The 1082950-nt window shown below is 42.4% G+C and overlaps 5 protein-coding genes across 12 annotated transcripts; 3 read left to right on the forward strand and 2 right to left on the reverse strand.

Moving 5' to 3' along the window:
- Window positions 1-2569: 2569 nt before the first annotated feature.
- On the reverse strand, window positions 2570-74714 carry ZBTB41 (zinc finger and BTB domain containing 41). Of its 2 annotated transcripts, none has more exons than XM_030207814.1 (11): window positions 74601-74714; window positions 71233-72437; window positions 61536-61743; window positions 61152-61221; window positions 57588-57735; window positions 55040-55169; window positions 51841-51936; window positions 42910-43016; window positions 17352-17457; window positions 16304-16392; window positions 2570-4033 (listed from the first exon to the last, which is right to left on the reverse strand). In XM_030207814.1, exons 2-11 carry the CDS (start codon window positions 72326-72328, stop codon window positions 3375-3377), a joined length of 2709 nt encoding a protein of 902 aa, XP_030063674.1. In that variant the 5' UTR covers window positions 72329-72437; window positions 74601-74714; the 3' UTR covers window positions 2570-3374. The 2 variants fall into 2 exon arrangements, with proteins under 2 accessions (XP_030063674.1, XP_030063673.1); XM_030207813.1 differs by having other exon boundaries at window positions 74524-74714.
- Window positions 74715-108992: 34278 nt separating this feature from the next.
- On the forward strand, window positions 108993-310710 carry CRB1 (crumbs cell polarity complex component 1). Its single transcript, XM_030206747.1, has 12 exons — window positions 108993-109083; window positions 171003-171584; window positions 184084-184279; window positions 188506-188645; window positions 190601-190783; window positions 235157-236110; window positions 252836-253386; window positions 256232-256397; window positions 262917-263823; window positions 273689-273817; window positions 277379-277505; window positions 309802-310710. The coding sequence occupies exons 1-12, from the start codon at window positions 108993-108995 to the stop codon at window positions 310015-310017; spliced, it is 4242 nt and encodes a 1413-aa protein (XP_030062607.1). The 3' UTR covers window positions 310018-310710.
- A 36259-nt stretch (window positions 310711-346969) lies between these two features.
- Window positions 346970-884649, reverse strand: DENND1B (DENN domain containing 1B). Of its 5 annotated transcripts, XM_030206245.1 has the most exons (23): window positions 884387-884646; window positions 873113-873177; window positions 772795-772838; window positions 713841-713890; window positions 672482-672601; window positions 646110-646179; window positions 631831-631911; window positions 623160-623219; window positions 612683-612736; window positions 597651-597761; window positions 547305-547405; window positions 535290-535335; window positions 521643-521744; window positions 500869-500994; window positions 470411-470512; window positions 457988-458078; window positions 454239-454279; window positions 439320-439388; window positions 428487-428543; window positions 421911-422021; window positions 364444-364517; window positions 353552-353768; window positions 346970-350333 (listed from the first exon to the last, which is right to left on the reverse strand). In XM_030206245.1, the coding sequence occupies exons 1-23, from the start codon at window positions 884401-884403 to the stop codon at window positions 349779-349781; spliced, it is 2364 nt and encodes a 787-aa protein (XP_030062105.1). In that variant the 5' UTR covers window positions 884404-884646; the 3' UTR covers window positions 346970-349778. The 5 variants fall into 5 exon arrangements, with proteins under 5 accessions (XP_030062105.1, XP_030062107.1, XP_030062106.1 ...); XM_030206247.1 differs by lacking the exon at window positions 500869-500994 and having other exon boundaries at window positions 884387-884647; XM_030206246.1 differs by lacking the exon at window positions 623160-623219.
- A 44171-nt stretch (window positions 884650-928820) lies between these two features.
- C6H1orf53 (chromosome 6 C1orf53 homolog) lies at window positions 928821-942495 on the forward strand. The gene is made up of 3 exons (XM_030207350.1): window positions 928821-929282; window positions 933224-933325; window positions 942145-942495. The coding sequence occupies exons 1-3, from the start codon at window positions 929076-929078 to the stop codon at window positions 942214-942216; spliced, it is 381 nt and encodes a 126-aa protein (XP_030063210.1). The 5' UTR covers window positions 928821-929075; the 3' UTR covers window positions 942217-942495.
- A 13102-nt stretch (window positions 942496-955597) lies between these two features.
- On the forward strand, window positions 955598-998769 carry LHX9 (LIM homeobox 9). 3 transcript variants are annotated; one of them, XM_030206294.1, is made up of 6 exons: window positions 955598-955777; window positions 957375-957577; window positions 959767-960125; window positions 975157-975162; window positions 993085-993281; window positions 993964-994221. In XM_030206294.1, the coding sequence occupies exons 1-6, from the start codon at window positions 955598-955600 to the stop codon at window positions 994219-994221; spliced, it is 1203 nt and encodes a 400-aa protein (XP_030062154.1). The 3 variants fall into 3 exon arrangements, with proteins under 3 accessions (XP_030062154.1, XP_030062155.1, XP_030062153.1); XM_030206295.1 differs by lacking the exons at window positions 975157-975162; window positions 993964-994221 and adding an exon at window positions 998170-998769; XM_030206293.1 differs by lacking the exon at window positions 975157-975162.
- Window positions 998770-1082950: the final 84181 nt, after the last annotated feature.

A 1082950-nucleotide genomic window follows, 5' to 3' on the forward strand; every position in this document is an offset into this window, starting at 1 on the left:
GAATCTTAGTGAGCTTAAAATATACTCCCAGCAAGGAGACTGGCCTTGTTGGGAGTAGATTGATCACCAATTAGCTAGGATTTTCTTTAATATTATAATACCCATTGTTTGCAACAATGATAGCATCTTGCTTTCTTCAGAAAAGCATTCTACATCCTGACCAGTAAGGCCATTAACTGACTGGCAAATAGCTTGCAGAATTTTTCAATGTATCTGTCAATTCCTGGTGCTTTGCCCTGTGTTAGCCTTTTAATAGCCGTAACAACTTCCTGAGCTGTAATAGGTTTATTTAGGATGTTTTCCTCCTTCCTTCCTTTCTATCTTTGGGTGCGTTGTTACGTCTAGGTAACTCTGTATGGCCTTCTCTTTTGTTCTGCATTCAGTAGTATATAATATAAAATTCTGTAAATCACTGTCTTATCATTTAAGCTCACTAAATTCATTATCTTTTATTTTTGTTATATAATTGTGACTATAAAAATATCTTTAATGCTATAAGTTTACTAGCCTTATTCCTTTGTTCAAAGTGGGGAGAGAGAGGGAACCTGCATAACATAAATGTAAACTGCTTTGGTTGTACCACAGAAAGGCGGTAAGCGATCCTTTCCTGTTCACAGCAGCTCTTTAAGTTACAGTTGCCTTTTCCTGATATAATCTGACCTCCTAATATTCAAGGTTACTAACTTTTAATCCAATCATTATCCAGTTTATTTTTGTTTGGTCTATTTTATAGATTTGATATACCAGTTTTTTCAAATAAATAATCCTGCTACACCTTCATTAGCACTTTTAACCTGCCCTGCTATTATCATAGATCCAAAATTCTCCTTAACCTGTTCCCCAATCCCTTTTGTATCTCATCCTCATCAACCCCTCTTCTCTAAAATTAAGGGATTCCAATATCCCTCCTAAATAGACTTCACCATTGTGAGCCATAGCCCCCAGCTCAGTTCTTTAAGCAGCAATTCACTTCTTATCCCCTCTAAGCATGTGTACTGTACTTCCCCACATACACTTAGTCACAGCCATAATCATGCCCCCTCAAACACTTTTAATCTAAATCTGCCCCCCACATTCACACGTTCCAGCCATACAGAAAAGTCCATTAATTGCAAAGTCTTTCCTTCTCTTGAAACCACTGAAGTTGACCAGGTATTGAGAATTGCCTCTTGAATCACTTGCCACTGAGCCAGGCTCTCATGACCCCTCCACTTGCATCTGCAGTTTCTTGCCACTGTAGTACAGCAGGCTGACTTGGTTTCTTAACTTTTCCCTTCCTTGTCATCAGCAACAGACAAATCCAGAGACTTGTGGGTTATGACCATCTACCAGCAGGTGGAGATAGAGAACATACTAACTGACTGAGGAGCATACTGCTTTATATGACAGAGTTGAGTTTAGTGCTCTCTATCTCCAGCAGGCAATGGACAGTCTCTCACAGGCTCCTGGTCTTCTCTGCTGCTTTGCTTCTCTTCTGAGTTTCTCAGTTCAGTTGAGCTGGAGGTGTTTAAGCAGTGCCTATTTTAGGGGTACACTTGGTGATCCTTCCTGCCACTGCTCCATTCTCCTTCCTTACAGAATTAAAAAAAAAAAAACAAAAGCAAACAAAAAAAAAACACTTAGGGATTTTGGCATTTTCTAAATATTTGTGGCTACATTTTGGAGGAAATTGATTAAGTCTGTGCCCACTGGAAACTTCTTCATAGAAATTGGTGATCTGTCAGCCTTTCACAACAGCAGTAAATATACCATTTTACTACAAAGTTGGACTGATTTGCAGTTTTTGCTTTTATTTCCTTCCTGTTTCTACTAGGACTGTTGAGCGTTGCTCTCATTGTGAGACATAAAGAAAAGCATAGGACACTGTTCGGGATGTCCCTTGGGATGAGAGCCTTCAGATGTGGCATTGGAGGTGGAAGGGCCGTCAGGTTTCTGCACAGGAAACTTGGGACATTATTCTCCTTGCCTGTCTGTCACTGCTGCGGCTTGGACAACGGCACCAGCAGCTGTTTTATAAACCCTGGTTTCAAATCCTGTGGATGAGCTGTACAAAAAATGAAAGTGCTAAACCCCTACTAGAAAAGCTACACTGGCTCCCACTTAAAGAACGCATCACGTTCAAAATATGCTCCCTAGATCACAAAATCATTCACGGAGACGCACCAGCCTACACGTCAGACCTGATAGACTTACCACCCAGGAATGCAAAAAGATCATCCCGCACATTCCTTAATCTGCACTTCCCCAACTGCAAAGGTCTAAAATACAAACTAATGCATGCGTCAAACCTACCTGAGCACACAGTTATGGAACGCACTGCCGAACAACTTAAAAACGATTTACGAACTAACCAACTTCCGCAAACTACTGAAGACCCATCTCTTTAATAAGGCATACCACAAAGATCAACAAATGTGAACATACACCACTCCTCCACATATATTCAGAACTGTCTTATAACATCTGCTTGTTATATTACTATCATGTTTATCATTATCATGTTACCCAAGATTCTTCTGTAACACTAAATGTCTATTTTCTAATATATTTCCACCATTCATGATGCAAAGAGGTGGGAAAATGTGGGATACAAATGCAATAAATAAATAAATAAATAAATCCCAAATCCCCAGAACAATTAATGAAGCTGTGCTCCTGGCTATACATAAGATACAAACTGAATCAAGTTAGCTCTTGCTCCTGATAATAACAATGGCTTTACAGATATCGTCAATTTATCTTTTTTTTTTTTTTGCATGTGCACTCATCAGCTTTCATAAATTACTCCAGGTTTTCCCTCATAAAACTAAGCTAGATACCTCTGTCTATGGCATTCACTCTTGAAATGTCTGTGAGTCATACATACTCCGTTATATGATCACAGTCAATGTGGTTAAACCTTGAAACAATTACATTATAAATCTAATCTAGCACATTTAAACAGGCACAAAAAATAATCTGTCAAAGCAATGGCCCCACAAATTTGTCTAGAGAAAGCACTCTTATAAGTTGCTGTTAAAGATTTTGATTTGCCCAAGTCTACTATCAAAGAAGATCAAGGAGCAGCTACAAGGAACACATTTCAATAGTTGATTAAAATTTGTTGTAGTTAATCATCGTGAAATATGCAGTCCCAAAATGTATAAATTTAAGACCATTTGCGATGTCAAAAACATCTTCAAAACCATAAAACATATTTTAATCATGCACCTCTTGGATGTTTCAACATTCTTCAACATAGCCAGAATTCGTGGTAATCCATGAGCACAGTGACAAAACTAGTTCAGAAAGCTGTCAAAGACAAAACAGTGCAGACCCAGCAGCCCCGTTTCATTTTTGTTGGCTAGGAGTTACTTAGATAATATAACTTCTGATCATGTATGGTGGTCACTGTTTGACATATTTTGTACTGTTGTAGCTGTATCAAGCCCTAATAACGTTCCCAGATAGGACTGGTCTCTGGGGTCTAACATTTGCTCCGGTTGAACTGGGTGAACTATATTTGCAGGTTGGGGTGTGAGAGTATATTTTTCCAGAAATGCCAAGTCAGATCCCCGCTGGAAGTCTGTTGCTTGTGGCTGTGGGGATAAAATGCCATGAGACTGAGTTGGCAGCGTAGCAGTATGTTGTACCAGATTATCTTGAGAAACAGGCATTTGAACTGGCACCAGGGTAACTGGGACACACACGTCAGTAGGTACATTCTGTAACAGAGCTTTGGCTTCTGCTTGGTAAGTTTTGGGTTGCTCCAGGTATTCCTTAGTTTCAGCTGGGTAAGCCTTCTCATCAGATGTGTACTGTACCGGCAAAGCAACCAGTTTCTCCTCTGAGGGAGTCACAGCCATTTCTTCTGCGGCCTTAGAGCCATGCACATGATCGTTGTGATACTTTAGTTTGTCCTTTCTTTTAAATGTTGCACTGCAGTTCTGGCAGTTGAAAGGTCGTGCATCAGAATGGATAACCATGTGTTTTGTTAAAGTCTTTTTTATTCTAAAGGACTGATTGCAAATTTGACATTTGTAGGGTTTCTCACCTGTAGGAGAAAATATCACAGATCAATTCACTGTATATCATCAAAATATTGACTTGCCCAATTTTTGGCACAATTTCAATTGTTATTAATTTTATTTCAGATTGTCAGCTCATTCAAAACTGTTATAAATATGCATTTTTTTTTCTTGAAATAAATGAAAACTTATAAAGGTCATATCACTTCAGGTTACTGTTTGTGTGTTCCAAAACAGTGTCTTCTTAAGATGTACTATACGCAGATTTATGGGAACAGGCATGCAGAAGCCTTCAAAAACACAGAACAAAAAGCTGAAAAGTGCACATTTATAGTGTGACATAATGACATGTTTCCCCTTGCCTTCTTTCGCAGATTCAAGAATGTCTATGTGGGGCACTTGAGGGAACAGCCATAGTAAAATGTGTTTCAGTAGGACAGCAGGGGATGTGTGGGGGAAGAGTGGGTACAGCGTGTGCGTAATGGTTGACGGTGTATGTGAAGTGTGTGCATATCAGTGGTAACATGTGTATATCTATCTCTATCGGGCAAATTTAGCTGGCTGTGTGTGTCGGGGAGCATTTGGAGGACAGGGTCTGAAGTCATGTACACTTCCCTCCTGTACTTACTCTCTGTTCTACCTACTCCCTTGTACTCAATCCCCTCCCTCCCTCCCCCTCCCTTTTAACTCCAGTTTCCAATCACCTTGACTTTCCCACTTCTGCTTTTTCAAAGTTGCCAGGATCTGGGCAAACAGATGGGTGGACAGACAGATCCACTCTCCCCAACAGGTGCCATCACTTAAACAAAATGCAAATATTTGTAGGTCTCTATATTCGAAAGACCTTGTTTAAAAAAAATCTGAGTTAAAATAAGGCTTCAAGCTGATGTACAATGATTTCATTTCTTGTCTGTAATTAATCTTAGCTTATCTATAACTCCTTAATGCTTTTGGTCTTTCTGGTAAAGAAACAATCACTTTTTGCAAAAACACAAAAAAACAAAGCACAGCATGTGCTACTTAATTAGAAGAATTGATTGAAAGGAAGGGCTGTTCCTCTTCAGATATACTTCAGCTTTGCTGTTTATCTTTTTGTATGACATTTTCCTGCAAGTTTGCCACCAATGAGTGAAGGGGGGAGGTTCAATACTGGGGGTTTTCAGAGTTGTTAAATGTAGACTATGATGTTAGTGTTTAGTTTTGTTTATCCAGATTATGTCATGGCTTTTCTACAATAAAGGATTTCAATTTAAAAAAAAAGAAGAAGAATTGCTTGAAGTCTATTGCCTCCTCTTTCTTCACTTCTCCTTCCCATTGGTGGTTGAATGCTCTACATAAAGTGTCATGGTCCCATAACTTATTCTACCACTAACCTGTCATTAGCTATATGACTACTATAGATAATAAATATGTGAATAATTTTAGAACCTTACATGTCTTTTTTTTCACATGTAAATAGCAAATTTAGGGACCCTTTAACTAAGCCGCATAAGCGTTTATGTGCGCCCAACGCGTGCCAAAATGGAGTTACCACACGGCTACCATGTGGCTGTTGCGGTAATTTCATTTTTGGTGCGCGTCTGATACACGCGTCCAAAAAATAATTTTTATTTTCAGCCGCGCGTATCGGATGCGCGCCAAGTGGCATTTGGCGCGTATAGGTCATTACCGCCTGGTTACCACGTGAGACTTTACCGCTAGGTCAATGGCTGACCCAAATGGAAGCGCACCAATTTTGTTTTTGCCACATGTCCATTTTCGGCAAAATTTTAAAAAAGGCCTTTTTTACAGGCATGCTGAAAAATGGAACTGTGTGTGCCCAAAACTTGTGCCTACACTACCACAAGCCATTTTTCAGCACGCCTTTGTAAAAGGACCCCTTAGAAAGTTGCTATTTACAAGTGGAAAAACCAAGGCACAGATAATTTGGGAAAGGGCCATTTTGTCTGTGTGCCATAAAAGTTTATATGCATTTCCAATTTTACAATCGCAGTACAGCTATACTCTAAAAATATTCAATTGGTATCTATGTGATCTGCTAAGAACCATGGCTTAATCAGAATATACGTTTTGTAATGAATGAATAAATAAATAAATAAATAAATAAACTGCTCCAAGCAGGCATTAAGGAGAAATTAGGGCTTACCTGATAATTTTCTTTCCGTTACTCCTTCCCACTATTTCAGAACCTGTGGGACAGTTGTGTCCATCAAGCAGCAGGTGGAGATAAAGAACTGAAAACTGAACTGAGAAATCTCTCTCTTGGCATCCAGTCCAGCTCCTCAGTATTTAACGTAATCAAGCAGTAAGGAGAAACTGAGAATAAACACAATCTTAAACAATTTTCTAATCTACTAACCACACTAGCAAACTGTGTGGACCTCTCTCCTCTGGACAACTTGTACAAAACAAGAGATGTACAGAAAGCATCACGCAAGGTGACAGTCATTATTTGACCCATTACTTCGCACCGACAAAACATCTCAGAAACCTTGGACAGGCCTCTGGAAGAGTGGGAAGGACTAATAGAAAGAAAATTATCAGGTTAGGCCTAATTTCTCTTTCATTACGTAGCTTCCCACTATTCCAGAACCTATGGGATACTCAAAAGCAATCCCTAGAGTAGGTGGAATCCTGGCGCTGCTGCCCTGAGGAACAAAGCCCCAAAACTGGCTTCCAAGTGTGCCACAACATCCACCCTGTAATGTCTGGCAAAAGTATGCAGCATCAACCATGTCGCTGCCTTGCAAATATCCGCCAGAGACAGTATGTTTCTGTATGCCTCATAGAATGAGCCTGCAAGGCCTGAGGAGCCTGCTTCCCCGCAAGCAAATAAGCGGACATGATAGTCTCCTTCAGTCATCTAGCAACTGTCGGCTTGGAAACCCTGTTTACTGAAAAGCACAAACAGTCTGTCTGATTTGCAAAACTCACTCATGACTTCCAGATATCTAATGAGGACTCTACATACATCGAGAAGCGTCAAGGAAGAATACTGAGCCTCTTTGTCCTCTTTGTGAAAGGATGGAAGATCCACAGATTGGTTGAAATGAAATGCTGATACTACTTTGGGAAGAAAGGAAGAAACTGTGCTCAGGGAGACCCCTGCCTCCGAAAAGTGAAGAAAGGGATAATGGACAAGAGAGAGCCCGAAGCTCTGAAACCCTATGTGCCGACGCAACAGCCACCAATAATGCTGTCTTTAGCGTAAGATCTTTCAAAGAGGTCTTCTGGAGTGGCTCAAAAGGAGGCTTCTGAAGAGTCTATAAGCTAAATTAAGGTTCAACTGTGGACACAGCATACGGAAGGAGGCTGCTCCCAAACAGACTTGCGAGTATTTGTTGTCAGCACCTCTCATTGTGTTACTGGAAAGGGAGCTCCAATGGTCAAATTCTCTACTGCATACTCCATCTAGAAACAAACATCCAAGAAAGATGAAGTCGTACTTCTGTGACATTCGAGACCAGCGGCTGAGAAGAGATTCCTGTAATGGCTGCATATGAGCCCTTGCCCATGGCACCACTTCCATAGCCACCATCATTGACCCAGAACCTGGATGTAGTCCCAGACCCTGGGCCTGCCTTGACTGAGAAGAAGGCTAATCTGTTGAATCAACTTCGACCTCCTGCACCCTGTGAGAAATATCCTCTCCCGTGCTGGATTGAATGCCCAGATAATCCAGCATCTGCGCTAGAGTTAGTCTGCTCTTCTTGAAGCTGATCATCCAACCCAACAACTGCAGAAGACTGACAACTTTGTCCATTGCTGCCATGCTGTCCAAATAGGACGATGCATGAATGAGCCAGTCATCAAGATATGGGTGAAGCCTGATTCCCTGGCACTGAAGGAAGGTTGCCACCACCATCATAACCTTGGGAAATGTTCTTGGAGCCGTGGCGAGATCAAAGAGCAAAGCCCTGAACTGGAAGTAATGGCCCAGCACCGCAAAACATAGAAACCTCTGATGCGGTGGCCATATGGGTATATGCAGGTACACCTCCTTGAGATTGAGAGTGGTGAGAAATTCTCCCATTTGAACAGAGGCTATGACTGCTCTTAGTGTCTCCATAGAAAACTGAACACTCAGAGGCAGTGGTTTAGACCTTTGAGATCTAAGACTTGATGAGAGGTGCCTTCCATCTTTGAGACAATGAAGTAGACAGAGTATCTGCCTTGTCCCTGTTCAGCCTGGGGAACTGGAACAATGGCTTGGAGCACCAGCAAGGAATCTATGGTGGCCTGAAACTTAACTACCTTGGTTCCTTTTCGACAAGCTGCAAGAAGAGAGGAGCAAATGGGTAGGAGGACTTCAAATTATAACCAGCATTCCTCCCCTCAGGGGGAGGAATGCTGGCTTCGGCCTAACCCCTCGTAAGCCTTTTCCTCAGCTGAGAGGTGCCCAGCTCTACCACCGGCTGCCTTTCAGGTGCTGTAGAGGACTTGCAGCTCATCTGCATATCTTTTCAGCCTTCTCCGGGGTGACTCCCAGGTCTGCTCCGTTCCACTCAGGGCCTCCGCTCTAGGTGCCCAGTGCTCCCGCCAGGTGCTGTGGAGGACTTGCAGCCCTTCTGCATTTCCTCACAGCTGTATCCGGGGTGACTCCCAGGTCCACCCCGATCTTCCCAGGGCCCTCGCTCCAAGTGACCTGGGCTTCCAGGTGCTTTTTGGCTAGGATCAGGCGACCCTCAGGGGGAGGAATGCTGGCTTCGGCCTAACCCATGGTAAGCCTTTTCCTCAGCTGAGAGATGCCCAGCTCTACCACCGGCTGCCTTTCAGGTGCTGTAGAGGACTTGCAGCTCATCTGCATATCCTTTCAGCCTTCTCTGTGGTGACTCCCAGGTCTGCTCCGATCCACTCAGGGCCTCCGCTCTAGGTGCTGCATGCGCATTTTCCTCTTTACATCTATTTTTCTCCCAGTTACTCTATCTGTTGCTTAACACCTCAGTCACTATATATGCACCCATAAACACCTCAGTCACTACTCATGGCCCCTATACATATTCTTTTCCTTGCCCTGCCCCTTCCTAATCTTTTCCCCCTCCCCCTACCGCTGTCTACCGCAGGAACTCACTGCCCATCCATGTCCTCTCCCGTCCTGCTCACTACTACAATACCCTACCCACCCCCGTCCCTCACCACCTCATCATCCATCCTATCCCCCTCCTCCTTCCTAGCTCTCAACCTTCATCACTTCCTTACTGCCATTAACCCATCCCCTTCCTCCTAAGCGCATCCCGTCTTCGTCGCCCTACCTCCCCCACCCTCCTCCACACTCTCTTGCTCCTTCTCTTGCTATCCGCGGGAAACATCAATCCCAATCCAGGTCCCCCACACCTGTCCTCGTCCTATCCATACACACGATTCCGGGATGTCTCCAATCTCATCTCTAATCCCCTCCTCTCCCCTCCCCTTCTCGTGTGCCCTGTGGAATGCCCGCTCGGTCTGCAACAAACTTTCCTTCACCCACGATCTCTTCATCTCCCGTTCCCTCCAACTGCTCACCCTAACTGAAACCTGGCTCACCCCCGACGACTCTGCCTCAGTCGTGGCCCTGTGCCATGGAGGTTATCTTTTCCCCACACTCCCCACCCAGTTGGCTACGGAGGAGGAGTCGGGTTTCTACTTTCACCCTCCTGTAGTTTTCAACCCCTCCTCCTACCGCAGTCTCACTGCTTCTCATCCTTTGAAGTTCACTCCATCCGTCTATTCTACCCACTGCCACTCAGAGTTGCATTTACCGCCTCCCCCCCCCCCCCCCCCCCCCGATAAGTCCCTCCCTTCCTTCTTTACCAACTTCGATGCCTGGCTCTCTGTTTTTCTTGAATCCTCATCTCCGTCCCTCATTCTTAGAGACTAACATACACGCTGATGACCCATCCGACTCCTAGGCTTCTCAGTTCCGCACTCTGATATCCTCCTTCAACCTCCAGCTGAGCTCCACCACCCCTACTCACCAAACTGGCCATTGTCTTGACCTCGTCCTCTCCTCTACCTGCTCACCCTCCAATTTCTGCGCCTCTGCTCTTCCTCTCTCAGATCATCACCTGATCACCTTCACACTTCATCACCCTCCCCCTCAGTCCCGCCCAACACTAACCACTACTTTCAGGAATCTCCAGGCTGTCGACCCTCCCACCTTATCCTCTTGTATCTCTAATCTCCTCCCTTCCATCATGTCCTCCGAGTCTGTTGACAAGGCTGTCTCCACTTACAATGACACTCTCTCCACTGCTCTGGACACACTTGCACCATCCATCTCCCGTTCCACAAGGCGTACTAATCCCCAGCCCTGGCTGACCCCTTGCATCCGATACCTTCACTCCTGCGCCAGATCTGCCGAACGCCTCTGGAGGAAATCTCGCACCCATACCGACTTCATTCATTACAAATTCATGCTATCCTCCTTCCAGTCCTCCCTATTCCTTGCCAAACAGGACTAATTCTTTCGGCTCCAATCCTAGTCGTCTCTTCGCCACCCTTAACTCCCTCCTCAAAGTGCCCTCTGCTTCCACCCCCCCCCCTCACTCTCTCCTCAATCACTAGCTGACTACTTCCGTGACAAGGTGCAGAAGATCAACCTCGAATTCACTACCAAGCCACCTCCTCCTCTTCACCCTTTAACCCACTCACTCAACCAACCAACCAACCTAGGCCTCCTTCTCCTCTTTTCCTGATATCACCGAGGAGGAAACCGCCCACCTTCTTTCCTCCTCGAAATGCACCACCTGTTCCTCTGATCCCAGCCCCACCAACTTACTAAACACCATCTCTCCTACTGTCCCCCCCCCCCATCTGTCATATCCTCAACCTCTCTCTCTCCACTGCAACTGTCCCTGACACCTTCAAGCATGCTGTAGTCACACCACCTCTCAACAAATCATCACTAGACCCTACCTGTCCTTCCAACTACCGCCCCTTCTCCCTCCTACCCTTCCTCTCCAAGATACCCTGTTCATAGCCGCTGCCTTGATTTTCTCTCCTCTCATGCCATCCTCGATCTGCTTCAATCCGGTTTTCACCCTCTACACTTGACAGAAACGGCACTCACTAAAGTCTGTAATGACCTGTTCCTTGCCAAATCCAAAGGTCACTACTCCATCCTCCTCGACCTATCCGCCGCTTTTGACGCTGTCAATCATAATTTACTTCTTGCTGCACTATCCTCATTTGGGTTCCAGGGCTCTGTCCTCTCCTGGTTCTCCTCTTATCTCTCCCACCGTACCTTCAGAGTACATTCTCATGGATCTTCCTTGACCCCCATCCCATTCTCTGTTGGAGTTCCTCAGGAATCTGTCCTTGGACTCCTTTTTTCAATCTACACCTCTTCCCTGGGCTCGCTGATCTCATCTCATGGTTTCCAATACCATCTTTATGCTGACGACACCCAGCTTTACCTCTCCACACCAGAAATCACTGCGGAAACCCAGGCCAAAGTATCAGCCTGCTTATCCGACATTGCTGCCTGGATGTCCAACCGCCACCTGAAACTGAACATGGCCAAGATCGAGCTCATTGTCTTTCCACCCAAACCCACTTCTCCTCTCCCTCCACTCTTCATTTCAGTCGACAACACCCTCATCTCATCTGCCTGCAACCTCGGAGTCATCTTCGACTCCTCCCTCTCCTTCTCTGTCCATATCCAGCAGACAGCCAAGACCTGTCGCTTCTTTCTCTATAACATCAGCAAAATTCGCCCCTTCCTCTACGAGCACACCACCCGAACTCTCATCCACTTTCTCATCACCTCTCGCCTTGACTACTGCAACCTACTCCTCACTGGCCTCCCACTTAACCATCTATCCCCCCTTCAATCCGTTCAGAACTCTGCTGCCCGTCTTATCTTCCGCTTAGACCGATATGCTCGTATCACCCCTCTCCTCAAGTCACTTCACTGGCTTCCGATCGGGTACCGCATACAGTTCAAGCTTCTCCTACTAACCTACAAATGCACTCAATCTGCAGTCCCTCATTACCTCTCTACCCTCAGCTCCCCTTACGCTCCTACCCGTAACCTCCGCTCACAGGACAAATCCCTCCTCTCAGTACCCTTCTCCACCACCGCCAACTCCAGGCTCCGCCCCTTCTGCCTCGCCTCACCCTATGCTTGGAATAAACTCCCTGAGCCCATACGCCAAGCCCTCTCCCTGCCCATCTTCAAATCCTTGCTCAAAGCCCACCTCTTCAATGTCGCTTTCGGCACCTAACCATTGTACCTCTATCCAGGAAATCTAGACTGCCCCCAATTTGATTGACTGCACTTTTTAGTCCTTTAGATTGTAAGCTCCTTTGAGCAGGGACTGTCCTTCTTGGTTAGATTGTACAGTGCTGCGTAACCCTGGTAGCGCTTTAGAAATGTTAAATAGTAGTAGTAGTAGTAGTAATATACAGAACCCACTGGTCTCACGTGATTTTTGGCCCACTCCTCCCAAAATTCCTGAAGACATTCTCCCACTGGACGAAGAGAAGAGTGGACCAGCTTCACATCACTGCAAAGCTCTGGAGGCATTGGGTGATCTAGCTGACTGAGAGGAGGACTTCCTGTCCATACAAAAGGAAGAACTCATGTCTGAAAGCAGGACTTCTGACCATATTGCTGACAACCAGGCCAGTACCATCTGCTGTCTTGAGCTCCCTGAAGAAGAACTACCACAGGCTTTCAGTTTATTCTCCAGCAACTGCTGTAGGTTAGTTTTCCCCGGTTCTTTCACCAAGTTACTGAAATCTTCTCCAAATAGCCACTTGCCCTGAAAGGGCAGTTTAACTAGACATGAATTTGATGCTTCATCTGCTGCCCACTGCTGCAATCAGAACTGCCAATGTGCTGTGACAGCCAAAGACATACTGCAGGTCAAAACCTGTAACATGCTATAAATAGCATCCACCAAGCAGGCGGACCCTGCTTCCAGCAGGGCGTTCTGGCATCCATCTTGTGTTGTTGACTGCTGTTGCCACTTCAGGCAGGCTACTGCCACAACCAAGCTGCACACTCCCGCTTGAAAGCCCAAAGAGGCCACTTCAACGGCATGTTTTAGTGAGCCTTCTAGCTTCCTATCCTGTAGGTCTTTTAAGGAAATGCACCCTTCCACTTGCAAGGTGGTCTTCTTAGTCACCGCTGTAATCAGAGAGCCCAGTCTGGGAAGCTGTAATTTATCTTTCTCCTCCGGAACAAACAGGTAGAGGTGAGCCATGGCTCTTCCCACTCTCAGTCTCGTGTCTGATGAGACTCATTCTGCTGTAATCAGGTCCTGAATGTCTGGATGCATCAGGAAGGCCTAAGAAAGACCTCTAAGTCCCTTCATGATCGATTAAGATGGAACTCCCGACGCTGCCAGTGCCTCAGAAAGCCCGAAGACCATGACATATTTGGATGCTGTGCTGTATCTAAAATTTGCTACCACTGGCCATTTCCTCCATGTCCCGCAGGATTCTCAGCTTGCACGCACTGCAACGCTCCAACACCAGCTGGCTGGCCCCACAGTGGGAACACCACTTAACTGCTTCCGCAGGGGTCACCATTCACCCCAACTGTCACCAATCCAGCACACTGTGTCACAAGCAGGACTGGATGCCAAGAGAGATATGTCTCAGCTCAGTTTTCAGTTCTCTATCTTCACCTGCTGCTTGATGGACACAACTATCCCACAGGTTCTGGAATAGTGAGAAGTTACATAATGGAAAAGTGCAATTCTATAAAATGGGTGCTATAATTTACACATCCACTATGTATGTAAATGCTATGAATACTAGCATATATGCACGTAGGTGCACTCTTACATGTGTATATGCCAACATGTCACTTGTATGCTATTCTATAAATATGTGACTTTCTTCCACAGTGCGTATTTGCAAGGGGGGGCATACACATGGGAGGAACATAGGTGGGACTCCCATGAATGAACATACCTTACAGAATACTGTAAGTTAGGACTGTCCTTACTGCATTTAGGTGCTCACACTTACACCAGCTTGCTGGCTGGTTAAGTGTGAACACCTATTTTGCAGATGCGCCAATACTAGGTTACACTAGTATTCTAGAATGGAATCTGGGCATGTAAGTTTCATTACAGAATATGATTCTACCAGGTGCCCACTTATAGAACTGCTCCATAACTGTTAGTTAACTGCTTATTTTCACCTGGGGTTTGTACTAGTGATTGAGAAGGCAATTGTGTTTACCTATCTGATATGTAAACCCCCCTTTAAACTTTTCTTTAAAAAGAATTATTCTACTCGATTTTATAAAATCAGGCACTTACATGTGTAAATGCTGATATATACATGCGTTAACCAAATGAAGCCACTCTTGTTTTGGACTTGTTTCTTACTGAAATGGCTGTGCCCACTGGATGTGCTGTAACCTATACACGCGATTGTGTGTGTCCTTATATGTATTTTACAAAAGGTTCCACATTTTTTTATTTTTATTTTACAAAAGGTTCCACATTCACTAAGCCTTTTGTAAAATACCCAGAAAGATGTGAAATGTCTTAACTTGAACAAACCATTTCCTACCTAGGACACTTTATGCAATATGGGGCTTTGGTTCTCAACAGATACATGGAGGATTACAGCAGAAGAACTGAAATTAAACTAGAATTACTGAGTGGAGTGGAACAGGTACATGTAAATCACTTGTTTACTCTTTCCAAAAATACTAGGACTAGGGGGAATGCAAAGAAGCTACTGAGTAGTACATTTTAAATGAATCAGAGAAAATATTTCTTCACTCAACGAGTAATTAAACTCTGGAATTTGCTGACAGACAATGTGATAAAAGCAGTTAGATTAGCAGGGTTTAAAAAATGTTTGGATAATTTCCTAAAGCTCCATAAGCCATTATTAAGATGGACTTGGGAAAATCACTGCATATTCTAGGATAAGCAGCATAAAATTTGTTTTACTGTTCTAGCATCTTGTCAAGTAGTTGTGACCTGGATTGGCCACTGTTGGAAACAGGGTACTGGGCTTGATGGGCCTTCAGTCTGACCTGGTATGGCAATGCTTATGTTATGCTCTAATTTTTCTCATGACATAAGAGATATGATTAAAGTTGTTATAACCTACAATTAGGGCTACAGCCCAAATAAAAGTTTTTAATCGCGATTAATCACACAATTTTATTTTTTTCCCCGTGGCAGCTCCTTGTGACTCTGGGCAAATCAATTAACTCTTCACTGCCCCAAGTACAAAATAAATACTTGTACATAATATGTAAACCGCTTTGATTGTAAGCGCAGAAAGGCAGTATATCAAATCCCATCCCCCTTCCCTAAAGGACTGATAATCTCCCTCCTTCCCACCCTCATATTCAACATCTCTCCTTCTCCGCTTCCCCCAGGTGCCATCTCTCCTTCATTCCTGGGATCCATTATTTCTCTCTCTCCTTCCTCCCTTGCCTCCACCCCTATGAGCAGTGACACGAACTTGGTGGTGAGCAGCACCAAGCTCTTCTTATAGCTTCTGGAGCTCACTGCCTCAGTTATAGCTTCCACTGGTGAATCCTCCAGTTCTGCTTGTAGGTCTGCAGCTCACACTTTCCCCCAACCCAGGGTTCAGCATCTGCCCCCTCTCAATACCCCCACTGGTCTACCTTAAAGATGGTCTTCTGCTGGTCCTGGGAGTGGCAGCATTGCATATATACTGCCTGTGGCCTACTTTGAAGCTTTCCCAGTGGAGGACTAGCCTAGCAGTTAGTGCAGCGGACTTTGATCCTAGGGAACTGGGTTCGATTCCCACTGCAGCTCCTTGTGACTCTGGGCAAGTCACTTAACCCCTGTTAAGTACCCTTTATATACTATGTAACCATTTTGAACGTAGTTGCAAAAACCACAAAAAGGCGGTATAGCAAGTCCCATCTCCCTTTCCCTTCTGGCCTGTCCTGTCTCCTCTGACATCACTTCTTGTTTCTGCCTGGGCAGGACAGGTCAGAGGGAAAACTTCAGACCAGGAAGCATATGTGCAACACTGTCACTGGCCAGGACCAACAGAAGACCACCTTTAAGACAGGTGCACGTGTGTGTGTGTGTGGGGGGGAGTGATATTAAATTGTAGATATGGGGAAAGACGTCAGTCTGCACCAAGGACAGGGGTTGAGAGTGGAAGACAGCAGAAGAGATGTTTGGAGGAGAAAGGATACACTACAAAGTGATTAGTTTTTTAAAACTACAATTAATGAGTTAATACATTAATTGCAGAGTTATCGGCAATTAAAGTGCAGCCCTACTTATAATTATATAAAATTCATTTTTCTAAACAACATATATTAATGTAATGCTTATTTGTTAAACATTTATTACCTGAATGTGTTCTGTAATGCATTTCCAAACTCGATTTTCCTTTAAAAACCTTTTTACAAATTTCACACTGATGAAATGTTGCTTTATATCTAGAAACAGAATGGGGAAATCAAAGATTATGACTGTAGGTTAATCAAGCTGCCTAACAGTCCTGCATAGAAAGTTGTGAATTTTTTTTTTAAACATGTAGTATCAAAGATTTACTTGCAGCTCCTCTATCTTGTTTTCAGGCACCTCCTGCTCCCATTTCTGGTACAAGCAAGTTAAGAGGTTTTTTTTTTTTCATTATTTTTTTTTTTTTACAAGCAAATACATACTTGTCAAGAAATTAAACATATACTGTTTGCTATTGTTCACAGAAGGAAAAAAATCCTAATTAGGTAATTTCATCACAGCAAGTTTACTAAAGTCCACACTTCAGAGATTCAAAATATTCATCTATGGAGAAATTAAAGAAACATTTTTTTAGGTAAAAGCACTATGTCGGAAGCTCATACTGATACCACATTACTATTACTTAGAGTTATGATCTAACTTCTCCCTCATTCCCTTTTGCAGCCAGAAAAGAGGAGAGTTGTGAGGGTTCGTAAAATACATACTTATTTGACTGATATTTTATTATACATCTGCAAGGGTATTTTAGGAAAAATGTCCCACCCAGCAGAGTCACACCAGGTCTCATGAGTAAAAATCTCTGTCTACGCTTTTGCGTTTCTTTAGTAACGTCAGGGAAGAGTTGAACCTTCAACCCAAGAAAGCTCTTTTCTCTGTTTTTAAAGAACAATTTCATCAACCAGTTTTTGTACGGTGACAAGGCTACCATTATTATAAAGGGACCATAGAGTCCAGTGTGTACATCCTCCATTGATATTTAACTCTGACAGAGAAGAACCCATACAAAACGTCATGGGACTTTTGGCGTCTACAAATAAAACAGGAATCCAACATACTGGTCATAAAAAACCCAGAAACTAAAGAAAAGATGAGGGCAGACTGGTCTTGGCAGGGAGTGAAAACAAAAATAAAAATATCTGGCAAAGCTACTTACTTTTGCCACACCTTTTCTCCTAAGTGAACACTCTTATAATGAACAGTGAGGTGATCCCTGCGGCCAAAACATTTTCCACATTCTTCACACTGATGTGCTTTTTCACCTTTAGGGAGCAGTAGAGATCAATACATTATGATTAGCTTGAATGGAAACAGCTTCTTTTCGACAAACACAGAAATACACAGAATCCTTGAGCAGGTCAAAGTAAGTAGGCAAACACAGCCTGTGAACGCTCCTGTTTTCCCACATCTATTATCTGGTTTACTATTCACAGACATTATAGAACTTATAGAAATTTAATACTTGCATACTACAGGGACTCCTGAAGCAGGCCTTTGCGGCCAAAACATGATTCGTGTCAAGTCCAGTACTTTTTGAATTAAACTTCCGATGTCAACTCATTGAGTCCGTTGGATGTTTTTGTTATCACCTTTGTTGTCACCTTCGCTATGTTTGCCTAACAGCTTTTCAAAGTTACCAAAAATAAACTTATTTTTCTGAAATTTTCTATTTCTGTGCCATAGAAGCCAAAGTATTGTTTCTGAGAAATGATCTATTCACAGTTTTGTCTAATCAGTGATGAACAACATGTATTTCACCAAACTGAAGCAGGTTTAAGAAACACTGGGATTGTCCATGTGCAAGTAATTTCATAACAGGGCACCTATAATTTTAAAAAGTGCCTATTTTATCAAGGCAACATAGAAGCCTAACTGCCTTTATAAAATGGGACATATCTCATTGACAAAGTTCTGTTCATAAAGACAGACAACCAGGTAGCAATGTTCCAGATAGCAACTAAGGGCAGTTGAACAGCTCAACATCAATTTAAGCCAATTAGCTGTTAAAAAAGTTAACAATCAATTATTAAGATGTGTGAGCAACTGGCCTTATTCTATAATTTGTGTGCAAAGGTTTGGGAGTACAAGTTTACAGAATCTGGAGGTTAGTCTGGGTTAAGTGTTGTATAACCAGCTATATACCAATAAGAAGAATAGCCTAAGGTTAGTGCAGTGGGCTGAGAATCTGGGGACTTGGGTTCGATTCTCACTGCTGCTCCTTGTGACTTTAGGCAAGTCATTTAATCTTCCATTGCTCCAGGAACAAAAACTTATAATCTAAGTCCACTAGGGACAGAGAAAGTACCTGCATATAATAATATGTAAAGCACTTTGGTTGCAAGGCTGCCGAGAGACTGAGCTGGGCCCGGGGCAAGGCGCCCCCCCCCCCCCCAAGGATCGCCGCTGCCCCGCCTCCCCCCGATTGCTACTGCTGTCGCCTCCCTCTCCTGCTCCCAGGCCGCCGGCGCCGCAGTCCCCAGTCTCCACCTACCTTCCCTCAGCTCCCTTCTGTCTGCCATTCGACCCCCTTCATTTAAAAAAAAGAAAAATCTCAAAATCGACAGCGCAGCGCCTTCTGTATGAAAGTGGCAGATCGCCTTGGGCGGGCCTTCCCTCACTGTGTCCCGCCCTCGTGGATATAGGAAATTATATTAGAGGAGGGCGGGACACAGTGAGGGAAGGCCAGCCCGAGGCGATCTGTCGCTTTCACACAGAAGGCGCTGTGCTGCCGATTTCGAGATTTTTTTTTTAAATGAAGGGGTCGAATGGCAGACAGAAGGGAGCTGAGGGAAGGTAGGTGGAGACTGGGGACTGCGGCGTTGGCAGCCTGGGAGCAGGAGAGGGCGAGAGATCCCGGCGCCGGGCCTTCCTTGGAGTCCCGGGCCCGGGAAATTTTGTCCCCCCTGCTCTCCCCTCTCAGCGGCCCTGTTAGGTTGTACCACAGAAATGTGGTGTATCAAATCCATGACCCTCCTTCCCCCCACACTTACCCTTACATCAAACAAATAAAGTGGTACAGGCTCACTGACCGTGCATTGAAGCTTACTGAATATGGAGCTTCGTCCCATCAAACTGACTGATTCAAGCAATCTGTTTACTGAAGAGTGAGAACACCCTAGCAGTCTCAGCTGAAAACTAGACCCACATGAACAGCTGCTTGCTACACCTTCAAATGGTACAGTCGTTGTTCAATATTGGGGCTGGCAAATCACAGACCTATGTGCCACTAAAGAGAATGCAAAATGCAAAGAGCTCAGTTCCAGGAGGCCAGACAGAAAGCAGTGGATCCTTTTGCAAACTATTGAGGCCACAAACTTTGATATGCCTACCCACCAATTCCACTAATAGCCAAAGCCCTATAGAAAATAACACAAGATGCCATCGTGGTCATGTTCACAGCTCTATCCTGGCCATGTGAGATTTGGTTCCCATACCTCCAGAGACTAGAAATCAAAGAACAACAATCCTTCCCATCTCTCTAGAGCAAATCACTCGGTGAAATGAGTTCTCACTCCACCCCAACTTGCAGGCCCTGAAACTGACTGCTTGGATGTTGAAAGGCTCTTAATTGCTCCTTTTCTTTCAACTACCATCAAAGGTGCAGCAGGTCCTTTCAGCATCAGGGAAACCTTCCATAAAATGTTCTTATTTCTTCAAGTGGAGAAGATTCTCCACATGGTGCCATGAGAAGCAAGATCCTTTTTTCGTGCCCTGTTCAAGTAATCCTCCAACACCTTCCGCACCTATCCAATGCTGGCTTGAAAACCAATTTCATTAGAACACACCTTAGTGCCATTACAGCTTATCATAACCAGTGATTTTGAACCACTCTTTAATTTCTTGTTTTATGAAGGGTCTAAACAATATACGACAAACTCAAACTGCCAGAATTACCTTGGGGCGTTACCCTTGTCCTCCAATAATTCATGCAAGTGCCTTGTGAACCCTTAAAAACAGCTCCCTTAAAAGTACACAACCAGTAAAATTTTCTTCCTGGTAGCAAGTTGCAGTTATTAGTGGATTCCGAGCCTTACACACAGTTCCAGCAGGACAAAATAATAATTATTATTTATTACATTTGTACCCCGCGCTTTCCCACTCATGGCAGGCTCAATGCGGCTTACATATTGTATACAAGTACTTATTTGTACCTGGGGCAATGGAGGGTTAAGTGACTTGCCCAGAGTCACAAGGAGCTGCCTGTGCCTGAAGTGGGAATTGAACTCAGTTCCTCAGTTCCCCAGGACCAAAGTCCACCACCCTAACCACTAGGCCACTCCTCCTCTGCAAATATATCCCAAATTTCTACCTCTCAAAATATATGTTGTTAAGGATGTAAAAAGAATTGAAGCGGTGCAAAGAAAAGCTACGAGAATGGTATGGGATTTGCGTTACAAGACGTATGAGGAGAGACTTGCTGAACTAAACATGTATACTCTGGAGGAAAGGAGAAACAGGGGTGATATGATACAGACGTTCAAATATTTGAAAGGTATTAATCCGCAATCGAACCTTTTCCGGAGATGGGAAGGTGGTAGAACGAGAGGACATGAAATGAGATTGAAGGGGGGCAGACTCAAGAAAAATGTCAGGAAGTATTTTTTCACGGAGAGAGTAGTGGATGCTTGGAATGCCCTCCCGCGGGAGGTGGTGGAAATGAAAACGGTAACGGAATTCAAACATGCGTGGGATAAGCATAAAGAAATCCTGTGCCGAAGGAATGGATCCTCAGGAGCTTAGTCAAGATCGGGAGGCGGGACTGGTGGTTGGGAGGCGGGGATAGTGCTGGACAGACTTGTACGGTCTGTGCCAGAGCCGGTGGTTGGGAGGCAGGGCTGGTGGTGGGGAGGTGAGGATAGTGCTGGGCAGACTTATACGGTCTGTGCCTGTGCCAGAGCCGGTGGTTGGGAGGTGGGGCTGGTGGTTGGGAGGCGGGGATAGTGCGGGGTAGACTTATACGGTCTGTGCCCTGAAGAGCACAGGTACAAATCAAAGTAGGGTATACACAAAAAGCAGCAAATATGAGTTATCTTGTTGGGCAGACTGGATGGACCGTGCAGGTCTTTTTCTGCTGTCATCTACTATGTTGCTATGTTACTATGCATATTTATCTCTCTTATATATATACTAGCCGGTAAGCCCGTTAAAACGGGCGAGTATTGGTATGTTTTATTTTGATGTGTAACTCCCTCCCTCCCTCCCAGCTCCAAGGCCCCATTCCCTCCCCCCCCCCAGCTGCAAGGCCCCCCGCCCTCCCTCCTTCCCTGTCAGCTCCAAGGCCCTCTGTCCCTCCCTCCCAGCTCCAAGGCCCCAGTCCCTCCCCCCTCCCCTCCCAGCTCCCAGGCCCCCCTCCACCCCTTCGCCCAGCTCCAAGGCTCCCCGCCCCTCCCAGCTCCAAGGCTCCCTCCCCTCCCTCCCAGTTCCAAGGGTCCCCCTCCGTCCCTCCCTCCCAGCCAGCTCCAAGGCCCCCCTCTGTCCATCCCTCCCAGCTCCAAGGCCCCCCTCCTTCTGACCTCCCATGTCCAGCATCCTCCCTGCTTCCCTCCCAGCTCCAAGGCCCCCTCCCCTCCCCCTCGTCCCTCCCACCCCCCCGGGGTCGCCGCCGTCCCCCCCCTCCACCCGGGCCAGGCCCTCTCTTCTCCATTGAACTTACAGCGCTGAAACCGCAGCAGGCAGATCGCCTCCCATCGGCCTTCCTTCCCTGCCTGTGTCCCGCTCTCGTGTGACGTAATGTCGGCAAGGGCGGGACACAGGCATGGAAGGAAGGCCGACGGGAGCTGATCTGCCTGCTTTGGTTTCGGTGCTGTAAGTTCAATGGAGAAGAGAGGGCCCGGCCTGGGTGGAGGGGGTCCGGCGGCGACCTCTGCGGTTCCCTCCTCAGCGCAGTTCCCCTCTCTGTTCTGTCATCACGTCTTGACGCGGGACAGAGAGGGAAGTCTCTACTGCACATTTGCAAATCAGTCGGTCACTTGCCATTTATATGTTTGATATATTTTATATATATATATATATATATATATATATAATATATATATATATATATATATATATATATATATAAATGAGAGTGATAGAGCAAATGGACTGTGCTTCAATGGAAGTTAAGTTATATGGCTCAGCGCATGACCTTTTCAATAAATTATAAGTTAAAAAAAAGAGAAGAGAAAAACTGATTGATAGAAGCATATTGCTACCCAAATAGTGGTGTAGTCCATGCAAAAGGCAGACAAAATTTCCTTGGGTTTTATGCTCTCATCAGCAGGTTATAAGATCTTTACTTATGCAGATGACACAACTATATTGTTACCTGCAGGTAACACGCCTACTGATACATTGCGTAGTACAGTGAACTATATACGACAGCTTGAAAGATGGATAAGATAAATTTCTTAAAATGAAACAAAGACCAAATTTTTATTAATTGGCCAAGTTGGAATGATACTCTTCAAGTAGATGGCTTAAAATTTAAATCTCAATCTCAACTAAAACGTTTAGGAGTATTGCTTAATAGACAACTTATACCAGAGCTGCAGATTTTTTCTTTAATTAAAAAATCTAATTCTATGCAGTTTTCTCATTAGGAGAAAAGAAGTTTGTTGTTTTCTCAGGTTTTTCAACTAGTGGTCCAGAGTTTACTGGTTTCACAATCAGATTATTGCAACTTGTTTTATGTTGGTAGTGCTAAGCTGCTATTGATAAGAGTGCAGACTGTACAAAATAGTGCGACTAGGCTGGTATTTTTTCTGTCCACCATTTTAATAATCTTACACCACTATTGAGATCTTTATATTGACTCCCAATCATGGTATGAATAGCGTTTAAGATCTGTACCTCGGACCGTAGAAGGGTTTTCTGCCATCACCTACTATGTTACTATTTGGTCTACCCTAGCTCAATCTTACTTAAGCTAAATCATATGTTTTTTGGAGAAGGAAATCCCTAGATCTTCTAGAAACTCTTTTTTTCTAATCTGAAACTTTACCATTCAAAAAGAGGGATTTTTTTTATTCAACTCTCCATTATCAAGTTGAACATATCTGGAATTCTGTGCCATTTACTGTAAGGAAAACAGGTTCCTATTCTGTGATTAGAAAATGTTTAATGACCTATCTTTTTAGGAAATACTTAAGGCACTTAAATTTTGTATTATTCTAGTTTGCTACAAGCATTTTTTGTAATTCCCAATGATTGGTCTCTTCTATATTGAACCTTGCGGTATATGTCTACATAGACTACAAGACTATTTTGCATTGTATTGTATTGTTAATCTCTAGATTTCTCTGCACTAAGCAATTTCAACCTACTACAATATACACAGGTGGCAAAGAAACCAACAGAGGAATCAGGGTAATAATCCTTTGCCAACCATAAGCTTGGGAATCACCAGAGAGTGGCCGACACATCCTGCTTGTCCATGGAGAAAGCAAAGTTGCTAATCTGTAATGGATATTCTCAGGGGACAGCAAGATATGCCAGCTAGACAAACCCAGCTACTTGTTGTCTGAAGCTGCAACCAGCTCTGGCACAAACAGAAGAAACTCTGAGAAAAGCACAGTGAGTAGAAAACCTACATACACCCACTAAAAATTTCTAGGTTTTCTGGGCTCTAACAGAACTAAGTCCAGAGTTTGGCACCATTGGATGCCATGACCAGTATGTGGCTGCCTTATCCTGAGTCCACAGAGAACATCCATTACAGGTAAACAACTTTTCTCATCTTCCTTGGGGTAAGGGGGATTTGAGATATTTGAGGTTTACAGAAACCATGCCTGGGTTCCTCCTCCCCTAACCAAACTCAAATTATTTCTGCCATTTTCCTAACAAACTCTGTAGAAGAGAGGCTCTCAAGTAGAGATTTTCTCCTTTCCTTGGGAGGAATGGGGTTCATGTAGAATCTGTTGCCTTCTGATCAGAGAACATAAGAATAGCCATGCTGGGTCAGACCAATGGTCCATCTAGCCCAGTATCCTGTTTCCAGCAGTGATCAATCCAGGTCACAAGTACCTAACAGAAACCCAAATAGCAGCAACATTCCATGCTACCAATCCCAGGGCAAGCAGTGGCTTCCCCATGTCTTGTCTCAATAGTAGACTATGGACTTTTCCTCCAGGAACTTGTCCAAACCTTTTTTAAAGCCTGATATACTAATTGATGTTACCATGTATTTCCTCAAATCCATAGTTGTATACCAAGGGGCACTCAAACTCTGTCAGAATACTTTTCTGGTGGAGTAGTCAAAGTATGTGCTTGGATAGTAATCAAGGTCTTACTGAAGATTCCCCTTAATTAATGAAGCCTACCCCTTGATGCCGATTGATGTCTTGGTGAAGCTTCTTCACTCGATGCACTGTAAAAACAGATTGCTGTAGCTGTCACCGATACAGATACCCTATGGGGCACCAGCATCTATATGATGCCTACAGACAACCACAGTTTTAAGAATGGCTGAATCTACCTCTCTACTGATGCTGGTGTCATAATATTTGCCAGACGAGCGCTGAACTTGTTTTTGATTTTCCTTTCCAACTCATCAGATACCACTGAAACTACAGGGGAAGCAGTGGAGTAGTGGCATCCTCCTCAATCATTTGAGGTGTATTAATGACTGTTTTGGGCACCTGAAGGCTACCTTAAAAGTAGAAGCCAATGCATGGTCCTCTGAAAGGAATACCTGGGAAGTAACATGACCACACCAAGGTCTCCCAGCATTTTGTACTTATAAGGACCAGTGATAGTGCTGTTTTTCCTTTGCCTGACCAACTTTATCAGTGTTCTTCAATGACAGTTTTAATACAGTAGAATCTTTTATATGCATTAGTGAAACACTGACAGTGTCTTGCCTCAGTGGTCTTTATTAGTGCTCAGCATTGAGATGGAGCAATACATCTTTGCAGTCAATGTATTGCTAGTGTCCAGTGTGGCTTTGGGGCCCTTAGAGGTTGATGCTGATGGAACTGATTGGATTTAGAGGAGTCACAGAGCCTCTCCATATGCTCTTGAAGGCCCCTAACTGTTGAGTTTCAAGTTTATTTGATATACCACAAATCTAAACCATGTGTCTAAACGGGTTACAAAATAAAATGGGAGAAAACAAGAAACAGAGTGAAACAGGGGCAGAACATGATGAACACCCAAACAATAGAACAGAAAGCATAGCTACAACAGAGCAAGAGCATACGGAAGCGGAAAAGAACAAATGGTTAGGGTACTGGGTATGATGCAGCCACCAACATGCACAGAACAGGCTAGAAGAGTGGGAATAAAATCACTTATGCCTTAGGGAAGGCCTGGGAGAAAAGATAGGTTTTAAATGAAGATTTATACTGTTTTAAAACCTTATATTGTTTAAAGATAGACTCAGCTCTAAAGTATAGAGGGAGGTTATTTCAAAGGATTGGTTATAGGTGGTATATACATTTTTAAAATAAATAAAATAAATGCTGAAACAAAAGTGTCTAGTAGAATAGAGGCAGATTTGATGATGGGAAGGGACAGTTAAAATAGACTGTGATGAGAGGAAATCGGCATTCTCTGTGAAGAATAAGGAATAAGCAAAATAGAGGAATAATGATTGACCAGTACAGAACACTTAGTGGGTGTGAGCTAGGATTTTGAAGGGAACTCTACAGGCCACAGAAAGCCAGCAATCAGAAGGAAAGAACAGGGAGACATGGTCATATTTTTCAGAATACTAGCTGAAGTCTTCTTAGCTGTGTGACCTATAGACCATGATAGAGAACTTCAATAGTCCAAACAGGAAGTAACCATAGCAAGAAAGAGAATCCACAGGGAAGAGGGGTTTAGGATAGAGTGAACAGAATGTGAAGTAACACTGAAGTAACGTGACGTAACAACTAGAAAAAACATTAGAGATTTGGGAATGGAATGTGAGTGTATGGCCAGAGATTATACAGAGGGGCCCATGCAAAAAGCCTCATGGTACAGCCCGCACTTATCAACAAGCATGCAAACTACTGCTGTGTTAAAATTGTGGCAGTAATCCACAGCTCATTGTTAAATGTAACCTTTCCCGTCAGTGCCTGAGGGGTGACTTGCTCAGGCACTGACAGGAAGGGTGACACTGAAGGTAAAAAAACCAAACTGCCTGCACCCCAACTCCGACAAACTGCATGGCCCCTATCCCTGGTATTCCAGCAGCCTCTCTCCTTCTCCCTAACCCACCACCGCCCCCCGTCAGTAAATAAAAATACCTGGTGGTCTAGTGGGACCCCATCCTCCAGATCTGCCCCCCACTCCAAACCCAACAGCAACACATCAAAATCCCCTGGTGGTCTAGTGGTCAATTACTCCCTTCTATGGTAGATTGGAATCACCCAGTGCAACCCAGAATGTACCATGCAGGGCAAGTTGTCCACATTTTGAGGATGACGGCAGCGGAGGCAGGAGTGAACAGGCATTGCTCATGCCTTCAGGCACAGGTGAGTCTGGGGGGAGGGGGCACTAAAGACCAGGGAGGTTTCTTTTACAATTGGGGGCAGGTAGGGAATTGGGGGCAGGTAGGGATTTTGGTGTGTTGATGTCAGGGGCAAGATGGGTTGGAGTCTATTAGACCACCAGGTGTTTTTATGTTTTAATATTTGTGGATGGGGGGAGGTTAGGATCAGGTCGGGTTGGGGATAGGGAGGAAGCCTGCTATTCCAGTGATAGTGGATGGTGCAGAAAGTAATCCAGGCCAGGGTGGTCGGGTTGGAGCAAGAGAAGGGGTGCTGTTAAGACACCCACGCCTCTCAAATAACCCTTCTGTGCTGCCCTGGACCTGGCACAAAGTTTCCCATGCACAATGCAGGGTAAAACTTTATTTTTTTTTAATGCATAGCTGCTGGATAGTTAATGATCGCAACAACATGCATTTTAATGTGATCTGTGATAAGAGTTAATGTGCGAGTTAACATCTGCGTTGAAACCCTTCATGAACTGCTTGGCCAGTTAAAGACTCTCTATGGGAGATTTGTTTTCCATGTGTGCTGGGCATGGGGAGAAGGATAGATGAGATATGTGAAAGAAAAATAATGTCTTGACTTAGTTGTACTGAGCATCATTTCATTCTCATAAAATCAACTGGCTATCTTGTCTATATTTGAGGATATAGTAGCCATAGAGGGGCATAATTGAACAAAAACGTCTATCTCCATGGGCGTTTATCTCCGAGAACGGGTCCGTGAAGGGGCGGACCAAACCGTATTTTCGAAAAAAATAGACGTCCATGTTTTATTCGACAATTTGTGAGCTGGGCGTTTTTGTTTTTCAGTGATAATGGAAAATTAAAGCGCCCAGCTCAAAAACGAATAAATCCAAGGCATTTGTTCATGGGAGGGGCAAGGATTCGTAGTGCACATGCCAGGACACCAACCGGGCACTACTACTACTTATCATTTCTATAGCGCTACTAGACATATGCAGTGCTGTACACTGGACATAAAGAGACAGTCCCTGCTCGAAAGAGCTTAAAATCTAACTAGGACAGACAAACAGGAAAATAAGGGATAAGGGAGTTACAAAGGTGGGAATGATAAAAATGGGTGCTGAAGGAGGCGAGTCTTTCACCTGCTCAGCAGGCATTGATGCGGTATGCAACGAGTGCAGCTAGGACTGTAATAGCCTCATGTTAGAAGCTGCCCTCGATTCCTCCAATAGCGAGATGGCTTCACAAGCTGAGGTATGTCTGCGAGATGGAGAGGCTCCTAGCGGAGCAGCGTAATCAGACACACAGGTGGCACTCGATCTGGGAACCATTTATCCTTCATGTATAATGTAAGCGGTGATAGAGGCCAGAGCCTTGAGAGTTGGTTGGGGTATTCTGGAGGTGGGGGAGGGTGGGGGGGGGAATGGGAAATAGGAACTTTAAAATGTTTATAAAATCTTGAAGTTATAGTGAATGATACATACCTGTAGCAGGTGTTCTCCGAGGACAGCAGGCTGATTGTTCTCATGACTGGGTGACGTCTGCGGCAGCCCCCACCAACCGGAAGAAGTTTTGCGGGCGGTCCGCACGCAGGGCACGCCCACCGCGCATGCGCGGCCGTCTTCCCGCCCGTGCGTGACCGTTCCCGCCAGTTGAATGACAAGCAAAAATGATGAAACGCAACTCCAAAGGGGAGGAGAGAGGGTAGGTGAGAACAATCAGCCTGCTGTCCTCGGAGAACACCTGCTACAGGTATGTATCATTCACTTTCTCCGAGGACAAGCAGGCTGCTTGTTCTCACGACTGGGGTATCCCTAGCTCTCAGGCTCACTCAAAACAAGAACCCAGGTCAATTGAACCTCGCAACGGCGAGGATACAACAGAAAATTGACCTACGAAGAACAACTAACTGAGAGTGCAGCCTGACCAGAATAAATTCGGGTCCTGGAGGGTGGAGTTGGATTTACACCCCAAATGGATTCTGCAGCACCGACTGCCCGAACCGACTGTCGCGTCGGGTATCCTGCTGGAGGCAGTAATGTGATGTGAATGTGTGGACAGATGACCACGTCGCAGCCTTGCAAATCTCTTCAATAGTGGCTGACTTCAAGTGGGCCACTGACGCTGCCATGGCTCTAACACTATGAGCCGTGACATGACCCTCAAGAGCCAGCCCAGCCTGGGCGTAAGTGAAGGAAATGCAATCTGCTAGCCAATTGGAGATGGTGCGTTTCCCGACAGCGACCCCTAGCCTGTTAGGGTCGAAAGAAACAAACAATTGGGCGGACTGTCTGTGGGGCTGTCTCCGCTCCAAATAGAAGGCCAATGCTCTCTTGCAGTCCAATGTGTGCAACTGACGTTCAGCAGGGCGGGTATGCGGTCTGGGAAAGAATGTTGGCAAGACAATTGACTGGTTAAGATGGAACTCCGACACCACCTTCGGCAGGAACTTTGGGTGGGTGCGGAGCACTACTCTGTTGTGATGAAATTTGGTATATGGAGCATGAGCTACCAGGGCTTGAAGTTCACTGACCCTACGAGCTGAAGTAACTGCCACCAAGAAAATGACCTTCCAGGTCAAGTACTTCAGATGACAGGTATTCAGTGGCTCAAAAGGAGGTTTCATCAGCTGGGTGAGGACGACGTTGAGATCCCATGACACTGCAGGAGGCTTGATAGGGGGCTTTGACAAAAGCAAGCCTCTCATGAATCGAACGACTAAAGGCTCTCCAGAGATGGCTTTACCTTCCACACGATAATGGTAAGCACTAATCGCACTAAGATGATTCCTTACTGAGTTGGTCTTGAGGCCAGACTCTGATAAGTGCAGAAGGTATTCAAGCAGGTTCTGTGCAGGGCAAGAACGAGGTTCTAGGGCCTTGCTCTCACACCAAACGACAAACCTCCTCCACTTGAAAAAGTAACTCTTTTTAGTGGAATCCTTCCTAGAGGCAAGCAAGACACGGGAGACACCCTCAGACAGACCCAACGAAGCGAAGTCTACGCCCTCAACATCCAGGCCGTGAGAGCCAGAGACTGAAGGTTGGGGTGCAGAAGCGCTCCGTCGTTCTGCGAAATGAGAGTCGGAAAACACTCCAATCTCCATGGTTCTTCGGAGGACAACTCCAGAAGAAGAGGGAACCAGATCTGACGGGGCCAAAAGGGCACTATCAGAATCATGGTGCCGCGGTCTTGCTTGATCTTCAGTAAGGTCTTCCCCACCAAAGGTATGGGAGGATAAGCATACAGGAGGCCGGTCCCCCAATGAAGGAGAAATGCATCCGACGCTAGTCTGCCGTGTGCCTGAAATCTGGAACAGAACAGAGGCAGCTTGTGGTTGGTCTGAGAGGCGAAAAGGTCCACCGAGAGGATGCCCCACTCTCGGAAGATCTTGCGTACCACTCTGGAATGAAGCGACCACTCGTGCGGTTGCATGACTCTGCTCAGTCTGTCGGCCAGACTGTTGTTTACACCTGCCAGGTATGTGGCTTGGAGAAGCATGCCGAACTGGCAAGCCCAACGCCACATCCCGACGGCTTCCTGACACAGGGGGCGAGATCCGGTGCCCCCCTGCTTGTTGGGGGCCAGATGCATCGATGGCGACCGATGACGGTGCTTCTTTGTTTTCTTGCGATGCCCGTCATCGGCGCTAGGTAGAATGGAGGAGGAGGTCGATCCCCCTCGGTCTCGAGGGACCGGGTCAGACAGGGTTCGGTCCTGAGGGCCATGGGCAGAGGGAGTGACCGGGGCCGATTGCCCACGCGGCCTCTCACCCCTACCGTCACCGGTGGACCGGCGGGCCGACGGGACCTGTGCTCCTGGGGTCGATGCCATCGGTGCCGATTTCGCGGACATCGATACCGGTACCGAAGAACCGGCCGTCGATACCGATGCCATCGAGGTCGACGTCGAGGGGCCGGCGCAAGTTCCAAAAAGACGGTCCCGAAGAACTTGCCTCGCTACTTGAGTCCGTTTCCGGAGACCAAGACACAAAGTACATGACTTGGTATCGTGCTCCGGGCCCGAGGCACTGGAGGCACCAAGCGTGAGTGTCGGTCTGCGAGATAGGCCGGCCGCACCGACCACACTTCTTAAATCCACTTGGGACCTTCGAGGACATCGACGGAAAAATCGCATCGGCGAAATCAAAGTCATCGATGGTGGCGGTAAATCACACCTCGAAAAACAACTCGACCGCGCGGCCACAAGGCCGCCACGCGACGCCCCCGCTAGAAAACGAGGGAAAAGTACAGCGTGTTCTCTTTTTTTTTTTTTTTTACAGAAAAAAAAAATTTTAGAGGAACGCGCAACGAAAATAAACGAAAAAAAGAAGGTTCGCGAACAACGCGACGGTTTTCCAGGGCTGAGGAAGAGAGAGAGGTGAACACGTCTCTCTCCAGGCGCGGAAAAGAAAAGACAGCCGGGAACGGTCACGCACGGGCGGGAAGACGGCCGCGCATGCGCGGTGGGCGTGCCCTGCGTGCGGACCGCCCGCGAAACTTCTTCCGGTTGGTGGGGGCTGCCGCGGACGTCACCCAGTCGTGAGAACAAGCAGCCTGCTTGTCCTCGGAGAAACATTGTTACCTTTTGGAACTTAAAACTGGTGTAAAACAGTGTACATTATGAAGAGTTGGAGCATGTTGTAAGGTTCATGATGCCCTATGTATTGTACTATGTGTTTTAACTGTTAATAAAGACTTCATGCAAATAAAAAAAATGGGTGCTGAACAAGTGAGTAAGGGTTAGGAGTTAAAAGCAACATCAAAAAGGTGGGCTTTTAGCCTAGATTTGAAGACAGCCAGAGATGGCGCTTGATGTACTGGCTGAGGAAGTCTATTCCAGGCATATGATGTAGCAAGATAAAAGGAACGGATTCTGGAGTTAGCAGTGGAGGAGAAGGGTGCAGATAAGAGAGATTTACCCAGTGAACGGAGTTCCCGGGGAAAAGTGTAAGGAGAGGTACTGAGGAGCTGCAGAGTAAGTCAATAAGAGGAGTTTGAACTGTATGCAGAAACGGATAGCTAAACAAATTCACGATATTACATGAATCACAATCAGAATTTCGTCCCCTACACAGCACTGAAACAGTTCTACTTACTCTCCTACTAAATTCAAGCAGGAAACAGCAACAGGTAAAAGCGTACTCCTCCTCCAATTCGATATGTCTAGTGCGTTCGACATGGTCAACCATAATATACTACTAAGACTTCTTGACTACTTCGGGATTGGTGGTAACACACTGCAATGGATCAAGGGCTTCCTAACCACTAGAACATACCAAGTGAAATCAAGTTCAAACATATCATCACCGTGGAAAGCAGACTGCGGAGTACCCCAAGGATCACCATTATCACTGATCCTTTTCAACCTTATGATGACCCCACTAGTCAAGTCCTTATCTGACCAAGGCCTTAACCCATTCATCTATGCGGACGACGTCACAATATACATCCCTTACAAACACGATCTGGCAGAGATTACCAACGAAATCAAGCTCAGCCTGAACATCATGGACTCATGGGCAAATGCATTCCAACTAAAACGCAACACAGAAAAAACACACTGTCTCATCATCTCATCCAAATACAATACATACAAACCCACAAACATAAACACCCCAGGCTACACCCTTCCTATCTCAGACAGCCTGAAAATTCTCGGTGTTACATCGACCGGAACCTATCACTAGAGAACCAAGCAACATCTACAATAAAGAAAATGTTCCACTCAATGTGGAAACTCAAACGTGTGAAACCATTCTTCCTGAGGGAAATATTTCGCAACCTGAGCCTTGCAGACTACTGCAATGCAATTTATGCGGGATGCAAAGAACAAATCATAAAGAAACTTCAGACCGCTCAAAACACAGCAGCCAGGCTTATATTTGGAAAAACGCGTTTTGAAAGCGCCAAACCCCTTTGAGAAAAACTGCACTGGCTCCCAATCAAAGAATGTATTGCTTTCAAAATCTGCACCCTGGTTCACAACATTATTTACGGCGAAGCCCTAGGGATACATGACAAACCTCATACACCTGCCAAACAGAAACACATAAGATCAGCACGAACATACCTAAATCTCCACTACCCAAACTGCAAAGGACTCAAATACAAATCAACGTATGCATCCAGCTTCTCCTATTTAAGCGCACAACTATGGAACACACTGCCAAAAGCTGTAAAAACAACGTATGACCACCTAAATTTCCGGAAATCACTAAAAACAACCCTGTTCAAAAAGGCATAACCCACCGACCCAACATAAAAGCCTGAATACCTGCAACACAACAAAACTAAAGCACGTAACGGACATACTTAACTCTTCCTCTCTAAGATCCCCCAATATGTATATTGCACATGAACCTTATTCTACCACAAGATCACCTTGTATTTGTTCACACCGGAATCGACAAAAGCCGATTCCGGTACCATGTAAGCCACATTGAGCATGCAAACAGGTGGGAAAATGTGGGATACAAATGTAACAAAGAAATAAATAAATGAGGGTTGAGATAGGTATTTTAAAGCAGAGAAGTTATAATTATAATTGTATAATTAACCTTCCACACAATCCTATTACTTCAAACTGTATGAATTTTACCACTCCAGTTATAATTAAGTGTACTTCTACCCTTATCCTACTCTGTATTGCTCACTAGAACATGTAGTTCCATCCCCGGAGACTTATCAGCCTCATTGGGATTACTTCTCTCTATATGCTACTATATATTCGTCCCAGAGTTGTATTCTCTTTTCCGGAACCTTATCAGCTTCCTTGCACCTGTTACTCTATTTTCCACTCTTTATATATTCCCAGAGTTGGTACTCTCCTCTCCGGAACCTGTAAGCCACATTGAGCCTACTACTATGCGGGAAAATATGGGATATAAATAAATAAATAAATAGGGAGCTAATGAAGTGACTTGAGGAGAGGGCTAATATGAGCATAGCGACACTGGCGGAATATAAGTTGTGCAGCAGAATTTTGAACAGACTGAAGGGAAGACAGATGGCTTAGTGGAAGACCTGTGAGAAGCAGGTTGCAATAGTCAAAACAAGAGGTGATAAGAGTGTGGATAAGGGTTCTGGTAGTGTGCTCAGAAAGGAAAGGATGAATTTTGGTGATATTATAGAGAAAGAAACGACAGCTTTTAGCAGTCTGTTGAATGTGTGCAAAGAAGGAGAGAGGAATCAAAGATGTTCCGAAGATCATCTTAATGCAATTAGCTCTTTGAGCAGGGACTGTCCCTCTATGTTAAATTGTACAGCGCTGCGTAACCCTAGTAGCGCTTTAGAAATGTTAAGTAGTAGTAGTAGTAGTAATTAGTGAGTCCAAAAAGAGTAAGTTCAGTTGAGTGACAACTATGGAAATCAGTAAGATGGGAGTGTAGGGCATTAGTTTTATCTAGAATATCTGTGAGCTGGACAGTGATAAGTTTTTCAGGGAACTTGGACATGAATGGGAGATTAGAAATGGGGTGGAGGTTAGAGATAGACAACAAACCTTAGGGTCCTTAAAGTGGGAGGCATACCACAGCCCACTTCCATTTCTCAGGAAGATACCAGATTCCAGGCTGGTGATAACCATGGAATAAAGAAAGTACAAGAGCATATCCGGAAAGTGTTTTGCAGGGCAGGAAGGTAGTGGATCTGAATGAGGAAATTAGGTTTTCAGATGATTTTGACAACAAATAAAATGAGAAGGGATCAAATTGTGAGGATAGACTATTTCGGTCAGGTTCTGAAGGTGAGAATAGAGATGTTGTTACTGAAGATGGAAAGCTTTCTCTAGGCTTATTAATTTTCCCTGAAAAGCCAAGGGCAAAATCCTCTGCACAAAACTGAGCAAATGGGGTGGATGAACCCTTGATATTAAGGTATCTGAGTTGACCAAAGAAACTTGAGGGGTTGGAGTCACATTGTAGTAAATTAGAGAGGTATCTTTTAATTGGCCAGGTTTAATGCTGATTTGTTGAATTGAGACTGTTCCTGGAAGGCTTTGCAATTAAAAACAGATGAAACTTTATGTCAGATTTTTTTCTGCCTGTTGAAGTTGCCTCTTCTGAAGTTTTGAGACCAGTATAATAACATGGATGGGATTACTTTATTTTGCTAATGTAGGTGCGTCCAGGTGAGCTTTATCCAGAGTGAAATGCAAAGAGGCATTCCGGGTTTGAATCTGTACAGCTAGAGGTAAGGAGGAGAAGTAAGCAGGAAATGCTTCACAGCAGTAAAAGTTTAATACTTCTTAAAAATGTGTAAAGGTTTATTCTCCAATGTAAAGAATCAGCACAGGTTGACAACTCTGACCCAAAGGTTTATTCTCCACCACAGTGGAGAAGAGCATGTCGTCATTTAGAATAAGAAGGATCAAAATCCCTGCCATAAGGTAGAACAGCGATGTTAGTATTTGCTTTAATAAACCAACATAGGAATACATGAGCTTTCAAAACATATTTAGAACCAGTGTTCCTGCAACACTATGACATCTGAAGGTACGTGATATGAAAGTAACTTACAAGTATTTTACATCTATCTTGTTTGTATAATTGTAAGGACCCCTGAGGAAGGCTTTCAGCTGAAAAATGCCCCCATACTGGGTCAGAATTGTCAACTTATGAGACGCAATTTAGGATCCTGCATGATACTCATCTCAAAAAGCAAGGGGAAGGCTATGGCACTTTGGGATACAGATGTGTGAGATAAATGTGCTTTGGGAAAGGGCACAACGGTGCATCACTTCTTAGAGTGTAGTAAACTGCACCCTTTCTGGACTGATGTTTTGGATGCAATTGAAGCGATGGTGGGTACTAAGTGTGAATGGTCATATGCAACCCTATTATTGGGTTTTGATAAGGCAATGGATGCTCAGGGACTGTTGGAGCACCAGCAGCGATTCTTTTTTTGTTCCATTTGTACCCCGCGCTTTCCCACTCATGGCAGGCTCAATGCGGCTTACATGGGGCAATGGAGGGTTAAGTGACTTGCCCAGAGTCACAAGGAGCTGCCTGTGCCTGAAGTGGGAATCGAACTCAGTTTCTCAGTTCCCCAGGACCAAAGTCCACCACCCTAACAACTAGGCCACTCCTCCACAATGCTAGTAGCATTGATGCTGGCGTGAAAGACAATTCTTCATCATTGGGTGGGGAAAGACCCCCCCCCCCCCCCCCCCCCGTCTTAGGCTGAGTGGAAGGCTAATATGATCCAGATGGCTTCATGGGAGCTCCACCGCACACATCATCCCCCGTGATGTTCATTTTCATGGTATATGGATGTTTGGAAACTGGCACAGATTTACAAGGGCAGTCATCGCCCATCCCAATGAGCACAGAAGGGTGAGGGGGGGCTGGGAGGAGGCATAGGGAGGAGGGTTACAGTAGAAAAAATGAATGGCTCATGTACAAGCGAGTTTGCTCATGTTATTGTACCATTGTTATATTTGTAGTATTGTTTGTAGTATTGCTTGAGACTTGGTGAGCCCTTTAGCATTGTGTGTTTGTTATGTGTGCCATTCTCCAATAAAGATATTTTCATTAAAAAAAAAACTACCTGTAAAATCAATCATTATATGTTCTGACAAAGCAATACAAATATGCTTTTTGAAATGGGACCATGACTCTGCCAAAATAATGACATCCTATCTGCGGGGGGTATGTGCTCCTCCAATGCTGGCCTGTGGGATGCCTTCCAACTCGAACACATAGCTGCAAATACATGGCCACAAGAAAGCTTAAATCACTGTGGACATGATGCAGCCAGTCAGTCAGTTTCTCTTCAAATACAGAGTCCCCTCTGAAAATGAGGAACTAGCCAATTGGCTAGCTGATCACATCTTACCCATCCCCTCTGATGGCCCTGAGCTTGACTGAAGAGTGACCAACACGAAAAACACATTACATGACACATAGAAGTAAGGTCTTAAAATGAATTATCTTCTTCAAAATACTCTTCAGCTTTCAAGCTAAAAAGCGAATGCTACATACCTGTAGAAGGTATTCTCCGAGGACAGCAGGCTGATTGTTCTCACTGATGGGTGACGTCCACGGTAGCCCCTCCAATCGGAATCTTCCTAGCAAAGTCCTTTGCTAGCCCTCGCACGCACCGCGCATGCGCGGCCGTCTTCCCGCCCGAAACCGGCTCGAGCCGGCCAGTCTCGTATTGTAGCAAAAGAGAAACAAGGGAAGACTCAACTCCAAAGGGGAGGCGGGCGGGTTTGTGAGAACAATCAGCCTGCTGTCCTCGGAGAATACCTTCTACAGGTATGTAGCATTCGCTTTCTCCGAGGACAAGCAGGCTGCTTGTTCTCACTGATGGGGTATCCCTAGCCCCCAGGCTCACTCAAAACAACAACCATGGTCAATTGGGCCTCGCAACGGCGAGGACATAACTGAGATTGACCTAAAAAATTTACCAACTAACTGAGAGTGCAGCCTGGAACAGAACAAACAGGGCCCTCGGGGGGTGGAGTTGGATCCTAAAGCCCAAACAGGTTCTGAAGAACTGACTGCCCGAACCGACTGTCGCGTCGGGTATCCTGCTGCAGGCAGTAATGAGATGTGAATGTGTGGACAGATGACCACGTCGCAGCTTTGCAAATTTCTTCAATGGAGGCTGACTTCAAGTGGGCTACCGACGCAGCCATGGCTCTAACATTATGAGCCGTGACATGACCCTCAAGAGCCAGCCCCGCCTGGGCGTAAGTGAAGGAAATGCAATCTGCTAGCCAATTGGATATGGTGCGTTTCCCTACAGCCACTCCCCTCCTATTGGGATCAAAAGAAACAAACAATTGGGCGGACTGTGTGTGGGGCTGTGTCCGCTCCAGGTAGAAGGCCAATGCTCTCTTGCAGTCCAATGTGTGCAGCTGACGTTCAGCAGGGCAGGAATGAGGACGGGGAAAGAATGTTGGCAAGACAATTGACTGGTTCAGATGGAACTCCGACACGACCTTTGGCAAGAACTTAGGGTGAGTGCGGAGGACTACTCTGTTATGACGAAATTTGGTGTAAGGGGCCTGGGCTACCAGGGCCTGAAGCTCACTGACTCTACGAGCTGAAGTAACTGCCACCAAGAAAATGACCTTCCAGGTCAAGTACTTCAGATGGCAGGAATTCAGTGGCTCAAAAGGAGGTTTCATCAGCTGGGTGAGAACGACATTGAGATCCCATGACACTGTAGGAGGCTTGACAGGGGGCTTTGACAAAAGCAAACCTCTCATGAAGCGAACAACTAAAGGCTGTCCCGAGATCGGCTTACCTTCCACATGGTAATGGTATGCACTGATTGCACTAAGGTGAACCCTTACAGAGTTGGTCTTGAGGCCAGACTCATACAAGTGCAGAAGGTATTCAAGCAGGGTCTGTGTAGGACAAGAGCGAGGTTCTAGGGCCTTGCTGTCACACCAGACGGCAAACCTCCTCCATAGAAAGAAGTAACTCCTCTTAGTGGAATCTTTCCTGGAAGCAAGCAAGATGCGGGAGACACCCTCTGACAGACCCAAAGAGGCAAAGTCTACGCTCTCAACATCCAGGCCGTGAGAGCCAGGGACCGGAGGCTGGGATGCAGAAGAGCCCCTTCGTCCTGCGTGATGAGGGTCGGAAAACACTCCAATCTCCACGGTTCTTCGGAGGATAACTCCAGAAGAAGAGGGAACCAGATCTGACGCGGCCAAAAAGGAGCAATCAGAATCATGGTGCCTCGGTCTTGCTTGAGTTTCAACAAAGTCTTCCCCACCAGAGGGATGGGAGGATAAGCATACAGGAGGCCCTCCCCCCAATCCAGGAGTAAGGCATCCGATGCCAGTCTGCCGGGGGCCTGAAGCCTGGAACAGAACTGAGGGACTTTGTGGTTTGCTCGAGATGCGAAGAGATCCACCAAGGGGGTGCCCCACGCTTGGAAGATCTGGCGCACCACTCGGGAGTTTAGCGACCACTCGTGAGGTTGCATAATCCTGCTCAGCCTGTCGGCCAGACTGTTGTTTACACCTGCCAGATATGTGGCTTGGAGCACCATGCCGTGACGGCGAGCCCAGAGCCACATGCTGACGGCTTCCTGACACAGGGGGCGAGATCCGGTGCCCCCCTGCTTGTTGACATAGTACATGGCAACCTGGTTGTCTGTCTGAATTTGGATAATTTGGTGGGACAGCCGATCTCTGAAAGCCTTCAGAGCGTTCCAGATCGCTCGCAACTCCAGAAGATTGATCTGTAGATCGCGTTCTTGGAGGGACCAGCTTCCTTGGGTGTGGAGCCCAACGACATGAGCTCCCCATCCCAGGAGAGACACATCCGTGGTCAGCACTTTTTGTGGCTGAGGAATTTGGAAAGGACGTCCCAGAGTCAAATTGGACCAAATTGTCCACCAATACAGGGATTTGAGAAAACTCGTGGACAGGTGGATCACGTCTTCTAGATCCCCAGCAGCCTGAAACCACTGGGAAGCTAGGGTCCATTGAGCAGATCTCATGTGAAGGCGGGCCATGGGAGTCACATGAACTGTGGAGGCCATGTGGCCCAGCAATCTCAACATCTGCCGAGCTGTGATCTGCTGGGACGCTCGCACCCGCGAGACGAGGGACAACAAGTTGTTGGCTCTCGCCTCTGGGAGGTAGGCGCGAGCCGTCCGAGAATCCAGCAGAGCTCCTATGAATTTGAGTCTCTGCGCTGGGAGAAGATGGGACTTTGGGTAATTTATCACAAACCCCAGTAGCTCCAGGAGGCGAATAGTCATCTGCATGGACTGCAGGGCTCCTGCCTCGGATGTGTTCTTCACCAGCCAATCGTCGAGATATGGGAACACATGCACCCCCAGCCTGCGAAGTGCCGCTGCTACTACAGCTAGGCACTTTGTGAACACCCTGGGCGCAGAGGCGAGCCCAAAGGGTAGCACACAGTACTGGAAGTGGCGTGTGCCCAACTGAAATCGCAGATACTGTCTGTGAGCTGGCAGTATCGGGATGTGTGTGTAGGCATCCTTCAAGTCCAGAGAGCATAGCCAATCGTTTTGCTGAATCATGGGGAGAAGGGTGCCCAGGGAAAGCATCCTGAACTTTTCTTTTACGAGATATTTGTTCAGGGCCCTTAGGTCTAGGATGGGACGCATCCCCCCTGTTTTCTTTTCCACAAGGAAGTACCTGGAATAGAATCCCAGCCCTTCTTGCCCGGATGGCACGGGCTCGACCGCATTGGCGCTGAGAAGGGCGGAGAGTTCCTCTGCAAGTACCTGCTTGTGCTGGAAGCTGTAGGATTGAGCTCCCGGTGGACAATTTGGAGGTTTTGAGGCCAAATTGAGGGTGTATCCTTGCCGGACTATTTGCAGAACCCACTGATCGGAGGTTATGAGAGGCCACCTTTGGTGAAAAGCTTTCAACCTCCCCCCGACCGGCAGGTCGCCCGGCACTGACACTTGGATGTCGGCTATGCTCTGCTGGAGCCAGTCAAAAGCTCGCCCCTTGCTTTTGCTGGGAAGCCGCGGGGCCTTGCTGAGGCGCACGCTGCTGACGAGAGCGAGCGCGCTGGGGCTTAGCCTGGGCCGCAGGCTGTCGAGAAGGAGGGTTGTACCTACGCTTGCCAGAAGAGTAGGGAACAGTCCTCCTTCCCCCAAAAAATCTTCTACCTGTAGAGGTAGATGCTGAAGGCTGCCGGCGGGAGAACTTGTCGAATGCGGTATCCCGCTGGTGGAGATGCTCTACCACCTGCTCGACTTTCTCTCCAAAAATATTGTCCGCACGGCAAGGCGAGTCCGCAATCCGCTGCTGGAGTCTATTTTCCAGGTCGGAGGCACGCAGCCATGAGAGCCTGCGCATCACCACACCTTGAGCAGCGGCCCTGGACGCAACATCAAAGGTGTCATACACCCCTGTGGCCAGGAATTTTCTGCACGCCTTCAGCTGCCTGACCACCTCCTGAAAAGGCTTGGCTTGCTCAGGGGGGAGAGCATCAACCAAGCCCGCCAACTGCCGCACATTGTTCCGCATGTGTATGCTCGTGTAGAGCTGGTAAGACTGGATTTTGGCCACGAGCATAGAGGAATGGTAGGCCTTCCTCCCAAAGGAGTCTAAGGTTCTAGAGTCTTTGCCCGGGGGCGCCGAAGCATGCTCCCTAGAACTCTTAGCCTTCTTTAGGGCCAGATCCACAACTCCAGAGTCGTGAGGCAACTGAGTGCGCATCAGCTCTGGGTCCCCATGGATCCGGTACTGGGACTCGATCTTCTTGGGGATGTGGGGGTTACTTAGTGGCTTGGTCCAGTTCGCAAGCAATGTCTTTTTCAGGACATGGTGCAAGGGAACAGTGGACGCTTCCTTAGGTGGAGAAGGATAGTCCAGGAGCTCAAACATTTCAGCCCTGGGCTCGTCCTCCACAACCACCGGGAAGGGGATGGCCGTAGACATCTCCCGGACAAAGGAAGCAAAAGACAGACTCTCGGGAGGAGAAGCTGTCTTTCAGGAGAGGGAGTGGGATCGGAAGGAAGACCCTCAGACTCCTCGTCAGAGAAATATCTGGGGTCTTCTTCTTCTTCCCACGAGGCCTCACCCTCGGTGTCAGACACAAGTTCACGGACCTGTGTCTGCAACCTCGCCCGGCTCGACTCCGTGGAGCCACGTCCACGATGGGGGCGTCGAGAGGTAGACTCCCTTGCCCGCATCGGCGAAGCTCCCTCCGCCGACGTAGTCGGGGAGCCCTCCTAGGAGGTGGCCGCAGTCGGCACCGCACGCGGTACCGACGTCGGGGACCTCACCCCGGGCGATGGGCCAGCCGGCGCCACGCTCGACGGTACCGGAGGCCCGGAGGCTCTCGTTCAGAGCGGCTGCAGAGAAAGGCAGGGAGGTCGATGCAGGCGTCGACGTCAGAACCTGTTCCGGGCGTGGAGGCTGGTCCGGGCTGTCCAGAGTGGAGCGCATCGACACCTCCTGAACAGAGGGTGAGCGGTCCTCTCGGTGCCGATGCCTGCTGGGTGCCGACTCCCTCGGCGACCCAGAGCTCTCGGTGCCGACGCGGGGAGGAGACCGGTGTCGATGCTTCTTCGACTTCTTCCGAAGCATGTCACCGGAGCTCCCCGGCACCGACGAGGAGGACGTAGAATCCATCCGTCGCTTCCTCAGGGCCGAGGTCGAAGCAGGTCGATCCCGGGGGGGCTGTACCGCAGGAGCCCTCAGGGTAGGGGGAGACCCACCCGAAGGCTCACCGCCACCAGCAGGGGAATGGACAGCCCTCACCTGCACTCCACCCGATGCACCACCGTCCAACGACATCAGGAGACGAGGTCCCGGTACCACCGACGTCGATGCAGCTATCCGATGTCTCGGCGCCGATGCAGGGGGCCGATGCCTCGATGCACTCGATGCACTGGCGGCCAAGGATGAAGGTCTGGACGCTGATGACGTCGATGCACACGATGACCCCGGTGCCGATGCCGACGAAGAGCCCGAGAACAAAACGTTCCACTGGGCCAATCTCGCTACCTGAGTCCGCCTTTGTAACAGGGAACACAGACTACAGTTCTGAGGACGGTGCTCGGCCCCCAGACACTGAAGACACGAAGAGTGCCTATCAGTGAGCGAGATTACCCGGGCGCACTGGGTGCACTTCTTGAAGCCGCTGGAAGGCTTCGATGTCATGGGCGGAAAAATCACGCCGGCGAAATCAAAATCCGAAATGACGAATTTGGAGCACCAAAACTTTAAGGGAGAAAAATCTCGACCGAGGCCGAAAAGAGGCCTACCCCGACGACGAAAGAAGACTTACCGGGGCAAAAACTGGAAACACGGGAAGGGGCAAACGAAACCCAAGGGGGTTTCCGGAGCACTTCCCGAACAAATTTAGAACTTTTCCGAAGAAAAAAACACGTCTATTTTAAAACGGCCGCGCGAGGTCGACTCTCCGGGGCTCGACACGACAAAAACACAGCCGTACCGAGTGCGGACGAAAGAAGACTGGCCGGCTCGAGCCGGTTTCGGGCGGGAAGACGGCCGCGCATGCGCGGTGCGCGCGGGCGCGCGAGGGCTAGCAAAGGACTTTGCTAGGAAGATTCCGATTGGAGGGGCTGCCGTGGACGTCACCCATCAGTGAGAACAAGCAGCCTGCTTGTCCTCGGAGAATATCAATTTTACTACAGGTATATTCTAATTTGCAACTTCTGAGGCAGAGTATCAAACTTTGTGTCATCACATGGATACGTTTAAATCAACAGTTTTACACTGTTACCCTTGCAATAACTTCTAGCTCTGTTTTACTTGCTGAATCAGGGAGCTTTATTTTTGACAAACTACAAGACATACAACCAAGTCTGCATACCTGAGTGTATTTTTTTATGTTTTGTTAGGTGGTCATGGCGTATAAACGTTTTCCCACATTCATCACATTCATACCTCTTGTCATCATGATGAACTCGGAGATGAAGTCTGTATACAAGAATAGTTACAATATATTTAGTCTCATATCGCTTTTCAAGTTACAAGTTGACGTTGACTATGAAATAAATACATTGACCATTATCCTTTACGTAATTGCATTTAAAAGAAAAACTTCAAGGATTTGTTTGGTTAAGAGAGTTACACATTTCACATTTAAATCACCTAAATGAGGGAGACAAGATGACAGACTAGAAGGAGCACAGTGAGGCAGCTCTACAGTGGCTGGCTTAATATTCCTATTCTAACTCTGTTTCCTGTGGTTTTTTTTTATTTCTAAAAGAGAGGCAAGCAGTGCTCTTACCCTGCAGAGCCTGCGGTGCCTGTTGTCGAACCAATGAATTGGTTCAAGCTCTCAGGATGGCCAATCTCTGAAGCCTTGCTGCAAGGTAGCATGACGGAAGGTCAATTGCTCTCCTTGCTTGAGGCGAATATCTCACTGAGCCCACATTCACAGATTTCTCTGGTCATGCCAGCATCAAGGGATGTTCTCTAGTTGAGGCTGGGAGCCCCGATGAGGGTTCCGGAACCCTTGGAGCAGAGTTGGCACAACCTGGAATGACGCTGATGCCAGCCACAACTGAGTATGGCACAGGAGGATACCAGCATTTTTGGTGGTCCTGTCGGTATGGATATGCTGCAAGCACAGAAAGATTTGATGTCCTCTACAACAGTATTGGGGGTATGTCTGTTTTACCTCAAAAATCTGTATCTATTACTCTTGAGTCTTTGTAGGACACAGTGGCTGTCTTGGAAAAGTCTTTTACCCAGAAATTTGTGACTTTGTAGGTTCAGATTCAGAACTCAGTAGGTCAAATTTTGGAAAAGGGTACAAAGATTCAAGCATTAGAAGGTAAAGGGGAGACTAATGTGAAGGATATAAAAACTTTTACTGAGAAACAGCATTTGATTATAAGAGAAAACATCTTTTTGCATAGGAAGGTTGAGAGCCTGTAAAATACTCAGAAGCAATGTATTACATCTTCAATTTTCCCAACTTACCCTCTATTGCTCTTTTAATTACATTAAAAAAATACTTGTCTGAAATTCTCAAGATACTGGAGAATTTGTATACCCCAGTTTCAAATTTGTTTTTACATTCCATCTTGTGTAAGCACGAGTCTGAGCAATTGGATTGCCCCTGGTATAGAAGTTCTTTTTGAGACTTTGAATTTGATGCAAACTATTGAGGAGTCGTCCTTGGGAATAAAGCCAGCTACATTGATTGTACATTTCACCCTGAATTCAGATTGGGATTGGATACTAAAAATGTTTTTTCGTCATCGGGAGGAGGGTGGGTCTATTAAAAAATTGTTGAATTACAGAGAGCAATTTAATATTTTCTTGTTTCAAACTGTTCTCCCTAGAGGATTAAATATTGAAATTGAATGGACATCGCTAACTTAAAATCTATCCCCCCTGTCCACTGGTAGTAGGATCAGATCTTCCGACTGCCGGTGGAACGCCTTGGGGGGCGGGGCTCATAATTCGGAGACGTCATTACGTATTGCTTATTTAATTAGTTTGAAAAAAAGCGGGCGCCATCTTGGCCATTAACTTTTGCCGAGCTGACGCTAAAATAAGCACGGGGTGAGTTTTTTTAGCCTTTTTTGTTTAAACTTGAGATTTGCGGCATATTTTCTAAATAGAAGTATATTATTGAAATTTGAGAAATGGTCTAAATAACTTTTCACTTGTATTTTAGGGGAATGTCCTTGAGACAGCCCATTATGGGCGAAACGTGCACGTTGGACGTTTGATCCCCTGGGTCCGACAAAACCAATAACTAAAAGATAAGTGTTTGATATGAAATAAATCTATATTTAGATAAATTGAAAGAAAAAATAGGAAAATAAGAACCAATGAAGAACTGGATGTTCTTTTAAATCGTTCCTATCTTTAAAGGACGATTTATATCACTGAGGTTCAAGAATAGATATATGCTTTAAATACTTGGATGGAATATCTTTGCTATAAACGCTTTATATATAAATTGTTCATTATCTTTAATATCAAGATGATATAGAGACATTGAAACCAGATTATTATTAGAATATTTTGAGCTTTTCGTCATCATGACACTGAATTTCTGAACTGTAAGAAAAGGGTGATTCGTAATGTCTCTAGAGCTTTGTAAAAGAGACACCAAAGTTTTTAAAGCTTCATCCAAACATACAAGGTGGATTATTTTGGTTAAACTTCCCATGTTAAGTGTGGTTTTTTAAAGTATGGATAGCATGTAGGCTGGTCTTTAAAAAGACCGTTTATAAAAGCAAAAGTACGCCGTAGTGCTATCCATACTTTTGCTTTTTACCCATTCTACACCACTCAGGATTTTCTAGACCTCAATCATATCCCCCTCAACCATCTCTTTTTCAAGCTGAAGAGCCCTAACCTCTTTAGCCTTTCCTCCTACAGAAGCAGTTCCATCCCCTGTATCATTTTGGTTGCTCTTCTTTGAACCTTTTCTAATTCCGCTATATCTTTTTTGAGATACAGCAACCATAATACTCAAGGTGAGGTTGCACCATGCAGTGATACAGAGGCATTATAATGATATTCTTGGTCTTATTTTGCACCCATTTCCTAAAATTCCTAGCATCCTGTTTGATTTTTTGGCCGCCATTGCACACTGGACAGATTTCAGCATATTGTCTCTAATGACAACTAGATCTTTTTCTTGAGTGTTGACTCCTAAGGTGGACCCTCTAGCATTAGGTAACTATGATTGGGATTATTCTTCCCAATGTGAGTCACTTTGTATTTGTCCATATTAAATTTCATCTGCCATTTGGATGTGTAGTCTTTCAATTTCCTAAGGTCTTCCTGCAATTTTTCACAGTCTGCATGCGTTTTGAAACTTTGAATAGTTTTGTGTCACCTGTAAATTTAATCACCTCACTTGTTCGATTTCCAGATCATTTATAAATATATTAAATGGCCATTAAAGATCCTTTTAGCACCCCCTCTATTCACCCTCTTTCATTGAGAAAAATGGCCATTTAACCCTACCCTCTGTTTTCTTTCCAATAACCAGTTCCTAATCAACAGCAGAACATTGCCTCCCCACGAATAAGTTTCTCAGGAGTCTCAATATGAGGAACATTTGTCGAAAGTTTTCTGAAAAATCTAGATACACTACATTAACTAGTTCACCTTTAACCATATGTTTATTCATGCTTTAATGAAGCAAATTAGTGAGGTAAGACTTCCCTTGGCTGAACCCATGCAGAGTCTGTCCTCTTAAACCATGTTTGTCTATGTGTTCTGTAATTGTATTCTTTTTAATAGTTTCCACTGTTTTGCCCGGCACTGAAGTCAGGCTTACCGGTCTGTAATTTCCTGGATCATCCCTGGAACCCTTTTTAAAAATCGGCTTTACATTGGCCACCCTCCAATCTTCATGTACTATGGATGACTTTAACAACAGGTTACAGATTACTAGCAGCAGATCAGCAATTTCATGTTTGAGTTCTTTCAGTACCTGGGGTGTATACCATCCGGTCCAGGTGATTTATTACTCTTTGTCAATTTAGCTCAGTATGTCTTCCAGGTTTACTGAGATTTCTTTCAGTTCCTCCACATTGTCACCCTTGAAAACCATTTCTGGTACAGGTAGATCTCTTACATCTTCTTCCATAAAGACCGAAGCAAAGAATTCCTGAGTGCCCCTTTTGCTCTTTCATGATTTAACGGTCCCACGGATTCCCTCACAGGCTTTCTGCTTCTGAAGTACCTGAAAAAGGTGTTACTATGAGTTTCTCTTCATGGTAAGTTTTTCTTCATATGCTATTTTAGCCTTCTTTATCAGTGCTTTGCATCTTGCTTGACAGTGCTTATGCTGCTTCTTATTTTCTCCATTCGGATCCTTTGTCCATTATTTGAAGTATATTCTTTTGGCTCTAATAGCCTCTTTCACATCAACTTTTAACTAATCTGGCTGTCGTTTGCTCTTCTTTCCACCTTTGTTAATACGTGGAATACATCTGGTCTGGGCTTCCACACTTGCTGCACAGGGGACAAAACGCTAGTCATCTGCGGCTGACCCCCCCCCCCCCTCACTGTCCCCTTCCTCTCAGTTAAGGTAACTGCAAATGCAAGAGGAAATTTCAATTAAACAAAGACAGAACTTCAGAGGACAGCTGGGCCATTGAGCGTATGAGCTTCAGGTCACCATGAGGCATATTTTCAAAGCACTTAGCCTTCTAAAGTTCCACAGAAACCTATGGAACTTTTGAAGGCTAAGTGCTTTGAAAATATACCTCCATCTTTCCACTCTCCCTATTTTGGGACACTCTTTGTCTGGTTTCTCCTCAGAGGCCTGTCTGATATGGGTAACCCTTCAGCATAGCCCTCTGAGTCATTGAAACACAGAAGCCCCTCCACCTCTATAAGGTGGTGTCCCTTCGGAGGGGTCTCACACCTTTTTTTTAAGCTTCTAGCATTTATATATAGACACTTCAAATTGTATTTTTTCCTTGCATCTACAAGCTGCTTTGAAGTTGATGGGGATAATTTACATCTTTTACTCTGTTCTCCCATTAAACATTCCTGACGAATCCAAGATGGCCGCTTGAACTGATCGTCTGTCTACACGTTCCCTTACCTTTTCGCGATGCCTAAACAAAAAGGGAAGGCGGCGGCAGCTGCTCCCCCGAACCAACCCCTCTCTTCGCAGACTGGCCCCAAGGACTTGTTTGTGCGGACACCGACGGGATCAGTGGGTGGCAGATTGGCGGCGTCTGCGACGAATGGAGGGCTTCAGACGCCGCCCCTGCTGGAGGTTACTGTCAGCCCCGATCAACGGGCTCCTCCCCCGCAACCCCAGTGTGTTTCCTCTCCAAAGATGGCGTCGACCCCGAAACAGCCAGGAATTGGCGTTCCGCAGCTAGCGGGAGCTGCAGAAATCAGCCTGGAGAGAGAAGGAATTGAGGGAGACAAAAGCCCTCAATTAAACCGGGAGAATACAACTTTAACTGCGGGAGGAACGAAAGAGAAGGCTATGGACTCAGAAGTGAGAAAGATACAAACCGGAGGATTACAAATGCAAGGTACTTTATCCTTTTTAGAAGAGAGACCAGCAGAGATAACCCTGGAAAGTCTTCGGGTATTAATTACTAACTTGGGTAAAGCTATATGCCCTCAAATTCAAGGTCTTGAGTCCCGGGTAAGGAAAATTGAAGAGAAGGCTGAGGGTTTGGAATTGAAAAAAGAAGAAATGCTGGCTAAGATAAATTCAGTGACTGAAAACTCAGAGAAATCACGAGATTTGCAAAATTATATTGTAAAAGATGTTTCTAATTTGAGAAGAAAAATTGAAAACCTGGAAAATGCTCAAAGATCTAAAAATCTGAGGTTTTTGAATTTCCCTAGGGTAGTTACTACTACTCCTAGAGAAATGATAAATAGATATTTGAAAGAAATTCTGGGTTTTACAGATGACATTTTACCTCCAATGACTCAAGTATATTACTTACCTAATAAAAATTTCGATGAACCTGAACAACAGATGGATCAATCACTGGATGTTTCCGCAATTTTAGAAACACCAACAGCAGATTTAACAAGTTTCGCAACTTTACTAGTTACTTTGGCTTTAGCCATGGATAAAACTTTAATTATGAAAAAATTCTTTAAAAGTAGAGAGAAAGATTTCCTAGGACTTAAGGTCCGTATATTTCCGGATGTACTGTATGTAAAGATACCCAAAAGAAGCGTAAACAATTTCTTTTGTTAAAACCAGGGGTGCTTCAACTGGGAGCTACTTTTATATTACGATTTCCTTGTAAATGCATAATTTGTCATCAATTGGTTAAATATGTTTTTTATGAATCTGTTCAATTATCTGAATTCATAGCCGCCAGAAGTTCTATGAGGTAAAGCTCTTAAATGAAAAAGGACACCGTCAAATAGACCGGCTCTTTTTTTCCTTTATTTAATTTAGTTGTAATCCCTCTTAGTATAAATCTTGGATTAGACGTTGTGGACTGGAGTGTACTTAGTCATAAAGTTAATTTTGGAATGAGATTTCTTTGTAAAACATTCCTGACTTTCTTTCACCATTACTGAAACATCTCTCTCAGGATTCCCTAAAGATCCTGTTTAATAGTATCCTTCAAGGATATTCCACATTGAACCTTGCGCTCCTGGGCGACTGTCGGCTTTCCCCCCATTTTAGTTTAAAAACTGCTTTATCTCCTTTTTAAATGTTAGTGCCAGCGGTCTTGTTCCATCTCAGTTAAGGTGGAGTCTATCCTTTCAGGACAGGCTCCTCCTTTCCCAGGATATTGCTCACTTCCTAACAAATCTAAATCCTTCATCCCTGTACCATAGTCTCAACCATGCCTTGAGACTTCAGAGCTCTGCCTGCCTCTTGGTTTCTATATATGGAACGGGAAGCACTTCTGAAAATGCTACCCTAGAGGATTTGGATTTCAGCTTTCTACCTAAGAGCTTAAAGGGTCCTTTTACTAAGCAGTGTAAGCGTCTACACATGCCAAAATGGAGTTACCGCCTGGCTACCGCGTGGCTCTTGTGGTAATTTCATTTTTGGCGCGCATCCAATATGTGCGTCTAAAAAATAATTTTTATTTTCGGCCATGTGTATTGGCCGCCTGCCAAGTGGCATTTGACGGGCATAGGTTATTACCGCCCGGTTACCACGCGAGACTTTACCGCTAGGTCAATGGCTGGCGGTAAGGTCTTGGACCCAAAATGGATGCGTGGCAATTTTGATTTTGCCACACATCCATTTTCAGCAAAAATTTTTTAAAAGGCCTTTTTTTACGGGTGCACTGAAAAATGGATCGGTATGCGACCAAAACCCGCGCCTACACTACCGCAAGCCATTTTTCAGCTCGCCATTGTAAAAGGGCCCCAAAGTTTGGCTTTCAGAACTCTCTCACATATTTTGCTGTACCATTGGTACCCACGTGTACCAAGACATTGTTGTCCTAAATGACTCACAGCTGTTATTGCTACAAAAAGAGTGGTGGGAGGCGGGACTGGTGGTTGGGAGGCAGGGATAGTGCTGGGCAGACTTATACGCTCTGTGCCAGAGCCGGTGGTGGGAGGCAGGAATAGTGCTGGGCAGACTTATACGGTCTGTGCCAGAGCTGGTGGTGGGAGGCAGGGATAGTGCTGGGCAGACTTATACGGTAAGTGCCAGAGCCGGTGGTTGGGAGGCGGGGCTGGTGGTTGGGAGGCGGGGATAGTGCTGGGCAGACTTATACGGTCTGTGCCCTGAAAAGCACAGGTACAAATCAAAGTAGGGTATACACAAAAAGTAGCACATGAGTTGTCTTGTTGGGCAGACTGGATGGACCGTGCAGGTCTTTTTCTGCCGTCATCTACTATGTTACTATATATACTGAGCCAAGGGATGTGAAGACATACAAATCAAGACTTTTTAAAAATTCTTTATTACTTTTTGAATATTTCTATAATTCACATTGAATATATAGAATATGTCATGCAGATCAGTGAAACAAAGTTCTACTTTAATGAATTTGAATTGCACTGTATACTGGAGCTTTCTGGACAACACATACTCAAATACATTTTATCTCTTACCATTTGTTAATTCCAAGGGTGTTCTTTTTTCAGGCTTATGCTCTTCCTTAAGACAGTACCATAAATACAACATACTGCCAAACATTTACAACCAACAGAGGAAAAAGGAGTATTGCACTATCCTCAGAGATTTCGTTATATTTAATTTCACAGGATAGTATATGTCACGTATTTGTCATTTGCGTCCATTTAGAGCACTGCATCTTGTCTGCTCTACAGCAGGGATTCTCAACCCAGTCCTCGGGACACACCTCGACAGTCAAGTCTTCAGGGTATCCCCAATGAATGTGCATGAGATAGATGTGCATATAATGAAAGCAGTGCATATAAATCTAGCTTGTGCATATTTATTAGGGATATCCTGAAAATCAGACTGGCTAGGTGTGTCCCAAGAACTGGGTTTTTTCTGCATATGGTTAAAAAAGTAAAATGTCCTTCTTTAGTTCCATTTCTGTTAAAAATTTGAATCACACTCTAGTTTATTTATTTACTGGGGGATTCAGTGAATGGCCAGTCCTTCATTTTCTGCATAGTGTTATACAGATGAAAACGGTAACGGAATTCAAACATGCGTGGGATAAACATAAAGGAATCCTGTTCGGAAGGAAGGGATCCTCAGGAGCTTAGTGGAGATTGGATGGCAGAGCTTAGAGGAGATTGGATGGCAGAGGCGGGGCTAGTGGTTGGGAGGCGGGGTTAGTGCTGCGCAGACTTATACGGTCTGTGCCCTGAAAAAGACAGATACAAATCAAGGGGCTGGTGGTTGGGAGGCAGGGTTAGTGCTGCGCAGACTTATACGGTCTGTGCCCTGAAAAAGACAGATACAAATCAAGGGACTGGTGGTTGGGGGCGGGGCTAGTGCTGGGCAGACTTATACGGTCTGTGCCCTGAAAAAGACAGATACAAATCAAGGTAAGGTATACACAAAAAGTAGCACATATGAGTTATCTTGTTGGGCAGACTGGATGGACCGTGCAGGTCTTTTTCTGCCGTCATCTACTATGTTACTATGTTACAGCAGCTGTAGGGGACTTCGGTTATCCTACGGTTTGATTTCTATAGCACCTCTCCAGAGCTCTTTGAGGAAGAATGGTTTATATGCAGCCCTTCTGCATTCAGCTGGAGTTATCAATTTTTGTTCAGTTTAACCATAACATTAAATATACATTGAGAACTATGAGGCTATTTATGGTATACATGCATGGTATACATCTGAAAAATCTGGTTTAATTTTTTTTGTTACCTGTATGAACTCCCATGGCGAAAACTCTGCCCACAAATACTGCAAAGATGAGGCTTTTCTCCACTATGAATTCTCAGGTGTTCTTTCAGAGTTGTCCTGAAATAGAACATATCATTGTGTGCTTTTTTAGATTTCAATAATCACATATTACAAATCCCCTAACTGTGACGAAAAACCTGATAGTGATAGAAAAAAAAAAAAAAAAAGAGTTAAAGGAATGTATTGTGAGGTATACTACTACCAGAGTTAAGAGCTGTAAGAAAAACAGAATTTTATTTCATTTTTATAGGAAAGCATTTATCACTAACATATAGTTGTCAATTAAGAGTTATCACTAGTCTTCCAGTGAACTTCATCTACTAGTTCAATGTCTCATCATTTGAACCAGTAGATGAAGTTCACTGGAAGACTACATTGACTCCTTTTTCCCTTGTCCCATGACTTCTCTCCAGTCTGACCCCATCACCTTGTTCCAAATATGTGGACCAGCACTCCTTTCTTCCATGCCTGAACAGACCCAGCACTCTTCGATCTCCCTCCTACCCAGACAATCTCACACAAAACTGCCTTTGTAGCTCCCTCCTATGCCACAGAACCTCAGTTCTCTAATTTAGTGGCTGTGAGGTTCTATTGTTCAAGTCTTTCGACAGGGTGTACATGCAAGTTATTGCACACATGCACACCTCACACATACAGAGAGAGAAAGAGAGATCTTCTTAGCTGAGTATGCAGTAACAGTGGGGGGGGGGGAAGCAAATCTAATGTTAAGAATTAATCAGAAAGGAACAGAGAATAAGACTGAGATTATCATAACGCCTCCTTATGTTACAATTAGTTTTCTATCTAGTTTTGATCGCCCCCATTTCAAAAAAACAGATGCAGCTGAATTAGAGAAGATACAGAGAAGGGCTACCAAAGTGATAAATGGGATGAACAACTTCCCTATGAAGAAAGCAGATTAGGGCTCTTCTGCTTGGAAAAGAGACAGCTGAGAAGGGATATGATAGTGATTAAGAATACCATGAGTGGAGTTGGAACAGAGTAAAGGTATTTACTAGGGGTAGTCAAAGATTACAAATTTTAATCACGACCAACTAAACGACTAAAACTTCTAATTGCGCGATTAATTGTGCTTAATCATGACATACATCCAACCTTCATTCAGACTCTCTCATGTCCCCCCTCCCCAGCCTCTCCCCCAGTTTCTCTCATGGCCCTCTTCACAGCCTTCATTCAGTTTCTCTCTCCCTCCTCCCGCTTTTACCTCTATAGCAGGGCTCCTATTCTCTTTAAATGCTTACCCACTCCCCATCTTTACCTCTATAGCTAGGCTCCTGTTCACCTTCCTTGGCTCCTTCTCTCCCCCTGCATGGCTGGGTTCTGCAGATACTTGAGCCATGAGGTGCGAGAAGTGGGGAAGTCTCGCAGTTTCAAGTCCCATAAGACTTCCCCAACTTCCTATACTGCGGCAGCTCAAGGATCTGCACAGCCCAGCCATGCAGGGGGAGACAAGGAGCCGAGGAAGCTGAAAATAAGCCCTGCTGTAGCGGGGAGCGAGTCAGCGCTACAAATAAATATATCAGGCTGATTTAAAATGCACGGCCTGCGTTAAAATATTAATGCGCTAATAACGTTAACGAGTTAATTGCCCATCCCTAGTATTTACCCTTTCAAATATCAGTAGGACTAGGGGACATGCTGTGAAAACAACTTGCAGTAGATATGGATCAAATTTAAGAAAATGTTTTTTTCAGCTAATGCATATTTTAATTATAGAACAGATTTTGTCAAAGTTAATAGTACAGATGGTTTTAAAATAGGTTTTAATACATTTTTGAAGGACAAAGCTACAATTATTAGCCAGAGGGAAATGCCACCTCTTAGGTCCATCAACTCCAGTGGGAAGCCGATCAATAACTCCCAAACCTATCCCAATTACAATTTACCGGAGTCCCAAAACCTCAACATTGCACCTTACATATAGAGAACGTTTTAATGCAAGGATTTACTGCACCCACCTCGTCATCGGTTCTCAAAGGGCTCAATAGCCAATTTATAATAATCTATTCCTTCCAAAGCTTGCTCTTAAAACAATGTCTTCATCAATGATGCCAAAAAGGCAAAAACTTTCAAAGTACAAATATCTTGTATTTATCTTCAGCAGAGCTTAAATCAGACGGTGGAACACCTCCCAAACACACACATGATCCTCACACATATACTGTTCACATACACCTTCCATTCCACCCTACCAAGATGCAAGAATGCACCTCCACACTGAGCCTTCTGACGAATCAAAGCAAAACATGCCATTCTGTTATACTGTAAGAGTGTACTTTCCAATTTGTTTTTAATAATCTGCACAATTACAGACCAAAATAAAATTGACATACTATAAGAAAAGCACAGATCCATGACCTCAATTACAAAGCCCTTTCTATATTAGATAGGGATGGGGTTTTGCATCACAGTGATCTTCTAGATTAAGTCCAGAACATACTACACCTCTGCTGTACAGGAACCTAGAGGAATGGATGAAAGCCTATCTGGAGATTAATAAAAAAAGGAAGGGAAATAAAATCAAAGATGATTCACTGCAGAATAGAGGAATACCACTTTTGCTAGCAGTTAAGCTGAAACATGGGTCATTTTTTCCGTAACACCAGCTACTGCAGCAGCCAAACCCCATCAGCAATTAACTCCCTCACTCCAAGATAAATATCACTAATGCTATTCATGAGGGGGCCAGCTAACACCTTTTACCCATCACTTATTGCCAACAAAATGTACCTTATGCCCTGGAAAAGTATAAATTTCTCAAACAGAGAGACAGCTTTGAATATGGCCCCTTAAGAAAGCACTATGCTCAATTTTATAGCTAAGCAATTAAAATATAATACAGATCTCTAGTTAGTAATCTTTCAAATTTATGAAAGTCCTTCCAACTTAGCTGCTCCTACTGGAATCAAAGAAACTGGAGAGATGCTGGGATGAAAAGTGATTTTTTTTTTTAAGAGGGGGGAAAATTTAAAATTGCGTGGTAAAATGAGGGGAACAAAACCAAAGCGTTTAGCACAAAACTAAATGCCCAAGGCATATTTAAGCTTATACTTTAAATAACCCAGCTGATGTTTTAATAAAAGATTCTGGTACTTTAATGAGCCTCAGTAGCACTGCATAGTCAAGATTATGCTTTCACCTTTCTCTTACTGATTTTCCACAGATGAAACAAGTCCATTTTCTCTTTCCTCCATGAGTGCATTCTATGTGACGTTTCAGATTTCCAGTGTCATTGAACTGACGGCCACAAATGTCGCATGGGAAAGGTCCTACAATAATAATAATAATAAAAAGTAATTTTATGAGGGAATAAAACTACTTACACTGGAAAAACATCATTTTGAAGCATTTTAGTTTTAGAACTGAAAATAAGAATACTTAAAAATATATACATATACCAAAATGCACACCCAGAAACTGTTTCATCAGGCCATCGCTTCTGTTTACAGTGTGCATTTGCTTACATACAGTGGTGGAAATAAGTATTTGATCCCTTGCTGATTTTGTAAGTTTGCCCACTGACAAAGACATGAGCAGCCCATAATTGAAGGGTAGGTTATTGGTAACAGTGAGAGATAGCACATCACAAATTAAATCCGGAAAATCACATTGTGGAAAGTATATGAATTTATTTGCATTCTGCAGAGGGAAATAAGTATTTAATCCCTCTGGCAAACAAGACCTAATACTTGGTGGCAAAACCCTTGTTGGCAAGCACAGCGGTCAGACGTCTTCTGTAGTTGATGATGAGGTTTGCACACATGTCAGGAGGAATTTTGGTCCACTCCTCTTTGCAGATCATCTCTAAATCATTAAGAGTTCTGGGCTGTCGCTTGGCAACTCGCAGCTTCAGCTCCCTCCATAAGTTTTCAATGAGATTAAGGTCTGGTGACTGGCTAGGCCACTCCATGACCCTAATGTGCTTCTTCCTGAGCCACTCCTTTGTTGCCTTGGCTGTATGTTTTGGGTCATTGTCGTGCTGGAAGACCCAGCCACGACCCATTTTTAAGGCCCTGGCGGAGGGAAGGAGGTTGTCACTCAGAATTGTACGGTACATGGCCCCATCCATTCTCCCATTGATGCGGTGAAGTAGTCCTGTGCCCTTAGCAGAGAAACACCCCCATAACATAACATTTCCACCTCCATGCTTGACAGTGGGGACGGTGTTCTTTGGGTCATAGGCAGCATTTCTCTTCCTCCAAACACGGCGAGTTGAGTTCATGCCAAAGAGCTCAATTTTTGTCTCATCTGACCACAGCACCTTCTCCCAATCACTCTCGGCATCATCCAGGTGTTCACTGGCAAACTTCAGACGGGCCGTCACATGTGCCTTCCGGAGCAGGGGGACCTTGCGGGCACTGCAGGATTGCAATCCGTTATGTCGTAATGTGTTACCAATGGTTTTCGTGGTGACAGTGGTCCCAGCTGCCTTGAGATCATTGACAAGTTCCCCCCTTGTAGTTGTAGGCTGATTTCTAACCTTCCTCATGATCAAGGATACCCCACGAGGTGAGATTTTGCGTGGAGCCCCAGATCTTTGTCGATTGACAGTCATTTTGTACTTCTTCCATTTTCTTACTATGGCACCAACAGTTGTCTCCTTCTCGCCCAGCGTCTTACTGATGGTTTTGTAGCCCATTCCAGCCTTGTGCAGGTGTATGATCTTGTCCCTGACATCCTTAGACAGCTCCTTGCTCTTGGCCATTTTGTAGAGGTTAGAGTCTGACTGATTCACTGAGTCTGTGGACAGGTGTCTTTCATACAGGTGACCATTGCCGACAGCTGTCTGTCATGCAGGTAACGAGTTGATTTGGAGCATCTACCTGGTCTGTAGGGGCCAGATCTCTTACTGGTTGGTGGGGGATCAAATACTTATTTCCCTCTGCAGAATGCAAATAAATTCATATACTTTCCACAATGTGATTTTCCGGATTTAATTTGTGATGTGCTATCTCTCACTGTTACCAATAACCTACCCTTCAATTATGGGCTGCTCATGTCTTTGTCAGTGGGCAAACTTACAAAATCAGCAAGGGATCAAATACTTATTTCCACCACTGTATACATATAGTAACATAGTAGATGACGGCAGAAAAAGACCTGCATGGTCCATCCAGTCTGCCCAAGACAAACTTATATGTGTATACCTTACCTTGAATTTGTACCTGTCCCCTTCAGGGCACAGACCGTATAAGTCTGCCCAGCAGTATTTCCCGCCTCCCAACCACCAGTCCCGCCTCCCATCATCGGCTCTGGTACAGACCGTATAAGTCTGCCCTCCCCTATCCTAGCCTCCCAACCACCAACCCCTCTTCCCCTCACCTGCTCCGCCACCCAATTTCAGCTAAACTTCTGAGGATCCATTCCTTATGTACAGGATTCCTTTATGCATATCCCACGCATGTTTGAACTCCGTTACCGTTTTCATCTCAACCACCTCCCACGGGAGGGCATTCCAAGCGTCCACCACCCTCTCCGTGAAAAAATACTTCCTGACATCTTTCCTGAGTCTGCCCCCCTTCAATCTCATTTCATGTCTTCTCGTTCTACCGCCTTCCCATCTCCGGAAAAGATTCGTTTGCGGATTAATACCTTTCAAATATTTGAAGGTCTATATATATCACCCCTGTTCCTCCTTTCCTCCAGGGTATACATGTTCAGGTCAGCAAGTCTCTCTTCATACATACCAAGGTGAAACTTTTCTTGATGCTTCAATCTTGCAAACCGTGATTTGAAGTGCTCCTCACAATATGTACATTTGAAGGGCTTATCTTGAGAGTGAAGGATCATATGCTCCTGCAAATGTGGTCTTCTGGTAAAGGATTTGCTACAGATCTAAATGACAAAACATTAGCTCTTAAACAAAGACACTGAATTGAAAGGCTAATATCTAGTACACTCATATCGGAGACATACTGGCAAAGGTGGCAGTGGGAGTTTCAGAGTGCCGCTGCCACTGCTGACGCCGCCTTAACCCGGTACGCTTTTTAAATTTCAGAGGCGGAGGGGGAGGCCCTGGTGCTGGGAGGGAGGGAGGACGGGCGGGTGGCCTGATGCTTGTTTGGTTGGAGGGAGGGCGGGAGGTAGGCAGGCCTGGTGCTGGGTGCTGCTGGGTGCTGGGTGGGTGGGAGGCCTGATGCTGGGTGCTGGGTGGGAGGGAGGGAGGTCTGGTGCTGGGAGGGAGGGAGGGCAGGGGGGGAGAGGAGGGTGGCTGGACATTTGTGGCTGGAGGGGAGAGGAGGGTTGCTGGACATGGATGGATGGCAAGAAATGAAGAAGAAAGGAGGAAAGTAAAGAAATAAATGGAGGCAAGAAATGAAGAAGGAGGAAAGTAAAGGATTAAATGGAAAGGAAGCCCTGGAAACGGAGTTAAGAGAACAGATAGAGAGCAGCAGAATCAGCGACTAGGACCAATATGGATAGAAAAACAAAATCACCAGACAAAAAAGGTAGAAAAAAAATCATTTTATTTTCATTTTAGTGTTTGGAATATGTCCATTTTGAGAATTTACATCTGCTGTCTTATTTTGCACTGGTATACTGGAGCTGTAACAGTTTATAGAAATGATCTACTATAATAAAACTCACCCTCAACGTTCTGAGGACACTGACGTCAGTGAAGCCAAGCCCTGACTTACTTCAAAAAGGTTCGAAGGTTCGTGGTGGTGAAGCCACCAAAATCGCTCCGGGCCCCGCCCTCGAGGGCAGAGCAATGGCAGAACAACGAAGGGGTTGGCAGGGAGGGAGGCAGGGAGGCGTGGGGGGGGGGAATTGCTCCAGGCCCCGCCCTCGAGGGCGGAGCAATGGCAGAACAACAAAAGGGGTTGGCAGGGAGGGGTGGGAAATCGCTCCGGGCCCCGCCCTTGCGTCAAACGTCATGACGTTGGGGGCGGAGCAATGGAAGAATAACAAAGGGGTTGGCCAGGGAGGGAGGGGGGGTGTTGGCGACGAACACCTTGCTAGCGCCCGTTTCATTTGATCTGAAATGGGCCTCTTTTACTAGTTTATAATGAAAGAAAATCATGTTATTTTTTTCTCCTATACTAGTATAATATTTTCAATGATGTCTGTTTATATGCGCCATGGATGGTGTAAGGGGTGTGGCTATCATAGGGGTGGAGTCACAGGTGGTGACCCCGCCCACAATGAGTACTGGCACTTTGCGATAAATAATTAGATTTTGGGTTGTTGTTTGGGCACTCGGTCTCTGAAAGGTTCGCCATCACTGGCCTAGATTGTTATTTCTGTTTCAGTCACTGCCAGTGGCAGTTCCGAGGCAGAGACTTAAACAACTGCAGGGTTTTCTATCACAGTTTATTTGGGAGGGCAGACTTCTCCATTTGGCAGGACGTGTATTGTGGGTGGCTCCTGAGAGGGGGGGGTAAAGCGGTGCCCAATATTGAGTGGTATTATTTTGCTGCCCAACTGCGGATGATTATAGACTGGGAGAGGAGGAAAACAAAGCCAGCTAGTCAGGTGGAGCAGTCGTATAGCCCTCATAGGCCAATGAGTTCCTACTTGTGGACTACTGAAGGAGTGGGAGTGATTTTGGTTGGGATACAAAATCCGTTTGCGAGGCATCTGGTGGAACTATGGGGAGAAGTGCGGAGGAAATGGGGCCAGACTGATCTACACTTGCGTCTTTGCGATGGGAGCCAAAATTTGAGGCTGGGAGAGAAAATGCCATATTTGTGCGGTGGGAACAAACGGGTATATTGAATTTCCGAGCTGTGCTGCAGGGGGGTAGGATGAAGAGTTTTGATACACTGTGATCCATGTATGGCCTGCCCGGGGGAGATATTTTTTCCTATTTACAGATTCAACACTTTGTGGGGACACTGGATTGGAGGGGGGTGAACCCTCAAGAGCTGGAAAGTCTGGAAAACCTGTGGCTTTTGTTGAGGAGGGTGCCCCGACCAATATCAGTGATATATAAATTTTTTAGGGGATGTGATCCCAGACCATTTGGTTTTCAGGGGGCCTAGGAAGAAGATTTAAATTGCCGTTTTTCTGATCAGGAGTGGGAAGTTATTTGCGGGAAGGTTCAGAAAGCTTCAGTATGTGTTTTGGTGCAGGAATATGCATATAAAGTCTTATCCAGATGGTATTACTCACCAGAGAGATTGAAGCGGATGCACCCTGGTACATCAGACATATGCTGGAGGTGTAAATCCCAGCTGGGCTCTTTTCTACATATATGGTGGACCTGCCTAACAGTGGTTCCCTTCTGGCAGGCCGTTATGAAAGTGTTAGTAATATTGATTGAATCATCATTGGTGTGTAGTCCTGTGGTATGCCTGTTAGGTTTGTATAATGAGTGGGATTCTTGGGAGGAGAGCAAATGGCTGCAATGGGGGTTGGCAGCAGCTAAGTGCCTTATAGCACAGCATTGGAAGAAGGTAGAACCCCCCCCCCCCCAACATTGGGTGATTGGAAATGCAAATTGGGTCAGTTAATACAAATGGAGCGCCTTACGGCTTATTGCAGGGAGGGGGTTCTGCGACATAAGGGTGAGTGGACTCGATTCCAACAGTGATTACTACGCATTTAGGATGATGGAGAATTAGAGGATGTTGGAGGGGGAGGGTTAAGGGGGGGGGGGGGGGGGGGGGGAGAGAGCGTGCCTCAAAGAACCAAGAGGCATTCTCAAGTTATGAAGGGGCCGGAAGAGGTTGGAGGGTTGGGAGTGGGAGTGGCGCATATTATTGCTGCACGGTCTATTTGGGGTGTGGAAGTTGTTTAAGGGACTAATTATATAACAAATAATGTAGAGGAGTTCAACTAGCTGATAAGCTTGAGTGTGCTGTATTAGTCTAGAAATTGTTAACCCCTGTGTGGGCTCAAGTGAGCAGGATGTGCTCTTTCTGAAAGTGGACTGTTACAAAATTATTATAATAAAAATTTAAAGTGGAAAAATAATACATCCCCATTTTTGTCCATTTGGGATCCACTAAAGAAAAAAATGGGTATTTCTTTCAAATACACCATGATATCAAAAGAATGCTCATCAGAGCAAACAGAGAACAGTTTTTAATGACTACTGTACCATTAAATGGTTCTTCATGAACTCAATAAACCATAAAAATGCACTAGAAATAAAAAAAAGGGCCATTTAAAATTTGCTTAGTCTACATTTAACATACATACCAACATAAATAATTACAGTACAAAATGTGTAGCATCAACCCTTCACTACAAAAAGAGAAAATATGAGCTTTTCAAGCTTTGCTAATATAAAATTAGAGCCTTACATCACATTCCCATTCTTCAATTTTTATCATCCTTATAGAAAGAAATTCTTGGATGCTCTCCGGATGAAACCTAGAAGGAAAATTTAAAGACAATTTGTGTTAGCAGAGATCTATAAAACATGTATTTTACAAGTAATCCAGTATCAGCACATTTTTGCTAACAAATGTAACTTAAAAACAACTAGCTAATTCTAAATGTCATCTTAACCCAGTAATACAAATCCTCCCATTGCATGTTTGATAATCTCGGGTCTTAAAATACTGTCACTTAAGTATTCAAAAGTAAGAAACCATAAGCTGTTTTTCCTTCAAGAGCTAGTGCCACACAATGTTTACTTTAGGATGTAGTCTGTCACTGCAGTAGCACTGCCAGCAGCCACTTGCCTCTTCACATGTTTGACTAGTGTTTTCCTGCTTGCATGAAGTTTACTACAATAAGGGCATTTGTGTTCCTTCTTATGGAAGTCTGTCTCACTACTATGCTTCTTTCTGTGAACAGTTAGGTTGGACTTGGTTGAATAGCGCTGATGGCAGATGTCACATTCAAAGGGCTTTTCTCCTGTGTGCACCCGGGTATGGCTTTCATATTTCCCTAAAAAATAAAAACAATTAAAAAGTTTAGACAAAACTGCTTTATTGATAATCCTTTGCCATCCAAAAATAAGTAGTACTATGACATTTCTACCCCGCATTTTCTCAAGAAAGCTCAGATTCAATGTGTTTTACATAATAAATTAAGACGCAGCATTACAAGACAATATTAATACAAGAGTACAACTATTTAAAAAAAAATTATTTTCATATTAGCTGAACACAGATCTAAAGAAGTGGGCTTTAAGTAATCTTTTAAATGGCATAATTGACTTGAGTGTCCGATATACTTAGCAAATGAGTTCCAGAGTTTGGTACTTTGGAAAGCAAAATTAGCATTATGGATAGTTTTGTCAGTTAAGTTTTTACAACTTGGGAAATATAATATGTGATATTCTCTAGATGATGAGGTGGCATTTTGTGGTGATAACTTAATGAGATCTATCATATAAGATGGTAAGATACCATAAAGAATCAGATGAACAAAAACACTGAGCTTAAATGAAATTCTTTCATTGCTAGGTAACCAATGTAGACCCTTAAGAAGAGGAGATACTTTAACGTAATGCAGTGATCTATATATAAGGCAGGAAGCCGTGTTTTGTGCAGTTTGTAGTTTTCTTAAGAGACTCTGATTAATACCTGCATAAATTGAATTGCAACAGTCAAATTTAGTCAAGAATATCGACTGAACTAAAGTGCAAAAGATTGATCTTGAAAAGAATGGTCTTAATCTTTTAAGTTTCCACAATGAATTAAAGACATTTGAGACTAGTTTGGAAATTTGGCAATCAAAAGAAAGAAACTGATCAATTAAGATCCCCAAGATTTTCATTGATTTTTTTTTTGTATCATGCCTTCAACTACAAAACTACCTTTATAAAATGTTATAGAAATCTTGTAAATTATAATTTCTTCTTTAGAAGGCTTTCACTATTTTTTAAAATAAAGTAATATCCAGACCTAATTAGAGTATCTTTCTTCTCCTATCACAAACATGGCTACCCTCCTGAACACTGGTGCACTGGCAGCTTGTATCCTCTTTTGGTGAGGAATAAGAGGCACCATACCACAGAGCTGTACTATAAAAACACTGGGGTCATAACCCTGATAAAAACAGAGAAAGAAGCAGCTGATCAACTAGGACATTCTCAGACCAACTGAAAAAAAGGAAACCAGATAGTTGTAGCGGAGAAAAACACAAGAACAAAACTGCTAATGTGTCAGTCCCAAATAACCATGCTACCTACAAATAGAGAGAAAGAAGATAAAATGCACCAATTAGTGTCCAAGAAAGTGTGGCAGAAAAGCTCAATTCTACCTAGTACTAGTACTAGCAAAGGACTCAAATACAAATCCACCTATGCTTCCAGCTTTTCCTACCTAAGCGCACAATTGTGGAACGCACTACCGAAAGTAGTAAAAACCACACTCGACCACATGAATTTCCGGAACAAACTAAAAACAGAACTGTTCAGAAAGGCATACCCCACTGACCCATCATAAAAAACCTGCACATCTGCGACACAACTTAACCAAAGATCGTAACGGACATATCCTAACTCTTCCTTTCCCTCTCTAAGTTCTCCCCAATTGTCTTTACCATACATGTATCTCACTCTACCATAATATCACCTTGATATTAATTGCAACTTGTATTTGTTCATACTGAAACCGGTTAACGTCGATTACTGTACCATGTAAGCCACATTGAGCCTGCAAAAAGATGGGAAAATGTGGGATACAAATGCAACAAATAAATAAATAAAGTACTACTGCCTTGATTCTTCAATCAGGTGCCAATCAAGTAGTCTTGGTGGTTTGGTATTCATCTTCATAGTACAGCTGTTCTAACTTATTCTAATCAATCAGCATGATTTTCATTTAGCACAACAATTCTGTGCCTCAGTCCTAAGGCAGACCCTGAGGACTTACAGTTTGCCCCATCTCCTATTTTCTGCAATGAAAGAGAAGCTCAAACTCAAATAGGGATTAGCTGCAAATAAAGGAGCTTCCAGGACTACACAGCAACCAGGCAATTTACTCCCACTGCCGTAGAGAACAAAACAACCCAAGAATAGATGGGTTACGGTAGGTTTAGGTAGATTAGAACCTGTGACACACAGGCATCCACTCTCCCAACTGTTGCCCTAGAACAATGGTTCCCAAACCTGTCCTGGGGGTTCCCCAGCATGTCAGGTTTTGAGGATATCCACAATGAATACTTATGAGAGAGATTTGCATACATTATCTCAAATGCAACTCTCTCTCATAAATACTCATTGTGGATATCCTAAAAACCTGATTGGCTGGGTATCTCCCCAGGTAGGATCAGGAATCACTGCCCTAGAAAAGTTTTGCTGTAATATAATGATGTTTTTCAAATAAAAACCGAGATGGAGCCAGAGACAAAGAGTAACTCAACGGAAAAGACATCTTCAAAGCACTGACAAAACAGCTCAAAACAGAAAGATCTTGCTGCTACGGAACTCCATGATCAAGCATTAAATTGGGAATACAGAGCATAGACCCCACAAAGTGAAATGCCTATCAGAATCCTTAGCTAGCAGGAATGAAAACCAACTATTGAGTGTGATCAGAGAAGAAGGATTCTAAAAGTTGATGCTGTAATCCACCTGGCAAAATGGCTTTGGCCAAAAAAAACAGCAAACAGAGCTCTCCAAAAGCTGGAGGAGGGGCTAGTCTTTGGTACAGACTGTAGCTTTTTCTGAAGTACCACCTACCTACAGAAAGGAAGAGGAAAGACTACATAAGCCAGAGAAGTACAATATGCGGCTCAAAACCTGGTGTCAACAAGAAAGTTTTAGATACAAAGGAGGATGCAGCAATATATGAAAAAACAAGACTACGCTGTAATGATGGGCTATGTCTTTCTTTGGCAGGAGAGAGAATCCTTCGTAAGAACATTCAGACAATACATTTCTAAGTGTTTACCTAGAGGGTGGAAGTGGCAAATAGACACAGGTGAGTTCAGGAAGTCATTCCCAGCAAAAACAAAATAATAACAGCAGTGGGGAAAATAAGAAAACAAACATCTTAGCAATTCACTTATTAGCAATAACGTGGAAAGGGAGACAAGGGAAAAAGCTATACAGAAGGTAAGAACCAAAATAAAATATAGCTGGAAAGTAATGAGCACAAATGTACAAAGTCTAAGCAACAAAATTAAGGATCTGCAAGCCCTGAGGTTATATTGAAGAAGAATGGACCAACACGATGAAGTAAAACAAAATTTATTCAGTACAGATGGGTTTCTACAACAACAATTTTCTCTAACCGCCCAACATAGCCATGTTTTACCCTCTCAAGGGCTGCGTCAGGGGCTTAAGATAAACCAGCAGGAGCTATTCAGAGTTTCCCCTATCTGGTTGATACAAAGCAGCATATAAGTATAGATTTTAAAGCAGAAGCTAAAGCCTGTCACACAGACTGATTACATATGATTACAAGAAAGTTCTTATATTTTGAATCCATCTGCACTGAATAAATTTTGTTTTACTTCAATCACTATTCTGGATCTTGTGTTTTTTGAGCCCTGAGGTTATAAGCAGACTTAGAAATTGTTACTATCACAGCGACATGGTTTAATAACTCCCATGAATGGGACACAACTGTACCAGGCTATAATCTCTTTAGGAAGGATAGAAATAGCCGAAAAGTTGGAGTAGCAGCACTATGAAAAACAATAATAAAGCATATGCAATTTAGTGGGTTTGGGAAAGGAGGATGCAATATGGATCATCTTTTTTTTTTTTGTTACATTTGTACTGTTTTAATATAGGGTTCAGAGACCTCAAATCTGACTCCATCTCTAAATAGCACTAGTACTGGGGTAATCAAGAAGTTGTGAAGTTCTAAAAGGAATTGCCACTAAGAGAGATGTTAGGTCTAAGGAAAAGATACCAGCCTTATGACAAACTGGATTTAGATTACAAGTTATACAATGCAGCGAAAGATAGCCTGATACAACAAAAGCATTTATACTTACAGCCTTTCATCATTAAGTGAAGCCCACAGACCATCATTTGGGATGAGGAGTTTATTTGTCAAGATACAAGTCAAATCAGTGATTGACAATAGGCACATACAATCAATTAATTATAGGAATATAATAATCCAGCTGCAAACAGGTGTTAATTAGTTCCTAATCTTTTATAATTTCTTTTACCAATTAAAGGTTTTACAAGGGAAAGCAATTAGGTAATTTGTCAATTCTGCTGGTCACATTGGTTTCTCTTGGAGAGAGAGATTGGCAACCCTTCTCTCTAACTTAAACCAGGAAATACCCAGATTTTTATAGGTGCCCTCAGGATATGGATAATATGACAATAGATATACCTGATTTGATCTATGCTAATATCATGGTTACCACTGATTGGCTCATACTAATAAGTAGCTTCTATCTTGCTAACATGGTTTTGTCTCTAGCTCGCTTGACCACAAATCTTAAGCAAGACCCTGCATCCAGCTACACCTTTCCTTTCTCACACCATGGCTGACCACAATGTCACTCTGTCCTTTGGACCCCCACCTTTGTGTTTCCTGTTGTTCTCTTTAGAGCTCCAACACTGGGAGTTCAAGCAAGAGCCACACAGGCCTGTAAAGCTTTTCCCTCATTTTAGAGCCTGAACCAAAGTCTAGGCAGGGGGCCAAGGCTCATAGCTGTAGCATTTTTATACAGTACCCCGCGCTTTCCCACTCATGGCAGGCCAATGCAGCTTACATGGGGCAATGGAGGGTTAAGTGACTTGCCCTGAGTCACAAGGAGCTGCCTGTGCCTGAAGTGGGAATTGAACTCAGTTCCTCAGTTCCCCAGGACCAAAGTCCACCACCCTAACCACTAGGCCACTTCTCCACTCCCAAGGAAATTCAATGCTGGGCCATGTCTGGGCTCTGGCATTCAATTTACAGGTTGACAAAAACATAGCCCGTTAATACGATATTCAGCGCTTAACTGGCTATGGTAAACTGTGTAAAAAAAGAACCTCATAAAAGACAGTCCCATTTATGCAGTTACCTTGGTCAGTTAAGTGATGAATACTGGTACTTACCAGCCAAGTGCTGATTCCACCCTGCAATGCTCTCAAAATAACCGGCATCAGGTTGGGAATTAACCAGAGATTTTCAGTGGCACTATCTGGTTAAGTGTCACTGAATATGCCCAGTTAGCCCCAGACAGGCAATTTAAACAGCCAGGAGCATCATCTGGCCATTTAAATTATTTTAAATATTGGACCCATAGAAAAATGAAGGCAGATAACGACCATATGGCCTATCCATGCCATCTACTATCCCTTCCTCTCCCTTACAGATCCTACGTTGTACTTGAAAATTGTATCTGAATTCAAGAACGCTTGGGACATTTCCACTACCTCAACTAGGAGGCCATTCCACTAATTCACCTCCCTTTCGGTGAAGAACACCTCCAACACAAATGGAGAAACTAGTCAAAGATTTGGTCATAGATATCTAAAAGTTGGGAATGAAAGGGGAGGTGCGGTGCTAGGAATGTTCCATCTATTGAATCAGAAAGGAGTAGAGAGATTATAGATAGCTTTCAAGGTGCTCTGCTCAGACAAATGGTGATGGAATACATGAGAGAAGGGGCAATGATGGATCACAAATGGAGAAAGTATGTCTAATGTCCAGCTGGATGCTCAAGAGGTCAGTAGTGATCATCATATGATGTGGTTTGATATAAGAGCTAAAGTGGAGCGCAGACACACAAAACTCTGGGCCCTTTGTACCAAGCTGTGGCAAAAGGGGGCGGTGCTGGCATCGGCGCATGTTTTACACATGCGCCAAGGCTCTCTTTTACCACTGCTGCTAAAAGAAAAAGTCTTGCCTTCCTGCAGGAAATGGCCGTGCGGCAAGTAAAGCACTTAAAGGGGGGGGGGGGGGGGGGGGGGGGAGTCCTTACCACCACCCATTGAAGTGGTGGTAAGGGCTCCCACATTAACCTGGCGGTAACCAATTACCGCCAGGTACACTCCGGCACTACAAAAATAAATACATTTTTGTAGCGCCGGAAATGACGGCACGCTACGGGTGGGAAGTACCGCCAGGCTGCTGAGGTAGCCAGGTGGTACTTCCTGTATAGCAAGCGGTAAGCCTGCGTTGGGCTTACCGTTGCTTAATAAAAGGAGCCCTCAAAGTCCTGGATTTCAAACATGCTGACTTTTAGGGAAGTACCAGAAGAAAGAGCTGACAGGATAGGAGAACATAAGACAAGGAGAAAGACAGTGGTCCAAGCTGAAAAAAATAGCAACAGACCTTTATGTAAGGAAAGTAAAACAAAAGTAAGAGGAAAAAGGAAAGTGATGTGGTTCTTCAAAGAAGTAGCTGAAAAAAATAAAGGCAAACGAGGTAGAATTCAAGGCACAGAAAAGAATACCAGATAAAATTCAAAGAAGCAAATCAAGAAATACAACTGGCAAAAAAACTCCAAACAGACAGGAAAAAAAATGCCTAGAGATGTAAAGATAAGTGACAAGACTTTTCAGGTATGTCAGGAAAAGGAGGAACGCTAGAAATGAAATTGTAAGACTGAAAGATGCTGAGAACTGCTATGTGAAGAGTGATGAGGAAAAAGAAGATAAGTTAAACAAATACTTGTGTTCTCCAGAATTTTCTTCTGTGAATGGAAAAGGACCTCAGTTGGATGACAAAGGTACATAGGAGTGGAGTAGATATCACACCACTCACTGAACAAAGTATTTATGTACATATTAAAAAAACAGAAAGTGGACAAAGCCGTGGGGCTGGATGAGATGCATCCCAGAGTACTGAGGGAGGTTAGAGAGGTTCTGGTGAGTCCTCTTAAAGATTTGTTTAATAGAGGTTTGAAGGCGAGAGAGATTTAATGGGATTAGAGAACAGTGGCTGCGGTCTCTCTTCACAAAAATGATGACACAGAAGAGAAAAACTACAGGCCAGGAAGCCTTACTTCAGTGGCAGTTAAAGTAATGGAGGTGCTACTAAAGGAAATGATAGTGAACTTTCTAGAATTCAATGTACTACAAGATTTTAGGCAACATGGCTTTACTAAAGGAAGAACGTGCCAAATGAATCTGATCGATTTCTTTTACTGGATGACCAGAGAACTGAATCGATATCACATGCTGTATGTAGTCTATTAGGATTTCGGCAACGTTTTTGAGACAGTTCCTCATAGGAGGCCAATAAATAAACTAAGCAGACTGAAGTTAGCACCCAAGGGGGTAAACTCAATTAGAAACTAGTTGACTGACAGATGATAGAGAACTCTGGTACATGGAATTCATGTAATGGAAAGAAAGGTGAGTAATGTAATTCTTCAGGGATCCATGCTGGAGTTGATTCTATTCAAAATCTTTGCATACGACTTTGCTGAAGGGTTAGAATAATGGAAAACTTTTACTTTTTATGGACGACACAGAAATTTGCATCAAAACAAGCTATTTTGGTGATCTTCTGAAGTACACATTGAGCTCAGGGATGGCAATACTTATGTTGGTAGGCAGCCTTTGGAATATTAAGCACTCTCTGCAAAGGTGTGATCCTTATTCTAAGAATAGCGTCAATTTGCCTCAAATGTAGGCAATAGACATGCCGAAACATGTTGGATGTATGGAAACTAATTCAAACCACCGAAGAAAAGGGCCATGACTTCAATGTGGAATATATTCTGAAATCTTTTGTTACTTGACTTTATATTATGTCTCACCAAAATGCCAGAAGTGTGTTACAAGAAAATAGAAGAATGATTTAACAGACAAAACCCTACAACTCAACCTCCCCGACAAGTCATCTGCGCAAAAATCTTCTTGTAAGAATATAGTTCCCATTTCCATGACTTTAAAATTTACCAGGAATCTTTTCATCAGATTCAGTTTGCAGATATTCATTCCTCAATCTTTAGTGTGATTGGACCAACAATTTGGAAAAACTTTTTTCATTATCTGAGATTTGAACCCTCCTATCCCAAATTTACAGCTGGTCTGAAAACTTACCTCTTTTGAAAAAACATTTGAACTAGTATTGGGGACATATACAGCCTCTGGACTGAAGTACACCACATGATGGTACTATTAACCCTATGCCTGCACTAACCTATCAAAAAATAAGAGCATAACAACATAAGCGTTGCCATACTGGGACAGACCGAAGGTCCATCGAGCCCAGCATCCTGTTTCCAATAGTGGCCAATCCAGGTTACAAGAACCTGGCAAGATCCCAAAACAGTACATTTTATGCTGCTTATCCTAGAAATAAGCAGCAGATTTTCCCCAAGTCCATTTTAATAATGGCTTATGGACTTTTCTTTTAGGAAGCTAGCCAAACCTTTTTTAAACCCCGCTAAGCTACCTGCTTTTACTACATTCTCTGGCAATGAATTCCAGAGTTTAATTACACGTTGAGTGAAGAAATATTTTCTCAGATTTGTTCTAAACTTACTACTTTGTAGCTTCACTGCGTACCCCCTAGTCCTAATATTTTTGGAAAGAGTAAACAAGTGATTCACATCCACGCATTCCATTCATTATTTTAGACCTCTATCATATCTCCCCTCAGCCATCTCTTCTCCAAGCTGGAGAGCCCTAGCCATTACAGCCTTTTCTCACAGAGAAGTCGTCCCATCCCCTTTATTATTTTCGTCGCACTTCTCCGTACCTTTTCTAATTCCACTATATCTTTTTTGAGATGCGGTGACCAGAATTGCACACAGTATTTGAGGAGCGACACAAAAGCATTGTCATGTCCTCATTTTTGTTTTCCATTCCATGGAGTTCGTTTCCTTATTTTTAATTATAAACCACATATATGGGTTCCAAGGTGCAACATATCAAGAAATAATAAACTAGAAACTTAAAGAAATGAATAAGAAATAGATATTATAATAATGCTTCTGTACAGATCCACGGTGCATATCTTTTGACTACTGTGAGCAGTTCTGGCCATCCTTCTTGAATGGAATGGCTCCTTTATGAAGAAATGCTGAATAGACTAGGGCTCTTCAGAGAAAAGATGACAGAAAGGATGTGATAGATGAGTTATGTTCGAGAGTCTCTTTTCTGTTTGGACTACAAATGAAATGGCCTTTTACAAAATTTTAAACAAACACTTCTTCAAATATAAATAAAATCAATTTTAAACATTAAAACCAGAGTTCCATGCAATGCTTTGTTTACAACTTGCACTACGAATAAGACATGAAGGTACTATCTACTCTTGTACACAATGACATGATTTTACAATGGAAATAACAACAGCTGAGCAGCATGTGGAAAATTCAAGACAAGCTGAAGTCAATTTAAGTTTTAATAAAACTGCCAAAGACAAGCACAGTCACCTTCCGCAAAATAAACATTTTTATGTTGAGATGAGATCACCTTAAACATGTATACACAGGATACTATACATTTAAGAAATGTGCAACACATAATACTATTTAATTTAACCCACTTTAAAATCATTTAGTAAGACTTACCTCTTCGATTGAATGTTTTATCGCATTTAGGGCACTTCAATATTTTTTTGCTACTGCTTTGCACAATCACGGGGGCTAACCCTTCTGGAAAGTGTTGTGCGGAATCTAAGTTCTCATTTACTTCATTACTTTGTTCTTTATCACTTTGCTCTTCAGCCTGTGTGTCATCTCCAGAAGTCTCCTCATCTGCATTAAACTCACTACCAGTATCTTCATTGTCAATTTTATCAGACCCATCCTTGTAGGATTCAATTTTATCCATGCTGTTAGAAGAGTCAGCATCAATTTCATCATCACTGTTCTCAAATTTAACAGGGCCCTTACGATTTCGTGTTGATCGTCTCATTGAAAACTCTGTTTCGTCAAGGATGTTTAGTTTATGTTTTTTGCCTAGTTGAAATGATTTGTGAGCTTTAGCCAGGTGGTTTTCCAATGACTTCTTATAACAGAAATTCCGAGTGCACAAGGTACACCGATGGCTACTTGGCAGTTTACTGGCACAATCGTTAATCTCTGCTGGTGAGGTGGATTCCGTTACAATGGACTGTATATCACTGCAAATACTTTCATTAGCTAGTAATTTAACAGCATCAATAATATCTAAAAATTTTGCTGCTTCCAAGATTGAGGGGATCTCATTTTCATATACAAAAAATTCAGAAGTATACAGAAAGTCAAGCAAATGCTGGAAGACAGAATGGGTGACATGATCCAAAGTGACAATATCCGTGTTAGGGTTTTTGCTCAAACAAGCATTGAAGTAGCTACTGCCAACTGCAACCACCACTTTATGAGCACTAAATGTTTTTCCTTCTACTTTAATAACCAGATCACAGAAAGATGGCACTTTCAGTCGATCGTCATTTAAATATTTAAGTAAATTTCTGTTGTACTGCCAAGAACTTAGAAGTTTCCTTTGATCTGGGGATGGGGATAATTCTTGAGTGCATTCACGTATGTCTGGAGTAACTTCCTTCAGAAGATGAGTGGTAGACACATTTTTACAGTCCACTGCGAAGATACCTCCTGATGAACTTTTTCCATTGCCTGGAACTGTCTTGTCATTAACATTCTGCTTTATCTTTCTTTTCTTCATTGCAATATTGTAATGTAAGAACTATGAACTTCATATGGTTTTAAAAAGGCTAACGATTAAAAAGGCCTGGGCTAGATACTTCTGATGATAAGCCCCAAGTTTTCATATCCTACAGAAAAAAACATAAGCAGTTACATTTTAGCTCCTTACCACATACCAATTACATTTATGAAACATACACTAGAAATACAAAATAAAACAAAAGCTATAAGGCGTGAAATTACTGATCACCATCTTTTGAAAAAGCAGAAAAATGAAAGGACTGCTTTACTGGTGACAGTTTTAAACTCAACTATATTCCTGCCCTGTGAATATCTCACCAGGAGGTAACAACTTTATCCCCCTGTTTACAATGGGCTGTGTCGGCACTGTCATGTGGCTTTGTAAACAGTAGGATTAAGTAGTACTTATCTCTGAATTTCTGTGCTGCTGAAATCAGCTTATCTATCAGAACTATTGTTTTGATTAGTTTTGAAAAAAACTAGCAGTCAGCCCAGCACCTAAATTTGAAATATGGCAGTAAATGTTGTCTCCCTACATTCCTCCCCAGGAACTCCGTTCACTGGGTAAATCTCTCTTATCTGCATCCTTCTCCACCATCGCTAACCCCAGACTCCGTTCCTTTTATCTTGCTGCACTATATGCCTGGAATAGACTTCCTGAGCCAGTACGTCAAGCTCCATCTCTGGCCGTCTTCAAATCTAAGCAAAAGGCCCACCTTTTTGATGCTGCTTTTAACTCCTAACCCTTATTCACTTGTTCAGAACCCTTATTTTATCATCCTCACTTTAATATTCCCTTATCTCTTGTTTGTCTGACCTAATTAGATTGTAAGCTCTGTCGAGCAGGGACTGTCTCTTCATGTTCAAGTGTACAGCGCTGTGTACGTCTAGTAGCGCTATAGAAATGATAATTAGTAGTAGTAGTACTAGAAATATGGCAGTAAATGTTGTTTTAAAGTCTGTATGTATTATCTCCTGAAGATGTAACTAGATAAAGACATGCTACAAGAAAAAATAGATCTTTGAGGTAGTACTTTAAAGGATAAAAGGAAAAGAGAAGAAACATTTGGGTGAAATTCTCAGTTTTGACCCATACATACTAGACACCAGTATTGCTTAAACATGGCCTATGATTCCCCCATCTTACTAAAACAATAAAGAATCTTTCTGGGGTGTTTGTTTTCTTTAAAAAAAAACATGGAGGGGCATTTTCAATATGACATCTAAATTCGACTTTTGGATGTTTTGCTCAAAATGTCCTGAATCCGAATAGACAGACACAAAAGAGAGGGTAAAACAGCATACAAAATAATACAGAAACAAAAAAGCAACATTGGGCCTTCAGGATTCAGATGATCAAAGTCTCTTGTTTATTAATTGACGGATAGACCCGACACGGGCTGCGTTTCGGCACACTGGCGCCTGCCTCAGGGGTCAGCTAATCCTGATCAAAAATTGTAGGTGGTACTGTCACAGTGTAGCACCTTTGATATGGAATAGTCTCAATTGCTCCAAGCGCGTAATCAGCATGGGAAACGCTGTCAGTCTGAATCTGAATAGCACATATAGCCATTTTTGAAACATCAAAATGTCTTTTTTCCCCAAAAAATGGCCACTTGCTAGATGTTTTTTGTGCTCTGTGTGTTTATCTTTTTAGTCCATTTTTGAAAAAAAAAAAAAAAATCGAAGTGAAAAACGCACAAAATCAGGCCATTGAGGTGTAGGGTGAGACAAAGTATACCAATGTTAAATCATGAAGAAGTGGAACCTGTGCAGCGTGCAAAATTCAACCTTTTAGGGCAGACCGTACAGGTCTTTATCTGCCAACATTTACTATGCTACCATATAAATTCTGGGAGCATAGGATGAGGGACACAGAGAGCAGGTGCTAGAAACAGGTGGAGGGATATTTTAAGTATGCAAATGAGGGTGCAACAACAAATGCAATCTCAAAACAAACTTGACTTTTTTGTGTTGCATTATGACCTGTTCCCTTCCTTTCCCAACCAGAGGGACAAGCATCCAGATATGCATATTTGTAGACCACTGGATTATAGCATTACTTGATGTCATAAAACTGGTTTTGTTTTATAATACAGGATTTTGTTAGAATATGGAAAAGAGCAATAAGATAAAGATCTCATTAACATGAAAACAAATGTGAGGAAACAACGTACTTTTTTTTTTTCTTACCTCAGCGCAGATGGATGCTGTTAGCATGCTGGTCATTTCAGCAAAAACAGCAGTTAAAGCAAATCTCAGCTGCCTACCTTTCTTTCCTTCCTTTTCCTGTAGTACCTGCGACTGCGAGAACCAGAACAGGGACTGGCTGCTGGCTATCTGCACCAAACCTAAGCAGGAAGGGTTATCCTGCCTTGGAGAGCTGGTGGTGGTGTCACTGAATAACAAACCAAGCCGGAACCAGAAACAAGAACGTTAGTTCCCTGCTAAAGGGGAGGGGACACCTTTAAAACGAACGCCACTAGAGGAAGAAGTAAACAAAAAAAAATCAAGAAGGTTTCAAGAGGGGCGTGTGACTCAAATTGGCAGTGACTGTGTCTGTGTGTGATAGAGGGGGGAGTTAAAAGTCCAAAGGGCAAAAGAATTGTGATCAGAGAGTGTGGGAAGAAGATTGTCAGGCTAATGTAAGCCCGGAGAAAAGTTGAAAGGTAGCACAAAGAAGCTACAGGAGAAAAACAATTTCTTGTGTACCGTATTTCCCAGTGAAATCGAGTATAGACGATGTGTATAATCCTCGGTGCTGGGGACACTAGTTCAAAATCGGGGATAATCCCCGATAAATCACTGAAGTCTGGTGATCATAGAGTGCAAAGCAGAGGTGGAACACACAGATAAGACAGAATAACATGAGTTAGATAGAAAATAAGGGTGACTTATGTAAGGAAGGATTGCAACCGGATTTAGAAAAGGTATGTGAATGTGTACACAGCTAGAGTGCTAGTGTGTAAGTAAGATCTGATACAGTATGGGCAGCTAGTGTTAGTCCCTCTATCTGTAACTAGCTAGTTGCTTATTCCATTAAAAGCTTGGGAAGAGAGCCAGGCTTTCACCAAGTTACTGAAATATAATCTTGGATTAAGTGAAGTCTTTTTGGATGTGTCTTCCAGAGCCTGGAGACTACTCTGCAAAAAGCTCCTTGGCGGGTATCACATAGGCATTTTTGATATGACATCTAAGTTGTGCTTTGGACATTTTGCTCTAAACATCCCAAATCTGAATAGGAAATATAGCCATTTTCGAAACAGCAAAGTGAATGGGCTATGTCGGCATTGCTGCACGGCTTTGTAAAATGGGTGGTTAGTGTTACAAATGCTTAAAAAATTGGCACTTAGGGGTTGTTTATTGGATGTTTGTCCTTCATTTTATCTCAAGGAAATAATCTGAAATCCTTCATTGGCATACTACCTTTGTTAATGCTGCAACTACAGTGTCAGAACAGGTTGACATCTGGAATACACACTTAGCCAAGACCTTAAAGAAAATGGCACCACTAAAAAAGGTCCTATGCCCCATTCACAAACACTCTCCTTGGTTTTCTCCAGAACTTCGGATCCTTAAATGCGAAGGACGAAACTGGAAAGGAGATGGTGTAAATATCACCTGGATGAAGACAGGCTAAACTGTAGGAAGCACATGACAAATTACCGCCAAGCCTTAACAGCAACCAAAAAACAGTATTTCTCTCAATGCACAGGCTGCCAATTCAACCAAGCAGTTCAGTATTGTAAACACCCTACTGCAACCCCCACAACAGAACCAGCCTGCCCAGTCTAAACTGAAGTGCAGTGATTTTGCTGCGTACTTTGCCAACAAAATTAAAAGTCTTCGCCAGGATTTACCGGCAATCCCACCCAGTCCCCAACCAGTTAACCAGGGCAGTGGCGTACCTAGGATAGTTGACACCCGGGGCTGGTAATTTTTTTAACACCCCCTCCAAAATCCAGTACTAGGCATACCGAGAAAACAAAACACTCAGGACCTATAGAGCAATTCTACCATACCATAAGCAGTAATTTCTAATTTCTAAAGTGGGATGGTTTTGGGAGAGAGTGGGAGGTGCTTGTGGAGGTGGAAGGGGCAGGTTACAATGAAGTGGTTATAGGTGTCATGCATCAAGTGGTGGGGGCACTCTCTGATGCAATGGGGAGTAGGCAGCATTTGGCTGATGTGGGTGACAAAGAGGGGCATAATCAAATGGGGCACCCAGGTTTTCCTGAGGACGTCCTCGCAGGACGTCCCGGTGAGGGGCGGGGAAACCCGTATTATCAAAACAAGATGAGTGTCCATCTTTCATTTCGATAATATGGTCGGGGACGCCCAAATCTCAACATTTAGCCGACCTTAGAGATGGTGGTCCTTAGAGATGGTCGTCCCCGGTTTTTGGCGATAATGGAAACTGAGGACGCCCATCTCAGAAACGACCAAATCCAAGCCATTTGGTCGTGGGAGGAGCCAGCATTCGTAGTGCACTGGTCCCCCTCACATGCTATGACACCAACCGGGCACCCTAAGGGGTACTGCAGTGGACTTCAGAAAAAGCTCCCAGGTGCATAGCTCCCTTACCTTGTGTGCTGAGCCCCCCAACCCCCCCCCCCTGAAACCCACTCCCCACAACTGTACACAACTACCATAGCCCTTAGGGATGAAGGAGAACACCTAGATGTGGGTACAGTGGGTTTCTGGTGGGTTTTGGAGGGCTCACATTTACTAGCACAAGTGTAAGGTAGGGGGGGGGATGGGCCTGGGTCCGCCTGCCTGAAGTGCACTGCAGTAACCACTAAAACTGCTCCAGGGACCTGCATACTGCTGTCATGGAGCTGAGTATGATATTTGAGCCTGGAAAAAATATTTAAAAAAATTTTTTTAGGGTGTTAGGGGGTTACTGACCACTGGGGGAGTAAGGGGAGGTCATCCCCGATTCCCTCCGGTGATCACCTGGTCATTTAGGGCACATTTTTGTGGCTTGGTCGTAAAAAAAAAAGGACCAAGTAAAGTTGTCCAAATGTTCGTCAGGGACACCCTTCTTTTTTCCATTATCGGCCGAGGACGCCCATGTGTTAAGCACACCCCAGTCCCGCCGTCGCTATGCTTCCAACACGCCCCCGTGAACTTTATTCGTCCCCGTGACGGAAAGCAGTTGAGAACGCCCAAAATCAGCTTTCGAAGGACGCCCATCTTCCGATTTATGTTAAAAGATGGGCGCCCTTCTCTTTCGAAAATAAGCCTGATATTGTACAAATGCCTCACTTATTTTGATATGGCAATGCCCTGCCCTGCCCTGCTGGTGTGGATATGCATGTTCTCATGCTGGTGGTACTTGTTTCTCCTCCTCTGTGTCCCCATAATGTGGCTCCAGGCTCTAAGGAAGTGGTATTGTGCACTTTAGTGCAAGGTTGTGCAGAATATAGCAGGCCATGAATATCTGGCAGCCCTTTTCATGTTTATGTACTGTCATAGAATACCAGTGTGTGCTGGCATGGGCACACTTCAGATTAGGCATGACCATTTATCTCATGTCATGGCAGGTAGAAATGGGTGCCCTTACATTCACCAAGAGACACATGGCGGAGTGGAGGAGTGGCCTAGTGGTTAGAGCACTGGTCTTGCAATCCAGAGGTGGCCAGTTCAAATTCCACTGCTGCTCCTTGTGATCTTGGGCAAGTCACTTAACCCTCCATTGCCTCAGGTACAAACTTAGATTGTGAGCCCTCCTGGGACAGAGAAATATCCAGAGTACCTGAATGTAACTCACCTTGAGCTACTACTGAAAAAGCTGTGAGCAAAATCTAAATAAATTATAGAGCAGCTGCTGTCTGGATCTATCTAGGCACATGAATTGTGTCTTGAGCAGTTCAAAGGTGTGTTCAATGATGGCACTGGTCTGGTGGTGTGCTCTGTTGTAGTTTGTTAATTTGCCGTAAAAATGTGTTTTAAATCTTTTTCTTGGCTCTGGAGGAAAAGTACAGTATATTATCACGACAAATAGTAATAGTTTTTTCACATGAAGTAAAAGTCCAAACCAGCAAATCAAAGGAAGAGCAGAGTTTCGCTAAACTTCAGTGAGCTCAGGCTTCTTCCAGTCATATTGAGGAATATCCAGTAGTGATGTATGACTGGTCCAGTGACCATGACCCACACTCTGTCAATTTTCATTTAAATGAAGATTAACTTAAAAAAAAGAGACACTTTGGCTGGTGGTTGCATTATTTTACCACAATTTAGTATTGTCCATAGGGAAATTTAGGTACCCGGTCAAAATAGCCCCGATAAAAAAGCTCCCGACATAACAGCCCCCAACATAACAGCCACTGTCAAAACGGCCTGCCCACATTATAGCCCTTGACAAATTAATCCCAGACAAAAGGGCCCAATCCAGCTGCCAAGAATATGGCACTGCATTTTTTCCTAATAATCTTACCTTGCCAAACAGGATAAGGTTGGTAAGACTATGAAAATGATGACAATATTGGGGGTTTTTTTTAATTAGCATGTTGATGGAAGAATAGTTTCCTTAAAGAGTAGAACAGATCATGAATACCAGTTGGTAGCTATAGAATTTAGTTTATATATGCTTTATGCAATGCAATGCTGGTAGAAGCCTTATCAGTGAAGATTTCACTTGTAGTTTATCATCTTTTTTGAGATGTGTTATTTTTTTTCTAGGGGGCTATTTTGTCTAAGGGCTATTTTGTTAGGGGCTGATTTGTCAAGGGCTGATTTGTTACAATGCTGTTTTGTTGGGGCTATTTTGTCAGGGCTATTTGGTCAGGGTGCCTGAAATTTACCGTACAAGTTACTAACCGGTGTTACATTAGTACCACAGGTTAGTAGCTTGCAGTATTTCTTTGTGTATTACTGTAACTGGGATCATTGCATGTTCTTCACTATAGCAACACAAAGATAGTAGGCCCTACTGCTATCTTTAGAAGGACCAGTGCCTGAAACAGAAGTCCTTTCCTGGTTCCGCTCATTTGTTTCCGTACCTATTTTCCCCAGCATTCAGAACCCCGACCCCTTTCCTCAATCATAGATGAAATCCTGATCTCACCATCCATTAACCCTCAACAACCCCCCCAGCATCTAGCAGATGTTTCCCTGACGGCTAGTGGCTGGGCAGGAGTGATTCTCAGTCACTCCTGTGCCATTGGCTGCTGGCTTCAGAATTGCACCTCTCATCCCCCAGCAGTACAGTTGTGGGTACTACCACTAGGGGTCAAGCTGCAAAATAAGGGTACACGTGACTTGAATGACCAAAATTGTGGTTATTTTAGAAGTCCTGTTCTTGTTTTGGACATCTAAAAACTGGCATTTAGACTTCCACATTGAATCAATGTCCAAATCCTGATTATTATGTAGAACCAGGCTATGGATGTCTAACACTGTAGTACATCCATATGGCATGGGGAAGTGATATGGGCATGTTTTGGGCAGGACTAGGGAAGAGCCAAAATATGGATGTCTAATCAGTCTCAGAGGAGGAAGGGACGTCCATGTCTGAAAAGATGGGCATTGTTATTTAGACCTGGTACATGGCACGTTCAGGATAAAGAAAGGTGCTCTGACTGAGCAGCTAAATGCTGGAGGGATTAAGGCACGACACCTCCTTAATACCCCAGTGGTTGCTGTCCCCCTTCCTCTCCCTTGAATGTGAAACCAGCAATGAATATCAGGCTTTGTGACAGCTTCAGGTACTATGGAATTCTTAAGAGAGCAGCATGCAGATCTGAGTAATTAAATGGTTAGAGCAGTAGACTGAGAACCAAGGAATCCAGGTTTAAATCCCACTTCAGCTCTTTTTTATTTTTCTAAATTGTGAGCCTTCCAGGGACAGAAAAATACCTATTGTACTTAAATATATAAAATACCTGCAAACTTGAAGGCTATTGAAGTGGTGTATATTCAGATACAGTAGGCATTTTTCTGTTCTTGGAGTGCTCACAATTAAAAACAAAAATCGCAAACAGCTGAAGTAGGATTTGAACCTGTGTCTGCTGATTCTCAACCCACTGCTCTAACCACTAGGCTACTCTGCTACCATGCAGGGATGTCTGTATGACCATTTTATAAGATGGATGTTCCTTTGCTGACACACAGACATCCATGTCCCTTGTTTTCCCCATTGATAATTTGGAAGTTTCAGTTTGTGTAAAATGCTGGATGTTTCCATCTCACATATATTTTCTGAGAGGGAAGATGAGCCCCATGCTGCCCTCATTCTATCCCCACTGGTGTATTTAGTACCTATCATTAATATAGGACAACTGTGGCCACTTTCCTCCTATGGTAAGTCTTGTTAATTGCACAACAGGTAAGACTGATCCTAGTTCCCTTTTCCTTGGGTTCTCTTCCTGTATTCATACAAGTGTTAACTGTGTACATTACAGGAAACTAATTTCATGATAAAGTGAATCTGAAATGATTTGATGCTCAGCCCTGTAGAGAGACAAAATGTTAGGTTATAAGTGCATGATCTGAGGCTACCTGTTACCATAGTTACTGGGCTATTTACTGGCTCCCATCAGAAGATTCTGCATAAAATGGTTTTTATAATTGCTTGTATATCTGGGTCAATTTTGTAGGTTGCAGTCAGCCACTTGAGCGACAAATGAAAAGACATGCACAAATCCCCAAATATATAAATAATTAGTATAAATATTACTTAGGGGCCCCTTTACAATGCTGCAGTTCAGCTACTACGGCGTTGGAGTGCGCCAGTCAGGCACTACCGCATGAGCCTGGCGGTACTGCCTGCCCCCTCCGAGTGCCATTTCCAGCACGCCATTTTAAAAAACATTTTCTGTACAGGGTTAGCGCTGGAGCCCTTACTGCCTCCTAAATAGGCTGCATGGCAAATAGTTAACTTGCCGCACGGCAATTTCCTTTAAAACAAAATGCCTTTTACCCACTATGGTAAAAGGGCGCCTTGGCACACAGCAAACCCGTGCGCTGACACCACCATGGGCCCCTTTTTACTGCAGTGTGGTAACAGGGGCCCTTCATGTTAAAAAATTGTATGATTAATTCCTTTTCAGACTAGTATCATGTAATTATATACACTGTTTTGTGATAGTTTTTTTGTTTTAAGGGAAATTAATGTACTTATAGTCTAGTAGCAAGAAAGTGCTCAAGTTTGTGGTGACTACGGGCCTCTTTTATCAAGCTGTGCTAGCAGTGCTAGCAGTTCCCGAATGGCAGTGTCACGTTCGTGACCGTTTCCTTGTCTGTGCTCACCTCGCCCCCTGGTGGCTAGAACCGGTGGCTGCTATGAACTGTCACCCATTCCAGACTTCAGCCGAGTCTGGTCCGGATCTTCCAGGCTGCCAGACTTGCTTCTCGTGTTTGTGCCTGAACAGCACCCGTAGCTGCCTTGTGATTCCTGCAGCTGAACTTCAGCAGCTGATGCACTTTATTAATCACCTCTGTGTTTGCCTTTGCATCGTCTAAGGTCCCTGGTATGCTGGTGTGCTCTGTGCACTTCTGCCTAGTCCAGTTTATTGTCTGAGAGACTTGCCTGTTTCTAGTCTAGTCTTTGTGTAGTTTATCTTGTACTGTATTGCTTGTTTCCCAGTCTTGTTTCTTGTTTGTATTTCTTTGTCTAGTTCTTGGTGGTCTGTGTTTCTTATTTAGTGGCTGCCTGGCAGTGTTCAGTTCTGTCTCTTACCTGTCTGTGTTTCCTTTCTTAGTGGCTGCTTTGCAGCTTTTAGTCCTTGCTCTCAAGCCTGTCCATTTCCTGCCTAGTGTTGTATTGTCTGTCTGTGAGTCCTAGCCCAGTAGTCTGTCTTGCTTCCCATGTATTTTCCTTTCCCCTCTGACCCTCAGTCTCTTTTCAGTCTAGTTGGTATCCAGTTCCTGCCCAGTCCTGTAAGTCCTGCCGGCCGCCTGCACCCAGGGGCTCAACTCCTGGAGAAGGGTGGTCAAGTGCAGGTGAAGTCTAGCTGTTTCTGTCAGAGTTCTGCCTTGTCTCTGGTTTGGGGTGGTTTTGCCTGCCACTGCTGCTCCACAGCAGTGGCCCAAGGGCTCATGAACCTAGTTTCTGCCTTGAAAACTTGACAGCTCCACTGTTGCTAAAAGATTTTGGTGAATTTGATGATAGGAAGGAGCTTCCGCCTATATGGCGTTTAGCATTGGTTATTCTGCTCTGGAAGCTGGGCAAAGATCCCTTACTGTGCAGTTCTTATCAGCTAATCTCATTCCTAGAGATTGATTATAAAATTTTCACAAAAATATTGGCCATTTTCAACAGTACATACCTTCTTTGGTCCATGAGGATCAGGCGGGGTTCATAATAGGAAGACACAAGTTTGATAATATTTCCACACACCTAACACCTCATGCACAGACAACTGCTGTACCTATGTTGCTGTTTTCTCTTGACGCGGAGAAGGCATTTGATTGTGTAGCCTGGCCTTTTATGGTTTCTGTTTTAGGCAAGCTGGCATTTGTAGGATGTTTTCTTCACTGGATCCGAATGCTCTATGTCAATCCACTGGTATGTCTTAAACTCAATGAGGCATATTTTCAAAGCACTTAGCCTTCCAAAGTTCCAAAGAAACCTATGGAACTTTGGAAGGCTAAGTGCTTTGAAAATATGCCTCAATGTAACCTTTACCTTTTACACTCTATAGGGGCACCAGGCAGGGCTGTGCCATATCCCCTTTGCTTTTTGCCCTTACGACAGAACCTCTTGGCCTAGATTATCTGTGCATGGGAGAGGGTTGCTGGTATTCCATGGGGTCAATCAGAGTAGAAGATCTCGCTCTTTGCGGACGATATACTTCTTACTCTTACAGAGCCAAGCACTTCATTGTCTCAGATAGCCACCATATTGAAAGCATATGGGAAAGTCTCAGGTTTTAGGGTGAATATGTTCAAATCTGAGATTTTAAATGTTACAATAGCTCCTTTGTTGCACTTCTGCCTAGTCTGGTTTTTTGTTTGAGTTTCTTGTCCGGTTCTAGTTATCTTGCCCCTGACATACCCCCTTGTGATTTCGATGCACTGCAGATGAGTTGCAAATATAGACGTCTGTAAAATATGTTTCAAAAATACTAATTTGAATGTTATGAGAAGAAAAAAAACCAATTTAAACATTATGAGAAATATCAAAATACTGTTTTATTACACTTTTTGAATGTTTTTCTCTTTTGAAAAGGAGCCCCTTTGTGTCTTCAGACTGAATTAATGCTGAAAAACAGGAAACCCATTTCAATACTGAAACTGAATCAAAGGACCCTTGTAAATGCATAAGTAATATCACTATGGATACTATAGTTCTAATGAATGCTTTAAGCAGACTTAAAGAGTGAAGAAAATGGAATTGAAGTGTTCAGTATATCATGAGAGAGACATACAATAATCACCACAAGATGAGCAATCAAACCTAGAAGAACAGTGGTGGCATGAAAACTCTTGATTACAATTCAAGGGCATTGGGCAGGAGCATGTCAAATGCAGGCAAATAATACAACAGTGAATTATCATTAGTGAGCAGTGGACTGCAAACTGCAAGGTGAGACATGTTCAGCGCATTGCTACCAAGTTTAGTCTGAGCTGATTTTTTAATTAGAAGTTGAAACTAACATAATTGTGAAGAATCATAGTACAATAAGAATAACAAAAAAAATGAAAAAAAAAAAAGCTGCAAGTCTAAGCACTACAAGATAGAGGATACTCTGGCAGTGTTAGAGCAACAGAATGAAAAATCCTTCTTGGAAAATTTCTGTGTACTACTGCTTTAGAAGGCAATTTAGTAACAATCCACAAAACCTGTCTAAGATAACATTGTATAGTTTGTGTACAAATACATGCAAAGCACCTCATTATTATGCAAATCGAATAACAGCTTGCAATAAACTTCACAAGCTGTGTAATTCATGAAAAAATAACATCAGCTTTGAGTGGTCCAATGCTCCCTGGGGAGGTCATCTTAAAGGGGCAGGTGAATAAAATAAGACCCTTCCAGTGGGGTAGCTAGGTCTGAATGGGCCCCAGGGCAGAAAAATTAAGATGCCCCTTAATGCCTTCTGGGGGGGGGGGGGGGGGCAGGAGACAATGCCTTCTGGGGGGGGGGGCAGGAGACAGCTCTTCAAAGCTCCAGTAAACAAACCCTGCAAAATGAAAAAAACATTCCAGACATATAAAAATCCTGTCATAGTAATAGAAATAGAAAGACTTATTACAAATAATACATTCAGAAAAAAAAATACTATTTTCTACTTTTGTAGATTCTGTTTTTCTTCAACTCTCTTTCCATGGTCTCCTATCATTTTCATATTTCTTCTGTCTATGTGAAATCCATTTTTTGTCCCTATCCCTATCCTTCCCACATGTATAGCGCCTGCCCTCTCAGTGTCCCTATCCCTCACCTGTGTCCATTCTTCTCTGTGTCCCCGCCCCTCCACTTATCCAGAGCAACAAACCTTTTTGTAAGGAAATTAAATAAAAGTAAGAGGGAAAAGAGGCTGCTTTGGTTCTCAAACGAAGTAGCTGAAAAGGTAAGGAAAAAGAGGTTAACCTTTATAAACTATAAGAGACTGCAGAAAGAGGAAGACAGGCAACAATATCTGGAAAAGCTAAGAGAAGATGGTGGAGTAGTCAGGAAAGCAAAGATGCAAATGGAAGAAAAAATAGCCAAAAGAGTAAAATGGAATTGGGGGGAAGACATTTTTAGATATGCTAGTGATAGGAGGAAGTGCAAAAGTGGCATTATGAGACTCAAAGGCGAAGGGGAAGAATATGTTGAAGCTGATAAAGATAAGGTGGAAAAATATTTCTGTTCTATGTTCATAGCTGAAGGGCTGGGAGAAGGACCACAGAAGACAAACACAAATAGGAATAGAGAAGTAATAGTCCCACCCAGGAAAACTATCTGTCATCGATGATACATTGAAACCCTCTGCTCAGTGTGCAGCAGCGGCTCAGAAAGCAAATAGAATGTTAGGAATTATTAGGAATGGCATGGAAAACAAAAATGAGAATGTTATAATGCCTTTGTATCACTCTTGGGCTCATTTTCGAAAGAGGACGCCCATCTTTCGACATAAATCGGAAGATGGACATCCTTCTCCTAGGGTCGCCCAAATTGGTAAAATCAAAAGCCGATTTTGGACGTCCCCAACTGCACTCCATCGCAGGGATGGCCAAAGTTCAAGGGGGCATATCGGAGGCATAGCGAAGGCAGGACTTGGGCACGCCTAACGCTTGGACGTCCTTGACCCATAATCAAAGAAAACAAGGACGTCCCTGACAAACACTTGGACGTTTTCACCCGGACCTGTTTTTCTTACGACTAAGGCACAAAAAGGTGCCCGAACTGACCACATGACCACCGGAGAGAATCGGGGATGACCTCCCGTTACTCCCCCAGTGGTCACTAAGCCCTCCCACCCTCAAAAAACATCTTTAAAAATATGTCGTGCCAGCCTCAGATGTCATACTCAGGTCCATGACAGCAGTATGCAGGTCCCTGGAGCAGTTTTAGTGGGTGAGTGCACTTCAGACAGGCGGACCCAGGCCCATCCCCCCTACCTGTTACGTTTGTGGAGGAAACAGCAAGCCCTCCAAAACCCACCAGAAACCCACTGTACCTACATCTAGGTGCCCTCCTTCACCTGTAAGTGCTATGATAGTGGTGTACAGTTGTGGGTAGTGGTTTTTTTTTTTTTGGGGGGGGGGGTTCGGGGGATCAGCACACAAGGTAAGGGAGCTATGTACCTGGGAGCAATTTATGAAGTCCACTGCAGTGCCCCCAGGGTGCCCGGTTGGTGTCCTGGCATGTCAGGGGGACCAGTGCACTACAAATGCTGGCTCCTCCCATGACCAAATGGCTTGCATTTGGTCGTTTCTGAGATGGACGTCCTTGCTTTCGAAAATCACTGAAAATCAGAAACAACCATGTCTAGGGACGTCCATCTCGTTTCGAAAATACGGGTTTCCCCGCCCCTGGATGGGGATGTTTTGCAAGGAAGTCCAAATCGAAACGTGGACGTCCCTTTCAAAAATGCCCCTCCACATGGTACAACCACACCTCAAATACTTTGTGCAATGCTGGTCACTGCATCTCAAAAAAGATATAGCAGAATTAGAAAAGGCACAGAGAAGAGTGACAAAAATGATAAAGGGGATGGGATGACTTCCCTATGAGGAAAAAGTAAAGTGGCTAGGGCTGTTCAGCTTGGAGAAGAGATGACTGAGTGGAGATATGATAGAGGTCTATAAAATACTGAGTGGAGTGGAACAGGTAGAGATAAATTGCTTGTTTACTCTTTCCAAAAATGCTAGGACTAGAAGACACACAATGAAGCTACTAAGTAGTAAATTTCAATTCAATTTAGGTCTTATATATCGCTAATATCCCTATTTCAGGGTTCAGTGCGATTAACAAGAATTAGAACACATTCATTAGAACATAGCATGAAGAAGCCAGGCAGAAGGCTATGAGAAGAGAAAGAGACGTGGAGGGGCATAATCGAACGGGGCCGGCCATATATATGGACGGCCATCTCTAAGGCCGGCCCCGTAAAGCGGCATACCTGACCGTATTATCGAAATAAGATGGCCGGCCATCTTTCGCTTCGATAATATGGTCGGGGCCGGCGTTAGAGATGGCCGGCGTTAGAGATCACCGCCATTGGTTTCCCGCTGATAATGGAAACTAATGGCAGCCATGTCAAACCCGGCCAAATCCAAGCCAGTTGGTCGTGGGAGGAGCCAGCATTTGTAGTGCACTGGTCCCCCTCACATGCCAGGATACCAACCGGGCACCCTAGGGGGCACTGCAGTGGACTTCACAAATTGCTCCCAGGTGCATAGCTCCCTTACCTTGTGTGCTGAGCCCTCCAAACCCCCCAAAACCCACTCCTCACAATTGTACAACTCTACCATAGCCCTTACAGGTGAAGGGGGGCACCTACATGTGGGTACAGTGGGTTTCGAGTGGGAATTGGAGGGCTCACATTTATCACCACAGGTAGGGGGGATGGGCCTGGGTCCGCCTGCCTGAAGTCCACTGCAGTACCCACTAAAAACTGCTCCAGGGACCTACATAGTGCTGTGATGGAGCTGAGTATGACATTTGAGACTGTCATAGAGGCTGGCACAAAAATATTTATAATTTTTTTGGGGGGTGGGAGGGGGTTGGTGACCACTGGGGGAGTAAGGGGAGGTGATCCCCAATTCCCTCCGGTGGTCATCTGCTCAGTTGGGGCACTTTTTTGAGGCTTGGTCCTAAAAATAAATGGACCAAGTAAAGCCGGCCAAGTGCTCGTCAGAGCCAGCCTTCTTTTTTCCATTATCGGCTGAAGCCGGCCATCTGGTAACCACTCCCCCGTCCCGCCTTCGGTACACTGCCGACATGCCCCCTTGAACTTTCGCTGGCTCTGTGACGGAAAGCAGTTGAAGCCAGCCAAAATCGGCTTTCGATTATACCGATTTGGCCGGGATTATGAGATGGCCGGCCATCTCCCGATTTGTGTCGGAAGACAGCCAGCCTTATCGTTCGAAAATAAGCAGGATAGTCAAGCGGGAGATAAAATACGGTCTGGAAGACTCATGAGTACAGTGCAGTGATGGAAGTTTAGGCAGCATTTTTGGGAATAGAAATGTTTTTAGCTTCCTCCTAAAGCTAAGGTAGACAATCTTGTTTCAAAGGAATGGGTACACGGAATCTTAGCGGAGATTGGGTGGCAACACCGGTAATTGGGAAGCAAAACCTGTACTGGGCAGACTTCTATGGACTATTCCTTCATCGTAACTGAATAGATATGGATGGGCTAGAATGTAAATTTTAAGGGGCTTCGATGTTAGCTTCAGAACTTTTAGTACAAGAACAGTGCTGGGCAGACTTCTATGGTCTGTGTCCTGAGAATGGCAAGGACAAATCAAACTTGGGTATACATATAAAATATCGTATACCATGTAAAATGAGTTTATCTTGTTGGGCAGACTGGATGGACTGTACAGGTTTTTATCTGCTGTCATTTAGTATGTTACTATGTATTATCAGTTCTGGTAGTGATTGGCAGGAGGTTCCACAGGGAAATTGCAGCCACAGGAAAAAACAAGTTCAAGATCTTCTGAAATCTAGTGCCATTGTAAGACCAAGAGGATAAGAACAGCTGGTCTTTCAGTCTCTTGGATTGGGCCAGATATAGTGATGATATTTTAATCAGCAAGCCGGATGTGATGCCATGTAAAATTTGAAAAATGGTACAGGCGGCTTTAAACCTGATTCTGTCAGTTACAGGGAACCAGTATAGTTTTGTCAGATATAATAAAACACTTGTGTTTATTTAGTTTGAAAATCAGTCTTGCTGCAGTGTTTTGTATTATATGCAGTTTCTTTAGGTAGTGTGACTTAATGCCAAAAAATAGAATGTTGCAGTAGTTGAGATGTGGCAGGACAAGAATTTGGATGAGTAGCGTAAAGGCATTCTGGTTGAACTGTGACCGTATTTGTCGAAGCTACCTCATTTTGAACAGAGTTTTCTTCATGAGCTGATTGATGTGGGAGGAGAAGGTTAAGGAGGAATCAAGGTATATACAAACTGGAGAAAATATTTCTTCACTCAACATGTAAATCAACTCTGGAATTTGTTGCCAGAGAATGTGGTAAAAGCAGTTAGCTTAGCAGGGTTTAAAAGAGGTTCAGATAATTTCCTAATAGAAAATTCCATAAGCTATTATTAAGATGGACTTGGGGAAATGCACTGTTTATTGCTAGAACATGCAGCATAAAATCTTTTTTAATCTTTTGGGATCTTGCCAGTACTTGTGACCTGGATTGGCCACTGTTGGAAGCAGGATAGTGGCCTTGATGGACCTTTGGTCTGTCCCAGAATAGCAACACTTATATTCTTATGAATGATTTTCAGAGGAATGTGCTCGTGAGGCACAGGCTAAAGTGAAGGTTGACAAAGCAATGGGGCCGGATGGCATATATCTGAGGGACTGAAGGAACTTAGGGAAGTTCTAGTGACTCCATTGGCTGACTTTTTCAATGCTTCTCTAGAATTGGGAGTAGTCCCGGACCGGTGGACTGGGGAAGAGCAAGTGTGGTCCCTCTCCACAAAAATGAACGTAAGGAAGAGGCTGGGAAATACAGGCTGGTAAGGTTGACTTCTGTGGTAAGTAAATTAATGGAAATTATTTTAAAAGAGAATAGTAAAGTTTTTGGAATCCAATGTATTACAGGACCCAAGACAACATGGTTTCACTAGAGGCAGGTCTTTTCAGACAAATCTGCTTAATTTCTTTGACTAGATGGCCAGAGAGTTGAATTAAGGGTGTGTGCTAGATATGGTGTATTTAGATTTTAGCAAAACCTTTGACATGATTCTGAATATACAACTAATAAACTGAATGATCTTGGTATGGGCCTAAAGTGACTGACTGGTTTGGGAACTGGTTGAGTGGTAGGCGACAGAGGGTGGCAGAAAATAAAACTCATTCTGAGGAAAAGGATGTTCCCAGCAGGGGCGTAGCCAGACACCCAATTTTGGGTGGGCCTGGGCCCAAGATGGGTGGGCAGAAGAACCCCACCCCATTTGGTCTCTCCTCTCACCTGCATGCCATATGGTCTCTCAAATATCCCTCCTGCACACCTTTTAAATTTCAGATTTTCAGTGAGGAGCAACTAATACACACTACTCTGGTAGGCCCCACATCCTTCCCACTGATGCAGCTTCCTGTTTCCGCATAGGCGGGAATACGTCAGTGGGAAGGCTGTGGGGCTGGTGTAAGCAATATGTATCAGTCGCTGCTTCCTGCAGGTGAAGATTTGCTATTTATAAGGTTTGCAGGAGGGACAGTTGTTGGGAGTTTTCAGCTTGGGAATCTCTGCCGGCCACATCATAGGTGTGCTGCTACTGGTGGGCCTGAGCTGAAAGCCAGGCCCACCCAAGCCCACCCTTGGCTACGCCACTGGTTCCCAGTGGTGTGCCACAAGATTTGGCTCCTGAGCCAGTTCTTTTTAACATTTTTGTAAGCGATATTGCCTCTTAGTGGATGATACCAACATCTGCAATAGGGTAGACACCCCCAATGGTGTGGATAGCATAAAGAAGTACATAGCAAAGCTAGAGAAATGGTCTGGGATTTGGCAGCTTAGATGTAATGCTAAAAAACGAAGGGTCACGCATTTGGGCTTCAAAAACCCGAGGGAATAGTACAGTTTAGGGGGTGAAGAACTTTTGTGCATGAAAGAGGAGCAGGACGGGTATGATCTTATGTGATGATCTTAAGGTGGCCAAATGGGTAGAAAAGGCAGCAGCCCTGTATGACTTTGGTGAGACCTCATTTAGAAGTAAAAGAAATATTAAATAAAAAAAAGAAATGCAATCCATATTTAGAATACATCAAAGAAATAGCTGTTGTCATGTGCACCACGTCTGTAACTGGTCCTATCAGCCCCAATTTCTGCCATATCTCACTTGTTTCGTAAGCATCCCTAATTAAAAAGGCTATAAGGTCTTTTTGTAAATCTTTGGTAGTATGATTCCGTCCATAATAATATAGTAGTAGTGGCAACATATTCCACAGAGATAGACCCACTACACTAAAGACAGAACTATGGATGGTGTCTAAATAAAGTTGTCAAAATGATGGTTCCATTGACAACAAAAATCTGGTTAGTGATGTTTGTACAGGCCATTTTCTATGTATACTTCCCATGGTCTTGTGGGCCTCATAAAGTTCAATGGTGGGCCATAGGTTGCTTATCCTTGCTCTAGGCAAACCTTCAGCTGTACAATCCCTCACCCACCCACTGTCAGGCCAAGCCAGCATCACAAGAGACCCCCCCCCCCCTCAAGTTCCTCAGTCCCTTCTATCTTTACAATCCCTCAAACTCCAGACTGCTCTTCTGTCCTCCTCTTCTCCTTCTCTCTCCACCCCAGCCCTAACAGTCATCTCAGTCCCTTGTTCCTACCCATAGCCTCTCTCTTTCCTCAACACTGGCAGTCTTTTCCCCTTCCTCCTTCCAACCAGCAGGTAGCATGCCAGCAGTTCCTTTTTCTCTTATGACTTCCCCACTTCAAGTTCCTCTGTCTCCACTATGGCCTTCTAGTTACTACTTCAAGTTGAAATTCTGCAGCCTTGACCTTCTCTAGCAACTCTGTCTATGGCTCATGCCTCTCCTCTGTCATGGTGCCTCTACTTGCTTTGCTGGTGCTCTGCAGGGACTACATTTGGGTGCCTGGAACTGGGACACTCTCCAAATCTGCTGCAGTGAATCCTCAGCCTGCCATGCCAACCATCAATGATTACATTTTGATTTAGGGTTTTTAAAGCAAAGTTTCCTCTGCTCAGAGTTCCTCAGTCACATATGCCAGCTGCTTCTACTAGCTTGGTGGCTGCATGTGATATTGTTTCCTGTGCCAGGGGAAGTGAGGGTTTGAGAGAGAAGTGGTTCAGGCAGCACTGGAGGTACAGCAAGGGTGCTAGGTCGTAATATCAGCTCTGGATGGACTGCACCAACCTGGTAGGAGGAGGAGTAGAGTTACCATAGTTGTAGAGATGAAAAACAGGACACAAAAATAAAATGGCAACCAGCCCCTGGTCCCACCCCAGCTGTACAGTCATTTTGATCCCCCAAGGAAGCCAGATTCTGTAAGCACTGAACATACTGGTAAAATGAACAGAAATGCATTTTCTTCCATAGTCTAAATACAAAATTAGAAATGATGTACATTTCCAAAAAAGCCAACATCCATGAGCATGTCCTCCTTTCCTTTCTCTCCCATCCATGAGTAGCATGTCCCTTTTTCTTTTCCATCCCCTTCTATCCATGTGATGCATTTCCCCCTTTTCCCTTCCCTTCCCTCCCTCCCTCCCCTCCATGCACAGCATGTCCTCCCTCCTCTCTCTTCCCTCCCATCCACAAGCATCTGCCCCCTTCTCTCCCTCCAATTCACAAGCAGCTTGCCTCCTTCTCTCCCTCCCCTCCCTGGCCTACCTTGCAGTCCTGGTGGTCTAGTGGCCTCTTTGGGGCAGGAAAGAACCTCACTCTTTCCAGCCAGCTGCTGCTGACCTCCCCGCTGCTGCCGCTTTTTGAAAACGGCTGCCAAAACTTCAAGTGGTGGCCTCGCAATCTTCCGCAAAGTTTTCTGAGGCCTCCGCTTCAAGGCATCCATTTTCAAGAAGCGGTGGTAGCGAGGAGCTCAGCATCAGTGGGCAGAAAAGAGTGGAGCTCTTTTCCTGCCCCAAAGAGGCCACCAGACCACCAGGTTGCGCTATGGTATGCTTGGGGGGGGGGAGGGGGAAGAAGGCAAATCTGCCCACCCACCAGCCAGCCAGCAACCCGCCAGCCGGTCCGCCCATCAGCCCGGAAACCTGGACAAACCCCCAAAAGTTCCCGGAAAAGGAGGACATGTCCGGGAAAATCTGAATATATGGTAACCCTAAGGAGGAGAAGGGTTGGCACTTATCTCTGCTGCTGGTCCTGTCTGTGTCAAGTTCTGTTCAGGATAGACAGCACCAGTAGGGGTGAGAGGAAGAGGATTGATACTAACCTGTGCTGTTCCTCCTGTCCTTGTTGGCTATATGGCTGCACTGCCACCTGCACTGTTGTTGCTGCCCTCAAGGCTGTTCTGCCCAAGGTAGATACTAGTCACCCAGCACTAGGGCAGGTCTGGCCTGAATGTTTAAAATCAATGAGAATAATTCCTGTGAAGAGATGTTCCTGGTCCTCCACGTGATGAATTGGGCTAGATTCACTTTTTATTGCAATAGAAAGTTTTTAATATTTTTATTTATTGTTTAAATTTGAAATGATAGTCTGAGTCTCATTAGGACAACTGAGCCCCAGGTGGATGGTTCAGAGCTGCCAAGTTACCTAGTCCAGGAGGGAGACTTTTTGACCAGTCCTGGTTTTAAACTTATATCCCAAAGCAGTGTAGTATTTGTAGTCCATGATTCTACCCATTGAAATCAGTTCTAGAGGTCCCATAATGCAACAGGATGAGGTTGACAGAAACCCAGAACAGGCCAAAAAAGTCTCCATCTTGAAATGGGTAACTTGGCAGTTCTGCTGATCATTTTATTTACATCTAGACCCACCCAGCAGGATATGTGCAAGAACACTAATTTTAAAATGTCTTCTCTGGCCCCATCAGTTTTTAAATCTTTGTGTTTATTATCTAAATTGGATGAAAGGACATGAAAATACACTGGGTTTTGTGCAGTGTATACTGGAAGGGCATCTTGGAAATGTTAGAATAATTTTCTAGTTAATGAGAAGAGCTATTGAACTTGACAGATACAAGAAACCAGAGATGAGCAGAACTAAGCCACTTTACTGGATGTCTGGTTTGTGGACAAGAAATTAATGCATAGCCTTTCCAGAACTTTCCACCTTCAGCTTCCTCAGGATAATCAAGACAGATGGTGGCTGGTGTGCCAGATCTAAACCTTCGTGACTGCAGTTACCAGAGCATTGTTAGGGCCTTGTGTAGCCTCCTCTTCATCTTGTTCTGTAGATGCATCGAATGAGCAGAAGCATAGCCAGGTTGTGATGCCAAAGGGAGCAGAAAGCGGACTGCATAGACGCGCACATGCGTGCACTACATAGGCATGACAGATTGCTGAAAAATAGGTGTCAATGCCTTAGGAATTCTGTTTGGATACGTGGTCACCACTCTGGCGCCCCACCTAGCTATACTTCTGGAAATGAGGCGTTATACTTTATAATATAGGTTCCCAATTTTCCACCTATAGAATGTCTTGTGTCTCATAAGTCCCACTAAGGCAGGCTGTAAGCTATGTGGCGGTGGAAGCAGGGCTTAAAGGGGATAATTTTATAAGATGGTGCCTAGGTTAACAGGGCAGGAAGTTGCCTATTTTATAAAAATATATAGGGGCCTAATTGTCTTTATAAAACACTAGCACAAGGCTGGGGTGGAGAGTAGCGGGAACCAGGGGCGTATCTGGACTCCGGCGGTAGGGGGGGCCAGAGCCAGAGGGAGGGGGCACATTTTAGCGCCCCCCCCCGCCGCCGAGCCCCCACCGCCACCAATGACTTAGTCTCTCCACCCCCCTCCCGCCGCCAACCCTCCCCCGCTGCCGTTCTTACTTTTGCTGGCGGGGGACCCCAACCCCCGCCAGCCGAGGTCTGCTTCCACCTGCCGCTGCCTTCAAACCTTCTTCTTCAGCCGGCGGGGGACCCCAAACCCCCGCCAGCCGCCCCGCGCTGTTTAAAATTCATCTTCGGCCTCCGTGGCCGTGCTGCTGGGATAGGCGGCGCTGTTGAAATCCACTTCGGAGTCTGACGTCGCAGCACGTACAACGTACAACGACGTCAGACTCCGAAGTGGATTTCAACAGCGCCGCCTATCCCAGCAGCACGGCCACGGAGGCCGAAGATGAATTTTAAACAGCGCGGGGCGGCTGGCGGGGGTTTGGGGTCCCCCGCCGGCTGAAGAAGAAGTTTTGAAGGCAGCGGCAGGTGGAAGCAGACCTCGGCTGGCGGGGGTTGGGGTCCCCCGCCAGCAAAAGTAAGAACGGGCACGGGGGAGGGTTGATGGCGGTAGGGGGGGCCAGGGCAAAATCTGCGGGGGCCCAGGCCCCTGAGGCCCCACGCAGATACGCCCCTGGCGGGAACTAGGAGACTGATGGGGGGTTTCTTTGCTTATTTGGAGCACTGGGGAGAGCTATGAGTACAGGTTCTCCCCAGTTTATGGAACTTTTGTGATTGGATGGTGTCGCTTTATTATCAGAAGGCCTCACTATGGAATTCACTTCCTGTTCTCTTGTGATGTTGTCAACATTATGTTTTATTTAGGAAGAATCTGAAAACATTTCTGTTTCTGCGAACAGAATCTTAAATGTTGAATTTGGAGGATATATGTTTTAATGTTTGAATTTTGTACTGTAATTCCCAGAATCTTTGGTCTGGCATCTTGGTTTCTGTACCCACCTTGAACTGACAAGGTATTGGCGGGCTATAAGACGTGTTATAACATAACACATAACATGACAGGGAGTGGGAATGGGACTTGATATACCGTCTTTCTGTGGTTTTTACAACTACATTCAAAGCGGTTTACATAGTATATACAGGTACTTATTTGTACCTTGGGCACTGCACTAAGCACAAGGCTACTCCTCCACACAGGAGAGACAGAGGTCTGGGGTGGGGGAGGGGAGGTTGTTTTTTGACCACTTTTTTCTACTTTTTTTATTTGTTTGAATGGTATTGCTCTCCTGCAGGAGGTCCTTGTGTTGACTTTAATGGGGGGGGGGGGGGGGGAGGAGAGGAGATGGTTGAGGGGATTACTATACATTTAAGGGATGGTGGATCAGTTTTATTTTGTTTATCATGTACTTTGTATTCTCTTTGTGTTGGCTGTGATCCCTTATGTTTAGTTATCCATGATAATTGATATACAATACTTTAGGGAAAGTTTGGGATGGGTTTGGGTGTGGAATAAGTTAGCAGCAGAATTAGTTTGAAAAGATAAGACATGAGGTATTATATTGTTTGAATATTTATTGAATTCTTCAATAAAAATATGTACCATAAAACAATAGCATAAATCCTGCAGAAATCACATTGAAAGTGTAGACATTACAGCTGCAGTTTAAATGTTTCAGCGACCCCCTCCTCCCTCAAGGCATGCTGGGATTGGATGTTGGTTGTCCAATCCCAGCGTTCCTTGCTAGTTACAACTTGCTATGTCTTCTGGGAGGGGGGTGAGAGAGGGCATTTCAAAGGTGCTCCATGCACCTATCAGCTGCTGCGAGGGGGGAGCACCTTGGAGGAATCAGCGGAGGGATTATCAGCATGACATTCTGCAGAACAATGAGGAAGAGCCTGAGAGAAGAAAAGCACTGAAGGAGGCAAACACCGGGCGCCTCCTCCTTACGCTAGTTGGGTTGGGACCAACACTGGGCAGTAAGAAGCTTGTAACGTTCTATGATGACTATGGGCTGGGTGACATCATGGGCTCAGGCGTTTGGTGCTCTTTAGCACCGGTGCCCTGGACCAGAACCTCACCTGGTCCACAGGCAGAGCTGGCCCTGATTTGAATGTATGTTTACTTAGTAGAGATTTCTGGATCGTTACTGTTTTTTATTTCTTGAAATTTTTATGTCCAGATATATTATGTGAATGGATTTGTATATGCTTATGTTGTTTGTTTGTTTTTTAATGGATGGAAGGATGTTTTTCCTCCAATTTTTTGTAATATTATTTTTTGCAATGATCTTTGTAATCCATTTAGAGCTTATCGCTTGGTGGAATATAAATGTTTTACGTTTGTAAGCTGGCAATGAAGCACCTAAATTTAGGCATGACCACTAATACCTGGCTGGCATAAATGTTAGTACCTATATATGGCAGTTGCACATGCAAATGATATTATTCTATAAAGTGTGTGAAAACACCCATGTCCCGTCCATTCCCCTCCCACATATATGACCCCTTTGCAGTTATATTACATAAATTACATGTGCACTTTATAGATTAGGGGCATAACTCAGGAGCATTACTACTACTACTACTACTATTTAACATTTCTAGAGCGCTACAAAGTGTACGCAGCGCTGTACAAACACAGAAGAAAGACAGTCCCTGCTCAAAGAGCTTACAATCTAATAGACAAAAAGTAAAGCATTTAAATTTAAAATATTTAAGCAGTCAAGCACAAGAGAACAGTCACAGAAGGACAGAAGATGTTGAAGGGTGGTCAGTGTGATTAGGTGTAACTCTGGTTGGAGTAGTGGGAGAAGGTGATAGGAGATATACTATAGGATGTCATTCTGAGGCCAGGCTAAGTCTAAAGCAGGAGAAGGTATTCTCTGCAGCCTATCTGTGAGATGGAAAATGCTCTCTGAAGCTGCTGCTATAAGTTGTTAGTTTTCTCTCCCTGAAAGAGATCCAAGCCACACCCACGAAGTTCAAACTGTCAGTGGGGAGGGTGAGGGGAGGAAATGGCAGTGCTTGATGAAAAAGAGAGCTCAGTTTGATAGGAGATATACTATAGGATGTCATTCTGAGGCCAGGCTAAGTCTAAAGCAGGAGAAGGTATTCTCTGCAGCCTATCTGTGAGATGGAAAATGCTCTCTGAAGCTGCTGCTATAAGTTGTTAGTTTTCTCTCCCTGAAAGAGATCCAAGCCACACCCACGAAGTTCAAACTGTCAGTGGGGAGGGTGAGGGGAGGAAATGGCAGTGCTTGATGAAAAAGAGAGCTCAGTTTGATAGGAGATATACTATAGGATGTCATTCTGAGGCCAGGCTAAGTCTAAAGCAGGAGAAGGTATTCTCTGCAGCCTATCTGTGAGATGGAAAATGCTCTCTGAAGCTGCTGCTATAAGTTGTTAGTTTTCTCTCCCTGAAAGAGATCCAAGCCACACCCACGAAGTTCAAACTGTCAGTGGGGAGGGTGAGGGGAGGAAATGGCAGTGCTTGATGAAAAAGAGAGCTCAGTTTGATAGGAGATTACAAGGTCATTTATTGATGGTTAACGCCAATTAAGTGCTAATTAAGGGGTCCTTTTACTAATGGCTCACTAACAGATTTAGCATGTGCTAACGATTAGTACGCACTAAATTATAAGATGTCCATAATATAATGGGCCTTGGTAAAAGGACCTTAGTAAAAGGACCCCTAAGTAATCATGCAGATATGTGATACTGTTCTATATATACAGTGGGGGAAATAAGTATTTGATCCCTTGCTGATTTTGTAAGTTTGCCCACTGACAAAGACATGAGCAGCCCATAATTGAAGGGTAGGTTATTGGTAACAGTGAGAGATAGCACATCACAAATTAAATCCGGAAAATCACATTGTGGAAAGTATATGAATTTATTTGCATTCTGCAGAGGGAAATAAGTATTTGATCCCCCACCAACCAGTAAGAGATCTGGCCCCTACAGACCAGGTAGATGCTCCAAATCAACTCGTTACCTGCATGACAGACAGCTGTCGGCAATGGTCACCTGTATGAAAGACACCTGTCCACAGACTCAGTGAATCAGTCAGACTCTAACCTCTACAAAATGGCCAAGAGCAAGGAGCTGTCTAAGGATGTCAGGGACAAGATCATACACCTGCACAAGGCTGGAATGGGCTACAAAACCATCAGTAAGACGCTGGGCGAGAAGGAGACAACTGTTGGTGCCATAGTAAGAAAATGGAAGAAGTACAAAATGACTGTCAATCGACAAAGATCTGGGGCTCCACGCAAAATCTCACCTCGTGGGGTATCCTTGATCATGAGGAAGGTTAGAAATCAGCCTACAACTACAAGGGGGGAACTTGTCAATGATCTCAAGGCAGCTGGGACCACTGTCACCACGAAAACCACTGGTAACACATTACGACATAACGGATTGCAATCCTGCAGTGCCCGCAAGGTCCCCCTGCTCCGGAAGGCACATGTGACGGCCCGTCTGAAGTTTGCCAGTGAACACCTGGATGATGCCGAGAGTGATTGGGAGAAGGTGCTGTGGTCAGATGAGACAAAAATTGAGCTCTTTGGCATGAACTCAACTCGCCGTGTTTGGAGGAAGAGAAATGCTGCCTATGACCCAAAGAACACCGTCCCCACTGTCAAGCATGGAGGTGGAAATGTTATGTTTTGGGGGTGTTTCTCTGCTAAGGGCACAGGACTACTTCACCGCATCAATGGGAGAATGGATGGGGCCATGTACCGTACAATTCTGAGTGACAACCTCCTTCCCTCCGCCAGGGCCTTAAAAATGGGTCGTGGCTGGGTCTTCCAGCACGACAATGACCCAAAACATACAGCCAAGGCAACAAAGGAGTGGCTCAGGAAGAAGCACATTAGGGTCATGGAGTGGCCTAGCCAGTCACCAGACCTTAATCCCATTGAAAACTTATGGAGGGAGCTGAAGCTGCGAGTTGCCAAGCGACAGCCCAGAACTCTTAATGATTTAGAGATGATCTGCAAAGAGGAGTGGACCAAAATTCCTCCTGACATGTGTGCAGACCTCATCATCAACTACAGAAGACGTCTGACCGCTGTGCTTGCCAACAAGGGTTTTGCCACCAAGTATTAGGTCTTGTTTGCCAGAGGGATTAAATACTTATTTCCCTCTGCAGAATGCAAATAAATTCATATACTTTCCACAATGTGATTTTCCGGATTTAATTTGTGATGTGCTATCTTTCACTGTTACCAATAACCTACCCTTCAATTATGGGCTGCTCATGTCTTTGTCAGTGGGCAAACTTACAAAATCAGCAAGGGATCAAATACTTATTTCCCCCACTGTATGTGTGTAATTACACACGTAACTAGTTTCTAGTTTATCTTTCCCTCTCCTCCTCCTGTTATCATCTTTCTAATGCCTGTTTCTTTCTGTTCCGTGTCTCCCTCTACCTTCCATTATCTATTCAGTTCTTTCCCTCCTCTGCTTGGGTGCAATCTCCATGTTCCTCTATTCTTAATATACTTCCCTAGTGGCAATCAAATCTGAAGAAGAAAACAGTCATCTCTTCCCCTGTGCCTGTACACTGTAGCCTCCTTCCCTGTATGTCCACTTCACATCTCGCCTCTTTGTTCCCTCTCCCACCCCCCATCATCCACTCCTTCTCCATGCAAGAAGTAAGTGAGCCAGATTGTTTTACAGGAACACTGAGCTAGAGCCAAGGAGTCTGGCTTGGCTCAAAAACTTCATGTGATCCTAATTAATTATCACAAGGGAAAAAAAAAGAAAGCAAACTATAAAAATTTTAAACAAGCTGTTTGTCAGGCTTTTTGTATTTCTGGTTTGAAGTATTGTCTTTCTCCTTTTCTTTGGTTTCTTATCATTTCAGACATTTTTCACCATTCATGTTTTCCTCTCTTCTTCTTCTCCTTTTTGACCTCTTTCCTCTCTCCCTGACATCTTTTCTTCTCTCCCTCCCTCCCTCCTTCCTGCCTAGCTTTTTTGTTTCTACTCCTTTTCTTTCCACAATCTCAACCTGTCTTCCTCTGAAGCTCCTCAGCTAGTCGCTCTCCCTGTAGCCTAGACAGTCTCTCCATTTTATCCCTTTCTCCAATACTCTGCTTACCATCTACAACCTGCTCATCATATTCCTTATTTACTTAGAGCAAAGCTTCTTAAACTTGTCCTGGGAATTCCATAGTCAATCAGGCTTTCAGGATATCCACATATGCAGTGTTAAATTGTATACATTATAGAGTCCGCATATGAAAATTTATCTCATGCATATTCTGGCTATGGAGTTCCCAGGACAGGGCACCCTCTCTCTCATTACCCTTGTCTTAATCTTTTGTCTTTTCTATTTTTCTATCCTTCCTCCCACTTTGCTTCTCTTCTTACCTTCCTAATTAGCTCCTTCTTCCCCTCTCTTCTCCTTTTCCCTTCTTCATGTCTCCTGTTTCTCCCTTCCATCCTTCATCCTTGGCTTACCTGCTTCCTCTAGGGTTACCATATGGCTCCAGAAAAAGGAGGACAGATCGAGTCAGTCTGGGTTTTACTTCCATGCACAGGGTTATAGAATAATGGGTCTCTGCACCCAACTTGGGTGCCAGGATTTACACCAGGTTTCAGCAGGCGTAAGTCTGGTGCCCAGAGTTGGGCATGGAAACTGGGGCTAAGCACTATTCTGTAAATGGCATATTCTCTTTATAGTACTTAGCGCCAAACTTTTCTGGTATTTTTGAGTGCCATTTATAGAATCCCCCCCATTATGTGCAACTTAGTGATATACTCCTCAATGGTAAGGAGTTGCTGAGAGGGAGGTTCTGTGGAAGGTTGAGCATAAGAACATAAAAATAGCTGTACTGGGTCAGACCAATGGTTCATCTCGCCCAGTGTCCTGCTTCCAAGTGGCCAAGTACCTGGCAGAACCCCTAGTAGCAACATTCCATGCTGCCAATCCTGGGGCAAGCAGTGGCTTCCCCCATATTCACCTCAATAAAAGACTATGGACTTTTCCTCCAGGAACTTGTCCAAACCTTTTTTAAACCCAGATATGCTAACTCCTGTTACCACATCCTCCAGCAACAAGTTTATTTTATTTATTTATTTATTTGTTGCATTTGTATCCCACATTTTCCCACCTATTTGCAGGCTCAATGTGACTTACATGATGCCGTGATGGCGATCGCCATCGCCAGTTCCGGTATGAGAAATACAGAGTGGTAATTACATTAAGGATCAATAAGTGATAGAGTACATTGGGTATGAAATACAGAGTGGAATTTGCATTAAGGATCAAAGAGTAATGGGGTACATTGGGTAGTCAGGGGAAGGGTTAAGTTTTGTCCAGTTCTTGTTTGAGTTTCGTTGTATTGTGTGGTTCTGGTGTTTTGGTTAGGTCATTATGGTATGCCTTTTTGAACAAATTGTTTTTTAATAATTTCCGAAAGATTGTTAGGTCGTGCTTTGTTTTCATAATGTTTGGTAGTGAGTTCCATAGTTGTGTGCTTATGTAGGAGAAGCTGGATGCATAAGTTGATTTGTATTTTAGCATGGAAGTTCCAGAGCTTAACTATTCTTTGAGTGAAAACAATATTTCCTCCTATTTGTTTTAAAAGTATTTCCATGTAATTTAATTGAGTGTCCCCTGGTCTTTGTACTTTTTGAAAGAGTGAAAAACCATTTCACTTTTACCCAGTCTACACCACTCAGGATTTTGTAGTCCTCAATCATACTCCCCCTCAGCTGTCTTGTTTCCAAGCTGAAGAGCCCGAACCTCTTTAGCCTTTCCTCATATGAGAGGAATTCCATCCCCTTTATCATTTTGGTTGCCCTTCTTTGAACATTATCTAATTCCGCTATATCTCTTTTGAGATACAACGATCAGAACTGAACATAGTACTCAAGGTGAGGTCATACCATGGAGTGATACAAAAGCATTGTAATATTCTTGGTCTTATTTACCGTCTCTTTCCTAATAATTCCTACCATCCTGTTTGCTATTTGGGTCGCTGCCGCACACTAAGCAGAAGATTTCAGGGTATTGTCTACAACAACACCTAGATCTTTTTCATGGGTGCTGACTCCTAAGATGGACGCTAGCATCAGGTAACTTTGATTTGGATTATTCTTCCCAATGTGCATCACTTTGCTTTTGTCCACATTAAATTTGATCTGCCATTTGGATGCCCAGTCTTCCAGTTTCCTAAAGTCTTCCTGCAATTCTACACAGCCTGCATGTGTTTTGAAATCTTTGAATAGTTTTGTGTCATCACCTCACTTGTTCTGATTTCCAGATCATTTATAAATATGTTTAGCACCGGTCCCAGTACAGATCCCTGTGGTACTCCACTATTCACCCTCCTCCACTGAGAAAAATGGGCATTTAACCTTACCCTCTGTTTTCTTTCCTGTAACTAATGCCTAATCTACTACTACTTATCACTTCTATAGCACAACAAGACAAACGCAGCGCTGTACACCATACACGAAAAGACAGTCCCTACTCAAAGAGCTTACAATCTAAATAAGACAAGTAAACAGACAGAACAATTAAGACAATTAATCGACAAAAGGACATTGCCTTCTATCCCATGACTTTTAAATTTTCTCAGGAGTCTCTTATGAGGAACTTTGTCAAAAGCTTTTTGAAAATCCAGATACACTACATCAACCAGCTCACCTTTATCCACATGTTTATTCACGCCTTCAAAGAAATGAAGCAAATTGGTGAGGCAAGGTTGGTGCCCAGATCATGTATTGCACTGACCATGTTTGAGCTGACAGAAGTGCAGTTCTGAAGGCAGGTATACGTTTTGGCTTCTTACCCAAGAGGGCTGAAATAAAAGGAGAGCAAAGGAGAGGACCCACCTCAGAACTGCTTTGAAAGAAGGAAGGAAGGAAGGAATGATAAATACTTTTGGTCAAAGGAGTGTGAGCATGTCTTGAATTGGCTCTTTGTACCTATATTCTCTCTTTGGCACTCCTTTGCTTTTTTGTGACCTGTATTTTAGTTTTACTCTAGTTAAGTCCTTGAATTTTGCTTCCCCTATTGAACAGGACCCTTTGCGTTGTAGGTGCTCTGCACTGCTGTATTATGTGCTCTTTATTAATATTAATAATGTAAAACAGGCAAGTACCTTTTCCATAAATTCATTTGTGACCTCCCTTGGGGGCCACCCTCAATCCTGAGTAAAGGCAGGGGCTACACCATTTGGAGGAGGCAAAGAGCTTTTCCAGAGGGAATCCTTTTTCTGTGACTTGGGGTGTTTCTGTGGGGTGTTACTCTTCAGACTGTCCTTGATGACATTGTGGAAAGGCTCCAGGGTAAGACTCCTAGAATGTGACTGTCTTTGAGGGTTTAGCAAGAGGTTAAATCATTGCCAAGGAAGGAACATAGAGTTCCTGGCATGCATTAGCCTCCAAATTATGGAATAAATCACTTCTTGTTTGAAAGTGTGCTTTTCCTTGAAAGGATCTATGGTGCTATATTTAGCATCATACACCTATAGGAGACACTCCAACCTTGCCTGCTATTGTGCTGCCTTAAATTTGATCTTTTTAAAAATACTTGCTTGGCTTTCACCTTTTTAGCTCTGTGACTTGCAACATCATAAATACTGTGCATAACTTTAAGTAATTATATAAGTATATAGGCAATGCCGTATGATAACAAACCGAAGGTCCATCAAGTCCAGTATACTGTTTCCAACAGTGGCCAATCCAGGTCACAAGTATCTGGCAGAAACCCAAAAGAGTAAAACGGATTTCATGCTGCTTATCACAGGGATAAACCGCACATTTTCCCCAAGTCCACTTTCATAATGGTTTATGGTCTTTTCTTCAATGGTTCTTCCTGGCCCCAAGCAAGCTTTCTATGATTCTACAAGACACAGCACTTCAATTTTCTCGCTCACCACACTTGAAACAATTTTCCTTTTTCTGTTCAGTCTGAGACATCTTTTAAAACTTTTAAGTCCTCGTTAAAAACATGGGTCTTTAAACTGACTTTTGGTGAATCAGATTGACCCACTGTTCTGGGTTGCATTAGCAGTCTTTTCCTTTCCTATTTTCCCCTTCTCTCTTTTGCCCTTTTTTCCTTGGTTTGAGTGATGCACTTTCTTATCTTGAAATGGAGTTCTTTTCCTCTTCTTTTCATTTTAGTATGTACACTGCTTTGCTCTGCCTGAGGCAGTTATAGTGGTCTAGAAGCTTTAATAAATAAATAAATGATTCACATTTACTCATTCCACTCCACTCATGATTTTATAGACCTCTATCATATCCCCTCTCAGCCATCTCTTCTCCAAGCAGAAAAACCCTTGACTCTTTAGCCTTTTCACATAGGAGAGTTGTCTAATCCCCTTTATCATTTTCATCACCCTTCTTTGTACCTTTTCTAATTCAGTGATATCTTTTTTGAGATGCGGTGACCAGAATTGCATACAATATTTGAGGTGTGGTAACATCATGGAACGATACAAAGGCAATATAATATTCTCTTTTTTATTCCTCATTCCTTTCCTATTGATTCCTAACCTTCTATTTGCTTTCCCATGTTTTCTTGTCTGCATAGTTAATTATACCAAAGCAGTTTGTGGCTGACTGTAACTTTCAGGCTTATTTTCGAAAGAGAAGGGTGCCCATCCTTCGACACAAATCGGGAGATGGGCATCCTTCTCCCAGGGTCGCCCAAATCAGCATAATCAAAAGCCAATTTTGGGCATCCTCAACTGCTTTTCATCGCGGGGACAACCAAAGTTCACGGGGGCATGTCGGAAGGGTAGCGAAGGCAGGACTGGGGCATGCCTAACACATGGGCGTCCTCGACCGATAATGGAAAAAAGAAGGGCGACCCTGATGAGCACTTGGGTGACTTTACTTGGTCCATTGTTTCTTACGACCAAGCCTCAAAAAGGTAACCCAACTGACCAGATGACCACAGGAAGGAATCGGGGATGACCTCCCCTTACTCCCCCAGTGGTCACTAACCCCCTCCCACCCTAAACAAAACTTTAAAAATATTTTTTGCCAGCCTAAAATGTCATACCCAGCTCCCTGACAGCAGTATGCAGGTCCCTGGAGCAGTTTTAGTGGGTGCAGTGCACTTCAGGCAGGCGGACCCAGGACCATCCCCCCCTACCTGTTACACTTGTGGTGGTAAATGTGAGCCCTTCAAAACCCACCAAAAACCCACTGTACCCACATGTAGGTGCCCCCCTTCACTCCTTAGGGCTATGGTAGTGGTGTACAGTTGTGGGGAGTGGGTTTTGGGGGGCTCAGCACACAAGGTAAGGGAGCTATGCACCTGGGAGCTTTTTCCGAAGTCCACTGCAGTGCCCCCTAGGGTGCCCGGTTGGTTTCCTGGCATGTGAGGGGGACCAGTGCACTATTAATGCTGGCTCCTCCTACAACCAAATGGCTTGGATTTGGTCGTTTCTGAGATGGGCGTCCTCGGTTTCCATTATCGCTGAAAATCAGGGATGACCATCTCTAGGGACGACCATCTCTTAGGTCATAAGTACATAAGTATTGCCATACTGGGAAAGACCAAAGGTCCATCGAGCCCAGCATCCTGTTTCCAACAGTGGCCAATCCAGATCACAAATACCCGGCAAGATCCCAAATGTTGAGATTTGGGCGTCCCCGACTGTATTATCGAAACGAGAGATGGACGCCCATCTTGTTTTGATAATATGAGTTTCCCCGCCCCTTCGCCGGGACGTCCTGCGAGGACGTCCTCAGGAAAACTTGGGCGCCCCGTTCAATTATGCCCCTCTTTGTGATGTATGTATTTTTGGTGTGCATTATATATGTATGTATACATAATGATATGCATGCTGTAATATATCTCATACTGTATGATCATAATACCATAATGGTGTGCATAATGCATTCCGTGCAACAGTTTATACCTGGAAAGCAATGCACGTACTTACATATGTAGGACAAAGCATAGAAGGTTTTTCGCAGGTAAATGGATATTTACCAGTGGCAAACACCATCAGAAAATACTCCTGCCCTTCCCCCACCACCTCCATATACAGGAGAAAGTGTGCATGCTGGCCAGTGTGCATACTTTTCACCACAGGAAACGAGGAAGTGCTGGAGGTGGGTCCCCTGAAGTATATGCAGTGAAATCCTCACCTGTAGTTTTCCCTATGTACTGTGCCCATGCAAAGTATGTGGGGTAAAGAATCTCTTTAGTACAGGTCTATCACTGGATTTTTAAAATGAAATGCTGCAGGTAGTTTCCCTCTGCAAATTAGCTAGCATGTTCACAGGTATACAAGTACTTGTGAGCCTGCAAGCTACCTATGGGTGGACCTAAAGTGCCCCATAGTGATCAAATTTTAGATTTCACAAACTAGACACAGCCTAGGTGACAGGACCTCATAGGACTGCAGGGCTATAAGGGGTGGCAAAGTATCATGGCAAACATATATATGAGGAGACCCTTAGATGATTTCACCACTGGAATTTGCTGCTTACTTATTTTTTTCTATGGTGCAAAAGTGATTTCAGTGTGATTCCATTGTTTACACTAACTGTGAAAATGGTGTTCACAAAAAAAAGATAAGTTATTATCAACTTATTGTGACCAACTAAACAAACTTATTGCTGACTTTCCAATAAAGAATTGGATATGAGGACCTTAAATAAGTATCTGAAAACAGAACATCAGAATGGCAATGGACAGCCACACACCATTCACATGGTCGCAAACATTGATCGTGTTCATGATCTTGTGTTGAGTCAGGAGGACCAGCCACAGACTCAAACAATTCAGTGTGAAAATACACAAAAACTTGGAATTTCTCAGACATCAGTGAATGAAATTGTTGACTTTCAATTGAAATGGTACAAAAAAGCCCAATGCAACTGAATTAACTGAGGTACGACTGGTAGCGCTATAAAAATGATTTATAGTAGTAGTAGTGAACAAGCAAGCTAGGCTGCAGCAGGCGTTTTCCACCAAGCCTTGTCAATTTCATCATCTTCACAGATTAAAAAAAATATTCATTTGCAGCTCATCTGACAAACAGCCCAAATGATCCAGTTTATGCCAATATGTCAAAGAAACAAATTCTGGGCAGTCGCTTGTTGCATATCCTTTCAAATGTCAGCAGTTTACTCATGGTGTTTGTTGGAGCGTCGGTGCTCAGCAGAACATCCATTCCCTTTGTTGAACTAGGTGTAAAAACAGGTGGCAAATATTACCAAGATGTGCAGCTGATGCAGAACCTCCTTCTAGACATTCATAAGCTGTCTGAGTATTTTATCTTTCAGCAAGACAATGTGCCAAGGAACCAAGCTCGAGACATAGTGCAGTTACTGGCATAGCAAATGCCAAACTTCATCCCACCAACACTCTGGCTGCCCAGAAGTCCAAACTTAGTCAGTGGACTACAGTGTGGGTGGCATTGCCAGAAAAGGTGTAAAAGGGAAGGGAAAGGGAAATGGAAATGGGACTTGATATACCGCCTTTCTGTGGATTTTGCAACTACATTCAAAGCAGATGAAAACAGTAATGGAATTCAAACGTGTGGGATAAACATATAGGAATCCTGTTCAGAAGGAATGGATCCTCAGAAGCTTAGCCGAGATTGGGTGGCAGAGCCGGTGGTGGGAGGTGGGGCTGGTGGTTGGGAGGCAGGGCTAGTGCTGGGCAGACTTCTACGGTCCGTGCTCTGAAAATGGCAGATACAAATCAAGGTAAGGTATACACAAAAAGTAGTACATAAGAGTTTATCTTGTTGGGCAGACTGGATGGACCGTGCGGGTTCTTTTCTGCCGTAATCTACTATGTTATGTTATATAGATATCCTACTGCCTAAAACTACGTGCCTTCATTTACACCAATGAAAAGGTGGCGTAAATCCCCACACATAAATTTACACACACTCCAACATATTCTAAAAGAATGCGTGTGGATTTGGGACACCTATTTTGAACTGCACGCATTAGAATTTAGAACCAGTTCATTTCAGAATACGCTTAGTGAGTTGTGCATGTAAATTCTAATTATTGCCAATTCATGCTCATTATTGATTGATAAGTGCTGTTATCAATGCTGATTAGCTTGTTAAGCCAATTTAGTTACAAGCATTTTTATAGAATACGCTTGGATTTCGGTGCAGATCTCTAGGCGTGCTATATAGAATCCGGGGTATAATGCATTTTTTTTGTTTACAATAGTGTAGTAAGAAAATAATTGTACATCAATGGGAATGAAAGAATGTATTTTTTCACAGTCTATTTAACAAAATGTTTTTATTATTATTTAAAGGGGAATTGTAGACTTCTTAGCTGTGGAGGAGTAGCCTAGTGGTTACTGCAGTGGACTTTGATCCTGGGTAACTGACTTCAATTCCCACTGCAGCAACTTGTGACTCTGGGCAAGTCACTTAACCCTCCATTGCCCCTGGTACAAAATAAGTACCTGAATATATGTAAACCGCTTTGAATGTAGTTGCAAAAACCTCAGAAAGGCTGGATATCAAGTCCCATTTCCCTCCCCTTTCCCTTTAATTATATTATTTATAGGCAGTAATAATGTTTGCTTCATCAACACACTATATAAATCCTCGTTTCTATCAAGTTGTGTACCTCTTGTAGAACTGACTTCCAACTTTGCATCAAAGTGTTACAAAAAGAGAACAGGGCCGGAAAGATGTACTTTTGAAACGAATTGCTCTAACAACGCCAGTCTATTTAGTTAATTCCAGGGAGGCATTTTAATGGAGTTGCTATGGCTTTGCAAAAAGCCAGGCGACAGGCTCCAGTTCAGCCCGCAGAGAAGTCCAGCCCAGATTTGAAAGATCACTCAAGCCTCCCCACAAGTAAAATCGTAAGAGGCACAACTGCCTTTTGAATTAAAGTGTGCAGATCAGCAGTGAACGTGCTGGAGAGGGGCACGGACAGAGATGGCATATAATGAACAGAGCATCGGGATTATAGCTCACTGCCTGCCTGCTGGGGAATGAACAGGGACGCTCAGCACCATCGGCTCCCTGGACAACAGACAGCAACTTCGAGGATGTCCTCTTAGGATGGATATGGCTCTTTCAAGGATTAACTCTCTGCGCATCTTTTACCTCAGTTGTATGCTGCTCCTCCATTTCAAAAGTAAGCTGCACTGCTCCTTTCATGTCCGTCTGGGGGAGGGGGGATAGTTGGGGCTCCACGTCTCTCTAGGGAGCTCTCAGTTTGCATCAGATGTGCTAAAAGGTTTTCTCCCATTTTGTCTATGGGATGTATTATTAGTACATCGGGCCCATACCGAGTGAACAATTATGGAAAATTGAAAGGAACAGATTTAACAAGACCGACTCGGGATGCCGTACAAGTTCTTTGATGACACAAAAGCAATTTTTTTGTCCGGTTATCAATTCTTCACACACATTGGTGTGACATATCCGTTGGAAAACTGAACGGCACCTTGTAGTGATGGGCTGAAACAGTCAGGTTTCTGGGAGGGGTAGGTCGGGAGAAGAGTCTTTCTAAAAAAAAAAATATTAGCAAACTGATAAAAAAAAAGTTAGGTAATGCATTATTGAAATGTTAACATTTGTTGAAGTTATGCACAAAAAAGCCCCCACAACTTTAAGAGGTATTTTTTAAAATAAGGGTGTTTTTATTTAGTAAGATTTTTAAAATGTATTTACATTGAACCCATGTTAATAGTCGAGGAAACAGGCGAAGTGTTTAAGCAGACTGCTTGCTTAGGGTTCAGAACTGAACTGACCACAATTGATTACCAGTTTACTGAAAAGGACATTGTTTTTTAAACCCAGGCAGTGCCGAGAAAATAAGCAGACTTGGTCAGAATGAGTGTCCTCCCTAATTGATCAGTTTGTCGGCCAGGTGACAGCCTGCAGAATCAGTAGGGGAGGGGGGGGGGGGGGGGCTCAGCTGGATTTGCTGGTGTGTGTGTCTGAGGAGCAGGTTGCCGAACACGTTTCAAATGAAGGCAGAATGTGTGCGTGTCTGTCGGAAGAGGCCGTGCAATTTGGGACCGTTGAATCTGAATATCAATAAGTCACAGCGCTGGGAGCAGCTGTCATTAGGCGAGGGGACCTGCCATTGGCGAGCTGGGCTCTGTAATCTAGTTTACCTTCTGTTGCTGAGGTCTGATTGCCATGTGTGCTACTGGGAGATCCAGAACAGATCAAACATTTGTAATGTAACTCAAACTTTGCCAGCCAAGCATTCAGGCAGTTTGTTCCATTGACATGGGCAGGGCATAGGATAGTAGGGATATGCAGTCCAAAGGTTAGAATTTAATTTAGTTTCCTGTGTCTTTTTTTTATTTTTGGGGCCCTTTTACAAAGCTGCGGTAAAAAGTGGTCTGCGTAATGTGGGTGCGTGAACATTGCTGTGCCGAGGTCACTTTTATTCTATGCAGGGCCGCCGACAGGGGGGACAAAATTCCCTGGGCCCGGGCCTCCGGGGGGGGGGGGGTGGCGGTGCTGCCGCCGCAGTCCGGCCCACCTGCCGTCGCTCCCTGGCATTGAATTTAAGCGCCTCACCTTCAAAAGCGCAGCAAGCAGCAGCAGACCTTCCTTCCGTGTCCTGCCCTTGCCTGACGTAACCCGCGAGGGAAGGACACCGAAGGAAGGAGTGGTCTCTCGCTGCTTGCTGCGCTTTCGAAGGTGAGGCGCTTAAATTCAATGCCAGGGAGCGACGGCAGGTGGGCCGGACTGCGGCGGCAGCACCGCCGCCCCCCCCCCCGGAGGCCCGGGCCCAGGGAATTTTGTCCCCCCTGTCGGCGGCCCTGCATAGAATAAAAGTGACCTCGGCACAGCAATGTTCACGCACCCACATTACGCAGACCACTTTTTACCGGTGCTTAAGGTCCAGTCTCTCGGCGGCCCTGATACTGTGCTATGCTATTTTATCTTATATACCGCACATATTATCCATAACGATCTTCTAGGCACTTCACAATTCAAAAGTTAAAAAACTCTTCTCCTGGAGAGGAATCAACACAGAATATGTATCAATCCAATCTTTAAGTAGATTTCATTAAAACCCGTTAATACTGAGAATTACTAAACTACAGGGACTCAAAAAGATACGTTTTCAGAAGTTTCAAAAACCATAGGAGAGACAACACTTCTTTTAAATCTGTTGGTAACAAACTCCAAAGTCTAACCCCTTGTACTGAGAACAAGTTATTGTGAATAGATTTACAACGTATATTCCTAATAGATGGAAATCCTAAGGGGCCCTTTTTATGCCTATGTGGGCCAAACGCACATCAACTTTGAGTTACCACTCGGGTGCTGCTTGGCCCTTGCAGTAATTTCATTTTTGACGCGCGCGTCCGCTAGGCGCGCCAGAAAATATTTTTATTTTCTGCTGCTTGGGCGGTAATCATCATTCTACACACATAGACCATTACCACTCAGTTACCGCATGAGACCTTACCGCTAGGTCAATGGCTGGCGGTAAGGTCTCAGACTCAAAATGGACGCATGGCAATTTTCATTTTGCCGCACGTCCATTTTCAGCGAAAATTTTATATTTAAATCTTTTTTTATTCAGCTTTACAAGCAAACTGATTCAACACATTCCCTCAGATCTCCCTCAACTCTCCCCCCTCCGAACCCTTCCTCCCCACTCCCCCTCCCCTTCCCCAGCTTTAATCATGGCATAACAGAACAGTCCACGTGTGCCTATCGATTAATAAGCCTGCTTCTGGCTGCTGGCCTGCAACGTGTCCCAAAAGCGGCTCCATACCAGTTGCAGGTACCTTCCTTCTTTCGGGTCAAGGTCTTTTACTCCCCATTTGCACTCTCCATTGAGCCAGAGTGGGACCTGCCGGCTCTCTCCAGTTCAATAATAATACTTTTTTCCCCATAAGCATGGATATCTGTAAGAATCCTCTCATGCCTGGCAGTTTAAGTCCTCTGTATTTAAACTCCTCGAATAAGATCAATGGCTGCAGGGTCACTCCAGCGAAAATTTTAAAAAGGCATTTTTTTTACAGGTGTGCTGAAAAATGATTCTGCGCACGCCCAAAACACGCATCTACACTACCGCAGGCCATTTTTCAGCGCACCTTTGTAAAAGGGCCCCTAAGGTCCCAATAAGCTTTGTTTGGAGCTCTTATTTCTGTGATTGGGTTGGTCGCTTGGACTTGGCTTTCTTCCACCCCGTGTTTGTTTTGCTTGCGTTATTGTGGAAGGAGTGGACCCCCCCTTTTTTTCTCCTTTGTTTCCCTTGAGAAATATAGCAGAATTGTAATGATACAAGCAAGAATTTCCATTATTTTAAATGAAATTGTAAATGGCCGTATGCTAATAAAAATATTGGTGTGTGGTGATTTACTGCCTGAGCCCTTATGCCTCCTATTTAGAAGGCGGTAAGGGCTCACACACTAACCTGGCGATAATCAGATAGTGTGCATCAATGGCCAATCACAGCCAGGCATACCTACTCCTCGCCCCCTGTGCTAGAAAATTGAAAAATAATTTTCTGGGGCGGGAAACGCTGCATGGCAAACACAGAACTCCTGCACAGAACTCCGTTCACAGGATAAATCCCTCCTCTCAGTACCCTTCTCCACCATCGCCAACTCCAGGCTCCGCTCATTCTGCCTCGCCTCACCCTATGCTTGGAACAACCTTCCTGAGCCCTTACGCCAAGCCCCCTCCCTGCCCGTCTTCAAGTCTTTGCTTAAAGCCCACCTCTTCAATGCTGCGTTCGGCACCTAACCCTTACCATTCAGTGAATCCAGACTGCCCCAATTTGACTGCCCCTATCGGACCGACCATTCACTTGTCTATTAGATTGTAAGCTCTTTGAGCAGGGACTGTCTCTCTTTGTTAAATTGTACAGCGCTGCGTAACCCTAGTAGCGCTCTAGAAATGTTAAGTAGTAGTAGTAGTAGTGCTGTTTTGCCGCACGCTACCTGCGTGGTAGCCCTACTGTGCCTTGAAAAAAGGGCCCCCTTGTTCTTTTGGGGCAACATCTTAAGCGTGCACCTTCTTTTTCAACATGTGTGCACTCTTTGGACTAGATTCTATAAATGGTGCCAAGAAAATCGGCACCGAAAAATAGCCCTTATTATAAACCATGCTTAAAGTTTTGTGCAGTTTATAGAATACCACTTAGCTCTGGGAACCATTATTACATTTAGGCCTGACCATTTACATCAATGAAAATCTCAGTGCATAAATTAGACATGGATCCCCCTAATTTTATGATAACGCACACAAATTACAAGAATGGCCCTGACCCACCCATACACCTCCCATGGCCATGCCCCCTTTCGAATCCACGCCCTAGAATTTATCTGCAGCTCTTTATAGAATATGCCTAAAATGATGTACACGTAAATTTTAATTATTGCCAATTAGTGATGATAATTGCTTGTTATTGCCCAATTATTGGTGCTGATTGGCTCATTATAACAATTAAGTTGCACAGGCAAATTGGACATGTCCCAATGATCAGAACTGTAGTGCTATAGTAAACAGCGCCCGGGAAATTGTGCAGGAACAACAATGAAAAATAGCCCTCCAATGCTCAAAACTAATGGAATTGAAATTATAGCAGAATAGAACTGCTCTAACAAAATGCAAAGTAGGTGAAACACATTTGTATTTCTTTCGTGTGCTGATACCAGCCCAGAACAACACAGTTCTCTGACACACATATACCATGGTTGTTGTGCATCATGTGCTTGCATAACGTATGCATGCTGTAAAGTGCGGAAATACTGCTGAAAAGTGCTGTAAATGCTGAGAGTTTTATAAGGCTTGTTTTACATATCAGTCTCTTTGTTTCGCATCTGTGTGTGCTCTGATTATGCATTGGCATTTTGTGCATGCTCAATTAGCATTATATTTTGTTGTTTTTAAAAAAAAGTTTTGTGGATAGAGGTGCTCATAAAAGTGCACAATTGTGCTTTTCAAATCCTCATACTGTGGCAAGCGCATACGTGCTGTGCAGCAAGATCAAACATGCTTTTATTTCGGTTTTGCTCTTAAAAGCACACAGTCATTTTTTTAATTCTAAATTTTTAAATTCTAAAGCAAGATAAATCACCAGTTCCAATCGGTAAAAGTTCAACAAGTCTTCTCCATTGGAACAACGCTGCCCAAGACCTAAGAACTAGCATTACTTTTTCAGCTTTAAAAAGCCATCCAATCCTTCTGTGCATTGCAATGCTGTCATCTGAGCACTGGGAATGAATGCACAGAGACCTCATTAACATCCTTTTGAGTTCATTTAAATTCAATGTGTGGTCATCTCAGGTGCGCATGTTATTTCCTGCGGAAGACCCTTTTGAACATTCTCCGCAGATTAACGCCGGCATTAGTCCAGCATTAATAGGTTCTAATGCCAGTGTTAGGTTCTGAGCATCAGCCAGCTGAAGCTACTCCCCTAGGTGACTGCCTAATCATGCCTAATAGTTGAGCCGGCCGTGGAGCAGATTAACCTCTATGCATTTCTTTTACAAATATACAAACAAGCAGCAAAGCAGCAAAAACAATAATCTCAAGATAAATTAGAAAATGGAAGGTATCATCCTACTGAACCACACACTCATCTGCAATTACTTCAGTGGTGAGTTTGGATATAATCATGTAACTTCATGTAAGCTTTTTTGTTTGTTTGTTTTTATAACTAACATTGAAAAACTAAAGGCCAGAAACATTTCAACAAATTGAAAGATTTTTTTCAAGTGCTTGAATAACAAGAGTATACTGACCAGTTCAATGATTCAGGATCCCCAGTGTGCCTGTGAAGAAATCATCAACACTTTATCTAAGTTTTGGCCATCTCTCCTCTGTTCAAAGGCCTACTATCTCAATGGTCCTCTATGGAAGCTCTAAAGGACTGAAATGGTTTTTTTTTTTTGTGTTACATTTGTACCCCGCGCTTTCCCACTCATAGCAGGTTCAATGCGGCTTACATATTATATACAGGTACTTATTTGTACCCGGGGCAATGGAGGGTTAAGTGACTTGCTCAGAGTCACAAGGAGCTGCCCGTGCCTGCAGTGGGAATCAAACCTAGTTCCCCAGGACCAAAGTCCACCACGCTAACCATCCCCTTAAAAGTCCAATGCTAGCATTTTGGCGCTATCAACTTCAGGCTTTCAGTCTCACTGTCTACTGTTTCATAAAGACCATAACATCTTCAGATTCATAACAAGCTAATTTTCGTAACAATCTCTTTTGCCATAATAGAAATTTGTTATATATTAAAAACAAACAAACAGAAATTGTTATCCAAAAATGTGGTCAAGGCACCCGTATGAATGTTAAAGTTGCTAAAACTAGTGTTGGGAATTCAAATAAGCTTATCTAACTTTTAAAAAATTTGCTATATCATTATAGTTACAAATATTTTAAAAAACCAAGCAAATTCCGTTTGTATAGAAAAGTGGTTAAAGCAATATACATTCTTTTCTATTCTGTTCTTGGCATTTATATCCCACCTCTATCATTAGAGAATCTAAGCGGCTCATTTTTAAAGAGAAAAATATCCAAAACGTATCATAAAGCACCATTTGGATGGATTTCTTCTCAAAACATCCAAATCGGAATTTCAAAACCTGTTTTGCAGATGTCTATTCGTGCATTTCACCTGTAGTGCATTCAAATCACAAGAGGGCACTTCGGGGGTGTTTCAAAGGCAGGATTAGGGCATTCCTAACACTTGGATGTTTTACAGCCATAATGGAACAAAACCAAAACATCTAGAGCAAAAACTTCAATGTTTTGGTCTAGAACTGGTTTTCTAATGAATAAGATACAAAAGGTGCCCTAAATGACCAGATGACCACTGAAGGGATTCAGGGATGACCCTCCCTTACTCCCCCAGTGGTCACAGACCCCCTTCCCACCCCCCAAAAATGTGAATAAAAATAGTGCTTACCAGCCTCTATGACAGTCTCAGATGTTATAGCCAGGTGCACTGGAGACAGGTGGACCATACCTCCTCCTACCTGTTACACTTGTTGTGGAAACTATGAACCCTCCAAAACTCACCAGAAACCCACTGTACCCACATATAGGTACCCCCTTCATCCATAATGGCTATTGTAGTGGTGTACAGTTGGGGGCAGTGGGTTTTGGTGGGCTTAGCAGACAAGATAAGGGAGCAAAGGTGAGATGTGTACCTGGGAGCATTTATATGAAGTCCCCAGCAGTGCCTCTTAGGGTGCCCCACTGCTGACCTGGGATATCAGGGGGGTGGGGCAGTCTGCTAAAAATACTGGCCCTTCCTACATCCCAATGGTTTGATTTTGTACATTTTTAAATTGTACTTTTTTCCCCCCGAAAATGGCCTAAAAAGATAAATGCACAAAGACAGAACCTTGTTCGAAATGGTATTTTCAAAAAAAGAGAGATGTTTTTCTTTTTTCAAAAATTGATATGTTTCCTAATCGGATTTGGTACGTTTAGCACAAAATGTCCAAAGTCCAGCTTAGACGTCATATTGAAAATGCCCCTCCACGTGGGTTACAAAAGCTGAGATATGCAAAAATCAAAACACCCAAAAACAAAATTACATATTCAAGTAGTTGTTAAACAAATAAGTCTTCAATGCTTTACGGAACAAAAAATATCTAGAAAGAACACACACACCCCCCCCAAAACCTAAAGAAAAGAAAGATTTCTATTCCTTACCACAATAGTCCATGATATATGGGGTAAGTAATGATCAACAAACCAAAAGGAAAAAGAAAAGCAATTTGGGTGCATATTAATCTCCAGGAAATATATACCGGTCCTTATACAGAGTTTACAGAAAGACTAACATAATCAGCTCCTACTTTCACTGGCAGCCAGAAAAGATGACAATTCAATTAACCAGACTGAAAAAACAAACAGACTTAGATTTGATTACGCATTTGCAGGGAAATTTTAAGAAAAAAGAACTCCTAACTGGAGTACCCTGGGTCGCATCAAAAGAAAAATCTCTCTTTCACATTTGAGTCTCCTTTGATACATCTGGGTCCTTGAATTTAAAGAAAAGTCACAGAATCAAATCCTTGTCTAGTTTTAAAGCAAACGTTGCTATTCGTGTAGTTAATTCCTTCAATTCCGTATCTGGAATTTCCAGAATTTCTGAAACATTTAAAGAAACTGCCCCAGTTTGGGCTTGTGGATCTTCCATAGTTTTTCTTTGGTAATGGCAAATAATATATTTGTTCAATAATCATCAAAACAATAGAGGGTGAAAGAGGCAGAATGATTCTTATAAAACTACTCTCTCAATAAGGACTCAAGTCCTACCACTTTCTAAAATGATAAGCGAACATTAGGCTTAAGTGTGTGGGAGGGGTTCTGAGGCTATTTCCTCTCACAGCTGGAATCCTCTACAGTTCTTTATTTTTTGATCTAATTTAAGTACTTGAGTCCATATTGAGAGAGTAGTTTTATAAAAATAATATATTTGTACCATTGGTGGTATAGATTCTTTCAGTATCTTCAATATTTCTGTAAAATATTTGATATACACTTCATGTCATGCTCTTAATGGTAGTTTTGGAACATTAGTCAAATGTAGGTTCAAAGGCAGATTTTTCTAGGTCTTTGGCTTTAAAACTCAAATTGGTGTTATCTTTAATCAAGGCATTATTTACTTCTTGTATAGAAGAGATATTCATCTTGGAATCTTTCACTATGAATTGTAAGGCAGATATTTTTACTTTGTTTCTTATTCTTATAAGCTTATCTAAATTGGTTACTGAGGTAGAAGCTGCAGTGGGTGGAAGATATATCGGTAAGACCTGGAAAAGGGAAAAGAAGGAAAATGTACAAGATGAGTCTCAAACTGAGCAGACAGGGACAGAGAATTTACAAATAAAGAGTTGGAATAAATGCAGTACCCCCTCACTGTCTGAGACATCTTCACTTCCATAGGCAGAAAAAAATAGGAGGGCTGGCCTGTTTCAAAACTAGCATCTCATCCTCCTTTAACCAGGCCTCAGCGATGCAACAAGCTGAAGCTTTTTGCCTCTGAATCAGATCATAGATCAAGGGAGATCTGGATTTTAAGGAGTGAGTGGTTAGCAGGCCTACTATGAGCAAGGAGTACAGAAGGAGTGAGTTAATAGAAAGACTGGAAGAGGAAGATAAAGCTGAAATACAGGGTGGGCTAAGGTGCTATACTGTTAGTTAGATGGGAGATCAAGCCCCAGAGGGAAAACTATAGAAGGAGACATAAGAGTGAAGGCACTGTTAAAATAAAATCTAGCATTACCTGATGAAATACACTGAAGGGGCACGGCTAAATGCTTGATTGTCTTGGAGATAGGCAGTAGTAGCACTAAAGAGGTGACTGAAACCCATCAAAGGGGCAGGAGTAAGCAAGGAGGTTAGATAAAAGGTGATGGGATGACATCAAAAAGCTGAAGCCAATTAGGTTAATCTCCCTCCTTTCCTTCCCCCACGCAACCGTCATCCCCATCACCCCCCAAAAAGCAAGCAAATCTTTGAGTTGCTCTAGCCACATTGTTGTTCTTTATTGTTGGTAGCATTTTTATTTGATCTCATGTATATTTTTAAACATGCTGGTGTTGAGGGTCTAAGGCAGGCAAAGCCTTCTGAGACCCTAGGCTCGTAAACCTGAAATAAATTGGATCTACAAAGTAATAATGGATCAAATCAAGCTGGCTTTATTCAGTGTTACATAAGAAAATAAGACAAAGGGTTAAAAAAGGCTCAAGAAGGAAGTATAATTACGTGCTTGAGGGAGCAGTGGTCATACTCACAAAGCTAGGAATCCAGACGCATTGCCCGTTTCCTGGTTCTGCGCAGTTACTTATACACAAACTTTTTACTTGATTTCCATGTATGTGCTTCCTATACATGCTTCCTTTGCAAACTGCCTTCAAAGCTTGTTTAAACTGGTTCTGCTAAAGTGCCATTTTATCAATGCTTGTTTTTAAGCTTTAAGCTTGTGACTCTTTTGTCACAGGAAACCCAAAACCACAGTCCAGTCCTGCAACTGGCCCGTGCTTCGTCACAATTTTCTAAGCTGGCTTTACACTGGCTTGTTCAGCATATGGATGTACACAGAGGAAGTATTGGTTTAATTGGTTAGAATAATAATTAGTTCTAAATTTTAAATCATTGTGCCATTTGGAGGAGCTGGTTATTGGGACTCCCTGTATTCATGCAGAGATGTTTTCACCTAGTAAAGGGCCACCAAAACAGACATCATGTTATAAGAATCAGGTGCTTAACAATCAGACTTACTATTTGTAAGTTCAATTAAAAAAAAACCCCAAAACATTAATCAGGTTATAACCTGGGAGCATTTAACATCTTTTTTTCCTGTGTCTACATCAAAAGAAAAAGATGGCATGTGGGAACTTGCTCCTTTTGTTTTGTGGATTGCAGTGGCATATTATAAAATTGTACTTGCCTTTTTTATTACTACTATTTCATGGAGAGGTATTGAATAATGAGGAAAGGGCTTCCTTCATGCAGAAGTTCTGTTGAGTCAGTCTAAATGTGCCAACATTGTCCAGTTCAGCACACTATTAGCCGCCAAGTTCATTCAAAGTTAATTATGTTAAATGGAAAATAAATCTGTTGGCTCAGGCTACCTTCTATGTGAATATTCCATCATTGTTTCATTATTACTACACCATTTATTACATATGGGCATTTGCTTTAAACTTTGATTGTTTTAATTTGTATATCCAGACCTTACATGCACATGGTTTTGCTTTTTAAACCCAAAGGTGAATCCTAAGGGTGGTTGAACAATTAGGTATAAACTGTGTTGTTTCTGACTTTACTTGTGTTGGACAGCTTTGGGTCCTGATGATCTGTATATCTGCTGTCTGGAATTTTGGAAGATAGAAATGAGAAAATAAAAATTAAGCTTTGGATGTACTTTGTAGAAGTTGTTATTTACTTTTGCAATGCCTGTATGGATGCCTGTCCTTGTGTATGCCTGTGATAATATTTGAATAACTGTCTATACTTATGGCTATGATTTCTGAACATGTGGCATCATTAAAGGTCAGACTTTCAAATGTCCAGTTGGGTATATATGCTAATTTCAACTTTGTTAAATGTTTCAGACATATACATCTACTTGCTCCCATGATATAACTACTACTACTACTACTACTACTATTTAGCATTTCTATAGTGCTACAAGGCGTACGCAGCGCTGCACAAACATAGAAGAAAGACAGTCCCTGCTCAAAGAGCTTACAATCTAATAGACAAAAAATAAATAAAGTAAGCAAATCAAATCAAATTAATGTGAACGGGAAGGAAGAGAGGAGGGTAGGTGGAGGCGAGTGGTTACAAGTGGTTACAAGTCAAAAGCAATGTTAAAGAGGTGGGCTTTCAGTCTAGATTTAAAGGTGGCCAAGGATGGGGCAAGACGTAGGGGCTCAGGAAGTTTATTACAGGCGTAGGCATAGGCGGTCGGTGGCCCAACTGTTTGGGGAGGCTAAAGGGGGCGGGGTTAGGGGTGGAGCTTAAATCCATAATTGTCTGATAACACACATAAAAAATAAATAAATAAAAGTCACAATTAATACCTTTTATTAAATTTAGATATTAGCTATGTATCATATGTCAAAGAATAAAGTGGTTGCTCAAAGCATATACTAACCACAATCGCTCAACTGCAAAACACTATGCACAACTTTGTGCAAAAACACACTCAGAACGTTACTGTACCATAAATATTACACTGGGCAGAACCTAATACACCAATATACCACCCATACGGAAAACGCAGACTGTCAACAATATGAAACAAGGGATCATATCATCACAATTCTCATGTAGAGCCACAAAACATCCTAATTCATGTTTAATGTGGGATAAAATGCCATACATAAGTAAATAAATATAAACTTTTAATGTTGAGCACCTGATTCTCAAAGTGGACATATTCCAAACAATATAATGAAAATAAAATGATTTTTTTCTACCTTTGTTGTCTGGTGACTGTTTTTCTGATCATGCTGGCCCAGTATCCGATTCTGCTGCTATCTGTCCTCTTAACTCCGTTTCCTGGGCTTCCTTTCCATTTCTTTCTTTTCTTTCCTCCTTTCTTCTTCATTTCTGGTCCTCAGCTTCTGCCTATTTTCTTCATCCATGTGCAGTTTTTCTCCTCTCATCTGCTTCCTCACTCTTCCCTTCCCTCTATCCATGTCCAGCATTTCTTCTCTCTCCCCTGCCCTCCATCCATCCATGTCCAGTAGTGAGCCTCCTCTCCCCTGCCCTTCATCCACCCATGTCCAGTGACCCTTCTCTGCCCCTGCAAGCACCCATACACAGCAACCCTCCTCTCCCCTGCCCTCCATGCACCCATGTCCAGTAGTGATCCTCCTCTCCCCTGCCCTCCATGCACCCATGTCCAGTAGTGATCCTTCTCTCCCCTGCCCTCCATCCACCCATGTCCAGTGACCCTTCTCTCCCCCTGCAAGCACCCGTACACAGCAACCATCCTCTCCCCTGCCCTCCATGCACCCATACACAGCAACCCTCCTCTCCTCTGCCCTCCATGCACCCATGTCCAGTGACCCTTCTCTCCCCCTGCAAGCACCCATACACAGCAACCCTCCTCTCCCCTGCCCTCCATGCACCCATGTCCAGTGACCCTTCTCTCCCCCTGCAAGCACCCATACACAGCAACCCTCCTCTCCCCTGCCCTCCATGCACCCATGTCCAGTGACCCTTCTCTCCCCCTGCAAGCACCCATACACAGCAACCCTCCTCTCCCCTGCCCTCCATGCACCCATGTCCAGTAGTGATCCTCCTCTCCCCTGCCCTCCATCCACCCATGTCCAGTGACCCTTCTCTGCCCCTGCAAGCACCCATACACAGCAACCCTCCTCTCCCCTGCCCTGCATGCACCCATTATACCCAGTGACCCTTCTCTCCCCTCCATCCACAAATGCCCTGCGACTCCCTTCTCTGCCCTGCCACCCCCTCCCGAGTTCTACGGTGAATTCTCCCTCCCTCCGGATCCGGTCCCTCACACCGACCTGACTCTTCAAATTTTTCAGGGCAGGCAATCTTGCCTGCCCGCTGCCAGCGCTAACTCTCCCCCGCTAGCGCTGCCGGCGTTCGCGTTTCAAAATGGCCACCGAAACTTACAGGGCGGCCTCCAAGACTTCAGCAGAAGTCTCGCGAGGCCACCTCTGGAAGTCTCAGCGACCATTTTTAAAGCGCGAATGCCGGCAGCGCCAACGGGGGAGAGTTAGCGCTGACAGCTGAGGTCCGAATAGTCAGATCGGTAATATGAGGGACGGGACCGGATCCGGAGGGAGGAGGAGGAGCCGACTCGCTGTGGCTGGGGAGGCTTAGCCTCCCCAAGCCTTCGATACCGGGCGCCTATGGGCGTAGGGTGCAGCGAGACAGAAGGCGCGAAGTCTGGAGTTGGCAGTAGTGGAGAAGGGAACAGATAAGAAGGATTTATCCATGGAGCGGAGTGCACGGGAAGGGGTGTAGGGAAGGACGAGTGTGGAGAGATACTGGGGAGCAGCAGAGTGAGTACATTTATAGGTTAGTAGAAGAAGTTTGAACAGGATGCGAAAACGGATAGGGAGCCAGTGAAGGATCTTGAGGAGAGGGGTAGTATGAGTAAAGTATTGTCAAATGTAATCCAAAGTGAACCTGAGTTTGCTTGGGATAATGTGTGTACAAATATAAAAACAATCCTTTATCCTCCACCTTTTAAGATACTGCCTATTCAGCTGGATGGTAATGGCACAAGGAAAGCAAGTTTGGTCCAGTGAAGACTAACTCAAAATAACCTGTTCCTTAGCTGGGCTCTAGTATTGCCATATTGAAAATGCAACCATACCATACCTTTGTGGTTATATTCCACTAATAAGTTAAATAATTAACTGGCTTTCTTGAAATGATTATATAACCTTTGGATGCATGACTAGGAACAAAAACATATACCTATTTATTCAATATCAGAGTTCCTCATGTACAGCCGCAAAACAACCTTTTAGGGTGGATAGTGTTCACAATGAGCTCCTTTTATTATTAACCAGATAGAAGAGAAGAGATAAGAGTTTTCAGTTTTGGCACTGAATAAGTTATCACAAGAACAAAATAGAAGAAAACCAAATGACTATGTTAGGGGCTTATAGCCCGTTTAGTTATGCTTAAACAAAAGAGATCTGCATGAAACAAAATATTTATTTTTATTTTGACATATAAAACCACTTGTCTCTGATAATACATTTGTGTATCTAAAATGTAAACTTCTACAAAACAGATGAAGAGGTGATTCCATGTGTCCCAATGAAAGAAGAGTTTAATTTTACTTCCATTTAATTTCAGTATATTCCATCTTTATAACACCAAGCTTCCCAAGGCAGATTACAACAGTTAAGATGAACCCATCAGAAAACAGGGTATCCTCACTGAAATGTGGCCATCTGTGTTGTATAGAACAGTGTAGAAAAATGAGCACAGAATAGAGAGAGGTCTTTTTACTAAGGTGCCCTAAAAAATGGCCTGTGGTAGTGTAGGCACGAGTTTTGGGTGCACGCAGATCCATTTTTCAGTGTGCCTGTAAAAAAGGCCTTTAAAAAAATTTTGCCGAAAATGGATGTGTGGCAAAATCAAAATTGGCACCTGTCCGTTTTGGGTCTGAGACCTTATCGCCAGCCATCGACTTAACGGTAAGGTCTCACGCCGTAACCGGGCGGTAATGACCTACGCATATCAAATGCCACTTGATGTGCATAGTTGACACATGCCAGAAAATAAAAAATATTTTCTGGATACGAGCACCAAAAATGAAATTATCACAAGGGCCATGCAGTAGCCAGGTGGTAACTCAGAATGGGCATGTGTTGGGCACGCATAGGTGCTTACGTGCAGTGACGTAGCAAGGGCGGGGCGGTGGGGGCAGTCTGCCCCGGGTGCATGCCGCTGGAGGGGTGCAGAGAGCAGCCACACGCCTGTCAGCTCCGCTGTTTCCCTGCTCCCTCTGCCCCGGAACTTCCTGTTCTGGGGCAGAGGGAGCAGGGAGCCAGCGGAGCCGAGAGCCGCACGGCTGCTCCCAGCAGACAAGAATGCACCCGGGGGGGGGGGGGGTCATTGTGTCAGGGGGGTGTCATACTGCACCCGGAGGGGGGGGGATGCGCATCGACGATCTGCCCCGGGTGGCAGCCGACCTAGGATCGTCACTGCTTACATGTCTTAGTAAAAGGGACTCCAGAGTTTGTAACTGCTTTTTCTACCAGCTACAATATTTTTTTAAGCAGCTTTACAGATATTCAGGTTTTATTTCAAGATATTTATATCTACAAATAGGAAGCTTTCAGACAAATTAAAAAGCTGTCAAATAAGTAAGAAAAAAAGAAAAAAAATCTTTTGTCCTCTACCTTTTAAGGTACTGTGTATTCAACTGGAACAGCTTTTGACTTTTTACAGATGGACCATGCATAGGCAGTCTCTTATTTCTAATAATCTTTTGCTAATGTTTTCAACAGTGTTTGCTATTATTTTGGGTGAGCAAAAATGGTGGCAAGCTCCACCTACTGGTTTCAGCCCATATAGGAGGAGATTCTATTATGGCACCTACAAAATCAGCACTGAAATCAGTGCCGACTAAGTGTATTCTATAATCAGCACTTTGATTTAGGCACCAATTATAGAATAAGCTTAGTTGATACAGTGGCGTACTGAGGGCGGGGCGGTGGGGGCGGTCCATCCCGGGTGCAAGCCGCTGGAGGGGTGCTGGGAGCAGCTGCGCGGCTGCTCCCAGCAGGTAAAAATGCACCCGGGGGGGGAGCTTGGGTGATATGCCGGGGGGGGGGGGGATGTCGTGCTGTACCTGGGGGGGAGGGATACCACTGCACTGGAGGGGGGTGCGCAGAGGCGATCCGCCCCAGGTGGCAGCCGACCAAGGATCGTCACTGAGTTGATGTTTCAGTGCTGATATCTGCACGCCAGTGGCGTAGGAAGGGAGAGCGGTGGGGCGGTCCGCCCCGGGTGCACGCCGCTGGGGGGGGTGTCGACTCCGCTGGTTCCCTGCTCCCTCTGCCCCGGAACAGGTTACTTCCTGTTCTGGGGCAGGGAGAGCAGGGAACCAGCAGAGCCGATGCAGCTCCCAGCGACATGCACTCGGGGCGGTTCGGGCCTCCCGCCCAATTCTCGTCGCTTTCCCTCGTAAGTACGCGCTCTGGAGGGGGGGTGCGCTCTGGAGTGGGGAGGGTGCACTCCGGAGGGGGGAGGGTGCGCAGCAGCAAACTGCCCCGGGTGTCAGCTGACCTCGCTACGGCACTGCTGCACACATCTATATATGCCAGTGAAAACCTGATGTAAATCTCAGCATGTAGATTTAAGCACACTGAGCCATATTCTATAACTAGGCACCTAAATTTTGGTACACTCATTAAATGCCCATTTCCCCACTTATAACCACGTCCGTTTTTGCCTCCGTGTGTTAGAAGTTCAGCTTACATCGTTACAGAATACGCTTAGCGAGTTGTGCACCTAAATTCTAATCTGTGCCAATTACTGCTCGTTATTGCTTGTTAAGAGCTGTTATCAGTGCTCAATATCTTATTAAGCCAATTAAGTTACGTGCAGTGTTACTGAATCTGTGCCGATTTTGGTGCCTAAATCTAAGTGCACTATATAGAATCCAGGGGATAATGGTCTAGATAGGCTTACCCCGTCTCCTGTTCTCAATCTAACCTCCTTGGGGGAAAGCAACTGATTAGGCCTGGAATGAAGAGGCAGTCATATGCATATCCTGATTTGCTCACGTAAGTCAGCTTTTTACATGTCTAAATACCACTTAAGAAATCACCTCCATTATCTAAAAAAAAAAAAAATGTCTTCAAGAGAGTAACAGTCAGTGGACCTTGGTGATGAAGTTGAATGTCATCTGGCCGTTTTTCACTGCACTTTTGAACAGGGATCGTCACTGACACCAAGTTCTTTCCCTTCTCACAGTACTCTGCCCTCAGCTCTGTTTTCTTTAACTCTTTTCCCCTCCAGAACATGCTTACCACTTCCTCAGCTTCCCTTTGGCTGTCCTGTCTTGACCATGCCACTGTTTACACCTATTCTTCTTTCTCTGTTTGGGTCCCATCTTCTCCTTCTCCTCTTCCTTGCAGTCTGCCATCTTTCTTTTCTAAATCAATGTGTTACGTTGGGTGGAGCTCTGACCCTCTGATCTCTATAACTCCACCCCAGGAGTACCTTTTATTTTGAATCTCTTTTTATCCTCTTTTGCAACTTTATTTGTACTTAATGTTCCTGTGGCCTTATCTGTTGTCTTGCTGCTTTTGAATCACTGGCTTGATTTCTCTGTGAGGTATGTAATAGTCTTAAGATAAGAACCTGAGAAAAGTCATGCTGAGTCAAACCAAAATCCATTGAGTCCAGCATCCTGTCTCTACCAGAGGTTCTTGGACACAGTTATCCAGTAGATACCAAAAAGTAGCTCATTTCTAGGGACAGATGATGGCTTTTCCAAGTGTGCATGGCCAATCATTTTTTATAGTTCATTAAATTTAATGCTTATATTCCGCATATACCAAAGACAGGCAGTGGTTATGTTGGTGCACACGTGTAGTAGAAGCTAGTTGGAGGTCAATAGGAATAGGCCCAAGTAGATGTTTGGGATGCTTATAGTACAGAGGAGAGGTGGAGCAGAGGACACCATGGTATTGCAGGGAAGGACAGGTCATTGACAAGTTCTGACAGATGTATAGAGGAGAAGAGGGATGAGAGGATTCAAGGAATCAATAGCCTGGATATTCCTAATGTGTTGATGGGGCCTGATTGAGATTGAGGAGAAAGGTGGTTAAGTGTAAAGAATATGGGATGATGGTCTTCTATAGAGAACCATAGTGAAGAAACTTGAGAGGGAACAGTTGGAAGAAAGGATTAAGCTAGGGCAGTGGTTATGTTGGTGCACACATGGAGTAGAAGCTAGTTGGAGGTCAAATGAGGAGGGTAGGGTAAGGATCCTTGAGACATAATGGTCAGAAGAGTCCTGTATTTGATGAGTGAGATGAAAAGTGGTTCAAGGAAGAATGACTCCTGATTTTATCTGTCAGTGAGGAAAGAAGAGGGGTGTTGAGGAGCTCAGTATTTAAACAGGATTGGATTTAAGATGCTGGCACCCAAAGCAGTGGAGAGGGAAGGTTTATCATCCAGATCATGGTCCAAAAACAAGTTGAATTAGCCTCTTGTTAAACCCAAGTATTCAACAACTTCAAAATTTGGCACCCCAGGCAGTTATCTATGTTGCTTATTCCTAAATCCAGGCCAGTATTTAAGAGCTATTTTTTTTCTATTTTATTTTAATGTTTGTTATAATTTCATATTAGTTACACTTTTTCATATAACAAACTTACATTCAATATCCAATCCTTCTTTTATTTTAGATTTTTAGATCTGTAGCTGTTGTCTTATCCTTCCAAAGGACTTTTTTTTTCTAGGTAAATTGGATATTTCTGATACTTTTCTGTATCTAGAGGTGCAGTAGAGTGAATAGGTGGATGAGTTGTGTTCAAAGAGAGAACTAGAATGGAACTGAAGAGGAAGGAGGGGTTGGCACCTGAAAGACAGAGTAGGAAGTAATCTGATGCCTCAACCATGGCTGACTGACCAAGGCATATGGAAGGACAGATATGTTCCATGATTAGTGCTGTAGCTGAGGTTGAATATTCGGGTTTCACTAAAGTGGAGAATGAGAAACGAAGAGGTTGCAAGTTTCAGCAGATTTGTTAGAAACAGCCTGAGCATTCTGCAAGGAACAAGTGAAAGGGAGAGGGGACAGAGATGGTGTGCTGGGATGGATTGTGTTGTATCGTTGGGGCATAATATTGATGGAATATGGTACAGGTGAAATTTTGAGCAGAGAGGATGGGGAGCAGAGGAGAAGGAAAGGAAGAAAAAGATGGAGTAATTAGCATTCTTTTCTAAAATGCATTAGCAAATTATGTGGGTCCTTTTCATAAAAGTGCAAAGTTTAAGAATTAAAAGCTGCCCCTCTCCTAGTGTTTTTCACACAAGTGTATTCTTTCACAGTTTTTTTTTTTTTGCAGGAGAAGACATGTTTGGGCAAATGATGTCCTGTTCCCCTCCCCCCCCCCCCCCCCCCCCCCCCCCCCCCCAAAAGAGAAAAAATAAATTGACAAACTGATTTGCAAACTTCATCCTCAAATAAAATGAAAAATACATCTCAGTCAGAAAAATTTACAAATTAAATCGGATGTCATATTTCGGTGAGCTATAACAAACCTTTTAAGATAAGAAAAAGGATAGCATAGTCAATATTAAACAAATCCTTCCCTTATATATATTTTGAAAGGAGAAGAGAGATTTGATAGTGTGCTGACCCATATGAATCTTTTCAGAAAGCTAGGCAGGGTAATCTTTGTTTCAATAAACAGAAGCCATTGAGTGGTCTGGTGAGAACCTATATTAGCACCACTCTGTGGAGGTGAGAGGGCATATGCTTTCGCAGGAGGGATAGTGCTATAAGCAGCAGGAGACTGCGAAATCCAGATAAAGTAGCAGCATGGTTTTCAGTACATAATAGAAATTAGAGCTGATCCTCTTTTTCTAAATTACTGTACCAAGAAAATGGGATTTCTAAGAAGATAGCTAGAGAAACCGAAAAAAAAAAAATAGAGAGAGAAGGGGTAGACGTTTCATTCTGTATTATTTTTTGCATATTTTATGAACACAGAAGATTTATTATGTGGAAGTCCTTTCTCTCCCTCCATTGTGTCCCTTTCTCCTCTTTCTCTTGTTCACGATTCAGATTTTGTTTTATTTATTTAGGCTCTGTGTCAGGCGATTCACCCTGAATGTCTGTAAAACAGCCGGACACTGTGAGGGTGTATTTGATTTATGATATATTTTGATATCTTTTAAGCATTCCTACTTTTAAATCAATTTGATTGATTTGGTTAGCTGTTGTACTTCCAGGATCAAGGCAATAGTATTAGGTCCCAAAGGCAAACCTTTAGCCTTGTGTCCTTAACTTTCAGGCTCCTAGAACCATCTGGAGATTAGCTTAATATGCCATGGCCATGATCACTCCAAAACCTCCCCTCTCAGAATGATCCTGTAAAAATGCACAGTTTGATATCATACATTTAAATATTATAATATGGGCAGTTTCGTCAGCGTGCATAGAAAATAGCGCCACACGGTAGAAAATAGAAATTATTTTCTGCCACATGTCAAAATTAGAATTACCACCCGGGGCACATGGTAGCCAGGTGGTAGTTCTAATTTAACGCAAACAAACAGTGGATCCACAGGAGAAACAAAAGCCAACACAAACAAACAGTGGATAACCACCCTCTGTTGGTGTTGGTAGTTCTAATTTGACACTTTCGCATGTAGGCAAAAGGGCCCCTAAGTTTGGCAGTAAATAGGGGATCAACTTAAGAACCTTAGGGACCCTTTTAATAAAGGGTTGGTGCTTGGCAACAGGCTTGCTGTGCGCCAATCCAGAAATACCACCGGGCTACCGTAGGAGCCCAGCAGTAGTTCCCACCCCCAGCGAGTGCCATGTCCGGCACTACAAAAATATTTTCTATTTTCGTAGCACCAGTGCTTACCCGGCGGTAATTGCTGCCTGGTTACTGCAGGGTTTGCGCAGGAGCCCTTACCGCTACCTCAGTGGGTGGCAATAAGTGTTTCCCCCGAAATGGCCACACGGCAAGTGGTTCACATACCACATGGCCATTTCTTTCCTCAAAAATGGCCAGCCTTTTACCCACTGCGTTAATAGGGGCCTCAGCCCGCATCAAAAACATGCACTGATGCTAGTGCAGGCCCCCTTTTACTGCAGCGTGGTAAAAAGACCCCTTAGTTAGGTGCCCAAATTTAAGTGTTCAGCTTTTCCAAATATCAGCCTCTTAGAGCATCATTTTATAATAACTCTTCGTCTCTACGATTCTCTTCCTCTCTACGATTCCCTAATGTGTCTGTACACACAAACCTTATTCTACCACAACATTACTGTATTTGTTCTTACTGGAATTGGCGAACGCATTTACGGTACTATGTAAGCCACATTGAGCATGCAAATAGGTGGAAACATGTGGGATACAAATGTAACAAATAAATATAAATAAATAAAATAAATACACCATGTTTGTGTGCAAAATGCTGACCTACACACATAAATGGGCTCTTTTAAAATGCTGACTGGTTTAAAAGAACAGAAGCAGGAGAAAATCTCTTTTTACCTCATTGAATTGCATTGGCTGCCTGTTGAGGCGAGGATTAGGTTCAAATTCTTCTGCTTTTTATACAATATTCTGAATAGTGAATGTCTAAGCTATTTGATAGATCATGTAGATTTTATCTCTAAGAAGAATGTGCTGTAAGTTATGTTTTGCTTTTACATCTGTTAAGGGTGTAAAGAGATTTACAATGTTTGATAGACGTTTAGTAGTTCAAACATTTAGGCTTTGGAGTGATTTTTATATTTGTTTTACTGTGCAGTCGTCTTACTCTTAATTTAAGAAAAATGTGAAAACCTACCTTTTTAAGGGGTCCTTTTACTAAGGTGCGCTGAAAAATGGCCTGCGGTAGTGTAGGTGCATGTTTTGGGGGCGCACAGATCCATTTTTCAGTGCACCTGCAAAAAATGCCTTTTTAAAATGCCTAAATGCTTGAACCGAGCACCCTAGGGGCACTGCAGTGCACTTCACAAATTGCTCCCAGGTGCATAGCTCCCTTACCTTGGGTGCTGAACCCCCCCAAAACCCACTCACCACAACTGTACAACACTACCATAGCTCTAAGGGGTGAAGGGGGCACCTACATGTGGGTACAGTGGGTTTTGAAGGGCTCACATTTACCACCACAAGTGTAACAGGTAGGGGGGTGATGGGCCTGGGCCCGCCTGCCTGAACTGCACTGCACCCACTAAAACTGCTCCAGGGACCTGCATACTGCTGTCAGGGAGCTGGGTATGACATTTGAAGCTGGCATAGAGGCTGGCAAAAAATATTTTTAAAGTTTTCTTTTTTTAGGGTGGGAGGGGGTTAGTGACCACTGGGGGAGTAAGGGGAGATCATCCCCGATTCCCTCCGGTGGTCATCTGGTCAGTTCGGGCACCTTTTCGAGGCTTGGTCGCAAGAAAAAATGAACCAAGTAAAGTCGGCCAAGTGCTCGTCAGGGACGCCCTTCTTTTTTCCATTATCGGCCGAGGACGCCCATGTGTTAAGCATGCCCCAGTCCCGCCTTTGCTATGCTTCCAACACGCCCCGTGAACTTTGGTCGTCCCCACAACGGAAAGCAGTTGATGACGCCCAAAATCGGCTTTCGATTATGCCTATTTGGGTGACCCTGGGAGAAGGACGCCCATCTTCTGATTTGTGTCGAAAGATGGGCACCCTTCTCTTTCGAAAATAAGCCTCATAGTCTCTGGAACCAGGAAGAGCATTATGTAAGTGTAAATTTATTAAAGGTTGCATATAATCTGGGATTTCTTTGTGACTAATAATTTCTTATAAGTTTTTAACGTTTTAGGGGCCCTTTAACTAAGGTGCATCAAAAAGTGGCTTGCGTTGTTATAGGCGTGTTTGGATATGCGCAGGTTCATTTTTCAGCATGCCTGGAAAACCCTTGTTTTGGGGGCCAAAAATGGACGTGTGGCAAAATTAAAATCAGTGTGCATCCATTTTCAGCCTGAGACCTTACTGCCAACTATTGACTTAGTGGTAAGGTCTCACACACTAACTGGGCAGTAAGCATCAGCGTGTGTAAACTGCCGATTACCGCCGGGTAAGCGCCACACGGTAGAAAATAGAAAATATTTTCTACTGTGTGTTTTGGACGTGCGTCAAAAATAGAATTACCACCTGGGGCATGTGCTAGCCAGGCGGTAGTTCCAATATGATATGTGTTGGACATGCGTAGTTGCCTACGCTTCTTAGTAAAAGGGCCCCTTAATTTTTAAATAAATATGATTTATTCTTTTTCATCTTTTCATTATGTGTTATATATGTTACTAATTTTAATATTTTAATAGACCACTGACACAGGCATTCTGCTGAAACTTGGCCCATGTTGGGTCTTTCAATAAACTTTAGATGCCAACCTATCCTTGAAGGTTCATCCTGCTTTTTTTTTTTACATTTGTTCTGGTTTCTTGTACCTTGGATTCCCTCTCTTCTGCTTGTAAAAGCTTTACAAAACAAACATGCATTAGCCTGCATATGAAATGACAGATCCCTTTCTAACTGAATGCTCAGAGGAACCAAATTCTATAATTTAGGGATCATGTAGTCAAGAGACCACTGAAGTATATATTGGAGGGTATATGCAGTGGCGTACCGAGGGCGGGGCAGTCCGCCCCGGGTGCATGCTGCAGGAGGGGTGCTGGTAGCAGCTGTGTGGCTGTCGGGTCCGCTGGTTTCCTGTTCCCTCTGCCCCAGAACAGGAAGTAACAGCAGAGGGAGTGGGAAACTGGCGGAGCCGACAGCCGCGCGGCTGCTCCCTGCACCCCAGCAGGCAAGAAGAATGCACCTGGGGGGGGGGGGAGGTGGCTTGGAGGTGATGCGCGGGGGGGGGGGGGGGTCGTGCTGCACCTGGGGGGGAGTGTTGTGCTGCACCTGGGGGAGGTTTGCTGCACCTGGGGGGGGGAGAGTGTTGTGCTGCACCCAGGGGATGGACGGATGACGCTGCACCTGGGGGGGGGGGAGTGCGCAGTGGTGACCGCCTTGGGTGGCAGCTGACCATGGAACCCCACTGGGTATATGAAAAGTGTGTGCTGCCTACACCTCCTACATGCACATGCCCACAGCCTCCCCCTCACAGAAACATGTAAACACAAGACACCCCTCATCCACTACAGCTCCTCCCATACCCATACTGTACTGTACCTGAATGCACACCACTTCAGTATCCTTCAGGTGTTTCTGGAGTGCTCACAGATCAGAGTTAAAGTGGGAATTGAAGCTATGTCTGTTGCTTTACATCCATAGCACTAACCACTAAGCTACTCCTCAGACTTGCTTCTTGGTTTGCTAACAACGCCCTTAATATTTAAACTGTCATAGAGCCTGGTATCCCCTTTCATTTTCAGGGGAGAAGGAGGGGGACAGCAACCATTGGGGGGTTAGGAGGTGTCATGCCTTAATACCTCCAGTGGACAGATGCTCAATCAGAGCACCATTTTGTACTCTGGATGTGACTGACACAGGTCTAACTTAGGACATCCTTCTTTCTAGGCTTGGATGTATCTTCCCATTCAGTAATCACTGTTGGACATCCTGATTTTGGGCCCTCTCTAGTCCCTCCCAAAACAGCCACAGAACGCCCCCTTGCTAGTTGCAAAATCAGAATTTGGACGTTTCAAGCATGTGGACGTCCATTTGGGCATTTTGAGATGTCCATATGCTTCAAAAATAAGTTCCACGGGAGCCTATGTTCTTTATAAGATAGTAGGGGAATAAAGTGCACTTTGGTTGAAACTGCAAAGATTTATGACTGCTTGGGAGCAGGTGTAAATGTTAGCATCTAAAGTAAGCAGGTAAATTCTGACTCTGCCAGCATGTCACCCTAACCCTGTTCCTTAGCACATCTACAAAGGGGGAGGGAGGGTTACATAAAGTATACACCTTCTTCTCATCACACATTCTTCCCATGAGGTAATTTTATAAAAGCTCTTTTATGTGTGTAAAGTGGCCTTTACATTCCAAAATTCCTTTAGAAAATTATCTCAACCTAGTGCATTGGAATGCAGGGTCCCACATTTCATTAATGTGCCAGGCTCTGTTCCAGCCTAAGGCTCCAACTTGTTGCTCTGCAAAATAGCTACTAAGGGGTTTCTCAAAGAAAGATTAATAAGCCACTTAGGGCAGCAGCCCTATAATTAGCAAATCAATTAGTGAAGAAATTAAGATTCCCACTTCCTTTTCCAGTTTTTCCATGCTGTTGAGGAAAATGCCAAGTCCTTGACATGTCTGCAAGCCAGTGTTTGGTTTGGATTTGAAAGGTCCTCCTTCTAAATCACTCAAGTGTTTCTTGATCTAAGTAAGCTGGGCTGCTGCCATATTTCTACTAACAGCACCGGGCCTATTCTGTTACATCCAGGAAGAATAATTACTACCAACAGGGAACCTGCCTAGGATGAAAAGTGCATGGCCTCTCAATAAGGAAGTGAGACTGCACAAGAGAAATTTACAGAGTGCCTGTTGCTTTAAATGGGCAAAATATAATAAAACACAGTAAAGCAAGTCGCTAAGAGAGTCTTGTTAGACAGGGGGAGACACAGCACAGGTCTTAAACTGGTGTATATAGAAGGTGTTTTTAATTGCCTCTTCTAGACCTCTTTCTGACTCTGTCATACGGGGGACTAAAGGTACTTATTTCATATAACAGATTCTGTATAGTTTCTCTGACCTCCATTGTCACCCAATCCCATGGGGATTGAAAACTAATTCCCATAAATACTGCTTTCTGTTTTTCTGGATCTAGGTATACTCTGGGCCATTTATGTTCCCACATAAATCTTATTAAACATCTGTCTAAGTTTCTGCAAAGACTGAGTGTCACTTGTATATGATCTACCTTGTAGGCTAAATGTAAGGTAAAGAGAAGATAGAATCAATAATAATCAAGACAGGGATAGGTTTAGATAGATAAATACATTTTATTTCTTACCCAAACACAAGTCTTCAAGTTGATACAAATACAGACATCAGATTCTGGTTTCAACCGCACAGGGCTTCGCCGTCTGACAGCTTTGGAGAAAAGACTCTCAAACTAAGCCAAAATCCCCCCTCTTTTATACACCAACCTCTCCATAGAAGTGAATGGTGAGAAACCTTGCTCCTAATCTTTCTCAACTTCTGAGATCATACTTTCCCATGCGATCTGCTATCTGATGTACCCACCTCCTTTGGTTCTCAGCTACTGCTAATTATCAACATGTTTTGGGAAGCGTTGAGATAACAGTTTCACATCTTCCGGCTGCAATACGTCTCATACCTTTCTCATGAACTCTGTATTACCTCTGTATCATTGTATACCAAAACTAATAAGCTCCATTTTATTCATCTGATCTTTCATTACAGGTGCTATATTGAATTTAAAAATTGTACCAATTTTGTATCAGGACTCATTGTTCAGACCTGCTTTTTGCAGATTCTCAAATATTAAATCATTTCAGTACTTTTTAACAGTTTAGGCTGTTTAAGGTATGTAAATTGACCCACCACCATTCCAGTGGATGGATCCCAAGCGGGGACACATATTAACTTACAGGAAAAGCAAGTCCTTGCTCAGCCGGTCATAGATTTTTAAACCTAGCTGGTATTTTTACAGCCTGAGTCCTAAAATCTGGCCTTCACCCTTCCGGTGGGCATCCAGTGAGGGCCTCTTGCTGTAGTATAATTATACATTCCCCACTTGTCACCCCCTCTGGAGAGGGGTGACACAAAGCTCGTCAAGCTCGTCATCATCCATTCCAGAAGGTGGCAAGCTATCAAACGAGAGGGGGAGTTTTGCTCTTATGCATTGCTAGCAGATATTATGCCAGACAGAAAACTTCATTCGTAGGTGGTATATTTTTGGGCATATGGAATTTCCTTTATATTACCCAAACCCTTGGGCTTAATCTTGATGTTACCCCTCTTGAGGCGTACTCAAACCTGTAGTGAGAGAGGTTTTATGATGGGAACAAAACCATGAGTTCATCTACAAAATCCCATGAAGTATAGGTATGCGGGTAATAGCAATTTAAGGTGGATCATACTAGTGCATAGTACATGGGGAGATAATCTAATGTGTCTATCTCAGTGGTTTTGATTAAGCATTGTTATGGGCTCAACAAATATGTGATTAGTATTCAAATTGCAGGCTGTTTAAGGTTGTAGGTATTCAGAATTCTTAAACAAGTATGAGGTTGTCTTATACAGGGAAAAAAAAAAAAAAAAAAGGGTCAATCCTAGGAAAATTTATATTAACAAAGGTCATGCATGGATTCTGACATATGCATAATGACCTGGAAGTATGGGAAGCATTTTATACAGCCGTTACCCCACTTGGAGCTTAGTCAAACCTACACCAAAGTTAAACAATTGCATAACCGGTTGATACTAACAGGGTTTACACATACATTATGATATCATAGCCAGTATTAGGGTTTGATGTTACCCTTGTATCTGAGCAATATCGACTTCAATTTAAATTAGAAAAACAGAAATAACTGGGAAACTCTTAGAAAAACAATTAGAACAATAAAGGAAATAATAGGAAAATAAAAATAAAACCTTTTCAATATCTAGACAGGATTGCTGCTAAACTGAAAATAAAACAAAATATGAATCTATAATGTCCATAAACAGCAACAGTAAATCTCAAGTTAAGTATCAGTTCTAAATTCTCTTTCATCGATCATGGTTGAGGCGGTGGAAGCGTTGAAGAATCTGGACGGAGTTCTGGAAGATCTAACAGGGCTGGGTTTTCAGGCTGGCCTGCTGAAGGAAGTGGCCAGTCTTGAGATGGTTAGGCTGGTAACATCTGGTTCTGCGGCTGAGTAAACACGTATATCTTTCACATGTGGTCCAGTAGTTTGCAAGGTGTAAAGATTATTGCCACAACCTTGGGGGATCTAACATCATTTGGACCTGGATAGATCTTGAAGACGTACTTATGGTGTACAAACTGGGATCTTTCCATGGAATTGGGATTTGGAATTGGAATTGGGATTTGGAATTGGGATTTGCATAATATATCCCCACTTCTGGCTTGCATAATGTGCGAGACAGATTGGTAATTTTTAGAAAGACATGATCAAATAACAATGGGAAAGTATATGGAACAAAAGAGAAAAACAATTAAAATTTAGAGATGATGGTAAATGTTCAATTATTGATGTATGGAGGGCAATGCGTCGCCATTTATCGCCAATAGATATGGAATCTTCACCTACGATGACTACCATTCACCAAGGGTTGAGCCCTCAGCTGCAGGAGGCCAGCAGGACTTATAAGTTAGATGATTCAAAAAGAAGGGTAGAGGCCAAATTTTCTTGCAACTTCAGTAAGTGGAGAGCCTGTCTCTTTTGTTCATGGACCAATTGATGCATCTGTTGAAACTCACGCTCAATAATGTCTCATTTCTGAAACCAGGTAATGTTGGGGTCTGTGCATCTGTCTTTTAATTTAGCGATTCTTTGCTGTAACATAACCTTCAGATCGGATACATTATCGGGTAGCTGTTCTTTGCTAGCAGTCGTCTCCTCGGTGAGGGACGTCAACGGGAGTCCTGTATCCATCTGGGGAAAGGCAAAACTTGAAACAGACCAGTAGTGCAATTTATGTGGTTAAGTGATTGAATGAAGTCATAATGCTAGGAGGCGGGCTGTGGGTATAAATGGGGGCCCGGAAAGAGGTTTGGAAAAAAAACAAAGCATCGGAAATGAGAAAGAAAAATTTTTTTTTTAAAAAATCAAAAAAGAAAAAATTGAAAACAAAATATTATACATCTGAATTGCAGCAAGGCATATTCAGATGGCAATGCCAGAAAAAGGTTCCTTGAAAAAGACAAATGGAAGGAAAAAAAAACATTAAAAAGTGCAGACACTCTTGATTGACCTTCACATAGAGTTTAAGTAACCTTTTTCAATCAGTCAAAGAAGTAGGGAGAAGCATATCGCTTTAAGACAAAACCACTACGTGGCAAGAGTTAGTTGAAGCAAGGTGTTAGTTAGATACACAAAGCATAAATTACACACAAACAATCTACATCAGTTTTTCTCACAATCACTCACAGTGAAAGACAGAGAGACAAAATGAGCAATAGTTGCCATTCCTGTTTCGAATAGAAAGGAGTGGAGTGCATAATTTTCCTTTTTCATGTCTGAAAGCCTCACCAATTCCCAGTTCAAGAATACTACAAAATCTATGAGCAGCGCAAAATGATCCCCCAAATGGCCAGTTCAAGGGAACATTTCTCGCATTCATTCCATATAACAGATAATGGTTATTAAATATTTCTTCTTTCTTAGACAAGGAAATAATGAAAAGCTTTCAGATGTCACACATATCATAGAGAGATTTCAAAAATGAAGGCTTTATATTCATGAAAAAACTAAAGAAGTGAATGTCACATCAATTTAAACAGCATAACAGTTAAAGCAGAATACATTTTAAAAATGTGCAATACACAGCTTTTATTAAAAAGGGATCCCGTATAAAGTAAAATGGCATAAATAAGTCAGTTCAGGTATACATATAGAAAACATAAAATGAACATCCTCTGGGGATCACTCACCCCTGCAGTTGATAAGAACTCCCCAGGGAAGGTATGCAGAGAAATAAATAAATAACTTGCTGACTCAGTTAGGTCATTTGTATGGTATCATAAATATACACTTGAAATTAAACCAGGAGAAATATAAAATAAAAACATGTCACCTATAATAGAAATAGAAACATCACACCAATACATGCATGGAGCAAAACATAAAATAAAACAAACAAAAATCCCCCGTGTAGACAGTCTGCTTTCCATTTTGCATTTCCTCTTTGTCCTCTTTCAGGGCTGCTCTAACCATTAGGCAAGACTAGGTGGTCACCTAGGGCAGCAGTTTCAAAGGGGGCAGCAAAGAGCAGCTGCAGTCACAGCAAAGAAATAGTCCAAACAGCCCCACTGGCTCAAGAGAACTATCTGCCAAGAGAGAGAGAGAGGTAAATGACTTTTGGAAATTGTCCTTATTAGGTATATGCTAAACATTTTTAAATATTTAAATGCATGATGCCCAATTATGCTTTTTTACAGGATTGTTTTGAAAGGCATGGCATTGAGGTGATCAGGGACAGGGCAGGGGCAAAGGCTGAAGTTTTGTCTAGGGCATCTAATACCTGTCACCTTTCCTTTGTTTCTTAAATTTCTCGTATTGATCTTACCCTTTCATACTTTTTCTTAATTTCTCTCTTTTGTCTCTCTATCCACACATAACTACATTTCATTCCTTCTTTTCACCTCTCTCACCCTCCAGTCCTTATGGGCCAATGATCAATGGCAAATATGGGTGCTAGAGGTTATTAGCGCTGGAGTAGTGCCCACGTTTGTCTTCACCCTATGATTAGGGTTACCATATTTTGTCCTCTGAAAAAGAGGACACATGTCACGCCCCTGCCCCGCCCCTGCCCACCCACACCACGTCCCTTTCAGATCCTCATCCCGCCCCCTGTCACATATTCCCCTCCCCTCCCCCTTGTCACATATTCCCCTCCCCTCCCCTTACTTACTATCTACTGCCCTGGTGGTTTAGTGACCTCTTCAGGGCAGGAAAGAGCCCCCTCTTTCCTGCCCGGAACGCTGCCTGCCCTTGCCTACATCCTTCTCAGTAGGGTTACCATATGGCTCCAGAAAAAGGAGGACGGATTGAGCCAGCCGGGTTTTACTTCCATTGCTTTCCATTGAAAGCAATGGAAGTAAAACCCGGCTGGCACAATTACTTCCATTGAAAGCAATGGAAGTAAAACCCGGCTGGCTCAATCCGTCCTCCTTTTTCTGGAGCCATATGGTAACCCTACTTCTCAGTCTCGGCTGGGGATTCAAAATGGCCGCCGAGAGTTGAAGCGGCCTCGCGAGACTTCAACTCTCAGCGGCCATTTTGAATCCCCAGCCAAGACCGAGAAGGATGAAGGGCAAGGCAGCACTCCAGGCAGGAAAGAGGGGGCTCTTTCCTGCCCCGAAGAGGTCACTATACCACCAGGGCAGATAGTAAGTAAGAGGAGGGAGACCCACGGCACCGTCCGCATGCATGCACGTTTGTCCAGAAATCTGGACAAACGTGCATGCGGGCAAAACCCGCCGGACACCCCGGACATGCCTTCAAACAGAGGACATGTCCGGGGAAATCTGGACGAATGGTAACCCTACCTATGATCAGAGGCAGCGAGCACGTGTAACAACCAGTTGGCTCTGAGCACAAGTAGCATTCAAATGCATGCTAAACAAGGCATTAGGTATTCCTCTGCAACGCTGAGCAGGTAGCGAGCCAAACATTGGTGCTGCTCCTGCGGCAAACTGTATGCCAGCTTGGAGCTGGCGTTAGGGTTTGCGGAGAATTGGGGAAGAATGGAGAGTCCTGTCCTCACCCCCTAGAAAAGGAGCTGCAGGACTGTTGAACCTCCAGCCCCCAGTCACTCCCCCATTCAAAACAGTTTCCCTAGTGGTTCAGTGGAAACCACCCCCACCCTCCCTGATAGCCTAGTGTCCCTCAAGCCCCCCATACCTTCATGAAGCAGAAGGAGGGAGTAGCACTCCCTTATCCTGTGAGCACCAACTTCAAATGGCAGTGCCCTGCTCTGCCTGATGCATCTTGGGATGTGCTGGGTGGGGCTTCAATACCATATAATGGAGAAACTTCCTTATATGGTATTGAAGCAAAGCCCTGCCCAGTACATCCCAGGATGCATCAGGCAGGGCAGGGTGCTGCCATTTTGAATGCAGTGCTCACAGGACTCCCTCCTCCTGCTTCACAAAGGTATGATGCAGGGATGGGCTTGCAGGGACACTAAACCACCAGGGCAGGTGGGGGTTGTGCTCATTGGGCCACCAGGGAAACTGTTTTGTATAGGGGGCTGGGTGGAGAGGGGTGGAGGTCCACCAGAACTCCAGCCCTTTATCAGCGGTGGTGAGAAGGGGGTTCTGGAGGTCCACCGGACCACCATTCCCTTGTATTACTCTGTTTGACAGGTCTGGGCTTTCGTTTTTTGACAGCCCGGACCTGTCAAACAGCTTCTGTGGGAGGATTGTCCTTTAGGCAAATGCCCAGGCACAATCCTTCCGCAGAAGTACCCCAATGTTCAGAGCTAATAATGCGCCTACATTTGTATACTATTAGTTCTGATCATCGGGGCATTATTTCCCCGTGCTGTTCCGGCACTAATTTTACAGTTCTGTTTGGAACAGCATGGGGGTTTTTGATCATCTGCCCCTTAATTTCAATCTTTTCATCTCTCATCTACTGATCAGCTTTTACTCCTATTCTCAGCCCTCCACAACCTTCCCAGTTTCTTCTCAGTCTCTCCCTCCTCTAGCCTCCTATACCTACCATGTCTTTTACTCACTTCCTACTTCCTTTTCACCCTCTGGATTAACCCCTCTCTATCCTTATCTACCTTTTTCAGGCTCTCATTATCTTACCAGCTACAGCTCCTTCCCATACTCTCTGTCTACTATCATTTATTCTATATTAAGCTTCTCACTCCCCCATTTTCATCTCATGTTCAGCTCCCCCATTCCTACCTTCATTCCCCCCATTCACAGACTTCTTCTTTGTCTCTTATCGTCTTCACAACACTCTGTCTCTTTACACTGCTTCTGAACCCCTTCTCAGCACCTGCAAGTCTTTCACACCATCTCTTTACCCCACCCTACCTATCTGCAGCTAATCTAACACAGCCCCATTTAGAGATCCCACCCAGTCACCAAGTCCCTGCTATTCTCCAATCCCCTTTTCCACACTCACTTTCTCAAAAGGGACATCCTATGTTTTAGGGCAGTGGTTCTGGGGTTTTCAGGATATCCACAATGAATATTCATGAGAGATATTTGCATGTACTACCTCCACTGCAAGCAAATCTATCTCATGCATATTCATTGTGGATATCCTGAAAACCTGACTGCCTGGGGTGCCTCCAGGATTTCATTTGGGAACCACTGTCTTAGAGACTCCCTAATTTGGTACCAGAATTCAGTGGCTGAGTTTTCCTGCTCCACAGCACTCTTGTGCATTCCACAGAAACAGATATTCCCTGAAGCAGAATGAAATCTTAACCCTCCACACTTTCTCTTCCAGATCTCTCTCTCTTTTTTTTTTTTTTTTGAAGAGCTGCCTGCCACATTTTACTAGATACAGAGCTATTTTGAGGTGACATCTCACTTTCTAGACTGTAAACTAATTGGATTCCACTACTTTTTCATTTCACAATTAGAGTCCCCAGGAAGGAGCACAAATGAGGAATCAGATTCCTCTCCAATAGGAATTCATTCAAGATTTCAAGCAGGAATCCTTCACAGTGAGGCATATTTTCAAAGCACTTAGCCTCCCAAAGTTCCATAGAAACCTATGGAACTTAGCCTCCCAAAGTGCTTTGAAAATATGCCTCAGTGTTAGTCATAGGCAGAGATGGGTAGTAACAAAGTACTTGCACTTTCTTACAGTACTTAAGTACAATTTTCAGTACTTTTAGTTGTAATGAGTTACATTTTTTGCAATACTTTTTACTTCTAACTCTTTACAAATAAGCAGTACTTTTGTACTAAGTACAAGGTACAAAAAGTATTTAAAAAGAAGTATTTCCCCTGCCTCTGCTTGAACCCGATTGGATACTGTGGAATCGAGGACTGTGCTATCCAATCAGGTTCAAGCAGAGGCAGGGAAAATAAAAGAAAGGCTGTTCACCCTTGCCCTGTGCGAACCCTGCGTCCGGGCCTCAGTATGTCCTCCCAGAGCCTAACTTTTGCACCCTGGTGGTCTAGTGGCCTCTACGGGACAGGAAGGAAGTCCACTCCTTCCTGCCCACTACCGCAGCTCTATGTGATACTGACGCATATTCACCAGCTAAATGCGCTGTGATTGGCTGAGAGAGACCTGAAGGGGCATAATCGAAAGGGATATCCAAATAGTTTTGATTTGGATGTCATCGCATGTCGCAATCCCCGATTCTCTCTGGCGTGGTCATTTCGGGCACGTAAGAAAAATACGTCCAAAAGAAGGACGCCCATCACAAAATCTGAAGAAAAAAACATCCAAGTGCTCGTCAGGGACATCCTATTTTTTTTGAGTGAAAGACGTGTATGAAGCCATCTTTGGCATGCACAGAGCAGCCAGCATAACACTTGGCTGCTCTGTGCATGCTCAGCTGGCCGACTGGTTTCCCCTCCTTAGGAAGGAAATTGTGTGCAAATGAGCTAACAGCGAGCAGCTCATTTGCATGTGATTTCTTTCATGCATGCCTGTTTTTTACCGATTTGCTAAGGGATTGGTAAGGGAAGGGCTCTTTCTGTGGAGTTAGTACATCTGGCTCTTAGTCCGCTCTCTGCTCCCCCTGGTTTCACAACCTGGCTACACTTCTGCTTTGATTGTAACCATAGAAAGGCAGTATATCAAATCCCTTCCCCTTTTCTATTCTAGAGCTCAAATGAAAGTAAAAGACAAGCCATTTAACCTTTGTAGAGCAGTGGACTGACACCCAAGGGACCCAGGCTTAATTACCACTTCAGCTCCTTTTGATAAACGTAGAGGATTACTATATAGAAAAAGGATATAATTCAATTAAAGCTAAACTTAAATGATCTCATAGCTGGAGTGAGCTTTGATGGCAGCTTCAAAGGTTGGGAAGTTAGACCAATGCCAAGCAGGCTTCTATGGTCTGGGTCCCACAAATAGCATAAACAGATCAGGATCATGATCAAGGCTGAAGTAGGCTTCAACAGCAATTCAGTAGTTGGGAAATAGGACTACTGCCAGGCAGATGTTTACATCCTGTGCCCCTAGATTGGCAGGGAGAGACAGAGAAAGAGGCTCATGTTCAAAGCACATAGACCTACAAAGTTACATAGGTTACTATCCAGCTTATAATCGAAAGAGAAAGACGCCCAAATTCCGACCTAAATCGGGAGATGGACGTCTTTCTCTCACGGGCGCCCAAATCGGTATAATCGAAAGCCAATTTTGGGCGTCTTCAACTGCACTCCGTCGTGGGAACGAATAAAGTTGACGGGGGCATGTTGGAGGCGTGGTGAAGGCGGGACTGGGGCGAGGTTATCGGTCGAGGAGAGATGGGCGCCCTTGGCCGATAATGGAAAAAAGAAAGGTGTTTTTAGCGAGAATTTAGGCCACTTTTTTTTGGGCCCTTTTTTGTCACGAACAGGTCCCAAAAAAGTGCCCTAAATGACCAGATGACCACCAGAGGGAACCGGGGATGACCTCCCCTGACTCCCCCAGTGGTCACTAACCCCCTTCCACCAAAAAAATAGAACTGTAAACACTTTTTTTTCCAGCCTGTATGCCAGCCTCAAATGTCATCCCCAGCTCCATCACAGCAGTATGCAGCTCCCTGGAGCAGTTTTTAGTGGGTGCAGTGGACTTCAGGCAGCTGGACCCAGGCCCATCCCCCCCTACCTGTTACACTTGTGGTGGTAAATGGGAGCCCTCTAAACCCCCCCCCCCAAACCCACTGTACCCACATGTAGGTGCCCCCTTCACCATTACGTGCTATGGTAATGGTGTAGAGTTGTGGGGAGTGGGTTTTGGGGGGGATTTGGGGGTCTCAGCTCTCAAGGTAAGGGAGCTATGCACCTGGGAGGTAATGTGCATGCACCAGGCACTATCCTGCCCCTAACTCCCGAACAACTCCCCAATGCTCAACACTATGAGCACGACTATATTTGCATCTTAGTAGCATTGAGTATGAGAGAGTTCTGCACTGATTCGGTGGTATTTCGATCATCTGCCTATAAGTATTAACCTCACCATGTTCTGCAGGGTTTTTCCCCTCTGATTGGAGTAAATGAAATGCAGAGGGATTGCTGCTTGCTGTTGGACTCAAGAAAGTCCTGCAGGCAGCTAATAGCAAAACCTGGATTGGATTCATTTAGACCTATGCTTCTCAACCCACTTCTCAGGGCACATCCCATCCCAGCCAGTCAGGTTTTTAGGATATGCGCAATGAATGAGATTGATTTGAATACACTGCCTCCTTGGTATGCAAATCTATCTCATGAATATTTATTGTGGATATCCTAACAACCTGACTGGCTGGGGTTTCACCGGGACAGGTTTTTGATTTACCGGTTTAGACCAGTGGTTTTCAACCTAGTCCTCAAGGACCACCCGGCCAGTCAGATCTGGATACCAAAAAGCCAATGTATACAAATCGATCTCATGCATATTCATCTGGATATCCTGAAAACCTGACTGTGGAACTGAAGGAAGTTGCTAGACTCACTCTACCCTTCTAGCAGTGTCAGGGTTAACTTCCACATACTGATAAACCTCTGGGATGCCTAAATTGAAAGGATGCTGAGACACAGTCCAGAGGTAGGGTGGGGAAGCTAAGCCTCAGCTCCTAATTGCTTGGAACTCAACCAAGCAGGAGTATTTCCAGAATGGAAAGAGAAGTGGGATGCCACAGGACCTCAACAGAAAGGAAAAGAAATGTATTTGCCTGCCCTGCAGACAAAAAGGATTCTCTGGGTAAAGCTACACTCTGCCTGAAAGCCAGAACCCTCATAGAGGGACATTCAAAGGAAAAATCCCTTGCACTAATCAGAGGTAACCTGTACAGATTTCACTCAGGAATTGAGAGAAGGAAGTGAACTGAATCTGGGACCCAGGAAGTGATACAGACCAAGCAGAGCTCTGAAAGGATTGTCTCTAGCACAGAGTACAAGGATACCACAAGTTTGACTTGTTCACTATTAATTACAACACTCAAGAACCTGCCAAGAAGAGCTAAAATCCTCCAGATTTCATAGTGGTCATCATCTGGACTGTGTGCATACCCTATAGAGGGGTTCTCATCCCCCCTCCTCCCTGTTTTTGAACAATCCAGCCCTTAATGCTGTTACTTCATTTGTTTTGGGGCAAATTTGGCCTGGAACTAAAACTGCAGGGTTTCTTTGTATTTAAAACTACTTTGAATGATTTATATTAGTGTCTGCTTAATGTTTAAGGACTTAGGAGTCCTTTTACTAAGCTGCAGTCACTAATGTGTGCTTACCTCAGCTTTAAATGGTTGTACTGTGGGGCATGCTGAGGCATCTCGGGGTAAGTTACAAATGTGCACATGCTACGCACGCACTAACATAATCTTTTTTAAGCTGAGGGGGGTGTCTGGGAGGTGGAGAATGGGCATTTCTACACTAATTTTAGCTCATTGGCATTGCCACGTGCTAATGAATTAGCGTGTGAGCCCCTACCACCTACCAAGTAGTTGGAAATAAGGGCTCACGCGCTAATTTTTGTTATCGGCCATGCACTAATGGCAACATTAGTGCATGACCATTAAATTGGAAAATAGAAAATTGGTCATTTTCTGGCTATGGTAAAAATGGCCTTAGTGTGCAGGAAAAATCCAAATAAGAACATTTTGCCGTGGCTTTGTAAAAGGGTCCCTTACGGAGCAACTGTCTCTCTTGATATTAATCATACACACTTTAGCAGGTACTAGAGGGCTCCAAGAGCAAATATCAGAAACTTGAAAGTTTAAGGGGCCTATCTCGTGGGTTGGACACTCAAGAAACTGACAGTGAGTTCCGTTCTGCTCAACTTGCTTTGATATGATGCACCTCATGTTCTGCATGTGGGAACACACACACACACACACACACACACACACACATACATGCATCTACATATGCAGATCTATGCACAGACTTGTAGCTAAACATTGCATGAATTGCTGCTTAATTTTTTTGCCTAGAGCTTTGTGTTATATCCGTGGCAACATGGTAGTGCGAGAGTTGAACAAAAGTAAAAGAAGTGAAATGGTAAAGAGAAATATTCATATCCAGTGTTGTTAGACAGCTGTCTTTTCAACATCCATTTCTTGATGAAAACTTCATTGATGACAATCCAAGGCAGAGGAATTTCAGATTTATGGACCCTTGTCAAATCATTTCGTCCTCTTTTGATCCTAGTAAAGTGTTTTGAAATGTTCCTTCTCTCTGTGATGTTCTGTGGGAGCTGTAGTCTGGTGACCGCCTGGACTCTGCTGTGATTTTTTTTTTGTTTGTTTCTTTTTGTCTTGTCCTGCTTTTGCAGATAACAGTAGAACAGAAAAAAGTGCTCTTTTCTGTAAGAACATGAAAGCTCTGAATAACTGGCCTCTTTTTGTTGGTGGTTACCATGGCAATAATTTTCCTTCAAGAAGACTGAAACCATGCAGCTGGTTTCCATGACAACATGGAAGGATGCTTTGTACCGCAGAGCTGAAGTAACCAGATTCAACAGGAAGGCGTCTAGTTTTAACCCCTCTCCCCCCTGCCATGGGGACAGCACCCTCCAGGTCACAACTGATGTGTAAAGAAAGCATTTGCAAATTTTGGTAACTGTCTACATGAACTGGGCACCACAAAGGGGCTGCCATGTTTGAAAGAGTTTTCATTGTACATCTTTTGAAATGAATAACACCCATTTTCTTGCACTTCTCTTCATGCTGGGATCTCTAAGAAAGCTATGTGCTATATTTTTTCCTTATCCCTTCAGTTTACCAGTTATACATTGAATACCCAATAAAAGCTAGATGGAAAAAATGTAAAAAAATAAGAGCAATTATCTGTAAAGTATGCATATGGGCATTTGTTTTGATGACTGAAGACTTAAAGATTGGTGTGACTGCTCACAAATTTTAAACTTCATCAAATTTAAATCCCTGTTTGTGCCTGTGAATATTAAGTACAAAACTATAGATCCTTCCTATCTAGTTTCCTGCATCTGCTCAGGCAAGAGTTAGAAAATTGTGTGGCAAATATTCGTCAACAATTCTGCAGTACATTTGCATAGGTTTGCATAGATATTCATGTTTAATCACATCAATTTTGTGTAAAAAATAAAGTACAGCCTTATGTGTCTGAATAAATCATTTTCTAGACGTTTTCTGAGTGATCGGTCCAGGAAAGGGAGGAAGAGGATCTGGAATATTGATGGTGGTGGTGGGGATATTGAAAAGGAAGAGAGATGAGCATAGGATAGGAACTCAGAATGGGGAGGGGGAGGGATGATCTGAGATGGGGTTGATTTCAGGGGGGAGCGGTGGAGACTGGGGAATGGAAAGGGCAAGAATTGTCAACTAAGGGATGGAGAAGAAGAAGAGGGCAAAACGAGGAGGAAGAAATGAAGAGAGAGCATGGGAGAAAAGGGAAACACTTTACTCATTCTCCTTTTCCTTTTGGCTGGTCTTCTCTCTTGCTCCCCTTCCCCACCTGGCACACGTACCCTTTCTCACACATACACGCTGGCATAATTCCCCCTTTCTCTCACTTACGTGCATATACACTTGCATGTACACGTGCATACACGTGCTTGAACGTATTATCACTACTGTTGAAAACATTGAAATAATGCTACTAGAGACATACGGTACTCTACAAACAACATAAGAGAAAGTCCCTGCTTCGTGGATCTTACAATCTAGTTAGGACACACAGACAAAACAAATAAGAGCTGTTTTAGAGCACTGAGCACATTGACCACAAAAATCAGGCCTCCACCCTCAAAACATAAAAAACATTAAAAAATGATGACAGATAAAGACCAAATCGCTTACAAGTCTGTCCAACTATACAACCTGCTAAGCTCTACTATTCCTCCTCCCTTAGAGATCCTCTGTCCCATGCTTTCTTGAATTCAGATTCAGTCCTCCACAACTGTTGCTTGTAGGCTGTTCCACACATCTACCATAATTTCCGTAAAGAAACATTTCCTTTGGATACTCATGAATCTATGCCCTTTCACCTTCATCTAATGCCCCCTCATTCCATAGCTTCTTTTCTGTTGAAAGACTCGCCTCCTGTGCATTTATGCCACAGATGTATTCAAATGATCCTATTTTATCTCCCCTCGCTCATCTTTCCTCCAGATTATACATATTGAGAGTTTTCAGTTTATCCCCATACATTTTATGGTGAAGACCATTAACTACGTTAGTAGCTACCCTCTGGAACAAATTCATCCTGTTTATATCTTTTGAAGATGTGGTCTCCAGAATTATACATAGTAGTCTAAATGAGGTCTCACTCTTATGGCAGTATCAACTATTTTGTCTGTTGGCTTTTCCTTTCCTTGTGCACCTAAGCATCTTTCTGGCTTTTGCCATTGCCTTTTGTATCTGTTTAAGATGCATCATATACAATAACCTCCAGGTTCTGCCCTTCTTTCGTGCAAACAACTACTTCACCTCTATACTGTACCACTTTTTAGAGCTTTTGTAGCCCAAATTCATGACCCTGAATATTTTAGCATTAAAATGTTGTTGCCAAATTCTAGACAGATCTTCAAGTTTGCTAGATCCATGCTCACAGTATTTGCATCTTCAGGATCTCACCCTATTGCAAAAGTCTGAGCAGGAAACAGAGTGGAATACCTGTGGATGTAATTTTGTGCGGAAAAATTTTGGAAACAACCCCTGACGCAGCACCAGCGAAACGGGGGCTCCCTGTTGGGTTATGGAGAGTGCCGCCTGGAGAGGAACACTAGAGCGATAGCACCGAGCTAAGTGGTTTCAGGTGACACCTTCTTGATAGACTTGATAGATTTGCACTCTACAGAATATTGGATGATTTAAGAATTCCACTAGTAGTATACAGTACATTGATATAAGTTACAATGGAAACACAAAGTAGACAGCAGTGCACATAGTGTATTTGGTGAATTGAAATTCAATATACATGTAGGAGTGGAGTTTTTTTTGAAGCTATATGATGGCACGCTGAGCTCAAGCCTTACAGTCTGCTTAGTTGGACTGGCTGGGCGGTTACTCTGAAGCTTTTTTCCTCCACTTTCAAAACATTGGATTAAGCTGACAACTGAGTGGGGGTTCCACATTACAATTTGTAGCTGGGTTCCCTTTCCAGGACCCAGCCAGGCTTGACCCTGCTTAGCTTCCTTCTTCACCCGACTGTTGCCTCGCTCCACACCACCTTGGCCTGTTTTGGGAACTCAGCGCCAGACCCCCTGAGAGCTTGCAGGACTTCCTCCTCTCTCTATTGTTTCCACAGAGGCTCAATCAAGGCAAAACGTTTATAGAAAAAAGAACTTTATTTTTTTGCTTCCATTCAGCATAGACACAAAAGGAAAACACCTTACTCCCAGGTTGTTAAGGTTTGCTGCCAAAGTCTCATTCAGGGTTTAAACAATCCATATAACTTCACTTTAGCCAAAATTACTTCTTTTAGGGAACAGTACAAGATCAGAAAGAAAACACCATAGCTTGGTAGGTTGCAGGCCCAGACCTTTCCAGTATGCAACAGTTTACACAGTCTTTCTTACAGCACAGCTACACAGCTTTGGTCCCACCTGGTTCAGACTGGGGTTTCAATTGTGCCCAGCCCTCTTTCTCTCCCAGGGGCTGCACCTGTTTCCTCTTTAGTAGAGATCTCCCCCAGTGCCTCAGTCTCTCCTCTGGTCTTCCACCAGTCTCTCCAAGGCACAGCTAGCCACCCTCTTACAGCAGCTTTTCGGGTTTGAGCCAGAGCTCCAATCGCCATCTGTTTCTCCTCTAGTCCTTCAGTAACCTCCATTTTATTCTCCTCTTCAACTTCTCCCGCCTCCAACCTCTCCAGCTGGCCCTCATCACCTCCCTCAAAGACCATTTCCCAATCTTCTATCTCCTCCCCTAATTCTTGCACAGCCGGGTGGGGAAGAGAGGGATTCTGGGACTGGTAGTTCCTCCTCTTCTTCCTTAATCCGGCCAACCTCTCTGCCTCCGGTAGCGCAGCTTTCTGAATGTGGGTGTTGTGCACATGAAGTCTGCCCCATTGGGGTTCCCTGGCTGCCTGCACCCTCCCTCCTGCGTGCCTTCCCGGATCCCCTTTCACCTACCCTCTCACAAATTACACAGGGAGTGTGAGCCTGTGTTAGGAATTTCATTTATTATATTGAGCTTGCGTGTATTAATAATCATCTGCAAAGTGGCAAACCTTACCCAACAGCCCTTTCACAATATTGCTCACAAAATGTTTTAAAAAAAATGAAACTGGACCAAGGGCCAATCTGTGTGGCACACCGTTGGTAACACCCTTATCCTCAAAGTGAGGTCCATTTACCACTATCCCTTGTTGTCTCCCACCCAATCAGTTTCTAACCCAGTCAGTTACTTTAGTCCCATACTAAAGGTGTTCAGTTTACTAATTTCCCATGTGAAACAGTGTCAAAGGTGTTGACACATCAAGCACTCTCACTTGTGACTCAATCCAATTCTCTAGTCACCAAGGCCAAGATGCACTAAAGGCTCGTTAAAGCCCTTTCCTTACCTTAGCGAATCGGTAAGGAACGGGCATGCATCAAGGAATAGGAATGCAAATGAGCTGCTCGTTGTAGCTCACTTGCATTCTCTATTCCATCGTTAAATAGTCAGCCAGTCGGCCGGCTGAGCATGCGCAGAGCAGCCAAGCATTATGCTGGCTGCTCTGCGCATGCCAAGGATGTCCTTTATGGACGTCCTTCACTATATACATATATATATATATATATATATATATATATATATATATATATATATATATGTAAAAAAGACAAGCTGTGCCTAAGGACGTCCTTTATGGACGTCCTTCACTATATCTAAAAAAAGATGAGCTGTGCCTATGGACGTCCCCCCCCCCCCCCCCCAGATCGCTGCCGCTCCCCCTGCATTGAAATGACAGCTTCCCTGAGGCCCCACCCCCGCCGCCCCCTCTGAGGTCGTCACCGCCGCCACTCCCCCCTCCACCCGCCCCCCTCCGTCTGCCACCGGGCCGGGCCCTCACAGCGCCTCTCACCTCCGTGTGAAGGTGCTGAAGCAGGCAACAGCTGATCACTTCCCTTTGGACTTCCTTCCTTTCCTCCCTGGCCTGCCTTCATCTGACGGGGGAGCGGCAGCGGCGTAGGTGCCTACACGCCTTAGTAAAAGAGCCTCTTAGCATCTTGGTAACTCTGCAGAAAAAATTCAACTGATAATCACAAATATACACACACACTGTTTGTACTGCTATGGATTTACAGCCTGTCTCACTGACACAGACTACTCAATAATTACCTTGGATTCTTTTGGATTCGTATTAGATAAATGAAACCTTTATTAGAGGTGCTAAAATCTACAATGATTAAGATATATATAATGATTAGCTATATACACACAATGATTAGCTATATAAACAATCATTACATCACTGGTCTCTACATCTAAGCAATGCTAAGAGTTCTTAGACCAGGAAAAGAAGCAATAATACACTATACATATAACATCACTGGTCCTTACATCATCATCCAGGCTCTTAACATCAGCTGGGGGGGGGGGGGGGTTCACAGCGAGATCCAGGAGCTTCTTTGACAGGAACAAGTCCTCTGCACAGTGCATCCACTCACAGATGAGCCCCAAAGCTCTGCTGCAACAAGGCCCCCTTTTCATTAAGCTCAGAACTCATGTTCAGAGCTAAGGAAAATTACAAGAATGTACATGAGGATGCAGTCGCATGCTTCCAGCCCAAGTAAACAAACCACTGGCCAGGTGGCTCATCTCCTGAACTCCGAGCATATCCTGTTTCCTTCCTGCACAAACTGAATTGATCAGAAACATGCCTTATCTTTCACATTCCAACTTGTTTTTGTATTTACAAGGAAAGTTACTTTCGGTTAAAGAGAGAAGATTTCAGAGTTCATTATCGATCAAAGCAGAGTTGAAAAGCAATCCTTTAAATCTTCCATTACACTGTTCTGACCAGGCACATGCTGACCATTCAGTATTCTAAATTATTGGATCCCTGTTGCTCTAATGATTTACAGTCCTGAAAGAGAATCTGTGATTTCAGTGCAGCAAAAGATAATAAATAGAAATAAAACAAAACATAGAAAAGAAAATAAGATTACACCTTTTTTTGGACTAAATACATTTTTGATTAGCTTTCAATGGTACTTCAGATCAGAAATAAGCAAATGTGGATAAATAACAGTATATGTAAGTGAAACATCAAAGCATTTCAATGACAGTCTTCACAGGAAGAGAGTGGTGTGTGTAAGGTGTGAAACATCATGAGAGCTGGGTGGAAGAGAGACAGGGGGAGAAGTGCTGCAAAAGAAAGGAAAACTGTTCTCAGTGTAGCAAGTTGATAACCCAAGCATCTGGACTCTGAGATTATTGTAAACTGACTAGAATAAATTCAGACATTACATTAGCTCACTGGTATTTCTACTGTTAGGTATATTATATTATACTGTACACTATCATTTTTTGGGAGGGACAGGAGAACAATTTTCCAGGTCTAATGAAATGGGTATTCCATATCTGTAGTAATATATATAGAGAAAAATACATGCAGAGAAAATTGCACTAACATTGGTAATATTTTTTCTCTTCTAAACAGAACACGTAGTTTCAAAAATGCAAATCTCTGTGCATTGTAGCATTCAACGTCTTAACCCTGCCCGCATATGCCTCCCTGTATGTGGGTGAAAATTATGCATGTTGGCCTATAACACACATGCTTAAACTTTCATACAGGATATGCAATTTTCAAACAGTCAATTTTCAAAAATAATCATTTACCCTCGTAAACGGGTTTTGAAAATCACCCTGAAAGTGTACTTGTGTGCAGAATTTGGCATCCCAACCATAAATTGTGTGCTATTATATTGTTATCCACTGAGGATGGTTCATTTATCTGCGGAATACAAATGCTTTTTAAATGAATCAATCTTTGTGTTCTTGCAAAGCCTTCAGCTGCAATGGGAAGTTTCCACTTAACTGAATTTCTTTGCAAGTTTTCCAGATTACTGACAGCTCACTTCTCCTTCCTTTTGTTAACTTGGTCTCTCCGTTTCCTGCCATTGCTAGAGGCTTCTCCTGTTGCACGTTTCTGGTGTCAGGGACGTGCTGCCAATTTCTTATTGAGAGTTTTTTTCCAGCTCCATTCCACTTGGTCTAACACCCTGGACTCCCACAAGCTCCCAGGTATGCTTCAGAGCCAGGGCAACTGCAACAGAACAAATATAAGAGCAAAAGATAAAAGTGATTCTAAAATGCTTAATAAACTTACAAAAAACTGACTTCTCCTGAGTTCAATAGCAGACTGATATGGATTTAAAAAAATGTCTGGGGAAAGTTAAATACTTTCTAGTTTACTTATAAGTAGTATGTGAAAGATTGTTCCTTCAGCTCACTACAAAAAGGCTGCATGGTGTGTGTTTGTGTGTGTGCATGTTTCTCCCTTATATGGTGTGCAGCCCCGCACAGCGCATCCCGGGATACACTAGGCAGGGCTGGGCACCACCATTTTGCAGCGTCAAAGGAAGAGGGAGGCAGGCAGGCTACCTCCCTCCTCCAACCCACAAGGTAGGGGGTAGGGGGGTAGGTAAGAAGGGGGGCGGATCACTGGACCACCAGGGACCCTTTGCTGGGGGGGGGGTTAGGTGGGCTGGAGACCCACCGGATCTCCAGCCCCCCTGTCGCTGGGGGGGGGGGGGGGGTTGGTTGCCCACTGGGCCGCCGGGGACTGTTTTGGAAATGTTGAGGGGAGTTAGGGGGGCTGGAGACCCACCGGAACTCCAGCCCTCCCTGAACCTGGGGGGGGGGGGACCGGAGGTCCGCCGGACATCCGGCCCCCGTTGCTCGGGGCAGGGGTAGTTGGGGCCTAGTGGTCCCATGGACCTCCAGCCCCTGTGTTTTGATAGGTTTGGGCTTTTGACAGCCCAGACCTGTCAAACAAGTGCGGGAGGATTGTGCGGAGTGCATGCTCAGGCACAATTCTCCCGCACTTCTACCCCATGATCAGAGATAATTGCAAGCTTAAATTTGTATGCAATTATCTCTGATCACAGGTCTAATAACGCCCCGTGCTGTTCCAGCGCTATTTTTGGAGTGCTGTTTGGAACAGCACGGGGTTTTGATCATCTGCTTGTCAGAGAATTGAGAGAGATGGATGCTTTCTCTAGACCATAAATCCAGCCATAAATCCAGCATGTAGAGTGGGTAATTCTATAAAGTAGGCGCTAACATTTATGTACTGATTGCATGTATAAATGATTAAAATAAAGGCATTTACATGTGCCTCTGCATATAGGGGTGAATTCTATAAATCACACCTAAAAAATCGGTGCAAAAAACCCCACCGCTTAAGTGCTATTCTATAAACCGTGCCTAAAGGTAGGCACAGTATATAGAATAGCGCTTAAGCACAGGGGTCACACGTAAATTTAGGCATGTCCATTTGCACCAATGAGAACTTGTTGCAAATGCCCCACCTAAATTTAAAGTGTGGAACCCCCTTATTCTATAACTGTGCATGTAACTCATCTATGCCCATGCTTCACCCTGAAATACCCATGACCCTTCCATTTTTGCGCTCCCTTTTCCGAGATGCATGTAAAATTTAGGCATTGATTACGCATCTAAATTTATGCACATGCATGTTCATTAATTTCAATTAGTGCCAATAATTGCTTGTTAAAAAGCCAATTATTGGCACTAATTGGTTCGTTAGTGCTGCGTATGACTGGTAGCGCTATAGAAATGATTTGTAGTAGTTGTAGTAGTAGTTATTCAATTAAATTGCATGTGCAAATTGGCTGTGTACCCAAATTTGCCCACTCAATTTTTTGCGACTTTTTTAGAATTAGCGGAATCATGCCTTTAAATGCCAAAAGTGCACTTAGACACTGTTCTGTAACCATATGCCTATCAACGATAGGGTATAGTTTGCAGCTGGGAATACACATGGCAGACTATGGCTGGAGCGCGGGTGGGGTGCACATGTACATATTAAAGTTATAAAAGTGTTTGGACCATCTTTGAATTGATGGATTTGTCAGAATTATGCTCCTTTCTGAATTCTCTTAGGCCCACTAATTCATCAGGAAACTGTACTCCACTGATTATTCCTGCAGCAAGTGAGGATGTAGGATTGGTTCTTACTACTGTGTTAAATGCTTCTTTAGTTATGAGGGGAGGTGCCTGATCCTTTCATGATTGCAACAGTAAGGCCTTTGTTGAAAAAATCTACAGTGGATCCTACCCTTTTGAGTAATTTTAGACATGTTTCATCCTTAGCTATGATGGCAAGATTGCTTGAGAAAATTGTATTGACAGATTATTTTTTTTGGATGAAGCAGGGATTCTGGATCCTTTTCACTATGGATTCCTTAGGGCTCATAGTATGAAATCATTGTTTATTTATTATTTATTTATTGCATTTGTATCCCACATTTTCCCACCTCTTTGCAGGCTCAATGTGGCTTACAATACATCATGAGTAGTAGAAAATATATAAGAAGATTAACATTTGGTATTACAAAAGGATCTTGGGTAACATGACAATGATAAAACATGATAGTAGTGTGACAGCAAATATTGTAAGACAATTCTGGATATGTGTGTAGGAGTTCACATTTGTTGATCTTTGTGGTATGCCTTGTTAAAGATTTTGGTTAGTTCGTAGATCGTTCTTAGGTTGCGCGGCAGCGCATTCTTTTATTGTTGACTATAGATACTTTGAGACAGGGTCTTGATCATTCTTGTTATTTTTTGGTTATGTTAGATTTGTCAGCGGTGTTTGGCACAGTGAATCATATTATTTTGTTCAACAAAATTAAAGCTTGTATTTTGGGATTAACTTTTAGGTGGGTTTTCTTCTTTTGTTGGAAAATGGGAAACAGGAGGTGCGAATAGGGGATTAAGTGTCAGGTTTGAAAGATCTTGAAACTGGAGTCCCACAGGGTTCTTCTTTATACTCTGTTTTATTTAACATCTATTTTGTTCCATTATGTTTATTGAAATCTTTAAGGGCACCTTTTACTAAGCCGCTTAGACACTTAGCACGCTGAACGTGCGCCAAATTGGAATTACTGCCTGGTTACCACGTGGCCCTTGCGGTAATTTCAATTTTGACGCATTTCCGCTAGGCGCGTCTGAAAAATATTTTTTATTTTCTGGCGTGCATAACGGATGCGCACCAAGTGGGATTTGACGCGTGTAGGTCATTACCGCCCAGATTCTTTACCGCTAGGCCTATGGCTGGCAGTAAGGTCTCAGACCCAAAATGGACACGTGGCAATTTTGATTTTGCCGCATGACCATTTTCGGCAAAAAAAAGAGGCCTGTTTTACAGGCGCACTAAAAAATGGATTGGCATGCGCCCAAAACCCACGTCTATACTACAACAAGCCATTTTTCAGTGCGCCTTTGTAAAAGGACCCCTAAATGCTCATTATAGAGTGTATGTTTGTTTGTTTTGTTACATTTGTACCCCGCGCTTTCCCACTCATGGCAGGCTCAATGCGGCAATGAAGGGTTAAGTGACTTGCCCAGAGTCACAAGGAGCTGCCTGTGCCTGAAGTGGGAATTGAACTCAACTCCCCAGGACCAAAGTCCACCACCCTAACCACTAGGCCACTCCTCCACTGTATGTGGATGAAATTCAGTTTTTCTTTTCATTCAATTCTTTCATTGCTAGTGTAGTTTTGAGATTATGCTGCTACTGTGGATTGGTTATTTTGCAATACATTATTGCTGAGTGTGAACAAAATAGAAATGATATTGATAGGGGATATATTTGAGGAACAGGTTCCAGAGGTAATTAATTTGTGTGATTATAGATTTTCATTTGATACATCAGGTTCGGAACCTGGTGGTGACTTTAGATGCGGGACTCGCCTTTAAACTTCACATTATACCCGGTTTTCAGTTAGGTAGTGACCCAAGGCTGGTGCTAGGGTTTCTGGCAACCCCGCAACCTATAAAATGGTGCCCACCCTCCCACCAGTGCAGCATCTCCCCCCTCAATGCCAGCATCAACCCCTCTCTCCTTGTCCCTCTCAATGCCAATACCTACCCCTCTCTCCTTGCCCCCCCTTGATGCCAACACCTACCCCCTCTCCTTGTCCCCTCAATGCCAGCACCTACCCCCTCTCTCCTTGTCCTCCCCGCATCCAGCGTCTCTTTTTCTCTCCTTATCCTCTCCCTTTACCGACACCTCTCTCTCTCTCTCTCCCTTCTCTTCTTTCTTGCCAGCAGTCAACGTTTCCTTTGTGTTGAGGCAAGGGCTGCGGCAGCAATGTAAGGCAGCGCAGGAGGCCTTCCCTCAGCTGTGTCCCACCCTCTTTGAAGCAACTTCCTGTTTAGGGCCCCCAAATGTATTTTAAGAATTCTCTCTCCAAATTCTTGCCTCTTAAAAAACATCTCAAGTACCCCCCCCCCCCCCCCCCCAATCCAGCCATCCCTGGAAACCTACTCACTCCTACTCTTCTAGTGCCATTTTCCTAAATGGTGAATGTTGATCCCAGATGCATCTTTATCCTGATCACATGATTTTTGCCAAGGGTGCCATTTGACTGACAGCCAGTCCTGTGATACATGCAAATATGTTTTCTCCCATTATTTAGACTGAATTTTATTACATGCTTTTCTAAATCCATGTTCAAGGCAAGTGCTGAAATTCAGTACTTAACCAGCCAGGTTAACTGCATAAAAGTCAGTCCTATCTTTATGCAGTGCCCCATAGTTGGTTAAGTACTGAATATCCCACTTCAGGCACAGGCAGCTCCTTGTGACTATGGGCAAGTCACTTAACCCTCCATTGCCCCAGGTACAAATAAGTACCTGTATACAATATATAAGCCGCATTGAGCCTGCCATGAGTGGGAAAGCACGGGGTACAAATGTAACAAAAAAATAAAAATATCTCTCTTAACTAGCTATGTTTTAGCCGGGTTCACAAACCTGGAACTTCAATGCTGAAGCCTGAACATGGCCCAGCATTGAATTTCCAGCGTAATGCTGGTGGCGGTCAGCGGAACACTGAGCGCCATTGGTTGTATATCAGGCCCTATGTATAGGTGCTTTCTTTGGAACCCATCTCCTCAAAAACATCAAAGAATGTGGTATCCAACTCTAACCTCCCAAATTTTTAGTGAAAGTCCATAAAATTACTTCTACTTTTATTTTTACTTTTGATATTTTAAAAAGGAAGAAAAAAGGCCTCAGCAGTCAAAGTTTGTCACTGTGGAAATCGGTCACTGTACATATGACCCATGAAGCATCGCAACATGAGAACCACAACACCTTATGACTAAGACCAATCAATGGCCCAAAACCTCCAATCCATAAATGTTTTTTGGCCGATGATAGGTCTTAGTCATAAGGTGCTGTGGTTCTCATGTTGCGATGCTTCATGGGTCATATGTACAGTGACCGATTTCCACAGTGACAAACTTTGACTGCTGAGGCCTATTTTCTTCCTTTTTTAAAATAATTTTATGGACTTTCACTAAACATTTGGGAGGTTAGAGTTGAATTCCACATTCTTTGATGCTATAGCGTAACTACTAATTGTGGAGTTTGATTTTTTTGAGCATTTTTTTTACTCATCTCCTCAAGGCCTTTCTTTTACTGATACAGATTAGTAGTGTACTACCCAGGGTCATTAATGTGGACCCCTCTCCTAAAGAAACAATCCAACGCAGTCAGATAGGAAAATGGTCTGTGCTCTTAATTTAGAAAATGCAACAGTTGTAGCTAGAGACATGTGGAAAAAGTGTGGCAGAAGTGCAGTAACCTCTTGTTGGCAATAACGTTAACACTGGCAATAGAATTTCATGAGATTTTAAATAGCCTTTTCCATAAATAGATGTATCTAGTATATCATAATTACAGGTGCCCATGTCACGTCTGGCATGAAATATCTCTACCCAGTCATGCTTTCCTCATATTCACCTGAGCTTTGAGCCTCTCTGGGGACCTTTGGAGCATGTTCTCAAATTGCACGTAAAAAACAAAAGTTCCTAGGGTATCAGAATTATGATCCAGTTGCCTTGAGCTGTGTGTAGTGCAGATGAATCATCACCTTTGGTATCTTTTATAACCAGTAGATGGCAAACTTTACTGCAGTACAGCCTCCAAGCTGAAAAATCTCTTTGAGAAAAAAAACATTCAAGTGGCTTGCGCGTTCTTGTAAGACAGTACCATGCATCTCATTAGTTTCATGTCACAGACTCTCACAACAAGTCTTGGAATGCCTGGCAGCCCATTGCTCAGTAATGAGATGATCTCTTTGCAATGATATTATCCTAATCTAAAGTGAATAGCAACTTTGGTTTCTAGGTTTAGGCTTCATTAATATTAAGCATTGATTTTAACTATTTGTGTCAAAAGAAATTGGTAGAGAACAGTTTGGGAATGACAAAAAGCACTTGCTATGAGAGGTGAGTAGTAGAGGGTGGCTGCCTTCATGTAAGGAGCTGATGCTATTGGGGGTCTTTGGGGGAGGGAAGCTCTGGGCTCCTACCAACTCCAGTCAGAGTTACGGTCTTCAGTACTAAGGCCCTGATGATCAATTTCCCATGCTGTTCCAAAACAGTGCCCTAAAAATAACACCGGAACAGCTTAGGGAATTATCTCCCCAATGATCAACGCTAATAACATGCAAATTTAGGCACGTTGTTAGTCTTGGTCATTGGGGGAAAGTGCAGGAGGATTGTACTTGGATATGCACTCAGGTCAAAAGCCTGCACATGTCAAACAAAGGAGCTGGAGGTCCATGGGCAAGGTCCTGCCTAGTGCCCCCCCAAGCACCCACACCTCCCCAACATGAGGGCATGGAGGGCTGGAAATCCAGTGGTCCTCTAAGCCCCCTAAGCCCCCCAACAGAAAAAGTAATTCCTTGGTGGCCCAGTGGGCTACATCCCCCACCCCCCCCACCTGCCCAGGTGATCTAGCAGCCTCTCACACATTCCCATACCTTGTAGTAAGTAGTGACAAGGAGGAATTAGCACTCCCTCCTCCTTCCAGTGCTGCCTCCAAAATAGCGGCACCTTGCCCAGTGTATCCTGGGATGCACTGGACTGGGCTTCCCTACCATATAAGGGAGAAACTCCCTTATATGGTAGAGAAGCCCCACCCAGTGCATCCCAGGATGCTGCCGTTTTGGAGGCGGCGCTGGAATGAGGAGAGAGTGCTATTGGTTCCACATTTTCCATAGGTGCATCAATTACAGTGCTGCCGGGTATAGGAGCTCACCCGACAGCATGAAGATAAATGCCTTGTTTGTAACACTTTAATATCTTGCTGATTGAAGATTTATTGTACTTTCTTGATTTGTGTGATATATGTGAATGAGGATTGTTAAGGACTGTTACTGCACTTATAATGTATTGTAACAATGTTTAGGAATCAGCTCACAGTGTTGAGATTAAAGTTTTGCTTTCCCATTTTGGTATACTGCTGTTTGTGACGGAAAGGTCAGTTAATGGGTGCTGACCGACATATTGACTTCTGGATCATAGACCGACGCCAGAAGTTATCTGGGAGGCGGTTGATACAACTGCCAGAATAAAGTTAGAACAACCTTTTTACTGTCCTGTCTTTACCTGAGCACTTACCTGGTTAGCAGGTTGAACATCGTTGTGAACTGTGTAAGTCCTGGTTCCAGCCCAGTTCCATTCCCAGGCCACCCCAGCACTAACCAGAGAGTGCTGGGGTGGTGTTCAGCTTCTTACCTGGTTAAACTCTGCTGAATATCTTCTCTGTGCTGTTTATCTGCTGTCATTTCTGTGTATCTCTATAATTCTACTAGTATTTTAGAAGTGCTACTTCTCATTCCGCTCGATCACTAAAAGGTTGTAGTACCCTTCAGTGGCCAAGCACAAGGTTAGTTAGAAGCAGTTGCAGTACACGAGCTTTCCAGATGGCACAGGTCCTTTCATCGGTTCTCATCTAGCTAGTCTTCTTTAATTTTACAAGGTATTTTCCAGGATTAGGGTATGCACAGATTAACCTCCAAACCAGGGTGACTTGTTCTAAAATTGCCTTCTACAAAAGGGTGCCTGTTTTAATAACCTATTTTATAAAGACAACCTTCCCCCCCCCCCCCCCCCCCCCCCCCCCCCATATTCAAAACCACTTAACTGGCCAGGAGTGGCACCTACCCGGTGAAATGGTACTTAGTTGGCTATTTGGCGATATTCAGCGGGAAATAGCCAGCTATCTCCTTCTGAATATTGCTGGCCAGCCCCTAGCAAATACTGTTTATATCATGCAAAATAACTGGCTATCCGCCAATTTTTGGCACATTGCCGGCTAAATTTGGCAACCATATTTGGCCATGCCAATAGGTGGAATATCTTTAGTTGGTTCCAACTTAATTAGCTAGTGCTGAATATTGACTTGACCAAAAATAAACCAGATATTCAACGCCAGTCACTGGAAAAGTCTCAGCATTGAATATCCGAGCTCAGTGCTGATTGCAGGAGGAAGCCTGGCTACCTCTCGTGATCTGAATATCGGCCTCACCTCACCTATGTGTAAACCAGCAAGAATTACAGAAAGATTGAAGACACAGACTTCTATACCTGAGTCCTGGGGGCAGGCACAAAGGTTAGCGCATAAAATGTATGCATATGCATGTATTTGATTAAGAAAACATGTTGTGACTCTGCTCTGCCCCAAAACACGAGTCCACAACAAACAGGAAAAACACCTCTATGAAGAGTCCAATGAAAACAGAAAAGCAGAGAGTGCAACACAAGCTTCAATGCAGGAAGTGTTGATCAAATCACCTTTATTGCACTGAACAGAGACCTGACATGGGGCCATGTTTCAGAGGAAGAAACTGCCTGCCTCAGAGGTCAAGAGTTACACTCCAACTTCACAGTTTCTCACAGCACTGTTAACCTCCCATGGCTGTTTGTCTGAAGTAGTTTTCTTATTTTCTTTCAAGTATTTTCTATATCCATGTCCACTTCTGTTTCCTGGCTTGGCTCTCCTCAGTGGCGTTCCTAGGGTGGATGACACCTGGGGCGGATCGCCGATGCGTCGCTCCCCCCACCCCGGTGAAAGGACACCCCCCCCGGGTGCAGCGTGACCCCCCCCCCCCACCCCCTGGGTGCATTTTTACCTGCTGGGGGGAGGGGGTGCCGCGCGTCTGTCGGCTTCGCTCATTCCATGCTCCCTCTGCCCCGGAACAGGAAGTAACCTGTTCCGGGGCAGAGGGAGCATGGAACGAGCGGAGCAGACAGGCTCAAGGCACCCCCCCCCCCCCCTAGCGGCATGCACCCAGGGCGGACCGCCCCCCCCCCCTTGGTACGCCACTGGCTCTCCTTTCTCTGCATGTTCTCAGGTTCTCCTGGAAGCTCCTAGTCCTCTGAGAGCATGGAGAGGTAAACCAAAGTGGCCATTGATATAGAAAATACATGCTCCCACAGTCAGCACTGATTCAGTGCCGAGCCATTTTTGGTGACTGGCATTGAATATTTGGTTTATTTTTGGCCAGTTCCAACTTAAGCAGCCGAGCCGATATTCAGAGATGGCTGATTAAGTTGGAACCAGCCAAAGATATTCCACCTATTGGCGTGGCCAAATATGGTCGCCAAACTCAGCCAGCGACCATATTTGGCCTACTTTTCTGCTTTCACTGCCCCAAAACACACCTCTAAAGTATGCACCTTCTTTGTCACTGCACACAAAAGACTTGCCTAAACCCGGACGTAATTTATAAAAGTCATTTTAAATGAGTAAAAATGCATTTGCATGCAGAAATTCCTTTCTAAAATTATCTACCCCCACCCACCAGAGTCCTGACCTTGCCCTGAATTTCCAGGTCAGCCTCCCAGCTCCTCTCTTGATCACCTTCCTAATCAGGGCAGTAAACATGAGACCAGTCTGAAAACTCCAAATGGCAGGTGTAAAAAGACGATTAGCAAAGCAGAGTAATTTTTTCTCCAAATGACAGCTTCAAATGGCATTTATCTTCACATTTCTTGCTCCACACACATGGACAGCCCTCTAGAAAACTGGTGGGGGGGGGGGGGGGGGAGCAGAATTCACCTTCAGAGGAGCACAATTTGTTTAATGTTTTGCAAATAATAGCTTCATAATGTAGGATGTGATCAGATTTGAATGGCATTATATAACCCCAGAAGCAAAAGCCAGTGTTTATTGCATAGTATTCTGAAACTGCTACCCCAGTATCAGGCAGAACAGATGCGTCTATATTTAGAGATTGAGCAGGGGCGGGAAAACAGTATGACACTTATCAAAAAGGTGCTTCTGCCCAAGCTAGATAAACTTTTATTGAATTTACTACAGTAAATGATTGCTGTTTTACAATAACATGTTTGATTTAGAGCCCGAAACCTTTCATTCTTCTGATCATTCTTCACATTGTGCCTTGCTGCGAATAAGGACATCAGTTGTCTACAGTAAGCAATTGAGATACCAAATACAGGCGCCTTTTCTATGCTAACCGAGGAGGGCATGATCTCCAGGTAAAGCATTTACAGATTTATGCAGGGAGAAAATAGCTGTAGAACAGAGACTGGATTGTGAATTTCAGGGGTTTAACTCCCGGAGGAATAGCCTAATGGTTAGTGCAGTAGGCTTTGAGCTTGGAAAACGGGGTTTAAATCTCACTGTAGCTCCCTGGGACCTTAGGCAAGTAATGTAACTCTCCATTACCCCAGATACAAAAGCAAAAAAAAAACTTAGGGGTCCTTTTACGAAGCTGCGGCAAAAGGGGGCCTGTGTCGGCATGTTGTTTTGAGGCGCGCCAAGGTCCCCCTTTTACCGCAGCGGATAAAAGGCAGGTCTTTGGTTTTTTTCAAGAAATGGCCGTGTGGCAAGTGAAGCACTTGTCGCGTGGCCTTTTCAGAGGGGAGCACTTACCACCACCCATTGAGGTAGCGGTAGGGGCTCCCACGCTAACTCAGTGCTAATCAGGCGGCATGTAGAACTGCCTGATTACTGCTGGGTACACACTGGAGATACAAATTGAAATGTTTTTGCAGCGCCGGAAATGGCATGCGCTGGGGGAGGGAACTACTGTCGGGCTGCTGCATTGGGCTTACCGCTGCTTTGTAAAAGGGCCCCTTAGATTGTGAGCCCACTAGGGACAGAGAAAGTACCTGCATGCACTGCATACATCTAGTAGTGCTATAGAAATGATTAGTAGTAGCTCTTAAATCCATTGTCCATTTGTTTTTAAGTAACTACATGCATTTCCTTGCAAGGTGCCCTGAACTACAATATATTGACTGTTAGGAAGTTTGATTTTATAACTGGGTGCCTAGGCTGGCCACTCTGGAAAGAGGATGCTGGGCTAGATGGACCTTTGATCTGACCCAGTAGGGCAGCTCTATTCTTGTATCTTGTATGTGCATTTTTGTTTTATACAGTCAACATGTGCATCTATGTGCCTGTACAACATTGCCTCCCCGTAAGATCTCGACAGAGCTACACCTTCTCCGAGGATGGCGTAACTTTTCTAGATGTGCACATAATCTCCCGGATTCTATAAATGGTGCACAAATTTCCGTGCTCTAAATTGCACACTATCCTGAGATGCATGTGGAACTAAATTGGCTAACGAGCCAATTCCAATTAGCACCAATAATAGGATACTAACAATCATTTGTTGGTGTTAATTGGCAATGATTTGGATTTGCATGCACATCTTGCCAAGCGCTATTCCATAAAGATCCACATGCAAATTTTATAGCGTGCAACTCAAAAGGAGTGTGATCATGTGAGGGGCATGGACGGGTTGGGGCATTCACTAAAGATGTACACAGTCTTACTGAATACCAGAGATCCGTGCCTAAATTACGCTGCACGATTTACACCAGGTTTCAGTTGGTATAAATCCTCGCTTCCAAACGTTGGTGCGGAAATCAGCTCTAACATCTATTCTATAAACTGTGCCCAACATGGAGCACCGTTGATAGAATAGCGCACCGTGCGGATTTTTTTCGGCACTGTGTTTTGAGTGCCGTTTACTGAATCTAGTCCAATATGCAGAGGTAGCTCACAACTTTACCCAGGATGTGCCCACTATCCACTTCCTGAAAATCCAACATGTATACCATGTAAAAATATATACTATGCATCAGCAGCGCATATTTTTATGTATATATACACCTGGGCAATTTTATAAATGCCAATTTCTGTACATAAGCAGGGGTCCTTTTACTAACCTGTGTAAGCGTCTATGCGCACCCAACGTGCGCCAAAATGGAGTTACCACCCGGCTACCATGTGGCTCTTTCGATAAATTCATTTTTGGCACGCGTCTGAAATGCATGTCCAAAAAATAATTTCGGATGTGCGTATCGGACGTGCGCCAAGTGGTATTACCACCTGGTTACCACATGAGTCTTTACCACTAGGTCGATGACTGGCGGTAAGGTCTCAGACCCAAAATGGACAATTATGATGTTGATGCACGTCCATTTTCAGCAAAATTTTTTAAAAAGGCCTTTTTTACAGGTGCGCTGAAAAATGGATTGGCGCACCTACACTACTGCATGCCATTTTTCAGTGCACCTTAGTAAAGAGACCCCTCAGTAAGGTAAGCACTAACATTTACACCAGTTATTCACAGTGCATTTTTTTGTAGCAAAAAAGGTGCCAGTACTCAAATGTTAAGCCACCCTTCAGGGGTCGAGTGATCACTGAGGAACCCACCCCACAATAGTCAGGCCCCCTGCAACCAGTCACAGAATCTATGACAAAGCAGAATTGGTGTGTAAAGCCTGATCTCTTTCATTTAAAACTTGCGATCCATGGGTCAATTTTAGCAGACAATGGAAAAGGTGTCGGTACTCAGTACCCCCAGGTACCCCCTCAAAAAAAGCCCTGGTTATTCATGTAAATGTTTAGAATACTAGCACAGTGGTTTCCAAACCTGGTCCTGGAGGCACCCCAGCTAGTTAGGTTTTCAGGATATCTACAATGAATATTCATGAGTGAAATTTGTATGTATTGGAGGAGTGGCTTAGTGGTTAGAGGACCAGTCTGGATATCCAGAGGTGCCCTGTTCAAATCCCACTGTTGCTCCTTGTGTATCTGAATGAAACTCACCTTGAGATACTACTGAAAAAGGTGTGAGCAAATCCTTGTATTCAGCATGTTTGCACAGACATTGGTGTTTGATCATATTGATTATTGCAATATTTTTATATGGGCTGTAAAGAAATGATAATCAGGAAAATTCAAACATTGATAATGGGACTTGATATACCGCCTTCTGAGGTTTTTGCAACTACATTCAAAGTGGTTTATATATATTCAGGTACTTATTTTGTACCAGGGACAATGGAGAGTTAAGTGACTTGCCCAGAGTCACAAGGAGCTGCAGTGGGAATAAAACTCAGTTCCCCAGGATCAAAGTCCACTGCATTAACCACTAGGCTACTCCTCCACTACTACTACAGCTCACTTGATTTTTAAAGTACCAAAGTTTGTAAGGTCCACACCATTGTTATTACAAGTGCACTGGCTACCAGCACATGTTCAAATTATGTTTAAGCTGTGTTCATTGGTTTATTTAATTATGCATGGTTCTGCTCCCGGTTATATGATATCATTTGTCAATCTTTCAGCTAGGAATTTTAGTCCTGAATTGAGGGGGGGGGGGGGGGGGGTTAATTCTTCATTATGCTAATCCTAAGAAGATTGTGCTTCCACGTGTAATTAGAGGTCAGGAAAATAATTATGGTAAAATTTGAAAATTATTGAAGTCTTTTTTTATTTGGGAAATATTTTGTTAATTAACTGTAGCTATTTGATTCATTTTAAGAATAGATTTTTTGTGTGTTTTTGTATAATATTCCTGGGAATGCCCAATGCTCTTATATTGTGAGCCACACTGAACTCAGGCACAGAGTTAACACACATACCCCCAGGTTCTATAAATGGCACCCAAATTTGGGCACCCTAAATTGTGCACGATCCAGAGATCCGCACGTAAATAAATTTGTTAATGAGTTGTTAATTGGCTCTAATTTGGATTTGCACATGGATCTGGCTGCACACAATTCTATAAATGTCTGTGCCCAAATTGTCTTGTGCACAACCTAAAAGAAAACATGGCTATGGGGCATTCCAAAGAATGGGGGGAGGGGCAGGGCCAGATCAGGGGCATTCCAAAGAATTATAGCATTATAGAATGGAAGGAGGGGCTGTACACCCAAGTTGTGTGCCACAATTTACAAGTTGGTATAAGTCCTCACACCCAAAGTTGGGTGCCAGAATACGTGCTAAGGGTTATTCTATAAAGCGCACTTAGCCTGGAGCACCCTTTATAGAATAGTGCTGAGAGTGAATTTTTCCCAGCGCCTACCATTTACTGAATCCAAAGGAATGTACAGGCCTACTTACTTTTATAAAATGTGCCCTCTCTACATAGATGCATTGTTTAGATTTAGCCCCAAATTACTTTTTTATGTGTACAAAAGGCTTATAAATTTAATTCTAATGGGGGCTTATTTTGTGAAGCAATGTAGGTGCTGATATGCCTTTATAAATATGCCAATAAGTGCACAGATTCTCTTGCACAAATTTACACCTGCTGCAAACAAGGTAACATGGTAACATATGCCAACCAACAAAGTAGGGAAGGGACGTAGGTCAACCAAAAACAAATGGGATTCCGGAGATCAATCAAAGTCTATAGTCCCTGAGAACAAAAATGATGAGTACAGTCAAAGTCTTTATTTCCAAAGCAGACACAATGGACTCGACACGGTCCATTGTTTCGGCAACCAATTGCCTGCCTTAGGAGTCTAAGTACATAAGTATTGCTATACTAGGAAAGACCAAAGGTCCATCAAGCACAGCATCCTGTTTCCAACAGTGGCCAATCCAGGTCACAAATACCTGGCAAGATCCCAAAAAAGTACAAAACATTCTATACTGCTTATCCCAGAAATAGTGGATTTTCCCCAAGTCCATTTAATAATGGTCTATGGACTTTTTCTTTAGGAAGTTGTCCAAACCTTTTTAAAACTCCACTAAGCTAACCGCCTTTACCACATTCTCTGGCAATGAATTCCAGTGTTTAATTACATGTTGAGTGAAGAAATATTTTCTCTGATTTGTTTTAAATTTACTACATTGTAGCTTAATCGCATGCCCCCTAGTCCTAGTATTTTTGGAAAGCGTAAACAGATGCTTCACATCTACTCGTTCCACTCCTCTCATTATTGTATAGACCTCTATTATATCTCCCCTCAGCTGCCTTTTCTCCAAGCTGAAGAGCCCTAGCCGCTTTAGCCTTTCCTCATAGGGAAGGCGTCCCATCCCCTTTATCATTTTCGTCATCCTTCTCTGCACCTTTTCTAATTCCACTATATCTTTTTTGATACACGGTGACCAGAATTGAAAAAAATATTCGAGATGCGGTCGCACCATGGTGCGATACAAAAGCATTATAACATCCTCATTTTTGTTTTCCATTCCTTTTCTAATAATACTTAACATTCTATTTGCTTTCTTAGCCGCAGTAGCACACTGAGCTGAAGGTTTCAACGTATCATCAACGATGACACCTAGATCCCTTTCTTAGTCTGTGACTCCTAACGTGGAACCTTACATGACATAGCTATAATTTGGGTTCCTTTTTCCCACATGCATCACTTTGCACTTGCTCACATTAAACGTCATCTGCCATTTAGACGCCCAGTCTCTCCCAGTCTCGTAAGGTCCTCTTGAAATTTTTCACAATCCTCCTGCGATTTAACAACTTTGAATAACTTTGTGTCATCAGCAAATTTAATTACCTCACTAGTTACTCCCATCTCTAGGTCATTTATAAATATGTTAAAAAGCAGCGGTCCCAGCACAGACCCCTGGGGAACCCCACTAACTACCCTTCTCCATTGAGAATACTGACCATTTAACCCTACTCTCTGTTTTCTATCTTTTAACCAGTTTTTAATCCACAATAGAACACTACCTTCTATCCCATGACTCTCCAGTCTTCCTCTGGAGTCTTTCATGAGGTACTTTGTCAAACACCTTCTGAAAATCCAGATACACAATATCAACTGGCTCACCTTTATCCACATGTTTGTTCACCCCTTCAAAGAAATGTAATAGATTGGTGAGACAAGATTTCCCTTCACTAAATCCATGTTGACTTTCTCTCATTAATCTATGCTTTTGAATATGCTCTGTAATTTTGTTCTTTTTAATAGTCTCTACCATTTTGCCTGGCACCGACGTCAGACTCACCGGTCTATAATTCCCCGGATCTACTCTGGAACCTTTTTTAAAAATCGGCGTTACATTGGCCACCCTCCAATCTTCCGGTACCATGCTTGATTTTAAGGATAAATTACATATTACTAACAATAACTCTGCAAGTTCATTTTTCAGTTCTATCAGTACTCTGTGATGAACACCATCCAGTCCAGGAGATTTGCTACTCTTCAGTTTGCAGAACTGCCCCATTACATCCTCCAGGTTACAGAGAATTCATTAATTTTCTCCAACTCGTCAGATTCTTTTGTGTTTATCCCACGCATATTTCATTAATGCTTTATAAACAGGGTGTCTATGTGAAAAGTCCAAGAAGGCACCTATTTTTACACATAAATTTATACCTGCTCTGAAGACGGTGTACATTTGAGCATGTATTTTATGTGTACCCATGTATGTTGTAACATACATATGTATATCACAACCGTGCCTTCAAGTTCCCTGGAACCTCTGCACACAGCCTGTGTAAACTTTCATGTGATTTTCGGCACATATGCATTTTAAGTAGTTTACAGGGACACAGTTTTATAAAAGGCATTTTTCATGTGAAAAACATGCTTTACAAACAGAGAAACGTTTATATAATTATCTCTTTTCCTGTTTCCTTTTAAGCAATCATTTTTGGGTAGATTAGAATTCCTGTTTTCTGTTTTATTATGTTTTCAAATTCTGGCATTACTGACAGTTTTCTCTGTGAAGAAAGGAACAGAAAATGCCATCTGAATCTGAAGCTACATTTAGATTTTTGATTGGGTATCACAGTTTATTAACCATGCTCCTCTGCCCCTGATAGGGGCTTTGCTTCTCCAGGCAGTAGCATTATTACAAGTATGATCTGTGTGGTTATAGTTACTGTTTATTGTATTTTTTATGGTTGTGTATATCATAAATGTTTTAATAAAAATTGAATAATTAAAAAAAATAAGACCTAAAACAAGAAATGGGATGGAAATCTTCATAAAGTTTCCTTAGTTATTCATAAGAACTTTTGAAGTCTTCTTGTAATCTCATAATGTCTTTTATTTTGTCTCCCCACCCCACCCCTTGCAGAGTCACTGTGCAGTAGAAATGACTCCAGGTGCCTCAGCGATTCCTGCCAAAAGAACTCAACTTGCGGTGGTGCTTCTGAAGATGGTTGCCATTGTCAAGTGCCAGCAGCCCGTAGACCGAGAAGTGGCTGTGAGGAAATCAATGACCCCTGCACCTCCAACCCTTGTCCTCTGAACATGACCTGTTTCAGCACCACAAAGAACCAGAGCTTTACTTGCCAGTGTGTGCCTGGATACACCGGAACTAACTGTGAAACAGCACTCAGTGAATGTGGCCACAACCCTTGCAAACATGAGGGCAAATGCTACATTGGCAATGCTGGTCCCTCCTGTAGCTGTTCTCCAGGGTACACGGGAAACTTCTGTGAAATGGACTTGGATGAGTGTAATTCTAACCCATGCCAGAATGGAGCTGTGTGCAGGGACCGAGCTAATGGCTACTCCTGCTACTGTGTTCCTGGTTACCAAGGCAAGCACTGTGACATTGAAGTGGATGAATGTGTCTCCGAGCCCTGCCAGAATGGTGCAACATGCCTCAATAAAATAGGAACTTATGCTTGCCTCTGTTCACCTGAATATACAGGTACGATCTGTCCACAATGCATGTGAATCAAATGCAGTTTCATTGGAACATTAAGGGGGTGGAACTACCTTTGAGAAAATGGAAGACATGGTCATTCAGAAAGATAAAAATAGGACACCAACCTGCTGTCAGTGATATATGACTTTCCACTTAAGCCCACGGTTACTGTTTTTAATTGGATGTGATGGCCTAAGCCATTACTAGATGTCACACCACGTGTGGACTGAGATGTTGTTAAACCCTAGGGAGGCAATTCTATAACCGGGTGCTGCCATTAGGCACCCTGATGCCGTTATTGAATACTAGCATAACCCGGCATTGGCATGTGTAACTTTTACGTACCTGCAGTTACACCATTCCTGAGGATGCGCAAATGTGGCAGATGTCCATGTAACTTACCATATTCAGGGTTATGCATGTGAGTGCTTTCAGGCCACCTAAGCTCTATTCTGTAAATTATGCATGTAAGTGGCATAGCATATAAATGCAAGGGGGTGTATATATGGGAGGAGCTTGGGAGGGCAGCAGGTGGAGTTGCCACATACCCTTGAAGGTACTAGTATGTAAATGGGGTGTGTAAATGTGGGTGCCCTGTTATGGAATTAGGAGTTGTATGCATTCTTGTGCAAAAACAAAACAAAACCCTGCGTTATTTTATTATAACCCACATTGCACTTTTTGCTTTTCCTCTTTAATACCTCTTCTTAACCCATTTGCTGATGGAGATATTCTGCTAGGCTGAGAGTTCTATATTTTGCCTGGCGTTTGTCACTTAAGTGAAGCCATATGTAATGCCCCTTTTGCTGTGCACTTCGACAGTAGTGTCACTCCAAAAGAAGAGCAGTGGTCTGCTGGGTTCTGCTGCTTTGTAACATTGTTTTGTGCACCATTCTTTCACTGCATGCCATTGTTTCAGAATGTGGTGAGACTCACAAAGTCCAAGTGTTTTGCACAGAGAGTACATTTTCTTCCTTTGGAAGGAAGGGCCTTTTATGGATTAGTGGAATCTAAAATGACCAAAAGAGCTTTTCTCATTTTTTTTTTCAGGTTTAATTTGCACCCTTTTAGACAAACTGAGCATTTTCTGAGCTTATTTACAGCCAGAGGAAAAAAGAAATAACAAAGCTGCCAAATGGCTTCGACTCCAGCAGGAGATTAGGCTCTTGCTTGTATTCTAACTTTCTTTCTGCAGATCAGAATGAATTGAGTCTGGAGCTAGAAAAGCTTGAGTGGCTCACGCTATCAGAGAGAGAGAGACAGACTGCACGTAGCTAGGTGCCTGCAGCACGTCAACATTTTCCCTTTCAGACAGCCCAAGTTTCAATTACTGGAGAGCTTCCTTTTTCATGCAGTATAAAGTTTTTGGCACTGTATAACAGCTTTATAGAAAATGGTGGCAGATAAAGACCAACTGGCGCATCCATTCTGCTCAACTTAGATTCTTCCTCATTCTCTACTACCTTGGGTAAATGAGCACAGAAATTCTTATACTTAAACCAGTGTCAGATCTTCTTCTCCCATGTCTCCTGCCTGACCTCTTAAGCCTGCTCCCAGCACTGTCTTCCACATTCTATCCCAAACATGTGTAAATCCTGCCATAGAACTAGCCTCCACCACCTCTGCCATCAAGCCACCAAGCCTTGTTGTCTTCCTTTTGAATTAAACCCCAGAAGGCCAACATTTAATTCAACATTTGTGCTTCCTCTATTTGCCCTATCACCAAATCCTGCCAATCCACCGAGCCAGCAAAACCTGTTGGACTGTTGTCCAAAGCATCCAGTATACTCAGATTGACTGATGCTTGGGTTTCAACTATAGTTATTTTGGTGGTGGTCTCCTTACTGTTCTTGGAAGTCTTGTGCAGTCATACCCTATGGTAGTTGGGTAGATGCTACAGCATTTATAGAAAATGTTTGAGTGTAGTTTGCAAAAGTGCAAGTGGGCAAACTGATGGAATCAGATAGGAGATATCCAGGGATATTAAGGAATTTCAGAGATGACCGATGGGCCCACTGTGGGACTAGAATAAGATGGATGTTGGATGTTATCTCTCTTCATATAAGTGGTGCCAGAGAGAAGGATGGACTAACCTCACCGGAGGAAAAATTAATGGAAACGATACTGAAGGAAAAGATGATGAATTATCTAGAATTAGTGGTTTGCAAGATTTCAGGTAGCATGGCTTTACCAGATCAAGGTCATGTAAAAAAACAAAACAAACAAACCATAGTCCATGTCATTGAGTGGGTAACATTAAATCAAGAGTATGAGGTTGATGCTAATTACTTATATTTCAGCAAAGCTAATCTGTTCCACTTAAAATGTTCATAACAAACTTATGAACCTGTGGGGTGGGCTCCAAAATGAGAGATCAATTTTGAACTAACTGAATGATAAGTGATGAGGGTGGAGAAAGGCAAGAGGAGATGTGGGCAGGAAAGGAGCTGGTGTTGGTTTAGTTGTTACTGTTTTTAATTTTTTGGCTCTTCAACTAAAGTATTCATTAGGGCAAGTAATAAATTTGATAAATAAAAATAAATAATACACAAATGGTGGTTACTCTGAGGAAAGAGTTGATTAGTGGAGTGCTTTGTTGTTCGATTCTGGGGTGTACCCTGTTTAGTATCTTGGAGTACCATATTGCAGAAGATTTAAGAAGGAATAAAGTATCTTTTTCTGAATAACGTTAAGATCTTTATCAGACTAATGAAGAAGGAGTAGACAGAATGATTTAAGAAAGCTTGACAAATGGTTGACTGCTTGGCAACTAAGTTTCAATACAAAAAAATCTCCAAAGTTATGCATTTTGGGTATAGATATACAAGAATAATGTGCATGAAAAAATGGTGAGGCACTGAAGTCCATGGAGCAGGAGAAAAACCTCTGGATGATTGTAACTAGGGCTTGTGATCGTAGGGTTTTATTAATTATAAATGTAGGTATATGTTTTCAAGCTAATTAGATACTTTGGTAGGGCATGTCAGTGTTCCTATACCTAGAAACTAAATTATAGGTGAATTCCATTTTTACATACCTTTTATTATTAAAAATTAAAAATTGATATTATCTCTCTCTTAAGCCTCCTCATCATCCATGGAAGTTATTCTCTAAATCCCCCTCAGTGACCCCAGTGTTCTCCTCCAACACTTCCTCCTCATTGACTGTAGCATACTCCCCTCAGCCTCCCCTCCAGTGACTCATACTCTCCTTTGGCCACACTCACCTCTGCACTTTCCGTTCAGCATGTCCTTCATTGACCACAGCATGTTTTCTAATGTCTACCCCCACTTTCTCTAACATTCTTATGTTTCCTGCTGTACACAGTAGGAGCAGCTTCCTCCTCCTGTTCGTGCTGCAGTCTCTCTGTAAGATTACATAGAGGAAGAGAGACCAGTTCCACAAGGGATCACAATAGGAAGCTCTAAGGGAGGAGACTGAAGAGCGATGTCAGAATACATTTATTCACAGAAAGGTGGTGGACGCATGGAACACCCTCCCAGGGTGTGTGATGTTGGCTGAAACAGTATTGGAGTTTAAGAAGTTGTGGGATAGTCATTAGCTGCTCAAAATGGAGATAGCAGATGCAGCAGAAGAGTGAGTGAGTCAATCAATCAATCAATCAATCAATCACATGCTGCATTCACAGCCTTGTAATTACAGGAGTCCACTTGAATGGCATGGAGTGGTACAGCACAGGGTGGACCAATCACTGCTGCTGCAATACTGTTTCAGAACCTGCTGAACTCTAGAACAGCGAATACTGGCCTCAGGTGAGAGGCAGAACTGCTGCAAATTGTTCTTACTCTGGAACCTGGAGCTTTCCTGGTAGAAGAGAGTGAGGTAGGAGAGGACATACTAAATGGATGAATGCAGCTGGTACTCTGGAAAAGAGAGAGAAGAGGAGGATGCCGAGGAGGGAAAAAAGGAGAAGGGGATATTCCTGGGGAAACCAGGTGGCCAGGTTTGTCTGGTAGGTTGAACTAATCGAATCAACTAGCAGCTAGTTCTGTTAAGCAGGCAAGGCTGCACACTGATTTCCTCTACAATATCTGTGCCTGAAGGTCTCTGTCACTGAGGCCAAACTGTGCCTGGGCACCCTATACCTTACCCTCCTCTGCCTCCCCCAGTGTCCTAGTTCTAGTGGAATTGCGGAGACTCGCTTAGCTGGATCTGTCTTTCAGGGGACCAAGGCGACTGGCTGTTCAGCCAACGGCTGCTCTAGTGTTGATAACTGTTATATTATTACAGAGCCCTGTGACAAGGCATTGGAAAAGTGGCCGGAGAGAACTCAGTGTGAGTTTTGTATGCTCTTCTAGTCTAGTGGGTAGCATGCAAAGGAGGAAGGTGTAAAAGACTGTCCTGGGTGAGGAAATATATTTTAGATGTTCACACACTGTAGGATGTGCCTTTAGCAGTATGGATGGAATAAATGGGCAGACTAGATGGGCTGGATGGCATTTTCTGTCATTATCTACAGTGTTGCTATATACCACCATTCTCTGCCCATTAGCTTGTATTTTCTTCTCTATGGCCCTCTATAGTTTCATATGACTGAGAAAACTCTAGCTCTGTCCTTCATTTCTTTAACCTATTTCCTCCCCAGTTGGCTGTGCACATTTTCTGTCATTTACAAAAGTAGGCACCTATTTTCTTTACAGAATAGACTTGAAATAGGTGCCTGCTTACTCTTTTATCCTAGTTGCACTGTTATAGAAATACCCTCCATATTACTACTACTACTACTACTACTATTTAGCATTTCTATAGCGCTACAAGGCGTACGCAGCGCTGCACAAACATAGAAGAAAGACAGTCCCTGCTCAAAGAGCTTACAATCTAATAGACAAAAAAAAAATAAAATAAAGTAAGCAAATCAAATCAATTAATGTGAATGGGAAGAAAGAGAGGAGGGTAGGTGGAGGTGAGTGGTTACAAGTGGTTACGAGTCAAAAGCAATGTTAAAGAGGTGGGCTTTCAGTCTAGATTTAAAGGTGGCCAAGGATGGGGCAAGACGTAGGGGCTCAGGAAGTTTATTCCAGGCGTAGGGTGCAGCGAGACAGAAGGCGCGAAGTCTGGAGTTGGCAGTAGTGGAGAAGGGAACAGATAAGAAGGATTTATCCATGGAGCGGAGTGCACGGGAAGGGGTATAGGGAAGGACGAGTGTGGAGAGATACTGGGGAGCAGCAGAGTGAGTACATTTATAGGTTAGTAGAAGAAGTTTGAACAGGATGCGAAAACGGATAGGGAGCCAGTGAAGGGTCTTGAGGAGAGGGGTAGTATGAGTAAAGCGACCCTGGCGGAAGATGAGACGGGCAGCAGAGTTTTGAACCGACTGGAGAGGGGAGAGGTGACTAAGTGGGAGGCCAGCAAGAAGCAGGTTGCAGTAGTCTAAACGACAGGTGACAAGGGTGTGGATGAGGGTTTTGGTAGAGTGCTCAGAAAGAAAGGGGCGGATTTTACGGATGTTGTAAAGAAAAAAACGACAGGTCTTGGCAATCTGCTGGCTATGAGCAGAGAAGGAGAGAGAAGAGTCAAAGATGACCCCAAGGTTTCGAGCTGAGGAGACAGGGAGAATGAGAGAGCCATCAACAGAAATAGAAAACGGGGGGAGTGGGGAGGTGGGTTTGGGGGGGAAAATGAGAAGCTCGGTTTTGGTCATATTTAATTTCAGGTGGCGTTGAGACATCCAGACAGCAATGTCAGACAAGCACGCTGAAACTTTGGTTTGGATGCAAGGTGAGATATCAGGGGTAGAAAGGTAGATTTGGGAGTCATCAGCATAGAGATGATAGAAAAAGCCATGGGATGAGATTAATGAACCAAGGGAAGAAGTGTAGATAGAAAAGAGGAGGGGACCAAGAACAGAACCCTGAGGTACGCCGACAGGCAGAGGGATAGAAGTAGAAGAGGATCCACCAGAGTGAACACTAAAGGTGCGGAGGGAGAGGTAGGAAGAGAACCAGGAAAGGACAGAGCCCTGGAATCCAAGTGAGGACAGGGTATCGAGAAGTATGCTGTGATCGACAGTGTCAAAAGCAGCGGAAAGATCAAGAAGAATGAGGATGGAATATTGACCTCTGGATTTAGCCAGTAATAGGTCATTGGAGACTTTAGTAAGCGCAGTTTCGGTTGAGTGGAGAGGGCGAAAACCAGATTGTAGTGGGTCAAGAATAGCATGTGAGGAGAGAAACTCAAGGCAGCGGCGGTGAACAGCACGCTCAAGTAATTTGGAGAGAAAAGGAAGGAGGGAGATGGGTCAAGTGAAGGCTTCTTAAGGAGAGGTGTTACTACAGCATGTTTAAAGGCAGCAGGGACAGTCGCAGTGGAAAGTGAGAGGTTGAGAATGTGACAGATAAAAGGAATAAGAGCAGGAGAGATGGCATTAAGAAGGTGGGTGGGAATGGGATCAGAGGAACAGGTGGTACATTTTGAGGAAGAAAGGAGAAGTGTAGTTTCCTCAATAGTAACTTCAGGAAAGGAGGAAAGGGAATGAAGGAAAGGAGAGAGAGGGGAACGGACTAGTGGAAGGAGAGGTGGTGAGGTAGAGAAAGCAAGGTTTATCTTTTGAACCTTGTTGTGAAAGAATTCAGCAAGGGTCTGAGGCAGTGGCATAGCCAGACTGCCAATTTTGGGTGGCCCTGAACCCAAAGTGGGTGGGCACAAAATTTTCTCTCTACCCCCCTCCCCCAGCAATATTTAGTCACACTTTTCAGTGAGCTTTCAGAGGCCAAAACCTCCTGCCTCAGGTCAGTATAATGCTGTTACGGTATCCTCTCCTGACCTAAGGAAGGAAGTATTGGTCTCTGAAACTTTATTAACACAGGTACCATATTACTTTATCCTAAATTAAAAATAAAATTATTTTCTTTACCTTTGTTGTATGGCCATTTACTTTTTCTCATTGTGTTGCTCCCAGTCTCTAGATTCTGCTTTCCTTCGTCTTTCTCTTGCCAGGGTTTCCTGTCCATTCATCACCTATGGCTTTTCATCTTTTCCTCACCATTGTTCGCCACATGCCCCTTCCTCTTATTCTCCAGTCTTTCCCTACTCTGTCCTCTCCCTCTTTCCATCCAGCAGCTCTCCTCTTTCTCTCCCCATCCTTCCAGTGTCTCCCCTCTTTCTTTTGCATCCAGCGTCTCCTTTTTCTCCCTACCCTTCCATCCAGTGTCTTCCCTCTTTCTCTCCTTATCCTTCCACTCATCTACCCTCTCTCCTGATCCTTCCATCTAGTGTCTCTATCTCCCCTCTCCTTCTATCCAGTGTCTATCTCTCTACCCTTTTCTGTTCAGTCTCCTCCCTCTCTCCACATCCTTCTAGTTTCTCCCCTTTCTCTCTGCATCCTTTCATCCATCTCCCTCTTTCTCTCCCTATCCTCCCATGTCCAGCAGCTCTCTTCCCTCTAGTCCCTTCTTCCTCTTCCTTCCTTGTCCAGCAGCTCTCCAGCCCCTTCCTCCTCTCCCTCCCATGTCCAGCAGCTCTCTCCCTTCCCTCTAGTCCCTTCTTTCTCTTCCTCCCTTGTCCAGCAGCTCTCCAGTCCCTTCCTCCTCTCCCTCCCATGTCCAGTAGCTCTCTCCCTTCCCGCCAGTCCCTCCCATGTCCCAGCAGCTCTCCCTTCCCGTCAGTCCCTTCTTCCTCTCCCTCCCATGTCCCAGACGCTCTCTCCCTTCCCTCCAGTCCCTTCTTCCTCTCCCTCCCATGTCCCAGCAGCTTCTCCCCTCCAGTCCCTTCTTCCTCTCCCTCCCATGTCCCAGACGCTCTCTCCCTTCCCTCCAGTCCCTTCTTCCTCTCCCTCCCATGTCCCAGCAGCTTCTCCCTTCCCTCCAGTCCCTTCTTCCTCTCCCTCCCATGTCCCAGACGCTCTCTCCCTTCCCTCCAGTCCCTTCTTCCTCTCCCTCCCATGTCCCAGCAGCTTCTCCCTTCCCTCCAGTCCCTTCTTCCTCTCCCTCCCATGTCCCAGCAGCTTCTCCCTTCCCTCCAGTCCCTTCTTCCTCTCCCTCCCATGTCCCAGCAGCTTCTCCCTTCCCTCCAGTCCCTTCTTCCTCTCCCTCTCATTTCCCAGCAGCTCTCTCTTCCTTTCCTCAAGTCCGTTCCTCCTCTCCCTCCTATGTCCCAGCAGCTCAACCACTTCCCCTCCAGGCCAGCGAATCCACATCCTTCCCGCGCTGTCGCTGCCCTTTTGTCCCGCGGAGGCAGCGTTCAGCGTTTCCTTCCTGCCCTGTCTTCTCCCCAGGCTCCACTGCATCGTCCCTGCAAGTGGAATCCTTTTCCTTTTCGGCCGTCGCGCTGCGCTGCCATACTCACAGGCAGCTTCGCTCATCCATTCTGGCCCTCTCTGATGCACTTCCTGTTAGGGCCGGATGATCGCGGTGGGGGAGGAGCGAAGCTGCCTGTGTGTATGGCAGCGCAGCGCGATGGCCGAAAAGGAAAAGGATTCCACTGGGACGATGCAGCGGAGCCTGGGGAGAAGACAGTACAGGAAGTAAATGCTGAACGCTGCCTCCGCCAGACAAAAGGGCAGCGACAGCGTACGAAGGATGGGCGGGCCTGGAGGGAAAATGGGTGGGCCTGGGCCCATCCAGGCCCACCCGTGGCTACGCCCCTGGTCTGAGGAGATAATGAAGGGGGAGTTGGGGGAAGGGGCACCTTGAGGAGAGAGTTCAATGTGGTGAAGAGAAGTCAAGGATTAGAGCCAAGAGAGTTGGTCAGTTGGATATAATAATCCTGTTTGGCACGTAAAAGAGCAGATTGGAAGAAGGTCAGCATGAACTTAAAGTGTAAGAAATCAGCAAGGGCCCGAGATTTCCGCCAGAGGCATTTGGTGGAGCGGGTACAGGAACGTAGGTAGCGGATATTAGAAGTCAGCCAAGGTTGGGGTTTTGTACGCCTTACAGGGCAGGTCATCAAAGGTGCAAGAGTGTCTAAGGCAGAGGATAGAGTATTGTTGTATGAAGAAACAGCCTCGTTGACAGACGTGGATGGTGCCACAGTAGAGAGGAGGTTTGAAACATGGGAGGATAGAGATGAAGGGTCAATATCGTGAAGATTCCTAGATAAATTAGATAAGATAGGACGGGACTGGAAGGGAGGAGATTTAAGTGTGAAAGTTATAAGATGGTGATCAGAGGAGGGAAGATCAGAGGCAAGGAAACTAGAGGGTGAACAGTTGGAGGAGAAGATGAGATCAAGACAGTGACCATTTTGATGAGTGGGGGAGGTGGAGCATAGTTGGAGATTAAAGGAGGACGTTAAAGCGAGTAACTTGGAAATATAAGAGTTGGAAGGATCATTAGCAGGAATATTAAAGTCACCAAGGATAAGAGAGGGGGAGGAAGGATCATGAAAAAAGGCAAGCCAGGCGTCAAAGTCACTGAGAAAGGATGAAAGGGACTTATCAGGGGGACGATAAATGACCGCTATTCGAAGAGGCAGAGGAGAGAAAAGGCGGATAGAGTGGACTTCAAAGGAGGAAAAACAGTGAGATTGAGGTGGAAGAAGGGGTTGAAGTCTGGAGGAGGGAGAAAGAAGTAGTCCAACACCGCCCCCACGGCCAGCAGGGCGAGGAGTATGTGAAAATAGATAACCGCCATGGCACAGGGCTGCGACTGAAGCAGAGTCATCAGGGCAGAGCCAGGTTTCTGTTATGGCGAGCAGATGGAGGTGACGCGAGATAAAGAGGTCCTGGATATAGGCGAGTTTGTTACAGATAGAGCGGGCATTCCAGAGGGTGCAAGAGAAGGGCAGAGAAGAGGAGGGGAGTAGAGAAATAGAGATGAGGTTAGAGAGGTCGCGGTGAGATCTGTAGAGTTGGGATAATAGTTGGTGAGGGGGGCCAGGATTGGGATTGATGTCACCGGCTGAGAGTAAGAGAAGGAGTAAAAGAGAGCGGAGGAGAGTAGGAGAGGTGTGGCCAAGAAGGCGTCGAAGGCGAGAGGTATTTAGGTGGAATGGGGAAGGCAAAATGGACGGAAGAAAGAGGCGGAGATTAAAAGCCAAGAGGGAGGAAGAGGGTAGGAGAGAAGGTGAGGTGATGAAGTCGATGGATGGGCAGTGAGTTCCTGTAGCGGAGAGAGGTAAGGGGTGAGGGAAAAGATTAGGAAGGGACACGGCTAGGAAGAGAATGTGAATAGGGGCCATAAATGACTGAGGTACTTTAGCAACTGGGAAGAAGATTAGATGTAAAGAGAAAAATGCCCCACGCGACTAACGGCGCGCGGCACCTAGAGCAATCAAGAAATTATCTCCATGCAGTTCACAAACTGCCCACGTTTATATTAACAGTGGTAGCAAATCAAAATTAAATCGACCAATTGCTTTAGTACAGCTTTTTATAAATGCTATTCATAAAAGCCTAATGTGCTAATTTCAAGTGAATCCATTCAAACTAATCATTGATCAGTTTGGTGCAAAATAGTTACATTACTTCTCAGTGTGACAACTGCAAGGAAAAAGGAATAAACCAGAGTGGAACATTAAAACAAGGTCCAAAAATACAGTTCTATGAAACCCCTAAAGAGAGACAAAGCAGAGGGGGAGGCATGATTTCTACAGACTGGCACAGAATCCAAAATGAAATTGCCCTTCTTAAATCTGCCAGGTGTACACAGGGTGCTGTCTGATGCATTCTGTTGTTGTCCTCCTGCTGCTATCAGTGGGCAGCACAGATTAAAATGAAGAACTGAGGAGCCGATAAAAGGAATCCATTGCCCTCCTGGCCTAGAGGAAAGCTAAGTCTGATACAGCACTAGAATCAATTGTATATCAGCATGGCTGCTATGAACTGAACAGGACCAGCCCTGGAGTGTCTCAGTGTCCAGGCTGGAGCCTGTGTTGGTTGCCGTACAGATGGGGCAAGGAAGCATTCTTTGTGATCTCTGCATGTAACCCATGGAAGATTGGCACAGAAATAAAAGGGACAATAGAAAAATACAGGGAGGCAAACTGTATAATAAAAACATTGCAGAATGAATGCAGCATTGAGCACTGATCAAACAAGATAAGTTGGCCAAGGTTCCTTTTTATCGGTAAAATGTTCTAATGGATTCACAGTTGAAGGAGGGAATCATGGGGTCTAGGAAGCTCACACAGCATATCATCTTTGCATTATATTCATGTTGAACTAATGCAAGATATCACCACTCATAAAGAATCCAGTTTTCCTCAGGAAAATTCAGACATTAGAATGCTTCATTATAGTTTTAGGGGAAGTTTATAAGCATTAAGCAGATTTTCACATGGTGCTAAGATGCCTTTAAAAAATCTTCACACCATTGTCCACTTTTCATATTCTGAGCTATATTTTTTTATTTGTTTTGCTGAAGTAGGTAACATATTCTATACTGTCAGTGTGAAAGAACAATTGTAGAAATATTTTTTTTAAAATTAAGAATAACAAACCAAAGTGACCAAAAGTATTGAATGAAGGAGAGTGAAGTCTTATGCAACCAAGACTCGACACTTCCACCTTTTTGTAGCATAACAGCCATGAACCCATAGAGAGGCATTATGACATGTTCCATGTTATTCTGCATCCCTTTTTGAATAATACATAACATTCTATTTGCTTTTTGACCGCTGCAGCACAGCGAGCTGAGGATTTTAATGTAATGTATTGTGCTCACCTGACTTCAAGATCCTTTTCCCGGGTGGTAACTCTTCCATATGAGGATTATTTTGCCCTGTATACATGCAAGGCCCGGCACAGCACTGTGTTTTGGCACTAAGTGCCTGCCTCGGGGGTCATAAAGTGTTGTATCCAAAAGAACGTTTGAATCAAGCACTCTGTACAGTGTCTACAGTGCATCTTGTCAAAAGATTATTGTGATCAAAAAGGTCTTTCTAAAGACCAGTCTCATATTCATTTAAGTATGTCCTCATGTGCTTAATTCAAATATTCTTTTGGATGCAACACTTTATGACCCCTGAGGCAGGCACTCAGTGCCGAAACATGGTGCCATGTTGGGCCTTGCATGTTCTTGCATGAAGCAGCAATAAAGTGTTTTATCATTGATGATTTATTTATTTGTTGCATTTATCATTGATGATTTATTTACTTATTTGTTGCATTTGTACCCCACATTTTCCCACCTATTTGCAGGCTCAATGTGGCGTACATAGTACTGTCCCTGGTCTTTCTCCAGCCTTCTACAACTTCCCACTTTTGTTTGCTGACTACGTTCTACGTGGGATTTCTTTCGGTTTTTCCTTTTTCCTACACTCTTGAAAATGCCATGCACTTTCTGTTTTCACCATACAGAGCCTGGCTTATTAAAGTGCTTTCCCATTCTGTGTATGGGGAAAAAAGTTCGCACCTTATGAACTGCTGTTCTGTTTCACTGATGTTTTTACATTTTACTCCCAATGAGTTTGTTGACTTAGCAGCTCTGCTTTCAAGTGCAAAATGATTTTTCAAACTGCTTTTGCATGCCTGAGTGAAGCACACTGTTTAACATAATGTTCTTCTGTGTCAAAACCATTTTACTGTCTTTGTAATTCTTTAAAGGTAGGAACTGCGAACTGGAAATTGATGAGTGCTTGTCACAGCCGTGTCTCAATAAGGCAACCTGTCATGATTCCTTGGGTAGTTATTTCTGTACGTGTGCACCTGGATTCCATGGTGATCACTGTGACATCAACATTGATGAATGTGCCAGTCAACCATGCCTGAACAGAGGACAGTGTATGGATGAAGACGATGGGTAATGTTTTCTAGAATCCAGAGCTCAGTTTCTGACAGTTCAGCATGAACAGACACTGCTGGATAGACAACTCACTATTCAAGTACAGCACGGTCATAGACAGGGTCTTATATTCAATAAAGATTTATTTTTTTTTACTTAAGCAGAAAATTGGGGAAAATCATTCTATTTTCAGTAAGATCCAAAGAGTGCCATGTGTACTGCAAGACTAATTAACTTACTTGCAATTTCAGCAATGTGTTAGCTAGCTGGTATGAATTGTATCTGTAAATAATTCACTATATGAGACTGAAAGACCAATTGATGCTATCATCACCGTTCCAAAAGACAATTCGAAATCAGAAGACGTTCAGCTCTCTATGCCCTGTACTTGGAGTTAAAATATGGACCTCTTTACCTATTGCCATCAGAACAGAAAACAGCTACCTTAGCTTCAGGAAGAGGCTAAAAACCTTTCTCTTCCCAAAGACTGCTTCATAACAATCCATTGACTTCTACCTCCTAGTATCATCCATTATCCTTTCCTATAATGTTTTTGGTCTCATGTATTACACCAGTGGTCTCTAATTGTTCTTATACCTCACACTAACATTATCAGCTTTTGTCTCACCTAAAATGTAAACCGCACTGAACCCTGGAAAGGGGATACTAGCGGTATACAATAATTGATTTGATTTTACCAAGCTGCGCTTGGTGGAGGAGTGGCCTAGTGGTTAGGGTGGTGGACTTTGGTCCTGAGGAACTGAATTCAATTCCCACTTCAGGCACAGGCAGCTCCTTGTGACTCTGGGCAAGTCACTTAACCCTCCATTGCCCCATGTAAGCCACATTGAGCCTGCCACATGTAAAAAAAAAAAAGAAGGCAGTGCTGGTGTCAGCATGTGGGTTTTCCATGCGCTGCAGCCACTTGTATCGTGGCAGTAAAATGACCACCATGCAATATTGTTTTGTAATGGCTATGCGTTCATTTCCCCATTAGCATGTGGCCATTACTGCGGGAGCCCTTACTGCTACCTATTTAGGAGGCAGTAAGCGCTCCTGTGCTACTCCTGTGCTACCGATTAGCGCAGGCATGCCTACTCTCCGCCCATGGACACGCTTCCCATGCAGGAAAATAAAAAATACTTTTGAGTGCGGGATTAGCGCGTGCTGAGCAGGAAACTAACACAGGATGTATATAGTACATAAGTATTGCCACACTGGGACAGAACAAAGGTCCATCAAGCATAGCATCCTGTTTCCAACAGTAGCCAATCCAGGTCACAAATACCTGGCAAGATCCCAAAAAAGCTCAATACATTTTATGCTGCTTATCCCAGAAATAAGCAGTGGATTTTCCCCATGTCAGTTTAATAATGGTCTATTGACTTTTCCTTTAGGAAGCCGGCCAGACCCTTTTTAAACCCCGCTAAGCTAACCGCCTTTACCACATTCTCTGGCAACGAATTCCAGAGTTTAATTACACGTTGAGTGAAGAAAACTCTTCTCCGATTCGTATTAAATTTACTACTGTGTAGCTTCATCGCATACCCCCTAGTCCTTGTATTTTTGGAAAGAGTAAACAATCGATTCACATCTACCCATTCCACTCCACTCATTATTTTATAGACTTCTATCATATCTCCCCTCAGCCGTCTTTTCTCCAAGCTGATGAGCCCTAGAAGCATCAGCCTTTCCTCATAGGGAAGTAGTCCCATCCCCTTTATCATTTTCGTAGCCCTTCTCTGCCTCAGTGTGTCCCGCAGTAGTGCTCTTCTAGTACGTGGTAGGCCCACATTAGGACTACTGCACCTTAGTAAAAGGGCCCCTATGAGACTTTCCTATAATTTTAAAAATTATACCCATTTTTTCTGTAAAGTGCATCCAATGCTAATGACAAGAGCAATGTGAAAGAGTTTAGACATTTTCTGAGTGCGCTGAAACAAAAGTGATCTCTGGAAAGAATTTTACATGTGAAGCACTTGTATAGTGATGTCTGCTAAGTTAGAGTCAGATGTTCTAAAGTGATTTTCCATTAAGGGGTATATTTTTTAAAAGTTTAGTGCCCAAACAAGCTGGCCAAATTTTATCTGGACTAGGGCTGCAATCAGGTTACTACTGGAAATTTTCATAAATATAGTCAGAATTTCACTGAATAGATATGGGCTTGCCAGTCGTGCATTGTTATCATGTGTATGTGTGTGTGTGTCCGGGGGGGGGGGGGGGTGTTAATTCTATAAGGGGTCCCTTTACAAAGGCACATAAGCGGTTTTAGTGTGTGCATTAATTATGCATGTGCTAAACCCTAGAGACATATATATATTCCTATGGGAATTGCTAGCATTTAGCACATGCTAAAAATGACAACGCGCCTTTGTAAAAGGACCCTTAAAGGAATTTTTGTGAGTAAACCTTGTTTTGAGCCTCCTTCAAAATCACCTCACAGGTTGAGTACATTAAAGTATGTGTGGTGACAAGAAAGTGCCTACTTATACTTGACCCATGTGTAGGTAGGTGAGTTTGGAGGTATAGTTTAGGCACAACATGCTGTCCTGTAAAACAACTTTCTTTCAAAGCGAAGTAGACACCAACATCAAAAGCAACCACTATAGAATGCTCCTGCCACACCAGGGCATACATTTCCATTCCATTGCGTTTTGATGTTGGCATCTATTTCGCTTTGAAAGAAGTTTGCTTTACAGGACAGCAAGACATATTGTTCAAATCCAGTTAGAGACTCCTGAGGCAGGCTGTTGGGCTGAAACACGACTCGTGTCGAGTCTTTTGATGTGTTCAAATAAATTTGGAAATTTGATGAATTGTCCAGTTCTAATTTATTTAGTCACCCACACTGTGTATTATGTGTTATGAAACAGCAACATAAACATTTATTTTTCCCAAAGCTGTCAATATCATTTTCAGGGGTGGGAAGGGAGTGTCCATCAACCACTGAGGGATTAAGTGGGCGACCTCCCCTAATCCCTCTGGTGGAGTACTGCTCAATAGGAGCACTTTTGTGAAAGACAGACCTTCTGGGTAGTAGGTGTAAATCCCGACTTCAATCATTTTGGACAAAGATGTCCATTCTCCTTCTGAAATAGGACATCTTTATTTTTAGGCTTGTCCTAGTCCTACCCAAAATACACCTGGACTACGCCCCCTGACAAATTCATGTTTTAGAGTTTTAAATGTGTATATCCTGTCTTTCTAAAGATGGGGTTTAGATATTTATACACGTGGAGGGGCATTTTTGAAAAAAATGTCTTAGTCAGTATTGGGATGTTCTGCTCATAACATTAAAGAAAACATCCATCTCACAGCACTTTTTGAATTTTCCTATTCGAAAATACACGAGAGGAACGTCCTTACATTGGAGACGTCCATCCTGAACAACCATTTTACAAACTAACATATTTAAATTATAAATGGGGAAAAACGAGGCACAGGAATGTCTTTCTGGCCGCATTCTTCCAAAAATGGCCTTGCAGAGCAGAGAAGTAGCCTCTACTCACATACCATCATCTTTCTCCCCCTCCGCCCACAACCCGGCATCTGCTCCCCACCCCCCACCCCCCACCCCCCAGAAGCATCAGCCCCTCTCCCCTGCCTGGCATCTGCCCATCTCTCTCTGAAACCTCCCCAGTCTACCTCTGAGCCATTGCTGGCAGCGATTCTTGTAGGCAACCTGCGCCAGCCCTGAGGTTTCCTTCTACCGCATCCCTGCTAGTGAAGAAACAGGAAGTAATGCCATCAAGGGCAGGATGCGGTAAAGGGAAGCCTGCAGAGTTGCCACAGGTTGCCTACAGGAATCACTGATGGCAATGGCTCAGAGGTAGACTCAGAAGGTCTTTTCTTCATCTATACTTCTTCCCTTGGTACTCTGATCTCATCCCATGGTTTTCAGTATCATCTTTACACTGATGACTCCCAGATCTACCTCTCCACACCAGAGCGCACATAGAGTTTGCACTTAGGCATGTAGATTATAAAATATATTAATCTATACCAATATATGTGTAAATTACCTGCTTTTATCTACACAAGCTCCTGAGTAGGTAAGTGATTGCGACTACATTCAAGGCATGTTCTGTACCATATACACTATTATTTTACAACGTGCCTACTTGTTTTTATAAAAGAGTGCCTACCCATGGCACCCTGTTAAAGAATTACCCGCCAGAATCTATGGGAAAACTTCTTAGTACATCTAGCTCTTAGTTGATTGAATGTTTGTTTTTCATTTGCAGTTACAGCTGTGACTGCATTGACACAGGATTCATAGGGTTGCACTGTGAGATCTTAATCCCACTCTGCTGGTCAAAACCTTGTCACAATAATGCAACCTGTGAGGAGAACGGTGAGAATTACACCTGTCACTGCTGGCCTGGTAAGAGCTTTATTCTTTTCATTTATTTTCTTGCCCTTCTTTTTACAACTCATTGTTAGACCCTTTTACTAAAGGGTTGCGACGCGGCAACCTGGAACTACCGCTGGCCCAATGTATCCACAGGGGATAGTTCTGCCTTGAGCGCACGCCATTTCTGGAACTATGGAAATTTTTTCCATAATTATTAGCGTGGCACTAACCTGGTGGTAAGGTTACCGCCAGGTTACTGTGGAAGCCCTTACTACCACCTCAGTGAGTGGTGGTAAGTGCTCCCCCCCAACATGGCCATGAGGCAAATACAATTTTACTGCATGGTCTTGTCGATTTTCAGCCTTTTTTTACCTGTTTCGGTAGAGCCCTGGCGCGCTGCGAAAATGGCCGCCACCGCTACTGCAGGGCCTTTTTTACTGCAGCTTGGTAAAAGGGCTCCTGGATGCTGGAAAAGTTGATTTTGATCCACAAGGCCTACATAATGTAGCTCTGCTCTATTTATCACAGGTGTTACAGATCTAGTGACCTGCTAGGACCTTGAAATCAGAGGCAACTTTGAACTGGCCATTCTTGCATTGCACTTTGCAGACATGAAGGCAGGAGACTTTTCACTTGCAGGGCCAAGAGAATGTAATAAATTGCCAGTTGATATTAAACTGCTTAAAGATACAGAGCTCTTTATTTATTTATTTATTTATTTATTAACCACCTTTGTGAAGAGATTCACCCAAGGTGGTGTACAGCAAGTACAGTTTAACATAAAATTTACAATTTTGTTAACATCTACACATATATAAAGCAGATGTATGTGGTTGTTTCTTTATTCGTGTCTGAACTCCTCCGGCCCCCAAAGAGCTTACAGCCACCAAACCCGGCATGCAAACTCTACCCGCCGTTGCCGAGGTTATTGTGTAGTTTGAAGCGATTTGGTTCACGGGAGTAATCAGGGGAGGGGGAGCAACACCTCCATCCATTAAATAAATAGGCTGCAGGTTGGAAAATTCATTCTTGCTGTTGCTAAGCGACAAACTGCTTGGGACAGGGTGAAGGCTCGGAGACTAGAAGAAACAAGGATAGCAGCTATGCAGTTGTCCCTCTCTCATTCTCTAATACTCTCTTCCCTAACAATTTACTACTAATCACTTCTATAGCGTAAGAAGTGGCCAAAGGCACATTTGTTTTCTCAAACTTATGGTACAGTGTGATGTTTACAAGTACATTCTGTACGGAGTCAGAGGTATTTGGCTTGGAGTTTGTTTCTCTTTGGTGTAGTATTTTTAGACTTCATTGTATATTTTGTGCTAATTTTGTATTTGGCTATGTAGGTTGATCTGTACTCCACCTAGGACATAGGCAGAATATAAATATGTATGTAAATAAATAAATAAATAAATAAATAAAATGCTACTCCTTTCTACAAACTGCTCCTCAAGCTAGGTTTGGTTGTTTAATAATCTGTACTGCAGAGCAATGGATCCTTACACAGTATAACAGCTATGTTGGCTGGAACATGATCTTTCCTCCTTCACTCTCAGAATCAACAAGTTCACTTTCCAAAATGCACTAATACCACCAACAGTCAGTATGCGACAGCTCACCCTGACATTTTTGTGGCGGTAGGCCAAGCTCTGCTCCTAGCACATTGCGTGCTGGGATATGTAGTCCTGTTTTTCTTATTACAAAATGGAACTTCTCAGATAAACTGAAAAAACCTAGACTGAGGCAAAGTCACAGAGATATTCTGGGTCCTGAGGTCAGTTAATGAGCATGGTTCACCTTCATGTCAGGCACACACATTTTTACCAGTTTTAAAAGAGGGCTGTACTCGAAACAGCTTATTTACTCACACAAATTGTTATTTGTCCACATAAATGGCTTTGAATTGTTTTCTTTCTTTATAAACACACAAAGGTACAATATATAAAATAATGGAACAACATCTTTTCTTAATTTCTGACTTTCAGGTTACACAGGCTTTCGTTGTGAGACTGATATCAATGAATGCAGCAGTAACCCGTGCCTCCAGGAGGGTCATTGTGTTGAGCTGTCAAGGGTGGACCTATATGGAAGTGTCCCAGTACTGCCTGCTGAATTCAGCTACCACCACGCTGCAGGTTATGTCTGCCAGTGCCAACCAGGATTTACAGGTGGGTGAGTAGACGAGCAGAGAGTTTGTTGCAGGAAATATTTGTGGGCTAGACAACTCTGCATTACAAGAATATGTGGTCAAGAAATGTTTTAATATTGCAATGCAGAAATTCTGAATTATTTCTCAAAAAAAAGTATTTAAAAATGCAGTAATCATAGAAGTCAATTTCAAAAAGATTTACGTGGTTAATTTTGGAGTTAATTGCATAAATCCTTTTTTTTTTTTAAGTTTCAGAGGTAGCCAATGCATAACATTTAGCTGAATATCAAGATGTCTGAATTAAAGTTCCGCATTTAGGTGGAGGTGTGATGGGGTGGACCCCAAAGTTATACAGTTACTCAGCGCTATCTAGATAACTTCATTTATTTCTTAGGATCAAACAACTAGTGATCCTTACAGCTAGGTTACTAATGTGTGAGACCAAATTAGCATATGTTATTAGTGAGCAGTTTAATTGTATGAAATGGGGTTTGTAGAAAAATAACATGTTAACGGACATTAGCAATCGGTAATGCAGTAGTGCATATTAGTATCCATTTAACAGCTAATTTGTAATTTAACTTAGATAGGACTATTGAATATGCAGTTCTCAAACTGGATAAGGCCACTGAATATCCCATAAAAGTAATGGATTATCATCTGCGGAAGAGAGACTGAATAATGCTGCTTTTCCTACCTGAGAATTATAAGAAGTTCATCTTCTTTCCAATTATGTTTATCCATTTTGATCTCCCTGTCTCTTCATGCACTTGGAGGGTGATTTTCAAAACCACTTACAAAAAAATGGATTACAGTTTACCAGGATAATTAAGGTGTCTAAAAATCATCCTCCCCCTAGCCAGAGGAAGAGGGGTGGGTGAGAGAGAAATAGCATGCAGAGATTGTATTTTCAAATCTACATGCATTATTTTCCAGTGAAATTTCATCCACATCAAAAGCAGGCACAAAGTTCATGGGGCTTTTTTTTTTTTAACCTGTAAATAGTTTTCAAAGGGAAAGTATGCATCTACTGTCCCTTTGAAAATCAGGTGCAGGACTCTCTGGTGCCAAGTCTTTGTACTTGAATGAGTACTTTGAAAATTGCACTTGTTTGTATTAAAGTGTGTATTCAAAAGACATTCATGCCCCCATGATCAGAAGCAAACGCAGATGCTAGAGGCTGTTAGCGCCTGCATTTGTTACCGCCCCATGATCAGAGCCCCCAAGCTCGTGAAACAACACACTCGCGGGCTCTGAATGCAACAAGCATGTAAAACAGGGCTCTTAGCAAATGCATGCTAAATCTATTCATCCCCAATGATCAGCGACCAGCTTGCCAAAGATTGGCACGCTGGCTGCGGCAAACCCTACGCCAGCTCAGAGCTGGCGTTAGGGTTTACAGACCATTGGGGAGGAATGGTGAGCTGTGTAACTGGCCCCCATTCCCCCCAATGCAGCAACACCCCCCCCCCCCCCCCAGGAACCGACGACCTCTCCCCCCCCAGTGACAGAGGGCTGGAGGTTCGGTGAACCTCCGGCCCCCCAACCCAGATATGAACAAAAATAAAGTTTAAAAAAATATAACAAATATAACAAATTCAGTGCCAGAAAATGGCTAGAAATGCATCTGGTATCTGATCCAGCTTTTGAGGTGAACTGGACATTAAGGGGCCCTTCTACTAAGTCACGGTAGGGTGTATTTTGGATGGTACTAGAATGGGTCTAAGAAATAAGTTTAAGTTCCCAAAGAGGAAGCCACGTCTAAGTCCATAAAAATTGATGTTGGGATTTACATCTGCTATCCAGGATGAGTAGATTTCTTAAAAGGGCTCCAACTGAGCAGCACTCCATTGGAGAGACTTGGGGAGGTCATTCCCTTAATCCCCCTGAAAATTAAACTGGCAAGGGATACTGGGATCTGTGACCGCATAGATAAACTTTTGTGTGTTGGTTCATAAATGTTTATTTTATGTTCCCATTTGGACCCATTGATATTTTAGACTTATTTTTCTCCATGTACTTCAGAACAGGCTCTACTAGTGGAACTTGAGATGTCCCAACCTGGATGTCTCAATCCCGATTTCTATGTCCTTTCTAAAATGCTGCTCAGTATGGATTTGTAAACATTTAATACCATCATATTCATTGATTCTATGATGTTTTCTAACAAATTGAAACTCAAATTTTCTAAACTGGCTGCACGTGGTAAAAATACTTCAGAATATGTAACTGAAATAAAATACTGGCAGGTCTAAAGAACGAGCAATGGGATCTATATAGGATTTCATGTCAAGCATTTGTGGATATCTTACAGCATTATTCAAAGTAATGCAAATAAGTACAGTACATATTGGTGATGTTTTATATTATATCTAATGAAATAGAAAAGGTCTTCCCAGTATAGTATCTAGCTAATTAGGCAATATCACAACCTTTTCAGCAGTAGAAGAAATTACATTAATATATATCTACGAGTCCTAATGCACAAATTTTTCAATGCTTAGGTACAGAGAAGGGTGGCGAAAATGATAAAGAGGATGGGATTGCTTCCCAATGAGGAAAGGCTGAAGCAGCTAGGGCTCTTCGCTTGTAGAAAAGACAGCTAAGGGGAGATATGACAGAGGTATATAAAATGAGTGGAGTGGAATTGGTAGATATGAATCGCTTGTTTACTCTTTCCAAAAATGCTAGGACTAGGGGGCACGCAATGAAGCTACAAAATAGTAAATGGAAAACAAATCAGAGAAAATATTTCTTCACTCAACGTGTAATTAAACTCTGGAATTCATTAACATAGAATGTGGTAAAAGCAGTTAGCTTAGCAGGGTTTAAAAAAGGTTTGGATATCTTTCTAAAAGAAAAGTCCGTAAGTTATTATTAAGATGGACTTGGGAAAATCCACTGCTTATTTCTAGGATACACAAATGGGGATAGACACTGTGTGTTAAATGCAATGTGAAAATGTTGGCTAATGAAGGCGTCTCATATCAACATGGAAGTCTATATATATGAGCTTCCTTAACGGCTAAATAGCCGATGTACGGTTATAATCATGGACCACCTCCAACCAACCAGCAGTGCCAAATGTTGTTAATATTTGAAAACCTGAGAATCAAAAAGTCTCTATAATCTATTTACTCTCAAATTTATCCTCAGGTAAAGAAAAATATATAGAAGCGCACTGCTGTTCACAAAATAAACATTATAACAAAAATAGACATATAATGCAAAAATTCACTTATCTTAATAGTTTAAATCAAAAAGGCCATCTGCTGGGGCCCGAATTCATCAAATTTCAAAAAAGATTTCATCCATCAGACTGCTGATAACTCCGGTGACATTGTGGGCTCACAATGTCACCGGAGTTATCAGCAGTCTGATGGATGAAATCTTTTTGAAATTTGATGAATTCGGGCCCCAGCAGATGGCCTTTTTGATTTAAACTATTAAGATAAGTGAATTTTTGCATTATATGTCTATTTTTGTTATAATGTTTATTTTGTGAACAGCAGTGCGCTTCTATATATTTTTCTTTACCTGAGGATAAATTTGAGAGTAAATAGATTATAGAGACTTTTTGATTCTCAGGTTTTCAAATATTAACAACATTTGGCACTGCTGGTTGGTTGGAGGTGGTCCATGATTATAACCGTACATCGGCTATTTAGCCGTTAAGGAAGCTCATATATATAGACTTCCATGTTGATATGAGACGCCTTCATTAGCCAACATTTTCACATTGCATTTAACACACAGTGTCTATCCCCATTTGTGTATTGTTTACAAAATATTTTTAGACACTTGTAAGCCTCTTTTCGTTTTTGATATTATTTCTAGGATAAGCAGCATAAAATGTATTGTATTGTTTTGGGAGCTTGCCAGGCACTTGTGACCTGAATTGCCACTGTTGGAAAAAGGATACTGTGCTTGATGGACCTTCAGTCTGTCCCAGTATGGCAACGCTTATGGATGTATTTTCTGTTCAAATGAATTTCTGCTTATAGACATTTTTATTTGCTAAAGAAGTTCCCATATGAGGACTCTGGAACAGCATTCATAAGCAGTTAGTGTCAGGGTGCAACAGTTTAAACCACATAAATTGCCAAGAAATCCCCATGTTATGACACAAATCTTGGTGTTGGTAATCAGTTCCTACAGTATAGATCAAGTTTCTCAAGCTTGTCCTACAGTACCCTGTAACCAGTCTGGATAGCCTAAAAAACAGAGGCCCAATATTCAAAGCAATTTAAGCGGGCAGGAGGGACTCTTGCCTGCTTAAATTGTACTCAATGAGCAAGTTGCTGATATTCAGTGGCAGTTACCTAGGCAGCGCCATTGAATATCAGCACTAACTGGCCATTTTAAAAGTGGGTAGGAGAGGGGCGTTCTGGAGGCAGAGTTGAGGGGAGCCAGAAGTTATATGAGTGCTAGAAATATTTAGTGCCAGTTCTCACATAGCAGTCCTAACTCTGGCTGCTTAGCTATTCAAGTTCTGGCACTGAATCTTGGCAGATACCTGCATAGCTTTCAAGTAGTGGCCAAAGTTGAGCTCCCCTTCCTTCAGCCACCTTCCCCACATGGTCTGACCCATCACCCTACTCCTACCAACATGAGCCAACACCACTCCTTCACCTAGCCACCTGTTGGACCCTCCCCTAGGGCTTATCTTAGGCTCTCTGGTGGTCCAGTGGAGTAGCCTGGGCAGGAGCAACCTTCGCTTGTTCCTGCCCCTAGAGGCTGTATCTGTAAAATGGCCATCGTAAGCTCTATGTAGAAGGCTGACCTCTAGAGGTAGTGCCATGAGATTACTGCTAGAGCTCATGGCAGCCATTTTACAAAGGTAGCTGCTAGGAGCAGAAGTGAATGGAAATCGCTCCTGCCAGGACTACTCCACTGGTCCACCATGGAACCTAAGTTAGGCCCTGGATTCCTATAGGTAGGTAAATGAAGGAGGGGGGGGGTCAGGAGGATGGTCTGGGGGGTCTGTGCTCAGGGGCCTGCTTGAATGCAGGTCTGTTTGCAGGGGGGTTCTGGGTGTCTTCTCAGAGGGGTGGTTTGTGAAGGGGGATTGGAATTTGGTGGTGGGGGGGTTAAGAAAATGATTGATCCACTTATGCGGGTCTCTGATGTTCAGCCAGCATCTGTGATAGTACCATTGTTTGAATTATGTTACAGAAAGTTTCCCTTGGGAAGAATTGTTTGATCCGTTTGAGTTTCCACATTGCATTGAACATTTTCTTCGTGGTGGCAGAGGCTTGGCTCTCCAGGGTTAGGTTGGTATCAATAGTAATTCCAAGGATTTTCAGTTTGTCCGATATTGGGAGAGTATGTTCCAGGGTTTTTATGGATGAAGGGAGGTTTGTTTTGTGGTGAGAAGAGAGAATAAGGCAGTGAGTTTTTTTCCTTGTTGAGTTTGAGTTTGAATACCGATGCCCAGGCATCCATTAAACTTAAACTATTCTTTATTGCAACAGTGATTTCTGTTGGATTAGAGTTGAACAGTATGTAAATGGTGGCATCATCCGCATATAGAAAAGGATTAAGATTATGCTTGTATAGGGCATAAGCAAGGTGGATCATCATCAGATTAAATAATATGGGTGAGAGAGGTGACCTGGATTGGCCACTGTTGGAAACAGGATTCTGGGCTCGATGGACCTTTGGTCTTTCCCAGTATGGCAATACTTATGTACTTATGCATAAGTATCTTGTGTGGACCCCTGCTGAATATCAGTTGGATCCTGCATAAATTTCAGCAACCAGCACATATCTGGTGAGCACTGGATATTCAATGCTGATACCCATACATACCCTGGCATTGAATATCCAGGGCTAATTTAGCCAGCGATGGCCAGCATATTAATGCATGCTTATTCATATGTGTTCTAACAGCATTAACATGCGTTATTTATTTATTTGTTGCATTTGTATCCCACATTTTCCCACCTTTTTGCAGGTTCAATGTGGCTTACAATGTTCCGTCATGGTATTCGCCATTCCAGAGTAACTAGGTCCCATTGTGTAAAATGGGAGCTGCGATAAAATAACACACATTAATGGTGTGAATTCACGCTAATACGGTAGTGTGTGTTGGTGGCTGTCAGCCGGAGCAGCAGAAGTTTAATCAGAAATCATTTTTGTGGGTTACTTTGGCCACCTCAAGAGCAGGAAACTCCCTGTTTCTACATTTTATTTGACAGATGATATCAGGTTTGGTGATTTTTAACAAACTCTGATGGGTCCCATGGCTGGCTCTTTCTCTGTCACCTGAAAATCATACAGAGTAGCAGCAGTAAAAATAAACTCAGTTAGTGAAAGCTTTATTTGTCACACTGCATATAACTAATTTCTTTCTAAATTATTCCCTGTAGTACCTGGTTTGCAATTATTAAGTGTTTGCAGGTAATAAGAATAGGACACACTGTACTTTGCATAATTATACTGTCTCATTTGCTCTGTGTGAAGTAAATATTCTTGTAATGAAAATAATGAGATGCAACTGATTTTGCATTGAAATTCTCCTATTACTGGAGGATGGTTCTACAGAACTGGGGAACAGAATCAAAATTCAGTAGTGACATTGATCAATCAACTTGTTTTGCCCACAGTGAGGTATGAAATTTCAATAGCGATGCAAAAACCAGAGTGTTAATGTTCATAGAAAAAAGGAGCTGGAAAACAGAACAGCAAATCAGTTTGATGATGTGCATGTCTTATGTGAAATACTATTCAGCGAGCTAAACCAGCTTAACATCCAAAGAGAAGGCTCAGGGGCCCTTTTACTAAGGAGCGTAGCCGCCTACGTGCATCCAACGTGCGCCAAATTGGAACTACCACCGGGCTACCATGTGCCTCAGGTGGTAATTCCATTTTTGACGCACATCCAAAACACGTGGTAGAAAATATTTTCTATTTTCTACCGCGTGGCGCTTACCCAGCAGTAATTGGCAGTTTGCACGCGCTGGCCGCTTACCACCCAGTTAGCGTGTGAGACCTTACCGCTAAGTCAGTGGGTAGCAGTAAGGTCTCAGGCCGAAAATGGACGTGAGCTGGTTTTAATTTTGCCGCACGTCCATTTTTGGCCACAAAAAAAGCCTTTTTTTCCAGGCGCGCTGAAAAAATGACCTGCGCGTGTCCAAAACATGCACCAACACTAGCACAGGCCACTTTTAGGCACGCCTTAGGAAAAGGGCCCCTCAGTCTTTTAGGGGGCAGTTCTATAACCCGTTGCTCCAGGGACACACGATAGGAGTCTATTTGATAATGGCACCTGAGTGACCAGGTTCCTTTATAGAACACTAGAGAAACCTGGTAGCAGTACACTTAACATTTAAATGACTGAGGTAACACCAGCCATAGATCTTGGCTTAAGTGTGGGTGCTTAAATGGGGCAGGAACACACATAATTTATAGTATTCTGGAAGTTAAATGCATCAGTGGGAGCCTGTCCATGTTCTGCCCATGTGTATATACCCCTTGCTTTTACGCACTATGAAGTCCTTTTACCAAGCTGCATTTAAAAAGTTGCCTTAGTGTGCCCTTTTGCAGGTCTTTACCACTAACTGGGTGGTAAGCGGCCAGCACGTACAAACTGCCAATTACTGCCGGGTAAGCGCCACGAGGTAGAAAATAGAAAATATTTTCTACCTCGTATTTTGGGTGTACATCAAAAATGGAATTACCACCTGAGGCCTTTTTTTACCGCTGCTGGAAAATAGCTGTTTTTCCATTTTTTAAATTAATGGCCATGTACTAATGTTAGACAAAGTAAAATAATTAAAATTTGAGAAAAACCCACTACAAAATGCAAATGCCAAAATAACAAATAGTGCTTCACTTTTTCTATATCCAGAAACTTGTAATCAATGAATATATGTCTGTCTGTCTGTCTGTCTGTCTGTGTGTCAGCTGGCTGTGATTGTCTCTTGACCATGTATATAATCACTGATCCTGCAATAGGACACAGACACTTTTTTTTTCAAACACAGCTCACAATCTCAATCGTTGGTCAAAAGACTCCTTTTAAATATTTTAAGCACTGATATTGAAGCATATTTAAAATTTATCTATTCAGTCATAATCAGGGTGTAGACCATAGAAGTCTGCCCAGCACCGGTTTTGCTTCCTAATTACCAGCGTCACCACCTAATCTCTGCTAAGATTCCATGGATCCATTCCTTCTAAACAGGATTCCTTTGTGTTTATCCCATGCATGTTTGAATTTCATTACTGTTTTCATCTCCACCACCTCCCACGGGAGGGCATTCCACATATCCACCACCCTCTGTGTGAAAAAATACTTCCTGACAAACCTCAATTCATATCCTGTAGTTCTACCGCCTTCCCGTCTCTGGAAAAGGTTCATTTGCGGATTTCAAATATTTGAACGTCTGTATCATATCACGCAAATCCCATACCATTAGTGCACTGCCATTAACAAAAATTAGCACATAAGCCCTTACCGCTACTCTTTATTAGGTGGTAAAGGCTTATGTGCTAATCCTGCACTAATCAGCACATACTAATGTAGATACACTAATTGATTAGTACAGAAATGCCCACTTTTGGCCCCCCCAGACACACCCCTTCCCAGAAAAATGAAAACATATTTTTTAGCACGTGGTTTCTGCGCAAACATTCGGATCTTACCGTGGGACACCTCGCTGCATCCCATGCTAAGCCCTTTTAAGCACTAGTACTTACCACATCTTAATAAAAGGAGCTCTACCTCTTCCTTTACCGCTCGCTAAAAGGGAAGTACTTCTGGGCTAGTGCAGCAGCATGGCGGTAGTTACCTCCCCCAGTGTGCGCCATTTCCAGCCCTGCAAACATTTTTTTTTATTTTTGTAGTGCTGGTGAGCACCTGGTGATACTCAGGGAGTCCCAAAATCACTAGGAAGTCACGATAACATTGTTTTATATATGGTGACGGGGTTCATACCCTTCTCGTCATAGGTCACAGATTGTATTTTCTATGTATATATTTCTTATAATTTTTATAAAATTTTCAAAAGCTATAAACTTCAGTATCCATAAAAATATGGTATAGACTTATTGTACTTAGCTTTTATGGAATCATGTCAACTGAAAAGGTAGGGCTGTACAACAGCTTATGCAGATTCTTATAAAGCTGATATAGGGCTCAACAAGACACGTGTTTCCCCAACAAAGCTTATTCAAGGGAATGCCACGTGCTGCTAAGTTATCACCGGCTTAGCGTGGGAAACCTTACTGCCACTTCAATGGGTAGCGGTAAATGCTTCCCCCAAAATGGGCACCCGGCAAGTGCTTCACTTGCTGCATGGCCATTTCCTGAAAAAAAAACCTGTGGTAAAAGGGGGCCTTGGCGCACATCAAAAACACGCGCTGACGCCAGTGCAGGTCCCCTTTTGCTTCAGCTTCATAAACGGTTTCCTAGCATTACAGAATAGCACTTAGGTGACCTGCTGGCACATTTGCGGGTAAGTGTCCCCCATGTATACTTAAGTGCTAGTATACTAAACATTTTGTGCTCAAGGGACGCATAAATGCTGCCACCCTTTTAATTTCCAACTATTTATTACAAATAAATGAACAGGGAATTTACTGTGAATAGTTAAAACCAAGAGTGCAGCTCTAATTGATTCTGGTTTAGTGAAAACACCTGGAAGGCAATTTTAATTTAATTTTATTTTGGGGTGCTTTTATTAAGGTGCTCTGAAAAATGGCTCGTACTGGTGTAGACGCGTGTATTGGATGCTTGCAGGTCCATTTTTCAGCGCACTTGCAAAAAAAGGCCTTTTTTTGCCGAAAACGGATGTGCAACAAAATAAAAATCAGTGCGTGTCCATTTTGGGCCTGAGACCTTACCGCCACCCATTGACTTAACAGTAAGGTCTCATGTGTTAACTGGGCGGTAGTCGTCAGCATGCGTACACTGCTGATTACTGCCTGGTTAGCGCCACGTGGTGGAAAATAGAAATTATTTTCTGTTGCGTGTTTTGGACACACGTAGAAATTAGAATTACCGCCCAGGGCACTAGGTAGCCAGGGGGTAGTTTTAATTTGTCACACGTTGTATGCACGTATGGCACCTACGTGTCTTAGTAAAAGGGCCCCCTTTATTTTTTTTGAAGAATTACTTTAAAAAGAAAGATTTCCATTTTTTGTGGAATGAAGATACAGATTTTTCCTGATGTTTCTCGGGTTACACATTTGAGGCGGAAACAATTTCTTCAGTTAAAACCTACCGTAGGTTGTTAGCACTTGAAGTTACTTTCTTTAAAAAATTTCCCTCTAAGGGGTTTTTTTTTTTTACTAAGCTATGGTAGCATTTTTAGCTCCCAATAGAAATCGGCTGGCGGTAAACGCTTAGACACCCATAGGAATATAATGGGCACCTCAGCATTTACCGCCAGCTGATTTCTACCATGAGATAAAAACGCTACTGTGGCTTAGTAAAAGACCATCGAAGTGTTTAACTCTTTATCTGATATTAAATATGCCTTCTTTGAGCTGGAGCAGTTAGAGAGACTTATGTTAGACTAGTAAAAAAAGGCCCATTTCCGAAACCAATGAAACGGGCGCTAGCATGTGGTTTTTGTGTGTGTGTGTGTGTGTGTATGTGTCACAGAGTTATTTTGTGTGTGTGTGTGTGTGTGTGAGTGTGTGAGGGTGTGGTGTGTGTGCAGGTTGTTGATTGTGTCTTTTTTTGTTTTGTTTTTTGCTTGGGGGTTGGGGGATGTGCTGTGCTGGCAAAGTGGGTTGGATTGGTGTGTGGCTTTGAAGGTGTGTTTCTGTTGTATTGTGTGTGTGTGGTTTTGTCTGTCAAGGAGGTTTGTGGAGGAGGGTCTTTCTGTTGGTGAAATGTAAATGTGAAATGTAAATGTAAATTTTTGCACATACCCACAGCAGGAATATTCTTCTCTCGTTCCAGCGGTGGTTCTGTGCTCTCCGTGCTGCACAGATAATGAGCCATTCTGCTGGGGAATGCTCCTCCCTTATTGTCACGTAGTTTCCTCTGATTGGTCTGTCTTACGTTGCCTAGTGTTGCCTGGGAACGGTGTTGTGATGGTCCTTTGTGTTTCAGAATGTTGAGGGTGTTTTTTCTGATTGGTCCGTCATGCGAGGGCGGGGCAGAGAGACATGGTCAGTGTTGAGGCTTCACCACCATGAATCCATGAACCCTTCAGTGAGTGACTGAGTGACTTCAGAACGTTGTCTTCAGAACGTTGAGGGTGAGTTTTATTATAGTAGATAGGGAGAATAAATAGTCATCTTGGGTGGGTTAATAGTTAAGTGCACTCTGGAATATCGTGACTTTATAGTCTTAATTTCTATGAATGTATTTCTTTTTTTTTCTCTTTTTTCTCCATTGATGTGGACTACATTGTTTTTCTTATACATATTTCTGTTGTACTTATTGTACTAAATTATATAATTTAAAAAGGGAGGGCAATTGTATAACATAGTGCCTATAAGAACGCCTCTGGAGGGTGCCAGTTGGTGCAGATTCTGTAAAGGAAAGTAGGTGCTGGCTTTCCTTTATGAGACACTAGCAAAACCAGGTGTATCTGATTAGACGCGAAAACGTCAGCCATAGGGCTGGTGTAAGTGCATGTGCCTAAATGCTGGAGATATGTACATAACTTACATTATTCTATAAGTTATGCACATGAGAGTCCCATCCAGGGCTCTGCCCATGTGAATGCCCACCTTACTTGCTACGGGGACCTTTACTAAAGCTTAGTATACGCTAAATGCTAAGAAGTTTATAGGTATAAAGGGGTGAAGTCTATGTATGGTGCAAAAAAAATCACGAAAAAATACACTGAGCTCTATTCTATAAACTTCACCTAAAGTTAGGCGTGGTTTATAGAATACACATAGCACCCATTCCCGAGACTAAAATGTAGGTGCAACCATTTATACCAACTAAAACCTGGTGTAAATGCCCGCGCCTAATGTAGACACGGATCAGCATATTTTATAACAGTACGTGTAATCTTTAGGAATGTCCACGACCCACCCATGCTCCTCCCATAGTCATGCCCCCTTTTGAGATCCATGCATTAGAATTTTCACACACCACTTTACAGAATATGCTTAGAAAGTTGTGCGCGTAAATTCTAAATGCTTGTTAGTGACCAGTTATCGGCACTGATTGGCTTGTGAAACTATTAAGTTGTGCGTGCAATATGGCTGCACTGCCAAATTTGTGCGCACAACTTTAGGCATCTCATATAGGATCTGGGGAAATTAGGCTTCTTGACATTTTCAACCACAAAATGTGGAGGAACACTCTATCCCTACGACCATAATACACACAGACCAAAGAGTAGGGTGTGTAGACTCTTCCAAAGTACACAAGGGAGACACAATAGTTCTTAGACTTGGCGTTTTATTGAAAATACGTCAAAAAGGCTTGACTCGGTGACTGTGTTTCGGTGCATAGGCACCTGCCTCAGGAGTCTAGGAAAGGTACATAAAACACCAAATATAAGAATTATTGTGTCTCCTTTGTGTACTTTGGAAGAGCCTACCCACCCTACTCGTTGGTCTCTGTGCTTCTTGGCATTTAACATACTAAAACACCAATAGGCCTTAATTGTTTGGGATTTATTATAATAGAAAATGTAAAATGTGGAGTTTGAAATGTATAAATTATTATGGGGTCTTTTTACTAAGGTGCGCTAACGGATTTACCGCGTGCTAAAGATTAACGTGCTCTAAGTTAAAAAGATGTCCATTACATTCCTATGAGCGTCTCATCTTTTACCACACACTAATCATTAGTGCATGCTAAACCTGTTAAAGCATCTTAGTAAAAGGATCTCCTATATAAAGTAAGGTTTCTTGACTGATGATTGATTGAATCCCTGTAAGGTAGATTCAGTCTCAGTGTTTGAGAAATTGAACTACCACTGAGGTCTTTTCCCTCTTTTTGTGTTGGAAGGTTTGTATACTGTGTTTGGTGTGGGAGCTCATATTGGGTGGGTTTATTTTGATAAAAAATAGGCTTGTGTTAATGCTAACATTAGCACACAGCCATATATTGAAAAAATAGAATAAGTCCTTTTTCACAGTTGCACTAAAAAAGGACTCAGCACGCAGGAAAGACCCATGTAAGGGAGTGCTAAGCCCATTTCTTTGTGCAGTTTAGTAAAAGAACCCCTTAATGAAATAATTTGATGAAACCACTGCTCATCTCTGAGGCATGAGCTCAACAGAGTGGATCTACTCTTTGGGTCCCTGCCGCCTACTTCCAAATAACTTAGGGGCCCCTTTTACTAAGGCACCTACATGCATCCAATGTGCGTCAATTTGGAACTACCATCCGGCTACCATATGCCCCGGGCAGTAATTCCATTTTTTACGCATGCCCGATTTGTGTTGCAGAAAATATTTATTTTATACCGCGTGGTGCTAACCGGGTGGTAATCGGCAGTGTATGCGTGCTGACGCTTATCCCCCAGTTAAACGTGTGAGACCTTACCGCTAAGTCAATGGGTGGCAGTAAGGTCTCAGGCCCCAAATGGGCGTGTGCTAATTTTTATTTTGCTGCACATCCATTTTTGGCCAATAAAGGCGCACTGACAAATGGACCTGCGCGCATCCAATACACTTGTTTACAACACAGGCCATTTTTCGGTGCACTTTAGTAAAAGGACCCTTTAAATAGCTGTGTGGAGGAGGGAGGAGAGATCAGAGCAACGGTCAGAAAGCATGATTTCTTGCAGCTCATCCTTGGTGCCAAAATAGCACATTTCAGCAGTGCTCTCAGCAATGTCCCAGAGATTGAGCAGGGACTGTCCTTCTTTGTGAAATTGTACAGCGCTGCGTAACCCTAGTAGCGCTTTACAAATGTTAAGTAGTAGTAAGTAGTAGGGTACTGAAATGCTGTTTATTTATTTATTTGTACCAAGGACGGGGATCTGGAAGCAAGATATATTACTGTATTTGCCAACATGCAAGCAAGGTCTACACACAGGTTGTGTTGCCATTTTCACAGGGTTCCCTGAGTGCTCAACTCTGCTGTGTAGCTTTTGTTCATGCTTTCATGGTGGTGAACTGCATAGAAATGTTTCAGCATGCACATGGTTCTCCCACTTGAAAATGCAACTTCTGCAGGGAGGTGTGGCTTTAGTGAGTCAGCCCATAAGTGATTTAAAGCCTAAAGGAAGGAACAGGAAATGTGCTTGTTAAAGCAATAATAATTAATTTTGATGGTCTCAAAAATGGTGCCCTGGGCATTCCTGCTTCTTATTATTATGTAAAATGTTCTGTCATGTCTGTAGCCCCTTCTACCACAGAGACAGACTGAAACACAGCACTGCGGTTCTAGTGTTTGTATCTGTGCAGGGCTGGTGTTAAGGGGAAACCTCCTTGAAGCTGCAGGAGATAGAGCCCATTGGATGGGCTTTGTAGCCCCAGCGGTGATCCTAGCCGGCATGACACCCGGGGCGGATCGCCGATGCGCCCCCCCCCCCGGGGTACAGCACAGCCCCCCTCAGCGAAATGACACCCCCCCAGGTGCACGCCGCTGGGGGGGGGTGCCGCGGCACGCACCTGTCAGCTGACTTCGCTGACTTCACTAACTTCGCTGCAGCTCCCTCTGCCCCGGTCGGAACAGGAAGTAACCTGTTCCAGGGCAGAGGGAGCTGCAGCGAAGTCAGCGAACTCAGCTGACAGGCGCTTGCCGTGGCACCCCCCCCCCAGCGGCGTACACCCGGGGCGGACCGCCCCCACCGCCCCCCCCCCTTGGTACGCCACTGTGTAGCCCCTGCCCAATTTCTGCCCTGGGTCCCAGTATATTTAACATTGATCCTCAGGATGTGATATATTTTATAATATATATTCTCAAACTGGTGATATCTTTTAAAGCAGTGGTTCTCAAATGAGGAGCACACCCCTCCTGGGGGCTGGAGAACAGGCACATTAAAACATACTCTGTGTGATTCTTAGAGTCTGGTGACCCAAAGGACAGCAATCTTGTGTTGTAGTCCAGATGAATAATTTAGCTTCATTTATTACTTTCCTAAATTGTTTCACCAAATAACTGTAAAATTCAGTGTATATGCTTCAGAGCTCTTTGTTAAGGTTTTGTGCAATTTTGCACCAGTGGTATCCTAATTGGCAATAATGGGATTTTTCTTTGTTGAAGGATGTGTACTGGCTTTGTACTGGTATAAAAGTGACCCAACCCTTCAATAAATCAGGTCCTAAGACATTATTTCTCCTGCTGTACAAGTAATGGCTGTTTTGTTTAACCAAAGGCTGCAGTTTATACTCTGCTGCCACCCTATGGCCACAGTACAATCTGATTTTACCCTTCAGCTACCTGTGAATGAACTGTCTACCTAAGGGGCAGTTTTGCAAAGCAGCAGTAAGTCCAATGCAGACTTACCGCTTGCTAAAAAAGAAGTACTGCTGGGCTACCACAGCAGCCCGGCAGTACTTCCCACCCCTAGGGTACTGTCATATCTGGATCCCTCCTCGAAATGGTATGGTCATTTCCTGAAGAAAAGAAAGTACATAAGTGTTATCATACTAGGACAGACCAAAGATCCTTCAAGCCCAGTATCCTGTTTTCAACAGTGGACAATCCAGGTCAAGATTCCAGAGCAGTACAATACATTTTATGCTGCTTATCCTAGAAATAAGCAGTGGATTTTCCCAAGTTCTTTTTAATAATGGCTTATGGACTTTTCTTGTAGGAAGCTAGCCAAACCTTTTTAAAACTCCGCTAAGCTAACTGCTTTTACCACATTCTCTGGCAACGAATTCCAGAATGAATAGGAAAAAATATGTCTTCACTCAATGTTAGAGTAAAGACATATTTTCTCCTATTCATTTTAAATTTACTACTTTGTAGCTTCATTGCGTACCCCGTAGTCCTAGCATTTTTGGAAAGAGTAAACAAGTGATTCACATCTACCCATTCCATTTCACTCATTATTTTATATACCTCTTTCATATTTCCCCTCAGCCGTCTTTTCTCCAAGCTGAAGAGCCCTACCTATTTCAACCTTTCCAGGGACGTCATCCCTCCCCTTTATCATTTTCATCACCCTTCTCTGTACCTTTTCTAATTCCATTATATCTTTTTTGAGATGCGGTGACCAGAATTGCACACAAACCTACCTTTTACCCGCTGCGGTAAAATGGGGTCTTGGCGGCATCAAAAACACATGCTGATGCCAGCACAGGTCCCCTTTTGCTGCCGCTTGGTAAAAGGGGCCCTTAATGTACAGCACATGCACAGACTTACTTCTGCATATTTAGAATAAAGATCACCTACCCTTTTTTTGTGAAACCTTTTTTTACTTCATATATAGTAGGACTTACATAACTGCAATACTGCATTGTAGTGCCATGGAGGGGCATAATCAAAAGGGACGCCCAAGTTTTGCTGAGGATATCCTCGCAAAACGTCCCGATGGAGGGGCGAGGGAACCCTTATTATTGAAACAAGATGGACATCCATCTTTCGTTTCGATAATACGGTTGGGAACGCCCAAATCTTGAAATTTAGGTCGTCCTTAGAGATGGCCATCTCTAGACTTGGTCGTTTCTGATTTTCAGCGAAACGACCAAATGCAAGCCCTTTGGTTGTGGGAGGAGCCAGCATTCGTAGTGCACTGGTCCCCCTGACATGTCAGGACACCAACCGAGCACCCTAGGGGGCACTGCAGTGGACTTCAGAGATTGCTCCCAGGTACATAGCTCCCTTACCTTGGGTGCTGAGCCCCCCAACCCCCCCTAAAACCCACTACCCACAACTGTACACCACTACCATAGCCCTTACAGGTGAAGGGGAGCACCTAGATGTGGGTACATTGGGTTTGTGGTGGGTTTCGGAGGGCTCACATTTACCACCACAAGTGTAACAGGTAGGGGGGATGGGCCTGGGTCCGCTTGCCTGAAGTGCACTGCACCCAATAAAACTGCTCCAGGGACCTGCATACTGCTGTGATGGACCTGAGTATGACATTTGAGGATGGCATAAAGGCTGGCACAAAATATTTTTAAAGATTTTTTTTTGAGAGTGAGAGGGGGTTAGTGACCACTGGGGGAGTAAGTGGAGGTCATCATCCCCGATTTTCTCCAGTGGTAGGCACGCCCAAGTCCCGCCTTCGCTACGCCTCTGACATATGAGGGGGCACATGATGAAGTTAAGAGGAAATAGGCTTAGGAGGAATCTAAGAAAATATTCATTTACGGAAAGGGTGGTGGAAGTGTGGAATGATCTCTCGGTGGAGGTTGTGGAGACAAGAACTGTGTCAGAGTTTAAGAAAGCATGGGAGAAGCATGTGGGATCCCTTAGAAAAAGGAGGGGTTAAGGGTTACAGAGGATGGGCAGACTGGATGGGCTATTTGGCCTTTATCTGCTGTCATAGTTCTATGTTTCTATAGTGATTCACTTGTAAATCCTAATTCACGTATGTTTTTTGGGGTCATGGCTAGGGGGCGTTACAAAATTTTACACATGTAATTTAGGCACCAGCATTTACACCTGCTTGTAGCAGGTATAATTGCTGGCACCTAAAGTTAGGCGCAGTTTATGCCCTAAACGCTATTCTATAAAGGACGTATGACATACCCTTTATCGAATAGTGCTCAGTGCATAAAGTTTCTGTGCTGATTTTTGGGCACCAAATAGAATTTACCCTGAAGGAGGAGATTCTAGCACTGAAATCAGTACCAACTAAATGTATTCTATAATCGGCGCCTAGATTTAGGCAGTGATTATAGAAAATGCTTAGTTGATATTTCAGTGCCGATATCTGCCTGCATCCATTTACGCCAGTGAAAACCTGATGTAATTCTCAGCGCGTATTCTATAAAATACACCTAAATTTAGGTGAACTTTTAAAAATATACCTCCATTTCTGTGTGGTTTATAGAATACGTTGTAGTCCATATGACTACATTTTCTCACAGTCAGTTATGTCAAGTAAAACTTGCTGTAAATGCTGATGCCTAAATTAGGCGCAGACCGGGTGTATTCTATAACAATGCGCATAGATTATAGAAACGTCCATGACCTGTCCATTCCACACCCATGGCCATGCCCCCTTTTTAACTATGCGGCTTAGTTCATGCACATCACATCAGAGAATACACTTAAACAGTCGTTTAAGTGTATTCTCTGTTTTTGCTCCACTACAGCACTGTGATGCTCCTGAAAACAAAACTGAGGCGGAAGAAAAAGAAAAAGCAAAGAAGGTGGAACAAAAAGATATGAAGGTACCCAAAGAGAAAAGACACCCCCAAATCACTAAAACCGAAACACATACTTGGAAATGTAGATGGAAAGTGATGACCACAAATGCTCGCAGTCTAAGCAATAAAGTTCATGACCTTCATGCCCTAATCTTGGAGGCAGACTTGGACATAGTTGCAATCACAGAGACATGGCTCAATGGTTCCCATGAATGGGATGCAAACATACCAGGCTATAATCTTTTTAGGAAGGATAGAGAGGGGCATAAAGGTGGAGGAGTAGCTCTGTATGTGAGAAATGATATCACAGCGACTGAAATGACAGGGAACTGGGGAAAGGAAGAAGCGATATGGATCACCTTAAAAAGAGAGGATAGAACCTCTGTCCATGTGGGTGTTGTCTACAGACCCCCGACACAATTGGAGGACCTAGATAAAGATCTGATCATTGATATTCAAAAGTTGGGGAAGAAAAGAGAGGTGCTGTTGTTGGGAGATTTCAATCTGCCGGATGTAGATTGGAAGGTTCCGTCTGCGGAATCAGAAAGAAGTAGAGAGATCGTGGATGCTTTTCAAAGTGCTTTGCTCAGACAAATGGTGTCAGAACCCACAAGGGAGGGAGCGACGCTAGATCTGGTACTCACAAATGAGGATAATGTGTCAAATGTCCGAGTGGGTGCCCACCTGGGCAGCAGTGACCATCAAACTGTTTGGTTTGATATGACGGCTGAAGAGGAGGGTGGCCACTCAAAACCCAAAGTCCTGGATTTCAAACATGCTGACTTTAGTAAAATGGGGGAATACCTGAGGAAGGAGCTGATGGGATGGGAGGAAATACAAGAAGTGGAAGGACAGTGGTCCAGACTGAAAGAAGCTATAAATAGGGCCACGAACCTTTATGTAAGGAAAGTAAATAAAAGCAAGAGAAAAAGGAAACCGATATGGTTCTCCAAGCAAGTGGCTGAGAAAATAAAGGCTAAAGAGTTGGCATTCCAGAAATACAAAAAAACTCAAGAAAAGGGACACGAGGAGGAATATCGGATGAAACTGAAAGAAGCCAAGAGAGAGATATGTCTGGCGAAAGCGCAAACGGAAGAACAAATGGCTAGAAATGTAAGGAGGGGTGGCAAAATTTTCTTCAGGTATATTAGTGAAAGGAGAATGACTAAAAAGGGAATTGTGAGACTAAAAGATACTGTGAACCGCTATGTGGATAATGATGAAGAAAAAGCAAATTTGCTAAATAGATACTTTTTCACAGAAGAAAATCCTGGAGAAGGACCGCAATGGACTGCAAAAAGTACAAATGAGATTGAAGTGGATAGAGCACCGTTCATGGAAGAGAGTGTGTATGAACAACTTGAAAAGCTAAAGGTGGACAAAGCCATGGGACCGGATGAGATCCACCCTAGGATATTGAGGGAGCTCAGAGAGGTTCTGGCGGGTCCTCTTAAAGACTTGTTTAATAAATCCTTGGAGATGGGAGAGGTTCCGAGGGATTGGAGATCGGCGGAGGTGGTCCCTCTTCACAAAAGTGGTGATAGGGAAGAAGCTGGAAACTACAGGCCGGTAAGCCTCACTTCAGTTATTGGAAAAGTAATGGAAGCGATGCTGAAGGAAAGGATAGTGAATTTCCTGGAAGCCAATAAGTTGCAAGATCCGAGACAACATGGTTTTACCAAAGGGAAATCATGCCAAACGAATCTCATTGAGTTCTTTGATTGGGTGACCAGAGAATTGAATCAGGGACGAGTTATAGACGTAATCTACTTAGATTTCAGCAAGGCTTTTGACACGGTTCCCCACAGGAGGCTCTTAAATAAACTGGATGGGCTGAAGATAGGACCCGAAGTGGTGAACTGGATTAGGAACTGGTTGACGGACAGACGCCAGAGGGTGGTGGTGAATGAAATTCACTCGGAAGAGGGAAAGGTGAGTAGTGGAGTGCCTCAAGGATCGGTGCTGAGGCCGATTCTCTTCAATATATTTGTGAGTGACATTGCCGAAGTGTTAGAAGGTAAAGTTTGCCTATTTGCGGATGATACTAAGATCTGTAACAGAGTGGACACCCCGGAGGGAATGGAAAACATAAAAAAGGACCTACGGAATCTAGAAGAATGGTCTAAGGTTTGGCAATTAAAATTCAATGCGAAGAAATGCAAAGTGATGCACTTAGGGAGTAGAAATCCACGGGAGACGTATGTGTTAGGCGGGGAGAGTCTGATAGGTACGAATGGGGAGAGGGATCTTGGGGTGATAGTATCTGAGGATTTGAAGGCGACAAAACAGTGTGACAAGGCGGTGGCCCTAGCTAGAAGGTTGTTAGGCTGTATAGAGAGAGGTGTGACCAGCAGAAGAAAGGGGGTGTTGATGCCCCTGTACAAGTTGTTGGTGAGGCCCCACCTGGAGTATTGTGTTCAATTCTGGAGGCCGTATCTTTTTAAGTATGTAAAAAGAATTGAAGCGGTGCAAAGAAAAGGTACGAGAATGGTATGGGATTTGCGTTACAAGACGTATGAGGAGAGACTTGCGGACCTGAACATGTACACTCTGGAGGAAAGGAGAAACAGGGGTGATATGATACAGACGTTCAAATATTTGAAAGGTATTAATCTGCAAACGAACCTTTTCCGGAGATGCGAAGGCAGTAGAACGAGAGGACATGAAATGAGATTGAAGGGGGGCAGACTCAAGAAAAATGTCAGGAAGTATTTTTTCACGGAGAGAGTAGTGGATGCTTGGAATGCCCTCCCGCGGGAGGTGATGGAAACGAAAACGGTAACGGAATTCAAACATGCGTGGGATAAACATAAAGGAATTCTGCTCAGAAGGAATGGATCCTAAGGAGCTTAGACGAGATTGGGTGGCAAAGCCGGTGGCGGGAGACGGAGATGGTGCTGGGCAGATTTATACGGTCTGTGCCAGAGCCGATGGTGGGAGGCGGGACTGGTGGTTTGGAGGCGAGGATAGTGCTGGGCAGACTTATACGGTCTGTGCCCGGAAAAGGACAGGTACAAATCAAGGTAAGGTATACACAAAAAGTAGCACATGTGAGTTTATCTTGTTGGGCAGACTGGATGGACCACGCAGGTCTTTTTCTGCCGTCATCTACTATGTTACTATGTTAATTCTAATCATTAGTGTTAATAATTGCTTGTTAATTGGCAATTATCAGCGCTCATTGGCTTGTTAACTAATTGACTTGCTTGCTCCAGAATATGACCAGGTTTGCACACGCAAGTTAAATCATGCTGTATAGAATCTGGGGGATAATTCTTGACTAAACTTTTGAAAATTTACCCCATAATGCACACATTATTTTCACTCTACAGCCATGGAGGGTGTAAAGTAAGCATTTCAGTTAAACAGAGCAGAATCAAAGAGATAGCTTTACAGCTTCTTACTAAGTAGCTTTAATCACTGCCGGTGTGCTCTAATAAATTTTGCTGACATCAAGTCACGTTTGTGTTTGAGGTCTAATGTTCTCCTTGAAAGCATTTATTATAACATTCCTGACACGTTTTCCTTGTATCCTGCTTCTCGACATCTGACAAACATATTATGCCAATGGTGCTGTTCTTTCTTCACACCTAGGGCTTTGCCGTCACCTCTCAGGAGCTGTACTAGAAAACTCTTTTTCTATGAGGTGATGTAAAGAATAAAACAAACACCAGGAACTACTGATACAGGTTAAATAAGGAAGAAAGTCTGTAATGATGTTCAATATCTGCCTCATGTGAGCTAGCGCTGCAAGATGGACCTTCTAATCTGGTTGCCAAATTTTTAATTCCCAGAAATCACGTGTCCTTGAAAAACCTTTTGAGTGCCAAAACCATAACACTATCCCAAATCACCAGTCCAAGTATTGTATTCAAAATATCAGTTCAGCTGCTCATAACATGAAAGAGCACTAGATATCAGACACTTCTCAAATTGATATTGAATCAGGTCTTCAAAGTATTCCTGACACTATTAATTTTATGACATTGGTCTCAAACCTTCAAAACATTCCTTTTTCTGTGAAAATGGAGTATTTACCTGACTTCTAGATTAGTGCTTGTCAATCTTTTTCGTGGCTGTGACCCCCATGATTGCAGCCAAATAAAATTGTGTGACTCCTCCGCAAGAGGTGTGGAATAATGATGTACATAGAAAGCCCACTCAGGCTGTGACTCCAAATGTGAGTTTTATGACCCCATTTTGGCACAGATCATGCCCACATCGTGGGGGTAGGTGGGGAGAGGCAATAAATCACCAGCAAGGATAGAAATACTGGTCAAAAAACATCACAATGTAAGCCCTTCTTCAAAAACCAAAAACAAATTCACATCTCTCATTCAAACCACACCAATGAGTAGATCCAGTGGTGTGCTGGTAAATTTTTAACAACAGGCTCTCTCCCCGGTCCACCTCAGCGCCCCCCCCCCCCCCCCGTCCACCTCTGTGCCCCCCCAAAATTGCAGAGCTGGCTATAGCAGGGGAGGGGGGCAATGCATTACTCTCTCCAGGAAAAAAAATTAAATGATCCCAGGTTCCAATCTAATTCATGTTTAATGTGGGATAAAATGCCATAAATAAGTAAATAAATATAAACTTTTAATATTGAGCACCTGATTCTCGAAGTGAACATATTCCAAACACTATAATGAAAATAAAATGATTTTTTTTCTACCTTTGTTGTCTGGTGACTGTTTTTCTGATCATGCTGGCCCAGTATCCGATTCTGCTGCTATCTGTCCTCTTAACTCCGTTTCCAGGGCTTCCTTTCCATTTATTTCTTTCCTCCTTTCTTCTTCATTTCTGGTCCTCAGCTTCTGCCTATTTTCTTCATCCATGTGCAGTTTTTCTCCTCTCTTCCTTTTCCCTCATCTCATCTCCTTCCTCACTCTTCTCTCCCCTCCATCTATGTCCAGCATTTCTTCTCTCTCCCCTCCTCTCCCCTGCCCTGCATGCACCCATGTCCAGCAATGACCCTCCTCTGCCCTGCCCTGCATGCACCCAGATGTCCAGCAGTGACCCTTCTCTCCCCTGCATGCACCCATGTCCAGCAGTGACCCTCCTTTCACCTGCCCTGCATGCACCCATGTCCAGCAGTGTACCCTCCTCTCCCCTGCCCTGCATGCACCCATACCCAGCGACCCTCCTCTGCCCTGCCCTGCATGCACCCAGATGTCTAGCAGTGACCCTCCTCTCCCCTGCATGCACCCATGTCCAGCAGTGACCCTCCTTTCCCCTGCCCTGCATGCACCCATGTCCAGCAGTGTACCCTCCTCTCCCCTGCCCTGCATGCACCCATGTCCAGCAGTGACCCTCCTCTCCCCTGCCCTGCATGCACCCATGTCCAGCAGTGACCCTCCTCTGCCCTGCCCTGCATGCACCCATGTCCAGCAGTGTACCCTCCTCTCCCCTGCCCTGCATGCACCCATGTCCAGCGACCCCCTTCATCCACCCATGCCCAGCAGCGACTCTCTTTTCCCCCCTGCCACCCCCTCCCGAGTTGTTTTGTGAATTCTTCTTCTCCTCCCTCCCTCCCTCCCAATCCGGTCCCTTACAGCCCGCTTGTTTTTTAAATTATTCGCTTCCAGCGCCGAGTTGCCGACTGTCCTGAGTCCTCCCTTGCCGATTCGCGCTTCAAAATGGCCGCCGAGACTTCAGCCGAAGTCTCGCAAGGCCACCTCTGGAAGTCTCGGTGTCCATTTTTAAAGCGCAAATCGGCAAGGGAGGACTCAGGACAGTCGGCGACTCGGCGTTGGAAGCGAAGAATTTAAAAAACAAGCGGGCAGTGAGGCGGATCTGGAGGGAGGGAGGAGGGAGGGAGGGAGGAGAGCCAGAGCCGGCTCGCTATTTGCAACAACCGGCTCGCAAGCCAGAAGAAAATTTAACAACCGGCTCTTGCGAGCCGGTGCGAGCCGGCTCCAGCACACCACTGAGTAGATCTTATAGCTGAAAACTCAAACCAGAACTGGAAATGACACAGCAATGCCCATTAAAAAACAACAACAAAAACAGTCCAGTCAATCTCTGTGTTCAAGCCAGCTGATTCAGCTGCTTAACAATCCACCATTATTCATGTTGCAGTAAAATCTGGTTAAAGCTATTACCTCAGAATGAATGCTGAGGAACCTCCAAAATGAAAAACTTGTCCTAAATTTAAACAATGAACTATAAGGGGAACTTTGTTATTCTGCCTGGTAAGGGCACTTTGGTGTTCAGTGATACGGGTCTTCATTCTTTTACCAAAATATCATCTTAAAACACGGACAGCAGATCACATAAACTAGCCCCTAGGTTTCACATGTAGAATTGCATCAAAGAGTGATTGGGGCAGAGACAGGTACCATCAAGATCACAGTGAGCGCCTACTACAGCTACTGCAAATAGAGAAAGAACTGCATCCTGGCTTAACTCCTTAATGTTCTGCCCACGCTTGAAAGCAAACATAAAGCTTTCTTCAAAAGTTGAGGGGCCCTTTTACTAAGCTGTGTAAGCGTCTATGTGCGCCCAACATGAGCCAAAATGGAGTTACCGCCCAACTACCGCGTGGCTCTTGCCTTAATTTCATTTTTGGCACGCGTCCGATACGCACATCTGAAAAATATGTTTTATTTTTGGGCGCACGTAACGGACACACGCCAAGTGGCATTTGACATGTGTAGGTCATTATCGTCCAGACTATTTACCGCTAGGTCAATGGCTGGCGGTATAATGTCTCAGATCCAAAATGGATGCGCGGCAATTTTGATTTTGCTGCACGTCCATTTTCGGTAAAAAAAAGGCCTTTTTCACAGGTGCATTGAAAAATGGATTGGCGTGTGCCCAAAACCTGCGCCTACACTACCGCAAGCCATTTTTTTAGTGCACCTTAGTAAAACGACCCCTGAATTAGCCAATACTAGCCAATTAGCCTATACTAGCCAATCGACAAAATAACAGGATACAAACCAGTCATTAGTTTTTCAAGGGCTTGGTTATAATAAAAGATTTCAATTTACCATCTGGGTTGGGTGTGAGCTAGTTTAATGCATTGAAATGAGTGTCTTCTTTCCTTAAAACACTGTACCATAACTTTTGACTAAAAGCTCAATTTCTCTACAGATGAGCAAAACCTTCTCCAGTGTAAAATTTGCCTTATAGGCAAATTCCTCTAGAGATGATCAGGATGATAACTAAGGAACTATACTAATGTATTTGGGGTCATAGGTTTCTTGTAGGTGGAAAAATAAACATACCTTTGAACCTGTGAAATGGTGGTATCTAGAAGGGCATCTTCACTGCACTTGCTCGATGTGCAAAATTTAAATTGGCATCAGATGAATTTACCCAATCAAAAAATATGGATTATCTCTGAAAAACCACCTGATTATAAGAGAGGACATCAGCAATAAACAGTGTCCACACAATAAATTTGTATATTCTGGTAGCAATTGTTGCTCAAATACTCCAATGTTTAAAGAGACTATAGGGTTCATTTTCAAAAGAGAAAACTATTCAAAAAGTGGCATAAAGAAGCATTTGGGTGTTTTGCTTGTCAAAACATTCAAATTGTTATTTTCGAAAACCCATATTCTAAATGTTTTGCTCTGCAGTTCATCGGCAGTGCATTCAAATCACAAGGGGGCAAGTTGGGGATATGTCAGGGTGGGATTTGGGCGTTCCAAGACTTGAACGTTTTTCTGCCATAATGGAACAAAAAACAAATGTCTGGGGCTACAGATTAAACATTTTGGTCTAAACCTGTTTTTATCATGACTAAATCAGAAAAGGGTGCCCTAAATGACCAGATGACCACTGGAGAGATTAAGGCATGACCCCCCTTACTCCCCCAGTGGTCACTGACCCCCTCCCACCCTCCAGACATTTGAAAGAAACATCACATAGCCAGATATTATAGCCAGTCCTATTAGAGCAGCAAGCAGGTCCCTGGTGTAGCCTAGTGGGCAGTGCAGTGTACTGTAGAGAAGGGGACCCAGTTCCATATCCCACTCTGTTATACTTGTGGTGGAAAAGTGTGAGCCCTTCAAAACTCACCAACAACTCACTGTACCCACATGTAGGTGACATCTGCAGCCATAAGGGCTATTGCAGTGGTGTACAGTTGGGTACAGTAGGTTTTTGGTGAGTTTTGGAGGGCTCACCATATGAGATAAGGGGGTAAAGGTGAAATGTGTACCATGGACTTTTATGCAAAATCCACTGTAGTGCCCCCCAGGGTGCCCCACTGCTCTGCTGGGATGTCTGTATGGCTAGTCTAGTAATAATGCTGACTCCTCTTACATCCCAGTGGCTTGATTTTGTGCATTTTGCACTTGAACTTTTTTGTTTTGAAAATGGTGCAAAAAGATAGACACACCAAGCATAAAAATATCTTGCAAATGGTCAATTTTGAAACAAAAAGATAAATGTTTTTCTATTTCAAAAATCGCCAATGTGCTACTTGAATTTAACACATTTTGCACAAAACGTCCAAAGTCGGATTTAAACTTCATATTGAAAATACCCCTCTATGTCAGGGGCCATTGTGGTGCCCATAGTCATGCCTTCTATTTACTGATAAATGGAACCATCAAACAAAAACATTTCTTTAAAGCAAATGTGATCAATTTACACAAAAACTCTGTGGGAGTTTCTCAATAACCACATTCAGCTGTGATCATGATAATATTATCCACTGTGGCAGAAAAATACAGTGGGGATGACCAAATATAAAAAGCTGATGATTCAAGAATTTCCAAGATAAAAACACATTATGATGTACAGCGGTTGTACATCATAAGGGGCCCTGTTTACAAGCTAGTATGCTACTTACAACGTCAACACAATGCACATTAAAAACATCTTAATAGACAGTATAGGGTGGAAGTGGAACATAGACAGATAAGGTCAATTTAGATAAAAAAAATAATGGTGACTAGCTCAAGGCAAATTTGCATGTGGAGTCAGAAAATGTCCTTGAAAATGATCTAAGCTAGCTATTATCTGACACAGTGATGTGTGAAGATCTCTCTCTTTTGGAATATATTCGAAACAACTTGGCACATCTGGTCTTCCTCCAACACCAATATGATTATGTAACGCCCCATCTTGAACCTCAAAGAAAAGGAGGAGCCTAATGGTTAGAGCAGCAGGTTGAGAATCAGGTGAACCCAGGTCCAATCCCAGTGCAGTTCCTTGTGATTTAGGGCAAGTCACTTAACCCTTCTTTTCCTCAGGTACAAACTCAGATCATGAGCCCTCCAGGGACAGAAAAATGCCTACTATAGCTGAATGTACACCTCTTTGATGGCTTGCAGGCAGTATGTAAGAAAATGAAAATCACTGTTTTTGTTTCCTCTCTGATTCTATATAAAATTCAAACTGCTCATCTTTGCCTACAAACCCATCCACTATACAGCACCTCATTATTTCTTCTCTCTCATTTCTCAAACACTCCTCTTCCCAAATTTTCTTAGTGGGCAATTTAATTTTGCTTATGTTATTTGTGTCACACCACTTAATAGGATAAGTTATCCAGCTTGAAACTGAATATCATCGGTTAGACATATAGCTTTGTCCAGCTGTACCTCTAACCCCCCCTACACTAAACTTGATCCACCCAATATTCAAAAGGATTTAACCAGGCAGGAGAAGCCACCTGATCATTGATATTCAGCAGCACTTAATTGGACAATGCCGCTGAATATCACCATAGGCTGCGCTTGCACTGTCTGGTTAGTTCTGGGGGCAGTCTGTGGGCGGGGCCTGAGAGGAGCCAAGACTTAACCAGTTAGCAGCCATATTCAGACTGCTAGCCTGTTAAGTAAGTGGCTAAATTTAGGACAGCCAGAAAGCTGTCCTAACTTTAGTTGCCAAGCTAACTGGGCACCAGTCTGAATATTGGCTGGTGCCCTGTTAAGTAGCTGGAGGGCTTCCTGATCATCCCTCCAGTCCTGATCCCGCTCTCTCCCTCTGCAAGATAACAAAATCTAGCCCCGAGCCCCCCACCTACCCTCTACCTCTGTAACCCCCCCCCCCCCAGGCCTACCTCATAGGCCATGGGGTCCAGTGAGGGTTCTATGGCCAGGAGCAATGCCCACTCACTCTTGCCTGTTGTGGTTCTGTAACCAAATGGCTGCCATGACCTCTAGCAGCCATCTCACGGTATGAGATACCTTACAATTCTTTAGTTTGCCAATTTTGCCATATTACATCTTCCAGGTTCACTTAGATTTGATTCAGTTCCTCAGAGTCATCATCATTAAATGCCATTTCCAGCATGGGTACCCATACATCCTCCTCAGTAAAGACTGAAGCAAACAATTTGTATAGTCACTCTACTATGGCCTTGTCCTCCCTGAGTCCCCCTTATACACATCGGTCATCTAATGGTTTAGCTGACTCCTTCTCAGGCTTCTTGCTTCATATATACTTGAAAAGGGTTTTTATTATGAATTTTTCCCTCTATGGTAAGCTTTTTTTCAAACTAAGGGGTCCTTTTACTAATCTGCGCTAAAAAGTGGCTGGCAGTAGTTTTAGCGTGTGAGTTTCTTGCACAATCCAGCCACTTTTTAGCAAGACTCTGGTAATTGGAGAGCGTGTGGCATGCCCGCACTGCCCGATTACCGCTGTACACATCTACTCCCCACCCCCATGCTAGAAAATAAACATTATTTTCTAGTGCGGGTAATGGTGCGCGGCAAAAGCAGAACTACCGCAGGGCGCCTGGGCATGCCTGACAGTAGTGCTGTTTTGTTGCGCATTACCTGCGCAATAGCCCTACCATGCCTTCATAAAAGTGCCCCTGAATTCCCAGGACTACCATGGGCTGGCTTCCTTCCGGAGCTCTCAATTGCTCCCTGGAGCTCCTTCCAGAACTGCTGTATTACCAGTGACAAGCTGCCCAGCTGCCTAGGCTCTGTGTAAATGAGGCCTGCGCTTTTACTGTTATTAATTCCATAGCAGGGTGCCTATATTTATCTTGGGATCTTTTTTGTAGATTTGTACTTGACATTGTCTTGGTTCCCCATCTCTGAAAAGGTATGCTAGGACTAAAAAGAAAGAAATGCATAAAGAAATACTTACTCATGATTATTTAGTTTTTCACAAGTTTTTGAAATCTTTCCTTTTTAAAAAAAATTCTGTTAATTGATGCTGATGCCTAGTTTTTTCTCTCCTTCCCCCTATTGCATATATATTTACGCTTCATTCCTTTGTTGATATGTACTGTCTTCTTGTAGCTTGTTAGCCACATTGAACTTGAATTTGTGCGGGAAAATGTGGGTTATAAATGTCATAAATAAATAAATACCAAAATATAACTCATTTGCATTCACATTCTCTATGCATTTATTGCTCACCAGTCATTCAGAGGCAGCATGCCAAATGTTGAATTTTCATGGCCATTTTATGTTGCAAGAAGTCATATTGCTTGATAATCAATGGCACTAACAGGAACTAAAGTGACTACATGGGTTAGATAGCTTGTAGCAATATTTCTCTTGACAATTATCAAAATCTGCATTACAGATGCCAGCGGAGATGTGGCTAAGCTAAAACTACTATGAATATTCAAGACTTAGTATGACAGGAACAGTCAGAATGACATACAGGTTTTGCAGCATTCTTATTCTCTAATAGGACCTTACCAAATTTATATCATTTCCTTAATGTGTTTTGTTCCCTAGACAATTAAGCAATGCTAATGGCTTCATAAAAATAATGTTTCAGAAATTAAATAGACCCTATGATCTTAATTAAACTGAAGGCATGTTATGTTAGCATAAATGCAAATAGGTTTGACAAATTAAATATTGCTTCCCAGAGAGGAGCAGGAATCCATTTTACAGATATCATGTAGGCTCTGTTCTGTAAGTACAGAGTGTTAAATTGCCACAGGGATGTCCCAAGATCATGCTGGTCTTGGGTTCATAGGCAGGTCACTAAATACTGGGCATATTTAACAATAATGAGTTCAGTATCTGAGTCAGTATTTTTTTCTTGTATCTGTTGCGAAATCTTCAGTGCATGAGATTTGTCCTTCTCAGAAGATGGTTTGGCAATATTGCTCTGTAGGACACCCAACCACTCTACTGACAAGGCACCGTTACATCTAGCCCCAGAGAGGACTGATTGGTATGCTCTGAGGATGGCCAACCCACAAGCAAGGTGCAGCAAATTTGTTAGTAGCATAGAGGAAAACTAATACAAGTAAAAGAAAATGCCTCTTAGTGACTCTAGTCTATAACAGAGGTTCTCAAATCTGCCCTGGCGGCCCATCAGCCAGTCAGGTTTTCAGGATACCTCTACTGAATGTGCACGAGAGAGTGAATTTAGGTACATGTAGTAGGCATGTAAATCTATCTCGTATGTATTTGTTACACACAATGTATCACCACAACTAGTTACAAAATCTTTTATTTCATACTGCAAAATTTTTATTATTATTATTGTTACATTTGTATCCCATATTTTCCCACCTTTTGCAGGCTCAATGTGGCTTACATATAACCGTTAACGGCGTTAGCCAATTACGGTCTGAACAAATACATAGTATGAATGAATACAAAGTGATATTGTGGTACAATGAGGTACATGTATGGTAGGTACAGTTGGGGGGGAACTTAGAGAGGGAAAGGGGGAAGAAGAGTCAGGTAATGTTCGTTACGGTTTTTGGTTACATTGTGTCACAAGTGACCAGGTATTTTTATGTTGGGTCGGTGGGGTATGCTCTTCTGAACAGGTCTGTCTTTAGTGCTTTCCAAAAATTCAGGTGGTCGAGCGTAGGTTTTACTGCTTTTGGCAATGCATTCCATAGTTGTGCGCTTAGGTAGGAAAAGCTGGTTGCATAGGTGGATTTGTATTTGAGTCCTTTGCTGCTTGGGTAGTGGAGGTTTAGGTATGATCGTGCAGATTTTGTGGTGTTTCTGGTTGGCAGGTCAATGAGGTCTTTCATGTATCCCAGTGCCTCGCCATAAATAATTTTATGAACAGTCATGCAGATTTTGAAGGTGATACGTTCTTTGATTGGTAGCCAGTGCAATTTTTCTCTGAGTGGTTTGACGCTGTCAAAACGTGTTTTTCCAAATATAAGACTGGCTGCTGTGTTTTGGGCGGTCTGAAGTTTCTTTATGATTTGATCCTTGCATCCCTCATAGATTCCATTACCGTAATCTGCGTGGCTTAGTACCGTATAAAAATATAAAGTCAACATATATATAGTTACTGTTACCCACATCTCCTAAACAAATTTCGCCATTGAACATATAGCACCAAAAAATGGTATGATAGACCAAATATAGTGCGCAACTATCCAGCTCATTTTCGAAAGAGATCGCCGGCCATCTTCCGACACAAATTGGGAGATGGCCAGCAAACTCTTGATCCCGGCCAAATCGGTATAATCGAAAGCTGATTTTGGCCGGCCCCAACTGCTTTTTCGTCACACCGCCGGCCAACCTTCAAGGGGGCATGTTGGTAGGGTAGCAAAGGTGGTATGGGGCGGGGTGGGGGCATGGTTACGAGATGGCCAGCTTCATCTTATAATGGAAAAAAGATGGCCGGCTCAGACGAGCATTTCGCCGGCTGGACTTGGTCCATTTATTTTTAGGACCAAGTCACAAAAAAATGCCCCAATTGACCAGATGACCACCGGAGGGAAGCGGGGATCACCTCCCCTTACTCCCCCAGTGGTCACCAACCCCCTCCCACCCAAAAGAAATTAAAAAAAAAGTTTTTTGCCAGCCTAAACGTTTTTTGCCAGCCTGTATGCCAGCCTGAAATGTCATACCCAGCTCCCTGACAGCAGTATGCAGGTCCCTGGAGCAGGTTTTAGTGGGCGCAGTGCACTTCAGGCAGGTGGACCCAGGCCCATCCCCCCTACCTGTTCCACTTGTGGTGATATATGTTAAGCCCTCCAAAACCCCCCTAAAACCCACTGTACCCACATGTAGGTGCCCCCCTTCACCCCTTAGGGCTATGGTAATGATGTAGAGTTGTGGGGAGTGGGTTTGGGGGGATTTGGGGGGCTCAGCACCCAAGGTAAGGGAGCTATGCACCTGGGACCTATTTTTGTTTTTTTTTTAATGTTTAGAAGTGCCCCCTAGGGTGCCCAGTTGGTGTCCTGGCATGTCAGGGTGGCCAGTGCACTACAAATGCTGGCTCCTCCCATGGCCAAATGCCTTGCATTTCGCCGGGTTTGAGATGGCCAGGCCCAGTTTCCATTATTGCTGAAAACCGAAGCTGGCCATCTGCTGAACACCTGGCGATCTCAACATTTGACCTAAATGTTGATTTAGCCGGCCCCAAGCATATTTCAAAAATACGCTTGGCTCCGCCCCCTTGCGGAGCCGGCCCCAAATATGGCCGGCGCCATTCAATTATGCCCCTCAATGTCACTCAACAAGATAAACAAAAGTCTTACCACAAAACGGTGTACTTATCTCTGCAGTCCTTCAACAGTTTTTCAGGCAAAGTCCATGTTGTTCCATATCAAGCTGTCACAGGTGCAACCGTTATATATTCAAAGTGTAATCCATAATCAGTATGTTTATTAAGTGAGTCACTTTCAAGATGAATTAAATCACTTTCAAGATCAATTGAGTCACTTTAAAGATTGTGACAATTCTCCAAATGTTGTACACAGTCAGGTGCCACGGCGTTATACCATGGGCAATAATGTTGACATCTGAGCCCGTCTTTAAAATAACCGAACCCAACATGATCTGTGTTTCGTTCCTCAAGGCATCATCAGGGGTCAGCAGTCTTGTATTATCTCATAGACTAACAGGCAGTTGAAAACTCCACACCAGGCTCACATACAACACAGCAGGTTTGACCAAAAGACACTAGGTATTTGTTAAGGGTATCCCGAAAACCTGACTGGCTAGTGGTCCCCCAGTACAGGTCTGAGAACCACTGGTCTATAGTCAGTTTTTAGTGTCCTGCAATTATACAAGCATTTTTATAAAAGCAAATAATGATGTGCAAATATGGATGTTAGATGTGTCATGAAGGACCTTCAGTCATTCTTGATATGTAGGATAGAGGTTGTACAAAAAGATAACACCATTATAACTCAGGGTCAGCCTGGTGGCTCAGTGGTGGTGGCATGCACTGCCATACCAAAGACTTGTGTTTGGTCAGAGCTAAATTTCACTTCTGGGTGCCCATAGGTAATCCAGTGAGGGGGAGAAGGAGGAAGAAGTTCCTTTTCCTCCTCCGTTTACACTCAGAGCTTCTCTTCTCCTCCCTTATTTACTGCTGTCCTGCTAAGGAAAAATTGGCCTGGTTGTACTGTAGCATCTGCCAAAGAAAATTTAGAGGGGCTTACCAGCCCTTACACACTGAAATGCTCTGCAGCACTCAATTCCCACGCCTTGCATAGGCTTCCAGTCACCCTGAGAGCCCATGCCAAGGGAGGAAGGGTGATGCAGGGCCTTTCACTGTTGATTACTCCTGATATGCAATGAAAAAAAAGAGAAACCCAAAGTGCAAAGTGAGACTGAAGATATGAATTTAAATTTGTGCCATGATGAACAAACTTTTTTTTCTATGTGCAGTGTACAAAAAACTACTGAACCCTTCGTAAATATTATTCACTGAAACCTTAGTGATTGTGGCAAACCGTTATGAAATCATAGTGAAATAAAGACAACCAATTCCACCATACTTATCTGGCGCTCCAAATGATTAGTAGAAAGGAATAATCAAACCAACCTTTTAAACAATAAAATCAGGCATAAAAAATACACAGTACATAACTTTAAAGGGAAATAGGAAAGAATAGTATACTTTGTCCCAACAAAACTGTTGTGCATTGCCATGGTGCACTATACTTTAGTGAAACAGACACGCCCCGGAGCAAATGCATATATATATTTTTAAAAGGCACCAACATGATGTGACAAAAATTAACATGGCTGCCTAAATATAAATATAAGTTGCATAGTTGAAAAGTGGGAGGGTTGTAAGCATTTCTAAAATCTATGTGAATTATAGAATACACCTGCTCCGCGCCTAATTTAGGTATCTGGATTTACACCAGGTTTTCCTTGGCATAATTGACTGTGACTAAACTTAGTCATGTGGACTGGCCCTTGGCATATTCCAGTGTTTCCCAAGTCCAGTCCTGGAATACCCCTTGCCAGTCAGATTTTCAGGATATCCACAATGACTATGCATGAACTTGATTTGCATGCACTGATTCTATTATATGCAAATCTCTTTCATGCATATTCATTGTAGATATCCTGTAAAACTGACTGGCACAGGGTACTCCAGGACAGGACTTTGGGAAACACTGGAGTATTCTATAAACCAATCAGAAATGTAGGCTTAGTCTTTAAAGTATACCTATATTAAAGTGTACATTATAGAATATGTCTATGCGAATTTCATATTGGCACCAAATTTTTAGGCGTGATATAGAATCTAGTCCTATATGTACAGAATTTATGCTAGTGTTTTTAAAGACACCTACATCTGTAAAAAATAAGCAAAACATTGGCACCTTCCTGCCCTATTAACTCCAATGCCCTGTTTTTAAATGACCCTCTACATGCTGAAGGTGTTATCATTCTACATAATGAAAAAGCAAAGCTGCTTAGAGTTTCATGTCCTCCTCTCTTATCAGTCTATTACAGCAGCAGGTTGTTTTCTCAGTCTATGTAACTCTCACTTCTAGTACTGACACGGCACCCTTTTGCCTAGAAACTCAGGGAAGAGAAGCAGATATGCTCTTTCAGGCTGAAAAGAGCCAGCATGAGGGTCATATGTAACCTAGCAGTCAGTTTTCCATCCTGGTATTAGATCAAATTAGAGCAGCAGGCTAAGAACCAGGAGATCTGAGTTCAAACTCTGCCCCTTGTGATCTTGAACAAGACACTAAGGGCTCCTTTTACTAAGGTGCGCTGAAAAATGGGCTGTGCTAGTGTAGGTGCGTGTTTTGGGCACATGCAGATCCATTTTCAGCGCACCTGTAAAAAAGGCCGAAAATGGACGTGCGGCAAAATAAAAATTGACACACGTCCATTTTGGGTCTGAGACCTTACCGCCAGCGGTAATCGTCTACACATGTAGAATTATGATTACGCCCGGTTTCCGCCGCATGCAGGAAACTAAAAATTATTTTCTTGAGCGCTTAGTGGATGCATGTAAAAAACAAAATTACCGCCGGACCTCATGGTAGCCGGTTGGTAACTCCAAATTGACGTATGTTGGGCGTGAGTAGGCACCTTATGCGGCTTAGTAAAAGGGCCCTTAACCCTCCATTGCCTTAGGTACAAAGTTAGGGGTCCTTTTACTAAGGTGTGCTAATGGATTTAGCATGCCACGCAGCCTACAGTATACTTACGGGCTGCATGACACTTAACGCACACTAATTCATTAGCATACACTAAATCTGTTAGCGCACTGTTAGTATAAGAATCCCTTAGATTGCGAGTCCTCTAGGAGAGAAAAATACCTACTTTACCTGAATGTACACCTCTTCGATAGCTCTTGCACTTGTAGGTGATATGTAAGATATTTAAACAAATAATAAAGTATATCTAATTTTAATGACTGAATATATAAAATGTGCCTTTATTAGCATGTGTGGCATAAACATGAGAATAACCGGGAGTAAATTGGGCAAAAGAAGAAAAGTTAGCCTTCTGCAAGGCAAAGCAACCATACAACAAAGCAGAGGAGACTGCAAATGAAAGACTACCAAGCAAACGACAAACAGCAATGCTAGAAAAAGGGCTATATTACAAATACAACAGAATGCCTCCATCAGGGTCTGACATACTGAAAATATATAAAACATGTAACAAAGAAAATCCTAAAGCATTGTCTAACAATCTAGATATAATTGTCACAAAAGAGGTTTTAGGGATGTCCAGCTAAACTAGAAAATAAACCAAAACAGCCAAAAAAGAGAAACCAAAGAATTCATAGCTTAAAAATAAAAATAAAAATAAAAACAAAAACAACAGGTTGCCCACCTAGAGAAGAATCCAACACCCTACGAATGCTACTACTGCTATTTATCATTACCAGTGTGTTTCTTCTAGCAAAAAAGGTGTCAGTACTCAAATGTCAGGCCACCCTTCAGGGATGAGGTGATCACTAAGGGACTCACCCCACAATAGCCAGGACCCCTGCAACCAGTCACAGAATCTATGACAAGGTAGAATTGGTGTCGAGCCTGAGCTCTTTCATTAAAACTTGGGGACCATGGGCCAATTTCAGCACACAATGGGAAAGGTACCGATACTCAGTACCCCCAAGTACCCCCCTCAAAAAAAGCCCTGATCATTACTAAAGTGCCAATAGACACACACAACTCTGTATAGAGACATGTAAAAGAAACCATCACTGCTCCGTAGAGCTCAAATTTAGTCATACATACAAACAACAGCATCTAAGAGAACATATAGATTTTACACAGAAGCAACATTTTTGTTATTGTTGCTGTTTTCTTTTTTAATATGGTGAAAATATTATGGAGTTCTTTGCCCCATTATCATAGAGAAGAAATAAGTTTTAAGAAATGTAAGATTAGTTTGATGTTTTATCATTTCTTATTCAAAGTTGGTAGACTGGGTGCTGGTGGTTGCAGGTATTGTGTGCTGGTGGCAGTGACGTAGCTAGACCTGACATTTTGGCTGGGCCCAGAGCTAATATGGGTGGGCACTATATATATATATATATATAGTGAAGTGCTTACCCCACCCAGAAATTCCACAACAATAAATTTTAATACTGCCCAGGCCCCAGCTAGTTTAATTTTTAAAAAATTACATGTTAAAATTATGGTGTAAAAAAAAAAGCATTACAAAATTTATTACCTGCAGTGCTGGGCTGGGCTGGCAGCTGCTTGGAACACATCTCGAAGAACTTTTCCCACGTTTCCAGGGCCAGGCTCGCACTAGCTCAATGCTCAGCCCTGTAAGCGACAGCGTGCACTGCATGCAGCTATTGTTTAGCCTGCCCTGTGGCCGAGAGCGAGCGGAGTGAGAACAAGGCTGAGCTGAGGCTGAGCACGCCGCCACACACAGCCACGTCATACCGCGTAGGATAAAACAACGAGCATTGCGACGCGACCTGCATTTCAGTGCCGCTGCCACTGCGTGCCGTGCTGACTCGAATCTGCCTCTCTGCAAGCCCGAAAGGTAGGTGGGCTGCACTCTGGAGATCAGCTGAGCGGGTGCCGTCTGCCGTGCCACGCTATGCGATGACTCACACAGTGGAAAAAGGCTGCTGCAGTGTGTGCGCTTGGGTGGGCGGGCCTGAGCTGAGATTGGATGGGCCTGGGCCCACCCAGACCCACCCGTAGCTACGCCCCTGGCTGGTAGTTGCAGGTATTGTGAACTAGGAATGACGGTAATTTCCTCATGCTTTCATTTTTATTTTATTTTTCTTTTTTTTTCCTTGATTGAAATGTAAACAGTTTTTTTCTTATTTTAATTTGGTTTATGAGTTTTACTGTAAACCAGTTTACTTTTGTTAAAGAGCGGTATAGTAAGTTTATCAATAAACATAAACATGAGAGGATGAGTGTTTTGGTAGCATACTCAGAAAAGAAGAATAGATGTTAAAAAGGAAGAAACCACTCACTTTACCTACTGAAGGAGAGAGAGACGTCAAAGAGCACCCCAAGGTTCTGAGCAGGGGCGTAGCTACGGGTGGGCCTGGGTGGGCCCAGGCCCACCCAGTTTCAGCTCTGGCCCACCCACCCAAGTGCACAGACACTGCCCGCCCACTTTTCCTCCAAGCCCGCGCCAGCACCAGCTCCCATTGCTGGCCACTGCTGCTTTTCCTATTGAGCAGCAGGGCCGGCGCTACAAAAAGAAGAAGCGCTCAGGGGCAGTGATGTAAGAGACGGAAGGAGCCTGCAGAGCCAGCAGCCAATGCCTCAAGGCTGCCTGCGGAGGTGCCGTGCTTTTTTTTTTTCAACTTTTTTTGTCGTTAGCGCTCAGCTCAGTCAGCTGAGCGCTTCTTCTTTTTGTAGCGCCGGCCCTGCTGCTCAATAGGAAAAGCAGCAGTGGCCAGCAATGGGATCTAGGGCTGGCGCTGGCGGGCCTGAATCGGGAGAGGGAAAAAGCAGATGGAAGGATGAGGAGAGAAAGAGGGAAAAAGCAGATGGAAGGATGCAGAGAGAAAGAGGGAAAAAGCAGATGAAAGGATGCAGAGAGAAAGGGGAGAGACTAGAAGGATGTGGAGAGAGAAGGGACACTGAACAGAAAAGGGTAGAGAGATAGAGAGACACTGGTTAGAAGGAGGTAGAGAGACACATTAGATGGAAGGATCAGGAGAGAGGGTAGATGGGTGGAAGGATGGGGAGAGAAAGAGGGAGACGCTGGATGGAAGGGTAGGGAGAAAGAGGGAAGACGCTGAATGGAAGGGTACGGAGAAAGAGGTGACGCTGGATGGAAGAATGCAGAAAGAAAGAGGGGAGACTACTGGAAGGATGGGGAGAGAGAGGGGAGACACTGGAAGGATGGGGAGAGAAAGAAGAGAGCTGCTGGATGGAAAAGGAGAGTAGTGAAAGACTGGAGAATAAGAGGAAGGGGCATGGGGAGAACAAGGGTGAGAAAAAGATGAAAAGCCATAAGTAGATGAAGGAAATTAAAGAATGGATAGTAAGAATGAATTAAATCTGGACAGAGAGAGAGGCAGAAAAATATTGAAGAAAGCAAAGAAAAAGGAGAGAAAAATGAGAAATGGCCAGGAAACCGTGGCAGAAGAGTTATGCGAAAACGAAGGAAAGCAGAATCTAGAGACTGGGAGCAACACAATGAGAAAAAGTAAATGGCCATACAACAAAGGTAAAGAAAATAACTTTATTTTTAATTTAGGATAAAGTAATATGGTACCTTTGTTTATAAAGTTTCAGAGACCAATACTTCCTTCCTTAGGTCAGGAGAGGATATCGTAACAGCATTATACTGACCTTAGGCAGGAGGTTTTGGCCTCTGAAAGCTCATTGAAAAAGGTGTTAGGCTATTAAATAAATTGTCTGAAATCTGATGCACTGAAAAACAGCACTTTACCCTGTGTGACAAATGCATCTGATTAGTGTGACAAAATTTTGCTGGGGGAGGGGGGGTAGAGAGAAAATTTTGTGCCCACCCACTTTGGGTTCAGGCCCACCCAAAATTGGCAGTCTGGCTACGCCACTGGTTCTGAGTCCAGGGAACTGGAAGGATGAGACTGCCACCTGCAGAGTCAGAAAAAGAGGGCTGTGTGAAAGTAGGTTTGAGGGGAAGGCTAAGGAGTTCTATCTTGGCCATGTTAATTTTAAGGCCATCCTATTTTAAAGAGCAGCATTTTAAAATCTACTTTTTAAAAATATATCTTTGAGAGTAGCATTTTCCTGTATTTTTATCTATTGATACCCAATTGCACTTAACTAGAATATACAAATTCTTGGTCTGTCAGAGAAATTCTCAGTCACCTTAGCATAAACTGCATAATGAGTTTTATAGTAAACCCTTTTAATCTGGCTTGTATTGAACACAATGCAAAGCTAAATCAACCAGAGAGATGTGGAACCAGCTAATCTCAGGACAGAAGCCTCTGTTCCTTGGAATGGTTTCTACATTTTTCATAACTTGCTTCCTGGATTATGTGGCTAGTATATAGTACAGCTGTAGCAAAAATGACTGCACAAAGGACATGGATTTTCTTAATTTTAACAGTGGCATCTACAGGCAATTTGAAGGGAGGTTGCATTCCATTTTCAGTTTAAAAAATTACAAACATTCAAGCATCATGTTTCATGCATGCAGTAATCTTTTGTCGGGCTAATTCTTAGGGACTGATGGAAAAATGGAGATAATCGCATGGTTCCTGTGGTTTAATTACAGTAACAGTGTGAAACTGTATTGCATACATGGAGTCAATGACACAATTAAACTCAATTGAGATGTTGTTAGCTTTCAATTGATATGATTTATTATAGAATTTGAACAAAATGGTATTGTTGATGTGCAATTGTCTGAAATGTACACTAATACACACAGCACAGCTAAATGTAAATTAAAACGCATGTGGGGTTAGCAAGCAATTTCTAATGAGCGCTGAGTCTGGCAGGCAGACGAGAAGCTAATTTGCAAAGGGATTTTTCACATCTTTGTGCCTGTGGCAAAAAAATCTTTGCTGAACTAAGTCCAGGGTCCTGCATGAATGGATGTATCCTATCATGCATAACCTCCAGTACTGAAGCAGAAGTGTCAGTGAAGATGGGGATTAAGAGACCGCAGCAAAACATCTTTGGGATTTCCTTTGGAAAATTTGGTTAACAAATTCAGCATAAATTCAGAGTAACTGAAAAAATCATTATATTTAACTCTGTAGCTGACTGTAACCTTCAAAACAGGCTGAGAATGACAAATTCTTTGTACATGTCTGTTTAACTAAGTTTTGATTCACAGGTAATACTAGGCAACCTGGTTGTATAAACTGAGCAATTAATGAAGGGTCAGATGTACGCAATAGTCTTCATATAGACAGCTGGGGAATAATTTTATAACAGGCAGTTTATAAAAATGTTCAAAACTATGCATATTTTTGGAGGAGTAGCCTAATGGTTAGTGGAGTGGCCCAAGAACCAGGATACTGGGTTCAATTCCCACTGCAGCTTCTTGTGACTGTGGGCAATTCACTTAACTGTCCATTGCCCCAGGTATTAAATAAGTACCTGTATATAATATGTAAACTGCTTTGATTGTAACCACAGAAAAGCACTATATCTAGTCCCACCCCCACCCCAATTTATAGATGCCACTACTGTTGTCAATCCCAATACTTTTTCAAGAGCTATCTAATATGCAAATGGGTTCATTTTTGAAACAGAAAAACATTCAAAAAATGGCATAACAGAAAAATATACATTTTTATCACAGAAAAATGTCTAAAGCTTATAATCAAAAAAAAAATTTGTTCAAGTCTGCAAGTTGCTTAAAAAAATGTTCCCAGAGGAGTCATTCTGTGGGCGTGACATGGGCGGTATTACATGATGAATGTTTTCTGCCCATAATGGATAGCAAAACAGTTTCCTAGGGGTGGGAAGAAAAATGTCTGGAATCAGACCTACTTTAAAAGTGTCTAGGGTAAGGCCAAACCTGTCTGTAGACCCAGCTGTAATTTTGCTGAGTTGGAGAGTGGAGAGGTGAAAATGGTTGCTTGTGAGAAATAGTGAAGAGTTGCTGGATGCTTTGTTGCCTTTGTCTGTTTGCCTCAGTCTGAACTTTTTGACCTCAGCCTCCTCTGTGTCTCAGCTCCCTAAGTCCTTGCCCACACCTGCTAGCTCCCAGCCATACATATCACTTCTTTTGTATCTTGCCCCCTTCCCTCATCTTAACCCTCACTGGCCCCAAACCCCCACTCCTATCATTCTACAAGCCTACCTACTTGTCTTCTGTCTCTCATTGCTCCCCCTGTTTGTCCTTTCCCAGTTTGTCACTGTGTTCTCGGCTGTTGCTGTTTGTGTGAAGGCTATGTGCTGTTCCTGGGAGAGTGAGTGCTTACTGCTATAGCTGTGTGCATCTGGATTGTTTGTCAGTGGTGGGCGAGTGAGTGTCTTGGCCACCTGGTGTGTGTCTCATGACTGTTGGTTGGTGCGGGGCTGGTGCCAGGTCTCATGAGGTGCAGTAGGCGGAGGTGTACACAGTGGTGTTTCTAGGGTCAGTGGATTGCACCTGTGGTGGTGGGACACTTGTACATCAATCATGGATGTGCTGAATGCTTTAGTGGTTCACACCTTGCTGAAGGTAGATGAGAGTTTGGAGAGGAGGCGCCAGAGGAGATATCCCTATCAGAGAGTCTTTAGGCTCTGCACCCGCTTCCTGGACCTCATTCCTGGACTAGGTTCCACTGCGACAGAGCTGCCATACAGCACCTCTGTGACCAGCTACAACCCCCATCCTCCAGCTCAGGACACGTAAGAATAATCCTGTGCCTCCCTCACCTTTCTGGCCACTGGCACCTTCCAATCAGTGCTAGCAGTCAATGCAGGTCTTACTCAGCCCACCAGCTACCTTGCTCAGTTCCTCGATGCCTTTCTCACTGCCTTGTAGCGCTATAGAAATGCTAAATAGTAGTACTTCTGACTATATTACCACAAGTTGGTGGAGACAGGGATCAGGTGAAGGGCCTTCTTGGCATCACGTACATTATTATTTTTGACATGTTGTGCAAAGCTCCTCACATAGCCTGTGACAGATAGCAACACGCAGATTGTGGGGGGAGGAGGGTGGCCTAAGTGGGTGGGTATACATTATATGGGCACAGGTGCTACGTGAGCTGAAGTGGCCATGGAAACAGAGGGGGGCATGGTGGCCTTTCTGTGGAGCATGTGCACCGTTGCTGGGAGGTAGGGATGGGCCGTGGGATAAAGGAGGTGTGCCTTTGCCCAGCTGAATGTACTTTAGTGAGATGCGGGGGTGGGGGGGGGGTGTATGGGGGGGGGGGGGGGTCCAGATATGTGGAGCTCCCTCATTTTAGCATTGCATGGTTTGTGGAGGAGGCCCCATAATAACATGTCATTGGATATTCTGCACATTCTGATTTCAGCAATGCTTTTTTTTCTTTCTTATGAAAAAGCAATAACATGTATTGCAACAAAGGGACATCAATGCATGCAACCCTGCCTATGTATGGTGGTTGCACATGAGTGGTACTGTGATCCTGTGGGGCAATGCTTTACGCTCACCTTTCTTGACTGCTCCTTATAGATCTCCATGCTCTCATGGAGACATTGTGAGGGGGCAGGTGGTGGTGGTGGTGTTTCATTATTTGTCTCCTGTGCCTGAGGTACAGGAGGCCCAGTAGTCTTCTCCACAGAGAAATTTGGTTCCCTTCTCAGAGACATAGCTGGGCACTCTGAGGAACATTCCTCCACATACAGAGGTATATATGCACATTTTACACATAGAGGGTACGTCCTGCTGTTGCTGTCGATGTTTTTTCGACATGAGGACCAGTACTGCTGTTGCACATTTCACGCAATGTATTTTCGATTAGCGGAAACATTTATCTCCAAATGTCTAGGGAGTTTTCAGTATGTCCTCTTTCAAAACTCTTTTTTTTTTTTTTTGCATGTGTGTATTTTCGAATATTGGAAAATGTTTAGGGCTCTGTTTACTTAGCCATGATGAAGGCGCACTATCGTTTTTAGTGCATGCTAACTGTGTAGGTGCCCACAATGAGTGCCTACACAGCACACGCTAATTTTGTGCACATGCTAAAAATGCTAACACACCTTAATAAACAGGGACCTTAGTTTTTTCTTCCATTATGGACGTCAGTTTTTAAGCATATTCCGATAAATATTTATTTCTCCATTTGGAAGTCATATTGTAAATGCCCCTCCACATCTCCAATTTAGGGGCAATGTTATCAATGCAGGTTACCATTAAGATGTGTTATTTTCCATTACCTTGTGCTATATTAGCACAGGTCCTATGTGGCCTAGTTATTAATAACTGGGGTTGACAGTAAAATAACATGTCTTAAGTAACCCATGCTGATAACTCCCCCCCCCCCCCCCAAGTCTACTTAAAATAGACCATGTTGGGTTCTTCTTCACTAATCACACCCTTCATATTTTTAGTCGTAGGTCCACTGTAGTCCTTTTGCATTAAACTTTTTTTTTTTGCTGTCTGTAATAAAAATTATGCCAGCCCCACAATCTGTTCATTTCTACTGTGTATTTATCCATTTTTCCAGTCAGTAAATGCACCCAGCCCTGCATCAGAGATATTCTCAGGTTCTCGGCCTCATCAGTTTAATTAGTTTGGTGCACTCTGTCCCTCAGCGTCTCTTCAATGACTTCCTCAGTAGGGTTGCATTTTTTTGTCTTTTTAAAAAATAGACTAAAATGATTATTGTCAATTGCCAATTTTATCACCTTTCCCATAACATTTTATATACCTTCCACAATTACCTATTATTATGGTTCAATGCGAATTATAGATCATAAGATCCTAGAGTATAACTAGGAATTTATAACTTTAAGAATAAATTTACAATATAATAAGTAACCTAACCCTTCAAAATTTTCTGAAGCAGAAATGTTTTTAACTTTTTATGAAACTGTATGAAATTACTTTCTAGCCTAATCCTATTTCTTTAATATATATTTGTTGTTCTGTTTCATCACATGGAAATTATAAAGCAGGCATTAGGTGAAAATTAGCCCTCAGTTCTTTTTTCTGTTATTTTCTAGGTGTCCATTGTGATCAAGATGTAGATGAATGTTATATGAACCCTTGCCAAAATGGTGGCACCTGTGAGAATGTTCCTGGATACTACCTCTGCCACTGTCCTCTAGAAAAGAAGGAGGGATACTTGTATGGTGGCTGGAATTGTACAGAAATCCTCACTGGCTGCATGAATCACACGTGCCAGAACGAGGGGTTATGTGTGCCCCATTTTCAAAATGATCAACATGGATACAATTGCACATGTCCTTCAGGCTACACAGGATCACACTGTGAAAGGACGACAACATTTTCCTTCCAGGGAAACAGCTTCCTTCACATTTCCAGTACTGCAGAGCCCGAAAAAGAATCATTTTACAACATAACACTACGCTTTCAAACTGTGCAACCTACAACTCTTCTGTTTCACCGAGGGAATAAAGATACTTTTATGGAGCTGGAACTGCTGAATGGTTATTTATACTTGTCCCTGTGCATCAATAACCAGTCAAAGATGCTCTTACATGTTTCACCGAATGTCAGTGACGGAGAATGGCATTCAGTAGAGGTAACCTTAGCCAGAGCTGTTAGTCTTAAATTGCTTGACAGCTCTTGTGTAGAGAAATGTGTAAATACAACCACTGCTACAGTAAGTAGTAATCAGCTGGCCCTTGCATTTCAGAGCACATTGTTGGGTGGTGTACCAGCTGGGGAGATAAGTAGCGACTCGTTCCTTAACATCTATAATATCCATTCTGAAACTTCATTTGTAGGCTGTCTTCAAGACATTCAAATAGACTCAAAGATGATTACCCCTGAGGACATATCATCTGAAATGTCGTTAAATGTCAAGGCAGGATGCAGTAAGAAGGATTGGTGTGAAAACCATCCTTGTCAGAATAGGGGACGATGTATCAACCTATGGCTGAGTTATCAGTGTGACTGCTATCGGCCCTATGAGGGACCAAATTGCTTGGGAGGTAAGAATGTACTCTAAGCATAAATGGCATTTCATGACATCTCAAAGCCTAAATGCAAAAATACAACTTCTGTATTGGTAACAAAACGCAATGACCTTCGAGCCATAGGTGATGATTATTATTGCCAACTGGGGAATAAACAGTTATTATCTTCTAGCTACTTCTATTGAAAGCTCAAATTGCAGCCATGCACAGAATCAAAACCATCGGTCAGAATATTCTGGCTGCACATACAAGAAAATTTAAGTTGCCTTGATTTGCTTACAGAAATCTAGTACAAGTCTGAGAAGAGGCAGTGCTGGAAGGTAAATAAGAGCCTAATGTATTGTTTTATTCCTCACAAACACAGTACAGGAGAGAAGTCTTAGGGGTCCTTTTATAAAGGCACGCTAGCATTTTTAGCACACGTTAACAATCAGCACACGCTAAATGCTAGATATACCCATAGGAATATATGGGTGTTGCTAGCATTTAGCGCATGCTAAAACTTAGTGCACGCTAAAAACGCTGCTATGTCTTTCCCCCATAGTGAATTGGGCGCTAAATGGTGCATGTTAAAATGGGCTGAAAAATCACGATCCATAATTGTAATTGTAAATCCCATGATTGTAACTGTAAACCCAGGAAATTACCTGCAGATGGGGATCTATCAAATCATGACTGTGTATTGCAAGAATAACAATCCTTGAAGCTGAGGAAAAATATGACATTTGTGACCATCCGTATAATTTTTTTTTACTGTCCACATATTTTTAAGAAAGCAAAAACTAAGTTGACTTTTAAAGGTTTTATGATAAGCTTAGAGAGCAACCCCAACCAGAGAACTAAAAAACACACCAGCAACAATACCCCTGGTGTGCTATTAAAAACATAAGTATACTCATCGTGGATTAAAAGGAAGAGAAGTGGGGTGGGGCGGGGAAAGGAGGGAGAGGACTCTGAATTCCCCATTGAACTACATATTAAAAATTCAGACCTGCCAAATGCAGCGTTCTCCCCAGAAATTGTTGCCAGCCGGTTGGCATGGAGCGGCCAGGTGGGAGTGGGGAAGTACTGCATAATTTATAAATGCAACCCCTGGGTGGTCAGTAAAAACAGCTGGGTAGTGCTCCCATTCAATAGCTGCTGGTGAGAACATTGCAAATGATTCTTGATAACTATCTTTATTAAGGAAATGTCAATTAATAGATGATATTTATGAAAGTACTTGTTTCCTGGCACCTGAAGTGCCATTTACTTTGAATCTAGAACCTTGCAGTGCAACTCTGTTGAAGCTTGAGAAGCCTTAATCCATAGCACTCTAACACAGTATTACATTTAGATTTAAAAAAAGAGTAATGTCCAACAACAGCCAAGAGAATGATTTTTGACGGTAAAAAATTTGACCATGTGACCCCACTACTGAGGGATTTACATTGGCTGTCAATAGATGCTCATATTGAATTCAAGGTGATATGTTGGTTTTTTTAAATAATTAACTGTTGTTACCCTTAAACCCTTGTTCAGTTAATTACATTTCCTGTTGCTTGTCCTGCATCAGGCTTTGGATCATTATAAGACTGGGCAGTCCTTCTGTAATTTAGGTTTGTTGTAACTATATCATGAAAGTTCATTTAATTTTCAGTCCAGTAGGGTTTGGAATTCTATTCCAATTCAGATACGGACAATTCTTAATTATGAGCCTCTTTTAAATTGCTGCACTAATGATTCTCGATGCAGCAAATGAGAGGAAGCCCATTCAGTTCCTACGGGTTTCCTCTCATTTGCTGTGCGAGAATCACTAGCGTGGCTTTGTAAAAGAAGTCCTAAATGATGTTTAGGAAAGCTTGGAAAACGTACTTATTTAATAAACATATGGTAGATCGTTTGTCGTTTATTTATTTACTATACTGTTTCTTATTGCATTCGCAAAACAGAACGGTTTACATCATAAAAACTAAAATTTATATTAAAAGACATAAAGAAATCCATTAATTTGATAGGAAAGCACTGCAAAACACTAACATTCATACTAAAAATATATAGACAATAAACAACCATCCATGCCAAAAATATAATTAAACATATTACTTATTAAAATGTATTCATTCTGTCTGTTTTTTTCCCTTTCATCCCAGATTATTATTGAACGTATTTTGAAACAAATATGTTTTCAGAAGCTTTTGATGTCATATTACTTGCTGTTCTATCTGTATGCAACCCACTTCAATTCCAAGCTGATTTCGGCGGGATATGAAAGCAGTAATAGAAAAGAACAGAGTAGAATAGAATAGAAGTTGTAAGCAATACTTAAAGCACAGTTTGAGTAGAGTTAAATTATGATTTTCATGCCTATATACAAAGAAGGTAATTTTGGAAGGTTAGCGTACATTTGCTTGCATAGGATCCAACTCTGTGGGTGCTTGAACAGCCCCAGTATTGAGCAAACTCTTTGACTATGTTCAAGGAAGGGTAATTTGCATATGGTTTAGCACCCCTATGGAGAAAGGCTAAAGTGGCTAGGGCTGCTCAGCTTGGAGAAAAGACAGCTGAGGGGAGATATGATAGAGATCTATAAAATAATGAGTGGATTGGAACAGGTAGACATGGGTGAATCACTTGCTTACTCTTTCCAAAAATACTAGGACTAGGGGGCACGCAAAGAAACTACTAAGTAATAAATTTAAAACAAATCGGAGAAATTATTTCTTCACTCAATGTGTAATTAAACTTTGGAATTTGTTGCCAGAGAATGTGGTAAAGGCAGTTAGCTTAGCATGGTTTAAAAACAGTTTGGATCATTTCTTAAAAGAAAAGTCCATAAGCCATTATTAAGATGAACTTGCTTATTTCTAGGATAAGGAGCATAAAATGTATTGTACTGTTTTGGGATCTTGCCAGGTACTAGTAACCTAGGTTAGCTACTGTTGGAAACAGGATGTTGGGCTTGATGGACCTTCAGTCTGTCCCAGTATGGCTACACTTATATTTTGAAAAATCGGCTCCTATATTTAGATGTGTAAATAGCAGGTGGACACATGTAAATGGCCCAATGTGTCTAAGGGTGGAAGTAGTTAAAGTGAGCTACCATTAAGACATGTGTTTTTACTGTTAACCCCAGTTATTATTAATTGGCCTTCTTGCATAAAATGGGACCTGTACTAGAACAGCATAAATCAGTGGTAAAATAGCACGTCTTAACAGTAGCTCATATTGATACTGTTCACAGCACACACAGTTTTCAAAGGGGCAGGATCTGGGCATGTATTTCTCATTTTGTAGTGGCAATGTATAAATACTTTAAAAAAATCTAGACATCATCATTTGCACCTTGCGGTGTAAGTATCAGCTAGCTGCTCATTTGCAGGAATGATTGACAGGACAATTGTACTTAACTATCTGGTATTTAAAATTACATTTAGAATGTAACAATGAGAGAAACTATATCAAACTAATAACACTGTATATTATTTCTCATATATAGTCCTTCTTATAATAGACCTCAGAGGTATTGTTGATGTAAACTTCCACTTTGAAGTTGTAAAACATCCAGAAATCAAACTTATGTGCCTCTCGTCATTGGTCAAACATTTATCATTTTTTTTATATATTTTACTTTTAAATTTTTAATTTTTTGAATAGAAACAAAATTTCTTTGTACTTAGCTTTGAATAAAGCTTCAAATCATTGAGACTTCTACCACTCCAAGGGCTCACACCGACACGTGTTTCGCCAACCAGGCTTTATCAATGAGAGAAACTGACATTTAAGTGGACTTATTTGGGTAGCAGTGCCTGCTATTCGGATAAGTCATGCTGCCAGGGCCATCCCAGGATTTTTTAAAAAGTTTTATTGAGAACAAGAACATCATACAAGCCAACAAAGAAGTACAGCTAGAAAATATAGCACAAAATTCCCCAACCCCAAACCCCACCCCAGGCTGTTACTTGATATTAAAAAAAAGAAAGAAAAAACAAACAAACCATCCCCTCCCCTTCCCCCTGAATTAAAGAAACCAGCCTATATCAATCTACAATCGAAGCAGAAAAAAGGAGAATCCAACAACAAAAGTATTAACTATCTCTAAACAACAGCAACCAAGAGCAACTCATGCCCTCTCTCCAGCCAAGATATATGTCCCAAATGTTATGAAAGGATTGAATATGTCCATTCTTCAATGCAGTCAACTTGGCCATAAGACAAATAGTCTAGCTTTTTTATACTTGATCTGTTGATGGCATGTGTTTTTGTTTCCAGTTTGCTTGCTGTAAAAAGATGGCAAGCCAGTTTATGCAAGTCCAGCTTGACGCCTACAGGTTTTACATGGAGTAAGCAATGCCACAGCTGCAAGGGATAGTGCCCTTCAGTGATCATGGCAAAAAGGTCTAACACTGACTGCCAGAAGATTTGAATCATTGGACATTGCCTCCAGATATGATAAAAGTCTCCAATCATATCACAGGCCACCAACATTGCACTGTGCCCATTTTAAACATTTTACTAAGGCAAGCCAGGCTGTAGTACCACATGTAAAGAATCTTATAACCATGGGAGTGGCTGCAGATACTTTTAATAATTTCTTTAAAATCTTTTGCAAGTTGCATAGTCAAGTGGTTAGTGAATGTCAGTTCCCACTTAGCCATATAAGTTAGTATAGGAATGGTATGGGAATGTAGAGTCCGATAAAGGTGTGATATTGCTCTCCTATGTGGACCACATCTTAGTTCTTGCTCAAGCAAAGTTTCAGATAAAACAAGTTCACTCCTAGCCTGTCTGATTATCAAGTCTATAATTTGTCTATATGCAAAGAAATCCTGGGGTCTCATGCCAAATTCCTCCTTGAGATCCTCCCATGAAATTAATTCTCCTTCCTCCCATATTTGATTATAAGTAACCTGAGGTATCCCTTCTAAATCTGTTAGTGCATAAAGAATTGGAGTAGAAAGGAAATACCACCACTCTAGAAACCATTTCACATGGCAGGTAAGCCAAGTGATGAGAGGTATTTCATTAAACTAGGCAGGGGCTGATCTAAGGCCAAGGCTTGTTGCCTGGGGATCCATGATACTGCCCACAAAGGGGTTCCCCCCAGAGATGTTTGCTACATATGGAGCCATGGCATAGATTCTCCCTGCAGCCATGCTGATATAATCCGAAGTTGACCTGCCATATGATACAGTTCAAAACTGGGAACACCTATGACACCATGTTTCTGGCTAGGGAGTTTCCTAGACCATATATAGTGAAATACTTTTCATTTGAGCTTAAGAAAAAACTTTTTGGGAATTGGGATCGGGAGGGCCATAAAGAGATACAAAAGTTTGGAGAGCAGGATCACTTTTACAGTCCTCCCTAGCCAAGATAAATTAAGACCTTCCCAACAGTGCAATTCCCCCAACAACTCCTGAAGATACATTACGAAATTAAGGGCATAGAGGTCAGAAATAAAGCAGGACAAATGTACGCCCAAGCATTTAATGGAGGTAGCCACCTAGCGAAAGGGATGCTTGTCTCAGAAGTTCTTGTTGCAATACCGGTGGGATAATGAAATTAAGGATCTCAGATTTAGTCATTTTATTGCGAAACCCAGACACCGCTCTAAAGTCATTCAAGGAGGTGATCACCTGTGGCAAGGAAACAGTGGGATCTGTTAGGGAAATCAGAATGCCATCAGCAAACAACATTATTTTATGTCATTTCCCCCTACAGTTAATTCCCATTATAGCCTCATTAAGACGGATAGATTGCACAAAGAGCTTAATGGAGAGTGCAAATAACAGAGGGGAGAGTGCACAAACTTGTCTAGTGCCCCTGTAAGATTGGACTTGATCTCCAACTTCCACTCATGGATTTCTTCTACTGGGGAAGCTATCTGCTTATTAAGAGACTGCGGAGAGAGATCCGCAGTAGCAGCGGGCTGCATTGAAGTCAGTGAGTCGGGCCCCGACGGCGCCATCTTGATTGCTCCCATGGTCAGGGACTCAGGTGCTTAATAGGCAAAATCCTGCAGATTCGGGTGTCCTGACACCGACATACTCTGTCCTAGCATGCTAGAACAACTATTACTCACAGTGCCAAGAGAAAATCGCAGTGGAGGAGCTCACAGTGAGGGATACATTAAGTTATATCCTCAGGAAATGTGGAGACTCAGCTCAAGTGGCCATCTTGGATGCTGATGTCACTTCCTCCCCCATCCCAGGATTTTCAGTGGTATTATCCAAGTAAATGCTAATAAAATCACCACAGACCGCCCCAGAACTATTTGGTTACTACTGGAGCGGTCTGTGGGTGGAGTGAGGGCGGTCTTGTCAGTTAACAGGTTAGCGATGATAGTCCACTAATCAGATAACTATCTGCTTAGTTAGGATAGCAAGAAGGCGATGCTAACTTTATCCAGTTATCTATCCAGATATTGGATGGAATATCACTGATATCTGGATAGTGCCAGAGGTCAGCATTGAATCTGGATATTCCACAATAGCCACTATCCAAATACTGGTGCTGAATAAATATCTGGATTTAATTCAGCCATGGTGACTAGCGTTTCAAAAAAAACAAAACAAAACGCTGACCTCCCCAGCTGAATATTGCCCTGAAAGTTTTCTAGGTTTACTTCTTAATTGGCTTCTATTGGTTATCCAGTGTTGTAAAATTCAGTATTTATGTGTGTAAATGCTGACATAATCATGTGTAGATTGCAAAATGGCTATTCACATATGTACATACCTGCACGTATACCTTCAAAACTCTTTTTCTAACATGTATTTTGCAATAATATGGCTGTTCCTACTGTATGTACTGCAAACTAAACATGAATTTCCCTCATCCTTTTAGATGTTTTTCACTCACTACCTGTCAAGCTCTCAGCTTTTGGACATATACATGAAAGATGTCTGATTTGATGAAGAGAAAGAAATCAAATCAGATTTCAAATGTGGCAAAGTAATTCCTTGGAAAATTCTGAGATCAGGACTTATGTGATTGGCAGCAGGTGCTAACCATGTAAATCATTTGTGCTAAAACATTGCCACAAGCAATGCTTAGCTTTTGGCTATATAAATCACTATACATCCAAAATATAAATATTTTAATTTTGGCAAGATTTACAGTTGGGCTTGGGAGAGGGGGGGGGGCAACAAAAACTGTATGTGATATATCAATTAAAGCTGAAATGTCAAATGTGAAATTATGGAATTATCCCAAAACACCTTACATCCTAAGTACATAAGTATTGCCATAGTGGGACAGACTGGAGGCCAATCCAGGTTGCAAGTAACTGGCAAGATCCCAAAACAGTACATTGTATGCTGCTTATCCTAGAAATAAACAATGGATTTTCCCCAAGTCCATTTTAATAATGGCTTATGGACTTTTCTTTTAGGAAATTATCCAAACCTTTTTTAAAGACTGCTAAGCCAACTGCTTTTACCACATTCTCTGGCAACAAATTCCAGAGTTTAACAACATGTTGAGTGAAGAAATATGGTTTCCAATTCATTTTAAATTTACTTCTTTGTAGCTTCATTGCGTGCCCCCTAGTCCTAGTATTTTTGAAAGAGTAAACAAGTGATTCACGTCTACCTGTTCTACTCCACTCATTAACTTATAGGCTTCTATCATATCTCCCCTCAGCTGTCTTTTCTTCAAGCTGAAGAGCCCTAGCCACTTTAGCCTTTCCTCATAGGAAAGTCATGCCATCCCTTTTATCATTTTCGTCACCCTTCTCTGTACCTTATCTAATTCCACTATATCTTTATCAAACAGGGTTTAGAAAAAGCCACAGCACTGAAACAGCACTTATCGGGATCACTTCATTTCTCCAACAATTTGTTCAAGATAAGAATGTGGTCCTTATTTCCTTAGACCTATCCTCAGCTTTTGATACCATGATCATGCCTATTTACTCCTCCATCACCTACAGGAAACAGGCATCACAGATACAGCACTTGTTTGGTTTGCCTCATGTCTTTCCGGACGCTCTACTGTGGTTCATTAGCGTGATTCACAGTCTCACTCCTACTCTCAGGAGTCTCTCAGGGCTCACTGTTAGCTCCTATATTATTTAACCTTTTCTTTGCCCCGCTCCTTTGCTTGGCACAATCTGTAAGCCTCACTTTTTATTATTTACAGATGATATTCAGATCTTATAACCTATTGACCATACCTCTTCACATACTTTGTCACTCAAACTTGATCTGTTGGTAGCCTTGTTCAATTTCCACAGGCTGAAATTGAATCTGGAAAAATCTTCTGCTGTCCTTTTCGTCAGAACTACAGGCAAGCAGCAAAATTTCATTCCATTCCATTATAAAAGTATTGGGTGTTATACTCAACCAAAATCTGAATTATAGAGCACAGATCTCTAGTGTTAATCAACATAGTTTCTATAAATTGAAGATGATCTATTCAGTCCAAAATCTCTTTTCTATTTCAGCTCTTTGTGTTTTGTCCACTCTTTTATAATCAGTCAATTAGACTATTGTAATGCTCTATATAATGGCATACGTCAATCAGATATTAGATGCCTCAAGACTATCCAAACTTTGACAGTTAAACTACTGACTAATTCCAAAAAGTACGATCATGTCACATCATTACTACAGGATGAATATTGGCTCCATATCAGTCACAGAATAAATTTCAAGATTCTATATTTAGTTCACAAGGTATTCCACTCTATTTATCCAGATTATTAATTCTGTATATTCCCACAAGATCACGTGGAGGGGCATAATCGAACGTGAACGCCTATCTCCATGGGTGTCTATTTCCGAGAATGAGTACGTGAAGGGGTGGGACAGACCATATTTTTGAAAAAATGGGCGTTCATCTTTCGTTTCGAAAATATGGTTTGTACGGACCAAAATGCCATGGATTTAGTCATTTGTGAGCTGGGCATTTGTTTTTTTTTAGCGATAATGGAAAATAAAAATGCCCAGCTCAGAAACGTCCTAATCCAAGCCATTTGGTCATGGGAGGGGCCAGGATTCATAGTACACTCGCCCCCCTGACATGCCAGGACACCAACTGGACACCCTAGAGGTCAGTGCGGTGGACTTCAGAAAATGCTCCCACATGCATAGCTCCCTTACCACGGGTGCTGAACCCCCAACCGCCTCCCCCAAAACCCACTACCCACAAATGTACAACACTACCATAGCTCTTAGGGGTGAATGGGGCACCTAAATGTGGGTACGGTGGGTTTTGGAGGCCTCCCATTTACCAGCATGTGTTACAGGTGGGGGGGGGATGGGCCTGGGTCCCGCCTGCCTTAAGTGCACTGTGGTACCCACTAAAAGTGCTCCAGGGACCTGCATACACGCAGGCCTCTAGGACTTGTTGCTGCTGTATAACCTTGGCACACCAGTTGACACCTGAAGACTAATCTCTTTGAAAAAGTCCTTTATTTGAATAAGCATGTTTACTCACAGTTAACTGCAGATCAGAAGTTGTGCCCCACTGGCAAAGAGTCTTCCTGGTACTGAGATTAGTAGTAGGTCAGAGCTGGCAGAATGCTGTACAATGCCCTCTTTCAGCAACATTCAAGGGAAGAACTAAGTTCTGTAACTTGGCTAACACATGAAAGCAGTGGTGTGCTGGAGCCGGCTCGCACCAGCTCGCAAGAGCCGTTTGTTAAATTTTTAAGAATTTTGGGAGCCGGTTGTTATTGTAGCTACTTTAACAACCGGCTCCCAAAATTTGGGTTTGGATACTCTCCTGGCATCGGCGTCCCCCTCCTCTATATCTGTGGCTTCCTGCGCTCAATTTTTGCCCCCCTGCACCTCCTTGCCTCTTGTACTGCCGGCCGCGGAGCACATAATTTTTTTAAAGCAGTGCTGGTATTCGTCAGCAGGGAACAGGCTGTTTCAGCCAATCCCGGGGCCTTTCTTCAGCCCTACGGGGTGGGACAGGCTGAAGGAAAGCCCCTGGGATTGGTTGAAGTAGCCTGTTCCCTGCTGACGTATACCAGCACTGCTTAAAAAAAAACTGATCGCGCCGCGGCCGAGTGTGTGTGTGCTCACTTGCGCGCCTTCTTGATGTTGCCAGTAGTTGTCTCTATGCCCCCCTGATCGCCAGTTCCTCAATTTGGACCTGTGCCGGTGCAGGCCCTTCCCTACCAGTTCTGTGCCTGCACAGTTTTCTGACATCACCGCCCTCTAGCAAAGCGACGTCAAGCACCAATGCAGCCCAACCAGAGCTTCCCCTCTTCCCACTCCTGCCATCGCAATCCTCTGAACACCACAGCACTCTACCACCTCCTGAACCTGCTGCTACACTTCTGGGAGCGTGGTCCAACACTCTCCCCACTGTTCCCAGAAATCTTCCAGCCTTGTGGCACCCGCCAATGTCAGCAGCAACATTCCGTCTCAGGCCCTGCCTCACCAGCAACCCCGTTCCTGCACCAGCCCCCAGAACCCAGAAGGTGTCTCTGTTGGCGGGTCCCCTCCCAATCTGCTCTTATTGTCAGAGAGAGCAGATTATCAGGAGAAAGGGACCTGCAGCACCATCAGAGAGGATGAAGTCAGAGGAGCCACAGAAAGTGTGAGTCTGGGATGGAGGGTGGAGGGAGCTAGAGCAGATCGGATTGAATAAGAGCTGCTGCATCCACATTGTGTTTAATTGTTGGTAGCATTTTTATTTAATCTTATTTATATTTTCAAACATACCAGCCTGCTGCTGCAGCATACGAATGTACTAGAGAAAATATAACTTTTTATAGGTAGAGTAGTAATTTGTTATAGATCGTAATTAGTGTGTCATTTGGAGGAGGGGCTGGTTACAGGGACACCCTAGCATGTGTTCTATACTTGCAGAGATTTTTTTTTCTCCTGGTAAAAGGTCCACTAAAAGAGACATCATATCATGAGAATCAGGTGCTCAACATTCAGAGTTTCTATCTATCTGTTTACTTATTTTTGGCATTTTATCATTAGATTAGAACCTGGGAGCATTTAAAAATCTTTCTTTTTTCTGGAGAGAGTAATGCATTGCCCCCTCCCAGGCTCGCTCCCTAGGCTTAGCCAGTCTTGCAATTTGGGGGGGGGGGGGGTAGACTGGGACCTCTGCGCCCCCCCCCCCCCCTGGGGAGAGAGCCTGTTGTTAAAAATTTACCAGCACACCACTGCATGAAAGGAATCTAAAACTGTGTTACAAAAATGGCCACTACCTCATGGACTACCGGAAACAAAACAGGGCACACTCTGACCCAGTAAGCAGGGGGAGAAGCACCATGGGAGTAGAGCCCACTACCCTACACCCGCCACAATGCATTGCTGATGTGACTCTGCAGTGCACCTAACAGAAAAGGTGTCACACTTACCCGAGACCCACATCAGAACCAGGGAAAGCCTGTCAGAGGATAGAACACATTCTGCTGTCATGAAGGTGGGTACGGAATTTGAGGCTGGCATAGAGGCTGGAAAAAAAAGTTTTTAAAGTGGGTTTTTTTTGGTGGGAGGGGGTTAGTGACCACTGGGGGAGTCAGAGGAGGTGATCCCCGATTCCCTCCGGTGCTCATCTGGTCAGTTGAGGCACTTTTTGGGGACATGGACCTGAAAAAAAGGGTCCAAATAAAGCGGACCAAATTCTCGTCCATAACACCCTTCTTGTTTCAATTATCAGCTAAAGACACCCATCTCTCCTCGGCCGATAACCACGCCCCAGTCCCACCTTCGCCATGCCTCTGACACGCCCCATCAACTTTGTTCGTTCCTGCAATGGAGTGCAGTTGAAGACGACCAAAATCGGCTTTCGATTATACCTATTTGGTCGCACACGGGAGAAAGACGCCCATCTCCTGATTTGGGTCGAAATATGGGCGTCTTTCTCTTTCGAAAATAAGCTGGTTAGTAGTCCCGCCATTTCATGTAATTACACTTGACACCTAAGGGTGAAGATGCTTAATGTTTCCGGTCCCTTCCTTAAGTTCCTTGGGAATAAAATTCTGTCATCTTTACAGTTAAAGACATCTTTACCTATTTTTAGGAAACAAATACAAGCTCTTTTATTCAAAGTTGCCTTTAGAACCTAGTTCTCTTACCCCTAGAATCCCCCCAACTTGCTGGATCTGAATTGAATTGAATGCTGGTGTTGATGCTGCCAAATATGTAAGCAGCTTTCTTTCTTTTCTTTTTTTGTATTTAGAACTACTTATAACTGTCTAGGATATCTTTTTTCTCCTTATAGTTTCTTCACTCTCTTCTTTGCTATCCTATAAAGAAAATGGCATTCCTTTCTTTTTCAATTAATTTTATAGTGTTGTACATGGCCTAGAAGGTGATATATCAAATTTTAAATAAACTCAGAAACATGGAAACTTTCTTGAAGTCAGATACAGTCTTCGTCTCCATTGGGGGGCCATTCCACACCCTTTCCCTTCTCTTCCCCCCCCCCCCCCCCCACCACACTGTGAAAGAGATTTCAAAATCTTTGTGTATTGCATCATTTCAGAGTCAGTAGCCATTAAAATCTTACTCTCTAATATTTAAACTCTGGTTGGTGTTGCTTTAAACCAGCAACTGTGACATTTAAACGTGTACTTGGATATTCAATATGGGGAGGGGTGGATTTCCATTACTGAAAATTATCTGGGTACTGCCAATATTCATCCCAAGGACCCGGATAACAGATCAGACAAGTTAGAACAGAGGTATTGCTATTCTAATTTGTCCAAATAATTATCCAGATACCGGCGCTATATATTTGCTGTACCCATGTAGTTTATAGTTTATTAGGGCTTAATATACCACCTGGACTAACTTGCAGATCTAAGCTGTTTATGGCTAAAACAAAATTTCAAAGTAGGAAAGGACCTACAGTCTTAGACATGAAAGAGTACCACAGACACCCGAGAGCAGGGGAAAGTGTAAGAAGGGGAGGGATGGGAGGGGGAGGAAATCGAATAGGGTAGATTGGGTATTTGGTAAAGCAGTGGGAAAACCAGTTGTAGCACTTGTCTTTAGTAAGTTAATAGGGGCTGAAAGCCTGCCCAAAAAGCCAGGCCTTCAGAACAGTGGCTTAGCCACAGGTGGGCCTGGGTGGGCCAGGGCCCACCCACTTAGGGTTCAGACCCACCCAACAGTAGCACATGTTTAGCGGTAGCTGGTGGGGATCCCAAGCTCCACCAGCTGAACACTTCCCCCTGATGGTAATGAAAACGCTACTCTCCATGATACCGGCATCTGCACATGCTCAGTTTTCAGCGCATGCCTGCAGCAGACTGCCAAGGAGGAAAGAAGCGTTTTCCCGCCAGCTGAGATATTTTTTGGGTGGTGGTGGTGGAGAGGGAGAACACTTGGTGCCCACCCACTTCTTGCCTAGGCCCACCCAAAATCTGTTGTCTGGCTACGCCTCTGCTTCAGAACGGATTTGAAGTTCTTGAATGATAATTCAGCACCGATAGTTAATGGAAGGAAAGTCCAAAAAGAAGGGACTGTAAAAGGCTCAATATCTGGTCAATTCCAACTGAGCAGATCTGGGACCGGAGAGGACTAAGCGATGATCATTTTTAGAACGGAGAAGTTGGGTGGGGGTATTTGGAATAGTAAGGGAAGCCAGATTTTTTTTTGGGGGGAGGGCGGTCCTATGAGCTTTGAAAGTAAGTTCCTGCTCTACAGGAAGATAACTTCTGGCTCCACCCCTTGACCACAGTGGCACAATGCCGGAGCAGTCAATAAAGACTTTCAGTGGCATTACCCTGGCAATCAGCACTTATTTGGATAAGGACTGCTGTTTATTGATCCATTATAATTGTACTGTAATATAAAAAACTATGAAAGATAACTCTAACAGATGTTTGTGAAGTCTGCTTCACGTTCAAGTTTAGTTTGATTTTGATATACTGTAAAATTATATCAAGATATATAAGCGGTTTAGCAAAATCAGTATGTTGGGGAGTACACTACTACTACTACTAATAGCATTTATATAGCGCTACCAGACGCATGCAGCGCTGAACATTTGACAAAGAGAGACAGTCCCTGCTCAAAGAGCTTACAATCTAGGTAAAACAGACAGACAAGACATTATGGGCAAGGGAATTACAGGGTAAAGAGGAACAGGGGAGGAGAAGTGCAATGAGTAGCGGTTAGGAGCCAAAGGCAGCAGTGAAAAGGTGAGCCTTCAGCATAGATTTAAAAACAGGTAGAGATGGAGCTAGACGTATGGGCTCGGGAAGACGGTTCCAGGCATAAGGTGCCACAAGATAAAAGGAACGAAGTCTGGAGTTAGCGGTGGAGAAGGGGGACGACAAGATAGACTTGCTCAGAGAGCAGAGTTCACGGGGAGGAATGTAAGGAGAAATGAGAGAGGAGAGGTAATGAGGGGTCATAGAGTGGATGCATTTAAAGGTTAGTAAAAGAAGTTTGAATTGTATACAGAAGCGGACAGGGAGCCAGTGAAGAGACTTGAGAAGTGGGCTAGTGTGGGCATAACGATTCTGGCGGAAAATAAGTCGAGCTGCAGAATTCTGAACAGATTGGAGAGGAGAAAGATGATTGAGCGGAAGACCAGTGAGAAGTAAATTGAAATAGTCCAGGCGAGAAGTAACAAGGGTGTGAATAAGGGTTTTGGTGGCGTGTTCAGAAAGGAAGGGGCGAATTTTGCTAATGGTAAAGATAAAGAAGCAACAAGTTTTGGCGATTTGTTGAATATGAGCAGAGAAGGAGAGAGAAGAGTCGAAGATGACTCCAAGGTTACGAGCCGAGGAGACAAGGAGGATATGAAAGCCATTAACAGAGATAGATAATGGGAAAAGAGGGGAGGATGGTTTTGGGGGGGGGGGGGCGGAAATGAGAAGGGAAACAGAGGAAAGGACAAGAGGCAAAGCAAGTTGCAATCTGATGGGGAGTAGTAGGGTATAGAGAGTGGGGAGGAACAAAAGGTGATGCACAGCATAATGGGTTTATAGTAAACCAGGTAAGAGCAGGTCAAGTTTGTGGGAACACTTGGGTGAAAAATTATGGCTTAAGATTAACTTTGAACTTATGAAAAGAGGGTTCAGTCCTGAATAAGAGGGGAAAGGTGTTTCAAAGAGATGGAGGTGGTGGACTCTGGTCCTGGGGAACTGGGGATCTGAGTTCAATTCCCACCTCAGGTACAGGCAGCTCCTTGTGACTCTGAGCAAGTCACTTAACCCTCCATTGCCCCAGGTACAAATAAGTACCTGTATATAATATGTAAGCCGCAGTTAGCCTGCCATGAGTGGGAAAGCGCGGGGTACAAATGTAACAAAAAAAACACTAAAAGAAGTATTTTGAAGGGCATCTAGCCATATATGATGAAAGGAGGGGACATTACGCAGATGCTGTTACAATTTCCCCAATAGGTTGAAAAACATTGTTGGATACTAGCATAGCATCTGTGATATGCTAGTTCCCTTTTCTTTATGAAGTAAAATCAAAACCATTCCAGTCTGAGAGACGCTAATCCTTACATTCAGACCAACAGCATGATGATGTAAAGTTTGGAACCTTAATTGTTCCCCCAGATCATAAATGTGTCTCCAGCATGTGAATCCTAGACACAATTTTTGCAAACATTTTAAGTTGCTGTATGTATAAAATTAAAGTTTCTATACGTGCACTCACAGGTAGACATGTTAGAGAAATCAGAAAAATAGAGGACCCAGGTATTTTAATTAATATACTCTATTAACTGACATTTCCTTGCCTTATATCAGACTGTTATTAAGAGTCATTTGGCAGGCCTGAATTATTAATAGGTAATTCAGCTGGGAATACAGAGTGATTGACCATTTACCCTCCTCCTCCCCATACTGCCCAGTTTCGGTTCCCCAGCATGGATACACACCATGGCAACAGATAAACCTGATGGTCTTTTAATTGTTATTTATTTGCATCAAATGGGATGTGCAGGTATAAAACTGGTATGAGAAGACATATCCACTTGATAAACAAAATTACTGCTCGTTAAAAGGGAAGTACCGCCGGGCTATCACAGCAGTGCCGGTGGTAGTTCCCACCCCCAGCGCACATCATATCTAGAACTATACAAATATTTTTATTTTTGTAGTGCCGGTGTGTACCCAGTAATTGGGTAGTGTCATGCGGTTCCCGGTTACCGCCAGGATAGCTCATGAGCCCTTACCGCCACCTCAATGGGTGGCAGTAAGTACTCCCTCCTGAAATGGCCATGTGACAAGTGCTTTGCTTGCCGCACAGCCATTTCCTTAAAAAAATAAAGACCTGTCTTTTACCTGCTGCGGTAAAAGAGGGCCTCGGTGTGCATCAAAATCACGCACAGACGCTAGTGCAGGCTTCCTTTTGCCACAGCTTCGTAGAAGGGGCCCTTAGTTTCATAGTCATCCCCATGCTACTCTGCTGTCCAAAAGCCTATTGCTTCTAAATGTGTCCATGTTCTTCCCCCTCACCATTTCTCTATTCTTGCCAACAAATACTATGCATCATGCCATCTTAATTCCCAGTCATCCACTTTTTGTGTTCCCTCACATAGGCAAATTCCTGCCATTCTGCTTTTAGTTGGTTACCACCCCATCTCCAAAATATTACTTCTTTAGGTTCAGACTCAACTCAAATCTTTCAGTTTGCGTGTCTAGATCTAAGTTCTATGTTTTCACTGTATTACTGGCCAGCTCCTTGTTTAATTATGGACTGTTTTTTAATCCATTTGACATTTTTATTCTTATTGTGAAGTATTCTGGCTTGAGTGCCCCATAAAGAGCAAAATGAATAAATAATATCACATTTTTTCTCCCTCCTCAACAAGAATACATAGCAGGCAGATTTGGACATGAAAATTCAAGAGGATATGCTGCTTTTCCAGTTGATGATAGCCCAGATGAAAACGTTTCCATATCAATGTTTGTGAGAACACGCAAATCATCAGGTGTGTTACTGGCTCTGAAGAACAGTACATCTCAGTTCCTTAGGCTCTTGCTTGAAAATGGAAGACTAGCTCTTTTGACATACCATAACCTTAAATTACTTGGCAAGCAGATTATTAATGATGGAAATTTTCACTTGATATCTTTGAAACTGGAACAACAGAAAGTTAAATTGTTTCAGTCTTCTCAAAATCTTGGCCACATCTCAGATCCCTCACTGAAAGTTCAAAGTAAGGACATCATCTATATTGGAGGCCTCCCAGATCAGCAGGAGACTGTTATAAATGGTGGTTATTTCAAAGGCTGTATCCAAGATATCAGGTTGAATAGTCAGCATTTGGAGTTCTTTCCTACCACTTCTTCAAAATACTCCATGAGCCACCAAAAGCTCATCAACGTGACACCTGGCTGTGCTGGTGACAACTTCTGCAAGGTAAAAGTTTATTCTTGTACCATGGAAGATGGAATGAGTCCACCATTAATGCAGTCAGTTTTCAGGGATCTAGTTAATGAAATATGGTAATGTTAATGCAAGCGTGTATTAAATTTGCATTTATATGCATTAATGTTATTAATTGTATGGTAATGAGATGCAGAAGTATACAAATTACTCCAAACTCTGTTATCATAGATAAACTGGACACAAATTGAACAGCACAAATATTTGTACAAATGTGTCAGTGCCAAAATCTTTACTACAGCTCAAGAGGTTGTGACATTTTTGCGTGAATACTAGCATTAATTAATCTACTTTGACACAATTTGCATATAACTCCTGTATTCATTAAAACAGGGTGTGCACACTACAATTTTAGGGGTCCATTTACCAAGCTGCAGTAAAAAGGGCCCTGCGGTAGTGGCGGGGGCTGTTTTTGCCGGGCACTAGGGCCCTTTTTACTGCAACAGGTAAAAAGCCCCTAAAAAAGACATGGCCATGTGGTAGGATTATTCTTACCGCATGGTCATGGGGGGGGGAGAGGGGGGAGCACTTACCTTCACCCATTGAGGTAGTGGTAAGGGCTCCCGTGGTAACCGGATAGCGCTGATTAATGCCATGTTAGCGCTGCACTAGAAATCACAGAATTATTTTCTGTAGCACTGGAAATGGAGAACTCTTGAGGAGGAACTACCACCAGTGGCTGCGATGGGCCGGTGGTAGATCCGGCTTGTCGCACGGCAACCCTTTAGTAAAAGGGCGTCTTAATGTGCTTTGACAAAAAGACCCTATGAAGTCTACTGGTGGATAATTTTATAACAATGCCCAGGTGTAAAGTATAAAAAGATGTCTATTTTATAAAATAATACCCAGGTGCCTAAAATCCTATAATGACTGCCAGTAGCACACAAATGCTCTTGCATAAATTTACCCTTGCTCCAAAGAAGGTGCAAATATGTATGTGTGCTGTAGGCATGTACACATTTAGGAGGGAAATACAATAAATGGTGCCAATAATTCAGCACCAAACAACTTGAGTGCTAAGGCGCCTAAAAAATCCATATGGTAAACATTTCTTCCTAAGTGTATTCTATAAGCGGCACCTAGATTTAGGCTCGGTTTGTAGAATACTAGTAAAAAAGGCCCGTTTCTGACACAAATGAAACGGGCACTAGCAAGGTTTTCCACGGAGTGTGTATGTTTGAGAGAGTGTGTGTGAGAGTGACTGTGTGAGAGAGAAAGAGTGAATGTGCGAGTATGTGTTTGTGACAGAGAGAGAGTGAGACTGGGTGCGAATGTGTTTGTGAGAGAGTGTGTGTGATTCTCCTCTCTCCCCTGCCCCCCCCAGCCACCCAGCAATTTTCCTCTCTCCCCTGCCCCCCTCCAGCCACCCAGCGATTCATCTCGCTGTCTTGATTACCTCCGTCGAAGCGGCCGCGTCATTGAAAACCCTGCCCATCTCCAGCCTTTCCTTCGAGTTTGTTCCCTCAGAGTCCCGCCTTCTGACGTCATTTCCTCTTTCCAACCAGTGCTCATTATTGCTTGTTAAGTGCTGTTACCAATGCTGCTTAGCTTGTTAAGCCAATTAAGTTATGCATGTTGTTACTACTACTACTATTTAGCATTTCTATAGTGCTACAAGGCGTACGCAGCGCTGCACAAACATAGAAGAAAGACAGTCCCTGCTCAAAGAGCTTACAATCTAATAGACAAAAATTAAATAAAGTAAGCAAATCAAATCAATTAATGTGAACGGGAAGGAAGAAAGGAGGGTAGGTGGAGGCATGGAATGCTAGTTGCACTGTATAGACTCTGGGGGTAAGAGCTATTCTATAAAGAGATTGTGCCCTTTATAGAACAGCATTCAGGGTGGACCCACACATAACTTTTGGACACAGTATGTACACCTGCTAAAAGCAGGTGTAAATGCTAGTATCCAATTTAGGCTCACTTCAGGTGACTTCTATAAATCTGTATGCAACTTTTTGGAATGCCCCTGGCCATGCCCCTTTTTCAGATACATGCAATTGAAATTAGGTGCCGTGCTTTATAGAATAGCATGCGGCAAGATGCATACGCAAATTTTTAAGACTGCCAATTAACATCAGTAATTAGTTGTTAGCATCCAGTTATTGATGTTTCCGAGCTCGTTAGTCAATTTAGTTGCGCGTGCATCTCTGATGCATGCACAAAGTTGAGTATGGAAATTTGTGCGTGCTAAATAAAATATGGGCTGTAGTTTATACGACATTCATGTATACTGTAACTCTACCTCTGCTTAGCCCAATCTATGCCCTCCCAGGAATGCCTGTGGGGGCCTTTTACTAAGCCGCATAGGCGCGTACACATGTCCTACATGCATCAATTTTGAACTACCGCCACCCCCTCCCACATCAGCGAATGAGAGAGAGAGTGCTCTGCCGGCTACAGGTTCTTCTTCCTGCTGTATCTCACCTCCTGTGAAGTAACTTCCTGTTTCTGCATAGGCAGGACACAGCAGGAAGAAGGACCTGTGGCCGGCAGAGCAGTCTCTTTTGATTGCTGGTGCCAGGGAATATTGCCCCCCCCCCCCCAACTCGGTGGCCCTGCTATGCAGTATGAAGTGCTGCTGAGCTAGCTGGAGAGGAAAGGACGAGTGTGAAAAACAGAGATGATCATAAGTGCAGAGAATCAAAGAGCGAGAGGATCACATTGTTGGGGAGGGGGTGATGAAAGGATTGCATGGAAGGGAAAGGATCATGCAGCGTGGAATAAAGGATTGTGAGTGGGTCCACCAAACCTTCATGCTGTAGTCTACACTGAAATATTCTTTTTATTTTTTTTTTTAATTTCTCCTGTTTAGTCCAATCCATGCCAAAATGGTGGCATTTGCTATTCTATCTGGGATGACTTCACCTGTTCATGTCCTCCAAACACAGAAGGAAGAGCATGTGAAGATGTCCGATGGTGTGAGCTCAATCCATGTCCACCTGAAGCCCACTGCCAACTGGTTCACCAAGGATTTGAGTGTAAGTGCATGCCAATTTTTCACGTTAGAGAATCACAATATTTCCTCCAGTGGAAAAGTAGGGTACATTAACATGATTATCTCAGATAAATATTCACCCCAGTGACTCTCTTTAACATTCCAGGCAGTAACTTATTTGCATATTTGGGAAAATTCTATGGTGAAAATTTTCCTTAAATTTACCTTCATTCATTTACAAAACTAAAGATTTTCCACAGCCTTTAGAGACTCTTATACACACAAGGCATTGAGCAAGGCAGCAGCCTACTTCAAAAATACACCCAAAGATAATCTAAATAGGGCCCAGCAACCAAGTTCTTTCATTCTGAAATTGATCTTAATTTTCATAAAACTCAGAGGTAAAAAACAGATGTTGCGTAATCAACAAGACTCTTCCAAAAAACCAAGGAGACGTGATGACGAATTATACTCTTTATTCTGTATTAGATTTGGACTTGACACAGCACTGTGTTTTGGCAAGAGTGCTTGCTTTAGGAGTCTAAAAATCACAATAAAAACTAATAAATACAGTTAGATAAACATATGTTAACATTGAACATGAAAATTTAAAAATTATCCATTTGTTGTCTTTAAATTCTGCAATTTAGAACTGGATCAAATATTGTGTGTTGTTTTTCCATATGACTGACTTAAAGACCATGAGCATGCTTACTGCACATCCTTGCACTCACGTCCCTTGATGTAACCATCAACGCCTCTCTCTTTAGTTTGGCACCTTTTTCCATTTCAAATACAGTACACATTACACACACCATTCATTATTGCCTCAGCAGAACTCCATTCAGCATCCTGGATTTACAGACCAATCTAGAGGTACTTGTTTTTCACACTATTTAGAAACATTTTTTTCTGGTTTGTTCAACAGTCCTCCGTCCTTTATTTACTTTTTCAGTATCCACTGTATGTACTTATCTTTAAGCCAGTTACTCTTAAATATATGTTGTATTGTTTTAAATCACTAAACAGGGAATTGCCTCTATCCCCTTATTCACCTGTCCGATGCGCTATAGAGTACAATTTCTCCATCGACACATGTCCAGATATCATAACGCATATCTGTGGAATTGCATTGCTTCTCTTATTCTATGGTGTTTTCCTTCACAATACAATTTTTTATATTTTTGTAGTGATCAACACCCGTCCTCCATCCCCCCTTTATTCACATGATACGCTATAGAATACTACTGTTGTGATATGCTATAATAGTACAACCACTTATGGATGCACTTCGGTGAGACAGCAGTGTTCCTTCACTTCATGGTGTTTCTCTTCTCTGGACGTTTATAAATATTTAATGCCAGCAACCGTTGTTCTTTTTGGTTGTCGATTTTTACCTCTTTTGTCCCTAGCCCTTTGTTTTTCTTTGTATTTAGTTCTTCTCGGCATCTCCTTTGTTGCTTTTACTCGTCTTTGGTATCATTAGTCCTTTTAAAGGTATATTGTATATTTCACATATATATGCCCTTTGCTTACAAATAAGGCACATTAGCTCCTTGACCATGAAATTCTTAAATACATACATTTTCACTTTTTCTTTCCTATCTTGGTGCTCCCTTTTCCAACACCGATATTAAATAGTACGCCTTATGTGATACCACTTTGGAATTTTACTCTTGCTTTTCATCCATTCTGGATGCAAAATGATATATTTCTGTTTGTTCTCCATCAGTCTCACCTACTTCTTATCGCCTCAAAACCATCACTACACTACTCTTCCTGTTTTGCACACAATTTTCTGACGCCTTGGCATTCTCATTCTGCCCCTTTATTCTTTTCAAATATATAACGATTTTTTTTGTATAAATGTTGCCATTTTTCTCTGTTTTAGATTCTATTCTGTTTTTATCATTAGTGCAACTTGACTGTTCATTCTCAAGCTACTAATATAGAGAGGTCAGCTTCATATTTTTCCTACTTGTATTTTTAACTTTTTTTTTTACATTTGACAGCTAATTATGTCTTCATTGATATGTTAGCCTGTATATACCATCTTCTATATAAGTATATCTTATTAGTTCATCTTGTATATTCCCTTTACCTTGCAATTAATGTTGGCTAAATCATGACTCCTCACCAACTAAACTCTATTCACACAAAATGTATTTGAATAAATGTCTTGGATACATTTTTAAATTTTCATTAATATATCTCTCTAATTTTAATTTTCTGTGTTAACAAATGTTTATGTAACTGTATTTATTAGTTTTTATTGTGCCTGTTAGACTCCTGAAGCAGGCACTCTTGCCGAAACATGGTGCCATGTCAACTCCAACTCTAATACAGAATAAAGAGTATAATTCTTCATCATGTCTCCTTGTTTTTTTGGAAGAGTCTTGTTGATCATGCTACTCCTCTGTTTTTAGCCCTGCTTTGTCCATAGCAGATCCAGTTTTCCACCTTGTTGCCAATCCTCTCAACATATGCTCTGCCTGTGTGCATGATATTTGTATTATAACTTGAAAACCAAATGACATAATGTCAATATAATCTAAAATCAATAATGTCAGGAAGAAAGGAAGAAAGCTTCCTTAAACGTGGTTTTAAGTGGTCACATGTGCTCTGTCACTGATTATGTAACAACCTTAGGCATTCTATATAAATGAGGCAGTTTGGTTGGTTAATCTGACTGATGTTCTGACCTTACCAGTAACATCTAGATTTATTTCCATGTTAATTACTAAAGATTTTTTTAATCCTTTTTTTTCCTCTAGCCTTTTTATAATAGCTGTAACATGCCCTAAGACAGGACTGTTGTACTTTTTGGATAGATGAATTCAACCTTCCACCTTGTGTATTACAAGTCATCAAAATAATGCCCCAGAGCAGCATGACCTGCTGCGTCTTGTTTCCAAATTAATGACCAGTCCTGAAATGCCACCTCCACACACAGAATGGAATAAGGGCACAGTTTCTAATTATATCTTTAATCTACTATTCCTCAGCATGTCTGCCTGCCTAATACTTCTGTCACTGCTAATCTGCCCCATAGTTTTATATTGGGCAATCTTTCTGCAGGGCTGGATTAATATTGCCTGCTGCAGTCAGTTGCCATATGACACACTTGCTGCATCTGTTAGCTGTGCTTTCTGGCTCTATTGTCTTAAAAAACATTCAATAATTTAAAGTGTATCTGAATGAAAGAAAGAAAGGGTCAATATTGAAATGATACTTAGACATTTGGTACTTTGCCAGATTCTAAGTGTCAGTTTAGTTTCATTTTAAGCACAATTACATGTAGTATTCCATACATATACCCTGGAACATGTATAGTTTTATACGTACAGAAGTATGGGCAGCGATGGAGCATTCTGGAGGGAATTCCCAAGTAGACATATACTCTGGATCAGTGGTTCTCAACCACTGATATTTGTATGCCACCAAAAGATGGGAGGTGAGTCATTTGGTATAACAACCATCTGTGCCTGCAAGCTGGGGAGAGCAGAGATCCAGAAAATCATAATTGATCCTTATTTCTGCTTTCCCGGTGTCTCCAATGATGGAAATGCTGCAAGTAATCTGACTGTAGGTTCTGCTCACTACATAGTTTCCAAGTAACACATTTGCTGGGTTGTGTTACTTCACAGTATCTGGCAGTGAAGGGATTGTGTGTTGCTTAACATATCAAATCTTAAAATACTGTAACTCAATCAAAAGCTCAGAACAGTTTACAGTATGAGAAAAACATATGAAAGGAAAAACCACAATAATAAAATACAATAGGTTAATGAAATACAACTTAAGAGTAATATCAGGAAAAGAGCCAAATTTTAAGTAATTTCCGAGACCTCAAATAGTTGCTTTCAATACAAATTTCAGAAGGCAAAGCGTTTCAAATAGGAACCACTGCGCATGTAAAAAGTCTCTTGGAAGTGGAAACTAATCTAGGCTTGAAAGAAAAATGGAAATTGTAACTTACTAACATGCAAAAACCTAGTTGTATTCTTAAGAGATTTAATAATAATAAGAGAAGAAAGATAGTCTGGGCAGAATCCATTCATAATCATTAAGACCAAACAAAGAACCTTGAAATGAATTCTAGCCTGATCCGGCAACCAATGTAAAATCTGAAACATTGGAGTAACATGATCAAATTTAGTTGTATACAAAATATAAATTTAGTATACTCCAACTTACACACGCAACTGCAAGATGTGCCCCTGACTTGCCCATGTGCATACCCCCTTTGTAGTTGTGTGCTAATGCATTTAGGCACTATCCAGCCTTACGGTACTATGTAAGCCACATTAAGCCACATTGAGCCTGCAAATAGGTGGGAAAATGTGGAATACAAATGTAACAATTAAATATTCATCCCATGGGAGGGAGGCTGGCTAAGTCCCATGGTCGATGCTGAGCCCGTATATTCAATGCAGGGCCATTTCCAGTGACCAGTATTGACTATCCTTTTTTTTGGCTGGTCTAACTTAACTGGCCAGGTCAATATTCAGTGTTGGCTGGTTAAGTTTAAACAGGCCAAAGATAGGCCTGCTATTTATGCGGTCCGATATGGCCATTTAACTTAGCCAGCAAAGTGCTGAATATTTGTGACTAGCCAGCTACATCATATGATATAGCCAGTTAACCACTATGCACTAACCGTGAATATTCAACAGGAGATAGCTGGCTATCCTCCACTGAATATTCATGGATAGTCAGTTAAGTGCTATTTAACTGGCCAGGAGCTGTTCCTGGCAGGATAAATAGCACTGAGTATCGGCCGGTATGTTTATAGCTTAGTGTCTAAGTACAGTTGTGCACATAACTACAAATTATTGTGAATTAGCACCAATTAACACCAATTAAGGGCTATAATTGGTACTTAATGCCAATTGGTGCCTAATTTAAGCCAGGCATGCAACTGGTATTATTCTATAGATTGCAAGCCCAAATTTGCATGCTAGTCAGAAATTTAGGCATCCAAATATTTTTTCACTCAAAGAATAGTTAAGCTCTGGAACTCTCATTGCCGAAGAATGTGGTAACTGTTAGCGTATCTAGGTTTAAAAAAGGTTTGGACAAGTTCCTGGAGGAAAAGGCCATAGTCTGTGATTGAGATGGACTTGGGGGAAGCCACTGCTTGCCCTGGGATTGGTAGCGTGGAATGTTGCTACTATCTGAGTTTCTGCCAGGTACTTGTGACCTGGATTGGCCACTGTTGGAAACAGGATACTAGGCTAGATGGACCATTGGGCCTACTATAGCTATCCTTATGTTCAAAATGATGCTTAAATATGATGGCATGAAGTTTGAAGGTGGGCATACACATGGAGGAATCTATGCAGGGGACATAGCTACCCAGGTAAATTATAGAATACTATAATTTATGTACAATTTTAAGTAATCTATGCATGTGCATGTATACCAACTCTATGACCGGTGTAAGTGGTCACACCTAAAATTTATGGATATATTTGTCCTTCTACACTAATAGTCTATAAAGAAAAGTAGGTGCCTAATTTCATTTCTAGAATAGGCTCCGAATAGGTGACATTTGCTGCCTAAAAATAGTCACTGCTATTTAGAATTACCTTCTATGTGTAGCTATCTCTGCTGGCCAGGATTGGGATTGGGGACAGGGCAGCCTAAATGAGGCCTTTGAGATTTCCATGGTTATCTTCTATGCTAGAGTATCTATGGTCTTGGGCAAGTCACTTAACCCTCCATTACCTCAGCTACAAACCTAGATTGTGGACCCACAGAAAAATACCTACTGTACCTGAATGGACACCATTCAATACCTTTTGGGCATGCAGGCGATATATAAGAAATTAAAATAAAAATACTGTAATATAAACATACTGTTTGTCATTGCATGCATTTAGATCTGTGAACTGATATATAGATGTGTTTTCTGCTAATGTACAGATCCTTATTGTATAATCATTAATAAACATGTTTCCTTTAGCCAATTCTCCTGAGTCAGATCTATGCAAACCTGATTCAGAAAGAGAGGAGCATCTATATACTCAGCTGGTATAATAGACAATTCAGAGCAGCTTTGGCTGTTCAGAATGCTTCACTCCGAGCACTGTGCAAACTATTAAAATGACCTGTGAGTCTTCTATCCATTCTTAGGTATTTGGTTTATATTACACATTTAGCAGTGCAATTCATGCAGTTCAATAGTTGGCATAATAATGTTGTTGAAACTTCCTATCAATGGCTTTATGTTGTACATGGAGGAGTAGCCTAGTGGTTAGTGCAGCAGACTTTGATCCAGGGGAACTGGGTTTTGATTCCCACTGCAGTTCCTTGTGACTCTGGGTAAGTCACTTAACCATCTATTGTCGCAGGTACAAATAAGCATCTGTATTTACTATATAATCTGCTTTGAAGGTAGTTGCAAAAACCACAGAAAGGTGGTATATCAAGTCCCATTTCCCTTCCCCTTTATAAAAACTTTTCAGAGTATTTCATTCCTACAGACCTTTTTCAGGATGAACGAGAGACATTCTCCCAAGTCCCCAAAAGACAACTGTTCTCTTTTGTCTTTGCCTAGGTGTTGCCAGTGCACTATTCCACGGGAAAAGCAAAATTATATCCTACAGAAGCAATGGGAAAATCACAAGAGAGCTGACTAACATCACCCTTGGATTTCGAACCAGAGACACGGAAGTGGTGTTGCTGCATGCTGAGAAGGAGCCTGAATTTATTACCATCAAGATTTTCAAATCTAATTTAATATTTCAACTCCAAAGTGGCAACAGTTTCTACATGTTGAGCCTTGCTAGCTCCAGGCCAGTGAATGAAGGCAAATGGCACAAAGTGACTCTCTCAATGACAGATCCCTTGTCTCAGTCATCAAGATGGCACATGGAGATAGACAATCAAAAGGACACTGTCACTAGCTCCGTCACCACCGGGAATCTGAACTTTCTCAGAGAAGAAACAGACATTTATCTGGGTGACAAGGCCTTTGAGGATAACGGGGGCTTCACAGGCTGCTTGAGCTCTGTGCAAATAAGCGGCATTTATCTTCCTTATTTTCAGAATACTGCAATCCATGCTAAAAAACCTCAGGAAGAGCAATTCATCCAAATATCCACAAAGCCTGTTGTGACTGGCTGCTTGCATGTAGATGCCTGCGGCTCTGACCCTTGCATGCATGGTGGAAGCTGTGAGGACATTTATAGTACCTATCATTGCATCTGCCCCAAGGGACAGAATGGCACTCACTGTGAAATCAGTGTGGGTGACTGCTCCTCTAACCCCTGTATTCATGGGAACTGCGTGGAGACACCTGTATCCTATGTGTGTGAATGTGAGCCTGGCTACACAGGCATGAATTGTGACATGGATATAAACAACTGTCTGGACCATCACTGTGCCAATGGCACTACCTGCATTGATGGAATTGGTATCTATTCCTGTCTGTGTCCTGGTAATTTCACTGGAAAACTTTGCAGGTAGGACTGTGTGTGATGAGCTTGAGGACTAGGGGGTGTTCAAAGAAGCTACAAAGTAGTAAATTTAAAACGAATCGAAGAAAATGTTTCTTCACTCAACATGTGATTAAACTCTGGAATTCATTGACAGAGAATGTGGTAAAGGCGGTTAGCTTAGAGGGTTTTAAACAAGGTTTGGATGGCTTCCTAAAGGAAAAGTCCATAGACCATAGTAACATAGTAACGTAGTAGATGACGGCAGAAAAAGACCTGCACGGTCCAACCAGTCTGCCCAAGAAGATAAATTCATATGTGCTACTTTTTTATTTGTACTGTCCTCTTCAGGGCACAGACCGTATAAGTCTGGCCAGCCCTATCCCTGCCTCCCAACCACCAGCTCTGGCACAGACTGTATAAATCTGCTCAGCACTATCCCTGCCTCCCAACTACCAGTCCTGCCTCCCACCACCAGCTCTGGCACAGACCGTATAAGTCTGCCCAGCACTATCCCCGCCTCCCAACCACCAGCCCTAGCACAGACCGTATAAGTCTGCCCAGCACTAGCCCCGCCTCCCAACCACCAGCCCTAGCACAGACCGTATAAGTCTGCCCAGCACTAGCCGTGCCTCCCAACCACCAGCTCTGCCACCCATTCTAGGCTAAGCTCCTGAGGATCCCTTCCTTCTGCACAGGATTCCTTTATGTTTATCCCACGCATGTTATTAAAATGGACTTGGGGAAAATCCACTGCTTATTTCTGGGATAAGCAGCATAAAATGTTTTGTACTTTTTGGGGTTCTTTTCAGGTATTTGTGACCTTGATAGGCCACTGTTGGAAACAGGATGCTGGGCTTGATTGACTTTTGGTCTGTCCCAGTATGGCAATACTTATGTACTTAAGAATGGTTTGCACAGCTAGTTCCGTGGCCCCTGATTTCTTGTGGGTGCAGGATACATACAGTATCTACAGAAGTGCAAACATGATTGAGAACTTTAAAACTCATGTTTCTTTTTTTACGTTTTTGGAAAAGTCCGTAAAAGTTTCTGAGGAAACAAACTGTATTTACCAGGTCTTCCTTTCTTTTTCAATCTGATGAATAGAGAGTACTACCGAGCAACAGTGTGTGCCAGGAGCATAGCTACAGGGGGCCACGGGGGCCTGGGTCCCCGCAAATTATGTCCAGGCCCCTGGTTTGGCTGGCGGGGGTCCCCAACCCCCACCAACCAAAGCCTTTTTCAGCGCTGTCTCCAGCACAGCTGCGTTCCTGCCCTGCTCTTCTTGCTCCTCCTGTCCTGTGCACGCTGACACTCCTTTATGTGAAACTGAGAAGGAGCATCAGCATGCACAGGACAGGAGGAGCAAGAAGAGTAGGGCAGGAACGCGGCTGCGTGGTTTTTACGAGGTGAAGGGGGTGCAAGGAGGCAGGGGGAGGCAAAGCAAAGAGAGGTGTGGAGGTGGGGGGGTGGCGGCGAGGTGGCACTCAAAATGTGCCCCCAACCTCAGGCTCTGGCCCCCTCCCACCGTAAGCTCTGGCTATGCTCCTGGTGTGTGCCATTAACAACACGGTCCTCCCCCCAACAACAACAAATAACATGAAATGACATGGGGAATGCCATTACAACAGAATCACAAGTAGAGGGCGACACAAATTATGATCAGCCGTGAGAATAGAATCAGGTGAATTACTTGGTGGCAGTGTTCTCGAGCGCTCTATATGTTACTAATATGGCAGACAAGGTTCATGGTAGAGCCGAGGTCCATTTGTCATTCACATTCCTTGCGTACCAGACAAGGTTCTTACTTGTGTATATCCAGTTGTGACAAACTTAGTGTGGATCATCCTGGCGCGTATCTTTGGGTGCCATTTACTGAATTCCTCCCATAACTTATCGAATACTATGAGTTATGCACCAGCACTGAGGCCAGCTCTTACGCCAGTTCCTCTAAGCGAATACATGCATTATCTACTGTATCTGGTTACATTAATATTCTACAAGGGAATGTAGACATTCTGTGTAGAATATATGCCTATATATAGGCAGAGATTTATAGAATTACCCCCCACCCCCCCGCATGTCCACACAATGCAACAAATGTAATGGCTAATCTGCTGAAAAACTACCCAAACAGTTTAGGTATGTAAGAAGTATGCGTTTATCCCAGCATGACGTTATAATTAATTGCAGCTCTGTCGCATATTTCTCTTATAAAAAGCCAGCTCTGCTTGGGGAACATCTTTGCATGCGAACAGCTCAGAAGACAAGAATGTATCTTTTCAGGAAATATGTTTTCATGACATCCACTGTACAAAAGAGAAACCTTAGCTAAGTACAAAGATGTTACAGGCAGCTAAGGCATCACAAAGGAGACTGCAGGGTTTGGCAACCAAATGGCTTACATTGGATCAAGCCTTCCCTTTCAAGATGACCCTCAGGAGACAGATTTCTAGTCCACACCCCTCATCGTTCCATAAAATAAAATGAGCTCTTCTCTCCCCTAAAATATTTCATTACTTACATCTTCACAAAGTTACCTAGCATTCGGGCATATAAGGATGTACCAGCTTTTCTTCTTTTTATATTCTGTTATTGTCCCCTTGTGCCTTTATGTCTATGAAGGAAAACCTTTCAAGTAGAAACACCTTGTAAAAATACGCTCTTAAAATGATTCTGCCATTCTTTTGCAATTCTCCTTTTACCACTGTGAAATAGTACAAAAAGCAAAAAAGACTGCACTTCTATAAAAACACACCTGACGCACTCTCTCATTCCTGCTCCCTTTTGTATCTGTGTGTACATGTGAGCGCAGTCTTTTTTGTTTTTCCCCTCAGATTACACACTGGGGTCGTAATCCTGTTTCTCACCATCATAATCCATTCACCTGTTGTGATTGTAAAGGCCCATTTTATCATTCCTTTTCTAATATCTTTTCTGCAAACATCTCCCAGTCAAGCACCGCAGTCATTCATTTGTGAAAAAATATATATCAAGCCTTTGTTATTCATTTTTATCATACTAATGCATTGTTCCTTTTGTGGTTCATTTTTCATTGTCCTTCACAGTCTCTACTCCTTGCCTGAAGCTTCTCTTCTCAATGTGGTAAGAATATATGTACTATTGTACAGCCATTCTTTTCAAGTGTGCTAGCCACTGCAAGGGTTTATTCCCATTTAAACCTTCCGAGCCCTAGGACTGCTGTAAATGAGTGGTTGATAGACATTCACCTTCCACCACAGCAGGTCTGCTTATCAGCTAACAGCAGAACAGTCATAAGTGAAACATCTCTGCACCTCGCCCACCTTGCAATCTATGGTTTATTTTTATTTATAAAAGTTCTTTACTGCTTTCCATCACCACAGCTGGCCAAAGTGGTGGACACTGAAATGTAATATCTATTAAATAGAGAACCAGAATAAAAGGACAAACAACAGTCATATCATCCATCCGTTCCCGTATGAAATGGTTCCATAGAGGGAATTATATATCCAGCTTGCCGATTGTAACATAAAATGGCTTCCTTCCCCTCCCCCACTATGAGTGCTTTATACTGACTTATGATAATGTTTATTTTTATCTATTTATATTTAGGGACCCTTTTACTAGGCTGCATTAGTTGCTAGCATAGCTTAAAATGGAGTCCAGCGGTAGATGCCATTATAGCGTGAACTAATCCACGAGCTTAAAAATATTTCTGGGGTTATTTTTACAGGGGGATTGTCGGGGACGTTTCTATGTTAATTAGTTATTGCAGCTACATTATTGCACACTAACCCCCCACCCCCCCCACCCCGTTTACAAAGCCAGGCTGCATTGCTGACACAGCCTGTTCGAAGTGAATGGGCTGTGTCAGCAGTACCACGCCACTAGTGCGCCCTTGCTGCCTACAGAAAGGGTGGCAGCATGTGCTCAGGCAGTAATTATTATTAACAGCCACACACTAACGACAACATTAGCACATGGCCATTAATAAAAAACATAGGGCCCTGTTTACTAAAGCACGTTAGCATTTTTAACACACCTACAATTAGCACGCGCATTAACCATGTAGGCGCCTGTATGGATATTGTAAGCAAGTTCACAGTTAACGCGCCTACATGGTTAACTCGCATTAAAAATGTTAACGCACCTATAACGCGGCTTAGTAAACAGGGCCCATAAAAAGTGCCCATTTTTCGTCTGCAGCATAATTGGCTGTAGCACATGGGAAAAACCCATGCAAGGGTGTGGTAAGGTCACTTTTTGCCACAGCTTAGTAAAAGGGTCCCTTAATTTCTTGTATACACAAGCCTGAAAGCTATTGAAGTGATGTAGATTCAGGTATGGTAAGTATTTTTCTGTTCTGGAGGGCTCGCAATCTGAGGGGACCTTTCACAAAGGTGTGGTAGGCTCTACATGTGAGCAACATGCGCCACAACGAGACTACTGCCAGGCTAGCACGCTCCAAGTGGTAATTTCGGATTTGGCGTGCGCCCATAACACCACGACAAATTATTTTTTATTTCCTACTGTGTGCGTTTCTGCCATTAATCAGTAGTTGGCGTGCACCAAACGGTGATTGCACGTATAGCGCGTGAAAGCCCTCACTGCTAGGTCAGTGGGTGGCAGGTAAGGTCTTAGGCTGAAAATGGACGTGCACTGGTTTCAATTTTAGTGCGTGTCCATTTTCCAGCCCCTTAAAAAAAAGGCCCTTTTTCTTTGACGCAGTAAAAAGTGACCCAGCAGGCGCCCAAAAGATGCGCTTGCACTACTGCAGACCATTTTTTACCATGGCCTAGTAAAAGGACTCCTGAGTTTGTACCTGAGGCAGTGGAATGTTAAGTGCACCTCCTATATTTGAGTTCTGATGGGTACCTCGTGCTGTTTGTTCATCAGTGTTCAAAAGATAAAAAGAGCAGTGTAAAGACTGGAAAATTTCAGCAGTGATAGGAATTTTTGTTATTTAAAAAAAAAAAAAAAGAAACAGTTGTAGATCCAAAGTAGTAAACTATCCAGCTTATAATCGAACGAGAAAAACGCCCAAGTTCCGACCTAAATCGGGAGATGGGCGTTTATCTCACAAAAACGAATAACGCGGTATAATCAAAAGCCGAATTTGGGACGCTTTCAACTGCACTCCGTCGCGGATGCGGACAAAGTGGACGGGGGCGTGTCGAAGGCGGAACTGGGGCGTGGTTATCACCCGAACAGAGATGGGCGCCCTTCGCCGATAATGGATGCGTTTGTAGCTAGAATTTAGGGCACTTTTCCTGGACCCTGTTTTTTCACGAATAAGGCCCCAAAAAGTGCCCTAAATGACCAGATTACCCCCAGAGGGAATCGGGGATGACCTCCCCTGACTCCCCCAGTGGTCACTAACCCCCTCCCACCACAAAAAAATGATGTTTCACAACTTTTTATTTTCACCCTCAAATGTCATACCCTCCTCCCAGGCAGCAGTATGCAGGTCCCTGGAGCAGTTGTTAGGGGGTGCAGTGGACGTCAGGCAGGTGGACCCAGGCCCATCCCCCCTACCTGTTACAATTGTGCTGCTTAATGCTTATTAGTCGTCCAACCCCCCCAAACCCACTGTACCCACATGTAGGTGCCCCTCTTCACCCCTTAGGGCTATAGTAATGGTGTAGACTTGTGGGCAGTGGGTTTTGAGGGGGATTTGGGGGGCTCAACACACAAGGGAAGGGTGCTATGCACCTGGGAGCTCTTTTACCTTTTTTATTGTTTTTGTAAAAGTGCCCCCTAGGGTGCCCGGTTGGTGTCCTGGCATGTGAGGGGGACCAGTGCACTACGAATCCTGGCCCCTCCCACGAACAAATGCCTTGGATTTATTCGTTTTTGAGCTGGGCACTTTCCTTTTCCATTATCGCTGAAAAGCAAAAACGCCCAGCTCACACATTGGCGAATAAAACATGGGCGTCTATTTTTTATCGATAATACGGTTTGGTCCGCCCCTTCACGGACCCGTTCTCGGAGATTAACGCCCATGGAGATAGGCGTTTCTGTTCCATTATGCCCCTCCATGGGGCCTTTCACTCTGGATAAAGTCGGTATATAAATGGCAATAAATGAAATGAAAATGAAATGAGAGCAAGCTAAAAAGTACTGTGTGAATTAGCATCTGATAACTGGTAGTGTACAGCTGCATTGATCGTTAGAGAGTTGGTATGTCTGTACTCATTAATTCAAGTGCTAAGCGTATTGCCTGTCATGGGGTGGGAAACCACTGTTTTTTGGGTGGGGAATGAGCATGGTTTGCGCATTGCACTTACCATTTGGTACAGTACTTTTCTGTACAGGAACTACATGGGAACTGGGAACATGCCTGGAAGCACCCCAGCAGTTAGCACACAGGCTTTGCATTTATCAAACATCAATTTTTACATCAAACATGCAGTAAATGCAAAATTTTACTGCACCTTAATAAAAGGGCCCCTTTATTTTTGATCAAGCATTTTGACTGGTTAAAATATTCTACTCTTTATTGTGCAGTGGACTTTGATCCTGCGGATCTGGATTCAATTCCCACTGCAGCTCCTTGTGACTCTGGGCAAATCACTTAACCCTCCATTGCTCCAAGTTACAAATAAGTACCTGTATATGCTATGTAAACCTCTTTGAATGTAGTTGCAAAAACCACAGAAAGGCGGTATATCGAGTCCCATTTCCCTTTCCCTTCATTTTCTGTCTTCTGTAGAAGCAATCTTAAAACCAAAAGCAAACATTCAAAGGGAAACTCCCTGAGGAGGGTCCCATTGAAAATGAAGAGGTTTGAAGATGAATTCTCTGTCCATTGTTGATTGATCCTTCTGTCCTTGAACTTGTCCTTTTTCAGTCCAGATGATGGTGCCCAAGAAGTTTCACAACACGGATACTGTTTTCCACGGAGGGACGGCCAGTTTTCATACCCCTGTTTTACCCAAGTAACTGTGGAGTCTTTTTACTAAGCTGCGGTTAGCGCTAGTACATGCTCACCACAGTTTAAAATGGCATATCACAGGACAGGCTCACGCGTACTACGGTAAATGCAAAATTGGTGTGTGCTAACTGCATGCTTAAAAAAATATTTTTTACTTCTGTGTGGAGGCGGCGTGTCTGGGGTGGAGCGTGAGCATTTTGTGCTAAATCAATTAACGTGGCTACATTGTTTGTTTTGTTTTGTTTTGTTACTTTTGTACCCCGCGCTACCCTTACCACTTGCAAAATAGGCTTTGGTAAGTGCTAGCATGGTAATTTTTTTTAATGGCAACATCAGCGTATGGCCGTTAATGCAAAAAATGGAAAATTGACCATTTTTTGGCTGCGAGTAAAAATGGCCTTAGTGTGGGGGAAAACCCTCTGAAAGGGCGTACAAAGGCCACTTTACCGCAGCTTAGTAAAAGGACCTTTGCGTATTTACCCTTAGGAAAATCAGTTCTACTTAGGCATGATCACTAATGCAGGTCTAAGCCTCTCCGTTTTAACGTTTAATGTGGTGACTGTATTAGTGCTGGGGAAAGCAGAAGAAGGATCTTTATAATCCTCAAAGCTTAAAACTAACAGTAAACTTTTTGGTTTGTCCTTTACAACTTACAATACTTCTTAAGCTGACAATGGATAGATACATGATAATAATATAGCCATGCAAAAAACCAATGATGGAAAAGGTGGGAATCAAGAAAATGAGGTCGTGGTGACACAGCAATTTTACAGGCAATGATGAGTGTGACGGCATGAGAGTGAACCCACAAAACACAAACAAGAAAATCTCCAGCTTATTTGGAACTGAAATACAGTCACTTAACACAACGGATGGGAATGGGGCCCTGTACAGCACCCTCGTACAGAAGCTGCAGATACAATGTTATTCTGTATATAGATAACAGATATAGATTATAAAAATAAATACAGTAAGTAATAACTGAAAGATATTAGGGACCCATTTTATATTTATATTTACTTTTATCCAGGGATTTGTTATACCATCTTTCATAAAGGAACAGTACATTGGTTCACGAGCTAATAATAAAGATTAAAAAAGGAGTTTCAAAAATTAAATAGGAAAGCTGAAACTAGAAGTGACTAGTTAAGGACCATCACAGGCTGCAGTTCAAGAGGTCATCATTCACACCTACCGCTGGCCAACAGAACCTAAGAGTCCCCTCCCACTCATAGCTGCTGCCTCATGCGAACAACGGATGTGGTACAGCAAGAGTGACCAGGGTAGGGGGATTGGGGGGTCTACATGGGGGCCATCAAGTGTGTGTGTGTGTGTGGGGGGGGGGGGGGGGGGGGTTCTTGTTACCAAGGAGAATTGTCAGGGTGATTGGATATTTTGAGGGGATTTCTGTCGGGGGGGGGGGGGGGGGAGGGATGATCGGGGAAAACTTGTGCTGCAGGATCAGGGTGTACATGAAGAAAGTGATATTAAAACGCTGCTCCCACGTCCATGTGGAGTGTATGTAGACATTGGTATTTAAAATCACTGCTCCCAGTGGATGTGGGGAAACATCCAAAGGGTCCTTTTACTAAGCTGCAGTAAAAAGGGGACTGTACTAGTATCAGCACATGCTTTGACACCTGATGAGGGTAAAGGCTTGCCATTTTGGGGGAAAAGAAATGGCTGTGTGGTAAGTGAACCACTTGCCGCATGGCCATTTTGGAGGGGGAGCACTTACCACTACCCTTTGAGGTAGCAGTAACGTCTCCCATGTTAACCTGGCTGTAACCGGGCAGCAGTGGCGTAGGAAGGGGGGGCGGTCTGCCCCGGGTGCACGCGCTGGGGGGGTGTCGGCTCGCTGGTTCCCTGTTCTTTCTGCCCGGAACAGGTTACTTCCTGTTCCGGGGCAGAGAAAGCAGGGAAGCAGCAGAGCCGATGCAGCTCCCAGTGACGTGCACTGGGGGCGGATCGGCCCTCCCGCCTGCCCCCCGCTGAAAGGTAGGGTGCGTTTCGGGGGGGGGGGTGCACAGCGGCAACCCGCCCCAGGTGTCAGGCACCCTTGCTACGGCACTGGCACTATGCTACCCGTTTACCACTTGGTAAGCATCGGCGCTACAAAAGTAGAAAATATTTTTGTAGCACTGAAAAAGGCACATGCTGGGGGTGGGAACTACTGCAGGCTTGTGCAGTAGTCAGGCGGTAGTTTAGGATTGGCACGTGGCAAGTCTGTTGCCACACGCCAATCCTTTAGTAAAAGGGCCCCCTATGTTTGGCAGAATTTATTGTAAAAATATGTGGGAATTTTCCTCTTTCCCTGGCATCTTAATTCCTCTCTCCATGCTCTATCTAAAGTCTGCATTAAACTCTTAAATTGCTCCTAGTTTCATTAGGCTCCTAAATTAAAAAACCTAAAAATAGGATGCAAAGGGGGTAGATTTGGGGGGGGAGGGGAGCAAGTAAATTAAGAGCTTAGCACTGATTTTCAGTACTAAGCATCAAAATTTGGCTCTAGGGTATAGGCATAATTGGCAGGCTTAAATTAAAGAGCTTTACATTTAGGCTCCTGTATTTAGGTGAAATTTCAGCTGAACACTATGGTTCTTGAATCTGACTGAAAATAGGAGACAAATTTAGGAACGTTGCCTCAGTTTTGGAGTTCAACTTTTTAAAATGATTATTCTTATCAGGATCTAAGTGTATTATATTGAGTTATTACTTGTACAAAGTGTTATTTCAAACTCTTATTTTGACACCTGTAATCCTAATTAATGAAAGATTAAAGTAACACATCTGCATCCCTTCGAGCTTATCGTGGAGTAAAGTTGGGGAAAGCTTATAAACCAGCAAATACACCCTAGGCACTTCTTCATTATGGTTTTAGATCATTGCTTAAATTAAATGTAACAGAAAACAGACAGGTGTTCACCTGAATGTGAGTTTACAATATTTCTCGTGGTGTTACTGTCATTCATCTAGATACAGCAGATTGCCATCTACGGTTTGTGGAAACGAAAAGAGAAATATCACTTGCTACAACTATGGCAACTGTACCGAAAACAGAAATGAATTAAAATGCAATTGCCTAGCAGGATTTACTGGAGAATGGTGAGATATAGTACTTCAAAACACAAGATTATTCATCTTTTAGGGTTTTTTTTTAAATTTTGCTTTTGTGGAATTATTTGGGCCCTGTTAAGGTGCGCTAGTGTTTTTAGTGTGGGGTAAAAATTAGTGCGAGCTAACTGTGTAGGCGCCCATAGGAATATTATGGGTATCTAAATGGTTAGCGTTCGCTAGCATGGCTTAGTAATAATTTTGCTAATGCTGAATCACTGCTCAGCTGATTTGCATAATTTCTCAGCTCATTGATATAAGTTTTGCTAACAATTTCATAAAGACATAGTTGTGTGTATGGGCGGGGGGGGGGGGGGGGGCAATTGTATAAGATGATGCCTATGTGGAAAGTCAAAAAGGTGCTTTTTGTGGCTATAGTATTTCTTAAAGGCAACATAGATGCCTGTGAACCTGAGCATTCAGACACCCATGTGCAAATTTCCACCTGCTCCATTAAAAAGTTGAAAACGTATTCAGCTATTCTATGTACATATATTTAATAGTATATGCAAGTACTTAGGGATTCCACTTCCATTCTACCCAACCTGCACCCCCAGAAATGCCTACACATGCGATCTTTGGGAATCCAGTGACGTTTTGGAAAAGACAGTGTGGAAAAGCTAATTTAATCCGTGACACCTTGAAACAGCCACGAGAGAAACTTTGGCCACAATCGATGGGGTCAACAACTAAACATTTACAGCATGCCTTGTTTAAGATAAACTTTTTTTCTTATTTGGAGCAGTCACAATTGGAAAGGGGTAACCCAGTGGATTTATACTGCACAGAGTTTTAGTGATTCATTTGGGGTGGGTTTTTTTTTTATGCCAGTGATGCAATTACTTTAAAAATCCCATCGCTTATTACTGCATAAAAGAGGGTGAAGGTGAGGTTCTGAGGCTTCCCCCCCCCCCCCCCCCCCCCCCCACCCATTTATATCACACTCTGTTGTTCATGATTTGTTATTTGAAGTACATTTGCTAGTGATGAAGAAGAGTTATTATTTTTGACTGAACAGTCCTTTCAATCCTCTATATCTTGATACATGTGTACTTTTAAAACATGTAACTATCAACTATCTACCCAGTTTTATAAAAGGCCTCACTTTATACACACCTTTATTAAATTACCCACTTTAAACACACTATCTACCATTTTGACTTGTGTACTATGCCATTTGCATCTTAATAAACCTGCTTCCTTCTATCAGTACCTCTGACTTTCTTCCAGTGTTTGCATGGAACTGTGTGTGATTGATATAATGATCAGCAGGGAAGATATTACATTATACGAGTTATCACTCTTTACAGATTTTCTCCTTCGCTACACTTCTGCCTTTGATACACTGGTGTGATCATTTCAAATGGTAGCTCGTCTTATTCCCCAGTAATGGTTCTTGAATCCCTTCAAGAGATTGCTATGCTTAGTAAGAAGGCAAAAAATACAGAACAGGCTATCATATGGGAAAATGATAAGGAAGGATCTGAGAGAAAGGGAAGGAATTTATTAACATTTTGGGGTTAATTCTATAAAGTGGGTGCTAAAAGTTATTTGTCAATTACACACATAAATCTAAATATTTAGAAAAATGGCACATATGTGTGCACCTACTTGTATAATGCTCAAATTCCAGATGAGAATCTATGCACACTTCGGCCTTTAACTTTCTCTCTCCGGCTCTATGGAATTCACTCCCACAATCTATACAATTTGTGGAAAAATCATCCGTGCTATGCTAAAAACACACTTGACTCCCTATGATGCAATGTTCAGCAAAATGTCAGACCTGACAGACAACCTGTAATGTAAAAATGTTGATTTATGTTTTATAGACATTACTGATGTAATTTTTATTTTAGAATTGTATGTTCTCTTTAATTTGAATATGCTGCTTGTCTTTACTTTCTTATCATTTTATGGACTTCCTTTAGGTATTATGTATGATACTAAGGGCCCTGTTTACTAAGCCGCGCTAAAGGCGCGTTAGTGCTTTTAGCACACGCTAACCATTAGCGCGCTGTGTAGGCACCCACAATATTCCTATGGGCGCCTAAACAGAGCACGCTAATTTTGTGCATGTGCTAAAAACGCTAGCGCACCTTAGTAAACAGGGCCCTTAGTCATTGTAAATTGTTCTGGTTTGCCTTGCAAGAGAGACAGAACAGTAAAACTAATAAATGATAAACAATATTTTAGCACATATTTACAGGAAGGCATACACATAGGCAGAGTCTGCGTGGGGCGTGGCTATGGACAGGATTCACACTTAATGCATATAACTTATACAACTCCCATCTATGGATTGAGTTTGATTTGTTTACTTTAAGCAGACTGGCATTTTAATCTATGTGATTTCCTGTCAGTTCTTGATGATGTCATATGTATGAGACCAGAGCAGGCTGACAGTAACTATATCAATTTCTCTTCTGCATAGCAACTGGGGCTGTGAAGAAAGAGGAGGAGTTTTTTGAGGACAGATATATTAGTGGGCGTCTCCCTGGTTCAGGGGGGGAGTTGTGTGATGTCAGGCAGAGTGAGCAACATGTAAAATTTACTTATGGTCTCCGCAGCTAAAAATGCACATGTAAATTTCAATTAGTGCCGATAATTATTAGCAATCAATTATCGGCACCATTTATAGAATTTGGGGGTTAGAGGGCAGCTATACGATGCCTATTCTATAATGGAAAGTAGGCGCTTGCTTTTCTTTATAGAATATTAATGTAACAGGCGAATACATATCAATAATGTAGGCGCAAGCCATAGAGCTGGTGTAAATGTCAGAGATACGCATGCAACTTATAGTATTCTACACCTCTTATAGTATTATAGTATTCCACCTCTTCAATGTCGCCTTCGGCACCTAACCACTACACCTCTACTCAGGAAATCTAGACTGCCCCAACTTGATATTTCGTTCTTTTAGATTGTAAGATCCTTTGAGCAGGGACCATCCTTCTTTGTTAACTTGTACAGCGCTGCGTAACCCTAGTAGCACTCTAGAAATGTTTAGTAGTAGTAACTTACGTGTATGTGAGTCCCACTCATGCTCCACCGAGACTCCGCTTCTGTGTCTGCCTATCTGTGCCAAAATTTGCATACTCAACTTTGCGTGACCTATATAGAATCCAGGGTAAGTGTATTGACAATTAACATTGATGCACAATTAGCAGGCATGCACTCAAAGGGTAATTCTCTAAAGGAGCGCCTACATTTAGTTGCCTGCAATTTGCAGAGTTGGAGCTTGCTCTATAAATGTTTGCTTTTAATGAATAGTAAGTGCAAAACTGTATCACACTTTAGCAAACAGGTACCTAAATGTATTCAAACAAGCACTAAAAACCCTTCAGGGAATGAGTCATAGCATTTCCCACTTAAGCAATATGCATCATATCTCAACTCATGCAATGTAGAATGATAGGGCACTCTAGTCGTGCTGCAATTTTTCTGGAGAATGGAGACTCTTTCAGGAATCAAAGGATGTCCTAAATTTGTGACATATCTACAGTTTCATTAATAACATTATTGTGCTTGGTGTTTCATGCTTTTCAGGTGTGAAGTTGATATTGATGAGTGTCAGTCTGACCCCTGTCTGAATGGAGGCCTGTGTCAGAACCTACCCAACAGATTCCTGTGTATCTGTGATGTCAGCTTTGCTGGTGATCGCTGTGAGAAAGATGTAAGCAACCTCTCTTTTTATGTTGCCTTGTTACTGTGGCAGAATCTTTTTCAACTTCTTTCCTATCTCATTTTGCGAATGGACGATGAACCAGCTGTTGAATGGGGAGAACAGGAAGATTACTAGCTAAGCCATTCCTCTTTACGACTGTTGCAAAGTTGATCAACAAGAGGTTTCTTGATGTGAATAGGTTTATTTACCATGTTCTGCTATACTACTTCTAAGCTGCATGGGAGTCTGCCTCCCACTTTCTTACTGTTGGGGGTGGTGCAACATTTTCATGGTTTCAGTCATGCAAGGAAAGCAGGTTCTGTGGAATATCCAGGGAACCTGCTTGTCCCATACAATTGCAACTGCAAGACAACTACTACTATTAATCATCATTTCTATAACGCTACTAGATGTATGCAGCACATTATATGCAGGTACTTTCTCTCTCCCTAGTGGGCTCACAATCTATGGGGGTCTTTTATTAAGTCACAGTAGTGTTTTTAGCCAAGACACCCATAGGAATATAATAGGCATCTCAGAGTTTACCACCAGCTGATTTCTACTGTGAGCTAAAAATGCTCCCACAGCTTAGTAAAAGAACCTCTAAGGTTTTGTATCTGGATCAAGAGAGGATTAAGACTGTAGATACCACCCCAGACAGTAGGAATGCAAGCAGCAAACTCTCTTGCAGCATAGAGGCAATGTGAATGTTCTGTACATTTCTGCTATTTCCCCAAACTTCTTAGTGGGAAAACATTGAAAAGATGTGAAAAGTGTGAATGAATAAAGTCACTGAAAAGTAATGTAAAAAGAAAGCAATATGCTGGAGCAACTGTTAACATTGTGTTTGCATTCTCCTGCTTTATATATAAAACAACCTTTTATAAAGAGCATGTTTCATACAAATATATTTTTTAAATGATGCAAAATAATTTTTACAATTAAAAGTAAAAAATACGTTTGCTAAGGAAAACTTATAAAGGAAGGGAAAGTGAGAATGAATAGGGTGAAATAAGTTTAGAAAGCTACTAAGGACTAAGGTATTAGAGAATTTTGAATCTTGGTTAAGTAATTTTCTATAGAAAGATGGACAGTCCTTGGAGGTTTCTCGTGGCTCTATGCCTAAGTGTCTCTGTATTGCTCAAAGTAGTCTTCTCCGGAGAAGTGAAATTCTGATATCTAGACAGTGTCCCTGGATTCTATATATGGTGCCCAAAATTGGGTGCCGATCCGAGATGTGCAGCCAATTAAATTGGCTAACGAGCCAATTAGTGCCAATAGTACCTGTATAATATGCGCACATCTTGCTACTCGCTTTTCTCTAACAATAGGCACCCATATCCCATAGCACACAACCCAAAAAGGGATATGGCCATTGGATGGTCAGAAGCGCTTCTAAATTTTGCACACAGTGTTATAGAATACTGGGGATGTGCATTCAAATTGGGCAGTGAGAATTACACCTGGTTTCAGGAGGTGTAAGTCCTGGCACCAAAATCAGCGCAATGCTATTCTATAATGGGCGCTTATCTTTGAGCACCATTTACTGAATCTAGCCCTTTATGTATTAACTATTTCAAATAACCACAAAAGGAAAACTATGTGGAGTGGCCTAGTGGTTAGAGCACCAGTCTTGCAATCCAGAGGTGGCTGGTTCAAATCCAGCTGCTGCTTCTTGTGATCTTGGGCAAGTCACTTAACCTTCCATTGCCTCTGGTACAAACTTAGATTGTGAGCCTTCCTGGGACAGAGAAATATCCAGAGTACCTGAATGTAACTCACCTTGAGCTACTACTGAAAAAGGTTTGAGCAAAATCCAAATAAATAATATGTGTATAACCCTAATCAACACTTAGGGGCCCTTTACAGAGCTGCGGTGAGTCCAATGTGGGGGCTTATCACAAGCCAAATGTGGCCACCGGTGGTAGTTCAGACCCAGCATGTGTCATTTGCCATGCTATGGAAAATAGCTAGATATTTTCTAGTTCAACACTAACCTGGCATTCATTGGGCAGCAGCACTACCCAGTTCCCTCTGGTTAGTGCGGGAGCCCTTAACGCCACCTCAATGGGTGGCATTAAGTGCACCCCCTTGCATGGCCACGCATTAAGTGAAATCTTGTCACACAGCCATGCCTTTTTTTGGCCTTTTTACCTGCTGTGGTAAAAAGGACCACAGCGTGTGGCAAAAAAGGGCCCCTGTCGCTAGCACAGGGCCCTTTTTACCGCAGCTTGGTAAAAGGACCCCTTAATGTTACGAAAAGGTAAGGGTGGGGATTAGAGAAAACCAGAGGCATTTCTTGCATTGATGAATTAGAATATGTGCATATGCATGTCTGAGATCCAGGGTCAACATCCAGTCCCCTTTGTTGAGTAAAATAAGAATTGATGGAATGTGGAATTTCTCTTTCAGGAAGTAACAGTTGAGGTCCCTTAGACTGGTAAGGCTTAAATTTCCTGCCTTTTTTTACAATTTATTTATTTATATTTTGCTCACACCTTTTCAGTAGTAGTTCAAGGTGAGTTACATTCAGGTACTCTGGATATTTCTCTGTCCCAGGAGGGCTCACAATTTAAGTTTGTACCTGAGGCAATGGTAGGTTAAGTGACTTGCCCAAGATCACAAGGAGCAGCAGTGGGATTTGAACCAGCTGTCTCTGGATTGCAAGACCAGTGCTCTAACCACTAGGCCACTGCTCTACTCATAAAACCTTCCCTGAGGTAGGACAGGTTCTGTGGCACTGGCTTGGAGAAGTAAGTGGATCTTCTCCTGCAACATAGCATGATGACTTGAATGACATTTTGTTTCTGTCAGAGGGAGATCCAGGGGATGGCTTGTGAATCTGAAGTAATAGCCATCCTGAATTATGGACAGCACCCACATATCCATGGTGATTTTCTTCTAAGCTGATAGAAAAAAAACTGTACCCTACCTCCCACAGGTAGGACATGATGGATGTCTTGAAGAGACTGGATGTGAGGGCCACAGTAAAAAAAGAAGACTTTTACTTCGGTTGGGTAGGGGTCACCTGCTTAGGTTGAGCCCTTTCCCTTTGTCTAAGTTAAGGTGCTGCATCTCATAAAAAATATTGAGGTTGCTTTTTGGTAGTAAAATCTCTTCTGATAATAATGGTCACACCTGTAGTGGTTGACTGAGGTATGCCTAGCAGCAGTGACTGATGTACAGGGCTGAACAGCTGAGAGAGGCGGCAGCATAGAGCAATGGTCTTTAATCATGTCCACAGCCTACATAACCCTCTCTTCAAAGAGCAAGTCTCCAGTACAAGGAACACCTGGACATCTTTTTGTAAGCTTGAGACACCCAACCATTCTAGGTATCACAAGCAAAAGTTTTTTTTTTAAAATCTTAAGCAATCCTGATGATGTGCATCCCACGTTCATTAGCTTCCATTAGTATGGATGTAGCTGCTCTGAGCTTGTATTGCGAGAGCTGGGGAGAAGACTTACACCTTGTGCAAGATAGTGTACATGTTTTGCACCATATAGAGCTGGTGAGTGGCTATTCCTGCAGAGAACGTACTCCCTTGAAAAATTTATTTCTGATATGATCCATTAAAGAGAAGCAGTAGAAACATAATCTGTGTTTTTGGCTTTCCACATCAATATTTCCATGACCACAGAAGATTGTGAGAACTAGACTTACTTAAATCCTGGAAATGGCTGAACCTTGTACTGCATATCCAAGCATTTACCTCCTCATTTTATAACAGATCACCTAATAGCTTAGGGTGTAAAGGCAAGAGGAGCATTCACAGGGGAGGGGTATGGGCAAGCTTGACATTTACACATGTCAAGTACCGGTTGAGTTGGAGAGCATTGGGATGGCTGATTCTTTGGCTATTCCTGAGGATATTACTGGAAACAATCTGGCTGGCCATTAAGAAGATGGATGAGATGGTAGAGAAGACTGTGCAGGACACAACAACTCTTGTGAGTAAGGTGAATATTTTGTCACAATCTTTAGAAAAAGTTCAGCAGGAGAGCTCCAAACAGATTTTGCAGAGTAAACTGGAAGTTAAAGAAGTTGTTTCTATGGTGATCAAAGATCAGAAAAGTACTCATAAGAAAACAGAACGATTAAAAAAGTTTAGTAGGAAACTGAACTTGAGAATCTTAAATTTTCCCAAAGTGTTGGATGTGACCCCACTGGATATGTTTAAGAAGTTTCTTGTTGAAAATTCCTATGGACGCTATTCCCTCTTTGAACAAAGTGTATTATTTGCCAGTTATATAAACAAAAAAAAAACATCAGCTGTGGGTCAGCCTTTGGACGATCAGACTTTGGTAGATCATTTTCCACCTGGATCCCAAGTTCCAGCTCAGTCTCAGCTGGAAGTAAATGACTTTCCAAAATGGCAGAGATATTATTTAATATCTCTGCCATTTTGGAAAGTTCTTTTTCTGACCTTTAAGAAAGAGCTACTTTGATTGTAAACTTTGTCTTTGAGCAGGACTTAAATTCAAGAATGCGGTTATATTATAGAAATTCAGGTTCACAATTTTATGGTCAACAGATTTGGTTGTATTTGGATGTAACAAAATCTACCCTGGAGAGGTGGAAAGAATTTTAAGCTATGAGAGAAGAGACAAAGAAGTTAGGAGCGACCCTTTTTTGCTGGCATATTCTTGCAAATGTATTGTAAAATACCTTGGTCTGAAATATGTCTTTTTTTTTGTACCTGACCATTTGAGATCCTTTTTGGACTTAAAGAAGTTGACCAGTAGTGGAACATCTTGAGTTGGCTTTTGGACATTTAGGGGGAGATTCTATATATGGCGCCCGGAAAATCCATGTGAAAATCATTTTTGCCTAAGTGTTTTCTATAAGATTTAGGTGCCGTATATAGAGTATGCTTAGTTGATATCCCAGTGCCTAAAACTACATGCATCCATTTACACTGATGAAAACGAGGTGTAAATCCTTGCACGTAGATTTACACAAACTGGGCCATATTCTATAACAAAGTATGTAAATTTGGGAATGCCCATGAAACGCCCATTTCCTTACCCATAACCACGTGCCTTTTTGGATGTGCAGATTAGAATTTAGACACAGTATGTTACAGCATTCGCTTAGTGAGTTATGCACGCAAATTCTAATTATTGCCAATTGTGCTCAGTACTGATTGTTAAGTACTATTAACAATGCTAATTGGCTTGTTAAGCCAATTAAGTGACGTGAATTGTTATGGAATACACTTAGATTTAGGAGCGGAATTCTAGGCATGATATATAGAACCAGCATTTAGTGGCTAGGTAAAACCTAGATTATATCCTTATATTTATATAGCCATGCCTCTCCCTTATAGTGGTCTGAGGAAGTTGTTAAGCTTCTTTATTATATTGTTTCTTCCTTTGTTATATAATTAGGCATCTTGTTTGCTTTATTATTTATTTATTTATTACATTTGTATCCCACATTTTCCCACCTTTTTGCAGGCTCAATGTGGCTTACATAATACCATTAGGCGATCGCCAATTCTGGTATGAACAAAATACAAAGTGAAGTTGTAGTAGGGTAAAGTTCATGTGAGACAAAAACATTTGGGGATCATAAAGAGGAGGAAGGGTTTAGTTATTTCCAGTATGGTTTTGGTTTCGTTGTATTGCAGGGTTCAGGTATTTAGGTTGGATCATTAGGGTATGCCTTCATGAACAGGTTAGTTTTTAGTGCTTTCTGGAAGTTTAAGTGGTCATAAGTTGTTTTAACGGCACTTGGTAATGCGTTCCGTAGTTGAGTGCTTATATAGGAGAAGCTGGATGCATAGGTTGTTTTATATTTTAGGCCTTTGCAACTTGGGTAGTGGAGATTTAGGTAAGTTTGTGATGATCTTGTAGTGTTTCTGGTTGGTAGGTCTATGAGTTCAGTCATGTATCCCGGTGCTTCACCATAGATAATTTTGTGTACCAGGGTGCAGATTTTGAGTGCAATACGTTCTTTGATTGGAAGGTAATGCAATTTTTCTCATAGGGGTTTGGCGCTGTCGAATCTCGTTTTGCCAAATATGAGCCTAGCTGCTGTGTTTTGAGCAGTTTGGAGTTTCTTTGATTTGTTTTTATTTATTTATTTATGTTGATTTATATACCGTATCTTATTGCAACTGCAAAACAGAACGGTTTACATATGTATAAAAACAACTAATGTATACAAATAAACAAACAAAGGAATTCCATTCATGACAGGAAAGCACAGCAAATCAGAATTAACCAATGCAAATTAAAAATCCAATATACAGTTAAGCTACCCTTTTTTTTTTTTTACCTTATCTCTTATGCTAAATTCTGTTCTACATAGCTTGTAAAAAAGAAGGTTTTCAAAAGTTTTCGGAAATGGATGTAGGATTTCTCTAATCTGATCTCCTTTGGAAGGCCATTCCAAAGGGAAGGGGACAAATAGAAAAAAGCCGATCTCCATATAGATTCCCATCTAGCCTTGGCAAGAGGGGGAATAACTAGACTATTATTTGTTAGGGATCTAAGAGTTCGCATAGCGGTGTAAGGAATTGTTAAATTTGACAAGTAACTAGGGTTTAATGTGTAAAACGCCTTGTGAGTCAGAACAAGAGCTTTAAACTTAACTCTTTGACCGGGAGCCAATGCAGACAATGCAGTGAAGGTGTTACTCTGTCATCCCTTTTGGCCCTGCAGATCATACGCGCTGCTGTGTTTTGAATTCTTTGTAATCGCTTTAAGTTGGCTTGAGTAATCTCGGCATATACAATATTACAGTAATCTAAACGTGAAGTAATATACGCAGATGTCAGTGTTTTGAGAGAGTCCTTACGTCCTGAATTTCTAACTGACCAAAGCCACCTCAGATGGAAGAAAGATTTTTTCACTACATCGGGTACTTGTTCCTCAAAAGTCAATGCGGAATCAATAATGACCCCAAGATATCTAAAGGACTTAACTGTTGGGATATTCTGACCAAATAGCATAGGCACCACAGAAGGACATGTGCCTTGCCCTACTATCTAAGATGTTATAGTCTTATCCGGGTTCAATACCAACTGATATGTTGTCAACCAGTCTGCCACTTTATCCAGACATATTTGAATCGGTGTAAGATCTATGTTGTTCTTTGCATCCCACATAGATTCCGTTGCAATAATCTCGATGGCTTAGTACCATGGATTGTACCAGGTTGCGGAATACTTCCCTTGGGAAAAAAGGTTTCACACGTTTGAGTTTCCACATTGAGTGGAACATTTTCTTTGTTGTAGATTTTGCTTGGTTCTCTAATTTGTAAGAAGCTTTCACTGTGTTTCATATGCAAGTGGTCTACTTGTAGTATATGTTTAAAACTTATAAATAAATAAATAACAATGATAGAAAAGGACCAAGCAGTCCTAAATTTGAGAGACACCACTTGTCTGCTTGAATTAGTCCTGCTTGTCAATACTTACCTGTAACAGCTGTTTTCCATAGACAGACCACAAGACACACACCCTCCCACCTCCCTGAAAGTTGCCTGATTCTATTGAGCTTTGGAATTAACTGAGGAACTGAAGAGAATGGTGTGCACAGGAAAAGGCTGTTGATGCTCAGAATTTTACACCATGTTTTGAGATCTGGGAGAGCAGTTCCATCCTGGTGCTGTCTGATCGTATCACCCACATGTGTAGCTTATCAATTGTGCTGTCTACAGAAAACATCTGTTACGTGTGAGCAACACTGCTTTTCTGCCAGCCCATTTTAACCAGGTAAACGGCTCTGAAAATTATCCTTGATGTGTGATAAAGTAACAAGCTTTATAGCTAGCAGGAAAATTAAGAATTTTTAAAATTTTAATTAATACAGGGGCCCTTTTGCTATGCTGCGTTAGACGCTAAAGCATGCCTAATGCAGGAAAAATGGCTTAAAACAAGATGCGTTAAAGCATTTTGCATTAGTTTTGCCATCTGCACTTAGCACATGGTATTTATTTTTTCTTATTTTTTTTGGGAGGGGCATATCAGGGGCTGGAGAATGGGTTTGGATGCACTAATCAGCTAGTGAGCTGATATTAACACCATGTTAACCAGGTAGCATATTCATAACATGGGAGTCCTTAGTACCTGCTCAATAGGAGGCAGTAAGTGCTCCCATGTTAATTTTTTTTTAATGGTCACTTACTAAAGGTAACTTTAGCACATGGCCAGAAATTCAACAATTCGAAAAAAGCCCTTTTTGATGACGCACTAGAAATGGGCTTAATAGTGAGGAAGGCCTGCATAAAGGGAAAAGGAAATGGGACTTGATATACTGCCTTTCTGTGGTATTTTGCAACTACATTGAAAGTGGTTTACATATATACAGGTACTTATTTTGTACCTGGGGCAATGGAGGGTTAAGTGACTTGCCCACAGTCACAAGAAGCTGCAGTGGGAATCAAACCCAGTTCCCCAGGATCAAAGTCCACTGCACTAACCACTAGGCTACTCCTCCTAAAGACACACTAAGCCCATTTAATAGCACAGCTTAGTAAAAGGGTCCTTTATTTACAGTAGTCTATTATCTTTCATTTTAACAGATTTGCTCTATGTATGGCAGGGTGAATACATGGAGGAAAGTGCCACTGTTGACTCCAAGTTCTGAGATATAATCTTGTCTTAGTCTTGTCTTGTGCATTTCAAAATGCAGATGCTAGCACTTTGCTTCATGTGTTCCTGGCACTAGATCTGTACCAGGGCTGTAGCCAGTCCTCCAATTTTGGGTTAGACTAGGTAGGGTCAACACATTCCTCCCTTCTCCTCTCTCTCCATCCCCCCCGACGCATGCTAAACATACCTTTGTTGGTGAGAATGCTGAGGCCCTGGCACTCAAAGATATACAGTTCCTGAGCTGCTCCCTCCCTTGCTTGCTTCTTTAGTGCAGAAGTCAGTGGAATGCCTCCAGCCACCAACTCCAGGACTCCCCAAGCATGCTCAGTTCTTGCACGAACAGAGCATTTGTGAGAGGTCCTGGTATTTAAAGGGTGCTACAGTTCTGGAGGGGGCTCGAGCCCAAAGTAGGGGGGGGCAGGTCCCCAAGGCCCCTATGGCTATGCCAGTTTACTGTAGTGTTTCCTGCTCTTTGCACTGTGAATATTTAAATCCCTTTCACAAATGTCACACAAGGGTATTTACATCAGTTTGAGATATCCAACTTGAAGTGCAGGCATATGGAAGTATCAGCTCACAGGGCCCTTTGCTCTAAATAAATAAACACTGTCCCCTAGAAAAAGATTTTCATTACAGATGGTATAGGAATGTGAGCTCCTTGTGCTATTTAAAACACAGAAACATTCTAGGTAAATGTTCTCAATATGGTTCAAAATATTTCCTAAGAATGCATTTATTTTAAAAGTTTTCAGAAGCCGGAATCTGCAGTGGCTAACTGCAACTTGTTCAAACCTGAATCACCTTTCCCCTGAATTTCAGAAAATTGCTGACCATGGAGCAAAACAACACTAACCGGTTTGTCACTACACATTCATGGGTACATCTCAGCCACCAGCATTGTGGTGTCACCCAATCTGCTGATGGAGGTTTAGCAAAATCTTTTTCCTTCCTTCACATGTGAAGTTTGTATTTATTCATAGTATGCATGCAACTATTAAATATAATTTAGAAACAGAGAAAATGATTTCAGATAAAGACCCTACAGTCTATCCAGTCTGCCCATCCATACCAACTAATAAGCTCTACAATTCTTTTCTTTCCCTTAAGGATCCTCTGTGCTTGCTCTCTGTTTTTTTGAATTCAGATACAGTCCTCATCTCCACTGGTAGGCCATTCCACATATCCAGTACCCCTCTTCTATAAAGAAATATATATTTTATACTACTTCTAAGTCTATCCCCTTTCACCTTCATCTTATGCCCTGTCATCTCAGAGCTTTCTTTCTACTAAAAGAGACTTGCCTGCTGTGAATTTATGCAACCGAGATATTTAAATGTCTATCATATTTCCCCTCTCCTGCCTTTCTTCCAAAGTATACATATTGAGATCTTTAAATCTGTCCCCATATGCTTTATGATGAAGACTACTGCCATTTTAGTAGATGTCCTATGGACCAACTCCATCCTGTTTATAGCTTTTTGAAAGTATGGTCTCCAGAATTGTACACAGTCCTCTAAATGAAGTCTCATTTGAGACATTTTCACCTTTTTTCTGCTGGCCAAGCATCCTTCTGGCTTTTGCTGTCACGTTTTCTACCTGCTTGGACTCCTTAAGGTCATCAGATAAGATCACACCTTAGTCCCACTCCTCCTGGGAAGAGATCTGGAAGGTGTATCTGAATATGACTATCACCTGGAGCTCAAACCTGGAAACCACAAGTCGTAAGTCATAAAATCTAAAATCCAAGGCAGTAATGACTATGCCAGCCAACCTTGCTTAGTGAAGCATGTATTAGAAAACACCTTAGCCCCAGCTTTGAGCTGGAAGTAAAACATAAGGGCTCTGATTTATTCAAGTTCCAAAATGGTTAATAAAAATATTCCTGTGGCTACAGGTCAGAACACTGTGTAACCTGAAGCTTTGTTTTCACTGCAGATTTATATGATAAGACAATATGATAGAAATATAAAGGCACATGATGAAGAAAATGACTGTGCCTGGAATGCAGCTGGGAGGATGATCAGTCTTTTACTTAACACTGAAGAATCCTTCTAGGGTGAATGTCCTCATTGTTGTGAATATAAGGTAAAATTGTGTAGTAAGGGATTTTTTTAGGCCTCATTTCATATGGATGTATAAGCCTGGTTCTTAACGAGCAGCATTTAGTTCCTTCAACTTCATTCATTGGGAAAACCTGAAGACTTCTTCGCAGCTGCTGAGTAGCATGAGTCGAGGAGCCATCACTGGAATTCGTTTGCTGTTGTTAACAGTGTTTGTGGGCTGGGCAGACAGTCTTCATTCGAAAGGTAAAACTGTACAGATTACTATAGGCCTGGCTTTAGTATATGGTGTTCATAGTGGGTGGATGCTGCCTTTTGTAGATGGTGTGCTCTCAGAAGAGAAGGAACTTGTACAACATAAAAGGAGATCTGTCATTAAGGAGTCCTTTTACAAAGGCACACTGAAAAATGGCTTGCGGTAGTTTAGGCACAAGTTTTGGGCACGCGCCGATCCATTTTTTAGCGCACCTGTAAAAAAGGCCCTTTTAAAATTTTTGCTGAAAATGGACATGTGGTAAAATGAAAATTGCCGCACGTCCATTTTGGATCTGAGACCTTACCTCCAGTCATTGACCTAGTGGTAAAGACTCACACGATGACCAGACGGTAATGACCTACGTGCACCAAATGCCACTTGGCATGCATCTGTTATGCGTGCCCGAAAATAAAAAATATTTTTCAGATGCGCTTAGCGGATGCGCACAAAAAATAAAATTACCTCAAGAGCCACATGGTAGTCAGGTGGTAACTCCATTTTGGCGTGCGTTGGGTGCACATAGACACGCAGCTTAGTAAAAGGGCCCCTAATTAATTTTTTCTAAAGCTCCGGTTAATCAGAGCTTGCTACACCTTGTATTGAGATTGAGGTCACAATACACAATTTTAAAAATGATTAAATAATAGGAATTATTTTCTTGAACAGTTAACATTGTAGAGGAGCACATTTATAACCTTTGGTTCTATAAGTATTCCAATATATTGTCTTTAAATCTCCTGCCATAATTATGGCTGCTGATAAAAATAGTGATGGTATGCATTTTGTAATTGTAGGAGTGCCCAGATATGTGTCTTTTACTGTATATAACTATGCAATAACTAGAAGCCTGGATTGTGCACATTAGAACATATGTGCTTAATAGAGCAGACTCTGAAGTTCAGTTACTCAATAAAAAGAGGCAAAAAGATCATTTCAGCACTTAAAGCTGAAAATTAGGATTTAAATACTTCACCGGAAATGGCATTAAATGCAAAGAAGCTATGCATTCAGTCTGAACTGCATGGAAAAATGAACTTGAAATAATTCTGAAGACTTGTCAAATCAGTTTTGGTAAAACTATAGGGTAATGACAGTATACAAAGGGAAATCTCCTGTAACAGGTGCGGATAGCAGGATGGCATAAAAAGAAAGATAGCAATGTGAAGTAAGCAATGAGAAACCAGAAATACCAACAGCCAAGAAATCATCTTGTTTCTATGAAGGGAAAGGGAAATAGGACTTGACATACTGCCTTTCTGAGGTTTTGTTTTTGCAACTACATTCAAAGTGGTTTACATATATTCAGGAACTTATTTTGTACCAGGGGCAATGGAGGGTTAAGTGACTTGCCCAGAATCACAGGGAGCTACAGTGGGAATTGAACTCAGTTCCCCAGGATCAAGGTCCACTGCACTAACCATAGGCTACTCAAGGGCCAATGAATTCAGAATGTTCTCTCTTTGTGTTCTAAAGAGATAAACTCTTGAAAAACAATTTCTCTGGTTTTGCAGTACAATTATGAGCTATGCCATTAATTATGGACTTGCAGCTGACAATCTCATTACAGCCACTATGTGGAGCAGCTCCTCACCCCACCTCTCTTACGCACTAGGGTAGCTAATTTGAGAGTTTCAGGGCTAATTTATCCATTCATGGTTTACCCCATGGTCTGCATGGGCAGGCCATTCTGATGCCCCCTATGACAAGTAAGAGTACAAGGCTTGCATGCAGTAGATAAAACCAGGACTGGATCAGCCTGTCCTAAAAATCTGGGGCCAGTTAGCCACCCTAACACACAAGCTAGCATGCCAAGTGGCGCTGTGCAGAGACTGCTAAGGAGCGCCAAATGCAGTGGTGGTTTTAGCGACATGGTTGCCTGTTATCTGGAAACTTGACTAAAGTTATCTATTCAAAGTGACTGGCACCACTGTATGTCTCCCAGAAAACAAATGGGTCAATATTTCACTGCCATGGTCAGCATTGTTGTGAAACACCAGCCACAACTGCTAAATAAAACCTGAATATTCAGCATCACTATCCAGATACTGAGAGTTGCTGAATATCCAGGCACAGCTGCAAGTGCCCCCACTATTCGGACAGTGGTGATATTAAAACTTCCACCCAGACAGCAATCTGGATAATGTTAGGACAGCAATTTTTGTGACCTAACTTTATCTGGGTAAGTGGTCTTGGTGTAACCCATGGATAAAAAATACATTTTCAAAATACATGTCCTGTGTTGTCGTCACTAGATCCCGACTTGGTTTGGGCCTGGTTTGGGCCGGGGCAGGCAGGTTGAACCCTTGTTAAGACCTTGGGTCCGGAGATGCCCCGAGACTGTAGGGGTGTTAAACGTGGCAGATGTGACTTAACATGGCAGATGTGACTTGTCGTGTCTAACCACGATGGCCAAAAAATAAGAGAATGAGACCAGGAAGAGTGGGGCAGGAAAATGGCCTGCTTAAGGCCTGGCTTGCTGTGGCTCTGGTGCATGTGCGGTGGCATGCACATGTGCAATTGCACAACCAGAGTTCCAGTAGGCTTCAGCTGAAGCTGGGGCCTCGATTTTAAGCTGTATCTGGTGGGTTGCCCTGGCAACACGGCAGCCCCAGCAGCGCAGTGGGTGCATCCAGATTGGATTAGGTGATGGTGACCACCTGAGGAGCATCTGAGGACCCAGTTAAGAGGTCCTTTGGGGCTTCCTGGGTGATTATTTTTATTTTAAAATATGAATTTTGGAGCCATCAGGCTTGGGCTCTGAGGCTAATTTAAGATTTTTATTTTTAGTAGTTGAGGGGTCTAGAGGCCACAGGATGGTGAGGTTACTGAAAAAAAAATTCATGTGGTTAAAATTGTGTTTTATGGTATGGACTGGGCTTGAAGTTTTTGGTGGTTTGTTTTGGGCTGATGTCATTTGGGAACGTGTCTGAGATGGTGTTTTATTTAGTTTGAGGGGTTATCAATGGGTTTTTGGTGATTTTAGGGAAAATTTAGGTGAAAAATTTATAAGTGCGTTTAAACATGTTTTAAATCTTGGGAGAAAAATATACCCCCCAGTGAACGGAATGTTGGCATTAGCATGCGGCTAAACAGTGTGTATGGGGGGGGGGGGGGGGTGATGCTTGTGGTTTCAGATGGTCAGGGATTTTAATTCACTTTAGGTGATTTTGGCAATAATTTTGTGGTAATCTTATGAAAAATATGATTTCCCTATTATAGTCTGTGGAAAAAATTTCAATGGAGACTGCTCAAATTACAGTTAAGTTCCATAGTTCGATAAAAAAAACACAGCGAAGGTGACAAGATGGATGACGCCAAACAAACTTCTACTGGACTCAGAAAAAAGTTCACAGCAACAGTTTATTCTTTAAAAAACTGGACTCGACACAAGTCGTGTTTCGGCCGTTCAGGCCTGCCTCAGGAGTCCCTGTATGGCAAAGTGCTATTGGTTCTCATAAGGAGAGTCTTGCCGTTTGTTTAAAAAAAAACCTGAAATTTCTAATCCTGAGATGTGATTGGCTGACAGAGGTCAGCTGGTATAAACAGTGTCCCCGTTTTGCTAGAAACCACTTCACTGGCTGCTGGGAGAGGTGCTGAAGCCACCAAGGTGTGTAGATGTGTGAGAGTAAGCTCCAGTGAGGGAAACTGGATTTAACTTTTTCCAAGTGTGAGACTGAGTTTTGACTGGAAAGTTTGGAAGGCAATTTAACATAGTGGGTTAGGTGAATTACTAATCCTAAAGTAATTTTTGGCTGATGTGTGTGAAAAACTGTTTGTGTGAGAGCAAAAGCTGCTTGCTTGTTAAGGCTGCAGATTTGATTAATCCTGGGAAAGTGAGAGTAAAATTGGGAACTTAGAGGTCCTTTTACTAAGCCGTGTAGGCGCTTATGCATTCTACATGTGTCAATTTGGATTTACTGCCCGGCTAAGTGCGCTGGAAAATCATTTTTATTTTCCTGCATGCAGCGGAAACCGCACGGTAATCGTCATTCTACGTGTGTAGCCGATTACCACACGATTACCGCATGAGACCTCACCGCTAAGTCAATGGGTGGCGGTAAGGTCTCAGACCCAAAATAGATGCGCGTCAATTTTTATTTTGCGCACATTTATTTTCGACAAAAATTTTTAAAAGGCCATTTTAACAGGTGCACTGAAAAATGGATCTGCGTGCACCCAAAACATGTGCCTACACTAGTGTTTAGCTCATGCTTATTTTTAGTGTATGCTTAAAAACACTAGCGCGTCTTTGTAAAAGGAACCCTTAATTCCTAAACCTAAAATTAGTTAACTTAGGGGGTCTTTTACTAAAACGTTGCTCGAGTTATCTGCAACAGAGCCCATTTTATTCCTATGGGCCCTGCTACAGATAACTCGAGCTAAGCTTTAGTAAAAGACCCCCTTAGTTTAGGAACAAGGTCTTTAAGGCCTGTTACAAGGGAAGACATAATTAAGGTTATCACCATGACTAACTGGCAGTTCTCGGCGGCGGTTTAGATTAGGAAAAGGGAAAGGAACTACAAAATTCAACAGGAAAGTGGATAGAACAGAAATACAGAGGAGTAGGAAAGTGGAAGGTTTAGAGAATAGAAGGGAAAGGCAGTAGCGGTTTGCCAACAAATCAGTCTGTGGTAAAAGCTTTAGCAAAGAGCCAGGTCTTTATTTTAAAAGAGGTTTCAGCACAGATGTCAAGTGGGAGAGAATCCCAGTGAGAAGGGAAAGCAAAAAAGAATGCATGATGATGAGTAGACTCTGTGCAAATTACATGCCAGGCAGAATTAGACAGTGATCATTTACAGAATGAAGGAGACGAGCCGGAGAGTATGAGATAGGGAAGAGAGGTAGTGGGGTAGACCAAGCCTATGGGATTTAAACTTAAGGACTAACAATTTAAAGTTTGGAAAACTGGGCCTGATTGAAACTGAAAGTCTGAAGGTCAGATATACCATTGTGTGAATGAATAAGACCTGATAGCTGTCAGGAGTGTGATTGCTACAAGGAACCTGGAAGAAGGGTGCCCTTCTGTAGGATAGGGAAATTAAGTGAAGATTAGGGGGTCCTTTATCTAAGGTGTGCTGAAAAATAGCCTGTGCTAGTGTAGGCGTGTATTTTGGATGCGTGCAGATCCATTTTTCAGAGCACCTGTAAAAAATGCCTTTTTTTTAAATTTTGGCCGAAAATGGATGTGCGGCAAAATGAAAATTGGCACACATTCATTTTTGGTATTTGACCTTACCACCACCCATTGACTTAGCAGTAAGGTCTCACATGTTAACCGGACCATAATGATCTATGCATGTAGAATGCCTTTTACCACCCGGTTAGCGCCGCTCATCGGAAAATAAAAATTATTTCCCGGAAGTAGTAGCAGACGTGTGTAAAAAATGAAATTACCACTCAGCCATGCGGTAACTGGGCGGTAATTTCAAATTGACACACATTGGGCACACGTAGGGGCCTTTGCAGCTTAGTAAAAGGGCCTCTATGTATATTAAATAGGGAAATAAATTATCATTTGATTTGCTAGTGAGAAAAGGTCCAGTAATCCCTCATTCCAGTTAAGGCTGTTCTAGAATTCAGACAGGAAGACAGACTTTTTTGTTAATTTTAATTAAAGCATAGGTTAGTAGCTACATCTCAAGCTGGAAGAAAAAGAAGCAGAACTCCAACATTTCAAGCAAGGTGAAGAGACAAAGAAACAAGAGAAATGAAAGCACAGATAAATCCGCAACAAGCTCAGAACAGCTTGTTTAGTGTCAGCATTCACGGGCAACACCGACATTCACTTATCAAACCAAATTATACTTCTGCTGTAATTATGTCAACAGATTCTGCAACACAATATCAATTTCCTAAAGGATTTATCTTCTTCACATGGGGTTCAGTGACTGCAATATTCATATCAAGTATTTTATTGCCCTACAAGCAATATAAGTCAAATTTATATGGACTACAGTCCTTCGAACCTGTCACCAGGCTGTGGGATGCAATGGTGCAATAGCAGTTGTTTCTCTTACCATCAAAACCCCTTCACTAATTTGGTAAAGCACTGAATTCGAACACCTTTTTCAGGCAAATATCACAAGAATTTTTTTCTGTTTTTTTTTCCAGCACTGAATGAATCTGACATTAATCCACAAACACCAAACACACCAGTAAGTGCCAAAGCTTTATCCCCCTAATTGAATTCCACCTCTTAAATGCATAGCTAGGAAGCTGGGGTACTCTATGTTATTACAATTCTTAATATACTGCCATTGGTTTACATATATCAATTATAAAAGCCAGAAAGAACTCCTATAATTGATTAGGATCTATTTTTTTATGCTTATTAATACCATCAACTCGTTGTGAATAATGGGCAGATTTCAGATGCCTCTAATGGTAAACTGCTGGAACTTCAGCAAAAAGGATTAACAAAGTTCTTAGTGCCTGATTTTCTAAGCTTCCCCCTCCTCCAATAGATCAGTGCTTCTCAACCTAGTCCTTGAAGCACACCTAGTCCCATCAGGTTTTCAGGATATCCACAATAAATATGCATGAGATAGATTTGCATACCAAGGAGGCAGTGCATGCAAATCTATGTCATGCATATTCATTGTGGATAGCCTGAAAACCTGATAGGCCTAGGTGTGCTTCAAGGACTAGGTTTAGAAGCACTGCAATAGATGCAGTATAGGAAAATAATGTTAATAAAACAAGCCAGTAGAGTGACTGTGCTAGGGAAGGCTTCTTTAGCAGTTTAGTAAAACTCAGTTTTGTCAGATCGCAAATTTCTAGCTGTAGTATCAGCATCCTAATTGTATAACCAAATGTCATAGAATGGCAGATTCTAGTGAAATTTGTATGATTGATGATCCCAAGTATGCCTTCCTCTGTATCCATATTCTATACTGGAGTAGTTTTCAAAGCTAGTCCTACCCTGCATTGAACTGGGGAATTACAAAGTCAGGTGCTGCCTCCAGATACTCTGTGATGTATTAGTACCACCAGGTAGGACAATGTCATCAAACTCTGTATTCTGTTTCCAACAGTGGCCAATCCAGGTTACAAGTACCTGACAAGATCCCAAAACAGTAAATCAGATTTTATGCTGCAGTGGATTTTCCCTAAGTCCATCTTAATAATGGCTTTGGACTTTTCTTTTAGAAAGTTAGCCAAACTTTTAAAAACCCTGCTAAGCTAACTGCTTTTACCACATTCTCTGGCAATGAATGCCAGAGTTTAATTACACTTTGAGTGAAGAAATATTTTCTCCAATTTGCTTTATATTTACTATTTAATAGCTTCATTGCATGCTCCCTAGTCCTAGTATTTTTGGAAAGAGTGAACAAGTGATTAACGTCCACCTATTCCATTCCACTCATTTATAGACATCTTGTCATATCTCCTCTCAGCCATCTCTTCTCCAAGCTGAAGAGGCCTAGCTGCTTTAGCATTTCCTCATATGGAAGTTGTCCCATCCCCTTTAACATTTCTGTCGCCCTTCTCTGTACCTTTTCTAATTCTACTATATCTTTTTTGAGATGCAGTGACCAGAATTGCACACAGTATTTGAGGTGCAGTTGCACCATGGAGCGATACAAAGGCATTATAACATTCTTATTTTTGCTTTCCTTTCCTAATAATACCTAACATTCTATTTGCTTTCTTAGCCACTGCTGCACACTGAGCAGAGGGTTTCAAAGTATCATCAATGATGACACTTAGATCCTTTTCCTGATTGGTGACTCCTAATGTGGAACCTTGCATCACGTAGCTTTAGTTTAGGTTCCTGTTTCCCACATGCATCACTTTGCACTTGCTCACATTAAATGTCATCTCTCATTTGGATGTCCAGTCTCCCAGTCTCGTAAGGTCCTCTTGCAATTCAACAACTTTGATTCATAGTGCTTACCATAAGAATCTAAAAACAACTTCTTTGATTCTTATGGTAAGCACTATGAATCAAAGTAAGAGTTTCTGCACATAAGAATAAGGTATGTGTGAATGCACAAACCTTGACAGGTGTCATAGCTTTATTAATATTACAGATCTACCAATTTCTCATTTGGTGTCTGCTCTCACCCTGCTCTTTTATGGTTTTGTTTTCTCCCCTTCTTTTTTCCTCATTTCCACATTTTCTTCCTGATGCTCTTCTCCACTTTTTCCTATCTGTTTCCGTGCACTCTTTTCCCCTCCCTGTGGTCTCTCTTCAAGTGATTCTTCCTCAAATGATACCTGTTTTTCATCACTCATCTCTTCCTCTTAATTGTCTGCTGCCTTGAGTAATATCAAATTCTAATAACTGAAACGCTTTCTGAGAAATAAGAATATATTGCACAGGTAAATGGAGGCAACTAAGAGGTCATATGCCGACACATGATTTGTAACTGCCCTTTGATTTTTTTGCGGTTGTACTTGTACAGCTCTATCAACTTGACATATTGCTTTCATTTCAGTCAGTCATAGACTTTAAAATATTCCTCAGCTGAGAAAACACTCTTGTAACACTGATAGAGAGCAATTTTATTACCCAACTCTGTTTAAAATTCTGTGGGCTGTCTGTGTCCTGGTACTAGCAGTGTAAGAATCCTGCAACTCTCTAAGACCCAGAGAATACTGATGACAAACATACACTGCACTGAACAAAGATTGGTAACATATTTAAAATGGAAGAGGATATGATCTTTGGTTAGAGCTCAGGATAAAGCGATCAGACCAGGGGCGGACTGACAGTGATCTGGGCCCCTGAGCAGAAGGGGTCATTGGGCTACTTCCCCACCGCCCCCACATTTGTTTCCTGTACCCACTCCTGCACACTACAGTCCCCTAGGCCTACATTGAAGGGCCCTGGTGTTCTAATGACCACTTCAGGGGACAAGAAAGAATTCCACTCTTTCCTACCAATCACCACTGCTGTACCTGGTGCTACTGCTTCTTAATAGCTGCTGAGACTTCCTGTGGCAGTCTCACAAGACTTCCACAGGAAGTCTTGGCAGCCATTGTGAAGACACGGTGGTGCCAGACAGGGCAGCGCAGTGGGAAGGAGAGAGTGGGGTTCTTTCCTGCCCCCGAAGAGGCCACTAGACCACCAGGGAACTTCAAAGTAGGCCCAGGGAGCTGTAGTGTGCAGGGGGGGGGGGGAGAGAGGCACTGGTCCCCCCAGAACCTCTGGGCCCTCGGGCACTGCCCGGTTGCCTGTGTGTTCAGTCCACCCCTGGATCAGACTGCATGTCATATTTGGGCTACACCACTAAGGGGAGAAGGTATCAACTTGAGGCTACTGTTATGATGGGTTACTTTACCACCTACTTGTGCTGTTTAAGCACTGGTCGCATTTTATGCAATGAAACCTAGTTACTAATAAAACTGGGGTATTAGTAAAATAACATGTCTTAATGGTAGTCGACAATGATAACTTCCCCTTAACTCTCTGTGTGACCTGGGCACATCATAGTAACATAATAAAATAGTAAATGACAGCAGATAAAGACCTGAGTGGTCCATCCAGTCAATCATACTCACTTTCAATTCATGATTAAACCAACAATGAATGTGGTATATAAAACTTGATCCTGATCTTTCTTTGACATTTCTGGGACACTGAGTGTAGAAGCCTGCCTATCACATCAATGTTCCAACCATTGAAGCTCACTCCAGCCTATCCCAATCTTTCTTGTAATATACAGGTCGCAGACTGTAGAAGTCTGCCCGGCACTGTCCTCATGTTCCAGCTATTAGAGTTGCCATCAGAGTCCTCTCCATCATATTGTAATCTGTTGTGCCATTCACAGAACACAGACCATAAAAGTCTACTTAGCATCAGCCTTAGTTCCTCACAGCTGGAGCCACTGTCTAAGCAGAAGTTTCAAGTTTATTTAGATCTTGATATACTGCTCATGAGCAAACTTTGAGTTGTTTACAATTTAATAAAATGTAAACATAATAGGATGGAAAAGAGATACAAATTCCGATAGCAAAGGGATTTTAAAAAAAGTGGGAATAAGATTAAGATATTAAAGGAAAAATATTATTTCAGTGCTGGATTATACCCCCTCACCAGGAGGGGTAAAGGCAAGGAGTTTGGAGAAAAGAGAAACATATCAGTTCGTATATATTGATTAGAGTTGAACTCTCAAATGCATCTCGAAATAAGAAAGTCTTCAGCCTTTTGTTTGAAATATTGGTGGGAATGTTCTAATCTCAAAGGTATAGGCAAAGAGTTCTAAAGGGTGGGAGCTACTACGCTAAAACGTTTTTTTCCTAATGGTATCAAAACCAATAAAGCAGAAAGAAGGAATATTTAAGTAAACGAATAAGCAAACAAATCTTTTCCGGAGATACGAAGGCGGTAGAACGAGAGGACATGAAATGAGATTGAAGGGGGGCAGACTCAGGAAAAATGTCAGGAAGTACTTTTTCACAGAGAGAGTGGTGGATACTTGGAATGCCCTCCCGCGGGAGGTGGTGGAGATGAAAACGGTAACAGAATTCAAACATGCGTGGGATAAGCATAAAGGAATCCTGTTCAGAAGGAATGGATCCTTGGGAACTTAGCCGAGTTTAGGTGGCAGAGCCGGTGGTGGGAGGCGGGGATAGTGCTGGGCAGACTTATACGGTCTGTGCCAGAGCTGGTGGTGAGAGGCGGGGCTAGTGCTGGCCAGACTTATACGGTCTGTGCCCTGAAGAGGACAGGTACAAATAAAAAGTAGCACATATGAGTTTGTCTTGTTGGGCGGACTGGATGGACCGTGCAAGTCTTTTTCTGCCGTCATCTACTATATGTTACTATGTAATTGTTTTGTGTAGACCTAAGTAATCATGAGGGAGCATAAGGTGTCAATAACCAAGAGGGGTATAGCGGCTGTCCCAAATGGTGAATTTTATGAACTAGAGTGAGGGGTTTATTCATTATTCTGTGAGTTCCTGGCAACCAGTGTTCTCTGCAAAGCAAAGGAGTTACATGATCATATTTACATGAGTTAGTAATAAGTTTAACAGCCATGTTTTGAGACATCAAATGTCAGATGTATGGGCACCATTTAAGAGGTCATTACAGTAGTCAAGTTTCCTGATAACAAAAGAGTGAATCAGTACTCAAAGTGCTCCCTGGGTAAATAGGTATCTTACTGATTAGATCATCTTCAGTTTGCAAGTCATTTCAGTTTTATTTTTATACCATCCTCTTTCTAATTAGGGATCTTCTGTGTTCATCTCATGCCTTTTTGAATTTGTCACTGTTTTCATCTCCACCACTTCTCTCGGGTGGGCATTCCAGGCATCGACTCCCCTCTCATGAAAAAATATTTCCTGGTGTTACTCCTAAGTCTACCACACCACAACCTCAATTTATGTCCTCTACTTTTACCATTTTCCCTTCTCTGGAAAAGATTTGTTTCTATATTAATATCTGTATCATATCTCCCCTATCCCTTCATTCCTCTAGGGTACATATTCAGGTCTTCCAGTTTCTTCTCATACATGTTTTGGTGCAAGCCCCATAGCATTTTTGTCACCTTCCTCTGAACCATTTCAAGTCTTTTTACATCCTTAGTAATATACAGCCTCCCAAACTGAACACAGTACTCCAAGTGGAGCCTCATCAGTGACTTGTACAGGGGCATCAACATCTCCTTTCTTCTGCTAATTATGTTTCTCTCTCTATACAACCTAGCATCCTTCTGGCTATGGCAACCATCCTGTCCTGCTGTTTCATCATCTTCAGATCCTCAGATACTATCAAACAATTTTGAAGACTCATTTTTTTTTCAGCTGCTTTCGGCTACTTGGCTTCTGTTTCTTGAAAGGTGGAGTTATTTTATGCCAGGTGGTTCAGCCCCTGTTATTGTAGAGTACAGCACTGTTATCCCTTTTCCTGTTCTTATCCCTTTGGTGTGAATGAATACTGTCCTGTCAATAAATGGCACATATGGCTCCTTTGGATTTCTACTCCTCAATCGCATCACTCTGCAATTTTTTGCAATAATTTTTAATTGCTAAACATTAGACCATTCTAACTTTTGCAGATCCTTTTTCATGTTGTCCATTCCCTCTGGTGTGTCCACTCTGTTGCAAATCTTGGTATCATCCACAAAAAGACAAACCTTACCTTGTAACCCTATGACGATGTCACTCACAAATATATTGAACAGTATTGACCCCAGAACTGATCCTTCAGGCAATCCACTACTCACCTTACCTTCCTCCGAGTGAATTCCATTAACCATCATCCTGGCATCTGTCTGTTAAACAGTTTATAATCCAGTTCACCACTTTGAGTCCTAACTTCAGCCTGTCGAATTTATTCTAGAGTCTCCTATGAGGAATCGTGTTGAATGCTTTGCTGAAATCCTAGGAGATTACATGTCCTCAATCCAATTCTCGGGTCACCCAGTCAATGAATTCAGATTTGTTTGGCATAATTTATCTTTGGTAAAACCATGTTGCCTCAGATCTTGTAACCCACTGTATTCCAGGGAATTCACTATCCTTTCATTCAGCAGGGCTTCCATTACTTTTCCAGTGACTGAAGTGTTACACTTCTGGTGAAATGTGTCACTCTCCAAAATTCACCAAAAAACTACTGAACCACATATAGGTGATCCCTTCACCCATAAGGGCTTTTGTAGTGGTGTACAGCTGGGGGCAGTAGGTTTTGGAGGGTTCAGCAGACAAGATAAGGGAGCAATGGTGAGATGTGTACCGGGAAGCTTTTATATGAAGTCCACAGCAGTGCCCCATTGCTCTCATGGGATGTCTGTGTGGCGAGTCTACTAAGAATACTGGCTCCTCCTACATCCCCATGGCTTGATTTTGTGCATTTTGCACTTGGACCTTTTTTTTTTTTAATGGACTAAAAAGATAAATGCATAGAGCACAAAACCATCTAGTATGTGTCCATTTTCGGAAAAAAAAAAAAGAGAAGAAGTTTTGCTGTTTCAAAAATGGCTGTATTTCCTATTCAGATTTGGGACATTTAACGTAAGATGTCCAAAATCCAAATTAAACATCATATCAAAAATGCCCCTCCATGCATGCTAAAATCATTGCCTGAACAATAAGTTGAAATGATTCAGGTTCAAAGTTGGATCTAAATCTTCTGAATTTCCATAACGTTTTAAACACCTTTGTAGTAACCGCTTGTACCTGTTGTTCAAAAGTAAGAAAATTATCAAGGATAACACCAGTATTTTGTGTTTTGTCTCCAACACATATTTAGTATCATTAATTACAAAATCCTTAGCTAGGAGAGGATTAAACATACTGCTAAGAATTAAAAATTACTTACAAGCCTCGTCAAATGTTCTCAGTTTACTATAGAAGCATGCACTCTGGTCGGTATAACCATTATTTTATCACTATAAGATTCTAAGAAATACAATGCAATACGTTTCAATTCTTATATTCCGCTTCGTACCGACTCAGCTCAATGCGGATTGCAGAACCAAGGAAATGGAACAGTCCAGGAGAATTACAGTATAAATCAAAAATGGAAAATTAAAAATTCATAAAATCAATAAAAAAAAGAAAAATCAGGATGAAGTTAACAAGAATTCCCTGAACAAAACTGTTTTCACTGCCTTTCTAAAAATTAGATAATCTCATGTCCATTTTATGGATTGAGGAAGCGTAGTCCATGTTCGTGCAGATGTAGGTAATTATTTGCAACAAGTTGGGTTACCCCACTAATGTGGTTGCTGTCCCTGCTATATTTCTGAAAAATATTTTTAAGCTCTAAAATGCATTATATGAAGAGTTATATATCCCTATATATGACATATTTATCAGGAAGTGGTGACTGTCGACAAGTGGTAGAATATGTATGTACACACCAGCACTCCACCAAGGAACTGCCCCTGTGGGCTACTAGAGTGGAGAGGCTCCTGGATACACCTACCAAACACTTTCAGTAGCCCCAGTACTTGCTTCTTGCTCAATAACATTAGTACCTCTGGCCCTTTCTCCTGCTGTTTCCATGCTTCTATTGCCGCTTCCTTCAGCCAGCGTAGATTGGTGGATGCAGAAGTCAAATGGATCGTTCCACGTGAATTGGAGAATGCAGTGGTACAAGCCAAGAAGCAGCAGAAGGAAAGGTTTGACAGCACTCATCAGCTGAAGGTGAGTGATAGGGCCGCCACAAGTGTTTGGCGAATATCTCATAATACTCTTCAGATTAGGATAGCGTCAGACTCTTAATGTAACCTGAAAATGAATTTTAGTTCCTCAGTAGCATAAGATGGATTTCACACAAATAGAAATAGTTCTGTACTAGCTTCACACATTCCTTGCAAGTTCTGCTCTTCATATTAAATATTATGACAAGCAGATCATGATATGTTTGACTTAAAAAATATGGAAAGATTTTTTTCAAGATTGCATTTTAATGTTCGTCAATCAGTTAGTGAAATAGCATTTGATCCTGATGGGATGAGACTACAGGCTCATCAAAAGAGTCTTCAATGCTAGCACATCATTAGTGCAAGTGGGGAGCCCAACACTCTCCACCTAATCATTAGTTATAGAACTTCAAGTCAAACTGAATCAGAATGAAAGCATTTAAATAGAAAACATTCCTTAGTTGTGAAAAGCAACTGTGAGTAGTATGGTGAATCTGGCACTTTTGGGACCTGAAAGTAAAGGCAGGTGAGACAGACAGCTGCCTAGGTGGGGGTACTATACTCTTAGGGTACCAATGTGCCCCATTAGAGGGGGGGGGGGGGGTTCAGGTGCTTTATGCTGCTACTTTAGCGTTAAGTGTACTCCATACCATTACAAACAGCTACTAGCAGGTAGGCAGCAAAATCAAAATTGCTGTGCATCCATTTTGGGTCTGCGACCTTAGCACCAGCCATTGACTTAGTGCTAAAGTCTGACACGGTAACTGGGCGGTAATGACCTACGCGTGCCAAATGCCACTTGGCATTCGTCCAATAATAAAAATTATTTTTTGGCCATGCATATCAGACGTGTGCCAAAAATGAAATTACCACAAAAGCCTCGCAGTAACTCCATTTTGATGCGCATTGGGTATGTGTAGTGCCTTATGCGGCTTAGTAAAAGGGCCCTACATAGCGCCACTGTTCCCTCTAAGCTAAACAGGAGTCCTCCATCTACAGTCCTGCCAGTGGGAGTGCTGTTTCACTATCACATTTTCAATATTGAGCGACAGTACCTAGAGATTGAAAATACAACATTGAAGCACCATCCCCTACTGGTAGCAATGCGGTTGGAGGACATCCACTCAGCTTAGAGGGAATAGTGGTTAGCACGTGCTACTGTGGACCTTGCTGCAGGATACCTGAGCGCATCCTGCACTAAGCCATTATAATCTGCATTAAGCGTACACTAATGTTTACTGCACATTAGAAAAAGGTCCTCTATGTCCAACAGTAACATAGAGGAATAAGAAATATCTACTAGGGTTTATCATCTCTCTCAATGTCAAGGAAAGCACATCACCTTCTAGTAACATCTCTCCTGATCACCACTGAAAAAATTAGTTATTATCCGAGCGCCTTTTGCTTCTGCAATGTACATCATTATCTAGTCTTGAAAGATCCTGAGCAGATGTCAGAGGAGAAAGAGAAGCATTCATTTCCTCTTCAAAGCTGTAACTTCATGCATTTAAAACCTATAATACCCAGGCACTAGAGCAACTGCATGCTGTGCAATGAAAAAGACTTTTGGAATAATGTCTCACTTTCACACTTTTATGGTAAAAAGGAAGCTGCATTGATAAATACTAGACCTTAATTCCTGAAGGCATTTTTGTTCCGAGCACTGAATTAGAGGAAAAATCTAAATAAGGGTTTCACTTCCAACCTTTCATTTTCTGTATGTTTGAATTTGTGTGCTTGATGTCAAATAAATGTTTACTTATGTGCACATTATTTCCACAGAATACAGCACCAAGAAAGGCAGCTGGTTTGGCATCTTTTATTGCTCCCAGTCTCACTGTAGGTGCAATTATTATAGGAATTGTCACAATACTGCTCATTGTTAAAGTACTGGAGCAACGACAGACTGAAGGGCCATTTAATCCCAGCAACCTGGAGCAAACAGGACCTGAAGTGAACATGGCAGTCAGCACTCTGAAAATTCCCCCAGAGGAGCGTTTGATCTGACACCAGAGAATCACGCAGCACAGGAATGGGGTTTGGGGCCTCAGCTGTGAAATTCTGCCTGTGTAAGGCCTGTAAGGTGGAACAAACTTGATTCTTTACAGGTTCTGATATGTTTTATTGGAGGAACATGAAAATTATATAAGGTGACCATACTTGAGGTTTTGGTGGCAGATTAGCGCCCTCTTCAGATGTGTAGAGCTATTGCAGTCTGCATAAAAATCCAGTTTCCTCCGGTACCCGTGCAGCTATTGGAACTGCACACTGACATAAATGGCAAAAAGGTCCAAATGTTAGAATCTCAGGGGGAATGGGAGGGAGCCATTCTTTCTCCAACTTTGGAAGCTTTCAGTTGTGAATAAGGATGTGTACTTGTTAGTCTGCATTTGTTTCATTAGTGCATCCTAAAAAAAACTTTACTATGTACTAATGCACAGTAAGTCAACTAGGGGTCCCTTTTACCAAGCCGTGGTAAAAAGTGTCCAGTGCTAGTGTCAGCATATGGGTTTCTCACACGCTGTGGCCACTATGCCATATTTTTTTGTAATGGCCACGTGCTAATTTCCCCATTAGCGCATGCCCATTACCGCAAGAGTCCTTACTGCCACCTATTTAGCGCATCCCATGGTAGTGCACTTTTAGTGCATGGTAGGCCCATGTTTGGTCTACTTTTCCTTAGTTAAAGGGCTACCAAATGCACTTTAAAAGTTCTCGTGCACATTAGAAATATTTTTATTAAAACAAATGTGTGAAACAAACCAAAACAAAGTTCAAAAATTGGGGAAAACCCCAACAAACTAAAAATAAGCCTTTTGTTTGTCCACCACCACCACCACCGTGCATATCCCTAGTTGTCAACATAAAGTCTAGGTAGCATATTGGCAATACAATTTCTCATTGTTTGGAGTACTGTGCTCGTCAGTGCTTTACTCTGACAGTTACCTCCATACTGGTGTATAAAATGATAGTGTGGTGTGAAAGGTTTATCACCTATATGAAACATTTCTCCAGTAGACACAAAGGGCAGATTCTATAGATGGTGGCTGAAAAATATGCACAGAAAAAATTAGGCCTAAGTGTATTCTCTAAAGTATGCCTAAATTTTATAGAATAGGCTTAATTTTCCATGCGGTATATAGAATATACCGAGTGGCTCACCACGTAACCAAATTTGGTTGCGTCCATTTAGGCCTCATTTTACTTGGTGTAAATCCCGACACCTAAATTAGGTACAGAGCGGATGTATTCTATAATAATGTGCATAAATTAAAGAAGTGCCCTGCCCATGGGCACGCCCCCTTTTCAACTATGCAACTTAGAATTTAGGAGCACCACGTTATAGAATAGACTTAGAGAGTTGTGCGTGTAAATCTCAATGCCAATTAGTGCTGGTAATTGGTTAACATCCAATTAACAGCACTGATTAGCTAATTAAGCAGTTAAGTTATGCACTTTGTATTAAAAACACTTCAGTTTCCACATGGAATTTCAGGGCAAAAATGGGAAAACTCCCTACTCTGTGGGGATGATATGGTAATATTATGGCACTGCTAAGTCAGTTGGAGAGGGTTGGCATGCGGCACTGATAATCCCCTAGAGAAAATCTGGCAATGTCTCTAAAATAACAAAATGCAATATTAAATAGGCAGCAAAAGCAACATTTCTAGTGCTTTAGAGAGGTCTGAAGGGATCTGGCACATGTGATAATTTTTTAAAATACGATTCTAATAATAACTCCAGAAATGTACAGAACATTTACCAAATGGTATTTCAGAAATGATTGTAAGCAACTTGACTACTTTCATCCCAATATAGGTCAGGATTAAAATGAGTGGTATCCTCTTTTAGACTTTTGTAGGTGAGTTTTTTTTGGGCCGCAGACACTTCTTTTAAGTGCAATTTCAAAAAAACCTACAAAAATGATAGAGGAGCACTATGATTATAATTTGGAAGTAAAATCTTGTGGTATCAACGTAATACCAGTTCATTTTGCTTTTGGTGGTCTTTTGGAGTATGATTTTGGCATCAGTTCATGGTTTTTATCACTATGATTACAAGGAGATAAATCTCAGAATTGGAAACATGGATATTGAACTGTAAAGCAGACTTTATTATAGGAAAACAATGCAAAGTAGCACTGCTGGACAGGATCTTACCTGAGCTCTGTGAAATGAGATTTCAGCTGGTATTTTATTTTTTCTTTTGAAAATTCTGCCTCCAGCATGTGAAAACTAAACAGTTCAGTTGCCACTTGTAATACAGATTGATACAAAAGAAGGGAAACCTGCTTTGAAGGCTAATTTCTTCTATTGTCAAAATAACTCTAGATTTCTCATGATCTCCAATTGTGCATTTAGCACTCAAGAGAGACGTCTGTGCCTTTAATTAGCACCTCCTCCTTTGCCTGAATACATAACCAAAAGCAAAGATGAATTAAATCTTCCTTGGATTTAAATAACCATCACCAATCTTGGGCAAAAATAATGGTGTGTAATATTTTAACTAAAATTGTCCTATGACCACTGTATACTGCTTAAAATCGCTGGACATGTATTATGTGACTTCTTGGTAACATCTATCAGAGTCACTTTTCTTAGTATAACCATTTCTATTTAGCAAAAGTAAGCTCAAAGCATTCTGTGTCCTGACTTAAGACATTGGACAATGATTGGTGATGATGAAAATAGAGGTCAACACCACTAAAATGTCATCTTTAGCACTAAAGATTGCTGGGCCTTGTTCATGTGCCACATTTGTGCAATAATATCACAATCCAACATTTTTAACATTATAATTGAGTAAGGTGAAAGGTGCTAGATAAGCCACTTAACCTTCATGCTGGCCTTTCATGCGTAGGCCAAAAACCTGCAATTACATAAACTGGTCACTGGAAAGCAGAAGAGTAGAAAGTGCAACACGAGCTTAAATGCAAGAAGTACCGATCAAAACACCTTTTTTGCCACAAACAGAGACCCGACACAGGGCCCTGTTTCGGTGGGACAAACCACCTGCCTCAAGGGTCAAATTATACTGCTGGTGAGAATAAAATGTATAGTGTCTATAGTGAAGTTATTCATTTTAATAACATATAATGGGATCACCCAGAATCAAAAAAACACTTGCCAAAATTCGCCTTGGTGCCAAAATCATCACTGCTTCAAATGTCAGAAAAGAGGAAGTATGTCACTACAGATACTACAGATTTTATTGTGTCACCAGCAGTGTAACCTTTGACCCCTGAGGCAGGCAGTTTGTCCCACCAAAACACGGCCCTGTGTCGGACTCTGTTTGGTGCAATAATGGTATTTTGATCAATACTTCCTGCATTGAAGCTTGTGTTGCACTTTCTACTCTTCTGCTTTCCTTGGATCTTTCGTAGAGGTGTTTTCCTGTTTGTTATAAACTGGGCACTAACATTTATGAACCCATTGCATGTGTAAATGTTAAAAATGAGCATTTATATTGTATGCATGCACACACCAGTGAAAGTGCTAGCAGGGTGCCTAAGCACTGCCCGCTTGACTTACATAGTGCATATCTGCAAGGGAACGTATAGAGGGGAGGAGCATGGGCAGGACATAGGCAGGGCTCCCTCTTACACACATGGGACTAAATTCAATAAATAGCATCTAAAAAAATCAGCGCCAAAAAAATAGCGCTTAGCGTTAGTCTATAAAAGGCACTCAAAGTTAGGTGACATCTATAGAATAGCTGTTAGCTCCAGGAACCACAACTACTTGTAGGTGTGACCATTTACACCAACAAAACCCTGGTATAAATCCCTGCACCTAAATGAGGCATGAATCCCCTTTATTCTATAACAGCATACATAAATTGTGGGAATGCCCCCAATCCACCCATGGCTGCACCCCCTTTTTTGGATCAGATCTGAAGAAGGGCTACCTTCAAAAGCTAATCAAAAAATGTATTAAGTTAGTCCAATAAAAAAGGTATCTTATTTTCTTTTCTATGTTATGATTTTATTATAATTGTTTTATTGATACCTGCTTAAGTAACAAGCAGCTATAAATGAAATAAAGAAAATAAACATTTTGGAGCTAACGTACATTGACCAATTAATGTACATTAATATAATTTATTGCATGTTATGTAATGCAAACTCTATCATTCTTAGTGAAATCTATTTACTATCGATACCAGGGGTTTTATGGGAATATCCTGAAACCCCAACTGGCTGGGTGAGTCTTGAGGACTGAGTTAAAAACCTCTGATCTATACACTCACACCTGCATTTTATAAACATGAATTACTAAATTTATGTGCATACAATTTGTAGAATAAGGATCATTGTGCAAGCAACGTAATTTAATAATTGGCTGTTAATAGGTGTTAGCAACCAATTATTGGCTTATGTTGGTGTTGATTGGCACCAATTGGCACCAATTATCATTTACACCTGCAACTGCCCTTAGGTACTGTTCTAGAAGTTGTGCATGCTAATTCTATCACACTCAACTTCAAGGGGAGTGTGGACAGGGGAGGGGCAGGGTGGGTCTTCTAGGCATGCAGGTTATAGAATACAAGGAGTTATGCACCTGACTGCCAACCGTTAAATTCAAGCAACACCAGCCTTTACCATGGTTCAAGTGCTCACGCCTATAGTTAGGCATGAAAATGTGGACTTACACTTGAATTCTGTACTGGCAGTTCTGTATATTTAGCACACAGCAACCTGGCACCAAACTTTTGGCAGTCTCTTGAACTGAATCTACCCCTTAATGCATGTCAGTGGCATAGCCACGGGGAGCCTCAAGGGCCTGGGCCCCCTCTGCTTTAATGGTTGGCATGGATGCCAGCCAAAAATGTCTCCTACATGTTAGTCCTGCTATAGAGCAGCACTTAAAAGGAGCAGACATGCTTCAGCCACCAATGCTGGCTCTCTCGTACACATTCAGTTCAGTGACTGATCTGAGCATGCATGGAAGTGCAGTCAGCAACATAAGTGCGCTACTGACTTGAGTGCTGCTCTGCAGGCGGGACTTGCATAGGAGATGTCTTCGGCTGGTGAGGATTGGCATTCCCGCCAGCAAAGGTATGTTTTAATTTGGAGGGAAGGGGAAGAGAATGTCAGGCTCCCTCAGTCCACCTTTGGGACCCCCCCCCCCCCAAAAAAAAAAAAGGTCTTCTGGCTACGACCCTGATGCATATTGATGTATATCAGTTCAAGTTAATGCAGTTAACTGTTTAATACACTTTAGTAAATGAGACCCTTCGTGTCTTGTTGCATATTATGCCGCAGTTACTGCTCTTTCACTCTTTACAGGCAAAAGATGCCTTGATGTCGGGCGTTTTCACAGCTTTTGCCTCCATCATCCTGGTCCTTTTTTTCATCTTCTGCACGGGGTTGTGCGCTTTTATCGCTGCCGCTAGCATGCGTGCTAACCAGGGCACCTACAGTCCCAGCCGACAAGAAAAGGAGAGCTCGCGAGTGGAAATGTGGAACATGGTGCAGCCTCCACCCATGGAAAGACTAATTTAGATGGATAACACTGTCATCTAGTACACTTTATGTCTAGTGCAAGCATGCTGTTGATGGCAAGAGGCATCGCATCAATTCATTCTTAAACTCTACACTATTTATCTGAACTTAGCCTCTGAAAGGACTTTGGAGAATGACATTCACTTAATCAAACAACTTCAGAGCTTGTTATACATGAGAAAGTACTGCTCGGCAGATGTGGAAAAGTTCAAATCTCCATTATTGAACTGGAATCTGCCAGTTCTCCTCCACTGTGTAATTACATTGAAACTGGGTTATAAGTAATTCAGTCACATTTCCTCATCTTGCTCCCTAAAATACAAATCTGAAAAATACTGTACACAGAATTAAAAGTAGTTTCCTGCGTTTCTGTGCAAAAAGCTTATTTTAGGTCTGTATCATTTAATGTTCTGCAGCCCACCGTTTTTCCACTGTTTACTTTTCAACATGTTAAGATATGAGCCTTATAAACTGTGCCAATGGGTCTTTTTTCTGGAAGTATGCCTTTCTGTCTGATGTGTTTTTAACTGTGGGTTTCTTTGGTTTCATATCTAGCTATTGTAGCCATATATACATAAAAGGAGAGCACATTTAGTCATTCTACAGGCTGTAATAGATACCAAATAACCATATGTCTTCGTGCTAGAGAGATGTACTGATAGACAAGCCTTAGTTCATTAAATCAGAAACTGGGAGAACTCTGCACTATGCAGCAAAATAAAGTTGTTTTATAAATCGACTGTCTTTTTTTATTTACTGTAGCGCCATGTTCTCGATATAGTCCAAGTCCTCTATCCCTCTGTTTTGAATGCAGCTTAGCCCAAACTGTAGAGAGATAAAGATGGGCCACCAGTGAACCTCAATAAGAGTCAAGAGAGAGATTGGGTTGGGGTTGCCAAGCTTGTCTGCCAGGGGAATTGATTGGTGGTCTCATGCAGTCAGGGGTGTATGATGGAGGGTCTTCTTGCTATCAGGAGATGTGTGTGTGTGTGTGTGTGGGGGGGGGGGGGTTCTTGTTAATGTTGGGTTGGGGTGTGATAGGAGTCTTGATGAAGTTGGAGGAGGAACATATGCTGTTGTTGGGGAAATATTGAAGGCTTGGTGGTGTTGGTGGTGGTGGTGGTGGCCTTTGCACCTACCCCTTCCAGTTGACACTAGTGGATTGTGGGTGCCTTGGGGCATAAAAGCCAAAATCTTTGGCCACAACATGTACACCCCATGTAAAATCTATATAATCAGCCTACCAAAATCACACCCATCCTCGTCTTCACCATGCTCCCTTAAAATCTCTGCATCCTGGGGTCCTAGATGTGCAAGTAGCAGCTTTCTAAAATCACTATGTGCACCCATATATGAGCTAGACATCGAAATGCTGGCATTCACACATCTAGATTCTTAGAAACTTCCATTTTATATGCAATAAAGGGACCCTAGTACTAAGCTGTAGTAGGGCTACTGCAAGGGTAGCACATGCCAAATTGACCCTACCGCCGGGGTAGCGCAGGTGGTAGTTCTGAAGTTGGCGCATACAGTTTCCCATGGAAGAAAGTAATTTTCTATTTTCTACCATGGGGGTCATTCTCAGCTGTGGGCTGCCTGATTATTGCACGAGTAGCATGTGAGTCCTTACTGCCTTCTAAATTGGTGGCAGTAAGGGCTCAGGCAGTAAATAGCCGTCCGCTAATTTAATATTGGTGCACAGCCATTTCCATATCATCAAGCTGATCAATCCATAGACTGGTGGGTTGTGTCCATCTACCAGCAGGTGGAGATAGAGAGCAAACTTTTGCCTCCCTATATGTGGTCATGTGCTGCCGGAAACTCCTCTGTATGTTCTCTATCTCAGCAGGTGGTGGTCACACACAGCAGCAGTTCTGGCTAGGCCTCCAAGCCTAATCCTTAGGTTTTGTTGAGGCCTGGGGTTGAGGGCTCTTTTGAGCAAGTGCAAACCTGGTGGTGCCAGGTCCCTCCTTTTCTCCCCCCTCCCGCTGGCTCCGTAAAAAAAAAAAAAAAATTTTTAAACGTCCTTAAAGGCGTTTATTTCGACGTTTATTTAAACGTTCATTGCAGCTACTCACTGGGACACCAGGTCGTTACAGCTCGGAGCGGCAAGCAGGTAATTTTTACCTTTTTATAGCGGGCAGGGGGTTCCCCGATTCTTCTCCTCGTGGCATATGGCGTCGGAGGGCGAGGGCGCAAAGGGTCGCTCCCCGGATCGCTTGAGCTCTTCTAGAAGGGATGCGGGGGTATTAAAGCCTGATTCGCCCTTGTTGGGTGACAGTTTCGTGACCGATGAATGTCACGGTCCTTCCTCCGGCGTGGCGGTTTTTCCCGCCATAAACGCCCATCCCCCGCTCCTCGCCTCCGCCATCTTGGCCGGCCACGCGGCTCGGACGGCTTCTTCGTGGGCCGCCCTTGAGGTTGGAGACATTAATGCCATGAACGCCCTTAATTTGGGCGACGGCACAAAAGCGGCTAAAGTTAAGCGCCGTTCTTCCCGCGCGGCTCCTTCGCGGAGTGTCGCGCCGGATGCCATTTTGGATGCGCAGCATGTCTCTCCCCTGCTCTTGCGAGCGCCGGTTGAGGGTGCGTCTAGGGCTGTGGCCCAGGCTGCGGAAGTGCACAGTCTGGGGGGTTTCTCCCCCGAGTTTGTTTTGCTGCTGCATCAGGCCTTCCTCACGCAAAACGCTGCCCCTGCTCCCTCGTCTGGTAAAGAGGTTGAGGTTCCCAGAGGTAAACGCCCTCGGGTTGATTCCCAGGCCTTGGAGGACTTTGTCTCCTCCGATGTAGATGAGGGCAGCGTGTCTGAGGTCTCCCAACGGTCCTTTGCGGATTCCTTGGAGGAGACGGATCCCCGCTCGGATGGAGCGGATGACCCCTCTGCAGCGCGGCTTTTTAGCCCAGAGGATTTGCCCAACCTGTTGTTACAGGCCATGGACACTTTGAAGATTTCCTCTCCGGAGGACGTCTCTCCCTCAGCCCCTGTTGGCTCTGCCATTATGCTGGGGACGAAGCGCCCGCCTAGAACCTTCCACGTGCATGATGCCATGCACACCTTAATTTCGGCTCAATGGGATGTCCCGGAAGCGAGCCTTAAAGTGGCTAGGGCTATGTCCCGCCTCTATCCTTTGGCTGTGAGTGAACGTGAGGCCTATCTGTGGCCTACCGTGGATTCTTTAATCACTGCGGTGACTAAGAAAACGGCGTTGCCGGTGGAAGGTGGCACGGCCCTAAAGGACGCCCAAGACAGAAGATTGGAGGCGGCTTTAAGGTCGTCCTTTGAGGCAGCTGCTTTAAGTTTGCAGGCCTCAGTTTGCGGCTCCTATGTGGCCAGGGCGTGCCTGACTATGGTGCAGCGGGCTTCCCTCTCGGATCATTCCTTGAGGGCTGATTGGCCAGCCGTGGAATCGGGCTTAGCCTATTTGGCAGACTTGCTGTATGATGTCTTGAGAGCCTCAGCTAAAGGCATGGCTCAGACAGTCTCTGCGCGGCGGTGGCTTTGGCTGAAACATTGGTCTGCTGACCACGCCTCTAAATCCCGCCTGGCTAGATTGCCTTTTAAAGGCAAGCTGCTCTTTGGGGTCGAGCTGGACAAAATCGTGACCGATCTCGGCACGTCTAAGGGCAAGAAATTACCAGAGGTCAGGGCTCGGGCTAGTACTCGTCCCGGTACCTCCAGAGGACGGTTGCAGGAAGCCCGTCGGTACCGCCCGGGCAAGTCGGGTTCCTCTGCCCCCTCTTCCTTCAAGAGGAATTTCTCCCCCAAGCAGCATTCCTTTCGCAGAGACCGCCGTCCCGGAGGTGCTCCCTCCGGTCCTCCCCCAGGGTCTCGTACCCAATGACGGGGCCGTGGTCCACGCCCCAGTGCAGATTGGAGGACGGCTGTCCTCGTTTCTGGGCGAGTGGACCACAATAACTTCAGACGCGTGGGTGCTGGAAGTCATCAGAGACGGCTACAAGCTAGAGTTCTGCCGACCCTTAAGAGACGGGTTTGTACTCTCTCCCTGCAAGTCTCCGGTCAAAGCTGTGGCAGTGCAGCAGACCTTGGACAATCTGATCCGCCTGGGCGCGGTCGTTCCGGTGCCAGAAAGTCAGCTTGGCAAGGGACGTTACTCCATTTACTTTGTGGTACCAAAGAAAGGAGGTTCTGTCCGGCCTATCCTCGACCTCAAAGGGGTCAATCGGGCCTTGAAAGTGCGGCACTTTCGCATGGAGACTCTCCGCTCTGTTATAGCGGCAGTGAAGGCAGGAGAGTTCTTGGCCTCCTTGGACATCAAGGAAGCGTACCTGCATATTCCCATCTGGCCTCCTCATCAACGCTTTCTGCGTTTTGCAGTCCTGGGACGACACTTCCAGTTCAGAGCCCTCCCATTCGGGTTGGCTACTGCTCCGCGGACCTTTTCCAAAGTAATGGTGGTCATCGCGGCCTTCCTACGAAAGGAAGGGGTACAAGTCCATCCTTATCTGGACGACTGGTTGATCCGAGCCCCCTCTTATGCAGAGTGCGGCAAAGCTGTGAACCGGGTAGTTGCTCTTTTGAGCTCCCTGGGATGGATCATCAACTGGGAGAAGAGCCAGCTGCGCCCGACTCAGTCCCTGGAGTACCTGGGAGTTCGATTCGACACCCAAGTGGGCAGAGTGTTCCTGCCAGACAATCGGATTGTCAAACTTCAGGCTCAGGTGGACCAGTTCCTAGTAGCCTCTCCTCTTCGGGCTTGGGACTATGTGCAGCTGTTGGGCTCTATGACGGCCACGATGGAAGTAGTGCCCTGGGCCAGGGCTCATATGAGACCACTTCAACACTCTTTGCTGCAGCGCTGGACTCCGATGTCGGAGGATTATGCTGTGCGCCTTCCCTTGGACCCAGCAGTGCGCAAGGCGCTGAGCTGGTGGATGCAGACAGACAAGTTGTCTGCAGGAATGCCTCTGGTGACCCCAGAGTGGATTGTCGTCACGACGGACGCCTCTTTGTCGGGCTGGGGAGCCCACTGCTTGGGAAGGACAGCGCAGGGGCTCTGGTCTCCTGCAGAGGCAAAGTGGTCTATCAACCTCCTGGAACTCAGAGCCATTCGGTTGGCGCTTTTGGAGTTCATCCCGGTACTGGTGTTGAAGCCTGTACGGGTCCTGTCAGACAATGCCACGGCTGTGGCCTATGTCAACCGCCAGGGAGGTACCAAGAGCGCCCCTCTAGCCAAGGAGGCTATGAATCTTTGCCAGTGGGCGGAAGCGAACCTGGAGCAGCTTTCAGCAGCCCACATTGCCGGAGTCATGAATGTCAAGGCGGACTTTCTCAGTCGCCATACCTTGGAGCCCGGAGAGTGGCAACTATCTGCTCAGGCGTTCTTGGACATCACGAAGCGCTGGGGCCCGCCGAGCCTAGATCTGAGGGCGTCATCGGCCAATTGCCAAGTGCCGCGCTTTTTCAGCAGAGGACGAGACCCTCGATCCCTGGGAGTAGATACTCTTCTCCAACAGTGGCCGACACAAGAGCTCCTCTATGTGTTCCCGCCCTGGCCCATGTTGGGCAGGGTGCTAGACCGGGTGGCAAAGCATCCCGGCAGGGTAATCCTGGTGGGTCCGGATTGGCCCAGACGTCCCTGGTATGCGGACTTGATCAGGCTCTCAGTCGACGATCCTCTGCGGCTGTCAGTGGAGCAGGGCCTGTTACATCAGGGTCCCGTGGTGATGGAGGATCCCTCCCCCTTTGGTCTTACGGCCTGGCTATTGAGCGGCAGCGTCTGAGGAAGAAGGGCTTCTCAGACAAGGTCATCGCCACTATGCTAAGAGCGAGGAAGCGCTCTACTTCTACTGCTTACGCCAGGGTTTGGCGTATCTTTGCAGCGTGGTGTGAAGCAGGCTCACTTTCTCCCTTCACTGCTCCAATTTCTTCAGTGTTGGCGTTCCTGCAAGAAGGTCTGGAGAAAGGCCTGTCGCTCAGTTCCCTTAAAGTCCAGGTAGCGGCTCTGGCTTGCTTCAGGGGCCGCCTGAAGGGTGCTTCCCTGGCTTCGCAGCCAGATGTGGTGCGCTTTCTCAAGGGAGTTAATCACCTGCGCCCTCCTCTGCACTCAGTGGTGCCTGCGTGGAATCTCAACCTGGTGCTAAGAGCATTGCAGAAGCCGCCTTTTGAACCCTTGTTAAGGGCATCTCTGAAAGACCTGACGTGGAAAGCAGTCTTTTTGGTGGCTATCACTTCAGCCAGAAGAGTTTCCGAGCTCCAGGCGCTCTCATGTCGAGAGCCTTTTCTGCAGTTCACTGAGGCAGGAGTGACTATTCGCACAGTGCCTTCCTTTCTGCCCAAGATTGGTTCTCGCTTCCATGTGAATCAGCAGCTCTGTCTCCCTTCCTTTCGTAGGGAGGACTACCCAGAGGAGTACTCTGCTCTTAAATATCTGGATGTGAGGCGAGTCATCATCAGATACTTGGAAGTGACCAATGATTTCCGGAAATCGGATCATCTGTTTGTCCTGTTTGCAGGTCCTCGTAAGGGTCTGCAGGCTGCTAAGCCTACAGTGGCAAGATGGGTCAAGGAAGCCATTGCAGCGGCTTATGTGGCCGCAAGGAGGGTGCCGCCTATCCAGCTGAAGGCTCACTCCACGAGAGCTCAGGCGGCCTCGATGGCAGAGGCCGGATCCGTCTCCTTGGAAGAGATATGCAAGGCGGCAACTTGGGCTTCGGCTCATACATTCTCCAAGCATTACCGTTTGACGGTGGCTGCACGGGCGGAGGCCCGGTTTGGAGCTTCAGTGTTGAGGTCAGGGATTTCAATGTCCCGCCCTGGGTGAGTACTGCTTCGGTACATCCCACCAGTCTATGGATTGATCAGCTTGATGATATGGAAGGTAAAATTATGTATAATCATACCTGATAATTTTCTTTCCATTAATCATAGCTGATCAATCCATAGCCCCTCCCAGATATCTGTACTGTTTTTATTCTGGTTGCATTTCAGGTTCAAGTTTAGTCTTCAGTTACTTCAGAAAGACTTCGTGTTCAAGTTTTTTCACTTGGATTCTTCAAGAGTTGAGACGAGTTTGTGTTACAGTGAGCTGCTGCATTCCTCTCCCCCCCGTTTTACGGGGCTGGATTGAGACATAAATTCTGCCGGCACTCCCTCCCGCTTCGTGCGGCTGTAGGGCAGCTTTGTACCCCTCCCGCTTCGGCGGTGTTAGGGTCAGTCAGCTCCTCCCGCGGTTGCGGTTGCAGGATAAGCCAGATCCCCCCGCATCGGCGGGTGTGGTGTCCCTCCCCCGCTCCGCGGGGATGAGCTGGACGGATTCCCCTCCCCCACTTGTGTGGGGATGAGCTGGGTTAATTCCCCTCCCCCGTTTCGGCGGTGGTGAGCTGGGCAGAGTGTCCCTTCGTGGGTGTAATTCTCTAAGTGCTGAGTCCTGCGGATGGAGCTTTGATATCGACATACTGAGGAGTTTCCGGCAGCACATGACCACATATAGGGAGGCAAAAGTTTGCTCTCTATCTCCACCTGCTGGTAGATGGACACAACCCACCAGTCTATGGATTGATCAGCTATGATTAATGGAAAGAAAATTATCAGGTATGATTATACATAATTTTACCTTACTGCCCCACTTTAAAAAAAGGCCTTTTTCTTTTCATGCACCAAAACTAATGCAGGTCACTTTTTACTACGGCTTAGTAAAAGGGCCCCAACATGCATAGGATCTAAAAAACATATGAATTGTTACCCTTTATAACCAGACATTTGCAGGGAAACTTTAAGAAACAAAAGTACCTCCAGCCGCTAAAACCTTAGGTTTGAGAAGAAAAGCCTTACTCCTTATTTGAGTTTGTCTGGATACATCGGGGAATATTAAAATAGTTTGACCATAAAAAGGTACACTCTTTTTCTGGAAAAAAGTTTTTAGAATCAACATCTTTTTCTCTACAGAAGATAATGAAACTAACAGGGTTGCCCTTTTAGTTATAAGCTCTTGAGAAGACTCTAAAAACTTTGTCAAATCAAGGCTGTCTGGAGAATTTGTCCATATCTCCTTCATGATTAACTACCCTTGAACTTTGAGGAAGATAATAAGAATGCACAATTTCTGTCTCTTCCCGAGTAAGTTATAAAACATCCTTCAAATACATCTTTAAAATTCTCTAAGAGATAAAAAATGGGCTACAGAAAAATTTTATAGCCACAAATAGACTGTTCTAGAAGCATTCTCCAGTGCCTCTAACTGTAGATGGATCAGCAAGTTATCCTTAGTAGATGCCATAATCCCAGCTTGACACACATTAGCCTACTTTTCAAACATTTCTAGTCTTTTCTCAGTCCCAGAAAGTCTAATATCCTATTCATTAAATTTAGCAGACACTTCCTCTGTAAATTTGCTATACAATCTCAAATTATCTTGTACATTCTTATCCATTTTAGTTATAGCAAGAAAAATATCTTGCAAAACCAGAGAAGAATCATAAAAGGATAGCAGAGAACAAAGAACAGGATTTGGTACCTTCAAATCAGAGTCCCAAATGCTCCTTGCAGTGTATCCAAAGAGTCTATCCCTTCCGATGAAATATGGGAGGGCATCATGCTTTCATGCTCCAGAATGGACATAAGGTGTCCACTAGATACAGGTTGTGGAGGCGGGGTTTGAACCTCTGGTGAAAGGGAAGCCTCAGAGGGAGAAAGACACACCGATTGGGAGGCCACACCAGGCAACGGGAGTGCCTTTAGATGTTGATCCATAGGGTCCTTCACAACAGTCGGTGTCAGAACTTTCCTCAAACCTCCTTTTCTCTTCCCCATCAGAGTGGAGCATGCTCCACAGGCTCCAAAGGGGTGATACATGCCTATGGCCGCATTCCATGGTAGGGATGCCTTGATATTGTCAGGATTACTCGCTGTATCCTCACCACTCCTTCACAGTCTCTTCCTTCTCAGCATCGCACACCATCCACTCCCAGGGTTAAAGGTCTGCAATCAGCATCTCAGGCAAACAGGAGATTCACTAGAAGTGCTTTATTATCTCCTTAATACATCTATTCTTCTTTAAGTCTTCCCAGACCTTCCCCTCTATCCGGTATAGTCCAACTTTTCAACACAGTTCAGCTTAGCACTGCTTTTCAACACAGTTCAATTTAGCACTGCTTTCAATACAGTTCAGCTTAGTACTGCTTTTCAACCAGGGGCGTAGCCAAACATCCAATTTTGGGTGGGCCTGTACCCAAGATGAGTGGGCAGAAGAACCCCACCCCGTCCCACAGGTGATTTGGTCTCTCCTTCTCTCGCCTGCAGGCCATATGGTCTCTGAAACATCAATCTCTCACATACCTTTTAAATGGCAGATTTTCACCTGCATCGAGCAGCAACTGATACATACTGCTTGCACTGGCCCCACAGCCTTCCCTCTGACATATTCCTGCCTAAGCAGAAACAGGAAGTTGCATCAGTGGGAAGGCTGTGGGCCCAACATTAGCAGGCAAAGATCTGCTATTTACAAGGTATGCAGGAGGGACAGTTGAGAGTTTTCAGCTGGTGGGGCTCAGGAATCCCTGCCAGCCACATCATAGCTACTAGGTGGGCCTGAGCCCAAAGTGGATGGGCCTGGGCCTACCCTTGGCTAAGCCACTGTTTTCAACACAGTTCAATTTAGCACTGCTTTCAATACAGTTCAGTATAGCACTGCTTTCAACACAGTTCAATTCAACAGCAAAATAGTCTAAATCACTTTCTCACTCTTAGACCGAATGACCCACCTCCCTCATTTGTCAGCACAAATCCTCCTGACATCCACCCACTGGGTCAATCCACCAAGTCTTCCTTCACTCTCTCATGTTCAGTTCATAACTCACTTTAAGAGCCCTCCACCAGTACTTCCATTTCCTCCTCATTCTCTCCTTCTTCCACCTCCTCCAGTTCCATTCTCTCCTCCCCTTCTTCTCGATCTAGGGGCTCCTCCCCTCCCACATCTGATTCCATTTCCCAATCAACCCCCGGCTCCTCCCTTTCTTGCATAGAATCCTCTCCCTTCACCTGATCCCTCTGCTGTTGCTGCACTGCCTTCTGGGCTTTGTAGTATCTTAGTTCCAAATTTCTCTGGTGCTGCACTGCCTTCTGAGCTTTGTAGTTTCTTTGCTCCTCACAATATATATGGTGGAAAAATGGCCTCCAACCAATGGCACCAGGAGCCAAAAGGTGACCTGTAAAATGCCTGCACAGTTTCAGAAAGCTCCAGGTAGCTTATCTAATTTAGAATTAGGTTTAAGCTTTTGTAGCTCTGTATTATTTAAAAGAAGTATTACAGCATTATAATCCATCTTGTGCATAAAGATCAGTTGGAACACAACAGCTTGTTGTGCCTTCTCTGTCTAAATTTCACCACTGTTTAATTGTAAAGTATCCCTTCTGTAAGTTGCTGAAGTCATTTGGTATGTCCTATCAAGTTTATGCAGATGATATTCAATTTTTTGTTCTGTTAACATTATCGGCGACTGCTACCATAGCAAGGTTACAGGAGATATTTGAGGGGCTATTGGAGTGGATAACAGATAACCATTTGCAGTTGAATATAAGTAAAATGGTTATATGCTAATTTCCTCTGATTCAACTCTAAATTACCCCCCCCCCCCCCCAACTGTTTCTCTAGCTGGAACTTCCATTACTGTCTCCCATGAAGTCCGGAATCTAGGAGTTCTATTGGGCTCACCTTTGTCCTTCAGACCCCAGATTAAAAACTCTTACTTTAAATTACGATTATTGAGTAAGTTTTGACCTTTGTTATGTCAGGGTGATTTCCAAAAGGCAATACAAGCTATGATTTTTAGCACTTTGGATTATTGTAACATTGTATATTTGGTCTTGCCTGTTTTGTGTATACAAGCACTGCAGTCATTGGAGCCGACTCTGTGGGTGCTTGAGCACCCCCAATATTGAGAAAATTCTTTGTATGTGTCCATGGAGGGGTTATTTCCATTGGGCTTAGCACCCCCAATAATTTTGAAAAGTTGGCTCCTATGACTGCAGTCAGTACAGAATTCTGCTGCATGTTTGTTGTATGGACTTTCGAAATTTGAACATGTATCTCCTTTACTGCAACAGCTGTATTGGCTTCTTATGGCTCAAAGAATCAAATTTAAAAATTGTTGTTGTTAGTTCATTTGTGATTACATCAGGATATGTGCTGTCAAGGTCACTGCATTAGGCACGTGCTTGTGCACTTGTCATGCTGAAATTAAGACATTTGCATCCAAGTATTACATGAACTGGCATGTTTTCTGTAGCTGGCCCTTCAGAGTGGAATAAACTGCCCTTAGCACTGAAGTTACAACAGACGGTTGTGTCCTTTTGCTAAAATGTTATCTGATAAGCCAAACTTTTGAACTGCCTCACTGACTCTACTTCCTTGCTGCATTCATGTATTTTGATTGTGTATGTTGTTTTGTTACCCGCCTTGGATAAAGGCAGACTATAAATAATAGATACAACAAAAAAAGCACCAAGAGCCTTCAGAAATGGGACACAGTTCCTTTATTTGTAAAAAGTCAAGTTTCAAAGATACATCCGACACGGGCAGTATTTCAGCACACAGTGCCCGAGTCAGGCAGGGCCACCGAGAAGGGGGGCAGGGGGGACAAAATTCCCCGGGCCCAGTGCCGGGGTCTCTCTCCTTCTGCTCCCAGGCCGCCAGTGCTGCAGTCCCCGGTCTCACCCCGCCCGCGGCTCCATCGACAGCTCCCCTCCATCCACCACTGGGCCCCCTGCATTCAAATTGGCAGTGCCTCACCACCGTGTGAAAGCGGCAGATCGCCTCCCTTTGAGCCCTGATTCATTGTGTCCCGCCCATGCGGTAAGAGGAAGTTACATCAGACGAGGGCGGGACACAGTGAAGGAGGGCCCAAAGGGAGGTGATCTGCCGCTTTCACACGGAGGTGAGGTGCTGCCGATTTGAATGCAGGGGGCCCGGTGGCGGACGGAGGGGGGCTGTCGACGGGGCTGGGGTTGGCGGGTGCAGACCGGGGACTGTGGTGACAGTGGTAGCGATTGGGGGGGATTTCGGGGGGGGGGGAGGCCCTGGGCAGCCTTTCCCCGGGCCTGGCTCAGTCCCTCGGCGTCCCTTGAGTCAGTCTGTTGTAAACTTAAATAACATTTTAAAATCACGAAATGGTAAAAACTATAAATAATAAAAACTAATAAATATAAAATGAAAATGAATACAAAATGTAATGTATGAAACAGACATGAAATCTATATACTGAGAATGACATATTTTGTATTCATTTTCATTTTATATTTATTAGATTTTATTATTTATAGTTTTTACCATTTTGTGATTTAAAATGTCATTTATGTTTACAACAGACCCCTGATGCAGGCGCTGTGTGCCAAAACATGGGCCGTGTCGGGTCCATCTTTGAAACTTGACTTAGTACATAAGTACATAAGCACTGCCAAGCTGGGAAAAGACCAAAGGTCCATCAAGCCCAGCACTCCGTCTCCAACAGAGGCCAATCCAGGCCCCAAGAACCTGGCAAAATTCCAAAATTTAATAACGATCAATGGACTTTTCCTTCAGGAATCTGTCCAGACCCCCTTTAAACTCAGCAAGGCCAGCTGCCGTCACTACCTTCTCCAGCAATGAGTTCCAGAGTCTAACCACGCACTGAGTAAAGAAAAACTTTCTCCAATTTGTTTTAAACCTACCACATTCTAATTTCATCTTGTGTCCCCTAGTTCTATTATTGTTAGAAAGCGTAAACAAACGCTTCACATCTGTCCGCTCTACCCCACTCAAACTTTTGTAGACCTCTATCATATCACCCCTCAGCCGCCTTTTCTCCAGGCTAAAGAGTCCTAGCCTTCTTAACCTCTCCTCATATGGTAGTCGTCCCATCCCTTTTATCATTTTCGTCGCCCTTCTCTGCACCTTCTCCAATTCCTTTATATCTTTTTTGAGATGAGGCGACCAGAACTGAACACAATACTCCAGGTGCGGTCGCACCATGGAGCGATATAATGGCATTATAACATCCTCATGCTTGTTTTCCATCCCTTTTCTAATAATACTCAACATTCTGTTCGCCTTCTTGGCCGCCGCAGCACATTGAGCGGAAGATTTCAATGTCCTATCCACGATGACTCCCAGATCCCTTTCTCGGTCTGTAACTCCTAAAGCGGAACCTTGCATGACATAGCCGTAATTTGGGTTCCTCCTTCCCACGTGCATCACTTTGCACTTGTCAACATTGAACTTCATCTGCCATTTGGACGCCCAATCCCCCAGTCTCACGAGGTCCTCTTGTAATCTTTCACATTCCTCCCGCGACGAGATGACCCTGGATAACTTTGTGTCATCTGCGAATTTAATTACCTCACTAGTTACTCCCATCTCAAGGTCATTTATAAATATGTTAAAAAGCAGCAGTCCCAGCACAGACCCTTGAGGGACCCCACTAACTACACTTCTCCATCGAGAATACTGACCATTCAACCCTACTCTCTGCTTCCTATCTTTTAACCAGCTCTTAATCCATAATAATACACTGCCTCCGATCCCATGACTCTCCAGTTTCCTTTGGAGTCTTTCATGGACTTTTACAATTAAAGGAACTGTGTCCCATTTCTGAAGGGTCTTGGTGCTTTTTTGTTGTATCTTGGATTTGTTCTGTACTTTGGACCCTCTCTGTGTTGTTGTATTGGACTATAAATAATAAACATAAAACATATCGACACCAGAGATGCAGCCTTTTCTGTTGCAGGGCCACTATTGTGGAATAGGCTGACAGAGACACTTGCAGCTTCTTCCTGATTTGTCATGTTTTAAGCAGCATTTGAAAGCCAATTATTTTGTCAGTCTTATATTAGAGTCTGTTGTAATGTAGAGTAGGTTGTTTTAATGTATTATTTTTGTGATTTTGAGTATGTTTTATTGTAACCCATATAGTTAATAGAGGGCTAGAAATATAAAAGAAAGAACCCGAGATGGACAGAAACATCTTGAATACATCAATTCAAGCTAAACCTGACTCTTTAATGGAAAGAACACAGAACCCACTCCACACAACCACGAATACCATACAAATCACAAGGGAAGATAGATGCAATCAAATTTTGGTCGGATATATGTTAAGACCAATGGTCACCAATGACTAACAAGGAAAAATTCTTATTTGAATGGGACAAAAGATGCACAAACATACTGGACAAAATAGCCCCTATGAAAACAAAAACAGGACAGAGGCACAAAGTAGTGCGTTGGTACAATGAAGAACTATAAGTGGCTAAAACCCTCTGCAGAAGACTAGAATGAGCATGGATGAAAAACAAAAATAAAATGAACAAAACTGCGTGAAGGGAAGCACGAAACAGGTACAAGGCCAAAATCAAACAGGCTAAAAAGAAATACTATAAAGAATACATAGGCTCAGACTACAAAGATACAAAGAAATTATACAAACTCATAAATAATCTCATAAGCACCAAACCCTTGATGACAGCGAATGAAAATCCCCCATCAGCAAAGAAACTCGCCAAATTCTTCAAAATAAAAATTCTCAACCTCAGGAAGAACCTAACACAAGATGATACAAACATTGAGCCTGCAAATTGGTGGGAAAATGTGGGATACAAATGCTACAAATAAAAAAAAAAACAAAAAAATCTTCATAGACGAACTCAACCCCCCCCCCCCCCCCCCCCCGGAAAATCCCCAGCAGACAGAACATGGATCACCTTCATATAACTCACAAAAGAGACAATAGCCCAAACATTAAGAAAATTCTCCTCTGTCTACTGCATGCTAGACACATGTCCCAATTATATATGAAAAGGTGCCCCAGATCGATTTATAGACCAACTCGCCTCTCATTTGAACTACATGTTTCAGAAAGGCTGCTTCCCACAGGAAAAGGGCAACATACTGCTCACACCAATCCTGAAAGACACCAAGAAAAACATCAACAATACCTTGAACTACAGGCCGGTAGAATCCATACCTTTACTTTTAACTGACTACATTAACAAATTCTCCATACTACACAAATCTCAGTCAGGCTTCAGACCTCAACACAGCACCAAAACAGTGCTGATTACATTAGTGGTTAACCTTAAAAAGGAAATCACAAATGGAAAAAACATTCTCCTCTTGCAATTCGACATATCAAGTGCCTTTGACATGGTCATCCATCAAATCCTCAAAAGAATACTCGACAAAATAGGTATCAGAGGGAAAGTGCTTGAATGGCTCCTAAGCTTCCTGACTACCACCAGATCCTATCAAGTGAAGACAAATTCCTTTCTCTCCCCTCCATGGAAATTGGAATGCAGGGTCCCAAGGGCTTGCCGCCCTCACCAATGTTACGCAACTTCATGATGGCCCCTCTGGCCTGAACACTATCCAAACAAGGCTTTAATCCCCTTATATACGCTGTCGACATGTCACTCTATATCACTTTCAAAAAGAATCTGCATGAAATCACAACCAGGATTGCGGAAGGCATAAACACAATGGAATATTGGACGTCAATGTTTAAGCGCAAACTTAACAAGGAAAAAATGCACTGCCTGATACATCATCACACAATACCGATCACTTCCCAAACATCAATGCCATGGGCACATTTCTCCCAATATCTTACAATCTAAAAGTCCTTGGAGTCACCACAGACCGCAACCTATCCTTTGATAATCAAATCTCATACACTATGAAGAAAATATTCTAAACCATGTGGAAACTGAAACGCATGAAAAACTACTTTCCAAGAAACGTATTCCACACACTAGTCCAATCCATGGTCCTTGCCCATGCTGATTACTGTAATGGAGTTTATGCCGGATGCAGGGAACAATTACTAAAGAAACTGAAAAAGCACAAAACACAGTTGCAAGACTGGTATTCGGAATAAATTGATTTGAAAGCGCGAGACCGTTGCTCCAAAACCTTCACTGGCTACCCATCATAGCACAAATATCCTTCAAGATATGAACTGGCCTATAGAATAATCTTCGTTCTTGCACCTAAATACAAGTCAAACCTTATAAATCTACCCATAAGCAATGCTACCGAGAGTGCAAGAACCTACCTCACCCTACACTTTCCCAGATGTCAAGGCCTAAAATACAAATCTTCATACTCATCCAGCTTCACATACATTTGTGATAGGCTGTCAGGCAGGCGGGCAGGCAAGGGGTGCAGGAAGGCAACCAGAAAGTTTAATTTTGTGTTATCTTCAATGATGATGACCCCTCACTCCAAACAAAACATTTTCCTAAATTATATAGGAACTAAAATGAAAACTTTTTGGCTGCCCATCCCTATGTTAGAATACATTGAATTTGGTATAATGCCTTAAAACAGGCAGTGTACACAAAATTGATTAACTTTATTTTAACCTACAAATTCATACATGTACAGTCAAATTGTTAGTTCTCATGCTGCTTGATAAGGAACATAATACCGAAAGCCTTGAGACACACAAATGACTACATACATTTTTGAAAACACCTGAAAGCCCACTTCTTCAGAAAATTCTTCTTCAACAAACCCACAAAGTTCAATGTCAACCCCAACCAACACACCAAGATGTTCGACCACTAACTGAAACCAAATAAGGCACACATCATCTCCAAGTGGCAATGTAACATGTGTAAACTGAACATGTGTAACAGAAATAAACTGTAAGCCACATTGAACCGACAACTTGATCGGAAAATGTGGGGTGCAAATACAGAAATAAAATAAAACATAAAATAAAATAAAATACAGCAGGACACTTCATAGGAGATATAGCAGTGCTTTTTTCATATTAATATCATAACAGAAGACGTGTATAAGAGATCACGTTTTCTTCTTTTGTTGAGTCATAGAGGATCACATCCTCTATGACTCAACAAAAGAGGAAAACATTTTCAGAGAAAAAACAATTTTTTCAAAGCAGCTTTAAATGTAGGATTGATGGTCTCCATTCTGAGCTCAAGCAGCATGAGAACTAAGAATTTGATTTACATGTATGAATCTGTAGGTTAAAATATAGTTAATCAATTTTGCATACACTGCATGTTTTAAGGCAACATACCAAATTGAATGTACTCTAACATAGGGATGGGCAGCCAAAAATTTTTCATTTTGGTTCCTATGTAATTTAGGGAAATGTTTTGTTTGGGGGGGAGGGGTCATCATCACTGAAGATAACAAAAAATGAAAACTTTCTGGTTGCCTTCCTGCACCCCTTGCCTGCCAGCCAAGCACAAACAACCCTCCCAGCTTCCCATCTACCTATACAACTACTAATAGCATTTATATAGCGCTACCAGACGCATGCAGCGCTGAACACCTGACATAGAGAGACAGTCCCTGCTCAAAGTCCCCCTATGGTTCCCTCCAAGAACCCCCCCCCCCATTCCATGTAGGGCTCCCAGGCTTACTTAAATCCCTAGTGGTCTGGTGGAGGTCCAGTGGAGCAGGAACAATGCCCATGTGTTTCTGTTCTGGCTGAATCCAACATGGTGGCCATGACCTTTCACTCTAGTCTCAGGTGAGATGAAAACCCTAGGGATCAGATAGATCAAGGACTAGAAATGAGATGGTTAAGGTTCCACCAGTAGGCCATTGGCAACCATGACACTACCAAAACATAAGATTCAGCAAGGAAAAGGTTGAGGAAGGGAACACTAAAAACAGCATGTACAAACCCACAACCTTAATCACCCCAGAACACACCCTCCCTTTCTCAGACAGCCTGAAAATACTCGGCCTCACACTCGAGAGCCAAGTGAACTCCACAACAAAGAAAATGTTCCATTCAATGTGGAAACTTAAGCGCGTAAAACCTTTCTTTCCGAGGGGAAATATTCTGCAACCTAATACAATCAATGGTACTATGTCACGCAGACTACTGCAATGCAATCTATGCTGGATGCAAAGAACAACTCACTAAGAAACTCCAGACCGCTCAAAACACAGCAGCCAGGCTTATATTTGGTAAATCGCGGTTCGACAGTGCTAAACCCCTCCGAGAAAAACTGCACTGGCTTCCAATCAAAGAACGTATTACTTTCAAAATCTGTACCCTGGTCCACAAAATCATCTACGGCCAAGTCCCAGGATACATGACAGGCCTTATAGACCTCCCACCCAGAAACATAACCAGATCATCTCGAACATACCTAAACCTCCATTATCCAAACTGCAAAGGACTTAAATACAAAGCAACCTATGCATCCAGCCTCTCCTATATAAGCACACAACTATGGAACGTACTGCCAAAAGTTGTGAAAACAAGCTACGGCCATCTAAACTTCAGGAAATCACTAAAAACCTACCTGTTCAAGAAGGCATATGCCACGACCCAACATAAATACCCACACTCTGCACACAGCAAAATCAAAGATCGTAATGGACACTATATAAGCTTCCCTCTCCTTGACCCCCTCTGTATCTGAAACACAGGTACCTTACTCGACCACAATATCACCTTGTATTTGTTTCTTTTACCGGACTTGGCGCACGCATTCACGGTATTATATAAGCCACATTGAGCCTGCAAATAGGTGGGAAAATGTGGGATACAAATGTAACAAATAATAAAAATAATAATAAAATAATAATGGAAGCAATAGGAGCACAAGACTTTCTAAAGACAGGAATGCTAGTTGTGTTGCATTGCAACATTAGATGGGCAGCCTTCTAGATGCTGGGAGCAATGCCCCATGACATAACTCAACTTTTTTTCATATTCACTGGTCCAAATCAGTCCATTAAGAGTGCGGTCTTTAAGGCCATTAGAATAATAGCATATGTGATCCTAGATTTATCGGTGTCACCTAGGGACTCATAAGCTAGGGTAACAACTTGTCACCCAGCACAAACAACAGGTCAAACTCAACCAGTGTCTCATCACACTGTCATTTAAGTGTTCTTTGAAAGACATCTTTGCTGGGGCTGTTTATATAATTGAATTTGTGCCTTACGATAGGACAGTAAACAGAACCAGTGTATCTAAAAGGGTTTTTTTTGTTGATCGCTTGTACAGAATTGCCAGCTTTCACTTCTAGAACGCCATCTCCAGCGGAAAAAAAAAATCTCCATTTTTCTGTGCTCTGACAGGATAATTGTTACACCTAGTCAGAAAAGAGCATAAGAAATTTCTTTTACTCTAAATGTCTAGCCAAAAAAATGTTGTGCACACTAATCAAACAGACAGAAATCAATGTATTTTGCTTGTTCGATGTGATCAAAATGTAGAGAATATAAACCAAACATTCACAAAATGAAAGTGAAAAATTGAAGAAGAAGCCAATTATGCAAGAAGTAGACTGCTGACATTTAGAATGGGGCTAAGATGAGCAAGAAGACAGAAAAATGGTTGGCCAGCAACCAAAAACATGAAAGACAAATCACAAAATAGGATGCTACTAATTAGGCTGAAATGCCAGCATTGTTCCTATCCCATTCAAAGCACACAATGTCACGATGATGTCGTAGACCCCTCTAAAATGCCATGGGCCAATACATTACAGAAAGCTTAAAAAACATCAGAGAGCTAGTAAATTAAATACAAATGCTTTTAAATGACATTTGGAGTTAGCTTACTATCTCAACATTTTGATGCTTAAAATAAATACTATTTTTAATACAGAGCAAAAGTCAGACATCTGTATGTATTATACAACTCATTATTTAATGTAGCTAACGAGATTCACTATTAACATAAAGGACTGCACTGTGCAGAAACAAATCACTACTGTGGAATAAATGTATGCACGTATAGGTATGTACATGTGAAAAAATCTTCAAAAATAATAGTCCTCAATCAATTATTTCTTCTCTTAGGTTCAACATTTTTTGCTGTTGACCACAGTATAGGTCTATACATACTTCCTATACACATATAGAAAATTGTGCTGATGAATTTTTTTAAGCTCATCATTTCTCAGATACTTTCTTATATTAAGGGCCCTGTTTACAAAGGCACGCTAAAAATTAGTACATGCTAATCACATAGATTCCCATAATATTCCAATGGGTGTATGTTAGCATTCCTTTGTAAACAGGGCCCTAAGGATGAATATTGTACACTATATATTGCTGTTTGGTTAATGAAAGGCAGGCAATCAAATCAAATAAACATACAAATACGGCTCATTTTTAAAACAACTTTATAAGAAGTTGACAGTTCTACTCTTTTTTATGATAAATTTGCATTTGAATTGTTCACACACACTGATTCCTCAAAATATTTTGTTAGTCATCACTAAAAAGAAGATAGTAGACAATGATCACGTACAGTCTCTACAGAATGTTTAGTCAGGGGAACCACATTAATGACCTTTTTTTCTTTTTGAAGAACAGTTCTATTTGCAACGATCAGGTATCGATATTGGAGTTACTCTTGCTCCTATTGAAAATTTACATGCGTCATTCTTTGAATGTGATCAGATTCAACATTTTCTTTTTAGTGTTATCATATCAATGATCTATTGGCATTATGGATAGAGAAAGAAAATAAATTAAAAAAATTTTGGATAGTTATATCTGTGCAGCAAATATATTAAACTCAGAATGTATTATGACACTAGTAAAAGAAGCCCGTTTCAGAGCAAATGAAACGGGCGATAGCAAGGTTTTCGTGGCCAACACCCACCTCCCTTCCCTCCCTGGCCAACCCCTTCGTTGTTCTGGCATTGCTCCGCCCCCAACATCATGAGGTTTGACGCGAGGGCGGGGCCCGGAGCGATTTCCCACCCCCTCCACCTCCCTGCCTCCCTCCCTGCCAACCCCTTCGTTGTTAAACTTCCACTTATCTCAATTTAAGGATGATACCGATAGATACTTGTAAATGTGTATGAGTCCTCCATCAAAAGTCAATTCCAAAACAGTGTCATAGCGCCTCAGTCAGTTCCAAAAATCCATGTCCATCAAAATGTGATAACCCAATCAAACCAATGATACTATTCCTTTATTCCCTCGACTCAGAACTGAGTTTCACTTATGCTTCTTCAGGAGGAAATATAGCTACACACTTCCAAGGCTTGGAGCAGAAGTACTTATGGAGAAGTCAGTTCTATGTAATTATTCATTCACATGAGAACTATTCATTCATATGGGTATTCTTAGATCAACCAATAAAACTCTCCCAACAAGAGGTACAGAGCAGAAATAGTTCCACTTTACATTCAAACTTTACATTCAAACTGTGGTGTCAAATCAATGATAGCAACACAAACTCCCCCTACTACCAGACACTGTGGGGCCCTTTTACTAAGATACATACAGGCTCATTTTCGAAAGTCAATGAGTGGCAGTAAGGTCTCAGCCCCAAAATGGATGCAAACTGATTTTTATTTCACCACATGTCCATTTTCAGCATTAAAAAAGAACTTTTTTTTGCAGGCGCACTGAAAAATGGACCTCCACATGTCCAATGCATGCACCTACACCAGCACAGGCCATTTTTCAGCACACCTTAGTAAAAGGGCACCTGTGTGATGTAAGACAAAACCTTGAAAATAGATGTTCAGAAGCTTATGACACCATCAGGCTTATTTTCGAAAGAGAAGGTCGCCCATCTTTCGACACAAATCGCAAGATGAGCGTCCTTCTCCCAGGGTTGCCCAAATCGGCATAATCGAAAGACATTTTGGGTGTCCTCAACTGCTTTCCATCGTGGGGACGACCAAAGTTCATGGGGGCGTGTTGGAAGCATAGTGAAGGCGGGACTGGGGCGTGCTTTACACATGGGCGTCCTCGGCTGATAATGGAAAAAAGAAGGGCGTCCCTGACGAGCACTTGGCCGACTTTACTTGGTCCATTTTTTCTTGCAACCAAGCCTCAAAAGGTGCCCGAACTGACCAGATGACCACCTGAGGGAATTGAGGATGACCTCCCCTTACTCCCCCAGTGGTCACTAAACCCCTCCCACCCTAAAAAAACCCCAAACTTTAACACCAGCACTCCTCCAGGGATGGGGGGTGTGATTCTTTTATTAAGTACATGGGCTGACTTGCTTTATTTTAGCTGGAAAAATGGACCACATGTGTGGGCGTCCATTCGGGTGATCCCACGAGGGTATGGCACCATGATTAAGAACTCAGCAGCTTATTGTAGCCGGTAAGTGTTGTACGTACGTTTGGTTTAGATGTCAAATTGTGTAAGAAAGAAGATTATGAATTAATGTTTGTGGTGCTATTGCTGTTTTATCTAGAGACACTGACCCCTGAAGATGCTCTGCGAGTGAAACACGTACGTGTTGGGTTACAGTGAGTCAAAATTTAGCATGGGTTGTAACAAGAAGAAACTAGCACGATTCAATAAGATGTTATGCTGGATACGTCAATGAGAAGAATATTTTGGAGAATGGCCACATGTGTACCCGTTTGGATTAAAGAGAAGGTTTCAAGCGAATTATGGTAGAGTACTAATACTCTTGGAAAGAATAATTGTGAGCAACTATGTGATACCTCCGATTGGATTGGAGCAGTGATGATTTGGATAAGTGAAAATTTCCATTGTATGAAGTCTAATGGATTTTGAACAAACGAGAAACGTTTGGATATTGGCAGCATTTTCAGCTAGCTGCTGGAAGGTATTATAAGGTATGTGCAAAAAGGTGGGATAATGTGGGATACAAATGTAATAATAATAATAATAATAATAATGTGGACTGGTCTCCAAACTATAAGAACTTGAGTACTCCATAGATTTTGATGTGCAGGTGTACTTAGTGTGTGACTGTGTTTGTTGTGTGTGAGGAGAGATTTTATATATTTGAAGAGGATAGTGAGATTTTAAAAATGTAATAAAGGTAGGAAGAAATTTAATAAAGATTGCTGATGTAAAAATATACAATAGTTGTTTGAGAATTGGTATAAAAAAGGGTAAGAGGAAGGACTTCAATCTGGATAGAGAAGCAGAGAAACAAATGAAAGAAAACTGAAAGGAAAATGTCCACAGAAAGGCAGTATATCAAATCCATTAACCTTACCCTTATCAATGTTAGAGATCAATGTAAGGGAAGGAGTGGTGGCCTAGTGGTTAGGGTGGTAGACTTTGGTCCTGGGGAACTGAGGAACTGAGTTCAATTCCCACTTCAGGCACAGGCAGCTCCTTGTGACTCTGGGCAAGTCACTTAACCCTCCATTGCCCCATGTAAGCCGCATTGAGCCTGCCATGAGTGGGAAAGCACGGGGTACAAATGTAACAACAAAAAAAAAAAGAAATGAAGGCAGGAGGAGAGAGAGAGAGAGAAGAAATGGCAAATGGATAGGAGACCATGGAAAGTGATTTAAGAGAAGACAGAGGAAAGCATAGTCCAGAAACTGGGATAAACGTGGTTCGAAATATAAAATGACAACAAAAGGTATTTAAAAAATTACTTTCTATGTAATGACTGGAATATGTCAGTTTTTGAAATGCACATCTTCCAGGAATGGTCTTACACATGACAAGGGCTCAACCAAGGACAACATTTTGAGCAGGGATGTCCTGCTCATAACATTCAACCCCCCCCCCCCCCCTCCTCCAATCAATCTCACAGCCATTTGAACAGGAAATACATTGGGATTTCCTGTTCAAAAATATGTGAGAATGTCCAAAATGAACAGCCATTTTACAAACTGAAAATGTCCAAATTATGAACGTCAAAAATCCAGGGACAAAAACGTTTGACTGGCAGCATTTTTTTAAAAAAAACAGAAATGTCCTTGCAGAGCAGAGGTGCAGCCTAGTGGTCAATGCAGTAGACTGCAGGCCAGAGCATCCAGTTTTATATCCCCCTACAACTCTCATTTTAAATGCTGAGCCCTGAAGAAACAGGGAAATACCTTCTGTACCTGACTGTACACCACCTCAATAGCCTTCAGGTTTGCAGGTGTCAAATATTTAAGTACAGTAGGTATATGCCTGTTTTTGGAGGGCTCACAATTTAAAAGGAGAAAAGAGAGAGCCAAGGTGGGAATTGATCCTGGTTCCCTTGGTTTACAGTCTACTGCATTGGCCTTTAGACTACTCCTCAGGCCTGCTTTCTGCTTTGTTCAGAATGCCCATAATACCTGATGCTGTCATACAGCCTGATATTTCTTTCTGGTTTCACTTTCCCGGGAGAGGGAGGGGAACAGCAACCACTGGAGGATTCATGAGGGGTTATGCCTTAATCCCTCCAGGGGTTAGATGCTTAATCAGAGCACCATTTTGAACCCTGGACGTGACTTTTTAGACTTGGATCTTTCTTCCCATTTATCGTTGTTCACTATCCTAATTTTGGGCCTTCCCTAGTCCACCCAACACATCCCCTTGCTTTTTGGATGCATTGCAGTATGGGACATCCAAATTCTACCATTCCAAAATTGCAATTTGGATGTTTTTGGCAGATGAACTTTTCTTGGCCATTTTGTGATGTCCATGTGCTTTTAAAATGAGCCGCAGAACAAAGAGCAAAAGTCAACTGAGAACTGTATTTACGAAAACTGCTGCCTTAAACAGGCAATATGTTTAACTACTTTTATTTTCAACTGATATATTACAATCAGTTTTCATGTAAAACACATTAGCTGACATCCTGCATACATTTCTATTGCATCAAAGTGATAAACTATACATTTAACTGCTGGACTCCAGGCAGATGTGTTTCAGTATATTCAATAATTCAGAAAATCTTTTTCCACGCTCTGTCACCTTTTATTGAGCCAGCATACAAATTATTTAAAGATTAGGTTGTAAGCAAGTTGTTGAGATCATGTACATTCCTGCATCAGCTCACACACATCAACACCACTTCTGGATAATTCCTATGTTGGATCAAAGGTTATTCACAGTCTATAAAGAATCCACTTTCCCCCAGGACTTATATAGTTACCAGCAGTCTGCACATTAAATTGCATTTTACAAAATACAATTACATTTTTATGCCGATACATAATGCTTATTATACAGTGCATGGCATCACTTTTTATTAAATGTAAATACAGTCTAGAAACAAAATATACAATTTTCTTTTACAATCAAAACTGAACTTACACATCTACACAATTTTGAAAGGCATCACACAGTCTAATAAAAGATTTGCATTCTAACCAAAATTGTTTCAAAAAATTACAAATATTGCACAGAATCCTATGTACAGTTTCATAATATAAACTATCCTACACAAGCAAGTCCCCCATTCTGACTGAACCAAAATACAAAGCACTCAGAGATGGCACTTCACTTTTGGCAATACTTCTAATACTGATACCTTTAAATTTGAGAGATACATGCACACAAATAACAGCAAAATATTGTTATATACACCTATTTTTCATTATGGTAGGACACTTCTATGTAGTATGGCTATTCTTGAAATCAGCTTACAAGGGCAGGTAGAATGGTCTCTGTTAGCATATTGGGGTGGATTGGCCAGGCATCAAGGGTTTTCATTTTAACCTCTGTCCTGGTGACTCATTCTTGCAAGGACAGCTCGGCCACAGCAGCAGTGCCCCATTAGATTCATCCTCTTAAAGGCACTGGGTCTGGTAGTCAGTGGTTCAGAGTGCTCTGTAAGCCACCAGTCTATAAGTCTTGCATCACTGTGTGTGTGTGTGGGGGGGGGGGGGGGGGGGGGGGGGGGGGGCGCAGGTCTGATGGAATGCTGCCACTTTGGCTGAGTGGTTCTTGAAATAAAATACCACCAGGACAGCTGTGTACTTCACCTCATTGGAAATTCAGCTATCTGCATAGGCTTTGTCATACAAATGTAAACATTACACTTTGTCAACTGGATAGGAGCATTTAAACTTTATAGCATGTGGACTTAAAGCAGAACAGGCTAATATCTCTGATCGGTTTATGCCCTGAAAATTTTTGCCAAAAGGATATAGTGTAAAAACTATTTTTAATGAATAGATACTCATTAACTTCACAGTCTAAAATATCGCGTCTCGATTTATAAAAGACTGTCATATTTTATTCAGACAGGAAAATATTTATAAATTAGGGGCCCTGTTTACTAAGTTGTGCTGTAGGCGTGCTAAAAATGAGCACGTACTAACGATTGAGACACCATAGGAATATAAGGGGTGTCTCTATCATTAGTGCGCACTGAAAAGTTAGCTTGCCTACAGTACATCTTTGTAAACAGGGCCCTAGGCCTTAAATTTATTATGTATTATAGTACCTATGTTGTCCTTCCATAGAAAATATTCTGGATATAGCTTAAAATACTTTTTAAAAAAATGAATTCTTAAAAATCAAATCTGGCACTTTCTAAAACCTTAAGGCCTATTCACTCAGATGTATTAGTGCTCAGTGTGTGTTGAAATGGGAATTAAAGATTGTGTTACTGATACATTGAGGTTTTCCCCTAATAATGAAGACTGTTGTATTACAATTTTAACGAACAAATTAACAATACAAGTTAAGCTACTCAACTCATTAACATGTAAATCAGTTTATTTTGACACAACAACCTGCATTAATGGTGCTGTTAACATGAACCTCTAATGGTTCTTATCAAATTATTCAATAGAGGACACAAAGCCTTTAGGGCTCCTTTTACTAAATGGCAGTAAGCCCAATGTAGGCTTACCGCTCGCTACACTTCCCACCCCTAGCGTGCTGTCATTTCCGGCGCTACAACACATTTATTTTTGTAGCGCTGGAGCGTACCCGGCATTAATCGGGCAGTGCCGCATGCAGCCCGGTTACCACCAAGTTAACGAGAGAGCCTTACTGCCACCTTGCCACACGGTCATTTCCTCTAGGAAGGCGAAACTTCCCTTTCACCAGGTGTGGTAAAAGGGAGCCTCGGCGAGCCTGTAAAACACGCGCCAAAGCCAGTGCCGGCCCCCTTTTGCTGCAGCTTGGTAAAAGGCCCTTAGTGAATAGCACATTAAGGGTCCCTTTGACCAAGCTGCAGTAAAAAGGGGGCTTGAGGTGGTATCAGAGTGTGGATTTGCCATGAACCGAGGCCCCCTTTTACCACAGCAGGTAAAAGGTTGTTTTCGGCCAAAACAACAAGAAATAGCCCTGCGCTAATCACAGGGATTGGCACGCTGCCATTTCCAGGGGGAGTCCTTATCATAACCTACTTAGGTGATATTAAGGGCTCCTGTGCTAACCCCAGCAGTAACCAGGTGCTGCCCGATCACCGCCAGGTAAGCTTCGGCACTACAAAGCAAAGAATATTTTTTGTCCCGGAAATGGGGCAACACTGGGGGTGGGAACTACTGCCGGGCTCCTGTGGTAGCCCCGATTTGGCGCACAATGCCACAGTAGCTCTACCGTGGTGTTATAAAAGGGCCTCTAAATTTGCTGCAATAATTTATTTATTTATTTATTACATTTGTACTCCGCGCTGTCCCACTCAAAGCAGGTTCAATGCGGCTTACATAGTAATTGGGATTATAAAGTATTGGTGGAGAGAAATAAGTTGAGTGTATGAAAACCTATACAACTATGAGTTTTTAACATGGTGTAGTAAGTAGGCCTCTAAAGAGAAAATTGTATAGTCATGTTTGCACTTATGTGGCCAAATTGCAGCATAAATGGTCTCTTATAAAGCATCAAGTGAACATGATGAGATGATGGGTGTGTAATTTGCTGTTGGCTGTGTATGGGGCAGTTAGGTCAGTTGCAAGAATGTGTGCAAATTATTAAGGTCCCCATTTACTAAGCTGCGCTAGAGATGCGTTAGTGCTTTTAGCGAGCGCTTTGTAGGCGTCCACAATATTCCTATGGGCGCCTACACAGTTAGCGCATGCTAAATTTGTGCATGCGCTAAAAACGCTAGTGCACCTTAGTAAACAGGGCCCTAAATACACTGAACCCGCAAATAGGTGGGAAAATGTGGGATACAAATGCAATAAATAAATAAATAAATAATCTCTGCATATACTTGAATAATCGGGTGTGGACATTTACACCTGTTTAAGAGCTGGTATAAGTGTATTGTGCCTGCAAGGTAGGCACGATTTATGCTGCTTATACTAGTATTTTATAGAGATACATGATGTCTGTGTGTCTTTCTAAAATAATGTCTGAGTAGGTGCCCACTTGCCCTCTTAAACCAGGAACCTTACTATAAAATTACTCTCCATGTGTTTTTCAAAGTGTTTCAGTCAAGAAAGTGAGTCTGTAAAATTTACAAATACTCACTGCCTTTACAATAAAGACCTGAGCAGGATACGGTTTCTCAAATGCCAGCTGTGGTTTTAGATGTATTCTGTAGTGAAATGACCTATGGTCTTTTTTCAACCTAAGTGGTTATAAAAGACAATTACATGAAAACAACAGCAGAAGGAGATAGCATATACCAGCCTTAAATTTGCATAATAGAGGTTGACAAGCTTTAAAATGTCTCTTTCAGATCTACAGTAATGCTGTAATGAAATTCACCCTCCCAAAATACCGACTTTCCAACACTGTAACTACAAAGAGTACAAACATATCAAGTCCTTCATTTTTAGAAGACATGACTGGAACTGCCCAATTCAGGGCCCTACTTATAAAAGACGCTGAATAACTTCATTTCAATCAGAGCAATATGGGTCTCATGGGAAAATTACTGTACTACTGGAACTAATGTGACAAAAGAATGCATTTTCTATTTCACAAGCCTAAAATCATAAGTAAATAAAGTAAAAGCCTTTTTTTAATGAAAAACTGAGGGGTCCTTTTACTAAGCTGCAGTAAATGGCCCATGGTAGTGTGGGCACATGTTTTGGGTGTGCGCTGGGCTATTTTTTACCATGGCTGGGAAAAAGGTTTTTTTTTTTTTTTTTAAATGGGCTTGCGCTGAAATCAAAACTAGCACGAGCCACGCGGTAGCCAGTCGGTAACTCTGAATTGACGTGCATTGGCACCTACACGGCTTAGTAAAAGTGCCCCTTAATGATTACTTCATAATCACAAAGACTGGAACTATTTCTTCATTTGAAAGTATTATATTCAGCACCACACTCAGCATCCTCTTTGATTTTTTGTTCCCCTCACATTCCTTACACTCTCTAAATGACGACAGAGATAGGAATCTAAGCACCACTGTGTATTTATTCTTTATAACTCCCACTCTCTGAAATTAGCTTCCTATATCTTTGCGTTCTGAGCCCTTGTGTAACAAATTCAAGGCAGCACTAAAAAACATTTTGGTATTGCTATTGGGGAGTTGCTGGAAGCTTAGGCACTAGCTTCAGATGTTGGACTTTATTTCTCTTGGAGGCAATGGTACTTTGACTCAATGCTAGAACGTGATTGTTGGTTTTCAAATTGTAAACTGCCTTGATCTGGTCTTCAAATAAGGCAGTCTAGAAAATGTTAATAAATGATAAACAATAAAAAAAAAACCTCTAGTTTAGAAAACTAATCTTGGTCGCTTTCAGGCTTATTTTCGAAAAGTGATCGCCGGCGATCTTCCGACATAAATCGGGAGATGGCCGGCGATCTCTCAAAAGCGGCAAAATCCGTATAATCGAAAGCGGCTTTTTTGACACCATTGCCGCTTTCCTGTTGCCACGCCGGCGAATGTTCAAGGGGGCGTGTCGGCGGCGTAGCGACGGCGGGACATGGGTGGGCATGGGCGTGGCTACCAGATGGCCGGCTTTCGTGGATAATGGAAAAAAAAGCGGCGTTACGCAGTATTTCGCCGGGTTTACTTGGTCCTTTTATTTTCTCGACCAAGCCTCAAAAAGGTGCCCCAACTGACCAGATGACCACCGGAGAGAATGGGGGATGACCTCCCCGTAGTCCCCCAGCGGTCACCAACCCCCTCCCACACTAAAAAAAATAAAAATAAAAACCTTTTATTACCAGCCTGTATGCCAGCCTCAAATGTCATACCCAGCTCCCTGACAGCAGTATGCAAGTCCCTGGAGCAGTTTGTAATGGGTGCAGTGCACTTCAGGCAGGTGGTAATGGTGTAGAGTTGTGGGGAGTGGGTTTGGGGGGATTTGGGGGGGGCTCAGCACCCAAGGTAAGGGAGCTATGCACCTGGGAGCTATTTGTGTATTTTTTAAACATTTTTAGAACTGCCCCCTAGCCCAGTTGCTGTCCTGGCATGTCAGGGGGACCAGTGCGCTACAAATGCTGGCTCCTCCCATGACCAAACGCCTTGCATTTCGCCGGGTTTGAGATGGCCGGCATTATTTTTCATTATCGCTGAAAAACAAAACCGGCGATCTCAAACCTGGCGAACTCTGGCATTTGGCCAGGCTAAACCGTATTATCGAAAAAAAAGATGGCCGGCCATCTTTTTCGATAATACGGTTCCAGCCAGCTGTTGCGCCGCCGCCAAAATAGATCGCCGGCAACGTTCGATTATGCCCCTCTTAATGGTGTAGCGTTCTAAGGGTAAAGGAGTTTGGGGACTGTCATGGCTGCCTATGTTATTTAAACAAGCAACAGTCAGTGAGGTGGCATTAAACTTTCTTTTCTTGTAATTTTCAGGGCAGTAATATAAAATGACTAATGGACTATATTTCTGCTTCACAGGAGAAAGACAGTGATCAATGGATAGAATATAGAGACTTCCAGAGGGAAGTACTATCTCCTCAACCTTTAGGAAATTGTGTGCCAACAATTATATTTTATTTTGGGAAAAAAAGAGGACAATATTTATTTTTCTACTAGGAACTTCAGTTCACACTTGTTAGAAAGGTATATTCATTGTTTCATAGTATGGGATTTTTACTGTGGCCCAGAGTTGCCAATGCATGAAAACTGTTTTTATTTCTTTATAAAACATGAAGCACAAACCCTCTTACATCACAATCTTCATTATATTTATACAATCTCTGCATTTATTAATAGTCATTTAAATCACAAGGAAGGATAAATACATCTCCCCTTTTTTTATTTTTAATCTATTATAGCAAAGATAGGACTCATGAAGGAAACCCCCCCCCCCCACAAAGCATCTTAACCCCACTGCTGAAACATGTCTGCAAAATTTATTCCAGCAGCTGTACTAAGGTCTAACATCACTTGTATGACATGTATTCAGTAATAGATCACATCCATCCCAATATTAAGTCCATTGAAAATCCTAAGTACTTCTCTACGTGGAGAAATCATAAAACAGCTGCACAGTTACACTACTAGTTGTGAAGCATGTCATGTTCTCTATGTGATAACATGTCTGAGTTCTTTGATTCATGTTGAGAAAATGGTTTGTTTTGTTTGAATGCAAATTATTGAGAATATGATTGGGTATTCATAATTCTCTTTTCAGTCACCTCTTACACAGCACAGGACTGATCAGAATCATTTTGTAGACCAGTGCTTCACAACCCTCTCCTTGCCAGTCAGGTTTCAGGATTACCATAATATGTTTGAGAAAAATCTGTATATTCATTGTGGCAATCTTGAAAACCCAGCTGGCCAGGTTGTGCCTCCTGGAGAGGGTCGAGAAGCACCGCAGTAGAAGATTTGAAGTTTTTCTGAATTATGGTAGTTGGAAAAAAAATGCAGTGGGAACCAAAAACAATAATTGTTGAGATGTGATTAGCACTGAATTTTTGCATTAAATACAATCGTTTGATTTATGGATTTAGTGGGACGCATTCCTATGAAAGGTCAAATTAATAAGATAGGTTTCTAGTTGTTTGGTTTCCATGACACACATTTGGATTAGTGGCTTTTGATTGGTTGTCTTATGTTGTTTTGCGATTGGTGGATTGCCTTTTATATTTCATTTAGTGTTAAGTGACTAGTTTTGAAAAAAATGGTGTGTTGAAGCAAGATGTTAAGATGCAGGCACTGTGCAATTATGTTTTGTTATTCTGGGAAATGGAGAATTGAAACAGTATGGCAAGGTGTCCGTGCGTGTGTGTGTGTGTGAACTAATATATAGATAGATTGGGATTTTAATATGGATGTGGGGTTCTTTATATGTTCATAGGGAATTGGCTAGGAATGCCTTTTAATATAGGGGCATAATTTCTCACGCTCTCTATCTATATATATCTATATCTGTATATATATATATATAGTGAGCACTTCTCCCGCCGCCTGGCTGTGCTTCACCTCCCTCAGGCCTGGGCGCAACTCCACGCCAGGTTCTCTAGGTGACACTGGGTTACTTGGCAGTTCAAACAGTAGTAAACAAGTTAAATAATTTCCTGTGTTTTATTGTGAGCAGTCTCTTCCCTGGGCTATACGCCTCCCCGGGCTTGGTACATAGCCCCCAGCACGCTACAGTTTCCACTTTGCAACAGAAAAGTAAAAAAAAAACAAAGACAAACTTTTCCACCGGTCATGAATGCAGCCCTCAGCCCAAGTCCTTTAACCCCAGGGCAAAAGTTCCAATATTTTATCTAACAAGGGAAAAAGGTTCACAAAGTTCATTCCTCCAAAAGTTCCCCCAAAGTTCTTCCACAAAAAGTTCCCCAAAGTTCAGTCACAAAACTCCCCAAAGTTCAATCCCAAAAAGATTATGCTTTGCTCTTCCAACTCAAGCCATCCAAACCCTCCCCTCAGAGCAACCTGAGGAAAGGGGACCCCCTTCCATTCATACCAGCCACTAACTCCTGGTATCCTTCCCAAGGGTCATGCTTGAGCCCAGGGCCAGGGGGAAGCTACTTCCCGAGAAACCCGCTCAGATACTTCTCTGGGCTTTTCTCTCAATGAATTGAATTAACTGGTTCATCAAGGTTGCTAACAGGCCCTAAGATTGCCCCTTTTCCACCCTGGCTAAGGCAGAAATATCCATGGGCTCTACCTGCATTCCTTCACCAACCTCTTTGGCCTCGGTAATCACCTCCTCAGGCATCCACTCCATAGGCTCTATCTGTCTCTCCCCTCTCCCCAGCTGCTCCCAATCTTTATCATGAGCTTGCTCAAAAGCTTCCTGTTCCTCTCCCCAGGGAACCTGGGAGTTGTAGTCTGGTTCACCTTCTCTAAGGGAGTCTAGTGGCCTCCTCTGGGAGTCTGGGGCATTGCAGTGCTGGTTAGCCTTTCTAGAGGGTTCAGATGATCCTTCCCGAGGATGGTGGGATCGGTAGTTCCTCTACAGTTCCCACCCCGGTCTGGAGTTTCGGTTCCTAGATCTCCCTAGCCCTTCATATGTGTCAGAAAAAAAAAAATATATATATATATATATATATATTTTTTTTTTTAAATTTTTTCAATTCTTCTTCTTTAAAATCTTTCTCCTTTAACAAGGCTGCAGACTCTGATGAGTTTACTGTGGAGTATTACAGAACCTTTTTGTATGAACTAGTTCCCTTTTTACCAGGTTTATTCCAAAATATAGTACAAACACAATCAGCTCATGGTTCATTTGCCGAACCTAAAATTATAGTTATACCTAAGACTGGTAAAGACCTGATCCAGGTTAGTAATTATAGGCTAATTTCCTTAAGTGTTCAAAATAAACTATGCCAAAACTTGAAACAGGAGTTATATTAACATTCTAGTAGTCACTCATATAACGTCACCAAAGGAGGGGGCAGTGAACACCCATCCCCCAATTATGTAGCATTGGTCCATACCAAATATAGGGCACCTTGTGTTCACCTCATGGAGGCATTCCTTAGAAACTAGTACAGGTGAGCCAGGTCACACAAGCATAAAGGGAAAACAGTATAAATCACAAAGCACTCTCCAAACTTAGCACGCCTAATGAGTGAAACCCTACTGCTCTAAAAATTGCTACAATACCGCAGGCTCCTCAAAGAGACAAACGAAACACGTGAATGGTTAAGGAGAGGCAAACTGAAACCTAAGGATAAGTGATTGATAGTTGCAGCCCAGCATAGCAGATTACGGACAAGATGGTTTATTGCAAGCATAGAAAAAATTGGAGTAATTAACAAATGTAGATTCTGTAAGGAGCTGGAAATGGTTACTCATCTTGTAGCTGGCTATGAAGTTCTGATGTCAGAAAATCTCTACACGGAAACGCACAAGGTGGCATGTCTCATCTATTGGAAACTTTGTACACACTACAACATCATCACTGTACCAGAAAAGCATTAGAATCATGACCCTAAGAGAATTACAGAGAATGAAGAGATTGTGATCACCCGGGACATCCCCATTCTACCAGATAAAATATTGAGTGCCAAGAAACTGGACATGGTAGTGAAAGAAAAAAATAAAAAACACCTGGACAGCCTTGAATATAGAGAAGTCAGTCCCAAGCAATTAATTGGTGAATTATGCAGAGAGAGAAACGATCTTTAAGTATCAAGAAATACAGTCAGAGATCAAGAAAACGTGGAACACAAATACAGAAATATTTCCCATCGTTTTATGTAACACAGTAACATAGTAGATGACGGCAGAAAAAGACCTGCACGGTCCATCCAGTCTGCCCAACAAGATAACTCATATGTGCTACTTTTTGTGTATACCCTACTTTGATTTGTACCTGTGTTCTTCAGGGCACAGACCGTATAAGTCTGCCCAGCACTATCCCCGCCTCCCAACCACCAACCCCGCCTCCCACCACCGGCTCTGGCACAGACCGTATAAGTCTGCCCAGCACTATCCCTGCCTCCCACCACCGGCTCGTTTTATGTGCCACAGGCTTGATCAAAAGAATTTCCAAGTGCACCTGGAAAAGTTGTCTATACAACTTAACATCTTATGAACTCCAAAAATAAACTCTCTTTATGGTTTATGGTTGGTTTTATGGTTTCTTAAAACTTTCTATACCACTCTAACTGCCATGGCAAAGAACAGTGGTATACAACTTAGCAAGGAAAATAACTTCATTAATGACAGGAAAAGTGCACATTCATTCTAATAAAGAAAGAGAATAGAGGAGAAGAACAGTAAAAGAGATAAAATGTAGTGGTCACAACTATCACAGGGAATCTCAAGAGAGCCATCAGTCCCCAAAAGCTTCCTTGAAAACTACTACTACTACTAAACATTTCTAGAGCGCTACTAGGGTTACGCAGCGCTGTACAAAATAAAGAAGGACGGTCCCTGCTCAAAGGAGCTTACAATCTAAAGAACGAAATGTCAAGTTGGGGCAGTCTAGCTTTCCTGGGTAGAGGTGTAGAGGTTAGTTGCCGAAAGCGACATTGAAGAGGTGGGCTTTAAGCAGAGATTTGAAGATGGGCAGGAAGGGGGCCTGGCGTATGGGCTCGGGGAGTTTGTTCCATGTGTGGGGTGAGGCGAGGCAGAAAGGGCGGAGCCTGGAGTTGGCGGTGGTGGAGCCAGGTCTTTATAAGAAATCTAACTACATAATAAATAAGACTCAACATGGCTTGATTTGGTTTGCTCGCTCTTCAGCTGCATCTACAAGTGATTACCATGTATAGGTCAGCACCATGTGGTATGTATTTATAACCATATGCAGCATCCAACATGCTTTTCTGATACTGATGTATATGTTTTCGGTTAGATTTGTTATAAATGGCTGTCCAACTTGCTATAGACTTTTATGATGTATAACCATGAATCCATATATTCTATATTATTTTATCTTACACAATTTTATGTACTCATGACTATGTTTTACTTTATGTATTTATGGTTGTGTGTTTTATTTTTGTTTTTATCTGTAGACTACTGAGGCAGGTGTTGTTTGCCGAAACACAGTGCTGTGTCGAGTCTTATTTATTATTAAAGAACAATTTTTCCATCTCTCGACTCCCTGGTTTTGCTTGGAGGTGTCTTGTTGATCACGCTACTCCTACTGATTTTTTAGGGACATTTGAGACCAAAAGCTCTAGGCTCCCATCTTGCTTGGTGCTCATGAGTGTTTAAAGTTTTTCCTGATAGAGTCATTTCTGGTGAATCATGGTTCATGTTGGAAATACCTTGGACTTTCAATGGCCTTACCTTTCGAATGGATGTGATCTAACATTGAATACACCTCATCCAGTATAAATGGTGTTAGACATTAATACAACTGCTGGACTGAATTTTGAAAGACCTTTTCAGTGAACAGTAGTGTAACAGTGAACGGCGGTGAAGAGGAAGAAAAACCTTTCTTGTTTTGGCCATTTATATGAGGTTAAAGCTTTTTGAAGTTATGGAAATATTAGGGTCCATTCAGGTTATCTGATTTTTTTCTCCCAGTGGTTCTTATTTGTTGTGATTTGCTGTACTACACTTAAAGACAAGAAGGCAAGGTGGGAGTTAATATATTTCTCCTTCCTTCTGAGGTAAGTTATTTGCTTTTTCCTCTACACTTTTATTCGCGTGGAATATTTGGTTCTTTCACTTTCACTACCGAGAAGCCACAGTAGTGGTATGTCATCCTTTTTAGCTCTGTAGTATAGATAGTTACTTAGTAATATTCGGTAGGGTTTTATGACTTTTGGAGCCCATTTTGTTTTTCCTAATGAACTATGAAAAAACCATGCTATGGACTACCATGACCTACATTTTTGCACCCTATTGGTGAGTTTTCACCATGTTTTTATACATTTTTATTGTTTCACGAGCCTGACTGCATTTCCATTTAGCAGTATGGTTGTAAGTTTGTCACATTTTAGGTTCACCGTGGCTGTGCTACGTTTCTGCCCTATGTCAATCAGTTGCATTCTCTTTTAAAAGTACTGTTTTAGAAGACACTTTTGTGGGGTTTTAAGTGATAGTTTAGTCTAAAATTGTACTGGATATCCTTTAATATTCAAATGCTTTACGCACATGACTACTGGCTTTTTCATGTTATTTAAGATACACACTTTTTTGATTAAATTATTATGTTTTAAGAGATAAGCACGTGGTGCAGCATGGTATTTTTTTTTTTAAGGTTAGAGACTTGTATGTAACCACTGAGATAACTACATTATGTATGATGTACGATTTTTATGTATGACACTTAATTCTTTTATTATATATTTTGGTTTTGAGAGATATGCACATATAGTAACATAGTAAATGACGGCAGATAAAGACCTGAAAGGTCCATCCAGTCTGCCCAACAAGATAAACTAATTTTATATGGTATGTGATACTTTATATGTACACCCGAGTTTGATTTGTCCTTTCCTTTCTCAGGGCACAGACTGTAGAAGTCTGCCCAGTACTGTTCTTGTACTAAGTTCTGAAGCTAACATCGACATGATTGATAAAATATTTTTGATGCAATATGATATAATTAAAAACAGCATTTTGTAACTTTTTATGTTTTATAATGTATGCTGTACGATATACAATCTTTCTTACTTATATATATGTAGATTTTTTGTACAGCTTTCTCTTGTATTGTTGAGAAGGATTCTAGATCGACACCGTATGATTTACCTCTGATATCTATATGTTCAGTTTATTTTTATTATTTTTCTGATTTGAGTTCCACAATTTATGTTCTAAATTCTATATGTGTAATATTGTTTTTATGACACACCCCTGATGCAGGTGATAGCCAAAACACGGGCTGTATCAGGTTTCCTTTGACTTCCGAGTCCACCTTTGTTGTTTAACATTTGTGGTCCCTTCTACCTGCCACACTAGACATAAAGAGAAGGCAACAAGTTGGGAGTGAATATATTTCTCCTTCCTTGTATTTTAAATGAATGTTAATGAATGCAAAATTTTTGTAATTTGTTAAAGATGTTGATAGGAAGGTTTTATGCTTCACACTTTACTTTGTATGATTATTAGTATGTGATGCTATGTATTTAGCCAGTTTTCTCTGGAGTAATTTACTGACAGTTTGCCAGGACACACGTTCTATCATTGTGATTTTGTGCACAGGTGGACTTAGGATGTTGACATTCAGCCCTTTATGAAACAAAGTGTAGTACCTCACTCCAGAGTAGCATAGCCCAGCAGAACATGAACCCATGGCACCTGAGAAAGGCCCTAACACGCATAATGAGTTAGTGGCACAAAATTATTACAGCCATGTCATTTTTCAAAAACAACTGACCATTAGCAGGATATGGAATCTGACAAACATACAGGGATGTAATCTTATCATGGAATGGCAGTTAAAACTTTTACAACTGTGGTATGGCTGAATCAATTTTCCCAAGAAGGCACTGAGATAACTTCCATGAAGTGACCATAGTTAGAACCTATACGTCAAGGCATATGGAAAGCTCAGATAATTGAGACAATAGATTCACTACTTCTGGTAGCTATGTGAAATATCAGAAAACTTGGTTATAAGATATGGAAGGAGACCAGCCCTCTGAGATCATTCTCGACTTCAATGCTTTTTTTTAGAGTTAGATGTGATCTTGGATGACTAGAGAAGGGCAGATGTGGTCCCTCCCTGTCCACAAAAGTGGAAGTAAGGAGGAGGTTGGAAACTACAGGCCTGTTAATCTGAGCTCTGAGGTGAGTACAATATATTAATGAAAATACTTCTAAAACAGAGTGAGGTTTCTGGAATCTAATGATTTCAAAACCCTAGGCAGCATGGTTTTACAAGAGGTAGGTATATGTCAGATAAATTTGATTCATGTCTTTGACTGGGTGACCAGTGAATTGGATCGAGGGAGAGTGCTAGATATGGTGTACTTAAGATTTTAGCAAGGCCACTGACACAGTTCCACAAATAAACTGATTGCCTTTGGTACAGGCCCTAAAGAGACAAACTAAATTGAGTGGAAGGCAATAAAGGGTAGTGGGGTAAATGGAGTTCGCTCTGAGGAAAGGGACATTACCAATGGTGTGTTGCAAAGATTGGTTCTTGGCCCAGTTCTTTGTAACATTTTTTGTAAGTGATAATATGCAAAGGCTGTCTCCTAAGGTTTGCTCTTTACGAATGATAGCAGATACCTGCAATAGGGTAGACATCCTTGATGGTATGGATAAAAATGGTTTCAAGGCATCTGTTACATGTATTGATTATAAATATACTTGTTGGTAGATATTTTATACATACACTGCAGATGAAAATTTGTGTTTGAAGAGATAGAGACACTTCCGCTTATCTACTTGTGAAATGAGCTCAATTATTTAGCAAGCATTTTCTTTATTATATTGTCCTTTTCAAAAAACAGTCCAGTTGCTGTTTAGCTGTATCCTATAATATTTATATATATTTAAAGACCACCTTAACAGTAGACACCTTCCACATAGCTGTGATCTATTTTCCTGGCCAAATTTTTAATTATTATTAAATATAAGTTAGAATTACAATTATTCTATCATAAGATAATTATTTCCTAACATTCTTAAATGAAAATAAAACCAATATTAGGATACCAGATAGCATTTGGTTAAAGTGTCGTAGTTGTAAACAGATGTTAAGGCATCTCAGATTTTAGCATGCTACCTACCTTGTCGGAAGGGAACTGCTGCCTTTTCAGCATTTAGAAGATGTACGCATGCTATAGTACCTGTTAATTGTCATCAGCTACAAGACCTTCACAAGAGGCTGTTCTTCTTCCCCTTTAATACAGTACAAGTTGCTATCTTCAAGTTTCATTGCTCTATTGAACATTCTTAATTCACTATCTACAACATATAAGACTTTCCTATTAAATGACCAGATCATGTGTTATACCTGCTACTTCCTGAAGTTTAAGGCAACTGGTTTGTGACAAACATGAAGGTAATCGTAACTCTTCATTTTGTACATCACAGAGATTAATGGGGCATCTATATGAATATCACTAGTGGTGATAATCTTTCCTCAGTCCATCCAAAGGAATTTACATCATAGCAACATACATACTATCTGTACATATTTTACACACAAATAATCTAACCAGTAGCTATTTTAAAGAGTGCTTTAACATGTTCTGTTTGATGTTTTGAACATAAAAACTGTAAATATAAGTTAGCTATAAATCATGTCTTTTAAATGATGGTTGACCTGTGAGAAGTTTCAGTTGCTACATATCACATATAGTCCTGCGTGGCCTCCAATATGAACTTTAAAAGAACAATTTTCTAATAAACCAGTCACCTCCTGTTTCATTTTCCACTACTACCATCAGTGGCATGATCCTCTGAAATGTTTAAACTATGATGAAATGCTGAGGTCAAATGACATATAGCCACCACTTCATTAAGTTGGTCTCCTTCCTCAGATGATCCATGATATATATTTTCTTTTCTTTCCCAGGGAATGAGAACTAATGATGGCTGTCGTCCAGGACTTGCTGGAATTTGATCTTCTAAGGTATGCTTTAGTGTTTGATTCAGTTCTTTCCTTGCCTGGAAGTCACCTGAATCCTGTTGGGGATATTCCAAGGAATCCGGCTGCAGCAAGGATCCTGTTGGCGAAGGCGATTTCACAATTTTTGGAAGGCCCATATTATCTCCACAGAGCTGTTCATGATTAATTTTTTCTTCCAGTGTATTGACAGGTTCAGTAAAGTCAACCAAAGAGGTATGTTTCCTGGGAGAAGGTGGTAGATCCTTCCTGGGTAAGGCACTATCATCCTGCCCAATGTGCCATTCCAATTGATCATGAGGTTCTCCGAAGAGAAAAGCCAAGTTGTTCTCACTCGGTGCATTAGATTTTTTCTGGAATAAAGATTATGCAAGTTCATTCACAAAGAACACTTTGGGGTCAATATTCAAAAGTTAATAGGTGGGTTACAAATGAAGTAAATAAATAGATAAATAAATAAATAAATAAATAAGTCTAGGTAAATTCTTAGGTTTTTAAAATTGAAGAATACAGAATAGTGGCCAGACAAAAATTAACTAGTTCAAATTGGGGATGGAGAAAGGATTTGCTGAGGTGCGGTAAACTTTTATGAAGACATGCTGATATTCGATGCTGTCCAGGTAAAATTATTCAGTTAAACTGGGGTGCACAGATAGCTGTGCTAAATAGAGGCAGGTCTTGTCAGATGAACCTGATCAATGTCTTTGACTGACCAGAACGTTTGATCAGGGGCAAGCATTAAACATTGAATACTTGCATTTCCGTAAAGCCTTTGACATTAGTTTATTTATAAATCCCCTATGCAGAACAAACACCCTTGGTAGGAGCCCTAAGGTCACTGACTGGGCTAGAAACTAGTTAAGTGGGAGGCAACAAAGAAAGAGGAGTTTACTCTGAGGAAAGGGATATTACCAACGGTGTGCTGCAAGGTTTGGTCTTTGCTGTATGTATGTAAATCTATCTATAATTTATTTTTAAATTTCATAAGTGATATTGCTGATGGACTATTGGGAAAAAGGTTAACATTTTGCAAATACCATAATCTGCAACAGGATAGATTTACTGGAAGATGGTAACAGCATAAGGAGGGTTCTAGCAAAGCTTGAGAAATGATCTAGAGTTTGGCCATTAAAGTTTAATGCTAAAAAATACAGGAAACTGCTGAGGTTGTCAGAGCAAGATCTGGGGATTGATCATTTATGATGATCTTAAGATGGCCAAACAGCTGAGGAAACAGAAAAATCCAAAAAGGATGCTTGGGTTCATAGGTAAAGGAATGGCTAGAAGGAAAAGTGAGGTAATATTGCCTCTAAATAAGTTTCTGGTAAGACTTCACTTGGAGAACTGTTTGTAATTCTAGAGACTGCATCTTCAAAATTACATAAACTGGACGGAGTCAGAGCATAGGATGGCTTCTAAAATGATCAAAACATAAAAGCTTATGCTGAGAAACAGAGGGAAAAATAATCCAATGGAGCAAAGACCTCAGTCACAAATACAAAGAAAACTGGGAGACTTAGACCGTGAAAAAAAATCACCATCATAGGGCAGAAAACTCCATTGCTTACATAAGATATCGGGCTAAAAAAAAATCCATATTACTAGTTCCATAAATAACTTCAATGAAATAATAGCAAAACACTAAACTAAGGCATTGAAACATACAAACATGTGCTAATAGGATTAAATGATCAGCATTCTCAATGGAAAAGAGTATATAGTGGGGTTTCCCAGGGATCTGTGCTGAGACTGCTGCTTTTTAAAATATTTAGACATGATCTAGAGATAGAAATAACTAGGGAGGTAATTAAGGGGCCCTTCTACTAAGCCGGATAGGCGCCTACGCGTGCCCAACATGCGTCAATTTGGAGTTACCACCTGGCTACCATGTGGCCCTTGTGGTAATTTCATGTGAAGATCCATCCAGCGCATCCCAGGATGAACTGGGCAGGAATGGGCACCGCCATTTTAGAGGTGGCACCGATGGAAGAGTAGGGAGGTGGGGAAGGGTCACTAGACCACCAGATGGGGATGGGGATTGACCAGCGGTACACTGGGCCACCAGGGACATCTGTGGGGATTCTAGGGGGGGGGGGTTAGGGGGGCTGGAGACCCACCAGATTTCCAGACCCCCCTGAACCTGTGTCAGGGGGACTGGAGGTTCACCGGACCTCCAGCCCCCGTGTTGCTGGGGGTGGGGGGTCAGGCCAGGGTTCCTGCAGGGGGGCCTGCTGCACTGGGGGGCCTGCCAGCATGCAAATGCATGCTGGACAGGGCTCACCATTCCTTCCTAATGGTCTGCAAACCCTAACGCCAGCTCCGAGCTGGCGTAGGGTTTGGTGCACTGCAAGCTGATCATTGGGGAGGAATACATTTAGCATGCATTTGCATGCTACTTGTGCTAAAAGCCTGTTTTGCATGCATTTGCATGCTAATTGCGTTCAGATCCCGCAAGCGTTAACAGCCTCTAGTGCCTGCGTTTGCTTCTGATCATCGGCCCATGAAAAAAGTAAACAATCCATTCATGTTTACCTATTCTACTCTACTCATGATTTTATAGAGCAGAGGATTTCAGCTTATTGTCCAAGATGATGCCTAGATCCTCTTCCTGGCTGTTGACTCCTAATGTGGAGCCCAGTACTATATACAGTTTGGTTTATTCTTCCCTATCTGCATCTGTTTGCATTTGTCCACATTAAATTTTATCTCCCATTTGGATGCCCAGTCTCCCAGTGTGGCAAATTCCTACTGCAACTTCTCACAATCCTCTTGTGATTATAACTTTGAATAATTTTGTGTCAGCTGCAAATTTGATCATCTCACTCATTCTTCCCTTTTACAGATAATCTATAAATATACTTGAAAGCACAAGCCCTGGGCAATTTCATTATTTATCTTTCTCCATTGAGAATATTTAGCCATACTCTCTGTTTTCTTTTAACCAGCCTACAGTCTAAAATAGGACATTGCCTCCTATCTCATGACTTAATTTCCTTAGAAGTCTCTCATGAGATACTTTGTCAAATGCTTTCTGAAAATATAAATACTACATGGAGGTCATTTTAGAAGCATCTTCACGTATAAAGAGTGGTAGTTACATATATAGATTGGCTATAAGTATAAATAACCTTAAAGTGCAGGTGGGTTCATCCTTATTGAAGAGGAGATGGTATACTTCTGAAACTTGAGAAATCACTAAGCGAATCTGTGGTTATTAGAGAGGGGTTGGCAGAATACTGGTCATTGTGGAGTTAAGATTAGACAGAGAAAAGCAGCTAATGCTTTTAAAAATTGGATATTATAGACAATCTTAATGGTAGGTTGAAAATTACTAATAGTAGATTTACAATTTCATTTTTGAATTCTTTCAATATTCTGGAGTGGATGCCAACTGGTCCAGGTGATTTGCTATTCTTTAGTTGTCAATTCCTATATTACATTGTCCAGGTAAATGTTAGACTTTTTGTAAATATAAATCCCCATACTTCTTTCTAGCTGCATTATTCAAAGCAAAATATTAGTTTTACTACATAGTTTTACTGAAGTGGACTTCCTAACATCTTTTCATTACCTTAGTCTTATAATCAATGTCTTCCATTGATCTAAAAAAATCCAGACTTTTTGCTCCTGATAATTTCCCTTGATCTGTACTGTGTATGCTCAAAGTATCCAGGATCTCTCCAAGCAGGTCCATATCATCAGTGCATTGAGGGGTCAGTCCTATTTCATCAGATTCATCACTGTCAAATAAATACCCACAAGCTTCTTCACTGTCTTCAGAAGATAACCTAAACACAGAAAATACACTTTACTAAATAAGCTCTAACCTAAGTGATATTATAGGTAATGAACACTGTAAATTATTATTATTTTTTTTACTTGAAATGTTTTTTATTGAAATTTTCTTAAGAAAAATTAATATCATCCATTCAAATCAGAATACATAGTAAAAGACAGAAGACAAAGACCAGCACGACCAATATAGTCTGCACAGCAAGTCATCTGGGGTTGTAACTCCCCTCTGTGCTTTTTGAAGTATGGAAGTCATTTATGCTCTGTGTGGAAATGTTCCATACTTTAATCCCTTCTGAATTTATACATAATACAAGTACTCTTCACAAAAAATACTCTATAATATGGGGAAAATCATAACAGCATGCAGGCCTATGCTTCAGATGTTACAACACAATTTAACAAATAGAAGGAAAAAGCCTTAGAGCCCGAACTTCGGCATTGTAATATATATGCCTGGAAACTTCAGGACAGTCACTTCAAAGGCATAAAAGACATTTAGGGGCTCATTTTCAAAGCACTTAGACTTTCTAAGTTCCACAGGTTACTATCAGGCTCATTTTCAAAAGAGAAAAACGTCCAAAAAGTGACGCAAGTCTAAATTTGGACGTTTTTCTCACAAAAACACCCAAATTAGTATTTTTGAAATCACTTTTTAGCGTTTTTCTCTGAAGTTCCTAAACTTATACGTTTTTGAGCCATAATGGAACAAACCAAAAATGTCAAGGACTAAAACTTCGACGTTTTGAGCTAGACCTGTTTTTATAACGAATAGCTGCAGTGGGAATTGAACCCACTACCCCAGGATCAAAGTCCACTGAACTAACCACTAGGCTACTCCTCCACTCAACACTAAAAGGTGCCCTTACTCCCCCAGTGGTCACTAACCCCCTCCCACTCCGAAATAAATGTGATTAAAAATATTACTTGCCAGCCACTGATGTTATACTCAGGTCCATTAGAATAGCATTCAGGTCCCAAGAGTAGTCTAGAAGTGGTGCAGTGCAGTGCACTGCAGATAGGTGCGCCCAGGCTTCTACCTCTCCCTATCTGTTACACTTGTGGAGGAAACTGTGAGTACTCCAAAACCCACCAGAAACACACTGTACCCACATATTGGTGCTCCCTTCACCTGTAAGGGCTATGGTAGCGGTGTACAGTTGGGGGTAGTGGGTTTGGGGGCTCAGCAGACAAGGTAAGGGAGCAATGGTGAAATGTATACCTGGGAGCATTTTATAAAGTCCACTGCAGTGCCCCCAAGGATGTCCTATTGCTTTCCTGGGATGCCACTTTTCCACTATTCTAACTGATGCCATTTTCTATTTTTTTTTTATAACATCTGAGCCTTGTGTCTATTGTTTATCAGTAGATTTGGGCTTTGAATTCATCTATAGATACAAAAGAGGTCTTATTACATATATCTAAATACCAGAGTGCTATTTTCCATACTTCATAGCAAGAGTGTACATTCCCTAATTACCTGTCCCAATACAACTGAAGCTTTTACCTCCTCAGTGCATGAAAATGGTTTCATCCCTGTATGGATTCTCTGATACCCTGTGAGGCTCTCTTTCCAACCAAAGCTTTTACCACACTCAGAACATGTAAATGATTTTACTCCTGTGTGTATTCTCTGGTGCATTGTGAGGTTTACTTTCTGACCAAAGGTTTTATCACACTCTATACGTGCAAATGGTTTCTCTCCTATGTGGACTCTGTGATGCACTTTGAGATTTACATTACAATCAAAGCTTTTACCACATTTAGAACATGTGAATGGTTTCACTCTATTGTGGATTTTCTTGTGTATTTTGTACGTTTTGCATTTGCATGTTTTTTGTTTGAAAATGGAACAACAGAAATCAAACAAAATAAAACATGGAAAAGAAAATAAGATGATACCTTTTTTATTGGACATAACTTAATACATTTCTTGATTAGCTTTCGAAGGTTGCCCTTCTTCGTCAGGTCGGAAATAAGCAAATGTGGTAGCAGATAGTATATATAAGTGAAACATCCAAGCATTACTTTGACAGTCTGACAGGGTGGGAAGGAGGTATGCATGGGGACATCAAAGCTTTTCATTGATATTCTAACAGGATGGGTGTGAGTAGGTGAGAGGAAGGTGATCAACAGAGAAATACAATTTTATGGTTTATAATGGGCTAGAAAACCCAGATCCTTGTTAAGCCCTGTCTGTTGAGTGTCAAAATATTCAATCATTCTGACTTCAAAGGTCTTACGTTCCTGTATTGTTTTAAAGTTACCTTTCAGGATTCTTACTATGAAATCACTGGTGCAGTGTTCTGGTCTTGTAAAGTGTTGGCCCACAGGGGTGGGAACCTGACTGGCACCAGCTATCTTCATGTGATGTCTGTGCAGATTAAATCTTGTCTTAAGCATCTGGCCTGTTTCTCCAATATAGCATCCTTCGTTACATTTTTTACACTGAATGATATATACCACATTGGAAGATGAGCATGTGAAAGATTCCTTTATGTTGAATATTTTTCCTTTGTGAATGACTGTGGGGTCCTGTGAAATGTTTTGGCATAGCTTGCAGCTGGATATATTACAGGGAAATGTGCCCTTTTCTTCCTTTTCAGTTTGTGTTGGGAGTTCACTTCTAATTAGCTTGTGTTTTAAGTTGGGTGGCTGTCGGAAGGCCAGCACTGGTGAGGCTGGGAATATCTCTTTTAGTAATTTATCTTCCTGGAGTAGAGGCTGTAGGTCTCTTATGATATGCCTCAGTTTCTCCAGCTCTGGGTTGTATGTCACTACAAGGGGGATTCTGTCTGTGGCTTTTTTTCTTTGTACTTGTCACGTCTGTGGTCGTGACCACCCTCAGACTTACCTCATTTCTGGGGGGTCAGCATCTGTGCTGGCTCCTGTGTTAGTTTTGTCTCTGTGTGCTGATTGCTTCACTAGACCTCACCTCTGTGGGCTATGCCTCGCTGAGGAGTCAGCATCTAAGATGGCTCCCGCTTGTTTTGTTCCTGCTTCCAAGATGGCTCCTGCTTGCCCTTCCTGTGTGTTCACTTCCTATGTGTTCCAAGCCTCTCCTTGGTGTGAGTGTGTTCCCTGCTCCTGTCCTGCAGTAGGTGACATCATCAGTGAAAGCCTTCATAAGGAAGTGCTGTGCTGGCATTCAGGGCCTTTGCATAGTAAGTGTGTTATGCCAAAAGGTCGTCAGGTAAGTGAGTGCACTGCTGCGCTGCTACTTAGCCTTTCTCTGGGGCTCTTGCCCATCTGCTATTTGTGTCTGTGGACTGCTAGTCCTTCTGTGTGGGCTCTGCCCTTCTGCTCTGTGTCTGTGGACTGTTAGTCCTTCTATTGCCTTGCTCTGTGTTTGGAGTCTGAAGCTTCAGCCATTTTCTCTCTGTCTGTGTTTGGAGTCTGAAGCTTCAGCCCTGACCCTGTTATCCCTGGTTAATTCCTCTGTCTGCTGCCTGCCCAAAGACTCGGTTAGCTCCTGGTTTATTCTTCTCTGCTTGCTGCCAGTCTCTGACTATTGCCTGAACCCAGATATTCTCTGCTTGCTGCCTGTCTCTGACTATTGCCTGAACCCGGATATTCTCTGCTTGCTGCCTGTCTCTGACTACAGCCTGAACTCGGATATTCTCTGCCTTCTGCCTGTCTCTGACTATAGTCTGAACCCTGATACTCTCTGTATGCTTTTGCCAAGCTTGTCTGCATATCCTGAACCCTGCTTCAGCCAAGCTTGTATGTAGGTCCTGACCCCTGCTTCTGCCCAGCTTGTGTATATCCTGAGTCCTGTTTCTGCCAAGCTTGCTTGTATACCCTGAGTCCTGTTTCTGTCAAGCTTGCTTGTATATCCTGAGTCCTGCTTCTGCCTTGCTAGCGTGTATATCCTGAATCCTGTCTCTGCCTAGCTAGGGTGTATATCCTGAATCCTGTCTCTGCCTAGCTTGGGTATATATCCTGAGTGTATATCCTGAACCCCTTTCTGCCTAGCCTTTGTGTACATCTTGTCTCCTTAGTCTGTCTTGTGTTTCTGGCTTAGTGGCTGCGTGCAGCTTTCAGTCCTAGTCTAGTTCCATGCCCAGCATCCCTTGTGTATCCCAGACCCAGGGTGGGTCCTCTGGATCTTCAGTTCCTGCCTTATCCTGCAAGTCCTGCCGGCCACCTGCACTCTGGAGCTCAACTCCGGAGAAACGGTGGCCAAGCGCAGGTGAAGCTGTTCCTGTTCTGCCTGTTCTAGTTGCCTGCCTCAGTACTACTCCAGTCCAGAGTTCCAGTCCTGCTCTTCTGTGTATCCAGTTCCAGGGTGGTCTTGCCTGCCACTGCCGCTCCTCGGCAGTGGCCCAAGGGCTCACGAATTCCGGTCCTGCCTTGGGGACCTGACAGTACTGTAGCAGATTTTCCCTGGGTGTTTTGAGGGAGGAGGCAATATTCTTGGAATTATTTTGGGGTTGTAGCCTGTTTGAAGGATGCAGTCAGGGTTTCAAGGTGTCTGTCTCTATCCCCTGGGTCCGAGCAGATACGGTGGTATCTTGTGGCTTGGCTGCAAATAATGGATCTTTTTGTATGTGAAGGATGGAAGCTGGAGTTGTGGAGGTAGATGCATCTGTCTGTGGGTTTCTTGTATATAGATGTTTGTATACAGCCATCACTGATTGAGACTGTGGTGACCAAAAAATTGACTTTTTCTGGGGAGTAGTCAATTTTGAATCTGATTGTAGGATGGTATGTATTGAAGGAATAGTAAAATCTGCTACCACATGTGCTTATTTCCGATCTGACAAAGAAGGGCAACCTTCGAAAGCTAATCAAGAAATGCATTAAGTTATGTCCAATAAAAAGGTATCATCTTATTTTCTTTTCCATGTTTTATTTTGTTTGATTTCTATTGATAACCTTAAGAGTGGACTAACACGACTACCACACATCTCTACTTAAAATGGAACAAAAAATAAAGTCCACATTACAAAACGTTTTTCCAAACAGCATTTTCAAAAGGAAAAATAGACTTTCCTGTTTTGATTTTGGACGTTTTACAAAAACGTACAAATTCAGACTTAGGTCAAATCCAAAAATGCCCGTCCTACACTTGACTTGCCCAAGGTCACAAGGAGCTGCAGTGGGAATAGAACCCATGTTGCCAGGATCAAAGCCCGCTGCACTAACCATTAAGCCACTCCTCCTCTATTTTGGATGTTTAACATTTGGACGTTTTTTTGATTGAAAATGGACAAAAAAATAAAACGTCCAAATCACAAAATGTTTTTCCAAACAGTATTTTCAAAAGGGAAAGATAGACGTTTTTTTTTGTTGAAAATGCCCCTCCATGTAACTTTGTAAGTCTAAGTGCTTTGAAAATACGTCTCTTTGTAACATAAATTTCAAGCCTTGCAAAACAATTTTCAAAAAAGCAAAACTTATCTGTACATTAAATTAGAAAGTCAACTGACAGTGGCGAACATTTCACCTTCTGCTGTATCATGATGATATAGACCAAACTGAAATACAAAGATATATAAACAGAGTAACCTTAATTTCCTAGGTATGCCTGGCATCTCTATTTGTAAACCACACAGAACTGGCAAGTTTATTGCGGTATAAAAGTATTTTTTTTAGTTTAGTTTCATTTAGCATTTGTTTTGGATTCTACAGCAGTTTGGTTTTATGGGTCCCTTTCACGAGTTGGTTAAAATACTCTATAGCACTTCTACTGCACAATTGTAGATAAACCAGTCCCATACAGAATCATTCCAAATAGAACTCTTAGCGGTTAATGACATGTTGTTTGTGAATGAGGTCAGGCTTACCACACCCATCTTAACAGACCTAATGCAACAATTTTGGCAAATTTGGGGCTTTGCATAAATTTTGGAAAGTCCAAAGCATTGGCGATGTCCCAAAATTGTAAGACTAGGACAGGGAAGAATTTCCCCTTATAATGAGTAGAACGTGACCTTAAATATACTGGGATACACTTGAATGTATCAGAGAAATGTTATTGATAAATTGCTGGATATTAAAAAGATATGTCATAAATGGAGGAAATCTCCCTTTGTCATTATTAGGCAGGGTGGCTTTGGTTAAAATTATATTACTACCCAAACTCTTATACCCACCATAGATGCTGTCCTCAAAGATAAGAAACAGGGAGGAGGTCCTTTACAAGATCCTTATTGGAACCTTTATCTGGAGGGCAAAGTGTGCCAGAATAGGCTATGGCAAGTTAACGCATAGCTAAGGCAAAGGGGGGGGGGGGGGGGGGGTTGCCTTACCAGATCTATGACAATATAACATAGCCACCTTAATGCACTGGGTCCATGAACCCCATACAAAACAAAGTAAATTCTCACTAGAAAGGGTTTTTCAAAAGTAGACTAGCCCCTATGACCCCTTTACTTGCAAACAACAGCTGAGATGGCAAAGTGAGAATCTGGGTGAAAGAAGCATGGGGGAATGTATATGGAAGCTTTAATAGGCTAACAAAATTGGGCTCTCTTTCTCATAATATCACCTTGTATTCATTCATACCTTGTATTTGTTCAGACCGGAACCGGCTAACGCCGATAATGGTAATATGTAAGCCACATTGAGCCTGCAAAAAGGTGGGAAAATGTGGGATACAAATGTAACAAATAAAATAATGAATAACTCAGAATTTATGCCAGGGATTAGACAGCCAAAATTGAAAGGCCTGGAAGATGAAGGGGGGATGTTACCTAGAGTAGTTAGAGAATCTGGGGGATGGAATATTTCCTTCTTTTGGGCAGATTAAGCAACACTGGACGGTGCCTCTTACTTTTATCTCTATTTACAAATCAGACATTATGTCTAGGAGAAGCATCATTTTGAAACATAGAGAGAGCAACTTTTCTAGACTGAACAAACTCCAGAGTAAATAAAATATCAATTTGGTATAAAGTGGGCAAGGAGGACAGGGGTTCCCCTTTCTCAAGTATTTGGCTTAAGTCTGGACTACTGATGGTGGAAAGGTTATAACAGAGAATGATATGAAAACACGAGTCTCAGTAAGGCCTATGTGGCTCACTAGTTAGGGGCACAATATGGTATGAAGGCAGATGAAAACTGTGTGAAACGTAATGTGTTTGTGCATAAGATGACTGAGTGTTCTAAGTGCAGTACACCGCCTCAGGTGAATCTCTTCATAAAGGCAGTTAATAAATCCCAATAAATAAATAATAAACTACCGACTTAACTGGCAACAAGTGTTGGAGAAGATGCAGAAGGTCGCCACCTCTCCCTGACAATGGACATAGAAGCTCATAATTTTGGGGGATGATAAAAGCCGGAAGAAGGGAGGCTTAAAGACGGAAGAATACAAGTTTGTGTTATTGGCTCTTCTATTAGGTCTTATATTATTAGACTGAGGAGACACTCTCATCACTTAGGCCAGGGGTAGGCAACTCCGGTCCTCGAGAGCCGCAGGCAGGTCAGGTTTTCAGGATATCCACAATGAATATGCAGGAGATAGATTTGCATACCATGGAGGCAGTACTTGCAAATCTATCTCCTGCATATTCATTGTGGATATCCTGAAAACCTGACCTGCCTGCGGCTCTCGAGGACCGGAGTTGCCTACCCCTGACTTAGGCAGTGGCAAGACCACTTGCTGGAGCTGGTGAAGTGGGAATGGAAGAGAAAAACAGCTGACAGGCAAAGAAGGGCAAAACATTGCTATGTGCGACACATGCATATACAAGTTGTCACAGGAAACAGCAGGAGAGAGGGAAGTTTGGGGGCGGGGGGGGGGGGGGAAGAAAAATATGGGTACATCAGATGCTAATGTTTACCTGATGAGTTGTTGTTTTTCTGGCCCATCTTACTTAACTCATCATAGCACATGCAGTTATTTTAATAACTGTGTTACTTGCATGTGCTATGATGTTTGGAGTAATACCAAGTTTGGGGGGCAGAACAAGCTTCAGAAAAATTAACCTGACTTGTACCGATATTCAGAGGTCTGGTTTTCGCATGGCTGTTGTTACACTAAGCTACTTGGCTTACTCAATAACGATACTGGAGGTGGGGGGGGGGGGGGGGGGGGAGAAAAGGAAAAGAAAGGTACATATTATACACTTTCTATTGGGTAAGAATATAACGTTTAAATGCTCCTAAATCTCAGAATGAATCCAGATTACTCAAGCTTTAGAAAACAGCTAAAAACCTACTAGTTTAAACAATTTCTTGAAAGTTTTAATTTTAACATTTTACTTTATTTTTAATGTCAATTAAATGTTAAGTCTCATGAAATGCCTCATCTATCTTTTCTTTTTAATTGTAAATCACATTGAAACTATGTTTTGTATTTTGTAGTATAAATCTAATTATATTGTTTTGTATTGTATTATATTGTGTCTTTTCATTCTTCTTTGTTGATATTCTCCTAAATCTGTTTTCAAAGTTTCCTTCCAATTTTACATTTTTCTTTTTTCCTTTTCGTAGATCTATATCTGACATTCATCTTTCCCTTTCATCTTTTTTTTTTCACTGCTTCTTCCTTCTGTATCTACCTAACCACTCCTAGCTAGTTTTTCACTTCTCCTTTCCCTCTTTCTCTACTTCCCAGTCTTCAATTTCCTTTTTTCACTTATCTGCCTACTAGCTTTCCCTCTTTCTACTTAACCCATTCCTTCCTCTGTCTCCCTTTATTCCTAGCCTTTTGTTCCTCCTCTATCGTTCACTGAAACCCTAGAACCCCATTTACAATCCTCTGCACTCAACCCCTCCCCAGCTGTCATCTAGCTTCTGCTGCCTCTTGTTTCTTCATAAGCCTCATCTCTTTCTTTGTTACTCAGTCCCTCCTTGGCAGTATGCCTTTAAGTGCCTTAATAACAGCTGTTACTCTCATTCTGTGAATTGACCATCGGTGTTGACAAGGACGACGTCGAATGCTCATGTCGCCTCAGGGTCAGGTCCAACAATGGACGGTCCCAGGGGGCCTGCATAGCAGGAGGTCTCGAGACAGGTGGAGACCCACTTAATGCTTCAATGCTCCCAATGTCTAAGTTTCTAGAAGCAACCGTGCTTACCAACGCTCCTGATGCCAGTGTGATGCTCAACATTGATGCCAACGCTGAAGAACCGGACTTGGCTCCAAAAATTCTCTCTCTTGAGCCGTTCGGGAAACCTTGGTCCTTTTTTTCATGCGAAGACAGAGAACACAGTTAGCAGGGCTATGGTCGGGCCCAAGACACTGCAGACACCAAGAATGGGTGCCTGTTCCCGAGATAGTCCGATTGCACAGGGTACAGCACTTGAAGCCACTGGGGATCTTCGTGGACATGGACGGAAAAACTTTGTCAGCTAAATTAAATGACTCGATGGTGCCTGAAAAAGGGGCAAGGCATGTAGAAAAACAAAGGGAGAGACCAGACTGAAGTCAGGGCCTAAAATCGGCCCAATGACAATGGAGAAAATAAGAAAACTTAAAACTGAGCAAAACTATTATAAAAAGAAATTAAAGGAAGGGTAAAAAAGGGTTCCAATACAAGGAGCCAAAAAGAAGACGAATAAAAACAACCGGAAGGCACAAAATAGCGAGTGAGGAGAGGACATGAAACAGTACCTTGTCCTCATGTGGAAAAAAGAGAACTGAGACCAAGTTTGCACGACAGGTGGGAACGCATTTGCGCATGCATGGTGGAGCGCGACCCGCGCTCCACAAAGCTTTCTTTTCAGCTTTGGCAAAATGCCGGACTTGGCGATGTGGATCGGCGTCACCCACTTGTGAGAAGATAGAAGACTGCTTGTCCTTGAAGAAAGGATATTTCCTCAGGTTAGCATCTTCTTCTCTGCACTTAGAAATAGAAGTGATCAGTCACACAGGAGTAAGCAGGATTCTACATTACTGAAACAGGCAGTCACAGTGAACATGGTTACACAGGAGGATGTATGATTCAGAATTTCTAGCTGAGGCCAGTGGCAGTACTGGTCACAGTAGCAACACAGTTAGGTGTAGGACACAGCGGTTGTGATTTCCAGAGGGGAGGGGACAGCAAACCAGCAACATTGCCAGTTGGGGCCAGTGGCAGAAGTGATCATTGAGGATGATGGCAAAAGAACAGGGACCAGTTATGGGGATTTTAAGTGTCTGAATCCTTGGTTTTTCATACTCCCTAGCCTGCAGGTATAAAGTTAAGAAACGCATTGGCTTGCTGCCTATGTCAAATTTTTTGTGACATACTCTCCTGCTCTTGGTGACACACCAATGTGTCCTAACACGCTGGCTGAAAACCACTAATACAGTGATAAGAAATGACCAGTGCAGTCTCAGAATAACCAACAGCTCACGATAGTCAATGCATAGAATGAGAGTAACAACTGTTATTAAGGCACTTGAAGGCATACTTTCGTATCTTGCTGTATAGTAGAGGGATGGGACAAGTGTAAGAACATACCAAAGGCGAAAAATATATCTGAGATTTCCTCCCATGCCTATTTCAGAATTCTTGCTCCTTTTAAATAGATAAGAAACTCTAAACTTAATTATATACTTAATTATTTTCAGGCTAATAGAGACTGGATACTGCAATGCTGGACAGTAGTGTTACATACGCAATCCACAATTTGCTTCTTGGTTTACTGTTGCATAATGCAATCCATTCCTTTATATGGAGTGCTGTGCTTCCACATGCAACTGCTGAAAGTTAAGAGTCCACAATGTTCACTCACTTGCTTGCTGTGTCCATTTCATCTTCACCATCATGCAAGACAAAATCTTGAGTAATGGGTCTCTTTAGTCGTGTCTGTAATGAAAAGCCATAAAATATAACACCAAACAAACAACACTGAATGATTAGTTTATCCTGTTCTCCATTTCTGATCAATCACTAGGGTGCTCATTTTCAGAGTTACTTATAACCTATTCAACTTTGTAAGTCTATGTGCATTGAAAATGAGCCTCTAAATGTATAAGGAAAGCCATAGGATAGCAATAATAGCAGTTAACAAGTATGCGAAAAGATAAATTCATCTGGTTATATTTTCCTTTGTAAGAGCAGCCTTTCTGGAAATAAAAACTGGAAATAGATATCAAGTACAAGACATTTTAGTCCCAATGAGTTTGTCTACTGGGGAAAAATATGGTGTTGCTCTGAACTGTAAAACAAAAAAAATATTAGTAGCTTATACTACTACTATTGCTACCAGGCATATTCAGTACTGTACCAGACATACAACAGACAATCCCTGCTACATAGAGCTTACAATCTAGTCAAGACTCACATATATTACAAACAAGAGAGTTTAAGAAAATGTATTATATACAAGTGATCATGTGTGAAAAGTGGTAAGGGTAATGCATTTGATATATGTAATGTAATGTAATATTGCTCTTAGTAACATACATATATAGTAGGTGACGGCAGAAAAAGACCTGTACGGTCCATCCAGTCTGCCCAACATGTTCATTTAGTGCAATATATTCCAGCTCTCCCATCTTATTTCTTAGGCTTCTGGCATACGCATATAGGCATTTCAAAAACTATGTTGTTCCTATTTACATCATCATGCTCAGTACTTGACAGTATTAATTTGTAATCTCTTGTCTGATTTTTATTTAAGGACACCTGATCTACTATGTTGCCGATGCCACCAGCCTGGTCCCACCCTGGTTAAGGTGGAGCTCATCCTTTTGGAATAGGCACCTCCTTCCCCAGAATGTTGTTCAGTTCCTAACAAATCTAAACCCCCCCTCCCTGCACCATCGTCTCATCCATGCATTGAGACTCTGGAGCGCTACCTGTCTCTTGGGCCCTGCATATGGAACGGGTAGCACTTAGTATGTACATGAAAGAGGTTTTGCAATTGTCCTTTGAATGTTCCGATATTAAGTTTATGTATTATTTACCTAGAGGAGTGCAAATATAATCAAGAGGGTGAATTTGATAATTTTTGCCGATAGCTTAGATTTTACAAAATTCTTAGAAACTTCTAAAGATAATACTGAAAAGCATGCTACTTTACTGGTTTCTTTAGACTTCCTGAGCCCCTATGTCTTGCCCCATCCTTGACCATCTTTAAATCTAGATTGAAAGCCCACCTCTTTAACATTGCTTTTGACTCGTAACCATTTGTATCCACTCACCTCCACCTACCCTCCTCTCCTCTTTCCTCTACACATTAATTGATTTGTTTGCTTTATTTTTTGTCTACTAGATTGTAAGCTCTTTGAGCAGGGACTGTCTTTCTTCTATGTTTGTGCAGCGCTGCGTACGCTTCGTAGCGCTATAGAAATGCTAAATAGTAGTAGTAGTTCTTTTGTTTCCTTTGAAAAGAAAAAGGAAATTCTACATGCTTAAAGAAAAAGGATTCTGACTTTTGTGATCAGATGGTGCAAAATTTTCCTGACATATCCAGGTTTACTCAATTAAGGCGCAAGGCCTTCCTACAGCTAAAACCTGGTCTTGACAGTGGGAGGCATTTTTTCTTAAAGTTTCCTTGTAAATGCCTGCTTACGTATGGAACTATTTATTTTGTTAGATCCAGCTCATTTAGAAGTTTGTCTACCAAAGCTGGAAATCTGTCTTCATGATTTAAAAAATGCTGGACTAATTGGGGGCTTGTAAGTATATGTTCCTAGCCTGTGCTTGTTTACTTTTTTTTTTTTTTTTTCAGTGGTAGAATTCTTGATTCAACTCCCTTTGTTCCCATTGATGTGGACTTGAAGATATAGATTTATTCTTTGTCAAGTATTTTTTTTATTGGGTTATATTTTTCCTGTTGGTTGTTTTATATAACAAAATAAAATTTTCAAATTAAAAAAAATATATATATAGCTCCATTGTTTATGAATTTAGAGTGGAAAACAAAGCATAGGTCCTGAGGAGGAGACTCACTGTGCACTCAGCTCTGCATACCATATGCAGCCCACCTCTGAGTTCTCCACACAAGTTGGGCGATAATCATGCTTGCTAACAGGAAAGTTTTATACTGTAATGATAGAAGATAATAGGACTTCTGTTGCGTTATACTTGTCTAGGGAATGAGGCAAGCCAGGTCATATGATGATCTACAAACTGCAGTGGGACAGAATACCCAGACTGAGGCTAGAATGCTGCAGTACAGTAAGATTTATAACATAATGTGAAGATTATGCAAGAAAGAGTATATGGTCTAGCCCAATACTCATGTTGGCTGTGCTGCTTAATTTATATACAGTACTGATTGAACTGAAAATCATGCTCTTGTACCCCACTAACTCCTACTAAAATAGAGGTTCAGAGCAGGTAACAAGAGACAAATATGAAAAAGAATAATACAATCATTCAATCCAAAAATCCAAACCAACATTTAAAAAAAACAAGTTTTCAGATTCTTACAAAAACAATAGTAGGAAGGGGAGGTTCATATATATAAAGGTAAAGAGAGCCAAATATAGCAAAATGAATCTTACATGTTTTTAAACCTCACTCCAGAGAAGGATAGGTAAAACAGGAGGTAGGGATCTGTAGACTTAGAAATCTGACTGTTAGAAGGGAACAAAAGTAAACCAGTAAGATATTCTGGGCTATTTTATCAAACATCTTAAAAAACAGACAAGTTAATTTGAAAAAGATGTGGGCTTGAACTGGGAGCCACTGAAGAGAAATCAATACTGGAGTGACGCTGTCAAATATTTTCAAATGAAAAATGAGTTTAGAAGTTGTATTCTGCAATAACTGAAGTTTAGTGTGTAAGTATTTAAAAGAGAAGAAAAAAGTCTATTGCAATAATCCAGGTGTGATAAGGACCTGAACCAGTAAAATAAAATGCCTTTAATTAAAGTAATGCCGAACATTACACAGTTGCTATGCACACAATAATCCAAGCATTTATAATATTGTGTTTAGATTACTGTATGCAAGGATTATTAGCCATCAGTTATGTCAACTACAGACCTTGCAAAATACAGCTAACTGGTTTTGTATCATATGAAATGATAAGATCATGTTACTCCATTATTTCATTCATTGCACTGGTTGCCTATCAAATTCCGTGTCCAATTTACAATATTTTAAAGCCTCTCATATTGGGGTTCCGTCTTATCTAACATGATTACTTCTTATACTCCACCTCGATCACTTCGCTCACTAGACGGACATCGTTTAGTCCTCCCATTTCCTAGATTGGCACGTTACAATAGTACTAGATTCTCAGCTTTTCTATTTTTAGCACCTAAATAGTGGCATGATCTTCCAAAATATATCAACTTTCTTTTCCAAAATTAAAGTCCAATCTTAAAACATATTTTTTAATCAGCTTACGGTTCTTAAATTTAATTAGGATTTTTTTTTTACAGTGAACTTGCACTGATGGGCCTGTGAGATAGGGAATTGCTTTTTCCCCGTGCACCAGGGCCCTTTTTCCAGCAGCCAGTAAAACCTGAAAAGAAATGGCCACATGGCGAGATAACTCTCATCGCATGACAATGCGGTGGGAAGCCCTTACTACCACCCATTGAGGTGGTGGATAAGGGCTCTGGTGCTAACCCAGCAGTAACCAGGCAGCGCGCGGCAATGGCCAATTACCACCGGGTTACCGCTATGCTAGCCTTTTCTTTTTCTCCTGGAAATGGCACTCTCAGGCTGGGACTACCGCTGGTGGCTGCGTTGGGCCAGCTGTAGTCCTGAAAGAGCAAGTGGTAAGCCCACATTGAGCTTACCCGTCACTCTGTAAAAGGGCCCCATAGTGACAAAAATACTTTCATTCACTGGAAGCAAGTAGGGGATGGTGGCGACAGGCTCAGTCGGAAGATGTTTAACAGGAAAGGCTTTCTTGCATGTTGGAACCACAACATCACTCTTCATAGTCTACCTAGTGTCTGAACCAACCCTATTTACAGAGCAGAAAGTTTGCATGGTACTAGCAAAACGTCATGGTATACAGATTTATTGGTTTTTTTTAGCCTGCCCTTATCCAGGGTGGGTTACAATAAAACATTCATAAAAATGTAAACAAATACAGAAAATCTGAGAACTCAAGGAAGATAACAAATACATAATCAATCAGTATTATAAAAGGCTTTAAACAACAACAAATCTTTCAAGTGTTTACGAAATACTGATTTACTGGTTTCACATTTAAGCCACAGTAGCAGACTGTTCCATCCAATGGGTCCTCTGATGGAATAGGTACCCAAGGGCCCTGTTTACTAAGGCATGTTATAGGCACATTAACGTTTTTAATGCGCGTTAACCATGCACGCACCTACAATATCCATATAGGAGCCTACATGCTTAGCACATGCACTAATTGTAGGCGGGTTAAAAACGCTAACGCGCCCCTCCGAAGGGACACCACCTTGTAGTGGTGGAGAGGATTCTTTGTTTCAATGACTCAGAGGGCTATGCTGAAGGGTTACACATATCAGACAGGCCTCTGAGGAGAAACCAGACAAAGAGTGTCCCAAACTGGGAGAGTGGTAAGATGGCGACCTGAAGTTCGTATGCCCAACGGCCCAGCTGCCCTCTGAAGTTTAGTATTCTTTATGTAAATTTCCTCTCTGCAATTGCAGTTACCTTAACTGAGAGGAAGGGGACAACCGGCGGTCAGCCGCCGATGGCCAGCGTTTTGTCCCCTGAGCAGCAAGTGCGGGACCGCTGCGCGACGAACTGCCCAAAGATGAAAGGGTTGGCGAGTCCTTTGATTAGCGCCGGTGAAGTACATAAGTACATAAGTAGTGCCATACTGGGAAAGACCAAAGGTCCATCTAGCCTAGCATCCTGTCACCGACAGTGGCCAATCCAGGTCAAGGGCACCTGGCACGCTCCCCAAACGTAAAAACATTCCAGACAAGTTATACCTAAAATGCGGAATTTTTCCAAGTCCATTTAATAGCGGTCTATGGACCTGGAAAAAACAACTCCATTGCTCCTGAATTATTCAACCACCATGTCCAAAGAAGTGGAGGAGTGAGTTAGACGCATATGCTGAAACGGAGGACGTTTACAGCAGAACCCGAATCGGCAGAACCACTCCTAAACACCTAAGAGAAATCAACTTGGAGTTTTTGGCTCCCGTGGAGGTTACATTGAATACCATCTGGAAGGCGCTTCGGGACCTAACGGTGGCAGTAAATAATTTTGTTTCAGATATAATTTTACTAGAGAGTTACATGGACAATTTAACTGAACCCTTTGAGAGTGAAAAATTAATATAACAAATGATTCTACACGAGCAAGAAGTGGTTATGATTTTGAAAATGATAATAGACCAGAAAGTTTGAATAATAAAATGAATATTATTATAGATGATTAATATCGAGATTATTGTTTTTTCCAGAGTTCCGGGTATGACTCCTAAAGTTTTCCTCAGAAATATTTCCTCAATTATTACTTTAAAAGGCGTGAAGCCTGTGAAAACTGGGATTACTTTAATCAGTGGGATTTGAATTACAGACTTAAGTATATGTATTGTTAAATAACTTCTGGTTTTTAAAAGAGAAAGAATGTAATCAGATGTATTATTTCTAACTAATATTGGTCAATAAGAATGTTTTCAATTAAATGATTTGACTATACACCGTATTGGCCTTGAAGAAGCCAACCAGATGATCAATGTGGAATAATGAATTAGACGAGTAATATCTGGGGATAATCAGGTTAATACCACTTTTTTTTTCCATTTACTGTTTAATTGATCTCCTTGTCTTGTTTCACTCTCCCTATTTAGTGGTCTAAGGAAGAGAATAGAATTACCTCTCTGAAATAATTCCTATATATTACTTTCTCTGTATTTCCGGCAAGTTGTTTTATCGCTTGTAAAAATTTACATGGTTATAAACTAAAAAAAAAAATGCTAATGCGCCTTAGTACACAGGGCCCCAACTTTGTGAATTCCAAATGTACATGCTGTAATGCAGGAATTATAAGCATATGCTGTTGTTCAGAATGCAAGGATCGAGATGGCATATATGGCTGCATAGCAGTTTTCAAGTAATGAGCTGAATCCTGGTAAATAGCCTGATGAATCATGATCAACAACTTATACAATATTCTCCATATAACCTAGGGCATTCAAAAACATTCAAGTGGGATCACTGGTGGATCTGTTCAATTGAATTTTGGAAATAGGATGTTCATAGGACCGGAGAAGAGTGGATAATATACCACTTCATAAAAATATACAGAGCTTCTGATTTTAGGTTTTACTTGAATTAAAAAAAAAACTTCATGCAAAAAATATATATATTTATTGGATAAACATCTGAAAAATACCACTTCTTCTAATATTCTTTCATCCCTTCCCTTGGGTTGTCTTGTATCCTGCACTTGGTGTTTGTGCCTTTCCACATAAATAAATGTACATATTTAAGTCCCCAGCAATAATACAAGTGGTGTTTATCAATGTTTTTGCACCAATCCTTTGAACCCTCAAAGAGTAACTAGCTGTAAAATAAACAACTAAATTTTTGTTTATCAATACCTAAGGATAAAGAGGAGACTGTCACTATTACAGTGGCAGCCAAATTAACAGAAACTCTACTAAAGTCTAGGACAGGGAAGTATCTTCAATCTAGATGGATAAAAGATCCAAGGTAGCATGGATTTATCACAAGGGGATTGTGTCAGTCATCTAATCAATTTCTAAGGGCGGAGGAGGTAACTACAGAGTTAGGTTGGGGGCATGAACTTAGTTTTCAGCAAAGCTTTTCATAATGTCCCAAACAGAAGGTCCTTGAGCCATAATGAATTAAATACAATAAAGGAAAAATACTATTTCTCAAGTATGCAGGATTTTAAAGGATATTAAAGGCAACTCTGTAACTGCCTGCATGCAGTTATACTCACCTTGCACAAGCAAGTGCACAGAAAAGTTGCACTTCTGATGTAGGTGCACTATTCTATAGGGAAGCATGCAAGTGTTATAGTACATAAGTGCAAATGGATAGGGCATGGGCATGTCTCCCACTGGTGTGCGTAACTTATAGAATATTGTGTTATGTGCATTGCATGCTGCACTTAGACATGCCTATTTATGCCTACTATTGAACTGGCATAAGTGGATGAACCTAACTTTAGGTGTGCTAATGTGGGTCTATCCTAGAATTCTATAATAGAATCTGCATACCCAGATACAGTTACAGAATAGATGCTTCCCTCATATCATTTTGGGGCACCAAGTTTTAGACTTGCCCCCCTTAGGGCAGAATTCTCCTAGGAGTACCGTTACTACTCATCGTAACTATGAGTCTTGGTTATAAGTACATATATAAGCACATAAGAGTTGCTATACTGGGACAGACTGAAGGTCCATCAAGCCCATTATCCTGTTTCCAACAGTGGCCAATCCAGGTTACAAGTGTCTGCAAAATTCCAAAACAGTGAAATAGATTTTATGCTGTTTATCCTAGAAATAAGCAGTGGATTTCCCCCAAGTCCATCTTAATAATGGCGTATGGACTTTTCTTTTTGGAAGTTATCCAAACCTAAGCTAACTATTTTTGCCACATTCTCTGGCAACAAATTCCGGAGTTTAATTACATATTGAGTGAAGAAATATTTTCTCCAATTTGTTTTAAATTTACTACTTAATAGCTTCATTGCATGCCCCCAGTCCTAGTATTTTTGGAAAGAGTAAACAAGCGATTCACATCTACCCCCATTCCAGTAATTATTTTATAGACCTCTATCATATCTCCCCTGAGCCATCTTTTCTCTAAGCTGAACAGCCCTAGCCACTTTAGTCTTTCCTCATAGGGAAGTTGTCCCACCCCCTTTATCATTTTCATCATCCTTTGTACCTTTTCTGATTCCTCTATATCTTTTTTGAGATGCGGTGACCAGAATTTCACAGAGTATTAGAGGTGTGGTCACACCATGGAGCGATACAAAAGCATTATAACGTCTTCATTTTTCCATTCCTTTCCTAATAATACCTAACATTCTATTTGCTTTCTTAGCTGCTACTGCATACTGAGCAGGGATTTTACTTTATCTAGCTCGAGGAAAGCTTGGAGCTGCATGCAGTATCAAATTCTTGTACTTGTTAGTACTGGCAATAACAATGGCAGCAGTTTGAAGAAGTCAGGGCTGGTAGCAGCTCAGAACTCCTGACAGGATCCATGAATTGATAAATAAAAATCCACAAAAACCAGAAGCCCTAACCATATGGCAACAGGGCACTCAATTTGTCACTCCTATGCTCTTTCACCCCCCCCCCCCCAACATATACGCTCTCATACAGATACTCCCTCTTCATGCACAGCTTATCCTCACTGATTTCTTCCCAGTCATCCCCTACAAGCCAGCCTATTCTCTACAGTCCCCACCAATCATACAGCCACCCAGAGAGCTCCCTCCCATAGTAACACAGTAGATGATGGCAGATAAGACATCCAAATGGTCCATCTGATCTGCCCAACAAGGCAGCCAGAGCCACACCTGCTATTTTGTGCAGGTTACGAATAGTAGTAATGTGAATCTATTTAAAGAATAGAAATGTCAGCAAATTCTGTTGAGAACAAACGGAAAGTATGACCAAGGGAAGAAGAAGAAGAAGATGACATAGAAAGAGAGGAAAACCATTAGCCTAAATACTATGCACTATTAACAAAATTTTTAAACTTTATCCTCACCATAATAGGAAGTCAATGTTCAGTTTTCATGAGGGGTAATGAATGTAATCCCAATAGTCTGCCCCCACTATAAAATACGCATACTTGATCTTGATCTGTCCTTGCTATTTTTGGGTTACAGACTGTAGAAGTCCACCTGACACAGCCTTACTTCTCAAGTACTGGAGTAGCAGTTCAATTCAAATCAATTCTTGTATACTCCTAATATCCCCTTTCCAGGGTTCAGTGCAGTTTACATTCTAGGTGAGACAAAAGCAAATAGTGTTAGAGTGGGCTATGAGAAACATTAGGGACCAATGGTGTAATGCATGAACATTAAGGAAAGGATAATGGATGATACTAGGAGTTGGAAGTCATGATGGACTGTTATGAAGTAGTCTTTGGGAAGAGAAAGGTTTTTAGCCTCTTCCTGAAGCTGAGGTAGCTGTTTTCTGTTCCGAGGGGTTTACGTAGAGAGTTCCATATTTTGACTCCAAGAAAGAGAAATAAAGAATCTTTTGATTTCAGATTATCTTTTAGAACGGTGACGCTAGCATTAGTTGTTGTTTCAGGGGTCCTTTTACTAAGCCACGTAGGAGTGTACACGTGTCCAGCACACATCAATTTTGAACTACCACCTGGTAACGTGTGGACCGGGTGGTAATTTCATTTTCTATGCGTGTCCACTAAGCACGCCAGAAATTTCCTGGCGTGCAACGCAAACCAAGCAGTAATTGGCATTGTACGTGCGTACACCATTACTGCCCAGTTAATGAGTGAGACTTTACCACTAGGTCAATGGGTGGTGATAAGGTCTCAGGCCCAAAATGGACATGCGACAATTTTTATTTTGCTGCACATCCATTTTTGGCCAAAAAAAGGCCTTTTGCAGGTGCACTGAAAAATGGAAATGTGTGCTTGTCCAATACACGTCTATACCAGTGCAGCCCATTTTTCGGCGTACCTTAGTAAAAGGACTCCTCGGACTGTTAGACTGGAATAGACATAGCAAAGCGGTCTTAGTCAGCAGTTCAGAGGTGAAGCCCTGAAGGATTTGAAAAACTAAACAAGCAGCTTTGAACCTGAGTTTTTCTGCTATGGGAAGCCAGTGCAGTTTGTTTAGATGAACTGAAAATCTAGTATATATATTTTCAATCTGTATATGTGTAGTAGCTGTGTTCTGTATGAGTTGCAATTTTTTCTGATATTGACAATTCCAAGAAATAGAACATTACAGTAATCCAAGTGAGGTAGCACTAACATTTGGACTAGTAGTGCGAAGGCTTTTAGGTCAAAGAATGATCTGACTAGGCATAGCTGTCTCATTTTGAATACTGTTTTCTTCCATAGCTGGTTAATATGGGAAGAGAAGGTGAGCGAAGAATCAAGATATTGATGATGGGACCGCAACTCCTTAGTTTTTTGCGCATTCAATTTCAGTTTATTGGTCAGGGCCCAGGTGCTAACAGCAGTCATATCATTCGCTACAGACTGACTTGGTGTCACAATATCCAGGAATGGAGTGAGCCCTTGTGCTGATCCGAAGACCAGTAGTCAGAAATCCCCACGCTTCACCTGCGGCGACCACCGTTCCCCAGCGGTTGAGCCCCTGGTTTCAGATGGCCAGCAGGGCTTGGAAAGTGGGACGCGAGCAGGACTGAGGAGATGACAGAGATAGACAATAATCAGCAGAGGTCAGGTCCAGGCACAGGGTCAGGGCAGGCAGCAATCCAGCGAAGTCAGGTCCAGGTACAGAGTCAGGGCTGACAGCAATCCAGCAAAGGTCAGGTTTAGAGCACAGAGTCAAAACCAGGTAAAACAGGAATAATCACAGCAGGAACGCACCAGATACTAGGAAGAAGCAGCTGAGGCAAAGAGAAGAGGGAAACTCCTAGTTTAAAAGAGAAGGCATTTGACATCAGAGTAGGCACGCCCAAAGTATAGGCGTGTCCAGGGCCGCCGAGAGACTGAGCTGGGTCTGGGACAAGGCCGCCGGCGCCCCCCCAATCACTACTCAGGCCGCCGGCGCCACAGTCCCCAGTCTTCACCCGCCCACTTCCAGCCCCGTTGACAGCCCCCCTCCGTCTGCAACCGGGCCCCCTGCATTCAAATCGATTTGGCAGCACCTCACCTCTGTGTGAAAGCAAAGTGGCAGATCGCCTCCCTTCGGGCCTTCCCTCCTTGTCCCGCCCTCGTCTGATGTAATTTCCTGTTTCCACGAGGGCAGGCCACAGGGAGGGAAGGCCCGAAGAGAGGCGATCTGTCGCTGTGCTTTCACACGGAGGTGAGGCACTGCTAAATCGATTTGAATGCAGGAGGCCCGGTGGCAGACAGAGAGGGGCTGTCAATGGAGCCGAGGGCAGGCAGGTGAGCGAGACCGGGGTCTGCAGCGCTGGGCCCCCCTTGGAGTCCCGGGGAATTTTATCCCCCCTGCCCCCCCCTCAGCGGCCCTGGGCGCGTCCAAAGTGTAGGCACATCAAACCAGAACTGAAGAGAGAAGTGTTTGCTAGCCTCTGCTTCCACATCTGATGTTCCAAGTACATTACACTTGGATCTATGTTTGATGCTGTCACTGGTATGAGAAGCAGAATGACATCCACATAAGATAATAGTAGTTCATTAAGATTCAGGTATATTGAGGCAAGGGATGACATAAAGAGATTGAACAGAATAGGTGAGAGGGGAGATCCCTGCGGGACCCCTGCAGTTAGGAGACCAGAAGTTGGAAAGTTGGTTGTTTTGCTAGACAGAATAGCTTTGTTTTGGAAGGAATTCGCTGAACCATTTGAACACAGTCCCTGTTATTCCTATCTGATCCAGGCGTTCGAGTAGCAATGTGTGGTCAATCACACTGAATGTTGCTGATATATCAAACTGGAGAACAATTGCTTGCAGGCTCATTTTCGAAAGAGAAGGATGCCCATCTTTCGACACAAATCGGAAGATGGGTGTACTTCTCCCAGGGTCGTCCATATCGGTATAATCGAAAGCCGATTTTGGATGTCCCCAACTGCTTTCCGTTGCAGGGACAGCCAAAGTTCAAGGGGGTGTATCGGAGGTGTGGTGAAGGTGGGGCTTGGGCGTGCCTAACACATGGATGTCCTCAAACCATAATGGAAAAAAAAGGGCATCTCTGATGAGCACTTGGACGACTTTACCTGGTCGTGTTTTTCTTACGACCAAGGCACAAAAAGGTGCCCGAAATGACCAGGTGACCACCGGAGAGAATCGGGGAAAACCTCCCCTTACTCCCTCAGTGGTCACTAACCTCCTCCCACCTTCAAAAAATATCTTTAAAAATATTTTTGCCAGCCTCAGATGTCATATTCAGGTCCACCACAGCAGTATGCAGGTCCCTGGAGCAGTTTTAGTGGGTGCAGTGCACTTCAGACAGGCGGACCCAGGCCCATCCCCCCTACCTGTTACATTTGTGGAGGAAACAGCGAGCCCTCCAAAACCCACTGTACCCACATCTAGGTGCCCCCCTTCACTTGTAAGGGATATGGTAGTGGTGCACAGTTGTGGGTATTGGATTTAGGGGGGGGGGTTGGGGGGCTCAGCAGACAAGGTAAGGGAGCTATGTTCCTGGGAGCATTTTATGAAGTCCCCTGCAGTGCCCCCTAGGGTGCCCAGTTGGTGTCCTGGCATGTCAAGGGGACCAGTGCACTACAAATGCTGGCTCCTCCCACAACCAAAGGGCTTGCATTTGGTCGTTCCTGAGATGGTTGTCCTTGGTTTCCATTGTTGCCGAAAATCAGAAATGACCAAGTCTAGGGATGACCATCTCTAAGGACAATTAAATTTCAAGATTTGGACGTTCTTGACCATATTATCGAAACGAAAGATGGATGTCCATCTTGTTTCGATAATGCAGGTTTCCTCGCCCCTCCATCGAGACGTTTTGCGAGGACGTCCTCAAGAAAACTTGGGCGTCCCTTTCGATTATGCCCCTCCATGCCATCTTTGTTGCATAGGTGTTGTTTCGTATATGTAGTTAGAACTAGTAGCAATGTTTCTGTACTATGTGACGATCTGAGGACAAATTGTGATCAGTGTAAAATAGAGAATTTTTGTAGATATAAAAAGAGATGTTTACTAATGTAGGTTTCTAATACTTTAGTAAAAAGGGGTATGCTTGTCACTGGATGGTAGTTTGCAGTGATGTTACATCTAGCCCAGATCCCTTCAGTAGTGGAGTGAGAACAATTTTGCCCATATCAGGAGGAAGAGAACCAGTTTTTAACAGCTCATTGAGATTATCGAGTAACCAATTTACTGTTTCCATACGGATGGATTTGAATAGGCGTTTTGGGCATTGAACCAGGGTGCAGTTGGCTCAGGAGCATTTCAACAGCATTGATTCCCAATTTTGGTCAGTTTTGAGTCCTTGGGGTGTAGGATCTCTGGCGATTAGGGCTGAGCTACAGGTTGGACTATTTTCCTCTGTTGGTGTAGCTTTGGATAGTTTGGACCTAATTTGGAGGATCTTGCTGGCGAAATGATCAGCTAGGTCTTGGGCGGTGGGACATTTTCTGTGAATGTTCATCCATATTACTGGAAGCTAGTGTTTTAACTAAGGAGAAAAGGTTTTTGTTGTCAAGATCATCCTAACCTATTAGGCAGCTATAGTATTGATATTTTGAGTCCACTACCTTCTTTTTGTAGCATCGGAAGGCTAACTTCCATTTCTCCGTTGCTTTTCAAGGCATCGACATTCCTTTTTGTTAGGATGGATAGTTCCTCTGTAAACCATGGCGAATTTCTGGATGTCTTGAGCTTTATAGTGGTAAATGATGCAAATTTTGTCTAGTATGGCTTTCACCTTGGTGTCCCAGCGGGATTTGATCAAACCATGTGTAGGAGATGCGGTAGTGAGAGCATCTGTTAGCTCAGACCAGAAAGTGTCCTCGTTGATTTTACCTCTGGTGGATATGAATTTGGATGACTTGTGTCTTGTTAAGCTTGACATACAGATATCAATGGTGAAATCCAGTTGGACGTGGTCAGACCATGGTACTGGCTGCCATTTGAATGAACTAATCAAGCTATTAGGATAGGAAGTTATGAAGTCTAACCCACTTCATATTATTCAGATCTGTCTTTCCATAATTGGGTCACAGACTGTAGAAGTCTGCCCAGCACTGGCATTACTTCCCAACTAGTGGATTTGCCAACCAAGTACCATTAAGTTTTGTTGTGATTCCATTCTCTTTCCATATAGGGACCTTTTGAGTTTATCCTATGCATTATGAATTCTGTCACCATATTTGTCTCCATCACCTCCCTCCAGAGGGGAAGGGGCATTCCAGGCAACAATCACCCTCTTCTTGAAAAAGTACTTCCTAATGTTACTCCTGAGTCCTCTAGTTCTACCACTTCCCTTGTCTCTTGAAAATGTTTGTACTGTACATTGATACCTAATTAGTTGTCCCCAAACCAGTCAGTCCTGTCTCCCCTTTCTTAATCAGTCTGCCTGCTTTTCCATGTCACAATTCAGCCTGTCTCTCACTCAAGCAGCAAGCCTGCCTAGAGCCGGCTCAAGGTATGAGCCAGGTGAGGCACTGGCTGAAGGCACCAAAGGCCTGCCTCACCAGCACAGTCTTCACAGTGGTGAAAGTGTGTTTTGCTCTCACCGTTCTCCGCATGGTCACTGGCACCGCACAGGTTTAAATGCAACAGGGTACTGCCTATCCTTGTGTTTAAACATGGGTCAGTGCTAGTGGCCAAGCGTGGAGGAGAGCACAGCAGTGAGCAAAGCCGCGTGCTCTCACAGATGTAAAGGCAGAGCCGATGCTAGATGACAGTGAGTGTGTGTATGGGGGGGTGCTAGAGTAAATGTTGGCTCAGGGCACAACTCCTTGAGCCAGCACTGAGCCTACTTCCTACCCCCTATAAGCAGACAACCAGTTTGCTCTTCCTCCTCCAAAAAAATAAACACTAAACCAGTTCCCAGCAAAAACAGCCAGCTGCCAGAATCAAAGAAAGGAAAAGCATGAGGAAATCACCAATTAGTTCTTCTATTCTGCTTTGTTTCCAGTCTTCTTGCAGTGCAAGGAACAGCTCATAGGGCACCACACAGCTCTCAGGATGTTTGATCCAGGCAATGCCTGTACTTTCCTGCTGAGCTCTCATTTCATTCTCGTGAGAATAGCGCGAGACTACAGGCACTGTGAGGCTCAAACACATCAAGAATTGTGTGAGGTACCTAAATCTGAGCTACTCCATGCACAAGGCACTGCAGAGGAAAAGCAGAACTGGCGAGGAACCCCGTGGCTTATACACTCTTTGATCCCAGCTGTTGGCCAAATTCTGTGGGCCACTCAAAAATTCTGTGGAGAGAGGAATTCTGTGCAAATTCTGCACTGCGCAAGAGCACAGAATTCCCCCTGGAGTAGTATAACCTGGTACATAGTATTGTTAAGATACTTTCTGTTGTACCAGAAAATCACAGAGCCAGGCTGCAAAGAACACCCCCATAGAAGCCAAAAAGCATGTGCACAAAGCTAATGCCCTGACCACTGGCCAGTATATAGATTCTTAGGAAGCAGAAGCAGCTGTTTTATTTACTAGTTCAGCCCCTTCGACAAATGTGTTCTGAAACATGAAGGGATGGGTTGGCAAAGCAGTAGAACTGTTCTCTTCTCTGCTGTGTTCTTTCCAGCCTTTACCCTTCCCCCCCTCAAGTTAATATGCAGCAAATTTCCTGAATCTAATGCAGGCAGAGACAAGGCAGAAGGGGCTGGAGAAGACATCACTAAGGGGAAAAGATGAAGACAAAGGAAGGTGCTGGAGCACACAAGCTGCATCTCTCTGAGATCCCATGACTCTACAGTTCAGTGCAGGGAGCAGTGCTGCCAGATGGAAAACATTTGTCACGCCCAAAGCCAGCCCAAAACAGTACAAAGTCAATTTGCATGTGAATGACATCACTAACAAATATTAATGAGGCCATTTGCATACAAATGATGTCATTAAGCCCGCCTCCTTGGGGCTTCTACTGGTCGCGGCCGCGGGAAAACCAGCCAACCCGTGGCCATGGGGAAAAAAAACGTGGTGGGCGAAATAACCGCCAGCGGGGCTTAAAAAAGCCGCCCAAAATCCCGAAATCCCGCATGCGGTGTGAAAAAACCGCAGCGGCTCGCGGAAAGCAGCCCAATTGGGTGAGAAACCCGCATCCCTGGCAACACTGCACAGTATAATGAATATGCAAACATGCTGATTAGGTCACTCCCTATTCCTCCCAGATGATCAGCAGACTGCGCTCCAAACAAGGGCGCTCTTTCTGCTGTCAACCCTGCGCCAGCTCGAAGCTGACGTTAGGGTTGTGCTGAGCCATGGAAAGAAACGAGAAGACCGGTGTTGCTGGCAGCCTTGCACCTTGGGCAGGCTCCCTTCATCTGGGAAGACAGAAGCAAAGGCAGGGGAAGGTGGATGGGCCACCAGTGCCTGGGAGAGGAATGGGGAGACCAGTGTTGCTGGTGGCCTTGCATCTCAGGCAGGCTCCCTTTGGGTTCCTTTCACTAGGAAGAGAGAGGTGAAGGAAGGGGGCAGCCAAGGGGCTGCTGGTGCCTGGGAAGAGCTCTGCTGGGTTCTGTGCCTGGGCCAGGTCACTTTCAATCCCATCCTCGTCCTTACCTGAATGTTAGGCAACCGGTACTTCTTCCTCCTCCTTCTCTCCTCCCCCTCTGGCATTCTGGGCATGCACTCAAGAGCTGTGCATAATATATAGCTCTTGAGTGCATGCGCCAGGCACCATCCTTCCCCTAATACTCTTATGAGCACGCCTATATCAGCATCTCATTAGCATTGAGCATTAGGGAGTTGTTCTGATACGCTGATCCGGCAGTATTTTTCTAGCAGTGTTCCGAACAGTGGAACTGAGCTAGCATGGCCCAGATCCTGGTGTTACACGTGAAATTGCCTATATGTGAACATCAGAGAGATGATGATCTACCTCACATTTAGCATAAAGGTGAAAACTTAAATCTTTCCAAATTTTCTAACAAGGTCTTTAGGCTGCAGTGGTTCCTCTTCTACTTCTACCCCTCTGCCTGTCGGCGTACCTCAGGGTTCTGTTCTTGGTCCCCTCCTCTTTTCTATCTACACTTCTTCCCTTGGTTCATTAATCTCATCCCATGGCTTTTCCTACCATCTCTATGCTGATGACTCCCAAATCTACCTTTCTACCCCTGATATCTCACCTTGCATCCAAACCAAAGTTTCAGCGTGCTTGTCTGACATTGCTGTCTGGATGTCTCAACGCCACCTAAAATTAAATATGACCAAAACCGAGCTTCTCATTTCCCCCCCCCAAACCCACCTCCCCGCTCCCCCCGTTTTCTATTTCTGTTGATGGCTCTCTCATTCTCCCTGTCTCCTCAGCTCAAAACCTTGGGGTCATCTTTGACTCTTCTCTCTCCTTCTCTGCTCATATCCAGCAGATTGCCAAGACCTGCTGTTTCTTTCTTTACAACATCCGTAAAATCCGCCCCTTTCTTTCCGAGCACTCTACCAAAACCCTCATCCACACCCCTTGTCACCTCTCGTTTAGACTACTGCAATCTGCTTCTTGCTGGACTCCCACTTAGTCACCTCTCCCCTCTCCAGTCGGTTCAAAACTCTGCTGCCCGTCTCATCTTCCGCCAGGGTCGCTTTACTCATACTACCCCTCTCCTCAAGACCCTTCACTGGCTCCCTATCCGTTTTCGCATCCTGTTCAAACTTCTTCTACTAACCTATAAATGTACTCACTCTGCTGCTCCCCAGTATCTCTCCACACTCGTCCTTCCCTACACCCCTTCCCGTGCACTCCGCTCCATGGATAAATCCTTCTTATCTGTTCCCTTCTCCACTACTGCCAACTCCAGACTTCGCGCCTTCTGTCTCGCTGCACCCTACGCTTGGAATAAACTTCCTGAGCCCCTACGTCTTGCCCCATCCTTGGCCACCTTTAAATCTAGACTGAAAGCCCACTCTTTAACATTGCTTTTGACTCGTAACCACTTGTAACCACTCGCCTCCACCTACCCTCCTCTCTTCCTTCCCGTTCACATTAATTGATTTGATTTGCTTACTTTATTTATTTTTTGTCTATTAGATTGTAAGCTCTTTGAGCAGGGACTGTCTTTCTTCTATGTTTGTGCAGCGCTGCGTATGCCTTGTAGCGCTATAGAAATGCTAAATAGTAGTAGTAGTTAATTGACAGACTATTTTATGATGTTGGATAAGTTGGTTATTTAAGTAGTGGTAAGGTGCTCAGTTTAATATTCTCATTTGGGGAAAGGAACTGAGTAAATAAACCTAATATATGTGAATGTTTAAGTCCATGTATCTCTATCAATTAATGAAGATGACTTTCGAAACATGGTCTTAAAGAAAGTAGGTATATTTGTTTTGCTTGCAATTATCTAGGTTTTACCACTGTTAAGTACGTGGATATGCGCAATTTGTTTTTATTTATTTCGTATTGTCATTGTCTGTATTTTGATAACCTGTACACAGATTTGGATGGTCCCTTTTTGTTACAAGCTGTACAGAAACGTCAAATAAATACATATGACAAGCAATTGTGGTTTCAAGATTACAAGGCAATTATACTTAAAATAAAGAAAAAAAAAAAAGAAAAGAAATAGAAGGTATATGAAGGAAAACAATCCTTAGGTTTGACTATCTCTGGGAAAAGATAACCAAAGTCATGAGAAATAAAGAAATGAGGTTTTATTGAATTCTGTTAGAGCAAGCAATTTGTAATACAACAATCAAAACCTCATCCTTTTACTTGAAAAAAAAAAGTTACAGAGGTTCAAACATGAAACATCTGCAGACTGATGAAAACTTGGCCATTCTCAACATTTTGGATCTGCTGCTTTAGTCACCTTTTCCCAGAGACAATCATATATGTGATAAAGAATTTTAGTATAAAACCTAAATTACGTAAAAACTAAGATAATATCTATTTATGGAAAGGCTATCATATTTTACAAAGTCAAAAAAAGTAAATCTTTAAACACCATGCAACACTTTTAGGCAAGTTAATAGTCTTAGTATATTTATAACTAACCTCAGCAACGTAATGTTACCTAGGCAATCTGCCTAATATTAAACACTAATAAAACAGCAACAAGTATATAGTCATTCTAAATCCTCACAGAGAAACGATACAAAAACATTAACCAGACAATATTCAGACAGCAGCTGTCAGCGTATTTTAAAACACTGATCGCCACTGGCTAAATTAGCCCCAGATATTCAATGCTGGGCAATGTCCGGGCACTGGCACTGAATATCCAAGGCTAATACACCGGCACTGGCCACCAGAGCATATGCAGGTCCCAGCTGACATTCAGCCAGGGCCCACATAAGACAGTTATTTTTATTTATAGCCCACTAAAGCTGGTAAAGCAGTTCATGGTGGATTACATAATCAAGATACTAGATCAAGGATCTAGGATATAACACAGTATTACAAAGATGAAATGGGTAATCAACTTATTACTTCATCAAGATATGCTTACAAAATAACACTGGTTTTTAACCCCTTTTAAAAAATATTTATACTGGACCCAAGCTTTAAATCATGTGGGAGAAAAGAACAAAAACTAGCTGCTTGATACAAAAACAGAGTAGTAAACATTTGCTTTGAACTTATCCGTTTGGGACTTGGAAAAGATAAAGCCACTGTATTCCTAACATTATAGAATTGGCCAATCATTGGTCGACAAACAAGGGAGATCATATATTTAGGTGGCAAACCATATAGAATTTTTAAAATTAAGTAACCCAGTTTAAACACTATTCTGGCTTCTATTGGAAGCCAGTGTAAGTTCATGAAAGAAGGAAAAGATGAACTGCACCATTATGGTGGGCCCTGGCTGCATATCGGCCATCACCTGCATGACCCTATATATGGTACTTTAGCCGTCCCCCCTACCTGGGCCTACCTCATATACCTGGTGGACCAGTGGGGCGAAGTGGGCAGGAGCGACACCCACTTGCTCCTTGCCTCTACCAAGTGCATAATTAAAATGGCTGTTGTGACTTATCGGCAGCCAGTTTGATGCTGCTGCTTCTAGGGATAGGAACATGTGGGTTTCACTCCTGCTCCCACTGAACTACCAGCGATCCGAGGTAGGCCATGGGTGCGGGGGCTATTGTGGCCTGGGGTGTGGGAAATCGGAGGGGCAAAAGCACTATATTTAGGATTATGCAGGTGCTGGCCAATATTCAGTGCCAGCACCTACACACAGTTTGAGCTGTCCTAAATTTGCCAGTTAGCTATGTGGGTGCCAGCACTGAATATTACTGGCACCTATATAATTGCTGGCTCCTCCCCAATTCAGCCCTCTGTTCTGCCCTTAACTGGTGTATTTTGGACATTGCCCATCAGAGCTAATATTCAGCAGCATTGCATTGTTAAGTGCCACTGAATATCAGTGGCTGGGTGGCCCCAAGCAATTTAAATGGGCAGGAGTCTCTCTTGCCCAATTGCTTTGAATATCAAGCAGTAAGAGAGTAGGCCCTTGGATTTCATTTTAGAGTCAAATATACTGTTTCCTATGCCCATGATGGGTAGGATGTTTGCTGAGGCAGTGCTCAGAGGTGCTGGTGGTAAAAAATTCAAGTCATTGTGCAATGGCAACACCTAGTGGCTGGATTTTCTGGGTGTCAAAAGTAGCCTTGTTACATGGCCTCTGGCCAAGGATTGTTACTGTAATGACGGGGCTGACTAGGGAGGGGGATATAAAATATGAGAGCACACAGAAACTGGGCACCCCACCCCCCCCAAAAAAAACCCCACACAGCCCAAAGAGTTAAGTGTGTTCTTGCTCAGTGTATACATTTCAGTTCTGATTTCTGTATATATATATATATATATATATATATATATATATATATATATATATATATATTTTCAGTGTACCTGTGCTTTTATTCTAAAATGTATTTGTAAAGGGTTATGCTTAAGCATTGGGATTTTTAGGTTTTAGTTGACCAACACTGATAAAATACCCTGATACAAAACCCAGAAAAACACCACTTCCCCTAGAACTCTCTCTCACCCCTCCCTTTGTACCTTCCTCTGTGTTAATTGCTAAGCAACACAGATGTACATAGTAACATAACAACATAGTAAATGATGGCAGATAAAGACCTGTACCGTCCATCCAGCCTGCCCAACAAAATAAACTCATTATACATGGCGTGGAGGAGTGGCCTAGTGGTTAGAGCACCGGTCTTGTAAACCAGAGGTGGCCAGTTCAAATCCCGCTGCTGCTCCTTGTGATCTTGGGCAAGTCACTTAACCCTCCATTGTCTCAGGTACAAACTTAGACTGTGAGCCCTCCTGGGACAGAGAAATACCCAGTGTGCCTGAATGTAACTCACCTTGAGCTACCACTGAAAAAAAAAAAAGGTGCAAGCAAAATCTAAATAAAAATAAATGGTATGCGATACTTTATAGGTATACCTGAGTTTGATTTGTCCTTGCCATTTTCAGGGCACAGACCGTAGAAGTCTGCCCAACACTGTTCTTGTACTAAAATTTCTGAAGTTAACACTGAAGCCTGTTAAAAATTTACACTCCAGCCCATTCAATCACGATCAGGGCACAGGTTTACATAGTTTATTGATTCTGCTGGAAAGGTATCTAGCAATAGTTCCTGTGGCTTAAAAACACTGCTAAACACCAATATTTTATACCATAAGAGTCCCAAATTAGCTGAAAAATAATCACCCAAATTGATGAAATTAATAAATACCTAAGAACAGAATCCTTAATTATGTTTTTTTTCTTATATAATAAGAACACCTCCCTTAATAGTTTGTGACACTACAGCATAAACTTACTGAGCATGTCTTTCTAAAAACTTAACAGTGAAAGGGATGAGGAGGGAAGATACATTAGGCAAACAAAGAAATGAGTAGATAGAGATCATCTTTTGTCTTTTTAAGGAAATGTCAGTGCTGCTTTACATTTACTTGCAAATTGATCCTGACCCCTAGCCTATAGCATTCAATTTAACCCCTCTAGCAATAAGCTTAATATTCCTCTCCTTGACTGTCTACTGCCTAGGTGACTGTCCTCATAAATGGTTTCTTCTACTCAAGACAAGACCCAGGATACTTTGTTTTTTTTGTACCTTAAGCCAACAGAAGAGGCAAGAAACAAGTACAGAGACAGAGAGAGGATCACATGATGACCTCAATAAAGTTGGTAAGAGAAACTCTTCAAAGAACACATGATCCATGAACAACAGAAGTATATCAATGAAATATATAAAGTCAACTAGTCCTGTGACAATTCATAAAACAGATTTCCTCAAATATTCTCTCTTGAAATCCTAACTGCTCCCATATGCTATTTTACATACCTGACAAAGTATTTTACTGCTAAAATAATTTTAATTTTCTGTGCATATGTGATATGCAAAGAAAATATTTTAAATGCATGATCTTATCTAGTTTAACTCAAACACTGCTCTGTTCCTAAAATACATTTTATTGTTAGGAGCAGAGATTACTAGAACGGTAGCTTTTATATTTTTACCAGTGTCATCATTTTTTGTTTACTTACACCACCAGAGGGCACTCTGGTAATCTAGAAATCTTCAAAATTCCTGCTACAACTCTCTTCCCATTATACAACTTCAAGAAAAAATATAGGCAATATTTTTGAAACCAAAATAAACTATGTAAATATAAATTTAATAAACTATTGAATATTATTTGGATGTAATTCAAAAAGTATACAATTTAACTGATCTATTTCATAGTGAAAAGGAATGGATTAAGCTTGTAGGAATACTAAACTATAACAAATTTTTAAAAAATGTACATTATACAAATAGTCGCTTATATTATCCCACAAGGATTAAATCATATTTATGCTTTAGAAGGAAGCCATTCTAAAATACACATCAAGTTAAAATGTCTGTCACAGAAATTTGGTAGCAATTCCCCCGTTTCAAATTTTAAGGTGAATTAATATAAACAGCCTACAAATTGCTGTCTGTACTGTGAAAACTGTCTAGAGATGATAGATTTATAACAGACTATTCTTTTTACATAGGAAATTGTATATATTCAACATCTGATTTTCTGTGTTCTTGCTCCAGTTACATCCACCATTTCTTTTCCTCACCATTCCTTTCTGATCTTTAAAGGCATATAGCTTATTTTACAGCTTGCGGTGCTGATGTTTAGCACAGGCTCTGTCCTTCCAATGATGGTGAACACTAACCATTCACAAGATATGCTTTATCTGCTGGCAAAGAAGCTCTACTTGAAATAGTCATTAAATATGCAGTACAGAGATAAAGAACCCAAAATGAATAAATAAAAAGCAGATTTCTGCTGAAGGGTCTGGATGTTGGCGTGGCTCCTTGAGAAAGTGCCAAGTAAACGACAGTGTCCACCGATTATGGTGTCATCCCAAGGACATCACAAGACCCGAGCACAAACAAGTTCAGTGTAGCTTTCATTAAATTTATATATCTCTTGAGAACCACTGTGAGCAGAAAAGGATGTTGGCTGTGGTCTGTGACCAGAGCTACAGTGGATCTTTAAGAACAGACTCCTGATTGGCTCTTCTCCAGTGATGGCTAGAATACTCAGAAAGTCAGGAATAGGGTTGCATGGAGCATCTTCCTGTAGTTTTGTATTAAAAGCAATGCTCATATGATAATGTCTTATTTAACAGAAAAGGAAAAAGAAATTTAGAACATACATTTTGCTATATTATGCTCAGTTGCTGATGTGTGAGAGGAAAAATTGATTATATAAAATGCTCTTCACATTGTAGGAGATTACCTCATTTCAAATGTCAGGGGAAAAAATACCGAGAAAAACAAAAACCATCTTCTGTGTACAGAAGATGTAGTTCAACTATTAAAAAGCAAGAAAATATTTGAAAGGCACATCAACACAAATGGGTTCCAAGGAAACCCTGCTTACCTCCCAATATTGTTATTCTTAATGTGCATGTTACTGCATGCCTAATGGTTAAAATGATGAATGTGTGTTTCCCTGGAGACAGAGGTGCATTGCAAGCTCATTAATTACAAGGTAAGTCCAAAGATATGGTGTACTCTGCAAATCTGGTAGAATATTATAAAAGTCATTGACCATATAGCACTAAAACAACACATATTACTGTGTTACAGACATGCCAAACCATCAGTTGGGATAATCATTATGCAGGGTAGACTGCAAAGAACAAATTTTTTGAATGGACAAAAAAATAAATAAATAAAAATTAAAACCCTTCTCCCTTAGTTGGGTGGGTTTTTTTCATTGTTTGTCTTAAAACTGTGGCAATACCCAAATAAATCCACAGAACAGTAATTGTACCAAATAATTTGTGGGTGAAGATTTATTCCACAGCAGTTAGCCATCAGCAGCTTGAAACAATATCACAGAAAAATTTGTGAAAAAAACACTAATTTAATGTAAAGGGTGCAACATTTTTCTTTTAAGATATCAACTAAAACATTGCAGTAAAAAATTTACTTTTTTTTATTTTGGGTAGGTTTTCTAAGAAAATTTTAATTTCTAACTTCTAATTAAAATTCTTTATTAGATTTTTTGTAAAAATAGTGATTGATATTAGGCATGCAATAATTACCAGTGAACATGCACCATCACTTTAATAAGGCCTAACAGTAAAAACCTTTCATACATGTTCACTCAGTTTTGATGTAATTTTCATTTGCTTAGGGCTAGCCACCCTTTAATGCTGCCTAGTAACATACATTCAAGTGCATACACAAGCACAAGACTAATATCAGAAGCACTGAAATTCATCAGGTACTACTTGCTACATTAGAATCTATTTTCATTTAAGGAAGGTGAATGCTTCTTCCATTTTAAGGAGCCCTTTTACTATGTAATTAGCATGCACTAAATGTTAAGAAGCCCATAGGTATAAAATGAGTTTCTTAGCATTTATCCCCTAATTCTATAAAAGTCACTACAAACTGCATGTGCCCAGTTTGTGCATGCAATTTAACTGAACAAGCTAATGAGAACCAATAATTGGCTTTTTAATAAGCAATTTTGGCACTGACTAGATTTAATTGGGATATACGTGTGTTAATTTAGGCACGGGATCAGAGTCTAAATTTTACACGTGAATTCAAAAAGGAGGAGTGGAAATGGGAGGGTCATGGGTGGAAATGGGGCGTTCCTAACATTTATAGAATGAGGGGAGATACATGTCTAATGTAGGTGCATACATTTGCACTTTTCAGTTGGCATATATGAATGCGCCTAAAGTTAGGCACGATTCCCAGGCTTAAGTGCTATTGTATAAACCACACCTAACTTTAAGCACAGCTTAAAGAATAGTGCTTTTTTTCTGCACCATATATAGAATTCACTCCTTAGCATGCGCTAAGCTTTAGTAAAAGGGCCCCTAAAAGTTTATAAGAGCATAAGAATAGTCATACTGGGTCAGACCAATGGTCCATCTAGCCCAGTATCCTGTTTCAAACAGTGGCCAGTCCTAATAGCAGGACCCAGAACTGGAAATGACTGCCTAAGACACAGAAGCAAGTCCTGTGAAGGGGGATGTGAGATACCTCACTAGATCTGTTGAGGGAGGGTGGTAAGAAACTCACCTGGCCTGACTGAGGTAGTTACCAACCACAAGGTCTCCATGTGGAAGTGTGGTACTGAGAGGCATTCACCCCCCCCCCCCCCCCCCAGTCCAAGAGGAAGTAAAAGGATCCATCCTTTTTGGGAACCACATAATAAATGGAGTATCACTCTTTTCCTCTTCCTAGCTGAGAACTGACTACCACCCCCAGCAGGACTAAAACACTGGAGGGTATCCTAACAGCCTCTCTTTTGGTGGAAGACGCAAGGGTATGCCAAAGAGGCATCAAACTAGTTCTGTGAACCCAAGAACATAACCCAGGTGTGTCACCTCCAGCACACACCATCAAAAGGGATGTGGGCCCACTCATGATGGAAGAGGCAGAACATGCCTCCCACTTCCACAAAAAGGGGCCCAGCTGATTTATCACAAAGGTAATAGTTAATAGATTTTCTGAGATAACAGATTAAGGCTTCATTTACTAAGCTGTATTAATGTTTTTCTAGCACATGTTAATTTGAGTTAAGCACATAGGGGCCCTTTTACTAAGCCACATAAGCATCTACGCACATCCGTGTGCCAAAATGGAGTTACCGCCCGGCTACCACATGGCTCTTGTGGTAATTTCATTTTTGGTGCATGTGGCATTTGACACATGTAGATCGTTACCACCCAGTTACCGCGTGAGACTTTACCGCTAGGTCAATGGCTGGTGGTAAGGTATGAGACCCAAAATGGATGCATGGTAATTTTCATTTTGCTGAATGTCCATATTGGTCAAAAATTTTAAAAGGCATTTTTACAGGTGTGCTGAAAAATGATTCTGCGTGGGCCCAAAACACGCTTCTACACTACCGCAGGCCATTTTTCAGACCCTTTCTAAAAGGGTCCCATAAAGAATAATGGGTATTGTATTATTTATGTGCATTAGGCTGAATTAATGCAGCTTAGTAAATGATGTCCAAAGTTCCCAATTCATTCAGAACTTGGACGTAAAACATTTCCAGCAGAAAGTTATTTGTTGACTTCATTGAATCACCCCACACAGTGTTAAAAAATATGGCTCAGAGAACCTATGTATGTCAGAAGAGTACCATAACCCCCACTTTGTGTACTTTTCAGACCAGCCTCACTCAAAATCACATAACACATTCCAATATTCAGGATCCTCAATATCGCTTTCCAGATCCATTGCTCATCTTCTGAAACCATGGGCATCTGGAATTGGGCAGAGAACGCATAAGATATGCCATACTGTGTCAGACCAGAGGGCCATCAAGTCCAGCATCCTGCCACCAACAATGGCTAATCCAGATCAAAAGGCAATATCCCCAAAAAGCAGATCCATTCCTAAGAACATAAGAGTGGCCATAATGGGTCAGACCAATGGTCCATCTAGTCCAGTATCCTGTTTTCTAAACAGTGGCCAAGCCAGGTCACAAGTACCTGGCAGAAACCCAAATCATGCCAACACTCCATACTACAAATGCTATCCTATGACTTCTTCCCCTTAATCTGTCAGGTAGAATAGCACTGTACAATATGGTGCTCTTCCCAAAGTGGACCTATGTATTTCAAATGCTTCCCTTATTACTGCGTGCTAAAGAAAAAAATTGGCTGGGAAAAGAGTTAAACCTATTTCTTTGGCAAGGTAAGAGAGCGCGCATACAATTGAATAGGGCGATGCTGCCGCGCACGAGGGGGGAGTCTGGGCTTACTGGATTTGCACCTGTTTTCTGTGGCCAGCAACATGAGACACTTATCGGATTGGTTTCGTACTACCCAATTCTTTTCTTGTGTTCCCACAGACACCCTTCTACTTGGCACATCCCACTTTGCGTATTGGTTGCAGGCCCCACCGGGAAAGCTACCCACGCTGGGCCCCTACAAACATATACTCTCACCATTGCGAGTAACGTGGAGGTGGCTGTGTGGGCTCCAGCGTTGGAGTAAGGAAGTTTCCCTGCTTCTGCCCATTCAGGGTAATGCGGCATTTCCAGTATGGGGAACGTCCAGTACCTTTCAACGATGGGCCTCCAAGGGGATCCACTATCTATACCATGTGGTGACAGAGCGGGGGGCCATAAAATCATTTGAGGAACTATGTGATGAGTTTGGGTTAGACAAGAAAGATAGCTTTGCATACTTTCAATTGCGACACTATGTCAATTCTCTGCCTGCAACTCAGTTGACTTTAGAAGCTTGGGAAAATCTAAACGAATTGCTGGGCTTAGATGCACAACTGAAGGTACCGCTGAGTTATTTTCATAGGACTCTAAGGACTTTATTAAAAGAATATGGCTGTTCATCAATAGCTCTAGCATGGAATCAAGAAATGAGGACCAACATACAGCCGGAACAAATGATGGCATGTCTACAGTCTACTTACAAGTTGACGATGAATACTGCCTGGTGGGAAATACAATACAAATTCCTGTTTAGACTTCATGTGTCGCCACACAGAGCCTATCGGGCCACCCTCCGTGATAATGACTCTTGCCCAAGGTGTCAGGGCAGCAATGCAAACTTGGGCCACATGTTTTGGACTTGCTCGGAGGTGCAAGGGTTCTGGAAAGCACTGAATTCCCAGGTCTCACAGATCTGGAACATTAGAGGCCACACCCGGGACAATTATTTGATTAGAACTCAGGGACCAAGACCAGCTGGGTTCTTGGCCTTCACAAAAAGATTGGTTCTGATGGCAAAAAAGGTCATTTTACAATTGTGGCTGTCTACAGAAACTCCAAGTGTGGCGCATTGGAGGTCGGCGATGATACAGTGCTGTTCATTGGAAAAGAAAGACATAACGGACCTGGCCTCTAAAAGAGGGGACAGGTTTTGTAAGACATGGTCTCCATTCTGGGATACGCTCACTCCAGTAGCAAGAAGTAACATTCTCAACTGTTAGATGGTTGGGGGGGGGGGGGGGTGTGGTTTTTGGGAAAGTAAAGGAGGATGGGAGGAGCCTGGGGGGTATAAAAGGGGTAAAATAATTGTAACATCTTGATGTATCGTACTATCTTTTGATTGTAATGTGCAAGTGGTTTTAGATGTTAATAAACAAGAAAATATTTAAAAAAAATTTCCTCAGAAGTCTCTCATGAGGGACTCTGTCAAATTCCTTCTGAAAATACAAATACTGTATCAACTGATCATCCATATCCACATTTATTAATATCTTCAAAATAATCTAAGGACAAAAATACTTGCACTGATCTCAGTCACCTGAAGAAGCCTTCACTTGACCCTACCCGTCCTTCCAACTATTGACCCATCTCCCTCCTCCCCTTCCAAGTTACTTGGACACGCCGTTCACCGCCGCTGTCTTGATTTTCTCTCATCTCAAGCTGTTCTTGACCCACTCCAATCTGGCTTTCGCCCTCTTCACTCAACTGAAACTGCACTTACAAAAGTTTCCAATGACTTGTTCCTGGCCAAATCCTTCTCGATCTATCCGCCGCTTTTGACACTGTTGATCACAGCCTACTCCTTGATACGCTGTCATCATTTGGATTCCAGGGCTCTGTTCTTTCCTGGTTCTCCTCCTACCTCTCGCTTCGCACCTTTAGTGTACACTCTGGTGGATCCTCTTCCACTTCTATCCCTCTACCAATTGGTACCTCAGGGTTCTGTTCTCAGTCCTCTCCTATTCGCCATCTACTCTTCTTCCCTTGGCTCTCTGATATCATCCCATGGCTTTCAATACCATCTCTATGCTGATGACTCCCAAATCTACCTCTCTACCTCCGTAATCTCAACCAGCATCCAGACCAATGTTTCAGCCTGCCTATCTGATATCGCTGCCTGGATGTCTCAATGTCATCTGAAACTTAACATGGCCAAAACCGAGCTTCTCATCTTTCCCCCTAAACCTACCTCTCCTCTTCCCCCTTGGCACTCTCATTCTCCCTGTCTCATCTGCTCGTAATGTAACCCCGCCCCTCTCCTGAGTGAACTCCCAAAATCTAAATAACTTTCTAAAATTCTTTTCTTAAACAGTCAGGGCCGAGTACCATAAATGCCTGACTCAGGAGAAAGGGAAGGATACAAAAAAAAATATTAATTCAGATGGAATGAATTTTTCAGGAAAAAACAAATTTATTGTATTAAAGTTTTAACTTCAGTGAACACAAGTTTTGCAACTCCTACTGCAATCACTCGGTTGCTATTCACATCAACTTAGTAACATTCAGCATACAGTTACAACTTAACATCATGGACTTTTACAAATTTGGATAACCTTTACCTCTATCATTTGATTCTATGTTTAATTCTGTTTCTTTCCCCAGCTTCTCTCCCAGACACCACCTCCAGCAATTAAACAGTATCAGATAAGTATCTATTTATATGTGCACATATAACAAGTCTAAACTGCCTATGTCAAATATTAAGAACTGATCCTTTGTTTTTTTCTCTCTCCTCTCTCCTGCAGGTTCTCCAAACTACACAAGGTTAGTATAAAAGTTTATTATTTTACTCTCTTGACTTTACTGGTTTTGTTTTGATGATTCCAGTCCAGCGGATCACAGATGTGAAAGGATACTTCAATTCCCGCCTTCTTCTTCTTTCCTTTCCTCTTTTACACGTTGGGTACCATATGACTCACTGCAGTGATGATCTCTGGCCAGAGTGCAGGTTTCAGGAACTGAAGCACCTACTAACCTAAGCTTCTAAAAATCAACAATTGAAAACCCTAAACTTAACTAAACCACTCAACACGTTTTCTGTAGGCACACTTAAATGTTGTCCCTAACTAGCTAGCCCAATTAAAAAAAACAGATAATTATTTTTCCCTATTCTATTCCCTCCCACAGTTATCCCATCAGAAATCAATTCAATAACCCCTATCCTCTTCCAGTATTAACATATTCTGTCACCAGAATTAATAAGATACTCAATTCTTACAATCAACAGGGCTCACTGCATACTCAGCCCAACTAGGTGATCCTTAATCAAACACTTAAAAGAAGTGTTTTTTTATTCCCTCTTATCTGCCAGGACTCTAAATAACAGCTTTTACAGCAGTTTCAGATTTATTCTAAATCCAGATTTTTCCATGGCAGAATTAGTCAGGAGCTGTGCTACTTACTGCCCAGCCTGGTCACATACAGATCTCAGTATCATCAGTCACCACACTTTCATCATATTACAAATGTGACAGACTGCTGAAACACTGTAGCTACCAGCAATCACCTCTTTCCTAAATCAGTCACCTTAACCACAGAACATATTCTCTTTAAAAATAAACTTTCTGTAACACACAGCTGTACTCAGTTAACATACATCCTACCAGCTTCAACCTTACCTCCCAACTGCCCAGCAAGCCGTTTCCCAGACAACCAATTGCTCAGCTGAGTGATGTCTGAGAATGATGTCACTGAATAGAACCTTTAGTCAGCCCAGTTGAGATTATTTAACCCCTTGGGTTACATTCGGCCTAGCCAAATAAAAAAAATGTAAGCAATAAACATTTTTTTTTCATTTCACCCACCTCATATCCTCCCATCTTGATATTAAAACATTCTCCCTTTACATCAAACTTTTATGTTATTTGAACTCTACTGTACTACATGATAAAATGCTCTTGCAAGAATTTAGAAACTTTTCCCTTTGTGGTTCTCTCAGATATTCGTTTACCCAGCTCCACCCCGGTAACAGAATCACAGACTTTGTTTTGTTCCAACTCATAAGGAGCCCGATTAGTAATGATAAGCCAAGATGTCTCAGGCTGTTCCATCTTGGTCTTATCCAGCTCCTTAGACAATTGTTCACGTTCTAAGGATTCAACATCCTCTGGCATTGTCATATCAATAGTTGAACAAGGGATATTTTCATCAACAACCCAATCAATTCGTTTTAATTGATTTCTATGTAATACTTTCTCTTTCCCACAACATGTCTGAACTCTATATACGTTATTGCCAACTCCCAATCTTTCCACCACTTTATATGGTTCCTTCTCCCAAATATTTTGCAGCTTATGGCGTCCCCCGAAATTTTGCTTTCTGATTAGAACCCACGCACCAGGTTCCAGTATCTGTCCGCAGGCATGCTGATCGTATGCTCTTTTCACTTTCAAACCGCTTTGCTCTGAAAACTCTTTAGCCAGGTCACGAGCAACTTGTAATTTCCCCTCATCTTCTTTAATGTTTTCTTCCACTGTAGCTGGTTCCGTGGTGGTTTCTTCCACCTCTGTTCCAGCCCCTGGGGTCTCTAGCTTCGCTTTATCCCCTGCTGCTGCAGCTGTTCCTGGACTGCCTTCTGTGCTCCCTTCCGAGTTTTCAGCCCCCTTTTCATCAGCTTTTACTTCGTCTTCCTCCTCATCACTGCTGAATTCGCCTTCACTGCTCTCGCTGCTTGACTCCTTCTCTTCTTCTTTCTCCTTTGCTTCTTTTTCTTCAGTTTTTACCCCAGATTCCCCTTCCTTATAGGCACTAGATGACCTTTCTTCTGTCCCCTTTTCACCATCCTTCCCAACACTGTTTGGGGTCCTCCCCCCACCATACTCAGTGCTGGGGCGTCCTTCTTCCTTGTTTTTACTACTGGGGGTCTCTGCCCCATCCTTCTCATTGCCAGCAGTCACCATCATAATGCATGCGGTCCTTCCCTTCACACTATGGCATTTACCCTTGAAAATTTTCTTGGATAATGGTGGTATGGTATGTTTTTTGTTCCCCGTCATCTTAATAAAATCTGATCGTTTAGTTGAATCATGTTCTTTAAACTTTCTTCTCTGTATTATGTCATGCCAGATTCGTGTAACTCCAGCATTTTTCGAACCTGGAGACAGCAGTGACAAATCTTTGAACAGCCCCTCCAGGGACTGCAGCACATTCATTCCCAAGATTCCAGGGATACCATTCTCTTCTGACTTGTTAACCTTTAAATTGTCTCTCACAATGAAGATGCAACAGGATGGAACCCTCTGACCTAAACACTCTACATCTGCTTCAATGCATCCCAATACCGGCAAGTCAGTACCATTAGCTGCTGTTAAAGTCACCCAGCTGGCATCTTGCAATTCGCTGACGTCCTCTCTGCCAAAACCTGTTCTCTCTCTATAACATCTGATCCAGTATCTATTATGCATTGGGTACTGATCCCTCCAAGAGACACTGTCACCACTGGACTGGTCCCAATTGCTTTCTCCTTGAAACTCTCCCAGTGTGATTCAGAGTTCCCCTGTGCATTCTGTGTTCTTACAGTCATTTTCTGTTTTTCTTCTGGAGTAGCAGATTTCACCAAAGCCTTTCCTGTTCTCTCAAGATTGGTAACACTTGCACTCGTAGATGGCTGGTCATCTTCCCCTATGCTTCTAGCTTGTGATACCCCTGGAGTCACCCTTCGCTCGCTTTGGCAGAACCTGGCTATGTGCCCAGGTTCCTGGCACCTGTAACAAATTAGCAGCCCTTTATCATTACACACAGGGACTCTCTGTCTTGTATTCCTGTATGCCTCTGCGCTTTCTTTTCTCCCATCCTCCGACCGGTATAGGGTTTCTTTTCGTTGGTGTTCCAGTAGCTCATCTTGCTTCTTCCCCATCTGACCCAATAATCTGGTTATTTCCGTCAGTGCTGAAACCAATACCCCCGACTCTGATGGGGTCGACTGTGTTTCACCACGTCCTCTCTGTAAAATTCTCACGCCTGCGGATCCCACTTCCGGCATTCTCTCCTCTTCTGACCACCTGATGGCAGCCTGCATTAAGTCTGTGAATCTAATTTCAGGGTTCTCCTCCCAGCGTCTGGTCATCTCCCTTCGCAGGGTATCATCCCTCAGGCCTAGCAAAAATTGCTCCCTCAAGGCACTTTCTGGACACCCTACTCGGGTGACATCTCGTGCACGAATGGCATCTAACTTCTCCTGAAGCTGGTATGCAAAAGCTCGGATAGTCTCCCTGTCCTGTTGCCTCCTTTCGTAAAATTCCCGAATCCTCAATCCCAATGGGACTTTGTCCCCATAAACTTGCAGCAGTAACTCGAACACTGCATCTACTGTGTGTCCTCTTTCCCGAGCCATATACTTCACCGTGTCCTTCGCTTGTCCCTTGATATGATCCTTCAGGATCTCTAACTGATCTTCTAAAGGAACACGGAGAATCTTCAGGGCGGATCTGGCCGTCTCCACCCACTCCTCCACTGTCAAGTCACCGGGACGGGTAGGAAACCCGTAGAAATCCGGGATATTCTTCTCCTTTTGGATCACTACAGTAGTGGGTTGCTGACTTGGCCCACTCTGTCTCCAGCCTTCCATGGAATTCCTCAGCTCGGTGATTTGCCTCTGCAACTCCTCCATCTTCCTCTGTTGCCTGTTGAGAAGGGACCAATCAGAAAGCAAAACCTCCCCTCCCCTTTTTAAGGTCAATTCCCTGCTCAAAACTGTATTAATGCCCACTGAACAATTATCTTTACAATAGTAAATACACACCACAAGGTTTTCAGAACAGATATTTTCACAAAATTATATAAAAGGGATCCGCGTTCACCCTATTGTGATGAATAAGGTGAGGTCGGATCCTGTCCGTGACGCCATTTTGTAACCCCGCCCCTCTCCTGAGTGAACTCCCAAAATCTAAATAACTTTCTAAAATTCTTTTCTTAAACAGTCAGGGCCGAGTACCATAAATGCCTGACTCAGGAGAAAGGGAAGGATACAAAAAAAAAATATTAATTCAGATGGAATGAATTTTTCAGGAAAAAACAAATTTATTGTATTAAAGTTTTAACTTCAGTGAACACAAGTTTTGCAACTCCTACTGCAATCACTCGGTTGCTATTCACATCAACTTAGTAACATTCAGCATACAGTTACAACTTAACATCATGGACTTTTACAAATTTGGATAACCTTTACCTCTATCATTTGATTCTATGTTTAATTCTGTTTCTTTCCCCAGCTTCTCTCCCAGACACCACCTCCAGCAATTAAACAGTATCAGATAAGTATCTATTTATATGTGCACATATAACAAGTCTAAACTGCCTATGTCAAATATTAAGAACTGATCCTTTGTTTTTTTCTCTCTCCTCTCTCCTGCAGGTTCTCCAAACTACACAAGGTTAGTATAAAAGTTTATTATTTTACTCTCTTGACTTTACTGGTTTTGTTTTGATGATTCCAGTCCAGCGGATCACAGATGTGAAAGGATACTTCAATTCCCGCCTTCTTCTTCTTTCCTTTCCTCTTTTACACGTTGGGTACCATATGACTCACTGCAGTGATGATCTCTGGCCAGAGTGCAGGTTTCAGGAACTGAAGCACCTACTAACCTAAGCTTCTAAAAATCAACAATTGAAAACCCTAAACTTAACTAAACCACTCAACACGTTTTCTGTAGGCACACTTAAATGTTGTCCCTAACTAGCTAGCCCAATTAAAAAAAACAGATAATTATTTTTCCCTATTCTATTCCCTCCCACAGTTATCCCATCAGAAATCAATTCAATAACCCCTATCCTCTTCCAGTATTAACATATTCTGTCACCAGAATTAATAAGATACTCAATTCTTACAATCAACAGGGCTCACTGCATACTCAGCCCAACTAGGTGATCCTTAATCAAACACTTAAAAGAAGTGTTTTTTTATTCCCTCTTATCTGCCAGGACTCTAAATAACAGCTTTTACAGCAGTTTCAGATTTATTCTAAATCCAGATTTTTCCATGGCAGAATTAGTCAGGAGCTGTGCTACTTACTGCCCAGCCTGGTCACATACAGATCTCAGTATCATCAGTCACCACACTTTCATCATATTACAAATGTGACAGACTGCTGAAACACTGTAGCTACCAGCAATCACCTCTTTCCTAAATCAGTCACCTTAACCACAGAACATATTCTCTTTAAAAATAAACTTTCTGTAACACACAGCTGTACTCAGTTAACATACATCCTACCAGCTTCAACCTTACCTCCCAACTGCCCAGCAAGCCGTTTCCCAGACAACCAATTGCTCAGCTGAGTGATGTCTGAGAATGATGTCACTGAATAGAACCTTTAGTCAGCCCAGTTGAGATTATTTAACCCCTTGGGTTACAGTAACCTTGGGGTCATCTTTGACTCCTCTCTCTCCTTCTCTGCTCACATTCAGCAGATTGCCAAAACCTGTTCTCTCTCTATAACATCAGCAAAATCTGTCCCTTCATCTCTGAGCACTCTACCAGAACCCTTATGCACACTTTTATCACCTCTCGTCTTGATTATTGTAACCTGCTTCTCACCGGCCTCCCTCTTAGCCATCTCTCTCCTCTTCAATCAGTCCAAAACTCTGCTGCGCGACTCATTTTCCGCCAAAGTCGCTATGCTCACATTAGCCCTCTCCTTAAGTCACTTCACTGGCTCCCTATCCATTTCCGCATTCAATTCAAACTTCTCTTATTGACCTATAAGTGCATTCATTATACCGCTCCCCAGTACCTCTCCACTCGTCTCTCCCTATGCCCCCCCCCTGGGTACTCCGTTCTGTTGATAAATATCTCTTATCTGTCCCCTTCTCCTCTACTGCTAATTCCAGACTCCGTTCCTTTTATCTTGCTGCACCTAATGCCTGGAATAGACTTCCCAAGCCTGTACGTCTAGCCCCCTCTTTGGCCGTTTTCAAGTCCAAACTTAAAGCCCACCTCTTTACCACTGCTTTTGACTCCTAACCACTGCTCACTTGCCCTGTCCTTTTATCCTCACCTCTTTATTCCCTTACCCTTAATTGTTCTGTCTGCCTGTCTTATCTAGATTGTAAGCTCTTTGAGCAGGGACTGTCTTTTTTGTGTATGGTGTACAGCGCTGCGTATGCCTTGTAGCACTATAGAAATGATAAGTAGTAGTAGTAGTAGTAGTAGCAGTAGTAGTCACCGCATTGCCTTCTTAAAATGTGTTCCAATCCATTTATGCAGTTAGATGTACATATCAAAGGAGATAAAGGAAATAAAAGAGGAATATTTAATGCCTGGGAAACACACTATGGCTTCACTGTCTGGTGGTTCTGGACCAAGGGCTTACTATGGAAACTCAGATGAATTTAGTAGGTTGGAGATCGTATTTTCAGCTGATGTTTTACCATCAGTTTAGATGGTTTTCTGAAACAGACACATTTTACATGCTAGTTCATGTTTTGGCCTGGTTTAGATTATTATAATGCACTTTCTGTTGGAGCTCCTAAGATAAATATCTATAAACCTCAATTCAGAATATGACAGCTAGAGTATCTTGTTTCGAATATCATGCCAGTCCAGCACGACCTTTACTGGGAACCTGTTTGTAACAGGGCCCAGTTCAATGGGTTATACGGTTGAACGCATAAATCATAGAATACTATAATTTATGCACTTTTCTAGATGTGAAAATTTACTGCAGCGCTATGGCTAGTATAAATGGTCATGCCTAAATTATGTGTGCATGTTCACATAGGCACCTACTTTCCTTTATAGCATAGGTTCCAGACACATGCCTTCTTGGCACCTAAAAATTATTAAATAGCCTTCCATTTGTATAAAATTATGTGCATACCACCTGTATGTGTATTATTGAAACAGTGTGCACAAAGGCACTGTTCTGGGACCTGCGCTGTTTAATATATTCATAAATAATCTGAAAATAGGCATGACGAGTGAGGTGATGAAACTTGTAGATATATTGAAAATTTCCAGGCCAGCGTATTGCAGCTGCTCAAATGGATTATTCAAAGAGGGATGGAGATCAAAAAACTGAGAATATCATTATACTTCTGTATAGGTCCATGATGTGTAGTTCTGGTCACCCCCCCCCCCCCCCCCCCCCCCATCTCAAAAAGGATATATTACAACTAGAAAACATTCAGAAAAGGGTGACAAATACTAAAGGGGATGGAACATAAGTACATAAGTACATAAGTAGTGCCATACTGGGAAAGACCAAAGGTCCATCTAGCCCAGCATCCTGTCACCGACAGTGGCCAATCCAGGTCAAGGGCACCTGGCACGCTCCCCAAACGTAAAAACATTCCAGACAAGTTATACCTAAAAATGCGGAATTTTTCCAAGTCCATTTAATAGCGGTCTATGGACTTGTCCTTTAGGAATCTATCTAACCCCTTTTTAAACTCCGTCAAGCTAACCGCCCGTACCACGTTCTCCGGCAACGAATTCCAGAGTCTAATTACACGTTGGGTGAAGAAAAATTTTCTCCGATTCGTTTTAAATTTACCACACTGTAGCTTCAACTCATGCCCTCTAGTCCTAGTATTTTTGGATAGCGTGAACAGTCGCTTCACATCCACCCGATCCATTCCACTCATTATTTTATACACTTCTATCATATCTCCCCTCAGCCGTCTCTTCTCCAAGCTGAAAAGCCCTAGCCTTCTCAGCCTCTCTTCATAGGAAAGTCGTCCCATCCCCACTATCATTTTCGTCGCCCTTCGCTGTACCTTTTCCAATTCTACTATATCTTTTTTGAGATACGGAGACCAGTACTGAACACAATACTCCAGGTGCGGTCGCACCATGGAGCGATACAACGGCATTATAACATCCGCACACCTGGACTCCATACCCTTCCTAATAACACCCAACATTCTATTCGCTTTCCTAGCCGCAGCAGCACACTGAGCAGAAGGTTTCAGCGTATCATCGACGACGACACCCAGATCCCTTTCTTGATCCGTAACTCCTAACGCGGAACCTTGCAAGACGTAGCTATAATTCAGGTTCCTCTTACCCACATGCATCACTTTGCACTTGTGAACATTGAACTTCATCTGCCACTTGCACGCCCATTCTCCCAGTCTCGCAAGGTCCTCCTGTAATCGTTCACATTCCTCCTGCGACTTGACGACCCTGAATAATTTTGTGTCATCGGCGAATTTAATTACCTCACTAGTTATTCCCATCTCTAGGTCATTTATAAATACATTAAAAAGCAACGGACCCAGCACAGACCCCTGCGGGACCCCACTAACTACCCTCCTCCACTGAGAATACTGGCCACGCAATCCTACTCTCTGCTTCCTATCTTTCAACCAGTTCTTAATCCATAATAATACCCTACCTCCGATTCCATGGCTCTGCAATTTCTTCAGGAGTCTTTCGTGCGGCACTTTGTCAAACGCCTTCTGAAAATCCAGATATACAATATCAACCGGCTCCCCATTGTCCACATGTTTGCTTACCCCCTCAAAAAAATGCATTAGATTGGTGAGGCAAGACTTCCCTTCACTAAATCCGTGCTGACTTTGTCTCATCAGTCCATGTTTTTGTATATGCTCTGCAATTTTATTCTTAATAATAGCCTCCACCATCTTGCCCGGCACCGACGTCAGACTCACCGGTCTATAATTTCCCGGATCTCCTCTGGAACCCTTCTTAAAAATCGGAGTAACATTGGCTACCCTCCAGTCTTCCGGTACTACACTCGATTTTAGGGACAGATTGCATATTTCTAACAGTAGCTCCGCAAGTTCATTTTTTAGTTCTATTAATACTCTGGGATGAATACCATCAGGTCCCGGTGATTTACTACTCTTCAGCTTGCTGAACTGACCCATTACATCCTCCAAGGTTACAGAGAATTTGTTTAGTTTCTCCGACTCCCCCGCTTCAAATATTCTTTCCGGCACCGGTGTCCCCCCCAAATCCTCCTCGGTGAAGACCGAAGCAAAGAATTCATTTAATTTCTCCGCTACGGCTTTGTCCTCCTTGATCGCCCCTTTAACACCATTTTCGTCCAGCGGCCCAACCGACTCTTTGGCCGGTTTCCTGCTTTTAATGTATCTAAAAAAATTTTTACTATGTATTTTTGCTTCCAACGCTAATTTCTTCTCAAAGTCCTTTTTTGCCCTCCTTATCTCCGCTTTGCATTTGGCTTGGCATTCCTTATGATCTATCCTGTTACTTTCAGTTGGTTCTCTTCTCCACTTTCTGAAGGATTGTTTTTTGGCTCTAATGATTTCCTTTATCTTACTGTTTAGCCACGCCGGCTGACGTTTAGTCTTTTTTCCCTTTTTTCTAATACGTAAACTGGCTGAACAGGTTAACATAGTAACATAGTAGATGACGGTAGAAAAAGACCTGCATGGTCCATCCAGTCTGCCCAACAAGATAAACTCATATGTGCTACTTTTTGTGTATACCTTACCTTGATTTTCAGCTTGGAGAAGAAGACTGTGAAGGGATACAATAGAACTTTATAAAATTATGAGTGGGTACAAATGTGAAACTAATGACCAACAGATTGAAACAAATCAAAGAAAGTTTTTTCACATAGAACATATTTAAGCTACAGAATCTGTTGCTGGAGGATATGGTCAAGGCCACCAACACAGTGGGATTCAAAAGATGGCTGGACAAATTCCTGGAAGAAAAGTGTATCAAAAAGTATTAGCCAAACAGACCTGGAAGATCCACACTGATCATCCTTGGAAATAAACTATGGGTAATACATTTACTTTTGGGGATCTACTGGGTAATTTGAGAGTCAGATTGTCTACTGTCGGAGACAGGATGCTGGGCTCGATGGACCTTTGTCTGACTGAGCATGATTTTTTAAATGTTCTTAAGCAATTATTTATGCACTTATTTTAAAACTAGAAATGTAAGCATACAAATTAACAGGTATAAATGTGCACATTTATTTATTTATTGCACTTGTATCCCACATTTTCCCACCTTTTTTGTTTTTATTTACTTTTCATGGGGCAATATTCAAAGGGAATGAATAACCATGTTGTCTCTAAGTGCAAAGTTCAAACTTTCTTATAAATTCTCATTATTGTAAAGTATTATATTGCATTGGCTCAATTGGCAGTGCTCTATTTATTAAAATAATTATTAAACTTAATACCAAAAGAAACAGGGAATCAGTTTACCCATGCAGTTTTGTAAGAGCCATGTCACACATCTAAAACATGTTTTACATGGCAGAAAATATCCTACACAATTTGGAGTTTATGATCCAAGACAGACACACACACACAAGAAAACAGACAATTCGCTTGAGTTAAAACAGCAAAATCATGACTGAGAAGATTTAAAGCAGGAGAAGGAAGAAAATATGATGAGAGTCAAAATTATCAAAAGGGTGATTAGTATGAAATGTTCTTGGAATAACAGATAAAGGAATACGGGATAAATGTATAAGCAATTTAGCAATAGGAAGCTGTCATTGATGTAGGTTGGAACAACAACAGAACAAGCACCAATAAACCCTTGCATAGCACCAAGGGAACGTAGTAAAGGATGCAGAGAATTGTAAATGAGTGGGGTTAATTGAGGCCAGAGACCATTATAACTAATTGGTTAACGCTGTGAGAGATCAGTTTTTAAAAAAAAAAATAATTTTATAATAGGCTGCCTAACTTGTTTTACCAGTTTTCTAAGGAAAAGTATGATTATCATACATTCCATATTCTATATGAGACTGTTTCATTTGAGTGAAACTAGGAGTAGAGCTTTTTCTCTTGCCATTATTTAAAATTAAAAGATATTGTAATGAGATTTAGAAAACAGATGAAAAAAACTTTTTGGCCAGGCTTTTGACATCAATATTTGAGGCATTGTGAGATGGGGAAGGAATTTATTTGGAAAGCAGGTACTGCAGGATGGAGGAGATATTTATTGAGAGAGCAGAACTATATACAATGTTATAGAACTGCCACTGTATATCTACTTTTTTATGTATACGGTTTGTATACCATTCAGAACTGTGGATGGGCAGCTATAAGGTATTTCCAATAAATAAGTAAGTGTATCTACAAGAGCATGATAACTTTATGCTAACTGCAATGTAGATGTTCCTAGCAGTTGAATTTGCTTGGAGTTAGGGCAGATTTGCAAGTGTACTTCACAAAATATGTACATATCCTACTCCTGCCAGAATTCTGTGCCAAAATAAAAAAAATTCTGCGCAAAATAAATTTAAAATTCTGTGCACAAAATCTGAAACTTCTGTGTATAAAATTTACAAATTCTGCAAGTTTATTAGTCCTAATTTAACAATATTACAGCCCATCTTCCCTGTACACAGATATCATCCATATTTTTCCAGCCCCCTCCCTGCACCCACACATAGCCACTTTTACAGCCCCTTCCCTTCCTCCCTTCACCCACACAGCATCCACCTTTTTATACAGCTCTCCCTCCACCCATAGCATCCACCACCTTTTTAATTATTTATTTTTTTTACAGCCCCCTCTGACCCACAGCATCCACTTTTTTGTATAGCCTCCTCCACCCCACAGCATTCACCTATTTGTCAGCGGGGCCGGCGGAACCCAGTAAGCGTGGTAAGCATGGCAGGGGGGTGCCAACCTCTGGAGGGCACCACAAGCCATGCTTACCGTCGCCAAGCCGGCTCATCTGCAGGCAGCTCTCGGATACCACCTTCCGCCCTCAGCTCCCTGACAGCCCTCCTTTTGTTCCTGATGCCCTGGGGGGTTTAAATCTTTTATTTTACCTCAAGTCACAGCAGCGTCAATGATAGCAGCAGGCTCTGGCTCGCCTCTTGACTTCCCTTCCCTCTCAGTGTTGCGCCCATCTATTTCCGCGAGGGCAGGACACAGAGGGAAGGGAAGGTTAGAGGAGAGCCGGAGCCTGCTGCTTTCACTGCCGTCGCTGTGACTTGAGGTAAAATAAAAGATTTAAACCCTGCAGGGTGGCAGGAACGAAAAGGGGAATGTTAGGGGAGAAGAGGATGGGCAGGTGGGGTTGGAACCGGAACTCGAGGGCTGAAAAGGGGGGTGAGTGTGGACTGGGACGAGTCACTGGACTTGGATGGGAGGGGAGGGCAGGGGAGAGAGGAGAAATCACTGGACATGGAGGGGAGGGCAGGGCCCAGGGAGAGAAGAGAAATCACTGCAGATGGAGGGGAGGGCAGGGCCCAGGGAGAGAAGAGAAATCGCTGAACATGGGGAAGAGAGAGGAGAACTGCTGGGCATTGATGGATGGAGAGGGCAGGGGAGAGAGGAGAATTGTTTGATATGGATGGAAGGGGGAGAGAGGAGAGTTGCTGGACATGGATGAATGGAGGGGAGGGCAGGGGCGAGAGGAGAGTTGCTGGACATGGATGGAGGGGAGGGCAGAAGAAATTCTGGATATGGATGGACGGAAGGGAAGACAGGAAGGAGATGCACATGGAAGGGAGGGGAGAGAGGAGAAATGCTAGACATGGATGGAGTGGAGGACAGAGAAGAGAGGAGAAATGTTGGACAGGGAAAGAGGGAAGGAAAGACAGAGGAAGGAGATGCACACAGATAGAGGGAAGGGAGGAGAAATGCTGGACATGGATGGAGGGGAGGGAAGAGAGAGGAAGTGAGATGAACATGAATGGAAGGGAGAGAGGAAAAATGCTGGATATGGATGGAAGAGAGGGAATAGAGAGGAAGGAGATGCATATGGATGGAGGGGAGGGAAGAGAGAGGAAGGAGATGTATACTCTTTTCTATCTACACTTCTTCCCTTGGTTCATTAATCTCATCCCATGGCTTTTCCTACCATCTCTATGCTGATGACTCCCAAATCTACCTTTCTACCCCTGATATCTCACCTTGCATCCAAACCAAAGTTTCAGCGTGCTTGTCTGACATTGCTGTCTGGATGTCTCAACGCCACCTGAAATTAAATATGACCGAAACCGAGCTTCTCATTTCCCCCCCCCAAACCCACCTCCCCGCTCCCCCCGTTTTCTATTTCTGTTGATGGCTCTCTCATTCTCCCTGTCTCCTCAGCTCAAAACCTTGGGGTCATCTTTGACTCTTCTCTCTCCTTCTCTGCTCATATCCAGCAGATTGCCAAGACCTGCCGTTTCTTTCTTTACAACATCCGTAAAATCCGCCCCTTTCTTTCCGAGCACTCTACCAAAACCCTCATCCACACCCCTTGTCACCTCTCGTTTAGACTACTGCAATCTGCTTCTTGCTGGACTCCCACTTAGTCACCTCTCCCCTCTCCAGTCGGTTCAAAACTCTGCTGCCCGTCTCATCTTCCGCCAGGGTCGCTTTACTCATACTACCCCTCTCCTCAAGACCCTTCACTGGCTCCCTATCCGTTTTCGCATCCTGTTCAAACTTCTTCTACTAACCTATAAATGTACTCGCTCTGCTGCTCCCCAGTATCTCTCCACACTCGTCCTTCCCTACACCCCTTCCTGTGCACTCCGTTCCATGGATAAATCCTTCTTATCTGTTCCCATCTCCACTACTGCCAACTCCAGACTTCGCGCCTTTTGTCTCGCTGCACCCTACGCCTGGAATAAACTTCCTGAGCCCCTACGTCTTACCCCATCCTTGGCCACCTTTAAATCTAGACTGAAAGCCCACCTCTTTAACATTGCTTTTGACTCGTAACCACTTGTAACCACTCGCCTCCACCTACCCTCCTCTCTTCCTTCCCGTTCACATTAATTGATTTGATTTGCTATTAGATTGTAAGCTCTTTGAGCAGGGACTGTCTTTCTTCTATGTTTGTGCAGCGCTGCGTATGCTTTGTAGCGCTATAGAAATGCTAAATAGTAGTAGTAGTAGTAGTAGTAGTAGTAGATGAGGGAAAAGGAAGAGAGGAGAAAAACTGCACATGGATGGAGAAAATAGGCAGAAGCTGGATTCACTCTATACCTCCTCCAGTCAAGTCTATGGAGAACCCAGCTTTTACTTATGGATGTAGGGCAAGAAATGAAGAAGAAAGGAGGAAAGTAAAGAAATAAATGGAAAGGAATCCCTGGAAACGGAGTTAGGAGAGCAGCAGAATCAGATACTAGGACCAGCATGATCAGAAAAACAAAGTCACCAGACAACAAAGGTAGAAAAAAAAATCATTTTATTTTCATTTTAGTGTTTGGAATATGTCCACTTTGAGAATTTACATCTGCTGTCTTACTTTGCAATGTATAGCAATGTGTTTCTTTCCGTTTTTCTGGTATTGTGCTGCATGTAGAGTCTAACTTCTTAGGATTTCAGGTTAATTTTTGAAGAATTTGAAGAGGGGCTATCTCTGTTCTGCATGTGTGACTGCAAGGCCAAGTGTCTGAATAGGGATCTGTTTGTTAGATTATGAGATTTTGATAACATATTGTTTCAGGTTTGGCAAGACTGTTCTCCTAATTCCTGGTCTGTATGCTAATTTGGTTTGTGTCATTTTGGGTATACTGGAGCTGTAACAACTTACAGAAATTCATTTATACTGAAACAAAAAAAAAAAACCCAAACGTGACTAATAGGCTGCAGGACGGCGCCAAAAACCCTAGCACCGGCCCTGTTTTCAGCCCTATGTTTTTTTTTATTTTTACAGCCTCCTCCACCCTCACAGCATTCACCTTTTTTTTTTTACAGCCCTCTGCCCCACAACAGCCTTTTTTAACAGACCCTCCCCCAATAGCAGCTTGAGTTATCTGCAGCAGAGTCCAAAGGAATAAAATGGGTCCTGCTGCAGGTAACTCGAACTAAACTTTAGTAAAAGACCCCTTAAATATTTCCTGCTGCTTGGCCTCCAAAGGCCACAATCTTTTGGGTTGAATAGTACTCTTGATAGGGATATGATTTTGTTTCATTAGTATGCCTTAAATCTATTTACTGACCACCAAGGGGGTCTTTTACTAAAGTGAGGTACATTTTTGCACTTTACTATGTGTTAGGAACAAAAACTAACACATGATAATTGCAAAGACTGAGTAATAAATGCAGGGGATGTGCTCAGTATCTGTTCTACATTTAACACCTAGGTGGACAGTGCATTACATGCAGTGGCAGACAGTGGGGGAGCAAGCACACTGTCACTGCACATAACATGGCATGGGCACCCTTCAACATATATAAGAAAATAGAATTCTCACCTCCACATTTCTCCCCCGATCTAGTCCCCCCCCAAGGCTGAATTCCCCAATCCAATCCTATCCAAAATCTGCATCCCCCCAAATCAGATCACCCCAGAAAAACTCCTTCCACCTGATCTGATTCCACTGAAGAACGTCCCATCAAACTGTTTATAAGCTTCCAGAAATTACTGAAAACCAACCCATTCAAAAAGGCATACCCTAACGATCCATCTTAAACGCCTGAACCCTGCAACGTAACGAAACCAAAGCTCCACTGGACATAACTTAACCTCCTCCTGAGAATTCCCCAATGTGTCTGTCACACATGAACTTTTACTCTACTACCATATCACCTTGTATTTGTTCTACCGATACTGGCGATAGCCACTAAGGTACTATGTAAGCCACATTGAGCCTGCAAAAAGGTGGGAAAATGTGGGATACAAATGTAACAAATAAATAAATAAATAAATGTCATCCATCCATCTTCTAAAAGCTCCATCCCTAACATCAAGCTGACCCCTCCCCTGCCCATCCCGACTCCTCAAGATCCCTTGATGGGCTATGGGATGGGATTGGAGTAGCCCTCTTCTGCTTCCACTCCACTGGGCTCTGGAAGTAAAATGGTACTCGTTGACCCTTAGTGGTAGCTTTGTGGTACTACTGGTAGAGGTTCAGGCTTCCATTTAAGGTCGATCGGGTAGAAGGGGTCTTTCTGTAGGAGACTGGGGGGCCCTTTTACAGTGTGGCAGTAAGCCCAACGCGGGCTGACCGCTTACTCTTTTGGGACTACTGTTGGCCCAATGAGTCCACTGATGATAGTCCTGCCCTGAGCGAATGCCACTTCTGGGGGAAAAAGAAAACCTGTGAAAACCTGTGGTGGTAACCCAACGGTTACTGCTGGGTTAGCACAGAAGCCCTTATCGCCACCTCAATGGGTGATGGTAAAGGCTCCCACTCGCATGGCCACTTGGTGAGAGTTCTCTTACTGCATGGCCATGTGTGCCTGGGGTCTTTTTACCTGCTGCGGTAAAAAGGGCCCTGACACACGGGAAAAATGGCCCCCGCCGCTAGTGCAGGGCCTTTTTTCCTGTAGCTTGGTAAAAGGACCCTGGATTACTGGGGATGATTTTATGTGGGAGTGATCCTGAGTGATCCTGAGGAAATCTCGAGAGGGATTGAATTGGGGTGACAGGGGAGGGATGGAATTCCATAGAAAGTATCAATCACTATAGTGGCCTCATTGCTTTTACTGAAGCAGCTGTGCTACTGCCTTGCTGATAGCACAGCTGCAGCTACCGCCTCCTCTTGAGGTGCCACTGGTAGTTGTGACAGGTAACACATGCTAAATGACCCATGTGCTGTCACAACAGCTACTCCTCCACTCCGCCCCTGCCAGGCTCGCACAGTACCCATTCCCACATTAAGCAGCTAGCATGGGTGTTTTACCACATGGTAAAATCTCTTGTAGCTGCTTAACACAACTTAGTAAAAGGTTTCTAAATTTTTGAATTCAAGTTAGCCTATGAATTAATACGTTGTACGTCAACTGGTGCATTTTTTAAAAGTTTTAATGCACATTAAACATTTTTTATTAAAATAAAGGTGTGACACCAAAGAAAATGTCTGAAAATTAGGAAAAATGCTAAAAGAAACTGAAAACTTTTGTCCTCTGTATATCCCTAACTTTAAATATTATTAAGGCTTATAGCTTAAAATAATGAGAAAAGACGACCATAAACTGATTGAACATAAATATCAAAATGTAATATGATAGTGGGATAGATTAGTGACCATTCACTATTTTGAAACTACTGCAAACAATATGACCAGCCCACACATTCCCACTAGGCTGCTATGGACCTATCTTCAGTAACAGCGAAGGAATACCATTGTCCCCAGAACCCTGTAAGATTGAAGCTGAAATTGGAACTGTCATTTTCATTCAAAGAGAAAGGGATTGGATTTTAAAATTCAAAGACTAATTGTGAGATCCATGTGGTCAGATGCTTGCCATTTAATGTTTAATCAACACAACAAGGACATAACAGTATTAATTAATAGACCGGTACACATACGAAACTTCTATGTTCTTGGGTACAATCACTGACTGATCCAAAAACAGCCCAGAATTGAAATGTAGAAGATTCAGTTTCTCAGATCGAGAAGAGCTTCAACTATGCATCCTGTTTTATACCTCCAGGTTATAAATATTTCCTTTTTCCTGTAATAGCTAGGGCATTCAAATAAACTTTTAAGTTTTACAAAATAAGTTGTTACTACACTAACTTGCAGCAGTGAGTAAATGCACACATTCTGCACTAATGTGAATGTCTGCGCTGATTTATAACGTATGATTTTGCTCTACATTTAAGAATACAGAACAGCTGGAAATCAAATCATCTGTTTAGAGACTCAGCATGAAGCAAATACGCAACACTAAATTCTATGCAAATTCCCCAGAAGTACTTTAAATATCAGCTGAATAAGCTGGAAAGAATCTGCAACTTTTCAATGAATTGTTAATTGTCCATTGAACTGATACCTAGCATTGTGTACCCCTTTAGGAATGATAGAAAAGGGGGAAAGAACTAAATAGCCTGCTGAAAATTCAGATTTCTTTCTTTCTTTCTCCCTCCTCTCTTCATCAGTGTGAGATTAAGACAGTCAGAGAGTATCATGGTGGGGTTAATTACACTCTTAAAATATAACATGATTAATACTCACTAGGCTACCTTAATTTTTAAATCAAAGCGTATGCACTGTACATGAACAGCATAGCAGTTCCTCAACAAACACCTTTTAAAGTAAAAGGATAAGGTAAAGATGGTGTATTACAGGTTTACTTAGATGTTAATAGGTCTGTATAAACCTGCATAACCAAATTGCTCCATTTATTTTAAAAGTATATTGAAATCAACATATCCTGTTATAGATACACAGAACCTGCGTTTGGCATTAAACTGAATCAGATATAGAAAAAGAAAGAGGATTATAATTTGTTATGAGGTTTGGCATATATGTGCTCATTTTCAAAGTACATAGACTTACAACCTATGTAACTTCTTAAGTCTATGAGCTTTGAAAAATGAGATTCCTGTTTCCAGAATTCATAATTCAATACAAACCTTGGGAGACTGTCCAGTGAACATCATGAACAAAACTAGCTGCCTCAAACATCAAGAGTCTAACCAACTTGTGAAGACACACAGATAATCACAGCTGTCAGAACTTCTGCAGACAGAAGGAGATTTCTAGATCAGGTAACCCAAATTGTTTATAGTCCCCTGATGAAGCTTGAAGCACGAGTTAAATGGAGAGCCCCGTTGGGCAAAAAGTCAAGCTAAGTGCCTTCATACATTTGAACTATTTCTAAATGAAAAGTAGAACCAAGTGCCTCTAAATGTTCAAAGTACTTTCTAGAATAATACAAAAGTTACAAAAAAGTCACAAAAAAAGATTTATAAAAAGGAGGTTTTTTACCGATGACAATATCGGAGGCCATATAGAGCCAGCACTGAGAAGTTTTGTCTGCTGCCGAGTGAGGATTTTTGAGGTCTTTTCCTCCTTCAACAATAATATAAAAAAAACTTTTTGAAAACCAAAAAGATATTGAGGATTAAATAAGTCTCACAGTGAGGAGTTTTCAAAGAATTTTCAACTCAATATTTTGGTATTTAAATGTTTCAATATATATCCCATCTTCCGCCTTTCTTTTAAAGTATGCATATTGAGAGCTTTAAGACTGTCCCCATATGCTTTATGAAGACCACTAACCATTTTAGTAATCACCCTCTAGACTGACTCCATCCTGTTTATATCTTTTTGAAAGTGTGGTCTCCAGAATTGTACACAATATTCTAAATGAGATTTCACCAGAGTTTTATACAGGGACATCTCCTCCTCCTTTTTCCTACTGGCCACTCCTCTCCCTATGCACCCAAGCATCCTTCTAGCTTTCACCATCACCTTTTCTACCTTTTTGGCTACCTTAAAACCATCACATATGATCACACTCAAGCTTCACTCCTTTTTCATGCACACAAGTTCTTCACTTCCTAAACTGTACTGTTCCCGTGGGCTTTTGCAGCCCAAATGCACGACCCTGCATTTTTTTTTTAGCACTAAATCATAGCTGCTAAATTACAGATCTTTCTTCAAGTTTCACTAGGCCCTTCCTCATGTTATCCACACCAACAGGGGTGTCTACCCTGCAAGATAATATCTTAAATGGATAGTAGGCACTCTTACTATTTCTAGATAGAATACTTTTAAAGGTTTTTTTGAGATCATCAGAAGGCTTGCTCCAATCATAATTTATATCTATGATCATCTGCCATAATTCTTTACAGGTCCTTATTATTTTTTTATATATCTCCACAATGTATTCAAAAAGGATATTTTAGATATTTAGAGAGTATATACATATCTCAAAAACAAACAGTATCTTTCATGACCACCCAACATGATCATGTTTTGCTTAAAGCTGAGTCAGGGTAGTGGTACCTGAAGAAATCAGTTTAACATCTCACACGGACTACTGAGATTCCAATACTGGTCCCTTTAGTTAAAAAAAAAATGAATAAAGTGACAGACAGAAAACACGAACACGTTCTTGCCTGAAGCATACATCAAATATTTCCTTTACAAAGAGATATACATTGATGATTTCCTGCCTTTTGCAATTCTTCCATAACAGAATGGCTGACGTAAAGTTGAAAATAAGGTCTGCAGCATTTAATGAATACAGCTAGTCAGTTGACCACGGACCCTGAGGCAGTCACCGAAACTCGGGCCGAAGTCGGGCCGTGGAAGGTGGATACGACTTGACAGCTGTCCTAAGATAAGTGCAAGATTAATGCAACTTAGTGCCTCTAAGATTTAAGCATCAGGCTCAAGTGTGAAATGATAATTTAAGAGGTTTTTTTAGCCCGTGATGATTCCGAGGTGGCTCCCTTAAGTTGGCTGTCCAATATAGGAGTTCTCCTTGGTAATTGAAGCTTTTTCCTCACTTAAACTGTGCATCACTCATATCTATCATTATTTGGCCCCTTCTCATTCTCTGCTCCTACCTAGAAACAGTAATTTTATTCACCTCTCTGAAGCCTCTATCCTGGGCATATTTACTTCAGCTCAATGAGAATGAAACTGGAAAGAAGTCTCAAGAACAGGTTCCATTTCATGCCATTTCTGGCTCCTTTTAAAAACAGAGTAACAGAATGGCTGTAGCCCATCAAAGTACTTTTGTTAAAAAAAAGTGATTTTATTAGACCCTACCTATTTGAACAAGCATATTATCATTCTATCCATATATTATAGGAGACATTTCTCTGATCCTGAATTGTTATCAGCTATCTTAAGGAGTCACAGACTGTTCAAAAAAAAAAAAAAAAAAAGAGAGACCTTTATTACTGAGTCCAACAAATGCAAAAGAAATCATTTTTCTATAAAAAAAAAAGACATACTTGCACCTTAGCAGGGCATACTGGACACATCGATGATGTGTCTATACTCCTCTTCAACAGAAAATACATGACAGAGATATCTGAAAGATCCACCACAGTATTGGTTCTGGAGGACTAGCTGCAGGAATGCAGGGTGAGTGGTGGCTGAGGTGCAGGTTTCCATCCTTTTTTGAGATAAACCCACCATTAGCAAGTGATACCTGCATGTTTACAGTGTGTCCACCAGCAGTGTTGGGGTGGCACGTTATCACCATTTAAAGGACTCCCGTCCTTTTTGGTGTTCTATACAACTGGCATTAGAGATAGGGCAAGAAGATAAAGTGGTAATAGTCACCATTTCGACTGGGGGAGATGTGCAGGGAATCCTGCTCTGAAAGGCAATGTGCTAATCAATATGTAGCAGATGGGAAAAATGGAAGCCAACTTCTCTGGATATAATGGAGTTTGCTCAGTACTGCGGGTACTAAATTACTACTGCACCCGCAGAACTGAGTGGCAGAAGGATCACACAAAGGTATGTGCAGTCAATGCAGCTGAACAGGGCACAAGGGACGCAGGGGAATGAAAATTGCACCCAATCCACTGCCTCTCCTGCTTTGCCAGTATCTTCTATTCCACTTCCTATGCCACCCCCCCACCCCAGTACACCCACACACCTTGCCGTACTCCCCAGGGCCTAAATGATGGATACCTTGAGTTGGGCAGGCAGCAGAGATGCCCAGTTGCTGCTGCCCATGCTGACTCCAGGGTCAAAATGAAAGCCTCAACCTCCAGCGGTAATCCAAGACTACCACTAGAGGTCAGGCCATAATTTTAAATCAAGAGTTGGTATAGGCAGCAGCGAATGGGGATTACTGCTGCTCAGTCTACTCTACGGTAGGCTACCAAGGCTTCTATCAGGTAGGCCCTTGAGGGGGGATTCTTCTTTGGGGAAATGGATGCTCTGGGAGGAGATGTTGGTGGGGGAGAGGGCAGTAGATGAGTTGCATAGGATGCATTTGTAGCTTTCTGTGGCTCTTGGTGCTAGGTTGTTTTTAGGAGTGCTATGTATGAACGCAGAATCCTCTCTATGGTGAAAGATGGCTGGGGGTGCAGTCATGGAGTTCTGTGTGACAGCAGAAGCTCCAATGGTCAGTGCCCCTAGGCTTGCTGCTCTGTATGGAAAGGGGCAGCAGGACTATGAGCCTTTTCCAGCAATGCAAAGGTTGAGGACTGCATGGTGTGTGTAAGGGAAATAGGTGCGACTAGTATCATTCAGTGACAGATGCACTTTTATTAAGAGGACAGCTATGAGTGAAAGATGCAACATTTTATTTTTACACTGAGACACATGCTGAACTTCCAGGCCAGCAGTTCCTCATTCCCTGCAGTTTGTTAAGGTATTAGTGGTTTGTTTTTCTGACTGTAATAAGCATTTTTCTTTGCATGTGTGTGACTCCTGGGGTTTTTGTCATTGACTCCTATGGAGACAGAATGACATTTCAGAGAGTATGCAAATAAGGCAGTGTGGTGATAGAAGTAAGGCAGTGTATTTGGCTTCTTCTTTTGGATCAAATGGACATCATGGCCCGAGTACGCTCCGTGTGGTTTCTTTGCCTTCTACAGGGAACCTGTTATCAGCAGAGTAACTCTGAATGTGTGAAAAGGGTTAAGGAAGCTCATGCAGACGGAAATAAGGAAGTGAATGTATTCCACAGCTCAGATCAGGGGCAGCTAAAAATGCCTCTTTGTAAACCCATTCCACCACTATTTGGCTCCAAGACAGCCTCTGCTCCAGCTTTGAACATGCAATATTTGCCAGCCTATTCAAAGAGCTATTCACCCCAGCCTCCTTTCTAGCCCTAAAATAGGTGAAATAACCCCTTTGTCTGCACATGCATTTTTTATTTTATTTTATTTATTTATTTATTTATTGCATTGGTATCCCACATTTTCCCACCTATTTGCAGGCTCAATGTGGCTTACAGAGTTTAGTTATGACATAATCATTCCATGTTATCAGATACAATTAGTATTGTACAAAGATTAAGTAAGAGAAGAGAGAAGGAAAGTATTAGGCAGGATAGAAGGTGGACTTTAATAACTGGGTGGATTAGTGAGGTAGTTTTGTAAGGTTATGGGTTCTCTTTGTAGGCCTTGTTGAAGAGATGTGTCTTCAATGATTTGCGGAAGTTAGTTATTTCGTCAATAGCTTTTAGGGCTGTAGGTAATGCATTCCACAACTGCGTGCTCATGTAGGAGAAGGTGGTGGCGTGTATCAGCTTGTATTTTAGTCCTTTACTGCTGGGGAAGTGCAGATTGAGAAATTTGCGGGATGATCTTGTGGCGTTTCTGGGAGGCAAGTCCACAAGGTTTAGCATGTAGATTGGGGCGTCTGCGTGAACAATTTTGTGTACAATCGTGCAAATCTTGAACGCAATACGTTCCTTGAGTGAGAGCCAGTGAAGTTTCTCTCTTAGGGGTTTTGCACTTTCATATTTAGTTTTTCCAAATATGAGTCTGGCGGCGGTATTCTGGGCATAAGTATAACTGTCTGAACAGGGGAGAGACATCCATATTGGTGCTAAATGAACAAATATTTCAGATCTCATAAATAGTTCCTGAACTTTAAAATAATGCAATTCAAACTTCCAGCGCGTGTAAATATTGCTACAAAAGAATGATCCATTTTCTTCCACTGGATTAACAAAAAGAAGAAACAGGAAAATATTTCTCTTTTTTCCACAAACTGATAAAACAGTCTAAATGGAATTTGTGGACTACAGCCATTTTAACGCTGGGATAATACTGAGACATTGCACCTGTTACACAGAATGCTAGGCATTAGTGACTTGAGAATAACCAGGCAGGAGAAACCTGACACAGTGTCAGCTATCTCAAGTGGCTGTGAAATTCACTCTACAATTATCAACTTGAGGACAAGCAGGAGTAATAAAGCAATCATTCTTACAAGGAAACAACCAACTCAAACAAGGAAGGAGAGTTGAGTTAAATGTCTGAACAAGCCCTTAAAAAAGAGAAACCACAGATCTGCACGCACAAATATAGTATACTAAAAACTCTTTGTATGCATGCTGTTAACACAGAATTTGGTAAGCTAGTGGCAAGGTTTAAGGTTTAAGAAACAAAGCCAGACTGTCAAGATCCTACTTAAACCTACACTACCCAAATTGCAAAGGACTGAAATACAAAACAACTTACGCATCTGGCTTCTCCTCCATAAGCGCACAACTATGGGATGGCCTCCCCAAATCCCTGAAAACAATCCACGACCACCAGACCTTCAGGAAATCACTAAAAACCAACCTCTTCAAAAAGGCCTACCCTCAACGACCCCAAGTAAACCTCTTCACCCAGCAACACAGCATGACTGACCAACCATACTGGACAACATGCAATCTTCATCCCTCTCGACCCTCCACATATACCTCATACGATCACTTTTCAACCTTGTACTTGTTATCAACAGACTGGGCAAATGCCTTGATGGTACTATGTAAGCCACATTGAGCCTGCAAATAGGTGGGAAAAATGTGTGGTACAAATGCAACAATAAATAAATAAATAAGGTAAGGGTGTCACATGTCACTATTTTGGCTAACAGAAATTTATGAGGAATCATATTGCTGTAGCTATTACTGCAGACAAAACAGTATAATGATGATATCTGGAGCATGTTTTTTCATTAAATACTTGCAAGAAAAACTTTCAGTCTATCAATTTATTTAACTCTGTAATTTTCCTCCCTTAGGAAGCACTAGGTAGTGATTCCATTTTTAATGGACAATGGCGATTGCTGAAGAAATAAAATTATATAAAATCGAAAGCGGTTAAGTTTTGAAAGCCTACAACTTTCAACTCCAAGTATAAAATGTACTTTCCTTATCTACTATAATAAAAAGCAACCTCAACGTTCTGAGGACACCGACGTCACTGAGTCAGTCAGTCTCCCAGAACGGTTCGTGGATTCATGGTGGTGAAGCCACCCCACAGACCCGTGCCCCACCTTCGCCGTCAAACTCATGACGTCGAGGGCAGGAAAACAAAATCACCTAAACAAACGGTTGACCCCCCCCCTAAAGCTGCAGCTCAACACGAGGACCTCCAGCACCCCCCCCCCCCGCAACAACCCCCTCCTGAGACACCCACCTTTGCGTTGCTTTGCCGGCGGGGACCCGAAACCCCGCCAGCACAAGCCCTGTCTGCTCACTACGGCGTCATCTTCGGCGTTCCTAGCTTGTGGAGGCAGGGCTTCTGTGCGTCTGATGTCCTGCACGTGCATGACGTCAGACGCATAGAACTCCGCCCTGCACAGCTACCAACGCCGACGATGACGCCGTACTCAGCACACAGGACTTGTGGTGGCGGGTTTTGGTTCCCCCGCCGCCAAACCAACGCGAAGGTGGGTGCGATGGGCACAGTGGGTTGGATGGCTGCGGCCGGATGCATCGCCGTGGGTGGGATGGTGCCGGGAGGGGGGGCATCGCACCTCACAGGCAACTGCTCAATGAGGAAAACCTTGCTAGCGCCCGTTTCATTTGGGTCAGAAACGGGCCTTTTTTACTAGTAAAAGGAATAATTTACTTACACAGCTCACAACCCAAAATAATAATAATAATAATAATAATAATAATAATAATAATAAAAAACCTCTCAAAATTTTAGTTTTGCAGGAAAACAATCAAAAGTTAAGGGGGTGCACATAAGGTTATCTATGTTTTCTTCAAAACTGGTAAAATAATACATATGGAAAAGGGAAAGGGGATGGGAATTGATACATCACCTTTCTCTGGTTACAATCAAAGCAGTTTACATATTATATACAGATACTTATTTTGTACCTGGAGCAACAGAAAGTTAAGTGACTTGCCCAGAGTCACAAGGAGCTACAGTGGGAATCGAACCAGTTTCCTTTGATTCTTAGGCTACTTACTAACCAATAGGCTACTCTTCCACTCTCATATGCTAACATTTGCTGGCCTTTTTATAAACAGTAGTGACCCTACCATTAGGCCACCTGAAGCACGGGCCTCAGGTGGCATTCTTTTGGAGCGGCATCCACCCCACGTCCATCGTGCTCTGGCATCACCCCCTGCCCTTCCTTCCCCAAATTTACCTTTTTTTCTTGCTTTCCAAAAATCAGAGAGGCAGGATGTCGACCCCTTCTCCCTTACGGCCTGCCTCTCTGATGGACTTCCTGTTTCCACGGAGGTGGGGTGGGCCGCGGTAGAGAGAAGGGGCCAGGGCTGGTGGTAGGGCCGCATATGGGAACCGCTGCCATCCGAACTTTTGGAAAGCCAGAAAAGAAGGTAAATTCAGAGAAGGAAGGAAGGAAAGAGGGAGATCTCAGACTGGGGGGGGGGGGAGGTAGGGCAGAGCAGGGGCGACACACTGTCTTGGGTCACCCTTGTTTATAAATGCATCCTTTTAAGAAACTGGTAACACATGATTACTCAAACAATGCCCAGAAATGCTCATAGATAAATGCTGTAGAAAGATTAACGCCCTGACTGATTTCTAGAGTTACCAGATAGTACCAGGTCACCAAGGGCAGGCTGTACCAGTCCTGACCTTAGACCAACTGCAGAAAACTTCAATTTCAAATCCACAGATTTTTCTTCTGTTTCATTGTGTGTCCAGTTTAATTGGAACCAAAGTTGGAATTGAGTGCCATGAGCTTTTATTTACAACTACCCAGGAATTTTCCCCTCTATTTTATATTTCCTCTCAATTTAATGGCACTGCCACAGGACATTCCATGACCAGGAGCCATGCACCGAGACCCTTCCAAGAACCAGTAGTTTTGGGCCCTAAGGCCAGCCACTAGCTGCCAGTGTTGAACAGGGACTGACTTCCTGGCCTCCCAGGGCTGCGAATGCTCCCTGTGAAGTAGCGACAGCTGTGACTGTCTTAGGGAATGGAAGCTCTGTCTCTGTTAAAGGTATAAATGACTGATCATAACACCATGTAACAATCATTTTATGGTGTAAAGTTTTCTGTAATTACCACACACCTAGACACAAATCTAGAATGACATACTAATAAAACAAAATCCAATTATAGTCATGTTATTTTATGAGAGTAGGATGTGTATTTATTTGAAACATTTTCTACATCATTTCATGTCATTAGGACCCCCCCCACACAAATTTTCTTGTGTCATTAAGGGGTCCTTTTACTAAACTGTGTGAAAAAGGGCCCCGCGCAAGCAGTGGGGGCCAATTTTTGCCACATGCCAGGGCTCTTTTACCACAGCAGGTAAAAAGCCCCCACACAAACATGGCCACGTGGTAAGAGAACTTACTGTATGGCCATGTGGCGAGGAGCCCTTACCACTATCCATTGAGGTAGCGATAAGGGCTCCTGCGGTAATGCAGCAATAACCAGGCAGTGCACAGCGATGCCGTTTACTGATAGGTTACCGCCATAGAAGCCATTTCCGGGTGTTTTCTTTTCCCCCCAGAAATGGCGTGCAATCGGGGCTGTGTTGGGCTGCCAGTAGTCCCAATCTAGCGTTTGGTAAGCCCGCGTTGGACTTTCGAAGCTTTGTAAAAGACTCCTAAAAGAGCAAACTCTTTTAAACAGTGCACCCTCTTTCAAAGATGTGCACTTTTCACAAAGAAAGCACCCTCTTTCCAAAACAGGGCACACTACCAATGAGGTTGTTCCTGTACTGAAAATATTGAAAGCAACCAAAAACAGCATGGGAAACGATATTAAACAAAAATGTTTGGGCTGCACACCCCTAATAGGTTACATTATATGTTGTACCTGGGCAAGTCTCCTCTTTTCTGAGCTTACTCTCCTCTGATGGTTTAACGTATAGCTCTGATTAGACTGCGTTAATCCTGTGCTATGGGCTGCATAATACGCATCACCTTCCTGCACAACAAGAGAGATAATCAACAAGACTTAAACATATAACTGAAGTGACTAATAAAACAAGAAGCTTATCCCATAGGTATTGGCAATCAGTATAATTGTGGAATTGAGAAGTCATTCCTTGATTTTTTTTTTTTTTTTACAATGTAATACAGTTCTCAGAGAGACCACATGCTAATGGAGATTTTCTCCCATTAGTTTAGGAAATGTTGGACTGTTACATGGGATCAACGACTCCTACAGGACACGGCCTATCTATGCCTTCAATTAATTTTTTATGTTCACCTCTTTATGATTTTAATGATTGATAGCAAATGTAACAGGGCAAACAAGGGTCCTTTTACTAAGCTGTGGTAAAAAAATGGCCTTAGTGCGCCCTTATGTGGGTCTTTCCCATGTGCTAAGGTCACTTATATCGCAACTAGAAATTAGCCAATTTTTCATTTTCCCAATTAATGACCATTACTCATTTTGTAGGCAGTAAGGGCTCATGCTAGTCCCGTGCTAATCAGTTAGCATGTGGTAATGTAGCTGCACTGATTCATGCCGTCACGCCCACTCTCCACCCCTCCAGATATGCCCCCTCTAAGAAAAATTCTGAAATACTTTTTGCATACGCCCATTGGGATTTTACCACAGGACACCTCAGCGCATCCTGCTGTAAATGACCTGTAGTGTTTACCGCAGCTTAGTAAAAGGACCCTTTAGTCTCTTTCCTTATGAGGTGGGGGCTGGACTCTAAAGCTGCATTTTACTTTCCTTGCACATTCAAATTTCTCTAAGCACATCTACATAAAATGGCCAACATGTATACCCATTCATTTAAATGTATACCTATAATGGTTTACTTTAATGCAGGGCTTTTTCTGTGCTGGTACTCACCTGTACAGAGTACCGGCACCTTTTTTTTTACCTTCCATGCTCATCCCCTCATCTCCTGCCTCTCTCTTATGGCCACAGCTGCTTTTCCCAATGAGCAGCAGGCATAGCAAGAAGTAGCAGGTGCGTGGCTGCAGTACTAGAACACGCACTGTCAACTCTGTCGATCCCCTGCCCTGGAACAGGACGCTGACATCAGAGGGGCAGAGGATCGGAAGAGCCGACAGTCCCGACGCTGCTGCTTATTGGGAGAAGCAGCAGCAGCTGCAGGAGAGATGCTGGATGGGAAAGAGGGGGCAAGAGGAGAAAGGAGGCAAGGGGAGAAATGCTGGATGGGAAAAGAGGGAGCAAGGGGAGAGATGCTGAATGGGGAGAGAGTGGACAAGGGGAGAAATGATGGATGGGGAAAGAAGGGGAAGGGGAGAGGTGCTGAATGGGAGAGGGGGCAAGGGGAGAGATGCCATATGTGGAGAGAGGTGGCAAGGGGAGAGATGCCGTATGGGGAGAGAGAAGGTAAGGGGAGAGATGCCGTATGAGGAGAGAGAAGTTAAGGGGAGAAATTCTGGATGAGGAGAGAGGGGGCATGGGGAGAAATGCTGGATGGAAGTGGGGAGGGGAGAGGGGGCATGGGGAGAAATGCTGGATGGAAGTGGGGAGGGGAGAGGGGGCGTGGGGAGAAATGCTGGATGGAAGTGGGGGGAAGAGAGATGGGAAAATGCTGGTTAGGAGTGGGGAGGAGAGAGAGGGGGCAAGTTCTGGATGGAAATGGGGAATGCAGAATGGAATGGGGAGGGGAAATGTGGATGGAAGTGGAGAGGAGAGAAGGGGAAATGATGGGTGGAAGTGGGGAAGCAAGAGAGCAAGCTATTGGTAGAGTTAAAAGAGGGGGGAAATGCTTGATTGGAAGTGGGGAGGAGAGAGGGGAAATGCTGGATGGAAGTGGGGAGGAGGAGAGGGGCAAACTGTAGGTAGACACAGTCAAAAGGGGGAACTTGAAGATTGGATAGTAAGCAAGAATAAAATGTGGACAAAGGCAGAAAATAAAATTGAAGAAAGCTGAAAGGACAAGAAGAAAAAAAAAGTAGTGTGTTATCTGTGCTAATTTTTTTTATTTGTAGTTATTAATTTGAAATGTAGTGAATGCAATATGTCAGTTTTTGAAATTTATGTCTGCTATCTTTATAGCAGTACAAGGGGAAAATATTTTTGTTTTTCTGGTGTTGTCTTGCATGCTAGAATCTGTTTTTTTGGGGGGTTTCAGCTGATTTTTTGTCTACATATTTTGTTAGTTTATAGTCACTCTTAGGGGTTCTTTTGTTGGACCAAGGGACTTGTGTACTATTTTCAATGATGCCTTTTTATGTATAAACCGTTTTATTGAATCATCATGAAAACAAAGATATATACACAATTAGTGATGAATTGAATTATAACAGAACTCATCCTGTTCCTCCCACCCAACCAAACCCAATGTTTTGAAATTGATTCTTCTATGTCCATAGCACTTCTGTGACCCTTTAAATACTGGGGGGTGGGGTGGGGGGAGAAATAAATCTTTGTATTTGTATGTCCAGAGAATTCAAAAATACCGATCAAGCATGCATAATCATGCTATTCAAGTAGGGCAACCAAATAGGAAGCACTCTTTTGCTTTTGGTCCCTTCTGCATTATTGATATTTGTTCCATAGTGAGGAGCTCATGCATTTGATTGCACCATGGGAGTAACGTCGGGGGGGGGGGGGGGGGGGGGGGGGGGGTCCTGGACAAATCCATTGGAGTAAGATGCATCATTTTACAATCAATGCTGCCTTTCGAAAGAAGTGATTGGAGATTGGAGTACCCTCCTTTGTCACTGATGTATCATCCAGCAAACAAATTTGTGGAGTGGGTAGCCAATTACATTGATAAATGTTATTTATATAGTTCCAGAGACGTTGCCAGAACTGCTGCACTTTACGACAGTCCCAAATACAGTGTTTACAGGAAGCTTCTGCAGCTTGACACTTGAGATAGGTCCCGTCTTCTTTGCATGAGACGGATGGATATACACACGCAAAAGGAATTTATAATGCAATTCTTCTAGTTTAATACTATGTGCTAGCAGCTGTGTATCTTTTAGGCTATCTAGACACGCCTCCATAAGTTCCAAAATCGAGAGTCCATTGATTCACTATTCTCTGAAGTGGAGACTGCTTGATTGTTACCTTTATGCCAGCATAATAATGTCCTATCAGGCCTTTACTTATAGCTGGTTGTGGCTATTTTTCATCAAACATAGATTCAGTAAAATCTGTTGGAGATCTACGTAGCAATGTGATTATGTAATGATGCATTTGTTGATATGCATACCAGGCCTGTGGTTGTAGTAGTTAAGTGGTATTTTAGGTATTATAATCTAATATTTGCTGTTTGTCATTCTCAAGTGCATGTTGTATTAGAGCTAGACCGTGGGATGCCCATTGTTGAAAACGTGAATCAGTAAGTCCAAGAGGAAAATCCTTATTTCCTACTAAGGGCAAGTATTTGGAGACATTCAAATGCAAACCATATTTCGTTTTAAAAGCATCCAGGACCAATTCATGGGTTGAAGGAGAATATGATTTTTACAATGGACGGGTAGTAATCAATAACGAGCATGAATCAGGTACGATAATGCCAGTCCATCACCCAACATGCTTTCAAAGCGATAATCACAAAATTTAGGAGATTCAAAAATCCAATCTCAAACATAACGTAACTGGCAAGCTGCACTATATGCCAAACACAATCTCCAAGGTGATCAGAAAAGATGTTTATCATCCAAATGTAATGGTGCTGACAATATGATCCCAACACCAAACAACACATCTCCTTTTGCTGTTCATATTTGAAGACGCTCTGTTTGGTCCCTGTGATTGCTGCTTGCAGAGCTTAATTTCTTCACTTGGTATTGTGACATTAAACACTGTCTTATGGTTTTATAGCTGGCTCATAAGAACCCCTGATGAAGGCTTTGATGCCGAAAAACGACCTGTGTTGGGATCATATTGTCAGCACCATTATATTTGGATAATAAACATCTTTTCTGATCACCTTGGAGACTGTGTTTGGCATCTTTCACTCCAGTGTTCTGTTCATGTTCTCCTGTGGAACACTGTTGTTTTCCTGCCTTATTATATGCTCCATGCCTGGTAAAATGAGTGTGACTACTGTAGGGGAGGGCCATAGATAGTGACCCCATACTTAAGGCTGGCCCTGTATAAGTACAAGTACCCTTATTTTCTATAAAAAAAAAAAAGCACTGCTTTTATGTAGCTGTAAACCTGTGCTTTCAACATTAAGGGAGCAGAAAAAAGCTGGTATCAAACTATGTGATTCATAAGCATGGGTGCCTACTTTTATAAAACCTGCTATGCACACCATTCCTGAGGGCATAGTTCATGCACAGTGATGGTGCAGTTGGGATGTATATGTGTATTTTATAAAATATACAGGTACAGTAGAGGACATAAAAATACATTTACACCAACTTTGGAGCAGGTATAAATATGTGTTGGCATTTCTGCACTATTGTGTATGGTTCTGGGAGCCTATTTGATAAAAAAAAGGCTAGAAATAACCACATTTTTGAACTCACAGATGGCCAGTTATAAAACAGGACCAAAATTTCTAAATTAACAGCAGTGATTATACCATGACTAAAATTTACCATTGATTCTGATGAAACAGTGATTAAAATACCATGTTTAGTAAAACAAAACAATATTATTTTTAAAAAATTTATATACCATACTCCTATATAAACAATCAATGCAATAAAATCAACAAATTAAAAAATAAAACATAGACAAATATGCTATGGGGTTAATTTTCAAAACAGAAAAACATCCATAAAACAGCACAATGTGGCAGAGAGACTACTTTTTTTGCAAAAACCTCCAAATCACTATTTTTGAAACCCACTTTTCAAAGGTTTTTCTATGCAGTTCGTCTAAATCTCAAGGGAGGGTGTCAGGGGTGTGTCTTATGCTTTTCTGTGATAATGGAACATTGCAAAAGTGTTCAGGGTAAAAAATATGAGATTTTAGGCTGCATCTGTTTCAATAATGACTAAGTTCCAAAAAGGTGACTGAACTGATCAGATGACTATTGGAGTGAGAAAGGCATGTCCTCCCCTTAACCCCCAGTGACCCTCCTCTCACTCCCCTAAGAGGTAAAAGTGACAGTAAATACCAGGCTCTATGACAGCTGAACATAAAATGGCCAATCCTCATAGAGCAGCAAGCAGATCCCTGGAATAGCCAGTCAGGTGGTCAGACTATAGAGGAGGCCCCATATCCCACCCTAACTGATACACTTGTGGTGGAACATGTGAGCCCTCCAAAAACCACCAAATATCAACTGTACCTACACACAAGTGACTCTTGCAAGCTTAAGGGCTATTGTACTGGTATACAGTTAGGTACAGTATATTTATGCTGAAACACAGCCCGTGTTGGTCTACCAATAAAGAATTCCTGATTGTCCCATACTTGATGGCCCTTGGTGTTTTTTCAGTTTGTTCCTATTATGTGTACTTTGACCCTCTCTTCTGCCATTCTTGGAGGGTTCATCATACAATATAAGGGGGTTATGGTGAGATGTGTACCTGGGACCTTGTGAGGTCCACTGCAATGTCCCCTAGGCTGCCCCCTACTCTGCTAGGATATCTGTGTGGCCAGTCTACTAAGAATCCTGGCCCCCAGACATCCCAAAGGCTTATTTTTGTGTGTTTTCCTAGGACTTAAAAAAAATTATTTTACCAAAATGGTACCAAAAGATAGATGCACTGACCACAAAAACATATAGAAGACAGCAATTTTCAAAACAAAAAGATGCTTTTCTGGTTCGAAAATGGCTATGTTTGCAACTCGATTTTTACACGTTTTCAGCAAAATGTCCTAAATCGGACTTAGACATATCAAAAATGCCCCTCCACATATACTAACAACTATAATTCTTAATAGCTCATAATGTTAAAACACAGAGATCTTTTATTAATGTTTTGCTATAAAAAGAACAGGTTGAAATGGAATTTCCTTTTCAGAAATAAATACTGAAAACCACTAAACACATGCATCTTTCTTTTTTATTTCCAAACGAAGGGGATACAGCACAATAAGTATAAAAGGGAAAAAAGTATCTCCAAATACATCAGGGCTCATCCTATTAAAAAAAAAATGACAACACACAAGTGCAGATCTTCAGAAACTAAAATAGATGTTTGCACCTTCTGAAGTTCCTTTAAGGCTAAGTAAGGACTCTCTTGCCTTAAATTCTCAGCTTGAAGCAAAGGCTTCAATTGTGATATCAAAGCTATCAACTTCATAAAAGCATACAGTCTGTTAAAAGATTAAGACCTCTATTGTTCCATGATATAATATGCAAATTACAAAAGAGACTACTGACTGCAGCCACAGAATGACAGATAGTTGCCAGAGGGCTTGTTATAAAAAATGTATCTTTGAACAAAGCGCTTAGCATATTTCAAAAGTCATTAAAAACAAATCTCATGTGATATGTTTCAAAGCAGTGCAAAGGAAGAAAAAAGTTAAAATGCTACACACCTTTTGCTTTAACTTAATCTTCATGTCTTTTATTCCCTGCTTGGCATGATTTTTTGCCTAGAAAATTAAAACAAAGGGGATCAGAGCAGCTCAGTAGGATGCAAGCGTTGCTCAGAGGATCAAGATCCATCAGCTTCAGAATAATGAAATTTTATTCAATCAAGTTATTGTAGTGCAAAGAAAGATTTTGACCTTTAAGGAGAATTACATCCTGTGCCCCTCCCACTGTTTCATGTGCAATATTTCTGAAGTACAGAGGAGCTGATACCAATAGGTAACCTGTACATGCTACTTCTAAAGCTGTTGTTTCTGAAATCCTTATACGTGCTCCTCTGGATATTCCCCTGTGAGCGGCCAAATTCAGAACAATGTCAGGGCTCTGCTAACTCACAAAGTACCCAATTGGCTCAATGGAACTGCACCCAACCATAAACCAAAAAGAATTGTACATAGCTCAATTTTTCATGTGACCTGGTGGCTACCAGGTATGTAAGGATACTGTAAAACAACGATTGGAAGACATAACTAAAATGGTAACATTCTGAGATGAAATGACAAAATTGGAATATGACCAGGGTGGATATACTTTTCCTTTATCCTTCAGTTTGGCTTAGTCAAGGTGTACACCATTTTAGGTTCTAGAGAATGCAGGGCCGCTGAGAGGGGGGAAAGGGGACAAGATTCCCCCGGGCCCAGTCTTCAAGGGGGGCCCGGTGCCGGGGTCTCTCTCTCTCCTAGTCCTGATGGGACCCGGATGATCGCATCCCAACAGAAGCAGGAAGAGAGAAAACTCCGGCGCTGGGTCCCCCCTTAGAGGCTAGGAAGGGCTTCAGGGCCTCTGGTTGGACTGACGGAGGTCCCCAAGTCCCGTCAGCAGAAGCCTTCTCCACTGCATTGCCTGCCCTGTGGCTGCTTGTCCCCTCACGTCGTGTACAGGCAGGCAATGTGGTGGAAAATAGCGCTGAAGGAAGGCTTCTGTTGGTGGGGGGGGGGGGGGGGGGGGGGGGGGGAGGAAGGCTTCTACTGGTGGGGGGGGTAGGGAGGTGGAGCAAAATTTGCACCCCCCACATTGGGCTTCACCCCCCAATTTTTGTTGTCTGGCTATGCAACAGTCCGGGGGGGGGGGGGGGGGGGGGGGGGGAGCGGCGGCGGTCCTACCCATGGCCCTGTTCAGTCACTCTGCGGCCCTGATAGAATGCACCACTCTGGTCCTCAAGGGCCACAAACAAGTTTTCAGGATAGCTAAGCTATGAAAATTAACTTTTTTTCTCAGCTCAAAATGTCTGTAAATATTTGTCTAATGAATATTCATTACAGATAGACCTGTTTGTGGCCCTTGATGACCAAAGATCCACATGCTCATGTTGTATATTGCTCGTCTCTCTCTCTCTTTCATTCCAAAAATCTTTTTTTTTCTCTGTCATTCTATGTCAAAAGAAATGATTGATATTAACATGATATTTAGCCTGTATCTGGCTTCTGTCTGCAGTATGAACAAAGAGAAAATTCTGGAATTGAAAGTTCAAGCTTGTCAAACAGAACAAAGCTCACAGTGTTTGTTAATATAGTAAATGACGGCTGATAAAGATCAGCATGGCTCATCCAGTCCAACTAGAGAGATGACCTGGGATTGTACCTGCAACTGACTTCATTCATGTCTTTTACTCTACCTTTGTGTTTACGGTTGCAGCTTATGCCCAGTGCAGACTACCCTCCTCTAAGTCTTTAAATTATGAAAGTCATTTAAATTTTACTGCAAGTAGAAATGTTCTACACTTTTATTCCATCTTCATGCCAAACAGGAAATTCTCTTTGCTGCCCCACATCTTTTTTACCCCACAACTTTCTGAAGAACAACATTCCAGGCATCTCTCACATTCTCCATGAAAAAGTATTTCCTGATGTTGCTTTTAAGTTTTTTTGTTACATTTGTACCCTGCGCTTTCCCACTCATGGCAGGCTCAATGCGGCTTACATGGGGCAATGGAGGGTTAAGTGACTTGCCCAGAGTCACAAGGAGCTGCCTGTGCCTGAAGTGGGAATCGAACTCAGTTCCTCAGTTCCCCAGGACCAAAGTCCACCACCCTAACCTCTAGGCCACTCCTTGCAGCTTCATTTAATGTCCTCCAGTTCTATAGCCTCTCTGTTTTTGGAAAAGGTTGCTCTGTTCCTTAATGTTTATCATACCTCCCCACTATCCCTCATCTCCTCCAGGGTATACATATTCAAGTCTCTTCTCGTACATCTTCTGGTACAGACCCCATACCATTTTGGCTGCTTTTCTCCAAACAGCTTTCAGTCTTTTTACACCCTTGGCAAGATACAACCTGCAAAATTGAACCCAGTACCCGAAATGCGGTCTTACCAATGGCTTGTACAAGTGCATTATCAGCTCCATTTTTTCTGCTGGTTATGCCCCTCTCTATGTGGCCAAGCATCTTTCTGGCCTTGGTCACAACTGTGTCACATTGTTTTGCCACCGTGAGAACCTGAAGCACCATTGCCCCAAGGTCTCATCCATGCATATCAGCCTTCCACCTTCTTTGGATTTCTGCACCCTACATTTCTTCATTTCTTGACCACTTCAGAGGCATGGTATTAATAAAAGGATACAATTTCCAATAACATGAAATTTATAAGACCATGCAGGATATCTATCTACATAATGTCACAAGTGCACACAAGTAATAGAGCTGTCATGGAAACAGCCTCAAAAGATCAAAATGCAAGAAACTTTCCAGAGGGTCTCACTTACAAGTTTTGAGCTGCAAAAGAAGCCCTATGTTGTTACTGCATGTCTTCTATATACTTGGGGTGAATCAAGCTTGGAATTCCAACAAACCCGTTATAACTGAATCATCTCCTCTTGACACAGATTCAAGCTGAAACATGTATAGAGGTCTTCCACATTTTTTTAAAAGGGTTTCCAAGGTTTTTTTGTACACTGAGCTCAAGGATTTTTCCTGTGTACTATATTTATATTGATACAAACCATAGGCTTTTGTTGTTGCTATTATATACAGCTTAAACTGATTTTATTTTAAGTAATACTTTGCTCTGTGACTTTCAAATGCATTTGACATAATTTTGTATCATGTCATCATGTATACATTATGTTTTTCATTAATTTTGAATTCCAATTCTTTTCGTTAGAATTCTATTATGGAGTAAACCTTAGAAAATGTAGGCCCTATTATATGTACAGTGGTATGAACTGGCAAATATACATATTTTGGAAAAGGCACTACTTAATGCCCAGCACACATACAGCAAGGTACAAATAAACATTAAGAATTAAAAACAAGTAATATTCACCGTAAATCAAACTTTAAAGTAAACATATGTATTTATGACAGTACATGGTGATTTAAAGAGGTATGTTGGGTGAGCCTATGAGACACAAATGTGCAATTGCCCATGTGGTGTTTTGTGCTATGTGAGGCCTAGTGTTTCATGTTGCAAGAAAATTTCCATCTTGGGCTTTCAAACTTTTCTAAATTATTCTTTCAAAGTTTTCAGGATTGCAGTGTAACATCATGAGTTGACAGTTGTACCAAGTTTAAGGAAATCGATGTGAACACCTTCCATGACCCAAAAGATTGTAGCCATAATTTTTCCATCAGAAGGTTGTATTTTTTCTTCATAGGTGAACCTTTGTGACGATATTCCACGGGACTCATGCACAGGAAAAAAGTGAGGAGAACTCAAGGAGGATATTCAAAAAGATTTTAAATGTGAGAATTAAAACCTTTTTGAATACCATCTTTGAGTTCTCCTCACTTATTCCCGTGCTCACATTTGCATGAGGGACCTTTCCTCCTCCTTTGTTTTGTCTGATACTCCATGGACTGGTACTTTGTTTCTGACTCAAAATGAGTCCATGTTTTATCAGCTTTCACGATCATGTGAACAAATTCCTCACCTTCATTCTTGTTATCAGGATCGGCACCAATGAATGCTCATTGCATACTTCCATTTAACAAGCAATAGCAAAACAGCCTCTCCACAGACATTTCTCACCAACTGAGGTGAAGGAAGATAGTTAAAAGAGCAAGTGAACATATGTAGCATGCCAGTGCTGCTATCTTTTGATGAATTATGGTGGTGGCCAAAAAGCAAACAGGATGCTAGGAATTATTAGGAAAGGGATGGTGAATAAGACCGAAAATACTATAGTGCCTCTGTATCGCTCCATGGTGTGACCTCACCTCGAGTATTGAGTTCAGTTCTGGTCACCGTATCTCAAAAAAGATATAGCAGAATTAGAAAAGTTCAAAGAAGAGTGACCAAAATGATAAAGGCGATGGAACTCCTCTTGTATAAGGGCTAAAGAGGTTAGGGCTCTTCAGCTTGGAAATAAGACAACTGAGGAGAGATATGATTAAAGTCTACAAAATCCTGAGTGGTGTAGAATGAGTAGAAGCAGGTCGATTTGTTACTCATTCCAAAAGTACAAAGACTAGGGTACACTCAAGAAAGTTACATGGAAATACTTTTAAAACAAATAGGAGGAACTATATTTTCTCTGCTGGAGGATGTTGTAACAGCAGTTAGTGTATCTCGGTTTAAAAAAGGTTTGGACAAGTTCCTGGAGGAAAAGTCCATAGTTTGCTATTGAGACAGACATGGGGAAGCAACTGTTTCCCCGGGGATTGGTAACATGGAATGTTGCCATGAGTTGGGTTTCTGCCAGGCAGTGGTGTAGCTATGTGGGGCCACGGGGACCTGGGCCCCCCAAATTTGCTCTGGGCCCCTGGTTTGGCAGGCAGGGGTCCCCACCCCCCTCCAGCTGAAGCCTTCGTCCAGCGCTGGTCTCCGGTGCCACCAACATTGCCTGCCCTGCTTTCTCTTCCCCTCATGTCTGGCACACTCCTTTTAGTGCCAGATGTGAGGGGAAGAGAAAGAAGCGCAGGAAATGCAGCGGTGCTGGAGACCAGTGCTGGACGAAGGCTTCAGCTGGTGGGTGTTGGGGACCCCTGCCAGCCAAGTTATTTGTGGCAGCAGTGCTTCAGCTGGTGGCAATTGGAAACCCCTGCCAGTCAAGATATGTTAACAGCGGCGGCAGTGGGTGGGGAGGAGGGGGGCGGCGGACCAAAATATGCCCCCCCACCTTGGACTCTGGCCCCCCTCCCACATCGAGGGCTGGCTACGCCCCTGCTGCTAGGTACTTGTGACCTGGCTTGGCTACTGTTGGGAAACAGGATACTGGGCTATTGGTCTGACCCAGTATGGCTACTCTTATGTTCTCATGTTTCAGACTCACAAATAAAGAGGGAAATTATTTAGTTATTGGGGAAAAAGAATGGCTTCCTATTATCTATAGACTGGCCTTACATGCTCACTGCTCATCCTATTCAACCATCATCAGCAAAAGGGCTTCAGGAAGTTCTTTATTTATTATATACAGTGTATGATTTGAGTGTAAAATTTGCTTAGTATTTTAAACAAACATTTTTTAAAGCTATCCCTGCAAAAAAACAAAAGCATTTGAAATATTCAAACTACATACGTTGAGATTTTATGTTTATCATTTTTTGCTTCTTTTTTTTTTTAGCTTTCCCAGGAGAGGTGGTCATATATCCTTGCTTATATCATCATAAAATAATCTACCAGAAATTATCATATAAGTAATTAAAGTAACTGAATTCAAAATCCATTTTTATAGGTGATCACAAATGTAATTTTAATTCAGCAAACCAAATATAACCTTTAAGTCACTGAACTAGTTCCTGATGACTTCAAATATGACCCCAGTCAGACAATAACAGAATAACTTTTTACCATGGGACCAAGATTTCCACATTACATTTGTAGTTACAGTGATGATATGTATAGTCAGCTTGATCCTCACGTTGAAGATATACTCTCACAGTGTCCTTCTTGACCTCTGAAGCATGGAAGACTAATGGAATGTTTGGTAACTAATTTCTGGCTTACCTGTGAGAAATAATAGTAGCAACCTTAAAGTGGTGGACAACTGCAAAGTGATGTGCATAAAGAAAATAATCCTTTTGGACCCATTACTGGGTAAAGATACAGCGGGTGGGGGGGGGGAGTAGTGGACTAGGGGGGGGAGTTAGATAAGGGAGGGGTTAATGGAGTTTGGGGTTCAGGATTTGGTATAACTGGGATAGAGGTAGGGTTGGGGAAAGGAGTTTAGAGGTTCTCTGTGGGCTTTATGATGTACAGTTACGATTATGCACAGTGAGCTGGGTTTTTTTTTCATATTTCAAAATTCAATAAAAACTTATTGTTAAAAAAAAATAATCCTAGTTTTGTCTCCACAATGCTACTTCCCATATCAGGCATTCCCACTCAGCAAAAGGATCTTGGAGTCATTGTTGACAATACACTGAAATCCTCAGCATAGTGTGCAGCAGTGGTCAAAAAACCTGGAATTATTAAATATTATAATGCCTCTGTATAAAGCTATGGCGTGTCATCACTTTGAATATAATATGCAAATATGCAGTTCTAATTACTTCCTTTCCAAAAGGCAAAGACGAAATACATGAAAAAGGGGTTGTAAAGCTCTCTTATGAAGAAAAGCTTAAAGGGCTGGGGTTTGTTCGCTTGCAAAAGGAACAATTGAGAAGAGATTGCAATGGGGGATTATAAAATCAAGACTGGTGTGTATCAAGGAAATAAGAACAGCTCTTTACCCTTTTAACAGTTTCAGACTATAGTGCACTCCAGGGAACTAACTGGTAAGGGATTTAAAGCAAATTTAAGAAAGTTTTTTTTCCCCAGTTTACAATTGCCTTACTATCTTCTACATTTTACTAGTATTGTATAGATAGAGCTGGGATTATTTTTCTCTGGGTGCATTCATTTGCAGTTGTCTACGACCTTCAGGTTGCTACCATTATGTCTCACAGATAAGTCAGAAATGAAATACCAGAATTCCATTAGTCTTTTATTATTCAGTGGTCAAGGAGAACACCCTGAGGGTGCAATTCATTGCCAGAGGAGGTGGTCAAGACCTAAGCATAGTTGATTTTTTTTTTAAACAGAGTTGGATGAGTTTCTGGAGGAGAGGTCCATTAACATCTATTAGCCAAGTAAGCTTGGGGAATACAACATTTTACGGCCAGGGGCTAAGAAAAAACAGTGAATGGGACCTCCTATCAGAGAACTTTAGGGTACATCTTCTGAGCCACAGAATGCTGGACTTGGGCTATTTGTGAGATCCAGTATGGTATTTTCTTATGTTCTTAAAGTGTTATTGCCTCCTTTCTTGGGCAGATATTATTTCATTGAAGAGACTGTAGAAGATTGTGCAGCAGTGGGGGGGAATGTATAAAAATGATGGTCTTTAAATTATGAGGCACTATAATATCTAAAAGAAGATTAAACCGAATGTTTAATGGTTCTAATGTAAAAAAAACAAAACCAACTTTATCTTCCTCTATCAGTTCAGTTCTAAAAAAGCTAAATTGTTAACTGTAACACATCAAATAACAGCACTTATTCTGCACAGAAATCAGGGTTAAAAAATAAATACAGTACTGTCTCGATTATCTGACATAAGCAGGACCAACCCGTTGCTGGATAAGTGAGAAGTCAGATAATAAGGAAAACACAGCATAAGCCCCTCAAACAATGCATAAACAAAGGCACAGATTTCCCGATTTTCAAAAGTTGCTTTAAAGCAAAGATTTTTTAATAGAAATAAATGTGATGACATCAATGGGGGGGGGGGGGGAGTGGGGGGTCTGCTGGATATGCCAGATGGTTGAATTAGCGAAGGTCAGATAATTGAGATTATACTGTACAAGTTCATTATTTTGTAGACTAATTTGATTTCTTGACTAGCTTTAGGGCACTACCTCTTCCTTCCTCAGGTCGGAGCAAAATCTGCACTAATATTGCAACCACACTACTTTAGCACGTAATCATTCAGAGCTATCCTTTAAATTTAAGAAAACCAAAGTTTGGTGGGGATCAATGATCCCTCTAAGAAGCATGCATGCCATACATTCTGCATCTCTGCCATGCACAACCTGTTGGAGGTCTTACTGCAGCTTCTACTTCTCTGCCTGCATGAAAGCATATTCAAAACTTAAAGGCAGGCCCACCTGCAGGCAGAGAGAGAGAGAGAGAGAGAGAGAGAGAGAGAGAAAGAAAGAAAGAAAGAAAGAAAGAAAGAAAGAAAGAAAGAAAGAAAGAAAGAAAGAAAGAAAGAAAGAAAGAAAGAAAGAAAGAAAGAAAGGAAGGAGAGAGATAGAGAGCAAGAGACAGCATTAACATTAGCAGTAGCAACAAGACCTCCCACTGCTGATGACCTGCAGAAAGATGTTAAGAGGCCCACACTAAGGGGATAGACAGCAAGATAGACCTAGGCTGGGTGGAGAAGTGAGTGAGAAAGAGGCAAGAAGCACATCTCTGGGAAGCAGGGAGAGATTAAGGAAGAGGCAGGAAGCACATGTTTTCAGTTTATTAGTCTTGATATACCACTAAACTTCACATGAAATCACAGAGGTGTACAATCAAAAATTAAAATAAAAAGAATGAAAAGAACTACATATATCATAGCAAAGCACATACACACCATAAAAACACAGAGAAATAATATAATAAAAACACAATCATCATTAAGTATCAGAACATCAAATCAAGCCCACTGATCCTCAGGAAGAACATCAAATGCAGCTACAAAATAATAAGCCATTTAAAATGTGACAACAACTGTATTGACTGCAAAGATTGTGGGCGCAAATTCCACAAGACAGGTGCTATATATAAAAATAGCCCTTTTTCTAGTCACTGCCAAACACGCTTTGGTTGAAACAGAGAATTAAGGAGAGTGGAGTGGCAGGAGGTACATGCAGGGTGGCTGGAGCAGGAACAGGGACAGACCTGTTTTTATAACAAATAGCTGCAGTGGGAATTGAACCCACTACCCCAGGATCAACGTGCACTGCACTAACCACTAGGCTACTCATCTACTCCACACAAAATGGTGCCCTTACTCCCCCAGTGGTCCCTAACCCCCTCCCACTCCCTAAAAATGTGATTAAAAATATTACTTGCCAGCCTCTGATGTTATACTCAGGTCCATTAGAATAGCATGCAGGTCTCTGGAGTAGTCTAGTAGTGGTGCAGTGCACTGCAGACAGGTGGACCCAGGCTTCTACCTCCCCATACCTGTTACACGTGTAGGAAACTGTGAGTCCTCCAAAACCCACCAGAAACCCACATATTGAAATTCCCTTCACCTGTAAGGGCTATGGTAGTGATGTACAGTTGGGGGTAGTGGGTTTTGGGGGGCTCAGCAGACAAGGTAAAGGAGCAATGGTGAGATATATACCTCGGAGCATTTTATAAATTTCACTGCAGTGCCCCCAAGGATGCCCTATTGCTTTCCTGGGATGTCACTTTTCCACTATTCTACCTGATGCCAAGCTTTCTATTTTTTTTTAATAATATCTGAGCCTTGTGTCTATTGTTTATCAGTAGATTCAGGCTTTGAATTCAGATCTATAGATAAAAAAGGAGGTCTCATTATATATATCTAAATACCAGAGTGCTATTTTTCCATACTGCATAGCAAAAGTGTACATTCCCTAATTACCTGTCCCAATACAACTGAAGCTTTTACCTCCTCAGTGCATGTAAATGGTTTCATCCCTGTGTGGATTCTCTGAAGCCCCGTGAGACTTTCTTTCCAACCAAAGTTTTTACCACACTCAGAACATGTAAATGGTTTTACTCCTGTATGTATTTTCTGGTGCATTGTGAAGTTTACCTTCTGACCAAAGCTTTTATCACACTCTATAAATGCAAATGGCTTCTCTCCTGTGTGGACACTGTGATGCACTTTGATATTTACATTACAACCAAAGCTTTCACCACACTTAGAGCATGTGAATGGTTTCACTCTATTGTGGATTTTCTTGTGTATTTTGTACATTTTGCATTTGGACATTTTTTGTTTGAAAATGGACCAAAAAATAAAACATCCAAATCATAAAACGTTTTTTCAAAAGGAAAAGATAGACTTTTTTTTTGTAGAAAATTACAGACTTTTTTTTTTTTTTGTAGAAAATTACCATCTTTCCTGTTTTGATTTTGGACGTTTTACAAAAACGTCCAGATTCAGACTTAGACGTCATATCCAAAAATGCCCCTCGTGCACTTGACTTGCCCAAGGTCACAAGCAGTTGCAGTGGGAATAAAACCCATGTCACCAGGATCAAAGCCCACTGCACTCCTCTATTTTGGACGTTTTGCATTTGGACATTTTTTGTTTGAAAATGGACCAAAAAATAAAACGTACAAATCACAAAACGTTTTTCCAAATAGTATTTTCAAAAGTGAAAGACAGACTTTCTTTTTGTTGAAAATGACCAACTTTTCTGTTCTGAATTTGGACGTTTTTTGTAAAACGTCCAAATTCAGACTTAGTCGTCATATCAAAAATGCCCCTCTACATCATCTACTCATGTTTTCAATCTAAATAAATGAGCAATCTTGGTAAGTTAAGAAACCTACTTATGCATTTCCCATTACAGTTTAAAAGGAAAAATTCAACACAGAATGACTGGTTAATAACATTTCTTTATAGGAAAAATAAATATATACACCTCTAAAGAGCCTTTACAATTCTGTTGTACATCGGTTATTTTGCTTATTCATTTTAAAGATCCACTATAATGCTCTGCCAAAGCATATATTCTAATAAACCTCTTCTTAATGCTGCAGTTTAGTTGGCAATTCTGGTTATACAAGAGCCATTTTGATTTTATCTTAGTAAAAGAAAATAAGATAAACTGGCCACATATGGTTCTATATCTTTTAAAGAAAATTCAAAGGAAGCAAAAATGAACTTACTAATTTGTAGGCTGTCTTTACAGCAGGGGTAGCTTTAGTTACTGCTGTGTTGATTAGTGCGCCCCCTTTCTGTTAATATAAAACATAATGCATTATAAATGTAATTGATAAGGTCATTTGATTAGCAAAAGAGATCTTGCAACAAACTATAATATTTCAACATTATACATACAATATAGCGTCACTATAACAGAAGAAGTGGAGGAGTAGCCAAGTGGTTAGAGCACCACTCTTGATATCCAGAGGTGGCCGGTTCAAATCCCACTGCTGCTCCTTGTGAGTCACTTAACCCTCTATTGCCTCAGGTATAAAATTAGACTGTGAGCCCTCCAGGGACAAAGAAATACCCAGAGTACCTGAATGTAGCTCACCATTGCATCTACATATGTAGGTAGTAAAAATGAATATACTAAGAATAGTTTCCTTTATTGAATTATCCCTATAGTGCTTCCCAACCCTCTCCTTAAGGTACATTTAGCCAGTCAGGTTTTCAGGATTATCATAATGAATATTTATTTAGATTTTGCTCTCACTTTTTTCCTCATGGTGAGCTACATTCAGGTACTCTGAGTATTTCTCTGTCCCTAGAGGACTCACAGTCTAATTTTGTACCTGAGGCAATGGAGGGTTAAGTGACTTGCCCAAGATCACAAGGAGCAGCAGAGGGAGGGTTAATACAATAAATGACACTATTCTTAGTATATAATTTTTACTACCTACATTTGCATCGGTTATACCCATTAACTCTTATTAATATGTAGTCTGGGGAGAGCTGGTTCAAATCATTCCAGCCCTTGATGTCCTTGGCAGCATAGTACACAGGTCTGGGGATCTTGACCATTGAGCCAGGAAATCCAGGCTTTGGAGTCCTGTAACCAACACCCACATCTCTGGGAACTCTGTAACCAGAACTCCTATCCCCTGGAAGCACCCACCAAGATATGGGTCTTGGTTTCAGGACTTTTAGGCCCCAGGTGTCTTTAGAGGGTTTCAAGCAAATTGAAACCTCATAACAGAACTACCTTGAAACAATATCAAAAATATACACATTTAACAGCACTGGAATTCAAATACCAGAGATATAATACAATGTTAGCATAATACTAATAATACACCTAATAAGCATGCATTAGAACATTCAACTAACATAGATATGATGCTAAAGATCTCTCTATATAAAACGCACCTCCAACGTTCTAATGAAGCCTCTCTTAGCCAACATTCTAAAAGTGAAGGGGGTGAGATCGCTTTGTGTCTGCCCCGCCCACGCGTCAAACGTGATGACGTCGAGGGCGGAGCAATGACACTCAACCAATCGCATCGCTCGGCAGCGAAGCGTCAGGGAAGGAGGCGGCGCTCTCGACGTCTAGCCTTCCCTTCGCTGTGTTCCGCCTTCTTCTGATGTCAAGGATGACGTCAAAAGAAGGCGGAACACAGCGAAGGGAAACCTAGACGTCGGGAGCACCGCCTCCTTCCCTGACGCTTCGCTGCCGGAACCGCCACGGAGGTAAATTTAACAAGAAGAAAAAAAAAACGCATGTTGGGGGGACAGAAGAGGGTGGCCAGTAAAGTACAACAATGGGAGTGGGAGGGCAGGGGAGAAACGACAGCATGGATGCGAAGGGGGGGGGGGAGAAGAGGGCGAGCCAGGCTGGGACATGGGAGAGAGAGGAGCATGGATGCGAGGGGGGGGTCATGGAAGGGAGAGAGGGGACTTGCTGGAAAAGGATGAATGGAGGCGGCAGGGGACAGAGGAGCATGGATGGCCATGGATTGGGAGGGGAGGGCTCAGGGAGAGAGGGGAATTGCTGGAAAGGGATGGAGGGGGCAGGGGACAGAGGAGCATGGATGGCCATGGATTGGGAGGGCAGGGCTCAGGGAGAGAGGGGAATTGCTGGAAAGGGATGAATGGAGGGGACAGATGGGCATGGATGGATATGGATTGTAGGGCAGGCCTCAAGGAGAGAGGGGAATTGCTGGATAGGGATGAATGGAGGGGCCAGGTGACAAAGGAGCATGGATGGGCATGGATTGGAAGGGCAGGACTCAGGGAGAGGGGAATTGCTGGATAGGGATGAATGGAGGGCACAGATGGGCATGGATGCATATGGATTGCAGGGCAGGCCTCAGGCAGAGAGGGGAATTGCTGGATAGGGATGAATGGAGGGGCCAGGTGACAGAGGAGCATGGATTGGAAGGGCAGGACTCAGGGAGAGGGGAATTGCTGGATAGGGATGAATGGAGGGGACAGATGGGCATGGATGGATATGGATTGCAGGGCAGGCCTCAGGGAGAGATGGGAATTGCTGGATAGGGATGAATGGAGGGGGCAGGTGACAGAGGAACATGGATGGGCATGGATTGGGAGGGCAGGGCTCACACTCTCTCTCTCATATACAATGTCTTGCTGACTCTCACTCTCACACACTATCTCACACTGTATCAAATTCACTCTCTATGTGCCACACAGTCACTCACACACTCGCTTGGTCTCATACACTCACTCTCACAGAGAATCTGTGTCTCACACACACTCTCTCTCTCGCCCACACTGTGTCTCACATACACACTTGCACACACTCTCATTCTCACACACACACTCTGTCACAAACACACTCACACCCAGACTCACTCTCTCTCTCACACACTCACACTTTCACTCTGACTCTCAAACAGTCACTCTCACATACACTCTCCCAAACATACACACTCCGAGGAAAACCTTGCTAGCGCCCGTTTCATTTGTGTCAGAAACGGGCCTTTTTTACTAGTTTTCTATAATACAGCTTATCATATAGCTGAGGGACCAAGAGCAGATATATGAAGGGAACAAGATGCGTGGTACAGTCTGTTGGGATAATTTAATGGTTGGCTAAACTCAAGGCAAGTTCTTTGTATAGTTAAGCAAAATATAAAGAACTGATCTAAGTTACAGTAAGTTTAGCAAGCTAGTCCAGGTGCAGAATAGTCAGTCACCCTATGTATTAAAGGCTTGGGAGAAGAGTCAGGCTTTCACCTGCTTCCTGAATTAGAGGTAGTATCAATTTAGATGTAGCCCCTCTGGGAGCAAATTCTAGAGCATGGGGGTGGGGGCTACTTCTGAGAAGGCTCGCTGGCGGTTATCACATTGTATAATCTATTTTGACGAGGTATAGATAGTGATGATCTTTGAGAGGACCTTAGAGGTCTCAAAGGTGTGTAAAGGGCTAGCTTATTTTTGTCTGGAGGAGTGGCCTAGTGGTTAGAGCACCGGGCTTGAAATCCAGAGGTGGCCGGTTCAAATCCCACTGCTGCTCCTTGTGATCTTGGGCAAGTCATTTGACCCTCCATTGCCTCAGGTACAAACTTAGATTGTGAGCCCTCCTGGGACAGAGAAATATCCAGTGTACCTGAATGTAACTCACCTTGAGCTACTACTCAAAAAGGTGTGAGCAAAATCCCAATAAGTAAATAAATAAACATAGAGTTTTTAATTTAGCCCTGTTAAGATACTGGTAGCCAGTGTAGCTGAAAATCCTTGGCATTACAATGGACCACAATTTAACACTAGAGAGCCAAGTGACATCCACAACAAAGAAAATGTTCCACTCAATGTGGAAACTCAAACGCGTGAAACAATTCTTCCCGAGGGGAATATTTTGCAACCTGATACAATCAATGGTACTAAGCCATGTAGACTACTGCAATGGAATTTATGCAGGATGCAAAGAACAAACCTTAAAGAACCTTCAGACCGCTCAAAACACGGCAGCTAGGCTTATCTTTGGAAAAACGCGATGTTAAAGTGCAAAACCCCTTCGCGAAAAACTACTCTGGTTCCCAATCAAAGAACGCATTGCTTTCAAAATCTGTACTCTGGTTCACAAAATTATCTACGGTGAAGCTCCGGGATACGTGGAGGGCCATAATTGAATGAAAACGTCTATCTCCATGGGCGTTTATCTCCGAGAACGGGTCCGTGAAGGGGCGGACCGAACCGTATTTTTGAAAAAAATAGACGTCCATGTTTTATTCGACAATTTGTGAGCTGGGCGTTTTTGTTTTTCAGTGATAATGGAAAATGAAAGCGCCCAGCTCAAAAACGAATAAATCCAAGGCATTTGTTCGTGGGAGGGGCCAGGATTCGTAGTGCACTGGTCCCCCTCACATGCCAGGACACCAACCAGGCCACCCTAGGGGGCACTTTTACAAAAACAAAAAAAAAGGTAAAAGAGCTCCCAGGTGCATAGCACCCTTCCCTTGTGTGTTGAGCCCCCCAAATCCCCTCAAAACCCACTGCCCACAAGTCTACACCATTACTATAGCCCTAAGGGGTGAAGGGGGGCACCTACATGTGGGTACAGTGGGTTTGGGGGGGGGGTTGGACGACTAAGCATTAAGCAGCACAATTGTAACAGGAAGGGGGAGGATGGGCCTGGGTCCACCTGCCTGAAGTCCACTGCACCCCCTAACTGCTCCAGGGACCTGCATACTGCTGCCAGGGAGGTGGGTATGACATTTGAGGGTGAAAATAAAATGTTGCGAAACATCATGTTTTGTGGTGGGAGGGGGTTAGTGACCACTGGGGGAGTCAGAGGAGGTCATCCCCGATTCCCTCTGGTGGTAATCTGGTCATTTAGGGCACTTTTTGGGGCCTTATTCGTGAAAAAACAGGGTCCAGGAAAAGTGCCCTAAATTCTAGCTACAAACGCATACTTTTTTTCCATTATCGGCGAAAGGCGCCCATCTCTCCTCGGCCGATATCCATTCCCCAGTTCCACCTTCGCCACGCCTCCGACACGCCCCCGTCAACTTTGTATGCTTCCGCGATGGAGTGCAGTTGAAAACGTCCAAAATCGGCTTTCCATTATACCGATTTATTCGTTTTTGTGAGATAAACGTCTATCTCCCGAGTTGGGTCGAAATCTAGGCGTTTTTCTCTTTCAATTATAAGGTGGATAACAGACTTGATCGACCTACCAACTAGAAACACATTCGAATCAACACGAATGTACCTAAATCTGCACTACCCAAGCTGCAAAGGACTCAAATACAAATAAACTTACGCGTCCAGTTTTTCCTACATAAGCACACAACTGTGGAGCGCATTACCAAAAGCCTTGAAAACTACGAACGACCACCTAAACTTCCGGAAAACACTAAAAACTAACCTGTTTAAAAAGGCATACCCTACCGATCCAACATAAATGCCTGATCTTTGCAACACAATAAAACTAAAGAATGTAATGGACATAACACAACTCTTCTGCTGTATGATTCCTTAGTGTGGCTGTTATCTTACCACAACATCACTTTGTATTTGTTTACACCGGAGTCTGTAACACCTCTCCGCAACTATGTAAGCTACATTGACCCTACAAATAGGTGGGAAAATGTTGGATATAAATGTAACAAATAAATAAATAAATAAAATGATTACTTGTGTCCTTAGGTATCCTCCAGAAATTGAGAACGTGATTAGAATGCTAAGAAAATACTGGAAGATAATTTCAACACAATCAAAATCTAAAAGAAATATTAAGTCCATCAGACATTGGGAGGACAGTGGCTACTTGTGATATATCGGGGCAACGTGAAATAACCCTAGAGTTGCTTACTTGGTTTGTAGATCCCATATCCTTACTAAGATTTCCTTTAAAACATTCAACTCCATGTGGTCCTAAGTTGTATGTGGGACAAACTACATGCTCACTTAAGATCAGGCTCAGTGAACACAGGTTGTCTTAGATGCCGATTTTTAAAAATGTTCCAGAGGAGATCTGGGAAACTATAGACAGGCGAGTCTTACGTTGGTGCCGGGCAAAATGGTGGACACTATTATAAAGAACAAAATTACAGAGCATATTCAAAAGCATGGAATAATGAGACAAAGCCAATATGGATTTAGTGACGAGAAATTTTGCCTCACCAATCTATTAAATTTCTTTGAAGGGGTGAACAAACGTGGATAAAGCTGAGCCGGTTGATATTGTGTATCTGGATTTTCAGAAGGCATTTGACAAAGTACCTCATGAAAGACTTCAGAAGAAATTGGAGAGTCATGGTATAGGAGGTACTGTCCTATTGTGGATTAAAAACTGGTTAAAAGACAGAAAACAGAGAGTAGGGTTAGATGGTCAGTATTCTCAATGGAGAAGGGTAGTTAGTGGGGTTCCCAGGGGTCTGTGCTGGGACTGCTGCTTTTTAACATATTTATAAATGACCTAGAGATGGGAGTAACTAGAGAGGTAGTTAAATTTGCTGTCGACACAAAGTTATTCAAAGCCGTTAAATCACGGGAGGATTGTTAAAAATTACAAGAGGACATTACGAGACTGGGAGACTGGGCATCTAAATGGCAGATGATGAGCAAGTGCAAAGTGATGCATGTGGGAAAGAGGAACCTGAATTATAGCTATGTCATGCAAGGTTCCACGTTAGGAGTCACAAACCAAGAAAGGGATCTAGGTGTCGTCGTTGATGATACGTTGAAACCTTCTGCTCAGTGTGCTGCTGCGGCTAAGAAAGCAAGTAGAATGTTAGGTATTATTAGGAAAGGAATGTAAACAAAAATGAGGATGTTATAATGCCTTTGTATCGCTCCATGGTGCGACCGCACCTCGAATATTGTGTTCAATTCTGGTCGCCGCATCTCAAAAAAGATATAGTGGAATTAGAAAAGATACAGAGAAGGGCAACGAAAATGATAAAGGGGATGGGGCGACTTACTTATGAAGAAAGGTTAAAGTGGCTAGGGCTCTTCAGCTTGGAGAAAAGGCGGCTGAAGGGAGATGATAGAGGTCTATAAAATAATGAGTGGAACTGAACGGGTAGATGTGAAGCGTTTGTTTATGCTTTCCAAAAATACTAGGACTAGGGGGCATACGATGAAGCTACGATGTAGTAAATTTAAAATGAATCAGAGAAACTGTGTCTTCACTCAACGTGTAATTAAACTCTGTAATTCGTTGAAGAGAATGTGGTAAAGGCAGTTAGCTTAGCAGAGTTTAAAAAAGGTTTGGATGGCTTCCTAAAGGAAAAGTCCATAGACCATTATTAAATTGGACTTGGGGAAAAATCCACTATTTCTGGGATAAGCAGTATAAAATGTTTTGTACTTTTATGAGATCTTGCCAGGTATTTGTAATATGGATTGGCCACTGATGGAAACAGGATGCTGGGCTTGATGGACCTTCGGTCTGTCCCAGTATGGCAATACTTATGCACTTATGTATTTATGATAGGATAGAAGCCCAGATTGTATAACACTGCATTATCAATGGACGTACTTTTGCCTCGTTCCGATGTGTTGTGGACCACATAAGAGATGATCAGCCAGATCGATTGAAATGTCTTTTGCAGAGGGAACAACAATGGATTTTTTAATTTAAACACTGAAGAACCTAGGAATTTAGATCAGAAAATTGAGTGGAAGAGTTTCTTCTAAAAAATCCTTCTAGACGGAAACAGTATATAGGATATGACATTAGTAGTTTCAGTTTGCTGACAAGGGAAAGCATCCCACAGCCATGTTTTGGGGAACCCGGTGACACTTAAAAGAAGAAGTGCGAGAAAGGTGGCAAGCACTTGATGTTTAAGTAATTTCAAATGATTATAGATTGAATGGCTGGGTTAGAGTATGAAGAGCACTATATTTTGAGTACTCATGTGAGTTTTGGATTTTATGCGTATTTTTTAGATTTGACCACAGGCACCTTGAAACAGCCATGAGTGAAACTTTGGCCACAGTTGGTAGGATCCATAGCATTATAAATGAAGCAAATTTTTGAAAAGCTAAGTTATTCATTTTTAATTTTGTCACAAATAATAAGTGTTGACCAGCAAATGAACATAGTATAGAGTTTTAATGACTTAGTGAGGTGTTTTTTTGTGCCTATGATGTGAAATACCCTGAAAATCCTATCACTATAAAAAAATTATTAGTGAATGTTGGGTTCTGAAGCTTTTTCTCCTCATGAAGACCATAATCTAATGCTACATATTAGAAATAGCACCTAAACCTCTGGAAAGCACTAAAAACTAACCTGTTTAAAAAGGCATACCCCACAGATCCAACTTAAATGCCTAATCTCTGCAACACAACCAAACTAAAGCACGTAAAGGACATAACACAACTCTTCCGTTCTCCGATTCCCTAATGTAGCTGTGCCACATGAACTTGATCTTACCACATCACCCTGTATTTGTTCACACCGGAGCCTGCAAAGGCCTCTCCGGTACTATGTAAGCCTCATTGAGCCTACAAATAGGTGGGAAAATGTGGGATACAAATGTAACAAATAAAAATAAATAAATAAAGATTGGTTTCAAGAAAAAATGTGTGTGGGGGGGGGGGGGGGGCGTGTCAAGATGACGAATGCAACCCGCGGTTTGGGGAAACGCTCCTAGATCTTCGGAGCCCCTTTGTGGATAATTTTGCCTTCCCTTTCCTTCTGCTATCGCTAAACAAATGCCGCACACAAAGAGGAAAGGCGCGACGAGGGTGGGAGACAAGGAATCATTACAGATTGATTATCTGTTGCTCACTCCTCAAGAGTACTTTACTGCCAAAACTAACAGAAATAGTCATCAAAGTAAAACTAGTGTATCACAATGGACTCTGGGTTTTCTTCAAAAAGATTTTTGCCACATGCATAGAATTTGGGAAGGGCTAGTTGTAGAGTCAGATCCACTGAATTACCACTGCTAGAAGGAGAAAGAGAGAAAGTTCAAAAAGTTGCTGTACAAAAACAACTAACAATCTACACAATAGAGGAAGGCAGCAACACAGACATTTGCGTCCCCTCCCCCCAAAGCCCTCCTGCCTCTCTGCTCCACCTTCGCTCCTTTCCCTTCTTGCCTTTTCTTGCAGTTTTCTTTTCAATAACACACCTGCCACAGAGTTTATCTTCCAAAAGTGGAATTTATTATAAAGGCTGCATCAATACAATAGTTAATTTTATCTTCAAACTTAACAATTTAGCCATGTCTATCGAACACAACATCTTCTGTTTTAAGCAGTCATCCTATGCTAACATTTGTGTATACAAATCCATGAGTACTTCAATCCTTCCCAATCCCTGGGGGGCATATCTAAGCGACACTACTGTTAAAGATTCAGCCACTGCCGGCTACGATGTCCGACACCCGCCATTCATGCACCAATGATTTTCTTGCATCAGACCGCTGTCACAAGCATACCCGAGCCTGCAGTCGTGCTCCTTCCCAGCTGTTCAAAGCTGGGAGGCCTTTTGTGGCTTGGTTCCATCAGCTTGGGATCCTCCTCTGCGATAAGAGTGGGGGAGGCATCTTTTCTGTTCATGTGCCTCTCTCACTGTAGAGGGACCCCTGCAATGTACCTTAAAACAGCGCTGACTGCCCCTCCCCCATTTTCTACTGGCTCCCTGGGTCTTTTTGCTGCGAGAAATCCCAAGTGAGGGTGTGGAGGGCGGGTTTCACTGCTCACGCCGGGAGTCACTTCCACAATGGCATGCAAGCCCCATCCTGGTCATCTCCCTACCTTTGGCCCTGCCTCTTCTTCTACCTGATTGGTCCTCTCCAGTGGTGTGCTGGAGCAGGCTCTCATGGGCTCGCGAGAGACGTTTGTTAAATTTTGAAGAATTTTGGGAGCCGGTTGTTAAAGTAGGCCCTCCATGGCTACTTTAACCACTGGCTCCCAAAATGTGGGCTCGGACCCCCACCTCAATTCTCTTTTACTTTGCTGGTGGGGATGCTGAACTTCGGCAGCCAAGTGAATAGACTGCTGCTGCTCCCCGCTCCTGATTTCCAGCTCTGAGCAGCAGGCTGAGACTTCTCCTGCATGTGCAAGAAGTCCCAGCTTGCTGCTCAGAGCCAGAAACAAGCAGTGGGGTGTGGTGGCAGTCCATAGCATGCCTATATGAGGTGGAGAGAGAGGAGCATACGTTGTCCCCCCAGTCCACCCATGCCCCGCCCCCCCCCCCAAATTGCAGGGCTGGCTATGCCCAGAGAGAGAGAGCCCGTTGTTAAAAATTTACCAGCACACCCCTGGTCCTCTCCTACCTGTCTGGTGCTGCCCCCTCTATTGTGCAGGCCTGCGCTAATTTCTTGGCCTGCTTCTTTACATTTGCTCCTTGAAAATAATAATTTCCAGGTATGTTTTGATTAGTTTTCTAAGTAGCAGATTTTAGAATAGTGATGCATTTTGCCAATCAGTAAAGCAAAAGATGACGACAGCACTTGTGTCTTGCTTGTGTATTCACAAACCTGAGTATAATAGTATCCCCAGTCACTACCAGACCACTGTCTCTTACTGCTTAAAAGAAAGTCAAAAGTTTGCCATTATGCACAGCATGTGCCAGAACTGCAGACAACATCCAGCTGCAATTGATCCTACAGCTTAAGCAAGAGTGCTATCACTCATCCTGCTGACAAATTTTTATCTTATCATTTCAAGACAATGACCTAGTCACATATCCATATTTTAGAACCTGTGCAATAGAAGTAAAGAGCTAAGTTGTAGTGTGATAAAATAATCAGTTGACTATAAGGCTATAAACAAGATATATTTCTAGGTCACCCTTATGACCATGTATTAGACTATTAAAAAAAAAAAAAGGACTGGAGATGAAAATTTATTTTTTAAAACAAATTTAATCTTTGTACAAAATAAGGTGGCAAATATGTTACAATGTAGTTAAAGATGTATGCAAATGTTTAGGCATCCCTGGCCAAATTGAATGTTTCAATGAACCCCTACCTGAACAGAAGCTGGCATAACCTCTCCATGGTGGAAAGTGAAACACTTTCTGCAAATGTTAATGCATAATTACTATCTACTAACAAATTGAAAATAATTTGGACACACTTCTAGTTGATTCATTACTACATTTTCTTTTAAAGTTGTTAACAGGCCCAAAGGGTTGGATATTCAAAAGTACTTATCCTTATAGCAGCAGCCACTATACAGATAAGTTGCCTATCTGTTCATTTTCAGAGGCACTATTATAGACAGTGCCACTGAATTTCTGGTAGTATCTGACTTGTTAATCAAAAACACACAAAAAAGGGCAGACCCAATACTAATCACAAAAATAGTCTGTATGCTCGGTGCATTGGATAATATAACCTTGTAATCATGAAAAAATTGAACTCAAAGCTCTCGGGAGCTGCATGTACTTAGCATTCGATCTCGCAATGGAGTTCCATCTAGTATCATGGGCCATTAAAAGCCTGAAAAAAGAATGGGAAGAAAGAAACTCAAAACAACCAGAGAGAAAAGTTACCATCCAAAAAAATCAGGCAACATTCACTCCAAAATATACCCAAGTGCACAAAACACTGAGTTTCAAATATCAAACTTCAAAAACACATGTACACATGTCAAAAGAACCAGCTCTGAAGGTCAACCAGTCCACAGCTCAACAACATCTTCACATGTGCAAGTCCATCAATCAATATTTTTAATTCAAAAGCAGAAGTAGAGAGATGCTACACATATCCACTCAAACCTCAACAAGGGCCACTTGTTTCACAATCTTTGCTGTGTCTGGAGGAAGGGAACTGAGCTGACAGCAACAAGCATCTTTTTAAACCACAGTTGCCATCGTTGCTGTCAGCTAGCTCAGTTCCCTTCATCCTGACACAGCAGAAATTGTGAAACAAGTGGCCCTTGACAAGGTTCGAGTGGATATGTGTAGCTTCTCTCTACTTCTGCTTTTGGATTACATCCTGAGGTTGCTGGTTCAAATCCCTGTGCAGCTGCTTGTGATTTTTTTTTCATGGAAAGGGTGGTAGATACATGGAATGCCCTCCCACAGGATGTGGTGGAGATGAAGACGATAATGGAGTTCAAACATTTGTGGGATAAACACAAAGGAATCCTGTTTAGAAGGAATGGATCTACGGAATCTTAGTGGACATTGGGTGGCGATGCCAGTAATTGGGAAGAAAAACCAGTGCTGGGCAGACTTCTATGGTCTACACCCTGATGGTCTACACCCTGATCATAAGATATGGATGGGCTGGAGTGTTTAAGGGGCTTCAGCGTTAGCTTCAGAACTTTTAGTACAAGAACAGTGCTGGGCAGACTTCCACAGTCTGTGCCTTGAGAATTGACTTCTGGCTACGCCACTGCTCCCTTCACTCTGTATCTCAGTCGATGGCACCCTCATCCTCCCCGTCTCATCTGCCCGCAACCTCGGAGTCATCTTTGACTCCTCCCTCTCCTCTGCGCATATCCAGCAGATAGCCAAGACCAGTCGCTTCTTTCTCTATATCAGCAGCAAAATTTGCCATTTCCTCTCTGAGCACACCACCCGAACTCTTGTCCACTCTCTCATTAACTCTCGCCTTGACTACTGCAACCTACTCCTCACTGGCCTCCCACTTAACCATCTATCCCCCCTTCAATCCGTTCAGAACTCGGCTGCGCGTCTTATCTTCCACCTGGACCAATATGCTCATATCACCCCTCTCCTCAAGTCACTTCACCGCATACAGTTCAAGCTTCTCCTACTAACCTACAAATGCACTCGATTTGCAGCCCCTCATTACCTCTCTACCCTCATCTCCCCCTACGTTCCTACCCGTAACCTCCGCTCTCAAGACAAATCCCTCCTTTCAGTACTCTTCTCCACCAACGCCAACTCCAGGCTCCGCCCTTTCTGCCTCGCCTCACCCCATGCTTGGAATAAACTCCCTGAGCCCATTCGCCAGGCCTCCTCCCTGCCCATCTTCAAATCCTTGCTTAAAGCCCACCTTTTCAGTGTCGCCTTCAGCACCTAACCACCATACCTCTATTCAGGAAATCTAGACTGCTCCAACTTGACATTTCGTCCTTTAGATTGTAATCTCCTTTGAGCAGGGACTATCCTTCTTTGTTGAACTGTACAGTGCTGTGTAACCCTAGTGGCGCTCTAGAAATGTTAAGTAGTAGTAGTAGTAGAATGGCAAGCACAAATCAAACTTGGATATAAAGTATCACATACCATGTAAAATGAGTTTATCTTGTTAGACTGGATGGACCGTTCAGGTCTTTATCTGCCATCATTTACTATTTTACCATGTTAAGATAATTCACACTTACAAAGTAGGACAGTGAATCCCAACCTTTTTATGGTTGTGAAACCCATGATTGAGACCAAATAGAAATGTGTGAACTTCAGGAGGTGCAGAATAACGATGTACCTATGGAAAGCCCACTTAGGTTGTGATCCCAAAGACAGGTTTTGTGTCCCCATTTATACCCACAGTTTGGAAAGCTCTGAAGTAGGGGAATCTCTAAACACTTCCAGCTACGAATTTCAATGGTCACACATATGAAATGGCATACATAGAACACCAAGAAAAATCTCTGATAGAACCATTTCAAAACTGGAAATTCTATAAAACGAAACCAGCAGATCACTGCAAATGACTTGCTGAAAGGTACTTGAGTAGTTGTCCACAGTCTACATTCTAGCATTCCTTAAATAGTAATCCACGTTGGCAAATTTTCAAAAGAAAACCTTTTCTGTGACCTCATTACAAAAGTCAGTATCTAAAGTATCAAAAGAACAAAATTGATAAGCCCGAAATTTCTGGAACATTGTACTTTGGACTGGTGAGATGAAAACTGAACTGTTCAGCCACATCCCACAAGATTCAAGTGGAGAAAAAAAACTGAACTGTTCAGCCACATCCCACAAGATTCAAGTGGAGAAGAAAAACAACTAACCATTTGAAGAATATAACAGCTTGCCAACAATAACGCACAGAGCCCCTACGTCTTGCCCCATCCTTGGCCACCTTTAAATCTAGACTGAAAGCCCACCTCCTTAACATTGCTTTTGACTCGTAACCACTTGTAACGACTCGCCTCCACCTACCATCCTCTCCTCCTTCCTGTACACATTAATTGATTTGATTACTTTATTTTTTTGTCTATTAGATTGTAAGCTCTTTGAGCAGGGACTGTCTTTCTTCTATGTTTGTGCAGCGCTGCATACGCCTTGTAGCGCTATAGAAATGATAAATAGTAGTAGTAGTAGGTTGTGTGGCAGCCAGTGGCACAAGAATTATTGTGTGAGTAGAAAGTGAATGGAGAAATCGAAGCTGAAGAGGGGTGGAATATATTATCAACACAATGATTTACAACGTATTTCAAAATCAAGATCTGTGGTGAGACCTCAAACATGAAGTCTGTGCAAGGAGATCTAAGAATATTTTTGAGCTAGATGATTGCACAAGGAAAAATGGGAAGAAATTCCAAAAGCAAGAAAATAGATACTCTTAGCTGGCTACAGAAAAGTTTAGAATCTGTTGTCTGTGACTAAGGAGGCACTACAGAGTACTGACTAAAGGGTTATGTAGCCTTTTGTACCTGTCAAATTTATAGTTTTATTTGAATCCATACAAAAGACTGCAAATATTTATGTGAAACTTTGTACAATTTGGAGGTAATGTCAGCTTTTGTTCACTTACAGATTCACAAAAACACGCAATGACCAGGAGTGACTAACATTTGCACACAACTGTATTCTATTGCAATATATTAAAACAAAAGATCTTCTATTACGTTAGATATTAGCCATGTAAGAAACCTTTCTATGAACAAAGCTACTATACATTAGACATGATAAAAATCCTTTCATTTCCTACTGCCACACCTACCTAATAAGTATGGAATGCAACAAGAGAACCCTTGGCTGCATTCACACAAAAGAATTCAGTGCTTTCAAAAATTTGGCTATATCCTAAATACATGTCTGAAATAGCTGGGACTACACTAAGCAGATTGGCTGTGACAAAATCTTTTTGGATAAAAGAAAACATTATGGACACAATTTCCTGTTGTAAAGTTCAATTCAAATTTAGAATGCTCGCCAAGTAATATTCAGAGATAATTCAAATGTCTTCTCGAATATATTGATTCTTTATAATTCTGAAAAACAAAGACAATATACAAAATTACCTTCTTACCTTTACTGTCTGCATCCAGTGCTGATAAGATTTTGAATTTCCTAAAATTTGTTAAACAAACATGTTACTTATTAGCTTCTTCAAAAGAAGAGAAAATGACATAGCCAAGGTTGTGGCTGTTTGACATTTCAATTAGCATGGGATTGGAAGTCTCAAGTTATATGACAGGCAACATTTAACTCTACAGCAACACTGGAAGTACTGTTTGAATTTGCTCAATAACTTATCTAGGACTGGAAAACTAAGCCTAAAGCAGGTTATGATGGAACAGCATCTACTTGCACTATACTAACTCTAGCCTTACTTATGAGTATTAAACAAAAAATCACATTAGAGAGCAACATTAGGCAGAAGACCAATGTGCAAGAACAGGAAATTTCACAGCTCAATCTAACCTGTTTGAAGAAAGCCTCACACACTTTTGAAGTTCCATCCTCAGGGCAAGTTATAAAAGGTTGGGAAAGGAGGATTCTTTATCCTTTCCCATTGATGATTCATGTTGCAATTTCCTGCCTTTTGAGTATATGGTCTAACACTGATCTTACTCATGAACTATTTGTTTTCTTAAAATCACTGCAATTTTGAAAATGAGAACATTGCAATGCTTTATGTGATATGTACAACCTTGGCTATATAGAGAATGTGAAGTTACTCATCTGTAGCAGATGTTGTCCAAGCATAGCAGGACATAAGTTCTCATATGTGATCGCCCAGCGTTCTTTCAGCTTCTGAAACCTTTTGGCAGGCCCAATAGCACATGTGCACATGCCTCCCCTTCAGCCCAGCTCACATAGGACCCTCAGTAGACTAAATAATATACAGAATTCAACACCTAGGGGAAGTAGGAGGGTATGTCAGAAGTTATGTCCTGCCCGGTTAAATCGCTTGTGCCCATCTGAGTGCCGATATTCAGCAGCACTTAACCAGACAGTGCCACTGAATATAACCACAAACTGCCTCTGAACTGTCTGGTTAGTGATGGGGAGGTCTATGGGTAGAGCCCAGGCAGAGCTAATACTTGACCGATTAGCGGCTGCCAGCATATATCCAGGTACTGGTGATATTTAGACTAGTACCCAAGGCCAGTCCAAGGATATCAGATGCTCTTGGCAAACCTTCAACCGTGTGTGCTCTCCCAGAGGTGGTCAAGGCCTTATCTCCCTTGTATTTCAGCATCACCTCTTCCCCATTCTCTCTCACCCACCCCCACTCATGGCCAGCATCTCCTTCTCCTTTCTGTTCCACATCCCAAGGCTGCTAGTATATCCCGTTCCTCGCTATTCCCCCAGTTGGTCAGCATCTCAACTCCCTCTCCTACCCCACTCTACATCCAGCATCTTTCCCTCACCCCTCCCTTCCCTACTTTCAGGCTGCTGCAACCCTCTATTTCCTTTCACTCTAGTCCTAAGTTAAAGAGAACTGTGTGGGCTCTTTAAGTACAGACCCATGCTCAAGTGCCTCCCTGACAGGAAGTCTGCCTTAGAGGGGGATGGGGCAAGCTGAAGTGCTTACAGATCTGAATAGTGCTCAATCTTCCTTATCAAAGGACTGCCATGGGAGGAAGTAGAGAGGGTCAGCAGTGGCAGTCCTGGCAGGAGGAAGGCTCTGGTGTGTGCTAGAGCCATTCTACTGCCCCGCAAACTCTACCTTTGTGTTGTTCTAACTTTAGCCAGCTAGTTACCTGGTTAGCAAACTGAATATTGCAGCTGATAGATTAAACCACAGCTCTGTCTCTGGACTGCTCTGGTACTATCCAGATATTGCCAGAATGATCAGTGATAATTTTCAGTGCCATTACATGATAATGCCACTGGAAATTACCAAATGGCCTCTGTGTGCTACACCTATTCAGGTAGGAGCCACTCCTACCCAGATATGTGCTCTTCTTCGGCGTCAACTATCTGCTATGGGTATTTCAGGTACTGTTTTGTCCTGGTTCACATCTACTTTCATCAGCGTTTTTTCCAACTTGTCTCGGGTCAACTTTCTTCTGCTGTTTATCCTTGTACCTTGGGTGTACCTCAAGGTTCTATTCTTGCTCCTACTGTTAACCTTTTCATTTCTCCCTTCATCCTGCTTATTCAATCTGCCCATTCTAGCCCATACTGTAAAGCTGATGATATTCAAATTTTGCTCTCTTACAGATTCTTCCTCCTTGAATTCTTGCTTGGACCAGGTGGCAGCCTGGCTTAGCAAGTACAGACTTTCCCTTAATGTTTCTAAAACTGAGGTAATTCACTTTTCCAAATCCTACGGCACTGTTCCATCACACCCTACACTCCAGGGTCACATGCTGTTCTTTATGATAAAGTATGGGTCCTATGGCTCATTGTTTACTCCAGACTTTCCTTCAAACACCACACTGACAAAACTATTCAATCACCCTTCTTTGTTTTGCAATAAATTTGATTGGTCAGACCCTACCTCCCTATTTCCAGCATTTGTATCTTTCTTCTTGCTGTTGTCATCACTCATTTTGATTACAGCGATTCTCTTTTTTCAGGGTTGCCTTCTTCATCTTTAAAATGCTTACAGTTTATTCCATTTATTGCAGTGAAGCTTCTATACAATGCCCAGAAATTTGATCATGTCACTCCTGTTTTACAGCAAGAACATTGGTTGCCTGTGTCCTTTTGGATTAACTACAAATTACTTCTCTTGTTATACAAAGGACTTCTTCCATCAGCCCCAAAATACATCTCGAGGTTGCTTACAACATATCGTTCTCCTTGACTATTACATTCCTGACAGCACCATCTATTGCACCTGCCCCCTCCTCCCGTTATATGACTAAATATCACCCATATCTCTGCTTTCGCTTATGCCGAACCACATCTTTGGAATGCTTTAACTTTACACCTTAAACTTGAGCCATCATATCCCACTTTCAAGAAACTCTCAAAAACCCTGGTTACTTGATCAAGTTTTCCCACCATGACCTCTGTGTTGCTCCATCTAGTTCCTTCTGTCTACGTCTCTGATTGATGCATCTCTCACTATCTGTGGTTTTCTATTTTATCTTTTTTGTCTTTCTCTGTAAATGCTCCTTTGAGCTTTTTATTGTGAACTTCCCAGATGCCATATGACAACTGGTGGTATATCAAACCTAAATAAATTAAATAAATATTGACTCTGACTTTTTTATTTTTAAGGACAAGACTTAGAGAAGACAAAACATTACATAAATTATGCATTTTCTTTTGACTGGGAATATCAGTAACCTGAATTTTCTAAATAATCTCAAAAAAGATAGTTTTGGAATTAAAACTATTTGTTTTGTATATTTCTGTCTAATCTAAAAGTTACTTAAATAGACTGACTACCTGGTCTTCACTGTGTGCTATCATGTTACAAAGTTGAGTACATAAGTAATAAGCAATACAAATAGCTGAGAAATTAGTAAAATCAATGAGATTTCTCCCTTGTCTCCCCCCCCCCCCCCCCAGGTCATTTCTCTCTATCTCTGTTTTATCAGCCCAGACAAAACCTGCCAACACTGGGTTCACTGCCATTAACAGGGGGATTTGTCCCACCTATCACCATGATAGACTTTAGGAATGTGGTATGTACGTAATCGGAATCATTCTTGGAGAGAAAATTGGTTACATTTGTACCAATTAGCAATAAAACACATTCTGTATTTGTTCAATAAATTGTTTAGGACAGCGTCAGAACTGTATCAGATTGGCCTAATGATATTCCAAGGTGCACAGAAATCAGCCTCGGGTACTTAAAAAATCATTCTTTACCTCCACAGAAGCCACCTGCAGTGATCTCCTCTTCAAACACATCGGTGAACCCTCTTCCTGCATTGAGTTTTGTCAGGCGTCCTTCAATGAACTAGAATAGAAGACAGAGGTCTGTGGACGATGCAGCTTGCTCAGTACTTAGTTTGTGTTGTGCCATAGTTTAATCAATTAATGCACACAAAGCTGCACTGTTACCACACTGCCAGAGTTAGAACAGACCAAGCAACAGGCAGAATGAACCAATGTACATGTGAGATAGCCTTCTAAAATGTAACTGTCACCAAACTTCTTAAAACCAGCAAGAACGTCTGTCAAATTAAAGTTTACACACTATCCCTGATGGATTTAATAAGCCCTTGGTTGGTTTAATGCTATTTAATTATTTCTGTGGCTTGTGACAAACTGTCATGGGCTGCTGGTGGTCATACGCAGGGAAATTCTATAAATTAAGGGCTATAAGAGTTACATGAGTATTATACACGTAAATGTTTAGAATATTACCTTATACACACATATGTGCACACATACCCAAGTACATGCCAATGCTGTACCAAATCACTATTCAGTAAATACACACTTATCTTGCACAGCACATATTTACAAGGGGGGAGGGGTGGTGAACATAGGGGGGGGGGTGGAGCATGGGTAGGATATAGGCAGGGCTTCTGCATAAATGTAAGTTACACACATTTTTGCCTCATTTAGGTGCATGCCTAAACATTAGGTGTGATGATACTGGGCTATGCTAGCAGTCTATGGCGATGAGAAGCAGAGGATCAAGAGGGAGGTACAAATATTACCAGAAAGCTGCAATGACTAATTTAGACTACTGCTTCATAAAAAAAATTTTTTTTTATAAATTCTTGTAAGAAAAGTCCATAAACCATTATTAAGGCAGCCACTGCTTATCCTTGGAGGCAAGTAACATAGAGTCTTGTTGCTTTTTGGATCCTGCCAGGTACTTTGACCTGGCATGACTGCTGTTGGAAACAGGATGCTGAGACAGATGGAACTTTGATTTGACCCAGTATGGCAATTTTTAAGTTCTTATGACTCTTTGGGAAAGCTTGTGGTTAATGTTTCAATCCTTGTTTTAATTCCAGGGAGTTTTGCTTCACTGAACACAAGGGATTTTAATGTTTGTACGTGCTGTGTCTTTGTTTCATATTGTTGTATTGTAATTATTAATTATTTATTGTTCCTCTCACTGAGCATTTTTGTAATGTAAAAGGGAGCTATAAATTCAATAAATGAAATAAGTAAGGGCCTGCTTTACTCATTCTGCATGCAAAAAAAGCTTGGTGAATCAGACTCTAAATAAGATGCTTATACTCTGCTTTTAAGATACAGGATGCATGGAATAGATTTGCATTTCTTTCTACATCTCATATACTGTAAATCCCAGATCATCCATAAAAGATAAGCTACTTGCAAAATAACATCACCACTAGTTAGAAAAGAAGTGGAAATTGCTAAGCAATAGCTTTAAAAGCATAAAGCTATATACTATGCTTCCTCTATGGATAACTTGCCAAAATTACTTAAAGCAGCAGCAACTCCTTTGGGTTCAATGTTCATCAAATCTGTGTGAGATATGCCATGACCTTCTATGGCACCTAGTAAAGTGACTATTTTATATTGACCCCCTTCTGAAGGATAGTACGCTACTTTAAAGATCAACATATGGAGAATCCAATTCAAATTATGCCTATTGGGGGATTTATATTTTTCTAGTTGGTAACTGTGCCCCTTCTTCTGCAGTATAGAGAATTCCTATTTATACCATGCCATAAAAATGAGGCATGTGTGATCTGGGCATGTTTTCATGTACACGAGGCAGAAACAAAAAACGCTTGTCAGCTGCCAAGAAAAGAAACAATGCCCTAAACCAAAACATTTAAATGAAAACCAAAGAAAAGAAACAGAACATTTCTTCTTGAGGGCAGTATAGGAAAAAATAGAACAACCAATCCTGTATTATTTAAACTCGTTTTATCTGCACTGCTTTTTCACTGACATGAAAGGAGTATGACTCTCAAAATCTAGTCAAAGATCCAATAAAAAGGTAGCATCTACACATTTTTATTTACTCTTATTTGTAACATATCCAAATGAACTAAAATGGCAACCACACTTTCTTTCTTGAAAAAATAATTTTTGGATATAGGTTTGTGATGGACTAGTACTCATCCACCAGCATTTTATAACACACACTATAAAGAAAGAGAATAGTAAGAATGACCAATGATTCAGTGCATACTATTAGAATATGATTTAGAATGATTTTAAATATTTAACGTGCCTTAAAGAATTGTCAGCTTTTTAAAAGCTGTTAGTAGTACAAAGTTTATAATCTGCTTATTTTAGCAGAAGTAGGCCAACTCCAGTTTAAGTGAAGAAACATTTAAAAACTGTTTACAAATTATGTTCTTCAAGCATAAGCTGCCTTCTTTTCAGTGTTCCTAAAACATCATATGGGAGCCAGTAGAAATGAATTATTCAAACAAGTGTCATGCATTATCACTGACTATGCAAACAGCCCTGCCAAGGGCAATCTGATGCTTGTCAATGCACAGACTGATGAAATGCACAAAACTCAGCTCTTTGAAAAGTAAAAAAACAAAATAAAAATCCAGCAGCGATAGTAATATAGCACATGCCACAACAGATAAATCCCTGCTCCTTCTTGGTCGCTTCTCCTTTTCCCCTCTTCCAAGTCGGCTTTTTTCCAAATAGACTTGGTTCATGGTCAGACTACTATGGCATCACTGGATTATTTCACAGTAAGTATAAAAGATAACAGCATCCTTAGCTACTACAATGCAGAAAACAGCCTTTGAACTGAGACATTATCTCTTTTAGGAACATCATGAATTTATACCATGCTATAAACTACCACATGATTAATTGCTATCTTCATCATTTGGCAAAATCATATCAGCAACTAATTGAGAAGCTGAGTTGGAGTTTTCAGTATGAGGATTAGAATGGGGGTAGACCGTCTGAGCACAAATATTGCTAATTAGACTTGTTCACAGAAATAAGAATGCACAGTAGATTTCCACAATACAACTGTAGGTTGACTGAAGATTTAGTAAGCAACTTGTTTAAACTAATGCTAACAATTCCTTTATAGGACTGTCACTACTGATATGAAGATTAGATCAAAAATGTGTTTTATACTCCAGCAAACATCAGGCAATTTTAGATAGTTTGTTCATCCCCAAAAATACACATGGAAGTTACCACGTATATATTTTGGCCATCATCTTAGAAACGCAGGTATGCACATTTAGGCCCCATCTAAAATCAACATAGCTCTGCCACTGGAAAAAGACATGTAGGGTGGATTCTCTATGTGTGGGTCAAGATGCTAATGTGTGAGGAATGATCAATTTTATAAAATTACAGGTGTAAAAAATATACATGGGAAGTACCAGGTCTTAAACGTGTGTGTGTGTGCCACAAGAAAATAAGACTGAGAACAGGAAAACTGCATGACGTCATAAAGCTGAGGCCGTATCACCCCCACCTTTCCTGTGCAGCAGCAATTTTAATACACCCAAAACAAAGCAATCAAACCTATCAGCTGTTGCATCCACATTCTCGTCCTTTATTGTTGGTAGCATTTTTATGTGATCTCACTAATATTTCAAACATGTTATCTTGTGCATAATATGGATGTACACAGAGAAAGTATCAGTTTCATCAGTAACAGTAGTAATTAGTTCTAAATCATAATCATTGTGTCTTTTGGAGGGGCTGGTTATAGGGAATCCCTGTGTTTGTACAGAGATGTCTTCACCTAGTAAATGGTTACCAAAACAGACATGTTATGAGAATCGGGTGCTCAACATTCAGATTTTCTGTTTATAAGTACAACGTTTTTTATTTTTAAACATTAATTAGGTTGAAACCTGGGAGTATTTAACATCTTTTTTTCCTGTGGGTACATCAAAAGAAAAAAAGATGGTATGTGGGAACTTGCTCCTTTTGTTTTGTGGAATGCAGTGGTATATTATAAAAATGCACTCGATTTTTTTTTTTTACTACTACTATTTCAAAGACAGGTATTGAATAATGAGGGAAGAGCTTCTTACATGCAGTTCTGTCCAGAGTCAGTCTAAATGTGCCAACATTGTCCAGTTTTGTTGTTTATATGTATTTTTCTTCAAGTCTGTTTGGTTCTAAACTGCCTTTTTTTTTTTTTTGAATCTTTTTCTCCTGGCTGTGAGTTTGTATATAGATGACTGTGATACTAGGCAGACAAACAATACACCACTAAAACACAGTAGCAAGCAGCGCACTATAAGCCAGCAAAGTTCATACAAAGTTAATTATGTTCAGTGGAAAATATATCTGTTGTCTGCCTGCTATGTGAATATTCCATCACTGTTTCATTATTGCTACCAATTATTATATATTTATGGGCATTTGCTTTAAACTTTTTTTTAATTTGTTTATTCAGACCTTACATGTACATGGTATTGCTTGTTAAATCCGAAGGCGAAACCTAAGGGTGGTATAAAGTGTGTTGTGCTGTAAAAGTTGTTGTTTATTTTTGCAATTTGTGTTTGGATGCCTGCTCTGGTTTGTGTATGTGATAACGGTTGAATAACTGTTTATACTTATAGCTATGAATTCTGAACATGCGGCATCATTAAAAGGCAGAGCTTTAAATGCCCAGTTGGGAACATATGATAATCTGAACTTTGTTAAATGTTTCAGACATATCCATCGACTTGCTCCCATGATGTTACTGAATTCTATTATTCTGTTTCTCTGTATGTCCAAATGTAAACCACATTGAACCTGAGTTTGCTTGGGATAATGTGGGATATAAATGTAAAATTTTAAAAAATCCTTTATCCTCCACCTTTTAAGGCATTGCCTATCCAACTGGATGGTGATGGCACAAGGAAAGCAAGTTTGGTCTAGTAAAGACTAACTCAAAATAACCTGTTTCTTAGATGGGCTCTAGTATTATCATATTGAAAATGCAACCATACCATGCCTTTGTGGTTATATTCCACTAATAAGTTAAATGATTAATTGGCTTTCTTGAAACGATTATATAACTTTTGGATGCACGACTAGGAACAAAAACACACATTTATGCAATATCACAATTCCTCATGTGCAGCCACAAAATAACATTTTGGGGTGGACAGTGTTCACAATGGGCTCCCTTTTATTATTGACCAGATAGAAGAAATAAGAGTTTTCAGTTTTGGCATTGGCACAGTAAAAGTCAGCACAAGAAAAAAAAAAATAAGAAAACCAATGCCAGATCACCCGACCTTCAAGAAGCGACTCAAGACCTTCCTTTTTGGCAGAGCATATGCTGTGAGCCCATCTGGCGCCACCTCCTTTTGATCCACGACTGTCTCAGCGACAAATTATCACCTCCCCTCTCTTTCCCTTTCCCTCCTCAGTTATTTCTCTTTCCCTCTTGTGACCTTGTATACTGTATTTAATACTATTGTTTGTTTAATAGACTATTGTACGCCACATTGACCTGCCCATGAGCAAGAATATTGTGGGATATAAGTGACATAAATAATAATAATATTATGTTTAAACAAATGAGAAATCTACATGAAACAAAATATTTATTTTTGTTAGTTTGACTTATAAAACCACTTGTCCCTGAAACGTGCTCAAAACAGAATAATCCATTTGTCTATCTAAAATGTAAACGTCTACAAATGAGATGAAGTAAAGATGTGATTTCATGTCCCTGAATGAAAGGAGAGTATAATTTTACTTCCATTTAAATTCAATGTATTCTATCTTTATAACATCTAAAGGCAGATTACAACAGTTAAGATGAACCCATCAGGAAACAGGATATCCTCACTTAGGGCCTCTTTCGATATCGAAACGAAAACTAAACGAAAGCTAAGTAACCGAAAATTTGGTATTGTAAATATATACACAGATATGACCATACATTCTTAACAACGTTAAATCAAATAAAATAACAGCATACAGGGGCATAATCGAATGGGGACGACCATCTCTAAGGGCGACCATCTCTAAGGATGTCCTCGGGAAGGGGCGGGGAAACCCGTATTATTGAAACAAGATGGGCGTCCATCTTTCTTTCGATAATACGGTCGGGGACGCCCAAATCCCAATACTTAGGTCAACCTTAGAGAAGGTCGTCCCCGGTTTTCGGCGATAATGGAAACCGAGGTCGCCCATCTCAGAAACGACCAAATCCAAGCTATTTACTGAACCGCGCTAGTGATTCCTGGCGTAGCAAATGAGAGGAAGCCCTTTCAATTCCTATGGGTTTCCTCTCATTTGCCAAGTGGGAATTGCTAGGCAATGCCAGTAACATCACTGTTCCATAGTTCTGACCAGCTAAACATGTAGCACGCTAAACAAAAAGAAACTCATTATGCCCAGGGCTGAAGATAATCAGCCACAAACTGTGTCAGACTCAGACATACTCCACAGCTTGGCATTAGAGAAGAAATGTACTGGCATAATCCAGACTCGACAAGAGTCACCACAGCAAGATCTGCAGAGAAGGGACTTATATGCCAACAAGAGGCACTACAAAAAGGCATACTCTGTGAGAAGAGAAAGAGAGTCCCCTCCAGTGTCGCTGTCTGATCTGACAGAACCTCTGCTACTAGTCGGTAGAGCGAAGGCAGAGTCCCAAAACAAAAAATGACGCTAACCAGAGACTCTGACGAGGAACTTACAACTTGGCAGCACAGGGAGGAGCAGCAGCTCTGAACATCTCCTTAGCCCTATCTGACTGAAGGCCCCACATATTCATCAAAATCATAGCCCTAGAAAATCCCCAGAGACTCGAGCCAAAATAAAGAGCACCAAGGCTGACACTACCATATATAACAGAGAGGAAAAGGTGCATGGGATAACCAGCTGCTCTTAGAGGTGCATGGGAAGACAAATAGAAACCATACCACCACTCGGATAAATAAGAGAGGCAGTACACACAGCAGTGAATGCTCCTAAGAACCTCAACAATATACATCACAGAACTATGAGGAAGTAAAGGAGAAAGCACAAAGGCCTTCTCTTAAATGTAGGAACATGACAGTAAGAGGAACCGGTGAAAGTACTTACCAGCTGAGCAGGAGTCCATATAAAGAACATGAAATTGGTATCCAGCTCATATAAGTAAGTTTAGTATTAGCCTGTAGCCTTCTAACACTCCTCAGAAACTGCTGAAAAGGGAGGGAGTGAGGGGGGGGGGGGGGGGGGGGGGGGAGAAGCCTAGCAGGTGTCACCCTGCTCCATCCAGAATTTCTTCATAAAGTAACATAGTAAATGACTGCCACTAAAGACCTGAACGGTCCATCCAGTCTGCCCAAGTAAAGGAACATACATCCTCCAACAGACACCCGGTTTGAACTGGGGCAGGAGCTGAAAAGCACTACAGAGGAGCTGCACAATCCTCAACCATCTGATTGAAGAAAGAGAAAATACTGAACATTCCAGGCTACATGATACCCTTAAGGGATGAATTACAAAAACTATTTTTTTTGTCTCCACCTACTGGGTTGATAGACATAACCCATTCATCTGGACTGGTCTGGTATGATGAAAAGCAAAAGGCTAATTTCTGTAGCTGGTAAGGTAGCAGTCCTTCCAGGTTAAGCACATCCACATTTTTTTTGCTCCCATAGCCCCAACTAGTATTGGTACCACCACTAATTTCTCTTTCCAGATTCTTCCAATTTCAGTTTATAAATCCTGGTACTCTGTAATCATTTCCAATTCTTTTTCTCCATACTTCAACAAACCATATGTATTTTGGTTCAATCACTCTATATTGGTGCACTGTAATCTATTAGTTTGGAGTTTAAAAGGCCACAATATTTTGTATTTTCATAATTTCATGTTCCCAATAATTTGTAGTCACACTAAATACATACTTTTACTTTAAGTACCAGTGAATTAATCTGGCAACTGTGTCGTGCCATTTCCTATATTTGGTTTGGGCAATTTTCCTGCTGCCACTGATAATGTCTACAGTTTTCTCTTTACATCGTTATACATTTAGGGGACTCTTCTGCTAAAGTGAGTCATGTTTTGGGCTTTAACATGCTATAATACAGAATTTTAACACAAAGCAAGCCCCAAAAAGTGAATTCCCACTATTTTTTCATTGCAGGTCATGCATTAATATTCAGATTAATGTGTGGCATCTGCTCCCTGTTAACATGGAAGTACTTAGCACCTCCTATTTTGGAGGCAGTATGTGATCCCATATTAACTGTGTTAGCCAATTAGCACGTGTTAAGAGTAACATGCTAGCTGGCTCACACTTCCAAACCCATTTGCCATATTCTCACAGAAAAATTCTGCAACATTCATTAATGCGTGGTTTACCACATGGAAATAGGCAAACTACCACAAAACTCCTTAACATGTTAATGCGGTAGCCTGTTTCTACATGTTAACTGCTCATTAAAGTGGCCTTTTACAGATCAGTGGTAAACGCAGGCTTACCACTCACTCTTTTGAGACTACCACTGGCCCAACACAGCTGCCAAAGGTAGTCCCACCCCTCACGCGTGCCATTTCTGTGGAGAAAAAAAAAAAGCAATTGGGCATCACCGTGTGCTGCCTGGTTACCACTGGGTTAGCGCGGAAGCCCTTTTCGCCACCGTAATGGGTGGCTGTAAGGGATCCCTGTCGCATGGCCACACCAGATGACCCCTAAGTGCTTAGCGCCCTTTAGTAAAAGGGCCCCTTATTGGTATTGCTAATTTTTTTTTTCACTTTTGTTTGCATGACTTTGTTTGAATTGCTTGTTCTTCAGCAGCAAAAATTGCCGCTTCCATTTCTTTTTTAAGATATAACATAACGTATCAGTTCTTATATATTGTATCACACCAAAAGGCTTGGAATGATTTACAACAATCCATTTCCATTTTCTCTGCAATTCCTTCTATATTTTTCAAGTATTGTATATGAAACCATTTGTATTTCCAATTTTGTAATCCATCTATTTTTTAAATTCTTCTTTAGTTCCCATAGATATAAACAATTTTTCATTTTCTACTTTGATCAATAGTTGTTCTTTGCCGTTTAGGATGTAATCATTTACCTCTCCTTCCTCTTTTTTCACTGTATGTTCCATGATACAGCCTATCTATACCAATTGGTTAAGAGAATGACGTTCAATCATTAGCTTTCTAGTTTTCCAGTCTAGATTGTCTAAATCTGATTGTGTGGGTACAGACCATGTATTTATTGCTTTTACTGTATTTCCTGCATTGAGTTTTGGAGTTTAATATTTTCTGAACTTATCTAAGATAGTTTATCTTAGTTTTGGATCTCATCATGCATAATTTCAGAAGTCTTGAGAATTCTGGGGCCATATTACTAAGCTGTGGTAGGCTCTACGTGCGTGCAGCGCACACTCAGATGAGACTACCACCAGGCCAGCACACCCTCCTGGTGGTAATTTCAGATTTGGCTCACACCCGAAACACATGGATGAATTATTTATTTATTTCATCCTAAGCGACTGGCACTTGGCACGCACTGACCGGTTACCACATGTGTAGCGTGTGAGCTTTTACTGGCATTAAGAGCTAAGGCTGGTTTTGGGCGCTCGCTGGTTTCATTTCTACTGCAGGCCCTTTTCCCGTCTCATTAAAAAAAGCTATTTTTTGTAGATACGGTAAAAACTGGCTCGGCGCATGCCCAATACATGCGCCTACACTACCGCAGGCCACTTTTTACTACAGCTTACTAAAAGGGCCCCACTATTTGTAGGTTTCTTTAAATGATGCTGCCATAAGTCGCTTAAATATGGTGTGCTGTATGTGAAGATCTTTCTTAAAAGGAGGAAAAAAGGCTTCAAATGCTCAGTTTACTTTTGAAAAATTTACTTTGCTTATGCCGGGCGGGCTTCTTCATCAGCCTTTTAACTTGAAGAGAAACAAAGGGACTTAGCAAAATTGAAAAGTATGGTTTGACTCCTGAGGAAGAATCGAAACGGAGACTCTCTGTTGAGCAAACCGACGCTGAACATAAAGAAAACGAAAGCTAAGTAACCGAAAATTTGGTATTGTAAATATATACACAGATATGACCATACATTCTTAACAACGTTAAATCAAATAAAATAACAGCATACAGGGGCATAATCGAATGGGGACGACCATCTCTAAGGGCGACCATCTCTAAGGATGTCCTCGGGAAGGGGCGGGGAAACCCGTATTATTGAAACAAGATGGGCGTCCATCTTTCTTTCGATAATACGGTCGGGGACGCCCAAATCCCAATACTTAGGTCAACCTTAGAGAAGGTCGTCCCCGGTTTTCGGCGATAATGGAAACCGAGGTCGCCCATCTCAGAAACGACCAAATCCAAGCTATTTGATCATGGGAAGAGCCAGCATTCATAGTGCCCTGGACCCCCTGACATGCCAGGACACCAACCGGGCACCCTAGGTGGCATTGCAGTGGACTTCACAAATTGCACCGAGGTGCATAGCTCCCTTACCTTGGGTGCTGAGCCCCCCAAACCCACTCCCCACAAATGTACAACACTACCATAGCCCTAAGGGGTGAAGGGGGGCACCTACATGTGGGTACAGTGGGTTTTGGGTGGGTTTTGAAGGGCTCCCATTTACCACCACAAGCGTAACAGGTGGGGGGGGGGATGGGCCTGGGTCCGCCTGGCTGAAATGCACTGTACCCACTAAAACTGCTCCAGGGACCTGAATACTACTGTCAGGGAGCTGGGTATGACATTTGAGGCTGGCAAAACATTTTTTAAAGTTTATTTTAGGGTGGGAGGGGGTTGGTGACCATTGGCGAGTAAGCAGAGGTCATCCCCGATTCCCTGTGGTGGTCATCTAGTCAGTTCGGGCACCTTTTTGAGGCTTGGTCGTGAAAAAAAATGGACCAAGTCGGTCAAGTGCTCATCAGGGATGCCCTTCTTTTTTCCATTATCGGACGAGGACGCCCATCTGTTAAGCATGCCCCAGTCCCGCCTTCGCTACGCCCCCCGGAACTTTGGTCATCCCCGCGATGGAAAGCAGTTGAGGATGCCCAAAATCGGCTTTCGATTATGCCGATTTGGGCGACCCTGAGAGAAGGATGCCCATCTCCTGATTTGTGTCGAAAGATGGGTGTCCTCTTTCGAAAATAAGCCTGATAGTGTTTCAAAAAAAGAAAAAAATATAAAAAATGGAGGCAGGAAGTTTTTAAAAGGCTGATGAAGAAGCCCGCCTGGCATAAGCAAAGTAAACTTTGCAAAAGTAAACCGAGCATCTGAAACCTTTTTTCCTCCTTTTAAGAAAGATCTCCACATACAGCACACCATACTTAAGCGACTTATTGACCAATATTTGTCAAGTTCCAATTCCATTGAAATGTCCTCACTGAAAATGTAGAATAGTGACCCAAGTTCAATGCTAGATTTTCCATATAATTTATATTTTTATCTATTTTTAGCGTTTTCTTGCTGGCCTCAACCTTACTCAGAAAAGATTTCATGTCTATTGCTGGACAACCCTCAAAGCTACTCGCTGCCCAAAATTCAACCACTTTTCAGTTTTTCTCAGAGTTTAGAAGCAAATAATAACTGAATTCCAAGACTCTGACATCAAATTTAACAGACAAAATTAGTAGTGCTATTTATAAAGAAAGCCCTTCTCAGGACTACAAGCAACTACTGCATTGATTCTGTGTATTAAAATGTTATTCTCGAGGCTGAAAAAAAGCAGACATAGTAAGAGAAACAACAAAGCCATCAAACTGAAGCAAGCAAGATTTGTTCCCCCCACCAAAGTCTCATCATCACATTTTAAATATTTACTGAAAATAAAGATCCTTTCTCAGACTCAAAGACTGCCTTCTTATGTAATGAAATTAAGGCACTTCTAAGGGCTGAAGAAGAAAGCTAGAATGACTTCAAAAAATTTAAAGGCAGACTGTACCAGATAGTTGCTAAATTTAAAAAAAGAAGAAAAAAACTCAATACTGCAGCAGAGAGCCAAATGTTGGCGGATATAAAAGATATTCCACTACCCATCTTAGAATAAAGGCAGAACAATGGGTGATGCTGTTATATACTACTAGCTACTACAGAACAATAGAATCAAAAGCTTACAGAAGTGACTAGAACCTGAAATTCTCTAACACAGAGGCCTCAGTAAAATCAGAATGTGACTAAAGTGAATATGTTTATATTACAATGTCCTTTCTTTTAAAAATGCTGGGCCAAAGAGAAGACCAGCCTAGTTTTCAATACCATTACCTTTATTTACAGTTCAGGAATTTGACAACTGTCAATTCAGTCCACATGCCTTCCCATAGTGTATGTTATATTATGGTTGTTACATATGAATATAATTACAATTAATGTGACTAAAGAGAACTTGCACAAATGTAATTAAGAGCCAAATATGGTCTGTCTTACCTGTTTAAAAAGTTGAAGATTTACTGCAGTTTCCAGGAAGTGTTTCATAGTGCTGGAACGATGCTTAATAAAACTATCTTCACAGAAGGTGATGCATTCTCCCTAAATATGAACAATGAAGTGATTTGAAATGTGAACAATGCAGTGATTTGGAGATAAACAGTAAGATAGTACAGGAGAACAGAAAAAGACCAGTTGATCAATCCAGCTTCCCTGTTGTTCCTGTCCAGTACCGCTAAGGATATAGACTAGATCAGTGCTCTCCGAACCTCATCCTGGAAGCACCCCAGCCAGTCAGGTTTTCAAGATATCCACAATGAATATTCATGAGAGAGATCAGCATGCACTACCTCCACTGCATGCAAAACTCTGTTATGAATATATATTATGGATATCCTGAAAACCTGACAGGCTGGGGTGTCTCCAGGTCCAGGTTTGGGAACCACTGAACTAGATGTTAACCATATTGTTTGACCACCTGTTAAGATATCTCTGCTAATCAAGACAGTTTAGGGCGGTCATATTCTTCATTTGTACAAAGGAACATAAGATAATCCACTTAATTCAAACCCAGCACCCAATTATAACAATAGCTATTAATAAAGGTAAGGCCATTGCTCAAGCATTTGACCTTTCATCACTTATGAAGGTAAGGAGAGCATTTTTAGTTTTAAACTGCAGTTCTGTTTAAGGGGCCCTTTTACTAAAGAGCATTAAAACCTAACGTGCAGTTAACATGTGAAGATTGCCCTGTTGTTGCATGCTAAGAATGAGTTAACTAATTTTAAAAATATTTTTGGAGGGGGCGTGTCATGGGCAGAGAGTCGGCATTCCTGAAGTAATATGTAATGATGAGCATGCACTAACCGGATAACACAGTAACGCTGGAGAACCTAATGCCTCCAAAATAGGAGGTAGTAAGAGGCAATAATCAACTGCAAAACAAAAGGAGCAGTGTAGCAGTTCAAAAAGATCATCTACGTTTTATTTTTATTCTTTTTTATTTTTTTAAAGATTTTATTCATATTATTCTCTGGTTATTTTAACAAATAGTTTTTGATTTTTTAGGACTGGGGAATTCCTGCTTTTTTTTTTTTTAATCGCTGCATTTCTTTTTCTTCAGTTTATTTACTGTGTATTTAAATTATATACAAACAAGCGCACAGTTTCAACAAGTTAATATTAATAAACAAATGACAGCAAAGCTAGCTAATAAAAGTAAATCATTGTAAAGGAGCTTGTAAGATAAAGTCAGATTGAGTTACATCATTTGCAAAGATTGCCAATTACGGCCTATTTACTAAGGTGCGCTAGCGTTTTTAGTGCATGCTAAAAATTACCATGCAATGTGTAGACGCCCATAGAAATATTATGGGCATCCACACAGCGTGTACTAAAAATGCTAACGCACCTCTAGCACGGCTTAGTAAACAGGGTTCTGAGAGTCTAATAGAACCCAAATATTTGAAATGTGTGATAGGTTGTTGCATTTAGAAGCTGCAATTTCCTCATATTTTCAAATGAGGCAAAGCTGGCTCCACCATTCGTACGCTGTGTTTTTAATATACTTTTAGCCTTTTTGGGGTATTTTGAGGCAATGACATCATTGATGATGTTTTCAGCAGGAGTGTGGCATTTCTAACAGTGTTATCAGTAGAAGGACTGAGAATTCACTTGGGCATATTGCTGCAAGCTGGGAAAGCTGCTTTTCAGGTTAAAATGTTGGTTTTATCATCACTTTTTAATCAGGATTTCTTTTGCTTTCACTTTGTATATAGGACTGTTTTAAGCTTAAAACTTCGCATTTTTTTCACACACTTGATAGTTTTAAATTGCTTATAACATGTAGACTCATAAAATATGGTTAGATGAGACTTTTTGGTTAAAGCATAGCAGCCCGATATTCAGCTGTTTAGCTGATCGCCGCAGGCGTTAAACCCGGAAATTCAATGCCGGGCCATATTTGGGCATTGGCAATGAATTTCTGGGCAGTACTACAGACCTTTCAGCCTGAGGAGGAAGACTGACTGCTTGATTAATTAAGGCCACATCACTCCAAAAAACGCTGTCTTGTTTTTTATAGATGACCTCTGAAGTTGTTTTGGGTTTCTTTTTTATGAGTTGGATATTCTGACTGATAGATGATCTTATATAAGTCCCTAAAGGGGTCTTTTTACCAAGCAGCGAGAAAAAGGGCCCTGCGGTAGTGGTGGGGGCTGTTTTTCTCACGACCCGGGCCCTTTTTATTGCAACGGGTAAAAAGCCCCAAAACCAAAGTGGCCATGCGGTAAGAAAACTATTACCGCGTGGCCATCCGGTGGGGAGCCCTTACCGCCACACACTGAGGTGGTAGTAAGGGTTCCCAATGTAATGTAGCAGTAACTGGGCAGCACGCCACAATACCAGATTACCGCTGCCCTAACCATTTCCAGGTTTTTTTCCCCCAGAAATGGCACTTGCTTGACCCGGAACTACCACCGGCAGCCCTATTGAGCCGGCTGTATTCTCGGAACTGCATTGGGCTTACTGCTGCTCTGTAAAAGGGCCCTTTAGTTAAGCATTTTCACTTTTCTTGTTATCAGAGATGATTTTACTTGTAGCTATTTTTAATTGTGGGGTTTTTTTTTTTAACTGCAGTATCATTAAGGGCTCTTTCTCTATGTCAAGCGATATATTTCAAAATATAAAAAGATTCACTTTTCCACTATTTTTCTCTGTTTTTAAATGTTTCTAAAGTTTAGGGGTCCTTTTACCAAGCTGTGGGAAAAAGGGCCCTGCGATAGCAACAGGGGCCGTTTTTCCTGCGCACCAGAGCCCTTTATACCACAACGGAACCCCAGACACACATGGCCATGCGGTAAGAGAACTCTTACCGCATGGCCATAAGGCGGGGAGTCCTTACCGCCACCTACTGAAGTGAGATAAGGGCTCCTGCGCTAACCCAGTGATAACCGGACAATCTCAATCTCTCTCGACTCTTAGTAGCACTTTATTTGAGCCTGAGTTGTCACACTGCTTCCTTTTGTTTATTACTACTGTTAAAGTTTTATATTTTGTGTTATCATACAATAAACTTTCAGTTACAGTAAATTAAAGCAGAATCCAATTAAAATTAGACTGATAGCCAAATACAAAAATGAAATTACTACTTGGTTGCTCATTGAGAAAAATCTCTGTAAAGCAAATTTATTTTTGGCCTTGTGTTACCAAAGGCAATTATATATATTGCTTGGGCCAAATATATTTACATTTTTTTGGTACTAGCCAGCAAAAACATTACATTAGTAAAATACATTAGAAATTTTAGAGACCCAAAAGCCACAGTATTTGAGGGCTAATTAAATATATATCATACTATGATGGGCATTTTCGATATGACATCTAAGTTCGACTTAAATCTGAATAAGAAAGAAGTTCATTTTCCAAAAAGAAAAATGTCTACCCTTTGTTTTTGAAAATACTGTTTCTAACAAGGTTTTGTGCTTTGGACGTTTTGTTTTTTTGTCCATTTTCAAAAAAACAAAAAGTCTACGTGAAAAATGTAGACAATCAAGCCATTGAGATGTAGGAGGGGCCAGCATTTTTAGTAGACTGGTCTCCCGGACATCCCAGGAGATAAATGGGGCACCCTAGTGGACTTCAAAAACATGCTCCCAGGTATACATCTCTCCCTTGTCTACTGAGCCCCCAAAACCCATCCAAAACACACTGCCCACAACTGTACACAATAGCCCTTATAGGTGAAGTGGGCACCTATATGTGGGTACAGTGCGTTTCTGGTGCATTTCCAAAAGAGGGAGATAGGGACCAGAGTCTCCCATTTCATAGTGCACAGTACTGCACTGACCACTACATACTCCAGGAACCTGCATGCTGCTCTAATAGACCTGGCTCTAACATCTGATGCTGCCGGGAAATTATAGACCGGTGAGTCTGACGTCGGTGCCGGGCAAGATGGTGGAGGCTATTATTAAGAATAAAATTGCAGAGCATATACAAAAACATGGACTGATGAGACAAAGTCAGCACGGATTTAGTGAAGGGAAGTCTTGCCTCACCAATCTAATGCATTTTTTTGAGGGGGTAAGCAAACATGTGGACAATGGGGAGCCGGTTGATATTGTATATCTGGATTTTCAGAAGGCGTTTGACAAAGTGCCGCACGAAAGACTCCTGAAGAAATTGCAGAGTCATGGAATCGGAGGTAGGGTATTATTATGGATTAAGAACTGGTTGAAAGATAGGAAGCAGAGAGTAGGATTGCGTGGCCAGTATTCTCAGTGGAGGAGGGTAGTTAGTGGGGTCCCGCAGGGGTCTGTGCTGGGTCCGTTGCTTTTAATGTATTTATAAATGACCTAGAGATGGGAATAACTAGTGAGGTAATTAAATTCGCCGATGACACAAAATTATTCAGGGTCGTCAAGTCGCAGGAGGAATGTGAACGATTACAGGAGGACCTTGCGAGACTGGGAGAATGGGCGTGCAAGTGGCAGATGAAGTTCAATGTTGACAAGTGCAAAGTGATGCATGTGGGTAAGAGGAACCCGAATTATAGCTACGTCTTGCAAGGTTCCACGTTAGGAGTTACGGATCAAGAAAGGGATCTGGGTGTCGTCGTCGATGATACGCTGAAACCTTCTGCTCAGTGTGCTGCTGCGGCTAGGAAAGCGAATAGAATGTTGGGTGTTATTAGGAAGGGTATGGAGTCCAGGTGTGCGGATGTTATAATGCCGTTGTATCGCTCCATGGTGCGACCGCACCTGGAGTATTGTGTTCAGTACTGGTCTCCGTATCTCAAAAAAGATATAGTAGAATTGGAAAAGGTACAGCGAAGGGCGACGAAAATGATAGTGGGGATGGGACGACTTTCCTATGAAGAGAGGCTGAGAAGGCTAGGGCTTTTCAGCTTGGAGAAGAGACGGCTGAGGGGAGATATGATAGAAGTGTATAAAATAATGAGTGGAATGGATCGGGTGGATGTGAAGCGACTGTTCACGCTATCCAAAAATACTAGGACTAGAGGGCATGAGTTGAAGCTACAGTGTGGTAAATTTAAACGAATCGGAGAAAATTTTTCTTCACCCAACGTGTAATTAGACTCTGGAATTCATTGCCGGAGAACGTGGTACGGGCGGTTAGCTTGACGGAGTTTAAAAAGGGGTTAGATAGATTCCTAAAGGACAAGTCCATAGACCGCTATTAAATGGACTTGGAAAAATTCCGCATTTTTAGGTATAACTTGTCTGGAATGTTTTTACGTTTGGGGAGCGTGCCAGGTGCCCTTGACCTGGATTGGCCACTGTCGGTGACAGGATGCTGGGCTAGATGGACCTTTGGTCTTTCCCAGTATGGCACTACTTATGTACTTATGTCATAGAGATTGCTAAATCATATTTGTATTCACATTTGTGGGGGTGGGGAAGGGGTCAGTAACCACTGAGGGGGATATTGGGGGGTCACCCCTGATTCCCTCTAGTGATCATCTGGTCATTTAGGGCACCCTTTTGTGCCTTATTCATTATAAAAACAAGTCTAGCTCAAAATGTCTTAGTTTTAGTACTGGATAGTTTTGTTTTGTTCCACTATGGCTGAAAAACGATCAAGTATTAGGAATGCCCAGATCCCACCCTTAACATGCCCCTGACACACCCCTTTGTGATTTGAACACACTTCTGGCGAATTTCATACAAAAATGTCTAAAAATTGGTTTTGAAAATACCAATTTGGACGCTTTTGTGAGAAAAACGTCCAAATGCAGATTTATGCCACTTTTTGGAAATTTTTCTCTTTTGAAAATGAGCTCCAGTATTTACAAAGTTTAAATAAATACATTAATGGAAGAGTTCAATGCACAGTGTCTGCATTCATCAAAATTCTATAGAGTGTTAGAAAATCTAAAAAGCGTTTCAAAAGAAAACAATGGAATACAGTCAAACATTTGTAGTTTTTGTCACATAATTTATATAGTAACTTCTAGAATAGAAGGCTTGCTTCTATTCTAGAAGTTACTATACTACAAAGATAATTGTTTAGTCTTAGATTACAGCTATGTATAATGTGATCATATGACTATTGTTATCATATAAACAAGTACAGTTTATTTATTGCATTTAGAACCTGCTTGTACCTAAGCAGGGATATGTCTAAAACATTCATAATCATAAAAACATGACAGATAATACACATCACATTAACAGGTACAATTAAAGTACACTTCCTCCTGCAAATTTACAGAGCACCCTTAAGACCAATAAAGCATCAGGAAACAAGTGTCACATTTTAAACATCTGAACCATTCACTTGCATGAACAAGGCCTTAAGTTGTTGTATCAGACAATAGTCTTAAATACCCTGGAAGGGATTCCATCTCTCAGAACCTGTGTTAATACGTGGAGATATGCAGAAATAAAGATCTACAAATAATCTGGAGCTGAATCCTTTTACTTCTGTGTGGCATACGAAAAACTGTGAAAAAACCGTGCCTTGCAGTTAATACAAAGCCTATTACTGAATGTTAACTGCTAATGAAGAAGATAATGCAATGAAGTTACCTACCATCCTATAAGTGCAGCTAACTGCATGACAGATAATGTGGAATGCAGTCAATAAATGGTAGCAAGATTTGCACTGCATTAATGACATGGCAACCTTCTCAAAAATGCTGGGAACACCCTGAACAGTTACCGCAGTGATTCTGCATTTATCATGTGTTAACTGCCAAGTCTTATCACACCTTAGAAAACAGGATGGTAAATGACACAGAGAAAAAAAAAATTTTCAATCCAAAATATATGTTCAGACACACTTCGCCAAATTCAGCTCTTTTAATATGAAGCGACACAAGTGAAAGTTTCCATAAGTCTAAACAAAGAGTTCTTTCTTTTATACTGCAAATTATTTAAAACATCTAAGTGGTTTACAACAAAATAAAAACAAAATACAGTGGGGATGAAAGGGAAAGAACCACAAAAAGGGGCCCAAATTACGTTCAGCAATAATAAGAGGGGGGGGGGAGGTAATTTTAAAATATGAATAAGATGAGACTATAACAGTGATGTAACAGGGTAGCAAAACTAATTAAGGTGAGTAATTAGAATCTCATTTCAGAATGAGGCAATTTATAAGCAGCTGTAAAGTTGTGATTTTTAAGTAAGGTTTTATACTTTTTGAATAAATGTTCTGAATTAAAGTCTACTGGAAGTGAATTCCATAATGAAGGTGCAACAATGATGAAGCAGGAGGAATGTGTAGAGTGTGAATGGATCTGTAGAAAGGAGAGAATAACCAAGAGATGTTGATGGGCTAATGACGATACCATAATGGAATATAAGGATTGAGAAAACTGTGAAGGAAAGAAGGGATTTCAGAATACAAGATTTAATATGCAAGGAAGAGGATCTTGTACTGAATCCTAAAGAAAACAGGGAGACAATGTTCCTTTATCAGAAGGCTGGAAGCACTATCATATTTTTTAGCACCATAAATAAGCTTAATTGCAGCCTTTTGCATTACTTGAAGCCTTTGAAGCTGATATTGGGGGACACTGTGGAGGAGAGAATTGCATAAACCAAGATGTGATAGAATTGAAGAATGAACTAACAGGTGCATAGAAACTAAATCATGTAAGGAACGGGTGGTGCATATTTGTCTGAGGGTTTAGAAAGACCAGTATTAGTGAGGAAATATGTGAGGTAAAGGTAAGACAGTTGCAAAGTAACTCCTAGGATTTTAATAGAATCTCCTAAGTCGAATCTGAATTTCAGTTGTTTTAGGATGGAACCATAAAGAGGGAAAAGAACAGCCACTGTTTTGGAGGTTTAATTTCATTTGGTTAGATGAAAGCCAGTCAGAAATGATGTTCAATATTAAAATATAATCATTATGTATAAAATATATTACCCCCCCCACATTCTATAATCTCATGCACATATTTATGCAGTTACATTGTCTTAGTGCATCACATGTTTTCAATGATTTCACTGTGAGAGTTCTAGACCAGGTACTTCCAACTGGGCGGGGTGGAGATTTGAACAGATGTCTCCTACAGTTGGAACAGAAATGGATTTTTCGTCTCCATTCTCTTGAACCGCAGGGTTTAAACACCAAGTTGGAATGGACAGTGTTTTTTTTAATAAGACAAGTAGTTTTGAAGATTATGAGGGCAGGTTATGTAGCTAGTGGAATGTGGTATTTTTGTGAGTTCTCAGAGTGGATGTTTGATGTTGAACTGCATCTGTGTATGTGTGTTGAAGATAGGTATATTTGTTGTTTGTTTGGTGGGTTTGAAATAGGTGTGTGTGGTGGTTCCTTTAAGGTTAATTAAGTGGGTAGCACTAGGTGGGGCAGTAAGGTATTTAAGTGGATAAAGCCCTTCTGGTGTGTGCTACTTTTTGCTTCCACACACAGAGTCAGTGTATTGGATGGTAGTCTGTAAGTATTTGGAATGTATGTTTAAGATAGGTACAATTGTTGTTTGGCTGATGGTTTTGAGATATGTGTGTATAGGTGGTTTTTAAGGTTAATTCAGCAGGTAGCACTGGGTGGGACAGTAAGGTATTTAAGTGGACAAAGCCCTTCTGGTGTGTGCTATTTTTTGCTTCCACACACAGAGTTAGTAGTCTGGAAGGTAGTCTGCAAGTATTTGGAATTTTGGTTTGGGTTGAGAGTTCTTGTTCACTCAGTTTGTTTAACTAATTGTGCTTTATGTTGTAGGCAAGATTGTCCAGTTGTCAAAGTATGGTCATGCTGAGGGTCCCCCCGTTTGCCCCTGAAGAAGCCCTGTGGTGGTGAAACGGGTCCATTGGGCAGGGAAGCCCGATGGCGACCGCTTTGCAGCTAAGTGATGTTTAACATTATGGGCAATGCAGCTTTTGATATTCAATATTAACATTTGATTTGTTTGTTATAAAATTTGAGCATATAGGAGGATGGTGAGAAAGTGACCAGTGATTGATTGGCAGTGACGCTCATGTAGAGCACTACTTGTTCAGTATTATTGTTGTATGTCACTTATCTGAGGACCTTTCCACTTTTCCTTATCACTGTTTTTGAACAGGGTTCCCACTCATATAAACCCGCTCTTTTCTTGTTTGATATTTTGGATTTTTTGAGCGGTAGTTCCCCTACTGAGTATTGTTACATACGTGACGCCATTAATTAGACAATAATTGGCATTAATTGCTGTTGACTGACACTAAGGTGAGGAAGTTATCAAAGTGTGGTAAAAGGTGGACTTTTACCACACCTCTATTTATCATGGGAGCCAGCAACTTGTACTGAGGTATCGTAGGGTTGATGACTCTTACTGTAAAGGACTAAGGCTGATTGTGAACCAAGCCACATCCCAATGTTTCCAGGCTGTCTCCTAAAGGGGACAATAACATGTTACATTTTAGACTGCCGAACACTTCACCCCTCTCCCCCACAGGCTTTCCTGTCCTTGCTGGGACCATTTTGGATCCTGACATTGGTGAGAAAAGTATAAACCACTCATGACCACCCACTAGACCCAGAGGTTTTTAAAATATGGGTAGAGGGGGGGTGGCCTTGGGAGAGAGGCTTTCCTTGGAAGGGCAGAGCTTCCCTGTGGGAGTGATCTCATCTTGTGGGACAACCCTTCTGGTTGGGGAGGATGTTGCTGGTTAATCTTGAGGGAAATTGATGTGGGAACTTAAGTTCCAACTTTGAGCTTTCTATGAAGGAGGAGGACATGACAGTCTAAAATGTAACATATTGCTTGCCCCTAGATGACCTGGAAGCACTGGGCCATGGTTTGGCAGCCTGATATTCCCAAGCAGTAAAATAATCCCTGCTAAAACAGGCTATACCTTAGTTTGAGGTACGGAATTTATATAGTAGTGAATTTGCATCTCATTACCATGTAACGCAGAGTGCCTTACACTGAGAGTTAGGGCACTGCACCTGGCATTAGAACCCTTTAAAGTGTTGAGGGGCAAATAAAGCAGGTTAGTGCCCTACCTCTGTTTGATAACTTCCCCCTTATTGGCACTAATTTATACTTATGCACATAACTGCACTTAATCACTATGCTGTAATGTTATCATTCAAATTCTATCAAGTGTAATTGCAAAGGGGGCATCTGTGTAATAAGGGGCATAGGTAAGGGAGAGGCATGCCAAGCAATTACACACTAACTTTAGTGCAACTGCCGCATTTAGACCTGCTATTGTTATAGCATAAACACTCGCACCTAAATGTTTGGGTTTAAATGCCAATTTATACTAGTATTCTAGAATGGCAACTTCATGCATAACTGTCATTATAGAATTTGTGCTTAGAGAGAGAGAGTTAGGTGACCAATGTTAGGCAACCTTTCTTGAATTGACCCTATGCACAACAACAGAAAACACTAGGAACTGCATATAGTGTGGAGAGAGACACAAATGCACATTGGCTGAGTACCCGATATTAAGGAGTAACAGGGATAAGTGGGGACTGGGAGCTTAGCTTGGCTAAGATCCCACTAAAAAATGACTAAAGAAAATGTTATTTAGTGTTTTGAAGTTTATACAGTAGCCATAAAAACCACTACAAAAATGGAACATTTGTGTGAATCTCTACTGACATCATGTTATACATAATAAATGGAAGATTTAGGGAAAGCAAGTTTGGAGTGGGAATGTGACTAAATATCGGCGGCCAAAGTTAAGACTTTTAAAACATGAAAATTATGAAAGATTATTTCTTGCATGAAACAAAAGAACACAGTATAAACTGGTTAGGCTTATGCATGTAAATCCCCCCCCCCCCCCCCCCCAAAAAAAAAATACCTTATAAAAAAAACATAAGAACAGTCATACTGGGTCAGACCAATGGTCCATCTAGCCCAGTATCCTGCTTCCAACATTGGCCAATCCAGGTAACAAGTACCTGGCATAAACCCAGTTAGTAGCAACATTCCACACTACCAATCCCAGGGCAAGCAGTGGCTTCCTCCACCATCCATCTCAATAACAGACTATGAACGTTTCCTCCAGGAACTTTTCAAAACCTTTTTTAAACCCAGGTATGCTAACCGCTGTTATCAGATCCTCCGGCAACGAGTCCCACAGCTTAACTAATCTGTTTAGCATTTCCTCCTATGAGAGGAGTTCCATCCACTTTACCATTTTGGTCACTCTTCTTTGAACCTTTTCTAATTCCACTATATCTTCTTTGAGAAACGGAGACCAGAAATGAACGCAGCATGAAACGATACAGAGCCATTAAAATATTCTTGGTCTTATTTTGCAACCCTTTCCTAATAATTCCTAGCTTCCTGTTTGATTTTTGGCTGCCGCAACTGCACACTGGGGAGAAGGTTTCAGCATATTGTCTACAATGACACCTAGAGCTTTTTCTTGGGTGCTTACTCTTAAAATGGACCCTTGTATCAGATAACTAAGATTCGGATTATTTTTCCCAATGTGCATCACTTTGCATTTGTTCACATTAACTTTAATCTGCCATTTGGATGCCCAGTCTTCCTGCAATTTTTCACAGTCCACGTGTGTTTTGACACACAGAGTTCCTTTTACAAAGCTGTTGCAGAAAGTGGCCTTAGTGCATCCTTATGTGGGTCTCTCTCTCACGCACTGCCATTTTTACAGCTGCTGGAAAACAGCCAATTTTCTATTTTCTGAATTAAATGCCATGCACTGTTTCCATTACCAAAAATTAGTGCTTGAGCCCTTACTGCCAGTTTGTAGGCAGTATGGATTCATATTCTAACCCTGTGCTAATCAGTTATCATGCAGCAATGTAGCTGCGCTAACTGGTATCTCAGAAATATCCACTCTCCACCCCTCAGACACGCCTCCTCTCAGAAAAATGTAAAAAGATTTTTCAGCGCAAGGTTTGTGCATGTACATTTGGAATTTACCGCGGGATGCCTCAGCACGTCCCGCAGTAAGCCCTTTTAAGTGCTTACCACAGTTTATTAAAAGGAGCCCCCAGTCTAAAGACTCTATGGAACAGATGTCAGTGCATACTAGCAAAGTACTGGAAAATTCAACACTGCATCACTTGAATCCATTCAAATCAATCAAGAGCATTAGCAGGACATTCCAGCATTGTCAGCCAGTCATGTGACCAAATACACATACAACCCCCCCCCCCCCCCCCGAAAAAAATCCATACCAACTTAAAAAAATGTAATAAATTATATTTTTTAAACATTTTAATGACCTATTCAGTCTTTTGGCTTTTTTTTAATTTAGTTTTTGTTTGCCTTTTTCCTGCCATGTATTTAAGATTCCTAAATTTATTTTTGCACAACACTTAACATCAAGAGGAATGCTAAGGATAGGAAAATGTCATAATACAATTCCATAAATCAAGAATTAGCTAGGCACAATACCAAAAAAATGCTATGTCTGCTTGGAAGATTTTGGAATATCAGACCAACAAACCGAGAAGATGGGGGAAAGGTTACATGACTGGATTTATATTGCATGCTACTACTCAATGGCTTTTTTTTCTTGTTACAGTAAATACCAAATTTTCACAAATATAAATGTCAAGTATAAAAATAAAAATTAAAGTACGTCAACATTGTTACTTCCTAAGTTCCTCTAATCCCGTGTAACTAGTTGGTTTCCTTGATTTCTGCTGCCACCACAACTCAGAATTGAGCCACAGTCCCTTTCCTAAGATGCTATGGGTGTCCAAGCAGTAGGAAGTGCTCTGAGATCACATTGTTTCCTCACCACATCATAACAATACAAACTTATCCAAACTATATAAGATAGCATTACAACTATCCTCTACTTGCACTACCTTGAAGCAGGGGCATATAAGCCATGGAGGGTAAAAACATCCTGAGGATGGGTAAGTAGAGAGAGGTTTAGAAATGGCACCAAAATATTTGCAAAGATCTCACTGGTGTTTGTAATTAATGGAAGCAGACAAGGTGCTGCAGGTACTAGATATCCCAGACACTGCCCAGGATACAAAGAGGGGAGTTTAATATGTCATGTTCAGAAGCACATAGACTGTTTACAAAAAGAGCTAGTGTTGGCAACAGAGCTGTGTCTCCAGTTAGGGCTTCACATGACAGTCTGGCACTCACTCATGCACTTCTCAGGCTGGGGTTTTTTCCTGCTGTCATTCTCTCTCATAAGCCGGCGCTCCTCATGGCAGTCTCATTCTATCTCACAGAATGCCCAAATGCCTTGCCTGTAGAATAGAAGGATGCTTTTTAAAGAAGAACAGATACAGGCTAGTAGAATGGCTCTGGGAATACACTTCTTGCCCATTATGGCCCTGGAGCACATCTGAAATCCCATATTCCAGTAACTGGAAATGGGAGCAGCATCTCCTTAAGATACTGAGGTCTGGCTAAGATTCTAGCACTGAGGGGGAGACACACAGAACTCCGATGCTGTTCTCGACAGCGCCGGAAAACACTGATTGAAACACTGATTTTTTTTTGCAACCAATGCTCAACATTAACAGCATGCAAATTATATGCACACTGTTAGTGTTGAACATTGGTCGGTAAAGGGGTCAGAACATTCCTGGCACATCCCCAGTGAACGGGGGGCACTTCTGTTACCTCTTGCCCCCCCCCTACTACTACTACTATTTAGCATTTCTATTGCGCTACAAGGCGTACGCAGCGCTGCACAAACATAGAAGTAAGACAGTCCCTGCTCAAAGAGCTTACAATCTAATAGACAAAAAGTAAAGTAATCAAATCAATTAATGTGTACAGGAAGGAGGAGAAGAGGGTAGGTGGAGGCGAGTGGTTACAAGTGGTTACGAGTCAAAAGCAATGTTAAACAGGTGGGCTTTCAGTCTTGATTTAAAGGTGGCCAAGGATGGGGCAAGACGTAGGGGCTCAGGAAGTTTATTCCAGGCGTAGGGTGCAGCGAGACAGAAGGTGCGAAGTCTGGAGTTGGCAGTAGTGGCGAAGGGAACAGATAAGAAGGATTTATCCATGGAGCGGAGTGCACGGGAAGGGGTGTAGGGAAGGACGAGTGTGGAGAAATACTGGGGAGCAGCAGAGTGAGTACATTTATAGGTTAGTAGAAGAAGTTTGAACAGGATGCGAAAACGGATAGGGAGCCAGTGAAGCGACTTGAGAGGGGTAGTATGAGTAAAGCGACCCTGGCGGAAGACGAGACGGGCAGCAGAGTTTTGAACCAATTGGAGAGGGGAGAGGTGACTAAGTGGGAGGCCAGCAAGAAGCAGATTGCAGTAGTCTAAACGAGAGGTGAACAAGGGTGTGGATGAGGATTTTGGTAGAGTGCTCGGAAAGAAAGGGGCGGATTTTACGGATGTTGTAAAGAAAGAAACGACAGGTCTTGGCGATCTGCTGGATATGAGCAGAGAAGGAGAGAGAAGAGTCAAAGATGACCCCAAGGTTTCGAGCTGAGGAGACAGGGAGAATGAGAGAGCCATCAATAGAAATAGAAAACAGGGGGAGTGGGGAGGTGGGTTTGGGGGGGAAATGAGAATCTCGGTTTTGGTCATGTTTAATTTGAGGTGGCGTTGAGACATCCAGACAGCAATGTCAGACAAGCATGCTGAAACTTTGGTTTGGATGCAAGGTGAGATATCAGGAGTAGAAAGGTAGATTTGGGAGTCATCAGCATAGAGATGGTAGGAAAAGCCATGGGATGAGATTAATGAACCAAGGGAAGAAGTGTAGATAGAAAAGAGGAGGGGACCAAGAACAGAACCCTGAGGTACACCGACAGGCAGAGGGACAGAAGTAGAAGAGGATCCACCAGAGTGAACACTGAAGGTGCGGAGGGAGAGGTAGGAAGAGAACCAGGAAAAGACAGAGCCCTGGAATCCAAGTGAGGACAGGGTATCGAGAAGTATGCTGTGATCGACAGTGTCAAAAGCAGCGGAAAGATCAAGAAGAATGAGGATGGAAGAGAGACCTCTGGATTTAGCCAGTAATAGGTCATTGGAGACTTTAGTAAGTGCAGTTTCGGTTGAGTGGAGAGGGCGAAAACCAGATTGTAGTGGGTCAAGAATAGCATGTGAGGAGAGAAAATCAAGGCAGCGGTGGTGAACAGCACCCTCAAGTAATTTGGAGAGAAAAGGGAGGAGGGAGATGGGTCGGTAATTAGAGGGACAAGTAGGGTCGAGTGAAGGCTTCTTAAGGAGAGGTGTGACCACAGCATGTTTAAAGGGAGTAGGGACAGTTACAGTGGTAAGTGAGAGGTTGAGAATGTGACAGATAAAAGGAATAAGAGCAGGTGAGATGGCATTAAGAAGGTGGGTGGGAATGGGATCAGAGGAACAGGTGGTACATTTTGAGGAAGAAAGGAGAAGTGTAGTTTCCTCTATAGTAACTTCAGGAAAGGAGGAAAAGGAATGAGGGGAAGGAGAGAGAGGGGAACGGACCAGTGGAGGGAGAGGTGGCGAGGTAGAGAATTCAAGGTTTATCTTTTGAACCTTGTCGTGAAAGAATTCAGCAAGGGTCAGAGGAGATAATGAAGGGGGAGTTGGGGGAGGGGCACCTTGAGGAGAGAGTTCAATGTGGTGAAGAGAAGATTGGAAGGAGGTCAGCATGAACTTAAAGTGTAAGAAATCAGCAAGGGCCCGAGATTTCCACCAGAGGCGTTCGGCGGGGCGGGTACAGGAACGTAGGTAGCGGATATTAGAAGTCAGCCAAGGTTGGGGTTTTGTACGCCTTATAGGGCGGGTCATCAAAGATGCAAGAGTGTCTAAGGCAGAGGATAGAGTATTGTTGTAACCTAAAACAAATTCCCAGTAGTCCAGTGGACCCCTCCTGGAGTGGAGTAGACTAATGTTTATTGCAGCAGCCTGAGAACCAGGGGAGTCAGGTTCAATTCCCACTGCAACTCCTTGTGACTCTGGGCAAGTTACTTATCTCTCTACTGCCCCAGGTACAAAATAGTACCTGTATATAATATGTAAACTGCTTTAACTGTAACCACAGGAAAGTGGTATATCAAGTCCTATCCCCTCTCCCCCACACATAAAATAGCCTGGTGGTTCAGTGGGCCCACTGACCCAGCAGACCCTCACCACTGGCACTGGTGGTCTAGTGGAATCCCACCCCAAAGACCCCTCCACATACCTTTAGTAGGAGGCAGGAGGGATGCCTACACCTTCCTGCCTCTAGGCCCGCCCTCTTCAAAATGGCAGCACCCTACCCTTGCCCAGTGCATCCTGGGATGCACCAGGCAGGGATGGGGTGCCACCATTTTGAAGAGGAAACACCAAAAGCCACAATGCATTCTTTCTGAAATGCAATGTGGTTCATTGTAGGGCACAGAGCTCCCATCCTCAGAGGGAATGCAGGCAAACCTTTGCATATCACTTATGTCAAGAACTAGAGACAATAAGGACAATATGCAAGGCTGGAATTTTTTTTTCTTTTTGTAATTTGGGCAAACATGACGTTTTAATTGCATTTGGCACATTTCTTTTTTTTGGTTTTGAAATGTTAACCTTCTTCTTAGACTCTAGACTGCAACTCACATTTTACTTGAAATACCTTCCAATCCTGGAATAATGATCTATGGATTTAGGTGCAGAAAAAAAAAGCAGTGGACCAGGTCCACTTTGTTTTTAACCAGATTTCAACTAAAGCTTTCCTCTGTACACCCAGAAGGGGAGAAAATGTTCAGTGAAATCAGACCCCTAAGGTGTTTTTGTTCATCATTCAAAGAGGCAACACATCATAGCTTTTATCAGAGCTAGCTGACTGTTCTGGTTGGGATATTCATAGATCAAAGAGAAAAAGTCTTTTCCCCCTCCTGTTTACAAGTTCTGCTCTTTTGTGCTTTATGCCATTTCCTTTTTTACAATTGTATAAAATAGTTTAGGCACTTCTAAATGTATACCATATTCTCCAAAGTACAAACTTATACAACATTTTTCTGCAAATTCTAATATATAATTACTATTTACTTTTTTTTTTCAAAATAAGAAAACAGTGAATATGCACGTGCAAAAGTTTGAACACCTTCTTTGCCAGAAATAAGGCTCCAAACATTTTCTGTAGCCACCTAAGGGACCCTTTTACTAAGCTGTATTAAGCAGATAACATGGGGTAGACAGTAGTGCACAGCTGCGCTTCTGTCTCCTGAGTTAAAAAGGCACCCACTGTGATAAAATCCCAGAATTAGCTGCCTAACATGGGAGTGCATGGGATCTGGGCATAATATGGGTGGCTGGAGGTATGCGCTAGCTGTCACAACTGCCAATAATGCAGCTGAACTTATTGCCTCCTCAAGAGGAGGTGGAACAAGCAGCTGCATTAACAGCAGGTGCCCTTCTCCCCCAGTAGGTCCCCAGCACAATGGCACACACCCTCCGATACACAAAAAAGGAAGGAAAAACTCCAAACCTCATGAAAGCATATAAAGCCAACAGTCGGGAGTGAGGGAACAAAAAATAGGAAACCAAAGCTAATCCAAATAATGTCTTTATTGCCTCAAAAATGATGTACGCCAACTGTCGAAAGGCTCAACACTGCCGTGTTTCTGCAGGCGTGCCTTCGTCAGAAGCCTTATCTTACAGAACACATAAACAAATGTGTGAAAAAATGAAAACTGGTATATATATACAGTGGGGGAAATAAGTATTTGATCCCTTGCTGATTTTGTAAGTTTGCCCACTGACAAAGACATGAGCAGCCCATAATTGAAGGGTAGGTTATTGGTAACAGTGAGAGATAGCACATCACAAATTAAATCCGGAAAATCACATTGTGGAAAGTATATGAATTTATTTGCATTCTGCAGAGGGAAATAAGTATTTAATCCCTCTGGCAAACAAGACCTAATACTTGGTGGCAAAACCCTTGTTGGCAAGCACAGCGGTCAGACGTCTTCTGTAGTTGATGATGAGGTTTGCACACATGTCAGGAGGAATTTTGGTCCACTCCTCTTTGCAGATCATCTCTAAATCATTAAGAGTTCTGGGCTGTCGCTTGGCAACTCGCATCTTCAGCTCCCTCCATAAGTTTTCAATGGGATTAAGGTCTGGTGACTGGCTAGGCCACTCCATGACCCTAATGTGCTTCTTCCTGAGCCACTCCTTTGTTGCCTTGGCTGTATGTTTTGGGTCATTGTCGTGCTGGAAGACCCAGCCACGACCCATTTTTAAGGCCCTGGCGGAGGGAAGGAGGTTGTCACTCAGAATTGTACGGTACATGGCCCCATCCATTCTCCCATTGATGCGGTGAAGTAGTCCTGTGCCCTTAGCAGAGAAACACCCCCAAAACATAACATTTCCACCTCCATGCTTGACAGTGGGGACGGTGTTCTTTGGGTCATAGGCAGCATTTCTCTTCCTCCAAACACGGCGAGTTGAGTTCATGCCAAAGAGCTCAATTTTTGTCTCATCTGACCACAGCACCTTCTCCCAATCACTCTCGGCATCATCCAGGAGTTCACTGGCAAACTTCAGACGGGCCGTCACATGTGCCTTCCGGAGCAGGGGGACCTTGCGGGCACTGCAGGATTGCAATCCGTTATGTCGTAATGTGTTACCAATGGTTTTCGTGGTGACAGTGGTCCCAGCTGCCTTGAGATCATTGACAAGTTCCCCCCTTGTAGTTGTAGGCTGATTTCTAACCTTCCTCATGATCAAGGATACCCCACGAGGTGAGATTTTGCGTGGAGCCCCAGATCTTTGTCGATTGACAGTCATTTTGTACTTCTTCCATTTTCTTACTATGGCACCAACAGTTGTCTCCTTCTCGCCCAGCGTCTTACTGATGGTTTTGTAGCCCATTCCAGCCTTGTGCAGGTGTATGATCTTGTCCCTGACATCCTTAGACAGCTCCTTGCTCTTGGCCATTTTGTAGAGGTTAGAGTCTGACTGATTCACTGAGTCTGTGGACAGGTGTCTTTCATACAGGTGACCATTGCCGACAGCTGTCTGTCATGCAGGTAACGAGTTGATTTGGAGCATCTACCTGGTCTGTAGGGGCCAGATCTCTTACTGGTTGGTGGGGGATCAAATACTTATTTCCCTCTGCAGAATGCAAATAAATTCATATACTTTCCACAATGTGATTTTCCGGATTTAATTTGTGATGTGCTATCTCTCACTGTTACCAATAACCTACCCTTCAATTATGGGCTGCTCATGTCTTTGTCAGTGGGCAAACTTACAAAATCAGCAAGGGATCAAATACTTATTTCCCCCACTGTATAGTACACATTGGACAAAGTCTTGTAGAGCTGCAACACCCGGCATCGGTTACATATTCAAATGATTTGGATTAGCTTTGATTTCCTCTTTTTTGTTCCCACTCAACCTCTGATACCCCAATATGGTCCCCAGCACTCCCCTGCACATAAATGTGATACCTGATCTGGTCCCTGGCACCTCCTCCCCCCACAAATAAATGTGATTCCACTTGACATAGGAAAACTACTACTGATACAGACCATACCCCTGTTAAAATTCCAACACTACCCTGAACCCCCATTCCACATACCAGGACCCCTGATCCCCCCTCCCATGACAGCCCAACCCTCCAACGCATTATCCAGACAGAGACAAAACCAGGCTGGCCCCGTCACTAAAACCTGCTCCTCTGCCAGTCCCCTACAGTCCAACCCTCCCACCTCCCCCCCAAAAATATGACCCCCTCTGGGCTGTACCCATGGGCAGCAATGGTGCATCAGCAGAACTCTGGCAGCAACAGTCCTCCATTTTGGATTTAGGTACCGACCTGGGTGGCAGCAGAGGAACACCACTTTGTTCAGTATTTTCTCTCAGATTTTGGTAGTCTGTTGGTAACCTTTGCTCTTTAATACATTTACAGGTTACTATAGTTCAAAAAATCTTTTAAAAATCATCTTATATAGCTGGTTCATGAGTTCATGCAGGCATTCTATCCTTTCTCCCCTCAGGTTCGTCTTCTCATCTTTTGTTTTGTTACATTTCTACCCCGCGCTTTCCCACTCATGGCAGGCTCAATGCGGCATACATGGGGCAATAGAGGGTTAAGTGACTTGCCCAGAATCACAAGGAGCTGCCTGTGCCTGAAGTGGGAATCAAACTCAGTTCCTCTGTTCCCCAGGACCAAAGTCCACCACCCTAACCACTAGGCCACTCCTCCACTCCTAGTCAACAATAGCTAACTTCAATATTGAGTAGCCACTCCTACAACAAATTCACTACTAGCAGCTCTTCTTACAACCCAGGCCCAACAAAATCTATCCAGGTCAATTTGTTTTTAAATTAGTTGCATCCCCTTTGAAGAGCTGGTGAGGCAGAGGGTACTATATTCACTTCTATGGCTGCGATCTTTGATGCTGAAGAAAACATCCCTGACCCAGGCCATATTGACATAGCACGACTGTTTAGATAGATACCCTGGGACCCAACATAGTGCTGCAACTGCAGTAGCACCTTAAACACCAGTAAACGGGTCCATTAGTAAGCTATATTGGGAAGTGCAGAGAAGAGATTCCACCCTACTGAGGCACTGTGGTGATGGGGATTGACAGTAGCAGAACAGAAACCCTAACATTGTCATTGTGTGTTGGATGGACATCCGCCAAATTTATTCTTCCGGTACCTCTTATTAGTTTGATAAGTTTCATTTTTTAATCCTCTTTAGTTCTAGGATGTCTACATTTGAATATGGGGCAAATCATTCTGACACCTATATCTAAGGTGTAAGGTCTTGATCTTTCACCTACTGCTAATTTTAGGTACATTGCAGGTATTTTGCTCCTTACTAAACTTACTGAGACATAAGCAAGCAATTAGCTCAATACTTGGATAATTGTTCTTGTTTACATACTTCACAGTTTGGTTTCCAATCCCCAACAGAGCACTGAGACTGGTATTGGCTTTGATACACAAGGAACAACAATTCATTTACTATTGGCACACTGTTATCCCGAATGGCCTCAATAAGGAGATTGATTGGTGGTCTATGACACACCCCTTGTAGGGTTTAAAAGGAAGGGGAGTGGCGTAGCATGAGATTTTGTGCATGCACCGGCGTATCTGCCGGTTAGAGGGTTGAGCTGAGCAGTTCCCGCCACAGATTTGCCAATAACAACTTTATTTGTGTTTTGACTGAACACTGTTTATAAGCAGATTTGATGATTTACACTTATGGTGGTTCTGTGATTGACAGATGATGTTTAATGTGAGCAAGTGCAAGGTGATGCATGTGGGAAAAAAGAACCCGAATTATAGCTACGTCATGCAAGGTTCCACATTAGGAGTTACGGACCAAGAAAGGGATCTGGGTGTCGTCGTCGATAATACACTGAAACCTTCTGCTCAGTGTGCTGCTGCAGCTAGGAAAGCGAATAGAAAGTTGGGTATTATTAGGAAAGGTATGGAAAACAGGTGTGAGGATGTTATAATGCCGTTGTATCGCTCCATGGTGCGACCTCACCTTGAGTACTGTGTTCAATTCTGGTCGCCGCATCTCAAGAAAAATATAGTAGAATTGGAAAAGCTGCAACGAAGGGCAACTAAAATGATAGTGGGGATGGGATGACTTCCCTATGAAGAAAGATTAAGGAGGCTAGGGCTTTTCAGCTTGGAGAAGAGATGACTGAGGGGAGACATGATAGAGGTATATAAAATAATGAGTGGAGTGAAACAGGTGGATGTGAAGCATCTGTTCACGCTTTCCAAAAATACTAGGACTAGGGGGCATGCGATGAAACTACAGTGTAGTAAATTTAAAACAAATTGGAGAAAAGTTTTCTTCACCCAACGCATAATTAAACTCTGGAATTCGTTGCCGGAGAACGTGGTGAAGGCGGTTAGCTTGGCAGAGTTTTAAAAGGGGTTAGACGGTTTCCTAAAGGACAAGTCCATAAACCACTACTAAATGGACTTGGGAAAAATGCACAATTCCGGGAATAATATGTATAGAATGTTTGTACGTTTGGGAAGCTTGCCAGGTGCCCTTGGCCTGGATTGGCCGCTGTCGTGAACAGGATGCTGGGCTCGAAGGACCCTTGGTCTTTTCCCAGTTTGGCATTACTTATGTACTTATGTAGTATTGTCTTTATTTTTAGAATAGCGTTCCCCTGAAGATGCATTTTTGCGAAACATGCCAGCATGTAGGGAATCAATGAAATAAGGGAACAGCATTTTTGGCACTACTACACTGCACTATATATCAAGCAACATGCGGGGCAGCCACCAAACAACAAGAAGCCAACCACCATCCCAATACAAGATTAGTGGTGAACTCTGTACCATTAATTTAAGGGTTGCACTCAGGTGCAGTAAAGCTCTTTTTTGAGTTACACTTATCTGGACATTTATAGGTAGGAAGGAGGTATTAGTGCGATGAGGGTGGTTTGGGCATGATGTTTAATACAACTGTTAGTCAGGTACAGCAGGCCCTGTCACTGAGCACTATTTACATATTTTTTAAAAATATAACTCATTTCTGAATTGTTATCACTAATCTAAAATTAGGTGCCAAGTGTGAGTGACGTTTATAGAATGATAGCACTTATTTATTTATTTTATTTGTTACATTTGTATCCCACCTTTTCCCACCTATTTGCAGGCTCAAAGTAGCTTACATTGTACCGGAGAGGCGTTCGCCGACTTTGGTATGAACAAATACAAAGTGAAGTTGTGGTAAAATAAGGTTCATGTAAATGTCAATTTTTGGTACCTCTGGCACACATTAAGTGATAGAAGCTATTCTAATCCAACTAGATGGCAGTCTTCCAACTGGCGGTTTATCAAATATTAATACATTTGAAACTCAAAAATTGAACCAGGCGCTATTCTACAAAGTATGTATCAAAGTCACCTAGTGCATAACTGCAAGGGGGCAAACATATGGGTGTGGCACAACTTACATCAACTACTGGCCTAAGTGGCTGCACCTAAAATTAGGTGCATCAATGCAGCTTTGCACTCTAGTGTTCTATAATGGCTTAGGTGATCCTAAGTGCTATTATAGAATTGGTGCTAAGCATGCCCATTGTAGTGCCTACATCTTGGCACCAAGTACAGAATTGCCCTCTTTGCATTCTATATCCCATTGGGGTCTCAATAAATGTTTGTACGTTTGGGAAGCTTGTCAGGTGCCCTTGGCCTGGATTGGCCGCTGTCGTGGACAGGATGCTGGGCTCGATGGACCCTTGGTCTTTTCCCAGTGTGGCATTACTTATGTACTTATGAATTAGATGCTGATTTAAACTAAGACAAATTTTCATTGGCTGTGAGTAATCATGTGATTTGCTATTTAGAACATCCGGATGCAATTTTCCTCTTATTTCCATAGTCAAAAAGAGTTAGTGAAGATGAAGGAAAAATCAGTTATTACCTATTAATTTTCTTTCCATTAGTCCCAACAGATCAATCCAGAGACTTGTGGGTTATGCCCCTCTCCGAACAGGTGGCGATAGAGAGAACATCAGAGGTCTGCTATACCCGGTCCTGTACAGCAGCCTTAACCTCAGAATTGTCGATACCAAAGCAGTGGTGAAAAGATCAGAGACCCAAGCAATCTCCTGCCTCTAGAAAGAAATCTCTAGTGCCCTCAACTCCAGCAGCAGGAGAGAACTTCAGCAGAACAAAGCACAAAAGCCTGCCTCTGTCTCGACAAGCCATGTCTGTGTTATATATATATATTTTTTTTTTCAAATTGGTTGTGTGTGTATAGATAGATAAAGACATACAAAACACAGAAATCTAACAGAACAAGAAGGAAAACACAGAGGATTCAACAGTGAGCAGACGGGTGGGGCTTCTGGATTGATCTGTTGGGACTAATGGAAAGAAAATTAATTTTTCCTTCCATAGCATCCCACAGATCAATCTAGGGATGTACAAAAGCAGTCCTCAAGTGGAGCAGGAAACTGCAACCCCAGCAGCCAAGACCGAAGCCCTGAATGCCGCACCCTCCTGCTGGTAATGCTTTGAGAACATATGGACCGAAGACCAAGTGACTGACCGGCAAATCTCATCAATAGAAACCAACTGGGATTCTGCAAATGCACCTGCACATGCAGTGGTGGTGATTTCTTCGCAACCAGGTAGGCCAAAGCAATCATCTTCTTCAGCTGAGCCACCGTGCTCTTAGAGGCCTATCCACTAAAGTGGTTAAGTGAGCCAGTCGGACAATTGTGGTCACACAAAGTTCAGTTACCATAATTCATTGTGTTAAGGAGATAAGCAGCTGGCTACAAGGGAAAGGAAAATGAAAATATTACCAGAAAAATTAAAGGGTCAATATTCAACATGATTTAATCAGCCAGAAATGGCTCCTGGACAGTTCAATTGCCTGTTCCAAGTTAATTGGTCATTTTCAGTGGTACTTAACCGGTTACTGCTGAACTCAAACCCGGCTATTTTGGGGTTATTTCAGGGACAGAGTCAGCACTTGGCTGGTTAAGTGCTGATATTCAGACCTTATTCGGCCAGGTTAACTGCACATATAGGACCGCATAAAAGTCACTCTTATTTTTATGCAGTAACCTTTAGCTTATTAGCTGATGAATTTCACACTAAGTAGCTATGCTCCACAAACTTGGAAATTCAATGCCAATATCCTGACATGGCCTGGCACTGAATATCTAGGTTTAGCACTGGTGGCAATTTAGCATATTTCTTTTGGTAGGGCAGGTCTTATAATCTCTCTCTTTCGTACATGCATGTTAAAATAATTTGCTACAAATACAAAATTGTCTACACAATGGCCAAAAAAGCACTGTATGGCTATGGGGGGGGGGGGGGGGGGGAGTTTAAAGATACATTTTCATGTCAAAATATTGCACCATATAATAAATGGAGTTAATCATTATAACACAATCCAAAAGATTTTTGAACCTATTTTTAAACTCAATACGGAAACAAGTTGTCTTCCTTTAAAATATATTGTGCAAAAGGTTAAGAAACATAAACAATTTATTTTCATAGTTAAAAGGTTCTGGCACAGCTTCAGAAATCTAGCAAAAGCAAGAGATTAGGTTAAGCAAAAGGACTAGTGAGATACTGAAATAATAAACAGTAGCATAGTTATCACAGTATGTTAATTTTTTAACTGTTTGCTTTCATGTTTAGAGGTCTATATACAAAACTGCACAAAGTTTTGCAGTTAGTGCACATTAAAGGCAATGCTTAAAACAACAGTTCACAGGAATGTTTTCTTTTTTAAAACCTTGAGAAGTGTACCATTTTAGAAATTACAGAAAGCGATTTAATGACAGAGTCTAATCCTCAAATGCTCTAAAATAGAATGTGTGTGTGCATTTCCGTTCTATAAAGTGACTCTGAAGAAAAGGTTTAAACATGCTGAATATGGAACCCCTGAAAGAACTCTGGGTTAACATTAAGAAAATTTCTGTATGTTTGAATATCCCTTGGGGCCCTGTTAGGTCTATCACTGTAAGGTGGAAATGGTTTGGAATCATCCAAGCTACTGCCTTGGTTAGACCGCCTGACAAACTCAGTAACCACAGATTAAAGGAAACTGTTGAGGGAGGTCTAGGCCTAGGATCAGCTACAGAGGTCTCCGCCTTAGACTAGATTGTTCAACAATTTTAAGATTACTCCACAAACATGGTTGGTATGGGAAGGTGGCAAGAAGTCAACCAGTGCTGAAATAAAGCCATGTGATATATCATAAAGAATTTGTGAAGGAACACTTAGGGAATGCTGCACATATGAGGGAGAAAATTTTGTTATATGATGAGATCAAAGAGGAACTTTTTGGATTCAATGACAAGTGATGTGTAGTATAAAACAAACAGAATGAATTACTCTGCTAACACCATCTCTACTGTAACACAATAGTGTATTATGACAGCAGCAGGGATATGGGGGCTTAAGAAGATCAAGGGAACTAAGGATAGTGCAAAGTACAGGCAGATAACTGGGGGGGGGGGGGGGGAGCATTCTGTTCCAGTCTGTCATATATCTGGGGCTGTAAACAAGATTCATTTGTCAGTAGGACAACCATTCTAAGCATGAAGCAAAAGCTATAATGGGGTGGGGATCAGCAAGAACAAAGTAAATGTCCTCAGATGCCTTAGTCAAAGCCCAGATCTGAATGCAATAGAAAATATATGGCAAGACTTGAAGACTGCAGTCCGCAGATGACCCCCAGCCAACCAGAAAGATCTTTAGCCAATCTGCCAAGAGAAATGGGCACAAACCACACCATCTCACTGTGCATAGTTGGTAGACACTTTTCCTAAATGACTCATGGCTGTTAATGCTGTAAATGGGGCTCCCACTAGGTACTGAGTCAAGGAATATGAAGATTTATGCAGTTACAGCTTTTTAGTTTCTTATTTTGAATTAGTTTTTGAATATTCCTATAATTTTCCTCACATGTTGGAGGGCAGAGCATGTTATGCAGATCAGTGAAATTCCTACTTTTCTCAAGGAAGATATAACAATAGTAGTATTTGAGGCAAGAAAGGATTCACCACCATGTAAGAAATTTCAGCTTATTTCCCCCCCCTAAAAAAAACTCCAACAAAACACAACCCAGAACAATGATCACCAAGTTCAAATTAACTGAGAATATCTAACTTTAAAATAAGTCAAGCAACTTATACTTTCAAGAAGGAGATGTAAGACTGACTCTGCTACTATTTACTATAACCCTATTCCTAGAAAAAGCAACAGAATATATAAATGTGGAGGGGCATTTTCGATAAAACTTCTAAGTCTGATTTTGGACTTTTTGCTACGTTCACCAAAAATCGAGTGAACATTGCCATTTTGGAACCTGAAAAACATCTCTCTTTTTGATGTAAAAATCACCTTTTTCCTAGTTGTTTTATGCTCAGTGTGTTTTTCCTTTGGGACCATTTTGGAAAATAAAACTTTCAAGAGAAAAACCAGCCATTGGGATGTTTGGGGACCTTTATTCTTAGTAGACTGGTCACACAGACCAGAGTAGTGGGGCAGCCTAGGGGGCACTACAGTGGACTTCACAGAAAAGGTCTCTTGCACACATCTCACCATAATCCTCTTATATTGTATGGTTAGCCCTCCAGAAGCAGAGATATACCTAGTGTACCTCACTGTATACCACTACAATAGTTCTCAAGCTTGCAGATGTCACCTGTACGTAGGTATTTAGTGTATTTTCGAAGGCTCACACATTTCACCACAAGTGTACCAGTTACAGTGGGATATATGGGCCTGGTTCCCATTCCCTACAGTCCACTGAACTGACCACTAGGCTACTCCTAGGACTTGCTTGCTGCTCTAATAGGAATGGCCATAATATGTGAAGCTGTCATAGTCTGATATGTACTGTCACTGCCACATCTTAGGGAGCTGGCATGGGGTCAGTTATGACTGGGGGAGTAAGATGGGGAGTTATGCCTTAATCCCTTCATTTGGTCATTTAGGGCACCTTTTGGTGACGTGGAGGGGCATTTTCCAAAGAAACGTCCAAGTTGCGATTTGGACGTCTTTGCAAAACGTTGAAATCCAGGGGCGGGGAAAACCGTATTTTCAAAAAAAAGATGGACGTCCATCTTTTGTTTCAAAAATACTGTCGGAGACGTCCAAATCCTTAAATTTCGACGTTCCAAGATTTGGACGTCCCTAGACAGGGACGTCTTTGACTTTCGGCGATTTTCGAAACCAAAGACATCCATGTCAAAAACGTCCAAATGCAAGCCATTTGGACTACTACTACTACTAGAGGGACGTGGGAGGAGGCAGCATTTCTAGTGCACTGGTCCCCCTGACATGCCAGGACACCAACCGGGCACCCTAGGGGGCACTGCAGTGGACTTCATAAAATGCTCTTAGGAACATAGCTCCCTTATCTGGTGTGCCGAGCCCCCCAAACCCCACTACCCACAACTGTACACCAATACCATAGCCCTTACAGGTGAAGGGGGGCTCCTAGATGTGGGTACAGTGGGTTTGTGGTGGGTTTTGGAGGGTTCGCTGTTTCCTCCACAAATGTAACAGGTAGGGGGGTTTGGGCCTGGGTCCTCCTGTCTGAAGTGCACTGCAGTACCCACTAAAACTATTCCTGGGACCTGCATGAGTTGTCATGGACCTGAGTATGACATCTGAGGCTGGCATAGAGGCTGGCACGACATATTTTTAAAGATGTTTTTTGAGGGTGGGAGGGGGTTAGTGACTACTGGGGGAGTAATGGGAGGCCATCCCCGATTCCGTCCGGTGGTCATCTGGTCATTATGAGCACCTTTTTGTGCCTTATTCCTAAAAAAGAAAAACCATCCAGGTGTGTTCATCAGGGACGTCCTTGCTTTTTTCGATTATCGGTCAAAGGTGTCCAAGTGTTAGGCATGCCCAAGTCCCGCCTTCGCTATGCCTCCGACACGCCCCCTTGAAATTTGGACATCCTTGCGACAGACTGCATTTGGAGACGTCCAAAATTGAGTTTCAATTATACTGATTTGGACGTCTCTTTGAGGACGTCCATATTCCGATTTATGTCAAAAGATGGACATCCTTCTCTTTCGAAAATGAGCCTGTTAGTCATTCAAACAGGTCTAGCCAAAAAGTCTTAAATTTTGGCCCTAGACATTTTCATTTTGTTCCATTATTGAAGAAAAGAATCTATCTTTAGGGGCTGGCCCATGTCCCACCTAAAACCTGCCCCCTTGAAATCTGGATGGAGCAAATGTCTAAAATCACAACTTGCACATTTTTGAGAAAAAAATGTCCTTATGCCACCTATGATGGGTTTTTTTTGTATTTATTTTTTCAAAATGAGCCCAATAGTGTCAGGATAAGGATAGACCTGAGTATTCAAAAGGTAAACTGCACCAACAAGCAAGTCCTACATCTTTACTGTCATAAAATTGAAGGAAAATTCAACAATTTTGGCTTTCTGAAATGTTGTTTGACTATACAATATACTGTGCATATTTATTTCTTCATGTATTATATAGCGTGCTTATTAATATGGAGTCCCATTTTACACAGAATGTGGAGATTGGGAACGGAGATATCCAAGTCAGAATGTGCTCAGTCTTGATAGTATTTTAGTAAAGGATCTGCAGACAGATCCTATCCTAAAATACCTGTGGGAGTGCAAGTGTATTTGCTGGCAATGCAGCAGGAGCAGCCACTGTACAAAGACACAAGTGGGAAAAATCAGGAGAGGCAACTTGGCAACTTACACACATATGTGAGCCATTTCTCAAACCTATACAATTATAAAAACTGCTTATTAACTACAGAGGTCACAATCTTTATTTTTAATTTGGAGGGGAATGTAAATAGTGGGGGATTGAGGTGGATACCCTCCCTTAATTCTTCCTGTGAAAGGCTGGACAAAATATTTTATCATATATTTAAACAATTATATCCCACATTATCTTACTATTCTAACTGGCTTATATGATGCAAAGAGCAGATCACATGAAGAAAGTGCGTAAAATTATTTATTCACTAGAACATTGGGCTATTGCTAGCAGCATACCTTTATTCAAAGCTCTGTACATAAGGGTTAAGATCTTAAACTGTATCCTTCATTTAAAAATAGATGACCAATGAACGTTCATCAGGACTGGAGAAATGTGGTGAAAGAGACCAGATAAAAATTGTGCTGTGCCAAGGATCAGCTGTAAATCCCAATATGGACATATTAGATCTTACATGTGCATTCCCCTTTATCTACCGGGGCACATCTGTAGATTTTTGACCTGTCCAAGCCACATTCCAACACTTCCTTACAATTTCCTATTTGTGAATAAGACTTCTAAAGTAACCCCCACAGTCTAACGTGACCAAAAGAAAAACTATTGTGCTCTAAGATATCATAATTCAGTCTATTATTCCATTATTGTCAAAACATCCAGAAGACAGGTTTACGTGTTTCTAACAATGGAAATGAATTCAAAAATGGCAAAACAAACTAACATTAATTACATATTTACAAAGCTCCTGGGTTCCACATAATTTACACTGAGGTATCTCAAACTTTCTAAATGCAGGAGGATGTGCCAGAAAAACAAAGACAAGCTGCTCATTGTATTTTTTTATCCAAACTAAAGATCCCAGAGTACTGTCATAAAGATCCTTTGCAATATTAACACTTTGTAGAACTCACTTATATTTTACCTGAAGAATAGGAATAACACACATAAGTAAGAAATATACAGCAAAATAGTTTACCATCCTGATGTGGAGCTCCAAAGAAATAGCCTGAATGTTAAGACACTAGAAAACCCATTTCTTACACTGGAGGTCATTTAGTAACCTTTAGGGCATGCTATCTGTAACAGGGCCCAGGCAATAAAATGGGTCATGTGTCAGATAGCACATGTTAACCATTAGTAAACAGTCCCAGTTGAGTTTTAGTGTTTTAAACAGTCAGCCAATCTAGACTTTTAATTGGCTGAACAAAATGTCCAACAAAAATGTGGATAATATGAAGGGTGCTCATAATCTACAGGAGAATGGAGAGAGAAAAAAAAACACCGAATTGTGAAAGTTTGATGTTTTTATTTCCTCTCCTTTCAACTAGGAAGATAAAACAGGCTGGAAACAGAAAGGCTTACAGGTTTATATCTTAGTGCATCACGGTAGGATCCAAATAAGGCCGCCTGTGCTCGAAGAAAGGCCCTTGCTACTCCATCACCTGTAGCTGTCGACTGTTTCTTCAGTTTACTTTTCAAGGCCGAGACCTGCATGACGGAGTAGAACAGTTAAATTAACACCTCAGAAATTGGTACAGCAAGGTATGAACTTAATCAGCAGGCAAACTGCCATGTCTGCAGGTCAGCCAAAAACTCATCCTCCTCCTTGATAGCTTATCCTCCTAACTGCAGAGAGCACCTGCTGGTCTGTTAATTGAAATGAAAGCAGGGGAAGATGGTAAAGTGCTAATGCAAATTGGCTCATGCTCTCTTTTTTTTCCAAGGCCTTTTGACATAAATAAGCTTTAATTATTTTACAGTAAACTGCTTATGAGCTACTTTCCCGCACATTTTCAATGACTAACGTGTCTGCTTATATAAGATAGGATCAGTTGAGTACCCTTCATTTTGTGCCATGTAGGGTTGTTTGTCAAGGGCACTCAAAGTTCACTTGTCACTCAATTTCATTTTTTTCTCTGAGGCCACTTTCGTTGCACTCGCCACTTTTCAATCAGGCTATGAACAGTTGCTACCATTATTCGAGAGAGTCTAAAAGGGTAGGTAGCTGTTTAAAAGGACAGTCTTAGAATACTGGTAAAGGTTAAAACACCAGATAATATTAAAACTACCCCTCTTCATTGTCAAACCACCTGCCACATTAAGAAAGTAGTCAAATACCTCTTTTTCTGACTTCTAGATGACTCTAATATGACGGACAACACCATTGTCTACACTAGGATAGATAACACAAAGACTTGGTGTATTTAACAGGAATCATTTAAGTGACAAAGTTTGGTAGTCAGAATTTAAACTTTCCTTAGCTTTGACGTGCAGTGCAAAAGAAAAAAAATTAGACAGAAAATGGAAGAATATTTCAGTATTTCCTTTCAAATTCTTATTTAAATTTCAGGCAGTTTATATGTATAAATAAGTAAATTAAATATATACACACAGTCTCTCTTTATATACATATATCTGTGTATGTAAAATATTACTTCTGCCAGAATTCTGTGTGACTGTGCAGCACAGAATTTACTTTTTTTTGTGCAGACGTTTTACCGCAGTCCCCATTCTCGCAATGCATAGCAGTACAGTACCACAAGAATGGAGACCACGGTAAAGGCTGGCTGCCCCATCCTCCGAGTCTCGGTGGGCTCTCTCTGGTGGTCTAGTGGCCTTGTTGGGGAGCAGGAAAGAACCTTACCCTTTCATACCCACTGCTCTTGCCAGTACCACTGATTCTTAGAAATGGCCGCTGAGACTTCAAGCAGCAATCTCGTAAGGCTGTCGCAGGAAGTATCTGTGGCCATTTTGAAGAAGCAGTGGTACCGGCAAGAGCGGTGGCAGCAGGCAGGAAAGAGTGGGGTTCTTTCCTACCCTAAGTAGTAGTCGTGATATGCGCCTCTGCAGCTTCTCCCACACTGGACCGTTGAATGTGGAGGTGAGAGGCTGGATAAAGATGATTGGTTTCTGTGTACAGGGAGGGAGGAGGGGGGCTGTAAGGTAGGAAAAGTATGGGTGTGGGATGGGAGGGTTGGAAAAAATAAATATGGATGATATCTGTACAGAGAGAGAGAGAGGATATAAGATGGGTGAAGTGGGGGTGTGTGGGAGGGTAGGGCTGGAAAAATAAATATGAATGGTATCTGTACAGGGAGGGGGGTTGTAAGATGGATAAAATGTGTATGCAGGTAGAGAGGGGCTGGGAACAAAGTTGGATGGCTGTGGGTGCAAAAATATTGTTTCAAGAAACTTGCAGCATTTAGAATTTTTTGGCGCAGAATTCTAGCAAGAATAATATACACAGACATATACTTATGCCTACACACACAAATGATCTCTCTCTTTGTCTATCTATATATAAAACTTTCAGTTATCTTACCTTAAACATCATCACATAGTTATTCTTACTAGTAAGTTCTATCTAGAACATTTAGTTCATTTTTTTTCAAAGTTAAAAATATTTTTGCTCATTTCTTTAAGAAAAGTCATGACTGCTCTTGTAGAGGATAATTGTAATTGAAGTGTCAACCTAATTAACTACCAAACTTTGAATAATGTTAATGAGAACAGAACATGGCGTCAGAGAAAAGACCAGCTCTACAGGTGATAAACTTTCACAGTAATGACATTTTCCAGTGTAAAGTCACAGTCACTGTGATCTGATCAAAGAGAGAGACCCCCATTGGGCCCAATTATAACTACAATTTTGAAAAAAAATATTGAGTTTTGATGTTCATCATCTATGCAGAAAGGCCTTTATGATAGAGGTCTTCTCCCAAAGCTGTGATCTTTTCAATTTATATCCAAGTGCCATAGTTTCAGATAAAAGTTCAAAATCTGATTCGTTTAGCTATTGAGAAAGCAGTTACCAATATAGATTTAGTTCTTTCAGCTGGTGGCAGATTAGGAGAAAATGTACAATTCAGAATATTAGAGTAAACAGTTCAAAACTGCAAAAATAGTTGCAGGAGCACTACAACCACTTCCTCTGTTTACACAAGAAGAATTAGTTTATTTTCTGTATGTTTGCTCTGTTTCCATTTTTCTCTTATAAACAAGTCTCTCTTATTTAACCCCTTACCTGCTAATAGAAAACATTCAAACTACCTAAGGGTCCTTAGAGTAAACTGCATTCGGCGGTAATGCACACTTAATGGAGGAGTGGCCTAGTGGTTAGAGCACCAGACTTGACATCCAGAGATGCCCGCTTCAAATCCTACATCTGCTCCTTGTGATCTTGGGCAAGTCACTTAACCCTCCATTGCCTCAGGTACCAACTTAGATTGCGAGCCCTCCAGGACCAGGGAAATACCCAGTGTACCTGAATGTAACTCCCCTTGAGCTACTACTGAAAAGGTGTAAGCAAAATCTAAATAAATGTAGCAAGAATGTCCTAATTTATTTTAAACATTTGTTTACTGCTTTATCTAATGATGCCATGTGTGTGTGCTAAATGTGCGCTAAACACTCCATCCACAGTTCTAGCAGAAATACAGGGATACATACATAATAAAACAAAATAACAAAAAAATAAAAAACAAATCTAGATTATTCTTATATGAAAAACCTTATCAACAGCTGGTTTGCTTAACAGATGAACCTCTCTAATATTTTCAATAAATAAGCAACTCATACATTTGATCATGCTTATGATCAATTTTGTTTTATTTTCAAAAGGAAGAAGAATGCCCTCCCTTTCCTCAGATGTAAGTTCGCCTGGAGATCAACAGCACATGCTTTTTTTACCCTGAGGAAAACATCAGGCAGGCACTGGGTGAAGTTAACCCCACGGGAAGTAGGAAGATGTGTTGATTTTCCATTTCCCAAACAATGCATATTCTTTTTCATAAAAAAGGCATCTGCAGAAAAAGGTGGTGCAGATCTCTACAAGCAAATGTATTTTTTTTTCTTGGCACCTTTCAAAGGTGAAGCCTTTTCCCTTGAGAAATGGTGCAAGATCAATGGATGCAAGCACTGTTGTACTTTGCACCTGCCTGAAGAGTTTCTAAAATCATCTCCTCCCCCCTTCTCATAATGTATGTATTATTAAATAAGGTAAAGCACAGGTTGGTTGTATAAGACTGATTGTTTAATATAGGTCATAGAGACAGGACCAGGAAAGCAGCTTCCCAGTTCAAATGTGGGATAAAAGAGAAATACACAAGAGAATGAGTTGACACATACAGAAATGATATCAGGCTGACCAAAAAAGAATGGCTGGCTGCACCGATAGAAACTAATGAAATTCCTCCTTCAACAAGTACATCTTGAAGGAGGACTTGAAAAGTAGAGAGTGAGGCACCTGGTGAACTGTACAGTAGCAGGAGGTTCAGAGGTAGGGAATAGAAGAGAAAAGTTTTATATGTAAAAGTTAACCGAGAGGAGAGTTACAGATAGAAGGGAGAGAACGAGGCCTGCATGAATAACTGAGTTTACAAGTGCACACAGGAAAAACAGCAGTGCACTTCTACATAGATGAGGCATATTTTCAAAGCACTTAGCCTTCCAAAGTTCCATAGAAACCTATGGAACTTTGGAAGGCTAAGTGCTTTGAAAATATGCCTCTGTGGTTCCTGGCAGAACATTTAGAGAGCAATTCTATACCATAGGAGCTAACATTTATGTGCCCACTGTGTGTGTGAATGTTTAGAAAGGCACACATGCATGTAAATGGCAACATTTGCCTAAGTGCCATTCATTCAATACCTGCTTAACATGGGCGAAGTTTGACTGTTTCATTGTGGGGGGGGGGGGGGGCATATTAGCATATCATTTGCATATATCATATATATTCATTATGGTTGTTCCCAAAAAAGCCACACCTTTCTCCCTTCCTTCCTTCTTTCCTCCTTACCCAGCACTCCCTCTTCCTCTCCAGTAGTACTTCCCCACCCCCTTTCCCGTACCATGCCAGTGTTGACCTTAGAAATGCACAGGCTCTATATGTAGATCCTTCAAGGAGGTAGTGTGTCATGATTTAGGCTCTAAAACCCTTTCTGATGTTTTGGTGCCACCTCAGTAAGGCCAACACACAATCTCTCCACTGCAAAACACTATACAGAAACTCGTGCAAAGACACACTCATAACTTTACAGTACTAATTCCAAGGTCAGGACGAGCTGCAACCTTATGCATGGAAAGGCAGCACTGTAATTACACTGGGCTCTAAAACACGAAAACACTACATAGTGAAAAAAAACAAAAAAACAAAAAGGGATGCAAATACTACACGCTAGCAGAATACTGTACCTTGATCACACATGAAAAACACATGACAACAGATATGACACAAGGAACTAGAAATCAAAAAAATATGAAGCCAAAATACTGAACTGAAAACTTATCTCAAGAAGTCAGACTCGGCATGCAGCAATACTAGAGAAACTGAAACTTACATGCAAAATATCACAGATGCACATTTCCAAAAACTGACATATTCCAATTAATAAATTCTGAATAAAATACTTTTTTCTACCTTTATTGTCTGAGCATTTAGTTTTTCTATTCGCTTTGGTCCCAGTGTCTTCTGTTTTATGCAGTGTCTTCTTTCCATTTGATATTTTTTCTCTCACCATGTCCACCATCTTCCTGTGTCCTTATGCGTCCTGTCTACCATCTGTAGCCCTGTCCCTATCCTTCCTACAGTTTCAGCATCTGCCCTCAAAGTGTTCCAATGCAGCAGTTTTCCCTCCATCCATATCCAGCATTTCTCCTCTCTTCCCTGCCCTCCACTCCATCCATGTCCAGCATTTCTCCTCTCTTCCCTTCCCTCCATCCATGTGCATCTCCTTCCTGTCTTCCCTCCCCTCCATCCATATCCAGCAACTCTCCTCTCTCCCCTGCCCTCCCCTCCATCCATGTCCAGCAACTCTCCATTCTCCCCTGCCCTCTTCTTCATCCATATCCAGCAAATTTCCTCTCTCCCCTGCCCCCTCCATCCATCCATGTCCAGCAATTCTCCTCTATCCCTTGCCCTCCCCTCCATGTCCACCGATTCTCCTCTGTCCCTCCCCCCCCATCCATGTCCAGCGATTTTTCCTCTCTCTCCTGCCCTCCCCTCCCATCCATGTCCAGCGATTCTCCTCTGTTCTCCCCTCCTATCCATGTCCAACAATTCTCCTTTGCTCGCTATCCTGCTCTCCCATCCAAGTCCAGTAACTTGCCTCAGCCCCCTCCCCTTTTTAGTCCCTGAGGTCCAATCCAGCCCCACCTGGCCGCCCTCAGATCCCCGACAGCCCTCCTCTACATTTCTGCCGCTCTGCGTTTACACCTTTTATTTTAAGTCACAGAGACGGCAGTGAAAAAAACAGCATAGCAGGCTCGCTCCAGCCTTTCCCTTCCCTCTCAGTGTCCCGGACTCCTGCCCTCGTGGAAACAGGAAATACATCATCAGAGGAAGGTGGGACACTGAGAGGGAAGGGAAAGGCTAGAGGCGAGCCTCTTGTGTTGTTTTTTTCACTGCTGCCGCTGCGACTTAAAATAAAAGGTTTAAATGCAGGGCGGCAGGAACAGAGAGGAGGGCTGTTTGGGAGCTGAGGGCGGGCAGGGGGTACCGAGAGCTGCCTGCAGCCAGGTTGTGCCAGCCCTGCATTTGAGGGGGGGCAATGCCCCCTCGCCCCCCCCAAACTACGCCCATGCTGCTTAATTTACATGGAGGGGCATAATCAAAAGGGGCGCCCAAGTTTTCCTGAGGACGTCCTCGCAGGACGTCCCGGTGAAGGGGCGGGGGAACCCGTATTATCGAAACAAGATGGGCGTCCATCTTTTGTTTTGATAATACAGTCGGGGATGCCCAAATTGCGAAATTTAGGTCAACCTTAGAGATGGATGTCCCCGATTTTCGGCCATAATGGAAACCGAGGACGCCCATCTCAGAAACGACTAACTCCAAGCAATTTGGTCGTGGGAAGAGCCAGCATTCGTAGTGTACTGGTCCCTCTGATATGCCAGGACACCAACCGGGCACTCTAGGGGGCACTGCAGTGGACTTCACAAGTTGCTCTCAGGTGCATAGCTCCCTTACCTTGTGTGTTGAGCCCCCCAAAACCCACTCCCCACAACTGTACACCACTACCATAGTCCCTAAGGGGTGAAAGGGGGGGCACCTACATATGGGTACAGTGGGTTTTGAAGGGCTCACATTTACCACCACAAGTGTAACAGGTAGGGGAGGGATGGGCCTGGGTCCGCCTGCATGAAATGCACTGCACCTACTAAAACTGCTCCAGGGACCTGCATACTGTTGTCATGGAGCTGGGTATGACATTTCAGGCTGGCATGGAGGCTGGCAAAAAATATTTTAAAAGTTTTTTTAGGGTGGGAGGGGGTTGGTGACCACTGAGGGAGTAAGGGGAGGTCATCCCCGATTCCCTCCGGTGGTCATCTGGTCAGTTCGGGCACCCTTTTGAGGCTTGGTCGTAAAAAAAATGGACCAAGTAAAGTCGCCCAAGTACTCGTCAGGGACGCCCTTCTTTTTTCCATTATCGGTCGAGGATGCCCATGTGTTAGGCATGTCCCAGTCCTGCCTTCGCTATGCTTCCAACACGCCCCCGCGAACTTTGGTCGTCCCCGCGATGGGAAGCAGTTGGGGACGCCCAAAATCAGCTTTCGATTATGCCAATTTGGGCTACCCTGGGAGAAGGACGCCCATCTCCCGATTTGTGTCGAAAGATGGGCGCCCTTCTCTTTCGAAAATAAGCCTGTTCATAGCACATACTTGAAAGTGAGGTGTGCACGTGTGCGAAGCTTGGGCATGGCGCAAGCAGGGCTCAAACATATAACTTACAGAATACTGTAAGTTACGCAGGTATCTGTCACATTTTGGTACCTAAATGTGCCTAAATCATGACACAAACTCTATGAATGTACATTTTAATCCAGCGCATAAGTGTAAAATTACCCCCAAAACATTGAGAGGCATTAAAATAATTGGTGGATATATGTGTATATTTTTAGATTTATCAGAAACTGTTTATTCTTTTGTAAACTATTTATTAAACATCTTGTGAATCAAAATGTGTTTGCTTCAAGGGGTCTATTTACTAACTTGTAGTTACTGGACAGTTCTTGAAAGATTTTGCACCTAAATAGTAAGCATGTACACACCCGCTTATGCTACTGTTCTATAAATAAAAGTAGGCACCTATTCTCCTTAACAGAATAGGCTCCTACACTACTACTGCTACTACTTATTTCTATAGCGCTACTAGATTTACGCAGTGCTGTACACCTGAACATGAAGAGACAGTCCCTGCTCAACAGAGCTTACATCCTTTTTCAGAATTACTCTTTCAGGGGCCTATTTGCTAAGTAATGTCAGAGTTTAATATAGGAAATACTGAGCACTAACAGCACAGCACCGTAGTGGTTAACATATGGTAATTTCAATGTCAAAGAAGTCATGTAATAGTTAGGAGTGGAGGAGTGGCCTAGTGGTTAGGGTGGTGGACTTTGGTCCTGGGGAACTGAGGAACTGAGTTCAATTCCCGGCACAGGCAGCTCCTTGTGACTCTGGGCAAGTCACTTAACCCTCCATTGCCCCATGTAAGCCGCATTGAGCCTGCCATGAGTGGGAAAGCGCGGGGTACAAATGTAACAAAAAAAATATGCAAGTAATTACTGAATGTAAATTGTTAATACAACAGATAACATTGGAGCACCTAACACCAGCTCAAGAGGTATAGTTAACTGTATTTATTGCTTTATTGGTCATTCATGCTTGGAATGGGTAAATCAGGGCCAGCTCAAGGGACTGTGGCACCCTGAGACAACTTCTGCATCAGTGTCCCACCACCCTCAATCTGGCATCCCTCTCTATGTCCAAGCCTCCCCCCAGATGGTGAAAGGTGCCAAAATCACTGTTCCCTCTAGGTTCCCATGATCTGGCACCTCTTCCTCTCTCTTCCCTCCCCTCCCCCCAAAATCCCTGCATCCCCCTTCTCTCTCAAACTCTCCCCTCCCCCATGGAATCAAACTCTTAAAGAGGCCATTAGCAGTGGCAGAGATACACACACTGCCTGTGAACAGCCCCAAAGTCTTCCCTCAGCACCATAAGAAACTAGAATGTGTGTCAAAAGTGGCAGGATGCAGCACAGGGAAGGCTCCAGGACCAGCTGCAGGAAGTGTATGTGAATTTCTACTGCTGCTAACACCATCTATGATTTTGAAAGTACAACTTGGGGGGGGGGCACGGGGGTTTCAGAGAGGACGTAATGCTGGACCACAGGCAGGGGGTGAGGAAGAGAGAGAAGAGGAGATGCTGGACCACAAGGGGCCTAGAGGGAGCAGTGATTTTAGCAACCCTTTATCACCAGAACCTCACCTGGATCATAGGTTGAGCTGGCCCTGGGGTAAGTGCTAGAGATGCCTCCAACAATTAATGCAGAAGTTTTGCAGCTATCATGTGTTATTTTGGGCAAGAACTGTCTGGTAACTACAAGTTAGTAAATAGGCCCCTCGGGAAAAGAAGCAAACACATTCTGATTCACAAGATATTTAATAAATAATATACAAAAGAATAAACCGTTTCTGGTAAATCTAAGAATAAACACATATATCCACCAACTATTTTAATGCCTCTCAATGTTTTGGGGGTAATTTTATACTTGTGCGCTGGATTAAAATGTACATTCGTACTTTTCACTATGCAGACTTTGCCACATTTTCAAAGTAAAGGTATATCCATGGTTCCACCTTCAAAATTACTCAAGAAAATTATATGCTCACATTTATACCTGCTATTTTGAATACACAACTTTTCTGGGTTAAAAGGATATGTCTAAATACAGACTCTTCCCCAACCCTGCCCTCAGGAACACCTCCTCAGAGAGTGGGTAAACATATGCTTACACAGACCATACACACATGCACATTTACCTACTTATTGGGCAGGCAATTTTCTGACTGGTCATTTCTGTGCATCAATATTGCATTACTCATAGAAATGCCTTTGAAAATTACTGTCCTTAGGTATGGTAAACTCTAACTACAAAAGTTTGTTCATTTAATTAGATCAGTTGCATGATAAAAAAAAAAAAGAAAAAGAAAGAAAAGCAACTGGGTGCAAGTTTCTAATTTCCTTTCATTTCAAAATTAACTAGTATGCATTGCTTTAAGAAGAAAATAAAAACAGGTTTGCATCTTAACTATTCTTAGGTCTGCATCTGGGTAGCACCATTTCCCAAAGCTTTCATGAGGTGTGAACAAAAACATGCCATCACATCAAGCTGTTGGTCACACAGGCCTCTGTGCTTTTTGACAGCTGGTCTTAAATTTCTATAGTTTGGAAAAGAATGGAAAAGTTGAGTCCTGTGGAAAATGCTGCTTGCCAAATGGGGAACAACACATGAAGGCAATGCATTTTTGCTTTTAAAAATTAATTTAGTTGCATAGGTCCCTTATTACAAAAAGAGTAAAGACACTTGATTGTTACAATGATTTCCTGTAACAGAACTGGATTGCTATAGTGAATCTCCCTGGTCTACCGAATATTTGGTATGACTCCGGCCTATATGAGAGACCTAACTGACCTTCCACTCAGGAACGCAAAAGTCGGAGCCCGCACTTACCTGAACCTCCAGTACACAAAATGCCAGACAATACATTTAGCAGGATTCTTATACCAAGGCACAAAATTATGGAACGCCCTACCAAAAATGTTAAGTGTATAGGTCAATACCTCAACTTTCGCAAACACCTCAAAGCATTTTCTTCAAAAAATTCTACTATGAGGACCACATATAATCTCATGATAACCTAGATCAATCATTTCTCTCTCAGTTCCTCTTGTATACGTAGTCATTTGACCCTGTACGACCCTCCTTTTGGAAGCTACTCTTTGTTTCATTCAGTACCCTGTACTGCTTATGCTTTATATGGTCTGTTAATATCCCCCACTGCTAATGTAAGCCACAATGTACTAATGTAAGTTGGAAAATTGTGTGGTATAAATGTTATTATAAATAAATAATAAAATCGATCCATCTCAGAAAAAGTACCCTCTGCATAAAACCTTCCCTGTATTCTATTGGATGGAGGCTCTTAGGAGCTTCATTATTCTGTTTGATTTAGAGTACAACACCAACTTGTTAACAAAAATACCCCCCCCCCCCACAAACCAAATCCTCCCTTCTCCAGGTTCAAAAAGCTAACAAAAACATGGCTTTATAAACAAATATTTTGCTCTTAGCTTGCTAAAAATTTCTTCCTTCCTGTGTTTATTCTCTTTTTCTCACTTGCTTTTATTTTATCTTATTTAGGGGGTCTTAATACAGTGCACTAGCATTTTTAGCTCATGCTAAAAATCAGCTGGTACTAAACGCTGAAACTCCCAAAGGAATAAAATTAGCAACTCAGAGTTTAGCACCAGCTGATTTTTAGCACGAGCCGAAAATGCTAGCGGCACCTTAGTAAGAGACTCCTTTAATTTATATATATATATAAATGTAAACCACCTAGTGGCACTATTATGGAGTGATTAGCAGTATATCAGGAAAAAGCAAATAAATAAAAATAAAATAAACAGTTGGAATAAAAAAAAAAAGAACCTCCCAGGAACTCATGACAAATTATGAAGCATCTACCCATTTTCTACATAGTAACATAGTAAATTACGACAGATAAAGACCTGAACAGTCCATCTAGTCTGCCCAACAAGATAAACTCATTTTACATGGTATGTGATACTTTATATATATACCCGAGTTTGATTTGTCCTGCCATTCTCAGGGCACAGACAATACAAGTCTGCCCAGCACTGTCCTTACACTAAAAGTTCTGAAGCTAACGTCAAAGCCCCTTAAATTTACATTCCAGCCCATCCATATCTATTCAGTTACAATCAGGGCATAGACCATAGAAGTCTGCCCAGCACCGGTTTTGCTTTCCAAATGCCGGCGTTGCAGTGGAGGGTTAAGTGACTTGTCCAAGATCACAAGGAGCATCAGTGGAATTTAAAGCCTGGTTTCCCCAGTTCTCAGCCTGCTACACTAACCATTAGGCTACTAATCCACTCCTATTTTTAAAGACAAATGTCAAATAGAAGAATCTATAATAATTCATGGAGCCCTGCATAGATGATTATTTAGGACACTCTCCTTGTAGTGTAAGGAAGGAGACCTCTGGACCTGGTATGGGTGATGAGTGAATGGGAGATTACCTATTGTGATGTATGAGAGTGGGGAGGGTAGTGGTTGGTATGCATATGGAGGCACTAACCCCCAAATTCTATATAGTGCGCTTAGAGTTAGACGCCAAAATCGGCACATCTATAATACCGCGTGTAGCTTACTTGGTTTAACAACCTGAGCGCTGATAAATGTACTTAATAAGCAATAATGAGCACTAATTGGCACTGATTAGAATTTAGGTGCACAACTCGCTAAGTGTATTCTGTAACAATGCGCGCCAAACTTCTAACATGAGGAGGCAAAAAGGGGCGTAGTTATGGGCATTTCATGGGCATTCCAAAATTTAGGCAGCTATTTATAGAATATGGCCCAGTGCACTTAAATCTATGCGCTCAGATTTACACCAGGTTTTCCTTGGCATAAATGGATGCATGCAGATATTGGTGCTGAAATATCAATTAAGCATATTCTATAATTGGTGCTTAAATCTAGGTGATGATTATAGAATATGCTTAGTCAGCAGTGACTGCAGCACCAATTTTTTAGGTGCCATATATAGAATCTTCTCCTAAGGGGGGGGGGGGGGGGGGGGAGAGAAAATAGGCTACTTGGAGGAGGGAGGTGCTGCATGGGATGATGGTGTTGATGTTGATAAGTTTATGTTGCAACTGTGTCATTATCCCAGCAGCCCTCTGGGGCACCACTCTGTGTATTAAGTGTAATCTTGTTTATTACACAAGAATTTATAGGCAAGATTATCAAAAATAATGCTCTTAAATGACACTTGGACCTTCTTGGGAAGGTCACATCACTGCTAAAAATTAGCAAGTAAGACTAATATAGATATGAAGATAAACAGATTAATAGGGTTTAATCCAGCGTAATTTTTTTCCACGTGTGCTCTGCCATTTTCAAATCTGGCACTAGACATTTGAAGGTACAGAAAACAGTGGAAAGGCTCTTTTTGTGGCGTGTTTATGTGAAAGAGCTTATAAACATGGCAATTTTTTAAACTATTTATTTTCTTTGGTGGAATTTCAGAAGAGTTTACTATAGCTGTCCCATGCAATAGAACACTGTGTGTCTTTTTTTATTCTGTAGACCCCCCTCTCCCAAGCATTTTACATGACACATTTAATAGCAGACATCTACCTATCCAGAGAAGCGTGTAACCTCATAGCAGCTGAGACCAAAAATCTTGGTAACAGAAATGAATGAGTTTTCGTTAATTCTGGACAGCCATCTGTTGCCCAGTTTCATTTTGCTGGTCTCACTTGCTCTTACCAAATGTGTATGATTTTTAAACAAAAAACAATGGGGGAAGATAACAAGCTATAAAGAAGCAAGTATAACTCAATTGTGTCCCTTAAAAGCACTATTATCATCAAGGATAACACTTGGGGGCAATGATCCTAAAATGATGGGTTCTAAGGAAATTGATCAATATGGTAGAAGAGAAGCCTAGGGGTTAGAGCTGCAGTGTAGGAACTTGGGAAGCCAGGATTCAAAACCCACTGATTCCACGTTGTCACCTTGAGCAAAATATTTCATCCTATATTACCTCAGATAAAAATTTAGGGCTAGATTTACTAATATGAACTAACATGCATTAATGCGGCTTATTCACTTACACCTAGATTATATATATGGGGCCCAAAGTTGTGCACCCAACTATATATCTGAGGTGTGTGCCTTTTATAGAATAGTGCTTAGTACTGAATGTTTTCAATGCCTAAGTTTCAGCGTCACTTATTGAATTCCCTCCTTAGTCAATAGGCCCCACTGATAATAATGGGGCTTATGTCAAAGATGCACAATAACTCAAGAGGGCTACTGTAGCTCCTAGATTGTAAGCTTCCAAGAGACAAGGAAATACTTATATATAGGAACATAACTTGCCTAGAGTTACCAGTGGAAATTAACAACATGTTTCCTAGACAAAACAGGTTAAAATGGACCATCTTATTAAACCTGAATTTCTAGAAAGTTTGATTTCAAGAAGCCACAAGAAGAAGATCAAGTATGTTTGAAGAGCAATATCTTATGAATCCAATTAAATTTGGAGTGCGACTTTGTAGGTGAATAGGATAACAGAACCATTCCGAACTCACGCTGGTCTGGGCAGTAAAAGATGAATGTCTGGGAGTCCCAAAATGGCATCTAATAATGTAGTCTGTCTGGTTAGAGCAAAGAATTGCTAGGCATGGTGTCAATTTAACATCTCTTGACTATAACAGCAAAAGGGTTTATGACAACTGTGTCCCCCAACTGTTCTGCAGGTTTCAGGTTCTAATTCCAAAATGTAATTTTTGCAATGCAGGACTGGAAGATTCAAGTTGCTCATGCAGCTAACGAACAAGAGCCCATTTTACTACAATTCATAAGATGAACATGGATTACCAAATATTTATTAGCCTCCACCATAGTTTGCTCTCAAATACTTAAGTGATCCTGAAAACATATCTTTTGTTTATTATATATATGCATTATGGAACCCTAAACTAGCTCATGGGTAGGACCTATGTATTTTGAATAACAAGAGTAGGTTTTAAAGAGTAGGTTTAAAATGTATACAGCACTACATAAAATGGAGCCTATGGATTTCTTATGACTTGTAACATTTTAAACAAGTATAACTTAATGCTAGTAATGCACATGTGTCAAGGATAGATTGTGTAATAGACATACCCATATTTTCCTTTGAATTCAGTTCTAAGATTTAAAAAATCACAATACACACTGTGTGTAGAAACAAAAATGCTATTTACAATGGGCCTGATTTTAATATTTTACCTATGAGTGAAGAAGAAACGGGATCATTTTAAAGCCTATTTCATAAAAGCAACACAGGTGCCTATCCAGCTTATTTTCGAAAGAGAAAGACGCCCATATTTCGACCCAAATCGGGAGATGGGCGCCTTTCTCTCATGGGCGCCCAAATCGGTAAATCGAAAGCCGATTTTGGGCGCCTCCAACTGCAGTCTGTTGTGGGTACGGACAAAGTTGACGGGGCGGGTCGGAGGCTTGGTGAAGGGGGGACTGGGGCGTGTTTATCGGCCGAGAGATGGGCGCACTCGGCCAATAATGGAAAAAAGAAGGGCGCCAGAAGCAAGAATTTGGGTCTCTTTTTTTTGGACCCTTTTTTCACGAACAAGTCCCCAAAAAGTGCCCCAACTGCCCAGATGACCACAGGAGGGAATCGGGGATGACCTCCCTTGTCTCCCCCCAGTGGTCACTAACTCCCTCCCACCAAAAAAAAAAAAGAACTTTAAAAACTTTTTTTCCAGGCTGTATGCCAGCCTCAAATGTCATACCCAGCTCCATCACAGAAGTATGCAGTCCCTGGAGCAGTTGTTAGTGGGTGCAGTGGACTTCAGGCAGGTGGACCCAGGCCCATCCCCCCCTACCTGTTACACTTGTGCTGGTAAATGGGAGCGCTCCAAACTGCCCCCAAAACCCACTGTACCCACATCTAGGTGCCCCTCTTCAGCCATAAGTGTTATGGTAATGGTGTAGAGTTGTGGGCAGTGGGTTTTGGGGGGCTCAGCACCCAAGGTAAGGGAGCTATAGACTTGGGAGGTATTTAAAAAAACTTTTTGTTACAAGTGCCCCCTAGGGTGCCCGGTTGGTGTCCTGGCTTGTGAGGGGGACCAGTGCACTATGAATCCTAGCCCCTCCCATGACCAAATGCCTTGGATTTGTTCGTTTTTGAGCTGGGCGCCTTTGGTTTCCATTATCGCTGAAAACCGATACCGCCCAGCTCAAATCCCACAAACCGTATTATCGAAACAAAAGATGAACGCCCATCTTTTTCAAAAATACGGTCTGGCCTGCCCCTTCATGGACCCATCCTCGGAGATAAACGCCCATGGAGATGGGCGTTCGCATTCGATTATGCCCCTCCACGTATCTTTATTTTTTTAAAAAGGCACATAGAGCTAACCCCTGTAGCATGTAAATGTAATCACACAAATTTATTTTGCTCCAAGTTGATGCAAATGTGTACATGACTTGCATATTTTATAAATTATGTACACACATTGCAACTCCATCCTTGTTCCATTCAAAAAAAGAGTCCCAGAATGTCTATACAAGGAACACTTATAAGTATATACCATCTTTTTGCCATGACAGCTGTGCAATTGTAGAAAAGGCCTTTTCTGTGTAAAACCCTTTATACAATTACCATTATACATAAAAGAGGATAATGGTCAACATCTACTAAGAGCTGTAGCCACAAATACTAATGAAAAAAAATATATATATCATTTTCACAAAAAATCATTATAAGAGTGAGAACTAATAGTTTGAGAAATAAGGCTAACACACAACCATGGTGATACTATAAAGATACAATGCAGAGCTGTTTAAAGACATGTTTGTAAATTAAATGCTTCGTGAACAATATAAGAGAAATTTGTCCACTGTGTGTTTGCTCCAAATAAGCTCTCAGCAAAGGATCTTTCTACATTTTGGTGGTTATATTGTTTAAATATTTTAACAGACACAGGATGCCCTTAGCATTTTCCTAACAGAGAAATAGGCAAATAGCTCCATAGTTTAGGACACTTCATCTTTTAAATATAAATAAGACTAGGGGCCTGCTATTCAGACTGTGGGAGTTAGCCTGGCTAACCTCAGTGATTGGCGCTGAGCCCAGACATTCAATGCTGGGCCGTTTCCGGTGACAAGCATTGAATATTCAGTTTATTCTTGGCTGGTTCAAACTTAACTGGCCAAGCCAATATTCTGTGCTGGTCAGTTGAGTTTGAACCGGCCAAAGATAGGCCTGGTATTCACACGGCCAAATATGGCCGCCAAACTTACACTTAAAATCGGCAGATAGCTGGTTATATCGTGCAATTTAACCGGCTATCCGCTGGCCACTAACTGTGAATTTTCAGCAGGTCATGGCCAGCCATGTCCAGCTGAAACTTCATGGCTAGCCAATTATGGGGCATTTAACTGGCCAGATGCCGATCCTGGCTGGTTAAATGCTTTTGAATATTGGGGGGGGGGGGGGGGGGGGGGGGAGGAAGGAGAAATAACTTTGGTTTGAACACATAATAAACACTGTCCATAACAAAAACACACTAGGTATTTTGTATCATGGTTAAAGCAAAGATAAAAATCTGCAGTTCTACTGCTTTTCCCTGTGTATGCCATAGTAGTTTACAATTAAAAGCATAATCAAAATCAGTCAGAAAAGGAAAGAGGTATTCACACTGATAGAAAAAAATTACAGAAAGCCATGAGAAATTACAATACAATAAGGTGGAAATCAAAAGAAAACAGTAACAGATGACCAAGCAGCTTATAGGTTGAGAAAGGACAGGTAGGAATTAAAAGCACAGGTAGGAATTAAAAGCAATCAGTTACAGTAAAACCACATTGTCCTTTGGTTGACAAGAAGTCATCCAGAAAAACCAATCTGAGAAAGCTTAAAGAAAAAATTAAGGCCAAAAGTTTGACAGTTCAAGAAAGTCTTCAGAAGAAATGTGAAAGCCTTAAGATTTGATTTGGATCTTCAGTATAAAGTTAAAGTGTTCCACAAAACTGGGGCTACATATCAAAAGGTATAGTATCAAATGGCCTCTAGCTATACTATAACAAGGGGGGGAGGGAGGACAGATAAAAGGCTAAGATGAGTGGATTACAGGGTGAAAGTTGGGGAATAATAACTAAGAAGGTCTGATAAGTATGAAGGCTTAAATGAAGAGCTCAGAAGTCAGAATTAGGAGAAGCCTGGAGAGGAGAGGGCTCCACTGCTACAGGATGGACTGGGCTGAGAATGCCAGGGCATAGCCCCCTAAGAGCCAGAGATGGACAGTAAAGGGCAAAAGTTTCAGAGAGGTCCTTTTGGCTTGATTTTACATAAGAATTTCTAACACCATATTGGTGTTTACAGATACTTTGGACTCCTGAGGCAGGCCTTTAAAACTTAAACACAGCCCGTGTCGGGTCCTTGACCGTTTTAATAAAGAGCTTTTTATCTTTGAGGCACACACCATGGTTTTTGTGTTTTTTTTTCTCCAGCCACTGTGTGGTTTCCTGGACTTTAGAATTAGGATCTTGAAATTTATCTGAAAGGAGATTGATAACTAATAATGGGACAGTAATAGGAAGATCATGTGGTCACATTTAAAAACAAGCATTCTTGTCTGAAGACAGGAAAATATATTTCTCTTTAAGAGGAAAAATGTTTCTCAAATGTCATCCTTCCAATTTTAAATACTTTAGGAGAAGAAGAACTGCTACTGGCATGGCAGTATTTCTAGCAGTCAATAAATCTAAAATATTGTGTGTGACTACTGGAACTAAGCCCTTAAGAAGATTATGGCAAGCAACACAACAGAGTGTCTAGATGAAAAAGGGACTAGTAATTTAGGACAACTGTGATCACTGACCTCTGAGCAGTCATGACCAATGGCCAATCATATAAACTGAGTTCATATGCATGCAAAGACTTCTACTCTAACCACAAGTTAAATGCTTTGCTGAACAACTTTAAAAGATCCTTTAAATCTTAGCTGATTATATTAGAAACCCAGTATCAGCAATATTTTTTTCAGATTTCTAATAGAAAAAATGTTAATAATCTAACCAGGTTCACGCACATCAGTTGTTCTCAACTCTTTAAATATATCACCACGTGGAAAATAAATGTTAAGGCAAATCACAAAGATTCTGAAAAGCTTTTACTTACTGTACTTACAGAATCCCAATTAAGTTTTATAACACTGTACTAGAAATTTTTAAGATTACTATATAGCAGTAGGGATAAATTTGAGCTGTTAAGAGCGGAGGGAGAGAAGGCAAGCTGGGGGGGAGGGGAGAGGAAAGGAGTTATAGAAAATAAAATTAAGTTTTCATTTAATATGAAGTGATTTGCTTTGATTTCATTACTTGTAACAGTTATACCTGTTAATGTTTCTTTGTGTATACCTATGGGAGCCACATTTACTTGCATTTAAAAAAAAGGTTACACTTCTGTAACCAGTTGCTATACATTTGTTTTTAAATCTGCCGTCTTGTACATTCAAGGTAATGACTCAGTATTCTAGTCACTATACTTAACATCTATGACTATCCATGATATACACTTGATAAATGCACTTTCATACTTTGTTAAAATACATCACAAATAGTTTGGAGGGTATAGGTTATAAAAACCACCAAAATGCCATAAAATAATAGGAAAGATGTTAAAATGTAAAGTGTGCCTTTTAAATGAACAAACCGTTTATAAGAGCAGGAGTGAAGCAGGTAAGTAGGGAAGGCAGTAATTTAACTCAAATGTAAAAAGCAAGAATTACATTCACAAAAATTCTAAAGGAACTGTTCACTTGTCTAAATGCAGTTTCCATACATTTTCCATTAAGAACAGAGCAGGTATTGAAACTACAGCTTATGTAATATAGGATCCACTTGTGACTATGAGACTAAATTCTATGCAGGAAACGGTTACAATTATAGGAATGTGACAAAAAAAAAAACCCCAAACAAAAAACCTGCAGTTCATACCAATCAATCATTCTCAATTCTGGCAGTTTAAAATTTGATGTTACAATAGATATTGTACTGTTCTACTAACAGAACCAATTACTTACATTCATATGGGTACCTGATTTCGTATATAAAAATTGTGTCGTAAATTTTATACTCAACCAAGTAATTCAGCAAGCCTTTTTAAAAATATAATGCCAGTTAGCATTTATCTGGCACAGTAATTAATCCATAGTAACTGAAGCTGCTTTTTGACTTCTTGTGGGAAAAGAAACCATACACATAGCAGTTCATTTGAGAGCTGTGAAGTGTTTGCATTTAAATGACTAGTTGTATTCAAAGCACCGACTACTCATTCTTATTGATGTATTTTACTATCATTATAAAAATCAATGCTAGCATTAAGATGGAACACAAAACAGGGTTTTATTTTGCTTTTTTTTTGTATATATGCAAGTAATTTGTCATTATGGCACTAGGCAAAAAGATGATTTAGGAGTCTATGCTGCCATTAGTTTACATAATTTATCACAAACTGATATTTCTGAAATTTACTCCCTTTTAGTTAGGAACTTGAGTTTACAAAATGTGTTAATTTAAAAGATGGAAAAAGCTGCCCTCTTAACAATTAGAACTCAAAATCTGAATATGTCCTAATAATATGAGGGTCCTTTCCCATTATTGGCCTGAGGGAAGAGAAGGTTTGTAAGCAAAAAGCGTTTTGTGACTCAGGTTTAATGAGAAATACAGAAGATGCTCCATCATAGGCTGCAGCCAGAAAAAAAGCCCACTGCAAGATCAAAGGCAAGAAATAACCAGCACTTAATTTATCAGCCTTAACAGACAAAAGACATTTTTCGTCATTTCAAAAGGATCAGAACTCTTTTATGACAAACTGGGTTTGCAGTTTAATTTACAAATAGAATTCTAAGTAAGCAGCCCTTGCTCTGCCAAAGCAAATGACAAACAGTGTAGGTTTTCATTCATGCGGCCCTCAGCAGGACAGGCAAGATTAAAATGAAACTGAAATAATTTAGGCAAAACAAATAAATGTTTTAGAAAGTTGAGGCACATCAAAGGCAAAATTTTCTGACCCCAACTGTACAAGCATTTCTTATTATATTGACCAGTGCCATCAGATCGTTAATTAAAAGGAAAAAGTGCTGGCAGGTGGCAGGGAAGCAGAAGTCGATAATTGGCCCCCTTCTTCTTCCTGCCTTCAAAAACGCTCGTTCTCCAGCAAGACATGCCACGAGGCAGACAGAAATGCCTACTTTGTAATATAATGATTAAAATGAGATGAAGAGGCTCTTGTTTTTAAAGCAGCTATGCCTAATGAATGCAGCTCACTTCATAATTATGATTCTGCTTTTACAATGAGGGATAAGATATTCCATCCAACGTTGCCTCAACTGTCAAATGGATAGAATCCTGGAAAAAAAAGGGGCCAATGCTTTTTTCCTAACTTATTATCAAATGCAAAATAAAAACCAACACAAATAGCTATTAGTTATTCAAATAACTAACAGAAAACCATTTTATTGTTCTTTTGAGACTTACCACATCACTAGGAAGGTTGTTCAGGTCATTGAATGGTGTTTCTAGTGTATTTGTATCAACATTTAACAAAATCACATCTTCCAATGATCTGCTTTTTACTCGCTGTAAAAGAAAAAAAATGGATAAAATATTTTCCCCTACATATCTATTCTATCAGTAGCAACATTTGAAACTTAAAAAACAGTTTGACCCATATTTTGAAAGTATACAAACCAAATTACACCATTCTCTAAACTAACAGCATTTCATTGGAGAAACTGAGTTCATTCTGTTTGGGGTTTTTTTTTAAAACTCAAATCACATGAATGGCAATTCTATAAAGGGCACCTAGATTTAGGTGCCAGTAAGTCACTGCTCCTGCAGGAAGCACACTGTCCAAAAGTACCTGGAGTATGGCTCACTTCTACAACAATACTTGGACTCAGTTTAAGTTTACCAATTGGTTATAGTTGATTACTACTTCAAGTTAATGATGGGGTATATGTATAGTTTATTCTTATCTGTTACTTTACTGTCTATACATATTTGGTTGGTTGAGGGCCGCAAAACGAGAGGGGGGAATGGGGTGGGTGGATTTAGGGGCTTCTTATAATTTCAGAGTTTTGAACAGTCATGTACATGTTGGATATACCTGTTTGTATGCTTTTGCTCTGAGTTCAAAAAAAGAAGAAGTCATTGTTCCCTCTAAGCTGAGCAGGAGTCCTCCACCTACAGTCCAGCCAGTGGGGGATGCTGCTTCACTATCAATATGTGCTGAAAGGCATGGTGGCCAATTGTCTCTGCACATATTGTTCCAGTGCTTTCATGGTTTTTCTCATTTAAATACTCTGCGAAGCTGACTTTATTTGAACTGCTATGACCCCGAGGAAGGCTTCGTGCCGATACACGGCCCGTTTAGGGTCTTTGTGTCAGCATATTTTGGCAAATAAACTCTTGGACACTCCTACTCCTTCTTTGCCTTGGTCATTGGTAACCCTCCTCACTTTCACCCTTGTTGATTCTGATTAACCTGGAATAAGTCATTATGCTTATGCTTCGCATGCCAAAGTGGCTTTGTGTTACTATTCTATAATTCGTTAGGTGTGCCTTAATGCCCTTATAGAACCAACGCTAAGAGGGACATTTTTGATATGACGTCAAAGTCCGACTTTGGGTGTTTTGCTCAAAACGTTCAGAATCTGAATAGCAAATATAGCCATTTTCGAAACAGAAAAATGTATTTTTTTTTTTTTTTCAAAAATGGGCACTTGCTAGATGTTTTTGTGTTCTCTGTATTTATCTTTTTGGTCCATTTTGGAAAAAAAAGGTCCAAGTGAAAAGCACACAAAATCAAGCCATTGGGATGTAGGAGCCAGCATTCTTAGTAGATTGGCCACACAGACAGGGCCGTGCCAAGGGTCTCTGGCGCCCCCCTGCAGACTACCAGTTGGCGCCGACCCCCCCCCCCCCCGCACCTGCCTGGCTCCAAGGCAGCGATTCCCCTCTCTCCCTGAGCCCTACCCTCCCACCCATCCATGCCCATCTGTCACCTGCCCCCGCCATTCATCCCGATCAAGCAATTCCCCTCTCTCCCTTCCATGAACCCTGCCCTCCCATCTATGCTCCTCTCTCCCCTGCCCTCCCGCTCCCATGTAGGAACTGCCTGCCTTCTTCTCCCCCCCCGAGATCCATTTCCTTTTTTTTTTTCTTTTAAATTTACCTTCCTCCGGCAGCGCAGCGTCAGTGAAGGAGGCGGCGCTCCCAGTCCTGACGTCTCTAGCCTTCCATTGGTTTGCTCAGTGTTCCGCCTTCTTCTGACGTCAAGGATGACGTCAGAAGAAGGCGGGACACTGAGCGAACGAATGGAAGGCTAGAGACGTCGGGACTGGGAGCGCCGCCTCCTTCACTGACGCTGCGCTGCTGGAGGAAGGTAAATTTAAAAGAAAAAAAAAAGGAAAGGGATCTTGGGGGGGAGAAGAGGGTGGGCAGTTCCTACATGGGAGCGGGAGGGGCAAGGTAAGCACGCAGCGGCGGCACCCCCCAGAGGATAGCGCCCCCCTGCGGCGCTTACCCCGCTTACCGCATCGGCACGGCCCTGCACACAGACATCCCAGTAGAGCAGTAGGCCAACCTTTGGGGCACTGCAGCGGACTTCACTTAAAAGCTCCCAGGGACACAGCTCACCACTGCTCCCTTAAATTGTATAGTGAGCCCTCCAAAACCCACCAAAAACCTGCTGTACCCACATATAAGTGACACCTGAAGCCATAAGGACTATTGCGGTGGTGTACAGATTGGGTACATTAGGTTTTTGGTGTGTTTTGGAGGGCTCACTATACAATGTGTCACCTATATGTGGGTACAGCAGGTTTTTGGTGGGGTTTCGAGGGCACACTCTTTCCACCACAAGTGGGTCCCCTTCTCCACAGTGCACTGCACCGACCACTAGACTACTCCAGGGACCTGCTTGCTGCTCTAATAGGACTGGCTATAACATCTGATACTGTCATAGAGGCTGGTATGTACTGCTTCATTTACACCTTTGTGGGGTAGGAAGGGGTCAGTGACTACTAGGGGGAGTAAGAGGGGTCATTTCTGTATTCCTCCAGTTATCATTTGGTCATTTAGGGCACTTTTTTGTGGCTTAGTCATTTTTAAAACAGGTCTAGCTCAAAATGTCTTAGTTTTTGTCCTGGACATTTTCGTTTGCTTCCATTATGACTGAAAAACATCCAGGTCTTAGGAACACCCAAATTCCACCCTTGACGCCCCCCTGACACACCTCATCTGCATAGAAAAACATCTGGAAAATGGATTTAAAAATGTCAATTTGGATGTTTTGATGAGAAAAATATCAAAATGCTGCTTTATGCCACTTTTTAGATGTTTTTCTCTTTCGAAAATGAGCCCCTGAGTGTACTACTTTGTTGCGACAACATTTAGATGCCACTTTGTAGAATTGTCCCCTTAACATTCACTGTTTCATCAATACAAAATGTAGGACTGACCACAAACCTAAGAATTCTTAAGAGTCAAAAACTCAGAGCTGGAGGAAGTGACGACATCCAGCTGAATAGCTGCTTAGTCCTCGAGCTCCCGCTACAGCGCCTTCTAAATAGTGATAATAAGCATTTTTAGTTAATCTTTGGTATTGGCTGCATACCCCTGGGCTATCTGGAGATGAGCTGTTTGGTGATGGGACAAAAGAAACCGCGCTCAGATCTTCAGATTTATGCTTATAATTCGGGAAGCTCTGCAGGCTCCAAGCCACGGCAAATGGCAGCTGTGTTGATGCAGGAGTTAATTCAAGCCAACTGTATTGAATTTACGTAAGTGCTGTGACACGTTCTACAGCAAATATGAAGATCTGCTTATAAAAGTGGAAGATGGGGAAAATAGAGCCCGTAGGAATAATATTCAGGCAAGAGGCTTCCCAGAGGGTGACAGGGGAGAGGATGTTTGAATTGATGCAACAGATTTGCCACCTTTTTTTTTTTTTTTTAAAAAGCAGCACAGTTGGAACCGACTCAACCAGATTTTGAGTATGAGTGAGCACAGTGTACCCACAGATTCTGGTTCAGCTCAGACATAAACTGAGTCCCTTGGTCTGAGAATATTTCTCGTGGATATCCTACCCGGAAAAATATTTCTAGCAGGCCAGTGGCAATTTTCTCTGATTCTATGGAAGATAAGGCTACCGCTTCAGGATGTCTTGTAGCAAAGTCAACAACTATCAATAAATATCTTTTCCTAGTCTGGCTATGGACAGCTAGAGGCCCCACTATATTCACAGCTATTCTCTCAAAGGGCTCACGGGTATAGGTTTCAGGGGAGCTCAGGAGTGATTCTGAGCCTTACCCACTCTTTGGCACACATCACAGGTTCGATAACAGTCAGCTACAGCTCGAGATACTCCAGGCCAATAGAAGTTCTGGGTCAATCTAGTGCATGTGCGTGTCACTCCCCGATGTCCTATAGTGGAATATCATTTGCAATCTGTAGTTGTTGTTCTCTGTATGCCCTGGGCACTATAAGTTGCTTGCCTGCTGTCCAGGGCCTATTAGGATCAGTCTCTCTGTACAACAAGCCCCCTTTCCATAGAATATGATCTTTACAAGTCTCACTGGTTGGTTGACCAGCCCTCTTCCACAGGGCTTCTAGGTCAGGGTCAGAGTGCTGTGCTTCCTGAAAAGCATATCTCTGTCCTATATCAGTATCTATACCTGCAAGAGTCTCTGCTGGTGACTCTAACAAATCAGGGTCAACAGTCTGATCAATAGGTGTGTCAGTTTGTTTATTTATTTGTTACATTTATATCCCACATTTTCCTAACTTATTTTTTTTGTTACATTTGTACCCCACATTTTCCCACCTATTTGCAGGCTCAATGTGGCTTACAAGGTACCGAGAGGCGTTTGCCATTTCGGTTGATAACAAATGCAAGATTGTGTTGTGCTCAAATGAGGTAGAAGTAAATCAGGCGTCATGGGGTCGAGGGTAGAGGATAGTAAATTGTCCGGTACGATCATTGATTATGTTGTGTTGCTGGGTATGGGGATTTATGTTGGATCGGTGAGATAAGCTTTTTTGAAGAGGTGAGTTTTTAATGGTTTCCTGAAGTTTAGGTGGTCATGTATTGTTTTCACTGCATACCAGAGTCCATTCCATAGCTGTGCGCTTATGTAGGAGAAGCAAGATGCATATGATGTTTTGTATTTTAGCTTTTTGCAATTTGGGTAATGTAGGTTTAGGTATAATCGTGCTGATCCGAGTCTGTTTCTAGTTGGCAGATCTATGAGGTCTGTCATGTATCCTGGGACAACGCCGTAGATGATTTTGTGGGCCAATGTGCAGATTTTGAAGATGATCCATTCTTTGATTGGGAGCCAGTGCAGCTTTTCTCGAAGGGGTTCAGCACTTTCGAATCGTGTTTTACCATATATCAGTCTGGCTGCTGTGTTTGGGCGATCTGGAGTTTTTTTGTGAGTTGTTCTTTACATCCCACATAGATTCTGTTGCAGTAATCTGCATGGTTTAGGATCATTGATTGTATTAGTTCACGAAAGGTATCCCTTGGGAAGAAAGGTTTTATTCGTTTGAGTTTCCACATTGCGTAGAACATTTTCTTTATTACGATTTTTACTTGGCTCTCGAGAGTGAGGTTGCGGTCGATTGTGACACCGAGTATATTTAGGTTCTCACCTCATCTCTGGAAAGGGGAATTAAAACCTGATCCCTAACCAAAACCTGTTCCACACTCACAGCCCCAGTCACCTCTGGAACTGGTGCTGCTGGAAGCACTGGAGCTCCTCCTCCTGCCGTTTGGTCAGATAGTTCCACCTGGACTGGCTCAGGATCTGGAACTGGAGAAGTGATCTCTGCTGCTTCTGCTTGTTCGGCCACCCAGGCCTGACTATGGGTCACCATAGTGGAAATGCTGACTTCACTATCAAGGGTAATATTCATTGGACCCATGTCGGTTTCACACCGCATTGGTACCGGCATGTTTTTCGTTATGCCTACATCTTTGTATCCAGACTTGGTACCCCAATCCAGGAATATTCAAGCAGTGGGTACAATCTCTCTGGATCTATTGGCTAACACTACCTCCACAATGTGCCCTGGTAGAATAGCATCTTCCGGCACTAGCTCTGGTCGTAACAAAGTCATGCTAGAGCCAGTGTCCACAACCCCAGCCACTTGGGTCTGATTCTCAGTTACTGGGGTGCTGTAGAAATCCATCTGCTTATGAATGACCAGTAACCTTTTGTGCTGTGGCAACTGCGTGGGCCTCCTTCGTGGAACTGGAGCCACACGTGAAAGTCACCACCAACCTTGGTGCAGGAACTGAAATGATTTTTAAGGCAGGCTTGGGTTATCTGGGCAATCTGCTTTGAAATGTCCTGTACGCCAACACTGGTTTATTTATTTATTGCATTTGTATCCCACATTTTCTCACCTATTTGCAGGCTCAATGTGGGTGATCGCCAATTCCGGTATGACAAATACAGAGTGATATTGTAGTAAGATTCGTGTGCGACAGACATCTTAGGGAATAAGGAGGAAGGGTTAAGTTATGTCTAGTTCGAGTATTAGTTTCATTGTGTTGCAGGGTCGAGGTATTTAAGTTGGGTCATTAGGGAATGCCTTTTTGAACAAGCTAAGTTGGGTCATTAGGGTACGCCTTTTTGAACAAGTTAGTTTTTAGTGATTTCCGGAAGATTAATAGATCATGCGCTGCTTTCATGGTGTTTGGTAGTGAGTTCCATAGTTGCGTGCTTATAAAGGAGAAGCTGGATGCATAGGTTAATTTATATTTAAGTCCTTTTGCAGCTTGGGTGGTGGAGGTATAAGTATGTGCGTGTTGATCTTGTAGTGTTTCTGGTTGGTAGGTCAATGAGATCCGTCATGTATCCCGGGGTCTTGCCGTAGATGATTTTATGAACTAGGGTGCATATTTTAAAGGCAATACATTCTTTGATCGGGAGCCAGTGTAGTTTTTTACATAGGGGTTTGGCGCTTTCGAATCTCGTTTTTCCAAATATGTCTTGCTGCGGTGTTTTGAGCAGTTTGGAGCTTCTTTATGATTTGTTCTTTGCATCCCGCATAGATTCCATTACAATAGTCTAGGTGGCTTAGTACCATTGATTGTACCAAGTTGCGGAATATTGCCCTCAGGAATATTGCCCTTGGGTTTGTTCGTGTTGTATTGACTTGTGCTGATGAGACAGTGTGTTCTTTCTGCGTTTAGTTTTCGCTGAAATGCATCCGCCCATGAGTTCATGATTTGCAGGCTGAGTTTGGTTTTATTGGTAATTTCTGTTGGGTCGTGTTTGAAGGGGATGTAAATCATGACATCATCTGCGTATATGTAGGGGCTAAGGCCTTGGTTGGATAAGGATGTGGCTAGTGGGTCATCATTAGGTTGAAGAGGATTGGTGATAGTGGTGATCACTGGGGTACGCCACAATCTGTATTCCATGGTGGTGATATCTTCGAATTTGATTTAACTTGATATGTTCTAGTGGTTAGGAAGCCCTTGATCCAACTAAGTACACTTCCTCCAATCCCGAAGTATTCTAAGATGTTTAGTAGTATTTTATGGTTGACCATGTCGAACGCACTAGCCATGTCGAATTATAGAAGTATGCTTTTGCTTGCTGCAATTTCTTGTTTGAATTTGGTTAGGAGGGTGATTAGTACTGTTTCGGTGCTGTGGTTGGAGCAAAATCCAGACTGTGATTCGTGTAGTATTGAGAATTTGTTTAAGTAGTCGGTAAGTTGTTTGGTTACCATGCTTTCCATCAGTTTGACTACCAGTGGGATAGATGCTACCGGCCGGTAGTTGGTGATTTCGTTTGTGGTGTTCTTTATATCTTTAGGTATTGGGGTAAGTAGGATATTGCCGTTTTCCTTGGGGAAGAGTCCATGTTGAAGCAAGTAGTTTAGGTGGGATGTGAGATCTGAAATGAAGCGTTGAGGAGCGGATTTTATTAGGTAGCTGGGGCAGGTGTCCAATTTAGAATGAGTCTTGGCGAATCTGTTAATCGCCTGGGTAACTGTTTCGGAGGTGAGGAGAGCGAAGTTTGTTCAGGTTCGGTCTGCTGGGTATTCATCGATGATTGGGCCCAGGCATTCAATGAATTTCTCGATGTCGGAGGTGTTCTGTAGTAGCATGTTGCATTGGTTTATAATTTTGTCCTTAAAGTATTTAGCAAGTTCGTCTGCAGATGGGATGTCTGTATTGGTTGTGGTGACTGATGTGGTGTCTAGTAGTTTGTTCACGAGTTGATATAGTTTCTTCATGTCTCTGTAGTCTTACCCTATTTTGGTTTTGTAGTATGACCTTTTGGTTTGTCTTATTGCATTATTTGCATTTTCTTTGGGTTTGTTTCCATGTGTTGAGTGTGTGTACATCTTATTTTTTTCCATGATCATTTGAGAGTTTCCTTGTTTGCGTTTTTAGTTTTTTCAGTTCTTCGTTGTACCAAGGTAATGAGTTATGCCTGCGTGAGATTCTTGTTTTTAATGGTGCTATTTCGTCTAATATACTTCTGCATCTTTTATCCCAGTCTTGGAGATAGTATATTGAGTCAGGTTCAGCTGTCTATTCATTATCGTAGGTCTTTTGCCAAAATGTTTCTGAATCTATTTGGCCTCTTGTGGTGTAGGTCATGTGTTCTTGTATTCGGTGTGAGCCCTTTTTGCGCCACTGTAGGGATAGGTTTAGTTTGTAACGGTCTGACCATGGTGTGTCTGTCCAGTTAGTATCTGATATTATTAGGTTTTGGACTGTGGACAGTTTGTGTGTGAGAAGTTCAAGTGTGTGTGCCCTTTGACATGTGTTGCTTGCATATATGGCAATTCAAGGTCCCATAGTTGGAGGAATTATTTGCATTCCCGTGCATTGGTGGAGTTTGGGTCTTCTAGGTGAAGGCTGATGTCACCTAGTACTAGTGTACTGGAGTTTGTTACGCAAGTGTTTGATATGAAGTCCATGAAGTGTGATTGGCAATCGTTCCAGTTTCCTGGTGGTCTATAAAACATGACACAACTTAGGTGGTAAAGCAAGGTTGTGTGGTGGATTCTGATAGAGGCAATTTCAAGTTGGGGTGTTATGGACTCGGCGGTGGTTACAGTGGTGAAGCGAGATCGATGGATTAGTGCTATGCCTCCTCCTCTCTTTTCTTTCCTAGTCCAGTGAGTGATTTTGTATCCTGAGGGACATAGTTCTAGAATTATGGGGTCATTTTGTTCAAGAATCCATGCTTCGTTGATGAAGAGTAGATCGAGATTTTCTGACATGATCCAGTCTGTTATTATTGCTGCTTTATTTACTACAGATCTGGCATAGTAACATAGTAGATGACAGCAGAAAAAGACCCGCACGGTCCATCTAGTCTGCCCAACAAGATAAACTCACATGTGCCATTTTTTTGTGTATACCTTACCTTGATTTGTACCTGTCTTTTTCAGGGTACAGACCGTATAAGTCTGCCCAGCACTATCCCCGCCTCCCAACAACCAGCCCCGCCTCCGGCACAGACCGTATAAGTCTGCCCAACACTATCCCCACCTCTCAACCACCAGCCCTGCCTCCCACCACCGGCTAAGCTTCTGGGGATCCCTTCCTTCTGAGCAGGATTCCTTTATGTTTTTCCCATGCATGTTTGAATTCCGTTACCGTTTTCCTCTCCACCACCTCCCGCGGGAGGGCATTCCAAGCATCCACCATTCTCTCCTTGAAAAAATACTTTCTGACATTTTTCTTGAGTCTGCCCCCCTTTCAATCTCATTTCATGTCCTCTAGTTCTACCACCTTCCCATCTCCGGAAAAGGTTCATTTGCGGATTAATACCTTTCAAATATTTGAACGTCTGTATCATATCACCCCTGTTTCTCCTTTCCTCCAGGGTATACATGTTCAGATCAACAAGGCTCTCCTCATACGTCTTGCAACGCAAATCCCATACCATTCTCGTAGCTTTTCTTTGCACCGCTTCCATTTTTTTAACATCCTTCGCAATGTTAATGTAACCCACTTGTATTTTTTGGCAAGGGTCAACTGTGTTCGGTGTTATGGTGACTTTTGTTAGTTGTCGATTCTTTGGTAATCTGGGTTTGTTCTGACCTTTCTTTCCCTTGTGTTGTTGTTGTTTGCATGATGGTGTTCTTTCTTTGTTTTGGTTGTTGTCAGTTTGGTGGGGTGTGGTGTATTTGGTCAGTCTGTTATGGCTATGTAATGTGGGTATGATATTGAATTCAGCGAGTGGGGTAGTTAGTGTGTGGTGGATCAGGGATAAGGAGTAAATTATTAGGAGTAGATTGACTTGTGTTCATTGTGGTATCTGTTCTCTTTGGGCTGGTAGGGAATGATTGATGGTTGTGTGGTAGGTCTTTGTTCTTTGTGATGGAATCTTATGTTCTGGGCTTGTGTGTTTTATGTATTTTCGGCTTGTCTAAGGTCTTTTGAGATCAGTGGTTAACAAGGACATTCATGCCTGAAGTCTTTAGTTTTTTGGGGAACACTGGAGGGTTTTGCTGTCTCTGAGGTTGAGGGAATATTTGGTTTAGGGCCCTTGCTACTGCGAATAAGGACGGCTTCTCTTTGCCAACTAAGGATGGCTAGCCCTAAAGATGTCAGTCAACTCAGCTGCCTTCTCTGGAGTATGGGGCTAATGATCTTGAACATGTTCCCTCATCTGTCTCTCTCTTCTCCCTGACCATCCGGGAAGGAGGGAGGGACTGGGGCAAAAGCCAGTACATTCCAAATGAACTTGAGCTCCTGGGACAATCAGAGCCCAGAACAACAAGTTTTTAAAAATAAACTGGCCACATCGCTGCAGGACTTTTCTCTTTAACAGCTTTGAGCATAAACATGCATCACCTGCTGGCCAAACTAGAGAAACACGCTTCAAGAATTAATTAAGGCAGTTTTATAGGCTTAAGAAACCCACTGTTCTGTCACAGATGTCTTGTGAAGAATGAAGTTAATGCTATAGTGTATTAAATATGCATTCACATTCTGGAGCATGCTGTGGAATATTATGAATCTGTAGAGACAAAAACTTTATAGAGATTCTGCTTTTAAGGTTTCAATATTTTTATTGGATTTCAATACAGTACAAGCGATAAGCAACAACTATGCAACAGGAACCATAAACGGTTGTATAAGGCTAATAAGAAGGAAAGAGAAAAGGGAAAAAAAAAACAGCACATCACATGCAAATGTCATATACAGTGGTGGAAATAAGTATTTGATCCCTTGCTGATTTTGTAAGTTTGCCCACTGACAAAGACATGAGCAGCCCATAATTGAAGGGTAGGTTATTAGTAACAGTGAGAGATAGCACATCACAAATTAAATCCGGAAAATCACATTGTGGAAACTATATGAATTTATTTGCATTCTGCAGAGGGAAATAAGTATTTAATCCCTCTGGCAAACAAGACCTAATACTTGGTGGCAAAACCCTTGTTGACAAGCACAGCGGTCAGACGTCTTCTGTAGTTGATGATGAGGTTTGCACACATGTCAGGAGGAATTTTGGTCCACTCCTCTTTGCAGATCATCTCTAAATCATTAAGAGTTCTGGGCTGTCGCTTGGCAACTCGCAGCTTCAGCTCCCTCCATAAGTTTTCAATGGGATTAAGGTCTGGTGACTGGCTAGGCCACTCCATGACCTAATGTGCTTCTTCCTGAGCCACTCGTTTGTTGCCTTGGCTGTATGTTTTGGGTCATTGTCGTGCTGGAAGACCCAGCCACGACCCATTTTTAAGGCCCTGGCGGAGGGAAGGAGGTTGTCACTCAGAATTGTACGGTACATGGCCCCATCCATTCTCCCATTGATGCGGTGAAGTAGTCCTGTGCCCTTAGCAGAGAAACACCCCCAAAACATAACATTTCCACCTCCATGCTTGACAGTGGGGACGGTGTTCTTTGGGTCATAGGCAGCATTTCTCTTCCTCCAAACACGGCGAGTTGAGTTCATGCCAAAGAGCTCAATTTTTGTCTCATCTGACCACAGCACCTTCTCCCAATCACTCTCGGCATCATCCAGGTGTTCACTGGCAAACTTCAGACGGGCCGTCACATGTGCCTTCCGGAGCAGGGGGACCTTGCGGGCACTGCAGGATTGCAATCCGTTATGTCGTAATGTGTTACCAATGGTTTTCGTGGTGACAGTGGTCCCAGCTGCCTTGAGATCATTGACAAGTTCCCCCCTTGTAGTTGTAGGCTGATTTCTAACCTTCCTCATGATCAAGGATACCCCACGAGGTGAGATTTTGCGTGGAGCCCCAGATCTTTGTCGATTGACAGTCATTTTGTACTTCTTCCATTTTCTTACTATGGCACCAACAGTTGTCTCCTTCTCGCCCAGCGTCTTACTGATGGTTTTGTAGCCCATTCCAGCCTTGTGCAGGTGTATGATCTTGTCCCTGACATCCTTAGACAGCTCCTTGCTCTTGGCCATTTTGTAGAGGTTAGAGTCTGACTGATTCACTGAGTCTGTGGACAGGTGTCTTTCATACAGGTGACCATTGCCGACAGCTGTCTGTCATGCAGGTAACGAGTTGATTTGGAGCATCTACCTGGTCTGTAGGGGCCAGATCTCTTACTGGTTGGTGGGGGATCAAATACTTATTTCCCTCTGCAGAATGCAAATAAATTCATATACTTTCCACAATGTGATTTTCCGGATTTAATTTGTGATGTGCTATCTCTCACTGTTACCAATAACCTACCCTTCAATTATGGGCTGCTCATGTCTTTGTCAGTGGGCAAACTTACAAAATCAGCAAGGGATCAAATACTTATTTCCACCACTGTACATCTAAGAACAGCGGCTAATGATATTAAGCACAGCGTGTTACATTTTGAAAGTAAGATACAAATGGAGACCATTTCTCCTCATGCCAAGCAAACTTAAATGATTTTTTTGCGAGATATATTTCATATTTATAGGTTTGGAACAATAAATTCCACCATTCCTGAAATGTAACGTGGGTCAGGGATTTCCAGTGTAAAAGAATCACCTTCAGAGCCAATGAAAGCATGGTATTAACAATTGCACATTCATTAGGTTTTAAGCTGGTCTGCTTTTAAAATAAATAAATAAAAATAAAATCTGTCATTTTGAAATTTTTGCTCTTTGGTTAGTCAACACAGCTTGAAAGTTCAGTAAGCCACCATACAGTGCGGCATCACTAGGAATTGTTACAGCTACCTTAACATTGGTTGATGTCTTAAGCATTTATAACTTACTAAACCATTTATTTAAAAGCTTTATATACTCTCTCCTGGGCAGACCCAGTCAAGATGGCTTACAGAGTTGTTGTTTTTTTTTTTTTTTTTTTTTGGGGGGGGGGGGGGGAATTTATCAATGTGGCCTACTATTAAGAGGGGTTATACCACCAAACTATTGCTAATGTTCCCCCTTAATAAGCAGTAGAATATCAGATAGAGTTGTATCATTGTGATAGTTTACAGAGTCTTAGGTTAGGTATAAATCTGAACATGTTGAAGAGTTATAAGGTACAAAATTTTAAACCACTGTTAGAAGACATTGATGGATAAATCATAACGCAAATTCTGATGCATTTTTATAAAATCCTTGAATATAGTCATTACAAAAGGGAATGCTAATAAATAACAAAATTTAATTTTAAGAATGGCTCATGGTGCTATAGTGGATTTTAGTTGCCAAAAAATGAAAGACGTATGACAAAAATAAAACTAATTTTTTTAAAAATATAGATTTTTGTCTCTGAATGTCCTACAAATGATAGTGGTACACCTATAATTATAGTGATTCACCTTACAATAATTACATAGTTAGATATACAGTCAGTACTAGCCCACTGGGTATTAATACTAAATTATGAACACATTGTTGCATGGACCTTTCAACCCATCTCATCAGTGCATCCCTTTTGTTTTGATAGTTAACCCCCTCACTGTCACTACAGTGCTATGTTAAGTCAGCTATGCTCTATAAAGCAGTTATATTGCATAAAGTGTACTGTAGTCTTTTAATAAATTTAAAGGTGCTTTACAACTAGAATTGACAGCTTGCAAAAAAGAACGAAAGAATAAACCTACAATAAAATATGTTACTCTTTTACTCAAACACACTATTAAACAGAAGGAGTTTGAAATAAACGCACCTCAATTAAACTTAAGTGGACTCCAATCAGGTAAGGCATAGGTGCACTAAAATGCAAAGAGAGAAATTATGTCAGGATAGACTAATTAAAGTTGTTTCCACAATGATTACCAAATTGCATGCAACAGAAAAGGTAACACAAATCCATTTTTCTTCTCACTGTCATTTCTTTCTAAATTCAGAAGCAGGACAGTTAGGATTGAGAATGCTACTACTCTGATGCATCATTTCCTCAAATAATTGCTGTGTTATGCAGAATGTGTAAGCTAATTGAGAAATAATTGTTTCATTTTCACGAAAACAGGCTTGTCCATGTCCCATAACAGCTTGGACAAAATCTTGTAAAAAGTAATTTTGCAGCAGTTACTGGAATTTTCTAATTTGATTATAGTGCTAACAAGTCACAGAGGTGGTCTTGCTGTAACAGATGCTACATCATCCATTTACAGCCTTGCCCTTCAGATTTCAAATCAAGTCAATTTCCTAAGATGCGATACAGAACATACAAAGAGATTGCTCCTCTCTCCTTTTATATAATAATTAATCTGTTCAGACATAATTATTATATAAGAGCCCCAATTTAATTTCAATAAATGGACCATTGAAACCAGACCACACAAGATGTAAAAATGGAATAAGAGTGTTTGCCATAAAAGCACTATACGGGAAAGCCAAAATTCAACATCAATCTTTCTTTTACATTCAAACTTACTGCATTTTGCTGTCACTTAGAATCATACACTGAAAACAATTAAATCTAAGTCCACTAAACAGTTTATAAGAATTATAAACTGTTTAGTGGACTTAAAGATTTAAGGGTGGGCGTTAAGGGCTAGATTCTATATATGGCACCTTAAAAAACCGGCACTTATAAGAGTATTCTATAATTGGTGTCTACATTTAAGCGCCGATTATAGAATACACATAGGGCCCTGTTTATTAAGCTGTACTGTAGGTGCGCTAACGTTTTAGCGCATATTAAAAATTAGCACACACTAACGATAGAGACACCAATCATATTCATATGGATATCTCTAGATTAGAGCGCAATAAAAAGTTTACTAAGCCACGCTGTAGATGTGCAAACAGGGCCTTTAGTTAATATTTCAGTGCCTCAATCTACACCAACAAAAACGTGGCATAAATCCAAGTTCACTGTATACTGAAACAGACTATACTGCATTAGGTAGACCTAAAAACAATCAATGGTTGTATGGTGTAAATGCTACATAACCACCAACTGCAGAACTGTTTGGAAATTACAATTACTTTAAAAAAAAGACTTCAAACACATTGGCATACATAATTTACAAAAGATTTATGCCTTCACTGTGGTTTTAAGATGTTTCCACACTGTCAAACCACAACCTACCGTTACACCTAAATTCCTAAGCTCATTAGAAAAGGGTATGATACAACAATTGATTGAAAACTGATTAACGGCACTACCTGACAGAAATAATTTGCACAGTCTCACTCACAATAGCATTAATTGGTACTAATAATTATAGATAAGCATACACCCTATACTTTATTTTCAGCAGAATGTTTCAGAAGTTCTTCAGAACTTTATTTTTCCTGTTATAAATATTTGGAATGAAATTGTGGAAAACTGAAGGTTATCTTACTGTCTAGAGAATACTTCATGATGTAACATGTTCAATGGATATTTAGGCAATTTTGGCCCAATTTTAAACTTGGACCCCACATGGGATTATGCTGCTGTTTTGGCACAATTTTAGCATTTGAACCTGAGTTTTTCTGCTATGGGAAGCCAGTGCAGTTTGTTAAGATAAGTTGAAACACTAGTATATCTATTCAATCTGTGTATTAGTCTATGTCACGATTGTGCCCATGTTTCATGCTCTCATGCATCTCGCCACCTGGTGGTTAGACCTGGTGGCTGCGATGGACTGTCTGTCTGCTGTTTCCCATGTTCCAGAAGTCATGCAGGTCCGCTCCGGATTTTCAAGCCTTCCAGACTGTCTTGGGATTTTTGGAACTAAGCACCACTCTTACCTGGTGACCTCCCTTGTATGTTGCCTTTATTAACCACCTGGAAACTATCTACTTTACCTTGGCAACAGAGGTCTTGAGTTATGTTCCTGCCCCTGTTGGTCTGTTGCGGTTCCTGCCTTGAAAGCTTTCTTTGTCAGCTTGACCCTGATTGTTTTTCTGGATTATTCTACTGATTGCTGCCTGCCTTTGACCCTGCTGGTTTCCTGGTTTATTCTACTGTCTGCTGCCTGCCCAAGACCCTACTTGATTCCTGGCTTATTCTCCTGTTTGCTGCCTGCCCAAGTCCCTGCTTGATTCCTGGTTTACTACTGATTGTGGATATTGTGAACCCCTTTGCTTTGCGATTACTACTGATTGCCGCCAGCCTATAGACTGTTTGGTTCCTGGTTTCCCTTCTGCTTTGCTGCCTGCCAGTAAGACTCTGCTTGGCTCGTGGACTATTCTCCTGCTTTCTGCTTATTGCTTCTGTTCCAGTCCAGCAGCTTCAGTCTGGCTGTTCCAGTTCTGGTGGTACCAGTCTGTTCTGCCTTGCCGCCTGTGTGGGTGATTTGCCTGCCACTGCCGCTCCTCGGCAGTGGCCCAAAGGCTCACTATTCCTGACCAGTGTGACAGTCTATCAGCTGTATTCTGTATGATTTGCAGTTTTTTTCTAATATTGACACAATACCAAGAAATAGAATGTTACAGTAATCCAAGTGCGGTAGGACTAACATTTGGACTAGTAGTGCAAAGGCATGGGCAAAATCATGACAGTAGGTTTCTAACAGTTTAATAAAAACTTATCACTGGACGGTAGTTTGCAAGTGATGTCACATCTAGATCAGATCCTTTCAACAATGGAGTGAGAACAATTTTTTCCCATATCAGGAGGAAGAGAGCCAGTTTTTAACAGCTCATTGAGATCCTTGAGTAACCAGTTTACTGCTTCCATAGGAAACTATTTGAGTAGGTATTTTGGGCATTCATCCAGGGAGCAGTTGGCTCAGAAGCATTTCAACAGCAGTGATCTTACATCCTAAACTGTTAGTGGTTGAAACGATTCCCAGTTTTGGTCAGTTTTGAGTCCTTGGATTGCAGGATCTCCTGCGATTGAGGCTGAACTATGGGTTGGACTGTTTTCCTCAGATGGAGTAGCTTTTGATAGCTCAGACCTAATTTGGAGGATCTTATTGGTGAAATGATCAGGCCTTGGGTGGTGGGACATGTTTTCTGTGAATGTTCATCATTAGTGGAAGATAGTTTTTTAACTAAGGAGAAAAGTTTTTTTTTGTTGTCAAGATCATCTTGCCCCACTAGGCTGCTATGGTACAGACATTTTGAATCAGCTGCCTTCTTTTTGTAGCGTTGGAAGGCTGACATCCATTTGATTTATCAGAAGTATCTTTGTTCTTTCTCCATTGCTTTTCAAGGCATAAACATTCCTTTTTAGGATGGATAGTTCCTCTATAAACCACAGTGAATTTCTGGACACCCATTATAAATGCAGCAATTTTGTCAAGTATGGCTTTCACCATGTGTAGTAGTTGAGGTAGTGAGGGAATCTGTTAGCTCGGACCACAAAGTGAACTTGTTGATTTTACCTCTGGTGGAGATGAGTTTGGAGGATTTGTGCCTGGTTAAGTTTGACATACAGATATTAATGGTGAAATTCAGTTGGAAATGGTCAGACCATAGTACTGGCTTCCATCTGAATGAACTGATCAAGCTATTAGGATAGGAGTTCATGAAGTCTAACATATGGCCTTTTTCATGGGTTGCATCCTCGGAGAATGGTTGGTTCGCAGTCCTTCAGGAAAATTTTGAAGTGGTGGACACTGGTATCCACATCATTTTCCAAGTGTAGGTTTAAGTCTCCCAGAAAAATAATCCTAGAAAACTAGGCCATGGCAGAGGAACTATTCTCTACAAGTCGAGATTAGGCATAGTGAGGAGTAGGGCAATTTGATTTGTCTCTTTTGAATCATCACAGAATTTTCACAGCATATATTCCAGTTCAGGGAAACCCCAAGAACTAACGAAAGGCACATGGAAAAAAACTCTTGAATATAAGATCAAGTCCTCCACTTTTTTTACCCTGTCTTGGAGAGTGAAGAATGCCATAATCAGGTGAACAGATGTGAGGCAATATCAGACTATCAGCTTCTGTGAGCCATGTTTCTGAGATAAACAGAAAGTCCAGATCTGAAGATTCTAGCAGATCCCTGAGTAAGAAAGCCTTGTTCCCCACAGACCTGGCTTTGATATAAATGGCCGGGACAGGAGTGAGTTGACACTTGTGTTCCAAAGGGGAGATTTGTTTGGGAAATTTCAAAACGTAATGAGGTTTTTTTTTTTTAGGCCGTTTAATGTTAGCCATTTGGCTCTGATCTGAAACCATAATAGTGTTCTGATAGTACATATTGGCATTGTCTAGCAGGTATCTGACATTATAGTTAGGATGTTTCTTAGTACAGGATTTTCTAAACAGATTATAGATTATGAGGATAGGGTTAGGCACTAAGTTATCTAGTAGGTTGTTACCCAATGTGCTCAAAAGGGCTAAGCAAATTCATGTGAGCCACTTCATGGTGACAGCTTTTGGAGCTAATTTAAGTCAGCCAGGTTTAGCGCTCTTCATCAGTCCTAAATGTGCATTGTTAAAGACTTCAGAACAGAGTCCTCACCATTGGTGGCTTCTACCCTCAGGAAGTATGACCTTTAATGATAATAACGCATAGTTTTGTTAAATCCTTTTCGGATGTCTAGGTCTCTTCCCATGGTTGTGTGTTGTTTTGTTGATAAGACTGGTACCAGTTGGTGCTCTGAAGTTTTATACAGTTTCTTTGGGTCTAACTGTTGCTGGTCTGCTTATGTCTGTACCCTGGAAATCAAGTTTCTGTTTTATTATATGTGAGACTGGCACTAGATGAAGTAGAAGAGCAACCTTAATGGTTAGTGCAGTGATCTGCAAACTAGGGGAACTGTGTTCAATACCCACTGCGATATCTGTATATAATATATAAACCGCTTTGACTGTAACCACAGAAAGGCAATATGTTAAATCTCACCCTCTTTCCCTTTCTTTACAAAGTGGCTTCTCTGCAGGGGCATATCTACTATTGAGTGAGTCTGGCAAAATGCTCGGGGCCACTCAATATTAAGGACCTCCTGTTTCTAAACCTGAGGCCTATCAAGTCCTCTCCATAGTATGGTAGCTGTATAGTATCTCTCCTCCACTTCCCTCCCTCTCTGCCTGCAATCTGGCATCTTTTTCTCTCAACTCCTTCACCTCCTCCATGTGTATTTTCAAATTGCTAAAGGTCACCAGCAACAGCAGGGCTTCACAACCACTGCCTGTAATCTGCCCTGGAGCCTTTTTCTCTGATGCATCCTGCCCATATAGAAACAGGGCGTCACATCAGAGGGAGCAGGATGCATCAAAGGAAAGGGGGAGGGGGTGTTTAGAAATACCAGATTGCAGGCAGAGAAGGAGGAAGTGGAGGAGAGCTACAGGACCTGGGGAGGAGGATTGAGAGATGCCAGACTACGAATATCACGGAGGGAAGTGGAGGAGATGTATTGAACTGGGGGGGGGGGGGGGGGGGGAGAAAGAGATACTGAATCACAGATAGGGAAGGAGGGAAGTAAAGGGACAGGTGCCAGTGTCAGGAGGGAAGTAGGGAAGGAAGTGAGGGGGAGAGGTGGTGTTGGACTCAGGGGTGGAAGGGATGAAAGGAGACATACTGGACAATGGGGGACAGGGGTGCAGAAGGAAAGCGAAGGAAAGAATACTGGATTACTAAGGGTCCTCAAACTGTTGCCCTACAGCTGATGATGGGGCTTGGGGCTGACATGGAGGCTGGAGCAGGAGAAGGGAGCTGACATGGGGGCTTGGGGCAGAAGAAGGGATATGGGGGTTGACACACAGTTGGGGATGGCAGAAGGGGGCTAAAGTTAGTAAATGGCGGAGATGGCAGATAGGGCTCATACTAGGACTGCGGTAAAAAGGTCTGATGCTAGGGCTGGGAGACTGAGGATTTGAGCTAACATGGGCTGGGGATGGGAGAAAAGGTAGATATTAAGAGACAGTTGTACAAGAAGGGTTCTAGGGCTGAAGGGGCTGACACAGAGACAGGTGACAAAAGCAGGCTGGGGCTTGGAGATGGGTTTGATGCTGGAGCTGGGAGGAGGGGGCTAGGGGCTGATGCACAGACTGGGGATGAGCAGTGGGAGAAGGCAGAGGCTGAGGAGGAGCTCAGTGCAGGTAGGGAGGGAGGCGAGAGAAAGGAGTGGACTGAAGGGAAGGGGTCAGAATTAAGGAAATAGGGATAGAAGTGGTGAGAAGAGATCATAAAGGAGGAAGAGGGGTAAGAAGGGAAATATGTGGAAGGAGAGGGTGAGAAGGGGGAAGACTGAATGGAGGGAGAGGGTGAGAAAAAGGGGAAGGAGTTGGAGAAGGTAGAAAGGGTTAAGAGGAACTGGAAAGGAACAGGCGAAAAGACTAGATCTGAGAAGGGAATGAGGAAACAGGTTAGGAGGTAAGAGAAAGAAGAAAAGGACTAGATGCCAGGAGGGGCTGAACACCAAAAACTGAACTCTTCCTGAAACTCAAGAGTAAGGATTAATATATGTGAAAATGTGAGAAGGACTATCAGTCAAACGGACCTAAACTATAGGTCCCATGAGCTTGGCACTCATATGCCAATGTAACAGGCACATTTTTTGCACAGCTCAACAATCATCAGTCCTTCCTCATGAACCTTTGTATCAAAACTAGTGTCCTTTAGTGAAAAATCCTTAACTTATAATTATTGTAACATAAATCTCTTGTTTTCAAATCCACAATTAAACACATGAACAAGCAGGGAACAAAGTCCTAAACAATTCTTTCTTTGTTCAAACATACATGGACCACGATACTAAAAAATCACTTATCTGGGCAAGAGAGCCTGTCTGACAGAGTACCCCGTTTCAGATGATCTTCTTTGGGGACAGATTTCGTACTGAAATAGCCCAGTTTGAATAATATTAACAGTGTCTATCCTCTGGTTCGGACAGCACTCAGAGGCTGAATGCAAGGTAAATGAGCTGAAGTCAGTGATGGAAAGAGACTTGGAGGAAGATAAATAAGGGCTGGGGAGAAGTAAGAGTGGAAGATGGAAAGCTCATAGGTTGCTGAGATATGAACAGAGGGAAACTAAAGACTAGAGGGCAAGAGAAAGGGAGAATGAAGTGTAAAATCTAGCTGCTGTGTTGATGCACAGAAAAAAGAAACAGAAAAAAATGATCAATGTCAGAGACAGATGTAGAGAGGAAAGAAAGGCAGGAGAAGAAATAAAATGAAACCCTGGAAAAGAACTAAAAATGACACAAGAAAAGTTGAAAGGAGAGGTTGGGAACTAGCCAGATTAATAAAATAGAATGCCCAAAAGGTACAATACATTTTATTTTCAATTAAGTAACTGGAATATGACATCTTGAATTGTGCAACCCTGACAACTATATATTTTTTACACAGTACAGAAGAAAATACACTTCTGTATCTCCAGTGTTGGATTGCATTCAGACTTATTCTGTGTTTGAGCCTCTCTCTGTATTCTGCAGGAGTGACAGAAGTGAGGTATTCTGCTAGTGTTTAGTTTCTCTGTAGGGATCTGTAGCAGTATATTTCCAGCAGGAAGTATAGCAATATTCTAGGGTGCTGCCTTGCATTTAAAGGTAGGGTTGTTGATATTTGAGTCCTGGATGTTACTGCTGATTATGACAAACTTTTCACGGATATAATATGATATTTGAAGGTTACCCTCCTCTATCTTGGCCGAGATGGTATTATAGGGGCCCACCTTAGTTTTTCTGTCCAAGGCCCATTCAATCCTAGCTATGTAATTTATCCTTAAAATCGAGCGTGGTACCGGAAGATTGGAGGGTGGCCAATGTAACATCGATTTTTAAAAAAGGTTCCAGAGGAGATCCGGGAAATTATAGACCGGTGGGTCGGACGTCGGTGCCGGGCAAAATGGTAGAGACTATTATTAAGAACAAAATTACAGAGCATATTCAAAAGCACGGATTAATGAGACAAAGTCAACATGGATTTAGTGAAGGGAAATCTTGCCTCACCAATCTACTACATTTCTTTGAAGGGGTGAACAAACATGTGGATAAAGGGGAGCCGGTTGATATTGTGTATCTGGATTTCCAGAAGGCATTTGACAAAGTACCTCATGAAAAACTCCAGAGGAAATTGGAGAGTCATGGGATAGGAGGTAGTGTTCTAATGTGGATTAAAAACTTGTTAAAAGATAGAAAACAGAGAGTAGGGTTAAATGGTCAGTATTCTCAATGGAGAAGGGTAGTTAGTGGGGTTCCCCACGGGTCTGTGCTAGGACCACTGCTTTTTAACATATTTATAAATGACCTAGAGATGGGAGTAACTAGTGAGGTAATTAAATTTGCTGATGACACAAAATTATTCAAACTCGTTAAATCGCGGGAGGATTGTTAAAAATTACAAGAGGACATTACGAGACTGGGCGTCTAAATGGCAGATGATGTTTAATGTGAGCAAGTGCAAAGTGATGCATGTGGGAAAAAGGAACCTGAATTATAGCTATGTCATCCAAGGTTCCACGTTAGGAGTCACCGACCAAGAAAGGGATCTAGGTGTCGTTGATAATACGTTGAAACCTTCTGCTCAGTGTGCTGCGGTGGCTAAGAAAGCAAATAGAATGTTAGGTATTATTAGGAAAGGAATGGAAAACAAAAATGAGGATGTTATAATGCCTTTGTATTGCTCCATGGTGCGACTTCACCTCGAATATTGTGTTCAATTCTGGTCACCGCATCTCAAAAAAGATATAGCAGAATTTGAAAAGGTGCAGAGAAGGGCAACGAAAATGATAAAGGGGATAGGACGACTTGCCTATGAGGGAAGGCTAGAGTGGCTAGGGCTCTTCAGCTTGCAGAAAAGACAGATGAGGGGAGATATGATAGAGGTTTATAAAATAATCAGTGGAATGGAATGGGTAGATGTGAAGTGTCTGTTTTCTCTTTCCAAAAATATTAGAACTAAGGGGCATGCGATGAAGCTACAATGTAGTAAATTTAAAATGTTTCTTCACGCAACGTGTAATTAAACTCTGGAATTCATTGCCAGAGAATGTGGTAAAGGCAGTTAGCTTAGTGGAGTTTTAAAAAAGTTTGGACGGCTTCCTAAAGAAAAAGTCCATAGACCGTTATTAAATGGACTTGGGGAAAATTCACTATTTCTGGGATAAGCAGTATAAAATGTTTTGTACTTTTCTGGGATCTTGCCAGGTATTTGTGACCTGGATTGGCCACTGTTGGAAACAGGATGCTGGGCATGGTGGACCTTTCGTCTTTCCCAGTATGGTAATACTTCTGTACTTATGTAAAATAGTGAGTTTCGATTGGTTTTTGAGATACTTTATCACACTTGTTTCTTTATGTTGTGCTTGCATTGTAGGTATTACATTTTCTTATCTGTAGCTCACTAATAAAAATGTTTTTAATGTAAAAGCAATAATTGAGCCCTAAGGCAAATTCTAGTGACATGCATCTGACTGGTTCTGAGAAAATACAGAGACTGAAATGGTCCCGTGCAACCATGGCAGGTGGGATGTGGTGTGCAATCACGATGAAGAAACTCAAAAGCTTCTAGGACTTACTAAGCTGGAGAAACTTTCCCACAAGGGCTGCAATAGCAACAGCACCCATACTGTGAGGACTTGCTATTCTGCTGCTCTTCAGAGAAAAAAGTATTTTCTGAGTAAAGCCCAATCCAGTTAAAGAAAATATTTTATAGCTGTTAAACATGATATATCATATGACTGCTGTGTGTAAAGCAAAACAAAAATTGTTGAAGCTCCAAAAATAGAAATAGGGTCGCTGCAGCCACTGCTACCCCTCCACTCGGAATGCAGCTGTCGCCACCGCCCCTCGCTTGCAAGGCAGCTGCCGCCACCACTCCTCGCTCAAACCGCCACTGCCCCCTGCCCCTACCTTCCTGCATCAGTGCATCTGCTCCTCCCATTTCCAAAGGGGGCCCAGCACCGGGATCTGTCTGTCTCCTGTGTGCTGGGACTGGTTAATCGCGTTAACGTAATCACCTGGGTCCCAACAGGAGCAGGAGAGAGAAAGACCTTGGAGCTAGGCCCGGAGATATTTTATCCCCCCCCCCCCTTGTGGCCCTGGATAGAGATATCTAGTTTAGAAATACACTAGGTGTGTTCCTGAATTTGGCAGCTAGACCCCCTAGTGGTAGTAATATGAGACTATTGCTAAGGGGTCAAAGGTATTATTTTGGACCTGCGCATTGTGCAACAGCCAGGAAGGGTTTGAGAGTTGAAGGAGGGTTTTGTAGATGTTGGGGAGGGGGGTGGTTAGGGTGCTATTCTTATAGATATTGTGGGACGTTGGAGGTAGGTGGGTTCAGAGGGTTGGGGTGTTATTCGTGGAGATGTCAGAGGGATGCTGGGGGTGTGAGAGGTAGATCTTTTTATCTGCAGCAGCTGTTGAGTGTATTGCTGATAGATACAAATGATTTATCAATAATGCACTTAAGATGTACTAAATGCCTGCACTTTGTGGTGACTGCATGGGCAAATGTTGGGCACATCCCCAATAATTACAACTCAGGATTTGCCATTACAGTATGTTAGTTGGGGAAAACAAATGAACCACAAAACTTTATCTAAATAGGCTCCTGTATGTCCAGTAATTTTGGTTTTTTTTTTAGATTAGTTCTACAAGTTTGCTTGGCACCAAGATCAGGCCCACCCAGTCTATTGTTTCCCAGATCACACGAGGACTTAAATTAAAAACAAAACAAAAAAAAAATTGGTGATACATTGGCCATCCTAGAATCTTCACGTAACACAGATATTTTTAATGATAGTTTAGAAATTACTAATAATATGTCTAAAATTCTGTTTCCGAGTTCTTTCATAATTCTTGAGGTGTAAACAAGTTTCCAGTTTATTTAAACTTGATATATACCGCTGAATGGTATACCATCTAATATCTGTGGTATGCTTCTAGAGTTTGTCAATTTGCCTATTAAATATTCCAGTTCTCCATGATTTGTTTCAGATCCTTCAAAACATCACCATTAAATACCATTTCCAGCATGGACATCTGCCTTATATCAGCCTTCATAAAAACCAAAGCTATAGCATTGTTCTCCCCTGACAACCCCTTTTACTTCTTAATCACCTAAAGGACTGACATCTTCAAAGGCTTCTTGTTCTCGTTTTAAATATGCCAAAAAAAAGTTTTAGTTTTTGCCTGTGCAGCAAGCTTCTTTTCAAATTCTCTTTTTGCCTTCCTTTATCAATGATTTGCATCTATCTTATCAGTACTTTTGCTTTTTTTTTTTCTCTGTCCTTCATTTGAATTCATTCTCCAAAAGCGATGTCAAAATTCTGGTAGACCACACCAGCACTGGGAAGTTCTGAGGGACAGGGTCTGTGTCAGTTGTGTGTAGTGGTGAGGTACCATCCATATGGAAAATACTGTGATATTAAGCGGGGGGGGGGGGGGGGGGGGGGGGGGGGGGGGGGGTTGAGTCTAAAACTCAAATCTAAATCAAAGTTATTCAGATTTCTTTCCTCCATTCCTTCTCAGTAAAAACCATAAAACTGAACAAAATATCCAAGAAACTAAAAGAAATGCAAATGGGCTCCCAGTTCAAAAAATAAACATCAAACAAGATTCACTATAACCTACATATTCAATTGCAGTTTAGCAGGGTAGGCACCACAAATTACAGCTTACGTTAAGTATCATTACAGCTGTACACCGCATTGAGTGAATTCTTTCAAAAGGGTGGTAAATAAATCCTAATAAATAAATTGAGTTTATTTATAAGAACAAGCAACATTACAATCATTTTCTTTAATGAACACCATTCAGACCCCTTTTACTGCTTTCTGAGTCTACATAAGGTTGAGCTACTCCATATGAGACAAATATTAATAATGAAATATATTAAACTCACCAGCAGTAGTCCAACAAATGTGGAGGTAGCACAGGGATGTATATATGTTGCCAATACATTGGATATAATAAAGAAGCTGATCCATGAACACAAGCAGTTAACTGTAAGAATACAAACATATTCCTTTTGAAATGTTATACAAAACAAGGGAAAAAATCAGCTTTTAAATCCAAAAATGCGAGTTAATTCGATTGAACTCGTCAGCACTGTTATTGGACCAAGGTATAAAATGAAAAATCCCTTTATTGATTACAGCATGAAAACATAATTAGCAAACTTAGGGCTTCTTTTACAAAGTCACGCTAGCGATTCCTGCGCGGCAAATGAGAGGAAGCCCATAGGAATTGAGTGGGCCTCCTCTCATTTGCCGCACTGAGAATCGGTAGCGCAGCTTTGTAAAAGAAGCCCTTAAGAACTAAAATGAACCCTGTAAAGATGAATTAGGTTTGAAAACACACTGTGACGCTGAAGCTAAGGATACAAGTATTTTGGAGAAAAGCTGCATTATTCTAAAAAGGATACTGAAGCTCACTGGCTAATTTTTCTTGGGGGAAAAAATAAAGTAGCAGGCCACATACCCAAAATACACTGATGAAGAGAGCAACTCATCAAAAACTACAGAAAATTACTGTTTCTGCAGCACAGTTTGCTCATCTCTTAGATTAATATAATGCGATTAAATGTGTGTGTGGGGGGGGGGGGGGGAGGATCTGAAAGCTCCTGAGAGATATCATTAAGGCAAATTGCCAAAGAATGAAACATGAGCTAGCCAGAAGAGTCTGGAAACTGCGTTGGTACCAGGGGACATAGATGTTCAACATATGAAGCGCCAGTAATGTGTGAACTGCAAGTTGCAGTATCAAGAGACAGTGCTCACTGACACAGTGTGTCACTATTGACCAGCCAACTGCCCAAGCTTGACAGCTACATCAAAAGAAACACTAACACAATATAATATTGCATTACAATGGTTCAAAGACTACCATTTTTGTTTTCTATTTCCAAGTCAGATTCATAGCTGTAATCACAGTACTTTGGTGTCCTACGTATTCACTACTGTAATTACTGTTTTGCAGCTGCAAGCAGACAGTATTTTTTTATGGCTGAAGGGAAGATCTCATTGCATTCTTTTATGTCTTCAGTGGTCTTGACCTGAATTCTTCTAAGATTAATTACTCCTCCAAACCCAGTTACTGCCTAGTTCTTGTGATAAAAGATAATTCACTATTTTTACAGCAGTCCACACCACTAACATTCCAATGTCAAATGAATATTCTTTCAACATAGTTTAGTGTTTGGTGCTAGATCATGGGCATAAATATAGAGATAAAACTAGAGATATCCTTAAAAGCCTGAAAACTGCACAAGAAAAACTAGCCTACTCTCTCTGTCAGTGAATGAAATAATCTAGCTGACCAGTGTGTTAGGAACAGACAGCATACAGTCTATTAATATGCTTAATTTTAATTTTCCACACATTGTCACTAGGGAACTAGTCAAAAATAGACTGAGAAGAATCTTTTAATAATCATACACTGTACCAAGAGACTTCTCACTTGTCTCCAGGTACTGTTTTGATTGAAAAGATGAAGATGAATAAAACAATAGTAATAATAAACAACACTGCAATGAGCAAGTTATATAGAGGCCAATATTAAGTACACTAACAGCGGCAAAAAAAAAATACTGGCTATTCAGCAGTGACATTTGGATAAAGGCTATCCTATCCGGTTAGTGGCAATATTCAAACCACTGACCATATAAAGTTATGACCGCTTTTCTATTGTTCTAACTTTATACAGCTAGCTATTGCCAACAAACTAGATAATGCCAAGGCAGTCAAAGGGAATATTCAACAGCACTATCAATTAGCATCTGTTAAAACTGCCTCTGAATACTAGCTAGATATCATTCATTATGACTGCTTTGTTTTTTGTTTGGCTAGATATCATTTATTATGACTTGGATAGATTTCGTCTAAAATAATGCTATACAAGGGTCTATTCAGAGAGTAGTTGATCAGGTTTACCTTTAACTATCTAAAACAGTAGAAATTCACTACAAATAATTAACTTATGACACTGTAATGATACAATTGTAAACGTTCTGTATAATTTACTACTAAGAATGATTTGCTTTGGGGTTTTGGGAAATAAAATACCATTGATAAAAGTACGATGATCTATGATGTTAAAATGGAGGATTGACAGACATCTGACAAACCCCCTTTCAACTCTGCAATATAAGACAAATGTGAAAAGTGTTTGGTTTTACGTTTTCTTAAGATGTTCCTAAGCAATGCAGCCATTCTTGACATTAAACACACTTACAATTAGAGCACCCCATTTTCTGCGGCAGGACCCACAGCGTAGTTTATGTGGCAAGAGTTAGAAAATTCTAGAGCAAATGTTTTGAATATCCACGGCATATTTGAAAAATCTGCATCTTTGTGCAAAATAAATTACCTAAATTTATTTTGCACTAAAATAAATTTAAAAAATTGTCAGTCTAGTCCATATGTTCATTGCTGGATTTCCGGCTGAAGGATCTTAGGTATAAGGGAGGAGAAGGGATTTCAGGGATGAAGCAGATCAATGAGGATCTCAGTAGTGGAAAGAGAGGTAGGGAGGCGAGAAGAGAGGAGTGAAGATGGGTAAAAACAGGGAGAAAAGATAAGGCCAAGAGATAGGAGGAGAGAGATAAAGAAGTGGGGCAATAAAGGGAGAGGTAAAGAGCAGACTGAAGTAGGGGGAGGAAAGGAACAGAGAAGGGAGTGATAAAGAGGAGAAATACTGGGATTACAGTAGGAGAGAACTGTAATCACAAGGAAACTAAAGGAGCAGGCATGTTAAAGGAGGTAATTCATCCCTTGCTTCTCCTGGCTCCCTTGGTATCCCTATCCCTCTATCCTTTTTCCCATATTCTCTCCCCATTCCTCATCTTCACCTCCCAATCCTATATGCCTTCTCACACAACATGAGTTCTGATCTGTTTCAGATCTACTTCTAACCCTTGTTGCCAATCACCTCTCTCTTTCTCACACACATACGCACACAGAGTAAACCTGGAACAATTCCCTTTCTCACTTTTCTCTAGCAAATTCTCTCTCACAACTCCCTTTCCATAAATTCCTCTCAACCATCTCAGCTAAACCCCTCTCATACCTACCTTACTTGAATCACAACTTTCCCTCCTCTCTACTCTCAGCCACTGCCAACTAAGAGAAGGAGCACAGCAGTTGTCTGCATGCTCTTCCTGAATTTTTCACAGGGACCAGCGGTCACATTTTGAATTAGCTCCATAATACTGTGCCAGTCAAAATGAAACACTGTTGGTATGGTAGCAGAAGAGAATACAGTGCAAAAGAAAGCTATTCTCCTTCTCTTCTTGCTGGATATGATTAGTATCAGCAGATGGATGTAATGAGTCAGAGGCGGGTGAATGGAAGAATAATTCTTGTTTCCTATTTCTTGGTGATCTAGAAATTCTGTAGTAGTGGTCAAATTTTGAATCCTTATCAGAACACCGTAGTAGGCCTGCATCCCTATTTATATATTATAGGCTCCTAAAATTTATGGTGTGAAAAGCTGTTTGTGGCAGTATTAACACACTATGGCTCAATAGGATGCTTTGAGACAGCAACTGTAGGACACACTTTTGCTAATAAGGGCTGAAGAAAATCAGCTCTTCAAGAATTTTTAAAAAAAATCTCTCAGCAAAAATGTAAATTGATACAAAGTGAATTTAACTGCATATGACTCTGAAATATGGCAAAATACACATATGAAAATGGTTTTCTTTTAAGGGGGATAAGGCAAAGATGTTGACTGCCTTGAAGTAGTAGTGCCTGTCAGCCGCCGCAAAACCAACATTTTCAGTGAGAAGGGGCTGATAGGGGTAAATTGAAATAGAATTGTTTTCACATTCCTTTAGCAAGAGGGTGAAAAATAAAAACGGGGCACAAGTGATTGAAATAACTGGGTTACAATAAATGCTGGCAACAAGCTGCTGCATTTCCCCCTCCCACTGAGCCTGTCCTCACTGACCCACTAATACAGCACTGCAGTAAAAGCACCCAATTAGTGGCTCAGTTTCCGATGAGTCATTAAAGAGCAGCAGCAGAAAGAAAACAAAAAAGCAGCACCCACTGATAACATTTTCAGTGAGCCCAACTAGCTTATGTATCAGAGGCTCCACTTTTACGTACTGATTTGCACCAATTAGAAGAGAGATCTGAGACTAATCACAGCTCATGAGCTCGAAGGTAGCAAAACAATGCAAAAAGACAGTAGCAAAAACCAGAGAAAATCTAGAATGCCTAGGAAACAGTCTCACCAGTAGAAGAGGGGAGGGGAGCACAATAGTATATCTGCACTGAGTGCATTTGTAGAGGATGAACACCAAAAAGGATATAATATAAAGGCACTCCAGAGTTAAGATTCTGTACTATTTTAGGAGTCTACCTTTTAAGTGATATGAAATTAAACTTAAGGTTTAAGTTTGGTTTAGGTTTATTGGACTTGATATACCACCCTTGAATAGACAAATCAGAGTGGTGTACAATGCATAAAACACAAATTACAAAAATCAAAACAGTAAAAGGGAACTCCAACAAAATAAAGCAGGGACAGCACAGAACAAAAATTAAGCAAACAGAAAGGGAGTCTGGCTTCACACCAGGACAGACAGCCAAGCTCTAGTTAGGTGTAGAGAAAAAGGAGAAAGAGCTCAGGAGGAAGGGCATTCATTCCGCAGAAATGGTGCCATGCCAAAAAAAAAATGTTGCATGGTGGATGGACTCCAGATGGGACAAGTGAACTAGGGAAGGGATAGAGGGAAGGAGAGGGCAGAATGAAAAGGGGAGGAGATATAAGGGCAGAAAGGTAGAATGGATTCCCAGCGCGGAGAACCTTGAAAGTTAGGGTAAGGATCTTGAATTGAACTCGGTAGGATATAGGAAGCCAGTGATGAGCCGAAAGGGAAATGGGACTCGATATACCGTCTTTCTGAAGTTTTTTTGCAACTACATTCAAAGAGATTTACATATATTTACATATATATTTACATATACTTATTTTGTACCAGGGGCAATGGAGGGTTAAGTGACTTGCCCAGAGTCACAAGGAGCTGCAGTGGGAATCGAACTCAGTTCCCCAGGATCAAAGTCCACTGCACGAACCACTAGACTACTCTCAAAAGAGGGGAGACGTGGTTAGACCTGCGAGCACGAGAAAGCAAATGAGCAGCTGTATTTGAACCGTCTGTAGATGCTTAAAAGTAGCCTCTGGCAAGCCCGCATAGGCTATATTTCAATAGTCTAGGCAGGAGTTGATCTAGTAGCACAGCAAAGTAGTACAGGAAGAATTAATTATGGAAAGAATAAATGGAATGAAGGGAATAGAAACAGGTTCTCACAGTAGAAGAGATATAATCCTGAAAGGACAATTGATGGACCTAAAGATGTGTTCACAAGAACAGTGAGAGGGTGATGTGATAAACACATTGAAATCCAGTGCCTTGTAAAGTCTGCACACCTTGTAAATTTTCACATCCTGCTGTCTGAAACTAAATCCAAAATATATTAAAGAGTTAGTTTCACTGATCTCTATGATCTACACTATGCATTCATCATGAAAGGACAATTATAGAAATATTCAAAAAGTAATTATGTCTGGATTGCTAACGTCTTCACATCCTTTGATCCAGTACTTAGTGGAAGCTCCTTCACCAGCCGTAACAGCCATAAGTCATTAAGGATAAGTGTTTATTTATTTATTTACACTTGCTATTGGAAAGAGCAAAAACATAAGTGCAGTCATCCAACAAATGGTAAGTATCCAGTAGATATAAAGGAGGAAAACAATAGGATCACACAGTAGACTAAGGGAACGATAAGAAGGGTAGGTGGAGGGGAAAGGTGAGGGAAACAGAGGGTATCAAGGGTCTATTAACCTTGCACAGCAGAATGGTACAGTTTTTGCCTATTCTTCTTGGCAGACTAACTCATGTTCTTTCAAGTTGGCTGGGAATCATCTGTGGACTGCAGTCTTCAAATCTTGCCACAGACTGCCTAGTGGATTCAAGTCTGGGCACTGGAGGGGGGCACCCACTTTCTTCTTCCTAAGCCACTATTGTTGCTTTTCCTTTGTGCTTAGGCAGGGCTGGCCCAGCTACAAGGCAGGTTAAGCATCTGCCTAGGGCAGCATCATTTTGGGGGGGGGGGGGCTGGCAGGAGAGCAGCATTTCCCTTTCCCTTCTCTAGCACTCTACCTCTCACATCACCCCCCCCCCCCCCCCCGGTAACCTGGGTTCACCATCTCCCCACATACTGCCCCTGCTCCCGGTTACTAGATATCAGAGCTGTTGCAAACACTCAGCGCCAAGGTTACACGCAGGCCTGTGCTCAAGCACTGTCATGTCCTGGCTTTCTCCCAATAGGAACTCCTGTGTCAGTGAGAGGCAGGATGCAGCAGTGCTTAAGCGTAGGCCTGTGTCTAAATGTCCTACATAGGTGCTGAGTGTTTGTCAGCTCGGGTCCAGTAGGAAGAGGCAGCAAGGGCAGAGAAGTGGGGGAGATGGTAAACTCATGACATAGGGGGGTTGAAAGGGGAGAGAAGATGCTGAATGAGGGAGCAGGAAATTGAAAGGAGGATGCTGGCCACCCGGTGGGAGGAGGGCAAGAAGAAGATGGGGAGATGTTTGCCTATGGGGGGACAGAGTAGGAACCAGATGGTGAGATGTTTGGACTATGGGGAGGGGGCTAGGGGAGGAGTGGAAGAGAAGATTCTAGACTTTTGAGAAGAAGAGTAGGGAAAAGAAAAGGAGATACTGGACTGTGGAAGGGAGAGTAAGTGGAGATGTTGGACTATGGGGGTTAGAGTTGAGCTGTCCAAGAGGAGGGGGTGCATGGCACTGAGCCACTCCAGGGGAGGGAGGAACAAGTTTGAAAGTTTACCTAGGGCGTCAAATATTCCTTGGGCTGGCTCTGTGCTTAGGACCATTATCCTACTGAAAGGTGAATGTTTTTAGAAATTCCTTAGTGTGTGGCAGACTGGAGCAGGTTTTCCTTCAGGATCTGTCTGCAAAGTGAAGATACTTACCTGTAGCAGGTATTCTCTGAGGACAACAGGCCAGTCATTCTCACATATGGATGACTTCACCCACACCGCCTGGAGTGGAATGCTTTCACATTGTTTACAGCTTTAAGAGCACTCACCAGCATCCCCACTGCACAAGCACTGGTGTCTTTATGCACACTGTGAGTGTGGGACTAGCAGTACAGTATATTAACTATACAAAAACAACTCCAAGGGGAGGGTATGTGAGAATGACTGGCCTGCTATCCTCAGAGAATACCTTCTACAGGCAGGTATCTTCACTTTCTCAGAGGACAAGCAGGCCATATCATACTCACATGTGGGAATCCCTAGCTAGCAGACTCATCGAAAACAACAACAGTATGACAATTGGAATTCATAACGGCAAGTTCAAAACACTAATCAACCTGAAACTATATACATACTGTGTGAGAGTGCAGCCTGGAACAGAACTCTGACTTTACAAGCCTTGACATGACCCTCGTCAGCCCAGCTTGGACGTAAGTGAAAGAAATACAATCTGAAAGCCAATTGGAGACCCCAATCCTGTTGAGATAAAGAGAAACAAAAAGCTGGGTGGACTGTCTGTATGGCCTAGTCCACTCCAAGTAAAAGGCCAATGCTCATTTGCAGTGCTTCTCACGAACTAGATCCATCGGTGCCCCGGTGCTCCTGGCATCATGGGTTGAGGGGGGATCGATGCTTGAGATTCTTGGCCTTCCGCTGATGTTGAGCATCAACACTCCATTTACCACTACCCTTTGTTGCCTTCTACTCAGTCACTTTAAAGCCCATACCAAGGGCTCTAGTTTTATTTATAAGTCACCTATATGGAACTGTGTCAAAGGCTTTACTAAAGTCTAAGTACACTACATCTAGTGCTCCCTCTCGATCCATCCAAAGAAATTAATCAGATATGTTTGACAAAACCTATCTTTAGTAAAACCATGCTACCTCTGATCCTCCATAAACCTCATTATCCTCTTAGAAGCATTTCTATTAATTTACTTGCCACAGAGGTCAGATTACCTCCTCCTCCTCCTGTTTTTGTGGAGAGGGATGGCATCTACCCTTCTCCAGTCCTATGGGACTACTCTAGACTGTAAAGAAATATTAAAAAGTTCAGACAACAAAGCCACCATCCCTAAGTTTCTTGAATACCCTTGGATGTATCCCATCTGGCCCTATCGCTTGATCTATCTTTAGTTTACCTAGGTCAACAGAAAATCTTCTGAAAATTGGTTAAGGTCTACCAAACATTTTTTTCTATTTTGTCTGTGTTCTGCGGCCCTACTCCTGGCCATTCATCTGCAAACAAAGAACAGAAACATTTGTTAATCAATTCTGCTTTATCCATATCAGCTTCTACATATTCCTGCCCTTCAACCTTGAGCCTCACAATGCCACTTTTGCAATTCCTCCCATCACTAACATATCTAAAAATAATTCTCGTCTCCCATTCTATCATATTGACTATTTTTTCTTCTATTTATATTTTTGCTTTCCTATTTTACCAGCTTCTCTTAGCTTTTCCAGATATATTTACCTGTCTTCCCTGTTCTGTGATCTCTTGTAGTTTATCAAGGTTAACCTCTTACCTTATCTTTTCAGCTACTACTTTTGAGAACCAAAGTGGCCTTCTTTTCCTCTTACTTTACTTTCCTAACAGGTTTGTTGCCCTTAGAACATCACCTTTCAGTTTTGTCCACTGCCCTTTCACTTCCCCCAGATGTTCCCATCCAGTTAACAACTCCTTGGGGTATTTCCTCATTTGGACAAAGTTATTTGAATCTTCATTTTCAGTAAACCCTCTCCATGTGTCTTAATACTGAACCACACCATCTTGTAATCACTGGATGCCAGATGATCACCCACAACAACATCAGAAACACTCTCCATTCATAAGCCCTAGTTTCAGTATGCCCTATCCTGTCCATTATGAATTGCTATAATACTTTCCCTGTATAGAATCCAGTATATTCCTACTTTAGACAATCTTGCAACAGGGATGCACTCATCAACATCCAGCATATTGAAATTACTTAACAGGGGTACTTCCCCTTTCAAAACTATATTGTGAATATTTTCAATTAAATCTATGTCTATTTCTGCCTGTGGGCAGATGGTCTTGTGGGGCATAGTCTGCTCCATGTAACAGGCCAATGCACACTTGCAGTCCAAGGTGTGCAAGATGTTCTCGCCAGGCTGGGCAAGAGATCGGAGAAAAAAATGTTGCAAAGACATTCGACTGGTTCAGATGGAACTCCAGCACGACCTTTGGCAGGAACTTAGGGTGTATGCGGAGGACTGCTCTGCTGTGATGAAACTTAGTATAAGGTGCATCCACCACTAGGGACTGAAGCTTACTGACCCTACAAGCTGAAGTATCAGTCACCAAAAATATGACCTTCCGGGTCAAGAACTTCAGATGACAGGAATTCAGTGCCTTGAAAGGAGCTCTCATCAGCAGGGTGAGAACGACGTTGAGAACCCATGACACAGGTTTGACAAGGTGCTTTGACAAAAGCAAACCTCTCATGAGGCGAACAACTAGAAGTTGTCTAGAGATGGGCTTACCCTCTGTACATTGATGTGTTAATTGCACTGAGGTGAACCCTTACGGAGTAGGTCTTGAGACCAGACTCGGAAAGCTGCAGAAGGTATTCAAGCAGTGTGTTGTTCTTGGGCAGGACAGGGACTGACAGAGAGGGCTCCCAAATCTAAAATCCTGAAGTACTTCATGAGGAGGAACAGTCACAGCCTCTCGAGGAGGAGACTTGTAGTCCAGAACCTCAAGCATCATGGCCCTGGGCTTGTCCTCCACCTCTAAAAGAAATGGAATGGCCTCGGCCATTTCCTTTGCAAAAGAGGGAAAAGAAAGGCTCGCTGGAGATTTTCTCCTTTTAAGTGGGAGGGCTCATAGGGGATGCCATAGGACTCACCCAAGGAAAAGTACTGTGGATCCTCCTTCGACCCCCATGAGCACACCTTATCAGTGTAAGTTAAAAACTCCTCATGGAAGGGCTGCAACCGAGCCTGCACCGACTTAGAGAAATCATGTCCTCGAGAACGGCATCGAGGAGTCGGCTCCCACCTCGACTCCAGCGAAGCTTCCTCCATAGACATCAAGGGAGTACTGGCTTGGGTGGCAGTCGACACCGGAGCCACACGTGAAACCGGCGTCAGAGGCCACACTACAGGCTGCGGGCCAAGCGGGGTCACAACTGGTGACGGTAGGCGCAAGCACCCCCAATGCCAATGCACACCACTGCAAGAAGCCATCCAGCAGCTCAGGGAGCAAGGCCCGGATCAGGTCATTGAGGGCTGATACCGCAAAAGGCTGGGATGCTGGCTCTGAGACAGGCTGCAGAACTGATGGGGCCAAGACGGGAGCTGGTTCCTGGCTGCTGGGAGACCAATGCATCGGCACCTCCTGAATAGTGGGGGAGAGGTCCTCCCGGTGCCGACACTTCTCAGGTGCTGAATCCCTTGACATCCCAGAGCTCCCAGCACTGTGCATCGAGGAGGATTGATACCGATGATTCTTGGCCTTCACCTGAAGCTCAGCATCGAAGATCCTCAGTGCTGATGAGGACGACGTTAAATCCTCATGTCGCCTAGAGGTCGGGTCCGATGCTGGACAGTCCCGGGGGCCCTGCGGTCGGCATCAAGACAGGTGGAGACCCACTCGATGCACTACTGCTCCCGGTGTCAAGAGGTCTGGTAGCAGCCATGAGGACCAATGCTCCTGATGCCAGTGCAGCACTCAACGTCGATGCCGACATTGAACGTGAGAGGATTTTTGGAGTTGGGTCCAATTCCTCAGACTCTGGCAACCTGGGTCCGCTTCTTCATCCAAAGACAGAGGACACAGTTAGCAGGGCTATGGTTGGGCCCTAAACACTGGAAACATCAAGAATGGGTGTCCTTGCCAGAGATGGTCCAATTGCACCATGTACAATGCTTGAAGCCACTGGGAACTTGAGTGGACATGGATGGAAAAACATTCACAATCAAATCAAACGAAGCGATGGTGTCTGAAAAAGAAACAAGGCACCAGAAAAAGAAAGGGGAAAATGGCCGAAGTCAAAGACTAAACGCTGTGAAGGGGAGGATAAGGGTTTTGAACAGATGGAAGTGGAGCGGGGAGAAGGAAGGAGGCTCAAGAGCCGAGGGAGACAGAGCAGAGCCTTAGCTTTAATCATTCCTCAGGGAGAGAGAGAGAGAAGGGAAAAGGTAATGCCCCCTAGAAAATGGAGGTGGGAGAAGGACTACATTTCCCAGCATCCCCGGGGAAAACCCTGGTATAGGGATTACTGGCCCCGGCATTCCCCGGGAGAAGGCTCTGACGAGGCAAGGGAGGGGCACCTGGAACATAATCAAGTAAGAGAGGAACAGCCGCCCAGAGTGGAGGAGAATGAGCCCATGGACTGGCAAGCTGCTGGAGAGAAGGAGCAGGAGGCAGGCTCCTAGGAACCCATGGACCTTTCTGCCTGGGCTCATGCCTTGAAAGCTAAACTGAAAAACCAGGTGAACTCTTGGTGTCACAGCTGGGCTGAAAGTGGAAAGGGGAAAGGTCATGCGGGAGGAGGGTCAGTGAAGTAATAGAGTGACCCAGAAAGGGTGGGATCTTTTCCTCTTTCCCAAAAAGAGTTCAGGCTGTGTTCCTTGAAGAGACTGTGTGTCTGAACTGAGTGCTAAGGCACTAAGCACTGTGGATTTTGAACTGTTGGGAAAACAAACCTTCTTTTGTGTGGGGGAGGGGAAAGTAAGCTACAGTGTTTTTTTTTTTCCTTTTTGTGGGCCGAGGCCCACAGAACTGGGTGTTTTGAACTGTTTGCAGAAACCCCGTGGGGGTGGACAAGATACAGGGATTCTTTTTGGGGTGTGAAGTTGGACTACAGAGGAACCTAGCTGTGGGGACTGTTAATTTGGCTCCAACTGATTTGTGCAGCAGCTGGAAGGGGACGTGTTTGTGTTTCTGCTGTACCTGGGCCCTGAGAGAAAAACAGGAGCAACTGTTTTGAAGGGCTGCAGGATTCCTTTTGAAAGTTACTGGACTGTGAATCCCTGACAATAAAGGAGCTTGGTGACTTTTACCTTTTTGGAGTTTATTTTCTTTGAGCCCTGCCCTGTGGACTGCAGTGGGCCGGGAGGCTGAGTGGCCAGGCTGGAGGCAAGATCCCGAAGACCCTCGGGCGGAGGGAAGGATCTTTCACAACGCGGCCTAATGCAGACAATAAAGGAAACCTAAAACTTGGGAAAAAAAGAAACTAAAACTATAAGGGGACAGAAAAAGAGAACCTGAAAACCAGCATACTGAAAACCAACAGAAACCCCACTGAAAGGCACCAAAAAAGCTCTTTCCAGACCAGAGTGTGAAGCGACACCACCAAAAGCATCCACTCTTCACTGTGGTAGAAAAATAACTGCGGTAACCGCACTCTTGCGGCAGGTGGGAAGGCACTCACGTATGAACGGTGGAGCACGTCTGCGTTCCAAAAAACTCTTGTAAAGCTTGTCATAAGTTCCAGACCAGGCAGCATGGGACCGCGTTACCCAATTGTGAGAATTATGGCTCATTTGTCCTTGGAGAACGACAAGAACATCACCTGTGCACTTATTTTCATCACCCTGTCTCCCATAATCATGAAGTCACTTTTGATACAGTCAGTAGGATACCTAGCAAAATCATCTGTAACAACATAAATGAGCAGCATCAGATAATAGTCAGAAGGCTTCATGAGTCCCAGCAAACTCTCTGTAAGTTCTCCACTTGGAAACAGACAGCTCACCTCCTGGGACATCATGCTTGATTGGCAGATGGATACCTCTGTACCCCTCAGAAAGGAATCATGAACTACTACTAACCTTTGCTTCCTAGTGGTCACTGGTTTGGCAACTTTTGGGGTTCCACTGTGCTAATCCTCGATTCCTTCTCATAACTGCTATGGGTCTGGGACCAGCAAATGACAAGATGTATTCAGATAGGCTGGAGTAGGCTTTGATGACAATTCCAGTAGGTGGAACATAAGGACATAGTTGGGTGGACTTCTATGGTCTATATCCCAGAAACACCAAAGAAAGACTTACGATAAAGTGAGTATCATCACATTCATTGTTGATTTAATCATGAATTGATAATGAGTTTGACTGTTGGGTACAGTGGATGGACCATTCAGGTGTTAATCTGCCATCAGTTACTATGTTACTCCTAATGCATTGACAAGGTTCATCTCTGGTTTCAATTAATACCTTGCTGATTATTGGTGCTAAACAATGTCAGACTATTTTCAAAGTACTTAGCCTTCCAAAGTTCCATAGAAACCTATGGTACTTTGGAAGGCTAAGTGCTTTGAAAATATGCCTCTATACCTACTCTGGGGTCCCTATACTCCAAGCAGACTTTTAAAAATACCTTGGCATTTATACTGATCAACAACTTTCATTTGAAGCCCAAATTTCCCATATAGTTCGAACTTGCTTTTGGTTCTACAGCAATTTAGATCAATTTGCTCTTTCCTGTATCCTAAATATCAAATCACACTTCTCCAAACACGTTACATCTAGTGTACACTACTGTAATACTATGCAAGCAGGTCTTCCACGCTGTCTCATTAAACATCTCAAGTCAATCCCCTTTGTCATGTCTACAGATCAGACCAGCTCAGCCCACTTCTCTAATAGCACCCCATCGCTTTCCTCATAAGGCAATTTAAGCAATTTGAATCTCTCCATACCCCTTATTCATCCAATATGCTTCCCTTTACAGACCGACACCATCACTGGCCTGACTCGATAACACAAGTCTCTTAGCATTCTTCTTTGTTGTCTCTATCCTGTCATCTCTAGTTCAGCTTGAATCATCATTCATCAAATTTAAATCAGACCTAAAAACTCACCTGGGAAATGATCTAGGTCTCAACGTGGATGAACTGTTGAAATTTTCTACTCAGTGCGTAGTGGTAGCCAATAAAGCAAATAGAATTTTAGGAATTATTAGGAATGGAATAGAGAATAAAATAAAAGATATAATGCCTCTGTATTGTTCATGTTGTGGCTACACCTTGAGTATTGTGTTTAATTCTGGTTGCCACATCTCAAAAAAGGTATAGCAGAATTAGAAAAGGTAGAGAGAAGGGTAACCAAAATGATCAAGGGGGTGGAAAGACTCTCATAAAGAGGATATGGGTCTTCAGTTTAGAAACGAGATGGATGGGGGGGGGGGGGGGGGGGGGAGATTATGATAAGAGGTCTACTAAATTCCAAGTGCAGTGGAATTGGTAAACATGAATACATTGTTTTATTTATTTATTTAGAACATTTATACCCTGCTTTTTGCCACTGAAAGACTTTTGTAACACTTTTAAAAACATAGAAGAAAATAATTTTTCACTAAATGCATAGTTAAGTTCTGGAACTCATTGCCAAAGGATGTAGTAAAAGTAATTAGCATAACTGGGTTTAAAAAAAAAAAGGTCTGGATAAATTCCAGGAGATAAACCAATAAACTGTTAATAAGGAGACCCAGAGAAAGCCACAGATTATACTTTAGGGCAGGTACCATGGAATCTTGCATGCACACTGGTATGAATTTGCATGCTAGCACTTTTGCACATCTGGGAGCCATTTTATAAAGACACGTGGAAGGGCATAATCGAAAGGGGCGCCCAAGATTTCCTGAGGACGTCCTCACAGGACATCCTGGTGAGGGGCGGGGAAACCAGTAATATCGAAACAAGATGGGCATCCATCTTTCGTTTCGATAATACGGTCCTTAGAGATGGTCGTCCCCAATTTTCGGCCATAATGGAAACCGAGGACGCCCATCTCAGAAACGATTTGGTCATGGGAGGAGCCAGCATTCGTAGTGCACTGGTCCCCCTGACATGCCAAGACACCAACCAGGCACCCTAGGGGTCACTGCAGTAGACTTCAGAAATTGCTCCCAGGTGCATAGCTCCCTTACCTTGTGTGCTGAGCCCCCCAAAACCCACTACCCCCAACTGTACACCACTACCATAGCCCTTATGGGTGAAGGGAGGCACCTAGATGTGGGTACAGTGGGTTTTGAAGGGCTCACATTTACCACCACAAGTGTAACAGGTGGGGGGGGGGGTGATGGGCCTGGGTCCGCCTGCCTAAAGTGCACTGCACCCACTAAAACTGCTCCAGGGACCTGCATACTGCTGTCATGGAGCTGGGTATGATATTTGAGGTTGGAATAGAGGCTGGAAAAAATATTTTAAAAAAAAAATTTTTTTTAGGGTGGGAGGGGGTTAGTGACCACTGGGGGAGTAAGGGGAGGTCATCCCCGAATCCCTCCAGTGATCATCTGGTCATTTAGGGCACATTTTTGTGGCTTGGTCATAAGAAAAAAAGGACCAGGTAAAGTCGTCCAAGTGTTCGTCAGGGACACCCTTTTTTCCATTATTGGTCGAGGACGCCCATGTGATAGGCATGCCCCAGTCCCGCCTTCGCTATGCTTCTAACGTGTCCCATGAACTTTGGTTGTCCCTGCGACGGAAAGCAGTTGAGGAAGCCCAAAATCGGCTTTCGATTATGCCGATTTGGGCGATCCTGTGAGGACGCCCATCTTGCAATTTGTGTCGAAAGATGGGCGCCCTTCTCTTTCGAAAATAAGCCTGATAGGCACCTATGTTGCCTTTACAGAACAGGTGTTTCTTTTGGGGACTTCTCAGCACTGAGTTCTTAGACTCTCTTTCCTCTTCAGCTCCCTATGCTAGTATATATGTTTAATAAATTATCCTACATGAATACTGGCATTCTATTTACTCCCTTAAAAGTTTTAAATGTCACCTTTAAACCACTTTTACCTGTTTTCAGTAAAAGCATTATAGCAAATCTCAATAAAAGAATAAACAAATAATTAAATATTTCCAATGAAAAAGAATTCTAGAACAAGAGGCTATAAACTGCCTGGGACAATTACATTAGCTCATCATATCTAATAGCCTCAGTCCTTTAGTTATTTATATTGCAACATACAGAAGACACTAATGCTTTGAATCAAGGACAATGTTTGTACCTTTTAATACACAAAAATTAAGAAACAACTGCAATGAATAATCAACATAAAATAACAAGCGGAGAAAGCATGAAATTCTTTCCAACCCCTCTACATATAAATTAATGTGTGTTTGTGTGTGTTGATACATATATATAAGTGTGTTCTCTCTTCTGTAAACTGCTCAACTACTATGTGACCCAGCAGCACAGGGAGTCGTGGGCCAGACTAGCTGCAATCAGATTCTGCCTGACCATTACATTACAATCTTGATCCAAGATGGCCGATTGAACCTCGAGTGGGTGAAGTCTCTGCTCTTTACCTCCTTCCAATCTTGCAATGCCGAAGCGCAGGGGAAAATCGACCTCCATGGTAGCCTCTGGATGGTCTCCTGCCCCGATGGCTGGACCTATGGACCTTTTTGTGCAGAGCTCCAAAGTGCCGAATAGGTCGGTTGGCGGCATGCTAGTGACGCCCAGGGTGAGTGGAGACCCCAGAGCGGCACCAGTGCTAGAGGTCACGCTAAGCCCCGATCAGAGAGTGCCTCCCCTGCAGCCACAGAGTGCTAGTTCTCCATTATCGGCGTCTTTATTATTTTTTTTTTTTTGTTACATTTGTACCCCGCGCTTTCCCACTCATGGCAGGCTCAATGCGGCTTACATGGGGCAATGGATAGTTAAGTGACTTGCCCAGAGTCACAAGAAGCTGCCTGTGCCTGAAGTGGGAATCAAACTCAGTTCCTCAGTTCCCCAGGACCAAAGTCCACCACCCTAACCACTAGGCCACTCCTCTCTCCAGCCAGTAGGTGCAGTTGAGATGGGACGTTGAGAGGCTTTAGGGAGTTCAAGTACTACTACTATTAAGCATTTCTATAGCACTACAAAGCGTACGCAGCGCTGCACAAACATAGAAGAAAGACAGTCCCTGCTCAAAGAGCTTACAATCTAGTAGACAAAAAATAAAGGAAACAAATCAATTAATGTGTAGAGGAAAGAGGAGAGGAGGGTAGGTGGGGGCGAGTGGATACAAGTGGTTACGAGTCAAAAGCAATGTTAAAGAGGTGGGCTTTCAATCTAGATTTAAAGATGGCCAAGGATGGGGCAAGATGTAGGGGCTCAGGAAGTCTATTCCAGGCGTAGGGTGCAGCAAGACAGAAGGAGCGAAGTCTGGAGTTGGCAGTAGCGGAGAAGGGAACAGGTAAAAAGGATTTATCCAGGGAACGGCGTGCACGGGAAGGGGTGTAGGGAAGGACGAGTGTGGAGAGATACTGGGGAGCAGCAGAGTGAATACATTTATAGGTTAGTAGAAGAAGTTTGAACAGGATGCGAAAACGGATAGTGAGCCAGTGAAGCGACTTGTGGAGAGGGGTAGTATGAGTAAAGCGACCCTGGCGGAAGACGAGATAGCAGCAGAGTTTTGAACCAATTGGAGAGGGGAGAGGTGACTAAGTGGGAGGCCAGCAAGAAGCAGATTGCAGTAGTCTAAACGAGAGGTGACAAGGGTGTGGATGAGGGTTTTGGTAGAGTGCTCGGAAAGAAAGGGGCGGATTTTATGGATGTTGTAAAGAAAGAAATGACAGGTCTTGGCGATCTGCTGGATATGAGCAGCGAAGGAGAGAGAAGAATCAAAGATGACCCCAAGGTTTTGAGCTGAGGAGACAGGGAGAATGAGAGAGCCATCAACAGAAATAGAAAACGGGGGGAGTGGGGAGGTGGGTTTGGGGGGGAAAATGAGAAGCTTGGTTTTGGTCATGTTTAATTTCAGGTGGCGTTGAGACATCCAGACAGCAATGTCAGACAAGCACACTGAAAATTTGGTTTGGATGCAAGGTGAGATATCAGGAGTAGAAAGGTAGATTTGGGAGTCATCAGCATAGAGATGGTAGAAAAAGCCATGGGATGAGATTAATGAACCAAGGGAAGAAGTGTAGACAGAAAAGAGGAGGGGACCAAGAACAGAACCCTGAGGTACGCTGACAGGCAGAGGGATAGAAGTATAAGAGGATCCACCAGAGTGAACACTGAAGATGCGGAGGGAGAGGTAGGAAGAGAACCAGGAAAGGACAGAGCCCCGAAATCCAAGTGAGGACAGGGTATCGAGGAGAAGGCTGTGATCGACAGTGTCAAAAGCAGCGGAAAGATCAAGAAGAATGAGGATGGAATAGAGACCTCTGGATTTAGCCAGTAATAGGTCATTGGAGACTTTAGTAAGCGCAGTTTCGGTTGAGTGGAGAGGGCGAAAACCAGATTGTAGTGGGTCAAGAATAGCACGTGAGGAGAGAAAATCAAGGCAGCGGTGGTGAACAGCACTCAAGTAATTTGGAGAGAAAAGGGAGGAGGGAGATGGGTCGGTAATTAGAGGGACAAGTAGGGTTGAGTGAAGGCTTCTTAAGGAGAGGTGTGACCACAGCATGTTTAAAGGCAGTACGGACAGTTGCAGTGGAAAGTGAGAGGTTGAGAATGTGACAGATAAAAGGAATAAGAGCAGGTGAGATGGCATTAAGAAGGTGGGTGGGAATGGGATCAAAAGAACAGGTGGTACAGGTGGTTTGAACTCCCAAAGACCTGTGCAAGGAACATCTACTTCTGTGGGAAACCTCTTGGCTACAGGTGGTGAGGTGAGTGCTCTTACTTTACTAGCTCAGAAGGTACAGACTCCATCTGCTCTTACTTTCTTAGAAGAAAAAACGTCTGAAGTTACCCTTGATAATCTCTGGGCCTTAATTGTCAATCTGGAAAAGTTTTATGTCCTCAGATTCAGGCTTTGGACTCTCAAACTTTGAAGGATAAATTAGTATCAGTTGATGTTGATATTAAAAAACTATAAGAGAAAATTGAAACACAGGAGAGAGATGTTGAAAAAGTGCAAGAAATACAAGCTACTATGATAAAAGATACAATGGATATGTGGAAAAAAAATTAATCTATGGAAAATACTCTGAGAAGTAACAATTTACAACTTTTGAATTTCTCCAAGGTTGGGTCTACTACACCTAGGGAAATGTTAAGGAAATACATAAAAGAAATTCTTGGGGTTCCAGAGGACTCTATACCCCCTTTTTCTCAAATATATTATCTGCCGAGTAAACTGACAGGAGGTCAATTGGTTCCTGAACATGCTGATTCTCCTTTAGATATATCAGCAATTTTAGAGTCTTCGGACTCAGAAACAGTTATTGCCTCTACTTTATTGGCTTCTGTTGCTTTAACGGCGGATAAAACATGGTTTATAAAATTTTTTTTTAAAAAACAAAGACTTATGGGACTTAAAATATGGGTATTCCCAGACGTGTATCAAGAGAGACTCAGAAAAGACGTCGTCAGTTCTTAATACTTAAACCAGGGGTTCTTCAAATTGGTGCTTTTATTTACAGCATCCATGCAAATGTGTAGTCCGATATCAGTCAACCAAATATGTGTTTTTCAAGCCCTCACATCTCACTGAATTTCTTGTAGCCAAGAGATCTGAGGGGATAAGTTAATATCAATATTAATGTTAATGTTACATTGATGTTTTTGTTGACGAAACTCTAGGAATGTAAATAGGGCTCTTTGTGACCACTCGGGTTATAATTCCTATAATAGTATTGATATACAATAATTCCATTTATGTATTCTTGGATCCAAAGTAGTGGACTTGTGGACAGTTATTGGTGAATGTAATTTCTTTATAATCATAATTTGTAATTAATAGCAAATAACTTACTTTTCTGTACAAGTTTTACTTGATTATAAGAATTTGAAATGAAAAAATAATTTTTTTTAAACCCCAATCTTTCCCCAGGCCACAAAAAGGGTATACCCACCTAACCTGGCTGGCTGTGTCTTACTGAACATGCCTGTTACTAGCAATATAGTTGTTCCACTGTTCTTTATCCAAATAAATGTGATGTCCACAGCATCTTAACATCTTAATTATCACCCAATGGTAGATGATAGAGCAAATGTTATAAATGCTATGGGATACTGTTACAATAATAATCTAGCTCTTTACTCTTATGCCATAAGTACTAACAAAATACATTTTTACATAACAACATTCCATTGAGAGAAAGATAGGTCAGCATTTTCCATTTAAAAATACTAGCACAGAAACACAGATGTGGTCAGCAGAGAAGGACCACTTGCTGCAACCAGTTTGCCTTTTTGTGCCTGCCTCCTGTGCTTGCATAGGTCTGGAGGAAAAAAAAACATCTTGAAAGCTCAAATAAAATCATCACCCTCTGCCACTAAAGTCCCTTTGTGTCTAACCTGTATACATTTTAATTCTACTATTTCTCTGGCTCTGTAACTTCGGCTGGAAGGATGTTCCAGGTGCCCATCATGTTCTCATTAACAATGTATTTTCTCACATTCCTTTTGAGCTTCCCTTAAGCTTCATATACTGAATCCCTATCTTTGAACCTTTCAATGTTAAGGAAATGCTATCATCAGGAACCTTATTAATGACTGCTGATATTTGAATGCTGTTTAACATTTCCTTTTCTTCTTGCAGAGTATACATTTTTAGCTCCTTCAGTCTTTCCAAGTACAGTAGGTATTTTTCCTGTCCCTAGAGGGCATACATTCTGCCTTGACTGCACCATCCCAGACGTATATTAAGATCAGAATTGACTACGCGTATTTCTGTAGATGTAGTAATGTATTGCGATATGCTGATACAAGAGCTTCAGCTTTTGTGTCAACTGGAATCTCCTTGTGGAATGAACTATCTGGCCAGCTTCAGTGATGCTCTGACCTTAACCAGTTTAAAAAACGTTTGAAAACAAAACTGTTTGTTTCAGCGTTTTGGTAATTATACATGAGTCTGCTGTTTGATGCTGAGTAATGTTTTTGTATTTGTGGTTGAATATGAATGTTTTTATGGATATCACCTAGTTATAGGTGGTATATAAGTTTTAAAATAAATAAATAAGGTTGCACCTGAGACACTGGAAGGTTGCATAATTTGCCCAAGATCACATGGAGCAGCAGTGTGATGTGAACCATTAGGCTACTCCTCCACTCTGAATTGCCTTTTTTCTTACCAATGCCCTTTTGTAGATGTGATCACTAGAACTGAACACAGTAAGTTTGGTTACATCCTAGTGGTTTCAATGGGTCAAAAACCAAAGAAGATGGGGTTCATATTCTGCTTCTGCCACTAACCACATTGTAATCTTGGGCATATCATTACCTCTTGTTGCTTCAGGACCAGTTATCCATTTAGTTCTTTGGACAAGAAAATATTGTACCTGAATGCTTACCACCACTGTACTGCATTGAAAGATCCAGTAATAAACAACAATCAAATATTATCGTTATTCTTTGTTCATGATAATATATATCACCAACAGGAACATGTGTCTCTATAACAGTGGTTCTCATCCCAGTCACTAGGATACACCAAGCCAGCCAGATTTTTGGAATATCCACAATGAATATGTATGAGGCAAATTTGCATGCACTACCCTCTAGTGTATGCAAATCTTTCTCATGCATATTCATTGTGGATATGCTGAAAACCTGACTGGTTAATTATGTCCCAAGAACTGGGTTGAGAACCACTGCTCTACATGTTTAACATATCTCATAGAATAACTGGCCTTTATTTCACAAACATCTCAGTATAACAAATATTCTTTTTTTAAGCTAATACTTTATCATTGGTGTTTTTTAACACACACATACATTCAACGCCATTGTTTTGTTTTTTGACATTTGTATTGAAGTACTGACTCCTTACATTTCATGTGAAAACGAAAATCTGAAATCTGTTTATTGGTATAAATGTTGTAAATAAATAAATAAATGGGCAGATGATAATGCACACACACTTGATTAACCCTGACCATAGGCTGTCTGGCTGGAATCACCCTCTCATTCTTCCTGTCTCATCAACTCGTAACCTTGAAGTCATTTTCGACTCCTCCCTCTCCTTCTCTGCACATATTCAGCAGACTGCTAAAACCTGTCGTTTCTTTCTCTGTAATATCAGCAAAATTCAGCCTTTCCTTTCTGAGCACACTACCAGAACCCTCATCCACACTCTTATCACCTCTCGCTTAAAAACTATTGAAACTTGCTTCTCACAGGTCTCCCACTTAGCCATCTCTCTCCTCTTCAATCTGTTCAAAATTCTGCTGCACGACTAATATTCCGCCAGTGTCATTATGCTCATATTAGCCCTCTCCTCAAGTCACTTCACTAGCTTCCTATCCGTTTCCACATACAGTTCAAACTCCTCATATTGACCTATAAGTGCATTCGCTCTGCAGCTCCTCAGTACCTCTCCACTATCATCTCTCCCTACATTCACTGGGTAAATCTCTCTTATCTGCACCCTTCTCCTCCACTGCTATCTCCAGATGCCGTTCCTTTTATCTTGCTGCACCATATGCCTGGAACAGACTTCCTGAGCCGGTACGTCAAGCTCCATCTCTGGCCGTCTTCAAATCTAAGCTAAAAACCCACCTTTTTGATGCTGCTTTTAACTCCTAACCCTTATTCACTTGTTCAGAACCCTTATTTTATCATCTTCACTTTAATATTCCCTTATCTCTTGTTTGTCCTGTTTGTCTGTCCTAATTAGATTGTAAGCTCTGTCGAGCAGGGACTGTCTCTTCATGTTCAAGTGTACAACGCTGCGTACGTCTAGTAGCGCTTTAGCAATGATAAGTACTAGTAGGTCAAATGACACTGGTTGTAGGTCACGTAATTATATGACAGTGACCTATCATTTGCAGTGCAATAGCTACCTCATTGGTTAAATATTAACAAATCTTAATGCTCTTGCAGGCTGGTACAGTCTCAATGCTACTGAAATAAGAGGAAAAACCAAATTGTTTCTAAATTTAAAGACTAATAAAATTTTATAAGAAATTTTGTTGCCTAATGGGAACCCAATGCAAAGATTTTAAAATTGGAGTACTACGCGTACAGTGAGGGTGCTCAAAAAGCACCTGAGCTGCCGAATTTTGAGCAACCTTCAGACTTTTTAAGAAACTCCCACACAAGCCTAACAGCAAACCATTGCAATAATCAAAACATGGTATAACTATGCTTTGAATAATCATCCGAAAGTTCAAAAATGTAACACATCCTCACAAACATCTGATCAGTTTTAAATCTAAAAAAATATCTGATTGAAGATTTTCTGAACTTGTATTTTCATCATCAAACTAGAATCTAACATAAAACCTAAGCTTCTGATCTTATATACAATATGTATCATAACAGTTAACAACAAACTCAGAAGGAATATCCTCAAAGGAAGAGCTAGATAATATTAAAATTTGCATTTTTGCCATGTTTAATTGAAGATTATTACTGTGTAACCATTGATAGAATTCAAATGGAGGGTGAGTAGTTTAGACGTCTCATTAACTGAATCACCCATTTTCACCAAGAATTGCATATCGCCCATATAAAGTTAAATTTCAACTAAAAAGAATGCAAAAGCCTACAAAGAAATAATAGAAAAATATTAAATAACATGGAAGATAGTGCTGAACATTGAGGTATTCCAGAATGACATTTAACTCTGCTGATGTTACCAAATTAACTGAGACACAAAAGACTAGATGGGAAAATTAGGTTCTTACCTTGGTAATTTTCTTTCCTTTAGTCATAGCAGATGAAGCCATTACGTATGGGTTGTGTCCATCAACCAGCAGGGGGAGATAGAGAGCACTCAACTTTTCACAGTGCCTCATGGCCAGCCAGCTCCACTGCCTCTTCAGTATTTGAAGCTTCCAAAGCAGTATGGCAAACCGAAATGGGAATAACATGAACTTTCCTCACAGCGAACGATGGCCCCTTAACAAGGGCATGAACTCAAAAGGAGGGAATGAACACATCCTCCTGGAGGGAATAAACTCGTCCTCCTTATTGTATAACTGGAGGGGATACACGCAACCTCCTGGAGGGAATAAACTCATCCTCCAAAACATAAACTGGAGGGAATGGACTGATCCTCCTATAAGTGAACATGAATCCTGAAGACTGTTTTCCAACTTTCTCCCAAGGAAGGAACTTCAGGAAACAAGAACAGAACCTGAAACAGATTCACAGCATACAGACAATCATAAAGGGAGGGCTCATGGCTTCATCTGCTATGACTAAAGGAAAGAAAATTACCAAGGTAAGAACCTAATTTTCCCTTCCTTGTCATCAAGCAGATGAAGACATTACGTATGGGATGTAACAAAGCAATCCCTATATAGGGTGGGGACAGGTCACACCACGCGCTAGCACTTGTGCTCCAAAACGCTCATCCCTCCTAGCAGCCACATCCAGCCTGTAATGTCAGGCAAAAGAAAGCTTAGAAGCCCATGTTGCTGCACTGCATATCTCTTGATGAGAGAGTGCTCCAGTTTCAGCCCAAGAGGAAAAAATCGCTCTGGTAGAATGCGCCTTAAAGGCTACAGGCGGAGACCAGCCGGCAAGCAGATAAGCTGAAAAGATAGTTTCTTTGAGCCAGCGGGCAATAGTGGCTTTAGACGCTGGAGACCCTCTGCGAGGACCTGATAGTAAAACAAATAGATGATCATAGATCCTGAAAGAGATAGTAACTCGCAGATACTGCAGCAGTGTCCTGCGCACATCCAACAGGTGCAACTGCCCAAAAGATTCTGTAAACTCCTCCTTATCAAAGGAGGGCAAGAAAATGGGCTGGTTTAGGTGAAACGCTGAAACCACCATAGGCATGAAGGAAGGCACAGTCCGAACCGTGACCCCGGACTCTGAGAATTGCAGAAATGGGTCTCTACAGGACAGCGCCTGGAGCTCTGACACCCATCTCGCCGAAGTAATGGCCACAAGAAAAAGGGCCTTCAAAACTAGCCCCAGGTTCCAAGCTGGACAGGGTGCTCGCACGGAAGGCCGGAGCCGAACCACCCCACTAAGAAACCATGCCACATCTGGATGAGCAGCTAAAGACACACCTTCAACCTTACCACGAAGGGAAGCCAACGCTGCCACTTGCACCCGCAGGGAATTATAGGCCAAGCCTATTTGTACACCATCCTGCAAAAAGTCCAGAATCGGTGAGACAGGAGCCCACATGGGTGTGATCGCTCTTGAAGCACACTAAGACTCAAACTGGCGCCAAATCCTGGCATAAGCCACGGAAGTGGAATGCTTGCGGGCCTGCAGGAGAGTGGAAATGACTGTGTTTGAATAGCCTTTGTCCCTCAATTGCGCCCTCTCAATCGCCATGCCATAAGACCAAAGCGGCAGGCGTCCTCCATGGCTACCGGGCCCTGTGACAACAGGTTCGGTACCAGAGGTAAAGGAAGGGGAGCCTCCACTAGCATCTGTCGGAGGTCCGCATACCAAGGCCTCCTGGGCCAATCCGGGGCGATGAGGACTAATTCTCCTGGGTGCAGCCAAATCCGCAGGAGCACGCGCCCTATCAAGGGCCACGAAGGGAACATATATAGTAGGCCCGGAGGCCAGGGCTGAGTCAAGACATCCAACCCTGCCGAGCGAGGATCTCTCCGTCTGCTGAAAAAGCACAGGACTTTGGCATTTGAGCTTGTCGCCATAAGATCCATCACGGGCTTGCCCCATTTGGCACATATCTGCAGGAATACTTCGTCTGCTAGTTCCCATTCTGCTGGATTGATCTGATGCCTGCTTAGATAATCGGCTTGCACGTTGCTCTGACCTGCAATGTGAGCTGCCGACAGAAACTGAAGATGCAGCTCGGCCCAGTGGCAAATCTGTTAGGCCTGCACGGCCAGTGCTCTGCACTGAGTGCCGCCTTGTCAATTTATGTAGGCCACTGCTGTCGTGTTGTCCGATATCTCTGACAGCCAATCCTTCCAGGGTCACTTGAAAGGCCAGAAGCGCCTGAAACACCGCTTTCAACTCCAGGCGGTTGATGGACCACTCCGACTCCTCGGGTGTCCATAGACCCTGGGCATGCTTCCCTTTGCAATGTGCGCCCCAGCCCTTCAGGCTGGCATCTGTCACTACTAGACACCAATTGGGGAGTGCCAGCGGCATTCCTCGCCGCAGCATGCTGTCTGAGAGCCACCACTCCATGCTGAGTCGGGCCGCAGGGTGCCAAGTAAGTCTGCATTGATAATCCTGAGAAACTGGAGACCATCTTTGAAGTAGGGAATACTGTAGAGGTCTCAGGTGCGCTCTCGCCCAGGGCACCACTTCCAATGTGGCTGTCATCAATCCCAGCAGCTGGACAATGTCCCAAGCTTGCGGGCGGGGCATCCTCAGGAGCAGACGGACCTGATTCTGAAGCTTACACCACCTTAGCTCGGGTAGGTATACATAGTCCGAGTCTGTGTGGAACCTGGCCCCCAAATATTCTAGAGATTGCGAGGGGGTCAGGTGACTTTTGGCCATATTGACGACCCAGCCTAGAGATTGAAGTACTGAGACCACTCTGGCTGTAGCTTGATAGCTCTCTGTTACAGAGTCTGCTCTGATGAGCCAGTCGTCTAGGTACGGGTGAACCCTGATACCTTCTCGCCTGAGCAAAGCAGCTACTACCACCATTACCTTCGAAAAGGTTCGGGGAGCTGTGGCGAGGCCAAAAGGCAAGGCCCGGAACTGGAAATGTTTTCCCAACACCGCAAACCTCAGAAACGTCTGGTGCGGGGGCCAAATTGGTATGTACAAGAAGGCATCTTTCAGGTCTAGAAACGTGAGAAACTCTCCTGGCTGTAACGTAGCAATGACGGAGCACAGGGTTTCCATGTGGAAATGCCGCACTCTCAGGGACTTGTTTAATTTTTTAAAGTCCAGAATAAGGCGAAAAGACCCACCTTTTCACGGCACCACAAAGTAGATGGCGTATCGGCCGTAGCCGTGTTCGGCGGGAGGTACGGGGACACGGCCCCTAACTGAATCAGACCTTGCAAAGTCTCCTCTACCGCCGCCCGTTTGGCGGCAGAACCGCATCGGGACTCCACAAACACGTCTCTTACTGGGGCATTGAATTCTATTCTGTAGCCATCTCTGATCAGGTCCAGAACCCACTGATCTGAGGAAATATTGGCCCACTCCTCGGCAGAGGGAAAGACGTCCTCCGATGACAGGAAGCGAGGAGGGGGCCGGCGCACCATCATTGAGAGGGTCGCCCCTGAATTCCAGGCATAGAGCAGTTGGCTGTGGAACGTTTGTCCGAGCGAAAGGAGTTCCTCTGCTGAAAAACGGGCACGAGAAGTGAACCCAGCAGAACGCCCCGGGCGGTACCTTCTAGCTTCACGAAAGCGAGGTCTATAAGAGGAGTGGACCGCCTGGCCCTTGAAGGAAGGCCTCGGCCTATCTTCGGGCAAGCGCTGGGGTTTAGGATCTCCCAGGCCTTTAACAATTTTTTTTTCCCAACTCCTCACCAAATAGGAGAAGGCCTTGAAAGGGCAACTTCACCAACCTTTGCTTAGAGGCCATGTCCGCTGCCCAATGTCGTAGGCGAATAAAACGGCGAGCCGCCACTGCTACTGCCATTTGTTTAGCCGAAGCTCTGACAATATCATAAAGGGCATCAGCCAAAAAGGACAAGGCCGACTCCAGCTGCGGAGCCACATCCAAGAAGGGCTCCGCTCCATCTCCGGGCTGTTCCACTGCCTGTTGCAACCACGCCAGGCAGGCTCTAGCAGCATAACAACTGCATGCAGACGCCCGAACAGTAAGACCTGCAATTTCAAAGGACCGTTTAAGTGCTGCTTCCAGCCTACGGTCTTGTATATCCTTCAGGGCAACTCCTCCTTCCACAGGGAAGGTAGTTCTCTTTGTCACCGCAGTGACTAGGGCAGTGATGGCGAACCTAGGGCACGCGGAGCCCTCTCTGTTGGCACGCGCGCCGCCGGTCGCCTCACCCAAAACTTAGCCCTCCCACCCACCCGGCGTCAAGCATTCCTCCCTCCCTCCCACCCGGCACCAGCCCGCCCACCCGGCCTCCATCCCTCCCTCCGAACCCAAAGAAATTTAAAAGTCTTCCCTTGTTCGAGTAGGCGGCATCAGCATTAGCAGTAGCAGCGAAAAGCGTGCTGCTGATTCGTCGCTTCTTCAGCCTTCCGTCTCTCAAGCTCTCTGGTCCCGCCCTCATTTCCTGTTAGGGCGGGCCCAGAGAGCTTGAGAGACGGAAGGCTGAAGACGCGCCAAACCAGCAGCATGCTTTTCGCTGCTACTGCTGACGCCGCCTACACTTACAAGGGAAGACTTTTAAATTTCTTGGGGTTCGGAGGAAGGGAGGGATAGCGGGCTGGTGCCGGGTGGGAGGGAGGGAGGAATGCTTGATGCCGGGTGGGTGGGTGGGAGCCCTGGTGCACGCTGGGTGGGAGGGAGGGAGCGAGGCCTGGTGCTTGGGTGTGAGGCCTGCCTGGTCGGTGGGTGGGAGGCCTGCCTGCTTGCTTGCTGCTGCTGCTGCTGCTTGGGTGGGTGGGAGGCCTGGTGCTTGGGTAGAAGGGAGGCTTGGGTGGCCTGGTGCTTGGGTGGGAGTGCTGGGTGGGTGGATGGCCTGGTGCTGGGTGGGAGTGCTGGGTGGGTGCATGGCCTGGTGCTGGGTGGGAGTGCTGGGTGGGTGCATGGCCTGGTGCTGGGTGGGAGGGAGGCCTGCCGCTGGGAGGGCAGGGGGGAGAGGAGGGTGGCTGGAGGGGAGGGGAGGGTGGCTGGACATGGGCGGCTGGAGGGGAGGGTGGCTGGACATGGGCGGCTGGAGGGGAGAGGAGGGTGGCTGGACATGGATGGAGGGCAAGAAATGAAGAAGAAAGGAGGAAAGTAAAGAAATAAATGGAAAGGAAGCCCTGGAAACAGAGTTAAGAGAACAGATAGCAGCACAATCAGCGACTAGGACCAATATGGATAGAAAAACAAAATCACCAGACAACAAAGGTAGAAAAAAATCATTTTATTTTCATTTTAGTGTTTGGAATATATCCAATTTGAGAATTTACATCTGCTGTCTTATTTTGCACTGGGTATACTGGAGCTGTAATAACTTACAGAAATGATTTATAATGAAAGAAAATCATGTTATTTTTTTCTCCTATACTAGTAAAATATTTTCAATGATGTTTGTTTATATGCGCCAAGGCTGGTGTAAGGGGGTGTGGCTATCATGGGGTAGAGTCATATGTGGTGACCCCGCCCATAATGAGTACCGGCACATCGCGATGAGTAATTAGATTTTGGGTTGCTGTTTGGGCACTCGGTCTCTGAAAGGTTCGCCATCACTGGACTAGGGCATCAACTTTAGGCATTGCAAAGCGAGCCAAATGCTCCTCACGCAGAGGGTATAATTGCCCCATAGCCCTGGAAACTTTCAAAGGTCCCTCGGGGTCAGCCCACTGAGTGGAAATAAGCTCTTGGATGGAGTCATGCAAAAGAAAGGCTCGAGCAGGCTTTTTGGTACTAGCCATCCTAGGATTCACAGAGGAGGCCGTGCCACTGTCAGGCTCTTCAATAGAAAGGACCTGTAGGGCATCTGAAATAAGCGCTGGTAGCTCATCACGGTGGAACATCCTCACCGCGGAGGGATCATCCAGATCCTGTGGTAATCCTGCACCTGACTCTGGCTCCTCAGACCACGAAGGCCTGCCAGAACTCTCCGAATCCTCACAGCCCGACCACGAGGGGGGGGGGGGGGGGGGAAGGAGGTGCACCACAATCTGAAGGGGAATTAGCCCTTCTACGCTTTTCTTTATGCCAATTATCAGGGAAAATAGCCTCAGCGGGCAGTCACAGGCCAGAATCCACCAGGGAGGACAATAGAAGGGGCCTCAGACGACCCTTGAGGGAGAGCTCTTTTCAGCATGTATGCTTTATGCAATAATAACACAAAATCGAGGGAGAAAAACTCGCCCTAGGCACCCAGATCCCGTCCGGGGCTAGCCGCTCCCTGAATAGCCTCAATTTGAGGTCCCCCCCCCCCCCCCCCCGGGCTCAGGGCTCTCCGTCTCTACGGAGGCCGCGCCATGCGGAGAATTCAAAATGGCGTCTGCTGCCAGCTCTGAGCGGGAAGAATCATCGCTCGCCATGCTCGGGCCGCCTCTTACACCTGTACAGCACAATTTACAGAGACCCGCTGCTGATTTACGCTTGCCACACCGGGAACAGCGCTTTATAGTCTCTGCAGCCATTGCAGAAAATGGCGGGAAAATTCAAAATGGCGGTTTCGCGCCAAAAACGCACCGATCGCGGGCCCACCCCGGAGGAGTTAGAAAACACTCTTACCTCACCGGACCGAGTATCACAGCTCCAGTCCCATAGAAGAATCAAAGGAAAACCTCTCTTCCATTTTTTTTTTTAACGCTGTGAGGAAAGCAGAGGTAATAAGAACTCCAGAGGCTCAGATGAGTGGGAAAGGCGAACCAATGTGCCTGCATCCACTGAGTGGGAAAGGTCAGGGAAAAGCAAGCTAATATGTCCACATCCACAGGGGCATGGGTAAGGCAGGGAAAGGGCTAACCTATGTGCCTTCAAAGTGAAGCTGCTATAGCCTCTAACACCCCGGCTAACAACTGGCAAGCCAGGAGCCCCCCCCCCAGGCAGATTTTTGATGGAGCTCGAAGAAGCTGCAGCCACCCTGCTTGGGGAGATAGAGAATACTGAAGAGGCAGTGGAGCTGGCTGGCCATGAGGCACTGTGAAATGTTGAGTGCTATCTCCCCCTGCTGGTTGATGGACACAACCCATACGTAATGGCTTCATCTGCTTGATGACAAGGCACCTAAAAAATCCACACGGAACTAGGCGTATTCTATAAAATTTAGGCGCGGTATATAGAATGTGCTTAGTCGATAATTTAGCACCGAAATCTATGCACGTTCACTTTGATTTACTTAACTCCATATTGTTTCATTTTGGTAACCTAAATTTGATTCAGAATAAAATTAGTCTGGTTTAAATAGAGTGGAGGAGTGGCCTAGTGGTTAGGGTGGTAGACTTTGGTCCTGGGAAAATTAGGAATTGAGTTCAATTCCCACTTCAGTCGCAGTCAGCGCCTTGTGGCTCTGGGCAAGTCACTTAACCCTCCATTGCCCCATGTAAGCCGCATTAAGCCTGCCATGAGTGGGAAAGCGCGAGGTACAAATGTAACAAAAAAAAACTATTAAAACTGACTGGCTCATTTATTTAAAAAGACTTTCATTCACATGGATTTTAGTGGGTTCTTGGGAAAGTTTCTCTGCCTTACTGGCCTCAGAATACTGGTGCAAAGTGATATACTTATTGTTATTTTTCCTATGGCACTGGATTCATATCTTACGTTTTCTGGATTTTTTATTGAAACCCTTATCATGAAAAACATGTACTAAAATAGTTTTATACAAACAAAAATCACATGTATGAGAAGAATGAAAAATGAAACTCAGGAGAATATTATATTCCTCGAAGGGACTAGCTTTTATGAAATTGACTAATATATACCATATACTGTATATACCTTTTAGAATCACTTAAGCATTTAACTGGTATTGCAGGAGAATCCAGGACAATTCTTTCATTCATTTTATATCTTGTTGAAATGTTGTCCTTTTGCTTATACTGGATTATATGTTTAAAAAAATTAAAAGGATATCAGGGAGATAACCATGCCAGAAACTTTCTTTGATGGTGATGATGATTCAGAGGAACTAAGGGCAATAGGGCAGTTCACTGTCAAAGTAGACAATATAATAGAGCAGCTGACAAACTTAAGAGCAAGAAATCATCAGGACTTATTTCTGGGTACTCGCAAAAGAACTAATCTACTCTGTGGGATCTTGCCAGGTATTTATGTGGATCAACTGTTGGAGACAGTATGCTGGACTCAATGGACCTCTGACCTCACCCAGCATGGATATCTTTATGTTTTCTATGATGATGCGGTATAGTTATTAAGCATCTGCATACTTAGGTACAATCTTTGGCCGTGAGCTTGATAAATATCTTTCTTCATAATGTTAACTAGTAAAAAAGGCCTGTTTCTGACACAAATCAAACGAGCGCTAGCAAGGTTTTCCTCGGAGTGTGTATGTTTGTGAGAGAGTGTGTGTGAGAGATGGAGTGTGTGTGTCAGAGAGAGAATGAGAGAGAGAGAGAGAGAGAGACAGAGACAGCGTGTGTGTGTGTTTGTGTGAGAGAGTGTGTGAGAGACAGAGTATCTGTGTGTGTGAGACTGTGTGTGTGTGACAAGAGAGACAGAGTGTGATAGACAGGGAGTGTGTCAGAAAGAGTGTATGTGAGAGACAGTGAGTGTGACAAAGTTATCAGTGACTGAAAAGCAAGCTGTAACATTAACTTGCCCAAAGACCAATAATTCTCACAGCACTACTGTCTGGGTTTGCTTTTCCTAAAACATTGCGTGCCACTTTATAATCTGGTGAGGCCACTCTTGATTTCAATCTATAGGCTTCTTTCAGGTTCCTTTGGTAAAGGAAGTAAGGCTACATAGGACAGGAGTTAGGACTATTTCCCAAGAATATGGAATGTCTGACTACAAATATAAAGGTTTATTTGAGTTTTAGGAAGAAATTGAGGGGCCCAACGTGCACCAGTTTGGAACAACTGCCCAGCTACTGCGTGGCTCGGGCAGTAATTTCATTTTTTATGCAAGTACACAATGCATGCTGGAAAATTTACAGTGCGCGGCGCTAACCGGGCAGTAATCTGCAGTGTACGTGCACTGACAATTACTGCTCAGTTAACGCATGAGACTTTACTGCTAAGTCAATGGGTGAAAGTAAAGTCTCAGGCCCAAAATGGACGCGTGCCAAGTTTTAATTTGCTGCACGTCCATTTTCGCCCCCCTCCCCCCCAAAAGGCCTTTTTTTGCAGGTGTGCTGAAAAATGGACCTGTGCGTGTCCAATATACCAACGCAGGTCATTCTTCAGCGCACCTTAGTAAAAGGACCCCTGAAAGAGCAATTATTCATCTTGGCCTTCTCTTAGTCTCATTATTTATTGCATTGTTTAAGTGAATTGTTATCATTTTGTTGTTGAAGCACTTTTCTAACCTTGCAGTAGATGTAAGTGGTTTTATGATGTTATAGTTTTATATTTTGCATTTATTTGTAGATCACCTTGAGCCTTTCAATGGAAACTGGTTGTACAAAAGGAGAAATAAATAAATTATTTTAACCTGATATACATACCCCATAATGTTAACAAAGAACTTGGACAATTTTCAAAACAATGCAGGTAGCTTGCAAAGTCTACAAGCACTTTAACTCACAGAGTTTATACTAATACTTAAAGCAAAACTGTATATGTACTTTTCCTTTGAGAACTATATAGAGACAAAGGACTGAGAGACATTTATGCCATTTTTTTCTGTAAATCTTTTTCCTTTCCACACAGCAGTTTTGAAAATTCAAAACTATACAAATAGTATTCCCCACCCTGACCCTTCCCCCAGCAATGCATCCACTGAATGCAATAAAACAATAAGCGTTATAGAATAGCACTCCAAAGTTCACCCAAAAAGACATTGTAGTCTAGACTTTTTGAAAGAAAGGATGGCCAAAGTTCAACGTAAAAGGTCTCTGTTTCAGTGCTGCAAAATGACTTTTTCTGACAGAAAGAAGAATTTAATGAAGACAAGGGAAATGGATAAAGGGATGAGTGAGAAACTTCTGTTGTACTGTCAAACTCTATACTACGTACATAAGGAAATAAAGCGCACCCTCATTTAGCTGATGCAATTCCTTTGTAAAAATAATCACCAACATTGAAGAAGATGCTGTTAGTACAATTGCAGAAATTCACCACTTTTGATTCAGTACACACAGGTCTGAAGGACCACAGAATCCAAGCTATTTTTCTTATGATCTTTATTGGAAAACATTTTTTTTACTGTTCTGCTGTATGTAGACTTAAGTTTATTGAGCTAATACTTCATAAGCTAAAACAAATGTTGGTCAAAAATATAAGACAACATTTAGACACATGCTTTAAACTGAAGCATCCTTTCCACCTGCCACCAACAGACCGCAAAAGATACACTCTAGTTAACATATTACTGACAGGATGATGAGAAAGCTCCTGTCAGGCGCTGGCCAGTCGGGTGTTTGAGACAAAATGCGCAGCCCCAACTGACTAGTTAGAAGAAGTCTGGAGAGGTACAATTATAGAGGCATATGACAAGCCTGCATGCTTGACTGACTTGAGAACCGATGACATGGCTTTAAACAGCAATCCTCACTACCTCCGGTCACAGAACAGCAATAAGTCAACTGATGCACTGTTGTAAAATGATGATTTATTCCTGTGCTTTGAATACATGAGACTATGGTATGATGTTCTGGTAGACTACCACAGCAGGTTCACTTGGGGCCTAAATATCTAGGGTTTGCCTCTAGCATGCATAAATTCAACATTCTAGTTCAGCTGCACCAGCAAAGCTTAACACCACAATTCAGTAATTTATAGTAGGAATGAACAAACATAAATGAATTAAAGCAATGATTTATCTTTCTTGCTCTCTGAAACAGCATGGGGCCCTTTTACTAGGGTGCACCGAAAAGTGGCCTGCGCTGGTGTACATGTGTGCATTGGACGCGAGTAGGTCCATTTTTCAGTGCACCTGCAAAAAAAGCCTTTTTTGGGGCCAAAAATGGACGTGCGGCAAAATAAAAATTGGCGCATGTCCATTTTGGGCCTCAGACCTTACCGCCACCCATTGACTTAGCGGTAAGGTAACCAGGTGGTAATTGTCAGTGTGCAGATGCGCGTAAAAAATGGAATTACTGCCCGGGGCTCGCGGTAGCCAGGTGGTAGTTCCAAACTGACGCGTGTTGGACACGCGTAGGTGCCTACGCGCCTTAGTAAAAGGGCCCCTATATGTCTAAATGATAGAAGACTAAAATATCAGCATAAAAAGATTCACAAACACCATCACACACTGGGATTAGAACTTGTGCTTGTGGCTTCTTAACTTGATTCAAAGAAAAAGCAAGAAAAGAATCCTACAACAGTGAGCAAAAAGTCCCAGTTTTAGTTCAACAGATCCACAAAGCATGTTCCTCAGACTACTCGAAACTGAACAGCTAATGACTAACCATGCAGGCTGCAAGACTCATGACAAGGCATGTTATTAGGCTGTTTAGAATGCTGTGTTAGACAATCATGGCATAAGACACTATAAAAGAAATTAAAATGTGGGGAAATCTGAAGATATAGCTGTGTATGTGCTGCACAAAGCTCAAAAAGACAGAAGTGAGAGTTTATGAACAGCAACTAAACTAAATTTATAAAAGGTTGATACAACACAGTAATGCTTAACAGCAACAAAATATTCTTCTGTGTTTCAGGTGTACAACCAAATAGAGCATTAGTTTAAACATTGCTGGTTTTCCTGTATTTATAGTGCTACTTCTTGGACCTTGCATCCTAACATCGGATGGCCTTTGATGGAGGGAAAAAACAGATTTAAAATATACTTTTTTCTAGATATGTCCAAGCAACTGTGCATCCTCCGCAAAGGACTGGCAATGAGAGAGTGAGATAGACCTTGAATTATGTCTTTTTTTATCATTCCTTTTGCCCTAAGATGGTGAACCAAAACAGAGCTGATAACAGAGGTGACATCACAGTCCAGTCTTCATAGACTGTCATTAGCACCTGGTATAAACGTTAACCTTAAAGATAAGGAAGAACTCCCTCTGCAGTACTAAGGAATTGGTAAGACTAATTTTTTAAATGGAATGTAGCTGCAAAAAAAAAAAATAAAAAAAAAAAGATTTCTTTCTTCTTATCTAGGAATTAAAAAAAAAAGATACAGTGATCTCTCTGGCTCTTCTTTCCTTTTTTCTTATTTTCAGTACGACCCTAACCACTTTTAAAACATCTAATGAGTAATCAATAGCATGCAAAAAAAAAGGGATGAAAGAGAGAATAGATATCCACCAGCTATTTTCTGATTTTCAAGTTAAAAACAGAACACTTTTTTTTAGTTTGGGGGGGGGGGGATGGGAACAGTCCAGGTGGTCTGCTAACTCTACCTCAATAAGGGTTCTCTTAATAATTGTGAAAAAATTCAATTTCAAAGAAGTGGAAAGTGCCTGTATATCTTGATACTAAAAATTATCTTATATTTCAGCAGTTTATTGATGATAGCCCTTCCAACAAATGGACAGTTAAAGAACACCAATGTACCTAAACAAATCAACAGCAGCTGAAAGAGGAAACACCAATGTTGTCATCAAGCATTTTCAATTTAAATTATTATTTATTGCATTTGTATCCCACATTCCCCCACCTATTTGCAGGCTCAATGTGGCTTACCTAGATTTGATAACATTATCCAGAAAAGATTTTTTTGCAGATGAAAGGTATTAATCCGCAAAAAACTCTTTTCCGGAGATGGGAAGGCGGTAGAACGAGAGGACATGAAATGAGATTGAAGGGGGGCAGACTCAAAAAAAGATGTCAGGAAGTATTTTTTCACGGAGAGGGTGTTGGATGCTTGGAATGCCATCCCACGGGAGGTGGTGGAGATGAAAACGGTAACGGAATTCAAACATGCGTGGGATATGCATAAAGGAATCCTGTGCAGTAGGAATGGATCCTCAAAAGCTTAGCCAAAATTGGGTGGCGGAGCAGGTGGGGGAAGAGAGGTTGGTGGTTGGGAGGCGAGGATAGTGGAGGGCAGACTTATACGGTCTGTGCCAGAGCCGGTGATGGGAGGCGGGAAATACTGCTGGGCAGACTTGTACGGTCTGTGCCCTGAAAAAGGCAGGTACAAATCAAGGTAAGGTATACACATATGAGTTTATCTTGTTGGGCAGACTGGATGAACCATGCAGGTCTTTTTCTGCCGTCATCTACTATGTTACTATCAAATCAGGATAACAGATATAGTTGGTAATGTGTGGCGATCAAGGAAGGGAAGAGGGAAGAAGAAGGAAGAGAGTGATCCCCCTTCCCCCACCTAGATACAATATAAACAGAAGAGCAATAGTTCCTCCCCATCAGCTATAAAACTCCCCTCCCCCACCATAAGATTAATAACTATGATCGAATGCAACATCAAGAAAAACAGTGAAAGACTTTAGATTTTATAGCTTTTCACCATGAAGAAGATATCCACACAGCTATAGAATATACCCTCCAAAGAATCCCTCCCCTACCCCTCTTTAAAAAAATTTTTTCAAAAAAAGGAAAGCACAATCTCCCACTCCACCCCGCAACTCTATAATTGTTCAAGACAAAACTAGATTTGGGGGAAAGGTAGTTAAGATAAGAATTCCAAACTAAAAGAAACTGTTTCTTATGCTTGTTAGTTAAACTAGTTCATTGTTTCTCCAGCAACATGAGATTACACAGTAACATAGTAAATGACGGCGGATAAAGACCTGAACAGTCCATCCAGTCTGTCCAATAACAAACTCATTTTACATGCTATGTGATACTTTATATGTATACCAGAGTTTGGTTTCTCCTTGCCACTATCAAGGAAAAGACCATAGAAGTCTGCCCAGCACTGTTCTTGTACTAAAAGTTCTGAAGCTAATGTCAAAGCCCCTTAAGCACTCTAGCTCATCCATATCTATTCAGTCATAATCAGGGCGTAGACCGAAGAAATCTGCCCAGAACTGGTTTTGCTTCCCAATCTCTGCTAAGGTTCCGTAGATCCATTCCTTCTAAACAGGATTCCTTTGTGTTTATCCCACGCATGTTTGAATTCCATTACCGTTTTCATCTCCACCACCACCCGCGGGAGGGCATTCCAAGTATCTACCACACTTTCCATGAAAAAATACTTCCTGATATTATTCCTGAGTCTGCCCCCCCTTCAACCTCAATTCATGTCCTCTAGTCTTACTCTGCTGCATCCAAAAATACTCATTGCTGGCAGCAGAGTAAGACAGTGGATCAAAATTGCAGATACAATTGGAGATATTGTATAACTCCTGACACAGCACTAGCGAAATGGGGGCTCCCTGTTCAGTTGAGAAGCCGGTGGCACCGTTGTGAGCAGAACACTACAGCGACGGGATTAAGCTAAGTGATTTCTGACGAGCATACCAGATTTATACTTAAAATTACAATACAAAAGCCAGAGATTGTATCAGAGAAATATTAATTGTTGATCTAAGTGGAGGAGTGGCCTAGTGGTTAGGGTGGTGGACTTTGGTCCTGGGGAACTAAGGAACAGAGTTCGATTCCCGGCACAGGCAGCTCCTTGTGACTCTGGGCAAGTCACTTAACCCTCCATTGCCTACCGCATTGAGCCTGCCATGAGTGGGAAAGCGCGGGGTACAAATGTAACAAAAAAATAAATAAATAAAAAATAAACAAGTTTAGACACACACGACTGTTATTAGTGACGGCTTAGTACTTAGAGAGAAACAACCTGTGTGTTAGCGGTTAAGAAGAATTGATGGAGTTTTTTTTAAGCTATATGATGGCGCACCGAGCCTACGCCTTATAGCCTGCAGTGTTGGGCTGGCTGGGTGGCGATACTGAAACTTTTTTTCTCCTTCTCTATTAGCAACAGGTGGGATAAGATTGATAACAGGGTGAGTGTTTAATCCTACATATACATAGCTCGTGTGAGGCCATGTTTAGATTTTCAGTTATTAAATTTTAACTGCCAGACCCTCGACCATTCTTCTAACTTTTGGAGATCTTTTCTCATTGTTTCTACTCCCTCCAGGGTATTCACTCTATTGGCTATCTTCGTGTCATCCGCAAAAAGGCAAACCTTTCCTTCCAACCCTTCAGCAACATCTCTCACAAATATAATAAACAGAATAGGCTCCAGCACCAATCCCTGAGGAACTCCACTGCTCACCTTCCTTTCCTCCAAGTGGATTCCATTTACCACCACCCTCTGCCACCAGTCAGTCAATCAGTTACCTATCCAGTTTACCACTTTTGAGCCTAAGTTCAGCCCTTTCAGCTTATTCATGAGTCTTCTGTGGAGGACCGCAGAAAGGCTTTGCTGAAATCCAAGTAGATTACATCTAGTGTAAGTCCTTCATCCAGATAATGCAACAGTCTGCGCCAGCCCTGACTAAAAATTATCTTATGTAGACAATGCAATGCACTATGGGGTCCTTTTACTAAGCCGTGGTAAAACGTGGCCTGTGGTAGTGTGGGCACATATTTTGGGTGTGCACTGGGCCATTTTTTACTATGGCTGAAAACAAGAACTTTTTTTTAATGAGCCGAGAAACGGGAGTGCACTGAAATTAAAACTAGCATGCGCCTATTTAAGGCCTGAGTCCTTACTGCCATCTATTGGTATCCCAGAGGGTATAAAGTGATCGCACCTGGTAGGATTTATACAAAAATTGCTCTGTCATTGTCTCCCAGGATCTCCTGCACAACCAATGTATGAACTAGAGAGGGCCCAGAGGGACCTTCATCCTCAGCCAGACCCAAATCTCCCACCGAGAGGATTTGTCCTCAAATTGTTATGTTACCAAGAAGTAGAATATGTTCTGAAGTTGGATAGACAACAAAAAACCTGCAATTATGAGAAAAGGAATTTAAGGATCTTTGTGGACCTCAGCGAAGAAACGATGAGAAGGCACAGAGACCTGTGGAAATATAAACAAGACCTATCAGTTGGAATACGTTGAGACTGGTTATTTTCCAGGAAGGGAAGTGCAGATTTTTTAGAACCGAAACAGAGATGGAATCATTCATCAAATCATTGGATTATACAAAGAAAGAGAAGTTCCACAAAGAAAGAAAAGATCCAATCTGGGACCCTACGGCACTACAAAACAAGCCCCGAAACACCTGTTGCCTAAAGGTGCCTAAGGGCAAGTTGTCTTTCTCGACTGCCTCTATATACTAAACAGTACAATAAGTTCTGACAACAGATTCCCCAAAGGGCAAAAAGCATCAGTGAAGGTGGAATGGGAGTCAACAGAGAAGCCTTTTCACTTGGATTTAAGAGAAGCGGGCTCTGGTACCACTGGATGAGAGGAGTAACGAGAACCTACAGAACACAATTTGCAGATCAGGTGGAGAAGGAGTAAGCACATCAGGATAAAAACCTTACAGAATGATACCACTGGATGAGAGGAGTAACGAGAACCTACAGAACACAATTTGCAGATCAGGTGGAGAAGGAGTAAGCACATCAGGATAAAAACCTTACAGAATGACATTTAAGTGCGGTGTCTTATGGACATTGGGGATCAGTAGATGATACAGAGAATGCAGATGGATAGCGGCACATCTGTGGATATCAATCTTGAACTGTGGAGGGGGGTCTGGTGGTGGGAAAGTGGACAAAATGGAGAGGGTTGAGAAAATGGAGAAGAGACAAGGGAACACAGGTGGTAGGGGTGTGAGGGAGATCTTAGATAGGGGGCTGTATGGGATATAGGGGTCGGTTACAAAACAAGCTGAGGGGAAACGGTATTATGGCCGGATATTTGTAATGATGGCGGGTAAGAAACTTAAAATAGCAACTTGGAATGTGAGGGGAGTGAATCACTCAATCAAGCGAAAAATATTTTAAAGCAGATGAAAGATATGCATACAGATATAGCCCTATTGCTACTACTACTACTATTTAGCATTTATATAGCACTACAAAGCGTACGCAGCACTGCACAAACATAGAAGAAGCTGTCTGCAGAAGAAATGCTGAAATTATCAGAGAGGAACTGGGGGAACATATACTATTCTTTGGGGGGGGGGGGGAGAGGGGGAACTAAATAAAAAGGGGTAGCTATACTGTTGGGCATGATAATCCCTTTTTGTGGAATATGCAACTGGGGGGAAATATGTGTGGGTCTTGGGTAGAATCGACAGACGGGAATTCATACATGTCAATGTGTATGCACCTACTGGCAAAAAAGTCAATTTTGGGGGGGGGGGGGGGGGGGACATGATGCAAAATATTGGGACAAGGTGAAGGGTGACCTCATTATAGGAGGTGATATGAATGTTACACTAAGTAAAGATGACAGAACTACACAAAGGAACTGAGAGATAAGGGAAGGAAATACCTTTAAAAGGATCCTCAGTAATTACTTATTGGAGGATATATGTAGAGTGTTTAATCCACAAGGTAAAGAATTGTGGAGTTTGTGAAAGCAAAATCTTAAAAACTAAAACTGACATTTTAAATAAACAACGTTCCCAATATAGATTTATCAACAAATGGATATGGGGACTGCTCAGATTACACAATGAGTGGATCAGAATGTTTATGAGGAAATAATCCCTATCATTGAATATCTCACCTCATAATAACAATGATGATGAGAAGGGTAACACTGCTTCAGATATTAATTGTGTAGGACTTGGTTAACTGCCTATGTTATAATGTTTACGTTTATATGCTACAAGAAAGGCAGAACTAATACCTTCTTTAAGCAGTGTTTATACGCTGTTGTATTTCAGGGGCCCATTTACTAAGCTGCGTAAGCATCTATGTGCACCCAACGCATGCCAAAATGGAGTTACCGCCTGGCTACCACATGGTTCTTGCAGTAATTTCATTTTTGTCGCACGTCCGATATGCACATACAAAAATTAATTTTTATTTTCAGACACGCGTATTGGACGTGCGCCATGTAGCATTTGACGCGTGTAGGTCATTACCGCCTGGTTACCACGTGAGACTTTACCGCTAGGTCAACAGCTGGCAGTAAGATCTCAGACCCAAAATGGACACGCGGCAATTTTCATTTTGCCACACATCCATTTTTGGCAAACATTTTGAAAAGGCATTTTTTACAGGTGCACTGAAAAATGATTCTGCGAGCGCTCAAAACAGACATTACATTACTGCAGGCCATTTTTCAGTGCACCTTTGTAAAAGGGCCCCTCAATTTGTCAAGATGATATATTATGTATGAAAAATGGGTATAATATAACAGGAGTTTCTGATCTTACTTTTGGTTGTTAGTTCTTGGACTGTTTCTCTGGGTATTCAAAAATTTCAATAAAAAGTTTAATGAGGAAAAAAAATCTGGAAAGAGAGAATGGAACACCTATGGGTTTTTCACTATTTAATGTACATTAAATCAGATTAACATAAGCTAACCAGATAACACTTATTAATAAACCGAGGTCTAACTTTGTTAAAATAGGGAAGTACCTCAAGGAGTCATTAGGTTGAAGGAAAAAGTAAGGGAAAGAAAAGCAGTTAGCAAACCAGCAAATACACTGTTAGTGCGACAAACATATATTAGGACAGTCAATGAAGGTAAGCTGAAAAGATAAGAAAAAGAAGGTTAGCATTTATAAACTATACAAGAGACTACATAAAGAGGAAGAAGGCAGCAATATCTGGAAAAGCTACATAAAGCCGGAAAAGTAGTCAGGAAGGCAAATATGCAAACTGAAGAAAAACTAAAGCAGTGAAACAAGGGGGCAAGCATCCCCTCTTTTTTAAAGTTATGTTAGTAACAGGAAGAAGCACAAAAATGGCATGTTGTCAGAAAACATTCATTCCCCAATACAAAAACTAACCTATTTGGAATTACCAAATGGTCCATGGCCCATATCTATGATTCACAACATACTGTTGAATGAAAGGGCAAAGCAATTGTGGAATTTGTGAATGCAAAATCTTAAAAACCAAAATGAACATTTTAAACAAATAACGTTACCATATAGGCAACCAATGTAGATATATCAACAGAGGGGATGCTCTTGTTGAAGTTGATGAGAACAAATGTTAAGAATTGCTTCATAAATATTTCTGTTCAGTGTTCACAGATAAAGGGTCAGAAGTAGGCCTGCAGAAAACAAAATGTTAATAGGAATAGAAGTGAGGTAGACCTAAAATGATTTTCAGAAGACTGTTTATGTAGCACTAACTAAATGAAAAAGAAGACAAAGAGATGCATGGATAGGATACATCCCAGAGAATAAAGTGACTTGCCCTGTGCTAATACGGAAAACTTGTGAGCCAAATCCAAAGTGAATAAGTCCATTCAGCTCTACTGTCTGACATATACAATGCTTCTTTAAAGTCATATGTAATTCTGGAAGATTGGAGATGAGCAGGTTTGGTTTCTGTTCATAAACATGAAAGTAAGGCGAGCATGTTGGAAACTACAGGCTGGTTGGTCTGACCTCAATGGTGAGTAAATTAATTAAATCATTGCTAAAACTGAGAATTTAGTTTAGTTTATTCAATTTGCTTGGCCATCTTTCAAATTAAACCAAGGCGGTTAACAAAATAACAATCAGAACCAGGAGAAATACCCTACACAGACGAAATCCGAAAAGAAGAGGAATAGGTTAGGAAATGGAAATCCACAAGAAGCCAAAAGAAGTATCACAGTTACTTTTTTTGGCTTCTTGTGGATTTCCATTTCCTAACCAACAGTTCAAACCAAGAGGTTTATTAAGAAAGCACCACAACTTAACAGACCTGACAAGGAGCCATGTTTCAGCGAAGGTCATCTGCTCGAGGGGGGGGGGGGGCACAAAATCTTATGAAATGCTGTCAAATTGTTTGGTGTTGTACTATAAAAAATGGCATTATGTGCAAATTCCAAATGTTATTCACACGAGGCTGAACAAAAGAGCTGACTTTCGATGAAGCCGAAGCTTTAAAGCGCAAGAAAATAAAACCAGCTCTAAGGTCATATAGCAGGCTATTGCAGAATGCAACAGTGAGACAGCCTCATGAGGTATACAGTGGGGGAAATAAGTATTTGATCCCTTGCTGATTTTGTAAGTTTGCCCACTGACAAAGACATGAGCAGCCCATAATTGAAGGGTAGGTTATTGGTAACAGTGAGAGATAGCACATCACAAATTAAATCCGGAAAATCACATTATGGAAAGTATATGAATTTATTTGCATTCTGCAGAGGGAAATAAGTATTTGATCCCTCTGGCAAACAAGACCTAATACTTGGTGGCAAAACCCTTGTTGGCAAGCACAGCGGTCAGACGTCTTCTGTAGTTGATGATGAGGTTTGCACACATGTCAGGAGGAATTTTGGTCCACTCCTCTTTGCAGATCATCTCTAAATCATTAAGAGTTCTGGGCTGTCGCTTGGCAACTCGCAGCTTCAGCTCCCTCCATAAGTTTTCAATGGGATTAAGGTCTGGTGACTGGCTAGGCCACTCCATGACCCTAATGTGCTTCTTCCTGAGCCACTCCTTTGTTGCCTTGGCTGTATGTTTTGGGTCATTGTCGTGCTGGAAGACCCAGCCACGACCCATTTTTAAGGCCCTGGCGGAGGGAAGGAGGTTGTCACTCAGAATTGTACGGTACATGGCCCCATCCATTCTCCCATTGATGCGGTGAAGTAGTCCTGTGCCCTTAGCAGAGAAACACCCCCAAAACATAACATTTCCACCTCCATGCTTGACAGTGGGGACGGTGTTCTTTGGGTCATAGGCAGCATTTCTCTTCCTCCAAACACGGCGAGTTGAGTTCATGCCAAAGAGCTCAATTTTTGTCTCATCTGACCACAGCACCTTCTCCCAATCACTCTCGGCATCATCCAGGTGTTCACTGGCAAACTTCAGACGGGCCGTCACATGTGCCTTCCGGAGCAGGGGGACCTTGCGGGCACTGCAGGATTGCAATCCGTTATGTCGTAATGTGTTACCAATGGTTTTCGTGGTGACAGTGGTCCCAGCTGCCTTGAGATCATTGACAAGTTCCCCCCTTGTAGTTGTAGGCTGATTTCTAACCTTCCTCATGATCAAGGATACCCCACGAGGTGAGATTTTGCGTGGAGCCCCAGATCTTTGTCGATTGACAGTCATTTTGTACTTCTTCCATTTTCTTACTATGGCACCAACAGTTGTCTCCTTCTCGCCCAGCGTCTTACTGATGGTTTTGTAGCCCATTCCAGCCTTGTGCAGGTGTATGATCTTGTCCCTGACATCCTTAGACAGCTCCTTGCTCTTGGCCATTTTGTAGAGGTTAGAGTCTGACTGATTCACTGAGTCTGTGGACAGGTGTCTTTCATACAGGTGACCATTGCCGACAGCTGTCTGTCATGCAGGTAACGAGTTGATTTGGAGCATCTACCTGGTCTGTAGGGGCCAGATCTCTTACTGGTTGGTGGGGGATCAAATACTTATTTCCCTCTGCAGAATGCAAATAAATTCATATACTTTCCACAATGTGATTTTCCGGATTTAATTTGTGATGTGCTATCTCTCACTGTTACCAATAACCTACCCTTCAATTATGGGCTGCTCATGTCTTTGTCAGTGGGCAAACTTACAAAATCAGCAAGGGATCAAATACTTATTTCCCCCACTGTATGTGGAGGGGCATTTTCGAACGGCGTCGGCCATCTCTAAGGGCGCCCAAATGTCAGAGATGGCCGGGTTTGAGATGGCCGGCCTCAGTTTTTGCCGATAATGGAAACCGAGGCTGGCCATCTCAAACCCGGCCAAATCCAAGGCATTTGGTCGTGGGAGGAGCCAGCATTTGTAGTGCACTGGTCCCCATCACATGCCAGGACACCAACCGGGCACCCTAGGGGGCACTTCTAAAAATTAAAAAAACAAAACAAAACATTAAAATAGCTCCCAGGTGCATAGCTCCCTTACCTTGGGTGCTGAGCCCCCCAAATCCCCCCCAAAACCCACTCCCCACAACTCTATACCATTACCATAGCACTTATGGGTGAAGGGGGGCACCTACATGTGGGTAGAGTGGGTTTTGGGGGGGGTTGGAGGGCTCCCATTTACCACCACAAGTGTAACAGGTAGGGGGGGGGATGGGCCTGGGTCCACCTGCCTAAAGTGCACTGCATCCACTAAAAACTGCTCCAGGGACCTGCATACTGCTGTGAAGGAGCTGAGTATGACATTTGAGGCTGGCATAGAGGCTGGCAAAAAAAGTTTTTAAAGTTGTTTTTTTTTTTTAGGGTGGGAGGGGGTTAGACCACTGGGGGAGACAGGGGAGGTCATCCCCAATTCCCTCTGGTGGTCATCTGGTCAGTTCGGGCACTTTTTGGGGACTTGGATCTGAAAAAAAAGGGACCAAGTAATGTCGGCCAAATGCTCATCAGGGCCAGCTTTCTTTTTTCCATTATCAGGCGAAGCCGGCCATCTCGTACCACGCCCCCGTCCTGCCTTCTGTACCCTGCCGACACTCCCCCTTGAAGTTTGGCCGACTTTCGATTATGCCGATTTCACAGTCCTTGAGAGATGGCCAGCCATCTCCCGATTTGTGTCGGAAGATGGCAGGCCTTCTCTTTCGAAAATAAGCTGGATAGTAACTTCAGGGTGAATGTGGGATGGGAAGGTTAACTTGGGATTATTTACGAGCACAGGTTAGGGTATAGTGAATAAGCAAATCAAAAAGATATTGTAGAGAACTTGTGTGTATTGTCCAATAGGCTAAGATTAAGATCTTAAACAACTACCGTAAAGAGACCAATGCCTCCAGAGCCTTAAAGAGACTTCAAGTCAATTAAGATCCATGAGGAGGGGTAACAATCAAATTTCTTAGAATTACAAGGTAATCTGGCAGCTGTATTTTGGACAGTGCAGTTCCTGGAATCCAATGCCTTGTAAGACTTGATGCAGCATGGTTTTACAATAGTTTTGTAGGATTAGTCAAGAATTACAGTATGTAAATATTTATAAATGATTTAAAATTTGCCATTAATTTAGGACATCTTGAAAATTAACACAATTGTACTATAGATATATAGTATGAAAGAGGTCACGGCAGCCATTTTAATGACACGGCTGCTAGGAGTAGGAAAGATTGGGGTTCACTCTTTCCCCCATTTCTCCTATTAGACCACCAGGGATCTGCATAAGTCTAGGAGGGGCACTATCGTGACTGGGGAGTTGGAGGTGGGATGGTGCTTTCGAAGGAGGAATGTTCTGGGGGATTGGGGGGTGGAGGGGAGGTCGATGTCACAGGATGGGGGGAAGGGGATCAAAAAGAGAAGGGTGAGGGAAGGTCTTGATGTCATAGGCTGGGGGCAGGGAGATCGAAAGGAGATGACTGTTTTAGGGGGTGAGGGGCTAAAGCACCATATTTAGGGTTATGCAGGTCCCGGACGATAGTCAGCCAGGACTTGCACTACTGTCTTATGCGGGCCCCAGCTCAATATTGGCTGGGACCCGAATATGCTCCAGTAGCCGCTGCTGGTGTGATTAGAACCGGATATTCAATGTCAGTAACTGGACATGGCCCAGCACTGAATATCTAGGGCTAATTTAGCTGGCTTTTATAGAACTCCAATATAAGTTGGCAGAAACACGCCTACATCTAAGTGTGCCTGCTTACACTATGTCAACAGAGGTGTAAATGCATGTGCTTAAATGTGGCACTTTAGTACATAACTTGCATACATAAATGTTGGACATGCACATGCCCTGCCCTCTGTTCATGACTCCTTGCATTTATCCACTAAGCAATATGCATGCTAAAGTTATAGATACCTCTTAACTCCCAACCAGTTCTTATGCGTATGACGGTCTTAGTTACGTTTGTAAGTGCTAGAATTCTGTAACTTACATGCCGCACCTGGTGCATAAAATAGGCACTGAGTTACAGAATGAGGAGTATGTGTTGTTACTGTTGTCATGCATTAAGAGTCACCACAAGCAAATTGTTACCGCACTTCAGTCAACAGGTCCAATCGTTATTGTCTTGACCAGTGCCACTGGAAGATCATTTCCAATGGCATATTGTTAACTAGTAAAAAAGCCTCATTTCTGATGCAAATGAAACGGGGGCTAGCAAGGTTTTCTTCTGTGTGCATGTGGGAGTGTGTGTGTCCCTGCCCTCTGCCCTCTCTCCCTTCCCCTGTGCTCTCTGCCCCCTCCCCCCTCTGAGTCGAGTCCTTCAGTGTTAAGTTTCCTGCTGTGCTGTGTTTGTGTTACAGAGATAGTGAGGGCTTCTGCCCTCTCTCCCCTCCCCCCTCTGAGTCCTTCACTGTTACAGAGAGAGCGATTTGATTTCGTGCTTTGCTGTGTTTTCCTTCACTGTTTGTGTTACAGAGAAAGCGAGGGCGGGGCAGACACTCATGGGGAAACCGGATATCTCTCCCCCTTCACACTTCCGGCTGGAGGCTTCATTTAGAACGTTGGTGGTGCCTTTTATATATAGAGATAAGTGGACTGTGCGATACTTTTAAAACTTGTTCAAAGCCATTCACTTTTAAATTTAAAAAACTGCTTAGTCCTATATCTGCAATGAAACTCTCCATCTTGAAAGCTGTAAGCTTCTTTAAATTGTTCTATGAATAATTTATAAAGTTTTCTGAAGCTTCAGATCATTTTTCTGTGCATCCCTATGTAATCCACACGTTTTTAATGAAAGTAATTTTGTGAGAATATCACACTTTTGAGTCTCACTCACACAACCTATTTCTGGTTGACTAAAAACATGTAATAATACTTTTAAATGGGTAGAATTTTTGAAATAGCCTCTTCCCACATATACAGATAAAATTACACACGAAGAGGTATTTCAAAAGGACATCTAAGTGCCAAAATAATGTCCAGCACAAAACGTTCTCAGCCATTTTTGAACAGGAAAAACATTGGGGTTTCCTGTTCAAAAAATACGTGAGAAGGATGTCCTTATGCTAGAGACATACATCCTGAACAACCATTTTACAAACTAAAACAATACATTATAAATGGGGCAAAACAAGGCACAACGATGGATGTCTGGCAGCTTTCTTATGAAAATGGTCACACAAACATCTTTGCAGAATAGAGGTGTAGCCCAGTGATTAGTGCAGTGGACTGTTAACCAAGGGACACACACAGGTTCAAATTCCACTGTTGGTTTTGTTTTTTAATGTGATCCCTCCAGGAACAGAAAAATGCCTACTGTACCTGAATGTACACCACTTCAATAGTCTTCAGGCTGGCAGATGTCCTATATCTTTAGGAACAGTTAGTATTTTTCTATTCGTGGAGGGAGCCCCAGAAAAAAACAAAAGAGCGAGAGTTACATTGGGATTTGAACCAGTGTCCCTTGGTTTACAGTCCTCTGCACTTACCATTGTTACTCCTCTGACCTGCTTCCTGCATTGTTCAAAATGGCCATAATACCTCCAGCTGACATACAGCCTGGTTTTCCTTTCCAGTTTCACTTTCAGGAGAGAGGGAGGGGGACGCAATCACTGGGGGGATTAAGAAGAAGTCATGCCTTAATCACTCCAGTGGTTTGCAACTCAATCAGAGCAATGTTTTGTACTCTGGACTTCATTGAAACAAGTCTAAATAAAAGAAGTCCTTCTGGTAAGACAGATGTTTCTTCCCATTCCACTATCGCTGAATGATGTCCTAGTTTTCGGCGCTCCCTAGTCCTACCCAAAACACGCCCCCTTGCTATTTGGAAGAAATGTACTACTACTACTACTATTTAACATTTCTAAAGCGCTACCAGGGTTACGCAGCGCACATCCAAATTCTTACCTTACAAAATCAGGATTTGGATGTTTTTAGCAGACAGATTTTTAGGCATTTGAGGGGTCCATCTGCTTTGAAAATAAGCATCATGTTGTTTCAAAGTGCCAATAGCACCCCCCCCTCCCCCCCCCCAAAAGTGTAAATTCCAGCATACAAATGTACCTACACTATAGGTGCTGTTGCATTTTCACATGGAAACAAAGAGTTTCCTTTCAAAACAAGCTTGCAGTCTCATGGGGAAACTGAAAATTATCCTCTATAGATCAAGGCTGAACTTCTTCTAAGAAAAGTCAAAGGAAAAATGATGTTGGAATATGTGGAGAAAACATTTTTTCCACAATTATGTTACAACAATTTACTGTTTCAGCTATGCATCCTGAAATAAGGGATCAACCCTTCACAACAACATTTTTGTGTCGAAGCAACATAAAACCTGCCAACAAAAAAAATCTCCTTTGAGTTGCAGCTTATTATCAGCCTGAAGAGATACTCCAAATCACAGTCAATAGAGTATACACTCCCAAACCACCAGTCTATAACAAAAGGCTGTCCACCTATTACCAGGTTAGGTTTGGAGCTATTATCATGGCTCCCTGATTTCTTTCAAGTAGCTCCAATGGAATAAACCACAAGTGAATAATAATGAACTCATAATAGCCCTTAAGAAAGCTTCATAGGGCAGAAGGCACCAAAATGAACTCTGAAGAGTTGAAGAACTCTCATCTTACTGATAAAAAAAAATAATTAACTCTCCCTAGTATATCACAGCAGGCCTTATATAAATCAGACATTCGTACTTCAAGAGGTAGAATAAAACCATATATTATAAAAGCACATAGATATTGTCTTTTAAATACACATGGAACGTATCTAAATCTGTAGAGGTCAATAGGTCTCTTTCTGAAATACACAAGATTAGGTACACTGAAGGAAATGTGTGAAGTACTTACAGTGCTTAGTTTGCTAGCGGTAATGATGATGCGGCGCTCATGCAGCATACTGGCGTAAAGCTGCAGCATGTTATTCACATCCACAGCAACAAAATATTCAGTCAGATTTCTCTAATAAGAAATAAAAGGGCATTATATTAATTATAGTCATATTTATATGTCAGTTTTTAAATTAATAAATACACTGCAAACAGAATAGCTGATTTGCCACTGTCCCCCCCTAAAAGATAATATATCTGTCTTAAAGTTCTTCTTGGTTTTTATATTTATCAAACTCTTCTCTATGATTTAGTGCATATCTCATGTAACATAAAGAAGCAAAACTTATCTAATATAATTACTGCATGGCCTTGCAAAATAGAAGATTGTCAGACTTTGAGAGAAACAAAGGTAAAACAAATGTTACTGTCAAAATCTTGCAATAAGAGGAAACATGCTTTGCTGTAGGATTTCATCTGAAGCACTGACTTGGTGGCACAGTTAGAGGGAAAAACAGGTGAAAAGGATTATTAGCTAGCAAGAATATTCAAAAAGAAATTACTAGGAAGTTTATGTCATAGTCCACGGAACAGGAAACGGCTAGAACCTATTGTTAAAAAGACATCATACTCTAAAAAGGGGCCTGAAGGTGGGGCATTCTTTGGCTAAAAGGAAAACAGCGGGTTAAGCTGACAGAAGCAATAGTAAGGACTAGAAATCTTTATCTTGGGTAAGTAAAATGAGAGGAGAATGATGTGGATTCCCAGAGAAGGCCTAAAAGTTTAGTATTCAACAAGTACAAAGGATCTCAGAAAGAGGGAGACAGGCAAGAGTAACTGGAAAGCTGAGATAAGCAGGGAGAGTAACCAAGTGTAAATAGAAGAAAAGCGAGCAACAGTGGTAAAGCTAATGAAAGGAGAAAATAATGAGGTGAGATTGCATGACTAAGAAAAGGAGGATGGGGGAGGGGGAAGCATAAATGCTTAAATACTTCTGTCCAGTGTTCATGTGTTGGAGGATGACAGTAGATAGCTGGAAGAGATATTTATGGTATGGGAAAGATGAATGAACTAACAGGTTCAGGTGCCACATACCAAAAAAAAACAAAAGATTAGGCAAGGTGTGAATAAAACAATTAACTACTAGGTGATGCTGTTATGATACTAACGATATTTTTCTAGATTAATTTATTCTCTTATGCAGGCTTGATGCTGAGACGTGGCTATGATGGGTTTTATGGGGAAAGTCAGATCATTTTTTGCTGTTCTTAAATAAATGTAATTTTCTTCTACTTTTTTAACTTGTTGGATTTCTTTTTTCACTTGCTGCCTGCTCTGTTTTTCTAGTATTGGGCAGATGGCAAACCATTTACAAAACTAGGTGTTTGCATATAATTTGCAAAACTTAATAGTGGACAAAGCTATGAGCTAGATGCGCTATATCCTAGAGTACTAAGGAAGTCAGAGTAGTTCTGGAGGGTGCAGTAAGGGATCTGTTCACTCAATCTTTACTTCTATAAGAAGAGAGAAGGATGGATACTGCCCCTTGTCATATAAATGAGAACAGATGCAGGTAGATAACTAAAGAATTACAGGTGTTAGCCTCCATTCAATGACAGTTAAATTAGTGGAAGGTCTACTAAAATAAATGGATAGTCAAATACTTTGAATCCAGCAAGATGAAAGATTAAAGACAGCACTGGGTACACAAATGAACCTCATGTCAGGCACATCTGGTCAATTTCTTTGGATGACCAGACAATTAGATCAATAGCGATGTGTTCTTGATGTGATAAACTTGTATTTCAGCAAAGCTGTTGACTGTGTACTGAATAGGAAGCCCAGAAATATTATGAGTAGCCTTAGGGGTAGATCTTGTGGGGGGGGGGGGGGGGGGTGAAGTGGATTAAAAGCTGAAAGAGTGATAAGCAAGCGAGACTTGTGGTGAAGGGAATTCACTCTGAGAAAGAACACAGACCAATGGAGTACCTTGGAGAGATCTGCCTTGGTGCTCTTTCAATGTAATTGTGAGCAAGACTGTAGTGGAAATAGCAGTACTTATTTTTCTAGGGGGAAAAAAAGTGGCAGTTCTCACATGCAGGTGTGAAGAGAAAGAGTGGGAGGATACCAAAGACTAGAGAGATGAACACTTTTAATCAAACGTCTATTGATAAAAACGTTTGTGTTGAGTCTTTTTATCAATAAACGTTTGATTAAAAATGTTCACCTCTCCAGTCTTTGGTTTCCGTGGTCAAACCTCCCACTCTTTCTCTTCACACTTTTGTGATTTTCCGTGGGGCATTTTGAGTTCTCTGCCTCAGGCGGATTCTTCTGGAAACAATACTCACATGCAGGGCCATCTTTAAGGGATGGTGTGACCAACCCAGTTACCCGCTCCCCTAAAATCAGCAACAGAGTCTCAATGAAAAGGAACAACTGGAAACGTTATACCAGTCCCTAGAACACACCTCTTACTAGGTAAGCAGAAAAAGCCAGACAGCAACAAATCTTAACACAGAAACTACATGCTTGCAAAATATCTTACTTTGGTCCCATACACAGGATATGGGGAAAACATCACTAAATACAGAACAAATACCGTATTTTCACGCTATACCTCAAAATTCTATAAAGGTTGCCCTCCTGTGATGAACGCACAATTTATCTGGTTAACATGCTAATTAACGGAAATAGGGCACTAACAATTGATGTTAATTGGCACTAATTACGATTTATGTGCACATCTGGCTGCACTCTATAACACTGGACTCTCAAATTCCATAGTGTGCAACCCAAAACGGGTTGTGGCCATGGGAGGTACATGGGTGGATCAAGGGTGTTCCAAAAATTTCAGCGGTGTTAACAGAATATCAAGGATGCATGCCCAAACTGGGCACCAGGAATTACACCTAACTTCGGCAGGAAAAAGTGCTGGTGCCCAAATTTGGGCATGGAATCAGTGTTATGTGCTATTCTATAAAGTGAACTCAGCTTGAATAGCACTAAGCACCTATTTTTCAGCACCATTTACTGAATTTGGGCCATAATGTGTGCATTGTACATATTTTTACAAACAGCACACATCCTTTGCATGCTATGGGCCTTATTTATGAGCATAATTTATACTCCTAAATTTATGCTCCAAAATAGATTATGCTACTAATTTAGGTGTACAATCATGGCACTCATTTACTATTTTACATTTCACTCAAACCTTTTCAGCAGTAGCCAAAGGAGGGTTACATTTAGATAGTCCTCTGTCTGCAGACAGTATACAATTTTAAGTTTGTATCCGAGGTAACAGATGGTGGCGTACCTAGGGTAGTTGACACCCGGGGCCGGTCATTTTTTAACACCCCCCCCCCCCCCCAAAAAAAAAAAAAAATCCAGTACTAGGCATGCCGAGAATACAAAACACTCAGGACCTATAGAGCAATTCTACCATACCATAAGCAGTCATTTCTACGAGTCACACAAAGAAAAGGAAAGCATCTTAAACACTACAGTGAGCACTAGAACATCAATTCACCTATTGTAAAACGAAACCAGACAGAATAGTACAGATCGTAGATCCTGCACAGTCAATGCCAACTGAAAGCCATGTCTTTTTCACAAACACAGATACACCCTAATCCACTATAGAATAAGTAATCATAAACTTTCTATTTAGACAAAAATTAAACTGAACCCCCAATGCCAGACTCTGCATACAATGCAACACCACAGAAACAGAAACTGTCCCCTAGTACTGTGCAAAATATAAAGACAGCAGATGTAAATTTGAAAAAAACTAACAAGTACCAATCACCACTTTACAAATTAACAAATAGAAATAAAACAAATATAGAAAGTAAAATAATACCATTTTATTGGACTAATACATTTAGCTTTCAGATGTCAAAACCTCCGTCCTCGGGTCAGTACAGTATAGTGCTGTTACAGTATCCGATCCTGACCTGAGGAAGGGGGTTTTGTTCTCCGAAAGTTAGTCAAAATGTATTAAAATTAGTCCAATAAAAAGATTACCTTGTTTACATGTTCTATTATAAACATTTATTAACACAGCTACAATACTACTTTATCCTAAAGCAAAAAACAAAAATATATATTTTATTTACAGTTTGTTGTCTCTGGTTTCTGCTTTCCTCATCTTCTTTTCACCGTCTTCCTTCCATCCAGCATCTGTCTTCGTTCTCTGCCATCCAGTGTCAGCCCTCTCTGCTGTCCCCTCCATCCAATGTCTGCCCTCTCTCCCTACTCCTTCCATCCACATCTGCCCTCTATCTCTGCCCCTTCCATTCACTGTTTGCCCTTTCCCTTCCATCCACTCCACTGTCTGCCCTTTCTCTCTGCCCCTTCAATCCACCATTTGCCCTCCCTCCCTCTCCCATCCATCCAGGGTCTGCCCTCCTTCTCGCCCCCCCTTCCATCTAGGATCTGTCCCCTCTCTCTCTGCCCCTTTTTTCAGCCCCAGTTCCAGCCCCCTTCTCCCCTCTGAACACCCCCACCCCAGTCCCCTTCTCCTGTCTGAGACCCCCACCCCAGTACCCTTCTCCCCTCCCCCTCCCCTGTCTGAGATCCCCACCCCAGTCCCCTTCTCCCCTCCCCTTTTCCCCTCTGAACACCCCCACCCCAGTCCCCTTCTCCCCTCCCCTTTTCCCCTCTGAACACCCCCACCCCAGTCCTTCTCCCCTCCCCTTCCCTTCTCCCGTCTGAGATCCCCATTCCAGTCCCCTTCTCCCCTCCCCCTCCCCTGAGACCCCCACCCTAGTCCCCTTTTCCCCTCCCCCCGTCTGAGATCCCCAACCCAGTCCCCTTTCTTCCCTCCCCTTTTCCCCCTGAACACCCCCACCCCAGTCCCCTTCTCCCCTCCCCTTCTCCCGTCTGAGATCTCCACTCCAGTCCCCTTCTCCCCTCCCCTGTCTGAGACCCCCACCCCAGTCCCCTTCTCCCCTCCCCCTCCCCTGTCCGAGATCCCTACCCCAGTCCCCTTCTCCCCTCCCCTTTTCCCCTCTGAACATCCCCACCCGAGTCCCTTTCGCCCCTCTCCTTTCCCCACCTCAGTCCCGTTCTCACTACTGTCTGAATCGGCGAAGCAGCATCGCAGGCAGCGCCTCGTCTGCCCTGCTGCTTGTAAAAAAATCAATCTCTTTCTCCTCGTCTTGACGTCGACTCGGGCCTTCCAATCAATCACTATGTCCCGCCCACCCTCGCGGAAGTTACCTTAGAGGAGGGCAGGACATAGTGATTGATTGGAAGGCCCGAGTCGACGTTAAGATGAGGAGAAGGAGAGATTTGATTTTTTCACAAGCAGGGCAGACGAGGCGCTGCCTGCGACGCTGCTTCGCCGATTTTTGTTTAAAGGAGGCGGCGGGAGCGGAGCACCCCCCACCCACTGGCACCCGGGGCGGACCGCCCCCACCGCCCCCCCCCCCCCCCACCTTGGTACGCCACTGTGGTGAAATAACTTGCCCACTGTCACAAACAGAGACATTTGAATCCTGGCTTTCTCAGTTTAAATTATATACTATCATTTTTAAAATCATTTATAGTGTTGCAGCATTATATTTATGTGACTTGATTTACTTTTTTGCATAACAGCTCCATTAGTAATAGAACTCATAACCAAATGTTGCTTTCCGTCAGTTAGACTAAAATCGAAGAAGCTGCTTGATTCTTCCCTTCTCTATCAAATGGTGTCGTTGTGGAATCCATTACTTTTGAGATTCACTTGCTTAATAATTATCAGTTCTTTTGTAAGCCCTAACAGGGGATATGAGACATCGCCTATAGCTGACAACAATAATCTCACAGTAAGTTACACACACAACACCCTTTAACAAACCTCTTATTTATTGGTATAAACCCAGGCTACAGCTTCATTTTCTGGTGGTTACAACATGCTACCCAAGCAATGAGATATTCACAAAATCACCAACCTTTCTTGCCCCACCGCACCAGCAAAGGCAAACAGAGAATTAACCAACTTATCAAAATCCCTTGTTCCACCACAGCTGCAAGAGCAAAAAATAGTTATCCCATACTATCCAACATCCTTGCTCCGCCACAACAGCAAAATAGGGAGACCTGGACATCCAGGTCTATGCTTGCAAGAATAGACCTAACACTGACCACCTGGTGAATGTTAAGGCCTCTTCAAAGGTCCTCCTTTGAAGGGGCTCCTAGCTCAGGTACCCCCCACCTGGGGAACCAACAAACCGGTGGCTTCCCCACCACCACAAAAGGAAGCTGTAGGCCACAAAACCGAACAGGAAGTGTCAACCTAGTGGTGTCTGATCTGATAGCCCACTTTCTCCATTAACCTCGTAGACACCTGTTGATTCAACATGCCAACTCCTCAGGCCCATCTCTTCTCTGCCAAACACTGAGGTCGCGGAATCACATTGGATCATAGCACATGAGTATCAGGAAACCAGTCCAAGAGTGTTGCCAAATCATCCTTGATCACATTAATGAGCTGACCATTCGCACACTAGGAAATATCACTCCCACCCAAGCACAGCAAAAGTATAGGAGGTCTCTTCCTCCACCATTGAAAGCCCACCATCAAGGGGATCAGGTCAAGACAGCATATACGCCTCGATCACCCCACCACGAAAACTGCATTTGTAAAGCCCTTAAAACCTTTCTATTCAATAAGTGTGGTAAGGAGTAAGTTGTATTGTTGTCTTTTTAGATAAATTATTGTTGCCGTTTGACATGCTTCTTTTATCAATAATGTTTTTATGTTAATATTTTCTGTTCAGATAAAACTTTGCTGACAGTTTTGTATCTTCTGGAGTTTTGTCTCTACCAGTCTTTGGGTGTGATATGCAATGAACTATTTCATAGAATTTGCAGACTAGAAGTCTCGTATAACATAAAAATCCTGGTTTATCCCAGTTCTCAACCTGCAACTCTAAGCACTAGGTTTATCATCTCCTACATTTGGTGTATAGAAATCTGAGGTCAATGGGGAAAGTCAGATAGTGTTTGCCATCCTAGAAAGAAGCCTTTCTGATGATCTCATAATCAGTGTGATAAGACCATTGCCAAAACCAGAAAAATGCTAGTGGGCAAAGGGAGAGGCATAACCATTGAGATGGGCTCTACCTTTAGGTTAGATTTTGACTGCTGGAGCCAACAATTAAAAAGGGGACAAGAAGTGGTCAGTCATTGAGCAGTGCATGCTTGAAAGTGAGGTATCTTCAAACAATACTGTTAAAGCAGGGGGGAAAAAAAAGAGTGATTTGGTATAAGCTGAGATTGTTCAGAAGGATTTAAATGAAGAGCATATAGAGATGATTCCAGATTACATTTAGAGAGACATTTTCGATATGACATCTAAATCCAATTTTTGGACATTTTGCTCAAAACGTCCAAAAATCAAATGACAAGCGTGGAGGCGTATTTTCAAAGCACTTAGACTTACAAAGTTATATAGTGGAGGGGCATAATCGAACACGAACGCCCATCTCCATGGGCATCTATCTCCGAGAACGGGTACGTGAAGGGGCGGGACAAACCGTATTTTGGAAAAAAAATGGGCGTCCATCTTTTTTCCGATAATACGGTTTGTGCCAGCCAAATGCATCGGATTTGTGCGGATTTGAGCTGGGCGGTTTCGTTTTCAGCGATAATGGAAACCAAATGGCGCCCAGCTCAAAAACGAACAAATCCAAGGCATTGGGTCGTGGGAGGGGCCAGGATTCGTAGTGCACTGGTCCCCCTCCCCTGCCAGGACACCAACCGGGCACCCTAGGGGGCACTTGTAACAAGTAAAAAAAAGTTAACTACCTCTGAAGTCCATAGCTCCCTTCCCTTGGGTGCTGAGCCCCTCCAAATCCCCCCGAAAACCCACTCCCCACAACTCTACACCATTACCATAGCACTTATGGCTGAAGGGGGGCACCTACATGTGGGTACAGTGGGTGTTGGGGGCAGTTTGGAGGGCTCCCATCTACCACCACAAATGTAACAGGTAGGGGGGGATGGGCCTGGGTCCACCTGGCTGAAGTCCACTGCACCCACTAACAACTGCTCCAGGGACCTGCATACTGCTGTGATGGAGCTGGGTATGACATTTGAGGCTGGCATACAGGCTGGAAAAAAAAGTTTTTAAAGTTGTTTTTTTTGGGTGGGAGGGGGTTAGTGACCACTGGGGGAGTCTGGGGTGGTCATCCCAGATTCCCTCCCTTGGTCATCATCATTTAGGGCACTTTTTTGGGACTTGTTCGTGAAAAAAAAGGCTCCAAAAAAAGTGACCCAAATTCTCGCTAAAAACGCCTTTCTTTGTTCGATTATCGGCCGAGGACGGCCATCTCTCCTTGGCCGATAAACACGCCCCAGTCCCGCCTTCACCACGCCTCCGATACGCCCCTATCAACTTTGGCCATTTCCACGACAGATTGCAGTTGAAAAGCCCAAAATCGGCTTTCGATTATACCAATTTGGGCGCCCACGGGAGAAAGATGCCCATCTCCTGATTTGGGTCGAAATATGGGCGTCTTTCTCTTTCGAAAATAAGGCGCATAGTAACCTATGGGACTTTGAAAGACTAAATGCTTTGAAAATGAGCCCCATAGTGATTTTCGAAACAGAAAAAAAATCGTCTTTTTGTTTCAAAAATGGTAATTTCCTAGATGTTTTGTGCTCAGTGTGGTTTTTTTTGTGACCATTTAAAAAAAAGTCCAAGGGAATAACGCACTAAAAAGAAGCCATTGGGATGTGTGGGGGAGCCAGCTTTCTTAGTACACTGGCCACACAGACATCCCAGCAGAGCAATGGGGCACACAAGGAGGCGCTGCAGTGGACTCCACATAAAAGGTCCCAGGTACACATCTCACGGTTACTCCCTTATATTGTATGGGGAGCCCTCCAAAACCCACCAAAAATCATATATAGGTAACACCTGCCACCATAAGGGCTACTATAGTAGTGTACAATTGGGTACAGTAGGAGTTTGGTGGATTTTGGATGACTCACACTTTCCACCATAAGTGGAACAGTTAGAGTGGGTGCCTGTACTGCACCGACCACTAGGTTAATTACAGGAAGCTGCTTGCTGCTCTAATAGGACTAGATGCCAGAGGCTCGTATGTACTGTTTCTTTCACACAGTGTGCAAAAAAAAAAAAAAAGTAGTAGTAGGGGGTAGACCAGATATGTATACAAACAGCAGGTTTATTTAAACATAGTCCAAAGACTTGACACAGTCCTGTGTTTGGGCGCTAATGGCACCTCTTTCAGTGGTGAATATAAGGTATCTCAGCCACAGATGATAACAACATATAAATGGGCTGGAGAATCAACTCATGACATAATTAATTTCCGTAAATTACTGAAAACCAATCTATTCAAAAAAGCATACCACAATTAATTCCATCCTAACTTGATAGTAAACAAATTCACACAATAATGTAACTCTTTATTTTCCTAATCGTACATACTAATTTTATCATGATTTGAAGTTTATATGTTCAAAACAATACATCACGACTGAAGTTTTAACCATTACCTTGTATTTCTTATTATGAAAATGAACTTCCTTTCTTGAATACCTAATCCACTCTGTGTTCCTCACCTTAACTATGTATTTCTCTTTTCCGAAATTGGTGATCACCATTACGGAACAATTGTAAGCCACATTGTAGCATTCGTATCCCACATTTTCCCACCTATTTGCAGGCTCAAATAAATAAATAAATAAATAAATAAAACAGTACAGCATTCAATGAAGACACAGCAAAGTATCACTGCAGTAACACATTGAAAGTGAAATGCGTGTCGACCAAGGAGTTTGTACACTGTGTGGTTTCTTGATAGGGGTAATACTTCTATTTGTTCCGTTCCTTTCACATCTTTGGGGGTGGGAGGGGGGTCAGTGATCACCGGGGAAGTAAAGGGGTGGAGGTCATGCCTTAATCTCTCCAGTAGTCATCTGGCCATTTAGGGCACTTTTTGTGACTTAGTCACAACTGAAACAGAGCTAGACCAAAACATCTAACTTTTAGCCCTGGATGTTTTTTCTTTATTCCATAATAGCAGAAAAACATCCAGGTTTGGGACTGTGCAAATCCCGCCCCAACACGACCCTGACACATTCCCTTGTGATTTGGATGCACTACAGGTGAACTGAATAGAAAAACGTCTTAAAAATAGGTTTTGAAAATATCGATTTGGACATTTTAGAGAAAAAAAAACTATTAACTATTTGTCTATTTAGATATTATATTTGTAAAACCGCTGGATTGGCGCTAGTCTTTCCAGTCTACTGTAAGCCACTTTGAGCCTGCATTCTGAGGGAAAAGGTGGGGTAAAAATGCGATAAATAAATAAATAAATATCTGCCGCTTTGTGCTGCTTTTTGGACATTTCCTGTTTCAAAAATGAGCACTTTAATCAACTGCTAATAAGCAGGCTGTTAACAAGAACAAAAAGCACAGATTTTGTTGCCTTAATGCAGTTACCACAAGTCTTAGTTTTTATATCGGCGAGTTAAAATATATGCTACTAAATGGAAATCTAGATGTAACAGGCATCGTAGAGACCTAACAAAGTGGATAAACCAATGAAACAATGATGATACCAGGGAACAATTTATACTGAAATGACAGGGCAGATCGAATTGCTGGTGAAGTGTTATTATTGTCAGGGATGAGCTGGTCTTGAACCAGTATCCCGAGAGTTCTAGGGACCAGTCTCCCAAAAGGAGCTGCTTGACCTCCAAGGATTGCATTACACCCAGCTCATTGCTGGATGTCATGCAATCCACATGTGTATTTTGTACCTGCATTTTGATTAGCCCAGTACAGGGGCATATCTGCGTGGGGCCACAGGGGCCTGGGCCCCCGCAGAGTTCGCCCTGGACCCCCCTACCGCCGTTAACCCTCCCCCCCGCCTACCGCCAACCCTTTCCCCACCTACCGCGGTCACCTACCCCAGAGGTCCGCTCCTGCCGTTTTTTTTTAATATTACTTCAGCTGGCGGGGGACCCCAAGCCCCACCAGCCCAGCCGAGGTCTTCTTTAACTTCTTCATCCTCGTGCTGTTCCTGCAATGCATCCTTCCAGTTGGACGGAGTTTGACGTCGCAGCACGTTGTACATGCAGGACGTCAACGTGCTGCGACGTCAAACTCCATCCAACTGGAAGGATGCATTGCAGGAACAGCACGAGGATGAAGAAGTTAAAGAAGACCTCGGCTGGGCTGGTGGGGCTTGGGGTCCCCCGCCAGCTGAAGTAATATTTTAAAAAACCGGCAGGAGCGGACCTCGGGTGGTAGGTGACCGCGGTAGGCGGGGAAAGGGTTGGCAGTAGGCGGGGGAGGGTTAACGGCGGTGGGGGGGGGGCGTTATAATGTGCCCCCTCACTCTAGCCCCTGCCCCCCCTACCGCCGAACCTCAGATACGCCCCTGGCCCAGTAGGGCTCCAACTCTGACCTGTTCCCTAATGGCTCTGCTGTATGGCCTGCATCCTGTGCTTCTCTTACCTTGCTTTCTTGCACCTTATGAATCCTGATCTTGCTTGCTTTGCTTACTGGACAGATTACTGTAAGGTATAGTGATGAATACATTAACCTTGTTCAGTTCCCAGATCTGATTCTGTCTGTAGTGAGCCCATGCCTTGAGTTCTAGGAATCTCACCTAAACTGCTTGTCTACCTCTCAGCCAGAGATTTCAGACAGAATGAACCAGAAGGCAGCAGGGCTATCTCGGAAGTGAAGATTCAAAATGTTTATGTTTATTAAAAGATTTGATATATTATCTTATCTGAAAAGTTAACCCAGTATGTTTATGCTACTGTATTGTAAAATTGGATTCTTACAACAAATTACTTTCTTATGCATTATTCTTTGTTATGTATCCTATACTGTTTATTATAAGCCACATTGAACTCAAACTTGTTTGGGATAATGTGGGATAATAAATGTCACAAATAAATACATAATTTTCTAAAAGACAGAAAACTACAATCAAGCCATTATAAAGGTAGAGAACTAAATAGTGTCTAATAATAATAATAATAGAAATAAAGCAGGAGCCTCTCCAGTCCTCAGGTCCCTAAATCTAACTGGGAATAAAAGAAACCAGACTAAAATTTAGCTCAGTTTATTACAGCCAGAACAATCCAGCATAAAGCTTATTTGCATATATTGCCACACTCAAGGCATTATTCTTTAGTACACTGCTTTACTCAGATTTTTTTTTCTGCACTACAACCTAGTCTACACTGGATAGGAATATTAGCACAGGAAGATACACACACACAAGCACAAATGAGTAAACCACCACACTAAGGGGGTCTTTTACAAAGTGTCGGTAAGCCCAAAAAGGCCTTATCAAACGTGAAATCGGGACCACCACCGGCCCAACGTGGCGCCAGTGGTAGTTCCACCCTGAGCGCACGGCATTTCCAGGGGAAAAAGAAAAGCTCTGGAAATGAAAACCCAGTGGTAATCAGGCATCGCTGTGCGCTTCCCAGTTACCGCGGGAGCCCTTATCACCACCTCAACGGGTGGCGGAAAGTTCCCCGCCACGTTTGTCTGGGGGCTTTTTACCTGCTGCGGTAAAAAGGGCCCTGGCATGCGCGGAAAACAGCCCCCACTGAAAGAGAAGGGCCTTTTTTCCCGAAGCTTGGTAAAAGGACCCCTAAAAGAGTGCAAGACTTATTAAATTGGTCCATAGTGAATCTCTATGCCACCCTTTAGGTAACTGCACATATATATATAGACAAATATACTGGGAGACTAGGCGGCTAAATGGCAGATGACGTTTAATGTGAGCAAGTGCAAGGTGATGCATGTGAGAAAAAAGAACCCAAATTATAGATACATCATGCAAGGTTCCACGTTAGGAGTTACGGACCATGAAAAGGATCTGGGTGTCGTCATCGATAATACACTGAAACCTTCTGCTCGGTGTGCTGCTGAGGTTAGGAAAGCGAATAGAATGTTGGGTATTATTAGGAAAGGTATGGAAAACAGGTGTGAGGATGTTATAATGCCGTTGTATCGCTCCATGGTGCGGCTGCACCTTGAGTATTGTGTTCAATTCTGGTCGCCGCATCTCAAGAAAGATATAGTAGAATTGGAAAAGGTGCAGCGAAGGGCGACTAAAATGATAGCAGGGATGGGACGACTTCCCTATAAAGAAAGACTAAGGAGGCTAGGACTTTTCAGCTTGGAGAAGAGACGGCTGAGGGGAGACATGATAGAGATATATAAAATAATGAGTGGAGTGGAACAGGTGGATGTGAAGCGTCTGTTCACGCTTTCCACAAATACTAGGACTAGGGGGCATGCGATGAAACTACAGTGTAGTAAATTTAAAACAAATCGGAGAAAAGTTTTCTTCACCCAACGCATAATTAAACTCTGTAATTCGTTGCCGTGGTGAAGGCAGTTAGCTTGGCAGAGTTTAAAAAGGGGTTAGACGGTTTCCTAAAGGACAAGTCCATAAACCACTACTAAATGGACTTGGGAAAAATCCACAATTCCAGGAATAACATGTATAGAATTGTTTGTACGTTTGGGAAGCTTGTCAGGTGCCCTTGGCCTGAATTGGCCGCTGTCGTGGACAGGATGCTGGGCTCGATGGACCCTTGGTCTTTTCCCAGTGTGGCATTACTTATGTACTTATATACACATACTGAGAAACAAGGGTGTGTAAGAACAGATATATAAATGCAGAAATGAGCAATCCTGGTTCAAAAAACAAAAATATCTTACAAATGAAAACACAGAATATTAGCTGGGGCTTTCCATGATCTTACCAGCAGACGTGTTTAGAGCAAACTTTTTATTAGTCATATAAAGGGCAATTCTATAAATTAGGTGTTAACATTTATGAGCCCACTGCACACATACATGTTTACAATACTAGCATATACACACAAAGGTAGGCGCTTACGCATATATATGCCTGTATGCCGCCTAAGTGTCATTCTGTAAAAATCTATCTTGCATAGCACATATATGCAAAGGGGGGGGGGGTGCAACATGGATGGAGAATGGGCGGGACAGAGTCCCATTTACATACATAAATTACAGAAAACTGTAAGTTACGCATATCTCTGCTGCATTTAGGTACCTGCACTATGCTGTTAAGTGCAGGCTCCTAAATGTTAGGCATGCTGATACCAGGTTATGCCAGCATTCTACAATGGAATCTAGGCACCTAGGCTCCATTATAAAATAGGCTCTTGCTGCCTGCCCTCAAGGCACCTAAATGGATGTACCCAGTTATAGAATTGCCCTTATAGAGGGTAATTTTATATCAGACCCTTTAACTTCTATAGCAGGTAGCCAAATATGTTATACCAGTTTTCTAAGGGAAAGTGTGTGCATATTTTCCTTTTGAAAATTACTCCATAGAAAGTACCCACATATATTTACATCTGCTTGTCAATATACACAAACTTCCCATTTTGTTTTGTAAGCATATGTGCATATTTTATAAAAGCATGCACATACGTTAAAACCTTGTCCCAAATCCATAACCCGCAATATGTTTGTGCACGTAAAATATATGGTACTTAGGGAGTATGCACATACATTTAAGTGAACATACCCTAAGCAGGTTTTTTTAAGGCCATATCTGCATGCAAATCAGTCTTATCCATAGAAATACCTTTTAAAATTACCCCCCCCCCCCCCCAAAAAAAAAAAAAAAAAATGATGATGATGCTAAGGAACTCGGCTACATACACAGACAATCCCACTCCCTCCCAACATCAGCGTGATGGAATGACCTGAATCTGCTTTTACCCCAGAGTCCATGAAAACAGTATGGTAGGAACAGAAAAGAACAAAGGACTGGAACAAGAAACTCAGCAGAAGGCTCTCCTATCTTTTAAAAGAAATTAACCTCTTGTAATCTTCAATCAAACAACAACAACAACAGTATAAACTCAGATTTTCTCTAGAGTCCAGGTCTATGAATTTTGTGTGATCCATAGACTATAAATATCTTTCACAGGCTATAACACTAAGGATGTTCACACGCCTTCGCTTGGTACCTGCACATAAATAGGTTTCAAAAGTGCTTGGATACTCACACTTTCTGGTATGGTAGGCAATCCAGTTACATCAGGAGTAATGAAGTATGAATGCTAACCAATGAGAAAAGAAAGTACAAATTAACAGCAATAAAATAAAATGATGATTAAATTAACATGGTAAACCTATTAAATACAAAATAATTACATGATTTTTGATTATTGCCAGAAGAAAAGCAAAGGATAGCACTTATCACAAACACCATTAAGAACACCAGAGAAGAATTACTTATAAATAAAGCATAGAATACTATTCAAATGCTGCCAGTGTTTGCAAGTACACCAATGCAGAAATGACACTATTTGAGTAATCCCTTGAGAAGCCAAGATCTCTTTGATGTTTGATTGAAAGAGAGATTTCTCAGAAACAAGGCTGACAGTAAATGAACAATCATAATTAACCATCTTAGGGATGTCTAATCTTATGGGAAATTTTGGGAAACATCATAGCTCAGCCATAGAAAAAAAAAAAAACTATGGCAGTCATATAAAGCACAGTGAAAATCCAGTTCAGTCTCCAGGATGCTTTTCAAGTAAGTTGGCCTAAATGTTCATATATTTGAATTTTTTTTGAATAGGGAGGCATAATCAGGATGTTTATAATAAACAGCATGCTACAGAAAGATTCGCCCCAAAACGCTGTGGGATCAAGTGTTCACCAAAAGAATTGAGGTTGCCATAGCTTCCCTAAAAATAAAGGCAGAATTTTTAAAATTGCCTTTTAAATTTTTGTAGGTCCCCCTCAGCAATTTCTTTTAAAGGCAAAAGGGGCCAGTTTGGGAGACAGTACCCTAAAGAATACAGAAGATCTACATCTAGAAAACATTTTTTTTTTTTTAGAAATCTGTAGCTCAATTTTTACTTTTTGACATTTCCTAATTTGCTCAAGATGGTCATATTTGATTTATGGGCCCTTTTAATAAGCCACAGTAAAAAGTAGCCTGCACTAGTTTAGGCATGTGAAATTGCAGCACGCTGGGCCACTTTTACCATGGCAGAAAAAAGGCCTTTTTAAAAATGGGACAGTAAATGGCCATGTGCTAATATTAAAATTAGCACGTGGCTATTTACTAACTGATCCCTTACCACCACCTATTTGGTAGATGGTAAAGACTCATGTGCTAACTCCGCAGCAATGTGGCTGTGTTGCCGATTACCGTCAGGAACGCCCCCACCGTAGAAAATAGAAAATTATTTTCTACCATGGGAAAATGCGCACACCAACTTCAGAACTACCGTCAGGCTCCTGTGCTATCCTGGCAATAGGGCCGATTTGGCACACAGTAGCCCTATCGTGCCTTTGTAAAAGAGCCTGTTAGTATTCTCTCCTTATCTTCTTTCTTTAAGACAGTTGCTTGCCCAATAGATGATCTGGTCTACAAGTATGCTTATCTTTTTATAATTTCTGTAGAATGTTTCCTTTACTGACTACATGGATTAGCTATTTTTCATTCTTGAATTTACTTATGCATTGTTATTGTATGTGTCATAAATATTTTTTAAATTACAGAAGGTCACCATCTTTATAAAGATGTTCATCTAATGGTGAAATGAATAATAAATTCTGTTAATCATATATTAGATGGATCATAAGTACATAACTGCTAAAAAATGAATTTAGTCTTAAATGTACACGAATTAAAAATTTTGTACTGTTGCTGTCAGTGGTGCACACTACCATGATTGGGACTAGGCTTGATTTCAGAGCCCAGCTTCTATCCTCAGATTTAGCTGGAGCTGTGGCTCCTATTGAGGCAGCATTCACAGCCCCTGCTGAAGAGGGAGTCTCAGCCATTAGACAATGACGACAGCTGTTTGATGAAATTAAACATTATGTATAGCAAGTAACTACAGGGAATCACAGCCTACCTGCTTTGACAGATGACCATTTAGTTATATGGGATGTAGTTTAAACTAGGGCAGTAGATTAATCACATTACACGATTAACATGATAATTTTCTGCAATTGGAAAATTTTTATCACATTAACTGTGCCAGGCTACTCTCTGCCTTGCCTTCCCTTCCCTGAATCCTGTGGGTCCAACATTGCGGCATGCTCCTTCTTAAGTCCTCCCAGCCTTCCTGCAGCCCTGTCCTGCCTCCTGTAGCCATTTCCTGCCTCCTTTTCCGTGAGGGCTGGAATGCAGCTGCAAGAAGATTGTGGTGGCCAGTAGAGGAAGGCAGCTAAATGCAAATTTACTTACCTGTAATAGGTGTTCTCCAAGGGCAGCAGGCATATATTCTCACATGTGGGTGATATCATCCAAGATCCCGGTGTGGACACTGCCATAGTGCACTGTCACTTTAAAACTTTGAGGCAGTGCCCCCACTGCGCATACACAGGTGCCTTCCTGCCCGATGTTCGAGCACAGGACCAGTAGTATAATAGTAAAGCTAAGAAGACAACTCCAAGGGGAGACAGGAGGGATGAGAATATATGCCTGCTGTCCTCTGAGAACACCTGCTACAGGTAAATAACTTTGCTTTCTCCGAGGACAAGCAGGCATGATATTCTCACATGGAACTCACTAGCTGCCAGGCTCACAAAAATAATAATAATAATCTTGGGACTAAGGAGAAAGTGAGCCTGGTGGAAAAAAGGGTCATAGGGCGGAGTTGACATTTAAGTAGTAAAAAGATTTTGCAGGACTGCTTGTCCAAATGGGCTATCCCGCCTGGAATGCTGCTCCAGATAGTAGTGAGCAGTGAAGGATAGAAGACCATGTTGCTGCCTAACAAATTTCATCAGCAGAACGTGAAGCCGCCATGGCTCTTACATGTGAGCAAAGACAAGGCCATGAAGGGTCAGTGTAGCCTAAGCATACATATAGGAGATACAGATAGAACGTTTGATGATGGGAATCCCTAATCTGTTAGGGTCAAAGGATACAAAAAGCTGAGAGGACTTTCTATGAGATTTTGTACGCTCTAGATAATATGCTAGAGCAAGCTTGCAGTCTAAGGAATGCAGTGTTGCTTCTCCACGATGAGCATTTGGCTTAGGGAAGAAAACAGAAGGTACAACAGACTGACTGAGGTGGAACTCCAATACCACTTTAGGAAGGAATTTGGGGTTGGTTCGGAAAACCCCTTCTGTCGTGGTAGAACCTGGTGTAAGGTGGGTCTGCCACAAGGGCTTGAAGTTCGCTTACTCTTCTTGCAAGAGTAAGTGATATTAAGAACAATAGTTTATACGTGAGGAACTTCAGAGAACAGGAATGGAGTGATTCAAATGTTGGTTTCATGACAGCTATGTGGATGACAATGAGATCCCACACTACTGGAGGTGATTTGATTGGAGATATGGTATGAAATAAATCTTTCGTGAATCTAATCATCAAGAGATGAATGAAAACTGGTTTATTATCAACCCTAGAGTGAAAAATGCTAATGGCACTCAAGTGTACTCTGACTGAGTTAGTTTTGAGGCCAGAATCAAGATGGAGGAGGTACTCCATAAGGGTAGGAACAGAGCACCTAGCAGGGTTGTGCACTCTGGCTATACACTAGAGGAAAAATCTTCTCCACTTAAAACGGCAACATTTCTAGTTTAAAGGTTTCCTAGAGAATAGGAGTATTCTAGAGAGACTCCCTCTGGAAGATTTAAGAAAAACAAGTCTTTATTGTCAAAAACTAAGCCATCAGGGCCAGAGAGTGAGAGTCTGGATGAAGGAAGGACCTCTTGTTCTATTATTAGGGTTGAAAAAGGATCTAACTTTAATGATTCCTTAGAAGACAACTCTATGAGAAGATGGAACTCAATCTGATATGGCCACTAAAGGGAGAAATTAGGATCATGGTCTCTTGGTCTCGACATAGTTTGAGAAGAGCTTTCCCAATGAGAGGCAGTGGGGGGAAGGCATATAGCAGATCTGTTCCCCAACAGAGTAGGAAGGCATCTGGGACTACACAATTGGAAACATAGATTCTGGAGCAAAAGCGGGGAACCTTGTTGTTCTGTGGAGAAGCGAACAGTCTATTCGCTGGGGTCTCCCTACTGCTGGAATATTCAACAAGCCACAATGATTCGTAAGGATCATTCGTAAGGCTGAAGGACTCTGCTCAATTTGTCTGCCACAAGCATACTGTTTGCCAGCTAGATAAACAGCTCTCATAAACATGTTTCGAGAAGCTGCCCAAATCCGTATCTGGATTGCCTGTTGACAGAGATGGTAAGAACCTGTTCCTCCTTGTTTGTTCAGGTTATACTTGGCAACCTGGTTGTCTGTGTGAACAAGAATTGTCTGATCAAGGATGCAATCTTGGAAAGTTTTGAGCGTGCTCCAGACCACTCGCAAATCCAGAATATTGATATGATATAGTTCTTCCTGTGGGAACTAGGCACCCTGTGTATGGAGACCATCGAGATGAGCACCCTAACCTGCCATGGAGGCATCTGTGGTGATGTAGAAGGGGCTGAAACAGAAGTCCATGGGTGAAATTCTGGGGAGCCATCCACAACTGTAGAGAGTAGCACAGGTGTGGCTTAACCAGAATACAAGCTAAGAGCAACCCCTTGGATTGAGACCACTGAGAGTGCCCACTGAGGTATTTGGAAGTGAAGCCAAGCCATGAGTGTTACATGGACTGTTGAAGCCATGTGACCGAGTAGACAGAGCATCTGACGAGCAGATACATGGAGTAGAGAGATGCATTATTTTTCTGCTCTTGGTTGAGGGACGAAGGCTCGACCTTGAGTAGAGTCCAGGAGAGTCCCAATGAACTGTAAGGTCTGAACTAACTGAAGATGTGATTGGGGTAATTTACTACAAAACTGAGGAGTTCTAGGAGACATATGGTGGATAGAGGTGAGGTCTTTGCCACCTGTTGGGAGGCTGCCTTTATTAACCAGGAGAAGATGTGCATGCACCACTTGCAGAGTATTGATGCTACCACTATCTGGCATTTTGTAAAGACTCGAGGAGCCAAAGCCAAGCTGAATGGTAAGATCTTGTATTGATAGTGCAGAATACCTCAACAGAAGCACAGGAACTTTCTGTGGGCAAGGAGAATAGATAAGTGAGTGTATACCTCCTTCAGATCTTGAAAGCAATGCCAGCATTGAGTTGGGTCATGGGGAGAAGTGATTCCAGGGAAACCATGCAAAATTATTCAAGTAAGAATTTGTTTAAACCTTCCAGGTCGAGAATTGATCATACTCTCCCCCCCCCCCCCCCCCACCATCTTTTCTCGTATGAGAAAGTACCTGGTATAGAACCCCAGACCCCTTTCCAGTGGAGGAACTGGCTCTATTGCATTCTGCTGGAAGAGGGCAGAAAGCTGCTTTCAAAGTACAATTATCTGAATGGAGTTGAAACGAGACTCTCTTGGTGGATAGTCAGGAGGTCATTTTTCCAAAAGCAAAGTGTAACCGTACTGAATGATATGTAGCACCCAATGGTCAGAGGTTATGAGTGGTCACCTCCATTGAAAGAGGATCAGTCTGCTTCCTACTGGTAGGCTGCTTGGCACAGATGACTAGATGGTAGGCAAAGCTCATTAGGAAGGAGTCAAAAACAAAGTTGTTGTTTAGATTAAGAAGGGGTTTGTGTCTTCTGTCCCCACTGCTGCCACGGACATGAGCACTGGGGTGAGGAGTAGGAGTATAATGATGCTTAGATGTATAGTAATTAAAGTGCTGAAATCCTTCTGCAAATCTTCTAGAAGAGGCAGCAGAAGGCTGTGGCCTTGATAGAGTATTAATAGTATCTGTTTGCTTTTTAATTAGGTTGGCCACTTCCTCGACCTTGTCAGCAAATAAGTTGTCTCCACAACAAGGGACATTTACTAGACACTCCTTTTCAGCAGATTTGAGGTCGGAAACTCTGAGCCAGGAAAGACATCACATTGCTACTCTCAAGGTGGAAATGCGAAGAGAGGCATCAAAGGCCTGTCTTGCTAGATATTCACGACAATCTAGAAGTTTCCTGTGAAGTTTGAGGAACTGATCAGCCTTTTCAGAAAGAAATAAGTCTGCAAAGGAGAGAGTACTCTGTATTAGAGACTGCAAGTAAATTGTGGAATAAAATTGATAATCTAATATGCGGTTGGTTTGCCTAGAGGCTTGAAATGTTCTCCTGCCAAGAGTCTAATGTTTTAGCTTCTCTGCCCGGAGGAGCAGAAGCATAAGATCTTGCACTGTGAGTACACTTCAAAGCAGATTCTACAACTAAGGAATGATGGGGTAACTGCATGTTTTCAAACCCAGTGCATTTCTGTATCCTGTACACATTTAGTTGTATTTTCAAAGCACTTAGACTTACAAATTTCCATAGGATATTATGGAACTTTGTAAGTCTAAGTGCTTTGAAAATGAGCCCCATTGTATCAATTTTCTTTGAAGCAACTTTAGAGTCGCCCACTTTTTGATCACAGTATTCCTCATGACGTATGAAGTGGAACAGTGATTCCCTCTCTAGGAGGAGAGTTATAATTTAAAACCTCAAAATGTTCTGAAAAGGTTCCTCCTCCATCTCCAATTTGAAAGGTATGGTTTGGGCCATCTCACAAACAAATCCAGGAAAGGCTATATATTCTGGAGGAGACTTATGTCTCTCAAGCAGTGGAGAAGGGTCAGATGGGACGCCATAGGACTCCTCAGCTGAGAAGCCCTGTTCCAATTCGAAGGAGAGGACCGAGTCTGACTCTTCAAAGTACTCCTTTTGGGTAGTACATGGAAGAGTGTGTCAACTAGAGCATCAGCTATGCATGGAAGAAAGTCAAGGCAGATGAGTCTCTGAGTTTGGATAAAGTTGCTCTGCAGATGTCGACGCATGAGTCAGTCAGGTTCATGGTGCCCCTGATGGTCGATGCTGAGCAGGTGTGCAGGACCTCTCCTGTGACTGTGTCTCTGATGTATATACAACCTGGGTGAGGCTGGCTTAAGCCTGTATAGACTGCAGATGCAGTAGCCCTAAGAGCTCCTCTTTGAGCATAGCCCGGATTTACTCCTATAGAGTAGGCGTCATTACCAGCTGAGAAAGCAGTGTGTAGACAATCCGAGTTATAGCCTGTGTAGGCGTAGGAGATCTCAATGATCTCAAAGGCTCTCACTGAGAAAAGTTGTAGAGAAGAAGAACGGTCATTGCAGTATGGACACTTCCAATGCATCATGGATGCTGATGCAGGGGAGTGTTGGAAGAGTGTCTGGAGGAAGAAGAATGGTGATACTTCTTAGGTATTTTACGCCACATGTCCCTTGATGCATGCAACACCTGGTTGTGGTACCGAGTTTGATGTTGGACATTCAGTGTTGCATCAGAGCACCTGATGTCAATGCCGGTTCCGCGTCTAGTGCTGAATCTCCTGCCATGCTCAATGCCAAACCAAAATGATTTTCGTGCTGGACTCTGTGGGCTTTAAGTACCCTTCTTTGCATGCACAGAGGTCACACTGTATGTCCTTGTGCTCCAGACTCAAGCACTGAACACACCTGAAATGGTTCTATTGCATCTAGTACACTTTTTAAAGCCAGTTTGCACCCTTGTTGACACAGAGGGAAAAATGGCCGACACAAGCTCAAAAGAATCAATGGCCTGGGGACCTCAAGTAGTTCCGTACTCGAAAACGGTCAATGCTTCCTAGGTAAAAGAAGAACTCAGAGGCTCCAAAGGCTGAAAAAAAAGAAAAATGAAAAATAATTTGAAAAATCAAACTGATTAAAATTAACAAAGAAAAACATATGAGAAAAAAGTCCCAAAAAAGGGAAGGCAGAGAGATTAGAAACCCAATCACTCTGCTCTGTGGAAAATGCTAGACTGCTAGTTCCAAGCACGAGCAGTAAGGCACTCATGCATGCATGGTGGGGGCACCACCTCAAAGTTTTAAAGTAACAGTGCACTATAGTGTCTGCACCGGAATCCATGAATGACATCATCTATATGTGAAAATATCATGCCTGCTTGTCTTCACAGAATGGTATGCACCACAATGTTGGACCCACAGAGCTGGGAAAGGGAAGGGAAGATGGAGATTAGCCCAGCACAGCAGCGATGCTTAACTCATGGGAGCTGTGAAAGGGAAGGCAAGTAGCCTACCACAGCAGTAATATCAGATCTGTGGAAACTGAAGAAGGGAAAAGAATGCAGAGAGTAGCCCGGCACCACAGCGATATTGGACCTGCTGGAGCTGGGGAAGGGAAGGGAAGGAAAGGCTGAGGGGGACGAAGGAGGAAGGTAGCTGCAGCAGCAATGGTGAAAGCGGTAGTGGGCTAGGAGGGGCATTGGTGCATAGTTGCAGGGGGTGCTGGCAACCCTAACTCTATCCCTGTTCCAGCCCTGCCCCTCATGCTCTCTAAATCCTGATGCTGTGTTAGGTGAAATATTGATCCAATGCAGGACCAATTAACTGAAGATTACAAATTTAAAGAACATAAGAATTGCCATAATGGGACAGACCGAAAGTTCATCAAGCCCAGTATCCTGTTTTCAACAGTGGCCAATCCAGGTCACAAGTACCTGGCAAGATCCCAGAACAGTAAAACAGATTTTATGTTGTTTATCCTAGAATATACAGTGGAATTTCCCAAGTCCATCTTAATAATGGTTTAAGGACTTTTAGGAAATTATCCAAACCTTTTTTTAAACCCCGCTAAGCTAACTGCTTTTACCACATTCTCTGGCATGAATTCCAGAGTTTAATTACTCGTTGAGTGAAGAAATATTTTCTCAGATTTGTTTTAAATGTACTACTTAGTAGCTTCTTTGCAAGCCCCTTAGTCCTAATCATGTGATTTTTAATCATTGAATAGCCCTACTTTAAACATGGTAGAAACCTAGATAGTTGTGAATGCAGGTTTATGCATTGTAGCCCCAACAATAATTCTGAATTAGTTGTCCAAAGGAACACGAGTTAGAAATCAAGAAGGCAACTGGTCTACAAGATCCAATATGGAACAGAAGAAAGAAGCAGACCATATGAAGAAAAACAGTTTCCATAGTGATGTTTCAAAGCTCCCAGGGTTTACAATCTAATGCCCAACATGGTCGTGTTTCGCCAGCAATACAGGATGCGTCAGGGACAACTAAAACTGTAACACTGAACATAAAAACACATCAATAAATAATTCAATAAATATATACATGCCTATGAACAAAAATATATACCTGGTGTCATGAACACATCTAAATAAATAAATGTTTAATTAAGACAGTAGATAATTAAAACACTAGATAAATATGTAAAACAGAACTTAAAATATCATAAAACTTAAAAAGTTTAGGGCCCTTTTTATTAAGCTGCGCTAGAGGCGTGTTAGTATTTTTAGCACGCGATAAGCATTATTAGCGCATGCTGTGTAGATGCCCTTAATATTCTTATGGGCATCTACACGGTTAGCGCATGCTAACTTTTAGTACGCACTAAAAACGCTTGAACACCTTGGTAAAGAGGGCCCTTGATTTGATGTAACCAGTAAAAAATGAGGATAGCTTACTCAGCTGATGTGAAACAACAAACTTCACCAGTGCTGATTATCACTGAAGAACAAAGTAAAATGTAATTGAATTGGAATCACTTGAAGTGATCACATAATTAAAAAATGGTGGTGCCACTACAATCACCTCCTCCCACAGAGCAAATCTGAAAGAAATAAAAATGAATCTGTGAACTTATGTGTCTCTGCCTGGGCCCGTTTGCAAAGACACATGTAAGTTCACAGATTCATTTTTATTTCTTTCAGATTTGTTTTCTGGGAGGAGGTGGTTGTAGTGGCACCACCACTTTTTAATTATGTGATCACTTTGTTCATGTGATTCCACTGGTGAAGTTTGTTTTTTTTCACACCAGCTGGGTAAGCCATCCTCATCTAACTTACTGGTTACATCAAATCAAACTTCTTATTGCTTAAGTTTTATGGTATTTGAAGTAGTTCTTGTTTTATATATTCATTTATTTGGTATTTTTAATTATTTATTGCCTTAATTAAACATTTATTTATTTAGATGTGGTCATGACACCAGCTATAGGTTTTTGTTCACAGACATGTATATATTTATTGAATTCTTTATTGATGTGTTTTTATGTTCAATTTTACAGTTTTAGTTGCTCCTGATGGAGCCTATACTGTTGGCGAAACATGGGCATGTCATGTATTGGATTGTAAACCCTGGGAGCTTTGAAACACCAATAAACTGTTTTTCTTTATATGGTCTGCTTCTTTCTTCTGTTCCACAAAGGAACAGGAGGAAATTGCCAGGAATTCCCCCCCCCCCCCCCCCCCCCACTTGCATTATTTTTGTGTTTTGGTAATCAAAGGAATCATTCCATGAATTTCTCCCCTAGAAAATATTTCAAAATTAATGCTGAAACAGGAAAAGTGCAAACAGGAAAAAAAATCAAGTAGTGTAATTAGAAGAAAGAGCTAAATCTTGTGCACTCCCCAAAGCACAGAGAGAAACAGCTGAAAAATTAACAGAACCAGGGATTCCCTTTTTGTCCATTAGACCTGTCAGTTCACCTGTGCCTTTGTTTCACTCACCAATATAGGACTTGGCTGATTTTTCAGAATCTGTTCACTTGAAATAAACAGCTCTTTATTCTTGTTTAATACAAGGAAAAAAGTGAAAATTTGATTTTTATAAATTAAATTTCATTGACAGAAGATCAACACAATTGCAATTCTCCTTTTCAGAAACTAGAACTATCAAAGCAGTAGCATATACACTCGCTCAGTTTGTTTCAGGTTTGGGTGAAGCATACAGAAATCTTTTAGCATGCCAATAGGACTCATTTACCACTGGTTAATATGCAAATATTGTTATGGTGCATTACCTGCTGCAGGCCGCCTCTTATGCCCTACTGCAGATAATGAGCAATAACAGGGTTATTGCAAGCTAACAGTTAATAAACAGCTCTAGTTTTCTCATTCTCATGCTTGTTAAAACTAGTAGAAATTTTCTGAGGCTCCAGCTAAAGCTGCCAACATACTTCAAAGATTTTCTAATTTGTAGCCATAGATCTCATGCATTATGAAAAATGAGAGCTTGTCAATTAAACAGTATAGGTAAAGAAAGATGATAAGGGATATACCAGATAAATCCCAAAAAATACAAAAAGAAGACTTGGACCTAGGAAGACTATCCAGTGAATAAGGCTCAAAACTTAAAATTCTACACACACAGAGTGGCTATCAAAAAAAAACAAAATCCCTACAATGTAACAACTGGTAAGTCTCCACCCCTGAGTCAATGTACAGTGGAAACACCTTTAGCAGCAAGTTCAGCTGTGTGTCTGTTGAGATAGGTCTCTAACAACTCTGCACACCTAGGTTTGCCAATATTGCATCATTCTTCCTCATAAAACTGCTGAAGCTCTGTCAAGTTTATTGAAACCATTAGTGGACAGCAAATTTCAAGGCATGCCACAAACGACTGATTGGATTGTCAGGGCTCTAACTAGATCACTCAAGGACATTTACCATTTTTTACTTGGCCACTGCACTGCAGCATTTGCTCTACTGAGTTATTGTCATGCTGAAAGGTGACAGCAGATTTTCCTCAAGGGCATTTCTATACTTTTCTCCATTACTCTATTTTGACATGTACCCTGTCCCTGCCAATGAGAAATATCCCCATAAACTTATGCTATCCACATTCATACCTGACAAATAATGGCGTTTTTTTGGATGTGTTGTATTGGTGGTTGTGCCAAACGTAACACAATGCATTCAGGCTAACAAATTCTATTTTAGTTTTATCACACCACAAAACATTTTGTCATATGGCTATAGCAACTCCAGAGTGTTCCGTAGCATATTTCAAATGGGATTCAAGGTGGACTTTTTTGAACAATGTTTCCTTCTTGCCATTCTATTATGTTGGCCAGCTTTGAGCAGAACATGGAGCCATGTCACAGGAGTAACATGCACTGTGGAAGCCATGTGGCCCATTAGTCTCAACATTTGAGGAGCTGAAACCTGCTGGCTGCTGCAGGCCTGTGAGGCAAGAACTACCAAGGTATCCGCTCACACTACAGGAAGGAAGGCCCGAGCCTGCACTGTATCTAGCAGGGCTCCTATGTACTCCAATTGTCATAATGGGTGGAGATGGGACTTGGGATAATTTATGATAAACCCCCAGTAGCTCAAACACCTGAATAGTCAACCACATTGACTAGACTGCCCCGTCCCGAGATGTGTTCTTGACCTGCCAATCATCCAGGTAAGGAAACATATACACTCCCAGTCTGCAAAGAAATACTGCAACTACCGCCAGGCACTTGGTGAAAACTCTGGGGGCAGACGCTAGGCCAAATGGCAGAATGCGATACTGCAAGTGGTGTTTCCCCACTTGAAATCTGAGATACCTCCTGTGACTAGGAAGTATCGAAATGTGGGTAAAGGCATCCTTTAAGTCCAGAAAGCACAGCCAATCATTTTCTGAATGAACAGGAAATAGGGTGCCCAGGGAAATCATCCTGAACTTTTCTTTCACCAGAAATTTGTTCTACGTCTAGAATAGGCCGGAATCCCCCCATTTTCTTGATCACAAGAAAGTACCAGGAATAGAATCCCTGCCCCTCCTCCACTGGTGGTACAGGTTTGACCGATTGGGCCTGCAGAAGGCAGAGATTTCCTGTACAAGTACTTGCTTGTGCTAAAGAGCTGATGTAAGACAATCTCAGTGGGCAATCTGGAGGTTGCTGACACCATTTTAGAGCATACCCGCGACGGACTATTTGAAGCACCCACTGGTCGGAGCTTATAAGGGTCCATTTGTGGTGGTAAAGAGTGAACCTCCCTCTGACCAGTAGGTCATCCGGAATGGATACTCTTTGTGTGACCATGCTCTGCTGAAGCCAGTCAAAAGCCCATGCCCTGCTTTGACTGGGGAGCCAGCTGGGGTTTCTGGGGATGGAGCTGGCGAGGCCTGGGATGGGGGCCCTGAGTTGCCTAAGAAGACCGAGCAGAAGGCTGGTACCTACACCTTTGAAAGTAGTAGGACCTGTGTCTCTGCCCAGTCAAAAATCTTCTTGCTAAAGAAGATGCAGATGAGGATGCCAAGAGAGAATGTGAATAGTATCAGTGTGCTTTTTAATGAGGTCAGCGACCACTTCCACTTCAAACAAGTTGTCCCCTTGGCAGGGCATGTCCGCCAAGCTCTCCTGAACAGCCTATTCCAGATCAGAAACACACAGCCATAAGAGTCTGCGCATCCTCACACCCATTCCAAAGAGTCTGGAAGCAATACCAAAAGTATTGCAAGCGCCCTTGGCCAAATAATGCCATCACTCCATCTGCTAACTGGCGAAGCTCTGCAGCCTGCTCCACAGGGAGAGAATCTGCCAGATTAAGCATACTATTAACTAGAGACGCCAAGTAAAGGCTCCTGTAGAGCTGGTAGGACTGGATGCAGGCAACGAGCAACGAGGCCTGAAACGTTTTCCTCTCAAACAAGTCTAAGTCTCTGGTCTCTCACCCCAGGAGTGCCAAGGCACGAGACTGAGAGCTCTTAGCTTGTTTGAGAGCGGATTCAACTACCAAAGAGTGGTGAGGAAACTGGGCCCTCTCGAATCCAGGAGAATTCAGGATACAATATTGAATATCCATGTTCTTGGGTACTACCTGCACTGAGAGGGGAGAATCCCAGTTCCTCATCAGTACATTCTTAAGGATAGAGTGTAATGGCACAGTGACCCCTTCCTTATAGCCCAAGACAGATAACATCTCTGCCCTGGGCTCCTCCTCTGTCTCCAGCTTAAATGGGATGGCTGCAGACATCTCCCTGACAAAACCAATGAAAAAGAGCACCTCTGGAAGAGATTTTCATCTCTGTTCAGCAGGTGTAAGATCAGAAGGGATATCATATGATTCCTCCTTTGAGAGATAATGTGGATCTTCACCTGATACCCATGAGTGGTTCCAGTCAGACTCCTCTTCTTCTTGAGAATCAGGAGAATGAGTCTGCACCAGCCTCAATCTAGTGGAATGATGTCCATGCTTCAAGGAGCATTGAGGTGCAGCCCTTCTCTCAGACTCCAGTGAAGATTCCTCCACCGATGTCAGAGAGGGTACTTCCTGCTCAGACCTCGGCTTCAACATTCTGCGAGGTACCAGTGTCAACGTTCTGGGCATCGGCATCACCTCAGAGAGGGCTTCTTTTTAATAATTTTTCTCATTTTATTGTTGTCGTCCCTTCGAAAATTAAATGCTGCTACAGTAGATTTCCTTTGTGACTTCACACTATGCCAGGTATCAGCTCAAATCTGATCATGTTATGACCACTGTTTCCTAAAGGATCCAACATCGTTACCACTCGTGCCATGCTCTGCATTAAGGACTACATCTAAAATAGCGCCCCCTCTTGGACCAGTTGCTCCAAGAAGTAGTCATTTATTACATCTAAGAATTTTACCTCCCTAACTTTCTCTGATGTAACATTTATCTAGTCATTATTGGGGTAATTGAAATCTCTCATTATAATACTGCCAAATTTTCGAGCTTTCCTAATTTCTGTAAACATTTCTTCATCTGTCTTTTCGTTCTGTCCTGGTGGGCAATAGTACAGCCCTACCAGTCTACTCTTTCACTTCACGCATGGAATTTCTACTGATGTAGGATCTCTCTGAATTACATCTTTAGAAACTGGTGGAATAACTGCTTTTGGTAATGCTACTGTACAGGAAAGCTCAGAACCTTCATCCAAGGAAGCCAGAAGCTGAAGAAATTAAAAGTCATGGGTAGTGTGGTTGGAGACCTATACCCATAATTCTCCTCAGGAGACACAATTTTTATTCCTTTTCCCAATAACTCACTTATCCATGGGACCCAAAACAACTGGAGAAAAATCACTGGGAGTGTTATTTTTACCTGTCTTTTTCTCCACTGCAACACTTACCGCATGAAGATCATCACCAACACTACTCAGTCTTAAGTTATTCTTCTCTTCAAAAATCTTCTCCATGCTCTTAGGCATTCCTTGATATTCCAACGGAGCTCCAAAGAGGCATTTCCCCTTCAGGCACACATCTGCTGCCATGTGCAACAGAACAGAACTATCTTTTTTTTTTTAATTTGGTCACCAGTGATTTAATGACAGTCAAGCAGCTCCCCATTTGCCACTCAGATCCTCCGGAACAGGTCACCCAAGTAGCAATAGGTACTGCTTTCACTGGGTACTTAGAGAGTCACAGTCTCCATTCTCCACTCCAAACTCACTGTGGCTGGCTTTTTATGTGGTACTGCTTCCAACAGACATTGAAGGTCACAGTCTCCGTTCTCTCTGCTACAAACTCAGCAGAACTAGCTTTTTATGTGGTCCCATGCTCTAATGATATCACTCTAGCTCTTCCAACTCATTGCTCTACTCTCCTCTGATACAGGTCACACAAGCAGCAACTGGTACTGCTTTCACCAAGAACTCAGGGTCATAGCCTCTACTCTCTCCACCTATACACTACACTTTCAATGGGAAAAAAATACAGAACTATTCAAAAAAACTAAGAAAAAGAAACCAAAAATCTTGACTGCAGAAGTCTTCAAACTCTTTCACGCAATACTTGGTGGAAACCCTATTATACAGATAACCATCATAAGTGTCTACCAACTTTGAACATCAGGATGGTACAGTTTTTGCCAATGCTGGGCATATCAGCTCAAGCTATTTCAAGAGGGTTTTTGCTTTGTGCTTAGTTAGGATCATTGTCCTTCTGAAATATAAATTCTTCCCACTCAGTGTCAGAATACAAGTTTTTCTATAGACTTGTATTCTCCAGACTTAGCAGCATCCTTCTTTCCCTTGCTCTTTACAAGCCTTCATGTCCCTGCTGCTGCAAAGCATCTCCATAAAATAATGCTGCCACCACCATGCTTTACTGTAGAGATGGTATTGAAGGATGATCAGCTATGCTTGTTGTATGTCACACATATCATTTAGCATTGATTCCCGCCCGTAACCTCCGCTCACAGAACAAATCCCTCCTCTCAACACCCTTCTCCACCACCGCCAATTCCAGGCTCCACCCATTCTGCCTCGCATCACCTTACGCATGGAATACCCTCCTTACCCATCTTCAAATCATTGCTCAAAGCCCACCTCTTCGATATTGCTTTCGGCACCTAACCTTTATACCTTTGTACCTTTCATGTAATCGTGAATGCCCCAAATTGACTACCCCTACTTGACTGACTCTACACTTGTCCATTAGATTGTAAGCTCTTTGAGCAGGGATTGTCCTTTTGTGTTAAAATTGTACAGCGCTGTGTAACCCTGGCAGCGCTTTAGAAATGTTAAATAGTAGTAGTAGCATTGAGACCAAAAAGTTATACTTTAGGCTCATCAGACCACAAAAACTTGTCCCATATATGAATAGTGCTAGCTAGGCAAACACTGTTCAGCACATCACATAGCTTTCCTTTAGCAGTAGCTTTCTTTTTGTACCCTCCCAGGCTTTTGTTTATGCAGCAATCTTGAAGCTGATTAACAATCCACATGTACTCTGTCTCAGCCAGAAATCTCTTTAGTCCTTTTCACATAATTTTCAGCCTCATAGTACCCTTCCTCAGCAGCTTCCTTAACCCATGGCGACCAATTTTGGAAAGGATCAAGGCAGCATCTTCGTAGTGCCATACTGTTTCCACTTTATAGTGATGGAACTGACAGTGTCCCAAAGGATATTCAAACATACAGACAATTTTATTAAAGCCTTCCTCCAATCCGTACTTTTAAATAACTAATCCGGATTCTTTCAGCAGCTCCGTGTTCAACAAATTTAGACCTCTGCTTCAAATTCACTACATACAACAGCAGCAATTTGATTCTAAACCCAAGAGTATTCAAATCAGGCCAGCTACTGTGCCTGGACACAAGCGTGTGCCACTTAAGTTGAGAAGAGTAGATCGTGCAGGCTACAAACTGTTTAATAATAAATATATTATAGGCTTTGCTAAAGCAATTTTTAGAAACAAATAATTTCCATGAAGACTTTTTTGTTTCCTATTCGTAATTGTTTTTAAAAAATATTTCTGTAATTGTTCTTTCACACTGAAAGCAGAGTGTAGATTAGAAAAACAAACTCCTACTTTGATTTGTTTTTATAGTCATTTTTAAACAGCAGACTATAAAAAATATTCAAGGGTGTTAACATTTTTCAATATATGGATTTCTGAAGCAAAAGTATACATGCACTTTTGCTCTGAAAACCATCTCAGGAAAACTATGGGCATACATTTATACCCACCATTTTCTATGAACGATTTATTCAGAATAAGGACATAGTTCAGCAAAATTGAAAATATACATATAAGTATAAATGTTGTCGTAAAGCCTGCCCTCTGGAATGCCTCTCTTTGCACATATAGGGCAGGCAATATAGTAAAAGCCCATCACCACAAAGTAACAATCCATGAAGAAAAACAATGTACCATCCACATAGTCTTAAACTTTCTTAACAGGAATGTTAAAATAGATTTATAATGGGGAGAAACAGAATTATTCTTATCAAATGTAGTTGGTCAGGAGAGTCTAGTTTCATGCTATCCTTCTCTTGTCTGCCATATGTTTTGACTGATGACACCAAAGCTATAAAAAGCATTGGCAGAGATTTCCTTAAAAGCTCAAAAACAACATAATGCTAAGGCTGGTAAACAAACTGTATATTAAGGTATTATAAGTTATTATTATTGCAGGAATTTTGTTTGTTTGTTGTTTTTTTGTTACATTTGTACCCCACGCTTTCCCACTCATGACAGGCTCAATGCGGCTTACATTGGGGGGGGGGGGGGGGGGGGGGGGGGGGGGGGAGGCTAACATATTTCCTGTGGCTGGTGGGACTGTTTGTCAAATATTCTCCTTTCATCCCAAACCCAACTAGCCTGCAAACATATGGCTCTATTGTCTGTAGAAAATGTAACTTATTTTGAGAGTTTTAAACAGTAAGTAATATTGAAAATCCAAAATTCAAAGCCAGTCTATAAACTCCAACAAGAAATCTGCCTTGTTTCCTGCTTGCTATTTGATTCTCTGCTGAACTGATAATCACTCCTGAATAAACAGATTTATAAAACATATAAGAACCATTAGTCTTAGTTATGAAATGGGTCTACTCTTCAAAATAATGTGCTATTGTCAAAGTGTAATCTTTACCTTACAATGTAACATCTTCAAACAAGTGGGAAATGCATACAGAGTAAGGGTCATGAAATTCTTTCCTACCATGCATTCAGATGCACATCATGTGTGTGTATCTGAGTGCATGGTTATATCTGTGTTGTGTCTATCTGTATATGTGTTGTCTCTTTTTTTTCTCTGGCCTGGAGGAGAAAAGGAGAGGAAGTTTAAATTAAACATTTTGTTGGTTTGAATAGATTAAAACCAATTATGTTCTATGGTTGAATTTAGGCTTTACCTTGTAATTTTGTAACCCACCTAGATCCCCGGATAGTGCAGGATATAAACAGTTATATTATTATAGTATTAAATCTAACTGTACAAAATTTCAAAGGATGCCTCTGCCCCAAGGCAAAGGTATCGCTGTGTTTTCCCTACATTAGTAGAGATACCAAAAGTATCACTGCATGTAGCTGCTATTAAGAAAGCTACACAGCTCAGTCACTAGGTTTCATAGTGGAATTTACAACAACAGAAATGAAATATACATCTGATTTATTAAGAGCCAGAAAGTAGTGATAGGGTTTAGCAGCAAGGGATTGGGGGAAGGGGAAAAGTATGTGCAGCATGCCACATGGAATTATTCCCAACCTTCTCTATGTTCTTCTGTGTACACGCTTCTGTTTGCATATATGCCTGTGGATGTGCGCATTTGTGAATACATCTGTCTGCATGTGAACGTATTTGCCTGTAAGAGTGTCTGTGGCCATAAGATAAAGAGCAGTTTGAACAGAGCAGTTCTCTAATTGCTATGTTTCATATCAATATTTCTATGCTACAGTTGCAAACAAATGCACTGGGCTATTTTTGGGACTTCAGTTTTCTGGAATCCCCAGCTTCATCTGGCTCATTTTCTAACTTGATATGTCTTTTTCTCCTTTTTTTTTCCCCTCAATGCAAAATTTGGTCCTCTTCCATTAAACCACAGAGTTATTTTTCCGCAATACAGAGACAGAAAGACACATTTTTGATCCCTTATGTATAACCTCCCTCTAATATTCCATTTGATTGAAAAAATACATAAAGAATCTATATTATACTTACCACACTTATATTGACAGGCGTGTTTGCCTTTGGCAAAGGATGGTTGTACAGTGATTTCAACATGTCATTCAAGTCATTTTCCTGCAGAAAATAAATAATTTTAGTAATGTTATATAAGGTGAAGCACGTCCTTACTTGACGATTTTCTTTCCTTTATCCCTGCTAGATCAGTTCAGACTGATGGGTTATACCACCCTACCAGCAGAGGGAGGTAAAGAAGCTAAACTTTCCAGTGACATCACCTTTATAAGGTGTAGTACAACCTGGAACTTGCCAGTATGTTCATGCTAATCTGACACCCTGCCCCCAACGTATAAAACACAGCACCCCAGAAAGGAACAAGCTGCAGCAAAAATGAAAGTCTTATAGAATTAGCATATAAGATCAAATTTCATTTTCCTTTCCATCCTGATAAACCTGTCAAGACTGATAGGATGTACCAAAGCTCGCTCGCTCTCTCATGGCAGAGGGGAAGACAAGGTTCCCTCAAGCACCACCCTGCCAAAGGCACCATCCTCTCTGGCCCGGACATCAATCTTGTAGCTACCGCCTAGCCTCCATCCACAAGGTCAACTGAGATGTAGAAACATGACAGCAGATAAGGGCCATGTGGCCCATCCTTAGTAACCACTAACTCTAGCTTTCCTAAAGGATCCCACATGCCTGTCCCATGCTTTCTTAAATTCTGACACAGTCCTCGTCTCCATGACCTCGACCACCCTTTCCGTGAAAGAGTATATTCTTAGATTCCTCCTAAGCCTATTTCCTCTTAACTTCTTTGTATGCCCCTCATTCCAGAGTTTTCCTTCCTTTGAAAAAGGCTCACCTCCTGTACATTAATGTCCCTGAGGTATTTAAACATCTCTATCATATTCCCTCTCTCCCATCTTTCCTCCACTGTATACATGTTGAAGTTCCTAAGCCTGTTCCTATATGCTTTATGACAGAGAACACTTACCAATTTTGTAGCCACCCTCTGGACCAACTCTATCCTGTTTACATCCTTCTGTAGGTGTGGCCTCCAGAATTGCACACAGTACTCTAAATGGGGCATCACCAAAGACTTATACAAGGGCACTACCATCTCTTTTTCCTGCTGGTCATCCCTCTCCTTATGCAGCCAAGCATCCTTCTGGCTTTGAATATTGCTTTTTCTACCTGTTTGGAGACCTTAAGGTCATCAGACACAATCACCCCCAAGTTCCATTCTTCTTTCGTACAGAGCAGTTCACCCTCTATATTGATCTGTACCCTGGATTCTTGTAACTCAATTGCATGACCTTGCATTTCTTAGCATTAAATCTTAGTTGCCAATTATTGGACCATTCTTCAAGCTTAACTAGATCCTTCCTCATGCCATCCACACCCTCCAGGGTGTCCACCCTATTACAGACCTTGTTAAATGCACCCAGAACTCTTCCAGCATCATGTTCCAGTTCAATTGAAGCCTTAATCTATCAAACCATGAAAGACTGACTGTGGTGTTCGGTGGACCTTAGGAGTAGGAAGTCTTTGAGGAGGTTCTTCATAACATAGACATTTAGAGAGTTCTGTTCCATTATCTAGAGGTCATGAATTCCTTTAATGATAATGGAACAGAACTCTCCAAATGTCTATGTTATGAAGAACCTCCTCAAAGACTTCCTTCTTCTGCTTAGAAAATGCTGGGAGACAGATTGATTCAAGTGGCCTAGTGGTTAGGGTGGTGGACTTTGGTCCTGGGGAACTGAGGAACGGAGTTCGATTCCCGGCACAGGCAGCGCCTTGTGAGTCTGGGCAAGTCACTTAACCCTCCATTGCCTACCGCACTGAGCCTGCCATGAGTGGGAAAGCGCGGGGTACAAATGTAACAAAATAAAAGTACAAGAGAGAAGCCACCTTAGGCAAGAAGGAAGTCACCATGCATTAAAAAGAGAATTTCAAGCTCTTTCATGTAGGGATCCCTACTTGTCCTTTTTAGCAGACTCTAAGACCTGCCGAACCAAACACACATTCACCAGAAACAAGGCTAGTGTAAGACATGCAGGGGCCTAGGGCAGAAACCTGACAGGAGGCCTCAAAAGCCCATCTTCAGGCTATGCATTCAACAGAGTGGGGCAAGTTTGAGGCCCAAGGCAATTGCCTTGGGTGTCATCCCCTAACCCTGGCCCTGTGACACCCACCTTAAGCTTAAGGTCAGCTAAGGTTTCAGGACAAGATTAAGATCTCACTGTGGCACAACCAGACACACTGGACACTATATTGGCTTGACTCCCCATAAGAGCCAAACAATATTCACCTGCAATCAGTGGTGTGCTGGAGCCGGCTTGCACCGGCTCGCAAGAGCCGGTTGTTAAATTTTCTTCCGACTTGCAAGCCGGTTGTTAAAAAGCGCAAGCCGGCTCTCCTCCCTCCCTCCGGATCCGGTCCCGCACCAACCTGACTCTGAGTCACCCTGCCTTGTCCTTCGAATTCTTCGAGGCAGGCAGTCTTGCATGCCCGCTGCCAGCGCTAACTCTCCCCCGCTGCTGGTTCGGCTTTAAAACTGGCCGCCGAGACTTCCAGAGGCGGCCTCGCGAGACTTCTGCTGAAGTCTTGGAGGCCGCCCTTGTAAGTCTTGGTGGCCATTTTGAAGTGTGATCCAGCAGCGGGGGAGAATCAGCGCTGGCAACGGGCAGGCAAGACTGCCTGACCCGAACAATTAGGACAAGGCAGGGTGACTCAGAGTCAGGTCAGTGAGGGACTGCATCCGGAGGGAGGGAGGAGAATTCGCTGAACAACTCGGGAGGGGTTGGCAGGGGAGAGAAGGGAGTCGCTGGGCATGGGTGGATGGATGGAGGGGAGAGGAGGGTCACTTCTGGACATGGATGGAGGGCAGGGGAAAGGAGGGTCGCTGGGTATGGGTGCATGCAGGGCAGGGGAGAGGAGGGTCACTGGGTATGGGTGCATGCAGGGCAGGGGAGAGGAGGGTCGCTGGGTATGGGTGCATGCAGGGCAGGAGAGAGGAGGGTCGCTGGGTATGGGTGCATGGAGGGTAGGGCAGGGGTGAGGAGGGTCACTGGACATGGGTGCATGGAGGGCAGGGGAAAGGCGGGTCACTGGACATGGGTGCATGCAGGGCAGGGGAGAGGAGGGTCGCTGGGTATAGGTGCATGCAGGGCAAGGGAGAGGAGGGTCGCTGGGTATGGGTGCATGGAGGGCAGGGGAGAGGAGGGTCACTGGTTATGGGTGCATGGAGAGCAGGGGAGAGGAGGGTCGCTGGGTATGGGTGCATGCAGGGCAGGGGGAGAGAAAGGTCGCTGGGTATGGGTGGATGCAGGGCAGGGGGAGAGAAGGGTCGCTGGACATGGGTGGATGGAGGGCAGGGGGAGAGAAGGGTCGCTGGACATGGGTGGATGGAGAGGAGGGGAGAGAGAAGAAATGCTGGACATGGATGGAAGGGAGGGAAGAGTGAGGAAGAAGATGAGATGAGGGAAAAGGAAGAGAGGAGAAAAACTGCACATGGATGAAGAAAATAGCAGAAGCTGAGGACCAGAAATGAAGAAGAAAGGAGGAAAAGAAAAACAAATGGAAAGGAAGCCCTGGAAACGGAGTTAAGAGGACAGATAGCAGCAGAATCGGATACTGGGTCATAATGATCAGAAAAACAGTCACCAGACAACAAAGGTAGAAAAAAATCATTTTATTTTCATTATAGTGTTTGGATATGTTCACTTTGAGAATCAGGTGCTCAACAAACAGGGAAGATAGGGTTTCTGGATAGTGAGGTTGCACAACAGACTGTGGTAAGGCCAGGTGCCCTTAAATAAACTAAAGATCAGACAAAAGATTCCAAATCAGTAGTGTCCAGTACTAAGCACCATGCAAATAGGAACAACAAACATACTCTGAAATATCTATATGTAAATGCTAGGAGTCTAAGAAATAAGATGGGAGAGTTGGAATATATTGCACTAAATGAAAAATTGGATATAATAGGCATTACTGAGACCTGGTGGAAGGAGGATAACCAGTGGGACACTGTCATACCGGGGTACAAAGTATATCGTGGTGATAGGGTGGACTGGACTGGTGGAGGGGTAGCATTGTATATTAACAACAGCCTTGACTCAGATAGATTACAAATTCAGCAGGACACAAATCACACCTTTGAATCATTGTGGGTTGAAATTCCATGTATACAAGGGAAAAGGACGGTGATAGGAGTGTACTACCGTCCGCCTCGCCAGGATGAGCAGGTAGACGCAGAAATGATAAAAGAAATCAGAGACGCAAACAAAATGGGCAATGTGATAATAACGGGTGACTTCAATTATCCAAATAAAGACTGGGTAAATGTAACATCGGGACACGCTAGAGAGGTACAATTCCTTGATGAAATCAAGGACAGCTTTATGGAGCAGCTGGTGCAGGAGCTCACGAGAGAAGGAAAAATTCTAGGTCCTTAGTGGAGCATGATCTGGTGAGGGACGTTATGGTACTGGGGCCGCTTGATAACAGTGATCATAATATGATCAGTTTTAATATCAACCTTGAAATAACTATACACAGGAAGTCAAATACGTTAGCGTTTAACTTTAAAAAAAGCAGACTATGATAAAATGAGAAGAACGGTGGAAAAAAAAAAAAAAAAACTTAGGGAGACAACTGAGAGGGTAAAAACTGTACAACAGGCATGGACGCTGTTCAAAAATACCATCCTGGAGGCCCAGGCCAAACATATTCCACTAATTAGAAAAGAAAGACGGAACTCCAAAAGACAGCCGGCCTGGTTGAAAAGTGAGGTGAAGGAAGCTATTAGGGCTAAAAGAAATGCCTTCAGAAAATAGAAGAAGGAACCGTCTGAAAATAACAAGCAGCAGCATAAGAAGTGTCAAAGCAAATGCAAGGCACAGATAAAGAAGGCCAAGAGGGATTACGAAAAAAAGATAGCATTAGAGGCAAAAAACAAAGTAAAATTTTTTTGGGGTATATTAAAAGCAGGAAGCCGGCAAAAGAATCGGTTGGGCCGCTGGATGACCGAGGGGTAAAAGGGGCGATCAAAGAAGACAAAGACGTAGCGGAGAGATTGAATTAATTCTTTGCTTCGGTCTTCACCGAGGAAGATTTGGGTGGGATACCGGTGTCAGAAATGATATTTCAAGCGGACAAGCCAGAGAAACTTACTGACTTCACGGTAAACCTGGAGAACGTAATGGGGCAGTTCAGCAAAATGAAGAGTAGCAAATCTCCTGGACTGGATGGTATTCATCCTAGAGAACTGACAGAACTGAAAAATGAGCTTGCAGAGCTACTGCTAGTGATATGCAATTTATCCTTAAAATCGAGCGTGGTACCGGAAGATTGGAGGGTGGCCAATGTAACACCCATTTTTAAAAAAGGTTCCAGGGGAGATCCGGGAAATTATAGACCGGTGAGTCTGACGTCGGTGCCGGGGAAAATGGTAGAGGCTATTATTAAAAACAAAATTACAGAGCACATCCAAGGATATGGATTACTGAGACCAAGTCAGCACGGCTTTTGTGTAGGGAAATCTTGTCTGACCAATTTACTTCAATTCTTTGAAGCAGTAAACAAACATGTAGACAAAGGGGAGCCGGCTGATATTGTGTATCTGGATTTTCAAAAGGCGTTTGACAAGGCACCTCATGAAAGGCTACAGAGGAAATTGGAGGGTCATGGGATAGGAGGAAAAGTCCTATTCTGGATTAAAAACTGGCTGAAGGATAGGAAACAGAGTGGGGTTAAATGGGCAGTATTCACAATGGAGAAGGGTAGTTAGTGGGGTTCCTCAGGGGTCTCTGCTAGGACCGCTGCTTTTTAATATATTTATAAATGATTTAGAGATGGGAGTAACTAGCGAGGTAATTAAATTTGCTGATGACATGAAGTTATTCAAAGTCGTTAACTCGCGACAGGATTGTGAAAAATTACAGAAGGACCTTACGAGACTGGGAGGCTAGATGGCAGATGACGTTTAATGTGAGCAAGTGCAAGGTGATGCATGTGGGAAAAAAGAACCCGAATTATAGCTACGTCATGCAAGGTTCCACGTTAGGAGTTACGGACCAAGAAAGGGATCTGGGTGTCGTCATCGATAATATACTGAAACCTTCTGCTCAGTGTGCTGCTGCAGCTAGGAAAGCGAATAGAATGTTGGGTATTATTAGGAAAGGTATGAAAAACAGGCGTGAGGATGTTATAATACCATTATATCGCTCCATGGTGCGACCACACCTTGAGTATTGTGTTCAATTCTGGTCGCCGCATCTCAAGAAAGATATAGTGGAACTGGAAAAGGTGCAGCGAAGGGCGACTAAAATGATAGCGGGGATGGGACAACTTCCCTATGAAGAAAGACTAAGGAGGCTAGGGCTTTTCAGCTTGGAGAAGAGACAACTGCGGGGAGACATGACAGAGGTATATAAAATAATGAGTGGAGTGGAACAGGTGGATGTGAAGCGTCTGTTCACGCTTTCCACAAATACTAGGACTAGGGGGCATGCGATGAAACTACAGTGTAGTAAATTTAAAACAAATCGGAGAAAATTTTTCTTAACGCGTAATTAAACTCTGGAATTCGTTGCCGGAGAATGTGGTGAAGGCGGTCAGCTTGGCAGAGTTTAAAAAGGGGTTAGACGGTTTCCTAAAGGACAAGTCCATAAACCGCTACTAAATGGACTTGGGAAAAATCCACAACTTCAGGAATAACATGTATAGAATGTTTGTATGTTTGGGAAGCTTGCCAGGTGTCCTTGGCCTGGATTGGCCGCTGTCGTGGTCAGGATGCTGGGCTCGATGGACCCTTGGTCTTTTCCCAGTGTGGCATTACTTATGTACTTAACATTAAAAGCTTATATTTATTTACTTATTTATGGCATTTTATCGCACATTAAACATGAATTAGATTGGAACCTGGGATCATTTAATTTTTTTTCCTGGAGTAATGCATTGCCACCCCCTCCCCCCAAGGCTCTCTCCCCAGCTATAGCCAGCTCTGCAATTTTTTTTTTTTTTGGGGGGGGGAACGGGGGGGGGGGCACAGAGGGGGACCGGGGACAGAGCCTGTTGTTAAACTTTTACCAGCACACCACTGCCTGCAATACCAATGAAATACTCTTCACCTTTCCTCTGAAACATGGAAGAGCTGCAACCTGAACCATGAATGAATTCAGAGCCAGCTCCTGATCAAGTGTACCTCCTATGAAGGCTAAAATGGAAGGCAAATTTGCCCACCAGGCTAATAACCTACACTCCACATACCAGCACACAAACGGACATCAGATCCAAACATAAGCGAATGACACAGAGCTCCTACAGGTCTTCTAGGAGTAGCTATAATGGATGCTGAATAACCCTTACACTTCAAAAGGGCCAAGCACGAAGCTAGATGGAATACAGGTCTTCCACGAGAATTGGATCCTGCCTTAGGAGAACTGGGCTCCTCGACAACAGCAATGGAGACCCTACAAATAGTTGAACGAGGTCCACATACCACAGCTGGTAAGAGCAGACTGACAATCTGATGAGACCCCATTAGATCGAAGGTTGTATCGTCCTACACTCCACCATCAACTAGAAAGCTGAGAGGCTCAGCTCCCAATCTCTCAGATCCAGAAGATGATAACTGAGTAAATCCACCTTGATATTCTCCACATCTGTGATAGGCACGAACATAGTCACAAGCAAACTGACCTGCTCAGTTGCACAGCCAGCTGATTTCCTGCACCACTGCTACATTCCTGGTGCCCTCCTGATTGTTCACATAAGCCAGCTCAGTGGCCCTATATGAGATCACCCGAACTGCCTTTTCTTTCAACAGGATAAGAAACTGGAGACGAGGGCCATTCACTTGACCCTTGTGCAAACAACTGATGGGCCACATTGTTTCCAGACTTGACCAGTGCTCCTGCACAACATGGCCAAGTAGTGGGCTCTCTAGCCAACTAGGTTGGCATCAGTTGTCACCACCACTCAAGTCTGATAGATTCAAAGAAATCCCCATGAGCAGGTAACGTCAGAAGCACCACAATCCCAAATGACATCTGCTGGGACTTGGAAGGCCACCAAGAAAGGAGAGAATAGAACTTGTCTACCTCTCTTGAATGGGAAGACTACCCCCATCCTGGCATTAAAGCAGACCAAAATTACTAATCAGGGGATAACTCTTTTAATTCCAGAGTCACTTTTAATATCGACTACACAAAGACTCCAGTATTTTTTCTTTATCACAACAACATTTTATTGTATTGCAATGCCCGCTAACCTCACTAGCACTGCTGCCTACTATTAAAACCTCACACATTCACTCCTCCGCTCACCTTGCACACCTGTATTTAATTTAAATACAAAACAGTTGATTTTACATTTTAAACTGCATGCTTATACTGTTTCGTATTGTGCATATGTTTTGCCATGCTTATACATTATATCATACTCAAATAATCAAAACTCAGTCCTGCCAGCAAAATGGTCTTTTTCCTACAAACGCCACGCCTTCCGCATGGACGCAGTGAAAATGTTTCCACATAAACGCTGGATGACTGTTCTTCATGGACAAACGCTGGATGTCCGTTAAACCTCCGTTGGCTGTTCAAATACACCACCTCCAGTCATTAGTATGCATCACAATACAGGTGCTGTGTGCTCGGTGACTAACTCAACAGTCCACCATATCTGTTTCATGTTATGCCGGCTCCTCAATGCAGGACCACATTTCACAAATCTTCATCAGGAGGAACCACCATCAAATTTGTTCTACACCTCCAGTGGCTGCATGCCGGATTGAAACTCCCTTAGGGCTGAGCCACAGATGCTGCCCAGGAAATCAGACAACCAATACACAAGAACCTTTGATGGAACAAAGTGGCTCTTGACATAATTCACCACCCAACTGAGATATTCCGGCAGACCAATAAGCCATTCATTCAAGGGTGAACTCATATGCGCAGTCTATAAAGGGATATCACCACTATCACCATGACCTTGGAGAAGATCCTGGAAACTGTTGCAAGCACAAAGGGAAGTGTCCTGAACTAAAAGTGTCAGCCCAGCACACAAAACTGCAGAAAGACTTGTGCCTATCTATAATGGCAATGTGGAAACAAGGTTTGGTCAGGATCAGGAAGGTCCCTGGGCCTTATCAATAAAACTACAAACTACAGTTTCTCCATGCACAAATGCAGGACCCAGAAAGAGGTATTGAGCCCCTTCAGGCCCCACATGGGATAGAATATTCCACTTTTCTTGGGACCACAAAGTAAAACCAGTAGTGCCCCATTGTCCTTTTCCTGCATGGGAATCAGCTTGACAGCTCCTAACTGGATCAACTGTTGCAGAATGCCATTGATATCCTTTTCTCTTAATAGATGAACTGCAGGGTAATACCATAAAGATTCCTGAAATGTGTTCAGTGAATTCCAGGGCATTGCACTGCTGAACCAACTCTAGCACCCAATGATCATAGGTAATGAAAGCCCACTCTAAGTGGACGAGGGAGAGCTATCTACCCATCTGCACCCCCCTTGGAGAGGTCCTTCCCCTCTTTTGCCCTTCAAGCTACACAAAAGGGCTGACTCTTCTGTGGCTTCATCAGGTAAGAAAGCCTCTTCTCCTCTCCAGTTTAACTGAACCTGGCTCCACTTCCTCAGACAAGACTGGCCTCCAGAATACCTGCCAAAAAGCCCCTCACCTTATCCACAGGAAAATGGAGAACCCTGGCCTTCCCTAAATCCTTCGGTTTCTGCATGGAATTTCAGGCACCATATATAGAAAGGGGGCATGGCCATGGGCGGGGCATGGGCATTTCTTTAATTTATGTGCATTATTATGGAATTCATCAGCGCTGGGATTGGTAGCATGGAATGTTGGCACAAGTTGGGTTTCTGCCAAGTATTTGTTGCCTGGCTTGGCCACTGTTTGAAACAGGATACTGGGCTTCATGGACCATTGGTCTGACCTAGTATGACTACTCTATATTATGTTAAGATTTACACCAAGTAAAACGTGGCCCAAATGGACGCAACCAAATTTGGTCGTGTGGCAAGCTGCTTGGCATAATCTATGTACCGCATGGAAATTTAAGCCTATAATATAAAATTTAGGCGTAATTTAGAGAATATGCCTAGGCGTGATTTTTTCCCACTTGGATTTTTCATGTGCCATATATAGAATCTACTGTTACATGACAATGATAAGCAGTGCTGCTAAATGTGTATATTTTTGATACAGTTTGATAGTAGTTCTATTATTAGGTTTCAATGTACTGTTTTCAAGTTTACCTCATTTATTGTATTTATGTTTATTCTTGATTATTTTACTATTGTTATGCAGTTAACAAAATTGTAAGTTGTATGTTACACTACACCTGCTGTATACCACCTTGGGTGAATCTCTTCATAAAGGTGGTTAATAAATCCCAATAAATAAATAAATTTTCCAGATCCTCTCACCCACTACTCCTGGAAGGGAAGCTTTCTCGGGCATGTCTTGGAAACAGAATCCCCAGACTAACTGCACAGCCAAAGCTACCTGCAGGCCACTACAACAGAGGTCCTAGACTGAGCACTAATGGGGACCAAGTTAGAGAACATTTGCCAAGAAGATCAGTCTGACTCTAGGAGTGCAACCTCTGGGAATCTGGAAGCTGTTGAATCCAGTGCAAAACTCAGTAATATGTCGCAGCCTGTTTAAGTTATCAAACGGAAAAAGATATAGCTTATTCATCACCTCTGTGCCCCTAAGCACTAACTCAGGGTCCCTCCCACCACACCAGTACCATCTGAAGAGAGAGCTTTATGAAGCAGGCAGCCTTGGACAGCTTACACAGGTCTTCCAAGATCAGATCCCCCTTTGCAACCTCTTCCTGCACTGTATTGGACATTTGATGCGCTGATACTACCTAGGAAATGAGAGAAGGTAACTCCTCCTGATGAACAGCCTCAGGACTTTCCAAAAGTACAAGGACTACAGGGCACAAAATGAAGCCTTTAAGTAGTACATTTAGAACAAATCAGAGAACATTTTTCTTCATTCAAAATGCAATTAAGCTATGGAATTTGTTTCCAGAGAATGTGGAAAAAGCAGCCAGCACAGCAGGATTTCTAAAGGTTTGACCATGTTCCTAAAACTCCCAGTATTACAGTAGACTTAGATTTAGTGCTGCTAATCTCAGGAATAAGCACTGTATTTTCTTATTTTACTCTTTTAGGATCCCCAGATACTTCTAACCTGGATTGGCCACTGTTGGAAACAGGATACTGAGCTTAATGGACCTTTGGTCTGTTCCAGTACTGTGATGCTTATGTACTTATGCACTTATGAGTTATCCTTCTCCTCCTCTGGGGAGAGACTGCACAGGAGAGACAAACCTCACTGTTCTCCCCATTCCAAGTCTAGGTCCATGGTGAAGGTTTGGATTAGAGAGCACCCCTCCTCCAAGCCACCACTGGAGGCTCTGGGATGCTTAACAGCCCCATCTAACCATGGAGAGCCCCAAGATGCTCCTGATTACATGAATTCCCATTCATCTCTAGAGGGATCCTGCAGGCACTCAGTCAGAGTTTGAAAAAATTGTGACTCTATAGCAGGCCCCCAACCATCAACAGAGGTAGAAGAGATTCCCATTAGTTTCCCTGTGCTGAGGATCTGTGGGCTGTGCAGAGCCATACTGTCTGGCACCAAAATGGCTGATGTTCCTGCCTAAAACAGGTTACTCCACACCTTGCCCAGCTGACAATGAGCCCTAAACTGGCTCCAGACTCTCTACTGAAAGTGGTTCCAGCACCTCCCCAGAGCTGTGCAGCACTGCTGCAGCCTCCTCCCATTACATCTAGGGCAGAAGATCCATCCATGCTATTGATACACTAGCTCTTGCAGATCCTGCACTATCTTCTACCTAACATGGACTGACCTGGTTGAGGCACTGTCCCCCCCCCCCCCCCCCCCCCCCCCCCCGCCATGACTCTCAACTCACTCATCACATCGGGAATTCCTCAGCCCCTCTGCTGTCACACCGGCTTCCTTTATTAGAATTAAAAAGTAAATTTTTTAACAACTTTATTCAGCAGGCCCCTTCACTAATCTTCTTCCTATGTCCTCTCCTGATTTTTTTAAGACCCCTGGAAGAGGGAGGGGGAATAAAATTACTCATCTCTGTCAGGCCAGCCACACTGAGCCAAAGCTCAGGACTGTGGAGGGCAAAGGGCTTATTGGTTCACACAGACTCAATCAGAGCACAGGTCTGTAGACAGATCTTTGAGACTGCACACCAGCCAAAGTACTCAACCACAGCCCATAGACTATGCCCTATAGAGCAAGGCCTCCTAACGAATCCTGCTGCACCAGTCCAACCTGCACCATCTGCTGGAGGCAGAGAAATATTGACAAGGTCCAAGTTGCACTGCTCCTTAAACTGGTGATGTCACTGGAAAGTTCAGCTTCTCTGTCTCCATCTGCTGGTAGAGTGGCATAACCCATTAGACAGGTTTGGTGTGGCAGGCTGAAAAGGAAATTCTGGTTCCAGTGATGTACATACAAACTGCTAGACTATATGGATAGGTCAATATTTTACTCATTTAGCAATAAGCAAGCTATTATTGCTACTAAGCACAGACCAAACTTCTGTTAGCATTTTATTCCACTATACTCTCAAATTAATTACTCATGAACAAATTAATAAAACTGTCAGCTTTTCATTACCAGGTGCAAGTACTTTCTCCTATTTTATAAAACCTATAACACTGCAAGTACAAACAAACAAGAATTGAAGACATCCTTCCAGGAAAGTGTTTGCATCTGATAAACATCAGATTTCAAACAGGCTGATTAATTAATTCACATGTAAAAGTTCTCTTGTGATTCAATAGTTTACATATACTTAGGGCCCTGTTTACTAAGGTGTGCTAGCATTTTTAGTAAGCGCTAATGCTAAAGACGTCCATATATTCCTATGGGTGTCTTTGGCATTAGCATGCACTAAAAACACCAGCACGGATTAGTAAACTGGGCTCTTACTGGGCTCATTTACACAAGGACTCAACATTTCAGACGCACAATTTCAACAGCTTTTTAAAATTATTGCACAACAGCTAAGTGGTAGCAGATAACTCACTGACTTTAAAAATTTTAGGAAAAGAATTATTAAATGTTATCACAAATGGTTTACATGCGTTAACAGAACACCGTTAATGGATATAAACTAGTTTGCTATTATGCAAACACAAAATTTATGATGAAGTAAAGAGATTCAATAATATGATAAACAGCTCAGTGAAAACGTGTGCGTGTTAGAAAAACACATAAAATGTTAACAGAGAAGCATTAATGGCAAAACTCTAACCACATCATTGGAAGACGTGGTAAATTTTTTGTATTTCCATCCATATTAATACACATATATTTGGCACACATGGTAACAAGTGCCTCACTGGCATTTACATAGTAACATAGTAGATGACGGCAGAAAAAGACCTGCACAGTCCATCCAGTCTGCCCAACAAGATAAACTCATATGTGCCATTTTTGTGTATACCTTACCTTGATTTGTACCTGTCTTTTTCAGGGCACAGACCGTATAAGTCTGCCCTGCACTATCCCCGCCCCCTAACCACCTGCCCCACCTCCCACCACCAGCTCTGGCACAGACCATGTAAGTCTGCCCAGCACTATCCCCGCCTCCCAACCATCAGCCCCGCCTCCCACCACCGGCTCTGGCACAGACCGTATAAGTCTGCCCAGCACTATCCTCACCTCCCAACCACCAGCTCTGCCTCCCACCACCTGCTAAGCTTCTGGGGATCCCTTCCTTCTCAGCAGGATTCCTTTATGTTTATCCCACGCATGTTTGAATTCCGTTACTGTTTTCCTCTCCACCACCTCCCGCGGGAGGGCATTCCAAGCATCCAACACTCTCTCCGTGAAAAAATACTTCCTGACATTTTTCTTGAGTCTGCCCCCCTTCAATCTCATTTCATGTCCTCTAGGTCTACCGCCTTCCCATCTCCAGAAAAGGTTCGTTTGCGGATTAATACCTTTCAAATATTTGAACGTCTGTATCACCCCTGTTTCTCCTTTCCTCCAGGGTATACATGTTCAGGTCAACAATGGCCATTGATGTGGACATATACAACCACTTTTACATACAAATATGGAAAATGCCAGCCTAGCTAGTCTACATATCCACATCAACTGCTCAGCTCTACAGTGTCCTCCTCCTCCATTCATTTTTAACAGCCAGCATCGGCACACTACTATTTTGGCCCCACTGTGACACACGATAAAAAGTTTTTTAAAAAGTTTACCTGTTCTTTTACCAAGTAGTCAGCTAGAGTATTTAAAAGCTTATAGTACACCTCAAACCATGGCAGGTAACTGCAAAATGAAAAGAAAAAAAGACACGTTTATATTTCAAAAGAGTTAAAAGTTAGGAAGAATGTCGTTTCTATTTTCTTAGCAGCTTCTGCAACATTTGAAACATTTTCTGTCACAAATAGTTTGGATACCCAACTATTGAACATTTCCTCTATAGATACACAATCAAAAGAAAAATACAGGAAGTGGAACTGAAACTCTTCTGCATTTTGTCATAGCGTGATTATACCAACCAAAGTTTTCTGCATTAAACGGGTCCTACTCAGACACTGATGAATATAATCATGTCAAGGAAGTTATGAGTGATTTATCATCTATCTTACATTTTAAATCATGCAGTGTTCTTTACTACAGATAATAAACAACCAAGGTTTAAAAAGTGCTTTTAAAAGAGCATGTATCTTAGGAACAATAATCTAATATAATCATGTGATTAGCTCAGTAAGCAAATAAAACTTTTGTCACATGATTTCTGTTATCAGTTACAGCTGAAAAAAAAAAGATAAAATCCCTACCAATCAAGGCACAGAGCAAAAATTAAAGTAGGGAAGGATCAATACAATTCCAACTCAAGAATAAAAGAAATTTTATTAGTCGGACTCGATGCATATCTGCATTTTAGTGCATGGGCTCCTGCCTAAGTGATCAACAAATCAATCCAGATCCATGTGGATATCAGTATGCACAAACTCATGCAGATATTTCATAAGGCATGTGACCATTTCTAAGGTTTTTGAGAGCTTTCGGTAAGATGGGCTAAATGATTAAATGACATATGATAGTGGTTCCCAAACCTGGTCCTTGAGGCAACCCTGCCAGTCAGGTTTTCAGGATTCCCATAATGAATATTTATGAGAGAGATTAGAATGCACTGCCTCCACTGCATGCAATCTAGCTCATGAATATTGTAAATATACTGAAAACCTGACTGGTTGGGGGGACCAGGTTTGGGAACCACCAACGTATGATATAGTTTGAAATAACATAGTGCATGAAATCAGTCTAATATCCTAAACAATCTGACTTTCAAAAAGAAAGCAGGATCATTTTTGTAATTTTAGAACCACATGCATAAGTATGCAGGTATTTATTACTTTGTTGACTTTGAACTGTGCATGTACATCTTTAAAAATCTATCAGATTTGAAAATTACATTTAAAAAATTATAATATTCACATTTATATCTGCTATTTGGGGTGCAAAATATTTCTGGGTTAAAATACATCCATATGTTTGAATTTTCAAACTATATGCATAACAGAAACTCCTTCCCCAACCCTTCTCTTGAGAATATTTCTTCAAACAGCAGGTAATTATATGAATACAGGCTGTACATGCCTAGTTCAGTTAATTTTGGGGCAGGTAGTTTTGTAATATTGCTTTAGCTGTGGAAATAAGTTTTGAACTTAATTTCCCTATGCACAAGTTCATAATAGGAAGCATATTTACATATGGTTCTAATTACTAAAAGAATACTGTCACAGCTGAAATAGTAAGCAGTAAACAAGGTTCTCATTTAGCATACAAATTTGTTCCAACTGAGTTCAGTACAACATAACCATCTGACTATGCTGGAAAAGAGTTGTCCATTTTTTTATTACAGCCCCATTAGTTATATAACTCTTTAATGATTTAGGGGCCCTTTCACTAAGCTATGTAGGTGCCTATATGCTTCCAACGCGCGCCAAGATGGAGTTACCGCATGGCCCTCGTGGTAATTTCAATTTTGTTGCACGTCCGCAATGTACGTCCAAAAAATATTTTTTAATTTCTGGCACGCGTCGATCATTACCACCTGGTTACCATATGAGACCTTACCGCTAAGTCAATGGCTGGTGGTAAAGTCTCAGACCCAAAATGGATGCGCAGCAATTTTCATTTTGCCGCGCGTCCATTTTCAGCAAAAATGTTTAAAAAGACATTTTTTTTGTAGGTGCGCTGAAAAATAATTCTGCGTGGGCCCAAAACACACATCTATACTACCACAGGCCATTTTTCAGTGCACCTTAGTAAAAGGACCCCTTAAGCAGCTCAGCTGGAGTGGAGGATTAGTCTATGGGTTAGAGCACTGGGCTGACAACCAGGAAAGCCCAGTTCAAATCCCACGGCTGCTCCGTGTGATTTGCAGCAAATCACTAAACTTCCATCGTCTCAAGTACAAGCTCAAATTGTAAGCACTCTGGGGCTAGGGAAATACCTAGGGTACTTGAATATAACTCACTTTGAGCTACCACTGAAAAAGGTACAAATTAAATCCAAATAAATAAATGGGGGGCATTTTGTAAGAAATTAAAAGTATTTCTTTTTATGCAGGCTTTCCTAGTGGTATAAAGGCAGATGTGCAGATTGACAGAAGGAAGGGAAAATTAGGTTCTTACCGTGATAATTTTCTTTCCTTTAGTCATAGCAGATGCAGCCATTACAGACGGGTTGTGTCCATCAACCAGCAGAGGGAGATAGAGAGCACACTTTTTTCAGTGCCTCATACCAGCTTGCTCCACTGCCTCTCTTCAGTATTTGAAGCTTCCAAAGCAGTATGGCAAACCGCAATGGGAATAACATGAGCTTTCCTCACAGCGAACGATGGCCCTACAACAAAGGGCATTAACTCAGTATGGAAGGAATGAAACATCCTCCCGGAGGGCATAAACTCATCCTCCACTGAATCATAACTGGAGGGAATAAACTCATCCTCCCGGAGGGAATAAACTCATCCTCCAAAACATGAAACTGGAGGGAATTAAGTCATCCTCCTTTAATTGAACAAGAATCCTGAAGATTGTTTTCCGACTTTCTCCCAAGGACGGAATCTCCAGGAAACACGAACAGAACCTGAAATAGATTTACAGCAGATAGCATCAGACAGGGATGTAATGGCTGCATCTGCTATAACTAAAGGAAAGAAAATTATCACGGTAAGAACCTAATTTTCCCTTCCTTGTCATCAAGCAGATGCAGCCATTACAGATGGGATGTATCAAAGCAATCCCTAGATAGGGTGGGAACAAGCCACACTACGTGCCAGCACTTGCGCTCCAAAATGTGCATCCCTCCTGGCAACCACATCCAGCCTGTAATGTCGGGCAAAAGAGAACTTAGAAGCCCATGTTGCTGCACTACAAATCTCTTGAAGAGAGAGTGCTCCAGTTTCAGCCCAAGAAGAGGAAATTCCTCTAGTGGAATGCGCCTTAAAGGCATCAGGCGGAGGCTGGCCGGCAAGCAAATAAGCTTTAAGCCAGCGGGCAATAGTGGCTTTAGACGCTGGAGACCCTCTGCGAGGACCTGATAGCAAAACAAACAGATGATCAGAGGTCCTGAAAGAGTTAGTAACTCGCAGATACTGCAGCAGAGTCCTGCGCACGTCCAACAGGTGCAATTGCCCAAAAGATTCTGGAAACTCCTCCTCGACAAAGGAGGGCAAGAAAATAGGTTGGTTTAGGTGAAACGCTGAAACCACCTTAGGCAAGAAGGAAGGCACAGTCCGAACCGTGACCCCGGACTCTGAAAACTGCAGAAAAGGGTCTCTACAGGACAGCGCCTGGAGCTCTGACACCCGTCTCGCCGAAGTAATGGTCACTAACAAGACGGCCTTCAGTGTCAAATCTTTCTCTGAAGCACGCCGAAGCGGTTCAAAGGGAGCACCCTGAAGGGCCTTCAGCACTAGCCCCAGGTTCCAAGCTGGACAAGGTGCACGCACGGGAGGACGGAGTCGAAGCACCCCTCTAAGAAACCGTGCCACATCCGGATGAGCAGCTAAAGACACGCCTTCAACCTTGCCACACAGAGAGGCCAATGCTGCCACTTGCACCCGCAGGGAATTATAGGCCAAGCCTTTTTGTACACCATCCTGCAAAAAGTCCAGAATCAGCGAGACAGGAGCCCGCAGGGGTGTGATCTCTCTGGAAGCACACCAGACTTCAAACTGGCGCCAAATCCTTGCGGGCTTGCAGGACAGTGGTAATTACTTTATTGGAATAGCCTCTGCCTCTCAATTGCGCCCTCTCAATCGTCAGGCCATAAGACCAAATCGGCCGGCATCCTCCATGGTCACCGGACCCTGTGACAACAGGTTGGGAACCAGAGGTAACTGAAGGGGATCCTCTACGAGCATCTGTCGGAGGTCCGCATACCAAGGCCTCCTGGGCCAATCCGGGGTGACGAGAACCACTTCTGGATGCAGCTGAATCCGCAGGAGCACTCGCCCTATCAAGGGCCATGGAGGGAACACATACAGTAAGCCCGGAGGCCAGGGTTGAGCCAAGGCATCCAACCCCGCCGTGCGAGGATCTCTCCGTCTGCTGAAGAAGCACGGGACTTTGGCATTGGTGCTTGTCACCATTAGATCCATCACGGGCTTGCCCCACTTGGCACATATCTGCAGGAACACTTCGTCTGCAAGTTCCCACTCCACTGGATCGATCTGATGCCTGCTTAGATAATTGGCTTACACATTGCTCTGACCTGCAATGTGAGCTGCCGACAGAAACTGTAGATGCAGCTCGGCCCAGTGGCAAATTTGTTCGTCCTGCGCAGCTAGAGCTCTGCACTGAGTGCCGCCTTGTCGATTTATGTAGGCCACTGCTGTCGTGTTGTCCGACATCACTCTGACAGCCAATCCTTCCAGGGTCACTTGAAAGGCCAGAAGCGCCTGAAACACCGCTTTCAACTCTAGGTGGTTAATGGACCACTCAGACTCCTCGGGTGTCCATAGACCCTGGGCATGCTTCCCCTTGCAATGTGCGCCCCAGCCTTTCAGACTGGCATCTGTCACCACTAGGCACCAATCGGGGAGTGCCAGCGGCATTCCTCGCCTCAGCATGCTGTCTGAGAGCCACCACTCCATGCTGAGTCGGGCTGCAGGGAGCCAAGAGAGTCTGCATTGGTAATCCTGAGATACTGGAGACCATCTTTGGAGTAGAGCATACTGTAGAGGTCTCAGGTGCGCTCTCGCCCAGGGCACCAGTTCCATGGTGGCCGTCAACGATCCAAGCAGCTGGACAATGTCCCAAGCTCGCGGGCGGGGCCATCCTCAGGAGCAGACGGACCCGATTCTGAACCTTGCACCGCCTTTGCTCGGGTAGGTACACATACCCCGAGGCTGTGTCGAACCTGGCCCCCAAATATTCTAGAGACTGCGAGGGGGTCAGGTGACTTTTGGCCAAATTGACGACCCAGCCCAGAGATTGAAGTACTGAGACCACTCTGGCTGTTACATGCTGACTCTCTGCAGCAGAGTTTGCTCGAATGAGCCAGTCGTCCAGGTACGGGTGAACCCGAATACCCTCTCGCCTTAGAAAGGCAGCTACTACCACCATAACCTTCGAAAAGGTGCGGGAGCTGTCGCGAGGCCAAAAGGCAAGGCCCGGAACTGGAAATACTTTCCCATCACCGCAAACCTCAGAAACTTCTGGTGCGGGGGCCAAATTGGAATGTGCAAGTAAGCTTCTTTCAGGTCCAGAGACGTGAGAAACTCTCCTGGCTGTACCGCCGCAATGACGGAGTGCAGGGTTTTCATGTGAAAATGCCGCACTCTCAGGGACTTGTTTAATTCTTTTAAGTCCAGAATAGGGCGAAAAGACCCTCCTTTTCGCAGCACCACAAAGTACATGGAGTAGCGGCCGCAGCCGTGTTCGGCGGGAGGTACCGGGGACACAGCCCCTATCTGAATCAGACCTTGTAAAGTCTCCTCTACCGCCGCCCGTTTGGCGGCAGAACCGCATCGGGACTCCACAAACACGTCTCTTACTGGGGCGTCGAATTGTGTTCTGTAACCGTCTCTGATCAGGTTCAAGACTCACTGATCTGAGGAAATGTTGGCCCACTCCTCAGCAAAGAGGGAAAGACGTCCTCCGATGACAGGACTCGAGGAGAGGGCCGGCGCACCATCATTGAGAGGGTCGCCCCTGAACTCCAGGCCTTGAGCCAGTGGCTGTGGAACGTTTGTCCGAGCGAAAGGAGTTCCTCTGCTGAAAATGGGCACGAGAAGTGAACCCAGCAGAACGCCCCGGGCGGTACCTTCAAGCTTCACGGAAGCGAGGTCTGTAAGAGGAGTGGACCGCCGCACCCTTAGAGGAAGGTCGAGGCCTATCTTCGGGCAAGCGCTGGGGTTTAGCCTCACCCAGGCCCTTCACAATTTTCTACAACTCCTCACCAAACAGGAGAAGGCCTTGAAAGGGCAACTTCACCAACCTTTGCTTAGAGGCCATGTCCGCCGCCCAATGCCATAGCCAAAGACGACGGCGAGCCGCCACTGCTACTGCCATGTGTTTAGCCGAAGCTCTGACAATATCATAAAGGGCGTCAGCAAGAAAGGACAAGGCCGACTCCATCCGCGGAGCCACATCTGAAAAGGGCTCCGCTCCATCACCAGGCTGTTCCACTGCCTGTTGCAACCAAGCCGGGCAGGCTCTAGCAGCATAACAACTGCATGCAGATGCCCAAATAGTGAGACCTGCAATTTCAAATGACCGTTTAAGTGCCGATTCCAGTCTACGGTCTTGAATATCCTTCAGGGCAACACCTCCTTCAACAGGGAGGGTAGTTCTCTTTGTCACTGCTGTGACTAGGGCATCCACTTTAGGCATTGCAAAGCGAGCTATATGCTCCTCACTCAGAGGGTATAATTGCCCCATAGCCCTGGAAACTTTCAAAGGTCCCTCGGGGTCAGCCCATTGAGCCGAAATAAGCTCTTGGATGGAGTCATGCAAAGGAAAGGCTCGAGCAGGCTTTTTGGTACTAGCCATCCTAGGATTCACAGAGGAGGCTGTGCCACTGGCAGGGTCCTCAATAGAGAGAGCCTGCAGGGCATCAGAAATAAGCGCTGGCAGCTCATCACGGTGGAAAATCCTCACCGCGGAGAGATCGTCCAGATCTTGAGTCACTTCTGCACCAGACTCTGGCTCCTCAGACCATGAAGGCCTGCCAGAGTCCTCCGAATCCTCGCAGCCCGACCACGGGGGGGAAAATGGTGGTGCAGCACTCTCTGAAGGGGAATGAGCCCTTCTGCGCTTCATATTCTGCCAATTATCAGGGAATAACGCCTCAGAGGGCATACCCAGGATAGAATCCACCAGGAGGGCATTAGAAGAGGCCCATGCCGGGCTTTGTGGGAGAGCTCTTTTAAAGCATGTATGCTTTATGCATTAATAAGACAAAATCAGGGGAGAAAAACTCACCCTGGGCACCCGGATCTCTGCCGGGGCTAGTAGCTCCCATATCAGCCTCACTCCGAGGCCTCCCCCCGGGCTCAGGACTCTCCGTCTCAGCGGAGGTCACGCCATGTGGTAAACTCAAAATGGCGCCCGCTGCCAGCTCAGAGCGCGAAGAATCGTCGCTTGCCATGCTCGGGCCGGCTCTAACGTCTGTACAGCACGATTTACAGAGCCCCGTTGCTGATCTGTGCTTGCCACACTTGGAACAGTGCTTTACTGTTTCCGCAGCCATCGCCGAAAACGGCGGTAAAATTCAAAATGGCGGTTCGCGCCAAAATCGCCCCGATCGCGGGCCCACCCCGGAGGAGTCAGAAAACACTCTTACCTCACTGGACCGAGCATCACAGCTCCGGTCCCACAGAAAAAGGCAAGGAAAAACCTCTGTTCCAGCGTCTAAGCTCTTTTCTTTTAACACTGTGAGGAAAGCAGAGGTAAATAGAACTCTGGAGGCTCAGGTGAGTGGGCAAGGCAGGGAAAGGGCGAACCTATGTGCCTGCATTCACTGTTGGTGGGGAAGGACAGGGAAAGCTAAGCAATGTGTCCACATCCACGGAGGTATGGGTAAGGAAAGGGCGAACCTATGTGCCTTTAAAGTGAAGCTGCTATAGCCTCCAACACCCCTGCTAACAACTGGCAAAAGCACAGGAGCAACCTCCAGGCAGATTTCAGATGGAGCTCGAAGAAGCTACAGCCACTCTGCTAGGGGAGATAGAGAATACTGAAGACAGGCAGTGGAGCAAGCTGGTATGAGGCACTGAAAAAAGTGTGCTCTCTATCTCCCTCTGCTGGTTGATGGACACAACCCATCTGTAATGGCTGCATCTGCTTGATGACAAGGAATGTATGGTTATTATGTTTGTTAAGAAAGGTTATGTCTCATTTAAGGGGTTAGTTATCAATGTGCAGTAAAGTTGGGCCTTTACCGCAATTTGATTTACCACAGAAGTCAGCAACAGGCAATATCGCAGTACCGCTGATTACTAAATCCCATGTTATCTGAATAACACTGCTTGTAAGCAACCTCGCAGTTCAGCAGCAGCCTTACCCACTGGCTGCCTCCAGTATGCACCAGGCCTTTCCCCTCTGACCCGTACCACCCCTTTTGATGCAACTTCCTAACTTCAGAAGGGACAGTACGGATCAGAGGGAAGAGGCTCGGTGCATACTAGAGGCAGTCAGTGAGTAAGGCTGCAAGCTGGACTGCAAAGACTTCAGGTTAGAGAGGGAGCAAGCAGGCAGGGTCAAGAGTAGGGGGTAAAGATGCCAGATCATGTGGGGAGGAAGGGAAGAAGGAGGCGTAGCCACGGGGGGGGGGGGGGGGAGAGCTTTGGAGGCCTGGAAGAGTGAGTGAAGAACCGGGAGTGGATGGAGAGCGCACAGGGCCGGAAAAGAAGTTGGACCATGTGGAGGGGGGGAGGGGGGAGTCCGGATTCTTGGGCAATCGGAAAAAAAATCTGAAGGGTCCAGATTCTCAGAATTCGGATTTCTGGACTTCTTCTGCATGTAGACTTTGAATTTGATTATCATGGTATCAAGTGTTTTAAAGGATTGTGAGGTTTAAGGAATTAACATTATGTTATCTAGATTGTAAGCTCTTTGAGAAGGGACTGTCTTTTGTGTATGGTGTACAGTGCTGCGTATGCCTTGTTGCGCTATAGAAATGATAAGTAGTAGTAGTAGTTATAATAGAAAGATATTCATATAATATGAAACTTGATTGTTTTAATTTTTTCATTTGAGAAGTATACAAGACTGTAGCCTTAATTCAGTTTTTCTGTGGTATATTAGTTGCTATTTATATATGATTTTACTTTTTGAACTTATATTTTGTTCTAGTTGTTTTAAATATATATTTTATAACCTCCCTCAAATATATTTGGCATTTGATTTGTTCTTTACATAAACTAATGTTATGGAAGGAGTAATAGCAAGAATATCTTGCATAGGTAAGGCAAATCGTAATACTATTTCTTCTTGTGCCCTCTAGAAAATTATGTTAATCTGTGATTTTGAACCAATGTGGGAAGAAAATTTGATATATATCATTGGTAAGGACTTTTATAATGGGAAAATGTTTTCCTATTAGTTATTGTTGTTATCTGGCTCTGTGTTTCTTATGCAAAATATGTTTTTATATTTAAATTTATGGTAATAATTTTATTACATTTTTATACGCTCTGACGGAAGTACATTATATCAACTCCTGAAGCAGCCTGATGGCAAAACAAGTCAGGTCTTTTAATGTATGACTAAGGAATTTCTGATGCATGAATAAAGGATTTTTAATACAGAAACAGAGCTCTATTTGTCTCTTCCTTTTAGTGTGCACTCAAATTTTTTTCAGTAGGATTGTTATTTTCCATTTGACATCTGATATACTGAAAAAAAGCTTTCATAGGCTTGATTTTTTAAGTCAATTAAACATGATATCAATTCCGTATGTGTACTTCATATAATTGTTTTCTGAATCCTTGAATCCTGAGGAAATGTTTATACAGGCAAGTTTATATTTAACATTGCTGAGTTGGTAGAAATGCTATTAATTCTGTGCTTAATGATGATGAATCCATATGTTCACACCATTTTCTTTTTTCTGAAAATAGACTTTAGTGTTAAAGTACACCCCCCCCCCCCCATTTTTTTTTCACAAAGCCACACTAGCAGCTACCGGTGCGGTAATGCCAACACAGCCCATTCAAAGTGAATAGGCTGTGCCGGTATTACCGAATGGCTCTGTAAAGGGGGGGGGGGGGGGGGTTAAAGCGCTTCTTAGGTCAAACTTTCAGGCCCACTCAGCCAAACTGGTCTTCAGGATAGTTATAATGAATATACATGGGAGATATCTGCATATACTCGGTGAGCTTCAAGAACCAGGTTGAGAATCATTGAGAAACAGGGTATAAGAAATAACCTTAATTTAGGGCATCAACTGGGCTCAAAATGTTCATTGATTTATAATTTCAATAACTATTATGCATACAAAAATCAAAGCCATATATATATCTTGAGCAAGTCACACCTTCCAAACATAAAAACATTGTGAAATCATTTCTCCTTGCTCTTTTAGATTGGAATCACTGCTGTGGTAAATGTAACATCAGGGCATGCTAGAGAGGTAAAGTTCTTTGATGAAATCAAGGTCTGCTTTATAGAGCAGCTGGTTCAGGAACCAACAAGAGGGGGAACAATTCTAGACCTAGTCTGTAGTGGAGCACATGATCTGGTGCAGGAGGTAATGGTGCTGGGGCCACTTGATAAAAGCGATCATAACATGATCAAATGTGATATAATCTCTGGAGTAAGTACACACAGCAAACCCAATATGTTAGCATTTAAGTTTTAAAAAGGAGACTATGGTAAAATGAGAAGACCGGTTAAAAAAAAAAGCAGCAGCTGCAAAGGTCAAAAATTTATATTACGCATGGATGTTATTAAAAAATAACAAAACACAACAGCAAAAGTGAAATTAATCCAGAAGATCTAAGAATACAAAATTATATAACGTACACAATGACACCCAGGATGCTGCTGAAATGTAACAACTCAAAATAAGTGGAGAAAAAAAGATCTCAGGGTAAGGCTTATGCATCTAAAGTTCAAAGCAAAGTAAGAGCACTATATTTTTATTTATTTGATACATTTGTATCCCACATTTTCCCACCTATTTGTAGGCTCAATGTGGCTTACATAGTACTGGAGAGGCGTTTGCAGACTCCGGTGTGAACAAATACCACCGGCTAAATGGCAGATGACGTTTAATGTGAGCAAGTGCAAGGTGATGCATGTGAGAAAAAAGAACCCGAATTATAGCTACGTCATGCAAGGTTCCACGTTAGGAGTTACGGACCAAGAAAGGGATCTGGGTGTCGTCGTCGATAATACACTGAAACCTTCTGCTCAGTGTGCTGCTGCGGCTCGGAAAGCGAATAGAATGTTGGGTATTATTAAGAAAGGTATGGAAAACATGTGTGTGGATGTTATAATGCCATTATATCGCTCCATGGTGCGACCACACCTTGAGTATTGTGTTCAGTTTTGGTCGCCGCATCTCAAGAAACATATAGTAGAATTGGAAAAGGTGCAGCGAAGGGCGACTAAAATGATAGCGGGGATGGGACGACTTCCCTATGAAGAAAGACTAAGGAGGCTAGGGCTTTTCAGCTTGGAGAAGAGACGGCTGAGGGAAGACATGATAGAGGTATATAAAATAATGAGTGGAGTGGAACAGGTGGATGTGAAGCGTCTGTTCACGCTTTCCAAAAATACTAGGACTAGGGGGCATGCGATGAAACTACAGTGTAATAAATTTAAAACAAATCGGAGACAATTTTTCTTCACCCAACGCATAATTAAACTCTGAAATTCGTTGCTGGAGAATGTGGTGAAGGCGGTTAGCTGGTGTTTGCTGATCGGTTGGCTGTTCTTTTGTTCTCTCTGTGGATTAACTTGCATATATAAAGGAATTAATCAAGCCTATCAGCTTCTTCTCGGAGAAAGTTGATTGTGACCCATGAGGCAGGCGCTTTGGCGCCGAAACACGGACCGTGTCGGGTCCTTGATATGAATATTCTGAATAAACTGGTTTTTGATATTATCTCCCTATTGTTTTGTGCATTTGTCAGCCTCTACTTTTGCTGTTTTGCTTTGCCTCAGGAAGTCACCAGTCATTAGCTACAGGTTCCTTCTTCCCCTTCGGTTGGCGGAGACAGAGAAAACTACAAGATATGCTTCTCCAGCCACTGGTTCCTCCTCCTCCACATTCTCTTTGGCTGGTAGAGCTTGGGACTCTTTTATATTTATTACTCTCTGATATAATGAGATGTTACATTAGTTAGAACTGGTAGGAAACATTACCTGCTGCTTCAGACCCTAAAAATCACACTGAAGTTTCTTATACAAAATACACATTTAGAAATCCATATAATATATTTTAAAAAGTGTATGTGTGGAATACATCTGCCCAATTTTCTATGACTGTAACAGAAAAAAATGTTTTAGCAAGGGAGTGTTTCTTTGGAATCTCAGTCCTCTCAAAACACTTTTACATTGTAATCCATATCAGTGAAATGATCTTTAATATTCTATTGCAGAATACTGTTTTCTGCATTGTTATAGACAATGCACATCTTTTAATCTTAAGCCTGAAATTTTCTTTGCACAGAGAATTATTTTTCACATTATCCACGCATGACTAACTCTAGCAATGCTGCAGTATTTGTCTGGCTACATCAGCATTAGTGACTTCCTCACCTTTCTGTGCTATATATAACACCAAGCTTCTAGATTTACATCCCCGATTTCATTTTCAAAGGAATACTATAAAAACAAAGGCTCATATTTCAAATGCCATATTATACTGTCATATTTATCTTCACCAGTCTGTGAGCTCAACAGCCCAGTAACAAAAAAACAAAAACTAAAACATTTTAAGATTTATGTAAATATAAATGCCAAATTATGTTTTGAAATTAGTGATCCTTAGCTCACTGCAGAGAACTCATGAAAAGTTCACCTACTGACAAGTCAAGGATACCTGTCTGTACATCTATCACACCCACATTTCCTCATTTTTTCTCTCTCTTTAAAGAATTTATTTACGCTTCCTCTTCTGCCTACTAGTGGCAGAAATGTTAAACTAAGAGGATAAAGGGTAAAATATGTTTTTAATAAAACATTATTAAAATATCTGTTGAATTATCACATTTTAAATGCTAGAAAGTAATTTTACATAAAAGGAAGACACAGAGCATTTCAGCCTAAAACATAGTTTCTTTTAAAAACAAATACAAATAAGAAAGCCTTAAATACATCAGCCAGATAAATTACAAAAGTAGAGGCGATATCCCTTCCTCATTATGAAATATATTCTGCCTATAAACATGGCCACCACCTGCCATTGAAGACCCAGACATTTCACGGTTAATTAGAAGATGATTTAGGGATTTTTCTTTTCTATATTTCAAACCAGCCACAAAGGTAGCCACTCAGATGTGGATTCAAAGCTATGAGTCACCTTTGTTGCTTTGAGTACACTTTCAACTCAACTGTGGCTCAGATAAAACATTTTCATTTACAAGTCAAAGGTTAAATAAAAGAAAGGAAATGTTTTCTGTCAAACAGTCAGGTAATCACTAACAGTCCTGAACTATCAGCAGGAACCTCATCAAATAAAATGAATGAAAACACTTTTTGTAGCTAAATGTCCGATGTCTAATGTCTAGAGGCTACTTCTCTGTCTGGAAAATTGACACAAAGTGTGTAAAATTGAAATATTCTGCTTCTAAGGGATTTGTCTGAAGGAAGCAATGAAAGTTTGAAGCATGGATTGGGCTAAAGAACTACAAAGGAGTATGATATAAATCTATCTTGCTCATTAGAATACTTCATTCACACAAATTCATTAATCAGATTGAAGATAAAATGTGGTAATTTGGTAATCATTTCTTCCATATTTCTCCATTCATATAGGGCCAATGCAGTAAACAACATTACCTACCTCACTGAGAAATATTGCAGTGTATATTTGAATATCTTACCAGCGTAGTTCAGCCGGCAAGCATGCTGTTGTGTTTAAAATGTGAAGTTTTGGCAAGTTCATTGTTAACCCCTCCCCCCAATGCCGCTTATTTAATTTCAGTTAACAATTAATTTTACTAATGGGGCTCTTTTACCAAAATATGCCAATATTTGCCATTAGTGCAGCTTATCACAAGACTTTCATTAATGATAACTATAAACTTTGCATGTTTGTTTTTTTAGGGCTTTTTATTTTTAGGTTTGTTCAGGTTGTGCACTAATATTGTCATTAGCATGCAAAACCTGAACAAACAATGCAGGAGCTTATCTAGGTACAACTTATCTAGGTAGAGCTAAGTGGCCCTGTGATATGTTTCATTAACCAGTTAGGACACACTTATCAGAACGCACTGACTGGTTAACGTAGACATGCTTGTTCGCAATCCATAGCTCATAGTTTAGCACCAAAAATAGGGAAAATAACAATGTGTTTATGCAATAGCCTGTTTTCATGCACTAACTGCATGTTAAGGGGCCCTTTAGTAAAAGGCCCCCTAAATCAGAGAAAGGAATACCCATTATGCATACTAGGGGTAATCTTACTGTACAAAATTGAAGCTGAAGATGTGCATATAATGTAGATGGGCAACCTAGACAGGCGGGTAATAACTGTAAGAAGACAACTCCAACGGGAGACAGGAGGGTTGTGAGAATATTTGCCTGCTGTCCTCAGACAACACCTATTGCAGGTAAGTAAGTGAGCTTTCTCTGAGTACAAGCAGGCATAATATTCACACACATGGGACTCACTAGCTACCAGGCTCACACTACTGGGGGAGTAAGGGGAGGTCATCCTCGATTGCCTCCAGTGGTCATCTGGTCAGTTCGGGCACCTTTTCACGGCTTGGTCGCAAGAAAAAATGGACCAAGTAAAGTCGGCCAAGTGCTTGTCAGGGATGCCCTTCTTTTTTTCCATTACCGGCTGAGGGCGCCCATCTCTTAATCACGCCCCAGCCCCGCCTTCGCTACAGTGCCGACACGTCCCCGCAACGGGAATCAGTTGAGGACGCCCAAAATCGGCTTTCACTTAGGCCGATCTGGGCAACCCTGAGAGAAGGACGCCTATCTCACGATTTGTGTCGGATGATGGGCGCCCTTCTCTTTCGAAAATAAACCTGACAATCTCCTACTTGGGGTTGAGAAATTCCACATGAAGGTTTTACATTACTCTGCAAATACTGTGCCTGAGTTAATCGGAGGTAATGAGTCCCCAGACATTCCTAAAATTTCCTCCAAATATTTTTTAACCATTTCTATCGGTGTAATCAAAAGTGATCTGGGAAAATTGGTCAGCCTCAAATTTAATCTCCTAGGTTGATTCTCTAAGAATTCCAAACTACGAAATGTAAAATTTCTGTCCCTAATTGAGACTTGGCCAAAAGATTCCAGTTTTTGAATTTTATCATCTAGAAGTTTCACTTCTGAGGTCTGCTCAGCAGTTGCCTGTGCCTGGATAAGGACTGCTTCAGACAATACCTTAATTTCACTAGTATTTTTGGTTATCAATAGTTGTAAAGAAGACTAAGTTAAATGTCAAGTCCCAGAGTGACTCCATTGTCACTACGGATGGTTTTGCCAAAAGCCCCAAAGAAGCAGCAGGAAGGGGAGCCTTTAAAGACTGTTTTAAAGTACTCACTATCTATAATGGCAATATCTGTGCTGCAATTTGTTCATCCAGCTGGCTGCTCCTAATCAATTCTCCCCGCATGGGCAAGTTCCCTCCCTGCGCGTTTGTCTCCTCTACATTGGGATATTGAGCTGCAGGACTTGACTCCATGCTGTTCCTTCCTGGTTGTGGGGGAGCCGCACGTAAGACGGGGCTCAAGGAGATCCCGCTGACACGCTGGCTCCGACTGCAGGAGAAGAGGCTTGCCTGGGACCGGACGTCAGCCCAAACTGCTCCAAAGTTGTCTGCTGATGAAGGTGGGTCCCGGTGGGGGTCGAGGGTTCTCCCGCACCTTCCCTCTCCTTTTCACCATTATCCACGGAGGTCCGGAGCCGTTCACAGCAGTGCTTGAGGAGAGTGTCTGAGCGCATCTGGTGCAGTAAAACGCTACAACGCCATCTTGGATCCTCCTAGTGCCTGAATGTTCTAATAGCTTTTCTCCATATATCTTTGTTTCTAGCCCATAGTCTTTCTAGTCTCCTACATAGCTTTTTCATTTGTAGTAGCTCATCATTCAACCAGGGTCTTGGTTATTTTTTGTTTTTAGTGGTGCTATTTTGTCAAGTGTGTTTGCGCATGTTTCATCCCAATTCCTCATGAAATGGATGTCATTCAGTTCTAGGTTTTTATGGTCATTTTCCACTGTTTCCCAGAAGGTGCAGTTGTCCATCTTTCCTATAGTCAAGACTGTGTGTCTTGATCTCGGTTTTCTCCCCATTCGCTTTCCATTTCAGTGTGAAAGTTAGCTTACTGAGTGACCTCTTTCCCATTTGTGGTTTTCTATTTTGTGATTGTTGTTTGTCGGAAACCTGTGGGCTAGTATGTCCTGTTGGTGGCCTTTTGTGTGGAATGAGATTCCTTTTTCTATGGTGAAGTTCCATTGATTTAGGAAGTTTATTAGGGTTTTGGTGTTACTGTCATTCTGCTTGTCAAGGTGTAGATTGCTATCGCCAATTATTAAGACATTCTGTTGTTTTGTGCATGTGTTTGATATGAAGTTCATGAAATCATCTTGTGCGTTTGCCCAGATGCTTGGGGGTCGATAGAACAGTGTGATGCATAGTTGGCCTAAGAGTGTTGTGTCTGTGATCTGGCATGTTAGTATTTCCATCGTTGGGGATATGTGTTTAGCGACGTGTTCAGCAGTGAAAGTGGATTTGTTATGATTGCAACTCCTCCTCCTTTCCTTTTGTTTCTATTTAGGTGTATTGTTTTGTATCCTGGTGGGCACAGGTCCAGCAATACTGAGTTTTCTTCTAGGTGTAGCCATGTTTCTGTTAAGAGTAGAAGTCCTAAGTTTTCCCTTTCAATCCAGTCTCTCAGTATGGCTGTCTTGTTGACGGCTGATCATGCATTTATGTATCCTGTGGGTATCTTGTATATATCGTCATTAGTCACTGTGAGTTTGATGGTCCGTAGTTGTCTGTGCTGTCCAACTGTTTTAGTGTTGTGGTTTTGTTGTATGCTTTTTTGGCTTGTCTTTTTATTATTTTGTTGCAAGTTGTTCTTTTTTGACTTCTTGTTGTTAGTTGTTGGTTTAGTCTCTGCTTTATAGTGAGGGTTATATGTTGGTTCTGCCAGTTGTTGTTGGGTTCTATGTCTGTCTGTAATGCATATAGGGATTTTATTCCATTCGTCGACAACACCCTCATCCTCCCCGTCTCATCTGCCCGCAACCTTGGAGTCATCTTCGACTCCTCCCTCTCCTTCTCTGCGTATATCCAGCAGACAGCCAAGACCTGTCGCTTCTTTCTCTATAACATCAGCAAAATTTGCCCCTTCCACTCTGAGCACACCACCCGAACTCTCATCCACTCTCTCATTACCTCTTGCCTTGACTACTGCAACCTACTCCTCACTGGCCTCCCTCTTAACCATCTATCCTCCCTTCAATCCATTCAGAACTCTGCTGCCCATCTTATCTTCCGCCTTGACCGATATACGCATATCACTCCTCTCCTCAAGTCACTTCACTGGCTCCCGATCAGGTACAGCATACAGTTCAAGCTTCTCCTACTAACCTACAAATGCACTCAATCTGCAGCCCCTCAATACCTCTCTACCCTCATCTCCCCTTACACTCCTACCCGTAACCTCCGCTCACAGGACAAATCCCTCCTCTCAGTACCCTTCTCCACCACCGCCAACTCCAGACTCCACCCTTTCTGCCTCACCTCACCCTATGCTTGGAATAATCTCCCGGAGCCCATTCGCCAAGCCCCCTCCCTGCCCATCTTCAAATCCTTGCTCAAAGCCCACCTCTTCAATGTCGCTTTCGGCATCTAACCATTACACCTCCATTCAGGAAATCTAGACTGTCCCAATTTGATGTCTGCATTTTTTGTCCTTTAGATTGTAAGCTCCTTTGAGCAGGGACTGTTCTTCTTTGTTAAATTGTACAGCGCTGCAGAAATGCTAAGTAGTAGTACTGCCACTAGTATCCCTGTAATCCATATTATCATGTAGTAGGAAGCCCATGTTCTTAGGTTTGCCATTTTGAGATGCATTTAGGAACTGTCTGTTCAGATGTCCTGGTTTGGGTCCCATTTAGGTGCTCTCTAGTTGCTTTTCTGTAGAGCTTTTAGCCACTGAAGTCCTTTTTATGTGTTCCATTTGATTATTTTCCTTGTGGGGGTTTTGGCACAGAGTCCTTTTGGAGCCCAGTGTGGGGAACTTTTTCCTCCTCCTCCTCTCAGTGTGTTCCTGCAGTTCTGCCTTCCCTGTTCATCCCTGCAAGGCGGTTCACTGGCCTGGTGAGGCAAGTGTGCCTGGGGATGTGGCAGTTCGGGGGCCGGTGGCATCTGTGGGCTCTCTCTGTATCACTCTCCTTCATCTGGTGTTGACGCGTGCAGGCCATACAATTTTGTAAGAGCTGCTTTCCGCATGAAAATACTTTATTACATAACCCTCTAAATCTGGGCTTCCAAACCTGTACTGCAAACGCCACAACTACTCACATTTTCAGGATATATGAATACAATAGAGATAGTGCATATTCACTGTGAATATCTCAAAGACATAACTGGCTATGGGATCCCTGGGATAGGTTTGAAAACTCTTCCCTAAACTGTTCGCTATGCTAACATGTTTAACTGGCCGTTTCTGCCATGAGTGTCTGCCACTTTCAGCAAACTGCCATACCTGTGTGCAATTTGTTCTGTAGCGGGCCCTCTCGTGAAAAGGAGTTGAAGGTCACCCCACAGAAGGGTACATAATTTGTAGTGTCTATAGCAGTGATGGGCAACATTTTGAGCTTGGTGTGTCAAAATTCACCAAAAAACCGAGCATAACTCGGGTGGTGTGCCACTTCAAGAAAAATCACTGCTACTAGGACCGCCCCCGGGCCCCCCCCCTACCCGAGATCGCTGCCCACCCGAGGTCGCCGGGCCCCCCTCCACCCGCTACCGGGCCCGGAACTAACCTTAAAGCCTCCTTTCACGTTGCAGCAAGCAGTAGCAGGGCAGACCTCTCCTCCTTCCTTCTGTGCTCCACCCTCGCGGACGTTACGTCAGGCGAGGTCAGGACACGGAAGGAAGGAGTGGCCTGCCCTGCTGCTGCTTGCTGCGACGTGAAAGGAGGCTTTAAGGTTAGTTTCCGGGAGCGAGGACAGACCACACTGCGGCGGCGCCGCGTGTCATTGAAAATGGCTACGCATGTCAGTGCTGACACGCGTGTCATAGGTTCGCCATCAGGGGTCTATAGGCAAAATGTATAGTAATGCTCCTTACTCTTAATCTCACGGCACACAGACTATTGAGGGGTCCCCTTCAATAAGCAAGCTCACTATAGGAAGTCAAAGTTAGGCATATTGAATGTCCTGCTATAGAAGGTTTTTGGCAACAGATATGGGACTGTGTACAAGCTATCTTGCACATTGATTGAGTTTTCCTGTAATATAATAATTTTTAGAGCATTAGGTGTGAATATGGATCTCTCTGAATATCGTTTGAAACTGTTAAATATTTTCATTGCTTTGACGAAACAGATCTTAACCAATTGGAAAAATTCTAAGTCACTTGAACTTTACTTTCAGGTGAAATACAGTTTGACATATCAATTTGAGTGTTGTGCTAAAGAAAAGAGCGACTTGTAGATCACTGCAAAATATACTTAGCCCTTGCTTATTGTAGAACTTTAGCTTTATTACCTAAGTCACCCCTAGAGAATCTAGTTTTGGTTTTCAGCCGACTGTTGTAGAGTCTGGATTTTCTGGATTCTTAGGCAGTACTTTTAAAATTCAAATTTAAGGAAAAATAAAGAGATGAACAGGCAAATTGTGTTGATTTATTTATTAACAAATACAGAAAACAGGAAAAACAAACTGTAAAAGCTAAAAAAAAAAAAAAAAAAAATGGGTACAGTATACATAGTAAGGCCTGCACTGGGCCTCTCCCTCTGATCTTTCCTGTCCTTCTAAGGCAACTTCCTGTTTTCAGAAGAGTAGGACAGGTCAGAAGGAAAAGCCCAGTGCAGGTTGGAGGCAGCCTGTGGTGCTGCAGCATAGAAAACATCTGAAAAGGTACTGTACACTGGGAGAGTGAGATCACTGTGGATAGAAACAGGAGTGGAGGGAGAGACGCCCAGTCCAGACATCACAATTTTTAGGGTTCCAGATTCTCAGGTGGGCGAGACTTCTGCCATCCACATTTTTAGACTTCTACTGTACCTCTACTGTACTGAACAAAATAAAAAAAGATAGGCACAAAAAAAAACAGCAAAAGGCAAAAAGAGTACTGGAGACCAGAGATAAAAAGTCCCTTTAATGGGCATTCCGGTATTTAATAAGTATGTACATTTTAAGAATAATTAAGTAAAAGGCAAATTGTCCATAGGAGTAGGGTAAATTGGTTGCAATATTGATCATAACACTTCATCAAAGAAGCTTTAAAAGGTATTCTTAGTGGAAATTCATGCACTTCCTACTTCAGCATCTCATGCATTTAGTGCCTAGTTAATTTTCCTTTAGCATTATTCTAGTTCCTCAAGTGCTAAAAGTTGCCTTATGAACAGGTTAAGGATAAGCCCTGGCTGGGTAGTTTAATTACTCTTGACACTTCTAGGAAGTTGGCATTCACCTACTCTACTGCTTCCAGCTTTCAATTCTTCTACAGCTGGGGTTTACAGATATCAGCAGATTCACCTTTAGCTCTTCTCTGACTATAGGTTAGGATCCAGTCTACCCATGACCAGACCTTCTGTCTTAGGTCACTCTTGGGCTCATTTTTGAAAGAGAAGGCGTCCATCTTTCGACATAAATCGGAAGATGGACGTCCTTCTCCCAGGGACATCCAAATCGGTATAACTGAAACCCAATTTAGGACGTCCCCAACTGCACTCCGTCGCAAGGACGGCCAAAGTTCAAGGGGGCATGTCGGAGACGTAGCGAAGGCGGAACTTGGGCATGCCTAACACTTGGACGTCCTTGACCCATAATGGAAAAAAAACAAGGACGTCCCTGACGAACAATTGGACATTTTCATCCGGACCTGTTTTTCTTACGACTAAGGCACAAATAGGTGCCCGAAATTGCCAGATGACCACCGGAGAAAATCGGAGATGACCTCCCGTTACTCCCCCAGTAGTCACTAACCTCCTCCCATCCTCAAAAACATATTTAAAAAATATGTCGTGCCAGCCTCAGATGTCATACTCAGGTCCGTGACAGCAGTATGCAGGTACTGGGAGCAGTTATATTTGTGGAGAAAACAGCGAGCCCTCCAAAACCCACCAGAAACCTACTGTAGCAACATCTAGGTGCCCCCCTTCACCTGTAAGGGCTATGGTAGTGGTGTACAGTTGTGGGTAGTGGGTTTGGGGGGCTCAGCACACAAGGTAAGGGAGCTATGTACCTGGGAGCAATTTATGAAGTCCACTGCAGTGCCCCCTAGGGTGCCTGGTTGGTGTCCTGGCATGTCAGGGGGACCAGTACACTACAAATGCTGGCTCCTCCCATGACCAAATGGCTTGCATTTGGTCGTTTTTGACATGGACGTCTTTGGTTTTGAAAATCGCTGAAAATCAGAAACATCCATGTCTAGGGACGTCCAAATCTAGGGATGGCGAAATTTAAGGATTTAGACGTCCCTGATGGTATTTTCGAAACGGAAGATGGACGTCCATCCTGTTTCGAAAATACAGGTTTCCCAGGCCCTAGATTTTGCCGTTTTGCAAGGACATCCAAATCGCAACTTGGACGTCCCTTTCAAAAATGCCCCTTCAATGTGTCTCAGAGAGAAAGTTGTGGTTAGGCTGACCTCTCTGAACAGTTCAATGCAGGATACAAAACACTTTAATCTACCTTAAGACTCCAGGGGAACAGCTGATTAACAGACTGGCAGCCCCGTCACCATTTCTCCTCCTTATTTTACCTTTGGTCCTTGGGATAGGGAACTAATAGTTTAATTGTTTATAAAATTTGATATACCATCTTTCTGATAATCAAAGTGGTTTATAATAAAAAAAAAAAAATCCATAAAATGATAGGAAAGCTCATACACCACAAGACCAAACACTCCACCTTACATACACTAGAATCTACCCTAATATACATAAAAAGCTGAAGAAACTATACCTCTTCCCCTAACACTAGGTTCCCTCAAAAGCTTTCTGGAAAAAAATAAGTTTTTAACTTCCCCTTGAATAATTTCAATGAAGCCTCCATCTGTAGCTCTTTTGGTAAGTTGTCCCATAACACTGGTGCCTGCCAGAAAAATGCTCCTCTCTCTAGCAGTGACCCATTGATCTCTTGAATTAGATGGAACAAGCAAATGAGCATCCCCTGACCTCAATTACCTGCCTGGGGCATACTGCTGAAGCATAGATTTCAAATATAGTGACAAGTCCTCATGAATCACCTGATGTACAAAAATTAAAACCTTATAAGATGCTCTATAATGAACAGGCAACCAATGAAAATATTTATAAGGGTGTCACATGTTCTTTAAGACTAACTCCCCCCCCCCCCCCCCCCCCCCGATAATCTAATGGCACTATTTTGCAAAGTCCTCAAGTGCTTTCACTGATATCTCTGCATTTCCAAGTATACTACGTTTCTGTAATCTAATTTAGAGATTACAAATGAATGCAATAAAATATGTAAAAAAACCACAGTCATAAAAACGGCCTTGCTGCTCTTAACGTGCTTAACAAAAAAAAGCCTCCATGCAATACTCTCGCTATTTGGGTATTATATATATATTTTGAGCAGCAGATATCCAAAGGAATCACACACTGTGATTTACCTCTGTAGTATTTTTGGAACAAAATCAAGATGAGGGTGGGACCTGTTTAAAATCAGCTTAATATGAAATTGACTAATTAACTTAAACGGGCAAAAAACAAATTAAACAGGACAGGAGAGAGCGAGGATCCCTGTGGGACCTTACAAGGGAGTTTAATACATGAGGATTGCACCCCGTGATCCTGTACAAAATAGGTCCTATCCTTCAAAAATGAACAAAACCAGTTCAAAAGTTGATCCTGTAGACCAATTGCCCTAATCTTTCTACCAGAATTTGATGGTCCAGCAGATCAAAGGCAGATGTTAAATCCAAAGATACAGTGAGTGCACACTGACCAGCATCCACTGCAGCCTTAACATCTGATAATACAATGCTAAAAGAAACTCTGTACCACAGCCTCTTCTAAAACCCACCTGACACTCCAGTAGGCCCCTTGAGGGGTTCCTCATCTATTGCTCCTCTACATGCTTCTTAGACAGACTCCCTCTGAGGGAGGAAAGGCAAGGGCTCCTCCCTCAATTTTAGGTTTTATACTTCTCTCCAAAAACTCTCTGTTAAATCCTATTGGATCATAATCTCTCAATTTACCTCCTACTGTTACACTGCAATTAACATCTGTTTTCTGGAGCAGAGGCCAGAATGTTCTGTCTAACAGCAATGACAAAGAATTCTAGCAGTCTGATACAGTTGCATATTACGATTAACAGGTCACATTTCTATATGGACCAAATAATGGGAAGAGAGTGAAAAAGATGACAACAAAAACAATTTAAAACAAATACCTAGCATGTGTGCTTTGAAGTATGGATTTATTTGCCCTTCAACAACATCCCTGGATTTCATTCTTAGTCTTTATATCATATACAATTTTCTTGAATTCATAGGATTGTTATGGGCTTCTATAATGAAATAACTTAGAAATACAGAGTGAACAGCTTGGCAGTAAATTTCTGGCATAGTACCTGTATGAAATCTTCCAAAAGAGGACAAAATTCAGCTTTTTTACTACTCAGTAAGAAATAGGATACATTAAAATATACTGTTTCATTTTGCTAGAGATGTGTACATGTACACTCATTTAACGCATTAAAATACAGTGCTCCTTGTGCCCCACTGCAATTGGCTCTGGCATCATCTACTAATTAGCACACAGACAGCATATGATTACCGCTGAAGACTTTCTGTTCCCATTTGTGTGTTCAGGGTTCCATCAAGAAAGCAAAAGCAGAAATGGCCAAACTGCATCAAGATAAATTGGAACGTCTGCATAGCATTTGCAGTTAACATAACAGCTGGTCTTATAGCCCGCTAACACCTTTCAGTTCAAAGCGGGTTACAAAACATCAAGAGCCACAACAATCCTCTGGGGGGGGGGGGGGGGGGGGTCAGTGAATATTAAAAAAAATCAAACACTTATAAACCATTGTGTAATACAAATTTCTGAAAAAAGCAGTCAATGTTTTTTCTAAAAGACAAATAAGCATGAGAGGGCCACCCTGGAAATTTTTGTGTCATCTCAAATATTCTTTTTTTTTTTTTTTTTTATTCAATCATTTTTATTAATTTGGTTAACCTTTTCCTGCTTCTCAACGAGGCAGCAACATGGACATGGGAATCTAGGTACATTGGTGCCAAACCATGTAACATTTTGTATAAAAGGCAGGCCAATTTAAACAAAATTCCAACCTCAATAGGCAGCCAATGAAGTTTGACACAGAAGAAATTATTTAAACCAAAAAAATCAAATGTACTGCTGTGTTCTGGTACAGTCTGTAGCCTCCGTGATCTATCTGATATTGCTTAAGCATCTATTTTCAAATATAAAGATAACCAGTTGCTACAGTAGCAGAACCAGTTCTAGGAATCTAAATTGAACTATGTCAAAATAATTTTGAAAACAGCAAAGTTTCCTCATCAGCAAAAATGAGTTCTTCACTACAGAAGCAATTTGAACTTCCATAGAGACAGTTCTCATTTTTAAATCGTTTTTTCTTCACTTCTCAGAAAAGAGAAGGTTTACTGTAGTTGCTTAATAAAAATAACACTAATACATTTTATGAGCACAAAATAGCTTGGGTAAAATTTTTTCATGGTATGCAAGAAACAAGGAGTATTTTTTAAAACAGGGACAATCAATTAAACTGTACCATAATTGTTAAATCTGCAGATGTAAAAAAAAAAAAGTTGAAAAGTGCAATCTTTGAACATTGCACAAATGCATATTTCGCTGATGGAGTGCATGCTTGCAGTGTGTGAGTGAGAAGATAGAGCACACTGGTAGAGGGACTACGTGAATGAGTGAATATGAGGTTATGAGTGACAGTAAGGGCTAAGTAATTGAGTGGATGGAGAGTTATTAGTGAATGGTGGGGCTGAGTGAGTAGATAGAAGGATGAGTGAGTGTCTATGTTGTATTATGAGTGAAGGGGGGGTGAGTTAGTGAATGCCAAGAGGGTTACGAGTAGCACGTATAGGCAGAATGAGTGAGTGGATACAGGTGCTATAAGTGGCCAAAGTTTCTGAGTAGTATACAGGCTGAGTGCACAGAGTTTGTAAGTGTTGGAGATAGAACCTTCATTCACTAATGAACTAAGCAGATGAGGCAGGAGTGGTGTGCTGAGTTGATTGAGTGAGTGGATGGGAGTTACCGGAGGTACTGAATGAGGAAGAGAATGGGTGTCAAAAGTAACAGGAAGGTGTTGAGTGAGTAGAGGCAGAAGTTATGAGTGAGAGAGTGATTTATTTATTATTTATTAGGATTTATTTACGCCTTTTTGAAGCAAGAATAAGTCAAACATATGTAAAAGACAATTACAATAGTAGAAACAGGGGCGTAGCCAGACCTCTGCAGGAGGGGGGGGTCCAGAGCCCAAAGTGGAGGGGCACATTTTAGGCAGCCTCCCCCAGCCACCGCCCCTCCTCTGCCACTTCTGACCCCACCCCCCACCCACCCCCGCCGCCGGAGTCTCTCCCCCCTCCACACACACAAGGTACCTTTGATGGTGGGGGTCCCCAACCCCCACCAACTTAAGCGTTTATCTATCCCGTGCTGGTCTTGTACTTGCTTCTTCTCCTGTTTTCAGTGCACCGTGCACTGCACGTTCATTAAAACGAGAGCATGCACAGCGCAACTGAAAACTGGAGAGGAGGCAAGTGCGAGACCAGCGTGGGACAGATAAACGCTTTAACTGGTGAGGGTTGGGGTCGGGGACTCCTGCCAACCAAACCAGGGGCCCCAGAGCCAATTTGGGGGGAGGGGGGCAGGTCCCCATGGCCGGCCATAGCTACGCCACTGAGTAGAAATATGCAATGGCCCAGAGTACTTGAAGAACAGGATCTCCCTCTTCACACCGAGTGAGTGGAAAAGAACTGAATGTGAACTGCTGAGAAGAATGAGTAAATGCAACCTATGATTTCAGACTGATGGAGGTAGTTTGAGTGCTTGGGGAGGGGGGGGGGTGTTCAGTCACACACCTTCCAACCTCCATCCACATGTGCAAACGTAACTAGGCATATGGACGTATGGGTTGACCTGATGCAAAACATGCCTAAAAAAGGCCGATTACAGCATATAGCAAAAGATATTAATGCTTTTCACATTCACTCACCTTAGAATACACAAGCAGACCTTCCCTCCTGATGTCAAGCGGCAGAATCCAAATCTTTGTTTACTTCTGATGTCTGTGAGCACAAAGGTAAAGTGCTGCCCAACTTGTTTTTGTGATATCCTGCCGAGAAGACAAGAATATGAAAGCTTACAGAATATTCAATGCATTTTCAAAAGATAAGACAAATTCATGTTTGACATAAAAACAAGAACCATGTATGGGATTAAAAAACAAACAAACAAACATACTTTTGTTGATACTCAGGTAAGAGACTGTTAATAGAGTACAGGAAACAATTTTATGCTGCCTGATCCATTCACAGAGGAAAGTATCCTCAAACTATCAATTAGGAAAAATTATGAATGAATCAGCAGGAAAGGTAATAATAAAAAGTTGACTTTGGATTCAACAGATCCACTTGACAGATCAAACGGAATAATATCTGATGCATTATACCAATAGATCTCATGAACACCAGCAATTTCTACCAACTCCAACCCAAGTGGAAACAGCAGGATTTGAGCACGATTTCCAACAATTATCACTGTTGCTAGATATGGCAAGTTATATTGGGCCAATTTTGTAACAGGATATCTATTTGAGAAGTCCAAAAAAAGGCACCTATTTTAAGCTTATTTTAAAGGCCACTATAATTTTAAAAGCATTCCAGACTGTAAAATTACTAATACACACAAAGAACCAACTTCCAAATACAGCAATTGTGACAGTGAGACTCATTAATGCATCACCATCACTTAACCACCATATTTGGAAGTTCTATATTTTTATGTAAGGTAATATAGGCAAAAATATTAAGGAGGCTTAGAAAATATATTGAGAAAAGCAGACAGTTGGTTCCAGTAGCCAATCAAAGACTGATTGAGATGCTTTTTGAGATACAAACTTGATTGGGGGAGGGAGACAAGTTTATTAAAGTCTTACACTAGAAGTCCATAAGTTAAAAATATTTTTGTACAGAACATTGATAAAATTAGATTGGATTTTACTTCTGATTCCTCTATTCGTCCCCCTAGAAAAGATGCTATGTCTAGTCTGAATTGTTTTTATCCAGTCTCTAAAACCTGTGCTAGTGCCTGTTACTGAAACTTAGAATTTCTGGAAACAGTAGGGATCCATTTCCAGCCTGGCTTCTGAATTTGTGAACTTGCTCTGCTTGAGCTACTTAGATTAATAATTAATTCTTCTCTCCAGAGTCATGTTCTTGCACAGAGACTAAAGGAATCTTTACTTCATCTACTACTTAAAAAAGAATAATTTGGATGTTAATGATCTTAGTTCTTATCAGTCTATTTCTACTCTGCCCTTTCTGGGGAAAGTTATTGAAAAAGTGTGGTAGTCCTGTTGGAGGACTGCGCTGTAGAATAGGTTATTTTGGATATTTGTCAGATGGCCTTTTGACCAGACAGACTACGGACCATGGTAATGGTTCTTTATTGGTCTTGTTGGATCTTTCTGTAGCCTTCTGACACCATGGACCATAACATTTTGCTGAGGCATTTCTGGTGCCACAGTGTTAGGTAATGGCTGGCTTAAGTCATGTTTTTGTAATTAAGATCTCAGCAAACAGTGTTTGCTTCTGATGTTTTGGATGCAAAAACTATCCAATCAGAGGTTCCACGAAGTCTAGTTTCTCTTCCATCTTATTTCATCTTTATAGCCATTAGAGGAACTAATACAACAATGATGTCCAGATTTTTGCTGACCTGGGTGGCAACTTGGAAAATATTCTGAGATACATGTGTGCTTTTTGGAGGCTGTAAAAGCATATACTAATGAAATGAAAATAAGTTGAATGCGCTAAAACAAAAGCATTGTGGCTCAGATGTTGAAAAATGAATTTAGACACCCTTACCTTGCCAGTTGGGCAGGATTAATATCCCTAATAGTTCTGGAGTGAGGGATTTTGAGCACAGAGTTAACCTTACAGTCTCATATTGATTACGTTGTTAAATCAGCATTGGTCCATTTTATAAAGAAGCATAGGAACCTATCTTGTCTTTATAAAATAGCTTCAAATTTGGTGTCCACTTGGACTTCTTTCCTAGATGACGAGTTATAAAAATTGCACTCTAAGGGAGTAATTTTATAAAAGATTTTATATTATTATTCCAAGGAAATACACTCATAAATAGTATGAGTGGCAACAAGACAGTGTGTACTTTTATGTGATGCAAATGTATGCATATTTTGGTACAGACTTTGGGAAGGGCACAGGAGGAGTCAATGTTTACATACATTACTTTAAAAAAAATGCATATACTTTAGATGCAAACTTTTACATCTCTTGAGTAGGTGGAATATTCACAGCTTCAACCTAGCTGTGATTTCTGCTGGTTTATATGAAATATAGAAAATGACAGCAGACAAAAGACCATATGGCCCATTCAGGCCTCCCATCCATACCATCTACAAAATTGTAAAACCCCTTCCTTTCTCTTAAATGTTCTCTCTTTTTTTTTCTATTTCAGATACAATCCTCCTCTCCACCATGACAAAGGGAGAAATATGCACGCACTGCCTCCACTGCATGCAAATCTATCTAATGAATACTCATTGTGGATATCCTGAAAAGCTGACTGGCTGGGGCACCTCCAGGATCAGATTTGGGAATCACTGAGCTAAACTTTTAACAGCTGTTTACAGCTCTTCTACTGATATAGGAATATCAAGTTCAGCTTGTGCCTGTTGAGAAAGAGTACATAAGTACATAAGTAATGCCACACTGGGAAAAGACCAAGGGTCCATCGAGCCCAGCATCCTATCCACAACAGTGGCCAATCCAGGCCAAGGGCACCTGGCAAACTTCCCAAACGTACAAACATTCTATACATGTTATTCCTGGAATTGTGGATTTTTCCCAAGTCCATTTAGTAGCGGTTTATGGACTTGTCCTTTAGGAAACCATCTAACCCCTTTTTAAACTCTGCTAAGCTAACCGCCTTCACCACGTTCTCAGGCAACGAATTCCAGAGTTTAATTACGCGTTGGGTGATTAAAACTTTTCTCTGATTTGTTTTACATTTGCTACACTGTAGTTTCATCGCATGCCCCCTAGTCCTAGTATTTTTGGAAAGCGTGGACGCTTCACATCCACCTGTTCCACTCTACTCATTATTTTATATACATCTATCATGTCTCCCCTCAGCCGTCTCTTCTCCAAGCTGAAAAGCACTAGCTTCCTTAGTCTTTCTTCATAGGGAAATCATCCCATCCCCGCTATCATTTTAGTCGCCCTTCGCTGCACCTTTTCCAGTTCCACTATATCTTTCTTGAGATGCGGCGACCAGAATTGAACACAACATTCTATTCGCTTTCCGAGCTGCAGCAGCACACTGAGCAGAAGGTTTCAGTGTATTATCGACGACGACATCCAGATCCCTTTCTTGGTCCGTAACTCCTAACGTGGAACCTTGCATGACATAGCTATAATTCGGGTTCTTTTTTCCCACATGCATCACCTTGCACTTGCTCACATTAAACATCATCTGCCATCTAGCCGCCCAGTCTCCCAGTCTCGTAAGTTCCTTCTGTAATTTTTCACAATCCTGTCGCGAGTTAACGACTTTGAATAACTTTGTGTCATCAGCAAATTTAATTACCTCGCTAGTTACTCCTATATCTAAATCATTTATAAATATATTAAAAAGCAGCTGTCCTAGCACAGACCCCTGAGGAACCCCATAAACTACCCTTCTCCATTGTGAATACTGCCTATTTAACCCCACTCTCCGTTTCCTATCCTTCAACCAGTTTTTAATCTACAATAGGACTTTTCCTCCTATCCCATGACCCTCCAATTTCCTCTGTAGCCTTTCATGAGGTACCTTGTCAAACGCCATTTGAAAATCCAGATACACAATATCAACTGGCTTCCCTTTGTTCACATGTTTGTTTACTCCTTCAAAGAATTGAAGTAAATTGGTCAGGCAAGATTTCCCCACACAAAAGCCGTGCTGACTCGGTCTCAGTAATCCATGTCCTTGGATGTGCTCTGTAGAATGTGCTACAGGGTACAAAAAGTTTATTCTATCTAGAACTGACCCTATAGACCGAGACTGAAATAATTTGATATAAAACTGTTCAAATAAAGAGGACATACTTTAGAGTCTGTTATAACTTGTCCAAAATCATTGTGAAGAGCAGAGATATTTTCTCTTTGCTTTTTGGCTAACAAGTGTCCCATTCTTTTTTCCCCTATATAATGTCCAGATGATTGTATGAATAACTCATTTCTGGCTCTTGCCAACATAAGGGAATTAAATTCATATTTACATTTTACTGATGATAAATTTGTTGGTTAGAATTAGTAACATATCTGGATTCAAGTGAGACAATATCTTGTTCTACACATTTCTCTAACTCACAAAGTAGCTTCTAAAGCTTCCCAAACAATTAGAGGAGAAATTTATGGAGTAGCATTTTTCTCAAAAGAAACTCTGAACTAATCTGAACAAGTCTTTTCACAAGCTCAAGTTCTTCTAGTATCCAATTATTGAACCTCTGTGATCTGATATTGCTTAAGCATCTATTTTCAAATATAAAGAAATCACTGTGTGATCAGAAAGATGAATAGGATTCTTTGGTGAGGTCAGAGGATAAAACATTTGAAATTAAAAAAAAAAATTAGACGTGCATAAGTAATGTGGAGCTGAGAAGTATGTGAATTTTCTATCAATAGGATGGAGTAAACACTGTTTATTTATCAATTAGTATTGTGTATCAAATTTTGTAATTCAACCAAATTTTTAGGTTTGAATAGTCTACAAGTTAACGTTCTATCAAGTAATTATATCTAGAGGTTGACTGAAGTCACCACTCAAAACTAAACGACTATTTTGATGTTCTAGCACTTTTTGAATGTTTTTCTCTTTTGAAAATGAGCCTGCTAGTAACCCATGGAGCTTAAGTCTAAGTGCTTTGAAAATGAGCCCCATAGTTTGTAGCATGCTCAGTGAAGATAGTCATTTTACCTAGTAACATTTTCAAAAAAGCTAAAAAAGATGGAAGTGCCAGTTTTCCAACCTATCGGCTTCTTTTACAAAACCGCGCTACCGATTCTTGGTGCAGCAAATGAGAGGAAGTACTGCATGCTGATCTCCCTCATGAATATTCATTGTGGATATCCTGAAAACCTGAGTGGCTGGGGTGCCTCCAGGATCAGGTTTGGAAATCACTGGTTCTTCATGAAATTCAGCACGCGACTCACACCCTACTTACTGAATTATTACAACTTTATTAAATCCCACCCTGGCAAGCAAGGGAGGAGTGGAGTGAAGGGGCAACCTAATGGTTAGTACAGCAGCTTGAGAACCTAGGGAACTGGATTTGACTCCCACTGCAGCTCCTTGTGACTCTGGGCAAGTCACTTAACCCTCCATTGCCCCAGGTACAAATTAAAGTATCTATATGGAAACCGCTTTGATTGTAACTACAGAAAGGCGGTATGTCAAATCCCATCCTCTTTCCCAAGCTAGATTCACTGAGGCCACTATATTTATCATACCCAAACCCAGAACAGAGCCCATAAAATTCAGAATTGTAGGCCCATCTCTCTCCTAAATTTGGATTATAAAATACTTGCTAAAAGTTTAACTGAATGCCTCAAAATACTTAGCTCTCTGATTAAATCTGATTAAGTAGGTTTCCATAAAAATTGATTCAGGATAATCCGCGACTTTTTTATGTCATCAACTTTCTAGCTAACAAAATACAAGAATTGGTGGTGGGTTTGGCCCACAATGTAAAGAAAGCTTTTGATTATGTTGAGTGGCCACACCTATTCCAGATCCTTAAGTGGTCTGTTTTAGCGATCCTTTTATAGACTGGATAAAGGCTCTTTACTGGAGCCCTATATTGAGAGTTTTAATCAACAATACCATCAGGCAAGATATTCATTTTGGTAGAGGTACTCATCAAGGATGTCCTCTTTCTCCCCTCCTTTTCAACACAGCTTTCAAACCCCCTTTTATCTGCCATTCGTCAATCCCCCTTCACGCAGGTATCAAAATAGATAAAGGGCAGATAAAACTTGCTGCATATGCGGATGATATTTTGCTTTTCTCAGAAACCCTAAATCATCTCTTCCTTCAAGTATTCCTGCTTTCCCAGTTATAGTGTAAAGTAGGAGAAGTCAGAGATTATTCCTTTGAACGATTAGGCAAATCCTTTGGATTTTTCAGATATGAAATTTGTGTGGTCCCCTCATACTCTTAAATACTTGCGAATTCTAATACATAAAGACTGGGATCAAGTACTCTCTTTAAATGTATCTAAGATTAAAATCTAAGGTGGAACAATAAATGCACAATGGTAACCACTGAACCTTTCCTGGTGCGGCAGACTGAGTACCCTTAAGATGACACTGGCTCCTCTGGTTTATGCCCTAATTCTTTTTACAAATGGCTTGGTCATAAATTATCTTCCATCCTATGGAGAAATAAGGGTCACATATAGTATTGCGGCAGCTTAACTCATACAGGGCATATGGTGGCATTAATCTACCTTACTTATCTTTTTTCTCATCTTGTTTCACTGGCATGTACATAAGTACGTAAGTATTGCCATACTGGGAAAGACCAAAGGTCCATCGAGCCCAGCATCCTGTTTCCAACAGTGGCCAATCCAGGTCTCAAAAACCCGGCAAGATCCCAAAAATGTACAAAACATGTTATACTGCTTATCCCAGAAATAGTGGATTTTCCCCAAGTCCATTTAATAACAGCCTATGGACTTTTCCTTTAGGAAGCCATTCAAACCTTTTTTTAAACTCCGCTAAGCTAACCGCCTTTACCACATTCTCTGGCAACGAATTCCAAAGCTTAATTACACGTTGAGTGAAGAAAAAGTTTCTCTGATTCGTTTTAAATTTACTACATTGTAGTTTCATCACATGCCCCCTAGTCCTAGTATTTTTGGAAAGCGTGGACACTTCACATCTACCCGTTCAACTCCACTCTTTATTTTATAGACCTCTATCATATCTCCCCTCAGCTGCTTTTCTCCAAGCTGAAGAGCCCAAGCCGCTTTAGCCTTTCCTCAAAGGGAAGTCGCCCCATCCCCTTTATAATTTTCGTCGCCCTTCTCTGCATCTTTTCTAATTCCACTATATCTTTTTTTAGATGCGGCGACCAGAATTGAACACAATATTCGAGGTACAGTCGCACCATGGACTGATACAAAGGCATTATATCATCCTCATTTTTGTTTTACATTCCTTTACTAATAATACCTAACATTCTATTTGCTTTCTTAGCCGCAGCAGCACACTGAACAGAAGGTTTCAACGTATATTCGACGACGACACCTAGATCCCTTTCTTGGTCCGTGACTCCGAACGTGGAACCTTGCATGACGTAGCTATAATTCGGGTTCCTCTTTCCCACATGCATCACTTTGCACTTGCTCACATTAAACGTCATCTGCCATTCAGACGCCCAGTCTCCCAGTCTCATAAGGTCCGCTTGTAATTTTTCACAATCCTCCTGCGATTTAACGACTTTGAATAACTTTGTGTCATCAGCAGATTTAATTACCTCACTAGTTACTCCCATCTCTAGCTCATTTATAAATATGTTAAAAAGCAGCGGTCCCAGCACAGAGCCCTGGGGAACCCCATTAACTACCCTTCTCCATTGAGAATACTGACCATTTAACCCTACTCTCTATCATTTAACCAGTTTTTAATCCACAATAGAACACTACATCCTATCCCATGACTCTCCAATTTCCTCTGGAGTCTTTCATGAGGTACTTTGTCAAACGCCTTCTGAAAATCCAGATACCCAATATCAACCGGCTCCTCTTTATTCACGTTTTTTCACCCCTTCAAAGAAATGTAGTAGATTGGCGAGGCAAGATTTCCCTTCACTAAACCCATGTTGACTTTTTCTCATTAATTCATGCTTTTGAATATGTTTTTGGTGCATTTTGGTTACAATATTCTCTTGAGTATGCAGAACTCCTAGCATGGTACAAGGTGGAAAATACCTTATGTGCTCCTAAACCTTTATCTATGTTCAGCATTATGTTGCCTCCCTCAAACCTTAAGAGCTATGGGCCATTGAGTGCTACTCAGTCTGCTTTACATGCCCATAATAATATAGCTATTTCTTTATGGCAAGAGGCTAATATGGTTATGGAATAACCCCAAAATTAAAACTAAAGGTAAATTAATTTTCGGGATAAATGGCAAAAAGATGGCATACAGACTTCAGACTTTACATCAAATAATATGCAAACATTAACTTCAATCGTCCAAGAACTTAGTCTGGCACACTCCTCTCTAGTAACATATTATACCCAATGTCAATGTTTACCTCAATGTATTCATACCAGTTCTATATCACTGAATAATCTACCTAATACAGCTACTATTAGAAACTGGTGTGATTTAACTCTTACATTGGGGAAAGCTGTGTCCACCTTCTATAAAATGTCATGCGATAAGAAATATGGTCTGCCTTTTGATTTACAAGATGTTTGGAAAGCAAACTTTTCAAATTCATCCCTAAAACTAAATTGGTTCTTATTTTAGAATACATCTGTTATTATCTGCAAGTTTATCTCAGACTATTTTCCTTATACATAAGGCAGCTTGGACACCATAGAGAATATGACATGCTAAAATAAGAGACTCAGCTAAATGTTGGTACTTGCCACCCTTCCCCATATGATTTTTGAATGCCCTCCTATTCGTTCTTTTTGGTCTGACATTTGGTCAATAATTAAACGGATTGCACAAAGTTCATCAGATATCTCTCTGAATATAATCCTATTGTGATCTCTTCATCCTGCTTTCAAAGACTCTCTCTGTAAGCCAAAACTAAATGAAGCTCTTATTGCAGTTGGCATTCAACAAATTTTAAAAAACTGGAAAAATGAAAAACTTCTTAACACATTAAATTACATTATATTAAAAAGATCTTACAACCCACAGTTACCATTCGAGTTCAAAGCAGCTAACAATAACAGCAACTACACAGTAACTAGGAATTACATCAAAATAAAAATTATTATAAAGTCAAGGTGATGACAGTTAAAAGGCACCAACTAAAATGACATCAGGTACCCTAAGATAATACAGGCCTAATAAATACGTTAGCAATAATTTTATAAAGCAAAGATAATCTGTAGTTCCCCTAATAAAGGAAAAGTGTTCCAGATTAATGTTGCCTGGAAGGGTAATGAATTGCCTAAAAATGTATTAGATTTACGGATCTTGGTGGAAATCCCAGCAGTACTTTCTCTCTCATATTCCTTGAAGATAAACCTGACAACAGTTGAAAATGATCTGCCATATAGGTAGGTAATTCTTCATATAAAATCTTATAAGCAAAAACACAAACGTTAACATATAACCTAGCTTCCACAGGGAGCCAATGTAATCTTATCAATAGGGGAGCTTGGCTCTATAGACAATACGAACTTCATACTGTAGAAAAAAAAAGAACACATGCTTATCTATATAAATAAAATCCCCCCTCAGACGTTCTGAAGCTCACTCCATCTGTGGCAGTGAAGCCCTGAACTCCTGTCCTCCTGGTAGGCTAGGCTATTCGGACTACTCACCCTCAGCCACGCCCATCTGCACCCTAGGCCACGCCCCATCTGCACATAAAAAGCACCCTCAACGATCTAAAGCACACTTTGAGGCCTCAACAGTTCGTAGGTTCGAAGCTCTGTAACCATTTTTAAGCACACTACATCTCTGCCCCGCCCTGACCTATCAGAGAAGGGAGGAGCGTCACAGCTGCACCGCTCTGACCTATCAAAGGGAACTGAAACAGAAAAAGTGAGGAGCGTCACACCGAATGAGGGACCTATCAGAGGGAAGTCAAATAGAAGAAGGGAGGAGCGTCAGAGGTGAAGGGGTCACTCGGGAGGAGAGTCACTCATTTTCTACGACAGCACCGTTGCGAGGCAACGGAATGCAATCACGCCTCATGGACCTATCACCAAACTCAAACAGAAGAAGGGAGGTGCGTTACAGGCGAAGGGGTCCCTGGACGGAGACGACCACAACAACACAACACTAAGCCAAACCAAAGCCACAACCCCCCTCCGTCCAATGTCACCTATGCCCAGAAAAAGTAAGGTTTACAACCGCTAACACCCTCCACCACCCCTCCAAACCCCCCCCCCCCCCATGGGAACTGAAGTCCCGATAGCTTTCTGTAGGAACAAACCGCCCGCACGCAAACTACTCCTGTCACATCCCTCGCCTTGCTCTGCGCATGTGCTGGAGGAGTTCTGCACCCGTTTCTCCTCCCTCTGTTTTCTCCGGTGGCCTTGGCAGCTGAATGTGGAACTAACGAGGGTGGGAGCTGTTGCTTCGCGTCTGGCAAATGTCCGCTCCTGCTGTGCACCCTCCCCTCCTGTCCTTTCAAACAGCGAATAGGAGCTGGGACTGAACAGCCAGCACAAAACTCCTTTTTGTTTTGTTTACACTTGCACAGCTGACAGCTGGTCGCTAACTGCGGTGCCCCTCTTCCTTTTTACAAACATTTTGCCACATTTCCTCTTTTCTTTCTCTACAAACATGACAAGGGGGTTGGAAGAGGAGGTCCTGCACAGCTGTCTCCACTGTTGCCACAGGCTAAGCAACAGTTCAGGCACAAGGAGGAGGAGGATGAGGGCCGGAACAGGTACACAGACCACAGATGGAGGTGGAGGAGGGGGTCCTGACAGCACAGACGAAGGGGGGAGGGCCAACCCACAGCCCTGACAGAAGGGGTGCAGGGAGACCTGAAAGGAGGGGGGAGACTGACCAGACAGGGAGATGAGGGGTCCTGCGACAACACAGTGGCACACGCAGACGGAGGGGGTCCTTCAAGCAAACATAGGGAGGGGGGATGTATCTCCGTCACACACACACACTCACACACACACTCACTGTCTCTCTCACTCTCTAACACTGTCTACAACACACGCTATGTCTCACACTGGATCACATTCACTCTCTATGTGTCACATAGTCACTGTCAAACACTATCACTCTCATACACTCTCATTCACATACCCACTCAAACACACTGTCAATCTCACACACACACTCTCTAACAGACACACTTGCAGCCACACACATTCAATCTGTCTCTCTCACAAAGTCTCTCTCAAACATACACACTCCGAGGAAAACCTTGCTAGCGCCCGTTTCATTTGTGTTGAAAACGGGCCTTATTTACTAGTATTATGATAATTTCAACATGGAAACCAGTAGAACTATTTCTTCAATCTGATCTGACTGTTACAATTTGTCACGTTTCCTGGCTGTTCTGAGCATGGGCACTGGCGGCCATCTTGGAGAGGGCCTGTTAGGCCAGGGCAGCCATCTTGGAGGTGGCAGCTGCAGGAGAGAAGCCCTTATTTGGTCGCAGGGTGTTCCCGATGGGGGCTGCCATCTTGTTTTCAGCTGTGCCTGGTTGAGCCTGATTCCTTCCTATTTAAGGCTCTGCCCTCAGTCTATCAGTGCTTCGGCTTCTACTCGGTTCGCTGACTAGTAGCAGTGCTTTGGATCTTCTTCTGACGGATTCCTGGTTCTGACCTCTGCCTGTTCCTGGACCTGCTTCTGACCGCTGCCTGGTACTGACCACTGCCTGTTCCTGGACCTGCTTCTGACCGCTGCCTGGTACTGACCACTGCCTGTTCCTGGACCTACTATTGACCGCTGCCTGGCGTTGACCTGTTGCCTAGCCCTGGTTTGTTGTTACCTGCTGCTTGGTCTAACCCTGTGGACTTTGTGCTGGACTTTGTTCTCTCTGTTGCTGGCTGCCCAAACTCAGGGGCTCAACTCCTGGGGAACGGTGGGAGGCACAGGGAGGACTCAGGGTTTTGGCCGACAGCCCGGTGAGGGTTTCCTTCATCGTGCTCAAGGGCTCACCTCTCCTTGGAGATACATTACACAATTGCTTGATCATTATCTTAGTCCCGCCAATAGTTTTGTTTTTGTTAATTTTATATTGTATTTTCCATTATGTTTCATTATCTTGGATCTTTTATCATCCATATATTTGTTTATTGAACTAAAATATAACCGTAATACTGTCAACATATCTGGTCAGCCTTATTTTTCTCCAGTATTTCCTCCTTCCATTGGAATCAAACAAGTCTTTATCTCAACCAATTCTCCCTGGCCATTGCAGAAATATTCCTAAGAATGTGGATCAGGTCTAAGGCATATATTTCTGAACACTGGAGTCAATGCTGTAGCCAGTTGAAACTGAGGCTGATTTTATATTAAAATAAAAGTCACATTCCAGCAAAATCAAAGGTTACTAAAATTATACTGAGTGAGAAAATACAGGTTTATATGAGAAACTTTGTTCAAAATTGCACCACTGACTATGCTGTTGAATAGGCTAATTTCTATCATACAGGTCTTCTCAAATCCTAGCAGACTAAGGAGAAAAAAAAATTATTGACAGCAGTTTACTCCTGCACTTTGGACTTCTAAGCTTAACCAGAACCAGATCCAGGATCTAGCACCATGACTTTCAACTTCAACTATCTGTGGATGCCACCTCACACATACAGTGGCGTATGTTTTCTCAAAAATATTGTACACATTAGTTAACAGGTGTGGTCATTTTTGGTTGGATAATTTCCAGAGTATATGCTTAATTTCTTTTTGAAAACTGGCATAATTTATGCACATATTGGTTGTTCAAGTTACATGAGTTGCTACAAAAGTATACTCTAGATGTCACCACTGTGTGTAAAACTAAATCCACCCAATGGCTGTGAAAGATGCTTCTACCAAGTCCCCACAGCCCCTGCCAACCCAAGAAATTGAAGACCTGAACTGGGAATCAATCCCTCAACACCATATTGTCCAATGATCCACCAAGACATCCCAGAGAAAACCTGATTTCCATGTGTGTTTATTAGCAATACAATAGTCAGTGGAACAAATACTTTAAAAATAGCATTTTGCATGCAAGGATATTGGATGTTGAACTACAAAAACAAACTACAATAAAAGAAAAATATTCTTTTGCTTAAACAGACATTTTGTAGATCTTTTTGTAATTATAAAAAACATATATATTCTGTTCATTAAAATTAATAAGGTATCCTCTGTCTATATACCATGCTCTTAGTAATATATGTTTTTACAGAAGAGCAACCTGTGTGTGACCTGCAGTAAGAACTGTCATACTGCATAAAACCTAACTGACTATTCCTGGATAATTGGTGGATGGCAACAACACATTTCACCCACTCTCATGACAAACTCCCTAATTTCAATTCCTATTCAACACCTTGATTTTTACAATTTTAACTGGGTAATTGGTACATAATAGGGCTGATTTTCAGCAGAATCTAACCAGTGAAGTAAAGACTTAGCAAGTTAGATCCGGTAGAGTGAAAATATCACCTAACAGAGCAGCCCAATTTGGCTGCTATGGGCTACATTTACTAAAGTGTGCTACTGCATTAATATGTGCTGATGCTGTTAATGGGTGTTATTATTTATTTATTTGCAGCATTTGTATCCCACATTTTCCCACACACAAGCAGGCTCAATGTGGCTTGCAAGTCAATAAGAAATAGGGTCAGGTAAGGGAGGGGTATATGTGTAAAATAAAGTACAAAATAATAAGGAATGCCTTTGAGGCACTATAATGTAGAGTCTATTGAGGAGCATCAGTAGGGTAAGCCTTACAAAACAGATAGGTCTTTAAAGAGCACCTAAAGTCTTGATGATCATGCAGTGTTTTCACACAGTTCGGTAATGCATTCCATATCTGCACTCCCAAGTAGGAGAAATTAGACGCATAGGTGGTTTTATATTTAAGACCAATGCACCTGGGATAATGAAGATTCATATAAGTACGAGTTGATCTGTTTCTGTTCCTCGCTGGAAGATCAGGTAAATCAATCATATAATCCGGGGCTTCACCATAGATTATTTTGTGGGCCAGAGTACAAAGCTTGAAGGTAATACGGTCCATAATTGGGAGCCAGTGTAGTATCCGATGAAGAGATGTAACGCTATCATATCTCGTTTTATTGAATATCAATCTGACAGCAGTGTACTGGGTTGTCTGGAGTTTTTTTCAGAAGCTGAACTTTACAACCCACATATAATCCATTGCAATAGTCTAAATGGCTTAATGCCAATGATTGCGTCAAGTTGCGGAATATATCCCTTGCAAAATAGGGTCTTATAAGTTTTAGTTTCCACATCGAATAAAATATCTTCTTTATAACAGCCGTAACTTGACTCTCTAATGTAAGGTGTCTATCAATAATAACTCCTAAAATTTTAAGGTTATCAGAGATAGGGAGAGAGAACAAGCTGAAGTAAAGAGGGTAGCAGGCTTATAAGTATTATATGCGGATGAGATAATAAGACAATTAGCAAATAGGTCCCATTGTTATAGAGCGCTGCTAACAATAGCATACTTTAGCAAATCTAGCCCTATATTTACCCACTAGCTATATTAGACCAGCCAAAAGACAGATGGTTCCAGAGGAGACATTCCCAGGACGGGCTCTCAGATTAGGTTCATATTGGCTAGAAGCGTGTTCTATTTCAACTTGTAGGACTGTGCTGAGCTAGTCAGTACAGAACTATTAAGGCTTCCATACTAGTGAAAATGTCCATATTGATTCCTATTTCTATAAGTGTTAAACTGCTTGCAATTTTGTCTCAGTTATACAAATGTGATCACTTCATTTGCTTCTTTGTCCAGATCAACTATAACTATGTTAAAACACACAGATTACTGGGGCAATCTCCATTGAGAAAATTGACCATTGAGAGCTTTACTCTCTGTTTTCTCTTTTAACCAATTCTCAGTCCACAATAAAACACTACTTCATATCCTATGACTTTTTAAATTCCTCAGGAGCCTCTCATTACCTGGTTGACTCATGTTTAGCCATGAGTTGATGACAAAAATCATTGGTAAAGCAAGACTTTTCTCTGTTAAATCTGCCTTGGCTCTGGTCCCTTAAACCATATTTATTCATATGTTCAGTATTTTTGTTTTTCAAAATGGCCCCTTCCATTTTGCCTGGCACCTATATTAGGCTCACTGGTCTACAGATTCCTGGATTCCTTTTTCAAAAAATTGGTCTTATATTTGCTACTTTCCAATCCGCAGGCATCATGGCAGGTCACAGATTGCTATTAATTCTACAATTTCATTCCTGAGTTCTTGCAGAAGCGTATATACCATGTGGGGTTCAGGTGATTTGCTACTCTTTGGTTTGTGAATTTGCTCTATCTTTCAGGTTCATCGTGATTTGCTTCAGTTCCTCAGTCACCACCATGAAAGAGTGTTTCTGGCATAGGTATCTCTTCATCATATCCTCTTCAGTACAGATCGAAGCGAAGAGTTGAAATAGTTTTTCCACCATGGTCCTGGTCTTCCCTGAGCACCCCTTTTGCCTCTTTGTCAACTAAAGGTTCTCACAAGCTTCCCACTTCTAAATGTAAAAAAAATTAATGGAAGTTTTTCCCTCAGTGGCAAGCATGTTTTCATTTTGACCTGCCTTATTAATATTTACAACTAACCAGCCAGTACTTTTGCTGTTTTGTATTTATATCACTTGGACCCACTTTCCATTATTTGAAAGTCAGTCTTTCAAGGATCCAGACATTTGTTTGTTCTTTCTTTGAACCCTTCAACATATGGAACACATTTTGTCTGTGTTTTCAGCGCAGTATGTTTAAACAAATGTACAATTCTTTTGTCAACTTAATTCTGCGACTCTTCCATTTAGTTCTCTTTTGGGTTTGTTTGTTTTTTTTGGAGGGGGGGTAATTTCTTTATTTTACCATAGTTTCCAATTTAAAAATTAAATAATTTCTATTAGTATTCCCTTATCTAAACAAATTCTGTTGTGCTGCAAATCTCTAACAAATGGTTTAAGGCTGCGGATCCCAAACCATGCATTGTAACTCCCAAAGGATCACACACATCTGTAGCCAAAAAAAAAAGATGGACATTGCTGTTATTGCACAAGCTCACCAGGAGGCAGGGACCAGCCTAGAGCTAAAGCGCAGTAGTAAGGAAGCCCAGTGACAGAACAGAGGTGCAGTCTTGGTAGAGGGAGTGATGCTTGGGGTTTAAGTCAAAAGTTGAACACTCCATTAGGAGTTTAAATTCTTTAGCTGTTACTTCAGGCCATTGCAAATTTCTGACATTTGCCTTTCCATTTTTTTCTCTGTTGGATAGCCAATCTGCTTTACTATCTTTTTTTACAGAATCCTCATATAAGCTTTTTTAGAACATTTCTGTTTTAGCTTTGGTTGGTGTGGGGTTTTTTTGTTTGTTTGTTTTTACCAGCACTAACACTCTTCCCCAATTCCCTGTAGAATTGCTTGCTTTAACTTCTAACTGATTTTCTGTTTCTGATGTTACTTTCAATTTATTATTGAGGCATATGTACTTTATCTCTTCTGCTAGTGCAGCATTCTTCAACTTAAGGTTTTGGACCTCTTCTATGCATTTAAGTATCTATCTCACAGTGACACCTCTTCAAGCAGCGATTTATTTTGATTCTGCATGGGTTGTTTTCCCAAGGAAATATCTTTCTCCTTTTTCGTCAGGCCTTTTTTCCTTGTTCGTAGGACTCTCTTTGTAATTGTATCCATTCAATAGGCAGGAGCTATTTTACTAAAATGCACTAGAATCTGGACTTAATATGTAGTAAAGCACTTTTAGGGGTTTAAAAAAAAAAACATTTTATTGTAGGTTGTGTGCTAATGTTGTCATTAGCTACAATACCTGCCTAAAGTTTACGCTATTTAGGAGACGATAAGTGCTCCCATATTAACTCTATGTTATGTATGATGTTCTCAATTTAATCTGTAAAAAGAATCAATTTAATATTTTGGGGTAAAAATGATAACATGTTTGTCAACCTCAAGGGTAGGAGCTAGCTCCTTCTGGATCACCTAATAGCTCACATGATCCTAGGTAAGAGGTCTACCTCTCATCACCATTCTGTTATGAATATTTAAATCCACCAAAACCTTTTAAAGTATATATGTTATAAACAGATTATTGCAACGGGATCTATGCCAGATGCAAAGAAAACCTTATTAAAAAACTTCAGACAGCTCAAAACACGGCTGCCAGGCTTGTGTTTGGAAGACCACATTGGCTACCAATCAAATAACTATTACTTTTAAAATTTGTACCCTGGTCCATAAAATTTTATATGGTGATACTCCAGGATATATGTCTAACCTTACAGACCTGCCAATTACAGTAGGAACTCAATCAGACCATCACATTCTTATTTAAATCTCCGCCACCCTTGTTGCAAAGGTCTCAAGTATAAATCAATTCATGGATCCAGCTTTTCATTTATAGGCACAAGACTATGGAATGTACTCCCAAAAAACCTTAGGACTACGTACGACCACCTCAACTTCCGGAAATTACTAAAGACTTACCTGTTCGGAAGAGCATATCCTACTGACCCAACTTAATTACCTAAATCCAACAACATAAAGAAATCCAAATTTGTATTGAACTTTATATTCGTTATATAACTTCCCTCTTTATGATCCCTTGATGTGTCTGTTTATATCTATTTCATTGTAAATTAACTTCAATCTATATTTTTTTCTTCACCATAGGTGGCTATCGCCTCATGGCACTATGTAAGTCACATTGAGCCTGCAAATAGGTGGGAAAATGTGGGGTACAAATGTAACAAATAAATATATAAACCAATTTATTTTCTAAACAGACTTGCAAAACATAAAGGGGCCCTTTTACTAAGATGCATAAGCGTCTACGCGTGCCCAACGCACGCCAAAATGGAGTTACCGTTCAACTACTGCGTGGCTCTTGTGGTAATTTCATTTTTGGCACATGTCCGATATGCGTGTCTGAAAAATATTTTTTATTTTCGGGCGCGCAACGGACATGTGCCAAGTGGAATTTAGTGTGCATAGGTCATTACCGTCCAGTTACCACGTGAGTCTTTACCACTAGGTCAATGGCTGGCAGTAAGGTCTTAGACCCAAAATGGACACGCGGCAATTTTCATTTTGCCGCACGTCCATGTTTGGCAAAAAGTTTTAAAAGGCTTTTTATACAGGTGCGCTAAAAAAATGGATCAGCGCGCACCGAAAACACACACCTACACTACCGCAAGCCATTTTTCAGCGCACGTTTATAAAAAGACCCCAAAGTAATTTTCATAAGCTTTAGTACAGGGAGCCCAAAAATCATAATCTAACTAGAAATTTTTTTTTTTTGTTACATTTGTACCCCGTGCTTTCCCACTCATGGCAGGCTCAATGTGGCTTACATGGGGCAATGGAGGGTTAAGTGACTTGCCCAGAGTCACAAGGTGCTGCCTGTGCCTGAAGTGGGAATCGAACTGGGTTCCTCAGTTCCCCAGGACCAAAGTCCACCACCCTAACCACTAGGCCACTCCTTCACTCCTAATGAATGAATGAATGAATTTTGGTTTCAGTTTCTGCGTTGAAACGAGACCAAAATCCAACTTCAACCTGTTTTTGGTTTCAGCTGAAAATGCCCCTGTATTTTTCAGCAGAAACAGAAACTTTGAGCTTTGTTCCATAGCCCCTTCCACCACCCTCTCCTTTGAATTGGAGGGGAAGAAGGGATGGGCAGTTTAAATGGGAGAGTACCAAAACATTCTGTAATAGGATTATAGAAGACAGACAAATAGGAAAGAAAGTGTAGTAGACTTAAAACAATTTTCAGATGGCTGATCATACAAAGCTAGTTAAACAAAAAGGGAACAAAGCAATGGGATACATCTAAGTGATCAAATATGAGTTTACCTCCCAAACAGCAACTATGATTACATTAAAAAGCTAAAATAAGTAGCTACGAAGATTAAGAATTTAAATCAGGCTTAGACATCGTTACAAATACTATCTTGGAAGCCCAGACCAGGGGATATGTCTACTAAAGGGTGCTAAACACTAACATGCTCTTAGTGTAAGCAAAAATGCTTACTCAAAATGCATTAGTGTTTTGCAGAAAGTAACCTGTTTGTGCATACTAAGCATGTGGTATTTTCTGTATGTAATTTCTGCAAACAACACTTCAGAGTCAGAGAATGGGCATAGAAGCGTACCGCCAGGCTACCAAAGCAGCCTGGTGGCACTTTCCGCCCCTACCGCGCTGTCATTTTCGGTGCTACAAAAAATTTATTTTTGTAGCACCAGACTGTACCCAGCTGTAAATCAGGCAGTGCTGCGTGCTGCCCAGTTGCTGCCAGGTTAGCATGGGAGCCCTTACCACAACCTCAATGGATGGCAGTAAGGGCTCCGCCCCCCAAAAAAATGGCCGTGCAGCAAGTGCTTTACTTGCTGCCTGGCCATTTCCTGCAGGAAAGCGAGACCTTCCCTTTCACCAGCTGTGGTGAAAGTGGGCCTTGGCGTACGTGTAAAACACACACCGATGCCAGCACCAGCCCCCTTTTGCCGCAGCTTAGTAAAAGGGGCCCTAAGTGCTCCCCTGTTATTTTTTTTAGGTTTTACATACTAATGCAAACTTTAGCAGCAGCTCACAACTTCAAAAAGAAATACTGAAAATTGAAATATTTCCTGAACACACTAAAAATGGGTAAGCCCATTTACTAGTGCACTTTAACAGACATACCCCTATATGTATTTCATGTATTAAAAAAGGGAAAGACCAAATGACAGTTAACATGGATAAAAGGTGAGATGAAAAAGGCATTTAGAGTTAAACACCATCTTTCAAAAAAATAGAAAAAGGACACTAACGAAGAAAACAGAAAATAGCATACATACTGGCAAGTTAGATGCTTTCTATTGATAAAAAAGTGAAAGGAGGAAAAGAAGTTTGCCATAGAGGCAAAAACTCATAGTAAAAGCTTTTTCAGGTACATCAAAAGCAGGAAGCCTGTGAGGAAGTCAACTGGACCATTAGATCATCACAGAGAAAAAGGGGCACTCTGAAAGATGAGGGCATAGTGGCGGAGCGACTAAGGGCCCTGTTTACAAAGGTGCACTAGCATTTTTAATGTGTACTACAATTTAACACACGCTAACCATGTAGATGCCCATAATATTCCTATGGGCGTCTATATAGTTTGCACGCATTAATTTTTAGCACGTGCTAAAAATGTTAGTGTACCTTTGTAAACAGGGCCCTAAGTTAATTCTTTGCTTTAGTCTATATCGAACATAATGTAAAGCAGCTGCCCATGCCAGAAATGGTATTTAAAGGCATCAGTTCACAGCAACCAAAACAAATCTCAGTGTACATGTAAGATGTAAAGGCCAGATCAACCAGCTAAAGAGCCACAAATCACCTGGACTGGACGGTATACACGCCAAAGTACTGAAAGAGCTAAAAAAATTTAAAAAAGTTGCAAATCTCCTATTAGTAATATGTAACCTATCATTAAAAATGTTTATATAAATAATTGTTTTCCTTTGATCATAGTTCTTACTCTCTCTTTAAGTACGGTATAAGCGCTATATAGTTTTTGTTTTGAAATATGTTTTCTTGTAATACTGTAGCCTTTATTTCTCCATTGGATGGGAATAATCAATAAAATTTGATTAAAAAATTGTTTACTTGAAAACTGGAGGGTTCCAAGGATGATCTCAGACAGAAGCAAACTTGACATCACATTCTACCATTTTGGTCACCTCTATTAAAAAGAACTAAATTACCAAACACATAGACACGGTTTAAAGGAACAGAGCCAAAATGGATTTAGCCAAAGGAAGCCTTGCTTCACCAATCTGCTGCTGCTGCTGCTTCGTTGTTGTTGTTGTTAAGGAAGGTGTAAGTAAACAGGCAAGGAAACTGTTAAGAGTGCATCTAGATTTTCAGAAAGCTTTTGACACCTTTCATGACAGACTGCTGAGGAAATTAAAAAGCCATGGGACAGGTAAAAAGTGATAGATAGGAAGATCAGTTCTGTGGAGAATTTGAAACTAGTTTAAAAAAATTGAACACGGTGAGAATAGTTATCTGGTCATTTCTCTCAGTGGAGGAAGGTGAATATAGGAGTACCATAGAGATCTGTACTGAAACAAATGCTTTTTAACATATTTATAATGTTCTGGAAAAGGGAACCACAAGTAAACGATCAGATGATACAACATTATTCAAAGTTGTTAAATCACATGTGGATTGTAAGCAATTGAAGGACAACCTTGGGAGACTAGAAGGCTGGCCATCCAAATGGCTAATCAAATTTAATGTGGAGAAGTACAAAACAATGCAGATAGGGAAGAACAGCTCAAATTATAGCAACATGATGCTAGGTTCCATCAAGAGTAACCACCCAGGAAAAGGATCTCGGTGTCACCTTGGACAACACATTTAAATCTTCTGCTCAGTGTGCAGCAGTAGCCAAAAAACAAATATAATGTTAGGAATTATTAGGAAAGGAAAAATAAAATAGGCTATATCAATATCTCTGTATCAGCCCATACTGCAACTGCACCTTTGATTGTTGTGTGTACTTCTGGTCGGTGAATCTTATCCTATATAATAATTCTCACCTCCAACAGGATGTGCTTGGGACCGTGCCTGCCGGAAGTGGTCTGCTAGGCAGGCACGCACTGACCTCAGTGACAGACAATTTGGCAAAGCAAAACAATCTGAGTGCTTGCCATTAGGACACAGGGTTGATAGGACAGTTTTAAAAGACTGAAGGAACCGAAAGTGTTAAATGGGGGGGGGGGGGGGGGGAGTTCTGAACGACTGAAAGACATCAACATTTGGGAAAGGAAAACAATCTCAATGCTGGCCATTAGCACACAGGGTACATAGAACAGTTTTAAAAGACTGAAGGAACCAAAAGTGTTCATTGTGGGGGGGAAGTTCTGAATGAATGAAAGAAATGAAAATTTACGAGAGGAACACAATCTGAATGCCGGGCATTTGTACACAGCGTAGATAGGACACTTTTTTAAAAAAATGAAGGACGTGAAAGTATTACATCTTGAGGAGGAAAGCGGTGGGGTATCCGGATACTGGGCATTAGGGCCACGGGGGTACATAGACTTTTGAAAGCCTTAAGGAACCCAAAGTGTGGGAAGGAGGAGGAAAAGGAGGGGAGGGAACGGGGTGAGGGGCATTAGGAACAGGGGAGGGGGCCCTGTCACACACACTCATTCTCACACACACACTGTCACACAGACAGTCTCACTCTGTCACACACCCGAACATTCACTCTGGCTCTCTCTCTCTCAAACATACACACTCCCAGGAAAACCTTGCTAGCGCCCGTTTCATTCGTTCCAGAAACGGGCCTTTTTTACTAGTTAAATATAAAGTAGAAATAGAAAAGGTACAGAGACGGGCAACTAAAATGAATAAAGTCGATGGAACGACACTCATATGGGGAAAGACTAGAGAGGATAGGGATCTTCAATTTGGAGAAGAGACAGTTGAGGAGAGATATGATAAAGGTCAATAAAATCATGAGTAGAGTAGAACAGGTAAAGATAAATCACAATTGCAGTTCTTTCTGGAAGGGAAAGGTGTCCCTCCTGACTGACTTTAAATACCAGCTCTTAACTGTTATAGAACCTTTAGATATGTTACTGGGCAAATATAGTCCTTATATCTTCCTCAGTTAAGAATGATAACTTCTGAATGCTTCTCCTTATTGGCTCTTCCATGATGTTGGCTATCATAGACTTTCTCTTTCTTTTTCCTTTATAGCAATTGATATTTACATGATTCAGAAAATTATTATACTTTCCCATCAAAGTTATATTTTCCTTGATGTGAATTGTGAAAATATAAAAATAAATGAAAAAAGGCCACAAGTATGCTATAAACAATAAGCATGCAAAGTATTGCCATGTTGAAAGTGTGGCAGTAAACCACGGCTCATTGAAAAATATCACCCTTCCTGTCACAGCCTAAGCAGTGATTGGCCCAAACACTTACAGGAAGGGTGACATTTAAAAAAATAAAAGTCTGGTAGCTCTATATCACCCTTCCTGTCACAGCCTAAGCAGTGATTGGCCCAAACACTTACAGGAAGAGTGACATTTAAAAAAATAAAAGTCTGGTAGCTCTATATCACAAGAGCATTGGACCCTATACTGGGACAAAGCCCTAAGAGTATCTCTGTCTGCATCACTTACTCAAACCTTATTTTTTGTAGCCCACAGGGCCATCTGGACTCCATAGAAGCTATTCAAAATCGCACATCTTTCATCTCTAAACTGTTTGCATTGTATTTCTCAAACAGTTACGCTATCCCACATGCTATATAAATGCCACAGGATCAAGAGATTCTGGGTCTGTAATTCAAAACATTTGTAAGCTGCAAGAACTCTTCGCCCTGGCTACAATAATGTGGTCTAGTGTTGCTCTGAGTACCAATGTTCATAAACTGTCTGCAAATTGTTGAATATTCTTCTTGCCTTAGCTATTAAGGTCATACTGACTCACTGGAAAGATGCTAATCAAATTTGTATTCAAGTCTGGTGGCACCTAGTATCCCTCACTACGAAACAAAGTAGCTGGTGCAAGAAGATACTATAAATCCAAGAACTTTACCTGTTTCTTGCAGTTATTAGAAGAGTTTAACCTGGTTTACGGTTGATACTTTACTGGTTCACACTGCCAGTGATGCTATCCTATAATCTCTGTAGTTAGATCTGACTACTCCTTGCTTTATATAGTTCTTTGGATTTCTGTTGTATTTGTTTTTACACTATTGTAAATTTCAATGTGTTTGCACTTACAGATGCTGTATTCTTTTGGTTCTTATTAATAAAAAGATTGAACTTAAAAAAATAAAATGTCACCAGCAGTCTGCATTGGCCCCAATCTCTCTCCCTCCAACTCAACCCGACCCAACAACACTGCTCCTAATTTTTTTTTTTTTTTCTAGTCATCTAGGGGCCCCTTCCCTCACCCAACCTGACAACACTGCCCCTAAATTACAAAAAAAAATTTTTTTTTTGAAATCTAGTGTCCCCCCTCCCCTCCCAACCTGACCCCCTGGTTCCAATATTAGAAAAAAGAAATCCTGGTGTCTAGCAGCAAGCCCCCTCGCCCAAGCTCCCCAGATGTGTGCTTCACATGAAGCAGGAGCAATGCCCACTCACTCTTGCCTCTGGTGCTACCACCTAGAAAAATGGTGGAACCCAGAACTGTGTGGTACATTTTGGGATGTACCAGACGGATTCAGTCTGCCATATAAGGAAAAAACTTTCAATATAGCGGTGCCCGAGGTAGACATGGACAGACATAACTCCTGCCTCTTTTGATGTTCATGTTTAGAGGGGTTAAGGGAATTGGAGAGGGGTCAGGGTGGTAGACACCAGGGATTATTTTTTTAATCAGGGCCAAGGTATTAGGTTGAGGCGAGGGAGGGGCCACTAGATTACAATGTTGGGGGCAGGGGAAGGTCGAAGGGAGGGGGCCAGTTAGACTACTGGGGATTTTTAGATATGTTAAGGGAGGGCAGGAAGGGACTGGATCGATTTCAGGCTGGGACGGAGGATCCATTAAGACTACCAGAGAATAATGTAGAATGCATGTAGAATGCTACTGGGGTAAGGGTTTCGGTTTCGGAGTTCCATTTAACCTTTCTACACTACATCAGTAGGCTTCTTTAGATATCAGCGTACAAGTTATAAGCATCTTTGCATTGCTACAGATTAGCTAATAGCCTGTTTTCCATGCATTTCAATATGCTGTGCACCGATGTCTGCTGCATGAGTTAATTTGATTACTAAACCCATTTCAGCATTGTACAGCCCACAACAACTGCTTGCTATCCACTCACTGCAACCCATAGTAGATTTATGCATTGGTCCCCTAGTTAAGAAAAAAGGAGACTTCCATTGGAACAGTTGTTTGAAAAATCTTTTGGATCATATTATCAATTAAGTGCCAAAAAAATCTGAATTTCAGGACACTACCACTATATATGGTTGAACGTACTCAGACCTCCACAGTGTCTCCAACATAGAAGACAGCTAGTCTTATCCCAATTATAAGCCTTTCACTGGAGCATAATATAATCGGTACAATAATTTAAAATGTGCATCAGCAAAAGACAGAACAAGAGAATAGGCATACTGCCACACAAATATGTAAAAGGAACTCGTCTTGTGGGCCTATCAAGTCCCTCTCATAAAATATAACCAATTTTCCAAAACTCGAGGATGGTTGCCAGAGCTTTATGAAAATGATATATTAATCTCTTACTATCCACATTCTTACAAATCAGTTTTTCAAACTTGCAGGGAGGATGGGTGATGGCAGATTTAATGGTAGGAGCAAGCATGAAATGTCAAAGCTGGAAATACTGAAAAAAGAAAACATGCATCCCAGCAAAGTAAGGAAGTCAGCTCCGATTCTAAATATTCCATCTTCACAAAATTTTGAGAGAGAGATAAATCTTTTCAGTTTAGCTGCCAAGTTGATTGTATATATGGAAGTGTTCCTAACACTTACAAATATTCAAGCATTAACCAGGGTATATGGGGACAAAATCAAGGATATATTGGCCAATTTGCAGACCTTCGCCAACAATGAAAAACTTTAGCGAGAAAAGGGTGGTCAAAAGAGAAAAGGGGATCTCGTCAAATAAGTTATAAAATCTAGTGGCTATATAAATTGGCTTTTTAGGTATACCTAATGCATACGTACTGCAGAGGTCAGCTGCTGAGTTAAGGATTTAAGTTCAGCACCCCAATAATACCACAGTATATTAGGCACATCCAGACCGCCTTCCTGCTTAGGCAAAATCAGCTGTTGAAATATTCTGACCTTCTTACCCTGCCAGATCAATCATGTTTCTTTAACACCTGGTTTAAAAAAAAGTGGAATGGGGATATAATAAAAAAAACAGGTAGAATCAGCATAATAATATTACTAATTCTGCACACAACAAAGAAGAACAGGAACCCCACAAACCGTGAAGAACGATGAACACAGTAGGGATGATGAAAGGAAGGAAGGAGAGACCTGGGTCTTGAAAATGTTTATTGTACACTGGAGTGAAGATTTTCAAAGGTCAGATTTAATAGGTGTTCTTTACTTTGATTTATATTTTTTAATACACTTTTTTAGCACACACATTTTCTAATGTAAGTTTTTACTATCCTTTCCTTAACCTGTTATAGGTGACACCACCTTCTTTTAAATATTCTTAGACCTCTACACATTAAAGTTTTGCTTAGATGTGCTTCTATAGTATGGTACTTGTCACATTTTTATTTTTAGTATGATGTCATTTCATATTTCATTTATATTGCTTTGTGGTCCTTCTATACATATGTCCAATTTCAACAGTCTGAACTTTCAAAATAAGCCCAACATCTTAATCAATCTGAGAAGGGAGTTTTTTTTTTCTTTTTATAACACGACCTCAGCAGCGACACTTTTCACACTAGGTCAGAGTCTAGTGATTCACTGATATTGTCATTGGTCAGTATCAAACTTTAATAATTCTTACAAATATCAAAAAGTATCCCTGTCGCAGCTTAATTCTAATGGAAAAATTCCAATCAATTTCCAAATGTAAGCCCTCAGGGAACTTAGTATTTAAAAAATATATCCAACGCTGTTCTTTCATATTCAATAGCTTCTCTGCATCCCCTACCTTGCACCCAAATTCAATTTTATCAATAATGCACCATCTAATGTCTGAAACCAAGTATCCTTTAGACAACCAATGACTTACCAATGGGCACTCATCACTTTAATGGGGTGGTATATGCTATCGTATGCGTCTGTGATTTAATCTATTTAGGTAGATCCAGTAGAGCTATCAAGATCAGTCTTAATGAGTATAGATCTGGTTTAAATTGTAGAGTCACATGTAATATTAGTATGTGATATCAAAGATTTACTGTAAATCTTACAAAATCAAACTGAAATTTCAACAGTGCTGCTGCATCACTGACAACTACCACATTTCTTATGTTCAGGCATCCCAAATGTATTTGCATAATCTAGTCTTTTATAAAATAGAATAGATTTACCCCTTTGGTAATCTACCAAGGGACGATCATTGAAACAACTATACAAAGATAATACTTCCCAATGTCTAAACAATAAGGCTACTACTGCATTAACATGAAGTATATAAGGAAAAACTGCCTACAATATTAAAGCGAGTTAAAGAATCTTCATAACTTAATAAGGCTTCCCTCTGAGCAAATTTAGCTCTATAACAGGCATTCTTAATAGCAGCCCTCTTGTAACCCTGGTCCTGAAATCAAAGAAAAAGGTCAGCAGCATGATTCAAACTCATCTTCTGCAGAACATATCCTACGTATATGAAAAATTATAGGTAAATTCTGCCGCAAATGATAAGGATGAAAACTAGTACCTGTAGTCAAACCCAATCTATGCAAACATCCAAAAAAAAATCTATCCTATTTTTATCATGTCATTGTTAATTGTAAGTGTGTGTGGGGGGGGGGGGGGGGTTAAGGATTGATCCACACCAAAAAAAATCTTTTAGCTCTTGTTCTGAAGCAGTCCACAAAAAGGAGATATCAAGAAATCTTTTCCAACATGATTTTTTTGGAACCACAGAGATAGATAAATATGTCTTTCCTCAAAAGTCACATGAAACAAAGTGGCCACAGAAGGAGCCAAAGACGCCCCCATAGCTACACCTTGTTTTTGCTCAAAAAATGTACCACAGAACCAAAAATAGTTCCTAGTAATAACTAAACATGCGTAGATCTCGTTTGAATTGTAAAGTGATGATTGCCCCGTTGGTAAGTCATTGGTTGTCTAAAGGGCACTTGGTTTCAGACATTAGATGGCGTATTATTGATAAAATTGAATTGGGGTGGGAGGGGAGGGGATGCAGAGAAGCTATTGAATATGAGAGAACAGCGTTGGATATATTTTTAAAATACTAAGTTCCCTGAGGGGTTAAATTTAGAAATTGATTGGTGGTCATTAGTATAACTTTCAGTGTTCGACTAGTTGGAATTGGGGCTTCTTTGATGACGTGGCTTTTAGTCGGCATCGTGACTTAAGGCACCATTTTGAAAATTCTCCATTACAGTTAAGCTGAGGCTCAGTGAGGTAAGATCATTTAGGCAGTACTTCTCAGAGGAGGAGTCTTATGGTATTCCCATAAGATCCCTCCCCTCCACAAGAAAGGATAAAGTCTACACTCGAGAGTCTTTTTGTCCCATCTTTTGTTAAGGAAATGGCATGCACACATCCTAAGTTCCTATGTAAGATAGGGTCAGAGTTCCATCTGAATTAGTCCACTGTCATGCCAGCATTCTTTCCCCGATCTCACCCTCATCCTGGCGAGAACGCACTGTGCACCTTGGACTGCAAGTGAGCATTGGCCTTTTACTTGGAGCAGACTAGGCCCCACAGACAGTCCCACCCAGCCTTTTGGTTTTTTTTTTTAATCCTAAAAGGATTTTTTTGGGGAGGGGGGGGACGGGTCGCCATTGGGAAATGCACAACCTCTAATTAGCTGGCAGATTACATTTCTTTCACTTATGCCTAGGCTGTGCAAACCCTTGAGGGTCATGTCAGGGCTCACAATGTTGGCTGCATCGGTAGCTTATTTGCAGTGAGCCTCCATAGAAGAAATTTGCAAGGCTGCAGCATTGTCTTCAGTCCACACATTCACATCTCATTACTGCTATCAGCAGGATACCCAACACAACAGTCGGTTTGGACAGACAGTTCTGCAGAATTTGTTTGGGGTCTAGAATACTGTTGATCCTCAACTGAGTCCCAAGAGCGCTCCTCATCGATGTCTGCCTTGAAATGCCTCATGGGAGGGCAGAGACCGAGCCTGCCTCGACAAAGATGAACCATGTCCACGAGAGGGGCGTTGAAGAGTCAGTTTTAGTCTTGACTCCAGCGAAGCTTTCTTCACCAACGTCGATGGAGTGCTGACAAGAATGGCAATCAATGTCAAGGCCACATGTGGCACCGGCATCGGAGACCTTAGCGCAGACTGATAGTCATGCAGGGCAGCAGCCAGAGGCATGGCAGGCTCAAACACCTTAGATGCTGATGCACTCTGTTGTATAAGCCCTGCCAAAAGCTTAGGGAGCAAGGCCCAGATGTGCTCATTGAGGGCCAACATTGGGAATGGCTGGGGCGTTGGTGTCGAGACAGACTGCTGAGTTTGTGGGGTCAAAGCGGATCGATGATGATGCTTCTTTTGATGCCTTGTATTGATGCTCCTCGGTGCCAATGAGGATGACGTTGAATCCTCATATTGCCTCAGGGGTCAGGTCCAATGCTGACCGATCACATGGACCCTGCACAGCAGCTGGCATTGAGATAGGGGGGGGGGACCCATCCGATGCATGGTCACTCCCCGTGTCTAAGGGTCTCACAGCCATACGAACTAAATCACCCGATGCAACTCCCTATGAAGACAACGACGTCAAAGCTTTGGACCAGGCTCAAAACATTTTCGCTTTTTGAGCATCTCTGGCCAAATGGGTTATTTTCTTCATGCAAAGACACAGAACACAGTTAGAAGGGGTATATGCTCAGGCCCCAAACACTGGAGACATCAAGAATGGGTGTCTTTGCCAGAGACTGCACTGGCTACAGCACTTAAAGCCACTGGGAACCTTTGATGACATGGAAGGAAAAACAGCCATTGCTAAATCAAAAGACTCAACAGTGCCAAAAAAGGGGTGAAGAACCAGAGAAAAAGCCCCGATTGGGGCTCAGGCTTAAGTGTGGCCTACTGAGAAAGTAAAAAACAATAAAACTTAAAATATGGAAAAATTAAGCTAAACCAAAAGGGGAAGAAAAGAAAAAAAACACGCCAAACAAGGTACAAGATAACAAGAAAAAAAAAAGAAGAGGCACCAAAAGAAAGCTCTGTGAATACCAAACCGGCAGCTGTGAGGAGCGGAGAAAAAAAGAAAAAAAAACAGGTCCTCTCCTTAACGCAGAAAAAAAAACAGAACTATTGATCCCATGTTCTCATGGTGGGTGGGAAGGCACTCATGACTCGCGAGCCAAAGAGCTTCGTAAAGCTTGTTACAAGCTCTGGATGGAGCAAAGCGGACCATGTTATCCCCATGTGAGAATTATAGGCCTGCTTGTCCTCTGAGAATGCCCTTTTCCCCATTTCTACAGAGGTATTTAATGCTTCACTTACCGAGAGTTGTTGATCCCCATGACTTTCATTCACCTTATTCGTCCTCTGCCAAGAAAGACTATGATGATAAAGATATCACTATAGGAAGGATGATCTTTGCAGACATTTTCAAAGCTTCATTGAGGTAATTCATCAACATTTTCTCTAGAGTAGCCAATGGGAACCTTGGAAAACTGAACAACAACTTCTGCCTACTCCCTTGATAATCCAAAGCATCTATCTTTCTATGGGTCACTAGATAGTCTTTTACCAATGCAGCAGAATATTTCCAGATATCTAACACCTGGCACCCAAAACTGTCTACTTTAGCAGCCTGAGTGGTGAATCTTTGTTGCAGTAACTGAATTTGAGACTTAACTCAGTAATTACTCCCCCCCCCCCACCCCTCCAAGACATGATACAAACCTTTGGCCACCCAGAGTCTCAAACATCAATATCAAAGTTCCCCGACTTCTTCCTACCTCTTCCATGCTCTGAACTCCTCATATAAGAAAAGGCTTTGATTTTCTTTCCAAATAGTTGGACCATCTCCAAATATTCTGATGACATCAAGTATACTGTGGGACCATTGATTGGACCGTCTAAAGTCAGTGCCTGGGCTCTTCCACTAGTCAGAATATTCAGCAACACAAAGTTTCCATAACCAAAGCATTGAGCTATGCCTCTGGCAGTGTCACACCAAGACATATTGCAGGATTGTGCACCTTGTGGCTCAGTGAAGCTTTTGATTCATCTGTAACCAAGGCTCCCAGTTCATCCCTGCTTTGTGAAGTTCCACTTTCTATAACTCAATGAAGAAAGCCTTCAAGTAAACTGAATAGAAGCAGGCATGCTGACAGGCTCTGGGGAATACATTCATACCTTCTCCTTTATCTTGTCTGCATAGGGAAGCGATCATTATAAAGACACAAAAATGCTGTGAAACTCTTATTGGCACCACCTTGGATTTCCACAGTAGAGTGAAGTGGTATATTCCAGCTAGGTCACTGCAATTGTAAAGGTTGCTTGCTACAAATGCTGTGAGATTCTGCTACCAACCTACAGTGGCTCAGTTTCTGGAAGAGCCTCATCTGGGTGAACCTCTGATCTCCAGCAAGCAGCTGGCTGTAGGCTTCACTCAGTAGCCTGCTCAATGCTTGCCATCTTGTTCCTGTCTAGGCTCTGTGTATACCTAGTCTAGGCTAGACCTCTTTACCAGAGCTTGGTATGCACTTTGCTGTGTTGCCTTGTGCTTTCACTGCATCCTGTTTCTTCTCTACTGAAGCATTCTTGACTTAGTACTAACTTCCAGCTTTGCATCCATTTAGAGCCTTCTTAGTGAGTTCTTGTGTGCTGAAATTCTCATACATTCATAATGCATTTTCCAACTTACCATCAAACTGAAATCCTGATGTTTGATCAATATGTGATGAATAAAGGTGGGCTAAGTGCTGACATAACTCACTTCAAAAGGGTTATATAACTGAACAGTGACAAAACATATGATTTAGCCCTGCCAACCCCACTTTTACATTTAGGAAAGTCATCTACTGTCTTTATCTTGGCCTGATAAGCCCTATGTGGTCAACGAAAGAGATAGGCCCTGAACAAAATTTGATAATATAATTCCCAGAAACACATTTTGTGTAATGTCCTTTCCTGTGAATATACATTTCTTCAGGCAGTCTCCTGACATCTCAGGATTCAAATTTACAGCCTAGAGATTGGCCAAAGCCTCATAATTATATGATGGCTCCTTACTGTGCAGATATATATGATAGCTGGTGATTATTTCATATAAATTAAATATTACTAGAGTCTGGTAAGCATTATTAGCATGCTGTACTATAACACAGTTCTTCCCAAACTTTTCAAGCCCAAGGAACACTTACATTCCCAAACATATTGTGAAGCACACCATAAGTACATAAGTATTGCCATACTGGGAAAGACCAAAGGTCCATCAAGCCCAGCATCCTGTTTCCAACAGAGGCCAATCCAGGTCACAAATACCTGGCAAGATCCCCAAAAAGTACAAAACATTTTATACTGCTTATCCCAGAAATAGTGGATTTTCCCCAAGTCCATTTAATAATGGTTTATGGACTTTTCCTTTAGGAAGCCTTCCAAACCTTTGTTTAAACTCTGTCAAGCTAACTGCCTTTACCACATCCTCTGGCAACGAATTACAGAGTTTAATTACACATTGAATTAAGAAAAATCTACAATTCATTTTAAATTTACTACATTGTAGCTTTATCACATGCCCCCTAGTCCTAGTATTTTTGGAAAGCGCAAACAGACACTTCACATCTACCCGTTCAACTCCACTCATTATTTTATAGACCTCAAAGGGAAGTCATCCCATCCCCTTTATTATTTTCGTCGCCCTTCTCTGCACCTTTTCTAATTCCACTATATCTTTTTTGAGATGCGGCGACCAGAATTGAAAACAATATTCGAGGTGCGGTCTCACCATGGAGCGATACAAAGAAATTATAACATCCTCATTTTTGTTTTCCATTCATTTACTAATACTACCTAACATTCTATTTACTTTCTTAGCCGCAGAAGGTTTCAACATATCATCGACGACACCTAGATCCCTTTCTTGGTCCATGACTCCTAACGTGGAACCTTGCATGACTACTACTACTACTACTATTTAGCATTTCTATAGTGCTACAAGGCATACGCAGCGCTGCACAAACATAGAAGAAAGACAGTCCCTGCTCAAAGAGCTTACAATCTAATGACGTAGCTATAATTCGGGTTCCTCTTTCCCACATGCATCACTTTGCATTTGCTCACATTAAACGTCATCTGCCATTTAGACGCCCAGTCTCCCAGTCTCGTAAGGTCCTCTTGTAATTTTTCACAATCCTCCCGCAATTTAACGACTTGAATAACTTTGTGTCATCAGCAAATTTAATTACCTCACTAGTTACTCCCATCTCTAGGTCATTTATAAATATGTTAAAAAGCAGCGGTCCCAGCACAGACCCCTGGGGAACCCCACTAACTAACCTTCTCCATTGAGAATACTGACCATTTAACCCTATATGCTCTATTTTCTATCTTTTACCAGTTTTTAATCCACAATAGAACACTACCTCCTATCCCATGACTCTCCAATTTCCTCTGAAGTCTTTCATGAGGTACGTTGTCAAACGCCTTCTGAAAATCCAGAAACACAATATCAACTGGCTCACCTTTATCCACATGTTTGATCACCCCTTCAAAGAAATGCAGTAGATTGGTGAGGCAAGATTTCCCTTCACTAAATCCATGTTGACTTTGTCTCATTAATCCATGCTTTTGAATATGCTCTGTAATTTTGTGTCATGTCCCCTACCTCAACACAAGCGGCATCCTCGGACTGCGCAGGGTCCCGTCGACACGCACACTTGACTGGCACAGCCCTGAACCATGTGTGTGCAGTTCTTCTCTGGCTGCAGGCTCCTTGATTGCTTTGCTTCCATACACCTGGCTCTGCTCTCTCTCTCTGCCTGGCTTACAGGCTCCTTGATTGCTTTGCTTCCACCCACCTGGATCTGCTCTTCCTCTGTCTGGCTTCCCTTGCTTCTCTCCTATTGGACTTCTGGTTCCTCCTTCCCCTGCTCTTGTCCTATGGCTGTGCCCCTTCTCCCTGCTGATGTCAGACGCAAGCACTTTATCAGCTGAGCACTCCCTAGACTCCTTGCTTCGGCTTCTACTTTGGTAGGTGTTACTTGCTCAGTAGTGTGCTTCTCCTCTACTTTGTTCTTCATTGCTGACTTAGCCTGTACTTGGATTACTCTCGTGTCTGCTGCCTGCCTACTGACTCTGCCTGTACCTGGATTACTCTTGTGTCTGCTGCCTGCCTCCTGACCTTGCCTGTACCTGGATCACTCTCTTGCCTGCTGTCTGTCTGGCCATCACGTTCATCACCCCGCTTCCTGCTCCATCTCATAAGCCCTGCAGGCCACCTGAACCTAGGGGCTCAACCTCTGGGGAATGGCGGTCAGCGCAGCGGTGAAACCCGGTATTGTCCGGCCGCCAAGCAGAACCTGGTCCGAGTACCGGGCTCGGCAGCGCTCTGCTTGGTAGAAGAACTCACAGGTCTGACATTTTGTTCTTAATAATAGTCTCTACCATTTTGCCCAGCATCGACATCAGACTCACCGGTCTATAATTTCCCAGATCTCCTCTGGAACCTTTTTTAAAAATCGGCGTTACATTGGTCACCCTCCAATCTTCCAGTACCATGCTCGATTTTAAGGATAAATCACATATTACTAATAGCTCCGCAAGCTCATTTTTCAGTTCTATCAGTACTCTGGGATGAATACCATCCGGTCCAGGAGATTTGCTGCTCTTCAGCTTGTAGAACTGCCCCATTACATCCTCCAGGTTTACAGAGAATTCATTAAGTTTCTCCGACTCGTCAGCTTCGAATACCATTTCCGGAACCGGTATCCCACACAAATCTTCCTCGGTGAAGACCGAAACAAAGAATTCATTTAATCTCTCTGCTGCGGCTTTGTCTTCCCTGATCGCCCCTTTTACTCCTCGGTCATCTAGAGGTCCAACCGATTCTTTTGCCGGCTTCCTGCTTTTAATATACCTAAAAAATTTACTATGTGTTTTTGCCTCCAACGCAATCTTTTTTCGAAGTCCCTCTTAGCCTTCCTTATCAGCGCTTTGCATTTGACTTGACATTCCTTATGCTGTTTCTTATTATTTTCAGTCAGTTCCTTCTTCCATTTTCTGAAGGAATGTTGTTTAGCTCTAATAGCTTCTTTCACCTCATTTTTTAACCACGCTGGCTGTCATTTGGTCTTCCGTCCTCCTTTTTTAATACGCGGAATATATTTGGCCTGGGCTTCCAGGATGGTGTTTTTGAACAGTATTCACACCCGATGTAAATTTTTGACCCTCGCAGTCGCTCCTCTACGTTTTTTTTTTCACCATTCTTCTCATTTTATCATAGTCTTCTTTTTTAAAGTTAAATGCTAACATATTTGATTTCCTATGTATACTTACTTCAAAGCTAATATCAAATCTGATCATATTATGATCACTGTTATCAAGCGGCCCCAGCACCATTACCTCCTGCACCAGATCATGCGGTCCACTAAGGACTAGGTCTAGAATTGTACCTTCTCTCGTCGGTTCCTGTACCAGTTGCTCCATAAAGCTGTCCTTGATCTCATCAGGGAATTTTACCTCCCTAGCGTGCCCTGTTACATTTACCCAGTCAATATCGGGGTAATTGAAATCACCCATTATTATTGTGTTGCCCAGTTTGTTTGCGTCCCTAATTTCCTTTAACATTTCTGCATCCGTCTGTTCATCCTGGCCAGGCGGATGGTAGTACACTCCTATCACTATCCTTTTCCCTTTTACACATGGAATTTCAATCTACAGTGATTCCAAGAAGTGTTTTGTTTCCTGCAGAATTTTGAATCTATTTGATTCAAGGCTCTCGTTAACATACAATGCTACCCCTCCACCAATTCGATCCACCCTGTCACTACGATATAATTTGTACCCTGGTATGACAGTGTCCCACTGGTTATCCTCCTTCCACCAGGTCTCAGAAATGCCTACTATATCTAATTTTTCATTTAGTGTAATATATTCTCTCTCTCCCATCTTATTTCTTAGGCTCCTGGCCTTCGCATATAGACATTTCAAACTATGTTTGTTGTTCCTATTTACATCGTGCTTAGTACTTGACACTATTAATTTGCAATCTTTTGTCTGATTTTTATTTAAGGACACCTGATCTACTACGGTCTCTTTTGCAACCTCACTATCAGGATACCCTATCTTCCATGTTTTGGTGATATCTTTGAAAGATCCCTTATCCAGAACCATGCGCTTTTGAGCGACTGTCGGCCTTCCCTCCGTTTCTAGTTTAAAAGCTGCTCTATCTCCTTTTTAAATGCTGACGCCAGTAGCCTGGTCCCACCCTGGTTAAGGTGGAGCCCATCCTTTCGGAATAGGCTCCCCCTTCCAGAGAATGTTGCCCAGTTCCTAACAAATCTAAAACCCTCCTCCCTGTACCATCGTCTCATCCATGCATTGAGACTCCAGAGCTCTGCCTGTCTCTTGGGCCCTACGCGTGGAACAGGTAGCATTTCAGAAAATGCTACCCTAGAGGATCTGGATTTGAGCTTTCTACCTAAAAGCCTAAATTTGGCTTCCAGAACCTCTCTCCCACATTTTCCTATGTCACTGGTACCCACATGTACGAAGACAGCCGACTCCTCCCCAGCACTATCTAAAATCCTATCTAGGTGACGCGTGAGGTCCGTCACCTTCGCAACAGGCAGGCAAGTCACCAGGTGATCCTCACGTCCACCAGCCACCCAGCTATCTATATGCCTAATGATCGAATCACCAACTACAACAGCTGTCCTAACCTTTCCCTCCCGGGCAGCTCTTGGAGACATATCCTCGGTGCGAGACGATAGTACATCCCCTGGTGGGAAGGTCCTGGCTACAGGAGTACTTCCTACTTCACCAGGGTGATACTCTCCTTCTGGGAGACCTCCCTCCTCCAAGGTAGCACAGGGGCTACCAGACTGGAGGTGGGACTTCTCTACAACATCCCAGTAGGTCTTCTCTATGTACCTCTCTGTCTCCCTCAGCTCCATCAAGTCTGCTACTCTAGCCTCAAGAGAACGGACACGTTCTATGAGAGCTTTGAGCTCTTTGTATTGGGCACACACATATGAAATCTCATCAACTGAGAGATAATCATACATGTGACACGCAATGCAAAAGACTGGATAGCACCCCTCTCGCTGCTGGACTGCTGTCTCCCATCTTAATGTTTTTGAGTTTTTCAATAATTTAAAACTTGCTACAGTATTAAGGATATCACTACTACTACTACTACTATTTAGCATTTCTATAGTGCTACAAGGCGTACGCAGCGCTGCACAAACATAGAAGAAAGACAGTCCCTGCTCAAAGAGCTTACAATCTAATAGACAACAAATAAAGTAAGCAAAAAATCAATTAATGTGTACAGGAAGGAGGAGAGGAGGGTAGGTGGAGGCGAGTGGTTACAAGTGGTTACGAGTCAAAAGCAATGTTAAAGAGGTGGGCTTTCAGTCTAGATTTAAAGGTGGTCAAGAATGGGGCAAGACGTAGGGGCTCAGGAAGTTTATTCCAGGCGTAGGGTGCAGCGAGACAGAAGGCGCGAAGTCTGGAGTTGGCAGTAGTGGAGAAGGGAACAGATAAGAAGGATTTATCCATGGAGCGGAGTGCACGGGAAGGGGTGTAGGGAAGAACGAGTGTGGAGAGATACTGGGGAGCAGCAGAGTGAGTACATTTATAGGTTAGTAGAAGAAGTTTGAACAGGATGCGAAAACGGATAGGAAGCCAGTGCCTTTTAGTTTATATAGTATATTGTATGATTTATTTAGTGTTTCCTTCTTAGTTCCTTCTTAGAAGGTAATGAAATGTATTTAAAACTCTGTAAGAGCACTCCTTGCTTGTTACCCTAATTACAATAACTGACTATAAATGAAGAGTTGTCCTAGGTGTGGGCAGGTGGGAAGACTAAACTAGATCCTGCAATGCCTGCTAGATTCTGTTAATGCTGTGGTACAAAGTTTTAAAACTAAGTGGAAAAGACTACGGAGATTAGTTGATAAAATTTGCTTTTTATATTTTTATTTTGCCTAACACTAACCTACAATTCCTCCTTTAAACCCCAATTTAAGTTCCCAAAGCACAAAGCAAAATAGCGTTCACTTACCAGAGAAATGTCCTCTTCTCTTGTAACTTCTCAGAAAGAAAGTTCAGTGGGACCTTTCCTCTTTATATAGTTTTGAATCTAAGGGGTCTTTTTTAAACAGGCTCTTTGAAGCTGACTCAGCAAACTATGTAAGTAATCTACTTCCCCACACCTTAATTAACACTTAATTGAGGTTGATGGATGAGCTACCACTCCAGCAGCCAAGGAACATAAAATAACTGCCTTTTAGAACAGGAGTTTTTAGCTGTTTAGTTTCTACCTCTAGAAAAAGTTTCAGTTTAAAACTATGGGGAAAATGCCTATTTCTAGAGAAAATTTCAGTTTAAAACTATGGGAAAGGGGTTTGTACATTATAAGCCTTATTTTCGAAAGTGATGGGCACCCAGATTTCGACCCAAATCGGGAGATAGGTGCCCATCTCGCAAAGGTGCCCAAATCGGTATAATCGAAAGCCGGGCGTCTTCAACTGCACTCCGTCGCGGGAACGAACAAAGTTGATGGGGGCGTATCGGAGGCATGGTGAAGGCGGGACTGTGGTGTGTTTATCGGCCGAGGAGAGATGGGCGCCTTCAGCCAATAATCGAAAAAAGAAAGGCGTTTTTAGCACAAATTTAGGTCACTTTTTTGGACCCTTTTTTTTTCCACGAACTCCCAAAAAAGTGCCCTAAATGACCAGATGACCACCGGAGGGAATCGGGGATGACCATCCCTGACTCCTCCAGTGGTCACTAACCCCCTCCCACCAAAAAAAAAACCCAATTTTAACAACTTTGTTTTCCAGCCTGTATGCCAGCCTCAAATGCCATACCCAGCTCCATCACAGCAGTATGCAGGTCCCTGGAGCAGTTGTTAGTAGGTGCAGTGGACGTCAGCCAGGTGGACCCAGGCCTATCCCCCCCTACCTATTACACTTGTGGTGGTAAATGGGAGCCCTCCAAACTGCCCCCAAAACCCACTCTACCCACATGTAGGTGCCCCCCTTCAGCCATAAGGGCCATGGCAATGGTGTAGAGTTGTGGGCAGTGGGTTTTGGGGGGGGGGGGTTGAGGGGCTCAGTACCCAAAGGAAGGGAGCTATGGACTTGGGAGGTATTTGACTTTTTTTTTTAATTGTTACAAGTGCCCCCTAGGGTGCCCCGGTTGGTGTCCTGGCATGTGAGGGGGACCACTGCACTACGAATCCTGGCCCCTCCCATGACCAAATGCCTTAAATTTGTTCGTTTTTGAGCTGGGCGCCTTCGGTTTCCATTATCGCTGAAAAATGAAACCGCCCAGCTCAAATCCGCACAACTCCAATGCATTTGCCAGGCACAAAACGTATTATTGAAAAAAAAGATGGGCGGCCATTTTTTTCGAAAATACGGTCGCTCCCACCCCTTCACGTACCTGTTCTCCGACAGACGCCCATGGAGATGGTCGTTCGCGTTCGATTATGCCCCTCTATGGCAACTAGCTAATGATGCTTGCTTTTCTCTCTCTCTCTTTTATTCCCCCCTTAATACTAAACTAGGTCCTGCTTGCTTTTCCCTCTCTCTCTCTCTTTTTATTCCCCCTTAATACTAAACTAGATCCTGCAGTGCCTGCTAGATTCTGTTAATGCTGTGGTACAGAGTTTTTAAAACTAAGTGGAAAAGACTATGGAGATTAGTTGATAAAATTTGCTTTTTATATTTTTATTTTGCCTAACACTAACCTACAATTCCTCCTTTAAACCCCAAAGCACAAAGCAAAATAGCGTTCACTTACCAGAGAAATGTCCTCTTCTCTCAGAACTTCTGCAGAATAGGAAATGTGGGAGCGTACTTTGCTTGTATGGCCAAAATTTTAAAAAAATGTAAGCACTGGAAGCCCAATCAGAGGCTGAAAGTACTCAAAGGAAGTGGCTCAGGACAAAGACGAAGAGGAGTTACCGCATGCAGTGTATGTGCTGTACAAAGAAAAGCTCTGTTACCCATGCCCTCCATACTATCTGTTATATGTTTATTTGATTTTTGAGATTTATTAACCGTATTTATCAAGAGATTCACTCAAGGTACTAATTACCAACAACAAAGATTCATACAGTTGCTAGAAAAGAGAGGCATGTTTGACCACACTTGCTACTCTTGGGGAAATTCTACACAAAAAAATAAATAAAATTCTGTACACAATATTTTGGCCATGATTTGTAATTTCTTTTGCACAGAATACCATAAGGCCTGACTCCTCCTTCAGGCCTGAAATCCCCCACCCACCTTTTCCATCTTCAGGCTCCACCCTCACTAGCTTTCTCTCTCAGTCCAACTGCAGTTCTGTCTCCTCACCACCCCTTTACCCTGCGAACTTCCAGCAAGACCCTTAATTCTTTGTCTGCAAGGTATCCCCCTCCCCTTGCACATAGCCCAAAATATCCTCCTTTCTTACCCCTTCCATGCACATACTCAAATCTCTCCCACTTTCTCCCCTTGGTTCATACTTCTATCATGCCTTTTCTCTCCTTGCCTGCACACACAACCCCCCCCCCCCCCCCATATCTCCTTTCTTTCCAGGCAAATGCCCCACCTCACCTTCCTCCTACTGCCCCCCACCCCACGGCACACCCTCAAGATAGCCACATCCCCAGGTTTGCTGTGGCCCTATCCCCATGGCACATAATCAATCTTGCAAATCACCACACCTATCCTCATCCCCACCCTCGAGTAACTCCCCTTACCCCCATGCTTGTTATGCCCCACCCAACATGATATGCCCCAAAGCATGCTCTTCCCTTCAAGCCTCCTTCAGAAATCCTCCTCATTGCATTCCACCTACTCCACAAAACCTTCCCTGTGGCATCCCCCCCCCCCCCCCTCAGCATGCTCCAGAAGTCCTCCCCAATCTCTCTTCTTTCCCTGCCCTGATTATGCTGCAAGAGGAGGTGGTGCACATAGGGCCATATCCCCTTCCTCTCTGCTATCCTAGACAGATTGCTCATTTGAATCACAAGAATGTAGGGAATTAAGTGCAAATTCTGCACTGTGCAATTGTAAAGAATTCCCCCCAGGAACAGCATGATCAGAAAGGAGTTCTTAAATGTGTAAGAGCCACTATTGGTGTCTCTTCTTACTGCAAAGTGTTGAAAAGAAATTGCTATGCACTGGCCCAGACCTGAGCATCAGACAGTTTTAATGATTCTATGGCACACCTAATCAGATTTGAAGGCACACTGTTTGGAAAACTCTTATACAGTAAGCATACAAATTCTATGAAGGTGTATTTTTTACGTTTAGGCATGCATTACACAGTTGGTTCAAAGTGAGGTGCCAGAGCACACCAAATCTGCATGAAAGACATACTTCTATCCTGAGACCTACACTGATTTTTTGTGATACGGCTTAAAACCTGAAGGGTATAGAAGTGGGGGGGAGGTACATCATGATAGAATAAAAGCCATAGAAAACCTGTGTTTATCAAGTACTTATTCTTCACAGAAAACAATATAGTACAGATTTGAAATAGAGAAAGTTATCAAAATTTTCCTGTAAGCAGCATGTCATACCTTTCAAAAGAGAAGGGGAAACAGAACCTTGGCACGCTCTGCAGCACTTCCTGTAAAGGGAAAAGAACCTAAATGTCAAAGACCGAAGAACTCTTAACATATTATACCATTTCTAAAAGCAAAAGAAATCACTGAACATTTATATATACCTTTTATCGTTAGCTTCATTAATGTGCATGTTCTAGATTAAAATAATGGATTACTACAAAAGAATTAAGTTTGTGATTTGACAGATTGCAAAGACAATGTCATAGAAGACCCAGGAGGGAAGGGTCTGTCCTGAAGGGTATTAACACCCTTCACATCCCCACTGGGATTCCCTTCAATAAGACCATATGGATTTTACAAGAAGCACCGCACCATATGGGTAACCCACGTCTGTTGCTACTTGTACCACAGACTAGCCACAGGGACTTCTGACAGATCCCCATTCAAAAATACAAAATGTTGTTTCAATTAAAAATGCAGGCAGAGAAAAGGGAATGTATTTGGCAGCACAGTGAATTACTGGGAGATATAACAACTTTATCTTTCACAGTTAAATGTTTACAAGTTTTGTGGGGTTTTTTAATTGGTCCTTAGCAACAATTTATATGGAAGTTAACCATTTAAAAAGGCAACAAGACATTCATACTTCAGTTTCAGCATGTACACAAATCACTTTTAAATTTAAAAAAAAAATTGCTGCAATAGTGAAGTAGGCTATATTTGTATCTTATAAATTTTGCTACTGCTTTCTTTTGCACAAATATGTAAAATATGTTTTTTCAATTTAATGCATAAACTTCAGCACCCTATAAAAATCTATACAAAATGTTTATCAACAGCAAACAAACGAAAGATTTGTCAAGAGTCACTTAGGGGGTGTTTTACTAAAGATTAGCTCAAGTTGTCTGCAGCAGGCCCCCTAAACCTAACTAAACATCACCATCTATACTGACAAATGTTGTAACTTCAAAGGAAAAAAAAACCACCACTTTTTAACAGCGGAATAAAAGTCTGGCTGAACAGATATATGGATCTATTTTGATACTGAATATAGAAAATGTATCCAATTCAGCTACAAAGTTTATTTTTAAAATAATGCTTGAAAAAATGGATTAACTGAATTATATTTACAAGTATCTAACACTGCATTGTGTTTTTTGTTTATAGTATAAAATAGCTGCAGCCATAGGAGCCCTTGCTACTGGTTCTACAAAACCGTGGAACTTGCTGTTTAGCTTAGCTTTGTGTGTTTGCAGGGAGAAGTTTCTGGTGTCTGAAGATAGGAGGGAGGAAAAACAGTTTTGTCTAGGAAAAACTGTGACCTCAATATACCGCAGGATACCCAACACATGATGTTAAATGGATAACATCCATTATTTCCCTAGTTTCACATTTATAAGTTACCTATTTTAAGTTGTGCAAATATTCTGGAGCTATGCACTCGTGTGAATGCTTAAAATACCTGCCTACATTTTAAGGAATATCTTATCCTATTTTTGCTTTGAGTCTTGAACAAAAATGTTTCCTGTCCAGCTGATGAATTTCATCACTCTCAGTATAAAACTTATGACCTGCTCCCAAATCACCCAAATCCCACTCCAATTTATTTAAAATATTTAAATTTGGTCATATTACATCTTATGGACAAAAATCATCCATATAAGTGCTATCATTTTTTTAAAACATTTATGAGGATAGCATCCATTGACTTGAATATCAAGCCTTGTGTTTCCTGAATAATATGAAGTGGCATATCCATTGCCTGATTAAAAAGAACTTCCAGAAGGAAGCTCTCTCCCTCTCTTTGGCATGATTCAAGTATCAAGGTGAGCACTTACAGTAAACTGAGAGATAAAAATTAACAATGAGGTTCATTACTGTCATAGTATATGCAAAACTAACCAATTTGGAGACACAGATCCATGAGAAATTATGCCTGCCCCACTGAATAAGTCAGCCACTGTGTCAAGATAAAGGAGAATTATTCAGAACTATATAAACAGAGGAGTGTAAATCTAGGTTTTCCCTTAAAAAAAAAAAAGATAAAAATGAACTAATTACTGACTTTTCTTGTAATTTCATAATAATTTTGCAATACTTGTGCACCTTTGATTTTGTGCACTAAAGCTACAGGTCTGTCAATACTATAGTCAATGTATTTGTTAGTTGAGGTGTTGAAATGAAATGATTGTATAATATTACAATAAGCTGCTGCATAGCTCACAATTAGCTTTTTGTAATTCTTTTGTACTGAAACTAATATCATCAAGGTGTGACAGGCATGGGAAGGGGGTTTCATGAAGACTGGGGGTGGCAGAGATTTGTTTTCACATCTTAATTATTAGTTTACTGATATGAGGAAATGACCAGGATTTAGGGAAGAGAACATGGAATGCCTTTCACTATAGTCAGTTCAGCAACATATGTATTAAAGCAAACAAAAGTAGTTTTCAATAAAGGTAAAATATATTCTAACCATTTCATATAATGACATATTTTATGATACTTAAAGTACTACAAATTTGAAAAACAGAAGACAATCATTTAAGAAAAATCTATCAAGAAGCCTATAATTTAGGATGGCAATGTGTGTTAATTTTTTTCTCTCAAGGTCTTTTCTACTCCCTCTCTCCCTTCCTCCCCAATGCATGCAACTCCCCCTTCTCAGCCCCTCAACCACACTCATAACTTCTGCAAAACACAGCCTCAGCTCGCTTCCCAACTGGCAGGAGCATCCCGCAGGGGACAAGTCTTTAAACCTCCGCACTCTTTAAAATTCAACCAGCCAGCAGGTCTATAGACTGGTGTATAAACAGTACAGACAAAAAAAAAATCCCCTTTCAGCTCGTCAGTGACAAAGCAGCTCAGCAGCTGACTGCTTCTCCCCTGACAGTGTAACTGGGCTTACACAGATCAATAGATGAAGCCCTATCTACCTTTCAGGGCTTCATTTTCCTCCTTAATTACAGGTGCAAATCAAATTGGAGTCTTTATAACATGAACAAAGTATTTCTTGAAAATGACAATCAGAATGCAAGTCAATTTACAATTTACTTTAAAGAAATATGCAGTTTGGCATGTACATATGCAAATGGTTAGCAAAACAGGTTCCTATTCCATTAAGGATACATCCAGTTCTTTCAAAAGAAACACATTTTATCTCAGTTTTCACTTTTGCAGACACCTGGGCTTTTTCTGCTTTACCTAGCTACTGTGCTACATGGTCCAGCACTAACCAGAATATTTCTCAATTCCAAACACGATGCTCTTATGTGATTCTGCTCAAAGTATCTACCCCAGGGTTGTCCAAAACTGAAGACTACAGGCATTTTTACCTGATCCACGCATTCACTCTTTGTTCCAACCACCTTGGAACGCATGCCCAACACCCTGTGAGTGATCACAGGTGAATACTTCAGGTATTGTTCATACTACCTATAAACAATGCCTGAAGTATCCACCTGTGATGATGCATTGAGATACAGTCATCATCAAAGGTGGATATCTGGTGCCTTTGATGACATCACCAGGGCAGCCAAGGTAAGGATCCACTCTTACATGGCCAAAGGATGAGTCAGGCATTGCTCTGGAAAAGCCGGGAAAGATGGGGAAAGCCAGCTAGTTGTTCACAGGGCAAGTAAGAGAAGGATGATGGATCTATCTAGGCTGGGCTGGGGCAGGGAAGAGGATACCAGGCTCTGCCTGAGACAGTACTAGGAACAGGAAAGGAGTGGGAACTGACTATTCTTTGCACCCTCTGTTCCTCGGACATCTGCTAGGTCATCCTTTGACCCCTTACCAGCCCCACACTCAAGTTATGGCCACCAACAGAATCCTTGGGCCAAAATGTTTGCTCACTCCTGATTAACTTCTTGTGCATCAATTCTAAAGTTAACATATTCATCAATAATTTCACCATGTACAAATACAAGTGTATGAATATACATTGTAAATTCACGAATAACTGCAGATTACCATCTCTTTAATTCAACTTTAAAAAATAATAATTTTAACAGCACACACATTACTTACACAGATTTACCTTATTTCTTTATATGCTTCTTGGCAAAGCTACATGCTACTATTTTAGAGATTATTTAGTTTATACTTTCACTTTGGGGTCCTTTTACTAAGCTGCTCAGGACAACTGAGCACACCCCGTGGGAGTAATTTTTTAACCTGCGGTAAGCACTAATGTGTGCTTACCGCAGGTTAAAAAATTACTCCCGCAGGGTGTGCTCAGTTGTCCTGTGGTAGTTTCGGGATCAGCATGTGCTTCCCACAAGCTACAAAACAGATTTTATTTTTTAGCGCTGGAAGCATGTCTAGGGATGGAAAGTAGGCATGTTCTATGCTAACTGGTTAGCATAGCTACATCAGCATGTGCTAATTAGTGCCTGAGCCCTTACCATCTAGAAAATAGGTGTCAGTAAGAGCTCACATGCTAATGGCCATGCGCTGAGGAAATTAGCACATGGCCATTAACAGAGAAAATGGAAAATTCGGCCAATTTACAGCCTTGCTAAAAATAGCCTCAGCGTGCAGGAAAGCCCCACACTAATAATAGAGTTGGCCACTTTTTAACTCAGCTTAATAAAAAGGCCCCTTTATTTAGTACAATATTTGCATTTTTTATGGTAGTATAACTTTGTTTTCTTTTCATTGGACTTTTTGTTTTTACATTTTATTGTAATCCACTGTATTTATCCTAGTTTTGTGGAATATAAATTTTTACAAATAAAATAAACAAGTATAGTTTTGTGTATTATTTTATTCAGGGTTTTTTTTTTGGGGGGGGGGGGGGAGTTGCTGCAATCCACCTTGAACCTAAAGTGATGTAAAACAAGAATATAAATGTCATTCAATTAATTACTCTGGTGGATCCTCTTCTACTTCTATCCCTCTGCCTGTCGGCGTACCTCAGGGTTCTGTTCTTGGTCCCCTCCTCTTTTCTATCTACACTTCTTCCCTTGGTTCATTAATCTCATCCAATGGCTTTTCCTACCATCTCTATGCTGATGACTCCCAAATCTACCTTTCTACCCCTGATATCTCACCTTTCATCCAAACCAAAGTTTCAGCGTGCTTGTCTGACATTGCTGTCTGGATGTCTCAACGCCACCTGAAATTAAATATGACCAAAACCGAGCTTCTCATTTTCCCCCCCCCAAACCCACCTTCCCCACTCCTCTCGTTTTCTATTTCTGTTGATGGCTCTCTCATTCTCCCTGTCTCCTCAGCTCGAAACCTTGGGGTCATCTTTGACTCTTCTCTCTCCTTCTCTGCTCATATCCAACAAATTGCCAAGACCTGTCGTTTCTTTCTTTACAACATCCGTAAAATCCGCCCCTTTCTTTCCGAGCACTCTACCAAAACCCTCATCCACACCCTTGTCACCTCTCGTTTAGACTACTGCAATCTGCTTCTTGCTGGCCTCCCACTTAGTCACCTCTCCCCTTCTCCAGTCGGTTCAAAACTCTGCTGCCCGTCTCGTCTTCCACCAGGGTCGCTTTACTCATGCTACCCCTCTCCTCAAGACCCTTCACTGGCTCCCTATCCGTTTTCGCATCCTGTTCAAACTTCTTCTACTAACCTATAAATGTACTCACTCTGCTGCTCCCCAGTATCTCTCCACACTCGTCCTTCCCTATACCCCTTCCCATGCACTCCACTCCATGGATAAATCCTTCTTATCTGTTCCCTTCTCCACTACTGCCAACTCCAGACTTCGCGCCTTCTGTCTCGCTGCACCCTACGCCTGGAATAAACTTCCTGAGCCCCTACGTCTTGCCCCATTCTTGGCCACCTTTAAATCTAGACTGAAAGCCCACCTCTTTAACATTGCTTTTCACTCGTAACCACTTGTAACCACTCGCCTCCACCTACCCTTTTCTCTTCCTTCCTGTTCACATTGATTTGATTACTTTTTTTTTTTTGTCTATTAGATTGTAAGCTCTTTGAGCAGGTACTGTCTTTCTTCTATGTTTGTGCAGCGCTGCGTACGCCTTGTAGCGCTATAGAAATGCTAAATAGTAGTAGTAGTAATCTTAAGTTTAATGCAAAGGTTTAACATGAGTTTCTAACTGGACGTCACCATCTACCCTACCATTCTAGACTATCATTGGATCCTAAAAAAATTTACAAGTAGGCCTATTTACGAAGCTGCTCACCCAAATTTTGACATATGGCTATGCCCCTGGCCACATGGATCTGCGATTAGGGGCAGTGGCTTCAGTAACATTTGCACTGAGGTGTCTCTATTAGATTCTTGATATACTGCCTTTCTGTGGCACAACCAAAGTGCTTTAGATGGAACCTTCCAGGTTGCCTTGACACAGAGTCTATAAGAGTGCACTGAGTGACCAAGCGTTAGGCACTGACACCTCTGAGGAGCTATGCATCATTTGGAGGATCTCAGGAACTACTCTTTTGTGACTGAACTGTTAATGCCACTGTGCAAAGAGGCAGAAGCAACATTCACTGAGAAGGATGTACTAAAGTATGTACAGTCATCCGGCATCTGAATATCCTTTTCTCCCTTTCAGCCATAAGGCATCTCCTTCTTCAGCTTGAAGGGATCATGGTCCTTTTGGACTCATGGAGACAACCTGCAACAATGCTTGCAGTCAGCCTGATTGTGTTCTGAACCCGGACACATCATGAGGCGTATTTTCAAAGCACTTAGACTTACAAAATTCCATAGTAAGATATGGAACTTTGTAAGTCTAAGTGCTTTGAAAATGAGCCCCCATGTGTCTTAACTGGGTGTCTAAGTTCTGCATCTTTCTTTCAGACTGAGGGTATGGCTGGAAAAGATGATTAAAAATGTCAGCAACAACAAGAGGTGAAAACAAGCTTTTGATTTTGCATCCATTCAGCAGAGCAGAAAACAAAACTAAGGACTAAGGAAACTGCTAGTTCACACTCAGTTCTCATCTCTAGAAGACCTTTTCCATTCTAGTACCATCAGATTATATCACCCACTTATGTGCCTGATTCAATCCTGATTGTCAACAAAAAAAGGCTTATAAAAATTACCTCCTACAAACTCACAAAAATATCCAGCAAGATTTAGGAGAAAACTGGGATTACTGAAAAAATAGGGGTCAATATTCAGTATGGTTTAAGTGGGCAGGAGAGGCTCTTGCCCACTTAAAACATGCCCAGCAGGCCAGCTACCAACATTCAGTGCCTCTTACCTGGGCAATACTGCTAAATATTGTCTCTGACCGCTGGAGCAATACAGGAGCAGAGTAAGGGAAGAGCCAGCAGTTGTACAGGCACCAGCCATATTCAGTGCCAGTGCCCATGCATGACCCAGCATTAAATATCTAATTCAACCCATAACTCGGAAGTTATAAACCACTGACCACCGCAGGCTATCAAGGGGAAAGACACTAAGAGAAAGTACTGATCACCACATTGGCTGTAGATACACAATAGAAATATTTCCCATCTTTCTCTGGCTTATTAGATAGTTGGTTGGCTTTAAAAAGAGTACTGTTCTATTGAGTCCAAATTCCTTCTGCTTGCCTATGTATTACATACTTATGTCAGTTATAAAGATATTATTCATAATACAAACTTGCATATTGTTGGCTCTAGTTTTTTTTGTTTTTTTTTTGTTTTTTTGTCTTAGGAGGTCTTTTACTGAAGATTAGCTCAAGTTATGTGCAGCAGGGTCCATTTTATTCCTGTTTGCTCTGCGGTAGATAAATTGAGCTAAACTTTAGTAAAAGACCCCCTTAGTCAGTTTGTGCCTGGTAATTTCTCTCCTTTCTTTCTCTCTTATTTTTTAAGAGGAAGGAAGAACCAGCAACTTCTTCCTACTCCTCTAAGTTTCCACCTCAAAATCTGCCTTACTTAGAACTAGATCGCAATTGCTCCCAAAATAACCTCTGGTGGTAAAAAACTAAAACCTATCGCAAACCAGGGTATAATCAGGAGAGAGCAAATGAGAGAACAAACAGTCTAGTATCCAATCAACTGCTGTGCAATTAATTTTGTGAGAAAATGGAGAAATCTCAGAGTGTAAACTCACCCAAACGGGACTACACAAAGTGTTTTATGCCCCAGAGGGTGGACAAGCTTCTCAATCATAGAATATCTCCACTATGTTTTCTCAATTTTTATTTCTTGTGAGCCATAACCCATGTTCTCTCATTCGCTCTATCTGGTGTCTTGCACCTAAACAAGCGCTACTTATCTTCTGTAAAAAATATCGTTTTTGCATTTACTTAATGTGCCACTATAACGTGCTCTCAATCACTTTGATGTACTATATATCCGTAGCGCTATATAATGAGACAATACAATGTCTATTTGATGAGACAATAAGTTGTACTACAATGCGGGTACTTAGCTTAAGAGTCAGTGGTCTGCCTCCACATCACCTCACTGCTTGTAATGACCGCTGTTCATGGTCTCCAATGTAGCAACGCTGCTTGCTCCTATTCCCAAGCAGCGACGTGCCCTCTCTTTGGGCTTTTTAATAAGCCTACACTGCAAGTACCTATCTTTTCTCTTACTTTGATTTCTTCAGCTTCCTTCCTCTAGAGCCTGGTGAGTATGATTGGCTTTCTTAGACCATGGCTCCTTTTTGAATTTACTATATGCCACTGCTGCACTATGACTGGGATTCCCTGCCACCACAGCATCACCAGCACCTTCCAAGCAGCAGCAAACACAGATCTCCCACATGGTACTGTACAGTACTGGCCTACTCCATGACACCAACCTTTACTTATATTTTTAGAATACAACTTCTGCACCTTTTATAAAATCCTGGCCCTCAGATTTCTAATAAACAAAGTCTGTCAGTAGGTCTTGTTACATTTATGTTTAGATAGATCTCAATTTGATGCCAGCATTAAGAGTCTGAAAAGTCACTACAACAGAACACCAGTTTGCTTACATTCACAACAAACAAAACATATTTACCATTTGTTAAATGCATAACAGATAAAACTGATGAATGTAATGCACTGAGATAGAATTAAGTGATCTGGGTTATCTGCTGCACTAATAGTTAATGCACAGTAAGCCTGAAAAGTTCCCAAATTCTGTAATACTTTCAAGCAGTACCAAAAGAAACCACCTAGGCTCCACCAAATGAACTAAAAGATCATCCGCAAACGTGGCAATTTTGAATTTGTGGTGACCCATGCAGACTCCCCCAATCTCGGGGATTACATAAGTACATAAGTATTGCCATACTGGGAAAGACCAAAGGTCCATCAAGCCCAGCATCCTGTTTCCAACAGTGGCCAATCCAGGTCACAAATACCTGGCAAGATCCCAAAAAAGTACAAAACATTTTATACTGCTTATCCCAGAAATAGTGGATTTTCCCCAAGTCCATTTAATAATGGTCTATGGACTTATCCTTTAGGAAGCCGTCCAAACCTTTTTTAAACTCCGCTAAGCTAACTGCCTTTACCACATTCTCTGGCAACGAATTCCAGAGTTTAATTTTTTTTTTTGTTACATTTGTACCCCGCGCTTTCCCACTCATGGCAGGCTCAATGCGGCTTACATGGGGCAATGGAGGGTTAAGTGACTTGCCCGGAGTCACAAGGAGCTGCCTGTGCCTGAAGTGGGAATCAAACTCAGTTCCTCAGTTCCCCAGCATCAAAGTCCACCACCCTAACCACCCTAACCACTAGGCCACTCCTCCACTCCATAGGAATGAAGAAAATGTTTCTACGATTCGTTTTAAATTTACTACATTGCAGCTTCATTGCATGCCCCCTAGTCCTAGTATTTTGGGAAAGTGTAAACAGATGCTTCACATCTACCCGTTCGACTCCACTCATTGTTTTATAGACCTCTATCATATCTCCCCTCAGCCGCCTTTTCTCCAAGCTGAAGAGCCCTAGCCGCTTTAGCCTTTCCTCATAGGGAAGTCACCCCATCCCCTTTATCATTTTCGTCGCCCTTCTCTGCACCTTTTCTAATTCCCTATATATCTTTTTTGAGATGCGGCGACCAGAATTGAACACAATATTTGAGGTGCGGTCACACCATGGAGCAATACAAAGGCATTATAACATCCTCATTTTTGTGTTCCATTCCTTTCTTAATAATACCTAACATTCTATTTGCATTCTTACTCCCATCTCTAGGTCATTTATAAATATGTTAAAAAGCAGCGGTTCCAGCACAGACCCCTGGGGGACCCCACTAACTACCCTTCTCCATTGAGAATACTGACCATTTAACCCTGTTTTCTATCTTTTAACCAGTTTTTAATCCACAATAGAACACTACCTCCTATCCCATGACTCTCCAATTTCCTCTGGAGTCTTTCATGCGGTACTTTGTCAAACGCCTTCTGAAAATCCAGATACACAATATCAACCAGTTCACCTTTAGCCACATGTTTGTTCACCCCTTCAAAGAAATGTAGTAGATTGGTGAGGCAAGATTACTCAACATTTCACGAATCAAAGGATCCAAGACCAAGATAAATAAAAGTGAGGAGAGGGGATACCCCTGCCGAGTTCCCCTCTGAATATTAAAGGGAGTACTTTGGATACCATTTACACTAATAAAGATTATCGGGCAGGGGAGGCAAGATTCCCTGGGCCCGGCCTCCAGGGCAGGCCCAGCAGTGGCGCTGCAATGCTGTGCTGCTGCATCGCATCAGTCAGTCGACCGTGCTGGCAATTACGTTGTTCAGCAAGGTTTAATCAAGTTCCCGGCAGTGGTGCTAGCGCTAAGGAACTAGGAAGGCAGCCAAGCAGGCAGAAGTAGCAATTCACTAGTCTCCCCCCCAGTCCTTCCTAGTCCTATTATTGCATTAACTCATAACACATCATCATCCTCTCTGCGTGGCATGCCTTCCTTCTTCCTGAGTGCCTCACGCTCGTCCCGCCTCCGAATCATATGGATCTGCGGGCTGCGGCATAGCGGTGGCAGAGAGAAGACTCTCAGGCAGCTGGCCAGGGAGGGTTAAAGCGACAGACTGGATGGATAACTATAATCATAACCCTTACCAACCCAATCAGGTCATGGCTGCCGGCCAGCAGCACACAGTGCAGCAGCAACAGAACCGGTCGAGCAGAAGACACTGCGGTAGAGTGAGGTATGGGGGGCCCTTAATATTGTTTGCCCCAGGCCCAGTTTTGTCTCTCAGCAGCCCTGCTATCGGGCTATGTATGATACATAGTTCTAATGGTGTCTTGAAAAAAATCCCATACCATTAACTATCAAGTACCTCATGCATAAAATTCCAATCCATCCAAACGTCTTCTCCATGTCAAAACTGACGAGCAGCAAAAGCATAAACCTGGATCTAACCTCCTCCAGAGATGCTAAGATCATTCTGATGTTCTTAACTGCTTATCTATAGCAAAAAAAAAGCCAACCTGAGGAGATGCAACTAACGCCAAGCGATTTAATATCTTGGTGAACAATTTAGTTTCTACACATATTAGGGAAATAGGCCTAGAAGATTCCAGCAAAGTAAGGTCTTTCCTCGATTTTGACAGGACTATTATTTGACCCTTGCTCAGAATGTCTGTCAAAGACATTGGAGAGACGGTATTAAAATGTGCGGTTTGCAGGCCAAGGATTTCTGTATTCAGATTAGTATAAAATTTGGCCCTAAAGCCACCTGGCCCAGGGGTTTTCCCCAATCTGTCTCATAACTCAAGACACCTCTTCAGCTGTTAGGGGGCATTCAGAATGCAAAGTGTCAAGACACCACGTAACCTGTTATTGTGTGCTAATTCTCACTTTAGTAAAAGAGGCTTAAAGTCACTAAGATCTTTTCTGTTCCTTTTGATTTTAACTATCAAAAGAACCATTTTTTGTTAGTCTTGCTGACCTTTTTAAAGAATTCCTCTGCTGTCATGATAAGTCTTATAGGGGCCCTTTTACTAAAGCCTAGCGCATACTAACAAAACTAGTGTGTGCTAAATGCCAAGAAACTCGTGTTATACCTATGGGCTTTTTAGCATTTAGCATGCAATAAGCTTTGGTAAAAGAGCCCCATAGTGATCAATCAGTAGTATTGATCATTTTGCCCCTTCCAACTCCATTACTATGTTAATCCAGATAGTATCTACCCAAATTAATCTCTATAATAGAAATCCACCAACATTAATGATATTAATTTGTGAGTTAGAACATGGGAGGTAGTATTTCATGCAGAAATGTTAAAATTAAATCTGTCGTATCTTGCCAACGTAAAATCTTCAAGAAATGCAAAGGATAATTATGATTATTATTACCATCAATCTTTAGTTATTGTGCTTATATTTCAATTCTTACAACATTATGTACTCCTTGATGGGTGAAGGATTCTTTAACCAATCTCAAAAGCAACATCACACTAGTTCTCTGTTCCAATACATCTTCCTCAAAAATCTTTCAATTCTCTATTGCACTTCCCTATATGAAGTTACTTTACACAAGTGAAACTTTCAGCATCCATCTTCATGAGGTGGGTTGCTCATTACTTTCCAAACAACAAGTTATCTACTTTCTGTTCCCCTAGCGATGCACAGATAGGCTCAAATTAAAATCACAAAAGTAATTTTAAGTGCCAGCTTTTACCATTTCCTAAGACCAGGGCTAGAAGAAAGGGGTCAGATTCTTTCACCAAGTAACAATTTTTACAACCTGAAGAACAATCTGCTAATTAGCAGCATCAAAGTCATGGTCTATGGAAACATAAGACGTGCCCTACAGTGTCAAACTAAAGTCTCTCACGACCCAGATCCTGTCTCCAACAGTGGCCAATCAAGGTCACTAAAACGCGCCCAACAGATCCTAAGAAACTGATTTATTCCTTGTTGCTTGCCCCAATGGGTAAGCATTTTTAACCAAGTCTATGTGGTTAATAATGGCTTAGGCTCTTTTTCTACAGGAACTTGCCTAAACCCCTTTCAAACCCAGATAGGTAGATGCCTTGATCATATCCTCTGGCAACCAATTCCACAGCTTTACTGTGCATTGAATGAAACAACAGTTTCTCCAATTTGTTTTAATTCTGCTTTTAGTTTCATCAAGTTGCCCTAAGTCCTAGTACTATTTGAAAGGGTAAACAGCAGCTCCTTTATAAACCCTTATACAGCATTCATAATTTTAGAAACATCTATCATATCCTTTCATAGTTGGGTTTTCAAAGCTGAAATGCCCTAACTTGTCTAGCTTTTCTTCATAATGGATCCATTCCATCACCTTGATCATTTTGGTTGCCCTGCTTTGTACCTGTTCTAGTCCCATTACCTCTTTTTGAGATGGGACAATCAAAGCTAGACTGTTTCAGTCTATATACTTTTTCAAATAATTCATAGAATTCTGTTTGCTAAACACTGAGCTGATAATGTTAGTATTTTGTCCACAATAACCAAAGATCTTTTCCTGGTCAATAACTCCTAATATGGAATCAGGCATTTATTTATCCTATTTATAAAATTTTTATACCATTTTATTGAATGTTCACAATAAAATAAGCACAATACAAAAATAACCTTCAGTCAAACTTTATAAAGCATAGAACGCTAACTAAAAAAATGATGCAAAAGATAAAAAACTAAATATTTCTTAAACCCTCCCCCACACCTCCCCTTCCATCTCCAAATCATCTACCAATTCATCTCAAGGAAATATAAGTGCCTTCAATTGTTTTCTAAATACAAACAATTTTGAAATACCTCATAGGTCATCTGAGCAAATTCCAACCCACTGGGGCAGCTACCTAGAAAGCATGTGGATCAATATGTTTTTTTTTTTGCACAAACTTCAGAGTAGGAATCACTAATAAATTTCCCTGAGAGGACTGCAATCTTCTCTCTGGCACATTTTGCTGCAAAAGATCTTTCAAATATTCTGGATTCTGACTCTGAAAAAATGTAAATCTCTCAATAATTTAAAATGGCATCATTCTCTAATATAAAACCAGAGCACCTGTGCTAACACTAGACATGCATTCTCTCTCTCTCTCTGCCCTTCTCCCGCCACTAATTGCATTCTGAATCAATTGCACCTTCCAAGATAATTTAAGTAAACCTACATAAAAGGTAATTAATCCAGAATGTTAAGCACTAGCAATTGTACAACAGTTTGCAATGCCCTCTCCTCTACATAAATACAGATCTGCTATGTAAGATACAGCTTAAAATAAGCAGATCTCATTACATTAACCACCTATGCATTCCCAACTCCACCCAAAAAATCTTCTTCTCTCTTCCAAGGGATCACTATATCATCAATCATTGGGCTTACTCACAGCTCCTGCTTCTCCAAATCTCTAACACACAAAGATATGGTTTCCCTCATGTTCAGCACTAGCCACTCACCCATAATCCTCTCTTTTGCATCTTCAAACAACTGTTCAATAAGGATATCTACTACTCTCTCTAATGGGACTACTAATTTGTAATCATTCGCATACAGCTCACTCAATGGCTACAAATAAATACTAAATTAAAGGGGTGACAGTGGAGAGCTGAAAGACTCACTCGTTCCCCTCCCCCCAGGTCCAACTCTGTTCCTATCATGTTAAACACTGTTAGATCTAGGGATATCAACAAAACTGGGACCCCCTTATTTCGATTTATTTAATATATTTCTTACTGCATATCAATCATCTAGGCAGAGAAAATGCATACATAAAAACCTAAAACAATAAGAACAAACTAAAATGTAAAATGCAGACAAAACAATCAATAAAATAACTAACTATATCTCCATTCTATGTTCAAAAACCACAGACACAAACATGTGAAATCCAAAATCATCTCAGCCACCCTGCTGCAAAACCATCCTTTAGAAAGCAATAGATCCTAAAATACAAACTAGCCAGCATAGAAAACCAAATCAGGAATCAAGCAAATGCCTGTGTTAATAAAAAGGCCTTCACTTGATTTTTTTTTTTTAAGCATCTGTATCCTCAGCATTGCTTCCTATTCTAAACCCTGCCTATTCAACATCCAGCAACAAATTATCATTAACAAAAACAGAACCAACTTGATTATCCACCTTTTCTTGATTAATGTAGCCAATAGCAGTAGGGTCAAAATTGTTCTAAAGTTGGCAAACCAGTTTACTGACTCCTTCAACATGGGAATCGCCATAGCTTCATTTTGCTACTGTAGTACAGAACTGTGATAGAGTGATGCATTGCTCAAATCTGCAATCTATTCTAACATACTCCTGGACACTCTTTAAATAACACTATCAGCACAGGATCTAAAGGTGAATAAATAGTCCATAAACCACCTATTTAACTGTCGGAGTCTAAATTTGGCCAACGGTGAGTCCACCTTGGTCTCTGCTGCAACCAACTTCTCTACTAATGATTTTTCCTCCCTTAACAACTGCTTCACCACTCTGAATAACTCTCTGGATGGATCCCTTGCAAACATGCTTAAATATTGCAGCTTAAATACTCTTCAAACAACAAATAGCATCCCTCCACCACTTCTTTTTATTTTCCATTTTTCCAGGCTTTAACCACTGTCACTCTAACTGCCTCCTCAAATCTTCTATAGGCCATCTCTGTTACACTGCTGGCTGGACAATCATCTTCTTCATAGGGTAAATATCCTTTTAGGGACTTCCATTCTTCCACCTGCTCATTTAACTTCTGCATTCAATAAACGGCCCTTCAAATTTGTGCGCTGAGAAAAATCCATGCTAAGTGCTATTCTAGAAAGGGCACTCCAGGCTGAGTGCTCTTTACAGAATAACGTTTAGAGCAGATTGCCATGCCCAACTTCGGGTGCAAAGATTTACGCTTGCTGAAACCTGGTGTAAATCCTGGCATGCAAGTTAGGCATGCAATTCTGGTATTTTATTAACACTGCGTCTAAAGTTCTGGAATGCACCTAACCTGCACATGCCCCTCCCATGGCCACACTCCCTTTTGGATTGCATATGAGACTTTGGGCAAGCAGCATTATACAACAGCACATAAGCAGATGTGCAAGTAAACCCAAATTAGTGCCAAGTGCAAATTAACTCAAATTAATGTCAATAACTGGTTATCATCCAACTGACTAATTAGTTTATGCACACATCTGGGTGTCCAACTCTGAATGACTTATATAGAATCTAAGGGTGTGCACCTAAAAGTTTTTCCTACATCCATCAGTTGTGCACATTACATTTTATTTCCCATCAAGTGCTCAGTTCTCCAGTCTGGCAATGTCATTCTGCAGTTCCTAACAGTCTGCTTGTGTTCACACCACTTTGAAAATTTGCAACACTAGCAAAATTATCAGTTCAATCATTGCTAGATCGTTACACTGGTCCGAGTACAGATCCCCGGAGCACTTCACTATTTATCTCTGACCACTTCCATTCTACTCTTTGCTTCCTATATTTTAACCAGTTACCAATCCACAGTAAGACATTGCCTCCTATTCCATGACTCTTTAATCTCCTGTGGAGTCTCTCATAAGAGATTTATTTAGACATACTGTATTTGGATTTTCAGTTACTCCTGCCAGAATTCTGCGCAAAAAAAAAACAAAATTCTGTGCAAAAGATTTAAAACTTCTGTGCACAAAGTTTGCAAAATTCTACACAAAAATTTGCAAATTCTGCAATATTTTGTGCACTAAATTTGCAAATTCTGCAAGTTTATTTGGCAGAATTTAACCATTACAGCCCCCTCTCCCTGTACAAAGATGCCATCCATTATTTTTCCCAGCACCCATAGCATCCACCTTTTTTTACATCCCCCTCCCTCCCTGCACCCACATATAGCATCCCCCTTTTTTACAGCTCCCCTCTCCCTCCCTGCACCCACACATAGAATCCCCTCTTTTTTTTTTACAGCCCCTCCCTCCCCCACACATAGCATACCCCCTTTTTGAGGCCCCCTCCCTCTTATAGCATCCCCCCTGCAATCAATAGCATCCTTTTTTTTTTACAGCCACCCATAGCATCCCCATTTTTTTTACAGCCCCTCCCTCCCCTATACATAGCACCCTCTTTTTTGCAGCCCCCTTCCACCCACTGCATCCCTTTTTTTTTTTTTTTTCTTTACAGCCCCTCCCTCCTTCCAGCCACCCCTGCACTCACCCATGAAGTAATAGGCGGAGGAGCTGCAGCAGGAGAACCTCTTCGGGGCAAGAAAAAACCCCACTGCCACCAATCTCTCGCTAGTGCCGTGCTTTTTCCAAATGGCCGCTAAGACTTCAAGTGATAGTCTCACGAGATTACCACAAAGTATCGGCGGCCATTTGGAAAAAGCACAGCACTAGCAAGAGAGCAGTAGCAACGGGGCAGGAAAGAGTGAGGGTCTTTCGTGCCCCAAAGAGGCCACTAGACCACCAGGACGTGCTGTGCTCAGGCAGGCCAGGTGGCAGCAAGCAGGTGGGGGCACAGCACAGATTCTATGCAGAAATGTTGAGTGCTGCACAAATTCTGCACTCCACAGTTGCGCACAATTCATCAGGAGTAACAAGTTTTTAAGATTTACTGTTCTCAGTTATGTTTTTACACCACCAAAAGTAAAAGAATAATCCAAAAGAAAAATGATCAAATATGTAAATTTGTAGTAAACCTAGACATAAATTTGTATATTACCCTTTGTGTGACTTGTGACTCACTCTGATATTTGGAAGCAGGAGGGCCAGTGTGACTTTGGGCAAGTTACCTAACCTTCCATTGCCCCAGATAGAAAAAAATAGGTACCTGTATATAATATGTAGACCGCTTTGACTGTAACCACAGAAGGCAGTATGCCAAATCCCATCCCCTTTCCCTTAACTCTGGCAGCCACATCACCTCCAGTGGCCACCAAGGCAACTATGGATCTGACTGCCCATACTTCTTGAGCTTGTTCTCTTTCATTTGTTTACACAGGGAACTGGAGTCCAGGAATTGGAAAGGGGGGGGGGGGGGGTTCTGCTTATAGCAAGGAACTGAAAGGATGGTATACAGGAAGAATAAGTGCATGACACACCTCACCCACTTTGAACTTTACATGGTCTGCTCAAGACTCTTGCAACTGGCACTGTTTTAAGGACAGGATTGACATTCTGCAGGGCAACAGCACCCAAAAGAGGGTGGAGGCAATGTATGCACATCAATCTCATGCATATTCATTGTGGATATCCAGAAAACCTGACTAGCAAGTTGGTACTCCAGGACTGACATGGGAAACACTGGCCTAGTGGACTTGTATGTTCATCTGATGTTTCCAGATTAAAACTACCATCCCTGAGAGATTTTAATTTGAAGTTTACTTTTCAAGGCTCTGCCTCAATTAATTGGAATGAGCTGCTTAAAGCACTAGGACTATCAAATCTTTTTCAGAGATGGGCTTAAAACATAGCTGTTCTTTAAATATCAGTGTGTTAGGCTGTTTTATATTTATATATGTATATCTATGGGAGTAAAAGTCCCTGCCATTAAAAGTTTGTGGTGGCCATTCTGATACAAGAACCATCATAGGCAGGAGTAGGCATCGCTCCTGCCCCCTGGACATCTAGACCACAATGGATCTTAAAGGTAGGACCATGGAGGCCTACAGGGGGGAGGGGTTTGTTGGTCTACTTGGGAGAATCTAGTACTCTTCACGGCTAGTTGAGGGAATCAGTATCCAGGTGAGGGAGGAGGTACCAAAGAGCCATTTAGGCCATACCCAGAAGTTATCTGCACACCAACCAATGTTCAATGCCAGTGCCCACACAGCTAATCAGGCAGAAAAAGAATAGCTTTTTGTGCAGTGCTATTTGCCCTCTTATCTGGACACCAGCGATATTAAGTGCCAGAGTCCAATTAGTTAAGTCCTGGTTCTGCCCAGCCTGCTCTCCTGCCCAGATTCAGAATGGCTTCTTAGTGCTGTTAATCAGGAGCATTACTCAGTTACATGCCACTGATTATCAGCAGATAGCCAGCTAGGAGCAATTTAACTATGCAAGAGCCACTCCTGCTTCTTAAATTGCATTGAATATTGACCTCTTTGTTACTGATATATGTGTAGAAATGTTCACCTTTTGTCATTACTGATTAGTATTTTAGTATTTGTTTGCTTTTATTCTGACTGGCAGGTGTGTAGAATTTGTTATTTCTATATGTACTGAATTTGTTGTAGTCTCCTTAGAAGTTTATTAGAGCTAACCAGAATGGAAGTGCCAAAAATAAAATAATCATTCCATTGTGGCAGGTCCATGTAAGCCTTCAACCTCTTTTTCCCCCACTAAATTTTAAAGCACAGGGAGGCTGGTGGATTTTCCACTTCTTCTATAGCTCTTCTTTAGCCCATGTAAATCCTCTTTGTGACTACACCGCTTTCTCCTTCAGAGGCTGGTGTGCCACAGAATATTTTTAGTAATTTATGTGTGCCTTGGGCTTGAAAAGGTTTGAAAACACTGGTCTAACTTACAGATGTATCCTCAAGAAACTGCTACAAAATCTATCTACAAAAGCCTTCACCATCCAACCTCCTAAGTATACTATAAACAATAGCAAGCAAATCTATTTAACAGGACTAGCACAGCTGCTGGCATAAAAAGGCAAAGTTAAGGCTGCTGTTATCACAATGAAGGAAATAAAGCCAGTTACTGGTACACTGTGCATGAGATACGCAAGAAAGTCGCACACTTCCACCAACCATTATTTGGGAATGTTTTCAAATCATCACATGAGGTAGTCAATCTCTGTGGAAGATGAGAGGTCAAGGGGGGGGGGGGGGGGAAGCTATTCCTTCTACCTCATGGCTCCTACAAAATGCGTTATGCCACCTAAGTGTTCTTTTGAGACCAAGTCTGTAAGCTATACTGCAGCAAGACAGAATCAGTTGAATTCTCCAATTTCATCCCACTGTTTAGAAGACTCTTTTACAGTGGCATGTAGAGCAGCACAGAACTTCAAACAATAAGTCTTTGAATCAATATACGAGTTAACCTTCAAAGATGCACAAAAACATGATGTACACAACCATATTAGAGAGAATTCCAAAACATACAGCTCCTTAACAATTTTTTAAATCCTTTGGATGTTTGTGTACAAAAGGAATACCAGTATCCTACTCCTTTCCTTTCCTCTTGTAAACTAATGATAGAAAGCAACAGCACCTCTTATTAAACAGCAGAGTCATATTCATTATTAATGTTAACTTTTCTTTTAAAGTCACCCTTCTATTTATTTTCTTAGGGGGCAGTATTCAGCCTTCGGTGATCAGCATTTTTTTTTAAACACTGGCCACTGCTGGCCAAATTAGACTTGGACATTCAGTGCTGTCTCCTGTCTGGGTACTGTTATTGAATATCTGGCTACTCTGTGGCCTGCCGAAAATTATCTGGGTACCGCAGATATTCAATGGTGGTACCTGGATAACCACTCGGTTAACTTCGGATAACCTTTCTTTGATCCTAAGTTAATTGGATAGCTATCTAAGTACTGATGCTGATTATTAGTGATGCTCAGGTAATTCCCAGCTGTGCCCCAACTCCATCCCTCAACTAGGGTTAAATGGTCATTTCTCTCAATGGAGTAGGGTGAGTGCCACAGGGATCTATCTGTACTAGGACTGGTACTATTTAACATATTTATAAATAATATGGAAATCAGGACGACAAGTGAGGTGATCAAATATGTAGATGACACAAAACTATTCATTGTTAAAACACGTGTGGACTGTGAAATATTGCAGGAAGACCTTAGGAAATTAAGACTTGGCATCAAAATGGCAGATGAAATGTAATGTAGACAAATGCAAGGTGATGCACATTGGAAAGAATAATCTGAATCATAGTTACCTGATGCTAGGGTCCACCTTGGGGGTCAGCGCTCAAGAAAAAGATCTGGGATTTGTAGTATGGAATGTTGTCACAATTTGGGTTTCTGCCAGGTACTTGTGACCTGGCTTGGCCACTGTTTAGAAAACAGGATACTGGGCTAGATGGACCATTGGTCTGACCCAGTATGGCTACTCTTATGTTATGTACCCTGACCCTAATCAGATGGTGCTGTGGTGGTCAAGAAGGATATTAACTGGAACTGTCTGGTTATGTGCTGCTGAATATCCTGTGGAGACCTGGTCAACATTTGTTAACTGGGCAGGAGTCTTTTCTATCTGATTAACAAGCAATGAATATCAACCCCTTTGTTAGGTTGTTATGATTTCAAGGCAATATTTTTTATATGTTTACTTATGTACAAGCTAAGAGGTTAGCCATTTTAGTAGAGAATCCAAGATCTCCTTACCTCTAGATGACACCGCATCAAGCATGCCCCTATCACGTCCAGCATATTGTATCACTTCCCCTTTCATAGTTATCTGGTGAATGTCTTCAATTAAATCTCTGTCCATTAATTCTGACTTTGAAGGAGACCTGTATTTCACACAAATATGAATAGAATTTCCATCCCTTTTTCCAGATTAACGACGTTACTTCTTTCTTACCCCAAAAGTTCTACAATTCTGTCTTTAACACAGAAGCCACTCCTCTGCCTTTCCTGAATAAGATTATAGCTTGGCTATATACTAGTTATGGTTCTCCATGAACCATATTTTTGTGATCGCCACTAAATCCAAGTCAGCCATTTCCATCATAGCATCAAGATCCAGAACTTTCCCATACTATGGAATTGCTCCTTTCAAACTGTCTCTGTCTTCTTGATTTTTTATTCTTTCACGAAGTACAAAGAAAAGAGAACACTCAATAAACTTCCATGAAATACTTTTAAAGCAAATAGGAGGAAATATTTTTTTCACTCAACGAATTGTTAAGCTCTGGAATTCACTGCCAGAGGACATGTTGTTAGCAGTTAGCGTATCTGTGTTTAAAAAAAAGGTTTGGACTAGTTCCTGAAGGAAACATCCATAGTCTGCTATTGAGACAGACAAGGGGAAAGACACTGCTTACCCCTGGGATTGGTACATTGGAGTGTTGTAACTATTTGGGTTTCTGCCAGATACCAGTGACCCACAGGATATCCACGGGAGACTGGGGAAAATTGACCACTGGTCTGACCCAGTGTGGCTGTTTTTTATGTTACATTTTTCTATGCTTCTCTGGTTCCTTTTCCACTATTGCTTCCACTTTATATGGCTGTGTCTCTGCAACATGTGCTATCTTTCAGGGAATTGCGCAATTCCATGTGATATGTGGATGCTAATTCTGCACAAAATTCCGCATATATCTATAATCAGTTTGAATGAATAAGTGACATAAAGGATCTGGGTGATGAAAGTTTTTCATAGCTCCTAGATCTCATTGTACAGTTGGGTGTGGCACAACTATTTTTAGAATAAACTGGTTTAGGGAAGTTGGCATGAAGGAGCTAAATGATCAGGTGTATCTTCTGTGGTCATGGTTTCTTGTGGTTCTTATTCTCTTCCTGCTGCTTCTGGTGCAGATAAAGCAGCAGAGGCAGCTAGAGGGAGAGGGATGTCAACGCGAGATTGATGCCACAGGACTCAACTGGCACGTATGTGATTGGCAGCTGCATTTTCAAAACAGTTTAGCTCACATGCACCAAAATTTTAAATGTGTGCTTGTATGCATTGGGAAGTAGTATGGGGCTGCAGTCGATGGCACAATAAGTTCTAAACATGTTGACATTGGTTTGAAATGAGAGGTATATTTAAACAAGCATTTTCTCCAAGGACAAAGAGGCCGTATTCTCACATGTGGGTGTCATCCACGTTACCCAGATCAGAACTTAAGCCTTTATAGCGCGCGCATCCCCACCGCCCATGCGCTATTGCCTTCCCACCACCCATGACAGCCACAGGACCATCAGTCTCTTCTCATCCACAGCAAGGAGAGAATGTAATTGTCCCATGCTCCTCACAGTGTTTGGGGTGTGAGCATATTGTTTTGTACCTACCTTTCAGGGTTTTTCCCCTGACATCGGAAAGGTCCCTCTCTCTTCCCTTACAATTTTAGTTTATTTTTTCCCACTTTTAGGCTTCCTTTATTTTTGGCACACATGGAGGGGCATAATCAAAAGGGGCGCCCAAGTTTTCCTGAGGACATCCTCGCAGGACGTCCCGGCAAAGGGGGCGGGGAAACCCATATCATCGAAACAAGATGGGCGGCCATCGTTCGTTTCAATAATACGGTCGGCGATGCCCAAATCCCGAAACTTAGGTCGACCTTAGAGATGGTCATCCCCGATTTTCAGCCATAATGGAAACCAAGGACGCCCATCTCAGAAACGACCAAATCCAAGCCATTTGGTTGTGGAAGGAGTCAGCACTGGTCCCCATGACATGCCAAGACACCAACCGGGCACCCTAGGGGGCACTGCAGTGGACTTCATAAATTGCTCTCAGGTACATAGCTCCCTTACCTTGTGTGCTGAGCCCCCCAAACCCACTACCATAGCCCTTACAGGTGAAGGGGGGGCACCTACATGTGGGTACAGTGGGTTTCTGGTGGGTTTTGAAGGGCTCACATTTACCACCACAAGTGTAACAGCAAGGAGGAATGGGCCTGGGTCCGCCTGCCTGAAGTGCACTGCACCCACTAAAATTGCTCCAGGGACCTGCATACTGCTGTCATGGAGCTGGGTATGATAGTTGAGGCTGGAATAGAGGCTGGAAAAATATTTTTTTTTAATTTTTTGAGGGTGGGAGGGGGTTAGTGACCACTGGAGGAGTAAGGGGAGGTCATCCCCGATTCCCCCCCCGTTTGTCATCTGGTCATTTAGAGCACATTTTTGTGGCTTGATCGTAAGAAAAAAAAAAAGGACCAGGTAAAGTCGTCCAAGTGTTCGTCAGGGACGCTCTTTTTTCCATTATCAGTCGAGGACGCCCATGTGTTAGGCACATTCCAGCCCCCTCCTTCGCTACGCCTCCGACACCCCCCCCCCCCCCCCCGTGAACTTTGGTTGTCCCCATGACGGAAAGCAGTTGAAGACGCCCAAAATCGGCTTTCAATTATGCCAATTTGGGTGACCCTGTGAGACAGCTGCCCATCTTGCAATTTGTGTCGAACGATGGGCGTCTTTCTCTTTCAAAAATAAGCCTGTTAGTGGGCCCTCTTAGGCCTGAGCTCCCTTCAGGTATTTCTCCCTCGATTTTTCTGGTTTGTGCCCTTTTTTAGTCACCATTGAACCATTTGCTTTGGCCTCGGCTGTTTTCCCCTCCATTGATCAAAGGTTCCCAGTGGCTTTAAGCGATATAGCCAGAGCAGTCGGACCATCTCTGATAAAGACACTTATTCTTGGTGTTTTCAGTGTTTGGAGCCTAAGTATACTCCTTCCAGCTGTGTTTTTTGCCTGAAATCTTGGTGTCAGCATCAGGTCCATATGGTTAAGCAGTCTGTCTCAGACATTGGGAGTAGGTGCACATCGAATGGGTCTCCACCTGCCTCGACACCAGCAGCTGTGCAGGGCCCCAGAGACTGTCACAGTTGGACCCAACGCTGATGCAACGTGGGGATTCAATATCGTCCTCCTCAGAACCAAGGAGAATCATTGATTGTCGCTGGACAATCGGGCAAATGCCAAGAAGCATCAGCATTGGTCCCCCTGGATGCATAGTGCTGGGTGTTCCGGGGCACTGAGGGATTCAGTCCCCGAAAAGCATCAGCACGTGAGGACCGCTCACCCTCCATTCAAGTGGTGCCGAGGTGCCGGTGCGGGGATCTCCATGCAGCCAGAACCAGGCACCCGTCTCAACCCCAGTAGTTCAGCAGTCTATCTCTGAACTGGCACCCCAGCCTCTCCCGATGGCTTCTCTCAATGAGCTCATCCAGCCATTCTCCCCAAGCTCTTGGAGTTTTTACATCATTATGCACTGGCATCTGGGGTGTGCGCACCAGCCATTCCACTTCTCGCTGCCCCTCAGGAACCCTCAGCCTTTGGTGAGGTCTCCGATGCCAGTGCTACATGTGGCACTTGTATCAACAGCTGCCTGTGTGGGCACCCTCTTGACGTCTGTAGAAGAAGTTTCACCAGAGTCGAGGCTGGAACCCATTCCTCAATGCCCTTCTCGAGGACATGGCTCCTCAGCTTTGTGGCAGGCTTGGTCTCAGCCCTCCCTTAAGGAGTTTTTTTGCCAACTCCGATGAGCAGCACTCATGGGAGTCTGATGAGGATCCATGGTACTTCTCGTAGGATGAGGCCTGTAGCATCCCATCTGGCCCCTCCCCTCCAGAGGAAAGGAGGAAGTCTCCACCAGAGTGCCTTTCCTTCGTAGGTTTTGTGTGAGAAATGGTGGCTGCCATTCCCATTCATTTGGAGACTGAAGACAAGCCTAGGGCTGAGATGTTCGAGGTCTGGGACTACAAAGCTCATCTTGCGAGGCTGTGAAGGTCCCTCTTCATCGAATCCTGAAAGATGTTCAGGGGAAGAACTGGAAGTCCCTTCTATTGGTCCCTCTCCAGCCCAAGAAGACAGACAGACATTATGCATAGGTGGAATCCGCACTCAAAAGAGTCAAGAGTTCTAGAGAAACTGTGCTTCAGCACTTCCTGGCAGAGAACCTAAAACCCTGATTCTTTTAGGCAGAAGATATATCAGGCTTCTATGCTCATCTCCTGTATTCAAATCTTACCAGCTCTACACGAGCCTATATTTGCAGAACTTAGTACGCAGTATGTCTGATTTGGCGGATTTTCTCCCACAGTGACACCACTGACACTCTTTTCTGTCGGACATTTCTGCACCTTCCCCCTCATCTAGGAGGAATTTGGGCAAGTCAAAGAGGGATCCCTACTACTTCCTCTCACTAGCCTCTGCAGGCTCAGTCCCAGCATGCTCACTCTCATCAATAGAGTGCACCTAACACACAGACAGCTCCCTAGTCAAAGCCAGAGATGAGCTTTTGATTGGCTCCAGAAGAGCATAGCTGCAGTAAAGGTAACCGTCCTGGATGGTTGGAAGGAAGTTGAATTTTTTCAAAGAAAGATTGCCCCTTGTAACCTCTGATCAACAGGCTCACCAAATAGTCCATCTTGGTTACACCCTGCATTGGTATCAACTACCACCAAATTGCCCACCGACAGCATCTCACTTCAGCTCTCAGTACACGCAGGTATTTGTAGAGGAACACTCCACCCTTCTAAAGCCCATGAGGTCGAGTCCATTCCACCAGGGGAACAAGGGCAAGGATTCTATTCCAGGTACTTACTTGTGCCTAAGAAAATAGGAGGGATGTGTCCCACCCTAGATCTAAGGGCCCTGAGCAAATTCCTAGTCAAAGAAAAGATCAGGATGGTTTTCCTAGGCACCCTTCTCCCCATGATTCAGGAAATTGTTTGGCTGTGCTCTCTGGACTTGGCTCTCAGGGTGTTCACCAAGTGTCTTGCAGTAGTCACAGAGTTGCTACCAGACTGGGAGTCCATGTGTTCTATCTGCATGACTGGCTGGTGAAGAGCACGTCAAAAGATGGTGCTCAGGAGTCCATAGAGAACTATTCAGGTGTTAAAGCTACTGGGGTTTGTTTTAAGCTACCCAAAGTCCCATCTCCATCCTGTTCAGCAATTAGAGTTCATTGAAGTCCTGCTAGACACCTAACAGGCATGGGCGTTTCTCCCTGTGCCAAGGGCAGACACTCTTGTCACTCAGGTCTGAACCACGCCACAGCTCAGATGTTGAGATTGTTAGGCAATATGGCCTCCACTGTCCATGTCACATCTTCACATGAGATCTACCCAGTGGACCATAGCTTCTCAGCGGTGCCAAGCCTCAAGGAACCTAGTGGATGTCATCCAAGTAACACTGGAGTTGATTCAATCTCTCCTTTGGTGGACAATTCGGTCCAATTTGACTATGGGATTTCCAGTCCAAATTCCTCAGCCCCAGACAGTGCCAACGATGGATGTATCCCACCTGGGGTGGGGGTTCATGTAGATGGGCTTCATATCCAGGGTGCTTGGTCAGCTCAGGAATCAGATATTCAGATCAACCTCTGGGAGCTACAAGCAATCTGGAATACTCTAAAGGCTTTCAAGGATTGAATGAATACAATTTGGTTGGACAGCCAAACAATAAGGTTGCAGTGTACTACACCCATTGTGTCAGGAGGCTCTCCAAATGTGGCAGTGGGCAGTTCAGCATGGGATGCTTCTCAGGGCCACTTATCTGGAAAGCAAATCCAACAGCATGGCCGACAGAGTGAGCAGAGTTATGCAACCGGACGAGTGGTCACTCAATATGGGTGTTGCCCTCAAGATCTTCTGAATGTGGGCCACCCCCTTGGTGGACCTGCCACTCAACTCAATCACAAAGTACCTCAGTTCTGTTCCAGGCTCCAGGCCAACAACAAACTAGCGTTAAATGCCTACCTCCTTCATTGGGGGATCTGGTCTTAAGTATGCATATCGTCCCATCCCTATGGTAGGGAGGACTTTGCTAAAATTCAAGCAAGACCAAGAAACCATGATCCTGATCACTCGATATAGGCCTAGGCAAATCTGGCTCCCTCTTCTTCTGGAGTTGTCCTACGAAGAACCTTGGAGATTACTGTGTTTTCTCTCATCACACAAAATAAGGGATCTCTTCTGCATCCCAACCTCCAGTCTCTGCATGTGGAAAGCTTAGAATTTGCTTCCTTGTATCATCCTGAGGGTTTCCTGGAAGCCAGCAAGACACAGGAGACCCTCAGCAAGTGGAGGAGGTTTGCTGTCTGGTGTTAGATTAAGGCCCTAGATCCCCTTTCTTGTCCTACACAGACTATGCTTGAATACCTTCTACACCTGAGACTGGTCTCAAAACCAGCTCTTTAAGGGTTCACCTCAGTGCAATCAGTACTTATCATCGCTGTTTAGAGAGTAAGCCAATCTCTGGACAGCCTCTAGTTGTTCGCTTCATAATAGGTTTGCTTTTGACAAATCCCACTGTCAAACCTCCACCTATGTCATGGGACTTCAACATCATCCAGATGATGAAACCTCCTTTTAAGCCACTTGACTCCTGTCATCTGAAGTATTTGACGTGGAAAGTCCTGTTTTTGGTGGCATTTGCGCATGCATGGTGGGGACGCTGTGTATGCTCTAAAAGCTCTAGTACCTTGTTTAAACTCTACAGCAGTGATGTAGATGACGTCACCCACATGGTTTTGGAGGACAGCAGGACATTCATTTTCACACCTGCTATAGGCAAATATCTTCGCTATACCGTCTTCAGTCTATATTTTATTTTTACTTTTGATACCAGAGCACAAATTGACATAACAATTTAGCAGTATCATGCCAGTAGTCTAATGATATAAATACTGGGTATCAGATTTCTAAGTCTAGTTCTTATGCAGTGTTCTATGCAATTAAATCTCAAATATTTATCATGGATATCCTGGAAGCCAAATTTCATATTTTTAATGCATTCTTGTATACCACTGTTATCCGAAAACAAGTTTTGGTTCAAAGTAGCTTACAATTTACATTTTGCTGGAGTTACAATAGTGTTGTGCAATGTGCAGAAGGAATCTATAATTCATGTGGTTATTCATAGAGTTTATAGATTTGAAGTGGAAAAGGTAATGGTAGCTTTTGTGTTCAACTGTAGAGTTTTGATGATATTTATTCATATAGTTTTAGAAGAGGTAGATTTGAAAGGAAGGCAACAATATCTTTGTGATTAGTTGTAAAATGTTTTGAAGAGGTAGGTTTTCATTTCTTTTCAAAATTTGAGGAGTTTTGTGATGCTTCTTATGGTTTTTAGTATCAAGTTCCACCATTTGGAAACCAGGCAGCTAAATCCTGCTTTGTAGATAGTTTTATAGATGGTGTTTTTACAGTTGGGTAGATGTAGAAGTAGGTAGTTTCTATTTTCTGTGCTGGCATTTCATGAGGATAGTTCAATCATGTTAAGCATATATTCGCATGCCATTCCGAATAGTATCTTGAAGATTAGGGTGCTCGCTTTGAAAAATATTCTTGCAAGAATATTTTTTTAGTGTTTCAAGCAATGGGGTTGCCCTTTCATATTTCAATTTCTTGAAAATCAGTCTTGCTGCCGTGTTTTGGATTGTTTGCAGTGATTTCAGTGTGTTTGCCTTGTTCTCTATGTATGCTGCAATGCAGTAGTCTAGTTGCGATAGTACTGTTGATTCGACCAGTATCTAGAAAGATTGTCTACGGAAATAGTCTCTTATTCTTCTCAGTTTCCATAGTGTTCTGAAGCATTCTGATGTTACTGCTATTTGATTGTCCAGTGTTAGGTGTTTGTAGAGACTGATTCCTGGTATTTTAAGTTTGTATCAATGTGGTATGTTTGTTGGTTGACTGTGAATTTTTGATAGGATGTGGGGTTGTGTGGGCTGAATAGTACTAGGAATTTGGTTTTGTCTCTGTTCAGTTTAAGTTTTTAAAGTTGTTGCCCATTCTTCCATGAGGTCCAATCCTTTTTATATTTTGTCCTGTATGTTTGTGATATTGTTTTGGAAACATATGAAGATGATAACACCATCTGCATATATAAATGGGTTGAAACCCATTAATTCCAGTTTTTTTCCTGAGTGGCACAATCATTACATTGAACAGTATTGGTGATAAGGCGATCCCTCTTGTACCCCACACTCAGAGATCCATGAGGCTGATGTTTGGCTGGACATCTTTACAATGTAGGATCTGGTCTTTAGGAAGCCACTGAACCATGTTGCCACTACACTGCTGATTCCTATGTTGTCGAGCAGTGTCATGAGTGTGGAGTGGTCTACTGTCACGTTCTCGAGGGCCTTGGCATTCTGTCAGGTCCTCGAGGCAGGACTGGAGTTCGTGAGCCCTTAGGCCACTGCCGCAGAGCGGCAGCAGCAGGCAAGACCACCTCGGGACTGGAAACACAGAAGAGCAGTACTGGAACTCTGGACTGGAGTAGACAAGGCAGGCAACTAGAACAGATGAGACAGGAACAGCTTCACCTGCACCTAGCCACCATTCCTCCGGAGTTGAGCTCCGAAGTGCAGGCGGCCGGCAGGACTTGCAGGATAAGGCAGGAACTGAAGATCCAGAGGACCCACCCTGGGTCTGGGATACACGAGGGCGACAGGGCACGGAACTAGACTCAGACAGTATGCTGCTGCACAGCCACTAGCAAGACCCAGAAGACAGACCAAGGAACACGGCATACAGAAGCTAGCAGGAGCAAGGACTAGGGCAGCAACACACTAGAACAGGGATCCGGGAATACCCACAGGGTACACCCTCTAGCTAGGTGAAGACAGGATACAGGAAATCACCCAGGAAAACACACTAGCCAGACAGATACAGGATTCAGAATATACCCTCAGGATATACAAGCAGGGAAGGCACACAGGCTAGGCAAGGCAGGGTACAGGGTAAAGAGAGCAAACCAGGAATAACAGGCCAAGGGTCTTCGGCAGGCAGCACAGCAAACAGAGTAACCAGGTAGAACAGACCAAGGGTCTGAAGCCACAGCCGTTCCACACACTGACTGGGGAACCCACAAAGGCTGAGGCTTCGCATACAGACAGAGAACAAACCCGGACAAAGGCTTCACCCCATCCCAGGGTAAGCCAGGAACAGAGGCTTCACCCCAACACAGGGTAAGCCCGGAGCAGAGGCTTCACCCCAAACACAGGGTAAGCCAGGAACAGAGGCTTCACCCCAAACACAGAGTAAGCCAGGAAGGACCCACAGTCCACAGACAGACAGTGGCAGGGAAGACCCCCCACAGAAGGACAACAGAGACACAGACACAGAAAGAAACTGGGCTGGAACCCAGAGAGAGGCTAAGCAGTAGTGCAGCAGACACTTACTAACCTGACCTGGCCTAAGAGCATAACACTTATGCAAAAGGCCCAGAATGCCAGCACAGCATTTCCTTATGAAGGCTCTCACTGATGAGGTCACCAGCAGCAGGACAGAAGCAGGAAGTACCTTGACCCCAAAGAGAGGCTTGACACACATAGGAAGTGAGCCCACAGGAAAGACAAGCAGGAGCCATCTTGGAAGCTGGCATAGAGCCGGTGGCAGCCATCTTAGATGCTGGCTCCCTAGAGAGGCATAGCCCACACAGGTGAGGTCTAGTGAAGCAATTAGGTTCATGCTGGAAGCAGCCAGCACACCAGGACAGAGACAAGACTAACACAAACACAGAGAGAAGCCAGCAGAGCTGCTGACCCCCAGAAAGAAGGTAAGGCTGAGGGTGGTCACGGCCACAGACATGACATCTACTAGGTCGAACGCACTTGACATGTCGAATTGTAGTACTAATACATTTTGTCTTTGGCATATTATGCTTCTGAATTTTGTTATCAGGGTGGTTATAACTTACTCTTCCTCCTTGATTACCTAATGTGTTCTATCACTCATGAACTTTAACACAATACCATTCTGTATCTGTCATACCGGAATTGGCGATCGCCACCACGGTACAATGTAAGCCACATTGAGCCTGCAAATAGGTGGGAAAATGTGGGATACAAATGCAACAAATAAATAAATAACCATTTCAACGCTGTGTTGTGGTCTGAAACCTGATTGAGATTCATGAAGAATTGAGAATTTTGTCAAGTATTCCATTAGTTGCTGTGTTACTAGACCTTCCAATGTTTTGGTTGGTAGTGGTATTGAGGGTACTGGTCTGTAATTTGTAATATCGCTGATCTTGCTGGTAGTGTTTTTGGGGATAGGTGTGAGTACTATGTCATCTTTGTCTATTGGAAATTGACCTCTTTCAAACATGTGATGTGTTTGGTGAGGTACTCAATGAACCAATCTGGTGGGTTTTTCATCATGTAGTTAGGGCATTTGTCAAGTAGGCAGTATGCACGTACGCATTTTGTCAATAGTCAATAGTGTCTTTAATGTGTCTAGTTGGGATGGTTTCAACATGGTCCATATTCTGTCTGCTGCGGTGTGGTTGCTATATGTTTCGCAGTCCTGTAGGAAGTCTGTGACGTTTATTTGTGCTTTTGAAAGGTTTGATCTTGTGTTTATTTTGTTTTTGCAAGTATTGTGCAAGCCTATCTGCAGCTGGTGGTGTTTCAGTTGTCGCCAATATGCTCTGGGTTTTCAGTAGTTTGTTCATGAGTTCGAATATTTTTTTTGTATTAGTCAGGTCAGGGTTCGTATATGTACTGTAGTGTTCTGCTTTTGCTGTCTTTATGCTATTTGTGTATGTTCTTATAGTTTTTCTCCATATGGTTTTGTTTGCATGTGTGTTGTTTCCTACAGATTTTCATCATGTGTAGTAGTTTGTCATTAAACCAGGGATGTGGTTGTTTTGTGATTTTTGTTTTTGTTTTGAGTGGTGCTGTTTTGTTTAGTGTGTTTTCACTTGTTTCATCCCATTTTCTCATGACGTGTTTATCCTCAGGTGGTACGTCGTTGAGTTCATTCATTGTTGTTGTCCAGAATGTGAGGTTGTCTACTTTTCCTCTGGTTGTGAATGTATGTTGGGTCTTGGCTCTCTTTTCTTGCCATTTTCTTTCCACTGTAGTGTGAAAGTGAGCTTGCTGTGGTCTGACCATGGCACCTCTTCCCATGTGTGGTTTGTAAATATGTGGTTATTATTCATTTAGAATCTGTGGGCTAATATGTCTAATTGGTGCCCTTTTGTATGTGCTGTTGTGAAGTTCCATTGGTTTATGAAGTTCATTAGTGTTCTGGTGTTTGTGTCATTTTGTTTTTCTATGTGCAGGTTTATGTCACTTATTAGTAGGACATTTGGGTGATTGGTGTAGATGTTTGATACCAAGTCCATGAAATCATCTTGGGTGTATGTCCAGCTTCCTGGAGGGTGGTAGAATAATGTGATGCACAGTTAGTCAGTTAGTGTTTTGTCGGTGATTTTGCATGCCAGGATTTTGATTCTTCAGAATGTGTGTTTAGCGGCAGGTTCTGCTGTGAAGAAGGATTTGTATATAATTGCAATGCCTCCTCCCCTTCTTTTGGTTCTGTTGATATGTATTATGTTGTATCCTGGTGGGCATTGGTCTAGTAGGGCAGGGTTGCCTTCAAGGTGCAGCCATGTTTCAGCTATCAGCAGTAGTCCGAGTTGTTTCATTTCTCTTGTAGTGTTGTCTTCTTTACTGCTGATCTTGAATTTGTGTAACCTATTTGTATTGGGACATATGTATCATGTTTAATGTTGGTGTTTTTAACAGTTTACAGGTGTCTGTGTGATCTGCTTGTTTTGCTGCTGTGGTTTTGTTGGATGTTGTTCATGTTTGGTTTCATGTTGCTGATTGTTTGGTCACTGCATTGTTGTTTAGATGGTGATTGGGCTCTTTCAGTTGTTGGAGTGGGCGTCTTCTTCCTGTGATGCATACTAGTATTTTGTTCAATTCGATTGGAGTTCTTGCTGGTATCCCCATTATCCACATTGTTATTGTACAGTAGAAGATCCATGCCCTTAGGTTGGTTATTTTTGGGGGTGGCTTGGGGGTATTTGTGTGTGAATAGGTGTGTGTTTGGGCTCTGAGGTGCTTGTGTTTGTGTGTTGCATGGAAATTTTTTTTTTTTTTTACCTTGGCTGGGGGTTTGCCTGAATCAGTGAGAATGATCAGATAGGAGATAGGTAGCTAGTACATAAAAACAATACCCGCAGCAGTGAAAATGTCCTTCAGTTAACAGTCACGTCTAAAAGATAAATGAGCAGTGGAAGTTCTTGCTCAGAGAGTAGAGGATGTTGTGGCTAATCATGGAAGCCAAGAGGAGCAGTGTAGAGGGAACATACTTGCTGCATCATCCCCAGGTGCAAAATCTTGGTTCTGGGATGCCATTCTTCAATGATGGGTCATGCAGCTTTGAATAGGGTGCCTGCAACTTCATGTAGGGTGCCTACAGTATGGGTGGCGGGCCACCCAGAACAGGGTTCTCGCAGTGCGCGGGACCCCAACCCCAAACAACAGTTCACCTTTCTAGGTTCATCTGCATCCAGTGTTCCCGAACCTCGGGGCGCACCGCTGTGCTAACTCCTTGGCTGGTCATTGCCGAGTGTGGTGAGGGTGAGACTACTGTGCTGGAGTGCGCAGTGGTGTGCCAATGTTTGATTACACTGTCGACCCATGTCTGCCTGTTCTGGTCCGCCAATGCCGGACTGCTGGTGAGCTGCGTGGTCTAGTTGATCCGCGGATGAGGACAGCTTTCCCACTAATTTTGCTCCTAGGTTCCTCTGAACAGGTTGTAGCGTCGCTCTCTGTCTGATTTTACAATTTCCTTTGTTTGCTATTTGAAGAAGGTTACAAACACTCTGTTCTCATTTTCAAGTTGCCAGTTTGGAACTACTTCAGATTTGAAACCCCTGTTATAGATACAGAAGATTGCTTGTGTACAGAGGGATGACCCTGTGCTAAACTTACATAGTTAAGGTTTTTAATAGAATAAGCAATTACAAACCCTTAAAAACCGAAAAACATTCAGGTAGAAATGTACTAAAAGGTAGGTAGGAGTGTATGTTTTGTTTCTTTTCTTGCTTTATGAATGTACTTAAGGTTTCTTTCTTTTTTTGGGGGGGGGGGGGGGATACTGTGCTTAAGAATGCACTTTCGTTCATGTGGTGTCGGTGCATACTCTCCATTACAATTTTCTTTTGTTCATCTTAGTATCTTAAGTTTCTCAATGTACATATTTTTTTATTTTTTTTTATGGACAGCTTAATAAAGAACATCCCCCCTCTATTTACTCTCCATTTCTTCCCAGTTTCTAGAACCTAAGTAAACTTGTATTATCAACAGAAGACCATATATACTTATATATACTTGTAAATACTTGTTTAAATTTCGATGATACTACTTTCCATGTAACACTAACTGATATATCCTAATCTACAACCTACTAACAACGACACACTGTAAGCCACATTGAGCCTGCAAAGGGGTGGAAAAATGTGGGATAGAAATGCAATAAATAAATAAAAATAATATATATGGAGGAATTCTATATATGGCACCAAAGGTTAGGTGCTACTTCTGCAATGAATTTTTGGCACAGAAAAAAATTCTAATGAATGCAGGGTGCCAAAATGGAGCAGAAATGACAGACTCATGCGAACATATACTTATGCACCAATTTATAGAATAGCGCTTAAGTGTTCTCACATGGATCTGCAAAGGGGGCATGGCCATGGGAAGGGCATGGGCAGGTCAGGGGTGTTCCCTTAAAATGCATGCAGCGTTATAAAATAGTATGGATCCATGTCCAACTTACGTGCCGGGATTTACACCTGGCTTCAGCTGGTGTTAACTTCTCACTCCCAAATTTAAGCGCAGATCCCGGCTCTACATGCTATTCTATAAAAAGCGCCAATCCTGGAACAAAATAATGATCTGCACCAATTTTTTCAGTGCTAAATTTTGAGCACCATTTACTGAATCCAGCTAGATTTCATTATCAAATGAAAACTGCATTCATATCACTCTTGTAGCGTTTTATTTTTGATAAACAGCATAAGTTGCGCAGCTGTTTTCTATCAAGTAGTTTTATTCAGCTAAAACAGCACTTCATCATACCTGGCCAAAAGTGAAAACGTTAATGAAATGGTTACTCAATGCTATTCATCCCCTCTGCCTTCTATGACCTTTGCTCCACAGTACAGAAGGCCTCTACCTCCCACAAAGAAACCAAAGACTGCTCTAGCCACAAAGCCAGAGTCAATGATTCTCTAAAACGTTTTGAAATGTTTTCCACAACTAAATCTAACAAAATCTCAAACAATACAGCAAATGTATTTAAAATATGCATCTAACCTGTATTTTAGCACTCAATGCCATTTTTTAGACATTTTCCAGAATAATGTATATTTAAGGAAAATTATGTTTTATTCAATCTGAATTTAAGTAAATGTTTACCATTGAATTTCTACTCTGGACAGCTTCTCCTCTGCAAGCAGCTATGGACAATAAATGGCAGCATATGCATACAGTCTATTAAAATGCACATTATAATTGGACTCGCAGCTAAAGCACATCTAACAAGAAAACCTATTCATCTGGTTCTTTTTTCATTCAGCTTTATGGCATAGACAAGGATGCCTTTCTACTAAAAAAAACAGCAGCTGGGAATGAAAAATAAAGCATTCAAATGATCATTTTCACATCATATTCTATCGTTTTTTTTCACCAGCTCTGCCTCTTTCTTTCTTTTGAGCCCTGCTCCATTACAAGAGGGATTCTTTTCAGATCAATTCATATTTCCATAATCCACACTTCTGTCTTCCCTTTTTCTCCCCAGGGGGGACTAACCCATACATCCCGAACTATGGCCTACAACTGTCATTAAGACCTATAACAATAACAAGATAACAAAGGAGCTGGTAGCAAGGATGGGGCTAGCAAGTACCATATGCTGGTCAAGTTCACTGTTTCCAGCTCCTGCAGGAACTCTACAAAAACATCGACATCCTAATCCTGGCACTGAGCAAACGGAACAAGTGTCCCTTCAAGTGAAGTTTCCCTGTGCAGATCGACAGTGCCAACAAATCAAAAGATATTTGTCTAATGCATGCAATCCGATTCATCCGCATCAGGAAACTGCAATTGCTGGTTCTATTTTTGTAAGTTTTTCTCCACATTTGTTTTCAAGCAGGTCACCACCCAAGAATCACACGACACCATTTCAATGTTATTTGACTTAACTACTCTGTTTCAGATTACCATTTTAATAATTTCCCAATCCAACATTCATAGCAAAATGTTCCTGAACAAGAAGGGCTTAAAATACTGGGGGGGGGGGGGGGGGGGGGGGGGGTTATACTTTGCTGTTTGTGCTGTTCTAATGAATTAAAATTAGTAAAACTGAAAAGGTGTCTTAGCAAGAAGCTTACTAGAGAATATCTATTAATCAATGTGGTTTTTTTTTTGCCTTTTCACTTACCACTACCCACTTCACTAGAATGGAAAGGGTATCTATGATAAAACAAAATGGGATTCTCACCGCAACTATCTATTATTTTTTATCTTTATTTTCACTGCTTATGTGTATTGCATATTAGTGATCCAAAATGATTTTCTTAATTCCATTTTGTACATGTTACTGTGAGAGGCATCAGTTCATGGAACAGAAAAAAGTCAAATGCATCCTGGGATTCTCAGTCAACACAAATCAAATTGTTAGTGAAATCAGAGAAGAAAGTGAGGGTTATAACAGTGGTGTGCTGGTAAATTTTTAACAACAGGCTCTCTCCATGGTCCACCTCGGCGCCCCCCCCATCCACCTCTGCGCCCCCCACCCAGCTCTGCGCCCCCCCCCCAAAAAAAAAAAAAAATTGGCAGAGCTGGCTATACCCCGGGGGGGGGGGGGGGGGGGGGGGGAGGGCGGCCAACACATTACTCTCTCCAGGAAAAAAAATTTAAATTATCCCAGGTTCCAACCTAATTCATGTTTAATATGGGATAAAATGCCATAAATAAGTAAATAAATATAAACTTTTAACATTCAGCACCTGATTCTCAAAGTGGACATAATCCAAACACTATAATGAAAATAAATTTATTTTTTTTCTACCTTTGTTGTCTGGTGACTTTGTTTCTCTGATCATGCTGGTCCAGTATCTGATCCTGCTGCTCTCTATCTGTTCCCTTGACTCCGTTTCCAGGGCTCTCCCCTGCCCCCCTCTACCCACCCATGCCCAGCAAGCCTCTCCCCTGCCCCCCTCTACCCACCCATGCCCAGCAGGCCTCTCCCCTGCCCCCCTCTATGCACCCATGCCCAGCAAGTCTCTCCCCTGCCCCCCTCTACCCACCTATGCCCAGCAGGTCTCTCCCCTGCCCCCTTTACACACCCATGCCCAGCAAGTCTCTCCCCTGCCCCCCTCTACCCACCCATGCCGAGCAGGTCTTTCCACTGCCCCCCTCTACCCACCCAGTGATTCTCCTCCCTCCCCTGCCGCTCCAAAGCATGTCCAAAGATGTCCTTCGCTCCCACCCTCCCCTCCCGCTCCCTTCCGTCTTTTTTTAATTACCTCCGTCGAAGCGCGCGCCATTTAAAGCCCTGCTGCATGCTGGCCGTCTCCAGGCTTCCCCTGCTGCTTGATTCGGATGATGTTCGTGCCTTAGTCCCGGCCTTCACGAAAAAAGGAAATGATGTCAGAATGAAGGCGGGACTAAGGCACGAACATCATCCGAATCAAGCAGCAGGGGAAGCCTGGAGACGGCCAGCATGCAGCAGGGCTTTAAATGGCGCGCGCTTCGACGGAGGTAATTAAAAAAAGACGGAGGGGAGCGGGAGGGGAGGGTGGGAGCGAAGGACATCTTTGGACATGCTTCGGAGCGGCAGGGGAGGTAAGCATGGCCTGTGATGGCGCCCTCCTGCCATGCTTACCTCCCGCAATGGAGCCGGCTCGCCCCCAACAACAACCGGCTTGCAAGAGCTGTCAAAATTTAACAAGCGGCTCTTGCGAGCCGGTGCGAGCCGGCTCCAGCACACCACTGGGTTATAAAATTGTTATCCATTTGGGAACAAATGACCTGGCTAGAAATATCATCTCTGCAATACAAAGAGACTTCCAGATTTGGGGGGGATCGAGTTAAACTGTCAGTCAATACTGCAGCATTTTCAGAAGTTTGACCTGTTCACTGGAAGGGAGATGAGAAGCTGTGATGCACAACCAGCTTCAACACTTTGCTCCAAACCTGATGTAAAGAAGGTGGTTTTAGATATATAGGTGACAGAATAAGAAGTTATACTGTAAAGAGGTTATACTGTAATGATGTAATCTTTATATGGTAGGCAAAAGGATCCTAAATGAAAAAAAAAATCAACTTGTGAACCAGCTGCTTAGCCAGAAAGCCAATTTTTGGTGGGTCTGAGCCCAAAGTTGGTAGGCACAAAAAAGTTCTCTCAGCCCCCCATTCCCTCCACTTTCTGCCCCTCCCTTCATTGCCCTCCAACTCAAAATATCAATACTTTAGCTGGTGAAGATCTCAAAGCCCTACCAGCTACAAAACTTCCTCCAAAGGTAGCCAGAACTCCCTTTTACCAAGCTTCTACATGCTCAGTTGTCAGCGTCAGAAACACAAGGACGCTTTAGAGAAGGTTCTCAGCTGGAGAGACTTGGGGATCCCCACCAGCTACAGCAAGAGTCAGGTCTAGTGTTAGACATGCAGGAGCCCAGGGCAGAAATTAAGGAGAGCCCAGATCCCCTATCCCCCCATCTGCCATCACTATAACATACCAACAGATCCTCATCAAATACAGAACAATGGATCATAAATTAGAAATCAAAATATATAGACAACAATTGAACTGGGAACCTCATGAGAATAAACTTGGTATGAACAACACTGGAGAGAGAAAAACAGAAATACATTTCCTTTTCTACTAAACATAGTAAAAAGACATCTGCTATGAACATTTCCCAAATCTAACAAATTCAATATAAAATGCTTGTTTTACCTTTGTTGTCTGGACATTTTTCCATCATGTTGATCCCAGTTTCTCTTTTCTGCTTTCCTGTCTGTCTTCTGCTAATTTTCCTTCTAGTGAAAAAAACAATACACTAGGGAGTGGAAACAACATAGCATTTACAACAAAACCAAACCTGCAAAGTGAAAGGGATTCAGAAACTCATTTGTAGTGTTTGCTTCGGCAGCACATATATTAAAATTAGAAATTCATTTTTACAAAGCCATTGAATCTCTTATGGCCTATGCCATTTCAAATCCCACCCTGTATGAGAACATCGATCATTTGCCTACTTCGCTGCAGTGTGCTAAAAAACAATAAAAAAAATCTTTGAAAATCTTTATTGTGAACGCCTTAAAAATACAAGTCAAACTATCTTGTAAAAGTCATACCATTATGCTCTTCAATAGAAAATGAAAGCGATCACTTATCTGTTATTATACCTTCAGTGCTGGAAAAACTCTCAAACACACTATGCCCACAATGAATTGCACTGGCATTTCGATCGAAAATGGCCTGCTTCTGGGGTAGTACAGCAGGACCGCTGCAAATGATTTCAAAGGCACCTACACCTACATCTTACAAAAGAAAAATAGAGCTATTTTTTCTTTTATAAAATATAGCTGCCTTTGAAAATCATTTGCAGCGATCCTGCCATAGTACCCAGGAAGCAGGTCATTTTCGATTGAACCACCAACGTAGTTCATTGTGGGCATCAGGTGTGTGAGAATTTTTCCAGTGCTGAAGGTATAGTAACAAATAAGTGATCACTTTCATTTTCAATTTCAGAGCATAATGCTATAACGTTTATAAAAGTTTGACTTGTACTTTTAAGGAGTGAATAAGTTTTTCAAATATTTTTTTCTTGGTTTTTAATATACTGCAGTGAAGTGGGCAAATGATCGATTTTTTTCATATAGGCTGGGATTTGAAATGCCATAGGCCATAAGAGATCCAATGGCCTTGAACAAATGAGTTTCTGATGCCTTTCACTATGCAAGTTTGAATTTGTTGTAAGTGCCACGTTGTCTCCACTCCCTTGTATATTATTGTTTTCAGTTTTATCTGTAGGAAGTGGTTCTTTTCCCCTTTTTGTTAAAGAATTCTCCTTCCAATGGCTGATGGCCATTTGTCTTTTCTCCACTTTCCTCCCTTTTCTCATTCCCTCACTGTCTCTGACATATTGATGTTTCCCTTTTAATTCTTTCCTACCTCTCTGTCCACTTAGATTTCATTTACAGTGGAAACTGTCATTAGCAACATGAATTAGCTAAAAAGGGAGTAATTGGAAAATAAAATAGAACCTTTCCAATGTAAACAGGGTCAATGCTAAACTAAAAATAAATCAAAATATGAGTCCATAATGTCCATAAATAGCAACTGTGAATCTCAAATTATTTATCTCCTGATTTGTCTGGCTGTATTATGCTGGAGTTTCTGGTTCTGAGATGTCTCCAGTTATGATTCTGAGGCCTGGACTTCACTGAAGACTGTAATATTTTTCAGGTGAACCCAAAGTGTATGGTTCTCAAACTTGGCTGTAGTAGAGGTCACAGCTTCAACTTTAAAAGGGCATACTTTCTATAGGCTAAGTCTCTTATGTTCAAGGAAATGGGGTTTGCAGAATATCCCCACTTTCTCATTTCCAGTCCATCATCTCTCTCTCTTTCTCCCTTCCTTTCGCTCTGGGATCAACGTTTCTCCCTTTCTTCACTTCCTCCCTCCCTCTCATTGTCCACCATCTCTCTCTCCCACCTCTCCTCCACCACCAGATCTAGTATTGCTTCCCCTCCATTGTCCCTCCCTCTTATTGTCCAGCATTTCTCTCTCTCCCCCTACCCTAGTTTATCGTAACATGTCCTTTCTTCATAGGCATCACCAGCAGTGCCAGTAATTCATATATGATGCCAGCAGTTGACCTTAAAGTCTTCTATCTGCTCAGGCCAAAACAGAAAGTTGCATTAGAGGGGTTGGGCCAAGGCAAAGGGAAGGATTCTGAGCACCGGAAGTGAAAACCTGGTAAGCATAGTTTGTTACCAAACACCTGGAGAAGGGGGGGGTGGGATTTCATATACCACCTTTCTGTTGTTACAATCAAAGTGGTTTACATATTATATATAAGTACTTATTCTGTACCTAAGGCAATAGAGAGTTCAGTGACTTGCCCAAAGTCACAAGGAGTTGCAGTGGGAATCAAACCCAGTTCCCCTGGTTCTCAGACCACTGCACTAACCATTAAGCTACTAAGCAGTGCTCAGAGTAAAAAAGGCAGAATGTTGGGGTTTGGTAGCCGTGTCTCTTGCCACTTTTAGCTGCTGCTCTCCCCTTAGAGTCACTGCCCTGCTGCACATTGGAGGGACAGATGCTGGACTATAAGGGTGGAGGGGAAAGAAATGGGATAGAGAGGTGAGGAAACTGTAGGGATGGAGAAGTAAGAAGGAACAGGGAGTTGCTGAATCATAGTGGTGGAGGGAAAGGAAGATGGAATACAAGTGGTGAATCTTGCACAGTGACCCTCTCCCAGAAATGCCCAGATATTTATATTTTAATAAATATTGAGATTTTAAATAGAAGACACAACAGTAGCAGTTTAATTTTATGATCAATAGTAGCATTAGATTTTTGTGTAGAGAAACATACCAACAAAGTGTGAATGTTTTGTGGTAAAATTATCAGGAAGGAGGGAGGGAAAGATGCACTCTCTATGGCAGTTATAGGTAGAACTCAAGTTTCTAGGGCCTTATCTCTTCTCCTAGTTCACTGATAAATTAGCTCAGAAATTTTAATCACATATGATAACCTGTTTCTCTTTACTGCTACTACTAATCATTTCTATAGCACTACTAGATGTATGCAGTGCTATATACATTATATGCAGGTACTTCTTCTGTCCTTAGTGGGTTCACAATCTAAGTTTTGTACCTGGGGCAACAGAAGGTTAAGTGATTTGCCCAAGGTCACAGGGAGCTGCAGTGGGAATCAAACCCAGTTCACCAGGATGAAAGCCCATTGCACTAACCATTAGGCTACTCCTAATAACGAGATTGACATTCCAGTCTCTTTTCAAAGGAGTGGCTTCAGCAATTGGAGTACACATACAAAAAACCTTTACACATTCTTCTGGGCACACTATTGGTTTAGAGTTTGACTTAGTCTAATAATATTGAAGCTTGTATTCAGTCGAATACCTGGTTATCTTTAACTGGGCATTTAAAAAGATTATCTAGATAGGTCAGTACTCCTGAACAGATATATTTGAACAACTACCATATGCCTACTAATTTTTTTTTTTATTTGTACCCCGCGCTTTCCCATTCATGGCAGGCTCAATGCGGCTTAGGTACTTATTTGTACCTGGGGCAATGGAGGGTTAAGTGACTTGCCCAGAGTCACAAGGAGCTGCCTGTGCCTGCAGTGGGAATCGAACCCAGTTCCCCAGGACCAAAGTCCACCACTCTAACTACAGATAATAGCTGAACATTGTTGTTTTATGACTCAAGTTAAAACTGGCCCCACAGTTTTTGAGAAAATCCAAGATGGCAACAAAGCAGGATGTGTGAGAGGAGCTCTCTCTTCAAACACTAAAAAATATAACTTTTCTTCGAACAAGCATGCCGAAAAGGAAGGGTAAGCCTAAGGGACTACCCCTCCCGAAGCTAACTACCCCCTTACCGGGACAGTCTTCAATCTCCATATTTTTGGTTTCGACCCTGAATACGGGCATTTCCGCTACTGGGGCAAGGAACAGCCCCGGTCAGGAGAGCGATTTTTCGCTCAGCCCGTTAGGACCTGCAACTCCTCCACCTCCGCAACCAGATGGGATCATTGTACCGAGTATTGGAACAGAAACCGACTCGAAGGGGCGGCAGAACTCGTCAGTGGAAGCGGCAGACGAAAATCTCTCTGAAGTTGTGCAGGCCAAACTGAGATTTCCAAGAATGGCATCAGGGGAGACAACGGCAGAAGGGACTATTGGTTTACAAGAGGAAATTTCCTTATGTGCCAGGGCGATTCAGCCGCTTGTTAGACCCCAGGAAATCTCGTTGGAATCTATCTGGACTGCTCTTGAATCTTTGCATAAGGTCTGTGCTTCCTTTATATCTGTTCCATTAAATAATGCTACTCAAGTAAGAAATTTAAAAGAAAAAAACTGAAGGTGTCTTAATTAAACAATCTTCTTTGAAAACAGATATGGTTAAATTACAAGAACAGCAAGCTCAAATCTCTGGAGATCGTTTATTATTACATCGGAAAATAGAAAATTTAGAGAATTTCTCAAGAAACTTAAATCCACATTCTCAATATGTTATTCCAAGAGATATGTTCTTCAAATTCCTGAAAGAGATCTATAAATATTCAGAACAATCTCTTCCATCTATACAGAGACTTTATTACTTAGAAACAAAATTAAAACGACAACAAAATGTTCCAGTACAACATTGGATATAACGGACTTTCTGGAACATTCTAAAGAGGAAATTGAAACTAGAGCAACCTTAATTGTTACATTTGTATGTCTTCAAGATAAAGAAGCTTTATTAAGACTATTTTAAGAATATTCATCCTGAATTTAAAGGAAGCAAAGTCTCAATATTTCCTGATATTTCTAGATGGACAGAACAGAGAAGGAAGAAGTTTCTGGATATGAAACAAGACTCTATTGAGATAAATGCTCATTTTCAACTGAGATTTCCTTGCAAATGCTTAGTACTTTTTAAAGATAAGAGATATGTTTTTCTTTGAACCAAAACAGTTGCGAAACTTTCTAAATATGCAAAGTAATAAAGAGGAGAACCAGATTGATAGGGGTAACCTCCTGCTCAATTTCCTTTGGAAGAACTAAGAATATTAGACCAACTTCCTTTGGTATATTATTGGATTTTCTCTCTCAATTGTGGACTGTTAAAACCAATAATTTATTTTTATCTTAATACAATGTTTCTTCTTGAAGAATGTTATTGAAGTATTGGTATATCTGATCAAAGATTGTATCTTTGTGTTAAATGAAAATCAATAAAGAAAGTAAACATAAAACCGGCCCCACAACACCTCTTAATTTTTCACAGATTACTTTGCATGCTGGGCCATTAGTTAGCTGTTTAGCAGTTGTGAAATTTAAAAAATTAATAAATAAAAACACCAAAAATATTTATCCGGTTAACTCCCAAAGTGAACCAGATAAATTATTTTGAATATCAACCCCATTGTTTTCAACAGTATTGTAGGTGATAGAGCAGGGGTGGGCAATCACAGTCCTCGAGGGCCACAACCCAGTTGGGTTTTCAAAATTTTCACAATAAATATGCATGGGATTGATTTGCATGTACTGCTTCCATTGTATGCGAATAGATCTCATGCATATTCATTGTGAACATTTAGAAACTCTGACTGGGTTGTGACCTTGACAACTTTGGTAGAGAGTAGATATAGTAATGGGAAAGCGGTAACATCCCGGGGGGGGGGGGGGGATAAAGATGTTCTGCATGGTATCACCATTGTAATGGTAATAATGATCATGGTTTTTACTGCAGGGATAGGGAGCGTTAAAGCAGTAATACCTCTTTAAAAAAAAGTCAGCACACCAATTTTGAAGAGCAGCTACTTAAACTCATAAAACTTGGGAAAATGTTTTCTCATTTTGGCACAGCAAAGAAATGGTTTGGCCTAAACTATGTCAGACAGGAAAATATCTTTTAGCTGTCCATGCAACCAGTACCTCATCTGAAAGGTACTGGTATGTTTCACTTGCTGGACTTTTCATAGATGACCAAAGAACACAGATGAAGCCTGAAACGGTTGACAGACCTATCTTTACATGAACTTCAGAAAGTGGTGAGCTATAGAATCAGTATTTTTCTTGATTTTACCTTCAAGTCATGTGCAACTTATTCCTGTGTTTAAAATAGCAGGTATGGGGACTATTTTAATTACTGCGTTGCTCTCTAGTAGGTGACTTCCTTTCCTGGATGGATCACTGTTTAGTTATATTTTCGGTTACCTGTCTTCCATCTAGACAATAAACAGCTAATTCTGAAATTAAGATTTACAATCAGGTGAATATTTTCTGGCCATAGCTAATTTCAACAAATTGAATCTTACATTTAATTTGGTTTATAAATCTGCTGCCAAATACATTTTCTGATGGAATGATAGCCTTAAAGAAGCATCTCTTGCTGTTACCACAGAGGGATCAAGTACTATTTACTTCTCTAAGAAAAAGGCTGTTTGGTGCTATGCACATTGAAGATTATTTTAAAAATATTGTCAACTTGCTCCGTTGTATGGGCTGTTTTTTTCCTTATGTTCATCTGTGACCCGCTGCGCAAAAAGGTACCAAAAGGGGGGTATTTGACTTATTTATACCACTTGATAGAGGGATATCAACTGCATAATCATGTAAAAATTCAGATTCAGGTATGGATTAATTTTGTCTTTTAAAAAATGAGAAATGTTTATCAATATAAAAGTAATTAACCCCAGAAATCACATACCCCAATTTAGTTGTCAAAATAAATTGCATAGTCCCATTCAACTGACCTTATAGTACACAAAACTTTCAAAAATGAAAATTGCCCCTCCAAACTTTTATAGTATTTATCTCTATTATTTGTAACCCCACTTTTGGTACATCTTCGCTTAGCAAGTTTCAATTACATTGCTGTAACCACAGACTGGTTATTAAATAGGCCAGATAAGACTAAGAAGCCACAATTCAGTAGCATGATACCCACTTAAAAAGAGTGAGAATTTATTTGGTTATCTTTAATGAATATTCAGCCCATTTTTTTTTTTGTAAAGTCAGACCATTGAATATGGGGGCCACACTTAATCAGTACATATAAAAGTTGCTGCAAAGCACCAATATTTAGTACTATCTAGTTTAACAAAGACCACACCTCCACCACACCCTCTTCTCCCAGGATTAAGAGGACAAATTTTAACCTTTGAATTATACAGTTAAAAGGTAACTACTATCTGGCACCACAGTTTTAAGAAGGGAAAGGAGGTGGGATTTGATATACCATCTTTCTGTGGTTACAATCAAAGCAATTTCCGTATAATATACCAGTACTCATTTGGTACCTGGGGCAATGGAGGGTTAACTTGTCCTGAATCACAAGGAGCTGCAGTGAGAATTAAGCCCATTCCCCCTGGTTCTCAGGTCACTGCACTATTAGGCTACTCCTAAACTCCGAGTTATGCAGCTAACACTAACTACATAACTGTTCTAAAAACATTAATCCCTAGGTATGTGAACTTACAATATCCAAGACTGGGCCAAAAAATTAGCTCAGACAGTTTTGTTCTACTTTTGAGACACTTGTTTCCTTTGATCTGATAGCAGCATATACTGCTCATTTTATTTGTATTCCAAATTTTCTATCATCCTTTCCACTTTACTGCTTGCTTTACTACTCCTGTTGTTTTATTGATCCAAAATATTAACATTCAAATCATAATGATGGACTGAATATAAATATTTTCTAGTTTTTATTTACTCTTAATTTAAATGAACATTTGTATTCTGCTTCTCATGAGTTCTAGGCAGATTACAATGAAAATTTATATAATTTAAAATAGTATAATTTCAACAAGGTTAGCTTCTCAGAGTTTATTCCTCATAAAGCAACAAGTAAAAAGCACATAAAAACATTAAATGTATAAAGCTGTCATATCGCATTTGTTGTATTCAGCTATATAAAAGTCCTTATTACAAAATAACAAGGGCAGATTTCATTGTTAATAAAATTCAGTTCTCTTAAGCACTTCTGAAACAGCCCTGTCTTTACTAGGTGCCTGGAACTCAGATAATTATTAGTCCGTCTTATTTCTAAAGTCAATAAATTCTACAATTCAGGGCTTTTAGCAACTATAGCTAAATTAGAGGTTGTAATCAGATGACAGATAGAATAGCCAATTTTATCTCTAAGTTCAATCATACAGAGCAAATTATTAAAATAACCCAGACCTGGCCATGTAATGTCTCCAACACAAACATAAGCACCTTAAATTTTACCCTGGCTTTTATTAGTAGCCAATGGAGCTGAACTAAATATGGTGTTGAAAGTTCATTTCATTTGTCTCCTCACAGTATTAATCTTCATTGATGAGATGGGCAGCATTCTCCAGGGATCCAACTAGAGTTACTGACTCTCAGATCCACTGCCTTCTAGATTTGTTAAAGATGATAATGATACCCATTGACTTTGATGGTATATATCTTTGAGTCAGCTGTATTTTATTCTTCTGCTTAAGCAAGCAATTGTTAGGCCAACTCTTAAGAAGCATGGATCTGGCCCTATGATTCTATCCAACTACCACTGTTTTCCAAGCATCCCTTTTTGGAGAAAATAACTGAAAGCAGAAACTGTGGAATTTTTATAGTAAACAGGTGATCCATGATGCACCTTTATCAAATAAGCTTCAGCAGAAGGCATATGGGTTAAAAAAAAAAAAAAAAAATCCAGTCCTATGTGCCCTTATAAATAGTATTGAGATTGATGTGGACAAGGCAAACAATTCTCTCTCTCCTTGGATTTTTGAACCTGTTGGTATTTGTTACCATTTTTTACACACAGGATTTAATTGGTTAAATACACAGTTTAGCACTGTGAAACTATTATGGGCTACCACAGGCCTCAGTGTTCTTTTTTTTTATATTTTACTACAGACAAATATAATGTTGACTGCTACTTGTTCATTGATAGTACTCAGCTTTGACCAATAGTGGAGAAAGATCAGATTACCACATTGCCTAACCTTGCTATTGTCTAGGAGCAATTGCAGACTGGCTTAATCTGCTCACGCTTACATTAAGTTCCTAAAAATCAAGGAATGAAAAAATATACATGAGAGATCTATGGTTCACCTTAAAGCCATAACAGAAAAGCACAGCAAGAACTGCATTTTTTTGCCGATCTGTGCTAGAATAATCTTTAGAATTTAGTGACTTGTTCACAAAGGTTTTTCAGTGGTGTCCCTCTCTTACTTTTTTGATAGACTGAATAAATATGTCCCAGCTCACTCTGAAGCTTAAGATGAATGGATGCTAAACTTTGAGACTTCTCTGCTTCCTAACGCAGGGTATCAAAATGTGATCATAATGAAGGGAAGACTTCAGTGATTTAAAAAAATTAATATTTTGATGAAGTTTGAAAAAAAACATATACAGACAAAGAAAAAGATTAACTTAGTTGGAAAATAAGTGTTTGAGTTAGCAACATATCACAGTCGTGAAAGCACTTTGCACTTTAAGATGGACCGATGACATTGTACTGAGAGGTTTTACCATTTCATATTTTAACCTTGACATGATGAAGTCCATTCACAATTTAAATTTATTTTGAATTTATTCTGTTTAATTTATTTATCCGTTTTTGCATTTTGATGTTTATTGGTTTAAATATGATCAGACAATCGTTTTAATCAGTTATGGCTCATGCCATAAACTATAGCTATTGTTATATTTATTTATTTATTTATTTTATTGCATTTGTATCCCACATTTTCCCACCTATTTGCGGGCTCAGTGTGGCTTACAATACATTGTAAATAATGGAAATGCAATTTGTTACAATCAGTTATGGATTACATTGTGAGAAGTTAAGCGAGACAAAGTCGAGGTGTCGTTAGGGAATAGGACAAGGAAAAGAACAATAGAACACTGGAAAGAGACAACGGGAAATTGGTAGGGTGATAGAACCTTAAGCAAAAGAACATTCGGTATAACATTTTCTGTGAGTGAGGTTTAAGTGTGATGAGATTACGGGGGATGAGAGTTCAGAAAAGAATGTATTGGTGTATTTCTGGAATAGTGAGTGTGGACTTCATGTGTATTGCTCCTTACAGTAAATTTTGTCGAAGAGATGAGTCTTCAGTAGTTTGCGGAAGTTGGTTAGTTCGTGGATTGTTTTCAAGTTGCGTGGTAGTATATTCCAGAATTGCGTGCTTAAGTAAGAAAAGGTTGATGCGTGCAGCGCTTTGTATTTTATGCCTTTGCAATTAGGGAAGTGGAGGTTAAGAAAAGTTCGAGATGATCTTTTAGCGTTCCTGGGTGGTAGGTCTATTAAGTCGGACATGTAGGCTGGAGCTTCACCGTGGATAATTTTGTGAGCTAATGTGCATATCTTAAAAGTAATGCGTTCCTTAAGTGGGAGCCAGTGCAGCTTCTCTCGTAAGGGTTTAGCACTTTCGTATTTTGGTTTTCCGAAGATGAGTCTGGCTGCAGTGTTCTGGGCTGTTTGAAGTCTCCTCAGTATTTGCTCTTTACAACCTGCATATAGTGAATTGCAGTAATCCAGATGGCTGAGGACGAGGGATTGCACTAGGTTGTGGAAGACGGATCTTGGGAAGTATTGTCTTATTCTTTTCAGTTTCCACATGCAATAGAACATCTTTTTGGTTGTGTTGTTTGCATGGGTTTCTAGTGTTAGATGGCGGTCGATAGTGACTCCAAGGATTTTTAAAGTTTCTGAGATTGGAAGGTTTAGTTTTGGTGTGTTTAAGGTGGTATATTCATTCGTGTTGTATTGGGAGGTGAGTATTAGGCATTGAGTTTTTTCCGCGTTTAGTTTCAATCGAAATGCATCTGCCCAGGTGTTCATGATGTGTAAACTTTGGTTGATTTCGTTGGATATTTCTTTGATATCTTGTTTGAACGGGATGTATATTGTTACATCGTCGGCGTATATGTATGGGTTGAGGTTATGATTTGATAGGAGTTTTGCCAATGGGATCATCATTATGTTGAAGATGGTTGGTGAGAGGGGTGATCCTTGCGGTACTCCACATTCAGGTGACCATGAAGCAGACGTAGTAAAGTTTGATGTAACTTGATATGACCGCTGGGTTAGGAACCCCTTGAACCAGTTTAGGACATTTCCTCCGATGCCGAAGTATTCAAGTATGTGCAGTAGAATTCCGTGGTCAACCATATCAAAGGCACTTGACATGTCGAATTGTAGGAGAAGTATATTGTTGCCGGTTGCGATCATTTGTTTGAATTTAGTCATTAGGGTGATTAGTACTGTTTCTGTGCTGTGGTTCGATCGGAATCCGGATTGGGCATCATGCAATATTGAGAACTTGTTTAAATAATTTGTAAGTTGTTTTGTTACCATCCCTTCGGTTATTTTGGTTATCAGTGGTATGGATGCTACTGGTCTGTAGTTGGTTATTTCACTTGCGCTTTTCTTTGTATCTTTGGGTATTGGGGTGAGTAAGATTTTTCCTTTTTCCTTTGGGAAGAGTCATTTTGTAGCATGAAGTTTACGTGGTTCGTTAGGTCTGTTACAAATTGTCGAGGAGCTGATTTCATGAGGTTGTTTGGGCATTTGTCTAGTTTGCAGTAGGATTTAGCAAATCGTTTAAGTGTTTCAGAGATGAGGTCTTCTGATAGTAATTCGAATTCGGTCCAGATTTTGTCTGCTGGGTAAATTCCGTCTTCTGGGTCTAGACAGTCTAGGAGTGTGGTGTATTCAATAGTGCTGGCGGGTATTTTAAGTCGTAGTTGTATAATTTTCTTCTTAAAGTATTTCGCAAGGTTGTCGACATCTGGTATGTCTTTGCTGTTGTTTGTAGCTGGTGCGGTGTCTAGCAATTTATTCACAAGGTAGAAGAGTTTGTGTGTGTCTTTGTAGTTGGGTCCTATCATTGTCTTGTAATGTAGTCTTTTAGTCTGTTTTATGGTATATTTGTATTTCCTCCGAAGTAGTTTCCAGGCATTTAGTGTTTGTTCATCTTTCTTTTTGTTCCATGCGCGTTCTAGTTTCCTGACTTGTGTTTTAAGTTTTTTCAGCTCTTCGGTGAACCATGGATTTGATTTTTTCCTGTGCGATGTTCTGGTTTGGATTTAAGATAGGTCTGCTAGGAATTTGAAAACCAGTGTTATTATAGCCATAGCAGACTGATTCATGTATGCTTTTCCCTAACTTAATGTCCTCTTTCCAATAGCTTGGCCCATTTTACAATCGCTCTGGGTAGAGGATACTGCAAAGTCCAACATGGCCCCATTATCCATGCACATTTTTTTTTAAAGAACCGTCTCATGTACATCTCCACAGTATCCTTCAGAGATTCTGGGTCTTCTATAGGAACAAATATCACTTCCACTTCTATAGGAACAGCCACATAATTTGATAGGCTGAGCCTCACTGATGTATCTTTCTTTCTAATCAACTTGGAAAGATTATTTGTAGTCTACAAGTTCATTCCTTCTCCTTTTTCTATGGTAAATAGCATGAAACAGATTTGATCTGCAAGGATTCCCTAAATTGAGATCTACATTTCTGAAATTTTCAAGCTCCTCTGCTTCTACCAGCTGGTTGACAGCTTTATTGGTCCAGATGTTGGTTCTTCCGCACCCGGGGCCCTGTTTACTAAGGTGTGCTAGCGTTTTTAGCGCACACTAAAATCAGCATGCGCCAAACAATAGAGACACAAAGGACCCCTAAACTACTGTAATGCTCTTTATTTGAGATTAACAGCCAAACTGTCAAGGAAACTGCAATTCATTCAAAATACATCTATTAGGCTGATTTTCAATCTTATAAAATTTGATAACATTTCATCTTATAGATTAGCACTGCATTAGCTCCCAGTGCAGCAGAGAATTTTGTTTAAGTTAGCCTGTATAGTGTTCCAGACTATTTACAGTTTCATCATCTTTAATAACTGATCTAGTTTGTTTCCTATGGGTAAGTTTTCAATGTGGTTGTGGCTTTGAAGGGGATTCGGGTTTTTTTTAATAGCTAAGACCATTTTCTCCAATTTTATAATTCCTTAGTGCAATTCTCTCCCTATTGATATTAGAACTGCTTCCAGCTAAAAGACTTAAGACATTTTGTTCACATACCCCTTTTACAAAGCCGTGCAAGCGGCTGCCACGCAGCAATGCCAACACAGCCAAAGTGAATGGGCTGTGTTGGCATTAGCATAGCTTTACACACGGGGGGGGGGGGGGGGGGGGGGTTAATGTCTACTACGGATGATTAATTTTATTTTTTATATAATGTCTTTTATGATTGGGTCTATTAGAGTTTGATTGTATGCTTCATATGATGTAAGCCGCACTGGACCCTTTTGGGGGAGTATTGTAGTATATAATAAATTGATATCAATATTGATATTCTTCCTCATTCTGTAGGAGAGAAGCTCAAAGGACAATAGTGATTCTACAAAGAAAAACATGACAGGGGAGAGGAGCAGATGGTGGTTTGGCAGTCTGGATGGACCATTTGGCTTTTATCTGCTAAGAGATGACATGTGCGTGTCCCATGTTTCTTGAATTCAGACAGTCTTTGTTTCCATCACTTCCACTGAGAGGCCGTTCCAGGTATCCACTATCCTTTCTGTAACAAAGGATTTCTTTAGATTACTCCTGAGCCTATCATCTTTAAATTTCATCTTATGATCTCTCATTCCAGAGTTTTCTTTCAATTGAAATAAACTTGCCTTCTGTATGTTAATCCCACATATATTTAAATTTCTCCATCATATCCTCTCTCTCCTGCCTTTCTTCCAGAGTATACATATTGAAGCCTATATAAGTCTGTTCCCACATACTTTATGATGGAGACCACTAACCAATTTTGTAACCGCTCTCTGGCCAACTCCGTCCTGTTTATAGTCTCTTCTAATGGAGTCCACAGTTATTGAGCACACAATTCTGGAACGCACTGCCACGCAACTTAAAAATGATCTATGAACTAACTAACTTCCGCAAACTACTGAAGACCCATCTCTTTAAAAAGGCATATCACAAAGATCAACAAATGTGATCTCCACCACATATATCCAGTATTGTCTTATAAAATTTGCTTGTTATACTACTTCATGCTTTATCATTATCATGTTAACCAAGATACTTCTGTAATACTAAATGTCTATTCTCTTATATATTTTCACTATCCATGATGTATTGTAAGCCACATTGAGCCTGCAAAGAGGTGGGATAATGTGGGATACAAATGCAATAAATAAATAATTAAAAAAAAAAAAAAAAAAGAGGATCTGTTTTTATGTATTCACTGCAAAATATTTCTACACTGCTTAAGTGGGATAAATTATAGAACATGATATATATAAAGCAAAATAGAAATAAAGGGGACAATTCAACAAATGAGCACCATGGTAGGAGTCTATTCTATAACAGCACCTGGACACCCATGTTCTGTTACAGAATAGTAGCACAACACAGTATAAAAGGGCCTAACGTTTATGCATCTGCAATTAAACTGGCTGGTGTAATAGGATCCAGGACTTTTTAATCATCATCCTTAACCCCCACGGTCTTAACTACTTTTGGCCATCCTTCCAGCCCCGTGGCTCTCCAAATCTGCCCACCTGCAGGCCACCCAGTACCAGTGGAATACATCTGTTCCTCCATAATCAGAGAAAGGATAGCCCTTTGCCCTCCTTTTTCTCATTGATTTCTTCTCAGTGAGGGAATGTCAATGAGCTCTTTGCAAACTTAAATGTTGCCTGTGCTGGTACAGACCACTTACAGTCTTAGTTCATTTTGATATACCGCTATTAGGTATGTCTGACATAGCAGTTTGCATAAAACATAAAATAATAATAAAAGATATTCATAGGGAAAGAATAAAACACTTTTTTTATTTAAACTTCACCTCAGATAAATTGTAAGTTATTTGATCCAGACTTGGGGCTAGTGTTGCCCTCTGTCCATCAACGCTTTGTTGTTAAGATCTAGGTTTAAAGCTGTTTGAAAAAGATAGGTCTTCAATTCATTTTAAATAGAGAATAAATAATTCTAATCTTGTTTTGAGGTAAGTGACTCCAAAATGTAGGGCCTATCACACTAAAGACGGAGTCGTGAATTGATTGTAGATGGATACGAGAGAAGGTACAACTAGTAAATTTTGATTTGATCAACATAAGAACCTAGACGAAGTGTATGGCAGACAAGTAGGAATTTCAGAGTTACAGATTTTGTGTACTAGGGTTAGTATTTTAAATTTAACTCTGTACTAAACAGAGGAGTTACATGTTCTCATTTTGTCGGAGTTCCACATTTCAGATCCCTGATAAGAGCAAATTACAGTAATCCATATTATTAACAGGCCTGAGAAAAAAATCACTCTTAAAACTTCCAAAGAAAACAAACAAGGAACAAATCAAGAGCATCTTACAGACACTTTTTTATTTTTTTTTAAAAGAGATAAATGTAATATGATCTTTGAAAGAAAATCATCATCTAAAATTACCCCTAGTAGTTTTCAGAGATGTAGTCCAATGTATTGGAGCATTCATCATTTGTTTCTTGGGTACAAGAGCATCAGATTCCTTCCTAATGAACAGAATCTCTTTGTTTTTTTTCTGGGTTTAATTTCATGTTATGATCTATTACCAGTTCACAATCTTCTCTAATTTCTGGTTGTGAATTAATTTCTGCACAAATCTAGTTACTGTAGTTACTTGACACTGAATAAATGCTCCTCTTTCCCCTCCCCCCTTCAAAATATGTCTTTTCCCCCACAGATCAGCAACCTGAAAAGACTCAGGTAGTCATCACTTTCTATTTCAGGCCTCGAGCCTCATCCTGAAGCCCTCCTGCATTCAAATCCAGACCTGCAATCACAGAAAATTCAGGGATAACAGTGGCTGTAGTTGACTTCTAATCCAAGACCTCAGTTCTAAAACCCCTTTATCTGTCTGCATTTGATAACTCATCCATATAGATTACAACAGCTACCAACAATAAAACATTAAACATATTGTTTATGTTAATTGCCCTCTGCTTTGGATTGTAGAAGATAGGCAGATTATAATGAATAAATGAAAAAGGCAGCCTGATACAGGCCACATTATTTGACAGATGCCTGTGACATTTGTGAGCCCTGGCCCAGAGGTGGCCGCATGAGAATCACTCAACCACCTCTGGGTAGACCGAGTTCCTTCAGAACTAAAAGTACTCCCAAGAACTGGACTGGACCACAAGTGGAGATGAACTGAGGCAGCTTTATTAGTAGCAGAAAACCCAAGGCTAAACGGGTAGCCAAACAGCACAGAAAGGAAAACAGGCAGCCTAGCTATACAGTCTAACCTAGCTGAAGCAAGGTAAACATAAAACATAGAATAAGGTAAAGTAGAACAGCCTAGTTGTATAGGGAAGTCAAACATAAGCAGCCTAGCTGTGCATCTCAATACTAGCAGACACAATGCAAAGCATAAAGTATACAGTAAAGGTAAAGTAGAACAGCCTAGCCGTATAGGGAAATCAAACATAAGCAGCCTAGCTACACATCTCAATACTAACAGAGCAATGCAAACATATAGTAGAACACAATAGACTAGGCAAAAGGCCCACCCTAGCGGGACAAAGACAAACAGGCAATACTTGGCTGACAAAGGTAACACCACTAGTGGTTAAGAAAAGGGTTCATTCTGTCAGTAACACTCAGATGAGCCGCTGAACAACTGCAGCAAGCTCCCTCAAAAGCAAAGTGGAGCAGAAGCAAAACAAAGGAAAAAGAAAGAGTCTCTTGAGGACCTGCACCGCAGGTAGAGGCAAGAGCGAGACACTCTGCTTGTCTTTGGTGACATCTCTAGTCTTCTGTGAGCAAACAGTCACTGAGGCGCCCGAGCCAAATGCTCCCAAGGCAGGCAAGATAAAGCAACAAAGCCTGTGCTGACACTCCCAAGCCAAGCAAGGTGAAGAAGCCAAACTTGAGCTGATGCTCCCAAGGTAGAAGACTAAATGGCCCTGCACAACACCTGAGGGCCAGGAACCGCCCATGTGGACCCCTCCACACTCCAAGCACCGCTCCCTCATCCAGAGATGCCTCAAGTTGTGGTCTCAGCTGCTGCACCTGCAGCACTCCCTGTCATCCAGCCCACACAGTCCCAAACACAGCACAAAGCCACTCACTACATACAGCGACCAAGGACTCACGGTGGGTGACAGGAAACTCAGTAGAGGCACGGAAGGCTCTGGACTCACAGGCTTGGCAGGCGGGCTTCACTGGACCAAAGCAAAGGTGAAAGCTGAAGGCAAAGCTTTTACTCCTCAGGACTACCAGGCTTGAAAGCAGGCTTCACAGGAACACAGCATAAGGTGAAAGCTCTAGGCAAAGCTTTTACTCCTCAGGACTACCAGGCTTGAAAGTAAGATTCACATGAACACAGCATAAGGTGAAAGCTGTAGACAAAGCTTTTACTCCTCAGGACTACCAGGCTTGAAAGCAGACTTCTACTGGAACACAACATAAGGAGAAAGCTGTAGCAAAGCTTTACATCTCAGGACTACAAGGCTTGGAGGCAGACTTCCACTGGAACACAACATAAGGAGAAGCTGTAGGCAAAGTTTCAGGCCACGGCCTCGCAAAGAAACAGAAGTTGGAACTAACAGAGCCCCAAGCAGGCCTGGGCTAAATCAAGGATAATTGCCAGAACACTGAGCACACTCAGAAGCCAGCATATGAAGTGCTCAGTGCTGACATCAGCAGTTTTGTCTCCACCACTCTACAGTGACCCCACAGGTCACTGCCTAGAACTGCAGATAACTTTAGAAGGTTTAAGAGGAGGAACAGGACACTGACAAGCAAGGCACGGATGTCGCAGACGACGACCCTGACAATACCACATGATTGCTACCTTTACAGACAGACTTTACCTAGATCTGTGGAAACCAACAACATATCCAGTGCAATACAGAGGCCTACAGCATGAGAATCCTGGAAGGAAAAAAAGGCATCAAGGTAGTTCCTTCTAAGACAAGAACCGGAACAGTTCTAACCAAAATATAATTTCAGACCTTGCAAAATTAAACTTTGAACTGTATATGAGGTATGGAAGGAAAAGATGAAACAATGCATTTCATTCAGTTCCTCATTAAAAATGGAGTAGGAAAGTTAACAGCTCGCCAGTTAATGAATTAGCTTAACCCAAAGAAAATGCTAGGCAACTGGCTATGTTGTCTCCCATGCCTTCTGAACTCTGTTCCCATGGAATGGGTAGATGTGAAGCGTCTGTTTTATGCTTTCCAAAAATACTAGGACTAGGGGGCATGCGATGAAGCTACAAAGTAGTAAATTTAAAACGAATCGGAGAAAATGTTTCTTCACTCAATGTGTAATTAAACTCTGGAATTCGTTGCCAGAGAATGTGGTAAAGGCGGTTAACTTAGCAGAGTTTTTAAAAGGTTTGGATGGCTTCCTAAAGGAAAAGTCCATAGACCATTATTAAGTTGGACTTGGGGAAAATCCACTATTTCTGGGATAAGCAGTATAAAATGTTTTGTACTTTTTTGGATCTTGCCAGGTATTTGTGACCTGGATTGGCCACTGTTGGAAACAGGATCCTGGGCTTGATGGACCTTTGGTCTGTCCCAGTATGGCAATACTTATGTACTTATGATATCCTCAACAGATCCCAAAGAGTAGATTCCTTTAGATCCTTTCCTTGTTGCTTACCCCCAAGGACAAACAATAGATTTCCAATGTCTACCTAGGTAATAGCTATTTATGAACTTTTCCACTAGGAACCTGTTAAACCCCTGCTAAATTCAGCTAGGCTTGTTGTCTTGACTACATACTCAAGCAACAAATTCCACAGCTTGATTGTTGAGAGAAAAAAATATTTTATCCATTCTCTCTACAGAATAGATAATATGTTTGTCAAATTGAATTTTCAAACCAAGCAAACCATATATTACTCTACAGTAAACTACACACTTTTGCTTGTGTTAACAAAAGGCGCACTATAGGTGCGTTAGCGTTTTTAACACATGTTAGAACGCTAACGCGCATCACACACTAATACAACTATAGGAATGTATTGGCGCATTAGTGTTTAACACACCTTAACTTATAGGCGCATTAAAAACACTAACGTGCCTTAGAAAACATACCCCTTTAACAGCAATCTTGAAGAGAAACATATCCCAGCCATCAGAGGAAAAGAGCTAGAAGCTTATAGCATGTTCTTACAAAGTGCTGTTAAACCTTTAATTGCACTTACATTTGCAGCAGTGAGCATTTTGCTGACCATCACCGCTGTTATTCTCTGATATTCAATGCCAGGCACTGTCTGGGCTTCGGTACTGAATATCCGGGGGGGGGGGGGGGGGGGGGGGGAGTTCGGCATTGAATATCCGGGAGGGGAAGGAGGGTTGAGTCGGCTCACATATAGCTGGTTAAGTCAATATTCACCCCTTCACTGCATAAGCCAAACTGCTTAAGGATAGGCTATTTATGTGGCCCAATTTAAGCAGTTTACTTATGCAGTAAGGGGCTGAATATCAGCACTTAATCTGCCTATGCCAATTGAACACCCATGAGTTAGTCACACTTAATCCTTTAGTGTCCAATGCTCCCATCAATCTGTTCCCATATGGCTTATTACAGGAACACTGGACACTAAAGGGTTAAATTCAGCACTAACAAGTCATTTTCAGTGACAATAACCAGTTAAGAGCCACTGAAAATGGCTGGATAACCACAAACAAGCAATTTAACCAAAACCAAAAGAGAGAGATTTTAAAAAGTGTAATTGGTGTAAGAAAAAAAATATATACATATATATTATGGTATAGTATCCTTTCAAACTACAGCTACAAATATTCTGGTCACGGATATATTCTAATTACCAATCCGTCAGTTGAAGACTTCTTTACTGATATCATTAGCATCTGCCTTTCCACAGATGACTGGGAAGGGGATTTTTTTTTTTTTTTTTTAATTCTAACATAAAATAGTTAATCTCATGTTTCCAACCTGGTCTCCAAAGTCCTCCGGGAACTTCCACAGCACCACTGGATCTGTAAATAATTGACAGACAGCATTAATCAGAGGCAAAGGAACTGAGTACTACAGTCAGAGTACATTAATATTAAAGAGAGGGTCATCTTATCTTCAAGCTAGCAGGCAAGTGCTAAAAAGTATCCTCAAAATCAAGTGTAACACTGGATTATGAATGTGGTCCCTTTTATTTCACATATGGGAATTTTTGTACAGTAGCACATTGGCCTCTTACAAGACTAATATTTAAATTAAAAGTGTATTGTTATTTACTTTTATTGAAACCAATAGGCATCTTCAAAAACAAACAACACATACAATTAAAATTCCAAGAAAATTTCTTTCCTATAGATGCTAGAGAAAGTGCTTTATGCATTCAGCACAGAAGAAAGAAATAAGCAGAAGTAAAAGGAGAAAAATTAAAGTTAATGCATATGTTGTCCAACAGCTCTACCTACATATTGTAAAGAGGAGGTGGAACGGTCTAGGGGACAAGAAGAGAAAAGGAGAGAAAGAGACTACAAATCCCAACATGCACTAAAGGAACCCAGTGGTGGGAGAGGGTACGTGCATTCCCGAGAGTCACCCGATCTCAAGAAGGCTGGGGCCCCACAGTTCCTGGCCTTAAGAATGACCCCCAGAAAGGGAAGGCCGGTACAAGTTGGGTTGGAAAAAGGCCAGTAGGGCTAGAAGGCCATAAAAAAAAAGCCACCTCTTACGAGGGAACGGGGTGTTATGAGTGTGGGAAAATAGGGCACTTCAAGAAGGATTGCCCAGGGCGCGAGGGATGGATCTCCCAGGTGGCCCATGGGTTTAGGCCACGGTATACTGCCAAGATAGAGGTAGAGGGTTTACCCATTGAAGCCATGTTAGACTCTGGGGCCGACCAGTCCATGATATCTAGGAGCTTATGGGAGCAAATAAGGAAGAGGAGGACAGGAGGTAAGGATACCTATGAAGGAGCAGTGGCCATTCAATGTATACATGGGGCCAGTAATCGTTATACCCTCCATAGAGTTAACTTAAAGGGGCCCACAGGAGAGGTAGAGATAGCCCTGGCTGTTCTGCCCAGGTTGCCCCAGGAGGTGATTTTGGGAAGAGACTGGCCTCCATTTGCAGACTGTATGGAAAAAAAAAGAGTGTTAGTAACTACCCGTGCTCAGGCGCAACGGGACCCCGAGGCGGAGGAAGAGGGAATAGGAGGTATTTTTCCGTTTCAGGGAGAGGTCTTAGGGGAGCCTGGGAAAGTGAGGAGGGATAGAGCTTCGAAGAAAAGGGAGCAGAGGGGTAGACGGGGGGCATTGGAGCAGGTGCAAAAAGAAAGCTACCTGCCGGCGGCCCCTAAAGAATTGAAGGAGCAGTTTCCCCAGTTTCATAGGGAGCAGGCGGCTGACCCTACTTTAGAATATGCCTGGGAGAGGGGGCACGACAAGGGGAGGGCATTGAGGCTCCGGGGTTCCTGGTGGAAGAGGACCTGTTATATCGTAGGGTGCCAAATTGGGAGAACTCTGAAGGAGGGAGGCAGCTAGTAGTTCCCCAGGCTTTTCGGGCTCTAGTGGTAAGACTGGCTCATGACCATCCGTTGGGGGGGCATAAGGGCTCCCAGGCTACCCTGACTCAGATACTGGCGCGATTTTATTGGCCTGGAGTTTATGGGGAGGTGGAGAAGTATTGCAAGTCTTGCCCAAATTGCCAAAAGGTGGCCGACCGGCTCCCACCTAAGGCACCTCTAAGGCCCCTGCCCAGGGTGGAACAACCAGTGAGGAGAATAGCAATGGATGTTATTGGTCCGGTAACAAAATCGCAGAGAGGCTTCCTCTATGTTTTGGTAGTCATGGACATGGCCACTAGGTATCCCTGGGCCATACCGTTAAGGAGCATATCAGCGAAGGGCATTGCCAGGGAATTGATAAAAATCTTTTGTGAGGTAGGGTTCCCCCGAGAGGTTTTAACGGACAGGGGATCCAACTTCATGTCAGGCACCTTAAGACAAGTATGGGAGGCTTTTGGGATACAGCATATTCGGACAGCGGCCTACCATCCTCAAACGAATGGGATGGTGGAACGTTTTAATAGAACCTTAAAGGGGATGTTAAAAAAAGCGCTAGGCGAAGATAGGACAGGTTGGGACCAACTGTTACCCTTCGTGCTATATGCATATAGGGAGAAGGTGCAGGACTCATTAGGAGTTTCTCCTTACGAACTAATGTTTGGCCGGAGACCCAGGGGAATTTTAGATATATTGCAGGAATACTGGGTACCTCCGGAAATGCCCGGTCAGTCCGTGGTAGAATATCTACAGGATCTAAGGGCCAGATTGGATAAGTTACAGGAATATTCCCAGGATAGGCTAGAACAGAGCCAACACTTACAAAAGGAATATTATGATAAAGGTACCCGAGAGAGGGAGTTTGTAGTAGGAGATAGGGTCCTTATCCTAATCTCTGAGGATCCTCATAAGTTTGCCTCTAGGTGGAAGGGTCCCTGGGTGGTGAAGAGGAGGCTAGGGCCCCTCACATATGAAGTGGCGAACGAGAAGGGTCGGGTCCAAACCTTCCATGTGAACCGGATGAAACTCTGGGTAGCAAGAGTGGGGTGGCAGACCGGGGTAGAGGAAAAGGAAGGAGAGGAGTTGGGCCCACAAATAAGGGAAATTTTCAAGCCCGGGGAGCCAGGGATTAATCCCCGGTTGACCCAGACACAAAAAAAGGAAATAAGAAGGCTCCTGAAGGGGTTTGATGATGTGCTAACGGCATGTCCGGGAAATACTCACCTCATGGAGCACGACATTATAACAGAAAGGGGTAAGGTGGTTAGGCAGAAACCATATAGGCTTTCCCCCTTGAAAAAGAGAGAGGTTATAAAACAGGTGCAGGAAATGTTAGATTTCGGGGTAATTGAAGAGTCAAATAGCCCCTGGTCAAGTCCAGTGGTGTTAGTGCCAAAACCTGAAGGGGAGTGGAGATTCTGCATTGATTTCCGCCAGCTTAACACCATTTCTCAAACAGACGCATATCCTATGCCCTATGTTGAGGAGCTGGTGGACAGGCTAGGATCCGCTCAATATCTCACTACCCTGGACTTGACAAAGGAGTATTGGCAGATTCCTCTTACTCAAGGAGCTCAAGCTAAGACGGCTTTTAGCACTCCCATAGGCCTGTACCAGTTTAAAAGATTGCCCTTTGGCCTGAATTCGGCGGCGGCGAGCTGTCAGAGGCTGCTGGACAGGGTTCTCCGACCACATCAGGCCTACGCGGCAGCGTATATGGATGATGTGGTAGTACATAGTGCAAGCTGGAATGACCATTTAAAGCAGGTGGAGGCGGTTCTGCAGGCTTTTAGGAAGGCAGGGCTTACCTTAAACCCAAAAAAATGTTATTTTGCTCAGTACCGGGTGAAGTATTTGGGGTATAATGTGGGCCGGGGAGAGGTGCGACCCTTATTAAACAAGGTCCAGGGCATCCAGGAGTTTCCCCGACCCAACACCAAGAAACAATTGCGTAGATTTCTAGGGATGGTGGGGTATTACCGCAGGTTCATCCCTCATTTTTCCGTCATAGCCGCCCCCCTAACTGACATGTTGCGAGGGAAGAATCCTGACCACTTGAGATGGGGAGGGGAGGAGTTGAGGGCCTTTGAACAGATGCAGAGGGCCTTGTGCCAAGAACCGGTATTGAAGGCAGTGGACTTCGAGAAACCCTTTGTCCTTCAAACCGATGCTTCGGGAAGGGGGTTAGGGGCCGTTATGTCCCAGGAGTATGATGGGGAGGAGCATCCGGTGCTTTATTTAAGCCGGAAGCTCCTTCCTCATGAGGATCATTACTCCACCATAGAAAAGGAGTGTTTGGCCATACGATGGGCAGTGCTGGAGTGTAGGGTCTATTTAGAAGGGAGAAAATTTAAGCTGGTAACAGACCATGCTCCATTGAAATGGCTGAATACGATGAAGAATAATAATGGGAGACTGATGCGATGCTACTTAGCTTTGCAGCCATTCCAATATTCCGTGGAGCACCGCCCAGGGCGATGTTTAGGAAATGTTGATGCCCTGTCCCGGGTAGATGAGGAGAGAGAGAAGAAGGAGGAAGAAGGGGTGGGAGGAAGCTTAAGAGGGGGGGTATGTAAAGAGGAGGTGGAACAGTCTAGGGGACAAGAAGAGAAAAGGAGAGAAAGAGACTACAAATCCCAACATGCACTAAAGGAACCCAGTGGTGGGAGAGGGTACGTGCATTCCCGAGAGTCACCAGAGGAGGGCTGCAGGGAAAGGAGTAAGGCCGAGGCTCCAACCTGGTGGAGGAGGTGGTGGGACAAGTGGGCGGAGAAAGAAAAGATACAAAAGATCCTTAATGAAGAAAAGGGGAGGCAGCTGAGGGAAGGGCGGGGTGAAGAGAATATGGACTGGGCTCCTGAAAAGGGGGAGGAGGAGGCGGACCCATGCCCTATGGAACTGACTGAACCGGAGAACGCCCAGGAAGAGCCGATGGACTTTTCAGCGCTGGCTCAGCGAAAGCCCGGGAGATAACGGATGCCAAAGTGGGTCCAAGCGGGAGGAGGTCAGGTGAGAGTGTGACTGACCAAGAGGGTGGAGGCCCTTGGCTTTGTTCCCGCGCAGAGCCAGAGCGAGAGAGAGAGAGAGGTACGGCGTGAAGGACTTGTTACGTGTTTGAAAAGCTAAAGAAGGACTGGGCTGCGGCTCATGGTTTTTTGTTTCACAAGAGCCACTTACCTGTGAAGAGAGAACAGGCCAGAAGTTTAAGGTGGGGGGGTGTTTTTTTTACTACAACTCTCCAGGAGAGGGAGAGGGGAAGCAGCCGAGAAACACGGGACTGTATCATTGATTTGTTTTTTGTGGCAAATTTTCCTCTTCTAAGAGCTAGAGGGGAAGTAGCTGCTGAAGCCTGGGCTGTGTATCGCCCGGCTTGAAGAGAGTAAAAGTGTTGAGGGCTGGGACTTGAATAAAAAGCCAGACCAAACGAGAGACTCTCTTCCTATCCCCTGAACAGTTTTCTTTGTGGTTTTTTTTTAATTGAACTGTACCTGAATTTGTTTGTGATTTTTGGAGCCGCGACGGATGAGTTAAGGAGGAGCGAGCTTACAATATGCAAATCCTGGACTAGAAATAGTTAAAGCTTTGCCAGCTGTAGCCACCCATACTTGGCTTCTATTTATTTATTTATGAACATTTATACCCCACTTTTTTCCACATTAAGCAGACTCAAAGTGGCTTACAATTACATTGGATAGGGTAAAAGGAACAGGGTAGGAAATAAAAGGGAAAGGGTAAAAGGGTCTAAAATGGACTGTGGAAGACCAGATGCTGAGACGGATCAGAGTGGCTTGAACAGCTCTCGGCAAGGCAATCCATAATTGGGAACTGTAGGAATACCCAGGAAGCGCAGGTGAGGTACAGAAGAAGCAGCAGTATGCGGCCTGAAGAGCGGAAGAGGTCACCGGAGGCAGACGACATCAGCTGGATCCAGCGACTCAAAAAGAAGCAAGTCCCCAGCAATGTGCAGCCAAACTCGAAAAGACTTTTCAACGCGAAGCAGCTGCCAACGCGCAGCAGCCTGGACAGGCAATGTAGAAGACGACCCCGGTCTGGTCCGGTGACTAAGCCAAGTGGCAAGTGGCTCAGGCGGAGCTTGCAGGAACAAGGCCCACAATGCAGAGACGCCAACGGCCCGGCGTCTATAGTTGTTCCTTTACTTTTAAGATCCAAAAATAAATCCAAACAATCCCAACACTATGTTTCGCCCACACAGGGGCTGCGTCAGGGCTAGGAATAGCAAGTGGTGTGCAAACACCTCACCACCTTGGATCAGAGAAACTCTGTCCAAAAGATGGCAGCCTCACATAGCAATCTAGCAGCAATGATTCTGACCTCACAAGAATAAAGATTTGAATGAAACCTTATTGTAATCTGCTTCTTTTCGTCACCATCTTGGATCTTACACGTCATCTGTCCTGTTGTTTCCTTGGACCCCTACTTTTAAGGCCAATTCAAAATCATTAACTGATATTTCATCATACAACTTGTACATCCCCTTGCCAAGTAGTAGATCTGACACAATATTTTATGGAAGCAGTTACTGAAATCCAGTCCTTGGGACATATCCAATCAAACTTGTTTCCAGAATATCCATAATGAATGTGCATAAGATGGACTTGTATACAGCGGTGTGTCCTGACTGGATTGAGAATCACTGCTCTATAGTAATAGCTTATGGTTTATTAGGCACTTAATATACCACCTTTAGTAAAAAGGTCAATGAAGCAGTATACAAAATAAGTCAAAAAGTAGGAAATTAAGAAAACACCACCAAATTTCAAATAAGATAGGAAAGAGCAAAACCAACAAAAGGCAGAAAACAGGCAGAGAGAATAATGTAGTAAGAAATGACCAAGCTTTGAATGTAACACAAGCATATATCATTAATAGGAAATAGTGGTGGAAAAATTAATCTGCACTGGTACTGTAAACAAAGAGGGGAAAAAAAGGTAACCACAGTGGTATATGCATATAGTATGAAAATATACTTTGACAACAGAAGAACAGACAGCATTCATGCTGAAATGCCATTCTTGATGGAGTCTCCCATCAATAATCTAAGAATTTTCAGCAGTTCCCTCCCACTAAAAGTTTTGTGTCTGCTATATGATAGGATATAACCCAGGGCTCGACAAATCCCGGGCACCTACAGACAGCATCCTAGCACCCAGGATTTCATACCCACAAGAGGTATTGTTTTTCCTTCTGCAGCGCTGGCCCAACTGCTTCTCTGGGCTCTGCACAGCAATTGGGCTCTGCATATTTGGCAGTCTTACGAGACTTCCCCAACTTCCTGCACCTCACAACTCTAGCATATGCAGAGCCCAATCATATGGAGGGTGGAGAGAAGCAGTTTGAGCCGCAAACAAAAAGGCAAGAGCCAGATATAGTAGATGACGGCAGAAAAAGACCTGCACAGTCCATCCAGTCTTTTTGTGTATATTTTACCTTGATTTGAATTGCCATTTTCAGGGCACAGACCGTAGAAGTCTGCCCAGCACTAGCCCGGCCTCCCAACCACCAGCCCCGCCTCCCACCACCGGCTCTGCCACCCAATCTCGGCTAAGCTTCTGAGGATCCATTCCTTCTGAATGCTATGAAGGCTATGTGTGTGTCTGTGTGTGTGGGGGGGGGAGGGGTTATAAAAGAGAGAAACAAACAAACAAACAGGTGAAGGCTGTGTGCATGGGGGGGGGGGGAAGGTATGAGAGAGACAGACAGATTGGGTGAAAGCTTGACTGGGGGTATGAGAGGAGAGACAGATTGGGTGAAAGCTTGACTGGGGGTATGAGAGGAGAGACAGACAGACTGGGGTGAAGGCTGTGGGAATGGGGGTATGAGAGAGATGAACAAATTGGGTGAAGGCTGTGGGACGGGGGTAAGAAACAGAAACTAATGGGGACCCAGGCTATGATGATAGGTGAAACAAAGAGGCAATTGACTCTTTGCTTCACCTATGTGCTGGGTCTGTGCTGGGTCCGTTGCTTTTTAATGTATTTATAAATGACCTAGAGATGGGAATAACTAGTGAGGTAATTAAATTCGCCGATGACACAAAATTATTCAGGGTCGTCAAGTCGCAGGAGGAATGTGAACGATTACAGGAGGACCTTGCGAGACTGGGAGAATGGGCGTGCAAGTGGCAGATGAAGTTCAATGTTGACAAGTGCAAAGTGATGCATGTGGGTAAGAGGAACCCGAATTATAGCTACGTCTTGCAAGGTTCCGCGTTAGGAGTTACGGATCAAGAAAGGGATCTGGGTGTCGTCGTCGATGATACGCTGAAACCTTCTGCTCAGTGTGCTGCTGTGGCTAGGAAAGCGAATAGAATGTTGGGTGTTATTAAGAAGGGTATGGAGTCCAGGTGTGCGGATGTTATAATGCCGTTGTATCGCTCCATGGTGCGACCGCACCTGGAGTATTGTGTTCAGTACTGGTCTCCGTATCTCAAAAAAGATATAGTAGAATTGGAAAAGGTACAGCGAAGGGCGACGAAAATGATAGTGGGGATGGGACGACTTTCCTATGAAGAGAGGCTGAGAAGGCTAGGGCTTTTCAGCTTGGAGAAGAGACGGCTGAGGGGAGATATGATAGAAGTGTATAAAATAATGAGTGGAATGGATCGGGTGGATGTGAAGCGACTGTTCACGCTATCCAAAAATACTAGGACTAGAGGGCATGAGTTGAAGCTACAGTGTGGTAAATTTAAAACGAATCGGAGAAAATTTTTCTTCACCCAACGTGTAATTAGACTCTGGAATTCATTGCCGGAGAACGTGGTACGGGCGGTTAGCTTGACGGAGTTTAAAAAGGGGTTAGATAGATTCCTAAAGGACAAGTCCATAGACCGCTATTAAATGGACTGGAAAAATTCCTCATTTTTAGGTATAACTTGTCTGGAATGTTTTTACGTTTGGGGAGCGTGCCAGGTGCCCTTGACCTGGATTGGCCACTGTCGGTGACAGGATGCTGGGCTAGATGGACCTTTGGTCTTTCCCAGTATGGCACTACTTATGTACTTATGTACTTCACCTATGTGGAGGAGTAGCCTAGTGGTTAGTGCAGTGGACTTTGATCCTGGGGAACTGAGTTCGATTCCCACTGTAGTTCCTTGTGACTCTGGGCAAGTCATTTAACCCTCCATTGCCCCTGGTACAAAATAAGTACCTGAATATATGTAAACTGCTTTGAATGTAGTTGCAAAAACCTCAGAAAGGCGGTATATCAAGTCCCATTTCCCTTCCCTATGGAAAGGGTCCTGTCACATAGCTGACAGTATGCTTTGGGAAGGGAGACTTATTGACTTTGCAGTTGATTACCAGTAGCACCTTAAGGAACTGATTTACTAAAGTTTTTTGTGCACAGGCACAAAATAGGAAACAAAAAAATCTTATTAAGTCAATTTCTAAAAGAGCTACTGCTAATCTTGGAGGAGATTCCCTGTCCCCTAACCTTCACTGGGGACAATGTTGGATGGGTGAAAAAGGAGAAACAAGAGAAGTCTTAGACACTGGCTCCTAAGTTTTTGGGATGGCTCCTTGATTTAAAAGGGATAGGGGATAGGACTTGATATACCGCCTTTCTGTAGTTACAGTCAAAGTAGTTTACACATTTTTGTACCTGAGGCAGTGAAGGGTTACGTGACTTGCCCAGAGTCACAAGGAGCTGCAGTGGGTAATGAAAATTTGTCAAGGCCTGATATAACCAATCCTTCACCCACAAGTGAGACCACTGGCGACATGGGTGAAACTTACAGATGAACCAGCAGAGCAAGCCTTTCTATTGTTTTTATTTGGTTTCCAGGTTTTGAGAAGCCATGTGACAATGCTACCTCTATCCAACCCTGCCCCTCATCCAAAGTCATGTCATCCCAACTACTGAAATCTAAGGTTGTGTTTAAGGGTGTCCTTGAATTTGAAGAAGTCTTCACTTTGATCTGAGCCCCCTTTTTCAGTTAGATGAATACAGATTTGGAAATTCCTTAAAATACAGCGTGCCAAATGAAACAGTTTTCACCACCCTTCCTTCCACCCTAGAAATCTTGCACTTTTCAAAGCCGCCTTTGTTGGATATATCTGTCTTTCCACCTTCCACTGCAGACAGGTTTCAGAAAGTGCTGTTAGAACTGCTCAAGTCAAGTCTGAACCCTTTCTCATCCCATAGATAACTACAGTCTGCCAGAGGAAGAGCATCCCTTAGCAACATGTTTCATCATCTCAAAGACATCACTGACAGCATTAGAACGAATGTTTCCAAAATAACAGAATTTATCAGTTGCATTAATTTGAGTTCCTTTAATAAAAGCTATAAGCTTCACGAAGGGCTTAGATGAATCTGGCTAGTATATGAACTCTTGTCGTCTTTTTCAGGTAGACAGTGAGCCAGAAGATCTTGTGCCTTTGTAAGCTATCTACAATAAACCTGGATGTCTTCTAGTGAGTGGACTACTAATACACAGTCACCACAAACACATCTCTGATTGCTGATTCCACTACCCTAGTCTTATCAAATTATGATTTACATACTTGTACAATGTTTACAAAACCTAATACTAATTTCAGGGCCTCAATATTCCATTATTTACATGTAAAATTTTGTGAGGACAATTTTGTTGTAACACAAATTTCGTTACAAATTTGTTCACACAAAATTTCAAATTAAGTAGTTTAAAAAAAAAACAATTCTTTTCAGAATGTATGACTGAGCTTTGTTGCTCACCTGGTGTATTACACAGACATCAAGAGTGATCAGGCACACAAATAGATGACATCACTGCACATTGCCGGAACAGAACATCTCTCCCAGAGCTCAGAACTTAGTATAAAGTTCTGAGCATGCACAGAATTTCCGTTTACAGCAATGGTCTCCTCAGCATCTCAATTAGTTCCATAGCTCATCAACTGAAGCAACTCTTGGAGAGGTGGAATGCATTGTGTGCCCGATCAATCCTGCTGTCTAGTTAAAACATCTGTTACAGATGAGCAACAATGTTTTGTTTTTCCTTCAACAAGCAGGATTGAGCCAACACAAGTTAATAACAGTGAAGATCAGGGCTGCTTAAGAATTAATTTATTGTCCATTGTGCAGGGTGCAAGAGCACCATTATGAGGCTGGCCAGCACAGTTCTATTCAAAGACACTCTCAGGCTCATTTTTGAAAGAGATGGACGTCCATCTTACGACATAAATCGGAAGATGGACGTCCATTTCCCAGAGACATCCAAATCAGTATAATCGAAACCCGATTTTGGACATCTCCAAGTGCAGACTGTCGCAAGGACGTCCAAATTATTATTGCCTTACTTGTTATTCTTATTCCTAAATCTTCTTCTCCTTTACCTGTAGGTTTTGCCACTTTGTATAAAATTTCCATTACATATTTGTGCAAGTGGTGTGGCCACACAGAGCACAAATATGGAGGGGAGCAAAAATTGCTCCCAGACCATGCTTCCTCATATTGAGGGTGGCAAAGCAGGTGGGGCTAGGGGCACCAGTGGGTGAGACAAACATGGCACAATAGCTCAGTACATCCTGGCATCACCTGTATTAAAATTAAGTCCCCTGAGGCAGGTTCAACACTGAAACATGTTAGGCACCTGATTCAGATATGTATACCTTTAGGGGGCAATTCTATTAATGGGCCCTAAAAAGTTGGGTACTAAGCTAGTATATTCTATAATGGCAGAGTTGTGCACCAAATATTGATCGAGAACTGGATTACTTTCCATCGTTTAAAACTGAATTCTGATAAAATGAAGTTTCTTATGGCTTGAGAATTGGAATCCTCTTCATTATACTCTACAATTTGTTATTGGATACAATTCTTTTCAATTTGAATTTTGTTCAGAGATATTGGGCCTAGAAATATGTGGAATGCTCACTTTCAATGTACATGTTAAACCTATGATGTCAATCTTTTCATATTTTGAGGAAGCCCAGGTCAGTTCATAGCTTCTTTGAGCCTGACAAATTCAGAATTATAGTTCAGTCACTCATTTTGTCAATGCTCGATTACTGTTTTATAATGGATGTTCAAAATCACACATCAAATGGGTTCAATTAGTTCAGAACACAGCAGCCAGATTAATATATTCAGCAAGCAAGTCTGAATCGGAAAGTTGTTTAAAGAACTGCATTGGCTACCAGTTCCAGCTCAAACACAGTTTAAACTTAAAAATCTTAAATGAAATGGCACCATCATATTTATGTAATTTGACTATTCTGTTAAATAATCTAGTGGCAGGTAGAACTTTTAATCAGTTTTTGCAAACTGAAAAAAATTTTTTTGATTCTTCTATCTAATAACAAGTAGTAGCGGTATGGAATTCATTACCATTAGATATTCGTGTTCTTAATAATCTATATTAATAATTCTCACCTCCAATTCTGAAGTTCACAGTGTGGCAGGGAACCACTGAAGCCCTGGACTGCTGTACCCTGTCAGCCCCACTCACTCATACACCCACCCTCAGCCACGCCCCTTCCAGACATAATTCCCTACCTCAACGTTCTATTGAGGCCCCAAGCTCCAGCCACTTCTGTGAAGGGTTAGTGGATTCATGGTGGTAAAGCCTCTCCATGGTGGTGACGCCCTCGCGTCCAACGTTATGACGTCGCGGCCAGAGCGATTTTCAAGATGGTGCCGAACAGGAACGTGATGACGTCGCGATTTTCTGCAATGCGAATGGCGCCGAACAGGAATGTCAGGACGCTACGCCCACACCGATTTTCACCAATGCGACGAAACGAAGATGGCGCCCAACACCGGCGCAGCACAAATGCACAAAACTGCTTCGGGGGCGACGCAGCCAGCCACACACACTGAATGTCAGACAGTGCGAGGGACAGATGACAACGTGAACGCAACACCTCACAGGTTTCCTCTTCTGTCCCTGTATGCCGATGACGGGAGAGGGAGGGGGAGGGGAAGGGAACCTTGTTAGCGCCCATTTCATTTCTTACAGAAACGGGCATTTATTGCTAGTTATGAGATATTTCATAAATCTTTGAAAACTTTTCATTTTTTCCAAAGCATACTGTAGTTAATTAGTTAGTGGAATTTCGTCTGTGAGTGCTGTGTTTTTTACAATAATGAATTTGTGTAGCTTCCTGGCTTATTTGGTCAGTCTCTTAGTACTGTGATCCGCAGTGAAACCGTAGGTGGTATTTGCGGACTATAAGTCATGAGTAACAGTAAGAATTAGTGTGTGAGAGAAGTTAGGCACACTGTTTACAGAATAGGGGCATAAATCTGCTATTCACATAACTGCAAATTAGTTTGTTACTGGCAATTACTGATAGTTATCACCAATTATTTGCCAATTAGTTAATTATCTTATGTGTGTAACAGTTCCTACTCTATAACAAGTTTTAAGTTTAATATGATTTGATATACCACCCTTGAGGGACCTTTCAGAGCGGTTAGCAAATACAATTAAGTTACACGTGTAACAATACCTATTCTATAACTGCACACCCAATCATGTGCTTAAGTTTGGGTGGTTAATGTATATATTGTATGAGAACAAGCTGATGCTGTACTGTTTCTAAATTCTATTAAGACTTTTTATATTAGTTTAGGAAAAAAATCTTTATACCAGCTGGTTTGCTTCTAGATTTTGTATTCACTTGCTTTATTTTTATTTTTATTATTATTATTATTTTTCTGTACATAAAGTGTTTGAGAGAACTATTTTCCTGCACAATCGTCTGGAGTACCCAACCTGAAACACTTGAGACAACGAAAAAAAGAAGAATCCAATCAGGCCCCAGAAAAGGATTATTAAGTGAAGAGCTTAGACAAGAATTCTGCTCAAGATCCAAGGGACTTGAGACAAAAATAGTTGGGACTTGTATTATTGCTTTTACCCTTTTGCTTCTGTCTTTGTTGTATATATTTTTTTTTTATTTTTGCAGGGAGTATAGCTTTTGAGTGCTTTGGGGAGAAAGGAGTGCCATTGAAGCAAAGGCTTTAGGATGTTTTGTCTTCTCCATTCTACCAGGATCCTGGTATTTTATGATTTCTTGTTATTTTTGTGCACCCCATAGGGGTTACCCACACCCCAAGAGGGCAGATACATATTCATGCATACAAAACTGGCAAAATACTTAAAATTTTTATATACCAGCAGACATTTTTAGGAACCAGGCAGAGAAGATGGAATCTCCTTCCCCTCCCCGCCATATAACTTCTCTTTCTCCCTATATACCTTCTCTTACTTAACCACTCAAATCTCCTCTGTCCTCTATTTTCCCCATCTTCTGCTCTAAATGGGAGCAAAGCCAAGAGGCTGACAGCAATGCAGGTACATGCCAATTGCTTTTGAAATATGTGAACACTGCACACAGCAGCTGCTACTGCTCCTCCACCCCTTGCTTATAAAGAAGCATGTACAAGTTATAAAGAAGCAACTGTGAGGTTCAGGAGTGCTCAGCATACCTCCCCCCCCCCCCCCCCCCCCCCCTTACTGGCCTGTTGATATTGAGTCCACCCTGGTCCTTGCTTTTCCTTCAAACGAGGGACACTGCTAGTCACAGATGCTTTACCTACTTTTCACTGAGGCCAAAGAGCACCAAACCACTCTTTGCTAGGCTCTGGAAATCAGCATCTATATTTTGAGCAACTGGGAGCCTCGGAAATTTCCAACAATTAATAGGCATGCTTATTCTAAATCCCTTTAGACTGTTGTGTTTTGACAATTTGTTTAAAGGAGCATTTCAAGCACTACAAGTAGTGCACTAGAATGAAATGCAAATTACAGAAGTACAGCCCTGTAAAGCTATAGAATAAAAATCAAATAGCTCTGCAATTCAAAATTTGGTACATGCAAGGAAGGTTTTGCTCCTACTATTTATGTATTTGCATGATTTGATATACCGCCAATCAAAGAATCATCGTGGCGGTTTACAAAACTTCCAGAGGTTAATGCCAGCATGTATACACCCTGAGAAATCCTGTAGTCATGCACTTCTGTTGCTTTCTAGTAGGCCAGCAAACAGATGATTTTAAGTTACTTATAAAAAAGCATATACACATTTGTGAAAAAAATATCTTCTAATCTGAAATCAGATGAAAAGGTTGAAGTGCTACTTTAAGTCCCCACCCCTGCCAAAAGCCCCCAAATGGATATACATATATACCATTGTATATTAAATCTCAAATGTCTGAGTCCTCACCTTTTAATAGAATGGGATCAATATCACTTATCTGTTTTTTACTGGAGTGTTAATTTAGTGTAAGGACTCTGGCATAAAGATGGTTATTTTAAAGGCACTGCTAGTCGAATTTATTTATTTTGCTGCATTTATATCCCACATTTTCCCACCTATTTGCAGGCTAATACAACTACAATCACACTGATGGAAAAGAGAATCAGAGTATATATAACAGATAAGGTGCATAGGAATATTATGGCAATCATATTAACAGAGAAGAATTTCAGAATTATTGCTATTAAGGTTCATACGAAAATTATGTTGAATAATGTACACATTGGAGATGAACTGCACATCATCACTGGGCACCTCCAAACAATGAATTGTGCAAGTGCTATGCTTTATCCTCATTCAGTCTTACTGCACAATACATACTTTTTGTAATTATATCTGACTGTCAGTCCCCTCAACAAGCTCAAGATAACGATCACAACCTTTCAGAGCTTTTACCTCTAGGTCACCAACTCATATACAGCTCAGGTGGACAGGAACTTTGACCTATGTAAAATGTATCTGCGGTTTCTGCCAAATTCCAGAAGTCATAGCAGAAGTTTTCACATTGTGACCCCTGTTAGGGTCCTACGGATTTGTAAATTCTGCTGCTGCACACCTTGTCAGAGTGATAAGAACACAAGAGTGAGAATCCTTTACCAGAACAGTTCATCATCTGAGTTTCCCTTCTTCTTTTCCATAGTTACTGTTTATCAGACTTGAATCCCATTGAACTGAACACCTGTTAACCACACAGCCAGGATATGATCTAGTCCTTGTTATCTTACCTGGAGAACTTAAAATATAACTTTGATTTCTTTGTTGGTCTAAGAGAAATCCAACATCGATGTATATGTGTCCTTCTGTCTGTCCTACCCTTATCCTTATTGGTCCTGTCTGTCTGTCCTGATTTAGATTGTAAGCTCTTTTGAGCAGAGACTGTCTTTTCTTTTTCATGTTCAATTGTGAAGCGCTGCGTACGACTGGTAGCGCTATAGAAATGATTTATAGTAGTAGTAGTAGATGTCCATGGTTAGTGTGCACTAATTAATTTCACAAAAGAAGCATCTAAAAGCTTAAATGGATCGAAAGAAGCATGGAAACTGATACAGGGAGAAAACTACAGATTAGAAACTTATACATGGACAAAATAATGAAATGAAAAACCTGAGACTCCAGACAGCTAAAAAAGAAGTAACTGAAGTTCAGATGTGTGTGCTCAGGATGCCCCTCACCCCTTTTCCCAGTCCAAGCATCAGACCCTTTCTGACATTTACCCCCAACATCATACCCTTTCTGGCACCACGTCTGCCAGCATGGGAAACAGGAAAATTGTCCTGAACCCCCCATGCTACTGTAACATAGTAAGTGACAGCAGATAAAGACCTGAACCATCCATCCTGTCTGCCCAACTGTCACATTCATTATCAATTCATGATTAAATCACCAATGAATGAGATGTAAAATAATTGATCATGGTCTTTCTTTGGCATTTCTGGGACACAGACCATAGAAGTTCGCCCAGCCCTGTTCTTAACATTCTCACTACTGGAGTTCCTTTCAAAGCCCATTCCAGCCTGTCTTGTTATTTGAAGGACACAGACCATAAAAGTCTGCCCAGCACTGCCCTCAGGTTCCAGCTGCTGAAGTTGCTGTTGAAGCCCTTTCCACCCCATCCTAAACTGGATCGCCATATACAGGACACAGACTGTACAAATCTGCCTGGCACCAGCCCTAGTTCATCACAGCTGGAGTTCACATTTAAGCATCACTCAACACATCCACACACATACAGCCATTTAAGTTTAGGTTTTCTTTATAGCATCCATTTTCTAATTAAAGATCCTCTGTGCTCATCCCACGCCATTTTGAATTCTGTCATCGTTTTTGACTCTACCACCTCCCTCAGGAAAGCATTCCAGGCTTCGACCACTCTCTCTGTGAAAAATAATTTCCTGACATTACTCCTAAGTCTACCACCCTGCAACCACAATCCATGTCCTCTAGTTTTACCGTGGGTCCCAAGCCTGTTTGAAGACACAGGAGATACAGACTGGTGTCAAGGCTTTGGAGCCCCCTCACAAATTTCTACCCTGGGCCTTGGAATCTTAAAACACCAGCCCTGTCAGCCCCAGCCACTTTCTCTCAATCCTTAAATCATACCTTTCTCCCACCTGCCCCCATATGATTCATCTCCAAGCCTTACCTACCATCTCCCACCTGCTCCCTTGTCAACTCACAGTCCCTCTTTTCCCATTCCCATAAATAACCTTGTCTCTCAGCCCTATGCCCAAAATGAGCCTCCTCCTACTTGCCCTGCATTTTTAAATGGCCTGCAAAGCAACAGGAAGAAGTTGTTTCTGACTAATCAACAAGTGGTGCCTGCCGCCAAAGACAGGCAAAGCACCAGCGGCAAAAAAATGAGCTCCCATCACTCTGCAGGTAGGAGAAGAGTCAGCTGCAGGAAAATTTTGGTGGGGCCCCTGTGGCCCCCTCCCCATTCCGACAACTATGTTTGTTATGAAAAAATATATATGAGCTTCTCTCCTAAGTCCTGCCCCCTTCTCCCATCATCAGTGAAGCACATCTGCCTGCACACCTCATTCCCTTATGTTATTTAAATTTACTGAGGAGACACTTAAAAGTTGAAGTCAGAATGAATTTAAGGCATACCTCCATTTTAGACGAATATATGTTTTTTTGAAATTACGTTGCTACAAATATCTGCATCTCTCCAGGAATTTCTAAACTGATATGGCAAGGAAAGTGAGCATTTTATTTTGGACCTGGGACCAAAGAGGAGAGGTTTCAGGGGCTGAAGCAATATACTCTAGTACAGTTGTAAAGTCCTGACTTTCACAGATTTTATGAGATCAGCATTAAATGATTGCAATACAGATGTTCATTGTAAAACTGAGCTGCTATGAATATAGAGAAGATTAAAAACCTCCCTCCCCCACAACAACTATGAAAACAACATTTTGTATAAAGCATGCCAGACAATGATACACACAGACACCCTGCTAGTCACAAAAACCAATGTTTTAGGCAGGGCTTATGGCTCAGTATGAACAAGCTTAAGAGCTGCAGCATTGCTTTCACACTTCAAAACCTTCAGATCGAGCAGAAAACCCACTTTAATAATTTGGCCTTCTGTGGTTAGCAAGGTTGCCATCAAGTTTCATATCTGTATCAGTTAAAGAACTAAACTCAGTATGATGCCATAGAGGCAGGACCATGGGTAGCAAGAATCTAGTCCCTTAGCACTAATATAATGCTATAAGCAGGCCAATATTTTTGTATTAAAATCTAAGTTAACGTTCACTGAATGACGTGCCAACATGAAGATTTATATGAAGATTCAATATTTAATACCACAGAATATTCTATTTCTATCATTGTACTTAAATAGTATTAAAATGAATAGAAAAGAAAAGTCAATATACATGCCATGCCATCTGTATCTGTGGCATAGTGCAGATACATAATAATGTATGTGATACACTGAAAAACACTAATGTATGTCTTGTTAAATCTCTTCTTTATACTACTTGTGTGTAATTTTACCATTGCAAGTTCAGAGCATAAATTTTAAACCAAAGTTTTTTTAATAATATAAAAAATTAAAAAGATTACTATAGATTAAATAGATTACTATGGTGCCTCCTCCCTGATCAAGTAGCATGTTCCTACACTTTTCTCAGAAAAAACAAGCTTTTTAGTTCTAGGAAAATTATGCATGTGGCTGTTTATCCCAAAATCAACTGGATTATTTGATAAAATGTTGCAAAACATCTGAAATATCTTTGAGGCAACTTTTCACAAATAAAACAGGAAAAAAAAAGGACTGCTGAATCCCCTACCCATCTCTCCCTGGGGGAAAAAAAAAGATATAAACCAATTTCATGCAGTTTACCTTTATGGGATACAAAGTTTGGGTTTTCTTTTCTTGGGGGATTACTTTCCAGATATCTCATCTGATCTGGTTATGGTAGATCAAATTTTATGCCAATTTTATGGATGAGAGGATGGGAATCACTGCCAAGAACAGCTATTGCTACTACAGATCAACTAGTGGCAGATATACTGTTAGCTGCTTCTTGTTTCTGACAATACAGCAAGGAAAAACTTTCCCGGCTTTAGCAATGGTAAACATCTGTACATAACTGAAATGTGTGTTCTCTTATCAATCTACTTATCAATGCTAAATCTCATAACAACTTTTGTAAAATTTATTAAACTTAATATAGTCCAAGGTAACAAGCTCTCATAAAAAGAGCTGAGGCTTTGATTACAGCAAAATATATATATATCAAAACATTGGAGATATAACACCCCTGCTGTACTCTTCCCTCTGACACATGGGCACAGCTGGGACTTGGGCCACTGGACATCTCATACAGCTCCTAGATTCTACTGACAGGACAGTTGGGTAGTAAAGGTTTACTTCAACACCCTCAAGCCCTTCTGCACAAATCTTACACACACAGTCAAAATAAAGTTCACAGCACTGAAATCACCCATAAAAACCTCAAACATATTCAGATAATACAAAAGTACTAAAGTGAAATTACTTCATAATACATGGAAGAGTGATCATGTTACCCCTCTTTTGAAGGAGCAACACTGATTTACCTATACATTTTAATACTGAACCTACTTCTCGACTTTACCATACTATCTGTATCCTAATCTGACCTCTATCACCCATTACAACTTCTGAACTCCTCTCAAGCTAACGTAATGATAGTCCTTCTTACACAAAGCTTCATTTGCATTTTGTTCAGCAAGCTTATTTTGCTATACAAACCCCACTCTTGGAACTCATTGCCCAGAACCCTGTACATAGAATGCCTGTTATCACAAAATTAAGGCTGGGGTTAAAGCCTGACATTTTGAACAGTCCTTCCCAGAACATTAATCTCTTGAATCTCTGATCTAGCAGCTTAAATTTAGATTTATGCTTATTCTTGCGCACACACTGATACTTACTCCCTTCACCTCAGGGGCGTAGCCAGACAACAGATTTTGGGTGGGCCTAGGCAAGAAGCGGGTGGGCACCAAATGTTCTCCCCCCCCCCCCCCCCCCCCCCCACCAAAAAAATATCTCAGCTGTTGGGAAAATGCTTCTCTCCACCTTGGTAGTCTACAGCAGGCATGCGCTGCTGAGTATTCACAGGTGCCAGTATCGTGGAAAGTAGCATTTTCATTACCATCAGGGGGAAGTCTTCAGCTGGCACAGCTTGGGATCCCCCACCAGCTACTGCTAAACATGTGCTACTGTTGGGTGGGCCTGAGCCTTAAGTGGGTGGGCCCTGGCCCACCTAGGCCCATCTGTGGCTACGCCACTGCTTCACCTCTTACCCTCACCCTTCATCTCTCTCCTTTTTATCTATATTCCCTATCCACCCTTGTGTGGTGTTATTTTTGTTCATTGGCTTTTTATGTTATGTTAATAAGAACATAAAAATAGCCATACTGGGTCAGACCCATGGTTCCATCTAGCCCAGTATCCTAACTAATCCAGGTCACAAGTACCTGGAAGAAGTCCAAAAGGCTGCTACACATATTTTACCTACCCATACTATTTCTCAGGTTAAGAACCCAGCAATTCCTGCTTGTCCATCTTGGGGTTTTTCTAAGCCGGCCGTTGTGACTTTGGAATCACTATCAGGTTTATTTTCGAAAGAGAAGAGTGCCCATCTTTCGACACAAATCGGGAGATGGGCATCCTTCTCTCAGGATCACCCAAATTGGCATAATTGAAAGCCAATTTTGGGCGTCCCCAACTGCTTCCCGTCGAGGGGACGACCAAAGTTCCCGGGGGCGTGTCAGAGGCGTAGCGAAGGCGGGACTGGGATATGTGTAACAGATGGGCATCCTCAAGCTATAATGGAAAAAAAGGGCGTCCCTGACGAACACTTGGCCAACTTTACTTGGTCCTTTTTTTTTTTTTTTTAAGACCAAGCCACAAAAATGTGCCCTAAATGACCAGATGACCACCAGAGGGAAATGGGGATGACCTCCCCTGACTCCCCCAGTGGTCACTAACCACCTCCCACCCTGAAATAAACAACTTTAAAAACTTTTGTCTTTTTTTTTTTTTTTAAGAGTATGGGTGAAGGACGACCTTCGCTAGGCCTTTCCTGCAATGGCAGTTGAGGACGTCCTTCCTGTGCCTCCGTCCCTGCGACAGCAGTTGAGGACGGCCAAAATATGGATGTTCCTGTGAGAAATTTGGCCGTCCCTGTGAGGTGGGCAGTATGCAGGTCCCTGGGGGGGGAGGTATGTATGTGTCAGCGGAGGCATAACGAAGGCGTGGACGTACTTCTTTCAAACATTTTGGACATCCTCAACTGCCCCCCCCCCCAAAGGGATGGTCAAATTTCAAGGGAGTGGAGTGGAGGAGTGGCCTAGTGGTTAGAGCACTGGTCTTGCAACCCAGAGGTGGCTGGTTCAAATCCCACTGCTGCTACTTGTGATCCAAAATCCAAATAAATAAAGGGGGTGTCGGAGGCATAGCAAAGGCATGGACATCCTTCTCACAGAAACATCCACATTTTGGACATCCTCAACTGCCGTCACAGGAAAGGACGTTCTCAACTGCCGTCGCAGGGACGGAGGCATAGGAAGGATGTCCTCAACTGCCATTGCAGGGACGGAGGCATAGTGAAGGACGTCCTTCACCCATACTCTTTAAAAAAAAAAAAAAAAAAGACATCCCTGACGAGCACTTGGACATTTTCACCTGGACTTGTGTTTTTCTAAGGTTGTAGACGGCTATTATACATGCAGCTTGTCTGCATGAATGAAGCAGTCTTTGGCATGTACAGAGCAGCCACGCATAACACTTGGCTGCTCTGCACTGGTTTCCCCTCCTTGGGAAGGAAATCGTGTGCAAATGAGCTAACAGCGAGCAGCTCATTTGCATGTCCATTCCTTTCCGAATCACTAAGGGATCGGTAAGGGAAAGGTTTTTTCCATTCAGTTAGTGGGACCAGTGCACTACGAATGCTGGCTCCTCCCATGACCAAATGGCTTGGATTTGGTCGTTTCTGAGATGGGCGTCCTCGCTTTCCATTATCGCCGAAAATCAGAAATAACCAAGTCCTGGGGATGACCATTTCTAAGGTCAACCTAAATTTGCTGATTTGGGTGTCCCCGACCATATTATCGAAAGAAAAGATGGACGCCCATCTTGTTTCAATAATAAGGGTTTCCCCGCTCCTTCGCGGCGCCGTCCTGCAAGGACGGCGCCAGGAAAACTTGGGCGCCCCATTCGATTATGCCCCTCCACGGGACCTTGCATTTGATATGCATTTCTCTTAGCAATCAGTGACACTGAAAAATACAGAAGATGTAAAGATGTTGTCTGAGGTTGTTTTGCTCCAGGAACAAGCTTCTGCCCAGCAGTCCTCTAAGCCAAAGTGTTGGGGTCAGCCTTAGTTAAAGACAAGAATTTTTTACACCATCATATGGAGTACTTGGAGAATCAAATTCTGAGACATAACTTGAGACTGCTCAACTTTTCTAGGTCTCCTTTGATTGCAACAGAAAATATGGTTAAGAAATATCTTGTGGAGGTCCTTGGGATGCTGAATGACTCATTACCCCTATTACTCGAGCCCAGTATGTTCTGGGTTTGGGAAGATCTGCTAATGAGACCCCTTTGGGTCAAGTAGAGGATAATATGAATTTGACATCCTTTCTTTAGTCCTCTCTAGAAGTTATTACTCGGTTTTCGTTGACTTCGGTTCTTTTTAGTCGGGTTTTTTTCTTCGAAAAATTTGTCTCAGTTTTCGTCGGTTGCCTCGGATTTCGTCAGCATGCCCACCCTGCTAATTTTGTGTTCTCCTGTGGCATTATTTCTCGTTGTGTGATCATCACCCCTAGCTCCATCATGGGTCCAAAAAATGTTTCCACAGCCAGCAGCCCTTCGAAGGAGGCCAGGAACACGATCGAGTTGAAGAAGGAAATCATTGAAAAATACAACAGCGGTATTAAGATTGCTGAAATCAGCCGCATGTACGGGAAGTTGCCATCCACGATAAGTTCCATTGTGGCAAAAAAGGTAGCAATAAAGGAGGCTAATGTAGCAAAAGGCATGAATGTGCTAACGAAACAGAGATCGAAAACAATTGAAGATGTGGAACAGTTATTAATTTGGATCAATCAAATACAATTAGATGGCGATTCTATTTCTGAGGCCATCATATGTGAAAAGACCAGACTGTTGTATGCCGATCTCATTAAGAAATTGCCTGGGACAAGTGCTAGTTTACTTAGTGATTTTAAGGCCAGCAGAGGCTGGTTCGAAAAATTCAAAAGGCGCACTGGCATACACAGAGGCATATTTTCAAAGCACTTTGGGAGGCTAAGTTCCATAGGTTTCTATGGAACTTTGGGAGGCTAAGTGCTTTGAAAATAAGCCTCACAGTGTCACTAGGCACGGCGAAGATTCAAGTTCGGACAAGTCTGGGGCCGAAAAATTTGTGGCCGAATTCAAAGATTACATAGAGGCTGAAGGATTCATCCCCCAACAAGTCTTTAACTGTGATGAAACTGGCCTCTTTTGGAAGAAAATGCCAAAGAGGACATTCATTACATAGGAGGAAAAGGCACTGCCAGGACATAAGTCTATGAAAGATAGGCTAACTCTTTTGTTGTGTGGTAATGCTAGTGGTGACTGTAAAGTGAAGCCCTTACTGGTGTACCATTCAGAAACTCCTAGATTGTTTAGCAGAAACAATGTTATCAAAAGTAAATTGTGTATGATGTGGAGGGCAAACAAGAAAGCATGGGTCACAAGGCCAATTTTCATTGAGTGGATGAATGAAGTGTTTGGCCCGAGTGTGAAAAAATACCTCCAGGATAATCAGTTGCCCCTTAAGTGCCTCCAGGCTTAGAAGACGCATTGTTGGAGGAGTTCAGTTTTATCACAGTACCACACCACTCATCCAACCCATGGACCAGAATGCCACTTCAAATTTCAAGAAACTGTACACAAAAGCAATGTTTCAAAGGTGCTTTGAGGTGACATCAGATACAGAATTGTCCTTAAGAGAGTTCTGGAAAAACCATTTCAACATTCTCAACTGCATTAGCCTCATACATAAGGCTTGGCAGGGAGTGACATCTAGGACAATGAACTCTGGCTGGAAGAAATTATGGCCAGGATGTGTGCATGAGAGAGATTTAGAAGGGTTTCAGCCTTCACCTGATGAGCCTACACATGTGGAGCAGTCAATTGCTTGTTTGGGGAAGTCCACTGGTTTGGAGGTGAGTGGTGAGGATGTGGAAGAGTTGGTGGATGACCACAGTGAAGAACTCACCACTGAGGAGCTGCAAGACCTTCACCTAGAAGTGCAACAGATGGCAGATGACAAAGTTGCTTCAGATGAAGAGGAAGAGACGGGAGAATGTGCCTTCCTCAGAGATTAAGGCCATCTTCTCCATGTGGAGTAAAGAACAGGGGTTTGTGGAGAAAAATCACCCAGACAATGCTGTTGCAGGCCGTGTCTGCAACTTGTTTAATGATAATGTCTTGCCCCATTTTAGGCAAATCTTAAAGAGGCGGCAGAAACAGACCTCTTTGGACAGCTTTCTTGTGCGACATGGGTCCACTGATTGAAGCTAGTCCTAGTGCCAAAAGACCAAGAAGGCAAGTGATCCCAGATAGTGCCTTGATACCTAAGGTCCTTATGGTGGGGGATTCCCCTTCCAAACAATAATACGCCAAGAGGCTGAAGGATTCATCCCCCAACAAATCTTCAACTGTGATGAAACTGGCCTCTTTCGGAAGTAAATGCCATGTTAAATAAATGTTCCTTTATTCTTTACATTAGTCTTTTATATTCATTTTCTTATTGCCTTGGTTTTCGCCGATTGTTTTCAGACGGATTATCGATGAAAACCAAGGTATCACTCTACTTTGGTGGTTTCTTTTGTTCTGGAACTGAACCGCAATGCAGTTTTTTAACTTTTTTTTTTTTAGACATTTAGAAACACTGTTTTTGGGATCAAAAGTATGAGTTTTTCCTGATCTTTCAAGAGAAACAGATGAGACACAAGGCCTTCCTGGCCTTGTGTACAGGCTTTGGGGGTTAGTTTTGTGCTTAAATTTCCTTGTTTATGCTTTATAATTTTCCAGAGTAAACAATTTCAATTTTTTGATCCAAAGCAGATAGACTTTCTTGTGGCTAAAGAGGAAGTAAATGTCATTGTATAGTCCTTTATGCACGTTACAGGGGCAGGTTGGGGAGGGTGTCTCGGGTAAACAATATACCAATTGATGTTTTCTTTTTCTTGAGGTTTATTCTTGAATCTATTTGCTTTCTTTTGTGGGCAATGATTAAATTTATTTTACTGTAATAACGTTTTTTCTTTTCCTTGCTTTGTAATTTATTTATTGTTTATCTCAGATCGCTGAGATATATTATTGTAAACTTTAATAAATAGAAATGTAAAAGGAGAAAAAAAAAAGAAGTCTGCATGACACTGGCCTTGTTCGCCAGCTACTGAAGCTGAATCTGTCCAGCCACAAACAGAGCACAGACTGTAGAAGTCTACCCAGCACTGGCTTTGCTTCCCAATTAAGTGGCCTAGTGGTTAGGGTGGTGGACTTTGGTCCTGGGGAACTGAATTCGATTCCCGGCACAGGCAGCGCCTTGTGACTCTGGGCAAGTCACTTAACCCTCCATTGCCCCATGTAAGCCGCATTGAGCCTGCCATGAGTGGGAAAGCGCGGGGTACAAATGTAACAAAAAAAAAATTACTGATGTTGCCATCTAATCACCGCTAAGCTTGTTTAGTTCCATGCCTTCTATACAGGATTCCTTTGTGTTTATCTCACATATATTTCACAACTGTGGACAAGCGTATAGTGTTATTTGAGCATGGCCTAAGAGTCAAGCACTATTTATTTATTTAAAAAATGTATAGCCCGCACATCTACAATCCTATGCCCTCTGCAGTGGGAGGAATACCTTTACTAGCCAAGTATCTATGAATGATCTAATAAGCAGAATATGCTGAATCTGTTGAAATGTTGACTTATGACAAATGCCAGAGCTTCTAGAAGCTGTACTGTGAAAAGAAGCGATTGGCCGACCTCAAGAGATAAATCCTTGGTTAGCCTGTGGTCCAAATTAAATAAGAAAAACATTCTCGGTACTGCTGAAAGACCCAACGGTAAAACTTGGTATTAGCAGAGAACTTGTGGAGTGAAGAGAAAGGATCATGATGCGGGTGTAAGCATCTCTAAGATCCAAAGCACACAACTAGTCTTTCATATTCAAGAAGAGAAAGATAGCTGCTAATGAATTCAAGTTGAACTTCTCTCAAACTAGAAACCTATTGAAATCTCTCAGATTTTGGATTTTTTTTTTTCAATTTTGATTTGCTCACACCTTATTATATTGTAGCTCAAGGTGAGTTACATTCAGGTATACTAGATATTGTCCCCAAAAGAACTTACAATCTAATGAGTCCATTTAAAAAGCTGCAGTAAGAAAAGGCCTTACCACACTCTTAGATGGGTCTTTCCTGTTCTCTACGGCTATTTTTATCATGGCCATGAAATGGGCTATTTTAATTTTTTCAATATATGCTTGTACATCAACGTTTAATGTTAGTGTGCGACCATTTAAAAAACTGCCACAGGAGTTCTTACCATCACCAATTTATGAGGCAGTATCAGCTTCCGTGTTAACTGTGTGGTAATGTAGATGCGCTAACTGGTTAGCATAAGAAGGCCCACACTCCACTCCAGACATGCGCCCTCAAATAAACTAGAAAAAAAAAATCATTACCGCATGCATAGCGCATGCACATAATGAAACTAATGCAGAATGTTTTAGTGCATCCCGCATTAGTCTATTCTTGCTGCATTAAGCACATGTTAACACTTAATACAGCTTAGTAAAAGGGCCCTTTAGTTTGTAACTGAGGCAATGAAAGGCTAGTGATTTACACAAGGTCACAATAGAGCAGAAGTAAGATCTGAACTGGGCTTCTCTGACTTCTTTAGAAGTTATGAATTCTCTGGAGTAAAAGACATTGTCCTGGGACAATCTCTAATTCTTTCTGCTAGACAATGTGCTCGAAGACTAAACCTCTTTGCAGTGAAGTTTCTCCTCTACAGGCAAAAGAGAATCATCGATTTGGTGTGAGTGGTTCTGCTAACTTCTCATATCAAGGCACCAAAATTTGGAACTCTCTTCCTAAACAAATTAGATACACAAATGATTAAAAGATGTATCGAAGCTTACTAAAAACTAATTTTTCAGTTCAACTTTCAATAAAGCAAAGAACTAATTTTGAACTGTACAATGTTTGATCCTTCTATAACATATTCTCTCTCTCTTAGGGGCCCCTTTTACCACTCACACTTTCGGGACTGCCACCAGCCCAACGTGGCCACCGGCGGTAGTCCTGCCCTCAGCGCATGCCATTTCCAGGGGAAAAAGTAGAGGAGTGTGGTAGCCGTGTTAGTCCACTCTTAAGGTTATCAATAGAAATCAAACAAAATAAAACATGGAAAAGAAAATAAGATGATACCTTTTTTATTGGACATAACTTAATACATTTCTTGATTAGCTTTCGAAGGTTGCCCTTCTTCGTCAGATCGGAAATAAGCAAATGTGCTAGCTGACAGTGTATATAAGTGAAAACATTCAAGCATTACTATGACAGTCTGACAGGGTGGGAGGATGGGGGTGGGTTGGAGGTATGCATGGGGACATCAAAGCATATCATTGATATTCTAACAGGATGGGTGTGGATAGGTGAGGGGTGGGTGATCAACAGGGGAAAAAGAAAACCCCTGGAAATGGCTTACATGGCGGTAACCCAGCGGTAATCGGGCATCGCCACGCTCTGTCCAGTTATTGCAGGGTTAGCCCGGGTGCCCTTATCGCTACATCAATGGGTGGTTGGAAGAGCTCCCCGTCGTATGGCCATATGATAAGAGTTCTCTTACCACATGGCTGTGTGTGCTGGGGGCTTTTTCACCCACTACAGTAACAAGGGCCCTGGTGTGCGGGAAAAACAGCCCCCAGCGCAGGGCCCTTTTTCCTGCAGCTTGGTAAAAGGGCCCCTTAATTACTTCCTCTCTAATCAAACCCTTACTTATCACTCTATAATTAAAGATTATCTAATATTACTTAGTATAGTTTTACTCACTATCATTCTACTTGAGTCTCCTTATTCATCAATTCTATACTGAAATAGTCAACTTAGCTGCTAATTTTATTGTTCTATCAATTCTCATTACAGAATTGTGTATTTCAGGATTATTGTTACTTATGTAGAAATAGCTCATTTTAAATTTCAACCTAGTATTATATGATGTATTATAAGAACTGATACTTTTCAAAATGTATACCATTCTACTGATGTTTGTAATGTAAGCCACATTGAACCTGAGCTCTGCTTGGGCTAATGTGGGATAAAAATGTCATAAATAAAGTGAAGCAGGACTGAGAGGAAGATTGAGTTTTCAACTCTCTCATCTCATGCTGCCACCATCTTTGTGGTGGCTGTTGCAAATTTTATTAGTATGTCTGTCTGAAGTACTAGCAATAACTTTTCATTGAGAAAAAGGGGCCTGATCTACTGTAGCTGCTGAGAGAGTTTGAAAAGTGGAACAGTAATCTTTTATGATGTCTATGATGTCTTCAACTTTATCTCTAGACAAGTTCTCTCCAGAGCAATGAGTGTTTACAAACCTACTATGAACATCCTAAAACAGGGAGCTCCTATCTGACTCCTATCACCAGTACTGAAGTATTTTAGGAACAAATTTCAAATCATTTCATCTGCTTGAATGATTAAACCTGATAAGATTTGGGGGGGGGGGGGGGGACAGAGCATCATGGAACATATCCCTAGCCCACAACTTCTCAAGGGCCAAGAGAGAATTAAATTTTACTAGACATATCTTAAGCTAACAAATAAGCAGTGTCTGGTAGGTTGGTCAGTGACCAATATGCCTGTCTCTAAAGAGGTTTTTGAAACTGAAAGGAACCTTACTATTACTATTTGACACAGATGTGAGAAGAATATAATCAGCATTATGATTTATTATACTCCACCTTGAGAACAGCGGAATATAAATAAACAAAATACATAAATATGTATTTCCCAATCTTTAAAATGCTAAGACAAAGGTTTTGCAAAAAAGGAAGAAAAAAATACCAGTGTTAAGTATCACCATCACCACTATTGCTGTTGCTGAACTGCTTTCAGGCCTGCACACCTGCAAATATCTGAGGTGTCTCTGAGGCTATGATTCCAGTGAATACTTGTTGTCAACATCTGTGCATTACTCAGAGACAGAAGGCACACAGCACCATCTAGCATCAAAAGAATAATTTCCAAATTTTCAGCAGTTCAAATCAACCTTTAGGATAGCCAATATATAGAGATAAATACTTAAAACTGTCTACATTTTTAGATAAATTAATGTTGACACAACTCTACTTGTGCTAAGTTGTTTTAAATGGTTTGTTTGCATGCAATAATTCTGTATCTTTTGGAAACTGATAAGTATCATGATTAATTGGACTAATAAAATAAAGATTCATTAACACCACAAAAAATGTTCCAGATGCTAAACACTAGTTATACTGGAATTGAAGGTTTTCATTATAAATTAAATCTGTCATGCTATCCACCAGGAAACAAACACTCATCATCTGATTAATATCTTCTTAACTCAAAATGAGACTTCTTAATAGAGGCACTTTTGGCACTTTTTTTTCTAATGTCAACAGAAAGCACCTACAACACAAAGATATAACAAAGTACCATATCCTCTATAAATGCTTACTGTAGCTTAACAGTATTATTTCCCCGCCCCCCCCCCCCCCCCCCCCCCAAAAAAAAACCCTCACATAGGTGCCTCAGTCATAGGTACTGGAGGTCTAAGATAAAGAAAAGCTCTTACAGAGCATGATCATGGTGCCACCAGGCCATACTGCAGGAAGCACTTTTTTCTGCTACAAATTATATATTCAACAAGAAGTTTTGAAAGGAAGGTATGTCCCCAAGTCACTGAGGGTCATTTTAGACAATAGATTTAAGCATGAAAATGAAGCGTACCAGAAAGGGAAAATATACAGTGTACAGGTGTATGTATTTTTCCCCTTGCTGTTCCTAATAGTACATCAGAGCCTGAGTCTAACTGGTAGCTGGCAGTTTTCTTTTCTGTCAGCCAAAAAGAGTAAGTTGTTGGTGGTTTGGGGGTTAATTTGGGGGGGGTTTTTTGTTATTTTTTTTAACCCTCTGCAGACCTAGGATCTTTGGGCTGCATTTTTGACCTGCTGTTTTCCTGTGTGCTTCCTGTTCTAGTGCATGTGATGCTCACAACTTCTAGAAACCAGATCATGTCAGAGGATTAGGGCAGTTTCTGGAAGAGAACCTGGAAGCAGGGACCTTCTGAAGGGGTGGTGCTAGTAGCAGTAGTATACTTCCCAGAAGATGATTTCAACTCTGACTTTGGAACCTCTCCCACCACAGACCATACCTAACAAGGGAGAGCCCCATTTCTGCCAATGCCTACAGCTGGCTTCTGAAAGTAAATGATTCAGCTAGTCTATACCCAACCGGTTAGACACCCATGACAGTTGCAAGGAACTGGGACAAGTGACAGATCTGAAGAAGTTGCTAGCTTGCTACAGTGAGAAGGTGTGGGGACCCTTTTCACCCCCTTTAGTCTCTTAAAGGAAAGAGCAATGAGGAGTCTCAGGGCACTTAGCCATACCATCCAGACAGCCCCATATACCACTTCTATGGGATACTACATTTATGGCAGAGCGGAAGGAATAACTAAAGGAAGAAACAGGCTAAGCAGCTACGGTATTATGTCTTAAGTGTAACATCTCACTGAACTGTAATCATCATCTGGTTGAATACGATCAGACCACCCTGTGTAACATTGATTTTAAGAAGTGTGAGAAGAAGGAATGGATATCAATTGTACATAAGTTGGCATTCCAAATAACATTCAATGTGCCTGTGCTTTATTAATTGATAGTACAGTAAAGTTCCAGTTTTTTAAGTTACTTCATGGTGTGGTCTGGATTCTTGTATGGACGAGAAGTCTGATGCCTGGCTTGATCAGCCCTCCAGCCTTAAGGTTGACTATGGCCAGTGCAGGTCCCACCAAATAAATAATTTATATGCCCCTTTTCCCCACCTTCCATGCTGTGTCTAGGCATTTGCCTAGGCACCTCAACTAGGCGGCTTACATGAAGTAAATGCTCTGTACCTCATGTGACACAGCAGACACCTTGGCAACCTCCTTCATTCATGCATGCCTAATATAAAGGGAGTCAGTGGCATCATAAGCCAAATACTTCCAGGTTTGTGGTTGTACATCTGCCTCTCTCCTCTATACTGCTCCTGTGATAGTAGCAAATGGCTGTACTGTGCTTGTGGACTCACCTATGAACTGCACTGGGAGCTGAATCGCATGCCTCCTACCACTCCTGTCAGCAAGCCCATTGCTACCTCTGATCCTATCAAAGCACAGTAGCAGGAGCTGCAATGAATACCTTCCACTGGTCCTGCCTCCTTTTCTCTTTCTGCTATAGGCCCCTGTCTCCAGCTACCTCACTAACTACTGCCACAGCTACAGCCAGCCTCCATTACTGCTTCACAGGTTCCCACCTGTTTCGACTAACTCCAAGGGCACTTTCCCCAATAAAGGTAAACACTTTTATTCTAAATAACAGGGCATCACATAATGTTGTGCTTCTTTCAGTTAACGCAATGCTGCTGCTACTACCACGCTGCCTCCATTGGCTGTGCAAGCCGAAGACCAAGTTTACTCCTTCTAACCAATGTGGCCAGAACTGCTGACTTTTGGTCCCCATGCAGAATTCTCATTCAAATGCAGAATTTTGCACAAGAGAATTCTGCACAAATTCTACATTGCACAAAATCTGCAAGAATCTTGCAATGGCCAAGAGATCAATCCATCCTTGCTTTTGCCTCAGAAGCCAAAGGGGAATTCAGGAGATAAGCTGAAAGCTCAAAAAATATTTAACGTGGTTCAAAAAAATATATGGGGCACACAGGAGAAAAAAAGCCAACCCAGACACTGTTAACATCTTCTACTAAATGACCAGCCCACAAGGGGTTATTTACTCACTCACATAAAAGATAAAAATTGCTACCTGGACATCTACAAGTCAAATATGTTTTCTCTTGCACAGCATCAAATATCTCCAAAAAGTTCCCTGCAATACCCACTGTGTATGTGATTTTGTTACTTTTATTTTATTTTCCTTTCATGGGAAAACCTAAATGAAATAATGTGTGTCATTTGAGTTGGATTAGCAGAGAGGTCTCACACATTTCAGCTACAAACTCAAATCTGCTGCTACTAAAAAGTCACCTGCCTTTTACATATGGAATTTTACTACTAATTGGTTCACCTGAAACTCAACTGCCTCCACCCTTCTGGTCGTCTTTCACTGCCCCCTTCACAGGTGTTCATGGGAGTTGTACTGCTCCGTAACAGCCATACTGGCTTGCAAACTTGTACAGCCCCTACCTATATTTAAGATGGTCCTGATAAGATGATGTTCCCTCAGTAGCCCCAGACATTCATTCCCTGTTTGTGAACTTATCTCCCGCTTATGCACTCAAAACAAACTACCAGATATTCACTTTTATCAAAACACACTCACTCATTCTGCAGTGTGTGTGTGTGTGTATGTGTGTACATATATATATATAATGTTGTGATAAACCCACCTCCAGGATAGTTGGGTTAAGGCAGTTTCAGTCTGAAATACAAGTCCCAGAAGGCATTGCAGGCAAGGAGCCAGAGGGGGAGATGAAGAACCCGGACTGGACTCCTAGCTGCAATCAGGGAAGACATGAGTGTAGGCTGGCAGGTTGTGAAGAGTGGCTGCCACTAGGCAGAAAGAGAGTTGGGAAACCCTGTGTGCAGGAGCTCATCATTGGTCTCATTAGTCTAATGCTTAACTCAGCTGGTTTGGGTGTGAGGAAGCTAATGGAAGGAGAATGATTGGTGGTGGTAGCTGAAGCCAGGGATTGATTAGGCAGGTGGGAAGGAGTCCCAGGAGTGAAGTTCAGTTCAGGAGAGAGAAGCAGAAGGAGAGAAGTATTTACAGGCTGAGAATCCTTGGGCAGGGAGGTCCCTAAAGTACTGAAGCAGGCTGAGATTCCTTGGGTGAGAGGAAGTCCCAAAAGTATTGAATTCACTGTGAAGCTGATGCAGGGGAAAACCCTTGGGTAGAAGAGTCCCCAAATATTGAACTCTCCTGAAGGTAAAGAGGATAGAAGGTAGAAAATGCTGCTTGGTGACTGAACTGTGATGATGAACTGAAAGAACTGTTTGTCTTGGGAATTGAATTACTGTTTATTGTGCACTGGATAAAGAGCCCAGACTGGAGCCTGTAAGCCTGTATTGAATCCTGGTATGTGCTATGCTGCTGTTGGAACTGTGTACTAGAAACCTGCATGGAATAAAAGTCCTTAAGATTGAAGTTACTGGTAGACATCTGTTTCTTCATTGGACCGGGAGCCTGTGGCTGGAGGAAATTGTTCTATCCTTGGCTACACCAGAGAGGTACCTAGTTACTATATATATATATATACACACACACACACACATATATATATATATATATATATATATACATACACATACACACACACAGTGTAATCCGCTTAAGTGCAAGGGTCTGGGACCAAAGAAATACATGCAACCGGAGCGTGCACTTAACCGTTGTGACCAAAGAAGCTTGACATCTGATAAACATATGTACAGTACTGTTTATTATACGTTCAGTATACAGTTTCCATTAATTTACATTATACAGTCTCCGTTAACTGACGTTAGGCTTACTTAATCAGTCATAGTCCTCTGTACACTCTCTTGTGTCTGTGAGCTCCATAGACTACGTCAGCCAGACAGTAAAAACTGTCATAGCACTGACATCTAGTGGCCTCCAGATAGGCCCGCACGGTGTTGAGACTCTCCAGCGCTCTTGCAAAAGTGACAGGAGGTTGTTGAATTTTGTCAGCATGTGCCTCGCTGCTCATTTCATCATCTGTCATCATCAGCCATTGCCTGTGTGTAGGCGCATATCTCAACATCAGTGCTGTCAGCAGCTGTTTGTAGATCGTAATCAACAGCTACGTAGTGATGAAACTCCTCTTCAGTAACACCGGTTGGGATGTCAATAGCCTGTTCATCTGACGTGTTTGCAACAGCTGCATCTGTTTTGTCCTTCTCCACATCCTTAACAAAGCTTGCCTGCTTGTAGCAGTTCATAATGGTTGCCTGTGTAACATGATTCCAGGCTTCTTTCTGCATATGTAGGGAATCCAACAGTGATAGATTACGAGCCAGTTCAACAGCACGTTTATCCTTGCCAGTCTGGTCATCCATAACGCTCATCAGACGACGTAGCTCAAGAACCCGATAATGTTGTTTGAAATTGGCTATTAAGCCCTGATCCATAGGTTGGATCAGAGAGGTAGTGTTTGGTGGCAGGAAGACCACCTTGACGTTAGACAGCCTGACATCATCACTGTGTGTAGCACAATTATCACAAATCAACAAAAGCTGACGCTTTTGTGCCCGCATTCTAGTGTCTAACCACTGCTTCCAAATTTCCCCAGTCATCCATGAATTTGCATTAGCCTCGTATGACACAGGAAGTCGCTTAACATTCTTGAAGCAACGGGGCTGTTTGCTCTTTCCAATGATGAGTGGTTCCAACTTCTCACTCCCATCCATATTGCAGCAAAGGAGGATCATCAGTCAGTCCTTCAACATTTTACTTCCTGTAGTTTTGGCTTGTTTGAATGCAACTGTTCCATCAGGAATCGCTCACCAGTAGAGACCGGTTTCATCAGCACTGAAAATGTCACGAGGTGCAAACGCGTTCCAAGATGGTAGGAAGAACTGAAACAACCCAATTTTCAGCACCAAAGTCATCAGCGTCTTGTTTTTCACCATGCTGTTTCTTGAATTTTATGTTGTTCCGCTCCTTCTATCTTTCCAACCATCCAACAGTGGTTTTGAATTCAGTTATTCCAAGACTTTCAGATAGCTGATTAGCTTTCTCCATAAACAGTGGGCCACTGATAGGAAACTGTCTGCTCCTGACTTGAAAAAACCACCGAAGAGCATCTTCTACATCCTCAGCTTTTCCCGCCCGTTTACGTTTCCTGTGCGGATTTGTATTGTTTTGCCAGTCTTCCAGAAGCTGATCTTTCTGCTTCAAGATACGTGAAATTTGACTGGGATTGACACCATATTCTTTAGCAATAAATGCTTGACTTTGTTTGTTTTCTAATTTTTTTAAGAACTTCTATTCGTTCAGCCAGTATTACTGTCTTATAGTTACGTGATGACGACGACACTAACAACTTCCTTTCGCTTATTCTGCCTGTGGCAGTTAATCAATGAGATTTCAAATTTATCACTCCTTTGTCACGTGCCAATCGGCTTCCATATTCCGTGCATGCGCTTATGCGGAGTGTTTCCTGCAGAGGAGCGGTCTTAAACCATGCATATAAGCGAATCTTGCACTTACAAGTGGTGTGGTGCCAAAAATGGGACCGAAGTACGGCATGCAGTTAAACAGAGCATGCGTGTATGTATATAGATAGATAGATAGATAGATAGATAGATAGATAGATATATATATATATATATATATGGGGAACTGAGTTCGATTCCCACTTCAGGCACAGGCAGCTCCTTGTGACTCTGGGCAAGTCACTTAACCCTCCATTGCCCCAGGTACAAATAAGTACCTGTATACAATATGTAAGCCGCATTAAGCCCGCCATGAGTGGGAAAGCGCGGGGTACAAATGTAACAAAAATAAAAAAAAATATATATATATATATATAAAATCACTCCCCATACACCTATTCCTTAATATGAATTACACACTATAAGCTCCACAAAGAGCTCTAGCAGTACATTTGAGAAACTGAGATTATATCCAGAATATTAATAAACAAGGATATTCTGGATATAATCTCAATCTCTCAAACATACTGCTAGAAACAACTGTATTAACAAGCATCGAGACCAAACAGTGTTTTTATAGAAAAAAAAATACAAAATCGGAAATAAAAATTTCTCATGTGTCAAAAATATTTTAGTTATGTTCTACTCCTGCCCCCTTTCCTCCCTAAAAGAGGGATTTCCTCTCTGATGGGAGTTGGTTGGCCCTCGTATCTCCTTTTAGGAAGATAGGGGAGGATTGCTTACTCCTCTGTTCTAGCTGGTTCTCCCGTCAGTGTGGCTAAAAGGGAAAAAGTAAGTCAAACTGAATTCTTTTGAATATATAAATTATCACAAAGAAAAAAAAACAGCATACAAACTGGCAAGCAATATCTGCCAAATTCTATATATCGTACCTAGCGTTCCGTGCCTAAATCTAAGCATATTCAATAACGCTCTTAACTTAATTGGCTTAGCAAGCCAATCAGCATTGTTAATAGTACTTAAATGAGCACTAATTGGAAATAATTAGAATTTACCCACACAACTTGCTAAGCGTATACTGTAACTCACTGTGCACAGGCAAAAAGGGGCATGGTTATGGGCAGGAAAATGTGATTTTGTGGGCATTCCCAAATTTACACATGTTGTTATAGAATATGGCCCAGTCCGCATAAATCCACGTGCAGGGATTTATGCCACGTTTTCGCTGATGTAAACGGATGCACGGAGTTTTAGGCGCTGCGATATCAACTAAGCGTATTCTATATACTGCGCCTAAATCTTATAGAATACGCTTAGGCGAAAATGATTTCCATGTGGATTTTACAGGCCCCATATATAGAATCTCCTTCTATATGCAGATCTACATCTGAAAGTCTATCAACTTCTCTCCAGGACATATCCTAGTGCATGCATCTGATTTAAAAAAAACTCGACTGGAAAAGTCAGGCCCCTCAGAGATGGAACTGCATAAAAGTCATTTCATAATAAAATGAACATAAAGAAGAATACTTGGAAATAGTTCTACGTATGACCCATACACTGGAATAGAAATGGGAAATTTTACAGAAAAAATATACAAATAACAGAGCAGACTGTAACCACATCAGAAGTGGCATGTGCTCCACAAAAGCATGTCTTTCCACTGAACTGTGTCCAAAAACACAAAGTCTAAATTATGACACAGCAGACACTCAGGCAGAAAGGACAACAAGATATGTATTGAGAAAAACTCACAACTAACCTCCTGAACCCAGATTCCTTTATAGTTCTCCAGAAGCCATGGGGCACCCAAGAACTAACAAGTAAATCATAAGACAGGATGACCCACTCAGACCACTGGAACAGGACAAGGGTCATAATGAGGCTAAAGTTTAGTCTGATAAACACAAATGAGAAAAGATAACCACTGAGCTAATGGCTTTGTCAAAATCACTATGACTCTACAAACAATGTATTTGTTACTCACTCTCACCTTTGCAGAACAAACTACACCGATAAAACATTATGTAAAAACGCTAATATATATATATATATATATATATATATATATATATATATATATATATATATATATATTAAGGGAAAACATACTGTTATTCACTGGAGTTGGTTACATCAGTACTTTCTAGGCCAGTGGTTCCTAAAAATGGTCCTGAAGGTACCCCAGCCAGTCAGGTTTTCAGGATATCCACAATGAATTTTCATGAGAGAGATTTGCATGAACTGCCTCCACATTGTGGATATCCTAGAAACCTGACTGGCTGGGTGTGCCTCCAGGATCAGGTTTGGGAACAACTGCTCTAGACTCCCAGAATTGGTACAGAACCAGCTGGAACAGGAAGATGATGTAGAGCCATGGCACTCTCTTACTCAGGCAATGATCAACAGTATGTAATCCCTGTAGTTTTATGTGTGGTGACTTTTGTGTACTTTCCCTTTAAAAACTGCCTAAAGGAAAAGCGCCCAACAAAACTTTCACCTGCTTTTCTGTGGACAGTTTTTCCTTTTCATACTTAGCACACTGTAGTGTTCCTCATCTTAATTCCACCACAAGAACTTGTTCACTCAATATACGTCAAAGTGTTGGCACTATTCCGCAATGCCATTTTATTTACAAAGGAGGTCAACAATTTTTAGAGAGACAACTCACATGGGTAAATAGCCATTTACCTGTATAAATAGCCATTGAAAATCTGTTCTCATTAAATGCAGCACCACAAGAACAGCATTTGCATTCACCTAGCACAGCTGAAAACATCCTGAGCTTATTTACCCCCAGATTCTATAAATGTTGGCCAAATTTGGCACCTAAAATTATTTGGCACTGATTATGATTTGGGTAATTTATTTGTTGCATTTGTATCCCACATTTTCCCACCAATCTGAAGGCTCGATGTGGCTTACATTATGCCGTAATGGCGATCGCTATTTCCGGATAGAGAAATACAAGTGGTATTGCATTAAGGTGCATAAATGATAAAGTAGAATACAAAGTGGTATTGCAATAAAGCTCCTAAATGATGAGTGAATTATAGAATAAGTTAGGCAATCAACTGTAGAAAGTTAATTTCCGGCATGAGAAATAAAGTGGTAGTGCGTATTGCATAACTTTCATTAGTAACAACGTAGGTTATCAGTCTAGTGTAGAGACTTTGGTTTTGTCTAGTTCATGTAGAGTCTAGTTGTCTAGTATTTAGGATGGATCATTATGGTATGCCTTCTTGAACAGGTTGGTTTTCAGCAGTTTTCGGAAGATTGTTATGATCTGGCTGCATGCTATTCTGTAACACTGGGCACCTAAATTAGATCACGCTCTACTCAAAAGGCGGCTTGGCCATTCACAAAAGATGTGCGCAGAATTACAGAACAGCAGGATATGCATCCTATTTGTCAACCAGAATATACACCAGGTTTCAACTGGCCCAAAGTTGAATTCAGCACTGAACACTATTCTATACAGAGTACTCATCCCGGAGCGCCCTTTACAGAATAGCACTGAGTGCTAAATTTTAGCGGCACCAATTTTTCTGTGCCATTTATAGAATCTGGTCCGTATTATTTACTAGTCGTACTTGCTATACCACCTTATCTATAGTCGGGTCAAAGTGGTTTACTTATAAAATAATAAAGCAAGGATAGTGCTCAATGGTAGAATATAAGAACAGTATCATAAAAATAATCCTAAAAAGAAAAAGAAGAGGGTGGGAGACTGCTCAAGTCTTTCAATGATACCAAAAAGCCCCCTATACAGATCCATAGGCCAATTCAAAACAGCTCTTCAGTTGGGTTTTAAATTTAACATATGGCAACTCAGATTGAACATATGATGAGAGAGCATTCCACAAGGGGCCAAAAAAAAAAAAAAGCAGTTTCTGGTACACTTGTAATGCATCTTTTTAGGTGCAGGAAGGACAAGACAATGGGCATCAAGCGATCATAATGAACAACTGAGAATGTATAGAATAAGTAAAGTTGACATAAGAAGGCCTTTATAATGAACATGGCCTTTATAAAAGAGACAGAACAGTGAATGCAGTAGTCACTGTTCTAGCTCCAGATGTGTCAACAACTTTGACATGCCACAGTTGAATACATGTGTTAATAAATGCAGTCTCCCTATATATAGCGAAAGCAGATGGAGATGAGATGGGCCTATAATTACACGGATCACATGCACTATGGGCTACATTCTATATCATGCCTAAAAAATCAGCGCTGAAAAAAAAAAACACCTGGGCGTACTTTATAGAATATGCCTAAATTTCTGCGTAGTTTATAGAATACGCTGAGTGCCTATCCATGTGACTAAATTTAGCCTTGGGCAGTTATGCCAAGTAAAACTTGGTATAAATACAGATGCCTAAATTAGGAGCAGACCGGGTGTATTCTACAACACGCATAGATTTTACAAACGCCCATGACCCACCCATTCCACACCCATGGTCACGCCCACTTTTCAACTATAGGACTTAGAATTTACGCACATCATTACAGAATATGCTTAGACAGTTGTGTGCATAAGTTCTATTTAAGCCAATTAGTGTCAATAATTGCATGTTAACATTCAATTATCTGCACGGATTGGCTTGTTAACTCATTAATTTGCACATGCAAATCCTGAATACAACTAGATTTGTGTGCGCAACTTAAATCACACTATACAAAATCTTGGGGTATGTGATTGGTGGATACGGTAGCTAAGCTTGCTGGCTCCTGTCATACAGGAAGAGCAAAGCAGGTAAGGTAAGTATGCCCTGTGCAGAGTCTTCAAGGATAGATGTTACACAAATGCAGAGGCTCTAATTCCCAATGCTCAGGCTCTTGTTGCCTTTCACTGATGTGATCAATACAGCTGTGAAACATCAGGTCACGAAAGCTTGAATGTACTGTACAAGAGAATGGCATGAGGATCCAGTATTTTATCTTCATGAGCTGGAGAACAGATAAAGTACAGTGCAGACATAGAAATGGCCTCAGATACAAACTTAGATTGTGAGCCCTCTTGGGACAGAGAAATATCCAGTGTACCTGAATATAACTCACCTTGAGCTACTACTGAAAAAGGTGTGAGCAAAATCTAAATAAATAAATAAATAAGTTTGCATATACCACTCTATTTACATTTGTAAAAATTTGCAGGATTGTTTTTCTGCTCCAATATAAACTTTTCCTGGTTGTCTTAATACTGCACCCCATCCCCATTTTCTTATGGAGCAGGGTCACACAAGCTTTTCATAGCTTACTTAAATGAATTAGAGCGGCATAATCGAAAGGGGCGGCCACGTTTTCCTGAGGACATCCTCGCAGGACGTCCCGGCGAAGGGTCAGGGAAACCCGTATTATCAAAACAAGATGGGCGGCCATCTTTCGTTTCGATAATACGGTCGGGGACGCCCAAATCGCAAAATTTAGGTTGTCCTTTGAGATGGTCGTCCCTGATTTTCGGCAATAATGAAAACCGAGGATGCCCATCTCAGAAACGACCATATCCAAGCCATTTGGTCATGGGAGGATCCAGCATTCCTAGTGCACTGGTCCCCCTGACATGCCAAGACACCAAATGGGCACCCTAGGGGGCACTGCAGTGGACTTCAGAAATTGCTCCCAGGTGCATAGCTCCCTTACCTTGGGTGCTGAGCCCCCCAACCCCCCCCCCCAAAACCCACTACCCACAACTGTTCAACACTACCATAGCCCTAAGGGGTGAAGGGGGGCATCTACATGTGGGTACAGTGGGTTTCTGGTGGGTTTTGAAGGGCTCACATTTACCACCACAAATGTAACAGGTAAGGGGGGATAGGCCTGGGTCTGCTTGCCTGAAGTGAACTGCACCCACTAAAACTGCTCCAGGGACCTGTATACTGCTGTCAGGGAGCTGGGTATGACATTTGAGGCTGGTATAGAGGATGGCAAAAAATATTTTAAAAGTTTTTTTTTAGGGTGGGAGGGGGTTAGTGACCACTGGGGGAGTAAGGGGAGGTCATCCCCAATTCCCTCCAGTGGTCATCTGGTCAGTTCGGGCACCTTTTTGTGCTTGGTCGTAAGACAAAATGGACCAAGTAAAGTCTCCCAAGTGCTCATCATGGACGCCCTTCTTTTTTCCATTAACGGTCGAGGACGCCCATGTGTTAGACACGCCCCAGTCCCACCTTCGCTATGCTTCTGACACGCCCCCATGAACTTTGGTCGTCCCCGTGATGGAAAGCAGTTGAGGACACCCTAAATCAGCTTTCGATTATGCCGATTTGGGTGATCCTGGGAGAAGGACGCCTATCTCCCGATTTGTTTCGAAAGATGGGCGCCCTTTTCTTTCGAAAATAAGCCAGTTAGTTTGCTGAATTGTGAGCAAGTGTTCATTGCCACTTACACCTTTAAATTGCACTGTCACACCATGAACATATTGTATTGCCAGTGGTTCTCAATCTTTCTTCTGTTGTGACACACCTGACAGACAATGTTCACATGCTTGACACACTGAATACTACAATTTGCAGCTGAACAAAGGGAAAAAACACTATATATCATTTCATGTTGCTAATAAAGATGCAAGAGAAACAGAGAGACACAATGGTGGTGACTGCCAGGGTGGAGGGGAGGGGTGGGCCAGAGGCCTACATCTTTTCCATTTGGGGCTGGTGACAGAAGTAGGAATCGGTTAAAGAGATGTGGAGCAACTAAGTTCTACTACGCATAAAGGCTAAAAGGACCTCTTTGTGCTGTCATTCTTGCTGCCAGAGACCAGTTGTATGAAGGAGCCACTGCAGGGGTGGGGGTGTGGGGGATTTTGAGGTAAAATGTTGTACCTTGGGGGAGAAGGATAAAGGGAGGCACAAGATACTAGAATGGAAGCAACAGCAGAATGAGGGAAAATATGATAGAGGTCTATAAAATAACGAGTGGAGTGGAACAGGAAGACTTAAATCATTTGTTTACTCTTTCCAAAAATACTAAATGTAGGGGGCATGCGATACAAAGTAGTAAATTTAATACGAATCTGAGATAATTTTTCTTCTCTCAATGTGTAATTAAACTCTGGAATTCGTTGCCAGGGAATGTGGTAAAGGCGGCTAGCCTAGCGGGATTTAAAAAAGGTCTGGACGGCTTCCTAAAGGAAAAGTCCATAGATCATTATTAAATTGACTTGGGGAAAATCCACTGCTTATTTCTGGGATAAGAAGCATAAAATGTATTGAACTTTTTCGGGATCTTGCCAAGTATTTGTGACCTGGATTGGACACTGTTGGAAACAGTATGCTGGGCTTGATGGACTTTTGGTCTGTCCCAGTGTGGCAATACTTATGTACTTATGAAGGTGCCCAAAATCAGTGCTCTGCAGCTTTTGGTCGGCATTGGTTCTAGTTGCTCCTTCTTCACCCCCTCCCCAATCAACCATGCCCATGTTAACCACTATATTAAAATAACTCAATGTCTGTTGTTGCTGCTTCACCCACAGAAATGCAATGGGATATGTTTTGAGGGGAAGAGGGTTCTTTATTTCTCTGGAATTCTTGGTACAATTTGGGTGATTTTTGAATTTCATGTATTTCTTCATAGGTTTAAGACCCATTCGATTAAATTTTCAGAATTATTTTGCATCCAGACAGACAGACATTTCTTCAACCCCTTATGTATAATTTCTTTCCAACACTGTTAGGTTGGAAAGAATAAAGCCTTAGTAAATCAGGCCCATAATGAGCCTCACTCATTTACTAAAATTGATAATGCACATTTAAAGAGCAAAAGCTGAGCTTAACCCACAAAAGAAAGAGGGCTTATTCAGGATGACTTAGTAGCCTTTTAAACAGAGGGTTCAATTAAATGTATTCATACAGTACATACTTCAGTAAAACTGTTGCCTAATTGAACATTTGAGAGCAAAACATTTGTGTCTAAGAATGAGGCAGTAAAGCCAACATATGCAGTATTTAATGTATAGAATACATATGACCTGAGTTTTCAAAAGGTAAAAAAAGAATACAGAATGTCCATGGAGGGCACCTAATCATAAACTGACAAGCAGATGCATTGGAAATGTCCTTATATCCTTTTTTAAACTACTATACATACTGGGTTGGGGGTAGAAAGGAATTTGATTGATCATGCTTCATTCAACCCCTCTGAGAAAGAGCGGGTTGGGATACATGAATAAGGAAGGAAGAAAAATCAGAATTAACTTTTTCTGGATATTGTGTAATGGGAGAATTATTATAGTGTCTTCATCTAGATTTAGCTATTTTATTGAGAATTGAAATTGTGTAACTTTACTGTATGCTATGGTTCACAGCAGTTTACAATAAAAGTAAATGGAACAGAATGGGCTTGACCACAAAACAGGAACGACATCAATAATTATAATGTAGCACACTATGTCATACTTTGTATTGTTTGAATATTTTTACTGCTGTAACTGTCTATTGCTTATGTTTGACTTAGCCTTGCTGTATACTGCCCTTAGTGAATTCCTTCAAAAAGGCGATAAATGCTAATAAATAAATAAATTTAGAAGGAGTAGTACACCCATACCATACCTGCAAGTAACCCAACCAATCGGTTGCTATAATTATTATGATGATAATTTTGAGTCTGAAATAATTGGCAGCTTTAGATTTAAAGGCATAACCTGATCAATTTTGCAAAGCCACCACCATGTTTGGAACAGCATACAAGCTGAACCAGTACCTCTATGATTCCCAGGTCCTTGGATGGAACCCAAATTAATGGTGTTAAAACTAGGCGGCACTGGCTGTGATGTGCCACATGAAGACATAACCACACTTTGTAAATAGCAACCTAGTAGGAATCAAACTTCACCATCATTATAATTTTAGTATTCTGTATCTAGCATATAAGACAAAGTTCCAGAATTGATTTTATTTCCTCTCACTTGTGCTTTGCACTTATTGTCAGGTTGTTCTTTGATCTTAAGGGATCAATGTGGGAGACGTCAAAGTGGGAATTTGAAAATCTATAAATGACGACAATAAGTAACACGGATGATATGATTAACTATTCAGTTGCACGTTGTCTTTCTTTAATATGTTTTTTTCAAGTTATTGTAAGCAACAAATAGCTCACACACATTTCACAGCTGTGGTGCAGTTAGCAAAGATATGTAAACTGATGCAATAAAAATGGAATTTAACAAAAACAGACCCAGCAGGCTTGGCCAATGCTATTACAATTTACATATCATTATAGTTATAAAGAAATATTGCCAATTTTTTAAATCCCATTTTATCTACCCTGCCAATTTGTCTTTAATTTAACAAAAGAATAAAAATGTACAAAATGGATGGAAATTGTATATCTTTTGGAATGATAAATCATAAAATGGTAATAATTATTCTTCCTCATTTTTCATGAAAGATACCTATATGAATAGCAAAGCATTCTGCTTTCCTATAATCGAATTGTCTGACCTTACCTGAATATTAAAGGCAAATACAGGCTTCCAAACCTCTAATTCAGTAATTTCTCTTTGCCTTTTTTAAGCTATAGTAGACCATAAATTTATATCAGGACTTATTAAAGATGATCAAACTACCCAATTTTTTATAGCATGTAAACCATTTTGGTTGTAGCACAGAAAGATGGCATATCAAATCCCTTTATTTTCCATTTTCAGCAAAATTAGTGGAGAAGATGGTATACAATTGGCTGGTCTATTTGGAAGGGAATGGAGCATTGCACCCTTGGGCATCAAGCTTTCAGAGTGGGCATCTGACAGACCATTTTGGTGGCTCTGTTAGATAAGATGCAATTGAATTTGGATAAGGCTAGAACTCATTGTTAGTCCTTCTAGATCTTTCCATGGTCTTTGGCATGGTAGATAATTCTTCGCTACTGGAAAGGCTTAAAAACTGAAGTGTGTGGAAGTGCACTGGTGTTTCGAGAGTTGACAGCAGGTCTCAGTCAAATCAGTGGTGTGCCTCAAGGATCTATTCAGTATGTATCTGAGCCCTTTATTGGAAATAAGGAGTTTTGGAGTTCACCATTATGCATATACTGAATGTATAACAGACTGCTTTGTCCTTCTGTAGGGGTGGATCAGTCATCAACTGTAAGTAATCAGGATGATTTCCTGGCAGGAATTTTGCAATGGTTAGCTAAACCTAAATATTAGTAGTAGTACTGTGGGTAAGTAGGAAATATGGGTCTTGTCAAGGTTCCCACTGGCTGAAGGGAAATTTCTGGTCTCCAAAGTTATGGTACAAGACTGTATAGCTAGACTTAAAGCCCAACCAAAAACAAAACTGCCACAAAACTGTTTGTCCATTGTTGGCCAAAACTAGGCGATTGATTTCAGTTAGAACTGAAACCAAAACTGAAATAGAAAATCTGGGTTGTGTGGATGTGAACAAAATCTATTAATAGTACCGTACTGCCCATAGCAGCAGCAGCAGTTAGAGCACAACTAACTGCCTGAAACTGGAATGCATAGGAAAGACTCCGCTAAGGTAAATACGCTGTTTGAAGGGAAGTTATGCTATTCGTGTTATTTCAGTGCAGTCTCAGAACCTTAAGTGGTTCACACTTTAAAACTGCTTTGCTAGTAAATGTGTTAAATCTGAATCTTTATGAATCTGGGTTATGTTTGGTATTAGCTACACTGATTGCACTCTCAGGGCCATTTACTGAACATTAGTGTCTTGCCTATAGCAGCAGCAGTTAGAGCACACCTTTTTTTTTTTTTTTTGCAACCGGAGATGAGTTTCTTTTGCTACTGTATTTGGGTTGCTCCTGCTCCTTTTGCTGCTAGAGTTGGTGACGGTTTCTATTGTTGCTGGAGGTGATCTCCCCTCATCCGAGGCTGGGGGGTGGGGCAGGGTTCCAGCAAGCGCTGTAAAACAAGAGACCAGTTTCGACCGTAACCGAAACCCTGCAGAAAATTTTTTTTTTTTTTTTTTGCAGAAACATGCCGAAAACAGCTTTTTGAGTTGGTTTTGGCACCAGAACCAAATCTTTAGAGGCACACATTTCTTCTGTACTTCATACATCTTTCAGATGTCTGTGATTCATCCAACTTACGTGCCCTTTGATGTACAAAAGAGACTTGGCTATGATGTTCCTTGCACTATTTATAGCTAGGATAGATTACTGTGAAATTTTGTTTCAGAGCCACAACAACTTGCACCAGTTACAGCTTCTGTAGAACACAGCCACAAAAGTGCTAGTAGCAAAAAAAAAAAAAAAAAAAAGGCCAGGGACCATGTAATTTATATTTTGAAGGAATTAACTTGGTTACCAGTAAAATGGCGGGTTTAGTTTTAAAATTTTGACTTTGGTCTATAAAGCTTCAAACAATAGGGGACCAGAATATGACAACTATTTTCCTTTATCAGACAGCGTGTCCCCATGAGATTATCACAGCAGGTACTGCTAGTGCTGTTTATCTGGAATGCACTAGACAGACGGCATTCAGTTGCTCAGTCCCAGTTTTGTGGAATTTGTTACTGTGAGATACGTCAAGAACTGAAACTTTGTTTTTATTTTCTACATGGTTGTAAAGTCCTAGCTGTAAGCTAAGGCTTTGAAGAAAACTTAAGGCACTAGTTGTAGTGACTAATTGGGGACATGGGTGGTTAGAGGAGGAGAGTTAAGGACAGTTATATTTCTTTTGGGGGGAGGGGTATGAACTGTGTTTGCTGCTATTCTTATTTAATACCTTTCACCTTTTTATGAAAATGTGGTATACCATATATTGTAAATAAATAAATGTTCTGAAAGGCAATTACTGTATTACATGGATGAAGTTGTGACCTCGTGGTTAGAGCACCGATCTCGACATCCAAAGGTGCTCAGTTCAAATCTCACTGCTGCTCCTTGTGAACTTGGGCAAATCACATAACCCTCCATTGTCTCATGTACAAACGTAGACTGTGAGTTCTTCAGGGACAGGAAAATACCCAGTGTACCTGAACGTAACTCACCTTAAGCTACTACTGGAAAAGATGTGAGCAAAATCTAAATAAGTAAAAATAATACTGGGATAGCTGTTAGAAAAAAAAAGAAATCTTGAAAAATTTTATGTAGCATGGCACCAATAATCAAAAGAACGTACCTAAGTAAATTCATATTTACCCATGTATAACTAGAGGTGGATTGCTGAACCCAATGCATAAAGCTAGAAATATGAACTGGATGACAGCATGCCTACTTTATACAAGCTGAAAGGGAAATGGTGCTGGAGGCAGGACAGTGAAGTACGTACAACATAATAAATTAAGCTTTCATGAAGGAAGCCCTGATCATACTTTCTCCATAGATACTACTACTACACTGTCTTCTCCGCAGTTACCTAAATTTTCAAAGGAATACTCCACGTTTTTTGAAAATTGCCTTTCATCTGTATGAAATACAGTGGATTCCAGTTAATTGGTGCACCAGTTAATTGAGGCATCCATTTACTTGGTCCAAACCCTGGAAAACAAATCAAATTAAGCACATAGCCAGAAATGGTTTAGCTTATTTGGGACACTGGGCCATTTAACTGAGCCAGCAATAACTGCAATGCGTACACTGAACACTATCATTGATGCATCACTTATTAAGTATAAATGGACAGTTGGCAACAATTTGTTAGTCTTGGAGTGACAGCATTTATGAGTACATGTGTACTGCAGGGTGTGGCATGTTTATTTAAAATGCCTAGAAGAAATTTAACACTTGCTGACAAAACCGGCTGGCTTGAACAATTTAAAAACCAACAGCCTAGCACCAGTCATCACCAACTGGCAGAGATAACTGACGTGCCAAATCTGCAAATGCAGCATTATACAGCAGAAAGAGAAACCGAGCGATGAATGGACATTACCTGAAGGACAACAGGGAACTTCCCAAGAACAGAAGAGTGAAGATAAGGATTCAGATAAAGCAAAGGCCCTCAATCAATGGCTGTCAATTGGAACTTGGTGGGATGTATGTGTCAGTGGACCAATGTTGAAAAGCAAGTCAGAGGAGGTAGCTAGAAAACTAGGTCACAACGACTTCAAAGTAACAGATGGGTGGTTGCCTTGATGGAAATGCAGGTTTGGGATAAAGTTCAAGAAGGCACATGGTGAGGAGCACAGTGTTGATGCTGTAAGTGCTAAACAATGGAAATCCACAAAACTTCCAATCTGATTTAGAATATTTGGGCAGATAAACATCAACAATGCCAATGAGAGAGGTTCATTTTATCATGGCATGCCAGACAGTTCCCTGACCTACAAAGACGCAACATTGCCTAGATGAAAGAAAGCAATGCTCATGTAACTACGCTGTACTGCTCAAACATGTCAGCAACTGAAAACCAAAAGCTACCAGTTACAGGGAAAAGTGCTAAGCCTCAATGCTTTAAAGGGATTAGTATGGACAGTTACCAGTTTTGTATCATAACATCAAAAATGCATGGATTACATCTGAAATCTGGCTCGTAAGTTTAAACACAGAATTACAACAGAAGTTGAAGAAAATTTTGCTAGTTCTGGACAAGACTGAAAAATATCAAACTGAAATTTCTATCTCTGATGCAGCCAATGAAAATGGAAATCATTTAAAAAATGTGAAGAACTTGTATCACGCAAAGGTGGTAAGTTACATCCATGAAGCAAATCAAAGAAAATCTATTCACATCTTCCTCAACAGCCAAGGAGGTCAGTGCAAGGATCAATCTTTTATAAACAGTGCAGTTTCTTGCTAATAGTTGGCAACATGTTTAGTACCAAGAACATTTAAAACTGATTTGTTCACACACTTGGAAATGTTGGATGCAGCCAACAGTTAAAATGTCATATTGGAAATGCACCACATCAAAAATTATGAAGCGTTTTCATGCATCAACAATAGTCTTCAATGAAGGTTGCAAGGACAAAAATTGTTAAGCAAATTGCAGCCAAGTAAGAGAAGACATCAGAAGACTATGAAACTGAAGAGGATGACACTACCAACCATGATCAAGTAATAAATCAGGATGCTAGGAAGTTTATTTGTGAATTACAACTTTATTTCATGCAGGAAGGCAATGAAGACAATCCTATATCTGCTCTCTAAATCTGCTGTCAATGAAGAGAGCATGTTGAGGTACACATGATCTACTCCTCAAACATTAATAATAATTTTATGGAAAATATTTTCTGTGACTTCCATCTTGTGCGTCTCCCATCTGTATTTTTGCAACTGACTAAATGGACAATTTTTATCGTATTAATTTATTTATTGGTATTTATTAACCACCTTTATAAAGAGATTCACTCAAGGCGGTATACAGCAAGAACAGTGTAACCTAAAAAAATTTTGTTAACAGCATAACAATAGTAAAATGACCAAACATAAACATAACTACAATAAATTAGGTAAACTTGAGAACAGCAAATTAAAACTTAATAATAAGACTACCATGAAACAAAATCAAAAATATACACACTTAACAGCTCTGAAATTCAAATAACAGACATAATGCAATGTCAGCATAATACTAATGAAACATCTAATAAGCATACATTAGAACACTCAAACAGATGATTCTAATGATTTTCTACAATACAGCTTACCATGTAGCCAAGGGGCCAAATGCAGATATATAGATGAGGACAAGATAGATGGTACAGAGTCAGCTGGGATAAATAGATGGATGGCTAAAGTCAAGACAAGTTTTTTTGTACAGTTAACAAGATTAAGGAACTGGTCTAAGTTACAGTATAGGTAGCAAGCTTATCTTGTACTGTACTTATCTGCACTATATAACCTGTAACTGATTAGTTGGAGCAGCCACTTAATTGGGACCAACTGTATACCAAGCACTGCTGCAGCCATGCAGAAGAAAACACCAGTTTTATATAGACAGTTCCAATGCTCTGTAAGAACAGAAATCTACTGTACATGAACATACACCGCTTCATTAATTTCATATATACTGCCTGCAAGCCCGAAAGCTAACTAAAACTAAATAAATAAAATGAGAAAATGCAAAATGACAGGAAACAATATTAGAAATAAAATAAAGACCTGAGTAAGGCCAAAAATAAAAAGCATGGAAGACTACTATTGCTGCTTTATTAGACAACTGTTACCCAAATATCTCACTATTAATAAAACATTATCTGTTGACAGGATGTTAGTATGTTTTACTCAGGCCACACCCTACTTACACATCCAAAAGTGACCCCCCCCCCCCCCCCCCACAGGCTAGTACTTCACCAGTGCAATCATGAAACTCTGAGCTAGCAGAGCTGAACCACCTGGGCATTGCTGGTATGTCCCCAAGAGGTGGGAGGTGTGTCGGTGTGTCAATGTGTCACAAAAAAATTGGTGTAGACAGCAAGCCTGTATTTCCTTTATACTCATCAGTGCCTGCAAGCTAGGGAGACAGGCAATCTTGAGAGTCAGGTTCTGTAACTGGTGTCTACTTCTGTTTCCCCACTACCCCCAATAACTGCTGCCTCCAGCCCCAACTGAAAATGTTGCAGGTTTGCTGTCCAAAGGTTCTGTTTGCTACATAGTTTCCGAGTATCATATTTGCAGTAGAGGGATTTTGTGTTACTGTTACTGAGCTGGCACCAGAATTTGAATATATGTTTGTTTTGTTGTATAAGTGAGAAATCTGGGAGTGATGTGTTGCATACAGTTTTTTTATATGGGATAGGCAAATTCATACTAAATTTAGAGTCAAACAATGACATATTTAGGTGTGATTTCTTCAGCTATGAATTTTAGTGTTCGGTGTGTCATATTATCTGTCAGGTGTCTCACAACAGAAGAAAGGTTGAGAACCACTGCTCTAGCTCATTAAGCCATCACCTTGCCTGGACATCAAGGAGGAGAACCTAATGCCAAGAATAGGCTTCAACTCTGTGTTCATAGGATTGAGGAATACCACCAGGGAGATGGGAGGTTATAGTACTCTGTTATTTTTGTCAGGCTTAACTACATTTTTTGTTTTTTAAACATTAACATCTTAATTTGAAAAATATATAGTTCTTCCCCCTCCCTCTGTGGCCATATGAGAATGATGTGTTTACAACACTACAAAAACAAAACATATTTGTGTGTTAACAGTAATCACAATGAAAGCTACTACACTACTAGTATCCCAAACTGGATTTGATGCAGCAATTCCTACCCAAAAATAACTCATTTGAAATCACTCAAATAACTCAGTTTGTACTTGTAAAATTATTTATGGTTTCATAACATGGGCTTAAGTACACTACAGTTTTCTAACAAAATGTATACAAATTAAAAATTGTTACTGCAGTACACAAGTACCAGCCTGGTATAGCTTGTGATCTAATCTGTAATTAATCAGAACACATAAATGCAACTTAAAACAACCTCAAAAGGCATGAGCACAAGCAACTGCAGCAGATACAGCATATTATTCTGATTTTATCCCATTTCAATAAAAAAAAAAAAAAAACTTGATCACCTGATAGAGTAAATCAAAACTTAACCAAACAGGGCTAATGGGTGAGAATTGAATTGAAAACACCTTGACAAAGAAAGCAATTTCATTTCTTCGCACTCCTCTGAAGCTGTGGGTGACCACTGCAATCGAACCATCAATAGTGAAGGGGCCTCTGGTCTCAAGGGCCCTCCCATGTGAGTATGACTCGAAAATAATAATAATAATGATACTGTATCACAGATGTTCAGCCTCGGCTCATCTCTCACAGGCAGAGAACTGCTGAAAATCAATGTTCTTCAGATACTAGTCTTGTAAAAGTCAGCAAAAAAGCTGAAAATACAAGATAATGGGGTGTTGTCAAAAGCTGCAAGCATTACTCCAGTATATGACTTACCTTTTCAACATATCTTGGACACTGACTGCCGGATTCCATATAGCACACCTAGAGATCCATGCCAAAAATCCAGGTGTATTCTATAACAATGCGCATAACTTAATTGGCTTAACAAGCTAATCAGTATTGATAACACTTAACAATGAGCACTAATTGGCAACTAGAATTTACAGCCACAACTCGCTACACATATTCAATAATGAACTGAGCTTAAATTCTAATGTACTCAGTTCAAAAGGGGAATGGCCAAGGGCGGAGAAATAGGCATTCTGTGGGCAGTCCCAAATTTATACGCATAGTTCTAGAATATGGCCTAGTACGCATAAATCTACATGTACAGATTTATGCCATGCTGGTGTAAATGGAAGCATGTAGTTTTAGGTGCTGGGATATCTACTAAGCGTATTTTATATACCGCACCTAAATCCAGGAGCCGGTGTTTATCACGTGGATTTTTAAGGCGCCTTATATAGTATCTGGCCCTGTATGGGTAATTTTATAAAATACTTTCTGCGAACATAGCATGTTTTATAAACTGAAAAGTGCTCTCATAAAATTGCATGGCCATATATGTGTCTAAGTGCACATCTGAAGATAGCATGTATAAATGCGCTGTATGCAGGCATTCCTAGGACAGAGTTGAGACAAATGCAAGTATTTTATAAAACACACAGGAATGTGTATAGAGAACATGCATACATTTACATTTTCTTCAGAGAAATAGCAAATTTGTGCATTACTGAGGGTCATTCTAATTTTCACATAGCAGTAAAAATGTGGTGCTAATTTTATAACAGGGCACCTAAGTATCTCACGCTGTGTATATAAGAACTAGTCAGTACAGACACATGCCATCTAGCAGTTCTTTAACTGTTATTAGGATTTGTTTGCATGCTTTTAATTTTATTCAGGTTGATACACTGTTGAATCCAGGAGTGTCAAACTAATCCTGAAGAGCTGCAAACAGTCTAGTGTTCAGTATCTCTCTCATGAATATTTGCATACAATGGACGCAGTGCATTCAAATATATCTCATGCATATTCATTAGAGATATCCCAGAACCCATGCTGGCTTGCAGCCCTCCAGGACTGGCATTTTTTTACATCCCTGGCTTCTATGCAGTCACACAACTGTTCTCAATACTATCATGTAAAATATACCTTTACAGAAATACAATTCTAATCATGTAGAAGAAAAACACATTACAAATAAACTACTTCCTTAGTTTTATTCTGTAAATAAGAAAAAATAGAGACAATACAGGAAAGAATCAGGAATCCATATATTAACAGAAAATATATATAATTGCAGGATCTGCCCTTTGGAAGCCTTTTGCCAACAATAAGAAGACTTTGTGTCACTGCTGCTGCTGCTCTCTCAGCCTCATTGTGTATGTTTTCTGTAATTTGTCCTTTCAAGTTGCCCTGTCCTAATTGACTCAGCGTTCTTACTCCTCCTATATCTTCTCCTCTTTTTTATATTGCTGTATTCTAAACTACTGATAGGTCACAGATCAACAGCACCTGGCCATGACACAGTCTAAACAATATTAAGCCCTAACACTATTAAAATTTAAATGCTGTGCATAGCAAAAGAAGTTTCAAATCTAACTAGAAAAGAAGAAATGAACGTATATTAGCAACTAAAACCTCATAGTTTTGCTCCTACTGGTTATCACTAGAAAAACATTTTTAAATATTGTTAACTTTCTATGGTCTACGTGTGATTACCTTCTTAGTTTGTCTATTAGATTCTTGATATATTGTAGTACAAAGTAGTTTACATATAGGTACTTTCAGTTTACTAGCTAAATTACCCCTACTTTTCATATACCTGAACAAATTTGCCACAAAGACAATATAAAACTAGTAATTAATTCCTTGGCTAATGTCACTACATAAAAGAGTCCATGTCTGACAGCATCAGTAATGTACACCTTGAGCTACATCAGTGGCCTTCACTAATTTTTACATTGGGGACCTCTTTGGATCCAAGCGAGCTGGAGAAGAGCTGCCAAATATCTTCCCATGTGAAACCAATTACATTCATCCCACCAACCTATCTTCAAACATTTTATTGAGTGTATCATCAGGTGCGGGCATTTCCAAATGCACTCAATCATCTATTGAGAAATGCCTTCTTCAAGCATATGACTCTTCACCTCATCCACTTCCCCCTTTCTGTAATGAACTTGGGTACAGAGGCAGAGAGTAGACGAAAAAAAAAAGCCATAATGATGAGGGGGAGCTGCCCCACAGGTCTCCAGAGGTCACCACTGGCCCCTGGGCCTTGCACTGAAGAAAACAGATCTACATGGTCTACAGATATGGCTTTCAACCCAGTCCTCAGGGACCACCTGGGTCTGTTGAATTTTCAGGATACCCACAATGAATATGCATGAGTGATATTTGATGCAGTAGAGGAAGTACATGCCAAGACATCTCAAACATATTCATTGTAGATATACTGATACCCACAATGAATAAGCATGATAGATATTTGCATAAAATGGAGGAAATGTGTGCCAAGATATCTCATACATATTCATTGTAGATATCCTGAAAACCTGATTGGCCAGGTAATTCCCTGAGAACTTGGCTGAAAACTACTGGTCTAGAGTCGCTAAACACAGTGTGTGTTAGACAGATTCTTTTGGCTACTAAGGAGATCAAGGATGGCACATGTTCATTGAAACTATCTCCTAGTGCTCAGCACCTTGAGGGAGTAACATTGCTTCATGTTAACTTCTTTTTCACTGTACTCCCATTTGGTGAAGCAGATAGAAAACATATCCAGAAGTCCCTCCTGTTTTGCCAGCACCTCACCACACTGTTAGCGTGCAGTATGTAATGCTGAGTAGTAGTCTGGAGCCCTCTGTCATCTCTAGTGCCGGCATGCAAATTATGGCGTTCCCTCAGTACATGTTGGATATTTCTTTTAACCCCAATGAAGACTGCAGCTGAGTACTGGACTGGTGAGTAGTGCGTCATCAATCTCTGTCACTCCCAAACATAGGTGAGAATGAGGCACCTTTTACAGGGCTGGCTGCAGTGGCTTCTCCTAATGTAGCGGAATCTCAAATGGATGGATGCTCTAGAGCACAGAAGATGGAGTGTCTTTGGTCCTGATAGCATCTCAAGCCTTCTCCAGTCATGGTAACCAGCTCAGGAAAACAGCAGTGATTACATTGAATACTATACAGCCACTATCAAACTGGAAGCTTCTGTCACAAACTCTGTGCATGTGTTATTTGTTTCTTCTAATCTGGCTTGACAGGATTCAAGAAATGATTACAATTCAGGAGCAACATGATATGGATTTGTGTCAATTGGCCCAAAAGATGAAGGCTTTGCAGTCATCTGCATAGAGGGGGACATAGCTAGAAGAAAAAAGGTGTTGAACCCACTGTACAAGTTGTTAGTGAGGTCCCACTTCAAGTAATGTGCTTAGTTTTGGAGGCCACATCTTGCTAAGGACATAAAAAGATGAAGCAGTTCAGAGGAAAGAATGACAAAAATTGCGTGGGATTTACACAAAAAGATGTATGAAGACAGACTTGATGACCTAAGTATACCCTAGAGCTGGGGTTCTCAGCCCAGTCCTTGGGATATACCCAGTAGTCAGGTTTTCGGGATATCCACAATGAATATGCATAAGATAAAATTTGCATGCACTCCCTTCATTGTATGCAGCTCTGTCTCATGAATATTCATTGTATCTTAAACATGACTGGCTAGCTATGTCCTGAAGTACCCCCTTGCCAATCAGGTTTTCAAGATATCCACAATGAATATGCATGAGATTGATTTGCATACACTGCCTCCATTGTATGCAAATCTTTCATGCATATTCATTGTGGATATCCTGAAAACTTGACTGGCAAGGGGGTACTCAGAGACTTCCTTGGGGAACACTGCCCTAAAGGAAAGAAAGAATAGGAGAAATATGATTAGTTGTTTAAATACTTGAAAGATATCAATATACAAAAAAATAATTTTCCAGAGATGGGAAGCGGTAAAACTTGAGAGCATGAATTGAGATTGTAGGGTGATAAGACTTCAGAGTAACGCGTTGCACAGTCAGGTATTCCGCCCAATTGTATCCATATATGTTTTAAAAATACACAGAGTGAAGTTTTATGTTCACTAGACACTATAATTATAATTCTTGAATATCACACCTAAAGGTTTTCTTCTGGCAGTGAGTGTGTTCCAACTCTTTCCAATAGAAGATTTGAAACCATTAAGATGACTACCTGGACATCTATGCAACACTCCTGGGCTAGTTCTCTGATCCCAAATGAAACTGACACCACTATTAGGACTTTAAATGTTCCAAAGGCTCTATATGCTGGAATGTCAGAATGGCAGCAAGACACTATAGTTAGCAGAATAAAGGACAAGAAAGTTGAACTGAGTTAGTTCATCAATCTCATCTCTGTGAAAAATCTAGTTCTACTGTCCCAACTGTTTCCAGAAGATTTGCTGAAAATACTTCTTCCGCCTCTTCCTTCCAAAGGTCTTATTAGTATCATATGCAAACAGTAGTCAGCCAGCAGCAGCCTCATCCGCTCTATGAAATGCTGCCAAACCATCATCGAGCTGGTTCAGCAAACAGAAGACAACAACATAATAATTGGTTTGTATTTCTCTGCAATCACACAGGTTGCTATCTGCCATTCTCTATTTCTAGAGGCAGGCTCTGCAGTGTTTCTGTCCTGTGTGGAAGCAGCTGAAGAGGGACTGCTGAACAGTAAGTGCTGGCTGCTGAACAGTAAGCACAACTTCTAATCCTCTCTCCACTCAGCTGCTCTATCAAAGCATTCCACATTTCTCCACAGATGTCATGAGTAAGACAGTATACCAGTGGCTGTAAGATGTTTTTATACCCCAAGACAGACATATGCCACCAGTGCATATTACAGAGGTACATGGAATTAAGAGTTGATTTTGACTATAGATCCAAAGTAATTTTAGTAAGCAAACAGAGGGATCACACATACATATTTTCCAGGTCTTGGTGTCAACTCTTTAGTCCTCTCTTCCAAAATATGTATTCTGCCTTCAACTAAGCAGATTACAAAAACACATACATAATCCAATTTAAACAAATAAAAAATCAAATACAAAAAAATATATAAAAAATTGACCTCATACTAACACACACAAATATGGTCTCAGCAAATTAGATAAAAGAAAAACTAAGTTACTGCAGCAATGTACAAAATTTTAACACATTAGCTCCATGCCTGCACACACAGACGTGTCTTCAGTAATTTACGAAAATATGTCATACTACTACACAACCTAATAACTTCAGGCAGTGCATTCCAAAACTGGGGACCAGCAAATGAGAACACTGAATTCAAAGTAGAAACATATTTTGCAGAATGCAAATCTCCAGTTACTAGCAGCATCGCAGGATCTGATTTCATGCTTTCTATTCAATATCCTAACCTTTAGACACTGAGAAACTCTGAAATGATAACATCTTCATATTTTTAGCATCTACTTTTATTTATTTCGGGTTTTGTGGTTTTTTTCCTGGTCTCTGTGGTAAAACTGTAGCACTATTAACATTTGCACTGATGCCTTAGTTTGTAGATGCCCTAGCATTCAGGCACAAATTGGTTTCCACAGATATCGAAACCTTTTTGGTAGCAAAATTACACCATACTGAACAATGTCACTAATATTTACCACTGTTTCTACTGGGATATTGTGTCAGTATGAACTGTCTCATCAATGTCAGAAATACAATGGAAGTTCACCTGTTTGTTTCTTATTCCACATGCACAGACAGAACACTTTAAACCAACATTTCTCAAAAACTCCCAGACTGCAAAAGCATCTAAGCTGGGTTAAAACTTTTTAGGAGCTAGCTTTAAAATTCTAATGATCTCTTGGCATAAAGTTTCAAATAAATACAATACTTTATTTATTTTCAGTACTTATATACTGCCTAGACCTAAGCGGTTTACAATTTCTTAAATACTAAAACTAATAATGTTCTAACTGCAGGAAAAAGAAGGCATATATGCATTTCTTTATTGAATATGCAGTTATCCCTTACTCTTTACTAAATTCTAATTTATTTACAGATTCCTGTTTTGTTTGAGGGATTGTGGACTGCATGGTTTGCATACCCCCACAACAGTCTTGTCACTTTCTGCAGAGGTTCTGGTTGAAAATTGAGAGACACTGTTAACATATTCTGGGGGTCTTTTACTAAAGTTTAGCTCAAGTCATCTGCAGCAGGGCCCATAGGAAAAAAATGGGCTCTGCCGCAGATTACTCAAGCTAAGCTTTAAAAGACCCCCTCTGTGAGCTGTTTACCTCTAATTCACAAGGCACCCTCTCAGACTTACTATTTCAGAAACTGTTTCCTGGGAACACTTCAGGGAAGTTTAATTAATGAGTACATGCAGTGAGACATGCCATCATATCCTACTGGAAAACTGAATGTCAGTTTGAACATTGGGCTAATCTGACTGAAACAGCCAAACTGGCAAGGCTTTTTCTCCAAAACTCACAATAGGACAAATATAATCTCATTTGGGTCCCTTATTGGTCATACACTACTGTTACAACTTGCTTTGTCTCGCTGATTTTTTTAAAATCATTGGTCCCATGCATCTATTTTTTAGATAGAATGTTGACTTCTTGAATTACAGCTGAATTATTCCAATCTACAGTGTTTCTAACATGGCATAACATCTTAAACAATTTCAAAACAGAAAGCACTGAACTAGCAGTTGATAGACTTTGAGGAACAGGGCCTTAAAAGGGTAAATTTATCAGCAAAAAAGCATCAATTTGACAAACAAATGCCAACAGAAACAAACCGTAGCAGAGGAATAACAGCAGCAGTATTTTTTCCTCTTAGGTGAGGTAAAATGCATTCACATAGTGCTACCTTAAAAGTCAAATATGCCATTTACTTGTAAAAGGAAACAATCTTTGAGCTGATGAATTTAGGTCAAAAGACAACAGCTCACTTCCAGAAAAAAATGTGTCTGGGGGAAATAAATACTTCAACGCATACTTTTATAGTAACAGACCTCTCAGGAAAACAAAAGCTTGGAAATTTGATCAGTCATACTGTGATAGTTAATTGATCAAAATGGCAATATTGTCATTGTTACACTGCATATGTCAACCCATATTTATTTATGGGACTTCTATCCCACATTAGCCCAAGTGAAACTCTGGTTCAATGTGGCTTACAACATAAACATCAAAGAAAAGAAATAAATTAGAGCTACATTTAAAGAATACATCATAAAAATAATATATAGTAAGTGATGGGGTAAATTCAGTGGGGCGTCAGGAAGAAGTGTAATATAAGGAACTAAATAATATTCAACTCCCGAGTTCTAACATTGTTGAAGACTGAGATAAAAATGTATGTTTTCAATAAATTATGAAATCACCCATAAGCACTAGTATAACTAATCTGTTTAAGAAGAGAATTCCAGATTTTGGTGCATTGTTAAGAAAACTTAGTATTGTGGATTGTTTTGTATGATACATTTCTGCAACTGAGGAAATGTAAACTGAGATATTCTCTAATGACACAGAAGCATTGCGTGGTGGTAAAATCAATGAGTTCATTCATACAGGACCATGACATACCAAATAAAATTTGATAGACCAATGCACATAGCTTGAACGAAATTCTACTCTATATAAAACAAAACCATCATTAAAACTCTGCACTCATGAACCCATAATGGTTTTAAAAAGAATGAAAGTTTAAATATGTGCATTGCATTTTACTAAATAAAAGCTTGTGTTCCGCTGCTGGTTCAAAGACGAATAAGAATAGTTCATCTCCTATTATGCAAAGCAATGTATTTATGAAGTGATAGTTGGTAGATGATCTCTTGCATCATATCACTAATCATTTTACATAATAAAACACACTAGAAATATAATCTCCAAACAGATAGCTGTTACATCCCAAACATATTATTTAAGCAAGATGACAACACTGGGCCAACTAAGGCATCAGTATGAGAACAAGATTCCAATGATATGATGGCACAACTGCATCGACCACATAAGGGTCTCTACGATATCAGTGACAACACGTGTGTGCATATCTGCATCACCCTCAACAAGGACTAGAGTGCCCATAAAATAGTGTCAGGAGTGTACAGGAATGAGACCAAAGAGATTTATCAAACCAGCAAGTTAAACAAAAGTGACCTACCAGTGCTACTATGAAAACATTTGAATGTGAGTTAAAGATACTAACTTGATTTCCTACCTATTGCTTACAAATGAAAAATATGCACAAGCTTCACAAACCAAGCACTAAATGACAAAGACAAGACAAAAGTTAACAGCTACTTTAGGAATCATACATGTCCTACTACCAGTCTTGTAACCATTCCTGCCAATCATCTGCTTGACCTGCTTTTGACGAACAAAGCACGGGTGTTCTTGAAGAATTTTTTTCCTTGTTCTTCCCTTTCTTCCATGACCTCTTATTTATGGTCAGAGTTTAAACAGGTGACCTCTCACCTTCAAGGCAAGTTTTTTCCCCTCTTGTAAAAGGTTTTTCACAGCATGTAGCAGTGAGATTAGCCACCCTCTTCTTGAACAAAAGCTACTCTTTGTACTGGTGGTTTGGGCATGGAGCCTGTACTTCAGAGGAGGCTGTTCCTGCTCAGAATTCACAATAACTATGTTGTGAGGCCCCCAGCCTCTCGGTGTCTAGACTTTCAACCAAACAGCCAGAAAAAAAGAGAAAATCCCATCAAGCAATCAAGCGAAAATGAACTAAGGTATCCTGGTGTGAACCTGATGAAGATGTTATTTAAGCATAAGGCAAAACTTTCAACTGTTTAACATAAAGATAAGAGAAAAACCTTTCCATCCCAAAGCCTTCAGTAATCATAGGTTCCAATTTATTCATGGGTCAGCACACTTATTGTTCCTCAGAACATGGCTCCTCCTTTAAAATAATAAGCAGATCATTAAATAATGCTCAAACCCTTAAACATAACAAAACATTCAATCCAATTTTAAAAATCCAAGTACACTGTTAGAAAGTATCAGTAAAACCTCAAACTAGCACTGAAGTGGTGAACAATTATATACACAGCCATGTGAGAAATCTAAGTTTGATCTCTGAGTTAGGTGTTCTAGACCCCAGGTCAACTGGGGAAAATATGACCACCGAGTTCAAACCCCCTGTGTGAATGGAGTCCCAGTCAACATACAACAGCAGCAACTAGTGGCCATCCTTATGATCTGCAACTTCAAGATTCTTGATGGAACTATGGAGCAGTTGTAAATGAAGGCAGATGGCACTGTACTCAATAGAAGCCACTTCTGAATGAGATGCAGGACCAAAGGTGCAGAAGGAAACCAATGCATTACAGAATCAACAAGAAAATGAATGAACAATAGGTGGCTGGTTTTCTTCTATGTTACTAACAAACAGGAGAACATTTCAAAAGTTATCAACATAATGTGCTCAGACTTCTTTTTCATTTTAGATAAAGGTGAATTGTATGATATATTGCTGTATTTCAAACTAACGCGATGTTTACTAAGGTGTGCTACAGGCGCATTAGCATTTTTAACACACGTAAAAGGTTTATGCGTGTTAAATGCTAACACGCCCATAGAAATGTATACGTGCATTAGCGTTTAACGCATAACTATAAAGGCGCGTTAGAAATGCTAATTCACCTTATTAAACACACCCATAAGAAGCTAATCTGTTGTATTTTTGCCTTTGCAAGAATGCTTATATGGGTTACTTGCCATTTTTCCATACATACCACATTTGCAAATTTCTGCACACATTATTTGCTGGTTTTCTGTGTGGAATTTTGCACTTGCAAAAATAAATGTAAAGACTTGGCTAAATTGATACTTTGCTAACAAATCATGCAAAGCAAGTCAATACCTATTTTAGAATAGCAAAATTACACATGAAAATTTACATAACATGGCAACTTTCCTCAAAAACAAATTTTAGTAGAGTAAGCAATTTAGCACAGCGCAAAAAATATTTATGAAGGTGAATCCACTAATTATGAAAGTGCTCCATATTGTGAGAAAAGCTTATTGCAGTATACAATACAATATAAACATTTCTATACCACAGCAACCGAATATTTTAATTCTGCGTAGATTTACAAAAGATATAAGCCTGGGATTTACAATAATCACTAAGGAGATTCCATTATAGAATACAAGCATAACCCGTTACCGGCCCAGATTCCATTACAGAATATTAACATAGCCCAATATTGGTGCGCCTTACATTTAGGCACCTGCAGTGGCATCAACCATACAGCTAGTGTAGCTGTAGGTGCCTAAATGAAGCAAGGGTGCACGTGATTGGGTTATTCTGTCCATACGTAAGCCCCCCCCTATATGTGCATGCTATAGCACTTAGGGCATGTACATGTATAAGTGTGCTGTATCAACTAAGGCTGGTGCTGGGCTGGCTTGTATGGTCTGAGTCCCACATATAGCAATCCGGTTTAGGATGGGTAGTAGAAAGCATCGACGGAAGCCCCAGTAATTTGGAAAGGGAGGACAGTGCCGGGCAGACTTTTATGGTCTGTGTCCTGCAAGACGGATTTGGATAAGCTGGAGCGGGACTTGACAGCAACTCCAGTAGTTTGAACATAAGGGCAGAGTCGGACGGACTTTTACAGTCTATGTCCCAGAAACACCAAAGAAAGACTATGATTAAGTACATAATATCACGTTCATTGTTGATTTAATCTAGAACTGAGAATGAATGTGATGTTGGGAAGGCTGGAAGGACTTACTACGTGCTTCTTTTCTGTGCATACAGACACGTGCAAAGGGGCACCTAACTGCAGGAATCGCTCTTACAATGTGCCTCTTTTGTAACCGATTCAACAGCCAACTGATTTGCACTGATGTTGTACTACAGAGCTAATACTGTTAATTTTCTGAACACAGGACAGGTTAAAAGAAGTATATACATAGTTCTTTGCCCACTGTACTATTTTCAATTAAGGTCAAATTTTCAAAAAACAATCCGGGTTTCATTCAGATAGCAAATTTTGGCCTACAATTCATTGAACTAGATTTACAAGATAAGTTTATATATAATATTAAAGTGGGGAAAGGAATATAATTACACAAATTTTATAAAAGGCTCTGAAAGCACAGAGCTTTTTATATATGGTGCCCTTGAAGATACACATTGAAAATGGCACCATATAGAATAGTAAAGGCCAACCAAAAAATGTACAGCATCAGTAGGGGGTTATCTGCATAAATGATGGAATATGTATTATATGTAACTACATATGCATGTACATGTATATGTGGTATATTTACCTGCATGCAGACGAGCCAATAATTAAGGAACCTTTCTCTAAACTCTCTCTGTCTCCAAAGTGCATGATTTCCTTATCAGCGTCGTGAACAAATCAGGCAATCCTCCAAGCCCCAGGTCTGAAAACCTTTGTTGAGGTTACATGTGATTGGAGCAGATGTAATACTGACAAGGAAATTTTTCTCAGGTGTATTGCAGAGCTTGACAAATCCCGGGCACCAGATCACCAGTGGAATTTTTGTGCCCCCTTTTTTTTCCCCAGACGCCAGCAAGGAACAGCGCCCCACACACCGCCACGGAGCTATGTTTCCTACGCAGACATGAAGCTGTGCAGCACCTGCAGTCACAGAGCTGTGTTCCACATACCGCCCTGGAACTGCGCCCAATCTGCAGAGAAGAGCTGTGCTAAACAAACAGAGATGGAGCTACACTCAACAGGCGGTGGAGCTGTGCTCTGCACGCAGACAGGGAGCTGCATTCCATATGCAAAGAGAGAGCTGCATGCCACATGCAGACATAGGACTGCTCCCCACACTGAGACCTGCAGAGAAAGAACTACACTCAGTATGTGACAACTGAGCTGCGTTCAACAGGCAAAGATAAAAGGTTGCAGAATAAGCAGCGAAGGAACTTCGCTCAACCTGCAGCCATGGAGCTGTGCTCAACAATCAAAATGTATAGATGGAGCCCCGGGGAACAGCCAGAGAAGAAGGAGCTACCAAGAGGGCAACAAGAAAGGAGCACAACTTGTGGAAATGCAGACCTGGCGCTGCACTCCCCTGGCCCAGAGAGATTAAAAATACAAGAGAAAGCCCCATGCCCCAAGAGACACTCTCAGCCCCCAAGTGGTCTCTGAGCCACAAAGACCGTCCTCCTAGGCAACCGAGATGGAGCAGCAGTCAACTTAGAGAAAGAACTCCCACCAAGAGGAAGGTAAGCACCACAGATCTGGAATCCTCAGACCACAGGGAGCAAAGTGCAGCCGTAAGACAATGAGAAAAAATCAACTCTCACCAGGTCAGGAACAAAGAGGAAGCTGGCCACTAACACCAAACCGAGGAAAAACCAGCAAAGGGACAATCAAATCCAGACCTAGAACAGAGCCACTTCCCTGCAGAAAAGTAAAGAAAAGTGCAGAGAAAGAGGCAATAATCCAGATGCACAACAATAGATCTGCTCAGCAGGAAAGAACTGCGTCCCTTACAGAAAAAGTAAGGAGTGCCAAATGTGCCAGGAGAGAGGCGCCTGAAACTAGAACAGGCAACCGCCTGTGCCAGGCTAAAATTCCCGCCCGAAAGCAAGGAAGAGCTGTGGCAAACTAGTCCTAAAAAGGCACATTCCCATAAAGAGACACTGAACTGAGTCCAAGCAAAAGACTGGCAAGAATGGTGCTGCCAAGGGTACTCAGAAGAGGGATATGAGCTAGCAGTTGAATACCAAGGGCAACTTGGATCCCCGCCAGAAGGAAAGTACCCTGCAGACAAACCAGAGCAAACAGGAGGGATCCAAGGGGAAGAGAGAACCAGAACCTCCCTAATGTAACTGTGACCTCACCTCTTGGGGCGATTGTTTACCTACCATACCCTGTAAGATACCTCAGGTAAATCCTCGTTAAGCGGACAGAGGTGAAGTACAGACATTAAACTAGCCTCGCCAATCTATTTCTGGAATAGACGGGGAAATGTAATCTATAGAAGGAAAATAAGCAATTCAAGCAAACAAAGGACTAGAATAAGTATGAAATCAAATACTTTTGTTAAATTTATTTTCAGATACGAGTACTTTTCATAACACACCCAAATTAACATATTTTTGGTTCACAGGTTTTCAACTCCCAAGGATTGATGCCTTCAACAGTTCAAAACAGATAAGTCTTAGCATTTAATGAGCAATTGATTCTTAAACTTAATAACCCTGCAGATATGTACATTGCTGTCTCAAATAATATTCAGTCTTAGAGAATTTGATGCTTTGTGGTTTCTCTCTCTTTCCTCTCCTACAGGTATTTCAGCACTGAAAAGGTAAGTACGGCTCTGATGTTTTTTTATTTTGTTTTATTTATTTACCCAGCTCTCTCAGTCTCTTCCTGTTGTCGTTCGTGGCCTAACTTTGCTGGCCTTCAAGCTTTCTTGTTTAACTCTTCGCCTTTCTTGTATCGTTGGGTACCGTTAAGTATGTAGAAGAATGCAGGAATCAGGAAACTGGACCTCCGGAACCAGGAACCCTACTACACTGAGCTAAAAAACTCAATAAACCTAAAATCTATCTAATATTGTCACCAGATTTCATAAAATTGTAGACTTCACTTCCCTAGTCTAACTTACCCCATAAAAAAATGGATAATTCTGTAACCCTGCTCTAAACCCTCCCCAATCACTTAATTGTAAATTAGAGTTCAATATTAGAAGAATTATTCTAAAATTTCATTTCAGGGCTGTATTCCCAATTATTTTAACTTACACTGTTATTAACACCCATTGTATATTTATCTGGTTTATCATTTATTTAGAAATTCTGCCAACTTCACCTCTTACATTTCCTTACAAAACCTGTCAGGTTTAATAGGAATCCTTATGTCTCAGTCAGCAGATTTATTATAAACACTAAGTGTGACAGGCTATTACAACACTAAAATTGTTGATTGATTTATCAAGCTGAAATGATTTCAGAAATACCTTCTCCTCAAGCAGACATCAGACACACATTTGCAAGCCACTAACTTCGCGGAAGGCTTTAGTCACACTTAAACCAGACACAGACAGCCCCCTCAATAATTCTCAAACTCCAATTTTAAAACATATGTATTTTTCTACACAGCTGCTCCCAGACCAACAGCATAGGTCTGCTCAGCTAGGAACTTACCTCCCCCAACTGCCCCGTTTAGAACCTGACATCTCTGCCCAGAGCTCGAGCTCTAAGCACGAGCCCCAGTCACTCTAAACTCCCAGTACACAAATATGGCATTTGTACATCATATTAAACATTTTTTGAACATATAGAAATAAACAGCTGTTTAAATGAATACAAATATTAGTACCTTTTTATTCCTGAAACCCGAAAATCTTCGTTTTTACTTCTGGCACGAGCCTCCTGCTCCAGCTCCGTCTGCGAGCTACCACTGGGCTCGTGCCTACTTCAGTACCCGGCTCCTCACTTTCTCCGGCGCGTGCAGCCACAACTTCATAGCCGGCACTTCACTTAAAATAAAATAAAAACGCTGGGAGAGTGCATCGGAGCACTTTCCCAGCCTTTCCGGTCTTTGCCCGAGTCTTCATTAACTTCGGAGCCGGCTCTGCATCTTTAAAAGAGCTGGTTCCCTTTAGTATAAAGACGCCGACGCAGGGCCAATCAAAGCCCAGACCTCTCCAAACTTGCCCTGGGCTTCCCCTCGGCTCCCCCACCACAGCGCCGCTGCTCCCGCCATCATAGCGGCCCACAAAACAGCTGACACTGCTGTCCGCAGCCCCTCTCATGCAGCCCTGCTCCTCCCGTGACCACTGTGGCTGACAACCGCGAACCGGACTGCCTCTTCGCTCCTCAAGCGGCTGAAAAAATGCCACAGACGCTCTGCCCAGCTTTCCAGGAACACAGCCAGGCACAGCCCCACATCGCTGCCCGCATCGCGCACCTCAACCCCCTTCACCGTCCTAATAACGGGGCCACTGCTATCCTTTCCGCCGCTGGGGCAAAAACAGCTGACTCCTCCGCTCCTGACTCCTCTCTTCCAAACGACCCCGCACCAGCCCACAAAAATGCCTCAAAACGCCCCCCAACTCCCAGCTAAATTTTTAAACTTTAACCCCTTAACCCTTTAGGGGTTACACTAAGGAAGGGAGGAAAAACTGCTACCAAAACAAGAATCAAATAGCAGGGGCGTCTCAATCAAGATGCCTGAAGCAGCAGAGACCGGACGGGCTGAAAAAGAACTGACCAACAGCTGCGTAAGGCTGACAAGAATGAAAATATAGCCCTGGACTAAAAAGACTGAGCTAACAGCCAAATGAGCCTACAGCCAAACGGAGCCAGCGAGACACTTCCCCCACTTTGGAAATGGCAGACTAAGACCTCCGAACCGCAAAGGTACAAGTTCCAGCAATGGGGCCACCCTCTGAACCAGCCACCATCTAGACGTCTAGGACCATGAAGAGGAGAAAAACAACTGAGTTTCGTGATCCAGACACGAGCCGTGCCCCACAAAAAAAAAAAAAATCAAAGCAACTGGTACCAGCTCGGAAGGGTCCAACATCAGAATCAGATGCCGGCCAGCGAAATTCAAAAGAAACTTCACAAGCAGCCCCCTAGAATACATTGCCAAAGGCAGGAAAGACTGAAAACACCACGAGGGAACAAAATTGCCCGAAGCCGAACGCAAGGTCAGCGGCCGCCAAACACAAAGGAGGCCCCAAAAAGAAGGAACTAAAAATAAATCAGGTAAGAGAAAGAAGGGGGAAAAAAAGTTGTTTCTTATTCTGTTTTTTTTTTTTTTAAACAATCTTCTTCACTAGTGACAGGAATAAATAAAGGTTTACCTCAGAGGCAAAAAAAGAAGGAAAAACAAAGTTTTTTCTTCCTTTTTTTTCTTTTTTTTTTTAAACAACCTTCTTCACTAGTGACAGGAATAAATAAAGGTTTACCTCGGAGGCAGAAATTCAGATATACCTACCACCACAGAAGAGAAGAACCCCGCAGGAGAGACAAGTTACTCCATGCCACAATCAACCATCACCCTGCTAGAAAGACAGTCTGGGGAGGTAGGGGAGGGGAGGGAACCAGGGTCACTTGATATCACCCTAGCTGGCAGATAAGGAACTCAGGACCACTGAGTATCATCTAAAACTAGCTCCAACACAGCTACCAGTACACCCCTGGCTTCACTGTTACCAGAAGAATCTGGGATAGGAGCTACCAGCAAGCAATCCAGAGCAGCTGCACGATCCGTCCACCATCCGCTAGGAGACAGAGAAAATACTGCGTATTCCAGGCTGTCCGATACCCTTAAGGGGCGGTTTACATGGAACTATTTTCTCCGTCTCCTTCCGCTGGTAGATGGACACAACCCATTAGTCTGGTCTGGTCTGGTATAGACAAGGAAGTATCATGTTATACGCATGCCCTGGGAAAAAAGGATACAACCGTGTCACAGGTGTGTCCTAAGCGTGCATAATACATGTACGTTGTAAAATCACTGTAAGGCACATTTCAAACACACATGCAGATATTAACAAATGTTCCACAACAACTTTAATACTACTGTTACATGTGGAACACACACATATAATACATGCACATGGCACACTTAACACACTAGTGCAGATACTGTTAAAAAAATTCAAGCAGACTGCTCCACCAAGAAGTCGACCTTATGCAACCACTGACCCAGACCTACCAAAACATTTTGAACATTAAAAGTAGGTGCTCCTTTCTGTACATTGCATGGAATGCTCATCTGAATACTAATGAGCTTGTTGTAATACATTTGCATAGGATTATAGGCAGCTGCTTCCATGAACAGTAAAAGCAAAGAGGAACACCTTTGTGCACTAGATGCTGAATAACGTGCACACTAGACCAGCTTGCAAACAGTCTAAATCAAACGTTGCAAGCACAGTACGGTTTGAGAATCATGCCGCCTTCCCCCCCCCCCCCCCCCCCCCCCCCCAGTGAAAATGGATAACATACAGTGGGCCAAATTCTATATATGGTGCATGAAAAATCCACTGTATTCTCTAAAATACACCTAAATTTTATAGAATGGACTTAAAATTTCACACAGTATATAGAATACACCGAGCGCTTCTCCATGTGACCAAATTTGGTAGTGCCCATTTAGGCCACGTTTAACTTGGCGTAAACACTGGCATGTAGATTTAGGCACAGAGGGCCATATTCTACAACAATGATTCCAAATTTTGGAACACCCACAAAACAGCCATTTCCCCATCCATAACCACACCCCTTTTTGGCTACGTGCATTAGAATTTAGGAGCTCTGTTTACAGAATACATTTAGTGAGTTGTGCATGTAAATTCTAATTATTGCCAATTAGTGCTCAATATTGCTTTTTGAGTGCTGTTATCAACACTGATTAGCTTTTTAAGCCAATTAAGTTACATGCATTGTTATAGAATACGCTTGGATTTCAGCGTGGAACACTAGGCATGATATATAGAATATGGGTGAGGATGTGTAGCTCCCTCTCGCTACTTTTCCAGACCAGCAAAAACAGCAACAAAACAACCTGATGCAGTCTCTACTCATGCACCGTTAGCTCTGCTGGTTCCCTTTCGTCAGCTTCCCATTCTGGGACAGGGGACCAACACAGCTAACAGGTCATGCACAGAGAAACTGCTTCATATTGTCTTGCTGCTGGTCTGGAAAAGCTACAGCAGCAGCAGCTCGGGGGAGGAGAATAGACATGCAAGGGTAGACACAGGAGTGGAGATGCTGGATGGAAGAATGGGGAGAGAAAAGAAGGGAGATGCTGGGATGAAAAGGGGATGAGGATAGAATTAGTGAAAGACTGGGGAATAAGAGGAATGGGAATAGGAGAGTGAGGGTGAGAGGAAAAGATGGAAAGCAGTCAAAAGAGGGAAATTGAAGACTGGACCATAAGAATGGATAATAAGAATGAATTAAATTTGGACAAAGAGGCAGAAATTTAAATTGAAGAAAGCTAAAAGGAAAAGAAGGAGACAGAAAAATGACAAGCAAAAATGGAGAAAAGCAGAAAACAGAGCTGGACCAACACAATTAGAAAAATTAGTAGTAGTAGTAGTAGCAGCATTTGTATCCCACATTTTCCCACCAATTTGCAGGCTCAATGTGGCTTACATTTCCGTAATGGCGATTGCCATTTCCGGGTAACAGAATTACAAATGACATGAAAACAAAAAAATAAAGAATATTTTTTTTTCCTATTTTGTGATTTTGAATGTGTTAGTTTTGGGAATGTCCATTTCAAAATCTCTGCTGATCTGAACTTGTCTGACTTTCATGGGTACTGGAATTAAAGCTGAGAAATATTGCCCTAGTCGATTTTTAAAGAAGCTAGTTTAGACCTTTTAAAAACCGACATCTCACTGCATTCTCTCCTTTATATTCTTTTCAATGTTTTGTCTTGGTATACCGATTTAAAATGCATGTAAGAACAAAGTAAAAATAAACTCCTGACAGTCACAGAGAAGATTTTGCAGGATAGTCCAGATGTCATGGACATGGCACAATGTGAGAAATCACAGAACAAGGGAGGTTAAAACTACATGGTGACAAGAATAAGGCTAGGACAAACGAATTCTATGCATATCAGTCCCACTGCTGTTATTAAGAGAAGTGTCATTTTACACTGTTTGTCTATATTTCCTCCTATTTCTACAAAACACAAAAAGAATTTGTAAGGCTGCATCTGCTTCAGAATTTAAATCTTTATTCCACTTACTACCTGTTACAAATGCAAAAACTGAGAACAAGAAAAACAATATATATATATGCATTGCAATCTGTTACTTGAACAATAAGTACCGCATCATTTCAGAGGTGCACTCTCTCTCACCTCCCACACATCCACATCTAAACACAAAAAAACAGAGACAGAAGATTCCAGAAGCTATTTCTTGAAAAGATTAAAAAGGTCACTCGGCCTGAAATAGGTACCAAAAAGAGAACTTTCTACTTGTTTAATGAGAATTTGTTACACCACTGGTTCTCAATCTTGTTCTTAAGAGCCATCCAGCCAATCTGCTTTTCTGAATATTCATAATGACTACGTATGAAATATATCTATATACAACACACAGAAAATGAATGCAAATTCACTTTAGACAGCCCGAAAACCCAACCAGTTATGGGGCTCTTCTGGACCATGTTAAGAACCATTCTGCTGGACTATCACGCAATAAAAACACATCACAAACTGCAAAAGGAGTGTTGAGCACTTGAAAATCCTGATGAGAACCAAACGGAGATTCAGATTCTATGTTCTCCCATATACCTTGTACTGCATCTTGTAGCAAAAATTATTTAGTGGTATCTGAAGCTCAAATGTCTGAAACATTAGATCACAGAAGCTGGCTACCAAGACTACCATGACATTAACAAGTTAGATAATATAATACTTACTGGCATAATTCAATAAGTTATTTTCTCATAGGTTTCTCATAGGTATGGAATGTGAAAAAAAAGCTTGTGAGAATCAGGTCCTTAATGTATTAACTATTTTTTTAATTATTAAGAGAATTGAACTGGATACAGAAAAATAAAAATGGCTTGCAAAACTTTCTGGCTGTAACTTGCCCAAATCAGATGCCACAATGCACAGAACACCCGCGGTAAGCCATCAGTACTGAAAACATATCGCTGGAACAGCGCAGAAAATCAGCTTGCCAATTCTCAAAGGAAATGGTATGCAAATTAAATGTGTGCTGTTAAAGCAAAAGCAAAGAGGGGGACATGCTTGGTGCATGTGCAGAAGAGTTAGCATGGTTAAGTGAAGCTCCTGTGTGCATGCACCAGTCAAACCCAAATGTGAAGCACACATTTGCGTCTGTTTTATGCAACTTTAAAATATAAGCTTTTCAATTTTTTTTAAACTTGGAAGGCATATATTTAAACGCAGGAAACAGGCGCCAATGTGTGCTTTCATTTTCGGGTTTGCTCGGACTCGCGCACATTTGTTTCTCACTACTGATGCTTAGGGGCTTGCATGAGCTTCCTTCTCCAGCCAAACTTTATAAAAAACCAGCAAATTTTAGAGAAAGAATCATGAGAAATCCTCTCTTCAAACCCCCTAAGAATGCTCTAAGCTGGCATTTTTTACAGTGGTAAGGCGGCTTTGGTTTGTGAGCTGTTCTCTGAGCATTGGGAGGGAATAGGAAATGACCTCATTAACAAGCATTTGACTACATTAGTATGTTATCTGCGCTAATCTTTGGCATGCTCATTTCCTGCGCTACAGCATCAGAGCATTCTGTGCTCACTAATGCAGGCGTTAGTTCAGCACTAATGGCCTCTAGCGCCCACGTTTGCTTCTGAGCATCAGAGCATGAGAAAGCAGATCTGGACCCCCTCCTCCCTCTTTCTGAGCATTGCTGCCTGGGCCAAAAATAACTGTTAAGTGGTCAAACACTGCCTGACAAAAGGAGGCTGCGCTGGTACAGAAGAGTTAATTATCACCATTCCCCAGGTACAGGATGTAAAAAAGCTCTCCTCTTGATCTTGTCAAGTACATTCTGAGATGTGTACCCCAGTACCTAGCCAGCAAGGAAACATGTGACCACCTAAACCAGTTCAAACTGACTCTTGCTCAGACCTTGATGCCTCTATCTCCAAACCTAGAAAGAATCAGTTTCAATTATCCCCGAATTGTGATTGGATTACTACACACCAGTTGACCTCAGTTCCTATGGCCTAACAAGAATTATAAAAGCAAAGCTCATTTCCTCTCTCTCTGGACGTTCGCTGGACTCCACCTGCACCCAAGATTACACCTTCTCTATGTTTCACTCCCATCCACTCTGCAAATAGAAGACCTTCTCTGCTGGCAAAGGATCAACATCCAGCTACCTTCTGCAGATACAAGGTCCTCCTTCACCACTCCAACCAGTAGCAAAAAGAAAGACTGAATACATCTGGACTTCTGAGTGAGTTCATCCTGATCCAGTATAACTAATAAGTCAGAATTTCTAGCAGTATATATCATGGCCCATTTCCCTTGCATGAGATCCCAAATTGACAGGCCAATTCTCAGAACTCCCACTGTGCACACACCATACCGCTGGACCAGCATAGAAAAATAGCTTTCCAATGCTCAAAGGAAATGATGTTCAAACTATATGTGCTCTGTAAAAGCGAATGCAAGGAGGAGGAACATGCTGTCACGTGTGCAGAAGAGTTTTGCAGTAAGCACAACTCTTGTGTGTATGCACCAGGCAAACCCGACCGTGCAGAATACACCGCTCTTCTGCATGTTTTATTTATATATATATATATACACACACACTGGTAAATAAGGCCCGTTTCAGAGACAAATGAAACGGGCGCTAGCAAGGTTTTCCTGGGAGTGAGTGAGAGAGAGAGTGAATGTGCGAGTGTGTGTGTGTGAGAGAGAGAGAGAGTGCGTTGCACACAGATACACTGTGTGTGAGAGAGAGTGTGTGTTGCACACAGATACACTGTGTGTGAGAGAGAGAGAGTGTGAGAGTATGTGTGCAATACACAGACTCTCTGTGAGTCCAAGAGAGTGTATGAGACCGACTGTGTGACACAGAATGAATGTGATTCAGTGTGAGACATAGTGTGAGAGACTGTGTGAGAAAGACACTGACTGTGACAGAGTGTGTGTGACAGAGAGAGACTATGTGTGACAGAGATACCTCCCCCCTCCCTCTGTGGTCTGAGGACCCCCTCTGAGGTCTGAGGACCCACTCACCCTCCCCCCCCTGTGGTTTCAGGACTCCCTGCCTCTCCCCCCTCTGCGTGGTTTGCAGCACCGTGCAAGTGTGTGTGTGTGAGAGAGTGTGTGTGTCTGTGAGACAGTGTGTGTGAGGCAGAGAGTGTGTGTGATTCTGCTGTCTCCCCCTGCCCCCTGCAGCCACCCAGCATTTCTACTCTCTCCTGCCCCCCCCCACTCACCCAGCGAATCTGTTGTCTTCCCTGCCCCCCCTACAGCCACCCATCGATTCTGCTGTTTCCTTTGCCCCCCTTCAGCCACCCAGCGATTCTGGTCTGTCCCCTGCCCCCCCCCCAGCAATTATGCTGTCTCTCCTGCCCCCCTTGCAGCCACCCAGCGAATCTGCTCTCTTCCCTGCCCCCCTTGCAGCCACCCAGCGATTGTGCTTTCTCCCCTGCCCCCCCCCCCCCCTCAGCCACCTATCGGTTTTCCTCATCTCTCTATTTATTTTTTTTTTAAATCTTTATTTATAAATGTTTGTGTTTACATCTAATAACATAAACATGAAGTATCAGAAATCAAATTAAGGTAATTCAATATACTTATAACCAAATCGGTTTAAAGTGTAAACAAAAAAAAAAAAAAAGTTTACATTTGTCCCCAATATATGGATCAAGATACTAGGAAATGTAAAAACTACATAATCAAGCAAAACATTTTACAATGGAAGGGGCTATCTAGATGCCTACAGCCAACGTTAACAGTGCTGTAATTAGGGAGGCAAAACAGTAGGTGACTTAACATTTTCTTTAGATGAGATGAATTCTAATAATTTCAATGGGGAAAAAATATATAATTATTCATTTCAAAAGTTACTAAACATTTACAGGGAAACTTTAGCAGGAAAGTAGCAACCAAATTAACCACTCTAGATTTATAAGACAAAAATTCTTTCCTTCTTTTCTGTGTACTTCTTGCCATATCTGGAAAAATTTGAATCTTTTGCCCCATAAACATTTCATTCAAATGGCGAAAATAAAGTCTCAAAATGTTATTTCTATCAAGTTCAAGGGCAAAAGAGACTATCATTGTAGTCCTCTCTGTTACAAGCTCCAGAGAGTTTTCAAGGAACTCAGTCAGGTTTAAATTTGGAGTTGCCTGTGGTTGTTCACTAGGTTGTTTCAGTATGCCTGCAATATATTGGGTCCTCGTTATAGGGGGATATCCCTCCATAGGAATCCCCAATATTTCACTAAAGTATTTTTTAAGCATGTCCAAAGGTGAAATCTAAGGTGACTTGGGAAAATTCAAGAACCGCAGGTTATTCCTCCTCCCAGTATTCTCCAAGTACTCTATCTTTCTCTCTTGAATTTCATTATCTTTGATCAATTTTGTTGTTAAATTCTTCAATTGTTTGACTTCGTTCTCAACCCCTTCTATTTTCCCCTTATGCTCTTGAACATCCGTAGTTAAAGCTTGACAAGTCTGTTTTAAGTCCGTAATTTCGCCAGTAATAAAAACATTCATCTGAGTCAATGTCTTGTTCACCCCTTGGATTGCATCCCACAATGTCTCCATTGTCACCCTCATCGGTCTTACCGTCTCTCCAGTTTCCCCGGAAGGTAGAGCCTGAATCCTAGGGGCAGCGACCAGCGTCTGTCCCTGACTCGTTGTTTCTCTCATCAGGATCTGCGTGCCGATAGATCCTCCTTCCCCAAACAGCAAGGCCACATTCTCCTGCTGCTGCGGTCCTGCCGGCGTCGACACACTTCCGGGTTGTGGAGGAGGGGTGAAATCAGGAGGACTCAGCGTCACTCCCTCAGCACTGCGCTCGGCTCCCGAAGGGGTTGAGCTCGTTGAGGTAGGCATCTTTTCGCCCAGGGTCCCGACTCCGTAGCTTTCCAGCGTTGTTTGCCGCGAGACTGGAGTCAACATCGGCACCATGGAGGCAGGGGCCAGCATTTTCCCCTCTTTCCCATCCTTAAGATTGGAAAAAGAACTTCTGTTGGCGCTACAATCGCTGGAGCTGTGGAGCTCAGGACTCACACAGCCGTTAGCGCCACCATCTTGATCACCTCTTCCTCTTCTATTTAAAACGCACCTCCAGCGTTCTTTTGAAGCCTCCAAAAGTTTCCAACATTTGTGCAGTGTTGTAGATCGATGTCTGCCCCGCCCTTGCGTCAGACGTGATGACGTCGAAGGCGTAGCAATGCAATTGGTTGAGTGCCATTGCTCAGCCCTCGACATCTTCACGTTTGACGCGAGGGCGGGGCAAACACTCATGGGCGAATTTTGATCTACACCACCATGGATTTAGAACGTTGGGACTTGTGGAGGCTTCATTAGAACATTGGAGGTGCGTTTTATATAAGATTACTCCACAAAAATATGTTGCAAACATAAGCAAAGCACTGTGATACATCTGGAATCAGCTACCGTATTATATGTAAAACATTAAAAGTTATTTGACATGCAAATAATGCAGTCTCAACCTAAAGTCAAGAAGTGTTCTACCTATGTCATCTGTGAGTACTGATTACTGGAGGGAATGTGACTAATGTTTTGTAATGACAATATATTTTTGTTATAGAAATGTATATATTTGATTCATCAGAAGATGTACTTTGCAATATAGTACCTGTGTGCAAAAATCATAATTCAAGCAACCATTAAATTGAGGCTGAGAATGCCATAGAAGCAATGTTACAGCCACTGCCCAATAGTCCTACTTAACTGCCTGATTCTGGGTACACGAGTACTGGATTCTGAAGTACATTGCAGTCTGCGGTGTCGGGATCCGGAACAACAGGGGTTGTTTGTAAAATACTCTTACCTATCATAAGCAAACCAATATGCAAGTAGTATGCTGAAAATCAACGCTTAGAAGCAAATCCAACAGTCTCAAGAAAATGATGATAATCAAGAAATCTTAAAACTCCTCAAGACCAGTGAACAGTTTCTAGTCATACTAAGAAACACTGAGGGAAGCTGATGCTTTGCATACTGTTCATACCTGTAATGATAATTTCTGAACTGCTGCCAATGCATTTGCCCTGGTTACAGATACAGGAAGTAATTAAGAGAGAGAGAGAGACAGCCAAGTATTGTACTGAGCTGATTCACACATGCATTTCATAACAAACTGAGTACTTTTCTCGATTAGCTTCTAAAAGAATATCAAATTACCAAAAAAACATTTCTAAAGCAAACTCAATTTTTTAAAAATGTAACCTGGAAGTTATCCACAAATGTGTCATAAAGTCCACACTACAAATTTAACAAGAACTAACAAGCATGAGCCAAAACAAGGCATCTAATTATTAATGAGGGGGGTGTTAGAAAAAGAAGTACATATACTCTGAAAATACTATCCACAAGTGGTCACAAACGCCATAGTATCTTTAAAAAATTAAAATAGCAAAAAAACTATACAAAAGAATAAAAACCAAATTAAGTGTTTACAGGCGCAAAAAACTTTAGCAATATACAATGGGGAAACTAGCATGTAACGAAATGTTTCTTTACTTTAACGGTTTAATAAAAGGAGAACTCTCACTTCCACAACAAATATGCTTATTGTGTAGTCACCTGGAAGCGCAATATATTATAAAGTGATCCAAGTCTTTTCTAAGCTTGACTAAAACAGAAACATCTACTTGCTGGATGAATTCATCTTGTACCTGAAACACAGCTGAGACCCGGGTTTCCTCCTTCCCTTCCAACTCTATTCCTCTTCCTTAAGGTAAAAGAGGGGCTAAATTGCCATTTCTGCCAGCTTCTCCAAAACAAGTACAACAATAATCTATCCACCAGCTTCTCTATAAGCACACTTGCTTTTGTTTAAATCTTACTGCCTTAACACCTGGGCATTATCAATTGACTTCTTCCAGTTACAAGGGAGTACATGCACTCCTTTAAAACCCTTTAGTGTCCAATGTTCCCATCAATCTATCTGTTCCCATATGGCTTATTACAGGAACATTGGACACTAAAGGGTTAAAGAATTCCATTTAAAATTTAACTTCTGCAAGCATTAAAAAAGGAACTTGAGATTTGGCACATTAAATTACCATTGTGCTTATGGCAACTAAAATAGTTACTATAGATATTAAAATGGCAAATAATAGTCAACCATAACAAAACATGCAACTGGGCAACCAGCATAGCTGCATCTTGACAGTCTTCCACACTACAATTCTATTATCCATCTCCGAGAGGAGAACTTGCATACAGTTATTTTCGAGTACGTAGGGTGTTTCGTTTACAGGTGCCAAAATCAACAGGGGATGGACACTTTCAAGCAGAACAATATGCAAAAAGCTACAGAACAGCTTGTCTAACATCTGTACACATTTAAAATTCTAATTTTTGACAGTTCTATGTTTCTCTTGAAGATAATAGGATCAAGAACTGTTAGAGAGAGTTCTTTCATCTCTCACATTCTGCTCCTGTACATTGCTTAAATTTTGGGATTCAAAAAGTGCAAAAATATCCCTAAATAACAAATGAAATCATACTGTGATGCAGCTTTTAACAACTGCCCGGAAATTTTGATAAAGGACTAAATATACTTGGAATTCCTATAATTCTCATATTTTACTCTCCACCATTTAGAAACTAATTTGAAACTCATATTTATTGAGCAGACATAAAAGTGTAAATTATGTTGTGAACACTGGAACGAGCTCCCACTTTATTTTGAAATTTTTATTAGGGCAGCGGCTTCTGGAGACAGCAGCAAAGATCAGCTACAGTCAAAGAAAAATAATAGATCCTGATGCCCATACAAACTAAAAAACAACAGGTGTTACATTTACAAGCAGGAAGGAGTGTGCAGTTTTCAAATAGACAGATTGCTTTGGGAAGGGGATGCCAGAGGACCTAAAAGTTAATTTGGGGGAATAGGGGTGCAAGATAGATTTAAATAGGCGCAAAATACCCTTCCATTGGCCCTGCTTACAAGGCAAAGTACAGTACAGAGGTAATGATTTGTTGTATTTTACAGCCAAGGGTGAGGAAGTCAAAAAAGAGAAAACCAACTAATCAGGTCTTTATCGCTTCTAAAATGTTGTAAGCCAAGTGTCGAAAGGCTCAATACGGCTGTGTTTCGGCTGGCGTGCCTTCATCAGCAGCCTTATCTAACATAATTTCTTTATCTTTTATTCTTTAATCATCTCTGGTAGTAGTTATTCACTCACAACATTATGCATTATGATGTCTCCCCTTTTTACTGACTTACCTAAAGCCTTGAATAAACTGATCACTTGTCTAACATCAATTCAAGAATGGGCTAAACACAACAAACTTTGCCTGAACCCAAGTAAAAACAAGCTTCTCTGGGTCCCTAACACAAGTGGATACATACCTGACATCAAAATCCCTTTTGGGAAGTATGAACTCCCCCTCAAATCAAAAGTCAGGAACCTTAGAATACAGTTAGATTCAACACTTACTCTGATTCCCCAAATCCAAGCAACCTTCAAGAGCTGCTTCTACTATTTGCGACAGCTACGCTGCTCCTTACATCAAGAAGGTAAATCTTATCCCAGTTGTTCATGCAATGTTAACATCAAGACTGGATTACTGCAATGCACTATACCATGGTCTGACTACAAAGGGCCTGCACCAGCTCCGGTTGATTCAGAATGCAGCAGCAAGACTCATAGAAGGTTGCAAGCGACGTGACCACATCACACCATTTTTGCAAAAACTTCACTGGCTACCAAGTACAATACAGGGCTAAATTTAAAACTTTAAGTCTGATCTTCAAGGCCCTGAAAGGAAATGGCCCCGAGTATCTGAAGAACAGGATGATCCTCCACACACTGTCAAGGACACTAAGGTCCTCCCAAGGACTTTCACTAACTACACCCTCTGCAAAAGACATTACACAACGTGATACCCGCAAGCGAGCCTTCTACGGAGTAGCCCCCACACTCTGGAATGCATTGCCTGAAAGGCTCCGCTTAACACAAGACTACCTCTACTTCAGGAAGCAGGTGAAAGCTTGGTTCTTCAACCAAGCCTTTAATGGAAGAAGTAACTAACTTGTTAGTCTCACTCACACACACAAGGATTGACTCGGGCTGCACATACTGCAGCGGGACATGTTTATCCACTCCTACCCTAGCTGAGATAATATTTAACCATCTCTCTGACCTCACGTGCAACTTTCTTCAAATCAATCACCTTACTTTCTAATTCTTCCTACTTTCTTACTCATCTATATGTTACAACTTTGCCTTACCCCTCACTACCAATTATAATATTCTAGTACATATTGTGTTGTCATTGCAAGTAGTACTTTGTATTATTGTTCGAATATTTTTACTGCTCTAATTGCCTCCTGCTCATGTTTGATCTATTCTTACTGTACACCACCTTGAGTGAATTCCTTCAAAAAGGTGGTAAATAAATCCTAATAATAATTTTAAAAAAGTGTATGACAGGCAGTCTAAGGGCTAAAAATAGCTTAATTTAATATCGCCTGTATAAAAATACACTATGCTATCTAATTCCAGATCAAAAGTGGTATGTCAGAGAGAGAGAGAGAGCGCGAGAGCTTGAGGTGTTTTACAAAGTTCATGTACAGCAGAGCCCTCGGATAATTCTTATGTTAACATTTTATTGAGTTATCACAGCAAAACGTCAATTACATTCACAGAGAGTCCAATGTACTAAATACACACATTTTCACAAAACAGGAAACTATGCACAAAATGCACAAACACACGAGCAGTTTTCGAGTTTTGCACACTTTTACAGAGATAGGGCCTGTTCACGATAAAATACATGCATTTTGGCCAGTCCTCACAGTAAACTTTCAAGTATAGTCCATTATGCATAAAATTTTTAAAATTTATTTGCATAATGAGCAGCTGCGAAGTAAAAACATGCATAACAGCTCATTATTTATGAATTTTTTGAAAACCGACAAGTGAGAACACCTTTGCAAGCCAGTTTTCATTAAAAAGGGTAGTTATTTTATTTGCACAGTTGTCCGTAGAAAAGGTTACATTGTGCAATTAAAGCAACAGTAATAACAAAGGTCATTAGACAATTCAGCTGCCTATTAAAACAAACCACTAAAGCTTCCTGTTCATATTCTGATGTTTCATGTCATGAAGGTGTTAGTATTTAAAATGCTTGAAAGCTCCCATCCTTGTCACTGTTGCGCTGCTCCTCATCTTAACCCCAAGAAGACCTTAAAGTATAAATGCAGCACTAGATGGATGGTAAGAAGTCCCAGGAAAAAGGCATCTTTAAAACCAAGAGCCCAGAATCACATTTCCAATAATAAGGGGCACAGCTTTTAGTTTTAACAGAAGTGGTTAAATAAAATAAGGAGCCAAATATATGGAAATAATGGATTTACATAAAAATAAAAGGAGACCTCCCAATAAAACTAGCCATGGATGCAGGAGCTGATTGTTGTCAGTTCTGCTGCTTTTAACTGCTCAGATGAGCAAAAGGGTGGAAGGCACCAGGATGGCCTCAAGCACAGTTTATTGGGAAATTCAGGAGACATATACAGATGAACTTTCCAAATCAGTATACAGGAAGTGCTTGACAGAATAACCCAACACGGGCCATGTTTCGGTATGTACTGCCTTCATCAGGGGTCCTTATCAAGAAACAAAATAATAAATTAGAAACATTATAACTACCAAAAATAATATGTAAGACCAAAAATTATATGACTATAATATATATATATATATATATATATATAATTGTCAGTGAAAATATGACTAACATTAAAAATATAAATAAAAGTGGAGAGCGTGGATATGTGTATAAAATATAATTTAAACTGAAAAAAACTAAGCTCCATTAAAAAATGAAAAGAAAAAGAACCAAGTCGCAAATTTAGAGAGACAAGTGCCAGACAGTTACCGACATCGCACCGAAATAGTGCATGAAAGTAAACATATGTGATGAATAGTGACGCAGACTCATGAACCCAATACTATATAAAAATATTCTACCTGTAAACAGCGCTATCAATTAGGAATTTTTGCAGACTCGAGGTTCTTAAATACATAATTCTGTATGACAATACAATCAAATCAAGCCTCACTGTGAAAAATGAAAATATAAAATAAATGAAAAGAGCACTGGTGTACCATACCTGAACGAACAGAAACATATAATCCAATGTTGACAGCTATGTAAACACATAAAGAGTGTAAAAATGTACACAACGAGCTATCTCCATTTGAACCCTGCAGTACAAACACGCATTAGCAAATCTCAGAAAGCAACAATATAAAATGTCAGCTTGTCAAGCAATGAGGCAAACATTGCCTTCCCCAATAATATGAATATGTATTTACATGACACACTAAGTAAGTACTTAAGAATAGAGACAATGGGGCAACCATTGTGGGTTCACTTTCAAGCTACTTAGACACACACAGAGTACCTTAGTAACCTATGGTACTTTGTGTGTCCGAGTGTTTTGAAAATGAGCCCATTAGAGGCTTGTTTTCAAAACACAGACCTCAAAGCAAAACCTGCAATATTCAGTCCAGTATTAGCAATAGCTTACCTCAGCCAGGTCACAGCAGCTAAATGTATTCAGTAAGGGCGTAGACTTAGCCTTTAGTTCTTTCCTCCCTGGGCCTTTGTATCGGGGCCTCCTAATCTTCCTTCCCTGGGCCTCTGTATCAGGGCCTCCCTGTGCTGACCTGCAGGAGGGCTTTTACCTCTTGCCCACTGTCAAGTCCCGCCCTCCTGGCCAGACAGCCCAACATCCCTAGGCTCACTTGACTATACAGTTCAGACTCTGACCTGGCAGGTTTAGTGCCACCTGCCGTGAAGCGGCTGAACTGTAATCTCAGTGAGAGAGTATTTCCAGGGATGCCTGGCCGTATGTCACTCACTTCCTCACAGAGACATTGCTGAAAAGTGTGCCTTTTTGCGGATGACAAAAAGAAAACCAATAGAGTGGATAGAGTGAATTCCCTGGAGGGAGTAGAAACCATGAGAGATCTCCAAAAATCAGAACGGTCAAAAGGTCTGGCAGTTAATATTTAATGTGAAGAAGTGCAGACTGATGCACTTGGGATGAAGAAATCCAAAGGAGATGTACAAGATAGGAGGAGAGATATTGATAAAATACAAATAGGATATATCAACGCCAGATCGGCAGTCAATAAAACCGCTACACTAACGGACTGGATTACAGCTGACCATCTCGACTTCCTACTTATCAGCAAAACCTGGATTCATGACCCCAAAGACCCAATAATCTCAGAGCTCTGTCCTCCAGGATACAAAATCACCCACTGGACAAGAATAGGAAAAAGAGGAGGCGGCATAGCAATAATCTACAAATCTCAATTCATAGTCACAACAGCAGCAGAATCTATTCTTCCACAACTCGAAATAGCCTCTTAGAATCAACCACCCCAACCTACGTGATCAACTAAACCTAATCCTATTCTACAGACCCCTGGGCAAATGGCAAGACTCACAAACACACTTCCTGGATTTCATATCGAACACCTGTGTCTCCACCCAAAATCTTCTCATAGTAGGAGACATCAATCTCCATCTTGAAGACCTAACTCAAGCAATGTACGAGAATGCAAAGACTTCCTCCAACTATGGGAGCTTCACTGGCCAATCACACAACCCACTCATAAAAAGGGACACACACTAGACATCATCACTCACAAACTCTCATCAGAGCCAAATATTTCACTAATAGACACAAAATGGACAGCCAGGCCATGGTCCGACCATTACAGTGCAAACCTATCCCTCCACTGGAGAACAAAAAAAGACAACAAAAACAAAAAAAACAACAAACATATTACGAGAGGCAAAATAGACCCACTAACTTTCTGGCAACAATTCTATACTGACGAATGGACAACACCTACAGACTCACCTCAATTTCTTCAAGAATGGGAGCACAAATGCAGAACAACACTAGCCAATATAGCACCACTTCAAACCAGAACCTCACACAGGAAAAACTCAATACCATGATTTAATGAAGAACTGAAAGAACTAAAAACACAGGTCAGAAGACTAGAAAGAGCTTGGAACAAGAAAAAAAGACAAACACACACTTAAAAGCTGGAAACAACTACAAAGAAAACACAAATACTCTATCAGACAAACTAAAAGAACGTATTACAAAACCAAAATAGGACCAAATTACAAGGATACACACAAACTCTTCACACTCGTAAATAATCTCCTAAATACCACCACGGTTACATCCAATAACACAGATACCCCAACAGCAACCAACCTTGCAAATTACTTCAAAGAAAAAAATCATAAAGCTCCGACTCAGGATACCTACTAATGCAACCGCCTACACAAATATCCTTGATTGTCTAGACCCAAAATCCGAAGAATACCCAGCAGATAGATCACAGACCAACTTCGACACAATCTCATCAAATGAACTCTCACATTGGCTCAAGAAATACACCAAATCGCAATGCAAACTAGACATCTGCCCTAATAATCTAGTAAGATCTGCTCCCAAACATTTCAAAACAGACCTCACGAACCACGTAAACTACAGACTTCAGAATGGACTCTTCCCCACGGATAAGGGAAACATCCTACTTACTCTGTTACCAAAAGATGCTAAAAAAAACCACAATGGACCTAACCAACTACCGCCCAGTAGCATCTATCCCACTTACAACTAAACTTATGGAAGGAATAGTGACGAAACAACTCACGGAATACCTAAACAAACACTAAATTTTGCACGACTCTTAATCAGGATTTCGATCAAATCACAGCACCGAAACTGTCTTAGTATTTTTTTTTTTGTTACATTTGTACCCCACGCTTTTTCCCCACTCATGGCAGGCTCAATGCGGCAGGCAATGGAGAGTTAAGTGACTTGCCCAGAGTCACAAGGAGCTGCCTGTGCCGGGAATTGAACTCAGTTCCTCAGGACCAAAGTCCACCACCCTAACCACTAGGCCACTCCTCCACTCCATAAGGAGTCCGCAATGTACTCATTTAAACAAACAATTGCAAATGGCAACAACATACTCCTCCTACAATTCGACATGTCCAGTGCCTTTGACATGGTCAATCATGAAATACTATTACATATACTAGAATATTTCGGAATAGGAGGCACAGTTCTCAAATGGTTCAAAGGATTCTTGACCACAAGATCATACCAAGTAACAACGAACACGGATAAATCACCCCCATGGACACCTGAATGTGGAGTTCCCCAAGGATCCCCCCTCTCGCCAACCTTATTCAACCTGATGATGATACCTTTAGCCAAACTTCTAGCCAATCAAAACCTCCACCCCCACATATATGCAGATGACGTCACAATCTACATCCCGTTCAAACAGGATTTAAGTGAGATCACCCAAAGCCTCAAAATAATGCACACCTGGGCAGATGCATTCCAACTAAAACTAAATGCAGAAAAAACACAATGCCTTGTACTCACATCACAACATAACACAAAACACTTCTGTACTATAACTACACCATACTGTTCTCTCCCGATCTCGAAAAACCTAAAAATTCTCGGCGTCACCATTGATCGAAACCTCACTCTCGATGAACACGTGAAAAACACGACAAAAAAGATGTTCTACTCCATGTGGAAACTTAAGAGTAAAACCTTTCTTCCTGAGATACATCTTCTGGACCCTGGTGCAGTCAATGGTAAGTCATCTGGATTACTGCAACGCACTATACGCGGGCTGCAAAGAACAGACTATCAAAAAACTACAAACTGCCCAAAATACAGCCGCCAGACTCATATTTGGAAAACCTAAATATGAAAGTGCAAAACCCTTGAGAGAAACTCCACTGGCTCCTACTTAGAGAACGCATTACATTCAAGATCTGCACGATAGTACACAAAATCATCCACACAGACACCCCAATCTACATGCTAAACCTCATGGACTTGCCTCCAAGAAATGCCACAAATTCATCCCGCAAATTTCTTGACCTGCACTTCCCCAGTTGTAAAGGACTAAAGTACAAGCAGATGCATGCAACCACATTCTCGTACCTGGGCACGCAAGTGTGGAATGCACTGCCTACGGACTTAAGAACAATCAGCAAAAAGATGCCTCTGTCTGTGTTATTCGACTAGAAATACTCTGAACAGTAAAATCGAGAGTGTACTGATTTTATAGAGCCCTCGCATTAAGTTACATAAAGTACCAAAATCTTGAATGTCCATCTGGGATTTAAAAAGACAAAAACAAACAAACAAAAAAAACAAAAAATATCCTCCAAACTCAGTCACTACTACAGGGAACAGAGCTAATGGAAAATCAGCTTAGTTCCAAATTGGAAATATAATAAAACCAGGTATTTAAACATCTGTTTCATCTCTCATCTGTCCCTCCTTTATCTCTTGAGCAGGAGTTTTTAACCTTTTTTGGTTCTCATACCCCTTTAACTAAGGCCCTGGGGAACCTTTCTGGGTGGGCCCCCCCCCCCCACCTTTGTTTCCAATAACACCCTTCCCCTGCATCCCACTCCCTGTCCAGCAGTGCAGCTTCCTTATCCCCCTGCTAGCCAAGCTGCTTCCTGCTGGGAAAAAAGGGGCATAAAAGCGCAGAGCCTGATCCTGGAGGCACCCCAGCCAGTCTGGTTTTCAGGATATCCACAATGAATATTCAGAGATCTACATGCAGCACTAACATCCAGGACTCCAAGCCACAACCTGAAAAGGCAACCCTGTAAATATTACACCAGGCCTTAAAAACATCCAACACATGACCTAGTGGGGAAAAAAAATAAAAAGAACAAATGGGTCTGCAACAGATCTCTACAAAGAAAGTACATGCTAGCAGAATATTGCTCCTTGGGCATATCTACAACACAGACAGACTCTCAACAGAGACATAAGGCAAAAAACTGAACTGGAACCTCAATAAGTCAGACTCTACATATACAGCAAACAGACGGGCATTTTTGAAAAAACATCCAAGTCAGAATTGGGACATCCTGCTCATAATGTCCAAAACAAACATCCATCCCACATACAGTGGGATTTCCTGTTCAAAACTACATGTGAAGGACATCTTTACGCTGGAGACTTATACATATTTAGGTCTTCAAGTCTCTTCTCATGTGTCTTTTAGCACAATCCTATACCCTGTTTGTCACCTTACTCTGAACCACTTCAGGTCTTTTTATGCCCTTAGAGAGATATAGAAGCGTATTTTCAAAGCTGACATACAAAGTTACATACAAACCTATGGAACTCTGTAAGTCTAAGTGCTTTAAAATGAGCCCCATAGCCTCCAAAAGTGAATATTCCAAATAGGGCCTCACCAAAGAATCGTACAGGGGCATTAACACCTCCTTTCTTCTCTTGGTTATGTCTCTCTCTAGGCAGTCTAGCATCCTTCTGGCTTTGGTCACCGTTTTGTCACATTGTTTCACCACCTTGAGATCCTCAGACACTAATCAACCCCAAGGTCTTTCTCCCTATCTATATCAGCTTCTCGCCCCTATCCCATACAGCTCCTTTGGGTTTTTACACACCAAGTGAATCACTCTGCACTTCTTTGCATTAAATCTCAACTGCCAAACACTAGACCAGTCTTAATTTTTGTATATCAAGTCTCATGTTGTCTACTCCCTCCAGGTTGTGCTCTGTTGAAGATCATGTCAACTGCAAAAGCGAAAATTTTCCTTTGACAATGCTGCTTATAAACATATTGAATAGAATCATCCCCAGTACCAATGCCTCTACTACTCATCTCTCTTTCCTCCAAGTGAATTCCATTTGCCACCACCCTCTATCAACTTCAACTGGACAGAAAAAGGATTTAGGGCCAGTTTCAGCACCATAACTGAAACCGAAATTCGGTTGGCCTCTAAAGGTCGAAATTTAGTGCATGGCCTTAATACATTTCTCTGGTCACCCAGCCAAAGAACTCAATCCAATTTGTTTGGCACAATTTTCCTTTGGTAAAACCATGTCGCCTTGGATCTTGCAACCCACTGAATTCTAGAAAGTTCTCTATCCCTTCTTTCAACAGCACCTCCATTCCTTTTCCAACCACTGAAGTGAGGCTTACTAGCCTGTTTACCACTTCTCTTCAGGGCTGTGGAGTCAGAGTCGGTAAAAATGCACCAACTCCAGCTTCAAAATAAAAAAATAATATATGGTAAATTTATAATTTTATACTTCAATATCTATTTTTTTTTGGTCTAGAATCTAAAGTTCTGGTATATATAACAGTTATATTTACCACTACTAAGATCTGGGACAAATAAAATTAAAACCTAATAGCAACAAGAGTCAGACAGTAAAGAAATTGAGGCATCGGAGTCAAAGGATTGATGCACTGACTTCACAGCCCTGCTTCTCTGTCACCATTTATGTAAAGAGGGACCATATCTGCTTCTCCAATTCTGTGAAACCAATCCCTTCTCCAATAATTTATTAAACAAAATTTTTAAAAAGACCTGCCAGAACATCTGAGCTTGCTCAATATACTGGGATCTCTCAACTGACAATTACAAGAGAGAGTAGGATATTCAGTTCACTGAAAATCACATAACATAAATCCTACTAAATGTTAAGTATGTAAATTAGCTACAAAGAACCCAAAAATGAATTGCAGAAAAAGACCTCAGTAAAACAGGAGCACTGTAACCCAGTGAACCACTGTCAAGAGACCCTCTTGCAATCATTGGTTAAGAAAAATCTTCACATTCTCCTTCAAAAATAACAATTAATTTTCAAAAATGCTAACTTCACCACAATGACCCCACATCAATGCCAATTAAATGTACAATCACTGGCCAAGTTCTGCTCTAAAATATGACAGCCCCAGCAAAGCAAGGCTAAAAACCAAACATTTGGTAAGTGTCCACTTATCTTACTACTCATTTTTCATGCTGGTCACAATCCAAAAAGGCTCCCAAATCCAGGCAGGGGTTCCACATTTCACTCTACACTGTTTCAAGGGATAACCAGAGCCGACTCAATCTTCATATAACAGCTTTCAAAATGGCCACAGGTTACACAAAAATGCTCTCATTTAAAAACGCAGTATAATGACCTAAGAAGCTGCGACCAAAAACGTTCACAAAGCCCCTCTCCATCAAAAGGTGGATTTCCATTCAATAGACACATTAAGACCCTCCAGAGCTACAGTTTGTAGGGCAAAGATTGGAAATTTTACCTGCAAGTGTCAGGTGTTGCAATGGGGAGCTGCTTTGGCCCTGACCATTGCCAATTTGTTTATGTCTCTCTTTTTTTTTTATGTATCAACAATTTTTATTGAGTGAACATAGAAAGTTACATCTTAAGAAACAATGAGTCGTTCAGTTTTATAGAGTTATAATCCAACCTCCTTCTAATATTAGGGTACAATGATGAAAGTGAACAAAATGAAAAGCATCATCACTGACAATAACACGATAATATTACCTAAGTTAACAAAAAGCACTATAAGAACATTTCCCCTATTTTCTTTATCACCCTACCTCCCCAAATATCCCCCTCCTCCTCATTGCATAGCCAGAGGGTCTGGGCCCCACCCCTCAGGTATTCACATAGGACAAGAGTATCAGTACCAAACCCTCCCCCCTACCCGTGCTGCATTAAGGGTAGGGCTACATAATAAGTGAAAGTAGAAAGGCCTCTGACCTATAAATTATTAAGGAGCAAACTCCAACCCTGTGGGTGGAGAATTCTTAGATAAGAATCCCAAACTAAGAAACGTTGTTTACACTTAAATGACCCCTTTGTCTCTCTAGCCTCCCATGATGCCAACACATGCAATTGATTATATCCTTTTTGGGGCAACAATGGGTGTATCCTTCATTATGCTATCAACATGTAACATGCTGGTAGAAATTTACTGCTGATATATTTGGGGTTTTTTTTAACCTATTGTTATTTTTGAAGAATAAAGTTTTTTCTGAGTCTGTTGTTGACAGTGGTTCACTACATTACAGTGCTCCTGTTTTTACTGAGGTCTTCTTCTCCACTGAATTTTTGGCATCTTTGTAACTCATTCCCACATTGAACATTTTGTACAATTTGTAATATTTCATCTGGCCCCATTACTTTGTCCACTTTCAGCTCTATAAGCTTCTAATTATAGAGACCGAGACACAAATACTTAGTCCAGTGTTTCCATAGTTTGGGTGGTAATTGGTCCTATACATCTAGTTCCCAGACTTCTTGAGTATCCACGTTTCTTAGATTGCCCTTCTTCAATTGGTAATAAAAACTGGCAATCGCAAACATCATATAACAACCGTAAATTTCTTTTGTTTGATTTTCTAAGTCCTAAGGGTATTCTCATGAAAAAATATTTTATGTCTGTTTGCGTATCAGGCAGCTGAATTTTGGACAGTATTACCTGTTAATTTACGTATTTTATCACCTCATAATGTGTATAAGAAAGGTCTTAAGACTTCACTGTTTTCATAGTAAGTAGTTAAAAAGTAGAGAGTGCTTGCTTCACTGACCTTTTTCTTTTTTTTTCTATATTTATTAAATCCCAGACATTTTTATGATCTACTGTTCTTTCTGTAATCCGCTGTGAACTATGTAAATGGCATTAGCGGAATATAAAAAAATTAACTGAAGAACTTCTCCAAAGCAAAAGTTTTCCAGTTCCCATAACCTTACTGGCACTAACACTGTAACTGTATCCATTGATAAAAAGAATTTATATAGAAGGCCAAACTAGTGAAGAAAGACTAAGGAGGCTAGGGCTTTTCAGCTTGGAGAAGAGACGGCTGGGCTGAGGGGAGACATGATAGAGGTATATAATGAGTGGAGTGGAACAGGTGGATGTGAAGCGTCTGTTCACGCTTTCCAAAAATACTAGGACTAGGGGGCATGCAATGAAACTACAGTGTAGTAAATTTAAAACAAATCGGAGAAATTTTTCTTCACCCAACACGTAATTAAACTCTGGAATTCGTTGCCAGAGAACGTGGTGAAGGCGGTTAGCTTAGCAGAGTTTTAAAAGGGTTAGACGGTTTCCTAAAGTACAAGTCCATAAACCACTACTAAATGGACTTGGGAAAAATCCACAATTCCAGGAATAACGTATAGAATGTTTGCACGTTTGGGAAGCTCGCCAGGTGCCCTTGGCCTGGATTGGCTGCTGTCGTGGACAGGATGCTGGGCTCGATGGACCCTTGGTCTTTTCCCAGTGTGGCATTACTTATGTACTTATGTAAGTGGTATAGCTCTTGAACAGGCTTAACTTTTCCTCGTCCAAAGAGCTCATCAGCTGACCAAATGAAATGTCTTTGCCCATTTCTCCAAATAATCAAGGAATTTTGAATCAAACATTGGTCCAGAATATCATCTTGCTAAAGCAGAACCATAATTGCATAGTGGATCCTAGCTGTCTGAATGCATCTATAGTGGCCAATAACACCAGCTCATCTTTTAATTTCAAGGCTGGTTCTCTACGATCTTAAATGAAAACCAAACCAACAGTTACTTTAGCTTAACAAAAAGGCATAATGGCATAACTGAAAATTCCAACATGTTTTAAAGATATCAAGATACTGACCATAAAGACAGCAAAAACAAATAAGAAGATACATACTGCTGACAGAGATAGAAGGAGCGAGAATTCAAATGGCCCTGTTGCAACAAAAACAGGTCACACAGACCAAGCATAAGAAACCTAATGGAAAATCACAAGCAATATATTAACAATAGCCCATAGATTTATGAATGGACATATTTCCACAATACATACATTTGCCACGCTATCCAAGAGCAGAGCAACGTTGTTCAGCAGAGTCATATATCAAGCACAACAAACAGTATCAACTAAATATTGAAACCAAGACCTTACCCAACAGGATAGTTCAAACACACCAATCATTCACCATAAGCTAACAAGTATACGTATACTAAAAACCAGGGCAGGTGTACATGCTCTAAAATCAGCAACATCCAATTAAAACAGAAAAAAAGATATACCACTTTCAAACATTCAAAAATATCAGCACTGAAGTTGCAGCACGTGAAGTGCCAACACGATCAAATCAAGCCAACACCATAGATCTGGCTGATACACTGCAGAGATGAGGACGGAGATCACTAACTTGCATGAACACTTCCATATCATGCTTTTTGAGAGTAGCAGCCAGGATACAGGTTTATTGGAAGATCCAACAGAACATAGGAAATGGTTTTAAAGAAATGCAAGAACCTGAATAATTTGTTAATTTCTGGAATATATATCACTGAACTGGAGCTACATTTTTGGCCAGCCACGTTATCACCTACTGAAGCTCAGGCTGAGGATGAATGGCTGTCAAGATTACCACGAAAAACCATATGCTACTACAGATATTGGACTGTGACATCATTAGTACCATCTCACTGGAGGAAAAAGAATGACTGTAATGAAAATATTAAACAGTCACCTGGGAACCCCTTGCACAACTTCCAAACGTATAAAATCATCTTCTCAAAGGCTGCAGTTAAACCCCAAACCACTGACTGACTACCAAATAAGGAAAGATCGGTAGCAACCAAAAGATTGAGCAAGCACTCTTCCACGTGAAGTGTTATCATGGCCTACGGCAGCTTTATGGAGGAACTGGCTCTGGGTTTTGTTATCTGCTACAAAATCTTCTCATCTACTGAATACAGGAAAGAGAAAAAAAACTAAGCAGCCTCTTGTTGAATGTGTGTGTTTAATCTCTGACGTCAAGCAGTGGCTATATGTGTATTTGTTCAAAGAGGTTATGCTTAGTGATGTTGAGTCAGAGGGGAAGGCTGTGAACATTTGTAGCCAAGGTTTGTCTGTGTAACTTGTCTCAGAGAGAGAAATGTGAAAATAAAAAAAATATACTAAAAAGCGATAGAGAAAAAGAAAAGATGGAAGTATAGTGAAAAGGTAATTAAATAGTGGCACAGAAACAAGGAAACAAACGGGAAAAAATCCTCCAGCAGAAAGTAAAATAAATACGACCTAAAGAAAACTTTCTTGAGACACAGAAATAAAAAGAGAAGAAAAATGTGAATCATGGGAGGTAAAGGGAAAGACGGGTTTAATGAGAAAGGAAACAGATGAAGACACCTCTTTTAAAATCATACACTTTTACTTGGTATTCACACTAGGAAAGAGTGATGAACTAAAAGGAAAGCCATGAGGGACTGAAGAGTTAACACATTATTTACTGGCAACAAGGATATGGGACATTATGGCATACTGAATAAACTAAAGGTCGCACCGAATGTACCCCTTACAATTCTGTTTAATTTATTGCTTATTTTATTTGCCTAATTTATATACCACCTATCAACATTTCTGAATGCATAACATCCCAACATAAGACATCAGCAAAAACACACAGTACACTGAACAGATGTTATACCACTCAAGAATGGAAACAAAGAAAAAAAGAGAAAACTTCAGACCTGGATAAGGTAATGGGAACCATGAGTTATACCTGGGAGAATTCTGAACAACTTCACAATACAGAATTTGCACAGAAAGCTCCTTTCACACACAGATCACAAAGGATGAAAAGAGGATGCAACTACAACTGGCTCAGAAATAGAAAAACAGTGCAGCTGGAATCAGTGTAGGAGCAGGAAACAAAGTGCAACCGCAAAAGTAGAGGGCTGTAGTCACGATCTACATAAGAACAGGAAGAGCAGTACAGCCACAACCATGCAGCAGCAGCAGGCTACCCTGCAGGGATAGAAGGAGCTGCACAGTCACAACCTGTGCAGGACCAGCAAAAAGAGGGTGCTGGTTCTGGGCCAAGAAGGAAGAGGTGGGCAGTGGACTCAAGCCTGGGGAGCTAGAACAGCTAGAGTGGGATGGAATCTAGACCAAAGGAAGAGAGCATGAGCTATTACTGGGGGTTGATCTGGCAAAGGAGAGAATATACGAGCGCAATTGGGTGGGGGATGGTGGAAGATGAGAGGGAGAGAACATAGGTGGTGACAGCTATTTAGGGAGCCTAAAGTGGGTGCGGCTAAGGTGAGGTATATGCAGTGGTGTGATGGTAAATGTTTAACAGGCTCTCTCCCCGGTCCACCTCTGCACCCCTCCCCCCCCCCCCAAATTGCAGAGCTGGCTACAGCCGGGGAGAGAGCCTGGGGGGGGGGGGCAATGCATTACCCCAGGAAAAAAAATTAAATGATCCCAGGTTCCAATCTAATTCATGTTTAATGTGGGATAAAATGCCATAAATAAGTAAATAAATATAAACTTTTAATGTTGAGCACCTGATTTTCAAAGTGAACATATTCCAAACACTATAATGAAAATAAAATGATTTTTTCTACCTTTGTTGTCTGGTGACTTTTTTCTGATCATGCTGGCCCAGTATCCGCTTCTGCTGCTATCTGTCCTCTTAACTCCGTTTCCAGGGCTTCCTTTCCATTTATTTCTTTACTTTCCACCTTTCTTCTTAATTTCTTGCCCTAAAGTAAAAGCTGGTCCTCCGCAGACTTGACTGTCCAGTGGATCCACCTTCTGCCTATTTTCTTCATCCATGTGCAGTTTTTCTCCTCATCTCCTTCCTCACTCTTCCCTTCCCTCTATCCATGTCCAACATTTCTTCTCTCTCCCTTCCCTCTCCTCCATCCATGTCCAGCAACCCTCCCCTCCATCCACCCATGTCCAGCAACTCTCCTCTCCCCTGCCCTCTCCTCCATCCACCCATGTCCAGCAACTCTCCTCTCCCCTGCCCTCCCCTCCATCCATCCATATCAGTGATTCTCTTCTGTCCACTGCCCCCCCCAGACACCCGTACCCAGGGATTCTCTTCTCTCCCCTGCCCCCCTCCAGACACCCATACCCAGCGATTCTCTTCTCTCCCCTGCCCCCCTCCAGCCACCCATACCCAGCGATTCTCTTCTCTCCCCTGCCCCCCCTCCAGCCACCCATACCCAGCGATTCTCTTCTCTCCCCTGCCCCCCTCCAGCCACCCATACCCAGCGATTCTCTTCTCTCCCCTGCCCCCCTCCAGCCACCCATACCCAGCGATTCTCTTCTCTCCCCTGCCCCCCCTCCATCCACCCATACCCAGCAATTCTCCTCGCTCCCCTGCTGAGGGGTTAAAATAATATTTTTTTAAATTACCTGCTGGCAGTGGGATTTCAGCAGTGGGATTTCAGCAGTGGGGCCTGGTGGTCAGTGGCAATGGCGACAGTCAGCACTGGCTGCTGGTTCCGGGGCAGGTGGTATCCTTGCATGGAATGCGGGTCTCTTGTGGGAGGTTAGGTCCGGGTTCAGGTATGCTCTGCTGGGTCACGAAGGTCAATGCTGTGCCGACAAGCAGGCTGCTGTTTGGTTCTGCGATGGGAAGATCTGGCGTTTGTGTGTGTGATGACTTGAACATGCACAATAGTGCCGAGAGGAGCCATGGGTCGCGTTGTGGCTGCGGCATATATTGGGAGCCCGATGTGGAGATGCATCGTGGAATCAGTAGCTTCCAGAGAGCACCAGAGGACGACAAGGGCCCTGTTAGCATGCTAGGACTGCGAATGTCATCGCATAGGTGGGAGTCAGTGACGTAATTCGCCAAGCATGAGCACAGGCGAGATTAGGCCTGAAGCCGGGAGAGAGCACTGGAGGAAGAGATCTGGATTGGGGGAAAAGCTGTCGGGTGATTTGGGAATGCTCCACAACTGGCCTTGAATCATTGGAACCTGGTGCTGCCGGCTCATGTGTGCTACGGTGCTGTTTAACCCCCCCCCCCCCCCAGAGCGGCGCAGGCAAACGAAGGCAGTGGTGGGCGGTGAGGCAAACGGGGTAAGCATGACTTGTGGCGCCCTACTGCCATGCTTACCTTGTTTACCGGAGCCGGCTCGCCCTGCAGAACAACCAGCTCGCAAGATGTTAAAAAATTTAACAACCGGCTCTTGCGAGCCAGCTCCAGCGAGCCAGCTCCAGCACACCACTGGGTATGTGGAAGACTGCAATGAACAGAGCAAGTTAAAACCTTTGGAATGGGGGGGGGGGCAGGGGGCAATGCTTATGTCAACAAAGAACCATGGGATATTTTTGAACACAGTAAGGAAGGAGTCCTTCACTTTGTGACTATGTTGCAGCTGTATTAGTTGTCTCCCCAGTACCTCTGTTGCTGAGGTAATATGCATACTGAATACACTCCAGGAATATTTGCACTATTCTAGAAATATATGGCAACACTTAATACTTTGCTCCCAGTCAGACCTAGCACTCTAGTCCAACATTTGCCTGTTGATTATTGAACAAATATGTTCAGCAACACTAACAGAAATCTTTTAGTTAATGGCAAGTATAAAATGATTTGCTTATGAGGATTTTTTTTTTGGTAGGTTACTAAATGGCCACTAGGATTCAAATCCGCTGGTCTTTAGTTTATTGTTGAGTTACCAAACATGTTTGGAATGTTTTATATGTATTAGCTGTACCTAATACTTAAGAGGTGTAGTCTGATAGCCAGGGAAGCCAGGGTTCAAATCTCACTACTGCTCCTTGAGATCTTGGATAAGTCACTTAACCTTCCATTTCATCAGGTAAGATAAGAAAATTACTACTGTTTCTGAATGTAACACACGTTCAGCTACAACTGAAAGTGGCATGAGCTAAATCCAAATCCAGTACCATGCATACTGTGCATACAAAACCCTACAAAATCACTCAGGACCTATAAAGCAATTCTACCATACCAACTTCCAGTGGTCATACAACAAGGGCCATCAACACTGCAGTGAGAACTAGATCATCAATATGCCTACTGGAAAACTAAACAACCTGGATTAGTACAGATCAATCCTGCACATTAAGTGCTATCAGAAAACCTATTCTATCGCACATGAACATCACCAAGTATAGAATAAATAACAACAAACTAAAAATAGAGTAGAAGCCAGACCCTGCATACAGTACAAGAGAGAAACAGAAACAGTGACACATATCCTACTACTATTTAACATTTCTAAAGCGCTACCAGGGTTGCGCAGCGCAGTACAATTAACAAAGAAAGACATATCCCTCTGTACTGTGCAAAATATAAACATAGCAGATATACATTTTAAAAACTGACATATTCCAACTGTTGTATTTAAAATTAACAAAAAATAAACAAACATGGAAAATAAGGTGATATCTTTTTACTGGACTAATTTATTAGAATTTTGACTAGCTTTGAAGGCCTAAACCCTTCCTTAAGTCAGGATAAACATACTACAACAACAGTATACTGTCCTAACCTGAAGACGGTAGTTTTGGCTTCCAAAACCTAGTTTAAAAAGGTATCACCTTATTTTCTGGGGTTTTTCTTTTATTTGTATTTATTAACTTTTAAAATGGACTAACATGGCTACCACATTACTTCATCCTAAATTAAAAATAAAACTCATGTTTCTACCTTTCCTATCTGGCGATTTACTTTTTGTGTGCTGGATCCAGTCTCTGGTTACCACTTTTCTGTCTTCTTTTAACTCTCTTTCCAAGGATCCATCTGGGATCCCTGTATACACTCCCTTCCTCCCAAGAGCCTGCAGTTTGATAATGAATACTGCATAAACTTTGTATGTGTGTGTGTGTGTGTGTGTGTGTGTGTATTATATATATATATATATATATATATATATCACACACACACACACATATATATAATTTTTTTTTTGGGGGGGGGGGGACAAGTGCTTTTTGTCCTTCAGGGGAGATATATGACACGAAGTCCCTCTGTCATTTTGCTCTATTGCTGGTTGCATTGTTCTGTAGATTTTGCTCTTTTTGTATACTTGATACCTTACTCTCTTTCCAAGGGTCTCCTGTTCATTTGTCATTTTTCTCCTTCCGTCTTCTTTCTTTATCTTCTCACTTTCTCCACTATATCCAACACTAACATGTTCCTTTCACCTTCATTCCATTTTTTCTGTCTCTATCAATTCAGATTTCATTCATTATCTTGCTCTGTATTGCGTGTAGCTTTCCATCTCTTTCCCTCACTCTGACCCTCTCATTCCTCTATTTTCATTCAAGGTACACAAAAGATCTTAATTTCTTCTTAATCTAAACATTCATCTAGATTCACTTTTCCTGGGGGGCATTTTCTCTGGAATCTCAGTTACCTGAGATACAGTAACACAGATATCTTTATCATAAGAGTGATGAACTAAACACATTAAGTAAATCAGGAGACAAACACATTAAGTAAATCAGGAGACAAACCCTTCCTTGCAATAATCACATTAGCAAAACAAAAGTTCAGCAAGACTGTGTTAAATCCTGTGTTGATGAACCTCACTGTCAAACTACAACTGATCTTCAGGGATATTAGGGAGGAATAGAATGCAACCATATGGGAACAATAAAACTGAATCACAAAGTTTAAAGTGCAAAACTAAGTAGCATGTACACATAATAGAAAAATACAGTAAACCTCTCCACTTACTACAATTATAAGACACTACCCTTCCCATCTAGCATTTTCTGTCTCTCTCTCTCTACCACCTGCCACCCAGTATCTTCTGTCTCCCTGCAATCCAGCATCTTCTCATCTCTCGTTGGTCCCCCTCTCCCTGCTATCCACAGTATCTCTTCTCATCTCCCTCTGCTATCCAGCATCTCCTCTCTTGTCTTTCTCCCTTTGTTATCCATCATCTTCTCTCTTGTTTCTCTCACTGGTGGAGGAAGAAGGTCAAGCCAGGGGGGAAATTTTGCACAAAAAAATGTTTTAAAATTTTGCATTATGAATAATAGCTTTTCCATATTATGTTTAAAGTATCTTTATCTGCCATCACTTACTATGTATGTATGTATGTATGTATGTATCACGCAAATGCAGTGACTATACTATAAATAAGGAGATATTTGCAAAATTTGAAAATATTGTGTGCAGAATTTTATTTATTTTTGTACAAAATTCCTCTAAGAATAACTACTAAAGGAGAGAAGAATAGTGTAATATTGTTATGACTCGGGGTAGTGAGCCCTTGGTTTGTAGGCGGATACTACGAAAGACTAAGTTCCCATTGTCAAGAAGCCCAGCCAGTTGCAGACAACCAGGTGGGGGTAAAACAAGGCAGACCAAACACAGATTACAAGGCTGAATGGGAACCCAGAAAGGCAGGAGAGAAAGCAGGAAAGAAGGTATGCATACAGGCCAGACGAAATGGAACCCATACACTTGAGAACCTACTCACTCGGGCCGCAAGGCCAAGCTCGAACCCGTGCAGACCAAAAATAGGGAAAAGGTAAGGCAGGGGAGATACACTTAAGCAGTGGACCAGCTGCACATACAAGTGAAGAGAACAAAGCAAGACAAGGCTGAAACCAAAACAGCCAAGCAGTGGACTGCTGCGCAGAAACCCAAGTACAAAACCAAAGCAAAGCTTGAAATCGCTTACACAAGCGGCGGCAAGCTGCACTGGAACCCAAGCACACAAACTACGTAAAACAAAGCTGGAAACCAAGCGCACAAGCAGTTGCAAGCTGCATTGGAACCCAAGCACACGAACAATGGAAGGAGCAGGCAGAAGTCCTTGAAGGCAGGCGGCAAACGATACAAATTGGTGCGACTGCAGGGACGGCGTCTCAGAACCCGGAAAGCAGGAATGCAGGCACGGCGGCTTTGACACGAGAGCACCAAGACTGGAACTGAGCAGTTTAAATTTCCCTCCAGCATCGGACGTCACAGGTATGTGCAGGCACTGATCCCGCAATGGGTGGTATCATGCTGGTAGCATGATCCAGGCCCGGAGTCACGGTAAGGCCGTGACAAATAAATATTTTGAAGCAAGTGGATTACAGAATCAGATGTAACAGTTTCACAAGGACAAATCTGATTTAATTTTTTGATTAAGTAATGTAGATCAAGTATGCAGCAGATGTCTTATCTGGATTCTGTAAAAATATTCCACACAGAAGACTGGTAAAGAAGATAGCTAGTCTGAGAATTGGACTCACAAAGTGATAGTCAATGGGATTCTTTTTTGGGAAGGGAGCATAACCGGCGGAGTGCTACAAGGATGTTTTCAGAAATGGAACCTACATGGTGGAATAACATCCCTATGAAGATTTGGATAGAAACAGAATGCTGCACATTCTGAAAGCTAGTCAAGACACTGTTTGCACCCCATGAACTGTAGTTTTTAGCAAGCTGGTTTCGCTGAAAATTACGGTGACCGAAGACGTGGTTTCAAGCTTTACTGACTGCATTTTCGTGTGTTCAATTCTGTACATCAGAGTAATCCAGTCTAGCAGAGCCTACAGTGTTATTCATTTGACTTTGCCTGCATTTGTCTGAAGACTAGTTATACATCTGAGTTTTTCTCCAGAGATTCCACTCTTTTTGACCCCCAACTCAGGTGTACGTACGCCGAGACACTGCCCATGTCGGGTCTATTTATTACAGGACTCTCGATTGAATATAACACAAAAAGAAGCACAAAAGGGCCTTCAGGATATAAAACACACAGTAACAAGGTTTTGCAGAATTCCTCTAAATCAATCACATAACGTATGGTAAAATCATGGCTCGAAGAGAAAAAAACAGGAAAAATCACTAGCAATGCTGGTGTGATGTTACAGTACCTTTATTTTCAGAATCAGAGCATTCCACCTTGAGTGCCAAATCAAAGGTCCTTTCTGGGTTTTCCCTGAAAAAGATTAGGTACACACTTTCATGAAGAATTCAGACATAAGCAAATATTCTACGCCTATTATACCATCCAGTCTCAAAGCAGGATTAACACAGACTATATATTCCCTCCTGTGATATTAATGTATTCCACATCATATGCCTTTTGCTTTTAACCCAGTGGGTCTGAATTCCAGTTCTCTGGTTTCTTCCCATTATCAACAAACAGGTCTTGTTTTCAGTATATCAAAGTGAAGTTACTCACCTGTAGCAGGTGTTCTCTGAGAACAACAGGTCAAGTATTCTCAAAGCCGGGTTATGTCATCCGACGGAGCCCAGTGCAGACACTGACTAGCAAGATTAATGTAGAATTTTCTAGCTGTCACCACACATGTGCTCATGCGTTCCCTTCCGAAACAAACGTGTGTCCCTCAGTCATGTAAAACAGCTAAAGAATACAACTCAAGGGGAAGAGGGAAGGGAGGTGAGAATACTTGGCCTGCTGTCCTCAGAGAACACCTGCTACAGGTGAGTAACATTGCTTTCTCCGAGGTCAAGCAGCCCAGTTGTATTCTCACAGCTGGGAATCCCTAGCTACCAGGCTCACCAAAAACAACAATACTAGAATAATATGGACTTGAAGTCAATTAACCTGAAAGTATTTACATACTAGTTGTGAAGGTGCAGCCTGGAACTGGAGAAAACTTGGCCTGGGAGGGGGTGGAGGTGGATTCTAGACACCAGACAAATTCTTCAGGACTGCTTGTCAAAACTGTCACATCTGGCACTTTGCTCAAGGCAGTAATAAGATGTGAATGTGTGGCCTGTCTATGTCATAGCTTTGCAAATCTCCTCTATGGAGACTGACCTCAACTGGCCATAGCTCTGACATTATGAGTGAGTTGACATAACCCTCTAGAGTCAGCCCAGCCTGGAGTGAAGGTGATACAATCTGCTAGCCAATGGGAAATAGTGTGTTTGCCAAAGGCTACCCCCATCCTGTTTGGTCAAAAGAAACAAAAAGTTGGGTGGACTATCTACGGCAGGGGTTCTCAACCCAGTCCTCAGGACACATCTAGTCAGTCAGGTTTTCAGGATAGCCACAATGAATATGCATGAGATAAATTTGTATGCTCGTGCATATTCATTATGGGTATCCTGAAAACCTGACTGGCTAGGTATGTCCAAGGACTGGGTTGAGAACCCCTGGTCTATGGGCTTTACGTCACTCCAGATAGAATGCTAAGGCACATTTGCAATCTAAGGTATGCAGTACACTTTTTACCAAAAATCACATGCCCATCCTGGCAAATGTTGGCAGAACAATTGACTGATTAAGATAGAACTCAGACACAACCATAGGAAAGAACTTAGGGTTTGAGCAGAGAACTACTCTATTGTGGTGAAATTTAGCGTAAGGTAGATCAGCTACTAGGGCCTGAAGCTCACCGACTGGGAGATGACGTGACCGCCACCAAAACAAAAAAACTGTCCAGGTTGAATGCTTCAGATGACAGGAATCAAGTGATTCAACAGGAGCTTTCATCCGCTGGGTGAGGACAACATCAAGATCCCATGACACAGTTGGAGGTTTGACAGGGGGCTTTGTCAATAACAAACCTCTCATAAATCGAACAACTAGAGGCTGTACAGAGGGCTTACCTCATACACAGTGATGATAAGCACTAATTGCACTTAGATGTACCCTTACAAAGTTGGTTTTCTTTTTTTTTTTAACTTTAGATTTTTATTGAATATTTTTTACATTTGGAACCATCAAACCATTAAAATATACAGCAGCTTATGTTTCCGTCTCATTGCATTGTCTCAACATACAGACTTTACAACTAACTGGTATTACAAAACATCATCACAACCTGTTAATTCCAAACTATTCCCTTTGAACAATTCCCTCCAACCATGTTCCCCCCGTGTTGTTCCCAGCTTAGCTAGTTGCTTACCTAACACAGGTGGTAAAATCAACATTGCCCCCAATACCCTCCCACAGAGTTGGTTTTCAAATCAGACTCACAGAGGTGAACCAACACGTCAGATAACTTTTTTTTTAATGTGTTTCAATATTGCAGTTTTTCTGTATGACTTACACATTGTATGATGCATGTTTAATATTTTGTTGTAAACCACTCAGACATATTAGTATATCAAATCAATAAATCCAATCCAAGCAGTTTTTGTGTAGGACAAGTGAGGGGATTTAAGGTCTTGCCCTTATGACCGACAGCAAACCTCCTCCATAGTGGAGTCTTTTCTGGAAGCCAGTATGATGCAGGAGACACACTCTGGCAAATCTAAGGATTCAATTTCTATGCTCTCAACATCAAAGCTGTGAGGACCAGGGATTGGAAGCTGGGATGCAGGAATCCCAAATATTCCAATCTTCATGGATCTTCAGAGGAACAACTCCAGACAAAGTGGAAACCAGATTTGCCTCAGCCAGTAAGGAGTGATTAGATCATAGTTCCGTGGTCTTGCTCGAGTTTCAGCAAAGACTTCTCTATAAGAGTGGAGGAGTGGCCTAGTGGTTAGAGTGGTGGACTTTGGTCCTGAGGAGCTGGGTTCAATTCCCACTGCAGGCACAGGCAGCTCCTTGTGACTCTGGGCAAGTCACTTAACCCTCCATTGCCCCAGGTACAAATAAGTACCTGTATATAATATGTAAGCCACATTGAACCTGCTATAAGTGGGAAAGCGCGGGGTACAAATGTAAGAAAAATAAAATAAATTAATAAGAGGTATCGGAGGATATGTATATAGAAGTTTTAGCCTCTGGTTAAAGTTTGAAAATTGAAGGATCTTCTAGAGTTTAGGGGGTTATCTTGGATTCTACCCTCACTTTTGAAAAACAGGTTGGTGCTCTAAGTAAGAAATCTTTTCTAAAACTCAGGCAATTACGTGCAATTAGGTCCTCTTTAAAAGAAAGAAGATTTTAGAATTTTGGCTCAGACCATTCTTCTCCCCTAATTAGATTATTGTAACTCTTTATATTCTCAAGATTAATTGTAAATTGAAAGTTAGCTTACAGCTATTGTAAAATATGGCGGCTAGATTGATTTCTGGTTTGGGCTGATTTGATAGTGTTTCACCTGTACTGAGGGAGTTACATTGGCTATTGTGCAGCGCATCAGTTTTAAAAGTGATGTGTATGATTTATAAGGCACTTTTGGGTTTAATGGAGAAGGTCTGGCAGATTTACTGATGGTCTCTTTTTCAAAGAGAAATAGGTTTTCCTTCTATGAAAAATGCTAGATTTAAACCCGTTCTGGAAAAATCATTTCCTTTTCAAGAGGCACGCCAATGGAATGCAGTTCCTATGCTCCTGAAATTACAACCTACTTATCTTTTAGGAAGATGCTTAAGACCTATTTATTCTAGGGTCAAGTTTAATATTGTATAAGGTAGTTTTGGGGTTTATGTATTTTCTTCTCTTATTGTTTGAGATTCTCTTTTTGTGAACTGCTGTTATTCCTGCTCTAGGAATATGGTCAGTATAAAAGAACCGAATAGAATTGAATAGAAAACACTCTCTTCAATGTAGGAGAAAGGCATCCACCATGTCTGTCAAGTGATCTGAGCTTGGAACAGAACTGGGGAACTTTGCTGTTGAAATAAACAGCAAAACGTTCCACTGATGGGGTGCCCCACTCTCAAAGATCTTGCAGACTATGCCCATGCTGAGAGACCACTTGCACAGTTGCAAAACCCTGCTCAATCTGTCCACCAGGTAGTTCTCGTTTCCTGGGAGGTATGTGGCTCAGAAGTCCATTTTGTGAAGGAAGGCCCACCGCCACATCCCCACTGCATTTGGTTCTGTAGCCAATCTCTGAAAGCCTTTAGAGCATTCCAAAGGACCCTCAGCTTGAGGAGGTTGATATAGACATCTGTTTCCTGAGCAGAAAAAGTCCCTTGGGTGTGAAGTGCATCACGTGAGCTCTCCATCCCAGAGTGGATGCAAGTGTTGTTAGCATCTTCCGAGGAGGTGGAATTTGGAACGGTAGTCCCATAGTCAAATTCATCCTAATTGTCCACCAAAGAAGGGCATGAGTCAACTCTGGAGCAATCTGGATTACATCCACTAGATTCCCAGCCACCTGAAACCACTGGAAGCTAGGATCCACTATGTCTCTCTCAAATTAAAGTGTACCAAGCGAGTAACATGCACTATTAATCTCAACATTTGCCAAGCTGTGACCTCCTTGCTGCTTCGGACCTGCAAGGCAAGTGTTGTCAAAGTCTCTGCTCTTGCTTGTGGAAAACAAGCCTGGGCCTGCAATGTATCGAGGAGGGCTCCTATGTACTCCAATCGCTGAACTGGGAGAAGGTAGACTTGGGGTAACTCCAACACATAAATAGTTAGGTGCATTGACTCTGTCGCTCTTCATCAACCAATTGCCCAGACAGGGAAACGCATATATTCCCAGTCTGCATAAAACACTATAACTATCACTAGGCACCTGCTAAATACCCTGGGAGCTGATGCGAGGCTAAACAGCAGAACACAATATAACTGGTGGCGATTCCCTATTCGGAATCTGAGATACTGACTGGGGAGTATCAAAATGTAGGTACAGGCATCCTTTAAGTCCAGAGCATAGCCAATCTCTTTCCTGAATCATGCGGAGAAGGGCGACCAGGGAATTCATCCTGAACTTTTCTTTGACCAGGAATTTGTTCAGGACCCTCGGGTTTAAAATGGAATGAAATATCCCCATTTTCTTGGGCACAAGGAAGTACCTGGAATAGAATCCCTTCCCTTCTTCCCCTTGTGGCATGGGATCGACCGCACTGGCCTGTAGAGTGAAGGAGATTTCCTCAGGAAATTTGTTCTGAATTCGAAAGAATGATATTCTTAGGAAAGTTGCTTTTTCTGTTTAATGTTATTATTTTGTAGATTTATATATTTTTTTAAAGGCTTAGATAGCCTAGGCTTACTGATTGTAATTTTTTCTATTGTAACTTCCTGGATAACGTCCAATCTCTTTTTACTGAAATCTGCATAGAACCAGAAGATCAACAGTGGGATATAAGATGTATTGTAATGTAATGTAAGTACAAGTACCTGCTTGTGCCGAAAGCTGATGAATGATGATCTCAGTGGCAATCTGGTGGTGTTTGACGCCAATGCAAGGACTATTTGAAGAACCCACCGGTTCAGTCTCCCCCCTACTGGTAAGCCATCCAGGATGGTTACTTTGAGCTCAGCTATGCTATCCTGAAGCCAGTCAAAAGCTCGCCCCTTGCTTCGACTAGGGAGCTAGCTGAGACTGGAAAGGCCGAGAACACTGGGCCTGGGGTTCTTGGCAGAGCGAGAAGATGGCAGAAACCTACACTTTTGAAAGTAGTAGGGTCGCCACCTAGGACCACTCAAAAACCCCTTAAAGGAAGAGTCTGCAGCTGGAGGTTGCTGAGACAGGGTCTGGTTGGTGTCAGTATGTTTCTTTATGACTTCAGTGACCTCCTCCATCTTGTCCCCAAAAAGACTCTCCTTGGCAAGGTACGTCTACCAACGTCTCCTGAACCACTGGTTCTAGATCAGAGACATGCAGCCATGAGAGTCTGCGCATCCCCATCCATGGTGGAGACCGTGGACAAAAAAAAATCAAAAGAATCGTATGCTCCCATGGCCAGATATTTCCTACATCCATGCTTACTGGCTAACTGGCCAGTCCTGGAGCTCCAAGCTTGTTTGAGGGGGGATTTGACAACCAGAGAGTGGCGAGGCAGTTGTGCCCTCTCGAATCCAAGAGCCTTTTGGATACGATACCACATATCCATTTTTTTTTAGGTGTGACCTGCACTGAGAGGAGAGATTCGAAGTTCTTCATCAATGAATCTTTAAGGATAGGGTGCAATGGTAGTCTGACCTCTTCCTTAGGAAGCGACTCATAGACCAGAACAGATAACATTGCTGCCCTGGTCTCCTCCAACTTAAATAGGATAGCAGAAGCCATTTCCTTGATGAAACAGATAAAAAGAGTCTCTCTTGAGGTAGGGAAAGATCAGAAGGTACCCCATAAGACTCCTCCTCCGAGAAGTAATTAGAGAAAGAGCAGTCCCAGTCATATTCCTCACCGTACTGAGCATCTGTGCCTGCCTCAGCTCAGTGGAACCATGTCCAAGCCCCAAAGAGCGACGAGGTACAGCCCTAACCTCAGACTCCAGGGATGCTTCCTCCCCCAATTGTCGGAGAGTGGTACTGCATTAGTCTACGTTGACGTCAACACCCTTTGAGGCGATGGCATGGAGGATCTCTCCAGACATGGGTAAAGCCTCAGAAAAAATCTGGGGCTGATCCACAGTTAGTGCAAGTGCCCTTGATGCCTAAGCAGATTGCAACTCCTCTCTGAGCATGGCTTGGAACCGCTCACCAAAAGGAAGGCATCAGCAAAGGCGGGAAAGCCACAAGAGAGGCAACCTGAGAAGGCATTGGTGCTAAACCAGAAGCAGGAAACAGCTGCTTTGAGATTTGAACAGCAACACCTCTATCAAAGAGCGCTCTCCTCTGTACCAGTGATGCTGATACCCAGAGTTCCTGGCACAGTGCATCAATGAGGGCCGATGCTTATACTTCTTGGGTTTTCCCCGATACTCAGCATCATGGTCCTTTGGTACCGACAAGAATGTCATCAAACCTGTGTGCACCCTCGGTATCAGGTCCAATGCTGACCGGTCCCATACTTTCAGTGTCAAGATGTCAAAATCCTAAGTGGTAGTCGAAGCAGCTATCGAGGTCGATGCTTCCGATGCTGATTGATTAGCCTTTGGGGAGCCAAAAAGTCTCTCCTAATGGACTTGCTACACCCTCAAGTGCATTTGCAAACAAAGAGAACAAGAGTTTATGGTCAGGCCCATGGCACCTGATGCACCAAGGGTGCAGGTCTGTCAAGGAAACCACCCAATTACACTGGGCACACCTTTTGAAGCCACTGGGAGTATTCTTGGACATTGAGAAAATCACAACCAAATTAAACTCTTCAATTTTGAACTGCAAAAAGGGGCAGCATTCAAATTGAGAGGTCAGTGCTCTGACCTAAACGGACATAGTAACTCACAAAAAAGAAAGGAAACTTGAAGAACTGAAAACACTACAAAAATTAAAGGGTAACAGAATAAAATAAAGAGAAAGTAATAATAATCATGAAAGTGACAAAAATACTCACATGGGAAGGCACTGAGAAAAAAAAACCACACAGAGTAGAACACGAGACACACCCTCTCTGCTCTGCGGAAAAACAGACTGAGGGACCCACTTTCATGAATCAGGCAGGAAGACCAGCGCATACACGATGGGACGCTGCTAGAAAATTCTACATCAATCTTGCTAGTCAGCGTCCACACCAGGCTCCGTCAGGTGATGTCACCTAGCTGTGAGAATACAGCTGGCCTGCTTGTCCTCAGAGAACGAATATTCATAGCATATCTGCATAGTTATGCTTATACTAAAAAAACAGACCTGTTACAGAGCTACTGAGGATCACAAATGAGAAATTAACCCCTCTTTAAAAAATAATAAAAATAAACAATACTTAATTAACCTGAGTGGTGACTGGCTAATATTCTTTACCTTAGTCCCATATGTTCTCTTTGTCTAAAGAATGCGTTCATCATTCAAAATAATCAAGATACTGACTTTAAGGCTGCAATATATATTACCTCATCCACAAAATTTCACCTGCTAGTCAGTTTAGAGCAATCTCTAACAGGCCTGATATTTCAAAAAAATCAAAACAGTTTTCGACAGTTGAAAATGTGTAATGCAGTGCTAATGTCTTCTCAAAAAAATACAGATATCAAAACAATAAAATACGTGGATTTGAATTTTGGATTTAAAATTACTCACAACTTTCTCAGATTTGGAAAAGGCAATTCAGGTACTGTAGTAATTTCTCTGCCCAAAAAGGGCTTATAATTTATACTGTAACTGAGAATTTGTTTAATCTTTTATTAAGAATTAAATATGTTAAAAGACATGGGTAGCCCTATTTCTCCCTCTCTCTCTCTAGCTCTTGTCTGCTGATGTAACATGAATAGATAACCAATGATAAGGCAGCTTGGGAAAGAGACAGAACAGCTCATGGTGATTACACTGTAAAAGACCAGTGACTTCCTGTGTACAGTTCAATTGATGAGAACCTCACCCAGAGGATAAGAACATTTATTCTAAACCTTTTAGCAACATCTACTGCAATTTAGTAGTAAAAGGAAAGCAAAAAAAAACATAGATCAGTGAGTGCAACAAGACTTTTACCATTGGAAGCAGGTTCCTTCAGTAATTAATAGAGCCAGGGCCTCAAATTTGAATGCACTTTCATATTCCATCACACCACCAGTATGCAGAATCCAGCCACAGAATGGCAAAACTGGGTGGACCATGTGCATGCAAGAGCAAAGAAATCAAGAAAACAGACAGCTAGTGTGATTGAAAAAGTTTGTTTTATCCACTCTATTTAGAAAGGGCCACATGAAATTACTGTTCAGGCAAAGAAAAGTGAAATTACTATTTTTCTGACTTCTTACGCCGTAGCTTCACATTACGTGTCCCAGCTAGCTTGATACTGTTTGAACCTACTTCTCTATTTCATTTAAATAGGAGTATACAGTCCTAGAACAGGAATAAATGCAAAGCAAAATGTTCCTAATTCATATGTAATGACAACATAGCCAAAAAAAGACATGGCAGTCATATTCTAAATGTGCAGATGCAAACAGAGGCTTAAAATAAATCCTCCTATGCCTGTCTTTGTACATTCCAGAGACTATAATTACACAATTATTTACTCATGAGTAATAAATTGGTACTGGTAAGCTAGCGTATCATTAAAATATTTTTGTTTCTGGTTGGTTCAAGATTTCTCCTTCCCTCTGGTACCCAATCAGCACAGAGAGGAACTTAGAAGTTTCATTTCCTTCCAAAACAGTCCAGCAATCCAAATCCAACTGCCAAAAGCCAGGGAGAAGGAAAAGAAGTAAACAAAGAAGTAACAAGGTTCAGGTGTAACAGAAACAAGGATATGTGGACAGCTCATAAGACACTCCTGTCACTTTAGCAGGGCAAGGTGGTACCACACCACTTCATACCATTTAAGCATTCTTTTACTAGGTAAATACCATAAATAGCAAGTATTACAGTTACTGGACCAAAGGGCCCTCCTTGAAGGCAAGTTACCCTGTCACAGGTATATGATACACAGCTTTAGCTTCTCCCATGTAATACCCTAAAGAAGGGATTTCCTGACAGTTGTCCAGTCCTGGGTGGAGGGCCTTAATATCTAGTCTTGCAACTTTCCACGTATACTACAAACTCGAGCTACAACTAATGGGATCCTTTCCTACTTAAGCTGAACAAACAGGACTTTCATTTCTGTCTGTCACTATCGGGCTCAGTTTCAAAATAGAAAAATGTCTCAAAAACAGCATAAAGTGATATTTGAACCTTTTTCTCCAAAAAAACATCCCAATCACGATTTCGAACCTCGGATTTGAGCTTGTTTTTCTCTGCAGTGTGTACAAATCACAAGGAGGCATGTAAGAGGCATGTTGGAGGCGGGATTTGGGAGGTCCCAAAACTTGGATGTTTTTCTGCAATAATGGAACAACTCAAAAACATCCAGGACTAAAAGTTAGACATTGTGGTCTAGACCTGTCTCAATCACACATAAGTCACAAAATGGTGCCCTAAATGACCAGAAGATCAATGTAAGGATTAAGGTAGGACCTCCCCTTACTCCTCCAGTGGTCAGTAACTCCCTCAAACCCTCCAAAGATGTTATAGAGGCTGGTATGTACTATTTCTTTCACAACTTCAGATGTTTATGGCCAGTCCTATTAGAGGGAAAGGGAAATGGGACTTGATATACCGCCTTTCTGAAGTTTTTGCAACTACATTTAAAGCGGTTTACATATATTCAGGTACTTATTATTTTTGTACCGGGGCAATGGAGGGTTAGGTGACTTGCCCAGAGTCACAAGGAGCTGCAGTGGGAATCGACCTCAGTTCCCCAGGATCAAAGTCCGCTGTACTAACCACTAGGCTATTCCTCCATCAAGCAGATCCCTGGAACAGTCTTGTGGTCAGTGCAGTGGTCTGTAGAGGAGACCGAGGCCCACATCCCACTCTAACTGGATCACTTGCGGTAAAACATGTGAGGCCTCCAAAACCCACCAAAAACCTATTGTTATCTATATATTGGTGACACCTGCAGGCATAAGGGCTATTGTAGTAGTGTACAGTAGGTTTTTGGTGGGTTTTGGAGGTCCCCCTATATAATATAAGGGGGTAACGGTGAGATGTGTACCTGGGATCTTTTATGTGAAGTCCATTGCAGTGCCCCACTACTCTGAAATATCTGTATGGCCAGTCTACTAATAATGCTGGCCCCACCATACATCCCAATGGCTTGTTTTTGTGCGTTTTTCCCCTTGGACTTTTTTTCCCCCAAAAAATGGTCCTAAAAGATAAATGCACTGTGCGCAAAAACATCTAGCAAATGGCCATTTTCAAAACAAAAAAACTGGACACTGTTCTGGTTTTGAAAATGGCCATGTTCCCTTGTTGCTTTTTTGTCGTTTTTCCCAAAACTTCCAAAATCGAATTTGGACAACATATTGAAAATGCCCCTCTTTACATCCTTCTTTATGTTAAGCTATTATGTACATTACTTACTATGTTTCTATATTTCATAGGCTGTCTACTATGATCAAAACAGAACTTGAAAATACAGGTTTCCTAGTTACTACCAATAACGCTTAAAAAGCGCTAACCCTTCAAATTAAAATCAAATTTTGATTTATGAAGTTAAAGGTTTTTAATACATTTTGATGAAATACCTCCGAATACGGAATATGTATTCATTCCCACCAAACCTCCAACCTGCCATCGCTTAAGATTCGCTAGTTTAAACACGTTTAGCTGAACCATATGTTTAAATAGAAATGATTCTCTGCAACTTAAAAGCAAGTTCATTAAATTTGCTGAACGTGCCAGTTTCCATTCTCACAACCACCTTTGCAACAGATGTTACATTCGGTTCTGGAGCCCCTTCAGCTACCAGCACGGAAAACCCAAGAAAGAGCAGCAGCAAAGCTTCCGACCACCTAACATAAGCACCATTCCCGCTGACACGTGAGCCGGACACCCGCTACTGTGGACGCCGGTCTACAGCCACCTCCCAGCTTTGCGGCCTAGCGGGCACCCCTCCCCCCACACTCACTTTAGCCTGCAGTCCATGGTCACATCGCGAGGACGCGGGGGCCGATCCCCCACGCCCCCCCTTCCTCTCCGTTTCAGGAGCGGCCCATGCCTCGGCACTCCGTGCCTGCTCTCCGCTTGCTGTTATCGCTCTCGTCCCGGCTCTTCGCCGCCGCCACCTCCTCCCCCTACCTCACCGTCCGAAAACCAGGAAGTCCCGCGGCCACCCGCCACTGACGTCACCGGTGCTGCAACACCTGAGACCGGGAGTCACAGCCTCGAAGCACGCGGGAGCCGGCCACGCGCTCGGACAGCCGCGGCGCGTGGACTGTCTTCACACTCTCTGGCTGTACTGTTATCTAAAACCGCTTCTGCTTCTTCTTTCCTGACGTTGTGTATTAATCATCCTCTACATTTAGCCTTAATCGGTATCTGCTGTTTCTGCAAATTGCATTCGAGTTCTGAAACTGTTAGCATGCGGTAATAACTCCAGCTCATAAGCATTCCTCTGCCTTTGTAAGAGCCAACTTTTTGGTCATAATCGGGATGTGTTAAACTCAATAAAAATGATCAGTCCCTACTTAAGCACCTACAGAGGTCACACCCATGAACTCTTCGTTTGTTTCTGGTTGAGTAAGGTGGTAGGTGGCCACCGGCCAGATGTCGTGCTTTGTGTACTAGAAAAACTTGTTTTGTTTTTAAGGCATGGTCCTAAGTCTGCTTATGCAAGAACAGGTTGAAGAATAGTTCTCACTACGGTCAATTCAGAAAATCGGATTTCAAACAAATGGGAACATCCGGGTTTCATGTAGTATGAGGACTGGATTATTTGTATGAATTTTAGAGAGTGGTATTTTATGTGTTAATAATATATTAGTCCTGCTGAATTTTGAACTCTGCCTTGAGCCTCAGGAAAGGCATGCATTTAAGAAGTGGCAAAATAAAAGGGAATTGTATGAGTATTTTCTTCATCTTACACCCCTCTCCGTTCTCTTTCCCTTTTTCATACTTCCTGCTCACTTTTACTACTATTTATTTTTTTATTTATTGGGATTTATTTACCGCCTTTTCGAAGGAATTCACTCAAGGATGTGTACAGCAAGAATAAGTCAAACATAAACGAGACAATTACAGCAGTACAAATATTCAAACAACAATGCAAAGTATGGCATAGTATGCTACATTACAATGTCAACACAATAAAACATTTTAATAGACAGCATAGGGTGTGAGCAAAGATGGAACATATTATTATAGATAGATAAAATAGAGTAACAGGAGTAAGAAAATAAGGGACTAGTTTTAAAAAAAAGTTGCTTGAATATTATCTAGGATAGGAGTGGATAAACATGTCCTGTGCAGCTAGTGTCATTTACTTCTTCCATTAAAGGCCTGGACGAAGAGTCAAGATTTCACCTGCTTCCTGAAATAGAGATGGTCTTGTGTTAAGCGAAACCCAGAGTGTGGGGGCTACTCCAGAGAAGGCTTCCTTGTGGGTATCACATGTGAGATGCCCTTTTGAGAGGGTGTGGTTAGGCAAACTCCTTGGGAGAGCCTTAGTGACCTTGAAGGTGTGTAAAGAGGGATCGTGTTCTTCAAGTACTGTGAGCCATTTCCTTTAAGGGCCTTGAAGTTCAAACATACAGTTTTAAATTTGGCTCTGAAAGGCCAAGACAGCGCCGTGAACTGATGCTTGAGCAGAGCTCCATTTGGAATTTTGACCACGGGCACCTTACCTATCACTCGATGAGGAAAGACAAGGCAGTTGCCCCCACTGCCTTTGAAGCAAGCTGCGCTGGAGTCCTTCGTCATTCCTGTTTGCCCAGGATTGCTGGCCTGTTTGGCTGTGCCAGTGGAAACAGGCAGCGATGTAAGCGGGGGTTTTCCTAAGCCTTGCTCCTAGGTTGGCCCCGCTGCAACCCGGAAGCTCTCTGTTTGCTGGTCAAAATGTGGACCCAGAGGAAAAAATATCTCTGCCTGGGATTGCACAGGAGGGCTTGCCTGCTTTCACCTCCTCCCCGTTGTGACTTGGCCCTTACCCACTGCAGCAGCAGTGGCAACTACAAACTATGAGTACAGAGCCCGACTTGAGGGAAGAAGCTTCTGGTCTAAAGGTGGACATGCTGGTTAGACCGGCCATAGTCACTTTGGATACACTGTGGGATGCACTGAATGCCCTCAAATTTTCTTCTGAGGTTGGAGTTGTATCAGGAACGATAGCTGCCCATTCTCAGGTTTTAGAACAACAGTCAGATAAAGTGACTACGCTGGAAAGTGAAGCGTATGAATTACAAGGAATATGTGGGACTTTTATTAAAGACTAGTAAAAAAAGACCCGTTTTGAAACACAATGAAACAGGCGCTAGCAAGGGAAATTCCCACCCATCCTCCCTCCCTCCCTAGTTCCAAATCCCCTCCCTCCCTCCCGAGTTGCAGATCCCCTCCCTCCCGTTCAAGGCCGCCTTCATGCCCCTCCCACCGAGTTGAACCCCCCCCTTGGCGTTACTGCCTCCCCCCCCCCCCCCCCCCCCCGTGGCACGACCCTCTGGACACCACCCTTTCATCCGGAAAACCTCCCCCGAAGCCTGTGCGTACCTCTGCTGATGGAGGCGAACTTCTCTTCTCGGCTGTGGGGCGTTCCTTGTTGAATGAGCATCTGTTGAAGTTTCTGTTTGTGCGTCTGATGTCAGACGCACAGAGACTTGGACAGATACTCCTTCATCAAGCCATGCCCCACAGGCGAGAAAAGAAGTTCGTCGCCGTCAGCAGAGGTAGGCGAAGGCTTCGGGGGAGGTTTTTCGGAGGAAAGGGTGGTGTCCAGAGGGTCGTGGCAGGGGGGTCCAGGGGGCAGTAACGCGGAGGGGGGTGTTGCAATCGGAGGGAGGGGGAGTGTGTAACTCGTTGGTAGGGGAGCGTGTTTTCCTACTCCTGCCTTTCCGTTGCGTTCCTTTCGTTCACCGAAATTGTTCCGCCCTCGACGTCATCACGTTCGACGCGAGGGCGTGACAGAGAGACATGGTCAGTGGAGAGGCTTCACCACCACGAAGTTACGAACCCTTCATGGAAGTGGGTGGAGCTTGGGGCTTCATTAGAACGTTGGGGTTGCGAATTATGTCCGGATGGGGCGTGGCTGAGGGCGGGTGTATGAGTGAGAGTGAGTTGTGCTGACAAGCTACAACAGTACAGGGCTTCAGTGTTTCCCTGCCACACAGTGAGCTTCAGAATTGGAGGTGAGAATTATTTATATAGATAAGAACTTAACCAGTAGGAAGATGGAAAATCAGTTAAGAAGGAGTACTTTAAGATTCTTAAATTTTCCACGTTCACCTTTGACAGCTCCTGTTGAAATGGCTAGAAAATATTTTTGAGAAGTTTTAAAACTTCCAACTGAGACTTTACCACCTTTAGTGAGAGTTAACTACCTGATGATATCTGGAGCTAAGCAAAGAGAAGATAATCAAGATGCTAATTTAACAGATTTTTTTGGAGTCATCATCATTGGAACTTGTAACTCAATGTACCACTTTATTGGTGATTTTTGCCTTAGAACCAGACAGAGATACTGTTCTCAAGTTATATTTTCCTTATATGAATTGTGACTTCTTAGGATCTAAGATAAGAGTTTTATCTGACATGTCTAGGAATACTCAGAGGAGACATCAGGAATTCTTGGCCCTGCACTCTCGGGTACAAGCTCTGGGTATAAACTTTTTGCTTTGGTTTCCTTGTACTTGTTGTTTTACTTTTCAGAATAATTCCTATGTCTTTACTGATACTAAGCAAATGTTAAGAGTTTGTGGTATCTAAAGAAGAATTGAAAGTTCAGACATGAATCCCGCAGCTATTTGAGAATATCGTTAGGCTGGTTGAGGATTGTTCCTGATAATGACGACATCTATTCAGTAAATTTTCTTTTTCCTTTAATTCTTTAATATCTTGGCCTCATTGCCTTGTGGACTAACTGCTTATTAACATTTTCATGATAATTGATATGTAATTTCTTTTTCCTTATTTCTTTAATTGCATTGTAATAATGTGATTGTAATATTTTGAAATCGACAAAAAAACATTTTTTTTAAATTTGGCTCTGAATTGTACTGGTAGCCAGTGAAGTTTATGCAAAAATAGTGTGATGTGGTCACGTCACTTACAACCTTCTATTAGTCTTGCTGCAGCATTCTGAATCAATTGCAGCTGGTGCAAACCCTTTGTAGTCAGACCAGTGTAGAGTGCATTACAATAATCCAGTCTTGATGTTATCATGGCATGCACAACTGAGACAAGGCTTGCCTTCTCAATGTAAGGTGAGAGGCAATGTAGTTATTGCAAGTGATAGAAGCTGCTCTTGAAGGTTTCTTGGATTTTGGAGATCAGAGTAAGTGTTGAATCGAGCTGTTTTCCAATGTTTCTGACTTGTGATTTGAGGGGGAGTTCATATTTCCCAAAAGAAATTTTGATGTCAGGTATATCCCCACTTATGTTAGGAGCCCATAGAAGCTCAGTTTTATTTGGATTCAGGCAAAATTTGTTGTTTTTAGCCCATTCTTGAATTGATGTTAGACAGGTAGTCAGTTTATTCAGGGCTGTGGGTAAGTCAGGTTCAGTGGGTATAAGTAGCTGCAGGTCATCCGCATAGATGTAGAACCGAGTGTCCATTGACCAAAGCAGCTTAGCTAGTTGTTTGAGGTAGATATTGAATAGAGATGACAGTATCGATCCTTGTGGTACCCCACAGGTTAGTGCCCATGGTGGTGATGAGGTGCTGCCGAACACTATGGACTGTTGCCTGTCTGATAGGATCTGAACCAGGCTAGTACTGTTCCACTGATACCTGTTTCTGCCTGTTGTGCTCAGTAGCGTAGCTAAGGGTGGGGCCAGGCCCACCCAGTAGCAGCACACCTTTGATGTGGCTGGCAGGGATCCCCAAGCCCCACCAGCTGAAAACTCCCAACAACTGTCCCTCCTCTTGTAAAAAGCAAATCTTCGCCTGCAGTGAGCAGTGACTGATACATACTGCTCACACCGGCCCCACAGCCTTCCCTCTGATGTATTCCCACCTATGCGGAAACAGGAAGTTGCATCAGAGGGAAGGCTGTGGGGCCAACATGAGCAGTGTGTATTAGTTGCTGCTCGCTGCCGGTGAAAATCTGCTACTTAAAAGGTATGCAGGGGAGGGGGATGTTTGAGAGACCATATGGCATGCAGGCAAGAGAGGGAGAGACCAAATCACTTGTGGGACAATCAACTTGGGTTTGGGCCCACCCAAAATTGGGTGTCTGGCTACACCCCTGGTTGTGCTAGCATAATATTGTGATCCACAGTGACAAAAGTTGCTGAGAAATCTAGCAGTACTAACACCAAGGTAAATCCCCTGTCTTGGATTCTGTGAAGATCATCTAGTAGGGATACAAAGACTCTGTTCCCCCAGGATTCTTCAGAATCTACATTTTCAGAGCTGCTAAGTTACCCATTCCAGGAGGGAGACTTTTTGGCCAGTACTAGATTTCTGACAGCCTCATCCTGGTGTATTATGGAACCTGCAGCACTGATTTTAATGGATAGAAACATGGACTGCAAATACTACACTGCTTTGGAACAGGCCAAAAAGTCTCCCTTCTGGAATGGGTAACTTGGCAGCTCTGCATCTTGTGTTCCCCTAAAATTAATGTTTTCCATATACTACTTCACTTCTATTTTTCCCTTTCCACGGCTATAGTTTGGGGTGAGCAGTGCCCCACCCCACCCCAAAATGTTGTAATTGTTAATACTGAACTTGGCCCCTTCTCCCCACTGTCAATTTGACCTTCTTACCCCCGCCCCCCCTCCAGTAAGCAGGCAAATCACTCCTATGCCCCATTCCTTATTGCTTCTCCCCTGCTTTCTCTAGATCAGGGGTTTTCAGCCCATCCCCAGGGCACACCCATCCAGTTGAGGTGGGTGAGCCCCAAGGACTGGGTTGAAAAATCTCTGTTCTAAGTTCTTCACCATCTCCTCCTTCTTGCTTGCTTGGATTTCATTTTCATTACTTGCTATGTTCTTTATCTCCTTCAGGTTCCTCAGTTTCTTAGGATGCACTGTTATAAGCAGAGAGATGCAGTAAGTATGTACATGTCCAAGCAGCATAGAAGAAGGAAGAGCAGCTAGGTATGCATCCTGTGTCCTTGACCACCCAATCTGCCAGCACTGTTGTTAATTTGGTTACCGAAGCAGAAGGGAGGTGGTGAAATGTGAAGTCTTAAAGATAATACGTACTTACTAAACAGATTTCCAATGTTCTCGGAATGTATTAGTTGCATACCCAGAAATGACTTGAGTGGTTTGGCTAGTGCTGCTTCTTAATTTGCATGTCTTTGCTGATGCACTCAGAAAATTAAAATAAACAGTGATGGAAGCAGAGGTATAAATTATCTTGGTTTGTTTTTTCCTTATAGAAAATTGAATTGGCACAGAAATGTAATTAATTTAATTTCTGAATCACAGCTTTGACAGTGGCTATATCACTTCTGCAACTTTTGGCACGCATCTTCATCTGTGGTACAGTAATGATATAGAAACAGATGCCAGGATTGGGAGGTCTTGCTGAGCTCCAAAAACTGAAAATAAAAGTTAGACATTGGCCAGTGGGACGCTAAAGGCTCTAAGACTGACACATTTAGGGAAACCATTAAATACAAACAATCAATATACACAAGGTGTCACTAAAAACATCTTTAGCTATATTTTTGGAAGATTCATTCCAGTTAGTATTGAGCAGGTGCATGCTGCATTTCTGTCTGACAAATAACACACTCCTATCTATTTAACTAGCAATTCTCAGTGCGGCAATGCCAACAAAGCCCATTCATTTTGGGCTTCGTCAGCATTGCAGTGCAGGAATCACTAGTGCGGTTTAGTAAAAGAGGCCCTTAGGGGGCCTTTTACAAAACTGTCTAGCATTTTTAGCTCATAGTAAAAATCAGCTGGTGGTAAATTCTGAGACACCCATAGGAATATAATGGACATCTCAGCATTTACTGCCAGCTGATTTTTACCGCAAGCTAAAAATGCTAGAGCGGCTTTGTAAAAGGCCCCCTAAGTTTCTTAATAATGGACAATCAGCCAAAACTTTTCAAGCCCTGCATAACTTATAAAGAATCTTGTAATTCTGCTACATAATATTAACAAAAAATATATTTCCAGCACTTAGAATAGAAATCATCTAACATACTTGCATACTGGTTACGCAGCGCTGTACAAATTAACGAATAAGGACGGTCCCTGCTCAGAAGAGCTTACAATCTAAAGGCCACCTGTCTAGCATAGAACCCTTATCAAAATCCTGTCATATTAAGGTTAATTATAGAACACAAGATAGCACTGATCAGACTGCAGCACAGGTGTTGAGCACCTAAAACCTAAAGTTATGCTTGAATAAAGCTTTCTTCCTTTTGAAAGGGGAAAAAGGAAGATCATAGTACAGACCTAGTCTTCAAAGTTCTTTACACTGTTTTCTTCTATTCAGGCATCAGTGGATTTGTGTCCCTCAGCTGTGGTTTTGTTGCATTACATGTTTCTGCCTCTGTACAAGTAATGGAGGAGCCACCCAACTGCTTAACCACATTTCCATGAGCCCTGGTTTTAGCAAAGAATCCCACATTTTTGATGGGAAGGTCGACAAGAAAGGAGACAGTGAGAGAGAAGGCAAATACCTTGATTAGAAGCTATCCCAAACCTTGAAGGGTATGGAAGAATGTACTGATAAGTGGCCTAGTAATTAGAGCAATCAGTTAGGAACTAGGGAAGCTAAGGTTCAAACTCTGCTTCTTCCACCGGCACTCTTTGTGACCTTGGGCAAGTCTCTTTGTCATCCACTTAGAGTGGAGGAGTAACCTAGTGGTTAGAGCACCAGGCTGACAACCAGGGAAGCCCAATTCAAATCCTGCTGCTGCTCCTTGTGATCTTGGGTAAGCCATTTTGGGGCCCTTTTACTAAGGCGTCATAGGCCTAATATGATCCTACCGTGTGCTCAAAGGGCACTATCGTGGGACACGATGACGTGTCCGGTAGTTTCTCGCTCGGCACACACTAATCCCGCACTAGAAAATATGTTTTATCTTCCAGTGCACAAGGTGCACTCATGGGTGGACAGTAGGCATGTCTGTGCTAATCGGGTAACGCGGACGCATTACCACATGCTACCCCTTTCCATCTCCAAAATTGGTGACAATAAGGACTCCCACAGTAATGGCCGCATGCTAATGGGGAAATTAGCAGGTGGCCATTACAAAGAAGTGTGGCAAGGCAGCCATTTTATTGCTGAAGCTTAAAGTGGCTACAGTGCACGAAAAACCCACACACTGACATCAACGCCATCCACTTTTTAGCACAGCTTGGTAAAAGGACCCATATATGCCGATGATGTCACTATCTACATACCCTTCAACAACAACATGACAGAAATTGTGGATAAGATCAAAAAAGGTGTAGACCTTATAGAAAATTGGGCCTCAAACTAAAGAAAGATAAAACCAAGTTCCTGGTATATCCAGCCCACATAATCACACTTCCTACCAAAACTTCACAATCACAAACAAACATACCAAATCGAAACACAACAAAAAATGCTAGGAATCATTCCCAACAAACACTTTAGACCTGGAGAACCAAATATCAGCAATAACATCAAAAAGCTTCAGAAATCTATGGAAACTGAAAAGGATTAGAGACTACTTTCCCAGACATTCATTCTGCCTAATAGTACAATCGCTGATACTGTCCCAACTAGATTATTGTAATGCAGCATATATAGGGTGCAAAGAAAACACACTGAAATTGCTGCAGACCATTCAAAACACGGCAGCTAGACTGATATTCAAAAAGTCAAAATATGAAAGTGCAACATCACTACTCAAAGCATTATAATGGCTCCCAATTTATTTATTACATTTGTATCCCACATTTTCCCACCTATTTGCAGGCTCAATGTGGCTTACAGAGTTTGGTTATGACACAATCATTCCATGATATCAGATACAATTAGTGATGTACAAAGATTGAGTGAGGGAAGAGAGAAGGAAGGTATTAGGCAGGGTAGAAGGTAGACTTTAATAATTGGGTGGATTGGTGAGTTAGTTGTGTAAGGCTATGTAAGGCAATCAAGGCAAGACTAATTTTCAAATCCAGCACCCTTATCTTCAAAATTCTGTTTGGCATGTCTCCAAACTACATGCTAGACCTGATTGATCTATCCCCAAGAAATGCAAACCCAGAAGCCAGAAGCTACCTACTACTTCACCTACCAAATTGCAGAAACATAGCATACAAATCCCATTTACACAGCTGGATTTAGATACCTGGAGTCCAAACAATGGAACTCAATACCCAAGGTCACAAGAAGCATTACAAACTACCTCCAGTTCAGAAAAGATCTAAAGACCTATCTTTCTAGAAAATTCTATGGCCAATCACATATGATACCAAAAACCTATACCACCTTGTAACTATAACACAACAGCTGTAACACAGTCTACTTGAAGATTGTAATGTCATATACATCACTGTAATTTCCACAATTGTAAATTGTAAGCCATTTTGAACCGAAACTTGCTTTTGGATAATAATGGGATACAAGAATTAATAAATAAATAAAATTAAATAAATAGACCTTCCATTGCCTCAGGTATGAGCTTAGATTTCATGCCCTCCAGGGACAGGGAAACACCTATTGTATCTGAATAACCTATTGAAAAAAAGTGTGAGAAAAATCTAAATAAATAGATTGTAAAGGGGAAAGGGAATGGGATTTAATATACCACCTTTTTGTGGACTACATTTTGTGCAACTACATTCAAAAGTGGTTTACGTAGTAAAATAGGTATTTATTTGTGCCTGGGGCAATGGAGGGTTGGGTGACAAGGAGCTGCAGTGGGACTTGAACCCAGTTTCCTAGGATCAAGGTCTGCTGCACTAACCACTGGACTACTCCTCAGGGACCTATTTTATCTAACTGTTTATAGCCATTTATTTTATGTTTTTTTATTACATTTGTACCCCACATTTTCCCACTCATGGCAGGCTCAATGCGGCTTACATATTGTATACAGGTACTTATTTGTACCTGGGGCAATGGAGGGTTAAGTGACTTGCCCAAAGTCACAAGGAGCTGCCTGTGCCTGAAGTGGGAATCAAACTCAGTTCCTCAGTTCCCCAGGACCAAAGTCCAACACCCTAACCACTAGGCCACTCCTCCACATTGTGCACCTTTCTACCTTACACTCAGTTTGAATGGTTCTTACCAGACAAAAAATACTGATATTTAATTTGTGTAAAGATATTTCAGCAATAAACAATACCTGAGAGAAGCAGCAGTCAGAGCAACTGTTTGACTATGCCCTAATATGTTAGGTTAGCCACAGATGTTGCAAACTAAACTGCTATATTTTGTCATTTACCACAATTTGTGTGTATAATAAGGCATGCAATTAAGCTTCATAAACAAATAGTCTTGTGGCACTGGGGGGAAATCTCTCTTAACTCAAGTAGCCACAAGCATCACTAGACTCTTTCTACATGCAAAATCAGGCTTTCCTTATGGTCTTTGAAAAACAAGCCAAAATGAAACAAACAAAAAAAAAGGAAAAGTTTTTATTATAAGTTGAAATTGTGTACTTAACACTTTTCTAAATTTTGGTAGTCTTTCACCATAATGTTAACACACCACTTCTGCAACTTTTCCTTGCCAGTTCTGCTGTAGGATAAGAGAGAGAAATAGAATGCCCTATATTGAAAGCAATTTAACCAGGCAGAAGAGGGTCCTGCTTGGTTAAATCATTTGTGACCCTTTAAGTGGTGGTATTCAGTGGCACTTTACTAGACAGTGCCACTGAATATTACCACACACCACCCCTGTACTGTCTGGTTAGTGCTAGTGTGCTCTGTGAGGAAGCCTGGAAGTCGCCAGGACTTGACTACTTAGCAGCCATATTCAGTAACCTTTAAATAAGTGTTCCTGTGGATAGAATTTGGGATAACTTTGAGACAACTGTTAAAAAGTATGACTAGGCTTTTCAAGGAAATCATGTAGTTTAGACATTTTTCCTTCATATTTACTGTCTGAGATGCCAACAGAAATACTAGATTGGCTTACTGAGTTTATTAATGTCAATCTTCAATTTAGATGTTTTCCAGATTCTTTGGCAGGAATATTTTTAACCCCTCTGCCAAAATCCACAAATAACTCTGCCATCTATGTCCGGTATTCCTAGGGTGATAGACAGCACCACAAAGCTTTCTTGCACACTGGGATCTGGAGGATCTTTGGTGACTTGTTTACCTCCGGGATAGGGATCAAACCTTCTACTCACTCATGGTACATATTCCCATATTGACCTCTGGCTGAGCGACTCTATTCACAAATCTCATATATGGGCTGTGTCTGTCCACATGTTTGGACCATATACCCCTTACTTTGAGCTTAACCATACATATCTTACAGCCCAGGCAGAGTCATTGGAAGTTCAATGATACCCTTTTGTCTGAACCTAAGTATGTCGAACAGCTTGAGAAAGATTTAGTGGAATACTTAGACATTAATGATATCCCTGATATCACTGCTGTTATTCTATGGGAAGACCTAAAAGTGGTGATGTGTGGCAAGATATCTCCCTGCAAGCACATGAAAAAGAAAGCAGAAACCTACTCAGGAGGAGAGGCTATGGAATATGACAGACCTTAGAAAGGTGGAAAAAACAAGGTCAGGGAAGCCCTAGCACAGATCGGCGTCTCCATGATGCAAAAAGTGCGGCTTCAGGATTTGCAGTTAGCAGACATTAATGATGGCCTGCAGCATACCAGGCAAGTGTACTTTGAGTTTGGAAAACAGGCCAGTCGTCTGCTGGCTCATCAGTTACACGAGCAGCACCTTCAAAACTATGCCCCACAAATTAAGAACCCAGGTGGAGAGATATGCTTCTCCACGGCTGATATCCAATCTGAATTTGTTTAATTCTATTCCCAACTTTATACACCTGAGGCCATGCTGCCTTTGGAGGACATTGATTTTTATTTGTTTGGTGTCCCATTACCCAGCCTTACAGACACTGAGGCAGCTTCCCTGACTAAGCCTATTGAGATAGAGGAAACTCTTTGGGCTATTAGGAATTTGCCCCCTGGAAAAGCCCCAGGTAAAGATGGATACACAAATAAGTTCTAAAAAATATTTAGCCCCTTTATTGACCAAAGTATTTAATTTCATCACAAGCAATACTATATACTGCCTCACTCCTGGCAATTAGCTGCTGTCACTGTCATCCCCAAACCAGGTAAGGATCCTCAGCAATGTGCCTCTTATAGGCCTATATCTCTCTTGGGTGCTGATTATAAAATCTTCACTAAGATCATGGCTAAGTGTCTCCAGAAATACATGCCCTAGCTGGTTGCTGTGGACCAGGCGGGCTTCAATATTAGGATACAGACTTTTGATAATGTCGACAGAGTCCTGCACCTGATCGAGGCTGCTTCTAAGTCTCAAATATGCTTTGTTACTCTCGATTGATGCTGAGAAGGCCTTCGACCAGGTGTATTGGCCCTTCCTTTTTAAGGTCCTGGGTAAATTGGGTATATCCGGTACCTATTTGGGATGGATAAGTTCACTGTACAACCAGCCTCTAGCTCCCCTATCTATCAATGTTACATCCTTAGTAGAATTTGAGTTGTACAGGGGCAGTAGACAGGGTTGGGCACTATCCCCCTTGTTATTTGCTCTCTCTGTTGAGCCTTTTGTGCAATCTTTGGGCTATTTTAAAGAGGCTAACGTGGGGATTAATTGCAGGGGGCACCAACATAAAATAATGTTCGCAGATGACATCTTGATTTCCATAGCAGACCCCACTGTGTCTTTAACACAGGTGATTGACTCATTAAATGCTTATGGAATGGTTTCTGGGTTTTGTACAAACATGTCCAAATCAGAGATGCTTAGTCCAACTATCTCCCCTATATTACAACAGGAACTTCAGAGCAAGCATTCCTTTCGATGGGTAACCACATCAATTAAATACCTACGAGTGCATTTGTCTTGCTCTATTCTCTGACCTCATTGCCCTTAATTTCCCCGAAGTATCTCCAGGAGTTATTGTGGGAATTGGATCATTGGGAAGGCCTTAGATTATTTTTTCATAGGTTATTTTGATTTTTTTTATATATATATTTAGACTGAAAGTTAAGATTATTAGTTTTCTCATTTATTTTCAGGGCATTTGCAGCCACTTTGAAACTTGCAAGTTGGGTGCCTTGGGCATTGTTGTGAAATATGGTCCAGGTCTGGACCCAACAATCTGATTTAAGAGAGAAGTAATTTTAAAGTTTGATGTATTTAACACTGCACAGTATGCCACAAAAAGTTAAAAAAGGAGTCATGTGCAATGATTAGTTGCCTTGGGATATTGTTTAAGACCATTGCGTCTGTGATAATCCCTCTGAAGATTTATGAGCACATTTCTTAATAATTTCTACAAGGATTGTTATGTTATGAAGTCACATTGAATTAAAGTTCAATGGGATTGTTTTTGGTTATTGCTATCTTTTTACAGCAAGCAAACTTTTGATAGTCACATACTGGAAACAAAAGCACACGCCAACCACAGATCAAGTCAAGTATTAAAGAAGCTAGATTATATTTGTCTCATGAAAAAGCTGACTGCATTAAAGAATGGACATATTCAATCTTTTCATAAAGTCTGGAACATATATCATGGATGGAGAGAGGGTAGGGGATGCTCTTGACAGATATAGTTCAGAGATGGACAATATTGGTGATTCTTTGGTCCCCCCTTCTCTTTGCCTCTATTGTAGCCAGAATTGGACACAATTCTGGTCACCACATCTCAAAAAAGATCTAGTGGAATTAGAAAAGGTACAGAGAAGGGCGACAAAAATGATAAAGGGGAGGAATGACTTCCCTATGAGGAAAGGCTGAAGTGGCTAGGGCTCTTCAGCTTGGAGAAAAGACAGCTGAGGGGAGATATGATAGAGGTCTGGAGTGGAACAGGTAGACGTGAATCGTTTGTTTACTCTTTCAAAAAATACTAAGGCTAGGGGGCATGCGATGAAGCTAAAAAGTAGTACATTTAAAACTAATTGGAGAAAATGTTTCTTCACTCAACGAGTAATTAAACTCTGGAATTCGTTGTCAGAGAATGTGGTAAAGGCGGTTAGCCTAGCAGGGTTTAAAAAAAAAGGTTTGGACCGCTTCCTAAAGGAAAAGTCCATAGATCATTATTAAAATGACAGGGGAATCCACTGCTTATTTCTGGGATATGCAGCATAAAATGTATTGAACTTTTTTGGGATCTTGCCAGGTATTTGTGACCTGGATTGGCCACTGTTGGAAACAGGGTGCTGGACTTGATAGACCTTTGGTCTGTCTCAGTGTGGCAATATTTATGTACTTATGTAGCCTGAGAGGTACTGATTCAACCTGTGGAGAAGGGAGAAGATGGTTTTGTTTTTCATGCTTGGGTTTGGGGGGTATTTGGGGGGCAGGGGATTGGGGAGTTCTGTGTTATACTTTCTGTGACTGTATTATTATTGACATATGCTGTATGATGTTTATAGTTTCAATAAAATTTGAGAAACTAAAGAAAAAAAAAAGACAGTTGCTGTTTGGTTCTCACAGAAAACCACCTCTGCCACCATAATTCCAAAGATTCCTGACATGCCTGTGGTGGATAAGGCCTCGACCACAGTACTTAAATTTAAACTGGGCACTAACGTTTTAAAAGCATATCTCCAATGTTATTCATTTCATATTCTTCATATTGCAAAACTTAGGGCTGTGAGACTTTTTCTAGCTGATAAAAAATGTTCAGGATCTGATTCATTTTCTAATTTTCAACAGAATAGATTATTGCAACTCTTGGTTTGCTGGGTTGGAGGCCCACTCAATAAAAAGACTTCAGATTACACAGAATACAGTGGTGAGATTCCTTTCACGTTTCCTCTTTATTAAAGATGCTACACTGGTTACCCATTTCTTAACATATTGAATTCAAGATGCTATTACTGTCTCATTGTGCCTTCCATATGGGCCTTCCATATTACTTAGCTTCATTCATGATACCTCACTCTCATTTGTCCTCTTACATCCCCTCAGCTCCACTTTCCCCATCTTCCTTCTTCATCCATTTATGCTGCATAGATATTTAAATGTCTCTTTCATATCTCCCCTCTCCTGCATTTCTTCCAAAGTATGCATACTGAGATCTTTAAGTCTGTCCTCATACACTCTATGATGAAGACCACTGACCATTTTAGTAGCCACCCTCTGAACTGACTCCACCCTATTTATCTCTTTTTGAAGGTGCAGTCTCCAGAATTCTACACAATATTCTAAATGAGGTGTCACCAGAGTCTTAAATAGGGACATCATCACCTCCTTTTTTCCTACTGGCTATTCCTTTCCCTATGAACCCAAGCATCTTTCTAGCTTTCATCATCATCATCTTTTCTATCTGTTTGGCCACCTTAAGATTATCACATATGATCACACCCAAGTCCCGCTCCTTGTTCATGCTCTTCACCCCCTAAACTGTACCTTTCCCTCAGGTTTTTGCAGCCCAAATGCATGACCCTGCATTTCTTAGCATGAAATCTAGGCTGCCAAATTCCCAGGGGCATACCAAGGGTGGGGCAGTGGGGGCAGTCTGCGCTCCTGCTGCTCCCGACCCATCCTTCTATTCAGGCTGCTGGTGCCGCTGTTGCATCTTCTCCTCAGTCCCCAGTCTCCACCTGTCCATCCTCAGCTCCCTCGCCAGCCCCCTTCTCGTTTCTGCCACCCGGCGCCCTGCATTTTTAAAAATCTAATCTTTGAATCGGCAGCACATCAGTAAAAGATGTAGATCGCCTTGGGCCTTCCCTCACTGTGTCTTGCCCTCCTCTGATGTAACTTCCTATTTCCACGAGGGCGGGACACAGTGAGGGAAGGCCCGAGGCAATCTGCTTCTTTCACAGATACAAGATGCACGCTGGTGCTGTGCTGCCGATTCAAAGATTTTAACCATTCAGGGGGCCAGGTGACAGAAACAAGAAGGGGGCTGTTGAGGGAGCTAAGGGTAGGCAGGTGGGGACTGGGGGGTTGGGGCTCAAACAAATAACTAAATAGGAGCTAGGACTGGAACTCAAGGGGCTGAAAAGGGGGGGGGGCTCAGATGGGAGAAGGGGGCCAGAGCTGAAACTGGGGTCTGAGAAGGGGGCAAGAGGGAGAATGGGGCTATGCCTGGAGCAGAGGCAGGTGGGAGAATGGGCCTGGGGCTGAAAAGGGGGGAGATGGGAGGATGGGGCTGGGGCTGAAAAGGGGGGCTATAATACAAGGCAGGTGGGTGAAGGGGACTGGAACTGGGGGCTGAAAAGGAGCGTAGGTGGGATAAGGGGGCTAGTACTGGAACCAGGGGCTGAAAAAGGGGCAGGGGTTGAAACTGTGGGGGCTGAAAGGGGGACAGGGAGAATGGGGCTGGAGCTAAAGCTCGGGACTGGTGGGAGAAAAGGGCTGGGGCTGAAACTAGGAGCTGAAACTTGGGATGTAGGATAATGGGGCTGGAACTGGGTGCTGAAAAGGGGGCAGGTAGAGAAGTGGGCCGGAGCTGGAACCAGGGGCAAGTAGGATAATGGTGCTGGAACTGGGGCAGAGAGAGAGGGGACAGATCCTGGATAGAAGGGAGGGAAAGAGAGGGAGGGAGGGCAGACCCTGGATGGATGGGAGAGGGAGGGCAAATGGTGGATGGAAGGGGCAAAGAGGTTAAAATCTAGATGGAAGAGAGAGAAAGGGCAGGCAGTGGTTGGAAGGGGGGGGGGAGAGAGGGCAGACAGGGCAGGTGGTGGATGGAAAGGGGCAGAGATAGAGGGCAGACACTAGATGGGAGAGAGCGGGCAGATAGTGGATGGAAAGGAGGGAGAGAGAGAGGGCACAGAGAGGATGGAGGGGGCAGAGAGAGAGACACACACAGAGAGATGGCAGACACTGGATCAGTGGCGTAGCCAGACAGCCAATTTTGGATGGCCCTGAGCCCAAAGTGGGTGGGCACAATATTTTCTCTGCCCTGCCCTACCGCAAAATATAAATACATTAGCTAATAAGGATCCTCAAGCTCTGTCAGCTGAAGACTTTCTGTCAAGGTGGCCAGAACTCCCTTTTACCAAACCTGGCAGGCAGCAGCAACATCAGTAAGCCACTGATGCCAGCACCCTATGTGTGCTTAGCTGTCTGTGACTCAAGCATGCTGTCACCGACTGCAGAGCTTGGTAGAAGGAAGTTCTGGCCGTCTTTGGAGGAAGTCCTCAGCTGGGGAGGCTTAGGATCCCTACCAGCTATACAGCAAGGGTCAGAACTGGTGATAGACATGCTAGGGCCCCCTCCCTGATCCCCTCTCCTCCCTGCCTGCCCTCCGATTTCCCAACCTGCCATTACTGTCACACCAACAGACCCTCACCAAATACAGAACATGGGATCGCGTATCAGAAATAAAAATATTTAGACAAAAATGGAACTCGGAACCCCAAAATGTTAAACTTAGCATGTACTTCAACACTGGAGAAATAAAAACAAATGCATTTCCTTTCTCCTGAACACGATACAAACACATTTGCTATGTAGATTTCCCAAAGCCAACATATTCCATTTAAAACATTCAAAATACATTGCTTTTTTCTACCTTTGTGGTCTGGACATTGTACTTTTCCATCACGTTGGTTGCAGTTTCTTTTCTGCTTTCCTGTCTGTCGTCTTCTAATTCTCTTTCGAGCGGCTGCTGTCCATTTGTCTTCTTTTACCTTCACTACACCTGCTTCTGACATATTGACTTCTTATTTTTAGCTCTTTCCTCTCTTCTTTCTGCCTTGCTGTCAACTCAAATTTCACCCTCTCACTGTTCTCCTCCTTTTTAGTTTACAGCTACTATCAGATTTTCATCTTTTTCTCTCACCTACTAGCTTTTCCATTTCCCCATCTCACTCCTTCCTCAGCCCTCCATTCCCTTTCATTACCATATTTCTATCCTCTGTAATCACTATCTTTTTTATTTATTTCCTTGCCACCCTCTTCCTCTCCCTCCTGGCCTCTCCCACATGGTTCTGCCATCTTCCTTCCCTCCACCCTTCTAGCCCAGCATCTGCTCCCTCTTTCTCCTCACTCCACTCTTGCAGCCTTACATCTCTCTGCCCCTTCTCTCTTCCCTCCTGCCCTCTCCCTCATGTTCCAACATTTCTCCTTCTCTTTTCCCTCACTCCCACTGTCCGGCACCTCTCTATCACCCTTCTGCTCCTGAATCCAACATCTCCTCCTTTCTCCCCTCTCCAGCTCCTTTGTTTCTCTCTCCCTCTCATTCACCGCCAGGTCCAATATATCTCCCTCTCTCCCACTTCCTACTATTTCTCCCTCTCTTGTGCCCTGGGTCCAACACTTCTCTTCCCCCTCCCCCCATGCAGCATTTTCTCTCTTCCTCCCTTCCACTGCCATGCCCAACATTTATGCCTCTCCCCCTCCCTTGTGCCCCATCCAACATCTCTTCCTGCCCTCCACCATCATGTCCAATTTTTCACTATCTTCTCCTCCTCACCACCCCCTGCCCAAGTCCAACATTTACCATTTCTCCTTCCCCACTACCCCCCCCCCCCATGTCCAACATTTCTCCCTCTCTTGTCCCTCTCCCCTCCCAATGCAAGATTTTTTCCTTTCTTACCCCTCTCTACCCTATGTCCCACAATTCTCTCTCTCTCTCTTGCCCCTCTCCACCTCATGCCCCCCATGCAGCATCTATCTTAAGGAGACCTCCCCCCAACTCTCCATCTCTTCAATGGGGCACAGCACCACCCTTAGCAGGCTGAGGTCTGATCCTGCTTCTGCCTCCCTCTCTCCCACAGCGCTTCTCAGACGCTGCCTACCTACCGCCGCCACGATCTAGCATCTTCCTCCCGTCTCAGCACTGCAGCAGCAGAGCAGTGGTAGCAATTCATGCTGCCTCCTGCTTAGTTCTAACCCGGAAGCTTCTCCTCTGCCGCGCACCTGCGTCCTGCCCCAGCAGAAACAGGAAGTTGTAATAATGGGGGCGGGACGCGGCAGAGGAGACACTTCCGGGTTAGAACGAAGCAGGAGGCAGCATGAATTGCTACCGCTGCTGCAGTGCTGAGACGGGAGGAAGATGCTAGATCGTGGAGGCGGTAGGTAGGCAGCGTCTGAGAAGCGCTGTGGGAGAGAGGGAGGCAGAAGCAGGATCGGACCTCAGCCTGCTCCCTCCGCTGCTGAAATTGAAGCTCTCCACTGCTGGGTGGGCCTGAACCCCAACTGGGTGGGCCTAGTGAACGAGCGACGAAGTTTAGCCACTGCCAGCAACCCAGTTCCAGCCCTAATGGAGATAATCCTGGTTTTAACACCAGCTTGGTTTCCATCACTCTCTTCATGTTTCCTTATTTATTTTATCACTAAATTTATAACTTTGTATTACTTAAGTGTGCCCAGCCTCTCTTGCCTTCCTTTTTTCATTCTTTTTCTCTATTGTTAGTTTGCATCTTTCTTTTTCCATTCAACCGGTACTTTTATTTTGTATCTTCCTTTTTATAGAGGAATTTGTACACTGCCTTTGTCTTGCTGAAGGGCAATTAATCTATAAACCCAGGTTCTATTATTCAATCTATCCAGGCTATCAATGTGATCTTGCCAGGTATTTGTGATCTGGATTGGCCACTGTTGGAAACAGGATGCTGGGCTTGATGGACCTTTGGTACTTATGATTCATGCTATCGTTTTGTAGCTGACCTGAAAACTATAATGATATGTTTGGTCAATACTCATTTGATTGGAATTTCATGTAAATATCTTGTATTAGTCACACTGCTTGTTTATTGTAATGAATTCCAGGTCAAAAATGCACACCCTGGACAATTCATGTTTTTGTGGGGGAGGGCAGGACCAGATTAAGTCCAACTGATGCCCTAAAAACAGTCGAACAATGATGCCCCTCGGCCCTTCCACTACTTAACTGAAAAGACATTAAGACTCAGTAAGTGCTGAGAAATATTGTATGAAACAAAACATCATATATATTTATAATGATTAGAAAAATACTGAAATTAATGTTGGATAATAAGTGTAGTAGACGGCAGTGAAAGAGTCAAGGGCATGATAGCTAGGGGGGAACACTCTGTAGTGCCCCCCTTCCCTTGGTGCCCTAAACACATGCTTATTTTGCTTAATGGTTAATCCAGGGCTGGGTAGGTGTTATGCAGCAGTTTCCTTCTACTTGAGTCCAGCTTAATCAGAGCTCGCCAAAACTGGCACCAGCAGCCTTCAATTATAACCACCTGGATTCTTTTCCTCCTGTGTTGTAACCTTGCTTCTATGTAGCCCATACATTGCAATGACAATCTTTTCAGCAGCAGAACAGACCACGATTCCTTCTGGAACCGGACTCATATGAACCCAGAATCTGACTGGTAGGGGTTGCTGTTGTGCAATGAATTGGATGCCTTCTCCCCAACAATAAAACTATCCACCTTACAACTCACCAAACGAAAAAATATTCAAATTGTAAATATCACCTCTGGAACAGCACATTCTCTTTCCACCACTAGACACTGTTTAAAAGCAGATAGGTTTTTATTTGTGTGGTTACTGTACCGGATGTGGAGACTAGTCCTGAGCATTTCTAATTTTCAAAACAGGCCCGACATTTTGCAAAATAACAGAAAACCCTGCAAAAAGTCACTCAAAACCTATATAGGAAATTTACCAAACCATAATAATCCATCTATGCACCTGGTCTCTTTCACACATTCAGAACACAGACTCTCATCAAGTACAGAATAAATAACCACAAACTAAAAATAGAAATATATACACCAAAATTAAATTAAATCCCCAAGAAGTCAGAGTCTGCATATAATGCAACAACCAGGGAAAGTGAAGCAGTGATGCATACCCCCCTCCTGCTGTACAAAATATAAAGATAGCAGATATAAATTTCAAAAACTGGCATATTCCAATCACTACGTTACAAATTAACAAATAAAACAAAAATGGAAAATAAGGTGATATGTTTTTTTATTGGACTAACCTAAAGAAAATTTTGACTAGCTTTTAAAGGCCAAAACCTCTTTTCTTAGGTCAGGACAGTATACCATAAGTAAACTGCCCCAACCTGAGGAAGGGCAGGGGGGCTTTGGCCTCCAAAAGCTAGAAAACTTTGTCAAACGCCTTCTGAAAATCCAGATACACAATATCAACCGGCCCCCCTTTATCCACATGTTTGTTCACCCCTTCAAAGAAATGTAGTAGATTGGTGAGGCAAGATTTCCCTTCACTAAATCCATGTTAACTTTGTCTCATTAATCCTTGCTTTTGAATATGCTCTGTAATTTTGTTCTTAATAATAGTCTCTACCATTTTGCCCGGCACCGACGTCAGACTCACCGGTCTATAATTTCCTGGATCTCCTCTGGAACCTTTTTTAAAAATCGGCGTTATATTGGCCACCCTCCAATCTTCTGGTACCACGCTCGATTTTAAGGGTGGGTATAATTTGTACCAACATGGATTAGGACCATGTTGATTAGTCTTGGCAAACTCCTTGTAACATCTCAGATCTAGGTACCAAGCAGACAGCACACCTCCTGAGGCATCATATCTGACTGGCAGAGGGACACACACCTTAGAGAGCTCAGAAACGTGATCTCATTAAATGGGTCAGATATGCCAGCTAGTAATGATGTTGGACACTATCCCCTGGATTCAGTAAATGGCACCCAACTTTGGATGCGGATCCCAGATCTGTGTGCAAGCTAATTATGTAATGAGCCAGTTAACAATCACTGATGTTAATTGACACTAATTAGAATTTGCAAGCGAGCTGCCTGCGTGCTATTCTATAACTCTGTGCACCAAAAGGCGATATGGCCGTGGGAGAAGCATGGGTGAGTCAGGGGCATTCCCAAAATGTAGGCACATTGTTATACAATAGGGTAATTTGCATGAGGAGTTACACAAGGTTTCAGCATGCATATGCCCTCGCATCCAAATTTGCATGCGGGAATTGGCGCTAAGCGTTATTCTGCAAAGGATGCTTGGTCCAGATCTGATCACCTTATCTAGAATACGAGGTTAGCAGGGATCTTTCTGGTGTCTAACTTTGGGAGCCAAGTACTGAATCCAGTCCTCACTGCTTAGTGCATTTTAGTTACAGGGCTCCTTAGTCATCTAAGCACAAAGGTAGACGGGAAACTGATTTACAAAAATCTATAAATAATACATCTCTGCTGACTCTCTATATCAATTTATCATAATTCATAGTCTGTAATAACAGGCTTATATTTTGTAAGAATAAATCTTGGTACCTGAGACAAACTCAGTTGCTTATTGTGTAAGAGCTGTAGAAGGGCAGTTCCCATGGCTATATTCCTATTCAGCTGAGCCCTCCAGAACAAGTGCTGTTCCAAAGAAAATTAAACTTTACTGAAGACAAAATTTAAAAGTGTTTAGTAGTACACATCAGCAGAGACAGTTGATAGAGTTCAACAGTCCATCTGTTTCACAATTCAATAATTCAAAAGAGAAAAAGAAATCACAAGATAACTACGGATGTGCAAAGGCCACAATTTTGGGGTTTGTTTGTCTTTTATTTCATTTTTGGCTGTTTTTTTTTCTTTTTTTTTCAATTCTGCACATTTGTTTTAACAACTTTTTAAGTGCATATTGTAACCAGGCGCCTCTCTTGTGCAGCCAGGGATAGAACAATCTCCTCTAACTACAGGCTCCCGGTACAATGAAAGAAATAGATGTCCACCAGTAACTTCCAACTTAAGGACTTTATTCCATGCAGGTTTCTAGTACACAGTTCCAACAGCAGCATAGCACATACCAGGATTCAATACAGGCTTACAGGCTCCAGTCTGGGCTCTTTATCCAGTGCACAATAAACAGTAATTCAATTCCCAAGACAAACAGTTCTTTCAGTTCATCATCACAGTCCAGTCACCAAGCAGCATTTTCTACCTTCTATCCTCTGTACCTTCAAGAGAGTTCAATATTTTAGGGACTCCTTCTATCCAAGGGTTTTCCCCTGCATCAGCTTCACTAGTAAGGTCACTACTTTAGGGACTTCTTACCCCAAGAATTTTCAGCCTGCAAATACTTCCAAGACTTCAGTACTTTAGGGACCTCCCTGCCCAAGGGTTTTCAACCTGCTACTGCTTCTCCCCTTCCTTGCTGCTCTCCCTGAACTGAACTCCTGAGACTCCTTCCCACCTGCCTAATCAATCCCTGGCTTTTGCCTTCACAACCAATCATTCTCCACTCATTAGCTTCTCTACACACCCATACCTGCTGAGTTGAGCATGAGCCTAATGAAGAGCTCCTGCACACAGGGTTTCCTATCTCTCTTTCCCCCTAGTGGCAGCCAATCTACACCTCCTGTTAGCTTACACCCATGTCCTCCCTTCTTGCAGCTAGGAGTCCAGTCCGGGTTTTCCATCTCACCCCCTGGCTCCTTGCCTGCAGTGCCTTCTGGGACTTGTAGTTCAGACTGAAGCTGCCTTAACCCAACTATCCTGAGGTGACTTTATCACAATATTAGAACTCTAGCACACATAAATTGATTGCACATTGTGAGAATCAGAGAAGCCACAGAGCCCAGAATGAAGGGGGGAAGAGAGAAAAGCCAGAGTGGAAAAACTACAGATCCCAGAATGCATTGCGGGAGGGGAGGAGGCAGGAGCTTAGAGAACACAGATTTCAGACTGCCTGGAAGAATAGGAGAGAGGAGGACAAACGAGTACCTGAGCTGCAGGAGAGGAAAGGAGAGGGGGCTGATTGGGAGATGGAATCAGCTGAGGAGAGAGTGGAACACCTGAGGGAGGGGGTGGAGAATGAGGGGATCTCCATCCAAGGTTCCCCTCATTCTCCACACCCTCCCTCAGGTGTTCCACCCTCTCCTCAGCTGATTCCATCTCCCAATCAGCCCCCTCTCCTTTCCTCTCCTGCAGCTCAGGTACTCGTTTGTCCTCCTCTCTCCTATTCTTCCAGGCAGTCTGAAATCTGTGTTCTCTAAGCTCCTGCCTCCTCCCCTCCCGCAATGCATTCTGGGATCTGTAGTTTTTCCACTCTGGCTTTTCTCTCTTCCCCCCTTCATTCTGGGCTCTGTGGCTTCTCTGATTCTCACTTATTTGAGGCCTTGCTGAAGAAGGCGTTGGGGGAAGGCCTTGGCTAGCCGAACTGTGTTTAAAGCCCGGCTAGCTGAACTTTGTTGGAAAGCCTGGCTAGTCGAACTGTGTTTGAAGCCCGGCTAGCAGAACTGTGTTTGAAAGCTGGGCTAGCTGAACTTTGGAGAGAAAGCCTGGCTAAGCTGGGCTGTGTTTAAAGCCTAACTAGCTGAACTTTGTTTAAAAGACTAACAAGCTGAACTGTGTTGCCCCGCCTTGCTAGTGGAACTGTGTGGCAGTGAGAGCGAACTGCACGGACGAGTGTGGAGTCGGAAGCAGACAGCACGGATAAGGGAGAGAGACAATTACGTGGCCGGAAGGAGCGGCTGACAACATGTTAATTCAGAAGTTAAATTGTATTAAATTGATTTTAGCCACACAATGATACATAAGGACCTTAATTTTGGTATTCCTAGTTACCTCTCTTCACTTATTGTATCTCACACTCTTAGAACCCCCTTTGCTCTTTCTACAATGGTTGTCTTTATGACACATCTGCCTCCTGTGCTCAACTTGATCAACTCTCTAGAACGCTTTTTTCTGTGTAGAGCTTTTTTCTGTGTGTGGAATTTACTCCCTCCCCTATTTCACACAGAAATCTCTTCCTAAATTTAAAACATTACTCAAGACCTATCTTTTTAAACTAGCATTTGGCAAACAGGCCCAGTTCTGAATGTTATGTTCTCTTGCTTTCATCTAAGTTATATTACATTATGACATTGCATCCCTATCTATATGTTCCATTTTGCTTATACCCATGCTGTCTATTAAAATGTTCTATTACATATTGTGTTGACATTGTAAGTAGTATACTATCCAGCTTATAATCGAAAAAGAAAAACACCTATATTTCGACCCAAATTGGGAGATGGGCGTTTTTCTTGCAAAGGCACCCAAATCGGTATAATCGAAAGCAGATTTTGGGCGTTTCCAACTGCACTCCGTCACGAAATGAACAAAGTTGATGGGGGTGTGTTGGAGGCGGGACTGGGGCGTGGTTATCAGCTGAGGAGAGATGGGCATCTTTAGCTGATAATTGAAAAAAAAAAGGCGTTTTGACCGCGATTTTGGGTCACTTTTTTTGGACCCTTTTTTCTCACAAACAAGTCCCAAAAAAGTGCCCCAACTGCCCAGACTCCCCCAGTGGTCACTAACCCCCTCCCACCAAAAAAAACCCCACTTTAAAATCTTTTTTTCCAGCCTGTATGCCAGTCTCAAATGCCGTACCCACCTCCATGACAGCAGAATGTGTTCGATCCTCTCACAGCCTTTCCCTGGGTCAGATGTGGCTCTCGGGTGCAGTACAGGATCACATCAGTATTGCATTGTGGTGGGTGTAGGGTATTGGGCTCCATGATTTCATTAGCTTGTGTTACAGTCTCACAATGTTGGTAGTTGGTAGGCTCTTCTCCCATGGTGCTTTTCCCCCTGCCTACTGGGTCAGAGTGTGCCCTGTTGTGTTTCCTGTTGTAGTCCATGCGGTAGTGGCCATTTTTGTAAGCCAGTTTTAGTTCCCTTTCCTGTGTTAGCCACGTTAGAGAACTTAGTTCTTCCCTTGAATGTGGCTGAAAGAGGGCATTGTACAGCATTCTGCCAGCTCTGACCTACTGCCAGTGCTTTTTTTGTAGAAAAAAAGGTGCCGGTACTCATTATGGGCGGGGTCACCACATATGGCTCCACCCCTATGATAGCCACACCCACATTAACCACACCCCCTATACCAGCCATGGCGCATATAAACAGACATCATTGAAAATATTACAGTACTATAGGAGAAAAAAATAACGTGATTTGCTAAGTAGTAGCAGTAAATAAGACAGCCAATGTAAATTCTCAAATTGGACATATTACAAACACTAAAATGAAAATAAAATGATTTTTTTCTACCTTTGTTGTCTGGTGACTGTTTTTCTTTCCATATTGGTCCCAGTCTGTGATTCTCCTTTCCTTTGTTTTCGCTTAACTCTTCTGTGCCATTTGTCATTTTTTGTCTCCTTTTTCTTTGCTTTCTTCAATATTTTTCAGGCTCTCTCTCTGTCCAGATTTAATTCATTCTTACTATCCATTCTTTAATTTCCTTCATCTACCCGTGGCTTTTCATCTTTTCCTCACCCTTGTTCTCCCCATGCCCCTTCCTCTTATTCTCCAATCTTTCTCTATTCCCCTTTTCCATCCAGCAGCTCTGCTTTCTCTCCCCATCCTTCCAGTGTCTCCCCTATTTCTTTCTGCATTCTTCCATCCAGCGTCTTCCCTCTTTCTCTCCCTATCCTTCCGTTTTCCCTCTCTCTCTCCCCATCCTTCCGTTTTTCCCTCTCTCTCTCCCCATCCTTCCATCTGTTTCCCCCCCTCTCTCTCCCCATCCTTCCATCTGTTTTCCCTCTCTCTTTCCCCATCCTTCCATCTGTTTTTCCCTCTCTCCCCAATCCTTCCATCTGTGTTTTTCCCTCTCTCTCCCCATCCTTCCATCTGTTTTTTCCCCTCTCCCCAATACTTCCATCTCTTTTTCCCTCTCTCTCCCCATCCTTCCATCTGTTTCCCCCTCTCTCTCCCCAATCCTTCCCTCTGTTTTTTCCCTCTTTCTCTCTCCCCCCAATCCTTCCCTCTGTTGTTTTCCCTCTTTCTCTCTCTCCCCCATCCTTCCATCTGTTTTCCCCTCTCTCCCCAATCCTTCCATCTGTTTTTCCCCTCTCTCCCCAATCCTTCCATCTGTTTTTCCCTCTCTCTCCCCATCCTTCCATCTGTTTTTCCCTCTCTCCCCTATCCTTCCCTCTGTTGTTTTCCCTCTTTCTCTCTCCCCAATCCTTCCCTCTGTTGTTTTCCCTCTCTCTCTCTCCCCAATCCATCCCTCTGTTGTTTTCCCTCTTTCTCTCTCTCCCCAATCCTTCCCTCTGTTGTTTTCCCTCTTTCTCTCTCTCCCCAATCCTTCCCTCTGTTGTTTTCCCTCTTTCTCTCTCTCCCCATCCTTCCATCTGTTTTCCCCCTCTCTCCCCAATCCTTCCATCTGTTTTTCTCTTCTCTCCCCTATCCTTCCATCTGTTTTTCCCTCTCTCTCCCCATCCTTCCATCTGTTTTTCCCTCTCTCTCCCCAATCCTTCCCTCTGTTGTTTTCCCTCTTTCTCTCTCCCCAATCCTTCCCTCTGTTGTTTTCCCTCTCTCTCTCTCTCCCCAATCCTTCCCTCTGTTGTTTTCCCTCTTTCTCTCTCTCCCCAATCCTTCCCTCTGTTGTTTTCCCTCTCTCTCTCCCCAATCCTTCCCTCTGTTGGTTTCCCTCTCCCTGCCAAGTTTCCCGCGAACGGCGCGAAGTCGCGATGCACGCGGCACCAGCCCCTATTTCCGGCCGCTGCTGCTTCTCCTGTTGAGCAGCAGCAGCCGCTACACAAAAAAAAAGAAGATTAAAAAAAAAAAATTGAAACCTGGCTGAAACGCGGCACCCCGGCACTGTAGATAGCCATTAGGCATTGGCTGTTGCCCCACAGCCGCTCCTCCTCTTGCCTCTACGTCACTGCCCCTGGAGGAAGACCCCGGAGGAGCGCAGTGACGTAGAGGCAAGAGGAGGAGCAGCTGCGGGACAACAGCCAATGCCTAATGGCTGTCTACAGTGCCGGGGTGCCGCGTTTCAGCCAGGTTTGAAGTTTTTTTAAAATCTTTTTCTTTGTGTAGGCCGCTGCTGCTCAACAGGAGAAGCAGCAGCGGCCGGAAATGGGGGCTGGTACTGCGTCCGTCACGGGGCGGGGGGAGCAAAAAAAAAAAGGTGCCGGTACGCCGTACCGTTGCGTACCGGCACAAAAAAAGCACTACCTACTGCTAATCTCAGTACCAGGGAGATTCATTGCCAGTGGGGCACAACCTCTGATCTGCAGTTAACTGTGAGTAAACGCGGTTATTCCAATAAAGGATGTTTTCGGAGAGATTAGTCTTCAGGTGTCAACTGGTGTGCCAATGTTATACAGCAGCAACAAGTCCTAGAGACCTGCGTGTATGCAGGTCCCTGGAGCATTTTTAGTGGGTACCGCAGTGCACTTCAGCCAGGTGGCCCCAGGCCCACCCCCCACCCCCCACCTGTAACACTTGTGCTGGTAAATAGGAGGCCTCCAAAACCCACTGTACCCACATGTAGGTGCCCCCTTCACCCCTAAGAGCTATGGTAGTGTTGTACATTTGTGGGTAGTAGGTTTTGGGGGAGGGGGGTTGGGAGCTCAGCACCCGTGGTAAGGGAGCTATGCATGTGGGAGCTTTTTCTGAAGTCCACCGCACTGACCTAGAGTGCCCAGTTGGTGTCCTGGCATATCAGGGGGGCCAGTGTACTACGAATCCTGGCCCCTCCCACGACCAAATGGCTCGCATTAGGACGTTTTTGAGCTGGGCATTTTTAGTTTCCATTATCGCTAAAAAAAACAAACGCCCAGCTCAAAAACGTCCATTTTTTCGAATTTACAATTCAGCCCACCCCTTCACGGACCTGTTCTCGGAGATAAACGCCCATGGAGATAGGCGTTTGCGTTCGATTATGCCCCTCCACGAGGGGCATTTTTGAAAGAAACGTCTGCTTGGATTTGGATGTCTTTGTAAAACGTCCAAATCTGGGAGCAGGGAAAACCATATTTTCCAAAAAAGATGGATGTCCATCTTTCATTTCAAAAATACCAAGGACGTCCTTGAATTTGGATGTCCTTAGACATGGACGTCTTTGACTTTCGGCAATTTTCAAAATCAAAGACATCCATGTCAAAAATGTCCAAATGCAAGCCATTTGGTCGTGGGAGGAGCCAGCATTTCTAGTGCACTGGTCCCCCTGACATGGCAGGACACCAACCACGCACCCTAGGGGGCACTGCAGTGGACTTCATAAAATGCTACCAGGAACATAGCTCCCTTACCTTGTGTGCTGAGCCCCCAAATACACTACCCACAACTGTACACCACTACCATAGCCCTTACAGGTGAAGGGGCACCTATATGTGGGTACAGTGGGTTTCTTGTGGGTTTTGGAGGGCTCGCTGTTTCCTCCACAAATGTAACAGGTAGGGGGGTATGGGCCTGGGTCCGCCTGTCTGAAGTGCACTGCAGTACTCACTAAAACTGCTCCAGGGACCTGCATGCGCTGTCATGGACCTGAGTATGACATCTGAGGATGGCATAGAGGCTGGCACAAAATATTTTTAAAGATGTTTTTTGAGGGTGAGAGGGGGTTAGTGACCACTGGGGGAGTAACGGCGGTCATCTGGCCATTTCGGGCACCTTTTTGTGCCTTATTCGTAAAAAAAACATGTCCGGGTGAAAATGTCCAAATTTTACTTTAGGACGTCCTTGCTTTTTTCAATTATGGCTCAAAGACGTCCAAGTCTTAGGCACGCCCAAGTCTCGCCTTCACCACACCTCTGACACGCCCCCTTGAAATTTGGACATCCTCGCAACGGACTGCAGTTGGAGACATCCAAAATCAGGTTTCGATTATACCAATTTGGACGTCCCTGGGAGATGGACGTCCAAGTTCCGATTTATGTCAAAAGATGGACACCCATTTCTTTTGAAAATGAGCCTGTATGATACTCAAAAATAAAAAAAATTACTGAAGAGCAAAAACAATATGAAAACAATACTATACTCAGTTTGCCCTACAGCATAACAGTAACCCTAGAGATTATCTATAGAGAATATATTTTATAAAGGGAAACTTCAGTAGCCAGGGGCACCTACATTGATGGTCTTCCCCCTTAAATGGCTCTTATCACAGGTTTCAATTATCATCTGAAACAAACTGCAGTGGAAAACAACTCCAAATCGAAGAAAAAAACACTGCAGCCAAAAAACAGAGGAGAATACACAAACAACAATGATCTACATGGTTAATGTCATATGTATCACGCTGAAAAATATACAAAATGCTACTCTTGCACAGGAATAATTCCACTTAGCTGATACCACCCGGGTGGGCGTCATGACCCACAAACATCTGCAGAAATATCCAGCCGGGCAAAACTCCAAAAGTGATTCCACTGTAGCACGATATGGCTCCCCTTTTAAAATATATCCTCTATAGATAGTCTCTAGGGTTACTGTTATACTTTAGGGCAAACTGAGTATAGTATTGGTTTGTTCAAGTAGTATACTATGCCATACTTTGTACTGTTATTTGAATATTTTTACTGCTATAATTGTCTATTGCTTATGTTTGATTTACTCTGCCTTGAGTGAATTCTTTCAAAAAGGCAGTAAATAAATCCTAATAAAATAAATAAATAAAAAATACCTCCTGAGTTCAGTGTGGCTTACAAGCTAAGAAGCTGGGCATTCCCAGGAACATTAGAAAGGTTTCGCTATAAAAATGAAATATGATCATCTGAGGACCAAATAAGTCTTCAGCAGTTTTCAAAATTTACCATAATTTCTCTAAGCATGCATGGAAGCTCATTTCATTGACTTGCAGCCTGACATGCAAACGTTGCTGAAAAAAACTTCTTATAAACAATATTCCTGGGGTTAGAATAATGCAGAATTAAAAATTCCCTAGATGCGGAATAAGCGGAAACATCTAGCTAGGGGCACAACCATGCAGAATCAAAAAAACTAGTGAACATAGCTTGAATATAATGCGTGATTGTGCTGGCAGCCAGTGCAATTGAAACAACAAAGGCACGACCCTCTAAAAGTTTGAAGCTTTAAAAATCATTTGGGCTGTAGTATTTAACAGCATCTGGATTTTGTTTATAATAATCTCTTTACAGACCAAGTAGATGAAGTTATGTCACCTATCCCTTAATTCTATCTTCCCCAACTTATTGCAATGGAGTTCCTTTCTGTTATTGTTATTATATTGTTAATCTGCTTTCCTGCCATGCTACATGCATGAGAGGCGGTATACCAAATACAATAAATCAAAAATTCAAATTTCAACATGCTGAGTGCACAGTCGCACAAGATACAGCTTCTCACACCAGTGAGAAGCAGACAAGCTAATTTCCCCTGGCTTATCCTAACTTTTTTTCTTTCTTCCTTAGAAATTTGATACAAAAATGTTTTGTACTGCTTTGAAGTGCAAGAGGTTTCACACATTACAGCAGTGCTGAACATTTTCCAGCTAGGACTGGATTGGAGGAATAGCTTAGTGGTTAATCAGCAGTGCAGAGGAACGGAACAAGGTACTTATACCATTAGCAAATACAATATAAAGGGCATCAAATCACAAAAAGCCAATTAACATAAAAAGAATGTTGTACCACAAATCTTCTATAAACAATTCTGGCTCACATTTCAACAGTGTGGAGACAGGTACTGTGCCAGATAAGCAGCCAGTTTTGTAAAATGACAGGTATACAGACATTTTGCAGCCCTAAACATTTAGAGCTGCCGGCAATTTCAGAAACTTGGACATACCAAATAGCAATATTTACAACCCTCCCACCTAGACGTTTTTGAAAGGCATATTTAAATGTTAGGAATCACAAATTGTCCATCACAATTCAAATGGAGTGTTATTTGTCATGCTTACATGGTGAGCATAATGCGCTCAAATAATTCAGGGTTTATTATCCAGGAATGTGGAATTCTATCAAAGGTTTGCTTATAGTCAGTTCATCATTGGGGTAAGGGAGGAGTTATTTTGTATCAATACATTTAAATTTTTAAGAGATGGTAACTTGATTAGATCAGGATGGTGAATGAAAGTTGTTGTCCTTATAGTCTCCTGGCTCACTGTTTTTCACCCCTTCACTCTTGTAGATATTTGTGTTTTGGTAATTCCCGGAGATTTTAATCTCCATGTGGAAATCTCGGATAAACACTACTTCTAATACCCTTTCACCCTTCCCCTGGCATTTCTCGTATCTCTCAGTTGTGCTTTTTCTGCATGAATGCAAGTAATTAAGGGACCCTATTTGGTAAGCTGAGTTCTGTTTTGATGAATGCAGTTGAGACTCTTTTTTTTTGTTTGTTTGTTTTTAAATGAAGCTGTGTTATGCGGCTAAAGTGAAGTTTACCATGAGGCGTATTTTCAAAGCACTTAGACTTACAAAGTTACATTGTAATCTATGGAACTTTGTAAGGCTAAGTGCTTTGAAAATGAGCCCCCATGTGCGGTAAAAAAAATCACAACTGCCCCAAGAGGAGACAGTAAGTGCAGTTGCACTATTGGCTGTTCGTGAGTACAGCAAGATGACACAGATTGTGCAACATTGCTTCTCACAATCTTCCCAATCCACTAACTCAAGCTCCACCCCCTCCAGAGATTCTCCCTTATGTGGAAGGATGACCTCTGGTGGTAGTACTGTGGGACTGCCGCTAGGGCTCACTAGTACCATTTTGGATTACAGTGCTGACCTGGGTGGCAGTGGAGGAGGATCGCTAAATCACAATTGCTGACCCCCAGGTAAGGCCGGGGGAGTCGAGGGGTAGGAAGAAGGTAGACAGTGGGGGGAGGGTTTTGTTGGCAGAGGTGGGGCTTATTGAAAGGGGATGGTGGAATAGTGATCTGGGGATGCAGAGTAGGGATCGGGTGCTATAGGAAAGTTACCATGTATAACTGGGAGGATTGAGGGAGGGATGCAGTAGAGGAGTAGAATACCACTATGCAATAACAATTTATTTATTTTTAGCTGGTCCTGTACTGCATTATATGCAGCACTCATGTGTTATCTGCCACTATATGTGATGCAGTGCTGTGTGGTAAGCATCTTCCCTGTGTGACAAATGCAGGGCAGATGCTAAAAATGCTCCCTGCATTAAACAGGAGGTAACTGCAAAACCTTCCACACTATAGTAAAAGGGTCCTATGTAAAATAAACAAATGCAAATAATTTATAAACTTTGTATTATGATCCCCCCCCCCCATGCCTAGCCATACAGCTTAAAAAATGACAAAAAAAATTAGTGATCTCACCAGAAGCTTAGCCAGGGGGAGCAGACCTTTTGTAAAATGGGCATCAGTATGAAGTTGAAGGGCTGATCCACATAAGGCCATTTTATTCAAAATCCATTTGGGGAAGCAGCCACTCCCCTTGCATCCCACCTTGCTATGCCTCTGGATCTCACCGTGGAAGAGGTGTGCAAATAAGCTTCTACACCTCCCACTCCACTGCTTCCAGAGGGCTCACACATAAAACAGAGATACCACAGACAAAAACACAAATCCCTCTTAGAAAATTATATACTTTATTATTGCTGGTTCAGTAAGTGACACTAGTATCCACTTCACACTAGTATCACTGATAAAACAGTGTTACAGGGAGATGCAATATACCAGAATGAGTCCAGTGGCGTAGCCAGAAGGCAACTTTTGGGTGGGCCAACAGGTTGGATGGGTGGGCACTACAACGTTTTTGAAAGAGAAAAAACAGCAACCTGATGCACCCATGCTCTGTCCCTACCATGCTCCCCATAACTTCAATGAGGGTAGCAGTGCAGGCTTTAGTGGCTGCAGGCCAATTGAGAGCTAAGGGCAGTACAAAAGACTGCACATCAGCCCATTTGAGCCATCATAAGCATAAGTAATCATAAGTATTGCCATACTGGGAAAGACCAAAGGTCCATCGAGCCCAGCATCCTGTTTCCAACAGTGGCCAATCCAGGTCACAAATACCCGGCAAGATCCCAAAAATGTACCAAACATTTTATGCTGCTTATCACAGAAATAGTGGATTTTCCCCAAGTCGATTTAATAACGGTCTATGGACTTTTCCTTTAGGAAGCCATCCAAACCTTTTTAAAACTCTGCTAAGCTAACCGCCTTTACCATATTCTCTGGCAACGAATTCCAGAGTTTAATTACACGTTGAGTGAAGAAACATTTTCTCTGATTCGTTTTAAATTTACTACATTGTAGCTTCATCGCATGCCCCCTAGTCCTAGTATTTTTGGAGCGCGTGAACAGACACTTCACATCTACCCGCTCAACTCCACTCATTATTTTATAGACCTCTATCATATCTCCCCTCAGCTGCCTTTTCCAAGCTGAAGAGCCCTAGCCACTTTAGCCTTTCCTCATAGGGAAGTCGTCCCATCCCCTTTATCATTTTCGTTGCCCTTCTCTGCACCTTTTCTAATTCCACCATATCTTTTTTGAGACGCAGCAACCAGAATTGAACACAATATTTGAGGTGCGGTCGCACCATGGAGCGATACAAAGGCATTATAACATCCTCATTTTTGTTTTCCATTCCTTTCCTAATAATACCTAACATTCTATTTGCTTTCTTAGCCGCAGCAGCACACTGAGCAGAAGGTTTCAACGTATCATCAGTGACGACACCTAGATCCCTTTCTTGGTCCATGACTCCTAAAGTGGAACCTTGCATGACATAGCTATAATTCGGGTTCCTCTTTCCCACATGCATCACTTTGCACTTACTCACATTAAACGTCTTCTGCCATTTAGACACCCAGTCTCTTAAGGTCCGCTTGTAGTTTTTCAAAATCTTCCTGCGATTTAACGACTTTGAATAACTTTGTGTCATCAGCAAATTTAATTACCTCACTAGTGACTCCCATCTCTAGGTCATTTAAAAATATGTTAAAAAGCAGCGGTCCCAGCACAGAGCCCTGGGAAACCCCACTAACTACTCTTCTCCATTGAGAATACTGACCATTTAACCCTACTCTCTGTTTTCTATCTTTTAACCAGTTTTTAATCCACAATAGAACACTACCTCCTATCCCATGACTCTCCAATTTCCTCTGGAGTCTTTCATGAGGTACTTTGTCAAACGCCTTCTGAAAATCCAGATACACAATATCAACCGGCTCCCCTTTATCCACATGTTTGTTCACATGTAAAGTCACTTAACCCTCCGTTGCCCCAGATAAACCGCTTTGGATGTGGTTGCAAAAACCCCTTCAAAGAAATGTAGTACATTGGTGAGGCAAGATTTCCCTTCACTAAATCCATGTTGACTTTGTCTCATTAATCCATGCTTTTGAATATGCTCTGTAATTTTGTTCTTAGTAATAGTCTCTACCATTTTTCCCTGCACCAATGTCAGACTCACCGGTCTATAATTTCCCGGATCTCCTCTGGAACCTTTTTTAAAAATCGGCGTTACATTGATCCTACAACACACATATGGTATTGAAGCCAAACACATTCTGTATCCAGAGAACCTCATGGCCCTCCACCAACAATGGATACAGAGCACACCAAGGACATTTCCACATAAAACTCATCATACAAAGAAATTTTGGTTTCTAGTGTAATCTCAATAACAGACATATTATAAATTAATTTTTAAAAACTCTATAAAACAAAAGTCACTAAGAGCCCACAGCAAATCTACAATGCCAACACTAACTTCCAAAAACAAGGATCCTACATATGAAAAGGAAGTGCCTTAAATACTATAGTGGGGCCCTAAAATACATTTATCAGGAAAGCTGAACAAGCCAACTTACTACAGAATGCTACATTGAAACTTCATGCTAACAGAATATCTCACTCACACACAGAGAACACAAATGTCAAATACAGAATAAGTGACCACAAACTCTAGAAATATAAATTAAACAGAAACCTCAAGAAACCAGACCTTGCATGTAGTACAACACCAGAGAAACATGAAAGAAAGGCAGTTCCTTCTGTGCAAAATATAAAGACAACACATGCCAGGGATGGTGTTAGGGGTTGCAACTAGGGCAATTGTGCCTGGTTCCCTGGCCAGAGAAAGCCCGCATGCTGGAAGCTGAAGGCACAGCCTGGTAATGGACTTTGGGGTCCTTTCCTAGATTTCTGTCCTGGACCCCAGCTATGTTTAAAATCAACTCTGGCAAGATGTACATTCCAAATCCAACATATTATATTCACAACATTAAATATAAGATAATTTTTTGTACCTTTTTGTTGTCTGGTCATTTTATTTTTCAAATCATATTGGTCCCAGTGTCTGATTTCTGCTTCCCTCTGTCTTCTCTTAACTCACTTGCCAGGGTCTCCTGTCCATTTGACATTTCTTCTTTATCCATGTCCATCATCCATCTCCCATTTCTGTTTTCCTATATTTCCTTGTCCAGTATCTTCCCTGTGTTCATATCCCCTCATCCATCATCATTCCTCTGTGCACCTATGCACCCCATGCCCAGCATATCCCTTCTGTGTTCCTATTATCCCCCTTGTCTGGTATCTCTCCCCCCTCTCTGTGTCCAGCATTGTATTCTATTCCATATCCCCTCCCCCCCCCCCTTGTCAGGCATTGCCCTTCTGTGCCCATATGCCATGGCCATCCCCATACAGTATCTCACATTTGTGTGCCCTTCCCAATGCTCCCACCTAATGCCCATCTGTACACCTCCCTATGTCCCCTTTCTCCCTCCTCCACATCAATGTGTCCCTCTCCTCTTTGATCCCACCCCAACCAGCTTCTCTTCCTCTCTCTTTCCTTCCCCTTATGCATCTGGCTCTTTCTCCCACTGTGGGTTCAGCATTTGACTCCCTCTTCCTTTATCCCCTTGTCCAGCATCTCTCTCCCTTCCCTCTAACCCCTCCCATAGGTCTAGCACCTTTCTCTCTTTGATCCAGCCCTCCATGCAGGTCCACATCTCTCTCCTTTCCCTTTAGCCATCCCCTGCATATCCAGCACCTCTCTTCCAGCCCCCCCCCTACATGTCCAGCACCTCTCTCCCTTTCATCCAGCCCCCCACTACATGTTCAGCACCTCTCTCTCTCTCTTTCATCCAGCCCCCCTACATGTCCAGCACCTCTCCCCTTCATTTCAACTCTCTGCATATCCAGCACATCTCCCCTTTCCCTCCAACCTCCCCCCCCCCGCAAATCCAGCTCCTCTCCCCTTCCCTCCAACCCCCTCTGCAAATCCAGCACCTCTCCCCTTCCCTCCAACCTTCCCCCTGCAAATCCAGCACCTCTCCCCTTCCCTCCACCCTTCCCCCTGCAAGTCCAGTACCTCTCTCCCATCCGATCTCTCCAACCCCTTGCCCCTCACAAGTCTAGCACCTCTCCCTTCCCTTCAGCCCACTCCCCTTGCAGGCCCAGCACCCCATTGTCTTCCTCACCCCCCTCCCCACAAGTCCAGCACCCTTCCCTTCAGCCCACTCCCCTTGCATGGCCAGCACCCCATTGTCTTCCTCACACCCCCCAACACACATCCAGAACCTCTCCCTTCCCTTCAGCCCCCCTCCCCTTGCAGAGCCAGCAGAGACCACTGTCTTCCCCACTCTCTCCCACCCCCGCCGCAGTGCTTGTATTCAATGCTGTCGGCGCTGCCTCCTCCTGCACCTCATAGTCTCCCACCCCCGTGGCAGCACTTGCAATTTGCTACCGGCGCTGCCTGATCAACTCACAGACGAGGCGCTGACGACCTGCTCTGGGACCTTCCCTCTGCTGCGCACGTTCCGCCCTGCGTAAACAGGAAGTTGAATCAGTGCGGCAGAGGGAAGGCCCCGGAGCAGGACGTTGCACCATGTCTGTCAGCTGTCAGGCAGCATCGAGCAAATTACAAGCGCTGCCGCAGGGGTGGGAGGCGGAGACTGTGTCGTACAGGAGGAGGCAGCACCGATAGCATTAAATGCAGGCACTACAGCAGGGGTGGGAGAGGGCAAGCCGGCGAGGAGACACGGCAAGGGACTCTGAATGGGCCTGAGACAAAACTGGGTGGGCCTGTGCCCATCCAGGCCCAGCTGTAGCAATGCCCCTGAGTCAGGCATCAGCTTCCCCTTTACACTCTACCACAGTACAGATGGGAGGTTTCTCAAAACAAAATTCTTATGGTATAACTGCTTTTCATCAACAGCAGATCATTGCGTGTTAATACTTTTTTTCTGCTGAAATTGTCTATTGCCTATATCCAGATTGTTTTTGCTGTACACTGTGTTTGGTGAATTTCTTGCTTTGAATGGTTAGCTTTGAATGTTTGTATGTTATTGCTTTGAGATTAATAAAAACTTAATAAATGGGTGGCGGTAAGGGCTCCCTGCCGCATGGCCATGCGGTAAGAGTTCTCTCACAACATGGCCATGTGTCCTGGGGGCTTTTTTTTACCTGCTGCAGCAAAAAGGGCCCTGGCATGTGGGAAAAACAGCCCCCGTCGCTAGCGCAGGGCCCTTTTTCTCGCAGCTTGGTAAAAGGACCCCTAAGTGCACTTGAATGATTAGGTGCCAGTTAAGGCACCACTGCACGTGCCAAGTTATAGAATCGCACTTTAAGTATTTATCTTTCTACAGAAAACTGATAAGAAAAACATCATAGAATAAAAGAACAGTTCTGTATTAGGTGCCTCATTGTTTTTAACCACCATTAAGTTTGCTTTAGATAGCTCTTTTGAGATTAGCCAGCTCAGGCAGCTGCATTCTCGAGATTCATCAGAAAATTTACTTAAGTGTTCTTTAACCTTATTCTTATACCTAGGCTTGAATTTCACTATGATATAGTTTTGTTTTTATTTAAGGACTCTGGACATTAGTAGAAGGATGAAAGGAGACAAGCTAGCTACCAACTTGCTTTGGTGGAGGGTGCTATGCATTGGAAAGGGAAAGGGGGGTGGGATTTGATATACCACCTGTGATTACAGTCAAAGAGGTTTTCATATTATAGACAAGTACTTAATTTGTACCCGGGGCAATGGAGGTTTAAGTGACTTGCCCAGACTCACAAGGAGCTGTAGTGGGAATTGAACGCAGTTCCCCAGGATCAAAGTCTGCTGCACTAACCACTAGGCTACTCGTCCACTAGCAATAGTCCATGTAGAATTTCAAATAGGGAAATGAAAATGGGACTTGAAATACCACCTTTCTGTGGTTTTTACAACTACATTCAAAGCGGTTTACATAGTATATACAGGTACTTATTTGTACCTAGGGCAATGGAGGGTTAAGTGACTTACCCAGACTCACAAGGAGTAGCAGTGGGAATCAAATCCAGTTCCAAGCCTAGCAGGGCTGACAAAGTTTAGGTGTGTTGCTGAGGTGATAGGGGAAGTGGCAGATTTCCAATTCATGGAACAATTGCTGGTGGTGCTTTAGTGTCACTGAAGAATTCCCTCCTTTCAGTACCCTTCTCCACCACCTCCAACTCCAGGCTCCGTCCCTTCTGTCTCGCCTCACCCCATGCCTGGAACAAACTCCCTGAGCCCATACGCCGTGCCCCCTCCCTACCCATCTTCAAATCAATGCTCAAAGCCCACCTCTTCAATGTCGCCTTCGGCACCTAATCACTACACCTCCTCTCAGAAAACTTATCTACCCCAACTTGACATTTCGTCCTTTAGATTGTAAGCTCTTCCGAGCAGGGACCGTCCTTATTGTTAATTTGTACAGCGCTGCGTAACCCTAGTAGCGCTCTAGAAATGTTAAGTAGTAGTAGTAGTAAGAGAAATAATCTCTAAAGCTCTCTGTTAGCAAGGAGGCTGGAATAGCTTGGAGTAATTGGCTTGGAGAAGTAGGAAGAAAAATAATAAAATAAGGAAAATGTGTTTTGCATCCTATTTGAAGAGTCTCCTCTGAGGCCACTCTGAATACAGAACTCAGTTGATGATGTGATTAGTATCAGCAGACCCACATCCTGGTTGACTTACATTCAAAGACTAAGTATGGGCATGAAAGAGGAAGTATAAAGGACATGAAGAACTGAGTTTATGATAAGAATGAAACAGAAGTGAGAAAGAGAAATGGAATCATAGTGATTCTGTTTCAACTTCTCTGTTAATTACAACCCCTTCCCCCCCCCCCCCCCCCACAACATACACACCTCAAAGCTCTACTTAGGGTGTTGCTTGGCTCACTGGCTCTGAAGCTCCATCTGGTGCTGAGTTGTACAAAGAAGAAACTAACAAAAATCTAATTGAAAGTGTAAGGTAAGACCTGCACATTAATCTGTTTCCCAGACAACATCTACTTTTGCTAAGAGGACCTTTTACTAAAGCTTAGTGTGCACTAATGAATATTAGCGTGCGCTAAGCGTCACATGGCTCATAGCTATAAAATAGGATACAAAGCATTTAGCATGCGCTAATTCCATTAGCACATGCTAAGCTTTAGTAAAAGGGCCTTTAACATTATCATGCACTAATGCCGTTATTGCAGGTGGTCCCATTGCATAAAATGAGACCTGTTTTAAATAATGCACATTAATACATGATAGCCAATGGTTTACCAAATCTAGCATTTCCTATTAAATTTGCTCAGGTCAATATACAAAAAGGACTTGTATGTATAGCTGCCACCATTAAATGTATTATTATTTGTTACATTTCTATCCCACATTTTCCACCTTTTTGCAGGCTCAATGTGGCTTACATATAACCGTTAACGGCGTTAGCCGATTCCAGTCTGAACAAATACATGGTATGAATGAAATCAAAGTGATATTGTGGTAGAATGAGCTACATGTATGGTAGGTACAATTGGGGGGAACTTAGAGAGGGAAAGGGGGAGGAAGAGTCAGGTAATGTCCGTTACGGTCTTTGGTTACATTGTGTCGCAAGTGTCCAGGTATTTTTATGTTGGGTCGGTGGGGTATGCTCTTCTGAACAGGTCTGTCTTTAGTGCTTTCCAAAAATTTAGGGGGTCGAATGTAGTTTTTACTGCTTTTGGCAATGCGTTCCATAGTTGTGCGCTTAGGTAGGAAAAGCTGGATGCATGTATGAGTCCCTAATCTCTGGTGGTGCTGTCAAAAATTCCCTCTAATGTTTTGCCATCAACTGGATAATGCTGGGGCAGAGCCATGACATTTTACATAGGTAAACATAGGGGTAAATTCTCAAAATGTCGCCAAAATTTAGGTGCTGGGCTGATGGCACTAAGGAGTAGATTCTATATATCATGCTGAGATTTCCGTACAGAAATCAAAGTGTATTCAAAAAGTATGCTTTAATTTAGGGGTACTTTATAAAATACGAGCACTGGTCCACGCAACTAAAAGCACTGGTCTATGTGAGTCAATTTAGACACGGTCAATTACACCAAGTAGAACCTGGTGTAAATCCTGAAGCTTAAGTTAGGCGAGGAGCAGGTGTATTCTATAACAATGCTCATAGATTTTAGAAACGCCCATGACACACCCATTCCACGCCCATAACCATGCCCACTTTTCAATTATATGACTTAGAAATGACGTGCACCACATTACAGAATACACTTAGCAAGTAGTGCGCATAAATTCTAATTAATGCCAATTAGTGCTGATAATTATTTAATTTCCAATTATCAGCTGTCACGAACCTGGAACACCAAGCGCGGAGCCAGGCACACATGCCTGCGATGCCCTTAATTCATCTCTTCAGAGTACATACAGTTTGGGCACATCTACGTCTGGGCGCATCTACACTTTGGTGTGCCTGCTCTCGCCTGCATCTAGGCATGCCTACAGTTTGGGCACGCCTACTTTGAAGTCAGACGCCTTCACTTTAAAACCAGAACCTTCTCACCACATCTTTGCCTCAGTTACTACCTTCTTGGAGACTGGTGCATTGTTCCTGTTTATCCGACCTGACTACTGCCTGGACCTGACCTCTGCTGAATCACCGCCTGACCTGACCACTGCCTGGACCTGACCTCTGCCGGTCCTCCGTCTGCTCTGACCATTGGCTGGAACTGACTTTGGCATAGCTCTGACCTCGCCTCCTCTGTCTGAGCCTGAGTGCTCTTCCTCACCTGATGTCCTATGTCCTGTTGATCACCCAAACCCAGGGGCTCAACCGCTGGGGAACGGTGGTCGCTGCAGGTGAAGTGTTGGGCTTCTGACCACTGGTCTTTGGATCAGCACAAGGGCTCATTCTATTCCTGACATCTGTGACATCAGCACTGATTAGCTTGTTAACTAATTAAGTTATGTGCATTGTTATGGAATACCATCAATTTCCACGCGGAAATTTCGGTGCGATATATAGAATCCCGGGGCAAGCATGAATTCTATAATGACAGTTATACGCGTGAATTCTATAATGACAGTTATACGTGCAGCTACTGTTCCAGAATGCTAGTACAAATCCACATTAACATGACTAATTTAGGTGCGAGCACTTACACCATCTCAATGGCTGACGTATATTATTCTATAACCCATGCGTGTAACTGCTTGACCCGCTCATTCTCCCTTAAAGTTGCATGCTCTAGAATTTGAACATATAACTTATAGAATAGCGACTAAGGGCAGTTACACATGTAACTGTAAATTGGTGCCAATTAGTACCAAATAAAGCCAATTACAGCCAATAATTGGCTGCTAATGCCAGTTATTATGCAGCACACGCAACTGACCTTATTCTGTAACTTGCATGTGCAAAATTTCACACTAGTAAGAAATTAGAACATGCAAGTTTCTAGAATTAGAGGAATAGCACTGTATTCAGCTACTATCTGTGTATCGAAGTAGTTTAATTTAGGCCAGCTAAACATATTGGAGCTGATATTCAGACCGCAGGAGGCAGAGAGAGATGGTGAACATACTTATTTAGCCCTGTGTTGTCCTAGGGTTATTCTTTTTTCTTTAAAAACAGTCACAAGTAATGATGAAGGGATTGCTTTTATATATAATGCCTCCCTCTCCTTTAATAAGTACCCTTATCTCACCAGGTTCCTGAATTTCTTTTGTCAGTTGGTTTGTCCAATTCCAACCTTTTTTTTTGTTGTTTCTTTATTGTTCCTCTTCCATGACTCAATGTCAGTGGGATTGGTTGTTACAATTACTCTTAAGATTACTACTGAAAAATCATAGATGATTTTAATGTTCACTTTGATGATCTCTCCTAAATCTGTGACAAAGGTTTTGTTCTTTTCCTGGAAGATTTGGAACTTATGCAACACTAGTAAAAAAGGCCCATTTCTGACACAAATGAAACGGGCGCTAGCAAGGTTTTCCTCGGAGTGTGTATGTTTGAGAGAGTGTATGTGAGCGTGACTGTGTGTGAGAGAGTGAATGTGCGAGTGTGTGTGTGAGACAGAGAGTGAGTCTGGGTGCGAGTGTGTCTGTGAGAGTGTGTGTGTGTGTGAGAATGAGAGTGTGTGCAAGTGCGTGTGAGACACAGTGTGAGTGTGTTTCACACAGATACAGTGTGTGCAAGCGTGTGTGAGATACAGTCTCTGTGAGACTGAGTGTATGAGACTGTGTGACACATAGAGAGTGAATGTGATACAGTGTGAGACATAGTGTGTGAAAGTGAGAAAGACATTAACTGTGAGAGAGATACCCCCCCCCCTCTGGTGTCAGGTCCCCCCCCTCTCTCTCTGGTGTCTGAGGGTTACTGTGCAGGACTCTGAGCTCTGGCTGTGCTTCAAGTAACTGACCAATCCTATTTAATAGAATGCACCTCCAACATTCTGAAGCCGAGAAACCTCATGTGGTTGGTCATTTCTGCTTGTGACGGAAGTATGTGATGTCAATTCAGGAGATGGATCAGTGTTGCCAGATGGGCGGTTTTACCGCCCAATTGGGCATTGCCCGCGGCGGGTTACGGTTTTTTGGGCTTCTTTTTTTTCTTTTGGGCGGTTTTCAGGCGGTTTTTTCGGCCGCGGGGGGCAGGGTTAGTGACGTTTTGGGCGGGGTTAGTGACGTTCTGGGCGGGGGCGATGACGGGGGAAGCGGGGCCGATGACGGGGGAGGCGGGGCCGGTGACGGCGGGGTTGATGACGCGGGGGTGGGGGTGTCAGGGGCGCGGTTTGAGTTTGGGCGGGTTTTGGGCTGGATTTAGGCTGGTTTGGGTGGGAAAAAAAATTTTCCACCTGGCAACCCTGAGATGGATACAGAGAGCAGGAATGCCTCAGCCATGCAGTCAGCTTCAGAATGTTAGAGGTGCGTTTTATTATATAGGATATGCAACATATTATAGGCCCTACACACCGTGAAGGTCATTTGTTAGACCTTGTTGTTACTTCCCTGTGCCCTCTTCTTCTAACAAAGATGTATTTGTGAAAATGTGTCCCTGGTCTGTTCAAGCATTACTATCATTTCATCCAGAATTGCCAAGTTCTTCTTTCTTTACACCAGTGCAATCCTATGAATACCATAAGGATCTTAATTTGAACGCAACTTCTTTTCTAGCATACTGTGCCTTTCCCACCAATTTCAATTCCCTGACCCTCCCAGCGCAGGCATATGGGGTTATTCTCACATTGGATTATTTGATCCTTCACAAGAAGCTAAATTTACTTTTGATTTATTATGAGGCGCTATAATTCCCATAAGAGTTGAATAAGATGTCAAGCAGGTATGACATAAAAAGAACATCAAAGATAAAATACAAAAAAAGTGACAGCTTTAATAAAAGTACAAATAGTCACTGCCTTGAGCAGATCAGGGCTTTTCCTGAACCAGCATATGTGCGCCAGTGTGAGTAGTAGCCCTCTAGTAAGGCTCCCTGTCTATTCCCCTGATGTTGTGTACAATTCTCACAGCCTCCACAAACTCCAACCTCAATAAAGCTACTACTGTAGAACTGTAGAGATATAGACTGAAACAAGTATTAGCAGAGAGACGGAGAAAGCATGAAATTGCTTTTCGGGGCAGGGCAGAAGGTGTTCCTGTTTGTGCAGCCGCCAGACAGGGCCTTGGGAGGGGCCGGGCTATGCACAAGGTGAGCCGCTGGCTGGTGGCTCAGGCCCGAAAGCGACACCGGCCTCCTCCCCTGTGCTTCTTCTCCGGCTCGGGCTCCGCTATGGATGGCATCGACGGGAAGAAGAGGGAGGAGGAAGAGGAGCGGCGGCCGGACGGGGGAGGAGAGCTCAGCGAAGCAGAGAAGAGGATCATGGAGTCGCATGAGCAGGCCTGCCGGGTGAGCCTCGGACCAGCGACAGCGCAGGCCACATCCTGTACTAACACCTTCAGGGCCCCTTTACAACTATGTTAGTGCCTGTTGCCTAAATCGAGCTGCATGCACCGCGGAAAAAAAAAGCGTTATTTGCATTCATTAATAACGAAACCCCGATTGTCTTAATTCCCTCCGCCATTGTGAGCTGGCTCTAGACGGAGAAGGAAGCTGAGCGGATCGCAGCTCTCTGGCCCCGTCGTCCTTCTGGAGACATCTAACTCAGTCAGCGCTTCCCAATTCCGGAAACCACACTTCTGCACCTATTTACTGTCTGTCAGGCTGACTTAAAATAATCAGGAACTAACGCATGTCACAGTTACAATAATACAGGCTATATATGTCAGTGGTCTTCAATTCATTTTTAAGCTGGGGCCACTTTAGATTCTAATGAGCTGAAGGAGAGCCAGTATTTGGCCATGCGGGGGTCAAGATATTGTTGACCCAGTGTGTGCCAATGACATCCATACCCAGCAGCCCACCTTCAAGCTTCATTGGGGGGGGGTAGGGGGATCTTCAAGGTTGTGAGCATTTCCAAGTGCATTCTTTTTTGTCTGGTGAGAAATGTGTTGTTCTTCAAGCCTCCCCCCCCCCCCCCCCCCCCCCCCATTTACTTTAGCCTTTCTGTACAGAACTTTGGTAGAGAGGAAGAGTAGCAGGGGGAAACCCCCCAGAAAGACACTGGGGGCTGCCTTGGCCTTGCATGAAAAAACACTGGGCTATTGAAGTGACTGGGAGTGGAGGAGTAGCCTAGTGGTTTGTGCAGTGGACTTTGATCCTGGGGAACTGGGTTCAATTCCCACTGCTGCTCTTTGTGACTGTGGGCAAGTTGCTTAACCTTCCATTGCCCCAGGTACAAAATAAGTACCTGTATATATGTAAACCACTTTGAATGTAGTTGCAAAATACCACAGAAAGGCAGTATATCAAGTTCCCTTTCTGCGTTGACACAGTTTTCCATAAACAACTTACAAATAAACTGAGCACCTTGAATATGAACCCTAAAGTGACTGCCTAAGTTAGAAACTAGTTGAGTGGAAGGCAGCAAAGGGTAGTGGTAAATGGAGTTGAGGAACAGAACTTGCCAGTGCTATACCTGAAGGTCTGGTTCTTTTTAACATTTTTCTAAACAATGTGGCAGAAGGGCTGTTGAGTAAGGTTTGCATCTTTGTGGATGATATCAAAATTTGCATTAGAGTATATCAGGGGGATAGCCAGGGGAGCCTTGGTCCCCCTCCTAATTTAGGTTCAGTCCCCTGGCTGGCAGGGGGCCCTTACTGTACAAGCTGCCCCATCCCCCACATATAAGCTTGTGGAGGAGTGGCCTAGTGGTTAGAGGCCTCCTCTTGCAATCCAAAGGTGGCTGGTTCAAATCCTGCTGCTGTTCCTTGTGATCTTGGGCAAGTCACTTAACCTTCTATTGCCTCAGGTACAAACTTAGATTGTGAGTCCTCCTGGGACAGAGAAATATCCAGCGTACCTGAATGTAATTCACCTTGAGCTACTACTGAAAAGGTGTGAGCAAAATCCAAATTAATAAATAATATGCTTGGTTTCCATGAAACAGCAGTGTGGGAGAGGTCAGCTCCTGCACATGCTCAGTTTTGGGAAAATGTGCATGGGGGGGAGGGGGAGCTGGCATGGCATGGCAGCAGGAGTGGCAACTGCCCAGGGAACATGCAGGCTGCAGGTGGAGGAGCGCTTCTACTAGCAGATCTTGGGGACCCCTGCAGCTCAGGTAAGTGGGGGTTACAGTGGGAGCAGAGAGGGATAATATTTTGTGCCCCCCCCCCACTTTGTGCTCAAGCCCCCTCCAAGACCCAAAGTCTGGCTATGCACCTAGCATATATATCCTGGAAAGTGTGGATAACATTATAAGGGATGATAGGGATCTGGCACAATTTGAATAATGGTCTAGAATTTGGCAGCAAAAATTTAATGCTAAAAAAAGCAGGTTCATACCTGTGGGATGCAAAATCCAGGGGAGTAGTACAATAGAGAGGTTAAGTCTTTGTGCACGCACAAAAAAAGAGCGAGATCTGGGTGTGATCGTTTGATGCTCGTAAGTTGGCCAAATAGGTGGAAGGTTGCTTGGATGCACAAGGCAAGTAATGGCCAGCAGGGAAAAAGGAGGTGATAACTGCCTCAGTATGTCTCTGGTCCAGCCTCATTTAAAGTAATATGTGCAATTCTGGAGAACATACCTTCAAAATGATATAAACAGCATTGAGTCAGTCCATAGGGCAGCTACTAAAATTGTCAGTGGGCAGGCTTGATACAACTTTCTGTTTCTGGGTCTGGCAAAACCCGCGGCAGCACACAGAGGGGAACATCCCTGTACCTGCCTTATACATGCAGTAGCGGTGAGGAGAGAAGCAGTGGATTAATGCAGGAGCTTCAACCCACCTAAAATGAGTGAGCCAGTGGGTGGGAGGGAGGAGAGGACAGAGAGACAAGTAGCAATGCAGAATACGGGGAGGCTTTATGGGGGATGGGGAGAGACAGCAGTGCAGACTATGGGGAGGGGAAAATGGGGCAATGCAGGATATGGAAGTTGCAGAGACAAGGAGCAGTGCAGACCATGGGGGGGGGGGGGGGGGGGGAGATGGGGCAATATAGTAGATGGGAGTGAGGAAAGTCAGAGAAATATGTAATGTGATGGGAAAGATATTGCAATGAAGAATGCGGGGGAGGGGGGATGACGACAGACAGAGCAATGCAGAATATTGGGAGGGGGAGGTGTGGCCATGCAGGATATAGGGGGAGACAAGACAATACTAGATGATTGGAGGTAAGGGTAAGAGAGAGATGGGGCAATGAGGGATGTTGGTTTTGTTTTTCTGGTAGTGGTGGTGGTGCAGGAGGGGGAGAGATGGAGTGATGCTAGATGGTTGGGGGCAGGACCGAGAGATGGAAATGCTGGGTGATACTGGATGGTGGGGGGAGAGACAGAGAAGTGATGCTGGATGGTGAGGGGGAAGAGAAAGATAGGCCAATAGTGGATGATGGAGAGAGGAGCAAAGCTGAATGGTTTGAATTGATTTATTAAACTTGATGAATTGCTTTTTACAAACAAGTGGCAAAGCGATGTATAATGTAATAAAAAGCATAAGAAAAGGTTAAAAATGTCAATTCCAAAGAAAAGAGGAGAATCAAAGGAAAGAAATACAGAAGTAAAACAAGACAGTACAGACACGCTCAGGGCCAAGCCGGGGATCACGTATCTAGTTGAGGAAGAGAAAGAGAAATGGCTGATGCTGGATGGCAGGGGAAGAGAGGAACAGATGTTGGAAAGGGGGGATGGAAGAAAGAAAAAAAAAAACAAGAAAGAGGGGAGACGGTGGGACATGAACAGAGGGGAAATGCACATAGATGGCAGGGAACGGAAAAGAAGCGAGTAGAGAGGAGATGATACCCATGGATGGATTTAAAGGAAAGAGCTTTTTGTGGACATTGTGCACTGTTTCAAGACCCCTGACCCAGGGACACGAACCGTGTTGGGTCTGTCCAATAAAACTTGAGTTGAGACCCCTAACCTTGAAGGCTCCTTGTGCTTTTGGTTTCTGCTTCTAATACATTTCTTTTGGTGAAACCAATCATTTGGTTGAATTAAAGTCCTTGCTATTATATCTTCTACATTTGTTAGTCTACAGCTGAGGGCCCAGAATCTACCGACAATGTGTTGCCTTTGCCAATGGCTGCCTTCCTTCTCCTTAGGCTGTGAGTGCTGCCTTTCCCACATCCCCACAACCCTGGAACAGAAAAATGTAACCCAAAAATCAAAACCAGACCGCAAGGCCTTTTCTATCCATGTAATTTTTGTTAGCCAACTTGATTTCAGTAGAATAATTTAAAACTATATTCAGCAGGGAGGATTGTAAAAAAAATTGTATTGTTTTATTTTTAAGGCAGGACAAGAGAATTATGTGGATCCTGAGACTGGATATTTGGTTTTTACCAGATTTGCTCATCTACAAAGAGGACAGTGCTGTGGCTGTGGGTGCAGACATGTGAGTATTGTATTCCATAAACTGAACTCAAAGACGTTAACATAGACCAACAGACAAGCACAAAATCAAATTGGAAAGCCAGAGTGCATGCAGCCTGCCTAGTACCTTTTCAGGTGTGTTTCATCAGTGCACTGTGCCTGTTGCTGTTGCCATATATATCTGTAATGTATGTTGGGGTCTTTGGCAAATTTCAGCCTAAGCCATCTAGGACAAAAGCCCCAGATAGATGTGCCAAAGGGCAGAACTAATTGCAAATTAATCCAGAGCCAATGCAATGCTGTTAAGTGTTTTACCACAAATATTCAACCTTGCACTCCTCTTCCCCCCCCCCTCCCCAGTTAACATTTAGGCCCTTTGACCTCACAACAGTCATGATCACTCCAACAGCACCTCTCCAAGAATAATCTCAGCTATTTGAAAACTACCCATCCTTCCTGCTGGTAGAAGTACCCCCTCTGAGTTTGAGTGGTTGACAGGGCAACCACTGTGCTTCGAGTACAGCTGCTCTTTGCCGCCCTGCCCCCCTCCCCCCCAAAAAAAATCTCTTTTCCTAGTTAATCACCTTGCCCAGTGTAAGTGAGCAACAGACCACAAAACATAAAATGTCTATGAAACACATTTTCTGTATGTAACTTTTGCTAGAAATGTACACTTCTACAATGCACACTGGATTCTTTATAACAGGGCATCCCTAACCTGCCTTGGGACCCACAATTAAATTTGCACACATTAGGAGCAACGCGCCCACATTCATTGTGGAGGAGTGGCCTAGTGGTTAGAGTGGTGGACTTTGGTCCTGGGGAACTGGGTTTGATTCCCACTGCAGGCACAGGCAGCTCCTTGTGACTCTGGGCAAGTCACTTAACCCTCCATTGCCCCAGGTACAAACAAGTACCTAAGCCACATTGAGCCTGCCATGAGTGGGAAAGCGTGGGGTACAAATAAAAAAAAATATATATATATATCCTGGAAACCCAGCTGACGGAAGGGGTTTCTGGGACAGGTTTGGGAAGCCCTGCTTTTTGTAGACTGTGACACTTTTTATTGAGCCAGCTTAAGAATGACTTACTGATGATGGTGCACATCATTCCAAATCCAACCTCAGCCAAGAGGGCTTATAATCTAATAGATTAATATTCAGTCCACGGCACTGAATATCCGGGATGGTCTCTCTAGTGAATCTGAGGCCCTGTAAGCATGTAGTAACCTTACTCTTCTAGATTAAAAAACAATGCAGAAAATTACCATTAGAGGGTAATTTTTATGAAAGGTTTTCCATGTTTACACGTGGAAAAGGCATTTCATAAAATTACCCCATGGTATATGTGCATATAAATAGATGCAGGGCCAAGACCACCTGCTTATATGCACACTATATTCCCAGGTGTGTAGTTGGAGCAGAGTAAGAGCGGAGTTGTATAAAAGATGCAAATACACACAGAAAACACGCACAGTTGCGTTTGCCAGCATACAGGACGTGTGGCGGTTGGGCTTTGCTGAATTATGGCATCAAATTTAGAAAGGAAAAGGCTGCTGATTTCTCTGTTTCTTGGTGGTTGATTGCTTCATCTGTGGCTAAAGGGGATGATTCCTGAGAAGCCATTCAGTATTTCATGTTTTGATAGTTATATTGTTCCTCCTTGCTTTCAGGTCCCCTACACTAGCAGAACACCCCTGACTGAAGATGTAAAGCATTTGTTTCAGATGTTCAGTGCTGAACAATGTTTCTTTAGTTTTTTCTGCTTATCAGAACAAACGTAAGAGCCAAGGACTCCAGGTTTCCTTTTGATAAAGTGCAGAAATTACATGCTTCATTAACATTATTGTCAACTGTAAAAAAAGACCACACTACAGTTCAAGTCTCTATTACGTCAGTTAAACTTTGCTTCTAGAATTCTGTCTCTGAGTAGGGTTTTCACATGGTGCCTGCCTTTGACCATGGTGCACGCCTTCAGGAAGCATCGTGGCCCATAAATCCAGCCACATGGTGCTACATTTTGGGATCCTGCCAAGTACATGACCTGCATTGGTCACTGTTGGGCTTGATAGGCCTATGGTCTGACCCAATATGCAAGACAGTGTTAAGATTGAAAAGCAGCCCATCAGAGGCATCCACAACAAGATCTGTCATGAACACAGAACTCCTTTCCTGAAATTGAAAAGCAAATTTATCTAGAGAACTGTTACAGTGAGTTTGAGTTTGGATGAGGGTTATTGAGGAGTAGCCTAATGATTAGTTCAGTGGCCTGAGAACCAGGGGAAATGGGTTTGATTCTCACTGCAGCTCCTTGTGACTCTGGGCAAGTCACTTAACCCTCCATTTCCCCAGGCACAAATTAGTACCTGTATTTAATATATAAACCACTTTGATTTGTAACCACAAAAAGGTGGTATATCAAATCCCATCCCCTTTCCCTGTAGGAGCTTTGGCACTACGATTAATGCTTTGCTTCTGGAAGGCTGTATATTCCCACTTCTCATCCAGGGCTATAAGTTGGATGTTTTGGTCTAGACTTGATTTATTAACGAACTAGTATAAAAGGCCTGTTTTGATAGGCAATGAAACGGGCGCTAGCAAGGTACCCCCCCCCCGCTGCGTCCTTCCTGTCTCCCCTGCCCCCCTGCAGCCACCCATCTGGTCTCAGGACCCCCTCCCCACCAACCCTCCTCTGCCCCTGCAGCCACGCATGTGCAGCGGCCCTCCTCTCTCCCCTGCTCCCCCTGCAGCCACCCATGTCCAGAGACTCTCCTCTCCCCCTGCCCCCCCCTGCAGCCACCCATGTCCAGCAACCCTCCTCTCCCCCTGCAGCTAACCATGTCCAGCGACCCTCCTCTCCCCTGCCCCCCTGTAGCCACCCATGTCCAGCGACCCTCCTCTCCCCCTGCCCCCCTGCAGCGTCCCTTCTGTCTCCCCTGCCCTCCCCTGCAGCCACCCATCTGGTCTCAGGACCCCCTCCCCACCTCCCTCTTCCCTGCTCCCCCTGCAGCCATCCATGTCCAGCGACCCTCCTCTCCCCCTCCAGCCACCCATGTCCAGCGACCCTCCCCTCCCCCGCGCATCACCCAAGCCCCTACCCCCCCTCGGGCACATCAACCCCCTCGCCACCCGCAGCCACCAATACTAACGCTGTCCGGCCGCTGCTGCGTCTCCTGTTGAGCAGCAGCGGCCGGTACAAAAAGAAAAAAGCCCAAAAAAGATTTTAAACCTGAAACATGGCTCCGTAGACAGCCATCTGGCATTAGCTGTCATCTCTGCAGCCGCTCCTCCTCTCCCCTCTGACATCGCTGCGCTCCTTCGGGGTCTACCTGCAGGGGCAGTGACGTGGAGGGGAGAGGAGGAGCGGCTGCAGTGACGACAGCCAGTGCCAGATGGCTGTCTATGGAGCCGCGTTTCAGGTTAAAAATCTTTTTTTGGCTTTTTTTTTTTTGTACCGGCCGCTGCTGCTCCACAGGAGAAGCAGCAGCGGCCGGACAGCGTTAGTATTGGCGGCTGCGGGTGGCGAGGGAGTTGATGTGCCCAAGGGGGGGTAGGGGCTTTGGTGATATGCCGGGGGGAAGGTCTTGGGTGATGCGTCGGGGGGGGGGGGGGGGGTAGGGGCTTGGCTGCTGCGCCGGGGCTTGGGTGTTGCGCCGAGGGGGGGCACTGAGAGCTGATTGGTAGGCAGGGGAAGGAGTAGGGAACTCCTCCCCCTGCCTGGCTCGCAGTTTTGCAGGGCAGGGGCTTGGGTGTTGCGCCAAGGGGGGGGCACTGACAGCTGTTTCCCAGGCAGGGGGAGGAGTAGGGAAACACGCTCCATGTGTTTCCCTACTCCTCCCCTTGCCTTGGAATCAGCTGTCAGTGACATCACTGACGTCAGTGCATTCTAAACTGCCTAGCAGACCACCTTCGAGGGAGCCACAGTCCCAGGCACATTAGAACGTTGGAGGTGAGAATTATTATATAGGATAAGCCACAAAAAAGTGCCCTGACTATATGACCACTGCAGGAATAAAGGAGTGATACCTTCTTACTCCTTCAGTGGTCACTGACCTCCTCCCACCCCACAAAGATGTACATGAAATAGTACATACCAGCCTCAATGACAGCTTCAGATGTTATGACCAGTCTTATTAGAGCAGTAACAGGTTTCTGGAATAGCCAAGTGGTTGGTGCAGTTCACTATAGAGAAGGTGACCCAGGTCTGTAATTCACTGTGTTTCACTTGTGGTGGAAAGTATCAGCTCCCCCCACCCACCCCAAAACAATCTACTGTACCCACATACAGGTTACACCTGCAGCCATAAGGGCTATTATAGTGGTGTGTAGTTGGTTACTGTAGTTTTTTGTGAGTTTTGAAGGGTTACCATACAGTATAAGAGGGTAATGGTAAGATGTGTACCTAGGACCTTTTATGTGAAGTCCACTGCAATGTCCCCTAGGGTTCCCCACTGCTCTGCTGGGATGCCTGTGTGGACAGTCTACTAGGAAAGCTGGCTCCTCTGATGTCTCAATGACTTGATTTGTGCGTTTTTCATTTGGATGGTTTTTGTTTTCTTTTTTTTTAATGGTCTAAAAAGATAGATTGCACTAATCACGAAACATCAAGGAAATGGTCATTCTCAAAGAAAAGAGATAGGCGTTTTTCTGGTTTGAAAATGGTCTTTTTCACTATTTGATTTTTGATTTAGACGTTACGGGTCATATCTGGTGATCATATTCCCCACAGACACAGTGAGAGAAATCCTGTAATACATCTGGCCCTGTTAGCTGTTGCTTCACCTTGCTGTTTTTTTAATCATAAAAAGGAAGCCTCAGGGAGCTGACATAATTGTAAGGCTCCTAAGTCAAATTTGCTTTTAGGGATGCTGCTATAAAAGCAGGCCCTATGTGAGAAGTCCAGAAAGGTGCCCATTTCAAGGGTATTTTATAAAAGCAGCCTAGATGGATAGTTGTTTCTGATCAATTTACATCAATATGTTGGGAGCAGGCAATGTTTGCCCCATGGCATTTAAATTTTCTTCTGCAGGCCCGAGCTGGGAGTTTGCCACTGACTTGCCACAACAGTATTCTGCTGCAGCCATTGAGAAGTGCCTGGACAGAGCTTTTGCATTTTTGGAATCAAAATCCTAACATTAGTGATTTGTTGCCATGTAGGGGCAACTCGGATTTCAATCCGGGAATGGAGTCTGGACTCTTTTGGAGGTGGTTGGACTTAGGCATTACTTTGTTTTGAGCATTTCAGTAATGAGAGAGGCAAATTTTACTCTTTTTTTAGAATTACAGCAAAGACTTTCTCTAACTCAAAAAGATTATTTTGCTTACCTGCAGTCGTATCACTTTTATGCCAGCTTAGATCAGGCAGCCTTACCTACAGGTTTAGGACAGAGGCTTAGGGAATTTCTACAAGGGGACATCTTTGGACAGGTTTCAGTCAACATAAGGCTTTGGTCTCTCTTCTCTCTCCTTGGGACTTGGTTCTCTCAAGACCGCTTGGAGCAGCGATCTTGGGTATGACCTGGAGGGGGTGGGCTTTCCTAAATTGATGAAGGTTATGCTGAAGCAGGTTTTTAATGCTGAACTCCAGGAGAGTCAATAACTCTAGAGCGGGATGGTTGTCTACTGCTCAATGTTCCAAGTATCAGCGGGGGGACAGTACTTTTTTTCACGCTTTCTGGAGCTGTAGTGGTATCCAGGATTTTTAGAGGATACTCCATAGATACTTGGGGAATATTTTTGGTCAATGTATAGTTTTTTTCTTGGAAGGGGGTTCTCTGGGCTAAGTGGGAAGCTTATGGGATTTCTGATAAAGCTTCTCATTTATTTTTTAGTAAAGTCTATGCATTGGGAAAGAAGTGTATCCTTACTCATTGGTTGCAGGATGTGACTCCCTCTTTTTGGTATTGGAGAAATAGGTTACATGCCTTAATGTTATGGGAGGCATGGGCTGCCCATGTTACCCCAAAGTAGATGTAGCGAATTAGAAAAGGTACAGAGAAGGGCGACGAAAATGATAAAGGGGGTGGGACGACTCCCCTATGAGGAAAGGCTGAAGCATCTAGGGCTCTTTAGCTTGAAGAAAAGATGGCTGAGGGGAGATCTATAAAATAATGAGTGGAGTGGAATGGGTAGATGTGAATCGTTTGTTTACTCTTTCCAAAAATACTAGGGCTAGGGGGCATGTGATGAAGCTACAAAGTAGTAAATTTAATATAAATTGGAGAAAATGTTTCTTCACTCAACGAGTAATTAAACTCTGGAATTCGTTGCCAGAGACTGTGGTAAAGGCAGTTAGCTTAGTGGGGTTTTAAAAAGGTCTGGATGGCTTCCTAAAGGAAATCCATAGACCATTATTAAATTGGACTTGAGGAAAATATTTTTGGGATAAGCAGCATAAAATGTTTTGTACTTTTTCAGGATCTTGCCAGGTATTTGTGACCTGGATTGGCCACTGTTGGAAACAGGATGCTGGGCTTGATGGACCTTTGGTCTATCCCAGTGTGGCAATACTTATGTAAGACAAAAAGCTTTTGTGTCAGTTTGGACTTGTTATTTACAAGCAATTTCACGCAGGGCAAGAAGTGTGGTACTGATTAAATTCCAGAGTGTATCATGATTTGGTTCGCGCCTAGCAATAGGCTGTCTTGAGGTCTTCTTCCTGGGTGGGGGGAGTAGGATGAGGTTGAGGGAGGTTTGAGATTCTTAGGTATACTCATCTTAATACGATGGCCTGGAGTCTGAGTCCAAACAAGAGAAATTTGTGTTTACTCTTCTGAGTGAAAAGAGTGACGTTCATACTTCTGAATTAAGCTGAATTAAAGAAGTGACACTTTGAATGTGAGAGCATAGTTTTTCATTGAGTATTAAGGAATCTTCTGGTTGGGGGTGGGGGGGGGGGGTTAGCAGTTGGGGATGAAAAGAGGGAGGGCCTGCCACAGGAGGGGTCAGGGTGCAGTGTAGACAGAGCTCCCTCTTCAGGACATTGCCTCCATGGCTGATGCTGGCTCCATTACAGGGAATTGTCCAGGAGGTGGGAACACTCCTCAGGGCATCCTCTAGCTGTGACAATATATAAACAATAAACACATGCACAGGTTCCAGAAAGCAAGCTCTGTGATCTCTGCAAGGAACTTCTTGTTTTGAAAATAAATGAAAAACTTCTGCAGTTGTATTTTTTTTAAACCTTTTATATTTGTGGCACATTTTATTTTATTTTTATTTATTTTATTTTTCTTACATTTGTACCCCATGCTTTCCCACTCATGGCAGGCTCAATGCGACTTAATGGGGCAATGGAGGGTTAAGTGACTTGCCCAGAGTCACAAGGAGCTGCCTGTGCCTGAAGTGGGAATCGAACTCTGATCTAGTGAGTTTTTAAGAATCTAAACCCCAGCACACAACACAGGGAGTGGTTCTATGCAATTAACAAACCATCTGTGCTGGGGTTACACCATGTATGTAGTAGGTAGTAATGCTGTGCCTAAAGACATGGGCTTCTTACAAGTCACTTAAAGTCTCACAGGCCTGGGGAAGTCTTTATTCACTGTGGAAGTTTTATACAGAAAAGTCAGCAGTAGAGAAATGCAGCCGGGCAAATCTCGCCTCTGTCGTTGGTACATATACTCCCTAATTCTATAAAAGTTGCCAAAAATTGCGCACACAAATTTGGGCACGCCCCCAATTTGTTCACGTAATTTAATTGAATAAGGAGCTAATTAGCACCAATAATTGGCTTTTGAAACAAACTTTTATTGGCACTAATTAGATTTGATTGGAATTTACGCCTACATTTTGTGTGCAATTAAAAATAAAAAAAGGGCGCAGAAATGGAAAGGTTATGGGTGGAATAGAGGCATTCCTATCATTTACATATGTTGTTATAGAATAAGAGGGGATATGTATCCAATTTAGGCATGTACATTTCTGACTGCACCTAAAGTTAGGTGCGATTCCCTGGTGTAAGTGCTGTTCTATAAACCGTGCTTAACTTTAATCATGGCTTATAGAATAGCACTTTTTTTGGCACCATACATAGAATTCACCTCATAATTATTAGAGCACTGCTTAATTTGTGTGACTTAATCATAATTTTGCTATTTTCACTAGTGGCCCTTTCCCAGTCAATTTTTGTTTACAGAGTATCAATAAAGTTGGGTTGAATTAAAGCAGAGTAGGAGCCCAATAATGAAAATAAATTTACTGCCCAATTGCAGGCATGCTTTCCATTATATCGTTAGTGTATTTTCCAAAGCAAATAAGTAAATAAATCCTGCTGCTTTTTCCAAAGGTTTCTTTGATAAAGCCACTCCTACAGTGTGAGATTCTTGTTTTGTGATTTTAAAATTGTTCCCTTTTGTTCTGTGTGATAAAATCTGTTAAGAGCCTCCTATCCACAATGGTGATTTGTTTCTTCCTGAACAATAAATGGCCCAGTCAAAAACTGGGAATGCTTAAATTACAGCAGACATTTCATATAGGAAATCTAGAATGTGTTCTCACTCTTTGTCTCAAGAATATAAAAAAAAAAAAACAATTGCCCATGAAAAAAATAGGTGTCAGAATGCACTCAGTGAGGAGTCTAAAGACTGATTACTTTGGACAGTAATAACCCTAAGGTTGAAAGGACACATTTAGGAAACAAATTTGTAGCCCCTAATTAGAGCTATTTGCTCAAGGTTGCCATTATTTTTTTCTTTTAGTATGTTTGGAGACTACAGTAGATCAATTGATTTATATAACATCATTAACTCTTTTTGTCTCCCTTTCCATAAGCAGTGTTCTGTGTTTTCATGTTGATTGGTAAGCAGTGTGATAATAACCTTTATCTTTCTTTTCTTTGCAGTGCCCATATGGTCAAGTGAACGTTAAAGACCCAGCCAAAAAGAAGCAGTTTAATTCATTTTTTTATATTTGACAAACCCATTCCTTCCTTCTCTCTTTGGTTTTGAGTTATAAGCCACCAATTTCTGCCACTTCAGATCTGCTGCACCAGTGCTGTGACTCCTTCCTATGATGCCTGATGAACAGTGTTATTTACAGTAAATATAACATTAGCTGATACCATATGATTTCATTACCAGATGACTGATGTTGCTACCAGTTCCCTTTTTCTGAGCTGGATGTAACAGCACCTGTGCTGTAAGTAGGCTTGCCCTCCACTTAGTCTGTTGTACTTCGCTTCCTGTTGAGTCGGGGGGGGGGGGGGGGGGGGGGGGGGGGGTTATTCTCTCAGGAACAAAAAAGGTTTACCTGACTGAGCCGCTGTGACAACCTAACACCTCCAGGAGTCTTACGTAGAGGTATCTCCTTCCACTTGAAGGACAGTCTGTATGTTACCTTGTCCACCCTGCATCTGAAATCGGTTCCAAATCTGATATTAAATGCATTCTAGAGTGACCGATAAGCATTGAGGTTGTAGGCTGAAACCCTATTCTGGATTTTAAAAAGCATATACTTCACTTTCTCTGCTGTAAAACATGCCAGAGATGTGACAGTGTACTCTAGAATTATCTTCTGCTTTCATAAGGAGGCATAATCTAAGTATAAGTTATTGACAAATATGGGTTTCTTTGTCATGTTTTTTGATTCTGTGAATTGCCTATATATTTTGGCCATTATCTCTTTTGTGGATAAATAAATGCAAATGTTAGTGGTTTGGATTCATCAGTTATGTGTACATATGCATTGGGATCTTCACACAGACTGGGGACTTTACACAATAGTTGCAGAACCGAGCATAAAATCATATTCGGCTACTGAACTGATGTCCTACCATGTTCTGTCATTAGTACGTCACACTTGGCTTAGTCAAAAAAATAGAAGACAGCAGCGGACTCTTCCCCATCCACGAATCAGTGGAAAGTACTGTGAACGGCACAGAAGGTGAGAAGGTTGGAGGGGCTCTTTTCACTGTTTGCAGATAAAATGACAGCTCATAGTGCCCACCCAGGATAGGCACTGATTCAGCCCACTTTCTGTGCTCCTCACTTTGGCCTCCTAATTCCACTGGCAGCTTCTTTGTGGTGGTTTGTAAGCATCTTTGAAAAGATGAGTGCACTGATATTCAATGGATTTATAGTCCTAACTTTGGGGTCCTTTTTCTAAGCTGTGATAAGTGCTAGTGCATGCTTACCACAGCTTGAACGGGCTTATCGTGGGATGCATTCAAGTGCCCTGCAGTAATTTCCTGATCTGCGCTTGCAAATTGCACACTAAAAAATATTTTACATTTTATCACGGAAGGGGGTGTGTTTGGGGGTGGAGAGTGTGTGTTTCTGTGCAGAATTAGCACGTGAACCCTTACCACCTACCAGGGGTGTAGCTAGACCTGATGGTGGGAGGGGGCCAGAGCCCGAGGTTGGGGGCACATTTTGAGTGCTGCTCCGCCACCCCACCACCACGCCTCGCCACCCCCTCACCGCCTCCCTAACAAATTCCTTTGCTGGTGGGGGTTGGGGACCCCTGCCAGCCTAACCAGGGGCCTGGATGAAATTTGCGGGGGCCCAGGCCCCCGTGGCCCCCCCCATATCTACGCCCCTGCCACCTACAAAATAGGTGTCGGTAAATGCTCCCTGCTAATATATTTTTTAATGGCCACACACTAATGGCAACATTAGTGCAATGTCCTTAATAGGGGAAGTGGAAAATCGGCCATTTTCCAGCTGCAGTAAAAATGGCCTTAGCGTGCGGGAAAACCACATGTAACAGCGTGCTAAGGCCACTTTCTACCGCAGCTTAGTAAAAAGACTCCTTTGAGGGTTAGGCTTATAAATTAGCCTCTTTGAAAATTTACTAGGACTGAGTGCCTAAATGTATACTTCAAATTTCACCTGACTTTTGGAGAATGTTACCCTTCTAGTTAGAGTACAATTACACTTATCAAAGAAATTTGGTACTGGTATTTTAATTTTCAATTTTTTTTTAACTAAGAGCAAAAGTGCACAAATTCGTACTACCCACAAGGACAGATGAGGTCAAAGTTAGGGGCCTTTTTACTAAAGCTTAGCACACACTAAGGGCCTCTTTTACCAAAACACGCTAGCGATTTCTGCGCTAACGATTCTTGCGCTGCAATGCCGAAGAAGCCCATTCAAAGTAAATGGGCTTTGTTGGCATTGCCGCACTGGGAATCACTAGTGCGGTTTAGTAAAAGGGGGCCCTAAATGCTAAGAAGGCCATAGGTATAATATGGACTTCTTAGCATTTTTCCAGAGGCCTGCTGGAAGAGGATCTACCATCCACTACCATTCAGTCAATAATACATGTTGCAATGAAATACAGGAGTTTTGAGCATAAGAATGATCAGGAAGCAGAGGCAGACCTTGAAGATACTGAATTGAAAACCTTCCATGAAAGCAAGAACTCCTCTGTTTATAGTTCTGTGAATGAGAGCTTGTACCATCTACTAAATCAGATAATAGCTGCCGTAATTTAATAACCCCTTATAGTAAGTGGTTAGGCTTGTTGTCATTAAAGGAGGTCTTCCTATCGTCAGTGTTGGCTGACCTTATTAGCTGGAGGATTTCCAGTCTGGTTATGTCATCGAGACAGCAATAATAACAATGAAATAAAAGCATATTATTCAGACACAGCACAGCAGGTGGCTTATTATAACCTTTCATTTCCCTCAGTTTAAGTCAGATTTCACATTGAAGATACTGGGGACTATATATATATGTAAGCTACAATGTTGAACTGGAAAATGTGCTTTTTAAATTGTCCTCTAAATCATACCTGGTGACATAAGAGTTTAAGATGGCCTTGTTTCTATGCACCCTTATTTCTTTATTGCACTACCTGGGTGGAGGCTAGCAGATGCATAATCATAATTTTTAGCTGAAAGCAGGCAACGTGATTGTCAAACTCTACATGGGCTAAGTGTTAGGAACCTTCCTTCATAATAAAAAGATTCATGTTTAGTGTTTAGGCCCTAGGAAAATTCAGGCTGTAATGAGATGGCTAAATATACCATTGTGTGCAGTATATCAGTTTAATACCAAGACTTGTACATTCATAACATCTGTAGTTGAGGCTTATGAGCTGATGCAGTTCAATGCCACCACATCATGAACTGATGTTTGAGATAGATTCAACTCTTTGTAAGTCTTTTTACATAGCTGTCATACCTTATTGTTGAATTTCACCTCTACATATCTATTCTCACACAAAACAAATTAAAATACACAGAGGTTATGATAATTTGAGACATCCCCATCCCAACCGACAAAAAGCTGGATGCAGGGAAGCCAGGTAGAGTGGTAAAAGAGAAAAACCCCATAATGACATTGATCAGAAAGATATCAGTCCCAATTGATTACTCTGTGAATTGTGTGAAGAGAGAGAAGATCCTCAAGTACTAAGAAATGCAGTCTGAGACCAAGAAAATGTGGCAGAAAGATACAGAAATATTTTCCATTGTTTTGGGTGCCACAGGCTTGATTAAAAAGAATTTCCAAGCATGCCTGGATAGGTCTTATGAACTCCAGAGCGAAGCTCTCTTTGGCATGATGCAAGTAGTACAGCAAGTGTTAGCAGTAAATTTGAAAGACGTCATACTCAAACCCTAGCTTATGAGTGAGGTTCATTACTGTCACGGTATGCACAAAACAAACCCATTTAGAGAAATTGCCCATGAAATTAACTATCAAACCACAAAACTGCATCCTTGAGTAGTTTCAAGAGTGGAACTTTCCAAAGCTGTCCTGAGGACCCTACAACCTGTCGGGGTTTCAGGATATTCACAGTGAGTAGACATGAGATAAATTTGCATATACTACAACTCCAGTCAATGTAATTTTATCTCATGTCTATTCATCATTGATCTAAAGAAAGCAGAGAAAACCAAACACTTCCACAGAGCCAAAAGGCAAACAGAAAAAGGGGAGAGTGAAAGTGACCACAATAAGTCTGTTCTAGGTAGAGATACTATAAACATTTATGAATTAATTTTGGATTTATGAATAAACTTTATTGTATCTCTACCTTGAATAGACTTATTGTGGTCATTTCCACTTTCCCCCTTTTTCTAGTTATTGGTCTCATGAAAACCTGACTAACCATAGGAATCTCCACAACAGGTCTAGGAAGCCCTGGCCAATACATTATCTCCCAGAGGGATCAGGTCTTCAAGTGTGTAACTACTTTGTAAGAAATAGTTGCTAATCTATGGGATTGTGAAATGTTACCAACTACAGAGATTGCTAGTTATTATTCATCTGATTCTGAACCTATTTCTCAATCTTGCATAGTCCTCGGGATGCACCAACTAGTCAGGTTTTCAGGATTCCCACAATGAATATGCACCAGATAAATTTGTATGCACTGCCTCCATTGTATGTAAATCTATCTCATGCATATTCATTGTATATGTATTGCAAATTAATTTCCTTTATTAATACAATTAAATAATACCTGAAATTTTACACCAAATATATCACATTGTTGATTGGATTTTATAACAATGTGATATATTTGGTGTAAAATTTCAGGCATTATTTATTTGTATTAATAAAGGAAATTAATTTGCAATACATATACAGTTGTCAATAATTTTGAGATTATATTGATACAACTAGTTATTGAGCGTGAACCTTGATTTATGTATGCATATTCATTGGGGATATCTTGAAAACCAGAGGGGCCTGGTGTGTCCTGAGGACTGGGTTGAGAATCTCTGCTCTAGCATGACTTTATATATAGGGACCAAATCAAATTGGGTGATATCTCAAAATATGTATAACCTGCCTGTCAGCCTTCCTAGGCCAGTAACACAAAAACACAATCAGACCTACATCACAAAACAGCATAAAAGCTTTAAAACGTGACTAAAAGAATAAGAATCAAACAAGATTTCACAAATGTGCATGCTCAATAAAGATGGTAATTATACCTAAAGAATAAATGAGCTCTCTACAGATCTTTGAGGCTTCTAATGTCATTCCTAGGAGTATCCCTAACTGTACCCTCATCAGAGGAAATCATGCAATTTGACACTCACCAGCGAGTCTTCTCAACACCTACTTCAGGAAGCAGCTTTTCTCCCAAGTCTTTAAATGTCTTCAAGATCTGCTCGCTGGTATGCAGAATAATATTCAACCTCTCACCAAGCTACATGACCAGCCTAATAGACTTACCAATCCAGAACGCAAACAAATCAGCAAGATCCTACCTTACCCTACACTTCCCATCATTTAAAAACATCAAATACAAATTGACTCTTGCAGTTAACTTTTCCTATATCTGCACCAAAACCTGGAATACACATCTTTCCAAAACTTACAACCCAACCCACCCTACGCACCCACTGTTCACCAGAACAGCAACCCGGCCTGACCAATGAGGTAACCCTATTTCACTATGTTGTGACCTTATTCGACTCTCTTTGTAAACTCTTTGTAAACCACATTGAATCTCCTAAGGTCTTAACCTGGCTGAATAGTTCCACAAGAAACCTGTAGAGACTCTGGTTGTCTCTATCGAACTGTTAACCCCACTGATACCTTGTAACTGCCCCCATTGTTTCATGTAAGTCACATTGAACCTACCAATAGCTGGGAAAATGTGGGATACAAATGCAATAAATAAATAAATAAATAAATACATACCTGTGGTGATTGACTATCTACTAACTCCACATCTGGACTAGCTTGCAGCACATCCTGTAACTGATACCAATTCTACATACCTTTTTCGACTGTACATATAATTTTGTCCTCAATCTAGCCACCAATGTATTTATCCCAATTGCTTTTGTCTTCCCTATCTTGTCTGTCTACAGTTCCCAAATTCATTTGTCTCCCCTGTTATTAAGATTTTCATGTATTGTGCTGACATTGTGAGCCTAATAATCTGTTCTAGTATGTTGCCTTTTAAGGTGTTTCATTTGTATTGTGTTGATATCCTGAGTATCATAAATAAATGTTCTATTATGTTGCCTATTATGGCGTCTTATTTGGATTCTGCTGATATTTATCATGTCTTATATGAATGCTCTATTGTGCTGGTTTAAAGTATATATATATTACTGACACACTAGCTATTATTGCTACTACTAGGATTTAATTTGCTTGTACCATGTGCTATGCTCACAGTTATTTTACTATTAGTTATGTCAATACAATGTAAGTTGTGTATGTCATGCCATACTTCTTGTACACTGCCTTGGGTGAATTTCTTTATAAAGGTGGTTAATAAATCCTAATAAGTAAATAAACCTATTCCATAGATAGGGACAAGCCACTATAAATGGTCAAGCTCTCAGCTGCCATTTAGACATACATTTTAAGTAGGTACTGTGAATAAGTTTGATGGTATAAACCCTGTACGGTGACTTTTTGAGTGTAAAGAGTACTTGGTTGAAACTGATAACAATGTTTGTGAAATGTGTGATTCCATTAATAAAAATGTTGAAACATAAGTAGGCACTGTGAAAAATCCCTGACATCAAGAAGGTACCGGAGAAACATAATCAAATTGCTAAATAAAAGTATTAAAAACAGATCGGTGAGGATGGGTTTACTGATCTAGATTCTTTGATAACCTGACTGGCTCTTGCAGTTTGTTCTTCTGGTGACCATTGTCTGCCACACTTTGGAAAAATTGAAGTGCCTGAAAGAAATCATAGCTCAAAATATGGGAGTATTTGCAGTTGTTCTCCCCAAAGTTCAAGCATTTGTTTTTACTGTGAAATTTTGGGCCTTTTAATGCTCCTGTTCAGGGTATAGAATGACAGATGCTACCCCAGCACAGACGCTTCTAAAATCATGCTAGTCGAGCATGAGGACGGAGGAAAGGAGGGAGGGAGGTGATGGTCGGCAAAGTAGGTTTCTCTCATAGTGTGCCTATATAAACCTCTGAGAAATCGGGACCGTGTGTTGCAGAAGCATTTGGCTCCAAATGATTTAGAGGGGAACATAAGACTGAAGTACTATAGTTTAATACTTTGAATATATTGTTCATGAAGTTCAAGAAAGTAAGACAGTCCCGTTGACGTATTAATTCAAGTCACTCATCAAACTCCCATAAGCAGTAAATTAGTAATATTCTCCTTGATCTCTCTTGTTTCTGTCAAGTTGCCTTTTTTTTTTTTTAATTTTCAGTGAATGACTTTTCGATCAACGATGACTACCTCTAAAAACTCTTACTGGCGCAGACTGTATATAAGTATTTGTACACACAAGACTCCCAAGTGGAATTGTATCACTCCCAGTTTGACAGAGGGTTAAATTACATTCCTTGCTTTGATATTTTAAGGGGAAAAAAACTGCATGGTGTGACAGCTGCAAATTTCATCGGAATTGGTCAAGTGCAATTATTACATGTCCACCAGTGTATCATAGCAGAGTTTCAAAGAGTATCATACCATATCTAATTTTACCGATGCAGTTATGGGAGAACCTATGTATGCCACTGCAGTGTTATGCTGAAATGCATCCATCAAGGAGCAGCTGCGGATTTGCAGTGAACCTGATGCCTAAGAACCAGCACCTACTTCTGTAATATTAAGTTAAAATGTTCACAAGGGGGAATCTTTTCTTCTTAACGATGCCATCAATATTCGCCCATTTCAGAATCTGTCCCTTGCCTTATTGGGTGTTTCCTACAGTTCACCCTATGAACTCGTCAACTGATGAGTTGTTGGGGTGGGGGTGGGGGGGGGGGGGGGAGAGGTAAAGAGACACCCAACCGCTGTTCAAAAAAAGGGGCTTCTTTCTGTTTAATTCCTGTCATTTGTTTTGAAGGGCAAACCACAAATAAAAGACAGGTAGAGCTATTTTAGAGAGAAAGGGGGCGGGGGAGAGAATCTATGCAGCACACAGCTTATTTATTTTAATTAACTTAGAGATCTTCGGAGGAAAAAAAAAAGGAACAACCCCCCATCTACTGGCAGGAGCATTACTATCTCACCACCATTAAAACCCCCATCCTTCTGTCAACAAGGCAACAGTTTTGCGCTAGAAGCTGCTCGAGTCGTAAGGTAAGCCACGCTTTTGCTTGTGTTTCACCATGGCTACTATAATGTCATCTACGCTTAACTAACAGTGATAATCGCAAATAACCTCGTGTGTTCACCTTGCACACTTGGTATGTTTTGCCTCTATCGATCAAAAAAGCACCTGTGAAAGAAGCTATTGCTTCCCCTCTTCCTTGAAAGCGGGGATTAACCCCAGGCAGCCTGCCTAACCGGCGCTAGGTCTTAAGGTCTGCTCCTAGCAAGAGCTAAGCCACTGCAGTGCAGACAGCCCGGAGAAAAGCTGAGCCTCCGAAAAACGCTTCTGTTCACTTGACTGGAAAATAACAATGTGAAATGTTAAGGATCGGTAGCAGATTGCCCCTGCTCGGAAGTCTAAGGGCAGAATTTGACTGCGTTCCGACAGGTGCTCTTCTGATATCCTAAGTTTCACCCAGTTATTCTTTTAATAGTGCCACTAGCTTACGTGGGTTGTCATGCATTATTTTTACATTTGAGAGATTTTTATTGGACGCACTTTCCTCGCTTGCACATGGACCTATGTGTGTGGATACATATAGCTAGGGATACGAACACCTGCATTCATCTAAGGAACGTTTTAATAAGACTGATGATATGTTGTGTAAATGATTTTTTTTTTAAATTCTCTGCTAAATTATCTCGAATTTACTTATTTGTATTGCTATTTCATTGTGCCAGCCTATCAGAAACAACAGTGGAAATCATAAATGATTATAAACAGATAAGCGCTGGAGTTTTAAGTCAAATACATTCTTGGTTCAGGATTGGGAAGTTACTATATTACTGCTTGCTGTTCTGGTCTTAATTTATCTTTTGGTACAACAGCTATAGCACAAGCAAATATACTTTTTTGTTCTTATTTTTGTCTACATACTATCAATATTTTGTTTTTGTTTTTTTTTAATTAATGCTAGGAGTGTGGGCGCAAGCATTCCGTTACCAGTAATATACATACTGCACAACAAATCTTGATGTTGAAAAAAGGAATAAAAGAAATGAATACGAATATAAAAATTAAAAAAAAAAAAAATTGAATTTATTTTACTGGAAGACACTCAAATAATTTGGAGGTTAACTGAAAACGGGAGCCCGAAGTTCTCTCTCTGATCTTAGTCTGGCACATTGTGCCTTTTCTTCTTTCCATTGTTCCTGTGGTTAGCAATTAGTATTTAATGTCATGCCAGCCTTTCAGAGACTGGCATGATATATAAGAACCGTCACCACAATGAGACTCCGGCTCGTGTCTAATAGGCGTCTGAGTGGCCCTAGCAGTCTCCTTGCTTTTCCCCTTGTTCCTCAGGCTAAAGCAACATTTCGTTCAAGGTAGGCAGATATCTTCATAAATGTTGTCGTTTATGGTATAGGCGGTATCTTGCAGCTATATAATAATGAAATAAGTATGCGAATAGTGTTTGTCCTGACTCTTACTAATTACCTAGGAAACCCTTCACGCTGTAATAGGCTTTGAACCTGCAGCCTGGGGCCAAACAGATAAGTTGATGCAAATGATAGTACAGTTTACACGAAAACTATCCCATGAAAAGGTAAACTGCTAAGGCTGAGATCTAGTTTAGTAAAATGCAAAGGAATTTTCACATTGTTGCTTATTGGTTTGTTTAGTGAAAGAATAAAGGAAGGAAAACAATACCTATTATTAAACAATACCTATCGTTTGTCCTGCTTGTCTGAGCCATTTACTGCAGTTACTTGTTATCATAGTTAAACTATATATAAATAAAAGGATTGGCAAAAAATCATATTATAATTGTACAAGCTCCACCACTTTCAGAGCCAGCGATAACACCATCTTTTTCTACTCTTCTAAAACAAATTTCATACGACTAATGGCCAACAGAACGCTGAGAGATTTGATTCTAGATTAATTTGGTTTAGAAAATTCTTGCTGTATAAAAAATATTATTTAATTTATTCTACGAAAAGTCCTAAAAATATATAAACTGAGTGCCTGTCTCTTAAAGAAAACGTACCACGGCTCAATTAATGAGAAATTATAATAGAAGTAAAGCCTCCAAACATATTCTAAGAAATGTTTTTGTTTGTTTGTTTATTTCAAGCCTTTCGGAAATAGAAACTCACGCCTGATGCCGATAACAAACTTTTGATTCGGTATCCCGAGGAATGGTAACCTGGTTCTTCAACCACCATTAGGACTCTCATCAGAGAATGCCTAGCCCTGTCTGAGTTTCTGTGCAGCTCTACAGCAGTCGGTTCTGTAGTGTATTACATTACATTACAAATATGCGTGGCCTTTAACAGTAGTTGATGGAGCCGAAAGAACGGATGGTATTATTAATTAAGCGCACCCAGTAATAAGGAGGTTTAGCCATTTTTCAGTTTGTTATTGGATCAGCCCAATTGTTCATAACCCATTGAACTAACATAGATATAGAAATGTCCCATACTTTTACAAGCAGTATGGAAGCTTAAAAGAAACATTGGTACACCTGCATATTTTTATTGAACTGAGGGGAAGCATAAGCAGGCCCCCCCCCAAAAAAAGTGCTCGAATACCCCAACTTTCATGGTTGCATTTTCATTCATTGCAGGCAAAAGCTGGTGTTTAATGTATTTTTTTTTTCCGCTGCCGCTCCATTGGAAATAGCAGAGAAGCCCCCATCCTGTTAGTGAAAAGATGCAGCAGAAAGGAGGGGATAGGAAAGCTGCAGGTTCACTTTAATCGGGACTGGATCGAGACCAGATCCTTCTTTTTGTTTTCTGTTGGCTTGCTAGCTGAAAACCATCTCTGGCTGTCCGTGAGATTGCTACGCTTTGCTTTACACGGGAAAGGTTAATGCCAGAAAGCAAAGCGGGGACTTGTAGAGGGAAGCAAGAACGAAATAGTGGCATAACCGGTGAATTAAACATTCCTCCAAGTGATATGTCAATCCAGCCCATGCAGACAAACTACATAGCCAGTTACCGAGATGGATAGTCAGTGATTCCTTGTTTATTGCACAAGAATGACAGAAAGGCATCCATTTCCAGGAACGCCTGTTTTTTCCCCCGTATATTTGTAAAGTTGGGGTGGGGGGAGGGGGAACGCTTAGTTACAAAGGAAGAAAATCATAAAGGAATACTCATCTCAACAAGTAGCACAAAATCCTAACATTTGTAATAAAATAATCTTTATTTATCTATTTATTTATCCATCTAAATACATTTTTTAAATTCATAACACGTGAATTTAGCTGCGAAAGGAAAACAGAAGGGAAGCTGCTAACAAGGCCTCTGTTCTGCTGTTCATCTTTTTCTTTCCTGTGGATTGTTGGGCTGATGGACTTGTTTTCTCTAAGGACCCCCCCCCCCTCCTTTACTGAAACCTGTTTATTGGTTTACTTACCGGAAAACTGCACAGTCAGTTTGTAGTATAGCTTACCTTTCTCAGAGAACACATTTTCTATGATAATTTCTTGCCGTTTGTCCATCTATTGCTGTTTTATCTTTTGCAAAAGAATCGATTTACACCCAAAAGGACTAATTACATTACTTACTGTAAATAGCAGCCCTGCTGTGTAAGATCTAATATGCCAACAGAAAAAAAATCCGGCTTATTTCAGTTCGTTAACTTTTTTTGTTTTTTGCTTGAAAGTGTACTTTATGAGCTATATTATGCCACTCAGAGGAATGTAATAACCATTCACTCTCCTAATAACGTTCATTTCACACTGCTTTATATGGAGAAGTGGAACCAGCCCGTGTCCTGGGATGGCTCCGTAGCCAAGAGGTGACTGCAGATTGCACTCCAACCCCTTCGGGAGGAGCCATTATAAGGCTTTGGAAAGGAAACGTGGCTTTGCTTGTTTTTTTTCCGCGACCTGTGCCGGGTTTAGTGTGGGAGTCCCTAAGGGATGGAGAGGAACAGCTCTGCCGCCAGGAAGATCCTTCAGAAGGTACTGAGGTGTTAGGAAACAACCGGCAGCTGTTCCAAGCCAAGGACTAGTGTGAAAAGTTTTTTTTTTTTTTTAAGACAGAGAAATGATATCCTAATGTGGAAGGCAAACATATTTTTGTAAAGCATAATACTCTCTCCTGTTAAACAGCGCAGGGTCACACTCCAGTGATCTATTTAGATTGTTTGCAATTAAGGAGGGTGAATAATAATTTCAAGATTGTTTGGGCGTATGCAACATTTACATTCATTTTTCTGAAACCCAAATCTACTCTTATTCCATCAAAGAGGACAGTCTGAAAATAAAAATTTTTGTAGTCCAACTTCCTCTACTTTCTACTACGGATGTTAGTTTGAATAATATAGTTCTATGGTACTTTAGAATTATTATCACGCTATTAAATAAAAAAATATATCTCGCAAGCTAGTACTACTACTACTACTTAACATTTCTAGTGGTTAAAATGTTTAGATAGCTGATGGGTAAGATCCAGAACTAAACGGTGTATATTGCACGATATCCTGCAAAGTGAGATCATTTAATTCCAAACGAATTGTTATCAGTCATGCGACAGAAAGGGTTTTTACACCCCCAGTTAGCCCAAAACCTATTCTGGCTTTCCCAGAAAAGGTCCCTCTATCCTTTCAACAATATGCACTGTATATGTTTCATCCTGCGTAAGTTACCTATCATATAACTTAGCATAGGAAAAGAATAAAAAAAAACCAAGGTGTTTTATTTTGATATACAAAATTCATTATCTGATATAATGGGTGCGAGGGATGGTGCTGGTTCGTGTGTGTGTGTGTGTATGGATTGGGGAAGGGGATGGCGGGGGTTCTGATCGAAACTCCCCCCCCCCCAATCCCAATGTTTGTCAGTGCTTGCTTATCACCGGGGGTTAAGGAAGGCATGACAGGTCTTTGTTGTCTGAATAAAAATCAGTGGCAGTTCCAGCTAGGGAACTCCTCCTACAACATTATAAAAAAAAAAAAAAAAAAGGGCTGGCGTTAGTCTCTTAACAAATTGGACACCACTCCAAAGCCAGTATTCCCAGTTCCAACCTCCAGACACTGGAAGCTGTAATACAGCCAGGGAGGTCCGGCAGAATTTTGTTTTCCACTAGCTCTCAAAAGTCACCTCCCGGGCCCAAAGCAGTATCTATGGAGGGGTTTTGCCAGTTCATTTGCATCCGTTCGATCAGACTGTAGACGTAGAAGTTTTTCTTGTCCATAATTTGTTTGCTTTCTGCATATCTCTAGGACATTCTTCGGGGCGCGCTCCCCCCCCCCCCCCCCCTTTTTCTGGGTGCCGGAGGTGGCCTTTGCCAAAAGCGCTGTGCAGTTGGTGGAGACCTCGTGGATCTTGGACTAAGAACGCTGGGGGTTCTGTGTATGGAAATAGTGGGGTGCAGAGCAGAAGAAACCCCCTGCGCTTTCCGTCCGGCAGTCATGCTTTTCCACGGCATCTCCGGGGGCCACATCCAAGGGATCATGGAGGAGATGGAGAGGAGATCGAAGACGGCGGAGTCTCGCCTGCAAGTTAAGGGGGTGCAGATGAACGGAAGAGAAACGGTAAGGATGCAGTATCCCCCCCCCCCCCCCCAAAAAAAGAAAAAAAAATCAAAGAAGCGATGTAAACGAATCAGCTCAAATCTCACTTGGCTCCCCTTTCTCTGCTTGGAGATAAGACCACACAGATCTCCATATTGCAGTTTTAATTCAGTTCGCAAAATCCACAAGTAGCTAATGGGGGAGGGGGAACTGGGTTATTCTAGCTAGAGTTTGTTAAATTTGTAACTTAGATTTCTAATGACGTTGTTCTTGTGTCAGGAATGTGAAATCTCCTCGGATTTGTATTAAATTTTAGGTGGTAAAAACGGGTATAAACGAATTAGAAAAAAAGAAAACTGGGCCACGGCTGTCTAGATTTTGCACGGTTTTCTGGCAGTGATGTCTTCCTATTGATTTTCTCCCACTCTCAAATTTAATTATTTTCTCAAAGGTCTACGTCAATATTAAAGGAATAAAGTTTATGTGGAACATGTTAAATGTTTTGAGTGAGAAGAGGAAATTCTCTATCCCTATCGCATTATTACTATTTTTTAAATTAAGTGCCGCAGTCTCAGAATCTTCCAACCAAACCAGACAAATTCTAAACGAATAACATTGTTGAAACTAAGCTTAAAGGCAGATAATCTGATATCAGCCTCCGTTATTTGCAATTTATTTAAGGCTTAGAGGTTGGGAGTACAAAATAAGGCCTTTTTTCCCTAATGCCAATTCACAGGATTCAGTAGATTACTTAGAGGATGCAAGTATATATTTTCAGGGATAATTTGCTATTGTATTTTTAGAGTCTCATTTTTGTGCATTTTTTTAAAAAATTTGTTTCACACTGAAAGGATTTACATTATTTAAGGGCCCACAAAGCTGCAGAACTGCTGTTGCTTGTTCTGAGGTGCAAAACATCTAAAATTACTCACCTCTATAAAACTAAAATATCCTACTCAAGTAAGTTTGTAAAATGGAAGTGATTAGAAAACTCGCAAGGCGTCAGATCATAGAGATCTTGCGAGTAGCCGGAAAGCCATTCACTACCCAACTTCTGCATTTAAGCTTAACTTTGTCTTTAACAAAAACTTGACCGTTAAGGTGAAACACCAGTATCGTGGGAAAAAAATCTAATAAAACAAAGTATCTGGGGGATGGGAGTTTGCATTTTGTTTTCCGCGATTACCTTGGTGTTAATCAATATTATACATTTTGATGTAAAAATCATATTGTTTATTTTACTCTTGCATGTCACAAGTCAAGTCGCATCGCTACGGCTGAGGACTAGGTGGATTTGGTTTTCAAAATGAAGGGCAGTCAGTGGCATGTAAACAGAATATTATGCGCATAATTTAGACGCGAATTGTCCTTCTGTAAGTTCCTGGAATCTTCAGTGGAAAAAAAATGCTGTGATGTTTTATTTAGACCTATATTTTAAGGCCATATGTACAACAGAAGCTACTAGGTCTTAAATCCGACTTTCTGCAGAAAAGTTTTGCTCTGCACCAGGCGCTTGGTCTTATTGCACCTATAATTGTGACAGTGTGAACCAGAAACTGGCCCTTAATCTTTATTTATTTATTTATTTATTCTGCACTCCTGTGTCGTTGTTTCACAGAGTTTGCCCCCCATGAGTCCCGAAAAGCCTGCTTTGTGTGCTGGTTGTGGAGGAAAGATTTCCGACAGATACTACCTGCTGGCTGTGGACAAACAGTGGCACCTTCGGTGTCTTAAATGCTGTGAATGTAAACTGGCTTTGGAGTCTGAACTCACCTGTTTTGCCAAGGATGGTAGCATTTACTGCAAGGAGGATTATTACAGGTACATTTACAGTTATACATATTATGCTAGTCAGAAATTGGTAATCCTGAAAAAGATGTATGATAGAACAGGGATATTTGGAAGTAAATTAGAATAAATAGAATGCATTAAAAAAATTCCTGAGTATCTGTTTTCTGCCAGTGTGAATTATGGAAAGAAAGGAGCTTTCCAGTGCGGACAGAAGACTCACCCAAAGTTTGCACAAAATACCGATTTCACAGTAACTAATTTGGGGGTTTGTGGTTTTTTTTTTTAAATCTCTGCTGTCCCCAGTGATGATTGCACCTAATAACACAAAAAGGTTAAAAATGAGACCACTTTCTTTCTTATTTATTTATTTTTTTCACTCTTTCCCCTCAAAGTGGAAAGCTTCCTTTTCAAAAGCCCTGAATGCACAGTTGTGGCTATAGAGAAATGATTTTATTTTCTATTTAGTAGCTGTCTCGCATCTGATTTTAAACAAAATCATATATTTATTAAATGAAAATGGTTCAGGTATAATTGTGCACAGTGGTTAGGATGTCACCCCAAGGGCTGCCCATACACCTAAACATAAACATGACTACACACAAGGTCAACACAATTCCCACACTTGTCACCACTGAAAATGTTAAATAGGTGACCCTTCCCCTTCATTTATTATTTTGATAACCCCTTCCAGGCACCGAACAGCTACACCTCAGCACCCTGGTACCACCTTTATATCTGATGTTACCTTTGTTTGGATTCATTTACTATAAGTTGCTGAATCTCTCTCTCCTAAATTTCTTCCCTGTCATATGTAGAGGCTCACTTTTTGTTCATGCTTTTCTTTCTGAGTCCTGCAGTAGGCTCATGTTTCTAAAAACTAAAACAGAAAGGGACAACAAAACTGCTTAAGGCTTGATTTTTCAGGGCCTGTTTCCCCATTCTGTTTCTGTGAAAGGCTCTGCTAAATCATTCCTTATCAATAGCTCAATTTCCTGTACCATCTCTCCACTTATCCCTCTTTGAGAAAGGAGTGGGGATGCATTCAGAAGTTACTTACCTGCAGAAATGATAGCAGTATTCTATCCATATCTATACCCTAACCTTATGTGCTGTATCTTAGTGAGATTTCAGGGGAACTCTTTCTCCCTTACGTACCAATATCCAAAATTTAAAACAAACTGTGAACTGAATTTTCAGCTTAATACATTTCCATAAACGCCTACTGCTAAATTCCTGCCACTTTCTCTAGTGAGTATAAAAAATTCCTTCCCCTTAAAATTCAAGATTTCTACAGGGTGACAAAATCTTCGGAACACAGGACTATGGAGTAAACCATAGGCTTTCGATATTCTTGTTATTAAACTTTACAGCAAGAATGCTGAGATGCAGTGTTAGATTGCAAAGGATAGACTTAACCTTTGTGGGGCAAAAATTGCCCTGTCCTGTTCAGACTTAATTTAGTGCTGCCAGATAAAACCTAGGTTAGAAAGGCACTTTCTGAAGCACTTCTTTCAGTAGTACAGTACAGGAATTCATTTCACCGTCCTTCTAGTTTCTGTCCAACAAGAATGCCAGATGCAGTATATTGAACTCCATATGTGTTAGATAGAATAAACAACCAGTTACATATCTCTAGTCAAATTTATGACAGTTCAATAAAAGTCCTTTTCCCTCTCTTTCTTGCTTTGCCCATTTTAGTTTCATCTCTGTAGATCTTATAGTGAGCTCCTTTCTCCCCTGTCCTTCCACCTTAATTTTACTGATTTCAAAAGCAGATTCTCAGTAGGTTACCCATGAATCCACAAAAATTATTTTGCCGAATTAGAGAGACGAACTGCTGACAGCTTTATTTCCCACCAACTGACAGACATGATTGATTGATTGATTATTATTATTGCCACACAGGCTCTCCAGCTTGTCCTTAGATATTACCCCCCCAATCAGATCTTTTGAATTGAATGGAAATTCCTTTGGCAGACCTCATTAGGCTGTTTTTGTGCCTGGATCACTCATGCTTGTTATATGAACATGGTATTTTATCTGCTTCTCACTTGGCAGATGCAAAGCAGTTTGTGACTTTGGCAATCTAAGGACTAGGGTTAGAGCTGAATGGTAAATTAGTAAAATAAAAACAAAAGTGTGGTGCACAGAGCTGAGTGTGTGAAGAACGAGCCCCTTCCACTTTGCATGTCTTGTTGAAGCTCACTTTTTGCCTTCAGGAGGTTCTCTGTGCAGAGATGTGCCCGCTGCCACCTTGGGATCTCAGCTTCCGAAATGGTCATGAGAGCCAGGGAATCCGTTTATCACTTGAGCTGCTTCACTTGTACCACCTGCAGCAAGACTTTGACTACAGGCGACCACTTTGGTATGAAAGACAACCTTGTTTACTGCAGGGTCCATTTCGAATGCCTCTTGCAAGGAGAATTTCACCCACAGCTGGGCTACACAGAGCTGGCCGCTAAAAGTGGAGGGCTAGCCGCACTTCCTTACTTCAACGGCACTGGCACTGTGCAGAAAGGGAGACCAAGGAAAAGGAAGAGTCCAGCCCTAGGAGTGGACATCGTCAATTATAACTCAGGTGGGAATCTTGCACAAATATCACTTTCCCTGCCGAAAGAGAGGTATTTGTCTAAACACAGAAGGTATCTGCTAGTCCTGCCAATAAATATGTGCTTAGCGCTATTAGAAAATCAATCAACATTGTCTATAATTAGGGTGGGTTGTCATTTGCAAAGAAATGGAGAATGTCAATGTCAACATCCCACGTCATTGCATGTTGTTAATAAATGAAAACAAGCAGAAAAAAACACATTTCTCTCTGGATTCTATAAAGGACGTGGATCCCAGATTGGTGCCCAAAATAATTGGCTAATGGGCTCCAATTATTTAATTACTGAAGTTAACAAGCACTTAATTGGCACTAATTATGATTTGGGCACCAATCTGGCTGCATGCTATTCTGTAACAATGGGTGCCTAAATTGGATTGCAAGCAACTCAAAAGGGGGTGTGGCTATGGGAGGGGCATAGGCCGGTCAGGGCCATTCACAGAAGATGTGTGCAGTGTTACAGAATAGAGGGAATCCACACCCAACTTGCGCACCAGGATTTTCACCAAGTTTCAGCAGGCATAAGTCCTTGTACGCAAAGCTGACCACAGAATTTGGTGCTCAACACTATTCTATATGGGACACTTTTACAGAGCAGCAGTAAGCCCAATGCGAATGCCAGTGGTAGTTCCAGATCAAGCGCATGCCATTTGCTGTGCTACAGAAAATAGCTAGATATTTTCCAGCATGACACTAACCTGGCAGTTACCAGGCAGCGCTGCGTGCTACCCGGTTCCCGCCGGGATAGCGTGGGAGCCCTTAACTCCACCTCAATGGGTGACATGGAGGGCTACCCTCCCTCCCAGCATGGCCACGCAGTAAATGAAATCTTAACTCATGGCCAAGCCATTTTTTTGACCTTTTTACCCACTGTGATAAAAAGGGTCACAACACCTGGCAAAAAGGCCCCCGCCACTAGTGTAGGGGCCCTTTTTACTGCAGTTTGGTAAAAGGACCCCTAAGTGATGCTCATCCCTGAGTGCCCTTTATAGGGGAAAGGGAGGGGAAGGGAAATGGGACTTGATATACTGCTGTTCTGAGGTTTTTGCAACTACATTCAAAGCAGTTTACATATATTCAGGTACTTATTTTGTACCAGGGGCATTGAGGGTTAGGTGACTTGCCCAGAGTCACAAGAAGCTGCAGTGGAAATCGAACTCAGTTTCCCAGGATCAAAGTCTACTGCACTAACCACTAGGCTACTCCTCCACTAGCAACTTTCCATGTAGAAACCTGCCCTTGCATATCAGCAATGCAGCTGCGCAGGCTTCTGTTTCTGTGAGTCTGACGTCCTGCCTGCGCGGCCGCATTGCTGATCTGCAGGGGCAGGCTTCTACATGGCATGTTGCTAGTAGAATAGCAACATTCCATGTAGAATCTCAAATAGTAGCAACAGAATCTCAATAGTAGCAACATTCCATCTAGAATCTCCAATTCTACTTTCCATGTAGAATCTCAAATAGGGAAAGGGAAATGGTACTTGATATACCGCTTGTCTGAGGTTTTTGCAACTACATTCAAAGTGGTTTACATATATTCAGGTACTTATTTTGTACCAGGAGCAATAGAGGGTTAAGTGACTTGCCCAGAGTCACAAGGAGCTGCAGTGGGAATCGAACTCAGTTCCCCAGGATCAAAGTCCACTGCACTAACCACTAGGCTACTCCTCTACTCCTCCAATTGTTATCCTATATAATAATTCTCACCTCCAACATTCTGTGCCTGGGATGAAGCCACATTCTGAGGTGGTCTGCTAGGCTGTGTAGATCAGACTGACATCACCGTAGCTATTATGATGTCAACTTCAAAACCCGGGGGAAAAAAACATGCCTCACAGCTGATACATGTCCAGAGGAGGGTCACTGGACATGGGTGGCTGCAGGGGAGCCAAGGAAAACCTTGCTAACGCCCATTTCATTTGTGTCAGAAATGGGCCTTTTTTACTAGTTATAGAATGACAAGCAACAAAGCCCGTTTCGTGAAAAATGAAATGGGGGGGGGGGGGGGGGGGGGGGCTAGGAAGGCTCTCATCTAAGCAATTTCTCCTCACTCCCCTGCCCTCCCCTCTCCTACCATCTATGTGCAGCGATTCTCCTCTGCCCTGCCCTTCTATCCATGTCCCATGATTCTGCCCTCCCTCCCATCCCATCCATGTCCAGAGATTCAACTCTGCCCTCCCCTCCCATCCCATCCATGGCCAGTGACTCTTGTCTAAGCGATTTCTCCTCTGTCCCCTGCCCTCCTCTCCAAGTCGAGCAAGTCTCCCCTTCCATCCCATCCCATCGATGTCCAGCGATTCCCCTCCCCTCCAATCCATGTCCAGTGAGGCGCCCCCACCTACCTCTGTTTTAAGCACCCAAGGTGGAGTTGAACCCCAGCCCTCACCTGAACACCATCATCTCCCACAGCAGCCCTCTTGTCCTTCCTGCCGCCCTGCCTTTAAGCCGTTCATGTTACCTCAAGTCATAGCGGCGGCAGGCTCGGCTCACGTCGCCTCCAGCCTTCCCTTGCCTTCCCTCTCAGTGTCCTGCCCTCCTGCCTTCCCTCTCAGTGTCCTGCCCTCCTCTGACCTCATTTCGTCTTTCCGCGAGGGTGGGACACTGAGAGGGAAAAGAATGCTGGAGGCGAGCTGACGTCAGCTCATTTGCATGCTGTTACGTACCCAGCCAGCAGCCACCCAGGGAGGCACATTGACCAATTATTATATAGAGATATTGCATGCTGATTTTTTATTTGTGCCTAATTTTCAGTGCCATTTATAGAATTTCCCTTTTGAGTTTTTTGTCCACTGATAATGGTGTAACTCTTTTACACCAATTGTGCACTATTTGGAAAGCAGGTGTGCTATTTCTGAGAGTCTGCACTTTTTTCCTGATAGTTCATGCTTGACGACATTCATCCCAGAGGGGAAAACAAATGGAAAAAAAAATGAACACAGCAAACATCCCCATAAATGATGCAGGGAACGACTCACCACAAAACTTTCCCACTGCCCATCCCTATCGATAGTTTGTTGAATGGAAAACTTGGAGGCAGCAGCTCTTCTGAAAGCTTGTCAATTTCTGACAAAGCAAATTTAGAAAGTGGTCTTATAAAAGAAGCAATGTCTTCATTTATAGAACAGATGTATTAATTTCTGGGCGGGGAATGGACTAAACATGCTTAATGCTGTGTACAGGAAAATAATCAACTGAATTTTCTGAAGGTATTTTATAGCTGATTAAGGATTAAAGAATCATTTAATCTCAAATATATGTCACCTGCACGAGGGAAATTCTAGTTTATTGGTAAAATCAAATATGCTTGTTGAAATCAAAACTACCCTTCTTCCTTTTTTTTTACTACCTATAATATTAAGAAATAGTCTTCCATACTATAGGACAGACATAATTATCCCTTAAATCTTTAACATACTTTATGTTTAAGAGTACTTTAAAAAAATTTGCCCTGGACTAAATGCATCAGAATTACACCAGCAATATGAGGGACAGCCAGGGAGTTAGCATAAGGGAGATAAAAAGTGATGGCCTGCCGATATGATTTGTGTTCAAACTAAGGGGTCCTTTTACTAAGGTGCACTAACAGATTTTGCACACACTAATGATTAGTGCATGCTAAATGATGAGATGCCCATCTCTCTATATAATAATTTGTCCATCTGCATCCCTGGATGGCTGGCAGAGAGGAGAAATCGCTTAGATGAGAGCCTTCCTAGGGCCTGTTTCATTTTTCACAAAAAATGTTGTTGCTTATAGGAATATAATGGGTGTCTTGTCATTTAGTGCATGCTAATCATAGGAACACACTAAATCTATTAGTGCAGCTTAATAAAAGGACCCCGAAGTCATTAAGTTGTCATTACTGGTCTCTAATTTTTAAAAATTCCTTCACCAATAAATCATATCAAGAAAGAGGAAACTATCCTCTCCTCAAAAATAAGTTTAGAAGGGGACAGGCACTTTAAAATCAGAAGAAAACTTTTTCTATTCATAACACTAATATTTTCCTATTGTTAAAAATTTCACCGGTATCATGAAATATGCGTATCTATCTATCTATCTGTCTGAAAACAGAAGGCTCGCTGTAGGTTGAAAAATACCCAAAGTTTTCGGGATACTTACACTATACTAAAAAGTTAAGGGGCTCATTTTCAAAAGAGGAAAGATGTTTCAAAAATGGCATAAAGCGGCATTGGACGTTCTCTCCGAAAAACATCCACATCACAATTTTCAAAACTTGGCTTTGAGATATTTTTCCTTGCAGTGCGTCCAAATGACCAGGGGGCATGTTGGGGGTGGGTTTTGGGCGTTCCTAAAACTTGGATGTTTGTCTATCATAATAGAACATATCAAAAACACCCAGGGCTAAAAGTTAGACATTTCAGTCTAGACCTGTTTCAATCACACCTAAGTCACAAAATGGTGCCTTAAATGATGAGATGAACATTGGAGGGGTTAAGGCATAACCCCCCCCCCCATTTACTCCCCAAGTGGTAACTAACCTCTTCCCATCCCCCAAAGATTTGAAAGAAATAGTACCTACCAGCTTCTATGACAGCTTCAGATGTTTTGATCCAGGGGCGTAGCCAGACTTCGGCGGGAAGGGGGTCCAGAGCCCGAGGTGAGGGGACACATTTTAGCCCCCCCCCCAGCGCCACCGACCCTCCTGCCACTTTTGACCCCCCCCCCCAGTGCCACCATCCCTCCCCCGTCCCTTTCAACTCCCCCCCTTCCGGCGCCACCAACCCTCCCCCGCCACTGCCAGGTATCTTTGCTGGCGGGGGTCCCCAACCCTCACCAGCCGGTCCCCTTCAGCGCCGGTCTCTGAGTCCGGCGCATTCGCTGATCTGGATTCTGTTTCTGATGTGAGTCCTGACGTCCTGCAGGTCGTCAGGACTCATGTCAGAAACAGAATCCAGATCAGCGAATGCGCCGGAGACCAGCACTGAAGAGGACATTGGCTGGTGGGGGTTTGGGGACCCCTGCCAGCAAAGGTACCTGATGGCGGCGGCGGGGGAGGGTTGGCGGCGGGAGGGAGGGTCAAATGTGGTGAGGGAGGGTCAGCGGCAGGGGGGCCAGGGCTAAACTGCGGGGGCCCATGCCTCCGTGGCCCCACCTAGCTACGCCCCTGTTTTGATCAGTCCTTTCAGAGCAGCAAGCAGGTCCCTGGAGCAGCCTAGTGAGTGGTGCAGTGCACTATACAGAAGGAACCCAGGCCCATATCCCACTCTGTTACACTTGTGGTGAAAAGTGTGAGCCCTCCAAGCCCAGCAAAAACCTACTGTACCTACATAGAGGTGACACCTGCAGGAATAAGGGTTATAGTAGTGGTGTACAGTTGGGTACAGTAGGTTTTTGTGGGTTTTGGAGGGCTCCCCATCCAATATAAGGAGGTAATGGTGAGATGTGTATCTGGGACCTTTTATGTGAAGTCCACTGCAGTGTTCCCTAGGGTGCCTCACTGCTGTGCTGGGATGTCTGTGTGGCTAGTCTAGTAAGAATGCTGACCCCCCTCCCCCCATACATCCCAATGGCTTGTTTTTGTGCATTTTTCCCTTGGACTTTTTTTTCCTGAAAAGTGAGCACAAAAACATCTAGCAAATGGTCATTTTTGAAACAAAAAGTTGGATGTTTTTCTGGTTTGGTTATTGTTCACTACTGGATTTTTATAAGTTTTTCACAAAATGTCCAAAATCATATTTAGATGTCATATTGAAAATGCCCCTCTAAACCACCTTAAAAAAATAAACTACAAGTAAGGCTATTCATTTTTTTTTGGGGGGGGGGGGGGGGAGTTCTCTTAGAATACTGCTTGAAATGATGTAGTGATATGATTTTAGTAATCTCCTGGAATTTAAAATACAATTCAGGATTAGAAATATAGTAAAAATGTAAGAGGAAAAAATGAAATTGTGACTTGGGGCCAGATGCAGTAAGGTCCTCGGAAGAGCTCTTCCCTTACCAATTCAATAGCGAATCGGTAGGGAATGGCCATGCATCAAGGAAACGGAATGCAAATGAGCTGCTCGTTGTAGCTCACTTGCATTCTCTATTCCCTCGGAAGCCAGTCGGCCGGTCAGCCGGTCGAGCATCCGCAGAGCAGCCAAGCGTTATGCTGGCTGCTCTGCGCATGCCAAATACGTCCAAAAAGGACGTCCCTGATAACATCCGCTTTTTGCACTTTGCCTGTGGCCGTCCCTGCACCTCCCTGTGCCGCCCAGGAAAGGAAGACACCGCGCCGCTCACCCCCTCCATGGCCTGCTGCAGGAAGACTCCGATGCGGTTCGGGTTCCTCCCTTCCGTGATCCTAGCAGGAGAGCGCAGTTGAGGACATCCATCGTCTTTGACATCCGTCCATCTTTTTTTTTTTTTTGTTACATTTGTACCCTGCACTTTCCCACTCATAGCAGGCTCAATGTGGCAGGCAATGGAGGGTTAAGTGACTTGCCCAGAGTCACAAGGAGCTGCCTGTGCCTGAAGTGGGAATCGAACTCAGTTCCTCAGGACCAAAGTCCACTACTCTAACCACTAGGCCACTCCTCCTTCCGCCCCTAGGTCTCTCTCAGCCAATCACAGCGTGTTTAGCTCAGCTAAACGCGCTGTGATTGGCTGAGAGACCACCAGGTCTCTCTCAGTTGAGCTAAACGGGATCACGCAGTGAAGGTTGTCCAAAAAGAACGTCTTTTTGTAGTGGGTTTTTTTTGTTACAGGTGAAGGACGTCCAAAAAGGACGTCTTTTTAGAGGGTTTTTTTTTTGAGTGAAGGACATCCAAAAAGGACGTCCCTGATAACATTTTTTTCTTCCGATTCTTTCCTTTGCCACAACGAGAGGTGTAGACCTCCCGTTAAGTTTTCCACAGTAAGGGGATCGGAAAACGGTAGTGCATCTCATTATAATAGCCTTGCAATGGTAGTGCAGCTCATTATAATAGCCTTTGGATCATTTGCATTCCGTTTTCGTTAGCTGCTACCGTGACAGGAAAATGCGCTTTTGTGCATGTCCCCGGTTTACTACTTGTGCGCTAAACTAGCTAGAACCAGTTTTAAACCCATGTTGCTGGCTTGTTAGGTTTAGTGCATCTGGCCCTTTGTGTTCTTCCAGAGTTGTTTGAAGGAAGGCCTTAACCCCGGATTCTATATAGTGCGCTTAGATTTAGGTGCCAAAATCGGTGCAGATTCTATAACACCGTGTGTAACTTAATTGGCTTAACAAGCTAATGAGTGCAGATAACAGCATTTAACAAGCAATAATGGGCACTAATTGGCACTGATTAGAATTTAGGCACACAACTCACTAAGGGCGTTGTTTACTAACACTTAGCTCGCGTTACCTGCAGCAGGGCGCATTTTATTCCTATGAGCCCTGCTGCAGATAACTCAAGCTAAACTTTAGTAAACAACCCCCTAAATGTATTCTAATGATGTGTGCCGAACTTCTAATATACTGAGTCCAAAGTGGGCATGGTTATGGGCGGGGAAATGGATAGTTCATGGATGTTCCAAAATTTAGGCACCTAGTTATAGAATATGGCTGAGAGTTCCTTAATCTACGTGCTGAGATTTACTCCAGGTTTTCATTGGCATAAATGATGCGCACAGATATCAGCGCTGAAATATCAACTAAGCATATTCTATAATCAGCGCCTAAATCTAGGCACCGATTATAGAATACGCTTAGTAAGCACTGATTTCAGCACCAATTTTATAGGAGCCATATATAGAAGCTGCTCCTAAGTGTCTCCTTTAGGCAGATCTTATTTTATTTTATTATTACATTTGTACCCCGCGCTTCCCACTTAAAGCAGGTTCAATGCGGCTTACATAATAATATGGATTACAGAGTATTGCTAGAGAAAATATAAGCTAATTATAGCAGAATAATAAAAGAGATACGTAGGTAGAGATGGGGAAGGGTGAAGGGAGTAGGAGAGGTATGAGCAGGGGTAGAGGGGGTGGGAGGGGGGTGGGACACGGGCTTGTGCAGCAACCTGTGACAGTTCTCCTCAGTTTTTTCCTGATGCCATCCCCTCAGACCCGGGCTAGCCCTCGCTTGAATTGTTCTTTGTTAATTGGACGTGACATCAGAATCTCTTGCTCCCATTACTGGAATATAATCAGACAGGAAAACCAAAGCAGTTTTGAAGAAGGGCAATGTCTTTAGCCAGAGAATAGCGTTTAAATCTTTCTTTTTTTTTTTTCGCCCATTAAATTGCTAACAATTCTTTTCCAATGAATATTGTAGGGGTCCTTTTAGTAAGGCATGCTTAGGACCCCTATTATAAAGATGCATTAGCATTTTTAGCCACGCTAAAAGTTAGCAAGCGCTAACCATGTAGATGCCTACACGGAGGAGTCAGGGGTCATCAGGTGGGGTGGGTCAGAGGATTGGGTGTCATCTCATGGGAGAGGAGGCATCAGGGTCTGAGAGCTCCTCTGCCCCGATGCAACTACTGTAGAAGGATGCGCTTACCGATCTACCCCTCCTCAGACCTGGCAAAATCTTCTGTAGTAGTTCTCTACATCGGAACAGAATAGCTGATAACCTCATTACCATTTATTTAATACCCTGTGCGCCAATTTCTACCCTGTGAATTGACTTCTGGGCTGAGCCCCTTTCTGCATCATGGACCAAGTAATGTGTATGTAGTCCTTTTGGTAATCACAAGCTTCTACCCATGGTAGCTTTCTGCACTGGCCCTAGTAACACCCCAATATTAACATGCATGAACTGCAAAACCTCCATTAAATATTGGGGTGTTCCTAGCGTTTTGGAAAGTGCTATTGGGCAGTTAAGTTAGAGAAGAAATTGCTACTGAAAACAGCACAGCCAATAAAGCCAATGAAGTTGGCTAAACCTCTTGAGGTGAGTCACCTGCTCTGTATAATCTGACAGGTTAGCAGTAAATGCACTCTACCAACTTGCACAGTAACTGTAATGAGCCCAATTCCTGTCCACGCTCCACCCCCAAAATGCCATTTTCCATATTAAATATTCAATATGGCAATTAGCGCATGCTACAGTTATTGCACTGTGCTGTTAGAGGGGCCCTTTTACTAAAGCTTAGCATGCACTAAGAGAACTAGCCAATGGCGATCCTTGGTCGGCTGCCACCCAGGGCGAATCGCCGCTGCACACCCCCCACTGGGTGCAACGGCATCCGTCTCCCCCGGGTGCAGCACGACACCCCCCCAGCGCATCAACACCCTCCTGGCGCATCAACACCCTCCAGCACATAAACACCTCCCCCGGCGTATTACCCAAGCGCTCCCCCCGGGTGCATTCTTACCTGCTGCGAGCAGCCGTGCGGCTGTTGGTTTTGCTGGCTCCCTGCTCCCTCTGCTCCGGAACAGGAAGTAACCTGTTCTGCAGCAGAGGGAGTAGGGAACCAGCGGAGCCGACAGTCACGCAGCTGCTTTCTGCACCAATCCAGTGGCGTGTACCCGGGGTGGATCGCCCCCACTGCCCCGAACTCGGTACACCACTGGAACTAGCACATGCTAAATGCTAAGAATCCATTTTATACCTATGGGTTTCTTAGCATTTTGCGTGTACTAATTCCATTAGCGTGCACTAAGCTTTAAAAAAGGGCCCCAGAGTGGGCTAAAGACCATATTACACAGCTCAGACAGCTTTGTAAATAGGCCCCTAGATCTATTAGAAGACAGAAAGAAGGATGTGTATATAGTGTAGCAAAATAATTTGTTAACAATATTCCTGTTTTATTATTGTTTAATGAGTAGAAACAGCAGAATGTAATAATATTGCTTATATTTTTTTTCCTTCAAGCATTGCACCTTGGAAGCTTTTTCCCTAATTCTATAAAGGTCACTAAAAATTGTGTGTGGAAATTTAGGTGCATTTCTGATTTGCAAGTGTAATTTTAATAGAATAATGAGCCAATTAGTGCCAATATTTGGCTTTTTAACAAGCAATTATTGGCACTAATTAGATTTAATTGGGACTCATGCAAGTAAAGTTAGGTGCAGGATACAGTCCTAAAATTTACGCACAGTCCAAAAAGGGGGCATGGAAATGGGAGGGTTGTGGGCACTTCCACCACATTTTCATTCGTGCAAATGACAGCACCTAAATTTACAAGCGACCTCGTCACTTAAGCGATTATTCTATAAACCACACCAAACTTTAGGCACGGCTTATAGAAAAAAGCCCTGGTGTCTAGAGTACTCCCTCACCCCTTGACTCCCCCCAATAACCTTGGTGTTTACTGGTACCCCAAGCCTCATGAACCTCCTGGACCCCTCAGGACCCCACACCCCTCCCAAGATAACTCCTATCATCTAATTCCTCACCACAAAAGCCCCCTGATCCCCTAATCTCCCCCCAAATAGCCCTAGTGTCTAGGCCAGCACACTAGTCCTCCAACCCCCCCCCCCCTACCCATGACATATCCTCAGGAAGAGACATGAGTGGTACACATTCACTCTTGCTTCTCTGGTACTATTTTTGAAAATGGTGGCCCCTGACCTCATGCAGTGCATCCTGGGATGCATCACATAGGGTCAGTCTGCCAAATAAGGTAGTCTGGATGAAAACATTCCCTTATTTGGCAGACTGACTGCACATGGTGAGTCCCAAGGTGCATCGCACAAGGTCAGGTGTTGTGTAGCCATTTTTTAAAAGTGTGTATTGCTCCTGCATCTTGGTGGGTTGGAGAATTGGATTATTAGGGGTATTAACTTGTGGGGATCAGGGGATTTTTTTGTGTGGAGATGACCCCTTGTATGGCAATGGGTTAAAATATGTCTCCCTTTCTGTCAGTGTGTGAATGGGGGGCATTTAGCAATAAGCTCAGGTTAAGGGTGTTCACTGTCTTTTTGTGAGAGCACACACTTTTTAATGCAGCAATAATTTGCATGTTCATTGATTACTACGTCTTGGCAGTAAGTTTTCGTGGAAATTTCATGTTAGAAGCCATGCACTCAGTGACTGTAACTCATGGTTTTCTGCATTGACCCTACTGTGTGGTAGTTGAAAAACTTTAGCACATTTTAGTAAACAGGAGCCATAGGTGCTGAGTGGTGTTTGACTCTCAGTGACTGGTGGGGTGTACATGTGGACACCAGGTGCTTACTAAGGAGCATCCTTGCATGGAGTCACACTGCAATGTAGGACTCTGGTGGCTGTGTGGATTGAAAAGAGGGTTGGCGCATCAGAGGACAATGGCTGCGCTACTTCCACAGTGTGATTGCTGACCTAGAGATAGGCCTGGTGTGGTGGGACTTGGTAGGAAGATTTTCAATGGGTGACATCTAGAATGATATATATATATATATATATATATATATATATATATATATATATATATATATATATATATATATATATATATGACATTTATATCCACTCCTACCCTAGCTGAGATAATATTTAACCATTTCTCTGACCCCATGTACACCTTTCTTTAAATTAGTCACCGTATTTTCTAACTTATCTTACTCTCTTACCTATCTATATGTTCCATCTTTGCTTATACCCTTCACTGTCAATTAAATGTTCTATTACATATTGTGCTGACATTGTAAGTAGCATATTATGCCATTCTTTATATTTTTATTTGAATATTTTTACTGCTGTAATTGTCTGTTGCTCATGTTTGATTTATTCTTACTGTACACCGCCTTGAGTGAATTCCTTCAAAAAGGCAGTAAATAAATGGCAATAAACAAACAAATAAATAAATAAATAAATAAATAAATATATGCTTATCTAGAAAGAGAGAGAGATTGAGAGAGAGAGAGAGAGAGAGAGAGAGAGAGAGACTGCAATATATGAAAATCTAGGAATCAGAAAAAAAAAGATTATTCTGAAAAACTTAAGACACTGTAAGTTATTATGATATAAAGGTTTTTCCTATAGGGAAAAATGGTAGATATTTTACTGCCTGGTCCTTTTAAGTATAAACAGACTGAAATATTTAATTCAAATCTGTTACTATAAGAACAGAAAAACTGAGTAGTTATAGAATTCAATTTAATTGTTAAGACTTTTAATTTTTTTTTAATTGAAAAAGAAAACAATAGATAAAAATACAACAAGAAGGATAACATAACATTTTCTATTCCTTTTTCTCCCACATCCCACAACACACTCACTTCCCTCCCGCATGACAAATGAACTCATCTTCCAGGCTTGGTGGATTTATTTATACAACTTTTGAAGAAATTCATCCAAGGTTGTACGCCTAGCTCCATCTCTACCTGTTTTCAAATCTATGCTGAAAACCCACCTTTTCACCACTGCATTTGGCTCCTAACCACTACTCAATTCCCCTATCCTTGTTCCTTCTCACCCAGTACTTTCCTCGCCCTTAATTGTCTTGTCTGTCTGTATTTTTAGATTGTAAGCTCTATCGAGCAGGGACTGTCTCTCTGTGTCAGGTGTTCAGCCATGCGTGCCTCTGGTAGCGCTACACAAATGTTAATAATAATAATAGGTAGTGTACAGCCAGTGTAAATGGACAAAGGCAGGATACAGTCGCAGACTACTTAGGGATCCTTTTACTAAGATGCACGTTTACCACATTTTAAAAGGAGGTTTGCGCAGGATGCGCTCAGGCATTCTGTGATAATTCACATATCTGTGTGTGCACATTGCACGCTAAACATATTTACAATTTTATCACGGAGGGGGAATTTGGGGGCAGAGAGTGGGCATTTCTGCACTAATCAGTTAGTGCAGATACATTATCACACGCTAACTGATTAGCACAAGTTTTAGGGGCCCTTTTAGAAAGCAGCGATAAGCCCACCGTGGGTTTACCTCATGGCAATCCAGAACTACCGTTGGCACCCACATTGGGCCGTGGTAGTTCCACCCCCTGCATGCGGCATTTCCGGCGCAAGTAGAAATATTTGAAAAATATTTCCACAGGGGGTTGGTTACCTGGCAATAATTGGGCAGTGCCGAGTGCTGGCTGGTGACCACCAGATTAATGTGGGAGCTCTTACCGCCACTTCAGTGGGTAGCGGTAAGTGCTCCCCCTCTCGTGTAAGTGCAGCCTTACCACTTGGCCATTTCTTTTATCGGCCTTTTTAACCACTGCAATAAAAACAGCCTCAGCACGTGGCAAAAATGTCTGCCGCCACTAGTGCAGGACCCCTTTTACTGCTGCTTAGTAAAAGGGCCCCTTAGCACATGAGCCCTTACCGCCTACAAATTAGATGTTGGTATGTGCTCACATGCTCATTTTTTTAAAATGGCCACATGCTAACGGCAACGTTAATAGAGCAAATGGAAAATCGGCCATTTTCCATCTATGGTAAAAATGTCCTTACCCTGTGGGAAAAACCTGCACAAAGGTGCGCTAAGGCCCCTTTCTATCACAGCTTGGGGGCCCTTTTACTAAAGGGTTGGCGTGCGGCAATGGGTTTGCCACACATCAATCCGGAACTACCGCTGGGTTACCACAAGAGCCGAGTCGTAGTTCCCACTCCCACTGTGTGCCATTTCCGGCACTACAAAAATATTTTTGATTTTTGTAGTGCTGGGGCTTACCTGATGGTAATTAGGCAGCATCGTGTACTGCCTGGTTACTGCCAGGTTAGTGCGGAAGCCCTTTCTGCCACCTCAATGTGTGGCGGTAAGTGCTTCCCCCCCCAAAAAAAATGGCCATGCGGCAAGTGGTTCACTTACTGCATGGCCATTTCTTTTCAAAGAAACCCCCAGCTTTGTACCTGCCAGGGGTGTAGCCACGTGGGGCTACGGGGGCCTGGACCCCCATAGATTCAGCCCTGGACCCCCCTGCCGACGACCCTCTCGACCCCCCTCCCGCCGCCAACCCACCCTCAATCCGCCATCTGCTACCTTTGCTGGCGGGGGACCCCAACCCCCGCCACCCAAGGTCCTCTTCTTCCTTCGTTCTGTTTCTGAGTCTGACGTCCTGCACGTACAACCTTCCAGAAGGCACATTCTATCAAGCTTTTCTTTTCGTATGAAAATTAATGCAGATGTTTTACAGAACATGTATTTTAGAATTGCCCAAGATCACATTTTTGGAACACATTCACATTTAGGGGCCCTTTTAATAAATCGCATTGAGCACTAACATGTTTAACATGGGAAAAAAGGCCTAATGCAAGATGCATTAAAGTCTTTTGAATTAGTTTTGTCTGTGAGCATGCTAACTGTGTGATATTTATTTTGGAGAGAGGATGGGTCAGGGACAGATGATAGACAGGGAAGAGCAATTCAGCTAGCATGCCAACATTAGCACATACTAACTGAATAACGCTAAATGCAGAAGCCCTTTCTTCATTGGTCATACGCTAATGCTAATATTAGCGCATGGCAAGAAAAAGAAATAATTGACAAAGGCTGAATTTACGGCTGTTCTAGGAATGGGTGTTGGCGTGTAGCGAATGGAAAAGTCCTGTATTAGAATGTGCTGACACCCGAATTCTGTATTTGGCACCTAAAGTTGTGTATGCAAATCTGGCAGCACGGCCAAATTGTGCATACAACTTAATTGAACATGCCGATCAGCACCAATAATTGGCAATTAACTAATTAGCACTAATTGGCAATAATTAGGATTTATGTGTATATCTAGTTCTATAATGGAATGCACCTAAATGCTATCCTGCATAAGAATTTGGGGGCATGTTTAGGGGCATTCCCAGATTTTATGCATGTCGATATAGAATCACCCCTAAGTGTGCCTAACTTGGGCCCCTTTTAGTAAGCTGCAGTAAAAGGGGCCCTGTGTTAGTGGCAGCACCAGTTTTTGATGAACACCAGTCTCCTTTTATCGCAGTGGGTAAAAAGGTGGAAAAAAAATGACCATGCGGTAAGTTCGCACTTACCTTGTGACCATTTCAGGGGGGAGCACTTACTGCCACTCATTGAGGTGGCAGTAAGGGCTCCCGCACTAACCTGCAGGTAACCAATCATGGTATTAATTTTTCAAAAATTCCAGCAACTCTGGAAATGCTGCATGCTGGGGGCGGAATTACCGCCGGTGGCCATATTGGGCTAGCGGTAGCTCTGGGTTGCCACACGACAGTGGTGTTCTTAGGTTGGCTGCCACCCAGGGTTGATTGCCGCCATGCCCCTTGATGCATCACCCCCCCCCCATGAATTATGACACCCCTGACGCATCACCTCCACCCCCCCCAAGTGCATAGCTCTTACTTCCTGGAGGTGCTGGGAGCAGTCACATGGCTGTTGGCTCCGCCGGTTCCCTGCCCTGGAACAGGAAGTAACATCAGAGGGAACAGGGAATCAGCAGAGCTGGCAGCTGTGTGGCTGCTTCCTGCACCTCCTTGCAGTGTGCACTGGGGCAGACCGCCCCTACCTCCCCGCCCTTGGTACACCACTGTCACACGGCAAGCCAATTGCTGCTTGGCAATCCTTTAGCAAAAGGGCCCCTAAGGCTGTAATACTATTTGAGTCTGCTTATTGCAGGCCTAATTGCAGCCACGTACAGTTAGGTGCAGCTTAGTGCGCAGCAGAATTCTATAAATGACGCATACTCTTTGTACAATCATGCTAAGCGCATTTCATTTTTGATGCCAATTTTTAGGCGCAACATAGAATTTACCCCAAACCATTTACTCACACAGCTTTCTAAAAAGGACCCCTAATTTATTTATGATTTTTTTTTTTAATTAGCTCAGTTAGGATGGCAATTTATGTACGTCTTCTAGAATATTTATTTATTTACTGCACTTCTATCCCACATTTTCCCACCTATTGGTAGGTTCAATACGGTTTACATGGGACAATGGGGCGGTTACAATGTATCGTGTGGGGATAGCAATTCAATGGAGGCTGCGAGAGTCTGCAGAGGTCTCTCATAGAAGTACTGGGTTAGGGTAAGACCTTAGTGGATTCCATATTATTACATATAAAGGAATATCTACCGATGTAAACTTCCTTAGCCATAAGCAGAATGGATTTGTATTGAAAGTGGTATAAAATTATGACGTATATTTTATGGAATAAAATCATAAGTTATATTTTATGGTATACAGTTAGAATATTCATCCAGAAGAATATCTGTCTGTAGCAAAATTTAAAATTAAAAACACTTCACTACAAAGAAATGCATAAGTAATAGCAAAAATAATAATTAAAAAAAAAAATAAGAAAGCAAAGAATGTCAGTGACCTCTAGTGGCAGTACCAAAGATCAGCCAGTCCAAGAGCAGGCACTAAAACTGTAAAGGCCTTTTCTCACTGATACAGTGAAACACTGTATAACGGACAACCCTTCTTTATATTTAAAAGAAGATAGGGCTTTTGAACTAAATAGTTCCACCTCCATCTCCCATAATTTCTTTGCTATATTTCTAGTCTAACGGAAGCTGGATAAGTTCCCAATAGTCTATGTTTTGCTATAAGATCAGAATTAAAAGCTTTTTGCAGGTTGGTCACCTTCTTTTCCTATTGGAAGAGTTTTCTTCTGATCTACTACTATTCCTCAGTGTGATTTTTAATTAATGGTACAAAGAACTACTCAGGTATTAATTGCAGTAAGTTGAACCCAAAGCACTGGCAGCAGTTTTTTTCCCCTGAGTTTGAAAAAGACAGGAAGCAGTGTAATTTACTGTACCAAATGACTGAGGGGGAATCCTCAGACTTGTTATACTTTGCTTTTTATATACTGAAATCCAGTAAAGACACTTGGACAAAAAAACAAAACAAAACAAAACAAAACAAAACAAGGGAAACTCTGGAACACGGAGAGACTAGTTAATGCAATGCTTATTCCTGACTTTCTGCCTTTCAGTAAGATAACTCAAACTCAGGGCTTTTTTTGAGGGGGCACTTGGGGGTACTGAGTACCGGCACCTTTTCTATTGTCTGCTAAAATTGACCCATAGACCCCAAGTTATAATGAAAGAGCTCAGGCTGTGCACACCAATTCGGCCTTGTCATAGGTTCTGTGACTGGTTGCAGGGGGCCTGGCTATTGTGGGGTGAGTCCCTCAGTGATCACCCCACCCCTGAAGAGTGGCCTAGTATTTGAGTACCGGCACCTTTTTTGCTAGAAAAAATGCACTGCTCAAACTGATCCATGTAAAGAGACTTTTATATTCATCCCCAATGGCAAAATGTTTTGATTTTGAATGAGCTGCAGAATTAAAAGCAGTAGAGAATTAGACAGCACAGTACATTCTAAATTGTTAACATAAATTGGAGATATTTGCCAAGCAAGCAATCCCATTAAGGATTTTTCCCCACTCATTTCCCTGAATGACTGGGCCCTTAAAATATAAAACCATACTGGGCAGTCTTTTAAGATGGCTGCTTGAGGTACACATCACTTGGGCATGTCAAAAGCGCCATTGATTGACAATTAGGTGCCTATGGGGCTCATTTTTGAAGGAGAAAAACATCTAAAAAGTGCCATGAAGCAGCATTTGGATGTTTTTTCTCACCAAAACGTCCAAATCGGTATTTTCAAAACCCATTTCCCAGATGTTTTTATATGCTGTTCGTCTGCAGTGCATCCAAATCTCAAGGGGATGTGTTGGGGTGTGCTAAGGGTGGGATTTGGGTGTTCCTAAGACCTGGATGTTTTTCAGCTGTAATGGAACAAAACGAAAATGTCCAGGACTAAAACTAAGATGTTTTAAGCTAGACCTGTTTTAATAGTGACTAAGTCACAAAAAAAGTGCCCTAAATAACCAGATGACCACTGCAGGAATAAAGAAAAGACCCCCCTCTTACTCTCTCAGTGGCCACTGACCCCCCTCCCAAACCCCCAAAGATGTGAAAGAAACAGTACATACCAGCAGGCTCAGATGCTATAGCAGTTCTGTTAGAACAGCAAGCAGGTCCCTGGAGCAGGCTGTTGGTTGGTGCAATGCACTGTGGAGAAGGGGACCCAGGCTGATAACCCACTCTAGTTGTTACACCTGTGGTAGAATAGGTGAGCCCTCCAAAACCCACCAAAAACCTACTGTACCCACATACAGGTGACACCTGCAGCCATAAGGGCTATTGTAGTGCAGGGCCGCCAAGAGACTGAGCCGGGTCCGGGGCAAGGCCGCCCCCGGGGCCTGCCGCCACCCCTCAATCCCTACCACTGTCGTCTCCCTCTCCTGCTCCCAGGTCGCTGGCGCTGCAGTCCCCGGTCTCACCTGCCCGCCCTTGGCTCCATCGATAGCCCCCCTCCATCCGCCACAATGACCGGGCCCCCTGCATTCAAATCGGCAGCACCTCACCTCCCTGTGAAAGCGGCAGATCGCCTCCCTTCAGGCCTTCCCTCACTGTATCCCGCCCTCATCACTTCCTGTTTCCGCGAGTGTGGGGCACAGTGAGGGAGGGCCTGAAGGGAGGCGATCTGCCGCCTTCACACAGAGGTGAGGCGCTGACTATTTGAATGCAGGGGGCCCAGTCACGGTGGTGGACGGAGGGGGGCTATCGACGGAGCCAAGGGAGGGCAGGTGAGACCGGGGACTGCAGCGCCAGTTGCCTGGGAGCAGGAGAAGGAGAGAGACCCCTGCGCTGGGCCCCCCCTTGGAGGCCTGGGCCTGGGGAATTTTGTCCCCCATGCCCCCCCCCCTTCTCGGCGGCCCTGTTGTAGTGGTGTATAGTTGGATACAGTAGGTTTTTGGTAGGCTTTGGAGGGCTCACTGTACAGCAGTGCTCCCTAGTGAGCCTCACTGCTCTGCTGGGATGTCTGTGGGACCAGTCTATTTAAGAATGCTGGCACCTCCTACATCCCAATGGATTGATTTTGTGCGTTTTTCACTTGGACTTTTTTTTGTCAAAAATGGATCAACAAGATAAATGCACAAAGCACAAAAATATCTAGCATTTTCGAAAAACAAGATGGAATCCAGATAGTATGATTAGTACGCACTCAGGGCCAGATTCAGTAAATGACACCAAAAATTAGGCACCAGGAAAACTCGGTGCTCGGCACCAAGGGTGTAGCCAGACCTCACGGTGGAAGGGGGCCAGATCCCGAGGTTGGGGGCACATTTTGAGTGCCGCCCTGCCGCCCCCACTGCCTCACCTTGCCTCCTTGCCGCTTCCTCTCACCACCTTGTCACTCCCCCCGCAAAAACAAAAGCCTTTGCTGGCGGGGGTCCCAAACCCTCACTAGCCGAAGCCTTCTTCAGCGCCGGTCTCCGGCGCAGCCACATTCGCTGCCCTGCTCTTCTTTCTTCTTGCTCCTCCTGTGCACGCTGACGCTGCTTCTCAGTTTCACGTAAAGGAGCGTCAACATGCAAAGGAGGAGCAAGAAGAAAGAAGAGCAGGGCAGCGAATGCGGCTGCGCCAGAGACTGGTGCTGAAGAAGGCTTCGGCTGGTAGGGGTTGGGGACCCCCGTCAACCAAACCAGGGGCCCAGATGAAATTTGCGGGGCCCAGGTCCCCATGACCCCCCATAGCCACGCCCCTGCTCAGCACCATTCTACAAAGGATGCTCCGGGCTAAGCACACTTTCGACCCCTTTTACAAAGGCGCACTAGTGTTTTTAGAATGCGCTAATGATTAGCACATGTTAAATGCTAGAGTCACCCATAGGAATATATTGGGTCTCTAGCATTTAGCACATGCATATTTAATGCATGCATTAAAAACATTAGTGCACCTTTGTAAAAGGGGCCCTTTATAGATTAGCAGTTAGCGGGGATTCCTGCTCCCAACTTTGGGCCCAAGGATTTACATCAAGTGAAACCTGGTGTAAATCTTGGTGCGTAAGTAGGGCGCAGACCCCTGGAATTCTGTAATACTGTGAGCATCACTTGTGAATGCCCCTTCCATGGCCACACCCCCTTTTTGGGTTGCACACGAGAGGATTTGGGCACAAATCTTTATGGAATCACGTGCAGCCAGATCCACATGCAAATCCAAAGTAGAGTCAAATAACGTCAATAATTGATTAACAGCAAATTGATTGTTAATGCCTTGTTATCTAATTTATTTCTGTGTGGTTCTCAGGATCTCGTGCAACTTTGGGTGCCCAAATTTGGGCTCAATTTATAGAATCCGGGGTAGAGGAGTGTGGTAGCCGTGTTAGTCCACTCTTAAGGTTATCAATAGAAATCAAACAAAATAAAACATGGAAAAGAAAATAAGATGATACCTTTTTTATTGGACATAACTTAATACATTTCTTGATTAGCTTTCGAAGGTTGCCCTTCTTCGTTAGATCGGAAATAAGCAAATGGGCTAGCTGACAGTGTATATAAGTGAAAACTTTCAAGCATTACTATGACAGTCTGACAGGGTGAGAGGATGGGGGTGGGTCGGAGGTATGCATGGGGACATCAAAGCATATCATTGATATTCTAACAGGATGGGTGTGGATAGGTGAGGGGTGGGGTGATCAACAGAGACATACAGCTTTATGGTTTACTAGTAAAAAAGGCCCGTTTCTGACACAAATGAAACGGGCGCTAGCAAGGTTTTCCTTGGAGTGTGTATGTTTGGGAGAGTGTATGTGAGAGTGACTGTTTGAGAGTCAGAGTGAAAGTGTGAGTGTGTGAGAGAGAGTGAGTCTGGGTGTGAGTGTGTTTGTGAGAGAGTGTGTGTGAGAATGAGAGTGTGTGCAAGTCTGTATGTGAGACACAGTGTGAGAGAGTGTGTGTGTGTGGGCAAGAGAGAGAGTGTGTGTGTGAGACACAGATTCTCTGTGAGAGTGAGTGTATGACACCAAGCGAGTGTGTGTGTGAGCCGTGCCCTCCCAATCCATGGCCATCTGTCCCCTGCCCCCTCCATTCATCCTTTTCCAGCAATTCCCCTCTGTCCCTGAGTCGTGCCCTCCCAATCCATGGCCATCCATGTTTGTCTGTCACCTGCCCCCTCCATTCATCCCTATCCAGCATTTCCCCTCTCTGCCTGAGGCCTGCCCTGCAATCCATATCCATCCATGCCCATCTGTGCCCTCCATTCATCCCTATGCAGCAATTCCCCTCTCCCTGAGTCCTGCCCTTCCAATCCATGCCCATCCATGCTCCTCTGTCACTTGGCCCCTCCATTTTTCCCTATCCAGCATTTCCCCTCTCTGCCTGAGGCCTGCTCTGCAATCCATATCCATCCATGCCCATCTGTCCCCTCCATTCATCCCTATCCAGCAATTCCCCTCTCCCTGAGTCCTGCCCTTCCAATCCATGCCCATCCATGCTCATCTGTCACCTGGCCCCTCCATTTTTTCCTATCCAGCATTTCCCCTCTCTGCCTGAGGCCTGCTGTGCAATCCATATCCATCCATGCCCATCTGTCCCCTCCATTCATCCCTATCCAGCAATTCCCCTCTCCCTGAGTCCTGCCCTTCCAATCCATGCCCATCCATGCTCCTCTGTCACCTGGCCCCTCCATTTTTCCCTATCCTGCATTTCCCCTCTATGCCTGAGGCCTGCTGTGCAATCCATATCCATCCATGCCCATCTGTCCCATCCATTCATCCCTATCCAGCAATTCCCCTCTCCCTGTGTCCTGCCCCTTCCAATCCATGCCCATCCATGCTCATCTGTCACCTGGCCCCTCCATTTTTCCCTATCCAGCAATTTCCCTCTCTCCCTGAGTCCTGCCCTCCCAATCCATGCCCCTCTTTCCCCTGCCCCCTCCATTCATCCATTTCTAGTAATTCCCCTCTCTCCCTGTGCCCTGCCCTCCTAATCCATACCCATCCATGCTCCTCTGTCCCCTGCCGCCTCCATTCATCCTTTTCCAGCAATTCCCCTCTGTCCCTGAGTCGTGCCCTCCCAATCCATGCCCATCCATGCTCCTCTGTCCCCTGCCGCCTCCATTCATCCTTTTCCAGCAAGTCCCCTCTTGCCCTTCCATGACCCCCCCCTCGCATCCATGCTACTCTCTCTCCCATGTCCCAGCCTGGCCCGCCCTCTTCTCCCCCCCCCACTTCGCATCCATGCCTCGCATCCATGCCCCCCCTTCGCATCCATGCATCCCCCCCCCCCCCCCCCCCCCCCGTTCGCATCCATGCTTCCTTTTTTTTTTTTTCTTCTTCGTTTTAACTTTACCTCCGTGGCGGTTCGTGCAGCGAAGCGTCAGGGAAGGAGGCGGCGCTCCCGACGTCTAGCTTTACGTCGGGAGCGCCGCCTCCTTCCCTGACGCTTCGCTTCCCGATTTGTTTGGTTTGAGGCGAGGGCGGGGCAGAGACGGCTGGCTGGCTTGAAGGCTTCACTGGGAGTGACGTCAGATGGCTTCAAGGCTTCAAGGCTGAAGGCTTCAGCTTGAAGCTTCCGGCTTCAAACTTCCGGCTTCACAGAACGTTGTCTTCAGAACGTTCACGGTGCGTTTTATTATATTAGATAATGGGCTAGGAACCCCAGGTCCTTGTTAAGTCCTTTCTGTTGGGTGTTAAAATATTCAATCATTCTGACTTCAAAGGTCTTACGTTCTTGTATGGTTTTAAAGTTACCTTTCAGTATTCTCACTGTGAAATCACTGGTACAGTGTCCTGGTTCTGTGAAGTGCTGTCCCACCGGGGTGGGGGCCCTACTGGCTGTATTGTTCATATGATGTCTATGTAAATTGAATCTTGTCTTAAGCATCTGGCCTGTTTCTCCAATATAGCATCCTTCGTTACATTTTTTACACTGAATGATATATACCACATTGGAAGATGAGCAAGTGAAAGATCCCTTTATGGTGAATATCTTTCCTTTGTGGGTAACTGTGGGGTCCTGTGAAATATTTTGGCATAGTTTGCAACTGGATAAATTACAGGGACGTGTGCCCTTCTGTTCCTTTTCAGTCTGTGATGGAAGTTTACTTCTGATTAGCTTGTGTTTTAAGTTGGGTGGTTGTCGGAAGGCCAGTACTGGTGGGGATGGGAATATCTCTTTCAGTAATTCATCCTCCTGGAGTATAGGTTGTAGGTCTCTTATGATTTTCCTCAGTTTTTCCAGCTCTGGATTGTATGTCACTACAAGGGGAATTCTGTCTGTGGATTTTTTCTCCTTGTACTGTAGCAGATTCTCCCTGGGTGTTTTGAGGGAGGAGGCAATATTCTTGGAGATTATTTTGGGGTTGTAGCCTTTCTGTTTGAAGGATGCACTCAGGCTTTTAAGGTGTTTGTCTCTGTCCCCTGGGTCAGAGCAGATACGGTGGTATCTTGTGGCTTGGCTGTAAATGATGGATCTTTTTGTATGTGAAGGATGGAAGCTGGAGTTGTGGAGGTAGCTGCATCTGTCTGTGGGTTTCTTGTATATAGATGTTTGTATACAGCTATCACTGATTGAGACCGTGGTATCCAAAAAATTGACTTTTTCTGGGGAGTAGTCAATTTTGAATCTGATTGTAGGATGGTATGTATTGAAGGCAGAATAAAATTGTTTCAGAGTTTCTTCACCCTCCGTCCAAATCATAAAAATGTCATCGATGTACCGGTAGTATTTTAGAGGTTTGGTCTGGTGTGTATTCAGAAATGTCTCTTCCAGCTCAGCCATAAAAAGGTTGGCATATTGGGGTGCTGTCCTGGTGCCCATCGCAGTGCCCATTATTTGCAGATAGATATCATTGTTAAAGCGGAAGTAGTTGTGAGTTAAAATGAATTTGATTAATTTTGTAATAGTTTCTGGTGAGTATTGATGGTCCAGTGTGGATTTTTTTAGGAGTCTTCCACATGCAGCTATGCCATCCGCATGTGGAATGTTGCTGTATAGTGATTCTACATCCATCGTGACCAGAAGGGTGTTAGGTGGAGGTTGCTTGATATTTTTCAATTTATTCAGAAAGTCTGTGGTGTCTTGTATGAAGCTGTTAGTTTTGTGTACGAGAGGTTTCAGAATTCCCTCTATGAATCCAGATATTTCTTCCGTGAGTGTGCCAATACTGATATGATTGGTCTGCCAGGGTTTCCCGGTTTGTGGATCTTGGGTAGCATGTAGAATGAGCCCACAGCAGGTTGGTTTGGTATGAGTTTCTTCAGGTGAGGTTGCGCTTGTGTAGGAAATGTTTTGATAAGGTCTTTCAGCTGTTTTGTGTAATCCTGTGTGGGGTTACTGTATAACACAGAGTTAACGAGGGAGCACCTAGCACCTCTTAAGTAGTTCTCCTGCATTAACTGTGTGAAGATCATATTAGCTACTTCATGCAAGGTTCCACGTTAGGACTTACGGACCAAGAAAGGGATCTGGGTGTCGTCGTCGATAATACACTGAAACCTTCTGCTCAGTGTGCTGCTGCGGCTAGGAAAGCGAATAGAATGTTGGGTATTATTAGGAAAGGTATGGAAAACAGGTGTGAGGATGTTATAATGCCGTTGTATCGCTCCATGGTGCGACCGCACCTTGAGCATTGTGTTCAATTCTTGTCGCCGCATCTCAAGAATAATATAGTAGAATTGGAAAAGATGCAGCGAAGGGCGACTAAAATGATAGCGGGGATGGGACGACTTCCCTATGAAGAAAGACTAAGGAGGCTAGGGCTTTTTAGCTTGGAGAAGAGACGGCTGAGGGGAGATATGATAGAGGTATATAAAATAATGAGTGGAGTGGAACAGGTGGATGTGAAGCGTCTGTTCACGCTTTCCAAAAATACTAGGTCTAGGGGGCATGCGATGAAACTACAGTGTAGTAAATTTAAAACAAATCGGAGAAAATGTTTCTTCACCCAACGCATAATTAAACTCTGAAATTTGTTGCCGGAGAACGTGGTGAAGGCGGTTAGCTTGGCAGAGTTTAAAAAGGGGTTAGACAGTTTCCTAAAGGACAAGTCCATAAACCACTACTAAATGGACTTGGGAAAAATCCGCAATTCCAGGAACAACATGTATAGAATGTTTGTACATTTGGGAAGCTTGCCAGGTGCCCTTGGCCTGGATTGGCCGCTGTCGTGGACAGAATGCTGGGCTCGATGGACCCTTGGTCTTTTCCCAGTGTGGCATTACTTATGTACTTATGACCTGCATTAAAACATTTTAAAAAACTCTCCCCGTAAGTGCCACCTTAAATCTGGGAAAATCCTGCCTTAAAACACAATAGTCCTAGATTTCACTGCACCTTGGGCCCCTTTTACAAAGCGGCGGTGCTCGCTAAAAAGGAAGGTACTGCTGAGCTACCACAGCAGTCTGGTGGTCATTCCCACCCCCAGTGTGCGTCATAGCCGGCGCTACAAAATTTCTTAGTTTTGTAGCGCCAGTGCTGTGTGCTGCCTGGTTACCGCTGGGTTAGAGTGGGAGCCCTTACCGTCACCTCAATGGGTGAAGGTGAGGGCTCCCCCACGAAATGGCCGCGTGGCAAGTGCTTCACTTGCCACATGGCCATTTCCTGAAAAAAAAGACCTACCTTTTACCTGCTGTGGTAAAAGGGGGCCTCGGTGCGCGTCAAAAACACACGCTGATGCCCTTTTGCCACAGCTTGGTAAAAGAGGCCCTTTAGTAGTTAATACTATCATTTGCAAGGCCCACCTTTAGTCCTGAAGCCAAGTACCATCTAATTTCAACCTGGGAAGCTGAATCTTTCATTGTCAATGCCTGGGGGCCAGTTAGGGTTGTTCTTCAGTAAGGTACTGATGCAGTGCTGTGAACATGCATACATACATATTTCTATATAATATACATATATATATATAATATACATTTTATACCTCTATATTTCTCATGGGGAACATGTTGCCCATTAGGATGTTTCAGTGTTGGACTCAGTGTATAAAATAGCTCAGGGCTGTGTGGTGTCTATCTGTCAGTGACTGTGTGAGCACCAGTCCAGAGGCAACCCACCGAGGAACCCACCAAGGAAGGTACCTGCAGTGTGCATATATTTTCTAACATATCAAAGATCTCATTAACCCAGACAGTTGACAATGAAATTTTCAGCACTCCAGCTGTAAAAAGAGATGGAAAAAAATTGAGCAATCTGCTTGGCTGTGCTGAATCCCAAGCTGTTCCCCTACCAATCAATTCTCCCTCAGAACTTTTCTAATCATTGGGAAAGTTCCACTGTTAAAATTCTAAATAAAACCTCTGATAACATAAATGTATTTACTTGACAAATTTCTTTCATAACGTTTTGGTGAACAAGCGGGGGGTGTGGGGGGGGGGAGCCCTGTTCTACTTCAATTGCCTGTTTACTCTCCAGGTGTAGCTTCAAGTACAATAATATTTGATATACTGCCATCAGAACATAAGAGTAGCCATACTGGGTCAGACCAATGGTCCATCTAGCCCAGTATCCTGTTTTCCAAGCAGTGGCCATGCCAGGTCATATGTGCCTGGCAGAAACCCAAATTGTGGCAACACTCCATACTACAAATCCCAAGGCAAACAGTTGCTTCCCATGTCTGTCTCAATAGCACACTATGGCCTTTTCTTCAAGGAATTTGTTGAAACCTTTTTAAAACCCAGATACGCTAACCGCTTTTGCCACCTCCTCCGGCAAAGAGTTCCAGAGCTTAAATATTCATTGAGTGAAAAAATATTTCCTCCTGTTTGTTTTAAAAGTATTCCCTTAGAGCACTCCTCAGAATGGTTTAAAAAAATATACAATATATTTTGTACAATTCCTGCAGTTAGAATTTCTGTCACACATTTGAGTCCAGATGTGCATAGTTGTTCTGTCTTTCCTAACACACACCGTAGGTCAGGGGTGCCCAGGCCAGCTCTGGCCCTCCACATCCCTTCCTGAGCCTGCCTGTTGGGTTTTCTATATATGGCATTCTATTGGGTGCGCACCCAATTTAATGTGTGTAACTTAATTGAATAAAGAGCCAATCGATGGTGATAATTGGTGTTAACACCAATTATCAGCACTAATTGGCCCTAATTAGGATTTATGCACATAGAGCCAAATTCTATATATGGTGCCTTAAAAATCTGTGCAGAAAACATTTCTGCCTAAGCGTATTCTATAAGCAAAGCCTATATTAAAGATTATATTAAAGATCTTACTTAAACCTACACTACCCAAATTGCAAAGGACTGAAATACAAAACAACTTACGCATCCGGCTTCTCCGACATAAGCGCACAACTATGGAATGGTCTCCCAAAAGCCCTGAAAACAATCCACGACAACCTGAACTTCAGGAAATCACTAAAAACCAACCTCTTCAAAAAGGCCTACCCCAACGTCCCCACGTAAACCTTTTCAACCAGCAACACAGCATGACTTTGACCGTACTGGACAACACGCAATCTTCATCCCTTCCGACCCTCCACATATACCTCATACGATCACTTTTCAACCTTGTACTTGTTATCAACTGACTGGGCAAACGCCACATTGAGCCTGCAAATAGGTGGGAAAATGTGGGGTACAAATGCAACAAATAAATAAATATTTAGGCACGGTAAGTCCATAAATAGAATACCCTTAGTTGATATGCTCGTGCCTAAAACTATGCAAATCCATTTACACTGATGAAAATGTGGCATAAGTAGATTTAGGCACAGAGGGGCCATATTGTATAACAACACATGTAAATTTTGGAATGCCCAATTCTCTGCCTTTTTGCCTGCATGCACTGAAATTTAGGTGTGGTGTGTTAGAGAATATGCTTAGGGAGTTGTGCGCGTAAATTCTAATTATCACCAATTAGTGCTAGTGTGTAGCGGCAGCCAAAAAAAGTAAACAGGATGGTAGGAATTAGGAAAGGGATGCAAAATAGGATCAAGAATATTATAATGCCTCTGTATCAGTCCATGGTGCAACTTCACCTTGAATATTGAATTCTGGTTGCCGTTTCTCAAAGAAGATGTAGTGGAATTAGAAAAGGTTCAAAGAAGAGCGACCAGAATGATAAGGGAAAGGGAAATTGGACTTGATATACCGCCTTTCTGAGGTTTTTGGAACTACATTCAAAGTGGTTTACATGTATTCAGGTACTTATTTTGTAACAGGGGCAATGGAGAGTTAAGTGACTTGCCCAGAGTCACAAGGAGCTGCAGTGGGAATTGAACTCAGTTCCCCAGGCTCAAAGTTCACTGCACTAACCACTAGACTACTCCTGTATGAGGAAAGGCTAAGGAGATTAGGGCTCTTCAGCTTGGGATAGAGAATGTGTAGAACAGGTAAAAGTGAATCGATTGTTCACTCTTTCAAAAAGTACAAAGACCAAGGGACACTCAATGAAATTACATGGAAATATTTTTAAAAGAAATAGGAGGAAATATTTTTTCATTCATAGAAAAGTTAAGCTCTGGAACTCATTGCCAGAGGATATGGTAACAGTGGTTAGTGTATCTGGGTTTAAAAAAGATTTGGACAAGTTCCTGGAAGAAAAGTCCATTGTCTGTTATTGAGATGTTTGTCCCAGGATTGGTAACATGGGATGTTGCTACTAATTGGGTTTCTGCCAGGTACTTGTGACCTGGATTAGCCACTGTTGGAAACAGGATACTGGGCTAGATGGACCATTGGTCTGACCTAGTATGGCTATTCTGATGTTCTTATGTTTATCATTGCTTGTTAGGTGCTGTTAACAATGCTAATTGGCTTGTTAAGCCAATTAAGTTATACATGTTGTTATAGAATACACTTGGATTTTGGTGTGGAATGCAAGGTGCCCTATATAGAATCCAGGGGATATTGTATTCTATAAATCCTAATGCATGCAGCTAGGGGTGTTCTGGGGCATTTCTAAATTTTATGCATCTACATTCACAATTGCACCTAATTTCAGGTGTCTACAGTTAGGCACAGTTAGGCATTAAGTACTGTTCTATAAAGGACGCATACCTCTTATAGAATTGTGCTAAGCATGTTACATTTTCAGTGCCAATTTTTTGGTGCTATTTATAAAATGTGGCCCTTAATATATGTGAACCAGGTATTTGCATTGAGTGCATCCAGTTCATGTTAACAAGCATGTCATGCATATTCATTAGGGAAATCCTGAAACCTGGACTGACTGCTGAGGGAGGGGCTAGACGGCCTTTGAGCACTGCTGCTATGGGTCATTAGGGTCAAAACCAATAGAACTAAAAATAAACATTTGAAGCTCAAATATTTTTTGCTAAACTCTGTAACATTTGATTGTAGAAGAAGAGGAAGAAAATTTCTCCCAGTTTCCTGGTAGTTTATATTACACACATTTTTATCAGTGCATCTGATAATAAATCCTACGATCAGCTGATAGATATGAATTCCACTGAAAAGAGAGCTGAAAATATCAGTACAATTGCGTTATAATTATATAGACAGAGCATATACCTGGCACACATTGGAGATAAATATTTTGATCACATGTTTAATACTAAGGGTCCTGTTTACTAAGGTGCGTTAGTGTTTTTAGATCGCCTACATTTATCACGTGTGCTAACCATGTAGGCACCTATAGGGATATTGTAGGCATATACATGGTTAACGCATGAATAACGCATGGAGGGGCATAATCGAACAGGGCGCCCATGTTTTCCTGAGGGCGTCCTCGCAGGACGTTCAGCGAAGGGGCAGGGAAACCTGTATTATCGAAAGAAGATGGGCGGCCATCTTTCGTTTCGATAATACGGTTGGGGACGCCCACATCTCAACATTTAGGTTGACCTTAGAGATGGTCGTCCCCGATTTTTGGCGATAATGGAAACCGAGGATGCCCATCTCAGAAATGACCAAATCCAAGCCATTTGGTCGTGAGAGGAGCCAGCATTCGTAGTGCACTGGTTCCCCTGACATGCCAGGACACCAACCGGGCACCCTAGGGGGCACTGCAGTGGACTTCAGAAAAAGCTCCCAGGTGCATAGCTTTTACCTTGTGTGCTGAGCCCCCCCAAAACCCACTCCCCACAACTGTACACCACTACCATAGCCCTTAGGGATGAAGGGGGGCACCTAGATGAGGGTACAGTGGGTTTGTGGTGGGTTTTGGAGGGCTCACATTTACCACCACAAGTTTAACAGGTAGGCTTGTGGGCCTGGGTCCACCTGCCTGAAGTGCACTGCAGTATCCACTAAAACTGCTCCTGGGACTTGCAAACTGCTGTCATGGAGCTGGGTATGATATTTGAGGCTGGCATAGAGGAAAACCCACTTCTCACAACTGTACACCACTACCATATCCCTTAGGGATGAGGGCGGCACCTAGATGTGGGTACAGTGGGTTTGTGGTGTGTTTTGGAGGGCTCACATTTACCACCACAAGTTTAACAGGTAGGGGGATGGGCCTGGGTCCGCCTGCCTGAAGTGCACTGCAGTACCCACTAAAACTGCTCCAGGGACCTGCATACTGCTGTCATGGAGCTAGGTATGATATTTGAGGCTGGCATAGAGGCTGGAAAAAAATATAAAAAAAAATTTTTTTAGGGTGGGAGGGGGTTATTGACCTGGGGGAATAGGGGGAGGTCGTCCCCGATTCCGTCCGGTGGTCATCTGGTCATTTAGGGCATATATTTGTTTCTTGGTCGTAAAAAAAAGGACCAAGTAAAGTCATCCAAGTGTTCATCAGGAGCGCCCTTCTTTTTTCCATTATCGGTCGAGGATGCCCATGTGTTAGGCATGCCCCAGTCCCGCCTTTGCTATGCTTCCAACACCCCCCCCCCCGTGAACTTTGGTCGTCCCCGCGACGGAAAGCAGTTGAGAACGCCCAAAATCGGCTTTCGATTATGACGATTTGGGTGACCCTGGGAGAAGGCCGCCCATCTTCCGATTTGTGTCGAAAGATGGGTGCCCTTCTCTTTCGAAAATAAGCCTGATAATGGACTGTATTCTTAGAAACAAAGCCTTATATAATAAGCTGCATATGATATTCCTAGTGTCCACAGACTGGTTTAGATTATTATAAAAACATCCTATTCTACAGAAAGATGTCAAAATCCATATGCGTTAGGTATGACATCTGAGTACGCCTTAAGCTGTTTGTAATACAGTAAAATTTGCGGCTCGAGAAACACCTTTCTCTGAATAGTCTATTTAAAAATTTAAGAAACGCTGGACCAGTTTGTGGATTGGGTGAATTGTTTTCTCTCTCTTGTAAATCTGGCATGTCCGGGCGGGGTGGTGTAATGTTTCCCTGTGATAACGTTAGGGATCTGGCTCATTTCAGATGCTGAGTACAGCAATCACTAAGGCCCTCATGATCAAAAGCAAACTCCAGCGCTAGAGCCTGTTAACGCCATACTAGCGCCGGAGTTTGCTGCTGACCCATGATCAGAGCCCTCGAGCGCGTGAAACAACGCACTCGAGGGCTCTTAGCGCAAGTAGCATGCAAATGCATGCTAATCAGTGCTTAACGCAGTCATCCCCAATGATCAGCATCCAGCATGCCAAAGATTAGGTCACTGGCCACGGCAAAATCTACGCCAGCTCCGAGATGGCATTAGGGTTTGCGCCGATCATTGGGGAGGAATGGTGAGCCCTGTCCAGCATGCAGTTGCATGCTGGCAGGCCCCCGTTCCCCCCCAAAGCAAACGTGAACAGAGGGCTGGAGGTCCGGTGGACCTCCGGTCCCCCCGACGATCCCACCCCCCCCCCCCATGTTCAGGGAGGGCTGGAGATCTGGTGGGTCTCCAGCCCCCCAAACCCCCAGAAAATGTCAAGTGGCCGGCGGCGGCGGCCAAACCCTCTCCCACCCTCCCACCCAGCGAGCGACAGGGGGGGGGGCTGGAAGTCCACCCCAACTCCCCCCCGTGTTGTCATACTAATCCCTGGTGGTCCAGCGTGAGTAGGAGTAATGAGAACCCCCCTCCCTTCCCCCCTACCCTCTCCCACCCTCCCACCCAGCGAGCAAAGCCAACCCAACTCCCCCCCCAACGTATACCAATCCCTGGTGGTCTAGCGTGAGTAGAAGTAGTGACAACCCCCACTCCCGGCCCCACTACCTTTAGTTGGAGGAGGGACGCAGCCTGCCTCCTTCCTCTTCCAGTGGACGACATCGCAAAATGGCGGTGCCCAGCCCTGCCCATTGCATCCTGGGATACGCTGGGCGGTGCTACAAACCATGTAAGGGAATCAATCCTAGGATGCAATGGGCGGGGCTGGGCGCCGCCATTTTGCGGTGTTGTCCACTGAAGAGGAGGGAGGCAGGCTGCGTCCCTCCTCCAACTAAAGGTAGGGGGGCCGGTTGGGGGGTTGTCACTACTTCTACTCACGCTAGACCACCAGGGATTGGTATATGCTGGGGGGGGGGGGGAGTTGGGGGTGGCTTCGCTTGCTGGATGGGAGGATGGGAGAGGGGAGGGGGGAAGGGAGGGGGGTTGTCACTACTCCTACTCACGCTGGACCACCAGGGATTGGTACAACAATGCGGAGGGGGGGAGTTGTGGTGGACCTCCAGCACCCCCCATCGCTCGCTGGGTGGGAGGGTGGGAGAGGGTTTGGCTGGCGGCGGCCACTTGATATTTTCTGGGGGTTCGGGGGGCTGGAGACCCAACTGATCTCCAGCCCTCCCTGAACTTGGGGGGGGGGATGAGATCGTCGGGGGGACCGGAGGTCCGCCGGACCTCCAGCCCCCATTTTGCCTTGCTCAGGGCAGGGGTAGTCAGGGCTTGGTGGTCCCATGGACCTCCAGTCCCTGTGTTTGACAGGTTTGGGCTTTTGACAGCCCAGACCTGTCAAACAAGTGTGGGAGAATTGTGCTGAGCGCATGCTCAGGTACAATTCTCCCGCACTTCTACCCCTTGATCAGAGATAATTGCGCTGCTTAAATTTGCATGCATTATCTCTGATCATCGATGCAGAAAAGCCCTGCGCTGTTCCAGTGCTATTTTTAGAGCGCTGTTTTGAACAGAGTGGGGCTTTGGATCATGAGGGCCTGAATATCCAGTCAAGAGGAACAGAAGAGTCAGCTCTGGGTGCCAGTGAGTACTGACTAAGCACCCCCAACATTGAGCAAGCTCCTTCACTGGGTCCAGGAAGGGGTGATTTATTTGTATTTTGCACCCCTCCAAATGGTGCCTATGGAATGGATCCAGCAGTCTAATCCTTACAGACAGTGTGAGCCTAGTTCTGATCAGAGCCCTGTGCATATTCTGATTAAAGTGTGACATGAAATTTAAAAAAAGCTGGACAAGTCTTTCTTTATTTTGGGACTAAGCTGTGCTTTTGCTGTCTGGCAGGATGCAACGAGAACGAAACGGAGCTGGACAGAGAGCAGGCTTACCCTCCCTCCCAGAAGACAAAGCGCATGCGCACCTCTTTCAAGCACCACCAGCTCCGCACCATGAAGTCTTACTTCGCCATCAACCACAATCCGGACGCAAAGGATTTAAAACAGCTTGCTCAGAAAACCGGTCTAACAAAGAGAGTTCTTCAGGTAAGCGTCAGCCCAGTCTATCTTTACTGATCTCTTGTAACCCACCACCCCTTTGTGTCCTCCTGCACTTTTTGCCAGTTTGACACTAGGCAAGAGTGGGCTGCTGGAATAAACACAGCTGAATTTACCTAATTGCTCTATGTTTAAGTTTAGGTTTACCACTGGGAGTTAGAAAGTTTTTAGGACATTAATCCTTAGTCTGAATCCAAAGCAAAGCCGTCTTAACGGGTGTAATTTAGCAATTTATCAATTAGTAAATCCTTGCCACTAATAGAGCTATACCAGGAAATCTGGCTGCTAAGACCATGCCACGTGTTTCTGTTTGTAGCTTAGTGGTTATGGTCATGAACTTAGTAACATCACTCACTTGCTGACTTTGCTCTTCATTTAAACTTTTGGAATTAATCATGAGCTTTAGAAACAGACAGTGCAATGCAAGAGGTTTGGAGGAAGCATGGAATAAATTAGAGCAGGCGAGCGTCTTGTGGTGTAAGAGCTGGCAGACTGAGTGACACGATCATGTGTCATGTACAAAGTGATTTGCTTATGTGCCCTCGCCCTGTATACTAGAAAAACCGCAAGAGAGAAAAGAGAAAGCAAGGTCGCTTGTAATAGTGTGACTAGCATGATCTATTAGTACAAACAAAGCAAACATCGGATTTCAATTGGGATTGGTTTGCAGGTTTGGTTCCAAAACGCAAGAGCCAAATTCAGACGGAACCTTTTGCGGCAAGAGACTGGGGGAGTTGATAAGGCTGATGGCACGTCCCTGCCGCCTTCCGCCTCGGCAGACAGCGGCGCTCTCACTCCACCCGGCACTGCGACCACTTTAACAGACCTGACCAATCCCACAATCACTGTAGTGACAGCTGTGACCTCTAACATGGACAGCCACGAATCCGGGAGCCCCTCCCAAACTACCTTAACGAACCTTTTCTAACATCTCCTTTTATTTATTTTGATTATTATTATTAATTTTTACACTTGCTTACAAGGTCTTTTTTTTTTTACCCGCACCATATTTGGAAAAGGAAGTATCTTGGTTTAAAGCATCTGGAGTCACTTGGTAAATGAGTTTACAGTAATGTCTGTATAGAAATAAACATTTATTGTGTTTCAATTGTATTCAGACTTTTTTTTTAAATTCAATAATTCACCAGATTATTCAGTGGAAGATTATAGATCTCTAAAGCATCCTAAAAAGTGCCTCTTAAAATTGTATGTTACTTATTTCCAGAATCTTGAAAAAATTAGCTTTAAAATGTCTATATTTCCTATCAAGTACTGGAATGTTAATTGGGATACAGGGGCAACTCCTTCATAAATCGGTCTTGGCTTTCAGATCTGGTCTGCATTGGGCCTATAATTCTTCTACAATTCTTATTTTTTATTTTATATTTTTATAAGGACTTATGAGTACGATTATTTGTACTGGTTACTTTAATTAAGCACAACTCCAAAAAATAAACTTCAAGAAATAGCAGACTGAATGTGGGTTTCTGAACCAATATAAAAACCTAAATATAACTGGTTTGGGTTTAATTTCTGCACAACAGCATATTTTTTATTTTTTTTCCATCCACCAACTATAGTTATTTTAATGATTGTGAATAATATACTGCTATTTTTCTAAAAAAAAATAAAAAATAACAACGAAAACAGGAAAAATATTTTTTCAGGGCAGATGGAAATAAGGAAAATATAATTTATTAAGGTATTCAGGACTCTTGTTTAGCAAAGTTTAATCATTAGTAGTCAGAATTTTCTGGAGATGTTTAATGAGATTCTATCCTGCATTTTGTTTACCGTATGAATCATTAGCCCTTTATTTAATGTTTCTAATAATGATTTTTTTTTCACTTTTGTATTAAAGAAAGAAATGTGTTTCAGATATACTTTCATGATGACTTAGGAGTTTGCAGCAAACAAAACTCAAAAGCCTTGCAGATGCTGATTTGAATAGATTTCCTATTTTAGAAAAACAAGGTTTTTTTTCTTAAATTTAGTCTTAAAGCTGAATGGTCTGGGGAGTGGTGAATAGTCATCTGTATAATTTAGTAACAATTAACCAGCAGTAGAACTGTGAATATAGACAAAGAAATGCTTCAAAGATAGTTGTCCCAGTGAATGGTGCAGGCTAACTGCATAAACATTCCACTTCTTGAGACCTCATAAATCTCCCTCTTTGGGCCCCCACAAACATGCGGCCACTTACCCTTGATTCTGTATAGGTTGCCCAAATTTGGGCACCAACAAAGCTCAGATGTGCACATAAACTAATTAGTCAATTGAGTACTAACAACCTATTATTGCAGTTAATTGGCACTTAGAATCTCTTTTATAAAGCCAGCAGTAGGGCTACTGCAGCAATAGCACATTGCTAGGAAATGTTTTTTTGCACTGGAGCTTACAGGTTCCCCCAGGAAATGGCCCTGTGGCAAGGGGTCTTTTTACTAAGCTGTGGTAAAAAAGGGCCCTGCTCCAGTGGCGAGGGCCATTTTTGCCATTCGCGGAGGCCCTTTTTACCACAGCTGGTAAAAAAAAGCTGAAAAAAGACATGGCCATGCGGTAAGACTGCTCTTACCGCACGGCCATGTGTGGGGGAGGAGCACTTACCACCATCCATTGAGGTGGCGGTAAGGGCTCCAACTCTAACCCGGCGGTAATCTGGTAGTGCGTGGCGCTGTCTGATTACTGTTGGCTAACCCCCTGCAGATATATATTTTTGAATATTTCCACTAGCACCATGAGTGTCATGCACTGGGGGTGGAACTACTGCCGGAGCCCACATTGGGCCGGCGGTAGCTCCAGATTGACACTTGGTAAAGCCACAGTGGGCTTACCGCTGCTTAGGAAAAGGGCCCCCGAGTTTTTAACTTACCGCATGGCCATTTTCTTTTTTTTAAAGATAAAAAGCCTTTTACCCGCTGCGGTAAAAGGGGGCCTCGACGCATGGCAAATCTACGTAGAGCCCCTTTTATTGCCGCTTGGTAAAAGGACCCCTTCATTGACACTAATTGGGATTTGCACGCGCATCTGCCTACACATTATTCTATAATGCTGCGTGCCCAAAATGTCTCATGTACAACCCAAAAGGGGGTGTGGCCATGGGAGGGGTATGGGTGAGTCAAGGGCATTCCCAATGTTTAGGCACAATGTTCTAGGATACTGAGGTTATTGTCCCAACTTGTGTGTCAGGATTTACACCAGTTTTCATCAGGTGTAAGGCCCTCGTGCCCAAAGTTGGGTGTGGAAATCCACTCTAAGCCCCAAAATCTATATTTCGTGCCTGAAAATCCATGCGGAAACCAAAGTGTATTCTATAATGATGCGCATAACTTAATTGGTTAACTAGCTAATCAGCACTGTTAATTGGATATTAACAAGCAATTACCAGCACTAATTGGCATTAATTGAGATTTATGTGCACAACTTGCTAAGCGTACATTAGAGAATATGCCTAGGCGTAATTTTGTTCTGCATGGATTTTTCAGGTGCCATATATAGAATCTAGTCCAAAGTGCTATTCTACCAAGGATGCTTAGCCCAGAGTACACATTACAGAATAGGGCTTAGCGCTGATTTTTTTTCTGGCGCCTAAATTTGGGTGCCATTTATAGAATTTACCCCATAATGACAGCTTACTACCCATACTGAAGTGCATTATTGTAACTTTTGCTCAGGGCTTTTAGAAAATTAGCAGAATAAGTAGCTTATTTTTAAAGAAAAGGACAGTGGAACCAATATTAGCACCGTAATTGGAGGAAGGTGCATTTGCCATCATATACTTAGGAGTATATTATTATCATCTGAAGAAAAAAAAAACCCCAAGACAAATCCTGACTAATTTTGGTTTACTACATCATGGGCATTTACCACTTACCAGACCAAGAATAATTTTCTTAAGGTTGACATCTTAATAATACACTTTTACAGGTAAAAATATTGACATAAACAAATTTGTTCTTTGACAGAACAATAGATGGTACTATGGATCTACTATATGAAGTAGACTAATTAAAACTCAGTTCTAATACGTGCCTTATAAGATTAACTTGGGAGTATGTTTGTGAAAAAAATCAGGATATATATGTGTTATTTGTTAATTTAAACGTTAAGCCCTTTTGACACCTCAATAGTTTTTGTACTGTTTTTCCTCTCATTTCTACTCTTTTTATGGTGTATTCTGTTAGAAGGAGACAAACATGTCATAGAAAGCAGTTGTGCAACTCTTCAGCTCTAGCTGGTACATTCAAGATTCTTATAGATTGAGCTTCGTGTTTATAATTCAATATGTAGTCTAGAAAACTTGTCCATGTTTCTTTGTTTATTGATAAATTCTTTGTATAGAAACTATTTCCCCTAAATATTTATGGACCAAACAATTGTGACATATCCCTATTAAATTTGTGTGAATAAACCATTTTGATTCTAAGGTGTTTTATTTCCCTCCATCTTTTTCTTTTATTGAACAGTTGCCGTGTATCATTGTATTTTTAAAAAATATATTTTTACAGTACATGACTGAATGGTATTTCAATAACACACATTAAAAAAATTTTTTTTTTAAAAATCTGTTTCCGTTATAGGCTTCCACTTCTTACCTCATACAATGCAGTTTAGGTTTGATTTTGAAATCATTGTTTGACCGTGAAAAGTAATGCCCCATTGATTTGCTATTGCAACCCTGTACTAGAATAGAGTCCTAAAGTAGCCATTAAAGTATTTGCATGGAAACCAGATAAATAATGATAAATGAAATGACTCAAGAGTTAATGCTAGATTTATAGAACACAGATGAATAATTGTAAAACCAATTAGAAATTGCAGACCCCTAAAAGCCAGGTTGCTCTGTAGTTTAATAAATTGTCACTATGATTTCTTTCAGGGAGAACAAATCTTGGGGCATTACAGCCAAACATCCCGACGTTTGAAAATTCCCTAAAGTATTTAAAGAAGGGGAAAAGTTTGATCGGAAACCTACTGCAGTGAAGACAAAGACACTATTAGGTCATGATAAACATACCTTTAAAAATCTATTGAACCAAAAATTAGAAAAAAAAGACTTGATTTCATTTTTTTGAATGTTACTGAAACATGCAATTTGTTCTTTCTCATGTATGATTGAAAACTGGAGTGACAGCTTAAATTGTATAGTACCAAACAGCATTTGGAGAAAAGCTGTGCCAAAAACCAGAGCAACCTGGCATCTTCCCAATCTATATTTAAAATGAAATAAAGAAAAAGTTATTCTTCAAAGATAAATCACCTTGGTCAAGCACAAACACTTGTAAAATAAAACCCAAACACATTCCTTTCACCTGCTTGCTGATATGTTGTAGTCATTCCTGTAAAATGGCATTTATTTGTATCTTCAGAAAACCTGTCACTCATAATTAAGACCATAGGGATGGTTAGCGAGTGATTTTAAAACTATTGTTTTTGTTGTTTTTTTTAAACAGAAGAAATGTCTGCATGCAGTTTTCCATCTCTCCCTTATAGTGTACATTTCTGTGTGATAAATTCTCCTTGATGTTTCTTGTATAGTAAACAGCTTTCACTAATAAACATTATGTTTGCTGAAAACATTATAGTTAACTTTATATCTATGCACAAATATTACACTGATTTGGAATTATAAGCTGCTTGAGGAAGTAAGTGTGCACACTGTCAAAAAACATTCAAATGATTTTGCAACAGCCCAGTTAAAATATGATTTCTCTGGTTGTAATGTTTCCTTTCATTTTGCATTTTTTATATGTGTAGCTGATTTGTGGAAAAGTTTGACTATGGGAAACATGTCTGTGACACCCACTTAAGGGTTATCCAATGAGTTCCCACCAAGACAGTGCCTACCCACCAATTCACCCCCCCCCTCCCCGAGACAATTCCCATCTAGGACATTTCCCACTTAAAGGGGACAATGCTCACCAAGGAACTCGCCCCCCCCCCCGATCATTTCCCACCCTTCCTAGCCTTTTTTTTTTTAACTGACCGTAGCTTCTTCCTTGTATCCAGTCCCATAAGTCCTGGCGGTGTGTCATGTTTCAGACGCTGACAGCAGACAGAACAAGGAGGTTAGATCGAGAACAGGAGCAGTGTACGGCTTCTGGAATAAGGAGGTTAGAGCATCATATGGATGTATACAGAAGACGTATAATAATGGAATAACTTTTCATAGGTAGAATAGTAATTTGTTATAAATTGTAATCAGTGTGTCATTTGGAGGGACTGAATTAGGTTGAAACCTAGTTTGGGGGGGTATTTCCTCCCCCCTCCCCCATATGAACTGCATGTCTGGAAGGGGAAAAGGATGTGTAAAAGGCAATGTTTTTTTTGGGGGGGGGGGTGTGAGGGGGTACTGGCCGTCCAAATGATCTGGAAGAGGAAACGGAGGGAGATTACTTGTCCTAGTGCGTTTTCTATTTTTTGGGTTATGGGTAGGAATTGTCCTCCCTGGTGTAGTGGGTAATGGTGGGTGGAACTATCCGGTGGGAACTGACCTAGAACCTCTTTGGGGCCCTTTTACCAAGTGATGGTAGAGCTACTGCCGCTTTGTCACACGTCTATCCGGCGTGGTAAAGGGGGCCTCGGCAAGCAGCAAATCCACACACTGATTTTACCGCAGGGCCCCTTTTACCGCAGCTTGGTAAAAGGAGCCCTTAATCTTTTCACTGTACTTGAGCTTATGCCTTGGTCTCAGACTTTATAACAAATCTACTGTGCAGTAAACAAGTTCATCAAATGACAGAAAAGCAGCGTACTTAGACAGAAGTGTTTCTATGCACAATCCACATTAGTGCACTGTTTTTTAAACAAGCAAACCAGAAAAGGAGAAGGAAAGTGAATCTTTACAAAAAAGGTTTTTTTTCCTAAGTCAAAAGAGTAACAGGATCTTACCAAAGTACCAAGCCACATATTTATTTATTTATTTACAACATTTGTATCCCACATTTTCCCACCTATTTGCAGGCTCAATGTGGCTTACATATTTCTGTAATGGTGATTACCAGTTCCGGAAAAAAAAAAAAAAGAGATACATAGTTAAGGTAGAGGAGACAGAATGGAGTAAGTATTCAGGAAGGAAAGTTCATCTTATAATAAAAATCGGGATAACTTAGTTCGAAACAATCATGAATATTAAACTTCAAAATGAGTATGAGCGATAGGAAATAAAGAATTAGATATTGTGAAAGTCCAGTGTATATCTTGTTAATTGACAATTAGGGTGCGTTATTATGGTAAGCTTTCTTGAATAAATTGGTCTTCAATAATTTACGGAAATTATTTGCTAAGGCGCATTAGCATTTTTAACACGCAATTGGCACATACGCTAACCGTATAGGCGCCTACAGGGATATTGTAGGTGTGTACATGGTTAACAGGCGGGTCCTAAGAAACAGCAAGGCAAACAATCCGCAAACTCTAAGATGGAAGCAGATCAATAGTAGATGTATATGAACTTTATTATTGATGTTTCATACAAGAATATTGCCCAGACGTACGTGGTTAACGCGTATTAGAAACGCTAACGTGCCTACAACGCGGCTTAGTCAACAGGGCCCGTAAAGGCCCTTTTACTAAGCCACGTAGGTGCTTACATGCGCCCAACGTTCGTCAATTCAGAGTTACCGCCCAGCTACCACGTGACCCATGCAGTAATTTCATTTTTTACATGCATCAGCTACGCGAGCCAAAAAATAATTTTTATTTTCTGGCGTGTGGCAAAAATTGGGTGGTAAGGCCGAATTGGCACGTATAGGCAATTACTGCACGGTTAACGTGAGAGACCTTACCGCTAAGTCAACATCTGGTGGAAAACTCTCAGACCCAAAATGGACATGCTTCAATTTTTATTTGGCCGCATGTCCATTTTCGGCAAAAATTTTTAAAAAGGCATTTTTTGCAGGCACGCTGAAAAATGGATCGGTACACGTCCAAAACCCTCACCTACACTACCACAGGCCATTTTTCAGTGCACCTTAGTAAAAAGACCCGTAAGTGTTTGAAAATTATTCCCAGTAAGAAATACATCCAATCCATTATGTTCAGCAAGATTTCCTGTATCTTGTTCCAAGAAATCATTGCAGTAAAATTATTATTATTTATTTTAAATTTACAATATAGGAATGAGCTCTTTGTGAAATACATGGCACTAGTGGAAATGAATGATAAATGTGTCAGCCATAGGAGCCAACTTTTCAAAATGATTGGGGGTGCTGAAATTTTTTTTTTTACAGGTGGTGCATTCCCCCATCCCCCTCCCTCCCTCCCCCTCCCTCTCCCCGTCCCCCCTCCCCTGTCCCCTCTCTCGTCCCCCCCTCCACCTCCCTCCCAGTTCCAGGCCCCCCTCCCTCCTCTCTCTCTCTCCTTTCCCTCCCCCTCCCTCCAAGTTCCAGGGTCCATCCCTCCCTCCCTCCCTCCCAGTTCCAGGGTCCCACCTCCCTCCCTCCCAGTTCCACAGGGTCCCCCCTCCTTCCCTCCGAGTTCCAGGGTCCCCCCTCCCTCCAACTTCCAGGGTCCCCCCCTCTGAGTTCCAGGGTCCCCCCTCCCTCCCTCCCTCCCAGTTCCAGTGTCCCCCTCCCCTCCCCTTTCTCCCTTCGAGTTCCACAGGGTCCCCCTCCCTACCTCTGAGTTCCAGGGTCATCCCCCCCTCCGAATTCCAGGGTCGTCGTCCCTCTGTCCGAGTTCCAGGGTCATCGTCCCTCCCTTCCTCCCTCCCTCCCTTCGAGTTCCAGGCCCCCTCCCTCCGAATTTTAAAAGTCACTTTGACTTACCTCGTTGGGGTTATGGCGGCCGGCAGCAGCGGTAAAAAGCGTGCAGGCTCAGTGCTTACTTCTGTTTTCCCTTCTCTCTCTCTCAGCTCTGGTCCCGCCCTCATTTCCTGTTTCCGCAAAGAGAAGGACGCCCATCATTCGACACAAATCGCAAGATGGGCGTCCTTCTCACAGGGTCGCCCAAATCGGTATAATGGAAAGCCAATTTTGGGCGTCCCCAACTGCTTTCCGTCGTGGGGACGACCAAAGTTACCGGGGGTGTGTTGGAGGCGTAGCGAAGGCGGGACTGGGCGTGCCTAACACATGGGCATCCTCGACCCATAATGGAAAAAAAAGGGCGTCCCTGACGAACACTTGGACGACTTTACCTGGTCCTTTTTTTCATAAGGCCAAGACACAAAAAGGTGCCCAAACTGACCAGATGACCACCGGAGGGAATTGGGGATGACCTTCCCTTACTCCCCCAGTGGTCACTAACCTCCTCCGACCCTCAAAAATTTTTTTTAAATATTTTTTGCCAGCCTCTATGCCAGCCACAAATATCATACCCAGTTCCATGACAGCAGTATGCAGGTCCCTGGAGCAGTTTTAGTGGATACTGCAGTGCACTTCAGGCAGGCGGACCCAGGCCCATCCCCCCCACCTGTTACACTTGTGGTGGTAAATGTGAGCCCTTCAAAACCCACCAGAAACCCACTGAACCCACATCTATGTGCCCCCCTTCACCCATGAGGGCTATGGTAGTGGTGTACAGTGGTGGGTATTGGGTTTTGGGGGTCTCAGCACACAAGGTAAAGGAGCTATGTACTTGGAAACTTTTTCTGAAGTCCACTGTAGTGCCCCCTAGGGTGCGCGGTTGGTGTCCTGGCATGTCAGGGGGACCAGTGCACTACGAATGCTGGCTCTTCCCATGACCAAAGGGCTTGCATTTGGTCATTTCTGAGATGGGCGTCCTTAGTTTCCATTATTGCCGAAAATCAGAAACGACCAAGTTTAAGTACGACCATCTCTAGGGACGACCTAAATATCAAGATTTGGGCATCCCCAACCGTATTATCGAAATGAAAGATGGACGAAGGAAAATTTGGGCGCCCCTTTCGATTATGCCCTTGTATATCTCCTTAAATTCCTTAAAGAGGGGAAGGAAAAAACTGCTGTTGTTCTAGTAATTCTTAATTTTTGTTGGAACACAAACCTGGTTATTTTCGAAGGAGAAGGGTGGCCATCTTCTGACACAAATCGGGAGATGGCTGGCCTTCTAAGGCCGGCCAAATCGGTATAATCGAAAGTCGATTTTTGCCGGCTTCAACTGCTTTCCGTCGCAGGGCCGGCCAAAGTTCAAGGGGGGCGTGTTGGCAGTGTACCGAAGGCAGGATGGAGGAGTGGTTAAGAGACGGCCGGCCTCGGCTGATAATGGAAAAAAGAAGGGCGGCCCTGATGAGCATTTGGCCAACTTTACTTGGTCTTTTTTGGTTCACGACCAAGCATCAAAAAGGTGCCCAAACTGACCAGATGACCACCGAAGGGAATTGGGGATCACCTCCCCTTACTCCCCCAATGGTCACCAACCCCCTCCCACCCAAAAAAAAAAATTTAAAAACATTTTTTGCCAGCCTCTATGCCAGCCTCAAATGTCATACCCAGCTCCATCACAGCAGTATGCAGGTCCCTGGAGCAGTTTTTAGTGGGTACTGTAGTGCACTTCAGGCAGGCGGACCCAGACCCACCCCCCCCACATGTTACACTTGTGGTGATAAATGGGAGCCCTCCAAAACCCACCCGAAACCCACTGTACCCATATCTAGGTGCCCCCCGTTACCCTTTAAGGGCTAAGGTAGTGTTGTACAGTTGTGGGTAGTGGGTTTTGGGGGGGGGGGTTGGGGGCTCAGCACACAAGGTAAGGGAGCTATGCATTTGAAGAAGAATAGCATGATCAACCAAATCAAATGCACTGAAAAGATCTAGTTGAAGTACCAAGGCTTTTTTACCATTAGACAACAGTTTTGTAATGTCAGCAAGTAAACCAATGACAATCTCGGTATTAAAATTCGATCTAAATCCTGATCGAGAGAAATGAAGAACATCTTCATTGTCCAGATAACCAGCAAGTTGGGAAGCCACAACGCCATCCATAAGTTTACAAAATAGAGGGATAGAGGCAATTGGCCTATGTCAACAAATGGTGGGGTTCCTTAATGTTTTTAATGATGGGGGTAATAATAATTTTTCCCAAAGCAGAAAGGAATGATCCGGCATCTACAGAAGATTGCAGCCGATCTAGCAACCACTCCTTAAATTTATTGGATGCAGTCTTCATAATATAAGGAGGGCATTAATCTAAGATGCAGTATGAGGAGACATATTTTTTAAACAACAAATTAACACAAGCTCAAGATACAACTGCACAATTTTGCCATAATCTATTTACTGGTACACGTTATAACCTGGGATAATATTTACAGTGGAATGTTCCTACTTTCAAAGGTCTCTAAATATTTCTCTAATTATCCTGCTGTTTTAAAACTGAATCACAAGTTAACGAAAATGATCTATGCTCACTGTACAGTTGCAAATGTAATCCCCTACTTCTATAAAACGGAACTGTCACACTGCTTAGAAAAAAAATGCATGTGTTATCAATGCCATGCTATATCAGCATTGATCCCCTGGAATAAGGGAGCTTAATGGCATTGGAACCTTCCAATTACCTCATTAGTTGTCAGTATTTTTATGTTTTGGGTGATTACAGAAGTTGACCATGAGTTGCAAAAAACAAAAACAAAACAAAAAACATGGAGAAATAACCCTATAAGGGGACAAAACAAACAAAGAAGCAGGGATGGACCAGGCACCTTCCAAATAAAACTCTAAGTAAGATCCAGGACCTTAAGAATACCCTGGGTTTAGTAGATCCTTGGCATATTTTTTATCCCACGGAGAGGGATTTTACTTTCTACTCTCCTCCACATGGAAGTTTCTCCAGAACTGATTACTTTTTAATCTCCTCCAATTTATTATCACGTACATGTACTTCAGAAATACTTAGTAAGGTTATCTCAGATCACTCACCAGTATCCCTCAGTTTAGATGATATATTACATACCCAGAGTAAGCTACCTTGGAGATTTAATTCTATGCTGTTGCAAGATGTCAAATTTATTCAGTTTATCAAATCCAAAATGGATGAGTTTTTCCACTTTAACCTCCTGGAGGAGAGTAAAGCCCTCTTGTGGTGGGATGCTTTTAAAGCAACTATTAGAGGACACGTGTAATTAGTTACTCTGCCATGGACAATCATAGGCATAGAAAGGATTTGTTAGACAAAAGTGCCAAGCTTAAATTATTGGAAAATAAGTTCATTGCGGATAATGCTCCGACGACTCTGTGTTTACAGAAATTAAAATATGATATTAATACCACTCTCTCTAAAGAGGCGTTGCAATTGATTCACACTCATAAATCAACACTATATGCTGAGAGTAATAAAGCAAGCCATCTCCTTGCACAATACCTTCATACTAAAAGAAGTAGGAGTAGAATCTCACAAATTGTTGACTCCGCGGAGGTTATACATACATCTGATGAAGCCATTGCCCGGCAATTCCAATTCTATTACAACAAATTGTATGACTCTGAAGTTAAATTCTCTGCAGAGTCCTGCGGAGACTTTGGGAACCATCTTGATAGACCTCTAGTAGACATATCTCAAAACCACGCTTTAGAATGACCCTTCTCCCATTCAGAGATATTGGAAGCTATTCATTCCCTTTCTAAAGGTAAATCACCAGGGAATGATGGTTTCACTGTAGAATTCTATCAGGCGTTTGCAGATCTTCTGGCGCCCAAGTTGCTTGTTATATATAACTCTCTCTTATCACATGAGGGTCAAACTGGCTCCTTCTATCAATCAACGGTCATTGTTATACCCAAACCAGACAGAGATCCATCTAAAGTTGAAAATTATAGACCTATCTCTTTGATTAACATAGATAACAAACTTTATGCAAAAATCCTGGCTCAGCGTCTTCAACATATCGTTCCAGACATAATTCATAGAGATCAAAATGGGGTTACGGTAGACTTCTTTGGGATATTCTAGCTCAGGTTGAGGGCTCTCGTGAACCATTTATAGCGGTATCACTTGACACTGAGAAAGCCTTTGATAGGCTTGAATGGTCTTACTTGTTTCATACTCTGGCTTGGTTTAATTTTAGCCCATCCTTTATTAAAATGATAAAAGTTTTATATACTAATCCGTTAGCTTCAATTTCAGTGAATGGTAACAATTCTCAACTTTTCCCCCTTAGGCAGGGTACCAAACAAGGATGTCCACTATCTCCTCTCCTGTTTAACATTGCTCTAGAACCGTTAGCTATAGCTATTAGGGCCACTCCTAATATTTCTGGTGTATCTGTAGGAGGGGAGATGTTTAAACTTTCCATATATGCTGATGATATCCTACTGTATACTACACCAAACTCCCTTCCCAGTATATTGGATGTAATCAATTCTTTTTCCTCTCTGTCTAGATATAAGTGGAGTGGAGGAGTGGCCTAGTGGTTAGGGTGGTGGACTTTGGTCCCGAGGAACTGAGTTCAATTTCCACTTCAGGAACAGGCAGCTCCTTGTGACTTTGGGCAAGTCACTTAACCCTCCATTGCCCCATGTAAGCCACATTGAGCCTGCCATGAGTGGGAAAGCGCAGGGTACAAATGTAACAAAAATAAAAAATAAACTGGTCTAAATCAGCCATAATGCTGCTAAATTCCTTAGTGCATAGGCATCAGATATCTCAATATCCCTTTTCCTGGGTACCCACTAAAATCAAATATCTAGGAGTATGGTATTCAACATCAGTAGATCAGACTATGTCCCTTATTAAAGACCAGATTTTAACTTTAACCTCCTTCATTTTAGATTTATGGTCTCTGCTTTATTTAACGTGGTGGGAAAGGATATAGGCTATTAAGATGGTTCTAGCTCCAAAGTTAAATTACATTTTCAGTATGACCCCCTTCACTTTCCCAACTTCACTCTGTAACAAGATTGACTCCTTATTAACTAAGTTTCTTTAGAGACAAAAACCTCCTCACATTGTGCTAAAAAAACTTAAATTACCAAAACATTTGGGAGGTCTTAATGTCCCTGACTTCAAAAAATATCACATGGCCTTTCGACTTGCACAGTCTTTAATGTGGTTCCAAAGGGAATTCTCTCATCTCACGCCCAGGTGGCAGGTTTTTGAGGCTGCTTTGGTACGCCCTTGCCCTTATATCTCCTTCCATATACAGATTTGTATCCATATGCAAAACGCCTTAGGCTCTTAAAAGCCTCTGCTTCCATATGTTTAGAGCTGGTGTTGGAATTCACACTACCTCACTGGATGAAGTCTCTCTCTGGTATAACTCTGGCTTTCAGCCGGGTCTCCTGCAGTCTCAAAAGGTGGACTGGCAGGGAAAGGGTATATGGTTGTTGTCTCATCTGTATATTTCTGGTAATCTGTAATCACCCGACGCCTTGTCTGCCTTGTATAATGTCTCCCTAATAGATTCTCATATGTGGAAGGACATATCTAACCATATTTTAACCTTTCAAGTCTCCAATTCTATTACAACCACCTCTTCAGATTTTATCTCCTCCTGCCGTACCATTGCAGCAGGTGGTAAGAAGGCATCTCTGCTATATAAAAAACTACAGGATTTATATGTTGACACTGTTGCTCCGATAAAGCTGTCCTGGGAACAGGATCTAAGTTTTGATGCATTTGAATTTGACTGGTATACTTTCTGGGTTAATTTCATGCATCCTACTAAATCAGCAGCGATATCCCAGTCTTCATATTTTATATTCCACAGAGCCTACTGGACCCCTGCTCGAGTAGCAAGGATCACTAAGAGTGCTACCTTCAAATGCTGGTCTTGTCAGGAGAACGATGGATCACTAGCGCATATGGTCTTTTTCTGTAAAAACATCAGAGCATACTGGCGACTTATTTGGGCAAAAATGTGTCTTATTTTTCACTTGCCTGAGTCTACAGCACTCTCATATGAAGTTGTGATTTTGCAAGCCTCTGCTCCTAATATCTCTCTTCTAGAGTCAGATAAGAAATTGTTCAATACACTGTTAGCTGTCGCTTTGCACTTAATTGTTTCAAATTGGAAAAATAATGTGAATCTAAATGATAATGAATGGTGGAGTTATGTCTGTGTGATTAGAAAATATGAAGCACTCCTTGCCCATAAGCATCATAGAGTTAAGTCTGTCCTAAAGACTTGGGCTTGCTTAGACTTATTTTGTCAGGAATCTTATAGCACTAATTGACCTTCTGCCTTTGTCCATAGGTATTGTCATGGAACGATGGTAATTTTGTTCTGCTCTTATTTTTATGTTTACTTGCCATGGTGTGTTTAATATTGTTTGTTTGATTTTGTGTTTTCTTTTCTGTTGTATGTTTTGAAAAACCTTCAATAAAAATATGACAAAAAAAAAAGAAACCCAGAGTGTCTGAGACTGGCTAAAAAAAAGTTTATTAAAAATCCACAACTAGGCCAAAGAGCCAATAATAAAACATCATAAATATCCACCAGAAGGCAAAGAATCTTAGGAACAAACAAATGGACTCTACACAGATCCAAGTTTCTGGCTAAAAACACCAATGAAGCTTAGCGGAGATTAGGTAGCAAAACTGGTGTTTGGGAAACAAAGCCAGTACTGGGCAGACTTTACAGTCTGTGCTCTGATTGTAACTGGACAGATTCAACTTCAGAAGTTGGAGAACAAGGCCAGAGCTGGGCAGACTTCCACGGTCTATGCCAGCCATGGCAAACCTTTGAGACCAAGTGCCCAAACAGCAACCCTACTACTACTACTACTATTTAGCATTTCTATAGCGCTACAAGGCATACGCAGCGCTGTACAAACATAGAAGAAAGACAGTCCCTGCTCAAAGAGCTTACAATCTAATAGACAAAAAATAAATAAAGTAAGCAAATCAAATCAATTAATGTGAACGGGAAGGAAGAGAGGAGGGTAGGTGGAGGCGAGTGGTTACGAGTCAAAAGCAATGTCAAATCTAATTATTTATCGCAAAGTGCCAACAGGGCAATTTAACCTGAATAACAGAACTTTAAAAGCAATTGGCATGCTTTTGAATAATTAATGTGATTTTTGCTGTTGCATGCATGCTGATAACTTGTCTAACCAGCATTAAACACAAAACCTTTTGTTTTTTAGTGTCCTGGGTACTGCAGAGCCCACTCCCTCTCAGAAACCTGCCTACATTATGTATAAAAATTTTCTTTTTATTTTAACCTACGACGGTATTGCAGAGATCATCCCCACCAACATTAAATACAATTAAAAAAAATATATATTTTAAGCTGGGCACTGAGCCCACCCCCCCACCCCCACAAAGAAATCCACCAGCATTACATTACATAAAACTAAAAAGAAAACATTTGTTTTTACCTGGGTTTAAGTGTTGAGTTTTCCAAAAGACTGCAGTTATGCACACTATGTAGCTAGTGTGCATCTGATACAGAGCACTGACTGTGCTGGCTCCTGTGCCTGTTTGTGGCCATGGAGGACTGCTGAGGCCTGGGACTGCACTGAGAGGGCCCAACCTCTTCAGCTGACATCCCAACAGGCACTGCATTCCAACAGGCATCATGCATTGGCTGTTCAGCTCTGCAACCTTCTCTGTTGGCATGCGCCCAGCCACTTTCTCTCCATCCTTCGTTCCGGAGCAGAGCTGCCTGTAATGGCAGCACTCGCAGCAGTGGCCATTACAAAAAAAAAAAGAAATCAAAGCAAAAATGTTTTTAAAAAGCAAGTGTGGCACCGCAGGCAGCCATCACGCATTGGCTGTTCAGCTCTGCAGCCGCTCCTCCTCTCGCCTCTCACATCGCTGCGCTCCTCCGGGGTTCTACTCCAGGGGCGTGATGGCTGCCTGCGATGCCGCACTTGCTTTTAAAAAACATTTTTGCTTTGTTTTCTTTTTGTAGCGGCCACTGCTGTGAGCACTACCATTACAGATAGCTCCGCTCCGGAACGAAGGATGGAGGGAAAGTGGCTGGGCGCACGTGCCAATAGAGAAGGCCCTGCATGCCCTCTCTGGCACGCGTGCCATAGGTTCGCCATCACCCTGAAAATGGCAAGGATAAATCAAGATCAGGTATACATGTGAAGTATCATATACCATATGTAATCAATTTATCTTGTTGGGAAGGCTGGATGGACCGTACAGGTTTTTATCTGCCATCATCTATTATGTTACTATCCAGCTCATTTTCGAAAGAGAAGGGCGCCCATCTTCCGACACAAATTGGGAGATGGGTGGCCTTCTCTCAGGGCCAGCCAAATCGGCATAATCGAAAGCCGATTTTGGTTGGCCTCAACTGCTTTCCGTCGCAGGGATGGCCAAAGTTCAAGGAGGTGTGTCGGCAGTGTACCAAAGGCAGGATGGGGCATGGTTAACAGATGGCCATCCTCAGCCGATAATGGAAAAAAGAAGGGCGGCCCTGATGAGCATTTGGCCAACTTTACTTGGTCCCTTTTTGTTCATGACCAAGCCTTGAAAAGGTGCCTGAACTGACCAGATGACCACCGGAGGGAATCGGGGATCACCTCCCCTTACTCCCCCAGTGGTCACCAACCCCCTCCCACCCCAAAAAAATAATTTTAAAACATTTTTTTGCCAGCCTCTATGCCAGCCTCAAATGTCATACCCAGCTCCATCACAGCAGTATGCAGGTCCCTGGAGCAGTTTTTAGTGGGTACTGTAGTGCACTTCAGGCATGCGGACCCAGGCCCCCCCCCCACCTGTTACACTTGTGGTGATAAATGGGAGCCCTCCAAAACCCACCCGAAACCCACTGTACCCATATCTAGGTGCCCCCCATTACCCTTTAAGGGCTCAGGTAGTGTTGTACAGTTGTGGGTAGTGGGATTTGGGGGGGGGGGGTTGGGGGCTCAGCACACAAGGTAAGGGAGCTATGCACCTGGTAGCAATTTGTGAAGTCCACTGCAGTGTCCCCTAGGGTGCCCGGCTGGTGTCCTGGCATGTGAGGGGTACCAGTGCACTACAAATGCTGGCTCCTCCCACGACCAAATGGCTTGGATTTGGCCGGTTTTGAGATGGCCGTCCTTAGTTTACATTATCGGCGAAAACCAATGGCGGCCATCTCTAAGGCCGGCCATCTCTAAGGTCGACCCAAATGTTGTGTTTTGGCTGTCCCCGACCGTATTATCGAAACAAAAGATGGCCGCCCATCTTGTTTCGATAATACGGCCGGGGACGCCGCTTTACGGGGCCGTCCTTAGAGATGGACGCCCTTATAGATGGGTGCCCCTGTTCAATTATGCCCCTCCACGCTATTGGCCCTTTGACCTGGTTGTGGATTTTTAATAAACTTTTTTTTAGTTATAGTCTTGGACTCTCTGGGTTTCTTTTCTTTGGAAGGTACCTGGTCCGTCCCTGCTCCTTTGTATCCAATTCAGATTTATTCCATGAAGTGCATTGGGGCCCTTTCACAGAGTGGTGGTAAGCCCAATGCAGGCTTACCGCTTGCTCTTCCAGGACTACCACTGGCCCAATGCAACCTCCAGCGGTAGTCCTGCCCTGAGTGTGCACCATTTCCGGGGGAAAAAGAAACCCCCCCGGAAATGGCTTGCGCGTGTTGCCCGATTAGTGCCAGATTAGCGCGGGAGCCATTATTGTCACCTCATTGGGTGGTGGTAAGGGCTCCCTGCTGCATGGCCATGTGGTAAAGAGTTTTCCCACCGCATGGCCATGTGTGTTGTGGGCTTTTTTACCCAATGCAGTAAAAAGGGCCCTGGAGCACGGGGAAAAACGGCCCCTGCCGCTAGCTCAGGACCCTTTTTCCCACAGATTGGTAAAAGGACCCTGTAAGTTGGAGCATGGCACATAACATAAACTGTACAACACAGTATTTTATTCTGCGCTGTTAAACATAGATGGTCTAATTCTAACAGATATCTCATGGTTATATCTTGAGGTCAAAGTAGTTGCATATTTAGAGGCAGATTTCAGAAACAATGTACAAATCAGAACTGAAGCAAAAAAACAAAACAAAACAAAAATACAACAGCAGATCCAAGATGTGCAACAGAGAATTTCAAAACAATTTTATTACAATAAACTACAACATTAAAAATCATAACCCAATGGCCATGTTTTGCTCCACCAAGGGCTGCATCAGGGTGTGACACTTGAAAATGTGAGTCAAAGCTTAATAACTGTGCTCAGATGTAAATGTTTGCTAAAGGCACATTTAATGCTAAGCTTTTGCTTCAGACTCCTTTGTCTGAATCAGAGTGTTTCTGCTTCCAAAGAACAGCATCCTGACTCACATTTTAGGTGTCAGACCCCTGTGGTGGGTCAAAACACGGCCATGTTGGTTTATGATTTTTAGGGTTATAGTTTATTGTAATAAAACTGTCTTCTTTGTTGTTCATCTTGGATCTGCTGTAGTTCTTTGCTTTGGCTTCTGCAGATCTGTCGCCATTTTGTCTTCTAAATTGGAACCGAGACATCCAGTTTGGGACATGTAAAGTTCCACTAGTATATTAGAACAGGATCTGCTGACATAGAGCCCAGGGGCGTAGCTACGGGTGGGCCTGGCTGGGCCCAGGCCCACCCAATTTCAGCCCAGGCCCGCCCAGCACCAGCCCCAGCACCCATTGCCGGCCACTGCTGCTTTTCCTGTTGAGCAGCAGGGCCGGCGCTACAAAAAGAAGAAGCGCTAACGGCGCTAAGGACGAGAAATGTTAAAAAAAAAAAAAAAAGCGCGGCACCGGCAGGCACTATCTCGGCAGCCTTGAGGCATTGGCTGCTGAGGCATTGGCTGCTGGCTCGCAGGCTCCTCCCGCAGACGGGAGGAGCCTGCGAGCCAGCAGCCAATGCCTCAGCAGCCAATGCCTCAAGGCTGCCGAGACAGTGCCTGCCGGTGCCGCGCTTTTTTTTTTTTAAGCATTTCTCGTCCTACAGTCCTTAGCGCCGTTAGCGCTTCTTCTTTTTGTAGCGCCGGCCCTGCTGCTCAACAGGAAAAGCAGCAGTGGCCGGCAATGGGTGCTGGGGCTGGCGCTGGGCGGGCCTGGGCTGAGATCCCACTGAGGATGTCACATTTTTAGAAGAGCTAGAGGGACATGAACAGCCACATGTCCTAGCATTTGTAAGTGTGCTCTGGCACTGGGTGTTGCAGTGGCTGGCAATGGGAGCTGGCGCTGGCATGCAGGGCGGGCCTCGTCGAAGAAAAGAGGGAAAACATGGAAGGATGGGGAGAAAAAGAGGGAAAACAGATGGAAGGATGGGGAGAAAGAGGGAAAACATGGAAGGATGGGGAGAAAAGAGGGAAAACAGATGGAAGGATGGCAGAGAATGAGGGAAAACATGGAAGGATGGGGAGAAAGAGGGAAACATGGAAGGATGGGGAGAATGAGGGAAAACATGGAAGGATGGGGAGAAAGAGGGAAAACAGATGGAAGGATGGCAGAGAATGAGGGAAAACAGATGGAAGGATGGGGAGAAAGAGGGAAAACATGGAAGGATGGGGAGAAAAGATAGAAAACAGATGGAAGGATGGGGAGAGAAAGAGGGAAAACGGATGGATGGGGAGAGAGACTCTGGATGGAAGGATGGGGAGAGAAAGGGGAGAGACTGGAAGGATGCAGAGAAAAAGGGGAGAGACTGGAAGGATGTGGAGAGAGAAGGGACACTGAACAGAAAAGGGTAGAGAGATAGACACTGGTTAGAAGGAGGGAGAGAGACATTAGATGGAAGGATCAGGAGAGAGGGTAGATGGGTGGAAGGATGGGGAGAGAAAGAGGGAAGACGCTGGATGGAAGGGTAGGGAGAAAGAGGTGACACTGGACGGAAGGATGGAGAAAGAAAGAGGGGAGACTACTGGAAGGATGGGGAGAGACAGGGGAGACTGGAAGGATGGGGAGAGAAAGAAGAGAGCTGCTGGATGGAAAAGGAGAGTAGTGAAAGACTGGAGAATAAGAGGAAGGGGCATGGGGAGAACAAGGGTGAGAAAAAGATGAAAAGCCATAAGTAGATGAAGGAAATTAAAGAATGGATAGTAAGAATGAATTAAATCTGGACAGAGAGAGAGAGGCAGAAAAATATTGAAGAAAGCAAAGAAAAAGGAGAGAAAAATGAGAAATGGCCAGGAAACCGTAGCAGAAGAGTTAAGCGAAAACGAAGGAAAGCAGAATCTAGAGACTGGGAGCGACACAATGAGAAAAAATAAATGGCCATACAAGAAAGGTAAAGAAAATAATTTTATTTTTAATTTAGGATAAAGTAATATGGTACCTGTGTTAATGAAGTTTCAGAGACCAATACTTCCTTCCTTAGGTCAGGCGAGGATACCGTAACAGCATTATACTGACCTGAGGCAGGAGGTTTTGGCCTCTGAAAGCTCATTGAAAAGGGTGTTAGGCTATTAAATAAATTTTCTGAAATCTGATGCACTGAAAAGCAGCACTTTACCCTGTGTGACAAATGCATCTGATTAGCGTGACTAAATTTTGCTGGGGGAGGGGGGTAGAGAGAAAATTTTGTGCCCACCCACTTTGGGTTCAGGCCCATCCAAAATTGGAAGTCTGGCTACGCCACTGATAGAGCCTGGTCCAAAATATATCCAGGAATGGACATTTATGCTCCAGGAACATCCATTTTATAAACATCAATGTCTAAACTATCAAGGAAGTCAACATGGCAATGTAAAACTTTATGTGCCAGAACTTGAAAAAGAGAAGGAAAGTTAATCTTTACAAAAAGGTTTTTTTCCCCCTAAGCCAAAAGAGTAACAGAATCTTACCATAATACCAAGCCACATATTTGCTAAGGGCCCTGTTTACTATGTGATACGTGAATGTAATCTGCTGCAACTGTTGTACCCATCAGTACAAGGTGTGCTTTGATTAATGTTCATTTGCTAAGCTAGGATTTTAGGTATATCAAAACATACATGTGTATGTCAGCCATCTTTGAAACATATATATCTATGTTTTCAGAAGCTAAGCAAACAAAAAGGAGGAACAAACTTCACGTGACCGTGAACTGAAGTGAGGTAGATTCAAGGAGGATATAAAATAGTCTTTATTGGGAACAGGTAAAAATGACCCGACACGGCAGTGTTTCAGCCCAAAGGCCTGCCTCGGGGGTCTGTTGTATCTACATGGAAAAAGACATAGATGTGTATGTTTTCTGAAGCTGTCATAAAGCCGGATATCCTTTGTCAACACTGGGGGATTAAGAAGGCGAGCACCCCAAAACCCTGGAACACTGCACAAAATGAGCAACTTTCTCTAATCTAGACATCTCCAGAAGAAGGCAAAGACCTGATGTTGATGGTGGTGGACATACACATGCATTCCTCTTCTAAAATGGTGAATGGACACTTATCTTTTCATCCTGTCCTACTTTCAAGTTCCACCCAAAACATGCCCAGACAACCCCCTCCCCCCTCGCCATATACATATATTTGGCTTTTGGATCTGTATATCCTGGTTTTCAAAAATGAAGATTTAGAAGTTTATGCAATGTACATATCAAAATGCTGGTTTTTGCACACCCAAACTGTTGGATTATTTGTAGTAAATAATTAGCAGATTTTAGTACACACAGCTTCAGCTTTAGAAATGTTAATTTCTTTCTTCATCTCTCTCTCATTCACCCCTGAATAATTCACTGCTGAGTCACTTTAAAGTTGAAGTAACAAAACATCTGTTTACTCACAGTTTGTAGTTAGATTATAATCAGACAGGCTTATATATACATATTACTATACATTTGTATTATCAGCTCCTTCCATGTGCTTAGATGGTAATGGATGCTCACACCACCATAGATCCTCTCAGGTTAGGAGAGATCATGAGCTCCATGTGCTCCATGTGCTGCATGTGCTGCATCTGCTGTGTCTAACCCCCACAGGAAGTTGCATAGCAGTGTGACCTCTCTAAGTAATTCACATCAGAGGTCACAGAGTAATCACAGAGAAATAATAGGTGACAGGCAATGCATGTAAAATACAATACATTCCAACAAACCCCTTCTCATGCATTACTGTCATGCAATTATTTATTCATACAAAGTCCAAGCTTTATACGCAGATTCACAAAATGTTCTCTGGGTAACGGTTTGGTCATGATGTCAGCTGTCATCTCACTGGTGTGACAATAGTGTAGACTGATGACCCCTTCTTTCGCCAACTCTCGCACGTTGTGGTATTTCGTTGCGATGTGCTTGGTGCGTGACTGAACCTTGTCATTCTGTGACAGTCGGATGCAGCTCTGATTATCTTCCATTATCTGGATTGGTCTCTGTTCAGCTATTCCAAAATCCAGCAAAAGTTTTTCAATCCACATCAGTTCTCTGCACGCTTCCGATACGGCCACATATTCAGCTTCTGTAGAAGACAAACTCACAATACTTTGTTTATGACTGGCCCATGAAATTTGTACATTTCCATACATAAACACATATCCACTTGTGGATTTATAATCAGAATGATCCCCTGCCCAATCTGAATCACAGTAACATATTAGTTTTGGATTACTATTGGCTGAAATCTTTAATTTACAATCAATGGTACCCTTTAAATACCTTACCATCCTTTTAACTGCAGTCCAATCTGATTTGGTAGGTGAGCTGACCCTTCTGCTCAAAATTCCTACTGCATTTGCTATATCAGCCCTGTATGTGGTAGCTAGATATAAAAGCTTACCTATGGCTGATCTATATTGGATGTTATCTGGTAAAGGTTCTCTTACTGTTTCATCCTTCAGAAAATCAGTGATCATGGGAGTGCTTACAACTTGGGCATCTTGCATACCTAAACTTTCAATAAGCTCATTTATTTTCTGCTTCTGGCTTAGAAGATAAGAACCATCATTTTGTTTCTCAATTTCTATACCAAGATAGTATGACACATTACCCAGTTCTTTTATCTCAACATTGAGGTTTAAACACTTTACAATGTCCTTGTACTCTTGCTCACTTTTGCTTGCAATGAGCAGATCATCAACAAAAGCTAAAATGTATGCATATTGTCCATTTCTGCACCTAGTGTACAAACATTTATCTGCTTCACCTTGCTTAAATCCTAAATTTGTCAATATTTCATGCAATTTATCATTCCAACATTTTGCACTTTGCTTTAATCCATAAAGACCTTTGTTTAATTTACACACTAGCTGTCTTTGTTTTGTATTTATGAAACCTGTTGGCTGTTCCATGTACAAGTCTTCAGTTATATCTCCGTGAAGAAACGCTGTTTTCACATCAATGTGGTTGACTTGCATGCCTTTTGAGACTGCAATGCTCAGAAGTGTTCTAATTGTCGTGTGTTTCACTACAGGTGCAAACACTTCATCAAAATCTTCTCCATATTTTTGAAGATATCCCTTTGCCACTAATCTGGCTTTATACCTTTCCACTTTTCCTTGTGCATTCCTTTTTAACTTGAATACCCATTTGCATCCTATAGCTTTCTTGCCAGGAGGTAATTTTGTAAGAATCCAAGTATTATTTTTATCCAATGCATCAATTTCTTCTTGTGCAGCTTTATGCCATTCAGCAGCTTCTTCTGCTGGCATTTTCTCAATCTCATCCCATGTTAAGGGCTCTTGAGCTTCTGCTGACTTTGTTAAGTAAGACAGTCTTGGGGGTGGAACACCTTTGTTTTCCCTGGATGAGCGTCTGACAACAGGTTGGTCTGACCTTTCCGCATCCTCTAAATCTGAGAGTCCTTCTCCAATTGATTCCCCTTCTCCAACTGTACTGTCTTCTTCAATGATCCTTTCTGTGTCTGCTTCCTCTGTCTGTTCCTCGTTAGATACAGGTGAGTTGCTTTCAGACATCTGCCTTGGTATGGCATTTATATACACTGGCATGTCTATTATGGTTCTAGTTTCATATTCTGGATGATAAGGCTCATCTGGGATAATCCAGCCTTTATCAACCCTTTTGTTTTCATCAAAATATGTAACATGTCTTATGCCAACAATGCCAGTTTTCAGATTCAAAATTCTATATCCTTTGTGTCCTGGAGCATAGCCAACTAAAATGCCCCTTTCTGTTGTGGAATCCAGCTTATGCCTTCTTTGCTTTGGTACATGAGCATATGCTGTACTTCCAAATGTTCTTATGTGTGACAGGTTTGGCTTCCTACCATGCCATGTCTCATGTGGTGTGCGCTCAGCGCCATTAGTTGGCATTCTGTTTTGTAGGTACACTGCTGTGAGAATGGCTTCCCCCCATAGTCTTTTAGGGAGATTGCTATCTGACAGCATACATCTGGTCATTTCCACAAGTGACCTAAATTTTCTCTCTGCAACAGAATTTTGCTCTGGTGTATAAGCTACTGTTGTGATATGTTGAATGCCTTCTTGTTCTAGAAATGTGCGCATGCTTTGTGAAGTGAACTCACCACCATTGTCGGTCTGAAGAACCTTTGGTTTTCTTTCAAATTTATTGCTCACCATGGCTACGTATTTCTTCAGCATGTCTGTGACTTGACTTTTCTCTTTCAGCAAATAGGCCACACAATATCTAGAGAAATCATCCAAGAATATTAGCACAAATCTGTTATTTCCCAATGATGGGATATTAAACGGTCCACATAAGTCACTGTGTATTAAGTCCAGTACTTTATTACTCCTATTTCCTGTGTATGCAGGAAATGAGGGTCTCATACCTTTTTGAGTAACACAGTCTATGCATTTCTCCATTTTACCAGCATCTGCACTTATCTGAATGCCGGTGGCCAGTTGCTTACTGTAAAGATCCTGGATCACCTTAGAATCACGATGTCCCAGGCGGCGATGCCAGATTTCCAGACTACATTTACCATCATTCTTCCTTACTTGCGCCATATGTGAGGCTTCACCTGAAATGCTCAGTTTATAAACATCATTATGCATAAAAGCTTCAGCATACACTTCATCATTTTTAGAGATTGTGCACTTACTGTTTTCAAAATGAATCGCAAATCCCTTCTTATCTAATGTAGATACACTAAGCATATTACAAACTGCTTGGGGAATATACAAGACATCACTTACAGGAATTTCTTTAACTTCATTAGACACTTTGCATTTTAAGAATCCAATACCTTTTGCTTGGATCTTAGCAGTCCCTGCGTTTGCAGTTTTAAGAATACCTTCCTCTGGACACATTTCCTGAAAGAAATTCTTACAATTGGTTAAATGGCATGTGCTCCCCGAATCCAAAATCCAAGTACTTTCATTTGAATTATTATTTACCATAGTCAAAGATTTTTCTGCCATTAGAAAGCCCTTGTGTTTATCTTTGTCCTTCATACATTTCCTGGTTTGAAAATTCTCTAGTTCCATTGGCTTAGGTGAGCTAGAGGGAGTGTTTTGTGTTTCCTTACACCATTTAGATACATGTCCCTCCTTTCCACATGAGTAGCAAATCAGCTTGCCCTTGGGTGGAGTTTTCCCATAGCTCCGCCTTCCTCTGTTCTTTGCCAAGAAATTTGTTTCATTTCTCTCTGACTTGCTTTGAGAACACATCTCCTCAGAATCATTTATTATGCATTCCTGCCTTAGTTTTGATGTTGTCTGTTCAAAAGATTGCCCTTCAATGGCCTCATTTACAGACCTAAAAACATCAAACTTCTTTGATAGTGAGGTAAAAAGAAATGCTTTTTTCAATGCATCACACATGGGAATTCCAGAAAGTTCTAACTTTTGAAATGAAGACATAAGATGCATAATGTGATCATTACATTTACTTTTATCCCTTAATTTGGTTTCATTCAACTCTGCCAACCAAATTGGTTGCTGCTTTGCATATGTAGTTGCATACATAGTTCTCAGCTTACATAAAATGTCCTTTGGTGTATCTTTTCCCTCCACTAATATGGCTTGTTTCTCTGAGAGAGCTTCCAAAAGCATGCACTTCACATAATAGTTTGCATTGTCCCATTCAGCCATATTTTCAGCTGTTCTGTCTTGGTCTAAGCATATATCTAATCTTTTTGCTCGAAGGAGACATATGAATCTTAGTTCCCACTGCTGATAATTAAACTCATTTAATTTAGGCACCTTGAGAGAATAGAACAATGGTGAATTTCTTCCCTCAGCCATTTTCTTAGCCTTCTGTCTGCTGTGTGGGGGGAGAGAGAGACAGACTGAATCTTTCCTTTAAAACTTAAGAGAAAAATGTGGCCTTTTTTCTGCCTGGTAATATTTCTCTTCTTTTTCAATTCCTGGCCCTGGGCCCATAACCCTTTTGTTGGATTATTTGTAGTAAATAATTAGCAGATTTTAGTACACACAGCTTCAGCTTTAGAAATGTTAATTTCTTTCTTCATCTCTCTCTCATTCACCCCTGAATAATTCACTGCTGAGTCACTTTAAAGTTGAAGTAACAAAACATCTGTTTACTCACAGTTTGTAGTTAGATTATAATCAGACAGGCTTATATATACATATTACTATACATTTGTATTATCAGCTCCTTCCATGTGCTTAGATGGTAATGGATGCTCACACCACCATAGATCCTCTCAGGTTAGGAGAGATCATGAGCTCCATGTGCTCCATGTGCTGCATGTGCTGCATCTGCTGTGTCTAACCCCCACAGGAAGTTGCATAGCAGTGTGACCTCTCTAAGTAATTCACATCAGAGGTCACAGAGTAATCACAGAGAAATAATAGGTGACAGGCAATGCATGTAAAATACAATACATTCCAACACAAACTGTAAACAGAGCTTCTAAAATAATGGCCTTAACCCCTTAATCAGTCAACTTGTTGGATATATAGGGCTAGATTCTATATGTGGTGCCTGAAAATTTCACGTGGAAAAAAAATACACCTAGGAATATTCTCTAAAGCATGCCTATATTTTTTAGAATAGGCTTACATTTCTGTACAGTATAGTATACAGAATACGCTGACCACCTCTCCACATGATCAGGGGCGTAGCCAGACCTTGAGGTGGGAGGGGGCCATAGTCCAAGGTGGGGGGGCATATTTTGGTCCACCACCCCCCCCACCGCCGCCCTGCCGCTCCTCATCCAATGCCGCTGCCGCACATACCTTGGCTGGCGGGGGTACCCAAACCCCACCAGCTGAAGCCTTTGCCTAGCGCTGGTCGCCGGCACCGCCGCATTGCCTACCCTGCTCTTTCTTCTCCTCACATCTGGCATGCTTGTTTTTTAATGAAATTGAGCAAGCACGCATGTGCAGTTTCACTAAAATGAGCGCACTGGACCGTGAGGGGAAGAGAGAGCAGGGCAGGCAATGTGGCGGCACCAGAGATCAGTGCTGGATGAAGGCTTCAGCTCTTGGGAGTTGGGGACCCCTGCCAGCCAAACAAGGCCGCAGAGCAAATTTGGGCGACCATGGACCCCCGTAGCTATGCTACTGCACATGACCAAATTTAGCCACAGCATTTATACCATGTTTTACTTGGCGTAAATCCTGACAAATTAGGCACAGAGTGGGTGTATTTTATAACAAAGCGCATAGACTTTAGAAACTCCCCACCCATGGCCATGCCCCCTTTTCAGCTATGCATCTTAGAATTTACACACACCACAGTTACAGAATACGATTAGCGAGTTCTGCGTGTAAATCTTAATGCTAATTAGTCCTGAAAATTGCTTGCTAACATCCAATTGACAGCACTCATTAGCTAGTTAATCAATTAAGTTATGCACACTGTTATAGACTATGTTTCAATTTCCACGTGGAAATGACGGCATGATATATAGAATCCCGGGGATAGCCTAGAGATGTGTCATCATTTTGATATGACATAGAAATAACAGTATTGGTAATATCATTTTGCATTCTGTCCTTTCTGAAGTGATAAAAATATCAAGCAAAATATTGTTTATGCTGTTTTACTACTTCTACTACTACTATGCTGAAGCATTTCAGTGTACAGTTTGCAAAATTTAACAAAATACATCCATTAAAAAGATAGAAAGTATGCTCAATCTAAACAAAAACTATATATGCAAAACCAAAATGATATTAATATCATAAAAACACAAACAATTTTGCAACAATCATGTAAACTTGTCTTGAGAATCCAGGATTCTTTACTGGACTAGGGACAGCATCTTGATGTTCTACATATTTGAAATATATATTGTACATTTTTTTGTTTGTTGTTCGTGTACATTTTTGATTGCAGCACCAATTAGACTTAATAAACTAATAATACACATTTCCTGGAAGTCATATATTTCCTTACCTGAATTAACTATTTGTTGATCTTTTAGACCACCCCAGGGCCTCATGGTGCTCAGCACATGCCTTGTTTCTTACACACTTCCTTAGGATCCCCACATGTTGCACATCGGGGTTCTTACCAGCTCCTTGGGAAAGCAGAGAGGAGATGTGGTAGCCTTGTTAGTCCACTCTGTAATCAATAGAAGTGAAATAAAAGAAAACATAGAAAAGAACATAAGATGATACCTTTATTATTGGACTTAGTACATTTTCTGATTAGCTTTCGAAGGTAACCATCATATTTGGATCTGAAGAAGGGTTACCTTCGAAAGCTGATCAAAAATGTACTGTTAGTCCAATAAAAATGGTATCATCTTATGTTCTTTTCTGTGTTTTATTTTATTTTATTTCTACTGATTACCTTGGGAAAGCAGGTAAGAGAGAACAAGACAAAGGAAATGAGTCACTCTTAAGAGGGAGTGAAAAACATATAACACAGTTTGCGTTGAAGTGGTTGTTAGATGCAGATTTCATAGTGTGTAATTCATAGCTAAACACTGGAGGGCTCTCAACTCAATGCTTATCACTGGTGTGGAACATCACTAAGGATGTTTCCAGTTAGGTTACCATTCAGCAGTGCTTTTATGCTAGTCACATGGCCATTGGCCCATATAAAGAAATACAAAGCAAGTATGTGTGGAACAAACATGCAAGGTTCTACTTGAAGTGTCATAATCCAACACCGTAAAATAAGGATGGCCAATCAAAACTGTTTCATATCATTTTTTTCTGTGGGATTTTTGTGTGTGTTCTGGAATGAAAGTTCTCAAGAATGCACAGTCTTTCCAATGGATGTGCATTCCCCCAAATTTTACGTAGCATGCCTAGAGATCCGCGCCAAAATTCAGGCATATTCTATAACAACGCACGTAACTTAATTGGCTTAATAAGCTAATCAGCATTGATAACAGCACTTAACAAGCAATAATGAGCAGTAATTGGCAATAATTAGAATTTACATGCACAACTTGCTAAGTGTATTCTGTAACGCAGTGTGCCTAACTTCTAATGTTTGCAGGCAAAAGGGGGTGTGGTTATAGGCGGGGAAATGGGCATTTTGTGGGTGTTCCAAAATTTATGTGGTAGTTATAGAATATGGACCTCTGCGCCTAAATCTACGTTCCGGAACGTACATCCAATTTTTGTTGGTATAAATGGAGGCACATAGCAGGGGTGTATCTGGACTTCACCATTAGGGGGGTCCAGAGCCGAGGTGAGGGGGCACATTTTAGCCCCTCCCCCAGTGGCAGCGCCGCCGCCCCCCTCGCCGCCATTGCCGATGCTGCCTGCCATTGCTGATACCCCCGCTGCTGACAGAACCACCTCCAACAACTGTGGCCTGCCCGCCGCCAACACCCCACGTCAGACTCACAGAAACAGAATGAAGCCCTGCAGATTGCGAGGCTTTGTTCTGTTTCTGTGAGTCTGATGTCCTGCATGTTGTGTACGTGCAGGATGTCAGACAGACACAGAACCCAAACAAAGCAAGAAGACCGGCTGGCGGGGGTTGGGGTCCCCCGCCAGCAAAGGTACTAGATGGCGACAGCAGGTTGGCGGCGGGAGGGGGGGTTGAGAGGGTCGTTGGCAGGGGGGTCCAGGGCCAAATCTATGGGGGGCCCTGGCCCCCATTGCCCCACAGCAGCTACGCCCCTGGTGCATAGCAATAGACGCTGGGATAACCACTTAGGCAGAAATATTTACCGTGCGGATTTTTTTAGGTACCGTATATAGAATCTGGCCCATTATGGGGTAAATTCTATAAATGGCGCTGAAATGTAGGTGCTGGGATGATGTGTGCTGAGTGCAAATGCTATAACATCAGTTCCATGCAGAACTGCTCTTATAGAATACAAGCATAAGTTCGCATTTCTCGCCTATCCTTAGGTACGAGCATTCAAACCACCTACTACTACTACTACTACTACTACTACTATTTATCATTTGGCAGTCAGATGAGTAACCGGTAGTATTTTATAAAATGTGCATGTAATTTCTAGATTGCCCATGTCCCTCCCACTGCTATGCCCCCTCCCTCAGAAGTTGTTTGAGATGGAATTAGCGTGCCCAGGTTCTAGAATAGTGACAGGTGCCAATTAATGTCAATTAACACCAATTTAAGCCAATAATTGGCTGTAAACGCCAATTAATGGCCAATTATTAAATTAAGTTGCACACAACTGATCTTATTCTATAAATTGGATGCCAAACTTTGCGTGGAGGAGGGAACTCAATAAATGGCATGCCAAAAAGTTGAGTGCTATTCTATAAAGGGAGCACACCCTTTATAGAAAAGCATTTGGTGTGGATCCAGCACCTAACTTTTAGGCAAAGGAGGGTTAAGTGACTTGCCCAAGGTCACAAGGAGCTGCAGTGGGAATTGAACCCAGGTTGCCTGGATCAAAGCCTGCTGCACTGACCATTAGGCCACTCCTCCACTCCACTACGAGAGTTAGGCGCTGAGCCTTATAGAATAGCACGCAGTCAGTTGCACATGCAAATTCTGATTTATGCAAATTAACTACAATAATTGGTTGTTAGTGCCCAATTGCTGCTAATTAAGGGCTTGTTGATCAAATAAGTTGTGTACGCAATTTGGGCATATGCCAATTTTCAACACACAATTGTGGGTGCCTTATACATAAAATCTGGGGGTAAGTGTAAAGTTGGGTGCCCAATTTTATAGAATTAGGGGAGGGGCCCTTTTATTAGTCATCGCACAGCAACCCAGAACTACCACTGGCCCAATGCGGGTGCCGGAGATAGTTCCACACCCAGTATGCGGCATTTCTGGCACTGCCAGAATTTTTCTAAAATTATCAGCACGAGAGGTGACCCGGTGCTAATTGGGCAGTGCTGCACACTGCCTAGTTACCGCTGGGTTAGTGCAGGAGACCTTACCGCTACCTCAATAGGTGACGGTAAGTGCTGCCCTTGAAATGGCCAATACGAACAGTGGATCCAAAAAAGTCCTCTCACAAATGATGTTTCCTAAACAAGGTCTTTATTTGAATAAATAGAAACTGCCCCACCCCGGAACAGCCTGCCCAGGACAAACCTGCCACAAAGACCCTGGGCCTTGAGAGGAACCAAGTCCTCCACAAGAGCTGGAGGCTGAGAAAGGGAACAGAGGAGGAAGAAGGGGCACAGGAATATCCTCCCCCCCCCCCTCCTATGCTGGAGGGCACAACTGCAGAGGGCTACCTGAAACAGCTGCCATGCCTGCTGGAAGGCCCACCCAACCAGACACTCAACTGAACATGGTTGAGTAAATAGGCCCCCACTGCGACAGTTGTAATCATTTTGCTTATACACATTTTCACTTCACTAGTGTTTCTGTTTAAATATTTTGACTGTAAAAGTATTTTTAACATGGTCTAAATGGTTCAAGATGCTTTTTTTTTGCAGTGCAACAAGTTATATTCCCTCTGAATATTTTATGTGTGAGTCAGCTGTGGATCTCAATCCAGAAGGGAAATGTGTCTTTGAACAGTATGTGTGGCAATATGTTTTGGAGATTAGTTTCATGAAGGAACTGCTACACCATGTGCTGCCGAACAGAACCATCTAATTTTGCTCCCAGAAATGTTTGTGCCCACTTTAAAGGATAGCTGTCCTAAGGGTGGAACTTACTGCTATTTGATTTTTAGCTCTAAGGGGTCTTTTACATGTCTGCGGTAGTGTTTTTAGTTCACGGTAGAAATGAGCTTGCAGTAAACACCGAGACGCCCATGTTTACTGCCAGCTGATTTCTACCGCAAGCTAAAAATGCTACCATGGCTTAGTAAAAGACCTCCTAAATGTCTGATTATTGTTAACTTGGTCTGTATATTAGATGCTAAGAGCTTCCACCTATTGTGCAAATTAAGGGGCCTTTTTCCAAAGCTGTGGTAAGCACTAACGCATGCTTACTACAGCAAAAAATGGCATACTGAGGGGAATGCTATATAACTACATAAGTATTGCCATACTGGGAAAGACCAAAGGTCCATCAAGCCCAGTATCCTGTTTCCAACAGTGGCCAATCCAGGTCACAAATACCCGGCAAGATCCCAAAAAAGTACAAAACATTCTATACTGTATATCCCAGAAATAGTGGATTTTCCCCAAGCCCATTTAATAATGGTCTATGGACTTTTCTTTACGAAGCCGTCCAAACCTTTTTTAAACTTCGCTAAGCTAACCACCTTTACCACATTCTCTGTTAACGAATTCCAGAGTCCAACTACACGTTGGGTGAAGAAAAACGTTCTCTGATTCATTTTAAATTTACTACATAGTAGATTCATCGCATGCCCCCTAGTCCTAGTATTTTTGGAAAGCGTAAACAGACGCTTCACATCTACCCCTTCAACTCCACTCATTTTATAGACCTCTATCATATCTCCCCTCAACCGCCTTTTCTCCAAGCTGAAGAGCCCTAGCCACTTTAACCTTTCCTCATAGGGAAGTCGTCCTATCCCCTATATCATTTTCGTCGCCCTTCTCTGCACCCTTTCTAATTCCACTATATCTTTCTTGAGATACGGCGACCAGAATTGAACACAATATTTGAGGTGCGGTTGCACCATGGTGCGATACAAATACATTATAACGTCCTCATTTTTGTTTTCCATTCCTTTCCTAATAATACCTAACATTCTATTTGCTTTCTTAGCCGCAGTAGCACACTGCGCAGAAGGCGCTAATTTTGCCACGTGCACAAGCTACCCACATGCTAAAAAATAAAATTTAGATTTTGGCATGGGGGTGTGTCTTGGGGGGGTAGAGAGTGGGTGTGTTCTATGCTAATCAGTTAGTTCAGCTACATTGCTGAGTGCTAACCGATTAGCAGTTGCTTAGCGCGTGAGCCCTTACTGCCCATATAAATGGATGGTGGTAAGGGCTCGAGCGCTAGTCTGTTTTAATGGCCATGGGCTAATGGAAAATTAGCGTATGGCCATTAGTGCAAGAAAATAGGAAATGCAGCCATTTTACCCCAGCGGTAAAAATGGCCTTAACACAAGGGAATGATCCACATAAGGGTGCACTAAGGCCATTTTTTGCCACTGTTTGGTAAAAGTGCCCCTAAGGTTCTTAGGAGTTTGGGTTTTGCAGGTCTTTTATCCAAACTGTACGTTTGAAATTTGTCCACCCTTGCTAGAGACTGAGGGCTAGATGCACTAAGCTTTCCGAGCCAGCAATGTGGGCTTTAAACTGTTGGCAGGGTATGGAAGGTGGGACGGGGGCGTGGTTATGAGATGGCCGGCTTTGGCCGATAATGGAAAAAAGAAGGCCGGCTCTGACGAGCACTTTGCCGGCTTCACTTGGTCCATTTATTTTTAGGACCAAGCCTCAAAAAAGTGCCCCAATTGACCAGATGACCACCGGAGGGAATTGGGGATCACCTCCCCTTACGCCCCCAGTGGTCACCAACCCCCTCCCACCCAAAAAAACAATTAAAAATCATTTGTTTGCCAGCCTCTATGCCAGCCTGAAATGTCATACTTAGCTCCCTGACAGCAGTATGCAGGTCCCTGGAGCAGTGTTTTGTGGGTGCAGTGCACTTCAGGCAGGTGAACCCAGGCCCATCCCCCCCTACCTGTTACACTTGTGGTGGTAAATGGGAGCCCTCCAACCCCCCCTCAAAACCCACTGTACTCACATGTAGGTGCCCTCCTTCACCCCTTAGGGCTATGGTAGTGGTGTGGAGTTGTGGAGAGTGGGGTTTGGGGGTGATTTGGGGGGTTAACCACCCAAGGTAAGGGAGCTACGCACCTGGGAGCAATTTTTGAAGTCCACTGCAGTGCCCCCTAGGGTGCCCGATTGCTGTCCTGGTATGTCAGGGGGACCAGTGCACTACAAATGCTGGCTCCTCCCACGACCAAATGCCTTGGATTTGGCCGGGTTTGAGATCGCCGGCATTAGTTTCCATTATTGCCCAAATGCTGGCCCAAATGCTGAGATTTGGCCGGCTCCAACCGTATTATTGAAACGAAAGATAGCCGGCTATCTTATTTCGATAATAGGGTTGGGCCGGCGCCGTTCGATTATGCCCCTCCACATCTATGCACATGTGCATATTTGTGTCTGAGTGTGTGCATAGATATGCACCTATGTTGTTTCTCTATCCAGCTTATTTTCAAAAGAGAAAGACGCCCATATTTCGACCCAAATCGGGAGATGGGCGTCTTTCTCCCGTGGGCGAACAAATCGATATAATCGAAAGCCGATTTTGGTCATCTTCAACTGCACTCCGTCACAGGAACAAACAAACTGGATGGGGGCATGTCGGAGGCGTGGTGAAGGCGGGACTGGGGCGTGGTTATCGGCCAAGGAGATATGGGCGTCTTTAGCTGATAATCGAAACAAGAAGGGCGTTTTTGACGAGAATTTGGTCCATTTTATTTGGACCCTTTTTTTTCAGGTCCAAGTCCCAAAAAAGTGCCCCAACTGACCAGATGACCACCGGAGAGAATCGGGGATCACCTCCCCTGACTCCTCCAGTGGTCACTAACCCCCTCCCACCAACCCCCCCCCCCCACTTTACAAACTTTTTTCCCCAGCCTGTATGCCAGCCTCAAATGCCTTACCCACCTCCATGACAGCAGAATGTGTTCTATCCTCTGACAGCTTTTCCCTGGTTCTGATGTGGCTCTCGGGTGAGTGTGACACCTTTTCTGTTATGCGCACTGCAGAGTCACATCAGCAATGCATTGTGGTGGGTGTAGGGTATTGGGCTCCGTGATTCCACTAGCTTGTGTTAAATGCTCACGATGTTGGTAGTTGGTAGGCTCTACTCCCATGGTGCTTTTCCCTCTGCTTACTGGGTCAGAGTGTGCCCTGTTTTGTTTCCGGTAGTCCATGAGGTAGTGGCCATTTTTGTAAGCCAGTTTTAGTTCCCTTTCATGTGTTACCCACGTTACTGAAAGTGGGCATTGTATAGCATTCTGCCAGCTCTGACCTACTGCTAATCTCAGTACCAGGGAGACTCTTTGCCAGTGGGGCACAACCTCTGATCTGCAGTTAACTGTGAGTAAACGTGCTTATTCCAATAAAGGACGTTTTCAGAGACATTAGTCTTCAGGTGTCAAATGGTGTGCCAAGGTTCTACAGCAGCAACAAGTCCTAGAGGCCTGCGTGTATGCAGGTCCCTGGAGCACTTTTAGTGTGTACCACAGTGCACTTCAGGCAGGCGGACCCAGGCCCATCCCCCCTACCTGTAACACTTGTGCTGGTAAATGGGAGGCCTCCAAAACCCACTGTACCCACATGTAGGTGCCCCCTTCACCCCTACGAGCTATGGTAGAGTTGTACATTTGTGGGTAGTGGGTTTTGGGGGAGGAGGTTGGGGGCTCAGCACCCGTGGTAAGGGAGCTATGCATGTGGGAGCTGTTTCTGAAGTCCACCGCACTGACCTCTAGTGTGCCCAGTTGGTGTCCTGGCATGTCAGGGGGGCCAGTGTACTATGAATCCTGGCCCCTCCCACGACCAATTGGCTCGGATTAGGACGTTTTTGAGCTGGCCGGTTTTAGTTTCCATTATCGCAAAAAAAAAAAAAACCCCGCCCAGCTCAGAAACGAACAAATCCATGGCATTTGGTCCATATGTAACCCATAAGGGGTTAAAATAAACGTACCTGGGGCTGCTTGTGGAGGGAGATCCGGCAGCCACGTGTTTTGTTGGGGTGCGCTGGTGTCAGGGCCGTTGCGGGAGAGAGGAGAGACGAGTTGAGGGAGCGACGATCAGCTGTTCAGCTGATCGGCGGTTTTGGTGGGCGGCGGCGTCTGGTTCATTTCCGGGTTCTGGGGTTGAGGCAGAAGCGGTGGCGGCGTGTAGAGCGGCGATTTCTTTTTGGGAGGCCTGGCGTCGCTGGGGGTTTTCGGGCCCGGCAGGGAAGAAGAGGAAAGAGGAGTCCGAGTGCTGATTGGTCCTGCGTCGGTGTCTGACGTTGACGTCTGACGTCAGACGCACGTTGCCGATGCAGGGCCAGGGAATCCCTTTCATTTAAAGGAACCGGCTGAAATTAAGGGGCAGAGCTGGTTCCGGATCGCGAGAGAGGCCAGCGTGGGACTAAGAAGGAAGGGGGAAGTGCTCCGGTGCACTTCTCCGGCGTTTTTATTTTTATTTAAGCCGGGGAGAGATGGCAGAGAGGCTCGCGCTAGAGAGGAGGCACGTGAGGACTGGAACAGAAGACAGCAGCACGAGCTGGGTGCTAGCTCGTGACAGAACAGCGGGAGGCGCGTGGAGAATGAAAAAGGGACATTTTTAGACTTCAAAGGACATGCAGGTACATAAATTATATTGTTTTAAAGTGCTGGTTGTTTGTATATGTTTAGAAGGTGTTCATTTTAATTTGGAAATGCTGTGTTTATGTACTGAGGGGTTTGGAATGCAGAGCTCGTGCTAGCAGCGTGAGCCAGGGTAAGGGTTCCAAGTTTGACGGTTTGTCAGTTGGGAGGTAAGTGCTGAGCAGGGCAGAGCTGTGTTTAAGAGCTGTGCTCAGCTGAGGGGAAATTTTGTGTAAAAATAGAGAAAAAAGTACTTAAAAAGGGATCTGATGAGTGTGTTTTGAAAGGTGATCAGTAGGTAATGTAAATTGAAAGCCTGCCGCGTATTTAATGGCTTTAGAGAGGAATGAATGGCAGTGCACTAGTACTGGAAATAAACGGATCTTATAAATCTTGATATCTTATCAAGGGGTGTTATGTTAAAAAGGTATTGCCAGTGATAGCTGAGGAACACTTTAGACTTTTAAACCTGGATGGTTGTAAAAAGAGCTGAAAAGTGAAAAGCTATCCTGAAAGACCCTAAATGATTTTAAAGAGAAAGGGGATTTCTGAAATTGAGAATTTGGCCCGTACTTATTTAAAAATTATTATTTAGCACACTCTTTGAATTAATTAAACTTTGGGGAAGGGAAATAGAATAGGGATTATTAATTATATGTTCTTTTTGGGAAGCTAGATAGAAAGTGTGAGCATTAAGCACCTGAAAATTGTGTGAATTAGTTAGGTTTTAGGGTTATTGTTTTTTTTATAGCTTAGAGTAGTAGGTGTCTTCAGTCCCTGATTCCTGTACCCTGGCCAGGGTTCAACTCTACAGTCCATGGTACCCAACGATTGGAATAATAAGAAGATACAAAATCAGCAGAGGAGATGTGTATCAAAGTATCCTTTTGAAACTTTTTTTTGGAATAAAGGAAAATAGTGTACTTACCTTGAAGTCTCCGGCGCAGAACCTGAAAAAGAAGAAAAGAAACAAAGAATCAACTCTATATAAGGGACTCATATTAAAATATAATTTTGCATGCATATTTAACTTTTATTAAGAAGTTGAACTGATACTTATCTGATGGGAAGTAACACGGAAGTGGAGCTTTATAGAGAATAGAGAAACCTATAGGAAATAAAGAAATGAAATGTTAAGGTTATTAAGGGGTGTGAAATATATTGTGTTCATTTAAATCCATATTAGAATAAAGTAAATTTTTATTAACCAATTGTGATTTATAAGTTTTTTTGTGCCCTTCTTCTGCGCTGGGTGAAACACTCGGCTCAGGCGATATCCTTTTTGAACCCAGGAGTGGGGGAGGGGTTACAAAAATGGCGTCACGGACAGGATAGTGCCTTCACTTTATCAACAAAGTGAAACAGAGGGGCAGAAATATATGTGTATGTATGGTAAAAAGGTATTTACTGTTTTTAAGCAATTCATGTAAAGGCAATTGTTCATCTCTGGTGAAAAGTAAAATTTGAACGGTTGGGGCAACTGTTGTGTGGGGAGGGAAATTTTGTTTGTTTATTGGGCCCACATATCAGCTCCAGAGAAGAACATGGAGGAACTACAGCGTCAGATTGACGAATTGAGGAACTCAATGGAAGGACGGGGACGAGGTGAACCAAGCCAACAGCAGACCACTACAGTGGTACTTCAAAAGGAGAAGAATATTCCAGATTTTTACGGGTTTCCCACCCGTGCAGGTGACATCCCGGTAGAAGAATGGATTGTGACGGCCAAATCAGCCTTAAAGATCTTGAGAGTGCCATCGGAGGACCAACTGGAGATTTTAAAAGATCACATCAAGGGTCAGGCTAAAGACACAGTGAAGTATATGGCCAGAGAAAGAGAACCAACAGTTGAGGACATCTATGAATTACTTACTCAAGTATATGGAGACAAAGTCCCTCTGGGTATACGAGTAAAGGAGTTTTATGATAGGCGACAAGGTGATAGGGAAACTATCCGGGCATTCGCATACCAACTTCAAGAGAAGCTAGAGATGATCAGAGCTCGGGATAGTTCGCGAGTGAGTCAGCCAGAGAATGTCCTGAAGGAGCAATTTCTGTTAGGCCTTAAAGATGTGTCACTGAGAAGAGAGATGACCAGAAGGTGGGAAGACAATCCGGAAATACGGTTTACAGATCTGATGCAAGCTGCCATCCGTTGGTCTGAGGAAGAGCGGATACCTGAGCCAGGGGTTTCTCGAGTAAGGATTCTTCAAAGGGGACAGAGCGAAGTTTCAGAGCGTCCCGTCTCCACAGAAACGGAGGGGCTGGTGACCACACTATCTGAGATTTCAAAACTGCTGGGGCAGATGGGGAGGAAGCAGGATGAAATATTAGAATGGCAGAGAAGAGAAACCATAAGTCGTCCTAATGATACAAGAAGAGAAAGGACGACACCATATGGAGGTACTAATCGGAGAACACCTCTACGGGATGACCGAGGGCTTTTAGTTTGTTACAGATGTCAGGAACCCGGACACATAGCCAGATTTTGCCAAAGTGAGAGGAGGGTGACATCTGGGTCACAAGCTGGAAATTCAGAGGAGAACAATCGGCCATCCACAAGTGCCGGTGCTAATTTTGAAAGAAAAGGGAAAGCACTAGTGAAATCCGCACATGAAGGGGAAACACAGACACCCACAGTAAGAGTGCAGAGGGTGCAGGAAGAGAATTTGGACACCAATCGGGAAAGTTTTAAGGACAGAGCAATCGGGAGTAGTCCGGTATTAACAGTGTCCTTTGGAGGAGTTAAAACGCAGTGCATTGTGGACACCGGATCAGATGTCACCACCATCGTGGCAAGTCATTTTTATAAGTATTGTGATAGTATAAATCAATTACAAGACGCAAGTTGGATCACGTTAACTGCAGCAAATGGTACAGACTTGCCGGTATTAGGATGTATCGAGACCACTGTGGAATGCCTGGGACAAAAAGTGCCATCTTGTTGCATTTTTATTGTGCGGGATAATTTAAATACTGGTAAAACTGAGAAGAATTGCATCCCAGGCATATTAGGCATGAATGTGTTACAGTCCCTGGAAGGGTTGTTTAAGGATCTATCTCAACTATCACCAGAATCCAAACATGTTGGGGTTACCCGAATTTGGCATGATATTGTGCAGAAAAGGAAGTTTGAAGAACATGACCCTTCAAAAAGGTTAGGGTTCATCAAAATGATAGGCAAGGAGAAACATATCATACCGCCCTTGTCTGAGAAAATTTTGAGCGGTAAATGTCATAGTGTTAGAGGTATGACGGCGTGTACAATGCTTGTAACTGCAACAGCTACAGTGAATCTGCCAAGAAATATGATGGTGACTGCTGGCAATGAGAAGGATGGGGCAGAGAACCCCAGTAGTAAGAACAAGGAAGAAGGACACCTCAGCACTGAGTATGGTGAGGTGGAGACCCCAAAGAGTAATGGGAAGGATGGTGAAAAGGAGAAAGAAGAAGAGAAGGAGGCAAGCAGTGAGAGCAGTGAAGGTGAATTCAGCAGCGATGAAGAGAAAGATTTCTTTATCCTGTCCAACACAGAGGTTGTTGCCTGCGTGAAAAGTAAAATAGATAAACGAAGGGGTCACATAAGTGTCCAGAATGCTGGTGCGTCAAAAAGTAGTGAAGAGGCAGTAGTGGCAGAAGAATTGTTTGATTTGCAGCGACATGATCCAAGTTTAAGGCCTGTTATTGAAGCACTGGAGATAAAACAAGAAAGGCCTAATGATTATGAAGAGTGGTCCGTAGAATCAAAAGAACTATGGAAACACAGAAGGAGGCTGATGCTCAAAGATGGAATATTGTGTAGAGTCATTGAAGATTATAGAGATGGGAAAGAGATTATACAGATGGTAATGCCAGATATTGAGAAAAAGAAGATTCTGGAGAGATACCATAATAAGGGAGGGCATTTTGCAACGGAGATCACATGTAAACAAATAAGAAAGCAATATTTTTGGGTACATTTGACCAAAGATGTCAATGATTGGATACAACGTTGCAAGAATTGTGGATGGGCAAGAGAAATGGTGCCTAAAGAGAAAGCGCCTATGCAACCATTTGTAGTTACAAGACCTCAGGAAGTGGTTGCGTTGGACTACACCGTTTTAGAAAAAGATACAAGAGGGTTTGAAAACGTGTTGATTATCACGGACATGTTTACCCGGTTCACTATTGCAGTGGCAACACGAAACCAGACTGCAAAAACTACTGTAAAAGTACTCTTAGAGAGATGGATCATGGTCTATGGTTGCCCTGAAAGAATTCATTCAGATCAAGGAAAAACATTTGAAGCAGCAATTGTTAAGGAACTTTGTCAGAGATATGGAATACAAAAATCTCGCACAACACCTTATCACCCCCAAGGCAATAGCAGATGTGAGCGTTTTAATCGGACCTTACACCATTTACTAAAAACTTTGGAAGTTGAGAAGAAAAGAAGGTGGTCTGAGTATTTGCAAGAAGTTTGCCAGATATACAATAGCACCATACATGGTAACACCGGGTATACTCCCGCCTATTTATTTCTGGGACAAGAAACCTTAATGCCATATAAGGAATGGATGTTTGATGCGGAAAAGATGGAGTTGTCCACTGAAGAGTGGTTGAGAACACATGAAGAGACCTTACAGGAGGCCCGTGAGTTAGCGAGAAGATGCTCAGATCAAAGTGGGCTTAAGACAAAAAGAGCTTATGATCGGCTTGCATGTGGTTCAACTCTGGAGCCTGGTGTGTGGGTGCTAGTAAGGAGACAAAATTTTGGGGGTCGGCATAAGTTGCAGAATATATGGGAGGAAGAACCCTACCAAGTGCTAGAAAGGTTGGGGTCTGGAAATAATGTATATAAAATCTGTACCAAAATGGGTATAAAGAAAATATTGCATAGAAACCAATTGAAGCAGATCAATTGGGACATGTCTGACGTAGATTCAATAGAGGAAAATATCATGAGTGAAAGAGAATCTAAAAAGCTCCCAGAGAATGAACAAGTGTCTAGTGAACCTAATACATCCTGGCTCATTATTACCAGGAGGGATAATCCTCAGAGAAATGAGCAAGATGTAGAAAGGGAAAGTGTTGTTGTGGGGCATGAACCTGAGGTACGAGTTTCGGAGAGAGCAACAAAAGGGAAAATTCCTGTATTTCTAAGGGAACATTTTATTATGAAATAATGGTAGTACAGAAATGGAAGTAATGTAATAGAATGATTTACAAGGAAAATTGTTGAATATATTGAAGTGTGGGGGGGTGTGAAGGGGATGGAATGATTTAAAAAAAAAAAAAAAAAATGTTATTTCATACATTTTTTTTTAACTTGGCTAGGCCGAATGTAACCCATAAGGGGTTAAAATAAACGTACCTGGGGCTGCTTGTGGAGGGAGATCCGGCAGCCACGTGTTTTGTTGGGGTGCGCTGGTGTCAGGGCCGTTGCGGGAGAGAGGAGAGACGAGTTGAGGGAGCGACGATCAGCTGTTCAGCTGATCGGCGGTTTTGGTGGGCGGCGGCGTCTGGTTCATTTCCGGGTTCTGGGGTTGAGGCAGAAGCGGTGGCGGCGTGTAGAGCGGCGATTTCTTTTTGGGAGGCCTGGCGTCGCTGGGGGTTTTCGGGCCCGGCAGGGAAGAAGAGGAAAGAGGAGTCCGAGTGCTGATTGGTCCTGCGTCGGTGTCTGACGTTGACGTCTGACGTCAGACGCACGTTGCCGATGCAGGGCCAGGGAATCCCTTTCATTTAAAGGAACCGGCTGAAATTAAGGGGCAGAGCTGGTTCCGGATCGCGAGAGAGGCCAGCGTGGGACTAAGAAGGAAGGGGGAAGTGCTCCGGTGCACTTCTCCGGCGTTTTTATTTTTATTTAAGCCGGGGAGAGATGGCAGAGAGGCTCGCGCTAGAGAGGAGGCACGTGAGGACTGGAACAGAAGACAGCAGCACGAGCTGGGTGCTAGCTCGTGACAGAACAGCGGGAGGCGCGTGGAGAATGAAAAAGGGACATTTTTAGACTTCAAAGGACATGCAGGTACATAAATTATATTGTTTTAAAGTGCTGGTTGTTTGTATATGTTTAGAAGGTGTTCATTTTAATTTGGAAATGCTGTGTTTATGTACTGAGGGGTTTGGAATGCAGAGCTCGTGCTAGCAGCGTGAGCCAGGGTAAGGGTTCCAAGTTTGACGGTTTGTCAGTTGGGAGGTAAGTGCTGAGCAGGGCAGAGCTGTGTTTAAGAGCTGTGCTCAGCTGAGGGGAAATTTTGTGTAAAAATAGAGAAAAAAGTACTTAAAAAGGGATCTGATGAGTGTGTTTTGAAAGGTGATCAGTAGGTAATGTAAATTGAAAGCCTGCCGCGTATTTAATGGCTTTAGAGAGGAATGAATGGCAGTGCACTAGTACTGGAAATAAACGGATCTTATAAATCTTGATATCTTATCAAGGGGTGTTATGTTAAAAAGGTATTGCCAGTGATAGCTGAGGAACACTTTAGACTTTTAAACCTGGATGGTTGTAAAAAGAGCTGAAAAGTGAAAAGCTATCCTGAAAGACCCTAAATGATTTTAAAGAGAAAGGGGATTTCTGAAATTGAGAATTTGGCCCGTACTTATTTAAAAATTATTATTTAGCACACTCTTTGAATTAATTAAACTTTGGGGAAGGGAAATAGAATAGGGATTATTAATTATATGTTCTTTTTGGGAAGCTAGATAGAAAGTGTGAGCATTAAGCACCTGAAAATTGTGTGAATTAGTTAGGTTTTAGGGTTATTGTTTTTTTTATAGCTTAGAGTAGTAGGTGTCTTCAGTCCCTGATTCCTGTACCCTGGCCAGGGTTCAACTCTACAGTCCATGGTACCCAACGATTGGAATAATAAGAAGATACAAAATCAGCAGAGGAGATGTGTATCAAAGTATCCTTTTGAAATTTTTTTTTGGAATAAAGGAAAATAGTGTACTTACCTTGAAGTCTCCGGCGCAGAACCTGAAAAAGAAGAAAAGAAACAAAGAATCAACTCTATATAAGGGACTCATATTAAAATATAATTTTGCATGCATATTTAACTTTTATTAAGAAGTTGAACTGATACTTATCTGATGGGAAGTAACACGGAAGTGGAGCTTTATAGAGAATAGAGAAACCTATAGGAAATAAAGAAATGAAATGTTAAGGTTATTAAGGGGTGTGAAATATATTGTGTTCATTTAAATCCATATTAGAATAAAGTAAATTTTTATTAACCAATTGTGATTTATAAGTTTTTTTGTGCCCTTCTTCTGCGCTGGGTGAAACACTCGGCTCAGGCGATATCCTTTTTGAACCCAGGAGTGGGGGAGGGGTTACACATACAAACCGTATTTTCGAAACAAAAAAAAGACGTCCATTTGTTTTGAAAATACGGTCTGTCCCTCCTCTTCACATACCTGTTTTCGGACATAGACGCCCATGGAGATAGGCGTTCGATTATGCCCCTCAATGTGTCTGTGACATGGGAGGCATGATTAAAGGGGATATTCCATGTAAAATAGATACAGCAAATACCTTAGTGGAGCTCATAGGGGTCTATATACATCCATTTAAAATAGAAGCACCAAGCATCCTGTTCTGTGACAGATTTTTTTTAAAAGCATGTTGTATAACCATATTCCTGTGTAATGAGCCACTGTACTTAATAAACTGTGGCCACTTGTCACTGATGAGGGTGAAGAAACGCCAGTGAGTTTAAAGAGGGGTCAGCCTTGCTGCGTTGGCCATATGTATCACCAGCTGGTCCATTATTAGCCAGCTTATTATCGCTCCTGCAAGAAGGCCAACATACACATGTTGTGATGGAGGGAGGTAGGCTATGTGCTTTTTCTAGTATTGCATTTATTTAGATTTAGCTTAATTTTTTTTTTTCATTTCTAGTTTAAGACAAATAATGTTCAGGTGGAGTAGACATTTTCCTATCTCCACAGGGTTTCCTAAGAGTCCTATTTACTAAACAATGGTAAAACATTAAATGTATATGTTATTTTACTGCAGAAAATTTTACATAGAAACATAGAAAAATGAAGGCAGTTAAATACCATATAGCCTATCCAGACTGCCCATCCATGCCATCTACTCTCCCTTTCACTCCTATGGTGTCTCAGTACAGTGAGTTACTGAATTCCGTGGTAAATTTGGTTTTGCCTGAGATTAGTTAATGTTTTTAATGGTAAAATACTGAGTCCAAGTCAGAACCCCCAGTTACAATAGCCAGGCTACAGTGTAAGAAAAATAGACCTCCCACACCCTGATCCCCAATCCATTAGTCTTGGTGCATCCCTTCCACCCTCACCCCCTAACACCAATCCATTATTTTTTAGAGATATGAAGCCACCATTTTGGAAGCAACAGCTCTGCACTACCAACTAGTGATATCTGATAGCTGCTGGTGGAGGACAATCTGAAGGAAGCAGGGTCACATTTTAATTAAAGGCCTACCGTTCCTTAATGTGTAATTTGCCATGAACTCAGATTTAGGAAGGCAAGTAATCAAATCTAAAATTCAGATCCCTGATTCCTTACAAGTGCAGGGTGAAGATCTGTAAGTAGCATGTTATGTTACATATCTTTTGCCAAAGCTAATTTACATAATTGGTTTTGACAGGTACTATACCCACTTCCAGGTTCTCAGCCAATCAGAACTGAGGATCTGCACTAACCCCATCCACTCCCTACCCATGCTCCATCCAAGCTCTGCCCCACCCCACCCTTTTTGTTGATGTCAGATATGACATCATAGCCCCACCTAGCCCTGCCCCTTTCACAGAAACTTATCCCAAGCCCCACCCTTTTATGTGCCATCACAGGAAGTAATGTTATAACTCTGCCTAGGCCACACCTCTTTTTGAAGATGACAGTGAGTAGTGGATGCACATAGAGGCACTTCCTGTTTTGCACTACTTAAGAACATAAGAACATAAGCAATGCCATACTGGGAGAGACCGAAGTTCCATCAAACCCAGCATCCTGTTTCCAACAGTGGCCAATCCAGGTTACAAGTACCTGGCAAGATCCCAAAACAGTACAATACATTTTATGCTGCTTAAGCAATGGATTTTCTCCAAGGCTTATAGACTTTTCTTTTAGGAAGTTACCCAAACCTTTTTAAACCCCACTAAGCTAATTGCTTTTACCACATTCTCAGGCAATGAATTCCAGAGTTTAATTACACATTGAGTGAAGAAATATTTTCTCTGATTTGTTTTAAATTTACTACTTTGTAGCTTCATTGCATGCCCTCTAGTCCTAGTATTTTTGGAAAGAGTAAAAAAATGATTCACGTCTACCCATTCCATTCCATTCCATTCCACTCCATTCCACTCCACTCCACTCATTATTTTATAGACCTGTATTATATCTCCTGCAGTCGTCTTTTCTCCAAGCTGAAGAGCCCTAGCTGCTTTAGCCTTGCCGCCATCTTGGATAAGTCACATGACGGAAAGTGACGTCAATCATCTGACTGCCCCCTGGAGGAGGATGCACAATTTGTTTTTCCCTGTCTTTAAACCATTACTTTTAAAAATCCCTTTACTACCTGCTTGTTTTTTCAGCCCTTTTTTTTCATAACATGTGTTGGCAGGCAGAAGTCCTTTACATTTTAAATGTTCAGTTTACCATTACCTGTGCCTCTTAAAAACACACTCATGCAGGCAAAGGTCTATGTGACTGTCTTAAAAGGATTTTTATTTAACAATACACTACAAAGCCCTCAGAGTCATCACCTTCCTTTCAGGAAAAAATAAAAGCACCAAACATATGCTTTATCATACTGGTTTTAGAGATTTATTGCCTTTTTAGATGCAGCCTCTCAATGTGTGCCTGTGTTTTGTTTAAACAAACGCTGCCTGCTGACAAGTGTTGTAAAAAACATCAACAGAGGTGTGAAAAAGCAAGCAGGGAGTGAATGGATAAAAAAAAGAAATGATTTAAGGACATGGAAAAATAAACTGTGTACACTCCTCTGGGACTGCAGGGGGCTGTGTCAGATGATTGACATCACTTCCCATCATGTGACTCATCCAAGTTGGCAGCAAATAGTGTGAAACAGAAAGTGCCCCTATGGGTGTCCACTACTTGCCACCATCTTGAAAAGGGTGTGGGGCATGGGCAGAGCTATGATATCACCAAAATGGGTGGGGCTTGGGGGGCAGGATTATGCAAAAGGTAGTGTTTGGGGTGGGGTTATACAAAAGGTGTAGGTTGGGGCTTGGCCAGAGCATGGGTAGGATTTGGGCAGTTCTGACTGGCTGAGAACCTGGAAGTGGGCATGGCACTTGTAAAAACCAATTATGCAAATTTGCTTTGACAAAATGTATGTAACTTATCCACACCTTGCACTATTAAGGGATTGGGCATCGGGGTGGGATGCAGTGTCACACCTTGAGTAAGGACCCAGCATTCCAGAATATGTAACTTGTCATGAATTCAGATTTGAGAAGGTGAGTAATTGAATCTAAAATCCAGATCCATATTTTGCACTATTAAGAGATTGGGGATTGGAGCTCGGGAGTGGGGGTAGGTGGGTGGGTGTGGGAAGCGGGGCTATACCTTAAATTTAGATTTGAGAAGGTGAGTAATCAAATCTAAAATCCAGATCCATACCTTGCACTATTAAGGGATCGAGGATGGGGAGATGGGTTACACATTAACTAAAGACCTACTATTCCCAAATATGAAACTTGCCATGAGCTCAGATTTGGAGAAGTGAGTAATCAAATCTAAATTCCAGATTTATACCTTGCACTATTAAGGGATCAGGGCTTGGGGCTCAGGGGTGGGGCTTATTTGTTTCACATAGCTGGCCTATTCGACTTGGTTTGTATGTTAGTGCTCTTATCTTTCAATGAATAATGCAGGTTCTGAAGTTTAAAGCAAGCCGCAGTAGTCATTTTGCATCATAATAAGCTTTTTGCATGCATTGCAATTCAGTATTTTTGATTTTGTAGTAAAAATTCTGGTGTTAAGAAAATAAAGACTAACCTTGTAGTGGAGGCAGTGGAGAGTTAAATGACTTGCCTGAGCTCACAGACTGCATCAGCAGGATTTGGACCTAGTTTTCAGCCTCCAACTAGAACCACAAAGCTGCTCCCCCACTCCGCAGGCAGCACTTTCTGCGCCAAATGTTAAAGAAGAAATAACAGACTGACTTAGACCGGTTTCACCACATAACTTGTAGATGAGTCAGTAAACGTCCCATCAGCTATATTTTACTATCAAGTTTTTGTTCCTCCATGCTTATGTGGTTAAACCAGGAATAATACTGGGTAAATGCTGCCTCCTTTACAGCCGGCTTCACTATGTTTATTTACTTAAACAATTATTTATACAGGGTGGGAAAAACCTGTAGATCCACATTAGTGCAATGAATACTTCCTACTCTGTATTTACATCTAAGATATTCAACTAGAAAATACAATACATGTATTGTTTTGCTCTTTTATCTTCATTCCTCTATTTTCTTATTTAATAGAAATGAATCCTGTAAAAGAAATTTAGGCAAAAGATTTCCGAATTGGTCTTGGAGTGATAATCAGAAAAATGTATCCTACAACTTTCTACAGACAAGTCAGGTCAAGAATTAGTGAAAATGCAAAGTCTCTCATGAAAATTAACTTGCATGGAAACTAGAGCCACGTCACCATTCAAGGGGAAGAAAACAGGAGGAATAAGTCTATCAAAACTAGTAAGAAATGGAATTTTAATTACATCAGAAACAGCCAGCTCATCATTATGTATTGTGTTCAGTTCTGGTCACCGCATCTTAAAAAAGATATAGTGGAATTAGAAATAGTATAGAGAAGGCGATGAAAACGATAAAGGGGATGGGATGACTTCCCTATGAGGAAAGGTTAAAGCGGCTAGGGCTTTTCAACTTGGAGAAAAGACAGCTGAGGGAAGATATGATAGAGGTCTATAAAATAATGATTGGAGTGGAAAGGGTAGACATGAATCGCTTGTTTACTCTTTCCAAAAATACTAGGACTAGGGGGCACGCCATGAAGCTACAAAGTAGTAAATTTAAAACGAATCAGAGAAACGTTTTCTTCACTCAACGTGTAATTAAACTCTGAAATTTGTTGCCAAAGAATGTAGTAAAAGCAGTTAGCATAGCGGGGTTTAAAAAAGGCTTGGATGGTTTCCTAAAGGAAAAGTCCCTAGACCATTATTAAAATGGACTTAGGGAAAATCTACCGCTTATTTCTAGGATAAGCAGCATAAAATGTAGTGTTTTGGGATCTTGCCAGGTTCTTATGACCTGGATTGGCCACTGTTGGAAACAGGATACTGGGCTTAATGGACCTTCGGTCTGTCCCAGTTTGGCAATACTTGTGTACTTATGTACTTAGGACAATTACAGCAGTAAAAATATTCAAATAACAATACAAAGTATGACGTGGTATACTACTTACAATGTTAACACAATATGTAATAGAACATTTTACTAGACAGTGTAGGGTATAAGCAAAGATGAAACATGTAGTTAGGTATGTGTGGAATACAAATGTCATAATGAAATATAACTTAGATGAAAGCAGGAGTACATAATATTCAGCCTAGAGCAGTGGCTCTCAACCCAGTCCTTGGGATACTCCTAACCAGTCAGGTTTCCAGGATACCTTCACTGAATGTGCATGAGATAGATTTGTATAGAATGGAGGTAGTGCATTCAAATTTATCTCATGCATATTCATTGTGGGTATCTTGAAAACCTGACTGGCTAGGTCTGTCCCAAGGTCTGGGTTGAGAAACCCTGGCCTACAGAAAGTGCCCATTCCCCTCTTTCCAACAAAAAAAGTGAAAAAAGAAGCCATTAATAGGCAAAGCTGGAAAAACTACTCAGACCTAATCAAGAAAAATGGATGCAGAGACATCAATCAAAAAAGACTTTGTGACTACAAACTACCCTCTTGTTTTCATGGTTGCAGAGACAACTATGTATCGGTAAGTGAGGTGTGTGCAGTTGTGATATGGAGAAAGAATTCGCAGAAGAAAATCAGAGACATGCCAGATGAATTGTGTTACAACGGAAACAGCTTCATAGAGATTTTCCAATATGTTTTGAAATTCAGTATCCTGCATATAAAATTCAAATAAAGTTGTTGGTATGAGGACACTGGTTTCCTGTAGTGAAGTTTCCACCCTTCACAGTAAACACCACTATTCACTACTGTTATTAAATGTTTATATAGCGCTGCCAAGTGTACACAGAGCTTTACAAACACATAGAAGAGAAAGTTCATGCTCAGTTGAGCTTAAAGTCAGGATGTAAGGCCAACATTTGCCTCTCTCTTCTTCTTTTTCACTCAGTAACAGATGGCTAGGTTGCAGTATATTCTGTAATAGAAATATTTATTAGAGGGAAGACAATGCAGTAAAGGAAGTTATGGAAGACAATGACTATTCCCATTACTATAAAAAATACCATCATAGGAGGAATTCTTCAACCTGTGGAGGTAGGTGAAATTCAATGAGTCGATCAGGGCTGAGTGCAGTGGATCACTTTAAATGAGATGAAGACTCCGCCCTCTAGTAATTTGTATAAGAAAAGCAGTCAGTGGGCTGGGTGGGTTGTGGGAAGGGTGAGTTGGTCCTAAATAACTATCACTAGCAGTTAAAAAATCTTGCTGCTTTGCTGAAATTAAATGCAAATCTTAAAAACGTACAATAACTGTGTCAAGAAATTGAGGTGTACCTCTGAGCTACAAACTAAGCTCCAGATCCAGGTATTTGTCTAGGAGTTGAGTCTCAAAGAAAGTTCAAAAAGAAGAAGAAGATGAAATTAGTTTGTGTTCACATCTGCTGAATTTTTCCCAATTTCCAGCTAGGATTTTGGGTCATTTCACACATTCTTTTTTAAAGTGTACATTGTGTGAATGCTAAAAAATTTTATGCATGCAAATCAATTGCACATGAGTTAATTTGTAGTTGTAAGCCCGTATAATCAATTTCCATTAACTAAACTATTCAAGGGCTCATACAAACCAAATATTCATTAATCAATGCACATCACTAGGATGTTAGTATAGACAGCTCAGTATTGAGCCACGGAGGTCAACATTGTATTTTGTTTTAAAATGCAGGCTGCAGCAGCTAAAGAAACCATGAAAATAGACTACTGGTAATATGGATGCCAGGAAGTTAGGACAGCAGTTTTTCTGGCCTAACTTCAGGGTCCTTTTACCAGGGGTGTAGCCAGACTTCAGCGGGAGGGGGTTCCAGAGCTCAGGGTGAAGGGCACATTTTAGCCCCCTCCCTTGGTGCCACCCACCCCCCCCCCCACCTTTGACCCTCCCAGGTGACCCTCCCCTTTAAACCCCCTCTTCCCACCGCTGCCAACCCTCCCCCGCCTCCGCCGCTGCCGCTGTCGCCGTCAGGTACCTGTGCTGCCGGGGGTCCCCAACCCCTGCCAGCCGAAGTCCTCTTCAGCGACGGTCTCCGGGCCGGCATGTTGCTGCAGCTGATCTGCATGGAAAGATTCTGTTTCTGTGTGAGTTGTCCTGACGACCCTATGTGCATGTAGGAACATGCAGGACGTCAGGATGACTCACACAGAAACAGGATTCTACTATCCAGATCAGCTGCAGCAACACTTCGGCTGGCGGGGGTTGAGGGGAGTCGAAAGGGTCGGTGGCAGGGGGTGCCAGGGCCAAATCTGGGGGCCATGCCCCCATGGCCCCACGTAGCTACGCCCCTGCCTTTTACTAAGGTGTGCTGAAAAATGGGCTGCACTAGTGTAGGTGTGTGTTTTGAGCACGCGTAGATCCATTTTTCAGTGTGCCTGTAATAAAGCCCTTTTTAAAATTTTTGCTGAAAATGGGCGTGCGGCAAAATAAAAAAATTGGTGCACGTCCATTTTGGGTCTGAGACCTTGCCGCCAGCCATTGAGTTAGCGGTAAGGTCTCACACGGTAACCGTGCAGTAATTGTCTATGCACGTAGAATGATGATTATCGCCCGGTTTCTGCCGTGCGCCAGAAAATAAAAATGATTTTCCGGCACTCATAACGGACGCGTGTAAAAAATGAAATTACTGCCTGGGCCTCGTGGTAGCCAGATGGTAACTCCAAATTGATGCACATTGGGGACACGTAGGTACCTACGCGGCTTAGTGAAAGAGCCCCTTTGTCCAGATAGTTATCTGATATTAGTGTAAATGTTACTGCTTTCTACATAGCAATCAGCTGTGCCCTGATTCTTCTGGGTAATACAGAGACAGTCTGTAAGGATATTCAGTGGCACTGTACAGATTAAAGGCTTTGAATATTGCCCTGTTGAATTTTTTAGGTATCTGGCTTCTGCAGTTATTTCACATCACAAACTCCAACTTTCGAGAAGAAAGAGTGCACGAAACACATGAATCCATCTGATCGACATGAAACACATGAGCCCATTTGATCAGATGTACATCTGAAGAAGAATTTATGACTGCTACATCTGTTAATAATCGAGTGGAGCCTTTGTGTCATTCCTAAAGGGCCCTTTTACTAAGCCACATAAACATCTATGCACGCCCAACGTGCGCCAAAATGGAGTTACTGCATGGCTGCTGCATGGCCCTTGTGGTAATTTCATTGTTGGCGCACGTCCACTACGCGCGCCTGAAAAATATTTTTTTATTTTTGGCACGTGTAGGTCATTACCACCTGGTTACCACGTGAGACTTTACCGCTAGGTCAATGGCTGGTGGTAAGGTCTCAGACCCAAAATGGACGTGCAGCAATTTTGATTTTGCCACACGTCCATTTTTGGCAACAATTTTAAAAAAGGCTTTTTTATAGGTGTGCTGAAAAATGGATAGGCGAGTGCCCGACACCAGTGCCTACACTACCGCAAGCCATTTTTCAGCGCACCTTAGTAAAAGGACCCCTAAATGAATTTTTAAAATACCTGTACTCAAATCGCTTGAGATTCAAATGAATGCATTTCAAGATCCATCTAAATCCTATTTTGCAATAGATTGAGAGAGGACTTTATTATAGTTTATGGTGCCTGTTTATCTGCATATTGGATTGTGTCTCACATTAGTATTACATTCCATTGGAGATATTTCTAGTCCAGTGCTTTGATTCCTGCGTGTGAACATTTTTTAATTAAAAAAAAGGTAGAATAAACTTCCTCCAAAAAGTAAAATGTTTTGTGCAGCAAAAGTGAAAAACGGATTGAATTGCACAAAATTAGATTTTGACATGAACATAACATTTTGTTATATGGGACTATAACAAAGCACATTCCATTTAACACTGGAGTTTTTGAATATGTTTTGCAGAGGAATATGGCAGTTACGAGGCAGGATTTTCCGAGATTTGTTTATTTTTTAAAAATTCTAGTCCACCTACAACTAGATGGACCACAAATCAGCATACATAATAATAAAAAACAAGAAAACAATAACAGGCACTGGAGTACATTATTTATCAATGTATTTATACCCCACATTATCCCCACAAACATGCAGGCTCAATGTGGCTTACAAAACCAGAGAGAGAGAGATCTCTGGGTGATGTCAGATACAAATTAGATTTGAAGAGCAAAAGTGCAAGAAAGAAAAGACACTTTACATAGAACATGTCTGTTAACAGAGGGTTACCATATGGCTCCAGAAAAAGGAGGATGGATTGAGCCAGCCGGGTTTTACTTCCATTGCTTTCAATGGAAGTAATTGAGCCAGCCGGGTTTTACTTCCATTGCTTTCAAAGCAATGGAAGTAAAACCCGGCTGGCTCAATCCGTTCTCCTTTTTCTGGAGCCATATGGTAACCCTGACTCTGTTCCACTCCTCCAGAGGTGCAGCCTGCTTGCGCAGAGTATGGGCATTCGAGGATGTGGCGGCCATCTTGGATGTGGTATCTCCAGGCTAGGATGGCCATCTTGGAGACAGGCGTCTCAGGTTGTGGCAGCCATCTTGGAGATATTTGGGCGTAGGGCATCTCTTCTGATGGAGGCAGCCATCTTGAATCAGCTGCACATGTTTGAACCTAATTTCCTACACTATTTAAAGCCCTGCCTCCAGTCCTTCCTTGCTTTGGCTTCTACTGCTTAGAGGTTGTGGTCTAAGTCTGTGTTCTACAGCCAGTTATCCTTGTTTCTGTGATTCTTGTATACCAGACCCTGGATTGTTGCCTGACTACACGCTGTGTTGCTGCCTGCCTAGACCTCGGACTGTTTTTATGACTATTCGCTGCACTGCTGATTCCTTGGCTCCTGGACGGTGTCTGCTCTCCCTGCCTGTCGGGTCAGTGGCCGTGCAACTCCGCAGGTTCCGGAAGTCCTGGTGGCCACCTGCACCTGGGGGCTCAACTCTCAGGGAATGGCGGTCGCTTCCCAGGTGAAGCTAGGGGTTGTCTGGATGCCTGACCGAGTGCGGTGTCACTCCATCTTCGCTGTGCTCAGTCGGGGCACAAGGGCTCACATTCCCATCCATAACAGTGACAAAAGAATGGGTCCAACCAGAATCCATGTTTCCATGCTTGCAGGGGTTATAGTCCTACATAGGTCTTGTAGAAAATGTTCAAAAAATAACAGACAAGATCAGTCCCATTCCCATGCATGTTCAAACAAATATGTCTTCGGCAACTTAGGGGCCCTTCTTACTAAGCTGCGTAGGCACCTATGTGCACCCAACACATGCCAATTTGGAACTACCATCCGCCTACTGCAAGGCCCAGGAGGTAATTTCATTTTGTACACGTGTCCAGTAGGCGCGCCAGAAATTTTCCGGTGCATGGCACTAACCAGGCGGTATTCAGCATTGTACGTGAGCTGATGATTACTGCCCGGTTAATGCGCGAGACCTTACCGCTAAGTCAGTGTTGACATTTTCATTACTTCCTTCTCCTTTCCAGGCCCTGTAACCAGAGGTTTTGGGAGGTTCCTGCTCTATGCTGAGCTGTCAGCCTCCCTGTGAGTAGTGCTCTGTCCTCCCTTCACCATACCCAAATGCATTGAAACCGGATAGGTACAAGCAGGGTCATGGCATGATTTAGTGACTCAGAGTAGGTGAAGGAGCTATATGTATTGCAGGTGGTGGATGTATAAAATGTCCACTGTAATTGATAAGTCCAAACCAATGTGGTAACTCGAGGAGACTCCGGCCAACCGGCCTGCCTCATGAGTCTTAATAGTTTTACATCTTTAAAAGGTGATGTTTCACTGCCGATCCTGCACAACGTATCTTTTGAGTACTGAGCACTACATAATTTAATTCTACAGACTACTTCCAAAGAGCATTAAGACTCCTGAGGCAGGCCGGTTGGCTGGAGTCTCCTCAAGTTACCACATTGGTTTGGACTTATCAATTAAAGTGGACTTTTTATACATAATCTAAGATCTTATTTTTGTGTTATCTTAGCTGTGTTCCTTGTTGCTTTGAGTTTGAAGATGGCACCTGCAAAGAAAGTGGGAACCATGTGCAGGAGGAGGAGCCATGAGAATTGTGGTGGAATGAACCTGTGCATGCCGCTGAAGGAAGGAATCTCGTCCAGAATTGTCTGCTGCTGGTGGGAGCATTGTCATTGTGTTAGAGCTGCCATAGCTGGAGGAAGAGGAGACTTTGAATAAAAGGAGTCTAGGCATTCTATGGCTTACTGGGTAGAGTGGTGGAAGGGATCAAAGAGAAGTGTATAGCAGGCAAAAGAGAGAGGGAGGGGGGAGGAATGTGAAGCAGGGGGAGAAAGAGAGGGGGAGAGAGAAAGGAATATGGAGCAGTGGATAATAGGGAGGGGCCCAGACAGGGGGGGGGGGGAGAGAGGAAGGGATGTGGGTACTTCTTTCATCATGGGTATGGCATATCTTTGAAAGCTTTCTGTAGTCCTTTATATAAGGCCTTCCCCCCCCCCCCCCCCCCGAGATAAATCAGATCCTGACTAGATAAAAGATTTTAAAAGGGAATCTTCCATCCATACTTTTCTGGCAGTTCTTTCTTAGCTAACTCACTTTTCTCAGCTTTTTAACCTGGGAATATTTACAATCACTTAAATGCACTGTCAGGAAGTACACTTAAGACTATGCACTTACTGAGTCTACTCTCTGTGTATCTGATCCCAGGAGAATACTAGTACTCCAGCAGTGCATGTTCACTCAGTAGGTCTTTTACAAAGTGGTGGTAAGCCCAACGCAGGCTTCCCACCCACTAAATCTGAACTACAGCTGGTCCAATGCGGCCGCCGGCGGTAGTTCCAGGCCAAGCATGCATCACTTCCGGCGCTCTGGGAATTTTTAATTTTTTTTCTAGTGTGGCGATAACCCGTCGGTAATCAGGCATCGCTGCGTGCTGCCCGGTTACTGCCAGGATACCATGGGACTTCTTACCACCACCTCAATGGATGGCAGTAAGTGCTTCCCACCGCATGGCCACATGGTAAGAGTTATCTTACCTCGTGGCCATTTGTTTTTTTTTTTTGGGGGGGGGGGATTTTACCGTCTATGGTAAAAAGGGCCCTGGTGTGTGGAAAAAATGACCCCCACCACTACCGCAGGGACCCTTTTCCTGCAGTTTAGTAAAAGGACCTCTCAGTGTCATACTTATGTTAATCTTAACTAGTATTGGAAGTATTAAAAAGTTATTAAAATCATAAGAATCATGGTTATGAACAGTTCTCTGAAGCCTGCCGTTTCCTATTTCTTAGGAAACATTATTTTATTTTTTCCTTTGGCTATCAGTTGCCACTACTCACACACATCTCCAAAAATCTAACGCTGGTCAACAAATGGGTAAAACATAAAAAGCCTGGCTCTTGGAATTATTTTCAACTGCTCTACATGTGTGTTCATGCATATGTTTGTAGCTGTGGTGCCTGAGTGTGTTTCAGTGTGTGTGGATGCATTTTCCTGTTTGACCACAGGAGGCCAAGGTCCCAAGGCAAATTGCAAGCTATACAGTTTAGTCACTGAGTATCACCATATATAGTAACTATTAAGAAAGCTACATAGTTCAGCCACTAGGTTCCACAATAGAATTTGCAAGAAAGAAAATTAATTATACATCTGAATCACCAAGAATCAACTCAGCAGGAAGTGTGGTGAAGAAGATATACGTGGAGGGGTATAATCGAAAGGGGCAGTGGACTTCAGAAAAAGCTCCCAGGTGCATAGCTCCCTTACCTTATGTGCTGAGTCCCCCAACCCCCCACCCCAACCCCACTCCCCACAACTGTACACCACTAACATAGTCCTTAGGAATGAAGGGGGGCACCTAGATGTGGGGTACAGTGGGTTTGTGATGGGTTTTGGATGGCTCACATTTACCACTACAAGTTTAACAGGTAGGGGGGGATGGGCCTGTGTCCGCCTGCCTGAAGTGCATTGCAGTAACCACTAAAACTGCTCCTGGGACCTGCATACTGCTGTCATGGTGCTGGGTATGATATTTGAGGCTGGAAAAATATTTTTAAACATTTGTTAGGGTAGGAGGGGGTTAGTGACCACTGAGGGAGTAGGGGGAGGTCATCCCTGATTACGTCCAGTGGTCATCTGGTCATTTAGGGCACATTTTTGTGGCTTGGTTGTAAAAAAAAAGGACCAAGTAAAGTCGTCCAAGTGTTCGTCAGGGACGCCCTTCTTTTTTCCATTATCGGCCGAGGACGACCATGTGTTAAGCACGCCCCAGTCCCACCTTCGCTATGCTTCTGACATGCCCCCGGGAACTTTGGTCGTCCCCGCGACGGAAAGCAGTTGAGGGCGCCAAAAATTGGCTTTCGATTATGCCAATTTGGGCGACCCTGGAAGAAGGATGCCCATCTATCGATTTGTATCAAAAGATAGGTGCCCTTCTCTTTCGAAAATGAGCCCAAAAGTATTATTTCCCACTCCTGTGGGGGTGTATTTGTGTTATGCGTCTTGTGTATGTCTGTGAATGGTATATACGGCAATGTAGCTGCACTAACTAATTAGTGCAGAACATGCCTACTCTGCCCCGCCCCCATCATGGGTAGTGCACGCACATGCAACAACTGACATGGGACGCTTGAGCCCGTCCCATGGTAAGGCCTTTTTTGCTGCAGTAAGCTCACGTTAGTGCTTACCGCAGCTTACTAAAAGAGCCCCTTATTTTTTAAAATTAATACTGTAAAATAACAAGGTACAGTAAAAAAGGAGCAGGCAACAGATCACATTCTTGAAAACCTGTAAGGGTGTTGTTTTGTATACATGTACAATATAGCTACACATGCTATAAAGTTCAGTGATGAGTGACCCATATCCACTATTATTTGGGTCACTGGAACTAAGTGATCCCAAAACAGACAGATAACTGGCAGAAAAAAATACATTACGTGGGAAAACCCACAGAAGATATAACTTTCTTCTATACCAATAGTGATACATATTTGAGCAATATCATGGCATTATGTGGGATGCAATAATATACTTTATACTTTATTTGATTTTATGATGTTAGCAAAACATTCTTGATAAAAGGTTAGATTCTCTACAAAAAGCAGGATATGTATATTTGGATTTTCTTTATGTTTCATTTGTGAAATGCATATGCTGCAAATTTGAAATATCTAAAAATAGCAGGATATACATTAGAAAGCACAAATAAAATTCAATACAAAACAATCCATACTGCTAACTTTTCATATCAAGGCATTCAAATTTGGAACTCCTTACCTAAAACCATCAATGATGCTCTGAAGTCTACTGAAAACTCATTTCTTCAGTCTAGCCTATAAGGAAATAAGCATTCTTCTCAAATAAACTCATGGCATTAATTTTTTACCTCATCTCACCTCCCACTTATCCCAGTTAATCCTAGCCCGTTACCTTTTTCCTCCATATTTCAATTATCTAGCTTAAATCACTAACCAGCTTATTTTCGAAAGAGATCGCCGGCCATCTTCCGACACAAATCGGGAGATGGCTGGCTATCTCCTGAACCTGGCCAAATCAGTATAATCGAAAGCTGATTTTGGCTGGCGCCAACTGCTTGTCGTCGCGGAGCTGGCCAAACTTCAAGGCAGGGTACAGAAGGCGGGACGGGGGCTGGGCGGGGGCGTGGTTAAGAGTTGGCCGGCTTCGCCCGATAATGGAAAAAAGATGGCTGGCTTGGACAAGCATTTCGCCAGCTTCACTTGGTCCATTTATTTTTAGGACCAAGTATCAAAAAAGTGCCCCAATTGACCAGATAACCACCGGAGGGAATCGGGGATGACCTCCCCTTACTCCCCCAGTGGTCACCACCCCCCTCCCAACCAAAAAATTTAAAAAATAAATTTTTTTTTGCCAGCCTGTATGCCAGCCTCAAATGTCATGTCATACCCAGCTCCCTGACAGCAGTATGCAGGTCCCTGGAGCAGTATTTAGTGGGTGCAGGGCACTTCAGGCAGGTGGAGCCAGGCCCATCCCCCCCTACCTGTTACACTTGTGGTGATAAATGTTGAGCCCTCCAAACTCCCCAAAACCCACTGTACCCACACATAGGTGCCCCCCTTCATCCCTAAGGGCTATGGTAGTGGTGTAGAGTTGTGGGGAGTGGGATTTGGGGGGGTTTGGGGGGGCTCAGCACCCAAGGTAAGGGAGGTATGCACCTGGGAACAATTTTTGAAGTCCTCTGCAGTGCCCCCTAGGGTGCCTGGTTGGTGTCCTGGCATGTCAGGGGGACCAGTGCACTACGAATGCTGGCTCCTCCCACGACCAAATGACTTGCATTTGGCCGGGTTTGAGATCGCTGGGCCTGGTTTCCATTATGGCCGGAAACAGAACTCGGCCAGCTTGAGATTGTCTGCTCCTGGTGTGTCTTTGCTGTTGGTTGTGACTGGTGTAGTATCTAGTAGTTTATTCACGAGTTGGAAAAGTTTATGTGTGTCCTTGAAGTTTGGTCCAATTACAGTTTTGTAATATAATCTTTTAGTTTGTCTTATGGTATATTTGTATTTTCTTTGGAGTTGTTTCCAGGCGTTAAGTGTGGGGTCGTCTTTCTTTTTATTCCATGCACGTTCTAACCTTCTAACTTGTGTTTTAAGTTTTTTCAGCTCTTCATTGAACCATGGTATTGAATTTTTTCTATGTGAGGTTCTAGTTTGGGTTGGTGCAATGTTGTCTAATATGGATCTGCATCTGTCATCCCATTCTAATAGGAATTGGATTGTATCTGCTTTTATTGTCCATTCGTTGTAGTAGATCTGTTGCCAGAATATTACCGGGTTTTTCGTTCTTGTTTAGTCGGTGAGTCTTTGATTCGCCATTGTAGGGAGATGTTTGCTTTATAGTGGTCGGACCACGATGCGGGTGTCCATTTTGTGTCCGTTAGTATAAGGTTTGAGTTGGGATCAAATTTGTGTGTGACGATGTCTAGTGTGTGTCCTTTGATGTGAGTTGGCTGCGTGTTTATCCTGTGAAAATCCCATAGTTGTAGGAATTCTTCTCATTCTTGGGTGCTTGTTGAGTTGAGATCTTCAAGGTGCAGGTTGATATCTCCTATAATGAAAAGGTTTGAGGTGGAGACACAAGTGTTCGAGATGAAGTCCATGAAGTGTGTTTGGGAGTCTTGCCAATTGCCTGGTGGTCTGTAGAGCAGGATTGCATTAAGGTGTTCCTGTAGATTGGGTGATTAATTCTTACCGAGGTGATTTCAAGTTGTGGCAAAATGGATTCGGCTGTGGCTGTGATGGTGAACTCGGATTTGTATATTATGGCTATTCCTCCTCCTCTTTTTCCATTTCTTGTTCAGTGGGTAATTTTGTATCCTGGTGGACATAAATCTAAGATTATCGGGTCTTTAAGGTCATGAATCCAGGTTTCAGTGATGAATAGGAGGTCAAGATTGTCTGTGGTGATCCAATCTGTTATAATCTGAGTTTTATTTACTATTGATCTGGCGTTTACTTATCCCATTTGGATTGGTCGGTAAGGTTCAGTTTGGGACATGGTTGTGTTAATTTTTATTATTTGCCTGTTTTCTTGGTGTCTGGTTCTATTGTGTCCTTTCTTCCCTTTCTGTTGGTTATTTCCGAATGTATTTGTTTTTCCTTTTAGTTGGTTGTTATTCTTTTGGACTGGTGAGCTGTAGTTGGGTTGTCTATAGGGTTTATGTGCTGTGGGTAGATTGTTGTTTATGTTGGGAGTGGTCCATGCGTTTTAGATATTCATGTTGGATGTATTTGGTATTGGTTGGTGTTAGTGAGTGAAATTTTGTGTGAACATCAAGCAGTATCAACATTAAGCATATCTAAGCATATATTAGGCAATTTTGTGTGAACATCAAGCCTAAACAAAAGGTTTATAAACAGTGAACCAAAGAAATATCTTTGAAAAATCTCTCAGAGAGTGCAGCAAGAGAAGCTACAGTGCAACAGCAATGAATGGAAAACTGCATGCATGCATGCTTCTCAAAAGTTTTCAGAGTGATCTAAGCTGGGGAAGCTTCTCTGCATGGGCTCCATTAGATAACACTGGCCATCTGTAAGAACTTGACTTCCTGCTTTTCCTTCAGATAAATTATGTAACACTTTAACCCTGTTGGGCCAATAAACACTGGGATGATGACCCTGACAGAACTGTGGAGAATGGAAAAATTGTAAATTTGTGGGATTGATATCATACTTCACATATCCTGACTTAGTAGCGAGGGTCATGACTGTCATGGTATGTGTAAAAACTAATGCAAAGCAGTTATTACTAAAGTTTGTTTAATCTGAGCCACAATAGATGGTGACACTCACCCTGCTATTAATTGAACTTTAGTAAATAAGAAATTAGTGGAGAAAAAAAGCCTCAGATTCATTTAACAGCTCATTTATAGACACTCAAATCCAATTGCTGTCATTATTTCAGTCATTGGCATAAAAAACTCCACTATTTCTATTACAAATCGTAACAATGACAGTAATGAGTATCAAACCTATCACATTCAAATTGTGTAGTCTATGAAGCAATCACTTATCTGTAGCAGCAATTTCATTCTTCATGGCACAGCCATTAATCCAAAATCATAATGTGCTGAATTTCACCAACTGTTCAAAATTATCTTGCCAACAATAGTCCCATCAGAAATTCCCAACAAGGGTCCTTGTTTTGCCAGACTCACTGCCTGCATCAGGGGATCAACATACTGCACAATGCTCACAAGATGGCAGCCTAGGTTATACCAGAATGGCTGGGTCTACTTCTGAGAACAACTTTGGTTTCCATAATACAACTAACCAAAAAGTATTTTTAAAAAATGCACACAATTCCAATTTGGAATTCAAACCCTCGGGCCAAAATGTATGAAGATTAAAAATCTATTTCTGCTTAATTTGATGCAGTTTCTGGTATATATCACCACGATGAGGACAGACAAGAACAGATGCAATCACAGCAATTTTTGATCCCCTAATTTATGTCCAAGCTCAACACAATGTTTTATTAAGGGTTCCTCGCCCCTCTGATGTTCCAAATTATATTTATGTTCGAACAGTCTTATTTTAAGAGCACAAGACGTTTGCCCTATGTATATCAACTCACTGTGAAGGGCTATACTACTTGCAACACCTCTAGCGTTTTCTATATTCTAATTTACCCTTGTAACTGTCCACCTTCTTGGAATTGACACTTGAACTCCTTCTGTCATGACATTACATGCTGCACAACGGCTGCATTTCCAGTGGCTCGAACATGTTTCAGTAACCTCAGTCCAGACATCAAAGGGGCACAGCAGATCTTTCAAATTAGACATCCTGCTATAGGACATGAAAGAGTCCAGATGTGAAACAGGAATCTGTCTCCAGAATCTGCCAATATTTTTTAAGAACCCGACTGACTTGCATAGTTAAAGAAGAGTACTTCAACACACATGGTACAACTTCTTTAGGTTGATCATGCACTCAATATGTCAAAAGTTGCTCTCTTGGACTATATCGAGCCCTCTTCTGTGCCTTCTTAACAACTGCTAGAGGATATCCACATTCCACAAATGTATCCAGAAGTTCTGAAGATTGTTTCTCAAATTCTTCTTTCTCAGAACAAACACTGTGGTACCTAAAAAACTGAGAGACAGGCAGGCTTCTGCGCAAATGTACAGGGTGCATACCTCATATTAAAGATAAGAATCACAGTCAGTGGGTTTATGGTAAACTGTTGTTTGAAATTTCCCCTAATATGTCTGATTTGTACATCCAAAAAAAAAAAATCAATATTCAGTTCATGAAAGGACACCTCAAATTGAATCAACGGATGACATCCATTGAGGTACTGCACAAAGGCTAACAAGGAGTCAGATGTCGTTCCATAAAATGAAGATGTCATCGATAAAGCGACCCCTCATCATTACATGTACAAAATCCATTGAATTATAGACCCACCAAGATTCTTGTTATGGGGGGTGGGGGGCAAACAAAGCCCCCATAGCCACACCAGTCCTTTGCTCAAAAAACTGCCCATAAAACCAAAAATAGTTCCCTTGCATAGCTAACTCTATAAGCTTCATCAAAAATTCCATAGGGACCATATGAGGATAACAGCGCTGGTCCAACTGCTCTTCTAAAATTCATACAACTTCCTCTTGAGGGATATTAGAATAAAAAGATCTTACGTCCTATGCAACCATAATCCCAGAGGTAAATATATCCTATTGTTCTTTCAGTAATCTCAGAAAGTGAGCTGTATCTTGTATATCTGATGGAATAGACATCATCACAAGTCATTAAAAATTATCAACATATTTACACTCCCTCTCTAATAAGGAATTGCACAAAGAAACAATAGGTCTTCTCGGAGGTGATGAGGGGGGGGGGTCACTTTATTGATGACATCTTCATCTTATGGAACGGCACAGTTGACTCCTTGTTAGCCTTTATGCAGTACCTCAGGGGGGGGGGGGGGTCTGAAATACCGCTGGGTTCCTGCGGTAGCCTGGGGGTAGTTCCAGAGTGGTGAGCAGTAAGCCTGCATTGGGCTTACTGCCGCTTAGTAAAAGGGCCCCTTAGTTATCAACGTCGGCTATTATTAAGACATGTTATCACTAATTTGTGTTATTTTAGCAGGAATCCCATTTACGTAATGATTCCTAGTTACTAATAACTGGGGTTACCAGTAACACATCTTAATAGTAGCCCACTTTGATAACTTTCCTCCTAAATGAGATACAACATATCATTTTATATAAAACATGTATTATAGAAACTCAGTTTTAGAAACAGAAATGCTAATTTACCTCCTAAAAGAAAGGTATGTGGAGAATATGGCCTAGGCTATTTAGGACTGTTAGCAGATTGCATGGACATCACTATTGCCTGCCTAATAGCTACTAGATAGCAATTTATTAACTTTAAAATACTGCACAGATGCTCCATTACACTAGACATTAACACTCTGTTTAATAAGTCACAATTCCCAACCTGATGCCAAAGGCCTTTGGTTCTATCCTCCATATGCTATGGGACTATGAAAGTGTTAAATTTCAGTGGGACTATATTAGACAAATATTTTGCAGATCAGTCGTACTCCTGAGCACAACATACTTTGATAGCCCCTAGGGAACCCACATAAAGATTTATAACAAAGTCTTTGGAGATATTAAACAAAAGAAGAGGTTGTGGAACACTGTTCAGAGCACAAAATTATGGAACAAGGGTACTCCTGAGACTTTTAATGCATACCATAGACTTCACTCTGTCATCCTGTGCCAGTGTTTCTAATCTTTCACTGTTCTTGTTTTGTGAACTAATTGGTGATGATATCACCCTTACTTTTTACTTTTCCTCTCTGGAAGCTGTCATTATTATGTCCCCTACAGAGGTACATGCATGAACATTTCTGAAGTGCCCTAATTGCAGATCTCATTAGGATAAGGCTTAGAAGAGAAAGGTTGCATTAATTAAAAAATAATGTGATATGTCTTGATTATTTTTCCTTTAACTCTAATAACTAGCCTTCAGAAAGTAATGGGGTTTATTATTGGATGGCATTGAGTTAGGGTAGGATTCCTATGCCAGCCAACTGCCACAGCCCCTGACTGTTTACATTCTGATAATAGTTTTCAAATGATATTCAGCAACTCTATGGGTATAACAATTATACCCATAGAATTGAAGCTCTAAAAAAAGTAACATTAATTAAATTGTTTCTTTGTTTTCTGCAGCTGCACCACAGAATTGTTATTCCCAGGTATTTTCCCAGTGAAAAATCATTTGTAAGCTTGATTTGGTCTCAATCAGAAGTTAAGTCACTGTAGTTTAAAAGCATTCCCATGTGTAAGAAAAAGGGGCCTTTTTACAAAGACATGAGATGGCTAATGCACAGGTAGTGCGCACCCAATCTGCACTACCACCAGGGTAGCGCATGCACCTGACGGTAATTCTGAGTTTGGCACTCGTCAAATCCTGTGGCAGAAAATAAGTTTCTATTTTCTACCGCGGGGCGTTCCGGGCTGTAACCAGCAGTGCATCCATATTGGTATGTGCTGCATGGTTACTGTGTGGGTAGCGCATGAGCCCTTACCACTAGGTCAATGGGCAGCGGTAAGGGCTTCGGTTGTAAATAGGCATACGCTAGTTTTAATATTAGCGCAGGCCCATTTCCCGGCCAATTAAAAAATAGCCGCAGTAAAAAAAATGTCCCTAAAAGATGCCTCCACACTACCGCAGGCCACTTTTTACCGCAGCTTTGTAAAAGGACCCCTAAGAACATTAAGTAAACCAACTTGTTGATCTTATTTATTCGTTGCAGAAGTGTTGACCTTTGTATAAGAATAATAGTGGACCTTTTACAAAGGCACACTAGCTACAATGTAGTAAATTTAAAACAAATCAGAGAGTTTTCTTTACTCAACGTGTAATTAAACTCTGGAATTCATTGCCAGAGAATGTGGTAAAGGCTGTTAGCTTAGCGGAGTTTTAAAAAAGGTTTGGATGGCTTGCTAAAGGAAAAGTCCACAGACCATTATTAAGTGGACTTGGGAAAATCCACTCTTTCTGGGATAAGAGGTTTAAAATGTTTTGTACTTTTTGGGGATCTTGCCAGGTATTTGTGACCTGGATTGGCCACTTTGGAAACAGGATGCTGGGCTTGATGGACCTTTGGTCTTTCCCAGTATGGCAATACTTATGTACATTTTTATTGTGCTAAAAATAAGTGTGTGTTAAATGCTAGAGGTGCCCATATGGGTGTCTCTAGCATTTAGCACGTGCCACAAATGCTACCGCGCCTTTGTAAAAGACCCCCTGCCGCTAGCACAGGGCTCTTTTCCCCGCAGCTTGGTAATAGGACCCATTAAAGAACTTTATGGGGCCCTTCTATGAAAGGATTGCTGCATGGCAATCTGGAACTACCACCGGCAGTAGTTTCCCCTCCAGTGAGCAGCATTTCAGGTGCTGGAGGTATTTTTCCAAACATTATACCACAGGGTTAGCACGGGAGCCCTTACTGCCACCTCAGTGGGTGGCGGTAAGTTCCCCCCCACTCCATGGCCATGTCTTTTTTTAGGGGATTTTTACCCACTGCAGTAAAATGGCCCCCACCACTACTGCAGGGCCTTTTTTACTGCAGCTTGGTAAAAGGACCCCTAAGTCTCTTGCAGCCAGCTATGGCTTTCCTGCATGGCGTTAACCAAGTGAAAGCAGCCCTGATGAATCTTTGAAAACAGAACAGATGGACCTCCATCTGATTCAGTTAATTAAGGGTTCCTGTTACAAAGTGGACCTACTGATTAGCATGCACTGAATACAAAGAAAGCCCATGGGAATTGAAAGGGTTTCTCAGCATTCAGCGCACCGCTAATCAGTAGCGCCGCTTTGTAAAAGCAGGCCCTAAGTGTCGTGGTTGCCATTTTTTTACCATTCTACACTTTTGCAAAGATCTTGGTCACCCCATGTTCTTGCAAAGTTTTGAAGGAGCTCTTTTACCAAACAGCGGTACAAGGTGGCCCGTGGTGGCGTTGGCTCATGAGATTGCCACATGCCAAGGCCATCTTTTACCCACTAGTAAAAAGAGCCTTTTTTAAAGGGCCAGTAAATGACCGTGTGGTAATTTAAAAAATTGTTGCGCAGCCATTTACTGCTGAAGGCCTTACTGCCTTCTATTTAGGAGTGAGGGCTCCGGCGGTAATTGAGCAGTGCGTTACCGCCGGGCACACCCCCTTTGTATTTGTATTTTCTAGCACTGGAAATGACGTGTGGGAAAACTGGAACTACCGCCAGGCTCCTGGGCAAGCTCGGCAGTAGGGCCGATTTTCCATGTGCCAAGCTGACCCTTTGGTAAAAGGGTCCCTAAAAGTGTTTGGACTGAGTATTTTCAATTGTTGCTTTATAATTTAGAATCATAGAGTGTTTTTTAGGGCTCAGTGTTCTGGAGGATGTCTGAGGTCTGTTATGTCATTATTGAAAGTAAAAAAGTAAAATCTAAACCATTTCAAAATTTTATTATACATTTAGGTGTGAAATTTATTGTGTTGAAACAGTTCTATTTTTTATTTTGATATGTACATGTAGATCTGCATAATTTTATAAACATCCTTTGCACATGAAAAATACCTTATAATAATCCTTTAGAATAGAAAATGTACATTATCAGATACATTAAAACACAATGGGCTAAGGCCAACATTTGTAAAGCCAGTCCTCTTCTAAACTGCAACTCCCTAAAACCAAATATTTAAAGTAGACATACATGCATTTGCTGTCTTCTCATATGAGCATAAATTTCACTACTTATGTTTAAATTTGTTTTTATTTTAACATAACACCAAGCAATACATTGCACATTATCTTGCACTTTATAAGTTACAAGTTTACATTCTCCGACAGGGATTCCTGAGGCTAACTTTTCCTAGCCATGTGTACATTCTATGCTGTACTGTTCCATTATACAAAGTTATACCAATATGCAATGTACTCTCCATTCTATTTCTAATCCGTACCCTCCCTAACCCACCCTTCCGCGCTTCTTACTTCCAAAAAAAAAACAACGTGGACAGGGGGAATACAACACATTCCTATATTCACTGCAATCAGTTCAATTTAATAATCGACTGCGTGCTTGATGCATTAATGTCAGCCAAAATGGTTCCCATGTTGCTATGAGCCTTTTATGCTGTCCAGATTGGTGATGCGCAGTCTGTCCATCCTCAACTGTTCCATCATGTACATTTTCCATCGCTGCAAGCTGGGAGGAGAGGACTGGAGCCATACACACAATATTGATTTGATGTCAAATATCACTGTATGCCTGAGAAAAGATCCAAATCCTCTACTAATGGACTTCCCTTCATTCCATTGTCCAAATAGCAACACTGGGGAGACCTCCACTTTTTGGTTCCACCACCTCAATATCATTTTTATTAAGGAATCCCAAAAGTGCTTCACTGGCTTGCAGTGCCAAAACATGTGCCCAAGACGCGCTCGTTCCTTCCCACATTTTGGGCATCTTCCTTCCTCCCCAAACCCTGCTTGTCTTGCCCGGTTAGGTAAAACAAACAGTCTCTTAATGAACTTATACATCGTCTCTTTGAGCGGAACCAGAATAACTTGTTGATGAATGGATTTGATAGAGGTTTGTAACATGTTGCAGGTTACCTTGATTCCCAGATCCAAAGTCCAAGCAGATGCAATTTCACCATAGCGAATGGTTCCCCGTTTTAGAGAGGAATGGAGTCACCGATGCCGAAAAGCCAAACCTATGACACAACCATTTCCATGTTTTCCTTGCCGCCTGATATACTGGAAACTTCTTAAAGACTCCGGATGGCAAAGATTTGGTAGCATGGAGAATATGACTCAAATGAATAGGGTAAATGGCACTTCCTTCTATTGCTGTGGCCAAGAATTTTTCCACCCCCCTAAGCCAATCATTTATGTGCCTCATCTCACAGGTGACTGTCAAATCTCTAATATTCAGCAAACCCATCCCTCTGAAGCTCTTAAGTGTCTGAATAACCTCAATGGATAACCTTGGCTTCCTCCCTTTCCACAAAAACAGCTGCACCAATCTGTGAAACTATCTCAACTCTCTGGTTTGTAAGTATAGTGGCAACATTTGGAAGGTGTATAGCCAGCGGGGAATAATTATCATATTAACAAGATGGATCCGTCCCCATAGGGAGACAGGATAGGCATTCCATATTTGTAGTTGTCTAGCTGTGTCCGATAACAAGATCTGCAGATTCGCAGATAAAAGTATGCCTAAATATTTAAGAGTTGTATCTGCCCATTGGAGGGGGAAACACCCCTTCCAACCTAACCTCACCCCTTCTTCGATTGGGAGGGCCTTAGATTTGTCCAAATTTAGAGTAAATCCAGAGAATTGGCCAAATAATTGTATCACCTTAAGCAAGTTAGATAGTGAGGTCTCTGGTTCAGTCAGGGTGAGAAATAAATCATCGGCAAAAGCCAATACCTTCACCTCCTGCCCTCGCATTACCACTCCCTGGATGCTTGTTTCCTGGCTAATTTTGCGAATCAATGGTTTTATGCAAAGCACAAATAGTAAGGGAGATAAGGGGCAGCCCTGCTGGGTCCCCCTTTGTATCTGAAATTGTGTTGTCCATTCTCCATTCACTAAGATTTGTGCCCTGGATTGATGGTATAATGTTTTAATGGCATCTAAAAAAACCCCAATGCCCACCCTGTCCAATATCTGATACGTCAAACGCTTTTTCTACATCTAGGCTGACTGCAATTGTATGTTGCCCTTCTTTTTCAGTGTTGGACATTGCCATCAGTATTTTCCTAACATTCCTTACCGACTGCTGGTCTCTAACAAATCCAGCCTGCTCATCTCCTATCAAGCTGGGCAATAGTCCTGCCAACTGGTTTGCTAACAGTTTAGCCAAAAATTTTATGTCTAAATTGATAAGTGAGATTGGTCGGTAGGAATCAGCTTCATCCCTGGGTTTTCCTGGTTTTGGCAATATTAATTTCAATACTTATTTCAAGGATTGTTATGATTTTTCAGCACCCCAAATTCTTATTCATATGCTGCTGCTTTTATTAAAATTTTGCAGTACGAATCTCATATAAATAATTAAAACACAGATGAACTGTCAAAGGGAACATTCATATTTTAATGCAACATTAACATTTTGGTAATTAACATGGAAGTTAATGCTTTTAGCAGATGTAACAACATTAGACTTGTAAATTTTAATTAAAGTTAATGGTTCACAATAGCTGTAGGGATCAGACATCCTCTGTGGGTACTGAAAACATGTCGAGTGTGATTAGAAAAATTAATTGAAGTAAAAAGAAAACCTGCAATAGTAATTACTGTACTTCTTTCTAATCTTCTGGAGAGTTGTATACCTTTGGCAACTTCTACATATTTTTCTTAGTACAGTTGAGGAAAGTCAAATGCTCTCTGTGAATAGGTCAGCTCACCAGAGCACTCAAGAGTTTTTATATACTGTAAATTGGAAGGAGGAAATTCATTAATTCACATGATATTTTTGTTCTTTCTCTTTTGTAAAATAATTATCTGCACAAATATTCTTGGCCATAATTTTTATTCCACTTTGATTTGAGATTTTATCCAACACTTTCCTTATGGTTAGATGAGTAAAAAATTATTTAAGCTTTATTTTTAAATAGTAGATCTCCAACAAATTCTTTCTATGAAAAAGCTCTAGAAAATTGAGCCCTCGGTAATATGCTTTAATATTTAAGGCCTGATTCTCTATGAGGCTACTATTAATTCCAGTCCTGGAGTGTAAATTTGATCGTTATAACGCGTTTCATTTAATGAGATACGATACAGCTAATACAAATCACAACAGTTTAAGAACAGCAAAAAAAAAAAGCAAACCCTCTAGATGAAAAAAATTGTTAATTTCATAAGAGGGTCATTAACCAGCAACTAAGTTGTGCTATCTGCTGCAGGGCCCATTTTGTTCCTATGGGCCTTGTGACAGATAGTGCATGAGAACTGTTAATAAATGATGCCCTAAATGTTGCTAAAATCATTGAGTGAACAGCTATGTCTTAATCTTTTTCCAGAAATCATTCACTTACAATTGCGTTTCCAATGGGACTAAGGAAAAAGTTACTAAGCTGAAGTAAAACACAGGAGTCAGTAACCAGCGGTAACTCAATACTGTAAGTTAGTTTCCCATGGTACAAAAATAATAGAACTTGCAATCAACAAATGGCCCAATGCTACCAGGGATCTTCTCTTAATGGGACCAGTGCTGTCAGAACCCATGTGGTTTGGGGATTCCCCTTCCCTCTTCCCAGAAAAGGACCCTCCCTCCCAAAATCACTCCCCAGATCCTCCACTACCAAGAAAAACACAGACAGTCTCAAGTGTTTAAGTCCAACTGTGAATCAAGAAGTAGCCTGTTGATAAGAGCAGTGGCCTAAGAACCAGAGAATTCATAGTCCAAATCTCATTGCTGCTCCTGTTGAGCTTAGGCAAATCATTTAAGCCACCATTGCCTCGGGTACAAAATTTACCCCCCCCCCCCCCCCCCCCCGTTTACTAAGCTGCTAGCACGGCTTAGTAAACAGAGGGGTTAGACTGTAAGACCTCTGGGGACCTACTGTATCTGAATGTAACTTGCCTTGAGCTACTACTAAAAAAGGTGTGAGCCAAATCCAAACCCTATTTTACAAGATATTTAAAATATATGTGCATAAAATAAAGTAGGAGATCTGTGTGTACTAACAGTTGTAAATGTATATACGTTCCATGGGATAATTTTCAAAACGAAAATATGTACATGCTTTTCCTTTAAAAACTGATCTATTCTTACAGGATAATTTTACTTCAGGCCACCTGTGTACATAAAGCATGTGCATAAATTACACCAGATTTCTAAAGGTAAGTAGACATACTTTCCCTATCAAAAGGTATAAACATACATAATTACACCTGGTATTTATTGTGCAAATAGTTTTACACATGTACCTGTATATTTAATAAAGTAACATACACCTAAATCTATCTCCCAGAACCAATTCAAGTCAAAGTAAATAAAGTTGGCTCACCAGAGGGTGCCTTGGATAAGTTCATTTTATAAAGATATCGTCATACTTCTTCATAGATCCTTTATGTGTGTTTTTTCAATAATATGAATATTTTTCACTGCTTATCTCACTGAGGGCCCCTGCGCTGGCGTCCCCCTTTCACCACAGCTGGTAAAAGGGTATTCTTTCTTTTCTGTGGGAAATGGCCATGTGGCAAGTAAAGCACTTGCCATGCAGCCATTTTTGGGGAGCCCTTACCGCCACCCATTGAGATGGTAATAAGGGCTCCCACTCTAACTCGGTGGTAATCAGGCAGCACACGGCACTGCCTGATATATTTTTGTAGCACTGGATATGATGACGCGCTGGGGGTGGGAAGTACCACTGGGCTGCTTTGATAGCCCTGTGTACTGGCTGCGTGCTTTTGGCTTTTCTATTCTCTGACCACAGAAATAATTAGGCAGGAATCAAAAAGAGAAAATGTCTTTTATTACTCACCAGACCAGGATCAGATATCAGTAGCTAATTGTTGAAAATAATAACAAACTTACAATTGCTCACTGTCATACAAAGATCACAGAGCTGTGTGAAAAAAGAGAAAGAAAGAAAGAAAGAAAGAAAGAAAGAAAGAAAGAAAGAAAGAAAGAAAGATTCTCAGCTGCAAAGAATTAGTTCTTATGGGGGAGGGGGGAAAGTACACCCCCCCCCCTACGGAAAATAGGCTGTGGGCAAGGATATGAAACTTCTCTTGCCAGCTGGAATATTTCAGAGTTTCTTTAGATGAGCAGTTAATTATATACCCTTCCCATCACAAAGGATCACCTCATATATCACCCAATGAACAATCCTGCAAGTACATAGGAGTTCTATGATAGGGCCTTAGTGTCCTTGCCACACCTCTGCTCAGTAACAAACAGTTGGGATCAGTGGCGTAGCCAGACCTGACATTTTGGTTGGGCCCAGAGCTAATATGGGTGGGCACTATGTATGAGTAGTATTTCTTGGGATATTACAAAATAATGCCTTAGAATGCACTTGATGATGGATTTCTAAGTAGTCTGCCCAACAGCTGCCCTGCATCAACATAAACCACATACATACTTAATGGAGGGGAAAAAACAATATTTTTAAATAAAGTTACATTATGCCATAATCCATCAGAGCCATCATTTTGATTACAAGAGTAATCAAAATGCTGGCTGGTAGTGGGCTTCTGGGTGGGGCATTCTGATTACACTCTTGAGTATTAACACATTACATGACACGCTAAAATTTAAAAAATATATGTATTTTACCTGCTGGGCAGCTGCTTGCACGTGGTGCAGAAAAGCACCCTGGCTCCTGTTCCTGTTGTGTGAGGCCGCGGGGGAGTGCTGCTATGATCAATTCGAGAATTGAGAGGAGACTAATAAATAAAGTCATCTAGACCCAGCTGGCAGGCACAGGGTGGAGGAGCCGCGCCTGTGACACAGCCTTTCCCCTGCGTGAGGCGCCATCGTGCCGTGTGCACTGCGGGGAGCAAGGCAGTGCAGCGTGTAGCTTAGCTTCCTTACATACCAAAATAACCAAACTAGAGTGGTGCAGACACAGCGGCCGAGAAGGTAGTAGTTGAACAGATCGGAAACAGAGCATGAGAAGTGAGAGCGGCACGGGATGGCAAAGCAGCGCAGGCCTACGTGGACCAGAAGAGCTGCCAGTGCTGACTGCCAAAAAGCAGGCAGGAGATGGCTGAGCTGCGATGGCAGAAAGGCTGTGGCTGTGTACTTTTTGGCGCTTAAACTGGGTGGGCCTGAGGCGAGATTGGGTGGGCCTGGGCCCACCCAGGCCCACCTGTATCTACGCCCCTGGTTGGGATGTCATGACAGCAGGGGTCTTATCAGTTTGTTTGTAACAAGACAGTTGGTTGGGATGTCATGGCAATGGTCTTGTCAGATTGTGGTCAGCCAGAAATTCCTGTCTTGCCACTATTAGTGGAAGCTCATTGAAACACCCAGAAATAAGCAGACCCAAAAGACCAGAAAATTCCAGAACACCGGCAGTACTTGCTGTTTAGCAAGCGGTAAGCTCACGTTGGGCTTACCGCCGCTTTGTAAAAGGGGCCCTATATTTTTCTTCCAATTTAATGTGATTCAAATATGTGTACTTATCTTAGTAATAATATCCCAGGAAACCAACCAACATGACGCCATGTTTCACAATACTGCATCAGGGTTCTGGTTCCTGAGTAAAAACTCCCTGACATTTATTCAGTTATAAAATATGCACATTCATATTAATTTCACTAACCTGGGATCAATTCTGCTCAGTTCAGGTAAAGCTCATACTCTTATCGTCATATATGCTGGAGAATTTTAAAAGAAGCTATCTCTACACATAAATCTGTTTTACACTTATAAATGGCTTATAAAACATGACAGACTGACCCCTAGTGGTAGTATTGTGACACTACTGCAAAGGGTCAGCTTGCACCATTTTGAACCTGGTGCTGGAAGGGACAGGAGCAACTTGATGATAACTCCTGACCTCAATTCTAGACAGGGGAACAGGGTGGGGCGTAACGAATGCCTTTTTAATGCCTTTGGGAGGGGAGGGAGGGTCTTCTAATAATGAGCACTGACCCCATTAAGAATGTTCTCTGGAGCACTGGGCTGTGTATTTTCAGCCTAATGCTCCAGAGAGAAAGAATAATGCAACTTGTGAAGTCGAATGTAAGTTGTATTAATTATGTAGTGCAGGAATTGCTAACCTGCGGTACTGAGATATCACAGGTTAATGATTTGTATGGAAAACTAAGGTGCAGTGAAACACCACCTTTTGACCACACCTTAGTAACTACCTTTTAATGTCAAGCATCTATGCATGATGTTTACAAAGTATCAAACAAGAAATAAGTCTAGTGAGTCATACTATTATTTCTGAAAAGATTTATAAAGTCACCCTCCTGGGGAAACAATGGTGCCCAAAAGCAGGCCTACAAGTTAAAACATTTAGGTTCACAAAACAATTCAAGAATAAAAATAAATGAAAACTAAAAATACACATAAAAATAACAAAGGACACAATTATAAGTTGTAGGGAAGTTCCCTTATTTAGCTAAGGCTAACAGGAGAAAAGTCAGGATCTTACCATTTCTGAGAATGACAATAGTTTAATTCAAGCTTGATCCCTTCTGACAGCTCTTCAACTGGGAGCCACATCTGAAAAAATCCTTATCCTAAAACTGATCTTTTTTCATGCTTTTTACTATAGGTACTATTAACAGTGCTCCTTTGCTTGAATGCAAACATCAGTGGTTTTCAACCCAGTCCTCAGGGACCACTTGGCCAGTCAGGTTTTCAGGATAATCACAATGAATATGCATGATATAGATTTGCATGCACTGCCTTCTTAGTATGCAACTTTCTCTCATGCATAGTCATTGTGAATATCCAGAAAACCTTACTGTATGGGTGGTCCCTGAGGACTAGGTTAACGTCTTTGTGAGCGATATTGCGGAAGGGCTGTCTGGTAAGGTTTGTCTCTTTGCAGATGATACTAAACTTTGCAACAGGGTAGACACCCTGGAGGGTGTGAATGACATGAGGAAGGACCTAGCGAAGCTAGAGGAATGGACCGATATTTGGCAACTAAGGTTTAATCCCAAAATATGTAGGGTCATGCACTTGGGTCGCAAAAATCCGAGGGAACGGTACAGTATAGGGGGTGTAGTGCTTCAGTGTGTGAAAGAAGAGCGGGACTTGGGGGTGATTGTGTCTGACGACCTTAAAGCTTTCAAATAGGTAGAAAAAGCGACGTCCAAAGCCAGAAGGATGCTTGGGTGTATAAGGCATGACCAGCAGGAAAAAGGAGGTGATAGTGCCGTTGTATAAGTCTCTGGTGAGGCCTCATTTGGAGTACTGCGTGCAGTTCTGGAGACCGCACCTACGGAAAGATATAAACAGGATAGAGTCGGTCCAGAGGGTGGCTATGAAATTAGTAAGCGGTCTTGAATGCAAAAATTATAGGGACAGGCTCATGAACCTCAACATGTAGCTGGAAGAGAGGAGAAATGATAGAAACGTTTAAATATCTCAAGGGCATTTATGTACAGGAAGAGAGCCTTTATCAAATGAAGGAGAGTTCTGGAATGAGGGGGCATACGACAAAGTTGAGAGGGAACAGGCTTAAGAGCAACCTGAGGAAATATTTCACAGAAAGGGTGGTGGAGGCGTGGAATGGCCTCCCGGTGGAGGTGGTAGAGTCGAGGACTGTTCCAGAGTTTAAAAAGTCATGGGATAAGCATGTGGGATCGCATAGGAACAGGAAGAATTAGGGGTTACAGAGGATGGGCAGACTGGATGGGTCATATGGCCTTTATCTGCCGTCATATTTCTATGTTTCTAGGTTGAAAACCAGTGGTCAATGAAAACCAATGAAGCACCCCCAATAATTTGGCGCAGTGGTGTAAAGTGCCTGTGTTTAGGCACTATTGGCTGCCCTCCCACTCCCTGCACTGCTGTCCTTCAGTTTTCTGGGCCGCCGGCAGCATCAGTGAGGTAAACACACTGCCTTTGGTGGAGTGGAAGCTTTCCCTCTGCTACAATTTCCTGTCCCGCATAGGTGGGACACTGCAACAGAGGAAAAGCTTCCTTGGTTGCTGAAGGCAATGTGCTGAGCTCACTGACGCTGCCAGCAGCCCGGAAAATTGAAGAAGGGCAGTGGTACAGGAAGCCAGAACAGGCGATGTTAAAAAGCTGAAGCCTACTTTTCCCTCTCCTCCGCGCAGCTGTCGGTCATCCCCGTTCACACAAAACAAAGCAAGCAAACCTATGAGCCACTTTATCTACATTGTTGTTCTTTATTGTTGGTAACATTTTTATTTGATCTCTCTCATTTTTTCAAACATGCTGACTTTGCAGCATACCGATGTACACAGGGAAGTATTGAGTAATTACTTCTAAATTGTAAATCATTGTGTCATTTGGAGGGGATGGTTATTGGGACTCTCTGTATTCGTGCAGAGATGTTTTCACCTAGTAAAGGGCCACAAAAACAGATATCAAGTTATGAGAATCAGGTGCTTAAAAATCAGACTTACTATTTATAACTACAATTTTAAAAAATACATTAATTAGGTTGAGACCTGGGAGCATTTAACGTCTTATTTTTCCTGTGCCTACATCAAAAGAAAAAGATGGCATGTGGGAACTTGCTCCTTTTTGTTTTGTGGAATGCAGTGGTTATTATAAAAATGCACTTACCTTTTTTATTACTGCTATTTCACAGAGAGATATCGAATAATGAGGGAGGGGCTTCCTTCATGCAGAGGTTCTGTACAGAGGCAGTCTAAATGTGCCAATATAGTCCAGTTCAGAACACTGTTAGCCACCAAGTTCATACAAAGTTAATTATGTTCAGTGGAAAATAAATCTGTTGGCTCAGGCTGCCTGCTATGTGAATATTCCATTATTATTGCTACCAAGTATTACATATTAAGGGCATTTACTTTAAACTTTGTTTTAATTCATTTATCCAGTCCATGCCTGCACATCGTTTGGCTTTTTAAACCCAAAGGTGAATCCTATGGGTGGTAGAACAATTAGGTATAAACTGTGTTTATTCTGAATTAATTAATTAGAATATGTCAGTTTTTGGAAATGCACATCTCTGATGTTTTCCATTTTAGTTGACTTCTTGAGGTTTCTAGTTCAGTTCTTTTAACAAGGTGTGGTTTGGATTTTAAATGTGCAGGGCACAGTGCTTTGATGGTGTAGTAATGTCTCAGGAATAAGGAATGGTGTGCAAGCAAAAGTTCGGGAAATGGAGCCTTGTGTTATCTGTGAATGCAATCTAGGACTATTTCTTTTTTGGTGGTGGCAGGTGGAGGGAGAATATTGGGTTGTGTTCAGCACCCCCAATCATTTTGAAAAGTTGGCTTCTATGATGGTCTATACCATTCAAGCAATTCCTTCAGCTAAAAGGATCCACTCCCACATAGGGCTTGAAAAGCCAACAATGAGACCTTAAACCAGTGGTTCCCAAGCCTGTCCTGGGGGCTTCTCAAGTCCACAGCCAGTCAGGTTTTAAGGATATCCACAATGAACATTCATGAGAGAGATTTGTATGCAGTGGATAGATATCCTGAAAGCCTGATTGGCTGGGGAGCCCCCAGGACAAGTTTAGAAACCACTGCCTTAAACTGAGCACAAATCTCAATTGGGAAACAGCGAAGGAATTGGAGCAGTGGAAGATGGGGCTCATTTAGATAGTTCTAGAACAGTGGTTCTCAATTCGATCCTTAGGACACACCTAGCCAGTTAGGTTTTTAGGATACCCACAATGAATATGAATTAGATAGATTTGCACAGAATTGAGGTAGTACATGCAAATTTATCTCATGCTTATTCAATGTGCATATCCTGAAAACATGGCTGGCTAGGTGTGTCTTGAGGACTGGGTTGAGAGTTCCTGTTCTAGAACCACCTCACTGTGATATTTTGGAGCACCTGAAGCTTATTACTTTCTGGAATACCAGCACATGTCATTGCGATAGTCCGAATGCCAGGGGTGGCCCATGGCAATCTGCCGCTTGAGGCAGGGATGAGTTGATGCCCTGTCCCCCCACCCCCAGCATTGTGCTCCCGCCCAAGTCCAACATCTTTACACACTCTCTCTGCCAACTCTTTTCCCCCTGGCCACGGTCTGGCATCTCTCCCCCTTCCTTCCTCAACCCTCCCCCCGAGCCTACCTTTTTTTTGCTTGTTTTCAAAAGTCAGAGGTGGCAGCGATCCCTATACGCTGCCCTGCCGCCGGCACCGGCATCGCCTCTGTACTGTGGGCTGACTCCGAGGATACAGGAAGTTACATCAGAGAGGTGGCCCACGTACAGAAGAGACACCTTTGTCAGCGGCAGGGCAGTGTATGGGTATCGCTGCCGCCGACTTTTGAAAAACAAAAAAAGAAGGTAGGCTGGGGAGGGAGCTGAAGGAGGAAGGGGAGAAAGATACCACTCCTTAAAGAGTGTCGCCTGAGGCCCCCATCTCATTTGGCCTAATGGTAGGGCCGTCACTGCCAAATACAATGTCTCCATGGCTTGTCCCATCATTCTGAATGAATTGAAATCCCAAAGCAGGCAAAGCTTTCTAACTATGCATAGTTTAACAAACTCTGTAGTAATCATTTGAGCAATCGTTTCCCCAACCTTGTCATACCCATAAGTATCTCCCCTAATCTCTTATTCCTCCTTATCATCTTTTCCCTCTCTCCTCCTTACATCCTCTGCACTTAGTTCTTCCTGACCTTCATGGACATCATTTAACATGACATTTTATAGTGCAGGTGGTTTAATAGCTTTCTGCTTGCTACACTTCTGAAACCGCTTTGTGGGTGGTTCTCCAAATTTTCCCTTGACCCAGCCTTGCACTTACCTCCACACCCCAGCATGTTCCCATCTCTGCAAACTTGTCTCACCAGTCTTTACACTGATCCCCACTCCTCATCCCTCATGTGCAGCTATTGTACTGTTTTGGGATCTTGCCAGGTACTTGTAACCTGGATTGGCCACTGTTGGAAACAGGATACTGGGCTTGATTGACCTTCGGTCTATCCCAGTTTCCAGAGGCACCTACCTGTTTTGAGATTGCCTCTTCACTCCAATCTCCTGCAGCAGTTACCCACTACTCATGGATTTATTTATTTGTTTCAGGCCAGTGGCAGTCGCATGCCTGTAGAATCCATGTGAGATATTATGCCATAGTAGTTGTATGTAGTGCTTCTTGCCCTTATCCTGGAACTTCAGTGATGACATGCTGAGTGGGAGAGCTTGGCATATTCCAACAGCCCCAGACATCGGGGCAGGGCTGGATTAACGTTATATTGGGCCCTAGGCAAACATACATTTGTGGACACCCCCCTACCAGGGACACCATCTCCCACCATCATTTCATCTCTTCAGTAGTAGCAGGGAAACGTGCAGAACCTAGCTGTGGGTATGATAGCAATAATAGTTTGTGAGTGAGCATGGGGACAATGCAAGCACATGGGTAGAGATGGAAAGCTGCCAAGTTACCCAGTTCCAGGAGGGAAATTCTGAGCCAGTTCTGGATTTCTGCAACCCTATCAAGGTACATTATGAGGCTTCAAAGTGCTGATTTCAATTGGTGGTATCAGAAACTACAAAAAGCACTCTGACTTGGAACAGAAGTTCAAAAGCTGGAGCTGATAACGGGGCCAAGAACCAGAGAAGCTGGACAAGTCATTTTCACTCTCTATTGCCTCCGATACAGACCAGAGATTCCAAGAATGGACTACCCAAGTGAGATTTAAGGGTAGTGGGCAAGATTCTATATATCACGCTTACAAAATTCAGAACGGAAAAAAAATACGCCTAAATTTAGGCATGGTTTATAGAATGCACTGAGCGCCCATTCATGCAACTAAATGTAGTCATGGGCAGTTATACCAAGTAAAACTTGGTGTACATGCCAACACCTAAATTAAGCATGGACTGGATGTATTCTATATTACACATAGAGTTTATAAATGCCCATGACCTACCCATTCCATGCCTCTTTTTCAACTATGCATTAGAATTTATGTGCATAACTTTAAAGAATACACTTAGAGGCATATTTTCAAAGCACTTTGGGAGGCTAAGTTCCATAGGTTTCTATGGAACTTTGGAAGGCTAAGTGCTTTGAAAATATGCCTCTTAGGCTCCCTTTTACAAAGCTGCACTAGCAGCTGCCGCGCGGCAATGGCGACACAGTCCATTCAAAGTGATGCTAACTAATGCCAATTAGTGTCAAGAATTGCTTGTTAATTAGTAACTATCAGCACTGATTGGCTTGTTAGCTAATTAAGGGCGCCTTTTTACCAAGCTGCAGCAAAAGGGGGCCTACGTGGGAGTCAGCGTGTGGTGTTGAGACGCACTGAGGCCCCCTTTTACCATAGCAGGTAAAAGGTAGGTCTCACTTTTCTGCAGGAAATGGCCACGCGGCAAGTAAAACACTTGCCATGGGGCCATTTGGGGGAGGGGGGAGCCCTTACTGCCACCCACTGATGTGGCAGTAAAAGCTCCTGTGGTAACCCGGCAGTAACTGGGCAGTGATTACCGCAGGGTACACACTGGTGCTACAAAAAATTTGTGATTGACCTTTTATCTGTGATTTGTGTTTGATGAGCTTTTATTTGTTAGGATTTTATGATATATGTTGTTTTGTGATCTGCTTAGTTGTAGGCAGAATGGAAATTTTTAAATAAAATAAATAAATATTACATTACTTTGACAAATCCCTTTGAGCACTGTCCTAATACTTCTTCCATTCTACCTACATTTTTGTAGTGCTGGATATGACGGTGCATTAGGGGTGGGAAGTAACGTCAGGCTGCTGTGGTAGCCTGGCGGTACTTCCATTTTAGCGACCGGTAAGCCCATGTTGGGTCTCAAGTTACGTGCACAAATCCAGAAAATGACTGGATTTGCGAATGCAACTTAAGTTACGCTACAGTATATAGAATCTGGGAGAACATGCCCAAGATATAAATTTACAAAGTTTTATATGTGAAAAACATTTCACAAACAGAAAAAGCAAAATAAAATATTTTAGTTTTTTTAATGCTTCTGAAAGAATGTAGGTACCGCTGAAGAAGTATTAGGACAATGCTCAAAGGGATTTCTCCAAGAGGGGCATAATAGAACGGGGTGCCCAAGTTTTGCTCAGGGCATCCTTGCAGGACGTCCCCGCGAAGGGGCGGGGAAACCTGTATTATCGAAACAAGATGGGTGGCCACCTTTTGTTTCGATAATATAGTCGGGGATGCCCAAATCTCAACATTTAGGTCGACCTTAGAGATGGTCGATGGAAACCGAGGACGCCCATCTCAGAAACGACCAAATCCAAGCCATTTGGTCTTGGGAGGAGCCAGCATTTGTAGTGCACTGGTCCTCCTGAAATGCCAGGACACCAACTGGGCACCCTAGGGGGCACTGCAGTGGACTTCAGAAAAAGCTCCCAGGTGCATAGCTCCCTTACCTTGTGTGCTGAGCCCCCCACCCCCCAAAACCCACTCCCCACAACTGTACACAACTACCATAGCCCTTAGGGATGAAGGGGGGCACCTAGATGAGGGTACAGTGGGTTTTGGAGGGCTCCCATTTACCACCACAAGTTTAACAGGTAGGGGGGGATGGGCCTGGGCCTGCCTGCCTGAAGTGCACTGCAGTACCCACTAAAACTGCTCCAGGGACCTGCATACTACTGTCATGGAGCTGGGTATGATATTTGAGGCTGGCATAGAGGCTGGAAAAAATATTTAAAAATTTTTTTTAAGGTGGGAGGGGGTTAATGACCACTGGGGGAGTAGGGGGAGGTCATCCCCGATTCCCTCTGGTGGTCATCTGGTCATTTAGGGCATATTTTTGTGGCTTGGTCATAAAAGAAAAGGACCAGGTAAAGTCGGCCAAGTGTTCGTCAGGGACGCCCTTCTTTTTTCCATTATCGGCCGAGGACGCCCATGTGTTAGGCTCGCCCCAGTCCCGCCTTCACTATGCTTCCAACACGCCCCCGTGAACTTTGGTTGTCCCCGCAACGGAAAGCAGTTGAGGACGCCCAAAATCGGCTTTGAATTATGCCGATGTGGGCGACCCTGGGAGAAGGACGCCTATCTCCCGATTTGTGTCGAAAGATGGGCGCCCTTCTCTTTCGAAAATAAGCCTGCAAGTAATATAATAGTTATTTATTTAATTTATTTAAAAATGTTCATTCCGCCTACAACTAAGCAGATCACAAAACAACATACATCATAAAATCCTAACAAATAAAAGCTCATCAAACATAAAACACAGATAAAAGCTCTTCAATCACAAATCAGACAAAAGTATCAGCCCATCCTTTCACAAACAGATACAGTATGTCTTCAAACTGTTTGCAAAACTGATCCATACTGCTACACAATCTTAAATAGCCTAGTAAACTGTTCCAAATTTGTGGGCTAGCAATCGAAAAGGCTGCATTCCAAGTACCAGCATATCTCACAATATGCAGTTTATCATGGTAGTTAAGAGGGTAAATTCCCTGAGCTGAAAATATCTTAACTGAACTTCATTCTAAACCAGATTTCAAAAAGGGAAGCTTTATTTATATGAGACTGTCCTCACCAGATACACCCAAACATACATAAATGCATGCATGCTTTCTTTTCTGTTCAAATAATTTTTATTGAATTTTCAAATAAAAAGTACAATGGCTGAATTAGCCAATACAATCAGAACAGTAACAATAACTACCATCCTGGAAATAATAATTAACCTTATCAGTTCAATAATGACGTATGTTGTGAATTCTTATTAGTCAAAAATTGTTTGTATCTAAAATATACTTATTCACTATTGATTCTATATTACTTATGAGTCAAATTTTTTGGAACTTCAGCATGGGGGTCTAGTGAACAGTAAATTTCAATCTCCGCTGAAGACTTGCCCAAAATCGTCAATGGTCCTTTATTTTTTTCATTTTGCTGTTCACTTTTTAATATATTAACTTATAAAAATCTTCAACATTCACAAATCTTCAATTATTCCAAAATCATTATTGTACTTAGCTTTGCTTTAACAGCGTCGGCTGTGGGGGTTCTGCAATCGGATATGATACATGTTTTGCCCAAAAATGGCTTTTCAAGGAAAAGTCCATAAACCATTATTAAAATGGACTTGGGGAGAATCCACTGCTTATTTCTGGGATACAAAAAATAAAACAGAAATGGCTCTGCTTTGTCTAATTTTATCTTTGTAGAAATACACAACCTTTAACAGACAAAACAAATTTACTACAACAGGGATATATTAATTATTGAAGGTGTCTCATACCGTCACGTAGACATATTTATGTCATATTTCTTTCGAGCTTACAAGCTTGTGACTTTGTATAATCATAGACCACCTCCAGCCAACCAGTAGTGCACATTAGCTACCTATAATGAAAACGTCAGTGGCCATATATCCATGTGTTTACTCAAATAAATATTTTTTTAAAGAAATGTTTTGTGCGCTACTGTTCAAAAATTAAGCACTGTTGAAATAAATTTACTTATAGTGCAAAAAATCGACTTATCTTAATGTCTCTGGGCATTGCAAGCCATAATTCAATCTTCTTAGGCTTATCGCATTTCCAGAGTTCAATTTATCAAACATTCATGAAGTCTCCGGTATCGTTGTAAGCCCGACAGGACCCTGTTTCGCGGTCAACTGCTTTCTCAAGGGCATATAATTCTGAAACACGGAGAACAAAACATTACCATCGACATACTCTTGATTTCTGCATACCTTGTACATAAAGACGGCAACTGGTCTCACTTCAACAGCATATGATACCGGTACAAAACCAGTCAAAATGGCGCTGGTGTTCTTGTTTTAAAGCCTTTAAGCCCCGCCTATTCAAGCATTGCATCACAGTCAGCTGTTTAATTAAAAGCAACAGTTCCATTGGAGATACGTATTTAATCCATGAGGCTCTACTGTATTTAAACGATAGATCCACTGAGTTTCTTTTTGTAACAGCAATCTATCAATATTGCCACCACGAGCATTTGGAATAATACAATCTATAACCATGCATCTTAGTGACTCACCAGAGTGTTGTTTTTTAATGCAGTGTTGTACAAGTGGAGCTCCAATATTATTGGCAGCTATTCTCGATCTATGCTCAACCATTCTAGCATTCAGTGACCTATTTGATTTGCCAATGTATACCTTACCACAAGGACATCTAATGTAGTAAATGATGTGTGTTGTACGACAGGTAGTTTGATGTCTGAGCTGGTATATCTGGCCATTATGACAGAAATTTGACGTAATCTCAGTGAAATCTTAAGTCCGGCTGATTTATCTTTAACTGCAGCAACTGACGATATCAGACATGGTAGTCATACAAAATGCAATAAAAGCAGATGCAAAACATGTGCTCTATCTATAGAAACGTCAAATTTCTGTCATAATGGCCAGATATACCAGCTCAGACATCAAACTACCTGTCGTACAACACACATCATTTACTACATTAGATGTCCTTGTGGTAAAAAGTAAACCAAATGGAAAAAAGAAAATTGAGGATAAGACGATGACAATGATTTCTAAATATTGCCCAGAGGTTTCCATATAGATGTTATCTTATGGACCTTGTTGGGTTTTTCTGAAGCTTTAAGTTCGTATTTATATACAAGGCATACAGTTTGCCACCCAAATGTTTAATTTAAAGTGGCTGCATTTTTCCATGATCCTAAAATCATTTGAACAGCAACTAAAAAAATGTTCTGTAAGGCATTGTGATCATCTTCTAAGTTATGATTAGGATACAGTATAGTTTTCCAAACAGAGCATCAAAAGCCATGTATGATGAGACATTTGTAGAACATATGTTATAAAGATCCAACTGAAGAGTTACAATGTAATTTTGCTTTATATTTCCGTTCTGGAGTCCTTAAAGCTCTTTGAGCTAAAAAAAAAAAAAAGTACATAGATTGCAGCAAGCTGGCTGATTGTGTTGGTCTGGAAATTCTGGTCCAAATGTATTTCCATGCTGTTAAAAATGTTGTTAAATTCAGTTCTGTTTTCCAATGGGAAATCACTCTATTGCATAGGGGCCCTTTTACTAAGGCTCGCTTAAAAGTGGCCAGTGCTGGTGTAGGCACATGTTTTGGATGCTCGCTGGTCCATTTCCTCAGCGTGCCTGGAAAAAGGCATTTTTTTTGTCGGAAAATGGACATGTTGCAAAATGAAAACCAGCACGCGTCCATTTTCAGCCTGAGACCTTACCGCCACCCACTGACTTAGCGGGTTGTAAGCATTCAACGCGCGTAAACTGCCAATTACTGCCGGGTAAGCGCCACGTGGTAGAAAATAGAAACTGTTTTCCACCGTGTGTTTTGGGCACACACCAAAAATTACCACCCAGGGCACGCGGTAGTTGAGCGGTAGTGCCAATTTGACACGCATTGGATGCGCATAGGCACCTACACACCTTAGTAAAAGGGCCCCTAAGTTGAATATAGAATGATTTATCAGTTTGTAGATAGAGGAGACCATTTTTCCTTCAGTCATCAGCTTTGTGCTAAGGACATGTATAGAAGATGTGTCATGTAATATATTTATTTCTATTGTGCTTCTTTTGATCATCTGGGTAAGTCACTGAAATACTGCGAAGAAGGCAACTTGTATTTTAGAGGCAGTTCATCAAAGTTATAAAATTGTTGTTTATGCATAAGATGATCCAGTGAGTTGATTCCAAAAGTGTTCCAAAGGGACCAGTAAATAGTATTATGGCCAACGAGAAATGTAATGTTGTACCATAGTGACATATAGGATGACTGCCATCTATTTTTATCCATATAATTGTCAATTGACAACAAGGTAGAATGAGTATCTAAGTATAATTTAAAATCAGTAGTATGTGATGAAATAATACAAGTAATAAGCTGTAAAGGGATAGGGAACAGTATGTCTTGTTCCAGTTGTAGCCAAATTGCATCACAATCTACATTAGCATCAGATAACCAACCAATATGGCAATGAGGCTCGGTGGTATGTATAAAAGTCAGAAAGGTTAACACCATCCTTTTCTTTGGAGACTTTAAGAGTTTTACGAGTTCCTTATTTTTCCACAAAAGGTTTACTAATTTACCCCCCCCCCCCCTTTTATTCCTATGGGCCCTGCTGCAGATAACTCCAGCTAAGCTTTAGTAAACAACCCCATTAGTTTCTATTGTCTTACAATACCTGGTACAAAGACCTGGTAGCATCATCAAAACATAATTGATCTGAGGACACAGTACCATTTTAATAGTATCTAATCTGCCCCACCAAGAAACAAACAAAGGGGACCATTTAGTTATTGATTTATCTATTATAGTAAGAATTTCTTTAGTGTTAAGCTAGAGGGGCATTTTTGATATGACACCTAAAACCAATTTTGGATGTTTTGTGGAAAATATAAAAAAATCCAGTCATGAACATGGCCATTTGCAAACCAGAAAAATGTCTAAATTTTTATTTTGAAAATGGCCATTTGCTAGATGTTTTTGTGCTGAGAGTCTATCTTTTTGGACCATAAAAAAAAAAACATGTCCAAGGGAAAAACGCGCAAAAACAAGCCATTTGGATGTATGGGGGGAGGGGGCAGCATTCTTAGGGCCCTGTTTACTAAGCTATGCAAGACACCATGTAGAGGCCCATAATAGTCCTATGGGCATCTCCACAGTTAAAAATGCTAGCGCACCTTAGTAAACAGGGCTCTTAGTAAACTGGCCACAAAGACATCCCAATAGAGCAATGGGGCATTCTAGGGGACAATGCAGTGGACCTCACATAAAGGGTCCAAGGTACACATCTCACCATTACCCCCTTATACTGTATAATGAGCTCTTCAAAACCCACCAAAAACCTACTGTACCCAACTGTACACCACTACAATAGCCCCTATGCCTGCAGTTGTCACCTCTATATAGGCAGAGTAAGATTTTGGTGAGTTTTGGAGGGCTCACACTTTTCACCACAAGTGTAACGCTTAGAATGGGATATGAGCCTGGATTCCCTTTTCTACAGTGCACTTCAGGGACCTGCTTGCTGATCTAATAGGACTGGCCATAATATCTGAGACTGTCATAGAGGTTGGTATGCACTGTTTCTTTCACATCTTTGGGGGTGGGAGGAGGTCAGTGACAACTGGGGGAGTAATGGGGGAGTAATGGTGGGGGGGGGGGGGGGGGGTTATGCCTTGATCCCTCCAGTGATCATTTGGTCATTTAGGGTACCTTTTTGAGACTTAGTCATGAACAGGTCTAGACCAAACTGTCAAACTTCTAGCCCAGGATGTTTTTGCTTTGTTCTATTATGGCATACCTTTGTAATGGAGGCAAACACTGTAAGGCTGCTTCTTTCTTCCCTGGGCCCAGTGTATGCCTCAATTACAAAGGTATAAGTAAGGCTGGCTCTGATGAGGAAAGTATTGGGAACTGTCCCTTCTCTCAGCATCTCTTCATGATCCTCTGGCTCAAAGAGGTTGTGTTCAATGTCACCACTGTAGACCTGAAAAGATTTTTTCAGCCTATCTATCAATGTAAGCACGGAAGCCAATTAGGACAGTATGAGTTTCCCCTTCCCAGCGCAGCTGTCATCCCCGTTTACTCAAAACAAAGCAAGCAAAGCTATGAGCTGCTGCATCCACATTGTCATTTTTTTTTATTGTTGGTCCATCTGTAACAAGTTTAAAGCTGGTTCAATTGGATAGGCAATGCCTTTAAAGGTGGACAAAAGATTTTTTTTTTGTACTTATTGGACAGCTTTTTAATTTATTTGAAAGCTTCCCATATGTAGATATAAATATCATGAAATAAGAATTGAATATCACTAAAACAGCTTAAAATTATTATAGGTGGTAGAAACAGCAATTTTAAACTCTGTATTTTGTGCTCATTTTTCTACACTAAAAACTAAATAAATACATTGTATACAATACAGATGGCCAAATTTCAGTGAGGATATCCGGTTTCCTGATGGGTTCATCTTAAATGTTGTTGTAATCTGCCCATTTAGTTATGTTTCCACAAATGAGAGATCTGTTTGACAGAACATATTTTTATTATTTTGACTTATAAACCTCTTGTCCCTGAAACATGCTGAAACAACAGAATAATCCATTAGTGTATCTAAAAGGATTATTCTGTTGTTTGAGCATGTTTCAGGGTCAAGTGGCTTATAAGTCAAAAGAATTTTTAAAAACATGTTCGTCAAACAGAGCTCTCATTTGTGGAAACATAACCAAAAGGGCTACAAGTCCCTAATGCAGCCCATTGGTTTGCTTATATTTTGTTCTTGTGATGGCTCATACAGTGCCAAAACTGGAAATACAGTGAGACAGAATAATAGAATTTAGAAACATCCAAAACTTATTTTTTATGTTTTAATCATCTTTAATAAAAGCAAAACATGTTGGTTGATAAGCTTCATATAGAACAAGAAAAAACAGTAAACCATCCAACATGGTACAATAAAAACTTTTACTTTTACCCCAAGAACCCTTCCCCTCCCGTACTCCCTTCCCTCCCTATAAGCCCACCTGACTGTTTCCACCCGCCAAAATACAACACATGTACAGATCAGTAGGACTCAAAGCATTTTATAACAAGAAAAGTCATAAACAACACAGTTTATTCCAAATTGTTTAACCACACTTTGGTTTTGCCTTCGGGTTTAATAAGCAATATCATGTGCATGTAAGGTCTAGATAAACAAATGTAAACAATCTATGTTTACGGCACATGCCCTAAATATGTAATACTTGGTAGTGTAATTAAACAGTGATGGAATATTCACATAGCAGGCAGCCAACAGATTTATTTTCCATTGAAAATAATTAACTTTGTATAAACTTGGCGACTAATAATGTGCTGCTTGCTATTTTGTATTTTGGCAGTGTATTGCTT

This window comes from Microcaecilia unicolor, chromosome 6 (assembly GCF_901765095.1).
Source record: "Microcaecilia unicolor chromosome 6, aMicUni1.1, whole genome shotgun sequence".
In the NCBI taxonomy this organism is placed as follows: Eukaryota; Metazoa; Chordata; class Amphibia; order Gymnophiona; family Siphonopidae; genus Microcaecilia; species Microcaecilia unicolor.

Coding starts and splice junctions, on each gene's coding strand:
- LHX9 (XM_030206294.1), top strand. CDS start 955,598: ATGGAAATAGTGGGGTGCAGAGCAGAAGAAACCCCCTGCGCTTTCCGT. Junction 957,578..959,766: donor TGCAAGGAGGATTATTACAG/GTACATTTACAG, acceptor TTTTGCCTTCAG/GAGGTTCTCTGTGCAGAGAT. Junction 993,282..993,963: donor TAACAAAGAGAGTTCTTCAG/GTAAGCGTCAGC, acceptor ATTGGTTTGCAG/GTTTGGTTCCAAAACGCAAG.
- C6H1orf53 (XM_030207350.1), top strand. CDS start 929,076: ATGCACAAGGTGAGCCGCTGGCTGGTGGCTCAGGCCCGAAAGCGACAC. Junction 929,283..933,223: donor CGCATGAGCAGGCCTGCCGG/GTGAGCCTCGGA, acceptor TTTATTTTTAAG/GCAGGACAAGAGAATTATGT. Junction 933,326..942,144: donor GTGGCTGTGGGTGCAGACAT/GTGAGTATTGTA, acceptor TTTTCTTTGCAG/TGCCCATATGGTCAAGTGAA.
- DENND1B (XM_030206245.1), bottom strand. Junction 535,336..547,304: donor CATTTGTTGGACTACTGCTG/GTGAGTTTAATA, acceptor TTTGCATTTTAG/TGCACCTATGCCTTACCTGA. Junction 350,334..353,551: donor ACATTGATTATAAGACTAAG/GTAATGAAAAGA, acceptor TCTTTATTCCAG/AAAAAATCTAATGCACCGAG.
- ZBTB41 (XM_030207814.1), bottom strand. CDS start 72,328: ATGAAGAAAAGAAAGATAAAGCAGAATGTTAATGACAAGACAGTTCCA. Junction 51,937..55,039: donor GGAAAATCAGTAAGAGAAAG/GTGAAAGCATAA, acceptor GTTCTATTTCAG/GACAACTCTGAAAGAACACC. Junction 17,458..42,909: donor ACATAAAAAAATACACTCAG/GTATGCAGACTT, acceptor TGCTCCCTAAAG/GTGAAAAAGCACATCAGTGT.
- CRB1 (XM_030206747.1), top strand. CDS start 108,993: ATGGCTTTGCAAAAAGCCAGGCGACAGGCTCCAGTTCAGCCCGCAGAG. Junction 188,646..190,600: donor CACCTGTCACTGCTGGCCTG/GTAAGAGCTTTA, acceptor TCTGACTTTCAG/GTTACACAGGCTTTCGTTGT. Junction 263,824..273,688: donor TTCACTGGAAAACTTTGCAG/GTAGGACTGTGT, acceptor TCATTCATCTAG/ATACAGCAGATTGCCATCTA.